Source organism: Tursiops truncatus, chromosome 9, assembly GCF_011762595.2.
Source record: "Tursiops truncatus isolate mTurTru1 chromosome 9, mTurTru1.mat.Y, whole genome shotgun sequence".
NCBI classification, from domain to species: Eukaryota; Metazoa; Chordata; class Mammalia; order Artiodactyla; family Delphinidae; genus Tursiops; species Tursiops truncatus.
The window spans coordinates 12,239,348-13,297,792 of NC_047042.1; the positions used below are offsets into that span (position 1 = coordinate 12,239,348).

Here is a 1,058,445-nt window from a genome sequence, read left to right on the forward strand (position 1 = left end):
ACATACAAACTATTTCGCTTGCTTAGGATCAATGAGTATAGATGTCAGAACCATCTTTCAGTTTGAGAGGATCACGTTTCCTAAGAATTTGAAAATGTTGTCCCCTCCTTCATAAGTTAGGTCAGCTGACTTAAGAATTAGCCCTGCCTTGTTCCCCTGTCTTATCCCTACTCAGGGTCCTGGCTGAGTTTCTTGTTAGTTGAGCTGCTCTGGATGGAAGTTGTACTATATTCCCAGCCTCAAAATTGGGAGTCCAGGAGCAGCAGGGCAGAGGATATCAGTAGTAAACAGGAGATTTGTGGAACCTCCATAGAGGGTTGGGGCAGTTCAAAAAAAATGGAGTTCCCTCTCCAGTTTTCAGTTTAGAGGCAGAGGGTTAAAGCCTGGCAGAATAAAAACACCAAATTCCGTAGGAAATACCTGTTTCAGTCCAAGGCACTGTGGCTGGATATGTGGAGTGGAGATGGAAACCTTTTCTCCTTCCTTAAAAAAAATACAATCGAAATATGAGAAAAGACAATACTATGTTAGCGCATTGGAAGAGAGTGGTGGAAGAGAGTCCATGGGAGCCTGGAGACCAGTTGTAATGCCAGAGCTGAGGAAACATGAGCAAAAAGACAAGAAGAGCAGTGATGGGAATAAAAGAAACCCAGGTGGTGGTTACAGAGATGTCTCAGGGTCCCAGCGCTAACCTTAAGTATTGTCCTAAGGCACCAGCAGGCTTCCTAAGGTAGTCCGAGGCAGACGGTGGAGCATTACTCTGCTCCGTAACTCTCCCAACCCCCGGAAGCTCTCTCCTTCCCAAGTATTCCCTGTTCATCACCACTGTGGTCTCTCCTTCCAAGATATCTTTGGCTTCTAAATAAACCCTCTCCTCCCCCCACCTCAACCCTTAACAAACCCTAGACACATGTGCACACACATACATACACACACACATACACACATGAGTCTCCCTTTTTCCTGTCTTGAGCCTGGTCTCACAAGCACCTGCTCCCCGGGTGTCGCTCACCTGGGGGATGCTGAAAAATTGGCTGTCAATGGCAAACACTTGATTGACAGGTGGCCTCAGGATACCTTCACTTGGATAAGCCAGAGAGGCATGGGGGACTTCGAATTAGAACAGGGATCTCTGACTCTGTGTATGTGGCAGCCTGGATGGGAGGGGAGTCCAGGGGAGAATGGATACATGCATATGTTTGGCTGAGGCGCTTTGCTGTGCACCTGAAACTATCACAATACTGTTAATCGGCTATACCCCAATATAAAATAAAAAGTGAAAAAGAAAAGAACAGGGATCTCCCGTAGAGAAAGAGTTGCCAACAAAGAAGTGAGCAAAATGATAGAGGTAAAGTAAAACAATAAAACATATTTAAGAGGACTTAATGATTATGCTTTAAAGAGCAGTTTGTATTTCCCTGCTCTACCTCACACGGGTCCTGTGTCCTAGGTCGTTTAATTCTGATAACTGCACTGCACGATAAATGCTACCATCTTCAGTTTGCTGATGATGAAACTGAAGAGGAGAGAGAGGAGACCCATATGCTCTCTTTTATGGAAACTATGAGGTCGGGTCTGACTGGCAGAGATCTGGCCTCCTTTGATTAACCTGTTCTCCTTCTGTGGATAGACCCAGCTTTGGGGGAGTTCAGTCTGGGTTTATTAAAGCACAGTCACACTGCACAGGTCTGTTGAGAGAGGCGACTCCTCTCCCTCTTCTTTCTGAAACCCTTATTGAGCACAGAAGGGGTGAGTCCACAACTACTGAGTAAAATATGCCTGCTTGGTCTATTCAGAGCAGTGTCATTCGTATCCCACGTATCCCACATAAGCATAGGTGTGAGGGGCGTACCCTGAGGGGTCAGAGACAAGAAGCCTCACCTGGGCTTTTGGCCAAGGTGCTATTTTTGAGGGTTAACTTCTCAGGGCCTCAGTTTACTGTCTGCAGCATGGTGGAGGAGAAGGCATCGGGGGAAGTCTCCAGGAGTCCCTCAACACCCCCAAACAGCCCTGCAGCAACCCTTTGCTCTCACCCAGGAACCACAGAAGGGGACGAAGGGAGGGAAGAGGGACTCCTGGGGACTTCCCCCCGATGCCGTCTGCGTGTTGCTTGTCCCTTATTCTTCCCTCACCTCCACCTCCCTTTCCTCCTGTCCTAGCAACGGGCTGGCATCCTGGTGACCTGGGCTGTATAATTCTCAAGGTCTTCTCCCAACCCTTCCCTCTCTCCCCCCAGTTCAGGATTTCTTGGGAAGAGAAATACAAGGATAAGAAGAACCGTTCGCCCCCCTTGCAGGGTGTGTATGGATTATAAGATAATTCTTTTCCTTTCCTGTGTTCTGAGTGACCCGACAACATTCCTTCATAGCAACTGCACTTTTATATGGATTAAGAACCAAATGTTGAAAACACAACAGAAAAAGGAATCTTATTGCAGTTTCCAATATCTGACCTGCCAAGAACCAGGAGCTTCAGGGAAGCTAAATCAATTACTTAAGAAGTTTCCATCTTTTCAGCTTTTCTCAAGAAAAGTTGGAGGGAGCCTCCAACCTATCTTTCCAAAAAAAAAAAAAAAGTGCACACACGGCAGTGAACGGATAACAAAGGCATTTCCACCAATTCCGCATTGGATGGGAGGGCCTGCCTAGAGATTTGCCAAGAACACCGAAGCCAACTCCAGAAAGCTTCCTGGGATTGCAGTTGAAATAGCCCTCTTGATTAGTGAACTTTCCCAGGTTGATTAAGAAATTTGTACTGTTCCCCTGTCAGCAAACTCAATTTTTTGGAATTCAGCACTTTGAAGCAAAAAAAAAAAAAAAAAAAAAATCTAAGAACATGGACTGTATTGTCTTCTTTCTAGAATCTTATTGAAAATGTGTATTTTGTCATTTTTTAATTTTTATTGGAGTCTAGTTGCTTTATAATGTTGTGTTAGTTTCTACTGTGCTGCAAAGGGAATCTGCTATATGTATACATATATCCCCTCACCTTTGGATTTCCTTCCCATTTAGGTCAGCACCGAGGATTACGTAGAGTCCCCTGTGCTATACAGTCTGTTCTCATTACTTATCTATTTTATACATAGTATCAATAGTGTATATATGTCAATCCCAATCTCTCAATTCATCTCACCACCTCCCTTTCCCCTATTTTGTCATTTTTAAAAAGCTGCATTCTACCCAATGCAATTCACCTAACGTTTGTCGAATGCCTAAGTGTGTCCGGTTTGTTGAACGCCTGATGTGAAAATTCAGAGATTCAGTGTGAATTCAGGAGCTCACGATGTAGAGGGGAAGGCAGCCTGCAAAGGGAGATCTGTGGAGGTACGGAATCCATGCTTCAAGGAAGGGGGTGTCTCTGTGGGGAAAAATGAGTGCTTCAGGGAGTCAGGACAGACTGGAGAAAAAGGATAAAGATGAATGCCCTTGGCTGGCAAGGGGAAGAAGTCATTCCCAAGTGAAGGGGCTTCCTTTGTGCCTCCAATTTTACATACTTTACCTCTGTTCATTCACACACAACAGGTGGGTTTCAGGTCTTACAGAATTAGTCTTTCCACGTTATGAGTGAGGAAACCGAGGCAACGAGAGACAGTTACGTGTCCAGGGTTACAAAACCGTAAAGCACGGTTTGCACAGGCATCTAAGTCACAGTCTGGGAGTTAGATCTAGATGGAGGCCAACAGGCTTTGGTCAGAGGTGAAAGGAATGAATTCTGCTCTGAACATGTCAAGCTCGAGGTACACGTGGGAGTACATTAGCTAGAAATAAGGACCTGGGATTGGAAGAGAGCTGGGGGCGAGATTTGGGAGCATGGGCAGGTTGGTGACAGCCGGGGTATGTGTGAGAGTGAGTGAGATTGTCCTGGGCAGGCATGTGGCGAGAAAAGCAGCTGTAGATAGAACCCCGGGGCCACAGGAAGGGCCCGAAGACGGACAGAGAAAACGGGGGAGTGGCTGAAGCAGTAAAAAGAGGCAAAGCCATGGAAACCAAGACAGAGGAGAGTCTTCAGGAATGAACAGCGCCAGCCAGTGCCATAAATGCTGCCAAGAGCTTACACGGGATGACAGCAGCCTTTCCGTGGATGCAGGCAGGAATGTGCATGCTAAGAAAAACGATTTAAGTGGATAATTTTTTCAAACACATTCTGTGTGCCCAGTACTGTGTTAATAGTTTTATATATATGGGCTATTTAAATTTTCCCAGTATGAATTGTTGTGGATGTTACCTCCAGTTTACAAATGAGGAAACTGAGGGTTTGTTAAGAAACTTGCCTCATATCAGCAAACTGGTTTGTCAGAACCAGATTTAGAACCCAGGTCTGTCTGTCTCATAACAGCACGCTCTTAAATATTACTTTTTTCCTGATGTAGAGAGATCGCTAACATAAATTGTCACAAAAGGTTTGATATTTACAAAAACTTTCCAGAAAGGGGCTTTCATGTGATTACCCTCCTGATGAGGTGGACATGAGCTGTTCATCACTTGTTCACCCACGCACTCATTCATTCATTCGTTCATTCATTCCACAGACATGTATTTCTTCGAGCCTCTATAATGAGCCTGACATCAGGCAAGTCAGCAAAGATCCCCATGTGAAGGAGACCTGATTCCTCCCTGGAGGAGCTTTCAGCCTCAGAGCAAACATGTACCACAAAGATGTCCACTTCTCTGTGGTAGGCGGCGTGCGGGAAGACGGCGTTTGCACCCAGGGGCACCGAGAGCAAAAGGTTGCCCTTCCTGAAGGTCAGAAACGATTCAGAGAGGAAGTGGCCGGATCTGAGTGTCAGTGGTGAGTCGGTGTTGTGTGGACCCCTTGGGGCTGGGACCGCAGGCAGGGGCAGTCCTGTGCGGGGAGGCTTAGGGCCAGGAACAGGGTAGCATGTGGAGCCACAGAAAGCCCAAGTGGGCTAGAGTGAGTTCTCAGGCATCAAGAAGCTGCCCTCTTCCTGATTTTTTGATATACCAGCAGGCACCTGCATAATTATCTGAGGGCTATATTTATTTATGCCAACTCTGTAAAAATAATCTAGCTTCAAATTTAAAAAATCCACAGAATTGCTGTTTTGATCAGTGGTTATCTATTCTTTTGTAAGATGTTAAAGTAAAAAAATATCCATTGGTATTTTACAAATCATCTTACAAATCACCTGTCATGTGCAATAATAAAGTATGAACCCCCTTTGAGAGCACAGAGATGAGAGTCCAGATTGGGGGGGGGGTCTTAAACTTTCGGGTCGCATACAGCACTTGGAGAGTATAATGAAAACGATGGAGCCTCTCTATGTCACCCTGTGGGTACTAGCACACACCCTCACGTGTGGTATTTTGCATGTTATTTAAGAAACTAGCGGAGGACTTCCCTGGAGGTCCAGTGGTTAAGACTTTGCCTTCCAATCAATGCAGGGGGTGCGAGTTCGATACCTGGTCAGGGAGCTAAGATCCCACATGACTTGCGGTCAAAAGACCAAAACATAAAACAAGCAATATTGCAAGAAATTCAATAAAGACTTTAAAAATGGTCCACACACACACACACAAAAATCTTAAAAAAAAAAAAGAAAAAGGGAGGGGGGCAGTGGTTCCTGGATGAGAGGTCGGGGTACCCTGCTGTAGGAGTAGGCGGGATGCAATATGAATGGTCGTGTTAAAGCCTGAAAGAGCAAAGCTGAATCCACCTGCTCTTCCTCTTATTTGGATCCCAGGAGGCCACCTGGTTGCACTCAATAGCCAGAGGTATCATTTCAGAAACTTTGTCATCTCAGCAACAGGAAAACGGCAGCCTTAAGAGGTCCAGGCAAAACTGCTGTATCGTGCAGGGTTCCCAGCTCGGTGCTCTGTGGATGGGATGGGGGAGGAGGGAGGTGCAAGAGGGAGGGGAGATATGTATACGTGTAGCTGATTCACTTCGTTGTACAGCAGAAACTAACACAACATTGTAAAGCAACTATACCCCAATTAAAAAAAAAAAATGCAAAATCAGCCTCGGCCTGTGTAGGTGGGGACTTCAGCCCTCTGCTGGCTGAAGGGAAAGACTGAGTTAGCCCAGCAGGCAGCTCGTGGCAAAAAAAAAAAAAGCAAGCCACGGAGGTGCAGAAGCAGGGCCACTGCCCCCAGGCACGAGCAGGGAGGTAGGCGCTTGGCAAGCCGAGCTGAGAGCGGGGGAGAGGGAGACTGCAGCCACCAACCAGGGGCAGAGCCGCGCTATTCAGTCTCTTAGCTCCATTGCTGTGGCCGGGGCCCCATTAAGGGATGCCCCCCCAGCACCCACAGAGAGGGCCAGACAACAAGTAACGCTTGTCTTCCGCTGGCAGAACAAGTCCACTGACCGGCCACCCTGCCTCCCCCAAAAAGGCCAGAAGAAGGGCAGACGGAAGGAAGAGGGAAGAAAAGCAGGGAAGAAGGATCGAGGGACACGCAGAAGAATGTGTCTGCTGCTCCAAATGTGGCACCGTTTAAGCTCCCGTTAAATGGTGAGTCAACAAAGAGGTCAGCTCGTCCAGGGACCCAATTACCCTCCGCTTGGTGCCCAGGAAGGCCCAATTAATCCTCATTAGCTCGGCTTTGGTGGGGCTCTGAGCTCTCTGGCCCCTCCAGCTCCAGCCCGGGTTGTGGTCCTGGGTCCAAGCACCCCGCTGTGAACCTTGTTTTCTCAAAGCTCACACTTGGCTTAAAACTCTTGCTGGTTTGACCCAAGAAAAAAGAGCCTGTGGCCCAGAGGTAATGAACTGTTCTAAGTCTGTCTCATCTTTCTCTAAAATAAGAATTCTGTCGACTGCACAAATATGACACGAATCAAGACACGCCACACCCCCTCTCCCTCACATACACTTAACACTCAGTCTCCTGAATGCACATGATTTGATTCTGAGTGAGAAGCTGGACCCTGTCAATATAGCCTAATGTAAATGCTTTAAGCAAAATGAATAGTATCATTAAATTGCTTCTGTCTCTTGTGTTCTATTGGTTTAACACCTATGATGATAAGTCTGCAGCCCTTAAGCTAAGCAGACAATTTGGTACTAACATCCTGCCCCTGGAAGGTACAAGGACAGGAATGACAGGTCCAAACCTCTGCAGGGATGGACACTTGGTCTTCTGACAGTTTCATCCTTTCATTTTAGTATTCTCATTCCCCCTCCCTCCTGCCCATTTTTTTTTTCCCACATTCCTTATTCGCAACCCCCAGCCGTGCCCCCACCCTGGCTTGATTTCAGTTCCCTGTTCCTCAAACCTTGTTCTCAGGCGAGGACCAGCTTATTCACACAGAGCCATCACAGGCCCACCGTGGGTCAGAGTTCCCTAAAGTCTGATCCAGGGGCCGCCTGCAGCTGAAACACGTGGTGCGTGTCAACAGTTTAAATCCTGGGCTCCACTCACTGAATCACAATTTCCAGGAGTGGGAAATCGAAATAAGCATTTTAATTGTTTCCCAGGTTATTCCTCTGCGTACACACACACACACACACACACACACACACACACACACACACACGAAAAAACCGCTAAGATACAGCATTTGGCCTCCCAGGGCTGTACGAGAAGTGTGTAAATCATACAGACTTGGCAATTCCAGGACAAGGAATGCTCTACGAGTTGGTCTCAACTGGGAGATGTACGCACATGTGTGGATGATAGAGTTCCTGCTGTGTATGTGAGCTTCTCACATCCAGTTCTCCACAAAAGGCCAACTGGAGAAGTTCAAGTGGCCATACCTCATGGCCCAAAGGCCAAAAGAGGGAGCTAGTCTGGTAAGAGTGAACGGGGGAAGGAATGCTGGCAAAGGGAGATGCGACAGGAAGGGTGAGGGGGGAAGGGTCTGTACTTGTTGGTCTGATTTCCTGCAACTTCCGAACATGTATTAGTAGGATGTCCCCACCGTGGTGGGATTAAGTGGCCCTGGAGTATTGAATGACTAGACGCTCCCCGATTCAAACGCACTCACTTCAGGAACCTGGAGATGAAGCCCTGGGTCATTTAGAAATTGAGCTCCTCATGGAACACAAATCAGTCTGCTGTGGCTTAACCAGTTTCTCTTCCTCATCCGATGATACAGCTGCAGGTAGGGGCTGCCACCTTTTTAAAATCCAAGGCTCCTTCTGTCTTTCTGACCTGCCCTCCTTAGAATGCAGCCTCGTCCTTACGGGGGTTGTATCCTCACCTTCCCTCTGTATTCCAGGCCAAAAGAGGAAAAGGGAAAGCACAGGGAGGAAAGGTGCCACTTCTGTCAGGAAAACGCAGCTTCCCCTGAATCCCCAGAAATCTTCTGCTTCTCACTGGTGAGAACTGCCTGTAATAGCCGCCTCGGTTGCAAGGGAATGTGATAAAGGTAGCTCTTATTTTAAAAATCTGGAACATTGTCTCCTTGAATAACATTGGGAAGCTTTAGTAAGGAAGAAAAGACACCTGGATACTGAGGAGGTAGGCAGCTTCAGATGCTCGTGGTGGACCTGGCAGAGGCAGGGGCTTCACAAGCTAAGGGACAGTTTCATGGACGTCCATTCACTCAGTCGCAGCCTAACACTGCTTACTCGATAAGGGTCGAGTAAGGGTCGATAAGTCCCCTGCAGAATCTGGAGGCAAGCTCTCCCCTCTGACTTGGGGGTGTTCTAACATGTGACTAGGAATTTTCAAGGAGACATGACCCCATTGTCTGTGCTAACAAATAGCACTGTCCTCATAAGTGTAACATTTTGAGAGAGGTGACTCATGCTCACGTCAGAGTCTTCAGATGACTGGGTTTTCAGGTCATCACACGGCATGGAGGCTGGCTGGCTGGCTGAGGAGTCTTCATGGGGGCTCCCACGTCTCTGGGGACCCCAGGGGAGGAGGGCAAGAGGAAAGGCTGACAGAAACGGGCTGCGAGCAATCAGAAAAGCTAACCCTTTGATCCATCGTCTGAGAGACGCGCCGAAAGTGTGACTGTGGTGCTGCTGTGTCCTCTGAGCATAGAGCTTCTCTGGGGACAAGCTAAGGAGAATACAGGCTACCACTACTGAGGACTGAACATTCAACACTTCAATAAGCCCACAAGTGACGCACGAGTGATAACACGATGTTATACGTGAGGAGACCTGGGCTTACAGGAGGTGAAGGGACAGGCCTGAGGCGCCCAGCCAGAGCACACTGTGGGTGCCTGTCTCCAGAGCTGGAGAGCTGCGTGGATTAGACATATTGATTTCCACATTAGTAACCCGGGATGGCCCGTGATGAGTTTAGTCCTCTCGGGGATTATTTAGTGTTCAACAGAAACGAAATCCTAATGCTTTTCTTTTCTTGAGGCCTTTCTTAGACCTCTCCTGCTTCCTTTGTTCCATGCTAGTTTTCCCTACATATCTAGGCTCTCAGCCTCAGAGGAACTAAAGCTTACCTCCTTTCTCTTGGCTTCTAGGTCTACTGCTGTAACATAGGTACCCTCCACACTGAATTTAGGGGCAGGAGAAAGGGTCCAGACCTGCGAGGCCCCTGCCTGACAGCCTGTGCCCTAATCATCCCCCAAAGGCTTCCCGAGTGCCAGATTCAGAGCTAAGCGTTTTCATGCAGGTTCTCATCTCATCCCCGATACCTTATGATGAAGATCCCAATGTCACCCCCGTTTCCACAGATGTGGAAAGTGAGACTTGGAGAGGTGAAGTGCCTTGCAAAGGGGCAGAAGGCGTGGCAGCACTGTGATGACAACTGTGCTGTTCCAGACTCTTTTTTTTTTCAATCTGCCTTTTTTTAAACTTTTTATTTTCTGTTGGAGTACAGTTGATTCACAATGTCATGTTAGTTTCAGGTGTACAGCAACGTGATTCAGTGATACGTATACATGTTCCAGATGCTTGCGTTCCACATGTGATCACGTGTATCTACGCAGCATAAGCAGACCAAGGAGGAATGTCAGTCTTTCATATCGCAGACTCTCTGTGGTCTTTAGATGACATGAAAAAAATCAAATATGTCCCTGTTATGTCTATTTTCTTCTAATGTTTTCCCAGTGGGAGTTCGAGACGTCTCCACGGGAGACAACCACGTTATCTTCCCCAGGAGCCCTGCAGCATGTCAAGAGTGACGTTGCCATTGCCCTGAATGCCCCCGATTCCCTCATAACCACAGAGCACAGTGTGTGCAAAACGCACGGACAAACTTCCTGTATATTTGTCCCCTCCATTCCAGGCATGCTTCTTATACCACAGAATGTTATGTGTACCCAGGAATTAATGAGTCTGCAAAGGGGAACTCCCCCTCCCCCCAATATAATGCAAGCTTCAAACCTAGGTAGCCACAAGGCAGGATAAGCATTTTTCTGCTCACGAGCACGACAGAGCCACCAAGACCGGGAGCACCAAAGCCCCGGGCCCATCCTCAGCCCGGCCCCAGGAGAGGTCTTCCTTCTAGAACTGGTTCCTCCATTCATGGCACCCAGAGCCATCCTTTCCTCTTTTCCCTGGGATTCTTGCCTTAAAATTCCCCGAGAAGTCTACGCAAGGCAGTGGCAAAGGATGAAGCCTGGAGATTTTTAGAGGACCGGCCCTTCAAGGCCCTAGGTGGAAGGCCTGAACTTCTTTTTCCAGAATTGCTTCAGCTTCCAAAAGTGAACCTCTGCTGGGTTCTGGAAATAATATTGATCTTTTAAAAAAAAACACTTTTCAAGTATAAAACCTAAGAATCAGATACTCAGTATCTATGAAAGCCAGCATTAGGAAGGTGCCTTTGATGTGGATACGGACTGTACAAGACTTTCCGCCTAGGTGTGTATGTTAATGCCGTGTAAATACAATCAGATCGTGTTTACCTAAATACACCCCAAATAATCACTTCTGAAATACCATAACTGTATCTCTTCTTCGACTTTTACTTTAAGTTCTTGTCGTGAGTGTCACTGAAGATAGACAGAATTAGCATGTCAGAATCAAACTGAATGCGGTCTTCTGCCCCAGACACCAAAGTTTCCCAGAGCTCCGTGGCTGAAGGGCAGCTTTTCTCCAAACCCTCTTTAGTGCTACAGAGATGGATCTGAAAGATCAAAGCTGTAACATAGAGGCAGCCAGTGCAGAGACCCGCAGAGACCTGGCAAGTAATGTAAACGGGAGATGCCATGTGAGTGTCAGTAGCCGTGGTGACCAGGAGAGGAACGAAGGCCTTTAGACACAGGCCGTCACCACTCTGTTGGTGCCACGAGCAGCCTCGGCTACGTGATACGAAGGGCTCAGTGCAGAATGAAAATGCAGGGGCCTTTGTTAAGACGGCAACGGCAGAGCATGAAACCAAGCACGGGGCCCTTCTCAGTGTGGAACAGCGTGTGACCATGCAGGTCAGGGGGCCCAGGAAGCCAGCCCTGGCCACACGGGTATGTCAGGCCAAGTTGACAAAAGCAGCGCACAGAGACTAGAGCTTGCTCGCTTCTTGAGACCTTTAAACCCAGATGAAGGCCCAGCCTGGATGTGGTAGGAGGTGGCCTGGCCTGCTGAGGGGTCAGCACTAAAGGGCCCCATCCTCTGCTGCCTTTCTTGGGGTCCACCCCTCCACCGCTACCACCTGCTTGCAGACTTACAAATGCAAACCTGTTCAGAGAGCCTGAGCTCAGCTGCACCTGAGTCTTTGATAACCTGGCAAGGAACTTTTCCAGAAGTTGCGGGCACATAGGTAGACTCAGGGTAGAGACCTAATACATCTTCCTTTCTCGTCCTTCCATTCTAAAACAGAATGCATGTCTTTCTTACAACCATAGTATTAAATGTTTTCACCTTTTTTTATACCTCATTGTATATTTAACTTTTTGTTTATTTTATAATTTGTTATTAATGTTTCATTTTAAAATTTTTATGCATTGATTCTCTTAAACATACAAAAGAATTACATTTCAAATAGAATATACAGACCTCCAAGTATATTTAACCTTAGATTGAATAAATGATGGCATCTGACCTATTTCTTTCAGATCCATATCTTTGTTTTAAGAAGGAAATCTTGCAGATATATTTGAAATGTTCCATATACTCCTTTCTCTTTTACCCAGAATTAACCACAGTCTTGAAGTTTTTATAACTTTCCCATCAAAAGTTTTATGTTTTGGGCTTCCCTGGTGGCGCAGTTGTTGAGAGTCCGCCTGCCAATGCAGGGGACATGGGTTCGTGCCCCGGTCCGGGAAGATCCCACATGCCGCAGAGCGGCTGGGCCCATGAGCCATGGCCGCTGAGCCTGCGCGTCCGGAGCCTGTGCTCCTCAACGGGAGAGGCCACAACAGTGAGAGTCCCGCGTACCGCAAAAAAAAAAAAAAAAAGTTTTATGTTTGGACACTTAAGTAGATGTATAGTATTGTTTTCTTTTTCTGTTTATCAAAATCATATATTTGCAAGTTGTTTCGTTATTCCCTCAACGTAGAATAGATCTATGTTGATACACTAGATCAAGGAGTATTCATTCTAACTGCTGTTTAGTAAGCCCCTATACGTATGAAGGATAATTTATTGATGCCTCATGTATGAGTCTGTCTGTTTCCTTCTGATTTTTTGTTGTTGTGAACAATGTGCAGTGAGGGTCCTGCTCTTTGGGTCTTCGCGTGAGCAGGTACATTTCTCAAGGATCTGTATCTAGTGGTAGAGTCTGAACATCGCCAAGTTGGGAGCAGCTTGGTGATATCCATCAGAGGCTGTTCCCATTTACTCCCCACATCAGATCTGAGAGTTCCCAAGCCTCACATCCTCGCCCACACTTGTTATGATGAGACATTATTCTTTGGTCTGGCCAGTGGGTGTGAAGAGACACTTCATTGCTGACTGAGTCTCCATTTCCCTGCCACTGATGGGATTGCTATGTATTTCCATATATTTATTGGTCACTAGGGTTTTCTCTTCTGCTAAACACTTATTTATATCCTTTGTCACTTTTTTAAGAAGTGGATTGTTTTCTCTCTTTTACTACTGTGAGGGAGTTCTTCATATTCTGAATATGGATTCTTTGTTGGTTGTAAGTGTAGCAAATATCTTTTCATGGTCTGTGGTTTGCTTTTTCACTTTGGATTGCCTTGTGTTATACAGAGGATTTTAATTTGAATGTCACTAAATGGATCATTCTTTGTTTTTACCATTTGTGGTTTATGTGTCTTGTTTTGGGAATTCTTCTCTAATTCATGTGTATAAAGATACTCTCCAATGTGTTCTTTTGTTTAAACTTAACTTCATAATTTTATATGGATTATTAAGTATTTGTCCATAAGCATGTATTTTTTTAAAAATTGTGGTAAAGTACACATAGAAAATTTAGCATCTCTCCAATATAGTCTTTGAAATATTTCAAAATTTACTCTCCATATTTATGTCTTTAATCCTCCTGGAGTGTAATTTTCTGTATTACAGAAATAGGTAATATTTCTATTAGGTAGGATGTAATATTCCTGAGTTAGTATTTCTAACTTTTTTTTTTCCAAATGGAGTTTTCTCAGGATTATCTATTTAATCGCGCATTCTGTCTCCACTTACTTGTAATGCCGTTTCTGTCATATATCAATTTCGCATATGTGTATGTTGTCTTTCATTGGTCAACTCGTGTGTTTCTTCACTAGTACGTTGCTGTTTTAATTGTCATAACTTGATCATGGTTACTGATACCAAATAAGGCAAGTTCATCTTTGTATTGTTAGGATGTTTTGGGCTGCACTAATACTGACATAAGAAATGGGGTTTTATAAAATGCCATATAATAATAAGTCTGAAGGGAAATGTCTAGTTCTACTTCCAACCATCACTTTCTCATGAAGTCCCATTCAAAGACAAAACGAGTCCCATTCAAAGACAAAACGACTTAAAAGGCATCCCTTGATTTTTATTAGGAAAAAAACTATCCTTTCCCAGAAGCCCTGGTAGGGATTGCTCTTTACATGCCATTGCTCAGTTGCAGGTGAAATAGACAGCCATCCACCTGTGCCTGGCAAAGAGAAATAAGATTGCAATAACCGACATATTATTGTGGCTTTGTCCATCTCTCCTTGTAATTCTGTTGTCCATTTTGACTTCATATGTTTTGGGGCTGTGCTGTTAGAACTTTAAAGATTCAGGATGATTATCTTCCCGGCAGATTGTTCCTTTTATTCTGATATAAGAATTTATTTTCTATTTTTCTTCTTTCCCCTTAATAATTGTTTGTTGTCTTAAAGACTATTTTACCTAACATTAATATTAATATGCTGGTTTTCTTTTGATTAGTGCTTTCCTCTATCTCTTGTCTCATCTCTTTCCTTTCAAATTATATTTCTTTACATTTTACATCTTTCTCTCACATGTATCAGTGAGGATGGGTTATGTTATGCCGTGGTAATAAACAGTTCTAACATTTCAACAGCTTAAAACAACAAAGATGTATCTCTCTCTTTCAAGCTGCAAGTCTCACAAGGCACCATGGGCAGCTCTGTTCCATTTCATCCTTCCCCTGGGGTTCAGAGCAGTCACTCTCCTAATCAATGCTCATGGTTGTAGCAGAACGGGGGAAAGTGATAACATCACACACTGGATGTGAAGGTTTCCACCCCAGTGTGGCACACATCCCTCCAGCGTATGCTTTACAGGTCGTAACCAGCACCTTCCCCTCATTCCTAGGGAGCAGGCAAATGAAATCCAAACCATGAGTTCAGAAGGAGAGTAAGAAATATTTAGTGAACAGCATTAATAACTATCATAAGTTGTATTTGAATTAAAATTCAGTTTGAGAGTCTGTATCAATTGGTAAGTTTATTTTATATTTACTATGAATGCTGATATATGGGATGATTTGTGTTTTCTATTTATTTCCCTTACCGTTACTTTTTTTTTTTTTTTTTTTTTTGCGGTACGTGGGCCTGTCACTGCCGCGGCCCCTCCCGTTGCGGAGCACGGGCTCCGGACGCGCAGGCTTAGCGACCATGGCTCACGGGCCCAGCCGCTCCGCGGCATGTGGGATCTTCCCGGACCGGGGCATGAACCCGCGTCCCCTGCATCGGCAGGCGGACTCTCAACAACTGCGCCACAAGGGAAGCCCTCTTTTTTACTTTCTAGCTATTCTTCAGACCTTCTCCTTCTCTTTGCTGTTCCATAGCTCCACTACAATGTGTCTAAGGGAGGATTTTCTTTTAATCTATCCTGCTTAGGATTCACTGGGATTCCTACATCTGAGAATTGATGTGTTTCACAAATTCTGGGAAATCCTCCGCCATCCTTTTGAATGTTGCCTCTCTTCACTCTATTTTTTCTTTCTGAAATTTTATTTTTATTTTTAAAAACTTTTCCACATTCTAGTATTTTATTTTTATTTTTAATTTTTTGACCATGTCGCACGGCATATGGGATCTTAGTTCCCCAACCGTGGGATCAGACCCACAACCCCTGAATTAGAAGCACAGAGTCTTAACCACTGGACTGCCAGGGAAGTCCCCCATTCTGAAATTTTAATTTGACATATTTTAGACTGCCTACATCTATCCTGCTTATTGCTTAACTTCTCTTTTACCTTTCAGGTATTTCCAGATGCTGCATTACAAGTAATTTCCCAGATTTTATATTTTTGTTTGTTGATTCTCTTTTCTACTATATTTAATGTGGTCTTTAGTCTATCCTTTGAATTTTTTATTGTATTTTTTTCTCTTTGTAGAAAGAAGCTCAGTTAGTTCTTTTGTTTAATTAGATTGTTCTTTTACACAGCGTCATGTCTTTCATCATGTTTTCTATTTCTTTTAAATAAAATATCTAATAATTTTAGGTAATCTTGTTTTCTGGTTTCTTTTCAGATTGTTCTGTTTCTTCTGGTTCTTGGAGGGACGGGAGACATTCATCCTCTTTTGACTGTCCCTGTTGACTTTCCTGTGGTGAGTAATTATTTGTATTATGTGCAGTGTTTTTCTTGCAAGTGCATCTTGACATTTTTCAGATTGGCATGTTTTCTCCTGAATGGTGATTTCTTACATAGAAAGTAACTCATTGTCTGATTCTAGCAACATGTAGACCTAAACTATTGCAGACTCACCTTCAACTACAAACATACAAAAATTTTGGATAAACTATAACAACAGCACAGTTTTAAAAACCTATCTGAGGGGGAAGAATAGAGGGCATCTCTTTTTTTTCTCTGTAAGTCCCTTTAACCCTGAGTCCTTAATGGTTTTGTGTTTTTAAGATACCCAAGCACTTCACCTGGGTGAGAGAAGCTTTCACGTTAATTTCTGAGTTGAGATTCTGCACTAGCTACAAGTGTTCATTTGATTGTCACTGTGCATGTGGCAGGCTGGACACTTCTTTCTTTCTTTTTCTGTTCTTCCCTGAGCCCTGGGCAGAGCAAGCTAGGTGCAGCATGCCAGGTTGGTCCTGGTGGTTTTTCTGTGAAGGTCTTTCACAGAGTCAGTAACCTTCTAGGGTTCAATGCCAGTCTCAATTCAAGCACCATGCCTCATGGGGCCAAAGTCCACGTTTCCTGTCAAGGTGTGAGCACCAGTATTTCTGCCCATGAATGGTAGGACACCTTTCTAAATCTTATTACCTCACTACCACATCAGGCTGCCTCTACGTTAGGTCTGTGCTGGCTGGGAGTTCTCTTTTCATTTCTGGCAACTAGAGATTCATTTTAATATTTATTTGCTCCCCTTGATATGTTTTAGAAACTACTGTGTTGTTATAACTTATCCAGAACTCTTATGTTGTGGCGAAAGGTGCAATAGTTCAGTGCCCCACGTTGCTAGAACCACTCGGTGCTCTATTTTCTGTGTGAGAAATCACTGCTCAGGGAAAAAAATCGCCAACCTATAATTACTTTTATAGGAGCTTATTAAAACATTGAATTTTCATAATGACAAAAACCTGGAAATACATATGTGAGTGTGTCAGAATGGCATCTACACCTCCAGGTAAGAAAAGTGTTCTCCATTGCATCAGTCACTTTTACCTTTTGTGTGTTAGTCCAAGGCCACGTTGTTTTAAACCTGTGTTTCGATAACGAAACTTTTCAAAATTAACATATGGAACCACGCTTTTGCTAAACTATTTACTTCTCATTTCTTGTTTCCAGGTTTAGTTTAATATTATCCTTCACTTCAGCTACCATACTTTGTAGAAAATGCGTTCTCTTGCAGAGCCAAAGAAATGTAAAACAAAAATGACACACACACATGTCCCAAAAGTGTCCATCTGTTCATTCACCCTTCTGGAATTTAGGGATTTTTTCATGTACTAGTATGGAGACTTTTCCCCTTTAAGACTCATGTATTTGATATTCTGTGGGACCTGGTAAATCCATAACATAACCTGAGATAAGTTCCAGGGAGTAAGATAACATTTGTTATTTACAAGCCATTCAATCCCCTTGACAATTGAGTGTTATTTTCTCTCTAAGAGAAATGGTAACACGAATGAGAATGAAAATTAAGTGCTGGGAGTTGGCAAAATAGGGCTCTCATGTTGGTGAATATTGCACACGGGGAGAATGACAAGTGACAGCCAGCTCGGAATTACATTTCATGGGAAGGTACTGCATAGCCAAATATAGACAGAGGAGATTACTGCTCATTGAAAGCCTGTTTTGAAATATTCCTTAAGATTGTTAAGAGATGTGTTTGTTTTCCTATAGCCAAAGCCCCCAGAAAACCCATAGCAGTTCTATTCCTTGCACCGTTCAAGACGAGAACCGTTACCAATAACACCCCCTCAGCCAGAAGCTACGTTTACCGAATCAGCCCTAATTACAGCTTTAGCTGAGGTTGTGAGGTCAAGAGAAGCAGTCACATCTTTCTCAGAAGGAAAACATGAGGTTGGAAAATTTGATCTGCAGAATTTGTTTTCCCACCCCAAGTATAAGGGATCTATCCAAGATATACAAATGATGGTGCGTTTTCAGTTCTCTCTTGTAATCCTGAAAACTACAAAAACAGCGTTTAGGCAGCTGCTAATACATGAACAGGTTGGATCTCTGAAATGCATTCATAAGTATAGGAACAAGAATGAAGGGAAGACCAGCTCAAAAGCTGGGTGACAGTTTAGTCCTTTGAGAGTCACATTGTAAATCAACCCACAAGGGATCAGGGTCAGGAGAGCAAGGTCACTTTAAGACGGCAGAACTTGAAGGTTCCAATGTATCTATGACAGGTGCATGCATGGATGACACGTAAATTGTTGTGATTCAGCAATTTATTGCTAAAGTTTTCATCGTGAATCTTAACCTCGATCCAGTAACCTGGCAAGTTGTGCTAAAGAGATCCTTAAAGATATACAAAGTAATCACATCAGTGTTGTTTATAGAGAAAAATAAAAAAATAACCAAAGGTCAATGATGTTGGTTAAAGAATTGTTAATACTTGTTCACAATTATTTGTAATTGTTAGTAATTTCAAAATCATGTTACAATATAGTGCACGAAACCCAGGGAAATTCTTCAGTTAGCATCTTTATTTTTGTCTTCCACAGCTTCTTCCGACTTTATTAGGTAGGGGGAATTCTCCAGATGGAAACTTAGGGAGCCCCATGTTTTTTTGTTTGTGTTTGTTTTGCGGTATGTGGGCCTCTCACTGTTGTGGCCTCTCCCGTTGCGGAGCACAGGCTCCGGACGCGCAGGCTCAGCGGCCATGGCTCACGGGCCCAGCCGCTCCACGGCATGTGGGATCTTCCCGGACCAGGGCACGAACCCATGTCCCCTGCATCGGCAGGCGGACTCTCAACCACTGCGCCACCAGAGAAGCCCGGAAGCCCCCATGTTTTGTTTTAACCATTCTTAGCACGTAATTCTCAAATCTTAACACCTGGTTTTTGTTTTTTTTTTTAGCACCTGGTTTTAATATAAAACTTCTCTATCTAACTCGGACCCTCTGCAGGCAAAAAGTCTGGAAGGGCTGGTGGTTCTTACTCATTCTCCACTCTGTCTCCTCACTTTCCCCCCATTTTCCTGAACTGTTCAGGGTTTTGGTCAGGGAGGGCAGGAGGAGGGAACAAGAAAGCTTTTGACTGGTTCTGTAATGAGAGGAGCCCTTCTCCTGGAGCCTGTTTGGAGGTCGAAGCTCTCTTTCTCTGGTTGGCCCTTTGCTGGCCTTTCCTGAGACCCACCACTGGACTTGCTTAATTGCATTTCTCTTGATTCTGTCATGTGTTCCTACCACTTGGCCACTCTCTTCACAGCAGCCCACTAGACAGAGACTTTATCAAGTCCCAAGGCCCCCAGGAAATCCTCTTGGGCTGCATTAAAGATGGTCTGACCAGCTTTCCCTGACTATGAGGCCGCATCTGGTCCATAAGAAACATGCACCTTCCTTTCCTCTGAGGGCGGGTAGGCTCAGCCAAGTGCCCAGCTCCGCTGTTCAGTTTTCCAAGCAAAAGCCAGACATCAGCCTAGTGTATCTCCCCCACAGAGGAGAACACATACCAGATCAATTCTGAGTGGTCCTTGAAGATTTTCTCTTTTTTTTAAATTTTTTTTCGGTACGCGGGCCTCTCACTGTTGTGGCCTCTCCCGTTGCGGAGCACAGCCTCCGGTCGCACAGGCTCAGCGGCCACGGCTCACGGGCCCAGCCGCTCCGCGGCATGTGGGATCTTCCCGGACCGGGGCACGAACCCGTGTCCCCTGCATCGGCAGGCGGACTCCCAACCACTGTGCCACCAGGGAAGCCCCAGAAGCTTTTCTCTTTTAATCAAGAACTTGACGCGGAATGCAAAGCATCCCAGGCCCCATATTGGGATGCAGATTCTTATAGCTCCCTAACTGCTCTATTCATTGAAGTCTTTCTAAAACCTTTGTCGATCTCCATGCTTGTCTCTTTATATACTTGATGTGAGGAAGGGGCCTAAGAACTATGAAACTCATTTTTTAACATCCCCTTTGAAATCCCCACCATGTGGAATGTCTTATTTTCACTCTCTTGTCTTTGCCATGCGTTGCATATCTGTATTTTCAGTGGAAACTTCATGCCACATCTGGGGATGTGAACGGCCCTTATCCAATAACTCCAGCCCCTTTGATAATGCCAGTGTTGAAGTTTTGGGGGAGACGTTGTGTATAGAAAGGGAATTCCTGAAGTTAAGTTTGTGGGAAAGGTCTTTAGTCAACTGAACTGTTTTGTTAGAGGGAAAAAAAAAAAGTGAAGAATATGATTTCTGTTTGTGAGAGGGAAAAAGCAAAAAGAGATTGGGAAGAGGGGAGAAAGTGCACGGCTGAGTAACATGGCTTAAAGACCGATGGTCCCTAAGGAAAAGGATGTCTGATATTCAAGTGTAATGGCCTTCACATCCTGAACTTGAAGTCAGCTACGCATCAAACAAATCCTTGTTGGGATAATTTGTTGTTACTCACCAGTCAAGGAAAGAGCCTTATTTCCACATTTGGGTCTATGGCCAAAGCAAAATAAAGGAAGAGCTGTAAGCTAAAGAGTGGAGAATGGAATTGAGAAGAAGCAGGAAGTTAGAGTCACAGGTGATCATTAGAATGTGAGACCCCGGGAAGTTGCCAAAATCCCGAGGAAAGCAATGAAATGAAGGACCAAGGCCTCTTATCTAGATCACAAGGAGCAGAGAGACCCTGCTGACACCTGGCTTACGCATACAAGTGTACATATTAAAATGTCTGGAAGATGTTAACTGCGGTTATTGCAGAATGGTGGGATTATAAAAGATCACTATTTTCTTCTTCATTTTTTCCCACTAATATATGTTTCTTAGATTCTTCTACCATATTTTTGTAATTAGAAAAAAAGCAAAGTTGGGTTTAAAGGAAAAATAAGAGAAAAAATATGAATCAGAACCAGGTGAGTCAGGGAGACAGGAATCCATGGGCTCTACCTTGGCAAGTCCATTCTAGATGTAATGACCTGTTGGCCATGACACATTTAAATGTAAAATGGTATATTTCTGTTTTGTTTTATATATGCATCAGTCTCTGAGATTAGGTAACATGCATCCATCCTGAAGGTACCTACCAAACAATAAAAATAAAGACAAATAATAATTTTCAAAAATGTATTTCCCTGAAGAGCCAAGAAAGCTAAGGAACAAACATCAAACTGTAGTGACTTCAATAAGGAAAATGTTCTCTTACAGGGCCTTTGGATAGCCAACCGCAAGCTTTGCCAAGATACATCTTGGTGGGTGTTGGGAAGGTGGGGACATTTTGTCCCCTAAGAAGAAAGCCAGGCATAGTGGTGGGGCTGGTCCTCGGGTTCCAGCCTGGCAATGGCTCTCTGATTTTCACAGAACCTCCCTCCACGTGTCTGCTGTTTCCTAAGGGGTATAGAGGGGGAGGGTGGCTGCTTAGGGGGCAGGTCTTCCAATGGTCATGGCAGCTGGTAGCCGAGGCTGTAGGTGCCAATGGGCAGAATTGTTTGCAAAGCTAGTGCTACTTGCAAACGAGAGTGGTCCCCAGGTAACCACACTTGGAGAGATGAGGTACATCTTGCCTTGTGTATGGAAAGGTCTTACTCTCCACCTCGATCAGAAATATAGGCTTAGCAGGGGACATGCCAGTGTCCTGGCTCCTCCTGGAAAAGGGCCTTGGGTTAGGTGAGTAGACTTTCCTTTACTAGGGCATCCTAACAGATGGAGAGAAAAGGAGGAGGGCGGGAGGAGAGCAGTAGAGAGCTGTCACTGGTTCAGTCTAATAAAAAAAAGTAGGTTGACAGAAGTGACACCCAGATAATACAGTGGTACAAGGTTGGGCTCCAGAGTTTGACTGCTTGAATCTGAATCGTGGCCTTGCCACTTAATGATCAAGAACACATTTCTTTCTTTTTTTTTTTTCTTTTTTAAATTTTTATTAGAGTTAACTTACAATGTTGTGTTACTTTCTGCTGTACAGCAAAGTGAATCAGTTATACATATACATATATCCACTCTTTTTAGATTCTTTTCCCATACAAGTCATTACAGAGTATTGAGTAGAGTTCCCTGTGCTATATAGTAGGCCCTTGTTAGTTATCTATTTTATATATAGTAGTGTGTATATGTCAATCCCAATCTCCCAATTTATCCCTCCCCCCTTCCCCCCTGGATAACCATAGATTGTTTTCTATATCCGTGACTCTATTTCTGTTTTGTAAATAAGTTTATTTGAACCATTTTTTTAGATTCCACATATAAGCAATATCATATATTTGTCCTTCTCTGCCCGACTGACTTCACTCAGTATGAGAATCTCCAGGTCCATCCATGTTGCTGCAAATGGCACTAAATTGTTGCCCTTTATGGCTGAGTAATATTCCACCACACATATGTACCACATCCTCTCGGTCCATTCCTCTGTCGAGGGACCCCTAAGTTGCCCATGACCTGGCCATTGTGAATAGTGCTGCAATGAACATTGGGGTGCATGCATCCCTTCGATTTATGGTTTTCTCTGGCTATGTGCCCAGGAGTGGGATTGCTGGATCGTATGGGAGCTCTATTTTCAGTTTTCTAAGGAACCTCCACACTGTTCTGCCCAGTGGCTGCACCAGTTCACATTAAAGAACACATTTCTTAACCACTCTCATTTGTGAAATGGGGATCATCAGGGGGCCAGTCTAACAGGTTACTATGAACATTAGATACGCTATTGCAGGAAAGCACTTACCAGGGTGCTCAGCACAGAGTCCATGATCAATGAATGTCAGCTCTGAGGACAGGTGTAAAGGCCTGTGGGTGGGTGGTCATAAATCTCTCTCTGCACCCACCCCTCTACCCCACTTCCTAACTTGCTTTCCCTCCTGGGTCCTCCCTTGTTGACCACCAGGCACCAGTCTTCTTGCTTCTTATCTGAGATTGGCGTTCTCGATTTAATGAAAATCATCAGGGTTAGCCTGTTCAGTCAGTACTAAGCTGCCAAGTCACCCAGATGTTTTGCACTGGTCTCCACCAGCCAGGAAGAGGGATAATTATACAGGCTGTTTTTAATTGAATCCACTCAACAAGCTCCTCAAATAAGTATTATTATTAGTCTATTTTTATAAAATGTGTAAACCAAGGCTCAGATAGGATAATTTACCCAAACACACATAGGAAAAATAACCCAAACTAGTTTTTTCTAATTTCAAGATGAGTGTCTAATTTTTGAAAATAAGACTGGAAAAAAGATAGGTTCTTTCTTCTTTTCTCTTCTCTATGAATATGTGAAAAAAAACACCAATATTATTTAACTTACCACTTTTTGAGTGTAACATTATCTAAATGCCGTTGAAGAATCTCTAGTTCCACAAGAAGTTAATGCATAATAGACAAGAAAGGGGAAAAGAAAAGTGAAAACAAAACAGATTTCCAGATCAAAGCAGTTTGGGTGATGTTGGATTAAACCAAATGAGAAAAATTAACTTACTGTGGGAGTTCTCAGACTCTTCCACATGTAGATCTCCAGAACTGTGGTATGAAATACTATATTACCCAAACTATTCTGGGGAGTTTTACATAGGAAATCCTTCTTGTTAATGGGAAATCTTTCTGGATTAATATTCCTTTGAAGTTCTAATCTATTACCATTTGGAGAAATTTTCAAATATATTTGACAGGTTCTGTACAGAACATTTTGAGATGACATGGAAAAGGGGCAAAATATGATGAAAATAAGTTTCTGTGTAAGTTACTGTTGTTAATAATAGAGTTTGTGATATGAAAATCTAAAAGTAGTGACCCCAGTGAAAACCAGGTGAGAGGTTTCCTGAATCCTGTGCGTGTGTATGCGTATGCATGTGTGTCTAAGGATATGTTTGTGTGTTTTAGCACAGAGGTATAAGAGCTTTTAATTTTTGCATTATTTATTGTTTTGGTCCATGTTCTTAGAGGAGCATAAAGCATGGTATTAAAAAGGTAATACAAGAATTGTTCTTGAGACATGATCACTCTGAGATGAGGAAAGGTAGAGGGGACAGGTGTAAGTAAAATAAATGAGTGTAAGGGGAAGACCAGAGTAATAATTTCTCAGTAGACAAAGTGGTTTTTCATGGCTATGGCAGGAAAACAGCTGTAGTAGGGTTTCCTGGCACTTTTTAAAAATTTTAAACAAACTTAAAATTTTTTTTTAAAGTTTTAGATTTATAGAAAAGTTATGAAGGTGGTACAGAGAGTCCCCACGTGTCCCAGACCCAGATTCCACTATTACTGGCATCTTACACTCATATGATACACTTGTCACAATTAGTGAACAAATACTGATACCTTGTTATTAACTAGAGCCCACACTGTATTCAAATTCCCTTAGTTTCTATTTAAAGTCCTTTTCCAGGGTCCCACCCAGGACACCACGTTACATTTACCTGTCATATCTCTTTGGGCTCTTCTTGGCTGTGACAGGTCCTCAGACTTGCCTTGTTTTCGATGACTTTGGCAGCTTTGAGGAGTCCTAGTCAGGCATTCTGTAGACTATCCCTCAGTTGGGATTTGTGTGATGTTTTTCTCATGATTAGTCGGGGGTTATGGGTTTGGGGGAGGAAAACCTCACAGATAAATTCATTCTCATCACATCATATTTTTAAAGAGATGGTGGCAAAGACTATGTGTTCACCAAAACCTGTTTCTATTTTTACCTAAGCACATAGCTAGCCTATATTTCTTAGCCTCCTTTGCTAAGCGAGGTCATGAACCTGGGCTCTAGCTAACAGAATCCCCAAGCTTTAACCACAAAAAGCGTCCCATGGATTTTCCATATTATTCCCTCATTCCTCACCTGCTGGTCTAATGCAAGGACTTCAGTGGAGGACCCTGAGACCCTGGGAAATGGCAGAACAGTGAGAATGAAGGATCCTGGGTCCCTGAATGACCCCGTGGAGCACAGCCCCAAGTGGCTTGCAGTACACTGGGATGGGAATAAGAAGTTAACCTTGGTTAAGCCACTGAGGTTTGGCGACTAAGAAACAGAAGTTAACCCTCCCTGAATCATATAGAGTTGATCAGGGTGAAGCTCTATGCTGGTCACAAGGTTGAGAAGAATCCATTTTTGAGTAAAACCCCTTCCCCTTTGTCAATCTGGCCGGTCAGGGTGTTTTCATAAAGAACCAGTCTTATGAGTACCCATTCCCTTTAACAACAAGTCCTTCCAGTCTGGAGGACTCCCTGAAACACAAGATCTTGGAAACCGTTCTAACTGAATGCAGACACCGGGCTGAGAAGGGGTCTGCCCTGAGGGCCTGCCTCCTGGCAGACACACTCCTACTGCCACACACAGCCTGGGGACTTTTTGTGTGGTGAACTGTTGGCATTCAAGGGAGGAAGCAGGAAAGAGATTTGGGGGGATATGTGTAAATGGATTCCTGGGTTAAAATAGACAAATCTAGAAATAAAGTCACTCTGAATGTGTTTCCCACACAGCGGAGAGTTCACACTGGGTCTGCCATTGTCTCTGGGAGTTCATTGTCTGAAAGGCTCCACCAGGAATGGCCCATGGACAGTCTTGTTACCTCAGCGCAGTTGAATAGAAATGGCCTAATGCCAGTGTCACTTGAAGGATGGGAAACTGAAACATCCATTCATTCCTACCTAGTTCTCCAAACCTGAGTGATACTAAGAATCATCTGGGGAGCACTTAAAAATCTAGAATTTAGGGCTCTACTTTCAAAGATTCTGACTCACAAGGTCTGGAGTAGGGCCTGGGAATCTACGCTTTAAAAACACTACAGGAGGTAAGGATCAGCCAAGTTTGAAAATCTCTGATCACAACCGTTTGCAGTAATCATCTACACTAATTTATTTTGCTGCATCAGTCGCTTAAAATCAGCATGTGTACACACACACACACACACACAAGCATGCACACGCCATCAAACCATGCAAAGCAAAAAGCCTCCATTCACGCCACTATCAATTAATCAGTTTTCTTTCTGAGACAAGAGGCTCTTATTTGAGTTCCAGCTCTAATTCATTGTCCGTCTTTTCACTCCTGACTCCTTCAATGACCACCAGACTGCTGGGGAGAAAAAGTCTTGTCAGTGTTAGGGATCCACATCAATATCTCCTGCCTGTAACTGTATCTCTCCTTTAATTAAAAAGTTCTGCTTGCAGTAATACTTGTCCTTTTGTTTAAAAAAAAATTCACAATTCTGGGAATTCCCTGGCAGTCCAGTTGTTAGGACTCCGCACTTCCACTGCTGGGGGCCCGGGTTCGATCCCTGGTTGGGGAACTAAGATCCTGCAAGCTGTGCGGCACGGCCAAAAATTAAAAAAAAATTTTTTTTTAATTAAAAAAACCCCACAATTCTCAGGTATGTTATTGGGAAATGAATAGATTTCCAGTATATGCCATACGTGGGCTAACCTATGCTCTCCATTTCCATTTGGTCATTCCCAGTTTCTCCAACCTGCTTCTCTGGGTGCTGTGAGTGCTGTGTCAGATCCCTCAGGTATTATGTCTGCCATCTTCCTTCATCTACCAGTAAAAGAAATCTAATGATAAAAACAGAAAGGGAATTCAGAAAGCTGAGTAAAAGTTTTCTTAGGGATCCTGTGTGGCCGTGCAACTCTCCCTAGTTTCATTTTCCGTTGTTTAAAAAAACATCTCTTTAGTCATCAGTTCAAACTGATTCCTGGGATTAACGTCAAGTTTGGTAGCTTTTCCCTTCAGGGATTATCACCTCCAGCCTGGCAGTCACACCCCCAAGCCCTCTCAGTAGCCTGGAAGAAACTGGAACCCACCAGGAGAGGCTGGGATTCTTTTACCGTTTTCAGATCCCTTTTATCGATACTGATCATGGTTTTCCAGTATGAAAATGCTACACATTGAGGTGCAAGTAAAATGCCCCTTCTCACTTCTTAAATCTGATGTGAGACTGATGGGGCGGCCGTGAATTAATTAATAAAAATATCTAAATTTGATGTTTCTTTTTTAAACAGTAGCTAATATATGTAATGATCAAACTTTCATTAAAGAGTCACCGGACGTCCCACCAGAATGTTGGCCATTGCAACTCAATCCATTCACCACATCATCCACCCCAACACACACACACACACACACAGACACACGTTCTCATATACAGCCACTTATAATTTTTTTGGAAACAATTAGATTCACGTGCAGTTGCAAAACTTCACAGAGAGATCCCGTGTACCCTTCATCCAGTTTGCCCCAATGTTTTCGTTTTATGTAACCACAGTTCAGTAAAACCAGGAAACTGGCATGGGTACAATGTTGTCACACTTTAAAATATATATATTATTATCTGCTTCTCCAGGCAAAGGCTCCTTCTCAGAAGCCGCTGACTTTCGCCAAATCAGCATCAAATCACAACTGCCCTCCCGTGTGAACCCAGGTTGGTGGATTCAGTCACATGTTTTGGTTTGTCTTGGAATTAGATTACGGTTCCCCCAATTTAAAAAAATTCCCCAAAGGGAAAAAAAAATCATCAAGCTAATTTCACATGGTGTGTACTCCAGTTATCCGTTGTTGTGTAAGAAACCACCCCCAAATGGAGTCACTTAACCACATTTATTTTGCTCATAAATCTGCGATTGGGACAGGATTTGGTGGGGACAGTTGATCTCCGCCCATCTGGATGAGTCTGTCTCGACTGGAAGGCTGGCTGCACCTGACATGGGCGAGGGCAGCGTGAGGGTAGGGCGCGGGGTCGTCTGAAAGCTCCCTCAGCCCCGTGCAAGTTTACTGCCTCAGCTGAGAAAAGTCAGAGAGCTGGGAGCTGGACCCCTGCGCTTCTCGGGCACGGCTCCCTCTGCAGTGTGGTCTCTCCTCAGGTTGCCTCCAGCACGGCAGCTTCAGGGAGAGTGTACTTTTTTTTTTTTTAATTTTTATTGGAGTACAGTTGTTTTACAATGTTGTGTTAGTTTCTGCTGTACAGCAAAGTGAATCAGCTATGCATATACATATATCCCCTCTTTTTTAGATCTACTTCTCATTTAGGTCACCACAGAGCACTGAGTAGAGTTCCTGTGCCATAGAGTAGGGTCTCATTAGTTATCTCTTTTATACATAGTAGTGTGTATAATATAGGTCAATCCCCATCTCCCAGTCCATCCCACCCCGCCATTGTCGCTTGGTATCCATAAGTTTGTTCTCTACATCTGTGTCTCTACCTCTGCTTTGCAAATAAGTTCATCTGTACCACTTTTCTAGATTCCACATATAAGTGATATTATGCGATATTTGTTTTTCTCTGACTTACTTCACTCTGTATGACAGTCTGTAGGGCTGTCCACGTCTCTGCAAATGGCACTATTTCATTCCTTCCTATGGCTGAGTAATAGTCCATTGTATGTATGTACCACATCTTCTTTACCCATTCCTCTGTCGATGGGCATTTAGGTTGCTTCCATGACCTGACTATTGTAAATAGTGCTGCAGTGAACATTGGGGTGCATGTCTCTTTTTGAATTATGGTTTTCTCTGGGTATATGCCCAGAAGTGGCATTTCTGAGTCATCTGGCAACTCTATTTTTAGTTTTTTGAGGAACCTCCATACTGTTCTCCATATCGGCTGTACCAATTTACATTCCCACTCACAGTGTAGGAGGGTTCCCTTTTTCAGGGAGGGTGTACTCCTTACATATCAGCTCAGGGTTCCCAAGACATGTGGGAGAGAGGCTGAAAGAGAGAGAGAGAGACAGAGCGAGCAGCTGTAAGCTCTTAATGGTGCAGCCTCAGAAGTCATGTAGCCTCACATCCATGATATTTTATTCATTGGGGTAGTCACAAAAAGGCACACTTTCAAAGACAGGGGATTTAGGCCTCACCTTTTGTTGAAGCGTTGCAAAGTTTTGGAAGAGCGTGTGAGACCAGAAATGTTGTTGTGAGAGATCAGGAGGATAAACAAACCAGTGGAAAAAAAATCTAAAGAGATGTTTCTCTTTTTTTTCAAAGCAAATAACCTATGTCGTGATCAAAATTTTATTAGGTAGCCCCTTGAAATTCTTTCAGAATTTTTGCCTTCCTCCATTAGCTCATAACTACAGCCACAAACACGCACACGCACACACACGTGTACACACATGTACAGACAGAGCTTGATGATTTCAGAGCAGACAGAGACCAAGAAACCATGGCATTGAGTGTGCTGAGTCCAGACAAATGATATTTACACACACATCCAAATTGGAAGAGAAAGTGTATTTCTTTAGGTTTCAGACACTGTAATAGATATAAAGCAAAAATGAAAACCCGTTGCAAAGTTCTAAAAAACAAAAATACATGCATATGTATACCTATGCACACATGCACACACAGACATCACTTTTTTTCTATTACTGTACTTTTAGCTCTGTCCTCAGCCAAAGCTTCCTTCTCAGAAGTCAGAACTGACTCACTGGCTGTCCATGAATCCAACATCAAGACACTACTGTCGGGACTTCCCTGGTGGTCCAGTGGTTAAGAATCCACCTTCCAATGCAGGGAACGCAGGTTGGATCCCTGGTCAGAGAGCTAAGATCCTACATGCCATGGGGCAACTAAGCCCATGCACTCTAAGGCCGGCGCGCCACAACTGGAGAGCCTGTGCTCTGCGACAGTGACCTGACGCAGCCAAACAAGTGAATAAATATTTTTTAATGTACACTTAAAAAATAAAAAGACACTCTTGTCCCCTGATGTGGGCTCAGGCTGGTGGGTTCAGCCAGATTGTTTTTGGTTTGTCTGTGAACTGGGCTGTGGCTCCCAGGAGAAGGAACTAAAATCATCCAACTAATTTCACGTGATGTACTAAGAACGCAGCACTACATGAAGGAGGTGAGTGATTAGTTTACCAAGCCATCCAGCCCTATGTAAATGACCTGTGATAAATGACTGGTCAGCCGAAAGAGCAGAAATCATGTCGTATTTCCAAGTTTGTAGTGAAGTGCCATGTGTGTTTATCATTGTTATGAAACAGCACAGTCGACTGCATGGGACAAAACTTTCTGCAATCACAGAAGTGACTTTTTAGTTAAAAAAACAAAATCACAGTGTAAGATTTTATCAGACATTCTTTACTTGGATTATCAATGGTGGCTTGCAGACGGCCTTAGTGTGCTGACAGCCGTGTAATCCGCTTATACAGATATTGACAAGAGTTCTGAATGTGGAAATACTTAAACAAGGTCGAGCTCTTTTGCCTTTTATTTAGGATTTTCATCGTAGATCCTGAGAGTCAGAAAGTACACCCACAGCTTCATCATGGTACACTTCCTGACTCTGCATTCTTTTACTGGATTTTTCTTTCAGTTTCTCTGCATATAAGAGTAGTGTAGTTGAATAGACAATCTTCTCACCTAAAACCTACATGAATCTTAGGGTAGCCCTGTCCAGAGAGAAGTGAAGTAATCACAGTATAAATGAGGCATTTGGATAGACTAATGCTTCTTGTAAGTCAAGATTATCTAATTTACCATCAAAGGCCCCAGCTAGCTGTCACTTATCATTTTTTGAGCACTTGCCATGGGCAGGTGCCGTGCTGACAGCTTTAGGTAACATTGCCTCTTTGATAATGACGAATTTCTGTGCAGCTGGTATTATTATTACCATTCTACAGGTAAAGAATCTGCAGCTCCTAAAGACTGAGGAACTTGACCAGGGCCACAGACACCTGGAGCCAGGAGGAACTCAGATTCGTCAGACGTGAACTGCTGCCCTAAGTCAGGTTAGTGCCCTGCCCTTGACAGAGACTTAAAAACTACACAGAAAGGCAATAAGGAGCTTTTGAGATGATGGGAAGAGGCACAGTGGAGTGTGAGCTAATCGAGTGTGGACCCTCCTGAGGAGTATAAGAAAATACTTACGAGTGATGGAAAGCTCACTGGAACTAATGTGGGAGGGTCCCTAGGCCCTGGAAAGAGGTTGGTTCTGAGAGATTTCCACACTTGAGAAGCTGGGGAATCATTATTTTTCCAGCTGAACGGCAAATAACTGTGGTTCTAACTGTCTTGATTTGGCTTTGCCAGTTATTGGTTGACCTGGGGCTGCACTCAAGAAAGATTCAAGAGTGGAGTAAGAAGTAAAACAGGGAAAGAACATAAAACATAATTGATGAAAGGAACTGGGTGTAATTCAGAGAAAAGACAGTAGCTCTGAAGTCATACTGTAAAGAAAACAAGCTGATCTGAGGTTGGACACAGCAGAAATCCTCCCACCGATGCATTCCCAGGGACTTCTATCTGTGTGCACAAGTGTACATCTGTGAGTCTTGAGTCTCCATGGTTGGATAGAAGTGGGTGGGTCTGCAGTAATTCTTGTAAACTGTCCAAGTTCCATTGGCAGGGGGGTGGGACTACTTATGCTGCTTCCTGTCCCAGGGGATTACAGTCATTCTCTCACCTCTAATTTTCTCACCTCTAATTTTATCTTATCTACTTTGCTCCAAATCTTCTGACACAGCGCTTCTCAAACTTTAACATGCTTATGAATCATTTGGGAAAGATTGTGAAAGTGCAGCGTGTTCCTTATAAGTCTAGGGTGAGGTCAGAGTCGCTGTATTTCTCAGAAGCCCCTGGGGGTTATGGATGCCCCTGTTGGGGAACCACACTTTGAGTCATGGGGTTCTAAACAGTGAAATCGTCCTAGCACAGGAGGATGAGGACGGTGACTGTCTCAAGAAAACAGCATTTTTCTCTGTCTTCCCACTCTTGTTGGGCCACTACACACCATTTTATAGGTTCTAATTTGTGGCGAGGGCTGAGGAAAGGATGGGCAGTAGGTGCCACAGTCCTAGGCTTGCTCTCTTGCTTTCTCTCCCATCCTCTCTTTGTCTGATCCCATCTGGATGGCTGGCCTTCCTTCCCCTCCAGAGGGAATTCCACTCAAACAGCTGCTTCCTCCTGTGTCTCAAGCAGTGTTCTTACAGAAGAGTTAGACTCTAGAGCTTGGACTCGAGCATGCAAAATCAACTGGCCTAGCCTTCCACCCTCATTAGCGGGATGTCTAAACCATTCAAAGGGAGAGAGATGCCTATTTTCCTCACCCAAACCACCATCTTTTTTTTTTTTTTTTTCTTCTTAGCTGTTCATATTTTCAAACATTGGCGTGGGCCTTTGTTCAGCTGGAGACTCGGTCATCAAGACCACATTTGGATTAATTTGGTTCCAGGTCAAACAGTCCAACTTCACACATTTATCCCATGATTTCCTAATGCTATTGAATGACACATCATTTTATTTTTCCCTTTGTTTTTCTCTTTCAACTAATTTATTTAATGGGTCCAAAATGGGGGACTGGACCATAAAAACATGTGGTATTCTAATTGGATTTTGAAAATGTGTAAACATGGCCCTTCAGTGGCTTCGTGTTACCATCTGGACCAAATAGAAACTTCTGACCCTTGATTCCAACTTGCCTCCACTTGCTCCACCTCGGTGTCCCATCTCATGTGTTCCTTCTCTCCAGGGTCTCTCTGCTCCAGCAAAGCTGGGCTTCTGATTTTTCAAAACCCATTTCTCAATTTCTGCCTCAAGGCCTCTGCCTGAATTAGTCTACAGAGGAGCAGCAAGTTTCTACTTTCCATTCTCTACACCTTTCAGAAAGGTTTTCAGATTTCAGCTCAAGATTGATGCCTCTAGGAATATTTCCAAAATCCACCCCAACCACTCTTCAACCTTCTGTGATCCCTAGTCCATTTCAGTGCCTTCTGATTATTTTGGCAAAATTTGTGTTCTACTCATATATATTTATGTGTGGGCTTCCCTGGTGGCGCAGTGGTTGGGAGTCCGCCTGCCGATGCAGGGGACACGGGTTCGTGCCCCGGTCTGGGAAGATCCCACATGCCGCGGAGCGGCTGGGCCCGTGAGCCATGGCCGCTGAGCCTGCGCGTGCAGAGCCTGTGCTCTGCGACGGGAGAGGCCACAACAGTGAGAGGCCCGCGTACCGAAAAACAAACAAACAAAAACAAAAACATATATTTATGTGGCTCACTGAGTTCTTTTTTTTTTTTTTTGCGGTAACAAAAAATTGTGTTATAACAATTTACTTGATAGCAATCAGGACACGGAGATGGATGAATGGATGGTGTAGGGACGGAAGGAAAGATAGATGCGTGGGTGACCCAAAGATCTTTAAGCTGGAAGCTGGAAGCTGAATTCAGGGGGCATGTGATACAACATACGCTCATGACTCTACCTTTATCCGTCCTGTGGCTCTATGCCTGCGATTTGGGAAGGTGAGCTCAATTCAGCCTCTTTTCTCTAATTATTTTCGTGAAGAAAAAGCTTATTCTTTGAGCCCCAAATATAAAAAAAAAAAAAACTGGTTTAAACAGGGTATGTGAAATGTAATCTTTCATTCAATTGCCCATCACTTACCATAGAACTTGCATTTTTTGGAACCACATTTCCCCCCCCAAACAAGTCACTTTTAAGTCATGTCCAATTTTGTTAGTATAACAAGATATTTAATACCATTGGAATCAGAGGTACCTTCATATTCTAACAAGACCCGTAAAGAAACCATCGTGCATTAGGACCGGAAACTACACTTTAGGGTGTCTGAGAGGCAGTAGGATGGTCCCACTGCCACCAAGCACCATCCTACCAGGCCCTCCCCAGTCTAGAGAAGATGGCTTAGTAAGGGCGATGTGGGAATTACAGCGCACTGGTACCAGTCTGTTCTCACCTAAGCCAGGGGCTGGGAAGAGTATGTTTCCACTTCTGAAACAAAGTGAGGAGGGGCTCCAGAAGAGTCATTTATAACGACTGGGGTACTTGCAATAAAGGGGAATTGACATTTCATTCTTTAATTGGAGGCCTTCCGAACCTCCAAAGGCGTCAGACCTTCCCTTAGGATGTTTCCATTGAAGGGTGGCCACTAGAGCTCTTGGGGGAGCTTGGTGTGCAGCCCTGAGGGGCGGCAAAGCATGTAGGAATATGCAATCTGTGACCCTCTTCTTAAAATAGTTTTAAAGATTTTTTTGATGTGGACCATTTTTTTTTAAGTGTTTATTGAATTTGTTACAATATTGTTTCTGCTTTATGTTCTGGCTTCTTGGCTGCCAGTCATGTGGGATCCCAGTTCCCTGACCAGGGGTTCAACCAGCAACGCCCCACAACATTGGAAGGTGAAGTCCTAACCACTGGACCGCCAGGCAAGTCCCTGACCTTCTTTCAGCCTAGAAATTTCTGAAGGCATGAGTATCAGAGCTTGGAGGAACTGTGGTGGAAATGCCTAGGAAGGGCAGGATGGTCCCCAGCCCACCTAGTTTCCTTCCATTCTTGGATGATGTGAAAGAGGCCCCCTGCCTTTCACTGGCTCCACCTGAGGGAGCCCAGATATTAGTGGAGGTGCTGGGTGCAGGAGCCATGGGATTCCTTCAATAGTCACCAAGTCAAGACCTGGGATGGAGAGCTAATGGCAGACGTGGCTGAATTGGGGAGGGTGGGGGGAAGCTTAAAAACCCACATACTCCACCTGTGGTGAAACCACTAGTAGTAGATGGAACCAGGAAGAATCAGAACAATGTCCAGAGGTACCTCTCTCCCAAGAGTGAGTGGACATTTAAGGAAGGATTCTTGAGTCCCCTAGCCCTGCTTCAGGCTCCCAAGTATCTAGGTCTAGAGGAAGAAGAGGACAGCATTGATCCAGAGCCAGATCTTGCCCCCATCCTCTTTCTAAACAGTCAGAGTCGCAGCTCTAGCTGTAAATTGGATATGCAATTAAGGGTTTAAATTAAGCCACACTAAGTTTTAATTACCAAATGTGACCAGGAAGTTATGGAATACACCCAAGATTTTGTTAAGGGAGGAGAAAATAGTGGCTTCTACATAGCACAATTGAACACAGAGATTTAAAAAAAAAATACATACGGCTATCTCATTTCTTCTTTGGATCTCAGTTGCAATTCCTTCAAGACCCCATTGTCATAGAAGGCTTTACTGAAAGCAATTTTCATGCTCTCATGGTCAAATAATCCAAGAATGTTTATTTCCCTTTTCTTTTCCTGACTTTTTGCACACTTCTGGGATTGCATAATGCACTTTCACTCATCGATCACCCCATATTAAATCTTTCCTTAAAAGTTCAAAGTCAAGGGCTTCCCTGGTGGCGCAGTGGTTGAGAGTCCGCCTGCCGATGCAGGGGATGCGGGTTCGTGCCCCGGTCCGGGAAGATCCCACATGCCGCGGAGCGGCTGGGCCCGTGAGCCATGGCCACTGAGCCTGCGCGTCCGGAGCCTGTGCTGCGCAACGGGAGAGGCCACAGCAGCGAGAGGCCCGCGTACCGCAAAAAAAAAAAAAAAAAGTTCAAAGTCAAGTATTTGGTCATTTGCAAGAGAACCTATCTGGCATTGAAGGCTAGGGCTCCAGAGTGATGGGATTAGAAGACAAGCCACAGCACTGTATCCTAAGGCAGGCACACAGCAGAAATGATGCTCCGGCCAGACTCGGAGAGAAGCGTGTGAGCCCCCATTCTGAGCTCATGCTTGAGTTGACCTTTTGTTTACATTTAGTCACTCTTGTATATACTTAGCTTTATTCTGGATTAAGGAGGCCTTGACTTGATGTAAAATGCTTTTAGAAAAGTCTTTTCAATGAGGGCAATCTCCACTGATCAAACCAGACTGTGCAGACTGATCGGTAGGTTAACAGTAAGTCGGGTTAGTGGACAACTTGAGGCACGAGACCCACCCTTTATTTTTATCTGATGACTCTGCGAAAATCTTTGTTTTATTGTTACCAAGGTTAAAAACAAATACGTTTGAAAATGAAATCGTATTTGTGTTTCTATTCTTTAATTTAAAAAATAAATTGTGAATCTCTAATGCTAATATTTTTCCAGATCAATAAAATAATATTTTTTTTCCCAGGAGCCTCCCCGAGGCCCCTCTTCTTTGAATTTATGTCATCTAACAAACTAATGAAGATGCATGTTATAATGGATCCCTTCACTTCAGGGGGTGATTATGTAACTTTCAGAAATCATTCCACAATCTTAGAACAGTCATTCTTCAATCAGCCAAGATATTCAGTCAATAAATGCCATTCCATGTGATCATTACTATGGCTGCCAAACTGTGCAATCTTAAAATGTAGTGGGGGGGAAGAAAAAAAGCAAGAAGGGTGAATATCTAGGATAAGACCAGGTATTTTGGGGCAGGAGGCTTTTCAGGTAGACTGGTCAGGGTCTACCTAAGTCCATTCCTACCTGGAAGTCTTCATCGTTGTCTTAAGCCTGCAGTCAACGACCATCATCCCCCTGAGAGTCTGAAACCTGAAACAAGCATATTTCTTTAAGCACCTTTGCAAAACTGCTTAATTTTCCATGAGAGCTCATTGCCTTGACCTGGCTCCTGGAATTCAAGAAAAGGGTGGAAAGTCGAGTCCAATAAATGACTAACTTTCAGGAACTTCAAACTTCATTATTTCTGATGGCAACCCAACGCGTTTTCCATTGTAAAAAAGGGGGGGGGGGGGAAAGGCCAGGTATTTTGTGCTCAAGTAGCTCTTTCTGAGCGAATGAACGCACGCAGTCCTCTTTACCCTGGTTGAGAGCCTCACATTCTATATCTTGTTGGCTCAGACCGTCTTTGTTTCAAGTCCAGCCCCTGGTTGAGGGTCAGCTAACAAAAGACAGAATGAGGTTCAAATTCTTTAATTAGTTTTGTCAGTGATTCTCTGTGGTTGGCAAATAAAAGAAATACTTTCTGGGAGATCAGGTTCTCACACTGGAACTTTGGACAGGATAAAGCACTTGAAAGGCCAAGATCATTTTCAGCCCATTGTCCTAGCCTGTCTCTGAACTGGGCTTTTGCTAAAGAGCTCTGGAGCCAAAATTTTTATGTCATCCCCAAAATCATGGCCCACAGGTACCAATAAGAATCTCTCTTTCAGATATTAAAGCACAGAGACCTGCCGTCTTAGAAGGGCTTCACGAAACAGTGAACTCCGTGAGCCAATTGGGAGAAAAACAGTTTTTCTTGGTGAAGGTTTGTGAATGAGCACCGTCTGGGATACAGATTTCCTGAAATGCTCAGAGGTTGAGTCCTCCAAAGTGAGAGTACTTACAGCAGGATGAGGGCAGCTCACCAAGGATGCTGAAACTCGCTTAGAGGTCAATGTTGAAGGTGGAGGGGAAAAAAAAAAAAGGAAAGAAAAACTTTCAAAGAAGCATCTTTGGCATGACCATGCCCTTTCATACCAGAAAGTTCTATTCTTTAAACTCGATGTAGGTCCTTCTACGACTGACCACATACCCTGATACAAAGGCAATAACTAACCTTAAAACTATGCAACTTCGTTGATATGGCCATGTCCCGAGACAGAAATTCTTCGTATAGCACAGGATAAAAACAGGATTCCAGTTTTATCTCAAAAATGGGACACTGCAAATTCAGGCAAAAGCCACAAAGGAGAAGTGACCATGTCTTTCCGGCTTATGCAGCAGCTGGAGCATGTCTGGAAGGAACCACACCCGCTGCCTCTTCTCTGACTCACCCCCTCCTCCCTCCTTAGGGAATACCCGCCTCACTTCCTGAGCAGGAATAGGTTTCATAGGGAGGCACCTATTCTCTGCCCTCTGCGTCGTCGGGGCACGGGGCAGGGAGAAGGTGTCCAATCTTACCCTTTCACAAATGTCTCTCTTGGGCAGTCTGACTTTCCTCTAAAGGCCTCTAACAAACCCAGATCATACATTCAGTTGAGGGGGAAGTACTTGATTTCAGTTGAGGGGGAAGCATTTGATTTTCCTTTGAACTTGACTGTCTAGGAAAAAAAAAAGTAATTCCTTGGCTAAAATAAGGGTACAAATGAACTTATCTACAATACAGAAATAGAGTCACAGATGTAGAAAACAAACATGGTTAGCAGGGGTAAGGAGGGGAGGGATAAATTGGGAGACTGGGATTGACATAAACACACTACTATATATAAAATAGATAACTAATAAGGACCTGCTGTATACACAGGGAACTCTACTCAATACTCTTTACCAATATGGGGGAAGAACCTAAAAAAAAGAGTGGATATTGTAAGGCCAACTGGCCCAAGGCAGGGGAACACAATCAGATTCACAGGTTGCATCAGACCGAAATTCTCCAGACCACCCAGTTCCAGAAACTGCCCTGGAGACATTCCGGACCACCCAGTTCCAGGAACTGATCTGGGGACTTTGAACCCAGCCCAGCCTTCCCGCCTTTCGAGGGGCGGGACTAATGGTCCCCCAGGATACCCGAAAAGACCACCAAATAAGGAATACCCTGCGCCCTCCCAGATTCACCACACCCCTTGCCCTTCTTCCCCTATAAACTCTTGCCCAACCCTCGCCCGGGTGCCACTTCTCTGGCCCCTTTCTCTCGGACCAGTGAAGCTCGCCCGGGAGCGCTCCCTAATAAAGCTCACTTGAAGCTTTCCTCTGTTTCACGGTGCCGTTTGTTAAGATCCGACCTTACAGATATATGTATAACTGATTCACTTTGCTGTACACCTGAAACTAATACAACATTATAAATGAACTACACTCCAATAAATTTAAAAAAAAAAGTAATTCCTTGGGAGTATCACTTCAGACTTGAGGCACCAGATGACTCTCAAAACCATCTTGGGACCACATCGTGTTCACTGAATGAGAAATTCAAACATCAAGACAGAAAACAAGAGCAAAGAGAGAATAGAGAAAGTAGGCATTTGTTTACCACTTTTGGAGCAAAGGCTCATCAATACCTGTTTCTCCCACTGGAGATACGTATTTGACGTGACCATCAAGGGCTGCATCCACCGAGGTCACCCACATCATGTCATCCGTAAGTTCCATTCCCAGCCTGCCGTATCTTGGGAGTTTTCTTCCCAGTGGAAGGGATCAGGCACTTGTTTTATATTCAGAGGAACACTGAGATACAGGCGATTTCTTTTCACAAGGGCAAAGCACTACACACGTAACTTGTAGAATATTCAACTGCATGGTGACTTTTCTGTGTTATTATCTGCCTCTTAATCCAACACACTGGACAAATGTTCCCAGAGGGCAGAGAAGACAGAACTTGTAGCTCACTGATGGGCCCTGACAGCTCTCCTCTTTCGTGCCCTGACAGCTCTCCTCTTTCGTACCCTGCCCGCTGGGCCTCTGGTTATATCCGCAACGGTTACTTTCTGAACCCAGTGGTATTTGTGACTCTGCCCACGATGTCACCCGTTACTGATGTCTGCACATCAGGCTGGCCTCTTGGCTGCAACAATTACCTCCCCGTGCCCCAGTTCTGCAGCAGGGTTGGAAGTTTTCGTGCTGGGTCTTTTAAATTATTTCTTCTGCCTCCCCTGCTTTGGATTGCTCGAAAAAATAGCAACTAACAACAGTAAGGCTGTCTTAAATTTGCCCAAAAGAAATTGCCTGGGACTTTTCAGAAGCCACATTCAATTTATGAATAAATGAAATGGATCTTCTCGACCAGCCATGACAATAGGCACTGGCCTACATATTCAGGGCCTGAAAGAAGTTGAGGCAATGGGCCTAATGAGAAGCAGTCAGCGAATCTAATGAGAATCAGACAGAAGGCCTAATGAGACATTTAACATGCTCCCCCTCTCCCTCCTCTTCTGTTCGGTTTTCATGGGAATCTGTGTTTGGGGAGCTCAGTTGCACTGGCTACAACAGATACATATGGCCCTAGTGGGGTGATCCAGGAAACAGTAGAAAGGCATGGAGATGGCCAGGGATGGGGGGAGGGTGAACTTGGAAAATATACCCCCAGGCCATGATAATGTGGCAGGGCGGGGTGGGGGTGGTTAGCTGTTTCTTTTACTTATATTTTAATTGTATCTATGCCTTTTCCAGAATACCATAGAGTCATTGAGCTATTGGTGATGATACAGTAAACAGGCAGAGATTTCAATCTCATTACATCACTGCTTAGAGAGAAATCAAGAGGAAAAGTATGCAGGGCTGTTTCTGCGGCTGACGGTGGCCATTCAGAGAACAACGACTGGAATGTAGGTGCTGCACAAAGGGGGATGCCCGGAATAGAGTCCTGATGAGGCAGCGTTCCTTGGAACACTAGGTATTTTCATTTGTTGACCTTGGATGGAGGTGGCAGCTAGAGAAATAGCAGGAGCACAGACTTTCCTGAGTTACAGCTCTGCGTGTCAGTTACCTGCGGTGGCGGTATGCAAAGGAAATACGTATGTGTCCGAGCCACCGTTTGAAATGTTGTCTGACCCATGGATCTATCAGTTTTGTAGTATAGCTTGGCTTTGACAGAGTAGGCAAGATTTCTGTCTCATTATTTAGCTTGCAAGCCCAAGAAATTTGCACTGGTCCTTGTTGCCTGCCTATCCCATAACAGTCTCTGTGGATACACATACTCTTTGTTTGATTTGCTTGCCCCAGTACATGATTGAAATGCAACTCTATCCCTCTCTCTAGCCACCTATTTATTTATTTATGACAACTCTTCTTTTGGTTGTCAAGGTCTGACTTCCACTGGCCCACCTATATCTTGAGTTAAGGATCTGAAAGTAAATGAAACAGTCTTGTTCTTTAGTGGCGCCACCTAGTGGCCTCACATGGCAACACAGTCTCAACAGTTAAATGACTAAGGATTTAGAGATCAGATTATCACCTGGGTTAGTGGGGCGTGGACAGAGCAGATGTGCACCAGCATTAATGTGTTCCAGGTACCAGGCTCAGAATTCACATATTTCAGCTTTTTAAAACTTTACAAAAATTCTATAGAGTAGATGATATTATTCTTGAAATGCGGCTGTTCATATTACCTAAAATTTCCTATGGGCAGAGGACTGTGCCAGATGCTTTACATAACATTGCCTTGTTTTTCCTAATAATGATATTATGAGGTGTGAATTATGTGGTCTTTTGAGTCTAATTGCTTGGATCTGTAATGGGCTCCAGCCCCTACTTGCTGTGTGACCTTGAACAGATTACTTAACTTCTCTGTACCTATAGTAACAGCGATATAGTAATAGTACATATCTCATAAAGTAAGCACTTGTAAAGTGTTTTAAAAAGTGTCTGACACATAGTAAGCATTCAATATATACCAGCTAGTACTATTATTAATAATAGCAGCCACAGCTAGTGCCTCAGTGCAACTAAACATTGCTGGACAAAAACCCCACTATAATGACTGGTCTCATACATTTCATGTCCATAAATCTCAAATGGACACTCAACAGTGCTAGACCATCCTACATGTATTTCCTTTCCATGTTCACTTTTAAATTACCCCAAACAACTATTTCCCACTCCTCTATCCTCATATCATTTACATCATGACCACTTCCACACTCAGCTGATGAACTTGCCTCATTATTGAGAAAACGATTAGCTAGGAGCTTTTTCATTTCTCCCCAGCCATATCTGCTGACCTACCTGTTCTCCGCCCTCTGTCTTTCATAAGGGATGAAGTTCCCATTCCCATCAAATGGTAACGGCTCCAGTCACACACACACCTGGATCTCATGTCCTCTAGTCTTTTCAAAGACTTGGCTCCTGTATTTGCTAAATCATCACAATTTCCCTTTCTCCTGGATCACTGCCATCAGCATACAAACATGCATCCTTAAAATAATCCTGCCTCGAGGTTATAACCCCTCCAGTTAACTCCCATTTTCTGCTCCCCGTTGTTCTAGATACAATGAAGATAAAAAACAATTCATTCTAATAAGACCTCTATTTCCACCAAACCCATTAGTCTGCCTTGGTCAAGGTCAGCCATGACCTCTATGCCACCAAATCCATTGGCGGCCTCTCTCTCCTGGCTTTACCTCTCAGCAGAATTTAATGCATCTTCCCTGAGTTGCTGGGACACCAAGCTCGCTCTCCTGCTTTCACTCCCCACTCACCCGCCTTCTCAGAGGAACCTTCATGTGTGGATGGGCTCACCTGAGAGCTCCATCCTAGCCCTCTTCTACTCTCTATCTGTATCTTTAACTTAGGAAATTCACCCAGATCCATCACCTTAAATATCACTTTCATAAAAGTTGAAACAAGATCTCCCTAGTCCTGCCTTTCCTTGAAACTCCAGATGCAGATACCTCCTCCTGACTTGTCATTTCCATTGGAAACATACTGGTACCTCAAACTGCCACAACAATAATTTTGATACCATCTTCAAACATGGTCCTTGTCCAGTTGTTTTTTTTTAATCGTTTGATTTTTGGTCTTTTTTGTCGGTAAGCAGCATGACTGTTGACCAGTTCGTCATGTCAAAAGCCTGGGAACGTCTAGGAGGAGACTTCGATGCCGCTTTTCCTTTCTCGGCCTTAAAAACATGCTCTGCTTCTGTCCATGGCTCCCTACGTGGACATTTCCCACTAGCAAAACCCAATCATTCCTTACATGGCGGCCAAAGTGTGTCTCCTAACTTACCCTGATCTCATCCCACACATTTACAATCTACTAGCCATGCAGCAGTTACAGACGTTATCTGAAAATATAAATCAGATCACTTCCATCACTTCTCCTTTAAATCTATCCGATGGCTTCCTGTCACATTGTAACTTAGCCCAAATTTCTCACTCTGGCTTTCAAAACACAATAGAGCAGAGTATCTTTAAGAAAAATGACATGAGGCTTTTTCTTAATTCTGAGAGTTCTCCAGTAACTTTCCAACAAATTCCTTTCTTAACCTAAGTTAGCCAGAGTCTTAGTTGCTTACAGTTGAAGAACTATAATTATATAGCCTGGGACTAGAATTCCATTGAATGTCTGGCTCTTCACAGGAAAACGTTTGGGATGTGGGTAAATTATGGACCTATCAAGCAGATTGTGTACGTGTGTGTGTGAATGTGATGAGAAGGTATACAGGCACTCACACACATAGTGATACTTAATAAGAACTTGTTGAATTGCTTTGAATTTGACTTATAATTTCTCTATGAAATCTGCCTTCTCCCAAACCTCAAAAACAAAACAAAACAAAACCCTCCCATCTTGTCCTGGAGAGGAAAGGAACTGGCAAATAAAGGCCTTTAGTATGAGACTAGGGGACAAGAGGCACATTGCCGAGGGCCCATGATACTTTTAGGAGCCCTCAAAAATGTTTTACGTTCTTTTTAATCAGAAGAAAAACATAATATAATAATAATGAATATATAATACTGAATACAACTTGTATTATGTTCATCTTTATACTAAAGCAGTCATAAAATGTAATTTTTAATATTTTTTGTGGAGGAAGGGGTCACTGAAGGCAAATATGCTGGAAAGGCCCCCATGAAGGTCGTACTATTGTCCTGTTCCTGGAAGCCTTGCTCTCTGCAGAAAAGACTGGGGAAGGGGCTTCGGGCTTTCTGGTCCCACTTGAATTTCAGTGATTGGGGAAGGCCAAATGAAACCCAAATGGACACAGAGAAGCAAAAATAAGAGGCTTTCGGCTACATTTATTTTTTTGTTTGTTTAACAGACACTTATCTAAAGCTCACTGGATGCAAGACACTATTCTAATTGCTTTGCAATCACTAAGTCACGTAATCTACTGTCTCCTGGGTGAATATGAAGTGAGTGTCAAACACCTTCGCTTAAGCTCTGCTAGGCTACTTCCTTCTTAAGGTGGATGTTCTTCCAGGACCAAAAGGAATGTAAACACAGAATTTCTGAACTTGTAACTGCAATGTAGCAGGCATGAAATAGCTGAAAAACAACCACCAAAAAACTGTTTTTAAGCTTAAGCTATAGTGTCCAGTGTTGACATACTTATAATGTCCTTAGTGATATCCATCTTGTTTCAGGAAAACAGAAAGAAAAGAAAGAAAGAAAGAGAGAAAGGAGAAAGGAAGAAAGAAGGGAAGGAAGGAAGGAAGGAAGGGTGAGCTGTGAGCAATCTGCGAGTGTCTTGTGTCTTTCAAGGAGCTACCTCACCCTAGAAGATGTCCTCCAACCTACCTTAATGAAGACCAGTCTCCAAGTTTTCCCCAAATATGAGATCAAGTTAAACATGTGTCACTTCAGCAGGTCACAGCACAGCAACGCCTGTCACCCCGCATTCTCTGGAGGTACGCACGTAACGTGTCGTACTCACATTGGGTTTATATTTACGTGTGCCAGTGCCCATCAGTGATTAAATTAACTGTTAGAAAAATGTAAATGTGATCCTTCTGTAGTCTTTTTCTTTTCTTTTCAATGAATTCCTCTCAGTGAAATTTCAGGCTGAAGCATCATTTGAAGCTGAGCTTTTGTGAAGCCCACAGTGAACCAGACTTGCTCTGGCTGGAGAATCAGATGGGAAGCAGCTCTGCAGACCATCCCATCTCAATCGTGGATGCTCAACAAACCAGGGGGCTTTCTAGAAGATCCCAACACTCAGGCTCTACCCAGACTGATGAAATCAGAGTCTTCGGGATTGTACCTGGGCATCAGCTTCTCTAAAACCTCCCTAGACTATGCTGGTATGCAGCCAGAATTCAGAAAAAACACTGATTTCTGTTTTGTAAATAAGTTCATTTGTACCATTTGTTTAGATTCCACACATAGGCGATATCACGATACTTGTGTTTCTCCATCTGACTTATTTCACTCAGTATGACAATCTCTAGGTCTGTCTGTGTTGCTGCAAATGGCACTATTTTTCTCTTTTTTATGGCTGAGTAATATTCCATGGTATATATACACCACATCTTCTTTATTCATTCGTCTGTCAATGGATGTTTAGGTTGCTTCCATATTCTCTTTGCAGCATGTAAATAGTGCTGCAAAGAACATTTTTTAAATTATGGTTTTCTCCAGATAGATGCCCCCAAAGAGAAATAGAGTCACAGATGTAGAAAACAAACTTGTGGTTACCAAGAGGGAAAGGGGGGGGGTCGGCAAATTGGGAGATTGGGATTGACACGTATACACTACTGTATGTAAAATAGATAACTAATAAGGACCTACTGTATGGCACAGGGGGAGAAAAAAAAACAAACAAAAAACACTGATTTCATACCAACTGAGTACTAGGACTACTAACGTCCCAGCTCTTTGTATCAACGGGGTGCTCTACAGCTGTGGCCTCTTCCATGTAACCCTACGTTTCTCTGTCTTTATTCTGGGAGGACTTTTTAATTTAAAGTGATTATCTACTCAACTCACTAGTCCTAGTTTCAAAGTCATTTGGGAATTAGATCCTCATTGAAAAAGTGTCTTAGAACCACAGAAAGGCTACTGAGAGCTCAGGGCTGGATCCCAGGACAACTGAGAGGTCCCCTAGGAGTCAGGATTGAAGTGCTCATTCACCAAGACACCAAGAGCAGCATCACCAAAGGGCAGTCTGCACCACTGTCAAGGCAGGGAATAAAGCAAGTCAAGGGATCAATGCAAAGAATACTGGTTTAGGGGGAAAGTGAAGATAATCATTTCTGTCCAACAAAGATTTCTTGAGGACCTACTGTGTTCCAGATATTGCACCAGGCACTGTAGGTACAATCCTACTGTCTAGGAGCTGAGAGTTTAAGGAGGAGATATCATCAAATAATTTCAAAATTACATGGGAAGCTATGAGCAGAGTGAGAAAGGATATTTGGTCCCAAGTGATGCATGTGAGTAGAACTTCTAGAACATACACCCTTACACAATCCTTGAGAAGTGAATGTCAGTGAAGCAAGTTACGGATGCCCAGGAAGTGGACAAAGCAAGGGCCAGGTGAGAGGTGGTGGGACCAGGACAGGACCAGTGCCACTGTGGTAAAGGTTGGTGTGAATGAGCAGTCAAATCATCAGAACTTCAGGACTGATGGGATGTGTGGCTTGAGTGGGAGAGAGTAGACTCTAAACTAAAAAAGTCAGGCGCCGGGAGAATGCTGCTCTCGGGACATGGATTCTGAAATGGGTGGAGACGGGCAGTCTAAGAACCACATGAGGGTCAGGGGTGCCAGCTTTTCATGGGGTGCCAGCTGTGTGGCTCAGGTGGTGCAGCCTTGAGTGGTCAAGCTGGATGCGGCGTCTGCAGAGAGTGAGGTGGAAAGCTAGGTGCCTGCGTCCTTCCCTTTGATTCTGTACTTTACTCATCGCATTGACAGTTGGGATTAGTATTTTCCTAATTCAGTTGTTTTTGTAAGTCCCCCTTGGTCTGATGATTGATTACAGGTGGCTATAACCTAAGAAATGGTGGAGCGTGGCTTAGCCTCCCCTTTCTCCTTCCCTCAGCAAACCAGAGGCCTGGAAAATCTTGGGGTTGCCTTGGGAAACGAAATGCACTCTAAGCGAGGAGCTCAAGGAAGGTGGAACCTTTAAATTAACCTCCAGTGGAAACCCCAGCCTACTTGTTATGGTCATTCTTGGCACCAAAGGCCTCCCATATTGGCTCAAATCCAGTAACACAAAAATGGTAAAGTTGCAGGACAGAAAGTTGGCATGGACCCTGTGGTGATTTCCCTGTCCCACTGACTCCCCTGCCTTGGAATTCTGTCTAGACTTGGCTTCAAGGCACATTCCTTCAGCGTTCAGTAGGCAGGGGTGTCCGGCTCTTGCAATGTGTACATGATTTTAAAAGAACTAAGAACAGGCTCTCAACCACTGCTTTCTTTTTTTTTTTTTTTTTTCCAACCACTGCTTTCTAAAGGTCAAATCTCACTGCTCCAAGTGTGAGCGGGAAACACAAATATATTCCAGATCACACAGCCCACAGGTGCAGAAGGGGAGTTCTGCAAATTTCATGTGCAGACTGGCGGGGTCCTTTCTTTGAGTCTCCAGATGCACAGGGAATGTTTTATGTACAGGAAGACAGGCTACACAGGGACAGCTGGGCTTTGGAGAAAAAAAGTATGGACATGTAGTTAACTCTACCACAACTCCCCATATTCAAGCCACCAAGATAGGAGGGAGAAAGGAAGCACGCAGGGGGGTTTCATCCACACGTTCATTCCAAAAATGTGGAGTGTTTACTATATGTCAGACGTTTTCCAAAGATATTTTCCTGCCTGTGACAAAGTTGCTCACACTAGAGAAATGTGTTTCTTGCCACTTAGAAATCACTATGCAATTCAGGGAGTTAGAAGATCGGCATACCGTTTGCCTTTGATTAATGACATCACCAGGAAAGTGATTTTACGACTTTCCTTTTATCTAACTAAGCTAGTCACTTTTCATAAATGCCCTGGAGAGAAACATACCCTGAGAAGTGGGTTTCACGAAGGAAGCAACCTGCCTGAAGGAGGTTGGGAAATGTCTAATTGAAGGGCAATTATGGGTCTCTCTTGTTCTCGATGAACAATTGCCAGGAGGCTCTTGCCATGGACAGCCATGGTCTTCAAATTCTCCACAAACAGAAATGCAAACCATTTTATGTGATGGTTATAGTAATGATGATGATAATGATGATGATGATATGATGATGATGGTAGAATAGGCTAAGGAAAATATTGAAGGAGGTAAGAAGGGTGAGAAAAAAGCACAATAATCTAAAACAATAAGGTGAGGGCAATGTTCATGGACATTGATACCAGGGTATCATTCATTCAGAGATATTTATTGGGCACCTGTTATTTTCAGGTCATGCTAGGTGGTGGGGATATAATAATAAACAAAGAAATCACGGAACTTGCATTATAGTGATGGAAGAGAGAAAACAGAAACAAAACAAAACATAGGATGCCAATTGCTGAGATAGAGGAAGAGGTACGGGGGAGGCCATGTGTGTACATGTCTAGGGGTGGGTGTTAATTTGTTTAATGGTGTTGGAGAAAGAGACTCCTAGAAGATAACATTTCAGCTGATTCCAGTGGCTAAAGGGAAGAGTCATTCTTTGGGCAAACAGAGCTGATTCTTTGACTTCCTCAGCATTTCTTTTCCTAGACTTGGAGCTGAGCTGGTGTACCCTTCATGTTCAGTATCATCAGTTTCATAGGGAACACCTTTTGATTGTGGGACCGGGTGGACTGAGACACAGGGAGAATTTACAACCAGTGCCTACCTTCTGTGCTCTCCTCCGGCCACGTCCCAGATCTCCTGCTCTGTATGCTACATAGCTTCTGAGCTATTCCCTGCTTCTTCCCAAAATGTCAAGAAACCTATCCAGAGCTTGTGCACCAATCTCTTCAAAATAAGGCCATGGGGTTTGTTAATTCAGGTCAAGGAGCTGGAAAAGAATAATGGTAGGAAGCTGGCAGGCTTCCAGAGTGGGTGTAACTCCTTGGGAGAAGTGGGCCATGAATACTTTCTTTGTTCTTTTCCCTCCTTACATTGGATTGGGTGTGTGTGGGGGGGTATTTTCATTTTTAGTATCAATGATACGGAAGAAACTGGACTCCATCCTCTTACTTGGATGTGCCTTGTTAAAGTGGGTAGATGTCTTTACCTTTAAGCTGAGTGCACCCTGCACACAATTTACAGTCTGGCCTTGGCTGTCGCTGTCCTGATTAGCGTCCCAACCTTGGGGGCAGGAGTGACCACACCATGTGAAAAAGGAGGGTACATGACAGATTTCCTGAGCAGCTTACGCATCTTAAATGTGCGGAACCCTGGGATTGGATCTCGGCCACAGGTGAAAATTCTTGCCAGTGGGAAACAAGTCACCTTCTTTCCTACCTTCTACCCGGGGAGTGATTTGATCTCCCTGTACTCATGAAGGAAACTGCAGATGAAGCTGTTTCCTGTGCAGTGAGATGGGAACATCCAACAATGGTGAGAACTGGTGACACCGAGAGCCTCTCGTTTCCCACCTCTCCTCCCCAGAAACCCTCCACCCAGGGCTTGGCCACGATTCCACCAATGCTTTCTGACTCAGGAGCTCAGCTCCAGCCGAAGGAGTTTCCAGTTAAGCTACACAGGATAAGCAGAGGCGATGGGGCATCCCCTTCACCTGCCATGACTAAGCGTTGTCCTCTATGCAGTGAGCAAACATAGCACACAGAATACTGAACACATCCAGGAGTGCCATGTCATGGGTGGCAGGGAGGGCTTCTAGGGAGCGAAAATAAGGGTGATGAGGTCCAGCTTCATTCGTGACCTAGAACCTGACTACCCAAGTGCTCCACAAACCGGCAGGTCAGCATCACCAGGAGGTGGGGACTACAGATGCAGAAACTCAGGCTTCCTCTGCAGCCTCTGGAATTGGAACCTGCATTTTAACAAGATCCCCCAGCCCTGACTCCTCTGTTATCTTGGTGTCTGTCCGTCTAACTCACAACACTTTTGCTCTGGAATATACTTCTGGAATTCCTGCAACTTGCAGATGTGTTCTTTCCCCTCTTTATAGACAGAGAGCACTTCACTAGGGTTAAACTGCCAGTAAGCGTGACTGTGCCTTTGTCTGGTTCACTGCAGAGCCAAACCTCTCCCCTCAATGACCAGAACTCTTCCACACAAGGCCTCTCTGGCCCACTCTTTCCAGGGAAGCCTTTTCAGAACAAGGGAAAAGCAGTTTCTTCACCTGTAAATACCTACTTCACAGGGTTGTGGTAATGGCTAGAGATTCTACACATGGAGCATCTAGCCCAGTGCCTGAAAAAACCAGATGTCCTCAATAACTGACGGATTATTGCGGTGGGGATACGGGAATGTGTATCATACCTGGGGTGGACTTTTGCCACAAAGCTACGCAACATGCATATCTTCTTAGTATTTTGGAGGAACCATGGGGGACAAGAGGAAGGCTCACCTTCCACTGTGAGGGTTCTAAGGGAGGGTCCCTGTATGTGTGTGTGGGGAGGAGAGGGGGTAGGGGACACGTGGCAGAACTCAACCAATCAGAACCTCTGCCTGGGGCTCTGAATCTGGAAGTGACTGGCTGTAGGGGCACTGCCCAGCACCCATCCCATCGGCCCACAGGAAGAAGCCTTCCTCCATCAGGTCAGGGCTCCCCCTCCGTGATCAAAACATGGCTGAGGGGGGCTTCCCTGGTGGCGCAGTGGTTGAGAATCTGCCTGCTAATGCAGGGAACAGGGGTTCGAGCCCTGGTCTGGGAAGATCCCACATGCCGCGGAGCAACTAAGCCCGTGAGCCATAGCTACTGAGCCTGCGCGTCTGGAGCCTGTGCTCTGCAACGGGAGAGGCCGCGACAGTGAGAGGCCCACATATCGCGATGAAGAGTGGCCCCCACTCACCGCAACTAGAGAAAGCCCTCGCACAGAAACGAAGACCCAACACAGCCATAAATAAATTAATTAATTCAAAAACAAAAACAAAAACATGGCTGAGGGAACTTCACAAACTTCACCACTTCAGACACCATCCAAAGAAAGAAAGGCACTTCTGATATCCCCTTGTCCTGGGATCCGTTATCACTCATTGGCCCAGATTGTTTCATTCCCATTATTATACTGATCACAGGGCTGAAGGTGGAAGCACTGACAGATATAAACCACTTAGGGCACACTCCTAGGACTGCAAGTGGCATCTTTCCACCCAATGTCATGGCTCAACAAGAGGAAATAAGTCCCCCCTCACCCTCACCCCTGACCCCAAATCAATAAGGATACAAAAGGTGAAATGACGATATATGCTGAGGAGGAAACCAAAAAACCTCTACAAAAATTAAAACTGTGCTAAAAATATTTTTATGGACAAGGTCGTATATTAACTGGAAAAAAAAATCAAGTCGTAAAAACAGGATTTTCAGCATTCTTCTGTTTCTTTAATTATCTATCTATAAAACAGGATATATAAAAGAATGCTAAGAATAATAGGCTTATGGGCGATTTTTATTTTATTCTTGATGCTTATCTCAATCTTTTACTTTTTTCTCTATAACAAACATATTTTTAAACACGTACTTTATTTCTTTAGCATCATTATTATCCTCAACACCAGTATCCACATTTTAGGACCCATCCAGTTCTACAGTATTGTATAAAATTAGTTTGGGGGTTTTTTTGGTATCATTTTACTTTTTTTTTTTTGCCTTTTTAAAAAACATTTATTGGAGTGTAATTGATTTACAGTGCTGTGCTAGTTTCTGCTGTACAGCAAAGTGAACCAGTTATACATATACCTGTACATATTTCCACTCTTTTAAAGATTTTTTTCCCAGGTAGGCCATTACAGAGCACTGAGTAGAGTTCCCTGTGCTATACACTAGGTTCTTATTAGTTATCCATTTTATGTATAGTAGTGTGTATATGTCAATCCCAATCTCCCAATTTATCCCTTTCCTGCTCTTACTCCCGGTAACCATAGTTTGTTTTCTATATCTGTAACTCTATTTCTGTTTTGGGGCATATACTGGGAGAAAACCATAATTCAAAAAGATACATGCACCCCAATATTCATTGAAGCATTATTTACAATAGCCAGGACATGGAAGCAACCTAAATGTCCATCGACAGATGAATGGATAAAGAAGATGTGGTATATATATGTACAATGGAATACTACTCAGCCATAAAAAAGAATGGAATAATGCCATTTGCAGCAACTTGGATGGACCTAGAGATTATCATACTGACGGAAGTAAGTCAGACAGAGAAAGACAAATAGCATATGATATCGCTTCTACATGGAATCTATAAAAAGGGTACAAATAAAATCAGTTTTGTTGAAACATCTCTTTGTGATGGTATTTTCTCAGTAGCTTAGTCCCTTCTACAAAAGATGCCTTCAAGGAAAGCACATCTTCTTTTAGAAAAACGAAGCCCAGAACCTGTTAGCCCTAGAAGGAGACTTTTCTACATGGCGGAGGGGTGATGAGGCAATTAAGTCTGCCTTCCTTTCCCTGGGATCTGCCCTTCCGTAAGCCCTCAGCCCCACCTACCACATCCACGGCGCTCTTAGACTTTAACACTTGTGCTCACGTTCAAACCAAACAACTTCTCATAGTTGCCTCTTTGCATAGCTGAAAACATGCTGGAAATTTTACAAAGAAAATAAAAGAATTTACCAATGAATGACAAAAAAATGAATAAACCCAAAACACCATGATTCTATTACACATACCCAGCTCTTTAGGGAGCAGAGACGGAGCTCACACAAGTTAAACCATCTAGAACAAGAGGGTGGCATCCTACTCCTTGGATCCACCCCAGCTTTCTCCAAGCTTCCTTTTCTGTTCTTGAGAGAGAGAGAGAGAGAGAGAGAGGTTTCAAAGTGTTTCAATTAACCTCTCAGTTATAAGAATGGCTTCCACATAGGCCTCAGAACATCAACAAAAGTACTTATTTTATTTCTATTGGCTCCTCTGAGGGGATAATATATAAAACGTAGAATTATGGTTCCTGCTCTAAGAAGCTTACCATTTCCAGTGGGACTATCCAGCAAATGCCTGTAATTCTCGTTGGAGCCCCAAGAAGGAAGTATGGAAATGTTCCCCATTTATCACTGGGCTCATGGTTGGACGGTCTGTCTCCTGATCACTGCTTCCTGGACTCATACCTGACCCTTACAAACCAGGTGTAGTGGCATCTCTTCCACGAAGCCTTCTCTGATCCCCTGCTCCAAAATCATAGGATTCCTTTTCTTCTGAACTCCCCACATATACTGTGTTTTCTTGGGAGACATTTCACAGTTTAATGAAACGATTCCTCACTGGGGGAAAGAATGGGGGGGGGACACACTCTCTGAGAAGCATAAAATCATAGTGACAAGAACAATAAATGCCCTGTATTGAGAACTTATAACCTGGAATAATATAAGTCTTTTCACAGTATCTCACTTAGTGATAACATCATATAGGCTTCAAAATGATTATGTAACTCATCAAAATCACAGAGAGAGAAGGTCCCATGCTTTAACTCCTGTCTGCTTTATTTATTCCAAAGGCCCTGCTTTGAATCACCAATTCCTCCTGAGAGTTTTCAAACACCTCCCCAGACCTCCTCTCCTTCCACCCCTCCAGCCTAGGCTGTGGCCAGCACGTCAGGTCCGTACACACTTTGTCAACCAGTGGGTCCCCGGGCTTGGTGGCAGGGGGCTGCCTTCTGCTCAGATGCTGAGCTGAAACAAGACTGAAGACCACGTTTAGATCCTACTCATCTGCCTTGTCCCCCCTGCTGGGTTTGTACCCCTGCAGGGAAGTACCTTTTTTCATCTATCCGCCACCTTCCACATACACCAGCCCTGTGAAGTCTAGAACAATGTCTCACTCCTATTATTTCTGTATGAGTTTTTTAACTAACATATTTGAGTATGGGAAAGAACACAGAATAAACAGATTATGGAAGTGAAAATAATGTCAAGTGCATGTGATAATGTTTACCAGGGAAAGAGAGGCTTCCTGGAGGAGGTGATATTTTTCATTTCTTTTGGCTGGGAGGATCCTGACTTAGGAGAGATGAAGATGAATGGCAGCCCAGTTGGGGAGGATTGCATAATGGTCTGATGTAAAACATTTCTCGATGTTGATGAGAAATGATGATGCTGATAGAATTCCTATGACCATAGAACAGATGAGCAAAAACATTTAATTCTGGGAATTTCTGTTTTCCATCCCAGGGATTATTCCTTGGGCCATTATCGCTTCAGTGGACGAAGGTACTGGTTAAAAATAGGCTACTAATGTTTTCCTTAGAATTACAGCACACGTCAGAAGAGACTAATGACCCAACGCTGCACTGTTTTCTTTTCATTTCAGTTGGCCTCAAACAAATAAACCCGATAAATATTATCAGAGTCACATATGCTCATTAAGGGTTATAGTCAGTGGCTGTGTTTGTTTTACTGTGTAATAGATGATGAAACCATGGTGATGAGTGGAGTAAGCTGGGATGGTTTTCATATTTTCCCATCTTAACACTGGAGACTGGCTCATTGTTTTTTTCGCTGGCTTGTATTAGAAATAGAACAGCTTACTAAAACACTTACTCATTTTGACATGTCTTAATGCAGTCCACACTCACATCTTCCAATCTACTTCAATGATACATGATAGATGTTTGAAAGTGGTCCTTAAATATAGCGTTGAATGGGAAATAAGTACTTCCAGGGCGTGGACAACCAGTGTGAAAGCTTTCTGTTAGGAATTAGTATTCTTTAATAACTTATTAATTATCCATAACCAAGGATTTTGTTGTTCATCATTTTATGGGTTAGAGAACAAAATCTGGCTCATGCTATATAAAATTTATGTTCTAAAAAGTCAAGATACACTGGACTGGCTTACTGTCCTTTTTCTTTTTTTTTAAGATTTCAGGCCAGTAAAAGAAAATAAGCACTGTAATTATTTCCTAATGAAAATACTACACATTTTCCTATCAGATCCTTACGGGCTTCATATTTTTAAGGAGACTGTGAAAAACGATGTCTTCTCATTCCTCCATAAATTCTTTCCAAAGTGGTAAAATTGTACCTGTAATCTGGCTGTCTGTAAAGTCTCCTGTCCCCTTCTCGCTCTAAGTCATTATTCTGTCAACAGAGTGGTCTTTCTAAAATACAATCTGATCACGTCCCTCTCCAGGTGAAAACCTTCAGTGGTTCACTATTAACGTAATCCAAGCCCCTTGCAGGACATATATGACTATTCATATCATTGCCTCTTTTAGCTCCTTTTCAAATTCTCCTTTCACTCTGTTATTACTCCCTTCCTATGTAATTCACAGTCATCCTGAACTCTGTATGTCTTAAAAGTTGCAAACTTTTGCCCTTCAGCCTACAAATAAACTCCCACTTAATGTTCCAGTTAAATTGTTTCATTACAACTCCACTCAAACGCAACTTCTATGATTTTTTTTTTCACCTTTACCCCCAAACATCTAGTCATTCCCTTCTCTGTGCTCCTCTAATACATTCTTCAGGCGTTCATAACATATTGCCATCACCCTGCATTTTCATTACGTTTTAATGTCTACTTTCCCCCAGCCACACCCCTACACCCCCTGCTGAGGATTTTGTCTTTTTTGTAAGTAAAAGCTCAACACTGATATACTTGCTGGCCCCAAGCAGGTCCTCCATAAATGTCCACTTACAGCACAATTAAATGAATGAATTACAAACCACCCCTCGTGAGGAAGAAACACACCCAGAGCATATGCGTTTTAATGCCCTGATGCTAGCTGCTGTTCCAGACAGGAGTTCCAGACCAAAGCCAGAGACATGGTTCTGAAAAGTGTCCAGGGAGCTTTAGTTTCTAGTTAAAACCACATGTGCCCGAGACCGCATCAGGGGTGATCACTTGAATGACGCCCACCTCCCAACTTTGTCCACATTAAAGTGGCGTGAACACGTACACTGTCTTCTTTGAAAAAGTTCCTTTGAGTCTCCGCTGAGAAGTATTCATTTAGAAAAAGAAAGGGTGATTATTAGCATGTCACCAACCAGACAGCAGGGACTGTAGGTTCAGCAGCCACTTCCACGGGGATTCAGGCCTGTGGTTAATTTCCAAACAGACTTCAGGGACCTGATTTGGGAGGTGAGGTACGATCTTCTGGGGAAGGCTGCATAGGCCAGAGAAAATGGTGTCACACTTGACACTGATAAGGGTTCCACCAGCATCATCCAAACCTTCTCTGCAGTTATGCACTCAATGCCACTTTAAAACGGTAACCAACAGAATATAGTTCTAGAAACAGAATGACACAGATGAAAACCTTAGAGAGAAATCTGTCAATACCCTCTATTATTCAGATGCGGACATAATAGTTTAGAAACAAGTTCTATCTGTATAAACTACTTGGGATATGGAGAAAAGAATTTAGGTGAAAACAATACATAGAGGCGGCAATTTGATGGAGTGGACAGGCCACAAATTCTGGGGTCAGATCATCCTGGGTTCATCTCTTACCACCCGTCTGGCCACAGGCAAGTTACTTAACCTCTTCAAGCCTCAGTGTCTTCAACTGTAAAAAGTACTTCCTGCTATTTACTTCACAGGGTTGTGGTAACGACTAGAGATTCTACACATGGAGCATCTAGCCCAGTGCCTGAAAAAACCAGATGTCCTCAATAACTGACGGATTATTGCGGTGGGGATACGGGAATGTGTATCATACCTGGGGTGGACTTTTGCCACAAAGCTACGCAACATCCATATCTTCTTAGTATTTTGGAGGAACCATGAGGGAGAAGAGGAAGGCTCACCTTCCACTGTGAGGGTTCTAAGGGAGGGTCCCTGTATGTGTGTGTGGGGAGGAGAGGGGGTAGGGGACACGTGGTAGAACTCAACTGATCAGAACCTCTGCCTGGGGCTCTGAATCTGGAAGGGACCGGCCACAGGGGCACCGCCCAGCACCCTCACCAGTCTCCTGCCCTGACCGCATCCTGTATGAGGACCAGCTATCCGGACCCCTTTGGTTCCTACCTATGCTCTGAGTCTGAAAACCCGGGAGCTCTCTGATGTCCTCCAGCAAATTCCTCATTTGTTTAGGTTAAATCAACTTGATTTCTATTTCTGACTAGTAAGACTCTCACTATCGATACAATTCCGATAGGGGCAGACCGATTCTTACCAGTCTATTTACCGCCTGCTGTTAACACACTTTGCACTATATCATTTCCTCAGTTATAACCACGGCTTAATTTTCTGTGTTCATGGAGGAAGAGTAGTCTACAAAACTGAGAAATTGGGAGATTAGGATTGACATATACACTCTACTATATAAAAAATAGATAACTAATAAGGACCTACTGTATAGCACAGGGAACTCTGCTCAATATTCTGTAATGACCTATATGGGAAAATAATCTAAAAAAGAGTGGATATATGTACAGGTATATGTATAATTGGTTCACTTTGGTGTACAGCAGAAACTAACACAACATTGTAAATCACCTACACTCCAACAAAAATTAATTTAAAAAATGAGAAACTGTGAATGAACCACAAAGTTTACCTTGAGTCACAAAATGAAGTCATTATATATACAAACCTAGGCTGAGAGCATCTCTGTATACTCTGAGTTCAAGGGTCTGATTGAAATGGCAGTGGGAGTGGGAAAGGAGAAGCCCAAGATATCCAGTCTCACTGAGTGAGAGCCAGTTACAAAAGAAATGGTCATCTAGGGCAGACATCACTTTGCGCTAAGTAACCGGTGATTCTCCAATGGTTTTAAGTTGGAGGGAAATATATGACAGATGTGTTGGCGCTAGAAACAATAAAAACATCTCCTTAAATCGCCAAGAAGTGGGGGGGGGGGGGGTTGAGAAGGTAACACAATACAGGATAAATCAGGAGGGAGCGGGCAGGGCTGTCTGTTATGGTTGAGGGTAGCAAGGGGATGATGTGGTCGGTAGCAGTAACCAAAGCAGAAAACTGCCCTGAACCCCACCCTGAAGGAAAAAGATATACAACTAGAGGAACACAAGAGGGATAAAACGCTAACAGAAACTCACATGGGGCAATAACATTAAAGCACATACAAATAAATTTAATAAAACATAGGGAGGGAAATAATGACTCAGTATCCTGTGCTGAGTTCCCTGGTGGCGGTGGTTCTCAGCATCTAGGGTACATCAGAATGAGCTGAGTTAAAAATGCAGATTCCCGGGTCTCTTGCCCAATAGGGGCCGCTATAGTGCTTTTTGTGGGGGGCCTCGGATGTGTATTTTTAACTGGTTCAGAAGTGCTTCTAGTGCAGGTAGCATTACTTGCTCCAATCACAGATAAGCCCAGAAAGTTTTCTTGGTTTCCATAGGTACAATGTCAGGTTCATATTGTCCTGGGGTCGGGGGGCAAGGCTGCCTTTACGTCAGTTTCAAAGATCAGGATTGCCACCCAGCTGCACCCTCGCAGACTGCCACGTGTGTGGGCTTACTCCACTGCTCCCTGGAGGCGACGCTGCCTCTCCGCCTCTCCCGTGGGCTGGAGTGAAGGATCAAACCAAAGAGGATTATGCTCGAGCTTTAAGAGCTAATGAATTTGCCTTGTTAGGTTTTGAACCTGTTTGGGACCTGCCAGCCACTTCTTCCTTCTAGTTTCTCCCTTTTGAAACGGGAATGTCTATCTTCTTCCTGTCCCACCAATGTATTGTGGATGCATGTAACTTGTCTGGTTTCTCAGGTTCACAATGGAAAATAATTTTTTCTTTTCTTTTTTTTTTTTTTTGGCCTCACCGCACGGCATGTGGGATCTCAGTTCGCTCCCTGACCAGGGATGGAACCTGCACCCCCTGCATTGGAAGTGCAGGGTCTTAACCACTGGACCGCCAGGGAAGTCCCTGGAGAAGAATTTCACCTCAAGATGAATTATGCCTGGGGTCTCACCCTTATCTGGTTTAGGTGACATTTAGGTGAGACTTTGGGCATCAGACTTTAGAGTGGATGCTGGAAGGAGGTAAGACTTTGGGGGCTACTGGGGTGGAAGGAACGTATTTTGCATGTGAAAAGGTTGTGATTTTGAGGAGCTGGGGCAGAATATTACAGACAGAATGTTTATGTCCCCCTGAAATTCATGTGTTAAAGCCCTAACACCCAACGTGATGGTATGTGGTGATGGGGCCTTTGGGAGGTAGTTAGGGTTACGTGAGATCATGAGGATGAGGCCCTTATGGTGGGATTAGTGCCGTTGTAAGAAGAGACACCAGAGCACTAGTTCTCTCCCTCTCTCCCTCTCTCTCTCTGTCTCTCTCTCTCTCTTCCATGTGAGGACACAATGAGAAAACAGCCATCTACAAGCCAGGAAGAAGAACTTCACCAGAACCTGTCCATCTTGATCTCAGAACTGTGAGAAATAAATCTGTTGTTTACCATAAGTTGCCATCCAGTCTATGGTGTCTTCGTACGGCAGCTCAAGCAGACGACGACACATACCTAGGAAATGGCTGCGTTGGGATTTGCACCCAGAAGTCTGATTTGAGGACTTTTCCCTCGACCAACGACACTAGACTTTCAATAACCCTTTTTGCCAAACGATATCTAGGAAGCAAGCCTTATCTTTTCTTAGAGTATGTTTCAGTCTACAACATTTCCTTTATACCAAGGGACAGAGAAAAGTGTGACTTGATTGAAGGTTCCAGGTGCTAGGATTTCGTCTTCCTTCTGTAGCTAAGTGGTGGGACAGAAACTCCCCCACCTTTCCCCTCATGAAGCTGTGTAGACAGGCCACCAAGGCAAGGAGCAACTGAATCTCTCACTACAGGACTCGACCATGTCACCAACACCTGTGCCGAAATGAAGTTTCACCAGAGGTAGCCTGGCCCCCAAGGGGACCGCATAGCTGCCGTGAATCCAGGAGGGCCCACGGATGACGCATACTCCAAGCAATGCATCAGACCACTGTGCACTGACCTTCTGTGGTCTGCTAAGTAGGGAGCACTTGGAGAAAACACAAATATACATTTAGGTATAAAGGTAAAGCATTTTGCAACAGCATTCCTGGTCTTTAGATTAACAAGTACAATATATCAGGTTCACAGGTATTTGGGGGCCAGATGTGCATCTTGGTAAAGAGTTGGTGCATGGTTATAGGGTGGTGTGATGAACATCTTGGAAGATGTTCACTGAGTATTTACTGAGTGAATGAATGAGATGAAAGCCTCTGTGACAAGAGCTGAGCTATCCCTGTGCGTGCCAGGATGTGGCAGTCCCCTGACAGGAGTCAAAGGAGCCTGGAGAGTAAGCACTGCCTGACTTGCCCCCTGGCCGACCTCTCGGTGACACTTGGGCTGGAGGGCAAAGAGAAAGGTGTTGCCGCCAATCAGGGCCACGGCGTGCATCCACGTGCAGTGCAGGGGTGCACCTGGGGGCTAAGGACCAGCCTGCGTGCCACGTGCTGGCCGTGTGCCCTGGCTCAGCTGCCTCAGTCCGAAGAGGGATGCTTTCTAGTCGGTCTGCCAAGAGCTGGGAGCCTTCGGTAATTCACACAGAGACACAGTAGGGCCATCCAGGACCCTGTCAATAACCCAGGGGAGTGCAGACCAGCAAGCCAGGTGGGAGCAGAAAGAACTTGAGTCTCAGGATGGCTGAGGTTTAAGCGTCAAGTGGCCGGCCCATCAGGCTCCAGAGTTAGCCTTTAGAGCACAGAAGGCCAGCAGCCGGATCCAACATGAAAACTTCCCACAGAGGCAAGAGCTGGTGGCACTGAGTAGGAGTTCACTGGTCACGTTAATGCACTCTGGCCCTACCTAATTTGGAGAGAAAAGCAAACACCAAGGGAACCAGAGAAACAAGACAAAGGAGAGTAACCTTGTCTTATTTCTTTATCAAAAACAACATGCTGATTGGAAGGGGTGGTTTCCATTTCTGGTCAGAGTAGCAGCTTCATAAGTTTGGGTCCTCCTCCCCCCTCCCCCATCAACCCTAAGCATCTTGTCACCAAAGCATCCCTCCTTCCTTTATATTCCTTTTCCCATGGGCACAGATGGACCCAGGGAAAATGAGCACATGCAAGTTATGAATTTGCAAAGACTCATGACAGACTTTAAATAATCTACCCCAAGGGAAAACTAAGGGGCTGGAAACATTTGCAAGGACGTTGCCATTCTTTCTAGTGGTGGTGCTGGGTCCGGCCCCTTCAACCCCAGAGCTTCGTTCTCTGGGACACAGATCAGCGGCTCCCTTCTGCAGACGGTCTATGGCGTTTGCTGTTATCAGCGACATTGCAACCTGTTCCCTTTCCCCTCCCTCCCAGCAGCAGCCGGAGTATCGACCAGTCAGCCCTTGAGAGAGGAAAGCTGTCCCAGGCATGAGTCTGCGGCGGGTTGTCTGTGCGTCCAGACCTCCGCCTCGTACTCACTCCATCCTGATGGGGGCAGGAGGTGGAAATATTGCTAGACAGTCTGTTTCTGAAAAGGATCAACCTGCTGCTGAAAGATTTATCGTCGGGGAACTGTGAGGCAGGAGAAGGCCTTTCCTTGAGCCAAAATTGGTCATTCAGAGTTCATTCTGTAACCTGATCATTTATTTATATTTTATGCACCTTCTCCCAAGGAGAAGAGGATGCATGTGGGACCATGACCTCATTGAATGTAGCGTGGTCAAGTGACTATCTCACCGGACAGCCTGTGAGATACTTTTGTGTGCAGCTCCTTGGAACGTTGCTTTAACCCTTTGGGTTCTGTGTGAGCTCCAATGAGCAGGGGAAGATCAGGTTTTGCCTCCTCTACTCACATACACTACAAATGATGACACACAGCTCTTGGTTCCAGCAGACGCACGCTCTAGACACAAATGTATCTCTCCCCATCCACTCCTGAAAGAGGACATGGCTGGTGAGAAGTGACAGAAGGCCTGGAAAAACTGAAGACGGGTTGTGGGAAGGAAGGTTCCTTTTGTAAATATTAATGGCCTGTGTTCTCGTGAGATCACATTCAGTGACATGAAACATATCAATGGCTGGCAAAGGCAGTCACAACTTGGCACTGTTCTGGAAATCATAACAACACCTTCCCTGTCCACAAAGCTTTCGGCCTGTCAGAGGGTGCTTATTCCATTTCTATCCATGGGTATTTCTAGTCTTACTTCATGCAGGAGATAACGGAGGTCTAAGGAATGAGCTGCCCAAAGTCACTGGCCAGAGCTGGGATGTGAGCTTGTTTTTGGATGCTAAGACCAGAGCTCTGTTCTTCAAGATCCCTAAAACCACCTCAGGAGGATACTAGGGGCCATCGGTATCCTCAGGAAGCAATCTTGGAAGAAGCTGCTTGCCATTCCCATTCACCCCCTCAAGGTTAGGTGGGCCCCCTGGCTGGCTCCCTGACTCAAAATGAGCCTCCTTCTCTGAGAATAGCCATCAATTCATCGGGTGACCCCGTGATCCCACGAATGAACCGTCCAACTCTGACCCTCAGCTAGCAGGCCCCCTAATCATGATTAGTTCACGTCGGGACAGACACCTCATCCTGGGTTGGCTGTTTAGGTTGGAACAAGGTGACACAGACTTGGGCTTCCGTGGAACTTATTTAAAATGGCTGAGAAGGGAATGCCCATAATCTCTTGTTGCTGCATCTCAGAAGCCACTCTTATCTCCCTGTCTCCAAGTCTCGTTTGGGATTCTCCAAAAGCTTCCTCTTCTTCCTGGAGATTGTGTGGAAGACAGTGGAGGTTGGTTCAGTTAACACACATTCTCAACCAAGCCCTTCCTTGCATTCTTCTTGTTCTTGCATCTAAGGGGAGCTACACTGTGGAGTTCTTCTTGTTCTTGCATCTGAGGGGAGCTACACTGTGGAGTTCTTCTTGTTCTTGCATCTAAGGGGAGCTACACTGTGGAGTTCTGGCCAAGGAGGTATAGGCCAAAGATGTGCCCTTCCCATTTCTGGCTGACTGGGAAGCAGATGTTATGCCTAGAGGGGCAGAAACCATCTGGAAAACAGCTTTTTAAAAAAGCTGCACAGCTGAAAGATTATTGAATCAGGATATCAGCCCTGGAAAGCCTACCGTAGACTTATAACATATACAGAAAGGAAAATACAACTATCAGTTTACTACCTTGTGAGTTGGGTATCCTGATATCTGCAAAAAGAAGAAGTAGCTTCTTGAGCTTAGAACAGAGCCTTGCAATCCCTTTTAAACATAGCAAGCTGACTTAAATGATCTGAATATCTCAACTGTGACATGGGGACCAAGGAAGCCATCCATATGTAGAGAGCCAGTGGAACCCACTGTGTATTTAAGAAGGATAGCCCCTGAGATGCCTGCTTCTACATTTTCATTCCTTTACAGATTGGAACTCGACGAAGGTATCCTGGTCAGGCATCTTTAGGCTATTTGAAAAGAAATGTATAAAAACCTTGGGTAAAAAAGGTTATTGCGAATATAGAAGAAATGTGGAATGATCTGGAAAACTGACCAGACACTATAGTCAGTTTACATTCCATTTACTGCCCATTCATTCATTCATGGATTTATTCATCTTGCAACTAATGTTTATCAACCACAAATAGTAATGCCAGGTTCAGGGCTTCAAGGTAAATATGATTTATCCCCTTTCCGAAAACTTTAACGTCTAGATCTGAAGGCAGATGACCCAGCAGTTACTTCCTAAAGAGTCTGATGAGCATCTGGGTAGCTGGAGTCTGCATATGTTTCATAGAAAGATGGAAAAATAGCTCAGCACGGCTAAGAACAAAAACTTCGAGCCCGCATCATCACCTTTTTTTGTTGTTTTTTTTGGCTCACCTAGCATTTGTGCTTTCCCAAGAAAAGATTCGAGAGGACTGGTTTGAGACCAGTCAGGGTGAAATGCCAGTCTTGGAAAGTGACTGGATTCCCTCCTGCCCAGTCATGGTGGCTGTTTCTGGAGTGTTTACATGACTTTGCCAGGGCTGCTCCGGCTGCCATGACAAAATACCACAACCTGTGTGGCTTCAACAACAGAAACGTCTTTTCTCACAGTTCTGAACATTAGAAGCCCCAGATCAAGATCCGGCAGGTTAAAGTTCTGGCGAGAACTCTCTTTCTGATTTGCAGACAGATGCCTTTTTGCTGTGGTCTTACATGGTGGAGAGAGAAAGCACTGCTATCTCTCCTTCTTATAAAGGCACCAACCTTGTCAGATTAGGGCCCTACCCCGTGACCTCATTTAACCTTTTTCACTTCCTCTCAGGCTCTATCTCCTAATACAGTCACATGGGGAGTTAGGGCTCTAATGTATGAGTATTAGGGGCGGGGCGGGGGGGGGTGGACAGAAACATTCAGTCCATAACAATGACTCTTCCTGCCTGGAGAACATTCTTTATGGACATTACCGCAAGATCAGGAAGGAAGTTAGGGCCAATTTTCTTCAAACGTGGCTCTTTAGGTACTATGGACTTTTCCTTCAAACATTTCAATAGGAAAGGATGTGCTTCCCTGGTGGGCGGACACAAATAAACCACCTGGAGGGCACAGTCCTCAGGGTCTCTTCCCTGCAGAGCATCCAGCTTATCCACATTAAGGAGACACCACATATGGCCAACAGGTATTGCAAATGATGTGTCCTCATGTGCCAGGACGCGCATGGCAAACCATGAAGAGTCACTGCTGGCCGGGGGCCTGGGGGTAGGGGGTGGATTAAGGAGGGGGCACCCCGTGGAATACAAAATGTGCCTGACGATCTACACTTGAGTCTCACACACATAAATAAAAGCCAGGGCTTCTGAGGTGGTTCTCTAATGGAGGTCAGGGTCAGAGATTCGCATGCTCATTTGACAGAAGAGGAAACCAGAAAGAAGTGAATATACCAAAGTCATGGGAAGAGTCTGTGATAACAACAGAATTTCCCATATGGCCCAGACCACTGCAGCCACTACCAGGACGCATGTACCAGAGTCCTCGCCCAGGGGAGGCTTTGATCCAAGGACAAACCTTCCGTCCTGATGTAACTCTCTGATGGTTCAGTCTTGATTTTAGCAGCGTTAGCTACTGCTCCAGGGTCCTCGCCCGAAGTTTTCCTATATATTAAAGACAACACACCCGGAAAAGAGCGAGCACTTTCAGCAATAAAATTCAGATTGGCATAGACCAAGAGCCCCCAGGGAAGGATAGTAAAAAAGTAAGAATTGCGTATTTCCACATCTGTTCCCAATGAGATTTATGTCAAATATTTTTATTATTTGACAAAAGCAATCCAAAGAATTATTTTGTTTTTCAGGATGCCTTGAAATGTCATTAAAATTCACCTACAAGCGCACAGATACAACATACCACCTGTCTGCACTGTTAGATCAAATGAGAAAACAAAGCCCTGGGTCTCCTGAATAGGAAGAGACTTGACCTGCTACAGGCAGGGTAGGCTGTGGGGAGGAGACGCTGTTGCTTATCTTAGCATTTCTGTTCCCACCAACCTGGGGCAAGCAGTCTATTTTCAGCTTGACACCAATCAGGAAATGGCTCTGCTAAAATATCCCCCCTGTTAATACAACGAGACACATCCCTGGAAAAGCGGAGAACACCGACATGGGCCTGAGCGCTCAGCTGAGAGGAAGTCATTCCTGGGCCAACATGGGAAACGCAACAGTCATTTTACAGAACACAACTGAGAAAGCAAACCTGCAAGAGGAAGTTTCTAGAAGGTCATCTGGTAACAAGTACAGAATGTCTACAGCAGTGCAAACTCTTTGGTTGAGTGATTTCATTCCTCTGTATTTACCCTAAAGATATTTTTCCATCCTTTTTTTTTTGGGGGGGGGGGGGGTCGTGCTGAGCAGCTTGCGGGATTTTAATTCCCTGACCAGGAATTGAACCCGGGCCCTCGGCAGTGAAAATGCCAAGTCCTAACCACTGGACGACCAGGGAATTCCCTCCTACAGATATTTTTAAATGTATAGGAAAGGATGCTTATTGTTCAGAGACAGTCCTTCACCGTTCTCTCGTGCTCCTGCACACCTTGCTGGGTATGACAAGAATGCAAAATCCTTACCACTCTTTACCCAGGCCATTTCTCAGACCTGCGCTTAAAACAAGTGACCTTGAAGGATGAGGTAATGTCTCCTCCCGGCGCAAAGAGCGGACTTGCTTACTGCTTACCCAGCAGAAGTAGATTCCCTAAGCTCGATATTCCTCAGCTGTAATGCCAACCCACTACAAGCACAGCATCCATCTGGGTCCATGAAATCCCTGCTGTGGGGTTTGGGGGCCAATGGAACCAACGCCACGCTGATACTCTTGCTGTATGTTGTGCTGTAGGTAATAAAGTCCCTTGTCTCTGATCCAGGAGTCTTGTGTCATCTGCCAGCATCCACAAGACAGCAACAACTTACTTCTGAGCTGGTAAGTAGGGTAAAATCGAATTCCAAACTTGACACTTAAGACAGTGTTGTTTAGTAAAGAACAATGAAACTAAATGGCCCCAAGGAAAAACTGATGAGGTTAATTATGGTACATATGTACCCAAAGTAGGATGCAGGCATTTAAAGTGACTTCAAGTTGCATATTGATTGACATGGAAATAATATAACTATTTTTGAGTGAAAAAAAACACTCGAGGCATCATGCTAAGTGAAATAATCCAGACAGAGAAAATCAAATTCTGCATTGTATCACCTATATGTGGATTCTAAAAAAAAAACAAAGCTCACAGAAACAGAGAGTAGAAAAGTAGTTGCAGGAGCTGGGAGTTGGCAGGAAATAGGGAGAGGTTGGTACGAGTGCCCAAACTTTCGGCTACAAGATGAATAAGGTCTGAGGATCTAACATAAAACATGGTGACTATGGTTGACAGCACTGTATCATGTTCTCACACGCAAAAAAAGATAAATATGTGAGGTGATGGGTGTGTTCATTACCTAGATGGGGGGAGCGCTTGCCCAATGTATATGTGTAGCAAATCTCCACAACGTACACTTTAAATATCTTATAATGTTATACGTCAATTATCCCTCAGTAAAGCTGAAATTAAAAAAGACGAGATCTGCCACCACTATGAATTATACCATAATTCATCCACAAAGTCTGAGAGTCGGCCCTCAGTCTTGCTGACTCATGGCTACGTGGATCCTTTTAAAATCTCTTAGGTGCCTCCCCTCCAGCTCTGGCCCGATCTAGGTCCTCCCCAGCATCTTCCTGGAGATTACAATCACCTTCGAACTGGTCTCTGTCTCCATTCCACATCTCCCTAGCCCATCTATAACTCTGCTGCCATATTAATTTTTCTTAAAAAAAAAAAAAAAGCCCAGAAATCAGAGCATGTCACTTAAAAAAATTTTTTTTATTGTGGTAAAAGTCACATAATATAAAACATACTATTTTAACCATACATAACTGTACAGTTCAGTGCATGTCCCTCTTTTGCTTCAAATACTTCAGGGCCTCCCAACTACTGACAAAAAGTCCCCCATCATCTGCTCCTGCTGGCCTCACCGAGTTTCTTTGATGTTGTCCCCCTCGCTCGGCCCCACAGATTCATTCCTTTTTAATTCCTTGCTCCTTCTTTATGGAACGTCCCACCCCGACCCTGTTGGGCAAATGCTTATTTCAAGATTCAGCTCCCCTGGGGAAGTGTGTCAGAACTGCCTCCCCAAGTTGAAATCCCTCCTCCTTGGAGTCCCAACGAGATCATAGGCAAATTCATCAAAACACTTACCAGGGGTTTCCCTGGTGGCGCAGTGGTTAAGAATCCACCTGCCAATGCAGGGGACATGGGTTCGAGCCCTGGTCCGGGGAAGATCCCACGTGCCGCGGAGCAATGAAGCGCGTGCGCCACAACTACTGAGCCCGCGCTCCACAACAAGAGAAACCACCGCAATGAGAAGCCCGCACACCGCAATGAAGAGTAGCCCCTGCTCGCCGCAACTAGAGAAAGCCCGCGCGCAGCAACGAAGACCCAACACAGTCAAAAAAACAAAACAAAACAAAACAAAAGTTACCATCCTGTGTCCTATCTTTCTCTCCTATTGGCTTGTGAGCTCTCTGAGGGCAGAGACCACATCTTATTTATATCATCCACATCTAGTCTACTCTGGGAACAAAAAGACTATACATAAATGAAAAAAATACAGTGAAAACTTCAGAGCCCGAGTTCACTCATACTATCAAATCTTAACTCTGAAAAGTTCTAAGTTGAGGACCCCACCTGATGGACTCACTGTGCTGCCGTCAATATTTTGCTGCCCGGAAAGGAATAAAGCAGGTGATTCCTACCTGCAAAGAATGTTGCTCTGGAAGTATTTGTTTCTGTCTGACACAGGGTGGCCCCCTCTGCTGCCATTAGAGGGAGAACAAACACCTTGGCAAAGTCCACAACCCTGGGACAAAAGCCATGGGGAAAAACTGACCCTGGAATGGCGTACTATGCGTCATGAGATTATCTTAGGAACTGAGCATACTAAGATGCTTTAAGCCTTTTCAATAATTTATCATTAATGAAAACATTCAAAGACAGAAACAAATGGCAACCCGGGCAGATCAAAGCAGGTGTGGGAAATAAAACAAGCAAAAGCCTTCAGACAGAATGAGTGATCCAATAGGACGTGAGCCTGAAACTGGACAGCAGGTTTCTAGATTCCATTGAAAACGTATCATTTGGGACTGGACCCTAAAACACGGACCAAATGTAAGTTTGAACTATATTTCTTCAGGATGACCCCTTTATCTGAAGCAGAGCATCACGTACGTAACAGTGCTTCCCAAAAGGTTTTAAAACATCAAGACGGATCCTGTGATAGGCCTTGACAAGCCATTCCTAGCACGAGGATTTCTGCCAAGAAAGGCTCTCCAACAGCCAGTGGCGTTTACAGAGAGCTCTCTCTTAAGTTAGGAGCAGGACAAGCCATCCGGACACCCATGTTGACCTGAGCTGGCCTCTCAGCTGGTTAGAGCAGGAGCTGGAAGGAAGGCATAACAGAGGGGCTGCTGGAAGGGACTGAGTCTCTGGGGGTGGCCCAGGACCCACAGGGCTACAAGCAGGCCACCAGAGAAGCTCACGAGGCGAGCTTTAAACTCCCTTAGGCCTCCATATTGGCAGCGCTTAAAGTAGGAGTCTTCCGACAACCTGCGGTGGGTCTGTGGCAGCCAGCCCTTGAAGATGGGGCAGCAGCAGCCTTCTTGCTACTTGAGGTTTTGCTTCTGAAAACGCTTTTGCTCACCCCGCTTTGGATGCCTCCATCCTGGTTTACCAAACATTGAGTCCTGAATCCTCACTCTACCTTTAGCAAGCACAGCCTTTTGTCTTAGGATCAGCAGGACTTCTTTTCCCACAAGCCCTGGAGGACTTCGGTTATCTGAAGTCTCTTTTGGCCTCAGGAGCTGCCCCTCACCTTTGAGGTGGTCTCATCAAGGTTGGAAACTAGTAAGTCTGGACTCCACACTGCATCAGTTCCTCAGCCACCCAGAGCTAGAAACCCTCCGAACCACATATACAGAAGTAGCATATTTCACTGATGGTGACTAACGATGCTACCGCGGTCTGAGCTCAGCCATGACAACAGGGGGAGACCGACCTTGAAGCACTTGTCACAGCTGACAACGGCAAGCTCAGTGCCATTCTTTGATCCAGAGTTATGGGCACATGAAGAGGACGGTTCAGTTTGTGACCTAGTCTGTGAGTGTTGTAAATGATTTGTTGTACACGGGTTTATCTCATAAACATGTCAGAGATAGTTAGATTATCTTACCCTATGTCGTTCATTCTAGTTTCACAAAAGTAGGTAAATAAGACTCAGAGATAGGGACAGAAAGAGGAATTTGTTCCAACCCTTATCAGGTCCATTGTTCATAGAATAGCGTGTGTTTCACTTGGAAATTTCCTTAGTTTAAGGAAAGAGGAAAAAAATGGGTGGGTTATAGAGAAATCTATTGAAATTATTAAAATCACGCTCCACAGATTAGAAATAAACATCATATCCATTTTTTCTTCATTTGATTTCAGTCGTAGGCTCTATACTAGGGAAGAAAATGTGGGGGAGTGTCTTTTTATGGTTATTTCATGTATTTCTAGATGAGAAATCACTGTATTTTATTTCCAGAAATTCCCATGATTTGGGAAAGGTTATTCAAAGCTGCATAGCCAGAATTTATACAAGTATATCGTCGACTTCATTTTGATTGAGGGTGGGGATGTATGAGATCGGGAAATGGGGAGGAGGCTATTTTATTTTAATTGCTTGGGTGGGAGCGGATCTGGTTATCAGTTTCCTATGAGACGCGCTCCGTGCTGAGGGGTTCTTGCTTGTCGCGGTCATTCAATGGAGATTCTGCGCTTCTCTCATGACTTACACATGAACTTGGTGACTTACAATAACACTTTGTGATCCAATCTCAACTTGCTCTTTTCCATCTGTGACAAGGATAACATCCCCGGCTCTGGGGGGGCCTGGCAGCACCTTTTCCCTGCCAGTGAGACTGAGCTCTGACCCGTGCAGAAGCAGCAGCTACAGGAGGGAGAGCACAGGACTCGACAGTAACAGGAGAGATGGCCCAGGGCATGTCCATTCTCACCCCATTTGGGCAACATGTAGCTTGTCTGAGTAACTCCTAAGTTGTGCTCCACGGACACTGAGCTTGGAGAAGGATATGCTCGGTCACGTCCAGGGTCATGGGATGGTAAGCACCAAACTTTCCAAAAGATGGCAGAAGGGAAGTACTACCAGATAGGATGGATCCACAAGTTCATTTTTCTAGATAACAGATAAGGAGCTAAGTTAAACACCTCTGGTCTGGTTGAAACAGCTTCTAGAACAGTTTCATATGTTTTCTCTCCATTTGTTCCTTCAGAAACTTTTTCAGCCAAACCACGAATCTCTTTCCAACACAGAGCAGTCCTATTGCTCTATGGTTAAGTTAAACTTCTGATCACTCCTTAATAAAGTCCTTAACTTCTGAAGGGGTGAAAGAGGACAATCCATTACCAGTAAGAAAATATTCCTACCACAGGATCACTAACGGATGCCCAGAGGATGATGCGAAACAGTGTCGCTTGTTTATTAGTTTGTTTTCCATTTTTCCATTAATGCAGAATCCTCCTTGTGAGTCCTTTCTCTCCTGTTCTCTCTTCGGAGCCTTTGTGCTCTGCTTCCTTCTTCCCAGAACCCTGCCTCCCAAGTAGTTGTCCAATTTACTTTTCCACCTGTAAGTCTCCATCAAAAATTCAGGGTCCTATTCGTCTTTTAGGTTCTTCAAAATTAAAACGCATACGATAAACCTTTGTCTTGTTAATGCTACCCACTTCTTATTGCAGGACCCTGATGTTCTCTGCATCTCTATTCTCTGACTAAAAAGAAAGAAAAGTTTCTGAGTAAGAAAGTGGTGGAAAAGGAAAGGAAAAGCAAAAGGGAAAGGAAAGAAAAAGAAAGGAAAGGAAAGGAAAGGAAAGAAGGAGCGAAGAGAAAAAAGGAAAGAAAAGAAAAAGGGGAGTGACAATAGGGGGAAAACTCTGTTCTGTGACATTTGAAACTAGGCCATTACCGTGACTAAATTCTTACAATTGTTTTGATTTTCAGCCACTGTTTTTTTTCAGTCATAGTATCTGCAAATTAGTGACGTTGAGCTAATATAAATAACTTTTCTTTTTCATTTTTTATTCTTTGTTTTAAAATGAAGGATTCAATCTCTGATAGTAGCTGCATAGATTATCTGATTCTATATCAGTTCTTTCAAAAGGGTGTAATATGTCTTTCAGAAGTAGAATTGACAAATTCCTGAAACTTAAATCTACCAAAACACAAAAGTGTTTTTTTATTTTATCTACTATGTTTTAATGTAAATATATAATACTTTATAAGAAACACCATATGCAGCTCAACTAATATGATTCATAGTGTTGTCATTAGAAATTGGCCAATAATCATGTTGAGGTGAAACAATCTTTACTTTGAAAATTACCAAACATTGTTCTACTTTTTAACAATAGTAATGTATAGGGCTTCCCTGGTGGCACAGTGTTTGAGAGTCCGCCTGCCAATGCAGGGGACGCGGGTTCGTGCCCCGGTCCGGGAAGATCCCACATGCCGTGGAGCGGCTGGGCCCGTGAGCCATGGCCGCTGGGCCTGCGCGTCCGGAGCCTGTGCTCCGCAACGGGAGAGGCCACAACAGTGGGAGGCCCGCGTACCGCAAAAAAAAAAAAAAAAAAAAGTAATGTATCTCTGCCTCTTTTCTCACAGTAATTGATGAGGGTAAGACTAAAATAAATTCACGAAGAAAGGAAAAAGAGAAAGAAAAGAAGGAACAATGATAAAAGAATGAAAATACAATGGCCACATGGGCTCATATAGCCACACACACAAAAATTTGGCTTGAAGTCCCCGGGCAGCCAAAGCAAAGAAAGGGAGATACAGTCTTATTATTAGATAAGAAGAAATGTACTAGTTCCTCAGGGAAGCAAATGTATTTTCCTCAAAGGTGAGGGGCAGCTCCTGAGGCCAAAATGTATTAATTTCACAAGGAACTCATGCTGGTGGGGTCTCATCTGGGGAACACTGAGAGATGAGTTCTACAGGCGAGGATGCCACACAGAGTCCCCCCTTAAAAATTGAAAGTCCAGCATTAAAACACAACCTAATTTAGGCAGTTTTTAAACCCAAGTGTGAAGTTTTCTGTCCGCCAGCTTGAGTGAAGGCACTAACGGAGTGCTTAACCTTTAGACACTCTTGTTGAGACTAGATCACAGGCGGTTTACTATTGCCTTTTCAGTGCGGGCGTGGAAGGCCAGCAATGTGATGAGATAGTTGAAAGCAGATCCGTGGTCTAGACCAGAGAAACTCAACCAACCACATTCGGGGCTCTTACCACCAACCACATCCGGATCTCCGGCAGCTGTTCCACTCATCCGTGGCTGCCCCACTCCCCCCGGAGTTAGGCCCTAGGGGTAAATACGGACACAACTTCTCACAGGGAGTTATTTCCAGCATATAAAGGATTGAGTATGCGCCTTCTGCAAACAAGGAAGAACATATTCTTGGGGCCTATGCAGTTGGGATCATCCCTGTGGAGTTGCAGAGACTGAGACTGGAACAGCTCTAGGGGACGAAGCATCCTCACCCACGCTGCACACCACTGATGACGCTTTACAAAGGGAGCTTTGTCATGCAGGGTGACTGGGTCCCAACCAGAGGGGGCCCAGTGCCTACGGCATTTGAGGCACTTTTCCCTCCCCAGAATCTGGGTCTCAGAGCCTACCCTCTCACTGGTCAGCACAGCACTGGTCCCCACAAAGATCTGATTTACTTCTGATTTTAGGAATACAGTGTTTAAAATCAAGTTTAAATTTTAGTAAGTTCCTATCTGTTTCCCTTCATATACTGTCCTTTTGACCTAAATGGGGATTTTTGCACCCCAAAAGACCTTCCCAACCAAGAACTAGATAAGCAAAATCCACGTTTATTCAAACATAGTGAGACAAATCTTTTTCAATCTATGGATGGTTCACTGATAGGAAATGAATAATGAATAGGGAAGTTAGTAAGACATTTCAATATCTTCACGACGACAAGAAATACTACATAGAATATGAAAACCTTTCTGAGAATTCCTAAAACCACTTGTTTGATTTGTCATTTAGTGGGCTGAGAGACATTGCTTCAAGGTGAAGGAAAAATAGTTGCTCTGGACAAGTCCAGGAAATCTCTCCTGCTCCTAAGGTCCTAATCAGGATGGATCAGCTTCACGTAAATGTGATCTAAACCTGCATTTGACATCTCTTCAAAGGATCAAAATACTGAACAGCATAAAACGTTGCTGAGTTTGTCCTCACTCATTTTTAACTTCTATCCTGATGCTTTGGAATGGCTTCTAGATCATCTAGATGCACATGCCCTGCCAGAAAGAATGAAGAGAACGGACACACGCTAAGGATCGCATATAACCAGAATGAGCTGTACTAGACTATTGATATATGCAAGTAATATTTCCCCATATTTATCCCATAGAGTGCCATTTAACATTATTAAATTTTGTACGCAAATGCATTTGGAAAGGAGTGTTCCGTTTAATTTAACACAGCTCTCCTTAAGGAGAACAACACAACACACAAACATTTTCCCCTACAAATTGGCTCCAGGTAAGGCATGAAAGCGTATCCTACTGTTCAGGCTTCCAGAGACAATTCCAGAGACACATTCTTAAAAGTGGAGGAAAAAAACTGATGTCAAAAAGCTATCTAATTGGAGCCTAATACTGAAGTCAACCATGCATTAGTTGCATTGGAAAAAGTAAAAATCAATGAAGAACATCTCCGTCTCATTAGGAAGCTGACTTGGGAGGCGACACGGTCTTGCTCAGTGGGCAGAGGACCTTGGTGACAGCCTGCACTTGGCCAGCCAACACTATATTTATATCTGTTAAAAACATCTCTCACTTCTGGGTACACAAACCGAAATACTTGAAAATGAAACAAGTGTAATACGTACGTGCGGGAATAATTCAAATAATTAAGAACTGGGTACAATTTGAAATCGTATAACTTAGAATAAAGAACTTGTGGAAATTTCCAGCAAAGGTGCCACAGATGCTTAAAGTACAATCCCTTTGGTTTGGTCAGTTTCTTCTTGGCCATTATTAGAAGGGGAGGAAGCTGGAAGTACACTCATCTCCAGATGATCCTCCTGGAAACCTGCCTAAAAGGGCAACATGTAGATTTGAAAATAAACAGGCTGAGGCCGATTAGGGTAGAAAAGTTTCCAGGAGCTGATCTGTGACATTTCTATCTAACAAGAACATTGAACTCTGCCATGTTCCTTATCGAAAGTCAACCTGGAGCTATTGTGTGATCTGCCCAGGAAGGGCCAAGTCACCCACCTATTTCCCATCGAAAAGCATGCTATTTTCATTACATTGATGGTGGACTTTTCAACTTAGAACTCCTCAAGCAGTCATGCAAGTGTGCTACCACCCAAGCAAAACTCACTATTTTCTTGCATGCTGCTGTTATTGTTGTTGTAGTTGTGTGTCTTTGTGTATCTTTATGTGTGCGTATGTGTGTGTGTGTGTGTGTGTCTTTGAAGGAATCCACATGGTAGGGGCTGGGAATTCTTGGGGAGGAGCCTATTGAACTGGGTGTCACTCAACTCGAAAGATCTGGAGACACCAACTGGCCACTTGAGGAAAGAGGACGGCAAGCACCCAGCTCGGTTCTATCTTAGGTTTGATTGTATTTGAAGCAAGTATAGAAGAGCTGGAGTCTTCTGGGTCTTCCCCTGACTCTTCATCAATGAAAGGTGGGAGAAGAAGGCCATCCTAGCAGAAGCCAAGGCCAGGGAGTGGAATGACTGATAACAAAGGAGAAAAGCAAGAGACAGACGACAGGGTCCTGGAGGCACCATGGAGTCCTCAGTGAGGGACCTCTTGGTCACACTTCTTCATCTTCTTTGCAGGGCAGGGAGGGGTGTTGTGTATGAACCCAGCTGCCTTCAGAGCCTTCACTGAGAGAGCACCAGTATGTAGACAAGAAGTTTAGCCTTTGAAAAAGAGTTAACTTGGACTTGGTAAACTATTTCAGTTTGAAGCCATTCAAGATTTTTTTTTTTTGGCCTCGCTTTGTGGCTTGCGGGATCTCAGTTCACCCCAGGGATTGAACACAGGTCACGGCAGTGAAAGCCTGGAATCCTAACCACTAGGCAACCAGGGAACTTCCGCCATTCAAGGTTTTTCAAGTATTTCTAAATACTTTTTCACTATGTAATTGAAAGTGACCTGATACGGGGGACGTGGGGAGAACTCACATCCATTTACAGTAAACCCGGATAGCGGTATTTCCTAATATCATCTGTGTGTACACAGTATTTTTCCCTTCTAAGAGAGCATCCAAATCTTGCAAGAATAAACATTCACCTTCAAAAATCCTTAGGGTAAGTTAATACTTTTCAGATGTGCCAGCTCAGATGTCATATCACCATTGATGTGTGTACGACGGCTGCGGAACACTCACTGAAACACATATATATGTGTGCGAACTGATGCGTTAAAGTTAGTACATACATGATGAAATATAATACTGGAAATTTCATTTAAAAAAAGAGAAAGGAATTCCCTCGTGGTCCACTGGTTAGGACTCTGTGCTTCCACTGCAGGGGGCACGGGTTCCACCCGTGGTTGGGGAACTAAGATAGATCCTATATGCCACATGGCATGGCCAAAAAAAATTAAAATAAAATACAAAAAGAGAAAATATGTAGAGGCATTGGAAAGACTGAAAGAAGCACAAATGGAAAGAGACACTTCAAACTTCTCCAAGTTGATGTACCATACATTTGTAATGTTTCTCTTTAAAATAAGTATTTTTAGTGCCACTAAAGATCAGTCCTCTGAATTTCCAACATCTTTTAGACTCATGGGGCATTTGAAAGTATTTACAGTATCTGGAAAGCTTGTGTATTGTGCAACACTTTCTCTGGTTTCAAACAGCATTGTCTGGGCCTGGAAGCAAAATAGAGTATCCTTCTGATGGCACTAATGGGACCCTCCTTGCAAATACTGATGTCATTATGTACAATGGCTGCAAGAATTAATTTATATGGGAACAAAAGACTGACATGAACACAAATCTATATATCTCAAGTCTCAGCTCCCAAAGAAATAGCCAAGACCACTATGACAAACAGCCTTTGAAGTGGGGAGTGCAGATGAGGTGCTACGCCCTTTTGTGGGTAGTTGTTTTTCCCCACCACACGAAGGGCTCATAATCTAATGGTTATCACTGGCCGTTGAGCAATGGAACATCAAAGGTTTCTGGGGGAGTAGAGTTACTGCCAGATTTGACACTAAGTCTGTTTGTGGATCATATTCCAGTGTGAGTGACATGAATAACAGAATGATGGAGAAAGTTATCCATTAAATGTTGCGTTAGTGATCTATCTTGCAACTACCTTGGAACACAATCACGGGTGGCAATTCTTTCAAAAATTATAGCCGTGTTGGTAATTTCATGTGTAGAAGGAATGGCATGACTATAACAAATAGATAAACTATAAAAACTATTTTCTGTTTCACATTCAGACTTGTGCAATGTCACAGTACATGAGGACCTCCAAGATATCCATGGGGTTGCTTTGTAGAAGCACTAGCCTAAGGGTATGTCTGTACTTTGCCAAACACAGAATGAGAAAGGATTAGCCATTTTTTTGCGGTCTTCAAAATGGCAATGGAGGCTTCACTGGCTAAAGGAGAAGAAGCTGTCTTGCTGCATACTGGATACGATAAAACTCAGACATTCCTGCTGTTATTCTTTATTCTACCAAGAAACTGCGAATGAACTTGATGCTCTACAGAAGCAAGAAGAGATATAACAATTATAAACACATGCACATACAATCAGAGCCCTAGAATACATAAAACAAAAACTGACATAGCTAAAGGGAAGAACATACAATTCATCAATAATGGTTGGAGACTTTGATACAACACTTTCAATAATGGTTACAGCAACCAAAAAGAAGAATAACGAGAATATAGAAGATTTCAATAACACTGTAAACTGACTAGATCTAACAGACAACTATAGACGTCACCCAGCAACAGCAGAACACACATTATACTCAATAGCCATGCTTATCAAGAAAAAAAGACAGAAGACTCAAATCAATAGAATTAGAAATGAAAAAGGAGAAGTAACAACTGACACTGCAGAAATACAAAGGATCATGAGAGATTACTACAAGCTACTCTATGCCAATAAAATGGACAACCTGGAAGAAATGGACAAATTCTTAGAAACGCACAAAATTCCGAGACTGAACCAGGAAGAAATAGAAAACATGAACAGACCAATCACAAGCACTGAAATTGAAACTGTGATTAAAAATCTACCAACAAACAAAAGCCCAGGACCAGATGGCTTCACAGGTGAGTTCTATCAAACATTTACAGAAGAGCTAACACCTATTCTCAAACTCTTCCAAAATATAGCAGAGGGAGGAACACTCCCAAACTCATTCTACGAGGCCACCATCACTCTGATACCAAAACCAGACAAAGATGTCACAAAGAAAGAAAACTACAGGCCAATATCACGGATGAACATAGATGCAAAAATCCTCAACAAAATACTAGCAAACAGAATCCAACAACACATTAAAAGGATCATACACTATGATCAAGTGGGGTTTATCCCAGGAACGCAAGGATTCTTCAATATACACAAATCAATCAATGTGATACACCATATTAAGAAACTGAAGGAGAAAAACCACATGATCATCTCAATAGATGCAGAGAAAGCTTTCGACAAAATTCAACACCCATTTATGAAAAAAACCCTCCAGAAAGTAGGCATAGAGGGAACTTTCCTCAAAATAATAAAGGCCATATATGACAAACTTAGAGCCAACATCGTCCTCAATGGTGAAAAACTGAAACCATTTCCACTAAGATCAGGAACAAGACAAGGCTGCCCACTCTCACCACTATTATTCAACATAGTTTTGGAAGTTTTAGCCACAGCAATCAGAGAAGAAAAAGAAAAAAAAGGAATGCAAATTGGAAAAGAAGAAGTAAAGCTGTCACTGTTTGCAGATGACATGATACTATACATAGAGAATCCTAAAGATGCTACCAGAAAACTACTAGAGCTAATCAATGGATTTGGTAAAGTAGCAGGATACAAAATTAATGCACAGAAATCTCTTGCACTCCTATACACTAATGATGAAAAATCTGAAAGTGAAATTAAGAAAACAGTCACATTTAGCACTGCAACAAAAAGAATAAAATACCTAGGAATAATCCTACCTAAGGAGATAAAAGACCTGTATGCAGAAAATTATATGACACTGATGAAAGAAATTAAAGATGATACAAATAGATGGAAGAGATATACCACATTCTTAGATTGGAAGAATCAACATTATGAAAATGACTCTACTACCCAAAGCAATCTACAGATTCAATGCAATCCCTATCAAACTTCCACTGGCATTTTTCACAGAACTAGAACAAAAAATTTCACAATTTGTATGGAAACACAAAAGACCCCTAATAGCCAAAGCAATCTTGAGAAAGAAAAATGGAGCTGGGGGAATCAGGCTCCCTAACTTCAGACTATACTACAAAAGTACAGTAATCAAGACAGCATGGTACTGGCACAAAAACAGAAATAAAGATCAATGGAACAGGATAGAAAGCCCAGAGATAAACCCACGCACATATGGTCACCTTATCTTGACAAAGGAGGCAGGAATGTACAGTGGAGAAAGGACAGCCTCTTCAATAAGTGGTGCTGGGAAAACTGGACAGGTACATGTAAAAGAATGAAATTAGAACACTCCCTAACACCACAGACAAAAATAAACTCGAAATGGATTTAAGACCTAAAGGTAAGGCTAGACACCATCAAACTCTTAGAGGAAAACATAGGCAGAACACTCTATGACATAAAACACAGCAAGATCCTTTTTGACCCACCTCCTAGAGAAATGGAAATAAAAACAGAAATAAACAAATGGGACCTAATGAAACTTAAAACCTTTTGCACAGCAAAGGAAACCATAAACAAGTCGAAAAGACAACCCTCAGAATGGGAGAAAATATTTGCAAATGAAGCAACTGACAAAGGATTAATCTCCAAAATTTACAAGCAGCTCATGCAGCTCAATATAAAAAAAACAAACAACCCAATCCAAAAATGGGCAGAAGACCTAAACAGACATTTCTCCAAAGAAGATATACAGATTGCCAACAAACACATGAAAGAATGCTCAACATCATTAATCGTTAGAGAAATGCACATCAAAACTACAATGAGATATCATCTCACACCAGTCAGAATGGCCATCATCAAAAAATCTAGAAACAGTAAATGCTGGAGAGGGTGTGGAGAAAAGGGAACCCTCTTGCACTCTTGTGGGAATGTAAATTGGTACAGCCACTATGGAGAACAGTATGGAGGTTCCTTAAAAAACTAAAAATAGAACTACCATACGACCCAGCAATCCCACTACAGGGCATATACCCTGAGAAAACCATAATTCAAAAAGAGTCACGTACCACAATGTTCATTGCAGCTCTATTTACAATAGCCAGGACATGGAAGCAACCTAAGTGTCCATCAACAGATGAATGGATAAAGAAGATGTGGCACATATATACACTGGAATATTACTCAGCCATAAAAAGGAACGAAACTGAGTTATTTGTACTGAGGTGGATTGACCTAGAGACTGTCATACAGAGTGAAATAAGTCAGAAAGAGAAAAACAAATACTGTATGCAGACACATATATATGGAATCTAAAAAAAAAAAAAAAAGAAAATGGTCAGAAGAACCTAGGGGCAAGATGGGAATAAAGATGCAGACCTACTAGAGAATGGACTTGAGGATGTGGAGATGGGGATGGGTAAGCTGGGAGAAAGTGAGAGAGTGGCATGGACATATATACACTACCAAACATAAAATAGGTAGCTAGTGGGAAGCAGCCGCATAGAACAGAGAGATCAGCTTGGTGCTTTGTGACCACCTAGAGGGGTGCAATAGGGAGGGTGGGAGGGAGGGAGATGCAAGAGGGAAGAGATATGGGGACACATGTATATGTATAACTGATTCACTCTGTTATAAAGCAGAAACTGACATACCATTATAAAGCAATTACACTCTAATAAAGATGTTTAAAAAGAAAAAGAGAATGCAAAAAAAAAAAGAGTGCATAGAAAATTCTACAGGATACATCATGTTAGGCTATAAAAGGAGTCACAAAAAATTTAAAAGGATTGAAATCATATAAAATATAACATTCCATACAATGAAACAAAGTAGAAATCAATAACAAAGAAATTTGAAAAATTAAAAAATATGTGAAAATAAAACAACACGCTCTTAAACAATCAATGGGGCAAAGAAGAAATCACAGGGGAAATTAGAAAATATTTTGAGATGAATGAAAACAAAAATACAACATTTCAAAATATATGAGATGCAGCTAAAACAGTACGTAGAAGAAAATGTATAGTTCTAAATACATATATTTAAAAAGGAAAAAATCTCAAATCAATAACCTAACTTTCCATCTTAAGAAAGTATCAATGAGACTTCCCTGGCGGTCCAGTGGTTAAGACTCTGCGCTGCCACTGCAGGGGGCACGGGGGTTTGATTGCTGGTTGAGGAACTAAGATCCTGCATGCCACAGGGCGCGGCCAAAAAAAAAGGATTGAAAGGAGCAAACTAAATCAAAGCAAGAAGGAGGAGGAAAGTATTAAATAAGAGAACCTAAATAAATGAAATGGAAAACAGAAGAATAATAGAAAAACCAACAAAGCTAAAAGTTGGTTTTTTGAAAAGATCAACAAATATGATAAACTTTTAGCTAGACAGGCCAATAATAAAACAGAAAACTCCAATTACTAAAATCAGGAGTGAGAGAGGGGGCGTTACTACTGATCTTAGAGAAAGAAAAAAGGATTTTAAGGGAGCACTATAAACGACTGTATGACAACATTTTATATAACTTAGATGAAATAAGCAAATTCCTAGAAAGATACAAACTGTCAAAACTGAATCAAGAAGAAATAGCCTAACAGTTCTAGAGGCTGGGAAGTGTAAGAGCAAGGTGCCAGTCAATTCAGCTCCTGGTGAGAGCTCTCTTCTTGACTTGTAAATGGGTGCCTTCTCACTGGGTCCTCACAGGGCAGAGAGGAAACCAGCAAGATCTCTCACGTCTCTTCTTATAAGGACATCAGTTTCAACGTGAGGATCTCATCCTCATGAGATCTTATCACTTATCACCTCATCTAACTCTTATCACTTCTCAAAGGTCCCATCTCTAAATGTTATCACATTGGGGGCTAAGCCTACAACACATGAATTTTGCATGGATACAAACATTTAGTCCGTAATGCAAAACAAACTACTTGAACCTAGAAAATTTCTGATTGCCTTTATCCCCGCTTTTCATTGCTGCTCTTTCACATTCTTCTGGTTTCTATCAGCAATTTCAGGAAATCACCTGATCCACTATCTATAAAGAGCCCATAAAGAGGAATTCTGTGGATGTTTGGCAAACACCAAGCAAAGAGTCTAAGAAAAAGACAATGTTACTCAATTCTCAAGAGCTCTTTTCTGTTTTCCATTATAAGCTAAGAAGTATAAGCCTCAAGATTCCCATTATTATTATTGAAATATTGAGTAACAGCATGGCCCTGTTTAGAAAGAGTCAAACTGTACTAGATAGTATTTACTCAGCGTTAACTAGCTACTGTTAGTTCTTAATTAGAAAAAGGAGCAATGGAGTGGAAATTTTTAAAGGATAATTCATCCAATGTTCATTTTGTTAGGCTTGAGTATTACGCTCCCTGAATTCTGTGCTTCAAGGAGAACACCAAAGTTGCACTGTGAAGAGGCCACTTTGGAGGCAATAAGAAGCCATCCAGTTTCATTACCTTGGTCTCTGGTGCAGCTACTCTGTCCTCTCCACTCTGAACTGGAGGTCTGCCAGTCTCACGCAAAGCACAAACCCCAAAGAGCTATTTTTGCTCATGAGTGCGTGTGTTGAGCTCTATCTGAAGGGCTTTGCAGAACAGAGAATGGTAACACTTGGAATAAATGGTGCTAATATCACAGGAAAGTTGAAAGCATGCCGTGGTTTGTCACAATGGTTGTCTCTGGGAAGATAATATAGATGCGGATAACTGAGGGAGATGAATGCACTGTGATTGCATCTATTAAGTGTATTAAAGGGTAAGTCAAACAAGGCTTATTCCTTTCCCTGAAGCAATTCAAATTGCAGGAGTCATGCAGAAACCAGGCTTTACATGGGGGAATACCAGGTGGGCTCATCCCATAAGATGAAAAACCATTCTCAGTGTGAAAGTTAAAAAAAAAAAAAGGAAGAAAAAAAGCTTTAATAAAAGAGTCAGGATGCACTTAAGAAAAAAATAAAATGATTCCAAGGGAAAGTCTTGGAATCATAAGCTCACTCATAACCCAGAGACATCACCAATTAAGCTTGGCAAGCTGTGGTCTGCTACAGTTCTCTTCTTCCTTGAAACAGAGACCACAAAGAGCTCTGGGCATAAACACTAAACTCAGAGAAACTTACATGCGGCCCACAAGGACTATTCATAGCAGCATACTGTCCATGTGACTGGAGAATGGATAAATAAATTATGATGTTACGATAGAATATTATATAGCAGTAAAAATAAGTGCGCATGTAACACCATGATAGCGTCTTAGAAACTGTGAGTGCAGAAGGTTCACCTTGACTTCACCAAAGTATTGATGGCACAGAATTAATAAGCAACAGGCACTCTCCATGTTTCCTTCCTCTGTTCACATCACCTAGAGAGACTATGCATTTCTTGGGCACGTAGACTGAGTTTTACGCAAGGCTGTGTATTCGAGCCCCAGAGGTGGTCTTCCCTGCTAAATGTGCCCTGTAATGGGCACCGAGGTGAAACAGAGAGCTGAGGTCCTTGGACCTAGGCTGATGGCTGATGGGCTAATCCTCCCATCCAGTCCAGGGGGATTTTCCTGCAGGGTTTAAACTTGGCTGAAGGCCAAGTGAGGAAGTTTATCACCAACAGGGAAAAGCCTCCATTCACAGTTCAGGGAGATCAGGGTCCTCGGCCTCAAGAGTGACTTGACTGAGTGAAGATTAGAAGAGAGACCGGGATTCACTTAAGCAGAGAACGTAACTCAAAATGGGATATGCAATACCAAATGCCAGATTTTTGTTAAGGATGCAAGCGACAGTGCTGGACTGGAGAAAACTGCAGATTTACGGAAGAGATTTATGGTCCCAAAGAAGAACCTTGACCAGTCAATGCTCGTGTCTAGGAAAAGGGCAGATTGAAGAGCCTTTGGGTTCCTTCTGAAGCTAGAAATTATAACACGTATTTTCTTCCTCTTTGGATTAAAGTAAAAGCACATGCTTCTTTTCCATCATTTATTGATGGTAAGTCTCTGGCTAAGTTCTTTATATGTGTATGTGCTGTGGATGAATGAATGAGGCAAAAATGTGGTTCATTATCACCAATGAGCAAACTAAAGTCACTTTGACCTAGAATTTGAGTCAAAACTGCTTAATGACCTTGATTTTCTGATTCTTCAAGGGCATTTTCCAGACCAAATATCTCTTGCATGGAATATCTTCAACATACAAAGCATGCGATTCTCTGATGGCTTCTGGCAGTCACTTTTTGCTAAGCAACTCTCATGTTTTTAATAGATACATGTATAACTGAGTCCATTTGCCATACACCTGAAACTAATACAACATTGTTAACCAACTATATATTCCAATATAAAATAAAAAGTTAAAAAGAAAAAAATCCAGGCATGGGACCAGGGGTTCTGAGTTCCCAGATGGAGACCCCACAGGGTACACATCCTGAAGGAAACATTACTTATCTCTTTCTTTTCCTTCTACACACCCTAAGGCTAAGGAGTTTTCTTAAACTCCTTATATAGAGGCTCCAACTGAATCTCTAGTGTACCTGCCATGCCGTCCACCTCCCACCCTGGCTCACTTTCTGACCTTTCCGAGAGCACGTATGAAATGACCTTGTACCAGAGTGCCTGCTCCGGGTCTATCAGTAGAGCCAAGGGCTGGGGCTTCCATGACAGCTCAGGAAGCAGATCTCCCACTGGTAATTACTTCATGTTGCCCATGCCTGTGTAGAGCAGGCAAAAAGCAGTAAATAGCAATGGGACACACAGGGGACGTAGAGGCCGATAAGGGCAGCTACATGTTCATTTTCCTGCAAGGTAAATGCTACTCGCTGTTATCAGCAAGTTGCTAACTTGAATCCCGCTCATTTGGGGATGAGATGATACATACCGGCGGGCTCTTTCCAGGGAAGAGACAGTCATGGGGGACTTGGAGACAGTGAGGAAAGCCAGAGTGCTTTGCTTCTTTACAAGCAGGCGTGTGATTTCAGTTTTGCCTGAGGCTCTTGCCTCCGACTCCTGAGTGAAAACCGAGAGCTCTGCCCCAGGAGTCAGCACCCGACCACCAAGGTGTGAACTCGAAGGCAGGCTCCAAAAGCCACCTGACAGAGAAGGAGGGCGTTTCCTTCTGAAGCACCAGGTCTGCAAAAAGGGCTGAAGGGCTTCCTGATATCTGGGCTGGGGTGCTGGTACTTCCTCCACCAGGGGTGCAGCTGGATGACATCTCTACCGCTGGTCAATTCTACGGAGACGCTGGGGTATGTGGCAATCATTTCACTAAGCCCCAAAGGGATCCCTGGGAGACATATAGTCCAATTCAGAGAAAAGTTAACCTTATTCATCAAAGAGCCCTACACTCCTCTAAACCCTGGCATAAAAATCAAGTGTCTCCCCTCACAGGTGTGGATAACCAAGAGGAAACAATTCAGGTGACAGCAAGATTTTTTTTCTTTTTATCATATCTGAGCTAATACTGGAACACCTCGAGTCTCCTTTGAATTTGCAAATTAACTGGCTCTAGTGGGGTTTATATTAATATTGTGGAAATAGATCACTTCTCCAGGTTGGAGTGGAAAAGACGGTAATATCAGATTTTAATAAATGTCTGGGGCCTATTGTGAAGTTGCTCTTTTCTCCAGTCTAAAATCTTCCTTCGATAATCATACACACACACACACACACACACACACACACACACACACACACACACACACACACACACACACACACACACACACACACACACACACACATCTCCCTTTCCAGCTGGGGCCCCTGCGAGTCAGGAGGGTACAACCACCACTACTCCTGGAAGCTTCTGGAAACAAAGGCCTCTGCAGCAGATGCTGGCTGGGGAAAGCGGAGGCATTTACTCCTGCTCTTGGGCCCTGACTGGGTCCTTCTTTGCCCCTGGAGAAAGTCTAGTCTCCTCACCTGGCTACAGTGGCAGTTCTTCAAGGTGAAAGCATTCCTGCCCACACTAAACCGGCCTCCAGATGCTGCCTCCTCTCCCCTAGGCCTGGAACCTTCCTTCCCCTAGGGGCTGGTCAGAGCCCCGTGACACCTCAGAACCACTGTTCATGCAGACGTCGGCTCAGGAGAAGGGGCACCGAGCCCAGCCTCTCTCTAGCGCCGTGGAGATTCCATTCCAGAGGCCTTGTAATTCCTCTTCCCCAGGACCTTTTTAACTCAGACAGATGCCAACAACTTTGAACTTTAAAAACACAGGGTTCAGGGCTTCCCTGGTGGCGCAGTGGTTGAGAATCTGTCTGCCAACGCAGGGGATACGGGTTCGAGCCCTAGTCTGGGAAGATCCCATATGCCGTGGAGCAACTGGGCCCGTGAGCCACAACTACTGAGCCTGCACATCTGGAGCCTGTGCTCCACAAGAAGAGAGGCCGAGATAGTGAGAGGCCCGCGCACTGCGATGAAGAGTGGTCCCCGCTCGCCGCAACTAGAGAAAGCCCTCGCACAGAAACGGAGACCCAACACAGCCAAAAATAAATAAATAAATAAATAAATAAATAAACAAACAAAAAAAACACAGGGTTCAAGGACCCGTGCCTCCTGGCTCTTAGGAGGGATCTGCTTTCCATGTGCAAATTTACCCACCATTCTTTGTAACAACAACTCCTCTTGGGAGAAAATAAACAAAAATAACAATTCCACCTTGCTAGCACCTACTAAAGCGAGTCTTGCAGGCATTCATGTTTTCGGTTTATGTTGGTGCATTTCCATCCATATCTCTAGAGCGCTGGCATTGGAAGCGCCAATATTGCCAGACCTATGGTGGGAGATGCATGCACAGAGGCTGCCCGAGGTCCCCAACCAGGAACAGTGACCCTGAGGTCCACACCAAGCTGTCCACTTCCGGCCTGGTTCCTTCTTCAGAGCGGCTCAGAGCGGGAGTGCTCATCAGAGAAACACGACTGCAATTCAATTACCATCCGAATGAACGTGTTTGACTTTTCTGTTCTAAATTTCTCTCCAAGACTTTCAGAAAACAAAGCTATTAAGTATTTCAATCTTAAAGCTGCTGATTTTTCATTTACCTCTTGGCCACATCTTCTCACACTCTTTCTCTTTCTCTCTCTAATAACATCTGAAAAGCTGCCATCCTTTCTCTTCCATCTGAGGATTCTGGGACACCCCTGAGATGAAACAGAAGATCTGCCAGTTCTGGGCCTGATGATTTTCTTGCAGAGACAGGGCAAGAATAGCAGAAGAGGGAGAAGAAACAAGAGTGACCAAGACATGGTTCCTTCCCCTGAAAAAAAAAATAACCATCTAGCAGGTGAGCTGGACCCATACATCATTTCAATGCCAGGTCATAAGTGGCTGAATTCTAGAACGCCTAGGACACTGTGAGGTCCCATGGAAGGACCTTTAACCCAGAAGAGGAGGTGGGGGAAGGTAGTCGAGGACAAAAGTCAAGCACCAGAGAAGGTGCCCCTAGGCTGAGTTGCACAGGACAAGTAGGGGACATTGTAAGAAAAACCATGGCGGAAGAGAGGAGGAAGACCTGCAGAAGATGAATTCAGAGAATCAGGGGAGGCCAGACTGTGGAGAGCTGAATGCACTCTGGGGCGGGCAGGGCTTTGTGGGTGAGGTAACAGGGAGTCACTGAGAGGTTTTGCATGAGGAAGTGAGATGGTCAGATGGATCCTTCTGGCAGGAATCTGGAAAATGAATCTGGAGGAACGGCCGGTGGTTGAGAACGCTGGGACGAGACCTGTCAATCAGTTATTACAATATTTGTGGCTAAGAGGTAATAAAGAGTGACTTAAGAACCCCTAGGGGTGGGGTTATTTATGAGGCAAAATTAATAGGACTTTTTGAGTGATTACATGGAAAATGGGGGTGATGGAGGATGCAAAAGCAACTCCCGGGTGAGTGACTGGATGGACGATGGCCCCCAGCAATAGCATAGAGAAGGGAGACGGAAGCTGATTGTGAAGGAAATAAGGACATCAGGCAGCTTGTGTTGGAAGTTCCCGGGGACTTCCTGGCGGATGGCTGGTAGGCACGGGGCATAGGAGTGTGGGGCTTGAAGAGAGGTCATAGTGACAGAAATAGATGTGTGAGTCATCTGCACCTAAGAGGGGGATGAGGGCATGCGATTCAATGACTCACTCAGGAATGAGGAGAGGGGAAAGCAAAAACTCTGGAAAACCTCAACAGTGAAGCCCAACGCTTTCCATTCCTCTGAATTACATCAGAGTGTTTAGGGTCACTTTTGTCCCATCGCCAATTTGGGGGGGACTTTTTCATCTATTCAGAACCCCGCCCCCAGGCACCTGATCTTTCTGACAATGCAAAGAAAAAAAAAGATTTGCACCAAACAATAGTATAAGAGATTAAAAGCATAACCCCTCCTTGTGAAATTTAGACTCTAAGGGACTATGGCTGGTTGAGTATTTTAATGCCAAGGAATGAATCACTAAGAATGAAATTTCAGGGGCAAACAGTTTTGAAGGCAAGGTGGGCAGCAAGGAGTACATTCCCTCTCCTCTCCATTCTTGCCCCATCCTTTTATTCCAACCTTCTCCTTCCAGGATTCTGGTCTCATTCAGGGGATGCTGTGCATTTCACCCTGGAGAACAGCTACAAGGTCTGTCAGAGTGAAGTGTCTCTAATACAAGTACATCATCCTCGTGCTAATTTGGGTCTCTTCTGCTAGGCATAGCCTTGATGCTAAAATAAACTAACAGAGTTTCTATATCATTCCCCTTCTTACTAAAGATTTCAGGAGGGTGGGGTTATGTGGTGGAGACTATTATTTTCCATCCAATTTCATTCTCTTCTCTCTAGGCTCATGGCTGGGCAACACTTCGCACTTCCCCTGGCAATGGCCAACTGACTAGGTTCTCTCCCATGCAAAGAGCCTGACACTCCTGCACATAGCCCTTCCAGGATGTGGACAGGCTTCTCCTGTCCCCACTGCAGGTAGAGCCTGGGCACGGCTGCGCCTCAGACTCTACCATGCAGACGATGACAAGACCCTAAGGAACAGTGTGGTCACAAGATGAAAGGAATCTGGGTGCCTGCTTGGATCCCACCAACCTTGAACTCTCACCTTGAGCTTTAGAGAAAAACAAACTTTCTGTTCTTTGAGTCTCTAAATTTGGAATATCTTTGCCAAAGCAGCCTACCTCCCCTAACTAATGGAAGATAGAAGTAGTGGGTACGATGGGTAATAAAACCAAGATCTCCTCCTTCCTCTCAGGGGAGACTGACCATTAAAAGAAATTATAGAGAACACTGGAAGCCCGTTTAATAATGATTAGATGTCAAAGATATAAAGAAAATTTACCAGATATTTGATAGCCATGCATTTTTGTCTGAAGTTGTCCCTATGTGGGGCTAATGCTTCTCAACTCAGAGGAAGAGAAACGGAAATTGTATGATGGAGAAGCTCTTGATGTTCCTAAATGAAGCCTTTGAATAACTGTTTGAGTAACTGCTTTGCTTATTGTTGTGTCGGGTATTTCCAGGCTATTCTCAGTACTTGACAAATTCAGTCTCTGAATTTCTCCTGTCTTTTCTGACTCCTTTTGTACTTGAACCGATAGCTTCTGCCTTTTTCATTCTTAGTGATGGTCTATCAAATATGTGTCTTACATCCTACAACTATTCCAGACTCCTTACGGTTTTGTCAATAGCTTCATATATGGATATTTAAAAAGTATATTATCTGTGTATACAACGAAACAAATGAATAATAAATGTTAAAAACCTATACTGTATCACACTCAAAAAGTACCAGTAGCATGTCTCATCTTTGCTGACATATATACAGACACTGAGTGGTGGCATGTAATAAAAATGACAGTCCACTGGTTCAGTAACAGAACCATTCCAGGGTGGACATAGCTTTGGTTTTGAGAGCATGCCATGACTCACATGATGTTAGTAAGATTCAGTTTATTTCTCTTTATCTGCTTGGCTCTATTCTCAAAAGGACTCTTCTCTCATTGTCACAAGATGTCAGAAGCTCATGGGGCTGCATAATCTTAGGTTCGAATCCAGTGTGGTAACGCACAAGGGTCTTCCCTAGCCTTCTCAGAGTCCTGGGATTTACTTTAATTGGACTTGTTCTGCTCATATCCATCCCTCAATCAACCACTGTGAGCAGAATGCAACACAGTGATTGGATCAGGCCTCCATTCCTAGGCATGTAAATGGATCCATGCCCAGACTGTGTGGACTGAGAGAGAGGAAGGAGTGGGCCCCAAACAAAATATTAGGTCTGTTCCTGAAAAAAGCCGAAACAGGTAATAGACAAACAACAACCCTCTACTATGATACACTTCTTAGCTGTCCAACATTCATATACAATCTTAGTACTGCTATTTGTGTATATATATATTTTTTTCCTTCTTTAATGTCTACATTAACATACTCAGTCCCCAGAAAAAGAAATTAAAGTCTCATTTGAAGGCCTGAACCCCACTTCAGGTTTGGGATTACTGGGTGATGTGCAGTCCTCACAGCCAGGCACCCAACACACGCAATACAATACTGGAGAAAGAACAGAAAACCAGAGTGGGTGGGAAACGTGAGTAGTCGCTGCTTCATTGCACATATAAACTTCTGTTTTATTTACTCATGTAATTCTATAACATTGGGACCTAGTAGGTAACTAGTGTTTGTTGAATGAATGAATGAATGAATACTCAGCTGGACAGGAAGAGAAAGGACTTCCTGTCCCAGCAGTGGGAATGAGTACTTGCTCAGCTGGTCTAGCCATCCCTGTTCTCCTCTCTGAGGGTGACTCCAGTCCTCTGCCTTAGTGGCCAACCTCTCTGCCCTTTGATAGAACCTTCCTGATCTACTGTCCTCTGGGGCCATATCTTGGAATGGCATTGATGAAAATGCCCCCATATAAGCCCACTTTTTTGTTGCCATTTCTCAGATCTGAGGGCTTTCTTAGAAACTAAACATTCATAAACAATGGCTCTGGTTCCTCCTTTAGAAATGTTTCAGGTTTTACCCAGTTCCAAATAGAACTGCCTAGGCTAGTATCCAAAGTCAGAGATCTGGTTGGGTCATGGTCCTTTAAATTGGAATCCCACCGGAGAATTTCTGTTTCTCAGGAATAGGATAGGTGCTCTTTCCACCCCTGAAGTCCTTCCTTTAGTAACCTTCATCTTTGTGCTGCCCCAGAACAATCTGAAACAATTGTTGAGGTAAGAAGACTCCTCTGGCACTCAGGCAGCAACCACACATGCCTTATCAGTGGGGATCATCCTCCTCTTTGTCATGTAGGAAACATACGACAGGAAGAGCTTGGCAGTGATATGAAAATAGGTTTGCCTCATATTCTAATAATAACTTCTGATATGGTTCCTACCTTTCTGACTTGCTTTGCACTAACTTTTCGATCAGGGTAGAGAGTAAACTTTACTAACCCCCCCAAAGATCCAGGGTATCCAATTCTCAACTTTCTTTTTTTGTTTATTTTATATTGGAGTATAGTTGATTAGTAATGTTGTTAGTTTCAGGTGTACGGCAAAGTGATTCAGTTATACATATACGTGTATCTATTCTTTTTTTAAATTATTATTATTTATTTATTTTTGGCTTTGTTGGGTCTTCGTTGCTGTGTGTGGGCTTCTCATTGCGGTGGCTTCTCTTGTTGCAGAGCACAGGCTCTAGGTGCACGGGCTTCAGTAGTTGTGGCACATGGGCTCAGTAGTTGTGGCTCACGGGCTCTAGAGCACAGGTTCAGTAGTTGCGGCGCACGGTCTTAGTTGCTCTGTGGCATGTCGGATCTTCCCGGACCAGGGCTCGAACCCGTTTCCCCTGCATTGGTAAGGGGATTCCCAACCACTGCGCCACCAGGAAGTCCCTCTATTTTTTTTAAAGTTCTTTTCCCATTTAGGTTACTACAGAATATTGAGCAGAGTTCCCTGTGCTATACAGTCGTTCCTTGTTGGTTATCTACTTTAAATACAGCAGTGTGTACATGTCAATCCCAACGTTCTTATTCTACAGCTTTCATGCAGAAGCTCATCTTTCAGCAAAATTGCACTTTCCTTCATTTTTGATTTCAGATGCGCCAGCTTCAACATATTTTTTTAAAAATTCTGGTGGGACCTTTATTTGTATTTTTTAAAAGGCCGCTAAAAGTGGTTCTCATATTCTAACATCCTGAATTTCTCCTACCAACTCCCCAGTGAAGCATCTGTAGGCATCTGGTCTAAGGTCCAAGATGCAGCAGTTTAAGAGACGGCTCCCCTACTGAATAACTTGGTTCGCCAGTTCCCTGCCGTGAATAAGTTCTCAGTGCTTTACACCGTTGACTCAGCTCAGCATTTTCATACTTTAGGTCTGTTACTTACTATGCCTCACTCCTGGTTTCTGTGTCAGTCAAGATAGTATCTGTGCTTAAGTTCCTAAATATAAAGTATAACAAGTAAACACGTTAATCGACTCACAAAACTTGGGAGTCCAGAAGAAGGTATGGCTTTGCATATGACTTAAAAAAAAGTGAGTCCTTGTCCCAGCTTTAGCAACCTGTCCTAAGGCACACCAGTCACTGCGACAAAGGGAAAGCAATGTACTCTCTGGGTCACGTGCTGGACTCCCACTCTTGGGATGAGGGTGGAACCCTCCCCAGACACTCAGGACTGAAAGGGCGGGAGGGGAGAATCCCTGGATGAAAACTGGATATGTGGAAATAGCAGTGTTGCCTGGGTTAACTCAAGAATGAGCTAAAAAATAATAACCAAAAAAACCCCACAAAACTCTAACAGGTCTTTCAGTCTCTTTTTCAAACGACTTTCTGTGATAGTTTGAATTATTATTATTATTTAATTATTTTGTTCAGCAAGTATTTCTTTCTTTCCCTTTCCTGTGTGGGTGAAGTTTATTTTCCTGCCCCACTGGTGCTTAGCTTGGCCCTATGTTTTTCTGTAGCTAATGGAACGTCGGTGGACAGGTCTTCAATGAGTTTGTGCATTTTGGTTTGGCTCTTCTGCTTTGGGAATCTTCCATGAAAAGAGCCTGCTGCAGATAGAGAGGCCCTTGCAGCCTGGATTCCAGAATAAACACAGGTACAGAGGACCTGAAGCCAACTCACAGTGCCTAGAGGAGCCCGTTTTAGATCAGCAGCCGTCAGCCTGCAGAACTGTGAGCAAAGAGGGCAAAGCCTGGTGTTATCAGCCGCAGAGCCTTGAGAGAATCACGCAGTATTATTTTGGCAACAGCTCATTCAGACATTCTCGCAGTAGATGGACCTGAATTTCTTTCTAAAAGCAGAAATCTGTTAGGAATATGGGACAAAGGAACTTATCTTGAAGTTGCCTTTACAGAGCAAGGACACTGTTCTTATTTAGATTGTATATTTACTTGGGGCAAGCTAGTTGAGATTCGGGGATGGTGTGATGGTCTTAGTTCTAAAGTGTACATTCTTTTCCACTCTAACATTGCTGGACCAGGATGTGTTATAAAATCAACGTGCATGTGGCCTTGTGGTCGATGAGAGAGTTTCTTCATTTCCTCAGCCCCACCCTCGGTGTTGCGTCCTTGAACGGTAGTATCTTGCAGCCCAGCAACTCAGAAGAACAGTAGGGCTGGCAGGGCTGGAGCAGATCAGGGGTGTGCTTCCAGACCAGGGCATCAAGAGTTGAAAAAGCATCATTAAATATTGACAGAGTACAAGTTAACTGAAAGCAATGGAGCATTCTGTTGTGAAAACGAAAGTCCGCATTGGAATATGGTGAAGCCACCTTTTTTGGAGAATACGCTTAATGGCCTGAATGTAGTTTTTCAGAATCCAGGTTACTGTATCATGTAGTAACAGAGCAATTATTTTCAATTTGGAAATGTTTCAGAACAATTCTTACCAATAGGCCATCTTGAGCATAAAAGCAAGCGTGGCCCCACCCAGCATGGGGAATTGCACCGCATCAGTTCATGATAGATGGGGTCACTTAGTTCTTGCCTCATGAAAGTTGGAGACTGTCAACTGAAAATTTTCATTTTAGTTTATCTGATATTAAGCTGCTCTTTTTGATTCTAGCTAGTCAACAGTTTCAGCTGCTGAAGTTTTCCCACGGAACAATGTTATAATTAGTTGGATAATTGGAAGTTGTGTTCCTGACCAAGGACTCAGAAGCAAATAAATCACAGATATAACCAACAATATGTCATACGAGCAAGATACAGTTACCAGAAACCTCCAAAATCATTTGAATTAGTAAAATTATGATCCCAGGCCCATAAAATGGGCAGGAATTTACAAATAACATAAAATACAGGCCTAAAGTATCATAAATTTGGCCAATCTGAAACTAACAGAAAGAGAGCTATTGTAAACTTTGAATTAAGACTTTCGTAGGATAATGTGTATGGCCTGGGTCTTCAAGGAAAGAAAAGCAATTTCTCACAGTAAGTTTAACCGATGCATTCTTTATTCCTCAGTAAATTCTGCTGCTGTAAATATGTCAAATAAAAGCCAATACTGTTTCTTGAAATGCAAGACCTTGGGGAAGACTGCTTAGGACAAAACACCAACAGATCTTAAATTTTAATTATTGATACGCCCATCTATCTCCGTATATAATTAGCTGGCTCGTGGGACATGTGTGAGCACGCGTGCGTACACACACACACACACACCCTCCCTCCTCCATAATTCCTTTAGGGTCCATCTCTAAACACTGGAATGTGAGAAACACCACCAAGAAAACTCCTTTTCATGGTTCCTTTACACCAGCGGTTCTTAATTAACATGAATTTTCTTGATATTGAGTATGTCTGGAGACATTTTTGGTTGTCAAAACTGGTTGGTTCTACTGGCATCTAGTTGGTAGAGGCCAGGGATGCTGACAGATAACCGACCACGCACAGGGCAGTCCCCTATAACAAGGACTTGTCTGGCTCTAAATGTCAGTGTTGCCAAAGTTGAAAGACCCTGCTTTACACAAAGGTTCGTATTGTAGAAGAAAGGCGGATTCAGCCAGTCAGCTTCCTTGGATAATTCTTGACCATCTATCTTACTGTTCAGCAGGAAGTGCCGCTCATCAGTAGCCCTACGACAGTTAACGTGCAAAGAGAGCAGGAAACTGGATTATTTTGTTCATGCCCAGTGTCTGGCCTGTTAAGGTGGTTTAATGATTATTTGTTAAGTAAAGGAAGAAAGAGGAAGAAAGAAAGGAAGAAGGGGGAAAAAAGGAAGTGGATGGTGTTAGGACCAAAGTTTGCTCGATTTTGGTGAACTTGCTTCCCTTTCCTTTACCGTCTTCCAGAAAATCAGTAGGCACAGGTTCAGCTCACAATTATTGTTTACTAATTACTGCCATTAACGGCATATCGTATTTAACTTATTGTGTTAGTAGTAATTAAAGGACTGTTACTGACGATCACTATACAAGGGTTCTTGTAGCAGCTCACAAATCGAAGATTTTTAAATAATGTCACTGACTTTCAATGGTACTCAAAATTTAGAAGATTATTTTCAAAAGAGCAATCACAGCATCTAAAGAACCTAGGACTTCAAGTTTTTGGCGGGTCGTTTGTTTGTTTGGCATTGTTTTGCTTTGTTGTTTATCCTCTTTGGTCTTCTGGGTTTTCCCCAGCCATAAGCAATATCCTGGCAAAAGAGTCACCCTGGCTACTTTGAGGGAAGTGTACGGGAAAAACTGGAAAGTTATGCCTGCTAGTCATCTCACAGGGAAGCGGCTGGAAAGGGGAGGGGGACACGATGATATATATTAATAAAGTCCAGCCTTATTTTTAACACCTATTATCAGAATGCCTTCCTTCTTTCCCTAAATCACAATCCAGTGTCAGCATGGTCTCTGTCACAAGAAAACAACCAAAAACTAATAAACAAAACCCCACAGGTTTCTCTGTAAAGGCATTTTGACTTTGTTCAGGGCCTACCATAGTTTCTATGTGTAAAAGTCAATCATTAAATAAATGCCAAAATACTGAATGTATTTGGGATCTACCATGTGCTATCGGCTATATTGGGTACTGGACACAGAGAGATAAAGAATGCTTCTTGAGAAGGGAAACGTGGATTACCATAAATAATGAAGCGCTGATCCATAGCTGGAAGAGCAGAGGAGCAAAATTGGAAGGCAATACAGCAAAGGCTGATTAGAACCGTCAATTTCACCAAAAGAACTGCATCCGTCAGCGCACTAAAATTCTTGGTCAACATTAGGCGCACAGATAGTTATTCTTACTTCCTATCCCTTCTAAATGCCCTTATGTCGCCTCTCAGTTTGCATTCCAACCACACTTTTAAAACATGAATCAACTGTCAAGTTTATATCTCATTATAAAAATGGTCCATATTTTTATAGGCATCTATAGGCAGGCATCTCAATGTCTCTTAAACCCAACACGTGATAAATTAACTCTTTTCTGCAGATAGCAAATAGCAACCTAAGTTTATAATTCTTGCTACCCTCCATTAAAAGTTCATCTTCTCAGACTGGGCATTCTGCCATTCTTCTCATATTTTGACCTAACATCCATCATCCTTGGTCTTAATCTTCCGTCTACAGTTTAAGATATATTTCTGGTTAAGCCTATGATTGCTTCCTGTCTCAGAGGCTTCATCTATTCAATGGGCCCTTTATAGGCCGTGCAAGAGCTCTTTCCATGTTGAACACACACACAAAACCTCGACAACAACAACCAACAAAACCCAAAACACCGGGCATCCAGGTTAATACAAGAGCAGCTGGATTAGATCGGAATTTTCCAACTCTGGTTGCTTCTCTTCTTGTCACGAGCTTCCAACAAGGAAATTGAAAAGTAAGTTAGGCCGTTGAACCCCAAATTAAGGAGGCAGCTGGCAATGTGAGCGCGTCCCTGGAGGGCGCCCTGGAGTGGACTCCTGTCTAACCAGGCTGCTGTTTTTAGACTCAGACACATTGGCTCTAAAAGCCACCACTCTGCAGGAATTTCGCACCGATGAACTGCCTCTTCTGGAAACGTCCCTGACAAAGGCACTAGATGAGTCCAAACTACCTCATAACCTTGGAAGGTGCCAGAATAACCAGGCAAGTGGCCTCGTCAAAACCTCTCATGAAATATCTGGAAGCAGGTAACAAGGAGAAAACAGAATTCCAGGTGAAGTTATACAGAAAGAAAAGCCAAGCAAAGGCAACCACGAGTGCAGGAGACCGAGGATGCTTCAGCATAAATTTCCCTCCCTCCCTCTCCTTCCTGGGATGTTGCGGTGAGATCAGCAGTTCACACCTCTGCCGTCTTCATGTTTCATTGCATCTAGTGACCGGCTCTGACTGTCATAAAATAAAACAACACTCAGCAAGTGCGCACTGGCCCACGGCCCGAGACCAGGAGCTGAGTGAACCCAGGGTGACACGCAGCTGCCCCGTGGGGTAGTAAGTCAGAAGCAGGTGGAGGGACATCCCGTTTGTCCAAGTCACACTCGGAAAGCAAACCCAGTGTCCAGCAGCCTTGCTCCCAAGTGATCTATGGCTTTCCAGACCTCAGCCTGCCCTGGGCAGAGCCCTGGCCCAGGTGACCCGAGGAGGAACTGTTGATTTTGGAAAAGGCTGGGGCCGTATTTCTGCCACAACAAATGATCGGGTCTCCACTCTCTTTGACTTAATAAAAATGTTATTACTATGCTTGCAGTATATGTTCATTTTAGAAAAAACACATGAGAATAAAGAAAAAAGAATAAGTGACCATCCAGACATAGTTTTGTGGGATTTTAGGGTATTCCGTTCCAAAGATTTTTTTCTGCATAAGACAGACTGGTGTATATTCTTCAGAATTGGAACCCTACTATCCAGAGTACTGTTTTTAAATGTAAATAAAACATGTATACAGAAAAGTGCACAGAAACGTGAACAACTCAATACAATCCCTATTATGTTGTAAATCCTTCCTTCTTTAATAATTCATTGTGGTTTCTACAGCTACAAACAGTCCGCTGGGTTTTAACAGCCACTTGGTATTTAATTAGAGGGATCTTCCAACATTTGCTTAACCAATTTTTTGGTCCATATTTTTAAAGTGACTTTCCTGATGATGCCTTTCCCATTTTTCTCTTAGACTGAGGTTAAGTGTGAGTCTTTTTCTTACTGATTTACATACGTATCTTACAAAAAAATAGTTACTTCTGAACATTTTGAAAATATAATGAAACTAGACTTCTATTTATTAAAGTTAAGAATTAAAAGTAAGAATTGACTCTCCCTCATAAGATAAATTAATTAACAGAGTGTTCTTGCTTTACTCTTTCAGTTGTGGTGAGGATGCCAGACTTATCTCAGGTTATAGCTGTAAAATGCAGTGTGTTTCAAGCATCATCCACATACCTTCTCGTCTTTACACAATTCCGAGTCAAAGATCCCATCCAGAAATAACATCGTGGTTAACTGAATGGGCTGTGATGTTAAACAACTCTGGATTCGAGCTCTTTCTGTGACCTACTAGCCGTGTGACATGGGCAATATAATGTACTTAATCTCAGTTTCAGTTTTTTCAGCTGTGAAATGGGAAGAGTAATAACGCCGATTTCATAGGGTTTTTGTGAGCATTAGATGAGGCAACTTGCATAAAAATAATAAAAATAATAATAATAAACTACATTTAGGCACAGCTTTACAGTCATAACGCCTGGCACGGAATGATAACTTAATACGCAGTGGCTGTATTACACTCGTATTATTACACCTGTTCTTCACGGGCTCTAATGATTAGAATGAGAAATTCCAAGCCCAGGGAGGTAAAAGCTAGATTAAGCACCACCTGCTATAGAACTTTGTCTCAGTGACACTGATTTCTGTCTGGGAGTGCGACACAGAACATGCTAGTAGGTAGGCTAGGTCAGGGTGCAGAGATTGCATTTCTGAGCTGAGAAAGCATCTAATCTTCAGTGTGCTCAGGACGGAGTGCAGAAGCCAGCAAAGCTCATGATCAACACACCAGAAAGCCAAGTCCCCACTCTCACAAGTCTCTCTCTCTCTCCCTCTCTCTCTCTCACACACACGCACACACTCATACTTAGGACAAATGTTTCTCCTGATGAATAGATCCTTACTTCCAACAAAGAAAATATTTAACAATTGTATTCCCATTAAAGTTTCTTTACAACTGAACTTCTAACTCCACAAATTTACCATTTTACAGAGATTGAAGTTGAAAGTGATGACATTATTTATCCACAAAAAAATACTGTCATCTAGGACTTGGAGGGCATTACCCTCAGTGAAATAAGTCAGACAGAGAAAAACAAATACTGAACGGTCTCACTTCTATGTGGAATCTTTAAAAAACAAAAAAAAACTCATAGAAAATGAGTAGAATGGTGATTGCCAGGGGCTGGGGCATGGGGGAGAGGGGGAGAGGTTGATCAAAGGATAAAAAGTTCTAGTTATATGATGAGTAGATTCTGGGGATCTAATATTCAGCATGGTGACTAGAGTGAATAATATTGTATTATATACTTGGAAGTTGCTGAAAGAGTAGATCTTACATGTTCTCACCACACACAAAAAAGTGTAACTACATGGGCTTATGGATGTGTTAACTAAACTTAATGTGGTAACCATTTCATAATTTATATGTGCAGCAAATCAGCATGTTGTACACCTTAAACTTACAGAATGTTCTATGTCCATTATATTTTTTTAAATTGGAGTATAATTCCATTATATCTTAATAAAGCTGGAAAACACCAAAAAATAAATAAATAAAGCTAACTCACACAGATCTCAAACTTCTCTCTACGCTTTTTATTCCTTTCTGTTATTCTGAGCTTTATTTTCAGCACATGGTAGGAATTTTTATTATTTATTTTATTTTGAAATTTTATAGCTGTTCATCGATAGCAATTCATGGGCAGAAAGGACCCCTTTAAAAAATGTAAAGTCTCATTTTTGCTTTTAGGTGAGCAAACTTAGACTGAAACTTACTAAATATCTGGCCCAACTTCCAAGATGAAATACCTGAGCATTTATCTGATTCTGGAATACAGCATAGAAAATTGTTTATGTGCATAGTTAAAATGTTTAGTACTTCTAAATATGTATAATTTTGTTTTTGCCTTTGCTTTTTGGAATAGGCCCACTGAAAAAGATATATCTGTTACATAAAATCATAAATGTTTAAACTCAATAATTCTACTTTTGTTCCATTTTATATTAAACAATTATCCCTATCTACAGATCATTTAACATTGCTTCATTCTACTTTAATTACATTTGTTTAATTATAAATTTTAAAACGAAGTTTAAGTTTAGTTACAGTTATTATTATTTATGTTTAATAATAAGCATTATTGAGGATTGAAAAATAAAATAAAAATAAATAAAAATGCCATCTTCCACTGTTACTCAGGCAAACCTGGCTGAAATGATAAACCTAAAATGTTTTAATTGTCTTATACTAACCCTGGATATCAGTGTTATCAAAGACTAGAACAGGAAGCTAAATATGTGTTTTAAGAAAGGGGTTACTATATATATTGTTTTTTCTCCAATCCAAAATCTCTATCCTGTACCTGAAGACAGTAGTATATGTCTTCATCTTCCAAATAAAAAAAATGTGTTGTGGTAATATACATTAACATGAAATTGCTCATTTTTAAGTTCAGTGGCATTCACACTGTCGGGCAGCCATCACCACCGTCCATCTCCAGAATTTATTTTATCTTTCCAGACTGAAACGCTATACCCCTTAAACAATACCTCCCCATTCCTCCCTCCCCCGCAGCCCCTGGCAACCACCATCCTACTTTCTGTCTCCATGAATTTGACTATTCTATATACTCTATAGAAGTGGAATCGTACAATAGCAAAGAACTTTTTTAACTGCAGTGTAATTATCTTAATTTTAGTACAGTTAATCAAGCAAATTATGTCCTTTAAACTATAGGATCAACCCATCCTTGGTACATATACGAAGACCTCATGGTTTGGCAATGGAATCTAAGCCTCGGCCCGATGGGGACCTGCTTCCATCAGGCAAACACAAAGCCCCTTTCTTTACCCTATTTAGTTGAACCCTAAACAGTCTGACCGGCGTTCTGGGTTCTGCCTATATGCTTTGTGTTTCTGATGGTGCAAACTCGGTCATAAAAAAACATCTACAGTACTCGCTTTAAAAGTACTTGCTGCCACTTAACTGTAAACAGCCTTGTAATTTGGCTGTAAAAATTCACGACTTGCTGAAAGGAGCTGTAATAAAGTCATAATGATTGCTGGTGTGAGCACCGTGGGAGAGGCCGGGAATGGTTGGCTGGCCACGAAGCATGGTATGTCCGCTGGAAGCTGGGCGAAGAGTGGGTGACAGCCACACGGGACTGCCCTTAGAGAGGTTCACCTTTCCCGTGATCTCCAACGCCCAACTATATCAAGTGCTAATGAGTTCACGGTCGTTGGCCAAATGGGTCGACATGATCAGCCTTACTGGGGGGACAGAGGCTCCCTTCGAGACCCTCGAGTCCTTTGAACGCTGATCTTTCTTTTTGACAAAAGGATGTGGAGCAAAATTTGGAAATGAAGGCTAGAGACGGAGGCCATTTCATGCTAAACACTGTTCTGATCGGGAGTCTAGATGCCGTCCTTCACCTTTTGTGTGACAAAAGAAAGCTTCTCCTTTCTCCAGGGATGGCCAGAGGAAGGTTTAGCCAAGAAAGAAGGTTATTTCTATTTTTTCTGAGGTGGGGGGGATATAACCAAAATGCGAATTGTGTCAGAAGTGACTTCAGGACCGGAAGTGACCTGGTACCAGTGGGCCTGTGTCTGCTGTGCAGGCTTGGTGTCCAAGGAAGTTCTCAGAGTGAACCTCAGTCTCAACAGACCAGAGTCTGAACAGAGCTACAATCTTACCAAGACCACCCCTCTCTTCCTTCCCCGGAGCTCTTTTCTCCCCTTCTTAACTCTCTCTCTCTCACTTTCTGTGAGTCTCTACCCAGGGGACAGTGTGGATGTGGGGTCCCCTGCACTGGGAGCTGTCCCTCAGGTGACACTCGTTCTGGCTGAGGCCCATATAGATTTACTTCTCTCCCCAGAAACAGCTGCACAGCCCTTCAGAGGAGGAGAGTTTGACTAAAGAAAACAGCTGCCTTGGGACTTCCCTGGTGGCGCAGTGGTTAAGAATCCGCCTGCCAATGCAGGGGACACGGGTTCGAGCCCTGGTCCGGGAAGATCCCACATGCCATGGAGCAACTAAGCCCGTGAGCCACAGCTACTATCCATTTCTCACTAGTGACCTCCCCAGCCATTGGTCACTGAAGTCTCTGGGTGACTATCCCAATTCTTTGTAACCAAGCTCTGCTTACAATTCATGTCAAAGCTGGAAGTCATTTGGAATATCTACTCTGTAATGGACTTCAAGCTTCCCAAAGCCAAACGGAGTACGAATCACAAGATGAAACACCTGAAACAGCAAGGTCAGAGTCGGGACACCCTCCCCCATCCCACCCCTGCAAAACACACACACACACACACAATCCTTCCAAATGTATTTATTTCTTTATGCCCAATGGACCGAATATAATCTCCGGACTTATTATTATATGTATATTTGCCCTCGTTTATCATGTTGAATTGCATGTGCTTTTGAAAACCACCTAAAATCCTTTGAGGAAAAATAATGTACAGACCGATCACCTCCTAAATGAAAAATCGACAAGGTACCATTTTTCTGGCGAAGGCCCCCTCGCCCCTGCCCTGCGGTTCTCACTCCGTCCTGAGTTCCTTCAGCTCTCTTGGAAGCAAGCTTCTCTGCTCCCCATGGTTTCACGCACACAGGTAGTTTCCTGAGAGGACCCCATGCTCTCCGTGGACGAGGCCCCTCGTATTTCTTCTGCATTTTTCTCAGGGTCCCTTGGCACCGACCCAGCCCAGGCCTGGGCCAGGAATATTCCTTTGATAACCAAACAAGCTCTATTGTTTTAGCCAGCCAGATCTGTAGAATGACCTCTGGAGATCAACAGCATCAAAAACTAGTTTTCTTTCACATCTACTAGGCCCACGGTCATGGTTTAAGTAATAGTTGTTGAGAACCAAGTGAGCATCTTTGAAGAAGGTGGTAGTGAGTGAGACAGCACGAGTCTGGGCAGCCTGCTTCACAAAGGCCACTTCCCCCCGGAGAGAGCACTGTTCTTTCCAGTGTCCTGGGCCACCAGGGGACTAGTTAAGTATGGGAATTCCCAGCTCCCCTCAGGGCCTGATGCAGAAGGTCCATGCTGGGTTCAGGAGTCTGCAGTGTTAAGAAGACACCCATCTGATTCTAAGCCGGGTTTTCCCAGCAAAACGGGTTAAGGGTAAAGAGTAGCTTGGAAGGAAAGTCCTGTCCTCCTGGGAAGATGACACCTCCACCCCCAAGCCTGATGCCCTCAGAACTGGGCAGGAGGTGGGTGCTCTAACCAACTCCACTGCCATTGCCCGGTATGAGCTTGGACCCATCACTTCCGCTTCACGGTTGTAAGATGAACAAAAACAACTGTCCACATTAACCTCCAGCAGGGCACACATAAGGCTGGACGTGGAGAAAAACTTAACAGTTTCTTCAGGAAAACCAAAATCTCTCCTTTACCGTGAAAACACACTACTGAAACGCAGGAAAGATGAAAACTCAAATGAGCATTATTCACTCTCATTTCAAGTAGGATGCTAACCAAGCGCACACTCAATAGCCCTGCAATACCTGATGTCTGCAGGATCCAAACTTCTCTATCTGCAAATCGCTGAGAGGCGAGAGTGGGCAGTAGAGGCTGAGGCTTTGGAGACGGATGGACGTGGGGTGACCCCAGCCACAGCTTCTCCTCACTGCAGGACCTTGACAAGCTACTTAACCTCTCAGGGGCCTTGGTTTTCTCACCTGCAAAACGGGAGCGATAAAGCCAACCCTCTTGGGAGGAGAGAGGAGATACGATCCCAGCATAAGAAACAGAGGTGACCAATGCCGAGAAAGAAGTGCAAATAAGCGATGAGCTTCCGCAAGAGGCTGTGAGCTCGTGAAGTCCAGGGCCCCGACAACTGTGTGCATTTTGGTCCTCCCAGTGGCTGACAGGACGCCGGAGATGAGGAAGCAACTCAGGCAGATTGCACTGGCTACAATCATAGGCAATGAGGATTGAAACTCAGCAGGGGCCATGCCCCAGGCTAAGTGTTTCATGGGCACCATCTCACTTAATCCACCCAACTAGTTCACCTTACAGGCAAGGTTCAGTAATCTGTCCAACATGGTGGAACATGGCCGTGAACTCCGAATTCAAAATCTGAACTACAGGTTTGCACGGGGGCAGAGAGGGGCCGGAGGAAGAAAAGGCTGGGGGCTTGAAGACGGCTTCACGGACACCATGGTGCTTGCCCTGGACCTTGCAGGACAGCAAGATTTGAGACGAGCAGAGATGGGGAGAGGATTTAAGGAGAAGCACAAGCCAACTTGGCAGAGCTAGAAAGCACAGCCTGTCCCGTGAGGGCTCTCTCCTCCTGGTGCACGCGGGGCAGCAGCTCCACAGTGACAGAGGCTGTGGTCCCTGTGCTACTGTGATCCCCAGCCCTGGTGCGCAGCTGATGTGGAAGCTCCTCCTTGACTAGGCTGCCCTTTGTCTTCTGAATCAAGCTTAGTCTCTGCTTTGGAGCACAGCGATATGTAACAGTGCGCACAGCCGGGCTCGGGGAGGGAGGTACCAGGTTAAAGACTCAATTTCCTGGCCTTGCCACTCTGCGTCACCCTTTTTAATGACATTTCAACAGGGAGAGGGCTTCTGGTTTGTTTTTTTCCCTCTTTAAATTAAACATACAGTAGGTGTTTTGTGTTTAATTTCCTTAAGAAAAATGTGTATTGTGGGGGTGAAACGTTAAAAAAAAAATGTAGCAGGGAGTCTTGGAAGTTTATAAAAACTGTATTGTGTGCTCGAAGGACTGGGGTTACCTTTTGGGAGCCTTTTCATTCTCTCGGGAACGCCCATAATGTAGTCTTATGAGTTTTGTTTGTGGTTGTATTTTTGCCTTCATTCTTTCTCTCCTTTTCGGCCAGTGCGTTTAGTCACGCCCTGAGTCGCTGGTCTTTTTATGTATTTCTCCGAGAGGTGTGCTGCTGACACAATAGCCCGGAGCCAGCAGGCTTTGAGCCACTTCTGTTCCATCACGTCATTACCTTCACACGGTGTATTTATAGCAGCCGGGGTGCCAAGGGGGGCTTGGAGGTGGATGGAGGGCCAGGACGGGTAGGGAGGGCCTCACAGAGCACTTCTGTCCTGCCCATCAGGCTGGGAGGGGGCCGGGGTGCCAGTCTGTCTGCAGAGAGAAGGGCGGAGCTACACACTGTCAAGCTCTCCTGCCCTGCCCCTCAGAGCCCGGGGTGCTGTCAGAGTGGCTGGGAGGCCACAGCTGGGGAGGAGAAGTACTGGGGGGGACCTAGTGGAGGGGGCAGGCCTGGCTCTGGACCCCTTCCCCGGCCCCCAGTGAGAGCCACTCCACTTTGATCTGACCCGTCATGGAAGTTCTAATTTTGTTTGCAGAAAGTCTTCTTCAATTACCTAAAAGGTTTGTCCCTTATCTATGGGAACTCTCCTCTCCTAAGAAATGAACCATCTCAGGGCCCCTTGAGGCATCACCAAGTTTGCTCTCTGGCCCCCCTACTCCATCCCCTTCTCTGCTTCCCGCCCTTGAAATCCTCCAGGCCTTGTCCCTCACTGAAGGCTCTTGGCGACCTGCTCCAACGGTCCCCCATGGGCTCGCTGCTTCCAGGAGATACAACCCACTCTCCCCAGCCACTGGAGTGATCATTCTACAACACAACTTAGATCCTGTCCCCAAACCGGGTGAAGCTCCTCTGTGGCTCAGCCACCTCCTAGAAGGTCAAGACCAACCATTTCACACAGAACCAAGGGCCTGCACACTCTGAGCCTTACTCGCCTCTCCAGCTGCTCCCCTGCTTCCCCTTCATCCCCCAGTATAGCAACCTCACGGACCCTTTATTGACCCAGTGACTGATTCGTATTTCTTGAGCAACTATTATGTGCCTGGCATGCTGTCCATGCTGAATGAGAAATGGAAAGATGCCTGCCCACATGGAGCTTGCCTTCCACAGGAGAAAAGGGACAGAAACACGACCACACAAATCATATGGCCGGCAGGTGTTTCACAGAAAGCAAGGTAGGGGAGAAGAGAGGGGCCATTTAGTATAGAGTGTGAGACTAGGACTCTTTGGGCAGGTAACCTGTGAGCAGAGACCTGACAGGTGAGCAGCTAGGACAGGATCTGAGGAGGCAGCATTCTGGGGGCCCAGAAACAGGAGAGGAAGCCAGGGAGGTGGGTGGGGTCAGAGCCAGGGCAGACGGTTAAGACTGGTCTGATTGTGAAAGGAAACCATGGGAGCATTGGAAGCAATTTCCATTTTTTAAAGATGGTCCCCCTCCAAGTTGCTGTGTGGACTAAAGTGATAGAGGGGGATGGGGAAGGGGTGGCCTATTCAGGACCTCAGGCCTGTGCACCAAGGGGAGGGAAGCATGGGGAAGATGCTTCACAGCCCCCCTTCCTTCCCACCCCTGCCCACTGGCAATTTCAGAAGAGAGGAGCTTGGGCCTAGGAACGAATGGGAAGTAAGAACGAGGGGACAGATCTTTCCTGAAGTTTTGCTGGGAAAAGGCCTCGTGAAATAGGACTGTATCCAGCAGGCAATAACAGAGTCAAAGGAGGTCCGTTCACTTATTTTTTGGTTGGAGGAGATGTTGGTGATGGTGGGCTGTACTATGTGTACACGCGGGATTCCACAGCAAGGGATCTGAGTCTGTGAGGGCAAGAGCCCCCTCCCAGGCCCCCAGGAAGTGTGAGGAGTGGGGTGTGAGGCCTGGCCATCGCTCTGTTTCAGCTTCTAAAGACAGCGAGGGCTCGTGTTCAGACAGCGCAAGGGTCCCCAGGAGCCCTCGTGTCAGGACTGCGGCGCTCAGAGACGAGGTATGAGCATCCCAGGGCCCTGTTTCCCAGCCCGCTCCTCTCGGGAAGGCCGGCCCCGCAGAGCACACAGCCCTCAAGTCTGAAACTAGCTGTGCTCCCAGGGAGCCCTGCAGGCCGTGTGCTTCCAGACCACCTGGCCCAGCCAGAAGCCACAGATCGATGGCCCCTGCTTTCCAGATGTCCCCCTGGGGCCACGGTGGCCGGTCAACCCACCTATAGGTCAGGCAGGGCCCGCATCCCTGCCCACTGGGCTCCGCGCTGCCAGCGCGGCCTGCGGACCTGCCTCAGGTCGCAGCTTAACGCCGGGATCTCCCAGCTCCCTCTGTCACAGTGTCACAGTCAAGCTCTAGTGCGACTGCATTTCCTTCCCTGCATTATCTTTGTGCCACAATAAAATCAGTCAAATGAAACAATCATGGGGCATCAGGCTACAGGCTGTTTGTCTCAGCCTAACTCACTCTGACAGCTTGGGGAGGAGGGCAGCAGCCAGGGCTCAGGGTCCGGGAGCAGAATGGCCGCCGCCCTGCCCCAGCTGGATGCGTTCAGTACATGCAGGCTGGGTCACAGGGCTCTGCTCAGGCTTCTGCCGGGCACCTGGCCCCTCCTGGGCCTCCCCAACTCCAGCAGAGGCAGTGAGCAGGCCGATCTGGGCTGTACCTTCTTCCCTCTGAGGTCCGGGAACGCACAGGTCACCCCATCCATCCATCCTTCCATCCATCCATCCATCCATCGGGTCCCCGCTGAGATATTCCCAGCTGCCATCCCCAAAGGGCATCTGGCCCTCAATATTCTGTGACAGGGTTTTCAAGAAACCTATGTCCCTGCTTTAAAGCATAAGGCTGAGAATGTCATTCATCGTTGCATCCTACGCAAATCAAGCTTATCTGGATGGCCCAAAAACACTGCTGCCACCCTCACGTTGGGTGTCTCTCTACTCTGTGGTTCAAACTTCATGGAGAGCCATTTCTATATCTTCCCAGAGCCTCTCAATCCACACTGTGGGCAGAGGGGGAGAGAAGGGCTGCTGTGGGCCAAGAGACATGGATTTAAGAGCAAGGAAGCCCCCATTTCAACCCCAGCTCTGCCACTTCAGGGATCAAATAGGATGCTTAGTGCCAAACGCTTAGAGCCATGCCTTCCCAGTGAGCACTTAGGGCACCTGGTCCTCTGAGAGGCCGGCCACGTGGGAAGGCACTGACCCCTCCCACTTCCAGATGCCACACCCCCTTGCTTTTCATCCAAACTCTCTGAACGCTTCTTTTCCGTGTCCTTTGCCTCCCCCTCCCAAACATGAAATTTCGGAGGTACTGGGAGTTAGTCCCAGAGCTCTGTCCCTTTCCTCTCCCCTGGGAAGCTCGGCCCTCCCACTTTTGTGTCTCCAGCCCACACCGCTCCTGAGACACCAGAAGGTCCTAGATAAACAAATGCCTCCTTGAGACACTATTGAAATGTCTCAAAAACAGAACTCTTTATTCTCCTGCCAAAGCAGATCCTCAAGCCATATATTCCATTTCAGTCAATAATACCACTCACGGCCTGATGGCTGCATCTAGAAACTTAACAGATTGTGTCGATTCCACCCTCTCTGTCTTCACTACTCTTCTAGTCCATTATTGAACTCTGTGGTTCTATACCTAAAATAAATCTGAATCTAGACTTGTCCACATGACCCCCGCCGCGACCCTCTCAGCAGTCTAGATGATCATCACCTCTTATTCCGACCACCGCAGTAGCTTCCCAGCTCATTTCCAGCTTCCGGTCCTGCTACCACTCAGCCCATCTTCCAAACAAGTGTGGTCTTTCTTTCTCAAAAGTCAGATCATGTCACTCAGCCACTTCAGTCCCCCCGATGACTTCCTCATTATACGCAGAATTCAGTTCACATTACTCTCCAGGACTTGGGATGCTCTATAGCATCCAGCCTTTGCTTTGCTCTTCAACTTCACCCCAAGCCACTCTCCCCACCACTAGCTATGCCCAGTCTCCCCTGGTCCTCTTTCCCACCTCGAGGTGACAATCCGAGCCCACCTCTGCATGACTCTATCATGCACTGTCTTAGCTGTTGCATTATTTTGCCTCATTTACAAGCATGGCTTTCTCTCCCACATCCCTTGAGACTCATCTTCACATATCCTAGGCCTCCACGCCATATGATACACTGACACTTTCTGGACAGTGCACTGTTAATAGGCTGGTTTCTTATTGTGCTTCTGTAAAGTGTTTTAAAAGGGAAAAAAAAAAAAAAGGTGAGGGTCCTTCCACAACAGCATTCACATTTTGTTGTAATGAGAAAAAGTCGGGAAATTGATATCTAAATGTTCCCAACGCCGACATTAGTTTAAATTCTCATCCACACCCTGGCTGAGGCAGGCCACACCAAGTCAAGTCATCCTGCCCTTTGCAGCCCATTCATTAGAGAAGGGAAGTGTTTACATGGCCTCGGAATGATATAATGATTGCCTTCCCTCCCAGCAGGTCTCACCTTGTCTCAGGAAGACATCAGGGGTCAGCATCAGGCCGGGCTCCAGGCTGATGAGTCACACTGGGAGAAGGCCAATCATCACAGGAGGAAGGTTAGCTCCAGAGGACTGAAGAAAGGAAATGGTACCTTTCCCTTGGAGGACTGAGGTGGAGTCTGACCTCAGTCTGATGCCCTGGAAAACCACCTGGTCTGTCTGGCTGGGGATCCAGGAAGGGGAACGGGGGTCCCCAGAGAGGAAGACTCAAAGGCCAGGCTCTAGCCAGGGCTCTTAGGAAATCTTCACTGCCAGGTCTCTGAGGAGCTCAGGTGAGGCAGGTGTTGGGAATATTGACCCGTCTTACTTTTTTCCATTTGTAGGTCTGGTTGCATGAAAAGCAGGCAGAAGTGGCGGACAAGTGTACTTTGGAGAAGGCAGTAGAGGGGTGAAGCCAACAAGCTCTGGTTCTTCTCCAAGCCAGTACCTCTGCTACGGCACCCTTGAAGGACCATTGAATCAGGTGGTGAAAAATCTAGAGCTTACTTACATTATTGCCTCTTCTTCCTCTGATGCTATGACCATCACCACCACCTGAACACCGTCATCACTGCTCCACACCCCCTCCACTACCATCACTGCCACTGGCTACCCTTTAGTGCCACTGAATTATTTGGCAGGTACCATTCAAGGTGCTTCATGTTTACTTTTCATTTAATGTATCTTTAATAATGAGGAAACCAAGGTCTAGAGAATTCAGGCAACCTGACCACAGTCTATATCATGCAAGTGCAGAGCTGGAATTCTCACCCAGGTGTGTCTAACACCAGGGCTGTGCTCTCAACAACTGTACCAGATGGAAGATTCCCTTCAGGGCAGAAAAGAAAGGTTCAGATGAACAAGCAAACAACCACAAAGCAAAGGCCAGTCCTACTGCATGCCTCTCCTTCTACTCACTCATATGTTCGGTGACTCCACCGCACTCTTTAGAATGACCAGTTGTCTTCCTGTCCCTTGGAGCCGTCTCTCCCTTGCCCACTTCTACCAAGCAAAAGGTGCTCACCACGTTCCTACTAGTCTAAATTGCCACGGCCATTCTTGCATCCTCAGCAGGTCACTGTGACCTCTGTTTGAAAATTTCAGGAAAGAATAGTTCCTTTCACAAAAGCTCCCCACCATCTAGCATAGCAGGAAACACGAGCTGAACCTTAAAAGTTGAGGAGTGAACCAAGCTGAAGGGCATCCGCCAGCCTCAGCTGTCCACTGAGCTGGGACTGCACAGTCCGAGGGAAGGCCCATCTCTCCAGGAATCCCAAAGCATTGGTTCCCTCACTGGAAGGTTACAGGCGAGGGAAAAACAGACAAGTCAGGAAGCCTAGAGTTTTATTTTCAATCATGAACTGCAAAGAGTTAATGTTGACACAGACCCTTCCAGGGAGATAAACAGTCTGTGGAAGGTTCCTGAGTGTTTTCTCTGCCTATGCCGGCAATTAAAGAGAGGATCGGCCAGGTAGCAGCTCCTGCTGCTGCCTTGGAAAATTTTCCAGTGGGCTTATCAGGCATAAACATCTTGCAGTGAGTCTGATCCCAGTTAAAGAACCAAATGTCAGGAAAGACAAACATAAAACTTGCCTCGGGTAGGGATTCCTTGACAGTCAGATTTTTTTTTTTTCACCAGGTTTACAAGAGAGAGGATGTGAAAGGAAAGCCCAGTCTGATCTTATGAGCCATAATCATAGTATTCCTCTCTCTGGAACACAGAACTTTTCTGTTATTGAAGCTCCTGGAAACTGAACGAACTGGAGACCATGTCTGTGGTTGTGTGTCTTGCTTCCCCAGTCGGGTGCCAGGTCAGTGGGACCCTCCCTGGGGTAAGCAGACAAGGTTTTTCTGTCCCTTCAGGGCTGAGGAAGAACTACATCAACTGCCTTAGTTATAGGTAAAACTGACACAGAGAGGTTCAGAAACGTTTCTAAGGTCACACAGAATATATGTCAGAACAAAGGTGTGATCTTAAGGCAGTTGGATTCCAGGGTCTACGCGATTAACTTCCATGTAATGTTGCCTCTGGATCAAAGCAACTGACTCTCAGTGGAACTGCTGATCCCACATCCTTAAGGTCCTCAAGTCACACATGGAGTTGAGGATTAATAGCAGCTGAGTGACTAGAGCCAAGGTCCCAAACCACCAGAGGCATGCTGCTTGGATTCCAAATACACATGGGAAAGGTCTTCTTCACCTCTTGCATCTCATGAGCTGGATGGACACCTAATTAACCAGCCTGTGTTGTTAACGAGCAAGCATGGCGAGGCCTAGTGAACTGACCACACAAACTCAAGTCGGGGACGTCAAGTTCTGATCGCCATGGTGTAAGCTCTTGCTTTCAGTGAGGCAAGACAGCTGAGCCACGAGGAGGAGACTCAGAGAGCCAGTTGTGAAGATAATTCTCACTGGGCACTCTGTTGTCTGAGCTAAGGACTAGGTAGTGAAAAAGCTCTGCTGAGAAGGAGCAAACCAAACGACCTACATAATCCAGGAGGGTGGAAAAGAGCCAGGGAGATACGGGTCCAATTTTTTGAGGCCCCAAACCATAGGGAATCTTTCTAAGAAATAGCCAAGGACAAATGAGTGGTTCTAGAATAAATGAAATAAGATGAAACTGGTTTTACCTGCTAAAACACCAATTCTGATCACTCCTTTTTCTCCCCTTTAAAATTAGACCAAGAAATCGGCGACTTTATTGTTCCGTTTATGCAACAAAATGGATACAACTTCAAAAAGGCCAATGTTGCCCTGTAGCACCTTTATTATTTTTAAGTCAACTTTAACCCGAATTCAATGGGAAGCAGATTTTACATGCCCTTGGTGTGACTGACCCTCTAAGAGCCTTATTGTTTGTTCTAATAGTGAGCACGTCTATGTTCGTCTTCTGTTTATGACACTGGGGATCTTGAGAGCTCACTCAGACACACACACACACGCACACACACACCCTTGACGTGTGCTACAAATAATATAAATTCTACAGTGATCATTGGGTATTGCCTTCCATAGGAGGAAAGAGGATCTGTTTTCACTGGAGGAAATGGCTAAGGCAGCTAAGATGGTCCATTTATAACCCGACCATAAAGAAATCCCATCAGTTGATTATGCCCCGCAGAACAACTGGGTCATTTTGACTGCTTTGGACTAGGAGTAAATAGAACTTTATGTAAAATTGTTTCTACTGGCCAGACTTCAAGAACTTAAAGTTTAGTGTTTGATATTTCATAATCTTCATAAATTAATGAATCCCCCCCCCCCAGTTTCAGCCTGATGGATCATCCCCTGATGCCTGGAGGGTAACAGGAGAACTTCCTGTTGGTGGCAGGTCTAGCCAGTTGCTTTCGTCTCTACAACGACATTTCATAGCTTCCAAGACTTTGTCTAAAAGGAAACTTGGAAGCAAGCAAAGGTGTGAGAAAAGGAACCTTTCTCAGGGATTGAGACAATAATTAGAACCAGTGTTGGTTTACTTAGCAAACCAAGTGACTCTCTTTCTCTGCTGGCTTTTGCATCTACCTTTTTACTACATTAGCCCTTAATGTTGCCTTAGATTATGCCACTTCCCAAGGCTTCCCAATTCAGTTTTTCCTGCTGCTCTTTCTGCAGTCGGCTTTCCCTAAAGTGGGAGCGAGGACCTCAGAATAAACACAATCCTTTTAACAACAAGGTTCCATCTTGACTCTCTCCAGGACCACCCTATTTGGGAGAAGCCAGTGTCAACTTCCACATGGAAAAGGATGTCTGGAAAAGACATCCGAGGTTATCTCCCAGCCCGCTGCTTTACTTGGCATGACTAGAGTCATGGCAACTCTCATGTTAAGAAAGGGCGTGACAATATCCTCTTTCATATCGGGACACGGGGCCACCAGCATGTCCAAGCTAAAGCAAGAGAAGGAGCATTTGATAGGCAATAAAGTCGACTGTCATTCAGATGATCCAGTCTCCTAAACCCCATAAACAGGTGCCTGAGTCACAAGAGAGGAAGCAGTGGGTGCAACTGGAGACGGCTGTTTCACTCAAGTCCCTGTACATCATTGAGTGCCCAACAGAATAGCTTTTCTATTTGTGTAATAAAATGGAACGTAAGTATGGAGGAAAGGAATTCTTCCTACTTAGAAGGAGATCAGAGCAGCACACCAGGGAGTTCAGAGAATACAGCAGAGCTGTGTTCTTCAGGAGTGGCAGGTGATGGTTTCAAAGCAGCCAAGGCTTTGGGTGATGGGTCATGAGTGAATGACGGACACCTCCATGTTTCTGAGAACATGGGAGAGCACGTTATCCCATAAAACATGGGAATAGTTTCAGGGTACTTTAGAGGAAACTAAAGGTCCCATAGTAGACGATGGGAGGAAAAAAAAGGGTAGAGGGTATGTTTGCTACGCTTTTTAATCCCAGTGTTATATCTTACATACTTGTACAACTTGGCATAAAAATCATTCTACATGGCTTCTAAGAACTGAAGACTTGAACGTCATTCTCCCTTAGGTCAACAAGAGGCTGATGGCCAGGGGGACCGTCCATGGCTTCATCATAATCCAGTCTCCTCCAGAACAGAGGGAGAATCTAACTGGCCACCTTTGTGCCATCATAACAGAACCTCTATCAGCTGGACTTCTTTGTCCTGTCATGAAACACTGGTTCAGCACAGGTCACTGAATCATAAACCATTAGTGCTGGAAGGTACCCAAGAGATCCTCTGGCTCAATGATTTCTAAACTGATTTTGGTAAAATTTTTTCAAATGAAATTTTTCTTACACCTAAAAATATAAAATAAATACAGTAGCTATAATTCAATATGGTAGTTTGACCATAACTTTTTATTATTCTTATCTAATAAAGATAGATTTAATTAGGGAAAAAATCATCATTTTACAGTCACCAATGAAACAATGGATCTAGGCAATAATCATAAATAGATGCTGAAAACGTAAGATGGGAGGTTGATGGGGAACTTTTCAATGGAAGGATTAATTCAACTGAGCCCATGAGTCAAATTTAGCCTTAGTAAAAGTGGGTTAATCAACTATATTGTGACTTCAGAAGGTGGTGTGACAGGAAGTACGTATGAAAAGTATCTATGAAGTACTCTTGCCTAATATTGAACCCTAATCTAATTAATCCTAAATATCAGTTTCCAGGACATAAAAAATATATCAAGCAATACCATGAGGAAGCAATCAGCTAACTTCAGACTGTAGGACAGTCTGGCTTAGTCTCTCTGCTTGATCAAAGGCATGTGCAGTGGACTTTATTATTTCCCAAATATTCATTCCCCCTTCCTGTAAGAGGAAGGATTATACATTTGCAAGAGGATCATACATTCATGCCTACTGCCTTTTGGCTGGCCACTCTCCTGGTGGAACTGTATACCTTCCTGCCCCATCAATCTTGACGGGGCCTCATGACTTGCCTTGGCCAATGGCAAATTAGGAAAAGAGACTATGTCATGTCTAATCAAAGCTTTGCCCGTCACTGCATGATCAGCTATGTTGCCCTTTCACTTCTGCCACAAGAACATCCTTACACAAACAGCCTGGGTCCCAGAATAAGAAGACCCATGGAGAGAGGCTGAGTCACTGCCGACCTCTGAAGACAATGTACAGTGTGAGCCAGAAAGAAAAACCTGTCATCTTTTTTTGTTATAGACATTGAGGTTTGGGGGTCATTTGTAACCATGTGAAGCTGATAAATTTAATACCACACACACACACATACATACACACACACACTCACACACACACACACACAAAGAAGAACTGTTACAGAATAAAAGAAACTTAATAAATGCAGTCATTGAAGACATGTTGTGGACCATGATTGGACCTCAATTAAAACAACTCAATCTATAAAATTATTTGGGGATAACTGAAGCAATTTGGATAATGTTTGTGTACTATGTAGTGTTAAAGAGTTATTGTTAATTTTGTTAGGTGTGAGAATGCTCATATATGCATGTATTTCTCAGGTAGAGATGTATACTGGGGTATTTATGGATCAAATGGTATGGTGTCTGGGTTTTCTTTTGAATATTCCAAGAAACAATAGTAAGGGAAGAGATAAAATGTTCACAAAATACTGATAATTGTTGAAGCTGGGTAATGAGCACATAGAGGTTAATTATACCATTATCTCTAATTTTATGTATATTTTAAAATATTCCTTACAAATAAGTTTTAGATCATATCAAATAATTAAAAGGCATTAACAAACAATGTCAGACAAGACATGATGGGAGTCCCCTGTAGACAAAAAATTCCAAAATTTCTGGACAATGTAGTGTTTGGAAGAGTGGTTATTTAGAAAGTAAAGTTGAGAAAGTGTCATTCATGTGTGTGTGTGTGTGTGTGTGTGTGTGTGTGTGTGTGTGTGTGTGTTGGGGTTTGACAGGGAAGAGTATCCCTAAAATGAGTGTGACTTTAAAAAAGTGTGACAACAATGGGTGTGAGAGTCTACAAAAGCAACAGTTTATAGTATCCACCCATCCACACACCTACAAACAGAATGAATAATGCCCAATAAAGTGTTTGTCTTCCAGGTGAAAAACAGGCTTCCAAACCAAAACAAAACCTGCTAATGTAGGCACTGATGCCCAAGAGCAAAGCACTCCAAAATCTGGCATTTTCAGGTCATGGTCAGCTTGCCACATATTCACCCTAAAGTAGAGCCTAACAGTTAGACAGTCATCCCTGCCCAGAGGAGGACCAACCAGGTCACCATTGCTTCATTCATAAATGTGAGCAGACTACTAAGGATCTCACTGTCCAACTAGAGAAAACGTGCAGCGTGACAGAGATAAACACGGAGGAAAAATGACGCAAGAGAAAACAGAAATAATTAGGAAACAGAGGACAATTTGTTTCTAAAAAAGGAAAAACTTTTGGTGAACAGTCTTCAGAGATTTGAAACAAGATGGCATCCAGAAAACAAGAATAGGTTTCGATGAAAAAGGAAAAGTCAGAGACAAAGAAAGTACTGTTAGAAATTAAAGTGCAACTTTAACCCTCACTCTGTCCCATCCAAACAAAGAAGAAAAGATAAAAGAACATAATGTAGGCCTTACCAGAAAAGAAAGAGAAATAGGATACTCTCCATCACTGGGAAGGTGAAGGAAGTATTGGGACACACAGAAGAGGGATAAAACTAAGTGAATAAGAGGAGGGTGGAATAGCCATTTATCTGTGAGAACAATGAACACCAGAGCTTTGTTTAGATATTTGGTGTTTTCACCATGTCTGGTTTGTCACCATGCATTCTCTGAATATATGGCACACACATGTGCAGAAACAATTTAATGTGATGAGCATATTGCAGAAACGTTAAGCCAAACAAGAGTCAGTGTCATAAGAAGTAAATCCTCGAGTATCTAATAACTCAGCCAGGCTTTTATTTCTAGATCCGAAAATCTCAAAGTCTAGCCTCTATATTAATTGTGAGCACTTGGTATAGAAAGGTTAAGGTTCCAAAACAAATCTAAAATTCTCTCACATTGAAGTCAACTCCCTAGAGAAATTTCTGTGATCTTAGTTTTGAAAGTTGGCCGTTTTCGGAGGAGAGTTATGTTTGAAATTTTTGTAAAACGAAAAAAGTTACATATTGAGAAAAACTCTACTCACACCCTCCGCCACCACCCCCCCGACTCACGGAGTACACATTCATGCCTGCCGTACATTACTGAAAATCCACAAAACATGTCAAAATTACTTTCACACAGGCTTTGTCTAAAAATGCTTATCAAAGTGTTAGAACCCACTTGGTAATGTCTGGGGAGAAAACATCCAGTGATGAACCTTGAAATCGCATGTGATTTCCAGTCAACGCACACAGACCCAGACACACATGTGGATATGACACGGAAGATATTTTCTGGAAGCTCTCGCTAAATTGTTTATTACATTTTATCTGAAGATCATTTCAAGTTTTGATGACAAGCCGTAACTCAAGAGAAACTCTGTTCAACTGAGACCATCCTTTGGCCAAAGGAGGCTTCAAGCTGGTTAAAATGATCAATACACAAAAGGAAGTTATCCCTTAAAAAAGAAATCACAAGTAGCCCTCAACTTTAAACGTTTTTGAACTTCATCCAGGCTCTAATTTAAAAAGGGGGTGGGAATCCCTGTATATATTGAAGAAGAGAATGTTTTTTATGAATTCTGGGGGAGGGTACTGTCAAAAAAGGAATGGCTGACCCAGGGGAAGTTAGAAGGCTGACAACGTGGAATCCTGGAACGGCTCCCCCGCAATGGCTCCAGGAAACACAGGCCCCTCCAGAAGCAGCACAGACAGTGTCTGTTCACAGTGGGGACCCTGGTGCTGAGCAGCATTTGTCAAGCGTGGCAGCCCTGGGAGGGACGCACGCTCACAAATTCATTCCGCGCAATGATTCACTCACCCAACCCAAAGGGCTTTACTATCCCAGCAAACCAAGTCCACCTTCCACGGGCCTGAGACAACCTATATGGAGTTTGCAGAGGAACGTCTGATTTACGGTGGTGAAGCTTTCTTTCCTTCTCAAATAGAACTCCAGCCTGCTGGGAGGAAAGAAGCCAAATAAAACCCTTTCTGTATGTAGACTTCTAAGTCACAGGTGGCATCGGACGCTTAGTTATGTCTTCAGCTTGGTACAGACACATAATCCCCTTCCCTTTAATGTGTTAAAAAAGACTTCCTAGAAATTCAAACATGCCCAGCCTGTACATTTTTCTTGTTTTTTTCCTGTGGAATAAATTGACAGACAGCTTGACTCTAGCATACTGTTTAAGAGAGTGGGGTTCCTGAGTACAAATGACAGCTCCAATGCATAAGTGCTCCATGACTTTTGGAAATTTGCTTCAGCAATCTAATTCTCAGTTTCCTCCCCTGAGAAATGTGGATGAAGGTCGTATCAACGTTGAACAGTTACTATGAGGATTAATTGAGATAATCTTCATAAAGTTAAAATATTCCCCTGCCCAGAGGTATTGTGGCTGCAAACAACGGAAATAGTAACTCAAACTGGCTAAAACAATAACTAAATGTGTGTTTCATACAGGCTGGAATCCAGAAGAGCAGGCTTCCAGCACAAAATGATTGACAACTTGATGGACTGTCAAAAACCTAGGTTCTTTCCCTCTGCCGTATGCTATTCTTGGCATGGGTTCATCCCAAAGCTGCTTCCTCTCCTGGTCACATTTTGGCTTCCTATGGCAACTAGGACTACATTATTTCTGATTCATATTCAATAAAAAAGGGCAAGGTAAACCTTGCAGAAGCTTCCAGTAGGATTCTCTCATCCCATTGGCTAGAATTGGATCACAAGCCCATCCTAAAATACTCAGTGCAAGTAGAACAGGATCACCATAACCAGAATAAAGTCATCTTTGGAGAAGAAAAGGATGTAGGGAAAGATCATTTAAATACCTGTAAAGGTTGCCTCTTATTAGCATTATTGTCCATGTTATGTTGCCCCTACAGTTTTACAGACAGTTTTTCCAAAGATGCAACTGGCTATCGCTTCAAAGGTCTTGAAATAGAAAATGGATTTGTGTGTGTGTGTGTGTCACTTCAGGTTTATTTCTAGTAGTGGTCTAAAGTGATGCTTAAGAAAGATTCTGAGATGCCACCTATGCCAGGGAGGGGAAGGTAAAACAATCAGTTATAGGAATTGGCCAAGGGTGCAAGATATGGCTTCATCAATGCCAAGGGTAGAACTGAACAGCTGGGCATGCCCACTTGCATTCTTTCTCTGCCACTTTTTAACCTTTAGAACACACAGGACTACCTCTTCAAGACTTTCAGACTAAAACCAGGAGTGCATCTTCACCGCTGAAGAATGAGTTCGGCAGAATAGCTGGTCGCCCACATTTCTGAGAGTGTGAGCTTTCTCAGCAGACCAATTCAACAATATTCACTGAGCACGAACTCAGCTTCCTATTTTGTGCCAGGTGCTTAGCAGAACCCAAAAGAAGTGCAAGACACAAACTCTGTCCTTAAGAAATGTCCAATCTATCTCGGAAAAGAAAGCATATGGACAGTCAAGTGTTAAATAGTAGAACAAGGCAACCTAGAATTCAGGGTCCAAGGAAATTGCTAGAGCCATTTTAACTGGCCATGACTAAACTAACCAGGGAGAATCCCATAATTAACTGCAGCGCTGTTGTGCAGATTGGCATATGGGCTCGGCCTCAATCTGTACGAGGGACTGGTACTTTCCACGGAGCAGGCAGACAGATGGCCTCAGAGTTTTTCAGACTTTGCGTCAATGTCTCCCATGCGCTAACTGTAATCACAACCTTGACTTTATATAAATACATTTTCTTCCAGAGAAGGATGAATCCTGAAGCCTGATGAGGTGGTAAGTTTCTAGAGCTCTGAAAGTGTGGCAGTGGTTTCTCAAGGCTCTATCTTCCAACAAACCCTCCGGATTCACAGCTTGAATATGATTGATCTGATCTAAATGGCTCTGTACCCTTGGCCCTAGAGAATATATTACATAGAGAATATATTGGAAATCACAAACACTTACGTGATTGCCCATCCCGATGCTGTGTGTTTACAACCTACGCGGAGCAGCTAAGTCTGATAAAAATGTATCGAGTAATAATAACATTTACTCACCAACAGACAACTAATTCTGAGCACTGGATAGACAAGAAGGGACATGCTATAAAACTAGGGAAATGTATTTCTGGTTTACAAGGAATTCATAATCTGATTAAGCTGATATGACATAGATGTATGGAACACTATGTATAAAGCAACATATAAGATTGCCACCTCTGGTCCAGGCCCTTACTGACTCACAGTCAGATCATGGCAGTCAGTCCCTTTGAACCAGTCCTTTTATAATCCGTGTGCTCTATCACATCCACAGGGCCATCTTCCCAAAGTACAGCGGTGGGCAAGTCACTTCCTTGTTGGAACAACTACGTGGCATCCCAGGGCCCACCAAAAAATTACCCTCCTGGCTCTCCAGTCCTCCAGCTACCCTCTAATAGCTGCTCCTCTCCGGTCTTCCAGTCTATTGCCAATCGAGCAGCCCTCTTTCACTAAATTCATTTACTCAAGGTCTCTATTTCCAAATATGTCATGGCTGCCCTGCCTCCAAAGCTTGCTCACCTGTGCATGTAATACTGTTCCTGCCTTTACTTATTTAAGTCTCACTCTTCTTTGAAGAGGAAAATCTGTTTCCTACCTCATGACTTTCCTAAACACACTGGATTACAGAGACCATTCCCTCCGCTGAAGTCCAAGAGAACTGGCATTTCTTAGGTAGCACTGTGAGTCATTCTGCATCAATCTTATTTAAGGGTCCTGCCTTCCCATCTAGGTTTCCAGTTCCTGGATGTTTAGGACCTTGTCCCAAACCTATTTGCCCAAAGCTTAACAAACACAAGATCTTCAACAATGCTGTTGACGGCGACATAGTCAGGCACTGACTATGGAGCAGAGTAATCAGTTACAATCAGAATAGACTAGAATGAATTTTAAAAAGCCTTACTAGGCAGGTGACTTTGCAAACTGCGTTTGGAAGAAAGGACAGGAATGGCAGAAGGGCAAGCAAGAAGAGTGTGGGTTAAAATGGAGATGGTGGACATGGGAAGGAATGGGTGGATCTGAGAGCCTGACCATGTTCTGATAATTGAGTAAAATCAACAGATCGGTACGGAAGTCTGGTGGCCATATGCCCTTCCCTTTGCATATCTTCTAGGTGTAACTTGCTTAGGGCCATAGAGTTGGCAATTAGGGCCAAGGAAAAGTCATCATCTAGGCTTAAATTCTATCTTATGACCTTTAAATGTGCTGCTTCTATTTAATTCTTTGAAATATTATTTCCTTGGGTGAGGTAACTTTTTCCAGTGGGAAACTGGTTCGCGAGTTGTTTGCTCCTCATTTTAACCTTGTCAGAACAACTGGGCAGAACCGCAAATGCTGATTACTCTTTTGCACACATACTTATTCTGCCTTTCATGTCCTTGGGTCCCCCTCGAAAACTCCACGTTGTAGCAAAGACCCCGTGACATTCATATCTAGGTTTTCAGGGGTGTCAGGGGATATCACGGGGCATGTGCTGCTCAAGGGGTCAGCTGGGTTCCACTGAGGCTGAAACTGAGATCCAGTCCACTAGGTCTGACCTGAGATCCTTCCCATGCAGAACACTTCAACCTCAATCTCATCTCAACTCTTCCTCGAGTAGCCATCTACCGGGTCCATACAGCAAAGAGAGGAAGATGTGCTGAGGAATGTGTGGATCATATCCTACTTATTTGTTAACTTTGCAAACTTTCTACTTCTCTACAGTTCTGGATCACCAGATACCCAAAAGGGGTCCTCTTAATTCCTCATTTAAAGTGTCTTTCTTCTTTAAACAGTATTATTCAAACCTGTCCATCAGTTTTGTCTATATGTATGGCATTCTCCGTGCATCCACAGTATGACCCTAAATGAAAGAACCATGGAATGCAAGAACTTGAAATCTCAGAAGGATCTCAGAAATCATCTCATCAAAGCCCCTTCCTCTGTAGAGTCACCTACGGCGCCGGAGGGAAACACGGCCTGGCCACTCTCACCTGAGCATGTTACAGTTCTCCGATTCTATTAAGGACTAGTACTTTTTTCCTACAATTTGACCTGTGTCCTTAATGCAACTGTCCTTGTGAAGAACAACTGAGTTCCCTCCGTTAACGAGAATGTCTTGCTCCCTCCACTATAGAAGCACACTTACTGCAAGAAGTCAAAACAAGGATTTCACATTTCCATCAAAAAAAAAAAAAAAAAAAAGAAAACACATGTAGGCTTTATCTGGAGATCGTATTATAGCTCAGTGAGCCCAATTCCCTCCTCTCTTAAACTTACATAATGTAAAAGAAAAAAAAGGACATAGAGGTGATGAGTCAGACACCTGCTCTTCTCTCAAGTATCAGCTTCCTTCAGAACACTGTTTCGCAACAGCATTCCTATTAGTATTTCAGGTGAACAATTCTGTTGGGGGCTGTGCATTGCTTGTGTTTATCACCATCCCTAGCCTCTACTCACTCCCTCACCAGAAGCACACTATCCTTGTGCTGCCCCTGTTATGAGAACCAAAAATGTCTCCAGACATTACCAAATGTCCCATGGCGGAAAAGCTGATCCCATCCTTCTTGAGAACCAGTGGGTCTAGAACACACCATGAATGCGGAGGTGACTCTGAGGGGTCCTTTCAGAAGTTTCTTGTCAGTATTTGTGTTCCACAGGCTCCCACCTGCCAACTCTGACATCACCGCTATCATTTCCACCCTGGACTCCCACAAAGAGGCCAACACACAGCAGGCAACTCAGTCCCTTTTTCTCCATAATGCCTCCTCACAGGGCTGTACAGGTGTATCACACTTAACAGTGGAGATAACTGATGAAAATCATCACTTCAAAAGGTCAAAATTGAACGTCACATATTAAAAAATGACTTTTTGCCATAATCTAATGGGGAACTGTATTTGTGATCTATCGCTGTGTCACAAGTTGCCCCAAACGAAAGCTAACCTAATCTATTAAAAATAAAGCTGAAACAACAAATATGTATTATTTCACACAGTTTCTGAGGGTTGGGAATCTGGGTTAGCTGCACGGTTCTGAGATGTCGGTACGCTGTTGGCTAGGGCTGCAGTCATTGTCAGGCTGTACTGAGGCTGGAGGATCTGCTTCCAAACTCACTCGTGTGGTTCTTGGATTCACTTCCTCATTGGTTGTTGGACAGAAGCTTTAGTTCTTTGTCATGTGGGACTCTACATAGGGATGCCTCACTCCATGGCAACTGGCTTTCCCCCAAAGTGAACGACAGAGAGAGACAGGGACAGAGAGAGGCAGACCGAGAGAGACAGAAACAGAGAGAGGCAGAATAGATGCTTCAGTTTTTTATACCCTAATCTGGGAAGTGACGCACCATCCCCTCTGCTCTATGCTGTTGTGTCCACAGACCACCTTTGGTACAACACGGGAAAGCACAGCGCACGAGTGTGAAGCAGGGGTGAGGCTCACTGGGCTGCCAGCTTAGGGGCTGCCTACTGTGGAAACCCCTCAGTAACTTAAATCTTTCTGGAGTTTAAGCTCTTCCCAGATTGAGAACACGACAATTTCTGATCATAAGTGTCCTCAGTTTCACCTGAAGGCGGGAAGGAATTTGCATCTGGTCAGAACGATGACCTGGGGCACAACATCATCCAAAGAAACACATTCCGTTCCTTCCAGGACAATTAGTGGGTCAATTCATTTTAGAAGAATTTTCAACCAAAGCCAGGTTTTTGGTTGCCCTCTTTCAATAGGAAAAAATAATTAAAAAACCATAGCACATATTATTCGCTCTTTCAATCAGTCACGGTGCTGTAAGAACATCAAGGTATAAGTAGCAAGGCCTTTCCAGATCCATGGTAAAATAAAGGGCATCAAGCTTAGCCTCCTAGAAGAGATGGTCTCTGATCTGTCTCCTGGCCAAACACAGACTTGTGAGAAGGACTCTGAAAGCACTCAAGTAACAATAGAGGATCCAATGGGCTCTGGTCCCTCATGCCCTCCCTATGTGCTGCTCTGTGGATGGTAACTTGACAGTAAGCTGAGGGGAACATCCCCTAGCCCCGTCTCCCCATCACTATTGCTGCATGCCCCTCCCCATGGCTCAGCCTCCACTCCAGAAGGAGCTGATGTTCCCAGAGGCTGGGCACAGTGGAAATCATAATAAAAAGATTGTGATGCTAAAAAAAAAAAAAAAAAAAAATCTCTTCATCAAGCAACATTTAATATTGAGATCCTTCTCTGAGTTAGAACTTTGCTTATAACAAACCACATCACAACAGTGGAATAAAACCACCTTAGTTTATGTGGGTCAGAAATGTGGGTAAGGCTCAGCCGGGCCACTCTTCTGCTCCACGGGGTAGTGGCTGCTTTCGATTACTCAGTTGTATTCATGTGATTGCAGAGGAGGGCTGGAAGTCTGGGAGAGATTCACTCACATATTGGGTGTCTTTGGGCTCCTCGAAGTGGCTCCTCTCTGAAGAGAGTGGCATGGGTATCACGGGATTCCTCAAAGGACAGTGGTCAGAGGCTTTTCATGGTGGTCGATTTCCAAGAGCAAAAGAGGATGACGCTAAGCCTCTTCAAGGCTCAGCCTAGAACTGGCACTGTATCACGTCTACCCCATTCTGTGGGTCAAAATGAGTCACTTCTGAAAAGGTCTCTCATGTCAACCCCCCTTTGTGCTTAAAAATCCCTGGCCTGATGTCTCTGACTTCTAGACTCAGACTTAAAGGACTCATGTGATTAGGTCAGACCACCCCCAGACAATCTACCTATCTTATGGTCAACTGATTTTGGACCTTAATTATAGCTGCAAAATCCTTCCACAGCAGTACTTAGATTAGTGTTTGACTGAATAACTAGGAGAAAGTATGTGTACATCAGGGGCTGGGAATCTTGGGGACTATAGAATTCTGTCTACCAAAGTGAGACAACTGGTAAAATCTGAATAATGTTTGGACATTAATTAAGAGTATTGTATCAACAGCAATTTGCTGGCTTAGCTAATTTTGTACCTTGGTTACATCAAATGTTAATATTAGTGGAAACTAGGTGAGCAGTATATGGGAATTCTAAGTATTAATAGTTTTTGTAAATATAAAATTATTTAAAATAAACAGTTCAAAAAAAAAAAAAAAAGCAAGTCACCAGCCCAGCCCAGGTTCCAGGGGAAGGAAAATAAGGTGCATCCTTTGATGGGAAGAGAGGCATGTGCCTACTGGGAGGGAGGAGCTGATGGTGGCCATCTTTGAAAAGTGTTTATTACAGGCACTGTGAGTTAAAAAAAGAATGAACATAACCAGTTCTTATCTCATAGAACATGTAATCTGGTGAGTGAGAGCATGTCTAGTGGGCAGATATTTACTGTGTGTCTCCTACAGAGTAAGCATCATGGTAATCACTGGAGATGCAGTGGTGACTAAGATACCCACAATATTACAGTTAATAGGAAAGAGCAATTGGTGACTAGGAATTATAACTCAGTGTGTGATAACTGTTATGGTCAGATAAACACAGAGGCCTGAGATAGCAAACAAGATGCAGAAATCACTTCCAATTGTGGAGATCAGAAAACGCTTTGTTCGTGGGTGAGGACAAACACCAAGAGGTACTCCCCTCTCCCCTCTACTCCAACCCTTTGAAATTGCTCCAAACGAATCGAGAGGAGTTATCTGTATGGTTCACTGCTGTATCTTTTATTTGGGGGGAATTACATTTTTCACTGAATTTGCTTATAGAGTAGATTTTTACACAAATGAGTATTTTCCTACTAATAAAAACTGTAATTCAAGCTGGAGTCATAATATATCATCCTAGATATCTGTCGTACTTCTTTCATCTGTCCAAGGAGAATCTGAAATTTCATTGGAAATGGGTGTCACTCATTTCCTGACGTTCAGTACCTCTAATAAGTTATCCTTTGTTTACACTGATGTCTCTCTCTCTCTCCAGGTCTAGATTTCAGCAGTGTGCTGGTTGTTCTCTAGGGCACTAAATGGTGCCCCCTACGTGGTTAAGTCCAAGTGTTCTAGGCTCTATCATTTTTCCCAGCAACGGCCTTTGGGAGAGCTGCTTTTGATCCTACTGCATCAGCAACCTTATGGCTCCACTGAACCTTTAAAAAGCTTCACAAATGGCAGGCTATCTCTGTAAATTCATACACAGAAAAATCTTCTGGAGTGGGGGGAACATTTTCAGGTCCTCTTTGGTAGACGTATATGTTCTTAGGATGTTTGACAGTTGAAAAACTGTGATATCTCCCTGAGACGGCAGCCTGAGGAGACTTTCCTGAGGGTTTTGCTGACAGTGTTTCAGTTAAGCTGATCCTTTTGGAAACCCTGTTATTTCTAGAGCATTTGCAAAGGTTGAAATGAATGGATTAGGGTCTTTCTGCTCCTGATATGTCTTGCCCTTTACCCCTTTGAAGATCCCCAAGTCCTGGGGTGCAAGAGGTTTAGGGACACAATCTGAGGGTAGTGTCCGTGGTAATGACGGCAGGGTATCACTTAGTCACACTGAAGGTGATGGAGCAGAGGACCTGTGAGTGTGTCCACTTTAACATGATGACCTCCATCTTTTTCTTTTTTTTCATGGCTATGCCATGCAGTATGTGGGATCCTAGTTCCCCGACCAGGGATCGAACCCGTGCCCCCTGCACTGGAAGCATGGAGTCTTAACTGGACCACCAGGGAAGCCCCGACCTCCATCTCCAGGCAGTAGCCTTCAGGGCTTCCCAGGCACGTTGAATAAGTGCATTAGTACATATAAATCTATTAGGACAGTGCTTTACATATAAGACCTTAACAGATATTGTTGTTGGTGTCATTATTATTATTATTAAGCATCAAATTTAACCCCAGTCACAGAACTCATAAGAAGATCTTCCAGTATTGCTGAACTATATCTATCATGTATCCTAAGAGAGAGAGAGAGAGGAAAAAAAAGAATATAATAAGAGCTCTTATTTCACGCGGATGCAGAGTAAGTCTACTTCAACTTTGCACAGGAAATGAAAGGTAATAACTCTACCAGCAGAATCCTCTTCCTCCCCCAGCTGGGCCTATTCTAGCTCTGACTGTTCATTCTCCCAAGTTAAAAAACCTTCCCCCAGAAATGTACCCACACAGAGGCCCACCAAGCTACTCATTTCACCACATGTCACCTGGGTCGTATGAGTGTAGCTGCACAAACTGATGAGTTTTGATCACTGTCATCTCTGCAGGGTTTTGTCGGTGACTTCAGCTAACTGAGTCACTTAGCGAGGCCTGAACACCACCTCTGCTCGCGTGCTGGGCCCGCAACCTTTCACTTAGGTTTTCCCAGAAAGTAAATTTGGAGAACCAGACAAATGTTTGGGATGCAGAAGATGGGAAACGGGCCCAGAGACGGAAACCCTAGTGACTGGATAGTTCCAACTCTGTCATATTTTTTAAGAATGGAACACTCTCCCATTTGCACAGTTCAGCAAATCAAGCTGAGAAGATTCAGGGTCCTGGGTCACTGGGCACTGTTTCCAGAGGTGACCTGTGGGTCACTGCCTTTCTGTTCTGCCCCCTCATCTGTGTCAATGCCATTGCAAGCATTTGGCTATCTATAATGACAATCCTGGAAATATAGTTCATTTTCTACCCCCCCCTAAAGAGTGAATCTTTAGCAGTCCCCCCAAAATAGACGCTACAATTTTCTTGACCCTCTGAGAAGAAAGAACACAATAATGTCCATTAGTAGTATATTTCAAAGCTTTGATCAAGAACAGCCAGGAAGTCCTTTGTAAAACCTACAAACATAAATCCAAGTCTACTGGGGTGAATGTGTGTTACACATGTTGCCATGTCCCATACCAAGAGATGCTACGGCAATCTGAATTCTTCTCTAGGGTTCAGAAGGAGGTAAAGGGGAGGACAGAAAGATATTTTCCCGTGGCCGTTTTCCATTAATTTCTCTCCTCTCAGTTGTGTGTTCTGAAGCTATGTCTTGCTTCATGGGCAGCATTTGTGCACAAGTTCTGGGTGACAGCAAGTTGTGCTCATTCTGCAGATGAGCAGCAAGAAAGCTTTGCTCCTCCAATCTCTGTGGTCAGGAGCCAAAGAAACCAATATGAGTTGAACAGACTGTCATGTGGTTCATTTGCAAAGAAAAAGAAAGGGGTGGGGGGAGACAGGAGGGGTGCGTCTGAGTGTTTTTCATCCTGTTGAAAGAAGAAAGCAAAGGGAACTGTGAGGACCCAGGCTGCCTGTTTCACAGATGGCAAAACCAAGGTACCGCCTTTCTGGAGGCCGTTTGACAGCAGTGATTAGGGGCAAACTACTAATCCCCCTTGAAGGCGGAGTAGCTGCCTTCTCCAAGAAAAAGCAAGAAACAAAGGGACTTCCCTGGTGGTCCAGTGCTTAAGACTCCACGCATTTCCACTGCAGGGGGCACAGGTTCAATCCCTGGTCGGGGAACATAGATCCCACGTGTGGCAAGGCCAAAAAAACAAAAGAAAAGAAAAAGCAAGAAACAAAGGCCAAGGCTGAGTGCTGGAGCAGAAACATCAAGCTTCATGCCCTCCTTCCCCCTTCTCTGATGAGAACTCAGTCACAACAGCAAGACGCCAGCTGTCACAGAGTCTAGTCTCTGCTCTGTATTACATTTTATTTATTTATGTTTTTCTTAGCACTGGGGGCATGTGACAGGTAGCAAGCCCGAGGGCTCTGCCCCAGACTGGGGTGACATCTGGAACACTCCTTCACTTCGTTCCCTGAGTTTTGAGGGAGAAGGAGAGGGAGCCAGTTATTCAGGGCTCACCCCGCCCATGGATTAAGCCAAAATCGCTTGTGGAGCTGAAGTCATGGCCAGAATTACCACTAGTTATCCTCCAGATCACTGAGCAAGTCCTATTTTTCTCGAGGTCAGTGGTGGCTTTTGGTGTCCATGCTTATGTAACATGGACAAAAAGAGAGAAAGAGAGAAAGAAGCAGAGGAGGAGGGAGAGGAAGATAAAGGAGAGGGAGAAAGAAAACATTATTGTAGAGAAAGGATGGGGAAAAAGTGAAAAGTCAAAAAGGAAGTGGAAATAAAAAAAGAGAAAGTAGAAAAAAATGGACTTACAGGGAGGTGTCAATTAGTCACTTTGCATGGCAACGATTCTCCTGTCACTTTAGACTTTCAAACCAAGGAAGAGCAGCCTCCATATTAGTTTCCTATTGGTGCTGTGACAAAATATCACAAACGCCGTGGCTTAAAACAGCACAAATTTATTAGCTTACAGTTCTGGAGATCAGAAGTCCCAAATGAGTCCAAACTAGGTCTCACTGGGCTAAAATCAAGCAGGACTGCTTTCCTTCTAGAGGCTCTAAGGGAGAGTCCTTTTTTTTTTTTTTGCATTTTTCATCTCCTAGAAGATGCCTATGTTCCTTCATTCGTTTCCATTTTCAAATCCCATAGCAATCGGAAAAGTCCTTCTCCCGTCATGTCACTCTGACACTGACTCTTCCACACTTAAAGGCCCCTGGGATTGTATCAGGCCCACCACAGGGCCCACAGGCCCCTGTGATTGTATCAGGCCCTCTTGCCATGGAAGGTGGCACTATCCACAGGTTCTGGGAATTAGGATGTGGGCCTCTTTGGTGCATCTATCACAGCCTCTTATTAAAAAAAAAAAAAGGATACAAATGACCTTATTTACAAAACAGAAACAGACTCACAGACTTAAAGAATGAACTTATGGTTACCAGGAGGCCAGGAGGGAAAGGTAGGCGGGGAGGGATAGATTGGGACTGACATGTACACACTGGTCTATATAAAACAGATAACCAACAAGGACCTACTGGACAGCACAGGGAGCTATACTCAACATTCTGTGATAACCTATATGAGAAAAGAACCTGAAAAAGAATGGATACATGTGTAACTGAATCACTTGGCTGTACACCTGAAACTGACACGGTTAATCAGCTATGCTCCAATATAAAATAAAAATTAAAAAAAAAAAGTTGCAAAGGGTCAAGAGGCTGGGTAGTCCCTTTAATGTTAAGATCTTAAAGAATGGGAAGAAAGAACTATTTCTCCAGAAAAAAAATTTGAGGTGGGTGAGTTCCGTCTCCTGGGTAGCATTTGAGCTCCCCCCAGTGCCTGTCCTCCCTCCCGGCATTCACACGTCAGGTCAGGCTAGGCTCACCCTGCGATGGGCTCGCCAGGGTCCCCAGGGCCAACACACCCTTGGGTCACCCTGACCTGGGCGTGCTCTCTCTTCCCTTCCACCACATCAAATTCACTTATTCCAACTCTCCTCCCTTCAAAACTCACATTCCCTCCCCCAGTGTGTAGAATAAATATACGGTTTCAAAGTATTTGCATTCATTTGTCAATAATACGTTAACTTCCTGGAGTGATACTAAAAGACACGGTTTTGAATCAGCTTTGGGGGAAATGTGTCTGTTGGAGGTGCTTATACTCCACGAATCCCACCACATAAACCTGTCCTGCATAGAGCCAGCTCAGGTCCATTTGTGCCCAGAAGATAGCCTGGTATGTCTACACAGAGAAACCATTTAAGCATCATATGAGAGTAGGAATTTATAAAACACTGAACCCTGGTATTTCTCTACTAAGACTGTAAGAAGTAACACAATTTTATCCTGATGTCTGAGAAAAGTTCTACATTTCCCCTGTGATGTGTTTTTTATTTTCCCAGCAGCTGTTTGAAATGGAATTATGTACCTTTTTTTCCAGAACCTTTTCATCCTCCTTATCAAATAATGATTGTACCACAAAATAGAGAGGGAAAAGAAGTGAGCTTGACATTCTGGCCTCCTAAGTGTCATTGATACTACAATCAAGGTGAACCACCATTTTCTGCTGGCATCCCGTGTCTGAAGAATCTCATGAATTTAAGGACTCACTATAGCGGATATTCTCCCATGAACAGAAGCAAATGCAAGAAAAATCTATTAATCTTTGGGGATGAGTTTGAAAATGAATAGCCCAGGGCCAGGGAATGGAGGGTGAGGACTGTGCCTTTCTTTCCCTCTCGTCTCCTTTGCCACATGAGCTGTCAGAGCAGAGGCAGACGATCTGGACCTAACGTTCTTTCTCAGCACCTGCTGGCCCAGGATCTGGAGAACGGGTCCTGTGGATAAAGGCAGCATTGAGCCACATGGGACAGTGACAAGCAAGACTCACATCCGTAAAAGCAGACCACATGCCGACGTCATGGGACCGAAGGGTCAGTGGTGAGCTACCAAATTCAGGTGAGATACAAGCGGGTGTGAATTTCCGTGCAAAAGGCTGAAAGCAGGGGTCTTGAAGTCTTATGCAAAAGCCCCCCACTGTGGGGTTATCTAAGAGGTTAACCCCACATAGTCTAATAGTCTAATGAGCTAGTATGAAATAACCTATGTGAGACCTCCCTTGTTTTTCTGTTTTTTTAAATCATGACTGGGCTTCTAACTCCTAGTAGATGGACTGAACACGAAAGAACACCAAGTAACCCGGGGGAGTCACACAAAACTGGTCAATGTTCATTTCTCTTCTTCTGGGGAAACATTCAGCATATCAGAATGCATGACGGAAAATATGCTTGATTAACCAGAAAATCATGGCAGCAGAAAGTTTAAGAAAAAAATCAAGGGAAGGAAACCAGTTGCTCGTGGACACACATAATGATTAACCCGCGAAGTTTCAAAGAACTTTCTAGGCCAACCTCAGACACAAATCTGCCAGAAGGTAGGCCTTGACACAAAGTGAACTGGAGCATATGGTATCTTAATAGTATGTTTGGCTTTGGAAATGCATAAGATAATAGGTCCTGATCATTAAAACAGCACATTGTTTATAGGTATAACTTGATCTGGGACAGGTTGCTAGAAATTGTAGCAAGCACAGTGTTTCTTGCAGGACTAATTATCTATCTGAACTTGAAACATATTCTAAATTACTTCTCTCACCTAATCAGTTGGGTAAGTGCTATCTGTTGGGTAATGAACAGGTTCAAAGTTCTCCTGGATCGTTTTGAGGTGTGTAGGTGGAAATCTGGACAGCTACATACACGATTACACTGGAGACGGTCTCCAATGGCAACTCTGCTAGGGACCAAGACTGCGCAATCAACCAACCGTAATTGATTTCAAGGTTTTAGAGGCATTTTGTGACCCTGTCTAAATGATCAACATCCTGCTACATATGGAGACCCAGATATTTAAGGGTTATTGCTCAGTAACCAAGTAATTTGCATTTCAAGACATCTACTTGGCTCACTAGGAGAAATGGTGGAGAAACGTCTTTCAAGGTATGTGTTTTGCCAATTCTCTGTCATCCAGTCTTTTACCATTTTCATTACTAATTGTATATACATGGAAGAATTTCATTTAGATGTCTGGCCTGAAGTGAATGTCTCCAAATATATATCTACGAATTAGCCACTGGGGGAAAAGTACTGAAGAAGGTATCAAATTACCCTTGCATGATGAAATTCTAACTAGTGGGATAACAGCAGGAGTTCTTCAGAATAAGTTGTCCACAAAGAGGAAAGCAGAGAGGACAATAAGTGTTTCAAGAATTAGTAGGCATTCTTCTAGAAAGTCCCAGGAGGCCTCATGAGAAGACAAACTTCCTTTGGAGTCCTTGATTCTACAAACACATTGGGGCTTACAGCATGCATAAATGGCTTGAATCTTCCCAATAAAAAAGAACACCATAAGAAAACTAGCTCTAGGGGCTTCCCTGGTGGAGCAATGGTTGAGAGTCTGCCTGCCGATGCAGGGGACACGGGTTCGTGCCCCGGTCTGGGAAGATCCCACATGCTGCAGAGTAGCTGGGCCTGTGAGCCACGGCCGCTGAGCCTGTGCTCCGCAACAGGAGAGGCCACAACAGTGAGAGGCCCGCATACCGCAAAAAAAAAAAAAAGAAAACTAGCTCTAAATCACAGTTTGAAAAATGAACATCTGTAATTTAACTTTCAATGACCACTTGGCATGTAATGACATGGCTTTAAGATATATGTGCCTAACAGCGTGAATTGTTTTCATATGAGGATACTCATCATGGGGTCATCTGATTCCTTGGTCTGTACCTGGGCTTGGGTGATTGGCAGTCTGAGTGACAATTCATCCTGGAACATACAGGCAAATCAGCTACCACCTTCTGGACAGGAAGATGTTTCTGTATTTCGAATTCACTGACAAATACTTAAATGCAAATACTTAATATTAAGGCATGATATATTCTTCTACAGTGGATACTCAGATCACAAAGAAATATTTTCCTTTCATTCTCCAATTTATCATTATTTAGACGTTATTTAATACCGAGATAGTCATCTGACATTCATTTAAAAACCTGTTGCATTTGTACTTGGCTCAAAATAAGGTACCAATTAAAGAACCACTCTTCACCCCCTACATCCCAAAATTCATTGGTGGAGACTGATTTTCTGCCGTGTCTCATGAAATAATCAAAGAAATACAACATAAAGCCATTATTTACCCCCATGGGGGAGAACGGAGCTCAGTTTTATAATGGACATTAACAAATTCCATGGTTTAAATTACAGATTAACAAAGGGTTCATGAGCTCAAAATTAAGTTATTCTGTTTAAAATCAATCACCGAGACTGTCATTCTGCTTATTGCTTTGACTTCCTAACAAAGGTTTAAATGAGGACTTTATGTGCAAGTAAAGAACGTCAAGAGATCTGCTCTTTTTCAGACCTGCGTGGGCTGGAGGGGCAAACGTTTAGGCTATTAACGTAATTAGAATGAGGAATGTATTTTTCCAGAAAAAAAAAACTTCACCCAAAAAAAAAAAAATCCCACAAATCCACAATTAATCTATTATCTGGGGTAAATGGTAAGGAATCAAAGGTGGGGTGCGTTTAGAAAGCACTCGATTCACTGATACCAGCGCCATTCTGGAGAGGCCAGGCAGGAACTCTGGAATTCCTCTAACTCTTCCGTGGCAGGCACCAGAACTGGGGAGCAGGGTCCGGAAAGGCTACTTTACCTTTGCTAGCAAAACGCATTCCAACTGTGGTTTTGCAAAAAAGCGTATTTCCTTTGTCACTCAACCTCATGTTGGGTCACCACTCCAGCGCTGAGCAGCTCTGTGATGGCCCTGTCATCGTATCTGAGGACCTCCTTCAGGACGTGCGTCGTGTGCTGCCCAAGCAGGGGGGGCGGGCTGGCCTCTGACATCTTTAACTCACTGTATCTCACAGCTGGGCCTGTCAAAGGGGGAGGAAGGCAGGAAACCTGTTAATGACTAACCCTCAGAAATTCATTACCCAAAAAAAAAACAAATTCATTACCCAAGCAGCCTGGGGTGTTTGCGATGAATGCCAGGAACATCACTGCCGGTTACACCCTTGCAGACGGACCATCATTTTGGAAAGAACTGCATTTGCACACATGGCTTTTCTTGACTTAGCTTTATCCAACTGTGCAGTGGTCATCTGACCTGCCCACCACCATGCAGGGGGCCACATGAATATGCCTGGCCTGTCACAAAGACCCACAGGGGTAGGTCACTCAACTGAGTTGACTTTCTGGGTCTCAGAGAACAGTGGCCATGGGTACATAATGTCTCTCTGAAGCTGGAACTCTGACCCCAGGTGAAGGTAACACAAAGGTTTACTACTCAGCATCTACTGTAGGGTTCCAAGATTCAGTTCAACAGACCACAGATCAACTACACCTCAGCCAGACCCGGGGTGAAGCCTTTAGGTGGTAGAAGAGGTTATGGGTGCAACCTTCATTGTCAGAGAGACTTCTGTTTGGATATCAGCTCTTCTACTTTCGAGCAGCGCCATCTCGGACTAATTACTTAACGTCTCTGAGCCTCGTGTTCTGCGACTAAACTGGGTATGATAAAGTTTACCACATAGACTTGATGTAAGGATTTAAATGAGATAATGGACAGAAAGCACGAAGTAAGCATCCCCTAACCCACAACAATGCACAAAACCTGCCGGCCACTATGATGACAAAAGCTGCCCCATCACCTCCCTTGATGCTTTGCAGTGCAAGGGGAAAAGGATGTTTATTGTCAGCTCTTTGCTGAGCACTGAGCCACTGCAAACAGGGTAACTCAAGAAATGCTTTCAACACCTGTTGGGAATGGATTTTATCCTCCCCAATCTTCACATAATGACACTAAAGTCCCCAAAGCTAATAAGGTTTTGCTCAAGGTCACATGGCTAATAATTAATAGCACCAGGAAGCAAATCCATGTCCACCTGAGCTGTCTCACATTGAAGACCATGTACTTTCCATAACCTTAGCAGCCTCGTCTTGCTTCTCACTCTTCCATGGACAAGCTGGGGAACATGCTGTTTCAACAGATTTTACTTTTGTTGCCTCATTCAATAAATGGTATTTATGTTGGCTGTCCTTTACGTCTCACTTGATTAGGCTTCGGGAAAACAAATTAGGGAGTCACAAGGAGACTACAAAACAGTACATTTCTATCTCATAAAAATTCTTCCAGCCTCCTCTCGATTTGGGGAGCTCATAGGAAGAACAAATAAAACCAAAGCACATGTGGGTAACAGAATGTCAGTCAGTAAAGCAGCAAATGTGCTCCCGGCTCTTCGGAGAATTCCATTCAGAAAAGGTCATGTTGAGGAAGCCATTGTTGATGGAGAGAGAGGACACAGACCTCCTAAAACCATCAAGCCGCCCCTGTCTGTCACCCATACCATGCACTCCAGATAAACGGCAACTTCCAACTGACTGCACAGTTTTCCTTCTCTGAAGCTCAGGGAAATTCCTTTTTCTTCCCCTTCTCACACTTCCCTTTAAATGCTCCAGTGTATGACTGTTTTTTCACGGGTTGGTCCCTTTTCAGGAAAGGAGCACACATTGGGAAGCAGTGCCCCCTACGCTCCCGGGAAAGCTGATAATTTGGTATTTTAGGGATGTGTTCCATTTTGACATTAACCATGGTTTTCATCTAAAACTTGTCTTTCAAAAGAAGGACTCTGCTGAGCGAATACAAGGCTGAAGTCGAAGTCAGGTATGTGTTCTTTTCCTACTGGAGGACCTGAAGCAAGACGATCAACTGGAAAACAGTCACTTGACTATTCAGGAATCTGGGTTGAAACACAGCTACCATTTACTGCTATTGCTGCTGCTGCCAGGAGTATTAGCAGTGGTAGCTACCGTTTCCTAAGAATCTAGGATGTGCCAGCCACTGTGCCAAAGGTTTTACATACATGATCTCCTATAATCCTCACGGCAATCCTGTATGGATGTTGCCGGAGGTTTAAGGTAAAACGGTTACAGTTAGGATCCAGGTTAGAAAATGAGAATAACTTGCCCAACATCATACAGCTAGGAAGTTGTCAGTTTCCAAGTCCAGGTCTGTTGGGTTTAGGAACTTGGAGTTTTGTTAAAAAAAGAATGGGTTGAGGTGAAATTCACACAACATAAAATTCACCATTTTCAAGTGAACTATTCAGTGGCATTTAATACATTTGCAATGCTGTGTGACTACCACCTCTATCTAGTTCCAAAATATTTCCATCGCTCCTGAAACGGAGCAGGACCCCACCTGTGGTCCTTGGCCCCCATGTCCTCCGCCTGCCTTTTGTCTGTGGAAAAACTTTAACCAAAGAATAAGTTTAATCAGAAAAATGAGAAAATGCAGAAACAAAGGAAAACCGTACAACAAGACTAAATAATAATAGTTTAGTCATTAAGCGCAGTTAAGGACCTTTAGTTCCTTCTCAAGGGCTATAGATAATATTCTGAGCCCTATCCTGTGAGCTGTCTTATAGACGCTGAAACCCCATCAGGTGGAAGAAGTTAACTACGTGATGGCCAGACTGTAGCCGTGACATTAGCTGCCACAATTCCAAGAATTGGCCTCAAGGAAATGGGAACAAACCGACCCTGGAACTGAAGATTAACCGTACTTAAAACAATCAGGATGACGCTGGTCAGACCAGCGATGACCGATTTCAGGATGACTGTCAGAGCTGACTGTGCTGTTTCTGCATGTAGCCCCTTCCTTCAACCTATAAAAGCTCTTGCCCTCTGATTGTGAGGGGTGGAGTCGGCCTTTGGACAGGCATCCGCCCTCCCTCGCATGGCCCCCCCCCTTCGCCGGCATGCAAAATCAGGCAGACTTTCCTTTCTGCCAACCTTGCCTCTTTACTGGCGAGCAGCCAGACCCCACCTTCAGTTACACTCTCAGCAAAACCCTCATCCCTTAAGCAGTTTCTCTCAATTCTCCCCTCCCCTCACACCCCTGGCAACCACTAACCTTCCTTCTGTCTCTAGGGATTTCTCTATTCTGGATATTCCATATCAATGAGATCATACAGTATGTGACCTTTAAGTGTCTGGTGTCCTCCACTTAGCATAATGTTTTTGAGATTCATCCACATTGGAGTACTGTGGTATTGGTACTTAGAACTTGGACGTTTAACCTCCCTGCAGGGATGATGCATAAGGGAATTCTTCAGGTCCAGCCATAGGAAAGGGCAGTTCAACTTGTGTCACCCTCACTATGCACCATCCTTTCCTGGGAGCTTCCAGATCCACACCGAACACTATGCTACCAAGTCTGGGATGAAGGGCATTTAACACTTTGCACAAAAAAATCTTAGAGAATTTAGGTTGGTGGAATGGTATTACTTGGTAATTTTTAGACTTGCTAGGATAAAGACACCTGGAAGATACTATACATTTGGAAAGCTTAGGCTTCTTTAAATAAATATAAGTTACTAAGTAAGCCATATTGCAGTTTATGAAATTGTATATACTTTTTCATATGCCCCTTCAGAAACCAGGTATTTTGCATATGATTGATTTTAGAAAGATTCTGAAGCTGGGGTTTATCCATGTAATTTAATATCAGAGTATGGTATAGGTATCTGTACTGTACTGGCCGTTTTCACATTGTAATTTTCTATACGTTTCTTAAATACAGCAGTGCTCCCTTATCTGTAGGGGATAGTTTCCAAGACCCCAGGTGGATGCCTAAAACCACAGATAATGTCAAACCCTATGTATACTCTTTTTTCTTATCCACACATACTTATGATAAAGTTTAATTTATAAATGAGGCACAGTAAGTGATGAACAACTATAACTACTGATAACATAGAACAATGATAACAATATACTATAATAATAAGTTATGTATAAGTGGTCTCTCAAAATATCTTACTGTACATATTTAATGCTTTTTCCATCTTAACTAAGCACCTATGACACACTGTGGCCTTAACTTTTGCAGTTTGAGGCGTGACAGCACAACTAGCACCAACTTCTTTTTCCTTCTTCACCATTTCACGGATAGAAGATGCGCTCTTACTGTAGATCTCGGCGACCTCCGCTTACAGTTTATTCTTCTTTCCTTATTAAGTTGAGAACTTTCACCTTTTCACTTAAAAGCAGCTCTTTACAGCTTCTCTTTGGCATATCCGAATTGCCAGCATCACTACTCTTGTGCTTTGGGAACATTATTCAGTAAAATAAGGGTCACTTGAACACACGTGCTGCCACCGACGGACAGTCAATCTGATAACCTAGAGGGCTACTAAGTGACTAACGGGTGGATACGCTGGACAAACGGATGATTCAAGGGACAGAGGGGGATGGCAGGAGAGTTCATCACTCTCCTCAGAATGGCACACAATTTAAAATTTATGAATTATTTTTTTCTAGAATTTTCTGTTTAATATTTTTAGACCACGGTTGACAACAGGTAACTGAATCTTTGGAAAGTGAACCTGGGGATGGGGCAGAGTGAGGAGCTACTGTGGAGGATCATTTTGCCACATGGTTCATAAAACCCAGAAATTTACAGTCCCTTAAAAATATAGACACGCACAGTGAGACAAGGAAGGCAATATCTAGATCCCAGAGAAAGCTAAGTTCTCATGGGTCCATTGAATCCTGTCCTTGTAACCCTGTGCAATAATCCTATGTACCTGGGACGTCCCTCCCAGTCTAGGCTTTGCATGGAGGGTTCTTCAACTATTTGTTTCAAGAAGTAGAACATGTTTGACATAATTATTTACATCTAAGGTCCAGAAAGAATGATCTGATTTTCTGTTTAAAAAAAACGATGAGCAGATAAGTCACATGTTCTTAAATTACTTTTTGGCAAAGCAATATCTACACCCGCATATGCTTTCAAACACTTGAAAGCTGTGTGATCTTGAGAATTCTTAAAAGTCCCTGAGGGCTTCCCTGGTGGTGCAGTGGTTGGGAGTCCGCCTGCCGATGCAGGGGACACGGGTTCGTGCCCCGGTCCGGGAAGATCCCACATGCCGCGGAGCGGCTGGGCCCGTGAGCCATGGCCGCTGAGCCTGTGCGTCCGGAGCCTGTGCTCCGCAACGGGAGAGGCCACAACAGTGAGAGGCCCGCGTACCGCAAAAAAAAAAAAAAAAAAAGTCTCTGAGTCTCAGTCTATAGATTTCTAAAGTGAGGCTGGCAATACCTACGGAGGATTGGTTTGAGCAGTTGGGTAATACAATATGGGTAATAACATCAGTAATAATCAAATAAATGTGTATGAAGATAATGAGCCCCAATTTTGTTTATAAAACTAGCAAATCATCTTGTGGATGTCATCTTAGCGTGTGTTTAAGACGTCCGTGATTGGGACTTCCCTGGTGGTGCAGTAGTTGGGAGTCTGCCTGCCAATGCAGGGGACCTGGGTTCGAGCCCTGCTCTGGGAACGTCCCACATGCTGTGGACCAGCTAAGGCTGTGCGCCACAACTACTGAAGCCTGTGTGCCTAGAGCCCACGCTCTGCAACGAGAAGCCACCGCAGTGAGAAGCCCGCGCACCGCAACGAAGAGTAGCCCCCACTCGCCGCAACTAGAGAAAGCCCGCGAGCAGCAACGAAGACCCAACGCAGCCAAAAACAATAAATAAAAAAAAAAAGAGGTCTGTGATTGGTAGGAATGCAAATTGGTGCAATCCTTCTGGAGGGAAATTTGTCAACTCAACATTAAGAGTTTTAAAAGTGTTCACACACTTAGATGGAGAAATCCTGCTGAAAAAAATTTTTTTTTCTATGGATGTAATCAGGAATATTGACAAATTTTATTGGCAAGGATCTAAATAAACAACTTTCTAAATCTCCTTAATACTCTTAATACCTCTCTCCTTCCCACAAGGCTTTCTAACACACAGCCTGTGAGGGTTCTTTGTGGGGCATTCTGAACTTAAAAAAAAAAGAAAGAAAGAAAACTTTTCCATCTTTTCGTAGCTTCCAAAGGTTACCTTGTTAAGAGTAGGTGTTTAGCAATCATTCCCTCATGTACTGTCCTCAAAGGCCTATCTCTAACCGCTTCCTTCTAGATAAAGAGGTCAAATAGTTGTAATACTGAAAAAAAATTAGGAAAATATGTCCAAAACTTTGGCACTGGTTCAATAAATTACAGTAACTCTAAATGATGGCAAACTGTACTATAATTTCAAGTTGTGTATTTTGGGGCTTTGAACAGCTATAACTGCCTTCACTCTCTCCTGATAAGCCACTGAAATAAAAGTACATGAGTTAAACAAACAAACATAAAACTTCATATGAGGAAAAAGGATGGGAGAGAGCATTACTAGTGAATGGGATATTCCAACAAATTTAAGAATGACATGGATGGGATCATGTTGATGGGGAAAAGAGGCAGAGAAAGCTGAAGCACAGAATATTCTACAAGGACACTGAGAGGAAGTCGATGCCAATTGGTCTATTTCACCTCCCCAAAAGCCTCTTTTTTAAAAATTTAATATAATTAATTTTTTTTATATTTTTGGCCACTCTGTGCATGGCTTGCGGAATCCTAGTTCCCCGACCAGGGATCGCACCCGCACCCTTGGCAGTGAAATCGCCGAGTCCTAACCACTGGACCGCCAGGGAATTCCTGAGCCTCTTTTCTTAAAATCAATGGTTAAGAGAGAGACAGATCTTAGACTAGAAGTAGGGCTGAAAGCAGAAGGATTAAACACCTCAATATAGACTAGTCTCACTGGTTTCTACTAGAAACTAGAAGAAAGTGAAGCTTGCTTTCAAATTTCTAAACGGAAATGACGTTAAACCTAGAATTGTATATCCAGTCAAATGGTTAATCAAATATGAACGTATTTTCGAACTTTCAAAGATTAAACTTACTAAGTATGTTTCTTGAAGTTGACTCCAGTAAAACACTGGAGTAAATGAAATAAGAGGAAAATGTTGGTACGCACAGAGGACCAGCCAGGAAGTGTAGGGAAGGAAGGTCCCAGAACGACAGCTTGGACAAGGCAGAGATGGAGAAGGACAGAGATCTGCAAAAGGGGGAGTCTAAGGAGGCAGAAGAGCCTTAACTGTATAATCAGTATGACTGAGAGGTTGGAAAAAGTAAAATAACCAGATAAGGCTACATACGCAAGAGAAAAAGTAAGAACTAGGAACTCTGGAAAAACACAAAATTTGCCTAAGAAAATCAAGATTCAAATATGAAGCAAATTACAATGTGGCAAGATTTTAAGTAACTGATGGAATATAAGTAAAGAAAATCCATTTGACTTTGATGCCAAGAACATTCAAGAAGCGCTTATTATCTCTGTATCCTCTATAATGGCACAAAGCATAGTGCATTAGATTGTCTATTAGTTGCTGTTTGCCCTATGCCGGCAGGAAAATGCCAACTGTATTTGCTAATTGGCCCTCAATGCCTTTTGTGGTCCTTCTAATGAAGATAACAGCAAGCATCTTCTCTTGAACACTTGTGATGACTGTGGACTCTGCTTTTTATTTGCATTATCTCACTGGACTTTTCAACTTATAAAACAGAGAGCATTATAACTCGCATTTTACAGATCAAGAAATCGAGACCCTTTAAAGGGTTAGTTTGTCTAAGGTTACCCAGTTAAGTAAGAGAGAGAACCAGGACAAAATGTCCTATACGTCAGACTCCGCGGTCCATGCACTGTCATTCAATACAAATGTGGTGAACTAATTATTGCTAACAATTAAAGATATTTGAATAAATACTATTTATATTATTTTATTAATTCATTTATCCACTAATTTATTCTACATATAATTTGTGAGTATCCCTGTGTCAAGATCTGAGCTATATAATCTAGATATATGTTAGCAAACAAAATGTATCTAGACACTCCTTTCATGGAATTTACATTCTGATTCGGAAGACAGACAAATAGGCAAACAAATAAATAGTTTTAATTTGATAGAAATTATTAAATGAGTAGAAACCTAGCTGAAAAGAGGAGAATATTGCAGGCACGGTGGAGAGGGGTCATGGGGTAGTAAAGTCAGTCCCCTACATCCGAACCTTCAATTTGTGAACTTTCAAAGATGTGAACGTGCCCCTGGATGCCAGCTGTTGTACTGGACTACTGTACTTTTCAAGGTACTGTACTGTAAGATTAAAAATGTTTATTTTTGTGCTTGTTTTTTATGTGTTATTTGTGTGAAAAGTATTATAAACCTATTACAGTACTACAGAGCTGACTGTGTTAGTTGGGTACCTAGGCTAACTTGTGTGAACAGGCTTGATGTTCAAGGCACTGAAAAAAGTTCCAGGGTGGCTCAAACATCATTTGGTAGTTTCTAGATGAAGTTGGAGGGAGAGGCACAGGGATTTATAGGCTATGGTAGTAAACTTGGATCCTATTCTGAGTTCACTGGGAAGCAGCTGGGGCTTTAAGCAGAGCAGTGACAAGACTTAAATACTCCCATTGCTGGGCAGAGAATGCGATCAAATGAGCTTGGAGGCTGTTCTGGGGAGATCAGAGGAGACGATGGTGGCCTAGACTAGGATGGTGCCTACAGAATTTAAGAAAAGTGGATGTATTTGAGGGCTATTCGGTGATAGAATGAGAGGGCTTGCTGATGAAGTACAAGGCCCACCCAAGGTAGTTGAGGAGGGAGGGAGAAGGATCAAAGGAGAACTCCCCTTTCTGAGTTGAGTAACTGGTGAGGCCATTTACCAGATGCAGAAGGCTGAATGGATTCACAGACAAGCCTGGGTGGAAGCAGAAGTCAAATTCTTTTTTGAAGATGCTGTTTGACTTGCCAATGAGATATCTGAGGAGAGAAGCCTTTAGCTATGCAAGTCTGGAATTCAGGGAAGAGTTTGGGCCAGGATATGTAAATGTAGAGGTCATTTACCATCTAAATGTCTTCATTCCAAAGCAGTATATTTCCAAGGCAATTGTATTTATTCCAACATCTCTGATGCTGAGGTTTTAAATTCGTTATTCAGGCAGCCTTTCCTCTATTATCTAAGTTCTATATCAAAATCTATTGCATCAAAATGGTTTGTGTCCCCAGGAAGCAAATTAAATGAATGAAAAATTAATTTGTATAGCTCATAAATTCGGAGATAAATGCATTTCTTGCAAAGAGGAATTCTTGGCCTTGAACAGACACATCTCCACTGACTCAAGGGGTAGAAATCAGGGCAGTTTTACTTGTGAAAGAACTGTGGACGCTGTGCTCACAGAAAGAGGCAGAGAAAGAAACGCAGAGTTCTCTGAGGCTGAGTCATAGACACTCAGGGATTCCCAAAGGTGTGGATGTTTTTGATCTGCATTAATAAAGGCAATCAAACCAAAAAATGCTGAAAGAAATGTACACCACAGCAAGCTCCAGCACTTCAGCTGGTACCAAACCTGGAACCGCAAGTGCTGTCCTTGTGAGGAGTCTACCTAGTCTAAGGATTGGTGGGCAAAGCCCTCACCAGGAAGGGGGTTGAGTGGCACAGCTTGTGGGTTAGACCCATTTCTCCATGAGGACTGTGTGTGAACTGCCCTTGGTCCCTCAGGAACAGTGTGTCAGAGTCTAGGAAAGTGACAATGCCTTTGACCTCAACTTCTGCGGATGCCCGTTCTTGGGAGGCGGAACTAAAAAACCTCCAGGAACCCATAGGTCAAGAGCTGGAGGATGACGAAATGCAAAGGTAGATGAGGAGGAACCTGCCCCAGTCTCTAGTCATACACGATGACATTGGCAACTACTACTTAGTGAGCCCTTACTGTATACCAGGCCTGGGGCGAAGAGCTTTGTATTTGTTAATCTAATTTGATCCTCACAATAACCTTAGAGAGTTTTTGCATTTATCAGTGCCTTTTATTCCTATATCACAGAAGAGGAACATGCAGCTCAGAGAGGTTATGAAACGTGTACAAGGGCACACAGCACACAGCAGACGCACATACAGATCTGCTGACTTCATAGCCATTGTTTTCGAGAAGTGACATGGCAAGGGGGTTAAGAGCATGGGTTTGGGGAGCCAGAGGGTCTGGATTCACATCCTGGCTCTGCCACGTACTGAGTGTATCTCCTTGGGTAATTTACTTAAGCACCTGTGCCTCAGCATCTTTCTCTGTACAATGGGGATGAAAATGGTCCCTTCCATATAAAGTTGTGAGGATTTTTAGAACTTCTTAGAACAGAACCGAGCACACAACAAGCACTCAATACATGCTAGCTGCTGTTGTTACCTTTCCTTCTTTGCTGCAGTGCTGACCTTAGCAACCTAGATTCCTTAAGTAGAGCCTTGGTCACCTGTTAATTTCAGACTTCTACTTCCCAGAACATGGACAAGTGAGCTGCATTTCAGATTCATGACAGCAAGTTGGGGATAAAAGCCTTAACTTTTAAAAATCTTTAACAGTCAAGGATAAGATTATTTAAAGGAAAAGGAAAAGGGAGGAAGGAACACTTTTTAAAAAAAAAAAAAATCAATTCTATTCATTCATTTTAGTTAAGGGCAGCTTTTTTTGTCTTCAGATACTAATTTTTAAAAAAGTTTTATTTTATATTGGAGTATAGTTGATTAACAATGTCATGTCAGTTTCAGGTATACAGCAAAGTGATTCAGTTATACATATACATGTATCTATTCTTTTTCAAATTCTTTTCCCATTTAGGTTATTACAGAGTATTGAGCAGAGTGCCCTGTGCTATAAGGAAGGAACCTTTTCTTAAGCAGCACTTTTCAAATGTTTATTTCATGTATTCCTCACTACAACCCCTTGAGATAGGTATGTTTTCCTCTTCCTACAGGTAACAAAAGGGAGGCTAAGGGAGGTTGAATGATTACCTGATCATCTGATAAGTACATACTTACTATCTCCAATGGCATCAGAACATACACCAGAAATTAATTTTATACTCTCTCGAATTTTAACTAGTTATGTTAAAAGGAACTTTGGAAACATGGGACTTACTTAACGAACGCTTACTCTGTGCCAAACACTATTATATGTGCTTTGCACATTTGATTCATTCAGCCCAGAAGGTACTACTATGATCCCCATTTGTAAAATCGGGAAAACTGAGCAACACAGCAGGGAAGTCACAGAGCTAAAAGGGTCGCAGAGCTAAAAGGAGCTGAGCCAGGATTCCAAGCCAGAGAGTCTTGCTCCAAATCCCGAATCTTTGCCAATGGGCCACGCTGCTTCCCAGTAAAGAGGAGAAAGCAAAAGAAGAGAGAATTATCTAAGCTGGAAAATAAACTCGGGGTCTTGGAGTAGAACATGCCAGCTTCAGATTCTGTCTTCTGACAGTCGATTCCCTCTGTGTTTCTAGATCACAGTTCTACCAGATTTCTTATGCAATAGGTACTCATTACTACTTCATCTTTTCACATTAATTTGTCATACTCCGCCTATTTCGTTGTAGGAGGTCCTGGAAACACAGCAGCATCGATACGTTCTGATTTCTCATGTTTCTGAGTCAGGCAATGCTCTCCAAAGCTTTCCTCTCTACCCACCCCAAAAGGAATGAAGCCTTCACTGTGTTCTCTGTGGAAAGTTATCTGGTTCAAGACACAGGGAGGGCCCAGTTCCTGGTGTGCCAGAAAATTCCTCAGACTAGCCCTGTGTCGTGTTTTCCATCTGTGGTTTGAGGCCCTTTGGTAACAAGACCCTGACTATTCCGTCTCATCTCCTCTTAGAAACCTTCCACGATTCTCTTAGGCTGAAAAGGGAATCTACCCCATAGATGCAAACATCCCAAGCTACTCTAACTATACACAGAGTTTGAGCTACGTTTCTATAATCCAGACCAACTTAATAATGTAAACAGTTTCAGGAAACAGAGGTAGCCAAAAACATGTGGGAAACCATAATGAATATTCAAGTAATGGGAACATAATATCACATCATCACGAGGGAAGGGACCTCAACGGTCCTTTTTTCCAGAACTCCATGCACCTTCCGTCTTCATGATGCATTTCTAAAGCAATGAAACAACTTATTGCTCAACCTCACAGCAAACTGGCAAAGGATCAGTACTAAGGGTTAAATTAATTAACATAGCTGGCCGTCCAATCATAATGGAAGAGAGAATGAATACAATCAAGTGTGTGGGTCTCTTCATTTGTTGTTTTTTTTTTATGTCTGATATGGGTGTCAACTTTTTTTAAAAAATTAAGAATACTTAAAAGCAAACATCTGTTTCATAATATATGAAATGCTGTATCGAAAGTTTTTATTTTGACTTCTCTGGACTATTGCTAAGATACGTACTATAGATACCATTTAATCTTCAAGGCTTACTAGTGTAATAAGAAGCCAAACTTCATTTCACTGAAAATAATGATAGCTCCAGTACCAAGTTATTTCACAATTTCCCCTCCACTGCTTGAACTCATCATCATAACAATAACCATGTTTTTTATATGGTGCCTCTCAGCCATGGCGTCCAGGGCGCCAAAGGGAGCCACACAGTTAGAACACATTAAGCCCATTAGATGTGAGATAAAAACAGATAAAGCCATTTCAACTAGCATGGAAGAGTGAGAAAAGGCCATAGAGAATAAAAATGGCTTTGGACACCTTGAACAGAAGGACTCAACTGATGGCACTGCTCATATGGTCCGGCATCCCAGCAACTCGAGGCAACATGTGGTGTGTACCACCAACTTGGATGAGTCACCCACTCTTGCCCAGGGTTCAGAAGCACCATATATCACTACTGCTGTGGCAGACGTTAATTCATTATTCTGGAGCTCAATAAAGATGCCTCAAGCCCCACTACCTACGAGGTAAGAGTATATTTTCAACTATGTCTATGGTCCTGTGGTAGGCATCAGTGTTCATCAGATGTCCAGTTTCCACCTTCCAGGGCCACGATAGTGTGACATGTCCTGACCCCTTTGTGTGAGGCCATGGGATTGGTCAACAAATTGTGAATGGGAGGGAAGTGTATGCCCCACCTCCAGGCCAGAACACTCAATGCCGAGGTAAGCCCCTCCAGGTCTCTCTGCTATAACAACTCCACCTTGCAAGCCATATGAACATGGGATGTGAGCAAGGAATCTACTTGTGTTGTTTTAAGCCAATGTTATTTGGGAACTGTTACTACAGCATGATCTAGCTTATGGAGACTGATTCTATGCCTCAATTTTAAAACAGAGACCTATTTGCCAGAACCAGAGGAGGGACTCATTCATCTAGTCTCTCAGCACTCCTTTCAAAAGCATTCAGTTCAGATGTTCCAAATACTGTGAAACTCTCATTGTGTGTGGAGTCAAATTTGACCAGTGGAATGATGAGAACAGCTATTATTTATTGAGTACTTACATGTGTTAGGCGTTTGGTGGAATGCTTTTCACATATTATCTTGTTTGATAGACTAAATGACTTTTAAAAGTAGGACGATTATTATACCGTTTTATCAACAAAGGAAAGTGGGGTTAAGTAACGTTATCAAAACAACACAGTCAGTCAACTAAAGAATTTTGTTAGAATCGAGGCTGGCTAAATACAAAGTGCATGCTCGTTAACACTAGGATATATTTCCTCTCTGCATAATGTGGAAGAAAATCTGTTCGCATATCAGTGGCTGAATAAATACCATTCTTTGGCAGATGGTGTTATAAAGCAGTACTGTATTATAAATACTTATATATTTCATGATTGCTAATCCATTAAGGCATTTATCTTTCATTTGATAAAGAAACAGGGTAACTTGCATTTGATTTATCTATCTTGTTCCAACCCACTGAAATGTCATAGTAGATTATCCACTTCCTGCTGGAAAAAATATACGGCCCATAAGGAAATGCTATCTATATTCATTAGCGAACACGCCATCTCCCCTCAAAGGGTGCTCCCCCAACTTTCAGCTGAGGTCTTTGAAAAACGTCGGGCTGGAAGAAACTACCCCCGGAGTGCTTCTTTCCAACATTTGTGTTTGCTTCTAATTATTTTCAAATTATTTTCAACATTTCTGAAAACGCTACGAAGGGTGAAGAAACACCTTGCTGACAATGTGCTCTTTGCCAAAATAATCAATCCTCCAGCTTCTTTTGCTTTCTAAAATTCTAATATTCAATACAAGCTCTTTGGGCACATTCCCAAGATTTTGTTTGGTTCGACTTCACCATGGAAAACAAAATTGGTTCAGCTGAAGTCTGTAGCCAGAACGTTTTAAGCTTCATAGACCTTCAAAGTAGTGACCTTCTCCTCACCCCCTCTGCCTCTGTGCTCCATTAAGGAAAATACCGGAAGAAGTTTCCAGGCAGAGAAGCCAGACTGCATTTCGGTTCAATTTTGAGAGGAGGAACTGAACAGAGCTGGAGCAGGTAGTTATTTGTGGCTCTTACCTCAAATGAGCTTTGAAAAGTTCTTCTGTAAACCTTGGAAGGTCTTTTTAAATTTAATAAAAATTGCCTGTGCTTCTTAGCCTTTTATCTTAAAGGAATAAGTCTTATATCTACCATATTCTTTCCTTTTCCAGGACTTTCTTAGATCACACAAATCACAGTCACAGCCCAGGCAAATAGAGGATCAAGCAAATTAGGTCCTCAAACCTGCTGCTGGGAAAATGGGGGTGCTCATTATTTGTCACAAGAATTGATCTTAGTTTTTCTCTTTCACTTTGTCTCTGCAGTCCAGATGGAAAGACTATAGGAGAAGGTCCTTTCCCTCTATGCCCATGTTTCCGTTTTGGCATCACCAGCCTCTCAGTAACAGCACCCTAACCCTCAGCCTTCCCTTTGAGACCTTGTTACGCCAGTGGTCCTGTCTCTGAAACGTCTCTCACACCTCCCCACACTTCTGATCTTTTCTCCCACCTCCTTGGCCCAAAGCACTCTGAAATAGGAGGACCACTTGTCTAATCTTTTTGCCCAGCTGTTCCCTCCAGGCAACCTGTCCTCATTCCGCCTTGGACTGGATGCTGTGCAGGTCCCTGTGCCCACCTAGAAGGCGTCTCAGGTTGGCGATCCTCAAACCCAATTATTCTGAAAGTTCTGTTCAGGCTAACTTGATGCTGAGCCTTTCCTTTTCTTCACAGTGCAAAGGGACAGCTCTTTTCTCTGACTCCCTATAAATCTGATATGCTTCTCCTTTACGGTGTATCTCCACGTCTAACAGTATTGCCTCTTGTGATCTTTTTTGAGACCATAATCAATGTTTTGCTCATCTTCCATACCCCACTGCACCTACTACACGGTGAGTGTTCAGTAAATAATTAGTGGAAGTATTAGACCAAAAAATCCTAACATTATTTCTAGATTAGGAAATGAGACTACTAGAAATATGTGAAATACAGAAGGAAAGAGACATGAAGACTTGCAAATTAATATATTTTGCCCTAGGCGTCTAAATGGAGTCACCTTGACTCTTCTCTTCCTCTCACATCCCATTACCAACCCATCGGCAAATCCTTCTGGTTCCACCTTCAAAATATATACAGAATCCAACCACTTTTTACAACCAGCCTATTCCTTGCCACCAACACATCTTGCCTGGATTTCTGTGAGAGCCTCCTACCAGGTCTCCCTGCCTGCATGCTTCCCTGCAGTGTATTCTCAACAGGGCAGCTGCAGTCACCCTTTAAAAACATAATTCAGATCAAGCCACTCCTCTGCTCAAAATTCTGCAAAGTTATACCTTTGTAATTTTTGATGGCTCAGAATTTTGTTGAAGGATAGCCATCTCTCCTCCATAACTGTAAAAAACATTTTCATATTTGGTTTATAAACCCCAAACAGAATGATGGATCCAATTAACTTTTTTCATTTCTGTATCATCTGTTTCCTTGTAAGCACTTTTATATACACACCAGACTTCAGGATTTGTCCACTTATGTACCATATCAAGTGAATTTTGGTGCACAAACATCAAAAAAAAAAAAAATCTGCAAAGCTTTCCCTGTTTGACTCTTGACAATGGGCTCTGAGATTCCAAATAACCTTCTAACCTTCCCACTAAGCAGGTACCCCTGTGACCTCCCCTCCTGCATTCCTGCCCTTACTTACTCTGCTCCACTGTGCTGGTTTTCTTAACCAGGCATACTCATCCTTAAGGGACTTTGCTCCAGCTTTTCTTTCTGCTTGGAACATTCTTCTTTCTGATATCTACATAGATTGTTTCCTCAAATCCACCAAGCCTTCACTCAGTGAGGTCTACCCTAACTAACTACCACCTTTAACATTTCTACTTGCCATTCTGACCCTGTCACTTCCAATCATCCTCACTCTGCTCTACTCCCTCTTTCTTCCATAGTACTTTTCAAATATGTCTGCCATTCTTTGTCTCCCTCTGCTAGAATGTAAGCTTTACAATGTCAGGGAGCTACGACTGTTTTCCTCAACAATATATTTGCTGAATACAAATGTATGAATGAATAAGTGAGTGCTTTAGTCCTAAATTCAGCTCTCCGGTTTCTTAAACAATGAGGTCATACCCTCAGACCTCAAGATTCTAGAAAACGAAATCTTATCAAATAGACCCAAAAATAAGGTGAAGCAGTGTTACTATGAACCAAAATAGTCACATGTAAGCAGAAAAGTGTTCAATGCAATGTGTCTGTTCTCACTGAATCTGGTCTATGCAATTGTGCAACTTGCATGTATGTTACCCATGAGGACAGACACCTGTGACATTCTAAAGATGGAACATTCCAGCAGCTGTGCGGCATTTTTGAGTACAGAGATTCATACCACAGATTGGATGAAAACAGGTGTTCAGGAGAATTATCAAGCTCCGTGAGGGCAGGAATCATATCTGTTCTGTTTGCACTGTCTAGAAGCCAGTAAATTGGGATGCTCAATACATATTCGTTATGTGAGTGTAGGAATAAAGAGAAAGGATCCCTATTATTTTCAGAAATAAACAAGGCAGTAAAAAGTAATTTTGTAGTCACACAAAGGAAGTATTCACACAAAGGAAGGTTTTACTACCTGGACGCTGGTACAATGATACCAAATTTTACCTCAATTTAATTTGTTTAGAAGTTAATTTTTTATTATGACAGTAATATGGGGGACTCTATGAACAATGTAAAATAGCTCAGAAAACACTGACAGACTTAAAAAATTGTTTATTATTCCTTCTTGGAAAGACAGAAGTTCTTTTGGATTTTTAATGACTGCTTTTCTGTTTCAAAAACGTAAGTCTTGCTTTTATTTATATGAGACTATAATTTTTACAATTGCACGTTAATTTAATTTTGATTCCCATGTTCCTCTTTGTTAGTGGGTGTTGTGAATTTCACATAATAATAATAATACATGTCTGTTGTGGTGTACAAACACTTTCCTATTTATTGTTTCTTTCCTTTCCCACATGCTCCTCATTAGCTACTTAGAGTCTTACTTACAAAATGCCCTGCTGACTCTCTTGCACATGAATTCCGTGGCTATTCTTGCCTGGTATCTTTCGAATTACTTAAAAGCATTTAACAACAGTAAAAAGGGCTAATAACTACTGAATATCTGAAATGTTGTTTTCGTTTTTTACAGTTTCACTGTAAATTTGAAGATAGTCATTGACTTTTTATATATTAATTAAATGCACGAGTAATATTCTTTCCCCTCATGGAGCTCTTTGCACAGTTTCCAAGAACACAAACTTGGTTCTCTTCTTCCGCTAAGGGTAGGGCTGGCTATTGTCTATGAAATATGTTAGGATATCTTCAGTACATGCTGAGTGAGAAGACATTCTTACCACATTGGAACTTCATTAATTTTGCCTGAGTAACAATCCAGCTTAAGTAAATGAAAAATATGAAAACTATCATTTCTTACAAATAAATGAAACTAGGCCAGAGATGTCTTGTAAATCCATAGTAAAACTTCCTTAATAATATACACAAGTGGATTGTAATTAATAAATCAATTCTTTGTCCACAAAAGGTACTTCTTTGTTTCAGCATGCTTATTTTTAGGAGCAGTTGAAACATTTCCTCTGTAATCATAATTAAGCCAATAATTCGTTCAGGAACTTTTTTTAAAAACAAGATAGCACAAAGATAAACCTCAAAATTATCATCTAAATATCTAAATGGTCATATATTCCAAATTAATGAGAACCAAATTTAAAATGTTACTCTTCTTAGGTCTCTAAGTTCACAAGGTCCATAAAACCAGACCTGGTCCCAGATAATAATTTGTAGATTATCATGAATAAGACGGTCCTTGATGAGCAGTGATATAGGAATAATTTATCATCTGTATCCTTAAAAAAATAAATAAGAAATACTCCAGTGAAAAGGTTTCTACGTGACATTCTGAATCCCGGAGAAAAAGTCTAAACAATAATAAGTTTAAGAGTCCTCCCTGGATTAAACTTTCTCTGAAAGTTTTTGTACCTTAAAATTACATGAAGGGGGGTTTCCTGGTGGCACAGTGGTTGAGAGTCCGCCTGCCGATGCAGGGGACACGGGTTCGTGCCCCGGTCTGGGAAGATCCCACATGCCGCAGAGCGGCTGGGCCCGTGAGCCATGGCCGCTGACCCTGCGCGTCCAGAGCCTGTGCTCCGCAACGGGAGAGGCCACGACAGTAAGAGGCCCGCGTACGGCAAAAAAAAAAAAAAAAAAAATTACATGAAGAGGTATAAAACAGTTTATGTGAGGAAAGAGACTATTTTTGTTCACTAGGAAAGGATTTGGAGGTGAAACTCTACATAAAGAATATTATGGACTTGAAAACATCCAAATACATGATATATATGTTAAGGAGAACCACAATTTTGTTTCCTATGAAACAGAACATTCAAAAAACCTTTAAGTGGCCACTCTAAAGTGAGTCCCATTGCCCAGCCCAGTGGTATGATGGCGAATGTGTAGTAAACTGCACAAAGCATGTCTGAGAACGCTCTGAGCATCTCCTTGGGCAAAATCCAGAAAAGGGGAGCATCTCCAAATTCCTGTTTTCTTTAGAAAGAAGAGGTGTGCTTGTTTACTCCACCCTTTGTTGGTCAAAGCCATCCTACCAGAGACAAGACAGATGCCTCAGTGCCTTGGGGTTTGTCAAAGTGTGAGAAAAGGGCTTCCTCCCTCAATTTTCCAGCTTGACAAGTCAAAAATGCATATTGATGGGCCTGGCCTTATACCTAGTACATCAGAATCTTTGGGAGGAAGGCTTGTTATCTGAAATGGAATGAACATTGAACTTGAATCACTAAACTGGAAAAGCCTTGCTACTTCCTAGCTTTGTGGATTTGGGCAAATTACTCAACCTCTTTCAGCAACAGTGTCCTCATCTATAACATGAGGGTGATAACCGTATCTAGTTCATAGGCTAGTTTGGAGAATTAAATGAGAAAATGCCTGCCAAGCACTTAACCCAAGCACCTATTAAGCCCTTGCAAACTGTTAATTCTTCCAATTCGTCCTGTTGTAATTAACATCACAGGGTCTGAGGGGCAGGGGCAATGAGAATTGAGTTTCTGCTTCATGATGGCTACTAGCAGTGATTCAAACTCATGCTTAGGATCTAGTCTGAATTTTAGTACAAAGAGACTCTTTCTAAAGGGAGGCTGTTGATTTCACCATTAGGAAATGGACAGTGAAATCTTAAAAATGTATTACATAAAAGAAATACCTTAGATTTTCATTTCTGCCCTCTTTCCTCCCAAGTCCTTCCTCTTGCAACTAAAAAACTCTGGACATAAGGCAACAAAAAGTATAGGAAACAAGAATATGACTGCCAAGAGATCTTGAGACTTGAGGAACAACACTGAGGAGATTTTTCTGGGTTTCTTTGTGGCCTCCCATACATCCTGGACGGGACACTACAAAATCCACCAGCCCCAAACCACCAACAGACATAGACTAAATAAACGCCAACAAAAGCCTATTCCTCCTAGCCAGGAGACTAGGAAAAGGGTGGCCTAATGAACCCTAAACATTTTTTGTCAATGTCTGCTGTACTCTGGCCAAACACCAATGAGGGAGACCCCTCTATCACCACTGCTTCATGGTTCCAGTGGAGCCAGGCTGAGAGCTGATCTTCTATCCTACCAGCCTCACCCTAATCCCACAGAAGCAGGCAGTGGCTCTCTGATTTCCCAGCTCTGTAATGTCACCAAGACCAAGGGTGAGCAAATCTCTTATCTCCCATCCAATAGGGCAGATGGTAATCTACTTACTCTGCCAGGATAATGTCATGGAAATCGGGAAGTGAGCTGAGTGGGGTTGAGAAACCCAGTGGGAAATTAACCATACACACCAACTTGGCCTTCACGCTATACCTCAACAGGGGGATAGCCTGCTTAAAAAAGGGAAGGTTGAATAGGATACAAAATCTCAGAATACAATGTCCAAAATGCCCCAGATACAACTGAAAGTAACTCATTATAACCACAACCAGCAAAATCATAACTTGAATGAGAGAAGGCAATCACCAGGTGCCAATGCCAAGATAAACCAGATGTTGGAATTATCTGACAAGGATCATAAAGCAGACATCATAAAAATGCTTCATAAATTATCATGGGTTCTCTTGAAACAAATGAAAAAATATAAAACTCAGCAAAAATAGAAATCATGGAAAAGAACCAAAAGGAAATTGTAGAACTAAAAGACACAATAATCAAAATAAAAAAACTTACTGATGGGCTCAAGAACAGAGCGGAGATGACAGAGGACAGAGTCAGTGAACTTTAAACTAAATCAATAGAATTTATCAATCTAACAACAGGGAGAAAATGTATTTGAAAAAAATGAAGAAAGAATCAGGACAATAACAAAAGAGTTAACATTTCTATCATTGGAGTCTCAGAAGAAGAGAGGGAAAGAGTGGGATGCTTTGAAAAAGTATTCAAACAAATAATGGACAAAACTTTCCAAGTTTGGTGAAAAACACAAGTTTATAGCTGTAAGAATTTGAACAAACTTCCAATAGAACAAACCCATAGAAACTCATGCCAAGACACATCATAATTAAACTTCTGAAAACAAAAGACAAAAAAAAAAATAAATCTTGAAAGCAATCAGAAAAAAAAAAAGCACATAACCTATAAGGAAAAAACAATTCAAATGATGGGATTTATCATCAGAAACCACAGAGGACAGGAGAAAGTGGCACTTTTAAAAATTACTGAAAGAAAAGAACTGTCTACTGTAAATTCTATATCTGGCAAAAAAATATCCTTAAGAAATGAAGAGGAAATCAAGCCATTCTCAGATGAAGGAAAACTAAAAGAGTTTGTTAGTAACAAACCTACCCTTAAAAAATAGCTAAAGGAAATTCTTTTAACAGAAAGGAAATAATAACAAAAGGAGGCTCTGAGCTTCAGAAAGGAAAGAAGAATATCCGAATGGGTAAAAATAGGGGTAAATATACAGATAGTCCCCAATTTATTGTGGTTTGACTTACTTATAATTTTTCAACTTTACAATGGTGTGAAACTGATACGTATTCAGTACAAACCACACTTTGAGTTTTGAATTTTGATCTTTTTCCTGGCTAGCAATACATGACACAATAGTCCTTTGTGATGCCGGGCAGTGGCAGCGAGTCACAGCCCCCAGTCAGCCACACAATCATGAGGGTGAACAATCAAGACATTAACAACCATTCTGTACCCATACAAAATTAAAGGACTTAAATGGAGTGAAGGTCTCTATACCTCACTTGAACTAGTAAAATGTCAACACCAGTAGACTGTGATAAGTTATGTATGTATTACATAACACCTAAAGCAACCAGTTTAAAAATTCTATACAAAGATATACTCTAAGTAAATGAAAGCAGAATTCTGAAGATGCTCAAATAACTCACAGAAAGGCAAGAGAAGAGAAACAGCAAAAACAAACAGAGAAAAAAATTCTTAAGCTGTAACATATCCCTAATTACTTAAATGTAAATGGTCTCAACTCACCAATTAAAAGACAGAGATTGGAAGAAAGGATAAAAAAAATACTATTAGAAACTCATTTCAAATTTAATAACAGAGGTAAGTTGAAAGTAAAAGGTCAGATATATATCATGAAAATACTCCTTTAAACAAAAGCAGTTCACTATAGTAATATCAGACAAGGTAGACTTTAGAGCAGAGAAAATTACTAGATACAAAAAGGGAAATTACAGTAAAGATGAAAGAATCAATTCAACAGAAATACATAAGAATCCTAAACGTGTATACACCAAACAACAGAGCAGCAATTACACAAAGCAAAAACTGATGCTACTAAAAAGAGAAATGAACAAATACACAATTAGAGTTGAAGACTTCAACATCCCACTCTCATAAATTGATAGAACTAGACAGAAGATCAGCAAGGATACAGAACTGAACAACTCAATCAACCAATGTACCTATATTAACATATATAGAACATGCCACCCAATAGGAGCAGAATATACATTTGAAAATTAGTAGGTTCAGTCCACCATACCAACGGGTTAAAGAAGAAAAATGTTACAATAACATCAATTCACATAGAAAAAAGCATTAGACAAAATCCAACACCTATTTGTGAAAAAAATTCCTAGCAAAATAGGAATACAGTATACATCCTCAATCTGATAAACAGCATTTGCAAAACCCAACAGCTAACATCATATTTATGGTAAAAGACTGAATACTCTCTTCTAAGATTAGGGACAAGGAAAGATGTCTCATCTTACCACTCTTATTTGACAAAGTACTCTAAGTTCTAACCGTCATAATAAGGCAAGGAAAGGAAGTAAAAAGCATGTGAGTTAGAAAGAAGGAAATAAAATTCTCCCTCTTTGCAGATGACATGGTTGCCTATGTAAAAAATCCCAAGTAATCTACAAACAAACCAAACAAAAACCTCTCAGAACTAATAAGTGAGTTCAGCAATGTTGCAGGATACAACATAAATACACAAAAAGTCATCACATTTCTATGTATTAACAAGGAAAATGTGGAAACTAAAACACAATAATGTTTCCAATCACTCCAAAGAAAATAAACAAGTAAACTCAACTTGTACAGAAGAAGTATGCTGAAAATTACAAAATGCTGATGAAGAAATCATAGAAGAACTAAGTAAAAGGAGAGATATACTGTGTTCGTGAATTGGAAGACTCAATACGGTAAAGATGTCAATTCTCCTTAAATTGACATATGTGTTCCATGCAATTCCTATCAAAATCCAAGAAAGTTTGTTTTTTTTGTTTTGTTTTGTAAACACAGGCAAGCATACTCTAAATTTTATGTGGAAAAGTAAAATATCTAGAATAGCTAAAACAATTTTGAAACAGTGAAGTGAAAGGAATCACTGTACCCACTCTTAAGTATTATATACAGCTATAATAAAGACAGTGTGGTATCAGTGGAGAGATAGAAACATAAGTCAATGGAAATAGAGAATCCAGAAATAGACCCATACAAACATGACCAACTGATGTTTGAAAAAGCTGAAAAATGAATTAAATAGGAGAAAGATGGCCTTTTCAACAAATGGTGCTGGAGCAACTGGCTATTATAGGCAGCCTAACCTCAACCTCAACCTAACCTCAACACTCTATAAAAATTAACTTAATGTAAAAAAAAATAAATAAAAAAGTTAACTTAAGTCACAGAAATAAATGTAAAATGTGAAACTATAAAACTCAGAATAAACACTTTAAAAAAGTCTTTGGGACCTAGAACTGGGTGAATAGGTCTTGACACCAAAAGTAAAATTCACAAAAGGAGAAACTGATAAATTGGACCTCATCAAAATTAATTTTTTTTTCCATGAAAGACCATGTTAAGAGGATGAAAAGACAAACTACAGACTTGGAAAAAATAGTTGCAAACCAAATACTGACAAACTGAAAAACAGGAAATATCAAACAATTCAATTAGAAAATGAGCAAAAGACATTTCACGGAAGAAAATATATAGGTGGCTAATAAGCACATGCAAAGACGTTCAATATAATCAGTTATCATGGAGATGTAAATTAAAACTGCATCAGAATGACCAAAATAAAGAATAGTGATAGCATCAAATCCTGGTGATGATGCAGAAAACTTGAATCGCTCATACACTGCTGGCCGAAATGTGAACTGTTAACACTCACTCTGGAAAAAAGTATGACAGGTTTCTTTCAAAAGTATACGTACATTTACCATATGATCCAGCTACTGTACTATTGTACTCCTGGACATTTATCCCAGAAAAATTACAATTGGTGTTCATCCAGAAATCTGTTTGCAAATGTTCAAAACAGCTTTATTTGTAATAGCAAAAGCTGAAAATAACCCAAATGTCCTTCAACGGGTGAAGAGTTAAACACTGTTACCATAAAATGAATGAAGTCCTGATACAAGCAACAGCTTGGATGGATCTCAAGGAATTTATGCTGAGTAAAAAAAGCCAAAATCAAAAAGTTACATACTGTATGCCTCCATTTATAGAACATTCTTGAAATGACAAAACTATATAGATGGATGGAGCGGGACAAAATTCTTGAAATGACAGAATTATATAGAAGCGGGAAGGGTGGGAAATGGCAGTACCTATAAAGAGTAGCATGAGGGATCCTTGTGATAGAGCTGTTCTGTTTTGGCCACTGTGGTGGTCACATGAATCTACATGTGTGATAAAACTGCACAGAATTAAACACACACACATACTAACAAGTCATGTAAACTGGTGAAATCTGAATATGATCAGTGAATTGTATTAGTGTTAGTTTCCTGTCTATAATTTTGCCTTATAGTTATGTTAGGTGTTATCATTGGGGGAAACTGGATGAAGGAATTATTTCTTACAATTTCATATAAATCTATAATTATCTTAAAAACATTTTTAAAAGCCGTAAAAAGACAATGAAAACAAACAAAAGCAATAACTTACATTTGATTAGTGATTTTCATTTTTTTTTTTACTACAAATTATTTCCTATATAACTCCACATCTCAAGAAAATGGAAGATACTAATGATTTCTTCCCAATAGAAGATACTGGATATTTCTCTAACCTAACTGGATGGATCCTGAAATTGGGGCATGGAGAAGTAATTTTTCTGGACCAGAGGGCTTAATAATAGGTCAATGAAGATGTACATCAAACCAAGAATAAACTTTGCTTTGAATCCAAAAAGATGTTTTATCTTTTTTAAAAATTTGAAGCCAAATGAGAATATACAATACAACCATCAAATATGTTCTCCTGCTGAATTGTTGGGAAGCCTTGGGGGATGCCTACCATGTCATACAAATCTGTTCATACTGGGTTGGGGGCAGTTAACGCAGGTCCTTTCTTGGAAACACTCTTTCTGAAGATCTGGCAGCAAAATGCGGGTGCAGTCAGAAGGGAGGTACTAACAGAACTTAACATTAAGTTAACTTAATATGGATTGCAGAACTTCTGCAATCAATATTTCAACATGCAAGAAACGAGGGAAGGTGTTTCGAAGCAGATAAAAAAATTTGAAGAACTTAGGAAATATTCAGAAGCAATATAAAAAATAATAGTCCACATTTAGTAATCTGAAAATTAGACATTAATTCTGTTACACATTTGCTTTTAAATTTTTCAGTGAATCTGGATGAGACAAAGGACCAAATTCCAAAGCTGTTAGCAAGGATACCACCAAAATAACAAAAACAACAACAACAAAAATTAAATGCATGTTTCAGGTGGTCAGAATATGAAAGATTTGCCTTTTCCCTTATTCTAGATATTATACCTCTATTTTTACAGACTAAAATCATATGGTATCTTTTAGTAACCCCACCAATCAGTTTATTTGCACTGAGTTTTCAGTCAAATAAAACCCTGCAATAGGGTTAATGTGGACATTGCTCTAGCTAATTGAAATTTTTTTGTATCCTAATTCTAATAATGTCTCCATGAAGTGGACCACTTGCATACTTGTGAATACTTCAGGCGCCAAATTCAATTAATGTCATTGGTTTTGTAACAGATGCAAATTTATGGCCTCCTACATCTTTCCTGATGTAACTGATAAAAATGTTGACAACAGGAACGAGGATATATCCTTGGAAAACTCTCACCATCACCCACCCCTAGCCCCCAAATCATCACAGTTTGGATCCAACCATCCTCAACTCAGTTGGACTCTAATGGTATCCAATCCATTCTACTCTGTTTTATCCACAAAGACTTTCCTGGTAATCGAGATTTTTTAATTGAATTTCCTACAACGTATGTTACCTTTTCCAGAAATCTAAAAACAGATGATGAATTTTTTTTTTTTTTTTTTTTAGGTTAAGAAAAGTAAGAGGCTTTTACAGCCCAAAAGACAACTCATCAACCCTGGAGAACAGAGGATGCACTTAAGAGTCTTGGCACCCCAGAGCGGGCAACTGTCACATTTTATGTTAAAACAATTCTGAGAACAATGTCTAACGATCCTACTGATTTTCAAACATTAATAAAGGTGAGGTCCTGCTAACCCTCTTGTACAAAACTATCTGAACTGGCAGTAGGAGACTACGCACTGCCTTCACCACTGTCCAGCTGGGATGTTTTAGAACCAAATCCCTTATTGACACATTCAATCTAGAGACAAATAGAGCAGCCGATCTCAAAGCAGGCAGCTATATGGTAATGACGTAGCATGTGCCGCCATCCTGAAAGGCATGCTTGTAGAGAAACATTGCAGGACACCATTATTTTTAACATTTCTCCAGCTTGAAAATGGTTTGTGTCCATGACTTCAGTTTTCAAAAGACACAATGCAGTCTGAGACTTTAAGAGAATGTGGCTAATTAACCAATAAGTTTATGAACACATGTTGAAGTGGCCAAGCACTAACTAGGTTGCATTCTCCTACAGAAAACAGTCATTTAAAAGGAGTCAATCAAGTCGATGTTTACTTTCCACATAGAATTTTGCGTCACAAACTGGAGAGAAATAATTCTGCAGGTAGGAAAAAAAATGCTTTCCAAATAGGAAAGCTTCTTGAGTTCTTAATGTTTCTTGCTCTGTCCAGGGTCTTGGAATACAAACTATCTCAATTCAACATTCCTACATTTGGCATTTGGATAAAGATTTGTTTTTCCTCCAAGAATCTGCAACTAAAATGTGATCTGTTTGATTATTGTTTGGAGGATTAAAAACATAAAGGACTATGTATTAGATTCTCCTCTAGCAGGACAACAAAGAAAAAACAGGCTGTTGGAAAGGGAGATTCTGCTAAAGGAAGAACATGCAGCCAACAGAGCACAACGTTGTGTGTTCTGAGGCAACCTCGGCAAGTAGACGTGGAGGACCAGAGGTAGAGTGGCCGGAAATGGAGATGGTCTGGAACAAATGCGGTGTCTAGGCCGAAATCTTCCTCTTCAGATAATTCTCTGTTGCTAGGCGTGCTTGAAAAAAACCACCGTAGATGGATGGAAGTTTGTGCATGTCCCTCCCTTCTTTGTTTTGTGTCAGGACAAAGAATACTGGAGTTTTGGAGACCATGTATTCTACTGTGTAATACTAGATATAATACTAATATAGCATTGAACGGGATAGGAAGTGTTTTCACACGCATATCACAACAGATGCTCACAATGACCCTGTGGAGTTAAGGGTGATTATTCTTCCCACTTAACGTTAAAGGAAAATAAGGCTCTGAGAGTTTATGTGTTGCCTAGAGTCCCCAGTTAAGGAAGCAGAGCCAGGACTAGGGCCTTAGGAGGGATACCTGTTCTGGGTACTTTTCGTGACTCTGCACTGCCACCCACATCATCAGAACTTTCCAGAGATGTCAGGACATACACATCGGCCATGCTCCCTACTTACTGTTCACGTTCCGTCATGACTCAGCCTGCTCAGGTCACTGTACCACATTACAGAAGACCCTCCAACACACTCTGGGCCCTGAAACTGGAGCCACTACTACACATGGGTTCTAAGCACAGCCTACTGCCCTGCCAGAGGACCCTACTTTGGGAGTCCTCTTTTGCTCCTGGAGCCCTTTACTCCCCCCTCCTTCAAATGCCCAGTATCCTCTACCACCCGAGGCTGACGGACAAGCAGCCCTGTTGAATCCAGCTGGGCTGGGGGCAGTGGCAAGGAGCATCTTACCCAGAGACAGGAGCACGAGCTGAACCATGTGAAGAGAAGTGGCCCTGGTGTCCCCATTTGGAACTCAAAAGCCTATTTTCCTGCAGAATCGATGTGACGGATGCTGACTGGCTAGTGAACTTCAATAATTTTGGAGGATCTAGTGGTATCTTGGTTGGACATTACACAGGGTTTCATGGATGACCCCAAGACCCCATCCATCATTGATAATATTGTTTCTAAGGGGAAATGTGTTTCGAGTTTCACATGACAACCCCTCCAAAGAAGTTCTAGCAAACAAACCCATTTGCAAGTCGGGCACCGTCTGTCTTCCAGTACTAGCTGTTCTCCCACTTGTTCCCCTTGACATAACCTGTGTTCTCACGTCCAACTTCTGGGTGGCCCACGAAAACTATTGCTCCTCTGAGACTACAGCAGGTGTAAGCAATGAGTAGAAGGTGAAAGTTCTGGGGAAAGGTCTCCGCAGTAGAGGGAGGGAGTGAGGAGAGGGGAGAAGGCAGAGTTGGACTCATTCACGGGACAGCAACGATGGATCAGTAAGCCTGTGATGTTGACAAGCTACAGGGACGGCCTTTTACGGGAATTAAAATGGAACTTTCAGGCAAGCAGGATGCATGTCATTAAGAAAGCACAGGCTGTGGATGAGGCAGGCCCAGGGTACATCCTGTCACTGAGGAGAATGGTCATTTTAAGCTAAATATTTAACCTCTCAGAAGATTCAATTTTCTCATCTCTAAAATGGAGATAATGTTTGCTTCTCAGAGTGTTCGTGAAGATCATAATAATTTTGTAAACGTGACCAGCACAAGCCCTGGCAGCAGATAGCAGGGATGTTACTTTTTCTAGCTTTCCTTGAGAGATGCAGTGTGATGCAGGGGACGATTAGAGTAAAAAGGAGTGGGTTCGAATTCCACTCTGGAATGGGCACCAGTGAGAGCCTGTGGACATCCTCTGAGTGTCAGTCATCTGTGCTGCTCCAACAGGACTTCCTCAGAGGGCTTTGGTGGCTAGTAAATGAATTAATGTGTGTGTGAATGCCTGCCACCAGCTGGTGCTTGGGAAGGATTATGAGTTCAACATCTCAAGAACTGTGTGTTGACTGCCCAACCATGATCTAGAAAAATGATTCTGGAGTGTGGGAAAGAAAGCCACAGCCTGTTATGTTAGATGGGTGGCAGGAAAGTTTCTCTGAATAGATGAGATTTGAGCAGACACCCAAATGGATAGAAGGAGAAAGAGAGAGAGAGACAGAGGTAAAGAGAAAGAGAGCCGTAAAAATATCTAGGTAAAAGGATTTCCCCGGCCGTCCGGTAGTTCAGACTTCGTGCTTCCAATGCAGGGAGCACAGGTTTGATCCCACAGTGCAGCATGGCCAAGAAAGAAAAAACTAAATTAAAAATAAATAAAATTAAAAAAAATATCTAGGTAAAGAGGCGTTCAGGCAGAAGGAAGACCAAGGCTACAGGCCAGGCCCCTGGGGCTTGTGTGGGCCTGATTGAGAATCAGCGAGAAAGTCTCAGAAGGTCATGGTGATGGGGAGCAGGGAGCAGGGAAATGATGGGCGTTGGAGGCCCCGGTGGCCCAGAGACTGTGCACTCTGCAGACACAGAAAGGACTCTCTACTCAGTTCTGAGCATAGGGAGGCCCTGGGAAGGTTTCGAAGAAGCCATCTAGAAAGGAGACGGAGTGGCCCAAGCACTGGGAGGTGACGGCCGTCAGTGGTGAAGGTCAGAGGTAGCGGTGCTGGACCAGGGGGGCAGCGGCAGGAGGCCAAGATGTGTTCTGGTCGAGTGTGGATTTTGAAATAGAGCCAGTAAGATTTGCCAGTGGGTTGGTTTGGAGAGGGACAGAAAGAAGGGTGCTAAAGACAGAATTGAACTGTTTTCACTCTAAAGGTGATGCTATTTACTGTGATGGGGAATAGCTTGCGGGGGATCAGTGTTCTATTTTGGGCAGGTTGCATTTGATGTACCCTTTGGCAGTCTGTGTAGAGAAGTAAGGCAGACCCTGGAGCGTGGGGAAGGGTGCAGGTCTGGAACAGACACTGTGGAAGCCTCAGCAGGGTAATGGTCTGAAAGGCAGGGACCAGACCCGGTTGTCTGAGGAGTGGAAATAGAGAAACAGGAAGAGGACTGAGCCACCCCGGGGCAGCATTAAAGGTCTGCAGTTGGAGGGGACACACTCCATCAGTGGAAATTAGCAGAAGGGACCCTTTCTAACTAAAGGTCTGCATGTTTCTTTTGGTTATTGCTTTTGTTTTCTTTTAACTAAAAAACAAAAAAAAAATGAAGCATTTCAAACATACTGAATACCAAAAATAAAATGACTGACACTCCACCCCAATTTGTGAACACTCTGCTATGTTCATTTCAAATACAGCAGAAGTCACGCCCTTCCAGCCCCACCCCCGACCTTTCCTTTCCGGAGGCTTCAGTGAGCCGATGAGCCTGGCATGTGGAAAGTGATCAGTAAAGGTCAGGCACGGTGATACTGGTGAGGAGTGACGTGGTTGTTACCGTTATGATGACACTGATGTGGATCCTCCTCATGCAATTTCTAGCTTTTATTACATAAATATATCTTCATGACAATGTAGAGTACAGTTCGGTGTGGGTTTTGAAATTAACATAAATGGTTGATTTTTGGACTATATTGTTTTGTAACTGGCTTTTTTAAACTCAATACTGTGTTCTTAAGATGTCATTTTTTTTTTGGGGGGGGCCGTGCTGCATAGCATGTAGGATCTTAGTTTCCCAACCAGGGATCGAACCCGTGTCCCCTGCAGTGGAAATGTGGAGTTTTAACCACTGGACCGCCAGGGAAGTCCCGAGATGTCATTTCTTAATCTATTAAGTCAGACACAGTTTAGGAAATAAGAGGAAGAGGAGGAAACAAACTCTGCAAAGAGAGTAACGTGAGGGAGCTTTGGAAATCCCAACAGACACACCAGCTCCCCAGCACCTTTGTCCACCCCTTCATTCTTTTCCTCCCTCCTTAATTGTGTAGCTATTTCAGGGGAAGGGGGTCTCACTCAATGTTGAAGCCATATTAAATGCTAGCTTCACAAGCACTCAAGCCAGGAAGGAACCCTAAAGACCACGCGGTCCCATAGCCCCCAACTCGCTCCACTGCCCAAGCCCCAACTGTTACCAACTAGAGTTCTTGGCCTTCCCCAATCAACAGAAATTGACTAGAGGCCAGACAAGAAATTCAGGCAAGGCTTTACTGGGGTCCCTGCTGCAGCAGGGGGGAGCGAGAACAAACCACAGGTTCCCCTGCTTGCTCGCTCCCTGAAGTGGGGGCAAGCTTGTTTCTTATATGGGGTGAGGGTAGGGGTGTGTCCAGGGGTCTGGCCAGAGGGGTGGCTTGGGTGTTCTGCCCACCCCTTAGGTGGTGTTGCGTGCGGGGGGCATGCGCAGTACCCTGCTTTTGCTCCTGACACCATTTTTTGCTCCATGTTCTTCAAAAGTGGCAGTTGGGTTTTTTGGTGTCTTTGTATCTTTCGGGTCCAGAATTTGCCCCAGCTGGGCATGCACACAGTTATTTTTAGTCCCATACAGTTTCTTTGTATTTTGTTCTCCAGGAGAGGTGTGTCCAGGTGCAAGTATTTGCAGCAAAGGGTCCCAGATCCCAGCCTGTCTCATGACAAAGAGCCATACAGCGGGTGACAGAGTCCTCACCCCAAGGAGTTTCTCGCGCTAGAGCAGCTTCATTTTACCCATGAATTGACGAGCACACTCACTTCTGCCAGCGAAGTAAAACTGAACATAGAAGCGATACTTGCTGGTTACTGTTATTCTTCTGCTCTCCCATATTCCAATTATGTTTTATTTTTATTTCAGAGTCTTCATGGAACAGGCAATGTTTGGATTTCAGCTCCAAAGAGACATGGGGAGACAGAGGGCACATTCCACATAAGGATCCAGGCATGAACTTCCAAGTGGCAGTTTGACCCTCGTCGTCGTGGAGCTGAAGCTGGAGGACAGGACTAGTTTTCAAGCCCCTGCTGCCAACGTGCATTGGAACGGCAACCTCTACGCTGGGGGTATCAAAGCAGCGCGAAGAGACAGGCGAGCCCCTCTGTGGCTGGAGGGTCTCCATGGTGTGGTGGAGTTTTGTTGCTGTTGCTCTTGTGAAGTTCAAGTTCTTGTGGCTTTTTCCCTTTTGCCAGCCTTGCTTGGGCCCCAAGGAGAGTTGGATGGTAAAGACTCCCTTGAGGACAGGCTGGGCATGAGAGCTTTTAACATGTTAACTGATTAGAGAAAAGCCCGGGCGCCCCAAATCAGAATCAGCTTGCGGCTGGTGAGCAGAGAATCAGCACTTTGGCCCCTAAATGGGAGCAGCTCCGTGGGCCCCTAGCCTGTGCCAGCCTGGACTGTACCTGCCTCTTTGCTCCCTCCCTCCTGCCAAGCCACTTAAGGCTTCTCTCCCTTTTCCTGAGGCTCCAATCTTAAAGCAGCAGGTGCCTGATTCCAGTGGGATCTTCCCACCATGGAATGTCTCAGAGCCAAGCGGCACCTGCCTCCCATCCACCCTATCACCTCTGGTCCTTTGCCACACGCACTTGTGGGTTTCATCTGACCTTGCACCCTGACTTTGCTCCAGAATCTGTGTCTTTGTGTTTTTCTTTCCTATGCTTTTCTTTCTCTCCTGTTTACTGTGGCCCAAGCTCTGGAGCTTCTTTCTTTGTTTGTATGAAGGGGGAGTTCCTTTAAGTCCCCTGTTTTGTTTTTTAATTATGTATGACACAAAGATGCGTCCAAAAGGAAAATAAGACAGGAGAATCTAGTAGATTTGGCGGGGGGGAGGTGAAGAAAAGCAAACTTGCATCCCATTTTCCCAAACCTCGACCATATTTCTTTTCTTGGCCACATTCTCAGTTACTCACCAAAGTCCACTTATTTTGTGCCTTAAGGGATAGGCAAAGATGCCTTCCTGCTCAGCACGCACTTAATACTTAAAAGAAATGCCCTTTCTTTGTCTGGTGAGGTACTTGTTGCCAGCAGTGGAAAGTCAGGGCACCCAAGAGGCAAACTCTCTGGAAACCCGGGGCCAATTCCTCTGAAGATGGACGCCTCATGGGTGATTCAAAAACAACCCGAGTCCGAATGAACTGCATTCCCCACATACTGTTCAAAGAATAATTCTTTCTCTTGAGCTGTGTACTTTCTGAAAACCATTTCTCTGGCCCGCAGCAGGCCCGGGCTTTGGTTGTGAGGCCCAGAGGTCTAGCTTCTTCACCCAACGCTTGCAAAATATTTATAGCAAATTCAAATACCTTCCATAGATTACTCTGATTCTCCGACTGATTCCTCCGCCAGCTGTTCTCTGCCTGATTCATTGTGCAGATTTCTTCCTAGTGCAGTGGATATTCCCTAGTCACCCCCCATAATACTAGGTCTTACAGGTGTAGAGCATGTTTGTAATGCTTGTTCATACACTCTCAGGGAAAAAAAACCATAAAATACAATCTTATGTGTAATTTTCCTGAATACTAAGTGCTTTGCCCTAAACTTTAAGATAGTGTATCAGTTGAAGGATGCCAGGAATGACTTCACCTCGTGTACATGTACCTGTTATAAATTATATTCATTTTGAAATTAATTTCAAAGCCAGCTGTTATTGTTGCTAAAAGTAATCTCTGATGGTGTGCTTTAGCAACTACCATTTAAAACTTAGAGACAACTAGCTGAGCAATCTGAGGATTTAAAAATACACAGCCTCTGCATTGCTTATTACGGTTTTACATTTTGAGTGTAAGTTTCCTTCTTAATTATGTTGTCTGCAGCACTTAATAAAATGAACTTTTATGGAAAAGAAGAAAATACATATACATAATGTTGGAACTTTTGAGTGATTTATTTTTCCTTATTTTTTCTACCACACTCATTTAATTATCTCTACAGCAATGCTAAAATCGAAAGGCTGGTTCCTATTCCACGGGAGTTTGTTGGAAGTTCTAACTGGCAATGCAAGTACCTATGCAATCTTAATCCAAGGAGACAGCTCCTCTAACTGGAAGGTTGTCTGTTTTGACCATCAGAAAGCTGGGCAGGATGGGGTACCTTCCCTAACTTACTTAATGAGCCGAGTCAACTCTGACAGTCAGAGCTGGGAGGAAGTATCTCCTTCAAAGTGAACACACGTTGAATTCCACCCACCATTTTCCCTTATTCATGGGGAGTGGTAGTACTTTTGAAAAGTCAGGTTTTTCTTTTTTCCTTTTTGAATGTAATTGACACAATGAATATATGTAATATGAAAGATAAGAAAGAAAGGAAGGAAGAAAGGAAGGAAAGAAGGAAAGGAAGGAAGGAAGGAAGGAAGGAAGGAAGGAAGGAAGGAAGGAAGGAAAGGAAGGAAGGAAGGAAGGAAGGAAGGAAGGAAGGAAGGAAGAGAAAGGTGCTTCCCTGGTGGTGCAGTGGTTAAGAATCTGCCTGCCAATGCAGGGGACACGGGTTCTATCCCTGGTCCAGGAGGATCCCACATGCCACGGAGCAACTGGGCCCATGCGCCACAACTACTGAGCCTGTGCTCTAGAGCCTGCGAGCCACAACTACTGAGCCCGTGTGCCACAACTATTGAAGCCTGCATGCCTAGAGCCCTGCTCCGCAACAAGAGAAGCCACCGCAGTGAGAAGTTCATGAACTACAACGAAGAGTAGCCCCCTCTCACCGCAACTAGAGGAAGCCTGCGTGCAGCAACGAAGACCCAATGCAGCCAAAAATAGAATAAAGTAAATAAATTTTAAAAAAAAGAAAGAAAGGGAAAGAGGGAGGGAGGGAAGAAAGAGGGAAAGAAGAAGGAATCTTCACCTTATGTTATTCATTTCAAATTAGGTTTCCTCAGAAAATCTGAGGAAACTTTAAAAATGTTCTTCACTCAAGTCATAGAGAGATACAAATAATAAGTATATAGATTCAAACTCTTTTAAGTAATGCTAAAAACAAGGCAGCCGATGCTCCAACAAGGGCAAGACCTCACCCGGCTCTTATCACTGTCCATTTCAGCTTGACAAAAGCATGACCACATGTCAAAGACAATGCCATATGTTCACCAAAAACAATTTCGTTTCCTCCTGGGCATACAGAAAGCTACATTTCCCAGTTTCTTTAGCATTTAGCTTTGGGCCATGAGTCTGAATTCTATCCAATGGAACACAAGTGAGGGTTTTGTATGCCACTTCCAGAGCTGGCCACCAGCCTCTCTCCCCTCTGCCCCTTTAATAGTAACCAGGGGACCACATATTGAAGGTGGATAAGAAGAGCCTAGATTCCTGAAAGACTGCATGAGATGATGTCATTTTCCCCATCACCACATTGGACTATAACAGGGGCAAACAAGAAATAATTATTTGAGATCAGGGTTTGTTTATTATAGCAGCTAGCATTATTGCCCAAATAATGCACACCATATTCTACCACACATGTTCTCTGTGTTGTTTATTTCCTGCCTCGCCCACAGTCATCATTTTATGATAAAAAATATAGGAAAACTACTTCATCCACACAAGTGCTTCTCCCTACCTGATGTTTTTCCTCTTTTTCTTTCCTTCGTCCTTGGCTCCCCAACACACACACACACACACACACACACACACACACACACACATCTCTTTACCTTTACACACCCCTTTTCAGTTTTGAATTGGTATGCAGGCTTGTCAGCACAGATTTCTTGGGCTTTCAGAACATCAATCAGCTTCATAGCTATAGGCAAAGTTCTTTCCTTAGGGAACACTTTTTATAAAGCAAGGGATATATTTTGCTTTCTCCAGTCAGAGTAAAGTTAAGGATGTAGCTAGCTCCTTGTCATAAGCCTGAATAAGAGGGAGAAATTTTCTGCTCACCGCTCACTGTCATTTTCTCTTTCTGACTTCTACTTCCCCTGAATTATTGATTCATCTAGCAATTACCCAGTGACCACTTTAACGTGAGTTCTTTGAGGAAAAGGACCAATGCTTACTGCCCGTTTATCCTCAGTATTTGGCACCTACTAGGTGCTCAATAAATGTTGGCTATTCTTTAATGATAACATTATAAATCAGGAAACAGATCAGCTTCAACTCTATCAAGAGGAATTAAGACAATTTCATGGGACTAGGACAGCTGTCTGGCCCTTCTCATGGTTATTTGAATCCCAGATCTGAAACTGAAAGGAAATGAAATTTTAAATATAAATACCACTTTTTAATTCATCTTCAAATAACTTCTCTTTCTTTTTCTCTCCTCTCAGAAGAAAAAGAAGGAAGAGGAAAAGAAAGAAAAGGAAAGGAAACTTCTAAGAGGCTCATTTTCTTCTCCAAGCAGAAAATGGAGGTCTCAAATGCTTACAAAATCTGCCGCTTCCATCTCACATTTACAGTCAGCAGTGAAGTAGAGATAGGTGGAGGAAATGAAAAACTACAGGAGTAGAAATTGCATTTGCCGAGTACAAATGTAAAACTCCAGTTTCCACCCTTCATTCTCTGGTGTTAGTTTTTGAAATCCCCATAGTAGGAAATCCACTTGAAATACGTTTGCCTTTGGATCTATTTTTAAATGAAAAAATCTTAGTGCTTCTGGTATATGTATGTACTAGAGACAGTCTTAACCTAAGACATTAAGAGAGAAGCCTGGGGGCAATTTATCAATGACAGAGCCCAACACCAGAAGAGAAATTCTAATGGCTTTTTAACAAAGGTTCTATTTTTAAGACCTAATTGGCTTATCCACAGGGATTATTTCTGGTATTAAAGTTTTCAAAAAGAGATTGTTCCAAGAAATTCAGACAGGATGTATGGTAAAAATCATCACTAAGGTGATACAACAGCAGTAAATATTTATTGATGCAGAATAAGAAGCTCTGGAATATCTGGGGACTTGCCTGCTATTGTTGTGAGTTATGAGAGACATCACAACCAAGGCCTGCTTTTGTTTTTCTTCTTGCAGCCAGAGAAATAAACGCAACCCTGAGAGTCATCAGAACATCCAAGGGGACTCATGACCTGTCCCTTGGGAATATTTGGTCAAACTCCTGCCTACAGATTCTTCAGCTTCCCAGTCTTCCTCTTTTCCTATTCCCTTTACTCCTCCTAGCTGTCCACTGGCATGGTATTTCTCCATTTCTTTAACACACTCACTTTTACATTTTAGTCCTTCTTCATACTGCTCTCAGAATTTCTCCACACCCAGTAATATCTGGCTGCCTCAGATAGGTGAGTCCACTGGGGAGTGTAAATACGGATCAGGTGAACAATGGTGCTCTGCCAGGTTCCCTTCCAGCTCTTTAGGGACCCTGGACTATTAATCACCTTCTCCCCTGTATATGCACCCTTTGTTTCTCTCTACTCATTTCTTCCTATTACAAGTATCTTCTATTTTAAAAGACAATCTTGTCTTGGAAGCATATATTCTATTAGCTCTGGTACTGTACCTTCCTACCTTCTTTCCCACAAAGACTGGTCTATATTCCCTGTCCCTACTAGCTCACTTCCCATTAACTCCTCAACCTACTAAAATCCAAAACCCGGCTTCTGTCTCCACCATTCCACTGAAGCTAGTCCCCTTGGTAGACCAATACTTCCACGTTACCCATGTCCACGGTACTAAAGAAGAGGCTTTAAAACAGGTAGCATCTTCTGGATCCACTGACTCTTGCTGAAGAAAGCAGTTCTTGGTGGTTCCTTATGAAGAGGTAGTTCATATTGTGGGTACCACATTACCTTGCCTCCTGGCTACAGCTGACCCCAGGGGGTGGGTGTATACCAGTGACCCAAAGACTACCAATCTATAGACTAAGAGGTCCCTGTCTAATTAGAAACATAGGGATGAATTAGCCCAACTGGAATCTGTCCTTGAAAGACTGGTCTAGAGATGGAATATGGCAGTGCAGCCAAAGCACGCAGACCTCCACAGACAGCCAGAGCTAGGCTGATGGTAGGCAGCCTAAAGAGAGATCACGAAGCATCTCCTACACAAAGGGATTGTGGAACCTCCTCTATGTTCCCATAGTTTTTTTCAGGAGGCAACAAGATATCCTGAGTGCAAGAGTTTATTTGTATCTTGAATGGACTTCTAGTTTCTGGACTGTCTTCCATACTCTACAAGGCCTGACTTTTCTGGAGTTCCTATTCTCCCTAAACCTGGTTGCATAACTAGGGCTCCTGTCTACTTCATTTTCCTGAGTGTGTACTTACAATAAAGCCACTATTGCTTCATAAAACTTGAAGGAACATAGTCTTTGGTAGCAAAAAGCCCACATAAGTAATAGAGACACCCAGCAGACATTATCTTATGTCTGTGATATTTGACTCTGCTGATCACTACCTCCTTCTATAAGTTCTTTTTCCCTTGGCTTATGTACAATTCTTCTTGGTATTCGAATTCTATGGCTCTGTCTTTTCTTTCTTCACTATCTCTATTTCCTCATTTCAACCCTTAAAACTGGTTATTCCTCAGGCATACCATGATCCACTTTTCTTCAATCTATCAATATATACTATCTCTCTTAATAAGTACATACATTATTCAGTCATAAAAAAAAGAATGAAATAATGTCATTTTTAGCAACATGGATGGACCTAGAGATTATCATACTAAGTGAAGTAAGTCACACAGAGAAAGACACATACCATATGATACCACTTATATGTGGAATCTAAAATATGACACAGGGACTTCCCTGGTGGGGCAGTGGTTGGGAGGCACGGGTTTGAGCCCTGGTCCAGGAGGATCACACATGCCACAAAGTTAAAAAAAAAGAGTACATACATACATAGTCATGGCTCCAACCTCCATTTAAATCCTAATGACAGCTGCTTGCCGGACAACTTATCTTCATGGCATGTCACACAAGATCCTCCAGTTCCACATGGTGAGAACCAAAGTCACCACGATTTTGCACAAAATACCTCTTTGTCTTGAATTCCTTCCATTAACAGATGATACCCTTGTTATCCTAAGAGCCCCAGCCAGTAACACAATTCTAAATACAACACGGGCTCTTTATTTATTTATTTACTGGTTGGCCATGCCACGTGGCATGCGGGATCTTAGTTCCCCAACCAGGGATGGAACCCATGCCCCCTGCAGTAGAAGCGTGGAGTTTTAACCACTGGACCGCCAGGAAGTCCACTCCATGCTTTAATTACTTCCCAATAGATCTTTACCCCGGCCCTCCTCCACTGCTGCCTTGTTCTGGTTCTTCTCCCCTGAGCCCCCCTTGATCATTGCTCCTACTGGGTACTCCCACTGTGCCTTCTGTATACCTTCCACAGCATCAACCTGCTGTACTGACAGCTGCTGGCTTCCCCATCTGCCTCTGTTAAGACTGCAAGCTCCTCGTGGGTAAAGATTCAGGTTTAGTCTCATTTGTACTTCTACCACTAAGCACAATGCTGGCATACTACAGGTACACATTAATGTTGAGTAGCTAATAAATAAATGACTAAACAAATAAAAAGTCAGACTTGCCTGCACTGTTTCAGCCTCCTAGCTGCATCAAAACCCATTCAACTAAAACTGGGAAATGTAATAGTGAACAACAGAGGGGTTAGTTCTGTCGACTGAAAAAAAATGCATAACCTAAAAGTTGAGAATTAGGTTTTATTTGGTGGTCTTTCTGAGGACTTCAAGCCCGGGAAGCAGCCTCTCAGATAGCTCTGAGGGATTGCTCCAAAGGGGTAACGGAGGAGCCAGGATATACACGGGGTTCTGCAACAAAGACCAGGCAGTGGGAACATCAAAAGATTACTGTTAATTAAAGAAAATCAGACATCTCAAGTTAAGGAATTTAGCGCTTTTCTATGTATGGAAAGATGCAAGAGTCTGGGTTCATTGAAGTCATTCCTTCGGTGTACAGCTTAGGTATCTAGGGCTGGTATCATGTTCCTTCCCATCCTGAGTCCCCTCAGGGCCACTGCTGCAGGTGGCTGCAGTGGCTGAGGGCTTGTGCAGCAGACATATTTCCTCTGTAGTTCATAATCTCCAAACCTCTCCCCTCAAAAGGGCCTCTCTTCTCAAAAGACACTAGAAGACAAACACGTCCTCTTGACTCCCATCCCATCCCCTTCTCAGAGTCTCTCCTTACAAGACCTTCACGCAGCTCTTATTTGACTTATTTGGGGACTCCTACCAAACAGGGCGTGGCTCTGAAGTTAATGGCCATAGCTAGTACTGTAGAGCTGTGATGACCTCACTCGTCAAGGCTCTGTTCATTCCATATGTAGGGAGGACCTTTACTTTTGCACACAATGGGGTTGCTGAAGAATGGCCTTAACAACCTCCTTAGTCTGAAAACTTGAACTGTTGTCTTCATGGGCCATTGGTTCAAAAGGAAGGATTTGTGAAAGAGCTCGAGGAACGAAATACTAGTATGATGCCTCTTTACCTAAGTTAATCCTAGACTCTGTTGATGGTAGGAAATCCAGTTACCTTTTGCTGTGTGTGTGTGTGTTTGTGTGTGTTTGTGTGTGTTTGTGTGTGTGTGTGTGAGAGAGAGAGAGAGAGAGAGAGAGAGAGAGAGAGAAGGAAAGAGAGAAAGGAAGAAAGGAAGGAAGGAGGAAGGAAGGAAGGAAGGGGGAGGGAGAGAGAATACATGTACGAACACAAATGTACTTGCATGCGTAGAATAAAATATAGAGTCACCATTGCCCATTTTGATTTGCCCCCACTAACGGAAAAAGGTATTAGCATATATGGTGGAGAAAAATAGATTTATATAAAATTTTACATGAAAAACTATAGATGGGAAAAATAATATGAGCTAAAATTTATTTAACACTTATAATATTCAGATACTATTAAGAACTTTACAAGCATTATCTTTTAAAAATTCTTATAACAACCTTGTTTATAGATAAGAAAACCGAGCCTCTGATGTAGCTGAGTCACTTGGCAAAGTAACAGAACCAGGATTTAAAATTAGGTGGATTCATCTTCAAATCATGTTTCAACAGCTATAACACGCTGCTGATCAAATTTACCTTATCAAGTCCAACTTGCTAAGTTTCCAGATAACAAAACTGAGGCCCAAAGGTGTGAAGCAGCTTGTCCAAGGTCACACAGTTGGTTAGGGACAGAGTCAGGACCAGCCATGAACTACCTACGGGTAGCTTGCCTAGCCATGGAAACACGTGATTCCTGAAGACCGATAACAATGAATAAGAAAGAAAAGTCTGGAAAGTGAGCAAAATAAAGTCAGATGCTTTCCGCTTCTGCCTGACTTTGGGATGGCCTGCTTTCTGTTTCCTATAAAATTGCCAAGAGACAACAAATACACTCGTGGGAAGGAAAAACAGTCTGTTTGAATGACACATACAAGAGATATTTTTGCATAAAAGCAGGGAATTGGGCCACTTACAGCCTCTTAAAGATCAAAAGGCCCTTGGAAGAATGTTCTTCCTCACCACCAGCTCCTTACCCCAACCCACAGCTGACTGACTTCCTTATTAGGCTTGGACAATGGAAGGGCAAAAAATTTAAACCAACTAGGCCTTGTGAAGCTCAGAAGAGTAAGGCTTGGGGAATGGAGGCAATGTCCCCTGGGAGCATGGCTGGAAGTAGACCGTTTGGGCCATGAGGGTGGAGACAGTGCCCAAGCACATGGAGGCCTCTGTATTCAGACCTGGCTGAACACAGCCCTCTCAACTCTAAGGCTTCCTAGTTTTCTAGATAGCTCTTCCCACTTGTCCGAGACCCCAGGCTTCTGCTGCAGGCTATCTGATATCCTCCACTTACAGGTGAGGCTGGGGGCCGGTCTTCAAGAAAGGAGTCCTTCCAATGCTCCCAGCAGCTCTCTGGGACTTGGAATCCACTGCTAAGCCTACTCCAGTGCTTTCCCTTGCTGGCACACAGGGTAAGGACAGGGTGGCCTAGGGACATGTCCAGTATAGCTATATGGCCCTTCCACCCTTTCATCAAAACTCAAACTGCCCCCAAGTTAGCCTTTTCATGGTACGGAGCTTCTGTCTGGCTGTCCAGCTCCCTCCCATAGACCCTTCCTCAAGGGCTATTATCCTTTCCTAAATCTCAGCTCATTGACTAAGTTTTAGTTATATGACCTGGTCCTTGGGCAGTCTGCTTACTTCTGCTGAGAAACTGAGTAATTTCCTCCAGACTCTACCTGCCTTGGCACTGAGCTCTCCATGGATTCCTCCTCCTCAGTGGCCCTGGTTTACTGGAAATCTATCAGGTGAGGCCTCAAATGCTAATAGAACTGGCCTGTGGGTTGCCAATGATTCTCTCCAATTTGTGAGATTATAAAGAAACAGTTACTGCAACCGCTGCTAAGCTCCCATGACTTCTACTACTACCATTACTAATTACCATCCTTTGGGTGATGGGCATTGTGCTAAGTGCTTTGCATGCATGAACTCATTTAATCTTTACAACTTTAAGAGGGAGGTAGCGGATATCCATCTTATTTCCATTTGGTAGATCAGGAAACTGATATGTAAATGGTGAAGTGGTTCTACATGGAGAATAGCTTAGGAGTCTTCTGAGATATTCATCATCTCATCCCTTAAGGCAGCTGGGCCAGACTCTCTGGCCTCTGCCTCAAGCAGCCCCAATTGTTTACTCCAGGGTTCTCACCCCAGCATCTGTACAAATATTATCATTTTTAAACGTATTCCATGACATTAAAAATGTTGCGAAGCCCTAGCTTAAGCAACTTGGTTAAGTGGTAGAGCCGCTCTGAATTCGAATCTGTGGAAATCAGAACCTGAGCTCAAGACAAACATTCATAATGATTTTTTTCCTAGTGAGACAAATAAAAGGGGAGGGAGTAACAAAACCAAGATACAATTCTCCAAGGATGAGTATAAGAGAGCAAGATTAATCAGAATCACCATAGTTTCAGTAATTTTATAAAATTGAGAGAAAAGAGTGACAAAGTCCAGAAAAGAGAGGAAAATCAGGTTGAAGAGGGAGGTTACAATGATGATGGTTGAGAGGAGAAGGCTAAACCTGTCTTGAATAGAATCTCAGGACTCAAAGAGTTCCTCAGGAATAAGTTACACTCAACGTTCATAGAAGCATGGACAGGATAAAATAGATTTAAAACAGGGTGGACTTTGGGGTGAACATCTGTTAAGTCTTGACCACGAGTCTCATGAAACCCTGAAATTGACTCTTCAGGACCACCTGGAATCCTTTGAGAACAAAACCCTGTCAATACTGCAGGGTTTAGACATCCTCCTTCTTAAAAGCTGGAATTTAGTCCAAAATCTCTAGCCCTAGGTACTTATAAACTTGAAATTTCTTTAAGCTTCTAGTTTTATTCTATAGACAAAAGATCTCATTAAACTTAGTGGTTTTCACCTGGATGTTTGATATTTTTGAGGGTTTGGAAGTATATCTACTCATTGCTTCTCAGGAGGTTCCCCAAATGCTTTCCACGATGCATGCGCTGTCTCAAGGAGCCTTTTCTTCTCACTGCTCTACACTTCTGGTGTTTGTCTCTGAGGCTCCTTAGATAACATTACACACACACACACACACACTGATTTTAGACCAAGTCAGAGCAACACCCTCATTTTATGTTACTACAATAGCTTGATAATACACATGGAACCATTTACTATGTTCAAAAGCAAAGCACTAGCATTTTTATATTACAAGCAACCCCAAAGGAATATGTGCTCTTTTCACAAGGACGTGAAACAAATGACAGCTGCCATTAAGTCAACTGCACAGAAGAACTATTGATTCCTGACAGTGGAGGCATTAACAGTTTCCTAGGCTGGATTCACGTTTGGATGATACCAAAGTGATTGCGCCCCAAATGGTTTCCACGAACTTGAACTTTGTAAGAAAAGCTTCGAGAAGGTTCAAACCAGTCTCAGTGTCTTTGTCATACCCTCATGGCCACAAGAGCTTGCATATACCCCTCTCTGCATAAAAGCAAGTCTCATTGCTTTTAAGGTGTGGTCAGGTTGGGGGTCAGCTTGAGGTGAAGTGGAGAACCCCAAACATATTTTGGCTTCCAGACAGGAAACCAGCAAATGGTTTTCTTTCTAACTAAACCCAAGTAAGAAAAATGTTCACGTCTGTTTTGATGAATGAGTTATTCAGAAGCAGTGAGTTCATCTGTTTTGGCGTCCAGAAATTGGTGAAGGCCTACAAAAATAGTAAACAATGCCTTTCTAGATGTGTGCCTCAACCCAAACAGTATGTTACATGCAGCCAGCCAGAGTCTACCCGTGGACATACCAGGATGAGTCCCACTGTAGCCAATGAAAATTATGTGAGAATTTCTGGGGGGCAGAGTTCAGCTAGGGAGCTATGCACGAGGATCCAAGGACAGGGTTTGAGCCCAGAACTTAGCTCAATGGGTTGGATGCATGGGACTTTCAAGACAATGCCTTTTTTCTTTGCAGTCTATTAACTAGCATGCTTCATGCAGGCATGGGAAAACTGATCCAGGAGCCAGTGAACCCTAAAACTGTCCAACTGTCTGAAGTCATACTATAACAAGACAGAGTCATTTTACTTCTGATGTGTGCTTTCGTGTAGACATATCTAAGCTGACCACAAATAAAAGTGAAAACAGATCCAGGGTAAGTACAGCAAACAATGGAAAACAAATGGATTCTGGAGTTCAGATGACAAGACTGGTTTCGTATGCCCCCATATTTTGCTTTTTTTCCCCTAAAACTGTTTTCTTAGCATTTCTAGCATTATTAATGGAATTAAATTATTCCACATGGGTGCAGAATCAGTCCCACGCTGCCAACATTTGTTCTCTGCACTCCAGCTGGGAGAAACACGGCACTTCCACGACAGCGGCCCTGATCTTTTATTACGGCAATTTAGGACTCGGTGTTTACCCATGGGAAGGTGGGCATCATTCGGAACATATAAATGACAAGGACTTTGTTTGTGAATACCTTATCATGTTTTCTAACAGATGCTTTCACTTAAGATATTCAGTCCTTGAATCCCCACAATGTTGATTACACTGAAAGAATGTGTTTGTTTGTCTGAGAAGGGCAACTGCCTGGACAGTCATGTTCTTAAGAAGAAGAAGGAGGGCAATCCCACTCTTGCCCCCCCCAAATATAGAAACAGATGCAGGGCGAGGTGCAGTATCCACTAGATTCCTTCTCTTAAAGTTCACATTATCTAAGAAATACTTATGAAGCATCTTTTACGTGCCAGCTACTTTTCTAGATGCTAGAGAGATAGCAATTAATTAAAAAATTACCAAGGGACCTCTCTCACGGAGCCTACATTCTATTTGGTGTGGAGAAAATAAACAAATCTATCAATACTTCATTGCTCAATTCAGCATATGCTTACATTTTTGCTCAGCATCTCTTCTCCAGCTTTAAGTCCAATGCTAGATTTCTGCACTAGGTGTATAATGCTGCCAAAATGTGTAAGCTTTTGGAAGGCAGGATGAGAGGTCTAGGTGCCTTTCTTTTCCAGGCAATCATCAATTCCTAAACGATTATGATCAGCGTCTTTGAAACAATGAACAAACTACTATTGTCTCAAAATCTCGTGTTCCATTTAGTCACTCTACTATATGGATTAAATTCTGTGCAGTGAAGTGGATCTTTTTAAATGACTAGATGGAAAAAGTCATAGAAATCACTCTTTTCTTCCTCTTCCAAAAGCAAATGTAATCAATGCACCACTCTGCCCACTATGGATTGTCATAATATGCTGTATACTCTCAAATAAAACGAGCATTTGAAAAATACCAAATGCGATAGCATGAATGTGCCAAAAATGGTTTTCAATTTACTATACGATTTTCTTTAGAGCTACTGCTCGATTTCTTTCGGTTCACCTAAAACAAACCTCTCCCTAGGTGCGTGACTATATTGTGTATGTGACTATTTATATAGCTGGCAAAAAAATTAATGATAATAGTGTCTACTGTTTTTAATAGTTCAAAAATCTTATTTTGGAAGATACTCTTGTTTCCTTCTTGAGGATGGAATAAGAAGACACGACGTGAGGGAAGGAAGGACCACAGGAAATGTGATTTCATTAAGATTTAAATGAAAATGTGTCTTTCTGAGGCATATGGCAGGTAGTTAACGACACAGGCTTTGGAGTCAGAAAAAATTGGCTTGACTCCTGCTACACCAGTTGTATAATTTTAGGCATAGATGAACCTCTCTAAGATCAATCTTCCCATCAGTAAAATGAGAACGTTTTTCTTATAGAGATAGCAGTTGTGAGGGTAAAATGGAACAACATCAAATGGAGGACTTGGAGCAAGGTCTGGCATGTCTGTAAGTACTCTATACATGGTAGCTGCTTGTTATTATTACTATCATCAGAAATATTGTTATTTTATTTTACTATTACATGATAGAGAATCTTGCTTGATCTTGACCACGTGCAGCAAGGAGAAGAAAAAGTATAATAGAAAAGTTTTGTCTTCCAAAACAAAATTACAATTGAAAATAAAAATTGATATTTTTATTATATCTCGCTATGATCAACAACCTGGACTAAATATCTTTTTAAGAGAAACATGAACCAATTTCTAACTTCCCATAATCAGGGAGTGAAAGTTAACATGTTTAAATGGAAAACCATAAGTAGTCTTTTAATTTCATTCGAATTTCTTATTGTAGCGAACACGAAATAGAACAAAAAAATAAATGAAATCCAGTCATTTATAGATCTTCTGGTGCAAAGTGGGCTGAACTCTGAATAGGAAGTAGGGCAAATGGTTACACTGAATGTCCCCACTTTGAGCTTCAACTTCACAAGAAGTTGGCTCTTCAATATTGTGCTTTCTACCAGCTAGCCGTGAAAGTATGTGCTGCCCAAGGGACGCAAAGGATGCCCAGTGGTTTTATGGTGGGTATTTTTAATAAGCCTGATGACATGTACAGCTTCTGTATATCCCCACTTGATGGGAGTTGGGTTATCCTCTTGGTTCCCCAGTGGGTCTCAGAGAGGAAGCTCTTCTGCTTACTACTTGGAATCACTAGGACACATTGGGGGAAGGTGTATACACGGCTTTAAAAATGACAAAGGGGAAGTCGGAAGGATTTTATAGCCTGAACAGAAAACCTAATCCATAATGAAGGAAAAGGGGGATCAGAATAGACAGTAAATGTAGACCCATCAGTAGAAAGAGGCTTTTGAAGTTTTAAAATGCTATTTTGGTGATGATCAAATTGAGAAGGCAGAAAGGAGACAATCTGAAAGTGCGTGACTGTGTGTGTGTGTGTGTGTGTGTGTGTGTGTGAGTGCTGACACCACTGAGGAAATTTCCATAGGGGATAGAGAAAAAATTCATTCACCCATTCTCTACAACCCTGCCTCTCACAGCGTATCTTCAAGTCATTTGTCTGGTCTAGTTTGAAATGACTAAGTGATGGGGTTTCCAAAATGTTCCCAGAGAGACTATTCTACAGTCTACAAAATTTCACTGTTTCCTCTTATTTAGCTTAATTTTACTCCACTTCAATTCACTGTTTCTATTCAAGGGGGAAAAAAAGGAAGCCTGTTCTTTAAATTCATGTCATAGGAAACAGTTTCTGTTTTCTTTTCATTTTAATGATTGGGTTTCTCTGAGGCTATGCCTAACGTTTGCTAGAAGGGATACAAGACTATAAGCCAGTTCTTTTCTGGTTCAAAAGAGCTGTACTGGCTCACGTGTGAGGTCAAATCCTCATCGAGCTCAACTGTGAGGGCATTTTTAGTTGCATCTACCCTGGCTCATAGGGGCCTGAAGAACATCTGATAAACCATACATTACATAACATCTTTAGGGTTGCTTTTTTCCCCATTCCTATGCCCAAGATACATAAAGAAGAGTTTAAAGTTCAGTCCAATTTGAAATGTCCACAAGCTTTCATTTCTAAACTTACTTCCTCAGAGGAGCACACTGACATCTGCTGTGTCTCCCAGAAGAAGGGGCATCCTCTCTTGAAAAAAATCAAGTCTTCATTTTCCTGGTTAAGATCTTAGACTATTGCCAACTTCTTCAAACGCCTTCCCTCACTGCCCAAGTGAAACCTGCCCAGGAAGATGAACTTGAATTCTACAAAGTTTCTTATCTAGGACACCTCCAGAAGACAGGGGAGAGGTTTAGGATAAAATTTTAGTTTCTTTCCATCCTCTCTGAAATAAACCAAGCCTGTGAGTACAAGGCACAGGTCTCTAATGAAATATATCTCAGGCGCCCTCAAGATGCTCTGAATTGATGGGAGTGATTACATTAATGCAGACCCCAGGCTCCAAGACATGCTGGATCAGAAACTCCTGCAAATGGGGGCAAAGCTAGTAAATGCCCTGGGGGATGTGTATGCACACTCAAGCACGAGGACCTTGATGGAATCAATCTTTTTGACTCCACCCAGGAGAGTGTTTAGAAACTTTTGATATTTATGCACTTCCTTACATGTGTTGTCTTTCCCTTTTCCCCTATGTATACTCACAATGGAACCATCCTCCATGCGGACAGCTGATCTGGTTCACATGAAATGCAGACAACCAGAACCGTGGGACTGCTCTAGGTCAGCATAGCAAGGGAGTTGGGAACATGAAGCCAGCTGCCACTTACCGGCTGTGTAACCTCAGCCATGCCGTCTAACTGCCCGTGTCTCGGTTTCCTCATCTCTCGAATAGTAGTAATGATAGCACCTACCTCATGGGCTAGTGTAAGGACTATATGATTCACTTAATTAGTATTTGTAAAGGGCTTAAAATAAAGCCTGAGATACAGTAAACCACTCTCTATAATTGCAGACACGGTAAATTTAGGACTCTGTGGTTTCAACGTCTGTACACAGTATAGCACCGTCTGTAAACCCTGTATACCTTCTTGGGTAGAAAATAAAGAAATAGAGAAACTTGAATCTATGGTGAGCAGTGGCAGAAAAAAAAAAAAAGCAAGCTTGGTCTCTGTGGAATCTAGAAGGAACAGCAAAGACCTTACAAGAACATGAGTGCAACGCCCCAGACCATAGACACCCTCAGACAAGGCCACCCCTACCGTTCAGGGCAGAGAACATTAGCAAGAGGCTGCCAGACAGCTCAGACCCCACCATCACGTAAAGGAGAGGAGTACGTCCTGCTTTTTGGCTGGGTAGGCAAGAATGAATCTTCGGACACTCAGGACAAAGACTCTTGAATGTCAGAAATGAAAACCAATGTCTGCCTGGAGCACAGTGTCATTTTCGAGGCCCACGGTGACTAAAGCCACCCTCGCACTTGTGCTAACAAAGAATGCCCCTTTAGACAAAAAGATTCTGAAGGAAATCTTGCTGATTTTCCGGAAGAGAGTCCTTCCTAAATTTGTTACCTGGCTTTGTCTGTGACAGGTTCGCGATGGTAATGACTTTTTCGCGGCAGGTATTCAGTATTCTGCTTGTTTCACAAACTTCCATCACTGTGTTTCGCAAGCTACTGCCAAGGGTAAGGCTTCTCCATGCCAGGTTTTCTGAAAAATTAATAAATCTACTGCCATAATCCTTACTGCCTCAACTGACAAATGTAATAAACGACAGGATACAAAACCCAGGTTTCCTAATGGGATTGCTTCCCCCCCCCCTTTTTTTTTTTCTGTCTTTGACAAGTTTTACAGAGTAGCACTTCTGAGACGTGGTCAAGTGCTATAAACCTAATCCTTAGCAATTTCCTCCTTAGCTCAAATAATCTAAATATTTTATTAATGGTAAAGGGTTTCACATGTCAACTCTCAACCAACCCACCCTGGTCTATCCCTTGCCTCTGTCTCTTCTTCTGGTTGTTTGGATAATTTTCTTTAAAAAAACATACTTCTGTCAATATTTCAAACAAAACACACAGGGTATTTTTTCATACCCTTTCTTTAGAAGTTTTCAAAAGTAGCACGCTATTCCTAAGCACATCTATCAAAATGTTGCAATAACCTTGATGTCGGTTAAAATGAAAACGTGTTGGTTTAAGTGTGTGGATGTGTCAGAGGGCCAATTCCAGGAGATCCAAAGGGCTTTATGGTGCACAAAGGGAAGGGGGCGGGTGGCTCCAGACTCCCTGCGTGGGAGAAGCAGTTCTGGCAATCTTTCGGGACTCTGGAGATGTGACTGGAGATGGGTTTGGGCCCAGGATCTACTCTGCCTTGTAGGAGTCGCTTTGTCCAAGATGGCTGTGGGCACCCTCTAGTACAGCAAAGCTATTCATCCACGTAGGCAACAGCCATCTTCCTATAGCAAAGATCTGCAGAGATTTACAATGGTGCCAGGGTAGTTTGTAATAAGGAATGACAAGTTATTACCTATTTGTGAACCTAACGTTTTGGGGGTAGAGTCCATTTAACAAAAAGATTTTTTTAAACAAAAGAGAAAGCAACATTTATTACTAAGTGCTATGTCAGCCCTGTCTGAGGAACTTAGATATTTTAGCTCCTTGGATCCAATGATAATTATGATAATTCTGTGAGATAAGTTTCATTTCCCTCACTTTAAGGTAAGGATTATGATGCTCGGAGAGATTAAGTAGCGTTCACAAGGCATGTACGATAAAGAGAAAATAAATGGTGGTATTTGAACCCTACAGCATTAGAGAAAACAATGTATGTTCATTTAAAATCCAAGACACCAAAACACTTTGAAATGCTACCCACTAGCACTAGGAGGTATTGTTTCCTAAAACGGATTAAAATTCACTTATTTTGATTAACGCTATGTTAGCAAGTGATGAATGCTGACTTTACCTTTTACTACAGTTAACTTTAAACTATTTTTCCTATATCTTCTCACTATATTAATGTTCTGCCTCAGCAATCCTAAACACATAGTTTTTTTATTTATGTTTAGTCATTTGTACAGATCTCAAAGTAACTCACAAAAAGGAGTGCACCACATAAAACAACAGAATTTGTATCAAAGGTGCCAGTCATTCGTCATAATTAATTAATCTTAGCACACTCGTTCATTCGACATATGCATTAATTGATCCAAGCTTTATGCAAGGAGCTCAGGATAAAAGATAAATAGAATACGGGTTTACACTCAAGAAGTCACTGGGTAGAGAGGAAGACATAATAGCAAGTTATTATTATAACACAGTTTGACAACTGCTAAGAAGTGTAAGGAGTGTAAGGCAGCCTGGCGAATCTGTGTGTGGCTGGGGATTCCGTCAAAGTTGCTGATGCTTGAATTTTGAAGGAGGGATTACAGCTTTCCTGATGTGCACTCCAAGCAGAGGAAATAACATGAAGCCATGCATCTGCACAAGGCTGCAAATATGTCTGAGTGGCTAATGCATGCAGCAAGAGTTTGGGAGTGGGGCAAGACAGGCAAGGAAGGTGGACAGGGTCCTGCTTATGAAGTCTTTGTACTCTAGGCCATGGCATTTGAATTCTGACCTGTAGGTCAAGGGTATACAGGGGGGCAATCTAATATTGAGAGGTCCAGAATCTTACAAGTACCTACCACTTATTTGCATCACTTCTAAGCAAAGCAACCACTGGTCATTCCTTCCGGGATCCATGCTTTTTATCGTGTGATCCTGGGAGCTTGAAAACAATAAACTGGGTTGGGAATCAGTGCCTGACTCAAACCAGTGGACATGAGAAAGTCCATTCGCCTACCAGGTAGATAGGATGGGAAATTTAGGGATGGAGAGGAAGGGATCGATTTGAGAGGTGTATAGGACTTGGAACTGAGGATTCTGTTGACCGGATGGATGTGGGGATTGAGGGGAAAGAAGCAGCTTAGGGTGGCTGCAAAGTTTCTAGTGACAGTGACTGATAGGACCCATAATTCAGAGACTACGCACAGGAAGAGGAAGGGATTTCAGAGGATAGATGACCCGTGTAATCTGAGAAATCTTGAGTTAGAAAACCGAAATAACTGAGTTGTATATTATGAAGAGAGTGGTTATACTTTCCAAATAAAAAACTGGTTTATAAGGACCTGCCTAGGATGCAGGGGATTTTGTGAGAAAACAGGGGGGTACATATTCCAACTTGGGCTATTACGAGAGCCCACTGCTGTGTACTTTAAATTAAATACTGAAATCAAAGGTTAGTTTTATAGTTTAAAACATCAGTTCATGTTGTGCTATTTCATAAACACTAGCCTAAAATGCATAGAATTAAGCTGTGCATCACCTACTCTGCTCTCTATCCTATCAGACATAGGAAAAGTTATCACAGGACTTAAATGAGACCCCTCAGTTTGCCCTGTTGGCTACAGATTGAGGAAACTTAGTCATGACCAGCAGAAAATGCTTTTGCAGAAATGTCCTGATCTGCTTACGACTTTGCTCACACCCCAGTCAGCCCTGGCTCTACCGTGCCTTTTGCTCTTCAGATGTTCAGCGTCCAGGCTGCCCCTGGCTCATCCGCAGGGACCAGCCAGGGGCACAACCATTGCTGCTCTCCACTCACCACCATCCTCTCTTTTCAGCACCTGCCTCACGCCCAAACCGCTGGGGTTACCAGTTGGCGCCAGGCTTTCACTGGTTCACTGGTTTCGAGTCACTGAATAAAGTCAAACTCTTTCTCCAAAATGGCAAAGACATAAAAAAAGATATGAACTGTAGCCACACCTGCTGTAGAAGGCAATACAGCTTTGTGATGAAGACCGGGGCTGTGGTGTCAGAAAAAAAAGTTGGGTTCAAATCCCTGATCTGCCATTTATGGTGTAAGATTCTGAACATGTTACTTTAGCTTGGTAGTTCTCTAAGCCTCGTTTATAAAATAGGGATAATGATGATAGAAGCAGCCTCCTAGCTTTTGATGTACAAATACAATAATACGATGATATATGACCACTGCCTAACCTGGTACCTAACAGAGAGTAAAAGTTCAATATCTCTTCTTCTCTTCCTCTTCTGTTTTCTCATTATTATGAATTCTCCAGAATATGCTTCCTGTTAATGCAAAAATCTACCAAGTTGCCATCTTACAAAACACCTTCTCAGAAATGCTGAGGTCACTCCCTACCTTTCAGTTAGAAGTTCTCTCCTTAAAACATCTGTAATGTTTTCATCCCCCTGGAATCTCTTTGTGTATATCCACTTGTTTACATGGGTTTATGGCTAAATGGGACACCAACCAATTGGATTCCAAACCCAATACTCACCCTCACCCTCATTGTCCTATTTCAATGCTATTAGACATCGTTTACTATTTAGGGGACTCAAGGCACCATCTTGTTTTTTTTCCCTGAAAAGTATTTTTGGTACACAGACAAACAGAGAAAGGGAAATTCTGAAAGGAAAGAATTCTGAGGTCTAGGATCCAAAGGGGTTATTATAAACAACTAAGAGTGTTTAAAAAAAAAAAAAAAAAGAAACATTTAAAAGAAGTCGAAAAATTACCTCGACAGGACCCTTTTCATTTATACTGCTTCAAGGAAAAGATCACATATTCAAAATGTTCCTATTAATTTTCATACGCTGCACTCACTCAGAATGCTTGACTATTTCGCTTCATAATGTTTTGGCACAAAAATGTAAATAACATTGCACTTCACCTTCCCAAGTTCCCAGAGTCTATTTTCTGGGTAATAGAGGGAAGAATACACTAAGAGTCAGAAACTGTGCACATTCTGCTGGTTGGAATCCAAAAGTAGTTTTTAAAAAAGTTTTCTGTCACAACTTGTTCTTGGGAGTTTGCTCCCTGCCAACTAAAAACTATGATTTTCAGGAGAGCACAAACCCTCTTAAAAATCAGACAAGATGACAATATCTCTGCATTGATTTGAATGGGAACCCTATTAAAATATCAATTTTCTACTTCAGGTTTTATTTTCCTTAAGAACTTCTGGAGCATTCCTAGTTAGCTGTTTTCGGGAATGGTGCCAACGTTCCTGTCACTTAGCGAAGGACAGGCTCTAAAAGCATCTCAGTTTGAGGATGGGGTACTACTGGAAACAGTAGCTACTTACAGAATGTTCCATTGTCATAATAAAGAGGAAGGGAAAGTTAGAAGAACTGGGTTCTAGTCTTGATTCTGCCATCAACTACTTCTTTGGTCTTAGGGAGGTCATTTTTACTTCGTGCCAGCTTTCCTCAAGTGGCTCCGGAAGCACACCCATCCTATGAGTTACCCTACTCTCAAAGATGCACACGCGTATGACACACAATTTCTTCACTAAGGAAATCTGTAACTTTGTTTAACTCAGTGTTTCCCAAGCTTATTTGACCATGTAATTACAGATTAGTGTTCCATAGAACTCACTTTGGAAAGTAGTATTTTAGGTATATATTTACTCGATAGAAAAAAAAATAAGGGTATTAGAAAAGATGTACAGGCATACCTTGTTTTATTGCTCTCTGCCTTAGTGCACTTTGAAGATAATGTGTTTTTTACAAATTGAAGTCTGTGGCATCCCTGCATTGTCAGATGATGGTTAGCAATTTTTAGTAATAACGTATGCTTTAATTAAGGTATTTTATTGTTTTTTTAGACATAATGCTATCGCATATTTAATAGACTACTGTATAGTGTAACCATAATTTTGACATGCACTGGGAAACCAAAAAAACCCCGTGTGCTTCACTTTATTGCGATATTTGCTTTACTGCAGTGGTCTGGAATTGAACCTCCAATGTATGTCCATATGTTAAGATTTCTATAAACTTTTGCATTGCCTGATTTCTCAAAATGTCTGTGGCATGAAATGAGAATTGGAGAATGAAAAAAATCTTTTAATTAAATTTTAAAAAGGACATGGAACTTCTGGTTATGGAAATAAGGTGGATTAACTATCATGAAAAAACCTCTTGATAAAAGATATTTTTAAATGTTAGGATATATTTTTAAAATAGTTTACACGTATGGCTGAGTTAACAAGAAAGGACAAGAAATCCTTTGGTGGGGGGTAGGGAGGGCTTGGGGGAGGTAGGGAGGACCCAATAAACAGAGAACATCATAAAAAGTTAGTTCAGTGAATTCTGAAGCCAGCAGCTGCCCCAAGAACATTTACCATTGCTTACTGTCCTACAGTTGTGGTATAAATGACCACTAAATAATAGAAAACATAGCCTAAGGGTTGTACAAGGTGAGAGGTCATATTTGGGCCCCATATTCCATAAAGCTGAGATCCACCCAAACTGTTATAAGCTCAATAAAATGGTAAATTAGCAATAAAATTCCACTTCACATGGCACAATGGCAAGCAAGATTCTAGGTCTCATTCTGATGAAGATTAATAAAATAATTTCCTTGAGAATGTACAACCACAAGTCAGTCCTCATACAGGTTTGAAGCTTGAATTCATACCATTTTGACAGTCACAAAAACTATAAGGTGAAATGTAGCTTAAAGAGTCATTAGGTTTGAAGTGCCGTACGTCTACCAGAATCCAATACAAAGGAAAGTGCTCTCAATCTAGGCCTCGGAGAATTCTGACAAAGTCCCAATGAACACAACACACACAACATACCTGAAGATAAGAGAGCAAAACAAGCAAACAAAGAGACATTCAGTTATTTCAGATATTAGATTATCAGGTGCAGTATATAAATACGTTTAAAGGAATAAAAGGAAGAATCAAAGTTATAAGAAATAAGCAGATGTCTATAAGAATGATCAGAAGTATTTGAAAACATACCTCCTAAAAGTGAAAAATAAAATCATTAAATTAAAAACTCAGTGGAAAAATTAAACATCATTAGACACAGCTGAAGAGGCATTTAGTCAATTGCAAAACAGAACTAAAGATACTACTCAGCATACAATGGAAGGAACAAAGAATTTAAAAATATGAAAGAGAAGTTAAAAGACATGAAAGATAAAGTGTTAAGGGTTAACACACATCTAATTGGAGCTCCAGAAGGAGAGAATATAGAGTCAACACTGGAAGAATTTTCCAGAATTGGTGAAAGACATGACTTCTCAGATTCAGGAAGCCTAACCAATTCCAAGACAATAATGAAAAAAAATCAATAAATCCATATTTAGACACAGCTCAGTAAAACTGAAAGAAAGAAAAAGGCCAAGAAAAAAGTTTAAATTGAGCAATAGAGAGAGAAAGAGAAAAAAATTCCTGCAAAGGAACACCGATAGCCGACTTTTCAAGAGCAAAAAATGAAGCCAATCTTTTCCCATGTAGGCCATTACAGAGTATTGAGCAGAGTTCCCTGTGCTATACAGTAGGTCCTTATTAGTTATCTATTTTATACATAGTAGTGTGTATATGTCAATCCCAATCTCCCAATTTATCGCTCCCCACCACTTACTCCCAGTAACCATAAGTTTTCTACATCTATGACTCTACTTCTGTTTTGTAAATAAGTTCATTTATACCCTTTTTTAATATACTTATGTGTATAGCTGATTCACTTTGCTGTACACCTGAAACTAACACAACACTGTAAATCAACTCTACTCCAATAAAATTTTTTTTTAAAAGTGAAGCCAAGGTATGCTACTAGTCGGTGCAAATGACCACATAAAATATTCTGCAATCATGAAAACAAAGTAAAGCAAATGAGAAGCTGATCAGTTAAGTGACTAACTACAGATAGGATATCATTAATGTTGCAACCATGGTCACACGGACCAGATAGCTACCTTAAGTCCAGTATATTCCATCAGCATATTTTCTTTTGGGGAATTGATAGGTTGCTCGTGAATGCAGAATCTGGACAAGGCGAGTTAGGTCAATTGAAGAACCCTTGAAATATTTCTCTCACCAAAGGGATGGTTTTCAATACAAGCTCAGAATATTCAAGTCTGTTGACAATGACCAGTGTTGTGGACAAGGTCAATGGCTTCAGGAGCCTCCTGACAATTGGGCTGACGGTACTTGGACGGGATTGTGATGGGCACAGGTGACACTGCCTCTGTAAAACTCCCTAGCTCTCCACCCTAGCCCTGTTTCAGATGAAAACGTTTTTAATATACATTGCTCTTTTCTATTCTAAGACAGGAGCACATGTTCATATTTCTAAAGTCATGATGTGTCTTAAGATAGATGTATAGATTTAATGTGACTTTAAAAAAATCACATCAATGCAGCTCTGGCCACCAGACAAGAACTCTCTCTTCCATTGTAATTGCAAAATTTCATGTAATGCCTTCTATTTACCCGTCTCAGGTCAACCCTTAACCAGTCAAGTGTGGCCAGAGGGGCAGGATCAAACTCGTTGTTCACAATCTCCATGTGTGGGGGAGGAATTTCCCCAGAAAAATGAAAGACTAGACCAACAAGACAGAGAAGTAAGATAGAAGTGTGTAAGACCAAACAGGTGCTGTGCTCATAGTATTCTTAATTCCAAAGGGAGCATCTGTCAGAAACAAACCAATTCATTAAAGTAACATGTTTATAAGAACAGGGTGGCAGCCCAGGTGTGATCTTAAATATATTTTTAGATTGTTTTAACAGTAAGAATTTGAACTGAGGTAAGACAAAATGTAAATCCAGGAATAATATTTCCATTTTTTATTCCTTCCTGCCTTTATTAAACATTGGCCTTGGGGCTTCCCTGGTGGCGCAGTGGTTGAGAGTCCGCCTGCCGATGCAGGGGACACGGGTTCGTGCCCCGGTCCGGGAGGATCCCACATATCGTGGAGCGGCTGGGCCTGTGAGCCATGGCCGCTGAGCCTGCGCGTCCAGAGTCTGTGCTCCACAACGGGAGAGGCCACAACAGTGAGAGGCCCACGTACCACAAAAAAACCAAAACAAAACATTGGCCTTGACTGCAAAAACTTGCCAACATTCTACTGTTTGTTTACATGGGACCTATGGAAACAGTATTAAGAAATTTATTCCTTCAAACTACCATCTTGCTCTCAAACAATTCTAATGTGCAACATTATGGTTACTCTTTCAAGCATACCAACTTGACCTAGTTAGCAAGCCTTACAGACCTCTGATCACTAAAGTAAATCCACAGTCCCTGCATTTATGGAATAAAATATCCAGCATGAAATAGTAGTTCCTGGAAACAGATCAGTTAGAACAATGGTTAAGCAAACTAGCCAGTAAAAACATTCTTTAATTTTTAATAATTTTGTTTCCATCTTTAAGCAAAATTACTCCTCTATGTTGTATAGACAGTAAAGAGTTACACAAATAGTTTACAGTAACGGTTATTTGATGAAGACAAATTTATGTTACACTAATTTTAATCCAGTGGTCTTACCTTTATCATAACAACTTTTATTTTCTTAATTGAAAAGATACATTTTATGTAAACAGCAAATGCATTTTCTGTCAAATATAATTAATGTCTTATAAATAAAGTTTATGAATTTTGTAAGAGAAAAGATTTTTGTTTGGCTTTTGAACGATCTTTGCAAAATAGCTTTCTCTGCTCTTTTGACATCTGTTAGCATCTCCATATCCTGGAAGCATTAAGTGTATTATGCTTTCAGCTGGAAACAAATAAGAACAAATCTCAGCCACCTCATTTTATAAATCTTTTCGATCATTCGTAATATTCTTTGACTAGCATATAAAAGGACGGCATCAAAAAAGCAATTTAATTCATTGCTTATAGGTGGAAGTAATGACCATCAGTCATTGTCTGAGGACAGAATACAATGCTCTATTTAAAACAGATCACACTCATACAGTTTTTCATCACCCTATAAGTTGGAGTGCTCCTGAAAAAATCACCGATGATATCTCAAATTTATATTTTTCCAAGGTAAAGTGATCAGAGTTGTGCACATAAGTAAAGATGTAGTGACATAATATTCTTGAATTATTTCACTATTTCAGTGAAATTAATTTTATTTGTCTGAAAATAATTTCTACTGCCCATCCTGTTATTCTATTATCCATTGGAATTGTTCTTTAAATCTGAATTAGAATTTCAGAGCAAAGATATTTTAATAAAATCCTTCTCTTTATATGTTGGCTTTTTACTAAGTATTTGGTTTTTCATATTAGTATATATCTAAAAGTTGTGCAACAAGCAGTGCAAATTCAATGATGGAGAACTTACTTGCAGTACATTTTATCTTCCTCATATATATATATATATATATATATATATATATACAGATAAATCTTCCTTTGAAGGCAGTCTTTGGGATCAGCCATTCTGACCTTGAATTTTACCTCCGGCATTTACTAATCAAGGGAACTTGAACACTTTCCTAACCTTTCTGAGCATTGTTCTTTACTCATTTGTTCAGTGTGGAAATCACACTCACCACACATTGAGTTTTATGGGGATTAGGTAAGTTGATCAGTATAATACCTAGTGCAGTGCTTTGAAACAAAGGGTACAGGATAAAAATCAGTTTCTTTCTGGGACTTCCCTGGAGGTCCAGTAGTTAAGACTTCACCTTCCAATGCAGGGGGTGCAGGTTCAATCCCTGGTTGGGGAGCTAAGATCCCACATCCCTCACGGCCAGAAAACCAAAACATAAAACAGAAGCAATACTGTAACACATTCAATAAAGACTTTAAAAAATGGTCCACATCAAAAAAAAAAAATCTTAAAAAAATCCATTTCTTTCTATATTTTAATCAATAGAATTATAATATAAAATAGATATTTTCTCTTTAGAATTCTCTATTTTGGGGGGGGGGGCTTTTTAAGAAGCAAGTGACAACTCTAAACGTAACTCAAGCCCCTCTCCTCTGGCAACCACCAGTTTGTTCTCTGTTTCTATGAGTCTGTTTCTGTTTTGTTTTGGGAGACAGCAAAATAGGTGAAGAAGATTAGGAGGTACAAACTTCCAGATAGTTCCAGCAAGAATTCCAGAATTTTCTCTGATTATCTTATCTGGTTATGTGTCTAACCCTGAACTAAATTCTTTGATCAGGAGGCTTCAATAGACTCATGATTTCTCATTGACCAACGGAGAAGGTAGCAGCCCTACCTGAACCACGATGAGAAGGAAGAAACATGAGAGGGACAACTGGGAAGTAAAAGCTGACACAAATGTGAGAAATGTCTGAATTTGAATATATACCCCATCCCACACAGAGATTCATCTGAAGAGAATGGAAACTTTATAGGCTCAATACGTTTTATCATTTCCCTTTGGTCCTTCCTTATATGTTCTGTTTCTTTGCATAGATGTCTATCTCATTGCTAAGATTTTCTACTTTTTCCTTGCTTTCAAGTGTGTTTGCAATTGCTTGTTGAAGCATTTTTACGATGGCTGCTTTAAAACCTATGTTAGACAATTCCAACATCTGTCCCTCTTCAGTGCTGGCGTCTGTTGATTGTCTTATTCAAGTTGAGATTTTCTTCATTCTTGGGATGCAGAGTAATTTTTTATTGTATCCTAGACCATCATGGGTATTACAAGACTCTAGATGTTATTTAAATCTGTTATGGCAGGGGAAAGGAGGTACTGCCTCATTACTTCAAGGTGGTGGTGGAAGCCCATATTCCCCTCTTGGTCTTCATTGACACCTTGTGGTGATGGCGGCAAAAGAGATGGGAGAAATCTCCTCAATACTGCTAAGCAGGGGTGGAAGTTCAAGTTCCCACTAGGCCTCTGCAGATACCACTCTGGCCTATAGAAAAAAGAGTGCCTGGTTACTCCTATCCATGTAGCTTCCAGTGACATGGCAGGTGGAACGGGTGGCTTACCATTACTGGAAGATAATTAAAGTTCAGGCTTTCTACCTGGCCTCCTCTGACACCACTCCAGCATGGATGGGGAAGAATGTCTTGTGACCACTGGGTGGGAATGGAGGTCCATGTTCCTCATGGGTCTCCACTTTCACCATGGGGGCTGTCTTCATTACAGCCAGGCAGGAATGAAGGTCCAGGCACCCTTCCTGGCCTTCTCTGACACCAACCTATTATGGGTGTGTGTTGTGGAAAGGCTCTCATTTCAGCTGGGTAAGGGCAGAACTCTAGGCCTCCTACTTTGTCTTTCCTGACAGAGGCGGGAGTGGGATTGTGTGTGTGTGTGTGTGTATGTGTATATGTGTGTGTATTTGAGTGAAGTAGGGAGGTTACTGTCGAAAAGCCCGAAAAGCCTTCTGTCGTTCTGGTCTGCACCTTTTCTAGTCCTTTGGCAAGAGAGAACAGGCATTTCTTGGGGCTTGTTTTTTTCGTTTTTTTGTGGGATTTTTTTGTCTTAGAATTATTTGGTTGCCAGCTTCTTCAACACCCCACTGGGGATACATGAGGCAAAAAGAAATCCCAGGGAACTCACTGCCATGTCGATCCCTGGGTCCCTAGATCCCTAGCTGGTTTGCCTTCTTTTGGCCACCTTTTAGTCTTCTTATGTTTATCTCTAATATTCACTTTTCTCTGAGATTTTGGCCCCTTAATGCAGACTGCCTTAAGAATCCCTAAACTCAAACCCAGTAAAACTGGTGAAAGCTCTAAGTAACCACTTTCTGGTGGGCTTCTATGCTGTGCATCAAAAATGGTACTTTCTTAGGTGGGCAAAATGATCCAGTGTATAGGTGTCACTTTAGTACATTTCCCTTCCCTTTGAGATGTTGACCCTTGAAGTCCTAGCCTTCTTGGTAGTTCCTCAGTGCTTTTCAAACAGATGTTTTAAATTTACCAAACTTTTTTATTATTTTTATTATTCAACTGAGGGTTGGTAAACTACAAGCTAATCTTCCCATTACCAGAAATGGAACTCTCAGATATGTCCAAAGGGTGTTTATATAGCATTGTACCTGGTATTTTCTTTCTTTGTACCTGCCCTGGGCTAATAAATTAATACTGATGGCGAAGGCCACAGTTAGACAGATTCCATTTGTAAAGTTCACTGGGAAATGAATAAGACGTTTACTAATGGGTCAGTAGGTATTTCCTTATGGCTGATATTCAGCTCGTGTGCACTGGTACATCCATACTGGTTACTAAAATATCAATATATTCATTACTCAATAATTGCTGCCCTCTATACCTCCTTGGGATCCCACGGAACTTTCTAATGATCCAAAATATAAAGGTCTAACAGCTGATCCGGGTGTACCTTCAACAGTACTGCTCTGATGTCAAGGCTAGCATCCTACCATTTTTGATGAGGGTCCAGGCTTAGCTGTGGTTAAGTATTTTGAATACCACTCCTGCGTACACAAGAGCCATGTTTGTTTTTTCTTTTGTTGTAGGGATTAATTCTATTTTCCTCTTGGTTATTTCCATAGAGAATTGTTTGGCATGGCTTTTTCATTTATTTGAATGATATGCAACAATATAATTAGCAAAAATATTCAGAATTGTTTCTGCTAATGAACTCTGTTTTAATTTCTAGTCTATGAATATCTTTACCTTTCAGTAACATAATTAAAATCAAACCTAATTGCCAGGTTAAGGCAAATAATTCCCGATAAGGCCAGCCTCAGAGCTGAGATAGTTTTTTCTTGTTAATCAAAAATGCTATGCTGAACACATGAAAATAAGAACACTCTGTAACACGTCTTACAGAAAATAATCGTTGCAAATTCATTAATAGTGGCCATCTTTATTTTTCTATTATTCACAGTAATTACTTCTCAAACTGTGGTCTCAGTGTATTAGTGCCATTATGCTTCTGTGATAACATGCTCAAGTTTCACAAGAACATATGAGAATTTTGTGTTGTGTTTCCTACCAGCCTTAATCAATATTTCACTTATTAACTTTCTATAGGGAGATTCAAGGCATTCATTAAGCTAAATTATTTTGCTTTGAACTAAAATACAAGCAGAAGCCTAAGTAATGATTTTGCTAAATTGTAATGCAGTGGCAAAATCTCTGCTCCCTCATATTTTTTCACGCTGAAACTGACCCATTTAGAGGATATTGCATGCAATATTTTAATGCCTTAACTTTTAAAACTTTTTTCTTCATATGCAACTTTGGAAATGGTGCCGTGCACTGCAAGTGAAAGGGCAAAGTGCTTATATATGTATTACTAGTGCCCACTTTTTTTCACTATTGTGAAAAAAAAAGCCTTGGAGGCTTTTCTTGGATCTACCTCAAGTTCCTGGTTACTAATTGGGTGCAAAGGAATCTCAATATCAAATTTATCCTGTCTAACTAGGACTAAACTTCTTTGTGACTGACGTATCTGAAACTACTGTAATGATTGGGTTACTAGATACAGGAAGACTGCCAGCTGGTCGGAGTTCATTTCATTGAGCTAATTTAGTCATGCTTCCTACCCCTAAAGAATTAGTGAAAAACAGGTAGTCAGACCAAGTGAACCTGAGAACAGCCCTCTTGTCCGTGGACAGTAAAGCAGTTTATGCTTCCTTACAGACGAAACATTCATATCAATTTTGTACACATTCTGGTTCACTTTGAGAGGCAGTTTTCAGCTGATAAAATGTACACAGAAAATGCAAAATTTATCAGTATCAGGGGGGCCTGGGAAGAATGGTAAGGCAGGAATTGACAGACTAAAACCACCTAGCTGATGGCCATGATTAGAAATGTGAATGTTCCCTTCTAATTGGTCTCTACAAAAATATTTTGCCATCAAGATGTAATATGCACTATTACCTTGTCTTTATGGGATCCTATAGATAGATGTATGTTAATATTATTGGTTTCTTACAGTAAGTAAAGCTTTATTTATTTCAGAGCGAGGAAATGGAAGCTCAGCCTAATTGGTGACTTGTTCAAGGTAACAAAACACGTAAGTAGAAAAGCCAGATTCTAACTCTTACTTCAATGTCCTTTCCATTTGACCACAGTCTGAGTAATAACTGCATATACTCTAATCACGTCTAATAATGCCGTTCCAACAATTAACAAGGCATTTCTAAGTCATTTCAGTATTACATTCATAATTGTTTTAAACTTATTTTTTTCCCTCAGTCCTTTTTACAGAAAAGATGAACTAGACAGAGGTCAAAGAAGGGGCACCCTCTGGTCAAAGAGATCAGGAATTCCCAGGGTATTAATAAGGGATTAGTCTATGAGAATTCCTCCCCAAAGCAAGTGAATCTAGTCCTCCGAATTTAATCTTTAGTAATGTAGGATTTTAATGATATAAAAGTGTTAGAAACAGCTGTGAGAAGAGAATGACCTAAGCAGTGCTGAATGGTCCACTTGAAACACTGAAAATGAGAATGACAAGAATGCTGTTAGCCCTGTCCAAGGGAGACATCATCAGAGGAGCTTAAGTCTCAGATAACTATAAAGACACACCGATGAGTGGAGCAGAAATAATCTTTCACAAGGTTCTGAGATCACTCTCGCCCAACAACTGCTCTAAACTATCTGCTTCTATTTGCTCTGAAACCAGGCTAATACCAACTTGCTAATACCAACTTGCCATACTAGGTTTTTAGACTAAGAAGAAGGTGCTAAAGGCATGGATAGAAATATCCAAGCATTGTAAAAGGCTTTTCCTGCTCAACAATTTAATACATATTCATTCAACAAACACTGATTGAATCACACACCCATGCTCAACACTGAGGCATCAAAATAAAATAAAATAAAATAAAGATACCATTGCCCTTTACAAGCTTAGAATCTAACTGGCTTTTTGGTGCAAATTACTTTTATGTGATTTTAAAAGGCATGAATCAATTTTCTCAGGCCCTAAAACCTCCTGTGTGAGTAAATCATAGAGATCCAGGTCGAATAACTGAGGAAAACTCTGAGAAGCTCAGAGGCGAGAGCAAATCTAGCATCCCACCCTAAATATACTGACATTCAGTCATATCCACATCAACACTGGTATGTTTTCTCAATAATTCACCAAGGGCCATTTCCTTTAGTAGGACATAGTCAGGGGCCTTCAGAAGTTAGCACCGAACAGAGAGTACCACAAGGAAGGGGCATCTTACTACCCCTCCTGGGCACCGCTTACTGCCTCTCTCTTTAGTGCCCTAAAATAGACATGAACCAATTAGTTTTGTTCATTAGTTTCAGCTAACACTGGCTGAAAATGTCTGAAGTTTCCTTCTCAATATTAACGAAGAACAAAGGAGAAATAAGAATATTAAACATTCAAAGTTTTTTATTCTTACCATTTTCCTTGGAGAATATTTTATTTTTCATTTTTGTTGTCATTTTGTTATTTTCAGCTTTTTTTCTGTTTTTTTTTTTTTTTTATTTAATTATAGTTGATACACACAGACAAGCTGATTAGGAAAAGCTTTCTGTGTCAGAGTCAGTTGGCCTGTGGGGTTTGAAAGTCCTATCCCCTTCTATACGGGATTCCCTGAAAAGGGGGTGACTACTTAGACCCCAAGAACTAAAGCAACTCCACCAACAAGGAAGCCCAACGTCCCCTTCCTAACACCAGCTGGCCTCCACACGTAAGCTTCAGAATGTTGTCCCCATCCAGAGTTTTTAACAAAAGACACAATTTCCATTCCAGTTTCTGGCTGGAGGTCTGACTAATCATTGATACCAGGAAGAAACCCCTGATCAAGATGAACTTTCCTCAGGGCAGAAGCAACCAAAACCCGTATCTGACAACAGCATTGTAACCACACAGCCCTGGTGTGGGAAGAGCTACACATGGGAACTTATCCCTTCACTCATTCCTCTTGACTGTTGCCCTTTTCCACAAAGGCATGGTAGGGAAGGAAAAGGCAACTGGTTGTTAGAAAGACTAAATGAAGGAGGAGAATGAAAGTGCTTGAGTTTGCTGGACATCCCAAGCTACTGGGGTAAAAAGAACCTTCATCGTGAAATAACTGTGTTCTTCCAGTCTCCTGTTGCTCTTGCTAAACAAGAATGTGGCAATGTCAGGAGATGGATTTAGTCTGGAAAGGGGCAAAGAATGAGGCCCATGGCACTACTTTTAACCTTGACAACAATGAATTTTTTTCTGGATTCTCCTTATTATTTTCAGACCCAATGAACCTGTGTGCCAATCCAAATACATGCAGCCCTGAAATTTTTTTTTCTAGGCTTTTTCTAGTGCTTTAGTGTGAAATTAAAAGCAATGATCGAAGTTTGGTGGCTGCAGGAGCACTTCTGCTAAAGATTTTATTTGAATCCTTTGGTTAGGAAAGGAAGGAAACTTACAAATCTCATGTATTTACTGTTTAGCTTCTTTATGTCATACACCACAGACAATAACCAAAATAAACTGGTGATGATACCTGAAAGTTTTTGCATAGGTTTATCTTACTAGACTGTCTGAAAGTGAAAAGAAAGGAAACAAAGCAAAAATATTTATACTGGCAATAAAAGTATGAGAAAACTTAAGAATTAGAAGTTATTAATGAATTGGTAAAGCACACTTAAAAAGTATGGATATAAAAAAATAAATATAAGGATATAAAGGATACAGTAGCACTATGTAAAACCCTGATAAATGTGTATTGAGAAAAAATAATACTTTAAACTTTCTAGGAAAAACAATGTTCTATTTATTTATACTGTACTTCTAAAAAAGGTATATACCTTTTTCTCTTGTTTTTCTGGAAATATTTTTTTTCTAAATGTGAAGGTAATATTGTAAATATTTAGAAAAAAATACTGAGTAAACTAAAAAAGTTAAAAATTACCCATAATCTTGCCACCCAGAAAGAGTTGTTACCCTTAACATCATAACACTATTATTCATATTTTGATGTATTTCCTTCTTCTAGACGATTTTTTGGGGAAGGCATAAACATTATATCAATTATACAAAAGCTTGAATATTACATAACAATCTAAAAATTGAGTTTTAGACAAATAACAAGCTCTAACACCTTGATACGAAAGAAGATTAAAATAAAAGAGAGATAACTACCATTTGATGTTAAAAAGTCAGCTAAGGAAGCTAAGGAAGTAGTCTTGCCTGCGAAGCTGGTAGACTTGCTAATTCAGTGGTAGGGAAACAATTGCTAACTCATTACTGTACGTTCCTCATTACTGTACATTCCACTTGGGCCACATTAGCCCTGAAATTTTAAAGAATTCCATTCATTCTCAGAAAACATTTATTCTTTCTGTTTTGGTCTGAACTCATACAACTACTGGTATGCCAAAGCCTCAACCCATGCTGTACCTCAACACTCCATTACAATACATATATGTGTATATATATACACACAAATATATGTGTGTACCGATGTGTGTATAAGTATATATGCTATGTGTACATATATATGTGTACATATACATATATATATATGTATATATATACACACCCTGTACCAGAAACCAGAACATTTTATTAGAATTTGTTTCTTAGTCCTGGCTCATCCCTAGTGCTGGTGGACAACTGAAGCATTTTTCCTGAGCCTGAAGATTCGATTGTTATGTAAGTTTTATTATGATAACATGGCTATCATTGTATTAAAGGAGGAAAGGTTATCAATTCTGATGATGTCCTTTTAATTCCAAGGGAGTGTAAGATGGAAATGTATTGTCAGAAGCCCAAGGCTAAAAATATGCAGTCAGAAAGCCTTGAGAATAACTATCTTGGGTATATATAAACAACACTGCTACATTATGTGCATAACTAAAGAGAAACAGCTAGCTGATACCACTTCAAGGAGAAGGAGACTATAACTGTACATGGAGAAGAAAAACTGAGATGAGCTCTCTTCAAAAGCCCATGTGACACCAAAACTAAGTAACAAAGTCTTTAACATGAGGAACCCAATGCCCAAAGAATGCAGAAAGATAAAATCAGTGATGTTGTACTTTCTTTTTTCTTTTGGTGAACTTCATCCTTGGAAATATTTCCCTTCTTCCATTTCGAAGATTTATAATGTAATCCTTTATGCTTTAATGAACTTCAAACTGTTTCCCCAAAATGTTTAAAACTTTTTGACGTTGTTGTTTTTAAATTTTTTAAAGACAAGAAAATTTAAAAAAATAGAAAAGAAAAGAAAAAACCCACACTAGGAACTCCAAGTCCTGCCAATTTTTCCTTCCTGCCAAGTCCTATTAGTATAAATGAAGGGTTTATTTTAAGAAATGCCTGATAAATTACTCTACACAATCAGTAATGAGGGTACTGTCAGTAAAGGAGAATCATTTCCAAAATTTTCCTTGGCATTAAGGAGCTAGAGCCTTCTAAGCTCAAACTGGGTTATGTGGCCCCAGCCCCTGTGGACTCTATAAATCTCTCCCTTCTCCTCAGAGGACAGAGGAGTGGGCTGATATGTGTAACTACCGAGGTTTCTCTGTGTCAGCTTACGGTTTCTGAAAACTGCAACGAAACACGGTCATTTTCAAACTTTCCCCGTCAACAGTTTCTACCACTCTTCAGCGTTCCTTTTCTTCTTGGGCTTTGCCCCAGAGGAAAATATTAAAGACCTTAGGTTTTTATAGTAAAATGAAAAATACAGGCCAGGATGAAACAGAAAACCAGCATGATGTAAAAAGGAAAGGGGCAACGAGCTTCATATTTCTTTTAGGCCATAAACATTCACTCGGTGCACCCGACGTGACTTCGGAGAGATACAAAGGGTAGTGATGTAGAGACCACAAGTCACTACTCAAACGTAAGAGCAAAGGAGGGCAACAAAGGACCACTTCTTTTGGAAAAAGGAAGAAAGAAACATGCATCAGTTAAAGAATCTGTGGATAACGAAAACCACGATGGTTATCATTCAACAATGGGAGTCGAGAATCATCTTCATGGCTTCTCCGCAGCTCCCCCCATGGCTCTCTGTTCCTCTTTACTCAGCCAGTGTGTGAAACCCATTGCATTTTTATTAATGAAAACCCTGAACCGAGAGCTCAGAAATAAGAGACATGCAGTGGTATCCTCTATCCCTAAACACTAATGGAAAATTCCCTTGTCTTAAAGTTTTATTTTTCTAAAGGGAGAAATAGGTGGATGTTCTTTTTGATTAATTACGGCAGCAAACCCCTACAAAGCTGTTGGGGGATGAAGAGTTTAAAGTTTAGAGTCTGTTATCTGTAAAGCTTTTTTGTGCTCTTTAGAGGAATAGCATTATAAAAGTTAATGTGCAAATAAAATAAACAAATACCTCCAGGCCTTGCCCACCCATGAGCAGTGCAGACTGGTCCCCCTCAGTTTTGCTTGGCCCACTTATAAATCCCCCAGTGATGGGCTTCCAGTACTTCTGCTGTAAGACTATCTTCCAGCCACCGACTAAAAGACTTCCACTTACTCTTAGCAGCATCTGTATAATGTTTGTGGTGACCCTGCATCAAAATCTTGTTAGGCCTCCAAGTAGGAGACCAAAGTGTTTCACACAATTTATACTACTCATATTTTGTATTTAATACGTTTAAACACTAGGATCGGAGTTCAGCGTTTAATGCAGTGCAGTCTGTACACAAGCTGACTAAATTACAGATGAACAGAGGAGATGCTGCATACTTCCTCCAATCTTCTAGCAAGAGCAAAGATACCAGCTCTTCTTAGGAAATATTTATAAGTTCCAAGCATTCTTAGCATCATTAATAGCAAACCTCACAATGGTCCTTAGAGGTCATCGAGAGGAACTGATTCCCATTTTGCAGATGAGGAAACTGAGACCTGGAAAGAGGTTGGGTGACTTTTTCAAAGGTAAGGTCAGAAACAGAGACAGAACAAGCAGGACCCCGCAGGATCTCAGACCCCTGAGCCATCCTGCCTGATCTGTTTCTTCAAGGATGCTCCTCACAGGCTCACTGTGCTACTTACGCCCTCTTCTCAAGGTAGGGGGTGAGAGTATTGGTCAATGTCCATGTTAACATTTCTTAGGAGGCTGGAAGGAGGCCAGAGGGGCTGGATAAATGGCCTGTAATCATGGCTTGACTTGTACTTGGTAAAAGCCATCCAGAACATAACAGTGGAGTGGAAAATCTCCGCCGTAACCAAGACTCTCAGCCTCATCTTACCTACCACAGAAACATGTTCCTACAAAAAAAGAAAACTGACTTCTCAGGTCTGATCCCTAGTTGCTACTAACATCATGTATCATGAATTAGAAAGGTCAGGGTAAGAAAAGCATAAGCTTTTTACCAAGCAGGTCCACAATATTAATTAATACTCCTCAGCCTCCAAGCCTATGATCCACTGATTATTTTCTGATCTTTGACAGAGTGTACAGCAGAATGCAGAGTCCTTTCTTTGTAGTCTCCCCTTACCTTTGGGTGACAGAGAGCATTCCTAGATCATTAAATTATGAGATAAGCCAATGGCAATACTTACAGGAAAAATGAGTGCTTCTGAAAGGATTCTATCTCAGCCAGAGGAAAAACATAGTGAAGATGGATGTAAATTTCACATGGTCTAAATTTCTAAACATAACTTTAAACCTACTGTCAACCCTCTGGAGCCAGCTTTGGAAGCGGCTGGCTCCTGTACTGTTACACTCTTCCCCAGGCAAATCCAATTTGTTCTTACGATTCTAATTCTGGCCTTGGTCATTCTATCCTCATACCTGTAAGGGTGCTGGGAGCACTGGTATCCTGAAGAGGCTGCAGAGGCAGCTATGATGTGTATGGTCTGATTCTGCAACCTCTGGCCATAGCTGATTAAACCAATAGAGCCCTGACTCAAGGGGAGCTAAGGGGTCTCCGTCTGTGTGACATTATGATCAGTGGGTCGGCTTGGAAAAGATAAGTGGTCTAAGTCCTCTCTGTGGAATCAGAGGTGGGAAGCTAAGCCTTGCAACTAACAGGTAGCGGTAGGCGGAGCTGGGGTGGCCATAGGGGTCAAGCATCTGCTGGATTTATGAGTGGAGAGTGATTACGGATGCACAGAGGAAGCCAGGTGGGAAAGGGAGAGGAGAGTAAGGGCATGATGATTCAGAGAGACAGAGATGCCAGGTTGGTGCAGCTCAGCTTCTGCCCTTGCTGAAGCTGGTCATTCAGCTTCTCCCACGCACAAACTTTCAATAAATCCTGCTTCCCATGAGGCAACTTAAGTGCATGTCTGTTTCTTGTAACCAAAAGAGCCTTGAGAAGAACAAAGGCCCCCAAGGAAATGATTAAAGACCTTCTGGGATAGTCAAACCTTTGCATCCACCAACAGGCACACACAGCTCTCCCCAGGCCCAGGGCAACGTCAGGACTCCTGGAAGAGGGCGCCCCCTAGTGCAGCTCCTGGTTGCTTAGACTACTTCAAGCCATTTGGTCATTCTTCCTCTCAAGTTAACAAGAAGTGTCACTGAAATGTAATACTACTCATACTTAGATTAAAAGATGACAAAAACAAAGCCAATGGATACGAAAAGAAATCCCACCAAGGAGACACAGATAGGGATATAGCTATTCGTTTTGGATCTGATGTCTTTTTACTCTAAGACTTAACAAGAATGTTAAGTGGTTCATTTTACCACTTCCTAAGGAGTACTCCTGATGCTCACGGAAAAGGTAACAGCGCCCCATCTGATGCATCCCTCCATATGTGCCTTTGTGTTCAAGCTCAGGAGAAAAAAAAAAAATAAGTAGGAACAATCCCTAGAGACTAATATCTGGGTCCAGGCACAAGGATATGAGATCTGTGAGTGTTTGGTGAGTGTGAATCCAAGCAACCTGTCCCGATGAAGTGTAACGAAAAGCCATCTACAGTGGAAAAGCAAATACCTCCTCATCCTTGCCTCTGCTAGCGAGATTTTTAACTCAAAACTTCATTTCTTCACAAGGTATTTTTCATAGATGAGCTCCCCATGACACCCTTCTAGAACTTTTAAGAACTTCAGGGCCTTCTCAGTGGAGTTCTACTCTACTACAAAGTATCTTTTCAGTAAGGTTTCAGCGTGCTCCCTGAGGAGAAAAATCTGTTTGTCTTGGTGTTTATTACACAGAGCATGGTTCCACGAATGGCAAATTGATTTTATCCTGCATGCCAACTCCAAATGATTGTTTGAGCCCTGTGCAAAGAAGGGTTCTTTAAAGCCAAATGGTCTCTATGCTTGGTAAGAAAGAACCCAGGATCGATTAGCAATGTCCGGCACAGGCAGGGTATGGAAAAGAGCCAGCATGCTAGAAACTGATCACCTTCAGTTTACACCTTAAATGTATCGGCAAGTGTTTGATTTAGCACACTGCATTTTTAAGCTAAGCCCAAAACTTTTCTGCTTCAACTTTCCCTTCCAGATAGGGGTGCTGACATTCAAAACTAAAATAATATACAGAAAATAACATTGATACAAAATGTTGCCTCTAAGTTCTGAAAAAGTAACAGTAACTAATTAATAACTGAAACTTCCAGAAGAATATGAAAACTCAAATCCAAGAAGGTTTTTCTCATGATTTGAAAGAATCATATGCCAGTTAAAGAGAAATAACCATAAAAATGAGAAAAATAAAAAGTAATGATATAATAAACTTGGGCTTAAGTCCTAAAACAACTCAAAAATTCTCTCACTCCAAGGCTAAGTTCTCCCTTCAGAACATATGTGTTTTTTTTTTCTTTTTTCCTTATTTTGATAATTGAGAAACTGAGGCATAGTGAAAAGGAAAAACTGATTCAACGGTCCCGATGTGAATCAGTAGCAGATTCTGGGCATAGAATATAAGACTTGATTTGGAGCTGACTTGTTTTAGCTCTCAGACACCTGGATTCCACAGCTGACTTTGACAGAACAGGATCAAGGCAACCGCTGGGCACCTCCTTGAAAACTGCAATATGGCCCGGCAGGAGACTGGCAAAGGCTCATGGTGGGCGGGGCTCAGGTGAGTGGTCAGGAAATTACTGGTCTGAAGGACAGTGTATCTCAACTGAATAGAGCAGAAACTTTAGAAACAGGAAGAGAAGTGCAGTAACAATTCCAGAAGCTGAACCATTTCTGAAAGCCTCATCTGTGTTCAAAATATGTATCGAGCCCCTCCCTCTGACATTATATGATGACTTGATTCTATGTTGCTGCTTCTTCAAAGGAACTGGGAAGACTGCACCTATACTGGCTTATTTATACTTTCATGAGAGGGGATAAAGTACAGAAATAATCCACTTACTTTACACTTAAGCCGGAGACAGTTTAATATCTTCGGCTTGCCCTCTGAAAGGATAAAGTGCATCTGTCTAAAATCAGACCAGATTCTCCCCACTGGAAAAGGAAAGCAGAAGGTTGGTACAGTGCAGTGATTACAGAATCAGACTCACTTCAGCTGGAATACTGGTCCTGTAGCTCACCAGCTGTGTGACCTTAAACATATCCTTAATCTGAACCCTGGTTTCCGAATCCCTAAAGCAAAGAAAATAGTATCTACCTTGCAAGATGAAAGAATATTTTTTTAAATAGTGTATGTTAAGCATCTGATCCAATGTCTGACAGAGTACTCAATGCATAGTAACTATTAGCATATAGATACAACTCTTAGTATTGTCAACTGAGAATGCTTGTGGATGTTCGCTTTCCAGGAAGAAAAACTGGGACTCCATGTCCTGCCAAAGCCTTCAGGTATAAGTCAGTGGTTACACCTACTTGTAAGTCAGGTATGTAACTGGACCAAGGACACCCCACTCATTATGAGCACAGCTCATTAGAATGTGCTGGCCCTTAAGACCACCTCCTTTTAGTACAAGTTACATTAATGGTTATTAATGGTAAAGTAGGTTATTTTCAAAACCTTCAGAGGTATTCGGGCAACTCTTATGGCTCTCAAATAAATATTTTTGTTTTTTGATCTGTTTGTTTTTGCTATCTCTTCCTTGCAGAAACAAACCCCAGTAATACCACAGTTGAAATTGCATGGTATGGGACTTCCCTGGTGGCTCGGTGGTTAAGAATCCACACGCCAATGCAGGAGACATGGGTTCGAGCCCTGGTCCAGAAAGATCCCACATGCTGCAGAGCAACTAAGCCTGTGCGCCACAACTACAGAGCCTGCGCTCTAGAGCCCGCGAGCCACAACTACTGAGCCCAAGCGCCACAACTACTAAAGCCTGTGCGCCTAGAGCCCATGCTCCGCAACGAGAGAAGCCACCACAATGAGAAGGCCACGCACCGCAACGAAGAGTAGCCCCTGTTCACCACAACTAGAGAAAGCCCGCGCGCAGCAGTGAAGACCCAACACAGCCAAAAATAAAATTAATTAATTAAAAAAAAAAGAAATCGCATGGTATGGCAAGCTGTTACCAAAAATAAGTATCAAATTGTGAAATATGTGAAATTTTCCCAAAACAAGCATTTGGTCCATTTGAAGCACCAAACTGTCTTGCAATTTAAAAGATGTGAACCATTTTATTTAACTTTTCCTCCCTTCTTTCCTGAATGCTACTAACAGGAGAACACTAATGACCATGAAAATTCAAGATACTTAACAGCTTGAGGATCAGGACAAATCTGTGTTTTTTGCCAAAATGCCTTAGTTGTTATATTTCACAATTGCAGTATTTGGGGTAATTGAACATATGAAATTTGTAGCAAAAAACAACATAAAATCAAAACCCACAAGTCTTTTCAAGGTTTTATAATCTGTATTCAAATACCATCAACACCAGAAATAACTGTTAGGAAATTTAATTGCATTTGGGCAAGACACAGTGTCTTTGACCTACAGGTTCTATGTGAGCATCTTCTAAAAACCAAACTGTAGCAAAAATCCACATGATCAGCTGTCTCCTCATCTCTATAATGAGATGAGAAAATGCCAAATTAATTTCCTGGAACAACTGACATCTGGGAAACTTTTAGGGTTAATGTTTAACATCTATTTCTAAAAGGCAACATATATATATATATATATATATATATATATATATATAGCTAGATAGATAGATATAGATATAGATATATAGATATAGATATATACACAGATATATATTAAATAATCTATATAGTATTTGTGAATCATCTTAACTTCATATAATACTTATATATAAATATGATATTTATAATATGTAATATATTGTACTTACTGAGTTCTCTTTTATATAAATTAGAGCCAATCTTTCAGTTTTTGTTTTGCCTGCTACTTTTGAAGGCATTCTTTTGGCAGCAATAATGTTTGGGCACTCACTAGATAATTTAAATCTACTTTATAGAACTCCTTATGTCCCCTGTGACTTGTAGAAGGATTGTTTTGTGACCTTTGATAAAAGGGAAGCAAGACTGATTTCCAAAACTCTGAAATAATCACAAACTTTACACAATTTTGGTGAGTCTTAAATTAGGGGAAGAAAAAAAAACCCAAGTGTAACAAAAGAAAGATTTTGTTTCCCAGATGGATTAGGCAGTATTGTGGAATCCTAAACTCTAATGTAGTACATTTGCCCTCACTAAAAGTTGTTCAACACATTTCTGTATGAAACAGATTTATAGCATCCATTTTCACTCTGATTTCCTGTTTCTCTGTCCATCCACCAAGCAAGTATTTGGAAGACTACAATGGCTATGTCGAGTGCTTTAAGAGTTGACCTAGGAAGTGAGCACCCCTCTGGGAGCGATTTGATTGGTTAATAGTAGTTCTGAGCCCCATATGTGAATCTTTATGACCGCACAGCTTCAGGAATGAATTACTTGACCTCAACTTTCTCCATAGGGGTGCACACCTTAATTTTCCACACTAATTTTCAAATGGAATTACAAAAACACTTTACTTATCTAGAGGTCAACTATTCTACAAACTTAACTACCTGGAACACAGACAAAAAGCAAGCAAAAATGTCTCCGTGCAGCCAAAAGTGATGTCATAAAAACCCACAGATTTTCCCCATCATAGTTTCATTTACCTGGATTTTATTTACAGTTCCGATCACTATACTGAAGTTGTTTTTGAACCTGCAGCAGATAGCAAGAAACAACTCATAAGGGCAAAAGAGGGACTGTTTGAAGCATTTAAGTAAGAACAATATGCTAATTTTAAAAAGCACTAATTTAAGATTATAGCAAAAGGACAAACAACCGCATATGCCTCCTAAGTCTATGAAGACATCACTTATATAAAACATAATAATTAGCATTCTTAATGATTATAAAAACAGAAAACTTTTCATTTTATTCAAACCACATTAATTAAGAAAGCCAACCAAGCATTTAAGTCATTTTATAAAATTTCATCGAATAAGAAAAACACTTCAAAAGGATTATCAAAAAGGATAAGCTCTGGCGATTTATCTATCGTCCATCGATTGATAAATCAATACAGGATATTCACCTCTGTACAATAACTCATTCCCTCAGGGGGAAAAATAAAGATTTTTAAAGGCCAAAAGCTAAATTAATTACAGTAGATCGAATTACTGAATTTGGAAAAAGCGTATCTATCCAGTGCTGGATGATCTAATAGTAATTTAAAGAAATGTTTTTTTGTGAACTCAAACATGGAAATCTTTTTTTTAAACCAGAAGCACGTTTTCCTCCAAAGAATAAAGGCTTTTATCTACAAACCACAGGAACTTGAAACAATCTGCAAGGCTTGAGTATGGGCTAATACTCAGCAGGTGGTAACAGGAAAATCCGAACCACAGCCAGAAACTGAGCTTTCAGGAAGAGTAAGTTGCCCTCTTTCCTAGTCTTACATGCTTTTGGTGTGGAAAGGGAGGAAGAAGGGAGAAGTGAGGGACGTACATCCTGCTGAGGATGCAGAAGCAGGATATGTACGGCCGACTCCAGGGAGTGAAAGGGGCACTACTAATGATCATGCTGAGACAACAGGCGTACATTGAGACAGTCCCAGGCAAACTAGAACATATGGTCACCCTAATTTTAAGGAGCAAGTTGAAAAATACTCTGCTAATTAACTGTACTCTAACAATTCTTGAGGTAGAGGATCGTGGGAACATATGAACAGGTAATTCACAAAAGAATTCCATAGAATACCCTAAAATATGGTCTCCCAGATTCTTATGGTCATTCAGTCATTCCCTCAGTTAACCTCAGTTGATAGCTACTGTAACACATTACCATTTTAAATAAAATCTCTCTTCCCTACTAGATTACAATTTTTTTTTTTTTAAGATGTTGGGGGTAGGAGTTTATTTATTTATTTTTGCTGTGTTGGGTCTTCATTTCTGTGCAAGGGCTTTCTCTAGTTGTGGCAAGTGGGGGCCACTCTTCATCGCGGTGCGCGGGCCTCTCACTATTACGGCCTCTTTTGTTGCAGAGCACAGGCTCCAGACCCGCAGGCTCAGTAGTTGTGGCTCATGGGCCCAGTTGCTCCGCGGCATGTGGGATCCTCCCAGACCAGGGCTCGAACCCGTGTCCCCTGCATTGGCAGGCAGATTCTCAACCACTGCGCCACCAGGGAAGCCCAAGATTACAAGTTTTTAAGAGCAAGTATCATGTCTTTTTTTTTTTTTTATTACATTGACTTTCAAGTCTGGTGTATTTTATTTCTTCAGTAGATGATAAATATCTGTTAATGATCAAAAGAGTATCCTTAAGAAAAATGAAGACCTGTATACTGAGAACAATAATGACACTTCTACTGTCCCATCTAATCTTAATCTTACTAGGGTCAAACTAGTTGTTTGAACTGAAAGAGTGCTATAGGATTCTAGATTTCTCCAGACCATAGTACCTTTCTAGTATTTATGATCTCATGACACTGTTAAAGCACATTTCAGGAAAGAGGGATATCAGAAGAAAGATCGCTAGAAACAAAATTATGCATTTTTATCACTCAACAGATTTTTACTCAATAAATTTATTAGTCTACCTCTTAACTGGATAGTGTTACAGTTACCTACATAATTTGGTTACATTAATACAGATTAGGGTCCACATGCAATCTGCTGCATTTTAATGGATTAAACTGACATAAACTTCCCTTGATCACATTTTTTTCTAAACTATCTTTACAGGGAAAAGTGAGGTGGGAATGTAAAGGAAATCTAAGTACAGTATCACCATCCCCTTCTCCATGGGGGATAAGTTCCAAGACCCCCAATGGATGCCTCAAACCTCAGACAGTACCAAACCCTATGTATACTGTTTTTTCCCTATACATACATACCTATGATAAAGTTTAATTTATAAATTGGGCACAATAAGAGATTAACAATAATAACAGGGCTTCCCTGGTGGCACAGTGGTTGAGAATCCGCCTGCCAAGGCGGAGGACATGGGTTGGAGCCCTGGTCCGGGAGGATCCCACATGCCGCAGAGGAACTGAGCTTGTGCGCTGCAACTGCTGAGCCTGTGCTCTGGAGCCCGTGAGCCACAACTGCTGAACCTGAGTGCCACGGCTGCCGAGGCTCGCATGTCTGGAGCCCGTGCTCCACAGCAGGAGAGGCCGCCGCGGTGAAAGATCCCCAGTTGCCGCAACTAGAGAAAGGCCCACGCGTGGCAATGAAGACCCAACGCAGCCAAAAATAAAATAGATAATAAATAAATTTTTAAAAAATTCACACTTAAAAAAACCCAATAATGATAAAATAGAACGATTATAACAACATACTCTAATAAAAGTTATGCAAAAGTAGTCTCTCTCAAAATATCTTATTGTACAAATTTAATCCCTTTTCTACCTTAATTGTGGCCATAACTTTTGCAGTTTGAGGTGTGACAGAAAAACTAGCAGGAATTTTTTTCCTGCACAATTTCATGAATAAAAGATTCGTTCTTACTGTAGATCTTAGCAACCTCAAAGAACCTTTTTTTTTCTTATTAATTCGAGAACTTTGAACTTTTCACTTAAAGGAAGCACTTTAGGCTTTCTCTTCGGCATATCCGAATTGTCAGCATCACACGCTTGTGCTTTGGGGCCGTTATTAAGTAAACTAAGGGTCACTTGAACAAAAGCACTGCAATACGAGGACAGTGGATCTGATAACCAAGACGCTACCAAGTATGGAGCAGGATACGCTGGCCAAAGGGGTGAGTCATGTCCCGGGCAGGATGAAGCAGGATGGCACGAGATTTCATCACTCTACTCATAGACTAGCACTCCGTTTAAAACGTATCAATTGTGCAGGGAACTCCCTGGCAGTTCAGTGGTTAAGACTTCATGCTTCCACTGCAGGGGGCACGGGTTCGACCCCAGGTCAGGGAACTAAGATCCCACATGCTGCACGGTGCAGCCAAAAAACAACCAAAAAAAGTATGAATTATTTATTTCTAGAATTTTTCATTTAATATTTATTGACTTCGGTTGACTGCGGGTAACTGAAACTGTGGAAAGTGAAACAGATAAGGGGTACTACTGTATGTCTTGTCATATGCAGAATTCTAATTTTTAGAACCATAAAATACACACATACACACACACGGCTGCATTGGCTACATGTTTGGATGTACACTCTTAAATAATTTCCTAGGAATTGTTGCAAAACTATTTTAAGAGCATAAATTACAGTACAGCTTAAATTAAAGTATCTCCTCAAATCTCAAAATTTCTGGATGCTGCCATCTGAAAACTCTGGGGTTAATCTATTCATTCACTCAATATAAATAAATTTTTATAGCTACTTTGCTAGGTAATACAGTGACAAAAACCGAGTTCCTGCCTCAAATTGTTCACATTCCCATGTAACAGACAGCCAAGGTAATAAAGGCATTTGACACAGGTAAAGTATTCACAGGATGTATGGGAGCACAGAGCAGGGACAACTAACACAGTCGGGGTAAGGAACATCTTCTCAGAGCAGGAACCACATAATCTGAGTTTTAAGTGATAGTGTGACAGATAATGATTCGTTGTCAATTAATATCCCTTTCTTTCCTCCACAAAAATAGAGCATCTGGTTTTTAGTATGGTCGATGCCATCCCTCACCCCAAGATAAAAACTACATTACCCAGCCTCTTTCCAAGTGACTAAGTACTTGTTAATGTATGTGAGTAGAGGTATAATTTGATAGCTTTCAGGAACCTTCCCCCAGAAGACAGCTGGAATGTGCTCCTTTTCCTCTTTGTGCTTTCCTCCATCTTTCTGACTGGAATATAGATGTGATGGCTGGAGCTCTAAACACTATCTTGTACTATGAAGACTAAGACATACTCTAGGGGAGGCAGAGCAATGAGCTGGAAGAAGCCTGATTTCTTGTGGACATCCCAGAGCTGAGATGCCACACCAGTGCCAAACTGTCGTCTTCCGAATTGTCACAGGAGAGAATTAAATTTCTATTTAATAACGTTGTTATCTGGGGTCTCTGATATAGCTAAACATAATCCTGATGGAGACGAGTAGAAGTTATCTAGACGAAACAGAATATAAAAGCCATTCACTACAGAGGAAACAACACATGCAAAATAACAGAGGCAAAGTAGCATGGTGCTTTAAGGAAACTTGTGAAGTTCAGCATGACAGGGGTTCAGGAAGGAAATAGATGGGCAAGTAGCAGGCTTGATCGTCATGCTAAGACGTTTGGATTTAATTACACATGCATAGAAGTCATTCCAACACATATGTAAATTAAAAAGGAAAAAAATCCATCATAAAGGAGCAACTTTACATAAGGCTCAATCTAAGAACCTGTAACTGGTATTGGGGGAGGAGAGTGAGACGGCTATATTTCTTTCACTGACGTATGTATTTTGGCCTTGGCTAGCTTGCTTAGGGCTCAAATAAAATTCCAAACACAGTCTAGAGAAAGGTAGGTATATTAGTTTCCTGTTGTCACTGTAACAAACGATCTCAAAATTAGTGGCTTAAAACAACCCAAATTTATTTTCGTACATTTCTGGAGGTCAGAAGTCTGAAATGAGCCTCACCAGGGTAAAGTCAAGGTGTGGGCAGAGCTACATTCTTTCTGGAGGCTCTAGCAGAGCCTTTTTCAGCTTCTAGTGGCTGCCTACATTCCTTGGCTTGTGGCCCATTCCTTCATCTTCAAAGCACATCACTCCCACCTCTGCTTCCACCATCACATCTTCTCCTCTGCCTCCAATCCCTCCTGACTCCCTCTTATAAAATTATCCTGAGGATATTCCAGGATAATCTCCCTAACTCAAGATCCTTAACTGAATCACATCTGCAAAGTCCTTTTTGCCATATAAAGTAACATTCACACGTTCCAGGAATTAGGACATGGGCATGTTTGGGGACAACTGTTCAGCCTACTACACAGCAGGGAATCAGGCAAAAAATTCAGATTACAAAATGGAAAATTCACTCACTTTAAAAGCCATTTAGGTCAATTCTCTACTCTATACTTAAATATAACATTCCCGCTAAGTCCCCACCCACTGTCTACTTTGAACTCTACACTTACTGCCATGTTCACTATCTTTCCAGGAAATCTACACTCCCCTCTCCCCTTTTTCTTTACTGCTCCACAGGTAAAAAGTTTGTCCTTATTTTGAGCCCAATTCCCTACCCTATAACATCTCACAGTCTCAGCTCTGTCCTCCGAAGGCATATGCCTTGCTAAGTTAAACACTGTATCCGAGATGTCTAGTAAACTTGCCCAGGGCAGGACCTGAGTTCCAGGTCCTCACTCTGCTGCCTGCTCTCTCCTTACAGAACAATTTGTCACACATGCCTCCCCCATCCAGGTACACTGTGCGGGAGTCCGACAGTGCAGGGTGCTGATGCTTGTTTGCATGCATGATCAGGCGTTTACATACAAAAGGAATGTCATAAACAGATCAGGGGTATTATGAATGTGTCACCAGCAGCATAAACCATACTGAACGTGAAGGTGTTTGGATTGTAATATGGCAAACGCAACGTTATTTGAAAGTAAATAAACTGTAGGGCCCCATTGTTAAGCATCCAGCATGGTCTTCACAGCAAATATTCTTTTAAAGAGCACCATTCGGTCTTGTTGAACACTTCCTAGAAATGAGGACAGAAAGATAGGGTGGTGTATGGGTTCTTTAAGACATATTCGTTGTTGGCATCTAGCTATCCAAACAAACTGAACAGATTTCTGGGTGGCTTTGCCCTCTGGTCAAAAGGTGACTCCCATAGAGTGGCCTAGGAAAGCTAAAATTTCACCTTGATATCCTGCAGAGAGATCAAGAGTCCAGGTAGCTATTAAGGACCCCGGGAAACTCCTGGGGACTGGTTCAGGGTGCAGGAAACAGCCTTGAACTCCTGCACACTGACTGCCAGGATCCCTCCAGGAGCAGTTACTGCTTCCACTGAAGCTGAGAAAGTTCTGAGAAATAGCTTGTTAAGCAGCTAGAGGCCAGCGCCTCTGAACTCTACTGAACAGAGAGGAAAACGCTCAAGATGAGCTGGAAGCAGGTTCTGGGTGATGCTCTGCTTGGCTTTCTGTCCCTTGATCCTCTTCCCCCACCTCTGCAAACTCTGGGGACTGTGCTCAGAAGATGCGGAGCTGGTCCAGTCCTCACTGCGTGCTGCACCCATCACTTGCTCGACTTTGCCCTGAAGCCAAGTCTTGCCTTTTTTTTTTTTTTTTTTGCGGTACGCAGGCCTCTCACTGTTGTGGCCTCTCCCGTTGCGGAGCACAGGCTCCGGACGTGCAGGCTCAGCGGCCATGGCTCACGGGCCCAGCTGCTCCACGGCATGTGGGATCTTCCCAGACTGGAACACAAACCCGTGTCCCCTGCATTGGCAGGTGGACTCCCAACCACTGCGCCACCAGGGAAGCCCAAGTCTTGCCTTTTGCTCAAGTTTTGAAGAGTAGCTTCTGCCTTCTCCCCGGGAGCTTCGTTCTGTCCTTAAAACCATTCTAGCCACCTTGTCCTTCCAGAATCTGGGAAAATCGATGATTCCATCTTGCTCTTGCCTTCTTCCTTCTTATGCCAGGATTTGACTTCTGCTCCTGAGCTCCAGCCCTGTGGCTGAGGCCTTGCCAAGCAGAAGGATCTACCTGAGGTCCACTGCATACTGTTTGCTTGGATTCTGTGATGTTCCTTGAACCTACAATCTCTGTTTGTGTGTTTTTGTCAGGGCCCCTTGCCATCTCTTGGTAAATCGACACCGTATTTACCAGTTATCATGCCCCTCCTGATGGGCTGGCATTCTCTGCATTGCCCATGGACGGGCTGTCCCCTGCCATTCTGTTGGCCCACCCCACTGAACGTGTCCAGGTCCAAGTTCTTACATCACTGGGCTGCTCCATCCTGCTAGGGTGACCAACCCTGCCACTCCGCTCTGTGGTTTGATATAAGACCCAGGGATCAATGAACGATCCTTCAGATTAATGGCATTTTTCAAAATGCACCATTAAGATAGTTTTTGGAGTGCTAAGGCTTCGGAATACCATACAATTTTCTTTTATAACACATGATTATATAATTTTCTTTTATAACACATGTGGTGTGATGAACTGGGAGATTGGGATTGACATGTATACACTGATGTGTATAAAATGGATGACTAATAAGACAAAATAAATAAACATAGACAGGTTATTTGTGAGTTAAAAAAACAAAACACATGATTTACATTCTAGATGCACATCTTATGTGTATGGAAGTATATAAGGAGGGTTTTTTTTTTTTCCAAGTAGAGGAATCAATATTATACTTTTTATTAGAAAATTCTATGAAGAGACCATCTATGTTATTAAAAAGAAAAAAGATAGGTTAATTTCTACTAATCTACTTGTTTTTAGCCTACTAATCTACTTGTTTTTAGCCTACTTGTTTTTAGTTCTACTTGTTATTAAAAAGAAAAAAGATAGGTTAATTTCTACTAATCTACTTGTTTTTAGCCTTATTAGTAGCCTTCTACTAATCTACTTGTTTTTAGCCTTATGGTTTAGGTGAACTTTTCTCTTCGCAAAATACAGACTTAAAGGTCTTAACTCACTGAAACATTTTCAAAAGCACCTAATAAGTAAATAAGGCAGACAGTACATATTCAAACATTTCTTACTTTAGTGGTAGAGATGTTGTATTATACAATGATCATTATTAAAATAAGGTCTCCCTTAAGTACAGACTCCAGTTTTCATGCCTACATTACTATGCCCAGTCCGTTGTCTCCAGCTAACATCACTAAATTTTCCCCAGCACAAAGTAGACCTCGCATATATAACAACAACAATAACTGACATTTGTATAATACTTAAAATATTTAACACAACACTTTCAAATACATCACATAAATACATATACACTTCAAATTGGGTATATTAGCCAGAAGTATAGGATTGGATTACTTCTATTAAAAATATGTATATGTATATCCGATAAAAATATGTATATCCACTAAAGTCTAAAACTGACAGATTTTCCAGACAAAGACAAATATCATAGGGTATCACTTATATGTGAAATCTAAGAAAATGATACAAATGAACTTATTTACAAAACAGAAACAGACTCACAGACATAGAAAACAAACTTATGGTTACCAAAGGGTTGGGGGGAGGGATAAATTAGGAAGTTGGGATTGACATACACACACTACTATATATAAAACAGATAATCAACAAGGAGGTACTGTATAGCACAGGAAACTCTACTTAATACTCTCTAATGACCTATATGGGAAAAGAATCTGAAAAAGAATAGATATATGTATATGTATGACTAAATCACTTTGCTGTACACCTGAAACTAACATAACATTGTAAATCAAACACACTCCAACATAAAATTTTAAAAAATTTTAAAAAGATATTTAAAAAACTGACAGATTTTCAAATAATCCAGTAGTCCTAATAGAGTGTTATAGGGGGAAAAATATGTTTCAAAGGCTTAATTCTCACTAACATATTGAGATATACATTTTTATTAGAAAAACAAAAGTAAATTGACCTTAGGATTCGCAGGAATGTAGATTTAGGGGGAGACAAAAACCCAACAGGCATTAATACCTATAATATAAAAATATAAAACTGAATTTTGTTGTTAACACCAGGATCGGCACCAGAATTTGTCTGTGGATGGTATAGATTGCTTTTTCTACAGTTTTTGGGGTGTCATGGTTTCAACCGCCTTTTAGATTTCAACCATATATTACACTGCAAAGATACGAAGCTATAACAGAGTTCCATGTGTTTAAGTAGAAGAGTACTGAAATAAACTTCTCCCTTTTTCCCACCTCACACGAAAGTTTAAATGTTGACCTTCCCATTCATATATGTGAAGTATTTAATAAGGGTAAAGAAGAGCGGTCCAAAGAAAATACATGGCTGAAAACTTAGAGGGTGATGCTTGACATTCGGGAAAAGCACTGGAAGAGGCTGGGTTGTCAGAGCATTTCCCTGCATATAAGAGAAGGTGCACTGCTTGACAGAAGTGAAAGATTTAGACCATTTCAGAAACTGTTCAAATATGTGTATCCACTCTATTTTTTCCCTCATGAATTCCAGTTTTTTTTTTCCCCTTTATTTGCCTTTCTTTAGTCTTCTTTGTTATTACCGCCTATGCTCCTTTAAATAAAGACAATGGAAACCAATGGTAAACAGGAGTCAAATGTGCTTTTTACATTGGTTTGGAAATCTCTGATTCTAAAGTTAATTTTTCTTTTGGCTCAAATACTCAAATAGATGATATGAAGGCCTAACAGTAAGTTATTTTCTATTTCAGGGGAGACAAACAGTTTTTGTTTTCTTTTTTAAAACATCCTGCCCCTGAAAGCATCTGTATCCAACTCTGGATCCCAGGCAGAGGGTTTGAGGGATGACTGAATGCAAAGAGCCCAAGAATCATCTTCAAGCAAAGTTTGGTTCGGTTTTGTTTGTTTTTTTTTAATGAAAAGAATCCAGTGTCATAGAAAGTATCTTGGTATTTCAACTGGAATGGCTACCTTTGGTTTGGAGTTCCTATAGCTTTGGTTTAAGACCAATGTGTTTAAATGACACGTCTTTTGTTTTTTTGGACTTACTGGAAAATTTCACAACTCAAGATGTAGGAAAATAGAACAGAAAGAAAACTGTCCGTAATTCACTGCAAATGAAGGGACATTAACTAATTAAAACTCATGGATCTCAAATGTCAAATATGGAGTAAGCTGTCACTTACACTTTCTGAGGACTCAGGGACCCTACTGCTATACACAGGCAAAAGATACTGAGGAAAACCTTGGTGCCATTCGGAGTATAACTTGAGCTACCATAAGCACAAAGAATAATATATCTACAAAACAGAAATAGAGCCATACATGTAGAAAACAAACTTACGGTTACCAGGGAGGAAAGGGGGGAGGGATAAATTGGGAGATTGGGACCGACATCTACACACTACTATATGTAAAATAGATAACCAACAAGGACCTACTGTGTAGCACAGGGAACTCTACTTAATACTCTGTAATGACCTATATGGGAAAAGAATCTAAAAAAGAGTGGATATATGTATATGTATAACTGATTCGCTTTGCTGTACAGCAGAAACTAACACAACATTGTAAATCAACTACACTCCAATAAAAGTTTTTAAAAATAAATAAAACTGGAATAATAAGTTCTCTCCTCCGAAAGAGCACGCTGCCACAACCCGTGGTCTGCTTTAAAGAGCTGGGTGAGAGTCCCAGCTGTAATCTTGCTCATGTCCAAGAAACTGACAGCTCACCTTAAACTCCAGGCCACAGAGGGAGGAAATCGGACTGGGGTTACTTCCACGGGAAGCGTTGACAGAGTAAAGGCCTTACCGGTTCAATTCAGTGAAACGGCTCCAATTAAATTTCATTTTAAAATATAATCTTCAGGATTATATTGTCTTGTTTTTAAAGTCTACTCCACCCTACTCTCTTGAATGATTCCAGAAGAATTGTTTAAGTAACTTATTTTTTTTAACCTTCCTGTCAGATCTGGTTTTTCCATCAGTCTTAATATACCGTTTATATTTTTTTTTTTAAGAAAAGAAGAAAGCATTATAAAGATAGCCAAACAAGATGATATATATCATCTCTGCTAAGGTCCTGCTATGGAACTGAATTCCTTAAGTTTGAAATGCGTTCCATGAATGTAAAAGACATAAGCAGTCAGTCCTGATGGCTAAAAAAGGCGAATGAGGTAACAGCAACACGGATGGCTGTTTGTCTCAAATGTCCTATAAATAGGAATGTGAAATTAATTTTTTTTCAATCTACATTCTCTCTATTGAAGGAAAATGCTCTTCAGTGGTAAGCTGAGGTTAGGTGTTTAAATTAAAATTTGAGTTGTCATTTCCATGCTTGTCATTTGGGAACTTCTTACTGAAGTAAAAACGATACCAAGGTGCACGTTTCCTAAATTTCCTGTAAAACTCTTGAATGCAGGATGCCACTTTGCATCTTCTAATCGGGTCTACTGGATTTATCTCCCCCTGCTGTATGTGCGCTGCAGGACAGTTGGAAAGAGGGCTTACCCGAGGCCTGCTATTGTGACAGCTGGTGGCTTTGGCATTTTCGTATAAACATGCAAGCCGAAGAGAAATTTCTCCTTTATAATTGGCCCCATTTCCCCCTTCCTGGGACATTCCACAATGCCACCAACAATGAAGTGCTCAGAAAGGAGGAATTGTTTCTGTTTATGTGAAAATCGATCTGAACTCCGCGAGGCAAGGGAAGGAATAACAAAAAGCTTCAAAGACCACAAAGAGAAGTTATAATCAAATCTGGATGCTGTTTCTGAGATCTGACAGAGCTGCTCCATACGCCCGCTCTGAATGCGCAGGGAGCTAGGACCAACTGCCTTTTCGTCTAGCCCTGCCTGCTTCGTTCCCTGCATCGCCCTGGCCAAGCTGCTTGGGGAAGCCGAGCCATGGCCCTGCCTGGGTTAAGCGCGGGTAATGCTCTTAGCGACCACCCAACTCTCAATCGCAAGCGAAGCGCCTCACACGCTAAGCCACTGGTCGCCAACTTATAAAAGCGATGACCAAAGAAGCCTCCAGAAGGCAGCAAGAGGACATGGATGTCTGAGTCACTCGGAATTGAATGCAAACTCACCGCCACTTACTGGTCGTGTGACCTCGGTCAGGTTAGGTGATTTCTCCGAGGCTCAGTTTGCTCATCTGTAAAATGGGGATGCTAGCGTCTCTCTCAGAGTGTCCATAGGAAGATCAGCATCTATACAGGTAAAGCACCTAATGCAGAGTCACAAAGAGTTCGCTAGTTTCATCAAGCGCTCTTGATGGTAACTATCCTTACTACGTTTCCCATCATAAGCTATATCTCCACACACAGTGTAACAGAATGCACAGATTTTCTATGATTCTTACCAGCCAGGATATTACTATAATTCAGCTTAAGGGAAAACACATGTAGCGGCTTGAAGCAATCCTAAGTGTTGTTACCATCTCACAACATCCTGGAGCAAATTAAATATTGTGCTCTATTCTTCAATGTCTGCCCCTAAGAAACATGAAATGTATGCATCCTTTTTAAAGGAAAAGAAAAAGGTTGACACCAGGATATAAGAAAGAAAAGTTTCATCTGAATCTTTATCCAAATAACTCCACTGACTTCCGCTGTGATGGCAGTCGAATCACCCTTACGGGTAAATACTGTTTCCCTGATAGGCTTCAATTCAAGCTTCCCTTTTGGTGCTTAAAGCCCATTTCTTCTCATCTGCCACATTAGGCAATTAATTGGGTCTTTATAGGCAGCTATCATACACCCCACTGTCATCGCTACTCAGTCATACATCTTAAATTCTCCACATCTTGCTACTTAAACCCTACCCCTTAATCACCTCATCATCTTTGTCACATTTAAAAAATTTCCTTCCACTTAATCAACTCCATTTTCTAAGCTAGAGTACGAACAATTGTGCAGGATTCTACTAAAGCAGCTTTCCTGAGGCTCAATGAAGAGGAAGCATTTTCTTCTTAAGTGATTTCTTTAGATCCCAGGATAGTTTTTGCTTCTAGTGCAAGAGCATCACCATGTGAGCTGTTCCTGATCTGCACTTCGGTGTTGCCCTCAATCCATTTCCATTTTTAATGCCTTTGAACAAGGCTCTCACGGGTGGAGGCTGCACCAGCTTGAAGTAAAGGTGCCCCACTCCCACTCCAGCCACTCAGCCACCCAGACAACCCCGTGGCCGTGCTCCTGGCTGACCCTCTCCTGCCCGGTGTTCGTGGGTGTTCAGCCCTCACAGGAGAAAGAAACCTCTCCTGACATTCTTCAGGACCCTTGGTCCCTCGAGCTAAGAAACAAGAAAAACTTCTGATCCTCAGAAGATGGGCAGCTTTCTATTTTGACTTCCCTCCCCTTTTGTTAGTGTCAACTAGCCAATTTCTCCAGTGAATGACCATTACAACCTGTTCCATGTGGCTCCAAGGGACACACGTGCTCAGTGGAGTGACCCACAAAATGCTTTTCCATGGGATCTGAGGAAGAGCTCTGGAAAGAAAAGGGCACCACTGTCAAATAACTTCAGGAAACATGACATCTCCCTCTTGGAGACTCAAAGCTGTCTTAGAACGTTCATGGATCTGAGAAATGCCAAGGTAGAGAAAATCCATGGACCTTTGTTTAAGGCAGTTTCCCAAAGGTGTTGGACAAGAGAGTCATTTCTTGGTGAGACAGCTATGAGGACGTCAAGAAGCTGTAGGGTGTGCAGAGTGTATTTTGGAAATGCTGCACCGTTCTGCGGTCTTGCTCTCATTCCCCCTAAACAAGCTGTTACATTCTCATCTGCAGTCTCTGAATCATTTTCACCTGCACGATCTGTCTAGCACCGTGCTGTTTCTGGAGGATGCTCTCACACTGCTGTGGTCTCCACTGACGCTGTGTACAACACATTTATCCAAGAGTTTCAAAGCTGGTTTGGCCCTACACACATATCTGGCAGCGACGGTCCAGGGTTCCCCGGTCCCCACTGCATTTCGTTTGATTGGTCACTGTCAAACGCCCCATTAGACGAGCTCCTTGTCAGTCAGCACTTGGCACAGAGTAGATAAATGTTCAATGAAAGAATGATTTGTTTTACTGTATTTCTTAGAGAAATATGCATGATTATTTCAATGTCCCATGTTTGAAAAATAACTAATAATGTGGCTAGTTTTATTTTCCCCCAAGAGTTGTGGCTACCGTAGACACTGCTGAGAGTTTATTAATTATCTACAACATGCTTCCACTTACTCCTACGTGCTGGGTCCTTGGCATGAATTGTTATTTAATTATCGTAATTATCTTAAGTGTCTGATCTTTATATTGCAGAGAAGACAGATGTCACTGAGACAGGTCAGGAAGGCTGATCAGGAAGGCCTAGTATCGCCAACCATTTCTGGCAGAGCTGAGTTTGTACTCAGGTCTCCCTGACGGAGCCTAAAGGCACTCCTCTCTACACCACACATATACGCCCCGTGCACATGGGAAAACAGCATAGAAGTTAGCTGATTTTTTCTAGTAATCATATATTTTATTGCGGTAATATATATAACACAAAATTTATCATTTCAACCTTTTTTCATGTGTGCAATTCAGTGGTATTAAGCACATTCACACTGCTGTGCGACCATCACCACCATCCATCTCCAGAACTTTTCCATCTTCCCCAACTGAGACTTCTCATCCATTAAACCCTAACTCTCCATTCATCCCCCACCCAGACCTGCGGAACCACCCTTCTACTTTCTGTCTCTATGAATTTAACTACTCTAGGTCCCTCATATAAGTGGAATCATACAGAATTTGTCACTAATATATATATATCTTTTGGCAGCACCATGTGGCATGCAGGATCTTAGTTTCCCAGCCAGGGATCAAACCCGTGCCCACTGCAGTGGAAGCACTGAGTCTTATCTACTGGACCGCCAGGGAAGTCCCTAACTTTTAAATTCCTGCTCTGAGGGGTGGGATAGGGAGGGTGGGAGGGAGGGAGACGCAAGAGGGAAGACATATGGGAACATATGTTTATGTATGACTGATTCACTTTGTTATAAAGCAGAAACTAACACACCATTGTAAAGCAATTATACCCCAATAACGATGTTAAAAAAAATAAAAAAATAAAAAAATAAATTCCTGCTCTGACCATAGTATCAACCACTCACTTGGAAAAAATATCACTGTAACGTTCTTGTACCAGCACAACACTGTTTGCAGGTTAATTAAAGTTGCTTGAAGGGAACTGGCTTTAACTTGAAAATAAAACCAGCCCCCAGTGAGCAGGAAGAAATTTGCCCACATAGTACCAGTGCCACAGAAAGGTCACTGCAAAGATGAGAAATCTGGGTAAGTCAGCGTGGCAGCTTAACATCACGGGTCTTTTGATGATTGAAACCTGCATATATGTCCCAAATATTTCCACCCCCCCCCCCTTCAAACTGCTTTTCTGTTAATGTGTGAAAACAGCACAACTTGAGGGAAATGTAATCCACATGTTTTGGTGCATTTACACTTATATGCTCTTGAGAATATCGAAATGGCCTAACAATATATTTTCTGATGGCTTTTTTTTCATAAAAACACAATAATAGACTAAAAACCAAACTTAATCCCCAAAGGACGGAGGCTCAAAGTTTAAATTCTTGAATTTTAACATTCTTAAATAAATTTCCAAGCTCTTCAATGAAACATTTAAAATATGTTAATCCGCCTTTAGACTAGAGACTAAAGTTGTAAGATAAAAAACTCAATAACTGGCTCAACCTTCCTTTTGGGCTCAACTTTAGGAGACGGTAGGAAATAGGAAAAAGAGGACACATTTCAGAGATACTCAGATCTGGGTTCCCATTGGTGCTGCAACACTTAGCAAGTCTCAATTTTCTCAACTGTAAAATGGACGTAATAATGTATGGCTTACTGAATTTTCCTAGAGGTTAAACAAATCATATGCATAAAGGGCTCAGAGAGAGCGAGAGCGAGAGCGAGAGCGAGAGAGTGAGAGAGCGAGAGAGCGAGCGAGAGAGAGAGAGAGAGAAAGAGAGAGAGAGAGAGAGAAAACTACTCAACAGATGTTCACTTACATTCCCTTGTTTCAAATTTGAATGTTCCAAGGCAATGAAGCTATTAAAATCTATTCACAAAATACCTTATATGCAGTACTGTAAATTACATTTTTCCTTTAAACTGAAAGAATGCAAAAATCAATGTCATCAAAGCAAGACAAGGCACTAAAAGGTGAAATCAGTTACTTAAGTTCACGTATCAACTTGAAGGCCCAGCAACCAAGAGAATGCAGTTTATGAAGAGTTTATGGGAGGTAAACTGTTGAGGATATTCTGTAAGTCTATGTGGGGTAGTAGTTCTCTAGCTTTTTGTGGCTGCAGCATCTTGTTGATGCTTTTATCTCACTATACTCTCTTCTGAAATCCCCCAAATGTCTTGTACTACCTTATTTTTCATTTTTAATCTAATTAAAATCAGGTTTTCTCTTAATTGCTTGAAAAGCATATGGCTTCTTGCAATAAGCTGGAGTATAGGGTTCATTGGGACACTTTCAACAGACACAGGGTTCTGAGTAGTTTTGACTAATGGGTCACCCACCCTGAGAGTCACATGGCCACCATGACTTACATGATGCTCTGATGAAGGACAAGTTGGGAAGCATTTCAAGGCCCCTCATCCCTCCCCCTCTAGGCAGTGTCCTAATCTTACGCAAAGGATGAGCCCAGGGACACGGTGACTGCTAATGCCATACCAGATAAAGATATGACTACAGGGGGATACGGTCCCAAAAAAGTCGGTACACAGCGAACACAGAGAAGACAGCATTCACTCCTGCTGAAAAGGAGATAAGCAATGAATTTCAAGACCCAGCTCAATGCCAAATAAATCCTTAAGGTTTGGAGGTGATGGCATAAGTGGGATATTGCACATGACCACTTGGTTAGGTTAAAATATCTGAAGGTTCTTATTTAACCCTTTTACTACCATTTCTTCACCTCCACCAACACTTATTAATATTTACAGTACAGTGTGTGCCTCGTCAAAATTAAACTATAATCCTTTGATATAAGAAGATAGCTAACTCTACTGATATTTTCTCTGGCTAAGTCTTCTTAACAGGAGTAAATCTTGACATCTTACGGAACCATGCTTAAAGAAAACAATTTTCCCCTGGGATGCAGCCCACTTGTCATCTCTTCATGGACCACAGAGTCCCTACCTGGCAATGCTGGAGGACAGCAAAGCCATTCCTCTCTCAGAGAGGACTAAAATGACCCCTTCTCCAACCCTAAATAAACCCAGCAATGAGGTCAAGCAACTCCTCCCGGCTGAAGCCCACTTGGAGGCAAAGTTAATGTCACTTCCTAATTATCCAAGTTAATTCCACAACACGGAAGTCCAAACTGGAAGATAATTTCAAGCCTTTTGTATTTAGCTATTACATAGTATCCAATTCTACTTCTCCAGCCAGTTCACGTGCCTAATTACATTTAATTAATTTATTCTTTAAAGATCTAGCATAAAGTCAGTATTTAAATTAGATCCAGAAAAAGACTTCTCTGGGTACCCAATGAAAGCTGGCAGCAGCGAATACAGCAAGGACTCAAGAATTGATCTCAGAAAATGTCTGATCCACCTTTTAAGACAAAAATGACAAGAAATGCTTTACCATCGTTGAGACTTCCACTCTTCCGGTGCTTCCTGTGGCTTTTTATTTTTGTTTTTATTTTGCTTTGATTTCTATGCTTGGGGTGACATTCAGTGGTCTACTCAGATGATGTCAAATACACCTCTAACCTCAGGGGTCATTCTGCATAGTGATATTTGAGAAAACACCCCAAACAATGTAGAAGTCCAATTAAGTATGCACCCCGGAAAATTCTTTAGCCATATTTAGAAATATGAATTTCTAATAGTGAAAACAACTCTGCACCCCAGAACTTCACTGATAACTCAGGACTGATTTGGAACATGAGTTTCTGGCCTTTTGGACAGATGCACTTATCTTAGCGCCTCGGTTGATGAAGATGGTTGAAGAGGAACAACTGAGATCTTGGCCACCTTCCCAGTCCCAAGTAACAGGAACGTGAATTCCCTGAGCGTGAAAGCCCAGCTCTCACTGAATATTTCTTCCTCATGGCACAGATAAGCATCGTTGATGGAGATCCCTAAGTCATATCAGCGATGGTAACTTGCCTCTTAGGGCTTCTCCAGTTCCTGATGGAAAGACATTCCTGGGGATGCTATTCCCTCCTCCTGTTTCCTCCCTGCTCTCCTAGGAAGGAAAGTCACTCTGGCTATTCATTTCTCACTGAACGGTAACAATGTCTACGACCCCGCCTCATGGGAACGGGATTTCCAAGGAAGGCTGCAGGCACTCTGTCAAATCACCTGAGAATATGCTGATTTATTTAACTCTCAGGGCATTGCCGTGGGTTAAGGGTTTAATCAAGTTAAAAATAATTGAGGACTTTGGGAAGTACCATGGCTAGTCTATTTGAAAATCCACTTCCCTGCCAGCTCTCTCTCATTCTGTTGACAGACTACAGACCCTTCTTTTCATCTCTTTCCTCTTTCTTACCGCTTAGCCTGGTCCCTGAAGGAGTATGCTCTTTCTAGAACATAGATTATGCACTATACACAATGTGAAAACTTTGCACACTCTTCCTGTTGTCATCTGAAAGATTTTTCTACCTGGAAGGAATAACTTATCTCACCTTTCACTCTCAGATTGGTTTCACTTAGAATTCCTTATGAGAACCAACATATTTAAACTTTACAGAGGAAGACAAGCTGAAACTTTTGTGCCTCTTTAATTTGCCTTTTTCCCTAGTAAGATTTGTGACAGCTTTCCCCATTGCTGTTATCCATTATTGAAGTTTAACTAAACTTTGAGGATCTGTGATTTCAGAAGCATCATCTAATTTTCTATGTAAAGGGGAAAAAAAGCTAAAAGTAACAGGGAAAGCTGAAGGCATGTATAGCACAGAGAGGAAGATCTGCAACCATGCCAGAGACTAGGTGGTGACTCCGTCTAGTATATGTACTTCAAACTGGAAACAAACTAAGAAGTAAAACAGATCTCTTTCAGATAGCTTCCACAGGTAGTCAATCTGTTCATAAAAAAATGCATACTGCTTTAAATTGTCACAAATCATCTTTTCAGTTATTTTTCATCTAGTAGCTTTTTTATCCTAATCACCATCCAGAAAACGTCTGTTAGGTACTTCCTTGGTACAGAGGGTGCTGGTTAGAGTTTAAATGACAGCATCTTTGCCCTGCAGGAGCTTTACAAAAGAAAGGTGTCTTAGATCATCACTTATAAAAAGTCTTGCAAAACATCTGGAAATACAGTATGTTAGATAATCAAATAAAGAAGTACATTCAGCTTCTTAGAAAGTCACTATAAAAATCCAAATGTCAATATTCGAATACTTTGGTTTGAGCTACATTAATTCATAGTGGTGACTGTTCTTCCTGTATCCAACGCTCACTAGCTAAAATTTGTTGCAGGTTCCAAATATTAAAATACTGTGGGGGAAAACTTAAGAAAAGTTTTATTTAAAAGAACTTAGAGCTGCTTTCTGAAAACACAGATCAAGGGACCAGCAGGCAAGGGTAATTCAATTTAAAATCATTTTGCACGATAGAAGACGGCTTCCCTCTCACAGCCCTGACACACTCACCACTCAAATACTTCCCAGAAGTGCTGCTGGAATCAAATGACCACCGTGCACATTTACGGGGAGGTATTGGTAAAAGGTTATGGTGAGAAACTAGAGGTATGCATCAAACTCTATTTCGGTGACATCCTTTGAAGTTTGGAACTCAGCACCAAGGCTGTTCTGGCATCTACACAGTACCCGGAAGGACAACGTGTTCCTTTCTGGCTAAAAGGCCAACAGCCAGCGGTATTATAAGAAGATGCAACTAGTGAATGGCTCAGTGGAAAGTGGCAGTCTTTGGAATGTGATAACTAGTGTAAGATCTTCCCACTAAAATCACAAATAACGTGATGTTTATATGATGGCCCATCTCTTATTGAGGAAATGTGGTATGACCTGTAATGACCTTCTTCACCTCCGTAATTAACAAATGAGAATTTTATCAATTTCACAGTTTAAAATTCAGGACATTAGAAGTTTTATAAAAATTTTCAATGGAGTTAGAAGCATTTTAGAAATTACACCTAAAAGCAGTCAGTGAGAACACCTGCCAAACCACGTTTGAGATTCCTCCCAATTTCCTCCTCTGGGTCCCACTTCACCCCCAGAGAGTAGAGACCTGAGACCTCAGCATAGATCTCCTTTACATTTTGATCTGTTTGTAATGTGACCATTAGCTCTATCTGAGGTCTTATTCTCCTGGCCTCTGGCTACCTCTCCAGGGTCATCTCCATTCCTGCCCTTTCTCAGCTCCTCCAGCACCACGCTCAGCACCTCCCCGTCCCTCCCTCAGCCCACAGCAGTTTGGCCCAGATGACAACTGGTCGTAGGTCACGTGTCTGCTTACATTTCATTCTCAGGGACACCTTTGCTGATCCCACGCTCTAGGTGAGGCCTCCCTCATCTGCGCTTTCAGGCCATCCTGCTGTTGCCTCTGGTTCTCCACGGAAACGCCCATCTCACTTTTCTGAATTTATTATTCAGAATAACAAAAAAATTTCCTGGCAAACTGTAAGCTCCATGAGTGACTGGGCCCGGCCTGGGTACAGCCCTAACACCAGAGCTTCATATAACGTATGGGACACGGTAGGTTTAGTGAGTTAAGTTGTGTGTGTGAGTGTGGGTGTGTTTAAGGTTTTAGCACTCAACCAGGTTACCCTAGTTAATTATGAGCAAATTAGTAGACTGTGCCCACTGTGCTGACACTTCTGTCACTAAACGAATGGTGAGCTGAAACTACTGACTGACTACTCCACTCACCAGGGACTCACAGAACACCAGATTACTTAAGCTGGGCAAAGAGATATGATGCATCTTCTCATTTATACTCCAATTAATAACTAGTTTTCTTTGTATCTTTCTACCTTTAACTGTAAAATAGGATTTAAAGGTCGAATGAGAGAGTAGTTTAATAAACAAGAATGAAAGAATGATAGTATTAGCAGAACTACATTTCATATTTAGAGATAATTCATGACTATTAACTAGTTTGCATGTTTTAACTATGACACGTATATACACAAATGAAATTTCTGTCTTAACTGTTTACTAGAGATTGGAGGTGGTGGGAAACGATATGAAAAGGGAGCATGTTACAATAGATATAAATTAATAAAGGAGATCGTCTGGACTATGCTACTTCATTTATTATTTCAATATTGGTAATGGTTACAAATATTGGAACAACGTATTAAGTGCTGACAATAATTATTTAAGTAGCAGAAAGAAATTCTGAAGAGGTAAATAATTTCCCGTTCCTGTTCAAAGTGTCTTCAACCTTGGTGGACGAGCACCTTTAAGGTTTTAATCAATGAGCACTCGCCTATACAGGAATTCTAATGTGAGAATCTGAGGGGCTGCTGTGGATCTACACATCTCTAAAAAAGGTGCCATAAACTCTGTTCTCCAGGAGACGAATTTCTCATAATGACTAAGATGGAAAATCCTTCAGGCAAATTAGTGCGACATGTAGAAAATTCAGTCCTGTTCACAAGAGATTCATTAATAACAAAGGTAATATAAATAAGTAGTTTTAATTATGATTTTCACTGTAAATGTAAAGATGCAGACATACATGTAAATCAGCAGAACTATATTTAATGAATCCCAAAATCTGTGTCCACTGGCTAACTAGGAAACAGTGCAGCATAAACACCACTTTTAACTACACCCACCTGTCCTGTTTTGGCAGATTCGCCTCACTGAGGCATTGTGGGAGAATCTGAGTTGTTTCTACAGCATTCATGAGGTTCCCAATGAGGACATTCCTTACAAAAAAAGGCGGAACTATCATCCGTAAATAATATCAATGAAGAGGACAAAGCACGGGAAAATTTTAAATTATTTACTGATAAATTCTCTTTGCATTTAATATCTCATCCTGTCTGAGTGGTCTCTTACTGGGATACACTGAATTAGGAGATACAATAGCAACTTCTTATCTTATGTCTATGAGCAGAATTGTCTCTCCCCTTCATGGGGAGTCCGGATGTGCTGCCCTCTACAGACACCCAGATACTAATTCCAAAAATAATCTAAACACATCCATTTCATCTCAAATCTGAGACTTCCTTTGTTGGTAATTCTATAGAGAGAATATAAGGTCAGTCAATAAGATAGATATACCAACAAGATGCCTAAGCCCTATAAAAATTAAAGAAACAAAAATAAAAATTTGCAAAAGGAGATTAAAAAGAGATTGCTGTAGACCTGAGGATTATATTGTAGTAAATTGTATTTTGGGCCCTAGTTATTTACCCCTCCCTCTGCCCATGCCTCCACCATGTAACTTTACAGTTTCTCTTAAAAAGAGAGATATATTTTCCCCAACCCCATATAGCCTAACACTTGCTTTGGCCAATGAGTTGTGGGCAGAAGGGTCTGTTAGTTCTGCAAAAGCTCTTAAGTGGGGTTTCTGTTTGCCTTCTTGCTCTTCTGGCATTGCCATGAGAAGAAATGAGAGGCACATGGAGCAGAACTGGGCCTAACTCACACCGGAGCCAAGTCCAGCCAGACCTGCATCTAGAAGCAAAGCCACCCAGGCAAGTCCAGCCTAGATCAGTCATCTACCATCCAATCCACATGCACGGAATAAATAAATGCTTATGCTTGAATGTTACTGAGATTTTTGTGGTTATTTGTTACACAGCATTATTGTGAGAATAGCTAACTGATACACATACGTTAAAGTGAGCAAAAGAGGTATGCATTCTCCTTTAGGAGTCTGAAAAAATATTTCCTTCTTGATTGATTGTTTATTTATTTACCAAGGAAAGTCAGTAAATGCACATCTGACTGATAGAGAGTTACATCCAATGAGTTCATTCTAGGTTGGCCTCTGACTTACTTTTTTCCTTACTATCATGCTAATAACTTATTAACTTTCAAATGTTTATCTTATTCTCTCATGTGTTGGGGATATCAATGTGGTATGACCTCATCTGTAAACTTGTGGAATTAAATTAGATCGGTGTTTCTTGAATTATTCTTTAGGGACCCATGGTTCCAAAGAGGTGTTTGGAGGAGTATAGCATGATGAAAGCAGGGGAAAAAAGGTAAAGAGTTGGAGTGCTAACTTATCAATTGCAAATTCGACTTTGATCTGTTTTAGATAGATAGACTTCATTTGAGAAATCAGTTCCACTGTTTAAAAATTAAAGTCAAAAACTACTAGACAAAATGCTTTTTAAAGTCTTCTCATACTGAAAGCACTATGATCACATTTTTTTTGCTTTGACTACCCCCTTCTCTTTCTCGCTATTACCACGTCCTTAATTTCATATGCCGACTGTAACCTGAAGTCTTGTAATAACTTCCTAACTTGACTCCCTGCTTTAAGTTACAAGTTGTGTCATTTCACTCCTCTGCTTAAAACTAGAGTAAAACTAAACCTAGTGGGGCCTTGAGGCTCTGCTTCTCTCTTCAGTCTCCATTCCTGGCCCTCTTTCTTCACTATTTATTTATTATTTAATTTTTAATTTTTTAATTTTTTTATCTTTATTGGAGTATAATTGCTTTATAATGTTGTGTTAGTTTCTGCTGTACAACAAACAAAGTGCATCAGCTATATGTATACATATATTCCCTCCCTCCTGAGCCTCCCTCCCACCCTCCTTATCCCACCCCTCTAAGGTGGTCACAAAGCATCAAGCTGATCTCCCTGTGCTATGCAACTGCTTCCCACTGTTGCATTTTACATTTTACATTTGGTAGTGTATATATGTCAATGCTACTCTCTCACTTTGTCCCAGCTTCCCCTTCCCCTCCGTGTCCTCAAGCCCGTTCTCTACATCTGCATCTTTATTCCTGCCCTGCCACTAGGTTCATCAGTACCGTTTTTTTAGATTCCATATGTGTGAGTTAGCATACGGTATTTGTTTTTCTCTTTCTGACGTACTTCACTCTGTATGACAGACTCTAGGCCCATCCACCTCATTACAAATAACTCAATTTCGTTCATTTTTTTATGGCTGAGTAATACTCCATTGTATATATGTGCCACATCTTCTTTATCCATTCATCTGTCTATGGACACTTAGGTTGCTTCCATGTCCTGGCTCTTGTACATAGAGCAGCAATGAACATTGGGGTACATGACTCTTTTTGAATTTTGAGAAAATTTGAATTTTCTCAGGGTATATGCCCAGTAGTGGGATTGCTGGGTCATATGGTAGTTCTATTTTTATGTTTTTAAGGAACCTCCAAACTGTTCTCCACAGTGGCTGCACTAATTTACATTCCCACCAACAGTGTAGGAGGGTTCCCTTTTCTCCACACCCTCTCCAGCATTTATTGTTTGTAGATATTTTGATGATGGCCATTGTGACCAGTGAGAGATGATACCTCATTGTGGTTTTGCATGTCTCTGAGTGATGTTGCACATCTTTTCATGTGTTTGTTGGCCATCTGTATGTCTTCTTTGGAGAAATCTTTCCTCACTTTCCGTTCTCGTTTAAAGCATACCCAGCTCTTTCCCACCTCAGAGCCTTCTCATAAGCTGGTCCCTCTGCTCGAATGCTCTTCCCCTATTCTTCAATGTCAACTTCTAACTCTCCTTCAATTCTCAGTGTCCAAGTCATCCTCTCAGAGAGGCTTTTTCTGATCAACCTAAACTATCACAGGTTCCTCTGTCCCCGTTACTCTCTACGAAGCACACTGTTCATACCCCTTCTTTGCACGTATCATGACTTACAGTTACAGAAGCATTTGTTGGTTGCTTTTACTATATGACTTTCCATTGAGTATGAGCTTCATGTGGCCAAGGGCCAAGTTGCCTGGTTTATTTTTGCATTCCCAGGACCCAGAGCCTGGCACATAGTACATACTCAATAATATAAATGAATAAATGACTTTCTTAGCTTTTATCAACATGCTTTTTTCCCACTACTTTTCTATGCCATATAGCATTTCCCTGTAAACATGTGATCCCAGTTTCTGATATGCTTATACCTGCTCTCTCTCTTAGTTACCTCCCTTAATTCATGTATAACGTTCCTTATACTCCTGAATATCAGAACTTTCTCCTTCAATTTGCCTTATTCATCATACTTCCTTCCTCTCATTCTTTTTGTTGGCCAGTGGCCATGATCTGATCTGTTCTAGGACATTATTATCCAGCTGATCCCAAATCTTACAATTAGGTTATACCCACAACCAACTTAACAATAGCAGTTATTCAAGAAATGAGATCTGATACCTACAGAAGTAAATACTTATGTCGTTTGACAGATGTGACTGAGGGATTTGGGAAATACCCAAATTTCAAGCAAGGCGACCAGGATATAGTTTCAGGAAAACAATGACCAAAGTTATATTCTAACTAATTTCCTTATTCTCTGTCAAAAGCAGAGGAAAAAAAATGTGTATGATTTGTGTATAGCCTAGAAAATAGGGATGCGATGGACAAGAATGTGGAGTGTCTTTCTAGCAATGCCCAGAGTAGAGACAGCAGATCTGAGGAACGGTAATGTCACGATCACTAGAGAAGCGCAGTCTGTTGGGGCCAATAGGTCGATCATAAGCTCTCGCTACAGTTTGGATGCTCTGAGAGTCAGGCCTGAGGTTTCTCCCTAGAAGTGAAAAACCTGGCACTTTGGCTTAAGGCCAAAATGTCTTCAGTGAGTTTGTTTGGTATGAGTCAAGTTACAAAAATTCAATATATTCTGAGTTTACTGAAAACATTCAGTTTCTTGATCGACAAAGCTAAGATCCATACCTTAAACCACAGTTTAGGAAAAAAAAAAAAAAAGAAAAAAAAAAAATGCCCTGGCCTGAGCAGTCAGTAGCCTTGCTTGGACATCACCTCTATGGTGCCTGCCTTTCTTTCTCATTCTCATACAAACCAAGCGTAACTTCAGAACATTTTCCATATCTATCGCCATCTATCTGTTGGCCATAAAGCACTTGTGTGAGTACGTGATTCCACAGAATGGAGTTAGGAGTACAAGCATTTTTTTGTCACCCAGACAGAGTGAAGACACAAGTCCACAGCCTCAGCAAACACGCTTGTGGGTGTGATTCTAGGGTTCCCCTTTTACCCAAAATGAAAAGTTTAGATAATGTCTTGACAAGTTGTTTGGAGGGTCATCAACTACTTGCAGTGATCAGCACAAGGGACAAGTTCATGAAGGAAGGAGTTAAGAAAAATAAAAATTTTCAAACCTGGGACTGATATCTTCCCCACAGTCGGATGTTTCATCTCCATAACGAGGCCATTGTGCAACACCTTAAAATGTAAAAACAGAGAGAAAAATAACTTACAAAGTAAAATTATCTTCAATCTCAAGGAATATGCAAAGCCACCTGTTCAATCCATTGAAGAAAGATATTGCAAAACAGATTTGTTTTAACATCTTTATTGGAGTATAATTGCTTTACAATGTTGTGTTAGTTGCTGCTGTATAACAAAGTGAATCAGCTATATGTATACATATATCCCCATAACCCCTCCCTCTTGCGTCTCCCTCCCACCCTCCCTATCCCACCCCTCTAGGTGCTCACAAAGCACCGAGCTGATCTCCCCGTGCAATACAGCTGCTTCCCACTAGCTACCTATTTTTCATTTGGTAGATGTATGTCCATGCTACTCTCTCACTTGAAATGTTACTTTGAAAGTAAATATTTGAGGTTAAAATGTTTCCATCTTATATTAAACCCAGTGAAGCCAAAAAGAATTAGAAGACTCAAGGGCTAGCAAACTTGACTTTTATAAAGTCTTCCCACCCTTAAAAATGTTATTTGCTCCTAAATATAGGGTATGATTTTCCCCCTTTCATCTATGCTTGATCCTCTGAATATTAAAGGTCAGCCTTTGCCTGCATGACCTCATAGCAGGATTGGGCCAAGGTCAACTGCAGAAGGACAGGATGGGAGGAACCAGGAACTGGAGCCCTGGAAGTTTATTCAGCGGAAGGGGTGGGGAGTCAGTCCAGTTTGAAAGGTGAATCAGAGTATCCAGAAGGCCCAGTGACTGTGGGAAGTAGACAGATCAGAGCTGCTGTGACAAGCAATGAGCAGAGACAGCTGACAGGGAATACAGCGTAGGACCAGGTCAGAGGCCTGAGCAGAAGACTGAAACCAGAGATGTTCTCAGTGGTAACAAGGTCTTACTCATAAGACTAGGTTTCATAACTAGGACTCCACTACCCTGGAGTCAGGGGGATGGAGACAACTGAGAGAACAAAAAGCCAGGAACCCCATCCTAGAGGGCTGATTCGATCTCATACATTGGACCAAGATAGGTATTTGGTGTCCCATCAAGAACACAAGGTAGACTTGACCTCGGGGTTAAGACTCAAGGCAGTTACTAGGACAGGGACATTCTAGCAGAGCCCAACCAAGAGAAATGTGACTTGATGCTGAATTGCTCGGCTACGGAAACAGAGCTACTTAAATCCTTGGCACCGTAGTTTAAATCCTTTAAACTACATAAGTCCTTGGCTGTAGTTTTTCCCAGGGGGTGGGCAGGAAAAGAAAATCTGCCAGAGATCAAGTGCCCTCCAGCTGTAGGTAAAGGATGAGATGAGGGTATGGAACTAGATTCTAGAACATAAAACATGAATTACTGGAGGCAAAGTGTTCTGTCATACGCAAAGGAAAATGCTACAAAGTTGTCTTCTTTTGTTAGTTTAGTTTTTAGCAACTGGAGGCTACCTGAGTATACTGTTTCAAAGAACCCCCCAATTCAGTTTTTTATTACTATTACTGGATCTTCGGTGAGACACATATGGGTGACTTACATATGAATAGTGCTTCACCTGCACTATCTACCAAATGCAGAGCTTCTCTCTTCCTGTTCCATACAAAGAAGTATTTCAGTGGCCCTGTGAACCTGTGGACCACAATTTCATGCTAATATCCCAAAGAGTAGCAGTAGTAATGGTTCTCTAGCATTCTGAGCCTCAGGTAAAAGCAAGATCTGCACATGCTTATCCTTATCATAATCTTTCCACAGAGCAAAAGAGCATGAAATAAATAAACCAATAAAAATGTTTTCTCACTTGGAATACTCAGGGAGAGAGGACACATTTCTTGGCTTTCATCTATTTCCGGTGAGCTTATTGGTCACGTTACGGAATAAGCCATCCATACGACAACCTCCTGGATGACTTTTTAAGGTTAGAACTATAACTCTGCTATGGCTAAACATCCTGGCTTCCACTGTTTTCTTTGGGAATGGTCGCCACTTTGGGGGTGATGCTCTTGACACGACCATGTCAAACCTCCCCATTAAGGGTGATGCCACACCATAAGGAGATCTTTCCGGGGACGCCTTGCCTTTCTCTTGGAATTGCCAGTTTTGCACCCAAGAGCTGGCCAGAGAAGATTCTTGCCGGTGTTCGAGCTGTGCTATGATTTAATTCTGGTGTGCCTCATTCTCAGCACCCGCCCAGCACAGCCTCCTCCTTCGTGGGGGTGAGGGCTAAAAGCCAACGCGAGGTGCTAAATCTCAGTTCTACTGAGGACAGGAACAAAAATACCACGCTAAATTTCACTCGAAACAATTATCTGCACACTGAATCATTCTTCTCTTCTCGTATCTCTGTTGCCCTCCTGACTACCTCTTTGTAATAACGCTGCAGTGCTACTCACAAAAGACAAAAGTGAGTGTTCTCAGCTAAATATAACTTAACTGATAGTGTTAAAATTAATTAACGCTGAATTTTAATCATGTAGCAAACGTTAAGTGTCAAACGTGAAGGGGTAGTTGTTAAAGGTCAAGGGACACACGTCAAAGTTTGTAAAGCAAAAGCTAGCAGTTGATTGAAGTTTTTCATGGAAGCAGCTTAAGGAGTGTAGTTCCTTCAGCTCTAACCCTCACTGCTGTCTATAGGTGACAATCCCAATATGAAACTTTCTTATCTAACTGGATCAATTCCTTTGCATTGACAATTGTTCAGTTTTAAGCAGAAATGCAAATTCTTCTTACGCTTGAAAGGAAGGTAACTGCAGCCTCTCATTTGCTGTAGTATTTTATACAATTACGAGGCAAATGGGCTAGTCTGAGCTCCCTTCTTCAGAAAGAATTGACTTATCTCCCTGCTTGGTTGCCACCCACCTTTATATGTGAAGTCTGAGGTCCAACAAATTCCATTGGCTTTCTTCATGCATCAGGTCAGATTATCTCAGAACAACTGAGGCTGTGGCACTGCTGTCCCTGGAAACCCTGCCTGATGACTCGGAACCTTGGAAAACTCTCCAGCCTTGTTTGTGGGGCAAGTCCTGCTCTGCTTCATAACATATTCAAGAATCTCAGAACCCAGGCAGTCTGTCTGAATTTTCACATAACTCTCTCCCGCTGCACTTCAGGCCTGTGTCGCATCCTAACTTCACCGGAAATGCAGGAACTGCCACTTGTCACCGTTTGTACGACATTTCTTTGGGAATAGTTACTAAATGTTTCCCTTTCCTTTCCTCATCCAGGTGCAACGCCCCATTCTCTACTACCTTAACCAAGAAATTCAAATGCAAAGTGCTTCTTTTTCTGACCACTAACAACGGAATGGGGACCCTCAGCCTTAGGGACCTCAAACTGCCATTTTCCTTGAAGGGAATTTCATGCCTGGATCCGCAGTCTGGCCATTCAGGATATTCTTTGTTTCATAATTAGTTATTTTAAAATAAGGCAAGGGGCCTTCCCAAGAACTCTGATGTGGATTTTGTCCTTCTCTAACTTATTTTATCCTCCTTCGATCTTTCATGGATTGGTAGCTCTTCTAAATTTCATTTCTTCTTGAAATTTCAAAAGCCTATTCTTGACAAGAATAGAATTGTAGACACTGCACCCATCTCTCCAGCACAGTATCAGGCCTATTTAAAATAAGGTCTCTCTTCTTCAAGAGTTTAACAGATTGACAGCCTAATGACAGAGTCAAATGGTAATGTATTAATGATGGGGGGGAAGAGAAAAATGTATACCTTAAAGCAATGTGGGAAGTAAAATTTGAAGTGGAAGTGAGAAAGTCTTTTTATAAAGTCCTGTGGCAGGAATGGCAGCAAAAAGTCTGTAATACAGCAGTAGCAAGAAGAAAAACGTTGAAAAAAACAAAAATCAATACTCACTATATAAGCAGTGAAAATCTCTACGGAAAGCAAGAGATCTGAGTCCAGAGTAGAATTAGCAAGCCATATTCAAATAAAAAGAGTGCCAGCATTAAAAGATGGACACAAATGATATGGGTGAAGACCTCATCAAAAATCAATGGGGACTTCCCTGGTGGCGCAATGGTTAGGAATCCGCCTGCCAGTGCAGGGGACACAGGTTCCACCCCTGGTCCGGGGAGATCCCACATGCCGCGGAGTAACTAAGCCCATGCGCCACAACTACTGAGCCTGCGCTCTAGAGCCCGCGCACCACAACTACTGAGCCCGTGCACCACAACAACCGAAGCCCGCGTGCTCTAGGGCCCGTGCTCTGCAACAAGAGAAGCCACCACAAGTGAGAAGCCCACGCACCACAATGAAGAGTAACAACTAGAGAAAGCCCACGCGCAGCAACAAAGACCCAACATGCCAAAAAAAAAATCAATGTAATACCCTCAATGACATTAACAATGATACACAAAAGATAATCGATCTATCCATTCACTATGAATAGAGACATGACCTATCCATTCAATTTGACAAACATCATAGAGCACCTACATACTAGACGATATGGAAGGGCTGAGACTAAAAAAGATGAATGAACTGGCATTCAAAGTGCCTATAATTGGAAGGTAGGCAATGAGACTTGAGCCAATTTTTATAACAGTGTACGTTCCATAATGAAGGAGTAATATCCAATGAGCAAAAAGTAACTAACTCTGTCTACCTTGGAAGGAAGCTGAGGTTGTAGGTCAAGGAGGTCAGTAAAAGTCACAGAACAAAGAAGATACTGAAATAAAACATTAGGTTGACAATTACAATGATAAATATAATAATGGCGGCTATCGCTCAACAAAACTCCTTAAGGGTCAGGCACTGTGTTAGGAGCTAAAGAGTTACCTCTTAGTGAGACGATTACCTAGACTAGGTAGAATTACTATCACCTGCACTTCCACTGATAAAGTGACGGAAGCCTAAAGAGGTTAAATACTTGCCCAAGGTTTCATAATTAATAAGTGGCTGACCTTGGATTATAATTTAGGCGTATCTGATCCTAAACTCTTAGCCAGCTGGACACTTAGTAAAAGAAAAAAGTAGATGAGCGTAATTTGATTTACCATTAAAATAACTAGCTGATGTGGTCAATTCTGTAAAACAAATCAGTCAGTTCATTGTGGGGAGGGGACAGGTAATCCGCCAAATGGCTGGCTTTGCACCATGCAGCCCAATTAATTAATGAACTGAAGTGTTCCCTTCTAGGTAGCCAAGGATAGTCCGGCTCCCACAGAAATAAAGGCTGTGGAAAGAGGAAGGATTTTGGTCCCAGCCTAGCGCAGATGTTGAAGGGGACAGACCTAGAGGGTGACCTTGGGCAAGACACAAGTTCTCTGAGGCTCAGAACCCTCCTCAGTCAAAAGGGGGCAATGATACCTGTATCTCAGGCATTTGTAAGGATTAAGAGAGATGAGGACTGTAGAGCGGTGAGCACGGTGCCTTGGACAGAGTAAGCTCAAAATAAATGGCAACTGTTTATCATTATTGAAAGACCAGGTTAAACTCTGGCTCCACCAAGGATGAGCTGTGTGGCTCTGGGACACATTCACTCATGCAACAAACAAACGTTAAATGTATTAACGGTCATAATTAATAGTAAGTATTAAATGCATATGAATGTGCTGGACATTGTTAAGTGCTGAGGAAAAGAAAAACTGGGTCACAGAACAAGCAAGGTCCTTGCCCTCAAAAAGCTTACAGGCCTGTAAGGGAGACTTCTGAATTAAATGATACACACTGGTCTATTATTATTACATAATATCTGTTTAGTTCTCTGTTATATTTCCAGTGCCTTGAACATTATCTGGCACTATCTGGTAGATGCTCAATAGTATTTCGTAGGATCTATCGAATTAAATTTATTTATTTGTTTGTTTGTTTAATTAAGTAGCAAGTAGCTCCTCCTGGTTTCTTCATTATATGGGTGGGCGCGTTGTAGGGAGTTCTCTGTTTTAAGCTTTTAATAAATACCTAAAGTTCTCAAGACACAGAACTATTTTACTGGGCTTCCAAAATATATTCACTTTTAAGCACTTAGTTTTTAAGTCCCATTGTTGCCCTGCGATTCCCTCAGTTTCCTAAAGCTTTCCAGGTGATGCTGAATCTGTCCTAGATACTGCGCATTCCAGAGGCCATGCTGAAGAAGCTCTGCAAGGATCATGGCCATTAACCATGAAGAAAACCCAAAAAGGGTGACCTGTGAATTCAGCAGAAACAACGGGCACGCACATTACACATGTACAGTCCATCTGCCACACTTGAAGACAGTAATCATAGCATTCTTATTCGTTGGGAAAACTCAGAAAACCATTTTCAAAATATGCAATAGCACCTTAGGAAGCAAAAGAAGCACTGGAGTAATCTCATTTATTGTATAGTATATTTCATCAATGTAGTCATTCCTTTAGCTCAATAGAAAATAACCTTGGAATAATACTTGGAAAGTTACATAATCAAAGGCATAACTTACAATTAACAAATTCAAAGTTAATTCAACTGTTACTGAAAACTATGACTACAAAAAATGCAAAAATAACATATAAATTCATTAAAGAACTGACATGTAATCGCCTAACTTTACTTACATAATGGAAATCAGATTTAAATGCTGACATTTTCGGTTTTCTTATTTCTTTTGAAACAACTACTGTAACCTTTTTTCTGGTGCTAATAATGCACACGACTCAGACTTTTCCTTCTTTTCTCTAATTAAAACTATGAATACTAATCATCCAAAGAGGTATTATAATATATATTATTGTTTGAGTGCTAACAAAATGAACACCCATGCACCCAACACCCAGCTTAAGACACAGAACATCACCAAAATGTTTAAAGCCCCAAGTTTGTCCCAGTCCCTCCCTCCTCTATCACCAAATAATCACTCTCCTAAATTTTTTATCATTTCCTTACTTTTAAAATATTTGCACTCCATATTCATTTTCTCTAACAATTTAGTGCTTGTTTCCACCTATTTATAAATGGATATCAGTGAAATCATGAGTATGTATTCTTCTCTGATTTGCTTTTTCTAACATTGTTAGTGAGATTCATCTATTTTGAAGCTTGTGGCCACGGGCCAATTATGGCCATTAATAGTATACTATTATGGCCATTAATAGTATACTATTATACAAATGTATCGTAATGTATTAACTCATTCTGCTCTTACGCTGTTTCCAGTTATTTCACCATGACAAGCAATGCTGCTATTAACCCATCTCTTCATGCAACATACACCTAGAGCTAGAATGGCTAAGACTTAGAGCACATGCATCTCAACTTGTTAGGTAATTTCAACTTATTTTTCTAATTGGTTTACCAACCATTCCCACCAGCAATGAATATTATTTTCAGTTGCTTTACATCCTTAGCAAAACTTGATATCATCAGAGTTTTTAGATTTTGCCAGTCTAATCACTGTGAAATATTATCTTATTGAGGCTTTAGATTTTATTTTCTTGATTACCAATAAGGTTGATATATTTTCCCTGCTTAATAGCTATTTATATTTCTTCAGTGAAACGCTTGTTCAAGTCATTTGCATGTTCTTCTATTGGCTTAATTATTTTTTTCTCATTGATTCATAGAGTTCTTTTCCAGTTATATTATATATAATATAGAGTTATAGAGTTATATAGAGTTCATATTCCAGTTATGAATCCCTCATTGGAACATAAATTGAAAATATTACGGCTTTATTTCTCACTCACTTGCTGATGACAGAAATCAAAGGGGACTTAAATAAATGGAGAAGCATACCATGTTCTTGGACTGGAAGACTCAAGGCAGTAAAGATGTCAGTTCTCCTCAGATTTATCTATAGGTTTATGCAATTCTTACCAAAATCCCAGCAAAGTTTTCTGTGTATATAAAGAAGCTTATTCTAAAATTTATTTGGAAAGACACAGAACCCAGAATAGCTTAAATAAGAATAAAGTGAAAGGGAATCAGTCTACCTGATATTAAGGTATACTATATAGTTGCTATATACTTCAAGAGAGTATGGTATTGGCACAGGGATAAACACATAAATCGATGGAACAGAATAGATGTCAGACATATAACCACACAAATATGCCCAAATAATACCTGACAAAGGTGTAAAGGAAGAAGGATAGACTCCTCAACAAGTGGTATTGGAACAATTAGGAAGAAAAAAAACAAAAACACACCCCAACCTAAATCTCATCTCATTAACTCATACAAAAGTTAACTCAAAGTGGATCATGGACTTCATTGAATAATTTAAAACTATAAAATTTAGAAAAGACTCTTTGGTATTGCTCTACAAAAGATCATGTTAAGGGGATGAAAAAGCTAAGACCAGGAGAAATATTTGCAAGCAATATATCTGATAAAGGACTAATATCTGGTATATATATAAAGAATTCTTACAACCTAAGAGTAAAAAGCAATCTAATTAGAAAACAGGCAAAAGACATAAACAGACATTTCACTAAAGAGGCTATACTGATGGTAAATAAGCACATGAAGAGATGTTCAATCTCATTAACCATTAGAGAGTTGCAAATTAAAAGCACAAGGAGATATTACTATACATCTATCAGAATGGCCACGATTTTCTAAAGTGACAGCAAATATTGGCAAAGAGAAACTGGATCACTCATACATTTCTGGTGAGAATGTAAAATGGGATAGCCATTGTGGAAAACAGCTTGGCAGTGTTTTAAAAAGTAAACGTGCAGCTGCATACGACCCAGCAGTTGCATTCCTGAGCATTTCTCCTTGATAAAGTCAAAGTTATGTTCATACAAAAAACTGCACTTCAATGTTCATAGAGCTTTATTTGTAATAGCCAAAAATTGGAAACAACACAGATGTCCTTCAACCAGTGAATCATTAAGCCAACTGCAGTACATCCATAGTATGAAATACTCGCAGACGATGAAAAGGAACAGACTATTGACTCATACAGCAACCTGTATGAATCTTGAGGGAATTAGGCTGAGTGAAAATGGCCAGCCCCCAAGGGTTACATAGTATATAATTCCATTTACATAGCATTCTTGAAATCATAAAATTCTAGAAATAGAGAATAGATTAGTGGTCAAGGTTAGAGAAGAGATGGGAGTGGAGGAGAGGAAGGTGGGTGTGGCTTTAAAAAGGCAACAAGAGGGATTCTTGTGATGGAACTGTTCTGTATCTTGACTGTATCAATGTCAATATCCTGGTTGGGATGTTGTAAGATAGTTTTGCAAGATGTTACCCTTCCCGGAACCAGGGTAAAAGGTGCATGAGATCTCTCCGTATTATTTCTTACAACTGTGTGAGAATCTACAATTTTCTCAAAATAAAAAGTTTTATTTTCAGATGTTTTAAATTTGGATTTCCATAGTTTGTTTTTTGAAAAACTGAACTGAATTTTGTGTATAACGTGAAAAGGAATTTGATTTCGTTTTTTCCCTTAGAACAATTTTGAGCAGTCCTTCTTTTCCTTCTGAATCTGCAATACTAGCTCTGCTGCAGATCATTTCTACACATGTTGGGCTCTTTGTCCTGTCCTAAGGGTCTGTTTGTCTGCCGCACTGCCGACACCACACTGACTAAATCACTGTAGATTTATCGTAAGTACCAGTGTTTCATTTGTCAAGGTCCTCACCCAACCCCTGCCTTATCCTTTGTCTTCAGGGGTTCCTGGCCCTTTACTCTTCTCTATAAATTTTAACGTCAACCTGTCAAATTCCAGGAAAACCCCATTGGGCAGAAATAATAACCTTACAATTTTAATGTTACTGTACTCCCCATTAAACATTTACTTTAATAATTTCCATTTATTTAAGTCGTTTTTAATATTTGTATAAAGTATAAGCATTTTTCCATAAAGGATTTACACATTTTTCGTTAGCTTTATCCCTAACAAAAACAATCTATTTTATCTGATACAGTAAAATGAATCATTTTTTAATAGAAAACTTTGTTTATTGCTAGCATATAGAAATGAAATTAACTTTAAAATTTTTATTTTTTATCTGGCAAACACTCTTTTTTCTTTTTTTTTTGCCTGCTTTGGGTCTTCATTGCTACGTGAAGGCTTTCTCTAGTTGCTGAAAGCCGGGGCTACTCTTCGTTGCAGTGTGCAGGCTTCTCATTGCGGTGGCTTCTCTTGTTGCGGAGCACAGGCTCTAGGCACGTGGGCTTCAGTAGCTGCAGCACACGGGCTCAGTAGTTGCGGCACGTGGGCCCTAGAGTGCACGGGCTTCAGTAGTTGTGGCTCACGAGCTCTAGAGCACAGGCTCAGTAGTTGTGGCTCACGAGCTCTAGAGCACAGGCTCAGTAGTTGTGGCACACAGGCTTAGTTGCTCTGTGGCACGTGGGATCTTCCCAGACCAGGGATGGAACCCATGTCCCCTGCATTGGCGGGTGGATTCTTAACCACTGCGCCACCAGGGAAGTCCTAAACACTCTTATTAATTTGTAGATTCTGTTAGGTTTTCTATAAAATTAATTATATTATCTCTGAATAATTATAGTTTTGGTTTTCCGTTCTAATTCTTATACCTTTTATTTGATTTTTTTATATTGCTAGCTAGGATTTCCAGTAAATTGGTGGAGTCTTAGTAGAAAGCATTTTTATCTTTTTCCCAGTTTTAAAGGAAATACACTTAATGTTTCATCATTATGTTTGCACCAAGGTATTGTAGGCACACTTTGTTAGGTTAAGAAATCTATTCCTAGTTTGTTGAAAACTTGTATCATAGACGTTGACTTTTATAAAATTATCTTAATCCATTTATTAAGAGGATCATATAATTTTTCTCCATTAATCTGTTAACATGAGGAATTAACTAATTTTCTAATATTGAACCAAACTTACATTTCAAGAACAAACTAATTTTTGAGTTCTGTTTGCTAAGGTTTTGTTTAAAATTTTCTTGTATCTATTGCCATGAGATTGGCCTGCAATTTTCCTTCCTTGTATTGACCTTGTTTAATTTTAGTATCAAGAGTAACTTTAATTCATAAAGGGAGCTACAGTAATCCTCCTTTTCCTATTTTCTGAAAGTGTTTATGTAAGATTGGAATTAACTGATCCTTCCTTCAATACCTGGTGGAAACTTACCTACAAACCACCTGCAACTGGTGTTTTATTAGTGAGAGTGTTTTTAATTATCAATGTCTTCTTTTAATCATACAGGGCAATTCAAATGTTCTATTTTTTCTCGAATAAGTTTCAATAATACATATTTTGCAAGCATTTTACCACTCCACTAACTTGTCAAATTTACTGTCTTAAAATTGTTTATTACTTGTCATATAATTTTAGAATTCTTATATCTTCCTGGTGAATTGAAATTTGTATTATTATGCAGTAACTTGTTGCAGAATAATGCATTTTTAATACATCTTTATTGGAGTATAACTGCTTCACAATGCTGTTAGTTTCTGTTGTACAAGGTTAATCAGCCATATGCATACATATATCCCCATATCCCCTCCCTCTTGAGCCTCACTGCCACCCTCCCTATCCTACCCCTCTAGGTCATCGCAGAGCACTGAGCTGATCTTCCTGTGCTATATGCTGCTTCCCACTAGCTATCTACTTTACATTGGGTAGTGTATATATGGCAATGCTACTCTCACTTTCCCCAGCTTCCCCCCTCACCCCCGCCACGTCCTCAAGTCCATTCTCTACATCTGCATCTTTATTCCTGCCCTGCCACTAGGTTCATCAGTACCGTTTTTTTTTTAGATTCCATATAAGTAGTGTTTTTAAGTTATACTAGCTTAAATTTGGTTTCTATTTTCTTCATATATCATTTTATGCCTATACAGTCAACCTTTCTAAGTTCTAAGTTTTAGGTGTGTCTCTTGAAAATAGAAAAATCATAGTCTTTATCTTATTTTTTCTTTGTCTTTTAACTGGAGGATTTCACACATTTACATGAATTGAGATTACTAAAATGTTTGAATTCATTTCTAGCATCTTAGTGCCTCCATCTGTCCCACTGTTAAAAGTAAAGTCCCATTTTGCCTTGTTTGAGATTGATTGAGATTTCCCACATTTCCTAGTTTGAAGATATATATCTATACTTTCACTATTCTTTTCCTCTAGAAATTTTAACATGCATATTTAACTGAACAAAACAGAAATCTGACCAACACCAATCCAGTTATCCTCATGCCAAATTACATGCCAGTTGTTCTCAGATTTTCGCAGTTCCTGGTATGTCTCAGTAATTTTTTCACAATGCTCCTAGGCAAAAAAGAAGAACCTTTTGTTTTGTTTATTAAGTGATTATGTCAAAACAACTTAACACATATTTGTGTCCTAATAACGTAGCAGCCATTTGAAAAAAGGAACAGACATAAATTGAAAGGAAAGGCATGGCACAACTTCTCAGATCTTGGAATAAAACTGAATACTTTCACTCTCATTTCTTGATTCATATTGATTTTATCTTGGTACTTTTTTTTCACAGAAACATCCATCCAAAAACCCAGTTTCAAAAAGAAATAATGTAATCAAAAGGAACGTAGTACAATTCAACACTGAAACCATAAACTGCCTTGAGCTAGCATTCCATGCTGTACAATAGATATTGCTGTGTCCCTTAGAAAATGTTAACATCTTCTGGTACCCCTGTGCATTTATGGGGATGCCACAGGTGCCTCAGCATATAGATTGGGAACAACAATTATATGCTATTGTTCAAATTTTTGGTTCTATCTTTTTAATTCAAAAATTAGACAGTATTAATATTGTTTTCAATGTTTTTAACTAACATCATGTCTACCAGATTTTTTGCTCATTTTTTTTTTAAATCATAGGACTTCCTTCCATGGTTGCGTTCCCTCTTCCTGTAGGATAGTCATCTGTTTAGAGTAAATTCCCTTGGTTTTATCTTCTTAGAAGTTACATTATTTTGCTCTCATTCTGAAAGACAGCTCTACTGGTTACACATTTCTAAGCTGACAGTTTTTTTCTTTTGGCACCTTGATGATATTATTCCACAGTCATGTGGCTTTCATCATTGTTTCAAGAAGTCGGCTGTTGGTCTAATTGCCACTCCTTTGTACGTACAGATCTACCTCGACTTAACGAGGCAGTTATGTCCTGATAAAGTCACAGTAAGTCACAAATGCATTTAATACACCTAACCTGCCAAGCATCACAGCTGAGCCTCGCCTACCTTAAACATGCTCAGAACGCTTATGTTAGCCTACGGTTGGGCAAAAGCTTCTAACATATTGCCAATTTTATAATATAGGGTTGAATGTTTCACGTAACTTATTGAATACTGAAAGTGAAATACAGAATGGTTGCCTGGGTACAGAATGGTTTTAAGCCTCTTGGTTGTTCACCCTCGAGATCTAGTGGCTGACTGGGAGCTGTTTGCTGCCGTGGCCCTGAATCACAAGAGAGTATCTACTGCACATCACTGGCCCAAGAAAAGTTCAAAAATGCAAAATTCAAAGTACATTTTCTATTGAATGCCTATCACTTTCATACCATCATAAACTGAAAAATCTTAAGTCTAACCCTAGTAAGTTGAAGACAAGTCTGTAATCTGGTTCCCCAGCCCCCGCTCCCCTCCCCCCATGGCTCTGGGTAATTGAAAAATCTTCTCTATGTTTTTGGTTTTCTACCATCTTTCTAGGCCTCAATTGCTTTTTCATTTAATCTAATTTTTATGGAATCAATTGTGCCTTCAATACTTCATGAATCTGAGGAATTAGGTCTTCAAAAGTTCTGGAACACACACATATGGTCACCTTATCTTTGATAAAGGAGGCAGGAATGTACAGTGGAGAAAGGACAGCCTCTTCAATAAGTGGTGCTGGGAAAACTGGACAGGTACATGTAAAAGTATGAGATTAGATCACTCCCTAACACCATACACAAAAATAAGCTCAAAATGGATTAAAGACCTAAATGTAAGGCCAGAGACTATCAAACTCTTAGAGGAAAACATAGGCAGAACACTCTATGACATAAATCACAGCAAGATCCTTTTTGACCCACCTCCTAGAGAAATGGAAACAAAAACAAAAATAAACAAATGGGACCTAATGAAACTTCAAAGCTTTTGCACAGCAAAGGAAACCATAAACAAGACAAAAAGACAACCCTCAGAATGGGAGAAAATATTTGCAAATGAAGCAACTGACAAAGGATTAATTTCCAAAATTTACAAGCAGCTCATGCAGCTCAATAACAAAAAAACAAACAACCCAATCCAAAACTGGGCAGAAGACCTAAATAGACACTTCTCCAAAGAAGATATACAGATTGCCAACAAACACATGAAAGAATGCTCAACGTCATTAATCATTAGGGAAATGCAAATCAAAACTACAATGAGATATCATCTCACACCAGTCAGAATGGCCATCATCAAAAAATCTAGAAACAATAAATGCTGGAGAGGGTGTGGAGAAAAGGGAACACTCTTGCACTGCTGGTGGGAATGTGAGTTGGTTCAGCCACTACGGAGAACAGTATGGAGGTTCCTTAAAAAACTACAATAGAACTACCATATGACCCAGCAATCCCACTACTGGGCATATACCCTGAGAAAACCAAAATTCAAAAAGAGTCATGTACCAAAATGTTCATTGTAGCTCTATTTACAATAGCCCAGAGATGGAAAGAACCTAAGTGCCCATCTTCGGATGAATGGATAAAGAAGATGTGGCACATATATACAATGGAATATTACTCAGCCATAAAAAGAAACGAAATTGAGCTATTGTAATGAGGTGGATAGACCTAGAGTCTGTCATACAGAGTGAAGTAAGTCAGAAAAAGAAAGACAAATACTAACACATATATATATGGAATTTAAGAAAAAAAAATGTCATGAAGAACCTAGGGGTAAGACAGGAATAAAGACACAGACCTACTGGAGAATGGACTTGAGGATATGGGGAGGGGGAAGGGTGAGCTGTGGCAAAGCGAGAGAGAGGCACGGACATATATACACTAACAAACGTAAGGTAGAAGCTAGTGGGAAGCAGCGCATAGCACAGGGGTATCGGCTCGGTGCTTTGTGACCGCCTGGAGGGGTGGGATAGGGAGGGTGGGAGGGAGGGAGACGCAAGAGGGAAGAGATATGGGAACATATGTATATGTATAACTGATTCACTTTGTTATAAAGCAGAAACTAACACACCATTGTAAAGCAATTATACCCCAATAAAGATGTTTAAAAAAAAAACCTTTATCTTCAATAAATGATTAACTTCCCCCCCCCCAAAAAAAAAGTTCTGGAAAAATCTCAACTATGATCAAATACTGCCTCTACCTATATACTCTCTATCTTCTCCTGGAACTCCAATCAGATATATATTAGCTAGATATCAGACTTGATCACTCTTATACTTGCTCTCTCTTCTTTGTCTCTCTGGGCTGAGTTCTAATTAACCTATTCATATCTATGTACCAGATCACAAATTCTCTCTTATGCTGTGTCTAATCTACCATTTAATGTGTCTGCTGTTCAGCTATGCTTTATCCAGAGATGATTTGCATTTGTTTCATCCAAGTGAAGCACCAGCAAAATGGGACCACATTAAATTAAACTTCATGCTTAGAGATTTAGAGGTCCTGAATGGAATTAATTCCTGCCTTATATGCAGGATGCTACTAGGTATGTGGCTAAGACATCTCATGAGAGATTTTTTTCTCTCCATCTCTCCTGCAGAAGCCAAAGTCAAACAGGCCAGAATCCCTACTGTTTCCCTCTTCAGTCTTCCACACAGGTTTTAAATTTATTTTGTTGTTGTTGTTTTTTTCACCTAGTTCATCCACTGAGAATGCTGACTTTTGCATGTCCAAGTTTTATTCCGAAGTCCAACTCCCCACCTAGTGTGTGATTCAGGATTTCTGTCCTAGCCTCATTTCTTATGACCCAGGAATTTCAAGTTCTAAGCCCACAGGTGTCAGTCAGTGTACACTTCCATGCAGGTGTGTCTTCTAATGACTTCTGTACCAGCAGGTTTTCTCTGCTCACATACTCCTCCACTCTGACAGAAACAGAGTTTCTTATGATGTCATCATGTCTTCTCTAAGCTATACTTTTCAGGCTTAATTTGCTACTCCAAACTTTCCCAATATTAATTAGCCTGGGGAATAAGAAAAATAACTATTAAATGAAAGAGAATATAATAGAATCTAGTGAAATATAAAGGTGATTTATGAACTTTAAAGTCAGGATATTAGAAGTCCAGACTTACGTCATGTATTTTTTATTTTTTGGCTGCACCTCGAGGCATGCAGGGATCTTAGTTCCCCGACCAGGGATCGAACTCGTGCCCCCTGCAATGGAAGCACGGAGTCTTAACCACTGGATCGCCAGGGAAGTCCCCAGACTTACATCCTCCTTGGTACTGGGACGTTTAATGAAATTATCCCAGAACCAGTTGCTATAAACTTTGGTGAAAGCTGAGAAAGTATTCTTTTCCCTCCAGCACAGGGGCCTGCAAAGCCCTATAAAAGGAACCATTCCAAGAGGTGATCAGCAGGGTGATTGTGTGTGCTGTCTTCACTTAGCATGAACCAAATAATTCCTTCTTTTTTAGGAATTATTCAACTGCCCCCTGGGAAAAGTGAGTTTTGATTAGTTCTAAGAACATGTCAGGAGGCTGTGAATGTATCATCTTTCTTGCTGGATGTAGCCCTCTGCTCCCAGGACACTCTAAAGATGCTAGGCAAAGTTCAGGTGTCCAGCCTAGGATACATACATAACCTGATCTACTTTATTTAGTGAAATAGTTCTTGATCTTATTCAATATCGTGCAAGTAAACGTTTTTCTTCTTAATATCCATTAGTTGATCAAGAAATCATCCCTTAAATGTGAATCACTGCCAACCACTCTCCTCTTTCAGAGAACAAAGTAACAAAAGAGTGTGAGAAGGGAAAAAGCCAGTTGGATGAAAATATAGCATGACCATAAAAAATTATGTGGACCCTCTGAGTGGGCAGAGTTTTCTAAGTGACATGTCAAGGTTAGACAGTGTAAGCAGCATGAATGTAAAGAAAGGACAGGGGTGAGTGTGAGGAAATAGCCCTGCCTACCTCATACAGGGCAATGTGCATGCCCTGTCTCATTTTATCCATACAGAAGCCGAGTGACATGGGTGTTATTATCTCCATTTCTTAGATGAAGAGACAGACTTGGGAAGGTAAAATGACTTGATTAAGATCATAAATAAAGCGAAAGAGTGGCACACCCATGTCTCTCTGACGGCAGAGCCTACACTCTTTCTATCACATTATGCTGTCTCTTAAGTGTTCAACACCACTTCCCACTACAGTAAGATTCTAGTGTTCCTGATCTGGGTGCCACACAGATATAAGGGGAAGGAATCATTGGGGACACCAAATATTCCAGATGATTAAGCAATTTGTCATTTCTTCTGTTGGCTTGAGGGCCACCTAGAAGCTTGGATATAGTAAGATGCAAGTAATATTTTATTGGGGGGCTTCCTTTCTGCCTCCCTGATGGTAGTGTGTTGTAAACTCTACTTGGGATCTAGTGACAATAAGACATCTCCTTATTTGGAGTTGTAAAGTGTTCCCTTAGTAAGTCCCCAGGAATAGGAAGGACAGCAGGGTGTAACAAAGCATCGGCATCTGCTTCCTTAACGATCTCTTCTTTAATAAAGTCATGCGTGCCAAATGTGTTTAAGACTCGTTATCACTCTTTACACAGTATGATATAAGTTTAACCAGGAAAGGTTTTCAGCATCAGGAAACCACAGAGGAAATGATGTGGCACACACGATATCTAAACAGCCACAGAGCAGAACACCAGTTGATAAATGTGATTATCCAGTCCTCTACCATGAGGAAGCAATATCATGTGTTTACTTTATGTCAGACGTTCCAGAGAACCACAGCCACCCAAGAGGCAATCAAGGGACAGTCCTATGGCTCCAGAAAGATCATGGGTGCTGCACACCACATCCTCCTTGTACCTGATCCATCAATCACGGAATCAGCTCAGGTTCAGAAAACAACAGAACTGTTACGATAATTAGCATGTCTCTAAGCACAGACCACTGAGGTGGTGGTTCTAAAATTCACTGAATTCTGTGCTTTCATTTTATATTTTGGTTTGGTTTTCGCAGGAACTTGTGTTGGTGGGGAAATATCTTGCTTGCTGCAGGCGGATGCGCGTTTGCTGTAGGGCAAGAGATGAGGAGAACTATTTCAGGAAGGAGCCTGGATGGCTATGGGTGGGGGAGCTGATATTGATCCCTGGAGAAGGGTCACTGATAACTTTGTGGGCAATTGACCCTTGGAATACACCAAGAGATTTTTATCATCCAGAAAGGGCTGAGTCACTCACACACACACACACACACACACACACACACACACACACACACACACACACACACACACACACACACACACACACACACACACACACACACACACACACACGTATATATATACAATTTTGGCTTGAATTAGCTGGAGCGTAGGATGGAGGGGTAGGGATGGTCATACACAGAAACTAAAACAGAAGAGACATGAACCCATTTGAGAGTTAGGCCTGAGCCCCTTTCAGACACATTTGTTTTCCCAGCTGACTTTTTGCATCCAGTGGCTCCTAATTTCAATCACACATTATCAACCTGCCTCACAGGCACATTTTCCAGCCTGGATAGTCACAGCACTGTCACATCTCAATGGAGCAGCCAGAAAAGTGGTTCTTGCCTCTGCTTTGCTTAACTTGAGTATCATGGGAAACACTGTCTAATAATTCTAGCTGTGTGATCCATCTTCCTATTTATAACCTGGCTTTATCTTTTGGAATTGACACTTGACACTACTATCCCGATTTGGTCATTTTGCTTCTGCTCACAACGAAGACTTTCCTTCAAGCTGAGCCCTGTGGTCAAATACACATCTTGTTTTTAGCCCAGTCCTTGAAACAAACCTTACATTGTATGTAGTAGCCACTCAAAGATATCGAGTCCTAATGCCTGGAACTTGTAAATGTTACCTTATTTGGAAAAAAAGAGTCTTTGCAGATGTGATTAAATGAAGGATTTTAAAATGGCAAGATTACCCTGGATTATCCAGGAGGGCCCCAAATGCTATCACAAGTGTCCTTGTAAGAGAGAGGCAAGAGGAGACAACACCAACACACCTACGAGGAGGTGGCAATGGGACCAGAGAGGCTGAAAATGCAGTGAAGTGGCCGCAAGCCAAAGAACACCTGGAGCCGCCAGAAGCTGGGAGAGGCAGGGGAAGATTCTCCCCTACAGCTGTCAGAGGGCCTGGCGTTTGTGCCAAACACCTTGGACCTAGAACTGTGAAAGAATAAATATCTTGCTTTAAGCCCCCCAGTTTGTGGTAATCTGATACAACAGCCCTAAAATACACAGTACCTATCTCTTGAGTTAATCCAGATACACCGTCAGGAGCTAGAATTCTCAGTTTAGTTCATGCACCCCAATCTAAACATCAAAATTCTGCCTGATCTTTATAAATCTCATTTATAAAGCCAAATGGGACTCAGAGTTTCTACATAAAGGAGACAGGAATATTGTGAGCAGCATGCAGCCATGCTTCGATCAACTAGATGGTATTTGGCTGAAATTATTTTCATGAAGGAGTATTTTTTAATCCTGTTTTTGCACACTTTTGGTGCTAGCTTTGCCACTTTCAATAACCTGGGAGAAACTTAAACCTACGCACTAGTTCCACATAAAGTATTTCTTTCTTCCACTTCAGTGATTTGTTTATGCAAATTACCTGACCTCAGGTACAGGCTGGTGCTTCGTGGGGGAATGTGCACCGTATAAACGAAGATACTTACTATCCTCACTATTTTGGTTCATTTGTAGGACGCAGTTATTTTCCGATGACTCGCAAATATTGACTTCAAGTTTTTCCTCAGTGTGTCAAGGCATGATTTGAGATGACTGTATAAGATATTCATAAAGTCTTAGACAGCTTCTGGCACACCGTAAGCATTAAATACACTTAGCTGTAATTATTATTATTGTTGCTAGTATTTTGTTATATAAAGCCTTCTTAATGAAGCCGTCTCCCTTGGGTAACAAACCCACGAACTGGACGTACAGAACTGCACTCTAGTGAAACAGCTATATTCTGAGGGGTCCTATTTTACTTACATAAGGTAAAAAAATATATATATTCAAAGAAGTTGTAAAGCCCCCTTTTTTCCCATAGGTGAGGCCTTCAGGAAACTCCTCTTTTAAGTTCCATTTAATCCTCAACAAATATACTTAATAGGAGAAAAGCCATGCTAGTTAAACATAAGCAATAAGATACTATATGCCTAAAGCAACAATGAAATACCATATTTTATTGGCAACCTTTGTAAATATGTATATTCTTAAACAAGGAGGTACCTTTCAAGGGTGAAAGGAGACACATAATTTTTACCTTGAAGGTAAAGATCTAAATGTATGTATCTTTTTGAGAAGGTTTTAGTATATATATGAAGAACTTTAAAAAATATACCATTTGACCAAGTAATCCTAAATTCTGTGCCTCTGTTCTAAAGAAACAGTTTTTTAAAAGGAAAAAAACCTTACACGTAAAAATGTTCACCTCAGCACATTGTAGCATTATCAAATTGGTAATAACCTAAATCTTCAAATACAGAATAATAAATAACAATACAAATATATAGGCAGCTATTAAAATTATGTTCACAAAATTGTTTAACGACACAGGAAAGTTAAAAATTCAGGATACAAATTTGTATGAAGAGAGTCCCAAATATTAAGGGAAAACAAAGAATGAAAGGAAATATACCTTACTTATTTTGTACGCAAGTGTCTAGAACCTCAGCATTCCTAGGGTATGCAAAATTCTCTCTCTGCCTATTGTAATGAAATATTTCATCTTTATGACTCATGCAGAACTAGATAAAAAGGTTATATTAAATTTATAGTGACATTGTCAAGAATCAGAGTTTGAAAACCTCAGTTCTCACCTGAACAGACTAATTTGGAAGAAACCACACCTATGTGGAAGAATATGGTATTTCTTGCTGAGCCCCAGCACAGCTATCAGATATGAAAGGCATAACTGAATGTTTTCAATGGAATGGTCTACATTTGTCAAAGTACGAGTGTAGGATGAAAAAGAACTCTAAAGGCCCTTGGGACTCACCTAAATGAAAAGTGCTTACGAAAGAGGAGAGCAGTCCAGTGGGCCAGATTCTATTGCTGAAGATGAAGAAGGTTGCCTGGAAAATAGTTTCCAGAATGTTGCAGCTTTATATCCACTGAGACTTTGCATTCTGGGAACTAGATTTTGCATTCAAAAATGAATTCATATCTCTTGGATAAGCCAAAGAATAACTTCCAGGGGACAGCAATAATAAATTTCCTACTAAAGAAATCATGGCATGGAAAAGTATACTTGCGAAAGGCAAAAAGAATCTCAAAGGTCATGAAATCCTCGTATGGAAAGTTACTGCCTTAGCTAACAGTGAGCAAAGGAGTCACTAACAATAACATGATACCATCCTACTAATCTATTATTCAGTATTTGACAGCCCACGGGGGCCTCACCTGTTTCTCCAAACACAATATACACAGTCAGTGCAGCCCTTCAATCACACATACTGCTCTGTCTCAAGAGCTTTGCTTAAGCACCTCATCCATCTTTCACCTGCCATGCAAGTGTTGTGCCTTGTTTATATATCATTCTTTGTTTTCTTAGTGCACAGGCTTTTGGCTGTAAGCATTAAACCCTCCCCTGATGATCAAACTTGTTCCTCGCATGGAAATGCCTATTCCAAGCAGCACCTGTGGAGTCCATTATAGTGTGTACCACCATGGTGGTGGCGAGCCAACCCAACACCAAGGTCCTCCAGAAAAAGACCCTGGCAACTCAGCTGGTAGATTACTGCATGGTTGTGGAGCCTCAGCTTCTCTTTTACCCCGCTCTAAAGGTAATCTCACTCCATGAACTATTATGCTGGAATATAAGATGTTGACCTTTATAGACATCTAAAAAAGAGTTTAGTACCTGGGGCATGCAGATTAGTCTGTATTAGGTAACAATCGCCAGTATTTAATAAGTGCTTACTGTGTGCCATGCATTTTGCATGGATTATTTCCTTTCACTGTCTGTTAGCCCCATTTTACAGTCCAAGGAACTGAGGTACAGAGTCTATGTAATTTGTGAATGTCACCCAGCCAGTTTAAATGGCAGAGCTGGGATATGAATTGAGCGCGCCTGGTGCCAGAGCCAAAGCTGCCAACCCCTGTTCTATACTGTCTTCCACTTACTGCCTTCCTGACTATAAAGTTAGCTATTATTTTTCACCAGGAGTTGCTTGCTGCCCCTCTCTGTAAAGTTCTATACTCTCCTTGCTCCCTCTGGTGGGTTCCTTGCCTAAAACATTTATTGTCACAAATCAACACTGTCAAAGGGTTTGAGGTAGTAGAAAATGGAGGAAAATCCAATTTCTCCATGGAAAGAGTCTGGGACTTCCATCAAGAGCACAGCAATTCTGGGAACTAGAGACCTGGATTAAGTCTGCGGAGAAATGGGATTGTAACGTAGGTATGAACGATTAATTATAGGATTCAAGCGGTTATCTCTAGGAGAGAGCATATCAGCCAAGCACTAGGACAGAAAGTTTTGGTAAATTCTAATAGTTAAAAGAGAGAGAAGAAACAAATGGAAAGGCTTGGAAAGGCTGTGGGAAAGGACACGTCTCTACCCCATCGTCTTCCATGACTCTTAGTGTGTCATACTGGTCACCTACTTAATAGGTAGGATTTTAATCTAGAAGAAAATACTTTTACAAAGAAAAGTCTAAAGAGGCTAGATCTTAATTATTCTCACCACACACACAAAAAGAAATGATAATTATGTGACGTGTTAGAGGTGTTAGCTAACACTACAATGGCAATCATAGTGTCATATATAAATGCACCAAATCAACATGTAGTGCATCTTAAATAAATGTTATATGTCAAATATATTTCAATTAAAAATGAAAATAAATAAAACAAGATCAGATTTTTTTAAAAAAGAAAAGAAAAAAGTGAGCAAGCAGGAACTCAAAAGATTAAAAGATTAAAAATGGGTAAGACTTCTAAGCTGGTCCCGCTCTACCAGGACAGAAAATGAATTGTATCATTTAGATATCAGCATTCTAAGAAGAAAGTTTCAGATAATACATAGCTGTAACAGAATACTCTAAAGAAAGGTCTCCCATTTTTCGATCATCCATTCATTCATTTACTCATTCACTCCTTCATCTACTTAGGCTGAAGTGTGCTCTCGATCAGTGCTTCAAACCCTAGCATGCATAAGATCCCCTGGAGAGCTGGTTTAGAAGATTTACATTTCTGAGACTACCTTCCTAACACGCTCCCAGGTGATGCTGTTGTTGCCAGAACACACCTTGAGTAGCAAAACTCTATATAACTGCATGAGAAGACCACTGGATGTGCACATCCTGGGGGGTGGGAAACAAGGCCAGGCTGCAGTGATTGGGGGAAACCGGAGCTGGAAGGAGTCCACAACAGCTCCCATCCGAGAAGGCACTGCTCTAGTCAAGCACTTCTCTCAACCACTCTAAGTCCTTTTAGAGTTTTAACAGGGCTGTAAAAATGGGCTACTGGCAAATGCAGCCAAAGGGGTTTTTTTTTTTTTTGTGGTAAGCGGGCCTCTCACTGTTGTGGCCTCTCCCATTGTGGAGCACAGGCTCCGGACGCGCAGGCCCAGCGGCCATGGCTCACGGGCCCAGCCGCTCCGCGGCATGTGGGATCCTCCCGGACCGGGGCACGAACCCGTGTCCCCTGCATCGGCAGGCGGACTCTCAACCACTGCGCCACCAGGGAAGCCCCAAAGGCGTTTTTATCATGGCAGAATAGATGTTTAAAAGGATTTTCCTTTTGTTTTCTCAAACCTTAAATAAAATGAGTTTGTTAATGTTTTATCTGTTTCCAATTTGTGTTTTTTATAAATAAAGGATATCGAGTTGATTCCAATAGAAGTCTGGCCTTCATGCATATAAGAGAAACATACATATGTTTTGTATGTATAAATTTATATATATATACATATACTCTGTATAACATGTCACATGCATAATAAACATATATATTACACATCCAATACATATTCAAACTGCATTGTACTAACTTCAGAGGAGAGATTAGTAAACTACTTGCGTACTTGGATCTCAGATTCCAAGCCATTGCATTCAGCCAGCCCCAGATCTTCTTAATAGGAGAGAGGAAGGACCAAGTATGCCACATACACACAAATAGGCTCAGATGTGGCAAAAGCCATCTGTGTCATGTCCTCCCACTTGCTAGCGCTCCCATGTGAACAAATCCTCCTTGTATGTTTTGGTTTCTCAGGTTAAGAGAACAACATAGTCAATCATGTGCTCATTTTTTTGCCTCAGTTGAGAGTTAAGTCTAGTGCTCAAGTGATCTCATCCCAGGCCCTGGCCCTTGGAATAAATATCTTTTCATTTTCTTTGCATGGTGTCTGGTCTTTTTCTTATTTTAATTTTGTTTTGTTGCCCATGTGTTTTGTTACCAACTGCCTTGAATCCTTTAAGGAAATAGAAAGGAAATACATAAATATTGATGCATTTATTCATTCACCAACAACTGCCAAGTGTCTATTAAGCGATAGGTACTGGGAATGAAGAGGGGGAAGATCTCCTATCATGAAAATGCAAAGAGAAAACAGATGATTGCAATGTGTAGTGGTTAAGGGATCAATATCCTCAATGTATGTCTCAAGTAATGGGATATAGTGTGTTATTCAATAAAAGGAAAATCAGTTATTACATTATTTGCCTGAAGGAACACGGTCAAATAAATGTAGACTTCCACATGTGAGATTTTTAGAACTAGAAGCCAAGCATCTTTTAGGAACACCTAGTTTTCTCTGTCTTCATTGGCATGATAGATCATTGAGCACCATTTTTATAAAGTGCACAAAACTATTAAAATGAATATGCGTATGATCTTTGTAGTTCCCTCTCTGAGCCAAGAAACTTCAAAATGTTGACCTTCTAGGAAAGAGGATTAAATTATCCGTTTGGTCTGTTTGGACCAGTTTCCCAAGTGATAGATGTAAAGTAGTACCTTTCAGCGATTCGCGGTTTGTTTTAGGTCAGCTTGAGGAGGCTTTAAAAATGCTAAGAGGATTTTTGATTGTTTTGTTTTGCTTTTTGTGTCGAGGGCCAACCTAATCACAGCTGGTTTAAGCATGGCCAACTTAATCATTGCTGGTTTAAGTAAGGCTAACTTAATCACCACTGGTTTAAGTAAGGCTAACACCAAAGCCCCTCAGGAACAGACACACTAGCTGTCTCTGTCTGCACTCATCCGCCAGGAATCTTACACGTTTGATTCACACTTGTACTCTGCTGCATTGTTCTCATGCCCAAGCCTGTGCATTCTAGTATGCTGAAAACCGCATGAAGACTCGGATTCACTTTTTCCTTAACTTTCATTTGTCTCATTCATCAGGTGAAGGAATCAATAAATAAATCACTGAGTCTTGCCCATCATTCATTGGCTGTCAATCCAGGAAGAAGCAACTCTATGTGGTTGGTCACTAAGAGTGACATTGTGAGCCCAGGTGTCTCTCCTCTAACGCTACTGGCTGAAATGAAGCCATCGTCAAGGTTTATATACAAAATAAAGGGTGAGCCCTCCCCAAATCTGACTTACTTTCCTCATGAAGTTAATTCCTTGTAAGGAGAAACTCTTGCCTTGGCAGGACAGTTGCACATAGCCTGCGTTCCAGACTCACCAGCTGTACAAGGGGTGAAACTTCTGTGCCCAGGGTTGTGGGGAACAGAACACTCTCTGGCCCTTTGCCACACCCTGGCCCAGGACCTTCACAGCACCCATACTACAACTCATCAGATGCAAGAGAGACCTGCTCTGATCCTGCCTCCAGAAGGGGACTGTGAGCATCTTAAGAAAATGCAGATTCATCAGAGCTCTTTCAGGGCCACTACATCTGGAGTGGAGAAACACGTGGTGTTAGAATGGTCCTTCCATCTTCTGTCTCTGTGGATGCGACTCCAAAACAACCAGTGGAAAAGTGAAAATTTCATTTTCATGCAATTGGTTTGACTGCTTGGTTGGAATTGACTATATTTGGTCTAAAACTGACTGTTTTCTCATTGAATGAGCCAACATTCCCAAGGAGCATTTAAATGAGCTCTGTCGTCACAGCATGGGAATGGCTGAGCCCTGCACCAAGGTCTATTTTCACTTGATTATATGTGTACTTATTATACAAAAATAGAGCAAAACTATGATTCTGCCAAGAGACTCTCCTACATTATAGTATAAGAGTGAGCTACGATTTCTTTAAATTGAAGAGCTGCATGCTTGTTTTCACAGCTGTCAGCCTTCTTTCTGTTTAATTTTTTTCCCAATTGGTGTTATTCATTGTGGTTAATATTTAGGAGAATTTACTGGTAGCAAAATGTGCTTGTTGGCAACCCAAAAAGAGGAAGTCCTCTACTCTGTCAATTTGTGGTGGATGGAACTGTTCATATAAAATAAAAATTGACTGGGAAAATGACCCTGAACACAGGCCAGCTTTCTTTGTATTTAAGTGGATAGGTTTTCTTGCTCATAGGCTTCTACAAGGCCTTGCTTTCATCCTGGAACAGAATTATACATGCAGTTCTAAAATCTCTCATGAAAGGGCAGTCTTGAAATGCTTCCAACTCTAGAAGTCTCATTGGGAATCGTATTTTCTACTTCAAGCTACGCAAAACAAAATTTCAAAAGCTTCCACCCCTTCACAGATTGTACACATATGCCTAAACAGTGATAAGAAACTTGATCCCCACTGTAGCAACTGCAAACCAGAGGACACTCCTCTGAGGCAAAGAATGTCCAGGTTATAGGAACGGAATGAAGCCGTTGAAGAAAATGGTCAGTTATGGAATGTTCTGTGCATAAGTATGTCCATTAACTAAGAAATGAACTGAAATTACTAATGGATTTCATAATGGCCACCAAGCAGCTGCCAGTTGGCTGTAGCTTGGTGACAGATGGTAGTGACTGATCTGGACTAGATTTGACCTAGAGATAGTCCATCATTTATTAAATTGTAGTCCCAAATACATTCCCTGCATTGCAGCATTTCACCATTATGTCTCACAGTGAGATGCACTGATAGCACTCCTTATCTGCCACCGCTGTTGCAGACAGCAAACTATTCAAATGACTTCCATGTAACACTCAGTAAAGCAAGTCCATAATGCCTCTCAAGAGATGGAGAGAAAAATGCAGCTTGAATGAGTGCCACTTGAGCGAGGTACAGGATAAAATGAAAGCACCGTTTTGTGCTAATCTGGTTTGTTACCTCCCAGCACCAAGATTTACCCCTCAGCTTTTTTTTTCTTAATCAAAGCGTTCTCATTTACGGAGCAACTGACAGGTAGTGACTGTTTAGGTTCTGCTTTCACCCATCAACACATCCTCAGAGTGAAGAGAGCTGCTGCAGACCGGCTCCAGGACCTGCCTATTTAGGGCTCTTGCATAAACAGTCACTCAAGTGGGCACATCAAAAGCCCCAATTACTGTCACCAGACTCATTGTTGGAGTATTTGGGAAAATGAACCTTAGCTGTGCTTTTGGAAGCTCAAGTTCATAAAGACCAGGAGGGAAAAAATTTCTATTGCTATAAATCCAGGTAGAACCTAGAAAGACACAGAGAAAATACAGGTCTGTTTTAAAATCTTTTATGTAACATGTGATAGACCTTCCTTTGTGTTGTCAAAACACCATGTAGCTCCTTGTTCTATTTCAAAGATGACAGGTAAAAGAAGAGCTTTAATATAAGATAGATGCATTCAAGAAGCAAAATGTAAAATAGATAAGTGGTATTTGGTCACAGTAAGGTTACGTTTTACTTGTTTCAAAGAAAGAGAATACTACTATTAACAAAGCTTATACTTAACATATTACCCTAATCCTTTTATTAAAAAAAAAAACAACAACAAAAACCCTTCTTGTTTAGCTGGAAGAAGGCTGAGTAATAAATGCTATAGTCTCTGTTCTCACATGTGTCCACTGAAAGGCCCCAAACGGTAGAGAGGAATAAACAGGGATCCCTCAAAGATTTGGGGGAAAATCCTACGGCGGCTGACCATGGATAAAATTTCTTTGTAATCTCACACCTTACCCTACAACTGTATTCAAATTTTGCATTTGACTCTACTGCATATCCATTTTTCTATGGATTAAAAAAATACTATTTAACATTGCCTCACTACATAAAATTAATGCTCCAAGCAGCTGTGACATCTTTATCCTATAGCCTTGTGAACCCCTGCCACGTCCTCTTGCACCTCTGGATATTTCTGTGCCAAACTTTGACAGAGATCTAACCCAAGTTGCTCAGTTGATAGATAATAGTTGAGCCCCAAGAGTTTGTGACTTAACCAAGTCACATGACTCGAAAATCACATGAGATTAAGTGACTTGCCCAAGGTCACACATAGCAGTAGAGAGACTGGAATCTAGATTTACGACTGTCACACCAGCATTGCATGTGCCTTGTGTGGTAACCAAAGGCTGCCTCGGACATTTCAACTGAGCTTGCGTGTCCTTGCACTAGAACTCCATGCCTTCCTATTTCAGGAGCTTGATTGCCTCTTGCCTCAACTTGCCCATCAGGTTTTCTTATTTATCCCAATTCTCCCTCTGTATTCACCCAATTCTCAATCTCATTCTGCTTTCAGGTTTTCTGTTGTGGTCTTTGGTAACTCTTTGCCTGACCCAGTTTTCAGCTTTGCTGTTCTTGAATCGGTGGCTTGTAGAGGTCCCATACATCTCGAGGCCCCCTGACACATGGCTCTTCAGGGCTAGCTCCAGCTAGGTATGTTAACAAAGGGACCAAAGCAAGAAGAACAAGAGGAACCAAAAGCTCCCAAGGGAGATCAGAAATGGAGAAATCGCCTGGATGCAAACACCAGACAGCGAGAGCAGCAGAAGAGTTCATGATGATGATGATGATGATGATGATGATGATGATGATGATGATGACGGTGACAGATGAAGCGAAGAGCCTGGAACAGACTGGGAAATAGACTGGGATACAGAGGACTGGAGAAGAGGGAAGGGAAAGAATAGCCAGACAGTCTCAGAAAGAATAGCATGAGCAAAGGCCCACATGCCAGAGAGCAGGGTACAGCCAATGCCCTAATGGAAGCCCTGCCTGGTAGAAGGCAGAACGGGATGGAGTCAGTGGGGGAAGACGAGCTTAGGAGGCTGACAAGTGCCAGATCATGTATGGCTTTGTAGGCTGTGTTAGGGAGCTTGGACATTATCCTAAGGACGATGAAGGGATATTAAAAAGTTTAAACATGCAGTAACTCAGTAAAATTTGCATTTTAGGAATGCTGCCTAGGAATTCTCAAGATCAACCTTAATTGCTGAAGGAACCATATTCAATCACCTTTCCAAAGTGGTCTCCTTTCATATCAATGGGTTGTTTTTTTCTTTAAAATTTTATATTATATAGTCTTTGAGAAGGAAGGAATATTTTTGTAGTCTCTAATATTATAAGAATTTGTTCCCAGAGTTTGTGGCAATAGTGTGCACAGTGGCTCAAACACAAGTATGTGGAATCCATTTCAGTAAGTATTACTTAAAATACTCAAAGTTCTTTCACCGAAAAAAAATGTCACTGCAGAATCACTTAAAAGTGTTTACGTAGGGCTTCCCTGGTGGCGCAGTGGTTGAGAGTCCGTCTGCCGATGCAGGGGACACGGGTTCGTGCCCGGGTCTGGGAGGATCCCACATGCCACGGAGCGGCTGGGCCTGTAAGCCATGGCCGCTGAGCCTGCGCGTCCGGAGCCTGTGCTCCGCAACGGGGGAGGCCACAGCAGTAAGAGGCCCGCGTACCGCAAAAAAAAAAAAAAAAAGAAAAAAAAAAGTTTACGTATATACCTAAATCTCCAAACTGCAGATAGCAATTTTAAATAGAAGACCAAAAGCTGTACTATTATTAACGAGCCAGGAAACCTAGCAGTTCATTTATCAGAGAAAAGAAGTGTATAATGCTTGACAGATGAAGGCAATAGCCATAATGTTATGACTTTATTTGAATTACATTATATAGACAAAGCATGCTGACCCATCGGCCTCAAGTTACTACCCGGTTACCTATGGTACCAGATATTTTCCTCATTACTTAATAATACCAAATCTCAAATAAGTATCACAACATGAAAAACAGATGTTAAAATGTGACACTCAAAGTCAGGTTACATCAAATACTTGTTAATTTTTAAGTGCCTGGTTACTTCCCAAGAATTGTTTCTGAAAATTTTCACAAGAGTTTGTTGGATTTGGTTGCAGGGGTTAGAGTCTTAATAGGTACAAAAGACACAAATACGAACTTGACTTGTTATTAATCAAAGTAGCAATAAAACAGGGAGAAACTAGTTTTTATCCCAGAAGGCTCACTACTTTGCATGCAATATGATTTTAAACAAATGACTGAAATCAAGGGCACAGTTTATATTTTAGGTTCTATAACTTTCATTTGTATTCTCCCCTTAATATTTCAAATAATTTTAAATTATTAAAGGCATGACTCTCATTTTAAACAGAAAATAACTTTTCATTATTATATAGTTATAGATGAGTTTTCAAAATATATAAATAAAAAGAGGATATAAATAAAATCAAAATATATAAAAAAGAGGAAAATAGAATTCTCCTTATGGCTCCACCCTCAGTAACCACCTCAAATACAAAGTTAGTTTCAGAGTTTTTTTCTCTGTATTCACATATATATACTTTTTTCTTGGAGAAATGGAATCAAACCAGCAAAGATCTTTCTATGCCAATTAATCTTCATCAACAGCATCATTTTTAATGACTGAAACAGTGCCCTGATGTAGATATGCTATAGTTTGTTTAACTAATCACTGATTCCTGAACACAAATCATTCCAGTGTTTTGGTTTTATAAACATTATGGCAATGAACAAATATGTAGCTTAATCTTTCTACACATTCTTGATTATTTCCTCAGCGTAAATTCCAAGAAGTAAAATCTGTGGGTCAAAAGGATGCATGTTTTAAAAACTTTGGTACATAACCGCTAAATTGCAGCCAGAAAGATTGTACTGTTACTTTCCCACTGGAGGTGAGTAAATGACATTTTTCTGTCATTTTTCTGTCATGTTGTTTTTTTTCTAGTTTGCTACCATACTTTCTTGATCCCAAGAGGCACATTTTCTCATCCTTAAAAACAAGTCACATTTTACAATTGATGGCATATCATATTTGTTAATTCTGTTTTTTATTTTTTCCCTTTCTGGTGATACTTATAGTGTTGTATCATATTATCAATGTCTTAAGTGTCACAAAATTTAGTATTTGCCTTCATATGTGTGGCTAGGTTTAACAGATACACAGAAGATTTTAGTTTTTGTATAGTCCAATAGTGTCTTCATTAGCTGTCACGCTCATGATTTCTCTGATTTTGTGTAACAGTCACCTGTGTTTCCTCCTGTTATTATATTTTGCATTTAAATCTTTAATAAACTTGAAAATTACTTTTTCACAAATGAATTAGCCAATTACCCCAATGTTTACTGAATAAATCATTTTTGCTCATATATCACCAACCTTTTTCTATTTGAATATTAATAATTCCTATTATTTCACTGTCTCAAACACAACCATTTAATAGATTTTCATTGGTTAGTTAATTAAATTTGTAGAAGCAATTTGTAGAGGTTGCTCTAGGTTCAGGTTTTGAGCTCACATTTTAGCGCTTCTGAAGGGACTCTGGTTTTAGGAGTCAAAAGCCAATCGGGGGCTGCCCTGGTGGTGCAGTGGTTGAGAGTCCGCCTGCCGATGCAGGGGACTCGAGTTCGTGCCACGGTCCGGGAAGATCCCACATGGCGCAGAGTGGCTGGGCACGTAAGCCATGGCCACTGAACCTGCGCGTCCAGAGCCTGTGCTCCACAGCGGTGAGAGGCCCGCGTACAGCAAAAAAAAAAAAAAAAAAAAAAAAAAAAAAAGGCCAATCGGCCATTTTGACTCCCTGACCTATCACTGCTTCACTCACATAATATATAATAGGATCCAGCAAACTGAAAACTAGTGTTCCTCCTTGTTGGCATCCATTCTTCTGGCCAACCGGAGTCAGTCAGGAGGGCTTACTGTGCAGTGCTGGAAAGTCTCTGCTTTCAGTACTCAACAAAACTCCACAGGAATGGATCGAGAGCCCACCAGGGCAACACGCTAAAGTCAGAACACACCCCTCACCCTGATCAGCAGCTGCATTCACTAGTTCATCTTTTACAATGCCTGCATCCAGGCAGTGCACTCAACTAACCTTTGATGAGCAGCTATTCTGTGCCTCGAATTAATGACAGGCAGATAGGTCTGAAAATGTTTCTCAGAGACCAGCCAGTAAAGTGCTATAAAATCCAGTCCTTAGTTTACTAATGTACAGCAGAACAAAGGAGTAAACAATGGTCCAAGAGGAAGGGAGGAGAACAGAAAAACCACATGGAAGAGGAATCTGAAGAATCAGAGAAATCTGAAGATGTAGAGTGGGGATATGAGAGCTTGGAACACCTTAACATGTAGATATGGGGTCTGTATCAGCAGGCTGTTTGGTTGAGGAAACTGCAAGCAGACCTGTGGGCTTGGGCATTGAAATGACAGTGAGGGTTAGGGTTAAGTTGGGAGAAACTGAAAAAGAATCAGACAGAAGATACTGTGAAGAGGTGAAATTAGGACTTGACAACTGATTGAATATGGAAAGGAAGGGACAGAGAGAAGTTTGGGCAGATTATCCATTTAGTAGCTTGTATGCTTGAGAACATGCTTGTACCCATCCACTGAGACAGAAAACACAGGAGGAGGGGCAAAGGTACACTCAGTTTTAGACGTGTTGAGTTTGAGCCGCTGAGGCAGATATATTGTAGTAGCTACGCTCAGCTCACAGTTGGGTTATCTGGAGCTCAGGAGAGAGTCAATCACATCCAACTGTAAATTACTTTAGCTCATTTGCTTTCCTAGTGGGAGCACCCTTGAGAAATGAGAGTTGAGCTTTTTTGCTTGTTTGTTTGTTTTGTGGGAAGCAGAATCCATGGATGGAGTAGACATTGGGTTCCCAAAAGGCAGGAGAGGGGAGGTCAGAAAACAGGAGAAGGGGCTTTAGGAAGGCAACAAAACCAAGCCAACTGTTCTTTGCAATTGTGCAAATTAGGCCACAGATGCGAAATTTCCCCATCTCATCCCCCCCAACCATTAACACCTCTGTTGTGTTTGCTGTGCTGTCCATAAACTACTCATTCTTCGCTGTACAAATGAAATAAGTGCTCAAGAATGACCTGTTTGTACTAGGTTAGTCTGTTTTAAGAACAAGAGAGAGATTTTTTAAAAGATACTGTTTCAATAGTATTAAAAGTGTGATTTTCATAATCCAAGTCACACCCCTGTAATTCTTCTTTTTCAAGACAATCTTAGCTCCTGGCAGGTGGAAGGAGGAGGCATCTTCACAACTCAGTAGGTGTACAGACCTGTGATTTGCAACCCGATTTCTGGAATATGATATAACTCCTCTGTGAATTCGATTTTTCTCCCGTTAAAGTAAAGAGTCAGAAGTAACACTATCCAGGGTGGGAGTTTCAATTGATAAGTTGCCTTCAGGAAAGGAGGAAAGGATGGATGGGAGCTGTGCAAGTATTAAGTATTTCACATACATATTAGTTTTATACATTATCCTGTGCAGTTTGACTTGTAAAAATTCAAAGATTTTCTCGCTTCCTCCAGGGTGTTACAATCGGCTTTAAACAGGTCCAGAGTTAAATTTGCTTCTGAGAACAAGTGTTAATGTCACTTAATTGATAACAGCCAATGTGAACCTTATTATTTAAGACCTATGCATTACTAAATGGTTTCATTAAATAATGGAGAAGAACTTTAAAAAGAAAAACAAAGAAAACCCACACAAGCACATGGTTTTCATTTGGGGAGTTAGGGCTGGAGAAAGGCTCAGCTCTGAGGCTGACTTCATGGCTTCGGGCAAAACTGGGAGATTAAACAGAAACTACAGCAGAGCCACAGCTCTCGGTTTTCAGAGACACTGAACACAGTATATGACAAATCTCAGGAAATCTTTTGTCTTTTTGGAGTGGGGGGAGAGTGAGTAGCTGTATTTCTTTTTTGTTTTGTTTTGTTTTCAATAATTAATGTTAGCTAAATAGTTTCACCACGGGAAGTGAAATAAAGTTTAAAATATTTCTTAGTTTAATAACTTTGGAGAGTTTTCTACTGGCAAAAGGGAGGTGGATGCCATATTACATCCCCTTATGTGGTCAAAATGCCCCCCTTCCGAAAGAGGAAAGAGAATATGAAGAAACACATAAAGCTTGAGGGTCGGGGGAGAGGTAGGGGTTTGAGAAGGTGTGGAGCTGGAGTTTCAAGGAATAAGTGTTTGAAAGAATGATTCAAACATTTCTATACACAACTGATACTTCCCAGAAAAATACTCAGACTGACCACTGCTAGATCCCTAAGTCCAGAGCAGGACCACATGTGCTACAGGATATTAAAGACCAAACAAAGGTGAACACAAAATAAGAGGTTGCTGTGGTTCTAGACCACCTCTGTAGGACCTGCAAGGAGGTAGCAAAAATTAGCTTTGTAACTCTTAACAGCCAGCAATGAAATGCTGGCAAATGATGGCCTTTATTGTAACAATACCCTCTGGCCAGGTAAAAGTCCTCTTTCCCTCAAGCTTAATAAGAGAAGTTTAAATAAGACAACTAAGAAAAGAGGAAAGGTTTATTATACCTGCTGGGTTCAGAGGCTGGGGCTGAGGAAGCGCTAACCGATCAGGTGCAGGGAAGGCACTGTCTGAGCTAAGGGACCCGTGGTCAGATTTTCTGGGTGGGAGACTCTGAGAGTAATTCATGACAGCACATCATGAGAGGGTCAGCTGTGAGCTGTCTCCAGGCCCAGAGGGTCTACACCAGATCATCCAACACCAGTCAAGTGAGGCCTTTTCTGCCCTACTCTCTCCTTGGGTCCCTCTCCTGGCAAGAATGAGGGTCAGGGGATAAATGACCGGTGTGGAAAGGCAACCAAAGCCAGCCGTGCGTCCCTCTTCTGTCCCCCACCCCAGCGGACTTCTGAATCAAAGTGGGCCAGGGCTAGGGGGGATATAAGAGTTATCGTTTTAAAATAAGTTCAGAGATATTATTATTCCACTGTCATTGACACAGGAATTACATTTTAGATGAATCTTGTGATTGCAAGCAATGTGGGAGACTTCTTACTAGCAGATCACTGAAAAAGTGATGGGATCTTCCCAAGATGCAATGGCAGGAAAACCCAAGGGTTTAAAAAGCACAGAGGTGTGACACCTGCTCCTAAGTTTAACTCTAGGGAGATGTGAGGCCTGCAAACGCCAAGGGCTCCACTGGGTCAGAGCCTCCATCCTGTGAATGAGGCACATTCGGAGGCTCAGTGTTGAAACTGCGATTCAACATACTTTTTTGCAAGGATACCATATAACTAGAAGTTATAATAAATAGAAGAAAAACAAACATACTTACATTTTAGTATATGGCCAGAATTTCTCTACAAGTAAGAGTTGCATACTCAAACCAAGTTTTATATGATCCTAAATTCTCTATTTTTCTCTACATAGGCAATTGGTAGTTTTCCTTCCACACTGCTTTATGCTATGGGGGCTTTTACATAACATCCTACCACAAATTAGGAGGAGAAATCAACTGACTTAGGCTACATAATGTCAGATACACACTGCTTTCCAGTTCTGGCTGAGGAAAAGCAATATGCTGTATTTGACTAGAAAATATAGCTGATCTGTTCTTATAAAATTACTTGTGGCTAAAAGGAAGTAGGTTATATTTTTCACCAGACCTCACTAACCTCCTTCTCTCTTAGTATCCCCCCTTTATCAAAGAGCATATCCTAAAAGTTACAAGATGACTGTCTAGCAATCAGTATAAAATAATTTGAATACTCCATCATTGATTCATCATGTCAAATCCCTATTTACCAGGCAAAGTAGCTATAGTCTATAAAATTGGCATGGACTTGAATGTTTGTCCCCCCCACCCCACCCCCAAGATTCCCATGTTGAAATCCTAACCTCCGATGTGGTGGTATTAGGAGGTGGGGCCTTTGGGAGATGACTGTGTCATGAGAGTGGAGCCCGCGCGAGGGAGATTAGTGCCCTTATAAGAAGAGATACGGGAGAGCGGCTTCCTTACTCTGCTCTCTCTGCCATGTGAGGATACAAAGAGATGACCCTCTGCAAACTAGGCAGTGAGTCCGACCAGACACAGGATCTGCCAGTACCCTGACCCTGATCTTGGACTTCCAGCCTCCAGAACTGTGAGAAATAAATGCCCGTTGTTTAAGCCACCTAGTCTGTGGCGTTTTCGTTACAGAAGCCTGAGCTAAGACGTTCACATAAGAGGGCAACAAAGTCTAAGTCAATTTCAAGTGCCAGCTCCTCCCCTTGAGACTGGGCCACCTTGGAGGTCAGGCAGGCTTGCTGAGGCTGTGTCCTCCCTTCCATGTGGGCCTCTCTTACTGTAGGGCCATGGTAAGGACCCCTGCCATATGGTGAGGACTACCTATATGTAAACCAGGAACCTCCCCTGCACACATCAAGGTCTGAGTCCCTTCAGGGTAAGTGAGAAAGACAAGATTGGATATTGTGCCCAAAGGGTTCACAAGCTTCCCATCTCGTTGGGGATACAAAGAGACATTTAAACAACATCCAGATAAAAACTGAATTCACAAAACAGTGTCAATTCCAATGAGTGGCTCAAAGAGTTAGTGCCAGGATTCCACAGGAGGAAGTGAAGGATGTGAGCAGAAGTGTTCGGGTTTCAAACGACGCGGGTGCAGAGCTTGGGGAGGGGGTTGACCTGGCAAAGAGGAACAGGCATGGGAAGGTTTAATATGGACGTTGCAAACTGGTGGCTCAGCTGTAAGATTTCACAACAAAATCTGATTTCGAGCTTCTCTTCTAAACACAGAGACTGAGTCTGAGTTGCCCCCAGGAGAGGAGGTGTGCCACCCTCTAGCTCCCCACAGCAGTCTCCGGCTGAGCTTCTCCCAACCTTCGGCCTTCCCTGACCAGTGGTCCCTGACTGGCCCTTGTAGGTACCTGGGATTGCTATTCTCTGAGTTAGCAATGTCACTGACCTTGTTAAACAGTGATCCTAACCTGACTGAACATCAACCTACCCAGGCAACCACCAGCTACTTCCTCTTCCTTTCTGGACCCCATTCCACTGGCAGGAACTCATATTCTAACACCTCAAGGGGTGCGATCCGCACTCTGAACATAGAGAAACTATAGGCAAAGCTTGAATTTATTTTAGATAGCATCTTTGCAAACAAAAATTCTTAAAGGAAATTTTCTTAAATTAAGATCCCACCGAAAAAGAGAACCAAATGATAATAAAACCTCTGAGGAGGAGTAGGGCTGAATTTTCAATAAATTGATGATTGTTAGCTAGGCTTCTCCACTCCAATAAAAGTATCTAGTTTCAGAATCTTTTTTTTTTCCCCTGGACTATAAAGTTTTTCTTATCCTTTTTTCTTCAAGCATGATTTTAGAAATCTCTCTTAATCTATCTCTCTCTCTCTCACACACACACACACACACACACACACACACACACACAAATCCCTAAAATCATTCCTTTTATCAAGATCTAGAGGAATGTAGCATAAAACATTAAGCCTCACCCCCTTCGGTGCCCCTTACTCATCAGCTACAAAATAGAGGCTGGCACTGTATCTTATTCTTCCCATAAACTGTGAGATGGATCACAAGTAATTTGTTCCTAAGGCCTGTAGAATAAAAATGTACTAATAACTTGTTTCTATAGAAATAAACAAAAGCAAATTTAAGATTATGTGTGTAGTAATGTGTTTCTGTCTTGCATTCGACAACACTTTCTGGAATGGGAAAGAGGTGTCCCTCCTTACAGCTAACACTCAGAGAGTGTTTTATAACTCACGGAGAGATGGCAGTTAACAGTGAGAAGTAAAACTTTGAAGAGAGGAACAATACCTACAAATTATTTCGTAGGAAGTTTGCTGAATGTGATGTAGTGGACATACATCCTTACCCCTTCTTCAAGAAAATTTCAGTAAAGATTTATATGACTTCCAATGCCTTTTGGAGTTAAGATTTGGGTTTCTTTGTCTCAGGATGACTTCAAGGAAATCTTCAATGTGATACATTCTCAAAGTTGTTCTCCCATCCCTGACTAGCATCAGCAAAACCTGGGAACTTGGCCCCACCCCAGATATGTATCAGAAATTCTTGGATGGGGCCCAGCAATATGTATGTTAAGTAGCCCTCCAAACGATTTAGATGCATGCTGAAGTCTGAGAACTACTGCTACAACCTAGGGCGAGTAGCCATTATGGAGGATCCGTGTGTAGTGGAGACGTTGGTGTCCACCCATACAGACCCCCTTGACCAGCCAGTGCACCCATCCTCTGGCTGCTTTGAGGAGTAAAGCTGAGCACTTACTCCTGTGACTTTTTCCAGGGATTTACCCGTGGCTGACAGAATGAGGAGAGATGGCTGGGAAGCCACCTACCCACCACCCTCACCCCTGGGGCAGCCAGTGACCAACTGACATAAGAAACTGAAGCTGGACCCTTTGAAGGGCAGGACAGCTCATGCCTGTGAGTCCTGTGCTTCAGGCCAAAGCTAGACTTTACCTAAGACCACATCCTTCTCCTCCCCTATCTTGACCTCTTCACTCTCTCACAGGCTTTTCCTAAAGACTACTCCCTCATTAAATCAGTGCACCCAAATCCCTTTCTCACATTCCGCTTCTAGGGAACCAGACTAAGACATTATTAATAGTGTTAATGATTAGAAGTGATTGCAAAGCTTTTCTTAGGGCCATGACAGGTGGGAGTAGTTACCGTTTGGTGAGGAGAGGAATGCCTAAATAGGAGATACCCATAGGAGTCTAAGTATAGTGTTGACTAGACAAGACTGAGATGAAGACTTAACATCTTCCAGGCAAGTTTACTTACCTAATTAATCATTTACTTACTTTTTTAAAAGATTTATTTATTATTTATTTGTTTATTTATTTTTGGCTGCATCGGGTCTTAGTTGCGGCACACGACTTTGTTGTAGCGCACAGGCTTCTCTCTAGTTGTAGCGCACAAGCTTAGTAGTTGTGGCTCGCGGGCTCTAGAGCGCAGGCTCAGTAGTTGTGGCACATGGGCTTAGTTGCCCCGCGGCATGTGGGATCTTAGTTCCCTGACCAGGGATCGAACCCGTGTCCCCTGCACTGGAAGGCGGATTCTTTACCACTGCACCACTGGATCACTAGAGAAGACCCTAATCATTTACCTCTTTAATTCAGTGAGAGCTCTGAATGGCCCTCCAACATGTGCACACTCTAGGCAAATCTCCTTCCTTCTTTACCACAAGCTGGAATGGAAAGGAAGGACTTACGAAGGCATTGAGTCTCAGCCATCCAGACTGAGTTAGGAACAGGACATCATTAAAGTACTTTCTGTGCTTTAATGACCCAGGAAGGGTTTCAGTCCTGGTCCCCCATGATGACATTAGCTTGCTTATATTTCATAAAACAGCTCCCTGGTTCCTATCGTTGTGTGGATACTGTGAAGTTCTGGAAAGTTTCACTGAGTCCAAGTCCTATTCTCTGAAGCCACAATGTAAGGAACAATTTATTTCCATCTCATTTTATTCAAAGTACATAAATATTATTAAACAATACCATGAAAGAAGACATTTGATATCATCTATGCTAAAAGCTAAAAATTTCTACTTCATTTTTTGCTTCCAATAACACCTATTCTTTGCTAAAATTTTACTGTCAGTTTTTAAATGCACGGAAAAAAGATTTCATTTACAATTTATAATCCAGAGAGTTTTAACAGAGGAAGTCAACTCTTCAGAAAGGAACAAAACCCCACCAGAGCTTACTTAGAAACAATATTTAAGGCTTACATCCATGGAGATTTCTAATACTTCTCTTCTAAGTGGAATTCAATTTTCCCATTTGTAAGCATCCTGGTGTTGGTGGTTGTGGAGTATGTGCCTGTGCTCAGGTGGTTTAGGGAAAATGAGAAGAATGAAGGTGCTGGTTTTAAAATTAAACCTGAATCTTTCACATGCCTTGAGGATCGTGTCCAAAAAGAAATTGCTTTCCTTGAGACCAAAGGTACTATCTCACCATTCAAATGCAAAGCACCAGAGGTTTATTTATACCTTCTCCATGATTTGTTTCCCAGATTTAGCTTTCTACAAGCACTTCCTTCAGGAAAACACACACTTTTCCTTTCTTGCAGCCCAATTTCCTGGAGGAGCGCCTCTTTAGGAAATGATAATCACAGCATCATTCCTGTGTTTTATAGGGGCAACTTAGAAGCAAAACACTCATATATGCATATACAAAACACCTCCCAAAACAAAATGAGGATGAAGCAGGAAAAAAGAGAAGATATTTTCTTCTTTTCCCAAACTGCCTCTCTTTTTTTTTTTTTTGTTTTTAAGAGGAGTTATTGCAGTATTTTCATAGCTTACACTGGGATTTCAAATCTATACCCTTCATTTAAAGACAGATTCTTCCTATAGTGTGAGACAGATTCATGTAATCTGAGTCACTATTAGAGTTTGGTTCAAAGAAGCTCTACCTAAGGCAATTACAGAATACCCAGGGCTGCTCTTGGTGCTGGTGTGTTCCAAGGTGAAGATGAACAATGAGGGTGAGTAGTTTTCTAGGTGTCAGAGCTGTGTCATGACCACAATCTTTGTAACAACTCTCTTAAGGAATAGGACTGCTCATCTGACCTAAGTGAGAGTCTCTGGGGCTGTATCCACAAAAGGAAAAAGAGCGGGCAGCAGGGTTACATAGCCTAGCTTTCTGAACACAAAGCTACCATACAAAGCTATCTTGTAAACCCCTGACAGTGCTGTGGTTTCCTCTAGATTAAGCCTTAGCAAGGTCCCGAGAGACAGCTGCCCACTGGGGGTGGTCTCGGGAACAAGGCAAGCTGTCCTGCTGTTGAATGGATATTACTACCAATAGAAGAAGCTACTGCCATGAAAACACCACCCAGGGAGGAAAGAGGAAGTTTCCGATTATTGATTGCTATAGACTGAATGCATGTGTCCCCCCCAAATTCATTTCAAAACCTAATCCTCAGTGTGATGGTATATAGAGGTAGGGCCTTTGGGAGGTGATTAAGTCATGAGGGTGGAGCCCTCAGGAATGGGATTAGTGCCCTTATAAAAGAGGGCCTAAAGAGCTTCTTCTCCCCTTCTGCCCTGTAAGGACAGTGAAACCATGGCAGTCTATGAACCAAGAAGTGGGCCCTCACCAGACACTGAATCTGCTGGTGCCTTGATCTTGGACTTCTTAGCTTCTAGAACTGTGAGAAATAATTTCTGTTATTTATAAGATACCCAGTTTATATTATTTTTGTTACAGCAGTCTAAATGGATTAAGACATTGATCATCAACTTCAACCTCACTCTTATAACAACCATATTTTCCCTCAATTCTAAGACTCTATCATTCTGACCTTTCAAGAGGGAATAGGAAATACCATCAAGATTGAAGGCACTTACCAATATAAATAAATAAAGACATATTTGCCATAAATAAAGAAAATATTATATTGTTGGAAATCATAATGATCATAAAAATATCAGACTACATTGAGCCCTTCCTAGGCTATATATCCAAAGGCAACAAAAGGAAAAATAAACAAGGGGGGCTACATCAAACTAAGAAGGTTTAGCAAAGGAAACTATCAACAAAACGAAAAGGCAACCTATGGAATGGGAGAAAATATTTGCAAGTCACATATCTGATAAGGAGTTAATATCCAAAATATATAAAGAACCCATACAACTCAACAGCAAAACAAACAAAGAAAACAACAATTTGATTCAAAAATGAGCAAAAGATCTGAACAGATATTTTGCCAAAGAAGACATACAGATGGCCAACAGGTACGTGAAAAGATGCTCAACATCACTAATCACCAGGGAAATGCAAATCAAAACCACAATGAGATATCATTTCACATCTGTTAGAATGGCTATTATCAGAAAGATAAGAAATAACAAGTGTTGGCAAGGATGTGAAGAAAAGGGAACCCTTGTGCACTGTTGGGGGGAATGTAAATTGGTGCAGCCACTATGGAAAACATTATGAAAGTTCCTTAAAAAATTAAAAATAGAATGACCATATGATCCAGCAATTTCACTTCTGGGCATTTATCCAGAGAAAATGAAAACACTAAACTGAAAAGATATATGCACCTCCACGTTCATTGCAGCATTATTTACAATAGTCAAAATATGGAAACAAGTTAAGTGTTGATGGATAAATGGCTAAAGAAGTTGTGGTATATCTCTTGCACTGCTGGTGGGAATGTAAATTGATACAGCTACTATGGAGAACAGTATGAGGTTCCTTAAAAAACTAAAACTAGAACTACCATGTGACCTAGCAATCCCACTACTGGGCATATACCCTGAGAAAACCATAATTCAAAAAGAGTCATGTACCACAACGTTCACTGAAGCACTATTTACAACAGCCAGGACATGGAAGCAACCTAAGTGTCCATCGACAGATGAATGGATAAAGAAGATGTGGCACATATATACAATGGAATATTACTCAGCCATAAAAAGGAACAAAATTGAGTTATTTGTAGCGAGGTGGATGGACCTAGAGTCTGTCATACAGAGTGAAGTCAGTCAGAAAGAGAACAAAAAATACCATATGCTAACACATATATACGGAATCTAAAAAAAAAAAAAAAAGGTTCTGAAGAACATAGGGGCAGGACAGGAATAAAGATGCAGATGCAGACAATGGACTTGAGGACATGGGGAGGGGGAAGGGTAAGCTGGGACGAAGTGAGAGAGTGGCATGGACATATATACACTACCAAATGTAAAATAGATAGCTAGTGGGAAGCAGCCACATAGCACAGGGAGATCAGCTCGGTGCTTTGTGACCGCCTGGAGGGGTGGGATAGGGAGGGTGGGAGGGAGACGCAAGAGGGAGGGGATATGGGGATGTATGTGTATGTACAGCCGATTCACTTTGTTATAAAGCAGAAACTAACACAACAATGTAAAGCAATTATACTCCAATAAAGATGTTAAAAAAAAAAGAAGTTGTGGTATATATACAATGGAATATTATTCAGCCATAAGAAAGAAGGAAATCCTGCCATTTGCGACAACATAGATGGCCTTTGAGGGCATATGCTAAGTGAAATAAGTCAAACAGAGAAAGACAAATACCATATGATCTCACATGTGGAATCTTAGAAAACAAATGAACAAACAAAAAACAAGCTCATAGATACAGAGAACAGATTGGTGGTTGCCAGAGGTGGGGTGGGCAAAAATGGGTAAAGGGATTCAAAAGGACCAACTTCCGGTTATAAAACAAATGTCATGGGGCTGTAATGTGCAGCATGGTGACTGTAGTTAACAATACTGTGTTGCATATTTGACAGTTGCTATGAGAATAGATCTTAACAGTTCTCATCACAAGAAAAACAATCTGCAGCTATGTACGGTGACAGATGTTACCTGGACGTATTGTGGTGACCCTCTCACAATATGTACAGATATTGAATCATTATGGGGTACATCTGAAACTAATACAATGTTGTATGTCATTTATACTTCAATAAAAAGAGAGAATAAAAAGAATTACATGTAAATAAATAAATAAATGAAATACATTGCCTCCTTAAACCTTCATAAAAATTAATAGCCCTGAGGCAGATACAAGTTTTCTCATTTTACAGATGGGGAAGCTGAGGCTGAAGAAAAATGAAGCAAATTAGGAAAAGTGATGGAACCTTGAGTTTTGTGACTCTGAACTCATGCCCAGTCCCTTCTGAGTTTCTGAGATGTGCTACCCTAAAACGAAGACACCAGTAGGTGCAGCAGGTGGTCCAGCCCTCCCCGCTGTACCAATGAGACTCATGGATAAATTCAAAGAAATAAAGGCAATCATTTCACAACAATAGCACAGTTAAGTAGCCCAAGACCCTGATGTGAGCTCTGTTGTTTCTCATGGCATAAAAATCAAATCCCACTTCTGCCATGACCCAAATTTTAGGAGGTAATGTAGTAAATTGGAAGAACAATTGCCCTGAGCTCTGAAAGATCTGGGGTTTATAATCATTCAGTGCTGGAATATAAGGGTGAAATTTCTAATTAGTGTCAAATGATCATCTACAAAATAAATGGTTCTGAGAAAATTTGAAATTAGAAGATAGATTCCCTACCTCTCAATAACACCAAAATAAATTCCAGATGAATCAAAACATTTTGAATAAAAATGAAAGCATAAAAAGCTTTGTGATGATGGAATAATTTTGCATCTTGATTGGAGTGATCATTACATGAATCTGCACATGTGATAAAGTGGCACAGAATTATGCACACACATTGTACCAATTCCTGATGTTAATAGTGTGCTATAATTATGTAAAATGTAACCTTTGGGGGAAATTGGGTGAAGGGTACACAGGACACCTCTGTACTATTTTTAAAACTTCTGGTGAAGCTCTATCTCAAAAAAGAAAACAAAAATAAAAATAAAAATTGAACATAATCATAAAAGAAATAGAATAAGGTAAAACTGAGTGGCTGAACTTGATGTGGGCAAGGAAGAATTCATTTTTTTAATTGATAAATTTAACCATATAAAAATTGGAAATTTCTGAATGTCCAAAAATACGAACTGGAAAGGCAAATATTAAGATGTTTTCCCCATAGCTGACAAATGAGAGTTTAGAAGTATTAATATGATTTGTATAGTGGTTAAAAGTGTGGACTCTGGAGCCAGACCGCTAGGGTTAAAATTATGACTCTTATCACTTGATAGCTGTGTGACTTTAAGAAAGTTACCCTCACTGCCCTTCAACTTTACCATCTGTGAAATACTATCTGGAACACAGTATCTGAATAGTATCTGGAACATAGTAACACATGCAGTATTAGCTGAGTTAGTTGTTGTTGTTATAATAGATACAATAGATACAAAAAAATGTTATAATAGATACAATTCAGTACCAAAAAAAAGATAAATCCTTCTGTGATGCCAGGCTCTCTGTTATTCAGGATCCGGCTGGCTAAACTCATTCTGCATAAGACTGGACAGACTGTCCTGATAGAACGAAATCCTCAGGCTGAGTCAGGCCTGGACATTGATCCCAATAGCTGATGATCTGTATTAAGTGACCTCTCCCCTGTGGTCACCTGTGAGCTGGATCTCTTCTCTCTTCGATGTGTCCACCTCTGTGGTTATGCGCCCACTTCTCTTCTCGTGCTGTGCCTCTAGTCCACTGTAATTTCGTAACAGGATAATTGGAAGAGGCCCCTGGTGTCAATAACCAGTGTCGTAACCCGCACACTCCCATACATTAGCTCTGTTAACCCTCACAGTGTCCTTAGGTAGATATTACTACTATCTCCATTTAGAGAAAAGATGGTAACTCACAGAAGTCACTGACTTGACCAAGATCACACAGCCAGCACGTAGTAGCACCTAAGCTCAAAACCACTTTTTTCTTGCATGGGCTTTTGGACAACCTTCTTGACTCCTGACTTTTTTCTTGCTGTTTCTTGTCAGTGTTCCAAAAAGTAGTACACACCATACAAGTCTCATCTGGACAAGTCAGCTGCTCCTATAGTTGGGTCACACTCTATACAGGAATACACATTGCTTTCCATGCTCTTACGATGTTTTAGAGCTCTGTCTCCCCAGATAGATTGGAGGCTCATAGAATACAGGGACCACGTGTTGACATTATCTGGTACCCACTCAAAACAATTAGTGCCGTGGCCTGTAACTTCAGATCGTCGGCCCCCAAATCTGGAACAGTGTTTTAAAAAGATGATCCATGTTTCTGTTTGAGAAACTCTTGTGTGTATGAATGACCACCTGGGATTATGAGTATGGAAGCCTGAGTGTCAGGTAGCCTGATACCAAGAAAGAGGAAGAGGATTTGCTTTATTGCCAGCTCTTGGGACCAAGAACAAACTTTTGTAAAATCACTATTTAGTGTGACCTTGGGCAAGTGGATAAACTTTACTGGATCTCTCTTTGCGCAATGTAAAAGGAATCTATCACTCTGCAGGAAATCTACTCTATAAGATGGTACCTCCAATCCCTCCAATTGCCAAATAAATTTGAGTATCTATAGAGAGAAAGGGGAACGTGGGAGGAGAAGAGGGCTCAAAAAACACATTCTGAGGGAATGCTATGGACCAATGTAGAGCTTCACCTGTGCTGAGCTCTCCAGGGCAAAATTCTTTGAAAGAACCACGTCAGTTGGACCCAGGCAATAACCACCACGCATAGAGGAGACAGGCCGACACAGGTATACGTACACATATTCCCCCCCCCCACACACACACATACAGAATGTATTCTTCTCCTGTTACAATACTCGATGTGGATATCATTTAGATGCTTTTCCTTGGGATAACAAAAGCGGGTACAGGAATGTTAGAATGGCTGTTATGCGCACAGAACAGAACCAACCTCTAGTCAAAATCTTCTTGCACAGCATGTGGGATGATTTAAGAGTAGCATGGTTTTTGACTGTAAAAGAATTCCATGTTTAGCTCTGGTTTATAAGTGAGGGCCCTGCAGGATAAGAAAGCAGCCCGGAAAAACGCATTTCAGTGGTCTTTTATTGAGCTGGAAATCCCACACTGGAGCTAGCAGTGTATTAATAAGAACGAACACCTCACCCCACAGTTCTCTCAACCCCGAAAGCGGGAAACAAGACTAAATTTGATAAATTACTATGAAACTGAAAGCAGCTTTACAGTAGGCCGACCCTTAAAATAGGAGGTTAAAGTGAGGTGGGCTCAGTGCCTTTAAAATACGCATAAATCTACCGTACCAACACCACACGCTCGACACTGCTGATCGCACAGGAGGAAAATGAGGATGGACGCCCGTCAACCAGGAAGCTGAGAAGGTAATCTGAAGCTCTTAGAGGTGATGAATAATGAGTTAACTTGGCTGTCTTGACTTTGATGTTTTTACGGAAAAAGTCACATGAAAATGGGTTTCTACTCCATTATTTCCCTCCTCGGAAACCGTGCCAAGTTTCTTTCACATTAGAAAAAAATACCTCAACAGAATGAAAGGTTAGAAACTTGATTTTAAATTTCTGCTTACTTGTTCTAACAGCCTGCCTGCCCATCCAGCCCAAGTAGTAAGATGCAAAAGAGACCGATCTGGTCATTGATAATTATCTCTTTGTCGCCACCTAGGCAATCAGAGGCAAGCCAGCTGCCTTCTAGCTGCCCTGCGTCCTGCAGAACCCTCAGGCTTTTGGTGGCGGTGAGGGTTATTTGGGGAAGCTAGTCCTTGGCTGGATTTAAAGAAAGGCTAATGACAAAGAGAGAGTCGCATCCTGTGATGATGTAACCCAGGTGGATCTCACACTAATCTCTGAGTTTCTTTTGCATTTTGACTGCTTCACCTTGGCAAGCCTGTGTCAGCTAAGGGTTATAACTGTGCCCAGAGGTACAGCAGGGGCTCTGAACCCGAGGCTGAGTTTCTAGAACATCTCCCACTAACTCACTGTTTGGCTCCAGGCCACACATAAATTCTTCTACAGGTCACTTTCCTCTGCTGCAAGGTAGAGGGAAGCTCCCACTTACCTACTTCACAGAGCTTCTCAGGGGAGATATAACGAATCGAAGTGGCAGACCACGCTACATTTTTAGAATTGCTCTAAAGATTCTCAAGAGTCGAAAACACACAGCTACTAAACGCAGCTCACGAGATGAAATATGGTAGAATGCAGATCTGGAAATTCACCTTCTACCGATGCTGAAATGGCTCGAGGGCTTTGAACAGCTCCTTCGATCTCTATGTATCTATTTCCCTAAATAAATTGTGGCATTTTTCAGATGCTCATCTGGAAAATGCTCTGCATACATCAGGCGTATAATCAGTGTTTTCCAGGATACCTGTCTTTCTGAAAGCAGGTAGCAGCTACCTCTCTGAAAAGTGCAGTTCCTCTCTCCGGAGCAGCCAGTCTGCCCCGCAGTGCTCTTCACAGCTGCCCACACCTCTGAACACTGGAGTGAGCGGGGGGTGAGCTCAGCTTTCACAAGTGGCTGAGATACCAGTACCCTGCCACACTCACGTCCCAGGACAAGTTCAGCCAAAGCCGCATTGAAAGGTGGTTGCTTAATGTCGGCAGAACTTTTCAGGAGGCACCAAATGAGGGTGCGTGGGTAGGGGAGTGGGCAACTGTGTCATAAATTGAAAAATCCGAACACATGTTTCCTGTCCTCATATGTAAAATCTCTGAGGGAAGAGGGAGCTGGCCTCAGGGGCCTGGGGCTTTCCTGAAGCAACTATCCAAGGAAAGAATGATAAAAAAGAACCACAGTTTTAGCAGGACCACTACCAACCAAACCAAAGAGGGGCAAGAGAAGGCTCCCCCTCAACCCCAACCTTTGCTTATAATTTTCTGACAGGGTCTGCTCTAGGAAGCTCCTCAGAAGAGACATGAGGTTCGGTGTAGTTTCTGGGATACTTCTTTTCCTCAATAACTGATTACAGTGGTACCTGGTCTTCTCATGCTCCCACGATAGATCCATTTAAGAAGCTCAGTAAGAATCAATGGGGGCTTCCCTGGCAGTCCAGCAGGTAAGGTTTTGCCTTCCAATGCAGGGGATGCGGGTTTGATCCCTGGTCGGGGAGCTAAGATCCCACATGCCTCGCGGCCAAAAAACCCCCAAAATACAGAAGCAGTATTGTAACAAATTCAATAAAGACTTTAAAACCGGTCCACATTAAAAAAAAAAATCTTAAAAAAAAAAAGAATCAATGACTTCATTTTGCCTCACACACCTCCTAGTGATTCTAACAAAATGTCCTGCCTGCTCAGCAAGTATCCCTTGCTATCTCAAATCGGGAAAGAAACTGATTCAAACGGAGGCTATAACTTAGACATAAAACCATCAATATAGTCAATGAACACATTTCTTTCACTTGATTTCCAGGACCAGGGAAAGTCATGAAGCATTGCCTCTGAGATCTGTCAGTTCTCAGTCACAACAAAAATACGAATAATTGATTTGAAGCAGAACAACTGGAAAATTGTCCAAAATCCTCAGACAGCATGACTGGCCTATTTCCTTCAGCATTCCAACTTACTCAAGCACTAGTCTGTTGGGAAGGTTTCCCACAATGAATACCCTGCATAGATTCAATGCTTCATTTCTCATTTCAAGATCACTTAAGTCCTGCAATATAAGATTCTACTCAAGTAAGGCCTGAAAAACCCATCAGTTAAGAAAAAGCTAAGTTCTCCTTAATGCTTTAAGAGTCTCCAGTCCTAAGATGGGACCGGAGACGTGAGTGCAGGCCCACTTAGCTAAAGCACGCACGCGGCATAATTTAAAACGCAGCGTGTCAGGAGGCCCTTCAGGAGGCTCCAAGCATCTTCAGAGTCCCAGGAACTGTATTGGACTCACAAAATTTAGAATCGTCCACCCACACCATCTTCTTCTCGTCCTTGTTCCACCCTCCTCTGTGAATCGAGAGACACGTGCAGCTGCCGACAGCAATCACAAAGATTTCTCCAGTGAAGCAAATCCCAGCAAAAAACGAAAAAAAAAAAAATTCCAGGAACACTCCCAGAATTTAGTGGTTCAGGGGTTAAATCAAATAGCCTGGGTTCCAATCCTGATTCTGCTGACAATTAAACAACAAAGAGCATGTAACCACCCTTTTATATATTTCCAGTTCAATAACAGGAAGCAACATATGTGACCTTCACAACAAACCTCTGAGCGAGAAGGGGAGTCTCTGGCATCCCGAGCTGACAGATGAGCAAGGTCTGCATGACTTGCCGAAGGTCCTATTTCTATCTCGGAAGAGCTGTTGTCACACACAGCCTTCTTGCTGGGTGTCCGTCCCGTGTGGCCTGAGCTCTCTGTCTCCCCAGGTCACTACTGCTCTCACCTGCACACACATACCTACTCACTCTCCACCCTCCGCACCCCTAGAAGCTGGTCTCACCACACCAAGCGCTGTCACTCAGTCATTTGTGTACTTATCTTGTGTTCCTAAAGGTTGGAAACTTCCTTGAGGACAAGGAAACTGTGAGGCCCATCTCTGATGGTCAGAGGAGGTGGTATCACATCTTATATGCAGCACGTGCCCCATAAATATTTGGCAGATTGAGCCAAATGTAACCAATCTGATAAAATTGCAAAACAGGTCAATTTTGTGCTTCCCATATCCTGTAACCTCTCGTTCTCAACCTCAACTCCTATCTATCAAAACCTACTCAGAGATCTTTCAAACACATTAAAAATACTGTGTGACTGAGAAGAACTTAAAATGTTGTACACCACTGCAGATAATGAACTTGAATATAAATGGATGTGGCTCTACTAATTCCAGGCGTAGCCTGAAAGTCAGGGACGACTTGGAAGTGTTAGGGCTTTCCCAGCAGGCCAGAAATCACACTGAGAGCACAGCGGCACTTCATTCAGCCTGTGCCAAAATCACAGGCATCTACAGTCACCCACCTTGGTTTTCTTCATCTATGAGTTGAAAAGTATGAGTCACAAACTGTTGGAAGTATTTTTAACTCACCAATTATTTGGATAGTAAAATGTAGTGCTTCAACCCTCACTGAATGCTAGAGCCAATCTCAGCAACCAATTAGACAGAGTTGACTTTGAAATCAAAGTAAAAGTCCAAGCAACAAAGAGTAAACTATTTAAAAATATGATGTTGATATCCTGAAATGTGTAACTCAAAGCATCTGTGAACGCTCCACACAAATCATGGGGTGTAACTGCTTCTCTTTTTTTTTTTTAACATCTTTATTGGAATATAATTGCTTTACAATGGTGTGTTAGTTTCAGCTGTATAACAAAGTGAATCAGCTATACGTATAGATATATCCCCATATCTCCTCCCTCTTGCGTCTAGTCTCCCTCCCACCCTCCCTATTCCACCCCTCTAGTTGGACACAAAGCACTGAGCTGATCTCCCTGTGCTATGCAGCTGCTTCCCACTAGCTATCTATTTGACATTTGGTAGTGTATATATGTCCATGCCACTCTCTCACTTTGTCCCAGCTTACCCTTCCCCCTCCCCATGTCCGTGTTAGCATACGGTATTGGTTTTTCTCTTTCTGACTGACTTCACTCTGTATGACAGACTCTAGGTCCATCCATGTTTTTATGTCTGAGTAATATTCCATTGTATACATGTGCCACATCTTCTTTATCCATTCATCTGTCGATGGACACTCAGGTTGCTTCCATGTCCTGGCTATTGTAAATAGAGCTGCAGTGAACACTGTGGTACATGACTCTTTTTGAATTATGGTTTTCTTAGGGTATATGTCCAGTAGTGGGATTGCTGGGTCGTATGGTAGTTCTGTTTTTAGTTTTTTAAGGAATCTCCATACAACATCAACAAAACAAACAACCCAATCCAAAACTGGGCAGAAGACCTAAATAGACATTTCTCCAAAGAAGACATACAGATTGCCAACAAACACATGAAAGGATGCTCAACATCACTAATCATAAGAGAAATGCAAGTCAAAACTACAGTGAGGTATCACCTCACACCAGTCACAATGGCCATCATAAAATGTCTACAAACAATAAATGCTGGAGAGGGTGTGGAGAAGAGGGAACCTTCTTGCACTGTTGCTGGGAATATAAATTGACGCAGCCCCTATGCTTCTTCCTCTTTGATGTGGACCATGTGAACAGGCCCAGTCCTGAAGGAGGCAACACCCTGAGCTCCTTCTCAGCCCTGAGCTTGTGTTCCAGTTACAAATGGACTCGCTAAGGTGTCTGCATACCATCCTGAAGATTCCCAAGACTCAGATCAAGGCAAGTCCACCCTCTAGCCTCAGCCTTTCTGCTTACACTGAGCCATCCATCCTGCCCCTGCCACCTCCTCCCTGGCACCTCCAGCAGCCTCGGTTCAGGCCGCCAGAACCTGCGACTCTCATCGCAGCGGCCTCTGAGCCACCAGCACCCGTGCCCCAGCCGTGCCGCACTGGCTGACGTCTCCTCACAGCTCTGTCTCCACCTCCGGGACTCACTCATGCTGCACCTCCCCTGGTACCCCCACCCCAGTAATTCCCACTCCTCCTTCAAGGCTCAGCTCACACAACCTGCAAGTCTCTACTGACGCCACAAGGCTGAGTTGGAATCCCTTCCTCTCTGTTTTCTGAAAATCCTGGACATACACCAAGCACAGCATTTATGACGCTGACTAGTACTTCCTCTTAAGTTCTCTACCTTGTGTCCTCGGAGATCCTGCAAGGGTCCGGCACATTGTGAGCACCAAGGAAAGAACTCGTTGGCTGACTGATTAATCGAATGAATTGACAGCAATAAGGTGCAGTCTGAGCCATCACCTCGGGCCACCAGGAAGAAACGGCCGAAAGTTGTTTGAGATGTTCCTCTTCCTCAGTGCCTAACACAGAGGAAGTGCACGTTATCCGTTAGTTAAATGAAACTGAACCACATAATTCTTGCCTTGCCTTCTTTATTCATTCGACCATCATTACTGATCATCTACTAAATACATGTATTTCACTAGGCAGTGTGGAAGCAACAGCCAGGTCAGCCAAGGGTCTAGAGGTGTGATGGATTCATAGACAGAGAAGTCACAGAGGTCGAAGTGAAATGCCAAGTATTCTCTGCAGGGGAAATACGGATGATTTAGCTACAGAGATGAGTTTTGAGGCAGATCTTAGATGATGAGTACAGGAATATACACTTTTTCTGAGCCTTTTAGCTGTGTGTGTGTGTGTGTGTGTGTGTGTGTGTGTGTGTGTGTCAGTGTGTGCGCGCACACGCGTGTATTTTGGATATCTGCTACTACCATCTGCAAAGTACCCTGGTATGAATATTTATGCAAATGTTAATTACACGCTATAACCTAAAACTCCCCTTGTTTATCTTCTGCCAACACAATGTCCTTTTGCATGTCTAACATTTTAGCTGTTCTTCGGATGACAGTTGTTTTACATTCCACAGACCCTGGTTCACCATCCCTGAACTGCTTCCTCTCCAGAGCCCTGTTAATCTCTCATGTTTATTATCATTTTTTCAGCTGCAGTCATTGTGGACAGTAGTGTTTTCCCCACAGTAATAAATATTCATGTATTTATGAAGTAATGAAGAGTTGATGTCAAGTCAGCAGCGAATGAAACACAACATTAGATCGATTAGCATTCTCACACCTTCCTAGAGACTCAATTGCTTCAGACAAGAGGCCGAAAGTTTGGAGGCTTTGATAATGACTACAGGATGGGAAGAAAAATAAAAGTTACAGTTGGCTAGTTAATGCTCTGGGTGTCATTTCTATTTCACAATAGGAAATGGGTAGGAAGTCTTTTCATCTTATTTAATTTATCCTTTGGAGACTGAGATGGTCTACTTACCCCAAACACAAGATATAGTCTGGGCTGTGAGAACTAGAGTCCTCCTAGGAAATGAGGAGTTGCCTGCAATGCGGACTCCTAGTTTGAACTCAGACCCATACCTCTGACCTCAGACCTCCACTCAAAGGCACCTACTGGCTCAGAGACAGCTATTGTAGGGACACAAGTGTACGTTTCTGTTTCTACGATTCCTGTCTGATGGTGTGTGAAGATTAATGCCGAGTTCGTTTAAGAGAGCTTTGAAATATTAACAGATATTTGCTGGACACGGGTGCATCCAGGTGTGCACACACAGTGTACTAAGCAGATGTTCATTAGACGTATGATATTAGACAGAAAAAAGAAAGGAAGAATGAGGATGGTTTGATGGAGTAGTGGTGGTATAGGGTGGTAGATAAATACTCTGTACTTGGAAAAGATTTGTAGTCCTAGCTCTGCCACTTACTAGCTGGCTGACCTTTGGAAATCTACTCAACCTCTCCAGGCCTTAGTTTCATCGTGTCCTTAATGCAATGCTTCTTACCTGGGGGCAGTTTTGCGGGGGCCATTTGAGTGCAGATGGCAATTTCAACCCCCTTCAGTAATACCTCATAAGTACTCATCTTATGGCCAATGTTGACCTTAATCTCTCCTGAAACCAAGACTTAGATCATAAGACAAAGGGGTGATCAGCACAAATGTGTGCTGATTTTCAAGCCAAAGCCACTAGAACTGACCACGTGACTCATCAGCGTTGGACCATCCGACCGCACAAAATATTCCTAGGCATATGGTCCAGATTCTTCCTGCTACTGCTTGAGGCCAGGTGCTAATTTTATCTTAGAAAGTGCAGCACCATTTCCTAGGCAGTGATATCTTCTGAAAGGAGAGATCTGGCCCCTGAACAATTCTGGTCAAGAATTGCTTTATGTCTTCTTTGGTTTGTTTGTTTACCAAGACCAAAAGAGGACAAATTCTCATCTTTCTCACTGACTTAACCAAGGGCAAGGCTCTAGATAGAGACCAGCAAGAACAATGTGGAAATTGTTCACTCACACTGTGAATCATTTTCAGACAATTCCCAGAAAATCTGGGATAAGTTAGGTGTAAGAGAGATAGATGACAGTATGTGGAAAACTTTATTTATGAATGTTAATAAAATTTCTCTTGCAAAGGAAATACTAGAGACAAAACTGAAAAGCCCTACATTGAGAAGTGAAGCTTATTCCAGCCTGACTCTGAGACGCAAGCAAGCCAAAGACCGATTCATTAAGTGCCAAGTTCAAGAGAGGGATGGCAGGCTACAGCCACAGCTGGAGAAGTTCTCCTCCGCAGGGTTTTGCCAAGAGCCTGATCACATGCTTTGCAAACCACGATAGATATGTAGGGCAGCCCTGACACCCTCGCTGAACTTCCCCCACGTCAGATTTTTGCAGCATGGAAACAAGTTGGTAGGTTTTGGATGAAAGGCAATCTTCCTCATTCACACTTGGGGCCTCTGACAGAAACTTTCAAAAATGCAAAACAACAGTGGCAGCTTGTCAAATTCAAGATTTTAATTCTTACAACATCTGGAGATCCCTTTGGAGGACAATGGCTGATACAACCAGAATGGACTTGAACTTATATAAATATGCGCCCCAAGAAATATCCAGATCCGTGTTGGTTATACGATGGATACTGACACCTCTGATTTGTTTGAGGTGTGGGAACGTTTTCCAAAAGTATGATGAGAACACAGCAGGATGATGTTTTTGTGATGGTTTGATATACTGACTTCTATTTTCCACAGGTTGGGATAAAATCATTTTAAAACAGTTAACTGAAAGAAGTACCACTCCTTAGAACTTTCCAGGTGATGGAAAGAGTAACTTTTAACTACGTACATGTATCTGGGATTTGTGAAGAAGTGACTATCAGTTAAAGGGGCATCAAGGTTAAGATGAGGGTTTCAAAATTCTAATACTGAGGAATATGCTGAACATGAAAAAGGTTTTCTTTAGCTGGCTAATCTTTATTCCATGATTATACCTTCCAGCAAATGTGCCCAATGCTCTACACTCCTTGGTAATCAAAGAGTATGACTACTGAAGTCCAAAGGTCTGTGTTCAAATCCCAGCTCTGATACTTGTGTGACTTTGGGAAACTTATTTAACCTCTCTGGCCCTCAGCTTCCTCGTTGGCTAAATGGGGACGATAATGGTATCTGCCTTATGTGGTCATTGTTTTAAAAATTAAATGAGTGAATTCATGTAAAGCATTTTGAAAGAGCAGGACCTGATATGTTTTAAGAGTTCTATCAAATCTAGCCCTCGTTATCTAATGTCATCTTCACACAGATTTCATGAGGTAAGTACTATCCACCACTCTCATCTCACAGATGATGAAAGTGAGGATTTGATGGGTAAATAGAGTTGCCCAAGGTCAGACAGCTCAGAAGGGGTAGAGCCAGTTCTTGAAATCTCTCTCTCACAGCTCAAGCTTGCAAGCACTCACTCTATAATATATTTGGGAAAATAACTGTAAAGAGCAAGGGTTGGTCTTTCCTTCTAAAGGAAATAATAGCTGCTAAGGCAGAGATTAGGAACGTTCTTAGTTCAGAAAGTAGCTCTCCATAACCCTCCGGGGGCATCTACGATGCCTTTCTCTCCCCAAAGCACTTATAATAGGATTGAAAAGGTTTGATTATAAAGACAAACCCTATCAAAACTCTTCTTCCTTCAATTTAACCAGGTCATTCCTTAACACTTAGCAAAAGCATGAATATCTGAACACCATTCTCCTCTCCTTCCCCAACAAACTTCTCGTCACAATTAAGTCTGTTGTCGGTAGAATTTTGCTGACTGAGTCAACTTCAGCTGACTTCTAGGTGAAGGCAAAGAGGCCTAGCAGGCTCTTGCAGAATTTTTAAATGAAGGTTAGTGTTGGTGCCTGAGCCCTATTTGTACCTGCCCTTCTTCTGGAACCCTCTCTCCTCTATCACTCTCCCTTCCACGCCTCCTCCCTCCCCAATACACAACACCCATCCCCAATACACAACACTCATCCCCAATACACAACACCCATCCCCAATACACAACACCCATTCCCAATACACAACACCTATCCCCAATACACAACACCCATCCCCAACACACAACACCCATCCCCAATACAAGCTCTATGAATTGTTCTTGGGTTAACGAAAGTGTCCATTGTGGTAGCATAATCACAACATCGACAAATTTTTCAGCTCTATTTTTCTCATCCAGTTTCCCCTCAGTGAAGGCTCCCATTCTTAGTACACGTTAAAAGAGACCTTCGGCATTTTCCGTGACTGTGCCGTGGAAGTCCATAAATCAGGACCTTCAAGCTTTCAAATTTTTGCTTTTGCTGTTCTTATTTCCTAGACCTGAAATATCTTTTTTTCCCTACCCTATCCTCCAGCTCTTTGCCTTCTTAACCTGGCAAACTCCTACCCCTACTGTAAGGGGAAGACAAACGCCATGCTGTCAGCGCAGTTTTCCTAGACCACGTGAACATCTGTGTCCCCTGCAAGGCAAAACTGTGACCTTCTCTGCATTCTTCAATTACTCACAATCCTATAGCATTAACACACTTTTCATAACCTTTCTCTGTTTAGCACCTAGTATAGTCTTGAGATATAATAAACACTCCGTAGGGTTTATTGAAAAAGACCCTTAAAGTGTGACTAAGATAGATGAGGCAGAGAATGGTATAGCGAGAAAGAGTATAATTTTTTATATCAGAGAGATATAGGTTTAAATTCTGGTTCTACCACCCCCTAGCTATGTGATGGCAAGACCTACCTCTATGAACCTCTGTTTCTTCATCTATGAAACAGACAGTAGAATTAAATAAGAAAGGGATATAAACATTTTTGCTGCATGGTGCCCCCTTAAATTTTTGTGTCTCTCTTGGCTTTTGCGCACATTATCTTCTCTTTGTAATCCTCCTCCCATCCCCGCCCCCACCCCATTTCTTCTTCTTAGAACAGAGGAATGCCACTGTTAAAAGTTTGGATAAAGGGGAATTATAATGACATGTTATAGGAGAGTCCCTCCAAACAGAGTCCAGAAGGGAGAGATCCATCTGACTTGACTACCACAAACCTGATATCAGGGATGGTCCTAGTATGAAGATGAATGTAGTATTCTTCAGCCAGTGGACTTTAATGATTTCTGGCCCCACTGACAAAATCAAAATCATCACCATCATGGAGCAGACATAGCAGGATATCTTGGTTGGGCTCCATGAAATGTAATGCATCTAACATGGTTATTCTGACTCCACACTCACCAGAAATCTGGACCTGCCTTCTGGGGAGAATTATGGATCATAATGACTTTGCCTCTTTCCACACTCCTATGGCTGTGATAGTTCACAATCAGAAAGCAGCATGGCTTCTGATTATGATCTGGCTGTGAGGAGAAAATCTCTGGTCCTATTTCAATCCTAGAGACAAGAAAAAAAGTCTTTCACATAAATTAATCAGTTTTCTGGAGTCTACCACAGAAGCATATACAGTGCCTCTCAGCATGAGACAATACTGATTGACCTTAAACACAAAAATGACTTCTTGCATCTTCAAGGAGAGTCTAGATCACTCTAGGACTTCATTAAACTTTGTTTTATTTCTCCTGTTCCTATGGACTCCATGTGTATTCTTTGAGATCCTTAGCACTCCAACAGAAGAGAGCCCCAAACTCTGTTTTTCCTAGGTCCTCATCTTCTGCCCCCAAGAGGAAAAGTCGGAGAGCCAAATGCAAAAGACCCAAGTATATTTGGTCTTTATGGACTCTTGCCTTTGCCACTGGAGGAGAAACAGACCTTGTCAGTGACTTATGGTCAAAATGTTTAGGTCCTCCTAAAGACTCCAGCTTAAACGTTTATATGAATGAATCTCTCTTACTCGTCCATCAATGTGACTTACAGCAAGACCTATGAAAATGTAGCTTTTCAACAATTAATGTATAACTTAATCAGTCATTAGAAGTCAGCACTTAAGAAAGAGAATATTTGATTTATAGAGCGCATATAAAGGTGACTAGGAAGAAAGTCTAAAGTCTAAAACATTTTCTTGTTCTAAACTTTTTTGAACAGAAGTCAACTCATGTCACAAAAATGTTCATGTTCATATATATGATGAAACTGTAAATACAAGTTTTAAAAAGAGCTGTAAGGCAATAGTTGCAGACAACCAAATTGTAACCATTATGTTTACCATGTTGGCCTAAGTCCCAACCTCTACATGTTTCCGGCATCGTTTTTTTGACTCAACAATAAGAGCACAAACGTGAATATTTTGTTGCTATTCCAAATGCATAAGAGAACAAACCCATTTATCTAAATATGAATTTGAAACTCTTTGGAGTGTGGTGGCCATATGCACCAATCCTTAGAAAGTAAAAGCAAAATATTAATTTCCCTTTCTGTTGGAACACTTGAGGTTTCTGACATGAGGAACTGATCCTATTAAGTGGTAATTTACAGTGGCTACTTATTGCTTAAATGTGGAAAATCCACAGGGGTAAATCATGGGAATTAAGGAAGAGAGCACCGTGAGTAAAATAATATGCACAGCTAATCCTCATCATTCATTCTGTACCATTCTCCTCCATCCAATTCCCCATCCACTTCTTCACCTTCCACTCCATCCATCTGATTCCCTGACTACTCAATTAAATGAGAAATGCCTGGTGAAGTTTGCTACAAGAATTTGAGTTGCACCAACAGACTTGGTCTATTTATAAGAAATGAGCCTTCTGCCATGGTCTCCGAGAAAGAGCCCTGCCTTTGCTATATGAGGCCCTTCACAGAGTGAGAAGGAAAGAGCTATGGATCAAGGGAAAATTTTGTCTTTATGAAAGCCAGCAGGCCAGTAGCAGAAAGGCTCCACCTGAAATCTAAGACAGGTACTCCATTAAGTTTGTTAAATTATCTCATTAGGAAATCACTCATAATAATCTTCCTTGTCCTTCGAGAGTGACATTCTGAACAAACTATGCTGCTCTCTCTTTGCTTGGAAATGTATGATTTTTTTAAAAAAAATTCAGATGTCAAAGATAAAATACTGCCTCCCCATTATCTTCATTTTCCCCAGAACTCGAAGGTTCATCACTTGCCATTAATTGGACAGTTAAATCTTCTCTAGAACAATGAGATGTCTGCTCTAGCAAAGCCTTCTTTTTCAATTACTTGATAGGCCTAAAATGAGTAAACAGAGAGAAAAATGCAGGGCAGTGGAAACTGGAATACATATTGATTGATTTGTGGCTTTCTGAGCAAGTCTTAGTTATGTTTTCAAAGAAACACCAAGTTGAGTCTTTGCTTCATGGAATTACGTAAGTTTCTTCCTTTCCTTCATTCACTGACAAATTATATACTCAGGCCCCACAGTCCTGTAAGTTAGCCTTTAAATAAATCTATTTAATTTCAAAATTCCATAGTGGGACTTCAGAATGTTTATGCCCCCCAAAGTTTCTTTAAAATATGAGTAGAGAATTTAAATAATCTCATCCACAAATATATCATTTTAATTTATTTATATCACATAAATTATTATATGATAATATAATGTATATTATATACTATGTGTTACACATAAATTATTTTTTAACTAAAAAAGAATAAAATTTCATTATAGGAGATTTGGAAAATGCATAAAATTTTTTTAAAAAAGGGAACAGCTACTCATAATCTCTTTCCCAAACACAAAGAGTGTTAATATTTGAGTATATTTCCTTCCAAACTTTTTTATTTTGCATATTAACTTTACTATAATTGTGGTCAAAGTGTGCTAGAAATTTTGTATCTTACTATCTCCTCTTAAATATTATATACTTTAATGCTTTGATGATAATCTATTATTTAATACAACTATTTTGGGGCTTTGGGAGTTATTTTAAATTTTTTATTATTAATGGTATCTTGGAGACAAACATAATTTCAAGATAAACAGAAGTTCCATAGCAACTATTCCAGTGATTGGGATAGTTGTTGCTGTTTTTTTATTTATTGGGGCAAATCAGAACTCAGAAGCAAAATGGCTAGTAGGCCTTAAATCATCTCACTTTAGATGTCTGGCCACAGTGACCCTTTCTGGACCCTGCAGATTCAGCTGAAATTTTGGTAAAAGAGGGAGATTGGGTCTCTAATGCCATCTATTGCAATACAGATATAAGTAAGAAGCCTCAGTCTATGGGACCAAGATTCATTGTACCATGGAACTCCAAAGGTCTTTACTTACATAGCAGTAATATATACCCACCATAGCCTTAAGGATTCTTCTAAGATTTTTGCATTTCTATGACACCTTCTGGGTTAAGTCTTAACATCTCAAATGTTTAATAAACTTTATTGAGGGACAAATAGCTCCATATTACCAAATCAGTTCCTCAGTAAATAAGCTGATGGACAAAAACGAAACAAAACAAAACAAAACAAACAAACAAAAACACTTCTGGGCCTGTAACTCCAAATATACACAAAAGAAATGGATAATTTATCTTCTCCACTTCCAAGTACAGCCACCTCCCCTCTGCTTGAGACTTGTTGACTTGTAGAATCTGGAAGATCCTCTGTGAAGGCCCTCAGAGGATCCTCGTGGGAGAGTGCCAAAGAGCTTGACAAAAGTCTTGTGAAGTATGTGTGGGTAAAAATAACTGAAAGTAGAGGCTGATGCTTGAATCTCATCTAGTGATTACTGAAGGAGGGAGGTCTGTTGCAGTGGCCCATATCAACAGAACATGAAGCTATTGCAGTGTAGTATGGTGTTGGCTGGAAGAAAAAAGTGTAGGCACCCCCATTCCAGTTCCCCATGGGACTCTGAAGCTGTGGAAGAGGAACTCAGTTGTTGCTGAGCTGCTCAAGAAGGAACACAGAGGTTAGAGGAGCTGTGAGAGCTCTGGGGCTCCCAAGAGGACACCAAAAGAGAAACTAGGAGGCAATGCAGGTAGAAAAAGGATTGGGGTGACATCAACTACTGGTACAGCTGGAGGGAAATGAATTTGCCACTGTGAGGGGGAGCTGGAGTAAAGCTGAAAGTCACCACAAGATATCACAACCACTACATGAGCAGAGTCCATCGGTCAGTGAAAGTAAGACAGAGCCAGATATAAGAATACCTGCTCACAACCAACAAGTGTCCACTGATGTCATATCTCTGCTTTCCCATCTCTCCTCCTTCACCAATGGAGCCAGGCCTTGCCTGGAAAGGGACAATTAGACATGGTAGGTGGAACACACACATGTTTACTATTACTCCCTTCTGATTCTCCACAAAAATGATCGTAAAGGAATTTTTTAAAGGATAGACTTAGAAGGACAAAGAGAAAAGGAGAAAAGGGACATAAAGTAAGAGATGGTAGCAACACTGAGTAAGCTGAAAATGCAGTGGATGAGTGGTCATTAACTGAGAGATGGGAAAAAGCTAAAACTGTGGATTAGAGGGTGGGGTACAGTGAGAAACAAGCCAGGTTAAGCTGAAAACACCCAAATCCTGGAATTCAAGGCACCAGCAACCTCCAAAGAGTGGGGCTGTGGGGTAAAGCTGAAGGCAAGAGCATTTGTAGATGGTTGACTCTTGGCTGCCCCTCCTCGTGCTTTCTGAAAAGGCTGAGCACCATCCACAGCTGAGGACAACAGAGATAATCCATGCAGCAAACTAGGCAATTCAGTAAAAGGTCTGCACGGCCATCATGAGACTCCCTAGCCTCCTTCCCCCGCTCTGCCCATAGAACACGGACACCCAGGCTTAAACCCCATAGGCAGAGATTTGTAAGATTTCTCTCTAGAGAACTGAACAGACCAAGGATCTAGATCTGTAGATGTTGATATGTGGAGCCCCTCAATGAAAAAGCCTTCTTATCAGCCTATGCGTCAACAAGGCTTCCTCAGCTTTTTACTGTCACATTCTTCAAACTTATGGTTACTATGGGATAAGGGGGAGAAGTGATAAACTGGGAGACTGGGATTGACATATACATACTACTTTATATAAAATAGATAACTAATAAGAACCTGCGGTATAGCACAGGGAACTCTGCTCAGTACTCTGTAATGGCCCATATAGGAAAAGAATCTTAAAAAAAAAAAAAAAAAGAGGGAATATATGTATATGTATAACTGATTCACTTTGCTGTATACCTGAAACTAACACAATATTGTAAATCAACTGTACTCCAATAAAAATTTTTTAAAAAACAGATAGCCAATGCTGTCTTTCTATGCACCAAGCATCATTCCAAGCACATTTTAATTTTTTACGCAAATTACTTCATTTAATGCTGTATGCATTTAATGTTTTGCACATATATAGATAAATTTATTTAATCATCATAAAAACTATAAGGTAAGTACCGTTATCACCCTCATTTTTTCAAGTAGGAAACTAAGATATATAAAGACTAAAGTAACTTGCTCAAGGTTACAAGCTACAAGGTAGTATGGCCAGTTTCACAAACTTTCAATATGGACCCAGGGCCCATGCTTCCAATCTCTACAACATACTGCCCCCAAATGAAAGTAGAGACAAAGTCAAGGAAAAAGGAAAAAAGGGAAACAATGCAAACAGGCAACCAGGGACCAGAAGAAAAGGGTAAATCAGTTATAACACACTTACTCAATTTACTCATTGCATACATCAAAAAACAAAAGAAAACAAAACAAAAACCAGAAAACCAAGATGTTCTCTCATTCAATGAGCAAGAGAATATGGGAGCAGAAGATTCAATACATGTAAAAGAATTGTAGCATTAAAAGACAAAAATAGAAAACAGGAGAGAAACCGAAGACAATCTATCTAGAAAAGAACTGTGGTGATATAGTTATCAAAGAAATATATAAGAAAACTTCCTGATTGAATGAGTTCATGAATATCCAACTAGCTTAACCAATGATAAAGGATTCACATTAAGAAATATCACTAACGAGACAACCTACTGAATGGGAGAAAATATTTGCAAATGACATGGGTGATAACAGGTTAATACCCAAAATATATAAACGGCTCATACAACTCATTATCAAAAAAACAAAGAACCTGATTTAAAAATGAGCAGAAGAAATGAACAGACATTTTTCCAAAGAAGATATACAGATGGCCAACAGGCACATGGAAAGATACTCAACATCACTAATCAACAGAGAAAGGCAAATCAAAACCACAATGAGATATACCTCATACCTGTCAGAATGGCTATTATCAAAATGTCTACAAATAACAAATGTTGGAGAGCATGCGGAGAAGAGAGGACCCTCCTACACTGTAGCTGGGAATGTAACTTGGTGCAGCCACTATGGAGAACAGTATGGAGGTTCCTCAAAAAACTAACAATAGAACTACCAGATGATCTAGCAATTCCACTTCTGAGTATATATATGAAGAAAATAAAAACACTAACTCAAAAAGATATATTCATCCTTTATATTCATTATGCTAGTTGTATATCCATGAACTCATTCAATCTGGAATGCATATATCACTGCAGCACTACTTATAATAGCCAAGATATGGAAGCAAGCTAAGTGTCCATCAATAGATAAATGGATGAAGAAAATGTGGTGTGTGTGTGTATATATATATATATATATATATATATATACACAGTGGAATATTACTCAGCCATAAAAAATATGAAATTCTGCCATTCACAACAACATGGATGGACCTAGAGAGTATTAAGTTAGTGAAATAAGTCAGAGAAAGAAAAATACTCTGTATTATCACTTTTTGTGGAATCTAAAAAATGAAACGAATATATATAATGAAACAGACTTACAGATAGAGAGAACAAACCAGTGAAAGAGGGAAGTGCAGAGGGGCAAATAGGGCTGTGGGATGAAGAGATACAAACTGCTATGTATAAAATAGATAAGGAACAAGGCTATATTGTATAGCACAGGGAAACATGGCCATTGTTTTGTAATAAGGTTAGATGGAGTATAAACTATAAACATACTGAATCACAGAGCTATACACCTGAAACTAATACAGTATTGTAAATCAACTATACTTCAACTAAAATAAATAAATAAATGAAGCATTAAAAAAGAGCAACATGGGAATGCATATATCTTTCCAATATCTTCTTTCATTTCCTTTAGATATATACCCAGAAGTAAAATTGCTAGATTATATGGTAGTTCTACTTTTAATTTTTTGAGGACCCTCCATACTGCTTTTCATAGTGGCTGCACCGCACCAATTTACATTCCCGCTAACCATGCACAAGGGCTCCCTTTTCACCACATCCTCACCAACACTTGTTCTCTCTCATATTCTTGATGATAGCCATCCTAAAAGGTGTGAGGTGATATTTCATCATGGTTTTGATTTACATTTCCCTGAGGATGAGTAATATTGAGCATCTTTTCATGACCTCTTTCTTAACTAAAACATCAAAACCATTTGGAATTTACACGGAGTAACTGGGAAATTGCTTTTGTTAAAATTTCCAATCACTGAAAAAGTCCAGGATTTTTTCTCAAGCAGAAAAATCATCTACAGTAAATTCTGAAAGAATAAATCATTGATATAAACTACTGACAAACTACAGAATAAAAAAGAATCCTATTTCCACCCCTGACATGTTACAAGGTCTAAACTCTGCTGAAATAATAACGGTAACAGAAATGGAATTGATTCTTTCAATTTTCACACTATATATTGACTCTTCATTTTCAGATCTTCTCCTTTTGGAGACATCAAAAAATCAGAATGAAATAATATGAGGTCTACATTCACAAAATGAACAAAGAATAAAAACTATTTCAAGCTAGATTAAAAAACATACAAACAAAAAAACAAAACAAAACAAAAGTTCTCTTCCTCCTCCCAGGGAGAGTAAAGGGATTTTTTTTTTCTCTTTTGCCTCAGTTTTCTTTTTTTTTTTAAGAGAATTTATTTTTTATTTTATTTATTTATTTATCTTTTGGTCACTCCATATGGCATGTGGGATCTTAGTTCCCTGACGAGGGATCTAACCCGTGCCCCCTGCAGTGGAAGCGTGGAGTCTTAACCACTGGACCACCAGGGAAGTCCCTGCCTCAGTTTCCTATGTAACTCCCTCAAGGTCCCCAGTACGTGGGGTGTACTTATAGAGAGGGATCAGATGTCTTGAGGTTAAAGTCTCAGAGGAAGTCTTCAGTTGTCCTTTGCTAGTGGAAAGGTGCACACACTTAAAGTTTTGCTTAAGTTTAAAGAAAATGCAAGGACTTTTCTCATGTAAGTGTGAATGTTACCTCATGTTGAATGGGTCACGGTAATAAACTGGACATGGTTCTTCATCTCATTAGTCATTACTGTCTCTAGAGCCTCACTTACTGTACTACTACTTTAGTACCAGACTGTCACCCCCAGAAAGAATGACCTTGACTACACTGCCACGCATCCCAGATTTGGATCTGGGCACCACGGCCTCGATAACCAAAGAGAGCACACAAAATGCAGAATGGGAGATATGTGATTCCCGATCATAAATGTCAAAATGCCTTCCAGATCAGTTTACCAATGTGAAATATGGAATTTTTTCCCTATAAAACCTCACGAAACAAGGAGTGGTTATATCCTTTGTTGGAGGTGGGGAATATAATTACCTTTGACAATAGGATGTATCCTGGGGCTTTCAAAGCAGAACTATTATGCCTTTTGTTTTTCTTTTACGTTTTGTGTGTGTGTGTGTGTGTGTGTGTGTGTGTGTGTGTGTGTGTGCAATCCTCTCTTAAACATTTGGTCTACAGATGGATAGACCTGTGATTTTAAATGGCCTAATGAGCCTCAGACAGACTTCTAAGTAACACTCATGAATAAGCCAAAGAGAGAGTCTCAGATGCTAACATTTACCGTACTAAGAACTTCTTTTCTGTTTGCAGATCTTTCTCCCTTTTAAAAAGTTAACACTTACTGAACATAATACATCCTGAATCTTTGGCAGGTGTTAAGCAGCTGACTTTAATTTTTTAAAGAACCAAATCCATCTATTACCAAACCAAAAAAAATTAGCTCTATTTATTTAGGTTATTTTGACAGTAAATCCTTCCTAGGAAAACGATTGCATTTCTCTGTAAAAATAAACTTTCCGTGAAGATTAAGACATGAGCTCATGTGGACTTAACTCCTTAAAACACTGAAGGGTCCAAAATGTGACATTACATTTTCTTTTCTCTAACCCTTTAATTCAGGATGGAGGGACACAAATCAGCAATACTGGCTTAAAAATGAAATAGTATATCTTTCTATAATGGCACGAAATGCTACGGCACGGCAAGTGGCTTTAAGTTAAGGCATTGTCTAGACTGGATGTGAAATCCCCAACATGGGAGAACACTGCAGTAAGAAGGGATCAATCCCAGGAGAGCAAATGAGATTTGGAAAAAGGAGGGGAAAATTAACAAAGACAAACTAAGTTTTAATTCGTGAAAGGTTTGACCTTGGACTCAGGACTCTACCCTAACATCTGGGCTTTTTTTTTTATCATAAATTTGTCAATGTTTTTGCTATTTTACCAACTGGCTGTCTTCCGCTGTCTACGCCAAAGTGTTCTCTGCCTTCAGTCACCAAAATAGGGACTAAGACAACAAAATAGGAACAGGTGCCTGGAGTACTACTCATTGTTAAAAAGGACCTTGGCTTCATTGAAGGGACTGGCATGATAAAGGCTGGTTGGTGAAGTGGGATGCAGACTTGTCCAGTTTTCCAATGAGTTGCTGCTCTGATATTATAACTTTCTTTTAAAGTATTCCAGCATGGACAGGTGATGTATCCATGTGGGTTCATTTTCATCTATACCCTTGGGCTGGTCATCTGTGCTAATCAGGAGTACACACTCCAGGCTGGTTAGCTAGCATGGGAAAACATCTTAATCAAAAGACAACTCCAGATACAATTATCACAAGAGAGTCCTCAGCTATCTCCAGATCTGATAAATACCAGGGGCTTTGTTCATTAGCATGACGGATATTTTTTTAAAAAATAGAAATATTCTTTAATCAATGAAATTAGAGGCAAGATATGTGATAGAAATACTGTAATGGCATTTCTACCTTCCCATAAATGAGGTTTAGGAATCTGGTAAAAGCTCAACTGTCTAAACTCTTTAGAATGGTGGCCTTGGCTCTCTGAAGAAGTCTTGTGTCCAGCCTCTGATTTGAAAAAGCATTGGTCACCATCTTCTGGAACTACAGGCAGCTACCAGGTCAACCAGAAATCACCTATGATTTATGAATAGCCAAATTGGCTAAGGTCCTTTAACAACAGTGGTCAAGAGACCTTCCTAAAAACCTGGGGCAAGGAAACCAAACTGGCTAGTGTAGGATTAATTGGATCAAAATACCTATATTTTCTTCATGTCAGAAAAAACATTTGTCTGCCCCTGTGTCTCATATAGATATACCATATGAGCAGATCACCCCTGGAAAAAATAAAAATAATTCACACCACTCACTCTGTGCTATTGCAGTGGAAACTTTTCTTATTATTTTGTTAAAAATCACCCAGTGATGTCTGGCTTTTTTCAGTGAATTTACTCAGGAAGGGAAAGAAGGATTTCCCATCGATACCCTGTTTGTAGATTGTTTTCTTTCATTTGGTGACTGGTAGTTCAGAAGGATTTTCCTGGTGAAGTAAGGAGGTATGGAAATGTTTTCTTGACAGCTAAATGTAACTCTAGATCAAGCCTTTTGTTTACTTCATCACACATTCATTCATCCCTGCTCATGGATAGGGAGCAAAGAAAGTGGTAAAAAAAAAAAAAAAAAAAACAAGGTCTCCATGGTTGCCAATAAAACAGTGTGAAGCGGGAGATGAAATAGGAGCAGTACCTTATATTTTTGCTGCTGTGGCAGCCTGTCTCCAAGATGGCAACCAATGATCCTTGCCTTCTGGTATTCATGCACTTGTGTGGTCTCCTCCCATATTTTGAGGGCTGACCTGCATCATCAATAGAACATTATAGAAATAATGGTGTGTGAACTGAGAGCAGATCATAAAAGATACTGCAGCTTCCGCTTTGACCTCTTGAAGCTTTTTCTCTGGGAAGCCAGTTGCCATGCCCTGGGGAGAGGCCTACTGGAGAGGAACAGAAAGCTACCACGAATAGCCTGCACCAGTTTGCTGGCCGTGTTTCTGGATCATCTTGAAAGCAGACCATGCAACCCCAGTCAAACTTTCAGATGACTAGAGCCCAGGCCAACAAGTAACCACAAACTCATGAGAGACTCCAAGGCAAAATCGCCCATCTAAGCTGCTCCTGAATTCCTGACCTACAGAAACCATTTATTTTGTTTAAAGTCACTATATTTTGGAGTAATTTGTTACGTAGCAACAGATAACTAATACAGCTGCTAACCCAACAGCATTTTTAACTCTATTTTCTTTTGACTGCCATATACTGTAGAGATTTTAAAAAGCAAGATGCTAATTTTCTTATTAGCCTCCCTTGTAGCTACAAGCAGCCCAGGAACCAATTTTGACCAATGAGACATCAGGAGACGTCTACTAAGGTAGTTTTCTTATAAAAGGAACTGTTACAAAGGGAGAGTCACTTACACAGCTTCCGTCCCCACGCTTCTGCTTTGAAAATAACGTCTTGAAGCTGAGGCAGCTTTCTTATAGCTGGGCTGCAGTAGGCATAGGAATGAAAAACTAATAGCAAAGGCCTGTGGGGCAAACGGGAGAGAGCTGAGGTTCCCGATAACACTGCTGTCCAGGTGAACTAGTGCTGGCTACATCCTATCACCTTGGTAGGTGATTAAAAGAAACCCTATTCTTATAGCACTACTAGCTGGGGTTTCCATTAGTTGCAGCTGACAGCATTCCTAATTGATGCAGACTCTGAATCGAAGAGGGAGGGCTTTAAAGAACAGACCCTAAAATGCTGAATTGGCTGATGAGAAGGGAGAGGACAACAGGCTATGAGATTCCAAGTATTCCTGTTTGGAAAGAGGATTACCTTGGTTATACAGTGATGAAGCATTTGTTTTAACTGTTGCCTGTTGGGATGCATACTGAAGAAAAGAGGTAGTATTAGGGGAAAATGTAGAAAAGCTGGTTGTAATAGCTTATTTTTCCAAGCACCCTATTTCTTCATATTTCAGAATGTTTAGAAAACTCACATGGGGAGGTGAGTAACTTTTCCGGGCACTTTACGGCATTTCAAATAGTAAGAACTTTTACACACATACACATACACACACACTGAGTGGTCAGGTCCTTCTGATGGCTTTGGGTTTGTATGCCTGGTTTACATACAATCTTTGTATGAAACTAAATAGGCAACTTTAAAACATGAGGTATTTTTTTTCCTTTTGGCTTTCCTCTGTTTTGATAAATACCAGTCAAGTAAACTTTTTGTAAATTCTGATTTATACTTTTCCCATTTAGCCCATGAATGGGAAATAAAAATTGGCAGGCATAAGAGCTCATAAGACTTATTTCACTTTTTGATCTACAATAAAATAACAATCATTAGAAGAGTAATAGTGGGCTTCCCTGGTGGCACAGTGGTTAAGAATCCTCCTGCCGATGCAGGGGACGTGGGTTCGAGCCCTGGTCCGGGAAGATCCCACATGCCGCGGAGCAACTAAGCCCGTGAGCCACAACTACTGAGCCTGTGCTCTAGAGCCTGCAAGCCACAACTACAGAAGCCCGCGTGCCTGGAGTCCGTGCTCTGCAACGAGAGAAGCCACTGCAATGAGAAGCCCGTGCACTGCAACGAAGAGTAGCCCCCATTCGCCACAACTAGAGAAAGCCCACGCACAGCAACGAAGAAAAGAAAAGTAATAGTAACCATATATCAATCCTGTACTGTTTTAAAGCACATTATATGCATTATTTTATCCAATCTTCACAACAACTCTGTAAGTTTTAACAGTCCTTTTTGCCAAATGAGAAAACTGAGGATGCTTACAAAGCAAGCCCAGCCATCGTGTGGCTCCAGACTTCTGCTCTTAACATTATGCTCTAATTCCTCCTAATGTTTCTGTTACTGTTAATTCTACTGCTTGAATATTTCTCAAGGTTGTCTCCTTCCCTGATGGCCTCCACCTCCTCACTGGTCTCCCTGGCTCGCCTCCAATCTGACTGCAGCCACAGATGTCTTTCTCGAGTCTATACTTGCTCATGTTTACACACTGTCGTTTAAAGAATTAAGTCAAAGCTCCCTGACAGGGCACTTCTGAGTTCTGTGTCACTCACCCTTTACTTGCCCCCCAGCCTCTACTCTGCATTCCTCCCTGTTTTGACACCTCTTTATACCTCCTCTTAATACTCATTTGATGTCCTATCCATGCTGGGTTTCTCCCACTTACCTAAGCTTTTTCTGTCCCAGACTTTTGCAGTCAATGCCGCCTCTGCCTGGAGCACTTCCTCTGACTCTTTTGGTCTGAACTCTCACAGGCTTTTCCTCTTAGACATCACTTCTGAAGCACCGTGTGCTTCTATAAATTTCAGTCCTCACTGGCTTGTCTCTCTCTTAGCTTGAATGTATAAATAATTTTCACCACTGTGCTCCCGGTGTTCAATATAGGTTCAAGTCATTCATTCTTTAAAAAAAAAAAAAAATGCTTGTACCCTCATTTAAATAAAAATTGACCAAGACACAGCCCATTCTAAAGAGTGAACAATTGCTAAGGAACAAAAGTGAAGCTGTACTCCATCCATTAATTTATATTACAACTAGCACCATCTTATCAAAGTAAAGCTTTGTTGGCACACTGCGTGCTACCCACACATATAGACAACATTCTGCTAGTTTCACAGATACAGCAAAGATCCCAGGCACCTGGCCTAACTAAACTTGCACATTTAACTAGTCATTCTCCTTGTAAAATATGCCAAATTTTCTACACAGGAGAATGTATGTGTATATAGCCAATGTACATTTTATACATGTATTATGGAACATATGGAATTACACATTAGAATATTCTATATATATAATTATATAGTCTCTCTATATAATTAATTATAATTATCTAACAGAACAGATTCCCTTTCAATGTTAGAGTTATGTCAGCCTAATTCATGTCCTCTATCACCTTCCTAAACTCTCTTGAGTAGACCAGATTCAATCAAAACTTGCTTTCCCAATATTTAGCATCCCACTGCCACCTTCTACTCCATGGGTGAGAGAACACCTCCTCTTTGTCTAATAAATCACCAATTTAATTTTCTATACTTCTTACTATCACCAATACAGATTCTAATACTGCTATGTACTTAAATATTTCTTGAAAACTATCCCTGTATCAACACCCCCCAAAAAAATTAACCTGGATCTCCCCTTATCTATTTTTTTTAATGATAGTCATTTTTTAAAATTTCCCTGTTTAAGATTTATTTTAATTTTTTATTTCCCATTGGATGAAGCTATTCTTTCTCAGAAATTCAAGTCTGTCCACAGAGGCCAGAATTTTGGGTCTCCATCCAACTTCCTTCCTTCTGTGCTTGATGGACATCCTCTGTGGCTATCAAATGGTTCACTATTATCTTCGGTTTTCGTAAGTGTTTGTCTTTTCTTACATCTTCATGAGTATTTGAGTTAGGAAAGGGCATATCACGAAATGTAAATATGATGCCATTTTGAAATGAAAGGCCCTGCCTGTCCTTCAAGGATCTCTCCTTCTGCCGTAGGTGGCACTAACCAGCTGTATTTCTTGGAAGAGAAGTGACAAATTAGGCAACAGGGCACTTGGCACGGCAAGGTAAACAAAGCTTCCACAGACTAACTCCTGTGGTCAAAGTCTCCATTTTACGCAGTCACTCTGTATAGAACATTCACTCCTCCTAGGAAGAAACAGCATTCAGTACTTTAGTAACAAACTTGTTCTTTCAGAAAAAGAAAGAACAGCCTCACATTTTAAGCCTTTTACATTTCTTCCCTTGATAATACAGTTTAATTTTTAACTACTCTTACTCTCCAAACTAATTTCAGTAGAACTTTTGAAGTTTAAAATCTGTGACTGGTTTTCATTGTCGTTACTATTGTGGTTGTTTTGTTATTGTTGGGTTATTTTTTTGAATTTTATTTTATTTATTCTTTTGTACGGAAGCAGGTCCTTATTAGTGATCAATTTTATACACATCAGTGTATACATGTCAATCCCAATCTCCCAGTTCATCCCACCACCACCCCTCCCCTGCCACTTTCCCCCCTTGGTGTCTATTTCTGCCCTGCAAACTGGTTCATCTGTTGTTCTTTTAAGTGACTTTGGCAGGAAATCAGTTTGGGGAGTAGAAAGATATCTGTAATATCTTCTAAGGTAGCAAAAACTTGTGCAAAATTGGGGGAGGAATTATCTCCAACAGGATTAATAAAATCACAATGCATACAATTTTTGGCACTGAAACATAAAATTGGCTCCAAAGCACAGGTAATTTTGTTTCAAAGACCAGCTACTGTTAATAATATTGCAAGGAATCTGCGTTTGCAAATATTTCATTGAGATAACTGTTTTCAATTATTTTGAATATATGCCCAGAAGTGGGATTGCTGGATCATATCCTATTTTTAATATTTTGAGGAACTGCCATATTATTTTCCAAAACAGCTGCACCATTTTACATTCCCAGCAGCAGTGCATGAAGGTTATAATTTCTCCACATCCTTACCAAAACTGGTTATTTTCTGGTGTTTTGATAGTAGCCATCCTCCTGGGTGTGAGGTGGTACCAGCTGTGGGTTTGATTTGCACTTCCCTGATGTTCAGCATCTTTCATGTGTGTTGACATCTGTATATCTTCTTGGGGAAAGGTCTATTCAAGTCCATTGCCCATTATTTGGTTATCGGGTTACTCGGGTTTTTGCTGTTGAGTTGTAGGAGCTAAAAATGAACGTTTTTCCATGTCATTTGTATATCATCTTAGCTGAAGTATCTGTTCATGTCTTTTGCCCATTTTCTAATCAGATTTTTTTACTGTGGTATTGAGAATTTTTGTGTGTTTGCTTGTTACTAGAGTATTAGTCCTTTGTCAGTTATGTGGATTGCAAATGTTTTCTCCCATTCTGTAGCTTGTCTTTCATCCTCTCAACAGGGTACTTCAGAGAGTACAGTTCCTAATTTTGATGAAATTCATCTTACCATTTTCTCCCTTTATGGATTGTGCTTTTATGTCAAGTCTAAGAACTCTGTGCTGAGTCCTAGATCCCAAAGATTGTCTCCTGTTTTCCTAAAAGTCTTATAGTTTAATGTCTTACATTTAAATCCTGATACATTTCGAGTTAAATTGTTGTTTATTCTGTTTGTTTATTTGCCTATGGATGTCCAATTTATCCAGAACCATTTGTTGAAAAGGTCATCTTTCTTCTATGAATTGATTTTGCATCTTTGTCAAAAATTAGTTCGGCATATTTATGGGGGTCTATTTCTGGGTTCTTTCTTCTGTTCTATTGATGTATGTTGTCCCTCTTCCAATTCCACACAGTGTTTATTACTGTAGCTATATACGTCTTGAAATTGAGTAGATTAACTTCCCCCACTGTATTATTCTTTTTCAAAACTGTTTTAGCTAATCTATATCCTGTGCCTTTAAACTTAAAATTTAAAAGAAGTTTGTCTGTATCTTGCTGGGATTTTGATAGGAATTGCATTTAACCTATACAGTCGTCCCTCGGTATCTGCATGGGATTGGTTTTAGGACCCCTCGCAGATACCAAAATCCAAGGATGCTCGAATCCCTTCTATAAAAGGGCATAGTACAATTGGCCCTCCATATCCATGGATGGAACACACAGATACAAAGCGTCGACTATATATCAGTATTGAGACAAGTGACATCTTTTCTATGTTCAGTCTTCTAATCCATGGACATGGCATGTCTCTCCATTTAGTTAAATCTTCTTTGATTTCCTTCAGCAATTTGTAGTTTCAGCATACAAGTCCTATACGCGCGTTGTTAGATTCACACTTAAGTATTTTATTTTTATTTATTTATTTATTTTGCGGTACGCGGCCCTCTCACTGCCGTGGCCTCTCCCGTTGCGGAGCACAGTCTCCGGACGCGCAGGCTCAGCGGCCACGGCTCATGGGCCTAGCCGCTCCGCGGCATGTGGGATCTTCCCGGACCGAGGCACGAACCCGTGTGCCCTGCATCGGCAGGCGGACTCTCAACCACTGCGCCACCAGGGAAGCCCTATTGTTATTTTTGAGAGATTGTAAATGGTACTATATTTTAAATTTTACTGTCCAAAGGTTCATTGTCAGTATATAGAAATACAATTGATTTTAGTATGGTTAACATGCATCCTGTGATCTTACTGAGCTCACTTATTAGTTCTAGTTTTCTGTAGATTTCTGATGATTTTCTATGTAGTCAATTATGTCACCTGCGAACAAAGACCATTTTATTTTCTTCTTTCCAACACTTACGCTTTCTATTTCGTTTTGTTGCCTTATTTCAGTGGCTTGTACGTGCAGAGCTTTGCAGACACTCTTCATTAAGTTGGTAAATTTCTCCTCTATTCCTATATTTCTGAGAGTTTAATTATGAATGTGTTTTAAATTTTTGCCAAGTGTTCTTTCTTCGTTGACTGATATGATCACATGACTGTTCTTCTTTAGCCAGTTAATATGGTGGATCCATGGTAATCCATAGATTGGAGGACTCAACATAGGAAACATGTCAGCTCTCCCCAAATTGATGTATAGGTTTGATCCAATTCCTTTCAAAACTTCAGCAAGACACATATAAGCTTGTATTTTCAAATACTGTACCTTGCATCTCTGGAATAAACCCCACTTTGTCACAGTGTATAACTCTTTCTACATATTGCTGAATTCTATTTACGAATTTTTTTAAAGATATATTTACTTCTATATTCATGAGCAATATTGATCTGTAGTTTTCTGTACTGTCTTGTCTGGTTTTGGTATCTGAGTAAAACTAGCATCATAAAATGAACTGCAGTGTACACTATCTTCTTTTAATTTCTGAGAGAGATTGTGTAAAATTAGGGTTCTTTTTTAAACACTTCCTTGGGGGAGTTTTAAAATTATGACTTCAGTTTCATTAATAGTTATAGGGCTATTCAAATTATCTATTTGATTATTTAATTATTTTATATTGGGTGAGTTGTGACAGTTTGTGTTTATTGAAGAAGTGGTCCATTCCATCTAACTGTCAAGTTTATATTCATACAGTTGTTCATAGTATTCCTTTATTATCCTTTTGGTGATGTCTGCAGGGTCTGCAGTAATATCCATTCTTGATATTACTCGTTTCTGCCTTCTTTCTTTTTATCTTTGTCTGTTTTGTTGAGGTTTATCAATTTTATTAGTCTTTTAAAGAACCAGCTCTTTGTTTCAATGATTTTCTCTATTGCCTTTTCTATTTTTAATTTCATTGATTTCTGCTCTTACCTTTATTAATTCCTTCTTTCTGCATCTGTTTTATTTTGCTTTTTTCCTAGGTTCTTGAGGTGGGAGTTTACCTTATTGATGTGAGACTTTTTTTTTCTGATGTTTGCATTTAGTGCTAAAAATTTCCCTCTCAGTGCTGCTTTAGGAGCATCCTGCAAATTTTGATACACTGTATTTTCATTTTCATTGTGTTCAGTTTTTTGTTTGTTCTTTACTTCTCTTGAGATTTCCTCTTTTATCCATGGATGATTTACTTATTTACAAGAGTGTTGCTTAGTCTTCCAGCGTTTGGAGAGTTTTCTATTATCTTCCTGCTATTGATTTCTAGTTTAATTTCAACGTGGTCAGAAAGTACACTCTACGATTTCAATTCTTTTAAATTTGTTGAGGTTTTTCTTGTGCTCCAGGGAATAGTCTATATTGGTATACATTCTGGGGACACTTGGAAAAAATATGTATTCTGCTACTGTTGGATGTCAGTTACATACTATTGGTTGACGGTGTTGTTGAATTCTTCTATTTACTTGCTGGTTTTCTGTCCAGTTGTTCTACAGGTTACTGAGAAAGGAGTGTTGAAATCTCCTACTATAATTATAAATTTGAGTATTTCTCTTTTCAGTTCTATCAGTTTTAACTCACGTATTTTGCACTCTGTTGCCTGCTACTTACCCATTTAAATTTGCTATCTCTTCTTGATGTATATACCCTTTTATCATTATATAATACCCCACTGTGCCCTGATAATTTGTTTCGCTCTTAAGTTGACTTTATTTGCATATTAATATAGTCACTCTTGCTTTCTTTCGATTAATGTTTTCAAAATACCTTTTCCCATCCTTTTACTTTCAACTTACAAATTTTATTATATTTGAAGTGAGTTTCTTGTAGTCATGTTTTATAATCTGCTCTGCCAATCTTTATTTTTTAATTGGTATATTTCAAGCATTTATTTACAATGTAGTTTTTTTATATTTTAGGACTTGAGTCTACCCTTTTGTTTTGTGTTCTGTTTTTCTCTATTTCTTTTTCCTGCCTTCCTGTGTATTACTTGTATATTTTTTAAAATTCTATTTTGGTTTAGACATGGTGTTTTTATTTTATCTCTTTATATAGCTTAGGTATAGTGTTTTTGAACTGTATCTCTTTATATAGATATTTAAGTGGTTGCTCTAGGTATTATATATGCCTATTTTTAACTGTCCACAGGTATTGTCATTTTGCCAGTTTAAATGTAGAAACTTACTACCCTTTACATCTCTTTACCCTCTTTTGTTTATAATGGTCTTACTTAGTTCCTCTACATATCGATACATTTAGAACCAGCTCAGTGTCTGAATTTTTGCTTTAACACTCAACCATAATTCAGAAAATTCCAGAGAAATCTCATGTATTTACCCATAGTTTTACTTACCATGTTCTTTCTTCCTTACTTATGTTCCAAGATTTCTCCTCCTCCCTCCTCCAACTTTCATTTTTATTTAGAGAGTTGCCTTTAGTTATTATTTTAGGGTAGGTCTGTTAGTGACAAATTTCTCTTAGGTTTTTTCAGCTGAAAAATGTCTCTATTTTCCCTTCATTCCTGAAGGATTTATAGGAGGTTCTGCATTGACAATTCTTTTCTTTTAGCACTTGAAAATTATTGTGCCAATTCTTTCTTGGCGTCTATGACTTCTGATGAGAAATATTCTGACATTTGAATTGTTTTTTCTCTATAGGTGAGGTGTCATTATTTTATGGTTGCTTTAAAGATTTTTTTCTATGTCTTTAGTTTTCGGAATTATGATGTGTTTGGCATGGATTTCTTTGGTTTTTTTCCTTCAAGATTTGCTTAACTTCTTAAATCTCTACATTTATGTCTCTCACCAAATTTGGGAAGTTTTTAGTTATTATTTCTTCCAGTACTTTTTCAGCCTCACCCTTTTTATTCTGTCCTTCCAGGATGCCAATAACAAGAGTGTTAAATCCCACAGGTCCCTGAGGCTCTGTTCACTTTTTTTTTTCCAGTCTATTTTCTCTCTGTTCTTCATATGAGGTGATTTCTAACATTCCATCTTAAAGTTTATTGATTTTTTTCTCTGGCCCCTCCACTCTGCTGTTGACTCCATCCGCTGAGGGTTGCTTTAAAAAAATATTTTATTATTTTTAGTTCCAAAATGTCCACTGGGTTTTTTTTTTATATCTTCTATATCTTTGCTGAGACTTTCCATTTCTTTGCTTAGACTTTCTGTTTTTTTCTTTTGTTTCAAGCATTTCATAATAGCTAGTTCAAGCATATTAATTATGGCTGCTTTAAAATATTTGTCAGGTAATTCCAGCATCCCTGTCATCTCAGTTTTGGCATCTACTGATTGTCTTTTTTCATTAACCTTGAGATATCCCTAGTTCTTGGTATGATGAGAGTGATTAAAACCTGTGCAATTTGAGTATTATGTTATGAAATTCTGGATCTTATTTAACCCTTCTGTGTTAGCTGGCTTTATTTACTCTCTTTCAGCAAAACCCTTTCCTCTCCTCCCTCCCTTCCTTCTTTCCTTTTTACTGTATTTATTGGCACATGGAACATTAAAATGGATTGAATTATTAAGTCCAAGACATTTCATATAACCCTCTCCTACTCTGCAAAATCCCAGCAGTTTGGAGGGGAATAATCCCACCTTTGGCTTCAGCGGTTAGCCTCCTTTAGCCTAAGCCATTTTCAGGTGCCCCTCTGCCCTCATCAGCATTAAAGATTTGGGGACAGGCACATAAGCCAGGCTTCAACCTTTCAGCACCTAGTGACTCTCAGGCCTTAGCTATAGTTTATTAGAAATGTCCTAATTGGCCCAGTCAAACTAAAGCAAAGCACCCTCCTTCTCCTCTGAAGGTGACTTAGGAAACATGCAGCCATAACTGCTGCCGGCAGCAGCTCTGTGACCTTGTAGAAAGTCTTCTGAGGACAAAACAAACATATGGAGAACAGACTCAAAGTCCGAGCCCTGATTCACCACACCCAGGGCCCACACTATGCAGGATTTTCAGTTACTTAAGTCAATAAATCAGTAGTTCTCATCCCTGGCTGTCCATTAGATTCCTCTGGGAAGCTTATGGATACCTGAGACCCATCCTGTTTAAGTGTTCTGAGCTAAGTCCCTGGCATTTATATTTTTTAAAAGCTCCCCAGATGATTCTAACACTCCTCCAAGGCTGAGAAGCACTACAATCAATCCTCTTTATTGTTGACGACTACTGAGTTAGGTTTTCCCTTACTTGCTCTTGAAAGCATTCTAACTCCATATTTCCAAAATTTAACATGCATACAAAAATCACTTGATGATTTTCTTAAAATGCAGATTCTTATTCATGGCTCTACAGTTAGTATTAGTTTGCCAGGGCTACTATAACAAAGTACTACAGCTGAGTGGCTTTAAAAAAGAAATGTATTCAAATTCTGGTATCTAGAAGTCAAAAATCAAGGTATTGGTAGGGTTGGTTCCTTCCAAGGCTTCTGAGGAGAGGATCTGTTCCAGGCCTCTCTGCCTGGCTTGCAGACAGCATCTTTCCTCTATGCATGTCTCTCTGTGTCCAAATCTCCCCTATTGTTAGGATACCAGTCATATTAGATTAGGACCTACCTTAATTACCTCATTTGGACTTGATTACCTCTGTAAAGACTCTATTCCAAATAAGGTCACAGTCTGATGTTCTGGGGGTTAGGATTTCATATAAGAATTTTGGTGAGACACAGTTTTCATCCAAAATGGGTGGGGATTGATTATTTGTATTTCTAATGAACCTCCAACTGATGGCCATACTGCTGGCCCATGGATCACACTTTGAATAGCAAGGTCCTACCTGATATGTTTCTTATGCTTAAGACTGAGAGGAATTGAAGCCCTGCTATATTCCAAGATGAATGGCCTTGCATCTACCTGAGGCATAACCAGCTAGTGGGCAGAATGCTAGAAGTGGACTACTGGTCATGGATGTGGTATGGATTAATTTAAGAACACATGTACAAGAGACCACCTCACTCACAGAGGGTCTCCTCTAAGAGAGCTAGTTGGGAGAAGGACCTTTAAGTAACCAAACACATACAAATTCACTGTACCAAAAGGTCAGAAATAATTTTCTCTTGATGCCTTTAAAAATAATACTTTTACATAACTTTCTTTTTTCACAATTTTTTCAATATTTTTGAAATATGTATGTATTATATTAATAAGTGGAAAGAAATGTTATTTTTAAAAGAATTATCCTTAATTAAAAAGTAAACAAACGGAAGCAATAACATCGACCGGGTCTGTATCTTTATGAAACAGGGCAGTGATTCTTTGCTGCAGTATTTGAGAGACCCTGGTATGCTAATGTTTTGCCATTGTTTGGACACGATGCTGAAGTTTTATTAATGTCACTTAAAGTACTAAAGTCTTCCTGTTTTCTATGTATGGAAAGAAACCAAGACTACTGCTCATGTGAGATTTTGGGGCATAAATTTGAAGTGAGTCTGGTCAGTGAAGTTGCATGTTTTTTCACTAGCCATGTTCAGCTTCACAGATACAGGTGTGACATAAGTAGACAGTTGGATTTAACCAGACTTGGGGTTTTGCCAGTCAAATACAAAGAAAGGAGAGAGAAGTAAGGAACATGAGATTGCAAGAAATGTCATACTGCTGGGCAATGGAATCCCGCCAGTAGGCGGAGAAGTGAAGGCACAAGGAGCATAAGGAACAGCTGAAAAGAGACACAGCAGAGATTTTAGTGGGAGAGTCCTCAGGTAGAGCTGAGGGAGTGAGAGCTAGAAACACAGGAGGTGATGGCCATTCTGGGCTGTTTTTATGAAATCAAGTTTTCTGAAGTGGTACAACCTCTAGGATATCACTGCCTGAGTGAGCTGCCAACAGGTGGTGGTAGAGATCATGGAAGCCAAGGAGATCAAGAACAGAGAACCCTGCATGTTGTTCGAATTATCTGCTTGGATGTGGAAACTGCTAAAAATAAAAGGAAAAGTGGTCACGAGTGAGATAATGACCCAAATGCTGACATCTTCAATAGGTAAGAGGGGCCAGGAGGCCAACAGATGACAACAGAAAGGGCTAAGAGTAATAAAGTCTGATGACATGCATGTCAAAGACAGAAGAGGGAAAGACAATTTAGAAGCAGAAGACAGAGAAAGGTGATACCTACCTGGACTTCTAGCCCGGATATATGTGGAGTAGGCAGAAATCAGAGCTATCATTGGACAGGTCTTGGAAGAGAGGCAGTGTGCTCAGGAGACAGCCAGGTTGGGTTATAGTCAGAGCACTTTCCAAGCAAAGGCTGAGACTGTGGGGAAGTTGATGATGAGAGATCACGATGGGGAAGTCAGGAGAGTGAGGGAGCAGAGTGTGGCAAGTGGGACGAGACTGAGACGTCACAGAGCAGTGGCAGAGGTGGAAGGTGGGGAGTTCTGAAGGAGACTGAGGATGTGAGGGCTGATGGGACCGATCTTGGGTGTGTGCACTCAGTGACAGGCAAGCCCGGGAGGCCTTGTGGCTGCTAGATACTACAGCCCAGGGAATGTGGTCCAATACCTACAGGGAGGGGCTCTTTCCCAGAACATCTGGCTGTGCTCTCCTCATGGGTATCCCGCTTCACATGGGTGCCATGTTAGATTTGTGAATGCCGTCCTATGACAGCAATGACTAGCTGTCTACCAAAGGTTCGTACTCTCCTTTCTTACTGTAGGATGAGAAGCAGCTTCCTAACCTGAGACTACATGTCCCAGATACCTCCCCTCACCAACCCTGTGAAATTAGATGGAGGCATGAAATAGGTGCAGCTAAGTTCTGGACAATATGAACAGGAGTGATGCATGTCACTGCAGGCCTGACCCACAAATACTTCTTTCCCATGCTTTCAGTCTTATCCCATTCACTGGCTGAATGTAAAGGTCATGGTGACACTGCAGGCCTCCTATTAAATACGGCAGAGCCTTTCTCAGCCTGAAGGACTATACACAGCAAGTCTTCTGATCAGGAGACTTTATGTGAGAACAATCTAAACTTATGTTGAATAAGCCCCTAAAATTTCAGGGTTTATTTACTACAGCAGCTATTGTTACTTTGACCCATATGTATCTATCATGTGTCTCATAATTGGACCCAGAGACCTCTTCAAAAATTTACTAAGATGCAGTGTCCCTACCATGCACCAACCATGACCCCATACCCCCTCCCTAGCTCATGTAAGGAGAGGACTAAGAAAAGGCGGGAGGTGAATGCTGGTTTATGAGGAGTACAGCATATGTAGGGAGAAGGAGAGACAGGTATGCCGCACACCCAAAGCCACGCGAGAAAAAAGTAAATATGTGAGGTGATGGATGTGTGAATTAATTCAACGGTGGGAATCCTTCACAATGTGTGTGTGTATATATATCTAATTGTCATGTTGTACACTTTAAATATATTACAAAGTTATTTGTTTATTTATTTGTCAATTATACCCCAATAAAGCTTAAAAAATATAAGATATCTGCCTCTGCTATTCCTCCTGCCTGACCCCAACAGATAAGGATCGAAGTCTAGAAGAGGGTGGGAAGAAGGTAAATCACACCCTTCCACTCTAAAGAAGTCTAGCCTGTGACAGGAGAAAGACAAGGCTTTAAATTGAGTATGGCGTTAGACTAATATTTAAAAAACTGGAAATATTTGGAGTCATTCCAATATGATGTTAAGAGATGGGAAAGTAGGAGAGGGGTCCAACATAACAGCTGGTAAAAATCAAGACCATTTTCTGTTTCCATCTCAATGAGTTGAGATTCCTCAATATAGGGGTGATACATCATATAGTCACTCTGACTTGTAACTATTCAGAGGTTAATGGAGAAATACCATATAGAAGAAATATGTAGAAGTCAATAGATAGAAATGTATGGGTTAACTGAAGACCTGATACATACTAATAGAGGGACAATGTGGTTGACTGCTTGGGGCTTTAGAGTTTTGAATAGTGGTGCTGCTGTGCAGTAAGTCACTGGGTTTGTTGTTAATAGACCGAGGATCGCATCCCAGCTCTATCACTTAAGAGCTACAAGAGCTTTACAAGTCACCTATCCTCTTTGACCTTAGTTCCTTCCTCTGGAAAATGGGGATTATGAAAATCTACTTCATGAGATTACTAATTAAAATGCACTAGGGCCTAACTGAACACTTGATATAGAATATGCAGTCCTGAGAGACACTTAAATCAGAATTTGATAACTGGACATTTATATAAATGGTAGGATAGTTTTTATTCTGACCTTGTTGTCAATGTCAAATACAGCACAGATACAGTACTGACAGAGTACTACCATGACCAAATTATTCCTGGGCTGACAACAACAAAAGAAATGGTCCCTTCCTGACTCATCAAAGGGGAGAAAAAGCATGATACACACACACACACACACACACACAAACACAAAAGTCTATAACAGTTATACGTATACATATAACTATTTTCATGGAAAATTGATTTATAGCTTTAAAGAAAAAAACAGCCTTAAAACCATGTAACCCCTAATGCATCCTTTCCCTAAAGCCATAAACACACCTCTGGTTATCCCGTCCAACAAAAATATACCACAGCAGGTGGAGTCACAAAGAAGTAAATGGTTTCAATCTTTTCATTCATTTTAGTCTATTCCCTCAACAAAAACTTCAACCTGCAGGTGCATGCAGCATACTTCTGCAATGACAAGAGCAGTGTATCTTTGTAACCGGGGCTTTGCCTAATGATGTGTGAACTAAATGTTAACTGCAGCAAAATGACTCCAAGCCAAGAAAGCCCCTGTCGAGGGTCTCGCCTGGAAGAGGGGCTAAGCCACAGGAACACACCAGAGTAGGGTTGGATCTTTGGTCCCAGGGAGATCATCATTACTTTCCTTACCTTCATGTTCTAATGTTTTGAGGGCAGTGTGTGAATTAAATTGGAATTTTCAGTTTGCAGACATTCCTCACTTGAGGGTCCAAATTTGATTTCAGGCTGGAAACGAGCATCTAAATGAGTTTGAGAGAGGAGCAGGTTTTAAGAAAAGTCAAACCAGTCAAAGTAAAACACTAACCAATTATCGTAGGGAAGCAGTTTCACATCTGGAACTGGTTATACGTGGAACAGAAGGAAGAGTTTTCTCAGGACAGTTGGTTTGATTATATTTTTAAAACAAAAGAGAGTAACCTAGGAATGCCAGCTCATCTCAAATGCAAACAGGTCTCCTCGAGCTAGTGAATATATTTGTTTATCATTTCAACGAGAATCATTAGTACTCTATCCATAAGAGGTTTCTATCAGTTGTTGATCAACAAAGACAAATTTTCAAATGGCCCTTTGAGGTGCACAATTTGTCTGGGAGTTTTTGTGTATTAGGGTCAAATCTAGGTGTTCAGACATCTTGTCTCTTTGAAAAATGAAAAGATGCTGTGAGCAGAAGCATGGTTTTGGCATCAGACTGACCTAGATTTTAATTTTATTAGCTGTGTGACTTTGGGAATGTTACTTAATCTATCTTTATCTTTTCCTTATCTGGGAAATGGGAATAATTCCTATCTTGAATAGATCTCTGTTCCGGTTATTACATTAAATCATATAGCATATGTAAAATACCTAATGATTATGGGACTATGTGGCTATAAAAAGTATTCCACAAAAGTTAACTCTCTTGACTCTCCCTTTCTCTCTTTCCTCTATCCTTTATTAACTTATTTTTCTAAAAGCAATACATTTTTGGCAAATACAGTGAGACAGGAGGTTACATGTTCCCTATGACTTAAAATTTCAGTAGCATAGCACAAAAGAATAAGAAATGAAACACACACATAGATTTCAAAGTGTTTGCCTTTGGATATCTCAGAAAAGTTTATCACTGTAGTGAAAGGCATTTCATGGAATGTATCTCCTGACATGTATTTTTATGACTGTAGCAAACTGTACCTTTATGCTTTCTCCGCTGTCTACCCCCAACCCACCAAAAATTGTCCACAGTGGCATATTACAATTTTTGATTCATCAAAATCAAGGCAATCACAGGGCCCTGGGGTTACAATACATCTTGGAACTGCCTTTGTAATCCATCTCTTTCGAACATTCGGGGTTACCAGTGGACAAGTTGGCAAACGAATACTTTGCCCAGCGTGGAGGACAAAATTCTGCTTTGCAATGAAGAAGTTTAGTGTAGCTAAGAAAGATGCTGAAAAGCAACGTTTTACTCCCGAGGAGCAGGTTATGACCTTTCAAATGAAACTCAGCCAGAACATTTATATCACATTAACACCAGTGAATGGAAAAGAGAGAAAGGTCAAGGATATAAACATATTTGTGAAGGCCTCGTGACATGGGTCGTTTTTATTGCCTTTCCCTTACGTTTTTCTGAGGTTGATAATACATTTCATGAAATTAATAGTAATCTTGAATCCTTTCTATTTTCCCCACTTGAGTCCAGGTACAGGAGCAACGAGGATGAGTTCGGGGACTGAGAGTGGCCCGGTGCTGCTGCTGGGACCAAGGAGATCAGGGTGACAAGTAAAGATGATATCAAAAACACCAGATGCTACCGACCCAAAGCGGTGGAACAATGCATCCATGCATCCGAATTATCAAAAGAAAAGAGAGATGTTTGTCCACATTTTTAAACCCCTAAGGACAGTTCTCAGGCACTTAGACTCGGTCTTTGTGTGTATGATGCACAGAGTGCGGGGAGGAGATAGAGTCGATACTTAAATGACATGCGAGAGAAGGGAGCCGCTTGATGTGGTTGAGCATTTGCTCTCCTTACACTCTGTTCTGTTTATAAACATTCCAGCTATGTGAATAATAAAGAGCCAAGCCCAGGCCTTTGTCATCCCTCCATGATCTTTCTGGTACCGAAGGGGCTCCGGAGGAGGTGTTGAGTTTTTGTGTGCTAAAGCTTGTCAAGGGCACATCAAAATGTAATAACGAAATCAACTACCAGACAGATTGGATGGCAGATTTTGGCAGCTAACAGGGAGCTTTCTCGTTATAGGACGTGCAAGCTTGTGGGTTGCACTGCAATTAGAAATGAATTTTTTTCTTCTTTGCCTGAGCTCTTCTTATACTTTTCATTCTCATAAGTGACAACAGCAAAAGACTACTTCTCACTCCCTAATGTACTCTATCCATCTCCGTGTTGCTGAAGTGACTGGTATCTTAGCATCAAATTTTAAAACATCAAATCAGTGTTCTTCAGTGTTTAAGAGACTGTGATACTTCAAGGAAAAGTCAGGGATATACTGCTTAAACTAATTCTCTTGAATTTTTTCTGTGGGTGCAAAATATCCTTTTGGTACTTTTTGTAATTGTGGTGGTGGTGGTTTTAACCATATGTCTCCAGTAGGAAAGCAAGATCTTTGTTTCTTAACAGCTGATGTGTACTTGCTACTGTGTCACACCGGAGTCCATAATACTGTTAGTGACAACTAAATCATTTCCACAGAAGCTAATTATAGCATTCGGGAAGGGAGAAGCAACACTAATTTTCTGCCACTTAATAGTCAGATTTCATGTGAAACAACCGAGTAAACCAGGTCAACCTGTTTTTCAGAGGTTAAAAGTGGGACACCCAAAGTGGTAAAGTGTTTCCCCCCAAGATTTACAGCCTAGCTGGGCCAACATTAGGAATACATGCAACTGATCAGGCGACTCCCAGATTATCCTGGTTGTTGAAACCATAAACAATCCTGGAAAGGAGTGGAATAGGAGCTGAAGGTGAGGGGAAAGGGGAGAAGTGATTGAATTTAGCCTTTTAAATAGACTCAAGGACTGTCCATTCATGAGTCAGCTACCATCTTAAGCCACTGAGCCCAACAGGAAGGTTGATGTATCCAACTGTTACAAAGAGGAGATGTAGAGAACAAATGTACGGACACCAAGTGGGGGGAAGGGGGGGTAGGATGAATTGGGAGATTGGGATGGACATGTATACACTACTGATACTATGTATAAAATAGATAAACTAATGAGAACCTACTATATAGCACAGGGAACTCTACTCAGTGCTCTGTGGTGACCTAAATGGGAAGGAAGTCCAAAAAGGAGGGGATATATGTATACGTATAGCTGATTCACTTTCCTGTACAGTAGAAACTGACACAACATTGTTAAGCAACTATACTCCAATAAAAATTTAAAAAAAAAAAAAAAAACACGAAAGAGGAGGTAATGGACAATAAAGTCACAATGCAGTTTATGGGTTTTTTTTTAAACAGGATCAGAGGTTTCCATTTTAGTCAACAACAACAATAAAACCTCAAGAACTGGATAGTAAATCCTTAAGAGATAAGAAGAACTAAAGAGAGGAACTAGCCCGCATATTTATCACTCTTTTTATTTTACTGGGAGCGAGAGGAAATTTATTTACACATTCAAGATTTCTTTGAATCAGCAACAATTTTTTAATGCATTTAATATGTACCGGGTGCTATACTAGTTTCTGGGATTACAGAGGTAAACTAGAAACCTCCTCTGCCCAGCCATGATCAAGTAAAAGTAATGAGGAGATAGAGGTGCCGAAACCAACTCATGCACAAAGATGGAATTATCATGTCTCCTCTTCACGGAAACGAATCTGGAGCTGAGTCTTGAACAAGCATTTTTAAGACAAACTTGAATGAAAGGACATAATAAGCAGAGGGAAAAACACCAGTCAAAGCAAAGAGGGTTGGAGTACAGCGTGAGGAATGAGGCTGGAGACTCAGGCAGATGTGAGATTTTGAAGAAGATCAAATATTCCATGACAAGGAGTTTGGACAGAAAGAACATTCAGGGGCTTTAAGAAGGGGATGACATGATCTATGCCTTTTATTAAGAGCTTTGGGCAGCACTGTAGCAAACGCATTGAAGAGGCTAGTATTATTATATCAATACAGATTTTTCTTTCAAAACGATGTTTGGTAGCAGCCACTAGTGCAATTCCCCTAACTTATTTCCATGAAAACACAGCAAAAGTAAAAATACACCTAAAACCAGTATCAAGAGACAATGTCCAAATCTAAGAAAACAGGCAATAATTAGAAGATAGTCGAGCTAGAGTGAGATATGCCTATCTCCCTAACATCTCCCCAATATTCTACTGCAGCCAGAGACTGAAAACCAGAAAGCCATGGTAGTAAACATAGGGGGAGAAGGTCTAGAGGTAGAATAGTAAATTCTGGAACACAACTCTGGGATCACAAATGTTATAGTGTTTCATGTATTTAATCAATTCATAAAACCAGAAAAAGAAGGCAGGGAGGAAGCCAGTTGTTCCTTCAATGGGACAGAGGTTCATTATAATTTAAGCCTGTTATGAAATGGGAGACAAATACATAAACCTGCCTTCCATGTGCAGAACTAAGAAATCAACTTGGTCTCAGGGTATATAAAGGAAATTCTAGTTGTCTTGTTCACTGAAAAATACTGAGTCATGACCCTTGTTTGAAAATAAGTGAGAGGAAAACCAATATCGAGAAAATAATTTTCAGAAAAAGGGAAGAAAACAACAGTACCCATGAGATAAGAAAGAAAAAAAACACTTCATAACACTGATTTCTAGGCTGAGAAGAAATTTCAAGAAAATGTTTGATTTCCTCAATGAAAGACAAGAAGACAACTATGAATAGGAACAAATCATCTTAAGGAAACAACAGGCTAAAATAAAAAGATAAAAGGACAAAATTAAAAGGGTAATAACAAAATGAAAAAATATTGCAAGGACACTAAAATCACGTACTAAAATTAAAATAATATTTAAATTTGCACTGAGGGTAGGGCAGAAGCAATGACACAAAAAACTCAAATAAATTATGTGGTTGTGGGCATTGAAGTTTTCTTAGTACAAAGGAAAAAACCAAGCAGAAAGAAGGAAATGAGAGCTACAGATGATCAAAATTATAAAGCCAAGTTGAGGCTGAAAGGTGTTTCTGAAAAAAAGGATGAAATGAAAGAAAAGCAGCAATAATCAAAGATATAAGAAGATTCGGTTTCCTTGAGATGAAGAAAGACCTGTGTAACCAGACTGCAATGGGTGACAGTTTATAGTTCACAGGAAAACAGATGAAAAATTACATGTCTAGGCACATCCTGATAACATTTTTAAAGTAAAAATTAGGTGACAAAAACTCCAAGTTCAGGAATACAAAGCAACAAATTTTGATCACTCTTAGCAATATCCTTTGCGATGTTAAATACCAAATGACACTGGAGGAACATCTAATTTATTGCTAATATTTGGTTAAAACATGTCCATGTAATCCCTGCTAACCATTTCTGCCAGAAACAGGTTATAAGAGGAAGCAGAACATTTCCCCCAGAAGCATATGCCCAACAGCAGTCTAAACCTTCAGCTTCCTGTAAAAGATCTCAGGTGATTCAGACTTCCTCAGAAGTATAATTTTAAAACATTATCTATGAGCAGAGAGCTAAAACCAAGATGTGGTAGGAAACCTCTAAGATGGCCTCTGATGATCCCCATCTCCTGATCCCCATCTCCTGGTTTATGTGCTTTTGTGGAATCGCCTCTCCTTGAACATAGATTGAATTTAGTTATGCCTTTCCAAAGCATTAAATGTGACAGAGGTAGCAGAATGATACCTCCAAGATTAAGTTACAAAAGACTTGGCTTCTGTCTTGGGATCTCTCATTTTCTCCCTCCCTGAGGATTCCTGCTGCGACGTTGTAACCTGCGCAGTTGAGAGGACCACTGGCAAGGAACTGAGACAGGCCACCATCCAAGAGCCTGTGAGAAATTCAGACCCTCAATCCAACAATTTATGAGGAAATCAACCCTGACAACAAAACTCAGCTCCCCAGTAGCCTTCAGATGAGAATGCAACCCTGACTAGCATATCAACTGCAGTCTTGTGAAAGTCCTTCAGCTAGAGGCACCAATTAAACCATGCCCAGATTCCTGACACAAGAACTGAAATAAGAAATGATTGTTGTTTTAACACATTTTTCACCACAGATGTATTATGGCCACAGACGTTAGTTTCTGCAAAAGTCCCCTGGTCAATAACGCGTTAAACCACAAAGTATTGGGTAATTTGTTGTGCAGCAGTAGATAACCAATATATAACAAGTTGATACTGAGTAAAGAATAAGGAGATAGAAAGTAAATCTTTGACTGGTCTCTGGGTCACTTCATGTTCTGAAATTTCTACCATATGGCCTGGTTTTAAGTAACAGAAAATGAGTCTTGCTCTTGAGACAGGAGTCACCTCTGATCTCAGCAAGCACTTAATACAAGCCCATCAAGTCTCTGACCATGGGCTACACAGACTAATCCATCAATTAATACATCAATCAACCTATCTTTGATACTAAAATAAAATGTACAATAACATCTTAAAATAGAAGATATAATTAATGTCGAACATCATAATCTAGATCTAATCTAGGTCTAAATCTAATTAGGTCTAAAACCTCAGAATTTATTTGGAAGGCCTGATAGTACAGTGGTAGAGAACATAGCTCCAGGAGTAGAAGACACTTGTTTGAGTGATGGCTCCAGGAAGGATACCTAATTAACCTTGGGAAAATTCCATAATCTCTCAATGCTTCAGTCTCCTCACCTGTAAAGCAGAGATATGCTATTACATGTATAGCACTAGAGCATGTTACTTACTCAGTAAATGTGAGGTATTATCACTATATGTTAAGGGCTAACAATGGAAAAGGGAAAAAGTAAATTTGCTCAACTCCTAATCTCAAGTATAGGCAACTCAAATACTGTTGTTTCAATCTGAATTCTGACAATTTGAAAAATGTAGGTCAAGAATGGTTTGGAAAAATGTAAAGGTAACAGAATATAGATATTTCAAAACACTGGAGAAGATATAAGCAAATAAAAAGACCCCCCCCCAAAAAATGTAGGACAGGAAGCATATAAAAACATTAAATAAATCAAAGACATGAGACTAAATACATTAATGATAGTAACAAATGAAAATTAGATTAAACTCTCCAACTTTTTTAAGGAAAATGTTTTTCAAATTCAGTCAAAAAACAAAATATTACTACTGTATTCATTTCCTAGGGCTGCTGAAGTAAATTCCCACAAACTGGGTGCCTTACAACAACAGAAGTGCATTCCATCACAGTTCTGGAGGCCAGCACAGGGTGAGCACTGTCTAGAAAGAGTCCACCCTTGCGTCTCTCTAGCTTCTGGTGGTTGCCTGCACTCCTCGGCCTCCCCGTCTTGTAGTTGCAGCTCCCTGATCCCTGCTCCCATCTCCAGGTGGGCATCTTTCCTCTGTGCATGTGACTCTGTTCCTAAATCTCTCTCTCCTTATAAGGACACTAATCATTAGATTTAGGGCCAACCCTAATCTAGTATGACTTCATCTTAACTCTAGTATGTCTGAAGATCTTATTTCCAAAGGAGGTCACATTCACAGGTACCAAGTGTCAGGAATTCAACATATCTTTTAGGGGACAGTTCAACCCAGAGCAGCTATGTGCTATTTACAAAAGCACACCAAAAAGTAATCAGAAACAATTAGAATATGTGACAATAAGGAGATAGTCAAATTAGCATATATTCATATAATAAAATATTTAAAACCTAGTAAATATGCAAATATTTTCTCCCATTCTGGGGGTTGTCTTAGTTACAAAACATAAACAGACTCTCAGACTTAGAGAAGGAATTTATGGTTACCAGGGGGTAAGGGTGGGAGAGGAGGGATAGTTAGGGAGTCTGGGATTGACAGGTACACACGGCCATATTTAAAATGGATAACCGACAAGGACCTACTATACAGCACAGGGAACTCTGCTCAATATTATGTAACAACCTAAATGGGAAAAGAATTTGAAAAAGAATAGATACATGTATATGTATAACCGAATCACTTTGCTCTATGTACATCTGAAACTAACACAACATTGTTAATCAACTATACTCCAATATAAAATTAAAAGTTAAAAGAAAACCTACTAAAAATCAGATTATGGAAGAATAATTAATATGTGAGAAAATGTTAGTGATATGATATAAAGTATATTAAAATATAAATAGATAGTTAAGTAGGTAAAGAGATATAATAACTTCAAATCATCTATGTACACACACACACACACACACACACACACATATATATATATATATATATATATATATATACACACACAGAAAAATACCTTAGAGGAAATGCACTAAAATATTAATAGTGGTCAACATAGGCTGGTAGGATGAGAGGTAATTTTTTATCATCTTCATAATTTGCTATACTTTCAATATTTTCTTACAGTTAGAATATTTTTTTTAGACTTTCATAATCTGTTTTTCTTTTTAACAGGAAAAGTAAAGTATATTTCTCATAACCATCTTCAGATGGTTGTGGATATGCCTGCGTGTTTTTTGAAGGAATTTAATGAACCTCCAGGACTGGATGGGATGTGGAGTGGTTGTAAATCTACAAGCAATGTTAAGATCACACAGCAAATAACCTGGGTTTACAGTCAGAATATGGTACTTCCTGACAGTATGAACTTGGGCAAATAACCTAACCTCTCTGCGTCTCAGAGTCCTGACCTCTAAGCTGGAAATATAATAGGACGTTATTTAGGACATCAGAACATTATTTTAGCAAAGTTTTTCCTAATACATTCAACAAAAATGACAGGTCAGTGGCTTTCTATCTACAATCTGGCCAGCAGTTTCATAAGGTATATCTGATAGTGTTAGTAGGAATAGAAGTGGTGGTAGTAATACTGAATCTTCTAAATAGTCCACGTGTATAACCTAATTGAGTGTATTTCCCTAAAATGCAGTATGATGACTTTAATGACACACAAGACATAGAGGTCCTAAAGTGATTGTACAGTTCCCCCTGCCCCTCCCCTAGCAAACACACAGGTTAAGTCGGATACACTTCCCAGTATTATTTGATGTCCTTCAAGTGCCTTGATCTTATAATGATTTAATGTTACAGACTTTCAGTTACTTGTCCAGCCCCCAGCGAAACAGGCCACAGAAGGTGCTTGAAGGCCCTGATATTACCAGTTCCTATCTGTTCCTGCCTTGCCCTGTCAAACTGCAGGTGCTGAAGGCCTGGGACCTCGGCCCCGCCCGGCCTGCTGAGCCGTGTGTTCACAGCACTCTCCGCAAGAGCAGGGCAGTCTGGCATTTGCCCACTGCACTAGCAGCCATGGAGATGCTCAGTTTCTGAGTCAGCACCACCACCTTCCTCACCCTGACCCACACCGGGTTAAATAAGTCAATCATGTAACAAACATTCACGGAATACAAGGACCTGTACTAGATACTGAACAAAATAGCACCTGCCCTCCCGGAGCTGAGTGAAGTAAAGCGCTAAACGAATACAGAATTATGCATGGTGATTAGCAGCACGAAGGAAATAACAGGGTGCAAAGAAAGGGAAAAAAGGACAGAAAGAGGTGACCCAGTTAGACTGGGGAAGAGGGAAGGCCTCTTGAAGGAGGTGACAATGAAATAAAGACCTCAATGATGAGAGGAACAAGCTAGGCAAAGTGTTGGGGTCGGGAGACGTTAGGGAATGTTGGATCAGGGTCCTGAATGGGAAAGCAACAGACGAGTTCAAATAATAGAAATGAAATCAGCGTAGCGGTGCAGGGGAAGGAGGAAAGATATGGGTATGGGTTAGATAAACAGAGGCCAGATCTAGCAGAGTTTGGTCTCGTGGGGCACAGTAAGAAATACATGTTGATTCTGTTTTGACAGTAAGAAGAAGGCACTGATAGGTTTTAAGCAAAGGAACAACAGTTAAACGGTTATTCAAATTATATTTTTATAGGATTGACTGTTTTCCGGAATATAGAGAGAAAATAGAAAGGAGTGGAAATGAGGGGACCAATAAGGAGACTAAGTTCCGTATGAAGTGTAATTAAGCCTTCAACTAGTGTGGTGGCAAAGAAATGGATGCATTTGAGCTTTAGGCTGGGCAAAAAATGACAGAGCTTGCTACTCCTTTGTATATTGGGAAAAGGAAGGAACCAACGGTCACTGCTGGATTCTTGCTTGAGCAAAGTGGCTGGATGGTAGGGCCACTGACTGAGGGGAGGACAGACTTGGAGAAAATCTTCTTGAGGGGCTGGTGGTGATGGAGTTGAAAACAGGAATGACAGCTGAGTTTTCCAAATGTGATATTTGAAATACCTGGAAACCTAGTATCCACAGGGAAATGAAGGAGGCAGTTAGACATACACATCTAGAACTGAGATGTGGGGTCTGAGCTCAAGATGAAAACGTGAAAGCTGGTCCATGTCAGAACTGCCCAGACCTTGTGCGACAGTTCCCACCTCGACCAGAGCCTTGGCCTGAATGCCAGCTTGGTGGCCTGGGGGACTGACCTCCCACCCACCACTCACCGAGGTGGCGGCCTTGCAGCCAACTGAGGTCTACCCTTGGATCCCGCTGGGTTTCCCCTCATGCAGACTGAACTGACCTAGAGACGCCCTGCCAGGATTCCAGACCCCAGATCTGCCTCCTCTGATGTGGATCCGGCCTGGACCGGACCACATGCCTGCACTTTACCAGGGGCTTGCATTTCAAATGAGATGGTGGAAAGGCAGTGCCTCTCGGCAGGAGATAAATCACAGCGTCTGAGGGACGTGAGGGTGGGAAAAATCTTGGGACGGATGGTATCCTTTGTGTTCCACTGAACAGATGTACGCTCATGCAGTGTGAATGGAGGGGTATACGAGAAACGTAGTCCTGAGAGTATTTCTTTCTTGCCCACATAGTCCCTGGCCCTTTGTGCACAGCTGGCCCTGCCACACCACACAGCAACCAGGAGAGAGAAGAGAGCCACGGTCAACAGCACCAGGCTCTGGAGTTCCTTTAGGACCATCCTCTCCCCTGCCCTCTAGATCAATGACTCCCTGTCTTGCTGACCAGATCCCTGAGGGCGGGAAGGGCATTTGGGGCAGAGCCCCTAGGAGGGAAGGCACAGAGTTCAGACACAGCCTGTGTGGGAGCCTCACACTAAAGTATGTGCTGACTTGGTGACTGAGACGGAAAGGAGCAGGACGTAGCTTGTGGCAGCAACTGCGGCCAGAACAAGGTTGACTCACATCGGTTCCAATGCATTAAAAAGCCCAGTGTCATTCTGACTGGTGTGAGGTGATACCTCATTGTAGTTTTGATTTGCATTTCTCTAATGATTAGTGATGTTGAGCATTCTTTCATGTGTTTGTTGGCAATCTGTATATCTTCTTTAGAGAAATGTCTGTTTAGGTCTTCTGCCCATTTTTGGATTGGGTTGTTTGTTTTTTTGATATTGAGCTGCATGAGCTGCTTGTAAATTTTGGAGATTAATCCTTTGTCAGTTGCTTCATTTGCAAATATTTTCTCCCATTCTGACGGTTGTCTTTTTGTCTTGTTTATGGTTTCCTTTGCTGTGCAAAAGCTTTGAAGTTTCATTAGGTCCCATTTGTTTATTTTTGTTTTTATTTCCCTTTCTCTAGGAGGTGGGTCAGAAAGGATCTTGCTGTGATTTATGTCATAGAGTGTTCTGCCTATGTTTTCCTCTAAGAGTTTTATAGTGTCTGGCCTTACATTTAGGTCTTTAATCCATTTTGAGCTTATTTTTGTATATGGTGTTAGGCAGTGTTCTAATTTCATTCTTTTACATGTAGCTGTCCAGATTTCCCAGCACCACTTATTGAAGAGGCTGTCTTTTCTCCACTGTATATTCTTGCCTCCTTTATCAAAGATAAGGTGACCATATGTGCGTGGGTTTATCTCTGGGCTTTCTATTCTGTTCCATTGATCTATATTTCTGTTTTTGTGCCAGTACCATACTGTCTGGATTACTGTAACTACCAACAATAAATGCTGGAGAGGGTGTGGAGAAAAGGGAATCCTCTTGCGCTGTTGGTGGGAATATAAATGGACACAGCCACTATGGAGAACAGTATGGAGGTTCCTTAAAAAACTAACAATAGAACTACCATACGACCCAGCAATCCCACTACTGGGCATATACCCTGAGAAAACCATAATTCAAAAAGCGTCATGTACCACAATGTCCACTGCAGCTCTGTTCACAATAGCCAGGACATGGAAGCAACCTAAGTGTCCATCAACCGATGAATGGATAAAGAAGATGTGGCACATATATATGATGGAATATTACTCAGCCACAAAATGAAATGAAATTGAGTTATTTGTAGTGAGGTGGATGGACCTAGAGACTGTCATACACAGTAAAGTCAGAAAGAGAAAAACAAATACCGTACGCTAACACATACATATGGAATCTAAAAAAAAAAAAAGGTTCTGAAGAACCCAGGAGCAGGTCAGGAATAGAGATGCAGATGTAGAGAATGGACTTGAGAACACGGGGAGGGGGAAGGGTAAGCTGGGATGAAGTGAGAGAGTGGCATGGACATATATACACTACCAAGTGTAAAATAGATAGCTAGTGCGAAGCAGCCACATAGCACAGGGAGATCAGCTTGGTGCTCTGTGACCACCTAGAGGGGTGGGATAGGGAGGGTGGGAGGGAGACGCAAGAGGGAGGAGATATAGGGATATATGAATATGTATAGCTGATTCACTTTGTTATACAGCAGAAACTAACACACCATTGTGAAGCAATTATACTCCAGTAAAGATGTTAAAAAAAAAAAAAAAGCCCTGCGTCCACTGGCTCTCTCAGCTGGAGTAAGTTTCACACGCCAGCAGGAATGGGACACTGGAAGGAGGCGGGAAGAGGAGATGGGCAGGGAAGCATTCTGAAATGTATCATGCCACAAGCAGGGGAGACAAGTTAAGACAGCAGCGCAGCAGTGCAGCTGAGGAAAGGCGTAGGATCTGCCTTCCCCCTGGACCCAGGTGCAGAGATGAAGATGGACCCACAAAGGGACCCTGGTGGACACCACGAACCAGTCTGAGAAGGGCACATCGCGGTGAGGGCAAGTGCCGCACGGAGTCTGCCCCAGAGGGAAGTAAAGAGACAAAGGAACGAAGGCAGGGGCTTCCTCCTGGAGCTGCAAACTTCATGCCAGGAGGCACAGTTCCCTGACAGCTTGCAACTGGCAGGCACATCTGCTCGTGACGGAACGGAGAGAGGGATCCTGAGATGAAAGGGTTCCGCATGTCTGAGCACAGAACACTGTGCTTGAGCCAGTTGCTCTTGTCAACCAAGACTGAACTCCCTGCTTTCTGGTAAAGACCAGATCCACCTATGACAGTTCACCAGGCTGTGAATTAAACTGAACTGCAGGCAATGTGAAGAAAAGCAAGGCACCAGGACAGAAGAGTGCAATCAGTAATGAGATTTGCTTATTAATCCAATGTGCAATTATTGTGCACCAGGTGTAGGCACAGCCCAGAACAAAAGAGGCAGTAAGTAGGGAGGGAAGAGGCACACAGCAGGACAGATTCTTAATCTAGACACGGAAGCCACTGCTCTACAGGTCAAGAGATTGGTGGGGCAGTGGGGAGATGGGCTCTCTACCGGGGAAATCTAGAATTAATGGCCAAGGAATAGGACTTTGTTTGTTGGAGTTTCTCCAAGGAAATTTCCTCCATCTCCCGTCACTCCTACAGTTTCAGAGAAATGGATACAAGGAGTCACACCAGGATCGGTCTGTCAGCTTTATTACCAGTAAAGCTGCGTCAGAAACCGTGGCTAGTACCTGAGGTCACATCAGGCACCCATCCCAAACTGCAGGTTTTCCCCACACCCATCCCAAACTGCAGGTTTTCCCCAATGCAGGGTCACAGCCTACCCCAACCGGTTGCCACAAGGGGCAAAGAACAAGCCCCGCCTGTAAGCAGACTGGGCTGACGTAAGAAAACCCAGGGGGGCTGAGCCACACGAAGTCAGTGACTCTCCCCCAATCAGGCAATGAAATAAGTCCCCCTCTCCTTTGGGAAGGGTCTGGAAGGAAGGCTGAAAGTTTCCTCCCTTCCCAGTATTTCCAGAAGGACAGATGTTTCTATTTTATGGGCCTCAGTAGGGATGCCTGGAAAAGGAAGAAAATTACTCTCCCTGCAATGTACTGGCATATACTGTCAGATTGTACATTTTGATATTTAGGGGAAAAATTCTAATTCCTCAGTGAGCTAGAAGAGGGCCTAAAGATCATTTGGTCCAGTGGTCTTCAAATTTTTTTTTTTTCTTTTAGTTGCTGAACTCTTTCTTTGAATATAAAACACAAAAGACAGAGCTACTCTGGCTGAGAGGTAAGAGGTGTGGAAAACCCAGGCTGGACCAATGAGGATGGCTCACCCTCCCCAGCAGCCATCCAGAGGTAACTCAAGAGGATCCCTAGGACTTCCCGCTATAGTTTCTAAACCTCTGAAATGGTTTACTACGCTAGGAAAATGCTAACCAGAGAAGTTACATGACTGCCCGAACTGTGCAGCTGAGTCAATGGTGGAGGTGGAGCTACTAGAATCCATCATGGTACCCTGCACCTCGACAAGGGCTTGAAAATAACACAGAGAGTTTCGACTCATGTGGAAGCGATCCTTATTAGTACTGGTCTCATTTCTTTTTCTACTACCATACATCTCGTCTACGAATGTCCACTGGTCTTAGCAGAGGCTATACTCAGCAGAGTTCACACTGAACACCGCCATTGCTGCTGACAGAGATCTTTGCCAAAGGGTAAATAATCATCATCAGGATGATTCAACTGAAGGAAAAAAGGATAAAAGGAGCTTCTGGGGTGACCTCCAGCACTATAGCTTGAATGTGTCTTTCTGTCTCTCCTTCCCAGAAGGGACCAGTCAACAAAGATAACAGATGTCTGTCACAATAGACAGCTGCTGGTTAGAACTGACTGTCCCCACTGTAACCCTGGCCCTCCATGAGAAAGGGGTGGTGAAGGGGGTATTTCCAAACCAGAAGGATAAAACCTATTTGGCTAGTGAAGACAGAATTAGGTTGAATCATGAAATCAAGTGAAATGAAAACATTGAATCATATACACTTTTATAAATTATAAATGGCTAAATATTGGCTCTTTTATGTGTTTCAACCTGTATTTCACTGGCCGGATCCCCAACCCACGTGGACCTCCTCCCAGTATTCCAGGCAATAGGCTCTGGTCCATGTTCATCCCTGATTCTACTTCTTAACTTAGGACCAGGACCAGAAACAATGGCGTGGCCTTTGATGTCAGGTTACATGTGTTCTACCAAGGACAACTGTGCATGTCAGAGGCATTCTCTCATGCCCTTCCTCTCCCTAACACTGGCTCCTGTCCATCCCCCTCTTTCCCCTGACCCTCAGTTCATGCCCACACACCTGCATCAGAGACTGCACAGAGACTGCACTGAGACCACCAACTGGTTTCATACTGATTACTGAATGCTTACAATGCAACTTTCACTACTGTTAGAGGTCACAGAAGAGCCAGGAACCAGGGTTAGAATCTCTGCATTTGATCACTTACCCTTCCCAAGAACATTCTCAAAAGTATGTAAGAACATACTTATTTCTATTATCCCTCTCTTAATTATATCCAGGGCATAATCCCTGCAAGGCACATGCACGGTTTAACAAGCCACTCTGTGAGCGTCAGGGGAAATCACATCATCACATGTTAGCAAGCCAGAATATCACTATTACTAAACTTACTTTACAAAACAAAGTGGGGGTAAAAACCAGGGGAAGGGAACTTCGAACATCAAACAGGATTGATGGGCTTATCATCATTGCGCTACATTACAGGGTGACCTCGGCAGACTGGAAATTGGGTTACATCAACAAACCTTTCACTTTAAAGTGTGAGATGAAAGAGTGCCTCCCCTCACATTTGCAGTATTACTGGCTCAGGTTTAAAGAAAGTATGCAGCCAGGTACGCGTGTCACATTTCAATCTGTGATATTGACATGGATGTGAAAACCCAAGCCTTTGAAACTGAGCCTTTCATATGTCGAACAAAAACCTGAAACGCACTCTGCTGCAAAGACCTGAAGGAGAGAGAAGGTAAGATGATAAAGGGGAAACCTTTACACATGAAACATTTCTGAATTCTCCTGCCATGGGCCGTAACTCAAGTCTGCTAATGTAGAGCTTAGTTCAGATAATTGACGTTGGTTTGTTTGGTTTTCCTCAATATCAAGGCTTACCTGCCTTGAAAAGATTCCAAAAAGTCAGCGATGTGTGGCCAAAGTAAGGAAAATTATTTAACAGAACCAGCCTTCCTTAAGATCAATTCAATTATAGCCCCTGAGTGCCACCCACCCAATAGTACCACCTTCTCGTTTATTTGTTTAGTTAAACTGGTTTCTACAGTATTGCCTCAGCAAACCCCAAAGCAAGCAGTGAAGAGCTCATATACTGTATGCAAGCTTCACTAACGCTCTGCCAATGATCTCTGTATTTTTTCTACAGTATTCCAAGAGGAAAACATCTCTGCCTTGTACTTTAAGTGTTTTACTAGTATTGTATTTTTGACCTAGAGGTTAACAGATATCAAGCCATATAGCACATCCTCTGGCTTAATCAATAGGTACATATATAGGAAACAGAGGAAATACAGACAGGGGATGTCTTAACTTCCCATAAATCATTTTAAGCAAGGTCCTAAATTCTGCCCAGTCATGACCTTCAGGTTAAGGTAAAGGAAGGGTTAACAGATATATCACAAAGAGCATTTGAACTCCTTGTAAACAGGAATGAAAGGCGATCTGCTAGTAGGTGATGATGCAAAACAACAGTAAAACACAAAGATGCCCTAATATTTTTAAAACCTTGAAAACATCTCCAGCCCCAGGTCTTTCCTTGGCTTCCGGCCAAGGAAACAGAACCCCAGGATGCATTACCCTTCCTAATTCTTCATAGTCTGCTTCACTTGGCAAAGGGCCTAAACCTAACCACAACAGTTAAAAAGAAAGGCTTACATTCTACTATAAAATATACAAATCATGAAATGTATACAACTAACAAAAACAGTCTCAGCACTACTTGATGAGAGGAATTTCGCGTGGGTTTTTTTTTTTTTTTTAATTCGGCATTCCAGTAATGTGAAACCACTGTTTAAGGTAGAAAATCATTTTTCAATCTCAGGAAACATCGTTACTAACTGCCAAAAGTCAATCCACATAATAAGAACTATTTGCTAATGCTGAACACCTGCATTTTTATAGATAGCCTCTCAGGACAGCTGTAGCCAAGTCTTCAAGTCTACTGATACAGCAGCTGAGCAAAAACACAAAATTTGTAGATAAGAATGCTTGCTGAATTAGCCATGCATGCATCTCTACTAAGTCTGGTGTATTTACTGGTGGACTCTGATAGTCATTAGATACAATAAAGAACATACAAAATATGTCCAGGATAAGGATCCCAGCTGCTAAAAGCTTACATCTTGAGGTGGTAGGATACACAAATCAAAACATACTAAAGGTATAAACATATATCATGCTTATGGAAGCCATATGTAAATATTTATGTCACTTCCCATGGTTAGTTTTAGCTTTTTTGGTTTCACTGTTTGATTTTCTGACTTACTAGGTATAATGGAAAAAGACAGCCACCAGAAGTTGGAAGGAAGGGTTCATTAAGAAGGTGCAGGGCTTCCCTGGTGGCACAGTGGTTCAGAATCCGCCTGCCAATGCAGGGGACACAGGTTCGAGCCCTGATCCGGGAAGATCCCACATGCTGTGGAGCAACTAAGCCCGTGCGCCACAACTACTGAGCCTGTGCTCTAGAGCCTACAAGTCACAACTACTGAGCCCGTGCGCCACAACTACTGAAGCCCGCGTGCCTAGAGCCCGTGCTCTGCAACAAGAGAAAGCCACCGTGATGAGAAGCCTGCGCACCACAACGAAGAGTATCCCCCGCTCGCCACAACTAGAGAAAGCCGGCGCACAGCAATGAAGACCCAATGCAGCCAAAAATAAATAAATAAAATAAATACATTTATAAAAAAAAAGAAGGTGCACACGTTGCTTTATATTCTTCTGAAATGAGGACTTTCTAGCAAGCATCTTAAGGAGAGTTTACACATTCTCACATACTTGTTCAAACATAGTGATGTTGAATCATCATAGCTTTTTCACTGCAGTGGTCTCTTCTAACCAATAAAACAAGAACCAGAGAAAGAAGATTTTCATGTTATTATTACAAATAATAAAAGCATTTATTCAGCACCTACTAAGAACCAGAAACGGAATGAAGTCCTTTATAAACACTGTCTTTAATTCTTACAGAATCTGTATCATGCTGCTTCTTCTGCCAACATTTAGTTAGCACTGACTTTTTGCCAGGCATTGTACTGGAAATGGAGTAGTTAGTAGAGTAGATGTGGTCCTGCCCTCACAGTTTACAATCTTGCCAGGAAGACATACATACAAGGAGTACTAACAAGGGAAATGGGTTATTAAGGAGGAGTAGAGCATGCCAGGGAACGCAAGCTAAACCTGGCCAAATGGTACCAATTCTGTAAACTGCACCAGAACATTCAGAAAAAAACTTGCTGAGTAATCACATTCATCCCCAGAACTTTAAGTCAGCCCACTGTTCACTCAATTCAATCTCTATATCTTGACATTTCTATTTAAATAGGATACCATGCAATCAGTTTTCTCTGGTTGACTGTGATTTCAGCATGTTAATAAGGTGAGAGGTACTGCAAGAGCTCTTAAATGCAAAGAAAAGAATAACTGACTTTTCTTTCCTTGGATTTCAAGTTTTTCTAATGCCCTCCTCTCTAGCACACGTCCTACCTCTATCGCCAAAGCAATCTGTTACTCCCTCTCCCTTCACCCAGCCATGACACTTTTATCTCCATCACCCTTCTCCAAGGTTCTCTTACACCCCAGGAACTGCATCCCTACTCCATCCTCTTCCTAATACACACCCCATTTCCCCTCCTCCCTTACTGAGCTCTAGAGCACCTCTGCACACTAGGATTGCACAACTCCCAAAGGCAGAAAGGACAAACTCATATAATTCTCTGGTATTCAGTCCTTGCCTCACTTGAAGCAGAAAAGAACTTTTCTGGAAGGACTCTAATGCAGCTTTCACCACTTTGGGACATGTGCTCAGTCATTTTGGTCTTAAGAGTCTTCAAAAGCAGGCGCCAGTAAAGCGCCAAACTAACCAGAGTTCTTCGACGTACACGTGATGGATGATCAATCACATGGGAGTGATCCAGTCACAGCTTCTCCTACTGTCTTCTGTCGAGAAAGCACTGCAGAATACATGTGAGGAATGTTATTAAAGGGAAAACCTTGAATCTGCTTTTTTACATAAACCACTCTAAAATTTCACTTAACTAGTAGTAACAATTATCTAGGCTTACAACACACCTTACAACTAAGGCGTCGTGGTTACAAACCTGCCACCAAAAATAATTGCAAGAGGTTTGAAGACAAGGACTAGTTACCTTGCCTTCTAAAGGCAACTGACTTACTTTTAAGGAAATTTACTATATGATAGAGGTAAACTTCCAAAATAAACAAAATAAAGACACACATCAGCTTTTTTTATGGCACATGATCTGAAGGCACGAGTAGGTCTGATAAAATATAACACATGTGTGCAAGTATTTACCCCGTAGCATTTTCTGAGAAATTCAAGCAGTATCACCACAAATAACAATAATGCTATCAAATACTTCCGAAAACTCCAAAACAGTCAGAAGGAGGAATACTATGAAACAGCCCAAAGTTCTCCTTTCCACATTGGCTGACTGTGTTCAATTGTACATCTACTAAACCTTTCCTTTTAAAGAATCTTCCGACCACTATACTGCATTCTCAAAGGAGTACATTTCATGCTGTTAGCATAATAATCAATTAGTTAGCAGGAGGATGTTATCACCGTTGTAAAACTAAGAAACCACAGAGGTAACATATTAGAACAGTTGTTGAGGTCCTCAATTAGTGGCAAAACAGGAAGAAACCAAGCTCTGGCATTCCTAATAAAGAACCATCCCACTGAAATGGGGACAGCCACTTTTCTAAGGGTAGTGAGCCATGTGCTGCGGTAGCTTACTAACTAAGGTCTGACATTAAGGAATTAACCACAAATATACCAGAAAGTCATTTCTGTTTCTGGGAATGGCCTAGGGTCTAGAGCCATACAAAAGATCCCAGGGCTGACTGCCCACCTCCATTCACTATTAAATACTTTCTTCTATTACTTTTCAGAGATGCTGGTTCCTATATCTCAGCCACGCTTCTCCTTGATACCAGACACTGAACTGAAATGCCTCAGTGGAGGTGCCAGGTGCCACAAGCCAGAAAGGTTCTGGGCCTGCTGCTCACTGCGTGGTCAGTCTTAACACAGTGTTCACGGAGTCCCAGTGCAACTTTGTGAGTCATTGAGTCTATTTGGCTTTTCCTGCCCTTGATGAATAGAAAGAGGAAGCTGGGTTTAAAATGTTGAAAATCTCGGGCTTCCCTGGTGGCGCGGTGGTTGAGAGTCCGCCTGCCGATGCAGGGGACACGGGTTCGTGCCCCGGTCTGGGAAGATCCCACATGCCGCGGAGCGGCTGGGCCCATGAGCCATGGCCGCTGAGCCTGTGCGTCCGGAGCCTGTGCTCCGCAACGGGAGAGGCCACAACAGTGAGAGGCCCGCGTACCGAAAAAAAAAAAAAAAAAAAAAAGTTGAAAATCTCCACTATAACTTCCCTGTTAGTGAGTTCTCCCTGGAGTGAAACAAAATTTCACTCATCAAACATAAATGGAAAAACGTGTGCTTCATCAGGCATCCTTACCTATTATAAGTAGCTCCCCTGTTGGGTTGCTCACCAAATAAAATTGGAAATAGCTTATTCCAAACTTTTCTAGATCTTACAGCCCAGTGCTAGCAAAAGTCAGCACTCCTTTCATTAGTAGTATTTGCCTTTGTGAAGTCCCTGCCAGGAAAAGGAGGGGTTAGGAGTTCGTACCTTTCATGAATACTTTGGGGACATACATGCATTCAGAAGGAATATTTAAAATACATTAAGACCAAAAGTCAGGCACTGATTCATTAGAATGGGTGCAGACTATGTTATCGTGGTGGTAAAATATACATAACGTAATAGTTACCCCTTTAGCCATTTTAAGTGTACAATTCAGTGGCATTAAGTACATTCACAATGTTGTGCAACTATCACTACTATTACTTCCAGAACTTTTTTAGCATCCCCAAAAGAAACTCTATAGCTCTTATACAAAAACTCCCCATTCTCCCCTCACTCCCAGCCCCTGGTAATCTCTACTTTATTTTGTATCTCTATCAATTTGCCTACTCTATGTACCTCCTATAAGGACGATAGGGGTTTTAATGTCTATCATTCTTTGATACTGCTGCTCATCAAAAGGTGAGTCTAACTTGAATATGGATCTGCCTTAGTGACTCACTTCTAATTAACAGAATGAGTTAAAAGTGGCCTTGAGGAAACCATAATTCGAAACGATACGTGCATCCCAATGTTCACTGCAGCATTATTCACAATAGCCAGGACATGGACGCACCCTAAGTGTCCATCAACAGATGAATGGCTAAAGAAGATGTGGCACATATATACAATGGAATACTACTCAGCCATAAAAATAGAAAAAAATAATGCCATTTGCAGCAACATGGATGGACCTAGAGATCGTCATACTGAGGGAAGTAGGTGAGACACAGAAAGACAAATATCATATGATATCACTTATATGTGGAATCTAAAAAAAAGGGTGCAAATGAACTTATTTACAAAACATAAGTAGAGTCACAGATGTAGCAAACAAACTTATGGTTAACAGGGGATAAAGGGGTGGAGGGATAATTTGGGAGATCGTGATTGACATATACACAGTACTATATATAAAATAGATAACTAATAAGAACCTACTGTATAGCACAGGGAACTCTACTGAATACTCTGTAATGGCCTATATGGGAAAATAATCTAAAAAAAGAGTGGATATATGTATATGTATAACTGATTAACTTTGCTGTACACCTGAAACTAACACAGCATTGTACATCAACCATACTCCAATAAAAATTTAAATAAATAAATAAAAGTGGCCTTGGGTGACTTCAAGGCTAAGTCACAAAGACCATGCAGTTTCCACCTGGCTTCCTCTCTGTCTCTTACCCTTGGAATCCAGCTGCCATCCTCCAAAGAAGCCAAGCAGCCACATGGAAACATCAAGTATAGGTATTCTGGCCATGGCCCCAGCTGAAGTCCCAGACAATAGCCATCATCAACCACCAGACATGTGAGCGAGTCTTTAGATAATTCCAGCCGCCAGCTTTGGAGCCACCCCAGCTGACACCAAGTGAAACAGAGATAAGCTGGCCCCATCAAACCCTCCCCAAACTTCAGATTCATGAGAAAGATAAATGTTTTAATCATTCTATGTCACTAAATTTTGAGGTAGTTTGTCATGCAGCAATAGATAATTGAAACACCAACCAATCAGGGTCAGTGCTGGCCAGTAACATCACATAGGTGTGTATCAGCTGAATATCAGTCCTCTAAGTCTCCCATAAAATATATCAAGCAAAAAAATCAGAAACTCACTCCAGGAACTCTTGGAGACAAGATGGCTTCGGAATGTTCAATTACATGAGTTCATAGTAACTTAGACCAAAGTTAAGGAAGGAAGGAATCAACAGTCTTGAATGAACTGGCGATACCTGAGTATCTGCACAATAGCTAGTAATATTCAAACCTTGGGAGAAAATTAGAAAATACTTAACTGAGCATTAGATATATTCATATTATTGATGAATACATATAATTATGAGAGAAAACATCAACGATGAGAGAAAACAGTGGATAGAAAACTAATCCACTGGCAAAATCAAAGTATATTTCTCCTTGATAAGAAAACAAAATTCAGATTTTGGCTATTTTAATCACATGCCCCTTAACTTAATAAATACTGTTTACAAAAACAGGTTAATAGATGATCATGGTGGCAGAAAGATAATACAAACTCTGTCCTGCCTGGCAACAACATGGCTAAAAAAAAAAAAATAATGTTTCAAAATATTACTTCAACTTAAAGGTTCCATAAAATGTGTTTACAAGTAGACTTTTGTTGTTTTGTGTTAATTTAACCTGATTGGCACTCTGTGCTTTTTCTAGCTATGAACTCATGGCTTTCTTCAGTTCTAGAAAATTCTTAGCTGTTATCATCTGTTGTATATTGTCTTTTCTTCATCCTATCCTTCTGGAACTCCTATTAAAAATATATTTCAATGTCTCAATTCATCCCGACTCTTCTCTTTCATATTTTTCATTTATTCCTTCTTTCTTTTCTTTTCTATCTTCCCTTCTTTCCTTCCTCAATATTCTATGTAACCTACTCAGTTCTATTTCCCATTTCATTAACCATTGCTTCTACTGTGTCCAATCTATTTATTCTCTTCATTGGAGTCTTTTTTTTTTCAGTTTTTAATCTATACAAAAAATTCATTTTCAAGATTTCTAATGGGTTCTTAGATGCATCTGTCTACACTAGTTTCAAATTTTTTGATTTTTTTAATTCACAATTTCGAATTACTGTTTAATTTGGATACTAGTCCTTTTTTATTCTTTCAAAGATATATAAAATAATTTTATTGAAATCATTTGACAAATGCTTTATTATTTCTTATTCCTCAAGTGTAATTTCTCCCACTCGTTGGGTACACTTGCTATCTTTCATAATCTTGAATTTCCACATAGTCTTAAATTTGGGCTTTGTGAGTTCTCCTTGCCAGGGAAATTTTATTTGTTTTGTTTCTTTGCTTTTATCCTTTCCTAAACTCACATTCGTATAGTGGGCAGTTTCACCACTGCCTCAGCCTGACCCGAGAGTCCACAGCTCAGAACTAGGTCTTATTCTAGAAGCTTGGGACATTGCCCAATGGGGAGCTGACAGTCCCAGTCTGCGTAGTAGCAAATGAAGTCATTATTGGAAAATCCACTGGAATGAGCAACTAGCTCTGCTTCCTCTCCTTGCATGTCATTTCTAATTCAGCCCCTGACATCATGGAGGGCATGGGCCCCTGTGACTCACCATGGTGGGTACATTTTTTAGTACCTCATGGGGCTTGGACTACTGGGCCTGCTCCCACTTTCCAGTTTCAGTGTCCTGGGTACTTCAGCTCCTGCTTACCATGTGGATTTTCTTTCTATTTTTGTTCATCACAGATTTTTATTTTAAATTCTGCTTTTAGTGAAACTCTGCTTTAAAAAAAAAAGTTGTTTTTTTTGATTTTCTGTGTTCCAAATGAATGGGGAAGTATACCCATTCTGTCATCTTGACCACAGAAGAAACAAATTAGGATAAAAGGAATTCTGTTCTTTTCCTCAATTTTGAATGAAAATCCCTATAATTTTCATAGTTAAAAATTTCATCTTTATCATGAAGAGAAGGTAAAGTGAGCCTACCACTGCATAAAATAATATATTTGCTCTGAAAATACTACTATTAAGCAAGTGTTCTAGGTAACACAGGGATCTGACGAATATTTGATTCAGTACTAGTACTACCGAAAGAATACAACTTTTAAATACACGTGCATATTTGTGCAAAAGCAGAGGACATGTAACACACGTTACACCCTCACATGGGAAATAAACCTTTTGCAGATCTCCACAGCTCTGTTTAGGAGCCTTTAAATCTTTTGAATTACTGAGTTTTGGTTTTTTTTTCAATTTAATTTTATTTTTTATTGATTGATTATTTATTTATTTATTTATTTTGGCCGCACTATGAGGCTTGTGAGACCTTAGTTCCCCAGCCAGGGATTGAACCAGGGCCCTCAGCAGTGAAAGCACGGAGTCCTAACCACAGGACCACCAGGGAATTCCCTATTTTTTTAATATAAATTTTAAAGGTTACTTTCCATTTAAAGTTATTACCAAATATTGGCTATATTCCCCGTGTTGCACAATACATCCTTGAGCTTATCTTACACACAAGTTTGTACCTCTCACTCCCCCACTTGTTTATTGGGCCCTCCCATACTGGTAACCACTAGTTTGTTCTCTATATGTGTGAGTCTGCTTCTCTTTTTGTCATATTCACTAGTTTGTTGTATTTTTGAGTGAATTTTGCTTTAGATTCATAGCATAAACAAGCTCATAGGCAAGTGACAACTGGCCCTTCAGCTCTTCTAGTTTTCAAAGACAAGTTCTGATTATCTGATTTTGCACCAAGTATCATTTTCCTGGCTGGAGGTGCAGATGATTCAACACATACACTGACAACAGACTTCATATAAACACTTGTCTACATGTCAGTTCAATGGGAGCAAACTTTAATACATTCAAAAACTCTGAGCTGAGTCAGTCCATTTCGGTGTAGGCTTGTCTTTCTACAAAAAGGTCAGATTCTGCATATGGGACACTGCATTTATAGAAAGTTTGTTTTCTTTAAAAAGGAGAGATTCTCTTTTAATCCTTACTATTAAGTATTAAATAGATTTGAAAGGAAAAAACAGATACTTTTGATTTCAATTTTATTAAAATATGTCTTTATAGGAACTCAGAGGTAAAGTTACTGAGTACCTTCACCGGGTGATACAAAGAATGTGTAAGACACAATTCTTCCTCTAGCTGATTTTATAATATTTACACTATAGTTGTTTTATAATATGTGAAGAAACCCTTATAAATCTGTCTCTCTCTGATTCTCCCCCCTCTCTCCCTCCTCCCCTCCCCTTCATGGTTTTTGAAGATATTCTCCTAGAGATACACTTAAAAAAAGTTCCCTTAGCTGAAGAAAACGCTCTTTACAATGCAGTCTGTATCCAGTTTTATGAAATGTGCAGGTTATTAACAGTAATTTTAGTGGAATTTATAAATACGATTGTCCTTCAATTTCAAGAGAACTCATAAACTAGTCATTGTTGTTTAATATTTATAAATGAGAGATTCTAAATCTCTTTTATGAGGCAGAAAAAAAATCATACTTTCAAAAATTTGTGTGACACAGTTAACACTCATTAAACGTTTTTTGAATAAATTAACATGATTTTACACAACCTGTGTGGAAACAGCTACATAACTTAATATTTTTCTTCTTGCTCAAGCATAGAAGGGCAAGAAAGAAGAAAAGAATTGGTGGGGGTGGCTCTACACTGTTTTTAAATTTTTATTGGAGTGTAGTTGCTTTACAATGTTGTGTTAGTTTCTGCTGTACAGCAAAGTGAATCAGCTATACATATACATATATCCTCTCACTTTTGGACTTCCTTCCCATTTAGGGCACCACAGAGCATTGAGTAGAGTTCCCTGTGCTATACAGTAGGTTCTCCTTAGTTTTCTATTTTATACACAGTATCAATAGTGTATATATGACAATCCCAATCTCCCAGTTCATCCCACCTCCCCCTTTCCCCCCTTGGTATCCATACGTTTGTTCTCTACATCTGTGTCTCTATTTCTGCTTTGTAAATAAGATCGAATATGCCAATTTTTTCAGATTCCACATATATGTGTTAATATATGATATTTGTTTTTCTCTGACTTACTTCACACTATTTACAGTAGCCAGGACATGGAAACAACCTAAATGTCCATCAACAGAGGAATGGATAAAGAAGATGTGGTACATACATACAACGGAATATTACTCAGCCATAAAAAGGAACGAAATTGGGTCATTTGTAGAGATACGGATGGACCTAGAGAGTGTCACACAGAGTGGAGTAAGCTCCACATTTCTTTTTCATGTTTGCCTAGTTTCTCTTCATGCTGAGTGAGGATGACTAGGAAGTGAAAAGTGAATTGCAGAAGGACAAATGCTTGAACAATAACACCCATGGCCATCTCAGAGCACCTAAGAGGGGACACAGAGGTAGAAGATTCAGCTGAGACAGTTTGGCATTTACTAGCCATAAGCTTTATGCCAGGTCCAAGATAAAAGGGCATTAATTCTCATCTTTCAGCAAAAGGCAAGCAAAAGAGTATATCAGAGCTTCACTAATAGACGTTTTTCTAAAGAAGATAGTCAAATGGCCAAGAAGTACATGAAAAGGTACTTGACATCACTAATTATTAGGGAAATGCAAATCAACCGCAATGAGATATCACCTCACACCTGTTAGAATGGCCATCATCAAAGAAACAAACAAGAACAAAACAAGAGAATAACAAATGCTGGCGAGAATGTGGAGAAAAGGGAACCCTTGCGCACTGGTGCTGGGAATGCAAATTGGTGCAGCCACTATAGAAAACAGTATGGAGTTTCCTCAAAAAATTAAAACTAGAACTACCAGATTATCTGGCAATTCCACTTTGGAGATATATCCAAAGGTAACAAAATCACTATCCCAAGGATATCTGCACCTGCACATTCAATGCAGTATTATTTACAATAGCCAAGACATGGAAAGAACCTGAGAGTCCATCAGTGAATAAATGGATAAAGAAAATGTGAATCCAGCCATAAAAAGCAGGAAGAAGTTCTGCCATCTGCGACAACATGTACTGACCTTGAGAACATTATGCTAAGTGAAATAAGTCAGACAGAGAAAGGCAAAAACTGTGTGATCTCACTTATATGTGGAATCTAAAAAACCAAGCTCGTAGAAAAAGAGATGTTTTGGTTGCCGGAAGTGGGAGGTGCTGGATGGGGGAATTGGGTGAAGGTAGCAAAAGTTACAAGCTTCCAGCTATAAGGTTGTATATTTGAAAGCTGCTAAGAGACTAGATCTTAAAAGTTCTCATCACAAAGAAAAAATATTTGTAATTATGTGAGGTGATGGACGTTAACTAAACTTGTGGTAATCATTTCACAATATATATGTGTATCAAAATCATCATGTTGTACACCTTAAACCAATATAATGTTATATATCAAATGTATCTCAGTAAAACTGGGAAAAAAATTCAAGAAAAGGAAAAAAAAAAAGGCTTTGCTGTGATGCTGACATATGGCCAAGAATGGAGGGGGACTTCTATCCCAAGAGGAAATCAGTCTCAGGCTCAGATGGATCGTCCTGAGTATCTAGTGGTACCAACTTTATTACACACATACTTATGAAAAGCACCATTCCAGGGATACTGTGATGAATGAGGTCCTCCTTCCTTGGAGCTAGCATTCCAGTAAAACAGAAAGGGCTCTGGGCTGTGGGCATCTGCAGGGGGTAAGGTCAGAGTCTAAAGAAAGAAGCCAGTAACTTCAACAACCATGCTGGGTTAAAAGTCAAAGGTGGGTGCAAATGGGGGATAACTCCAAGTTCTCAAAGGAAAAAGTTCAAATCCCTGTAGAAATAAAGCAGACTTCTATTTTCCTAGAGAAAAGAGAAAGGCCTGTCCACGAGCAAGGGAATCTCAACTCAGTGGTCTTCTCGCTATGTCTGTCATACTCTACCTGGAATTTTGAGAGAGAACTGGTCTTTGGTCTCAGAAGTGGTGGACATCTACAAGAAGAATCTCATCCAAGAACTCCATGGTATTACCTTCCTGATTACAAAAAGAAAAAGTCTAAAATCGAATCACTTTATCCCTCCCACAGTTACCCAGATGCAAATTCAGGCACAGTGTTTCCGATCGTGAAACAGCTCTTTTGCCAACATGTAGGCCAACTACTGATTTGGTTCTTTGATGAGTAAAAACAACCTCTTGAAGGTTCAATCTGTAAAACTAAATCTAAACAGCTGGTGACAGGACAACAAATGTCCCAGGGTAATCTCATCCAGGATGCACACTACATTGAAAGACCCATTAACATGCATATACGGCCAAAGTTAGGAAGAAAAGGTGTTATTAAACATAAATCAGGAGTGCCTGTTTAAGGCTAAATGGTTTCTTGTTACATAGAAACAGTGCTGAGAGAAACCCGGAGTCATGCAGAGTAAGGCTGCACAAGACATCTATGTTACAATAGAGTGCTCATGATAACAAATACTGTTTCCTAGCTCCACTCCCTTGTTCTTTTCTACCATCCTAGATCATGGGGCTATGAAGACAGGAGACAGTAAAGTGAAATAAAACAACTCTGGACTTTGGACAGAGTTGGGTGTGAATGTCAAGGTAACCACTTGCTAGATAACCTGGGTCAAATTACACAACCACGCTGAGCCTCAATTTTCTAATCTGTAAAAGAGAGATATTAATGACTATCTCAGAGGAGTTTCATGGGAAACAAATGAGATCCCCTCTCTCCCTCTCTCTCAGACACACACATTCACATATCCACACATGCACACCCCAAACAATTAATTCCCATTCTGTTAGCTCTGAATCTTGTGTGTACGCTATTACACAACTTTCAACATATTTGTTATAAATTGGCCTTCTCTACTAAACCAAGAGCTCTTTGGGGACAGAACATATATCTCATGATCTTTCTGTCATGAGGATTCAGAAAGGTCTTAGCATAGAGCAGGTACTCAAAAAAAAGTTCCTTTTTGGCTCTGTTTTTCTAACATTCACTGTGTTCATGTCACAAGAGCCCTCTCCTCCATTTAAGATAGGAAATGAGAACAAGAGAAAGACAGCACCTGAGTTCCAATATCACAATTGTGCACATGCAAGATCCTTTTACCACAAATGATGTTACAGTGAGAGATCTGCTATTTCTACTTTCTGCTTATCCTTGTTTTGTGGTTACTCCTTTCTAAGAAACAGTATCTTGGTTCTCAGATACTGGGTTGAGCAACTGTGGATGGAGAGCAGGTATTTTATCATGCAAACAGAAGCAGGAGATAATGAAGAAGCAGATCTCCTCCCCCACTTCCTGAGTGGAGCAGGATAAGGGGTTTCCTTCTTCAGTGTGACCTGACAGGTTGCTGGCATCAGAGGACTCTAGGTTTGGTCTGAGAAACAGCTACTGGAGGAGCAAAAGGGAAGAGCAAGTGAAGTCGGGGAGTTGCTGGCAGAGCAGGGGCTTCCTGAAAGCACAAAGAAGGGGGCAGAGGAAATTTTGGGAAGCACAAAGTGTAGGACTGAGCTGACCAACTGCGGGGGAGGTAAGGGCCGTTCTGTGCCTAAGTGTAGGTTTAAACGGAGAAGCAGGAAGCTGGAAGTCAGGGGGAATAGAGGCAGGCTGCCCCTGAAATCTTCCTCCCCTGAAGTGCTGGGGTTTTATTTCCCCCATTGAAATTGGCCTCAAAAATTTAGAGATGGTTTTCCTCAAACTCTGTAGCTTCCCATTCTAACTCTGCAGTTCACAAAATGGAGCTCTGCTTGTGGACTGACAGATCTTTTGAAGGGTCATTATGTATTTTACATGTAATATCAATTTTATATTTGGATAAAATATATAATCAGATTTCAAGATTGATAACTCTTGATACATACATAATCTGACAGATGAGGCAGTCGAACTCTGGTCACTACTTCTGAGCAATAACTTTCCTGGCTCATTCTCAAATAAAATAACTTGATTCTCCACTCAGTTACTACAGACTATGTGACTGTGGACAACACAGTCAAGGTCAAGGTCAAGGACAACCTTCTCAAGGTCCTTCAGAATTAACCCTCTCCTCCTTCCACACTCCCATCCCCTTTTCTAGCCACATAGAATTCCTGGAGGTTCCCCAAATCATGTTCATAGCTGGAGTTTTGAAGTCCCTCTACCTCTTGACAAATCAAGTCTACCTTCAAGGCCATCCTCAACGGTCTTCATCTGAGCACTCTGAGGGCCCTCGGGAAGAGAGGAACAGAGAATCTTCTCTCTGCCCTTAGTTTATGACTTACTCTCTATATGAGGGACACTCTGATTTCAAATGATTGGCTGAATTATTTAGATCTCACATGTCCTGAGGGTGGCACACAAGGTTCTTTCTTTCTGGACAAATATATAGTTCACTGATTTAAACCACATAAATTATGCTCAGTAAACATCAGGCTGTGTGTTGGGCTGGGCTTCTGTTCCTGATCTTATGGAGACCACCGTTTAGCAGAAAATGATTAAACAGGTGGGGAAATGGAAAATCATACTGTGATGAGGCGAGTACTACGATAGAGAAAAGCAAAGGGTGCTGAGAGATGATGTGGAAGGAACAAGTCCCAGACAGAGGGGTCAGGAAGGGAGGAGGGAGTGGCTCTGGAGCAGCATCTTCAGGGTGAGGACACCTGGGGCAGCAGGAGCAGGGGGGTGGCAGTCCCTGGGCCACGGATGGAGAGCGTACACTCTGGGACCGGACGTCGATCCATGGGAGCACAGCATGGGCAGTGAGAGGACAAGAGGAGCGAGACGAGGGTTTTCGGTTTTGTTCTGGAATACTGAACTCCATTCCATGTATAGCTGGAAGCTGTTGGGGGATGGCTGTAATTGGAGAGACCTCTTAGGATGCTATTGTTATAAAATGTGAGAAACGATGAAGGCCTAAATGAAGCAGTGACAGTGAGGGTAAAGAAGGGAGGGTGGATTCAAGGAAGCTATTTTAAAAGTTCTCTCTGGGGAATTCCCTGGCATTCCAGTGAGTAGGACTCAGGGCTTTCACTGCCACAGCCCCGGGTTCAATCCCTGGTCGGGAAGCTAAGATCCCACAAGCCGTGTAGCCGTCAAGGTTCTCTCCGTGTAACTTAATGACAGGTTGAATGCGGGGGCTAAGAGAGAGCCAGGTCAAGGGTGACCTCTTTGTTTCTGACCTGAATGTCTGTTATTGGTGAGCTACAGAAAGAAAGGCAGATTCAGGAGGTGAGAGACGGAAAGATTACGAGTTTAGTTTGGCACGTGTTTGAGGTCTTGTGGAACAAGGCAGAGTTTCCAGATGACACGGGACTACATGTGTCTGGCCTATAGTAGAGAGACAACTGGACTGAAAACAAGAATATTGGAAATGCTGGCATATATGTGGTTGCTGAGTTCTGTTTAGAAGCAAAAGAAGAATATATAGAATAAGAAGTAGGTCGTGTGTGTTATGACTATGATGGAAATCTATTAAGAGATATTCAGAAGCCAGAATCCTAAACTTTGTCTTGCCACCGAATTCCCAAGCTCTACCCTTTACCCTCAAACTCCCATCACAAGTTCCTCAAGGAAATACAAGCTTAGAGGTCAAGAACTAAGATGAGGCCAAAGTGTATGCTTTCCCACTGTAACACTCCACCACTATACCTTCACCAGTGTAGAAAGTCTCTGGGTGAGCGAGACTGGACCATCCATGCTCTAAAATCAGAGGCAGATGCAAAGGATCTACAACACATGCAAGAAGCTGAGAGGCAGCTTAGCCCATTTGCCCTACACTGAAACACAAGTCTCAGTCCTCTGTAACTGACCACTCTGGTGTCAAGGAAAACTGTGTCAAAGGAAAGGCAAACTGAGGTAAACAAGAGGACAAAGCAAGGGGTTTTGCCATGGTCTAGAATAGAGACTGTTTAATCCAGACACCAAGGTATTCTCCGGATAAGGTATTTCCCTAGCAGTAATGGCTCCAAACCTATATTGCTCCCAGTATCATGGGAGGAAGAGAGGGACTATCTAAGGGTAATAATCAAGAGATAGAGAGTGAGAGACTCCCCTGCACGTGGTTCTAATAAATGTCATTGCCCTTGATCCCACTTAATCATCCCTCTTCCTTGGGGATGAAGTTAGGATTCAGAAGTTACTAAGACTTGCCAAGAGCTCCCATTGAACCCAAAAGACCAAACAAAGGACCCTGATAAATATCTAAATTTTAGGAACTGACAAAACAAAGAGGAACTTTTAAGGAGGTGCCTGAGAAGGAAGACTAAAAGGGCAGAAGGAAAAGTACAAGAGAGTGTACATTTCTAGAAATCATGAGAGGATAGAATTTAGAAAGGACAAGTAGTCAAGAGTATAAAATGCTATTGGATATGACAACTACAAGGGTCATAAGTGGCCTCAGTATAAATGGTTTTCAGTGGAGTAGTATAGGACCAGAACCTCTAACAGTGGCAAACAGGAAGGCACACAATTCTTATATATGCTAAGATCTGCATGGGTTAGAGCATGGATTGAGAATTCCACTTTTACATGACAGCTAGCCAGCAGTCCTCAGAACTGGCTAATGGCCAAGATATAACAGAATTCTCAGCTAAGTTAGAAGGTACCTCAATAACATGGTCTTTGCTTAGTTAGTGCCCAGATGGCTCATTTGAGTTTCTGACCACCAGATGGTGAAGTATCACAAGAGTGTTCTAGTTTTTGATGAGCTGTGAACCTATACATTCTCCTTTCCTGCTTACCATTTGGACAAATGTGGGTTAGTATTTCTTTTGGAGCTGTAGATGAATAAACTTTTTTATCTTAAATTTCATGCTAAACAAAGATGAGAAGATAAAAGAAGGCCCCATAGGACATCAAACTCAACATGTCCAAAACACACACACACACACACACACCAGCAAAGAGGCAGAAAGAAACAGAGAAAACAAATTTCACAGTCTGGTATTAGATTAAAATAAAATACCTACACTAAAGTTACACTAATATTAATTTTGTTAGATGATTTGAGTCCTAGATTCAAGTCCTGGCTGTGCCACTTACCAGCGATGGATCTTGGGCAAGTTACTTATTCTCTCTTAGTTTCAGTTTCCTTTTTGGTGAAATGGGCTGATAATAATAATAATATCAAACTCATAGAATTGTAAGAATTCAGATTAAGAACACATACATATAGCATGACTCCTGGTGCAAAGTAAGGGCTCAATAAATGTTATCTACTCTAATTGTTATGGCACTCAGAATCTGGCTGGGCCTCCAGTGGATCCTTATGGACCTCAATACTAATTATAGCATATGTACTATTCGAGATAATTTGCACTCATAGAATACACATAGCATAAACACCTATACATATGCATATACATGTGTGTAACAAGATAGTTTCTCCAAAAAGGCAGTCTCCACATTATAAAGAGCTTCAATCTAAAAATATATTGATACGAATGTTCTTTGATTCTAGAAATGTTTTTCCCCTCACAGAAACACTGACTATAATAAAATAATCACAGAATTCTAGGACCCAAATTAACTTTATAAACAATGATACTAAGGAAAACGTAATAAAGTGAAGTGAAAATATTCAAGCTTCAAGGGAATTACTGGATGCTGAGAATATATTGGTCCAAGATCTATTCTAACTCTCTTCTAGTTATCAAGAGACTGAAGAGTTAAAACGTGGGGGTAAAAATCCAAGACACTCCTGTAACTAGGGGTCCAGGCAAGACTTAGTTCTTAGTTTTCACCAGTCAGATGAACTTACATGAAATTTTTTAGAGTCTTTATTGAATTTGTTACAATATTGCTTCTGTTTTATGTTTTGTTTTTTCGGCCGCGAGGCATGTGGGATCTTAGCTCCCTGACCACGGATCGAATGCGCACCCCCTGCATTGGAAGGTGAAGTCTTAACCACTGGATCTCCAGGGAAGTCCCTTACATGAAATTTTGATTTTGAATAGTGAGTCATGTGGAGAGAGAAGCAGAGTGTGAAGCATTCCACTTTCTATGTGGTTCCTGAATTGAGTTTTTCCTGGATTAGTGGTCACTGTTGCTTTCCTAAGGGCAGCAGAAGAAGCAGACCTCTGGGAGCAATGGCTTCCTTATCATCAGCTTCCTACAGAGGTGGTGGTGGCCTCCTTGATTGCGCACAGTAGAAGGGTTCTGGGAGCTTGTCTCTAGGACGTCAGCCTTCTAGTCCAGCTCTTCCAACAGTTTTGAAGCACCTAATCCCCTGAATCAAACCTTCATCTACTTAAACTAGCTACAATCGATCCTGCTGTCTGCAGTGGAACTGTCCCTAAACAAGAGAGATGAGCAGAGTAAATACGGCTCTGGATCAGGGACCAGGCACTGCTCATGCAAATCAGACTTTCTGAGATCCCTGCATTAGCGGGATCTAATTACCTAATCAGCATTACCTGTGCTGATTCCCACTGCTGAATTCCCTCCACTTCAGAGCCCACAGAAACTAAGGATATTTGCAAAACAACTTTCTATCAAAAAACCACATGGGATTTCGTTGGAGGAACTGAGGAGAAGGTGGAAGAACAGAGAACAGAGACACTTCAGAGGTAGAGAAGGAGGTATCTGTATGTATTGGTTGTCTGCAATGTAGCTATGTGAAAGATAGGCACTACCTGTAGTGGAAATACTCAAGCAGCAGCTTTGGAAAAGCCAAGCTTCTTGGATTCCACCCCAAGTTAACTCAATCAGAACCGATGAGGGGTGGCACCTAGGAATCTGACAACTGTGCTGGGGAGTGAGGTTTGAGAACCAATACCGTATAGCAAGCATGCTTAAACAGAGAGTAAATGTCAACATTTTTACAACTATTCACTTTCAGAACTAATTTAGAACCTGAAAAGAGAAAGATCACTTTATGTAGGACACACGTTCCCTTCTGGCTTGCAGTTATTGATGCTAAAAGGAGCAGGATTTGCTGTCAGGTGAGATCTCTCATTCACGGTGACACGGTGCCCTTGTGCAAGCCAGAGAGCCTGCGGGCTGTGGATGTCTCACCTGACGGGAACCACCGACTTAAGGAGAAATTAAACGGCATCCTCTGATGATTCAATCCTATCTGCCTGATCAGTGCTTCTAGAGAAGCACAGTGGGGATGTTTTGCGCTTCTGGTGGAGAAAAAACACGTGCACCCCAATGTTCATTGAAGCATAATTTACAATAGCCAGGTCATGGAAGCAACCTAAATGCCCATCGACAGACAAATGGATAAAGAAGATGTGGCACATATATACAAAGGAATATTACTCAGCCATAGAAAGTAATTAAATTGGGTCATTTGTAGAGATGTTGATGGACCTAGAGATTGTCATACAGAGTGAAGGAAGTCAGAAAGAGTATATTAACTCATATATTATATTATACTCTCATATATTAACGCATATATGTGGAATCTAGAAAAATGGTACGGATGAACTGGTTTGCAAGGCAGAAACAGAGACACAGATGTAGAAAACAAACATATGGACACCAAGGGGGGGAAAGGCGGGGGGGGGGATGAATTGGGAGATTGGGATTGACATATATATCACTAATATGTATAAAATAGATAACTAATGAGAACCTGCTGTATAGCACAGGGAACTCCACTTCGCTGTTCAGTAGAAACTAACACAATACTGTAAAACAACTATACCCCAATTAAAAATAAATAAATACATAAATGAAAAGAAGATATCTGCCAAATTATTGGATCGGTACTAACCACCCAGCCTCACTGTGGTGAGCACCTTGCCTTTGAACGAGCCCATTTAAGCAACAAAGCACAGTACATTTGGATATAAAATCATTCAATATAGTCAATGCTGATAACATAAAAATCCAAAATCTAAAAGTCAGTAAACTGCTATATCCCAATGAACACAGGCACATGATTTCCCTTTGAGGATGTGAGAACCGTGCTCACTCCTTCATACATTTAGAGAGACGATGTACCACCAACCCTCCTCTCATGGGCTTGAAGCCACCTCCATCTCTTGTCTACATGCTTTTCAATCTTCACCAAAAGTAGGAGCTGGAGAACAGGCCTCTTCCTCTTGGCATTTAGAAAGAGCTCTATTTTCATTTCTTTTTTTAATATGTAAATAAATGTTTATTTCATTAAAGTACCCCCAAATTTTTTTCCAGCTCAAAATGGGCCTTCCTAAGTGTGTGGGTTTTAAAAAAATTTTTATTGGAGTATAGTTGATTCACAATGTTGTGTTACTTTCTGCTGTATGGCAAATTGAATCAGCTATGCGTATACACATATCCACTCTTTTTTAGATTCTTTTCCCGTATAGATCATTACAGAGTATTGAGTTGAGTTCCCTGCCCTATACAGTAGGTCCAAGCAATTATATGCAAATAAAATGGACAACTTAGAAGACAAGGACAAAACTTAGAAAGGTACAACCTTCCAAGACTGAACCAGGAAGAAAGAGAAAATATGAACAGATCAATCACAAGTACTGAAATTGAAACTATGATTTAAAAACTTCCTACAAACAAAAAGCCCAGGACCAGATGGCTTCACAGGCGACTCCTATCAAACATTTAGAGAAGAGTTAATCCTTCTCAAACTATTCCAAAAAACTGCAGAGGAAGGAACACTCCCAAGCTCATTTTATGAGGCCATTACCACCCTGATACCTAAATCAGACACAGATATCACAAAAAAAGGAAATCACAGGCCAATATCACTGACGAACATAGATACAAAAATCCTCAACAAAACACTAGCAAGCTGAATCCAACAACACATTAAAAGGATCATATACCATGAACAAGTAGGATTTATCCCCGGGATGCAAGGATTCTTCAGTATACGTAAATCAATCAGCGAGATACACCATATTAACAAACTGAAGAATGAAAACCATATGATCATTTCATTTCTTATGATAAGAAAAATGTACATAAGAAGCTAAGGAGAACTGGAAAAGTAGAATATATGCATCACGTCACCTTCCCTCCACTTCTAATGTTGAAACCATCTGATATTTTGAACAAATACTAAGAAAATCGGCTGATGGGAGAATTTCAACTAGTAATATAAAGGGAAAGAAACTGATATTTATTGAGCATTTTCTGAACACCAAGCACTATGGTAGGGAAGTAGGTATTAAGGGAAGATCAGCAAATGGCCACGGGACACACAAGAAGATGTCGAACCAGGATTAGGCCCATGACTGTCTGGGCCCTTTCCCTATAAGCTCACTCATTATTGTTAAAAAGGGGAAAAAAAGAATGTTTACTTAAGCACATTTCATTTAGAAATACAGATATCCAAACATACACTTAACATGACTTGCAGATTAAGCTCCGTTCTTTGCTGGATACTGGAAAAAACACATATTCCCAGAAGGGAGCTGAAAATAGTTGCATCCCTCAAATTCTATGAAGAGTCTCTCAGGAGGCAGAAATATGACACGGAGCCTGAGGAACTGCCCCAGGGGAGCAAGGATGCCAGAAGGTGGACTAGAACATTTAGGAAGAGAAGTGTTCTTCTGACCACTAGGTGGTTGAGTAGCGCAGTACTGTAGAGAAGAGCTTGGAAGTGCCAGTGCCTGGCCCAAGCAGGACCCACTGCTTTCTAACTCTGTGCCCTTTGGGCAAGTTGCTTAAGCTGTTTTATTACTTAAAAGAAAATACAAATATGTACTTCACAGAATGTGAACATTTTTTTCTTTTTTAATTTTTATTGGGGTATAGTTTCAGGTGTACAGCAAAGTGAATCAGCTTATACATATACATATATCCACTCTTTTTTAGATGCTTTCCCTATATAGGTTATTACAGAATATTGAGTAGAGTTCCCTGTGCTATACAGTAGGTTCTTATTAGTTTTCTACACAGGCCCCTGATTCTTCTCCAACAATGGTGATAGCTAGCCTCTGGTTTGGGTCTGCTGTTCCGCCTGGGTCTATCCCTCCAATAGAGCTATACTGTGTTCATGTAGCTGGGGGGAACCTCAACTCAATAGTGTGCACCAGGGTTCCTCCTGGAGAGAAAACTGTCTTTGTTTAGAAGAATACCCTAATAAGTTGTTTGGGGTAGAAAAGGTGAGGTTCTGGGAGACATGGTTAAGAAAGAGGCAGCAAACAAAGCCTAGCTGAAGAATGGCCAGGGATTCTGAATTGAGGGATGAGAAGAAGAAAGGGAGGGGGTTGAATGAGTAGGAGTGGGGGAGGGAGTGGGAGGAGGTAGAGGAGCTGAGAGGGTCTGGACTTGGAGTGGCAAAGGAATGCAGCCAATAGGAACTTTCTGGTGGCAAAGTGGCTTAAGAATGTTTACGAACAAGGATGCCTCATACTCTGCTGAAAGGTTTTGCTGGGATATAAACCCTCTCCTGTTGCCTGCAGGTCTGCGTTATGGAAGCGTGCCATGTGGGCGTGAGCTGGGGATGAAGCGGGGATGCTGGTTCAGGGAAGAGGATGCAGTTCCCCTTGGGGTCAGCCTGGAGCACCGGGAGGGAGCAAGGTGGCTGGGGGAGATAAGATACGGGAGGTCAAGAGTTCACAAGGAATTGGGAGAACTGGGTCGAGAATGTGCAGAAGTCTAGAGGATGGCACTGGAACCTTCCAGGAGATTGAGACAATTTTATTTAAATCTCAAAGGACAGGGCGAACTCAGAGTCAAGGACGACCTCCGCTAACATCTGAGTCATATTAGCAATTCCAGATCAGGGGGCGGGCGGGGTGGGAGATAAAACACTATGATAAGTGGGATTGTAGAAAGCAGTAATTTTCAAGCCTTGTTTGTATTTTACAGAGAAAGTTTTTTCTTCATATGAAACATTACTTGGAAGTCCAGTGTGAAAACAAATAAAAGATCATCTGTTCAGCCTGGTGTGTGTGTGCAGATGCATGCGTGCGTGCCTGTGTGTGTGTGTGTGTTTGTGTGTGTAAGAGAGAGAGAAGAAAGAGGGGAGAGGCAGAGCCATATCTACTTGCTTCCTCCACTTTTCATTTTCCTCACACATATCGCAGTTCTTCCCATGACTGGGGAACATCATGGTTTTAAAACCATATATAAAGGTGCACCTGGCTATTTTTCAAAGAAGGAGTGCATGAGGTAAGCAAGCAGGTCTCAAATCAGACAGCCTTTACTCCCTGTGTGAGTCTAGACAAATTACCTTGACACTTTTTTGTTCTTCATCCACAGAGTGGGTATTTAAAAGACCTCACAGGATGAGTGTGATGATTAAATGCAAAATTATGCATAAAGTATACTAAAAAGTGCTTAACCATTACTGTTACTGTAATACACTTTCTTTGCACAGGAATAATAAGCAGATGTTTTATCAAACAATTTCCAGGTTGGCAATTACCCAAAAGAGATCTCAGTAGAGAGATGGTCCACAGTGAAAGGAAGCTACCTGGGAGACACACCAGGGGTGGGGGGCTCTGGGGCAGCCTCAAACCAAGGGGAGAGTGAGGGAATCTCCAAGGGGAAGGAAAGTCCTCCGCCCCATAAGAGTAACCACCAGACACCACGCCAAGTCAGAGGGCGTCTGACTTATAGCACACAACCTAAGTTACTCCATTAATTGTTCAACTCAAGTCCACTGGATTGACTTACTAAGAACCCCATGCTGACTCTTCCTAGTATTTTAAAGGACGCTTAATTATCGTTAGCAGAAATAAACTGACTAAAATATCAAAACCCAATGTCCAGTGAGACATGATGTCTTGAGACAGAAGGCAGAACAAAATATCAGTGAGAAAAAAATATTCACGACTCTACTGCTCCAGCCTTATTCTAAAATGCGGAAAGAGCAATCATCAGGAATCTAAAAGTTCCTTACAAAACATAATTTTCTCTCATGCCACCCCACCAAATTCTTGATCACACACTGGGATGTATGTGTGTGTGTTCCCAAAACTTAAAAGACACATACTATCTGAGCAAATAATCTTCTAACAAAGTCCAACAGCTGAAATAGTGCATGTTTCCTACCAAAAAAAAAAAAAAATTCTCGGAATTGTATTGCTTTTAAAAAAATTTATTAATCATTTTCTATAAAAGAAGATGTTAAAAAGTAGATGGAGTATAAAAATGATTTGTGTAGGCTCATAAAACAATAAACTGTACTTTGTAGAATGCAGAAAAATGAGAGAGAAATTTAGCTTTCTTCTACTTACAGTAGCCATGTGAAATCCAGGGCAGAGTCCAGTTCTGCACAGTTCACACTGCCCAGGCAATTTAGTTCTGTGGGGTATGTATTTCGGGACAAAGTTTGGAATCCTGGGGAGGGCTGAAATAGAATAGCACTGCTGATGTGTTTTTGGAAAGAAAAGTAAGACAGTAGTACCACGACTTGGGAAAACAGCCCATAGTAAGACTCTGGAGTCCCTGGTACAGGGAGGTGGGCAAATGGAGAAAGAGAGTTAAAAGCCTGAAGGATAATGAAGTGTAGCCTTCCCTTGTGGAACCAAGGAGTGGTTCCATATGTCTTTATTGGCAGGGAGATTTCTAGAAAATCCTGTTATCAAGCATCAGAGAGTTTGGACAGAGATCAAATGAATTGCCCAAGGTCACACGCTGTGTCAGGGCAGACCCAGAGTTAGAACTCTTAGCCCTGAAGTTTCCAATCTATTGCTTGGCTCCCTAAACCACAAATGCTTGTCAAGGAAAAAGTCTCCCTAGAGCCGAGGCAACACAGCTGGAGAATATTAACCCATAAGTTTAAAACAGACAGGATTTCACTGCATCACAGATCCATAACCTCTTTTGGTGGATACACGGGGAAAGCTGGAGGGCAAGGGGCTGGGGGCACAGGAATGGCTGAGCAAACAGAGAAGCTATATGAGGTGATCAGATAGTCCTATATCAAACCATCACCCTTCAAACACACACACACACACACACACACACACACACACACACACACACACACACACACACACACGCGCGCGCCACATTCTATTAAACGTTCCCAGTTGAAAAAATTGAAAATACTTGTCTGAGAGAAGAATCATTGCTTTAGAATAAGTCATTGGTGTGTGTGTATGTGTGTGTGTTTTCCTTAAACCCAGAAAAAAGACTCCTATTAGGTCAATAATTAGTTCTGATCGATTAGAAGATGAAAACAAACAAAACGAACGAAACGTGAAGGCAGTGAAGTCTAAGACCACTGAAAAAAGTACCTTTCACCTTCGTAATGATCTCCTTGTATTTTCTGGCCTATAAGCCTTGGGTTTGCATCCTTTCTTGGCCATTAACTCCACTGAGAACTTGATTAAAGCTATGGTCCTCTCCCAGGGAATAGTTTATGGACTCATACTCAGAAGTTTAATATTAAAATTTTAGAAGTTCAAAGATTCCTTAAGTCAAAGAACCCCCTTATGAGAAGTCCTGTTGTAAGAGGCTTTGCAATGCTCAGAGGAAGATGTGAATAGCATTGACTGGTCCACTGGTTTCCAAAAACTTGTCCATGAGCCAGCTGCCTTGTGTCACATACGTCACTTGTTAAAAATACAGATATCTGAATATCTTCCAGATCCTAATGGATCTGAATGGGGGGGGGCTACAGGGGTGGAGCAGGTGCCATAGGAACCAGTGTTTTAACAAACGTTCCAGATGATTCTGATACACAGTCAGACTTGAGAACCACTGCTTTGGACAGTTGTTTAGTGATGCTATTAACTATTTGGAAACTGAATGTGATAAAGGTGACAGAAGTTGGAAGAGAGGTGTGTAAGAACAGTGATCATATTTTCCATTCCTAATTTGGGACTAATGGCCTAACAATGGCAAAAATATTTGAAATCTGGCCCATCCTAGGAAATCTGGGACATATGGTCATCATGATATAAGATGAAAAATGTCTGAGAAATCACTGCTTTAAAGATAAGATGACCAGATGGTCTACATTAAGACGGAAAGTTCCATCATTTGATTTCACATCCTGCATCTCTGATTTTCCCTTGCCTGTTACCTTCTCCTCAAGCTATCGAGGCACCTTCTTCCTTTCATCACCAGATTTCTCTAACTGCTCCATATGTCAGGAAACCGCACTCTAGCCCCTTCTGATCAGCCTCAGGGCTGATGTGCAGGTCAAGACCAGCCTCCCCTGTTCTCCTTTGCTTTATAAGCAAAAGCCCCAGAGATTTAACCTAGTTCCTTCTCCTTAGGTAGCTACTTCCACCCACTCTACCCTTGAGATTCTGTCCTCTCAAGAAACGAGCAAAAGAGCAAAATGCAGCTCAGCATCTCCAGCTGACTCTCTGAGAGTATTCACACCAGCCCAGTTTTATCACTGATCATCACAAGGAGAAGTCAGGAAAAATGAAAATAACAAACACGGAAAAGCTCTCTCATTCACAGTGATCTTCCTGTTGTACTCACTGGGCTATAATTGCTGATTTCTTTATGTATCTTAAATTTCTTGCTTCCCATTTATTTCTCAACCTGTTACGATAATAAATATTATAATCATAATTATATAGAAAATATATATTATATAAATAAATATAATAAAATTGTCTTAGAAAATAGAATGAATAAAAACACAAAATAAATCGTTGGTGCCTACTTACAGAACTGTTTACTGGGACTTCCCTGGAGGTCCAGTGGTTAAGAGTCCACACTCCCAATGCAGGGGGCCTGGGTTTGATCCCTAGTCAGGGGACTAGATCCTGCATGCATGCTGCAACTAAGAGCCCGCATGCCGTAGCCAAGATCTTACACGCGGCAATGAAGATTCCACGTGCCACAGCTAAGACCAGGCGCAGCCAAATAAATAAATAAATATTAAAAAAAAGAAAAAGAACTGTTTGACTCACTGTTTCAGAAGCAGCAAAAGGAAATGGGCTGCAAAACACAAAACATACTCCTCACTGGACTTACCATGGTGGTTTGCCGTATGATACATACTGAAATTAGATGCTGAATTAAACCAAAAAAGTCAAAGGCTAACACAAGAAAGAGCTTACCAAGAATGTGTCCACCTAAAAATAGACATTTCTCCCAGCATTTTGCCACCTTGTTCCTCGTGCTACTTACTTAGCTAACAGTGACTAAAGCAGTCCTGTAAATTAATGTAAACAATCTATTTGAGTTTGAAATGATTATTTTTATCATTATCATTATTACAGCCATTCATTAGTGCTATGTTAAAAGCTGTAATTATGTTATCTCACGTAATTTTTCCCAAAAAGTTTGTGAGGTAGGTACTAGCTTCCCACATTTTAGAGAAGTGGTAAATGAGGCCCAGAGAGATTAAATATGTGAGCAAAGTCACACAAATTAAGTATGCCTGAACCAGTGTTGTGTTTACCAACCAGCTCTTTGGGGTCAGGGGAGAGTTCTGGTTTGTAATATTTGCTGCTTCCCATGGTGTAAATACTCCCAGCAAGGGATTTCAAACTGCCAAGGTGATGTTACTGAACATGGAGTTGGAAAAAGATGCGCATGGTCCCATCTTGTCAGCTGTGACATCGGCCCCAGCACACCATGGCTTGAATCCAGGACAGCCTTATCCCAAAAGTGCTAATTCATTCGTTGCAGCATTCCTGTGATCATACATGAGTTTGGAAATTGGACACTGGCCATGTCTCTATCCTGGCAGTACCAAACAATCTGTAGAAGATGGCATATTTTTTAATTCACTGAAAAGGTAAAATATAGAAGAAAGCCACCAAATTACCCTGTTGTTACCGTATAAAGACAGAATCAAATGTGAAAACTCTGTGGACAACTTTGAAAACTGAATTGGAAGTAATATAGCCAAGAAGCATCATATAAAGTATGATGAGTCTACTAATGGAAAATATCAGCATTCTTTGCATTTCCTTCCAAAACCAAACGTTATAATCCAATAAAGAGAAGTCATACTACCCAGTGCTCAGCTGCAACACCCAGGGATTTTTTCCTTTGTTTCTTTCATCTGTATACCACATTGTGCTAAGACCATTCAAATGTCTTTTACTGGTTACTTTCCAAAATACCCTAATATTCATCTTCTAGGGCAAAAGTTATAAATCAAGTCAATGTCTACAATTCCAGTCTAACTCACAACTACTAATGAAAGAGAAAGGAGAAAAGCATATCAACCTTTTGAAAGATGAGCCTAAGTCATCCATAAGTGACTTTTCCCCAATAAAAAGACAGAGGAGTAGAGGAAAAGGCAAGTCTCCAACATCAACTTTAAAACCAATCATTACCCTGGTGAATTCACAAATTCATCACAAATGAATCTGAGGGAAAGGAATTTTTAAAAGGCTTTGCTTGGCTGAAAAAATCTATGAGATAAAAGGTAAGAATTACTTTATGTATGATTATAAAACTAAAATAAATCTTCCTTCTAGAACAGATTCCATAAACCATATCATGAAAATATGTTCTCTTATATGTTAAAAATTTCAAAAAAAATCATAAACCTGATGGGAAGACCACTTATATCAATGTATAAAGATTGGCAAACACAAAAACAAATCATAAAATTGTCAGAAGTGATTTGCTTTGAGATTTTAATATAAAATGTTGAAGTACTCTAAATGAAGAAAAAACAAGAAAAATTAATAGACGAATATCATTTGGCCATGTGAAATACAGAATTTATTTTCTCAGCCGTTTGTCAGGAAAGTTCTTCCATTTTAAATATACTGGGTGAAATATATAGGATGGAAAAAATAATACAAATATTAAAGAATTAACAGACAAGACAGAAGGAGTTATGACTAATAATTTAGCAGTTTCAATAATTTAACAAAAATTTAGTAGTTTCAGTAATTTAATAAAAAGTAGCTCTATTAAAATGAGAATGCAAGAAGAAGGCCCAGCAGTATCTTTGACATATGGGTTCTTACAGAAGCAAACATGCCCACAGGCCTTTATAAATGACAGAATTTCCTCTCTGAAAGGATATTTGGAAGGCATTCCAAAGACTTACCTAATCAATGTGGAATCTCCACAGGATCCCTGGCCAGGGTGGGCAAGTTGGTGGAGGAGCAGGGGGCTTGGGGGAAGTGGGAAGAGACCCGTGTCTACCCCAACACTGGCCCGGACAGAAAATCTGCCATCTCTGGGACACATTGTGACGTTAAACACTAATTACAAGATGTGTATACGTTCAGACTACTGGTCCTAATTACGCCTCCTAGAAGACAGAAGACAAGCAATGCAAAGAGTATAAGATTTAGAAACAGAACAATCAGACTCAAATTCTGATGTCATCACCATTAACAAGGATAGGCCGAATCATTTAGATGCTGAGCCTCGGTTTCTTCATCGGCAAAGCAGTGACATAAACAGCCACCTAGAAAGATTATGAAGATCAAATGAGATAGCTATGAAAAGTGCTTTATAAACTGGAAGTTGCCGTATAAATGACAGATAATGTGAACTCCAACAATTACTTCTTACTATTTCCATCTATTTGACAGTCCCTAAATTATTTGAAAATAGCTACCAAATGCTGCCAAGGGTATCTGATGGGAGATAATTTCATGTTCGAATCAGAATGTATCAAAACATGCTACCAGCCTAGCTGTCACCTCTTAAGTGTTTCTGTTTGTTAACGATAACAGAGTCATTTGGTCATGTACAATTCTGAGACAGTAGTATGCCTACCACTTCAGTGGTAGCACATGGTTACAGTAAACGTCTGGTTAGATTCTGATATCTTCTGGCAATAAAGCATTTCCTGTTGGATTAGATGTACCGTGTGAGAGAGTCAAGTGTGGTTCTAAGAATTCTGGCCTGAGCAACTGGAAAGATGAAGTTGTCATTTAACAGAGGAAGTGAGGAAGGAAGCCTGTGCACACAGCAGGTCTAGTGAGAAGATCAGTTAAATTTGAGATGTTAATTAAACAACTACAAAGAGATGTCAAGTAGTATTCCTACAAAATAGGGATGAAAAGACCTATTAGAAAGACATTAGTGGTATATAATGTCGAAGCCAGCTCAAGAGTTCTTTGAAAATAATTCTTGAGATGTTAGCTTTGCAACAGGCCTTAGAAAACAACTGGTCAAAATTAAAACAGGAAATCAGTGGCAATCTCCAAGAACAATGCCTTCTAGAAAAAGAATGTAAAGGATTACAAGAAATACACGGTGCAATCAAGGAGCAGCGTTACAAAAAGTAGAAATAGGGGCTTCCCTGGTGGCGCAGTGGTTGAGCGTCTGCCTGCAGATGCTAGGGACACGGGTTCGTGCCCCGGTCCGGGAAGATCCCACATGCCGCAGAGTGGCTGGGCCCATGAGCCATGGCCGCTGAGCCTACGCGTCCGGAGCCTGTGCTCTGCAACGGGAGAGGCCGCAACGGTGAAAGGCCCGCGTACCGCAAAAAAAAAAAAAAAAAAAAAAAAAGTAGAAATATATTTTTTTTCTCTCAAGTATGTAAAAGAAAGGCAACTAAAAACCGGAAGAAAAATATGATCTGAGACAATCTAATGTAGTAAATACGAAAAACCTGAAGTAAGACATGATTTTGAGCAATTGGTACAATGTAAGAAATAATAATTTATTTGGCATTTTTTGAATAGCACAGAGGGGATGTCAGTGAAACCATCAAGAAGAAAATACAGTCATAGTTCTCCACTAAAAAATATATATGTAGTTATTGATTTTCAATATTTACAATCAATTTATAGGCAGAGACCTAAAGGTTATGAAACTTCTGAGATATTTTGACTGAAGTCTTCCAAGATTTTAAAACTTAACTCTTTAATACCACTAACAGTTATTTTGATATATGGTATCCTTAGAGAGGATCTACAGTTAATTTTTTAAGTAGCCAAGTTTCTTTTTTTCCTTGAAGAGCTGGTCAGTGAATAATAATTTTTTTTTAAAGAACTCTAACCAGTTGAATTTATATCTGAATTTTACTGGACATCTGAGCTCTTTTACCATGAGAATCAAAACTTCTTCTTTAAAAAAATATGTCAAAAGCATACATTTCATGGGCAAACTTCAGATAGCACAAAAGTATAAAGCTTCAAGCTTGAGAGAATCCTTGGAAGAGATCTTATTCAAAGCCCAGGACTAGATGACCTTTCAATGCTTTCATCTAACCTTGATCATCTAAGGGTTTTCATTACGACCCATATGACAAAGGTGTTCTAGACATTAAAATGGTGTTCATCCATCTTTTAAAGACAGAATTCCAGGCTTTAGGAATGACTTCTTCAAAATAGTAAGAAGTGCGTAGACGCAAATGCCTTTGGAATTTTTTTTTTCAAATATTAAGCAAGAAGTTAAAAAGAAGTTGAAAAATAAAGTCTGAGTTAAAAAAAAAAAGACATAATATTCATTTGCCTTGTAGCATGATATAAAAAAAGTCATAAATATTCCTGACCTTCAATCCGCTACAGATAGGCTTTTCATATTTGAAGTGGAAGTATTTGCTATCTGGGTTCATTTATATGCAAATGGAAAATCTAGATTTTTGCCATGACAACCAACATTAATCAAATAAAAATGTGTTGCTCCCACGCCCACAACATTCAAAATGGAATGTCACCTGAAGCTTTCAACTCCCCTCAAGGTGAAAGTTGGAAGGGGGGCCACACCCACTTCTACTGAAGACTTTTGCTCAAGGACCATAAGAGCCCTTAGTCCACTGCTACCTTCAGGGTCTTTCCTCTTCCTATTAATTGCACAGTGACATAGTCCACAACATGTTTGAAATGGACTATTTATTCCTGAAATAATTTTCTTCTTCTCTGAGGGTGCCTAGGTTCGTATTCCTATTCCATCATTGACTAGCTCTTGGATCTTGCGCAAATCACTTGAACTTCAGCCTTGATTTTCTCAAAACTAATTTATCATACCTAATTCTTAGGTTTCTTTAAAGAATAAAGAAGATAGCATATGTAAATATATAAACGTATTGTACAGTATCTGGTACATAATAGGTATTTAATAAATATTAACTGCATTCTGCAGTCATATATTTATATTTTTGACATTTTAGATAGTGATCCTGAAATCAAAAGTATACAGAGACGTTTGCAGGAAAAGAAACTGCTCCCGTTTCTAAGAGTTAATTAAGGGCATTAATTAAGCCCTAATGATATTAAGCATTTTAAATGGTATGGGTAACTTTCAAGAAAGCAAATTCTTCTATATCTCCAGCAATAATGATTTGCTTTACTTTCTGTGCAGAGAAGAGCCTCACTCTTTAAATGTGAAAGCATGTCATGTACAATCAAAAGAACAAAGCTGAAGTGGGGAGGAAGACTCAATTTTTAAAATAAAGTTTATATTTGTAATGAGGTGGATAGACCTAGAGTACGTCATACGGAGTGATGTAAGTCAGAAAGAGAAAAACAAATACTGGATGCTAACGCACATATATGGAATCTAAAAAAACCCGGTACTGATGAACCTAGTGGCAGGGCAGGAATAAAGACACAGATGTAGAGAATGGACTTGAGGACACGGCCGGGAAGGGGAAGGATGAAGTGAGAGAGTAGCACTGACATATATACCCTACCAAACGTAAAATAGGTAGCTAGTGGGAAGCAGCTGCATAGCACAGGGAGATCAGCTTGGTGCTTTGTGACCACCTAGAGGGGTGGGATAGGGAGGGTCAAGAGGGAGGGGAAATGGGGATATATGTATTCGTATAGCTGATCCACTTTGCTGTACAGCAGAAACTAACACAACATTGTAAAGCAATTATACTCCAATAAAGATATAAAAAATAAAGTTTATACTAGGTCTTATTATTATACATAGCAATCTAAAAATTGTATTTGCCCCCAAATGACCTTTACATGTTCCCTAAACAATCAAGAATTACAGAATACCACAGAACCCACATTTCCATGCTCTAAGGAACCTAAGAGGTCATGTATTCTGCCCAACCTCTTTGAACAGATGAGAAGTCAAAGCATAGGCAGATGAAGTTCACTCCACAAACAGGTGTTGGGTACCTGCTCTGTTTCAGTCAGGGAGCCCATCTAGGTCTGAACTTAACAAGGTCACCAAGACCTTCTGATTTCCCGTCCCCTATTCTTCTAGAATACCCATATCCTGAGAGCAAAAATTAAATTTATTCTCACCTAAGAATTAAAGGGTGCAAATTCAAACACCACCATAATAAGTCATCCTGTTTACTACAGTACTAGGATTAAGAGGTTCTGGAAAAATGGTTTTCTGGGTACCTAAGGATGTCCAGAAATAGTTTTGTTTTCATCCCTATTATAAAAAATTATCAGTAATTTACTAATCGATATTGTACTGCCTTGTATTTGTAAAAAGAAAGAGGAGGAGGAAGACTAAGAGGAGGGGGCACAGGTCGGGGAGGGGGAAGAAGAACAGCTTTGAGGATTGAGGAGCTATAGCACCCTTGACAACCTGACTGTAAATAGGGTATGTAAACTATTAGATTAGATTTCTGATGGATGCAGGATTCAGTATAGAATTAGAGAGTGTTTTTAAGCTTATTCTGTTTTTCTTTTTTCTCATTTACCTTTTTCTGCCATCTCCTCAAGTTTGATACAAAGGAAAAACACTCTAGTAAATTCTGAATTTAGGATTTTCTTGTTGTTGATAAGCTGTGGTACGATATTTATTTAATCTTTTAAAAATAACAGCACAATTACCATTAAGCTGTGGCCACCTTTCCTTATTTTTGTCTACGAAAATGACTGCTGTATAAACTAGCGTTTCCCAAAGCATGGCCCTCAAACATTAACTGTAAGACGTTGCAGGAAATAAAGATGCCAGTCACATAAACAGAGTTTATGATCATCTCTTGGAGACTGACGTGTTCATTGGGTTAGTAAAGGCTCTACGAAGTCCCGCAGAGGAGAAACCTGGTTATGTTGCATACGCCAGTGCTTCCCAAACTAATGTAAAACATTACACGTTTTCAGCGGAGTATCTATTAACATCCTCTTAAGTGCCATTGTACAAAACAGACCGAGGAAGAAGGCTGTAGCCACGTGGAAACCTGTTGTATTCTTGAATGTAGAATTCAACAAAAGGAAGAGAAAGCAAGAAAAATGAAGCAACATCCCTTAAAGTCAACTGGATAATGGAATGGGTTTTGAAACAAACACTGCCTTGGGTTTGTGTATGGTTTTTGGTTTATCTTTTTCCTTGCTTCCCAGGGATATCCCCTGAAGGAAACTGTAGGCTTTCAGACAGCAGAGACTGTAAAAATCCTAGGCATATGAATTAGCATAGATAAGGTATTCAAAATCCAATGGAAATAACTTAAAAATTAATTAAATCAGAACTATAACCTATAGCATTCACTACTGTACTATTTAGAAATACTGGGTGCATGATAGGACTGGGAGGGAACAGCAAACATGCATGTCAGCTGTTGCAAGAAGCCTACACCACTTGGCTTATCTTCCAAGAACAAAGGAATCAAAGACGACAAAGGCATAGTGTCAAGAAGTCATCGCGTGTGCTTTTTTTAAAAAAATTAATATTTGTTCAGTATAGTTGATTTACAATGTTGTGTTAGTTTCTGCTGTACAGCAAAGTGAATCAGTTATACATATACATATATCCACTGTTTTCTAGATTATTTTCCCATATTACAGAGTATTGAGTAGTGTTCCCTGTGCTATTCAGTAGGTTCTTATTAGTTATCTATTTTATATACAGTCGTGTGTATATGTCAACCCCAATCTCCCAATTTAGTTTGGTAACTTGGTAACTATAGGTTTGATATTTTCTACATCATCTCTGACTCCTTTTCTGTTTCATAGATAAGTTCATTTGTGTCATATTTTAGTTTCCACGTATAAGCTATATCACATGTATTTGTCTTTGTCTGACCTACTTCACTCACTATGACACTCTCTAGGTGTGCTCTTTGTCACTGTGTGTGTTCTTTGTCATTCTCTCTCTTCTCAGTCTACCCCAGGTCTGGAAAATAGTCATGATGGGGCTAAGTGAACTCTGATGGAAATAAACTGCCTAAACACAATACTAAGGGCCCAAAATAAATGTAGCAATCATTCTGGCATTTTCATCCGGTGCTCCCACTATCAACTCCAGCTGTGTAAGCAGCTTCATCGAGTCCTTCCTAAAGCCCTGTGATAATAGCCCACGCTCTGACTTTCAGTGTAAGACAGTCACACACACAGACTTTCAGTGGGAGTCTGGTATAGCTTATAGAAGTATTCATTGAATTTGGCTCCCAGGATTTAATCTGTGACTCTAAAATTCAAAGTATAATTGTGAATTACAAACGTAATTTTATTTCTAATAGCCATAATAATGTTAGCTAATCTTATTTGAGTGCTACCATATGCCAGGCACTATACAAAGAGCTTTAGATAGGTTTTTCTCCTTCAATCGTCACGGCAACCCTGTAGACATAATCATCCCCATTGTACAGATGAGAAACCCAAAGCACAGAGAGTCCAGGTAGATATCCCAAGATTGCACAGCTATCAATAACTGTTTACAGATTCACGGAGATGATACTCCAATCTAGGCAGACTAACTCCAGATGGTTTCCTCTAAACCCTGATAACATGCTGCTTCCCATAAGTAAAGCAAAAGCTTCAGTTCTGATTGGCAAATGGAGCAAGTAAAAACAAAAGAATAATTCATAAAGGTCCTGATTTTTCTTGGTTGTGTGGTGGTTGAGTGTGTGCTCTGGAGCATGCCTGCCTCGGTTCAAAGCCCTGCTCTGCCTCTAAACAGCTATATGCCTGTGAGCGAGAAGTTAACCTTACTAAAGTCTCAGTCTCCTCATCTGTAACATAAGGATAATAATAACTAGCATTTATAGAGCACTTACTATATGCCATGCATTTCATATACTTTGCATATACTAATATATTTAATTCTATGAAGTAGGAACTGTTATTATCCTTAATGATACTTAGGTAATGGCAGAATTAAATGTTTTAACACATGTAAAGAACTTTGAATGATGCCTGACATACCATAATCGATAAATGTTAGCCATCAAACATATCACCACATACACTGAAACTTCACAACACATTATTACAATCATAATCATCATCATAACAGCATCAAAGGGATGCTGCACAAAACCAGTGGTATATTATTTTTTAAAAGGAGGGGGTAATCTAGGTCTCCAGCAATGCTTTACAATATAAATTCATAAAATAATAACAATAAAAAATGAGAACTGATTATAAGAAGGCGGCTCTATGATAGTGGTTAAAGCAGCAGCTCTGCATACCGGCTGCCCAGATCGGAAGATCACCTTTGCTACTTAACAGCTGTGAAGATCACCTTTGCTACTTAACAGCTGTGTGACTTTGGGCAAGTGGCTTACCCTGTCTGTGCCTCAGTTTATTCACCTGTAAAATGAAGATAATAAAAATACCTGCCCTTAGAGGGTTGCAAAATGAAGATAATAATAATATTTGCTTTCTAAGATTATGAGGTTTAAATGAGATAATATATGTTGCATATTTATAAAAAAGCTTGGCAGACACTCAAAAAACAGCTAGTAGTAGTAGTAGTAGTAGTAGTAGTACTATCACTACTATCATTACAACTACTGCTGTGCAGTTCTACTACATAACTCAGTATATCTTGTGACTGTTTTCCTCATAGGATTATTGCCCCAAGAGAAACAATGGGGCACATATGACATAGGGATAGCATCTGATTTAAAATAAATCCAACACTCTGCATGAAGATCCAATATCTCCATTTCCTGAACTTTGCAAAATGACATCCAGTATGTTTTGGTTCTCTTTCAATCACATCTCAAAATCAGTGATCTAAAATGGAAAACTTCCTAGGGTATTGTTCTTAATAAGTCATTACCAACCACCATGATATAGCACAGGGATATAAATGACACTTTAAAGAAAACTGAATTTACTGATAAATTATGGTAATTGTTTTACTTGAACAAGGGAATAACTGTTCACAGATTCACAGTCTCATAGCCTTTTCATTTTCAATGTTGGAAAAGGAATTATACCTCAAAGCATATGGTCATTCTGGAGTTTAATTACTAAATCTGATGTACCTTGATTATATAAAAGTATGAGAAAACAAGAATGTACAGCAAGTATACATAAAGGTGTCCACGTGTACTGTTAACAACGGGACATCAAGGCCTCGTGGGGAACCAAGCATGCTTAGGGGAAATGTCTAAAAGGCACGGCCTTGCCTAAAGTCTACTTCCTTCCCCAGCCTTCCCAGTTTTGGATCAGGGGAGGAGTGTTGATCCAGACGGTAACTCTGACCTGTACTCAGTTGCTTTGAGAATTACCATAATTAATCTTAAACTGACATGGGGCAACACTGAGGCTGACAATGGAATTTGAAGCCAGGAGCACGAATCAATCCCCTTGGCCCAAAGTGGAGGCACACACACTACGCTGTTAAGTCAGGATTATTCTTCAAACCAGCACTCTGATCCCAAGGGGAGCCCAGAAACCATGGGGATTTGCTGGTCTCTTCTAACAATACCCCATTTCCAAACACTCCGTTTGGGATGTGCCAAAACAAATGCATTTTCCAGGAGAGAGCAGATGAGGTAGGTGTAAACTGACCCAGGTTTTTCTTACCCATTACAAGTCAAATGTCTGGCTCATTTAGGAACTAGATCTCTTCTAACAAAAGAGTTAACTAGATTTTTTTCTTATTTATTTATTTGTTTGTTTGTTTGTTTGTTTATTATATGAATACTCCTCCCTACTCAAAAAACTTTATGAGATCACTAATAAAAACCACATTTTAAAAATCAGGGCCAAAACAACTAAGACCCCAGCTAAAATATCACAAGGTGAACATAATTTGGGCGACAGATTCAGTTTTAAGCTTCCTGATGTTCAATGCAAGAAGGACAAAAGGTCTCCAAGAATTAAGTTAAAGGCGCTGAAGATAAACAGCCAGATTTAAATGATTATTCCAAAATTACAGGTCAGACTATTCCAGCGAATGTGTGTCTACTGAAGACTCACAGACCTATGCTACATTAATTGTTTCAGAGCAACATCCGGTTGCCCTTTCCCCCAGAAAAACCTCTAGGTTCTATAGAAGGATGGTCTCCACAGACAATATTTCAGTTCTTAAGATAGGTCAATGTTTTGATTTTAAACCAAAGACATGGATTATTACCAAGTAATGGCCACTATATTGCCAATAATGCACTCTTACTTTGCTAAAAACGAAACAAAAACAGAACAAATGAAACAAAAAACTCCCTGTTTTGTACTGTGGACTTATCAAGATTTCAGAAAGAGATCAGTTCTCATTAGTTAGTCCAATGTATTTGCGTGGCAAAAGCTCAGTAAATGTGCTGAGTCAAATTAGGCCCAATTCTTCAGGTATCAGACATATTATTATAAGCCACAGCTGTCCTTTTCATGTTATTTATTAAGGGTTTTAAGTGCAATTTTAGAAGTGTCCATATTTATGTAAAATAAAGTGTATGAAAGAATAAAATCATTGTAATATATAGTTTATAAGGAAGAAGGAAAAGAATTTAACATGTAGTGAAAAACTACTCTGTATCTCATTCTAGTCTCTAATACTTACATACATTATCTAATTTACTCCCCACAATACAGGCATAATTTGGAGATATTATGGGTTCAATTCCAGACCAGTACAATAAACTGAATATTGCAATAAAGCGAGTTTCAACTTTTTCGGTTTCTCAATGCACAAAAAATTATGTTTACACTATACTGTAGTCTATTCAGTGTGCAACAGCATTAGTACTTTTAAAATGTACATCCCTTGAGCCCTTGTGGCTGATGAGAGAGTCAGGAAGATGCTCATGGGCATGGACCTGCAGCGGGTCTTTAAAGGACTGGTAAGAAGGGTGATGGCCTGGCAGAAGACCGTTGTCCCCACAATCATATCTTGTGGCTTATATTAGGCACTTGGTTCCTTCATTGCCAGACACCCTGGGACTTCAGGGAGGCGAGTGGTCCCCTCCTGGAGGGCCACCTCAGCCGTGTGGATGCCGACAGCTCAGGACAGCCAGATAAGGCATATTTTCTTAGGTCACATACTAAAACATAAGCTATGTGGCTGACAGGGTCCTGGTGCTCCAGCTGGATATCAGGCCCGAGCCTCTGAGGTAAGAGAGCCGAGTTCAGGACACTGGTTCACCAGAGACGTCCTGGCCCCCTGTAATATCAATCAGCGAGAGCTCTCCCGGAGAGCTCCATCTCAACGCTAAGACCCAGCTCCACCCAACGGCCAGCAAGCTCCAGTGCTGGACGCCCCATGCCAAACAATTAGCAAGGCAGGAACACAACCACACCCATTAGCAGAGAGGCTGCCTAACATCATAATAAGTTCACAGACACCCCCAAACGCACCACTGGATGCAGCCCTGCCCACCAGAAAGACAAGATCCAGCCACACCCACCAGAACATAGGCACCAGTCCCCTCCACCAGGAAGCTTACACAACCCACTGAACCAACTTCACCCACTGGGGGCAGACATCGAAAACAATGGGAACTACGAACCTGCAGCCTGTGAAAAGGAGACCCCAAACACATAAGTTAAGAAAAATGAGAAGACAGAGAGACACACAGCAGATGAAGGAGCAAGGTAAAAAATCCACCAGACCAAACAAGCGAAGAGGAAATAGGCAGTCTACCTGAAAAAGAATTCAGAGTAATGATAGTAAAGATGATTCAAAATCTTGGAAGTAGTATGGAGAAAATACAAGAAACGTTTAACAAGTACCTAGAAGAACTAAAGAGCGAACAAACAATGATGAACAACACAATAAATGAAATTAAAAATTCTCTAGAAGGAATCAATAGCAGAATAACCGAGGCAAAAGAACGGATAAGTGACCAGGAAGATAAAATAGTGGCAATAACTACTGAAGAGCAGAATGAAGAAAAAAGAATGAAAAGAACTGAGGACAGTCTCAGAGACCTCTGGCACAATGTTAAACGCACCAACATTCGAATTATAGGGGTCCCAGAAGAAGAAGAGAAAAAGAAAGGGTCTGAGAAAATATCTGAAGAAATTAAAGTTGAAAACTTCCATAGTATGGGTAAGGAAATAGTCAATCAAGTCCTGGAAGCACAGGGAGTCCCATACAGGATAAATCCAAGGAGAAAAACGCCAAGACACATATTAATCAAACTATCAGGACAGGAATAAAGACACAGATGTAGAGAATGGAGTTGAGGACACGAGGAGGGGGAAGGATGAGCTGGGATGAAGTGAGAGAGTAACATTGACATATATACACTACCAAATGTAAAATAGATAGCTAGTGGGAAGCAGCTGCATAGCACAGGGAGATCAACTCTGTACTTTGTGACTACCTACAGGGGTGGGATAAGGAGGGTGGGAGGGAGACGAAATAGGGAGGATATAGGTATGCATATAGCTGATTCACTTTGTTATACAGCAGAAACTAACACAACTCTGTAAAGCAATTATACTCCAATAAAGATGTTTTTAAAAATTAAATACAAAGAAAAAATATTAAAAGCAGCAAGGGAGAAGCAACAAACAACATACAGGGAATCCCCATAAGGTTAACAGCTGATCTTTCAGCAGAAACTCTGCAAGCCACAAGGGAGTGGCAGTACATATTTAAAGTGATGAAAGGGAAAAATCTACAACCAAGATTACTCTACCCAGCAAGGATCTCATTCAGATTCGATGGAGAAATTAAAATCTTTACAGAGAAGCAAAAGCTAAGAGAATTCAGCACCACCAAACCAGCTTTACAACAAGTGCTAAAGGAACTTCTCTAGGCAGGAAACACAAGAGAAGATAAAGACCTACAATAACAAACCCCCAAAAATTTAAAAAATGGTAATAGGAACATACATATTGTTAATTACCTTAAATGTAATGGATTAAATGCTCCCACCAAAAGGCTGGCTAAATGGATACAAAAACAAGACCAATATATATGCTGTCTACAAGAGACCCACTTCAGACCTAGGGACACATACAGACTGAAAGTGAGGGGATACGATATTCCATGCAAATGGAAATCAAAAGAAAGCTGGAGTAGCAATTATCGTATCAGACAAAATTGACTTCAAAAGAAAGACTATTACAAAAGACAAAGAAGGACACTACATAATGATCAAGGGATCAATCCAAGAAGAAGATATAACAATGGTAAATATTTATGCACCCAACACAGGAGCACATCAATACATAAGGCAAATGCTAACAGCCATAAAAGGGGAAATCAACAGTAACACAATCATAGTAGGGGCCTTTAACACCCCAATTTCACCAATGGACAGATCATCCAAAATGAAAATAAATAAGGAATCACAAGCTTTAAATGACACATTACAGAAGATGGACTTAACTGATATTTACAGGACATTCTATCCACAAACAACAGAATACACTTTCTTCTTAAGTGCTCATGGAACATTCTCCAGGATAGATCATATCTTGGGTCACAAATCAAGCACTGGTAAATTTAAGAAAATGGAAATCGCACCAAGTATCTTTTCTGACCACAACGCTATGAAACTAGATATCAATTTCAGGAAAAAAAAATGTGAAAAACAGAAACACATGGAGGCTAAACGATATGCCCATTTATGATAAAAACTCTCCAGAAAGTAGGCATAGAGAGAACTTACCTCAACATAATAAAGGCCATATATGACAAACCCACAGTCAACATCGTTCTCAATGGTGAAAAACTGAAACCATTTCCTCTGAAATCAAGAACAACACAAGGATGCCCACTCTCACCACTATTATTCAACATAGTTTTGGAAGTTTTAGCCACAGCAATCAGAAAAGAAAACAAATAAAAGGAATACAAATTGGAAAAGAAGAAGTTGTCACTGTTTGCAGATGACATGGTGCTATACATAGAGGATCCTAAAGACGCTACCAGAAAACTACTAGAGCTAATCAATGAATTTGGTAAAGTAGCAGGATCCAAAATTAATGCACAGAAATCTCTTGCATTCCTATACACTAATGATGAAAAATCTGAAAGAGAAATTAAGGAAACACTCCCATTTACCATTACAACAAAAAGAATAAAATACCTAGGAATAAAGCTACCTAAGGAGACAAAAGACCTGTATGCAGAAAACTATAAGAAACGGGTGAAAGAAATTAAAGATGATACAAACAGATGGAGAGATACACCATGTTCTTGGATTGGAAGAATCAACATTGTGAAAATGACTATACTACCCAAAGCAATCTACAGATTCAACACAATCCCTATCAAACTACCAGTGGCATTTTTCACAGAACTAGAACAAAACATTTCACAATTTGTATGGAAACACAAAAGACCTGAAAAGCCAAAGCAATCTTTGGCTGAGAAAGAAAAATGGAGCTGGAGGAATCAGGCTCCCTAACTTCAGACTATACTACAAAGCTACAGTAATCAATACAGTATGGTACTGGCACAAAAACAGAAATATAGATCAATGGAACAGGATAGAAAGCCCAGAGATAAACCCATGCACATATGGTCATCTTATTTTTGATAAAGGAGGCAAGAATATTAAATGGAGAGAAGACAGCCTCTTCAGTAAGTGATGCAGGGAAAACTAGAAAGCTACATGTAAAAGAATGAAATTAGAATAGTTCCTAACATCATACACAAAAATAATCTCAAAATGGATTAAAGACCTAAATGTAAGGCCAGACGCTATAAAACTCTTAGAGGAAAACATAGGAAGAAGATTCTTTGACATAAATCACAGCAAGATCCTTTTTGACCCACCTCCTAGAGAAATGGAAAATAAACAAATGGGACCTAATAAAACTTAAAAGTTTTTGCAAAGCAAAGGAAACCATAAACAAGATGAAAAGACAACCCTCAGATTGGGAGAACATATTTGCAAACGAAGGACAAAGGATTAATCTCCAAACTATACAAGCAGTTCATGCAGCTCAATATCAAAAAAACGAACAACCCAATCCAAAAATGGGCAGAAGATCTAAATAGACATTTCTCCAAAAGAAGATATACAGACTACCAACAAACACATGAAAGGATGCTCAGCATCACTGATCATTAGAGAAACGCAAATCAAAACTACAATGAGGTATCACCTCACACTAGTCAGAATGGCCATCATCAGAAAATCTACAAACAACAAATGCTCGAGAGGGTGTGGAGAAAAGGGAACCCTCTTGCACCGTTGGTGGGAATGTAAATTGATGCAGCCACTATGGAGAACAGTATGGAGGTTCCTTAAAAAACTAAAAATAGGGCTTCCCCGGTGGCGCAGTGGTTGGGAGTCCGCCTGCCGACGCAGGGGACACGGGTTCGTGCCCCGGTCCAGGAGGGTCCCACATGCCGCGGAGCAGCTGGGCCCGTGAGCCATGGCCGCTGAGCCTGCGCGTCCAGAGCGTGTGCTCCGCAACGGGAGAGGCCACGGCAGTGAGAAGCCCGCGTACTGCAAAAAAAAAAAAAAAAACTAAAACTAGAACTACCATACGACCCAGTAATCCTACTACTGGGCATATACCCATAATTCAAAAAGAGTCATGTACCACAATGTTCATTGCAGCATTATTTACAATAGCCAGCACATGGAAGCAACTTAAGTGTCGTTCAATAGATAAATGGATAAAGGAGATGTGGCACATATATACAACGGAATATTACTCAGCCATAAAAAGAAATGAAATTGAGTTATTTGTAGTGAGGCGGATGGACCTAGAGTCTGTCATACAGAGCGAAGTCAGTCAGAAAGAGAAAAACAAATACCATATGCTAACACACATACATGGTATCTAAAAAAAAAAAAAAAGTTCTGAAGAACCTGGGGCAGGACAGGAAGAGAGACACAGACATAGAGAATGGACTTGAGGACACAGGGAGTTGGAAGGGTAAGCTGGGATGAAGTGAGAGAGTGGCATGGACATATATACACTACCAAATGTAAAACAGATAGCTAGTGGGAAGCAGCTGCATCGCATGGGGAGATCAGGTCGGTGCTTTGTCACCACCTAGAGGGGTGTGAGGGAGACACAAGAGGGAGGGGATATGGGGATATAGGTACACATAGCTGATTCACTTTGTTATACAGCAGAAACTAACACAACATTGTAAAACAATTATACTCCAATAAAGATGTGTAAAAAAAATAAAATAAAACATATATACCTTAATTTTAAAATACTTTACTGCTAAAAAACGCTATCCATCATCTGAGCCTTCAGCAAGTCGTTATCTTTTTGCTGGTGGAGGGAGGGTCTTGCTTTGATGCTGATGACTGATCAAATGGTGGTTGCTGAAGGTTGGTGTGGCTGTGGTCACTTTGGTTTTTTTAATTAATTTTTTTATTTTATTTATTTTTGGCTGTGTTGAGTCTTCGTTGCTGAGTGCGGGTTTTCTCTAGTCGCGGCGAGCGGGGGCTACTCTCTGTTGTGCTGCACGGGCTTTTCCTTGCGTTGGCTTGTATTGTTATGGAGCACGGGCTCTAGGCACATGGGCTTCAGCAGTTGTGGCACATGGGCTCAGAAGTTGTGGTACACAGTCTCAGTAGTTCTGGCTCGCGGGCTCTAGAGTGCAGGCTCAGTAGCTGTGGTGCATGGGCTTAGTTGCTCTGCGACATGTGGGATCTTCTCGGACCAGGGCTCGGACCCATGTCTCCTGCATTAGCAGGAGGATTCTTAACCACTGCACCACCAGGGAAGCCCCTGCAACTTCTTAAAATAAGACAGCAGTGAAGTCTGCTGCATTAGTGACTCCTCCTTTCACGAATGATTTCTCTGGAGCAGGCAACACTGTTTGACAGCATTTTACTCACAGTAGTACTGCTTTCAAAATTAGAGTCAATCCTCTCAAACCCTGGCTCTGCTTTACAACTAAGTTTATATAATATTCTAAATCTTTCATTGTCATTTCAACCACCTTCACAGCATCTGCATCAGGAATAGATTCCATCTCAAGAAACTGCTTTCTTTGCTCATCCATAAGAAGCAACTCCCCGTCCGTTGAAGTTTTATCCTGAGATTGCAGCAATTCATTCACATCTTCAGGCTCCACTTCTAGTTCTAGTTCTCTTGCTATTTCCACCACATCTACAGTTAAGTCTTGAATCCCTCAAAGTCATCCATGAGGGTTGGAAGCAACTTCTTCCAAATTCCTGTTAATGTTGATATTTTGACCTCTTCCCATGAATCACAAATGCTCTTAACAGCATCTAGAATGGTGAATCCTTCCCAGCAGGTTTTCAATTGACTTTGCCTGGATCCATCAGAGGAATCATTATCTATGGCAGCTATAGCCTTACGAAATGTACTTCTTAAATAATAAGACTTGAAAGTTGAAATTCCTCCTTGGTCCATGGGCTGCAGAATGGTTACTGTGTGCTAAGGCAGGCATGAAAACAACATTAATCTCATTGTTCATCTCCATCCGAGCTCTTGGGTGACCAGATGCACTGTCAACGAGCAGTAATATTTTGAAAGGAATCTTTTTTTTCCAAGCAATAGGTCTCAACAGTGGGCTTAAAATATTCAGCAAAGCATGTCATAAGCAGATGAGCTGTCATCCATGCTTTGCTGCTCCGTTTATAGATCAAGGAGTAGATTTAGCATAATTCTTAAGGACCTTAGAATTTTTGGAATGGTAAATGAGCACTGGCTTCAACTTAAAGTTGCATTAGCCCCAACAGAAGAGTCAGCCTGTCCTTTGAAGCTCTGAAGCCAGGCACAGACTCTTCCTCTCTAGCCATGAAAGTCCTAGATGGCATCTTCTTCCAATAATAAGGCTGTTTTGTCTACACTGAAAATCTGTTGTTTCGTGTGGCCACCTTCATTGATTATCTTAGCAAGTTCTTCTGGATAACTTGCTGTAGCTTCTATATCAGGACTTGCTGCTTCACCTTGTACTTTATGTTACAGAGACAGCTTCTCTCCTTAAGCCTCATGAACCAGCCTCTGCTGCTTTTCTCCTGTAGCTTTCTCACCTCTTCCAGCCTTCACAGAGTTGAAGAGAGTTACGGCCTTGCCTTGGATTAAGCTTTGGCTCAAGGGAATGTTGTGGCTGGTTTGATCTGCTACCTAAACCACTAAAATTTCTCCACATCAGCAATAATGCTGTTTTACTTTCTAATCATTTGTATGTTCCCTGGAGCAGACATTTTAAATTTCCTTCAAGAACTTTTCCTTTGAGTTCACAACTTGGCTCACTGTATGGGGCAAGAAGCCTAGCTTTCAGTCTATCTCAGCTTTCCATGTACCTTACTCACTAAGCTTTATCATTTCTAGCTGTTGATTTTAAGTGAGGGACGTGAGACTCTTCCTTTCACTTGAAGACTTAGAGGTCACTGTAGGGTCATTAATTGGCCCAATTTCAACATTGTTGTGTCCTGGGGAATAGGGAGGCCAGAGAAGAGGGAGAGAGACGGGGGCTTGGCCAACTGGGGGAGCAGTCAGAACACACACAACATTTATCAATTAAGTTCACTGTCAGATACGGGCACTGTTCCTGGCACCCAGAAACAGTTACTACAGTAACATCAAAGATTACTGATCAAGGACCACCACAACAAATATAATAATAATGAAAAGGTTTGAAATATTGTGAGAATTACTGAAATGTGACACAGAGACACTAAGTGAACGTATGCTGTTGGAAAAATGGTGCCAGTAGACTTGTTCGATGTAGGGTTGCTGCAAACCTTCAATCTGTGAAAAACACAATACCTGGAAGCACAACAGAGCGTAGTGCAATGAAAGGAGTTATGCCTATGAGTCTACTGTGTAGACACTATCATTATCACTGTTTAACAAATGAGGAACCAATGCTCAGAGATTCGATAGTTTAATCAAGATCACAGAGCCAGCAAGAGAAACTGACTCCATATATATGTCACTGTGAAGCTCATGTTATTCCCAGCATTCTCAAAAGAACCCTCACATAGCAGGGCACAGGACCGTAGGCCCATTTTCTAAGTGAGGAAACCAAAACTCAGAAAGTCAAACTGCCTTTCTAGTGTACGCTGGAGCCGAAACTAGAAGTTACAGTTTTTCTACCACATCACACTTGGCATGATCTAAAGAGAATAATTTGTAATAGTGGTTTCACTGATAGAAAGTCTGCAACATTCTGAAGACAGAGCTTAAGTTAATAAATAAAAATAATGTGTTTTCTTTCTTTCCTTTCTTTTTTTTTCCCTACCCTTTTTGGCTCATTGGTAAATAGACTTTGTAAATTTATTTTATTAGTGAATTCAGCTATTGTACTAAAAGTACAAAGGAATATAATTGAGATAAACTAAAAACATAATAAATGAACTAAAAATATACCATTTTCACAAGGGAAACCACAATTTTCTAGGCTACATTCCCTAGAGCTAGAGAATATACTTTTAATGAGCTTTGAGTAATCACATAAATTGAAAACCTAACCTTGTAATGCCTGATAGTGATCTAAACTACTTAGCTGTGTTTTGTATTATACCACAAAACATTGGTTTGTTCACGAAATGTAACAAAATATCATGTGTTATTCATACTTTGGCCTTAGGCTTACATGTGTTGAAACCATAATCCCTGACGTATTTCAGAGTATGTTTGGACAACCAAAGTTACTCTATGAAAATGACCCAAAAGGAAAACCCTATTCCATTAAAAACACAAATTGCTAAGACTTAAATGTTTAAGTATTGCCTAGAGTGTATAAAGAAGATTTAAAATATAGTGCTCATTTTTCCCACTTAAAAAAAACAAAAAAGGAACATTCAGGAACCGTACAGGAAAGTTGTAAATTAGCTATATCCTGATCTACTTCATATATGTTGCATTATGTAACGTGGAAGAAACGAGATACTACATCCCAACAAAGAACTGCTTGATAGCAAGAGCTTCAGATTCAGAGAGAAAGGGGTTACCCTGGCTGCTAATCTGGGAGACTTGTCAGGGTAATGTCAAGGGTTAACATTAAACATCACAGTTTGGAGGTTCTCAAGTCAAGATACCTGAAGCCCATCTTGGGGATGTTTGTGGACATTTTTAGGCTGTAAATTCTCCAGGCGCAGTGTTGTCATAGTTAAGAATGTGAACAATGTGATCAGAAACTACATTTGAATCCCAGTTCTGTAATTCACGAGGTCCATGACCTTTGGAAAATCACTTCACCTCTCTGAGCCTTAACTTCCTCATTTCTTATATACTCAATACTCAAATACTACTCACTTCCCTCACTGGGTTGGGAGGATTAAAAGAGATGGCATATGTAAAATACCAAATTTCCTAGCAGCTAGTAAGTACTCAAGTTTTAGCTACTATTATTATTATTATTGATATTTTATGAATAATCATTGTGTTCTTAGTACCTAACACAATGCCCACAAAATATTAAGGAATAAATAATGTCTGCAAACTGAACTGAGCTTTGTGGCCAAGAGTACTCCACTTAATTACAAAGGAAACCTTTAAAGCACCGTTATTCAAAGTCTGGGAAATATTGGGTTGGTCATCAAATAAGACTGGGAAATCTAAGTTAAACAAAATCAGTATTTTCTTTCCCGCAGAACTTCTCAGAGCCTTTAATGTGACGATGTGAGTTATGAATCCTCTAAAGAGGTATAAGATACAGCCTTCAGTGCTTCTTAAATTTACTGTACAGTTTTCTCATCTATAAAACTTAAGATTTTACAATATGATTTCTAAATTTCTCCCTCCTTGTTGAGAGGTTAGAATTATAGGCATTTTTCAGAACTAGTTATGCGTATGAATATGCATAAAAAATGAATGTTGAGTCCTCCTTGAGATCAGAACAAATTGGATCTTTTTCCATTTTCCCATTCCAAAGCCAACCCCAAATGAACACGATCTTTGACACTTTATCACATATATAACTTAATACTGGCTTTAACCTGAATAGATCAAGTTCATGGAGAGTTTAAGTCGTTCTGATTTAATATGATTTTTTGAAAAATACCTTGACATTAAATCCAAGATGTTAAAGCTAACAAACTCCACAATGAAGACTCAATCATGTAGGAGGACATTAAAAAACAAACAAGCTTTACTTCTGAATAGATTTCTCATTAAGATCAACTGTTACCCAAATCCACATCCTTGACAACATTTGACATTTAAGAACCAGGTAATGAAATTGTCACTTTACTGAGTAAAAGAGAAGCATGAGATGCTCCAATTTTGCCTCTCCCCCCTCTCCACACGGAGACTCTTCTTGGCATTCTCACCGATTCCTCGGGCTCCACGTGGTGAGTCCCAAATCTCCCCCATTAGCCATGTTCTCTCTTTAAGCTCAAGACCCATACCCATATTTAGTGCGTATCCTTACATGCAGTCACCTCAAATTCAAAGTGAAACACCTTATTGCTACGAATCATTTTCTGCTCACCCTGGAATCACTGCCGGATCCACTACTCAAGTTTTCCTCCTTCTTCCAGCTTCCTCATCCTCCATATCTAATCAGTTTCCACCTCCATTTTCCAGTTAATCCTTCTCCCTGGATCCCCACTCTCATTCTTTTTTCTTTTCTACTCCAATAGTTTGTTAAATAGCCTCCTATTTGTTGGTATTTGGACATTCCCTCACCCACTATCCCTCTTCTACCTTCCCGAGATATTTCTAAAATGAAGAGCAGTCATTATACTCTCCTGGTTACAATGCTTCCATGACTTCCCATCTCCAGCTGTACAAAATCCAGTCTGCTTAGCATGCTAGATAAGGCCCTTCACAAGCCGGCTCTAAACAACCACTCTAGCCTCGCTCCACTCTCCTCTCCACTTCTTGGGCTCCAGACTCTCAAGAGACTCTGCCTTTCTCCTTTTGTTTTTTTCTTTCCTTTTTTGCAATTGTAATCGCTGAATAAATGTAAATTTATTTTATGATTTAATGTAGCATTTCAAAACAGTTCCCATTATCTTTAGTCGTCATTATAATTATATATTTTCCCCTAGAACTATTTATTTATTTTTTGAATGAATTCAATTTCTTTTCCTTTTTCTAACTTTCGATTTTATATTGAAGTCTACTTGATTAACAATGTTGTGATAGTTTCAGGTGTACAGCAAAGTGATTCAATTATACATATATGTGTATCTATTCTTTTTCAAATTCTTTTCCCATTTAGGTTGTTACATCATACTGAGCAGTTTCCTGTGCTATACAGTAGGTCCTTGTTGGTTATCTAATTTAAATATAGTAGTGTGTATACATGTCAATCCCATGCCTTTCCTGAGTCACACACAGTACCATTCTTTCTCTACCACCTACTATCTGCTATGTCCCACTTTGTCCAATAGGCAAACACACAAACATCTCTCAGTATTCACCTCTCCCATCCTATGAAGTATATCTTAACTTCTGCCCCTTCGAGGTGCTGTGATCCCGACCTTGTTGTTTCCCCAACAACATGCACCTTTTTTTTTTTTCCCCCCCCGGTACGCAGGTCTCTCACTGTTGTGGCCTTTCCCGCTGCGGAGCACAGGCTCCGGACGCGCAGGCTCAGCGGCCATGGCTCACTGGCCCAGCCGCTCCACGGCATGTGGGATCTTCCCGGACCGGGGCACGAACCCGTGTCCCCTGCATCGGCAGGCGGACTCCAACCACAGCGCCACCAGGGAAGCCCCCGCGCCTTTTCTTATTAATGTCTTTTTATGTTGAGAGTCTCAAAGTCCCGCTCTAGACTGAGCTTCTCAAGATTCTAGGCATCTCTTTCATCCCCCATCTCCTAATGTCCTACACAACCCTGCACGGTGCCTGGTATAGATAATGTTTGCTGAATGACAAAAATAAATAAACACATGAAATTCAAATACAATTTTAAGCCCTGAAATTGGAATATTAAGGTTAAAAAGAACTATGTTAAACGTAAGGAAAAGTGTTCAAATATGTCAAAAATCTTGTACTCCCCCCACAACGTGACATTTGTTAAATAGAAGGTGTGAGTTAATAGGTGATTCTCCTTGTGATTCCAATCACTCTGAACACAAAGACATACACTTTGGTGTAACAGCGCCGTTGAACTGAATGCCATTAGAACAAGATTAAAGCCACATCGGGCACAGAAAGGAAACGGGTGCGTATGGAGTCGACCGGCGTAGAACATAAAATGAGTTTGTGTCTGTTTACTTGCTCAGATTAGACTTGAAATTACACTAAACAACCCAAGTCTCTGTTTTCATGACCATCATCCTGCACCAGCAGAGCATCACCCCTGAGAAGAAAATCTGCCCCTGCGCTGGCAAAAGCTTGAACTCCACTAGGCCAGGTGCTGCGCGGCGGCCGCAGGTGTTGCTCTGCCCAGCAGAGGGCGCGCAGCCCCCAACACGGAGCAAGGCGGGTCAAGGAAGCCGGCGAAGCCGGGGTGAAGTTCAAGAAACCAAAGCCTCGGAATCCGGGTCAGCGCGCTGACCTCCTGTCCTCGCCTGCTCCCTGGCACTCTGTTCCGTTCTTCCCACTCACAGTGAGGTGTTAGTGAACTTCCAGATCTCAGGCACACCAGTTTTGGAGCAAATGGGGAGAGGGCAAAGGGGAGGCTGTTCACGTAGGGACGTGATGATTTCTTGGAAAAGGAAACTTTAACTCACTTCTACTGAGCATCACAGCTACAGAAAGCATCCCAAACTGGTTCTATCATACATTCGGGTTCCTCCCTCCTAAGAGTGAATAGGGGAGCACAGAAGTGGAGGCTTTCAAAATGCCCCTCCCCCCAACTCGAAGGAAAATGATTTTCTGCCCTTAATGATTTAGTTCGACATTTTAGGCATCAGAAGGATAACATTAAGGTCGTCAGGCTATTAAAAGGCTGAATGGGGGTAAACTCCTTCCCCTAAACATATATTTACATTTTATGAGGTATCCCTAGTATAAGAGGAGAAAAAAATACTACATCCTCTCACATTCTAAAGACAGATGCTTCTGGTGTCCAACTTAAGAGTAAGGGCCACTGATCTCGAAAGGCAAACTAAAAAATACAAAAAAATAAAACAGATTCATGTGGCTCTCAAGGAACCCACAAGTGTCCTTTCTGTGCTTTATTTGAGGAGAACAAAGGAACATCACAGCCCTTATGGGGAGCTTGTTTGTCTGCTCTGTTAACCCCAAAACGTGTTGAGAGGAAGCAGAGAGCAAGGGCTACTTGTTAACACTCAGAAAGGGCACACGGATTCACTTTGTTATACAGCAGAAACTAACACACCATTGTAAAGCAATTATACTCCAATAAAGACGTTAAAAATAATAAAATAAAATAAAAAGAAAGGGCACACGGAGTATTGTCTTATCCCTTCAAAATACACCTCAGGCAGAGAGAAGTCTTCGTAGAATCTTACCCCTGCATTGAGGAGCCTCCGTCCCCTCCTGGGCAAGGGTCTAGGAGCAGAATGGGAAGTGACTGTTGAAAGGCTGTGGGTGCTTCTGGCTGCCTGGAGGACAGAGTAGGGAGCTGGGGAGCGGTGAAGGTGAAGCCTGGCATAACTCACTGTAAATCACGCTAAGGGGTGTGATTATATCTTGATGCCGTAAGAAGCCATTGAAGAATTTTAAACAGGGAGTGATGTGATTAGATTTGCATGGTGGGAAGATCACTCTAGAAATAGCAGATAGTGGGGCAAGCTTATACAGATCAAATATGAAATGCTCAATCCGATGTCATGCTTATTAATTAGGATAAGGCATAGCAAGATCATGGATTGGTTTTTGAAGAACAAAACATACCAAATAAGAGTGGGGACTTCCCTCCATTTCTAGTCCACTTGCCTTACCCTAGACTCAAGTCCCCATGCTTTGCACAAGCTTAAGGGCCACCATTTATACAGACCACAAGGCCTAGAACCACTTAAACTCAGAATAAAATCACAAGCGAACCGACTTGCAATCCTACTTTCCAATTATAAAAGTATCATTTGTTATACAGGAATTTAATTTAATCTCACAAATATTTTTGGAGCAGCTACTGTGTTGAAACCATCGTACAAGACTCTGCTGGGAACTCTGAGGTTAATAAAATGCAATCTCTTTCTTCTAGAAACTCATAGACTACCTCAAATCAAGTAAAAAGGAAAACACTTTTTTTAAATGTGTTATCTTGGGCAAATAAAAATACTAATGAAAGTACTTTTTGTTATTATGCATTTGTAAAATATATTCATATGTATCTAAGCTTTTTTAGTCTCTAACACCCAATTCTCCAAGCATAAACATACAGTTTGCATTTAGGAAAATCAAATTTAAATCAATATTTTTTCTATATTCTTAGGTTGTATTTCTCCTAAAAATAGAGGCTGGATATTCTAAAAGCACATCACACCAAGTTTGAGAATAACAAAATGAAAAATGTATCTAATTTCTCCTAGAATTTAAATTTCTCCTAGAATTTAAGAAACTCAGACTATAGTTCTTTTCTTTCGGACCCACTTATGCTTAAAATGATGTCAGCCCACTTGCTCTGAAATCCCATCACTACTGCTGGTCTGAAAAGCAGCCACCTGGAGCATTAGGGAGACTCCTGTCATTTCCACCAAGCAACTGGGCAAATCCTAAAGCCACTGTTCTGTTGTGAAGGATGCTGGGACTACTACAAATAATGTCTAGAATGGGATTGCTAATACTATAAGGGAGTGAGAGTATACCTAGAAATAATTGAAGTGCATGACAAAAAGAATGAAATGTCTCAGAAGGGAAGGAAATAGTTCTAAGTAGGTTCTCATGAGGCCACTCTGAGTTCCTACTGCTTCAATGACTCAGGCTTTGGGTGTGTTTGTTTGTTTGTTCATTATTCCCCATGCCTGGAGTAAGTCTATACCCATAGCTTGAGGGTAGACCTACAATTTAATCCTGTATTATAGCAGACAACACTGAGGGAGAGAGGAAATCTACTTCACTCAACGAAGTTGAGCTGAGACTATTTAAGGTGAAACCATGCTTAAAATCCTAAGTATTGTTATACGAAGAGGACTTCAAAATAATGACATAAATTAACGTTTTTAGCTCCAGTACAAAATTCAAATAGTTTGTTTATAAAAGGCCAAAGGAACTATTTCTAATTAGATACGCTAGATGCTTTAAAATGAAAACTTTCAGGCAAAGGGCAATTCTGGATTTTTAAATACACTTTGAATTTGGCCATTTGAATGTTTGATCTTATTTTGTGTGATATTTTATAGGCCAGGGCTTTCTTCAGCAGGGCTGCTGTCATTCAATACTGGAAGGGAAAAGGGTGAGGTTACTGTGATATCATGGAATTTCGTAATAATGAACCACAATGTGAAGCCAGGGTTTTGTGTGGTTAACATCGTTATTTCCGCAACGGACTCAAAACCTTCAGAAAAATGCTTCTAAGTAGTAGTGTTGTGTCACTCAGAAATCCACTGCACTAATAGCACACAGATTCGTGGCAGAGACATATGCGCTTGGCGCTTACACTCCACAAGGGAGCCTGGTGTCTGCAGGTCCATGACTTCTCCTGTGGTTCCTGAGCAGATGAGCTAGGAGCTTCAGTCAGCACAACAAGACAGAAGATAAACTTGAGCGACAAGGAATTTTTAACGTGTACCTCCAGATGTCGAACACTACATATTCCTGATTCGCGTAATTATTACCCTGGAAGCTACGTTCTTCCTTTCGTATCATCTGAGTGCAGGACCTTACACATGGCTTGAATGTGCTCGTTTCCCTACTACCATGAGCTGTTTTGAATTTCATGTAAATATGTGACCTAAAAAAAATAGCCCCTTTCTCCTCTTCCTTTCTAGAACTGACATCAGATTCATAGAGTTCCATTTATGTCGCTATATTAGAATGACAGTGGTACATGTCATGTTTCAACCAAAAAATACTGGAACAAAGTATTGAACATAGGTACTGAAAAATGCACTTAAATATCACCTATATCAAAGTAAAAATGGATTTCTTTGAACTGTCTTTGATTAGAGGACTTTGAGCACCATCCTCACCCCGTGGACATACCTTCTGAATGCTACTCAATGGAACCTAATCCACAAGACTTATGAGGAAAAAAACATCTCTAATCTTGATTCTTTAGAAATTCTGAACGTGTACGTCCCCTTGACCAAGAAAAGAAAAGTGGTTTACTCACTTTAATGAATTCTATTTTTTCCCAAAATGTTTGAGGCTTGATTTTTCCAATCACATAGGAAGTCAAGTATTAAGTGTCCTGTGTCTCCGGCCAGAGAAAAAGGAACAAGGATTGTTACAACTTTATCTCCTGAACTGATGGGAAAGCCCTGGAGATTCAGCTGATGCACAGAGGTTCTCTTGTAAAACTTCTGACATTTACAAAATTAATACCTTGGATGACATTCTGCAAATACGTGGTAACATCAGCCTTGATAACCCATTCATCTAGCGACAAGGATGCACTGGATTCTGAGGGAGGGATTTTCAGCATGTGCACTTCAGCTTGGTTAAAAAAAGACTTGCAATGAAGTAACTTTTTTTATATGTGCAGGGATCCAGCTTGAGTCTAAATTGGGGTTTACACACAACTGATGAATGGATGGATAAGAACTCTGGCATTTATACTTTTGTTGGAATTTTTTTGCTTTTATTTGTTTGTTTGGGGGGCAGGTTCCTGAAAATGAATAATAAAATGATTTTGTGTACATGTCCAGCAAGGGACTGTAACAGGCAGAACAGTCTCTAGTCTCTTGCAAGTACAGCTCCCAATACCAGTCCTGCAGAAAGAAGGACTGCAGGTAAAGTTGATAGGGTGCTTTCCTTGATGGGCACAAGGAATTTGCTCCAGGGCCCAACAGACAAAGTATAACTGCAGAGAGGAAGAGAGACATTCTCCTCACTGTGTGCAGCCCAGTATAGCTTCCCCCACAAGGGGACATGCAGGGACCCCAACACCACAGTCACCTTGAAGAAAGAGTTTGAAGAGTGCGCGGTGCCAGCTCTTGTGATACAGACACCAGTATTCCTACAGCAGCCCTGGCACTGCCTCTAACTGACTTCCTAGGGTTTGGACCCCAACAAGGGGGCCTGGGCTAGAGTGGGAAAAATAAGAAAGGACTGTTTAAGCACTATTTACAACAGCCAAGACATGGAAGCAATTTAAATGTCCATCGAGAGATGAATGGATAGATGATGTGGTGTATACACACACACACACACACACACACACACACACACACACACACACACACACACAGTGGAATATTACTCAGCTATAAAAAAGAATGACATAATGCCATCTGCAGCAACATGAATGGACCTAGAGATTATCAAGGTAAGTGAAGTAAGCCAGACAAAGATATGATACCACTTATATGTCGAATCAAAAATATGATACAAATGAACTTATTTACAAAACAGAAACAGACTCACTGACATAGAAAACAAACTTATGCTTAACCAAAAGGGAAGGTGTGGGGAGGGATAAATTAGGAGTCTGGGATTAGCAGATACAAACTACTATATATAAAATAAATAAACAACAAGGTCCTACTGTATAGCACAGGGAACTAGATTCAATATCCTGTAATAAACCATAATGGAAAAGAATATGAAAAAGCACATATACCTATATCTGTATTTATATATAATTGAATTACTTTGCTGTACACCAGAAACTAACACAACATTGTAAATCAACTATACTTCAATTTAAAAAAAAAAGGAAAAAAAAAAGAGAAAGGACTTTTTCTTAAAGTCCTTAAGGGTGGCCCTCTTAAGAAACCTGGAGTTATACCAGTGAGCAGCGACGATACTACATTTCATTAGTTTCATCCACAAGCTGGTAAGCCTAGGGAAACGGTTCAGAAATCAAAAACAATTGGACTTTAAGTTTGTTTCTAGAAGGAACAAGAGAGTCTTGAAGAAGAAAATCAGATGGGCACTTTGGAGGAAGAGAAAGACTTGCAATCAATAAGATTACTTGTATTACTCAGAATCACGCTCATACAGGAAATCTTGTAAAACAAACCCTTCCGGCGGAGACTTAGCCGCCTTCTGAGGGACCGGCTTTGGTGCTGAAGTTAATATGACCCCCAAAGCAAAAGCAAGTAAACCGCTGCAATTTGGTGTAAACAGCATAGCTATCAACTAACCTCCCACGCTTCATTTCCTCAACATTAAATAAAGACACTCCTACCTCTCCAATTTATAGTCAACAATCTAATTTCCTAATTAATGAGAAGGCACAAGCTACCCACAAACTCCTCAGAACATTTCCCCAACCCCGTGGTATCCGGTGGTGAGGAGAACAACTGGTGGCAAGCCAATCTCAAGCACCAGCCTCTGAGGCTTCCCTTAAAGTGCTGGTTTCAACCTCCCTTTCTTGCGTCTGACTGCAAAGCAGGGCTGCTTCCTGTGGCAACTGAAGTGGGCAGCAGGAACCCGAGATGGCATTTTGTTCAGAAGGGAGTGAGGAGGAAGGTGAGCCACTTGGGCTTCTCTTACGATCCCATCTCGACAGCCACCACCATCTTTAGAATTGTGGGTGGAAAAGGATACAGTCCTGGAGATGGAGATGATTCTCTTTAGAAACCACTATTCCTTTATGAGTATTTGCTAAGTCCAACATGCTTCCTCCCTCCAACTCAGTTTAAAGAGAATACTCTCAGTTCTAGAAGTCATGTATCACATGTGAGAGGTTTGAAAATTGGTACCCTATACACAGCAATGCTGGGTTTGGGATGATGGCTGTCATTCACTGGTCGAAGTTACCATCTTACATCACCTTCTTTACCATCTTGTTTTCCAAATAATATCCTACAGTTATTTCTTACTCCCTGCGTATCCCAATAAGCTCCTTCCCAAATGGATGTCTCATCAGAGCCCCACCTGCCACTCTGGGTTCACTACTTCCCTAACACTTTCATGTCTACAAGAACAGTCCCAAAACGCCGATCAGAGAATTCTTAGTGAGATTTATCATTCTTCCTGTACATGACAATTCTATTGAGCATTTTGTTTCTAACTTTTCAAAGTTTCTGAATAGCTTTATACTAATATAGCCATAATTATGATATAATTTCATGAATGTAAGTAAAACTTTCCTTTAGTTAATTCGCCATTTTATTTGTTTGGTGATATTAAATAATAATTTATTTTGGTTTTGCACATTTATGAGATGAGGAAGAACTTTGCATATCACCACTGGTGAGTTTTAACCAGAATTAGAATTTTTAAAACTGAGTGCTAAAATACCCTTTACAAATCATATCATTCAGTAAGTAAAGAACCAAAAGGCTAAAGCTGCACTGTGCAATATGATATTACCAGCTGCAGAGCACCTGAAATACAGCTAGTCCAAACTGAGATGTGTCTTAAGTTTAAAATACACACTGAGTTTTGAAAACTTAGTACGAACAAAAGAATATAAAACATCTCATTAATAAATTTTATACTGATTACATGTTGAAGTGATAATATTTTGCTCATATTAAATAAAATATATTATCAATATTAAAAAAAAAAAGTCCCTCTTCCTGTAATGCCTTTCTCCAGTTTTCTACTAGAAAAAAAAAATCACATACTTTGAGGCTCAAATCAATGATCACTTCTATGAAGTGGAAAAATAAGAAAAGTATTTCCTGTATCAGTCAGGATAGGTTAGATTATGCTACAGTAACAACAACCCCAAATCTCAGTAGCTTAAAACAACAAAGATTCCTTTCTTTTCCAGGCTAAATGACAACTTTGGGTCAGGAGTGGACTCTGCTCCATTTAATCACTCAGGGATCCAGGTTGACGGAGGAGCAGCATCTCCAGCATTTAACAGTCCACTGTGCCAAAGAGAATGAGAACTCTGTAGGGTCTCAGACCAGATATTAAATGCTTTGGCCCAAAAATGACAGCCTCTGTTCACACTTTGGTCAGATCTAGTCACACAGTCCCATCCCACTATAAAAAAGCCAGGAAGTACAATTCCACCAATGTCACCAGGAGGCAGAAAGCTTGGAATATTTGGTAAACAGCACAGATGACTACCACATGACCTTATTTGCACCCCAAGCTTGTAAAGTAGTTAATATTTGTTACAATAAATTGAATTATATTTTACTGAAACAGGTTTTCCTATTGATTTAGTTTGAATTAATAAAATGCACATTGTTTATCAATGTTTTAGGAGTCTCTGTATCCAGTCTGAAAGATTCTAGAAAAACCTATTTGAACCTGAAGGGACACAATGCACAATTACATCTCTAAGAGCTTCTGCTAGGACAGACCAGTTCTTTGTTTGATAAATATATTGGGAAAAATTAATTCAACTCTTAACAATCATATATTCATAAGTTAATAATTTTTTTCAAAGGAAGCAGAGTCTGATGAAAAATAAAGGTTGATTAGAATAACAAAAAGATATAACATCTAATGCCTCACCTTCTACCTACCTGCTGTTTAACTTAAAAGAGTCTCATAAGCTCACATGCTTCAGTTTTTCTATCCAGAAATGGATAGCATTAATTCATCCAAGTAACAAATATTCATGTAACATCCCCTGGATACAGGCCCTTGGCTGCACTGTTAATACAGCGATTAAGAGGCAAAACTGCATGTTCCTTGACCTCATGAATTTTATAATCTGTTTACCACTAGTGGTCAAACTTGGTTCTAAATAATGGAATGTGGTAATACAGGTGTGGATAAACATAACAGGAAAATTACTAAGACTTTCACTAATCTGTTCAATGCACTGGTATATGAGCCCCCATGAGGAGGTAATGGGAAACGTAAAAGATAGGTAGATGAACACTTTAATAGCTAAATAGAATAGCTGAGAGAAGATCTCAACCATCCCTGACTACTGGACCTCAAGCAGGCAATGAAACATATGTCCAAGTATTAAAAAACAGGCAAAGTTGAAGCTGTCAGTGGGGGGCCCCTTCATGGAGGTGAAGCCTTATGTTTCCTTGTCTAGCCCATAGGGCCTTAAAGAGTTCTCCTTTGACCCCCTAGGTATTTGACTTAGAATAATTTGTGCATATTTAAAGAATTCAATTTCCTAAACAACCTAGGAAAACTTAACACTGGCAGCCACAACATGCGACATTACCAAAATGCTCTTGATACGCTCACAAAAGCCGTTGGAGAATTGTGTCCGTGCCTCTGTGGTCCTTTTACTCTCGGCAGTATACCAACGTGGCTTCCAAGGACGTGGTGTACTCACAATGCCTACTGTAGTTTTATTTTTTAGCTATTTTTATTGGAAAGAGTAAACTATTAAAATACAAAGGATCCTTTTAAAGCCACAAAGGAAATGTGCAAAAAGCCATGAAAAGGATAAGAGATGATTTTTCTAAATTGAACAGTTGGTTTTATTAACAATAACAAGAAAGTAAGTCACACAGTTCATAAGTCCTCCCAGATGAGACATGTGTGGGATTCTCTGGTCTGAAAAAGAAGCTTAGCTTATAAACATGTCAGCCATGTTCTGAATAAAATGAAGATTTCACACTATGTGGGAATGTGACCATTTGCCCTTAAATGTGTCCAGGATTTAGTGTTATTTTAAGCTGCTTTTCCTTCCAATTATTTGTCCTATTTAGGACATTTTCCCATCAACTTTAGGCAGGGGAAAGGTACCAGTAACTGCTTTTGATGAATATAAATTGTTTAAGCTACTAAGCTTAAGATCATAGGTTATCAACCATTGGTACAAATTCTAAATCCTACCCAGCTCACAAGTATAAATAGTCACAGGTATAAATCGGTATAAATATAAAAATGTTTTAACATTTGTTGGCAAAGACCATCTCTATATTCTGGTTTCCATATTTCACGTTTAATGAGTTGTGGTAGCTAAGTGATTTGGAAGAAGAGAGTGGTGGGTGATATAGCTGTAGCTAGTTCCTAACATTATGTTGAAAATTTACTGTAGTCTTCTTTTTAGGGCAAAAAAAAAAAGAAAAAAGAAAAGAAAAAGTAGAGGGGGTATCTAGTAGCCCATTGAGATACAGAGCATGAAGGGAGTTGCTAAAAGTTCCCAAAGTTTCTCTTTTTCCAGGCCCCTGTCCAAGAAGTACTGTGAGGACTTGTCCTCTCTTTTTTTTTAATTAATTTTTATTGGAGTATAGTTGATTTATGATGTTGTGTTAGTTTCTGCTGTACAGCAAAGTGAATCAGTTATGCATATACATATATCCACTCTTTTTTAGATTTTTTCCCATATAGGCCATTACAGAGTATTGAGTAGAGTTCCCTGTATTAGTTATCTATTTTATATGTAGTAGTGTGTATATGTCCTCTGCTTCTTAAATGTTGTCACTCTTATCAATCTCAACTTGCCAATTAACTAACTACTCCCCACTTTCTACAAAGTGCTTTTTTCCATAGGCTCTACTCCACTCACTTCTCTGCTCAAGGCATTAATGGATCATAATAATATATTATAGCAGAAATTAAAGAAGCACAATACATTTCCTGAAGCCTCCATAGATGGAAAGGCGGAATGGAAAGAATGCAGCCTATAGCGTCATCCAGATCCATCACTTCATAGCATTATGACGTAGGCCAAATAACTTCACCTTTTTAGGCACTCATTTTCATCAACTATAATATGCAGGATAACAGGTTCATCAGAGAATTGAGGCAGATAATATATATTTAAAAGCACCTGTCTAGCTCACTGTAAGCTTTAAAATTTTTGGTCTCTTCCTTAGAATATTAAATACATGGAGAATAGGGTTTTTTTCCTAATATCTGACAAAAATTCCTTCTTTATTTCATTATCAATGCCAATGGCTGCTCTAAAGCAAAAATGATTCAATGATGAGACAGAAAAAGGAGACTGGCGATAAATTACTCCTAGGGGAAAAGATGCTTTAAACATGTAATCTTCTTTCTAAACCTAGCAGAGTGGCCTGAGGAGTTGCTGAGGTGGACTTGGGGAAGCCCAAGCCAACGAGACTTTGGGTTGCTGACCTGACTTAAACCAACACAGCTGTACTTTGTTCTATTTTATATTGACCACGTATAAACACTGGATTTAAGAAATGCACCAGGTAATTCCCTGGTGGCACAGTGGTTAAGAATCTGCCTTCCAATGCAGGGGACACAGGTTTGATCCCTGGACCGGGAAGATGCCACGGAGCAACTAAGCCCGTGCGCCACAACTACTGAGCCTGTGCTCTAGAGCCCGCGCATCACAACTACTGAAGCCTGCGTACTCTATGGCCTGCATGCTGCAACTACTGAGCCTGCATGCTGCAACTACTGAAGCCCGTGTGCCTAGAGCCCATGCTATGCAACAAGAGAAGCCACCGCAATGAGAAGCCCGCACACCGCAACGAAGAGTAGTCCCCGCTCGCCACAACTAGAGAAAGCCTGCACGCAGCAATGAAGACCCAATGTGGCCAAAAAATAAATAAACTTTAAAAAAAAAAAAAAAAAAAAGAAAGAAATGCACCAGTGATGGCCTACTTATGATTTTCTCGTTGGTGCCACACAGGTCCTGATTGTAATCCTGTGAACAGAGAAGGGGTTTCCCAGAAGGGGACAGCTGTTCTCACTACGAATAACCCTGGGAAAGTTTCATAGTAGGGCAGGTAAATCTGGGGTCAGTGTTTGACCCAGATTCCCAGCCTGGAGGCCTGAGTGGTTTTGGCGGTGGAGGATTAGCTACCCCTGCCTTGTCGGGGAGGCTGAGAGAGGTCAGCAGCTGGCCTGGAAAGAGTCTGGGCTGGATCTGGATTTGTGCTGCTATCGAGAGTTATTTTCCTGTGTTGTATTCTCCCTCTGTTATCCCCAAATCTTTTACATGTCTCATACAAAGTGATAGGGTAGGCTCTGATGGACTGGGGTGATTTAGCTAAGGACCTGTGTCCACATGTGAGAAAAGGAATACAATGTCTTTCTTTGGAAACTAAAGTGTGGAGTGGTAGTCACTGTCACTGGGAAAAGACACCTAGCCTTGCACACTCTCCCAAGGCAACCATTTGGTGACTTGAAGAGCCTGAACTAGATAAACAGAAAACTAAAGGGGGTGAATAAAAAATGTTGCCTAGAATCACAGTCTTGAGGATACACACACACACACACACACACACATATTTAAATAATTCTATGAGATTACTGAACAGAGTGACAAGTCACAATGATACCGATTACTGGTTTTGTATCAGTTCAAAAGCAATTTTATTTATATTATTTTAATTAGATCACTATGAAACTTTGTTATATGTAGATGTAGAAATTTAACTATATATTTCTTTGTAGTGCAACAGAATTGTTTCCTAGCTAGCAAAAACATCAGACTTCAGTTTTCTCTGCAAATGTATGCATTGTACTACTCAGGATTCTAGGAAAAAATGGCAGACAAATGACTGAAAGATAAAATCAAGGTAAAAAATAATAACATTCATTCAGTGCTTTAAGGCCAGCAAAGCATCTTCATATTCATTATTTCAGATTTCACATTAGTCAATGCAGTCTATTCTTAGAAAACAAACTTATGATTACCAAAGGGGAAAGATGGGAGGGGGGATAAATTGGGAGTTTGGGATTAACATATACACACTACTATATGTAAAGTAGATAACCAGCAAGGACCTATTGTATAGCACAGGGAACTCCGCTTAATATTCTGAGATAATCTAAATGGGAAAAGAATTTGAAAAAGAATAGATACATATATATGTATAACTGAATCACTTTGCTGTACACCTGAAACTAATGCAACATTGTTAATCAACTATACTCCAATATAAAATAATTTTTTTAATTATCTATCATATGTTAATAAAATAAAATAATGTGTTCACCAAAAAAAGTAAACGCAGTCTATTCAAAGAATAATACATCCTGTAATTTACACTTTCCCTAATAAGAATATTTTAAGATTAATCAGGATTATTTAACTATTATTATATATGATGCTAATAAAGCTTGAACCTGGAGAAAACCTAACGGCAGAAAACCAAGAAAAATGCTTAAATCGTAATCATTAATTAATCTTGTTTATAGTTCTTTATTAAGATTAATCACTCTTTGAGCATGAAACCCCAAGCATTAGATATGTGACTATGGGAAAGTTACTTAACTACTATGTATATCACCTCTTCAGTTATAAAACAGAGATAACCCCTAATCTGCTCATAGACAACGGAGTGGGCTGTAAAATATTTTGACATCCCCTCTGCCTGAAAATTACACATATCTATGGTTTTATGAACACACAACAAAATGAGTGAAGACAGAGTCACGTAAGCCTTTCAGATGATTAATTCTGCATGACAGTTTTCTTGGAAATATTACAGGAGGAAATAAGTATATGCAAAAAGATATCCATTGTACTATTGTCTCATACAGTGGTTTTACTGTAAAAACAAGAATTACATTATGCATTGGGAAATTTTAAAGTAAGCTTTCAAAAGGGCTGATGACTTCATATGGTAGTTATTTTTCACTTAAATAAAAGGAAAATGGGATAAAGCATATAACATCCTACCATTCAGGTCTAATTAAAATATCTCTTCCTCTTTCACCTCCACCCTCTTTCCCATGCTGATGGCAAATAAACACCAAGGTGAATACACACTTACTGTGTCAACTCACGTTAAATACAAATTTAACTGCTTTAGACAAACACACACACACACACGTTTCTTTTGAGTCTTCAATTCCTACATCGTTTTTCTGTTATATGTGTGTATATACATATCATAAATATGAAGATATGTTTAGACACAAAAAAATTTAGAATTATTTATTTTTCAAAATAGCCTAAGTCAGAATAACCAACCATATTCCCACCTGCCTTTGTGAAAATAAACTTGGACCTACTTGTAAGCCTTTCTTTCCTTTTCAGTCAAGTTTATTGAAGTGCAATTTACATATAGTAAAATTCACCCTTTATAGGTCACAGTTCTATGAGTTTTGACAAATCCATAATCATGTAAGCACCACTACAATCAAAATATAGAATGTTTTCATCACCCCCACCCAAATTCTCTTGTTTCACTGTAGTTAATCCCCCCTTTACCACCAGCCCATGGCAGCCACTGATCTGTCTTCTGTCCCTATAATTTTACCATTTCTGGAACATCATATAAATGGAATCCTACAGTATGTAGCCTTTTACATCTGGCTTCTTTCACTTAGCATTATGCATTAAAGATTCATCCATGCTGTTACATTTATTTCTAGTTCTATTACTTTTTATATTGCTTAGCAGTATTCCATTGATTGGATGTATTCTGTTGTTTACCCATTTACCAGACGAAGGACATTTGGGCTATTTTCCACTTTTAAGTCTTTCTTAACATGTCAGAGCATGAGACAATACAGTATGTCGGTATAAGAGCTTAGGTTTTTAAGCTAGACACACTTTAGCTCAAATCCCAGGTCAGCCATATGTTAAATTGCACCCTTGGGCAAATTACTTATATTTTCTGAGTCATAATATTGTGAAGATTAAATTAGCATGTGACCTGTAGTATCAATAAGTAGCTGCTATTATTATTACTATGATCTCTAGTTCTCAAACTCTGCTTTACTTCAAGTCTTCAAACTGATCCTAAACATAACATCTTTAATTACCTCAGAGCTTCTGCTGTACCCTTTCACTTAAAATATATCCCCCCTTCTTTCTGCGTCCCATCTTAAAGACCCAAGTGCATCTGCCTCCACGAGAACTTTTCCAACTCATAGTCCACACCTACCTTTCCATTCTCCACATTCCTGTAGCAGGCATTATTCCATCTGGTAGCCACTACCCATACATGGCTTCTTAAATTTTAATTAATTACAGTTAAATAATTTTTTTTTTTTTTTTTTTTTTTTTGCGTTAAGAGGGCCTCTCACTGCTGTGGCCTCTCCCGTTGCAGAGCACAGGTTCCGGATGCGCAGGCTCAGCGGCCATGGCTCACGGGCCCAGCTGCTCTGCGGCATGTGGGATCTTCCCAGACCGGGGCATGAACCCGTGTCCCCTGCATCAGCAGGCAGACTCTCAACCACTGCGCCACCAGGGAAGCCCCAGTTAAATAAATTTAATCCAACTCCTCAGTCACGGTAGCCACATTTCAAGTGCTCAGAAGGAAAATGTGGCTAATGGCTACCATACTGCGCAATGAAGATAAAGAGTATTTCAATCCTCACAGAAAGTTCTATTGGACAGCACTACTCAACATTCAAAACTGTATAGTTCCATTTAGAACTAGGCTATAGGAAATGGAAGATGGTGGAGGAGTAAGACGTGGAGATTGCCTTCCTTCCCACAAATACATCAGAAATACATCTACATGTGGAACAACTCCTACAGAACACCTACTGAACCCTGGCAGAAGACCAAAGATCTCCAAAAAGGCAAGAAACTCCCCATGTTCCTGGGTAAGGCAAAAGGAAAAAGATAAAACAGAGACAAAAGAATAGGGACGGGACCTGCACCAGTGGGAGGGAGCTGTGAAGGAGAAAAGGTTTCCACACACTAGGAAGCCCCTTCGCGGGCGGAGACTGTGGGTGGTGGAGGGGGAAGCTTCGGAGCCACGGAGGAGAGCACAGCCACAGGGGTGCGGGGGGCAACGCGGAGACATTCCCGCACAGAGGATCGGTGCCGACCAGCACTCACCAGCCAAGAGGCTTGTCTGCTCACCTGCCGGGGTGCGGGGGTGGGGGGCTGGGAGCTGAGGCTCGGGCTTCAGAGGTCAGATCCCAGGGAGAGGACTGGGGTTGGCAGCATGAACACAGCCTGAAGGGGGCTAGTGTGCCACGGCTAGCCGGGAGGGAGTCCTGGAAAAAGTCTGGAGCAGCTGAAGAGGCAACAGACCATTGTTTCGGGGTGCGTGAGGAGAGGGTATTCAGAGCGCTGCTAAACGAGCTCCAGAGACGGGCGCGAGCCGCGGCTATCAGCGCGGACCCCGGAGACGGGCATGAGATGCTAAGGCTGCTGCTGCCGCCACCAAGAAGCCTGTGTGCGAGCACAGGTCACTCTCCACACCTCCCTTCCGGGGAGCCTGTGCAGCCCGCCACTACCAGAGTCCCATGATCCAGGGACAACTTCCCTGGGAGAACGCACGGCACGCCTCAGGCTGTTGCAACATCACGCCGGCCTCTGCCGCCGCAGGAGTGCCCCACATCCATACCTCTCCTTCCCCCTCGGCCTGAGTGAGCCAGAGCCCCCGAATCTGCTGCTCCTTTAACCCCATCCTGTCCAAGCAGGGAACAGACGTCCTCAGGCGACCTACATGCAGAGGCGGGTCCAAATACAAAGCTGAACCCCAGGAGCTGTGCAAACAAAAAAGAGAAAGGGAAATCTCTCCCAGCAGCCTCAGGAGCAGCAGATTATATCTCCACAATCAACTTGATGTACCCTGCCTCTGTGGAATACCTGAATAGACAACGAATCATCCCAAAATTGAGGCGGTAGACTTTGGGAGCAATGATATATATATTTTTTTCCTTTTTCTCTTTTTGTGAGTATGCACGTGTATACTTCTTTGTGTGATTTTCTCTGTATAGCTTTGCTTTTACCATTTGTCCTAGGGTTCTGTCTGTCCGATTTTTGTTTGTTTGTTTGTTTTTTTAAGTATAGTCTTTAGCACTAGTTACCATTGGTGGATTTGTTTTTTGGTATGGTTGCTATCTTCTTTTTTTCTTTCTTTTTTCTAATAACTTTTTAATTTTTTTAATTTTAAATAATTATTTTTTATTTTAATAACTTATTTTTTTTCTTTCTTTCTTTCTTTTTTTCTCTTTTCTTCCGAGCCGTGTGACTGACACGGTTTTGATGCTCTGGCCGGGTATCAGGCCTGTGCCCCTGAGGTGGGGGTGATGAGTTCAGGACACTAGTCCACCTGAGACCTCCCAGCTCCACATAATATCAAACAGCAAAAGCTCTCCCAGAGATCTCCATCTCGATGCTAAGACCCGGCTCCACTCAACAGCCAGAAAGCTCCAGTGCTGGACGCCCCATGCCAAACAACTAGCAACACAGGAACACAACCCCACCCATTAGAAGAGAGGCTGCCTAAAATCATAATAAGGTCACAGACACCCCAAAACACACCACCAGACGTGGTCCTGCCCACCAGAAAGACAAGATCTGGCTTCATCCACCAGAACACAAGCACTAGTCCCCTCCAGCAGGAAGCCTACAAAACCCACCGAACCGACCTTAGCCACTGGTGGCAGACACCAAAAACAATGGGAACTACGAACACGCGGCCTGCAGAAAGGAGACCCCAAACACAGTGAGTTAAGCAATATGAGAGAGAAAAATATGCAGCAGATGAAGGAGCAAGGTAAAAACCCACCAGACCAAACAAATAAAGAGGAAATAGGCAGCCTACCTGAGAAAGAATTCAGAGTAATGATAGTAAAGATGATCCAAAATCTTGGAAATAGAATGGAGAAAATACAAGAAGTGTTTAACAAGGACCTAGAAGACCTAAACAGCAAACAATGATGAACACCACAATAAATGAAATTAAAAATTCTCTAGAAGGAATCAATAGCAGAATAACTGAAGCAGAAAAACGGATAAGTGACCTGGAAGATAAAATAGTGGAAATAACTACTGCAGAGCAGAATAAAGAAAAAAGAATGCAAAGAATTGAGGACAGCCTCAGTGACCTCTGGGAAATCATGAAATGCACCAACATTCAAATTACTGGGGTCCCAGAACAAGAAGAGAAAAGAAAGGGACTGAGAAAATATTTGAAGAGATTATAGTTAAAAACTTCCCTAATATGGGAAAGGAAATACTGAATCAAGGCCAGGAATCACAGAGAGTCCCATATAAGATAAATCGAAGGAGAAACACGCCAAGACACATATTAATCAAACTATCAAAAATTGAATACAAAGAAAAAATATTAAAAGCAGCATGGGAAAAACAACAAATAACATACAAGGGAATCCCCATAAGGTTAACAGTTGATCTTTCAGCAGAAATTCTGCAAGCCAGAAGGGATTGGAAGGACATATTTACAGTGATGAAAGGGAAAAACCTACAACCAAGATTACTCTACCCAGCAAGGATCTCATTCAGATTCAATGGAGAAATTAAAACCTTTGCAGACAAGCAAAAGTTAAGAGACTATAGCACCACCAAAGGAGCTTTAAAACAAATGCTAAAGGAACTTCTCTAGGCAGGAAACACAAGAGAAAGAAAAGACCTACAATAACAAACCCAAAACAATTAAGAAAATGGTAATAGGAACATACATGTTGATAATCAGTTTAAATGTAAATGGATTAAATGCTCCAACTAAAAGACACAGACTGGCTGAATGGATACAAAAACAAGACCCTATATATGCTGTCTACGAGAGACCCACTTCAGACCTAGAGACACACACACACTCAAAGTAAAGGGGGGCTTCCCTGGTGGCGCAGTGGTTGAGAGTCCACCTGCCGATGCAGGGGACACGGGTTCGTGCCCTAGTCTGGGAAGATCCCATATGCCGCGGAGTGGCTGGGCCCGTGAGCCATGGCCGCTGAGCCTGCGCGTCCAGAGCCTGTGCTCTGCAACGGGAGAGGCCACAACAGTGAGAGGCCCGCATACCGCAAAAAAAGTAAAGGGAAGGAAAAAGATATCCCATGCAAATGGCAATCAAAAGAAAGCTGGAGTAGCAATCCTCATATCAGACAAAATTGACTTTAAAAGAAAGACTATTACAAGAGGCAAAGAAGGACACTACATAATGCTCAAGGGATCAATCCAGAAGAAGATATAACAATTGTAAATATTGATGCACCCAACATAGGAGCACCTCAATACATAAGGCAAATGCTAACAGCCATAAAAGGGGAAATCGACAGTAACACAATCATAGTAGGGAACTTTTAACACTCCACTTTCACCAATGGACAGATCATCCAAAATGAAAATAAATAAGGAAACACAAACTTTATGTGATACATTAAACAAGATGGACTTAATTGACATTTATAGGACATTCCATCCAAAAACAACAGAATACACTTTCTTCTCAAGTGCTCATGAACATTCTCCGGGACGGATCAGATCTTAGGTCACAAATCAAGCCTTGGTAAACTTTAAAAAATTGATATCATACCAAGTATCTTTTCCGACCACAATGCTATGAGACTAGATATCAATTACAGGAAAAAAATCTGTAAAAGATACAAATACATGGAGGCTAAACAATACACTACTAAAGAACCAAGAGATCACTGAAGAAATCAAAGAGGAAATCAAAAAATGCCTAGAAACAAATGACAATGAAAACATGACGACCCAAAACCAATGGGATGCAGAAAAAGCAGTTCTAAGAGTGAAGTTTATAGCAATACAATCCTACATCAAGAAACAAGAAAAACCTCAAATAAACAACCTAACCTTACACCTAAAGCAATTAGAGAAGGAAGAACAAAAAAACCCCGAAGTTAGCAGGAAGAAAGAAATCATAAAGATCAGGTCAGAAATAAATGAAACAGAAATGGAGGAAACAAAAGCAAAGATCAATAACACCAAAAGCTGGTTATTTGAGAAGATAATAAAAATTAATAAACCATTAGCAAGACTCATCAAGAAAAAAAGGGAGAAGACTCAAATCAATAGAATTAGAAATGAAAAAGGAGAAGTAACAACTGACACTGCAGAAACACAAAGGATCATGAGAGATTACTACAAGCAACTCTATGCCAATAAAATGGACAACCTGGAAGAAACGGACAAATTCTTAGAAAAGCACAACCTTCCGAGACTGAACCAGGAAGAAATAGAAAATATGAACAGACCAATCACAAGCACTGAAATTGAAACTGTGATTTAAAATCTTCCAACAAACAAAAGCCCAGGACCTGACGGCTTCACAGGCAAATTCTATCAAACATTTAGAGAAGAGCTAACACCTATCCTTCTAAAACTCTTCCAAAATGTAGCAGAGGGAAGAACACTCACAAACTCATTCTACGAGGCCACCATCACTCTGATACCAAAACCAGACAAAGATGTCCCAAAGAAAGAAAGCTACAGGCCAATATCACTGATGAACATCAATGTAAAAATCCTCAACAAAACACCAGCAAACAGAATCCAACAGCACATTAAAAGGATCAAGTGTGGTTTATCCCAGGAATGGAAGGATTCCTCAACATATGCAAATCAATCAAGGTGATACACATTAACAAACTGAACGATAAAAACCATATGATCATCTCAACAGATGCAGAGAAAGCTTTTGACAAATTCAACACCCATTAATGATAAAAACCCTCCAGAAAGTAGCCACAGAGAGAACTTACCTCAACATAATAAAGGCCAAATATGACAAACTCACAGCCAAGATCGTTCTCAATGGTGAAAAACTGAAACCATTTCCACTAAGATCAGGACCAAGACAAGGCTCCCCAATCTCACCACTATTATTCAACATAGTTTTGGAAGTTTTAGCCACAGCAATCAGAGAAGAAAAAGAAATAAAAGGAATCCAGATCAGAAAAGAAGAAGTAAAGCTGTCACTGTTTGCAGATGACATGATACTATATATAGACAATCCTAAAGACGCTACCAGAAAACTGCTAGAGCTAATCAATGAATTTGGTAAAGTAGCAGGATACAAAATTAATGCACAGAAATCTCTTGCATTCCTATACACTAATGATGAAAAACCTGAAAGAGAAATTAAGGAAACACTCCCATTTACCATTACAACAAAAAGAATAAAGTATCTAGGAATAAACCTATCTAAGGAGACAAAAGACGTGTATGCAAAAAACTATAAGGTACTGATGAAAGAAATTAAAGATGATACAAATAGATGGAGAGAGATACAATGTTCTTGGATTGGGGGAATCAACATTGTGAAAATGACTATACTGCCCAAAGCAATCTACAGATTCAATGCAATCCTTATCAAACTACCAATGGCATTTTTCACAGAACTAAAAGAAAAAATTTCACAATTTGTATGGAAACACAAAAGACCCAGAAAACCCAAAGCAATTCTGAGAAAGAAAAATGGAGCTGGAGGAATCAGGCTGACTTCAGACAATACTACAAAGCTACAGTAATCAAGACAGTATGGTACTGGCACAAAAACAGAAATATAGATCAATGGAACAGGATAGAAAGCCCAGAGATAAACCCACGCACATATGGTCACCTTATCTTTGATAAAGGAGGCAGGAATGTACAGTGGAGAAAGGACAGCCTCTTCAATAAGTGGTGCTGGGAAAACTGGACAGGTACGTGTAAAAGAATGAAATTAGAACACTCCGTAACACCATACACAAAAATAAACTCAAATGGAATAAAGAGCTAAATGTAAGACCAGACACTATAAAACTCTTAGAGGAAAATATAGGTAGAACACTCTATGACATAAATCATAGCAAGATCCTTTTTGACCGACCTCCTATAGAAATGAAAATACAAACAAAAATAAACAAATGGGACCTAATGAAACTTAAAAGCTTTTGCACAGCAAAGGAAACTATAAACAAGATGAAAACACAACCCTCAGAATGGGAGAAAATATTTGCAAACGGAGCAACCGACAAAGGATTAATCTCCAAAATACACAAGCAGCTCATGCAGCTCAATATCAAAAAAACAAACAACCCGCTCAAAAAAATGGGCAGAATATCTAAATAGACATTTCTCCAAAGAAGACATACAGATTGCCAACAAACACATGAAAGGATGCTCAACATCACTAGTCATTAGAGAAATACAAATCAAAACTACAATGAGTGGCTTCTCTGGTGGCGCAGTGGTTGAGAGTCCGCCTGCCAATGTAGGGGACACGGGTTCGTGCCCTGGTCCGGGAAGATCCCACATGCTGCGGAGCAGCTGGGCCCGTGAGCCATGACTGCTGAGCCTGTGCGTCCGGAGCCTGTGCTCCACAATGGGAGGGGCCACAACAGTGAGAGGACCGCATATTGCAGAAAAAAAAAAAAAAAAACTACAATGAGGTATCACCTCACACCAGTCAGAATGGCCATCATCAAAATGTCTACAAACAATAAATGCTGGAGAGGGTGTGGAGAAAAGGGAACCCTCTTGCACTGTTGGTTGGAATGTAAATTGACACAGCCACTATGGAGAACAGTACGGAGGTTCCTTAAAAAACTAACATTAGAACTACCATATGACTCAGCAATCCCACTACTGGGCATATACCCTGAGAAAACCAAAATTCAAAAAGAGTCATGTACCACAATGTTCATTGGAGCTCTATTTACAATAGCCAGGACATGGAAGCAACTTAAATGTCCATCGACAGATGAATGGATAAAGAAGATGTGGCACATACATACAATGGAATATTAGTCAACCATAAAAAGAAATGAAATTGAGTTATTTGTAGTGAGGTGGATGGACCTAGAGTCTGTCATACAGAGTGAAGTAAGTCAGGAAGAGAAAAACGAATACCGTATGCTAATACACATATATGGAATCTAAAAAAAAAAAAAAAAAAATGGTTCTGAAGAACCTAGGGGCAGGACAGGAATAAAGACGCAGATGTAGAGAATGGACTTGAGGACATGGGGAGGGGGAAGGGTAAGCTGGGATGAAGTGAGAGAGTGGCATGGACTAATATATACTACCAAAATGTAAAATAGATAGCTAGTGGGAAGCAGCCGCATGGCAGAGGGAGATTAGCTTGATGCTTCGTGACCACCTACAGGGGTGGGACAGGGAGGGTGGGAGGGAGACACAAGAGGGAGGAGATATGGGGATATATGTATATGTATAGTGATTCACTTTTTTATAAAGCAGAAACTAACACACCATTGTAAAGCAATTATACTCCAATAAAGATGTAAAAAAACAAAACAGGTTATATAATATAGTCATAGTCTCAGTTTTCCTGTGCACACAGTCTTATATTCCATCCAAAGCTAATTAGGAGCAGCTCTTCTGTGCCAGGCACTCTGCCAAGAACTGAGCATCTTTAGACCTGCCTTCTAAGAGCTTATCATCATATGAACATTAAGCGATGAGGCATCATCTTTCAGGTGATCTTTAGCCACCTGGACAACAAATGCTGAAGGAATTTAAAAGAAGAAATGATTACCAAGGTCTGGCTGGTAGAGAAGTGGATCATTGAACGTTTAGGACATATATGAGAAGGAATATTCCACGTAGGTGGAAGAGTGGGCAGCACCCTGATACTTTTAGTATGCTGCTTTAGATGCTTTCCAGAGCATCAAGTTCAGTGCTAGACACAGAGGGGCATAACTAACACACTGAAAGTGGAGGAACCAAATGACAAGGAACAGGAATAAATGCAGGTATTCAAGCTGCAGAGGGGGACACATGACAGTCATGTGACGAGGATCCAAACAACAGACACTCAAAGCAGATCCAACTAAGGGCAGATTGGCAAAGGTAGGTACAGAGCAAATCCAGAGGCAGGGGCTAAGAAGCAAAGTCAAGTCGAGTTGAAAGAAATGAAATAGATGAATAGAGAATAGGCAATCAAAGTGATCCTGCGATAAACACAGGCTCAAGAAGGACGGCAGTGTCCAAAGGTTAGCACAATGCAGCCAGAAATAACTCATCACCAGAGAGACTGAAGGATGAGAGAGCGAGTGCCCATACAGGAGGCCAGACTGGGGAATGCAGCCAGTTTGGAAACACTGTTCCAGCTATCTTTTATTCCTGATGGCTCCACGTGGGATGGTTTATCTTCCTGTCTCAAATGCTCAACTGACATATGGAAGTCATATAAATCTTTTGGATAGGCTGTGTTTATCGGCTAAAGGCAAGATAGCTGAACTCTTCATATGAATAATTTTAAATTAAGCACAAAGGTAAAAATCTGCAAAAAGTATACTGAAATGTGAGGTAAAAAGTAACATGCTTAGGTTTACTGGCTTTCTGCAAGGCCCTAACTGCCCTAATGGTGTCCGTCCATTTTTCCATTGCCTTAGTTGGGCTTATATTTGGCTTGAGTGATCTGCTCAAGAAGCTGCTTACAGAGACATGGTTTCAATTGCTCGTTGTTGGATTCCACCACATATGTTTTGCCAAAAGATTGAAAGAGTCACAGAACAGTGTTCTTCCTGGCTTTGTCTAAAGTTAAAGGAATATCAAAGAAAGTATGAACTTTTTAAAGACTAAACCTTTGATGAGAAATCAAATGTGTTTTTAGAGGAAGAGGCAATAAAACAACAACAACAAAACTCAGCAGCTGTAGCACAGTCAATTCTGAATGATCTGAACACTGTATGTTTCAAGAATCAATCCACATACTATATCACTTACCCCTCAGGCACAAGGCCATGACTCACTGTCTGAAACCACAATGCTCATAGAATCTTCAGAGCTTCTAGAATAACCACACTTGGTCCAAGTCAGCAAAGGACAGGAAGCCCATTAAGAATTCCCCATTTTCCCCACTACAGTCTACAACCAGGAGAAGCTACCTACGCCACTGGCAACTGGTGCCTGGATCATTCCAATCACATCTACTCAGGGAGGATTCTGGGAACTGCTGGAGGGTGACTTGAAAGACAAACCATCAAAGTCAGTTTAAATATCATGAAAGGATTAAGCCGTGATATCATCTGCAATGTACTTGCATTAGAAGACGCTGGTTTTCGAATTTCGCAGTTAGACAAGGACGTCAGCAGTCCCTCCCGAGAGGGAGCAGAATGCCATGTTATCCTGGGAAGCCAGAGTCACTGCTGTTACATCAGAGACAGATCTATAATGGTAGGAGAAAAGCAACCAGCATAAAGATTCTGCCACAGACGCATGGTACTGTAAATAGGACACCAGATTTATATCAAGATCCATATCGAATCCTAGCTTAGAATAATCCCTTAATTTCTCCTGTCATCAGCTTATTCATCTGTAAAATGGGATAACACATCCCTTAATGACTTTGGTGGGGTTTTGCTACAATCAAATGAGGTAATGGCTGGGAAAACGCTTTGTAATCTGCAGATCACTACAGGCACACGGGAGCCATTATGTGGTCTTTTTCCCTAAAATGCTGTTCCTTGGAACTCACTTAGCCTGGGGTTTTCCAACTGCACTTCTAAAAGAGCATTTTTGGAGCTACTCAAATGAAGACTTACACAAAATATGAGTATCTGTTTTCTGCTTCTTTTTCTCTGATCCAAGGAACTTGCTTCCTTTCACAGATTTAGCTCTTTATGTCATTAACTAAATTTAAATCATGCCTAAAGACTTACTTGTTTGGCATCACAGTTTCATATCCTGTTTGGTTTAATTTTTTAAATTCTTTTGTAAAGCACTCCAAGATGTTTGCATGAAGATCATTCAACAAACGGAAGCCTCTCTTGAATACACACACAAGGACACACCCACATCGAGGGGAAGAAACATAATACAGATTTTTGTTAACACGGTAAAACAAGTCTACAGAAAACAGTTCCTAAAATTACATTTGCTGCAACACTGTATGGCCATTTCTTGGCTGAGAGATCCTTAACTCACTCAAAACCAACTGGGAAGGATAATGTGATCTTCTAGAACCCAAGTCCACCAAGGCATACAGACAGAAGATATCAGGGTACAGTTCAACATAGACACAGTATTTTCCATGAAGCAGGCATCCTGGCAAGAGAATATTCCCTAGTGTTTCACCATTTATCAAGAGACTAGCCATCAGGTCCTGAACTGTGTTACATAAGCACAATACCCTTATTGTTAGCAGCTGTTCATTGGTCAGCATTACACAACTGACCAGGTGCATGGCAGGATGGAGTTTTGTCTTTATCCAAAGATTCAGGGTAGCTGGGCTCAGGACTTGTTCAATGATGGTGAAACATTGGTTCCAAGCCATCAGGATTATTATAGCCTTTAAGGTACTTTGCCAATGTACACATATGGGGTAGAAATTAAAGCATGCTGCAGATACAAAAAGAGCCATTGGTTTAATTTGGAAACATTCTTTTTGATTTTGTATGTTTAAGACTTGATTTTAAGCTTAATTGTCTGGATGTTTAGGAAAAATCATTGACTCAGTGTCACTAAAGGTCATCAGACAATTCTAGGGAAGGTATATTTTGAATTATCAATGGCAAGGATGTTTGATTTTTAAATGATCACTTTAAGATAAATATATAATGCTAAAATGTGTTTATGAGAAGAATCAAGGAAAGATCTATCCATGTAGAACTGTTTTAGAGCACAAGAAAAATCCACCTCCTTCTATAGTCAAGAAAAAAAATTATTTCACTTTAAATTAACCATGAAAGTTCAGGTTTTTATATTAAGACAGGAATTTCCAGGCTATTTTTTTCACCTTTTCTCTTTACTTCGTTTTGAGTTTTTCAAAATATATCTTCCTTTACTGGTATACCTCTTTATTTAATGAACCTGTTTTCGAAAGTTTCAGATAACCAGTTAACTGTTATTTAAGAGTAATATGTTGTAAAGTAAGTTATAGAGCTGCCAATTTTTGTGTTCAATAAATTGTATTTTCCTAGTAAGTTTTTTGTTTTTGTGTTGGTTTAGTTTTCTAGTAAGTTATACCTATCTATAAAATAGAGCTGTAAGTTGATGCAGGCTGTATGGAAAACAGTATGGGGGTTCCTCAGAAAACTAAAAATAGAATTACCATATGATCCCGCAATCCTGCTCCTGGGCATATATCCGGACAAAACCATAATTCAAAAAGATACATGCACCCCTATGTTCATAGTGGCACTATTCACAATAGACAAGTCTTGGAAACAACCTAAATGTCCACCGACAGATGAATGGATAAAGAAGATGTGGTATGTATATATACATACACATACACACACACACACACACACACACACACACACACACACACACACAATGCAATACTACTCAGCCATAAAAGAATGACATTAATGCCATTTGCAGCAACATGGATGCAACTAGAGATTATCATACTAAGTGAAATAACTCAGAAAGAGAAAGTTGAATATCATGATATCACTTATATGTGGAATCTAAAATATGGCACAAATGAACCTATCTACGTAACAGAAACAGACTCACAGACATAGAGAACAGACTTGTGGTTGCCGAGAGGGAGAGGGGGTGGGGTAGGGATGAACTGGGAGTTTGGGGCTAGTAGCTGCAGACTATCACATATAGAATGGATAAACAACAAGGTCGTCCTACTGTATAGCACAGGGAACTAGATTCAGTATCCTGGGATAAACCATAATGGAAAAGAATATAAAAAAGAATGTATCTATGTGTATAACTGAGTCAAATCTGCTGTACAGCAGAAATTAACAGAACATTATAAATCAACTGTACGTCAATAAAAAAATAAATTAAGTTAAATAGAGCTAACCTAAGGCTCTTTGAGGGAAAAAAATGACAGTATCTAGGAAAGATTAATAATATCAGATTTATTATAGAAAATGCCATATACTGACATCATTAAATCACTGTTCTCCTAACCTTTTTGGATAGAGAGCTAATACATACTAAGCATGTGCTCTGTGACAGGCATGAAACTGAGACATGTGCCCAATGCAAGAGCTGCCGTCAGTCTCCCCAACGTAGAGATGAAGGAACTGAGGCAAAGGGTTTAGAGAAAGCTGGAGACACCTGACTGCAGAGACTTGCTCTTACCCAGCAACGTAATTTTGTCTTGGCAGCAATAACTGGCGGGAGAGGAACAGGCCTTCAATAAAAGTCCTTTGCTGTAGCAGTATAAACAGATCCTATCTCAACATCTGGGCCACAGTGGATCTTCAGGACAGATGAAAAACTAGTATCCACAAGAAGAGGACTACCAAATATTCAAATTATGAATTATGTGTGTAGCACTTTTATTAATGAGAAACACTCTTAAGACCCTGTGGCTTGATTATCCTGTTTAGTGGCAAATAGTGACTAAATTTTGGTTCTGGTTGTGAACTATAATAATGGCATTCAAATACATCATTGTTGAGAGACACTAAAACAATTACACAATTTGTTAATATGCCCTCAATTAGGAAGTGACATTTAGATTCTATCAGTGAAGCGTACACTTCACAATCCTGCCAGTGCTGCCATCTTGAAGGGGATGGCTCCATTTTCAGACCAGGCTGTAGGTGTAGCTTTATAGCCTGTGATGATCTATTTTCCATGTAAGGAAAATAAGCATGTTTCTATGTTTGCTTGTTTCCTGAAGGAATCTCTTCTAGTGACTTTTCCCTCTTTATGCTTATAAAGAATGGTGTATGTTTGTTCAGGACTGGAATTTACAGTAGGTTCTGTGCGAGGTTGCGTGTGCATCCCTGTTCAGTACTTTCAGTACCAAAGTGTAAAGAAGAAAGATTATGCTTCCTGAAGTTTTGTTACCCTAAATTAGACATGCAGGAGGAGGAACATTCACTTCTGTGCCCGATGGTTTCTTGTCTTTAGTTTCATGGACTAGTCTTTACAAACATGGAGGTGATTTGGGAAGCTTCAAGATTCTCTCGGCTTACTTTCCAGGTGGACTTCTCCTTCCCCTACTGTAAATGGCAGGCTGAGCAGAACCTCCCTAAATTAGGTCCTATTTGTACTACATCTTGCAGAAATTATTCAAATATTCTAGCCTGTTGGGTTTTCCTATTTCTTATTTCCTGTGCACATACAGTATTTTACTCGATATGCATCAGGAAAAAGATTATACACACACATCATTTGGGAGGCAGGGTATTAAATGTGTGGGATAAAATCACAATTTTGAAACAAAAATAAAGTAGCCCCCTTTTAGGCTTCCTCCACAATTATCATATTTTAGGAGAAAAATTAATTTCTATATCTTTCTCCAAGAATACAATAAAACTAAAACAAGTTACTGTCCATCTTCTTCCTTTAGTTTTGAGAGTAAAACATAAAGTATGAGAGGTTTACAGACTTTCTGGAAACTCTGAAATGTAAAGTACTCTTTGGCTGGCTAACTCCCTCTAGGCTTAAATGTCGTTTAGCTGCCCTGCCCCATCCCCCATTTAAATTATATCCCCACATCAGTCTCTCCTTGCACCCTTTTCAATCAAGTAAGAGCATTCCTGTAATTATAAAGTGTAAAATGCCCGCCTCCTCTACTTAATTGTAAACTTAAAAAAAAACTGTAACCATTATATACCCAGTGCCCATCACAGTACCTGGCACATAATAAATATGGATTAAATTAATGATTAAATAAACAGGAAAATAAACAACAGGTTTTTTTTAACAAGGCTGTTTAAAGAAATAGTCTTAATTGCATTATCCTTTGCTAGTGCAAGTACGATTTCATACAAATCCACAATTACAAATTCATCAAGAAATACCATGTGCCTCCCTCCTGACCCATCACATTTGAATGCCTCTGCTTTGTGGAGTCACAGTGGGCTGAGTTCTTACTTCAGCTCTAAACAAAGCACAGGGCAGGACTAGATACACCTCCTAGGATGTTTTGGGATTCTGGTTGGGCCTTTAGCAGAGTGGCTTGGGTATCTGGCCTACACAGCAATTTAAAAGACAATGTAATGAGGTAGATGTTATACCTGGACAAACTACAAGTCGTCTAGCATTTTCACTGAACTTTTTTCACTAAAACATAAATATTTTAAATGCTTATAGGGCATCTTTTCAAGTAGAATAGTCACTACCTTTTGACAAACCAAGAGTCTGTCATCTCATTTAGACAGAAAACCAACAGACAGATATACGATATACACCATACATGGAAAACTATGTCTTGTTCGCACTCAGGTTTCAATTAACTAATGGATTTCTCTTTATAAGTTTGTATTACAGAAACAAAGCTCTCGACTAAGCTTTTCTAATGGCTTAATAATTAAAGATGTAATAAATCTAGATAAGCTAGTCAAAGCTGAGGTTTGTTCCTTTATGGTGTCGACCATGACTGTAAGTTTGCTTCAAATGGCTGAATAAGTTACCACATATAAGTTATGTATAAAAGTATCCCTTTTGTCTTAACTCAGAGAGGTGAATTCTCTCAGAAGGAAAGATAGCATGAAGAAATGCTAACTCCACCTAATCCCTAAGCCACTCTGCTCCAGTCGGGCAGAACTAAGATCAGCAAAAAGCACCTACGTGCTCTGGCCTTGTGTTAGCTAAAGTCCATTAGACTTTGCACACAGATCATCATCTGGCCTGCAACGCTCTAGTTCTGATCTCCAAACTGAGTTCCCCCTTCACTGCAGTTTCTGCTGTTGAGATTTAGTCACTGTCTTCTGACTAAACCCTCTAGAATCCAGACACTCCATGTGCTAAGGCATCCCCACACCATTTATGTCTGTTTCCATAAAAATGGATGAGTGTACACTTGTTTATGTGTTTTCTCTGTGTGTGTTCTTGGGCCCTTTCATGTGTCTGTCTGGCTGAACTGAGGGACTGCAGAGTACTTCCTGCGGCCCAACCACAGCAGGAAGGCTCGGCTCTGTTCTCGGACCTCCAGGAGGATGCCACCGAGGACCTGCTGCGCGGGGGAGGAAGCTGCACAGTCTCACGGCTCCCCGGTAGCACTCTGCAGCGAGGGGAGGCTAAAGGAATTGCACAGCCCTGAAACCACAGCTCAGGTTGTTATGAGGCAGGGTTCAAATGTCATTTCAGTTTCTACAAATCACTGAGTCTCTGAAACCATGTAAATGTGTTGCTGATACTACAATGAAAAGAAGAGATGCTAGTGGCAGTCATTATATGGTGAAATGTTTCCCCTTTATTTGTTTAACCATTTACCTCTCTGAGGTTCTAACAGAATAATACAAAATGTTAAAAAAAAAATGTAGTCCACTAGGTTGTGAGCTCTATGAAGGCAGAGAGCACTACATTCTGGGGGCAGGGGTCGTTGTTGTTACTGTATTTGTTGTTCATTACTGTACTATCCCTGGGCCCTCACACAGTGCTTGGTACATTGCAGGCCTAAATTGATATTTATCAAGTGCTTACATGTTCTAGGATCCATTCTGAGATCTGAGGATATAGTGAAAAACAAGACAGAGCTCTTGCTTTCATGAAGCTTATATTCTATTTGGGGGTAGGAAATAGAAAATAAACAAATAGAGAATTCAATAAAGAAGAAAATATCAAAAAGTAGTATGTGCTATTAGAAGTTGTTAGAGAGAGGGGCTGAGGAGTGAATTTAGATGGAGTGGGTAGGATGGGTCCTTTTCCCTGAATGACAGCCAGGAGAAGACCACAGTACTTCTCAATCTGTCTGCCCATGAGAATGACTTGGAGAGTTAAGGAATCAGAGACTCTGATTCCACTGGGCTTAGGTGGTGGGCCTGGGCATCGGTATTGTTTAAATGTCCCCAAGCCAACTCCAAATGGTCAGTCAGGAATGAGAGCCACTGAAGAGGAAGCACCTTCCAGGCAAAGAAAGAGCTAATACAAAAGCCTTCCCATGGGACTCAGCAATGACTAATAAACCTCTGATGAGAATCACCTAGGGAACTTTTAAACATCCAGATGCTGTTACCACACCCTAAACCCATTAAATAAAGACTCTAGGGCAGGGAGGGCCAAGCATCAGTGTCTTGGAAAATGTCTCAGGAGATTCCAATGTACAACTAAGTGTGTCTGACTTAGGGTGACCAGTCATGCTGGTTTGCCCAGGACTGAGGGATCTCCAGGGATGTGAGACTTTTAGCGCTTAAAATGGAGCTGTCCCTGGTAAACCAGAATGGTTGATCACTCTAGTTAGACAAGTGGTTCTCAAAGGATGGTCCTAGTGAGTCAGAAACGCTGGGGGTGAGGATGTGCAGGCAACAATCTGTGTTTTAAGAGACCTTCCACATCATGGAGGCTAAAGTTTAAGAACCATTACATTAGGGCAAAAGAAAACTCTGTGTCTACAATACAGATACAGTTAAAGAAGCAGACAATGGTAAGAAGAGTGAATGAAGGAAGGGAGAGATGAATGAATGAATGAACTCACCAGGATATCTTCTAATAATGCCCCTACTATGGGACGAATATTAAAGTCTCTTTGGATTTTATGAACACGTAAGCCAGCTGAAAGGCATACTGTGCTCAAGCAATAAAACAAATGTTCATAGGCTCAAACTGCTGTGAAACGCCTAAGAATACAGTACCTTGTTAATAGAATGCCGAAAGAAAACTACTCACAGTCCGAAAATGCGTACTCGTTACGATCTCCTGAAAGAAATCAGAAATGAGAAGCGCTCTGTCTTGCCATCAAGGCTGCCTTAGTACTAGAAATGCAGTGGCTTAATCCATCGCTCTCCACTCCCAACTCAAGCGTTTGACTTCTGCCAAGCAGGTGGTGAGGCCAGCAGGGGGTGTCACACTATAGATATGTAAAAGGGATTGCTCCTCTTTGGACCCTCTTGCTTCCCTGGAGATCAAACAAGGAGAGTCTCTGGACTTGATTCTGAAAAGCTGGCCCTACTGGGATCCTTGGAGCCCAAGATACTGAGGAGTACTGAACAGGTAGGTCGAAGTGGTCTCCCACTGAGGCTGACAGACAGTGTGGAAACCAGGGAACAGAGAGGCTTTCTGGTGTCTGGACATGAAACTCACCATCTGCTTGTTGCTGCACTGAGATCAGAGGCAACCTGCCCTCTACCGTTCCCACGCCCACAACTACCTGTGTTACCCTAACCAGAGGATTTAAAAAACAAAACCAAAAAGCACCATAATCTCTAAATTTAAAAATTTGTTATGTAAATTGAAGGAGAGGTTGGTCTCTGTTGAGAGTCAAATTAGTAGCCTAGAAAATCAAAGAGAAAACACATGAAGAGATAGAAATTATGAGAGAAGGATAAGTCAACTAAAGATAAATCCAGGGACGCTTAGCATCTGAATAATGGGACTGGGGGTCAGGGGAGGGACAGTAGGAGCAGGAACTAATAGAGGAAAAATAGTTACTAAACAACAACAAAAAAATCCTCCAAGAGGAAGAAAGCCTTGAAAGAGTCCACTGAGTTTTAAATAAAATTGATGATAAAATACATTTAGACATATATTATTAAAAATTCTTTAAATCCAAGACTTAAAAACAAAATTTTATATTCTTCCAGATTGAAACAACAGTTTCTTTAAAAAAAAAAACAATCAGCCATGTATCAGACTTCTTAAAGTTGGAACTTGGAAGACAATAAAATAATATCTATAGATTATCTAAAGTAATGAATTGCAAGCCAAAGAACCTCCACTTATTATTAGGCTGGAAATAAATTCATATCTTTAGATATGCAAATATTCAGGTAACAAATGACCTATACATCCAACTAAGGAAAATACTCAAAACAACAAATCCACTGAAACAATAAATATGAACAGAAGCCTCAAGAGAAGATTAAGAAAGGAGGAAACATTAATGAGAAATAAATACACACACACAAATATATATATTTATGCACATATGTTATACACATATAATTAAATCTGTGGATAATGATACATTGACAGACTGTCTAAAAATGTATAAAACACATGCTAAATAAGGACTACTGACTAGGAATGTAATGTACAGTATGATAAACATAATGAGCACTGCTGTATGTCATACATGAAAGCTGTTAAAAGAGTAAATCCTAAGAATTCTCATCACTAGGGGGAAAAATGCTCTTTTTCTTTTATTTTGTATTTATTTGAGATGATATGTGTTCACTAAACTAACTGTGATGATCATTTCATGGTGTACATAAGTTAAATCATTATGCTGTACACCTTAAACTTAGTGCTGTATGTCAATTATGTCTTAATAAAACCGGAAGGGAAAAAGTAATAAACAAACAAAAAATAAGTAAATAAATAAATACTCCTGAGATAAGAGATCTACCATGAGAGAAATTTTAATAAATTCCAGAACTTAAAATATTACATTAGCTCAGTACAACCTAGAGTTCAGGATAAGGATATATGGAAAAGAGGAATAGATAGTAAAGGTTTTCTATAGGCTTTATTCATCTACCTGGAAGAATAGAGTATATTGGTAAAAGAAACTTTGGTATCTTGATTTCATGTGGTAATCAAGGAATACATATAAGATTATGAGTACTGGAAAGTGAAGACAACCATTAGTGGAATAGGAAACTAAGAAAGGAGAATAAAGTAAATAAATTATGACAGAAAATTAGCATAAATTTTTCAAAATGGGGAAAGGAAATAAATATTAAATGTAAAGTAAAATAGGGGGAAAAACTACTAAATATATCAGTGGTAAAATAAATATGAATGGCCATGATTCTCCCAGTTAAAAAGAGACTGACAGATGCGATTATTTTCAAAAAAAATTTTTTTTAACATCTTTATTGGAGTATGATTGCTTTACAATGGTGTGTCAGTTTCTGCTTTATAACAAAGTGAATCAGCTATACATATACATATATCCCCATATCTCTTCCCTCTTGCATCTCTCTCCCTCCCACCCTCGCTATTCCACCCCACTAGGTGGTCACAAAGCACCGAGCTGATCTCCTTGTGCTATGCGGCTGCTTCCCACTAGCTATCGATTTTACATTTGGTAGTGTATATATGTCCATGCCACTCTCTCACTTTGTCCCAGCTTACCCTTCCCCCTCCCCGTGTCCTCAAGTCCATTCTCTAGTAGGTCTGTGACTTTATTCCCATCCTGCCCCTAGGTTCTTCATAACCATTTTTTTTCTTTAGATTCCATATATATGTGTTAGCATACGGTATTTGTTTTTCTCTTTCTGACTTACTTCACTCTGTATAACAGACTCTAGGTCCATCCACCTCACTACAAATAACTCAATTTTGTTTCTGTTTATGGCTGAGTTCGATTTTTTAAAATTAAAACAAAGTAATAAAGATTTAATATAAATAAATGAACAAAAAGATAGGCAAATGCAAATAAAAAGAAGGAAAAAGTACCAATATTAATACAAAAATATGGTGAACATAATGACAGGAAAATTTAATTTTAAAAAATATATGAATACCAGTCATGAATCTGGATATATGAAACCACAACATAACTAAATATTTAAAGCAAAAGAACAGAAACAAATAAAAAATGGTCAGATCCATGAGAGGAGGATAAAACTCTCATAGAAAACTTACAGTCTCAGTCTTACTGGCCTGAAGAGCCAGAGGACAGAACACAGGGAAACTACAGCTACTGGAAAGTGAAGGGAGATCCGAGAAAGGAGAGTGCCAGAAAGCGGGAGCCCATAAACCTGATCTCATGGGTGATGACCCTGAGCTATGCATATCACACTGACAGCTGAGGCTAAGAAGAACTGAACCAAGATTTGAGATGCAAGGGAGACAGGGTTTGCAGTTTGAATCCAGCAAAATTCAGCACCTGTTTTTAAAAATCAGCACTCTTAAAAAAAAAAAAAAATCAGCACTCTTCAGGGAAGTATACCAAAATAGAGTCTCTACTACAGATCATTCACAATGACCAGAAAACAATCCAAATTTACTCAATATACACCTTCTCCCACCCCAAAAAAAATTTTTTTAAGGAAATACAACATTTTTAAGAGAAAGAAACAAACAATGGAAATGACTCAGATATTAGAACTAACATTCTGAGAGGTTCCCGCTCGATCTTCCTTCCTCTCTCCTTTGCTCAGGGTAGACATGCACGAGTCTGAACAGCTCTCCCAGCCTTGCCCGGCTCCTGCTCCATTCTCTCTCACAGGTGCTTTGTCTGCTAGAAGCCTTGTAAATTCAATCTCACCTTGGTGTCTGCTTCTCTGAGGACCCAGTTACACAACTGATCTGAGAAATGTAAACCTCTGAACCGATGCCCTGGTGACGATTCTCAGACTTTGGTGCTCTTGACACTTGCAGGTCTTATGAGAACACAGATTGCTAGGCCCTACCTGAGACATTTTGACACTGAATTTGCATGTCTAATAACTTTCCAGGTGATCCTGATGTCACTGGGGCCACACTTTGAGAACCACTAGACTACATTTCACTCCCCTTCGCCCCAGGGCAACAGGATGACCAGGGAGCTCACCGATGATATTTCCAAATGTGATTGTATGGTTTCCAAACCATGTCCTGAAGAAATCTGATGCTTGGGGATCTGCTATAGGAGGAAAGGTGACGCTTAGAAGGCCGGTGTCCACCCCTCTCCCCTACCTCAACCAAAACAACTCTTAAAACCTGTTTTATATACTGATCCTTCATTTGATAAAAGAGTTCAAATGATGAGAAATATATTTGAAAACAATGGCTCTAACAAAAAAAACTCAGCCAAGCCTTTGCCTTTAAAATGAGGACACCACTGACAACTCCTTCCTTCTGGTCTGCCTGGCTACCTGTACTACACTGCCCAGCAGCTATTCTGAACAGCCTTCCCTATGACCTCATTCTAACTTTCACATTCTAGGCCCGCAATAACACTCAGGTCTCCAAGAGCCTTCTGGTTTCCCTGATTCACATGTTCTCTGCTCCCAATGGACTGGAAGTAGCTTTCTTAGAAGCTTTTAAATCCTATCTGAGAAGCATTTTCCTCTGGTGAGGACAGACCTCTTTATCTTCTTTCTCCCTTGCCTTTTCAAAACCTGCCACTCTCATTTGACAGCTGCAAGGCAGAAGACAAAATAAAGTTAATAACCGAAAGCTGCAAAGCTGCTAACATTCAACCTTCAAGCTGCTGCTCTACCAAAGATCAACACTTTTCATTAGTTTTAATCTTTTTAAACACATTCCTGCTCTGCCACTAGAGCCGAGTTGCTCAAAAAGCTAAATGAAATTTATGATCCTTATTTTTTATCTTTATGTAAATAAAAGGGCCCATCTTTTACCGTTAGTACTAATTGACAAACGCTCAACACGTGCAAACAATGAATTATAAAAGGCTGATTGTTCAGCAATATGGTCTAGTTTCCACAACCCAGGACAAGCATTACACATGACATAACTATTTGGGTACAGGTGATTCAACTTGAGGAAACCTAAGAGATTTTTAAGTTCTCTTCCTCTTTACTATTCTATATATGGCCACTTAAAGAACCGACAGGACTTCTGAGATAAAAAGAAGGAAAGAAAACGAGTTGACGTTTATGTTTGATACTGATTAGAAGTTCTGGCAAAGAATTTAGTGGGAAGAAGCGACAGGACAACTTCTATGTTTTGGACCAACTATCAACTCAAATGTCATCTCCTCTTCTCTGTGATCCTTAGATAATTAAGAGCTATCTTCCAGGGGTTAGAATACTGAACTCATTCCTATTAAAAAAAAATACCGATGGTAAGAAGTTAACTCAGACAAGTTGTACATGGAAATAAAGGCAGCAATAACAAAGAAGACTGAGGGAGACTTAGTCCCCTTCTTTCAAAAGTACAATAGTTCAGACATTTTTCATATGGATGGCAGTGACTTTTGAACAAATGTATGTGAGGCAGACAATCCAACGAATTACCTGCAAACTTCCAAAATTTCTCCCAACGCCCCCTCAACTACCGACCATTCTTCTACCTTGTTGAAGTATCAGACATACTGAGAAAAAGTGCTTAATGAGATAAGGATGGATGTAATGAGGGGAGAAAAAAATCTTGAACATTAATTCCAACGACTGGGTTTGAATTTCAGATTCAACCACTCAGTAAACTCCAGATGTGCACTCATTGCGTTTCAGTTTCTATATCTATACATAGAGTAGGACAACTTAACTTCCCAGGACTGCTGTGAGGATTTAATGGGATGATATCTATAGGAGTAACTCCTACGGTTATTTGTAATACTAGGTGCTCAATCAGTGTCTGTTAATTGAAAGTAAAAACCGATTCACCCATAATCTGTGGGGAGAGTGAATAGGACCTCCTTCAAGATGACATACATGTTCAGAAACGTAATTAGGAATAAAAGTTAAAGGGGTTTAAAGTTATTTAGAAGTTTGTCCTATAAAGAATTCCATTTTTCTATATTATGGAAATGGGGATAAAGAGATATAAATGAATGAATGAATAAATAAATATAACACAATGTAAAGAGTGCTCATAGCCACACACACACGAACAGTTGCTAGGGTACACAGAAAGAACAAGCTGCCGGGGGTGAGGGGAGGTGACTGTCCGGGGAAGGCTTTACTCGGCACACAGACGTGCAGAGGACTTGAGCCTTGGTTATAAGTGTGAGTTCATCAGACAGATGTGGTGAGAGGAGGCGGCTGGGGGGAGAGCAGTGAGCATACCACACAGAAATCGTGTGTTCATATAACATATGATTTCAGAATTATATAATTTCATAAATTCACCATGAAAAACAAGAAGAAGGAAACATCATAGGTGGATAAGACAAGCCCATTTATTACGTATAATTTTAAGCGGAAGAAAACAGGTGAAGTAAGACATCGGAATAAAGCTCTCAGATCACATGGTCCAGGGGAAAGAGCACCAGGAGTTCAATGGTCTGGTTCAAGTCGAGCCCTACCAGCGATCACCTGTGTGATGTGATCTGGGGTAAATCGCTTCAAACGCTGAGCCTCAGTGTTCTCATCTCTGAAAACTGAGAGTTGGCTTATCAGGTCATTAAAGTATCTGTCATCTCTATAAACCCTAGGACACAATGAAAATTGAAGCCCCATTTTTACATACCTATTAATAAAAAAAGATCAGTAAAGCATTTAGCTCTTATTTTAAAAAAAACTGCTGTTTGAAAACTCCACAGTACAAAAAAAATTCATACACATAAAGTTTATGTGTGTATGTGTGTGTCACGGCTTACTACTTAAGGGAAAAATAGACTGGATTAAGTCACACCTGGTTAAGGTGAAAGGGGTGGGAGAGAAGGGAAGGAAAAGGAATTTGAAATGTCTGCAGACCTCATTAGTGCCCTGATACCAAATGATTCAAGGACATCTTTGGCTTTGATTCAAACAGTTATTCTGTTCCAAGTAACATGACGACAATCTAAAGATCCACAGCTGGACTCTGGAAAATCTTGTCTGATTTTTTCTGTAATAAAAGTAACAAATTTGCTGTATAGGTTGTAGGACACAAGACCATTTCAGAAAGAATCCTGTCAAAGCCCAGGGCTCAGAGGACCTGCTTTACGCAATTTTGGTAAAAGATGTGATTGTTTTTAAGTTGCTCTGGTATTAAGAAAGGCTGAGCAAGCAGTTTGGAGAGGTCACAGCTCAAGTTAAAACAAAAAGTGAACATTTGTGCTCACATATTGTGATGGGACGCATTTTTGTTACTCTAACCTTCCTCAGTCCCGGGGTTTCTCAGACCACTCTCCAAACAACACCGAGGACAGATCTCTTCATCAAGATGAATCACTTATCCACATGGCTTATATCCCGTCTCCTCTTGTTTCACAGAGGTTTGATGCCACAACGGATGCTACCAATGACACCACTTGATTTCGAAATAAGGGGACATGCCAGATCTTTCTCAGATACAGCCTTTACTCTTCATTAATCATAGCATCACTGAAATCTAAAGCCAGCGGGGACCTCACACATCATCAATTTAGCCACTTATTCTTAAGGAAGAGTTAATAATTTAGACACCACAGTAATATGATGAGGTTAAAATCATACATTTCTTCCAGAAGTGTTAAGCGTTTTTCCCACATGCCTTTTTCCCCCACTGCTCTTTAAACTAAAGATAATCCCCATTAAGTTTGGGCACAGATTAATTCAGTAAATAATGCCACTACCTCCTCATGATCTGCAAGGATTGTTGTAACACAAATGTACCTGCAATCCAAACAAGGCCTTCTACTCCAGCTCCCCAACTTTCCTTCTTTGATCCCCACGAAGCTCTCCAGAATCGTCTGACCACTGATGAATGAACCCCAAGCCATTTGAGAACCAGTGATCCCCCAATATTTCTAGGAATAAATTTACTTTTCAAGGCTTCCGGGAAGATGGCGGAAGAGTAAGACGCGGAGATCACCTTCCTCCCCACAGATACACCAGAAATAAATCTACACATGGAACAACTCCTACAGAACACCTACTGAACCCTGGCAGAAGACCTCAGACCTCCGAAAAGGCAAGAAACCCCCCACGTACCTGGGTAGAGCAAAAGAAAAAAGAAAAAACAGAGACAAAAGAACAGGGACGGGACCTGCACCAGTGGGAGGGAGCCATGAAGGAGGTACGGTTTCCACACACTAGGAAGCCCCTTCGCGGGCGGAGACTGCGGGTGGCAGAGGGGGAAAGCTTCGGAGCCGCGGGGGAGAGCACAGCAACAGGGGTGCGGAGGACAAAGGGGAGAGACGCCCGCACAGAGGATCGGGCCGACCGGCACTCACCAGCCCGAGAGGCTTGTCTGCTCACCCGCCGGGGCGGGCGGGGCTGGGAGCTGAGGCTCGGGTTTCGGTCGGAGCGCAGGGAGAGGGCTGGGGTTGGCGGCGTGAGCACAGCCTGCAGGGGTTAGTGTGCCACGGTTAGCCGGGAGGGAGTCCGGGGAAAAGTCTGAAGCTGCCGAAGAAGCAAGAGACTTTTTCTTACCTCTTTGTTTCCTGGTGCGCGAGGAGAGCGGATTAAGAGCGCTGCTTAAAGGAGCTCCAGAGACGGGCGCGAGCCGCGGCTATCAGCGCGGACCCCGGAGACGGGCATGAGACGCTAAGGCTGCTGCTGCCGCCACCAAGAAGCCTGTGTGCGAGCACAGGTCACTCTCCACACCTCCCTTCCGGGGAGCCTGTGTAGCCCGCCACTGCCAGGGTCCCGGGATCCAGGGTCAACTCCTCCGGGAAAACGCACGGCGCGCCTCAGGCTCGTGCAACGTCACGTAGGCCTCTGCCGCCGCAGGCCCGCCCCGCACGCCGTGCCCCTCCCTCCCCACGGCCTGAGTGAGCCAGAGCCCCGAATCAGCGGCTCCTTTAACCCCGTCCTGTTAAAGGAGAACAGACGCCCTCCGGCGACCTACACGCAGAGGCGGGGCCAAATCCAAAGCTGAGCCCCGGCAGCTGTGAGAACAAAGCGAAAGGGAAATCTCTCCCAGCTGCCTCAGACGCGGCGGATTAAAGCTCCACAATCAACTTGATGTACCTGCATCTGTGTAATACATGAAGAGACAACCAATCATCCCAAATTAAGGAGGTGGACTTTGAGAGCAAGATTTATTATTTTTTCCCCTTTTCCTCTTTTTGTGAGTGTGTATGTGTATGCTTCTGTGTGAGATTTTGTTTGTATAGCTTTGCTTCCACCATTTGTCCTAGGGTTCTATCCGTCCGTTTTATTTTTGTTTTTTTAATTTTTTTCTCTTAATATTTTTTATTTTAATAACTTTATTATATTTTATCTTACTTTATTTTATTTTACTTTATCTCCTTTCTTTTTTTCCTTCTTTCCTTCCTTCCTCCCTCCCTCCTTTCTTTCTTTCTTTCTTTCTTTCTTCCTTCCTTCCCTCCTTTCTTCCTTCCTTCCTTTCTTTCTCTCTTTCTACTTCTACTAATTCTTTCTTTCTACTTTTTCTCCCTTTTATTCTGAGCCGTGTGGATGAAAGGCTCTTGGTGCTGCAGCCAGGAGTCAGTGCTGTGTCTGAGGTGGGAGAGCCAACTTCAGAACACTGGTCCCCAAGAGACCTCCCAGCTCCACATAATATCAAACGGTGAAAATCTCCCAGAGATCTCCATCTCAACAGCAGCACCCAGCTTCACTCAACGACCAGCAAGCTCCAGTGCTGGACACCCTATGCCAAACAACTAGCAAGACAGGAACACAACCCCACCCATTAGCAGAGAGGCTGCCTAAAATCATAGTAAGTCCACAGACACCCCAAAACACACCACCAGAGGTGGACCTGCCCACCAGAAAGACAAGATCCAGCCTCATCCACCAGAACACGGGCACTAGTCCCCTCCACCAGGAAGCCTACACAACCCACTGAACCAACCTTAGCCAATGGGGACAGACACCAAAAACAACGGGAACTACGAACCTGCAGCCTGCAAAAAGGAGACCCCAAACACAGTAAGATAAGCAAAATGAGAAGACAGAAAAACACACAGCAGATGAAGGAGCAAGATAAAAACCCACCAGAACTAACAAATGAAGAGGAAAGTCTACCTGAAAAAGAATTCAGAATTATGATAGTAAAGATGATCCAGAATCTTGGAAATAGAATAGAAGAAATGCAAGAAACATTTAACAAGGACCTAGAAGAACGAAAGATGAAACAAACAACGATGAACAACCAATAAATGAAATTAAAAATACTCTAGATGGGATCAATAGCAGAATAACTGAGGCAGAAGAACAGATAAGTGACCTGTAACATAAAATAGTGGAAATAACTACTGCAGAGCAGAATAAAGAAAAAAGAATGAAAAGAACTGAGGACAGTCTCAGAGACCTCTGGGGCAACATCAAACGCACCAACATTCGAATTATAGGGGTTCCAGAAGAAGAAAAAAAGAAAGGGACTGAGAAAATATTTGAAGAGATTATAGTTGAAAACTTCCCTAATATGGGAAAGGAAATAGTTAATCAAGTCCAGGAAGCACAGAGAGTCCCATACAGGATAAATCCAAGGAGAAATATGCCAAGACACATATTAAACAAACTGTCAAAAATTAAATACAAAGAAAACATATTAAAAGCAGCAAGGGAAAAACAACAAATAACACACAAGGGAATCCCCATAAGGTTAACAGCTGATCTTTCAGCAAAGCAATCTAGAGAACAAAAAATGGAGCTGGAGGAATAAGGCCCCCAGACCTCAGACTATACTACAAAGCTACAGTAATCAAGACGGTATGGTACTGGCAAAAAAAAAGATCAATGGAACAGGATAGAAAGCTCAGAGATAAACCCACGCACATATGGTCACCTTATCTTTGATAAAGGAGGCAGGAATGTACAATGGAGAAAGGACAGCCTCTTCAATAAGTGGTGCTGGGAAAACTGGACAGCTACATGTAAAAGTATGAGATTAGATCCCTCCCTAATATCATACACAAAAATAAGCTCAAAATGGATTAAAGACCTAAATGTAAGGCCAGAAACTATCATCTCTTAGAGGAAAACATAGGTAGAACACTCTATGACATAAATCACAGCAAGATCCTTTTTGACTCACCTCCTAGAGAAATGCAAATAAAAACAAAAATAAACAAATGGGACCTAATGAAACTTCAAAGCTTTTGCACAGCAAAGGAAACCATAAGCAAGACAAAAAGACAACCCTCAGAATGGGAGAAAATATTTGCAAATGAAGCAACTGACAAAGGATTAATCTCCAAAATTTACAAGCAGCTCATGCAGCTCAATAACAAAAAACCAAACAACGCAATCCAAAAATGGGCAGAAGATCTAAATAGACATTTCTCCAAAGAAGATATACAGACTGCCAATAAACACATGAAAGAATGCTCAACATCATTAATCATTAGAGAAATGCAAATCAAAACTGCAATGAGATATCTCACACCAGTCAGAATGGCCATCATCAAAAAATCTAGAAACAATAAATTCTGGAGAGGGTGTGGAGAAAAGGGAACCCTCTTGCACTGCTGGTGGGAATGTAAATTGATACAACCACTGTGGAGAACAGTATGGAGGTTCCTTAAAAAACTACAAATAGAACTACCATATGACCCAGCAATCCCACTACTGGGCATATACCCTGAGAAAACCATAATTCAAAAAGAGTCATGTACCCAAATGTTCATTGCAGCTCTATTTACAATAGCCCAGAGATGGAAACAACCTACGTGTCCATCATCAGATGAATGGATAAAGAAGATGTGGCACATATATACAATGGAATATTACTCAGCCATAAAAAGAAACGAAATTGAGCTATTTGTAATGAGGTGGATAGACCTAGAGTCTGTCATACAGAGTGAAGTAAGTCCGAAAGAGAAGGACAAATACCGTATGCTAACACATATATATGGAATTTAAGAAAAAAAAAATGTCATGAAGAACCTAGGAGTAAGACAGGAATAAAGACACAGACCTACTAGAGAATGGACTTGAGGATATGGGGAGGGGGAAGTGTAAGCTGTGACAAAGCGAGAGAGAGGAATGGACATATATACACTACCAAACGTAAGGTAGATAGCTAGTGGGAAGCAGCCACATAGCACAGGGAGATCAGCTTGGTGCTTTGTGACCGCCTGGAGGGGTGGGATAGGGAGGGTGGGAGGGAGGGAGACGCAAGAGGGAAGAGATATGGGAACATATATATATATGTATAACTGATTCACTTTGTTATAAAGCAGAAACTAACACACCATTGTAAAGCAATTATACTCCAATAAAAATGTAAAAATATATATATATTAAAAAAAGAAAAAGAAAACAGAAATTAAACTCTCTGTTTGCAAATGAAAAATAATAAATAAAATAAATTAATATCATTAATAAAGAAAAAAAATACTTTTCAAATATAGACTATAAACCTTATGGATTTTTTGTTGGGGAGACAAAAGAAATATTTTCGCTGCTGCCCAACCAATAAATGTTCTATAGCCCCCCACACACACACCCTGAATTTTTAGAGGCAATTTTCTACATGAAAATTTGCATGCACAGTGCAAACTTTCGGGCTTTCCTCCTGGAAAGCCGATTTCTCATACACCTTCCAACAAACACTGACCACATCCCGACCAAAGCTTAAGTACTGTGTAATGCTAAGCAGACCTGGGCCTGCAGGAAATAAGATGCCACATTCAGGACAGCTGTCAGCACTTGTGCTGCACCCAGCCTTCCACACATTCCTCCCCTGCAATTAGCCAGAAGTGAGGTTTGGAGGTAAGCAGACAGCTTCTGATCCCCAAAACAAGGGAGAAAGTCACTGGATTGCTGTTTTGCAAATACTTTGCTGAGGTTGACCACTGGCTGAAACTATTTCATTTCTATGTAAGTGTTGCTTACTAACCCATTTCTCCTGAGACATCTGAAGATCATCTTACACATTCCTACATAATCCCAGAGAATTCTAGAATACCACAAATTCACGCCTTATTTTTAAGAAACTGGTGCCTGACAAAAGCTTTTCTGAAGACCAAAAAGCATCTAGATGATGAATCCTGATGCGTTTAGCAAAGGCTCAAGTCCAGATTCAAGCCAATGGATTTTATTCATTTATGCATTCACTCAATGAGCATCTTCTTGATCATCTAATTTGCTCAAAATACTGTGGCAAATGCTGAAGTTGATATGAAAATAGAAGAAACAGCTTCTCCCCTCAAAGAGTTAATAGTTGTGTGTCCATGTACAACTGTGCACTCCTGTGTGCAGGAAGTTTAGTCTAGAATTTTGGGATAGGAAAATAATTACATGCATTTCCAAACTTCAGAAATTATTAGACATGGAGCGCAAAACTCCAGTTTTCACTTGAGCTCCCATTTTCTCACAATGCATTTTGTAGTCAGATGAAGAAAAATGTAATAGAATAGATGATTTATAGTTAAATATTGATCCTCATTTAGACAGTGATCCCCAACACTTTAACTGTTTAGTTTCTCTTAGTCAATATTAATGCATTGGGGGGGCTATTATTTGAAGAAGTAGTTAACACTTCCAGATAATTAAAATGTGGTAAGCTTAACTATGGGAAACACAACAAATGCAATTAATTTTTAAAGATCTTTTATAAAACTATTATAGACTGAATTACCAACTGAAAGGGCATGGACGTGGTGTTCTGGTCATTAACCAGCTTTTATACAGGAGGACACTGAGGTCTAGAAGGAAAGCGGTCCATTTATAAAAGCAGATAGATTTGGCCCAGAGGAGACTGTTTATGCTCCAAATTCATGGCTCTTTTACTCTCACTTTTAGACACAATTCTAATTAGTCTGGTTATGTGATTCTTCAACCCAACAGAAGGCAAATTAGAAAGGAAAGAAGATCAAGTCACCAGAATCAGATGCAATAGTTGCTGCAAAGTCAAAGAATGAACAGCAGTGAAGGAAGAAGTAAGAGGAAATGACGTCAGAACACCACAAAATAAAGACATCACACACATCACAAAATGTACAGCAACCTGGTGACATTAAATTAAGGACAATAGCCCTATGCACATTAAGAACCCCTCAAGTTTAACTGCATTTCAGTCTATCACTTTCGCTCTCTCGTTCCATTCTCCTCCTCCCTCACCAAGGTCTAACCACCCTCTTCTTCAGTTCTGCAAACTTGCCAAGGTCTTTCCCACCTGAGGGCTTTGCTCACGCTGTTCTCTCTGCTTGGAACTCTTTTCTTCCCATCATTCACATCCTCTTTCTTGAAGACTCAGTTTATACAATAACTGTCACTGGATGGGCACTTAGCAAATATGTGTTGAATAAATTAATGAAAGAATAAATATCAATTATGTTAACCCTGTGTCTTTCAGAAAAAGCTATCTTTAGTATATTCTAGCTAAAAAGCAAAGAGTGAAATATATACAGTATGTCCACCAAAAATGTTTACAATGAATCAGTCTCAAGAATAAAAGCAGTAGCAACTCCAGGTAACTAGAAAAGTTCTATTTTCTGAAACGTAATATAATCGCCACTGAGCCACTATTCCAATGCAGTCATTTCTCTTGAAACCTACACTTTCCTTACTATGCAAGCAAGGTTTGATGACAATGTAGTGATGCAGCCTTCATTTTTATGGAAGCAAGCTACACATCATTAACTCTGGATACCATACTTCATATATTGGGGGGAGAATAACTGCATAAGTTTCTGCCTATTAATTTTTCCAAATAATTAAATGAAAAACAATATTAACTTTATGATTTAGGGATTAAAGATTTAATAAGATTAAAAGCTTTCTGATGCCATTTTCTGTTCCGAATAGACCACAAGTCAAAGGGATCAGATGGTTTGATTGTTTTTTATAACGTAACTCTCAACTATCAGTGAATTAATCCAAAGTTCATTTTTTTAATGATCTTTCCACATTCAGATAATTGAGATCTTACAGAAGAAATTCAAACCCACATTTGTATCCTCTCAATGATCTGTCAGTCCCAGTTGCTCAGTTCACAAGTCTAAGGAAGATTCCTCTCTGCCCTAGCTGTGCCAATTCAACCCAGAATGGGAAACATTGAGTTCTGACACCCTTAAGAGCTACCAAGATTTTGTGATGGAAGTGAAGCTGACAGTTCTGTCAGGGATGTGAGAATCAGAATCAGATCCAGCTCATTCCTGCAGAGATGTGCTGGCTCTAAGGACCTGAAGATAATAAAAGCAAGTTTGGTGGGTAAAGTGAGCAGATACAAGTCAAAGACACACGGGAAGAGATATTGAACAAAAGGGTGAGTTTTCACACCTTACTAATTGGGTGAACGGTGACTTTGCCAAAGGTTCTGCAGCCACTGGAAGAAAAGGAAGGGGTGGGCGTCTGCTTAGGGTTCTGCTGCTCCTTTCAAGCTAAACTTCCTGCCCCCTAAATCTCATCTCCCTTATTTGGTATGTCAGGTAATGGAGTTACATGTCCCTGGTGGTATAAATGTCCTACAATGAGGCTTTTCATGATCCAAAGTCCCATTACTCTCATAAATTAAATATATGATTTTTTAAAAGTCATCTTGGGCCAATACATATATTCCCTGCAATCTCTTAAACAACCTTCAAGGTAGATGCTATTATTTATGTTTTGCAGATGAGAAAAACTGAGAATCAAAGAGAAAAGTTAACTTACCCAAGATCACACAGCTAGTAAGTAGGAGAGTCAGAATATAAACCCACATTCTTCAGAACTACACTACTCTCTTGCTTTCTACTGTTGCTGATAGAATTCCCTCACTGAGAAATTTAAGTGTTTTCTGCTAAAGGAAGACATATTCCTTTTATAAAATGTCAATTAAAGAAAATCTCCACATATGTATGTAAACACTTCTGTAAGCTTGAAATACATAAATAATAACTTTACTTGAGATAATGTCCTGGGTTTCCCAAGAGCCTTATCATGTCTACAATGCCATTGCCCAGCCCATGTCTGAACATGCCATGTCTCATGCTGATGCCCTGCAAAGGCAACATTGCTGGCCTGCAAAGGTGACATTGCTGGCAATGGCGGCATTGAAGCAGCCAACCTCTGGGAGCTGAGAAGCAAATTCTCTTTAAAAGGGTTTTTGAGGCAACTGCTAGAACAGATTTTTATTTTCTTTAAGTTTTGTTCAAGAAAGACCTTTAAGATAAGGAGAGACTCCTTTACAAAAAAAAGTTACAGATTTCTAGTTTTGGGTTTTGCATTTGCTTTTGTCCCTGGCTTGGAGGTGTGTGTGTGTGTGTGTATGTGTGTGTAAGACTGATAAGATAAATAAATATATTTACTGATAGATAAATAGTCTTACACATATACTTATTGTGTACCCAGTTGATTAATTTAAAATGAAGAAATGTGGTCCAACATCACAAAACAGCCATTTGACTAACTTTCCACTGAGTTAAAAATGCTAGTTTGTCCATTATACCCAGAGAGACGTGATCTTTCTTCCTGGCGAAATAAAAGAAATACAGATTTTAGGTTCTTGCCTCACCACGTAGCCTCTCTCAGAGGCTGTGTCATCATTTGCAATGCAGAAATCTCTAAAACCCCAACTTCAGAAAGTTACATCGAGGCTCAAATGAAATCATTTGTGTGAAGACCTTTTGTAAATGACAAAGTCCAATAAGCCCTCATATTAGCCAGTGTCTTATCTAACTCAAAACCTACCTTTTTATACTATCATAAGGGAGTCCTCTCAGCAAAAGTCTCTGTACCTTCAAAAGGTTGTTGTGTTGCTGAATTTGACATTTCTTTTGATATTTTACATTTGGGAATATCTTTTTTTCCCCAGGAGTTACCATGATTCTGACCTGAAGACACAAATAATTTGGAGAAGCCTACTTGCAGGTGTGGTGGCTTCTATGCTCCTGCACAAGGGTGAGAAGCTACCTTACAGTGTATTAGAATGTTGGCCAAAGGAAGAAGAGAGAATGAGAATGACTTTGAAAGCAAGACAGACTTAAACTGGATTGATGTTCCCTGAATCACTTCCTTCAAGGCTCTCACGTTAAGATCAGTTGGACAAAAGGCCTAATGACCAGGAGGAGGAAGTATGATGTCCATATTTAAATGCCCAGAGTGCTGGAGGAAAACCCTATTCATGTTGCATTAATATTTTCAGTAACTTTTCAGATAATATCTAGGCCTATAATGATTACAGTGTGGTTAGGAAATGAACAGTAATGAACAGTGTTGAATCATTTCATCTTCTAAGAAAAACATCAAGAACAAAGTCTAATGATTATCCCTAGCAAGTAAAATATTGCAGACCACAAAATAGTTTGCCATTCTAATCCATTTCAGGCATAAACAAACACATACTTGCATGTACACACACATACCCCTACACGGAAACCATCGTCAAAAGCTGAAAGAGTTAATTTAGGCCTTGGAGACAACCGGCTTTAAGTACTGGTTCAAAAGCTCTTAAATAGCAGAAAAATCAATACACTTTTATCAGACTTCAGTGTTTATAGAAGCAATACAAAACAGGATTTTGTTAAATGTATATATTACGCCAGATCAAACTGTAAGTTAAAACATCTGTGTCCAAGTTAATCTCAGATACAGCATGGAGATTATTTGAATTGTGTGTTTCCTTTTGTGACCTTTTTAGATGTGGCTTTTGGGGGGTACAGATGGGGAATAATTTTCTTAAGCTTTTAGTTGCCTGCAACAGTGCCAACAGTTGAACATAACAGTAATACTTTTTTAAGTTACCCAGATGAATAACAAAAAAAGAAAGAAAACCCCTTTAGTAATTTCAAAATAGTGTTGTATGGGAAATCTTAAAAAATAAATTATAGACACATAAATATAGGTATGTGCATCTAAGATTGCTATAGGCTATCCATGACATAAAATTTTCAATTAAAACCACTTTTATGAGCAATAATCACATTCTGAAAATGTGATTATACACAACTTGCTAGTGGATTATACTACTTCCCCGATGAAACAAACCTTGAAACATAGGCAAATAGAATGTACTTAGTTTAACATGCACCAATGTTTTTAACACAATAAAGTCTATGGAAAATGTCTTATACTAAAGTCCTTAGTTCTTGTTTAGAGGAGACAAGGAAACAAGAACTGAAGTTGATGGAAGCTTTCTTTTCTTAGATCTGTTTTTAAGGGATGAGACATCTGTAAATCAAATCCATTTTGACTGAAACAATAAATTTGATTCAATTCTGAAATTTCATTTCAAAAGTGTAAGAGAGATATGCATGGGACCCCTCAAGGTTAATGACAAGCCTGGTCTCTGAAATATGTCAGGAACACATTAGCACCATGTAAAAATAACAGCAGAGCCAAACCAAAGTCACAATGGCCAAATATCCCGAAAACGGGGCTCTAGGACAGGAACTTGCAGATCTAATATTAGTTGTATCTTCGGTAAGTAACTAAGACTTCTTACGATTAAATTCCCTTAATGAGTATTTTTGGTATAGTAATGCTATTCCGTCTTTGTTTAGTTGGATAAAAGACATGAACCCAAGATTAAGAAGCAGAGTCATTCGACAATCTACAGATATTGATTAAATATATATTATGCCCAGGCTCTGTTTTAGGTGCTAATAATATAATGAACAAAATAAAATACCTGACTTTATGGAGTTTATACTTATATTCTAGCAGAGAGAAAGGCCACACTCAGTATTTATATAATAGCAGGTGATGATGAGTGCTATGAAAAAAAGATGAAGAAAAGGGAACAGGGAATAAAGAAGTACTAGTACCATGTCAGGTAAAGCCTTTCTGTTGAGGTGACGTTTGAGCAGAGCCCCGAATAAAATGAGGGAATAAGCCCCACGGATGTCTACAGAAACAAGTATTCCATACAGGCAGAACAGCAAATACAGGATTCCTAAACATGCGCTTGCTTAGTTTGCTTGAGGAACATCAAGCAGGTCAGTGGGGCTGGAGCAGAGTGACAAAGCTGGACAGAGGGAGGAAATAAGGTGAGAGAAGTAACCTGGGTGAGATGCTGTTCAACCCCGGAAACCCCGCTGATTGTGATGGAAAGCCACCGGAGGATCTGAGCAGAGAAGGGGTGTGAGGATCATGGTACGCAAAGACTAGCACAGGCCACATCAGCTTCTACCTAAAGCAGAACTATGAAATCCTCAGCACAATGCCTAGCATATAACAGATGATCAATCAACATTTGTTGAATGAAAGAAAAAAATGAACCAATATAAGATATGGTGGTGACAGCCTATGCCCCAATAAAAACTTATTCACCATTTGACCTTTATTCCTTTAATCAAAACCACGTTCCCAAGCCTGCACTCCAGAGCCCACGAGCCACAACTACTGAGTCCGCGCGCCTAGAGCCCGGGCTCCACAACAAGAGAAGCCACTGCAGTGAGAAGCCCACGCACCGCAACGAAGAGTAGCCCCCGCTCACCGCAACTAGAGAAAGCCCGCACGCAGCAACGAAGACCCAACGCAGCCAAAAAAATAAAATAAAATAAAAACTTTAAAAAATGTGGTAACCCTATTATCTGTATCAATTCTCTAACTCAGGGCTAGCAAACTGCAGTCCTGACATCAAATCCAGCTGCTGCCTGTTTTTGTAAATAAAGTTTTATTGGAACCCAGCCACACCCATTTGTTTTGTATTGTCTATAGATGCTTTTGTTCTACTACAACAGAGTTAAGTTGCAACAGAATAACTGAAACAGAGACTATACGGCCTGCAAAGCCTAAAATATTTACAATCTGGCTGAGCCTTTACAGAAGAAGTTTTGCTGACCACTCCCTCCCTCCAATCTAATTTGCAGAAGAAAAGTACTATGTATGTGTCCAACTATCTCTTCTTCCACCTTTATCTTGGCTTGGTTAGGTTTTTAATTGTCATGGTATGAGTTTCCAAACCAATGAGTCCATATTAAATTATTAAAGGTTTAGGAATACACCACAGTTTTGTTTTGTTTTGCATTTTGCTTTATTTAGCCTCAGTTGCAAGGTGGTATCTTCAAGGTGCTGACAGACACGAGAGACAGTAGGTAACTGCAGCCTAGTGGAAATAGTTCTGATTTGGGGAATAATCTAGAAAAGTCTATCCAGTGTACCCAGATTCCTACTATGAATTTCTGAGGATGGATACCACCAAGCTTATCTCTTCAGCATCCTGGAGAGAGCACTTTCTAATTTGCTCTAAATACCTGCCAGCAGCTGTCCACAACCCTGCTTCTCGGATCATGTTCTAAAGTAACTGTCAGCTCTTTAATTATCGAAATTGATTCCATGCTTCCACTTGGAATGTAGAAAGCCACAAGAGGTCCTTACCCTCATAATGAGAAAACCCAAAAAACTTACAATGATTTTTCTTGAGCACATCTTAGAGCTGAACTAGCAAGGGAACCAGATGAACCAATTTCCAAAGAATTGACAAGCCCTTCCAAGGAGAAGTGGGTCATAGAAACTATTTCTCCTTTGGCAGAGCATAGGATGAAGGGGTGACGGCCATAAAAGCAGCTAGGAAGAAAACAGCTAAAATTTTAACAAATCCTTCAAGTCCAAGGACAGGACGGAAGCCACAGATAAGGACCAGAGGCTGGAGAGAGCCCTTCCAGTGGCACGTGCATGCAATTGGCATCAGCTGCCAGTAGCGGGCAAGCATTAAACCCCGCTCACTTCCCTGGACCCTTCTCTCATGAGAGGTAAAAGCCTTAAGCTCCCAAGAGAAGGGCAGGAAATGCTTGGGCTACCAGAGCAAAGGCCAAGATGCATACTTCCAATATATTCCACGCTAACCTCAAATTCAACATGTCCAAGCCAGAACTCATTTTCTTTCTCTCAAACCTCTACTATATTCCCTAACAACAAACAGTGCTGCCACCCACCCAGTTAGCACACCACAAACCGTGGAATTCATCAGGACTCCTCTGTGGCCTTCATTCCTTACAGTGAAATTGGTTCTTCTTCCTAAATATCTCTCAGACCTAAAAAGGACAGCCTTTTAATTCCCACTGTTAGGACTTAGTTCCAACTCTCACAATCCTCTCCAAGCCTGTTAAAATAGCTTCTTATCCAATATTGGTATCTTCAGTTTCCTCAGCTTCTGCTCATACAACATTGATCAATTTCTGCCCCTTCTTGAAATTTTTTAGTTTCTCCATATCCTACAAGATGAAGTCCAAACTCCTCAGCATGGCAGAAAACACAGGGCCCATCCTGAATGCCCTGTCCAGCCACACTGAATGAATTACCATCACACCAACATCCTGCACCCTTTACACCGCAGTGCTTTATATGGGTCACTTGCTCATCCTAGAATGTTCTTTCCTGCCTTTCCTACCTGGTAACCTTGCATTCACCTTTTAAGTTGAAGCGTCTACTCCTCTGTGCAATCTTCCCTGTGCTTCCTTGTGGCTGAGCACACCTTCCTCAGCTCTGGTGTGCTACCTGTTACCTCCTCGGCTAAGTTATGATGCTCTCAGAGCAGAACAGTTGATGCCACTGTGTCTCATTCCTGTCAGTAACTTCAGCTCCTTGCACAATTCCTGGCACACAGTAGATGTTCAGTATGTGGGCTGACTAAATTTTAAGCCAAAAGTGAAGACAGAGACAGGACAACTCTTTCCACGTCTCACTTTCTTGCTTTTTTCTTTCTTTTTTTTTTTAAAGGATTAGATTGATTGACTGGTTTTTGGCTTCGTTGGGTCTTTGTTGCTGCACACAGGCTTTCTCTAGTTGTGGCGAGCGGGGCTACTCTTCATTGCGGTGTGCGGGCTTCTCATTGCGGTGGCTTCTCTTGTTGTGGAGCACGGGCTCTAGGCCCGCGGGCTTCAGTAGTTGTGGCACATGGGCTCAGCAGTTGTGGCTTACAGGCTCTAGAGTGCAGGCTCAGTAGTTGTGGCACATGGGCTTAGGTTGCTCCGCGGCATGCGGGATCTTCCCGGACCAGGGCTCGAACCCGTGTCCTCTGCATTGGCAGGTGGATTCTTAACCACTGTGCCACCAGGGAAGTCCCTCACTTTCAATAAATGATTAACTGTTAATGATTAGTACTACTAATGAGAGGTAACTCAGTTCTCCATATCAAATGAAATATATTCTTCTGTTTCTACTTAGACCTTCTGAAGGAGATTTAAGGAAAAGGGAGCTAAACTTTCTCATTCCATTTAGAGAAGAGAAAACCCCAATAAAGGCTTTTATCGATGGTTTTTGCACTCCAGCCTTTGGTAAAATAGATGTGCTTCCTCAAGGTGGCATGGCATTGCTAGAGTTCTGTAGCAAGCTGCTTTTTACCTACTTGGGCAAAAAGGCTTGTATCTAGGTCTTACCCATTTGTGAGTAATTTCTGCAGGATACGTGTTCAGTGACAGCATTCCTGAGTCCGAATACCGGCAATGCTTTAAGGAAAGGACAATGTGGTGATAATCACCATTTAATTTCAAGGGTTGCATATTTGTTTCAACAAATTTCAAAACATTTCCCAAGGGATTTTAAAGAAAGTCACCAAGTATGTTTAACAAACAACATATGGAATGCTAATTTTGTTGTGATGCTATACTCTAATACAGTAAGAAACAGATTTTTCATAAAATCAGCAGATTTGCAAACACTAATTAAGAAACATTGAAAACTATCAAGGTCAATTTAAAAATCCATTTGAAAACAAATATTACTTGTCTTGTTAGTTCTAGTAATTTCTCACTAGGGATTCACTGCACATCAACAAACTTCCACGGTGCAAGTTTTTCAATGAAGGTAAATAAATAAAGGTTTACTTTCAACTGTCAATACAAAGCCAGCCAGTGAGGTTTGGAGGGTTGGGTGGAAATAACCAATTTGCCTCTATCAGTATAATCTCTAATCAGGAATCTAAGATTCTTGGGGTATAGGATTTCCACTTAACTTAAGATACATCACTCCTAAGAGACATTCCACGAGTTCTGTGCCTGCCATAGGGAAGTATGCTCTGATACTGTTAACTCTGTGTGTGAGAATGATTCTCTGCCTTGTGTGAAAAGAGCAAGGAAAAGAGCTAAGAAACCACTTTTACAAGTTACACTTCAATGCTGCCTTTTGCCCTATGGCCATTCCTTTTTCTGTCTCTCTGTCCATTGACCATGTCGTTGTTTGTAAGGTTCTCCACCCAAAAAGTGGGAGGAATATATATATAAGTATACACATATGTATGCATGCATGTATCATGTGTGTGTGTGTGTGTGTGTGTGTGTGTGTGTGTGTGTGTGTCACTTTCCAAATGCTCAGATTTTAACCAGTGAGTATTGACTGAGCATTCACATGGTCAACCTAGGTATATGTACCACTCATCTCTTGTCAGACTTAACTCCACACACAAGGGACGGACAGATGTATTATATTTACACTCTTCAAGAACAGATCCACCAGTAACATCAACCTGTTTTAAACAGTATAATTTATAACACACCACTCTTTCACCTAAGAACCCTAGACCAACAACAGAAGAAAAGCTGATGTGAATCCAAGTAGCAAATATAATACGACATATCCAAAGGCCAAAACTTTTTGTATTACTTTGACATACTATTGTTCCGTCTCTTTTATACTTGTCTTGTTTCAGAGAAGATTTAAAGTAGTTTTGTGTGAAATAAATGTGAGACTGGCTGAAGTTTGGAAAGTTGTTAAATGGACTTTGGCCTTTTGTTCCCATTATATTCCTTTTGATGAAATTTGACGTAAAATAACGTATATTTGAATGAGTCAGTCCTCTGTCCCACAGACTCCCAACACTGCCTAAATGAAGATCAAAATGTCTTAAGATAAAGATGTAAAAGTATGAGAGGCAAAGGCAAAAATATGTCAGAGTAAATGTTATGGAGGTTTGTCAGATGTCATCTGGTTTCCTTGAGGTACAGCACCTCACAAACAAATGCACCTTCTCTTTTTCTTCCTTCTTTCATTTCACTTCACTATTTATGATAAAATGAGGAGAATCTGAGGCTATGGGCTGGGAAGGACCATCTTAACCAATGAGTGATTGAATTTATTCTTGTGTGATTTAATTTATTCTTACATCTAGGGCTTTTGCCTATAGATACAGAGTACAGCAACTAAGACACAGACACTGGAAGTTTTAAAACACTATTTATTGCTAAGTCTAAAACACTCAAATACCATAGTACAGTGATTGCCAAATCTGAATTAGAGTTTGTGGGGTTTTTAAAAGTTACTCTTCAGGGGAACATTCCAGCTCTATGGAGAGGTGTGATACATAAGAAGATGGAGTATCTGGCTGGAGACCAATTTGCCTATGAGCCCAAACCAAGTGGACTCATATGGATAGCTTTTATAAAATCATAAACGGTAAAGCTGAAGAAAACTCTAGGCTCGGACTGCTTTATGGCATCAGTAATTAAACCGGACTCACTGCACTCATGGGGTTACTGCAAATTCTGACTAAACCTAAAGAATTTTCAAATAATCTAACTATTCCTTTATTTATTCATGTTTATCCACAGTGTTCTTTTGTTTCTCTGCTTTTAATTGGATGTTTAAAATTTTACAGCTCTTCAGAAACTTTGTTTAAATTCTCACAGACAACTTACATGTACTTCTTTTGTGCGAGAGAAAAGAAATGTTAGTGAGACAGATATTAAAGTCCCAGAGGCAGAACAGCAATAACAAAACGAAAGACTAGAATTAATGCATTCTTTTTTACTCTGGTATAATATATATAACATAAAATTTACCATTTTAACCATTTTTAAGTATACAACTGCATTAAGTGCATTCGTCATGTTGTACAAACATCACCACTATTTATTTCCAAAACTTTTTTAATCATTCTAAATAGAAACTCTGTACCCATTAAACAATAACTCTTTGACCATGAAATAAGAACTCCCCACTCCTTCCCCTCCTAACCTCTACTCTACTTTCTGTCTCTATGAATTTGCCTATTCTAGGTACCTCATAAATGGAATCATACAATATTTATACTTTGGTGTCTGACATTTCACCTGGCATAATGTTTTCAAAGTTCATTCACATTGTAGCATGTTTCAGAGTCTCATTCCTTTTTATGGCTGAATAATATTCTATCATATACAACATTTTGTTCATACATTCATCTGTTGATGGACATGGGTTGTTTCCACCGTTTGGCTATCGTGAATAATGCTGCTATGCTCATTGGTGTGCAAATATCTGAGTGTTTGCTTTCAAGCCTTTGGGATATATAACTAGGAGTGGAATTACTGGATCATATGGTAATTCTATGTTTGGTTTTTTGAAAAAACTGCTATACTGTTTCCATAGCAGCTGTACCATTTTACATTCCCACTTAGCATGAGGGTCCCAATTTCTCCACATGTTCACCAACATTTGTTACTTTCTATTTTGTTTGTTTACAATAGTCATCCTAATGGGTGTGAAGTGGTATCTCATTGTGGTTCTGATTTACATTTCTCTAATGACTAATAATGTTGAGCATGTTTTCATCTGTTTATAGACAATTTGTATATCTTCTTCAGAGAAATGTCTATTCAAGTCCTTTTTTGAATTGGGTTGTTTCTTTGTTGTTGAGTTGTAGGTGTTCTTTATATACTCTGGATGTTAATCCTTGTCCAATATATGATTTTCAAATCAGCATTTACTCTGTGCCAGGGAACATTTTAAGTGCTTTACAAATATTGATATATTGAATCCTCATAACAACCCAGTGAAGTACCATTTTAACTCCATTTTACGGGTAAAGAAACTGAAGCACAACAAGGTTAAAGCCCAAGGTCTCACAGCCAGTAACTGGTAGAACTGGGACTTACACTCAGACAGTCTGGCTCCAGGGTCCATGCTCCTAACTATGACGCTGTACATCTTTTCAAGCACTCATTCATTCAACAAGCACTTACACAACACCTTCCAAGTGATTTATTAAGGAAGTGCTCCCAGGAGAAACCCTTTAAGGGAATAAGAAAAGCAGGATACAGAAGGGGAAGAAGCCAAACAAGGGTTTGATTTCAGGTGAGGCCCCTGCCTCAGCCTGATCCTGTGAGCGCTGTGGAGCTTCCAAGGCAAGGGAGCTGAGCTTTCATACTGCTGCATCAGTCACTTAGCTACAGGTCACTGTGCTAGGGATGTAAACTCCCAGACAATTCCAGCTCTCCACATGTCTAAGTGAAGCGGCTCTAGTAGTTCAAGTTTAGTCCTCTGAAGAAAGTTACAAGTACAAGTTGGTAGGGACAAAGTGTGCAGAAGCTGGAGGATGGATACACAGAAGTGGTCAAGTGGATCCAAAGGAATCTGGGTAGAGAACCAACAGAACCTTCTGTTTATAAGGCACTGTACTGTACTGAGCATGTGAAGAAGCAAGATAAATGAGACTAATATGTTTGCCTTCAAAGAGTTTATATGTTGGTAGCAAAGCCAAGACATGCACCCTTTATACAGAATTGATGGCAGTAAATACTATAAGAGGGCAAACAAATTGCTAAGAAACTGGAGAGAAGAGACCATACAACAACTGTTTTATGCCCTGGCTGAGGGAATCATAAAAGATCACTGAAGAGGTAGCATTTGACCTGTGTGTTACAAATAGCAAGATCTGGGGAAAGCCTTCAAGATTAATCACACTACATGTGCAGCCACACAGAGGTATGAAGGGACACACAGTGCTCAGCAACACTGTACTTCCAAACATAATGCACTCCCAAAACAGTGTTAGAAATGCAAAACCTCAGGCCCCACCCCAGACCTACTTCATCAGACATTCAGGGATGGGGTCCAGCAGTCTGTTTTTTTTTTTTTTTTTTTTTTTTTTGCGGTACACGGGCCTCTCACTGTTGTGGCCTCTCCCGTTGCGGAGCACAGGCTCCAGACGCGCAGTCTCAGCGGCCATGGCTCACGGGCCCAGCCGCTCCGTGGCATGTGGGATCTTTCCGGACCGGGGCACGAACCCGTGTCCCCTGCATCGGCAGGTGGACTCTCAACCACTGCGCCACCAGGGAAGCCCCAGCAGTCTGTTTTAATAAGACCAGCAGGCGACTCTGATGCACGCTCCCACTGGAGAGACACTGTTGTCCCACCCCCTGGACTATAGCCTGGGGAAAGCGCAACTGAGCTGCATGTGCACTAGGCCACCTGTGACCCTGCTGCCTGCCCAAACCATACCCTCTCACTCCCTCTCTGGAGTGAGTAACAGCAAGGCATGAAAGTGGACTCGATGAAGGGACAGCCATGCTGAAGAGCAGCCTTTTGTGATCAACAGGCTTAAGGCCCAGATGATTCAGAGTTCCATGAGGCCCATTCAGTGAGAAAAAACATTACAGAGAGGAGCAATTTCACTGATCAGAGGGCAGAGTGTGGACCACCATGAGAGCCATCTTCCCCATCCATCTCCTGGAAGTTCTAGAAGTTCTTGCTCTTCCTCCTTCCTTGAGGACTGGGCCAGCTCCAGGGGCTCACAAATACCCACCTTACTCCAGAAGATGATAGGCTAACGGTTTATGCCAACGGAGGATGAGGCCAGGCAGCACAACCAAAGTTTGAAATCACATATCAAACAGCATTTAGGAGACCAGGTCATTCCTACAGACATGAGGAAGTGATTCATTCGAAGAGACCGTGAATATGTAATATGTAAAAGTATACTTTATGAAAGAATAGCATTGTTTAGTGGGACAGGACATACAGAAAGGAGTCATGGAAATATGATTTGGGAGGACAGGCATCCTAGGTCAAGGTGAGGAACCATTGGTCCTGGGAGTGAAACGAACAGAGACTGAGCTTTAGGTAAGTTTCCTGGAAGAAGAGAAATCTCTTAGGAGGCTCAGAAGCAGAACTATGGAAAGGTAGAAAAATTTACGAGAAATTGTCAAATATTTGGCTAAAGAAAGATAGGGGACAGTTTTCTGCAGACTGCAGTTATCAATAAATATGATAAACCTCTTCTACTGAAATCTGAATTTTTTTTTTTTTTTGGCTGAAACAGAAAATTTATCCTTACCCTCAAAACAATGGTCATGAAAATCATCCACCCACCAAAACACAGTACAGAGAAGCTGTAGCCATACATATGCTGATTAACTCTCATATTTATCATAGAAGAGTTCTAAAACATGGACAAGCTAAATGATTCCAGGTGTCTTTAAGACAAATACATGCAATCACACTTTTAGCTTAAACCTACAAATACACTCATTCCCTCACAAAGTTGGCAGGTTATAAGTCAACAAAATGCTACTTGACATGCCACTAAACTCTCCAGATCTGTTGTTAGGATAGGTTTAGAGAAACCATTCCCCCTCGGAGTTAGACATGGTCTTATTGTTGGCTCATCATAAAAAAGTTAACAACTGCATAGTGTTTATAATTTAACAATAATAGCGAATATTTATTGAGTGCTTACTATGTGCCAGGCCCTATGCTCTTTACATGCTTTACATCATTTATTGCTGAGGCACAGAGAATTAATTGAAATGCCCAAGGTTACACAGCTTTTACACAGGAGAGTCAGAATTCAAATCCACATCTGCTGACTCCAGAGCCAGAGTTCAAAGTACTAAGCAATGTCTCTTTACACGTGATCTCTTTTCATTTAATCTTCCTAAAAATGCTTTACGGTAGTCATTATCACCATTCTACAGGTGAGGAAGATGAGACCCAAAGTAGTTAAGTGTCAAGTTCAACAAGAGTCCACCAGGAAGATCTAACCAGAGTTAGCTATTCCCAGGGCATTCTGCTCTACTACCTGTGAAGGAGTTACTCTGATTGGGGGCGTCCTCAGTATTCCTAAAACATACCAATATTTTCTGAGAAAGAAGTAGAACATTTGAAATACAGCGTAGCTGAGAGCACTGAAGATGGACGTTGCAGACACATACACACACACACACACACACACACACACACACACACACACACATAATGTGGCAGCTTAGTAAAGGTAATAGTGGTGTGGGAAGAGTCTACACTTAGCTCTCCACCATCATTAATGTAAATATATATTTGTATAAATATATACAGCTATATATGTATATAGATATAGGTAAATATATGTTTTCAGAAAGAACTGAGTAATCACATGGACTAGCTGTGATTTCTAAAAATCCACGGAGGAATTATTATCTGTTATTATAAAACATAATCATCTTGATAAAGGAAACATTAAGCATTTACAATGGCTTTAAACAAGCGCTGCATCGTTCAGCCTCAGCTTTCCTGGTCTTATTCTATATGATGCAACATCTCAGAGACAACATCAATCTAGAGAACAACCATATAAATTTTGCTAACTAAATAAAGGCCTTTTGTGTTATCTGAATGTAGTTTTTCTAAAAGAATCATTCCTCATAGTTAATTCCGAGTTATTCCCTAACTTGAGGCCATTCCCCCAATCCGTATCTCCCTTTCTTTAAGGCACCAATATTCATTTTGAAGAGAAGTATAACATGCCAATAAACACTGCAAGGTATTCTTTAAAATCTGGAACACAAGCCCAAAGGTATTACCCATCCAATTACTTCCATAAACTATTGTTGCCATTATGAACACTGTTTGTCAATATTGTTTTAAACAAAATGCATTCCGAAAGTAAATTATCTCTGCTTCCCACACAAACAGAGATACTTCATCCCCACTCTTCAGGAGAAAATCCAGAGCCATCTCAAACCCTGAATACAGAATGACAGATGTGAGCGCAGGCAGGTACAAAGTCTGCAATCACATCCATAGCTTCGTATAAACAGAAATCAGTATTTCCCAAGTCCTGTGATTAGGTCAGGAAATCTCAAATCCCTGAACCAATTGATTAATACGACTATGATGGGTTCAGGAAACAAAGCAAGGGGGCTGGTTGGATGAGGCTGTGCAACAGAGGTCGTACTTAAACATAATTTGCCCTTTTCCTTCCGTGCCTTCGGGGAAAGTGTAATGGAAGACGTTACCCAGATAGCAGCCTCTGTGTCCGGGCAAAGTTCTAGGTTATCATTTATGTATCCTTCTTGGACTTTGATCTGACAAAGAAAATGAGTGGAGCAAGCCGGGCAAACCCCCAATGCCTGGTAATCGTGACGGATGAACACAGGGTTGAACAGTTCCATCTGGCCTGGCAGGCCAGCACCAGGCCCCGCGTGATCTATTCGCAGCGTGAGCCCAGGTGTAGGGACCAGGCTCCAGGCTCGCCGCGTGCAAGCCTGGCCGTTAACCGATGTGAGCATTGGGGAACTTATGAGAAAGCATGCAACATGAACGTCAGTCAGGAAATGGTTACAAATTAGAAAAAGAAAGAGGAATCCTGGGCAAAGGGGCCTCTTATGCCACAGTAATAAAAATAACTTCCTCTTTTCCCTAGTTTCAGAACCACAGAGTAGAATTCTCTCCATATGAAATTCCTTACAAGTCACATGCTGCACTAAACCACTGCCTGTCCCCTTCAATGTACTCACAGGATAGTCACATAGAAACAGATGTTCTGGCTTTGCTATCATGCTGTGAAGGGAAACTGTCCCTGTGACATGGGAAACGGTGACCTATGTCCTCTCCAGAACAATTCTCAAGCACCTCAAAGATGCTTTTGGCCTCTAGACAATCTGCATCCTGAATGTTTGATAAAGCTCTCCGAGATCCTGTAGCTCAAGTTTAATGACTCTGATAAAGTGTGTACGTGAGCTGAAAGTGGCCCCTCACAGCTGGCAAACCAGGGGTGACGCTGACCTGTGAAATAACAGTCTTTCTGTCATTCTCAGGCTGGCTAACTGAGCACCACTGCAGTGCATTAGCTTCCTGGGCTGGGTCATAAGTATTCACTCTCTTATCTGTGTTCTCAAGATTATTTGCATGTGCCTATATTATGGCACTCATCCTGTCCCACTGTAATCACCCATATTTATGTTCGTGTCTCCAACTAGACTGTTACTTATTGTGGACAGAACGTATGTCTTCTACTGCCTCGAATCCACAGAACCTAGCACATACAGTATCCCATTCATGTATGTTCAGTGAATGAATGAATATACTTCAGTCTGAATTGTCAATATTTATTATAACCTAGCAAAATATACATTTATTTCTCTTTCTATCTATTTTAGATTGTATACTTCCTTGTGATTTAACGAAACCATTTTTCTGTTTACAAACCTTGTGAGAGAAAACTTAAATATGTTTGAACGTTATATGTGAGTACAGGTTGAATATGTTTATACAGGTGATAGTATTCCTGGTAGCATTCAGCCCAGAAGTCAATTCTTTCCCTCCAAAGAGAGGGAATATTTGGAGGGAAAATAAGAAGGACTTCAAATTCAGCAGAAGCTGTGGGGAACAGGAGAGCAAGAAAGTTGTAATCCATAAAAACAAAAGTGGCCCAAGCGAACAATCAGGAGGGGGTCCTAGGAGTGCCTATTAGCCAAAGAGCATGCCCGCTTGAATGTAGAGGGCCTGAGGCAGCGGAGCAAGGGCCTCCAGGCAGCAAGCCACTGCAGAGACACAGGACACTGCAGCCCGATGAAATGGAGCAGGCTGCCACGGGAGGAAAAAAGCGCGGGGGAGGAAGAAAAGGAAACAGGCCAAATGAGTAAAAGAGAAAGCAAGAGGAAGGGAAATGCCCCAGTGAGACTTTCAAGCCAGATCAGGAGAGCTCTAGTAACACAGTAAATAGGTCCTGAGGAAAAACAGGTGAAATGTATGGCAACCTTGCAAAACATCTAGAGCACCTTGAAGGACAGCAAGAGAGCGCATGAGGGTAACAGGGAACGGGAAAGGAACAACGACTCTTCTGGCTACAGTTGGGTGCCAAAGAGAAGTTATGTTAGTATATGTGTATTCGTCTGTAAGGCTCAAATAATCACTTAGTAAATTTAATGTTTTCTCCATAGCGTAAGATTACATGGTTCTCAACTGAATCTTTATTGGTTACAAGTCTCAGGGTAAGACCGCTGTTAGGATATTGTTATTATAACAAATGCCTCAGTGTGAGGGCCACAATAACCATCCTCTCTCCAAGCAGGAATAAACAGTTCTTGCCTGGATCTGCCTCTGCTCCTGCCTTCCTGTCCAAGAGTAGAAGAGGTGGAATGGAGCAGAATTTGTCCCCCAAAGCAAACGCAACCTCATAAAAGATAGGTATTAAGAGAAGATGAAATCCAGACTGTTAGATATCAGGAATACGTAGTACCACTAGCCACACCTACCATATAAATACTCCCTTCTTATAAAAAGAGATGCAACCAATAGCAGAAGAGAAGATGTAAGACACTGATATCCCATAAAACTACTGGAAGACCCAAAGTCACAGATGAAATCCAGGACAATGTAAACTCAATTAAAGTGTCCCTTCATCAGGCAATAGAGCCACTATTATAGATAACCATTTTTTCCAGTTTTATTGAGAAATAATTGACATACATCACTGTATAGTTTAAAGTGTACGGCACGAAGGTTTGACTTACATATATTGTGAAATGATTACCACAATAGGTTTGGTAAACATCCATCATCTCATACAGATACAATAAAAAGAAAATTTTTTCCTTGTGATGAGAACTCTTAGGATCGACTCTCTTGGCAACTTGCTTATATATCATTAAGCAATGTTAAACTACAGTTATCAAACTGTACATTACATCCTTAGTACTTATGTATCTATAAATAGAAGTTTGTACGTTTAACTACCTTCCTTCAATGCGCCCCCCTCCATGCCCTGCCTCTGGTAAACGCAAATCTGATCTCTTTTCTATGAGTTTGGTGGCATTGTTTTTGTTTCCTAGGTTCCACATATAAGTGAGATCATATAGTACTTGTCTATCTCTGTCTGACATTTCACTTAGCATAATGTCTTCAAGGTCCATCCATGTTGTCACAAATGGTAGGAGTTCCTTATTTTTTATGACTGAATAATATTCAATCGTATATATATTATATATACATCTCAGAACTTTTTTTTTTTTTTTTTTTTTTTTGCAGTACGCGGGCCTCGCACTGTTGTGGCCTCTCCCGTTGCGGAGCACAGGCTCAGCAGCCGTGGCTCACAGGCCCAGCCACTCCGCGGCATGTGGGATTTTCCCGGACCGGGGCATGAACCCGTGTCCCCTGCATCGGCAGGCAGACTCTCAACCACTGCGCCACCAGGGAAGCCCTCAGAACTTCTTTATCCATTTATCCATTAATGGACACTTAGGTTGCTTCCATGTCTTAGCTATTGTAAATAACGCTGCTATGAACATGGGGGTGCATACATCTTTTCAAGTTAGTATTTTCATTTCCTTTGGATATATTCCCATAAGTGGAACCGCTGGATCGTACGGTAGTTCTATTTTTAATTTTCTGAGGATCCTCCATACTGTTTTTCACAGTGGCTGCACCAATTTACGGCCTCACCAGCAGTGCACAAGGGTTCCCTTTTATCCATATTCATACGATCATTTGTTATCTCTTGTCTTTTTGGTGATGGCCATTCTAACAGGTGTGAAGGGATATCTCATTGTGGTTTTCAGCTGCGTTTCCCTCATGAGTAGTGATGTTGAGCATCTTTTCATGTACCTGTTGGCCATTTGTATATATTCTTTGGAAAAATGTCTATTCAGGTCCTGTGAGCATTTTTAATTGGATTATCTGGGGGGTTTTACTATCGAGTTGTATGAGCTCTTTATTTATTTTGGAAGTTAACCCCTTATCAAATATATGGTTTGGAATTTTTTTTCCCATTCTGTAGGTTGCTTTTTCAATTTATGACTACGGGTAGTCATCCTAAACTATTGTTTATAAAGACTCTCAACCGTTCTCTCACCTCAACTGTCTAGTCCTTGCAGTCTATCTTCTGTGACAAACTCAGAGTACATATCCCAGGAGAAACCCAATTATGCCATCCCCTGCTTAAAATCCTCTCCTTATTGCCTGCAATACCTATAGAATGAATTCTGAGCTACTTAGGGTGGCATTGAACATTCCTCAGAATCAGACTGCAATCTACTTTTCCAGTTTTATCTTCTACCACTTTCCTCCTCCGTCATCCTCTTTTTTTTTTTTTTTTAATACTAAACTAGACTCTTCAACATTGCAGGATCAAATATGTATTTTCAGATGTTCATACTGCCCCTTCATCCCATCTCCACACTTATAATTCACTTCCTACAACTCACACACCAAAATCCTACCTTTCAAGGTCCTGCTTAAATGTCTTTTCCTCAATGAATCTTTCCTCAGTCTTTTTAGTCACAATAATTGTTCTTGCCTATATCTTTGAATAACATTACATTAATGGCTAATTACATCCTCACAGGAAATTGACATACTAGAGAGTGGTGTGTGTCCAAACTTCCAGCTGGATGATAAACTCCTTAGGCAGAAGTACACTAATGATGATCTTTACATTTTTCTCCTAAACAAAATTTCAGCCAGTTGCTTGCAGTTCTTTAATGCTTGCTGTACTTTCATACTCAATTTAAATTTAGAGATCATTCCAAGGCTTATTAGGGTATATTTAGTTAATACAAAAAAGTGCCCTATTTTTATTATTTTTATTTATTTATTATTATTATTATTTTTTGCGGTACGCAGGCCTCTCTGTCGTGGCCTCTCCTGTTGCGGAGCACAGGCTCTGGACACGCAGGCTCAGTGGCCATGGCTCACGGGCGCAGCCGCTCCACGGCATGTGGGATCTTCCCGGACGGGGGCACGAACCTGTGTCCCCTGAATCGGCAGGCGGACTCTCAACCACTGCGCCACCAGGGAAGCCCTAGTGCTCTATTTTTAGAACTCAATATTTTCTATCCATAATTCATTAATCAAGTCTATAGAAAGTCTAGATCAGACCAAATATCGAGTAAAAGCCCAAACAATAAAATGACAGTGAATGTCTTATTTACAAAGGGCCACATCCATGTCATTAATTAAATGGAACAATTTTCTCACAGAACATCATACCAGGGCAAGCACAAGAGTTTCCCAAATAATTTTGTATCTATTGTATATGACCTGGATTGTTAGCTATATGTTTACATGTGAAAATAGTGTCTCCTGGGTTTCATTGCACTTTCAAACATAACGATTGCAATAATCTACACAACTGCTCAATAACATGCGTCAGTTGACAGAAAGATTGAGAACTTTACTATTTACATTTAAATTGTCTTGTGAGCTATCAAATTTTTAAAGCTGATAAAACCTATACAAGATAATTTCTTTAGGTTTTAGACCATGGAACTGAAAATAGTCTAACAATCCACAATAAATTTACTAACAACTCAAATCAATTACTATATATTTGCTTATACATACAAAAAAATATAAAATATGGTTCTTCCCTTTAAGAAGCTGAGAGCTAATTTGAGGACTAAAATTCACACATGAAAAAAGAAAAGAATACAAGGCAATATAAAACTGAGGTCCCTGAAATAGATTTGTTTTAGAAACATGTAGAAATCATAGTTCGGATTAGAAGGTGAAAATGAGGCAAAAGAGTTCAGAGTTAGTAGGATAAAGAAAATTAAAATTCACCAGTAAGGATACAAAATCAATGCACAGAAATCTCTTGCATCCCTATATACTAATGATGAAAAATCTGAAAGTGAAATTAAAAAAACACTCCCATTTACCATTGCAACAAAAAGAATAAAATATCTAGCAATAAACCTACCTAAGGAGACAAAAGAACTCTAGGCAGAAAATTTTAAGACACTGATGAAAGAAATTAAAGATGATACAAATAGATGGAGAGATATACAGTGTTCTTGGATTGGAAGAATGAACATTGTGAAAATGACTATACTACCCAAAGCAATCTACAGATTCAATGCAATCCCTATCAAACTACCACTGGCATTTTTCACAGAACTAGAACAAAACATTTCACAATTTGTATGGAAACACAAAAGACCCCGAATAGCCAGAGCAATGTTGAGAAAGAAAAACGGAGCTGGAGGAATCAGGCTCCCTGACTTCAGACTATACTACAAAGCTACAGTAATCAAGACAGTATGGTACTGGCACAAAAACAGAAATATAGATCAACAGAACAGGATAGAAAGCCCAGAGATAAACCCATGCACATATGGTCACCTTATCTTTGATAAAGGAGGCAAAAATACACAGTGGAGAAAAGACAGCCTCTTCAATAAGTGGTGCTCGGAACACTGGACAGCTACATGTAAAAGAATGAAATTAGAACACTCCCTAACACCATACACAAAAATAAACTCTAAATGGATTAAAGACCTAAATGTAAGGCCAGACACTATCAAACTCTTAGAGGAAAACATAGGTAGAACACTCTATGACATAAATCACAGCAAGATCTCTCCTAGAGAAATGGAAATAAAAATAAACAAATGGGACCTAATGAAACTTCAAAGCTTTTGCACAGCAAAGGAAACCATAAACAAGACCAACAGACAACCTTCAGAATGGGAGAAAATATTTGCAAATGAAGCAACTGACAAAGGATTAATCTCCAAAATTTACAAGCAGCTCATGCAGCTCAATATCAAAGAAACAAACAACCCAATCCAAAAATGGGCAGAAGACCTAAATAGACATTTCTCCAAAGAAGATATACAGATTGCCAACAAACACATGAAACAATGCTCAACATCATTAATCATTAGAGAAATGCAAATCAAAACTACAATGAGATATCATCTCACAGCAGTCAGAATGGCCATTATCAAAAAATCTAGAAACAATAAATTCTGGAGAGGGTGTGGAGAAAAGGGAACCCTCTTGCACTCTTGGTGGGAATGTAAATTAATACAGCCACTATGGAGAACAGTATGGAGGTTCCTTAAAAAACTAAAAATAGAACTATATGACCCAGCAATCCCACTACTGGGCATATACCCTGAGAAAACCGTAATTCAAAAAGAGTCATGTACCACAACGTTCATTGTAGCTCTAATTACAATAGCCAGGACACGGAAGCAACCTAAGTGTATATCAACAGATGAGTGGATAAAGAAGATGTGGCACATATATACAATGGAACATTACTCAGCCATAAAAAGAAACGAAATTGAGTTATTTGTAGTGAGGTGGATGGACCTAGAGTCTGTCAAACAGAGTGAAGTCAGTCAAAAAGAGAAAAACAAACACCATATGGTAACAAATATATATGGAATCTTAAAAAAAAAAAAAAAAAAAGGTCACCAAGAACCTAGGGGTAAGATGGGAATAAAGACGCAGACCTACTAGAGAATGGACTTGAGGATATGGGGAGGGGGAAGGGTAAGCTTGGACAAAGTGAGAGTGGCATGGACATATATACACTACCAAATGTAAAATCGATAGCTAGTGGGAAGCAGCCACATAGCACAGGGAGATCAGCTCAGTGCTTTGTGACCACCTAGAGGGGTTGGATAGGGAGTGTGGGAGACACAAGAGGGAAGAGATATGGGGATATATGTATATGTATAACTGATTCACTATGTTATAAAGCAGAAACTAACACACCATTGTAAAGCAATTATACTCCAATAAAGATGTTTTAAAAAAATTCACCTGTAAGAGTTTTTCCTAAAGAATAATTACCCATCTGCACAAAGCTGCATGTGCAAAGTTGTATCTCAGCATAAAATGGAAATAATCTTCGTATCCAGGGGCTGAATTACTTCACAAATTATCGGACATCCATAAAACAAATAGAGTTGACACTTCAACAACTCGAGGGTTAGGGGCACCAGCCCACCCGCAATGTAAAATCCACATATAACATTACAGTTTGCCCTCCATGCCTGAGGTTCCACATCCACGGATTCAACTAACCACGGATTGTTTAGTACTGTAGTACATATTTATTGAAAAAAACTTACATGTAAGTGGACTCGTGCAGTTCAAACTGGTGTTTCTCAATGGTCAACTGCACTATGAAATAATCTAAAATAACCCTTTCACAGGCATATGTGTATGTGAATGGAAAATGATAATATATCAGAATAAGCATTATATATAACATTTTATAAAGCTAATGACACACATGAAAGCCTAAAAAGCTATAAAAGAGGTTACCTCTGATCCTTGAATTAAGGAAAATATTTATTTCCTTCTTTTGTTGATCTCTATTATCTGCATTTTTATGGTAAACATGTATTTCTTTTATAATAAGAAAAATAAACACCAAAACGGTTTCTTAGTACCTCAGAGCAATCTGGCACTCAAAGTCAGCATTCCCTCCTCTTTCTGTGTCCAAGAGAAGATCTAAAAAGGTTAAAGTCCATGAGAAAGTTTTGAAATGAATTAAAATCCTCTACTAAAAAGAAAAAAGAAGACAGCCATTTTAACTTCTTAAGGAAGGTACAATAGTTAACTTTATGTGTCAACTTGACTGGACCACGAGGTGCCCAAATATTTGTTCAAACATTAATCTGAGCATGTCTGTGAGGAAGTTTTTGGATGATGTTAACCTTTGGATCCATAGACTGAATAAAGCAGATTGCTCTCCTTAATGTGGGTGGCCCTCATCCAATCGAGACCTGAATTAAACAAAAAGGCTCAGCAGGTGGGAACTTCGCCTGCCTGACAGTCTGAGCTGAGACCTTGGACTTCTCTTGCCCTCAGACTAGAACTTACACTATTTTCTCTCCTGATTCTCAGGCCTTCAGACTCAGGCTGGAACTACACGACTGGACTTCTTGGGTCTCCAGCTTGCCAATTGCAGCCCCTGGGACTTCTCAGCCTCCATAATTATGTGAGTCAATTCCTTATTTATATGTTTATTTATTTATTTATATCCATCTGTCTATCTCCTACTGGTTCTGTTTCTCTGGAGAACCCTGAATAATGAAGATAAGGGATATTTAATTTTTAAATATGCTTAAAGAAGGTTAATCTTACAGTTGTGTGCAGGATGGACTAGAGTTGGGGAAGGCCAGAGGCAAGAATCCAGCTGGAAAGATGACTGCAGAAAGTGGGTAAAAACGATGAGAGGTTGGAAGACGGCCAGGGATGAAGCCAGTGAGAAAGGGAAGCTTTTGGCGCTCAGAGAATCAATAGGACTGAGTTCTAATTCTAGCTGGGCTATTATGCCCTGGAGTAAGTAAGTCACTTCCCCTCTCTAAGACTCTGATTCTCGCCATCTATAAAAGTGATTTGTTTACACCAGAAATCCTCCAGGGTCCTTTTCTGTTCTATAAATCTAAGATTCTACTATGATAGGAAACAATATTTAGATGCTTTTATTCAAACCGTGAATACACTGGCTTAACTTTGTTCTTATACTATACTGAATATTCCATCAGTGCTCAATAAATAATACATTAAGCAAGCTCTTTTGGACATCACGGTTTAATTGTAAGGCCTGGAAATGCCCTGCCTTTTGGCAAAGTCTTTGCAATATCAATTACTTTATTAACTTTGCAAACATATAATGGAAAAATGGGCACATTACTTTGAAACAGGCCTGTTTTAATCCAATCCTCTTTCTTAATCATGGAAAAAGCCAATTTAGAGGAATAACACATTTCATATCAGATAATTTATTTATAATGAAACATTAAGTCACTTTAGGACTTGAGGCAATTTGAAGTTATTGCACAAGCATTAGGTGAGGTTCCAGTAGACCAGACAGTCATGCCAGTTTGATATGTGTGCATTCCCTTCCCATAGGTCTGCTCTGCTTAATGGCCTCCTATATCTGAGTCTAAGCTAGCCTAGGAGGAAAAAGCCTTAACTTTATTCCAAATAGAAATCTCATGTCAAAGTTGAGAAGCACCTGAGTACTGTATCTGAAGATTAACTTCCTCGGATGTTGAAATTCATGTGATCCACATTACATATGAATCTTACATATAAAATAAGATTATATAAAATTCGTATATATAAAATTCTATCTATGAATTTTATAGATACTCATGGTTAAGCCCATCTGATCAAATTAGGACAATCTTACAAACAAATCACTAGGCCACAGAAGAAGTAAGAAACCCACAGAGAGTGTACTGCCTCACCCACATTCACCAACACCACCTTCATCCAAATCATACAGTTTTCTGGGTATTTCCTGAGTCAGAAGTTTGAAAGAACACACCCATGATTCTTCTGTGGCTAGCATACTACTTAGTTATTCTCCGTATGCCTGGAAAAATCAATAGAAAAAAGAAAGATGGAAAAAGGGACAGCACACTAAATCTCTTTTCAGCCTGTTGCCTGATCTCTTAGAACGTGGACAAATGGACCAGTCCTTCCTTTCATAAAGTCCTTTTCCTTCCTTTGTCTTGGGTGCTTTTTTTTTTTTTTTTACAACTAAACCTGGATCTAACAGCATTTAATGTCCTGAAGCTTTCAGGTAAGGCCATATTTTACATCATATTTTATTTCTGGTCTTGGCAGAAAACTTGGAATTAAGCTATTAAGTCCGGATTTCTCATCTAGTCAACTCCAGGAAAAAGTACAATAGAGAAAGGAAGAAAGAGCCAGAGACCCTGACCAACAGGAACTATACTAAACCAGAAGAAAAGTATTCTACTTGTGATCCAATAGAAAAGAAAAAAGAGAGCCTCAACATTTCCATCAAATGAGGACTCCTTCCAGGGGAGGGGCTCCGTGGTGAACCTTTCCCTGACTTTTATCCAGTAATACTGAATATGTCATGACTCCTTTCAACTCTATCTCCTCATTCCATGCTATTAATTGAGGTTTATGTGCTCTAACCTATTATTTCTAAAGAGGGAGAAAAAGGAGAATTTCTTCCCAAAATCTCTGGTTCTCCATCCCCACCTGCCTTCATTTATAAAACAAGCCATCTAAATCTCTCAGGCTATTTTTCCACCAGCTTGTTTATAATGTGGTAATGATTATGCTAATACCAGCTGGGAATACATCTATGTGGACCTGCTGTGTGAGTGTGTGGAGTGGGGCAGGGCTCTATAAGCGCCTGAGGAGAACAATTCAATAAAATTATAGTACATGTGTAGCCCTTTTCCCATATTTACTAGTTTGTTGTAAGCTCCTTCTCAAATGGGAAATAGACCATGTTTCCTTTGCAGAGGGATAGTTATTGAATAACTAAGACCATGTGTTCTGCTACATCTTATTCGTCTGAGCACTCTGTAGCTATTTTCTAAACCAAATTAATAACAGTATACTAAAGTTATTTCCCCAGTGAAAACTTCTGGCTACCAACGGTGTCCGTATATGCACCTCACCGTCCCCAGGAGCACAGGTAATCACAATGCGACCAAGTCCATGGTGCACCCAAGCAAGGAGAATGCAGCTTTCATGGTATGCGAGGGAAAACGACACCCTCTAATTAAATAATATCGTTTATACAAGCCATAGAGTATTACATCACTTTCGCTACAAAGAGAAGAGAATGTGAAATTTCAGAAAAGACAGATAGTTATTTAATGTGTAACTTGTCACCACGGTCAGCTTCAGCATAATAAAATGCACATGGAAAAATCGCTTGCAGCAAGCCCCTTGCATAGCAGATTCTTGCTTCGTCTGTGTTCGAGGGTGAGTGTGTGTCTCTGAAGGAAATGATACCTCTCCTTTGCTCACACACACACACTTGCTGCACAGTGAGCTTCAAATAGCATTTCAGAGATGTGTCTGCTGGATGCTGGGGGCACAGAGGCAAGAGGCTGGCAGTGCGCCTCCTGTGTGGCAGGAGAAGCAGCAAATACCTCCTTCCTGCAGATCAAGGAAATGCACATCCACATGACAGTTAAACACTGGAGAAGCCAGTATGCGTACAAACTGCTCTTTTTTATTTTTACCCCCAAGAGCCAAGTAAATTGTAAGCAAAGACAATACAATTCTGGTAGCGAACTGATCACAAAAGGGATTTCCAATTTTTCTACTACTTTATTCCAAATGACAGTACCTCCTTACCCGGGATGATTTTTGCCACATCAATGCATTTTTCGGCACCCAAGCTTGGAAGAAAACAGAATCCTGTTCTTTCAACAAAACTTTCAATGAATGTTGCCACGGATGGAGGTTTTGTAACATGTTCCTATTTCAAATAGGGTGCTTTTGTTCCCAATCCAATATATAAGCATATATGCTTATTATTCCAATGCACTCTATAAAATCCCAATTGGGGGGATTTTAGTTCCATTTGGACATCACAACTCAAACATTCAATTCATTCCACAGCACGTTCTCTCTCTCCAACTAAAAAATCTTTCTGTTGTTTTGGATGTAAACTTAAAATGTTAATTATAATTCACACATGAGAAATCTTTGTAACAGTTGGAATCAGAAATAGTAAGGGTTAATGGTTTAGTCCAGCAGATAAACTTTTGCAGGTTTCCATCTGAAAGTCATAACATAACCTTTTATTCTGTGTGTCATTGGTACAGAAGGTTTTTCAAGGCAGAGTTCTTCAAACTGCAAGATGTTAAACAGATGTACTGTAGAGTCTTCCAGGTCTAAACTATGAAGAGTCTGTTTTCAGTCTGTGTGTGGAGTCCTCCATTTGTTTTATTCTTTTATAAAGATCTTCAGGTTTGGGTATCTCTTCTGTTATAATGATTTTGTTGTTATTGTTTCTTAAGCTGCATGTTTGTTTAGAACCAGATTTTAAAACATACTCTTTTTGAACTAAATAAGAAATATTAATTTAAATTCTGCCATTTAAGAGCATGTTTTAGCAGGAAAATTCTGCTTCCTATAGCAGGTGCTGGAAGCCCAATCCCAGATGTTGTGATGTGTAAATAGCAAAGGAAGAATTTGAGAAATGGGTAGAGATGCAAGAAAGAGGAAGGCATAAATGAAAAACAGACCTTTTGAAACTTCAGGTCTCATAGGCTATCACTAAAAGCCCCTTCTAAACATTTTGGCTTTTGTTTTCCATGGGTGGACTTCTATACATAACAGTTTCTCATGCTGCAAATGTCACTTTCCAAAATGTGGGAACAGTCACAGCCACTGGCCTGGCTATTCATTTCCAACAAACCAAATATATCCTTATATCGACCAGAATGAGATGTCCTATATTCCAGTTCAATAAGCTAAGGCAAGGAACCCTGTCTTATAGATGTGGCCATTTCTCCCATCTTTAACTGCATTGAAGTCTGAAGTTTAACAGTATCAAGGCAGCATGATAAATAGGGTTCTCTGTAGCCTAACCCTCTGTCTTTGTAGTTGAAAGGCCGTTTTGCCCCTTCTGTTCTTACCCATTTGTTACTTGGAGGGATTTCAGAAGGCATAGCTCTAACAGGGTTAGCAGGGCGCTTCTAAATGTTCTCTCCTGACGTAGCTTGATGTTGGCACTGGCCCCGCCATCGTTTCAATGAGAGACACATGAGCAGAAAGGCCTTTTTAAAAATACGGGCAGCTTCCTTCTCGAACATCCTTTTGCTATCAAATTAATCAGCAGTAAGGGATAATTAAAGCCATACATAGCATAGAGCTGAGTTTGGACTACTTTAACCACTTCACTACCCAGGCCCCTCTGCATCTACCCTGACGGAGGAATAGAGAGCATGGCCGTGAAAGGAAGTCCAGCATATGGGTTAAGAGCACAGGCTCTGGGGTCAAATATAACTGGCTTTTCGTCATGACCAGCACTTATAGGATGTGTGGCTGGAAGGTTACTTACCTCTTTAAGACATGGTTTCCCCATCTGTAAAGATGGTGATGATGGTGGTGATGATGATGGTGGTGGTGGTGGTGGTGGTGGTGGTGGTGGTGGTGATGAGTAGATTACAGATGTGATATGGCCATTGTGAGGATTAATTAGGAAAGATGCGTAAAGGACTCAGCAAACAGCCTCACACTTAGTCCTACACGTTAGCTATTATTGCATTGCCGCACCTGTACCCTATGTTCCAACCAAAGTGAACCCCTCTCTCCTCACTGAACCCTTGGCCCCCGCGACTGTATTGCCAAGCATTTGCTGGTCCTGATGCTATTCCCTGGAAGGCTCTCATCATACGTCCCAATATGTACTACCTGTAGCAGCATCCCATCTTTTCCAATCTCTGTCCAAATTTACCCATCCTTCAAGACACAGATCAAATGCCACTTCCTCATGAAATATTTCCTGAACTCTTCAAGTTCTGACCTTTTACTGCCTTGAATCCCCATGATTTTTGTTATTTCTGCTGTAGAGGGTTGAATTGAACATAATACTCATTTACTATCACAAATTATAATCATTGCTTCATGAATAGTCCCTGAATTATATTTATTTTCCCTTTTATTCCCAATCCCCATTCCTAGTCTCCTCTTCCCATAGGAAAACATTCTAATATACTAAGTTTGTATCTTTTTATTAATAATTATTCTTGGAAAATATGTATTGTTTTTATGCACACACAAACTTATTTAAATGAATACTGTGATCGATTTCATTCTGGTTCTTCTACTTCTCCGTGCTCTTTTGTGATCCTTCTGTGTTGCTATGGGTATTTCTAACTGCTGCATAATACTCTATGATGTGCATTGCCTACATTTTACCCACACTCTTGACAATGAACTCCTGGCCACCATAAAAGAATATCTTCATACATGACCCCTCATGGACTTGTTTGGGAATTGTTATTGGGATATAACCAAACAGTAGATCATACATGACCCCGCATGGACTTGTTTGGGAATTGTTATTGGGATATAACCAAACAGTAGAATTGCAGGGTCACAGTAGTAAGTCCTCTACATACGAACGAGTTCTGTTCTGAGACCACGTTCATAAGTCCAATTTGTTCGTAAGTCCAGTTAAGTTAGCCTAGGTACCCAACTAACACAATCGGCTATATAGTACTGTACTGTAATAGGTTTATAATACTTTTCACACAAATAATATGTAAAAAAACAAACACAAAAAATAAAACATTTTTAATCTTACAGTACAGTACGTTGAAAAGTACAGCAGTGCAGTACAAAGCTGGCTACAGGGGCTGGCACCAAGTGAACAGGAAAGAAGCGTTACTGACTGGAGTGGGGAGAGGAGGTGGGAGATGGCAGAGCTGAAGGATCCTCAGCAATAGGAGACGGAGGGCAAGCTGCAATGTCACTCACGCCTGATGTTGATGGAACGCATGTTCGCATCTTTGAAAGTTTGCAACTTGAAGGTTCATATGTAGGGGACTTACGTAATAGGTAAGTCTTATCGACCAAGTACCGTCAAACCATTCTCCAGAATGTCTGCACTAATACGCACTCTCAACAGAGGTGCACATTGGCCCCTACATACCCACATCTCTGCCAACATGTGGCTCTATCCAGCCTTCTAAGTCTTGCTACGTTATTCAGTGTAAAATGACATCTTATCATTGTTTTCCCTTGCATCTCTCTGCTTACTAATGCATTTACTCTTCATGGTTCTATTTTTCTTGGGCATTTGGCTTACATAGCCTGAAGATTTTTCATCTGAAACTCTTGTCTTTCCTCCTTGCAGGATCATAAATTCCTTTAGGAGGAGCATAATTTATGATCTCGCAGGATCATAAATTCCTTTAGGAGGAGCATAAGGTAGGAGCATAATTATTGTTCTAATTTTTGCACACAATAGAGAGGCTACCATAGCACCTGAAGAAAGACATAAAACATGTACACAACAATAAACTGAAAGCATGGGAGTATGTGTGGATAGGAACAGTTACAGAGAAAAATGAGTGCTTTGAAATCTAAAATAAGAGGGATATGGGTCATCCTCTTCTTGCTAAAACCGTGATTTCCCTTGGTCAGCTGAACTGAAAATGACAGCACCCATTTACTACCTCAAACACCATAGTGAAGGGTGGGAAGAAGCTGCTAATATGCTGATTCTCAAGTGGAGATTCTACTGTGACATCTACAATCAGTCCCCCATGATCAGATGTGCAAGTGCATTCCCTTCATTACTCACTTTAAGGACCTAATGGAAATTACACTGGCAGCTTCATCTTAGGAACCCCCAAAGCCCTGCTCTTAAATACAAGATACAAAATCTGGTTAAGAAGATTCTCCTGTTTGCCAACATTAATTTGCCCTAGAGAGTACGTAGGTATTTACCTAGTAGCCCATGCAGATAGCTATGCTTTCTATAACTTTCCTGATAAGGGTAGAGCAACAGTGGTCTCACACTTAATTAACTCTACCGTCAAGCACACTGGCTTGATTAATATCATGAAAGCTGACAAGCCACACAGCATGATGATCAAGAACAAGGTCTTTGGAGTCGGCCTGACCTGGTTAGAATTCTGACTCTGTCACATGCCAGCTCTGTTACTTTTTTATTTCTTCTGCCATCAGTTCCTTCATTTGCAAAATGTGAACAATGAGACTGGCTTCATAGGTCTATTGTAATAACCAAATGAAATGGTACAGTACTTGATAAATGGAAGTGATTTTATTATGCTTATCATTCCCCCAACCTATTCTACACTATCAAGATGAAAGCAATCGATGAAAATATGCTACTAACATATGAAATAAGTCTTGGAAAGAAAGGTCTATGCGTGTGATAAATGATTAAGTGAGAGGTTTTCCTTGCAAAATTGAATTGTATTTGCTGCAGTGGGGAAAATACACTATCCTAAGAAAGATTTGGTTCTAGTTTGAGTCCCAACTATACCACTTCCATGCTGTGTGAGATTAAGCAAGTAAGTCCCTTGACCTCAAACCAGTATGCAGACTGCTCTCAGTAGGGAAAATACTATCTACGCTGCAGACACACTGTAAAAATCTGATGTGATAATAAATGGGAAAGTACTTTGCAAACTGCAAAACAGCATCCATAAAACATGTTCAGTATCATTGGTTTCCAAAGTCTGACAGAACCTTGGTTATTATTGGCAGTTAGTTGGTGCTCAAAACAATAATCTATTCCATGATTCAAAATGTCAGAAGCATTTTTCTAGGGATTAAATAATGTCGGTAAAATTTTTTATCTTTCACCTTATTGTTGAGAACTTTCATTTAGTACTTTGGAAATCAGAAGATTCTACATAACATTTGAGACAAAAGGAACGAAACCACCATTTCCCTAACTCTATAAGGACCAACAAGAGAAATGTGTCTCTTTAGTGCCAGTGAAGAATTTTGCTTCTCTAGAACAATTGTTTACTTTGGTCTTATGAAAATCCTGATGCTTGTAAGTGATCTGGTTTCCTTCTTTCTGCTGGCTGCTAGAAATCTCAGAATGAAATTTGAGATCACTTCTGAATGTGTCAGGCTACATAGCATTTTACATTTTGTGTTCTCACCTCTTTGCAGACATATTTTAGTATGCCTACACATACTCTTCTTTGCCCAGATTTTCCTACTTGCTCTTTCATCTTCTTGAGCAAGGAAATTAAAAATAAATAAACAGAATAATCTCAGTGACTAGGGAGAAGTGAGTTTCGGGCTTCACTTTAGAGCTTTTTAAAGGAGAGCCATCTTTTATCTGTGTGTCTTGCTCCTACCCCTGGGCAGAACCAAAGCATCTCACTCAATCTTTCTTCATTTGCACACCCACTTTACAGAGACAGGGGTCTTATATATTCAGTCTTTGCTCAAGAAAATGTCCCTGGTGAAATTTTAATGCTTACTGCTCACCGTTCCTTTGTGTCTTCAGCACCTAGTCTTAATCTTTGCTTTGGTTTTTGTGGAGAAGCGTTTCTTGAAAACATTACCCAGACTATTAGCTTTCATATTCTAATCTTTAATATTCTGAACTACCTTTAAAACTAAACCTACCTTGCCTACATGCAGTGTTTATATAACAGTGGTTCTTACTTTGTTTTACAGAGCTTCAACCTCTAACTAGGAACCTAGAGGGAAAAATGCCCTGCTCTAATTAAAAAAACAAAAACAAAAACAACTTTGGTGACCGGAACTGTAACCTTATCTAGTTAAGTGTATTTTAGGAAGGAGGGGAGAGAATATTTTGACTGTGAAGATCAGGTCATAAGCCTGCATTTTCTACTGTAGGCTGTACACAAATGCTAAACTTTTTATATTGTTTTATATCTTCCATACCAGGACATTTATTTGGTAATCAGTAATAATCCTAATGGTTTCATCCTTCAAACTGTTCTCAAACATAGTCTCAAAATCCAAGCATTAAAAATTAATACTAAATGGATAAATATGTTCATTACCTTGATTGTGGTGACGGTTTCTTATGTCAAAATGTCAATGCTAAATGATGCAAAAATAATAATAGTTATCATTGTCATTAATCATAGTGATAAATTTGAACTACCAAAACACAGCATGGTGTGCTTTGCCATGGATGTATTTTCTTACTTGACTTATTATAAGAGCAACATCAATAATACAATTAAATTGATCACCTACAGATGAATGCCGTTGAGGCTGTAAAGGGATTAAAGTAAATCAGGTAAAGGAAACGATATATTTTGTAGGTATCCTTGGTCATTAGTCTAACAACAGGAGGAAAAGACATTCAAATATATGCAATAGGGCACATTAAATGACTCATGATGATTAATCATATAGGACATATATATTATTTTCCAAACTTCCCCAAATAGAAATTCCCTTGTTCATAACATAGTCTGAAGTTAGGCTTATGCTACTGTGTTTTGACTTTTTAAAAATCTCTTTAAGAATATTAAATTTTTACTATCTGGTAGTTTCCCATTTATATTAAACATTATTAGAAAAAGTGTTTAATAGTCATTTGGATTATACTAAATTCAAAATCTTCAAGATCTCTGTTAAGAGGCCAGTACATTTGAATGTTAAAGGTACCCCACAATGAAGAACTTATAATGCTTTATCTATTCAGAGCTGTATAACCACAAAAATTATTTCTCAAACAAGCACATATGATTTAGTCTCCATCCACATCTAACATTCTAATGCATATTTGTTTTCTACTGTTTATAAATTACTCACTCTAAACACCAGAGTTGCACATGGTGTGTACTTAGAATTATATTGAAGTAGTTAGTGACTACTTGGTTAATCATAGTGAAGCTTTCAGAACTAATGAAAAAAGCCTTAAAAGTACTCAACTAATTCACAAGAAAAACTCCTGATAAGTTTTAATTGTAGATTTTATAGTTTTATTCCAAATTTTAACAAAAATATGAAGAATACCAGTTTTTGGTTTTGTTTTGTAATGGTAAGGCAAGTATTTCCCATCAGATTCAGTGGCCAGATTCGATAGGAAATGTAGCTTTCCTGCACCTGGGGCTCAATAGTCTGCCACACTGCTTTGGCAAAAGAAAAGTACTATTCCCAAAGGGACACAGGCTTATAGGTAGGATGGTATGCAACTGCAGGAGAAAGAGGCTCCTTTCTCAAAAATGTAGAAAGACAAGGACCCTGGTGGCATTACTTGAACCCCTAAATGCAACCATTCCTGAAACCAGAGTGACTCCCAGACATTAGCAATGGTGTGAATCTATAGCTTGATTCTTTCTTGTCTTTAATCTATTTTCAATTGGATTTTGGTCACTAACAACTGAAAGAGTCTAAGATGTCAGTGGGGTTTTTTAGGGGTTTCTTTTTTTGGTTTTTTTTTTAGCTTTTGTGGTTTATGTCCTATTGTTCTGTCAGATGTCATCTAGTGCATAACTTAGACCTTTAGAATCTTCTGATGTTAATTTGCTTGAAAACTAGATCATCGTGTCTCAAATGCATAAAGTAAAGCTAAAAAGTAAAGTAAAGGTCTAGGAAAGTCTCCTTTAAGAGAAATTTATCAGCTTCTCTCTTCTCCCCAGGCTGAGAAAGACGTCCCTCCTCTCATCTCCCACAGCAGCACCACATGGAAACTAGTGACTTTCATATCTGTAAATTCCTTGGGGACCAGGACCAGGTCTTTCACCTCTGTAACCCCAGAGCCCAACCAGATACTTAACAGGTAGCATGCCTTCAGGAAATGCTAGTTAAATTAACGCGTCTCAGCATCACCCAGCTAACTACCTCCCTGGCCCTAGTTGGCTAGCTCACCTCCAATTCTGAGAACAGCCATCCCAAAACTTCCCATTCTCACATCCCTCACCATTGCCTTGCTTCTCCTCTGACCATTCACAAATAATTTTTCCTCCTACTTAATTGAGAAAATGAACAAAGCAGGAATTCCCTCTGCTTCCTGTCCCTTCACCTTTAATCCACCCCTCTCTCTCCCTTCTTCCTGGCAGTCTCAGAGCATAAGGTACCTTTTCTCCTAGGTTCAGAATATAGCTCTTCCTATTTCCTTCATGTTCAAGATCTTACTCAATTTGTTATACTCTTTCTTTCTCTAGAATATGCAACCTCTTCCTCCTCATTGTTAATGCCTTCTCTGAAATGTGCAAGTCTCCCTATCTTTGGTCCAACATCCTCCTTTAATTATCCCTATGACCTTCCATTTACAGCCAAGCTTCTGGAAAGATCAATGCAACTGGTTTCCTCACTCCTATGTACACTTAGACCCATTCCACTAGGGCTCTGCCTCTCCCATTCCATGGACACCCACACAAACAACATTTGTTGGCACTTGTACAATTTTGCAAACTTATCTCCTCCAAGAATTCGATCTTTAGTCAATGATGTGGGGTTCTTATTAACTTTAGTTACTTGGCAATAATGTTAAAATAAAAGTCTGAGTTATAATATTTCACAGAAATGGGAAAGTCAAGCCATAGTGCTAATGGCAATTGGGTGAAACAACTGCGTGTCTTCTTCATAGAGATGTGGCGTCAAGGTATTCATAGAGAACACTGTTGTTTTAAGCCTGGATTCTGCATACAGCATGAAATTCAAAAAATTAAGTGATACTATATGTAAGAATTTAGCTCAAATAATTAAAATTTAAAGACAAATATATTTTAAAGCATTTTACTATTTAAATAGATAAATGATAATTGGGATACTACACTTTAAATCAATACAAATGTGTCCTGTCATCAAAAATTTAATCTAGAGGAACATCACTCACAAATCATTGAAAATATTCATTAAGTACACAAAAAAGTATATTTAAAATAACTGCAGTTTTGGAGTGAATTTCTTTGTGATCAACTGTCACCAATAAATTATAAAAATATGTTAAGAAAAACAGAGAGTAGGTGAAACTCATGGTTTGCAAACATCTTATTTCTTGAAAACATGTTTACCATTAACATGGCATAAATAATTTTTCAACTCTGACTAAAAGCTTTCAGAAATTATTGGAAAGAAAGATAAAGAAAATCATTTTAACTTAAGACTTTGTGATTGGATTCTTACAAATATGTCCAAATTCAATATGAAATCATTGGTATAATAAATTCTTATTGAATACTGTTAATGAGATTAATGTCCTTCAGTTTATTCAATATCAGATATGACAAGAGGTAGTCCACCACAAAAACAGAATCTAGTTGTAAGATACATTCATTCAGCATCAGCAGCCATCTTAAACAGAAATTGTGGAGAACAGTGAAATTGTCTTACATAGTTTTTTTTTTAATTGCACCAATTCAAAATTACTTTTCTAAAAATTTAAATCAGGCTAACATCATGCCATTAACACATGTAGACATTTTGCTGCAAATTTAAGTGTATGTATTCTGTCATACATATCTTTTGGATTTAAAAGTGATAACGTTTTCAGAGGAAATGGTAATTAAAGAACTACAAACTGTCCCCAATATGATCAATTCTTTGTATGCATCTGCAAAATGATTAGCCATTATCAAAATATCGAAAAATAGAGATTAATAATATGCAAGAAACACAGATGCAAAATTCCTCAACAAAATACTAGCAAGCAGAATCCAACAGCACATTAAAAGGATCATACACCATGATCAAGTGGGGTTTATCCCAGGAATGCAAGGATTCTTCAATATACGCAAATCAATCAACGTGATACACCATACTAACAAACTGAAGGAGAAAACCCGTAAGATCACCTCAATAGATGCAGAAAACGCTTTTGACAAAATTCAACACCCATTTATGGTAAAAACCCTCCAGAAGGCAGACATAGACGGAACTTTCCTCAACATAATAAAGGCCACATACGACAAACCCACAGCCAACATTGTTCTCAATGGTGAAAAACTGAAACCATTTCCACTAAGATCAGGAACAAGACAAGGCTGCCCACTCTCACCACTATTATTCAACATAGTTTTGGAAGTCTTAGCCACAGCAATCAGAGAAGAAAAAGAAACAAAAGGAATCCAAATCAGAAAAGAAGAAGTAAAACTGTCACTGTTTGATACTATACATAGAGAATCCTAAAGATGCTACCAGAAAACTACTAGAGCTAATCAATGAATTTGGTAAAGTAGCAGGATCCAAAATTAATGCACAGAAATCTCTGACATTCCTATACACTGATGATGAAAAACCTGAAAGAGAAATTAAGAAAACAGTCACATTTAGCACTGCAACAAAAAGAATAAAATACCTAGGAATAAACCTACCTAAGGAGACACAAGATGTGTATGCAGAAAACTATAAGACATGGATGAAAGAAATTAAAGATGATACCAACAGATGGAGAGATATACCATGTTCTTGGATTGGAACAATCAACATTGTGAAAATGACTCTACTACCCAAAGCAATCTACAGATTCAATGCAATCCCTATCAAACTACCACTGGCATTTTTCACAGAAGTAAACAAAAATTTCACCATTTGTATGGAAACACAAAAGACCCCGAGTAGCCAAAGCAATCCCGAGAAAGAAAAACGGAGCTGGAGGAATCAGGCTCTCTGACTTCAGACTATACTACAAAGCTACAGTAATCAAGACAGTATAGAACTGGCACAAAAACAGAAATATAGATCAATGGAACAGGATAGAAAGCCCAGAGATAAACCCACGCACATATGGTCACCTTATCTTTGATAAAGGAGGCAAAAATACACAATGGAGAAAAGCCAGCCTCTTCAATAAGTGGTGCTGGGAAATCTGGACAGCTACATGTAAAAGAATGAAATTAGAACACTCCCTAACACCATACACAAAAATAAACTCTAAATGGATTAAAGACCTAAATGTAAGGCCAGACACTATCAAACTCTTAGAGGAAAACATAGGCAGAACACTTTATGACATAAATCACAGCAAGATCCTTTTTGACTCACCTCCTAGAGAAATGGAAATAAAAACAAAAATAAACAAATGGGACCTAATGAAACTTCAAAGCTTTTGCACAGCAAAGGAAACCATAAACAAGACAAAAAGACAACCCTCAGAATGGGAGAAAATATTTGCAAATGAAGCAACTGACAAAGGATTAATCTCCAAAATTTACAAGCAGCTCATGCAGCTCAATATCAAAAGAACAAACAACCCAATCCAAAAATGGGCAGAAGACCTAAATAGACATTTCTCCAAAGAAGATATACAGATTGCCAACAAACACATGAAAGAATGCTCAACATCATTAATCATTAGAGAAATGCAAATCAAAACTACAATGAGGTATCACCTCACACCGGTCAGAATGGCCATCATCAAAATGTCTACAAACAATAAATGCTGGAGTGGGTGTGGAGAAAAGGGAACCCTTTTGCACTCTTGGTGGGATTGTAAATTGATACAGCCACTATGGAGAACAGTATGGAGGTTCCTTCAAAAACTAAAAATAGAACTGCCATACGACCCAGCAATCCCACTACTGGGCATATACCCTGAGAAAACCATAATTCAAAAAGAGTCATGTACCACAATGTTCATTGCAGCTCTATTTACAATAGCCAGGACATGGAAGCAACCTAAGTGTCCATCAACTGATGAATGGATAAAAAAGATGGATATATACAATGGAATATTGCTCAGCCATAAAAAGAAACGAAACTGAGTTATTTGTAGTGAGGTGGATGGACCTAGAGTCTGTCATACAGACTGAAGTAAGTCAGAACAAGAAAAACAAACACCATATACTAACATATATATGGAATCTAAAAAAAAAAAGAAACAAAATGGTTCTGAAGAACCTAGGTGCAGGACGGGAATAAAGACGCAGATGTAGAAAACGAACTTGAGGACACGAGGAGGGGGAAGGGTAAGCTGGGACGAAGTGAGAGAGTGGCATGGACTAATACATAATACCAAATGTAAAACAGATAGCTAGTAGGAAGCAGCGACATAGCACAGGGAGATCAGCTTGGTGCTTTATGACCACCTAGAGGGGTGGGATAGGGAGGGTGGGAGGGAGATGAAAGAGGGAGGAGATATGGTGATATATGTATACGTATAGCTGATTCACTCTGTTATTAAGCAGAAACTAACATACCATTGTAAAGCAATTATACTCCAATAAAGATGATTTAAAAATAATAAATAAATAAATAATGTGCAAGAAGCTACATAATTTTTAAAAACATGTTAGACTTGCACTATGGTGCATTACTGGGTGTGACTGAAATGTTTCCAAAGGTTATCGAAACAATGGATGTTGCAGAAAATGACTTTTCAATCAAATAAATAGGTGGCTGGTAAATCACAGGATTTGATGATACTACTTTGTAAATCTGAATTTACATTTGGTTTAAAAATTTTTTATCATATGCTAAGTTATAAGAATTCTTTCTAAAGAGATTAAACATAGGATTTTAGAATTTTCTTTACTCTTAAAAGTAGAAGTGGTTTCAAAATAGATTTGCCAAAGGGTGGAAAATATATCAAAAAATATTCTCCAAATGCATAAAAATCAATAAAACCTTCAGCTCAGAGAAGTTAAGATTATAAATTTTTTATTTATACCTTTCTCCATATCTTTCATAGAAAGATAAATACTGATATTTAATTACTATTCGAAAACTGTATTGCTTAGATTAGATTCAATATTATTAAATTGAAATTTACATTTTGAGGTCAATAATTTGAGCAAAATAAAAGGAACTTCAGAGCTACTTTTTTGTTTGTTTTGTTTGTTATTTTTTTTGCCACGACACGTGGCTTGCGGGGATATTTGTTTCCCCACCAGGGGTCAAACCCGGCCCCGGCCGTGGAAGTGCGGCGTCCTAACCACTGGACCACAAGGGAATTCCCCAGAGCTACTCTTTAAAAGAAATAAACACTTAAACAATTGAGGATGTGCAAAAATTTTATGGATCATGCAAACATGATTCCCAGATTTTAATTTTATTGTTCAACATAAAATTAATTAATTTTTTTATGGTTGAATCATCTTTCTATACTCTGACTCTTTATTTAATACAAACTTTATAACAATGCTCCTTGCATTTCATGGCTATTACGTGGTATATTACTTTAGCTTCTAGGGTTATTTAGTAACTCATGTTCTATTCTCAATTACCCAAAAACATTTTTGGAGTGGAAGGAAGGGTTTATCAAGAGATTTAGTAACCCTCACAAATTTTAAAAAGCAGGAACTGCTAACCTTAACCAACTAAACTGAACTAAAATACCACAGTTCTATTCATCTGCACAAGCAGAGAGACTAATGATGTGGTACTGATTTAATTTCATCATAATTAAAATATTGTGTTTAAAATTCACATGTTAAACATTATAGGTCTGAAAGCTTTATTGTTCTGGAACAAAATGCTGATACTACCATTTGGATGACATGATGGAATCAGTATGTTACTTTATGAAAATCCTTCCTTAATATTAAAAATAAAAGTTGTCAAATGTTAACATGAAATGTCTTCTAAAACCTCTTGCATGCTTACTTAGGATCAACTTTGGAGAATTCAACACTACAGATTAAAACTAATCTGAGGCCACCCACAAACACGCATAAATACACACACACATATACACACACACACACACACACTCAGTTTGTGGTGCCACACTGGAAATGTCTGTTAATTTTTCATGCTTTATTGGGTCCCTCTAAATAATCTTGTTACATATTAAAAAAAAAAGAATATAAGGAATCCTATAGGTTCCCTCCCTCCATTTCAGATAAATTACATACACACATACACCTGGCTAAAGCCTAACATGGACCTCTCCTAGGGAGAATGGGCCCTAGGTTAATCAATTTGCCCTTAAAAAAGATTATTCCATATGTGTGGTCCCCAAAGGAGCATAAGACATGGGTGAATTTTGTCTTGTCTTGTTTTGTCTTGAGTTCTAAAATAAATTCTTTTAATGTTTCGCTGTTGTAAAGGCACTGTAAGACATTAAACCATTCAGTAGTATTGGATCCTTATTCCTGAAGAAATTAAGCAGTGATTTTGACCAACCTCATATAATAAAAATCCACATGAGGCCACCCTTCCAGTCTGCCCTATCCTTTAGGCCTGTTCCCTCCGCTATCTGATCTCACCTTCCAGGCTTCTGGACAAGTGGGCATTCAGAAAGACTAAACTAAGTACTGTTCCATACATGTGGTAGAAACAGTTTTAAAATATCTCATGCTCAATACAAACTATAAGCATATGGCTATGGAGGTAGATAGGAACTTCTTACCTGTTACAATAAGAGCAAGAACTATTACTACTATTAATACATTTTTTATACATCTTTATTGGAGTATAATTGCTTCACAATGCTGTGTTAGTTTCTGTTTTATAACCAGGTGAATCACTATACGTATACATATATCCCCATATCTCCTCCCTCTTGTGTCTCCCTCCCACCCACCTATCCCACCCCTCTAGGGCTTCGCAAAGCACCGAGCTGATCTCCCCATGCTATGTTGCTGCTTCCCACTAGCTATCTACTTTACATTTGGTAGTGTTTATAGGTCGATGCTACTCTCACTTCACCCCAGCTTTTGAGTAGTTTATCTAAATAGCATTGTTCATAACCACAATGCAATTCTAATTCAATACTCGCTCACATTTTATGACTGATCATATTTTATGACGGATCATACTGTTAAAAACAAAAGTGGCCATTGAGAAGTCCAATAACTCCTTTGCTGTGGTAGTGAGAAAAGCACTGGCTCTGTGGTCAGAAGATCCAACTCTGCTGCTTACTGTGTGGCCATAGGCAAGATGCTTAAGCTCCCCAAGTCTGTTTCCTCATCTATAAAACAGGAATGACACCACCTACCTGACAGAGTTCTTGTGAGGTTAATCTTGAGATAGTTTATGATCTGGCTTCCACCCTACTTTTCAACTCTCATATCTAGCCACTTCCTCAACATGCGTCTTATGTTCTGATCACTTCAAAGTCTTTGAGATTCTCTAAAGGTGTCACCTTCATTCTTCCCCTTTGTTTTGAATGCCTTCTTCCTCTGTTTACTTAGATAATATGGATTAATTCATTAACACTCAAGAAACCCTTCCCTGACCACCTCCAAGTTGAATCAGCTCATCCTCTAGGCCCCAAGATCAACCTGTATAAATCTTTAACCTAATATTTACCTGTTTATTGGTCCAACTCCCTGACTACTCTTTACACTGCTTGAATTCCTAAATTACGCCTTCCATCTCAACATGTGTACCTAGCACATGTAACCCATAGTGGGAAAGAAAACTGAATGATGATTAAATGAATGCATAACATAACACAGCAGAATTGAGCTTAGTTATTTGTGATAGAGTAGGAATCCAGTTTAGGTTAGCTGAGTCTGAAATGTAAGCCCTCAGAGATGATGGGTCCTATGGTTCACCACGATGTAACTTCATTTTCGTGACTTAAACTTCTGAAAAATAACCACCCGTGGTCCTGAGATAGGTTTTATAAAGAAAATGAAAAGCATCATCAAATGAATCCCACATATGGTCAGCACACTCTGTGAAGAATATTTTTTCTTGTTTGTATTAAGTTAGCATCAAGAACTTTCAGCTTACAAATCCCATGAAACAGGCAAACTGACACACAAGACTTCAATATACCACAAAGCTAAATTGTAAGCATGCTTTTCTCAAGTTTCAGTGTGGTCATTGAATTCGACTGCTTAGCAGTAGTAGTTGAAGGGTTATATACACTTCCTGCTTCGGTCAGCTTGATTCTTTATTAAAACAATTATATCTTCATGTCAAAAAATACATATTATGTTTCAAATAACAGTAAAGGCATAGGAAGAAAACTGATTCCAAATAGTCATCTTCTGTGGCTAAAAATTACAGAACAAACTACTCCCAACTTGCTATGTTATAATTAGAACTGTTCAAAAGGAACAAAAATTAGCAAGAAAGCAAGAAACAAATAAACCTTAAGAGTGAATCACAGTCCTTCTAGGTATAAACAAATGCATCTTTGAGCTTCTTGAATTAGGGAACTAGTTGACAAAAGAGGCAGACTGCAGGCAGATGATTATGTGGGCAGAAATATGCAGGATAGGATTTAAAGGAGAGAAATTGGAGTCAGGTGAACAATTAGGTTAAAAATCTCCAGACACTAGGGTTCTGGGGGCATGTGGTCCACACTGGGCTGAATGAACTGTGTTTATAAACTGCCCCATTTCCAGACCTTGGAAAACGCAACCTTTTATGTACTTTTGAACACAGAATGATTATATTAACTAATACTTTCTGTAGTGGGGCTGAAATTTATATTCTACAATCACTTTACTTTCTATCCCTGATTATATTTTCTTTATAAGCCTCATTCTTACTGATAGCAAAACAAAAATTTTTTAACTTGACAATTAAAAGGAAATCATTCTTTTTCCTCTTCCTTCTTCCCCAGACGGTATTGTCTGTGTGAGGAGGAGCAACTGGTTCCTTTATCCTCTGGGTTCTCTCTGGCTTCTGCTGAGATGTCCTGTAATTTGCCCAGTCTACTGGGAATCCTCTGCTAGTGACACTGATTTCCCTGGCTTGGATTTTTATGGTGTCAGGTTGGCACCCACTGTTGTTGACCATGGAACTTGCCACTGTGCCTTGGTGGTGAGGTCTCCACGTTCTGCATCCTCCCTTTGGTCCACTGGTCCTCCCAGGATAGGGATAGTGGAGAGGGAATGGGGAAGAAGAAGCCTTCAGCTGATCTCTCTGCTGCACTGTGCAGGATGCAGGACTCCACCCACGAACCCTCAGCCTCTCCCATCAGTCATTGGTCCTCTACCATTCCAGCGTCATGTTGGACATTTTGCCACGACAAACATTCTGCAACCTCCCAGGCTTTTCCCAAGTAAATGGGAGTACCGACTTTCAATGTTCTTGAACTCAGACACATCTATAAATATTTTACTTCTCCCCTCCCAGTTTCAAGATGCCACCTTAAGGTGGTAGGATACAGAGCTGAAGGTATTCTGTCAGCTTTCTTGAACTTCTTCTCTTGCAATGATTCTCTCCAGTACTGGGAGGTTTTGTCCTTCCCATGTTATGGGAACTTCCCATATGTTCTGACCTGTTCTCTGCTCTGCTCTGTTCTACTCCATGATCCCCACTCCAAATTCTGATTTATAAGAAAATCATAACACACATCCGTTTTTTTTTTCTTTCTCAAAAAAGAATGGCTTTTGCAAGCAAACGGTGCTTACTTCAAGACTATCATCTTGCTATGGATGTGACCAATTCTATTTGAAAGTTCAAAGCCGAATGATGACTGTATTGCTCTCAGCTGGGTCATTCCTTCCCCAAAAGTAATGGATATTATTGATTTAATGAGTTGGAAGACCCAAGGAACAAGTAGAAACTTGGGTTTATAAGTAATCTAGACCCACTATTTTAGTCTTTCCAAAATATCTTCCATGTGCAACTCAAGTCCAAATATACAGTTCAGAAAAATTCCTTTATGTGAAGCTATATTTAACTTGAGCCATTCTTAACAGTTTCAATATAATTTAAAAATTATCCTTTTTCATACAAACTTTTCATTCATCAGAGAAAAGAGAACAAAAATAAAAATCACAGATCCTTTCTCATTAAGCAAAAGAATCTAAAATCTACTGGCCTGAAAGAATTTTCTGTTGTTAATGTATGAGGAAATTACTGTGATGGAACGTGGTTTCTAATATGTAGAAATATAACCCATGACCAAAATATCACATACTCAGTTTTCATAAACATGGGTCTGATTTTATAATATTTAAGCCATTTTAGGTCTGAACCGTTCCCAAATGATATTCTAAATAGCAATTTACACTGAAGTTATCATAATCTTCTCTCTTTTGGGGAAATAGTCAATCAAGGAAGTCCACTCAAGGTAAATAGTAAAGGCTAACACTGATTATGCCTATTATGTGCCAGGAACTGTTCTAAGGGCATTAATGTACTATTTCTTCCCTTTCAAGAGAAGTATACTCATTATCTTGATTTTCCAAACTAGGAAATGAAGGCACAGAAAGGCTTAGTAGGTTTCTCAACATCACTCAATGAATAAGCACTAGAGTCAGAATTTGAAGCCAGGCAAACTCACCCCTAGTCTTTACATCCAACCACTATTCTGTGCTGCCTCATAGGTAAAGGACATGTGGGGGGCATTGAGTTTAAACTGCAAAAAGGAAAGAACTAGGCACAAAAGACTCTGCTGTCTTTAAAAGGACAAAAGAAGGGACTAAGATTCCATATTTAGAGCTGGCATGCAAAATAACTCCCAGAACCATATGTTTCATATGACCCAATCATTGGGTCTTTCATTTCTGATCATTTGACATTTTTAAGCATGAATCATCTAATGAAAAAATTACAGGGCTTTCTTTTGAACACACTGTTTATTTGTCACCAAGAGATCTCAGATATACTTTAAACAAATTCCTGCTATAAAGGAAAGACTACATACCCTCATGAATGGCACAATCCAAAAAAAGAAATTATTTAAAACAGCTCTAACACCTTTTCTAAATTTCCTACATTGTGAAATGACAGCAGTGTCTCCCTTTCAACACTGCCTTCTAGTCAACGTAAAAAGAAATAAACCATCCCCACATGCTCATATTTGGTGTTTACTTTTCCGTCAGTCATCTAAAATGGGACGCGGGAAAAGGGATGTGTCTGCCTCCGTTAGAAAGAGAAGAAAAGTGAAGGAAAGAAAATCTAACGCAACAAGAGAGTTGCCAGATTTGAAACTGATTGAAAGAGTTTTGTGTCACCAAACATTTTTCAAAGACCTATCAATCTGCAACTCTTTTTATAAACCAACCTGTAATGACTGGTGTTTCCACACATTTTCTTCACACAGTTGCTTCTGCGTTTGGCAGTGCCTTTGATTTGAAAAGAATTTCAAACTTTAGATGATCATACAGAACCTTTTTGGCATCATGGAAAAGAATATTTAGATCATAATGACTTAAAGGAATGTAAGCTAGAGTTCCAAGTAGTTTAAACTTTCATTACAGAGATGCCGAAAGCCACATTGCTGTGCTTACAAGTATAAGTGATGCCACTTGTAACTCTGACTAATTAAATGAGAATTAAAAAGGGTGAGAAAAAAAGCACAGATTAAAATTACTATTAAATGACAAATATACATTCTACAGTATATCAAATACCAAGATAGACCCAAACACCATCATCATGTTCCTATTCACATCTTCTGGCATCAAGGGAAGTCCACCTTGGAAAAACCAACAAATCCTTAAAATAACAGAAAAGTGCCAGCACTAACAGTGGTACACTTAGTAATCCCCGGGAAAATTCAAAGAAAGTGGAGTAATGAAATTTGTCACCTGCTGACTGCTTTCTGCTGCTTCAGAAAACAAAGTGTACAGCAGACTGGGGTTCAGGATGTACAGCCAGAAGAGAATGGAATTCCTAACTGCAAAGTAACTGAATCCATTATGAATACAAATCTCATTCCCCTCTTCCCACCCCCAAAACCACTGGTTCTCAAAAATTCAGCCCGCAACCAGAAGCACCAACATCATCTGAGAACTTGTCAGAGTTCTCAGACCCCAACTAAGATCAACTGAATAAAAAATGCTGGGGATGAGGCCCAGTAACCTGTGTTTTCATAAACCTAAAGATTATTTTAATGCACACTAAAGTTTGAGATCCACTGCCTTAAACATCACAACCTGATCAGTAAAAAAGTAGAGATGCCCTTCTTCAGTCTGAATCCTAATAGTAATAAAAATTACAATTATTGAGAGCTTACTATGAGCAAAGTACGCTTCATGACCCATTACTTGTATCTGCTCATTTAATCCTTATGCAACCCTATTAACTACTATGCCCATGCAACTCATTAGCTAGACAGGACACAGTGAAACTAAGTTACTGAGAAAAGACAGTGCTATTATAAGAAGAATGAGTTTCTTGAATGTACATTTATCAATAGCAAAGGAAGCATAAACACTAGGAAGCCTGAAAAGAAAATTCTTATGTAGCTTTAAAGCAACTCACTGGTAAAAAATCTTCATAAAAATTTGAAATTTCTCTTGATAGACGAACAGGTTGAGGTCTAGTTTTTTTCATGAATTAACTTCTTGAAACGGTTCCAGTCGGATATCCTTCATTACGGTCCAGAATGGGAACTGGACTGAGTCCAGCTAGCCAGCTGCACTGAATACTTTGGTCACAAGTAAGATGGAAGATATTTCAACCAGATTGTTCTCAGGTCTGACCAGCACAAAGTTCAAACACCATCTTTTATGACCCTGCTCTCATCCTCTCAGCCTTGTATAATCAATGGATATTCTTAGCATCAGCGGACAGGAAATATAAAGGAACTCAAGATATAAAACATGACTGTGTCTAAGTGTTTAAATGACAGCTAAAATCAGGAAATAAACAGCTGCCTCTTTTTTATTTCCTTATTTAGTTCTATTACCTCTTCCAGTAACCCAGGCTTGAATCTTTGTGTGTCTACTTGAGCACTCCTCTTTCTTCACTCTCTCATCCAAATCACTAAAGCCGAAAATTATTTGTTCAGACTCTTCTATATGTCACTTTCCTTCCATTCCAACTTCCCCTACTTTATCTCAGGCTCTTATCACCCTATGCTAGATTACCAAAATGTTCTCTTAATCTCTTTGTCCCTTATATTTATTATGGAGACCACTGTCAAATAAAGGCGCTTTGAACATCATGCTTCCTTCCTCAAAACCCATCAGAAATACTCCATTACTGACAGGGTAAAGTCTAAACTCCTTAAACAGAAATATAAACATCTTCACAGCCTGTCTCCAGCTTTATCTCCAACTGTTTCCTTACGTGAATCCTAAACACGAATCACAGTTCTATGGTCACTGTCTCTAAAACATGTCATGAATGTTCCAGCAACTCTTCTCCAGCCCCGGCCACAGCTTCAGACAAAAGATAATAGATGTAAAATGCCAAAGGGAGAACAGGCATTAAAGCAGAGAATAAAGTCTGTTTACTAGCCAGGATTTAATTATAGATCAGAGCTTCCAATTTGATTATTCTGCTCTATGGAATTTACAACTGTTAGGAAAAAATAATAAGTGTCTAAAAGTCTAACAGAGGTCTTCGGTTAACCTACATAATAGCATTTGGATTAAATATTAAGCAAGTGCTATTCCAGATGCCAAGGATAAACACATTTATAAGGGAAGAGGCTCCAGAGGCTCACTGAAGCACTCTCCTTTCTCTCTCCATAAAACTGCTGTTGGAACCACAGTTCCTGGGATTTGACCAAATTCACTGCTGACGGAATAGGAATTCCTATTTGCCCTTAGGAAATAACCCTCCAACTATCAAAACCATTCAACTGAGTCCTTCAAATATAACTATTAAAAAACTAGGAAGAGAGGATCTTCAAGATGGTGGAGGAGTAAGACGTGGAGATCACCTTCCTCCCCACAAATACACCAGAAATACATCTACACGTGGAACAACTCCTACAGAACACCTACTGAACGTTGGCAGGAGACCTCAGACCTCCCAAAAGGCAAGAAAGTCCCCACGCACCTGGGTAAGGCAAAAGAAAAAAGGAAAAACAGAGACAAAAGAATAGGGACGGGACCTACACCAATGGGAGGGAGCCGTGAAGGAGGAAAGGTTTCCACACACTAGGAAACCCCTTCGCGGGCGGAGACTGCGGGTGGTGGGGGGGTAAGGTTCGTAGCTGCAGAGAAGAGCGCAGCCACAGGGGTGCGGAGGGCAAAGTGGAGAGATTCCCGCACAGAGGATCGGTGCCGACCGGCACTCACCAGCCCGAGAGGCTTGTCTGCTCACCCGCCGGGGCGGGCGGGGCTGGGAGCTGAGGCACGGGCTTCGGTCGGAGCACAGGGAGAGGACTGGGGTTGGCGGCTTGAACACAGCCTAAAGGGGCTAGTGCGCCACGGCTAGCCGGGAGGGAATCCAGGAAAAGGTCTGGACCTGCCTAAGAGGCAAGAGACCATTGTTTCGGAGAGCATGAGGAGAGGGGATGCAGAGCACCGCCTAAACAAGCTCCAGAGACGGGCGTGAGCCGTGGCTATCAGCACGGACCCCAGAGACGGGTATGAAACACTAAGGTTGCTGCTGCCACCACCAATAAGCCTCTATGCAAGCACAGGTCACTCTGCACACCTCCCCTCCCGGGAGCCTGTGCAGCCTGCCACTGCCAGGGCCCTGTGATCCAGGGACAACTTCCCCAGGAGAACACACAGCGCACCTCAGGCTGGTGCAACGTCATGCTGGCCTCTACTGCCGCAGGCTCGCCCCACCTCCATACCCCTCCCTGTCTCGGGCCTGAGTGAGCCAGAGCCCCCGGATCAGCTTCTCCTTTAACGCCCTCCTGTCTGGGTGAAAAACAGATGCCAGAGGGCAACCTACATGCAGAGGCAGGGCCAAATCAAAAGCTGAACCCCAGGAGAGTTGTGGGAACAAAGAAGAGAAAGGGAAATTTATCCGTGCAGCCTCAGGAACAGCAGATTAAAACTCTACAATCAACTCCATGTACCCTGTGCATCTGTGGAATACCTGAATAAACAACAAATCATCCCAAAATTGAGGCAATGGACTTTGGGAGCAACTGTAGACTTGGAGTTTGCTGTATGAGACTGACCAGTTTCTGATTTTTATGTTTATCTTAGTTTAGTTTTTAGCGCTTGTTATCATTAGTGGACTTGATTATTGCTTTGGTTGCTTTCTTCCTTTTCTTTTAAATTACTTTTTTTATTTTAGTATTTTCTTAATATTTATTTTAATAAATTTATTTTATTATTTTCTTACTTGTTTTCTTTTTTTATCCTCTCTTTTCTTCTGAGCCATGTGGCTGACAGGGTCTTGGTGCTCCAGCTGGCTGTCAGGCCTGAGCCTCTGAGGTGGGAGAGCTGAGTTCAGGACATTGGTCCACCAGAGACCTCCAGCTCCACGTAATATCAAATGGCAAAAGCTCTCCCAGAGATCTCCATCTCAACGCTAAGACCCAGCTCCACTCAACGACCAGCAAGTTACAGTGATGGACACCTTGTGCCAAACAACTAGCAAGACAGGAACACAACCACACCCATTAGCAGAGAGGCTGCCTAAAATCATAATAAGTTCACAGACACCCAAAAACACACCACCAGATGTGGTCCTGCCCACCAGAAAGACAAGATCCAGCCTCACCTACCAGAACACAGGCACCAGTCCCCTCCACCAGGAAGCTTACACAACCCACTGAATCAACTTTACCCACTGGGGGCAGACACCATAAACAACAGGAACTACGAACCTTCAGCCTGCTAAAAGGAGAACCCAAACACAGTAAGTTAAGCAAAATGAGAAGACAGAGAAATATGCAGGAGATGAAGAAGCAACATAAAAGCCCACCAGACCAAACAAATGAAGAGGAAATAGGCAGAATCCCTGAAAAAGAATTCAGAGTAATGATAGTAAAGATGATCCAAAATCTTGGAAATAGAATGGAGAAAATAGAAGAAACGTTTAAGAAGGACCTAGAAGAACTAAAGAGCAAACAAACAATGATGAACAACACAATAAATGAAATTAAAAATTCTCTAGAAGGAATCAATAGCAGAATAACTGATGCAGAAGAACAGACAAGTGATCTGGAAGATAAAATAATGGCAATAACCACCGCAAAGCAGAATAAAGAAAAAGAATTAACAGAATTGAGGAGAGTCTCAGAGACCTCTGGGACAACATAAAACGTACCAACATTCAAAATATGGGGGTCCCAGAAGAAAAAGAGAAAAAGGAAGGAACTGAGAAAATATTTGAAGAGACTATACTTGAAAACTTCCCTAATATAGGAAAGGAAATAGTCTATCAATCCAGGAAGCACAGAGAGTCCCATACAGGATAAATCCAAGGAGAAACAAGCCAAGACACATCTTAATCAAACTATCAAAAATTAAATACAAAGAAAAAATATTGAAAGCAGCAAGGGAAAAGCAACAAATAACATACAAGGGAATCCCCATAAGGTTAACAGCTGATCTTTCAGCAGAAAATCTACAAGCCTGAAGCAAGTGGCAAGAAATATATAAAGTGATGAAAGGGAAAAACCTACAACCAAGAATACTCTACCCAGCAAGGATCTCATTCAGATTCGATGGAGAAATTAAAAACTTTACAGACAAGCAAAAGTTAAGAGAATTCAGCACCACCAAACCAGCTTTACAACAAATTCTAAAGGAACTTCTCTAAGCAGGAAACACAAGAGAAGGAAAGACCTACAATGACAAACCCAATACAATTAAGAAAATGGTAATAGGAACATACATATCGATAATTACCTTAAATGTAGATGGATTAAATGCTCCAACGAAAAGAATAGACTGGCTGAATGGATACAAAAACTAGACTCGTATATATGCTGTCTACAAGAGACCCACTTCAGACCTAGGGACAAATACAGACTGAAAGTGAGGGGATGGAAAAAGATATTCCATGCAAATGGAAATCAAAAGAAAGCTGGAGTAGCAATTCTCATATCAAATAAAATAGATTCTAAAATAAAGACTATTACAAGAGACAAAGAAGGATACTACATAATGATCAAGGGATCAATCCAAGAAAAAGATAAAAAATTTGTAAATATTTATGCACCCAACATAGGAGCACCTCAATACATAAGGCAAATGCTAACAGCCATAAAAGGGGAAATCGACAGTAACACCATAACAGTAGGGGACTTCAATACCCCACTTTCACCAGAAGACAGATCACCCAAAATGAAAATAAATAAGGAAATACAAGCTTTAAATGACACATTAAACAAGATGGATTTAATTGATATTTATGGGACATTCCACCGCAAAATAGCAGAATACACTTTCTTCTAAAGTGCTCATGGAACATTCTCCAGGATAGATCATATCTTGGATCACAAATCAAGCCTTGGTAAATTTAAGAAAATTGAAATCATATCAAGTATCTTTTCCCACCACGACGCTATGAGACTAGCTATGAATTTCAGGATAAAAACTGTAAAAAATACAAACACATGGAGGCTAAATAATATGCTACTAAATAACCAAGAGATCACTGAAGCAATCAAAGAGGAAATCGAAAAAATCTAGAAACAAATGATAAAGAAAACACAACGACCCAAAACCTATGGGATGCAGCAAAAGTAGTTCTAAGAGGAAAGTTTATAGCAATACAATCCTACCTAAAGAAACAAGAAAAATCTCAAATAAACAACTAACATTACACCTAAAGCAATTAGAGAAAGAAGAACAAAATACCACAAGATTAACAGATGGAAATAAATCATAAAGAACAGATCAAAAATAAATCAAAAAGAAATGAAGGAAACAATAGCAAAGATCAATAAAACTAAAGCTGGTTCTTTGAGTAGATAAACAAAATTGATAAACCATTAGCCAGACTCATCAAGAAAAAAAGGGAGAAGACAGATCAACAGAATTAGAAATGAAAAAGAAGCAACTGACACTGCAGAAATACAAAGGATCTTGAGAGATTACTACAAGCAAATATATGCCAATAAAATGGACAACCTGAAAGAAATGGACAAATTCTTAGAAAAGCACAACCTTCTGAGACTGAATGAGGAAGAAATAGATAATATAAACAGACCATTCACAAGCACTGAAATTGAAACTGTGATTAAAAATCTTCCAGCAAACAAAAACACAGGACCAGATGGCTTCACAGGCGAATTCTATCAAACATTTAAAAAAGAGCTAACACCTATCCTTTTCAAACTCTTCCAAAATATCGCAGAGGGAGGAATACTCGCAAACTCATTCTGTGTGAACACCACCACCCTGATACCCAAACCAGACTAGATGTCACAAAAAAAGAAAACTACAGGCCATTATCACTAATGAACATAGATGCAAAAATCCTCAACAAAATACTAGCAGACAGAATCCAACAGCACATTAAAAGGATCATATAACATGATCAAGTGGGGTTTATCCCAGGAATGCAAGGATTCTTCAATATATGCAAATCAATCAATGTGACACACCATATTAACAAATTGAAGGAGAAAAACCATATGATCATCTCAATAGATGCAGAAAAAGCTTTTGACAAAATTCAACACCCATTTATGATAAAAACCCTCCAGAAAGTAGGCATAGAAGGAACTTACCTCAACATAATAAGGCCATATATGACAAACACACGGCCAACATCGTTCTCAATGGTGAAAAACTGAAACCATTTCCACTAAGATCAGGACCAAGACAAGGTTGCCCACACTCACCACTATTATTCAACTTAGTTTTGGAAGTGTTAGCCACAGCAATCAGAGAAGAAAAAGAAATAAAAGGAATCCAAATAGAAAAAGAAGAAGTAAAACTGTCACTGTTTGCAGATGACATGGTGCTATACATAGAGAATCCTAAAGATGCTACCAGAAAACTACTAGAGCTAATCAATGAATTTGGTAAAGTAGCAGGATACAAAATTAATGCATGGAAATCTCTTGCATTCCTATACACTAATGATGAAAAATCTGAAAGAGAAATTAAGGAAACAGTCAAGAAAAAGAATAAACCTACCTAAGGAGACAAGACAGCTGTATGCAGAAAACTATAAGACATAGATGAAAGAAATTACGGATGATGCAGACAGATGGAGAGATATACCATGTTCTTGGATTGGAACAATCAACATTGTGAAAATGATTATACTACCCAAAGCAATCTACAGATTCAATACAATCCCTATCAAACTACCAAAGGCATTTTTCACAGAACTAGAACAAAAAATTTCACAATTTATATGGAAACACAAAAGACCCCAAATAGCCAAAGCAATCCTGAGAAAGAAAAATGGAGTTGGAGGAATCAGGCTCCCTGACTTCAGACTGTACTACAGAGCTACAGTAATCAAGACAGTATGGTACTGGCACAAAAACAGAAATATGGATTAATGGAACAGGATAGAATGCCCAGAGATAAACCCATGCACATATGGTCACCTTATCTTTGATAAAAGAGGTAAGAGTGTACAATGGAGAAAAGACAGCCTCTTCAATAAGTGGTGCTGGGAAAACTGGACAGCTACATGTAAAAGAATGAATTTAGAATACTCCCTAACACCATACACAAAAATACACTCAAAATGGATTAAAGACCTTACATAGGCCAGACACTATCAAACTCTTAGAGGAAAACATAGGCAGAACACTTTATGACATAAATCACAGCAAGATCCTTTTTGACCCACCTCCTAGAGAAATGGAAATAAAAACAAAAATAAACAAATGGGACCTAATGAAACTTCAAAGCTTTTGCACAGCAAAGGAAACCATAAACAAGACAAAAAGACAACCCTCAGAATGGGAGAAAATATTTGCAAATGAAACAAGTGACAAAGGATTAATCTCCAAAATTTACAAGCAGCTCATGCAGTTCAATATGATAAAGCAAACAACCCAATCCTAAAATGGGCAGAAGACCTAAATAGACATTTCTCCAAAGAAGATATACAGATTGCCAACAAACACATGAAAGGATGCTCAACATCACTAATCATTAGAGAAATGCAAATCAAAACTACAATGAGGTACCACCTCACACCAGTCAGAATGGCCATCATCAAAAAACTACAAACAATAAAATGCTGGTGAGGGTGTGGAGCAAAGGGAACCCTCTTACAATGCTGGTAGGAATGTAATCTGATACAGCCACTATGGATAACAGTATGGAGGTCCCTTAAAAAACTAAAAATAGAACTATCTAATGACCCAGCAATTCCACTACTGGGCATATACCCTGAGAAAACCATAATTCAAAAAGAGTCATGTACCACAATATTTATTGCAGCACTATTTGCAATAGCCAGGACATGGAAGCAACCTAAGTGTCCATCAACAGATGAATGGATAAAGAAAATGTGGCACATATATACAATGGAATATTACTCAGCCATGAAAAAGAAACGAAATTGAGTTATTTGTAGTGAGGTTGGTGGACCTGGAGTCTGTCATACAGAGTGAATGAAGTCAGAAAGCAAAAAACAAATAACTTATTTTAACACATATATATGGAATCAAAAAAAATGGTTCTGAAGAACGTACGGGTAGGACATGAATAAAGATGCAGACGTAAAGAATGGACTTAAGGACATAGGAAGAGGGAAGGGTTAGCTGGGACGAAGTGAGAGAGTGGCATTGACATATATACACTGCTAAATGTAAAATAGATAGCTAGTGGGAAGCAGGTACATAGCACAGAGAGATCAGCTCGGTGCTTTGTGACCACCTAGAGCGGTGGGATAGGGAGGTTGGGAGGCAGATGCAAGAGGGAGGGGATATGGGGATATATGTATATGTATAGCTGATTCACTTTGTTATACAGCAGCAACTAACACAACAATGTAAACAATTATACTCCAATAAAAATGCTAGAAAGAAAACAAAACTAACAAGAATCACCAATATTTTAGGGAAACCAACAGAGTGATAAAAATGTTCCAAACAGAAGTAATCCCTCAGAAATAAGAATTTCTGAAACAGAAAGAACTTTTAAAAGGATTATAATTATTACAATCAGTCAACAAGACTAAAGAAAATATTTGCATGTTTCAAAAAAAACACTGTTAAAAGAAAGAAGCATAGAAAGAAAAGAGGAAGAGAAGGAAGACTAGGAAGAGAAGAAAGGAAAGAAATAATGAGTATTTCTGAAAATTAAAACGACTGTGACTGAAATGAAACAAATCAACAGATGAGTAAACATTAATATAGATATGGATATGGATAAATATTCCATTAGTGATTTGGAAGATCGTTAAGAACCCTCCCAGAGTGTAGTAAAAAGGACAAAAAGTAGGCATTAGCAAATACACTAAAGATAAGAAAAAGACATAAGGAATCAGCATTTGGCATAGAAAACAAAATGAGCATTCTTTACCAACAATTTGATGTCCAGAGAAACACATAGAAAATTATTAAAATAAATGAGTTTAATCATCCATACAGAAACAATATCAACCTATAAAATCACTAGCCATCTTTCATGTCAGCAATCACAAATTAGAAGATGAAACCCTTAAAAATTTCATTCAGAATTCAAATAATACTCCCATGATAACTAAAAGTAATGATAAAGTACATGTACAAAACGTATTTTTAGAAAAACTGTCAGTCTTAAATCCTTGAGAAACACCATACTCCTGCATGGGAAGATTCAATATTGTGAAAGTGTAAATTTGCCCCCAAATTAATCTATAAATTAAAGAAAGTCACTAATGTCATTCTAAAATCTATGTAAAATAGATTCATGAGATGGGCAAGAACATTTTTTAAAAAGAAAAGTTGGTCTAAATACCATGCAAATATAGTAATTAAAAACCAGCAACAAACTAATCCAGGGATTAGTTTATCTTGGCACAAGTAAGCCAAGATAAATATGAAGATGTTCAACTTCTCACTATGTGTACTGTCAAATGTTTCAAGTCACACATGTACCATCTAAAGGAATTTCTCATTTCCATATACCAATGCACATTCTTTGAAAATGATTATTTAAATAATTAGTAAAAATATAATTATAACATATAAATAATAATTTATGATTTTACAACAATTAAACGTAATTCTTTATAAAATGAGAATTGCCTACCATAGCATTGTTTACCACTGCACTATACCCTTAACCATTGCATAATAAATATTTACATGGAAATTTTTTGTCCCTACTTTTAGGTACAAAGTGCAACTTTATTGTGTCCATTGAGTCAACAGAGGAATGAATAAAGAAGATATATACAATGGACTGTTACTCAGCCATAAAAAGGAATGAAATTGGGTCATTTGTAGAGACGTGGATGGACCTAGAGGCTGTCATACAGAGTGAAGTAAGTCAGAAAGAGAAAAACTAATATATATTAACGCATATATATGGAATCTAAAAAAATGGTATAGATGATCTTATTTGCCAAGCAGAAATAGAGACACAGACGTAGTGAACAAACATACGGATACCAAGGGGGCGGTGGGAGGAATTGGGAGATTGGGGTTGACATACATATACTATTGATACTATATATAAAACAGATAACTGATGAGAACCTACTGTATAGCACAGGGAACTCTACTCAAGGCTCTGCGGTGACCTAAATGGGAAGGAAATCCAAAAAAGAGGGGATATATGTATATGTATAGCTGATTCACTTTGTTGTACAGTAGAAACTAACACAACACTGTAAAGCCACTATACTCCAATTAAAAATTAAAAAAATAATAATAATAATATTGGTTCTCTGTTTTAGACTAGTACAGCAGGCAGAATAATAACCCCTCAAAGATGTCCACATCCTAATCCCCAGAACCTATGAATGTGTTATTTTACACAGCAAAAGGAGTTTCCATGTGTGATGGGGTCAAGGAGATTAACCTGGATAATCCTGGTGTGATCACAAGGGTCCTTACAAGAGAAAAAGGGAGGCAGCAGAACCAAAGTGATGTAGTATGAGAAAGACCCAACTGGCCATTCCTGGCTTTAAAGATGGAAGGAGGTCGTGAGCCAAGGAATGTGGGCACTTTACAGAAACTGGATAAGGCAAGGAAATGGATTCTCCTTTAGAGCCTCCAACTGATCGGGACCTATTTCAGACTTCAGACCTCCAGGATTATAAGATAATATATTTGTATTGTTTTAAGCCATTATGTGAAAATTTGTTTTAGCAATAATAGAAAACTAATACAATCAGATACTGTATTAGGTTATAAAAATACTAAGATAGCTTTTCGCCTTTGAGATCACAGTTCTTTCAGTGGAGGAAATAGACAGAAATTATAATTCTTATGATAGATGTTAAATGTCAAGGTATAAGACTTTCTGATTCTTTTAAATTATGCATAATTTCATTATATCTGCTGATAGTCTCACGTTAGAAATCTGTAGATGTTCTAGATGTCTGCGTGTTAAATAAAATTGACTTGGGGGGTTTGATGTTATGGATTGAAGGAAATAAAACTTACAACTTTGTTCTAAATATCTCAGTCATTCTATTAGAACATTCTTCATGTCCTTCTGAATTCTACTGATAATGTTATAAATTATTTATTATTGAAATAGGGATAAAAAGGGACATATTTTCTATATTTCATTGTCAGCTTCACTTAACAGTTTGGCAGGCATTAATTATGACACATCACTGAGCATTTATGCATAAAATAGTTTATGTAATAGATTTTGAATCCTGAAATTTTTAGAAGGTAAGCAAAATGTTTGTGTCAGTTGGAATTTCTTAAATGGGATTTAATCAATAAACAACATGGGAATTTACTACTGAGGAAGAGAATTGCTGGCATTGCCCACAGGTGTTTAGAGCCTCACAACAGTAGTGTGAACCAGTAGGCAGTAGAGACAGAAAATTACTTGTAAATATGCAAATAGGAAGAACTGTTTTAGCTTGTAATTTGGGGGTTATTCCTACAGCACCAGCAAGTAGGTCTACTCATCAACCAAAACTAAGAGGGAATAGGGCAGCTCAGTCTAGACACTCCCTTGATGGAAAATTTCAAATATTTATGAGATGTTTTCCTTCGTGGTACATTTAAAATTTCCTACACCAAGTTTTCTCCAAATTAAATTGTTTCCATAAGACTTTCAATATCAGTTAGGGTCAAGTCAGAAGACAGAAATCATACTGTTTCTCTTTTCAGAGAGAATCTAGAAGAATTCTCCACCGAAGTTGTTAGCTAGGTAACTGAACAGATATAAGGGAACTCTAAGGCATTCTAAAGGTAGCAACTACAGGAAGCAGTTACCCACTCCTAGGACTAGAGGAAACAATAGTTATAAATTGTTAGGGATTGACATATATACACAATTGATACTATGTATAAAACAGATAATTAATGAGACCCTACTCTATAGCACAGGGAACTCTACTCAGTGCTCTGTGGTGACCTAAATGGGAAGGCAATCCAAAAAAGAGGGGATGTATGTACATGTACAGCTGATTCACTTTGCTGTACAGCAGAAACTAACATAACATTGTAAAGCAACTATGCTCCAATAAAATTTCTTTTAAAAAATTAGAAAAAAGAAAAGAAATTGTTAGAATTATCAAACTTAGAACCTGAGAGGATGGGGCCATGGAGCTAAAACTCAGATCTCTGAGCAGTGCTGGCGAATTACAGCTGGTTTCTCTGAGACAGGACATTTTGAAGTTAATTCTGCAAGTGTTGGGAAAACCTCAAGCTTAATTCAGCTGCTGCCACCTGGAAGAACTGCTGCTGCCAGGGTGAAGAAGTGCTGTTGGGGTGATCATGGGGAACCACAAACGAACCGGAGTCCCCGGAAAGAAAGCAGAAAAAAAATAGGAAAGAGAAGGTCTTTCCTTCCTCTCTCTACCTTGCTGACTCCCTCTAGTGTCTCCTCTAAGAGTCCAACAGGGAGTCAGGTTGCAAAGTAGAAATGTGGTTTAGAATCCCAACTCCAGCCTCACCAAGCAGTATAGAAGGGTGGATATGCAGCTGAGAAACGACTTAGTAACTGGTCCACTGCTTTTGACAACTCCTATCCGTGAATACCTTTTCAAAAACAACAACAACTCTACTCAATGTTTCCAGTTAAAAATCTGGATGCAAATGAAGACATGCTTTCTCCAAACTCAGTGGAGACAAAAATCTCAAAAATCATGATATCCATCCCTGTGCAACGTTTATTCCCCAAAATGAGTCAATCCCCTTTGAATTTTCTCTTACCTAGCATTAAATGGAAAATAATCTCTGAAAATCTATAAATTAAGAAAAAGAAAGAGACAGAAGAAACTTAATATATACAAATACATATATGTATATTCATACAAACATGAAAAATAAGCAAAGAGGAAAATACACATAGCTGCTACAGTCACATTTATGTAACTGGTCAGGAGCCTGTCACTGATGTTTATAACTTCCTTTTTTCACTATCTATTGAACATGGAAGTACTAAGAGGCTCCTAAGAGAATGCCCTGGGTTTCAGACATAGTTTTCCCTGCCCCCATTCTGTGGTACCCACTCTATTTTCCCTTGGTATTCAGGATCAATTACCCCTGCCAGCACTAACCACATTGGTTCAGTGAAGCCTGTTGCTTCAGTGGGATTCAGAGAATCCCCAAATAGTCAGGTGGAAGTCTCATCTTCCATTCAATGAATTATTACTGCATCACCTGGTAGAGGCATTCTTTCCTTAGGAAACAAGATCATCAAAACAGCAGAGCTTAAAGTGGTGGAGAGAGCAGCAAAAATTCTGAGAATGTATATTATTAGATATTATAGTAATTTATAATGGTATCTACTTACAGAACTCCATGGATTATTCAAAGATATGTGAACTCACCCAGCGACAGTGAGTGGTATATAAGAGACACTAAACAAATAGTAATTAGTAGTAGTGACAAGAGTAGTAAGTATAATAATAGCTTACATTTATTAGGCCTTATTGTGTACCAGATACTGGACTAAGAAATATTTATGTTATCTCATTTAATCATCCCAACAACCCTACGATTGCCAAGATTATAGTCACCATTTTACAAATGAGGAAACCAAGGCTTAGAGAAGAGTGACTTGTTAAAGATTACACAACTAGTGACAGAGACAGCTACTGATTCCAAAAGCCATGTGCTTGATTAGTAAGGAAAGAGACAGGAGAAAGGGAGGGAGGGAAGGAGGGTGAAAACAAGAGACAGAAGTCCTTGAAATTAAATTGTTCAATTAGTAATGGCAACACTTTTGATCTTAAAGACTGTGCGACAATAAATGCACACGTACCCCCCACTTAAATGCAGAACAAGTGAAACAAGAGAATTGCTTCTATCCTGACCACTCCCAGTTTTACTTTTATCATAATTTTCCCTAATCTAGGTTTTTCACCTGTATTCCTCAGAGCATGAGAATTCCAGGTATTTTAAATCCTTTATCCACTCTTGCAACAAAATTATTTACTACTTCTGGGTTGAAATCTTGTTTTAGAACCAAAATATTAGCAATTATAACTGAAGTTATCCAATCTGAAGGATAACTATAAGAGAATGTGTTGCCTTTATACTTTTCCATCCTTTCTCCTGCAATGTAAATTGTGGTAATAAACACCTCCTTCAGCGACTCTGCCGCGGCACAGGATTGAGGTGTCAACTTCTGAAGGCAAAATGATACCCTTGATTCAAGTTATTTTACCTGGGATACTTTGGTCCACAAACCGGAAGTACTACAGAAGTGAGAGCACAGACGTGGTGGCGAGTTCCTCATCTCAAATTTGGTTTGTCTAGGCCAGGAATTTGTTCTGTTCTCCTTCCTACTGAGCAAATGACTTGAAAGAGTCCTAGTTGTTTAAATTTTGTAACATTTTCTTAAAAATATAATGATATCTTCCAGACTGATACTTTCATATCCATTATTTCACTTGAGCTCATGATAACCTTGGGAGATCAATATTATCACCATTTCACAAATCACAAAGCTGAGGTTTACAGGGGTAAACTTACTCAAGATTGTAGGACTGAAACTCAGATTTTCTCACCCACATTTCTTCCAAACCATGAAAGCCCCTGGAAAGTTTAACTTTAATTGGCACCAGAATTTCTTCAACCTGTCTCATCTCTAGCCTTTCTAATTATATCAACACTATATGCTGACAGTTACACGCATTTTAGTGTTGTAAGAATATTATATCTCTTTTTAGTATTTTGTTTTTATTCCACATGTCTAGGAAACTTGCTATTGCTATCCCTCCCTAAATACAAATTGGCTGACAATACTAATTTGGACTTTTCTTTTTCTTCTAGCTCAAGAAAAAAATTCCTTTTGATTATTCTTTCTGTCTATATTAAGTAAGCCGATTTCCCACTTTTTAGTCCCAAACTTTAAAATTAGAAGCTATTCAGCTTCCTTTTCAAAAAATTAGTCTAAATTCTAAAGCATCATATAGTATAACAGAGTCACATGCTATTGGTAACTGTCATTTTCTCAGTACCTGGAATGAATTAACAGTTGAATGAGTTTTTCAACAAAGTTGAAGTTTGTTGGACACCTTTACAAATCATCCTAATTCTGCACTAGAGTTTCATCAAATTCACACTGCCTCTGTCTTGGCAATGTAAACCTCCCCTACTGGAAGGAAAATCCATTTGTATTATTAAGCAAAATAATTTGTTATTATAAGGGAATAAAATTTATCAATAGCCTGTCATCATTTATGGATTGACCCCATTATAACACTTTTTATTATAAATTCTACTCTTCTAACAATTTATTTAAGAGATTTAACTCAGACATATGCTGTCAGGATTTTCTCAACCTTTTCCTATCCTCAGCTCAAAGAATTTTTTGTATCTACTCTCCATATAGCATCTTATGACACGTCTTACACAGTGTCAATTACTATTACTGTTATTATTACTACTGGTGATGCTACTGGGACTACAGAGTTAACGTGTGTCTTCCAGTTCTTTCTGCTGTGAAGTTATTACTCTTCATATTGTAATTAATGAATATTTGGAGGGGAGAATGGTGATGTATTGCAAATATCATGTTTCTCATTAAACACTTACCCACTAACTTAAGCACTCACTGGTGTATTTTGCCTACAGTAATCATTACTGTGATGTTCTAATGGTGATTTTCTATTTCCTTCATTCCTTCTACACTTATTAACTGGACTACTTTTGTAAAGAAGACTTGTCCCTTATCACCCATTTATTTATTTATTTACTCATTTATTATGCCAATATAAAAAAATGGATATTTATTTTATTATTTGAGTTGTAATTCAAATAGTTTTTTGCTGTTGTTTGAATCATTTCTTGTTCAATTTGTTCTAACTTTGGCTGCTGGGAGTTCTTTCAGGTTAGCTCCTATATCCTTTCGATGTCCCCATACTTTTTTTTTTTTTTTTTTAGCATTTCCTTATTTTCTGGCATCACCAGACGTCCAAATTTATCTTAGATTTTTTCCTGTGCAAGCCCTGGAATCAACGACTACTCCAAGAAGCTCTGATACTTTTTAATAGGAGAATGATATTTAGAAAGCAAGACCTGGAAGTTAAGTATGTTCATGACTACTGGGGAATCACTGCTTCTAGGACATCATGTGTATGCATATTAACCAATGCATGCACACATATCTATAATTACTTCTGTATCTATGTATCTGTGTATATTAAGAACACATGGATTGATACTGATATCTCTGATTTCAATCCAGCACCACATGTCATTCTATTATTCCTACCATGGTTAGTGACAACCTCTTTTACAACATAAAAAATTTGGCTTTCATTATCTACAATATATTTACTTATTTGTTCAACCCTAATATACATGTAAAGGAGTTTGAGAATCGCTAACCCATGCTCATTTGAAAAACAAATTTACCAACTACATAGAGTACATTGTTTGTATGTGATAATTTTTGTCTTTACCCTTACAGTATCCAGTCAAAACACCGTTTCCCAAAGTTTTAGGTCAGCTCCTTTCCTCCCTACTCCTTTCAGTGTAGTTATGTCATTCACTTGTCACAGTCTAGATTGCATCTTGGGTTTTTTTGACATCCTGGTTGATTTTTTATTAACGCACATACTCTTTACAGTGTAGAGTTGAATGGATTTTGACAAATGCATAAAGTCCTGTATTGACCATCGTAGTACCATACAAAACAGTTCAATAACCTCCAAAATTCCCTTGTGCTGCCCCTTTGTAATCAATCTCTACCCCCACTCTTAACCATTAATCTGTTTCCCAAATCTATACTTTTGTTTTTCCTGGGATGCTATATAAGTAGAATTATATAATATGCAGCCTTTTGTGCCTGGCTTCCTTCACATAGCAACACGCACTTAAACTTTGGCAGGTATGTTGGGGAGGGTGGAGGGTGGTATTTGGTGACTTCCAGAATGATGACATGAGGAGCTCCACAGATCCACTCCTCAGTGAAACAACCACAGCTGGTGAAAATCATTACCAAAAACAAGCACTGAAAGTTTCTATAAATTATACTAAAAACATAGAGCAAAGGAAGAAATATTTATTCAATTAAATCTACTAAATCTCAGTAAGAACAGAAAAATTCTGTGGCACTTGAACCACAACTTCACCAACTCCCCTCTCTTAGTGGCTCCTGAAATCAGCAAGATAGAAGCTCTACTCCGAGTGGGTGCATTCAACAATATGGGGTTCCTGATCCACCCACCCAGCTCCCAGTGAAGGGCTAAGGTGTCTCTTCAGAAAAATGCATGCCAACAGCACTTCTCACCTCCTACTCTATCCCCCAGCTCAGTATTGCAGAGTCTCTGCTTCAGGCAAGAACTTTAGAGGTCCAGGGCTGGCTTCTTCCACCCAGCAAAGACCCATAGACCAGAGGCTCTACCTCAAGTATGACAGGCCAAGGATATTGAGATCCCAGTTACTCTTTTCATAGCTTGATCATAGAATAGAGGTTCCACACTGGGAAAGGCAAACAAAGAAGACCAGAAGCTACCACTCCCACCCAGTGCCCCGCTCACAAAGCAGGGGTGTCACTCCGAGAGAAGTGACCACTGTCCCTGTCTCCAACTCCAGAGCAGTGCCTCAGAGACTTTACCTGACGAGAGAAGAAGGCAATAAGAACAGAAAGCTCAAGAGTTCTCCAAAGGAACTGACTATATTTGGCAAGAGAACGGGGAAGTTCATGAGTAAGGATGCTCTCCAAAACAATAGAGATGTGCTGGTAGGCAATTAATAGGAGGCTAGTAGCTACATGAAAGAAAAAAAAAAAAAAAAGTAAACTGAAAGCCAGATTATTTACCAGCAAGTACCAGGGAAAAAGAAAGCTAAGTAGATCCCTCCTGTGATCAGGACAAACCGCAAAGACTGGCCTCAAAAACCATCCCTGCAAAGGGGGACCAATTTAATTGGATCATACTGTGGAGTTATTTATGCTCAAGGGCATTGCTAAAAACAATACAGAAACAACCTGGAAATTAATGGAGCCTAACAGCAGGCTGGGAATGTGATAGCAACAGAGGCTTTTGAAGAGATTAAGGAGAGGCAAAGAGAGCTCTGCTAAAACCACTGTAATCCCAGGGTGACTCTACACATGTCTGAGGCTATACCTTCTGAATGGAAACATTAGAGGCCAACTCTGTGTGTTGGGGGGGCGGGCAGGGCAGGGGGAAGACCTCAATGAAATCAGTCCAGGAAAGTCATTAAACAACTAAACAAGAAGCATTGCAGAGGGCTGGTGGGGGACTCCATATCCAAAGTTGCTACAATACATTATCTAAAATGTCTAGTTTTCAACAAAAATAATGAGACATGCAAAGAAACATGAAAATATGACTCATACACAAGAAAAAGGGCAGGTAACAGAAACTGCTTGTGAGAGTATTCAATTGTAAAAACTTAATGGATAAAGACTTCAAAATAGCCTTATAAATATATTCAGATGGATAAAGACTTCAAAATAGCCTTATAAGTGTATTCAGAAAACTAAAGGAAACCATGCTTAACCAATTATAGGAAAGAATGATGAAAACATCTTGCCAAATAGAGAATATCAATAAAGAAAAAGAAATTATTTTAAAAGGGCCAAATAAAAATTGTGGAGTTGAAAAGTAAAATAACTAAAATAAAATATTCACTAGAGGGGCTAAAAAGTAAATTTGAACTGGGAGAAGAAAGAATCAGCAAACTTGAAGATAGGTTGATAGAGATTATGCAATCTGAGAAACAGTGAAAAAATAATGGGAAAAAAAAGACAGTAAGAAGTACAATACTATTAAGTTCACTAATTTAAAAAAAAAATTATACCTATACATATATGAGGCCAACTCATTATATAAGTTTTCAACTCATTATATGAGTATTACCCTGAAACCAACACCAGACAAGACATAACAGGAAAACTACAGACTCTTATGAATATATAAACTACATCTCTTATGAATATAGACAAAACAAATTCTCAACAAAATACTAGCAAACCAAACACAGCAACACATAAAAAGGATTATATACTATGACTAAGTTCAATTTATCCCAGGAATGCACGTTTGGTTTGACAGCTGAAAAATCAATTAATGTGATACCACATGTCAATTAAAAAAAAAAAGATCATTTCGACAGATACAGAAAACCAACACATCTTTATGATAAAAGCATTCAATAACAAATTCAAAGTAACTGCCTCATCCTAATAATAGGCATCTATGAAAAGACCACAGCAAATGTTATACCTAATGGTGAAAGACTGAATGCTTTGCCCCTTAGATCAGGAACAGACAAGGATGCCTGCTCTTGCTACTTCTATTCAACATTGTACCAGAGGTTCCATCCAGGGAATTCTAGCAAAAATTGAGAAGGAAACCATCCAGATTGGACTGGAAGATGACATGATCTCATATATAGAAAAATCCCAAAGAATCCCCATCCTTCCAAAAAGAAATGTTATTAAAACTGATAAATGCATTCAGCAAGATTGGAGGATACAGATCAATATACAAAAGTCTTTTTTATCTCCATGTGATAGTAATTAAAAATACGAAAGTAAAATTAAGAAACCAATTACATTTACAATATCATCAAAAAGAATAGGATACTCAGGTAAAATTTAACAAAGAAATACAAGTCTCATACAACAAAAACTACAAAATATTTTTGAAACAAAGAAGACTAAATAAATGGAAAGACATCCATCTTCATGAATCAGAAGATTTAATATTACTAAAATGGCAATACTACCAAATTGATCTGCAGATTTAACACAATTCCTTTCAAAATCCCAACAGACTAGGAGAAATTGGCAAGATACTCCTAAAATTCATATGAAAGTGCAAAGGGCCTGGAAAAACAAAACAACCTTCTAAAAGAAAACCATAGTTGGAGTACTCACACTTCTTCTTTTCAAAACTATGACAAAACTACAGTTCAAGACAGCGTGGTAACAGCAAAAGGATAGATATACAGACCAATGGAACATAGATAAAACCTCACATTTACTGTGAAATAATTCTCAACAAGGGTGCCAGAAAATCCAATGAGACAAAGAACAGTCTTTCAACAATTGGTTTTGTACCATTGGTTATCCATATGCAAACGAAAAGAGTTAGACTCCTACCTCACCCCATATGCAAAAATCAACTCAAAATAGATCAGAGAATTAAATATAAAAGGTGAAACTATAAAATTTTTAGAAGAAAATATAATCATAAATCTTTATGTACTTGGATTAGGCAATGTTTCTTTGATATGACACCCAAAATAAAAACAAAAGAAAAAACAGATAAATGACACTTCACCAGAATTAAAAGCATTTGTGCTTTAAAGAACACCATCAAGAAAATAAAAAGACAACTCACAGAATGAAAGAAAATATTTGCAAGTCATATATTTGATTAAGAACTTGTACCCAGAAGATGTAAAGAACTCTTTGAACTCAATAATAATAGACAAATAACCCAATTTTTAAACAGGCAAAATATGTGAATGGACATTTATCCAAAGTAGACATACAAATGGCCAATAATCACTTTAGAATATTTTTAACATCGTTTTCCTTAGTGAGATGCAAATCAAAACTACAATGAGATACCACTTCATACCCAGTAATGTGGCTGTAAAAAGAAGGAAGGAAGGAACAAAAGAATGAAGGAAGGAAGGGGGGGGGGGAGGGAGGAAAAGAAGGAAGGAAATAAATAAGGAAAGATAGATAATAAGTGTTGGCAAGAATGTGGAGAAATTGGAACCTTCACACATTGCTTGTGGGATTGTAAAAGAGGGCAGCCACTTTGGAAAAAAGTTTAGCAGTTCCTCAAAAAGCTAAACATAGAGTTACCATATGATCCAGCAATTCCACTACTTGGTATATACCCAATGATATAAAGCCTTATGTCTTCCCAAAGCTTATATATGAATTTACAATAAAAGCAATATTCAAATATGGATATAACCCAAATGCCCATCAACTGATGAATGGATAAGTAAAATGTGGTATACCTATACAATGGAATACTATTCAGCCATATAAAGCAATGAAGTACTGACACATACTACAACATGGAAGAACCTTGAAAACATTATGCTAAGTAAAATAAACCACTCAAATAAGGACACATGTCGAATGATTCCATTTATATGAAATGTACAGAAAGGCAAATCCATAGACACAGAAAGTATATTAGTGGTTACCAGGGGCTGGGGGAAGGAAAAATGGGGAGTGAATGCTAATGTGGTTTCTACTAGGGGTTACGAAAATGTCCTGAAATTAGACCCTGGTGATGGTTGCACAATTCTGTGAATGGGCTAAAAAACATGGATTTATACTTTAAAAGGGTAATTTTACAGTATGTGAACAATATTTCAATAAAACTGTCATTTTTTTAAAGTCACATACTGTATGATTCCATTTATATAACATTCTTGAAAGGACAAAATTATAGTGATGGAAGACAAATTAGGAATGAGGCAGTTGTGGTAGCATAACGGAGATCTTTATGGTTATGGAACAGTTCGGTGTCTTGACTGTGTTCATGGTTACATAAATCTACGTACTTGTGTATTAAAATGGCATAGAACTGTATACATACACTGTACTAAAGTCAGACTCCTGGTTTTGTTATTATACTATAATTATGTAATATGCAATCATTGGGAGAAACTAAGTGAGGAGTCCACAGGACCTCTCTGTACCATCTTTGCAACTCCCTGTGAATCTAACTACTTCAAAATAAAAAGTGGAAAAAAATTCTGAACTCCAGCGATCTTCAAATCTCATCTTTATCAACAATAGCCTAATTATTAACTTAGCTCCCCATGAGTTCCTTAATACCCAAAAATTATACCCTAGGAAGTAGATATAACATATTAAAGGCTTTGAAGCAAATACATTTCTCATAGCAAAGAAATAACTTGGTCTTCCTGTTTATTAATTAGTCTTATATTTGCTTAGAGTCAACCAAGTATTGCTATTCTTTCTCTCCATTGTTTAGCACACTAATTTGCACACAGTTGGCACTCATGAAATATTTGATCATGAATGAATTCTGAATCTTCAGGTCTCAGACAACAAACTGAGCTCCATTTCAATACTATAAAGCCTAGTTTAAAGGTAACATCAACATTGTTTAGGGAATCTTCTTTTTTCCATATTTAAAGGCTTCATTATTTAGAGTAGTTTTAGGTTTACAGTAAAATTGAGAGGAAAACAGAGTTCCCAGGTACCCCAACTCCCACACACGCATAGTCTCCCCCATTATCAACATCTGCCACCAGAGTCCCACTGCTGCAACTGAAGAACTGACAATGACACCTCATCATCATAACCATCTAAGGCATCCTCTTTTCCAAGTCCAAGTTTCTCAGACTCTGAAAAAATATAGTCCTTATTTAATTGTACTTCTAATATAGTTTGTATATACTTCTCTGAGCCTCTATACCTTGCAGCCACCACTATCTGTGTGAGAATTTTCTAATTTAAATAAACCCTAGATGCAGTCATAAACTTTTACGGGATAAAAGTTAACTTTTTCAATGACATGATGGCACTGTGTGCCTTGGGTCAGAGGATCCCAGAGTACAGAATGGCATCACGCTTAGCCTGTGTCTGCCCCTGCATACGGGTGTCCCCACGCAGTCAGGTCCTGGCTTCCCCCTGCTTTAGTGACAATCTGAGGATAAGTAAAATGGAGCTCCATGGGACTAGGAACTGAATCTTATCCTGGGGAAAGCTCTTTAAAACAGATTTCACAATCCAAGATGGTTAGGAGTAGAGCTTAGAATGGGATATGTCAGTCCAGTTGCGGTTCAATAAATACCATTCCCCAACATGCCCGCACACATCTATATATTAACGTAGCTGACTTCCTGTAACCTGGGGCGTACTTCTTCCCAGTGCTCGTTCACTGGTCATATATAGTTTGATTAATACCCAAATTAGAGTTGATGAGAGGTTCAGTCCCAGATTTATGGCTGACAAGGTATAAAACAAAGAATGAATAGCTATGATGATTAAGTTCCCATTAACCTGAAAATGTATTTTTTCTGGTAGGCTGTGTCAAATATGGCTTGGACCTTAGAACTTCTACTTTCTATACTGAAACTCTACTCTGGGACTAATAGACACGACATATGTCGTATATAGGTGTACACAGGCATACCTACATCCTACATTCTCCTGGGCTTCATAGCTACCCAGGATCACCAGAATACACTGCTGCTGGTATGAGTACATCTGCTGCACTTCCAGGAGCTGGCATCATACTACATGTTCTGACAGACAGTTTGGATACAGATCAAACTCTTCAGCATGGCATAAAGTATTCCATAAAACGACTCTTGGGTTCTCCATTTTTACCTCCTACCATATCTCATCCACACTCTATGCTCCAACCATAACACACCACCTGCCCTTCTCACATTTCCCCAGGCATTTTTCACATATCCCATTCCCTTGCTTGGTTGCTGCTTCTGCCTGAAATACCTTCCCTTCCACTATGGCATTTTCCAGAAAACATCTAATCATCTTAAAAAACTAATCAATAAACATTGCCTTCATTTTAAACACTTTATATGCACTATCTTCTCTCATTGAAATATTAAAAAAAAGATGAGGTCAAAATCATTAAAACATCTATTTTATAGAGGAGTAAACTGAGGCATATGAGGGTTGAGTAATGCCCAAAGTCATCCAGTGAGTAAGTGGCAGAGCCCAAATAAAAGTCAGGTCTGCTTATCTAACAATGTAAACTGCATACACCTTTTTTTCAGTTTGGTAGGAGTTTTCTATCTTATCCTTTGCCCATTTTTGTCATGTTTCTAAATTAAATTCATAATTTATTTGTGGGAAAAAAAAAGTCAGGTCTGTCGCAACTAGAAAGACCATGTTCATAACCATGACAGTCTCCCCTCTCCAAAGCATTCTACATTTCTACAGTACAAGCCTTGGGGAATCTTCTAAAAATCCAGATATCCTTAACTCCATACTGACTTGTGTTATCAGAATCCCTGATGCTAGAGCTCCAGGAACTAGATTTTGGAAAAGTCCCCCAGGTGACTCTAATGCACATCCTGTTTGAGAATCACTGCCTGATGATATAAAAGGGCTTACAACAACTATTGACACTTCGTGTACCACTAAGAAACTGGATAGCTTCTGAAGCCAATTGTGAAAATTTAACCATTTTTCATAAAAGTTAAAAGAGACATATCTATTTTGCAAAAATGAGAATCTGTAGAGAAGTATTTCCAAGAGTAACTGCATTCTGGTAACATTTTAATTACATTTTATAAATTAGCAAAAATCTGTTTTCTAAAGAAAAATGAATTTAAATTATCTTTCATTTAAATTCTTGACAGGGGATCAACTACAGTTGTGTGAAAAAGATCTGAACATTTGATTGCGTGTGTTGCTGTCTTAGTGGTCCTCAGGCATCAGAAATAAAATCTCAACTATGATGCAGAAATATCAATAATAGTTCAGGCTTCATACTACTCAGAGTCTCACGTCCCTGTACAGCAAAGAGAGAATTATTATAATCAGTCAATTTGAAATGTGAGAAAAACAAATGCAATGGCATATAAGAGCCCTCTGATATTTTGTAAGCATTGTTTTTAAATGATGGACACCTGAGAAGCAATAAAACTTGAAATTTTATTTTGCATGTTCTATAGAGGACTCCCCTTTGACACTTCACACTTTCATTTTTTTAATGCAAGGCTCTTTACCTCTGTATTTATACAATGTGAGGTGTTTGAAATAAAATTTCTGTGTTCTTTTTTTTTACTTTTTATTTTGAAATAATTTTAGGTGGACAGAAAAGTTGCAAAGCACGGTTCTCAAATATTCATCACCCATCTTCTGCTATTAACATATAAGCTGTTAATAGCAGATTATCAAAAGCAAAAAATTAAAATCGAAACAATATCACTAACTAATCTCGAGACTTGGAATTTTGACAAGTGTCACACTAATGCCCTTTTCTCTGGACCAGGACACAATCTAGTATCCCACATTGCAAATAACTGTCATATTTTTTTAGCATTCTCCAATCTAGGACAGTTCCTCAGTCTTTGTCTTGCATAACCTTGACACTTTTGAAGAGCACTGGTCAGGCATTTTATAGAATTTCTCAATTTGAGTTGGTCAGATATTTTCCCACAATTAAATTTGGGGCAAGAAAGCGATGCTATGCATCATAACGAAAGATTCATGATGTTGTCAGATCTTATTACTGGTGCTACTAACTTGAATCACTTGGTTAAGCTGATGTCAGTAAGAGTTCCCCATGGTGAAGTTCCTAGTTTTTCTTTATAACTGAGAAGATAAAGAGATACATTGAGATTATACAAAGATCCTCTTGTCCACCATAGTTTTAGCACCCTTCAACAGTTCTTTGTTGCAATAATTATTACTGTGATGTTTACCTAAAGATAATTTCCTATTTCCCTCATGCTTTTATGTTTATTAGTTGAAATTCTACAATCTAAAGAGTTCTTTGCATTCTTCCACATTTACTGACTGATTCAATTATTTATTTATATCAGTATGGAGTCATGGATATTTATTTTATTCTGTGGATTATAGTCCATTACTATAATTATCTTATATTTGTTTTGTTATTCAAATTGTCCTGCGTTGGCTACTGGGGCCTCTCTGAACTTGACTCGTTTGTATTAACGCCTTTGCCACACGTTCCCATCATTTTGTGGGCACTTCCTTACTTCCTAGCACCACAGGAGGTCCCAGCTTTGTATTATATTTGCCGTGAAAATTGGTGAATGATTTAGTACTGCTCAGAAACAAGAAAACAGACTCTTTCTTAAAAAAGCTTTTGCCCCGTCTCCCTGACCATTGCAGGCTCTGATACCTTACTCCTCTTTCTGAGAATTCTGTTTTCCTTCAGACTCCAAAACATTGCATTTGCCAGAGAATGCTGAATAAGTGCTAGGTAACTGTCAGATGACCAACATAGAAAATTGACATTTAAGGAAAATAGTTTAAGGACAACCTAACCACTCATTCCCATAGGTCAGAAGACGTTCTTTCTTTCCTGTAGCAGGAAACACTTTACTTTAACAAAAAACTAAACAAAATCCCAATATATGAAGAATTCAAAAGCAATAATGTATTAATCTAAATATATTCATATAAATGTTCAAAACTATAACATCTGCTTACCCGACAATCAGTATAAAAGTTGGAGTCCACGTAGTTCCAGTTATTTATTAACCTCATCATTCAATTTATTTCTATATTTTGTTTTGATTAGACATTTCCTAAAAATTCTAATTTGCATGAAAAAGTAGTTGCAAAGTACATGAACTTTCTGAGTTACTTTAACTTAACAACTGTGTTAGGATTCTCTTCAAGAAAAATGATCTAGAAACTTTTTTTTAAATATTAAGAAATGTTTGCTTTAAAGTTGAAATGTTCAGGTTCCAGGTACTATGAAACAATAAGTATACTCTACATTGTCTCCCACTGAATGCAGCTATAAAACCTGGACAGAATAAATGAAGCAGCTTTTTAAGGACTCAAAAGTCAACAGCAGCAGACAGAGAGGGGAAGAACAGAATTCAAACACTACCATATAAGTGGAAAGTTTACCAGTTTTTTTTTTACTGTTGTATCCCCAGGTCTGAACCCATCACATAGGAAACAAACTGAGCACTGGGACGCTGCTATAGATAAATGTTTGTGCACCCCTGGCCAAATTCATACATTGAAACCTAGTCCTCCAGTGGGATAGTATTTGGAGATGTAGCCCTGGGGAGGTGAGTAGTTCAAGAGAATGGAGCCCTAAAGAATGGGATTAACATCCTTATAAAAGAGACCTCAGAGAGCTCCCTCACCCCTTCCACCATGAGAGGATCAAGTGAAAAAAATGGCCGCCTATGAACCAAGAAGTGGGTTCAGATAGTGAATATGCCAGTGCCTTGATCTTGGGTTTCCCAGCTTCCAGAAACATGACAAATAAATTTCTGTTGTTTATTAGTAACCTTGTCAATGGTATTTTTGTTATAGCAGCAAGAATGAAAATAGGTGCAGACGAAGAAAGCTCCAGGAGAAGCCTCCTAGTTCTGGCTCAAGGAATAGGAAAGGGAATGCATAACACTCAAAGAGAGCGTGGAAATCTCCTGGTTTTTGCTTTCTTTTATCCATTTCCCTACCCCAGCTCTCAGGCAGTACTGAGGTGACAGTGGTAGCAGCAGCTTTGACTAGAGGAGGCAATGGGAACCAGCAAAAGCCAAAGTCCAAAGAGAGGGGAACGTCCCTTTAAGTTTGATGGAACAGCAGTTTCAAAAAAGTGGAGTTAAATCCATTGTTCTTTTCCTATCTCTGTCCGGCTGCCACCTGGTCCCAAAGACAGGAGCAGTTATGGAAGTGCACAGGAGAACAGGATAACTAAAGCCATAGCATTCTGGCCAGAAGACCAAAAAGAGGCACCCCAGGAAACTGGAAATTACCAAGGAGGTCATGAGAAAGGAGCTTGGGAATATAACTGCATAAGGCTGTTTATGAATTTCTGGGCATACGCACATACTTAATTCAACAAACCACACTTTGAGAACTGAACTAACAGATACAACACCACCCAGATCTCAGGCTGGCTATTAGGTGGTGAATACACATCACAGATTTGGATAGCTCTACAGAAGTTTGGAAAACTGAAGTGACATTAGAACCATGGCCCACAGAAAGCTAATCAGAACATGCAGCCTGAGCCCAATCACCTTGAAACCGCCAAGTGTGATATTCCGACTCAATGGCTTATGCCTGCCCAGGAGTGATCACTAGGTAAAAGATAAAAACAAGTGGAACCAATCTGAGCTGGGACATCAGAAGCTGTGAACTGCAGATAAAAAAGACTTCACAGAATTAGCACAGCCAAATCACTGTTGTTTGACCTAGTAAGCAACAAACAAAACAACCTCTGGGGTAGGGGGATCTAAAACGTCCAGATATCAACCAAAAATTATGACACATGCAAAGAAACAGTAAACTGTGTCCAATACACAGAAAGAAAGAGCTGGCAATAGAAACTGCCTTTGAAGAGGCCCAGATGGTGGACGTAGCAGAAAAAAACTTCAAAGCAGCTATTATATACATGATTGAAGAACAAAAGGAAACCATGCTTAAAGAATTAAAGGAAGATATGAAGACAATGTCTCATCAAAGAGATAATATCAATAAATAGATAGAAATATTCAAATTATTAAAAGGAATCAAATCCATATCAAATGGATTCTGTACAATAACTGAAATGAAAAATTCACTTGAGGGGCTCAATCATATATTTGAATTATCAGAAGAAAGAATCAGCAAACTCAAACTCAGAGGCAGACTAATAGAAATTATTCAATCTGAATTTCAGAAAGAAAAAATAATTAAGAAAACTAAACAAAGTTTCAGAGAAATGTGAGACACCATTAAGTGCACCAACATACACATAATTGGGGTACCAGAAGAAGAAACAGATGAATCAAAGAAATAAAACTTTACAAATTTTATGAAAAACATTAATTTACCATCCAAGAAGCTCAATGAACTCTAAGTAGGATAAATGTAAAGAGATCAACACACACCCAGACACATCATACTCAAAATGCTCAAAGACAAAGAGAAAATCCTGAAAAGAGCAAAAGAAAAATTACATCACATAAAGGGAACCCAATAAGATTAACATATAACATCTCATTAGACACCATGGGAATTAGAAGGCAGTGAAGCAACATACTCAAAATGCTGAAAGTAAAAACTATCAAACAAGAATATTGTATCCAGCAAAACTATCTTTCACAAATGAAGGGAAACTAAAGATAATCCCAGATAAACAAAAGCTGAGAGAATTTGTTGGTAGCAGACTTACATTACACTGAACACCAAAGAAAATTCTTTAGGATGAAAGTAAATGACCCATACAGCACTACAAATCCACACACTGACACACCTAAAGCATACCAGTTAGATAATCATGTAGGCATTTACAAACAACAGTGCAATTGCATATTTCTTCTCCTTTCTTCTCTTGACTTATTCAAAATGCTACTGCAATAAACAACATGTATAAAAGTGTACTGTTGAATGCATAACATACAGAAATGTAATCTATTTGACAATAAAGAGCACAAGGGAGGTGAATAAGAGCAAAACACATGTGTTGGAGTAAGGAAAGGACATCAAATCCAACTTAAATCTAGAACTCAGGTCAATGAGAAGAAATTAAGAGGGCAAAATAGCATACATAAAATTAATATTAAAAATTATATAAATATAAATTAGCTCTCATTTCTTTCATCAGCTTCCTTGAAAGACTTAATATTACATAACATTTATAGAGTAACAATTATAACTGTATTGCTGAGTTTATAATATACATACATATCTATAGGAGTTATATAGGAGTAAAGTTTCCATATTTCACTGTAACTAAGCTGGTATAAAACTGAAGTCAAACCTGATAAGTTAAGATATACATTATAGGCCTAGAGAAACTAATAAGAAAAATTTCAGAAATATCACCAAAAATCACTAAAAGAATTTAAATGTTACATTAGAAAATACCCACTTAATGCAAATGAAAGCAATGAAAAGGAAATAGAAAAATAAACACATGAAACAGAGAGCAAATGTTGGCTGGAAATCCTATCAATAATAAAAGTGAGTGTGAACGGCGTAAACAATTCAATCAGGTTCTTTGAGAAGATAAACAAAACTGATAAACCATTAGCCAGACTCATTAAGAAAAAAAGGGAAAAGACTCAAATCAATAGAATTAGAAGTGCAAAAGGAGAAGTAACAACTAACACTACAGAAATACAAAGGATCATGAGAGATTACTACAAGCAACTCTATGCCAATAAAATGGACAACCTGGAAGAAATGGAAAAATTCTTAGAAAAGCACAACCTTCTGAGACTGAACCAGGAAGAAATAGAAAATATAAACAGACCAATCATAAGCACTGAAATTGAAACTGTGATTAAAAATCTTCCAACAAACAAAAACCCAGGACCAGATGGCTTCACAGGTGAATTCTATCAAACATTTAGAGAAGAGCTAACATCTATCCTTCTCAAACTCTTCCAAAATATAGCAGAGGGAGGAACACTCCCAAACTCATTCTACGAGTCCACCATCACCCTGATACCAAAACCAGACAAAGATGTCACCAAAAAAGAAACCAACAGGCCAATATCACTGATGAAAATAGATGCAAAAATACTCAACAAAACACTAGCAAACAGAATCCAACAGCACATAATGGATCATACACCATCATCAAGTGGGGTTTATCCCAGGAATGCAAGCGGATTCTTCAATATATGCAAATCAATCAATGTGATACACCATATTAACAAACTGAGGGAGAAAAACCATATGAGTATCTCAATAGATGCAGAAAAAGCTTTTGACAAAATTCACACCCATTTATGATAAAAAACCTCCAGAAAGAAGGCATAGAGGGAACTTACCTCAACATAATAAAGGCCGTATATGACAAACACACAGCCAACATCATTCTCAATGGTGAAAAACTGAAATCATTTCGACTAAGATCATGAACAAGACAAGGTTGCCCACTCTCACCACTATTATTCAACATAGTTTTGGAAGTTTCAGCCACAGCAATCAGAGAAGAAAAAGAAATAAAAGGAATCTAAATCAGAAAAGAAGAAGTAAAACTGTCACTGTTTGCAGAAGACATGACATTACACATAGAGAATCCTAAAGATGCTACCAGAAAACTACTAGAGCTAATCAATGAATTTGGTAAAGTAGCAGGATACAAAATTAATGCACAGAAATCTCTGGCATTCCTATACACTAGTGATGAAAAATCTGAAAGAGAAATTAAGGAAACACTTCCATTTACCACTGCAACAAAAAGAATAAAATACCTAGGAATAAACCTACGTAAGGAGACGAAGACCTGTATGCAGAAAACTATAAGACATGGATGAAAGAAATTAAAGATGATACAAACAGATGGAGAGATATACCATGTTCTTGGATTGGGGGAATCAACATTGTGAAAATGACTATACTGCCCAAAGCAATCTACAGATTCAATGCAATCCCTATCAAACTACCACTGGCATTTTTCACAGAACTAGAACAAAAAATTTCACACTGTGTGTGAAAACACAAAAGACCCCGAATAGCCAAAGCAATCTTGAGAAAGAAAAACAGAGCTGGAGAATCAGGCTCCCTGACTTCAGACTATACTACAAAGCTACCATAATCAAGACAGTATGGTACTGGCACAAAAACAGAAATATAGATGAATGGAACAGGATAGAAAGCCCAGAGATAAACCCATGCATATATGGTCACCTTATCTTTGATAAAGGAGGCAAGAATACACAATGGAGAAAAGACAGCCTCTTCAATAAGTGGTGCTGGGAAATCTGGACAGCTATATGTAAAAGAATGAAATTAGAACTCTCCCTAACACCATACACAAAAATACACTCAAAATGGATTAAAGACCTAAATGTAAGGCCAGACACTATCAAACTCTTAGAGGAAAACATAGGCAGAACACTCTATGACATAAATCACAGCAAGATCCTTTTTGACCCACCTCCTAGAGAAATGGAAATTAAAACAAAAATAAACAAATGGGACCTAATGAAACTTCAAAGCTTTTGCACAGCAAAGGAAACCATAAACAAGACCAATGGGAGAAAATATTTGCAAACGGAGCAACTGACAAAGGATTAATCTCCAAAATATTCAAGCAGCTCAAGATCAAAACAGCAAACAACCCAATTCAAAAATGGGCAGAATACCTAAATAGACATTTCTCCAAAGAAGATACACAGCTTGCCAAGAAACACATGAAAGAATCGTCAATGTCACTAATTATTAGAGAAATGCAAATCAAAACTACAATGAGGTATCACCTCACACCAGTCAGAATGGCCATTATCAAAATGTCTACAAACAGTAAGTGCTGGAGAGGGTGTGGAAAAAAGGGAACCCTCTTGCACTCTTGGTGGGAATGTGAATTGATACAGCCACTATGGAGAGCAGCATAGTGGTTCCTTAAAAAACTAAAAACAGAGCTACCATATGACTTAGCAATTCCACTACTGGGCATATACCCTGAGAAAACCATAATTCAAGAAGAGTCACGTACCACAATGTTCACTGCAGCTCTACTTACAATAGCCAAGACATGGAAGCAACCTAAGTGTCCATCGGCAGATGAATGGATAAAGAAGATGTGGCGCATATATACAATTGAATATTACTCAGCCATAAACAGAAATGAAATTGAGTTATTTGTAGTGAGGTGGATGGACCTAGAGTCTGTCATACAGAGTGAAGTAAGTCAGAAAGAGAAAAACAAATACTGTATGCTGACACATACACAGGTAATCTAAAAAAAAAAAAAGTGGTTCTGAAAAACCTAGGGGTATGACAGGAATAAATACATAGACGTACAGAATGGACTTGAGGACATGGGGAGGGGGAAGGGTAAGCTGGGACGAAGTGAGAGAGTGGCATGGACATATATACACTACCAAATGTAAAACAGGTAGCTAGTGGGAAGCAGCCGCATAGCACAGGGAGATCAGCTCGGTGCTTTGCGTCCACCTAGAGGGAGGGGATATCGAGATATACGTATACGTATAGTTGATTCACTCTTTTTTTTTTTTTTTTTTTTGCGGTACACGGGCCTCTCACTGTTGTGGCCTCTTTCGTTGCGGAGCACAGGCTCCGGACGCGCAGGCTCAGCGGCCGTGGCTCATGGGACTAGCCGCTCCACGGCATGTGGGATCTTCCCAGACCGGGGTACGAACACATGTCCCCTGCATCAGCAGGCGGACTCTCAACCACTGTAAAACCAGGGAAGCCCTGATTCACTCTTTTATACTAACACACCATTGGAAAGCAATTATACTCCAATAAAGATGTTAATAAAAATAAAATTCAATCAAAAAGCAGATATTTGCAAATTGGATTTTAAAGAAACAGGACCCAACTATATACTATCTATGTGAGAGATACTTTAGATTCAAATATGCAAACAGGCTGAAAATAAAAGGATGGAAAAAGATGTACAATGCAAACCACAACCATAAAGAGAATGGGTGGTTATATTAATATATATATATATAAATATCAGAAATATCAGAAAATAGATATTAAAAGAAAACATGTTATAGAAGTAAAGAGAGAGACATGATGATAAAAGGGACAATCCATCAGGAAGATATAACCATGATAAGCATATATGCACATAACAACAGAGCCCAAAAATACATGAAGTAAAAACTGACTGAAAGGTTACACAGACAATGCAAGAGTATGAGGTGGAGAAGTCAACACCCAACTTTCCATAATGGATATAATGACTAGGCAGAAGATCAGCAAGAAAATACAAGAGTTAAACAATGGTATAAACAAGACCTAACAGACATCTACAGAATACTTCAACAAAATATACATTCTTCTTAAGAACACATGGAACATTCTGCAGATCGATTCTATGCTAGGGCATAACATAAGCCTCCATAAATTTGAAGAAGTTGAAATCACACAAAGTATGTTTTTCAAACACAGTGAATACAATTAGAAATCAAACTTAGAAAGTTTGAGAAATTCACACAAATATGAAAATTAATCAAGACACTCTTAAATAATCAAACTTCTGAAATTAACCTTTCTTTAATAGCCAATGGATTTTGAACAAGAGTGTCAAGAAAATTCAATGGGAAAAGAATAATCTTTTCAACAAACGATGCTGGAACAATGAGATAAATTCATACACACACACTCAAAATGGATCATAGACCTGAATGTAAGACTTAAATATTATAAAACTCTTATAAGAAAATATAGATGTAAATATTCATGTCCTTAGGTTAGTCAGTGGTTTCTTAGTACAACACCTAAAGCACACTGACAAAAATAAAAGAGATAAATTGCAAATTCAGGGTGCATTTTTAACTGCTGAGTTCTCAAAGAACGTAGAACTCCATTCCAAGCTCCCTTTAGGTGACAAATACACCATTTTGTATCTATTCCTCCTTCATTATTAATCATTTTAGAAAAGTTCTTAAAATATCAATAGTGCTCAGTCCTTGTCAATCATCGTTCATGTTCAGTACTACCAATAGTACAACTAGAATGTTTCTAATGTATGTAAATAACTATAACAAATGATACTTAAAAGCATCTTTATGGGCAAAGGGAGTCAAAAAGTACAAACTTCCAGCTATAAAATAAATAAGTCATGGAGATGTAATGTACAGCATGGGGACTATAGTTAATAAGCTATATATTTGAAAGTTGCTGAGAAAGTAGATCTTAAAAGCTCTCATCATAAGAAAAAAAATTTTTAACTATGGATGGTGATGGATTTTAAATTGATTTATTGTGGTGATCATTTCACGCTATATACAAATATCTAGTCATTACGTTGTACACTTGAAACTAATATAATGTTATATGCCAGTTACACCTCAATAAAAAAGTATTTTCATTTGAATACATATGTGAAATCATAGCATTCTGTATTGGCATCTGTTTTAACTATTTAAAAATAACAAAAATTCATTTTAAATTTCCACTTAAGAAACTATTTAAGCTATAGGAATATTTAAACCCTTTATTTTCCTGATTACAAAGTAACATATGATTGTTTTTAAGAGAATAGTTTTACAAAATTGAGGTCATACAATATACACAATTTTGTATGCTGCATTTTTATTTTTATAAATGAACACTTTCCATGTCATTCCTCAAAACCATGAGATAAAGGCAATATATTGTTCTACTGTATTGATAAACTTCAAATTATTTAATGTATACTTCTATTAAAAATGGGCAAAGGACTTGAATAGACATTTTTCCAAAGTAGACACACAAATGGCCAACAGGTACATGAAAAAGTACACATCACTAATCATCAGACAAATGCAAATCAAAACCACAGTGAGATATCACTTCACACCTGTTAGGATGTCTATCATGAAAAAGACAAGAGAGAACAAATGCTGACAAGGATGTGGAGAAAAGGGAACCCTGTGCTCTGTTGATGGGAAGGTACATTTGTACAGCCACTATGGAAAACAGTATGGAAGCTCCTCACTGTGATTTTTATTGGCACTTTCCTGAGATTACGCTTTCTTGATTCCTATTTTTTACTCATCAGAATAATAAATTATGTATTTGGCTTGAAAGTTCAAGGCTCAGTAAAAGTCAATGCTTATACTATGAATCTCTACTCTGAAATAGGAGATAAGTGGAGCCTGATGAATAAACTGTGAGAAGGAGGAGAGACAGACAGAGAAAATAACTTTTGCCAAAAATAAAAAAGTCTTCAGACCTTCTCAGATCACAAATATCTTCAAAATTACTGAATAGAGTTGAAACCCTCCATTAAATTCCACTTAATCATTGAGAAGGAATTTAGTAGTAATATGATAAGCTAATTACAAGAGTATTTAAAAGGATAAAGAGTTCTTTGGTAAATTTCATGATTAAGACATTTTGCAAGTCTTTGTCAGATTTTAAGCTTTTGTTAATTAATTAAATAGGAGAATCTCATGATGCTTTATACCTATCATTTCTTGCTACTAAAAATACCCAGAGCATTTTTGTGTAACTGTTTTGTGACACTGGACACTTTCTACCTTAAACTGGACTGTACAACCTTCCTGAATGCTTAATAGTTTCATCTTTGTCCTAGTGCTTCACTGTTTTCCTTCATCCCTCCCCTGGCCAAATACCTAACACAAGACCATACAGGACTTCCCTGGTGGCACAGTAGTTAAGAATCCACCTACCAATGCAGGGGACAGGGTTCGATCCCTGGTCCGGGAAGATCCCACATGCCGTGGAGCAACTAAGCCCGTGCACCACAACTACTGAGCCTGCGCTCTAGAGCTCACGTGCCACAACTACTGAGCCCACATGCTGCAACTACTGAAGCCCGCGGGCCTAGAGCCCGTGCTCCGCAACAAGAGAAGCCACCGCAGTGAGAAGCCCGCGCACTGCAAAGAAGAGTAGCCCCCACTCGCCGCAACTAGAGAAAGCCCGTGTGCAGCCACAAGACCCATCGCAGCCAAAAATAAAAAAAATTAAAAGACCATACATATATAGCAGGCCAGAAATTACTACTTGCTGAACAAATAACTGAGTGACTGACAGAATGAAAAAGTGACTAGTCTCCTCTGCCCTGAACCATGCCTTTCATGAAAATAACAAAAAGAGAGACTTTTTTCTTTAACATAAATTCTATTACCTTTTCTCCATCAATGTCAATCAGGTAATGTCCAAGGCATTCCAGTTAGATAGCTAAATATGTAAGTGTGATAGCTTAAAAAAACCCGATGCATCCAAATTTCCTAGGTATACATAAAGAATGAACATAAAATGCCAGTAATGTAATACTGAGACCTTAACTTTTATTTGACATTTCAATAGGTTTCCTCTTACATGATAACGCATGAGGTTTTTCTGTATTACGATTCTTTTCAACACAACAAAATAAAATTGGATATCATTGTCTTATATTTTAATATAAAATTGAATCCTTAAACTTTCAATTTTTATTTCATTTGATCACTTACGTATGAAACAGATTATTTTTTCCAAAACTGAAAATATTATACCCAGGTATCACAGAACAAAATGTCTGAATTTGTTCACTATCTGAAATGTGTCATATATACTCAGAGATATACATAAATTTTATTTTTGTATCTCTTTTGTCTACTAGGAATTATTTTCAGACATACTGTTTTACCTCAGATCTTCATCAACTGTTTTCCAGTTACAGGGAGCACTGTATGTATGTATTTCCCAGCAGTATTAGAAACAAGGATATAATTTTGCTTGATTTGTATGACCCTCCCAGGGCTATGCAACTGCATTTCAATAAATATTAACTAATGTCATTCAAAAGGCAATCTTTAAAATGCATCAGTAGTGCATGTGTGTATGTATGTGTGTGCATGTGTGCACATGTGTGTCTGCATGTATAGGTAGAAAGGACTTGAAAAATAGCTCTGTATTTTGGGGAGCTTCTGACACTTACTATATGAATCCTGAAGGCTTTTTTCCCCCAGATGCTCAGATATTTTGCCAAAATGTGCTAAAACAAAGTCACTTGGAGAATATGAGCTAGCCTAGAGATTAATAAAGCCTCCAACTTCACAGGCTTCCACAAATAATGATATGAAAACAACAGATAATTTTAAGCTATCAAATATTTCAAGACTTCACTCTGTTTCTATGACATATTTATCCCATACGAAAGATTGGCTACAGGAGTTATAATGGCCTTCTGGGACAGGAAGAATAAGGTTTCTGTAGAAAATGTTAAATTAATCTTGATGGTGATGCAAAGTTAAGGAAGGGTTGTTAAGGGCTGGCTTGCTGCCACAGGGTGGGGTTTTATTTTGGTATCCTTTTAGAGTCTGCAGGTGTTTGGCACCAGTTAAAATCAGGGCCAGCTGTGATATTTCAGTTCTGATATTTCCCTCCCAATAGTTCTCAGAAGTGATGCTTCAGGGTGATGTCTTACACCTGATGGATTCAACTTGTGTGGTATAAATGTGAAGACTCTGTTAAATAACACCAGTTTTGCGACATCCTTTGCCCTCTCTTCCCCACCCACAGGTCATGGCATCAAGGAGAAAGAAAAACATTAATCAGAGGTTCAGTCATTCACATACACATATATTTTTTAACTGAGCATTTCATTCAAAAATGGTGATACACTAGAACCGCCAAATTTACGGTCTTGAGCAAAATAGAAAAAGCAGGATAACACATTCTCTTTTGATTCTCATGGTAGATAATGATGCTTTTAAACCCTCTCAGTGGTGAGATCCATACCTATTTTTGCAGGAATTTGAATAGTTTCTATTAAAAGCTGCATTTTCTTTTAAGTCTGTTTGGGTTGGAAAACCTCAAACCACAATGTATTTCATGCACATGTTCCCAAGGGTATGTTAAATAGGACCATACTGAGGTCATCTAGTAAGTTTTTTAAACTTTTTAAGAATTCCTTTAATGTACTACACAATCTTGGCCTGATTAAAAGAAGATATTTTAAGAAAGCACTTGGAAACATGACTATTAAAATCTATATGCAGATAATCTATATTATACTTCTACAATGCACAGAGTTTTCCACAGATAATTTATCATTGAGGGAGAAAAAACAATAAAACTACCACTAAAAGGGTTTTGGATCAAAATTTCTCAGAGATAGCAGTAAATACAGACCAAAATCTCCTGTAGTATTGCTGATGGACTTAACAGTGGATGCCTGCAGGATCATTTTAACTGTGCAAAGGTCTGTAGCATATAATCAGAGGATAAAAGGTAGACACCCTTGCATCTATCCCAGAAAAAAAAGAATCATTTGTTGTTTCGGTTGAGTCAAAAAGGCAAGTTTTCTCAGAACATGAGACTATGAGGAAATTATTTTGGTTAGGAACAGTTTCGACCATCAAGCCAATTTTTGTTGCCTACCACGTTCAAACCACAGATGAAACATAAATGGTCCACTTGATAAGTAGGCCCACAGAAAATTATCTCCTGCTCTTTGATGCTTCTAATCTTTTTTCTTCTTTCTTTTTTTGGTTAGACATACCCCTTTCCACTTCATCAAAGTCTCACTTCCTGCGCCATGTTCCAGGCCTTGTACTTCACCCAAATCAATTTTCAGTTGAACTAGCAGCTGTGCTGGCACGGCGCACATGGAGAGCTGGGCCACGAGCGCCAGCGGTGCAGTCCCACATCTGAACAGAAGTGGCCGGTTCCATGTACCCAGGGCCAAGAAACTCCACAGCTCGTCAGGGGAAAAACAAGGGAGGACACCTTGAATGGAAATCAGACTTTTACGGAAAACAAAAAGATTTTCAGTAATCAGAAAAATTACTGAAGGGCTGAGAACTTCTTGGCACAAAGTCTGCAGACAGATTTTCTTAAAAGGATATTAGTTAGACCTTGATTTTAAGCTAATGATCCCCATCCCTGCAGCTACACTGGATTTGCCTCTATCCACTAAATAATAAGTAAAAGAAAGTGTTTTTTAATAAAAATATAACCATAAAGGGCACCATAACCAGAGCTATTACCATTTACTAAACTTTTACCATCTAGCAATCCCTACTATGTGCCTTTGATAAACATTGTCACATTTAACACTTAAAATATAGAGAAAAGATTCTATTTCATCACTTTACCATTGAGGAAACCAAAGCCTAGAAAACATAAAACTGCCCAACACTTCTGACTCCATGGTCTTACTACTGTATTTATTTTATACAAATTTTTTTTAACTCCCTGATTTTTTCAGCTTCTACATTCCTTTCAAAATACATAATGACAGGGAATTCCTTCTAAAAGAGCCAAACACTTCCAGGCATAGGGGAAAGATGGTGCCCTTACGTCTTGTGCCAAACAGTCCTACGAACAACTGCCATAGTCATCTTTGCTTACTTTTACTTTTTTCAACTTTTTATTTTATATTGGAGTACAGCTGATTAACAATGTTGTGTTACTTTCAGGTGTACAACAAAGTGATTCAGTTATACATACACATGTATCTATTCCTTTTCAAATTCTTTTCCTGATTAGGTTGTTACAGAATATTGAGCAGAGTTCCCTGTGCCATACAGTAGGTCCTTGTACTAATATTACACTGCTCTCTAGTCTTTCTAAAAATTCAGATAATTTTATACACACATTTTGGTGTTTAAATTCCAAAGAAGAATGAAATGGTATATAAGAGACCAACTCTACGCTATTGTCAATAACTATCACTGTATGATTAAGAATTTTTGATATTAGAATTGTAACAATTAGAATCTACTTTTTGGTGGATAAGAAGGCAGTTTTCAAAGACTTTTGGGGTAGTAGGAAAAGTTGGTATCCTGACTTAGAATATCACTATTCTCCATTTGAAAAATTGGTTAAGAACTAAAATAAGCCATAGACCAATGATAGAAACTTCCTGCAGGTCCAAAAGAGTTGAGATACAAAAATTAAAGTGAGCTACAAGGGAAAATTGGGAATGAAAATCCTAATTACCCAATATTCAATCCGAACCAGCCCATAAAGTGAACAATTTTAAGGATGGGACCTTGGATCCTTGTTTATCAAAGCCTAAAAAATAAGTAACACTTGAATATATCTAATAATTTTTAAAATAACATTTTTTTGCTTTGGTGCCTTTATTCCTGATGAAACACAGATGGAGCCAACAGAAGTGCTGATGGAAAAACCCTCAGGAATTCTCTCTAGAGAAATGTGCCCTCAAACTGAGTTAAATAGGAAGTCCTACACATCTTGGTTCTACTTTTAAGCAGGAAAATAATGGTGAAACCCACCCATTCCCCTACAACAGCTTAAAGCCAAAGCTTGAAGTGAGAAAACTGGCCCTCTGGTCTACATTCAGGGTGCACAAACTGCTACCTCATCACAAGCAATCACCAGCATTAATCACTGATGTAGTGGGGACCCTTTCACAAAGACTCAGCCCATATCAAGTGGGCACCCTTTTCTCCAATTCTTATTGACCATTCTTTCATTAGGAACAAAGTGTTGCCATACTCACAATCTTGGCAGAAAAAAATAGCACAGAGCAGAATTTCTGCATTCATTCACCTTTTTTTCTCCAGTAAACATTATAATCATTGAATTGAACACAGTTCAATTATCCTTTAAACAGATATTCATGTAACATGAAGGTACCAAAGTTAGAATTAAGTCAGTTTGCTCCCTTAAAAAAGTATATTCCATTTTCAACAAATCATTTCAAAGAAAAATCTACCGCTATAAAAAATGAAAAGAATGAAGAGAAAAACTATAATTTTGAAATGACGGAAGCTGACAGATACATGAATAATCACGGCGAAAGTTTCATAGAAAAAAGCAGTTCCTCTACATTGTGGGATTAATATGTGAATCTGAGAAATGGTAAATTGCTTGCAGTGATACTGATTAAAGTAATAAAATCAAAACTTATTATTTTGACATTATCTAAAAAAAATCATTGGAACAATGTTATAGAAGAAATATTTTTTCAGAGGATCCTTATTTCTGTACCCCAAGAAGGAGTCTGTAAGCAATGTACAGCACGAATCTCTATTCAAGTACATTTATTCTCCACGAGTAATGCACATTAATCAAAGCATACAGAAAGCCCCTCATCAGCAGAACTAATGATGACTTGCTTTGTACATTTTAAGACAGCCATACGATGAGAGGGGGACTACAGCTGTGAAGGTCCTCCCATTTCTTTCTGCAGAGAATGATCTCTGCGTGCCTGACTCCAACCTTTCCATTGTCTATATTTCTATTTTTCGGGGAAAACACATGCCCTGACCTTGGATACTTTATGGCTGCTGAAGAAATATGTTCGATCAGATACATATAAAAGTATGATTGTAGGCTGCCAGTGCTAAATTCTGATAATTTTTATTTCAGACCCACACTTTAACGTAAGAGTAAAAAATCACGTGATGTGACTTAAGCTCAAGATCAATGGCTAATGTACACTTACATGGATCAGTCTGGATAGAAAAGAGAGGCAAATTCTTGTGGTTTTAACCGAAACATACTAAAAATTTCAAAAAACAAACCTGGGGTTCTGCAAACACATTCTTCATGTTGTTAATTGGGCCATACGGGACTCCACTGCCTTCGAAGAGGTGTAACCACTTGCTGGTCATTTCTTCTTCAAACCTAGGAAGAGACCAAAAAAGGATGCACTTTTATACTCTAAAGAATGTACACAACCTGTTTTCTCCTGTGGCCCTCTTTGAAAGCAACTGATAATGACAAAAACATGTTTCTTTAACTTTCCTTGTGCCTAGTTTTGAGAGAATGTTGCCAATATGAAACAACTTGAGTTGCCCTGTAAGTTATAAGAATAGCCACTCCCATCCCCTTGTTTGCAAATCCACCATTAGAGTTGAAATTCCTCCTATTTCTGACCCTATGAACTTTTTGACAGAGAGACCCTTGAAGAAGAGAGATTATGTAGAAAATGGTATTAACTGAGCTTCAAATGTGGTATTGAGCCCTTGATGAATTTAATGATGATAATATAATGTTACTGAAGTTTTGAGTATAACGTCATTGTGCAGTGTTTTTTAGGTCTCAGGCAATAGTACATGAGGTTAAGATAGACACAGATATGCTAAATTATTCCTCAAAACAAAAAATAAACTAATGAATTGGTTTTAAAAGAAAGCTGTATGTTTTACCTCCATTACTCTTAAAGCACACCAGAATTAACAGCCACAACCACTGGCCTAAAAAAAAAACTTAATTACTTATTTACTTGCACTGTGGTTTACCAATTAGAACAAATGGAGACATGTAAAGACTAATACCTCAATTTAGCCAACAACCCTCAAATTCATCCAAGTCCTTTACCTCTGTTTTATTTTTACTATAATTTAAAATTGGACTTCACAGACACAAAAGCTTATTTGATTTCCTTTCTTTTCTCTATTAGGTCTTAAGGAAAGGAGACCTAATTCATTAATGAGATTTACTGTTTTTTAGTTCTCTGTTAAGACAGTGAGCCCAGAAACAAAATCTTGGATCCTCAAAGACAAATAAACACTCATAGCTTGTAATATATGAAGAATTTGACAACTGTTAATTGTTAAAATAGCAAACTATTTTTAGTTAAGTAATAATCTAGGTTAAAAGAAATTTTTAAAAAGCGTTAGCTATAGTAAATTATTGGCAGCAAGTAAAATGCTTCACGAATATGGGAGGGCTAGTGGAAGTGTAGTAGAAATAGTTAATATTCATGGGCTTCTATTCAGCTCTCTCAGACATAGCTAAAATTAATTTCAGATCAGCAGATTCTATGGGAATTATGTCAGAGGAATGCACTTTTTCCACTATTTAAAAAAAAGATTAGAAAGTGTCAATACTTTGAGAACACTTCTCTAATTGCCGTCTAATAGATAAAAAGAAAAGAGAAGTTTGAATTAACATACTCTAAAAGACAGACTACTATATGAACAACTATGTTCAATCATATAAATTTTTTACATAAGAATCTGATAAAAATTTTTAATGAAGGTAGTATACATTTCACTAGGAGTATAATTAATCCTATTCACACATCCACTTATTCTACAACCACCTGAGGAGCGTCTACTCTACACCAGGCATTGATTTTTGTCTTTAAAAATAATGCCTTCCCCCTTTTCTTTCCATTATGATAAAGATTTTTCATTATACACATTAATTATGGCCCAGTAATGTTAACTATCCCTATTTAGTACACAATAAAAGACTTCACTTCTAAATATTGAAGAATATTCTTTCATGGGAACGCCACAATGCAAGATTATATGTTTTGAATTAGTCAATTCTTCGCATCCACATTTTCTTTTCAATGACTATTAAAGTCGTCTCCTGGCGGAGACTTGCTAAGATATATATAGATATATATCACCAGAATGATATATGTTGAAAGAATAAAAGAGGTGCTTTGAACCTGGAGCCTTTTAAATCAGGGTGTTAATTATTTAAGTTTTCATAAACAGAGTGTTATAATGGTTACTCTGATGAATTTTCAAGACATAAATTTATCACCACTGGACTCACCCAAGCGGCCTGAAAGATCCGCACAGAAAATGTATGTCAATATCTCAACAAACCCAGAGCTGCAGGCTTGCCAACAGGAAACTCAGGGGAATAGTTGAAGTTTTAGTATTTATATAAGCTTTTCACCACTGGGCAAAAGGGAGGGATTTATTTCATGTTATGGAAAACAACGGATGCACTTTGGATATGAGACTGGGGAGAGAGGCAGCGTCTGGAGCTGCAGTTGTGACCACTGTTTGTGTATTTGAGTGGGTGTGGGCGTGGAAGTGTTCACAAATGCCTTAAACTCAATCAGTCAGAGACGAACATCACTGCATTCCATTACTCCCAGAGGACACATCCATCATTTTCTTCTGAAAATCTATCTCTTGATCTAAATCTGATGTAGAATCCTTTCCTTTATCTACGCAAGAAAATCTGTAAGTGCTTGTTTTTATGAACCACAAAAATTCTGCTAAAAAAAAAATGGAAAGAGCTGATTTAACTCACTCAGGGCAACACAATCCTGAAGATAAGACAAGAAGGGTGTCCCTGGATCTACTGTAGTAGGCCTCAAAGCTAGGGCCTCCTCTGGGAAGTTCCTTGGAGACTCATAAAACAATTCAGACTTAATTGTAAACTTACTAAATCAACCCATATATTTAATTCTAGATTTTTGTTGAATTCACTTGATGCTGAATGGTTATTATTAATCAGATTACATCATTTAGGCAGATGAAACACTGCTGCTTAAAGACAGACTTGAGTTTCAATTTCTTAACATGAAAATTTAACTTAGAAAACGAACCAAAGATTCTTCTCTTTTGAGAATGGATTAAAGTTGCAGCCAAATCCAAGGCCAGAGAGCAACTAATAAGAGATCCATGCCATGAAGGTGGGAGTTGAAAATAATTATAACATTAATGATTAATAAATGCTGGTCATTAATTGTTTGATCTATATTTTGTAGATTTTATCCTCATAAGCACATTATAAAGTAAGTATTATCCTCCTTTGACCAATAGGAAACTCAGGTTCGGAGAAATTAACTTGCTCAAATTCATATAGCTTCGCCCACCCCAACTTTTTTGAGGTACGATTGACAAATAAAAGTCATATGTATTTAATTTGTACAACATGATTTTTTAAGGTGAGCAATGTGACGATTTAACATACATATACATTGTGAAATGATTACCACTATCACAGTTACCATCTGTGTGTGTGTGGTGAGAACACTTAGCAACTCCTCTCAGCAAACTTTAAGTATTTGATACAGTATTATTACCTATAATCACAATAGTGTACATTCGATCCTCAGAACTTTTCATCTGACAGCTGAAAGTTTGTACCCTTTGACCAACATCTCCCAATCTCCCGCACACCCTAGCCCCTGGCAACCGCCGTTCTACACTCTCGTTCTATGAGTTTGACTTTTTTTAGATTCCACACGTAAGTGAGATCATGCAGTATCTGTATTCCTGTGTCTGGCTTATTTTGCTTAGCACTAAGATGCTTCTTCACTTTCATCCTATATACCTCATGATATATCTCTTTACATTAATACTCACTCATTCATTCCTGATGCTTTTAGCAAGAGTTTTTTTTTTTTGTGCCAGTCATGGGGATTACAATGATAAAAAAGAGACAGTCATCGTATCCAGAGATCATATAGTCTAATGGAGAACAGAGCTATCGAAATTTATGAATTACAGTGCAGGATGCTGAGACAAAAATATGAATGAACAACTTGCAGTCGAAGCACCAAAGAGGGAGACCTGCACTGGGCCTGGGGAGTCAGGAAAACATTCAAAAATGAGGTGACATTTGAGCCAGGTGTTGAAGGATGAGTTAGAATTTTCCACGTGAAGGGTGGGAAGAAGGATCTTCCAGGCAGAAAAAGCAATGTGTACAAAGACTCAATCTGGAAAGAATGTGAAATCTCCTGTGCCTTGAGCGGCAAAAGAGGAAATGGAAAAGGGAGGTTAGAACCAAGAGCGTGAGGCATCTGGTGAGCTATGCTAAGGATATTGGATTTCCACTGGCAATGAGGAACCCAGAGAGGTCTTTCAGTAGGGGACTGACATAATCAGCATTGATACAGAGAAGGGAAGGATATCGATGAGACTAGAGAAAAAGAAACTTGACAGGAGGCACCATGCTGTCTCCCTCTGATGCTTCTTAAACCTGCCTCTCCATCAATATCTTCCATATTACTGTCAACCAGAAATAATAAGTTTTTGTTTGAAAAAATAAGTTTTCCAGGCATTCTTACCCTTTTTTGTTACTATCCTATTTATGTTTCCAGTCTATCATTACTGCTTGAGCCTCTGATATATGACTTGGCCACCAACACCTTTTCTTACCCAGTCTCCAAGGGTCTCCAGTGACCACTTGGGTCTGCCAATATTCTGTTCACAGTCCGAATCCCACCTGCTTTCTGTGCAGTATTTGACACTGTTGACTATCTTATCTTTAGGTCCTATGATACCTTCTTGGATTTTTAATACCTCTTTGGCCATTTCTGGGTTTTTTTTAATTAATTCTTTTACCTTTTCCTTCCAGTCCCAATATTCTTCATTTTCTTTTAAGCACTTAAGTAATCCTGTCATCTCTATGCAGATGATACCCAAATCTATTATTTCTAGCCCTGACCTTTCCTCAGTTCCCCTTTTCTAGTTACCATAGAATATTTCCACTCAGATGTAGTATCATCCTCATAAACACGACTTGCCCATGGATGATTAAAATTTCCATTTGCCCCATAAACCTAATATTCTCCCTTGCCTGAACTCAAACCCTTGGCTAAATCTGGAACTCCTTCTTCTCATCATTTATCATTTATACATAATTGCCCTGTAGAATCAACTTTTCAAAAGTTAAGTTTTATTCCTCTATTCCCACTATTACTACCACAGTTCAAGCCCTTGATTCATCACACATGGACTATGGCAATAGTTGATTAAAAACTTACTGCCTCCAATTTTCCCCCTTTCCATAAATCACTCATTTTAGATATGTCTCAAATCTGTCCAACTATTTCCTTCCCCAAGATCATTACCTTCTCTCACACTAGAGAAACAGACGATTTCTTGACTGTTATAGCCCCATAACTTAAAATACAGTTGGCACTCAATATTTGCTAAATGAATGAATATATGACTATTTGGGAAGAATAAGAGAGTCTTGTTTGTTTGCCTGGTGCATCGCAAGCCAAACGCTGAGACGATGAAGTTTGCAGCACAGAAAGGGTTTATTCCTGAGGCATCCAAGTCAGGAGACGGGAAAAGTCTCAAATCTGTCTCCCTGAAGGTGAGGGGCTGGGGATATTTATGGTATAAAAACTGAGGCAGGGGGAGCATGGAGAAAGGTAATTTGAGATAAGAAAAGGGAGAGGCAATCGTTGCTCTGTGCAGATGCAACCAAGCCACAGGTTTCTGCATGGGAGACATGCTCAGAAAACGGCAGCATTAGCATGCTGTGAGGGTGGAGATTCTGGCCCTCAGACATCAAAAGGTCACCGAATGGACATTTGCACGTGCCCAGATGCAGGGTGGGAGGTCTTAACCAGTCTTAATCATCTCAAGCTCAAACTGGACACAGCTGACTCCAAGTTCCTAAAAAACAACTTGGGCAAACATCCTATTGCCCAGGCTATGTGACCCTTGGAGGACACACAAGCTTTTATAGAAACAATCAAAGTAAGCCTAACCAGTGAAGGCAGGTTACAATTCACCAGTTATCAATGGCTAACTGATAACTACCCTCGGTTTCATCTCAGTCACATTAGCTTGAATTAGTGGGGTGGAGTATCTTCTCCTGAAACCTTGCTGAGACTAGTTTTATTCAGATACTGAGGTTGGGAGAAGGAAGACAATTTGAGGCCCTTAGCTTTTTTTTTTTTTTTTTTTTTGCGGTATGCGGGCCTCTCACTGTTGTGACCTCTCCCGTTGCGGAGCACAGGCTCCGACGCGCAGGCTCAGCGGCCATGGCTCACGGGCCCAGCCGCTTCACGGCATGTGGGATCTTCCCGGACTGGGGCACGAACCCATGTCCCCTGCATCGGCAGGCGGACTCTCAACCACTGCGCCATCAGGGAAGCCCAAGCCCCTTAGCTTTAAATGTAATATCACAGCACCTCCTTTTCCTTCTTTTTCTACACTGGTCTCTAAATTCTGTATAGAAGTATGTCTTATGGAAAATAGATCGCTAGTTCCCAAAGACCAATTTACAAGTAAATGCTTCAGACATACTGTTTCAATTTAGGGACTTCCTATGATCCAGAGAATCATAAGATCCCAGGAATTCAAAAGATCTTAAAAATCATCTATTGTTTTCTATGATCCTACAAAGTCATCATATTATGTATACTGAAAATATTTCTAGTAATAGGGACCATACTGGCAGTTGTTACTGGAAGTATTCAAACACAAGAAGTGTGCTACAATAGAACAGACATGAGATGTAGATAGATTTGGGATTGAGTCACAGCCCCAGCACCTCCTATCTATATGACCTTAATAAAAACATCAATTAAAAACGTTCACAATTTTTTCAAATCAAAGCAAACATTTATTAAACATTTACCAATTGCAAGGCTCTGTGCTAAGCAGATTACACACATTATTTCATTTAATTCTCATAACAATCCTGTTAGGTAGGCACCATTATCTTGCTCATTTTAAAGATGGAGCAAACCGAGATTTAGAGAGTTTAAGTAGCCTTTTCAACTCGTATCAACATGAAGTAGTCAAGCTAGAAGACTATCCTGAGTCCAAAGCTCATGTGTTAACCACCACTTTCTACTGCCTGACCCTGGGCAGCAGAGTACAGGAGAGTAGATCAGACAAAGTTTTGTGAGTGATGTGCTGCTGAAGACCTGTCCGACAAAGGGCTTGAAAAGGCAGTACAGCATCTTAGTGCTACTGTTAACTGAGAGCCTTTTATAATATGATAATATGTACTGGACACCACAAGAAATACTTGGCATATATTATTTCTTGTCCTCATAATCCCATGAGGTGAGGTTTATGATCCTCATGGTTGAGGAAACTAGGGCACAGAGAAGTTGAGCAGAAGTGTATGGATCAGAAGGCTCGAAGCTATAAGCTGGTGAGGTCTTGAACTGGTCTTTGTCAATGCTCCTTCAGTAGGGTAGACCCAATAGATGTCAGTGTCAATCCAGTCAAATCTAGCACACAGTGCCACCCTTAGGCCATTGGCAATTCAGCTACTGTTTGCCCCAGAGCTGGGGGAGGAAGGGAGGTTAACTCTATACTGGGTAAGTTGTCTGGGTTCCAACTATTCGTGACTTCCTTCCCACCAACAACTGATCAACCCTGTGGTCTGATAAGGTCTCGTAATATTGGCCACCATTTTTTAATCTCAGCCTTTCAAGAACTCTATGAGAAAGGACTCATTACTCTTATTTTGAAGATGAAAAAATTGAGACTCACACTCAAGTCCACATTTCAGGCTCAGAGCTCATCTCACTATAATACACTGTTGCCATTTATAAACGATAATCAATAAATAAAATTTATTGAAAAGACAAGCCTGATTTTTAATCCTAAGCTCACCTAACTTTGTGACCATGAGTAAAGTTGTTTAACTTCTCTGAGCTCCAATTTTCTCTTCTGTTCTAAGGAAATTATAATCAGTTGTAAATTGCTTAGCACATCACCTAGCATGTAGTAAGTACTCAAAGTGGTATTTACTTAGTTGTAAGGTCACATAACAAAAATGAATACAATAATAAAATATGTCTATAACTTCAAATCCAAGGAAGGAATTTTAACAATTTATATAGCAACTCCTACATTTTGCTGATCATAGCTCAAATATTTTCTGATTATAAAGGTCTAAGCATACTAATATCAAATCATTCCTATGTTGTACACCTAAAACTAATAATATATAATATATATCAATAATCTCTCAATTCTAAAAATTTAAGTCTAAGCTTTTGGGAGTTCTAAAATATATTAACATGTTACTTTGTTGTTGTTTATTCATTTCTTATTCTAGAAAATATCAGTGTTTGCACTGAAGCCTCTGGGGAATTGGTGATGATACCAGTGTCAGGAATCCCCATCAGTCTTCATTACACTTAGAGATCCCATAGGAGGGAGTGACAATACAGAGATTTCAAACTAGGCAGGGAGTAATAAAATAAACACATTTTACCAGGCTAACAATCAGCATGGTTGAAACAATTTAAAGAGGTACCAACATCAATATAGCTTGTGGAAAAGCCACAGAAGTTAAAGATCTTGTATTTTTGCCTCATTCTAATGGTTAAGACAAAGTCCAAGGCTTCGATTCCTATCAGTGATAAAAGAAAATGCCTGCTATGGCTCATGCTGTGTCCTTACCTGGACAAGGCCTCATTTCCCTAAAAGGCCCAGGGTGCTCCCTGGACAAAATCTGGTGCCTTCTTAGAGGGATGGAATGGGGAGGGTGGGAGGGAGACGCAAGAGGGAGGGGATATGGGGATATAGGTACACATATAGCTGATTCACTTTGTTATAGAGCAGCAACTAACACAACATTGTAAAGCAATTATACTCAATAAAGATGTTAAAAAAAAAAACAGTCAATGACAGCAACTTGGAGCAAATGAAAGGTTTTCTTTACCCTTATCTCTTGCTAGACTTTATGAGATGCTCAATGACACTTTCCTCCATGACTTTTCAAGTTTCCGGAGCAGAAAATAGGGTAAGTGTGGGGCAAAAATGAAATCATATCCCTCTTGGTTTCATGAACTCTTCTCCACTTTTGGGTCAGAACAGAAAAGGATTTCAAGGAGATTCTTTGGTAATATTCTAAATCTTTGAATCCTGGCATTTTCCCACATAAAATTTCAGGGCTCCAATTTGGAGTCTAGTTAGTTGTCTTTTCATAGAGGTTTTATAGGAAAATTCAAATGTAACATACTAACATATTAGAATATGACTTTATGTTACAAAAGTATTCTTTAATTCACACAATGATTTCTTCATATAATTGGAAATATGAATCAACTTTCAAAAAAGTTTTGTATATTTATGCATAAGTAGAAAGGTATACTTGTCTTGTTGCTATACTATCTCTACGGTAGAGTTGTGGACTTGCCAACTACAGAGTTCTGAAAATAAGTTTGGATGTTTATACACCCGAAACCCAAAACCCATCAATCTTTTTAAATTTGCACATATTAGTTCCATCCCCTTAAACAAATAAAATACAACTACAATGGTGGACTCCCCTATTAGACCATGAGGGTGGCTCTCCAGGATAGTGGAGACAAAGCTCTCCTAACACACCACCTTCTTGATATACAGAAAACTAGACCCAGAAAGGTGTGTCTTTAAATTCAAAATAATTTTGTGAAAAACCCAGAAAGCTAAATAAATATCTTGCAGAGACTGAACAAAAGCATTGGAGAATTACAAAATCCATTACTCTGTAAGCCAGTGAGAAGTGAATACAAAACTGTGGAAAGACATACTGTCCACATAACATAAAAGTTTTGGGATGAGTTTATGTCAATATCATAGCAATGCTTCCCAAAGACTTTTTTTTAAAATTATGGTTGTTTCTGAAGTATTCTTCTTCTCCAAGTACTGTCTATTTTACTCAATGTCTCTTTTTTCTTTTTTGGCCACCCCATGTGGCATGCAGGATCTTAGTTCCCAACCCCAGGGATCAAATCTGGGCACCCTGCAGTGGAAGTGCAGAGTCCTAACCAGGGAATTCTCCCCAAAGGTTTTTAAAAGGAAATTTAGGAGTATTAGCCACTAGAGTTAGTTTATAGCACAGGGAGATCAGCTCGGTGCTTTGTGACCACCTAGAGGGGTAGGATAGGGAGAGTGGGAGGAAGACGCAAGAGGGAGGAGATATGGGGCTATATGTATATATATATATAGCTGATTCGCTTTGTTATACAGCAGAAACTAACACACCATTGTAAAGCAATTATACTCCAATAAAGATGTTAAAAAGAAAAGAAGAAGGAAGATAGTAAGCAAAAATATAGGTAAATACAAAAAAAAATTATTAAACTTATTTATTTTACTGTTGTGAAATATTTCAAATATGCCAAAAAGTATAGGAATAAAAAGTATAGAGAAGGAAATAACATAAATACTTATGTGCCCTCACCCACTCACATTGTTAATGAGTCTTAGCATATTTGCTTCATATCTTTAAGAAACAAAATGTTACAGATACAGGCAAAGCCCCTTTGGTGCCTCTCCTTGACCTTTTTTCCCGTTTTTCTTCATGTCAGAAGTAACCACCATCCTAGAGATCTTGTGCATCTCTCTGTTCATGCTACTGCACTTATATTACATATCTGTGTATCTGTTTAGATGAATCCATAGGCATTATAAAGTATCATGTTGTGTGTTTTTAACCTTTACCCTGCAACTTGCTATTCTTATTGAACATTTTAATTTCAAGATCTATACATCTGCATGCATATAGATTTGACTCATTTATTTTACCCACTGGGCACATCCCTGTGTGAATATTCCACAATTTATCTTTCCTCCTATTACTGATCAATTGTTTTCAATTTCTTACTATTGCATACAATGCTTCAGTGGAACCTTATACATTTCTCTGTTTGGTCATATGGGATTGATTCCCCAAGGTATATATACAGAGGTAGAACTGCTGAGTCATAAAGCAGGCACATTGTCAGCTGTCTTCGATTTTGCCAAACTGCTCTGCGATGTGGTTGATGTCAATATCTGCTTCTACCATGCTCCATATTCTCACCAACTTTTACGGTCAGAAGAAAGTTTTGCCAATCAGATAGAGGTGGAATGGTATCTCACGGTTACTTTAAGTTGTATTTCTCCCAACTGGAGAAATTAACCATTTTTTCATAAGCTTAAAGGCTATTAGACTTTTGTTTTTCTTTTGTTTCTTTCCTCTTCATATCCTTTGCCCCTTTTTCAGATGAAGTGCTTTTCTTTCCTTATTGACTTATAAGAACATTTGCATAATCTAGATACAAATCCTTTATTAGTTACATGCATTGCAAATTTCTTCTCCTAGACTATAGCTTGTCTTTTGGCTTATCAGTATTTATTTTTTCATGTAGAAAAAATTAACTTTAATGTAGACAAATTATGATTCTTGTCCTTTAAGGTTTTTGGTTTTTGTGTTGGTTTAAGAAACAGTATCTAGCTCTTAACTTTGTCATGAGGAATTAGATGAATTAATACTTTGAAGGTATTTAGAACAGTGTAATTGTACAATTAAGTGGTACATAAGTGTTAAATAAATAATACTACACTAACATTTCTGGGGAGGCAAACTTGGCAGGAAGAGGAAGAAACCAGAATAGAAGTTATAGAAACAAAAATTTGGTACAGGGCTACATTCCATAAATATATTGCCTATAGGAAATGTGTCTTTGGACAAATCTGAGTAAACCCAAACCAAACCAATGGGATTCCATAACAACCAGGCTGGAGTCTACAATGCAGCAACTATAAATAGGCCTGTGACACTTCTATAACCCACAGAGAAACAGCTGGAATTTGTTGGTCGGCGTTTCTACCGTAAACAGAATCACAGATTTAATATTTCCTGTAATTTCCTTAGACCTTATTTCCTCTTAGGAATTTATCTCTACATATTACTAATAAATTATGGTTAAAGTTATCTTTTTTTTTCCCCGCTAGTATTCACTAGCTCTCTCCTTTGTCTGCATGTCGATTCACAGGCCACACAAAAGATGGTAAAAGAGTCCATCCAGGGACTCCAACCACTGCTTTCTAGTGCAGGGTCATTACGGACTTTTCATACAACTTGCTCTTAAATACAACAGGACACTTACTAAGCTGATGAGCCACTATGTCTTACGAGTCAGACTAATTATTATCACCACATTAATAATTCAGGTCCATACTAATGATCACTCACAGTTCCAAAACATGTTCTGCTTTGCACAGATTTTAAATGAAGAGTGGATCATGTATGATAATGGTTTGGACTGACCAGCATTGCTGTGACTGTCCCTACAGCCTCAGTAGGGGCTCAGCACCACTGCAAATATGATGCGGGAAAGTTGCCCACACTGCCAAGGTCCAGCAATACCTCACACCAGGGCTCCTTATATCAAAAAATAAGCCTCTTGAATCAAGATCTCTTTGTAAAAGACTACTAATAGGGACTTCCCTGGTGGCACAGTGGTTGGGACTCTGCCTGCCAATTCAGGGGACACAGGTTCAAACCCTGGTCCAGGAAGATCCCACATGCCACGAGGCAGCTAAGCCCATGCGCCACAACTACTGAGCCTGCGCTCTAGAGCCCGCGAGCCACAACGACTGAGCCCACATGCCACAACTACTGAAGCCCGCGCGCTCTAGGGCCTGTGCTTCACAACAAGAGAAGCAACCGCAATGAGAAGCCTGCGCACCACAACGAAGAGTAGCCCCCTCTCGCTGCAGCTAGAGAAAGCCCGTGTGCAGCAACGAAGACCCAACACAGCCAAAAAAAAATAAGTAAAAGTAAATAAATTTATTTTAAAAAAAGACTACTAATAAAGCAATACATAATTATTGTAGAAAAATATTTAAATGTCAACAGGCACAAAAGAAGAAACAAAATCAACTATAACCTTACCACACAGAAATAATTTTGATTTATGCATATCGTTTAGCATGTTGTATGAATTTATATTTCTTAAAAATTTAAGAGATCACAATGGTTTTTTCCCCTTTTGACTGTGTTAAAATACGCATAACATAAAATTTACCATCTTAACCGTTTCAAGTGTACAGTTCAGTGGTATACATTCACATTGTTGTGCAGCCATCACCACCCTCTGTCCCCAAAACTCTTTTCATCTTGTAAAACTGAAATTCTATACCTATTAAACAATAAATCCCCATTCTTCCCTTCCCCCGATCCCTGGCAACCACCATTATACTTTCTGTCTCTATGATTTTGACCACTCTAAGTACCTCTTATAAGTGGAATCATATAATATGTGTCTTAACATAATGTCTTCAAGGTTCATTCACATTGTAGCATATTTTCTTCCTTTTTTTTTTTTCTTTTTGCAGTACACAGGCCTCTCACTGTTGTGGCCTCTCCTGTTGCGGAGCACAGGCTCTGGACGCACAGGCTCAGTGGCCATTGCTCACGGGCCCAGCCGCTCCGCGGCATGAGGGATCCTCCCGGACCAGGGTACGAACCCGTGTCCCCTGCATTGGCAGGAGGACTCTCAACCACTGCGCCACCAGGGAAGCCCTATTTTCTTCCTTTTTAAGGCTGAATAAAAATTACAAAACATTGCTGAAAGAAATTAGACCTAAGTAAGTGGAAACATGCCATGTTCATGAATTGGAAGACTTAATATTGTTAAGATATCAATTTACGCAAAGCAACCTATAGATTCAATGGAATCCCTAAAACCCCAATGACGATTTTTTGCAGAAATAGAAAAACCAATCCTAAAATTCAATACACAACCTCAAGAGACCCCAAATAGCAAAAACAATCCTGAAAAAAAAGAACAAAACAAAAAATCACACTTTGTGATTTCAAAACTTACCACAAAGCTACAGTAATCAAAAGGGTATGGTATTGGCATAAAGACAGACATATAGACTAATGGAATAGAAGAGGGAGTCCAGAAATGAACCCACACATTTATGGTCAAGTGATTTCTGACAAGAGTGCCAAAGCCATTCAATGGGGAAAAGGACAGTTTTGTCAACAAATGATGCTGGGAAAACTGATATGGTATATCTACATGCAAAAGAATGAAGAAGTTGGACCCTTACCTAACACCATATACAAAAATTAAGGCAAAATGCTAAAACTAATGCTTTTGACTATCTGTTTATCTTGCTTTATAAAATGCCTGATTACATTCTTCCAACAATTATATATTGAGTTTTCCTTTTCCTTATTAATGTGTAAAAGGCCTTTTATATTAAGAATGTTACACCAGTTTTGTATTGATATTTACCTTAAACTTTTATTTATAGTCTACAGAATTCTTAGAATAATTCTGGTTCTCAAGGACATAGGTGATAATAGAATTAGAATATCCCATGATTACTCATTTGCTTTATTCTACAGCACATAAACAATAATCTCGAATAACTATCTTAATCCTACCAAAACCAGTTATGATTCTGTAAAAAATTTTGATTATGCTACCCCACTTCCACCCTCATGCTTAACATACCATATTTATGTTTCTACATGGTCAGAATATATAGCCACTGCATATTATCCTCTTTCCCTATGATTCTCATTTAGTTTTATATATATCTCACCACCAGTCATTAGGTCATTATCTCTCAGTCATTTTCCTTATCTGAAGCTTATCCTTTAGCAGATTAGTCAATGCTTGCATATTAACAACAATTTGTATCCTTTATACTTGAAGGTCAGATTTGGTGGTTATAAAAATCCTTGGTTTTCTTTCTTTGAGTGTCTTAAAAATATTACTCCCTTTTTTTCTGGCATAAAGTGTTGCTCCTGAAAAAAAACCTCATAATTTAATGTTCTTTCCCTTGTAAGTTATGTGTTCTTTTTGCCTAAATGCCTGAAGGATTTTTTTTTCTTTGAAGTCCAATAATTTTACTCTGTCTTACTATGTTTTAGCATTGATTTGGGGGGAGTCAGTTTTCTCAGATACATGGTGGACTATTTCATTTTTATTTTCAGTAGCTTCAAATCCTTTACGTTTTTGTTGTTGTTGTTTTTGCGGTACATGGGCCTCTCACTGTTGTGGCCTCTCCCGTTGCCGAGCACAGGCTCCGGATGCACAGGCTCAGCGGCCATGGTTCACGGGCCTAGCCGCTCCGCGGCATGTGGGATCTTACTGGACCGGGGCACAAACCCCTGTCCCCTGCATCGGCAGGCGGACTCTCAACCACTGTGCCACCAGGGAAGCCCAATCCTTTACTTTTTTTTTTTTTTTTTTTGCGGTACGCAGGCCTCTCACTGTTGTGGCCTCTCCCGTTGCGGAGCACAGGCTCCGGACGCACAGGCTCAGCGGCCATGGCTCACGGGCCCAGCCACTCCACAGCATGTGGGATCTTCCCGGACTGGGGCACGAACCCATGTCCCCTGCATCGGCAGGCGGACTCTCAAACACTGCGCCACCAGGGAAGCCCAATCCTTTACTTTTTTAATTCCATGAAGTTTCCTCAAATTTTAGTGACTATCTTAAAAGTGTGGAAACATAGATAATATTATTATGGTTTTATATACTGAAAATGTCTCTTATAACATTATATATATTAGCTGATGCTTCCAGTAATTATAGACATCCTAGTGTTTCTAGCATTTGTTCTGTTCCCTGCTTTGGTTTTGTTCCTCTGAAACTCCTATTATTCATGTGGTAGATTTTTGTCACTCTCTTCAACATTTGACACTTTTCCTCCAATTCTTGTTTGAAATATATTTTTCCACTACCTTTTAATTTTTTAAATTGTCTTTATTTTCACTCTCTGTTTTCCTGAAGAATTATCTCTTGTTGATTCACTCTTGCGTGCCTTCTAATTTAATCTTGATTTTTTTATCCTTTTGTGTCTTAATATTTTCCTGAGTTCTTTTGCTTAATTTCTGTGTTTTTCTAATTCTGAGTCGTTCGTTTTTTTAATGTCCTATATCATTTTTAATTTTTTTGTTCATTTTTATCTATTGTATAGGCATGTCTTTATGGCATGTTTTCATTACCTATAGAAATATTATTCTGTTTATTCCCTTTTTAAATTCTTATAATAACTTTGTGTACGATTTGATCTCAGCACTTTTCTCTTGCTTCTTCTTCTTTATGTAAAATTAGTTTTCCTGAACTTTTAGAAGAAGGCTTGGCTCAAATAGCCTTGCTAACTTCATAGAAATCTTTCTTAGTTGTGTGTGTGTGTGTGTGTGTGTGTGTGTGTGTGTGTGTGTGTGTGTGGTGTGTGGTGTGTGTGTGTGTAGTGTTAAAGAAATATGTGGTAGGCTTACTTTTACAAATTTCCTGGCTCTATTCGCCTCTGTCACTTTTACCTGTATCTTCTCTGGCCTTATCTCTCTTATCCATACCCTGCTGCAATTTTTACTTCACTCCCTGAAGCTTCTCAATGTGAAGCCCTCTCCTGGAGGGTGGTTTTCAAGAATTCATAGAGGCTATACTGTCCCAGTCTCTTCAGATGTTCCCAGAGACCCCCTGCACTCACCGCCTAGTTTTAGTTGCTATTCTCAGAATTGCCCTGTGCTTTCCAAAGAATATCTGTAGATGATTTTGACACCTCTATTTTTCCTCTTACAAATGCTGATATTGTTCAGATCGCATGGCTTTTGATGGTTTGTTCCCACTCACTTCTACTTTGGAATTCAAGAGGATTCCTTGTCATTTTTTTGTTTTCCATGTTTTTCTCATTTTGTTCACTAAAATGTAGCTCTATTTTTAAGGAGAGATTTGGGAAGATCCAAAAACTATCTACCACAGCCACCACCATCTTCCCAGAAGTTCAAGGCTATTATTTTAAGAAAATTGGACAGGCTTCCTTACAGACACTAATAAGGTGCCATTTTTAGCTCAAAAAACAATCATTTATAATTCAATTTGTATTCCTTTTCCTGGGCCAAGTTTAACCTCTTATCTCCTGACCAACACACACCTTTTCATTACTTCCTTGCAGTCTTGCACTGGATTAAAACGTATCACCCGAGTGATTTATGAGGTCCACCTCTCTAGTTCCCAAAAGCCACTTAAAATGCACCTTTAGACCATCAGCATCATATCATACATAATCTAACTCCAAGTATATGGTAATAGAAAGCAACACACCATTAAATGCAAGCCTGCAACTTCTCCTTCATTTTCCTGTTTTTAATATGTCTCCACTGAATGTAATTTAAATATATTAAACAAAGGAAATTTTCAAATGAAGTATGAAAATCTACTGCTTCACAAATCTACCCATTTTCTCATCTGGTGTCTTCATGAATAGCCTTACAAAAAAGAACATTATTTTGTTACTGTACATAATACACTAACATGAAAATGGCATAAAGAAAAAGTTATAGGCTATACAATGCTATTTCTGATTTCAAAGGATCCCAGAGGCGGAATGAATTTTTCTGGCAATTGCCTCCAATCTTTGAAACCCAGAAGAGTGGTCATCCAACCTGCTTTGGCAGGCATACAGTAGAGGAGGTTCTCAGCCAGGGAAGACAGCACTTTCAGAAGCAACTCACCTCATATTTGGGAATCTCTTAATAAGAATTCCAGCTTCCCAATCTTTCTGCGCTTTCTCATTTTCCCTAATTCCACTCACACTAGTCTCCTTGCCCTGTCAGAGATTCTAAGATCCCTTCCAGGTAAGAACCAGTGCTGTAAATGTTAGAGCAAATGTTCACATTCATCCTAGAATCTGCCCCTGGAAACTTCCTACTATTGATCCTTGCTGAGTCCTGAGGAGCCTCATGTTCTTCCCCATAACAGTGCTTCAGTATTTTAAAACAACAGCCATGCCCTTCTAAAAAGTCCTCTCTTATATAATTTAACCAACCCATAGCTCACACATCAACAGAAGAAATATTTCATTCCAAGGGAAAAGATGAAAATAAGTCAAAACAAGAAAACAAGCTCAATCTCACTTATAATTTAAGAAATACAAGCTAAAATATTTGAGGTGTCATTAGATACTGTAAGAAATGGCAAAAATTAATGGTTACATATTACTGAGGTGTTACAAATTAACTCAAATTTTCTTGAAAACAATTGGTTAAGAAGTAATAAGAACTATAAATCTGTTCATTCAGTTTGAATGACTCCATTTGCACATTAATAACCAAATCAAAGACTTCAATAGCAGCAAAAACATTTTATAAACCCTAAATGCCTAGAAAATAGCAAAATACCTTCGTATGCTGCAGAATATTTATACAACAGATTAGTATACAAGCAACTTAAAGTAAATATATAGCCAATATACACTAAACGCTTTATATAATATACACAAAAATACTTTAGCAAATGCAAAAACAGAACTCACAATTATATGTGCATATAATTATATCTAATTGTGTATATACATTAACAAAACTCCAGAAACAATTTGGCAAGATATAAATAGAACTAAATGTTCATCACATTCTCTTTCTTTTCAAGATTTTTCAAACCCTTAACAACAACAACAAAAAAGCAAGCAGATTTGATTAAAGCAGTCTCATGGCTTCATAGAGCATATGGGGATTTCTGTAAGTACTACAGGACAGGAAATGAGTCTGGCTTGTTCCCTGTTGTAGCCTTTTACCAGGACAGAGCCTGACATTTGACAGTTGACATTTATATGGCATATACTATGTGCCAGACACTATTTTAAGCACTTAACATAGATTACACATTTAATACAACAACCCTATATCCATAAATACTATCGTTGTTCCCATCTGCTAGATGAGGAGCCTAAAGCACAGACAGGTTTAAGTGACTTGCCAAGATCACACCTTTAGTAAGAGTTAGAGCCAGGATTAGAACGTAAATAGTATGAGCTCCAAAACCCAAGCTCTTCCCATCCTCCTCCCATGCTACACCACCTCAATAAATGAGGTGAGTAATAAAAGGTGGCTTGAATATATGCATATCTGGATGAATGGATGGATGGCTTGATCGAGCAATGGATAAATGAGTTATCTGGGTTTAGTCTCTTGGAACCTGGGAAAGGACACGGATATATTGAGCACCTTCTCCACTCTGGCACGTGCTAGGTGCTTTCATAAATTACCTCGCTAAATCACAGTAATAACTTTGCAAGGATGCATGATTATTGCCTGTTTTTGAATACGAGGAAACTGGGTTTTGCTCAGTAGATGTTGAATATTGGAAAAGTAAAACCCTGGGACTCAAAATGATGCTTGACAGAGTGGGAGTTCAATATACATTTGTTGAATGAAGGACTTTAAAGTACCTTTTTTAATACTGAGAAAGGGAAGTAGTATTAGTTAGCCAATATGGTTTTCTTAGAGGAAAATCACACCAAGCCAATCTCCTTTTCTTTTTTGATTAGGTTCTACACAGGCATGTGAGAGAAATACAACGGGCAAAGTGTTCCTTGATTTCAACAAGGCTACTAACAAGGTCATTCAAAATATCTTCATGGATAAGATGGAGAAAATGTAGTTTGTATAATGATGTAATTGTGTGAATTGGAAACCAGTAAAGATATACCCAGAAAGTTCAGCTTCAATCGTGGGGAGTAAGGGTGCTTCCTGTTCTTGAAGCTAAATGAGGGTTCGGATGATGTCACGTTGGTCAGATTTGTGAATAACAAGAAGCTGGTTAAGACAGCTATCAAGTTGGTTTCAACGGAGCCAATTTTGTTTTAAACAAAATTAATTAAAAATATACGTAAGTCCAAAAATAATAAATGCACAAAGAGAAACAAGGCTTAGGAGCCGCCAAGATTTTTTTTTAAAGGACGTTTTTGTGGTTACTTAATACAAGTCAACATGCCACATGGCGGCCAAATAAGAGTGAACACAAACTTCAACAGAACTCTGTTACTCAAATTAACTGCCACCCCACTATACTGGCCCCCAGCGAAATCCCTACACTAAGTAATACTTATCAAGTGTTTGCCATTTGCCAGGTGCTCTGCTGAGGGCTTTACCTATATTTACTCATTTAATTCTCTCAGTAATTCTAGAGGTAAGGATTATTATTACCCCCAATTTACAGATAAAAAAGATATGAAACACAAAAGTCATACAACTTGCCTAATATCTCATAACTAATAAGCCAGGGCAAGTATTGAAAGATGAACAGTCTAATTGGAGCTTCAACTTATCTTAACCACGATTCTATTCAGTCTTTCGGGCCCTCTGACACCAATAGTTGTAGAGGCTGTAGACGGCACACTCCATGTGCCCTTAACCAACATGAATGAGCTCTACAGCAGCTATAGACAGTTTCAGCCTGCTGACAGCTTCCCATATCAAATGCTTGCACCTCTTCTTCATCTGTGAGCTTCTCACTGCCTCACTTTCCTCCTTGCTGATTGTATTTCTTGAGATCATTTCCCTAATAAATTACTTGTACCCAAGTCCCTGGATCAGGGTCTGCTTTTGGGAAAACCCAACCTAAGATACCACTTAGGTTGAACAAGTGGTTAGTGAACCTACTAACTTAAGTAAGTATTTACTTAATTTAATTACTTTAAGAATTTAAATAATTTATAAAGTATACCATAGACAGCTCTGGCATTGAATATACATTATTTGATTGTTCTATGTTCTGACCTACACTAGAGCATGACTTGGAGGAAAATAAAAGGTGCTAACATGATTTTCCTGTAAGCCACCAACCAAACCCAAAGGCAGCTGAGAAAGAAAGAAAAGGGAAAATGGCAAAATAATGGGAGAGGAATATGAGACAGGAACTTTGAATTTAACCATTATAACTCAAGTAAAATTTAGGTCTTTGCCCACCCATGGACTCCCAGTGCCAAATTATAAAACTGGCTCATTCTCAAGAATATTTCTGAGAGGGGAAGTCCTTAATTCCTTAATTCATTTTCTTTTTGGATATGCTCAAAGGAAGTTACTGGTACTTAGAAATGTAAATCAAACTGGGCTGGTAATACTGGAAAACCATTTCTTGGTCCTTGGTTAAATTATGCTACCATTTGTTACTACATTTGTAGATCACAGTCCTAGTCTTCTAATTCCAGGAGTACTTTCAGGAGGTGGTAAAAACTGCCATTGATAAGCCAGTAATGCTAGGGTGCTGCTATCTTACAGAATGAACAATTCAGACTTAGAAACACTTTGGAAATGGGAAAAACAAAGGCTACTTAAGGAGGTATCCTAAATGCGATCTTACTTTTTAGCTATTTCATTATATTGGAAAATAGTATTTTAATAATTGAATGTCACATTCAACTGCTATTGTTGCCTGAGAAAATTAAGGTAACCAATTATCATAAAATTATTGACACTTCTCAAATATACAGCTTTTGCATGTACATGTTGCTTTAAGATGCTTCATATGGTTACAGTTAAAATAAGTATGTAAGTTTTATTGAACAATACAGTAAACAACCACAAAAGGCATGCGTAAATTGTTAGTAGATTCCGCTACGTATGGCAGAATTCATTGGTGGACTGTGTTTCATCAAAACATTCTCTTTCCCACTGAAAAATGAAAAGTTTTGTAGCACGCAAACAAAAGACGTGGGCCTTTTTCTTCTTACCAAGTTTACACTTTCCCTCACCATAAGTCAAAGCAAGAAAATATACAACTTTCTCAATGAATTTACAAAGGAGAAAACTACAACTGAAAACAAGTGAAAAGTATAGGACATTATAATAAAAGTTTAGGTATTTATCCACAATAACATAAAAGTTAGAAAAATATCAGAAATACCTTTGATTTTGATATTCATGCTAAAAGAAATTAAGAATATAAATTAATTGACAAGAAATATTTCCCTAAATAGCATAAACTTCTTACATTTATTTTGACCTCTGTGGTCTGTGTTCTTCTTGGCCCTTAATGACCTAAAGTTTATAATAAAATCTCTTGTATGTCTACCAACTAGGTCAGACCGCAGATTTTTTTTTTATTTTGTGGCTATTTTTGGTATCATGTTGTTTGCGCTCTTAAAAATGGGTGTGTACTGCAAAGTTATTTGTTAGTTTTATCCATTTATTGATCATTAGTATGTTCATATTAGAAAATTTGAAAAACAGAGAGAAATGTAAGGATGTGAAAACAAATCTTACTTATAATTCTACCCAGAGACAACCACAGTTAATATTTAGCTATGCAGCTGATCTTCAAACAATGCAGAGGTTAGGGGCACTGACCTTGTGCGCAGTCAAAAATCCAAGTATAACCTAGAGTGGGCCCTCCCTATAAGCAGTTCCTTCATGTCCTCAGTTCTGCATCTGTGGACTCGACCAACCGTGGATCATGTAGAACTACAGTATTTACTATTGAAAAAATCCACATACAAGTGGACGTGCACAGTTCAAATCTGTGTTGTTCAACAGTGCTTTCTCTTTTGCTGTTATTCCTTCTAGTTGTCATTGTTAATATAGTTTATCACTTTGCCTTTTCAAATTAATATTATATAATAAACATTTTCCTTCCTATGAAAAATTATCAGTAAATTTAATTTTTGGTGAACGTACAATATTCCAAAGTATTTGTTTCCCTAATGCTAGATGTTTATGTGCTTTGCAGTATTTCATTATTGTGTACAACTCTGCAAGTGTATTTATCTTGATTCCTCTAAAGTGTTTTACTAGGACATCATAGATGAATATTTTGAAATAGAATTACTGAGTCAGTAAGAATGAACACTTTAAAGCTCTATATGCCTATTGTCCAATTGCTTTCTCCCCACCAGAGTATGAACCTATATATCTTACCACACATTAGGCAACATTGTTTATATTTACTAAATATTTGAATGATTAAAAAGAGGAAAAACCTATTTGTGCCATTTTTATTTGCATATATTTAATTACTAGTAACACCAAATACTTTTTCATATTTGACACCAGGATTTCAGCTTTTACGAATTATTTCTTCAAGTTAATCTACTGTAGGTTTTTTTCTGATTTATTATTTTTTGTAAAATAGCTACCATTACCTTTAGTTATTGTTGGAAATATTTTCCCTACTTTGTTGGTTTTTTTTTTCAATTTATTTATGGTGTTTTAACACTAGAGTTGTTCTAATATATAGTGGGGATTGTCCTCTCCAGTAGTTTTTAATAATTTATTTAGTCAATTTATTCTCAAGATAAACTTTAGAATTTATTAAGTTGCAAAAATAACCCTGTTAAAATGGTGTTTGGAATTTTGGTAAACTATCAATAATAAGAAAAATTGACATCTTAACAATATTTAGTCTTCCTAGTCAAGAAATTTTTACAGTTTTTTTTCAGGTAAATCCCATACATATCTTGTTACTATTTTCTCTAGTTTCATATTTGATGTTGCTACTTTTAACCATGTATGGAATCTCTCCTTCATTAAATTTTTGGATTAAATAGGAAAGTACTATTTTCTATACACTGACTTTGTATTTGGTCACAAGCTTAATTCTCTTAGTTGTAAATTTTTCTTAAAAATATCACTCTTTTAATTTTATATGCAGTATTATTTTTTAATACTTTCTTTTTTTAGTGAATCATTTTCATAAACAAGCTATACTTGGTAGTACACATTCAGAGACCAACTTTATTCTCTCTCCCAATTTCCAACCCACTCTCTGGATTTAGTATTTCCCAAACCCTGGATAAAATTTGGGAAAGATCCCACAGTCTTTCCAATCTGTCTTAGGTAATGAATGCATAGTCCTTTTGCTCTGGTATTAAAATAATGTAGTCCAGTCCAAGAACTACATAATTCTACTCTAGTGTAATAAAACAGTAAAAGTCAGAACTCCTATGCAAGTTCAAGTCCTAAGTTTTCTATAACTTTAATACCCAAGATAAGCTCTACTTAAATGCAGTGATTTATTCTTTCAATATAATATTATATCCTACCTGATACCACTTTAGTACATATTTCTCTAAATCAGATTAGATTAGATACTCTGACTTCCCAAACTGTGTTCCAAGGCACACTAGGATTCCTTGACATGTTAACAGGAGTTAGGATTCGTGGAGTAGGGAGGAGCAAGAAACTTCCTCTGGCCACATATGCTTGGAAATCACTGCTTGCTACATTTCTCCAAAGAGATTCATAATACACATTAGCAAATTAGTTGTCTTCAGTGTGAATCTGCGCTGGGCTCATGACTCATTTTGAGTAACGAAATGTGATGGAAGAGACATTGTGCAAGTTCTAGAGCCAACACCTCAAGAGGCCCTGTCGCTTCTGCCTTTGCCTTTTGAACCAGTGTCCAAAGATCACCGTGTAGGAAAGCCTCTCTAGCCTGACAGGTGAAAAAGTTGAGGAAGGCATCCAAGTCACTCCTTGTGGCCAGGAGCCAACCCCAACCCGTCAAATGAGAGAGGCCATCCTGGGCTTTCCAGCCCGGCTGACCATCTAACTGAAAACAATCACATAAATGGGTTCCTCCAAATCCAGCAGAACCACCCAGTCAACCCTCAGAATCATAAAAAAATAATAAATCACTGTTGTTTCAAAACAGGGGTTGGAAAACTGTGACCCTTGGGCCACATTTTAGTCCACCTCCTTCTGTGAAACCCTTGAGCCAAAAATGAACTTTAGAAGTGATGTCATTAAGAGGGTGATATAGATTGTTCCGGACTTCACTCCCCCTCACTGGAAGAACTAACAACTATTCAAGAACAAGCCACCAATGAGAGAATTCTAGAGTCTGAAGCACTCACCAGTACCACAGAAACCAAGACAGACTGCATGAGAAGAATAAGAGAAGCAGCTGTACACTGACCACACTGCCCCTCTCCCAGGCCAGTGCAGCACCACACAGAGAGGTCTCTCCTGAGCCTCTGGTTCCTTCAGTGGGAAAGAGAGCTGGGGAGACAACCAACCCCGACCCCAGCATTGCTGGTTGCTTTGAAGGAGTCCCTACTTCGATCTCACACCACGGGGATTGCAGGGGAATCTTCAGGGCTCAGCCACTGGGAATCTGACTGTGATGAAGAAGGGGGAGGGTCCTGCAACAACCAGTGCACTGATCTGGGCAGACTGAGCTCATACCTGTGGTGCCCACATAGTACTCCCAACCAGCTGCCTTGCTCATCTGCAGAACCAAGTCAGGGGTGTGCTCTGACCAGGAAATTCAGAGGGGTGCAGATCTGTCTGATTCATATCCTCAAATGAGGAGTTTGGATAGCCCCAGAGCAGTTTGCCCATGCCCAGGCAAGGATCTGAAACACAACCCCATGCACTGTGGAGAGTGTCTTTGGCCCCATCTGACCAGAAGGGCTGGCAACAACTCCTGGAAGCTGTGCAGCAGGCAGAGCTGATCACCCCCAGAGCAAAACCGGTGTGGAGCATCCCCATGTTATGCACAGGCAGGGACATTCATTCATAACTAAAGCTGAGAGTAGCTCCTCCCAGAGGGAGGAGAGCCTGTTTAGGAAATTGAGGGTATCCCAGAGCTATTCCTCCCCTTCCTGCCCAGGCAAGGGAGCTGAGATATAGCCCCACTTGCTGTGGAGTGTCCTCTGTCCCCATCTGACCAGAAGGGATGGCGACAACTCCTGGAAGCTTTGTGGCCCAGCAGCACTCAAGCCAAGAGTGAGGAGATAGAGCTGACAGTTTATAGAAAAAGCCAGTGATCCTGTTCTGTCAAGGAACTTGGGATGTGGGTAGGTTTGAGTTAGATAGCAAAAAGCTTTACCAGCTTAGAGCTTCCCTGGTGGTGCAGTGGTTAAGAATCCACCTGCCAATGCAGGGGACGTAGGTTCGAGCCCTGGGCCAGGAAGATCCCACATGCCGTGGAGCAACTAAGCCCGTGGGCCACAACTACTGAGCCTGCTCTCTAGAGCCCACAAGCCACAACTACTGAAACCTGCGTGCCACAACTACTGAAGCCCATGCACCTAGAGCCTGTGCTCCGCAACAGGAGAAGCCACCACGGGCTTCCCTGGTGGAGCAGTGTTGAGAATCTGCCTGCTAATGCAGGGGACACGGGTTCGAGCACTGGTCTGGGAGGATCCTACAGGCCGCGGAGCAACTAGGCCCATGAGCCACAACTACTGAGCCTGCGCGTCTGGAGCCTGTGCTCCACAAAAAAGAGAGGCCGCAGTAGTGAGAGGCCTGCACACTGTGATGAAGAGTGGCCCCTGCTTGCCACAACTAGAGAAAGCCCTTGCACAGAAACGAAGACCCAACACAGGAAAAATAAATAAAATAAATTAAACTCCTACCCCCAACATCTTCTTTAAAAAAAAAAAAAAAAAGGAGAAGCCACCGCAATGAGAAGCCTGCGCACTGAAACAAAGAGCAGCCCCCGCTCACCACAACTAGAGAGAGACCGCACGTAGCAACAAAGACCCAACACGGCCAAAATAAATTAAATAAATAAATTTATTAAAAAAAAAAAAAACTTTACCAGCTTCAGAGTTGCCTGTCTCACTGCACCCGGGAAGGGAATCTAATTCATAGACCTGCTCATTACTGACTACAGCCTTCAGCCTGTCCAACCAGGGAACCTAACCAGAACACGAGAAGCTGCACAGCCTATTCAACAGCCCTATGTACATTAGTTCTTGAACAGAAAGCACAGTCCGTGGCTTCCCCCATGTGCAGAGCAAAACTGGTGGTCTCACCTGACCAGGGAATTCAGTGCACACTCTGGCCTGATTTGAGTCCTCAAACAACAAGCTTCACAGTCCCTGGGTCCTGTCCTGCTGCCCTGCCAGGGCACAGAAGCTAATTTATACCCCCATTTACTACTGAGTATTGTACCCATTCCCAACCAACTAGTAAGCTTTACCAGAGAATCCAGACAACTGCAGAGTCCATCCTACGGCCTCATTTGGGTAGGAAACCAAGCCAGTAGTCCTATCGAACTCTTATGAGCCAGTGGAACACACCACCATCCCCATCCTCAGAACTGGAACAGATGCCTTGCCCCAAAACAGACCATCATATCAGGTCCCACCTGCCCAAGAACATTACCAGCAACACACCCAGAAAACCAAATTGAGCTAACTGGTGAAGAACTGTCTCTGCCAAAGCAGAACTTTGAAGTCTGGAAGAGAACCCTGATTACTCAAATGCACAGATACCAGCATAAGAAATCAGAGGTCATGAAAAATCAGGTAAACATGACACCACCAAAGGAAATTTAAAAAGCTCTAATAACTGACCCTTAAAAATTGGAGAAATATGAACTGTCAAATAATTCAGAACAGTCCTCTTAAGGAAGTTTAGTAATCTACAAGAAAATACAGACAGACAACTAACCAAAATTAAGAAAACAATGCAGGAACAAAAGACGAAGTTCGACAAGGAAACAGCAAGCATCAAACAACAAAACAAAACACGGAAATACTAGAGTTGCAAAATATAATAACTAAACTGAAGAATTCAACAGAGTTTCAAAAATAGACTTGACCATGCAGAAGAAATAATCAACAACCTGGAGGAAAAGACATTGGAAATTACCCAGTCAAAAAAGCAAAAAGAAAACAAAAATGAAAAAGAGTGACAGGGCAGAGGAGCTTCAAGATGGCGGAAGAGTAAGACGTGGAGATCACCTTCCTCCCCACAAATACATCAAAAATACATCTACATATGGAACAACTCGTACAGAACACCTACTGAACGCTGGCAGAAGACCTCAGACCTCCCAAAAGGCAAGAAACTCCCCCACGTACCTGGGTAGGGCAAAAGAAAAAAGAAAAAACAGAGACAAAAGAATAGGGATGGGACCTGCACCAGTGGGAGGGAGCTGTGAAGGAGGAAAAGTTTCCACACACTAAGAAGCCCCTTCGCAGGCGCAGATGGGTGGTGGGCAGGGTTCGGGGGAAGCTTCGGAGCCACAGAGGAGGGTGCAGCAACAGGAGTGCAGAGGGCAAAGCGGAGAGACTCCCGCACACAGGATCGGCGCCGACCTTCACTCACCAGTGCGAGAGGCTCGTCTGATCACCCACCAGGGCGGGCAGGGGCTGGGAGCTGAGGCTCAGGCTTCAGAGGTCAGGTCCCGGGGAGAGGACTGGGGTTGGCGGTGTGAACACAGCCTGAAGGGGGTTAGTGCACCACGGCTAGCCAGGAGGGAGTCCGGGAAAAAGTCTGGAGCTGCCGAAGAGGCAAGAGACCATTGTTTCGGGGCCCGCGAGGAGAGGGGATTCAGAGCGCCACCTAAACGAGCTCCAGAGATGGGCACGAGCCGCAGGTAACAACGTGGACCCCAGAGATGGGCATGTGATGCTCAGGCTGCTGCTGCTGCCACCAAGAAGCCTGTGTGCGAGCACAGGTCACTATCCACACCTCCCTTCCGGGGAGCCTGTGCAGCCCGCCACTGCCAGGGTCCTGGGATCCAGGGACAGCTTCCCCGGGAGAACACACGGCACCTCAGGCTGGTGCAACGTAACACCGGCCTCTGACGCCTCAGGCTCGCCCTGCAACCGTACTCCTCCCTCTCCCCGAATCAGCTGCTCCTTTAACTCCATCTTGTCTGAACCAAGAACAGACGCCCTCAGGCAACCAACATGCAGAGGCGGGTCCAAATACAAAGCTGAACCCCAGGAGCTGTGCCAACAAAGAAGAGAAAGGGAAATCTCTCCCAGCAGCCTCAGGAGCAGCAAATTAAATCTCCACAATCAACTTGATGTACCCTGCATCTGTGCAACACCTAAATAAACAACAAATCATCCGAAATTGAGGAGGTGGATTTTGGGAGCAACAATATATATATTTTTCACTTTTTCTCTTTTGGTGAGTGTGAATGTGTATGCTTCTGTGTGTGATTCTGTCTGTATAGCTTTGCTTTTACCATTTGTCCTAGGGCTCTGTCTGTCCGTTTTTTTTAATTTTTGTTTTTTATTACTTAAAAAAGTTCTTTTAATAATTATTTTTAAAATTTTTTATTTTAATAACTTTATTTTATTTTATCTTCTTCTTTCTTTCCTTTTTTTTTTCTCCCTTTTATTCTAAGTCGTGGGGATGACAGGCTCTTGGTGCTCCAGCCAGGCGTCAGGGCTGTGCCTGTGAGGTGGGAGAGCCAAGTTCAGGACACTGGTCCACAAGAGACCTACCAGCTCCAAGTAATATCAAATGGCGAAAATCTCCCAGAGATCTCCATCTCAACACCAGCACCCAGCTTCACTCAACGACCAGCAAGCTACAGTGCTGGACATCCTATGCCAAACAACTAGCAAGACAGGAACACAACCCCACCCATTAGCAGAGAGGCTGCCTAAAATCATAATAAGGCCACAGACACCCCAAAACACACCATCAGATGTGGACCTGCCCACCAGAAAGACAAGATCCAGCCTCATCCACCAGAACACAAACACCAGTCCCCTCCACAAGGAATCATACACAACCCACTGAACCAACCTTAGCCACAGGGGACAGACAGAAAAAACAATGGAAACTACGAACCTGCAGCCTGCAAAAAGGAGACCCCAAACACAGTAATTAAGTAAAATGAGAAGACACAGAAACACACAGCAGATGAAGGAGTAAGGCAAAAACCCACGAGACCTAACAAATGAAGAGGAAATAGGCAGTCTACCTGACAAATTTCAGAATAATGAAATTTCCAAAATCTTGGAAATAGAATGGAGAAAATACAAGAAACATTTAAGAAGGACCTAGAAGAACTAAACAGCAAACAAACAGAGATGAACAACACAATGAATGAAATTAAAAATTCTCTACAAGGGATCAATAGCAGAATAACTGAGGCAGAAGAACAGATAAGTGACCTGGAAGATAAAATAGTGGAAATAACTACTGCAGAGCAGAATAAAGAAAAAAGAATGAAAAGAATTGAGGACAGTCTCAGAGACCTCTGGGACGATATTAAATGTACCAACATTTGAATTATAGGGATCCCAGAAGAAGAAGAGAAAAAGAAAGGGACTGAGAAAATATTTGAAGAGATTATAGTTGAAAACTTCCCTAATATGGGAAAGGAAATAGTTAATCAAGTCTAGGAGCACAGAGAGTCCCATACAGGATAAACCCAAGAAGAAACATGCCAAGATACATATTAATCAAATTGTCAAAAATTAAATACAAAGAAAAAATACTGAAAGCAGCAAAGGAAAAACAGCAAATAACTCACAAGTGAATCCCCATAAGGTTAACAGCTGATCTTTCAGCAGAAACCTTGCAAGCTAGAAAGGAGTGGCAGGACATATGTAAAGTGATGAAGGACAAAAACCTACAACCAAGATTACTCTACCCAGCAAGGGTCTCATTCAGATTTGATGGAGAAATTAAAACCTTTACACAGAAGCAAAAGCTAAGAGAATTCAGCACCACCAAACCAGCTTTACAACAAATGCTAAAGGAATTTCTCTAGGCAGGAAACACAAGAGAAGGAAAAAACCTACAATAACAAACCTAAAACAATGAAGAAAATGGTAATAGGAACATACATATTGATAATTACCTTAAATGTAAATGGTTAAATGCTCCAACCAAAAGACACAGACTGGGGCTTCCCTGGTGGCGCAGTGGTTGAGAGTCCACCTGCCGAATCGGGGGACACAGGTTCGTGCCCCGGTCTGGGAAGATCCCACATGCCGCAGAGCGGCTGGGCCCGTGAGCCATGGCCACTGAGCCTGCGCGTCCGGAGCCTGTGCTCCGCAACGGGAGAGGCTACAACAGTGAGAGGCCCACGTACCACAAAAAAAAAAAAAAAAAAAAAAAAAGACACAGACTGGGTGAATGGATACAAAAACAAGACCCATATATATGCTGTCTACAAGAGACCCACTTCAGACCTAGAGACACATACAGACTGAAAGTGAGGGGATGGAAAAAGATATTGCATGCAAATAGAAATCAAAAGAAAGCTGGAGTAGCAATTCTCATCTCAGACAAAATAGACTTTAAAAACAAAGACTATTACAAGAGACAAAGAAGGACACTACATAATGATCAAGGGATCAATCCAAGAAGAAGATATAACAATTGTAAATATTTATGCACCCAACACAGGAGGACCTCAATACATAAGGCAAATACTAACAGCCATAACAGGGGAAATCAACAGTAACACAATCATGGTAGGGCACGTTAACACCCCACTTTCATCAATGAACATATCATTCAAAATTAAAATAATTAAGGAAACACAAGCTTTAAATGATACATTAAACAAGATGGATTTAATTGATATCTATAGGACATTCCATCCAAAAACAACACAATACACATTTTTCTCAAGTGCTCATGGAACATTCTCCAGGATAGATCATATCTTGGGTCACAGATCAAGCCTTGGTAAATTTAAGAAAATTGAAATCTTAGCAAGTATCTTTTCCGACCATAATGCTATCAGACTAGGTATCAATTACAGGAAAAAATCTATAAAAAATACAAGCACATGGAGGATAAACAATACACTACTTAATAACCAAGAGATCACTGAAGAAATCAAAGAGGAAATCAAAAAGTACCTAGAAACAAATAACAATGAAAACACTACGACCCAAAACCTATGGGATACAGCAAAAGCAGTTCTAAGAGGGAAGTTTATAGCAATACAATCCTATCTTAAGAAACAAGAAACATCTCAAATAAACAACCTAACCTTACAACTAAAGCAATTAGAGAAAGAAGAACAAAAAAACCCCTGAAGTTAGCAGAAGGAAAGAAATCATAAAGATCAGATCAGAAATAAATGAAAAAGAAATGAAGGAAATGAGAGTAAAGATCAATAAAACTAAAAGCTGGTTCTTTGAGGAGTAAACAAAATTGATAAACCATTAGCCAGACTCATCAGAAAAAAACGGAGAAGACTCAGATCAACAGAATTAGAAATGAAAAAGGAGAAGTAACAACTGACACTGCAGAAATACAAAGGATCATGAGAGATTACTACGAGCAACTATATGCCAATAAAATGGACAACCTGGTAGAAATGGATAAATTCTTAGAAAAGCACAACCTTTCGAGAATGAACCAGTAAGAAATAGAAAATAAGAAGAGACCAATCACAAGCAATGAAACTGAAACTGTGATTAAAAATCTTCCAACAGGGGCTTCCCTGGTGGCGCAGTGGTTGAGAGTCCACCTGCCGACGCAGGGGACATGGGTTCGTGCCCCAGACCAGGAAGATCCCACATGCCACGGAGTGGCTAGACCCATGAGCCATGCCACTGAGCCTGTGTGTCTGGAACCGGTGCTCTGCAACGGGAGACGCCAGAAGAGTGAGAGGCCCGCGTACTGGAAAAAAAAATAAATCTTCCAACAAACAAAAGCCCAAGACTAGATGGCTTCACAGGTGAATTCTAACAAACCTTTGAGAAGAGCTAACACCTGTCCTTCTCCAACTCTTCCAAAATATAGCAGAGGGAAGAACACTCCCAAACTCATTCTACAAGGCCATCATCACCCTGATACCAAAACCAGACAAAGATGTCCCAAAGAAAGAAAACTACAGGCCAATATCACTGATGAACATAGATGCAAAAATCCTCAACAAAATACTAGCAAACAGAATCCAACAGCACGTTAAAATGATCATGTACTATGATCAAGTGGGGCTTATCCCAGGAATCCAAGGATTCTTCAATATATGCAAATCAATCAATGTGATACACCATATTAACAAATTGAAGGAGAAAAACCATATGATCATCTCAATAGATGCAGAGAAAGCTTTCGACAAACTTCAACACCCATTTATGATAAAAACCCTCCAGAAAGTAGGCATACAGGAAACTTACCTCAACATAGGAAAGGCCATAAATGACAAAACCACAGCCAACATCGTCCTCAATGGTGACAAACTGAAATCATTTCCACTAAGATCAGGACCAAGACAAGGCTGCCCACTCTCACCACTATTATTCAACATAGTTTTGGAAGTTTTAGCCACAGCAATCAGAGAAGAAAAAGAAATAAAAGGAATCCAAATCGGAAAAGAAGAAGTAAAACTGTCACTGTTTGCAGATGACATGATACTATACATAGAGAATCCTAAAGCTGCTACCCGAAAAGTACTAGAGCTAATCAATGAACTTGGTGAAGTAGCAGGATACAAAATTAATGCACAGAAATCTCTTGCATTCCTATACACTAATGATGAAAAAGCTGAAAGAAAAATTAAGAAAACACTTCCATTTACCATTGCAATAAAAGGAATAAAATATCTAGGAATAAACCTACCTAAGGAGACAAAAGACCTGTATGCAGAAAATTATAAGACACTGATGAAAGAAATTAAAGATGATACAAACAGATGGAGAGATATACCATGTTCTTGGATTGGAAGAATCAACATTGTGAAAATGACTCTACTACCTAAAGCAATCTACAGATTCAATGTAATCCCTATCTAACTACCACTGGCATTTTTCACAGAACTAGAACAAAAAATTTCACAATTTGTATGGAAACACAAAAGACCCCAAATAGCCAAAGCAATCTTGAGAATGAAAAATGGAGCTGGAGGAATCAGGCTCCCTGAGTTCAGACTATACTACAAAGCTACAGTAATCAAGACAATATGGTACTGGCACAAAAACAGAAATATATATCAATGGAACAGGATAGAAAGCCCAGAGATAAAACTACGCACATATGGTCACATTATCTTTAATAAAGGAGACAAGAATATACAATGGAGAAAAACAGCCTCTTCGATAAGTGGTGCTGGGAAAACTGGACAGCTACATGTAAAAGAGTGAAATTAGAACACTCCCTAACACCATACACAAAAATAAACTCTAAATGGATTAAGGACCTACATGTAGGCCGGACACTATCAAACTCTTAGAGGAAAACATAGGCAGAACACTCTATGACATAAATCACAGCAAGATCCTTTTTGACCCACCTCCTAGAGAAAGGGGAAAAAAAACAAATGGGACCTAATGAAACTTAATAGCTTTTGCACAGCAAAGGAAACCATAAACAAGACCAAAAGACAACCCTCAGAATGGGAGAAAATATTTGTAAATGAAGTAACTGACAAAGGATCAACCTCAAAAATTTACAAGCAGCTTATGCAGCTCAATAGGAAAAGAACAAACAACCCAATCCAAAATGGGCAGAATACCTAAATAGACATTTCTCCAAAGAAGATATACAGATTGCCAACAAACACATGAAAGAATGCTCAACATCATTAATCATTAGAGAAATGCAAATCAAAACTATAGTGAGATATCATCTCACACCAGTCAGATTCGCCATCATTAAAAAATCTACAAACAATAAATGCTGGAGTGGGTGTGGAGAAAAGGGAACCCTCTTGCACTGTTGATGGGAATGTAAATTGATACAGCCACTATGGAGAACAGTATGGAGGTTCCTTAAAAAACTACAAAGAGAAATACCATACGACCCAGCAATCCCACTACTGGGCATATACCCTGAGAAAACCATAATTCAAAAAGAGTCATGTACCACAATGTTCATTGCAGCTCTATTTACAATAGCCAGGACATGGAAGCAACCTAAGTGTCCATCAACAGATTAATGGATAAAGAAGATATGGCACATAAATACAATGGAATATTACTCAGCCATAAAAAGAAACAAAATTGAGTTATTTGTAGTGAGGTGGATGGACCTAGAGTCTGTCATACAGAGTGAAGTAAGTCAGAAAGAGAAAAACAAATACCGTATGCTAATGCATATATATGGAATCTAACAAAAAGGTCATGAAGAACCTAGGGGCAAGACTGGAATAAAGACACAGAACTACTAGAGAATAGAGTTGAGGATATGGGGAGGGGGAAGGGTAAGCTGGGATAAAGTGAGAGAGTGGCATGGACATATATACAGTACCAAACGTAAAACAGATAGCTAGTAGAAATCAGCCGCATAGCACAGGGAGATCAGCTCGGTGCTTTGTGTCCACCTAGAGGAGTGGCATAGGGAGGGTGGGAGGGAGAGAGATGCAAGAGGGAAGAGATATAGGAACATATGTATATGTATAACTGATTCACTTTGTTATAAAGCAGAAACTGACACACCATTGTAAAGCAATTATACTCCAATAAAGATGTTAAAAAAAAAAGAGTGACAAAGTCCTGTGGGAATTATGGGACACAATGAAAAGAAACAATATTTGTGTTATGAGAATTCCAGAAGGAGGAAAGAGAGAGAAAGAAACAAAGTATATTTAATGCAAAAGGGTTGAAAACTTCCTGAATCTGGGGAGAGAAATGGACATCCAGATCCACGAGACCCAAAGGACCCCAAATAGGGGTATAGTGAGACGCATTATAATTACATTGTCAAAAGTCAAAGACAAAGACTTTAAAGAGTAGCAAGTGTAAAGAGTGAAGCTACATAAAAGGGAACCCCCATAAGAATATAGGTGGATTGCTCAACTTTCCAGACCAGGAGCGAACGGGATGACATATTCAAAATATTGAAGGAAAAATAACTGCCAACCAAGAATTCTATACCCAGCAAAGCTGTCCTTCTGAAATGAAAGAGGGTAAGGTCTAACCCAAACAAAAGCTGAAGAAGTCCATTATCACCAGACCTTCCTTACAAGAAATACTAATGGGAATTCTTTGGGTGGAAGTAAAAGAACACTAACATCATAAAAGCATAAAAAGGTAGTGTAAATCTCACTGGTAACGGTAAATATATAGTCACAGTTAGAGTCTGCAATATGGTAATAGTGGTGCATAATTCATATATGACTCTAGTTTGAAAAATTTTTTAAAAGAACATAGTAAAGATAACCAAGGCTACAATAATCTGTTATTAGCTACACAATATAAAAGCATGTAAATCATAATAACAATAACCTAAAATGGGAGGAGAAGGAGACGTAAAGTGTAAGGTTTATGAATTCTACTGAAGTTAAGCTGTTATCAGTTTTAAATAAGTTTAAGATATTTTACATAAGCCTCATTGTAACCACAAGAGAAAATTCAGTAGTAGTTGCACAAAATAACACAATGAAGAAGTCAAATAATACTGATATTAAAAGACATCAAAACACAAAGAAAAAGACAGCAGGATAATAAACAAGGAACAACAGATCTACAAACCAACCAGAAAAAAAGAAAATGGCAATAGTAAGTCCTTACATATCAATAATTACTTAAAACATAAAGGGATTACTTTGTCCAATTAAAAGACATAGAATGGTTGAATGGAATTTAAAAAACCATATCCAACAATATGCTGCTTACAGAAAACTCATTTTAGCCTTAAAGGCACACATAGACTTGGGAGTGAAGGGATGGAAAACCCTCATTTTAAGCAAATGTAACCAAAAAAAGCAGAGGTAGCTATACTTATATCAGAAAAAATAGACTTTAAACTAAAAATGATAAAAAGAGACAAAGAAGGTCATTATATAATAATGATAATATATCAAGAAGCTATAACAATTGAAAATATTTATGTGGCTAAGACTGGAGCACCTAAATATATAAAGCACAAACTAACAGAGCTAAAAAGAGAAATAAAGAGTAATACAACAATCTCTGGGGACTTTAATATCCCATTCTCAACAATGGATAGATCACCCAGGGAATTAATAAGAAAACAGCAGATTTAAACAGCACTATAGACCAATGGAACTTAGCAGACATATACAGAACATATCCAACAACAGCAGAATACACATTCTTCTCAAGCACATGTGGAACATTTTCTAGGATAGACCATAGGTTAGGCACAAAACAAGTCTTAGCGAATCTAAGAAAACTGAAATCATACCAAATATCTTCTCTGACCATAATGGCATGAAACAAGAAATCAATAACAAGGGGAAAACTGCAAAATTTACCAAGTCATGGAAATTAAATATTAGTCTCCTGAACAACCAATGAATCAAAGAAGTTGTTAAAGGGGAAATAAAAAAGTTTCTTGTAACAAATGAAAATGGGAATACAACAAACCAGAACTTATGGATGCGTCAAATGCGGTTATAAGAGGGAAATTCATAGTAATAGACGTCTACATTAAGCAGCAAGAAAGATCCCAAATAAACAATCTAACTCTATGCCTTTAGAACTAGAAAAAGAAGGACAAACTGAGGCCAAAATTAGCAGAAGAAAGAAAATACTAAAGATTAGAGCAGAAGTAAATGAAAGACAACAAAAAAAAAATAGAAAAAGATGAACCAAAGCACAAGTTGGTTCTTTGAAAAGATAAACAAAATTGAAAAACCCTTAGCTAGACTAACCAAGGCAAAAAGAGAAAGGACCCAAATCAACAAAATTATCAATGAAAAACTGAGACATTACAACTGATGTCACAGAAATTCGAAGGATCATAAGAGACTACTATAGTCAAATATACGCCAACAAACTGGACAACCTGGAAGAAATGGAAAAACATTTCTGAGAAACATATAACTTACCAAGACTAAATCAAGAATAAATAGAAAGTCTGAATAAACCAATTACTACTATGGAGATTGAATTAGTAATAAAAAATCTCTCAACAAACAAAAGCTCAGGACCAGGTGGTTTCACTGGTAAATTTTACCAAACTACAAAGAAGAATTAACACCAATCTTTCCCAAACTCTTCCAAAAAATAAAAGGGGAGGGAACACTCTCAAACTCATTTTATGAGGCCAGCATTACCTTGGTACTAGAACCAGAAACTGATACCACTAGGAAAGAAAACTACAGGGCAATATCCCTCATGAAAACAAATGAAAAACGTCTCAAAAAATACTAGCGAACTGAATTCAGCAGCACATTAAAAGGACCATACACCATGATCAAGTGGGACTTATCCATGGCATGTAAAGATGGTTCAATATATGTAGATCAATCAATGTGATAGAAAAAGAATCATATGATCATCTCAAGAGACGCAGAAAAGCATTTGACAAAATTTACATCCATTTGTGATAAAAACTCCTAACAAATTAGACATAGAAGGAACATATTTCAACATAATAAAGGCCATAAATGACAGGCCCACAGTTAACATCATCTCTTATGGTGAAAAGCTGAACACTTTTCTTCTAAGATCAGGAACAAGACAAGGGCACCCACTCTCACCACTCTTATTCAACAAAGTACTTGAAGTCTTAACTAAAGCAATCAGGCAAGAGAAAGAAATAAAAGGTATTGGAATTGGAAAGAATGTAGTAAAAGTGTCTACCTTTGTAGGTAACATAATTTTACATATAGAAAATCCTAAAGACTCAACCAAAAAACTGTTGTTAGATCTAATCAACCAATTCAGTAATGTTAAAGGATACAAAATTTACAGTCAAAAATCAGTAGTGTTCTCTACACTAACAATGAATTTTTCAAAAAAGAAATAAAGAAATTAATCCCATTTACAACAGGATCAAAAACAATAAAATACTTAGGAATAAATTTAACTGAAGAGGAGAAAGATCTCTACTCTGAAAACTACAAGGCAGTGATGAAAACAATGAAGACACAAATAAATGGAAAGGTATTCCATGTTCGTGAATTGAAAGAATTAATATTGTTAATATTAATTAACGTTAATATTAATTAATATTAATGTCAATACTATCAAAAGCCATCTATAGATTCAATTCAATTCCTATTGATGTTTCAGTTGCATTTTTTACAGAAGTAGAAAAACACTTCTAAAATTTACATGGAGCCATAAAAAATGCTGAGTAGCCAAAGAAATCCTGAGAAAGAAGATCAAAGCAGGAGGCATCATACTTCCTGATTTCAGACAATGCTATAAAGCTATAGTTATCAAAGCAATATGGTACTGGCATAAAAACAGAGAAATAGACCAATGGAACAGAATGCAGAGCCCAGAAATAAATCCAAGCACAAACAGTTGACTAATATTTCACAAGAGAGCCAAGAATACTCAGTGAAGAAGAGACAGGTTCTTAAATAAATGAAACTGGGATAACTGGATATTCACATGTAAAAGAATGAACCTGGATCTGTATCTTACACCCACTCACAAAAATTAGCTCAATATGGATTAAAGACTTAAATGTAAGACCTGAAACCATGAAACTTCTAGATAAAAACAGAAATAAAGCTCCTTGACATGAGTCTTGGTAATGATTTTTTTGGATATGACACCTAAAGTACAAGCAACAATATCAAAAATAATAGAAAAAGGTACAGGTGAACCTATTTGCAGGGCAGATACAGAGATGTAGAGAACAAGCATGTGGACACAGGGGGGAAGGGGATGGTCAGACAAATTGGGAGATTAGGACTGACATATATACACTACCATGTGTAAAACAGACAACTACTGGGAACTTGCTGTATAGCACAGGGAGCTCAGCTCGCTCCTCTGTGATGACCCAGATGGGTGGGATTGGGGGAGGGGGGGTAGGAGGGAGGTCCAAGAAGGAGAGGATATATGTGTACATATATCTGATTCACTTTGTTGTACAGCAGAAACGAACACAACATTGTAAAGCAATTATACTCCAATAAAATAAAATAAACAAGTGGGACTACATCAAATTAAAATGCTTCTGCACTGTAAAAGAAACGATCAACAAAGTGAAAAGACAACCTATGGAATGGGAAAAAACATTTGTATACCATATACATGAAAATGGGTCAATACCTAAACTATATAAATAATTAATTAAATTCAACAGCAAAAAACCCCAAATAACCTAATTTATAAACAGGCAAATAGACATTTCTCCAAAGAAGACTCATAGATGGCCTGCAGACACATGAAAGGATACTCAGCATCACTAACCATCAGGGAAATGCAAATCAAAACCACAATGAGATATCACCTCATGCTTGATAGAATGGCCATCATCAAAAAGAAAGAGATAACAAATGCTGGCACAGATGTGGAGAAAAGGGAACTCTTGTGGACTGTTGGTGGGAATGTAAATTGGTACAGCACTATGGAAAACAGTATGGAGGATCCTCAAAAAATTAAAAATAGAACTATCACATTCCAGATCTGGGATTATATCCAAAGGAAATGAAAACATTAACTTGAAAAGATATCTACATCCCCATGTTCATAGCAGCATCACTTGCTATAGCCAAGGCTTGGAAAACATGTGTCCATCAATGGATAAATGGATAAATAAATTGTGGTATACATAGAAAATGGAATATTATTCAGCCATAAAAAGTGAGAAAGTCTTACCATTTGTGCAAACATGGGTGGACTCTGAAGGCATTATGCTAAGTGAAATAAGTCAGACAGAGAAAGACAAATACCATATGATCTCACGTATATGCAGTACTAAAAAAAAAAAAAAAACCTCATAGAAGAAGAGATCAGACTTGTGGTTACCAGAAGCAAAGAGGAAGAGGAAGGGAGATTGGAAGAAGGTGGTCAAAAGGTACAAACTTCCAGTTATAAAATAAACAAACACTAGGGATGTACTATACAAGGCAACATGGTGACTATAGCTAACACTGCTATATGATATGTAGGAAAATTGTTAAGAGAGTGAATTCTGTGAGTTTTCAAGAAAAAAAATGCATTTTACATTTTTAAATGGTTGAAAGAAATCAAAAGAATAATATCTCGTAATGCATCAAAAATGTATGAAATTCAGCTTTCAATGTCCATAGATAGAGTCCTTTTGGAATACAGTCACACTCACTCATTTAAGTATTGTCTATGGTTGCCATCTCGCTGCAACAGTAGAGTTAAGTAGCTATGATGAAGACCACAAGGTCCGCAAAGCCTAAAGTATTTACTATCTAACTCTTCATAGAAAAAGTTTTCAGACACATTTTAAAACAGTCAGTTTTAGGATGATTTGCTACACCACAACTGTTAACTATGATTTTAAATTTTTCATCCCATATTAAATTTTTTGGCTTACATGCTGTGCTTTATAGTTATATCTATGCTTGTATATTTAAATTTGTTATTAATTTTTAGAATATTTCATTGTGGTTAGTTTTTCTTTCTTGAAGCTTACTAATATTTTCTCTGTAACCTAGTCTGTAATCAGTGTTTTTAAATGTTCCATAGACACTAAAAACGAATATGTGCTCTCTGTTAGCAGGGTATGCAGTGTGACATATGTCTACTACCTCCACCTCATTAAATATGCTAAATAAATCCTCTTTTTATTTACCTATATTAGAAAATAGTTAAATTATTACAAAATGATTATGTCTCTCACCGTTTCTGTTTCTAATAGTTCTAAATTTCTATATTTTAGAATTTATTTCTATATTCTAATGTGTTTAAAAATAGCTTGGAACCACCAATTACTCTTATTTTCCAAATATAGTATATATCAATGGCCACCAAAAAGGGCCAATCCCAGAGCCACAAAGATCCAGGCCAGCATTCTGATTTTCCTTTTTTGTTTCCCTTCATTAAATTGAACAGAGTGCTGAGACTTAAATAAACTCAGACATTCCAATGTCTGGATTTTTCTTTTTCCAAAGTTAGCAAATGAGAAAAGAAAAACAATTCACAATAGAGGGAAGAAAAATCATTAAGAAAGAAAAAATGCAAATTTAAAAATTGAAAGATTAAAAGTTGTGTGTGTGTGTGTTCGGGTTGGGGGGCGTGCAGAATGTTCACTTAACTTCTTTTCCTACCTAGGATTATTCGAAATACAAAATTTCTAGTTAGAGAAAAGGAAAATAAGTGATTGGCCCAGGAGTGCGGTGGAAAAAGGAATCAGGAGATTCCAATTTGAGCCTCACACACCAGTGAGCTGTGTGATACTGGGGAAAACATATTAAACCAGAACTAAGGTAGGTCCAGTCTGCCTTTGGAAGCAGTGAGCAGCTTGCCAAAACTACTGTGGATTGTCCAGGTGAAGACGGCCAGGAGCAGCTGGTCGCTAGGGAATGTTCCAGGATGCTGGACAGCTGGTGGAAATCAAGGCTCAGCAGGGATGTCAGCTGTCAGCACTGGGAGAGAGGTGGAGTCAGCTCTCACTAGAAACATCAGTTGATGTCAGATCAAAGGCCCAAGGAAGGCCTACGCTGGAAAGCTGAAGCTAAGAAGAGATAAGAATAGAACCCAAGTGGGGGCAAAGTAGTTGCAGAACAGAACTCAGTCTGAGCCAAAGGCAGGCAGGAAATTGGGCAGGGCAGGAATGAGTCTGGGAGTCTACGGAGCAAACCGAGTGTCAGGAGACCGAGTCGAACTCCAGCTTCTCTATCCAATTCAAAAGTCAAGGGCAAAAGAAGGTCAGCCAGCAAAGTCTGGAGAGCTGTGCCTACACCCTCCCAAAAGGAAGGCCTTTCGAGTTGGCTTTGTGGAATCTCCCATCAGATTTCAAGGGGTCTCTAGACATGATGCTGTTAAATTCTAAGTTCTTACACATAGGAAGGGGTTAAGTTCAATGATATCCCAGATTCTATCCAGCTCCCCAAGTGTTTAGGGCTCTATCATTCTATAAATCTAAAAATATACATTAAGTTCCAAAGGAGATATGAGGGTATTAAATGTTTTATCCAGGGAAATAGAGTTTACTGGACTCCCTCCCGCCACCATCCTCACCCCCCCTGCACATACATATAAATATCCCACCACTACCACCTAATTCTTTCTACTAAAAGGCAGTGTGGAATGTTTTATAGCCCTTCTGGAAAAAAGGAGGGGGAGAGAAGGAGTGGGATGACATTCCATTCCATCCTGACTCACTTAAAGATATCATTTGATTCTCAGTCACAAAGAATTCTCTTAACAGGGTAGAAAGAGCCCTGGTCACGAGGAGCTTGTTTGGAGTTGCAGTGGTTCCCTTTGCATTCTGTAAGCCAAAAGGGATGCATTCCAGGGCTGTGTTTCTTTCATTCTTTTTCCCTCCAGGCTGATTTTATAGTAACAACAAATAGCCACGTAAATCTATCTCCAAATGACCAACATTCAGAAAATGTACCACATAAAATATAGACATTTTACAAGGGACCATCTATTAGCTGATAATGGCAGAGCTGCCATGGAATGCATAAGAAAACAAATGTGACCCTCACCAAACGTCAGATCCATTTATACAAATCAGCCCTCTGCAGTGGATCCCAGATAAACCTACAATGATATGATTCAAAGCATTATGAAAGGTTGGGGGGAAGGTTACAATAAACTAAATATGTAGGTTGAGGATATATAAAAATCACGTGAAATGCAGCCTCGTTAGATACGAGCAGTAGGCAGGAAAAAAAAAAAAAAGGCTGGCAGAAGAGATTTTAAAATGTGATCATATGGGAAAGAGAATATTAGACCAACAAAAAAGTTTCCGTGGGAGAAAACAATAAGTTTCTCTATGTATATTAAAAACATGTAGACATGGGAGAGTCGATGGTTGCCAGGTTTAGAGGGGAGGAATTAATCCGGGTTAAAAGAGACTCCCATAGCCTCCCAGCCCTGGCAAAAGTGTCAGTGAGGGGAACTTAATCTCTGGGGCTCCTGACTGCTCTCAGCCTCCATTCTGCTTTTCACTCACCTTAGGCAGGGCTTTGATGATTTCTCCACTTTCCCCGTATTAAAATCTAGTCTGAGGAAAGGGCCTGGGGAATTTTATTTACTCTAAGGAATATGACTACATGCTTTAACACCCCCCAGCCCTGTGCTGTTTGAAGCTTAAGAGCGGACAAACTTTTAAGCCCCTAAAATCTATAATTGCAGAATTTCTGAAATCAGCAAACTATGTGTAAGGAAGGGTTATATTCCATGGAATAGAGGTTCCGCCCAGTCCTTCTAAATTATATCATATTCGTGGCCACTGATAAAACTCTCCCTCTTCTCTAAGCAAGCCACTTTTTCAATGAAGCCTTCCTGCAAGTAGCTGAAACCCACCTAGGAAAGTGGTAAGTGATATCCATGTATCATTTAATTGTAAAAGAGTTCAAATTGTGAATGACAGGATAAGGACAGGAAGATGGGGGGCGTGGAAGGCAGGCAGGAGGGAGGATTGAAATGGGGATTTAAGATGGGGGGTAGGGGAAGGGGCAAGAGATAGAGGGCTGTCTGAGGTGAAATATGTGGTAGTTTTACTTTCTACTAAAAATGAAAATTAAGGATATTATAGATATTATTTAAGAGAAAAGTAAAGTCAACAGTTTTTAGGAAGGCCAAAGATACCCATTAAAACTTTCAAAAACTTAACCATAAAAATGACAGAGGAGAACTCATGGATGTATTTTATTTCAGAGTTCAAAGACCCTGACTGAAGCTTTTCATAGAGTCTATTAACACAGCATAGCAACTCAGGAACACACGAAAGTGCTTCATTCTTTATGAGGGTACAACCACAAATGCATGGAATAATTTAAGTGGAATGTTCACAAGTTCCAAATTCATTGCCCACACTGAGAAACAGTGTTTCTTGAAAGGGAATAGTATATGAACTATTAAGGTCCACTTTGGGTTTGAAAGAAAAGAAAAAACAAGCACTATTAATAGCCTTTATTAGGAGCACTGTACAAAGTTAAATGTATTCCTGAGTCTTGTAAGCTATTTTTAATTTTTTTAAGAAGCTGAACAGAAATCATTTGTTTAGCTGCAAAAAGGTCATACAGGCCAACTAGAATGTCATGCTTTACGTCTGCTAGAATTAAATCAAATCACTACAATAACACTAGTTATATCGTCCTAATCAGGATCTGATTGGCAGTTAAATGAAACTTTATTAAATAAAAATTGTGGAAGGTAATTCATATAATAATTACAGTTTGGGAGAGGAAAATCTCTCAAAACTTGGCATCCATGAATAAAAAAATGCCATAGGAGAACTCTGATGGCAAAAAACGTGGGAACTATAATTTCTGATTCTTGAGGATTGAGGTTCTCCTCAAATATACTGAGCACTGTTGTTTGCTGAGGGCTATGCTGGCTGCTTTCATGCCTCTTCTGTTTTTTAATTCTCACAGTGATGCAGGTATTCTTACACGTACCGTATATATGAGAACCGGAGGCTCAGAGAAATCAGAGGATCTGCTCAAGACCACAGAGTTAGTGGAAGGCTCTGGTTTCAAATTCAGGCCTTCTGACATTCTGTGATCATAATACAGGCCTCCTAGGTTAGTTTAGAAAAAGTTCTCATTTCTAGCTACCACTGCTCTCCTCTTTTTATTCTGACCTGACATTGGGTCTCTTCCCTTTGGCCAGTTTCCCAAATTGGGATAGCTTTGCCCCTCACTGGTTCATACATTCACTAACTGAAAGAACATCTAGCACCAGGGAACCAAAGAGGCATCAGAAATAAAAATCAAAAAAGACAGTCTCTTACGATGTGCATAGTCTCTTACGATGTGTCAACGTAGGCTCATCAGTTATAATCAGTGTACCACTCTGGTGAGGGATGTTGCTGGTGGGGAGGCTGGGGGAGAGGGCAGGGGTTGGGGGGTAGCAGAGGGTACGTGGGAACTCTCTGTACCTTCCTCTCAGTTTTGCTATGAGCGTAAAACTGCTCTAAAAGAAACTGTCTCTAAAAACAAAAAGATAGTCTCTGCCTTAAGAAGTTTACTGCTGCGTCAAGGTGGAGGATTAATGACAGCTGAACGCAATAGATACTTTGATTCAGCAACATAGGAGGGGCCGCTTTAAACAGACAAACGAGACGGGAAGAGCTCCCAAAACTTGTGCTCATTTTAAAAGACTAGTAGCAGCCAGTGAGATGAAGAAGCTTCATCATTTTAGTGAAAAGCAATGAGCCTGTGGGAAGACACAGCAGATTAAAAGACGAGGCCAAATTATAAGATGGTTCTAAGGTAAAAGTGGGATGCAATTACATGTGTTAAGATAAATAGTTTAAACTTTATCTTCAAAGCTGTGGAGACTCCCTGAAAGACCTAGGCAGGGAAGTGGAATGACCAAATTTGTCTGATGGAACCAAGATGTCTGTTTTTAAAACTTAACATTATATTTAGGCATCTTTGAAGTTACAAGCCCTCCATGAACAGCCCAAAAATGCTCCAGGTCCAGCTCTCCAATATTCTGAACAAGTATATTAAAAATAACTTGACACCAAATTTAAAAAGGTGAAGCTCTTTAATAAGTTCTGGATTCAATTCAACAAATGTCTGTTTAGCACCTCTGTTTAGAAGGCCGTGAACTACAGCATTTAATTTCACAGTATTTTAATACAGTAAACTGTGAAAATAAGTAGATATTCAACTGCATACCAGAAACTTGACTTCAGAAAAACCAGATCATTCAAAACCAAAAATAATTATTTATTTTACTAAAGGTATTGCCACAGTACTTTAATTTTTTTTAAACAGTCCATATGTGGGTTTTTTTCCCACATCTTTATTGGAGTATAAATGCTTTACAATGTTGTGTTAGTTTCTGCTGTACAACAAACTGAATCAGCCATATGTACACATATATCCCCATATCCCCTCCCTCTTGAGCCTCCCTCCCACCCTCCCTATCTCATCCCTCTAGGTCATCACAAAGCACCAAGTTGATCTCCCTGTGCTATGCAGCAGCTTCCCACTAGCCATCCATTTTACATTTGGTAGTGTATATATGTCGATGCTACTCTCTCACTTCATCCCAGCTTCGCCTCACCACCCACCCCCGTGCCCTCAAGTCTGTTCTCAACGTCTGCATCCTTATTCCTGCCCTACCACTAGGATCATCAGTACCGCTTTTTAAAATTCCATATATATGCGTTAGCATACGGTATTTGTCTTTCTCTTTCTGACTTACTTCACTCTGTATGACAGACTCTAGGTCCATCCACCTCACTACAAATAACTCAATTTCATTTCTTTTTATGGTTGACTAATATTCCATTGTATGTATGTGCCACATCTTCTTTATCCATTCATCTGTCGATGGACATTTAAGTTGCTTCCATGTCCTGGCTATTGTAAATAGAGCTGCAATGAACATTGTGGTACATGACTCTTTTTGAATTTTGGTTTTCTCAGGGTATATGCCCAGTAGTGGGATTGCTGGGTCATATGGTAGTTCTATTTTTACTTTTTTAAGGCACCTCCATACTGCTCTCCATAGGGGTTGCATCAATTTACATTCCCACCAACAGTGCAGGAGGGTTCCCTTTTCTCCACACCCTCTCCAGCATTTATTGTTTGTAGATTTTTTGATGATGGCCATTCTGACTAGAGTGAGATGATACCTCATTGTGGTTTTGATTTGCATTTCTCTAATGATTAGTGATGCTGCACATCTTTTCATGTATTTGTTGGCCATCTGCATGTCTTCTTTGGAGAAATGTCTATTTAGGTCTTCTAACCATTTGGTGTTGAATTTTGTCAAAAGCTTTTTCTGCATCTATTGAGATGATCATATGGTTTTTATTCTTTAATTTGTTAATATGGTGTATCACATTGATTGATTTGCATATATTGAAGAATCCTTGCATCCCTGGGATAAATCCCACTTGATCATGGTGTATGATCCTTTTAATGTAATGTTGGATTCTGTTTGCTAGTATTTTGTTGAGGATCTTTGCGACTATATTCATCAGTGATACTGGTCTATGGAGGCTAAACAGTGCACTGCTAAATAACCAAGAGATCACTGAATAAATCAAAGAGGAAATCAAAAAATACCTAGAGACAAATGACAATGAAAACACGATGATCCAAAACCTATGGGATGTAGCAAAAGCAGTTATAAGAGGGAAGTTCATAGCAATTCAAGCTCACCTCAAGAAACATGAAAAATCTCAAACAATCTAACCTTACACCTAAAGCAAGAAGAACAGAGAAAATCCAAAGTTAGTAGAAGGAAAGAAATCATAAAGATCAGAGCAGAAATAAATGAAATAAAAACAAAGAAAACAACAGCAAAGATCCATAAAACTAAAAGCTGGTTCTTTGAGAAGAAAAACAAAATTGATAAACCTTTAGCCAGACTCATAAAGAAAAAAAGGGAGAGGACTCAAATCAATAAAATTAGAAATGAAAAAGGAGAGGTTACAACTGACACCGCAGAAATACAAAAGATCATTAGAGAATACTACAAGCAACTATATGCCAATAAAATGGACAACCTGGATGAAATGGACTAATTCTTGGAAAAGTACAACCTTCCAAGATTGACGCAGGAAGAATTAGAAAATATAAACAGACCAATCAAAAGTAATGAAATTGAAACTGTAATTAAAATCTTCCAACAAATAGAAGTCCGGGACCAGATGGCTTCACAGGTGAATTCTATCACACGTTTAGAGAAGAGTTAACACCTATCCTTCTCAAACTCCTCCAAAAAATTGCGGAGGGAGGAACACCCCCAAACTCATTCTACGAGGCCACCATCACCCTGATACCAAAACCAGACAAAGATATCACAAGAAAATTATAGACCAATATCCTGATGAACATAGATGCCACAGTACTTTAAAAGGTAAATTTGTCTCACACTGTTAGTTTTATTTATGACAACTTAGGGTAACCAACATTTTAGGAATGCCTTCACTAGGACTATACTGATATATGCTTCCCTAACATGTGTAGCATTTTTCAAAAAGCAATTTAAAAGTTGTCATCAGTTTCTCTCCAAGCTACTTTTTTTTCTTCTATGATTTATTTTTTCCTCCGTATAAAATTACACTCAGTTTGATATTTCCTCCTTTGATGTGAACTATCTTTTTTCCTCACCTGCCTAATTTTATTTGTCCTTTAAGACGCATCTCAACTGAAAAAAAAAAAAAAAAAGACTCACCTCAGCTGGCACTGTCTGCAGGAAAGTCTTCCCTGACTTGCCCAGATTGAGGTAGTCGCCCCTTCTCTGGGCTCCCACCACCCTGTGTGTATGTGTATAGTGGCACTTCACACACACTACTTAATTCATTGCTTTACTTGTTTGTTGTCCTACTTAGACCAAGAGCCACCTCATCTTTCATCTCTGTATCTGCAGGACAAGGGCACACAGTCAGTGGCCATTAACGCTGATGAAGAGAGGAAGCAGGAGGAATAAAATGAATTGTATTTCTATTTTCCCTATTATTTCTCTTTTCCTTCATCCTCATTTCATGCCTTCCTATTATTTCTCCCCAACTACTAAGACATCATCATAATCCTTCTATTCTCAATATCAATACACATCATGATTTTTAGTCTCTCCCGCGAGGTCTGAACTATTGCAAAAATGCTGGTCCCGTGTGTGGGTAGCACAGGTTGAGGAGTTTGTTGCTCCTTAGCTTTGCAAAGGAGGGGTTTGTTGTAACAGACCCTGCATTAGTCTCGATTTTATCTTTTCTTCTGTGTTTTAGCTGGGGTCTTTGAACATGCTTTAGTTTTGCCTCGCTTTTGGTCTTAGCAGCTGGGTAAACAGACTTTCTGAAACACCCTGGATAAAATGGCAAGTTCAAGGGGAAAGTCTTCCACCTTTAAATTAAAAAAAAAAAAAAATTTGCTCACGGCCACAGTTGGGGAATAGTAACACCTGAGAGCACCTGAGAGGGATTGTGTTTGTGCTGGCTATGGAAAACTCCGCTGATGACAAAAACATGCAGCTGCCTTTCCAAGTGAGGCCGACAACTCTCAGGGAGCAGCATCAAACTGCATTTAGCAAGAGTGACAGAAGAGCGAGGTAAATGACTGACATTTCTGGTAGGCACTTTCTAAAGAGTCTATGAATTGCAGAGGAGAATGCAAAGAGAATCACCTGATTCTAAAACACTTAAATGAACGCTTGCCATGGGCAGGAAAGTTACTTTGGGAAATTACTCAGGAAATTAATCAAAACTTAGGAAAAAGACTTTGGAAGGAAGATTTTGAAACACAAGAGGGAACCTTTATGTGTATTTAGGAGAGCAAACTTTGTAAAAATCCATAAATGCTTCTGTTTTCACTTTTGGATATCGAATTGGATGAAAGGGGTGCGACGTTTTGTTTTGTTTTGTTTTTAAGGAACACCATGAGTCCATCATCACTAGAGATTTTTCAAAAGTTGTCTGAAGTGCAAATTCTCTCTCACAAACCCCTCTACATTTTTATGTATTTTAAAGATTTTCCAAAATAGAAATATAGGCTGAGGAAAGTGTCTATGAGCATTAAAGGGAAGTTTTATGATGTAATGTTTAATAGCAGACAACAGGGAAAAACATGGTGTATTCACATGGTAATGTAGCTACTGTTACCAAAAATATGCTTTTCTATAGAAATGACAGGAAAACCACACACACACAAAACTGTAGCACGTGCACTGTAATATGCTCACGAAAAGACAAAAAGACAATAAGTTATTAACAGGCACAGACTGTAGCTGCAATACTTTTGTAAAGCAAAATTTACAAAAAGTTTATATGAAAAATACGGACAGCTAACTTCTTAGGCATATCAAAACACATGTTTTTATGGAAGAGGTCTTAAAGAAAAGTCTTCTAGAACGTCTACAAGGTTTACTCTAATGAAAGTCCAGGCAGGCAGGGAGTTTAGCTTTGTTTTGTGTTTGAAGCCATCTTCCTTGTGCCCAAAACAGTCACTGGCACATAGTAGGCAGTCAATAAATACGTGTTAAATAGATGAGTAAGAGAAGGAACAAATGAGAAGCATGTTCCATTGAAACTCTTGAGTCCCTAGGTCTCTTCAGGTGTGGAAGGAAGTTTTTGCTGGTTCTAAGTTGCTGGAAAACTTCGAACTCTACCAGGTAGAGTATTCCCTTCAAGATGTCTCTTCAGGGTCGGGGGGAATGGGTGAAGGTGCTCAAAAGGCACAAACTTGCAGTTATACGATAAATAGGTCCTGAGGATGTTATGTGCAGCATGGTGACTATAGTTAATACTACTGTATTGTATATTTGACAGTTGCTAAGAGAGTAGATCTGAAAAGTTCTCATCACAAGGGAAGAAAAAGATTTGTAACTGTGAGGTGACAGATGTTAACTTACTAGGGTAATCATTTCAGAATATATACATATATCAAATCATTATTTGTGTGCCTTAAACTAATGCAACATTATATGTCAATTATATCTCAATAAAACTGGAAGGAAAAAAAAAAGACCTATCATCAGGTTACACAGAAAACAGAAGTTGCTGACAAGCTAACTCATTTTATGGCCAAAAACTTTCCTTTGTTTCACAAGTTTCAGAAACTCCTTTATCATAAACTCTATTATAACTTTTACAGCATGATTTTCCTGCCAACTCCCCCTACTCTCTCCCTCTGGACCCACCTCCCTATATTATTCCTTTATATTGAGAAAAGGTGGAAAGGAAAGGTCATGTCAGATTGTGGAGGGCCATGATGTCAGAATAAAATGACCAGATCTAATCATGTCATTAATATAGAGCCATTAATATTTTGAATATTGGAAAAACATAAAATCATATCATGAAAGTGAGACATTTTACAACATTCACAGAGACTTCTGAAAGCCCAACACGTAACAGTACTAATGAATCCAGGGATATTTATTCAGAAAAACAAATGATAAGGTTATCGATGGGACTGAATCAATATCCTAATCTTCCCTGGTCATCATTGTTTGATCCACCACGGAGGAGAAGAGACCTGAGCTGGAAGAGACTGTAGAACTGCATCCCACAAGACACCACCAAAACACGTCCACACACCAGCCCAAGAGAGCAGGGACCCTGGCCTCTGGGCACCCAAGGGCCTCTCTGTGGTCTGTGTTTTAACAGCAGGATGATGATGAAGGCAACTCCCTTATCAAGTTTCCTCTCTTAAGACTACCCTCTAGTCTCTTCTTTACAAGTTTGATTCCTTAAGTCTGAATAAAGACATAAGAACCTATGGGTTCCAAAATGCTGAAACTCCCACTTCTGGGTATATATAAGAGGAGAAAGAAGAAGGTGTTAGGTTATTTAATTCACCCCAAAAAGAGAAATTTGAAATTAAACTGTTACAGATGCTGCTAGAAGTCTGTCCACAATAGAATTCTATAACAGAATTTAGCAAGGAATACAGGTTTTAGGACACAGGAAACCAATAATTTAACTCTGTGGTTCTTAAAGTTAGAAGAGTGCTGGCAACTCAATAACAAGATGACACGTATCTGCCTAGGTTTTGTATTTTCCTTCGGTCCACGCTTCTCACAGCATGGATGTGATTTATTTAGACTCTCCAAGAGCTTTTGATAAGGTTCTCACAAGTGCCTGTTATTGAAACTTGGTAACCGTGGTGTGAAAGGAAAAAGTCATATCAATGAATTAAATGAATCAAAAACTGCTTGAGAGGCAAAGAGGCAAAAAGCAGAGATAAAGGGCCAATTCTCATGGGGTGAAATGTTAATGACTGAGGGCTCTCCGGCTTTGCAGTAGAATCTGAGTTTTATTTAACTAATGACCAAGAAAGGGGAGCCCAATTCTCATTCCCCTCTTCTCTGTATATCAGTCCCACACACAGAGGCCCCATTGGTTGAAGGAGGAGATACAGGCAGCATAGAGAAGAAGTGCTTAAAATCCAGGAAAAAGCAAATAGGTAATGAATGCAGACTCATGTAGAGGTCCCCAAAGGAGAAGGGAGGAGGAATAAACATAACATTAGCAGAAGTTTTTTTCTAAGAACTTTCGCTTGTTTGTTAGTTTTTTAATACAATTTTCAAAGGTTACACTCCATTTCGTTATTACAAAATATTGGCCATATTCCCCGTGTTGTACACTACATCCTTGTAGCCTATCTTACACCCTATAGTTTGTACCTCCCACTCTCCTACCCCTGTATTGTCCCTCCCCCACCTCCCCACTGGTACTCAGTTTGTTCTCAATATCTATGAGTCTAAGAACTTTGATATATCTATGCTACATGGAAACACAAGGGCATTTTCAAAAGACAAGATATTGTATTTGAACAAAAGTTCTTAATTTATTGGTTTGATGACAGCAAATGTTCCATACTGAAGAATGGTTCACATGGGCATTGAGATCCACAAAAACCACAATCTATTCCTATAGATAGAGAACTTAGATGTAAACAAAAGTGAAACTGATAGGAAAGAGTAAGAATTATTAACTTTTTCTGAGGCAAACTTGAAAAATTGATACAGGTTTTAACAAAAGTATAACCTGACATGAATGGAATAATTTGAAAATCAAATACTCTAATTGGTCAGCATTAATCCTTTATGACTCAATCTGCCATTTTCAAAACATCAACATGACAAACTACACAGAGAGGCTCAGAAAAGCCAACAAGCTCTTGACTGAACCTCCCTTATCTCAGTTTCCTTATCTGTAAAATGGAAATAATAGAACTTCCCTCACGGGATGATTATAAGGGTTAAATGAGATCATGTATGTAGAGCGATTCATACAGTAAATGTAAAAAATGATGTTGAATTATTACTGTTAGTATTTATGATAGACTAAACCCAAACACTTACATGCCACAGAGAAGCAACTAATGCAAGCTATTGTGATGTTCTTATTTGTATCATTGTTATGATGCAATACTTAGAAAGACATGTGAAATACTTTCAAACGCTTTCAAACAAAGAAAAACATAGCTTTAAAATATATTTCCACTAACGAATTTTGTAAAATGAAAGATAATTATAAGTTAATCTAAATAAGCCAAAAAGAGCACCACAAAATGCCAGATAAATGCTAATAACATATTAATTCTTAAAGGTACAAACAGTAGAGCCAAGCTTACCGTGTCGATAGTATTTTAATAAGCTCTTTTCTATTCTGTACCCGAAGGTGGTTAGTTCTATACTTGGAATCATCAATCAGTTCAGGCAAATTCAAGATCTAAAAGGGAAAAAGAATTTTAAAGTGTAATTCACAAAATTTTTGTGTACCTGCCTGTGGGTACTAGTGTTCAGGACCTACCACTCCATCCTCAAGACCATTCCTTGCTGGTCTTTATACTTCTTAACACAAGGATATATGGAGGGAAGGATCATGCAGTTAGGATGGGTCATGCTGGTGACTGGTTTTCTCATTTATAAGAAGGTTTTACTACATTTAAGCATGAGCCTACATACAGGAAAACCGAAAAGCAGTTATCAGACCCCCCGTAATATCTTGTACCCATTTATGAGAATATAGGAGAAGAGTTATCAGATTCCCACAGTAAGTCTTATCTAGAGGAAACAGAGATAGAGGTACAAATTGGGTAAAACTGACCTAATTCTAAGAACCAATAACATAAGTGCAAGTCTGCACTTACATCAAGCTCATAATCAACATATATCTTGTAGGTACATTCACTTATTTGTTCCACATGTAAATAAAATAGTATTATCTGTCCCAGTAGTCCTATCCAGGATGTTGTACAAGGTGCTAAAATAAAGGGGAAGCATACACACTTGCCCCAAATGCTTACCGTTAAAACAATGTCAAACTAAAAGATACTCCTCCTATAGAAGTGTCCCTATTTTTCTTTACTATGACTCCCTGAAGGAATAACAAATAGAAGTGCTTTTATATACTTCCTCTTTCGCTCCTCCTCAGTAAAGAGAAAATCTATCCTGGAAGTCCCAGTGGACATCTTGCAATTTTAACAAGACCATAATGAAAGTACCAAGTGGATTTGGAATGGAAAAGAAGTTTTAAAAAGAATGTGTGGAGGCAGTGTTTGGCACTTGTGTTGGAAAGTCAGAAGGAGCATTTATGGGCTAGGGGCAGGCCATGTGGCCTACAGAAAGCTTCACTACCTCTATTAATGTATTTGCCTTAAATATAAACACGTAGTGGTTTCATTTGTTTCCCACAGTTTAAATAAAGTCAATCCATTAATCATCTTACAAAGGAGAGAGAAGTGAAGAAGATTCCCTGAAGTAAAGAGAGCATCTCAATGGTGTAATTTCTCTTTCACATGTTTCACTCATTCATTTCCTTTAGGAATAATAAAGACAGCATTACTCTCTCAGATTTTAAAAAGTGACACCACATACAGTGCCCTTTCTAGAAACCTCCCTGTCACCACACCTGATCCAAGAATTGGCCTCAAGGCTTATCCAGGAATCAAAACACACCCTCCCCCACCAAGAGTGAACAAGTCATTTCAAGAAAAAGCAAGTGCCTTCACTAGATCACATGTTAAATTTATAAATGTGGCCTCACCCAGAATACAGTGTAAGCTACACAAAAAACTACTCAGTGTTTGCGCTCAATGGTAACTGGGGTGCACTCATGTCTCCTTCTCTGAATATGACTTATTGGACCTCTTTTCTCTTTGAAAGTTGGTGTTAAATAGTGGGTAAAGTAATTATCCTTCTGTCTTCAACTATGCCAGCATTCAAAATGTTTCTAGAGAGACTGCTTCAAGAGCTGTGGTCATAACCATGCTTTAGGTGCTTGAAAGAGAATGCTGCCTGGGACAAAATGAAACAATGTAAGTGAAAGTGCTTGACATATTAAGCATTAAATAAATGTGAAATATTCCAAGTAGGTACTGTTTCTCCCCAAAGAGATAAGAAAGCATGTGTTTGTTCAAAAAAGAAGAATGGGAAAGAAGGGAGAATGTAGGGGAGGTTATCTACTTAACTTTCATTTCTTAAGGATATTCCTATTGGATATAGAATTCTGCAGTTACGGTTCTTTCCTTTCGGCCCTTTAAACATGTTGTGCCACTTCCCTCTGGGTTCTGCCGTTTCTGACAGGAAAGCTGCAGTCAACTGAGTCAGTGTTCCCCCAAATGTATCAACAATACGTCATTCTCTCTGGGTGCTTTCAAATGCTGTTTCTTGGTCTTTAGTTTTCAGCAGTAATATTTTGATGTACTTGGGCATGGATTTATTTGGATTTATCTTATTTGGGGTTTGCTGAAATTATTAAATCTGTATGTTTTTAATCTTTCACCAAATTTGGGAAGTTTTCAGCCATCGTTTCTTCAATGGCTTCAATTTTTTTCAGTCTGTTCTCTTCTCTCCTTCTGGGACTACAGTGACATAAATATTAGATTTTTTTGTTATTGTCCCACAGGTCCCTGAGTATCTGTTCTTTCTTTCATTTTGGGGAGGGGACTATCTTTTTTTCCTTTCTGATGTTCAGACTGAATAATTTGTATTTATCCATCTTCAAGTTCCTTGACTGTTTCCTTTGTCACCTCCATTGTGCTACTGAGCTCATTCAGTGAGGTGTTTGTTCCTGTATTTGGTGGTTGTATTTTTCAGTTCTAAAATGTTCATTTGGTTCTTCTTCAAATCTTCTATTTCTTTTCTGGACATTTCTACTTTTCTATTTATTTTAAGTGTCTGCGATGCTTGTTGGAGTATCTTTATAATGGCTGTTTTAAAGTTTTCATGAGTTAATTCCCACATCTGTATCATCTTGGCATTGGCATTTATTGATTGTCTTTTCTCATGCAGGTTCTGGTTCTTCATACGCTGAGTAATTTGGGATTGTATCCTGGACATTTTGAATATTATGTTATGAGCCTCTGAGTCTTGTTCAAATGCTACAGAAAATTTCTGTTGTTATTGTTTTTAGCAAGCAGTTCACCTGGTTAAGTTCAGTCTGCAAGTCCCAACTCACCTTCTATGTGCTTTGCTTCTACAGTCGGTTCAGTTTCCAAAGCCTTTGCAATTGCTTTTTGAACCTGTGCCCTACTTAATGGTCATGCTGCAACCTGGGAAGCTGTCTATTTGTTAATAGTTCTCAACATCGTCGGTGTCCTGATTAGGACCAGATCAATGCATGTGCAGCCCAGGGGTGAGCGCAGGGGTTCACAAACAACTTCAGGGATCCCTTTCTGAAGCTTTTCCCTCTCTGCAACCTCTTTCCGGTTCCCTAGAGCTCCCTCTAGTTACCCTACTCCCCAGCATACTTCCAGGGCAGAGGCCAGTCAGTGGAAGGGCAGAGGAAAAAGCATCAAGGACTCAGCCCTGTCTTTTGGGATCACAGCTCAGATACAAGAAAGGGCCCCTTCCTCGGAGTCTGGCTGCTGCTCACCCACCGCTGCCGCTACAGGACTGCTTGGAGGCTGGGGGGTGAGAAAACGAGAGGACAAAAAGGGAGGATGTCCACACTCTCTCTGACATTAGACTCCACTTTTATGCTCCCCGCACCAGGAATGAAGGGCATCTCCTGGAACTCAGCTCTGTTCCCTGGGGCCCACTCCCAGGTTTCAGGCTGTGTTCATGTAAAGGAATAATCAGAGGGAAAAACCGGCAAACATACTGCCAGTTTAGAGGTATTTCAAATTCTGGTATTCCTTCCCAATTTTCCTGCTATTACTTACTTTTCACAGTCCTCATACAGATGTTCCGTGCATTCTGTACAGGTTTTATCACTGTGTTCCGTGGGTGGGACAGGGAGAAATGTGCTTACTCCATTTTACCCAGAAACAGAATCTCCACACCTAATTGCTAGAAAGGCCATTTATTAAGTTCATGCTGTGAGCCAGGGACTGAACTAAGTGTTTTACTTATCTAATCTAACTTTTAAAAAACCCCAAAAGTTATATATTAGTATAGTTATGTATTATAACCTTCCTTTCATCATGAGGGCACTGATGCTTAGCAAAGACTAAGTGCCTTTTGCCAGAGATCACCTGACTGGTTCCAAGATTCACAGAATGCCCTAGAATTCAAATGTCCTCAGACCACCTGCTCTAAAATCAACTATAGGGCCTGTTAAAATTGAAGTTTCCCGTGCCCCACCTCACATACTAAGTCAAAATCTTTGGGACAGGGGCTCAAGGAGGTTTCCTATGCATGCTAAAGTTGAGAACCAATGTATATTGCCTCCAATAAAAGAAACTTTCAGTCTATATGACTTTTAAAAGGATGTCAGTGTATTTCAAATAGGAATGCCCATTAGTGTTGGCATCAATCAGCTTAGAATAGCTTACATGTGCTCATGTTCCCTACCCTTCCATATCATGTTAAGGGACATAAAATAGGGTTTGTTATAAGCCAAGGTTCACTTTATGTGCAAGAAGATTTTCTGAAGCCCAAGCCTTGAACCCAAAGCTCTTACTACCACTCTGATCCCTGACAGTAAGAGTATTCTAATAGGGCCCCTCCCAACGAAGGTATTAGTCAACCAGTATATCAAACTCTCTTTTGGAAACAGATTGGGCGTAAGTAAATTCTACTCATTCGTCACAAACAATACTGCCACATTTCTCCCCAGGAGGTAGAGCAGCCCTGTCTTTCATGATGGACTTTACGTGGCAAAAGAATAATTTTGATACGCTCATTGTCTAACTTGGGGTCCTCCACTTCTACAAGGCCAGCCTGAACTATAATACCCTCCGTAATAGATAGAGCTGAATAAAAAGTACCTAGAAAAAGCTCGCTTGCTATATATGGGAAGGGGGAGAACCTTGCATCAAATAAGGAAACAGATGATTTTTTTTCCTTAGAAAAGGTTTTTAGGACAAGTTTACATGTAAGGGTATAATTATGAAGGTGAAAAACTCAAATCAGATTGCAACGTTTGCTGAAGATGCCTAGTAAATGATGTAGATAACAGTAAAATCCTATACACATAAAACTTTTCTTCTGAGGATCTCAAAGGGTTTTATAGACATTGCCTTAATGGCTCATAACAGGGATTATCATTCCTAACTCACATATGGGAAAAACAAGGTCAAGTATGCCATTCTCCAAGGCCCTCTGCTAGTCTCCTTTTTAAAAAATGTGTCATAACACACCATAACAATAAGTCATATTTTAGTACTAAAACTGATGGCAAATATTCTGCTTTGATATAAAAATCTTTTTCAAAAAAAGTTCTTATGGATATTTATGAGGAAGTTCAAAAGTTTTAAATTGATCAGCAGTAATGAATCAAAAATAAAAAGAATTCAGTGCAGCTATTTTCAACAGTGAAGAATATATCAACCAGTAATTTCTACCCCCTCCCCACCCTGATTCTGGAGAGAGAAAACTCCAAAACATATGGCCCAGGAAGAAAATCTGTCCTTGTTTATAGCAATGAACTGGCTTTTACATCTCTGCAGCTAGAGTACGCAAATGACTTCACAGGCAACAGCTTCCGTATGTTTTATATTTTTAACATTGACCGTTCATAATAAAGGTTCTTTGATCCCAGATCAAATGTTTGAATCAATTTTCTCTACACTTACTCAGAGTCACCATTATAAAAGCTCCCCTCTTTCCCACCTCAGATGTTCCAGCCTTTCCTGCAACTGGAACTATCTCCATTTGTCACCTTCTCTGAGGTACTTCCCACCCCTTTGCTGTGGTTTTTAGCTGTGCTCGTTAACCTCTCATATGAAAGAGGCACAGCAATAAATAATTTTTGTACATAATAAGTTAACTGCAGTAAATAAGGTTCCTCTAAGGAATTCACAGGCATCTTTATTAAAACTGAAAGCTCATGGTACAAGGAAAAAGAAACCTTTCCCAACCAGTAAAAAATCCTCAACAGGTAAGGCCTTTCTCTACATGTAAGAAAAATAAACTTTTATATATATATATATATATATACACACACACACATTTAAACTAGATTATTTGCCTGGGATTAGAACTCTAAAAAGTGAACTGAAAACTAAAGCCTTAAATAAAAACAAAAGACCAGAGTCTGGATAAATGATAAAAACATCAAATTGAAAAAAAATGTCCAAGCAAGGCTAAAAATTGAGAATATCTTCAACATAAAATTACTTTAAATAATTCCAAGGCCTTTATTTAAGGCCTTGTTTAGGAACAACATTTTTGTTTTCTTGTTTTTTTAGTTTTTGACTGTGTTGGGTCTTCATTGTTGCATGTGGGCTTTCCCTAGTTGCAGCGAGCGGGGCTACTCTTTGTTGTGGTGCCCGGGCTTCTCATTGTGGTGGCTTCTCTTGTTGCAGAGCACGGGCTCTAGGCCCACGGGCTTCAGTAGTTGTGGCACGTGGGCTCAGTAGTTGTGGCTCGCGGGCTCTAGAGTGCAGGCTCAGTAGTTGTGGCACATGGGCTTAGTTGCTCCCCGGCATGTGGGATCTTCCCGGACCAGGGATCCAACCTGTGTCTCCTGCACTGGCAGGTGGATTCTTAACCACTGCATCAGGGAAGTCCCCAGGAACAATATTTTTAACATGACAATTGCTAAAAACTTAAAACATGAATTTTGCAGAAAGGTACTCATTAAACAGACTAATTTGAAGAAAAAAATTAATTTTCTAGTGGTAAGAAAATAAATTTGGTAGTAGAATAACTATATTTGGGCCTAATTATATCTTGTGGGGTTTGAAAAAGGAGAAGAAAAAGAAAGAAGAGAAAAAAATCTTTTTCCTTCCATATCTTGGCTATTATACGTAATGCTGCAGTGAGCATAGGAGTGCATATATCTTTTCAAGTTAAGTGTTTTCATTTTCTTCAGATATATACCTTTAAGTGGAATTGCTGAATTGTATGGTAGTTCTATTTTTAACATTTGAGAAATCTCTATATTGTTTTCCACAGGGGCTACACCAATTTACAATCCCACCCACAGTGCAGAAGTGTTCCCTTTTCTCCACATCCTCACCAACATTTGTTGTTTCTTGTCTTTTTCATAATAGCCATTCTGGACAGGTGTGAGGTGAGATCTCACTGTGGTTTTTATTTGCATTTCCCTGATGATTTGAGATGTTGAGCACCTTTTTTTTTTAACTTACTACTATTGGTTTATTATAAAGGATACAACTCAGGATTAGCCAAATGGAAGAGATGCACAGGGCAAGGTATGAGGTGGGAGGGTGCAGAGCTTCCATGCTCCACTACCCTCCCATCACCTTGCTGTCTTCACCAGAAGCTCTCTGAATCTTATAGTTCAAAGGTTTTCATAGAGCTCAATCTCCAGTCCCCTTTCCCCTTACTGGAGGTTGGTAGGTGGGGCTAAAATTTCTAACCCTCTAATCACTTGGTCTTCCTGGTGACCAACCCATCCTGGGGCTACCTAGAGACCCCACCCTAAGTCACCTCAGTAGCATAAACACAGGTGTGATTGAAAGGAGCTTGTTGTGAATAACAAAAAACACTTCCATCATTCAGGACATTTCGAGGGTTTTAGGAACTCTGTGTAAGAAATCGGGGACAAAGCCTAAGTATATTTTTGTATTTTACCACTTCATAGAAGGAGAAAGAAAAACCCACTTCTATCCTACCACCCAAATATGGTCTGTATTAGCATTATGGAATACTTCCAGGCTTTTTTGTGAATTTTGAGTACTATATTTATATTAGCATGGCAAACATTTTATGCTAATATTTATATTGAAAAAACGTATTGCTATTGCTTTATGAATGTCACTCAGATCTCATCTTAATGTTATTTCTTCAGAGAGACTTTCCCCTGACAACCCAGCCACTATTTTAACACAGTAGCCTATTTTAATTCTTGGCATGGCACTTACCATGGATCATTTTGGAGTTTTGTTTATTTATTTATTATCACTCTCCCACTGAGCATCTTTCATGTACCTGTTAGCCATCTATACGTCTTCTTTGGAAAACTGTCTATTCAGAACTTCTGCCCATTTTTTAATTGGATTGTGTGGGTTTTTGCTATTGAGTTATATGAATTCTTTACCTATTTTGGGTATTAACCTATAATCAGATATATGATTTACAAATATTTTCTGCCATTCAGTAGGTTGCCTTTTCATTTTGTCAATGATTTCCCTTGCTGTGCAGAATCTTTTTACATTGATGTTGTCCCACTTGTTTATTTTTGCTTCTGTTGCCTTTGCTTTTGCCAATAAATCTTCACCAAGACTGATGTCAAGAAGCTTACCACCTATGTTTTCGTCTAAGGGTTTTATGGTTTCAAGTCTTATATTGAAGCCTTTATTCTATTTTGAGTTAATTTTTGTATATGATGTAAGATAGTGGTCCAGTTTAATTCATTTGCGTATGACTGTCCATTTCCCACCACTATTTATGGAAGAGATTGTCCTTTCCCCATTGTATATTCTTGGCTCCTTTGTCATAAATTAACTGACCACATATGAGTGAATTTAGTTTTGGCTCTCTATTCTGTCCCATTGATCTGTGTGTCTGTTTTTATGCTAATGCCATACTGTTTTGATTACTATAGCTTTGTAATATAGTTTGAAATCCAGGAGCATGATGCCTTCTCCCTATTTTTCCTTGTTCTTCTTTCTCAAGATTACTTTGGCTATTTAGGGTCTTTTGTGGTTCCATATAAATTTTATAATTGTTCTATTTCTGTAAAAAGTGCCACTGGAATTTTGATAGGGATTGCACAGAATCTATAGATGGCTTTTGATAGTACTGACATTTTAACAGTATTAATTCTTCCAATCCATGAGGACAGAATATCTTTTCATAATATCTTTTCATTTATTTGTGTCTTCTTTAATTTCTTTCATCAATGTCTTACAATTTTCAGTGTATGGGTCTCTCACTTCCATGGCTAAATTTACCCCTAGGTATTTTATTCTTTTTGGTGCAATTGTGAGGTTGTTTTCTTAATTTCCATTTTTTATAGTTTGTTATTAGTGTACAGAAACACAATAGATTTTTGTATATTGACTTTTATATCATGCAACTTTGCTGAATTCATTTACTGTTCCAATAGATTTTTGGTGGAATCTTTAGGATTTTCTAACTATAAAGTCATGTAATCTGCAAGTAGAAGTAATTTTACTTTTTCCTTTCCAATTCTGATAACTTTTCTTTCTTTTCCTTGCCTGATTGCTCTAGCTAGGACTTCCAATTCTATGTTGAATAACTCTGGTGAGAGTGGGTATCCTTGTCTTGTTCCTGATCTTAGAGGAAAAGCTTTCAACCTTTCACCACGGAACATGATGTTAGCTGTAGGCCTGTTATATATGGCCTTTATTATGTTGAAATATGTTCCTTCTATACTTAATCTAAGAGTTTTTTATTATGAATGTTGAATTTTGTCAAATACTTTTTCTATGCCTATTGAGATGATCATGATTCCTTTCTTTCATTCTAATAGTATGATATATCACATTGATTGATTTGTGTGTGTTGAAACATCCTTGCCTCCCAGAAATAAATCCCACTTGATGATGGTGTAAGATCCTTTTAATGTATTGTTGAATTAAGTTTGCTAATATTTTGTTGAGAATTTTTACCTCTGTACTCATTAGGGACATTGGCCTGTAGTTTTCTTTTCTTGTGGTGTCCTTGCTGGGTTTGGTATCACAGTAATGCTGACCTTGTAATATAAATCTGGAAGTGTTCCCTCCTCTTCTTTTTTGGAAGAGTTTGAGAACAACTGGCACTAATTCTTCTTTGAATGTTTGGCAGAATTTACCAATCTGGTCCTATGCTTTTGTTTGTTAGGAGGTTTCTGATTACTAATTCAATCTCCTTACTAGTAATCAGTCTCTTCAGATTTTCTATTTCTTCATAATTCAGTCTTGGAAGGTTGTACATTTCTAGGAATTTATTCATTTCTTCTAGGTTGTCCAATTTGTTGGCATATAATTGTCCATAACAGTCCCTTGCAATCCTTTGTATTTCTGTGGTATCAATTATGACACCTCCTCTTTCATTTCTGATTTTTTTTTTGAACCTAGCTAAAGGCTTGTCAATTTTGTTTACCTTTCAAAGAACCAGCTCTCAGTTTCACTGATCTTTTCTATTGTCTTCTTAGTCTCTATTTCATTTATTTCCGCTCTGATCTTCGTTATTTCCTTCCTTCTACTAACTTTGTTTGTTCTTCTTTCTCTAGTTCCTTGAGGTGTAAATATAGGTTGTTTATTTGAGATTTTTCTTGTTTCTTGAGGTAGCCATCTATCGCTATGAACTTCCCTCTTACAACTGCTTTTACTGCAATCCATAAGGTTTGGTATGTTGTATTTCCATTTTCAGTTGTCTCAAAGTATTTTTTAAATTTCTTTTAATTTCTGCATTGAGCCAGTCATTTTTATAGTTGTATGTTGTTTAATCTCACACATTTGTGATTTTCCAGTTTTTTTCTTGTAATTCGTTTCTAGTTTCATACCATTGTGGTCAGAAAGGATGCTTGGTATGACTTCAATATTCTTAAATTTATTAAGACTTGTTTTGTGGCCTGACACATGATTTATCCTGGAGTATGCTCCATGGGTACTTGAGAAAGAATGTGTATTCTGTTACTTTTGGATGGACTGTTTTTATATATCTGTTTAGTCCATCTGGTCTAACTTAAGACCAATGTTTCCTTATTAATTACCTGTCTGGATGATCTATCCATTCATGTAAGTGGGGTAGTAAAGTCCCATACTATTATTGTATTGATGTTTAGTTCTTCCTTTAGCTCTGTTAATATTTGCTTTCTATATTTATGTGTTCCTATGCTGAGTGCGTAAATATTTACAAATGTTATATACTCTTGTTGGACTGACCCCTTTATCAGTATGCAATGCCCTTCTTTGTCTCTTATCACAGAAGTCTATTTTGTTGGATATAAGTATTGCTACCAGAGCTTTGTTTTGGTTTCCATTTGTATGAAATACTTTTTACATACATCCACTTTCAGTCTGTGTATGTCCTTACATCTGAAGTGAGTCTCCTGTAGGCAGCATACATATGGGTCTTGGGTTTTTATCTATTCATCTACTCCATGTCTTTTGAATGGTGAATTTAGTCCATTTACATTGATAGTAATTATTGATAGATATGTACTTATTGCCATTTTGTTAATTGTATTCTGATTGTTTTCTAGTTCCTCTGTTCCTTTCTTTTTCTCAGAAAAACAATCCTGGTATTAAAAATCCCTTTAAAATGACTTTTCCCTTTTTGTTTGGACTAGTAGACAGGTCAATTTTTAGCATAATTTAAGCTACTATGATTCTTCATTTAAAAATACAGCCAGAGGGCTTCCCTGGTGGCGCAGTGGTTGAGAGTCTGCCTGCCGACGCAGGGGACACGGGTTCGTGTCCCGGTCTGGGAAGGTCCCACATGCCGCGAAGCGGCTGGGCCCGTGAGCCATGGCCGCTGAGCCTGCGCGTCTGGAGCCTGTGCTCCGCAACAGGAGAGGCCAAAACAGTGGGAAGCCTGCGTACGCAAAAAAAAAAAAAAAAAAAAAAATACAGCCAGATACATCAATTTTACAAAACCAGAGTGCTAATTTAGACCCTATCCTTAGGATTTGTAAGCATAGAAAAAGCATACTTTTAGGTGCTAACACAGGGAGCCTTGAGTATAGACTTAGCAACATTGCTCTAAGCAAAACTGAATTTTCCTGGCTTTGTGCAAAATAAGTTGTTGCATATATTATCCACCCATCCCAAATATTATAGATTACCTTGCACACAGTAGCAAACTGTTGGTTATTTCCTGCTCCAACTACGAGATATCCATCCTTGGTTTTAAAAGCCTAAAATAAATACATACATACATAATTATATAATTTTACATATTGAGAATACCACAAAAATTGTCTTTAATTTTTCAAACTTTTATATAGAATCCTTGTTCTAAAGTAATGTTATTAGTTAAATCAATATCAACTAATTAGTATATTTTTCTCTTATATTTGCATAGTTGTCATTTGAGGTTTTCAAAGCACTTCCCATCTCTTCCACTAACTGTTATATCATTGGAAGCAGGGGGGAAAATGTGTGACTTAGAAAAATAAAGAAAATATTGGATTTTCATAACATCAAATTCTATATTCATTATAGTATGGATTAATGTTGGATTTTCCCCAAACTTTGTGTTTTGTTTGTTTCCAGTTTTTCTCATCGGGCAAAAAGAATGACGGTACATTGTTTTCTACAAAGCATACGAAGAATACATGGAAAAAAGGAAGGAAATAAGGGAGGGAGGAGAGAAGGAGGAAAGAAAGGAAAGTGGGGTGGAAGGAAGATGAGTAATGGAGCTATATTTTTCTCTTTGAAAATCTTAGATATAAATTTTTGGGTAATTTTCACTTTCTAGTAAGTGAAAAATGACACACCTGGACCTCGTGTGGCCTTATGTATCTGAGAATGCCTGTTCCTTTTAGGAGACATGGTCATTTGGTAAAAGCCAGAGACATATTAGTGACTGATACCCCCACCTCCCATAGCCTTAGCCCCATGGAGTACTTTGCAGCCTCCCTGATCCACATTTGATCACAGTGATGGTCGGAGGAAACAAATTTTACCCTCAGAAGGCCTCATTCCTGCTTTCTTTAAGTAAATGAGTTGCTTTAGTTTCCTCTCTATGTAAAACTTGCTCTGTATCTTCAACTACTTTTTCTTCACTTACTCCTGCCTCTGAGAAAGATAACTCCTATCTTCCTTGGCACATCTTACTCCTAGGCTAATGACCTTAGTTTTACCTTCACTCACATCCTTCAGAACCCTGCTCAATTAACTTTTATGTCTTCATTTCCACTGGATCCTTTTCTTCTGTTTACATGTAAGCTCGTGCTTACACTAAAAATATTAGAAATAAAATAAAATTTGGGGCTTCCCTGGTGGTGCGATGGTTAAGAATCCACCTGCCAATGCAGGGGACACGTGTTCGAGCCCTGGTCCAGGAAGATCCCACATGCCGCGGAGCAACCAAGCCCGTGCGCCACAACAACTGAGCCTGTGCTCTAGAGCCTGCATGCCAAAACTACTGAGCCCGCAAGCCTGGAGCCCATGCTATGCAACAAGAGAAGCCACTGCAATAAGAAGCCCATGCACCGCAATGAAGAGTAGCCCCCACTCACCGCAACTAGAGAAAGCCCGTGCATAGCAACAAAGACCCAATGCAGCCAAAAATAAATAAATAAAATAAATAAATTTTTTAAATAAATAAATAAAATAAAATAAAATTTGCATCAATCCCGACACCCCTCTCAAGCTATCTTGAAATTTTCTCCCTTCCCTCTATCTCTAAATAATATTAAAGTGCCAGTTCTTCACCAACCACCACATTCCAATGCCCTTTGTCATCAGGATTCTTATCCTAACACTACACTGAAATAATTCTTTCTTGACCCCTCTGTATTATTTGGTACTGTTAACCATACCCTCCTTCAGGAAAGTGTCTTGTCTCTAGGCTTTGTCTGGGTTCATCTCCAATCTCTCTGACATGTTTTCCACATGCCCCTTTTACAGGATTATCTTCTCCTAACCTTCAGCATTACTTAAGCATCTGTATTTGGTCTTTTACTTCACTGGCTTCTTATGGTAGCCACTAGCCACATGTGAGTATTAAATTTAAATAAACTAAAATTAAATCAGCCAGTCACAAAAGACTACAAATTGTGATTCCATTTATACGAAATGTCCCAAATGGGCAAATCAATGGAGACAGAAAGATTAGTGCCTGCCTAGGGCTGAGGAAGTTGGGGAAACTTGGAAAGTGACTGCACTAGTACCGGCTTTCTTACTGAGGCAATGAAAATGTTCTAAAATTCACTGTGGTAATGGCTGCACAACTCTGTGAATGCACTAAAAACCACTGAATTGTACAGCTTCAATGGATGAATTGTATGGTATGTGAATTATATCTCAATAAAGCTGTTATTAAGAAAAATTAAGTTAACAGTTCAGTTACACTGACATACTAGCTACATGCCAACCATTCAATAGCTATATGTGGCTAGTGGCTGCCATGTGAGACAGTCCAGATAGAAAACATCACAGAAAGTTCTGTAGTACAGTGCAGGTAGACTCAGTTGGTTGACTGTATTTTTTTTCTTTTATTCTTCCTATACACTATGTGGTATCTGAAGAATTGGAGGCAATTAATAAATGGTTATAAAATGTTAACAAATCACTCAAATGGTTGCTTCCGTATAATAGAGTTGTGGCTAAAATGGATCTCAAGCAAAACACTATAATCGGGTTTTATTCTATTTACATTTTTGCTTGATTTGGAAATTAATGCTACTGAGATATTACATGAACCATTTTAAATGTTTGTATTCCCTTATCCACCAGGCAAGGGAATATAAAAGCAAAATTAGTGTTATACCTAATGCATTAGTGTTTCTTAAACTGCAGAAAGGAGGTCTACAACAGAGTTATGGCGGAGGACAAGGATTTTGAGCAGAGATGTCTCAACAAACCACTGATAATTACGAAGTTACACGGGTTGTTTGTTGGCTTTCTTTTTTATGGGGAAAGGTGAGTTGGGGAGTGGATAAGTAATGTGAAGTAACAACGTGTGTTGCCAAGTATAACATGAAGAAAGGTTTTCAAAATTTTGGATCAGTGACATGTTCAATGAGTTTACATTTTGGGGGGTGTTCATTTCCTTTTAATTAATAAAGAAGTGCCTGTTTCTTCCTTAAGCCTGAACCATAACATGAAACATATTTTTACCAATATAATTTTTTTTTTAATTTTAAGCAGAGGTAATTAGTTAATGACCATTGGAAAGTAAATACTGAATAGCAGCTCAGCCACCAGGATATAATTAGACTAAGGCTCACCAAGTAGATTTATTAGGATGGAGGTAAGATTATGAGTTCTTTACATGATTATTTGTTCCCTGTTATTATTGCTACAGTGTTTATTTAATAACTATATTTTAAATAAGAATTTTAAAGTACTATATTTTGCTATATACTGAATGTTTATATCCTCCGCAAATTCATATGTTGAAATCCTAACCCCCAGTGAGATGGTATTAGGAGCAAGAACACAGCCATCTCCAAACCAGGGAGTAGAGGCCTCACAAGACATCATATCTGCCAGCACCTTGATCTTGGACTTCCTAGCCTTGAGAACTGTCAAGAAATAATGAAATAAGAAATAAATGTCTGCTGTTTTAGCCACCCAGTCTATGGCATTCTGTTATAGCATCCCAAATGGACTAAGAAATTGGTACTGAGAAATGGAGTGCTGTAGCAAATACCTAAAAATGGGGGAGCAGCTTTAAAACTGGGTAATGGGTAGAAGCTGGAAGAGTTTTGAGGTGCATGCTAGAAAAAGGTCTGCATTGCCGTGACTGGACTCTTAGGGGCAATTCTGTTGAAAGCTCAGAAATAAAAGAGAGTTAGTTGTAGAGAAAGCCTCAATCTTCTCAGAGAATACCTAGGTAATCCTGAACAGCATGCTGGGCGTAAAATTCATATTGATGAAGTCACAGAAATGAAGAACATGATACTGGAAACCGGAAGAAAGGTGATCTTTGTTATGAAGTGGCAAAGAACTTAGCTGAATTGTGTTCATGTTCTAGCGTTTTGTAGAAGGTAGAACTTGCAAGTGACGAAACTGGATATTTAACTTAAGCTATTTCTAAGCAAAATATTGAAGGTGCGACTTGGCTCCTCCTGACTGTACAATATAAATAAATATAAATATAGTGCAAGTTAAAGACAAGCAAAGAGGAAGCAGAAATGAAAGATTTGGAAAATTCTCAGCCCATCAATACTGTAAAAAATGAGAAAGTATGGTCAGAAGGAAACACTAAGGGGATGGCCAAGTGACCGTTTAAGGAGATGTCCTTCAGTAGGTGAATGGGTAACGCACTGTTATACGTCCAGAAAATGGAATATTTTTCAGCACTAAAAAGAAGTGAGCTATCAAGCCATGAGAAGACACGGAGGAACCTTAAATGCATATTACTAGGAAGCTAATCTGAAAAGGCTACATACTGTATGATTCTCAACTATATGAAAATCTGGAGAAGGCAAAACTATGGACAGAGTAAAAAGATATCAGTAGTTGTCAGAGACCGTGGGGAGGGAAAGATGAATATGCAGAGTATAGAAAATTTACAGGGCAGTGAAAATACTCTGTATGATACTATAATGGTGGTAAGTGTCATTTGTCTAAATCCATAGAATGGACAACACCAAGTGTGAGCCCTAATGTAAACTATGAATTTTGGATGATTATAGTATGTCAATGCAGTTATACCAATTTTACATGTGGAGGCTGTGCATGTGTAGGGGGAGGAGATATATGGGAAATTTTCTATACTTTCTGTTCAATCTGGAACCTAAAACTGCTCTAAAAAATTAATTTAAAAAAAAAGAAAAGCAAGAAGCATCCTCGTGGTGATGATAACGTTCTGTATCTCAATGTCAATATCCTGGTTGTGATATTGCACTAGAGTTTTGCAAGATGTTACCAATGGGATAAACTGAGTAAAGGGTACACAGGCTCTATCTCTACTATTTCTTAAAATACATGTGAATCTACGATTATTTCAAAGTTTTTCTTAATTAATTTTTTTTAAAAGATGATGGCATATTAGATTAGGGCCCCGACAACAGAGGAGGAAGAAAATGGGTTCAAGAAATATTTAGGTGGTAAAATGTACGCATTTGGTAATGACTTGACTATGATGGTTAAGAGTTGAAGGCTGAGGAAGAAGAAGGTGTCATGGGTAACATTTAGGATTCTGAGGAACTTTTGAGATACTCCAGTGGAAATTTCAAGTGAGCAGGACTTGGGGACCAGATGAAAGGCTGAACTGTAGATAAAACTTGGGAGTCACTGGCTTATAATCTATAAGTGAAGCTATCACGTAGATGAAGTCATTTAGGAAGAGAGTTCAGACTGTAGAGCAGGAAATAAAGGGAGCCAAGGGATAATCTGAAGGTCACCCCCATTTGAAGCCCAGGCAGAAGAGGAGTTAGCCAGGGAATAAGATGAGGACTGAAGAATGCCCACAAGGTGGGCAACTCAGCAAGTGCTGTGCTGGTGTCACAAAGTGGACAGAATGCAGTTTGAAACGGATCAAGGATTAAGGAACAGTTATGGAGATGGAGAGAGAACATGTGAACATCTGTTTGAGAAGTCTGGCTGTGAAGGGGAAGAATAAGCAAAAGACTGAGAACACAGGATGGGCATGGGTGCAGATACAGGTCCCCGTGATGGTCTGGTGATGGGAGGTTGAGGAAGTTCCCAGTGCTTCTATTTGCTTGTGAACTAAGGGGTGAAGTCATCAGCTGAGAGCAGCGTTGGGATAAATGAGACTGGAAGACCAAAAAGAGTGGAGACGTTCTGATGTATCATTGAAGAGAAAGGGACAGAAAACTGGCAAGATAAGCATAACTGGAATGCTGAAGTGCTGAGAGCCCAAATGAGTGATTTTCTCCATCATCTCTGTTTCAGACATAGAATAAATGGATATTTGCATTCTCTAGCGTTTTGTCAGATGGATATGACAAAAGATACAGGTGTAGGAAAAGTAGAAAACTAGCCAGAAGGTTATTGAACCATGAGCTACGGACTATCTAGATACGGAAGAAGGTGGTAGAGATAGGAGGAGGTTATGGATAGGGCAAAGGGAGAGGTGTCAGTGGATAAGAAATCCTGATGAAGTCAAAGACCAACCATAGTGGGAGTAGTTGAACATGCACAGTGGAAGACAGGAGACTATATGGATGGTCAAAATGTAAACCGCCTCATTTAGTGTTTACTGAAGCGAAGCAGTTTCAATGTGAAGTGAGAGCTACAGTGTGAGGCGACTAGAATAGTTGCTGATAAAAGGTTAAGGACTCAATAAATATCATTATTATTAAATAGTTACTAATATGCTGGTTCCTACATAAAAGGAACTCCCTAGTGCATTCTAACCCTTTGGATCTTGATTCCTGGGCCCTTATCCACTCTGCAAACTCTCTTACCTCATTGCCTTGGTCACCTCACTCCCCATACCAGGCAAGATTAGTGACCACATGCTATGCACACACACACCTCTAGCAGGTTTTCCATCACAGGGAGAACTCAAATCAAAAGCATCAGACTGGCCCACAAACACTCAGGGCTGGGATGTTTCTCTTGTAAAGAATTTAAGCCTCTGGGGCTTCCCTGGTGGCGCAGTGGTTGAGAGTCTGCCTGCCGATGCAGGAGACACGGGTTCATGCCCCGGTGGGGGAGGATCCCACATGCTGCAGAGCGGCTGGGCCCGTGAGCCATGGCCACTGAGCCTGTGCTCCGCAACGGGAGAGGCCACGGCGGTGAGAGGCCCGTGTACCGCAAAAAAAAAAAAAAAAAAAAAAATTTAAGCCTCAAGAGGAAAGAAACAATTGCTTCTGCATGAAATGATGAGAGAAAGGGCAGCAAGTGTCTGTAGTTTTGAAAGGACAGGCCAACACCAAGCCTTTCCTCAGAGGAGACCAGATTTCATTATTCCTGAGAAAATAAACACCTCTCATTGTGAGCTGTGCTTATTCAAGAGTGACAAGTTGCACTGGTAGGGAGACCACACAAATTGCATGGTTCTCTTCACATTCTAGTCATAATCAACCCGGACTTCTAGAAGTTCTGCATCAACTCAATATATAATCAGACGATCAAATGGGAAAAGGAAAACAGGAACTTCCTCCGTCACCCTCTCAAACTACTGTATCGGTGCATCAGTATTCTCTCTGATCTAAAAAAGGTACATACAGTTGGTAGTGTGTCTACTTCAAAAACAAGAGCACCAACTTCAAACCCTCCTGGAGCTACTTAATTTTTAACAAGATTTTCTTCCACAAAAGGTAACCATTGCTAAACGACTTCATCACCCACTGGAAAGAGACATTCCATGAAGTTTAACTCATGGCCATGAGAATGTTTTCTGGAATGTCAAGAAGTTATGACTTTGGGTCTGTGCTAGTACATCGTGACAAATTTAGAGCACTATTTCCTACCACTAACAGTTCAGTTCACCTTATGGCTGAGCCAGATGGCAATGAGACACAAACTGCTTACAGCTCAAGAACAGTGTCATCTATGGGACGGAACTGTGCAAAGGGGTAAAGGAGCCCGGGAGGCCCTAATTTCACCTACTACCTACTTCTCTACACATTTTTTCACGGGGAATAAGCAGTTTTGAACACCCATTTCTGAATACTAAATACAAGCCCTTGTCCTGAATTCTAGAATAGCTTTGAAAGCAATATTATGTACTGATTTCCTGCCACCCCAGATCCAGGTCAGGATTTTCCAATACCATAGGAAGTTTGAATGTTCCTTGAGCTCCTTCAAATCAATTAAATCCCATTTCAAATAAAAAATATTTAGAATTTTCAATCACTCATTATTTGATACTAGGTGTGCAGGCAAGGGCAAGAAAGGAAATGGAAATTGTCCTATTTTGCATCTTCTTCACAAATTATCAGTGGATATTATTTTTCTTAAAAAAGAAGTCCTTTGTGAGGAAAGCCGGCTGTTATTCAAGAAGGCAGCCATCGTGTATCTTGGACACAATGTACAATGGCACACGGGGTTGCTTTTCCTGGAAAGTATGGGTTAGAAACCAGTTTTGATGATTCTGAGTCGACTGTTTTATAAATTGATTGTTTTAAGCCAGATTGTTTGGAAGAGCCTGCCAAAAGCACCTACTATTTAACGGAAAGTAACAAAAATTTCTGGACAAGAGTCCACACTGATTTTTCAGGAGCACTTCAAGGTAAAAATTCCTTGACTGTGTTAAGCATTTTCTAAGTGCTCTTTGTTTTATCTCCAACATGTTACAACAGTCATAGTTCCGTACTAGTTATGTACCATACATGAGAATATCATTTCTGACAATGAGCCTACATTTATCTAAGACTAGTTAAAAGCATTCATAGGCTAGAACTTTATTCATGCTGTCACCATAACAGTTCACCTTCAAGCAAAAAATATAGCTAGAACAGAATATTAACCACAGTTACAATAACAATATTATTGTAAAGTGGATTATAGAGTGGATTGCCAATAAGATTTTTGAAACATATTTTAACTCCATCATGTCTCAAGATTTATCAATGACAAAATGTAAGGCACACACGGTGCGACTGGGATTAGGGGAGAGGCCTGACATTAGACCTCCCCACTAGACCTGAAGAGGCACTGGGGTACCGGTCCAGTTGAAAGTGGAATTTCAGCCCAGAGTATAGAAAGTGTGAATAAGCATGGCTTAGGAAGGCATTCAGCCAGATAAAGTATGGGGGTATAGGAAGGGAATGGAGTAAGAAATTTTGACAGACTAATTCTTGAAAGTCTGACAGTAGGCAGTCGGCTCCTGAGATTTATAGGCAGAGGCTGCAGGATCCCAGTTATGGGAATGAGGTTCAGAGACTTGCCTCCAAATTCCCACATGAAGAATTGTGAAAGAAAGCCAAAGGGTGGAGGGATAGTAACCAGGTAGTTAACTAGATGAGAACCTCAGAGAATATAAGCAAAAGCAGAAGCCCAAGCCTTTGAACAAAGACATATGAAGCAATGGCAGTGACATCAGGTGAGCATGGGAGCCTGGCTGGCAGATAAGAACTTAGAGCCTGCTGCAGCTACACCAAGCATCTAGGACAATATCTGGCATAACAGAAGCTTAATACATTTTATTAAATCAAAGCCGATGTATTAATGCTCGATCACAGCAAACCAAGCAATTCAAGAAATACTAGACAGTATACAAAAGGCTTGCTGGCAAAACTAGGAAACGTGAAGTAGGAAAGAGGAGGAAGTGTCAGGGACCCAAAGGTGAGGACTCACTGAGAATGACAAACATGCTCAGAATTGATTCCCACAACAAACTTCCTTATTCACAGGTTATTGCCTAAGTTTAAGGGTGAAGATAAGTTTAAAGGGAGATGGAGACTATAATTCCATTAGGAGTTCCGGATGTATCCTGTAGTTGGAACAATGCAAGACTCAGTCCCCCTAATTAAGCACTTATTCATTCTACCATGGTCAAAATTTTGCCCATTCACAAGACAGCCCTCCCATTTTCAGAAGCCATTTAGTTGGCCTGAAAGATCTCTTCCTTTACCTCCCTAACACTCAAAGCCAAGGGTTTGTTAACCCATTGCGGTGTTTGGAGGCAAGGAAGTTGTTATCCTATAGGATGGTGAGGAGAAATCTCCTAGCATCTCACCACAGGGCAGGACCATCAAAGATGCATTCATACCGCCACCAGCTCCAACCATCAATTCCATCATCATCTCCCCAAACCGGTACCCATAGCAGATGTTGCTGTGTAACTCTGGCACTCTGTCTTGAAGCATATAGGATCAGCCTTAGTATTCTTTCCAACAAATAACCCAGATAGCTACTACCAAATAATTGAACATTAACTGGAAGTAAAATTTCTTTTGCATCCAAATATAAAATGGGTTCCTGTACAGAGGCTTGGAATCTAAAGTATACAGGTTCGCAATACATCTTTGGGCTTGGCCCAAAATGGGAAGAACTAATGGCTACTCAACTTATGCAGTGAAGAATAAGTGCTTATGGTAAGGCCCGGCTGACTCACAGGAACAAGTGAAATGTAGTCCTCATGGGATAACCAAGTATCTTAAACAAGTCAACTCCAGGGTCCGAAGAAGCTTAGAGGAAGGCTCCATTTTAAATATTTATAGACATCTCTAACTAAGGAAAGTGATGGAAAAGGTGGTAGGCTGCAAGCAGCTGGCAGGACCTTGATGAGATGGCCACATTCCAGGATCTGAACCAGTTCTTTAAAGGACTCATTCCTTCTTCTGTGTGATCAGGACCTGGGAGCCTAACCCAGGCCATCTGTCATGCATGTGAGATTAAGGAAGAGACCAGAATGATGAATTGCTACTGTAGTGAGAAATAACTATATTAGAGGCCAGAATCTTTGAAGACTAAATGATCAATGAATTCTCTCCCTGGGAAGCTAAAAATCAAAAGGCAAAATTAACAGAATTGAGCATGGATTAATTGTTTCTTGTCTCAAGTCCTTATGAATCTGGAAACAGTGAAGCCTGAATCTGTCGATGGAAAGGTCAGTAGACCCTTCTGTGTGTGCCTCTAAGAAGAAGGGAAAAACGAGCCCAGGCTTTTCAGCAGAGGGAGTCATGCTGAATTGCTAGAGGACTGAAGTCTCAAAATGTACCTCAACTATTTCCATTTCATGACATACAAGAAAAAACAATATGTACTCTGAATATTATTCTGTACATTCCTGTTTCAATCACTGGTGACCCAAAAGCGCTGGACTCACTCACATGGGCACATACACCACAAGTGAGGTCATGGGAGTGTTATGCAAGGTTCTTTTGCATCAAAATTTAGACCAACTAGGAAGTTGTCCCTTCCAAAGTAATTTAACATCAGAGCCATTAGAAGCATTCTTCCAAAACAACCTGAAAAAAATTTTTCAGTAAGTCCTTCCAGTGGGTCAAAAGGTGAAGAAAGCAATAATTCTTTTCTCATCTCCATAACCACTTAAGAAAAGGTATTTGGTATTTCTATGACCCCTGCCAACATTAACAGGTCATATTAGCTAAAAGGTCAGGGGTTACAGGAGATTGTTTTATTTCAGAGTTTATTCTCTGTTTGAATAATTGTTTCATTTCAGTTCCTCTGGGATTCATGCTCTGTAAATAAAGATGGGAGCTAGTTAAGCACTTTTATGCATAATAGAATGTGCTGGAAATAATTTACCATTGCTTGTCTTCTCAAACACTAAAATTCTTCATCCCAATTACGGTAAATGTTTAATTTGCACTCCTCCCTCAACACCCCCGAAGCAGCAGCTCTGTACATGGCGTGACCGACCACTCCTCATCCCTGGTTGACGAGACTCACGTGGGTATTACTCCCAAGCCAGCCAATCGATTCACCGATCAGGAATCAATTATATCAGCTTGACAATTCAAAAGGCCACTTGGGGGTGGGGCTGGAATGACCATATAAGGCTTAAGTAATTAAGTAAGAAAGCCTCAGAAAGACTAAAACTGAGACAAAAGACGAGACTACACCAAAGAAACAGACAAGGACTAAGCAACTGCCGCACGCCCGATGGCATCCTGATTCTCATGAAATGGAACTGTACTTTCCTTTCTGCAAAATCTCTGTAGCTTTACAATAGCCTCCCCTTATCCACCCCCCCATCCCTGTTTATGAGTTAGTTTGACTGCATTTCTGCTTGTTAGAACCAAAAAAGATTTCATCCTAGATTTCCTAAACTGTGCTATAGGATGCAAATTCAGGGTCGGTATCTGACTGAAGTTCTCCTGCACACTGGAGTTTGGGGGAGTAGTGAACAAGAAGGCTGGGTCTATATCTTATGGACTTATGATCTGTTTGCTCCACACAGGGCCTGACATATAGCAGGATCTCATATTTATTTGAAAATGGATTTTTACAGAAGATTTTAAGCCAGCATTTCCCAAATTAGTTTCACAAAACACTGTTCCGTAGGGTGTTAATAACAATGTTCCCTCTGTTTTTCTCTCTCAGCACCACACACACAAAACTTTTCTTCACTTGAATAAGTTTGAGAAATGCAAGCTCAACAGCTTTTTTACTCTACTTTTCAAAACCCTTAATGTGCTAGCAAATTTATGAATCTCCAAAAGGGGCCTAGAATTTTAAAAAAGGAGTTTGCCAAATTAGTTTGATCATGAAACTCTTTTGGTAAGAATGCCAATTAATTTTTCCCAGAAGAGTGTTCCACAGAAAAGTTTAAAAAGGGCCAGGCAAACTGTCAGGCCTATACAGGAGCAAGGACCCTGCTGACATCCAGAAGAATCTATAGAGTGTGACCTTTCATTTTCTTCAGTGTTGTTTCACAAATTAACTGATATATTTAAAGTGTGATTTAATATTATCCCCTAAAGAATAAACTATGTTTGCAATTTTATATAAGTCCCTAAATGAAGGCTTTGGCTAAACGCCAAGAGAATACTGATTTATTTTGCCTTAATCCATATTTTCCATCCAATAAAGTTCCGTTTTTTAAATATGATAGCTAATTATTTAGACAGGGTGTCTTTTAAAAAATGATCATGAAATCTCATTCATCAGGTGTTCTGAGAAGAAAATGACATTTGCGAAGACCAAATAGTTTAAGTTCTTCAGGAACCTCCCTCCACATGTTGTTCAATTAATACTCAGTTTTTAATTACGTAACTATATATAATAAATTATTCTGCTCTCAGATAGTAGTCCGTCTCTGCTTCCATTCCCTACCATTCATTCATTCCTCCCTTCCTTGCCTGGGATGGCTCCTATTCAGCACTTCACCAAATCTACTCTCAACTGACATCTTAATCACAACATTTTTTTCTCAAAGTCCTCACTTTTTTTGATCTCCTTGCCCTTCCTAACCACCTTCTCCTGTTTTACCCTGGAGAGAAACTATGCAATCTTACTTCCTTCCAATCCAATTCCTCCTACTCTGTGGGATTTCTGTGCTTTTCTCCTCAGTCTCTTTCTTCTCCTTCAGCTCTGTGATTGAACCATGACTTCTACAGGAATTCTCTTTGTAACACTGACCCACTTCCAAATTCTTGTCCTAAATTTTTCAAAGTTGGTAATCAAAACTGAACCACTTAACTACCATCTAAACCAGGACTGTGACAGGTCAGAAAAGCCCCTTGGGAAACCATCATAAAGCTGGAACACATAAAGGGTAAAAGTGTAATGAGAAAGACCCATTCATGAGAAAAGGTGGGAGGAAAAAAGACTTCCCTGAATAATCCGAATCATGGCTTTTCCTTAAAGAGGTTCAAATCTATCACTAGGGTCTGAATAGCGAAAGCCAAAAAAATGGTCCCTGCTTTCCATTAGGTCCCTTAGGGTGTCATGCAAGAAGTAAATACAAACTCTATTCAGAAGAACACCCTCAACCTAAATTGAAAAGGATTTACACTGAGATAGCCCAATTATCTTTGAGCCCACAATCCAACATTACCCAATATACAAGGAAATAAGCTACTATGAGCAGGAGTTGGCAGAAACAATAAAGAGCAGAATCAGAATCACAAGATCTTCAACTAATGGTGTTTCCAGATAGAAAACATAAAATAACCATGGCTAAAATGTTTTTTAAAATGAGGGGTAGATTCAAACATATGAGAAAAGTATAAGTTACTCTCAAAAAAGGTACATTTTTTAAAGAACAAGAAAGAATTTTTAAAAATAAAAATATAATTGATATTTAAAACTCATTGGACAGGTTACAGAGCATATCAGAAAGCTGAAAGGAGAACTGCTGCCTGGAATAGAGGTTTTTAAAAATTAGCTAGAATTCATAAAAAAGAAGAGATCAAAAACATAAAAGTGATATTAAGAGACAAGGAGGTTAAAATTAAAGCATCCAAATGGAGTTATAAATGGAGAGAACAGAGAAAATGAGGGAAATGCTATATATGAAAAGATAATGCCTGAGAATTAATTCTGTAAACTCAATGGATCCCAAGTGGAACAAAGAAGAAGAAACGTACATCTAGATAAACCATAATAAAACTGAAGAATATCAAAGACAAAATAAGAATGTTAAAATCATCCAAATAAAAAGATAATCTGTCCTTTTTAAGAATGTCATTTAGATCGGTAGCAGAAACCTCTATAGCAATAATAGAAGTCAGGTGATAATTCTGAGATATAATAACAGGCAATATAGGATTTCTTTTCCACATAAAAGTTTATACCTAGCTAAAATATTCTTAAAGAATAATCTTGAAATAAAGTCATTTTCAGACTAATAATGTCCGAGAGAGTTTATCACCACCAGATCCTCACCAAAGCAATTTCTAAAAAAATATGCTTTAGAAAGAAGGAAATTAAACCTAGAAAGAATGAGATACAAAAGGGAATGGTGAGAAAATAAAGTAAAATATAGTATTTGAGTGAATCTAAAACACTAATATTAAAATAATAATAATAATTAGTAAGGCAGTAATGGGGATGAACCACTAAGATCTCCCTTCAAGAGAGAACCTGATGTGGGGTGACATCAGCAAGATGGCAGAATAGGAAGCCCCAGATCCTCTTTCCCTCAACAACAGTACATAGACCAATTCCCTTTATGAGAAATCCAGAAAATGGTTAAGAGGCTTCTGCATGTCAGGTCCCCAGGCAAGTGTGAAACCAGTCACATCAAAGCCAGTAGGAAAATTTGTGGCACTCATCTGCCATACCCCCCCCAACCCCTACTCAGTGCATCATTATTGGGAGAAAACTCCCAGTTGCTGGCTTCTTCCTGGGGAGGGAAAGAGAAGACTGAGACGTACAGCCACTGTGCAGACTTTTTGAGACGCTGCCTGAGGGACAAGGTTTCTGTCTCACTTGTCTCAGAGAACCTACAGGACACAGTATACCCTAGATGCCTGGGGGCTGCTGAGGAAAAAAAAGAGAGAGAGAACTGGGTGGCATCTACTATTCCAGAGGATCCACAGTATGACAGACAGAGGTGTACAACGAAGTGGCCTCTCACTCAAACAGGGAAAGAGACGAGTAAAGTATGCATGCACTATTCCAGCTCTTCAGGGGGCTGCTTAAGCAACTGGTTTCTGCCTCTCCAGTCTCAGAGCACTTATGTGACACAACATACACTAGATACCTGGGGGATGCTGAGAATAAAAGAGAGCTGGGAGTTTGCTGCACATCTAGAGAACCTGCAGTACTGCAAACAGACACCAGAGGGAGGAAGAGATTATGAGATCCTGAAAAGAGAAAGTGCAGTCCAGGGAAGATGCGTCCACCAAAAAAGGTTTAACAGGCCTCCAGAATCTCTAGCTAGGCTGATTGGTAAAGGTCTTTCCCTTTACAGAGCCAGCACATAAAGACTGGAAAGGTGGCTGTGGTTTTCCAAATGCATGGATCCCAGCACAAAGTTGTAAGGCACATGAAGAAACAGAAGCATGGCCCAATCAAAGGAACAAAATTATTCTACAGAAAGCGACCCTAAAAAGACAGGTTGCTATGAATTACTTGACAAAGAATTCTAAATAGCCATCATAAAGATGTTTGATGAGCTCAGGGAAACTATGCATGAATAAAATGAGACTATCATTAAAGAGACAGAAAATACAAAGAACTAAAATGAAATTTTGGAGCTGAAGAATACAGTAGCTGATTGAAAAAATTCACTAGAGTTTGTTGTTCACTAAGTTAACCAACAGCAGACTTAACCAGACAGAAGAAAGAATCAGTGAACTCAAAGATGAGCCATTTTAAATTATCCAGTCACAGGAGCAAAAAGAATAAAGAATGAAGAAAGCATAAGGGACTTACGAGGCATAATAAAGCAGACCAATATACACATGTGGGAGTCCCAGAAAGAAAACAGAGAAAGGTGCAGAAGGACTATTGGGAGAAATAATGGTTAAAAACTTCCCAAATCCAGGGCTTCCCTGGTGGCGCAGTCGTTAAGAATCCGCCTACCAATGCAGGGGACACAGGTTCGAGCCCTGGTCCAGGAAGATCCCACATGCCACAGAGCAACTAAGCCCATGCATCACAACTACTGAGCCTGCACTCTAGAGCCCACGACTCACAACTACTGAAGCCCGTGCACCTAGAGCTCATGCTCCACAACAGTAGAAGCCACCGCAATGAGAAGCCCATGCACCGCAACGAAGAGTAGCCCCTGCTCACTGCAACTAGAGAAATCCTGTGTGCAGCAACAAAGACCCAATGCAGCCAAAACTAAATTAATTTAAGAAAAAAAAACTTCCCAAATCTGGGGGGAGAAATGGATATCTAGATTCAAGAAGCCAAAAAAACCTCAACTAGAATGAACCTAAAGAAGCAAGTCCTTCCCTATCAGTAATTACTCAAAATATAAATGGATTAATCCCTCCCATCAAAGGCATAGAGTGGCTGAATGAATAAATTCCAAACTGAAGTTCAAGATAGAAAAAAAGAATATTATTTATTGACTTCTCTATGAATTCACTAATTCTCTCTTGCTGTGTACCAACTGTGGTTAAATTTATCTAGTGGGTTTGAATGTCAGATATATTTTGGTACTCTTTAATGCCTATTAATTCATTTCATATTTCTGTTGAAATATCCTATCTTTTTATCATCATTTTGTCCATCTTTTCCTCTGTTTTTTTAACATATTAATCACGATTAATTTTGAAGTCCTTGTCTATTAATTCCAGTATCTGGACCATCTCTGTGTCTGCTTCAATTGATTATTTTATACCTTCCTTACCAGTCACTTTTTCCAGCTTTTTCACATGTCTACAAATGTGTCTGTTAAAAATTATAAAGGATATATTGCAAAGGTTCTGGATTATGTTAACTTCCTATAATATTCTGGGATGTTTCTGTTAAGTTTTGTTCTGATGGGCAGGTTGAATTACTTAAAAGATCACCTTGATCTCATCAAGAATTGGCTTTAGCCTTTGTTAAGGTTGGTCTATTTCAGTATTGTCCTTACTCCTAGACTTTGGTCCTTACTCAGAGGGTGTAGTCTTTCCAGGTTCCCAAGATAATAGTACAAAGGTATTGACAAAGCCTACTTTTAGCAGAGCACATCACAATTTATAAAGAATTTTCATAGATGTTATTTTATTTGATCAGACAGGTTCTCTTACTAAGAGAACTAAAAGAAAGGATTCAGCACATACCACAAAACATCCAAAAGTTCTCCAGACATAATAAACTATTCCTTGTCCCAGAATACTTATTCAAGTCACCAGTATTCATTCATTCAATACATATCTATTGTTGACCTACTATATCTTCTTCTGGGTAATATATTAGGCACAGGGGGAGACAAATATGAATAATATACTCTCAAAAAGTCCAATATAAAAGCTTATGATCTTGTGGATAAAGGAAGAAATGAGAGGGCTGACAGAACCGAAATGTCTTCTGTCTCATTTGGTTTCAACATTTTCTTTTCATGGTTGTATTTTGGCTTACAAAGAGCATACAAATAACTGTTTCTTATTATTGGTGAATTTATTTGTGTTTTCTCTATTAATCTTTAATGCACAGGCTTGGCATATATCATGCCCATGTGATCTACCCCCTCCAGCTGCTTCAGGTTGCACAGATTTCCCACAAAACTCCATGATCAAAAGACAGAAATTAAGATGTATAAAGAGCTTAGAAAAAAACAAGTATTTCCAAGTCTATTGGAAGACATCAGAAATTTATGGTGGGGACAAATTTCTTGCTCAGGTTTCTGGAATTCAAATGGATTTTCAAATGGCCTTATCGAAACCTGGAGCCACATTTTAGAACTAAACTGTAAATACAGCTGTAGCCAGTCATCGCATCAGTTAAAAACTCATTCTGAAGCAGCAGAAAAAAAAAAATCTTTAGAAAATGTCATATCTAGGGGCTTCCGTGGTGGCGCAGTGGTTAAGAATCCACCTGCCAATGCAGGGGACATGGGTTCGAGCCCTGGTCCGGGAAGATCCCACATGCTGTGGAGCAACTAAGCCCATGTGCCACAACTACTGAGCCTGCGCACTAGAGCCTGCAAGCCACAACTACTGAGCCCACGTGCCACAACTACTGAAGCTCGTCTGCCTAGAGCCCATGCTCCACAACAAGAGAAGCCACCGCAATGAGAAGCCCGTGCACTACAACGAAGTGTAGCCACCCACTCACTGCAACTAGAGAAAGCCCGCATGCAGCAACAAAGACCCAACAGCCAAAAATAAATAAATAAATAAATTTATTTTTTAAAAAAGGAAAGAAATGTCATATCTAAAAGAAGATGTCTACTGGCCATCAATGATAAGTTTTAAAGTAGCTAATAACAATAGATATTAACTTGGTGTTATTTAACAGTTATCTTTGTATGAGTCCAGGAGGGAAGGCCACCAGTGATCTTTGAATCTAGTCAGGATAAGCTCATTGAAATTTGTCTTACACTCTGAATCTCTTTTGAGTCTGGGATGTACCCAGCTCACTTGTATACACTGGAAAGCGTAATATTCCCTGTGTTGCACTCCTTGAAAATACTAAATACCCACCTTGTTGCCCTGCTCAGCAAACAGGTTTCTGTCTCAATTTCTCTATTACGTACCTCTTTTCTCTGTTCAGACTAGAATGTTATCCTAAATTGTGAGTGACTTTTCCAGGACTCTGAGAACCTAATAAGTTCTCTAAGTACTTCTGTCTCAAGGGATAGAATTTTCTCCCTGTAACAGATCTCCCACCACGAAGAGCCTGATCACTTGGGATTATAGCGATAGCTATTCTTTACTAAGTGGTTATATTCGTGCCGGACTCTATGCTAAATTCATTTCATGAATTACCTTGCTTATCAGCACATCCGTAAGATGTAGATAGTATTATTATAAAGTTACTGTAGAGGAAACTGAAGCCCTGAAAGATAAGCAACTTCCTCAAGCTATTAGTTAGCACAGCCTCCCTGGAGCTAAGGTGCTACTGCTTTTCTGACTTTGAATATACCACCCCACTACTTTGATATCTACCTGATGCTTGCCTTTCTGGTTCAACCTGACATCCTTAGATAATTATTACCTGATCATAACCAAGATCATAATATCCTTTATAAACGGTGTATGGGTCCATTCAGGAAATTTCACGAGGGCCAGCCTCTGCCACCCAGGTAAAGGTCCCTTACTTTAAGCCTTACCCAATCTTTTCTTTCAGCTATATGCTGAATGTCACACAGATGTATGCTGAGGGTCACTTTGTAGAGCCCCAGTGCCACCTCTCCTAAGTAATAAAAGCCTCAATTTTGTCCGGATCCAGTTGTCATTTCTCACCCCTGAATGTTCGGTCTTGGAGACAAAAGACGTAGATTCTGCTACTAACTTACTATACAGCCTTAGGCAATCACTTAAACTTGTCAGGTCACAGCTCCCTCACTTATAAATTTAGGGTGTTGGACTGGTCCCTTCCAGCTATTAAATTCTGTGATTTTAAGATCAAACATGAAATCCTGATAGGAGGACTATAATAAAACAATGAAGAAGAAAGAAAATGGTCTGGTCTAGAAGATCTTGCTTATTTTATTATGAGTGTTTGGGGCTATTTTATACATGTTTACATGCACTTAGAGACATTTAAAATGAGGACATTTTATAAGGTAAGAAACAAGAAAGCCCTCACACACATGAGATTTAAAATGTAGCTTCAGAGTTCACAACACCCTCATCATGTATAAATAGAACATAGAATTTACAACCACTTGCTCTGCAATATATTTCTTTTGGCTGAGAGGTAATGTCAACTACGTGAGCTTCTGAGAACACTAACCTTCATTCTTTATGTTGCTGAGTAAAGTAATACTACTTTGTAAAGACACAGTGTCCTTAGGCACTCAATCTAATTATTACTGTGGGTTGGTTTTTGTTGGTGGTGGTTTGTTTTTGTAAATAATTATAATTGTCCCATTCATCAAGCACCCACTATTGGGTCTGACTCTATGCTTGGTAATTTACAGGCATAATCTCATTCTTCCAACAAGCCTGCAAAACATGTATGACTATCCCACTTTACTCATAAGAAAATCAGGTCTCAGAGAGTACAACAGCTTGGCTAAACACTGTTAAATAAGAAACCAAGACAAGAACCCAAGTGTGTTGGGCTCCGCTCTGCCATTCTTCTCAAAGTAACTTAAATCTGCTTGCTATTTAAATAATAATAGTAGTAAAGTTTATTGAATCCTTATTGTGGAATAATGCTTGTAAGGGTCCCAGCAATCTTCTCAGTTAGACACTATTATCATCTCCATTTTACAGGTATGGAAACTGAAGCATAGAGAAGTTAAGTAATTCGTCCAGAGTTACACAGTTTTAAAAGATCAATGCTTTCAAACCCCTTCCTGCAAACCACTTACAATGTGGCAGAGGCTCTAGGTCTAGAGGGAAAGTACTCATTTCTTCTCAAGTTTCACAAATTGATATGTACGATGATTAGACTGATAAGGCAATTATTATAGAGTCTCAAATCACGGAATTCTTCCACATCTACTATTTTTCCACACATCTACACATATATCAAGTATGTATAAAAAGAAATTACCTTCCAGCCTTGCACATGTTCGCACATTCCTGTCACCATCTCAACTGATTCCGTTCCCTACACCTTGCTTCCCTTCTTTATGAAAAGTGCAAAGGCAAGTTTCTCTGCCCATACCAGTAAGGCCAATGATGATGATGATGATGTTATCTTTTTTTTCATTTGCATTTGATTTTTATTGAAACATAGCTGACTTATAATGTTTCAAGTGTCAGCAAAGTGATTCAGTTTTATATATATATACACACACATATACACACACACATATATGTTCTTTTTCAGATTCTTTTCTATTATAGGTTATTACAAGATATTGAATGTAGTTCCCTGTGCTATACAGTAGAACCTTGTTGCTTATCTATTTTATATAAAGTAGTGTGTATCTGTTAATCCCAAATGCAAATTTATCCCTCCCCACCTTTCCCCTTTGGTAACCATAAGTTTGTTTTCTATGCCTGTGAGTCTATTTCTGTTTTGTAAATAAGTTCGTTTGTATCTTTTTTAAAGATTCCACATATAAGTGATATCATATGATAATTGTCTTTCTCTGTCTGACTTACTTCACTTAGTATAATAATCTCTAGGTCCATCCATGTTGCTGCAAATGGCACTATTTCATTCTTTTTTATAGCTGAATAATATTCTATTGTGTATATATACCTCATCTTTGTCCATTCATCTGTTGATGGACACTTATGTTGCTTCCATGTCTTGGCTATTGTGAATAGTGCTGCCATGAACACTGGGGTGCGTGTATTTTTTCAAATTAGAGTTTTCTCCAGCTATATGCCCAGGAGTGGGATTGCTGGATCATGTGGTAGCTCTATTTTTAGTTTTTTAAGGAGTCTCCATACTGTTCTTCAAAGTGGCTGCACCAATTTACATTCCCACCAACAGTGCAGGAGGGTTCCCTTTCGATGATGATATCTTTTAAATTCTTTCATTATCAGCTATTTCTAACATTTGACACACTACCCCACCATGGCAGAGTATACTTTAAAATTTAAATGTCAAAAAAATAATTTATGAGGGATAGTGTAGGTTGGTCACCTAAGACTTGTTTTTACTTACTGAAAATTGAGTGTAAGTAGTCTGGTACCAGCCCAAAGAGAGACACATAACAAATATGTTGTCCAAGAAATGAGAAAAACTTCAAAATAGGGAGCATAAATAATATATGGCCAGTTGTAAAATATGTTTTAAATATCATTAATTCCAAATAAAATCCTTGATGTTGTAAACATACACTGTGCTAGAGTGTTTAAATATATATACACAGAATCAAATTCTCCACTGCAACATTAATTTTCCATTACCTTTTCAATAGTATCCTATGAAAACATACACATATTCAAGACGGATACTTTATAATAGTAACACATTGGAGCCAGTGTAATGAGGTTTATGTCAGTATTTCCATTTAAGCTACTTTTTTCAGTAGGCTAATGACTGGACCATAAAAATGCAGTTAAATGAAATCTGGCCTGTGTGTTCTTAGTAAGTAACATTTTTAAAAGTGAAAAGAAAAAAAAAGCAACCGTTGACCATTTAGAAGATTTTTTTTTCAATTATTTTGAGGAGCAGGTACTATAAAAGAAAGTTAAACCAAAGCTTTTAGCAATTAGATTTATAAATATATTTTGAAAGTCTGTTGCTAAATATAGTCTTATCTTTTTTTACAAAATAATCTGTGATTTCAAGTACTTTGATATACATGTTCTTACCAGATACGACATGCCTCAGCAGCAACATTTATATTTTTCTACTGTCTCTAGTCACAGTATTTGGGAGTCTAGGTATTCCTAGAAGGGTAGTATGCCAAAGAGTAATAATGGAATTAAATGTGAAATGATACTCCACTTAAATGTTTACCTGGCTATCTGTTGACAGAGTTGCAAATATGGGCCAGGCATCAAAGACATATAGGTTAAGGTGTCAGCTCTGTTGTTTGCTACTTTGTGCGACCCAGGCAAGGTATCTAACCTCTCTGTGCCTCAGGCATCCCATTTTTAATCTGATAATAATAGTACCTATCTCATAGGATTCATTCATTCACAAAATTGAGCACCTACTGGGGCAAATATCTATAAACTAGATTTCTTGGAACTTGCTTTATTCAAACAGAGTTTATGGCCTTCTTAAATCATGGAAAGTTCTCAAAATAAGGACTAGTACTAAGAATTAGTGATTACATGTTCTAGAGAGGCTGTTTGTTTTCACTCTGGTTAGTTCTTTAAGACGGCAGGAATGAAGTGCAATGAACAGTCTTCAATCTCATTGATTATTTGGCTACTGCAGAACATCTGCTTAGTGTAAATGAGATAAGGTAGCAAATCTACCCAAAGCACCTGATGCTTAATATAACTAATATTCACTGAGCATCTACTTTATTTAAGGACAGTGCCAAAGATCATATTCAGTATAAATTGACGGGAGTGTCTTGAAGAGATACAACTCCAAGTGTAGGACTCTTTTTTTTTTTTTTTTTGGAGTGTAATCGCTTTACAATGTTGTGTTAGTTTCTGCCACACAGTGAAGTGAATCAGCCATACGCATACACACATCCCCTCCCTCTTGGGCCTCCCTCCCCCTCCAGCCCACGCAACTAGGCCATCACAGAGCACCGAGCTAAGCTCCCTGTGCTATACAGCAGGTTCCCACTAGCTATCTATTTTACACGTGGTAGTGTATTTATGTCAAACCTAATCTCCCACTTCATCCTACCCTCCCCTTCCCCTGCTGTGTCCACAGATCCATTCTCTCAAGTGTAGGATTTTGATGTGAAGAGAAAAGAATGAATTCTAAGGACTTCCCTTGTGGTCCAGTGGTTAAGAATCCGCCTTCCAACGCAGGGGACACGGGTTTGATCCCTGGTCGGGGAACTAAGATCCCATATGCCGCGGGGCAACTAAGCCTGTGCGCCTCAGCTACTGAGCCCGCCTGCTCTGGAGCCTGCGCACCACAACTAGAGAAGCCTGCATGCCACAACGAAGATCCCACATGCTGTAACTAAGACCTGATGCAGCCAAATAAATATTAAAAAAAAAAAAAAGAAAACAAACAGAATGAATTCTACATAAAGGAAAAAAAGACATATGCTAATACAGCACGGAAAACAGCCAGGAACTAACTGTCACAAAGGGTTCAAAGATAGTGGAAAATGAGTCTGAACAAGAAAGTATAGGCCAAATTGTGAAAATCCCAAGAAAGTGCTTATACATGATTCAATGAAAGATGTTGACAGTTTTTCCAAAGGTTTAAATGATTAAATGAGATAATACATATGATAACTTTTAGCACAGTGCCTGCCACGTACTAACCACTAAAAAAAATACTGGCAAATAAATAATTTATTAAAAATTTAATTACACCCCATTCTTAACACTAACAAAATACTACCAACATAAACATGGAATCATGCAACATATTTCTAACCCCTCCCCACCTGCTCCCACCATCTTGTATGTATATTATAAATTTAAGACTAATTTAGAAGCATTAAAATCCATTTTAATTATATTCCACCAACTTCCAGGAATCAAAAGAAAAGATACAAAGAGTTCTTCAGGTCACCTAGACCTGGTCTTGATAAAGGAACAAATAACACAAGTGGTAGATATTAGAATTCAACTGTTAGGCACCAGATCACCAAAACATGGTCAATATTTTAATATCTAAGGGAGAGAGCTGGGGCAAGATTAAGGGCTCAAGGCTAGAAGAACAGAGCCCTTCTCTGATAACTGCTCAGAAGGACCTGCCACTTTCTGTGAATGAGTCACAACTCAGTGCAAATGCACAGTCTTAGGGATGGTGACAAGTATCAGCTTTGGAGAATTCTCAAGGAAGCACTTCCTGACCTCCTTAGAAAGCAGGATCATACTTAACTGTTTGGCTCAACACTAGGTCTCCAGTGCCTGGCACACAGTAGGTAATCAGTAAATATTTGTTGGAGGGACAGATGATAAAACAAATCAACAGGCACATGGAATTAGGGCCAATCATCCTTCCAGACTGGAGGGCAGGAGGAATGGTGAGCCTGGATTCTGGTAAAGTACCCTGGAGCCTGGTCTGGTCAGGACAAGAGGTAAATTGTCACTTGCCCTTGGGCACTCAATGAGAATGCTGATGATGCTAGAGGTGAGGTATTGGGGAGAAGACAAAGGAAAAGGCAGGCAACAGATCTCCAGGAACTTGACAATAAGATGGAGACTCAGATAATTAGGTGAAGATGGAAAGTAGAAGGTTAAGGCTAGAAAAAAATCCCCAGACCTGCAAAGGATAGCTCCTAAAGATCTTTGAAGGGTCCAGGGGTCTCAGTGGGTTGATATGCATCTACTATTACAGCTCTCTAGCTGGCTGGATAAGATAGACTTTGCAGATGCAAAGATGGGGGAAGATAGAGAAGGGGACTCCATGAGAGAGCATAGGGGGGAAACTGAACTGATCAGATAAGAACAATGGATTGATAAGAACATAGGTTAAATAAAGGAAATACCGAAAATACGGTCAGAAAAAAGTCTTGGATTCTTTAACAGCTTCCGGGTTATGGAAGCTGGATTTTAATCAATAAACCTTACAGAGCCTCTGTAAATTCGTGAGCAGGAGAGAGACCTGATCAAAGCTCTGCTTCCAGGTTCAAGAAAGTATATATTAGAAAAAAAGAGGAAAGGGTGTGGCTTGTATAATGGTTCCAGGCAAATGAAAATTAGATAATAAGGTAGGGTTGTGTCCATGGAAATGGTGATGCAAATCACAGCAGCACAAAGAGCCAGTAGAAGAATCTCCCCCATAGTACACTTAGAGACTCAAACGAAATGTGCAGACATCACCTTTGTAAAAAGCAGTTGACATCATTTGATCTGACTCCTGCCCACCTCTCTACCTCCGTTTCCCATCATCGCTCTCGAGAAGCTTTTACCACAGAAAGGAGCAGCAATACACCCCATCTAGTTACCTACCCACTTAACTTCACAGAATGCTATTACTTGTCATCAGAATGTCCTATCCCTACCCTCTTCATTTATCCACTCTTTCTCATGTTTCAGAGTTCACCTCAGCATCTGATTTCCCTAAAGTTCTCTCATCTCCCTGCAGTCCATATACTCCCATAGCAGCCCTCCATATCTCTATCGTGGTGCCTACCGAGTGCTAAGTGTTGTTCTCCCTGGTTAGAAGCACAGGCTCCTGTTTCTGCAATATATCAGCTACATAGCATCCTTGGGCCTACTCTCTTGACTGTGAAATGCAGAGAATATCTATTGTACCTCACAGGAATACTGCAAGAAGTATATGGAACAATAAATGGGAACTGATTAATACAGTGACTGGCATGGCAGAAGTATTGAATAATACAGCTCTTTCATTAACTCTTCTTGTGCACTGCAGATTAAACAATGAAGCAGACCAGGCTATTTGCCTGAGGTGACCCCCCAAATCAATGACCAGACAGACTTTCTACCAAGACCTCAGTCTCTCCACCCCCTTGCTTCCAGATATGCCTCTTGGCACTGGACCTCCTCAACAGTGGATCCAGACTGTAAATTCACAAGGAGACATGCAAGTTCTTGAATCAATTCATCCTTTCCTCCCACAGATATCACACAAGAAAAAAATGCAATGAGAGAGCTACCTAAAGAACAAACTGAACTTAGCATATCTTTGTGGCCAGAAAAAAAATCAGGGGAAAGTAGCTTTTTACAGACTAATAATTATAACTCTCCTCCCTTCCCTTCTAATTCAAGCCAAAATTACATATTTTCTTTCTGTAATAAAACAGGTGATTCATGAGTATATTGGGGGTTCTGTTGAGGCTTAGAGTTGCCTAAGCAATATACAAAAGTGGACGTGGTTAATTAAGTAAAGGAAAAAAAAATTAAATTCCTGCTATCAGATCTCTCTTTACATTAGTTTTTAGTACCTTTGTCATCAGCCAAAGAAATTCAATCAGCAAAACCCATGAAGAACTATCCATTTACAATATCCATTTGTAATATGTAAACATGAACCTTGCCTTTTGTTCCATGCAATAGGAACTCACTGCTCCGTGAATGACCACATTCCGTTATGATTCTGCTGCATCTCATTACACCAAAAAACTTAGTGAACATACTTTACACTGATGTTCTTCTTTAAAATTATATCTCTTGCCATAATAACTTCCAAATATATTTACAGGACTCTACTGTAGGCAGAGAGTAAGGCAAAGAATTAAGCATCATTTCAGGACCCTGGAGAATGTTAAAAATTCTGGTTAGAAAAGTATTACAGTTTATGGGTTCCAACACTTAATAAGGCATTGTAATTTCTTTTCACTATTTCAGAATTAAGTTGTCCAACACTCAGAGAGCAAATGGAAAAATGTCACTTCCTCTGCTTTACAAATGAGAAAACTAATAAAAAAAGACAATGCTTTTCATTTAAAGAAGCTCTTGGTAACTGACAGATTATACAAGTAATGCTGTCACTACCTATCCAGATCACACCTCACTTACTATAATCTGCCTGCCTATAACACCTGCCCCCAAAGTGGCTTAGTCCTCTACCACGGGATCCCAACCTTACCATAGTTGGTGGGAGTTAGACAATGGCACTCATCCAGAGTCTAGCCAGTGGCCTATGCCTGACCAAAACTTTGAGCTGGTCCAACCTCATTAGTCTCCCAAACACCCGATACTAGGAAAAGAAGAGAGTGAGCCATTTAAGAAGCTGGTAGTAAAAATATGCTATGAAAGTGAGTCAGGGACATGTCAAGGCAACAATACATGCACCCCAAAATAAGAAAGGGGCAAAAACAATACTGAGTAGTTGGTAAGGAAGCCAATCAGTGGAGATCACGATACCATCCAAAGAGAAGCAGAGAGGCAGAGGGACCAGTTCCCAGAGAAGACCACTCTCCTGAGACTTCCAATCTGTGAATCCTTACAATAAACTTCCTTTTACAGAGTAGCTCTCTGCTTGCAATCAGAAACATAGTGACTTCTGACATAGTGTCTACTGGATAATTAGTACAGCTCTTCCAGAATTAAAAAAAAGAAAAGAAAAGAAAAGAAAAAAGACTGTTTCACAGGAATGTAAAATTCAAAACCATAACCAAAGGGAAGAATTTGTTCTGTTTAAACATCAAGAATATATACAAATTTAGGGTTAGATTGACAAAAATATATATATATATTTGTCTTAAACCAGTTGATATCACATGAAGCTTGAGGCTCATATGAAATACACAATGCTTATGAGATATATTAATTTTCTCCGCTGCATAATAAATTACTATTAACTTAGTGGCTTAAAACAACACTCACTTATTATTTGACAGTTTCTGTATGGCAAAGGTCTGGGCACGGCTTAGCTGGGTTCTTTGTTCAGGGTCTCAAAAGCTAAAATCAAGAGGTTAGCCAGGCTGTGTTCTCATCTGGAAGCTTGACTAGAGAAAAATCCCCTTCCAAGCTCCCTTAGCTTATTGATTCATTTTCTTGTGGTGGTAGGACTGAGGCCCCCAGCTAGCACTCTCTTCTTTTTAAAATGCATTCTCCACTAAAGTATTTTATAATTCAATAGCTCAACTTGTTAATAAAATTTACTTCTGATTTCGACTAATGCATCAAACCTCCAAAGATATTTTAAAACTTAAATTTTGTGCCAAATAAGACATTTATTTGCTTCTTTATATCTGAAATTACTCATACTAGTACAGCTCTATTATAGCAGTTATCACACTTCATTTTAACTATTGTTCTACTTCTCTTTCTTATCTCCTATAGTGTTAATTCTTTCCAGGCCTTATCTGTCATGCATAGCCCTTAGCAAAGCTTTTGGCCCATAATATTCTCTCAGTAAATGTTTATTGAATTGATTTAAACAATACAGAGACCTTGAATTTAAGGGATTTGAAACCATATTCTAAAACTTTTTACCAGGAAGTCATGGCCTAAACAAATATTACTGATGCCGCTTTCCCCCCAACACCTATTCCATGACTTCTCCAGGGCAAAGAGACAGCCAGAATGGTCGAGCCTGTCAGCTCAGGGCAGTAATTCAAATGCAAGACTACAATGAAATCTCTAAGGGAGAAATTAGGCCTAGGACTTTATTCTACTCTGGGACAGGGGCCAGCAGAAAAGATGCCTGTGGCATCATTGAGGATTCCACAGCTCAAAGGCCGGCCCAGGAGACTTGGGTACCTCATGGAACAGAGATCATCCCTTAAGTATGCTGTCCCAGGAGGACCCACCCAATCTCCTTGATCCCAGAGAAACTGTAGGAAAGTCATGATGAGAGGTTAACGTAGCCCCAACCCACTGTATGTAAGAAAGGTGAAACATATGCAACCAGGGAGACCTGGGAGCAAAGAAACGTGTCATCACAGAGCTTCATCAGAGGACCAGCAGCTGACTAGTACAAGGCTGGTCTCCTCCCTACAACCACATTCAGGTCCACTGTGATCTAAACACTTGACCTGCCCATTGAAAGTGAACAGAGTCATGAGCAGACAAAGAAAAACAATAAAGTTTCCAAGAAGGTATAAGGAACTAGGATTAACACCAAGAACACTAGAACAGACAACTCCTGGAGAAACAAAACGGCTAGAAGAGGCAGATGACAAGTTTTGAAAGAAATAAATATAATAAGAAGACTGAAAGAGATTCAATTATAAGGATTTTCTACACATAAAAAACATAATGGTTGAATCACAAAAGTAAGTAGATGCAGAGTGGTATTGGCAGAGGTATTGATACATAAATCGATGGAACAGAATGGAGAATCCAGAAACAGACCCCCACAAACATATTCAACTGACTTTTGAAAAAAGTACAAAAGCAGTTCAGTGGAGGAATGACAGCTCTTTCAACAAAAGGTCTGGTGCAATTAGACATCCCTAGGTCAAAAAAAGAAAGAAAAAGAATCTCAGACTGTATAAAAATTAACTCAAAATGGATCATGGACTTAAATGCAAAACATAAAATGTAGAAAATAGCATATAATAAAACTTTCAGGATCTAGGGCTTGGCAAAAAGTTCTTAGGCTTGACACCAAAATCACAATCTATAAAAGGAAATATTGACAAATTGGACCTCAAAATTAAAAGTTTTTGCTCCAAGAAAGACCCTGTTAAGAGAATAAAAAGGCAAACTGCAAAGTGTGTGAAAACATTTGCAAACTACATATCTGGGAGCTCTTCAAAATTCAACAGTAAAAATAAATAAGTAAATCACACAATCAAAAGAGAAAATGGGCAAAAGACAAGAGACATTAAAGAAGATCTACATATGCAAATAAGCATATGAAAAGATATTCAACATCATTAGTGACTACAGAAATGCAGATTGAAACCACAATGAGATATCTCTACTTATCTATCAGAATGGCTAAAATTGAAAAATGGTGCTCACAGCAAATGCTGGTAAGGAGGCAGGGATTCTAGACCACTCATGCATTGTTTGTGGGAATGTAAAATGATACAGTCTCTCTGGAAAATAGTTCAGCCACTTTTTAAAAAACTAGGCATGCCACTACCATACATCCTAAAACTGCACTCCTGGACATTTATCCCTGAGGAATGGACACTTAGGTTCACAAAGAAATCTGAATGAATGTTCTCTTAGCAGCTTTATTCATAATACCCAAAAACCAGAAACAACCCAGATGACCTTCCAAGGGTGAATGGTTAAAAAAATTGTAGTATACTCACACCATGGACTACTACTCAGAAATAAAAAGGAGTAAAGTATAGACAGATGTAATAACTTGAATGAATCACCAAGGAATTATTCATAATGAAAAAAGCCAATTCTGAAAGTCACATACCATATGATTCTATTTATATAATATTCTTGAAATGACAAAATGAAGATTAAAAAAGTAAATGTCAGAAATAATAGATGATACAAAATTATATTTTGGGACTTTCGTGGTGCTCCAGCAGTTAAGACTCCACGCTCCCAATGCAGGGGGACCGGGTTCGATCCCTGGTCAGGGAAATAGATCCTGCATGCTGCAACTAAAAGATCTGGCGTGCCGCAACTAAAAGATATGGCATGCCGCAACTAAAAGATCCCACATGCCGCAACTAAGACTGGTGCAGTCAAATAAATAAATAAATTTTTTAAATTATATTTTTAGATAAATATTTTATACCCAGAAAACTCAAAAGACCCTAAAATTAAAGCTACTATAATTCATAAGTTAATTTGATAAGGTGACTAGATATGTTATACACAGAACCAACATTTTATACCTAACAAACACCACTCAGATATTAAAATAGAAAAAAATTGCTATTCACAGAAGGAAAAAAATACTATGTAGTTATAAAATTTTATTCTTAAATACAAAATCAGATTTGAACAAGTAGATAGGCAAACTATGTCCTTGGAAAGGAAGATTTTATGTCAAAATACTATAAATGTATATCCTTCAAAAAGCATATACTTTGAAAACAATCCATTTGAATTACAATCATTTTGAATTATGTTAAAATGATTTTAATATTCAAATGGAAGAATAAATGTCTAAGAAGAGAAAAAATGTGAAAACAATTTTAAGTTGAGGACTTCCCTAACCATCTACTAAAACTTACTAAAATATCATCTTAAACAAGAAATACACAAATAATTTAGTGGCATGGAAGAGAATCAGTAGTACTTCCCAATATATACAAGAAGTTAATATGACAGAGAATTTTAATTTAGTAAGAAAAATCTATTTATTCATAATGCTGTCAAAACGATCCATTTGTAAGTAAATTAAGTTGGACTTTAGTTCCCATCATAGAAAGAAACGTATTTCAAATGGGGTAAAGATACAATTGTAAAACATAAAACAAAAATAGAGTAAAATTTAGGGAAATAAATGTTGCGTAGAACTTTTAATCAAGGCCTTTTTAATCAAAGGTAGAAAACCCAGAAGTTCTAGGAGAAAAACCAAACACATTTGACTATATAAAAAATAAACACAATCAAAGATGAAAAATGGATTGGAAAAATATTAAATAAAATATTATTAATATAAGAAGATTTCTATATATTGGTAAAGAAAATATGAAAGATGGATTGGAAAATACTACATATTAAAAATTTAATAAAATATTAGTAGTAGTAGTATAAGATTTCTACATACTGACAAAGAAAATATAAAAGCAAACAAAAAGATATATGAGTAGGAAAAGCAAATATCCACTAAACATATAAAAAGAGAGTCAAACTCAATAAGGGTCAGAGGACTAACAATTAAAACAGCAGCGCTCTTCAATTTCTTACCCATTCAGGTGGCAAAAAATTTTAAGGGTGGTAACATCCAGTATTAGAGAAAATTAAAAGTAGGATAAGAGCACTTTCATATACTGTTGGCAAAAATGTGAATTGTGGGACTTCCCTGGTGGTCCAGCGGTTAAGACTCTGTGCTCCCAGTGCAGGGGGCCCAGGTTCTACCCCTGGTCAGGGAGCTAGATCCTGCATGCTGCAACTAAGACCCAATGTAGCCAAATAAATAAATAAATTTTTTTTAATGTGAATTTATTCTTCATTCCCTTAGTTATGACAATACCACTCCTGACAATCTCTCCTGTAGATATAATAGCCATAGTTTATTCATATATAAAAGAATGTTTATTGCAGCATTTATTATAGTAGGGAAAAATGGAAACAATATACTGTCCATCAATAGAGGAATAAATCATGTTACATCCAAGCCATGAATTATTAGGCAACTATTAAAAAGAATGTCATGGAAAGAGAAACTTTCATGATGTACCAAATAAGTATTAATACCCTTTCTTTCCATTTATCCATAAAATAAAGAAAATTGTAATTCATTGCTGTGATTTATATTTATTTGATTACTAATGCTACTAAATGGCTTTTTCATGTTCTTATTAGCCATCTGTATTTTCTTTTTTATGAATCACCTCTTAATGTTGTTCATTTTTCTGTTTGAACTTTCATACTTTCCTTATTGGTTTACAAAAATTCTTTATACATAAGGACTCACTCTTTGACCATCAAATCATGTTATAAACATTTTTATTTGCCATATAATGGTATATGGAGTGAGCTTCCTCGCATACAGATGTTATACACATTTTTAAATAGTTAAATCTATCAGTAATTTAATTTGCCCTCACATTGGACTTAAAATGTACATTGCCACCCAAAGTGTACAGAGATATTTTACCATATATTTTTCAAGTAATCATAAAGTTTTATATTTTTTTACATGTAAATCTTTAATCCATCTGGAGTTTATTTTGGTGGATGAAGTGAGTTAGGAATCTGACTCTCCCATTGAAGTAGGGCTTTTGCCTGAAACAGCAGGCAGGAGCTCCAGGAAGGAGGTCAGACATAGCCAAACAGTACTTTTGAGGGGAAGCCAGGAGGTAAAGAACTAGCTATGGAAAGCTGACCCACAGCACAGCAATTTCCCCATGTACAGAGAATAAACCACGCAGAGGAAATTTCCCTGCTTGGATGTCCCTTGCCTCCAACTTCTTCCAGATTGCTAGGCCACTAATATAAATTTACCCTACCCACCATTCAACTGTAGCTTTTAGGAAAGGATCCTAACATCTTACAAGAAAATACTAACAAAACCCAAAAAGAATCCACCCATGCTATTTATTGGCAAAAACAAGATCAGAATAAATCTTTTTCATTTAAGAATGTATAAATAGGACTTCCCTGGTGGCGCAGTGGTTGAGAGTCCGCCTGCCGATGCAGGGGACACGGGTTCGTGTCCCGGCCCGGGAAGATCCCACATGCCGCGGAGCGGCTGGGCCCGTGAGCCATGGCAGCTGAGCCTGCGCGTCCAGAGCCTGTGCTCCGCAACGGGAGAGGCCACAGCAGAGAGAGGCCCGCGTACCGCAAAAAAAAAAAAAAAAAGAATGTATAAAGATGAAATGATACCCATAAAGATATTATATCCTACCAAGGGAAATAAATACAGCATGTAAGAGGTAAAGAGAATATTTTAACGTAATTATGACAGGAAACATAAGTAAATTTTAGAAACCATTTATCTATGCTCTCAAGGAAATCAAAGAAAACTGTGCACTCTCTGAACAAAAGGAGTAAAGATGAACTAAGAAAAACACTTATACAAAAAAAGGAAATTGATAGATTCACTAAAAGAATGTAGGGAGGAAATAAAGAATGCCTTTAATAGAATTTAAAATTACACTAAAATTTGTAAAGCTCAGACTCTAAACTGCAGAAAATCTAATAAGTCATGCAGAAGACAAACTTATAAATCTAGCTAACACTGTTCAAAGAAAGGGACAAAAAGAGTAAAATGGTCAAAAATGATAAAAAAAATATGGAAGATATAAAATGGAGATTCAATATATAAATAATGTATTTGATTAAAGAAGAAATCTAAACAAATGATACAAAAGTATATAATATTGCATGAAAAGGGGCTTTCCTTAAAAGAATAGTTGTTACTGTTTTTATTTTTTATTCTTATCTTGGAAGGATGAAGAGAGGAGAATAAGCATCAGCTAGTTTTACAAACTACAATTTCTCTGGTCAATAACAAGAATTTTGTCTTGGTCAGCACATTCAGCCACTAAAAGATTTTAGTTCCTGCTTAAACTTTGTCTTCCTAACAAGATAAAGTAGATGCACCAGCAAGAATTAAGCACTCTATTTTGAGTCAAACTTAGGAGAAAAAAAAGCCAATGAGGGCTTCCCTGGTGGCGCAGTGGTTGAGAGTCCGCCTGCCGATGCAGGGGACACGGGTTCGTGCCCCGGTCCGGGAGGATCCCACATGCCGCGGAGCGGCTGCGCCCGTGAGCCATGGCCGCTGAACCTGCGCGTCCGGAGCCTGTTGCTCCGCAACCTGTTGCTCCTTAACGGGAGCGCCCACAGCAGTGAGAGGCCCGCGTACCGCAAAAAAAAAAAACAAACAATGCGAGGACAGTGGTTTCTGATGTGATAGTCATGAGGACTTTGGATAACCATCAGAGTCTCTGGTCTAATAGACAAGATTTTGTGGGTTGAGAACACTATAAAAGGAATAATCAGACATGAAACCCTACCGGTGCCCTCTGACTTCCACTTTAGAACAAGAAATCATTTACATCGTATTTGCCATCAACAATGCCCAACCAGAGGAACGGCATTTGAGCACTTGAACAGGGTTAGGAAAAGTGCATGAGGTTGGGGGAAAGGGGGTGGGAAGAATACCTTGCCATATTTTTGTCCATGATACCCAGTAAATTTCCTTCTATAAATGTCTGATTCATTGGCTTATGTCAGTGGGTTAGGGAAGAGTGAGAAGAGCCATTTTGCCCAGTCTACATTTTTGTAGCTTAATCAGCGTTTTTCTGTAACAAAATTACTGAGCTGAATAAAAATCTGTATCTGCTAACCAAAAAACTTCACCCTATATAGGACACAGCTAAATAAACCTAGATGAAACCTGATAAATATTTTTAATAGTCTTAAAAAGAGTATTTTTTAAAACAGAAGATTGGCCTAGATCACGTCTTCACAATACTACATATGGAGTAAAATATATAGCCTTTTAATGGGGAAAGGCTGCTTCTCAAGAATTCTATATCCAGACAAACTTTCACTCACTTATAAAGACAACAGAAATATATTATCAGATATGTAAGGGTTTATAAAATATACCACCCATGTATGCCTGAGGAGAAATAAAATGCTTGGAGGCATATTTCAGTCATGGACAGGTTAAGTAAGACAAAATAACTCATGATATGCAAACAGTGCTATAAAAGAAATGGGAATGAGTATTGCCACCACTTAATCTCAGAATTACATCCAAATAGCTGCTAAAATATAAACAGAAAAATAGAATAATTATTATTGAAATAAAAGATACATGAGTTAAAAATAGCAATTTAAGTAGTAACTGAGATCAAATAAGATATGCAAACAAAAATCTGCAAGTTGTGGGGTAATGAAAGTAAAAGAGGGCAAATTCTTTCAATTCACATCAAGGGAGACAATATGGTGTTTCGTAATGTGGGTAATTAGAAAAGTATATTTTCAAGTAAGGTTTTTTAAAACAGAAAAACAGTCTTTAGAGCAAATACAGACCCACTAAATTACTAGAAAGAACAAAAAGGCAAAACAGCAATGTTTCAAAAGACACCAAAGAAAGGAAACAGCAGAAAAGATTTTCATAAATTCAAATCACATATGTGAGTAGAATGAAATGTATCAGTAATATACAAATAAGTATTCAAAGAAAAAAACGACATCTCTTTGCCTGTATGCAGCTTCAAGTTGATAAAGAAAAATGGTTGTATCGAACTCCTCTACAGATGTGAAGGAATGGAGTACTAGAGTCAAGCAAATTTTCTGCAGATTATCACAAATCCATGAGCTGTGTAACTGCAGCTTGCCAAATCATTCTGTTTCTGGGTCTGATGTAGTTCCTTTCCTGCCTAATTTCGAACTAGTGAAGAGAAATAATAAGTCATCAAATTACGAGTTACTATGTAAAAGAAAAAGGGGGTTTCTGGATGCTGAGGTGATTCAGTTCCTTCTTACAGAAGTATTAATTCACCGCTACACTAGAAACACAGCATCTTAGTGGGTAGGTCTTTTTCTTAAGCCTCCATGGCTCCTTAGATTAGGTTGTTATTAGAAGTACATTAAAACACTGTAGTTTTAAAAATGAAAATAGTTCTATAATCAAGGTGTGTTGATGTATTCTAAAGCTAGTAAACTTACCTAACCTTTTGATTGCCCTTCTTTGGATCCTTCCCTTGTAGTGGGTTTTCTTCCATTAATGGTGAATTTTTCTGTTTAATTAAGATACAATATATTTCACACAAATAACTAACCTTGCCAATACAGTGTTTTTTTCATACCAAAACACGTATTAACAATCTTGGCAATTTGGGGCATTAACTACAAAACATTTTAGCTTACATGCCAGATTTGACATTATTTTTCTTCCTTTGAAAGAAACTCAGCTATTTCAAGTTTTATCTTTATTTCCTTCTCTAAATGTTATTATTAAAGTATCTAGACAGCTCTTTCAGAAGGGCTCCATATTGTTGGAAGACTATATTCAGGGTAGTCCTAGCCTCTTTCAAAATATTCTGAATAACTACGGGCAGAAGAGCCCCAGTGCCAACTAATCAAAAAGCAAAAGGCAAGGCATGTTGGAAATGTAGTACTTGAACTATTCACTATCCTAAGTGTTATCGGTGTATCCTATGTAAATGGAAGCTGAACTTGAAACCTGGTGCTTTTAACTAGGCACAAATTAAATGTCCTCTCACTGCAAGCACAGCATACCTATACCTCTAAAAGTATAATGCAGTGAATAGGCCGTTTTGAACACTTGTTCCTTGGGGTGTTTATTGAAGCTTTATGGAAACTATTGATGTTTCCTTAGTATCCTTAAAGTTATGTCCAGGCTTTAAAAAGTTTCTCTGTAGGAGAGAAATGGTATTTATACCATGTTTTTAAATTCTCTAAGATGAGACATCTTAGCTGCTTTCCAGGCTTTTAAACTATTAAGGCACTCAACTTGCCTACATGTTACTGGCAATACTTTTAAAGCTTGTGATGTGGTCATCTAGAAAGGCCTTTTGGGGAAACTTCACAGTCCCAGTGTCAGTGCCATACAGCTTCATTAGAATTCCTGAACCACAGCTGAAATGAGGCTATTATTTTTTAGTTCCCCCAGATACCACTTAGAACTTTAAAACTAAAGGTGGTAGGTAAAAACTTAAGGAGTCTTAAAAAAAAAAAAAAAAAAAAACTTAAGGAGTCTTTCCATTATCTGAGGTTGCAGGAAACTTTGTAGTTTTTGAGGTTTAACACATTGTATCTCCCTAAATTAACATTAATCACTATGCTAATGAGTATGTAAAACATTCATTTGCATTGATGCATTTTGTACCTCCCTCCATTAAAAGTATAACAGCCAAAAAAATAAATTAAATAAAAAGCATATCTAAATCAAAATTATTCGCAAAAATTTAAAATAAATATAAGAATAATAACAATAATAGCAAATACTTATATAGTGCTTAGTATGCTCTAGGCACTATCACAGGCATTTTATATTTAGTTACTCATTTAAATCCTCAAAACATCCCCATTTTATAGATTACAAAACTGAGGCATAAACTGGTTAATCAACTTGCCTATGGTTATATAGGAATTAAGTGCCACAGCCATGATATACATTGATAACCAGGAGCATCTGTCACTTGAAAGAAAGGAGTATTAACAAGTATTTAAAAGTAACTGTATTTAAAAGAAAGCATTTAAAAGAAACTGTAATGGGAAACTTACTTTCAAGTCAAAGGACTCCTCTAGAAACATTGTCCTATAAAAAAGAAAGACATCACCTTCAATTTACCTCCTAATTTTTTTTTACATAATGACTACCAAAAGATTACAGGAAAGTACATTTGATTTGAATGACTTAGAAAAGTTTCCTAGCATCAAAATCAACAAATCGTTAGTATCCTTCCAAGGAAAATAAGTAAAACAGGACTAAAGAAAACATCTGAACTCAGGGGTAGGTTAGTGAGTTACGGTAATAGAAAACTATTCCGGCCTCACTAGGGAACGAATCGGATGGCTCTTATTTCAGAGAATGCTTCCTGTTTTAAGCTAATATAGTCTAGTTTAGAAGAAATACAAATGGAAATGCTCTTCTGGTCTATGTTGCCAATTCTTCTGTGTGCATTGAGAAATAAACTGGGGGGTAGGGGGTGGAGCAAAAAAAGAGCACTCCTATTACCCATATTCCTGTAAAAGCCTTCTAAAAGCTCAGACCTGCCAAATTCTTTTGCTGAAGATTGCCAAACTTGAACGAGGAAAGGTCAAAATCAAAGTATTGTCAATGTTTTCCATTCTTCAGTCCTTATAGACTGAGATCAATGTAACTTTTTAATTCTTTTCTTGGCATGGTCTTCTTAAGTTCTGAAGCTATTTCTATCCTTTTATGACTTAAACTGAACCACTTTTAAAATATATATCAGATAATAAATAATGACATTCATTTTGTTTTTTAATTTTTGCCACGTTTTAGTACACACAAAATTTTATGTCTTCATCAACTTAAAAGTTATATGATTAAATGAATGTTCACCTTTATTTCAGATAATATACTGACAAATGCTTTCTGACTTTTATTGTTTTAATAAAACAAAATAACTGGAATAGTTTTTAAACTTTAAAAGCCATTTCATCCAGCCCTTGAAATTATCACATAGCTACATTTATTATATTTTTATTCAGAGCCAAGTAACTCAGGAAAAATGTGGCTTGAATCAACAAAGAGATGTTGACAGCAAAATTTTATCTTATGACATTAAGGTAAATTGTAAGTATTTTTCTATACACTTTTGAATTTGAATTCTCATTTTCATTCATATTTCCTGTTTTCTTTGTTGTCTTTCAAAAGAAGGTCTTAAAGCTCCTTTTGTTCTTTTCTTTCTTCAAAAAAATGTATTTAAGGGCTTCCCTGGTGGCGCAGTGGTTGAGAGTCCGCCTGCCAATGCAGGGGACATGGGTTCATGCCCCGGTCCGGGAAGATCCCACATGCCGCGGAGCGGCTGCTCCCGTGAGCCATGGCCGCTTAGCCTGCGCGTCCGGAGCCTGTGCTCCGCAGCAGGAGAGGCCACAACAGTGAGAGGCCCGCACACAGCAAAAAAAAAAAAAAAAAAAAAATGTATTTAAGGTTTTATTTTTGTGAGGTAGACTTTTTCAACATGTTTTAAACTAAGAACCTAGACTATCATTATATTTCCCAGTTTTCTGTCCATATGTATAATTTAAAGCTCAGTAAAAATAGCAAACGAAAAAGAGAGGGATCCTTTGTTTCTATTCCCAAGCCAAATGATCATTGTAAAAATTCAGAATTCTCTAAGCTGTCATTGAATATGAATGAGCACCTAAAAAATCAGTACATTTTGCTATATTATTTACTCTTTAAAAAACTTCTCAAAAGACTAGGACAGATTTTTGGCATATTTATCCCTGAGCTATATTTTTATGACCAAGTTACAATATTCTGAATAAAAGAGATTTGTATAAATTAACTCAGAATTGAACAAATCCTAAACAGATTAGCTCTCTAGTGAACCTAAATAAACCACTTTATTTTCCTAATGGCATCACAGTTACAATATGCTGTGAGAGCATTACAGGATTTCATAAATTGTAAAGGATATTCCCTGATTGTTAAAAATGCTAATTTTATAAAATATTTTCTATAATAAGACACATCGATATTATAAGAAGCAAAGTAAATGTGCTCTGTAATACTTAAAACATTACATATTCAAATGCTAATTTTAAAGCAGGAAACATATTATCTTAATGGTAATGAAAAAGGAAAAGACATTATCCTCATTATGAAAATGGAGAAATTGAGGTTCATAGTCATATAACACATCTCCTATCACCCTTATATCACCTATCACTTTAAAACCAGCATAAAACACTGAATGCATTGTGTTCACCTGGGGATAAGGTCACTGCATCCTCACAATTGGGACTCTCTTACTCCCTACAGCCCTGTGACTAGGTATCAACAGACTGATGCCACAGCCTTGTCTGAACAGTCCAGGAGGAGGCCCTTCTATTAAACTCTTCTGCTGCTCTTGGGGAAGTGCTGGGGGCACTGAGGGGGGAAGCAGCTCTCTCATATCTTTGATCTCCTACGTGGCTTGCAGAAAGGGGATGAGGTTTAGTGTTGGGTTTTAGGTGATGAAGAGGCCTAGAAATTAAACTACATACCCCAGCTCAGCATACCAGAGACCTTTGCTATGGTGTTTTAGACTAAAGCCCAGCTAATTCTATAAAGATACCAGAATTGCGAACAGGTACCACTTAGTCCCAGCACTGCTAAGGCACATTCATCTGTCAGCAGTACAGACCTGGCAGAGCATGGGATGATCCTAAAGAGTCTCTGTTGGCCTGGAAAGTATTTTTCTCTATGAGAAGCTATGTTATCAAGACACCAGGACATCAGAATCCCCTTTATGTGCAAAGATAGACCAACAAATGCAACTAGAGACCTCTCCCAAAGGAATGTCTTCCTCAGACCAAGGAGGACAAAGAAGAACAACAAAGATCACTGCTGAGGTACCCAAGAGCCTTGCCTGGCTTCCTAATGGGAAAGACCAAGGTCACTTTCCCTCTTTTACATGATTTTTATCATGTCACTTCCCCTCTTTTATCATGGAACAGTAGCTCTGTAAGGAACCTCAATGGCTCTAATTCTTCATCTCTCTGATGAGAAAACTTAGCCCTAGCGAAATTCAGCAACTTGAACAAGGTCACCCAGTCAGAGGTAGAGCTTCCTGAGACACAGGCAGGGGCTCTCCCAACTGCACAGAGCAGTGCTCCTGTGTCTGCCTCAGCTCCTAAGTGACCTGTACCCATGCACTTTGCATTGGGACCCTGAATGAAGCCAGCGCAGTTCCTCACCTGATCCCTGCCTTATCTCCTTTTCCTGTGTTGCTAAAACCTGAAAAAGACAGCTCACAAAAGAAAAGAAATAAGTAGCCAAGACCAGAATGCATGATTCCATCTAGATTGATTACCTTTCATCAGCCAGCAAGCTAGTCAAAAAGAATCTCCAGGAGCAGATGCTGCTTCGAAAATTAATCTTCAAAGAGATTAAAAGGGCACGTTCACACTGTAAACTCAACCTGCTTGCCACATAGATAGAGAAAACAGGAAAACATGCTTCCCATCAAACTGTGTCAAGTGAGTTCCATTCCCCTATGAAGAAACTGAGTACAAATAACGTATGAATCATCTAAGCACATCAAAACCAGAGGCAAGGGCACACTCAGATAGAGATTAAAAGTTTTAGCTACTCTGACCTGTGTTCAGGTCACAGTGACCTGTTTGGATTCCTCCTGAATCTTAGAATGGCTCCTGCATTTTTATGACTGTGTAAGTTTTCCCTTTTTTGCTCAACATACTCACAGTTTAAAATACAGTTAATGTTCCTTCTTTGCAAACACTATTCCTCTGTCCCTTTAGGCTTGCAAAAGGGACAAAAGTCAATGTTCCTGAAAGTGTTATCACTGTTTTTAATACAATGAGATAAATAAGTTGTACCACATCCAAATATGTGATGGATAAAACACTAACCAGCTTCACTCAGCATGACAAGTCTTGTCTTACTTATTAGCGAAAAAGACTTGCATGGGACTCTTTACTTACTGACAGAAGGATTTTTATATTAGTTGGCTTATCTATTTCCTTGTTTTTTATGCCAGGTCGGCAGCAAAAGCACTTGCATTTTTGTACAAAACCTAATAAAATTACAGAAAATGACAGCAAAAAGAAAATTATTATGCTTAACATATAGTTTATAGTCCTCTACTTCCCAAAGGGAAAAATAGAAGGAAGGTGGAAAAATACATGTAAGAATGAACATAGGATGTGAGGAATATGGTTACAGTTTAAAATGTAACACAGATATAGAGACCAGATAATGCCTCTATGCATACAACCATGCCTCTAGCCCTTTGGAAATTGCAAAGTACAATGTGAACTTTCCGGTAAACTCTCTGGTGTTCCCACCTAAATCCATGGAAGACAGTAGTCCTCATCACTAAAACCACACATAAATCAGCAAGTTGGCAGTACTTGTTCTGGAGAGTACAAGGCTTATTAGGCTGTTTGGAGACTGAACTTCCTCTCACCCTAAGGAGGGTGGATCCTACCTGATCACGATGAAGCAATGAGACAGAACTTTTTAAAAGCTTAGAAGACAGAGACAGACAGACAGATATTTTACTTCCAGAACCATTTAAAGTATTGTAGCTCTTCATAAAATGCATATATGGATTCCCATCCCAACACAATTAGGCTAGATACATTCTCAAAAGTGGATTTTTAGGAAAGAACAGAAAGAAAGTAGGTGATAAACAATATCTGCAAAACAAAGAAAAATTTCACTGTCTTTGTATGAGTACATTGTTATTGGGCTTTATTTTTCTACCTTATCATCAGTTTTATTTCAGGGAAGTTTATAAAAAGAAAAAAGAAAATATGTTCTTCTCACAACAGAAGTTGCCTGTCTTAATTGAAGCAGGTGATTTCCAGGCCACAGGGTGTCAGAAAGCACAGTAAGAGCTGGCTGCTTTGTCTTCTATGTCAGCCATGAACTGAGCTCCATAACCTTCTCTATTTACTCATCTAAAAAATGAAAACAGATTATACTAAATCATGTCTAATGTCTCAACCAGCTCAACAGAAAGACTGAGGCAGAATCACAGAATGCTTCATAGCACAGGCTCTAGACCCACCCTTCCTAATCATGTGACCTTGGGTAAGATACTTAACTTCCACATGCTTCAGTTTCTTTATTTGAAAAAGGGGGGGCGGGGGGACACGGATAATAATATTTCATAGAGTGGGTGTAGGGTAAAGAAGATAATCCATATAAAACATTTAAAATAGTACCTGGCACACAGTAAATGCTCAATTAATATTAGCTATGTTTATAATGAGTGCTTACTAAAAGTGGTTTTATGAAGCAATTTGGAATGCTCATTTAAAAAAAGAGCTGTTGCAACCAAAAATATTAAAGGGAGCAACCTAGAGCATTTGTGAAAGAGCAGCAGGAAGAAACAGGATCGTGGTTAAGAAGAGAGGAGTCCTCACTAAACTAGAGTACCCTTAGCAGATGAGATGGGCTTGTCCTTAGGGATACTACTTTATTCAAATACTACATACTCACCAAGTTGCTTTCTGCTCTTGATTTATAGCTCTTTTTATTTCTAGTCTTATGTAAACTTCCCTTCTAAGAAGAAGGATTTGCTATTTTAGGTTATTAAACTAGTTTCTAGCTAAAATCAGAATTGAGTCACTATGAGTCCATTTTCCCTAAGACTTAATCACTCCTTAGATTAACTGAATGGCCAATTCCCAGACTGCAAAATTGGAAGAACAAACCCCAAAGAATAAAGAATCCTCAACCTACCTTTCCAGAACTCTTCACAAGTTTAATTGACCATTCTTTGCTTCGGCCCTAACAGTGTCCTGCTTAAGTTAATAAATTAGCAGCCTCTCACATTCCATTACACTTCCATGTTTCCTTGTCCGGTCCTCATTGCCCACCACTTCCACTTTACAGGGTTGTAGAACACCCAGAAGGCAGAGCCCTTGTCTAGATAATCTCAAGGTCTAGCCCTCTTGCTACCTTGTGCATAAAAGACCCTTTAAAAAATTGAAGTGTGGGGCTTCCCTGGTGGCGCAGTGGTTGAGAGTCCGCCTGCCGATGCAGGGGCCGCGAGTTCGTGCCCCGGTCCGGGAAGATCCCACATGCCGCAGAGCGGCTGGGCCCATGAGCCATGGCCGCTGAGCCTGCGCATCCAGAGCCTGTGCTCCGCAACGGGAGAGGCCACAAAAGTGAGAGGCCCGCGTACCGCAAAAAAAAAAAAAAAAATTGAAGTGAACTGAGCAAGGCACTACTGTATCCTATGTTGTCACACAATGATTCTTAGAGTAAGTGTAATAAAAGCCCAAGTAGGTTTTTTGACCAGCTGGTAATGAGGAAAAATTCCCCTTTTTATGACCAGACATTCTAATTTTTAAAAAACATATCTGAGGCTTGTGAGATATGCGCTAGGCCAAAAGGAAAAAAAAAAAAAAAAAAACAGCCAGTTATCTTTTCTTAATCTCAGAATTTAAGAAAAATAATTCAGGATTGACAAGAAGGAGTAAATCATGGTTAAAGATTAACATTAAAATGAAAGAAGGGTGTAAAACAAAAGTACTTTAGCAACTTCAAAGGGATGAATTAGGCTGCCTTTTTATTTTCATTTTATTTTATTTTTTTGGCCACTCCGTGAGGCTTGGGGGATCTCAGTTCCTCGATCAGGGATTAAACCCGGGTCCTGGCAATGACAGCGCCAGGTCCTAACCACTGGACTGCCAGAGAATTCCCTAGGCTGCTTTTTTGATGAATACCTATATTGGAGAGTTTCATCTGGCTCTGTTCAAACCCATCCAAGTACCTCTCCACCCCCACCACTGCCCTGAAGTACAGCTTCATACCCTTCATCTCTGGGGATTGGGTTGATGTGATGTGTGGTATGTGTAGCAAAGGACACTGAGAAGTGGGTTGCCCACCTAGGTAAGTAGAGCAGGAAGTAAGCAAAATATGGAGGCACAGAAATGCATCACATGACACCAGCTGAAAGTCAAAGGAAGACATGCTGGCAGGAGGTGAGGTTCTCACTAAATGCCAATTAGAAGAGCAATTCATGCAAAGTCCTTGCCACTTCCAACACGTTAATAAATTCTGCTCCGATGGAGACTATAGTTGGCTCCCAAGAGAATCCCATGAGAATGGGTGCTGGGCAACCTCTAGATATAAACTCTGCTCCTGTTCTTGAGCCCTGTCTAAGAGCCCTATCTCCTCATTCTACCCTTTTCCATTTCTCCCACCAACTCAGGGAATCTTATCTAGTTTTGGTGATGAGAAGTCTTGTTCCAGGTTCCATTCTTCTTTCTTGTGGCAAAGGTACCTCAGTTTTTCCTGGGAAACCATCCTTCTCCCACTGTCAATTCAAGCACTTGGGTAAAACTGACTTTACTCCTTGAGAATCAAAGCAAGATCATGAATTACAATAAGTTAATCTTCCTACACAAACTCTTTTCAGAACATAGAGGCAGAGGGAACACTTCCCAACTAATTTTATGAGGCCAGCTTTACCCTGATACCAAAACCAGATACAGATATTACAAAAAATATATAACAAACGAATATCACTCAAGAACATAGACATAAAAATTAAACATACACACACTAAATTCAGCAACTTATAAAACAAATCCAAAACATCATGACCTTTTAGGGTTTATGCCAAGAATCAAGGTGAAATTCACTAACATAATTCACCATGCTAACAGAATAAAGAAGAAAGTTCACATAATATCTTAATTGATGCAGTAAGGAAATTCAGCACCAATTCATGATTTTTTAAAAACTTCTCAGCAAACTAGGAATAGAAGGGGACTTCCTGGATCTGATAGATGAAATCAATGAGAAACCTATAACTAACACCATGCTTTATGGTGAAACACTAAACCATTGTTCTCAGTCATCAGGAAAAGGCCAGGATGCCTGCTCTTACTCTTTCTATTCAGCATTATACTGCTGCGGACCTAGCCACTGCCGTAAATCAAGAAAAAGAAACCAGTGACATACAGATTGGAAAGAAGAAAGTAAAATAAGTTAATGTGCTCACTTATGTTTGGAAATGGACATATGACCCAAATCTGACTAATGAGGTTCAACTCCTGATTTTGAGTATAACTCTCTTTCTGCTGTGCTGTCTTTTATTGTGGTGAAGAGACCCTCAAGCTTCTGGAGCCCATAATACAGTCTGAAAATAGAACCACTCCATTAGGTACAGGGCCTAAGAAGGATCCTAGTGACATCAAGCCATGAATCAAGCTGGTTTGAGAGTACTTCTATCACTGGGTGATTCAGTTATATGAAATAATAAATTCTCTTTTTGACATAAGACAATGTGAGTTATCACCTAAGAGTCATAATTTTTCTCATATCTTCTTTCATACCTTAAATCCCCTCAGGGGTTAGACTTTTGAATTCTTTTGCTGCTATATTTTTCTTGCCTGAAGGTTGACTATAAATCTAACTTGAATAGGTAAAATAACAACACAAAAATCAGTATATATAAATATTACCTGCCACATGTATGATAAATAAATGTAATTGATGAAAACAAATTTTTAAATCAAAGTCAGTCCTCTGTAAACCTCTTCACCAATGTAAAAGAGTGACAATGTAGATTCATCTGTTATACTCCTTCTACGTTCACTTTCCATACTACAATAGCAGTGGAGTGGCAATCAGACATGGCAAATCTGTGCAATGTAGACATATAAGACATTTATTTTATTTTTACTGATTATGACCAAATTCATCAGGAAATATGAGAAGTATGCAGTATAGTACACATTACATTTCAAGCATGAAGGCTCAATGTAATTCTTTTATCTACAACCCAAGATTATCTCTTTATAAGTCCATTCCTCATTCACTGCACAAATTCTTCCCAGACCCCTCCAAAAATCCTTCTCCAAAATCATGCTAACTAAACTACATTTTTCCCACTCTGATTACACTATGCTTGTTTTATCTGTGGCTACTGTCACTATAAAATTATTAATATGAAGATTGAACCTCATAATGGAAGTAATTTATTCTTTGCTAAGACCTTAGCTCTACTTGATCAGACTGTCTTAGGATGGGCTAACCCAGAGAAAGACCCTATTTGTTACATGATCCCAGAAAACACAAATTAGGGAGAAATAAAAGTGAGATCGGGATGGGAGAAAAGCAAATAAAGAACATGTTAATGATCAGGTTACTGCTGTGGCCAACTGAGACTCAATCCCACCGGGACTTACTGACAAATCACATGCAATATACCTCAGAGTTACCTTACTGAGGAACCGAGAAGGTGGAATATTTGGAACTGAGAAGGTGGAATATTCACCCACTGACTGTCATCCTTCACTGGTTGAGGGTTACCCACGGGCGCCTTAACTCCATGGCATTTCTGAGCTGCCTTGTGTAAGTTAAGCAAGCATGTATGACATGGAAGTAGGGGCCTGAGGCAAAAAATCAGAGACACACAGATGCTTGGGCTGGGAAGCTGTCAGTGACTATAGGAACTATCTACCACACACACAACTCAAAAGTAGATGGAAGGGGCTTCCCTGGTGGTGCAGTGGTTGAGAGTCCGCCTGCCGATGCGGGGGACACGGGTTCGTGCCCCGGTCTGAGAAGATCCCACATGCCGCGGAGCGGCTGAGCCCGTGAGCCATGGCCGCTGAGCCTGCGCGTCCGGAGCCTGTGCTCCGCAGCGGGAGAGGCCACAACAGTGAGAGGCCCGCGTACCGAAAAAAAAAAAAAGTAGATGGAAGAATGGAATGTCAACAGCATCGGTTACACAGTCCAACTGAGCTTGCAAGTTACCTCATCCTGTGATCACAGAAAGACCAACATTCTTCTGTCTCCTCCTCCTTAGTATCTCATGGATTTCTCTACAGTCTCCACATGCCTCTTCATTCACCTTCTTCACATATTATATTTCAACTTCTAACATAGATACAACTCCCACATTAAATATAACATATTCCCCTTTGATCAATATTCTTCAAAAGATAAAAGAAACTTTACTTGATATAAACTGTCCCTTTTTTAACCAGTCTACTTTTAGTTTTCTCAAGAATGATCTTCTTGAGGAAACGGGAGCATTAACTTCCAAGAGTTTCAAGAATAAAGAAGACATGGTTCCAGCTCTCCAGCTGCCTAGCAAAGGAAAGATGTCAAGGTCACAAATAACTAAAACATAAGGCAGAATGAGCTAAGTGCCATAAGAGAGGTACATACAAAGTGCTTTGGGGGCTCAATGGAGATAAATATCGCGTGTAGTTGGCAGAATCAGGAAGGATACGTGAATAAGGGGCCTGTGAGCTGAGCTCTGAAGGACGGATGGGATTTTGTCAGTAAAAGGTGGCTACAGGGCTTTCTAAATATAGAGAATATTATAAGCAAAGCTCCAACCACAGAAAAATGCATGCTCCTTTGAGAAACAGTCCGGTTTGGCTGAAGCATAATGTATACATCACAGAGGTGTACTGGGAGAGATGGCTAGAAAAGTCTACTCTGCATGTATTTTTAACCCTTTCAGTAATCTATCATAAGAGCTTTCAACGCTTAAAAGTGGAATGATGTTAGTATCTCTTGTGGTAAGGTCTACCAGCTGCGTATTATTTTTTAATACCAGGTTACTGTTCATATTTTAAAATTTCTACAAGGTCAAACTTGTTGAAAGCAAATGTAGGAAGTCAGAGGGGGATCATTCCCTTAAGGTCATTTAAGGATAGCATTAAATTTTAAAAGCCTACGATCTTTTTTGTCTTTGTTTGTCCAAATACTGCTCAAAGGACAAAGTGATAGCTTGTATTTTACAAAAGAGGTGGAATGAGGTAATAAAAAAAGATGAATGAATAAAATAAGACAATATTTAATGCTCTCCTCAACAGGTGCCTGAATCTACACATATATGTGAGTTTAAAAGGAAATTAGCCAAAGTAAATAACGAGGGAAATCAATATGAAACACATTTGTATGCATGTGGTTTTTCTCCCACATCCTGCGGGAATTAACATTTTAGACTTGCTACAGTTCCATTATTAATCTTATTCTTACCAGAGTCAAATGGTAAGTAAACCTGCTGAAGTGTAATAACTGAAGCTAAAAGGAAATTCTTTCTTTCTTACAGATAATATTTTAGTTCAGCTTGAGGACTGTTGTAAACAGTCCTAACAGTTGTTTTGTCAACCCACAAATACACAGTCTTAGCCTAGCTCTTATGAACACACAATAGCATGAGTTCATCTACATCAGAATATCAATTAGTACTTTTCAGAGCACACTCCCATATATTTAATCTTTAGAATAATTCTGGAAAGAAAATTGGTCTAAAAAACATTATCCTCATTTTGATTAAAAAAGCAAGGTTCAAAAAAAGTTAATAGGCTTCCTCACGTCCAAGTTGTAACGTAGTGTGTTGAGTCCCACTTGAACTTTCTTTCCAACTTAACCTGAGTCTGAGAAGCAAGGCTTTGCTAAATAATTCACTTTTTTAATCTGTGCAATGCAAGAAAAGGTGGGGGTTGCTTCGTTTAGGAACGGGCTCACTAGGAGGGTATGAGCTAGTCTGTAGACATGTAATATTCTTCCACAATTTCCATGACTGTTCTCCCGCAAAGCTAGGCTAAGATGAGCTCTTACACGTTCTTGGTTGTAGTTCTCTCGAGTCTCAAAAAAGTCCTCATTAGAGGCTATTGATTAAATTCAAGGTGTTTCTTAAGAAAAGTTTGGCCCTGCCGCCAAGAACCACAGTTTGCCTGGTCTGTATGAAGACAGATCTCTGCATATGTGCTGGAATATAAATTAAACCTTCCTTTTAATAACAGAATGTCAACGTTCCACTTGTGTCTCTAAGCCCTAAAACCAGTCTATCTGAATTGTTAAGCGATTCAGAACACCTGGACGACAGCTTCTTACCACAGACTTCTCCTTAAATGCTCTCTAACTTTCATTAAAAGGTGACCAAGACAACAGGGAGGGATGAAGAGGATTCCCTATTTTCTGAGCTGAGTGGGAATGAGATAGTATGGTCTACAGCAGATTAATGATTCTAAAAATTGCATACAATTTACTTCAGAATCTTATTAAAATGCAGATTCTGATTCAGCAGAACTCACTCAAGGCTCAAAATTCTGCATGTCTAACTCCCTTTGAGGTGATACCAACGCTGTTGGTTCAGGACCACACTCTGAGCAGCAAAGGTGCTCAGAGGGATCTGAGAACTGCAGGCTATACCTGTATGACCCACGAGCTAATGGAAATCAAAAGAAAAAGAATATTTCATGACATGTGAAAATTATACAGAATTCACATTTCAGTGTCCATAAATAAAGTTTTATTGAAACATACCCACACTCTAATTATGTATTATCTATGGCTCCTTTTTTTGAGCTATGACAGAGTTGAGTAGTTGTAATAGAGACTGTGTAGCCCAAAAAGGCTAAAATATTTCCTATGTGGCCCTTTACAGAAAACATTTCTGACCAATGGTCTAGATCAGTGGTTCTTAACACTGGCTGCATAGTCAAATCACCTGGGAGCTTTAAAAGATATTTATGACCTTCTACCACACAAAATCAGTCAATCCAGAAGCTCATGGGGTGACCCTGGCATCATTTTTTTAAAACTCTCCAAATGATTCCTATGAGCAGTCATATTCAAAAACCATGGATCTAAAGGAAATATCCCCTTCCTACCCCTGTCTCAGCATCTATAAACAAAGTCACCAAAGTCAAAGCTTAAGGTCCAAGTCCTCAACTACTCACAGCTTGTTCCTGCAAAACCACTACGAACTAAGATACAGTCCCTAGCACAAGTCTTTGGGGATTTTTTATTGCTCTTCTTAACTCCAGCACTTCAAAACTAGTAAGAACCTTCACTACTCTCTTCATCTCTCACCACATTTATTTTCAAGAATTGTCATTGCTTCCTTCTTCCTCCGGATGACTGAAACCAGCAGGTGTGTTGTCATTGGACTGTCTAATGCATGTGACCTATAAGTGATCTACAAGTGTATCCATCATGATTCCTTTCTTTCTGTAAAGGAATGGCCCTATAAACCCATGCAGGTCCATGTCTCTTTACTCCGGCCCTAGGGCCTCATCTGGGACCTGCACATTGGTCATACCTTCCTCTGTATCTTCAATCTCTCCCTTTCCGTGGCCTCCTTTCCCGCATCCTAGAAACCTGCTAAATTCTACTCACTCCCCTCCACAAAAAAATAAATAAATATTCACCTTTAGCTACTACTCAATCTTTTCCATTTATCAACCAGAATACTTGAAACAGAATTCCTTACTTGCCATCTCAATTCCCAGCCTAACATTTACTTTTAAACCCAATGTGTCATAGTTTCCCTCAACACTATTCTATTAGATCTCTTCTTGCAAAAATCAAGTTATCCATGTTGCCTAATTTAGTGGACATTTTTCAACCTTTATCTCATAACACTGCTCTACAGCACTGCCACCCATTTATCATTTTCCTGAAATTCTGTGTCTCTGATACCACACACTGTTTGTTCACCATCTCTCTGATTACTCTTGTTCTGTCTCCTTGGTAGGCTCCCCTTTCTTCACCCAGGTAACCCAGTGGTCCACCTGCAGCCCACTATTCTCACTTGTACCATGACCTCAGTCACTCTAAAAGTTGCAGCTACCATAAAGGTTTATGATTCCTAAGCCTGACTCCACCTCAAGTCCCTGCCCAGAATGTCAGATTCATATAGTCAACTTCTACTGACTGTCACCACTTGGCTGTACCAAACCCAATATGCCCCAAACAAAACTCATTTTATCCTCTGCCTGCCCCTCTTCCTGTATTTCTCTGTCTTAATTGGTAACTCTACAATCCACCCAGGTATATAGGCTGGAAATCTGGTACTTATTGTTTACTCCTTCAACTCCTCATCACCCAGAGCTAATAAGCACCATCAGATTCTGCAAATTTATCTCTTAATTACAACTCAGATGGGTCCCCTACTACGATGAACCTAATCTAAGTCTTCAGCATCTTTCACATGGAAGACTGAAACTAGCCCCCCTACCACCAGTTTTGTCTCCTAAAAGCATCTCCTTACCCATTCGAGAGGGATTTATCTGCAACACAAATAAACTATGTCAGTTAAATGCCTGAGACCTGTCAGTGTCTCTCTATCTTATAATATCATGCTTAAGCTCCTCAACATAGATTCCCCCAAATTTGGACCTTACCTCTCTGGCATCATCCCCTGTCTCACTTAATACTCTTCGTACACTGCAGGTAACAGCAATAGGATCCCCTATTTGCAGAACCCTCTACCTGAAATTCCTTTCTTCTCCCCCGCTACTCCCCCTACCCCTTCACAAACACCTTTTGCTGATTCATATACTTTAAGACTCAAGTCTCCCAGGTTTGGTTGTGTCCACCTCCGTATGTCCACAATAGCCTGTGTATTTCTATATTACTCATATCATAATGCAGTAGCTAAGAGAACCTGCTAATGATAGAGATCTGGATTCAAACCAATGCTCCAACATTTGTCAACATTCTTACCTAAAAAAATCATATAATGTCTTTAACACCTCATTTCCTTCATGTGTAAAATATTCACTTTACTGCTTTGTCAGTGAATTAGTGAGGTACAATGCTTAAGATATAAACTGGCACAAAGTAAGAACCCAATAAATTAGAATTTTAGTTGTTATTATCAATGTTTTTTGTTGATTTTAAAATCAGAACACCAAACTATGATGTGTGTTCAGTAATTCTTCAAAAGTCTTTCTTTTGCAAAGGAATCTTTATCAACTTAAGTTAGTCTTTTTAGTGTTCACAAATATCTCTCCCTTATAAAAAGAAATCATCTGGATAATTTAATAAAACAATAAAAAGAAAAAAAGTCTGACAATGACTTGCCAATGAAAAGATAGGGGAGCAGTAGTATTTCTCACAATAAATGAATATCTCAAACATATTTTTAAAGTTCTTACTTGGTGAAAACACATACTAAGAACTATAGATGACTTTCTGGGGAAGAAATTATCCCTTTTATTAAATTATTATGAATTATCCACACATGAACTAGGAGATCCTGCTTTTAGTCTACTTCAGAGCATGATAATGTGAAAAAATAAAATGTGATGTTCTAAAAGGACATCTGTTAATTTTTAAAATGTTAAAACATTCTGAATTTTGTTTTTCCAGTGATTTGTATTAAAATGGATTTCAATTCCAAAACCCAAATTTTCTCATTATATCTTAAGCCTGTCCATTACCCTAAGGAACATAAAATGCAATCTATTACTATAGTGCCCACCTGCCTGCTTCATTAAGTAATGCCTGTAATTACAGTATATTTTTCAGGAGTGTGTCAAGGAGGACCCAACAAATATATTCCAGGTGTGGACTCTACTCAGCAAACAACCAGATTCATTTTTATTTCGGTCTTAATATTGTGGTAATTTTTATTAGATTTCTACTTCGTTTTTCTACTTTCAGTTGAAAGCAGTGTGCAGGCATGTAGGGGACGAAACTCGGCACAATACCAACGGAGGCTTTTACAATTAGATGCGCCCAAACCCCTTTCTCCACCACATCTAGGAAGAGGGTACTTCTTTCTGTACCTGCCGCCAATTTCAATTCACCCACTGACAGGCTGTTTCCTTAGGCAATGAAAAAAACTCCTTAAGTCTCCTATTTCTCCTCTGTGAAATGGGGATAATAATATCCACCACAGAACGGTAACTCGCATAGTGCCTGGACACATTAATTTTTTTTTTTTTTTTTAGAACATAGATTTATTTATTTTTTTATTTATTTTTGCTGTGTTGGGTCTTCGTTTCTGTGCGAGGGCTTTCTCTAGTTGTGGCAAGCGGGGGCCACTCTTCATTGCGGTGCGCGGGCCTCTCACTATCGCGGCCCCTCTCCTTGCAGATCAGAGGCTCCAAACGCGCAGGCTCAGTAGTTGTGGCTCACGGGCCTAGCCGCTCCACGGCACGTGGGATCCTCCCAGAGCAGGGCCCGAACCCGTGTCCCCTGCATTAGCAGGCAGACTCCCAACCACTGCGCCACCAGGGAAGCCCTGGACACATTAATATTATCCCCTTCCACAACACTTACTGAGTGCAAGCAGGGTTCTAGGCACTTTATGTATATTAATTCCTCTAATCCTTTAACAGCCCCATGTGATAGGCACTATTATCATCCTCCTGTAGCAGATGAGAAGCCATCTGTCAATCACAGTTCTGATTATTTCACAAGACAACAGGACCAGATAAACAGGGATTAGCACTAACCACTCCAGGGGGTTCAGTAAGGGAAATAAAACCTAATGCCCTAGGAGAGCCACTGCATGGAATTAATTAACTTCCCTTCTATCAAACTGGAAAGTACTATCCACAGGAGAATTGACAAAAAATAGTAGCTCAAATAGTTTTTTGGGTTCCATTGCTTAGTAGAGGAGCCCCAATAGAGAAAAGGCAGTACAACCCTCAACCCTGTCAAACTGTTCTCTGCCTTCGCCTCTATGTTACCAACAGCCATATGTCCTATTTGCCCAAATTACAGAGCTCCGATTTCCTGTGGTAAAGAAATCAAACCTTAGAAGTCAGACAGGAACATTTGTTTTTGAAGGAAATGTGATACAAAATCTATGCTTAGGGACACAGTGCGATAATTTGTTGAGATATTAGTTAGCTTTTTGATTTTACTGCTACTGAATAACCCAAGAGAGAAGCAACATTGAGTAGTTCTTATTTTCTATTTCTCCTTCTACTCCACCCCTACCTTCTGAGAAGATGGCCAGACTTTCCGCACTCCCTTGCCACAGGTAGGCTGCAAGCCTCAAGCAGAAGTGGCCTGAAGAGAACCTCCCTTCCTTGCTAGAATTTTCCAAAAGGCTTGTGCTATGGAGACAAAAAGAAGCCACTGCATTTGGGGTGAGACTGGAGGATAAAGGTGGGGACAGGTGTGGCACAGCAGCAAGAGGAAGAAAAAGATTGCCCCCAGCTTAAGGGAGAGCTGGAGGTCTGTGGGACCTCCAGAGAAGGGACCCACAGCTTCCCCCTTGCAGACTTCCAGGAAGGAAGTTCGGTCTCCATAGGAAACAACAGCAAAGTGGCCCTACAAGCATGGCTCCATTCAGAGCACCTGAGTCCACCTGGGTCCCCACATACTAGGTCACACAATAATCCCAATACCATCAGATTCCAAGGGACTGGCTGGGGAGATAAAAGTATGTCCATTACGGGCTCAACCAAGGGGCTTTGGAAAGGGCGGGAAGGCTTTATTCACTCCGTGTGACTCTCACTGTCACAGTGAGTGAGAGCCGTGGATGCTAAAAACACTCTGCAGTGTACAGCACCACAAAAGCTGTTCCACCAGATGCTAGTACACTCTGTCGAGAGAAACTGGTAAACAACGGGCATCAAGGGGGAAACGGATTTGGACTAAAAGGCCAAGGACTGCCCTCGAGCACTGTTCTGTGCAACCCCCCGTGATCTCATCCACACAACTTTGGAAGAGAGGGGGTCCCCGCATGCCTGAGAATGAAATCCCTTCAAGCTGGTGGGATCGGAGCTCAGAGTTGGAATTAGGTTGACTGAAAAGAAATAAGTAATATGGCATTTCTTATACACTGGAGCTTAATGAGAAGACAAATATGACCCACAGATATTTCATTTTTAAGAATACAGTGTCAGGGACTTTCTGAAAGCATGATAAGCTCTCGCTCATCCTGTCTCCTGCACACTCCTGAAGATGCACTGCATTTTGCACTGTAATGGTTCTGAAGGTGACTTTCCAGACTGCATCTGTGTCCTAGTTCAATGAAGAAAAATCCAAGCCATCCTTCTCGTCCCTAAGAGAACATCCATATTTCTTTGTGCTGACTTTTTTATGAAAATGGAAGCAGTGATTATATTTTTAAGGTTTTATTTTTAAGCTATTTTATTTATAATCAATAAAATATGGTTAAGCATCTGTATATGCATCCATCCCACCTAACAATTGTTACATGTCAGGAGAAGATCGGCAAGAAAGGACTTTGGCAACACTATATAAAGTGACAAAAATTATTACTTCATGAGAAATGTCCACACATCACATTAAAAGTGAAGTAAACAGCCACATGCATTTTTTAAAAAATAGAATTAGAAAGAGATGTGAAGCATTTTCAACTTTTGTAGAAAAATTAGTTGGAAGAAAGGAATAAAACATCATTTATGTAGCACCTTCTCTGAAAGTGAAGAAAACCATTACAGGATATAATTAATCTTGAGACCTCTTTGCTAAAAAGAAAGAAGGGGCAACATGATCCCTTTTGGGAGAAGCAGCACAAATTCAGATTACTTGCCTAAGGCAGTGATTGGGGGAGATGGGGTCAAAATCCTACATGAAGATTAAGACGCTTGTGAAATCCCAGTCTCTTACAAGCACTACACCTTTTTAAAAGATAACACGCATTGAACACTATGTACAAGTCACGATGCTTTATTCTTTTTTATTTTTATTTTTATTGGAGTATGGTTGCTTTACAATGTGTTAGCCTCCACTGCACAACAAAATGAATCAGCCATACACATACAGATATCCCCTCCCTTTTGGACTTCCCTCCCATTTAGGTTACCACAGTGCATTAGGCAGAGTTCCCTGTGCTATACAGTATGTTTCCATCAGTTGTCTATTTTATACATAGCATCGATAATGTATATGTGTCAATCTGTCTCCCAATTCCTCCCTCCCCACCCCTTTCCCCCTTGGTATCCATACATTTGTTCTCTACATCTAGGTCTCTATTTCTGCTTTGCCAATAAGATCATCTATACCATTTTTCTAGATTCCACATATATGCATTAGCATACAGTATTTGCTTTTCTCTTTCTGACTTACTTCACTCTGTATGACAGTCTCTAGGTCCATCCATGTCTCTACAAATGACCCAATTTCGTTCCTTTTTATGGCTGAGTAATATTCCATTGTATATATGTGCCACATCTTCTTTATCCATTCATCTGTCGATGGACATTTAGGTTGGTTCCATGTCCTGGCTGTTGTAAATAGTGCTGCTATGAACATTGGGGTACATGTGCTTTCTTGAATCATGGTTTTCTCTGGATATGTGCCCAGTAGTGGGATTGCTGGGTCATATGGTAGTTCTATTTGTAGTTTTTTAAGGAACCTCCATACTGTTCTCCATAGTGGCTGTATCAATTTACATTCCCACCAACACTGTATGAGGATTCCCTTTTCTCCACACCCTCTCCAGCATTTATTGTTTGTAGATTTTTTGATGACAGCCATTTTGACCAGTGTGAGGTGATAACTCATTGTAGTTTTGATTTGCAGCATTTCTCCAATAATTAGTGATGTTGAGCATCTTTTCATACAAATCACTATGCTTTAAATACTCTTCTCACTTAAATCTTGCTGGAATCCAAAGAGACAGAGGTAATTTTCCTCATTTCACAATTGAAGAAACTGAGGGCAGTGACACTAAGTAGTTTACATGGGATCACCCAGCAAACAAGTACTGAGAGAATTCCAACCAGAGCTGCTGGACTCAAAGCCTATGCTCCCAGGCATGAGTCCTCCTTCTCTCTTTACCCCCACACAGTGAAGAGACTGTATGCATTTCAGAATTAATACTGATTATTCCTAGTAGCCATCAAGGACTCCGGCAGTGACCAAGCATGAACTGATAGGACATATTTTCAACTTCCTTGAAATGCTATGATCATGAAAAGAATCCTGGCTTTATCTTCCATGCTACTCAATACCCTTCCCCTATCATTAATACTAATCATGCCTTATTTTAAGGTATTACTTTTTTAACATGTCTTCCCTGTCAGACTATAAGACTCTTGAGGACAGAAAAAGTGTTCATCATCATTTACCGCTAGTCTCAACACCTAAGCACAGTGCCTGGCACAGAGTAGGCTCTCAATAAACTTGGTTGAATGAATGAATGAAGGTGCCAGGGCAGCCTTGTGAACTAAGGGAAGCACGGCACAGTGGTGGCACCTGGCTCAGTAAGACTTCATTGTCAACTGCTGGATCATGATTGACTTGTAGAGAATCTATGGTCAAAGGAGACAAAGCAAGAGCAGAGGTCAACAGTAACTAAAGCCCCACCTACCTACAAAGCCTTTGAAAACTCTTTACTAATGGCTACCCCTCCAACCTAGGCATGAAACTCTCACACTTGATTTCTCCATGTTTTGAACATCACACTTCCGTCTTTAAGTTGCATATATCCATCTTTGTATCACCAGCACACCATACAGCACCTACATACTCAACTTTTCTCTATCTTCTACCCAATGTACTTAGCATTGACCGACAGCTACTAATAGTTTATGCCCCTTTTTATAATGGCTCTCTTGTATCCATAGTTTTTATCCACAATCAAGCTGTAACTCATATCCCAAATTTATTTCCCACTATCCCTCCCTTCACCCATTTTAGTGTCATCTGAAGAGCACTATACCTGCTGATGCCCTGACAACTTTCTTGCCTTTGCTCATGCAGTATATTTTGCACCAAATGCCCTTCATTTTCACACCTGAGCCCAGTTCAACTATCATTTCCTCCAGGAAGGCTTCACAAACTCATTCCAAATGGACATAACCCTTTCCTCATCTCAATTCCCACATTTTATCTGTATTTTTTTGTTGACAGACATAACTTTACTCTGTAAATTCAGATACTGCTTTATATTCTCAACTAGATGGTAAGCTCCCTAAAGGCAAAGGCCAAACATCATTCACTTCTTTATCTTCCACATCAAGTGGAACAGGGCCTTCTACATAGTGGCTACTTTGTAACTATAAGTTGAGTGAATAAAGGAATGAATAAAAGGTTAAGTGCATTTTTTGTTCAGTTATTCTTAAGCCTTGAATCTGGCTTAACGAAAATAGCATTACTCATCCATACATCATAAATCCTAATTCAGTTTTTCTCATAAGCTAGCTACGAAATTCAGGCTGGTTACTCCACGGGTTCGAGTTTCCTCATCTGAAGAAAAGATGAACTACAGCTGATCTCTCAGGCCATTACCAATATGTAAAAATATGACAGTGGATAATTCCAAGCAGAGGAAACACAATTCCCCTTACCTTTGTCTAGTAAATTTCAGTCTTTCTTCAGAGTTCAACTCATCATCACTTCTACAGAGAAGTTTCCCTGATGACCAGGACTACATCAAATCCCGCCACGTAACGCTCATACAGCACCATAAACCTCCACTTTGCAGGATTTACCATACTTATCATTTTTGTTTCTATGATTATTTAATTAAAGTCTATACCTACTCATCCCCTGTATGTTCAATAAGATGAATGAATGAGTGTAATCTGTTTTAGATTATAAGGTTTTACAAAGTAAAAACATTTTTATCAGTAGTTCTCTTTGTAGTTATATAATCACATATGTTTCAGCACTTAAATATTTTCCAAAGATGATGGACAAAGCTAGGTGGTCACAACTTCAAAGAGTTAACATAGTTTTCAAAGAACCTAGCTTGTCATTTCATCAAAGTTTGTATGTTCAAAGAATATGGTCTCTGATAGACTTTTTTTTGGCCATGCTGAGTGGCATGTGGGAACTTACTTCCCCAACCAGGGATTGAGCCCGTGTCCCCTGCACTGGAAGCGTGGGGTCTTAACCACTGAACCACCAGGGAAGTCCCTCTGATAGGCTTATTTCTAAGTGGGAAATCTCTTTTGTTTTATTTCAGCTTTTTCTTATTTTTATCTGTACTTTTTTCTCTATTCAAAAGAAATTTATCTATAAAACAACTCATCCCATGTGTTTTCTTGGATCATTAGTTAGGTAAAAATACCAATTTAGAGATTCTTTTTATGATGTAGAAAGCAAGCCCCCTAATATGAGCAGGAAAAACAAGAATGTTTCTTTGTAAACAGCTACAATTTAATATTTGATTTTTTTAACCACAAACAGAAATTTAAAAGATTTAAGAATTAATAAAATATCAATGACATCATCTTTTTTTAACATCTTTATTGGAGTGTAATTGCTTTACAATGGTGTGTTAGTTTCTGCTTTAAAAACAAAGTGAATCAGCTATACATATACATATGTCCCCACATCTCTTCCCTCTTGCGTCTCCCTCCCTCCCACCCCCTATTCCACCCGTCTAGGTGGAATGACAACATCTTTTAACACTGCAAATCTTCAGTGTGAATAAGGAAAGTCTAAAACTTATCTTAATGATAAAACTAATCCAAGCAGTAGGAAATAAAATCTGAAATGCTTTCCTTGATATAAACATTTGAAACTTACTGGTTTATTTTTCTTTATCCCATGAATACTTTTGAATTAACACAAATACACTTGATTTAACAAGCTGTAACATTTTATACCTCTCTAACTCCACACAAACCATTATAGTTAGTACGATAATTATGAGTTAAAGGTATGACCTTAGACACAAAGCCAAAGCTTTCTATCTTCTTTCATGTGCTCCTTTCTGTACACTTGGGGGGTATTCCTTTCCATAAAAAGGAGAAATTGACTGACACATGACCTCTTCCTATCCAATAAAGTGGAGTGCCAATCCCTGAGAGTGATGTTCCCTGAAGGGATGACACAGTATGAGCCAAGCTCACTTCCACCTTAAAATAGATTTTCACTTTTTTAATCACATGTATAAACATGTGAAGGATAAACGTACAAGCAATAAAATTCTATTCCTGACAACATAATTCTGAAAGTCACTAGATCATGCAAGATTCTGAAAAACATATTCATTCTATCAGAAAAGCCACATGCTCTTAAAACAGGTTATATAGAGACATAGGAAAATAAATATACTAAAGAGCAGTGCTTATTTTTTCAAATAATTTAGGTGTTTTTTGAAAAATAAAAACAACACTATTAAATAAAAATTATCACTGTATGTCTTAATTATCACACTCAAGAAATTTTTAGAGTTATACAGACACCCACCCTTCCCCGATGGTAGGAACTACAATTACACCGGTTCTGCAGTCAGCAGCACTTGGCATGATGGGTTGGATGAGTAAGTTCATTGACTCCTTCTAAAATAACTGGCCAGGGCTTCCCTGGTGGCGCAGTGATTAAGAATCCACCTGCCAATGCAGGGGACACGGGTTCGAGCCCTGGTCCGGGAAGACCCCACATTCCGTGGAGCAACTAAGCCCGTGCACCACAACTACTGAGCCTGCGCTCTAGAGCCCACTAGCCACAACTACTGAGCCTGTGCTCTAGAGTCCACGAGCCACAACTACTGAGCACACGGGCCACAACTACTGAAGCCCACATACCTGAAGCCCATGCTCCACAGCAGGAGAGGCCACTGCAATGAGAGGCCCACGCACCACAACTAAGAGTAGCCCCCGCTCGCCACAACTAGAGAGAGCCTGCGTGCAGCAACGAAGACCCAACACACAGCCAAAAATTTTTAAAAATAAAATGAAATACTATAACTTTCCAATGAAAAAAATATAAAATACATATAAGCACAAATGACTGACATGAAAAAAGACCACTCATTGTTTGGTTACTTAAACAAAACTGACATTTTTCCAGATGTTATGAAGGTATATGGTTTGATGGGGTTTTTGTGTGTCCATTTGTTTGTGATTTTTAATGATTAGGATTTTTAGTACAGTGGGAGAGATGGGGGGATGATATGATATGGACTTGCCAATATATTCCGTATTAAAGTTTGTTTTGTTTTTTTTGGCTGCATCGGGTCTTAGTTGCAGCACGCGGGATCTTCGTTGAGGTGTGTGGGATCTTTCGTTGTGGCATGCAGCTTGCCTCTAGTTGTGGCATGTGGGTCTTCTCTCTCTAGCTGTGGCGCGCGGGCTCCAGGGTGCATGAGAATGTATTAAGTTTTATTATATCCATACTAGCTAGGATGGATCTAGGGTGTCTCCTAAGACATAGAAACAATCTCATCACACTGATTTGGAAATTACTGAATTCTGTATTTTTTTCTGAACAACCAGTCAACAAATATAGGGTTTTTTTTTTTTTTACAAAAGCAAAAATGGCAATGCTTTATAGCCGGTTTTCAAAAGAACTGTACTTTTAAAAAACAAAATTGTAAAGGTTTCATAATCACATTTTAATATTTTACCCGTGTGAACAAAAGATCAAAGTATTATAAGACTTGGGCAAAAAAGCCTAAGTAATACAACTCTCTTACAATATCCCTGCAAGAGTGAGCTAAAAATACAATTTACATATTACCAAAAGTTTCTTATTAATATTATTATTACTACTACTATTACTACTATTACTACCACAACTACTACTACTACTATTACAGCCCACCACATTCAGGAGTACACAGACCTGCAGCACAATACTATCATAAAAATCAAATTGACTCTTGGAGAAGCGAAGGATTCAATGAACCTAAAGAGGTAGAAGAAAATGGATTCTATTTCTCACTCTTCTCAACGCATTCTACTGTACTCCACCTACTGAGAATAGATATTAATACATCTTTCATGCAGATAGCACTGTTTCAGTAGCACAAACGAGGTGTGATCACAGTAAGTAACGGGGCTTACTAACTAATTATAAGCCAGAAAAGAAACGCTACACACTCATTTTTCTAAAACCAACATTTTCATTTAATAGACATTTACTAAAGTAAATTATTCTATATCATTTCAGGGGAAGACAGTAAAAAGAAAGAAGCGAGTCATGAAACCTCTACCCCAAAAACCTAATAAAATAAATACAAAAAAGGAAAAGAATCAAAAAAGGGGGAGAGAATGGAGTTGTAGAAACAAAGTTTTTGTATAATACTGAAACTAAGTTACTATTAACATGAACTAGATTTTTATAAGCTAAAATATTCATTGTAGCAGGATAACCACTAAGAAAATAACTCGAAAGAATATAACTTTTTAAGGAAGGAATTTAAATGGTACACTAGAAAGTATCTATTTAACAAAAGCCATATGTTTAGAAAACGCTTGTTCAACTAAGTCATTCAAATTCAGACTTTTTAAAAAAACACTGGACTTGTCACACCAGACTCATCTGCAGGCTGAATTCAGTCCATGAACCACTCTTTCAGTTTGTGACATCCCTGGTTCTGCGGAACTAGATTTTGCCCTTCCTTTAAGGCTTTCAAGTACTACTTCTCCCATTAAAATTGTGATGATCTCCTCAATCTGTATTAATACTTTGCCTCTGTCTCCACTTGATGGAAAGAAAAAGTAAAGAATATGGAGCCAGAAGATTTGGGATAAATCTATCTGCTCATCTATGATTTAAGGTAATTAATATCTCTGAACCTCAATGTTCTCATCTGTAAAATGAAGATAATAACACCTACCTCACAAGGTCATTTTGAAGGTTGGATCAGAAAATACATGTAAAAAGCACCATACAAATATTAATTCAGACTATAATTGCTGATTTTCCTCATCTTCATCCCAGAAAGTGGCTTTCACTCATGGGCGAGATTAATATTCCTCTTTTCTCAGTCCTATATGAGCACTTGCTCAATAAAGTGCCTGACGCACTATTAGTATTTTGCCTTATGGGTTTATATGCATCTCTAAGTATGGTGCCATGTAACTCTGTTGCTTCACTAAGAATTTCAAGTCTAACTTCACAGCAAAAAAAATAAGAAATGAAAAAATATTAACCAGAACATCTTTGTATTTGACCAGATAACAGATGGGGTCCTAGTTATATATGCCAATAACAGCAGACATAAAAAGAAAAAATTAATATAGCTATTCTGTACCTACCTTTATGAACTCTTTATGATAATTCAACTTGCAAATACTTTTTATCTATGGAGTATGTGAAACACCCTCACAGATTTCTATTATTCCTGTCATTGACTCATTTCTATTAAAACTGAGTTATCTTGTCAAAACTCCTGGAAATACTTTCCAAAATTAATTTGCCACAAACAGAATGAGTCAATCAGAGATAAATCACCTGTTTATCTCCGCTGTTACTTACAAAAATAAACTTGCACTCAACTTCCAATATCAAGGACAATCAGAAATACACATATATAGACAGAATAAAGCCCTCAGTATCTTCCTAATTTGAATTGAAGGACTTCCCTGTATTATATTCCTTCTTTAGGAGTACATACTCTCCCACTGAAAATTCTCACATGTCAAAATGAGTGTCCTAGGGCTTCCCTGGTGGTGCAGTGGTTGAGAGTCCACCTGTCGATGCAGGGGACGCGGGTTTGTGCCCCGGCCCACGAAGATCCCACACGCCGCGGAGCGGCTGGGCCCGTGAGCCATGGCTGCTGAGCCTGCACATCCGGAGCCTGTGCTCCGCAACAGGAGAGGCCACGACAGTGAGAGGCCCGCGTACTGCCAAAAAAAAAAAAAAAAAAAAAAAAGAGTGTCCTCAAATTATGAGGGTATTATTAACTTAAAAGTAATTTTTAAATATCATAATGCTCTTCAGGGATAAAAAAAATCTATAAAGCTTTAGGGCTACTTTTCACTGCTCTAAAATTGATATAAATCATTCTATTACAGCAAAGTGGAAAACCTATATTTCTAGAATCTTCAACTTCTCCATACAAAGTATAAGAAGGAAAAAAAAATGTAGCTTCCTAATTTAACTTTAAATCCCATCATCTAGGAATTTATACTATCATAGTTTTACTCCTTTGGACTTCACTGGTAGTAATTTTCACCTATGAATTCTCTGAAACTGTTTTGTAATAATTATTGCTATGACATACAATTAAACCACATGATATGTTTTTTATACACAGTATAATTTTTTTTTTTTTTTTTTTTTTTTTTTGCGGTACACGGGCCTCTTACTGTTGTGGCCTCTCCCGTTGCGGAGCACAAGCTCCGGACGCGCAGGTTCAGCGGCCATGGCTCACGGGCCCAGCCGCTCCGTGGGATGTGGGATCTTCCCGGACCGGGGCACGAACCCGTGTCCCCTGCATCAGCAGGCGGACTCTCAACCACTGCGCCACCAGGGAAGCCCCCTCCATATTCTTTATTGGGATCTCTTCTCACTCTAGGCCAGTGCTTAATATTCCTCTTTTCTCAGTCCTATATGAGCACTTGCTCAAACACTGCCCCAGGTCATCCTAGAGCAATTCAGTCAGAATTTCTGGGGACAGTTCTTAGGCATCAGGATTTTTTTTTTTTAAAGTTCTCCAAGTGATTCCAATGTGCAGTCAGGAAAGAAAACCCCTGCTGTTCATCCGCCCCCCCAATAATCTCATCCACTCAGTCATTTTAATTGTCATGTTTATTCCAATAACTTACAAATCTGTATCTCTAGTTCCCACCACCTTGGTCATTCAAAATAAAACCACCACTAAACCACAAAATAAAATTTCATTTTTTTAATCGACACAAAATTTTAAGATATGTTGAAGTTTAAATTATTTCTTTCTAGATTTTTCTGATTTTCTCTCTCTTTTTTGAGGGGTGAAGAACCTGTACTTTGTTCGTATCCCAAAAAACTGATTAGACTCCCTCCTGGGAAATTGGAACACGTGCTAGCACGCCTTTCCAAAACTGCAGACATCTGGCGGCAGGGGGTGGGGGGGGTCTCAATTCAGAGGTCCCGTAAGCACTAAAAAAATCAATATGCCTGCAAAAGAATTCATCATTTTCCCATGCCCCCAGACAAAACCTGCTCTTCCTCTCACCGAATGACTGGCAGCTAAAGTAAAAAACTTGGGAATCAAAATTTAATCCTCCATCTTTCACATCCTCACCCTCAGTTATTGGCCAAGTAATATAATTCTAACCCTTTAATAGATAATGAATCTGTTTGCTTTCTCTCCATCCCCACGGCCACTGTGTTCTGTTGCCTGGGGTACCGCAACACCCTCTGAACTGGTCTCCTTGCCCACAGTCTTTACTTGTTCCGCACTACTACCAAAATCATATTTCTAAACACAAATGTTTTTTGTGTACTTAAAACCTTTCAGAGGCTCCTTCCCACCCTTAGGATAGTGTCTGCATTTCACGACATGGTTTCCAAAGCCCTTAGAAACCTCTCCAGATGCTTTCACTGCTCCTGCTGCTGCTAGAACCATCCCCTCATCACTCATTCACCTCGCTTCAGCAGAGATTTCTTTCTTCGGGGAAATCTTCTCTCGTCTCCCAAAGCCAGGTTAGGTGCCCCTTCCACTCATGGTCATGTCACCACGCAATTACTCTGTTACCGCATCAGGCGCTAACTTGATTGTCTCCCCCGCTACAAGTGAGCGCCTCAGAAGCAGAGGCAATGTCTTATTCTTCATGATTGTCCATGCTTGGCACCTTGTAAGTGCTCAGTATTTGTTGAAATAAACAATGAATGAATAATAGCCCTTGTAGTCCTCGCAAATCTTATTATTGAAATCTGCATTTACCCTCTCCAAGCAACGTTAGGATTCAAGAAAAATAGTTGTTAAAAAGAAGTCTTGCTCACACATGCACAGCAGACCCACGCGCTATCCTGTGGATATTAAAAGGCTGGAGTTCTGCCCCTAGGTGCAGCAGAGACTAATGCAACACTGTAAAGCAATTATACTCCAATAAAGATGTAAAAAAAAAGGCTGGAGTTCATTCATCCAACATTTGTAAGTAGTTACTTTCACTCTGTCCATAATAAGCTTGTATTATGCAGTGTCAACAGTCACCTAGTCATCTTAAATTAAGAAATATTACAGTATGAAATCTGTCATTTAATATAAATAACAGCTACCATTACCATTCTGTAAGCACTGTGCTCAGCAGCTGACACATACTGTCTCATTTAATCTCCACAATCAAGCTCTGAAGCAGATCATTTTACAACTTCTCAGAGGAAGAAACCAAGGCTTGCGAAGGGTAAGCACCTAGACTACAACAATACGGTTAGGATGTGTTAGCCAGTATCCCACCCTTATAGCAGAAAAATAAACCGAACATGAAACTTGTACTTAATATTGCCATTTCATGTCCAATCTTGCTCTAGTAAGTGACAGAACACAAAGTTAAGGCTGCTGGGGTGAGAAACGCCTCCGAGTTGATAAATCAGTGTGTATCCATGGAACATAGCCCCATGCCAAAGAGGATGCTGAAAAGCTTACTGAGGATCCTGTGCCCAGCAAAATGGAGTTTGAGGCCCTGAGCAGGTACACCAGCCCAGTGAACCCGGCTGTCTTCCCCCATCTGACCGTGGTTGTTGGCCACTGGCATGTTCTTCACTGCCTGGTTCTTAGTTTATGAGGTCACCTCCACCAAATACACTTGCGATATCTACAGAGAGCTCCTCATAATCTTTGGTGGCCTCACTCTTCATGGGCTTTGGAGTCCTCTTCCCGCTGCTCTGGGTCGGCATCTATGTATGAGCTCCCAAGGGTCCCAACCAGGCGGCTTCACTGAATCCCTGCTTTTGCAAATTATTTATTTTACTATGCTGGAAGTGTCCCACCTGCTGCTCACAATAAAGGCAGATTTGTGACAAAAAAAAAAAAAAAAAGCTTACTGAGTTCTTTGAGTGCCATGTAAATGAGTTTGAAAATGTAGTATAAAATGTACCTCTGGGGCTTCCCTGGTGGCGCAGTGGTTGAGAGTCCGCCTGCCGATGCAGGAGACACGGGTTCGTGCCCCGGTCCGGGAAGATCCCACATGCCGCGGAGCGGCTGGGCCCGTGAGCCATGACCGCTGAGCCTGCGCGTCCGGGACTCTGTGCTCCGCAACGGGAGAGGCCACAACAGTGAGAGGCCCGCGTACCACAAAAAAAAAAAAAAAAAAAGTACCTCTGGTTAACAATCATATGTCCTACATTTACCATATCTTAGAGGCAAACCAGATTCCTGAAAGTCCAAATTAATTGGGGAGGGGGGTCTCTGGTTAAATAGTCTAGCATATTAAAATAGCTAAAATACACTGAGTTCACCCTCCTGAAAAATGCAATTAGCTACTAGCTTCTTTGGCTTGAAAACCTTGTCTTGTTGAAAATTCTTTCATTTTCTCCACATAACCTTTTAAAGGAATTTAATTATGAAATCCAACTGTAAAGAAACTTATTGAAATAGCCTGCAGATTGTTTTATTTGCTACACCTCCCTCACACCTTAATTAACCAAAATAATATTAGCTCTCCAGTTATTATTACATAAATTAGTAACCTGGCCAAAATGATTCCCAGCTACTAAACAGTTCATGCTCCTCGAGGCTAGCCTCTCTCTATTTTAATGGCTCTAAGATTAAACAATTCATTTTCATCTCACTGTCTTTAGGATCCCATATATTGTGTAAGATATACAGTAAATCTTTCATTCATCCAATAGACCTTTATAGGCTTATTATATGCCAGAAATTGTCTTCTACTTACTCAAAAAATACTTATTGAGCATCTATGTGCTGAGGATTTAATGGTAAACAAGATAGCCAGGGTTTCCTAACTTTGTATGCCAAGTCCTAAGGCAGGACCTAGACATCTGTATTTTTTGGTGTCTCTGAGATTTTACTAATTATCATAGATCAGCGATTGTCAGTAGCAAGGGTCAGCAAACAATGGCCTGAAGGCCAAATACAGCCTGCTGCCCATTTTCATAGGACCACAGAGAAGAATTATCTTTACATATTTACATGGTTTTTAAAAATCAAAAGAAAAATATTTCATAATAGATGAAAATTATACGAAACTCAAATTTCAGTGTACATAAGTTTTATTAGAACATGATCATCTGATTACATCTATGTCTGCTTTTGCACTACAAAAGTTTAGTTGTTGTCTAAATGTCCATTGGCAGATGAATGGATAGAGAAGATGTGGTATATCTATAATGGAATACTGCTCAGCCATGAAAAAGAATGAAATAATGCCATTTGCAGCAACATGGATGGACCTAGACATTGTCATACTAAGTGAAGTCAGTCAGACAGAGAAAGACAAATATCATATGATATCACTTATATGTGAAATCTAAAATATGATACAAATGAACTTATTTACAAAACAGAAACAGACTCACAGACATACAAAACAAATTTATGGTTACCAACGGCGAAAGGGGGTGGGAGAAGGATAAATTAGGAGTTTGGGATTAACAGCTACAAACTACTATATACAAACTACTATACATAAACAACAAGGTCCTACTGTATAGAAGAGGGAACTATATTCAATAACTTGTAATAAGCCATAATGAAAAAGAATATATACATATACATATATATATATATATATCTGAATCACTTTGTTGTACACCAGAAATTCACACAACATTGTAAATCAACTATACTTCAATAAAAAAATAAAATTAAAAAATTTATTGGTTGTGATAGAGGCCACATGTGGCTCTTTCACTCTCACTGCTTTGCACACCTGCTTGTTGTACTATGAATCACAGTGATGCAGTTATAACTTAACAGCATTTCAAATGTCATATGTATTACCTTACCATAATTTTTTTTATTACTAGTGCATACCCATCATACCAAAACAAGAGAAGTGTGCCATACTTTCAGCACATGCTGGAAGATGGACCATGCTGTTACTGAATTAGATGACAAAGCACTTTATTATTCAATGACACTCTATCTATACTAAAAGAATACAATATATGCCAGATTCATCACAGTATTCCCAACTCACAGAAAATCCAGTGGGCAGAAAATATTACAAAGTCAAAACAGGCTATCTCATCACAGCAGAATTTCTTCATCGAAGTAAAAAATAAATAAATAAATAACAATGAGACTGCAACCAAAGTGAGTTTGTAAGTGGTTCACTTGTTAGCCAAGCAAGGAAGGACATTTACCAATGGTAACTTAAGTCATGTTTGATTGCAGCAGCTGAAGCAAGGGGTCCAGAGAAAATAAACTTGTTTAGTCTTGGTAAGAACAGTTGTTCAAAGAGTTGAAGACACTGGGAGCAATATCAATATAGTCAATTTAAAATTGAGACAAATTATTTTGAGAGGTTTCCCTTGGCTTTGGTGAGATGACAGATGTCATGGGTACTGCTCAGTTGTTCTTTATACCAGGAGTCAATGCCAATTTTGAAGTGACTGAAAAATTAGCCTATATGAAAGGCTGCACAAAACAACTACAAACAAGAATATTCACACGAATTAAAAAAAAATAATTCAATACAACTTAAGTGGAATCTGCTAAGATGTGTTACAACTTAGGGTGGTAAAAATTATGTGTGGAGCAAAAAAAGACTTGGCTGGACAAAGTTACAGAGCTTGTAAAAATGTATGGTTAAAGCCTATGGTTATTCACTGTATTATTCATCAGGAATTCACTGAGGTTATTCACTGAGGAAAATATTTGAATCTCTCATGTGACATTAAACCAATAGTGTTAATAGTAATCTTCATCTGCTCTGTGAGCTTAACCATTGTTAGCCCTATGAAGTTTTCTCAGAAATAGAAGCTGAATAGCCTGACTCATTCTACCACACAGCAATTCTATGGCTTAACAGTATAAAGTTCTACTGTGACTTTTTTAAGCTCAGGGTCAGGAATGAGTCTTTTCTGAATTAAAAAAAACAAAAAAACAAAAACCCAACCCCCAACCACTACCATTGACCACTGAATAGCTTTGGAAATTAGCTTTTCCTGTGGACTTGATAATCTTTTTCAATGAATCTACCTAAAATTACAAGGCAAAATAGCACATACATGCCAAATTTTTATAACAGTAAAGTCATTTCAATGACAATTAATGTTAAGTCATTTCAATGAAAACTAATGTTGTTTGAATCAAAAGTAAGGTTGGGCTACTTTACATATTTCCCATGATGGCAAAGGTTAAAACAAATAGTGAGATTTCATCCCCACACAAATTTACAGCAGATATATTTTGTGAGCTCAAACTACAGCAATGTTTTTCAGACTTCGATGCAAGTGCAAAGGAAATTTCCATATTTCAAAATCCTTTTAACTGTGCAATTAAGGAGCTTCCACCTAACTTTCCATTCTACGTGATTAATCTGCAATATAATGACATGTAAAAGGAAAACATCAGGAGAAAAAAATCTAATAAATTCTATAAATGCCTTCCAGGCAATGAATATGCTCAATTAAAATCAGAAGCTTGCGGATTGATAGCACTATTCGGCAACACCTTACTGTGTGAAAAGACATTTTCAAAGATGAAATATGTAAATTCTTATCACAGGTCAGCATTAAGCGATAAACATTTACAATCAATTCTGATGACAGGGAACAATAACTTTGCACCCCAATTAAGTGAAATGTTATCCCCCCAAAATAATTATACTTTTCTCATTCGCAAATCTGTATTACCAAAAATACTGTTCTCAATTAGTATTATTTTAATCAAAATCTTGCGGAAATTTGTTTTTTCCCGTATCGTATAAGTACTTACATAGCATCTTCAACTTCACCTCTTGACCTCCAAAGTCTAAATTTGCTTTTTACCAAAAAAGTTGGCCAACCCTTGCTCAAGAGAGTTAGTGGTAAAGCACCCCACAATCTCCAAGGAGCAGTAACTATTTATATTTTCCAAAAGTAGAATAGGTTACAAAAGTATAAAAATAAAAAATGGTCACAGATTATAACTGCTATAAATTCAAAACTCTAAGTATAACCTTGACTAAAAGAGGAACAAGAGACAATATACCTCCTAAGACTCTTACGAAAAGATTCTGACACAGATTGTGACTTTAGGAATGATGAAGAAAGAACCTACTGAGGTTCAATGGGGCTCACAGCCTCCACAAAGACTCCAGGGTCCCACTCATGGTTGAAAATCCAGGGATTCCAAGTAACAAAGAGAAGTTAAGCAGAATCTAGTGGCCTGGAAATTAGGGTCCTCCCCATTTATGTGGGCACCATGCTCATCTCCTGGATTTATATGGAACTCAAAGGAGAAGGCAGGCACCAAAATAATGACTGAAATACAATTTACCAAGATGGGGTAAAGGTTCAGAGCCAAATCTGAGTTAATGTAAAAAAAAATTACATTTGTGGACAAGAGTCATAACTGCTATGTGGCATGGCCAACTTCCTAACCACGTGAGGATTGAATGGAATAAATTATGTATTTAACAAAGTGCCTGTCCCCAAAAGTCTTAGCTATTTATTAATATTCATCCAGCCTGCTTCTGGATAAATCTCCTGCTTCTACTCTCCTTTCTCATTTCTGCCTCCTGTGCTCCTTGTCATTCCGCAGAGTTGCCAATCATCTTTTACATTTCTGTGCGTCAGTACATAATGTTCCTTCTCCCTGAAATTAACATTTCTCCCTTATCTCCTAGTTATTTTACTTTACCCTTCAACCTCCATCCTTTCTCAGCCTGCTCTGCCCTGCTTGGTGCTCTGGACACTGAGCCAACGGGCTGCAGTCCCAGTTCCCTTGCCAGCTGACTTTTCATTAGGTTTAGCCAATGGGAGGCACCAATGGGAAGAGAAAGAGTTCACAGAATTTCTTCGCAGCTCCCTCATAGCTTAGGCACTGTACCTCTGGAAGTAGCCAGGTGTCTCCACGACTACAGCGTCAACCAGGCAGTGCCTCTTCTGCAGTTTCAGCTCTCACTGGGCTCCAAGAACTCTACTTCCTTCTTGTCCCTTTGGCCCTATGGAGAGATAATGGTCTCCCACTTTTCCTACCGCTTTATCTGTTCTTTGCCCTCTGCCTCACTGTTGTATGTAGTATCTCCATTTGAAGTATCACGGCTGAATTTGTCTTTTGCTGACCCTCTGATTGATAAATCTGCCTAGAGCATTCTTATTCAGCCTTCTGCATTCAGTTTGAATAGATGCACCTCTATGAAACCCTATTTGACAACATTTTCCCCAGGATGAGCTGGGTATTCCCTTGTTGGTTTTCTTCTCACACTTCCTTCATCACATTGTGATTGATTTTACATATCCCCAATAGACAGTCAGCTCCTTAAGAAACAGAATCATATCTTGTTTACTGATAAATCTCTGGCACCTTACATGTAGTATGGAGAAAGGATGAGAGGAAAAAACTGTAAATATCCTTATTTATCCTTTGACAGGGATCAAGGCAGAAGAGAGCTGGAAAATGTCCTAAAATAAGAAATATATCTATCAATAGAGCTACCCAGCCTGGTCTTATTTATTTTCCTCAATGTAGCTCTTTTTCTTTTTTTTCTTTTTTCTTTTTTAAAGATCTAATCGGCTCTATTAGGCAATTCATGAACTGGGCAGCATCTTATTTAGTAACTAGAAGGGTGTTCCCAGTGGTTGTACAAAGTGGAAGGTTTTTTTTAAAATTGAGGTATAGCTGATTTACAATAAGTTTCACGTGTACAACAGAGTGATTCACAATTTTTAAACATTATACTCCATTTATAGTTATTATAAAACATTGGCTATATTCCCTGTGCTGTACAATATATCCTTGTAACTTATTCATTTTATACATAGTACTTTGTACCTTAATTTCCTACCCCTATCCTCCCCTTCCCCCTTTCCTCTCCCCACTGGTAACCACTACTTTGTTTTATATATCTTTGAGTCGGTTTATGTTATGTTATATTCACTAGTTTATTTCATTTCTTAGATTCCACATATAAGTGATAACATATGGTATTTTTCTTTCTCTGCCTGACTTATTTCACCAAGCATAATGCCCTCCAAGTCCATCCATGTTATTGCAAATGGTAAAATTTCACAGAGTTGTGTATATACACATCTTATAACAGAGTAGTATTATATAACAGAGTATTCCATTGTGTATATACACATCTTATAACAGAGTAGTATTCCATTGTGTATATACACATCTTCTTTATCCATTCATCTACTGATGGATACTTAGGTTGCTTCCATATCTTAGCAATTGTAAATACCGCTGTTCTGAACACTGGGATGTTCATATTAGTGCTTTTGTTTTCTTCATATATATACCCAGGAGTGGAATTGCTGGATCATACAGTCTATTTTTATTTTTTTGAGGACCCTCCATACTGTTTTCCACAGTGGCTGCACCAATTTACCTTCCTACCAACAGTGTACAAGGGTTCCTTTTCCTCCACATTCTTGCCAACATTTGCAATTTGTGGTCTTTTTGGTGCCTGCCATTCTGACATGTGTGAGGTGATATCTCCTGGTAGTTTTGATTTGTATTTCTCTGATTATTAGTGATGTTGAGCATCTTTTCATGTGCCTGTTGGCCATCTGTATGTTTTCTTTGAGAAAATGTCTATTCAGGTCTTCTGTCCATTTTTTAATTGGGCTGTTCATTTTTTGGATATTGAGTTGTATAAGCTGTTTATATATTTTGGAGATTGATCCCTTGTCGGTTGCATCATTTGCAAATCTTTTTCCCATTCAGCAGGCCGTCTTTTTGTTTTGTCAAAGGTTTCCTTTGCTGTGCAAAAACTTTTAAGTTTAATTAGGTCCTATTTGCTTATTTTTGCTTTTCTTTCCTTTGCCTTAGGAAACAGATCCAAAAAAATATTGCTACGATTTACCTCAGAGTATTCTGCCTACGTTTTCTTCTAGAAGTTTTATGGTTTCCAGTCTTACATTTAGGTCTTTAATCTATTTTGAGTTTATTTTTGTATATGATGTGAGAAAAGGTCCTAATTTCATTCCTCCATGTGTAGCTTCCAGTTTTTCCAGCATGACTTATTGAAGAGACTGTCTTTTCTCCATTGTATACTCTGGCTTCCTTTGTTTGATTAATTGACCATAACTGTATGGGTTTATTTCTGGGCTCTCTATTCTGTTCCATTGATATATGTGTTTGGTTTTGTGCCAGTATCATACTGTTTTGGTTACTGTAGCTTTGTAATATAATCTGAAGTCAGGAAGAATGATATCTCCAGCTCTGTTTTCTTTCTCAAGATTATTTTGGCTATTTGGGGTCTTTTTTGTTTCCATACAAATCTTTAAATTATTTGTTCTAGTTCTTTGAAAAATGCTATTGATATTTTGATAGGGATTTCACTGAATCTGTAGACTGCCTTGGGTAGTATTGTTATTTTCACAATAATAATTCTTCTGATCCATGAATATGGTATATCTTTCCATCTGTGTGGCACTTTTTTCTAAAAATTCTTTCTCAGGATCTCAAAACAAATATAAAAATGAAAGCAGAAAATAGTGATAGACACCAAAAGAGCTTCAACAGGAGCCTGAGACAAACCTAGTATCTCCAATTTTGTCAGAAGTTAGTGACTGAAGTGGAAAAAAAGAGATGGGGAAAAAAGGATTCAGATGCATTCATGTTTGATATTGATGAAGCTGACGATAGTTATATTTCTTGTACTTAAGATGTTGTAATATTAAGACGAATTGATAGAAAATATCAAATTTTATATCATATGTGGCAAAAACAAAAAATCCAAGTCTATCAAAAAAAAAAAACCCTAACAAAATATATCTTGAAATGACTAAGATATAAAAGCAGAAAAACTGATACCAGTTTTGCTTAAAAACTGAGTTTATCTTTACTACAAGAGAAATTATCTTTACTATAAGAGTTATTTACTACAAGAATAAATATCTGAACCCAATTTCAGAAAACTGATATGGGTTTTTTGTTGTTGTTGTTTGAGTTTGTGTTTGTGTTTGTTTTGTTTTGTTTTTACCCATTCATTAGGTAGCCTTCAAGCTCAGTGTGTACACAAATTACCTAGGGATCTTATTACAATGAAGACTGATTCACTAAGTGTGAGATGGGATCTGAGACCCTGCACGTCCATCAAGCTCCCAGGTGAGACCTATGTTGCTGGTCTGTTAGCACACTTAGACTACTCAGACGAATCCTTATGAAAAAATGATCTGTTCCTGTTCTTATGGTTTCATTTTAAAAATGTTTCCCAAGGCTTGGCTGCATCAGAATCACCTGGCAGCTTGGGAAACCATAGATTCTTGTATCTTGACTGTGGTGGTAGTACATATGTGGTAACATTGCGCAGAACTAAAGACATACACATAAGTGCATGTAAAAATAGTAAAATTGGATCTCTGCGTTATTTCTTCCAAGTGCATGTGAATCTACAATTATCTCATAACAACAACAACAAAAAAAACAGTAAATCCCCCATAAAACACAGATTGCTAGGCTCTATCCCCAGAGTTTCTGATTCAATAGATCTGGGATGGTGCCTGATAATTCACATTTCTAACAAGTTGCCAGGTGATGCAGCAAGTCTAGAGACTACACTTTGAAAACCACTGATGACAAATAATGGTTTTCTTCTCTGGCTGCACATTACGATCACCTGGGGAACTTTTTAAAAACTCTCAACACCCCGTCCCATCATAGAACAATGAAATAATAATTTCTGGGCATGAAACTTGAGTATTAATATTTTAAAAAGGCTTCTTGGATGATTTCAATGTGAAGCTAAGACTGAGAACCACTAATATAAAAATTTAAATCTCCATTTCCTCAATCATAATCCCTGTCATTTCTGAAAGAGGTACAAGTGTAGCAAATTTTTCATAGGTTTAAAAAATAAAGACAGAGGGCTTCCCTGGTGGCGTAGTGGTTGAGAGTCCGCCTGCCGATGCAGGGGACACGGGTTCGTGCCCCGGTCCGGGAAGATCCCACATGCTGCGGAGCGGTTGGGCCTGTGAGCCATGGCCGCTGAGCCTGCGCATCCGGAGCCTGTGCTCCGCAACGGGAGAGGCCACAACAGTGAGAAGCCCACGTACCGCAAAAAAATAAATAAATAAAGACAGAAAATAAAAGATGAGTTGACAAAGCTGCCATTAAATAGAACGACGTTTTCATCCCAAACTCTAAATGTGATGTCAGCTAGTCATTAAAAACTGCTTACAAATGTTTTGTTAACAAAATTAAGAGGTTTTCTAAAAACAGCATGTGGAACTCTGATCACAGTTATTACCTAACTCAAAAGGGTGTTATGTGAATTAACAAGATAATGCTTATAAAGGCTTGGAGAATCTCAGAAGGATAGTGAAGAAAATACAATCACACTATTATTAGTACATTATGCTGAATTCCAAAATAAAGCTAATAATCCATTCAAGGAAACAGTAACACAATTTGTTTACTTTTTAAAAGGGGGTAAATAAACATATATATTTTCATGTGGAATCATAAAAATTTGACCAAAAGAGATAAATTATTGTCATATTTCAGGATGGAAAATACTTTTTAAGCATAAAAATAAAAAAGGTCAAAAAAGAAAAATTATCAAATTTAATATCTATACATAACATTTTGTACATTACAAACCTAAATAGAATTTTAAAACAGACTGGGAAAGAGTAGTTACAACAACTGTAAGATGGACATGATATTGTCAACCTGCAAAAAGCTCATAAGAAGACTCACACCACAACAAAGAACACAGGTAATTCATTACTTATTTAATAAATGAGAAAAACATTCATAATCACTAATAAGGTGACAAATGAAAATAAAACAATAATGAGTATGATTCACCTACCAGATAGGCAAAGATTTTTTTAAACGATGTATAACTTATAAGAAAGAAGTTGACATGAAAAGTATTAGCTGTTACTCTTCCTAGATCCCCATTTAAATGGATTTATTTATTTATTTAGTCATTAATTTTTATATATTAGAAATCATTTTAAAAAGAAGAATAAGGACAGTACTGGAATAAAGGACACTGGAAGAGAAATGTTAAGGATTTTCTGCCAAGTATATTCTAAATGAACCAAAATAAATGAAATCACTGGAGATCCACTGAAAACTCACAACTTGAAAACAACATTGATAAAAATATAAGAAGATCTTGTTAAGGAATGAGATGATGATACAACAGGTGGGGAGCAAGGGGCACAGCTTTCATTTGCAACTAAGAATAAGCAATATTTGAAAGCAGGGCTTGGGGAGGAAGCCCCAGAATTTGTGCACTGACACCATCAAACAAAAAGAAGAAAAGGAACAAGAATGAAATTGAAGAGACATAATAAATAAGGAAGACAGACAGAGACCCAAAATAAAGATAATTTGGTATTTCTAAAAATAGATAAAAAGATAATGGAAGTTCACCTTCCTAATTTTAAAAAATTGTAAATTTAAAAGACTCAAACACTGATAAATGAAGACCATCCTAAAAATATTCTGCTACAAATTTTAAGAAAAAGAAATCACCATTTTGATAAAGATGAGATTCTTAAAAAAAAGAACCTGAGTTAAATTGAAGTAAGAAAAAGAGGATCAATCATCAAACACACAAAATTAGAGAGACCTGGTGACAGAGGTGATTCATAAAACAAGAGAAAACATATTTAGAGCAATGATCATTAATTAAGCCAAATACCTGAATAGACAAATAACTATTAGAAACTAAAACTTACCCCCAAGAAAAGGCACTGCAACCAGATAGTTTTTTGAAAAGATTTCTTTTATCAACATTCAAAGAAAATATACTTCTTCTGTTACATAAAGAAGTACAACTTCAACACTGCTAAGAGACTAGCTCTTAATGTACTCACTACAAAAAAGAATGATAATTATGTGACATCATAGAGGTGTTAGCTAACACTAACTATGGTGGTGATCTCATTGCAATACATAAATTCATCAAATCAACACATCATACCCCTTATATGTAAATTATATCTAAATATATAAATAATTTAAAAAGAAGATAAAAAAGAAATTCAAAACAATAAAAATGGAAGAGTGCCTAATTTGATCCCAAAATCTAGCACTGCCCTCATACTACAACCTACTACAACCTAAAACACAATAAAGAAAACTAATGACTCTTAGAAAAACATGTAAAAAATTTAAGCACAATGCTACCAAATTAGATAAGCAGCTTTTAAAAAGAAAAATAAACTGTGATTGAAGACACCTGGTCCCAGAAATATTTGAATAACTCAATATTAAGAAATCTATTATACTAATACATTAATCACTAAGTGAGAGAGAAAATTCTTGCAAAACAATGTATATGTTTAATGCAATTCCTAATTAAACATTAAAGGGATTTTTTCACTCGAAAAAAATAATTTTACCTATTTTGAAAGAAGTCACCAACAAAAATATCAAAGTAAAAGATAAAAAGGAAAAACAAGGGGTAGATGTTCGCCATAGAATGTTAGAGCACATTATGAGTCACAGAGTAACACAGATTTGAGAGGAGATAAGAGTACAGAGAATAGAGAGGTCAGAAAAAAGTCCAACATATGTAAATTTAATATATGATAAAATTAACACTTTGAGCAGTGGACAAAGAATAAACTGTTTAATTAAATATTCTGAAATAATTAATATATTATTAAGAGAGAAAAAATTGTTAAAATTTACTTCATATTACATACCAAAATAAATTATAGATGAATTTTAAACTCAAAAAATGGGAAAACAAAAGTATATCTGTAATGGGAAAAAATTAATTACTCTAAAAATATAAATTTTAAAGAAAAGTGATAGATTTGATTACATTTTAAAAAATCAAAATATTCTACATAAATTAAACCACCACAAACAAAATTCACATGCAAATAACATCAGAAAAATATTACAACTGTATATCAAAAGATTAATACCCTCAACGTATGAAAAGTTTTACAAATCAATAAGAAATTAACTCCACAAATGGTTAACTGAACAAAAAATGCAAATGAATTCACTAGTCAATCACCAACAGAAAAATCACAGCATAGAGAAAGCAGAGCAGGTAAACCTCTAGGGTTGGGCTAGAGTATGGCACAGTCACAAACAGCAAGTGCTGACAACAGCTAGAAACAGTGTGACAGGACACTAAGAACTGAAACAGGAAAGATAAGCAGAGGACAAATCCCTTCTATGACATTTTAAGGAGTTTACATTTAAACTCAAGTGATAAAGATGTGCCATTGATGCTTTTCAATGAGATCAGGGACAATAATCAAATACAAAAATCAAATCCATACAAACTTTTAGAAAAACCCATTGGGTAATTTCCATCTTTTATTTTCTAAAAAATCTTTGACAGAGTTATACACATGCCTATTCAACACAGCCTCATTTTTAACACATGGGACATTAAAAATCATGTTTTTGAAGGATCCTTAATATGACAGATGTACCAGATAAAGAAAAACTGAAGATATATTTACATTTATATGCATATACATATATATACATATACACATCTCTACAAATCTAGGAATACAAATAAACACACAGATAGATATACACATTATACAGAAACAGATGCACACATACATAAAAAAGAGAAAGACCTGACTGGAAAAAAATGCACACAAATTTTAGTAGTAGTTATATTATCTCTTGAATGGCGGATTTCAACTAATTTTTCTTCTTTAATTTTATTATCTATAAAAAATTAACGTTATCAAAAGGGTCTACAACATATAATCAAATATTTATAAAAGTCTAAGTACAGCCTATGAGGTAGATGCTATTTTACATCACTCTTACAGCTGAGAAGCTGAGGCACAGAGAAGTTACATAACTTTCTCACTGTCATACAACCAGAAAATTGTGGAACCTAAATTCAAACCTAGACAATCTGGCTACATAGTCTGCCTTTAACCACTACCCTATCATTCTTTTCTCTATGTTAGGAATGAAAACAAAAAACAAAACAATGAGTACAACAAAGTTGTTCTTTTTTAATTATGAGACAATATGCTTAACTTTATGACAATAAATTAGAGTACTTAGAATACAAGGGCAAAGTTCTAGGAAAAATATAACTCAATAAAATTGACTTAAAAAGAAATAGAAAGTTTGTATAGATCTTTAACCAAAAAATAAGTCTGTAACTTAAAATCCATCCATCCAAAAACCATTAAGCCCATATGGTCTAACAGATTGTTTCCACCAAACTTTTAATACTCAGATAATTCTAACCTTCTAGAGAAAAGAAAAGTAATGGATAGTCCCTATCTCATTTTATGAGACTTACATAATAACATAAAAACCAAAACCAGACAAGAACAATATGAGAGAAGAAAATTCTGAGCCAGCTTACTTATGAAAATTGATGTAAAAATCCTATATGAAACTCTAGAAAAATAAATTGATAAGTGTGGAAAAACAATACATTATTACCAATGGGTTCTCCTGGGAATGCAAAGATGATGTGATATTAGAAAATCTATTTATATAATTCAGTTTCTAGCAATATCAGGCAAAGTTGAAGATACACACACCTATGACCCAGAAATTCTACTCTCAGTTATAGATTTCAGAGAATTTCAGACATATGAACAACAAAAATAATATATAGGAATGCTCATAGCAATGTTAAAAGTAAAAAAATGGGAAACAATACATGCATCTTTCAACAGGTGAATGGTTAACAAATCATGTCATACTGAAGGAATGGAATAATGCAAGGCATGAAAAATGCATGTATTATAACTACATGTATTAATACAGATAAAACTCATAAAAATTAGGTTGAAAGAAAAGAAGGCAATTTTCAGAATGCTGTATCAGTACATTATTTATGTAAGTTTTAAAAATATGTGAAACAGTACTAGATAGTCTATAAAGATGTATACCTATGTAATACAAGGATAAAAGTATTCATGATATTGATAACACCAGACTTAGGATGGTGTTCATCCCTCTATGGCAGAGGAAAGGGAATGAGAGGTCACCTGGATGCATTCTTCCATCCATGCTTTGTACACACCCAGTCGTGGAATGCTCAAGCCCTCTCCTCCCCATTCTCCCTTCTTCACCTAGCAAACTCTACTCAGTCTTCAAGGTTAAGATCAAATTTTATTTCCTATTGGAAGCCTTTTCTGACTCCCTGAGTTACTTGCTCTTCTGGGCTCCCACAGTTCTCTGTACAAATCACAATTAAAGCAGTAATCACATAAATTATTTGTATATCAAAATTCTGTCTTCCCTGCTATGGCTCCTTAAATGAATTCTGGAGGATACCACTAAAAGAAATTCAATTAAATTCAGCAAATACCTCGTTAGAGCCAAGTACTATGAGCCTAATCCTTGGCTGGTGCTATGTTGCTAAACACATTATATGGTTCCTGCCTTCAAAAAGGTTACATTTACAAAAGAGGGGGGGAAAAAGGACAAAACAATATATATAAAACTTTTAGAGAACTATGCAATCAATCAAACACTACTGTGTATTATGTAAAGAGGAAAGAGAAATTTTGGGGGGTCATGAAGGAAGTGGAATTCAAGCCGGAACTCCGAGAAAGGAAAAGGCCAATTGAGAAATATAGAGTGATGGTGACTGGGTCTTTGGAGACACCTTACAACCAGGGTCAGCTAATTTTTCGGTAAAGGGCTCATTGTAAATATTTTCAGCTTTGCAGGGCATACAGTCTCTGCCAAGACTCTTCTGTTATAGGACAATAGTAGACGTAGATAATACATAATCAAAGGAGTGTGACTACGATTTCATAAAACTTTATTTATTAACACTAAAATTTAAGCTTCACATAATTTTCATGAATTACAAAATTTTTTTCTTCATTTGATTTTTCTTAACTATTTCAAAATGTAAAAACTATTCTTGGGTTTCCCTGTGGCCCAGTGGTTAAGAATCTGCCTGCCAATGCAGGGGACATGGGTTACAGCCCTGGTCCGGGAAGATCCCACATGCCGCGGAGCAACTAAACCCATGTGCCACAACTACTTAGCCTGTGCTCTAGAGCCCGCAAGTCACAACTGCTGAAGCCCATGCGCCTAGAGCCCGTGCTCCGCAACAAGAGAAGCAACCGCAGTGAGAAGCCCGTGCACCGCATGGAAGAGTAGCCCCCGCTCGCCACAACTAGAGAAAGCCCGCGTGCAGCAATGAAGACCCAATGCAGCCAAAAATAAATAAATAAAATCAATAAATTTATTTTTTTTAAAAAAACTATGCTTAGCTCACATGCCACATAAAATCAGGCACAGGATGGATTTGGCCCATGGGCCATGGTTTGCCAACCCCTGCTCTAAAGGACTAGCAGCTGCAATACAGAAAATAAAATAAATCAGCCTGAGGGTGGGATCAGTATTAAAAACTGGTAATGGATGCTAAACTAGGGAAGGTGAAGATAGGCCTGCATAGTAAGGGCCTTACAAATATCAAGGTAAAATAAACATACTAATAAATAATGCAAACAGAAATATCAATGAGGCTAAGTTCTATGAAGTCATGTGGGTAGAAATACATCCCACCTTATATTCCTCATCTTCATCCATAAAATAAGAGGTTCTGAATGAGTGATCTCTCAAGTCCCCTTTCTTCTCTGTTACTCTGTTGCCTACAAATCACAAGAAAGGTAGCTTTCAACTAAGTATAACGTCCTTAGTGACAATTAGAGCTGTTCAGAAATTAAATTGTCTCCCCTGTAAGAAGCTAGTTCCTTGTAGCTGAGTTGGAGAGAAGACAGATCAACATCTTCCTATACCAAGTTAGAGCCTGAATGATTTGGTCCAACCAGGAGACTCTACTTCCATCATGTCCCCCCTGATACTACCTTCAGGGCTTGCCACGGACCACCGTACTAGGCAATTTCACATATATTCAATTTGGTCCTCATAAAAATCCTTTAAAGATTGAGTCAGGATTTGAAACTAGGTCTTTCTCATACAATCAAAACCAAAAGAATGCAGAGGCACAATGGTTTTGCTTCAAGTGCACCTTTGGTTTCACAACCTTCCAACATTCGCTGGCCTATTCAGAAGGATGCAACTATTGATACAAGGACTCCAAATTCCTTTCCTGGTCCCTAAAGGAAAGCAGGTTTCTAAATACTTCAGAGCCCACAGTTTTACAAGTTTAGTTTGGTTTCTTTTTGCCTAAATTGGTAGCACTGCTTACATTACTGAGCCTCCCTGCCACTTTCTTGTCCACTTACATGATCTTTCAAAAGCTTATTCCTGTTGAGCTATCATTTCACTAGCCAAAGGAGCTTAGTCCTGCACCCTCGGGTATTTCATTGTGTACATACTCTTCTAGATGATCTATAAATATGTATAATAACGAAGTCCAGCCGAAATCCCTGGAGGCACCCCACTGTTTACATGTCTCCATCAACAGCAGGCTCATACACCCTACGTTTTGTTCCCTCTGTTGATACCTATGTGTGACAAAATCTTCCTCCTAATACCATGGTAACACAATTTGGAATAGCTTTGTTGTGAAACTTTGTAACGGACTCCTTGAAAGTCTAAACAAATTACATTTGTTGTTTTTTCCCTGGTGCTTATTCCTCTTCAAACAATCCAGCATGTCATGGAAAACAGACTACTTTCCTCCATTCATTACACCAAGTAGTCAATGATCCTACCACTTTTGAAGTCCATCAGTATGAATGAGATTCACCGATAGATTGCAGGGTGTCCTCATTAGAAAGGAAGCAAGAGTGGAATTCACTCATACTGAAGAGTGAGTACAAGACTTATTTTACATTTTGGTCAATTTATTCCCTTGAGTTTCCTTAGCCCTTTACAATGGATGCCATAAAGTTTCAGCAATTTACTTATTTCCAGAATGTCGATCAGGTAGAACATCCTGTTCCCTGACCACTATTTGATCTAATACTATATCTCTCACCTCTTTGCTTCAAAAGACATGATGACAGAGGAAATTTTTATGTTTCAACAAAGACCAAAGCAAAGAGTTCATTGAGCCCCTAGATCTCCTTTCTTCCCCATGAGCACGTCTTTTGCACCCTGATCATCAAGCAGTCCCATGGAGTTTCCAAGTGACCTTCTGCCTTTCATGTATAAAAAAGCTTTTATTTCTGGATTGCAGTCTTTTCTGTGCTGTTTCTTGAATTCCTTTACAGTCTGACTGGCTTCTTATTTACACCTGACCTGTCACACTTTGAGGCATTCCCTGTTCTCACTTGAATAATCTTTTGCCTACTTTTTCCCCTTATATTTGCTTCTTTTACTTTATGAGATGGATGCAAAAGTTTTTATAGGAGCTCCTAATCTTTGGTATGTGACATATTTTCCTGCCCTACCACTAATGTGTTTAAAGCATTTCCAGGTTTCCTATAAGTTACAGACTTCTTAAAATATTACTTTCAATTTTAACTTAAAGCACACATTGATTTGATCATAGTTCCATTTTCTAAAACGGAGTAATAATGTAACGGAATTTTTTTTTCTTTCACTCCCCTTCAGAAGGTTGAATGTAATTGAGTTGTGAGCATTATTACAATAGTCACAGATAATTTCTTACACCAATCCCTGTCTAATCTTAGGCCCAAGGCCAGTATAATTCCTTTCCCTCCTTAATTCTAAAACTTCTTCCCCTATGAAGCAGACATTTGTGTGAGATCTTTCAGTCTCAGGGTACGATTTCCTTCGTAATTACTATTTGGTCTAAATTTCTGGTGTTATCAATAGAATTTTGATATCCTGACCCTAATTCAGTTGGTCTTTGGCAGGAATCCGGGGATGGGTCCCAAGAGGTCTGAGAAGCTCCTGAAATCATGTGCAAAATCATGCATGTATAAGGGTATGTGTACTTTTCTGAGCAAGGATTCCATAGTGCCCATCAGCTTCTCAAAGTAACTCTGAGCAAAAAGAAAGAAAGAAAAAAATGTTTAAAAGCCACTGGTCCTTAATATCTCTAAATATATTCTTATTACTGAGCATGAATTTCTCATCCTCAGTGAATTTCTTTGTCCAGCATTATTTTGTACATTTCCTGTTTTTATTATACTTATTCTGTTTTCATCATTTCTATATATAAAATGTCATAATCCCATCAGCTCATCCATCCCTAAGAGTCCTACAGATTTCCTAACTCTGCAGTACCAGTTTTCACTAGTTTCTAAATTTTCTCCTTCTACCAAGCCTGTGAAAACCAAATGGAATTGTGATCCTTACCTGCCACCAATCATTCTATCCACTCTGTTTTATACTGGAGTTTACATGCATTTAAACACTTGGGGCTTCGCTTTTCTACAAAACTGTCAATTTCCTGTTTACATGGATGGAGAGTTTCACCATCCCAACCTTCCCCCAGTACACCACAGAACCCCCTTCTCCTCTCCCTCCTCCTTCCAGCCACCACCACCACCCTAGCGAGTCTCTGTCAGATTGGGTCTCATGCTTCCTCTGCACTTATCAACTTTCTCCCAATTTTTAGGTTAAACTGTAAACTGCCACTTAACAGATTCACTATACACAGAGCTCATTTTCTGGCCCCCCATATTAACACAACACCTCAATGCACCATTATATTTGCTGAACAAACCTCAGATTCTTTTGCAATCTACACAGTAACACCATTATAAGTTTTGTTCCCTATCCCCCAGCTTCTTCGAACTGGGACTGACCTTACTGATTTGACTCCTTGAAATGGAAACAAGAATGATATGGTAGGAAGAAAATAATAATCCATACCCCTCTTAAGGTTTTTTTTGAGAAAGTATTTTAAACAATTATCAAAAATATATATTAAAGTTAACTTTGTTAAAACAAACAAAAAAAACCTAACGCAGACTCCAAAGGTCTAGCAAGAAAAATAAGAGTATATTTTTAAGATACAGAGTGCTTCTAATTCTTTAGTATTTTATATCCTCTTCTGTTTGAGGCAGCACACTAATACTACTGCGGTTACATTGAAATCTCCACTGTTCTTCATCAACAGGATATTATCAAATCAAACCATAGGGCAGGTTATGTTGGAACTGCCAAAACTCCTACAAGGGTGTTTTCAGGATGAAAGATCTCTTCAGACTGCCTCACAGTAGCTTTCTGACACTGTTGCTAAACCAGGTAATGTTCCAGTGACCCCCCCAAGATATGAGTTACAGCTATTCGAAGTCTAGAGGTCCTCTCTGAACCAGAAAGGTCATTCCAAAACAGTAAAGGTAATAAAGGGCTGGCAATCCGGAATTTGCATTGCAAAAATCCAATTGAGATCTCACAGTTTGCGTCTTCGAGTTTGTTTCTCTTGAGAAATAATGGTTAAATTGGTGAACAGGACCATGGTTCAGCCTGTGATATGGCTGTACTGACCATACTCACAGTGCTAACTGTGCTCAGTTCTGATGAACTTGACCACCATTTTATGACAGAGGGGAATTTTCACTGAGGATTCCAGTGTGGGTTGTAAGAACTTCTCTCCTTGTTGCAGTGCTGGGATCAACGTCCTCCCTACCACTCTGCATGGTACTGATCTGCTCCCCATCCACTCATCTCACACACACACACACACACACACACACACACACACAAGTATTTGCCAGGCAGAGGGAAAGGACAGCTCCTTGACTTGGATCTGTCCTCTGGTGGAGAAAAAGTGTAGGAACAAGGGCTCCTGCCACAGGAGAAGGACTGTGTTTTAACAACCGAGAGATGGGGACAAAAACTATAGGATGGGGTCTGTGGGATGGGTACAATATGGGGATAAAAAAAAAAATGGGGATAACAGCTACCATCTGCTGAATATACACCATGTGCCTGACTCTAGGCCACGTACTTTATATGCACTGTCTCACTAAATCATCACCACTGCCCATGAGGCAGGTAGGATTGTCCCTATTTTACAAATGAAGACACTGAGGCTTGGTGAAATGAAGCAATTTGCCCAAGGTCTGTCTGACTCCAAAGCCCATGCTTTTAAACAATACATCTAAAGTACGCTGCTAGATCTGGTAGCATCTGCAGTCTTAGCAGCAACAGTTAAAAAGGAAATCCAACAGTGATGGGGATGGTGGTGTAAAATCCTATCAACTTGCAGAAGTAGAAATTTAGACCGTGGCTAGGAATGGGAAATGAGCATTTCAAGCTTGTTTTCCATAATTTAGATACTACTTTAAAAAAATGAAATTGATTCTCCATAAAATGCTTGAAAATTAATTCTGCTCCTGGTCATTAGAAATCACCTCATAATAAATGATCTTGCAAAAAGGACTCTAAACAGTCAAAGTAAATACTATGGCCACCTTAATTATTTGGAACAAAGGAAAGTTATATTTAAGCTAAAACCGTGTTGTTTTCACATCAATAAGAATATTTACTAGACTGAAATCAAATTAAACATTTTTTACTCATTCAGTGATATTATAAATTATAAATGCCCCTGCCACACACCAAGAAGAGGAAATACACACAAAAAACAGTCACAAAACACACCCAAGTGCACACACACACACACACACACACACACACCTGCTACTTTACTACTTGTTTGCTACCCTTGTTAACTGAAACAGATGAAAAACCACATCAGACTCAGAGGGAGGAGAATTTTGCAAGAGATTGATTTATTTCAAGAACTAACTTTTCTCAAGCTGGGCATCTGGCAAAAAATTGGATAGTCTAAAACATAGTCCTTAACCTTTTCACCTCTCATTCCTAATATTCAGACCTAACCAGTGGTTAACAGGACTTGTCATAGGGGCCTCATGTATCTCTGAAAGTCCATCATCTCCCTCTGGACCTTACTTTATCTGTAAATGTCCCTTATATCCATCTTCATGGCTGAAACCAACGCCCTTCAAGGTTACACTTGGGACATTTCTTTCTAAGCAGAAGTGGCCTTTTTTGTAAAACCGCCCCTGAGACACCCCAAGAATTCAAAAAGGGCTGCCCTTCCTCCAACAATCACACAGAGGTTGATGCTAATTTCAGGATACAGCCTTGCTTCCTTTCTGCTCTCAGTCATTTCTACAGAGATCAAACCTGTACGTTTATTCTGCGCCACTGTGCTGAGCAGGCCAGGATGCTGTTCTCTTTGAGTCAGTCAGTCAGAGCGACTGCAGCATAGTCTGTGCTAAGGTTATATAATGACAGAACTAACCCAAGCAACAGGAGGCTTGAAGGACGGAAAAATGGAAGGTACAAGCGCTAATTCCACAAAATGAAAATCATTCCCAGGCATCTCTCTCCAGGACTGTGAACCAGAAACGGTAGTTTCACCTTAAATAATCAACGTGTATATCAGTAGCTCTAAGGATGGGGAGGAAATCACCTAATAACGTGTTCATATTCACGGATTCTTTCAAGTCCTCACTAAAAAAAAAAAAAAAAGCCTTTCCATTACCAGGTTACAAGAGTGACATCTAGTGGACCCATAATGCAATGACCAAAGGGATTTCACACGCATACTTGAGAGCAGGGCTTCTCAAAATCTAATGTGAAAACACATCACTTGGGGATCTTGTTAAAATGCAGATTCTGGTTCAGTAGAATAAACAAGACTCTCATTTCCAGCAAGCTTCCAGGTAATGCCGATGCCACTGCTCCATGGCGCGGCAAAGACCTAGAGCATTTCACACCAGCTTTTACCCTCAGGAAAGAAGAGAGGAAAGGGACACTTGAGAATCATTTCCAGGTTAAAATTAGGTCAAATGAATTATTAACATGATTTTTCAAAGAAACAAAAAACACGTTCCTATTTCACTAGCCCCACTCAGTATACACACTTAGCATCTCCTGTCTAAGCAGAGTCCTTGCACCAGTACCCCTTTCCCTAAATGCCAGAAACAAAACTAGGATGGAAAAGAGCATACTTCACAGCCATATTTATACATGTGGACATGATGTGCTCAAGTCTCCAACATAGGTTCACTTCAGAACTTAACATCGTATAGTTTTTCTTCCACTGTATGATTTTATTTGCCCAATATTGAATTATATTATAACAGTAATTTGTACCATATCAGAACTCAGTTCTTTTTCCCCCAGGTAGCCTGCACCTGAACAGGGAGCCATCAGGGTATTGTATCAGCGCTAAGCACTCCTCCTCAGAATTTCAACAACACTTGCCCTGGACACCCCTAAGAACGGAACAGGATGTGTGACTACATCCAAGTCCAACTGTTTCCAGAATCCAGTCCCACGTGATTTACCTGAGCCAAAGAGCCTTGAGCTCCAGGCAGAGTCACCAGGCCAGACTCTCAGCTGGGAGGTAATGTGTGTGCTCCCCCACAGAGGAGCTCTGCCAGGCATCACACCAACTCCTGCCAAGGCCTCCAGCTCAGCTGGATTAGACCCTTTAATAAAGGTTCTAGGTCACAGTTCTAGGAACCACCAACATCAAGGAAAACGAGTCTCTCTTTTCCCAAACACACCACAAACATGTACAAAACCTACTGGCTAGTCCTGTAGAATCCTTCAGTACAAGTTGGTTGACCTAGGACAAATAATCATTTTTAACCAGTGGACCCTGTATTTCAAACAAACAAACAAAAAGTGGAGCTGTTCTGGTTGAAATGGGGTTGGAACACTTGGAGATCTGCCTTTTTGGCCTCTCCCCCCACCCCATACCCCTGAATGTCCACTTCTTCCCACCTCGACCTCCAAACTCAGAGATACCATTTGAAAACCAGAAACTAGGAGTCTCACAATAGCTAAGACCATCCCGAGCTCCTAGACTGCTCAAAGACAGTATTGTTCTCATTCATTACATAGATGGAGCTAGAGATAGCTGTTTCACTATGACTTGACTTAATTATGATTCTAATACAATTTTAGCATAGGCAATCAAAGGATTTCTTCAGAAGATGTACAACCTGATTTCCTGAATGAAATTAAGTTATAATTAAGGATCTCAGTAATGAGTAAACAACAGAATTGTTTATACCTCTTCAATTGCTCTTGGCAGTCCTAAAGGGGAAATTATGTAGAGGAAAATGTCACATAATTCTTCCTCAAAAGTGGGATGAAGATAGAAAACGAAACTAAACATATCAGTTTAAGTAAGTAGCATCACATCATCTGCCTATATAGTATAGTTCCCCTGCCTGGGTTAGAATCCCAGCTACACACTTATATGTGACCTTGGGCAAGTTATTTAACCTCTCTGTGCCTCATCTGAAAGTGAGGATAATAGCTTTGCCTATTTCACAGGGTTGCTGTGAGGATGGAATTAATATATATAAAGTACTTAATAACTGACACATAGCAATCATTCAATAAATGTTATCGCTGTGATTATAATGGTTATTATTAATACAATGTTATTAAGTCAATAATATTAATATTCTTACCTAGCTGATTATTCAAAATGGCATTTTATTCTTTGGGGTAATTTTAGCCAAATTTGATAGGCATAAACAACATACAATCCTATCAATTATCCATATATAACGAGAAGAATATTGAGAATCCCAGAGAAACTGATAAGATCCTAAAGGAGTTTCAGATTTATTCCTTGAGATACATTGTCTTTCCTTGTGCCTCTTTCTATTTTACCTCTTAGTGAAATGCATTAAAAAGACCATATTTGTCAACTGAAGGCAATACTGATTTAAAAATCACAATGGTTTTTGCAGTCATACATGTTTATTCTTTGTGCAATATGCTCTCCTTAAACATCATGTTGCCTAATTTATTTTAAATTTAGGGATTTTATTTGAAATCAAAGAAAGCTGAAGCTTTTCTAGGGAGAAGCAGAGAGGGTGGCAGCTATCATGCCAGTAGCTAGCATGTCTCCTCTAATTTTATGTGCCTGTTGGACTGCCCCATTACCTATATTCTTAGGACTGAGACAAAATCCTAGCCAATTGGTTTCAAAGTAACCAGGATCTTCAAGTAAATGATTTTGTTTTGTTTTAACAAGAATTCCAAATTCATAAGGATTAAGACAAATATAAGCTCTAAAGCAAATAATCAAAAGCTACCTGGACAAAACCTTTAGAACAAAAGGGGCGGGGGAAATTCAGACAATTCATGCCTTAAATTTAAAAACAAAACAAATTAAAAAAAAACCTTTGAATATTCTAGCTTGTCAGTGCTAAGTAATCCAAAAGTTTGCAGAAACCTCTGAGACAGAATCTAATGTATTTGCTGTCACCTGCACTTTTGTTCCCAATAAAAAATCTTCAGGTATTTTTTTTACTGGTTAGAGATTATCAAAGTTCATTGCAATCTTAAGGTTATAAGAACAGATGTTCAGAATATTCTGTAGTTCTCTCACTTTTAAAAACTGAAAGAGAAATCTCCACAATTTTTGGCTCTCAAAAGGGTAGGTATGTATCTTTAATAGAAATAGGTTCCCATCTTGTGGACTCCTCAGAGAATACTTCTGAAAATCATTTTTGCCATGTTTCATTTAGTTAAGTATGAATTTATGCTAAATCTCAATTTACTAATAAACACATCAGTAAACTAGAAGCCTTATTCCCTTTGACAATTGAGTGGTGGTGCTATATATGATTCTCCTCAAACTGTATTTCTTTCAATAATGCTACATTTGAGCAATGGCTCAATACTACAATTTCTAAAAAATATCTGAGAACAGTTGGTTTTTTTTTTTAAATAGAAAAGTAGCACAGTACATTGCCTTTCGTTTTTTGTTTTTTTTTTTTAAAGAAAGAAATTAAAGTGGAAATTCCATTAAGAAAGAAAATCAGCTATGTATCTTTATTTATTCTGCCCCTAAGCTACCATGGATAGTTTTCATAGGGACTATTTCATAGTTTCCTAGAAACTGTTTCACAAAGTTATAATTATTACTTCAACTACAGAAATAATAACAGGAGCCACCTTCCACCACGTGCTTACTAGAGTCAGGTACTACACAAAACACTTAGCACGCACTATCTCATTTAACTCCATCAATGAATGTGGAAACAACTATCATCATCACCTTTTTGCATAGGAAGCAGCTAACACTAGGGATATTAAAAGACTTGTCCAAGATTTCGCAGCCATGAAGTGGCAAAGCCAAGTTATGAGCCCAGGCCTGTCTGACGCCAAAGCTCAAACCCTCTCAGCTGTGCTTGCTATATGGGCTCTGAGTTCAGTGAAATCAAGGGCCTAGTTTTTCCTCATTTGGAAGCCTTCCGGAACTAAAACAGTGCCTACTCCATAGGGGGCTCAAGAACTGTTGCTTATTTATCAGGAGTCATTTGAAAGCATGAATGAAAACATGGTAGAGGGAAACCTACAGTTGCCGCATAGCTCAGAATTCAAATATAGTTCCACAGCCAGGTCACTTATTAGGTTTGGGACCCTCTAAAATCGTAATAAATAGGTCGTTTGTCAAAGAGATGATGGAAACAGATCAGAAGAATTCTATCTGCCAAAGAAACTAAAAGACAGGTAGCTACAATGTGTCAAGCACCAAAAGAACCACTAGTTCGGATATAGTGAGAAAGGAAACAAATTTTGAAAACTTAAAATCATGGTTACAATCCAGGCCCTTTGGCTTTCTAGCTATAGCCATAGGAGAGTTGGTTCACCTCTCTAGACGTCCCTTTCATCCATATAAAATGAGAAGGAAAAATATACATATATGTAGATATATATCCCAGTTACATGATATGTGTTCAATGGAAGCCAGCATGTTTATCATTACTCTTATTATCAATGCATCAATTAAATATATGCAATGTAATCATATGCTTGTTTAAACTGTACTTGCAAACTTCAGCAAATGAATGCTTTACTGCTACTATGGTACAAAGAAAAAGTCACACAAGAAACAGATGTATATCATTCACATTTTGGCTTTTTAAAACATCCTTAACATGGGTTAAAAGAAAAAGATTCCCAAGGTTACCTAATCTGCTATGATTTAACAGCATTTTGATGTTTTTCTAAGGAATGATAGCAAAGTGCTGTATCTCTTCAAACTTGGAATTTACTGCCTGTCTCAGTCTCTGCTTATGCCAAATTAAATACACAGTATAAGGTCCCTACCAGAAATAACATAGCACAGTTTCCTGCTCTATTCCTTGGTTGAATGAGCCCAAACTGAAGAAAGGGAGACATGGTTTTATTCAATCATCTGAATAATTGTTTTCTTCACTCTCTTGAATTGGAAGCTCTTGGTGGGGGAGGGGAAAGTTTGAAAGAAATCACCATGTGAATTATCAGGCCATTTAAAGGAACAATTCTCTTTGAAGGCCCTACATTTGAAAGGCTCAAGAAAAAGCTTAAGAAGAGTATTCCTATTAGTGAACTGACCAGAAAGTCAGCATCCCCTGATAGTCCCCGGCACTCAAACTCCTGAGGCTTCAGAGTGCTGTAAAGTCTCTTTACCTGTGAGGTACAAATGGCACTGCAGAATAGAGGTTGCAGTGTTTCCTTCCAGCAGACACCACCCAAAACTTTCAAGAGTTTTGTCCTATAAAGAAATGGGATGGTAAATGGAATAAGACATGCCCCAGAGTTGGGGGGTTAGGGTATGGGGGGGGCGATGTCCAAGGCTGGGTTTTTTTAAAGTGAAGGACGTGATCATATATTTAACCGATGACAGATAATACAGGTGATGGAAGAGATCGAGTGCAGGAGCAATGCCTTTAAATCGGCAAACTGTGGAAAGGGACAGTTCATTCACTGTGATAGGAGGAAATGAAGTTTGAAAGTTATGGTAGAAAAAAAAATGCAGCAGTTCTCTTCTGGTTGCATCAATTTTTAGTGTCATATGAGACAAAGTCTTTGCCTAAGGATGAGGAGAGAGGAGGAAGACTTGAAGAGACAGAAGATGTGAAATAATCTTATGAGAGAGAGAGGATAAATATGTAGATAAATGTGGCAAGATTGCTGAGTAAGGCTGGGGAGAGACAGCCATGAACATAACATGGTGGTTATGTTTTTCCCCAGCCATATTCACTGCTTCAGTCAGGCACGGAATAGATGGACTATTAAATCCAATCAGCACTGGGATTTGCCAGTGGAATATAAACGACATGGTGCAGTCATCAATAATAAGAAAGTGTAGGTCTACAGTCTTATCATTGTGATGGGCAGCATCAACATCACCTGGAATCAGAATCGGCATCTTAACGGGGTTTCCAAATGATTCATGTGCATGTTTAAGAGAAATAAGTGTGGGGAAGCCAACTGAAATAGGAAAAGATTAACAGCGATAGGAGGCTATGAGCAGCCAGGCTGTTGCTTTTTTCCTCGATGTGTATCATGTTAGTCATATATCTAAAGAGGGGTGGCCACACTGATAACTGCACATATACATAATAAACAAAATATATTCTTTTTGAAGACAAGCTGCTTTCTCTGCACTCTCCTCTCCTGTCCCTAAAACACTCCTGTCTTTACAAATATAATTGTTTGAAGGGTTGAGAAACATTGAACTAATACCAATGCATGAAAAATATTAACATGAGCATTATGTAATGATCAATCCCTTGGGCTAGGTACTTCTCAGGGGCAAAACCCACTGATAATGGGAACAAAAGGAGCAATGAAGTCAAAAATTCCTTTTAAAAATCTGAATTCTCAGAAAAGCCTCCACTAAGATGTTCAAGCAGCAAAATGCTTATCTCAATTCTGTATACTTTGTTTAATTTACTCATTTTCAGAAAGGTGGCAGCCAAAGAGCAGGGAGGAAAGGGCGCAAGTGGATAATCAACCCGAGAAGTTAAGAACTGCATGTATACAGGGACTTCCCTGGCAGTCCAGTGGTTAAGACTCCGTGCTTCCACTGCAGGGGGCACAGGTTCGATCCCGGTTGGGGAACTAAGATCCCACATGCTGCACAGAGCGGCCAAAAAAAAAAAAAATTGCATGTATACAAAATAACACACAAATCAAGGAGCACTACTTTTCAAAAATTTTCATTTCATGCATTTGAGGTCCTTGATCCCCAGAATCCTTCAGAGTTCAATAAAATTGAGAAGGGAGAGGGATGGACTGGGAATTTGCGGTTCGTAGATGCAAACTATTACATTTAGAATGGATAAACAAGGTCCTACTGTATAGCACGGGGAACTATATCCAACCTCCTGGGATAAACCATAATGGAAAAGAATATGAAAAAGAATGTCTATATGTGTAAAACTGAGTCACTTTGCTGTACGGCAGAGACTGGCACAACACTGTAAATCAACTCTACTTCAATTAAAATATAAAAATAAAAGGAAATTTTAAAAAATTGAAGAGAGTGAGGTGGCCACCGTAACTAATTCCTGAGACCATCAGAGTCTTCCATCATAGGCTTTCAGCCCAAAACTCAGACAACTCAAATGAGATGCAACGCTTTAATTATTGTAGAAAACTGAATTATAACTGCCCTGTAATTCACCCATAAAAATATTTCCCAAATCTATTTTAAAAAATTGAAAACAGACCAGGGTCTACAAACATATCTAGGCTCCATCTTGGTATACTAGCTTCATTCAAGCTAAATTTGCATTTGTTCCTTAATCACAGTGCTGAACCCGTTCTCCATCAAGAGGAAACAAATTAATTCTGGGCTTTTGAGGAAAGTCCCTAGTAGATCTTCTTTTATTTCTTACAGATTATAAAGCTGCAATCAACTAGATCAAATAAGCACAGTGTCCATTTTACGTAACTGGGGCAATTCAAGAAGGAAAAGTACATTTCTGTCTTTAATGAAAAGAAACACACACACATACACACACACACACACACACACACAGAAGTCTCCCATATCTTCTACCTATAATAAAAATAGCCGATGATTCTAAATTTCCTTTCACCTCACAGTGAAATAATTGAGAGCACACCCAAGATGCCAGAGCTCTCGGTGTAAACACCCAGGAGGGATACTGAGGTCTACACAAAACATTTTTAAAGACATTCTGTTTTTTAAAATAAGCAAAAAATAGACTATAAACGTTATACTTGAACATAGCGAATACCTCCCTATGTGACATGATTTGGAACTTTACTGTAAAGCCTTCCGACTCACAGATACTTTCTCCATACACATCAAAAACTGAAGCCTGAACTTTCAACATTTGAGATGGACTCCCATGGTTTCCAACATTGTCCTCTGTTGAAAAGGTTGAAGAGGAGTTTTTGTTTTTATTTTTGAAAAGTCATAGTTTCTTCACATATTCATTCACACTAGCCAAAGTCAAGAATTTCTGAGGACAAGTTTAGACACTTAATAAAGAACAGCAGTTCCTGAACCATCTGCTTTGCTCAAGAACTGAAGATCTGTCACACGCAAATTTTCATTTTTCTCCAACCCTGTGAGAATATTATTGTCAGCTGGGGTAGGTAACATTTGGTTTTTAATTGACATGGCGAACAAACCAGGCTTTATAAAATGGGTACAATCAGTGTGTCTTTTGGGTGAAAAAAATAAAAGCAAACCATTATCTGAGTCTAAAAGTCACTCACTTTCAGCAAGTTCTTTTGATCCATTCAAGTGTCCTGTTACTAATCTTCTGATGAAGAAATGTGCAAAACACAGAATTTGAAGTGAATAACAGAACCTTGTTATAGTCAAACAAAGATATATGACAGAAAACCCTGAAAGTCTTTTTTTAAAAAGGAATCATCTCTCAAACTCATATCGTACAGAACTGCAGATTCTAATAGACTGATCCTATATTGCTGTATTCTTACCTGGTAAGGAACAATACTTCCGTGAGCTGTGCCCCAGCGCCGCGCTTCCTCTTGGCCAATAAGATAATTCACAGCGACGTGAGTCAAACATGCCACCTACCAGAAGAAGAAAAAAAAAAGCTACTTTATCTATACTCATAAACAGAAGGTTATAATAGGAATATTCTCGTTTGATTTCACTTCATGTCATTGTAGAAGAAAAAAGGAGAGAGAAAAAATTGTCTTGCTTGGTTGGAAAATATGCAGGCAACCACACTTTCATCATACAAAGAAGAGAAGAGCAGTATTACATTATTGAGCGAGACTAAGTACTGAGTAACATTCAATTGAGAAATAAAAACACGGAAACACTCAGCTCCTGAAAAGATCACCTGAAGGCAGAGGTTAACCCAAGGGATGGAACCCTGGTCCAGCCTTTAGCATCGAAGCCATGGCAGAGTACATCAGCAACTAGTACTTTCCCTTCCCCTTTTACTTTCCATCAAGACGACACAAAAAGAGACTGCATCATCACTGAGCAGGTGAACTAGTCAGGAGCCACATTCCTCTAAACTTCTCATAACACGAAAAAATAGTAATAATAAACCTCTATTTTGTTTAAGTCAGTTTAATCAAGTTTTCTGTTCCTTGTTGCCCAAAGCATTCTTACTGGCACAGAGGATCGAGATTACTTAACTTTTTTTAATTCATTAGTGAATCATTCTCATTTAAACAAAAATGACTGTACTTCTTTCAACTTGGTCCTAGGATCATATCCTCATTATTATACTTGTCTCAGCTTTCAAGAACTACAAATCTATTAAAGGGGTCATCTAAAACTGTAGGGTCAACCTCTGACTCTTGGAGTATTTCATATATAGATCTTAAAAACCTATAATAATTCAATTCCATACAAGGATAATGACTTGATTCCTGGTCATCTGCCCCAAAGGGCTTCTGTTCCAATGACTATCCATGCCTCCAAGGGCCCAGAACTATGGAAAGGAGGTGACCAAATAACAACTTTCCATAGTTTCCAGATAAAAGCTTCGGGCCTCACAGCATCATCATGATCTAACAGGAGCTGGCTTTTCTCATTCTATTAACATCAGATGCGATTAGGAATCTACCAAGCCAGCAAGTCAAACATCCCAAATGGAGACTGGCTCCTGGAGCAACTCAAGGGGTGACTCTTCAGGGCTTGGTGCTGCAACCTGTCCTTGCCTTCTACCTGGCATGGCAGATGTGCCTCCTACAAGGGCCGTCAATGGGGCTCAGCCTGGATGAATCTCCTTGCAGCAGCAGTCATTCTCCTTTACTTTTTTCTTGGGATTTACACTCACTTTTATGTTCATTTACTGCTTTGTTGAAATTGGAACTGCCTTATGGCAGCTGGTTTGGCTATACTGCCCAGGTGGCAAAACTAATAAACTTTGAGTCATCCACTTCTGGACCTCCATCTGGTCTTGGGCATTTGAACCATGGAGCATTCCAGGGCTGCCTGGGGCTGCCTGGGGCTAATCATCGTTTCACAGATCACTTCTGTGTCTTTCAAAATGGAAAATCAAATCAACATTTTGTAGTAAAAATGTACTGGATGGAAGTCCAGATTCATGGTTCCTAATTTCTGTCAACCTCTAGTTGTACAACTGTAGGTATTTAATTTAACCACATTGACCTTCAGACACTTTCTCTATAAAATCTTGGGCATTTGACCTAAACCAATTGTTTTCAGACTTTTTTTAAAAAAAAGCATAACTCCTGCATCAAACCAAATAATGCACGAACAATACATAAGAAGATAATACCCCACATGGTCTGGCTGAAGTAGAGGCAAGCCTACAATGCCACCCTAGGAAATGTGAACACAGAACACAATTTGCAGATTAGTAAATGGTCTTAAATTTGCTTCCAAGGTCTATACTTCTGACTCTGTTCTTCTTCTTAACAATATAACAGATAAAAAGCTACCAGGGATGCAATAGTAGTTGTTTTCCCATGAAGGCTCTTCCTGAAACTGAGGAAATTTTCTCAAGTCTGAGGTTTTACTCCAAGAAAGGTGTTTCTTTGATCTAGCCATGTTGGCGAGGGGGGAATTGTCCCTTTCAAAAAGCCTAGTGAAAGTCACTCTAAGGAGCTCTGGTGCTACTGGAGGCCAATAATTCACATTAATAAAGGTAATTCTTTGCAAGCAAAAAGTCACAAGGGGCTTGGTATTTCCACTTTTCTAATTTCAAAGTCAAGTGATAGTCAATAGGCCAACAACAGCAAGGGCTGCAGGAAGTAGTGGGCTGACTGGATGGTTACAGGTTAATGTGTAGCTCCTAGATTGACCTGAAATGGTTTCCAGGGGTGGGCATGGGCTGGATGCTAGGCTAAAAGTCAGCCTAGCTGCCTCATTTCTTGCCCATTACCTCAATCTTTCTTCTCAATGTTGACTTTGGTGTTTCTGACCCTGCCTTGAAAAGCTGTCTTTGACAACCGTTGAATAAAAACAGCCCCATTTAGAGTGAGTCTGAATGAAGGGTCAGAATTCATCTCACAGACTGTTTTCCAAATGGAAGATCATACCCATTTTCTCCACACAACGGTAGCTCATGAAAACAAAAAGCATTTCAGAACTAGCAGGCTCCCACTGGGCAGGAAGGTTAAATAAGATTTTACGCCAGTTGCCATCCATGAAAAAACAAAGTGTGATTTGTCAGTGATGACTCAGAGGCAAAGTTGGGGGGGAATTCTATTTTAAAAAAGAGAGCAACAGGGCTAAACTTAGCAACCCAATGTTTAAAAGGAGCATTACAGATCTGAAAGTAATCTATTTACAAAGACGTACTTTTAAGGCAGGAGAAGGGGAAGAAAGTCAACAGCTATGACATGATTATGTATTAAAAATCAGAGGCTTCCTGGCAATTAATGACAAATCTTCCACAAATCAAAAGAATGCAGGATGTGACTTTTAGGTTAATAACTACATACTGTATACCTATTCTAAATATTGCATTAGATCCTTACTTTCATCCCCTAAACTTAAGCTCATTATTTCATCACGTGGATGCCATATAATTTACTCAGAATGTTGCCTTTATACGGTTTCATCTAAATAAAAAAGCCAACTTTGGTTTAATAGTAATCATTCTGACAGCAAAATTATTATTTTAGATAGCACAGTGGGTCCTGATATTCTTTGTGTCTAACCAGGAAACCAATGGGGCTGTCAAAGTGGATCTCAAAGGGCACAGCCCTAAAAGGCTTGAGAAAGAATATGCCCAATTATTTCCCAAAGCGTCCTCATGGTGTCCATCACCTCGTTTTACCTCTACCTAATGAAGATCAAGCTACAATAATATAATCTTTCATCTCCAAAAGGACAACCAAGTATCACAGTTAAAATGGGGGAAACAAGATCAGAAGTATGGTCCGTTGCATCAAAATGGGTAATTTTTTCCCTCCTGCTTCTTTGCATATATTCTGGCCTCCAACTAAGCTAGACAAAACACCAATCGTGATCGCTTCTGCACCTGCCCAAATCCGCATCCTCTCTTCAAAGTCCATTTCCACATTGCTGTCTCATTAAGTCCCCACATCACCCAAGCAAAAAAATATTTTCCCTGCCTCTGAACAAATACAACACCTTAATTTGCCTGACTCCTGACTTTTGCACTTTCACAGTCGGCTACATACTACAATAGAATTATAAGATTATTTCCCTTCCCCTGCCCCCGCCTTTCCCCTAAACTAGAAAGACCTAAATCAGTAGTTCCTAAACCTAGTGGTACATCACAATCATCTGGGGAATTCCTGGACCCCACCCAGACCTACTGACTCAGACTGGAGCCTGGGAAGAAATAAATGAACCAATGTACCATTAATTGTACACAGATTTGAGAACCAAAGCCATAGGAAACTCCAGTCAAACTCCTTAATGTTACAGATAGATAAATAAAGGAACAGAGAAGGTAAATAATTTATCTGATGTCACGTTGTTGGCTAGTGGCAGAACTTCACTCCAACTATAGCGCCTTCCTCCATGCTACAACATTATTCAATCACTCCTTTTAAATTGGGAACTATTTCAGGGTAAGAATTATGTATTATAAACCCTTTGTATGTACTCATAGCAGCTAAAATAGAACTTCACACTAATATTGTTTAAAGCGTGAGTGAAAACAGTAATTACTATTTATTTATTCAACAAATACTGAACGTTGCTTTGAGTGAGGCATTATGCTAGGTACTGGCTATACGTAAGTAAATGAAAAAGAGGTAGTCCTGCCCACTCTGGACTTAAGAATAGTGGAGAAGACAACTAAACAAACAGTCATAGGAACTGCCATGGGGAGAGGAGATGGAGGAGAACTTTGAAAACAAAGAGAATAACATGTGTGAAAGCCCTAAGGCAGGAAAGAGACTGGCATACAGGAAGAAAAAAAAAAAAAACTGAAAGTAGACCAGCGTAACTGAAGCATGGCAAGAAAGAGACAGGAAATGAAATTGGAGAGGTTTACAGAGGCCAGACCATGCCAGTCCTTGCAGATCACGGTAAGGAATTGTACTTGCACATCTTTCAGATGATCATTTTAAAATCACAAATCATATCATGTCATCCTTCTACTTAAAAATCATCGGGCTTCCCACTTAAAATGATGCAACAGGAGAATACAGTGGGAAAATGTTCACAAATTTTTTAAAAACTTTTTTAGAACAGTTTTAGATTTATAGACAAAATACCAAGATACTACAGAGAGTTTCCATATACAACACACCCAGTTTCCCTATCATTAACATCTTACATCAATGTCATACATATTTTACAATTAAAAAACTAATATTGATGAATTATTATTAAAGTGCCTATGTTCAGATGTCTTTCATTTTAACTTAATGTCCTTTTTCTGTTCCAAGATCCTCATCCACATGATGTTTATGCCTCCTTAGGCTCCTCTTGGCAGTAACAATTTATCATACATTCCTTGTTTTTGATGATCTTGACAGTTTTGAAGACTACTAGACTACTGATCAGGTATTTTGTAGAATATTCCTCACTGGGATTTTTTTTTAATGTTTTTCAAATAATGAGACTGGGGTTATGGGTTTCGAGAAGGAGGACGATAAAAGTAAAGTGCCATTTTCCACACAGCATACAAAGGTACATACTATCAACATGATTTATCACTGTTGGTATTGACCTTGATCACCTGGCGAGGTAATGTTAATAAGATTTCTCCACTGTCAAATCACTCTTTTTTCCTCCCCCTGTCCACGCTGTACTCTTTGGAAGGAAGTCACCACGCACAGTCCACACTTAAGGCGTGGGGAGTTGTGCTACTCCTTCCTGAGGGCAGTGTCTACATAAACCATCTGGAATTCTTCCGCACAGGAGATTAGTCCCTTCTTTCCTATTTATTTATTCATTCAATCATTTATTTATATCAGCACAGACTCATGGATATTAATTTTATACTCTGGCTTATAATACAATACTACTGTATTTTATTGTTCAAATCATTGCAGTTTTGGCCATTGGGAGCTCTTCAGTTGGCTCCTGTGCCCCTCTGACATACTCCCCATCATTATGTGTTTTTTTGTTTTCAGCACTTCCTTCCTTTGTGGCACTACAAGATGCTCCAGGCTCATCTTTATATTTTCTGTTGCAGTCTTACAGGAAAGCATAAAGAGAAGAGGAGTCATGCAGTTAAAAAAAGGAACTAATATTTATTTCATTGTAGACAAGAATCACATTCATTCACTCAATTATTCAAAAATCTTCATATTGCACCTCCTACATGCCAGGAACTCTTCTAAGGCACAGGGATACGGCAGTGAACAGGACAGATATTGTCACACTTGCATGAAGCTCATATTCTAGTGTAAGATACATTCAGACATAAACAAGAAAATATCAGGAAATGATAATTAATGTGAAGAAAATGAAATGATCACAGAGAGGGCTCTTCTCGACTAGCAGGTTAGTAAAGGCCTCTTCGACAATATTACATCTTATCTGAGACCTGGAGAAGGCATGTGAAAATCTAGGGAAAACCTTTCTAGGCAACAAGATCAACCAATTAAAAGACTGCATTGCGGTAAAAAGCTTACCATATTTAGAAACAGAAGCTCACTGTAGCTGGAACATAGTAAGTAAAAGAGGCAGTAGTATAAAGTGAGGTCAGGGAGGTATGCAAGGGCCAGATCATATGGGTCCTTACAGGCCTGGTAAGGACCTGGGATATTATTCTAAGTGTCATGGGAAGCCATTGATTTATATAATTAGATAAACTGGTCCTTATATGGAGTATAAAGAGGCAATGAATGAAACCAAATTATCTCACATGACATAGGTATTATTTGTAATCTATAAAATTATTCCATTTTACAGACGGGAAAACTAAGCCTAGGGAGATTAAGTATCTTGCCTAGATCTCACAGTTGGTGAAGAGCAAAACTATGACTCACACTCAGATACTCTACCCTCTAAGCCATCCTTACACCACTGCCTCCTGTCTATTTAACCTCTCTGCTCCCAGCCCCTCTCACCCTAGGAGTGCTCAGCTTTACGTCTGTGTCCTATATATATTCTTGACTTCACATTTTATATTCCCTGCAGGGCCCCCCAGATCACTGGAGTAGTCTAGAAGCCCTCCACAATCCCTCAGCTGTCCTCTGCATTTGCTTAGAAAGCATGTCATTAACTGAATCGATTAATTCTCCTCACATTCTTCTGCTCAGCCTCACTCATTTACTAACTGTAAAACATTTTCTGGGAGAAATATGTTAAAAGAGAAATTAAGAGGCTAGCATTCATGGAGAATACACCTTTCAAGATGGAAAATTCTTCAAAAAGAGCCTTCATCAGAGTGTTTAAGATCCTGACATCTCTCTTTTTCATCTTGATTCCATTACTCTGTAGGTCAAACTTCCTATGCAATTTAATCTGCTTTGCTTTGTCCCTCACACCTTAAGGTAGACTAATTTCTTCAGAACCACTAAGGACCAATGAGGAAAAACATTCAGGAGTAGAGAAGGTATTTTGGCTATCTCATGTTGAAAGAAGAATAAGAATTCTAACTATTTATACTACATCTATCATTTTACTTACTAATGATCAAAACTAATACTTACTAAGCACTTATTGTACACTGTTCTAAGCATTTTATGTGAAATATCTCATTTAATCCTCATAGCAACTATATGAGAGACATGTTCTGATGAACCCATTTTACAAATGAGAAAACTGAGGCATGGAGCAGGTTAGTAATCTGCCCAAGGTTATGTACCTAGTAAATGGACAAGCCAGGACCTGAACTCAGCTACTCTGGATTCTGTCATTCTATACTAAATTACGTACAGAATCAGACTCCTTAGGATTTCTGAGTGGCCCTGATCCTGGAAAAGTTTTATAGGACCGGTTTTACTTGGTTTTACAAAAAAAGTGATTACGCATCCTTTTCAATTAAGTAAACATCTACAGATAAGTTTGATCTTAATTATTACACAATACTTAAAGTAGTACTCATTCAAAGTTTTCTGCTTTGCTACAACTATGCCTTGGCTTCTATTCCAATGTAATTAGAAATAAACTTCAACCTACAAACATTTTACCTGTAAACACCAATAAGCCAGTAGAGCTGTTATGTAAATTTTAAATCTCTACTTTTATTTACTTAGCAAAAAAACCATATTACCATATCCTTCTCTTCACGGCAATTTTTTAACTTAATGGAAGAAACACACACATTTCACATTCCTCTGAATTATCACTAACGATAGTCAAAGCATATTGATGTTTACTTTATATACTGAACTCAAAAGAAAAACATATTTGCATTACACTCAGAATAATTTTGCCAATCCATCTGAATGAAAATCAGACATATGAGGAAACTGGATATCAAATGCCAGAAGGTAAGACCAGACAGCAAAGAGAGACAGAATTTCAAAAGCATGTTTAGGATAATACATCAAACATATTTTTTACCATGAACCACTGACCCAGTCAATCATTTGACTGAAAAAGTGTGATGAGTAAGTGAAAATGTAGAAAAGTAACATTTAGTGACATGATTTACTTATTTATCCCTATGATGGCATGTCTTCAGTTTCAAACATCTTCTTCAAATATGATTCCACATTTTAAATAACTTAGTTCTTTAAATATCTTTTTAGAATAAAATAATACACTGTTCTGCAACACTAGTTTTTAAAAGAAGTTCAAAGAATGAAGTTACTTTTGTTTACTGCTTCCTTCAGGCATTTAACAGATATTTAATAAGTACTTATCACACGCAAAGCACCCTGTCAGGTACAGTGGGAGATCCCCAAATCAATAAAACAGAGTTCCATCTCTCAGTAAGGTTAAAATCTATCATTCAAAATAGAAACATTTAGTTCCACAAGAGACTTTTCTTTAAAAAATCAAGTAGAGATTTAAAAAAGTGACATTTGAACAGTCCCTTCAATAAAGGGAATTTAGCCTTACAAACACAAGGAAAAGGACCTTCCATGTGAAAGAAATACTGTGTCCAATGTCACAGCAGAGAGGACAAGTACTGGGTTTTTTTTTCAGTGAATACATGAATGAATCAACGAATGGAAATAAAAACTGAAAAAAGGCATTAGATTTGATGACCAGGAAATCATAAATGCTCATTAAGATGCAATATCAATAAAGCAGTGGAAACAAAAGCCAGATTCAAGGGGGCTAAGAAAATGAAAAGAATGTGAGAGGCGAAAGAATATTTTAGAGGCTTGTGTAAAGGTCTGGGAAGGAGAGAGACTAGACAGTAGCTCAAACAGGTGTGCAGGAAGACAGAGGTTTTATTTTTGAAGATGGGGGGGAAAAATCCTGAAATTCATTTAATTATGCAAGAAAAAAGAATAACTGAAAGTGTGGAGCCTTAAGCAAGGTGTAAGAGGACAAGAAAGAAAATACATGTGAATGGGTTATGGTTTAAAATACCATCTCCCAGTGAGGTCTTCCCTAGCTCACTCAGATGGGGTCATTTCCTCTTCTCTCTGTCCATTAGTATTAATAGAATGGAAGCTTCTGGAGGGAAAGAACTTGTCCGATGTGTTTGATGCTCTCTTCCCCGCAGCAGAAACATAATCTGAGACACACTATAGGCATGCAGTCATTATTAGTTAAACTGGTAAATAAAGGAAGGAATGATACAGTTTTCCTCTAATTTTGGAGTAGAATCTTCATGAAGAAGGAGAAACCTTTCAAGTGAAAAGGAGGAAAGTTGGATGCAATCCCCACAGAAAAGCAGAACAGTAGGAGGCATCTTCGTAGAATGAGAAGGACACGCTGATATTTGCCTCTTCCTCTAAATCCTACCTCTGCGCACTGGAGTCACACAGAGCAAGTCCATTCATCCTTTTACCATACACCAAATGGATAAACACAGAGGCTGAGTTGCCTGAGGCCTCACATTCAGAGTGAGGAAAGCAACAAAGATGGCTTACTAACAACAACAGAATCCTCAGGGGTTAAGACCTCATTGAGCTAAAAGTGAGTATATAATTATGCAAAAGATTCATGGATGGGTAGAGAAACAAAATAACTCTTCCCTTAAATCACAATTGGCCTAGGAATGGGGGTGGGGTGAGTCTTTAACAGGGGGACCAATAGGTTCTTCGAGGAAGCACTAGGCAATTCAGTTCAGAGGTCAAAACGTTGAATAAAGGTTGACTCCCAAATTTCACAATTTGTATGGAAGCACAAAAGACCCCGGCCACCCAAAGCAATCTTGAGAAAGAAAAACGGAGTTGGAGGAATCAGGCTCCCTGACTTCAGACTATACTACAAAGCTACAGTAATCAAGACAGTATGGTACTGGCACAAAAACAGAAAGATAGATCAATAGAACAGGATAGAAAGCCCAGAGATAAACCCACGCACATATGGTCACCTTATCTTTGATAAAGGAGGCAAGGATATACAATGGAGAAAAGACAGCCTCTTCAATAAGTGGTGCTGGGAAAACTGGACAGCTACATGTAAAAGAATGAAATTAGAACACTCCCTAACACCATAAACAAAGATAAACCTGAAATGGATTAGAGACCTAAATGTAAGGCCAGACACTATAAAACTCTTAGAGGAAAACACAGGCAGAACACTCTTTGACATAAATCACAGCAAGATCCTTTTTGACCCACCTCCTAGAGAAAGGGAAATAAAAACAAAAACAAACAAATGGGACCTAATGAAATTTAAAAGCTTTTGCACAGCAAAGGAGACCATAAACAAGATGAAAGGACAACTCTCAGAATGGGAGAAAATATTTGCAAACGAAGCAACTGACAAAGGATTAAACTCCAAAATAGACAGGCAGCTCATGCAGCTCAATATCAAAAAAACAAACAACCCAATCCAAAAAAGGGCAGAAGACCTAAATAGACATTTCTCCAAGGAAGATATACAGATTGCCAACAAACACATGAAAGGATACTCAACATCACTAATCATTAGAGAAATGCAAATCAAAACTACAGTGAGGTATCACCTCACACCAGTCAGAATGGCCATCATCAAAAATTCTACAAACAATAAATGCTGGAGAGGGTATGGAGAAAACGGAACCCTCTTGCACTGTTGGTGGGAATGTAAATTGGTACAGCCACTACGGAGAACAGTATGGAGGTTCCTTAAAAAACTAAAAATAGAACTACCATACAACCCAGCATTTCCACTACTGGGCATATACCCTGAGAAAACCATAATTCAAAAAGAGTCATGTACCACAATGTTCACTGCAGCTCTATTTACAACAGCCAGGACGTGGAAGCAACCTAAGTGTCCATCGACAGAGGAATGGATAAAGAAGACGTGGCACATATCTACAATGGAATATTACTGAGCCATAAAAAGAAAGGAAATTGAGTTATTTGTAGTGAGGTGGATGGTCCTAGAGTCTGTCATACAGAGTGAAGTAAGTCAGAAAGAGAAAAACAAATACCATATGCTAACACATATATATGGAATCTAAAAAAAATGGTTCTGAAGAACCTAGGGGCAGGACAGGAATAAAGACACAGATGTAGAGAATGGACCCAAGGACATGGGGAGGGGGTAGGGTAAGCTGGGAGAAAGTGAGAGAGTGTCATGGACATATATACACTACCAAATGTAAAATAGATAGCTAGTGGGAAACAGCCACATAGCACAGAGAGATCAGCCCAGTGCCTTGTGACCACCTAGAGGGGTGGGATAGGGAGGCTGGGAGGGAGATGCAAGAGGGAGGGGATATGGGGATATATGTATATGTATAGCTGATTCACTTTGTTATACAGCAGCAACTAACACAACATTGCAAAGCAATTATACTCCAATGAAGATGTTAAAAAAAAAAAAAGGTTGACTCCCGTGACCCTGTAGATTTCCTTCACTGTTCCCTGGAGCCCAGGATGCTTCCTCTACAGAAAGTTGTGCTCATTTTGGGAAGAGCTCCCTACATTTTGTGTAGTTATGTTAGTTCAGGTTACCTTCTCCAATTCTCTATTTTGTCACATTTTTCCTCTAGTTCTGATAACCTCTGCCTTTATGTCCTGGTGACCTTCTGTCACTGGAACCTGGAGGGTATTATGCTCAGTGAAATAAGTCAGACAAAGAAAGACAAATACTGTATGGTATTACCTATATGTGCAATCTAAGAAATAAAACAAACTAGTGAAGATAACGAAAAAGAAACATACTCACAGATTATAATAGAGAACAAACTAGTGGTTAACAGTGGGGAAAGAGAAAGGGGGAGGGACAAGATAAGAGTAAGGGATTAAGAGGTACAAACTTCTATGCATAAAATAAATAAGCTACAGGATATATTGTACAGCACAGGGAATACAGCCAATATTTTATGATAACTATAAATGGAGTATAATCTATAAAAATTTTGAATCACTGTGCTATACACCTGAAACTAATATAACATTGTAAATAAACTATACCTCAATTAAAAAAAAAGCCTTCCCCATCTCAATATTAATAGAAAAACCTTTTGCATTTTCTTCTAAATATAGATTTTCTCATATCCAGGAGATGGAAAGGACTACATACCCTTGGGATTATACTTACTTTTATATCCTGATTTTTACATTTAATGAGAATTTCCTCATATTTGTATATATTCCTTAGAGCTTAATTTTAAATGCCAAAAGAAAAAAACAGAAATTAGCCATTAAAGGCAATATCAGCAGAGGAACTGGAGTGGACATCGTAATGCAAAGGGTTAGGAGAAGCAGGAAGCAGAAACCTCAAATACAAATAATATGTTAAGTTTGGCAGTGAAAGGGGGAAAGAGATAGAACAATAGCTGGAATGCACAGCCAAATCACCAAAAAGGGTGTAAATGAAGATCGTTCATGATGTTACCTTTTCCAGGGTATACAGACTTTAATAGAAAATTGATGAAGGCCCAAAAGCCTTGGAGCTAAAGGAATGAACCTCTCTTAGGGGAATTTCAAGCATCTTCCCAAGTTCATGGGAGAAAGATTTTATAATCAAGGGAGGCATTTTCCTAGAAACTTTAAGTCATAGAACTATATAAAACAACCCTGAATATAACAGCAGTTTATAAACCAAGCCTCGGCATAAGAACAAAATTAACTAACTTACACACTCTGCCTACATCTGATCATTCCGAGTGACTGAAATCTAAGAATGTCAAAGTGAACCTGATGATGATTTTTGTCTGGCCATGTCACACTGCACTGCTCTCCTGAGCTTCTGTGGAATGGTTCCCAGAATAACAGGGAAGACTCACTAGAATGCAATACATAATTAAGTTCTTTACTGGTGACTCTTCTTAAAGTGACCTCATGGGAGTTCTGGGGAAAGGTGCAAAGCCAGGTGTGGATTAGGACAAGAAATCATGTCGGTTATCAAATGATTCAGCAGGTAAAATATGTATTATGTCACTGCACTTCAAGCAAAAATTCATGCAATGAATACAGATACACAGTGCCAAGGACTGCCCTGTTAATTTACAGAAACCAACTCAGTGATGAAAAACAACAACTCTAAGAACAGCAAAAGAAAGAAAACACATTCTATACTTTATATACTATTTCTGTTTTATTTGGAAGTTTAAAAAATCTTGTATTTACATTCCATTTTCTCATCCAGGAAATATTTATTGTGTGATTACTTTGTTCAGTCAGTGTGTGAGGTGCTGGGTATACGGTGGTGAAAAGGGATGGATTCTCTGCCCTCATGGAACAGAGTCTAGTGAGAAGACACACAGCAAACACACTAAAGCCCAGCGACATGAGGAGTTTAGGGGCAGAAATGTGATTGGAACCAGGCCTAGGGGACTTAGCTCAAAGTGGAGTTTGCAGGACAAGCACATTCTTTTCACACTTTCTCGCCCCTTCCTCCTACCAACACACACAAAATGGTTTGGCAAATATAACAGTCATCTTTACTAATTTGGGAGTCACTTCACAGGAACAGAAACAATGAGAATATTTCACTATATTTACACAAACACTTGGCCAATCTCTCCTCTGTTCTAATACATCTCAGCAAAGATGAAAATCAACTCAACTGATTTCAGAACCTCACTAATTTATATCACAGTCAGAACTCATCAACAACAGCCCACATGGCACAGGCTGGATGGCTTTTAAGATCTAAGCTGCAAACTGTAGATGAGTTTGGGCTTTTCAACATCACCTCTAAGAGACCTCAAAGGTACACCGACATAATCAGCCTTTGATGACACACTGTATCATATATCCGTAGTCTCACATGTCTCTAATTCAGCACATTTGCATATGATCTGCATTCTAACATATCCACAAATATGTTTTTATATGCTAGAAGACTGTAATATGATAGAGCCCTTTAGGAGTCATTCTGCTTTGTTGTGTCAATTCTCATGTCCATCAGACAATGATCATTCTCCCAGCCACATCCTCCACCTACGCCTTAACCACAACTGGAGGGCTAGACACTTCTGAAGAGGGCATAGTCTCTGAGTCTTTTTGACATCCTCGGCAGTCTGGTGGAAAGAAATTTGGATCCTGAGTCAACAGGCCTGAGTCTCAGTCTCAGCTTATTAGCCCCTTACTGCAAAGTCCTGAGTCAAGTTTGCAAAACATCACTAACCTCCTCATAGCTGTTTGTGACTTCAGAACAATATTGTAAAAGTGCTTTGAAAACACTCAAAAGTGTGAATAATGAAAAATTATCATTTAAAAAACATATTATCCAAGCAAATACAAGCCAAACAGCAAACACAGGGTTTTATGACACAACAATTTAGTAATTTCAATTAACTAGATTGGTGTTTTCCATCTTTCACTGATACAAATAATCCATCTAGGAAAAACAACTCCCACAGACTGCAAACCAGGTTAGTCAGCTTTAGAAATTCCAAGTATATTTATTGTTTTTATTAATCAAAGAAGAATTTCTGAACTGCAAATTTTTTACCTTTTACAAATATTAAACACACATTAAAACACAATTGGTGGGCTTCCCTGGTGGCACAGTGGTTGAGAGTCCGCCTGCCAATGCAGGGGACACAGGTTCGTGCCCCAGTCAGGGAAGATCCCACATGCTGCGGAGCGACTGGGCCCGTGGGCCACGGCCGCTGAGCCTACACGTCCAGAGCCTGTGCTCCGCAACGGGAGAGGCCACAACAGTGAGAGGCCCACATACCGTAAAAAAAAAAAAAAAAAATTGGTTTAGAAAAATACCAGTGGAACCATTGATTAAACATCTGCAGTTTGACTATAAAGTAGCAAAATTTGATTTCTTTTTTTTTAATTAATTTGTTTGTTTTTATTTTTGGCTGTGTTGGGGCTCTCATTGCTGCGCGTGGGCTTTCTCTAGTTGCGCGCGGGCTTTCTCCAGTTGCGGTGAGCGAGGGCTACTCTTCATTGTGGTGCGCAGACTTCTCCTTGTTGTGGCTTCTCTTGTTGCGGAACACGGGCTCTAGGCACGCGGGCTCAGTAGTTGTGGCTTGTGGGCTCAGTAGTTGTGACTTGCGGGCTCTTGAGCACAGGCTCAGTAGTTGTGGCGCACGGGCTTAGTTGCTCCGCAGCATGTGGGATCTTCCCAGACCAGGGCTCGAACCCGCGTCCCCTGCATTGGCAGGTGGATCCTCAACCACTGCGCCACCAGGGAAGCCCCAAAATTTGATTTCTAATAAGATTTCTAAGACAAGTGCTATCAGTTTACCTCCAAAGGTTGTAGATTGGCAGCTCAATGAGCATGATTCAGTTCATTAATGTGTTTTGTTTGGCCTACACAGTATTTCAAAAATTGAAAGTTTTTATACAAAAATTCAGATTTCTTACATCAAAAAATGCAAATCTGGCTACTCTAGTGGTGGAGAAGGCTTATACTGGCCCATAAGAGCAACTGTTAATATCTCTTCCAAGCATGTTCAGTAACAATCACATTAGAGGCTTGAAATGAGCAATGTAGGAATATTTACACCACGTGAATTGGCAAATGCTATGGATTGCAGCTTTTTTTTTCTTTAAGAAAGCTAGTTAAACACTTACAAGCACACCCTACACTTGGGACCATAATCTCACAGGGCAACAACTGGCTGGACTGAGTAGCAATAACTATGCCCTCAGATAGGATGTGGACTTTTTAGTCCATATCCACCACTATTCCCTATTGTTTTTTGTCTGGCTTAGTTCACTCATTTTAATTACCTGCCCCACATATTTAAGCATTTGATTTTGCAACTCCTGGTTTACAGTCACACTCTTTTCAATAAAACTCTTAGATGATAATAAAGAAAAAAAGCCAAGTCACTGTGCTTGCTTGATAATTAAAAAAAAAGAGCAGGCTTAAATTCAACACTGTTGAACAAACTGAAATACCATCTTTAGATTCCTTTTTCTCCCTTTTCTAACCATTGTGTTATTTAAGTAAAAAAGAACATTGTAACAGATTTCAAGTCATAAATTGAGCAGTTAGCAAAATGAATATTTTTAAAAGATAAAAATATTATTTAATTGTACATTCTTAAACAAAATATGAAAAACTGAGAATTTTTATTTCTAGAGGTAAAATCATCTTTGCTTCTCAAAACTATGAAGTCTTTTTTGGTTTGTCTGAAGACCGTGTATGGATATTTGATGGAAATCTTGAAAACCCGGCCAGAAAAATTCCTACACAAGGCAAACCTTTGATTAAATGACTCTATCAATAAGAATGTCTGAATATGAAACCAGATATGATAGCAGGCAGGAAAATTCCCTTTCATGTCACATTACATGGATTCATACACAGAGGACTGCTGCTTAGCCTGCCCTAATACTAGGTCTGTGCTTCCAAAGACAATAACATTTTCATTTATCACTCCCTTCCCTTGGGGCATGAGTATCATAGTCCTACCCACTACAAGAAAAGCATTTTCCCAAAACCACTTCCAAGGTCCCAGGAACAAAAATAAAGACAAAAAATTAAGGAAAGAACACAGACCAATGGAAGGTCCTGAAACAGTTCCAATCAACGGGTGTTATATTTCTGGACACTGTCTTAGCAGTAATCACTACCACCAAAAGGAAGGGGCCATGTGAGCATTTGTCAGGAGTCTCTGTCTCAGCACACCACTTTTAAAATTCTATCTTTCCTCCTGGACCTCCCGCTAAATTTGTTTTCAGTCTCAGACCTACCTTAGCTTGGTTACTGGTCTTTTCTTTTTTTCAAGATGCTCAAAAATAACAAATATTTGGACTTCTAGGCTAGCCCCCAAATTATAATAAGGCCATTTTTACAGTGGAGAGAAAACAAGATTAAAGAAATAGAAAGAATGGAAAGAAGGAAGGGAGGGAGGGAGAAAGGGAAGGAAAGAAAAAAAAGGACATAAAGCATGTTTTGAGCTAACATGAGAGAAAGGGACAAAGTTTTAAAAAGAGGAAGAGGAAAGCAACTGTCCTGTGTCCTTTTAGATTGCTCTTAATGTAAATTTTGGGGGTAGAATCCAAATACTGGTATTACTGATCCTCTTGAAAAAATGTTGCCTCGAATCTTTTGCACACTCCTATGTACATTAGACAGTCTCAAGTGAACACTGGAAAGCTCAAGAAACGATCCAGATACAGTCAAGGGGAGTTTGTGATAGTACCAAAAACAAAACAAAGGAAAACGATAGCAGAAAGAAAGAGTTTTACCTGTATTCAGTAAAGTACCAGCTACACTGATTTATGTTGAGCCTTTCTTCAGCGTATTGATTTTTACCGATTTAAAGCTAAAGGCCTAGACCTCAGTTACCTCAAGAATAACAGTTCTTTTAGAAGAACTTGAGGTGAACCAGAGTACTTTTACTCAAAATTCTCAGGTTCGTACTGCAGCTGACTAGCAAAGAAGTATTTCCTGGACGTATAACGAATTATCTCAGTTCTCCGCCTAGTCTAAAGCACCAGCCAGCATCCACGGGCCTCACATGCATATTTACAATAAGCAATATGTCATCGGTGTTTTTAACTTAATTTTGGTTGAGGCATTTTAACGTATACATTCCCTCAACTTAAAAAAAAAACAAAACCCAGTAGCAAGTAAGACTTTTATTTTTTAATGTTTACATTCTAAATAATTGCAATAGGTCATCAAAAGTAAAGGCTTTGGGGTAAAAAAAATCAGTCTCTGCTGCAACCAACATGCTTGTCTGTCAGTGTATGAAGGGTTAAGGAATGTAGTAATAAGGTGAGCGTGTGCTGAAAGGGGGCTGAAGGAAAAGGAACAAAAAAGGTGGAGACAATGGTAATAATAATATAACAATAACAGCTAACACTTAGTTAGTGCTCACTATGTAGTGGGCACTGCTGTAAGCACTTTACATATATAAACCCATTCTAATCTTCATAGCAATCCAGGAGGCAAACACTGCCATCATCCCCATTTAATGAATGAGGAAACTGAGGCACAGAGCCCATTTCAAGATTTGCCCAAGGGCCTCAACTACTTAGTAACATATTGAGGATTTAAACTAGTCTGAGAGTCCATGTTCCTAACCACTATCCCAGAGGCCTGAAGAGGAAGGTTACCAATGGAAAGAAGTTAATTCAACAATCAGGTTAAAATTAAGTTTAAAAAAAACAACAACTGAGGTTTTACCTTATAGAGAAAAATATATATGTTGCATGCAGATTAAAATGTTCTACCTAATAAACACAATATAAATTTAACAGGTACTTGGCAACAGATAACAAGTGCAATGACAAACATTAGAATGAATATAAGAAGCCTTCTCCAGAAAGATGTGAGCACAGTATTTTAACCACCCAAGAGGTCCTACTTTAGTGCATCTCGTGTGCCCGCAGTGCCACCCAGTGATAGTCGAGGTGAACCACGTGTATATCCTCTTCTGCAAGTTTCCATAATCTTTTCTATAACTAATACAGAACTTTCACATAAAAAAGGAAACTTGGATTAGTAATAACCTATCTTTTATTTTACTATAACTTTTTCCAAATTGCCCTTACATTTAAATTTCCTCTCCATTATTTCTTAACATATGACTGTGACAAGACCAACCAAAACTATTAACTTGAGGGCTGAGAGAGCTTGCTTGCTGAAAATTTAGAAGAGTATTTCATTTTCCCCAAGAAATCATTCAAAATATTTGTTTACAGCATTTCATTCACCCAGTGAGTACATAATGCTGTCACCACATAGGGTATTTCAGTGTTTCCTAAAATAACCTTTCAGTTACTGGAGTATGGAGTTCATTGCAGCCAGTGAGGAGGGCTGAAAACATCTGCTCCAAACAGCAAAGCAAAATGTGAGCAGGTCCCCCATCAGCAAGCAGTACCTGCACTATGGAACCTCCAAAAAGAAACAGATGCAGCAATTAGGCACGTGGTGGAGGAGGGAAGGGGGTGGGGGTCAGGAGGGAAGCTAGGCAAGCATCGAACAAGACAAAATGTATCTATAGACCTAAATAGACAGGTGATCACTTTAAAAAAATTCTCCTACAGGGAATGGTTACATTATGAAAACTGAATTCTAAAGTTTAGTTTTCATCCAAAACCATAACATTACAACTGATTATACCACTAAGACAAAATAAGACAGGGCTATATACCCCTGGAAGGAATTCAAGAAAGATTCATCAGTGAGTTCTTCTATTGAGATTTTTTTCTGAAATATTCACCAAATATTTAATAGTAGTTATTGCTAAGGAGCAGAATGACAAAAAAACTTTGAGTTACAAAGTTACACATTTGTTTATTTTTGGCATTGTTTTCCAGACATGTATTTCTTTTGTTAAAAGTGTGGAAAAGTCCTGTGCTCCACTGTATTATAATCATTAGGAAGAAACCCTGAACAGTAAGACATTTGTTTCTACTTTCTATATATCCCTTATACATTTCAATCATTGTGCAACCGATATTTTTACATACACTAATAAAACACAGCTTTTGCTTAAATTAAAATAATACCCTTCACCACAGAACTACTTACAAATCTAATTATTTTATAAAGTATATTTGTCAATTAGCAGCTAAGCCAGCTTTTAAATTCTTTCATTTTTAAAATGCCACGATTGATAACATGTCTATGGGAGTAAACATGATTAAAAAGACAAATATGTGAACTTTGATCACCAGTATATGAGAAGTGGAGTCTTGAGGTTCATTTCTGTAGCCCCTGAAATGTCTCTCTGCAACTGTTTCCCTTCAAGTCAAGGGTTGAGGATGACGAGTTCACACACTCCTAGAGACTGCAAGTCCCATTGACAAATCAGCTGCTGACTTGCAGTTAGTCCATATCATCATTGCTAAAGTTGTGTTCAATGTACCATACAGTCATAAAGCTGTAAGGTTCTTTCTAAGCCATTCTTCGTTCTTTTAGTTCCCTGACAAGCTAAAGGTCCCATGGGACCCTGTAGAGCAAAACCTCAAATACAGTGATGCCCATAACTAATCCACAGGAACCAGCCAAGAAAGTTGTTACAAATATGATTTGAGTCTTGAGTAAAAATTATTTGGGGAACTTAAATGCTATTTAATTTTAAGAGTTATCGGGATGACATATGATAGGTATACACCTTACAAGTTTACTCTAAGACACACCTCTTTTCAAATTGCGACCCACAGGTCTACTGCATCAAAGTCACCTGGGATGCTGCTTCCAAGTGGCAGACTCCTGAGTCCTGCCCCAGACCCACTGGATCTGAATGCTTGAGTGTGAGGCCCAGGAATCTGGTTTTTTCCAAAGCTCCCTGGACTCTTACTCACCTATTAGAATGGCCAAAATCCAGAACACTGACAATACCAAATGCTGGCGACCATGTGGAGCTACAGGAACTCTCACTCATTGCTGGCTGGAATGCAAGATGGCGCAGCCACTTGGGAAGACAGTTCAGTGGTTTCTTACAAAACTAAACATAATCTCACCATATCATCTGGCAATCACACTATTGATATTTACCCAAAAGGAGTTGAAAACTATGCCACTCAAAAACCTACGCATGGATGTTTATAGCAGTTTTTTTCATAGTTGCCAAAACTTTGGTACATACAGACAATGGAATATTATACAGCACTGAAAACCAATAAGCTATCAAGCCATGAAAAGACATGGAGGGAACTTAAATGCATATTACTAAGGGAAAGAAGCCAGTCTGAAAAGACTACATACTGTATGATTCCAACTATACGACTTCCTGGAAAAGACAAAATTTTGGAGACAGTAGAAAGATTTGTGGTTGCCTGGGTGTTGCGTGAAGGGGAAAGCAGAAAGGAATAGATAAGAACAGAGAATTTTTAGGGCAATGAAAATATTCTGTATGATTCTATAATGATAGATATATGTCGTTACACTTTTAAGCAAACCCATAGAATGCACAACACCAAGAGTGAACCCTAAGGGAAACTATAGGCTTTGGGTGATTATGATGTGTCAATGTAGGTTCATCCTTGGTAAAAAATGTACCATTCTGGTGAATGATGCCGATACACTCTGGTGAGTGTAGACTATTCATGTGTGGTGCAGCAGATATATGAGAAATCTCTGTATGTTCCTCTCCATGTTGTTGTAAAGCTAAAACTGCTCTAAAACATTAAGTTTTAAAAAAAAAGCTCACTGGTGACAGTCATACAACATAAGTTTGGGAATCATATTATCGAACAGCAATTCTTAAACATTGCTGAACATTAGAATCATCTGGAGAGCTTTTAAAAATCCCGGTGCGCAGGCCATGCCCCGTACTAATTAAACCAGAATCGCTTGGGGTGGGACAAGAGCAGCAGTTTTTGAAACTTCCCAGATGATTCCAACGCAAAGCCAAGTTTAATCATCAGTGCTATAAGGCCTCAAAGTGCAATTCAGAGAACAAATTCAGACTTCCTGGGTGTCAAGCAACACTCAACTTGAGATTTTAACAATAACAACAACAACAAAAATGTTTACTACCCAGGTCGTCATGGTGGCAACAAAAAAGACCTAATTAAGATGGCATAAAAAAATAACATTAAGTAAGAATTAAACATGGAAAAATCCTCATTACCAATATGACAACAGACAAAAAACAGGGGGGTGGGCTTCTCTGATGGCGCAGTGGTTAAGAATCTGCCTGCCAATGCAGGGGACACGGGTTCGAGCCCTGGTCTGGGAAGATCCCACATACCACGGAGCAACTGAGCCTGTGCACCACAGCTACTGAGCCTGCGCTCTAGAGCCCGTGAGCCACAACTACCGAAGCCTGCGTGCCTAGAGCCTATGCTCCGCAACAAGAGAAGCCACCACAGTAAGAAGCCCGCTCACCGCAACGAAGAGTGGCCCCCGCTCACCGCAATTCAATTAGAGAAAGCCTGCGTGCAGCAATGAAGACCCAATGCAGCCAAAAATAAATAAAATAAATAATTTTTTTTTAACAAAAAGAAAGAAAAAAGAGGGGGGAGGTTTTCAACAGTTAATTTGAGTCAAAGAAGGACACTTATTAAGTCCAGGCTTCACTGACCAACAACTTATGCTTGAAATATTGCGAATCAGCTTTATTATATAACATGACGGAAGAAATGAACAATACTATGTGATTTTTTTCATGCTATTACAAATCAATGTGCAACAGTTTGGGGATATTTAGAAGATGCTGAAGGAGAAAGTGTATCCAAACAAACTAAATTTTCAATAAGGTACCAATGTCAGAGAAATAAAATGATTCAGCAAGCTGCTTTCTCAAGTCAAAGCCTTTTGTAGTTCAGACTGAAAGATGCATTTTGCTTTCCCTCAGTGGCTTACAAGATAGTACATTATTAAACTTGAGACAACATATCCGAATACAGTGGACTTGAAACTAGAGTCACAGAATTTTAAAAGCATGTCTTTACTGAAAGAAGTACAAATTTCAGACTTAAACTGCACCTAAAAATTGAACAGAAAGCCAAAGGAGAATGTACTCATTTTACTATTGCGGCCTGACTTGAGTTCAATAGAATCAAAAATATAAAAGAATTACAGAGCTGTTTAGTGGAAGGAAAGTCATCATTTCAGAAAAGATTCAATGGTTTGCATGATTTCAAACCAAGTTTTAAGTTTCTGCAGCTTCCTTTAGAAAAAATCTCAGAATGTATATGTATTGTCATCTACCTTATAAGAGTGGTTCAGGGCTTCCCTGGTGGTGCAGTGGTTAAGAATCCACCTGCCAATGCAGGGGACAGGGGTTTGAACCCTGGTGCGGGAATATCCTGCATGCCACAGAGCAACTAAGCCCGTGGGCCACAACTACTAAGCCTGCGCTCTAGAGTCCACGAGCCACAACTACTGAAGCCCGCGTGCCTAGAGCTCATGCTCCACAACAAGAGAAGCCACTGCAATGAGAAACCCACGCACCGCAACGAAGAGTAGGCCCCGCTCACTGCAGCTAGAGAAAGCCCACACCCAGCAACAAAGACCCAACACAGCCAAAAATAAATAAATAAATTTATAAAGAAAAAAAGAAAAGTGTGGTTCAGTTTTAGGAAGAATTGACTGAACTGAAAACAAACTATCCCACCAAGAAGACACAGTGTTCTTGGAAATTTAGAGATAACTATATGGATTCTAGAGCTGCCCCGAAATTTCTGGCAATTGCCTCTCAACAATGTTTTAATCCTCTGCCCCTATGAAAATCCACCTAAAATGTAAAATTGCTGAAAAATCATTGACGTAAAGCTTGAATCAGAAGTGATATGGACCTTCACTTGTACAGAACATGAATTTTTTTTAATATTAATGAAAATTTATATATAAAACCCAAATTATCGAGATAGCTTCAGCCACCAGAGGGCAGACAGCAGAAGCAAGAACAACTACAGTCCTGCAGTCTGTGCAATGAAAAGCACATTCACAGAAAGATAGACAAGATGAAAAGGCAGAGGACTATGTACCAGATGAAGGAACAAGGTAAAACCCCAGAAAACAACTAAATGAAGTAGAGATAGGCAACCTTCCAGAAAAATAATTCAGAGTAATGATAGTGAAGATGATCCAGGACCTCGGAAAAAGAATGGAGGCAGAGATTGAGAAGATGCAAGAAATGTTTAACAAAGACGTAGAAGAATTAAAGAACAAACACCTAGAAGAATTAAAGAACAAACACCTAGAAGAATTAAAGAACAAACAAACAGAGATGAGCAATACAATAACTGAAATGAAAAATACACTAGAAAGAATCAATAGCAGAATAACTGACACAGAAGAACGCATAAGTGACCTGGAAGACAGAACAGTGGAATTCACTGCCGCAGAACAGAATAAAGAAAAAAGAATGAAAAGAAATGAAGACAGCCTAAGAGACATCTGGGACAACATTAAACACACCAATATTCGCATTATAGAACTCCCAGCAGGAGGAGAGAGAGAAAGGACCCGAGAAAATATTTACAGAGATTATAATACTCAAAAACTTCCCTCACATGGTAAAGGAAATAGCCACTTCCAATTCTAGGAAGCGCAGAGAGTCCCAGGCAGGATAAACCCAAGGAGAAACACGTCCAGACACATAGTAATCAAATTGACAAAAATTAAAGACAAAGAAAAATTATTAAAAGCAGCAAGGAAAAAATGACAAACAACATATGAGAGAACTCCCATAAGGTTAACAGCTGATTTCTCAGCAGAAACTCTACAAGCCAGAAGGGAGTGGCACAATATATTTAAAGTGATGAAAAGGAAGAACCTACACCAAGATTACTCTACCCAGCAAGGATCTTATTCAATTCAACAGAGAAATCAAAAGCTTTACAGACAAGCAAAAGCTAAGAGAATTCAGCACCAACAAACCATCTCTACAACAAATGCTAAAGGAACTTCTCTAAGTGGGAAACACAAGAGAAAAAAAAGACGTACAAAAACAAACCCAAAACAAGAAAATAGAAATAGGAACATACATATCAATAATTACCTTAAATGTGAATGGATTAAATGCTCCAACCAAAAGACACAGGCTTGCTGAATGGATACAAAAACAAGACCCATATATATGTTGTCTACAAGAGACCCACTTCAGACCTAGGGACACATACAGACTGAAAGTAAAGGGAAGGAAAAAGATATTCCATGCAAATGGAAATGGAAATCAAAAGAAAGCTGGAGTAGCAATACTCACATCAGATAAAATAGACTTTAAAATCAAGAATGTTACAAGTGAAAAGGAAGGACACTAAATAATGATGAAGGGATCAATGCAAGAAGAAGATATAACAATTATAAATATATATGCACCCAAGATAGGAGCACCTCAATACATAAGACAACTGCTAACAGCTATAAAAGAGGAAATCGACAGTAACACAATAATAGGGGGGACTTTAACACCTCACTTACACCAACGGACAAAACATACAAACAGAAAATTAATAAGGAAACACAGCTTTAAATGACATAATAGGCCAGATAGATTTAATTGATATTTATAGGACATTCCATCCAAAAACAGCAGATTACACTTTCTTCTCAAGTGCACACGGAACATTCTCCAAGACAGATCACATCTTGGGTTACAAATCAAGCCTCAGTAAATTTAAAAAAATTGAAATCATATCAAGCATCTTTTCTAACCACAATGCTATAAGATTAGAAATCAATTACAGGGAAAAAAACACAAACACATGGAGGCTAAACAATACGTTACTAAATAACCAAGAGATCACTGCAGAACTCAAAGAGGAAATCAAAAAATATGTAGAGGGCTTCCCTGGTGGCGCAGTGGTTGAGAGTCCACCTGCCGATGCAGGGGACACGGGTTCATGCCCCAGTCCAGGAGGATCCCACATGCCGCGGAGTGGCTAAGCCCGTGAGCCATGGCCACTGGGCCTGCGCGTCCGGAGCCTGTGCTCCGCAATGGGAGAGGCCACAGCAGTGAGAGGCCCGTGTACCGCAAAAAAAACCCAACAAAATACGTACAGACAAATGACAATGAAAACATGACGATGCAAAACCTATGGGATGCAGCAAAAGCGGTTCTAAGGGGGAAGTTTATAGCTATACAAGCCTACCTCAAGAAACAAGAAAAACCTCAAATAAACAATCTAACCTTACACCTAAAGGAACTAGAGAAAGACGAACAAACAAAAGCCAAAGCTAGCAGAAGGAAAGAAATCATCAAGATCAGAGCAGAAATAAATGAAATAGAAACAAAGAAAACAATAGCAAAAATCAATAAAACTAAAAGCTGGTTCCTTAAGAAGATAAACAAAATTGATAAACCTTTACCCAGACTCATCAAGAAAAAGACGGAGAGGACTCCAATCAGTAAAATTAGAAATGAAAAAGGAGAAGTTACAACGGACACCATGGAACTACAAAGCATCATAATAGACTACTTCAAGCAACTCTATGCCAATAAAATGGACAACCCAGAAGAAATGGACAAATTCTTAGAAAGGTATAACTTTCCAGGACTGAACCAGGAAGAAATAGAAAATATGAACAGGCCAATCACAAGTAATGAAATTGACACTGTGGTTAAAAATCTTCCAACAAACAGAAGTCCAGGACGAGCTGGCTTCAAGGGTGAATTCTATCAAACATTTAGGGAAGAGCTAACACCCATCCTTCCCAAACTCTTCCACAAAAAATGCAGAGGAAGGAATACTCCCAAACTCACGAGGTCACCATCACCCTGATACCAAAACCAGACAAAGATACTACAAAAAAAGAATATTACAGACCAGTATCGCTGATGAATACAGATGTTAAAATCCTCAACAAAATACTAGCAAACAGGGCTTCCCTGGTGGTGCAGTGGCTGAGAGTCCGCCTGCCAATGCAGGGGACACAGGTTCGTGCCCCGGTCCAGGAAGATGCCACATGCCATGGAGCGGCTGGGCCTGTGAGCCATGGCCACTGAGCCCGCGCATCCGGAGCCTGTGCTCCGCAACGGAAGAGGCCGCAACAGTGAGAGGCCCACGTACTGCAAAAAAAAATAATAATAAAGTACTAGCAAACAGAATCCAACAACACATTAAAAGAATCATACACCATGATCAAGTGGGATTTATCCCAGAGATATAAGGATCCTTCAATATATGCAAATCAATCAATGTGATACACCATATTAACAAACTGAAGGAGAAAAACCATATGATCATCTCAGTAGATGCAGAAAAAGCTTTTGACAAAATTCAACACCCATTTATGATAAAAAACTCTCCAGAAAGCCAGCATAGAGAGAACCTACCTCAACAAAATAAAGGCCATATATGACAAACCCACAGCAAACATCATTGTGAATGGTGAAAAACTGAAAGCATTTCCTCTAAGATCAGGAACAAGACAAGGATGTCCACTCTCGCCACTATTATTCAACAAAGGTTTGGAAATCCTGGCCATGGCAATCAGAAAAGAAAAGGAAATAAAAGGAATACAAATTGGAAAAGAAGTAAAACTGTCACTGTTTGCAGATGACATGATACTATACATAGATAATCCTACAGAGGCCACCAGAAAACTACTAGAGCTAATCAATGAATGTGAAAGTTGCAGGATACAAAATTAGTGCACAGAAATCTCTTGCATTCCTATACACTAACAACGAAAGATCAGAAAGAGAAATTAAGGAAAGAACCCCATTCACCATTGCAACAGAAAGAATGAAATACCTAGGAATAAACCTACCTAAGGAAGTAAAAGACCTGTACTCAGAAAACTATGAGACACTGATGAAAGAAATCAAAAATGACACAAACAGATGGAGCAATATACCATGTTCTTGGATTGGAAAAGTCAATATTGTGAAAATGACTATACTACCCAAAGCAATCTACAGATTCAATACAATCCCTATCAAATTACCAATGGCATTTTTTACAGAACTGGAACAAAAATTCTTAAAATTTGTATGGAGACACAAAAGACCCCGTATAGCCAAAGTAATCTTGAGGGAAAAAAGCAAGAGCTGGAGGAATCAGACTCCTTGACTTCAGACTATACTACAAAACTACAGTAATCAAGACAATACTGGCACAAAAACAGAAATATAGATCAATGGAACAGGAGAGAAAGCCCAGAGATAAACCCATGCACATATGGTCACCTTATTTTTGATAAAGGAGGCAAGAATATACAATGGAGAAAAGACAGCCTCTTCAATAAGTGGTGCTGGGAAAACTGGACAGCTACATGTAATAGAATGAAATCAGAACACTCACTAACACCCTATACAAAAATAAACTCAAAATGGATTAAAGACCTAAATGTAAGGCTGGACACGATAAAATTCTTAGAGGAAAACATAGGCAGAACACTCTTTGGCATAAATCACAGCAAGATATTTTTTGATCCACCTCCTAGAGTAATGGAAATAAAAACAAAAATAAACAAATGGGACTTAATGAAACTTAAAAGCTTTTGCACAGCAAAGGAAACCATAAACAAGACGAAAAGACAACTCTCAGAATGGGAGAAAATATTTGCAAACAAAGCAACTGACAAAGGATTAATCTCCAAAATATATAAATAGCTCATACAGCACAATATTAAAAAAAATAACCCAATCAAAAAATGGGCAGAAGACCTAAATAGACATTTCTCCAAAGAAGACATACAGATGGCCAAAAGGCACATGACAAGCTGCTCAATATCACTAATTCTCCAAGAAATGCAAATCAAAACCACAACGAGGTATCACCTCACACTGGTCAGAATGGCCATCATCAAACACTCTACAAACAATAAATGCTGGAGAGGGTGTGGAGAAAAGGGAACCCTCTTGCACTGTTGGTGGGAATGTAAATTGATACAGCCACTACGGAGAACAGTATGGAGGTTCCTTAAAAAACTAAAAATAGAACTACCATATGACCCAGCAATCCCACTACTGGGTGTATACCCTGAGAAAACCATAATTCAAAAAGACACATGCACCCCAATGTTCATTGCAGCACTATTTACAATAGCCAGGTCATGGAAGCAACCTAAATGCGCATCAACAGATGAATGGATAAAGAAGATGTGGCACATATATACAATGGAATATCACTCAGCCATCAAAAGGAACAAAATTGGGTCATGTATAGAGATGTGGATGGACCTGGAGACTGTCATACAGAGTGAAATAAGTCAGAAAGAGAATATCAAATATCATATATTAATGCATATATGTGCAATCTAGAAAAATGGTACAGATGAACTGGTTTGCAAGGCAGAAATAGACACACAGATGTAGAGAACAAATGTATGGACACCAAGGGGGAAGGGGGGGATGGTGGGATGAATTGGGGGATTGGGATTGACATATATACACTAATATATATAAAATAGATAACTAATAAGAACTTGCTGTATAAAAAATAAAATAAAATTCAAAATAAATAAATAAAACCCAAACTTTCTATAGCCACTTCCACCTGCTAAGGTGGTGAATTAGCTGGCTGAGGTAGAAATACCAACTGGAGCAAACAAGAGGCTAGCCAAAAACTGAAGAGGAAACACTGGGTAAAGAGATGTCCACAGGGAATATTGGAAAGCTCCAACATATTCCTGGGAATCTAGAAGGGCACATGCATGTGCAGAGCTGTGTGCATGCACAAGAACGACCCAAGAAGGCCTAATATTTTACTTATAGCTGACCTTGAGGTTCTGCACAAGCACGAGTGAAAGAAGAGTTGTAAACTCTGTCCCAACACACAGAGTGTCTCAGCAAAGGCGAAGAGATACATTGGTTCAAGGCAGTTAAGAAATTCTATGCCTAATCATCAGCTGACCACTAAGCTAACTGAACACAGTGGCTTCAAAAGACAAAGAATAAAGACTTTATAAAATTCATTCAGAAAAGTCACTAAACAAAAAAACAACAACAATGAATAGCAACAACAACGAACCCTTGAGCACAGGAGAAATCTGAACTCCAAAGTTTCAACACTCTATTATTTAAAATATCCAGTTTTCAACCACAACAAAAAAATTATGAAACATGCAAAGAAACAGGAAAGTATGACCATTCATAGGGGGAAAAAAGGCAGGCAATAGAAACTGTCTGTGAGAAAGCCCGGTGTTGTACCTAATAAAGACTTTATTTTTTTTAATATTTATTTATTTATTTGGCTGCGCTGGGTCTTAGTTGCAGCACGAGAGTTCTTTGTTGCCATGTGCAGGATTTTCGTTGCGGCACACAGGATCTTTAGTTGCAGCATGTGGGATCTAGTTCCCTGACCAGGGATCAAACCCAGGCCCCCTGCATTGGGAGCACGGAGTATTTTTTTTTTAATATATAATTGTCAGTTAACTTTTTTTTTTAACATCTTTATTGGAGTAGAATTGCTTTACAATGGTGTGTTAGTTTCTGCTTTATAACAAAGTGAATCAGCTATACATATACATATATCCCCATGTCTCCTCCCTCTTGCCTCTCCCTCCTACCCTCCCTAACCCACCCCTCTAGGTGGTCACAAAGCACCGAGCTGATCTCCCTGTGCGATGCAGCTGCTTCCCACTAGCTATCTGTTTTACATTTGGTAGTGTATATATGTCCATGCCACTCTCTCACTTCGTCCCAGCTTACCATTTCCCCTCCCCATGACAGAGACAATCTTGAAAGTAGCAAAATAAATGCAACTCATCACACGCAACAGATCCTCAATAGATTAGCACCTTAATTCTCACAAAAAAATCATAGATGTCAGTCAGCAGTGGAATAACATATACAAAATGCTAGGGGATGGGTGGAAGAACGTCAACCAAGAATTCTATACCTGGCAAAACTATTCTTCAAAAATAAAGATGAAATTAAGACATTCCTAGGTAAACAAAAAAGGAAGGATTTGTTGCAAGCAAACCTGCCCAATAAGAAATACCAAAGGGCTGAAATGAAAAACAAAAAACACCAGACGGTAACACAAATCCACACAAAGAAATAAAGAGCAGCAGTAAAACTAACTAAAATAAGTAAGTATAAAAGACAGTATAAATGTACTGTGTTTATAAATATTTTCTTCTCCTACCTGATTTTTAAAAGAACTGAATAGAGCTATAGTGGTCAACCTGTGTTGATGGGCATACAGTGTATAAAGATGTAATTTGTATGACAATAATAGCACAAAGAGGAAGGGAGGGAACAAAGCTATACTATAACAAAGCAAGTTTTTACATGCTGTTCAAATGATGTCGGTATTAATCTAAACTAGACTGCTTTAGATTAAAATGTTAATTGTAACTCCCAGGGCAACACTAAGAAAATATGGAAAATACGTGTGGGCGCACATGCACATGTGCACACATAAACACGCAATGGGAATTAAAATAGTACACTAGAACATAACTGTTTAACAATAAAAAGGCATTAATGGAGGGACAGAGAAATACAAAAGACACAGAATTTAGAAAACAATAGCAAAATGGCAAAGAAAAAAAGCAGAGATTGGCAGAATATGTTACAAAAATTGATCCAACTATATTCTGTCTATAAAAGACATATTTTAGATTCAAAGACACAAAGAGATTTAAAGTAAAAATATGAAAAAAATATACCATGTATAATGGGCTGAATTGCGTCTCTCCCAAAATCCGTATGTTGAAGTCCTAACCCCAGCATCTCAGAATGTGCCAAAATTTGGATAGGGTCTTTCAAGATGTAATTAAGTTAAAAATGACATCACTAGGATGTGCCCTAATCCAGTATGACTGATGTCTTTACAAGAAGAGAAAATCTGTATTCAGATATATACAGAAGGAAGATGATGTGAAAACACAGGGAATGATAGCCATTGACAAGCCAAGGAGAGAGGCCTGGAACAGTTCCTTCCCTCATGGGCCTCAGAAGAAGTTAACCCTGACAGCACCTTGATCTTAAAGTTCTTAGAGTTCAACCCTCCAAAACTGTGAGAAAATAAATCCCTGTTGCTTAAGACACCCAGTCTATGGAACTTTGTTATGGCAGCCCTAGCAAATAATATATCATAAAAATAGTAACCAAAAACAGATTGAGAATATCAGAAAAAAGAGACTTTGAGGCAAAAACTGTTACTAGAAGCAAATTACATTTTATACATTTATAATACATTTATATAATTATAATAATAGTTATAATAATAATTATACAATAATATATAATAATTATAATAATAGTACATTTTATAATAATAAAGTGGTCCATTTATCAATAAGACATAACAATTATAAACATATATGTACCTAACAGCAGAGCACCCAAAACATAAAGCAAAACTGACAGAACTGAAGGAAGCAAAAAACAATCCAACAATAAGAGATGGAAACTTAAATATACCATTTTCAATAATAGATATAGCAACTAGGCAGAAAATCAACCAAGAAATAGAAGACTTGAAATGCAAAAATGCAAATCAAAACCACTTCAGACCCCCTATAATAGCTAAAGTAAAAATTATGGGGAATAGCAAGTGTTGACAGGAATGTGAAAAAACTGTAAACCTAATGAATTGCTGGTGGGATTGTAAAATAGTGAAGCTGTTTTAGAAAAAAATTGACAGCTCCTCAAAATTGACAGCTCCACAAAACTTTACCATATATACCAACTAGACCAAAGAAACATCTATATAACACTCCACAACATCAGCAGAATACACATTCTTCTCTAGCACACCTGGACCATCCTCCAAGATATACCAAAAACAAGGCTCAGTAAATGTAAAAGGACTGAAACTACATAGTGAATGTTCTCCAACTACAATGGAATGAAGTAAGAAATTAAAAATACAAGGGTATTTGGGAAATTCACAAACAGGTGGAAATTAAACAACACATTCCTAACAACCAGTGGATCAAAGAAGAAATCTCAAAGGAAATCAGAAAGTGATTTAAGATGACTGAAACAAAACACAACATACCATAACTTATGAGATGAAGCTAAAACAGTTCTTAAAGGGAAATTTATAACTGAAAACAACTATATTAAAAAAGAAAAAGACCTCAAATCAATAACCTAACACTCCTCCTTAAGATACTACAAAAAGAAAAACAAACTAATCCTGAAACTAGCAAAAGGAATGAACTATTAAAGATAAAAGTGGAATAAATGAAATATAGAGTACAGGAAACCAATAGAGAAAAATCAATAAAATCCAAAGTTGGTTTGTTGGAAAGATCAACAAAATTAACAAACCTTAAGCTAGACTCACCAAGAAAAAAATAAAGAAGACTCATTTACTAAAATCATGAATAAAAGAGGGAATATTTGTACTGACCTTACAGAAACAGAAAGGATTCCATGAGAATACTATGAACAATCATATGCCAATAAATTAAATAACCTAAATGAAATGGATAAATTCCTACAAAGACACAAATTACTGAAACTGACTAAATAATAAATAGAAAAACTGAATAGACATATAACAAGTAGAAAGATTGAATTAATAATCATAAAACTTAACAAAAAAGCAGCAGCCCAGACTTTTTTAGCTTCACTGGTGAATTCTACCAAATAATTAAAGAATTTGTACCAATTCTTCACCAATTCTTCCAAAAACTAGAAAAGGAGAAAACAACTCGTTCTATGAGGTATCTTTCTGATACCAAAAACCAAGAAAACCATCACAAAAAAAGAAAATTATGGAGCAATTCTCCTTTTTGAATACAGACCTCAAAATTCTTAGCAACATACAAGCAAACTAAATATAGCAACTTTACCAAGAATTATAAAACATAACCAAGTGAGATTTTTCCAAGGATTACAAAATTGGTTCAATATACAAAAATCAATATCAATTGTTAATCAATGTTAATCAATAATCAAATAACATATTAATAGGATAAGTGACACAAACCAATTAATGATCTCAATAGTTACAGAAATAGCATTTGCCAAAATCCAACACCCTTTCATCATACTAGTGGTGAAAAACTGAATTTTTTGCCCTGAAATCAGGAAAAAGAAAAGGATGTCTGTTCTTGACACTTCTATTCAACATTGTACTTGGGTTCTTTCTATCCAGGGCAATGAGGCAAGAAAAAGAAATGAAAGGTGTTCATGCCGGAAAGAAAGAAGAAAAACTATCTCTATTCACAGATGACATGACCTTGTATATAGAAAATCCTATAGTATCCACTAAAATATTCTTAGAACTAAAAACACAAGCCCAGCGAGGTTGCAAGATACAGAGCAATATACAGTCATTATGTTAAGCTCCATTGCTCAGTGCTGACCACATTACTTATCAAAATCATCCTCCCAAAAGACAAGTCAAGATTTGTTATATTTGTACACTCTTCTTAAAAGCTAAAACATATTCCCCAGTCATCCTTATTCACCATAACATTGCCAAGAATAACAGCGTGCTTGGCATTGGGCGCTCAATAAACATTTAAGTGAATAAATAAATGAATGAATGAATACTGGGAGCACCTTATATGCCCTTAAGGATAAGTATAATACAGTTTCTGGATCCAGACTGAGTTCAGGTCCCAACTCTGCTATTTACTGGCTGTGTGACATAGGGCAAGTTACAGTGTTATTCTACGCCTCTGCTTCTTCCTCAGTAAAATGGGAATAATAAAACTGTTGGGGAAATAAATCAGTTAATATATGCAATGTGCTTAGAACTGTGTTTAGTATAAAGTAAATGTTACCTAAGTTTTATGATGTTTTTAAAGTCACTCTCAATGATTCAACTTTGGAGAATATAAACAGCCTATACAATACAGCATCTACTCCAAGGTCAGCAAGTTCATAGCACTCTCTCAATGTTGCACCTTTATATTATTATTGTTAATAATCACAGCACTCCTTTTCCAGAAACTGTCTCAACCTTCTCAATACCAGTCTCCAGTCAGCCCAAGAGGCAGAAAAGACTAACACTGTTTGCCGTTCTGTGTTGCTTCTACTATCATTCTACAAAAACAGCACCAGAACTCAACTTTTGCTCTACAAGCTTGATCTAGTACCCTGACAATAAATTCACTCCCCACAAAAAAGAACAGTCCTCTAACTGACTTCTAACTTCTAACAGGCCTACTAGTCATAGAATATTGGATTATTATTTAAATTAAATGTCACATCTCATGTTTGTTCTCCAGATAAGTATTAATAAATGGCCAGATTTACTGCTAATGCCAACTTCTAAAGAATGTCTTTCACTGGGCTTTTTGTCAGTGCCTAGAACATGCCAAGTTTTGTCCTGCTTCAGGCTTTTGCATTAACTGTTCTCTCCATCTGGAACATCTTGCCCTGGCTAACAGAAGTATCCCTGCTATCTTTATGAAACTGTTGCATATCCTTATGCAAATTTATCACTATTACTTGTTTATTGTCTGTATATACAACTACAATGTAAATTCCATGGGGCAGGAAACTTGCTGGCTTGTTTATCATTTATTGTATAATCTGGCATAAGAAACAAGTGTGGATGGATGGAAAGATGGATAATGGATGGATGGATGGATTCCGTGAGTGCAGATTCAACTTAATTTCTTAGTCCCTAGAGTGAGTATCAATGGGTTTAAAAAATAGAGACCAACATCATAACTTTAAAGTGAAAATATATTTAGTATATGGCATTTACCATAATGGAAAAGTAAACTAAGCATATAAAAATGGCTGAAACCAAAGCAGTTTCCTTTTAGCCCTCAATTAACTAGAAAATGAAATCAACCAGAATATCAAAATTTCTAAGCACTTCAGCTAATCAAGATCTTATTTTACACTGGTGGTATATAATGACTCTAGGCTACGAAAAAATTAAAAATTATTCGGCATTATTCCTCATACACATTCTGTGAAGAACCAAAGTGATTTCCCTGGAAATTAAATCTCAGTCACCATGCTTGCTGCCAATGGTTTACTTATCCTTTAGCTGCAATGATGACATAATAGTTGGGGCCAAATAGATTCCACTGGGAATCGGTTGGTCCATAACTTAGGACAGGTAAAGAGTCACCATTAATTAGCAAATATAGAAGGATGTAATTACTACATTTTATTCTACATAAAATTTTCCGACCCTAGAAAGTACCAAGATGGAGGTGGAAGTGATTAACTTAGCAACAAAAATAAATTGTTCTACTCTAGTAATAGAGAACAGAGGTGATTCTAAGACTGTTAAACCCACCTTTAGGAACAGTCAATTAAGTTCACTATTCTACAAGATCCTTCAATGAGAAAATCTAAATTCGGGGAATATCCATCAACACCAATGGCTCTTTCTCCTCCTATTTCTTTTATATCTTTATCTTAATTATGTTTCTATTTTTCAGAACATTTTGAAAGCACCAAATTGTTTTAAAGTATCTAATGAGAATTAAATTAGATCACAATGAAATTTGTCTTCTGGTTTTATTCTATTCTCCTTTGAGATATTCTCCCACTAGTAATTATCAATTATTACAAGTTAAAACCCCTGGTTTCCCTCATTATGGCTCATGTCATATAAAAATATGACATGTCCACGAATATAACTAAAGATTTCAGTTATATAAAACCAGAGCATCCTCTCAATACTTATATTTTGCTGAATCTTCTTTAAAAAAAAAAAATAGTGAACCGTGTTTTGTAATGCAGTCAACTTGTATTCAATCCAACCAATAGTATAAAATAATAACAGAAAATAATAGATTTTCTAAAATCTTTGCAGTTTTCTTTGGAAGTCATCTGATTTTTCATTTTTTGTGTGTGTCTTTATCTACCTACTTACTCATCTTAATATTATTTAAATTTTAATATTCATATATCCCCTGAAATTAAATTGATAGAGCAGTGGGAAGCCTTAGAGAATTAAAGAACTGAAGTTAGACGAGGATTAAAAATTGGCCACAAGTAACTAAAGACTGTCAGGCTGGCATGAACCTTCAAGACAGGAATGCATTAGGAAATTCAAATGCAAATTTGTAGTTCCCAGATTTCTTCAACTTTCTGATATTATCCTTTTTTTTTCCTCTCCCTACTCCAGTCTCTCAACTTCTTTGGTCACAGACTGCTGCTTCTCCATCTTTCCACCCTCTATTTACCCTTCAGGATAATCTTAACTTTCAGCCGCCACTTCCTTCCTGTATACAGGATTGTCTTTCCTCACAGATTGGGACATTTGAGACTGTTCTCAAGGTAATTCTTCCGGAGCTGACTTATTAATTAGGTAGAGTGCCTAAGGCCCACAATACTTTAGGAGTACACAGTAATGTTTTAATTTTAATTTATTTTAAAATCTGAAGAAAAAAATGAATATGTAATACCAGTAAACACACAATAATTAGTTATATTCATCTTTATATGAATGCAGTTATAAATATAATTCTTAACATTTTTATGGAGGAAAGGACCCATAAAGGCAAAATTTTCTAGGGCTCACAGAAATCTTAATAGTCCTTGAATTCTTCTGAGTCAGCCCAGCCTTACATCCCTCCCCAGTCAAAACTGGTGCATTCTAGCCTCATGGGTAAGACCCAGACCAGAGGTGACTATAAAGTATTTCAAAATCTGATTTATGGTGATGTTTGCAAAATTCACTAAATTCACTAAAAACTGCTAAACGATCACCCCTGAAATAGGATGAATTTTATGATATGTAAAATATAACTCAATAAATTTTTAAAGGTATAGATTAAATAGGAAAAGCAAAAACACAGGTGTATCTAAAAAACACAAAAGTATCAGATTATTATACTTGTTTGAATTCAAAAGTTTATCCATAAAAATGTGCTATAATAATGAGTTAAAATCTCATCTACCCTAAATATGAACAATCTACAAACAAGGAAAAAAAGGTGAAATAAAAAATTCCAAAACATTCTATATGTGAAAATAATTATAGAAGTTTGGTGCTAAAAAAAACCTAACTCATTGTAGTAGTAATTAGGGGAGCCTGGTTGCAATTAAGTACAGGAAGGATATTAAAACTTTCAAAAGATATTTCTGTAAGCCACAACAGAAGAATAAGAGCAACAGAATAATTGGAACCACATCCAAACCCACTTCCTTGTTATTTACCAATATCATGTAAAGAATACTGTTTAGATGCTGACATTAGACAATCTTCAGTTGACAACTTTAAATCATATTAAGACTAAGAAAAAAAAAATCAAAGAATTTTATGACAAGGGTTAAAAGTTTATAGCCTTGAAACTACAAAAAATTTGGTGCCCACTACAAACCACATCCCGACAATTGTCATGTCTCTATGATGAAATGGTTTTGTTGTGGTTGAGGCAATCATTTCTGAGTTAATTATTAGCTACTATTCAAATCAAGTGCAATTTGTCTATTGTACATTAGATCACTTCTAAGAGACGGGGTACAAAATTTCATTTTTAGCAACTGATACTGAATGTTATAATCATTCATTTGTCATCCTATGCAATGCAATCAAAATGAGTAGAAAACTATGTTTTTTACCACTGCATGAAATGGCAGTCATTTTCCAGGCAGCTGAAATTAAGTTCAAATGTTATCTGCTTAATGCAAGTGAACATTTATATAAAAAAAAGAAAATGAATACATTTTTTAAAAGGTGAAGTTTCCTATTACGTTACTTTGAAAAGTATCTAGAAATAGCACTTCCTATTTACATAAAGCAGATTTTAATCATTTTGTGGTTTGGTTTTTAGATCTAAAATCTACAAATGTTATCTTAAATTGACAAACTAAGTGAAGTTAGTCAAGATTTCTCTAATATGAAAAGATATAATAATTATGATAAAATCATGTCAATAACCATTTTTTAATCTCAGCATATTTCTAACATTGTGAAATATTTTTTCAATAACCTAATAAAATTAATGCTACTCATCAGTAGTATACTTTCTAGTAGACAAAGAATTTGCCATATCCTTTGTTGCACTAGAACTTCAAAACAACCCAGTATGTTAGTATAGTGAACATCTGTTGATTGGCTCCCTATCATCCTTTTCCCCTTCCTCTGGCCAAAAAATAACTCCACCATTCTTCAAGGAAATCATCTCTCCCCAGTCAAAGCCATGTGGTTTGGGTGGAGTTAACCCTGTCCCTTGTATCGGGAATGGCTTAAGCCAATCAATATAGTTTATCTTTCAGGACTCATTAATTGGTTCAGGAATATTTCACTTAACCCAGTCATTTAACAGTCACAGTCTTGTGTTCTGGGACTTCTAGGAAAGGGCACTTCCTTTCTCTTCCATGGGAACTACTGAAAAATTCAGAAACTTTCCTGGGTGGTACAGTGGAAGGATGTAAGATCTGGAACAAGAATTGCTAAAACTTTAGCTCTTCACAATGAAGAATGGAGAAAAGGGGAGAGACAAGGAGAAAGCACAGAATAGGAATGAAAACAGGAAAGGAAAGAAAGACAAGCAAAAAAAAAAAAAAAAAAAGACAGAGAAAAGAGATGCCCAAGGCTAGAGAAGCACACATGAGAAGAAAAGAGAGTCCAGAGCCAAAGAATAGGGCAGAGGCAAAGAATCAACGAAAAACGGAGCTTAGGCTGCAGTGGGTTCAGAGAACGAAAAGGCTTTTATCACCCATTGTGTTGCACTTCAGGAAGGCTTCAGCATAAATTATTACCTGTACCACTGCCCTTTGAAACTCTGTAACACTGTTCACAGCTCAGAGGTTATTTTGAATGTGGCAACGGTAGCAGTATCCAAGGAGACATAGTCTTTGGTTGAAAGACCATCACCTAACAGAATTTATAAACAGAAGCCTTGAAAAGTTAAAATCCAGATTCCTAAGCATGATATATGAGGCCCAACCACATTCTGCAACCCCGTAGGGAACCACAGGGAACTATATATCACCTCCAACTCTCCCATACAACTTGGCTGCCTCTACTAGTAAACTTTGAACAGCTATGTCACCTCCCACTCCAAGCTACCTAGCACAGAGCCTGGGATACAGTTACTGCTCAGTGGACTAGAGCTGAAACAAAAAATCCAGTCATCCCATGACTCCAAATGCTATTTTTTCTCAAAATTCTCATATTTCAACAAAAACGCTTGTCCATCAGGTTAAAGTCCATGATGGCTTTCACTCAGTGGATCTAAACATGATTAGATAATGACCCAGAAGAGCCCACTTTGTTGCACTATCTTACTGTAGCTCTCGGCATGCTTTGGGGAGGTGGGGGCAGTCTTACTATGTGTTTCCTTATTACTGAGTGCTCTTTTGCTTCCCCTGCCTCTTACTCAATTTGCCTTCTCCCCTTTAGCTTCACCACAGGAAAGCTGGAGCTTGCCTGTCCCTCAATGTCAAAGCTTTTCCTTCATTAAGCAGGGGAAAGAGAATGATTCAGGACGTCAGAAACCAGAGGTCTTGCTGTGACTCTGCTGCTCAAGTAGGTCAACCTCTCCTAGCCTCAGTTTTCTTATAAGTAAAATGAGAATAGAAATACCTGATCTACCTACGTACCTCCAATGATAATTATGAGAGCAAAATAAAATAGTAGATGTGTAAGTGCAAAGCTCTAAAATAAGGCATAACAAATTTTTATTGTTAAAAGGTAGTTAATGACAATGGCCAAGATATAGAAACAATGAAATTGTCCATCAATGGGTGGAGAGATAAAGAAAATGTGGTATGTACATACACTGGAATATTATTCATTCATAAAAAAGAAGGAAATCTCGTCATCTGCAACAACATAGATGGACCTTGAGGGCATTATGCTAAGTGAAATAAGTCAGACAGAGAAAGACAAGTACCATGTGATCTCACTTATATATAAAATCTAAAATTTTTTGAAATTTTTATTTAAAAAATATACCAAATTCATAGCTACAGAGAACAGATTGGTGGTTGCCAGAGGTGAGGGATAGGACATGGGCAAAATGGGTGAAGGGCGTCAAAAGGTATAAACTTGCAATAATACAATAAATGCCATGGCGATGTAATGTACAGCATGGTGACTACAGTTAATAACACTATATTGCATATTTGATAGCTGCTAAAAGAGTAGATCTTAAAAGTTATCACAAGAAAAAAAATTTTTGTAACTATATATGGTGATGGATGCTAACTAGACTCATTGAGGTGACCACTTCACAATACATACAAATACCGGATCATTATGTTTACACCTGAAACTAATATAATGTTATATGTCAATTATAAAAAGGTAGCTAATGAGCCTTAAATACACTAATAATTTTAGCTACCTTTGACTGGGTTAGCTACAGCACAATAGGCTAAATCACTGCTACCATGTTTGCCAAAAGCAAATCATTTCATCATTTGTTGTTTATCAAGGACTTATCCTAAGTCAATGATTTTCTACTTTTTTCTAATTTTCCCTAAGCAAGTTTAAGGGTTATGAGGCATACCCATTGGTAACAGTGGTTCTCTGATTGATCTCCAAAGATTGTTAGACCTGCTATTTGACAAATACTGGGCTGGGCTTTGAGGATACCGCTATAAGCAAGAACAAACATTATTCCTGCACACATGGAACTTAACAGCCTCAAGGAGCAACATGAACAACAAATATAGACACACACCCAAAGTGTGCATGAGTTTGCATTTACTGTACCCTCACTTTGAAACAGCCCTACCAGTGATTCCACCCACCTCCATGCCCACCCCCATGGAACCACACACCTCCAGACTGTGAATCACTGGGTTAGGTGCTAGAGGAGAATTCAACTCTATAATACTCTACAAGAGAATTTTTTCCAAAACTAATTAATTCATCATTGACATATTATAAGAAAAGTAGTCTGGGTAGAGATCTGAAGACCTAAGCAGAGCCCCAAATACAGGACCAGCTACATAATTTGTGAGTACTGGTGCAAAATGAAAAATGCAGGGCCTCTCATTCAAAAAATATTAAGAATTTCAAGGCAGTGACAGCAGAGCATTTAAATTAAGCCTAGTGCCTTCTGTGACTGCATAGGTCACACACCTATGAAATCTTCACGGCTCCCATATTTACTGGATGTGCAATTTTACCCAATCACTTAACCTACCTCGAGTTCCTTACAGCTATAAAATTAGGGGAGGAAGGAAAAAACTCAGCTTCTTCCCAGACCTGACATCTGCTTCTCTGTTAAGAAGAGAGATCATTCATTTGGAGAGAGTTCTTTTACCCTTTTATTATAACCATTAAAACCCCGACTGTGACTCAAAGCTAGTGTTGAAAACTCATAAAAAGTATTTCACTTTCAATCGTATTAATGTTTTTTTACGTCTATGCACTACCTTAATTTTGTCTAAAAGAAAAAAATCTCCAAAGCAGAGTTCCAAGATTTCTATTTTCCCATGTATGCCATTTAAATCTGAAATTCCCAACTGAGGTCTTTGTCTATGAAGTAATTTTTCCCACAGTAAAATGTCTCCTTGTACAAGTTAGATGTTTTCTTTTTTTCCCCTCCTTGAAAAATTACCTATTCAAAATCAACTTCCACATATGGTACAGCATCTAGGTTTGATCCAGTGAAAAGGAGGCAAACATAACTGACAGCTATCTAAACCAAGGGTTCTTAATCTGGAGCTTATGGTAAGAATTTGGAGAAGTAATTAACTTGAATGAAAAAAAAATTATATCTTTATTTTCATCAACCTCTAGCTAAAATTTAGCATTTTTTTCAATTATGAAGGTAGACAACAAACCACAGTAGTATTAGCAGTACCTAAGTATGACCTGATCACCAGTAAATATTCTACATATTTTCTTATAGTTGCAGATATCTCAAAATATCATTCATGCTCAACACTACCTCAAAATTGCAACAGTTACTGAATCCACTAACAGATATCCTGTTTTAATGTATTAATAAAACATCATATGTACTATTATAACACAAAATTGGTTTTTACATTGAAATAACTACATCTCAATATAGTTACCTCCCTCTGTAATCCTAAGTATCTTATTCTATGCATTTAAAAACATAATTCTGAGGAAAGGTTCACAGACTTCACCAGATTACCCAAAGGGTCCATAGCACAAAAAAGATGAATAAACTCTGGTAAAAAGAAATTACAGAGCTCGCATGACATGAAATAGAAACAACTGTACTCCTGTGTCAAAAACAGTAATAGACCTATTCTAATAAAAACAGTCTTTAGGGCTTCCCTGGTGGCGCAGTGGTTGGGAGTCCGCCTGCCAATGCAGGGGACACAGGTTCGTGCCCCGGTCTGGGAAGATCCCACATGCCGCGGAGCGGCTGGGCCCATGAGCCATGGCCGCTGAGCCCGCGCGTCCGGAGACTGTGCTCCACAACGGGAGAGGCCACAGCAGTGAGAGGCCCGCATATCACCAAAAAAAAAAAAAAAAAAAAACAGTCTTTAAAATTCTGGTTCAACAGCAATGTCTACATTATAACAAAATCTTCGTGGTCCATTTATTTTAATAAGACAATATCAAGGACACCAAAACAGAACAGCTTTTGCTGTTGTTTTGGTTTTTTTGGGGGGTGGGGGAAATTCTGTTGTTTTTTTTGTTTTTGCACATGTGACCACAGGATTTGATATGAAAAAGTGTAACACAGATACATGTTTTTATGCCACTATCTAAAATGCTATTTGGATTGGTACCTGGGATGACAGTAGGTTACAATCAATGAACAGTCCTTTTCCGGTTTTATATCTTTGTATCAATCCAGCCATAATGGCTCCATAAGCGTAAAGGCCAGTGGCAAGATCAGTCATGGCCACTCCTGGACGAACTGGATCTCCATCCTGATTTGAGGGTTAGGTTGAGAAAAACAGAGAAACTGAAAATTAAAAACATCATATGAGTTCACAAATATCCTAAGGTCAAATAAAAGAAAGAATTGTATATCATGTGCACACATACATACACACACAAGAAGTACAACAAATTGCTCTTGGTGGTAAGGATATATTTACATCTGCTGTATATTTATTATTCTTCTGAATCCACCCCCTACCAACAAAACTAAACCAAACCAAATGAAATAAAAGACTTTTAAAAACATGTCTAAAGTTCCTTCTTAATATATTTTACATTATTTATACCAAAAAAAGTGAATAAGTGAATTTGAATTTAAATGAGTTAATCTGTTGGAGAGGAAAGAGTTAAAGTATTTTTTTTTCTTGTTGGGTTAGGAGGTTTTCCCAGGAAAGAAGAGGGCAGAAGACCTGGTCTAATCTCCTTATAAGCATGCTAATAACTGGCAAATACACTAATGGTATTTGCTTTAAAAAAAAAAAAAGAATTTATATATAAAAGGCTTTTAGCAGGATACTCCTGCTTTAGAATTACTACGGTAAAGAAACCTAGCATCTATAGATTTATGGGGCATAAGGCATGAGTTATGCAACTATCTGGATATAAAATGGAAATGTTCCAATAGCCCATCAGTTTCGTGTAATATGAGGTGAACCATGTACTCCATTTGAGATCTTATCTACTGCTCTGGGGTTGAGAATTTTGTTATTGTGAGAAAAAAGGCACTGGGGGCCTATCTCAATGTCCAGGAGCTCCTTCTGCTTCTCCTGTGCCTTTTTATTGCTTGAATCCTTAAAATTACAAGTAAAGCTTGATACCGATTCATGTCGGTCTTATTCACAATCCAATTCTTGACCCATATGTAAAGATATTATAACAGTACCAGGCAAACAGTAAGTGCCCTATAAAAATTAGCTATCAAATTATTTGTCAACATTATTATTAATCATTGTTGTATCAGATAGTTCCTATTTTTCACTACCTTGAATTCTGCCAAGTCTTTCATTGCACATAATGCCTAAAAAAACCTATATTTCACCTAGTTGATTTATTCATTCATTCACTTCCTTATTCATTAATTCCAGCTGTTGTTCAGTCATTTTCAGAAGCTAATTTTGCCTTTTCTGAAGCCCATACATAAACTATGTTAATCATCTTACAAGACAGCTAAATTTGTTTAAAGCAAGTGAGACTGTATAGCGACTGAACTATTTTTCCCTGCTTTTCAACACAATTTCAAGGAAGATATTGCCATAAAAATTGGAAGCTTCTGGGGGCCTTCTAACTATTATTATTGGAAAAACTTGTAGTGGCGTGAATCCATAAATTTAAAATTAATACCATCATTTGGATTTAAGATTATTTAATGTATTAAAAGTGAGAGGTAAGTTCAAATTTAAGTTTATAGACATCACCTGCTTTCTTACTATAATATTAATATAATCACATTTCTTTAAAAGTTTTCTATACTTCTCAGAGCAGTAGGAACAAATCATATAATAAATTCTTTATATTACATTTTAAGTCTCCTGAAAAATGGAGACTATACCCAATATTCTAAAAATATCAATACATTATCCAGAATAATAGCATGATATGTATGAACATTAATTAAATATTGTCATCCATACATTAGAGACAACATTGTCACTGTTAAAAATGACCATTTGTGCCAAATAAGTTTAGTGAAATACTAATTTAAAGAGGCTTGCTAACACACTTTAGATTCAAAGATATAAATAGGCTGAAAATAAAAGCATGAGAAAGGATATACCATGCAAACAGCAGCCATAAGAATGCTGGAGTGGCTATACTAATAGCAGACAAATAAACTTAAAACAAAAAAAGCTCTAGAGAAAAAGAGAGATTTTATAATGGAAAAGGGTCAATGCATCAGGAAGATATAACAATTAAAATCATACATGCACCCAAAAATTGAACCACCAAAATACAAAAAGCAAAAGTGACAGATTTGAAGGGAGAAATAAACCCTTCATGAATAACAGTAGGGATGTCAATACTGAAACATGAATAGTGAGCAGCACAACTAGATAGAGGATCAAAAAAGAAATAAAAAATTTAAACAACACCATAAACCAAGTATACCTAATAGATATAAAATGCACATTCTCAAGTGCACATGGAACATTCTCTAGGACAGACCATATCCTAGGCCAGAAAACAAGCTAAAATAAATTTTAAATGAGTGAGTTCATACAAAATATATTCTCAGATCACAATGAAATGAAATTAGAATCAATAACGGGCATATCTGAGAAACTCAAAAATATGTGGACAGTAAACAACGTTACTCCCAAAACACCAATGAGTAACAGAGGAAATTATATAAGAAATTAGAAAATACTTCAAGATGAATGAAAATAAGGGCACAACATACCAATATTTATGGATGCAGCTAAAGCAGTATTTGAGAGAAATTTACAACTGTAAATACCTATATTAAAAAAGAACAAAGATCTCAAATCAATTACCTAGGCTTCCACCTTAAGACATTGAAAACAAGAAGAGTAAACTAAACCCAAAGCAAGCAAAAGGAAGGAAATACATATTGGAGCAAAAAATAATGAAATACAGAATAGAATTCCAATAGAGAAAATCAACAAAACAAAAAGTTGGCTCTTTGAAAAGATCAGTAAAACTGACCAACTTTTAACTGAACTGTCCAGGAAAATGAAAAGAGAAGCATTCAAATTACTAACATCAGGAGTGAAAGAAGGAACATCACTAACAACCTTGCAGAAATAAAAAGTATTACATGGGAATACAATGAAAAATTGTATACCAACAACTTTGATAATCTAGATGAAATGGACAAATTCCTAAAAAGACATAAACTACTGAAACTGACTAAAGAATAAATAGAAAAACTGAACAGACATATAACAACGAGAGAAATTGAATTAGTAATTGAACTTCCAACAACAACAACAAAAAGTTTTTTTTAGCTTTGCTAGTGAATTCCACCTCTTTACAAATACTTCTGAAACCTGGAAGAGAGGAAACACTTCTCTACTCATTCTATAAGAAAAGTAAAAACTGAGGTCAAGCCACACAGAAACATCAAAGGAAAATAAAGCTATAGACCAACATCTCTGATGAATGTGAACACACACCAAAAAATCCCAACAAAATGCTAACAAACTGAATCCAGCAACATATAAAAATGATTATACACCATGACAAATCAGGATTTTTCTCAGGAATGGAAGGTTGGTTTAACACTTGAATATCAATCAACATAAGCATATGATAAAACTCAACACCCTTCATGATAAAATACTCAACACCAACACACTAGGAATAGAAGTGAAATTCTTCAATCTCATAAAAGACAAATGTGGGGGAAAAAAAAAAAACAACAGCTAACCTCATAGTTAAAGGTGAAAAACTGAATGCTTGGCCCCATTAGAAACAAGACAAGGATGTCTGCTCTCATCACTCCAATTAAACATTATACTGGAGGTTTTAACCAGTATAATTAGGAAAGAAAAAGAAATAAAAGGCTGGAAAGAAAGAAATAAAACTACCTTTATTTGCAGGTGACATAATTTTGTATACAGGAAATCCACCAAAAAATCTGTTAGAACTAATAAATGAGTTCAGCAAGTTTGCAAGATACAAGGCATTATACAAAAATCAATCTTATTTCTACACAATAACAATAAATAAACCAAAAATGAAATTAAGAAGCAATTTCGTTTACAACAGCATCAAGAAGAATAAAGTACTTAGGAATAAATTTAACAAAAGAAGTATAAACTTAAACTCTGAAAACTACAAAATATTGTTGAAAGAAATTACAGAAGATCTAAATAAATGGAAAGACATCCCATTGTCATGACTTAAAATTGTTAATACTGCAATACTCCCAAACTGATCTACAGATTCAGTACAGTTTCACTTACTGAAATCCTAGGTGCCTTTTTTGCAGAAATAAAATCTGATCCTAAAATTCATATGGAAACTCCAGGGACAAAGAATAGCCAAAACAGTCTAGAAAAAGAACAAAGGTGGACACATACTGCCCAATTTTAAAACTTACTACAAAGCTACTGCAAACAAGGCAGCATGGATGGCACAAGGCAGATATACAGACCACAGAAATTCTCACCTTCAATTCATTTTTGACAAGCATACCAAGATAATTCAATGGGGAAGGAATAGTTCTCAAAAATTGGTGAAAAGAATGAAGCTGGACTCCCTCCTCACACTATATACAAAATTAACTCTAAATGGACCATAGACCTAAACATAAGAGCTAAAACTATAAAACAAAAGAAAATATAGGAGTAAATCCTCATGATCTTCAATTTGGCATTGATTTCTTAGATATGACACCTAATAGCAGCAAAAGAAAAAAGATAAATGGTACATCATGAAAATAAAAATCACATGTGTTTCAAAGTAAATGATCAAGGAAATGAATAGATAAAAAGTGGGAGAAAGTTTTTGCAAATCACATATCTGATAAGGAACTTATAAACAGAATTTATAAAGAACACTTATAACTCAATAAGAAGACAAATAACCATTTTTTAAATGGGCAAAGAATTGAATAGACATTTCTCCAAAGAAGATCTACAAATGGTCATTAAGCATATGAAAAGATGTTCAGCATCATTAGCCATCAGGGAAATGCAAATGAAAACCACAATGTGCTTATAACTCAAAACAATAAAGACAACCCAATTAAAAAATAAGCAGAGGGTTTAAATACACATTTCTCCAAAGAAGAAATACCAATGGCTAATAAGTACATTGAAAGATGCTCAACATCATTAGTCACCGGGGAAATGCAAATCAAAACCACAACGATACCACATCACACCCACTAGAATGGCTATCATGAAAAAGAGAAATAATAACAAGTGTTAGCAGGGATGTGAAAAAAATCGAAACTCATATGCCACTAGTAGGATTGTAAAATGGTGTAGTCACTGTGGAAAAAGACTGGCAGTTCCTGAAAAACTTAGATATAGAGTTACCATATGACCCAGCAACTTCACTTCTAGGTATATACCCAAGAGTATGAAAACATATGTTCTCCCAAGAAACATATGCACAAATTTCCATAGCAGCATTATTCACAATATCCTAAGAGTGGAAGAAACCCAAATGTCCATCAACTGGTAAATGGATAAATAAAGTGTGGTACAGCCAGATGACGGGATATTTCAGGCAATAAAAACGAAGTACTAATACATACTACAACATGGAAGAATTCTGAAAACAGTATGCTAAGAGAAGGAAACCAGTCACAAAATGCCACATATTATGTGATATCATTTTTATGAAACATCCATAACAGGCAAAACCACAGAGAGAAAAAGTAGAACTGTGGGCTGGGGGCAAGTAGGAATAGGGAGTACTGTTAATGGGCCTGGGGTTTCTTCTGGGGATGATGAAAAAGTTCTGAAGTTGACTGCACACCTCTGTGAATATACGAAAAAACACTGAATTGTACACTTTAAATGGGTGAATTATACGGTATATGAATTATATCTCCATAAAGCTGTTTTATTTTTTAAATACCATTATAATGCTGGTAATTAAAGCAGAAAAATAGAAATAAATAAATTTTAAAAATCTTTTTAAAGGCCTGCTAAAGAACATGTATTTAGTGGGAACTCTAGAAGTTACATTTCATTCAAGGCTGCTTGGTAGCAATAATTAAAGAAGATGTACCATTTGTATTCTAATTCAGAGATGACTATGCTCATACTTTGGAAATCCCTCATAATCATATTCCTGTCATCTAAGAATTGTCAGCATGCCAGAGGAATAAGAAAGTGAAAATAAATTACCATTTAGTAAGCAGAAAATCCCACAGAGAACCACATTGTGGCTGTGAAGTGACTAGGTATTCCCAGGTGCAATCAGGCAGAATCAGAGAAGGGGCTGCGTGTCCTCATGGAATCAAACTCCCCTTCCACATCTGGAGCTCCACAGGAGCCCTAATGCTGTGACAGTACTAACCAATGTGCCTCTTCTCCTCAAATCTGGGATAAATGGGGTGGTACTTTTTATGTCAATGGGTATAGGAATTCATCACTCACAATCTTTAGTAAAAATATATTTCAGGAAAAATGGGTAACTAACTGACCTTGTTAAGCAATATGCCCTAGAATCTCATCATAATTTGGATTTAAACTTATAAGTAGACTTTTGGAAATGAAGTAAAATTTTTATTTTATTAAATTTTAATTCTAGAAATCAATAGTAGAATTTTTTTTTCATGGTCACTTAGAAACTGCTTTAAGTGTATTCGGTTCTTTTGATAAGTTAATGTAACCTTTTTGTAAGAGCAATTTATGATGATTTTCCTATAAAACTAAAATGAGTGGGCCTCTCATCAACAAAACTACAAGAAAAAGAAGATTCTACTTAAGAGTTAAGACATAGAGTTATAGTTAGAGGACAAACTATAATATAAAAATATTAAGAGTCTTCCCGATCATTCACTTTACATATTCATTTGTGTATCTCTCCATTCTCACTGTTTCAATGTTATTTTCATATATTTTCTCATCCCCCATTCATTCATGTATTCAAAAACTCATTACAGGTAAAACCTGAACATTAGTGGAAAAACCAGGGAAGTCTGAAAAAAATGTGGAGTTTAGTTAATAGTATCATACCCGTGTTAATTTCTTAGTTTTGACCATTGTACTATGATTTTGTAAAGTGTTAACATTAGGATGAAGGGTATAGGAACTTTCTGTACTATGTCTACAACTTTTCTGTAAGTACAAAATTGTTTTAAAATTTTAAAGTTGATAAGTAGAACCTGAATTAGTTCTTTAAAAAATAAAGTTTGACAATTTGAAAGTGGTTTTTATTTTTAGAAAATTATGCAATCTAGAGAAGAAGGGGAAAAAAATAGGCAACCACCTATAGAGGTGTTCATTTGTTTCCTTTACATCACAATCTCCTAAATTATAAAATTAAAAATTTAAAAAGATTATTTCCCAAACACAATTTAAGACTGTTTTAACATTTCATTCATTTCTCCATATCTATTCTCACTACTTTCAGAGTTTGCCAAATGAAAAAGAAAAATGATGTGTTTTTCTAAGTTATTCATTAAAACCTTGTCTGGTTAAAAAGTACATAAGAAACTTTAAATCAGTTCTGGCACACGTTCAATAAAGAGGCATGAATTCTCCCACCAAGAATTTTTCTCCTTAGTCATATTACTCAACCTAATTACTTCATAAAACAACAAAAAATGTTAAAACTTTTTTAAAGTAGTTGGCTTCATTTTCAAAATAAGTTATTGTTAAATATGTCCATGTCTCTATGCCATATTTTTATTTCAAAATGAGGCATTCATTATATAAATGTAATCTAGAGAAAATTTTGTTTTTACTCTAGGGCACATGAATTTTATAATGATCTATTTCCCGAAATATGAATTCTTCTACTATTTACTAACTGCATAACCTTTGGCAAGTTCTTAGCCTTTGCTAGTTTTTTGGTCAATTGTAAAATCTTGCTAATAACAAAATCTACCTCATCAGTTGGTATGAAGATTAAATAAGAAAAGGTGTATGAAAAAACTTTTTATGAATGTAAAAGGCTGCACAAATGTGACTTTTTTAAGATACTTGGCGTAGTTCTCTAGAAGACCCATCAGAAAGATTTGACAGGGGCTCAGGGGAAAAGGCCAAGATGCGAACCTCAATCAAGGACAGAGGAAAGAGGGAACAGATGTATTCATGAGATACTTAGAAATTTGAATTCATAGACTTGGATTATTGATTGGGTGAGAGAGGGGTTAAATTAAATGAATTGTGGGGAAATCAATAGGAAATTAAGCTTCTTAATATGATGGTAATATTTTGATTATGAAAGCCACCATAAGTATGACTTGCAGCCCTAGTTAGGAAAAGTATCTTTAGTAGAAATAGAAAGAGCAGCACAGAGAACAAAAAGTGGTATATTCAGATCAAACGAGGGTTTTAGCGACTAGGAAGAACACAGTCACCACAGTCACTGCCTTCACACTTTATGAGCACAGACTCTGGAACTACACAGTATCTGAACCTTCTGTTCCAAGCACAAAATCTACTCGAGCCATTCACTGATGCTAAAGAATATGCCCTTAGCACAGTCACATACCAATTTTCACAGAGTAACATTTCCCCTACATGAAGGAAGTTCTGTTGAATGGCTGAAACACGGAACTCAAAGCTGTAAATTCTACTAGTAGGTGCCTTCACTTTTTCACCTATAAATAGGCATAACAAAATCTATCACCTATGTGCCTCAGTGACACTATGGAGTCCTCCAACCTAAATCACATATTTTTAGAACTTGAAAGGATCCTACAGTTAAGTCCCCGTATCAATGGAGGCAGAGAAGCAGGAAAGTATACAGTTGTTAAGAGATCAGTCTCTGCTGCTTACCGGCAAACAGATCCCTGGTAAGACAGAGAAAAGAGAGCATTGTAATGCACTTCATTTAGGCTAACAGTGTTGCACAATACCAACAAGAGAAAGTCTTTAGAATGTTCACCTAGAGCCTGGAAGAGGAAGATCATTTTTCTTAATCATATCCTGAAAGGCTCAAAGTTCCACCCCATCTCCCACCCACACACCTCCTTCTCAGCCTCGACAGAGCACAAGTCAGAAGCCACAAACACAAGAAATTGGGATGCCAGAAGGACGGAAGTAAAGAAAGATTTAAGAAGATGAGGGAGAGAAGAGTCCATCCTCCTGATGCACCTGCCACACCAGATAGGCGATTCAAGAGAAAACGTAACAAACTGACTTGTGCCATTCTCTGGATCCCACGTGGATGCTTGCTGACCTAATGCTAAGAATTTCTTTCTAATAATAAATTAAAACTTTCTACCCTTCCAAACATTAAAGGTACAACTTAGAGGAATCGGACTTATAGAAGGCAAAATTCTATACTGCACTTTAAAATCAGTACCTAACTTTTTGCACAACCCTTAGGAGCAAAGCAATCCTTGTTATAGATGAGGAACAGCAAGGTTACCTAAATACCATAAGATGTTACAAGCGTTTAGCAGCTAAGTCGGAAGGAGACTCCAAGTGAACCTGAGTCCACTGCCTCTACCACATTACTGGATTCAATTACCTTCCTTAAGGTTTCATGACCAGGTCTGGATACTTAACTATTTTGTATTTAGTAAACCAGTAAGAAGCTAGCTTCAGGTCTCCTGCATGTTCATAACGTCATGTACAACTTCATGCTCTTCAAAGTGCTTTAACATATGCTGTTACATTTAACTCTCAATAAGAATTCTGTAAGTACCAATAGTATCTCCATCTTACAGATTATGAAAGAAACATTTAGATGATAAATTAACTTGTCAAAGTCACAGAGAGCAAATGGTACAACTAGAACTGGAACTCAGAAATTCTGACCCCAAAGCTTCTGATCTTTTCACTACCACCTTGCCTCCATGTATTATTCTAATTCCAATATTCATCATCTCTCCTTTACAGACCATCACTAGAAAGCAAAAATTTTAAATGAGTGAGTTGATTTGTCATTTCTACAACTACAATTAAGAAATAATCAGTTCTGATGTGGGCTGGTTTGTTCTACAAAATTTAAGTGAATGGCAAGCAACTGAATGCATCTACAGAAAAACATGCTTTTACCACTCTGAAAAATGTAAACCAAAACCTTTTTCAGAAAATAACTGGAAGAATCCATTCACTGGGAGCCTGCTAAATTAAAAAGATAGACAAAACTGGGAATTCCCTGGCGGTCCAGTGGTTAAGACTTCCAATGCATGGAACACAGGTTCGATCCCTGATCAGGGAAATAAGATCGTTCATGCTGCACAGCACAGCCAAAAACAACAACAGCAACAGCAACATCATAAATAAATAAATAAATATAAAACTTTATTTAAAAATTTAAAAAATTTTTAAAGTAGACAAAACTACAAATTTTCAAAGATCCCTTAACACGCCAAACATACTATTTTCTTGTCCAGAGATTAAATACCATCGAAATTATTCTGAGTTAGCTCCCACAGTGAGATGCCCAAAATATCATCTAGCCTGGCTGTCCTCTTGAGTTTAAATAGGGTTAGACTGAGAGAAAATGGAATGGATGGTTGGGGAATTGTGATATTTTAAGGGATGGCCTAAGAAACTATTTGAAAAGTTATTTTGCTTCTTTCCATGTTGTTCTTCAAGAAAAAGTTTCCTAGTTATACTTTCTGTGCCACAGCTTTCAGTGCTAATGGATCAGAGAAAAGCAAAAACAAATCTAAACATCAATGTCTCTAATTTCTGAGACAAAACAACTTTCACACCCACTGAGATCGGCATATAGTCAATCCTATATTTAACAGGCCTCCTCTGAACTCAGTCTTACATATTCCAGAAGTAGCTCCAGACCTTTATAAGAGTTGTCTATTTCTGGTATGATTTAGGTAAGCCATACCTAGAAGCAACAAAACAGATGAACTCTTGAGGATGTTCCCTGTCCTATAATTTTACCTATTTCATTTAATTTTCATTTCTCACCAATAAATGATGTCTCAAAGAGCTACACTATGGATTTTGAATGCAATTACTTTTGAATGAAAAATCTTTCTACACCAGTGTTAAAAGTTATCCAATACAGTGCTTCCTGAACCCTCCAAGATAAACTGGATAGAATCACTCTGTGTAGTTGTGGTGGCCACATGCATGGAGTTGCCAGAATAAGCCACATAAATGCAGCAGATGATCTGGTTTTAAAAATTATTTTAGTCTTATTTAGTTATGACAAAAATTAGATGGAACCAGTGACCTATTAAGGCCAGTCTTGGAACACAATAATAAACCATCAGCACATAGGAGAACATTTAACCTTCTGCTGTCTATGGCAGTACATTTGTTTCATCCAAATGGATTATCAAGTCATTAAGATACAAGTTTTAAAAGGTGGAAAACATCCTTTTTTACTCGCTCAGAATTGCTATCTAATGTATCAAGAGATAGCTTCTCTGTTCCTTTCATTCTGGTTGTCTCTTTGATAATTAGGTTCAGACACTAAGAGTAGAAAATGTTTATATTGAGATCATAAGGCTTAGTCCATAACCAATTTTTGCCACAGGCAAAGCCAAGAAAAGATCATTTAAAGCTACAAAAAGTCTATTGTTACTAGCAGATTTCTCCACCAAGTGGAAAGACTGTGCCTAAATCCCACCTGCTCTTTACGTAGCATTGCAGCATGTTGAGAGACTGTGACAGATTGTATTTTCCAAAGATGGTTGCAATATCCCCTTCCACATGCCCTTTTAGTACCTTAACATTCCCTGCCCCATCAACAGGTGGAGTCTAATTCCTTTCTCCTTCATTCTGGGTGGGTTTGTGACATGCTTGTAACCAATAAAATTTTGCAGAAGGATTACAGCATGACCTCCACAACCATGTCATAGAACATATGTATTGGTGACTTTGCCTTGTTTACTGGAACACTTGTGTTAGTGGAGCCCTGAGCCCCCATACAGACAGTCTGACTGCTCTAAGGCCACATACTGTAAGGAAGCTCAAACTAGCCCATGCAGAGAGATGATGTGAAAAAGTCTTGAGATTAGATGGGGAGATGCCTGGCAGCCCCAAGCTGCTCCAGTCCCCACTGTTCCTGCTTTGACTGCAATTGCTTGAGAAACCCCAAGCCAAAACCACCCAACTGAGCCCTTCCCAAACTCCTGACCCATGGAAACTATGAGAGTTCATAAAATGATTGCTCTTGTTTTACGTCACTAAGTTTCAAGGTGATTTTTTACACAATAATTATTAGCAGAAGAGATCAAGGCTTACAAATGACCAAGAAGAAAACTAGCCTACAATGCAGAAGGAATACCTGGGAAACAAAAGAATATAAACTACAGTTCTTGTCCCAGTTTTCGGTGTTCCAAGATCCCTCTGAAACTACATGCAAAAATTCTGTATGTTAATTTCCTAGAAGACATTTGATAGCTTTCATCAAATTCTCAAAGAAGTCTATGACTCTTTTAAGATATATTAAAAATTGATTCATAATTTTGGAGAAGACTGCAACTAGTTTGGATGACTGAAGCAAACAATGAATGTGAAGGTATGATAAGAAATGAGGCTGATAAGACAGTCTCGTCAATAAGTGGTGCTGGGAAAACTGAACAGCTACATGTAAAAGAATGAAATTAGAACACTCCCTAACACCATACACAAAAATAAACTGAAAATGGATTAGAGACCTAAATGTAAGGCTGGACACTATAAAACTCTTAGAGAAAAACACAGAAGAACACTCTTTGATATAAATCACAGCAAGATCTTTTTTGATCCACCTCCTAGAGTAATGGAAATAAAAACAAAAATAAACAAATGGGCCCTAATGAAACTTAAAAGCTTTTGCAAAGCAAAGGAAACTACAAACAAGACGAAAAGACAACCCTCAGAATGGGAGAAAATATTTGCAAACAAATCAACGGACAAAGGATTAATCTCCAAGATATATAAACAGCTCATGCAGCGCAATATTAAAAAAACAAACAACCCAATCCAAAAATGGGCAGAAGACCTAAACAGACATTTCTCCAAAGAAGACATACAGATAGCCAAGAAGCACATGAAAAGCTGCTCAACATCACTAATTATTAGAGAAATGCAAATCAAAACTACAATGAGGTATATCACCTCACACCAGTTAGAATGGGCATCATCAGAAAATCTACAAACAACAAATACTGGAGAGGGTGTGGAGAAAAGGGAACCCTCTTGCACTGTTGGTGGGAATGTAAATTGAGACAGCCACTATGGAGAACAGTATGGAGGTTCCTTAAAAAACTAAAAATAGAATTACCATACAACCCAGCAATCCCACTACTGGGCATATACCCTGAGTAAACCATAATTCAAAAAGACACATGTACCCCAATGTTCATTGCAGCACTATTTACAATAGCCAGGTCATGGAGGCAACCTAAATGCCCATCGACAGACAAATGGATAAAGAAGATGTGGTACATATATAGAATGGAATATTACTCAGCCATAAAAAGGAATGAAATGGGGTTATTTGTAGAGACATGGATGGATCTAGAAACTGTAATACAGAGTGAAGTAAAGTCAGAAGGAGAAAAACAAATATCATATATTAACGCATATATGTGGAACCTAGAAAAATGGTACAGATGAACTGGTTTGCAGGGCAGAAATAGAGACACAGATGTAGAGAACAAATGTATGGACACTAAGGGGGGAAAGTAGCAGGCAGGGATGGTGGTGGTGTGATGAATTGGGAGATTGGGATTGACATGTATACACTAATATGTAGAAAATGGATAACTAATAAGAACCTCATGTATAAAAAAATAAATAAAATAAAATTTAAAAATTAAAAAAAAAAGAAAGAAATGAGGCTGGATAGAAACCAAAGACAAATCATGAAGGCCTGATATTATATATCTAATGAGGTTAGGTTTATTTGTTTATTTGCTTCTCTAACTATGATAGGAAATAACTGAAAGGTTTCCAGAAAAATAAAGTTCCAAGGTCAGTTTTATTGAATACAAATTAAATATCACTGGCATCACTTTGTAGATTAGAGAGGAGTCATAAGAATCATAAGGTTTGAGAGTTGAGGCAGGGAACCAAGTAGAAAATTACTGCAATTATTCATGAAAAAGATCAGAGGCCAAACTAAGTCAACAGCAGTAGGAATGAGAAGACGGAACAAATGGTCACAAGAGTTAGAACACAGAACCCAGACTTAGTGAATGTTTGGACAGAAGTTTAAGTTTCTGGGTTTGGGTTAATAGTTCAATTGAGATAGGACAAAGGAAAAGAAAAATAAGTCTGCTGAACTGGTTTTTTGTTTGTTCAGTTTAAGGAGTATATCCAATCAAGAGTTGAATATACCAACCTAAAACCCAAGGGAAAAAGAACTGGGTGAAAGATATAAATTTGAGAGCCAAAACCTTATGTATGGTAGTTAGAACCACGCTAGGTTTGAGATATTATCTAGGAAGAACATATTGAACAGTGCTACCCAACAGAAATATAAGGTGAGCGAAATAAAAACTACATATGTAATTTTAAAAATTTTACTAGCCATGCTAAAAAAAAAGTAAAAGGAAACCAGTGTAATTTTAGTAATATATTTCATTTAATACAATGTATCTAAAATATTATCATTTCAAAATGTAATCAATTTTTAAAATTATTAATGAGAAATTTTACATGTTCTTTTTCATATGTCTTTGAAATCCATTGTACTTTTTACACTTACAGCACATCTCAATTCAAACTTGACGCATTTCAAATGCTTAACAGTCCCATGTGGCTAATGGCTGCCTTATTAGAGAGTATAAAAGAGTAAAAACAATAGATGAGGTCAAAGCACAGAATTCTGGGCACAATCATTACTTTAAAAGCAGGCTGAGGAAAAGGAGGCCATGAAGAAGACTGAGAAGGAGAGAACAGCTATGTGGGAGGAAAACCAGGAAAGACATATTACGGGAGACAAGGAGGAAAAGAGCATCGAGGAGGGGTAGGTGGCCAACACTGTCTACTGTCACAAAGTGAGATAAGAAAGGAAAAGTGAAGTAAGTCAGACAGAGGAAGACAAATACATGATATCGCTTATATGTGTAATCTAAAAGAAAAATGATACAAATGACCTTATTTACAGAACAGACTCACAGACTTCGAGAATGAACTTATGGTTAGTGGCGGGGGAGACGTGGTGGGAGGAATAGATTGGGAGTTTGAGATTGACATGTACACACTGCTATATTTAAAATAGATAACCAATAAGGACCTACTGTAAAAAATAAATAAATAAACAGAAAGGAAAAGTATCCGCTGTAGTTTCCAATTAAGAGGTCACTGGTAACCCTCCCAAGAGCAATTTCATTGGTGAGGGGGCTATGGAAGCCAGAATGCAATGGATGGAGGATAGAAACAGAAACCACATGCCCTTTTTTCACCAAGTATTAACAGTACCTCTTATTACTTAAACCAGTGATTCCAAAACCAGGTGGATTATCAGAATCTCTCAGAAAGCTTTTCAAGAATACAGATATACAAGTAACACCATCCCAGGTTTGTTTCATTAGGTCTAAGACATGGGAATTTATGTATCATTTAGAGTTGTCTAAGCAATTCTAAAGACTTCTGGTATATAGTAAAATCGGAATCAGTGCGCCTAAACCTGAAAATCCTTAATTCAATCAGGCTCTGAGAGTTTTGTAGGAGCACATCCCATAGCTCTGTAGTGAAAAGTTTCTCAACATTTCTTACCCCTCAGGACAGGGATTATGATTTACTAGCACAAACGTAAGCTTTATTAAAAGTTCAAAGTTCTTTTCCAGTGACTATGACTTCAGGCCAAGTATTTATTATTTCTGCACTTGCTTATCCTCAATCTATAAAAAGAATGACTTAGAGATGACTAAAAGTACGTCTGACTCTACTTAAAGGCATCGTTTTTACACAGATTTAAATATTAATCCTCCTAATATTTTAGAACTTTTCCGGCCAGAAGTGCAGAAGTCTCCTCCTCCTTGAACATGCAATGAAAGACAGAAATTAAACTATTTTCTCAAAAGTTAACGTGGAAGCTATTCCTCAGTTACAACTAAACAGGGTTATGGTTCTCGACAGCCAGTCCAGGGGGCAACATGGGTGAGAAGAACATGGTTCAGAACTAAGACTAACTGAGCTAAACCTTATTTCCCTTTATTTCTTCAAAGCTGCACGCTGCCCTTTCAGGGACCCCTTTAATCTCCTCCTTTACAGTCCCTTTACCCTGATTTTACTTAGATAAAAATGCTTGAGTGTAGAATACACATTGTGATTTGCCATGCAGTCCAATCTCCTAGAGAAGTTACTAACTCAGAATTTAAGCTCTCATTAACTTTCCATCAAAAGTCTCTGCGGTTCAAACAGCCACTCAAGACACTCTGCATTTTCCTTTTTACTGTGTAAAATGACAGTATGAATTAAACACTACATCCTTGACTAGCCAATCTTTCCTACAAAAGAGCTTTTAAAAAAGAGAAAGAAATTCTATTGTGTTAATTTCCAAAATAAAACAGTACATAAAGACTCCTAAAGCTGAAAAACTCTCTAAGGATCATTTGGTCCAACTTCCTGCCTTTAGGCAGGTAAATTTCTAAATCATCCAGGAAGATGCTTATCCCTCTCTCCTTAAAGATCTCCAGAGGAAACAGAGCAGTTATTGAGTATCTAATACATGCCAGGCATGCACCAGAAAGGGAAAAGAACTAGCACTATTTCCCAGGTGTTTGCCTACACATTATCTCATTTAATCTGAGTACATTTTCCAAGACGTGTGTTAGTACTCTCATTTTTACAAATGAGAAAAACAAGGTTCAGAGATGTCATGTGGGACTGGGATTTCAAGCCAGGACAGGATCTTTCTCTCCGCCATGCTAACAGAAACCGCATGACCTGTTTCTTCATGCATGGCAAGGTTCAATATCCTGATGGTCAAAAAGCTCTTCATTTAGCTAACTAAAATATCTTCTCTGATATGGGCTCATTTTCTCTTATTCATTGTTCTATGAACAATAAAAACAACTTTCCACATCCTCCCCAAAACAGATGAAAATGGCACTCAAATCATTTCTTTGCCTTATCTATGGCAAACAGATCCAGTCCCTATAGACTTTCTCATTGAAGAAACTATTTATATCCCTGGGATAATTTTGGCCATTCTTTTTAGGATTTTCTCTGATTATAACACTTTTTCAAAGCATGATGACTCAAAACGAACACAATGCTCTCAAAAGTAACCACTTACTGAGATAGAAAAAAAAAAAAAAGAGGGGGAGGTATTTTCTTTCATAAGATTCAGAAAGCGAAAACATTAGGAAAAAACTTGTTTAAATGACTTTTAATCGTTACCTCAAGCTGAATGTTTTTTCCAAATGTTTTACCATATTTTTCCAGTCATAACCCAAAAATTCCCTATTCACATTTTCTGAGTATGAGGCTTATATGAAATGTTCCACCCAATAGAAGACTCTCCTTTTATTTTTAAGTATGTCCGTTAAAGAACTCCAAAAGGAATCTCAAATGCTATAGCTATTGCTACATGTATCAACCTGTTATTATCAAACTGAAGTTGAATCCTTAAAGATTCCAAATTCATATATAACAAATAATCAATGAGCACCAACTCTGTAGTGGATCTGTGTTATACTCTAGGGATATACAAAAATATCCCAAAGACACTCCCTGAATTCAGGCACTTACATTCCAAAGTCAGAGACAGATCAACATACAATAAGCAACATAATGAAAATTACATTGGCGCATAGAGAAAGAAGTGGCAAATTTTCCCTAAGGAAGCTAAGAAAAAAACCAAGTCATAAGAGATGACCAAAAGTCCTGTGTATCTAGTTAAGGCTTTCAATAGGGGCACTACTGGCATTTTGGAGGTGACATTCTAGATTCATGAGCTGTCCCATACCTTAAGGATGTTTACTCATCCCTACCCCAAGCACTAAATACCAGTACAACACAACCATCCCACACATCATTTTAAAACTCCCCTGGAGTGGAGTGAAGATTACTATCCACAGATGAAAACCATTGCTAGAGCACAGGATACCTCAAGCTCAGAAATGACATAAGAAATAAGTAGGTTAGGGACTTCCCTGGTGGTCCAGTGGTTGAGAACCCGCCTTCCAATGCAGGGGACGCAGGTTCGATCCCTGGTCGGGGAACTAAGATCTCACATGCCGCAGAGCAACTAAGCCTGTGCGCCTCAACTACTGAGCAAGTGAGCCACAACTAGAGAGCCTACGTGCCACAGCTACAGAGCCCATGTGCTCTGGATCCCGCACACCACAACTAGACAGCCCGCACGCCACAACTAGAGAGGAGCCCACACACCACAACGAAAGATCCCGCATGCCTCAATAAAGATCCCACGTCCTGCAACTGAGACCCCATGCAGCCAAAAATAAAATAAATAAATATTTTTTTAAAAAGAACCACTTATTAAAAAAAAAAAGATGGGGGAAGACTATTGTGCTTGTTTTTCAGTAGAACATCTCTGAAAGGATGCAAAAGAAAAGTGATACCACTGACTGTCTCTGAGAAGCAGGTGAATTGAGGACAGAGGGAAGGAGATTTACATTGTAAACTCAGATACAGAGTGACAAAGACAAACCTGGTTATTATATAGAGAGCTCTCTTTCACTCTTAAAAGAGTCCTGATTTGTATGATAAATTATATAGTCAACATACTTGTTTCTTGTAGATTTAGCATTATGTGAATGTATTACCTCTTCAAAAATACAAACTAAATACAATACAGTGCCTTTGGATAGCAATGTAGGACTATTTTCCTTTTGTGTAATTGTTTGTGTGTCCTTAGTTTTTAAAGGGGGAGATAAATATCTAAGAAGCATCGCTTGTAAACTTGATGTAATCCATCCTGCACATATGGACCAAACTAATCTTAGGAAGCACAGCTTTCATCATGTCACTCCCCTTCTGAAAAACCTCCCTAACTTCACTGTGAGCAAATAACATTTCAATTTCTTTGCTTGACCTTGAAGACTTTCCAAAGCATGGCCTTAATCAAGTTTCCCCCAGTACTCTGAAACTTTAACTCTCAGCTCTTCCATGGCTGGCCTATTGCTCTTCTCTAGGTATGCCTGATTCCTTTCTACTTCCCTATCTGTGTTCACTCTGCGATCTCTACTAGGAATGCCTCAATCCATCTGAATCCTATTCACCTTTCCAGGTACCATTCAACTCAAATCCCACCACTTTTCTGAAATCCCACTCTGAGCCACATTTATATTTTACTTGTAGTAAGTTATAGTAATTTCTCTCCAACAGATTCCATGTAGGCCATAAATTAGATTTTGAAGATTTTATTAATTAAATTTTAAAAAAATTTGAAGAGTATCTGTTATACGGGGCACAAGGACATAAAGTTGAATAAGAGGCTTTCCCTACCGTGGAAGTTCTCACAGAAATAGCTGACAACTGGCACCATACCCCCTTGCCCTCACACATCTACCCCTCTTGGCTGCTTGCAAAAAACTTACCTCATTGTCAGCATCACATATGCAGACACACACACACCCAAACACTCACCCACACACATACACACACATTCCCCAGCCCCAGGCCTCTAGGATCATGAAACTCAAGGGCTTTCAAAGGCTGTTTATTCCCAAGAAAGGATTAGAAACTCTTACAGTTCTCTATATTGCCTGCTACATAATGTTCCACTTAATTTTATGCAGTTTTCTATCATTTTCTAACTTTCCATGAGTATGTATCTAATCTAGTCAATCAAATTATTACTTATAGAGTAACTTATTAAATTCTTTATGGTATGTAAAACAATACTATTCACATATGGTCAATACATCTTTTTCATTGATTGATATAATTCTTGATGTTTAAATGTAAGGTGAATTATTACTTAGAACATGTATTACATATGTCTGAGTCATTTACTTTCCAGAATCTCTCATGCTCATTGGTTTCATTCTCAATACCCTCTCCATATTCCCTATGCATTAAAAAAATTAGATAGATGATAGACAGATAGATAGATAGATGATATCCCTTTTGAGTAATAACTGGTTAGCATAGAGCCATGAACATAAAAAATAATGGAACATAATTTTATTTGGAGCACAAGATTCTAATTTAAACATAATATATAGACCTTAACAAGTCATTTACTTCTGTCAGAGTCTATGCAAAGGGATTTTTAACAATAACACCTCTCATAATGTTTCCAAGTGCGATCCGCAACCATCTCCATCAGAAGCGCTTGGGGCCATCATTAAATATGCATATTTGTGGGCTCTACCCACAAATCAGTATCTCTGAGGGTGGAGCTGAGGAATCTACAGATATACCAAGAAACTGCTGACTCTTATGGGTAATACATTACATTATACATGTTTATACTTTTACATTCTATAAAAGACATTTATTTTCTCTTTACAATATCTGGAAGAGGAGCTGTGTGAACATCACTTCCAGATGCACTTCATCGAAAGAGAGAAGCTATACGATATGTTCCAGATCACATAGCACAGTGCCAAGTATTCATTTATTCATTCATTCAGCATTTATTTATTGAGTGCTTAGAAAGTGCCAGGCTCTGTTCTAGGCAATGAGATACCGCAGTGAGCAAGCAAAGACCATGGTCTTATGAGGCTTATGCCCTCCTGGTGCCCCTTTTAGGCAGCCAGGTAAACATTACACAGGAGTGAATGAGATACAGCCAGGCCTCCAGACTCTTAGTTGACTGCTTTCTCACTCCACCAAATGGTCTATTCACTACAGTGCAACATATCGTATCAATAGCAAGCATAAGCAAGATGCAAATACAATAAAAATCAGGCTTCATTCTTCAGGCAGCATGGAGAGTGGCTATAGTACAGAAGGTACTATATATAGCTAGAAGATGTAAAGCAGACTGGGTTCAAAGTATGGCTTTAGCATTTTACATACCTGGGCACCCTGTACAAGTTACCTAAGCCCTTAAGCTTCAGTTACAGAATTTATCAATACCTACACCTGGAAGGATCAATGTAAGAATGAAAACATAAAAGCAGACGGAAAACATCAAGCATGGGTCTAGCACAGTGTAGGTACTCAACGTCAGTTCTCTTTTCTCCGTTATCAAATCTGAATTTTATCCAACAATACCACAGCATTACCTAAAAGGCTAGATTTTAGATTTAGTTGGAGGTAACTGTAACTAGTTTGCTTAAATCTCATCATAAAGACTACTTTCATAGATTTTATCCTATATTACACATTTAGCTGATGCCCCTTTGGGATAAAAATAATATTATGAGTCCACTATAGAAAAACCATGCATTTTGAGTTTTCTCATCATAATAATAGTCTATACTTTGGGAACATCACTCATTTTCCAGGCAGAAATATATTAGATCATCACTAAAAAATATGTATATATGATAATGTATCTTTCCGTCTCTTCAAACTCTTAACTAATATAGTAGGTCCATAAACAATAAGTTCCCTGCATCTCCAACCTCACTCTTCCCCTTCTTTGCTAGCTCACAATAATCCAATGAGACTAGCTCCTCAAACCCACCAGACTCTCCAGCATTTAGATGTCATGCATGGTGTTGCCCTAGAGTCACCAGGTTAGTGCTTAACTGCATCCCACCTTAAATATCTGGCCCCCAGAGAAGCCTTTCCTGACCAACCATCCTGACAACATTAGGCTGCACTGAATAGGGTGAGGAAGCCTGGGTTCCAATCAGTCATCTGACAACATGGAGTTATGCTACAGCACAAATACACAGCTGGGCAGGTAGATAAAACTTCATACGCAACATGATATAACTCGCAACAGTGCATCTGCATTAGCTGGTTAAAAATATCAGCCAGGGCTCTCAGAAGTGATCCCTCCTGTGGAACTTCTGCTGAGAGGCTTGGTGAACTGTCATATACTGCTGGTATCAGGGGGAAACAACTCCTTAAAGGGGGATTCCCAGCATGGGCTGATTCTCTTCAGGCTGCTTTTATCCTTTGCTGTCAAACCACATTTTGCAGAATCTCTGGAAGTATTAAAATGGCCTGAGGCACACTGTTATATACGTCAGTAGCATCCTGTACTCTTCTTTAGAGCTCTTTTTACTTGTTTAATATTTCTTTTCTGTTAATGTTTGTCTTCTCCATTTAAGGACTGTGCCTACCTGTTGCCTGTTTAATTCCCAGTAACTGCCATAGTAGCCAGCATACAGAGGATTCCCTCTGTATATGTACAATAACCATTCATTGGGTGGATGAATTGAGAAGTGAGAGATGTGTCCGTGTGAAAGAAGCCGAGTTTATTTAATGTAATACACGTGAAGTACCTAAAATAATGCTTGGCACATAGTAAGCATGCAATTAGTGTTGTTGTTATTTGTTAACCAGAACAAAAATCTCCTGAGGATAATACAAGAGGCGAGTTACTGACTGATAAATAATATGGTTGAGCACACGCTGTGTATGTACTAAAGGAGTAAGCTTTGACCTCATCTACCTCAGGTGTTTTTGAGTTAATTCATTTTAATATTTGAATATACAAATTTATATATCTTATCTTATGAGAAAAGATATCTCATATCTTTTCACATACTCACAATTGAGTACAATGCTATTAAATAAAACCACCCACTCACAAAAATAATGTCTTGACCATATAAGTATCTCTATGGGAAAGAGCAAAGAGATATATCCATGCTTCATTCTCTCAATGGACAGAAAGAAAATTGGTGCCCTTGAATATTGTAAGGAAAAGCCACACACATTCTTTCTAAGACTTGTGAAAATGAAACAAAGAAAGTACAAAAGACCATATATTTTAAGTCACTGAAATCCCAACACCTACTCTAAAATAATAAAAAGAAGTAAAATCTGTAAAAAAAAAAAAAAAAAAAAAGACTTGAGGTCATTCTGCCTCATTTTATCCCAACACTGCAGCAATATTTCCTGAAGAATTAACTGAAGAAAGTGGTTGAGGGAAGGAATACCTACTGGAAAAAGTGTTTTAAGGCTATCAATCTAATTTGTTTTGGAAGTGGATTTTTTTAGTATTTTTATTTACTAAGCTTTCACACTTTTTTTTTACTTTATTAAACGGCATGCTTAGTTTTCCCCAAGAGTCCATTTTCTAAGAGTCTTTGATCTAACCATCCACATTTTGGTCCTCTATATACTTTTGGGGAACTTCCTATCACCAATGGAGAAGGAATGTGGTTATAAAATCAAATAATTCTTTCACTGTCAGAATCTAATGCATTAACAATCAGACACAACTATGTCCGAGCATTAAGTAACAAATTTTAAAATAAACAACCACTTATAATACTCCAGAGGGAAAAAGAAACCCTCCACTATGTATATACATCAAATGAAAGTACTCTGGTAGAAATGGACATCCGCGGACTAGTCTAGTCAGCCATTCTACTTCACACGAGGAATATTCCTAAGTCACACAAAGGTGCCTTTACTAAGCTTGAATGATATAATACATATGGAAAATGTGTTCTCCACTTGATCTATTGCTTCTTGCTAAAAAGGTTGTTCTTTTCCATGGGGCCATAATGACATTAAGCCTCAAGTACATTCATAATAAACATTTCCATTTTTAACATCATTCACTTTCCATGGTTTTTTCCTAAAATTAACTCATGTTTAAGCCTATGGGGTTAGTAAAGATGAAAATCTCTTTGGAATAAATAGGGGGAAAAATATGAATATTCTAAAGAAGGATACCTACCTCAGGCCCTGTGATGTGCATCAGACCAGAAATAGCAGAGGCAACAGCATCGTACCCAGCTCGCTGAGACAGTGGACCTGTCTGACCATACCCTAAGACAACAAGAATAGACATATTCAGCACCACCCAGGGAGAGCAACAGTACAATAGTGTGTTAAAACCATCTGTATCCAGAAATCCTACAGCATTTTGTTACTATTAGGTCTACACTATCCCTTGAAGGAGGCTGTAAAATTTAATTATGGTGTTATACCCCAGAAGGTTGCAAACTGGTGACTCGTGGGCCAGATCCCCATTGTACAAATGTTTTGTCTGGCCTGAAGAGTGTTTTGAAATGTATTTACTTAGTTTCCAACATTTAAAGATCAGGAGATAGCACATAATATACAAATTTCTGGCTTTTCTTGAAAAACCAGAAAATACATTCAAAACTCGGCTCACATCCTCACATGGCAATAATCAATTAGAGTTGAGTAATAGTTCTTCCCTTTACACACGGCATAAATTCTCCAATTTGCCGCACTCTACACCCCTCCTTAATCCTTTATGCTTCAGTCTGATTCAATCATTAACTGACCTTCCAGACTCCAATAGGTACTTGCTACTCCTGCTGTATACAAAACAATATACAAAGTAAAACAAAACAATGTCTCCCTAGGTTCTATTTACATATTTTTTCAAGTATGCAAAGAAAATATAAATGATAACTTAAAATTTGAACATAAATAGAATTAATACATCTCCTGCCAGTGCTTTTTAGGATTACAAAGAGAAGGTGAAGGTGTCACTTTTTGTTGCCATCAGCAAAAATTAAAAGAACACAAAGGGACTTCCCTGGTGGTCCAGTGGTTAAGACTCCATATTCCCAATGTAGGGGGCCCAGGTTCAATCCCTGGTCAGGGAACTAGATCCCGCATGCCGCAACAAAGACCCAGCGCAGCCAAATAAATAAATAAATATTTTTAAAAGAAAAGAAAAGAAAAGAACATAAAAATATTTTATCCTGCTCTCCTCAGTCCTGGTGCTTACTGTTGGATAATAAAGGTTATATGAGGAGCTACATAACTCTGTCTCCAAATCCCATATATTTTGCTTGCTTCTCCAGCAACCTGGAACACTCTATTTCACTCCATATATGTACATACCTCACTCCCTCACATCCTCCAACTCTGCACTGAAATGTCTCCTTATTAGAGAGGTCTTCCCTGAAGAACTTTTATGAAAGATCACTCTCACTTTTCACTCTTAAGCCCCCTTACCTCATTATATTTGACTTCACACCTCTTATCACCAGAAGATATATAATATAGTTTATTTATTTTCTGTATCCTCCCTACTCAAAGGTATGCTCTAGAGAGTTTTTTCTATTGAATTTACTGCTGTACTGCCAGCATCCAGAATAGAATTCAGTAACGGTTACCAAATGAATCAATGAATGAATACTGGTTATATAAAAACAATTACCTTTAAAAAACAAATTAATTAATAAAGAAACTAAAGAGGCTTTTATTCTGTTTTGTTTTCTTTTTGAACAAAATGATGATATAGGAGGCCAATTTCCTCCTCCCATGGACACAGTGCTTGTACAGCTACACACAAAGCACCTCTCTCTGAGAGAAATCTGGGAACTGAGCAACTAGAGAAATCCAGATGAATGACTCCTATACATTGGGCAACAGAGACAATACCCATATTGAAACTGGTAGGAAAGGCTGAGACACTCTCATCATAAACCTCACTCCAGGCACAAAACCATACAATTAGGAGGAAAACCCAAACTCCCAGCTTCTCCCTGAGGAACAGGCAGTACAGACATCTAGTGTCCCAACCTTTAAGTCTCCCACCTGAGAAACAGTCCCCTAAAACTCCTATCTCTTATAGCCAGCATTCATGAGTCCTACAGGACTACAGCAAACAAAGAAGTTACTGATAGCATCATAAGCACTGAACACAACTATCCCCCCAGGTCTCAGGACTGAAGGAGCAGTGAAAACATCCATCTCCCAGTCTTTCCCTGGAAAGGGTTTGACTTCATACTTTACAAGCTGTTGCCTAAGGGTCTAGACACTAATTGACAACATCTAACTGATCCTACCTGGAACCTGAAAGAATCAGTGGGTGCTTACCCCACCTTCTCCATCCAGCTCACTCCAACAATAAAACCAGGTCACCATCATCTCTCCAGAAGGACCTTCTACACATGTCTTGTGCCCCACCTTTTGCAGCTACCGCCTGGGAGATGGGTCCCCAGATCACCTGGCTCTGACTGTCAACAGTGCTTGCAGTTAACAAGTCCCACTGGACTATAGCAAACAAATAAGCAGTTTGTAATGGGCTCAGGGCTCAGTGCAAGGGAGAATACAAAAAGCCTACCTTCCAGTTTCTCCCCAGAAAGTGCCTGATGGCATACTTTCCCAGCTGTTGCCTGAGGGTCTGGCTTCTAATCAGCCTGTATCTAAGTGCTGGCTACAATCATCCCCTTTGGAACTTAGATGCGTCTTCTCATACCCTCAACTACTAAAAGGCATGAAGAAGGACAGTGGCTTGGACAGTCACAAAGGTGTGAGAGGCATCCAGGAGTTCAGGCTGTGCTGATTAACAGGATTCATCTCCTACACAAGAACATTCTCTCAAGACTGAAAGAGGTGCTGTTTAGCTAATGCACAAAAACCGACACAAGCATTCAAGGAAAATGAAGAAACAAGGGAATATGTTCCAAACAAGAGAACAATATAAATCTCCAGAAACCAACCTTAATGAAACAGAGAAAAGTGATTTACCTGACAGAGTTCAAAATAATGCTCAGAAAGATGCTCACAGAGGTCAGGAAAGCAATGCATGAACAAAGTGAGAATTTCAACAGAGACTGACGGTATTACAAAGTACCAAACAGAAAGTACAGAGATAAAGAATAAAATAACTGAACTGAAAAATTCAATAGAAAGGTTCAACAGCAGACTAGATCAAGTGGAAGAAAGAGTCAGTGAATTAGAAGACAGAGCAGTGGAATACATCCACTCAGTGAAGAAAAAAGAAAAAAGACTAAAAAAGGAGTGAAGATAGCTTAAGAGACTTATAGCGCACTAAAAAATGGGCCAATATACACATTATAAGGATCCTAGAAGACAGGGGGGACCTTATTCAAAGAAATAATGGCTGAAAACTTCCCTAACCTGGGGGAAAAAAACAGACATCCAAATCTAGGCAGCCCAAGAAGTACCAAATATGATAAATCTAAAGAAATTCACACCCAGACATTATAATTAAATTGTCAAAGACAAAAACCTTAAAAGCAGCAACAGAAAAGCAACTTGTTACATACAAGGGAACCCTCATAAGACTATCAGTGGATTCTACAATAACCTTGCAGGTCAGAAGGCAGCGGGATGAGACATTCAAAGTGCTGAAAGGAAATAAAAAAGACTGCCAAACAAGAATACTCTACCCAACAAAACAGTCATTCAGAATTGAAAGAGAAATAAAGAGTTTCCAGACAAACAAAAGCTGAAGGAATTTATCACCACTAGTCTTACAAGACATGTTAAAGGGATTTCTTCAAGCTGAAACAAAAGGATGCTAATTAGTAACATTAAAACATATGAAAGTATAAAACTCACTGGTACAGATAAATATGTGGTTAAATTCAGAATACTCGAATATTGTAATGGTGGTGGGTAAATCGCTTATAACTCTGGTATAAAGATTAAAATTAAAAATATTAACACCACCTATAACTACAATAATTTGTTAATGAATACACAATATTAAAAAGATTTAAATTGTGACATCAAAAACATCAAATGTTGGAGAACAGTGTAAAAATGTAGAATCTTCTTATACATTTGAAGTTAGGTTGTTAGGTCAGCTTAAAACAGACTATTTTAGCTATAAGATATTTTATGTAAGCCTCATGGTAACACAGTGCAAAACCTATAGTAGATACACAAAAGAGAAAGAGAAAGAAATCTCAGCATACCACTACAGAAAATCATCAAATCACAAAGGAAGAAGAACACAGGGAAAGAAAGGAACAAAGAAATGACAAAACAACCAGAAAACAATTAACAAAACGGCAACAGTAAATCCATAGCTATCAATAATTACTTTAAATGTACATGGACTAAATTTTCCAATCAGAAGACACAAAGTGGCTAAATGGATAAAATGAACAAGACCCAACTATATGCTGCCTACAAGAGATTCACTTCAGCTTTAAGGACACAGACTGAAAGTGAAGGCATGGAAAAAGATACTCCATGCAAATGGAAACCAAAAGAAAGCAGAGGTATCTATACTTATATCAGATAAGGTAGACTTTAGGACAGAGACTAAAATAACAGACAAAGGTCTTTATATTGATATAATGATAAAAGGGTCAGTCTAACAAGAGGATATAATATTTGTAAATATTTATGCACCCAACAGAGAAGCACCTAGATATATAAAGCAAATATTAACAGACCTGAAGGGAGAAACAGACAGCAATACAATAATAGTAGGGTACTTCAATAACCCACTTTCAACAATGGCTAGATCATCTAAACAGAAAATAATAAGGAAATATTGGACTTAAACTACATGTTAAACCAGATGGATTTAACAAACATTTACAGAACATTCATCCATCAGCAGCAAAATACACATTTCTTCTTAAGCACACATGGAACTTCCTCAGAATAAATCATGTGCCACAAAACAAGTCTTAATAAACTTAATAACACCAAAGTCATGTCAAGCATATTTTCTGACCACAATGGTATGAAACTAGAAATCAATTACAAGGAGAAAAGTAGAAAATTCACAAATATATAGAGATTAAACAACATGTTACTGAACAACCAATGTGTCAAAGAAGGAATCAAAACATAAATCAAAAAATTCTTTCAGTCAAATGAAAATGGAAATACAACATACCTAAATTATGGGATGCAGCAAAAGCAGTTCTAAGGGCAAAGTTCATACGATGAACTCCTACATCAAGAAACAAGTAAGATCTCCAATAAACAACCTAACTTTGTACCTAAAGTAACCAGAAAAACAAGAACAAATGAAGCCCAAAGTTAGTAGAAGGAAGAAAATATCAAAGAACAGAAAAGAAATAAATAAAAGAGAGACTAAAAATACAATAGAAAAGATCAATGAAACTAAGAGCTAGTTCTTTGAAAAGGTAAACAAAATTGGCAAACCTTTAGTTAGACTCACCAAAAAATGAGAGCAAGAACTCAAGTAAATAAAATCAGAAATGAAAGAGATGTTACAACTGACACCATAGAAATACAAAGAATCAAAACAGACTACTATGAACAATTATACACCAACAAATTGGACAACCTAGGAGAAATGGATAGATTTCTAGAAACTCCAAGACTGAATCATGAAGAAACAGAAAATCTGAACAGACCAATTACTGGTAAGGAGATTAAGTCAGTAATCCAAAACCACCCAACAAACAAATGTCTAAGACCAGAGGCTTCACTAGTGAATTCTACGAAATATTTAAAGAATTTCTATTTCAGAGCAGCTAGTTTATAGCTGTAAAGGGCATCCTAGACCACACTTCCAGTCTTGAACACAATGGCTTTTAAACCACCAGTATCCCCAGCATAAAACAGGCCTCCAGGAGCAGAGAGAAGCTCCACTGTAAGGCAGGAACACTAAGTGCTAGTGAACCACCTGCTATCTCAACAGGAAGTCAAGAGAATGAATTAGCTTCAGTCCACTCTAGGTAGAGAATATCAGGAGCTCAGGCTTCTGGCCAGGAGCCCAAATGCCTCAAATGAGACAAAGAGAGGCCCCTCACCCATCAGCAGAACTCTAAATGAAGTCTTCTAAACAAAGGCCTGCAGGAAAACATGCTCAAAAAAACGAACAGTTTGCTAAATAAAAAGGCACCATAATAATTGCCTTGTGATACAAATTCTCTTGTTCAGCTTACAACAAGGGGGAGGCACAAATATCCTAATTACTTTAAATTACAGCTTCCAAGTATTTCTATTAAAGAGAAATATAAATAGTTACCCTCACGGAGGCAGTATGGCATAGTGAATAAGAGGATGAGTTTTAGGATTGAAAAAAATCTGAATTGAAATTATAGCTCTGCTAACTACTAAATCTTCAACAATTCATTTAATCTCCCTGAGCCTCAATGTGCAGAGTATTCACATTTATCTCATAGATATATTATGAGGATTCAATTTGATAACACAGCATAAGCAAAGTACATTACATTGAGAGCTAAATATACTTAGTTAATAAATATGCACTGATTAATATACTAGTAACATAGTAGCTTGCCCTTTCCACAAAATATTGAGAATAACAAAAATTGCCTTGACGTATGTTTAAATGATGAGGAGAATAAATATTCTAAGCATTGCATTTATGTTGTTTAACAACCCATTAAAATTGAAAGTTTTTGTACTTGGAAACTAGCACATGTTCATTTTAGAAAAGAAACTTGACAATAATAACATATTTTTGGTAATATGAGTCAAAAATTATTCCACCTTTCACCTTACACTTGAGTTAACTACTTAAATACTGACAACCAATACCATAATCAACAAATATTTATAACAATAAATTTAAAACAGGAAACTGACATTACCAAAATGGTATTTTGCAAAGATTACTCTGGTGGCAATGTGAAGACTGAATCATTTATTAATAATTTAACAAAGAGCTGAAAAAATGGTAAGCATGGGATCCAGATAGTTCTTTTTCATTTTATTTTTAGTTATACAATTCCAAAAAAGACCACGATCAAAATCCAAATTACAGAGGAAAAATTTAAGCATGTTAGTTCTATTTTATATTCAAGTAAGGGAGGTAAGGAAAACCAAGGAGGTTATGGAAAATCAGAGAGGAACATCTTTCTCTCTCTCTCCTCTCTCCTCTATCTCTCTCCACTACCCCACCCCCTTACTCACCCACATTCATTTTAAGGAGCAATCTCGCCATCTTGTGGTTCTTACGAACACTGACTATAAAGCAAAACGAACTTCCAGACATAAGTAAAAAATGCAAGGGAAGGGAAACTAAATGGAAAAGATTTCTTGTCTTTTAATATTTGCCCTGAATACCAGATGCTCTGGCCTGCCCACTCCTGGTTTCACTCATTTTTCTTCTTAATCATGTCTAACTTTTTGTTTCCCTTTTCTCCTTAACCAAAACAGGAGTATGTTTAAAGTTAGTATCATTCCAGCAGCTATAGAAACTCCAAAAATAGATTGTTTATCTGAAAGGAGAACAGAAGCAATAAAATATTTTACAGTAAATAATGTAATCCTTCAAAATGTATACAAATATCTGGACTTCTTTCCCTGATCATTTTCTAGTGTATAGATTGTTTCTGAATTAAAAGATTATGAACTCAATGCATTTTGTTTTTAAAAAATATTTATTTTCTTATCTGTCCACTTAAAAGGCCTAGAAGCAAAGACTAACCCAGCAGCAATGAGCGTCACCAGTATCCAGATGGTGGTCTCTAAATGCCATTTTCCACTAAAAGAAATTAAGATTCCTTGGGGAAATGGTTGATTACAGGATAGGGCAGGAAATGTACAAAATGCACCTGGAATATATTGTTATACCAGAAACCAAAGAAGCTATCAGACTATTAGTCATGTCAAGAGTATGCAGAAGCCAACTTAAAAAGGCCTCCACTGGCCAAAGATGGGACCATTTTGAGTATCAGTGAGGATAACAGCTGCAGTGGATTGAAACACAACAAATATGTTAAATTCTGTGAGTTCCTAATGATATTTTTTTAATCATTAGGAAGATACTAGGGAATAAATTCATTATTATGACAATTGGTAAACAGAAAGAATTTGTATCTATCCTGCCTTTCCTTAATGATCTATACTCAGGGTAATCAGACAGTTGATGAAGGGAACATTATGTTTCTGGAAGTGTTCCAATCAATATATGAAGAAGGAACGGCAGAATCAGGGTGTCATCATTTTGTAACTCCTAATGGATTAACAGATCTAGGCAATCACCATCAATGGCTGCTAACATCACAAACAAGAGCAATAGCCAGCCCATGTGCTCCAGGGCAACTACACACCACCTTCTATGACATATTCTTGACCAAAAAAAAAAAAAAACCTCAAACCAAAACCTGAGCAAACCTATAGATATGTCAATTTGTAAATAATAACGACAAAAATTAAACAACATGGGAATGTAATCAGCAAAATTCAACCTACCCAACAAGACAAAGTGGGTTTTTTTAAACAAATAAATTTTAAGAAAAAAGAGATTGAGAAGCAACTATAAATTAAAGGAGATTTAAGAGACATATCAATCAACTGCAATAATTAGACTTCATTTGGATCCCAATTTAAATTAACAAACTATAAAACGAAAGAGAGAGAATTGGGAAAATCTGAACATCAACTGCATATCTGATATTAAGGAATTACAGGGTTTTTTTAATTTACATGTGATGACACTGGGTGTTTATGCTTTAAAAAGAGTCCTTTTCTTTTAAACATATTCTGAAATATTTAGAAATGAAATGATATTAAGTCTGAGATTTGCTTTTACGTAATCAGGGGAGGGAGAATAGGTGGGGTTGTAGGCAAAATAAGATTGGCCATGAGTTGATAATTATTAAGCTGGATAATGTGCACCTCAAGAGCCATTATACTATTCATTCTACTTTTATGTAACCTTAAAATTTTCCACCATAAAATGCCAAAAAATAAATAAATTTAAGAATGGCATGCAAATTTCATTTTGTATGTCTAAAAGTACCCCAAGGAATATTAGAGTTGAACGGACCGGGGGCAAAAATTCTTGCTTTACAGATGAGAAAACTGAGGCCCACAGAGGTTAAGTGACTTGTCTAAAGTCATAAAGCCAGTCAATAGCAAAACTAGAACTAACACTGAAGTTTTCAGTTTCCCAACCTGGTTCTCCTTCATCTGAACAGGATGTCTGAAGATTTCAATTGGCATTGTGAAAAACCTTCCTGTTGATCTGAAAGATTTCCCACAATCACACCTTGCGTTTAATAGGGTTTGTCCTTCTGTCACATGCATAATGATTTAGATTCTCACAGTCACACCCTGTTTTGGTGGATTATTTTTTCTTTTTCCCTCAGGTCACAGATACAGCATTTTTAACTGTAAGATACGTACATTTCTACATGCAAGATTACAAAACTAACCTCAGCAGGATTCATTGAGATTCCTGTAAACCTCAATAGGGCAAGAGACCTCACTGCAAACATGCTAACCAATCAAAACTAACACTTAACCAAGGACTCCATAAAGCAAGAGTGGTATTTAGGGTGATGGCGGTAATAATAATGATAATAGTTAACATGTACAGAGCACTTGCTATGTTCCAGGAACTGTGCTGGTGCTTTGTATGTGTTATCTGATTTAAGTCTCACAAGAATTACATGAGGTAAATTTTATTATCCTATTTGAATTACTATTGAGAAAAATGAGGTCCTGAGAGATTAAGTGCCTTACCCAAGGTCACAAAGCTACTTGCTGTGATTCTGTAACTAATTATTGACGTTTTGACACTCATTACAATGTAACCATTTTTGGAAAATATTTCCATGAGTATTAATAGTTCATACATTGTTCAAAGACCAAAAATGTGACTAATATGGTTTGCTACCTCAATAACCTATGAAATTAGATCCCCCAATCTCTATCACAGAGAGGCAGCAAAATTGGCTGATTAATCGTACAGCACCTAAAACATCTGAAATACTAATAAGTATATGTTCCTAGTCAGAAAAGGCAAATAAATCTGTAAATTAAGCAGTATGAGTACAATGCAGCAAAAAGTAGCATACTAAGAAAAAATGCTTATACTGATGATAGCTGGTAATACAGAATTACCACTTTTTTATGATATCCAATTTGATGATACTAATATTTAAAAATATATTTTGTTTGACAATTGCTTCTTATGCATACGTTTCATTTCCCCCAACTAGTTAGTATAACACTAAGCAGGCAGTGGAAACTTAATAAATACTCATCAACTGACTGGTGCATATTTTTGTATTTTGTACTGTTTCACGCATGCCTATGATATTCTTCACATAAACTATCAAAATAAATGTTTTTTTACAGGGCAGACAAGAGTAAGGGGTAACTGGGTGTCAAGATACTATCTTGCTTATAATATACAGTGTGTTTTTTATGGAAAAGAAATAAAAAGTCTTCAAAACTCTCATCATCCAAACAGTCTACAACTGCAAAAGCTTTGGTGATCATGCCAAAGCATCCCACTAAAAGTGACTTTAACTACATGCCCAATCATGTAAGTACACACACACACACACACACACACACACACACACACACACACACACAGATTATCCTAAATCTCAGAAGACTTATTCAAATAGGAAGGGAAAAAACTATTATAAATCACAATGATATAATGAATATAAATTGCAGAATATGCCCTTAAATTAAGAATTCAAATATATTTTCATGGAATCTATTCGAAAGAAACTACTAGGAGTTATATCTACATTCCAAGAGTCAATATTTTGTACAAGATGAATGCAGCTCACATTCCGACAGATGCCCCATAAAATTATTAAAGAATAAAGAGAATTACCATTTTATATATTTTTCATTTTCAGGAGAAAAATCAAATTTTAAATTACATAAATATAAAACATGAGTAGATAAAATATGAGCAGAAAAGAAAATAAAAACCCAGCCAGACTCTCACATAAAACCAATTCCCTATAGCTGATTCCCACACTCCAAATAGCAGCACTACGTCAGCCTATGAAGGGACATTTTAGGCAAAGAACACAGAAATGTTCAGTACTGACCTCTTTACAGAGACTAAACATCATCTCAAATCAAATCCAGATAAATGGATAACTCAACTGAGTAACAAATTAACAAGAATCACCTTTAGCCTTGTTCCACTGCCAAGAGAAAAGTACTCAATTAAGCACAGTCTACATCTTTATTTAATAGAGATCAATGAAAAAAAAGAATAAAAGTGACCCAAGTAAGAATGATATCAAACAAAATCCAGTAATCTTTGAACTGCCCAAAGTTGGGAACAAAGTCTTTCCAAAAATGCAGACTTCTGAGTAAGCAGTGCTTCCTGAGTAAGCAAATACACATAGTTACACCAAAGCCAAAAACAGAGAAATAAATAACATGAAGCCAGGAAAAACAGTATAACATGTAATGGTGCTGGGTAAAATAATCACTTGCAGAATAAACTAATGGGTTTTAAAAGTTTGCAGTTATGAGCAGATCTAGTGCTCAGATCTTGGTTCTTAAATACGATTCGCCCCCAACGGAACCAGGGCTCCTTGGAGAAATGGTTAATTCCAGGCTTGGGGGAAGGGGTGTGGGGGAGGACCTAAATAAATGTGGAGTATCTTGTGCCAAAAATTAAGAAAGTGCTCAAAGGATGATGAGGACATATCAAAAATATACAGGGGATAGTTTGAAGGTGTTCCCACTGGCCAAATCTGGACAATTTGAGCATCAAAAATAAATCATGATAGTAAAGGATTGTAACTGATTGAATAACATATGAATAAAAGAGCCCAAACTGACATAAATAAATAAAGGAAAGAGAGAGCTCTCCCTTGTAGTAAAAAAGTCAGTTCATAAATGTAAAAGAAATGGTGGAATTAGAAAATCACTATTTAACATCATCATAATAATAGTAAACTCAGGCAAGAATCATCAATGTATGATAAAAACAGTGGAGATAGTTTGAGCAAGTAAGAGAATATTTACATAGTCTTAAAGTATGACCCCCTTGCCAACACTATATTCTTTTAACTATAACAGGTAAAACAATAACTTTACAGTGGAGAAACCTAGCAGATACCATCTTTAACCCAATCATCAAAGTTACATTGCTAGCAATAGACAGCTTGCATTACCCGATACAATGCACTGAGAAGAACTCAGCATTACTTCTCTGGCATGACTATCAAAAGTACTTAACCTGAATCTACTCATAACGAAACATCAGAAAAATCCAAATTGAGGAGCATTCTACTAAAATAATTGACCTGCACACTTCAAAAAATGTCAAACCGGGCTTCTCTGGTGGCGCAGTGGTTGAGGGTCCGCCTGCAGATGCAGGGGACGCGGGTTCGTGCCCCGGTCTGGGAGGATCCCCCATGCTGCGGAGCGGCTGGTCCCGTGAGCCATGGCCGCTGAGCCTGCGCGTCACGAGCCTGTGCTCCGCAGCGGGAGAGGCCGCAGCGGTGAGAGGCCAGCGTACCGCAAAACAAAAACAAAAACAAAAACAAAAAATGTCAAACCATGAACTACACAGAAAGACCCAAGAACCACAAAGAAAAACCCAGATTAAAGGAGGCTAACGTGACATGACAATCGAATACAATGCAGAGTTTGGGTTTTCCTTTGCTATAAAGGACTTAACTGAAACAACTGACAAATTATCAATAAGGTCTGTAAATTATATACTAATATTGTTTCAGTATTCATTTACTGATTTTGGTAATTGTACTCTGGCTACATAATAGAATTCCATTTTTTTATAAAATACAAACTGAAAAATGAAGGGGTAAAGAGGCATCACATGTCTGTGTCTTATACAGTACATAAAAAATGTAAGTAGATTAGATAGATGATACAGATGATAGGTAGGTAGGTAGATAGATACATGGCTAGATACACAGATACAAGCAGAAATGATAAAGCAAAACTATTTGTATATCTACATCCATGGAATAACAGACTATACAAGTAATTAGTTAGAACAGGAACCTGAAAACCATTCAACTTGCCCCCATGTTTGAGGAAGAAGAGAAAGAGGATGAGGGGGAGGCAGCAGCAGCAAAGGCAGAATAGCTAACATTTCTTGAATAGTTCCTAAATGCCAATCATGTCACATACATTATCTCATTTAATCCTTACAATAAACCCTAGAATTTGCAGATGAGACCATTGTACTTGGGAAGGTTAAATAACTTATCCAAAGTCACCTAAGTTATAAGTGATAGAGCCAATATTTCAACCAATCTACAGGGGACAATGCCCCCACCTCTCTTTGCCCTGTCTGAATCTGAACAGTTCCACCTTTATCTGTGTTGGGTCTCTATGTAAGATATTTGAAGAAAAAGTGGGATAACCTCAGAACACTAGATTACACTATTCTCCCTCACGCTGTTCCTGGCTGCAGTTAGAAAATCACTTAAGAAGACACAAGACTAAGGTTATAAAGAGATCAGGGCAAGCTAATTAAAGCTGCTCACCAACTCTAGTGCCTTAAAGCAAAACGTGAGGAAGGAAAAGCGCACTTACCACAGTGCTCAAATCCCAAATAGGAACCTGGAGAGTCATTTCATTTTTAATAAATTAGTTACAACATTATGTTCCACTAACATTGATTTGATAAATATCTACTGAATATCAACTATGTGGAAATAGCATTTTCAAGAAAATCAGTAGCACTTGGGAAAAAACATTAGTGCCCAATAGTGACAGAATACAGCTCTCTGTAGCTCCCCATTTGCTCAGTTTCTAATGCCTGCATGGTTGGCCAGAACTGGAGGGATGTGAGGAAAAGAAGAGGCACGGTCAGCAAGAAAGGTCTTACTTAATTGGTACTATCATGGTGAGTTAGTTTGGTTGCTCTCTGGGCTTGACAGGAGTTTAAAGCCTACTTGTCACATGGGGCACTTTACTGGGTTCTTCAAAGACTTCCCCCACCCCATCAGTGGGCATCTCTTACCTCCAGGGTGAATCTATCTTTTTTCCAGCTGATCACTTTTGAGTCCTTCCTCACTCCCAGTTGTCATCAGCACCACCAGCTTCCTCCTGCCCTCTTAGACAGGGTCTTAACCACACAATGTTTTTCTCTTTCTCACCCTGATCCGCAGAACAGCAGTGGCTTCCCAAACCACAGCCCTCCAGACATCCTCTGGCTCTCTAAATATCTCAGGCATGAATCATATATCAATCTACTATCTACCAAGCTCTGGGGAACAAAAACCAAATCCTCCCAGAGGTTCCACTGAAGGCTCCTTCTCTTGGCTTGAGGTTATACATTTTATACAACTATTTCTTTTGAAAATATAAATGTTTAATAAACAATTTTCATTTAAAAATGACTATGGAGAACCAAGATGGCAGAGTAGAAGGACGTGCTCTCACTCCCTCTCGTGAGAACACCAAAATCACAACTAGCTGCTGGACTATCATCGACAGGAAGACACTGGAACTCACCAAAAAAGATACCCCACATCCAAAGACAAAGGAGAAGCCACAAGGAGATGGTAGGAGGGGCGCAATCACAGTAAAATCAAATCCCATGACTGCTGAGTGGGTGACTCACAGACTGGAGAACACTTATACCACAGAAGTCCACCTACTGGAGTGAAGGTTCTGAGACCCACGTCAGGCTTCCCAACCTGGGGGTCTGGCAACGGAAGGAGGAATTCCTAGAGAATCAGACTTTCAAGCTGGTGGGATTTGACTGCAGGACTTCGCCAGGACTGGGGGAAACAAAGACTCCACTCTTGGAGGGCATACACAAAGTAGTGTGCACATCAGGACCCAGGGGAAGGAGCAGTGATGCCAGGGGAGACTGAACCAGACCTACCTGCTAGTGTTGGAGGGTCTCCTGCAGAGGTAGGGGGTGGCTGTGGCTCACTGTGGGGACAAGGACACTGGCAGCAGAAGTTCTGGGAAGTACTCCTTGGCGTGAGCCCTCCCAGAGTCTGCCATTAGCCCCACCAAAGAGCCCAGGTACGCTCCAGTGTTGGGTTGCCTCAGGTCAAACAGCAACAGGGAGGGAACCCAGCCGCACCCATCAGCAGGCAAGCAGATTAAAGTTTTACTGAGCTCTGCCCACCAGAGCAACAGGCAGCTCTACCCACCACCACTCCCTCCCATCAGGAAACTTACACAAGCCTCTTAGCTTCATCCACCAGAGGGCAGACAGCAGAAGAAAGAAGAACTACAATCCTGTAGCCTGTGGAACAAAAACTACATTCACAGGAAGACAGACAAAATGAAAGGGCAGAGAACTATGTACCAGGTGAAGAAACAAGATAAGACCCCAGAAAAACAACTAAATGAAGTGGAGATAGGCAAACCTTCCAGAAGAAGAATTCAGAATAATGATAGTGAAGATGATCCAGGACCTCGGAAAAAGAATGGAGGCAAAGATTGAGAAGATGCAAGAAATGTTTAACAAAGACCTAGAAGAACTAAAGAACAAATAAACAGAGATGAACAATAAAATAACTGAAATGAAAACTACACTAGAAGGAATCAATAGCAGAATAACTGACGCAGAAGAACGGATAAGTGACCTGAAAGACAGAATGGAGGAATTCACTGCTGCAGACAGAATAAATAAAAAAGAATGAAAAGAAATGCAGACAGCCTAAGAGACCTTTGGGACAACATTAAATGCAACAACATTTGCATTATACAGGTCCCAGAAGGAGAAGAGAGAGAGAAAGGACCAGAGAAAATATCTAGAGAGATTATCGAAAACTTCCCTAACATGGGAAAGGAAATAGCCACCTAAGTCCAGGAAGCACAGAGAGTCCCATACAGGATGAACCCTAGGAGAAACACACCGAGACACATAGTAATCAAATTGGCAAAAATTAAAGACAAAGTAAACTTATGGAAAGCAGCAAGGGAAAAATGACAAATAACATACAAGGGAACTCCCATAAGGTTAACAGCTGATTTCTCAGCAGAAACTCTACAAGCCAGAAGACAGTGGCATGATATACTTAAAGTGATGAAAGGGAAGAACCTACAACCAAGATTATTCTATCCAGCAAGAATCTCATTCAGATTCGATGGAGAAATCAAAAGCTTTACAGACAAGCAAAAGCTAAGAGAATTCAGCACCAGCAAACCAGCTCTACAACAAATGCTAAAGGAACTTCTCTAAGTGGAAAACACAAGAGAAGAAAAGGATCTACCAAAACAAACCCAGAACAATTAAGAAAATGGTCATAGGAACATACATATCGATAATTACCTTAAACGTGAATTAAACGCTCCAACCAAAAGACACAGGCTTACTGAATGGATACAAAAACAAGACCCATATATATGCGGTCTACAAGAGACCCACTTCAGACTTAGGGACATATACAGACTGAAAGCGAGGGGATGGAAAAAGATATTCCACGCAAACGGAAATCAAAAGAAAGCTGGAGTAGCAATCCTCACATCAGATAAAATAGACTTTAAAATCAAGAATGTTACAAGTGACAAGCAAGGACACTACATAATGATGAAGGGATCAATCCAAGAAGATATAACAATTATAAATATATATGCACCCAAGATAGGAGCACCTCAATACATAAGACAACTGCTAACAGCTATAAAAGAGGAAATTGACAGTAACACAACAGTAGTGGGGGACTTTAACATCTCACTAACACCAATGGACAGATCATCCAAAATGAAAATAAATAAGGAAACAGAAGCTTTAAATGACACAATAGGCCAGAGAGACTTAATTGATATTTATAGGACATTCCATCCAAAAACAGCAGATTACATTTTCTTCTCAAGTACGCACAGAACATCCCCAGGATAGATCACATCTTGGGTCACAAATCAAGCCTCAGTAAATTTAACAAAATTGAAATCATATCAAGCATCTTTTCTGACCACAACGCTATGAGATTAGTAATGCATTACAGGGAAAAAAAACGTAAAAAACACAAACACATGGAGGCTAAACAAGACGTTACTAAATAACCAAGAGATCACTGAAGAAATCAAGGAGGAAATCAAAAAATACCTAGAGACAAATAACAATGAAAACACGACAATTCAAAACCTATGGGATGCAGCAAAAGCAGTTCTAAGAAGGAAGTTTATAGCAATACAACCCTACCTCAAGAAGCAAGAAAAATCTCAAGTAAACAATCTAACGTTACACCTAAAGGAACTAGAGAAAGAAAAAGCAAACAAATCCCGAAGTTAGCAGAAGGAAAGAAATCATAAAGATCAGAGCAGAAATAAATGAAATAGAAACAAAGGAAACAATAGCAAAGATCAACAAAACTAAAAGCTGGTTCTTTGAGAAGATAAACAAAATTGATTAGCCAGACTCATCAAAAAAAGAGGGAGAGGAATCAAATCAATGAAATTAGAAATGAAAAAGGAGAAGTTACAACAGACACTGCAGAAACACAGAGCATCTTAAGAGACTACTACAAGCAACTCTATGCCAATAAAATGGACAACCTGGAAAAAACAGACAAATTCTTAGAAAGGTATAACCTTCCAAGACTGAACCAGGAAGAAATAGAAAATATGAACAGGCCAATCACAAGTAATGAAATTGAAACTGTGATTAAAAATCTTCCAACAAACAAAAGTCCAGGATCAGATGGCTTCACAGGTGAATTCTATCAAACATTTAGTGAAGAGCTAACACCCATCCTTCTCAAACTCTTCCAAAAAATTGCAGAGGAAGGAACACTCCCAAACTCATTCTATGAGGTCAACACCACCCTGATACCAAAACCAGACAAAGATACTACGAAAAAAGAAAATTACAGACCAATATCACTGATGAATATAGATGCAAAAATCCTCAACAAAATACTAGCAAACAGAATCCAACAACACATTAAAAGGATCATACACTATGATCAAGTGGGATTTATCCCAGGGATGCAAGGATTCTTCAATATATGCAAATCAATCAATGTGATACATCATATTAACAAATTGAAGAATAAAAACTATACGATCATCTCAATAAATACAGAAAAACCTTTGACAAAATTCAACACCCATTTATGATAAAACCTCTCCAGAAAGTGGGCATAGAGGGAACCTACCTCAACATAATAAAGGCCATATACGACAAACCCACAGCAAACATCATTCTCAATGGTGAAAAACTGAAAGCATTTCCTCTAAGTTCAGGAACAAGACAAGGTTGCCCACTCTCACCACTGTTATTCAACATAGTTTTGAAGTCCTAGCCACGGCAATCAGAGAATAAAAAGAAATAAAAGGAATACAAATTGGAAAAGAAGAAGTAAAACTGTCCCTGTTTGCAGATTACATGATACTATACATAGAGAATCCTAAAGATGCCACCAGAAAACTACTAGACCTAATCAATGAATTTGGTAAAGTTGCAGGAAACAAAATTAATGCACAGAAATCTCTTGTATTCCTATACACTAATGATGAAAAATCTTAAAGAGAAATTAAGGAAACACTCCCATTTACCACTGCAACAAAAAGAATAAAATACCTAGGAATAAACCTACTTAGGGACACAAAAGACCTGTATGCAAAAAACTACAAGACACTGTTGAAAGAAATTAAAGATGATACAAACAGATGGAAAGATATACCATATTCTTGGATTGGAAGAATCAATATTGTGAAAATGACTATACTACCCAAAACAATCTACAGATTCAATGTAATTCATATCAAATTACTGATGGCATTTTTTACAGAACTAGAACAAAAAATTTTTAAATTTGTATGGAGACACAAAAGACCCCAAATAGCCAAAGCAGTCTTGAGGGAAAAAAACGGAGCTGGAGTAATCAGCCTCCCTTACTTCAGACTATACTACAAAGCTACAGTAATCAAGACAATATGGTACTGGCACAAAATCAGAAATATAGATCAATGGAACAAGATAGAAAGCCCAGAGATAAACCCACACACCTATGGTCAACTGATTTATGACAAAGGAGGCAAGGATATACAATGGAGAAAAGACAGTCTCTTCAATAAGTAGTGCTGGGAAAACGGGACAGCTACATGTAAAAAAGTGAAATTAGAACACTCCCTAACATCATACACAAAAATAAACTCAAAATGGATTAGAAACCAAAATGTAAGACCGGACACTATAAAACTCTTAGAGGAAAACATAGGAAGAACACTCTTTGACATAAATCACAGCAAGATCTTTTTTGATCCACCTCCTAGAGTAATGGAAATAAAAACAAAAATAAACAAATGGGACCTAATGAAACTTAGAAGCTTTTTCAAAGCAAAGTAAACTACAAACAAGACAAAAAGACAACCCTCAGAATGGGAGAAAATATTTGCAAACAAATCAACGGACAAAGGATTAATCTCCAAAGTATATAAACAGCTCATGCAGCTCAATATTAAAAAAACAAACAACCCAATCCAAAAATGGGCAGAAGACCTAAACAGACATTTCTCCAAAGAAGACATACAGATGGCCAAGAAGCACATGAAAAGCTGCTCAACACCACTAATTATTAGAGAAACGCAAATCAAAACTACAATGAGGTATCACCTCACACCAGTTAGAATGGGCATCATCAGAAAATCTACAAACAACAAATGCTGGAGAGGGTGTGGAGAAATGAGAACCCTCTTGCACTGTTGGTGGGAATGTAAATTGATACAGCCACTATGGAGAACAGTATGGAGGTTCCTTAAAAAATTAAAAATAGAATTACAATATGATCCAGCAATCCCACTACTGGGCATATACCCAGAGAAAACCAGAATTCAAAAAGACACATGCACCTCAATGTTCACTGCAGCACTATTTACAATAGCCAGGTCATGGAAGCAACCTAAATGCCCATGGACAGACGAATGGATAAAGAAGTTGTGGTACATATATACTATGGAATATTACTCAGCCATAAAAAGGAACGAAATTGGGTCATTTGTTGATACATGGATGGATCTAGAGACTGTAATACAGAGTGAAGTAAGTCAGAAAGAGAAAAACAAATATCGTATATTAACGCATATATGTGGAACCTGGAAAAATGGTACAGATGAACCGGTTTGCAGGGCAGAAATTGAGACACAGATGTAGAGAACAAACGTATGTACACAAAGGGGGGAAAGCCGCAGCGGGGTGGGGTGGTGGTGTGATGAATTGGGTGACTGGGATTGACATGTTTACACTGATGTGTATAAAATTGATGACTAATAAGAACCTGCTGTATAAAAAAAAGAAAAAATTTTTCCAATATATTTATGAATAATTATGAAATTATTCCAATTTATTTCCAATATATTTATTAAATATATTCCATTTATGAATGGAAAAATTTGTTTTTTCAATCCCTATTGTAGTATATGGTAAAGCATTAATTTTGTTTTAGTTTGTTTTAGTTGGGCTCTGTCTTCAAGGTCCCTTGTAAAATATTTTCTGTTAATTTCTTTACTTGAGTCCTTATGCCTCAGTTTTTGTTGAATAATAAATTATGTCATTGTAAAAAAAAAAAAAAATGACTATGGAAGAATGCACCAAATCTTATGTAGTTATCTCAGGGTGGTGCCACTGTATCTCATAATTATTTTTTTTATAGTCCTCTATTTTCAAGGACTTTTCCAAAATGAATGTTTATCACTCTTATAATTAACAAAGGAGCAATTTATGTTTTTAATTTTAAAATATATATATAATGTAAATATCTGGTTTATTCTATAATTAAAACTCCAATAAACGATAATTACAAATATATTTCCCAATATTAAATGAAGACTGCGTTTTTTGTTTACTAAGTGCATTGGAAATGTCAAGAGGAGATCTAACCATACTCATCTTTGGTATCTCCACTGATGGTGAAGACACTGACTCCAAAAAATCAAAACAAAAATTGTCCAGTTAGTGTATCTTCAATACGAAAATGTGGTTTTATTTCAATAAACTTATCTTCCTCGTCGTCTGAGCTAAGCTAACATTAAGATGACTTTACATTTTCTTTCAACAATCCAAACAATAGCAAAGGAAGATAATTCAAAACATTTTGTGTCAGGGAGAGTCAGCCCAGGTTCGAAACTTTTCTATGGTTAATCCAAAAATAAGTAATTTAGAACCTACCACGTTGGAATAAGAAACTAAGGTGAGGATAGCATTATTCCATAGGAAATGGATAGTTCTACTTATTTGTGGAATTGTGCCAGAATAGCAAACTTCCCACATTATATGAGAAGCTATTGTATAAATAGTACTGTTGCGGCCCTAAATGAAATGGGCTTGATGAAGTGATTAAAGACTCAGATTTTGTCATCTCCACACGCAACTTAGATTAAGCAGTATGTTCCCCCATTATCACTCAGGGACTAGCAATTGGCCTGATGGTCTGATAGCCTGAAAGTACTTGGTTCACAACTTATCACAAAGACTTTGTGATAAGTCGTGAACCAATACTAAGTTTCCTCCTGATACAGTCAAGTTCCAAAGCCAGCTTTACACTTTTAGTTAATACTAACTTTGCACCAGATGTAAATAAATATCTGGAACACTCTGGAAATATCATTAGAGCCAGATGAAATATCAGGCAATATATCAAAAGTGGTTCTTCTAACTTCTGGGTTAACACGGCAGCAGACAGCCATGCCAGTATGCTTTCTCTCAACGTCCCATCAAAATACCTATGGAAAATACCTATGGAGAGATACAATAAAGATCCAAACTGGGGAAAAAAATAGGGGAAAAAAACCTTTAAAGGGAAGATAACATCACATACCATGTTTAGTGGAGAATTTCCACTAAAAGCATCCTTGGTGCAAAGGATTTAGGAGCACATTCCTGAATGATAAATCATATGTGTCCTATTCTAAACCAGAATCATACAGGCCACCTTCAAATGAGTAGAAAAAGATTTTTTTTTTCATATGCTCCTATTCAAAGAAAAACCTGCCAGAGATTTAGGGTAGACTTCCTTATCTTTATGAGGTCCTAATTAACTGATACTTTTTATAAAACACTGAACAAAAGATTTAGAATTTTAAGGGAAAAAACAGGGTCAAAGCGATTTTTTTTAACCAGTCCCTTTTAATTTCTACATTAAGATATTACTTTGCACTGGCTTTTTCAGCCCTTTGCTGATAAGAAGTTTTAAATTTTTTTATTTTTGTTTTATTGTGTCTGTTTGAACTTTGTTCTAGATATCGAAACATCAGAGTCACCCCCTACCATCAGCATACCTGGTGGAGAGAAGTTCATCCATGGAAAATCTCCACAGATACAGCCTGTTCACTACCTCTCAAAGAGACAAGGTGACCTGACTTTCATAATTGAGATGACTTATTATGGTAATATCCAACTACAACCTTTTTTTTCTCATTTGGAGCACTGGGAACCAGGCTACCTCTACTCTTTAACAGAAACATTACTACTACAAAGTAGTATACACACACAGTTCCCCAAAGAGTGAAATAAATAATTTTGCTGAGCATCTCTTGTTTTCATCCCCTTTTTCTTTTGAAGTTTGAAACGTTGTTATTTATATGTCTTTTCTCCCCCACCCTGCCGCATTCATCTACACTCTACTGGATCTTTTTTTTAACTGAAGTATAGTTGACTTAATATTATATTAGTTACAGGTGTACAACATAGTGATTCAATATTTTAACAGATTAACACCATACAAAGTTATTATATTATATTCTATATTATAGATATACATTATTGTTATATTTTATAATCTATATTCCCTGTGCTGTATATAATATCCCTGTGACTTCTTTATTTTATAACTGGTAGTTTATAGCTCTTGATCTTTCTTTTTTTCATTTTTTTTTTGGGCTGCATCAGGTCTTAGTTGCGGCACGCAGGATCTTTCGTTGCGGCATACAGGCTCTTCATTGCAGCACTAAACTCTTTGACTGGTCACTGTGGGCTGGTATCCTAAAAGTTCTGCATTATTGTGATTAAAAATATCAAATTATAACATGGCCCTGAAAAAGGAGACTTCATTAATTTTAATAGATCCTAAAATATCTGCTCGTGCTAGAAACTTTGGGGATCTTTCTCAGTCCTTTACCTCATTCCCCACCTCATCAAGACCGATCAATTTTACCTCTGGATTATTAGATATAAATATTCCCTCCTCCCTATACAGTCTTTCTACTTTAACTAAGTCTCAGTTTAGACCCACAATGAAATGAAAAATCTTACCATAACCCTAACTCCCTGTTCCTGGTACTTACTTCTGAAACACAAAGAGGTACAGATCATAACCCTATTCAAAATTTCCCAATGAGTTTCCAGAGATAGTGAGCTCAGGCATTGCAATTCTCTCTCCCAATTCTGACAGAAATAACCAAATTAAAAAATGGGGAAAACCTGCATCTGTGCCCTCCAAATGCCTAAAGTTTAGGAATTTCTACTAAATACCAATTCAAATAGAATTTGAGTTTGGACAAAGGTCTGGAAGTGTAGATGAGTAACTCACCTCGTTAAGCTTCACTTCCTCCCAGGAAAACAAACAATAGAGAGCATACAGTGGTAAAGGCAGGGCTGGGCGAGACTGCCAGGTTCAAAGTCAACTGCCTACTAGCAGAGCAATCCCGCACGAGCGACAAATTCTTTGTGCCTCAGCTCTCTCACTCAAAAATTATGAATGGTAACAGAAGTTACGTCATGTAGTTATTGAAAAGATTATATCAATTAACACGTGTAAAGTGATGAACAGTGCCTAACATTTAACGTGTTCAATAAACGCTATTATTATCCCACTACGACGTAGACTGTGATTCCAGTAACAAGCGCTTGAGAGAGCCACACTTAATGTAGGCATCAATAATGCCACATTGCTAACCTAGTGTTTGCTCTAATATAATTTTTATTTCATACAATATATTAACTTGGTTTATTAAGTTAATGGTACTATAAGATTTATAACAGGAAAACCCACAGTCACACTTCCCTACGTTCATCAAATCCTATCACCCAAATGACAACCACTTCCAACACTTTCAGCTATTTCTTCTAGTATATTTACCTTAATACTTTTAAATATTACTATTTCTTGAATGTCAACTTCAGGCATTAGATATTAGCTTTCTATCATGGAAGATATGGATTTTGCTATCTTACCTCATTTCCCAGATATAAGTATTTATATTATTATGACTATGAAAATATTGTCCACTTCCAAGCCACATTATCTTTCTTTTCCTCACCATTTGGTGTGCTTAGTTTTCTACGTGCCTATCCCTAAACCCTCCCCCTACCTTTCCAATAGAATTGAATTTCCGATATGATGGCCAAACAGATCAGGTAATTTACTAGTTCCATTTTTTTTAATTGGAGACAACTTCCTGCAGTCCTGTGTCCTCTTGTCCAACCTGGATCAGCTGCTCTCTAGGCCTGCTGCACAACTGGTCAACCAGGGCTCTCCTTCCCCTCTCTCCTCTGTTGAATTCTTTGTTTCCTAGATCCCACGTCATCGTTAATATTATTATTATTATTATTCCTCTATTTAGGTGGAAAACATCCTTCAGTAGCTTCCTGAGAAAGTATGCAAAAGAAGTAAAATTTCTGAATAAAACTTACATGGCTGAATTCTGGCTCAGATTACAAAGCAAAAATAACAGCACTTTAATACAACATACAATGAAGTAAGCAGAGAAAGCAGCATTGAGCCAGAGAATGTGAGAAACATCATCAGAACATGAGGAATTAACATATTTTGTTCACAGTCTCTGCCCTGAGAAATGGTTGCTTGAGAGCAGTTTCCTCTCAGTTTAGAGTATCACGGTACACATGCTGGAGCTGAGGGTACGTGGAAGGTAAGTGTCTGGAGCATTATGGAGGGAGGAGACTAGAAGACTCAAGGTATGAGAATAATACTCCATGTTAAGGTTGCATCACTTCTGTAGATTCCATTTGCGCTCTTATTTAATCCTTACAATAACATTTTAGGGGGAGGCACCAGCATCACTGTCCCCATTTTACAGCCAGCTAACACAGGTTAAAAGAGATTAAATTACTTGACCAAAGCTACATAACCAACAATGACAGGACTGGGACTTCAACCCAGGTCCTCTGACCACCAAGCCTTTGCTTTCCATTATGTAATCTCATGAAAAATAGTTTATGACTAGGATATACCCAATATAAAACTTACATAACACAATCTGAAATATATTTAGTGACTTCATGTCCTTAATATCTATAGAATAACTTGCAGTTCTGAAAGAATTTTTATGAACTACATCTCAGACTCACTAGCAGCCTATGAAGTAAGCAGGACAAATTTATTCGCATTTTAGAGATAAGGACATTTAGGCTCAGATCAGTGTCATGATGCCTCCAAGGTCACGTGGCACTATAATACAAGTCTCATAAAACCTTGTTGAAAGCTTTCAATTATGCTGCATGATATTTTTTATAATTGATAAGCAATTAATATTGATACCATGATTACAAGATTTGCCTATATATAAATTACGCCAATTGTGTATTATTTTATATGAGATAATATATAATAAGTGCTTAGCACCATGTCTCATACATAGTAAACACTCAATAAATATTAGATATTATTTTATATAGCCAGGCCAAATGTAAAGTTTTTCATGATTCCATTTCTGCCTACTTCTGTAAGCCTTTTCATTGTAGAGAATTATTTTCATTCTTGGGAATGTGGGCACAGGACTCAGATTCCTGGCTTTTACATCATAATGTATTTTCTAACCTAAGTATCATACCTCAGGGCCTACACTCAAAAGGGAACAAATAAAGTACTTTTTTTTCTGTCCATTCTGTTGTGTCATCCTGCCTTCCAGCCATGAATACCAAATGCCCTAAATCTGGGACCTGCAACTTTCTTCCATTAAGGGCCAGATAGAAAATATTTTTTAGACTTTTCAGGGTTTGGGGGTCTCTGTTGGCAACTATTGATCTCTGCTATTGCAATGCAAAAGCAACCATATACAATATGTAAACAAATGGACGTGGCTGTGTTCCAATAAAACTTTATTTTTTTAAAAGAGACAGCTGGTCATATTTGGCCCACAGGCACTTCCAGCCCCCTGCTCTAGATAAGCGAGTCTGAGAACTGCAAGGAATCCAATGAAATGTTGGGAGTGCAGAGGTGGAAGAGGTAGGGCCATGAGAGGGAAATGTATTTTAACATACTGCCTCTTCACACCTTGTCTCACAATCTGAGATTCCTCCTGTGCCTTGTCCCACTTTTGCCCCACTACCTATACCTGAGGAGTGTCTAGGCCACATTGTCCTTTGTTCAATGCTTTCCTAATTCGAATTTTATTGTTTTAGATAACTTTGTGACTCAAGATAGTCAAAATAATGGACCAAATAGCTTATGTCCAGTAATCCCCATGACTTTCAGGAGTAATAAGTAGTTCAAGTCCAAATGACAGATCAGATATGTAATGGTGGAGGGATTAGAGGGCATGTATCCCACTCAAAGAAGTAAAAGACCCACAGAAACACTGAAGACAACAACTGAGGACTTTGTTGTTCACAATTGATACTGTGTACCTTCAACTAGACACTGATAGGTAAAAGCTCTAAATGAGGGTATTTTTGTGGACATGTACATATTAGTGTAGTCACTGCCTCCATATACTGAGTTAGAAACAGAACTGAAGGTATGTGGAAGGCAAGGGCCCAAGTTACTGTGGGAGAAATAGAATAAAGATTCAAAATACAAAGATGGTAACTGAACAAATAAGATTCTGGGTGTATCTAACTGAGGTGAGGGCATGTCCCACACTACCATCGTGGCTTTCCTCAGAGCTGCAAGAAACATGACTGAAGTTTCTGACTGGAGTAGGAGAAATGTGCCCTCCTAGAAATATCTGGGACTGTAAAATTTCATTTCTCAGATTGAAAGTTTTAAAATAACTATAATATTTTTATTTTGAAGTAAAATCAGCAATTCTCATAGAACTCTCATTATTATAACTATTCATCCTAATAGGCAATTCTTCTCTTCAGAAAGAATTCATTTAAATTCCCTTTCCTCAGTCCTTTGAGTATTTCCTAGACAATGTTAGGAATGCGAAATTATTTACAACAGAATGATAAATATAGGGTGAATAGCAATAAGAATCTAAAGATGTAAAATTAGCATATGGAGTAAGATTTTCACCAAAACAACAACAAAAAACCCTGGTATTTTCGTCAATATTTAGTATTAAGCAAATGACAACTATAAGCTAATCCCATCAGATTGAAAAGAAATAAAAGACAAAAAGAGCTTTTAATTTATACATACATGAATCAATTGATTATTAAACAAAGGAGTGTTTTATATATTCAATACCTAGTCATCAAATATTTGTATTTGTAGACCACTATTTAAAACATAGTACAAACAACATTTTCTTGTGGTTGTGACATAGTAATTAGAATTTCACAGTACACTTTGTAGGTTAGACTAGTCTTCTTTTCTTACTTTTTAAATTTTTTATTTTTTAACTTTAATTTTTTTAATCATGATAAAGTATACATAACACAAAATTTACCATTTTAACCATTTTTAAGTGTACAGTCCAGTGGTACTCACACTGTCACTACTATTCATCTCTAAAACTTTTCATCTTCCCAACTGACACTCTGCATCCGTTAAACAGTAACGCCCCATTTTTCTTTCCCCCAAGCCTCTAACAATCATCATTCTATCTTCTATCTCTACGAATCTGACTACTCTAGGTACCTCATAGAAGTGGAGTAATACAGTATTGGTCCTCTTGTGACTGGCTTATTTCACTTGGCATAACGTCTTCAAGGTTCATCCATGTTGCAGCCTGTGTCAGAATTCCCTTCCTTTTCAAGGCTAAATAATATCCCATTGTATGTATACCACATTTTATTTATCCATTTATCCACTGATGGACACTTGGGTTGCTTCCAACTTTTGACTATTTTTGAATAATGCTATTAGGAACATAATGCAAACATCTGTTCAAGTACTTTCTTTCAATTCTTTTGGATATATAATCAAAAGTGGAATTGCTGAATTATATGGTAATTCTATGTTTAATTTTTTGAAGAACCCCCTATGTGGCTCACCATTTCCCATTCCTACCAACAGTGCACAAGGGCTCCAATTTTTCCACATCCTCACCAACACTGTTAACTTTTGTTTTTTTGATAGTAGCTATCCCAGTGGATATGAAGTGGTATGTTACTGTGGTTTTGATTTGCATTTCCCTAATAATTAGTAATGTTGAGTATCTTTTCATGTGCTCATTGGCAATGTGTATATTCTCTCTGGAGAAATGTGTTCACATCCTTGACCCATTTTTTAATCAGACTGTTTGTTAGAGTGTCTTTCTTTTAACCAAATGTTTATCAAATTTTTTAAACTTTGGTATTTTTCACTTGATAACTTTTTGTGAATTTTATGTTCTTTACAAAACGGATTCACTTATTCCACAGTCTGATATTCTATCAACATCCCTTATCTTTCAGGGTGTACAACTGTTACTTACTCAACATACTTTGACCTTTGTGAAGCTACTATGGTTCAAATAAGGGCTGAAAGTTGTAGTACTACACTAATGCTGGCTTGGAAGGCCATCCAAAGAATGAAAAAATTCATTAGCATTCATGAAATAAATGCTATCTAAATTTTATCTAACATTCTTTTTTTTATCCTTTTAAGCATAACATTTCTTCCTATCTAGCATTGCTTCTTTAATTTGTGGATTTATATCCCAGACCTATTACCATAAGGGGAAACAATTTAGTTCTGATGACAGGATTTTTGGACTGTGGCTAAGTCTTGGCATGTTTATCTGGCATGATCTATGAAACATTTGATTTGTGAAGGTTTTGAAATAACTACTGCTTTGACATTAACTAACATTGTCATCTTTTTCCCTTTTGTTGGCCCCAAGTGGTTCTTTGAACTGGGAACCAATATATCCATATATTAGAAATCAGAGACCAAAGGTGAAACCAACAGATTCTAGATTTACACCATATTTCTAGGCTCAGGTTATCTCTTTGATTTTAGAATTTTAAAGCATTGAGAAAACAACTCAAGTTCATTTTCAAGTCATGGGTTTCTCTTTTATCGATCAATAGTACGAGAGAAATGAAAGTGTCTGAGAACTGAAGAAGCTCAAACACATATTTATGTATAAAATTGTGTCATGAGATGGTGCTCACTGCATATCCCTAATTATACCCAGCAGAGTTCTTTTAAGAGCAGCAATGTTGTCTCTTTCAGCATAATGGGGAATCATTTTGTCCATGTTCCAGTCCAGTAAATTTTCTTAATCCCACAGTTTCATAAAAACTTCCCAAGGAAAATTAACTTAATGTTCCTTATACCCAGTAACAATTCAGTATCAGCTTTAAAGTGGGATTTGCTATTGGGAAAAAATATTTATTTAGAAATTATGTATATGGAAATGACTGACCCTTTCATTTGTGTCTAAATAATTTAAAATGTATACAAAACTAATCAAAACACTTTTAGTTTACTAAATATTATCTTTTCGTACTTAAAAATTTCGAACACAGATATCTCAGGTTTACTCTACTTAATGTTATTCTTTACTACCTGAAAAACGTATTTCTTCAACAAACTTTGAGTTAAAGAATGTTCAAACAGGACTCTCTTGCCTCAGTTTCAGCTAAGGCTTCAAACCCAAAAAGAATGCTATAAGTGCCAGAACACCAATGCAGGTCATGCTAACAGACTATGAAACCAGTTTTACTGCTCTTAGCTTACCATCCATTTCAGGGTATGTGAGAAAAGGTGGAAAGATAAATGAGACCTTTAGCATGAATTTCCTTACAAAGAGTTGTTAGCCTTACAGATGGCTAGCAGGCACATGAAAAGATGCTCAACATCACTAATTATTAGAGAAATGAAAATAAAAACTACAATGAGGTACCACGTCACACCAGTCAGAATGTCCATTATTAAAAGTCTACAAGTAACAAATTCTGGAGAGGGTGTGAAAAAAAGGGAACCCTCCTACACTGTTGGTGGGAATGTAAATTGGTGCAGCCACTATGGAAAACAGTATAGAGGTTCCTCAAAAAACTAACAATAGAGATGCCATATGATCCAGCAATCCCACTCCTGGGCATATATGTGGACAAAACTATAATTCAAAAAGTTACATACACCCCTATGTTCACAGCAGCACTATTCACAATGGCCAAGACATGGAAACAAGCTTTATCCAGATGAATGGATAAAGAAGATGTGGTACATATATACACTAGAATACTACTCGGCCATAAAAAAAGAATAAAATAATGCCACTGGGAGGTACATGGATGGACCTAAAGATTATCATACTAAATGAAGTAAATCAGAAAGGTACATATATACACTAGAATACTACTCGGCCATAAAAAAAGAATAAAATAATGCCACTGGGAGGTACATGGATGGACCTAAAGATTATCATACTAAATGAAGTAAATCAGAAAGAGAAAGACAAATACTGTATGATATCACTTGCATGCGGAATCTAAAATATGACACAAAAAGGATCATGCTGTGACTTATGTCAAAGAGTGTTCTGCCTATGTTTTCCTCTAAGAGTTTGATAGTTTCTGGCTTTACATTTAGGTCTTTAATCCATTTTGAGTTTATTTTTCTGTACGGTGTTAGGGAGTGTTCTAATTTCATTCTTTTACATGTGGCTGTCCAGTTTTCCCAGCACCACTTATTGAAGAGACTGTCTTTTCTCCACTGTATATTCTTGCCTCCTTTATCAAAGTTAAGGTGATCATATGTGCATGGGTTTATGCCAACAAACACATGAAAGAATGCTCAACATCATTAATCATTAGAGAAATGCAAATCAAAACTACAGTGAGATATCATCTCACACTGGTCAGAATGGCCATCATCAAAATATCTACAAACAATAAATGCTGGAGAGGGTGGGGAGAAAAGGAAACCCTCTTGCACTGTTGGTGGGAACGTAAATTGATAAAGCCACTATGGAGAACAGTATGGAGGTTCCTTAAAAAACTAAAAATAGAACTACCATACGACCCAGAAATCCCACTACTGGGCATATACCCGGAGAAAACCATAATTCAAAAAGAGTCATGTACCAAAATGTTCATTGCAGCTCTATTTACAATAGCCAGGACATGGAAGCAACCTAAGTGTCCATCAACAGATGAATGGATAAAGAAGATGTGGCACATATATACAATGGAATATTACTCAGCCATAAAAAGAAACGAAATTGAGTTATTTGTAGTGAGGTGGATGGTCCTAGAGTCTGTCATACAGAGTGAAGTCAGTCAGAAAGAGAAAAACAAATACCATGTGCTAACACATATATATGGAATCTAAAAAAAAAAAAAAAAAAAAAATGGTCATGAATAACCTAGGGGTAAGACAGGAATAAAGACACAGACCTACTAGAGAACGGACTTGAGGATATGGGGAGGGGAAGGGTAAGCTGGGACAAAGTGAGGGAGTGGCATGGACATATATACACTACCAAATGTAAAATAGATAGCTAGTGGGAAGCAGCCGCATAGCACAGGGAGATCAGCTCTGTGCTTCGTGAGGACCTAGAGGGATGGGATAGGGAGGGTGGGAGGGAGGGAGACGCAAGAGGGAAGAGATATGGGACATATGTATAGGTATAACTGATACACTTTGTTATAAAGCAGAAACTAACACACCATTGTAAAGCAATTGTACTCCAATAAATATGTTAAAAAAGAAGAGTTATACAGCAGAAACTAACACAATATTGTAAAGCAATTATACTCCAATAAGAATATTAAAAAAGAAAAAATAAAATAAATAAATAAATAAAAAATATGACACAAATGAACTTTCCTACGAAACAGAAACAGACTCACAGACATAGAGAACAGACTTGTGGTTGTCAAGAGGGAGGGGGTGGGGGAGGAAAGGATTGCGAGTTTGGGGTTAGCAGATGTAAAATATTATATAGAGAATGGATAAACAACAAGGTCCTACTGTAATAGCACAGGGAACTATATTCAATATCTTGTGATAAACCGTAACGAAAAAGAATATGAAAAAGAATGTATATATATGTATAACTGAATCACTTTGCTGCTCAGCAGAAATTAACCCAACATTGTAAAACAACTATGCTTCAATAAAATAAATTTTAAAAAATAAAAGAAAGAGTTGTCAGCATGCTGTGCATTTCACCCTGCCATAGGGTAGAGGCAGGCTGCTTCCTCTTTACTTCAAGCCACATGAGGGACACTTCAAAAAAAGCATCTGAGGTCTGGGCCTATAGTTTAGGAATATGAAAGTACATAATGACTGGACACGTGCCTAAAAAAGTACCAAAAGCAAGAGACTATGGTTACATCAGTGAAAGGCAGCAGAACTAAAAGATTTGGGAGTAAACTTCACTCCCAATGCTGAGGAAGAGCAAGGACGAGTTTTCCCCATGGGCTAAGTGGGCCAACAGGAGAGCAGAACTAGTTCATCACAAAAGGAATTCTATTAACATACACACACTACTGTATATAAAATAGATCATCAGCAAGGACCTACTGTAGAGCACAGGGAACTCTACTCAATATCTTGTACTAATAATGGAATGTTCCTATAACAGAAAAGACTGTGAAAAAGAATACATATATATATATATATACACACACACACACACACACACACACACACACAACTGAATCACTTTGCTGTACACCTTACACTAACACAACATGGTAAATCAACTATACTGCAATTAAAAAATTACAAAAATTAAAAAAGGAATTCTATCCATGAGGGCTGCCTATAGGACAAAGTGACCTTGACCTGAACAGGTGGCCTCTGTATACATAAGACTGCACAAAGCCAAGGATTAAAGAGGGAGAACTACAGTCTGAAGTCTCTGAAGAGCCTACAAAGCTCCCCATAGGACAATTTGCCACCAACTGAGCTTCAGCCACACAGTAGGCTGCAATGCAGTGCCCAACTACCCCCATCAAGCAGAAGCTCTTTTATACCCATTAACTCACTCTCTTCCCTATGAGGGCCTGACTCTGAAAGAATCACAAAGAGAAGCTAGCAACAGGGAAGAGATGGATCATGGAGGAATGAAGAAACTGACTATCCTCTTCCAACACACAAACACACACACACACACACACGCACACACACACACTCTTCAAGTTTCCAGGAAATCAGGACAAGTTGGAGAAAGGGAAAAGTCATAAATTGTACAAGAGTCTGAAGTTTTCTTTTTAGATTGGACTGGAATTTGTAATACTTGAAATAAAATAATCGGAAAAGAAGTCTGTAGGACTTTCCTGGGATTTCACCAATGAGCAAGGAAAATGAGTCAGGAGTGCAGGTTTGCAGAGGTAGGGTGGGAAAGAGTAAAGTTTCTGCTTACACTCCACTGAGTCCAACTTGTATAACACATCTGTTATATGTGTAAGGGTAAAAAGAAGTGTTTAAAGATAAAAAGATTATGCCCTTGGGGGATAAAATGAAGGCATAAAGTCACTTTCTGGAGTCCATCCATGTCTACAGACAAAATACAATCTCAGTCCTTAGTTTTATGGGCTGTGCTTTGAAATCTTGTATTTATGTGCTAAGTTTCTCTTCTCCTGCAGAGACGGTGTCATTGATTAAACTATGAGTTTGGTACAAAATGGTAAATATGTTAAACCACACTTTTGCTAGGGATCACGGACTATAAAGTTGGACAGATGACCACAACACTCTAAAATTCTGGGCAAAAAAATGTTCTGTTAGAAGGGGAGACAACAGAGACATCTATAATTTAGACCAGTAGTTTCCAGTTATTTTGACTGTGAGGATCTCTTTTAATGTCGTGTCTGTAACTGATTGTTTATTCAATCTAGAAATGATGCTTAATGAACTAAACTGGACTATTATTTTTAGAGGTTAAAAAAACTTGCACATCGTTATTCCATTTGACTTAGTTCTGATTCTTTTCTCTTTCTTCCTTCATCCCTCCCTTCCTTCCTTCCTCACTCCCTCTCTCCCTCCCTTCTTTCCTTCCTTCCTTCTTTCCTTCTTCCCTCCTTCCCTCCCTTTCTTTCTTGTTTTTCTCCCCTTCAAAATTTTTATGGGTTTAGAGTGCAGGCAGACTTCTAATTATTCTTTTTTAAAAGACATGGTTATGTGGTGAATATGTATAAAATGATGAAAATATACATATACACAGACTAACTCACTCCATAAGAATCCAAGTGCAGCAGTGTTTTGTTTTGTATTATCGTTGCCATGATATAGTGTTGGATGCAGTTGCTAGATGATCTGCCATATCCATCTGGGCTCATCACTCTCTGTTATTGACTCTGAAACACCATGGGAGCCTTTAGTAATCTAAAGAAATTTTATCTTAATAGCTACTCTCTCAAACATGAACCTTATGTCAAGACCAATGTTTATAATGAAATTCTTCAATGAGACAATCAGTATTCGACTCCCACCTCTTTCAAAGATCATTTTTGATATAATTTGAATCATATCCCTCTACTGCTCAAACCCCTTTCAGCACACCATGGCACTCGCACACCTCTATGCAGTGTCTTCTCAAGCATGCTGTTCCCAGTTATTGGTATCCTAGGCACACTGGCTTTCTCTTAGGCCTTTAAAGATAGCTAGATCTTTCCTACCTCTGCACGTGGTGTTCTCTCTGCCTGAATCGCTCCTCCCCTTGCTCTTTGCATGGCTGGCTCCTTCTCATACTTTAAGTCTATGAAATGTTACCTCCCCAGAAAGGACTTCCTTGACCATCCCATTTACTTATGCATCCCCTGCTCTACTAATCTCTACCGCAGTACCCTGTTTGATTCTTTCATGACAGCACAATTTGTTAGTACATGCCATACTCTCTTCTTAACCTGTTTATGAAGTCTCTCACACTAGGCTGTAAGCTCCTTAAAGGCAGGAATCATGTCTGCATTGTTCACTCTGTACACTCCACAAAGCCAGGAATCTACAGAAGCTCAAGAAACATGTACTGGAGTGGTGGGGGTGAGGGGCAGACAAAGGAAAGGAATGAGAAAGGAAGGGATAATTTGGGCATTTCTGAATCATTTGCTGCTGTTATTTCAAGCATAAAAGGGTATTCAGAATGGGGCTTCCCTGGTGGACGCAGGGGACACGGGTTTGAGCTCTGGTCCAGGAAGATCCCACATGCCGCGGAGCAACTAAGCCCGTGCGCCACAACTACTGAGCCTGCACTCTAGAGCCTGCGAGCCACAACTACTGAGCCCACGAGCCACAACTACTGAAGCCTGCGCGCTAGAGCCTGCGAGCCACAACTACTGAGCCCGTGTGCCACAACTACTGAGCCCACACTCCGCAACGAGAAGCCACTGCAGTGAGAAGCCCACGCACCACAACAAAGAGTAGACCCCTCTCGCCGCAACTAGAGAAAGCCCATGTGCAGCAACAAAGACCCAACACAGCCAAAAATAAATAAATAAATAAGGGTATACAGAATAACATAACAAATACTCATGCATCTGCCAGTTGGCTATTTGGCAAATATAGCTGAAGTCCTGTGTGTATCCCTGTCCCCCTTCCCTCCCTCCCCATGCTCCAGGGGTAATCATTCTCTTGAGTTTAGTATTTTTCATTACTACGAATATTTTTATATTTTAATCACATATGAGTAAACTACCAAAAAATATATATTTTATACAATTTTAATTCTGTATGAATAATATCATTCTGTATATCATCTTTTGTAACTTGTTCTCAAAAATTAAAAAACTGCTTTGCAAACTACTTTCCTTAAAAAAAAGACGAGAAAGTTTATTTAAAGGGTAAACACAATGTTCCTACCACAAAATTAGTTTAGTCAATAACATAATGTAATGTTTATCCTTTTAGAAAGAAAGAGTAATGAAGTTAACATGAAGAAAAAAAGTAACTTCTTTAAAATGTGGTAGCATTCTTATTGCTAAGTGTATATAATTAGTAACATGCACAGAAGACATGAAGGAAAGAAGATAAAAGTTTAAATTAAATTGCTAAGGAAAATATCATTGTACTTCTAAAAGTAGAGAAAGGTAGAGAATGGTCACCTTGAAAAAAATATACTTTGAAAAAATATAGATATGTCCCTTCAGAGATTCTCTCCACCCAGTGGTACACAGGAAACACTACAGTTTTCTCAAAAAGGAATTTGTAGTGAATTCTATTGATAGCTTTTTAAACACTGCCCCCTAACGTTCACACTCAGCTTCTTCTGAAATGACAAGAGGACCGTGCTAATAAAAATAATCAGGTCCTTCCTCCCTTTGTGATCAGTGTAGCAGTTTTGTCCTGTAGACCAGATTTCACAGACTGAGGCAGTCTCAGCCACACAATGGTCAGAATGCATTAAACTCCCAACCACTCCAAGGTTACTCTCATCAGCAGTAAGGGCAACATGTGAGTGAGAACAGACTATTTGGGCTTGGAAAGCACTGACAAGACATCAATACCACTGGGAAACATCAGGAAAGTCTAGGACCCCAATAATAACATGTGCAACTTTAGACCGATCTAATCAGTCTTATTAAAAAAAAACAAACATTGATTACCAAGAATATCAAACTTCTAAAAAAGGAGAGATGGCCCTGCTTTAGATACACACAAACTCATGACTCACAAATGACGGCTGCTTCCAAAAGAATCTGTTGAAATTTAGACTCCCTGATGAGCAACTCTGTTCATGACTCCCACCGCTGCCAATATGATCCACAACAAATGAAAGAGAATAACAAAAATATATATTCTCAAGGAGACCTGTTCAGTGTCTTGTAATCACAAAGTCCATGTCATCACTTAACAATGATACATGTCTAAACAGAGAAAGTGTAGAAGCACTTAATACCAAGTCAAGAAGCCTGAGTTTTAAACCCATTTGCCGTTAAATAGCTGTGTGACCTTAGGTCCCTCAGCTGTTCTGGGTCTGTCTCCTTATCAGTCATAAAGAAGAGAGAGCTGTGTGAACGTTTTTCTAACGATTGTCAGGAGGTGGAGATACACAGGATTACAGAATAAAGAGGGCTGCTTTTTCAGACTACATACGCCTCTCCCCATCACCCCTTCATGCCCCATCGCTATTACCAAAAAGCATATGATACTCCCATTTTCCCCTTAGCTGAGAACTACTGAGAACTATAATCTATCTCTAAGGGCCTTTGCCACACTAAAATGTTAATACAGGATCTGAGAACTGGAAGAAAACTTAAAAGAGATTCTCCAGTCACAAGACAAGGCCCAGAAGAACTTTTAATTCTAACTGTAGTTAGATACAGATGTGAAACTTTGAGGAAGTGTGAGCCTTCCCAAGTGGATTAGCATTTCATTTAGCTGGGTGATGTGATGAAATACATTATTATTCCCAATCTTCACCCTTCCCGGATCCCATGCCCTTTTCAATGAGACTTTGTAGTTCCTGCCACTAGAGTATTATATTTAATCACCTCTTGGTATTAGGCTTGGCCATATGACTTGCCTTGACCAAATGAATACTAGCAGATATGATGTGAGCAGAGAGAGGCTTTAAACGTGCTTGTGAGATTAAGTTTGTTCTCTTGTGCTCTTGCCTTTCACTATGAGGAGAACACGTACTTGGTAGCCACTGGTCCAAGGAGTGTAAGACACGTGCAGAACAGACCTGCAACTTGGAGCCAAACCTAACGAGTCTAGATCAGCTGCATCCCAGCCAATCCACATTTATGACAATGAGAAATAAATACTTACTGTCATGTAAGATTTTGCATTTGTTAGTTATGCAGAATTCTTATGGTTATAGGGTAATTCAGAAGATAATAGTTCACCTATTTTAATATTTTAAACCTCAGCATTTCCATTAGATTGTGAGATTCTAAGGAAAAATCTCTCCCTCTCTCACACACATATAAGTATTTGATACACAGACACAAAAACAAAAGTGTGATTACAGATCTATATAATAGTACATCTGAAAAAGAGTCAGATCTAGTGGCAAAGATCTACTATGTCCAGAACCTATCTCTTGTGCTGTTCAGTAGAGAAGTTAATGATCACTGGGCTCTTTGATCTAAATCTAAAATAATAACAATTGTCCAAATATTGCAATTATAGCTTATTTTATATGAAAATACCACCACAAAGACAATTACACCACGAAAAGCACTACTTATACTAAAGAAATGTGTCACAGTCAAAGTATTATAATATCTCAATTAACCTGAATGCAAAGAAATAGGAGTATTTTGGTTCTTATAATTTTACAAATAACAAAGATTTTTAAGATAACATTTTTGTGGCTTTTATAGTAAAACAAGATTTTCAGATACCTATTTTAAGATAAATTTACTGAAATATAAGGAGTAAAGTTTTTGTTTGGTTCCCTTTTAAAATATTTTTTAAATGTACTAGTTCCCTTACTGCCTTAGGAAAAAACCTAATGCATAGGGACCTAGTAACAATAAGTGAATATTTACTTCATGGTACGGACTCCTTTGGTACCTTAAAGCAATGATCATTACATTAGTGCTATGGACGAACTACATAAGAAATAACAGATTAGGCCAACTATGCCCTAACCCCAGGCTATCCTCTGAAAGTTTCTTTGGAAAATGTAAACATAACGTTTACCACTTACACTTATCTCTGAAAAGTAGAATGCAAAAAAAAAAAAAAAAAAAAAAAGCACCAAATAAAAATTCTTTAGCCAAGTTCTGATTATTCATTCATTGAGGTAAGAAACTCCCTACCATGTGTTCTATACTGTGTGCTGAACAAGAGCCTGAAAGATAGTGAGGGAGACAGACAAGTAAAGAGTAAAATATGGTAGACAACAGCCAACCCAGTCTTCAGGGATGGAGAGAAAAAGTCTGCGCAGAAGCAATGACATCCAAGGCGAGATCTAAAGGACAAAGACAGAGTTACCGGGTATGGCAGGGGATTAGTGTTCCAAGCAATGGGAACATCGTGTGTAAAGGCTCTGCCGTGAGAGCGAGTGTGGTGCATTTAGGAGATGCGAGTAATTCAGGTCCATACGTGCTTTATGCTTTATGCTTTTCTGCTTCAACTGTCTATGAAAATAAACCCTTTCCTCACTTCGCCTCCGGGTTCTCCTCCCACCTCACTGACGATTCCTTCACGACTTCCTTCACTGTGTCATCATTGTCTCCTAAACATCTACTCATGGGAGTGCATCAGGCTCAGCCACTCAGACTCTCCTTTTTCTATCTAAACTCACTCTGTAAAAGATCAAATACCTTCAAATACCATGTATTTGCTCATAACTATAAAATTTTACATCTCCTGACTCTTAGATCCAAGCCCTTACTCTACATTTCAAGCTAGACTTGGACTTGACATTCCAAGTCCAAACGTGATGTTCTCCCTCCCAAAGCTTCTTTCCACAGTGCTACTCGACTCTGTAAACAACAATTCTTCTAATCGCTCAGGCCAAAACCCTAGAGTCATCCTTAACTCTAGTCTTTCTCTGATACCCACATCTCATCCATCTGCAAACCTTACCCCCTTTTCTCGAAAACATTCAGAATTCTATCACTCTTTAACGACCTCGACCACTGCTACTCTAATTCAAGCCCCCATCATCTGTAGCCTGGACTATGTCAATAGCTTCGTAATTGTTCTCCCACTACCCTTGTCCTCGACAGTCTATTCTTAACACAGTAGCTAGAGTGATCCTTTTAAAAATGTCAGGTCGCATCATTCCTCTGCTTAAAACTCTCCATTAGCTTATAACCTTACTCGAAGTAAAAGCCTAATTCCTTAAGAGCAGCCCACAAGCCTTTACTAACCATCATCTTACTAACCATTATCTCCCTGATTTTCTTCCTACTACATTCCCCCTAACTCACTCTGTTTCAGTCATCCTTGCTGGTCCTCAAACAGGCCCAACACAGTCTTGCCCTAGGTCCTTTGCACTTGCTGTTCCCCTTGCCCGAAACCCTCATTGCCAATAATGATACGATTCACTCCTTTACTTCATTCAGGTCTCGGCTTAAATGTCCCCTTTATCAATGAAGACTTGTCTCACCTCCCAGTATAAAATGGACCCTCCTAACCTCATCCCCCTTGCCCTGTTTAGTTTTTCTCTTTTGACCTTATCACTACTGCACTCAAATACAAAACACAAAAGAATGTGTTTACTTATTTACTATCTATCTCCCTAACCTAGAATGTAAATCTGCTGAAGAGCATATATATGTGTTATTCATTGCTGTATCTCAGAAGCTTAGAATACTGCCTGGCAGATCACAGGTCTGCAGTAAATATTTGGTGGATGAATTAATAAAATCTGAAAATCTTATAAATTATTCTGACAAAAGCTATTAATGTAACTTTCTATTTTAAGAATAACTTTTTAATACTGTATTCCTAATTAATAGCTAAGTGCTTATAAACTATGTAAAGATAACTAATACAATCACTTTTTTCCCTTTAGCCTAAAGACATACTTATACACACACAAACACACACACAGAGTTCACCATCAAGGGCTGAACAATCTAAAAGACTTCATAGCACTCTTTTCCTTCAGTTGGCTTTAGCACTTTTGAATATATTGAAGCAGTATGTTGAGATCCTATGTTATCTTAAAGCCAATTAATATCTCACCTGTAATTCTACATATAAGTTAATAATAGTACCTTGTCAGTATTTGAGAAATATCAGTAGAAAAACTGGCAAAACTACAGGCAGACAATTCACAGAAGAAATATGAAAAATGTTCATTTAGGTTAATGTTCTTTAGTGATTAATTTTCAACAACCTAAAATGGCTCGGCAGGGAGGGAGAGCAGAAGCACCTCAAGCGCGAGGTTTCTTATATACAGAAAGAGACACAGAAACTGGAAAACCTCGCCACTGACGAGGGTGTGGTGCTGAGATACCTGTGATGGAACAGTAGACCATGTGAGGCGCTACCACGTCTATATCTTCATAGCCCAGCCCCATTGCAGACAATTTGCCAGGGACATAGTTTTCCACAAATACATCACAAACAGCTGCAAGCTGAAAGAAGAGGTGAAGATGAGTCAGACTTCTTAAGGGACTTCCCAGCTTTCAACAAATCCCCACATGATAGAATTCTAATTTCAGTAAACACAATTGATCCTCGCTTTGTAAAAGCCCAGAAAAATCACAGGAAAAGTAGAATTACAAAGTATTCTTAGATAAACACGAAGGCTCTGGTCAACTACCTGAGGTATTACTGCCAGTAAAACAATGGGTATTAAAATTTTCAGTTATTACCATGGTATTAAGTGGATTCTGCTTACATTAAATGTAAGAAATTATCTAGGCTATATGGTCTATCTAAATATATTCTCAGAAGTTTAGGTAAAAAAATTAGAATATAAGAACATAAAATATACAAAAAATATCTTTTAACCCCTTTAAAATAAAACTAAATACAATGTCTTTACTACTCCATCCTTATTATGTAATATTCCTCATTACAACATGTACATATAGGCACTTAATACATGTAAACATGATTCTGAATTGCTTTCACACTTTCCAGATGCTTTCTTTCCAAAGAGTTTTAAATGTATTTAATGAACCATTTAAAAAAAAAAAAACTGCTAAACTATAACCCAGTAAATCAGTAACTGTCAGAAACAAAACCCCAACTCTGATTCCCAGATCACTGCAACAAGCCATCGTAAACCTTAATCTTAAAATTCTTTTCAAAATTTCAATTGTGACTACATATCTTTTTTTTTTTTTTTTTTTTTGCGGTACGTGGGCCTCTCACTGTTGTGGACTCTCCCGTTGTGGAGCACAGGCTCCAGACGCACAGGCTCAGCAGCCATGGCTCACGGGCCTAGCGGCTCCGCGGCATGTGGAGTCTTCCGGGACCGGGGCACAAACCCGTGTCCCCTGCATCAGCAGGCGGACTCTCAACCACTTGCGCCACCAGGGAAGCCCAATTCAATAATTTTTTAATTGCCATGTTGACATAGATATACTCTCACACATCAAACTAATGTAATAGAATAAGACTCTGGACCAGGGGTGGGCAAACTTTTTTCATAAAATATCAAAAAGTAAATATTTTAGCCTTTTTAGGCCACATATATTCCCTGTCACATGTTCTTTATTTTTCTTTAACAATCTTTAAAACTGTAAAATTTACCATGGGCTATGCAAAAACAAACTTGATTTGGCCCACACAGTCTGCCAACCTCTGCTCTAGATGGAAAATAACTGAATTTACATAAACTTTAGAAGGAAACGTCAATAAATTGAATGCCTGTTTGTTATTGTGTCACCAAATTTGGAGTGTGTTTGACTTAACAAAATTGAGGGGGAGGAGATCTTAGGAGGCATCTCAGGGGAATAAGCTGTTATCCTCCAGAGCTCCTGAAACAGGTAACAGGGGCCCAGGTGACCACCTGTCAGAAGAGGAATGATACATACATTAAGATACAGGACAGAGAGAGAGAAAGGTTTTCAAGTATGCACCCCAAATCTTAAGCCATACAGGCATCCTTTCCAAATTTCAGGTGCCAATTAACATTCGAGCTGCTTCTCACATGGGCAACTCTATGCAGTATGCCCCAGGGACAGCCCAAGTAGAGATGTGTTTATTTTTTGTTAATGGTTCTACCAAGCCTTGCTTGGAAAATGTGGAGGGAGAATGTGTGTTAGTATAAATAAAACACAAAGCTACAGTTACATTGTCATTTATTCCACATATTTTTCTGAGCTTCTGTCTGCTACTTACACAGCGCTCCTGCAGGCACTAAAGAAAACAAGCTGCATTAAACACACCTAGATTCTTACAGCAGTCATCTCTCTGATGCGTATTCTGCATGGTGCACAGTATAGTACCTTATGCAAATGACATTTGATAAATTATTTTTAATGTTAAAACTCTGTGTGGGTTCCTCAAAAAGTTAAACACAGTTAAGATATGACTCAGAGATGCCAATCCTAGGTATATACCCAAAATAATTGAAAGCAGGGACTTGAACAGGTACTTGTATCCAAATGTTCATAGCAGCATTATTCACAACAGCCAAAAGATGGAAACAACCCAAGTATCCATCAACAGACAAATAAATCCATCCAGTAAAGTAGAATATGATTCAGCCATAAAAAGGAGCAAAGTTCTGATACATGCTACAACATGGATGAACCTTGAAAACATTATGCTAAGTAAACTTAACCAGGCACAAAAGTACAAATATTATATGATTTCACTTATATGAAATATCTAGAATAGGCAAATTCATAAAGACAGAAAGTAAATTAGAGGTTATCAGAGGCTGAGGGGAGAAGGAAGTGGAGAATTATTGGTTAATGGATACAGTTTGTTTGGAATGATTAAACATAAAGGAAATACACAGCAGTGATGGTTGCACACAATTATGAATGTCATTAATGCTACTGAACTGTACAGTAAAAATGGTTAAAATGACATTTTATGTTATATATATTATACCACAATTTTAAAACTTTTAACTATATAGGGTATTTGTATTTTTAGATTTCTATACCATCATAAATCACATTTCAATTCACATAAAGTATTCAGCTGGATCACAAACAAATTCACTGTTTCAATAAGACAAGAAAATAAATATAATGAATAAGTTATATTAATAGAAAAGTATTCAGAATGTATAAACAGAAAACATTAAAAAACAATATACATGGTGTTATCTCATGTTTATTGGAAAAAATGAGTATACAAGGACATAAAGAGATTTGATATGATACACTAAAATATTAATCTTTTTGTCCATGAGCAGATACTACTTGTATAACAACAGAAAAAAAATTTAAGCTAAAAACAGGTGTGCTCAGAGTACCATGTAGTATAACTCTCCGAAGTTATAAGAAAAATATGGAAAAGTTAAATTTAGAAGCTAAAGGCTTCCACTGATAAAGATGCCCAGTAGCTTTTTATTATTACCCAAGAACTCAATATGTATGCATTATGATACTTATTGATAAAATATCCCTAGAAAAGTGTATAGCACAGAAGTTATTCTTTGCTCCATTTTATAAATATTTATTTTAAATAAACACATACTATCTATTTACTAGATACTGATTCTTAGTGAGTCTGCCATCCAACATATTCTCCCTCCCTCTCTCTTTAGGGATATTTACCCATTTCAAGATCACGTATGTTCCCTAAAGCGTTAACTAATGCATTCGTTAAAATTCTAAGCAGTGCAGTGCTGAAATCAGAGACATCACAAACCTCCCTGAGTTACATGGATCTCCACACTATCTATAACTAATATACAAGTCAACTGCTTCAGTGGAGACCAAACATTTATCGCATTTCCCTGATACAAGGATCTACTAGGAAATAAAGTGAGGGGGGAAGAAAGACTTGTTCCCAGTTTTGCTGGTGATCACCTCTTCCTCATCTTGGCGCTCACAGATCACCTAATAATCTATTCTAGAATCTTACCCACAATAAGAAACAAGCACAATTTTGCATGTTAGAGAACTCATCATCTTTTTCTTTTCTTCTGGGAAAAAAAATTTAGGAACAGACTGGATGAGCAAGATCAGAAATAGAGGGGAAGTGACAATAAGAATTTAACTACATTTATCAGTAAAAAAAAAAATCATAAAATAATTTTTAAATGTATGTCAAAGAATGTCCTTACTCTTAGATGTATTCTGCAAATGCTCCTCCCCCTGAGCTATACCCCCCAGGAGATATCTCCTGAAGGATTTAAGGACAAAGTTTCATATCTTTCACTTACTTTCAAATAGTTCAAAATCAGACACACACATACCACATATATTCATATGTAAATAAACAAATATAGCAAAATCTTAAAACTGTTGCATCTAGGCATAGGGTAAATAAGAGTTCATTATACTACTCTTTCCATTTTTCTGTATGTTTGAATTTTTCATAATAAGATGTTGGAGGAAAATAAAACCCATGACACTGCTCTATTGGCCATGATTCACACCCACAATACGGATACTGTCACTGTCAACTAATTAACATAGAGAATTATTTGAAATATAGATGATGTGTTAGGAAGTTATCAAATCATATTGCCATGAAAATACATAGACTTTTCTAAGCAGAGCTTTCTTTTCTACACAACCTATTTTTGGTTAGCCTGGTTGACAAAGGAGTCATACTTTTTGGAGCTCTCATGTACCCAGCTGACTGCTTTGTATAATACTCTGGAACTGTATCTATAAACTAGATTCATTATATTAGCAATCATACCCACCAAGGTCTGAATACAAAGGTTGTTTTGCTACTTTTAAGACCAAAAGAGAAATCCATGCCAGAAAGAATAAAAAGACTAGGCAAAAAATAACTTTTCCTCTAGGCAGTAAGATATATAACTTATGAACTGTATAACTAGCTGAAAGCAAAAGATATGCAAAATGACTGAAGACAATCTATTAAAGTTTAATATGAGTTGAAATGTACTTTATCATTATCAGACATGAAGAGAAACCATGCCCATAATGAAACAATTTAAAATTGTTACAATCTGGTGGAGGACACAGGCAGGATCCAAAGAGAGTGAGAAAGATGTCCCAGCAAATTCATTTCTTTTGGTTAGAATTATACATGTAGGCCTAAAATACTCCAATGTACACTGATGTCGTAGGAGCAAGAGTTATGAATTCCACCTAACACTGCCCCATTGAAAAACCCTAATGAACTTGTAAAGTATTTGTTAAATCAAATCTACAACCTTCACTATTCAGGATAAAATATCAAAATGTTCTGAAATGGAAGCAAATAAGCAGGAACTGTGAACATTGAAGGTGGAACTGAGAAACATAAACCAGAAAGAGAAGAATTAAGCACAATCTCCTAGATGATTCATCATCATCACCATCAGCAGCAGCAGCAGCATAACAACCACTGAAAAGATAAAAAGAAGGGCCTGACACTACTGGGCATACACCCTGAGAAAACCATAATTCAGACAGAGTCATGTACCAAAATGTTCACTGCAGCTCTATTTACAATAGCCAGGACATGGAAGCAACCTAACTGTCCATCAACAGATGAATGGATAAAGAAGATGTGGCACATATATACAATGGAATATTACTCAGCCATAAAAAGAAATGAAATTGAGCTATTTGTAATGAGGTGGATGGACCTAGAGTCTGTCATACAGAGTGAAGTAAGTCAGAAAGAGAAAGACAAATACCGTATACTAACATACATATATGGAATTTAAGAAAAAAAAATGTCATGAACCTAGGGGTAAGACAGGAATAAAGACACAGACCTACTAGAGAATGGACTTGAGGATATGGGGAGGGGGAAGGGTAAGCTGTGACAGTGAGAGAGTGGCATGGACATATATACACTACCAAATGTAAAATAGATAGCTAGTGGGAAGCAGCCGCGTAGCACAGGGAGATCAGCTCGGTGCTTTGTGACCACCTAGAGGGGTGGGATAGGGAGGGTGGGAGGGAGGGAGACGCAAGAGGGAAGAGATATGGGAACATATGTATATGTATAACTGATTCACTTTGTTATAAAGCAGAAACTAACACACCATTGTAAAACAATTATACTCCGATAAAGATGTAAAAAAAAAAAAAAAAAGGGCCTGAGAATGAAGACAATGGGAGTTGAGTCCAAGATGAGGGTCGCTGCCATAGACAAACAAGGCAGGGTGGGCTTCCTTGGTGGCACAGTGGTTGAGAATCTGCCTGCCAATGCAGGGGACACGTGTTCGAGCCTTGGTCTGGGAAGATCCCACATGCCGCGGAACAGCTAAGCCCGTGCGCCACAACTACTGAGCCTGCGCTCTAGAGCCTGCAAGCCATAACTGAGCCCACATGCCACAACTACTGAAGCCTGCGTGCCTAGAGCTGGTGCTCCGCAACAAGAAAAGCCACTGCAATGAGAAGTCCATACCGCAACGAAGAGTAGCCCCCGCCTGCCGCAACTAGAGAAAGCCCGGACGCAGAAATGAAGACCCAATGCAGCCAAAAATGAAAAAATAAAATAAATAAATTTATTTAAAAAAAAACAAGGCAAGGCAATAATAACAAAGAACAATTTAGAAAAATCATATTAAGTTGCAACTGAAAAATAAAATAAAAACAAGCAAACAAACCTAAGTTATGCTATAGAAAAGATGTAGGAAAACAGGACAGTGAGATCAGGACAATTATCAAGCTTTGGGTTTAACATATATCTAGTAAAATTCTAAGTTTGTTGGATTGATCCAACAGAACCAGAGCGGATGATCACTGATTCTGATCTTAATAATTAGAAGACGTTATTTTTCAATCAGCCAGATGATAAGGAAAGAAGCATCAGAGCAATGAAGCTAAAATTGATACTTTGATATAAAACAAATTTGGGGATTTGGTTCTCTAATCAAGGAGATTTACATCCATTACATTTGACTTCAAACTTTTTTTTTTAATTTAATGAATTAATTTATTTATGGCTGTGTTGGGTCTTCGCCGCTGCGCACGGGCTCTTTCCAGTTGCGGTGAGCAGGGGCACGGGCCTCTCATGGCAGTGGCCTCCGCTGCTGCGGAGCGCAGGCTCTAAGCACAGGCTCAGTAGTTGTGGCGCACGGGCCCAGCAGCTCCGCGGCATGTGGGATCCTCCTGGGCCAGGGCTCGAACCTGTGTCCCCTGCCCTGGCAGGTGGATTCTTAACCACAGCGCCACCAGGGAAGCCCTAGACTTCAAACTTTAACAAGAATGGCAAACAGGTTTTATCTCACGTGATGAATCCACCTTCATGTGCACCGGGAACAATAGTAATAGTTAATGCTGAATGAGTGCTGACTATGACTATGGCAGGCACCCTTCTTCACATTTTACACAATATTAACTCAATTCTAACATCCCTAAGAAGTAGGTATTATTACTGTCCCCATTTTGCTAATAAGGGAACTGAGGCATAAAGAAGTTAAGTAACCTGCCTGAAGTCACATGGCTAGTAAGTAAAGAAGGCAGAATTTGAATCCCAGCAGAACACTGGGGTATTCCCCTAACCATTGTGCTGGCCCCTCAAGGAAAGATGCCAAGATCAGGTCTGCACACATCAGCCATCTGAATAAGTGTTAGAAAAACCTTGGGCTCTACAGTGATGTAGACCTAGGGTTCAAACTTCAGCTCCTCCCTTTACTAGCTATGTGATCTTTAGACAATCACTCAAGACCCTTGAGACTCATTTCACCTCTTGTGAAAATGAGGATATAATACTTCATTTACAAGGAAAATTCTGAAGATTTGAGAAGGTAATACGAATAAAGTACCCAGGCCTAAGATCTGATGCAGGGCAGGCACTCGGTCAATGGACAGTAGTGCCATAACTGAACACTCTGACACGATGGAGAAATGTTAAACACAATATACCAGAAATTATAAAGCAAATTATACTTAGTATAAAAACGAAGTTAAACTCAAATGGCACTTACAGCAAAATTTCAGATTGCCAATGAAATAATGTTTTAAAATATTTTTACTCATATTCAAATCCCTAATTACAACCCAGGTGACAAGATGCCTTCTATAGAGCATACTGTACCTCTTTGATGATTTTCACCCCTTTTGGATCCTTGATATTAACAGCTATACTCTAAAAATTAAAAATATATATATTAAAATAGTATCTTAAAAATTTTTCTTATTGCTCACAGTTCAATAAGAGAGCCATTCATATTACAGATTTCTCCTCTTAAAGTAAATGCATTTTCCTCACGAAGAAACATTTAAATAATTTTTACTGATTTTATTTTCAATTCGGATATGTTAGGATGATAGTAAGGATTATAGTAAAAATTCTTCAAATAATAATACCAAATGTAGGCAATTAGCAATCTCCAAAAGAATAACAAATGTAACAAATCAAGTGATTCCTCACTTTAATAAAATTAGTTCCATTAAAAACCATTATAGGGCTTCCCTGGTGGCGCAGTGCTTGGGAGTCTGCCTGCCGATGCAGGGGACACGGGCTCGTGCCCCGGTCCGGGAAGATCCCACATGCTGCGGAGCGGCTGGGCCCGTGAGCCATGGCCGCTGAGCCTGCGCGTCCAGAGCCTGTGCTCCGCAACGGGAGAGGCCACAGCAGTGAGAGGGCCGCGTACCGGAAAAAAAAAAACAAAAAAAAAAACATTATAAATTCTCAAAAAATGTTTTAAGTTAGTAGAGAAGGAAAATTAATAAAAAGCTCTACTGTTTCTACTTGGTAACTGGTGAATGAATAAAATAAAATAAAATTTCACCTTATTGGGAATATTACAAAATATCTACCAAAAGGGGCAGAAATAAACAAGCCACAATGATATCAAAAGTTTTGTTATTACAAGAGAATTACACAGGGCTTCCCTGGTGGTGCAGTGGTTAACAATCTGCCTGCCAATGCAGGGGACATGGGTTCAAGCCCTGGTCCGGGAAGATCCCACATGCTGTGGAGCAACTAAGCCCCTGAGTCACAACTACTGAGCCCGTGCGCCTAGAGCCCATGCTCCACAACAAGAGAAGCCGCCGCAATGAGAAGCCCGCGCACTGCAACGAAGAGTAGCCCCCGCTCACCGCAACTAGAGAAAGCCCGCGTGCAGCAACGAAGACCCAAGGCAGCCAAAAATAAATTAATTAATTATTTTTTTTAAAAAAAAGAGAGAATTACACAAAGAAAGCAAAAAGGGGATAATATTCTTACTTTTTTATTTCGGTTAACACTGAGAAAATAAGTACTTTCTGTCCCCACAAAAGGTGGACCCCAAGTTCGTGTATCATCACCAGCTCCTGAAAATAATAGTATGAACTATTTAACCTTGAAACATCATGAGACATTTCAAATCAACAGGCTTACTCATATGTAAGTTCACAGATGCCTAAACAAGATCAGCGGAATTAGCAACCTAAAGTGGTCTTGGGACCTTGTTAGAACTGCCCAAACTCTTTACCTGTTCATGTAAATCACTAAATCCTCCCATAGCTTCTTTCACTAAAATCCATCCCTGAAAATCAGAATCCAGAAGGGAATATCCTACTGGCAGTCTTTAGATTTAATAAATGGCAAGTCTGAGGGGGAAAAAAATTACTCTCCTACTTCAACAAACAAGTCAGCTCTTTCAGTGTTTTTAGCATTAAATGTGCAAACAAAATGTGGGGTCTACACAATATTTTTGTTAAATATAATTTAAATCAGGATAATGATAAGTAAGTCTTTATGATAAAGTGGTATCTGAGGCTAGGTATAAAACAATGATAAATAAATCTATTTTTTAAATTCTGTAGCAATAAATCAGAAAAAGCAAAATAAGCTACTGAATAGCAAATGTCAGTAATTTAAGATGCTATTTAGAATAAAATTTTAGTAGTCTAGGTCTTGCTTCAAAGTAAAAGTTCAAAAACATCAAAAATAGGGTATTTTATTCTAAACATCTACTTCAAATGATTCTGAAAAGTACTTGTGTTTGATTCAAAGATAACACTATCGAGTTACAGAAAAAGAGTTTTCTTTGCACAAAAAGCAAACAATGTAGATGGAGCTCAGAAAGTGAATCAACAATTAATAGGCACAAATTAGTATCACTTAAATTAAGATTTTTATAAGTTCTGATTAAATATTGATATTAGAAACTAATCACTACCTAAGTATTACTAGCCCTCAATAAGAGAGAATTTGTGAATATGGGTTAAAGTTTAAATTCTAATCTCATTTAAATGATATAATTAATTTATTAGCCCATTAGACTTTACCCACTGAAACTGATAAAAAAAAAACAGTCACAGCCTTTTAGAAAACAAAACAGAAGCTAAAGAATAGACTCCTTTACTAAAAACAAAAAACTAAAAACCTCACAAGAGAAAGCGAGAACACAGGACAGAGGAGAAAAGAAGCATTAGTTCTAACTGGGGATGAACTGATAAACAACACAAAGCAATAAATAGTAAGTATCAAACTGAACAGCATGCTCAAAACGTCAGGGGAAAAAATAAACTACAAGAGTCCACAAAGACAATCTCCTAGTAATAAACCGGTTATAGGCTTCACGGAAAAATGTATGTGTGAATCTGGATCTTCAAGATCAGATAGGACCTCCCAGAGGCTGGAGAGAGTCCAGCCACTTCCATTTTTTTGAAGGTCTCAATACATTAAATTAAAAAAAAAAAAATTTGTTTTTAAGAGAGCAATGTCAAGATAAGGCTAAAAGTAGAGAGCTTATTTTAAATGTTTACATTCATCTCTTGGGTGGAAATAATGTCAGAAATCTAAACTGGAGGCCTACATGGCTTTCCTGCCCCACCTGGTCCTGGTGCATAACCTGGGTTTAAGAGACGCAGAAGGATAGGATATGTGCTGACGGCCCATGAAATGAAATAAGGGTTAAAGGTCACAAACTGGTAAAACTGGCAATTTGAGAGGCATGTTTTATTTGACCCACACACAACTTAAAGTTTTTAAATATCTGCCATGATTTCAAAATCTAGAGACAGTACATAAAAATTCAGACTGCCTTTCTTATATGATATTTCAACACATTCATCCATTCAGCAAATAGTTATTGGGTGCCTACTATGTCACAAACACTGCTCTCTGCAGAGCAGACACAGCAGTGAACAAAGATCAACATCTCTGCCCAGGTATGCCTGCCTCTTGGTGACAACCCTGGAATAACAGCAGCATCATTGGCTGCCCAGCCCACTTCATTCATTTAGGTTACCTGCCTGGCCCTGCAGGCATAGCGTTTACACCCACCGAAAGACTCTAAAATGAGAAGAAAAAAATATACTTAAGCTTGATACGCTCTTTGATTACTCAAATAAGAATAATCTAAGTCCCAAGTCAGAAAACTACAACGAAATTTAATTTAAGAACTGAGGAAGTGGACAGTAAAAGAGACTGAAATGTGAAAATACTGCCAAGGGACTTTTCTTCATATCTGTTGAATAACTATCTCGAAAAAACAAAATATATAATATGAACATTAAAACGTACTGAGCAAAAGGGTTAAAGGAGAGAGACCAATTAGTAAGAAAAAGAGCAATGAACATCTGCTAGGAACAAAGCTTGATGCCTAGTGTATGGCTATGGGACATAATAAAGGCCTAGACTAAGGAAAGGGTCCCCCAGTGTGGAAATGAAAAAGTACAAAGGAAAAACAGGACTAAGCAAACAGGGATTAGTGTTTTCTAAAATTAATAAAAATAAAGTCATTCCCTCAGTATTCATGAGGGACTGCTTCCAGCACCCGCTGAGGACACCAAAATTGGCAGATGTTCAAGTCCCATAATTGGCCCTCCATATCCACCAGTACAGCATCCGCAGATTCAACCAATCGCAGATCATAAAAGTACCCAATCTGTGGCTGGCTAAATCCATAAATGCAGAACCCGTGGATACGAAGGGCAAACTGTACAAATATTTAACCTAGTGATCAAATGAAGTAGCAACAGAAATCATATTGGCTATTCTATCTAGAAATGGAAGACCCAATGCTTGAAATTAGAAAGTATGTGGTATTAAAACTGGATAGCAATGTGAAAATTAGAAGTTTTGTGGTACCTGTAACAGAAAAAAAAAAGATGTTCAGCTAGAAAGTAAACATTATTCAGCATGTATCCAGCAATGACCAAAAGTGATAAATATCACTGACTGGATAAATGAAGCATTATCTCTGGAAAGCAGGATTCACCAGGCTCTTCTATCACCTGGAGCCTGACAAGCACAGGGCCAGATAAATATAAAATATATAACATTCCCCATGCTGATCAGAGAATCTTCTGCTAACTGCTTTGGCCTCTTAAGAAGATCTATGTAGCAGAAAGTTGAATCTTCTAGATCATGCGTTCTACTTTATAGCGTTTAATCACTTATGGTAAATTAATATGTTGATGTAATTATAAACTAGTTTCTTATGGGTCTTATAGATACATGCACACTATTCAAGGCTAGACCATTTTCACTAATTTGGGAATTCTGTTCCAGATCCATAAGCAACAGATCTTGAAGAATAAATAATAATGCTAATTTCTTGCCTTCCCTTTGTCCCCCAGTGAGGGAAGGTGGCCAGGCCCACTCTAACCTCGGTCTCAGCAGCAAGGCTTGTGTGGGGCTCAGAAGGGCCAGGATCAGAGCTGAGTGTCTGGATATTCCTTACTAGCTGTGTGACCGTGGACAAATCCCTTGACCTCTCTGTGTCTCTGTCTTCTTATTTATAATCTAGGAATAATATCAGCTCACAGGCTGTTGTAAAGACTGAATAAATTAATACAGGCAAAGTGCTTAGAATTGTGCCTGGCACTAACCGTTGTTAGCATCATCATTATTTACGTGTTGCACGTCAGTTTCTACCAGAGGCTTCCAGGTGCATGTGAAGGACCTGGCTTAGGCCTTAGCCCTTGGCACGTATAAAGAGTAGAAAGAGATCTAATATTACTATAGGTTCAGAGGAAAATAAAGGAGAAGGGAAAATAATCGCTTCATTTCAATTCTCTCCTCATCCCACATACAGGTACATGGACATTTAAAGAACTATTAAAAATATTTATTAGCTTGTTTCTATGTTTTAAAGAGAGAAGTAGTTTTACCTGGTCTTTCCACTTTTATAACTTCTGCTCCAAGATCTCCTAAATTCATAGTAGCAAAAGGTCCCGCCAGTACTCTACAATGTTAACAATGATAGATAAATTCATTACCATCTTTAAGATTTTTATATTAATTCTTTTCTTAATACTCCATCAACACAGACAAGCTCATATAATGTGAGTAAGAATTAAAATTGTTAAAACTGTTCAAAAAATTGATTTGGCCATATGTATCAAGAGCTTTAAAAAGTATATTCCCTTTGATGCAGTAATTCTACTTTCAGAATTCTATCCTAAGGAAGAAACTGAAAGATTTCCTGAGGCAAAGATTTATGTACAAGGAAGTCTCATTTATAATATAAAAACACTGGAGGATGACTAGGTAATTATGTGACAACTATATACTATAATAAAATATCTTATATTTTTTGTTGAATTTCGAATGACATGAGAAAATACTCAAAATATAACATTATGTTTAAAATGTGGATAAACCTGTAATTTCAATATGGTTCCAATTTTTATTTTCAAAAGTTATATATAAATATGCAGATTGGAAATAAATGTATAAGTATTATACTAATTGTCTCATAGAATGATGAAATTACAGGAAATTTTCTTGGTTTTTCTTTCCAAAATTTCAATGATAAGCTTACAAACACCTTCTTATAATCCAAGAAATAAATGCCTTTTTAAAGAAGGGAGAAAACTCAATCACCAAAACACAGATAAACCAATGCAAACCTTGTTAGATCCAGAATTCTTACACCCTCCAATGGCTTCATATTGTCAGTATCTGGCAAAGACAGAAAATACTTAAGTTGATTACTAATTGTCGGAAGGAATAATGCAGAATTCTTCATATTCTTAGTAATATCTATTACTACCAAATAAATAAATAAATTTTCCTTCACATTTCTGCTTTATATATAACACAGAAACCTTGACCCAGTCCAACTAAATCAATCTGTAAAAATTAAAGCCTCTAATACCAGATTATTCCCGATTTAATAAAGTCCAAAGCTACACTTAAGATAGTTTGTCTAATGAAAAATTTAAAAGTGGGACAAACTAATGAAAAATTTAAAAATGGGGGGAGGGGGTACATAGGCTGAGCACAGAGGGTTTTTAGGACACTGAAAATACTCTGTATGATACTGTAATGATGGATACATGTCATTACACATTTGTCCAAACCCAGAATTGAGAAACAGAACTTTCCATTACCTGAAAGTTTTCTCCTGCCCTTTGCAAACTACCTCTCCCTCCATCCCCAACCTCAGGCAACCATTGATCTGCTTTCTGTCATTTTAGTTTGCATTTCCTAGAATTTTATACAAATGAAATCATACACTATGTACCCTGTCTGGCTTCTTTCATTCAGCATTATGATACTGAGACTCATCCATGTTGTTGCATTTCTATGAGTAGTATCCTACTCTATGGATATACCACATTTGTTTATCCATTCAGCTGCTGATGGACACTGGGTTGGTTCCAGTTTTAGGTTACAGTGGATCAAGCTACTATGAACATTTGTGTACAAGTCCGTGTGTGGACACGTTTTCATTTTTCTTGAGTAAATACCTAGTGGAATGGCTGGGTAATATGGTAAGTTTATGCTTAACTTTCTAAGAAACTGCCAAACAGACTTCCAAAGTGTTTGTACAACAGCGCGCGTTCTAGAAACTCCACATCCTCACAACACTAGGTATTGTTCATCTTTTAAAGGTTAGCCATTCTAATGGGTATATGATGTTTCTCTGTGGTTTTAACTGGCATTTCCCTGTTGACTAATGCTGTTGAAAATCTTTTCATGTAATAATAGGCCATTCATACATCTTCTATTGTGAATTGCCTCACTGCTTTTATTTTTTTTAACTTTTAATCTTATATTGGAGTATAGCTGATTAACAATGTTGTGATAGTTTCAGGTGTACAGCAAAGTGACTGAGTTACACATATACATGTATCTATTCTTTTTCATATTCTTTTCCCATTTAGGTTGTTACATAATATTGAGCAGAGTTCCCTGTGCTATACAGTAGGTCCTTGTTGGTTACCCATTTTGAATATTACAGTGTGTACATGTCAATCCCAAACTCCCTAACTACCCCTTCCCCTGCCTCATTGTTTTTAATACTGAAGCAAAATATTCGAAACAGTGCAAAAATCCACCAACAGGTGAAATGTTAAATAAGCACCTGCACATCCATATAAAAAAATACCGTACCAATGTTAAGAAAAATGAGACATTTACATACGCTGACATGTAAAGTTCACCAAGATATATTCCTAAGTTAAAAAATAAATCAAGTTGTAGAATAGAATGTATAATATGATCCTATATTTGTAAAGATACATAATAACATTAATAATACATGTTGGTATTTCTAGGAGCATTCATAAAATTCTACTGGTGGTTAAATCCTGGGGTAAGAATTTATGGAGAACTTTCACGAGCTAAGTTATTTATTTCTGTAATTTTGCTTAATTGTGATTAAGTGTATAATCAGCAAAAAAAAAAAAGAAAAATGAAAAAGTGAAAACATAAAGAACAAAATGAGAGAGAAAACAAGATATTTTAGAGAAAATAAAACATAGAAAAAGACCTCAAATGTGAGAAGATATTTTGACAACATTAGGAATGAATGGACAAGTAATTCTTTATGTTACATAAGACTCCAAAACTACTGGTCTTATGTACTCATCTCTTTTGGGGCCCTTGTTTTATTTCAAATGATGCAGGAAATATATTTAGAGGTCTCTTCAACCCATAAATCTCACTTCATTATAAATCTATAAAGAGAAGTCTATATTTCTCTACCAATATCAACTCACAACCATAATAAATTTTGTTTAATGACACAAAACTTTTCAAATGAATTAATTTAACATCAGGCAATAGAATTTTACTTTTATTTTCTGAGAAGATAACCAGAAAGGACTTCTAGAGCACATTTAAGTCAAAATCAATTAATGAGTTTTAAACAGTTAAGAGCATAAACCCTGGAGACTGACTGAATTTAATTCTCTGCTTCACTACTTACTACCCTAGTGACCTTGACCAAGGTAACTTCACTTCTCTGAGCTTCAGTTTCCTCATTTGAAACACCTATATCATAGAGTTTGCAAGGATTAAATGAAATGTTATATGTAAAGTGCATAGTACACTTCCTGGAACATGGTAAATGCTCACTAAAAATCAACAGTTGTTGTTATCATCATCCTCATCATTGTATTATACAGTCACAATACCTATTAAAGTAGATAATCCAGATCTGAAAACAAGAGAAAAACACATGACTCATGATTATTTCAAAGAACAGAAAATAACATATATGATTCTCAATACTCTATACTTTAAAAAGATATCTATAGCCATATTTTGCCTGTTTGTGAAAGACCAGAATAGGCTGATTACGGGGGGAAAAAAACAGTTGAAAAGAGCATCTATTATAACGTAATTTGTTAAGATATATTGAGCAGCTTGTATATTGCTCTAACTTATTTGGCCTCTAGGATGGAAAGCTATTATGATGATCACAGCTGAGTAACCATGCAAAGCAGTATAACTATAATGAAGTTGCCATCAAATCTATGCTTGCCAGAGCTGCTTCTAGGAACTCCCCTGGTATTTGGCCCTAAGGTTTCCATGACACAAAGAAACTTCAGCAGCACCAGAGTAGATATAATTGACAGATGCCCACACAAGTGGCTCATCTGTATGACAGTAATCATGGCATCCCTCCCCCACTGTACTAGTCAACTACTGAGACATTAAAAAAAAAAAAAGTCATCATAAAACAAACTGATCGAATACCACTATGAAATACAACATGTGATATACACCGAAATGATTTCTTAATTTGATATTTTACAGAGAACTTAACTACCAGAACTTAGGAGTGAGACAGTAGATGGATATCTCTTCAAAGCTTTATTTAGAATAGTTAGCAGGATATTTTCTTTCTAGCACAGGTTAAAAGTCTTGAAAGAAGCTCTGTTCCTAATAGTATAATTTGGCAGGTAATTTTAGGAGTTTAGAGTACTTGGAAAATTAGAATCCACTGGAACACATTCCAGGGAACCTAAAAATTTTGAGTTGTTAAAAGGTACTGTGGAAGTGATGCCAAAGTTACGAGGCAATTACACCATTTAGAGACAACCAGAGAACAAGAGCTAGATGGATAGTAACTTATAATAATTTATAATTCACCTTCCATTGACACTCAGTTTCTTGAGAATTGCCCTTCTCTTGCAAGGACTTGGCTACTACTATGGGATTTGCAATCAAACAGGTTTTTAAACTGTTGGATGCTACTATTTTAATGAAAACTTGAGAAATCTTCAGGAAGAACAGTGGAAAAAGACCAGATAAAGGGTTTTTCAATGATAGGTAAAGCATGCTACAACCAAAGTACAAATCAGTGCTAATCCCAAATCCCTCTGCTCTTCTACATTTCCCAGCTTCTCTTGCAATTAGGTTGGGCCCAAATGCCGGGGGCCTGGCCAATGAAACATAAGCTAATTCCAGCCCTGATCCTTAAAAACATCCCACAAAATCCTCCAGGCTTCTATACTCCTGCCACAGTGACCTTGGAAGCTACAATTTTCAAATAGTGTAGCTATATGTGCAAGAAAGATGTTTTATTGTATTAAGCCACTGAGATTGTAGGCTAATTTGTACCACCACCCCATCTAGCCTATCCTGACCAATGAAGAAACCAAGCATTGGAGGAGGAAAAATGGTAGCCTCTAAGCGATCGTAGAGCATCAAAGCCAACAACTGGAAAGTCCATTTCAGGGGTAGGTTGTTTCACTGTTAGCAGCAGTCTTCAAACTGAGAATATGTGAAGACTTTTGTAAGAAATGAATCATTTTAAAGAAATCAGTTTCCAGGTCTTCAACTTTCATATACATTTTTTCCTAAAAATAAGCCTTCTTTCATGATAAGCCTTCTCCCACTGGGCAGAAGGAAAACATATTCCTTACACATTACAGCTTTTACCCTCATCTTAGTTCTTGTAAAATCTACTTGTGATAAAAACTTTTAAATATGAACTTAATATATGCAATGAATTGCCTTTCAAAAGTCATTTAGGAGAAAAACCACTGCTATAGACTGGCACGTGGAAAGGTAGAAAACAGCACCAACTTATAGACTTTATAAATCAATTTATAGTTATAGGATTCACAACCAAAAGTCAGGAAGCCGGAGAAAAAAACTTCAGTGTTCAGGCCTCCTTAAAGGGCCAGCCTGAAGTGAACTACTCAGAGGATAAGAAGTGGCTGAAGCAGGTACTCACGGAGCAAATGATAGCAATGAATTACCAAATATGAATGCCCACAAACCCAAGAGGCCCCTGGAACTTCTCCGTGTTGGCGTGGTGGCTCTCCTCCCGGAGAAGACTGAGCAAAGGCAAGACCTTTGTGCCAACTAGGGAAAGGCATCCCTTCCAGGGGACAACCAGCAAAACGCCATCACAGGTACTTGAGGGAAATGATAATTATCACGGCAAAGAAGAAAATGTGTGCACGCGACGCGTGGGAGGGTGGAGGTGGGGCACAGCGTGACTGTGAATGTGATGAGCCTCTTTTGACACAAAAAAGGTAGAGAACCCGATTTTACAGACCCACCGCAGATAAACGGAGGAGGAACAGAAGGGAAAGGAAGGGACAGCCTGGAAGAAGTGTGTGGACGGATACATATGTGAGAAAAAATGTCTTATGATTTGATTTGTTTTCGGGACTTCCCTGATGGTCCAGTGATTTAAGAGTCCGCGCTTCCACCGCATGGGTCACAGGTTCAATCCCCAGTGGGGGAACTAAGATCCCGCATGCCGCATGGCAGGGCCAAAACCAATAAAGAAACAAGCCCATGTTTGTTTTCAACAGCTTCCAATGGGTAATTCTGACGAGCAGGAGATGTCTAGAGGGAATTTAGGATGCTTTCTGTGAAGGGCTACAGAACCCTCCCAGGAACTTCTCTTTAAGGAGTAAAGATAAAAATTATTCTCTAAGGCTTTTAGAGTTTTGGGGGATGGAGAAAGGAGAATGAAAAGCATGCTTCCAAGGACAGAGGAAGGTCTTAAGGTGACCTAGCCATGTTCATGTTATAAATTCTTTCAAACTTTTCACACATTTCATCAAACTGTCCACCAGAAAGGCAGTATTAACATATACTGGCACCAGCAGCATATGAAAACAGTGTTCTCCACCATCTTCCGTAACCCCGCATATGATCACTTGGTTTGGGGAGCATATTGTTTACTTGTTTGTTGTAAATTTAACAGTTAAAAATTTGCATGCTACCACCATTTTAATTTGCATTTGTTTAATGACCTCTAAATTACATTGTTTTTAACACTTGCTCTTTTTCTTCTCAAACATAATCTATTCTTCTCGTTGGCCCGTATTTCTACAGGCGTGTTTATCTTTTTTCTTATTGATTTGTATGGATTCTTCGTGTAGTAAGAATATTAACCTTTTATGAGTCATAATTAGTAAAAGTAATTTTTCTTTATCTGCTGTTTGGTTTTTTGGATGGTTTTGGAATTTCACTTTCAAAAAATCATTTCTTTCACTTTCTGCCTTTGCTATTGTTTCAGAGTTCCTTCAGACTACCCACACCTTCAGTGAGTTGCTAAAAGGACTCAGCACATAGCTGTATTCACGGCTAAAGGTTTATTACAGCAAAATGATACATGACCCAATCAGTCAGTGAAAAAGATGGGCAGAGTCTGGAAAAATCCATGCACAGGCTTCTTATGTTCTCTCCCTCCCATGAGGGGCCACGCCAAGCTTCTTTTGTTGCTTCTTTCTCCAGCAACAAAAAAATTCAGTAACACGTGCAATGTTTCTGCTCAGGGAAGTCTATTACGGACCCAGAATCCAAAGGCTTTATTGAGGGCTTTTCACATAGGCACTCTCTGCTCAGCATGCACCAAAATTCTGGACTCCCAGAAGAACAGCAGGTGCTCACCATAAATCCATAAATCACACTGATTGTACAAATCATCTAGGCACCCTTATTAACTAGGAAGCAGTTCGAGTACCAAGTTCCCAGATGCCAAACAAGGGCCACACTTGTAAGAAGGTCTTTCTAAAGATAGCAGCCTGAGGCCTGCTATGTCAACTCTTTTCTGTATAGGTATCATGTTTTTCCAACCCCACATTATATACTCATGTATAGTTGGTTTTCCCTTTTAAAAAGCTTTTATTTTCCAATTTAAAGTATGTGAGGTTTATTTTTTTCTATTTATATATTAAGTATTTGCTTCTTAGATAAGAGACTAATATTTTTTCTTGCCTTCTATTTTCCTAAACATTTCAGGTTTTCTACAAAAGGTACGCATTGTTTTTACAATTGGAAAAATACAAAATACCAGTTCTGGCGACATTAAAATTTTACTTACTCCTTTTAAAACAAACATTTGTGTCTGGAAAAGAATAATCATACTCTTACATTTTTCTTCATGTCAAAGTATTCTGTCAATAATTTTATTATTTTCAATGAAAACTTTTATAAGTGTGAGTTAATGCATTAACACTTGCATTACACACAGGTGAAGAATATTAGTCTAAAAGAAATAAACATGTATAATACGTTTCACCTGTGCTTGACTACTGTGGATGGTGGATACATGCTTAGAATTGAAAAGAAGATCATTAACAGTAGTTTGGCTCTCAGAGGCAAAAACAAGTTACTTCTAATACCTGCTTTATCAATGAGAACATTACATAAGTGATAGTTAAGTGGTCTACTGCATTCAAGGCAGGTCTCACCTTATCAGTAATTGAGCTAATCAATCCCAGAGATGCCTTTACTTTTCTACGACTGACAGTCTTCAACATGGAACAGCTGACAACAGAACCTATATAAGGAAAACTGAGGTAACCTGAAAGGCTTCAGGAAATATTAAGATAAAGCTTATGCTCTAAGTATACATACAGTAGGCCCTCTGTATCTGTGGGTTCCCCAACTGCAGACTCAACCAGCAGTGTACCGAAAATATTTGGGAGAAAAAAATGCCAAGAAATTCCAAGAAGCACGATTTGAATATGCTGCACCTCCCACAACTATTTACATAGCAGTTGCACCATATTGTCAACTATTTACATATCATTTATATTGTATCAGATATTGTAAGTAATATGGATTTGATTTTAGGTATACACAGGTTGTGTAGTTATATGCAAATACTAAACCATTTTATATAGTAAGGGACTTGAGCACCCTCAGTTTTTGGTATCCAAAGGGGGTTCCTGGAACCAATCCCCTGCAGATACCGAGGGATGACTGTACAAACATTTCTAGGGCTCCCTTCAGCAGCACATATACTAAAATCAGAACAAAAATTTCTATACATAGAAACTATTAAATACATTCTTCTGTCCTAAGAAGTGCTTTCATCATCAAAAATATATTTTTGGGGGGACTTCCCTGGTGGTTCAGGGTTAAGACTCTGTGTTTCCAACGCAGGGGGGCGCAGGTTCAATCCCTGGTCAGAGAACTAAGATTCTATAGGCCGTGCGGCATGGAAAAAAAAAAAAATATATATATATATATAAACTTTTTAATATCTATATGTATTCAAAAACATGAGGTTTTTGAAGTAGAGATCAGAGTTATTATTACTTACATCAAGAAATGCACCATTTTTCCCACACCTAATATGCCACAGGCGTCATAATGAGAGCTGGTGGACTAGGCGTGCACATACAAGGATTGAACCACAGGATAGGTCCCCAAAATTATAAATCTATTAGTTTGTATGGGATAGCTGCCCAGCAGCTACCTTCTCCCAAGAAAAGCAGAGAAAGCTTATCTCCCTAATGTAAGCAAATTCTCCTTCGGAAGAAAAGGGGATGATCCCTGGGTTCTAACCCTTTGGAATATAAATAAATGTCTCCAGGGGGAAAGATAAACTTCCCTGGGTTTACAATCTCAATCTTGGGAATGTCTCCAAGGCTCTGAGTTTTATACCCCTTTGAAATATAAACATAAACTTCCTGAGAGTTCTCTAACAATCATTTCAGTCATCCTTTAACTTCCAAGGCTTGCCCTTTAACCCAGGCTCTAGTTTCCTTGGCTTAGAAAGCCCTGACCATGCAGAAACATGAAAATATTTACTCCTTGGTAATAAGCAGTAAAACTAACCAAAGTATTTACTTTTGCAGCACTCATTAATACCTGACAGCTACCTAAAATATTGGCTTTCAAACCCTTTCTGGAGAGCCCTAGGAATTCCTTAGCAGTGCCCCAGAAGTGTCTTTTCAGGGAGGTAAAGTAGGGGACAGAGGGAGCAGCTACAAGACCCCAATTCCTGCTTCAAACACAAAGCCATCTGCTCTCATAAAGGCTCTACAAAAAAAAAAAAAAAATTTGTTTAATCTACTGAAAAAAGACACACCAAAAAATCTTAGGTAACCCGAATAAAGATCCTCAGTCTTATAGAAATAGACAAGGCCCCATTTTCACTTACACTTAAATTTCCTTAGTGGTACTCTTATACAAGTAAAACTTATAAAACATGCACCACCACAAAGTTAACCAATTAATCTGGGGGCTCCCCATATAACTCATGGGTCCTGAGAAAGTTCCTTGACGTTTTGCCTGTTGATGTCCTCTGTGTACAATGCCACTTGAAGACAGCATCTAGCCACTAACAGTGTCTTCAGTAAAAGCACTATCCTACTGAGGATCCTGTTTTCTAATGCTGGTCCTCCCTAAAGAGTGCTGCAATTCTCTTTTTGTGGGAACAATACCTGTGTTACTCACAAAAGTGCTCTTATCTCTCCACAGGACTCAGACTTAGTTCATGGGGCAGCCACCAAACTCTCATATACATCATCCCAATTCACTTTTCTATTTCCAGGTAATGCAACATAAAACTTCCTTCATCTCTCTTCCCCTGAACTCACCACCATATAAATAACGAACACAAGTATGTATCTGGGAACCTCAGACCCACCAGTTCAGGCAGCCAGACTGCAATTCCCAGGTTAATACTCCGGAAGATTCTAGCTACATTCACAAAAGTTCAATACTAAGGTTGTATCTACTAATCTCTAAATATCTAAAATAATACGCTACGCAGTACCACTATCAGAATTTTACATGCTTATTTATCTATTGCATTTTTCAAAGGACGGACTGAGTGTCAATTCATATTTCTTTACCTAGGAAAAAAGACAACTGCCTGGGATTCAAGAAGCCTGAGTTCTGGTCCCACATCCATTTGCTATGTGAATTCAAGCAAGTCACTTCACTTTCCTTGGACAATTTCTCATCTGTGAAAAGGCAAGTTGCCTATTCTCAGAAGTGATCCAAGTGGAATCTGGAGTTTTCATATAATTAAGAATGTACTCTCCCTCAATCCTCATATATACCTGAAAACATGATGACAGGCACACTGTCATGTGCAATCTACCTGTCAAAATCTACCTCCCCCGTTTCTAATGCAAGTTCATATGTGTAGAAGATAGCAGTGTATCACTATAGGAAAGAGCATTCCAGGAGTGTAAGGCAAGTAAAATGACAACTTACAGTACTTCACTCAATTCTGCAAAACATTTGCCAGTCATTTAAAAATTAACAAAGGTAATTTTGATCCCTGCCACCCTCATTTTTCTGCTCCCTCCCCCCAAAATGTAGATTAGTTGATGATATTAAAGGGGGTATTATAGGTGAGAATCACTGACCAATATGATGTGACCCACTCATTCATTCAATAAATACCTGACAGCTCAATTACCAGGCATTAAGCTAAGCACCAAAGACAATGTCCAGAAAGGTGCTTAGCTTTGGCCAGGACAAAAGTATATAATAAAGTGAATAATCTGGGATCCCCGGGCCTTAACTGCATCATAAAGCCTTGATGGCATTATTCTGCCTTGATTGATTCTACAACTTGTGTCTAAAGGAAAAGCTTGATGAACTGAATTCCCTCAGAACAAACCACCACAGGGAAGTGTGTGTGGGTCTCCATTCATCAAGGACAGAAGCTGAGAAAACATCCCATTCTTCGGCTTTGCCATGTCACAGAACGTGTCAAATGGACAGTGAGGAGTGGCACCTGCAAGAAGGTTCACAGGCTGAAAAGCACAGGTCCAGGCTACCCATTAGGCTATGATTAAATGAGTCCGAAAATTCTTTAAGATTCTGTTTCCTACAAGATGATTTCAAGACTCACAGTGGACTATCATTCCCATATTCGGAGGGTGTAAAGAAAGTTCTAGAAAACTGCAGTAAATCTAAATTTCATCTTCCAAATAAAATTCTGAGACAGGTATTCGGTACAAAGATGGGTTTATACATTAGGGGTCATTCTTGAATGACCACACTTTTCTTTTTAACCAAAAGTCTGTGAAACGATCATTATTTTAACAGCTTTAGCCAAATGTTGCTAATTTTGAAAATCAGGCTCTCTGCTTCCTAACCAATTCGCTTACCCGCTTGCATTTAACAAGAACAAGGAAGGGAGTAAAGTCCAGCCTCTGCGAGCACAGCCTCGCCCCCGAGTTATTTAAAGTGCAGCCGCATAGCACAGGGAGATCAGCTCGGTGCTTTGTGACCGCCTGGAGGGGTGGGATAGGGAGGGGGGAGGGGAGGAGACGCAAGAGGGAAGATATATGGGAACATATGTATATGTATAGCTGATTCACTTTGTTATAAAGCAGAGACTAACACACCATTGTAAAGCAATTATACTCCAATAAAGATGTAAAACATAATAATGATAATAAATAAAGTGCAGTCTGAAACCCTTCCTGAAATGTGGCTGGGGGTGCATTTTTCAAGGTATTTAAACTTGGGGGACGAGGGGGGAGGAGTAAGGGAGAGAGGCGAGTCCGCCCAGTAGGACCACGCAGGGGCCGGACCCAGGCCTGGACGCCGGGCAGGGTGACCACGGGGCGACCGCGGAGCCAGGGCAAGGGGAGACGCGAAAGGCCAAAGGGCGGGCGCCGGGGGCAGCGGATACTTCTGGAAAGCGCGGCGCTCTCCTCAGGATGCCTCTGGAGTGGGGAGGCTGGGGCTGGGGTCCCTTTCGCCGCCCGGACCGAGTCTCGGAGGATACCTGACTGCGGGCGGCCGGTCCACAGCCCCCTCCCGCCGCCCCGGCGGGAGAGAAGGCCGGTTCTCCGCAGAGCCGCGACCCTCGCCAGCGTCGCCAGCGTCGCCAGCATCGCGAACCCCTCTGAAATCCTCCTTCCCTGCGTGAGTGGAGAACGAAGTGCGCGCGCGACCCGCAGCCACTGGGGGCGCCCGCGGACACCTCGGTCCCCGCCCCCCACCAGGTGGGAGGGGCCGGGCCCTGCCGAGCTCTCCGGGCCCCCCTCCATCCGTTCTGCAGGCGTCTAGTACGTCAGTCAGTGGCAACCAAAGCCCGCCAGACTGCAAAGGCCATTGCTGGGGCCCGGGATTAGCCCTTTCCTTTATCCTTTTTCTTCCTCTTTCCTTCACTTAAATCAGCTGAATCTGTACCCATTCGATAACCTACTTATCCCGCCGCCCCAGAGGAACCTTTGTGAGGCCGGAACCAATGTGGTCTATGGTGCTGGCGGGCGGAGGACTGTTTTGGTGAAGGACCACGAAGTGTCTGTGAACGGTTGGTCTCGACAGTTCCGGCGGGAGAACGCGCCATTGAAGTCCTCGTTTTCGTCTTCTGAGATGCACCGACAGAATTTCCGACCCCCGACTCCTCCTTGCCCCAGCCCGGGTGTAGGAGGTTGGGGAAGCGGGAGCAGCTTCCGGGGTACCCCGGGCGGAGGCGGAGCGCGGCCGCCATCCCCGCGGGACGGGTACGGGAGTCCACACCACACGCCGCCGTACGGGCCCAGGTCTAGGCCCTACGGGAGCAGCCACTCTCCGCGACACGGCGGCAGCTTCCCTGGGGGCCGGTTCGGGTCTCCGTCCCCTGGCGGCTACCCTGGCAACTACTCCAAGTCCCCCGCGGGGTCCCAGCAGCAATTCGGCTACTCCCCAGGGCAGCAGCAGACCCACCCCCAGGTAATAATAGCCAGCGTTTGCCGAGCTCTTACTGTATGGCAGGCATGGTACTGATAATCCCTTTGCGTGGATTATTTTGAATCCTCTATGAAGTGAGATACTATCGTTAGCCCCATGTCGCAGATGAATAAACTGAGGCTCAGAGAAGTTAAGTATAACTTTCTTTAGAATGCTGTAAAAAGTTGCAGAGCTGTACTTTGTTTCTATAGTCCTCCTACTTTCAGCCAGTACACTGCCGCTCAAACACAGATATCCCTAATTCCCTCTCCTTCGTCAGGGGCCTAGCCAGTTCGTTGCAGTAAATTATTCTGAGTCCCCGGTCTTCAAGGAGGAAAAAAAGCGAATGAATCCCCAGTATAGGGCTCAGCTCTAGGGTTACAGGCTAGTGCCATCTTCCTACTGATGGCACCTTTTCCCTTTTTTTCTCTTCTTCTTTTTTTTTTTTTTTTTCTCCTTTTGGCCTTCGTTTTTCAACTACATTGGCTTCTGCTCTAAGGCTTCTTTCTGGTATATCTAGGATTCTGTGGTTTACATCTTAAATATGCTTGGTAGTTTTCCAACTTATGCTAAACCAAACCCATCCCTTTGAGTGTGGAGCTAATGAGATGGGAGGGTTCTAGAAATTTTGAAGCTGTAGGGTTAAAAAAAAAAAAAAAAGTTTAATTTGCTTCCAGAAGCAATAAGGAAATACTGAGGGAAGACTACAGTACAAGTAATTTCTTACTTCATCACCAGTTTATAGTTTGGGAAAGTTATTACATTAGAAACCCAAAAGGATTTGAAGTGACAGTGGGCATAAAACTATCAATAAATTAGTATATCAAATAGGTTTAAATACTTTTTTAAAACACTAGATTAAAGGAAGCATGGACTTTGCAAGTGAACATATTTGGGTTCAAGACACAACTTTTAACTAGCAGTGTGATCCCCTCTAGCCTCTAAAGAAAAAGTACCAGTTACCTCTACTAAATGTCTTTTTAACTGATGATTTTTTTTCTAAAGGGTTCTCCAAGGACATCTACACCATTTGGATCAGGGCGTGGTAGAGAAAAGAGAATGTCTAATGAGTTGGAAAGTTATTTCAAGCCTTCAATGCTTGAAGACCCTTGGGCTGGCCTAGAACCAGTATCTGTAGTGGATATAAGCCAACAATACAGCAATACTCAAACATTCACAGGCAAAAAAGGAAGATACTTTTGTTAACATTTCTGAAATTCAACTGGAAGCTTCATTTGTCAGGAACATCTTGGACAAAACTTTTGCTTGTAATTAAGTTGAACCCTAACGTGGTGACTTTGAATAATTAGTTGTGTCTTCCTTCATCATATCAAGTATTTTTGGTGTTAGAGAAGACATATGGTAGGATAATTTGCAATATTTAGCTCTCTGGAAGTGCCTACCAATTTTAGAAGATTGACAGTTTCCAAATACTTAACATTCTTGGTTATATAATGGACATTTGTCTTTTAATGTTTTTCCAATGTTTCAAAATAAAACGTTTTGTCTTTCTAGCTATATTGTGCTTTGTCATATGCCAAAGAATTATTAAAATAATGCTTTGTAATCACATAGTTAGAATTCGTAAGTATATATTTTGCATACTACTTTTGAAAATGAAATAGACTGTCCTTTGTCCTGTAGACAGTTCTTTATTTGTTCGTAGGGAAAGGGGGTAAAGGAAAAGAATAAAGGAGATTTCTATTCATATTATAACCATTGTTCTGCATGCATATTTTATGTAATGCTTTTGTAAAAATGCATTGAAACTTGATTGAAAGTTACAGAAACCCGCTTAAGCTTAAATTAAAAAAAATATTCATACCCTTTATACTTATTTAACTGCAGAGGACAAGGATAGACCTACTTCTTTCATAGCTATATTAAAGAATTCTGCATCTGAATTTCTCTACTCCACATCTCTCAGTATTGTGGAGTCATTTTCTCTTGAGGCCCAGGAAGATGGCTACCAGCAGTCTTAAGTCACTTCCATTGTGAAGAGAACATTTCCCAGCTCTTGTCAATCTCAGTGAAGACAGATTGGCCATGCTTAGGTCAAATTTTAGAGTCTTAATCCAATAACTATGATCAAGGCAGTATGGCATGATTAGCTTGGACATGGATTCACCCCTACAATGAGGCAGGTTCCCATGGTCTTCAGCCCCACCAGGCCTCCCTGGACTAAAGAAAGGCTTTCCAAAGGAAGGAATACTACGTACCTATACCTACAGTAATGGGGAGAAAAATGAAAATGTTGGGGATTTTCATTTTCCCCAACTATTTAAACAAAATCAAGTCTTATAACATTCAGGCTTTTTATATATTTTAGGGTCACAATATATGATGAAAGTATAGCTAAAATTTTATTTAAACATTCCCAGAAAGAAAGCTTTAAAAGTGAAAAGGTTACACCACCTATTTGAGCCATAACCACTTCTATTTGTATGTTAGGTCTTTTCACAGAGGCAAAACAAAATGAGAAGGGAAGGATTTTAGATTAATAAAAGCTCCATGACACCCAGGACTACTACTACCAGTTACTAGCTTGGTGAATTATTTAACTTCTCTGTGCCTCAATTTTCTTATATGTAAAATGAAAAACTTAACAGTAGCCATGTCATAGAGGTGTTGTGTTTGAGGATTAAATGGGTTTACATGTGTGAAAACTCTTAGGCCAGAGCCTGGCACATAGTAAGCCCTCTAAATGGTAGCTGTTACTTTCTCACTTACCCCTATATCCTCAGCTCTTAGAATGATGCCTGGAAAATAGTAGGTGCTTAATAAATATTTGGTGAGTGGATGCAGACATTCTGATTATAACTACTATATTGCTCTGCTTTTATCTCCTATATATAAAGAGAATAGTAATTTTTCCCCCAGTGTTCTAAAGGGAATGTCCTTATTTTCTAACGTCTTTCTAGATGATTTGAGGTCATGATGTATGATGAAAATTAGAGCAATACTTTTGCATACCTTTTATTGAACTTAATAGGTAAGAAATATTATCTCTAGGAAGTGACATTTAGAAATAATCATTAAGCCATTGCTTGGAGATCACTGGATTATTGGCAAAAATAAAGGAAGTCAAGAAAGGTTTTATGCTAATGTATTCGTATCATATTTGGAAAACATTCAAATTATAATTGTTCTAATGGCTTATGTGCATTTTATTTTACTACTTTATAAGTGTAATGTTAACTAAATGTAAAATTTCTCTTCTGCCAAGTTACCAACATCTTCCAGAGGTCTGACCTTTCTGATTTTAAGAGAAACATTTTTGTCCTCAGGAAAGATACATTGCTTTACTGCTCTGGTTGGTAGTGTATATAGTTATCAAAGGTCTTTCGACATTGATATTGGTTTGTTTATATTACTAGCCTATTTTTGTTTAGCTGAGTGAAAGGAATTGATCATTCTTTTAAATGAAAAATGATTTTTTAAATTGTTCCAGAATACACGTTTTTACCTCCGCAGAGATGCTAAATAACTGTGTTAGGGAAATTTATAGTTAAGTATGCATCTTAAATATTCATATAATTAAAGAATGGAAGTATAATCTATAGCTGGGTTTTCAAACACGGGTGTTTGTACTTCTGGGAGTATTTAACTGTAAAGGCAAAGATAGCTTTAAGGGGATTTTGATCCAGATCCTCAAATCCCAGATGCGCTCTTTAGTTAAAATGATGTGCTTAAAGAACATTTCCATGATCAGTGGATTATGCCAGTTCTCTTTTTTTCCCTTCTGCCTTTTCATAATTACCCTTCTCCCCCTTGACAGAAGAAACCTATGGCAGGTTGTGTTTTTCAAAAATGATGCCAACAATATTTCAGGTCCCTCAGACTCTTCCAGAACCTTGCCTCTACCTCATCAAGATAGAGTTATGTCCCTGCCCTTTGAACTCAAGCAGACCTTTCTGACTGCCCAAGGAAGTACGGTGGAAGTTAATATGTTTTCATCACAGGTGAAGTGTGGTCTTAGAAATGAGTTATGTTGGCCCATGTGGAGATACTCAGAACTCACATGTGTTGTCAATTAGGGAGATAGAGTGATGACAGTTTTTGTTTATAGGCCTTGCCTTTTTTGTCTCCTGACTATTCAAAAAATCATTTTTCCTGTGGGTGAATCATGTGAAAGCAAAGAGAGCATGAACATAATGTGAAGGGAAAGTCACTTTATTTTTAGGAAACAATGAAAAAGTTGCTTGCCTCATTTATCTTAGAATATTTAAGATTGGTATACAGGCATGATGGGTTTTGGTGAATCTGCTGTCAAGCCAACTGTCTTTTCCCCATTTTCAATAATGATAAAGAACCTGATGAATATGTTTCAAACCTGTCTTAATAGCATAATTTGCATGATTTCAAGGAGGAGGAAGTTAAAATTTCCATGTTTCTTTCTGACATATTAACTTTACATCTTAAAAGATCATATTTCAGAGGTAAGTTCATGATTTTTATATTTTCTAGAGCATTTTTCAGACTCTTAGGAGAAACATTTTTATTATCCTTTGCCAGTTCATTATTAGATTCTATAAATCCATATTAATTTTTTACCTGGCCCAAGTTTCCTGCTTATTGTCTCTGAGCCATTTCTCTGTTTTATTTTTCATTCCTACTATGTGTTTAGTTTAAATTAACAGAAATATTGTGGATTTTACTGTAAATAAAACACATGATAGTCGTAAGTATACATTGTATAAACCCAGAACTTAGTAATGACCCAACATCTTTTCTTTTTTGCTCTTAATTTCCACAGTCTAATTTTTCATCTAACCTAAGAAACTATTATTTATAATTATATATAATCCATTATATACCACTTAGTAAAAACACTGCCAACTAAACTATAATATGCTGTCAATTATAAGATGCATCCCAATTTCAGAGATGTTAAAATGTACATCTTAGTTTGATAAAATACTATAAACAATACTTTTAAAAGCAGAACATGTATTTACGTATAGGTTTGGGTGTAAATGTCCACAAAACATAGTCGAGGACAGTGCATTTAACTTTGGAAAACCAGCTTTACTTAGGATTAATTCTTCCTTCTCAGGTATTTATATTCTGTAACTTTCCAAGGATATAAGAAAGAAAATGGCCTGAACAACAAGGTCTTCAGTGAGGGTGATTTTTCAATTCTTTGTTTTCAACAAAATTGAAGAAAACTTAATCAGATTGTTAATTAAAGATCATTAAAAATAATTTGATGATCAGTTTATTATTTTTGGCATATAACTTAAAAGGTGTACAAGAATTAAGTGACATCACTATAACAAAAGTCTATCCCTTTTTATTTGTATGCGTAAATGAGTTTTTTCAGCATTTATATCTATAGTTTAAAAATAGTAATAAAATTAATGTCTCATTCTAGCAATTAGCAGTTTTATGGTGTTTTTATTGTTTGAATAGTAATGATAATCCAGATAATAGATAACTTGAACACTTTGAAGTTTATAGCCATTGGAAATGTTTTTTTATTTCCAAAAATATTTTTTAATTTCAATAAATATATTTTTCATACATTTTTGAGAAACAGATGTATGACAAGCTATCAGTAAAGGACTTTCAAGCATTGCACTATTATCATGAGATAAAAATTACGTGGGAAAGTAAAATGGAAATATGAGTTGGGAATAAAATAGTGTACAATTTCCTACTGTGTTAAGGAGTGTTTTTAGATAGCAAATTACTGTGATAATTAGATTCAGTTGGATACTTTAATAATGTAATGGATTTAGCTTAAAACATCAATGTTACCGAAATGACTTCCTTAGCAATTTTTGAAACTTACGATAAAAGTGTATTTATGTTGACTTGAAAAGTATAAAAGGGTACATCACTTTTCAAAATTACTTTAGGGAATATATGACTAAAATTTTTAAAGCTCTCAAATCGTCAGAGGAGGGAGAAAGAGGAATATAGTAAACCATAAATCCAAGAGAAGTCAGGAAAAGAAATAAATGACAGCAGTAAGTCCAAATATTCCAGTAATAACAATGAATCTTAAAAAAGTAAAATCTTTTAAAAGGCAGATTTTCAGATTGGATTAGATAGATGGAATCAATCTATTTGTTGGTTTAGAAAAGATAACATCTAAAATAAAAAGCTATAAAAAGATTGAAATTCATAATCACAGTGGGGATTTTAGCACATCTCTACTAGACATGGATATAACAAGCAGATGTAGAATTTGTAGGGATATAAAGAACTGGCATATAAAATAGAAATTATATATTTATATACAATATGTACACATTTTTTCAAGTACACAAGTATATAATATTTTTTTTTTTTTGCGGTATGTGGGCCTCTCACTGTTGTGGCCTCTTACGTTGCGGGGCACAAGCTCCGGATGCGCAGGCTCAGCGGCCATGGCTCATGGGCCTAGCCACTCCGTGGCATGTGGGATCTTCCCGGACTGGGGCACAAACCTGTGTCCCCTGCATCGGCAGGCAGACTCTCAACCACTGCGCCACCAGGGAAGCCCATATAATAAATTTTTTATAAGTTTTCTAAATCACAAAGACTCTGCAGATTTCAAAGATTTGATTGATAGGCAGATCATGTTTTCTGACCAAAATGTTCAATAAATTTAAAAACAAAAAGTACCCTCAAAAAAAATCAATGAAACAAGGCAAAGCTATAGAGATTGTCAACAAAAAAGCCTATTCTATGGATTAACTAAAGTCGATAAAGATTGATGAAAAGGGAGTTCCCTGGTGGCCTAGTGGTTAGGATTCCAGGCTTTCCCTGCTGTGGCCCGGGCTCAATCCCTGTCAGGGAACTGAGATCCCTCAAGTCGCACTGTGGAGCCAAAAAAAAGAAAGAAAAAAAAACAGATTGATGAAAAAAAGCACAAAAGGAAAAATATAAACAATGTTAACCTTTGGTGTAACATCAGGAACTATGCTTAGAAAAAGAACTACAGTAAGAAAACAAAGTGATGGAATCACCTAGAAGGATAATGCAAGGATAATCATCACTTGCATCATCCTTCTGTTTTCTTTGCATTGCCCTAAATCCTGCTTCATCTTTAAAGAAGGGATAAAAGAAGTCTAGAGACACAATCTCTGTAAATGTTTTTTTCAGCTTTTATTTGAGCACAATTAAGAATTTGGCATTTTTCATTTTTAACCCATAATGGCAAAGAAAAGAAAATTATTAGGTAATTCATGATTATTAAACTAATCAGCACTCTGGTCTCTTATAAGCAAACTCTCAGAGTATAAATTTTCAGATGACAATATCCTAGAAAGATTTTTCTCAAATTCAAGAATCAATGAGTGAACAATATATTTCTAAGGACGAAAGAATTATGATATTCTTATTTACTCAGTTATCCAAAAGGAAAGACTTCATCACAGAACTTTGTGACAAGAACATCTTTTATGTTTGTTAATCAGAATTGTAAGTAGACAAATACTAAAGGCAGGTGTGTATTCAGAATTGATTAAAAGGAAATAGATGATGTAAAAGTGAAAAATCAGTTGGATTTACCGTTCTGATTGGTGTTTATAAATCTGAAAGTGAAAGTGTTTTGCAATTATGAAGCAGAAAGAAATGACCATCCTTTCCTCAACAAAAATATGACATCAAAGTTCTTAAATGTATTGCATTTTGAAGATGCAAGTGTAAAAAGAACAAGAAGTAATAATAAACTAAAGCCCATTAGAGATACATTTAAACTCTGGAGTCAAGGTTCATAAGATGAATATATTCTAAGTTTGTGACAGTAGATGAATACCTATTTATGTTCGAGATGCTACCCATCTTATGTATTAAATACTTTCAAAACCACGAAAATACTGAATAAAAATTTGGGTTTCCTATGTTTACATTCTTATTAAGATGTCTAACAAACTTCTTTCTATCTCTTTATTCTCTACATTTTGCTAAATAACTTTAAATGTTTTTAAAAATTAAAAGGGCCCATTGGACCCAGATGACAAATGATGACTAATTTTTTCTGGTATACTGATGATTAAATGAAGAAGTCATATTAGTACCAATAAAGGCTTTGAAAGTCACGCAAACACAGGATGACCAACTTTACACCATAGTATTTGAAAGCATAGATGAAATGTGTTATATTTTAGAAAAATATTGATACATTATCAGTATTGACTCAAAAAGGAATAGAAAGTCAGAATAAACCAATAACCATGAGAGAGACTGAGTTGATAATCATGAGTTCTCCCCACAGATGATCCAGACTTACTAAGCCTTCATGGAATACTTAATTCCTGTATTATAAAAACTTTTAGTTAAAAAGTATCCAAGACATCTTACACCTGTGGTATTAACTGATCTCAAACCAGGCCAAGTACAGTATAAATGGAAATTATAGATCATTTCACTTATGTACATAGTTGCTGAAAATCCTAAACAAGATATGACAATTCAGCAGTTGCTCACAAACCAAGAAAGAACTGATAGGGTTTATCTCAGGATTGCAGTGATGGCTCAGCATCTAGAAATTTATTTCTGTAATACATCTTATTGGTTAAAGGAAAAGATCTATACTAATAACTCGGTAGATGAAGAAAAAGCATTGCTTAAAATTAAATACACAGAAGTCTTCTAGAAGTGGGAAAGGAAGATATCTGAAGTGGGAAAGTTACAAAGGAAGAGATGAAACTGATCTTATGTACAGATAATATTACTGTCTGTACAACTCCAAGGGAGGCAAAATTTTTTGAAAATTCTGGATCCAAGAAAAATATACAATTACAGCATTCCTACACATCAGTCAAAAAAATGCAATAAAATGCCTCAGCCTCCAAATAGCAATCTGCAATAAATCTTGGTGGGAAGGGGGTTGGGGGAGACAACAGAGAAAATTACAAAGCATTTTTGAAGAACTTCTTAAAAAGCACAACTAAATAGGGAGATATTATTCATGGATGGAAAGATACAATATTGTACATATGTCCATTCTCCCTAAATTAATCTATAAATTCAGTCGAATCTCAAAATAAGTTTTGTGGACCTTGCAAAATGATTCCAATATTTATATGGAAAAGTGTCAAGATTAGTCATAAAAATGTTGAAGAAAAATGTAAGCAGGCTTGCTCTACCAGATAAAGAAACTTGTAAATCTAATGACTGATTGGTGTAAGAGTATACAGACTAAAGAAACAAAAATAGAGAACTCAGAAACAAATTCACATATATATAAAAACTTGATATTTGGTTAATATAGCACTACAAATGAGTGAGGAAAGGACAGATAATAAGTGGTAATAGGTCAGTTTTTTGTGATTATGAAAAAACTTATAAACCCCAATTAATGCAGTGAGACTTGTCTAAAATTGTACAGAATAGGATGTAATGAGAAAGCTTTCTAAGACTGTCAGAAGTACTTTGGGGAATGCAAATATGTTTAGAGGTTTTTTTTAAAGGTCAGAGAATATTTACATAGCAGTTACCATAAAATCTAGGTTAAATGTACTTAAGTGTGTGTTTACTCAGCAGGACAAAGACTATTCCTATAAGTATTGTAACCTGTCAACATGAGATTATAGAAAAGGAAACTAAAAAATATTTGTGCATAAAACTTATGTTTACTTAGAGTTGTTATAGTAGGTTGAATTTGTTCATGAACTTTGTATAATAACCTGCTGACCATGACCTCGTTTTTATACTTAACTGTATTAAAAGAATTATACACCATACACAAGTGGGATTTCAGGTGTGCAAGGCTGGGTCAACATTCAAAATTCAACTGCTGTAATCCATCACATCAACAGACTAAAGAAGAAAAATCATATGATCTTATCAATACATGCAGAAAAAGCACTTGACCAAATCCAGCACCCATTCATGATTAAAACTCTCAGCAAACTTGGAATAGAAGGGACCTTTCTTAACTTGATAAAAAACATCTACAAAAAACCTACAGCTAATATCATACTAAATAGTGAGAAACTAAATGCTTTTCCACCAATATCAGGAACAGGGCATGGATGTCCCCTCTTACCACTGCTTTTCAACATAATACTGCAATATGATGCAATATCATGCTAATGCAATAAGACCAAAAAAAGGAAGTAAAAGATACAGAATGAGAAGGAAGAAATAAAACATTATTTACAGATGACGTGATTGTCTGTGTAGAAAATCACAAAAAAAGAAAGAAAAAAAGAAAAAAAAAACCCTGGAAGCAGGATTAAGCAGTTATAGTTACAGCACGGTTTCAGTATACAAAGTTAATATACAAAAGGCAATCATTTTCTTATGTACTAGCAATGAACAATTTGAATTTGAAACTTAAAACCCAGTACCACTTACATTAGCAAAAGAAAAACAAACCAACCTTAGGTATAAATCTTAACAAAATATGTGTAAGATCTATATAAGGACAACTACAAAACTGGTGAAAGAAATGGTTTTTTAAGAAAATGGAGATATCCCATGTACATGGATAGGAAGACTCAATACTGTCAAGATATTCTTCCCTACTTGCTTTATAGATTCAACACAATTTCAATCAAAACTGCAGGAAGTTATTTTATGGATATTGACAAATTTATTCTAAAGTTTAATTGTAAAGGCAGAAGACCCAAAATAGGCAACACAACATTGAGAAGAACATAGTTGCATGACTGACACTACCAGATGTCAACTTACTATAAAGCTACAGTAACCAGGACCACGTGGTATTAGTGAAAGAACAGACAACTAGGTCAATGGAACAGAATACAGAGACCATAAATAGACCCACAAAAATGTAGTCAACTGATCTTTGACAAAGGATCAAGGCAATTCAATGAAGAAAGGATAGTCTTTTCAACAAATGGTGCTGGAACAACTGGAAATCCACATGCAAAAAATGTGAATCTGGACATAGACCTTACACCTTTCACAAAATAAACTTGAATCAGAGACCTAAATGTAAAACACAAACCTATAAAGAAGATACATAGAAAATTTAGGTAACCTTCAGTTTAGTGATGACTTTTTTAGATACATCACTAAAAGCATGATCCATAAAAGAGAAAATAAGTTGGACTTCATTAAAACTGAAAATTTCTGTTATGCAAAAGATGCTGTTAGGAAAATGAAAAGATAAGCCACAGGTGGCGAGAAAATATTTGCAAAACAATGAGATACCATTGTTACAATAGTTAAGTCCAAAGGCAAAAATCCAAAACACGGACAACACCAAATGATGGCAGGATATGGAGCAACATGAACTTTCATTGCTGGTGGGAATGCAAGATGGTGTAGCCAATTTGGAAGACAGTTTGGCAGTTTCTTAGAAAACTAAACATACTCTTTCTTACCAAACAACCTAGCAATCTCATTCCTTGTTATTTACCCAGATGAGTCGAAAATGTTTGTCCACACAAAAACCAGCGCACAAATGTTGATAACAGCTTTATTCATAATTGCAAAACTTGGAAGCAGCCAACAAGTCAAGTCCTTCAGTAGGTAAATGGATAAACAAACTGGTAGATCCATACAATGGAATGTTATTCAGCAATAAAAAAAAAGCTATCAAGTCACAAAAAGTCACACGGAAGGCCCTTAAAAGCTTAACACTAAGTGCAAGAAGCCAAACTGAAAAGGCTACATACTATATAATTCCAACATTTGACAGTCGGAAAACACAAAACTACGAAGACAGTAAAAAGATCAGATTGCCAGGAGTTGCGAGGGGTAGAGAAGTGGAGGGAGGGATGAACAGGTAGAACACAGGATTTTTAGGGCAGTGAAACTATTCTCTGATGGTACTGTAATGGTGGATACATGTCATTATACATTTGCCCAAACCCATAGAATGTACAACACACACAGAGTCTACTCTGTGATTTTAGTTAATCATGTGTCAATAATGGTTCATCAATTGTACCAAATGTACAACTAATGCAAGGTGTCTATAACAGAGGAAACTGGAAGTGGGAGGAGAATGAGAGGGTATGGGGGAGCTCTCTGTATTTCCTGCTCATTTTTCTGTAAACACGAACTGCTCAGAAAAATAAAGTCTACTGATTTTTAAAAATTTGTTTTGCTCCAGCTTCTCTGTGGAAAACAGAATAGAAGATTGACAGAGTAGATTCCCAAAGACCATTCAGTAAACTACTGAAATAGTCAGGGTCAGAGATGGTTGTGCATTACATTAACGTAATGACAGTAGAGCTGGAAATGGACGGTTCCAGGCATAAGAAGGTTGAAGGTATTAATCCTGTCGTTTGTCTCTGTGTGAGAGGAAGTATAATTCCTTCTTTGTTTTTCTCTCAGTCCTTATGTATCATCTGTGTTAAATATTTGTATATGCCAATGCCACAGATTGAACTGTCACTATAATAGAAAAAAAAATTGTTTTTTGAATGCCCTGACTCCCTTGCACTCACAGAGTTCTGAATATAAATTCAGGCTTTCCAATTAGAGGCACTTGCTTAAGATTTGGAGAACAAAAGTGAGTCGGAGGCTGTCTTCACTTGGCTTCTGGCTGTTACCAGTGGTTAGGAAGGTTGCAGTTTTCCTGAGATTCCAGAGATTCCAGTGTTCGTTTGCCAGCTTCCTAGGTGTCTCCAGCTTCTTGATCTAATTCTCTAGTTCCTCCGATGCAGCTTCATTTGTCTTCCTGTTGTCTGGATCCTGTTGCTGGTGGTGGGGTCTTCCAGTTTCAGCCCGGCCTTAGATGCAGTAGCCTCTCTAGTGGACTACTTTCTGTATTTTCAGAGAGCATTCCTCTCTCTATATATGAATACCCAAATCTTGATGGGTCACTAACTTTCTGATAGTTAAGAAATAAAAATAAAGAATAATTAAATAAATAATAAAGTAATGAAAGAAATGACATCAAACCCAATGCTTATGAGGCTAGATGATAATAGGAGTTCAAAGGAGACTGCCAGAGTTTTTTCTTTAGGTGAGCACATTATCTGGGATAAATGTATTTGGTTGGGTTTTATGACTCTAGCACTCAAATTTCATTTCCTTTTTTTTTTTTACTTTATAATTAGGGTAAGCTTTCATCATAAGAAAATATCAGCATGCCTTTCTTTGGTTTTGTTTTGATTTTATCAAATGACTCTTAAACATATCTGTAATTTGATGATGCAAAAGCAACATTGGAATAAATACTGCATATTACCTTTCCCTTTGGTCTTTAAAATTGTTATTAATCCTTTGAAAGTCAGAATCCCTAATGTTATTGAAGCATCTTCAACATTCAGCTACCAGAGAGGACTGAAGGGGCAAGAGGAAACACTTGTCTTGCCATCTTTTTCCTAGCTCTCATTACATGTGAAAGAAGCTGAGAAATTAGTCACTTTTTACATTTGTACTAACTTAATGCCCAATACAGAAGTGCAGTGTTGCCAGATTTTCCCATTTTTTAAACAACTGGCAGAAATCTGGACTTTTTTACACAGAGGTAAAGTTAGTAGTCCCCTCTGAACCACAAAGACTGAAAGTAGAAGGACGCATAGTTTCCTAATAGAAAGCAGAATATTATTGACAAAGGGGGAATGAATGCTAAGTAAGAAAAGACATTCCACCTCCCAGCAGCCCAAGTTCCATATATAGGCTTCCTTCTATACACATTTTTTTGTATTTTTTTGGTTTTGTTTTGTTTTTACTTTATATTTTGAATGTTAGATTTACAGATAAGTTTTGAAGATAGTACAGAGAGTTCCCATATAGCCTTCACACAACTTTGCCTGGTATTAACATCTTGGATAACCATAGTACATTTGTTAAAACTGAGAATACTAAACTAAAACTAAAATGCAGACTTTATTTAGATTTCATCAGTCTTTCCAACAGTGATCTCTTTTCTGTTCCAGAATCCAACCCAGGATTCCACATTGCATTTAGCATAGATACACTTCTTAAAAATAGTCACACCTCATAAAATGTAACTATCTAATGTATATGTATAACAAAACATCTCCTTATAAAGAAAACTCAGTCTCATTATTCATTCATATTGGAGTTCAGAACTCTGGATGATTTGTATTTCTCTTTTCCATTCTAGATATAGCACAACTCATGGCAAACTATGGCTAAATTATACACTCAATCAGTTCCACCATATTAATATGCAGTGGTAGAAAGAAAACAGGGTAATTGCAGTTGAAAGGAGGAGGAGAAGGACGGGAGGGGGACGGAGGGAAGAGAGAAAAATGAAGGAAGGAAGAGAAGAAAAAAGGAAGGAGGGAAGGAAGAGAGAAAAGAAAGAAGGCAAAGAAAAGAAAAAAGAAACTACCATTAGTATGGGAGACAAGTGAAAACATACAGTGGTCACCATATACATGTAACATATCCTAATTGAGAAGAATAGCAAAGGCTCCCTGTCTTGGCAGTGGAGTGAGGTTTTTGATCAGCTGTGGTTCTCCTCTCTGAATCCCCTCTGTCCTTGTTATATGCCCATATCTTAGATGCTCACTGAGGAGTCTTTTTCCTTCAAGTGACTGCCTCTCTTTAGCAGCCTACTTCTTGTTCTTATGAAGTGTTCTGCCTTTCTAGAACTGATTGACTTAACTTTGTTCCATTTTATTCTCTTACTTGATATACTCTTACAATTCTGCTTCCAGTGAAGGGTTTCCCTTCTAAGTGCATTCCTTTATCTTGCATATAAAGGGATATATTTATTACATATCTGTACTTGTTCATTAAATATTGAGCTTTTTCTAGGTGCTAGGAGTAGAGAAGAACAGAACAACAAAACTCTGGCCCCCTTAGAACTTATATGGAAGAAAATTGTTAATGCCATAGAGAAAGTTGAGCTGGAAGGAACTTCTTTGTTTGGCAAGAAGAGATTTTTCTAGGAATATGGATAGTTTGTCCATAGTGACAGGAAAGAAGTTAATGATATGAAGACAGTTAGTGAAAGGTGGGGGTGATACAGTAGGGACTTTGGCATTTCTCTCATTTATTTCTATATCTGTGAAAATAGGGAACAAAGTCACCAACTGAACGTGAGAATGGGGGAGTATTATGGGCTGAATTGTGTCCCCTCAAAATTTACATATTTAAATCCTAACCCTCGGTACCTCAGAATGTAACTATATTTGGAGATAAGGTCGTTTAAAAGGTTATTAAGTTAAAATGAGGCCCTTGATGTGGGCCCTAATCCAATGACTGATTTCCTTATAAGAAGAGGAAATTTGGATACACAGACATGAGACATGCACTCACACGGAGGAAAGACTATGTGAGGACACAGCAAGAATGCTGCCTTGGCAGCTCTAGCAAACTAATACAGGAAGGAAATACTGGAGATTTGAGTAGAGAAGAAAAAAGTATTAAATGATCATGTGGGAAAACGAGAGAATGAAAAGTATGAGGTAATTATGCTTTATCAAAGATGCCATTGATTGTAAGACACACTATTTTTTAGGTAACACTAAAAAGGGGAAAACTCTACCAATTAAAGTATGACATACCATAGTGGCATATATAAGACACATCCTCATTTCAGAGATATTAAGTGTGAACATCTATGCTTTAGAACTGATGAACCATGGTAGTATAACTGTTGGGTAGCCTTAAGGGCCCACGTGAGATTAGTGATCATGAAGTAAAGTGAAACTAGTGGGCATGGTTGAGTGTTTTTCCAGCAATGTTCAGCTGCACGGATGCAGACAGAGTGGATTTAAACATTGGGGATGTTGGGTCTGAACAGTTTTGGAATTTTCACACGAATACAGGAAAGCAAGAGCGTGACAAGGCAGTTGCAGATGTGTATAAGGGAGTGAGAAAGGTGGTTGGAGTCCGAGTATTAGAGTGGGCTGCAAACTTGGGTGGGGGGAGGGCATTCCAGCGTAGGGTAAGTAGTGTGCTTGAATTGAGATTTGCAGGGGTCATGGAACTTGTGGCCATAAAGTCGAGGGTATGACAGGGACATGAGTAGCTGAGATGAGGTGCAGGATAAGACCATTGGAGGAGCAGCAGAGAAACAGAGAAGCCAAGATTTTAAGGATCATCCACACAGATGCTGAAATCAAGATAGAAACAGGACACAGTGATAGTGACCCAGGAATTAAAATCTTCAAAGAATGGCGGGGAGGGTGAAAGGGGAAGGACAAGTCAGAGGTCAGTAAATAACTGCAGCAGGGAGGCATGAGTGAAGCAGTCTGATGACACAAGGGGCAAATCTCTATAGTTTTAAGGCATCAACAAGAAGAGTCTGAAAGTGAAAATGAGCATCAAAAAGGACACTTAACTAGATTCCAGGCCCAGTGGTCCAAGGAAGAAAAACAGCCATCACTTGAGAAGGCCGCAGGGCAGTCAGTCCCCTCAGGGAAGAGCTAGATTTCAGTCAAAGCAAGAAGGCCGAGGGAACACCACTATTCCCTAACACACTGAGGATGGAATTCTAAGGTCAAAGTTGTTTCCCTTAGACTTTGCAGAAACTTATAGCATCCAGTGTTAATGGTGAGGGGGTGTGGTGCCAGTATGGTTCTCTGTCTTTTGCAGACAATCTGTTTTTATTTTCTCAGTATACAATAAATAAATGTAAAGTTCCAATAAAATTTTAAATTCTGAGATATTATTTTGACGTATATCAAGTGTGACTCTCATCATATACCTTGCTTTGCATTCCATGGACCTCTTCAATACAAGATTCATGTCTTTTTCAACTCTGGAAAGTTTTCTTCTAGTATTTCTTTGTTTATCTCCATTCTACCTGTTCTCTCTTTTTGCAACTCCTATCAGATGAATATTGGGATATCTAGATCTAGCCTCCATTTCTCAATTTTCCCTTTAAACTTTTAATTTTTTAGTAGTGAATTTTAGGGGGGATCATTCCCAGAATCACTCAGCTTGATATTCAGGCTCACTAATTTGATCTTCAGCTGTGGATATTCTATTTTACAGCCCATCCACTTTTTTGTTTGTTTACAATCATGTTTTTAACATCCAAGAACACTGATCCTTACTTTGTCAGCCTTTTTTTTTAGATGAATGCCTAATAATAATTACAAGTGACTCTCCAACATTCCTTCGACCCTGGTCTAAGTCAGTCATGGTAATCCCATTCCTCTTTTTGGTGACTGATTTGGCAACCTTTTTAGAGGAGACAGTCTATAGCAACTCTTATATAACTTCTGAAGTTATTCATTCAAGAAATAGGTGTATGTCTTTGAAATATTTAAAGCTGAGTAGAAAAGTCTGTATACACATTACAAATCAACAGAAAGCCTCAAAATACAAATTTCTAAAAAAGAGAAAAAGAAAACCAGTTTTAGCAAAAGATTAAAAACAAAGCCAGCAAGGTAGCATTAAAAAAAAAGGGGGGGTGAGGTGGGCAAGCAGACAGAGTGTGAAATAAACTCACAGAAAGACCAATTGTAGTAATATTAAAACTGGACCTAGTAGAATTTAAAGTTTGAAAAGCTTGAATAAATGGAACAGAGATTAAGTAGTTATGAACCTGTATGTGGTGAATATAGCACTGAATATATAAAGCAAAAAGAATTAGACATATAAGGAAAAATACATAATAGCAGTATAAGAGTTTATTTTACATTTCTCCTTGAGAAATAAGTAAAGATATAGAGAATCTTACCAGTGTTTAATAATATTGATTTAATGCTTATGTGACAAATTGTATCAAATGACATACTTATCCTAAAGAAATATTTACAAATTTTATTTGCTTGGCAGGCTAAAAAGAAATCCTTAATAAATTCCCCAAAGCAGACTACATACACTGACTATATGTAATAGAAAATCTGTTATTAACAAAAAAATAAAAAATAAAATATATCCAACGACCTGGAAATTGAAACACACTATTCTAAATAATCCTTGGATCAAACAAGCAATCAAATTTGCAGCCACTAAATATTCTGAAAACACAACATTCTTAACCTACTGGATGGAAGCAAAGAAATAATCAGAGAATTCATAGCATTAAAATAGTTTCTTTTAGAATTGGAAGGAAGAAAAACAAATGGACCAATTATTCAACTCAAGAGGTAGGGATAAATAAGGGAAGTAGAAGAAAAGAATCAAAATCCAATTCTTAAAATAAATGAGAAGTAAATGATAGATTTTTATTCCCTGGTGGTGAGAGGACAGAGGTAGAATGGGGCAAATCCTAACTAGTCTAATCAGGGAAAAGAGAAAAAACACACAAAGGATATGTAACAATAGATGAAAATGTTTTTAAAACACTGAGATTATTAAGTACAACTGTATGCTAAAAACATTTTAAATATAAGATGGACTATATGATGAATTTCAGAAAAAATAAAATTACCAACATTTACTCAAGAAAGAGAACCCTGAAAAGATCAAGGACACATGAGGAAATGGAGAAACAGTGAAAGAATCACCTTCAAGAAAAAAGTCAGGTGTATTTGGATATAAATAAAACAGCATCAACTTCAAAAAAAAAATCATTCTCAGGACACACAAGCCATTCTAAATCAAATAAAACGCAAGTTTTCCAGTTTCTTCTGTAACACTATCAAAACCTGTTAATTAAAACCAGACTTACCTCTCATAAATAAACATAACTACAAAATACTAAATACAGGGTTAGTCAATAGAATACAGCAGTATTTCTAATGAATGGCTCAGTATTAGATTCTACTAATATAACTGGTGCCTATCATCAATAGATCAAAGGAGAAAATGCTTTACAATGAAAAAGCATTTAAAAAAATTTAACATCTAATCCTGATAAATAGGCTTCATGAATATTCTTAACATAATAAACTATTCTATTTCTAATCTATAGCTTAAATTATACATGAGTGAAATACTAAAAAATTAAGACGTTCGTAAAATCAGAAACAAGAATGCCCATTATCATATTCAATCAACTGAAAACTATTAGAAATAATAGAAGTAATGTGGCCAGTTTTTTAAAAATGACAGCTTTCCTATATAAGCAGACTAGTTTAAAATATTATATTATTTATAACAATATGAAGAGCCCATTTCTAGAAGCAACAACAACAAATTTTTGGAAACTCTTAAAAAAACCAACATACCAGAACTACAGTAAGGAAACTTTCAGAACTTTTAATGAGGAACATGCAAAAAACCACCAACCCAAACAAAAACAACAAAAAAACCCCACACTAATTTAAACAATATGTTTCTAGTTAAAATCCTAAAAGGATACTTGGTGAAAGTGATCAAAGTGATTCAGGAAGTCCCAAGGAAAAACAGGCAGAAATAGACAAGCTTTGAAACAATGGACAATTAAATTACGTGCCATCTTAAAACAAATACTGCAGCCTGATATGTGCTACACGTAGTTTATGAAAATATAATACAAATGTACTTCTAACCAGAAGAGAAAGATCAGGGTGGAACATAACTGAAAAGCCCAGAAACAGACCCAAATAAGACAGATGACATTTTAAAACTATGGATAGGATGAACTATTTAACAAATACTGTTGGCATAGTTAGTATAGCCATTCAGAAAAAGTATAAAGTTGGATCCTTACCTCACAACATTTAGCAAAATAAATTCTAGAACAGTTTAGAATTAAGTGTAAAAGCAGAAAGCCAGAGAAGTAAAACAAAATTGTGTAAAAAGTAAAATAACCTTGGGCTACGGAAAACTTTTCTAAGGAGAAACCAGAAGGAAAAGATGAATAGATTCGACTACATGTAACTATTAAATTTTCCTTTATCAAAACACACCACACAGTATTTTTAAGATTATAGTTCACAAAGGGCTACCTACCTTCTATAAAAAGCTCTTCAAAGCAACAGAGAGGAAATACCTAATAACTAAACATATGAATAGTTAATACACAAAAGACACCCAGCTAGCATGTATATAAATTTCACTAGTAATCAGAGAAATATAAAACAAGATGACTTCTCACCTGTCAAAATGGCAAAGATTTAAAATGCTTAAATACCCAGCATAACTAAATGAAAAGGGAAAGTAATAGGAATGTAAAACTTGCAAACCTTTCCTGAGGGCAATATGGATATAGCAAAAGTTTAGATGGGCATTCTTTAGGTCAGCAACTCCAAGGAAATTATGTACATTTGTGTGTTTGTACTTACGCAGATTTTCCTCACATTATAACAGAAAAGTTAGAAATATTTTGTGTCCAGCAACGAGGAATTGTTAAGTTTTGGTTCTTCTATAAAGGAGTAATTTACAATCACTAAAAGAGGATGGAATTTAATTACTGACATAGAAGGATGTTCACAAAATATTATTAAATGAAAAACTCTAATTACAAAGCTATGGGCAGTATAATCCCACTGTTGTAAGAAAAGACATCCAACACATGCAAAATATTAATGGTGGTTATCTCTGGATGTGTTCCTACATTTTTGAATATGTACAAAAAGTAAAAAAGAAGGGTTCCAGGTTTAAAGCATTGTCTATAAAGCATGACACAGCGGTTGTAACAAGTTGCTCATCCTCATCAGATAAGATTATTTCTAAGAGTCTGTTCTGTATATGAGCAAGAAGAAAACAAGGATAAAAATAGCCTGGATTTTTAGGGCAGTTTATTTACAGACTATCAAATACAGTCTTTTTTCTTTTGTTAAACAAATGGCTTATATTAAACACATTAGATTTAGGAGTTATGAGACTTTACTAAAAATTCTTGCAAAAAAGCACACCTTTACAACAAATTAACTTAATTGTGAAAAAAATTAAAGTGTGATTCACTACAGAGCCTCATTTTCAATGTGGCATTTTCAGTAAGAAAATTTTTTTTAATGGGACATTTGATATGGTGAAAGGAATAAGACCCACAAAGTGTTAGTCTACACAATTCAAAGAGCAAGTTCTTTTCCCATATGATCAAAATTTTGTTTTCCCCACCTTCAACTGGATCCCTTGATAGCTTTTATCTTAATAGCTTTTATTTTTAATTAAACTAGAAACAGTTTAAGAAATTATCTGGAGAGGCCTTTGGTAAATGACAAACCATTGCTCCCCTTATAAAACCGCTTAAAACTATAAGAACTTGAAAGAATTTAAAAGCAGTGTTTGTTTGCAGGCCTGCTGATACGGACCTTCCTCCTACAGACAGAAAAAATGTTTAAGTGAAAGATTCAGTCTTATTATCTAATTGTTAGATATTTAGGTAACCATTGTTTTAAAAAAGAAAATGAGTCACCTCCTTTTTAAAGACTATCCATATATGAAACAAACAGCCTCTACAGGCTCCTAATTAAGTTTTCTAAAATTTTATTTCCCTGTTTTTTTCTGAAGCCTTTTTTTTTTTTTTTTTGCGGTACGCGGGCCTCTCACTGTTGTGGCCTTTCCCGTTGCGGAGCACAGGCTCTGGACGCGCAGGCTCAGCGGCCATGGCTCACGGGCCCAGCCGCTCCGCGGCATGTGGGATCTTCCCAGACCGGGGCACGAACCCTTGTCCCCTGCATCAGCAGGCGGACTCTCAACCACTGCGCCACCAGGGAAGCCCTAAAGCACTATCTTAACTCACATTCCACAAACTATTTTAATCAATAAACCCTTAAAATGAGTCTTAAAATTTCATGGGTGACAGCAACTCTCCAACAAATAATGGATTGAAGACTTGGGAAACATGAGTTGCATGCAGAAAAAGCTGCTGTATCAAGAAATACATAAGGGAATTTCACATGGGAGATAATAAATATATTCTTCTTTTGGTAGGTCCAATCTTTTTCTATTTTCATCTTCTCATTTGCAACCTGACTTACCTGTTTCTTTCAAAAAAAACTTAAGTAACATTTTATGTTCCTTAAATTTCACCCAAGAATACTCAGTGATTACTGCAGTTATTATAACATACAGAATTAGTGATTTCCCAACCCTGTTCTTTTCATTAATCCAAATTTACTTAAGTATTAAATGATATGAAAGGATGCATTAAGAGTTTTACTACCATATTTCATCAATTTTAAGAAACATTCTTTCATATAATAACATCTCTGAACTTGGGAAGTATATTACAATTGATGTATCTTAGCCTTGAGTTGTGGTTTAACTGGCAACACTTTTCCTAACTAGTGCATAAAATACTGTTGTCTCACAATCAGTGCTGTCTTAGGGTAATATTAGGAGCTATAGTTCAAATCTTCAATTTCAAGCAACAATTTCCTTGTCCTCCCAGCCACTCTCCCAACATAAATACATAACTTAAATGTTAGGAAAAACTATCCAAACACAGTTCAATTTTATATAAAATATTTAATTTTTAAAACACAGGCTATTCATGTCACATAAATATCTTCAATTTTAGGTTAGCTGCTACGGTCAGCAGAATTATCAAGTGTGACTATTAAGAATAACTTAGATACTGTCACTTATAGGAAAGTCTAAAGCTCTAAGACTCACCATATTAAAATTCCAGATACTTGAATACTGTAGCTATTTTGCTAAATTTCAAAATATTTCTTCACTTCCTGCAATGTAGTTTTATTATAAGTTGTTAGTATTCAATATTCAAATAAAAGAAAAATAATTTTTCTTCCATTCATTTCTTTCTCCCCAACAACAAAAAAAATTCCATCAAAAGACATCAACTCATTTTATAGCAGTAAAATGGTGAATTATTAACTTGAAACTATTCTGTTACCAAACTATAATGCTTCCCATGTACTGTTTTGAAATGAAGGTTCACAAGTCAGATAGTGGGCACAGGATTAAAAGACTGACCTTAGAACTGGAGCCATTTCCATTTGATAACAGTTGTTCCAATTTAAGATTCCAATCAAAAAATAAGTTACCGGGAGAACAGTTAAAACAAACGGTGAGTTGGCACAGCTCTCCTTTCCAGAGTCTGTTTTGCCATTTCATGCTAATGGCAACACTGGTTATTTACCTTTGGTTCCTTTCTAGGATTATTATAATGGTATGTGTGTTTGAGTGCACACACCAAGTTAGTTAAACTTGACACCATTACAGTTGAAATAAGGGTTATCCATCACTCTAAAATGAACTAAAATAAAGTTACTCTAGGTGTGGCAGAAGAAGTTGTAGTAAACCTCGTAGGAAGTGAGAGGAGAGAGAATAAGAGGGTTTTTTTGCACTACTTTTTCTTTTTACTTCAGTAAATTCAACCTAAGCAATGTTTCTAGTTAACGAGTAAAATGAAGAGTTAACTTTGTCTTAAAATGGCAACTGTATAACTTAAAATAAGGTGTTCGCCATCCCTCCCCCCATGAACTTTAACAGAATTATGCCAATTCTGTTATTAAGCCTTGTTTCTATGCTACTGCCCTCCAATTATGCATGGCAAAAGGAAACAGGGACAATGTGGCAGCCTGAAAGAAAGTGGTACTCTGAAATTCTCATTTAGCTATTATTTTCAACCATTTAAATGACACAACTTTTCAGAACTTGTTCTCAGAAGTAACAAAAGGTGCTGTTGGGAGTTGGACTCCCTTTCTTTGCTCTCACTCCCCTATCAAGAGAAGGTGGTAGTGGAAGGTAACACAACCCAAAGAAAAGGAGAAAGTGTGATAGGCAGAGGGAATGAACCTAAGAGGAGCCCAGCAGGCAGCCCCTAGACACTTGAGAGCTCCCTGCCTCTTCAATACAATGCATTGATTCCCTTTAGAAGACAAATGGGTGTAAAGGTTAACTACTTTCTCAGACCTTAGGCTTACCTGTTAAGGCACTTACTTACCCTCCCCACCCCACCCATATTTTTCATATAAAACCCGCTATTTCATTTGAATGCATTTTGCTAGGCTATGATAATCTGCAAAATAAAACAAAAATAACGTTGACCATTTTTTTTTATAAAACTGTTGCATCAAGAGAAAGGTTGTGTTTTATTTTCTGAAATGAGCACAAATTACACCTTTCACAATAACACTGAAAGCAGGTGCAAAGACTGACAGTGACCTTTGACTAAAGGTAGCTTTGTAAAAAGAAAAATACCAAATAAATCAGTGCCCTTTCTGATTGTTGTAAAACTGGAGGCGGGGAGGGGTTGGTTGTTTGTTACATAAAAGTTGGTCCAAACTTACAAAAAAGCACAAATGTGCATAGTTCAGAAGATCTGCAAGAGGGCCATAAAAGACTTTTATGTCCCTAAGATTAGCATCCACTTAAAACTGCAAGAATACAAAATAAAATTGTTAACTAGAATTTGTGAAGATGTACAATCAACAGATCTAGTTTTTTAGAACAGCATGAATTTAAGCAAAGGTTTTTTTTGTCTTTTTTTTTTAAACTATTGTATGCAAGACCCTTTTCCACATAAAAATAAAGCTGTTGTTGAATTAATATTATTCAAGTCTCTTGGATCGCTGCCTTAAACTGCAGCTAGAAAAGTCTTTCCAGATAAAAATGATGTGCCTGAGGAAAAACAGATACTCAGTATGGTAACCCTCTGCCTCGACCTCTGCCAGCTGATGTGCTAATGTGTCCCCTGTATCCTTGTGAATACCCAGGTCCTTGGGCAGGAGAAGTCCAGGTCTGTCCATGCATGAGGCCAGGGCCACCTGGGTTTTCCTGTAAGTTACCACCATAGTTATAGTTGTGCATCTTTGCTGGCAAAGGATGAGTACTCTCTGGCCCTGTGGAAGGGTCACTGCTGTTTGCCAGGACTGCAATGGGGCCATGGCTATATTCAAATCTATGGTCCTTGTCTCCACTAAACAACATGGGACCTGTATTGAGGTAAATGTCTCCATATCCAGCTACTGAACTGGGAAATGACTCGGAAAAGGCAGAAGGCTGAGGTGGACCACCAGAATGAGATGAAGTAGTACTGTAGTTATCCAAGGACTGAATATCTGAGTTTCCAATGAAGCTACGTCGTTCCAATGGTGGAGCAGAGGCGCCTCCTAGACCATCACTGCTCACATAAGGAGCAGAAGAGAAAGAAGAGGATCCAAAATTGTCCTTGTAGTCTGAAGGGGGCATATAAGTGTCTCCTGCTTGGTAGTCAATACCACTTTCTCTTTTGGGATCATCCTGGGGCTGATGCTGAGCAAGCAGCTGTAACAGGGCTGCTTTCACTCCAGCATGAGGGTCAGTTAACGAAGAACTAGTGGTGGGTACATGCTGGTTTTCTGTCCGATAATCTAGATCTTCTTCAGTGACTGGCGGTGGTTCAGGTGGCTCAGGAGGTCGCTGATCAGGAGGCAGAATACGAGGCCGATCTGGTTCTGGCGTGAGCTCCAATATCCTCATGTCTTGGTGCTGGATGAGGTCATCTTGCCCTAAGTGAAACAAGGCAAAAAAAGAGAGTCGAAAGTTACCATAGAAAACAAAAATTTCAAAATAGTTAATGTTTTCTAAAGAGCATTAGAAGTTATATCTCTGGCAAAACACACACACACACACACACACACAAAACAAACAAACAAACAAACGCAACCAACCAAACAAAAACAACCCAAAAGTCAAATGAAAAAGAAAAAGGTATATGTAACTATTAAAATATCGCCTGCTACCATTTGAGTCTATGGTGACAGAAAAATTTTGTTGTATTTGGCATCTCACATGTACCTATTTACTGCCTGAAGAACAAAAGCTACTGTATACATAAAGTTTCTGCCTTGATCAATCATCCTGCTGCAACTGGAGTGAAAGATTATTTCTTAACCATAGGTTCACATGAGAAACGTTGACAGCATTCATGAGTTCTATCACCCACAGATAATTCGTTAAAGAATCAACTCCTAGGAGTACACGGACTAAGAAACCAACCTATAACCAGTGACCTGAGAATTTTCAGGACCTCTCCTAGCAAAGCTACTAAACACTACGCGTTATAGCTAATCATCAACAGCAAGAAAACAGTGTGAATGCAGCCGTTTAGTGGTCTGCTACTGTACACTCACCCGACACCGGAGTGCTAGGTTCTGGAGGTGGCCTGAGTTGTAATGACGCTTCATGTCCCGATCCATTTTCCCTCTCTTCCAGTAGCACATCTTTCTGCTTTGACTGCTGAGCCTTTATTAACTGAGTCAACAGAACTGCAAATGCGCTCTGCACAGCCGCCTGGGCAGCATCAGTCTCCACTTTAGGCTGGACGTTCTGAGAAGAAGGCTGAATTCCTCCCAGCGGTTTCGAAGACTCCTGTTGTGGTGTTGATGGATCTGTCTGTTTTTCACCTGTTGCCAAAATTCCAGCAGGAAGGTTTATTTTATTTAGCTGCTGCTGAGTCTCAGAGTTTACCTTAATGTTCAACACTTGGACAAAATCAGTCACACTAACACTTGTTTTAGTTTGTAGTAGGTTTAGTAGGATTGCCAATTCACTGTGGTTTAACTGCTGTCCAGGGCCTGTTTTTACTAAAGACAAAACGTGTATTAATTAGAATTGCCATGATTCACAGCTCTCCCCACCCCACAGAATGGCTCTGTATTACCCTATTAAAATGTACATTCGTGGGACAGTGTTTGAGAAATACTGTGAAAAGGGAATCTCTTTCTAGTTCAATTTCATGTACATTTAAGATGTAACGGCACATAAAACAAAAAAGAAAAAGAACTGCAGTCCCTTTTGAATAAATTATCTTTAAGGGTAAATACTTCGAAAGGAAAACCAAGACCACCATTAGAATCCCATACTATAGACATGACCAGGAAATAGCACCTGAGAATGGGCACTGGATGATGATCATGATGATGATGACGACGATGACGACTATAATTTTAGGTTCCTTTCTGAGCATTTTATATCCTTTATTCCTCACAACAACCTTATACGGCATGCTTTATTATTGGCCCCATTTTTTTTTTCACTGAAGAAGAAACTGACATCGAGAGTGACTAAATAACTTGCTCAAGTCACAAACTCTGTAAGTGGCAGAGGTGAGATTTGAACCCAGGTATTCTGATTCCAGAGTCTGAACTCTTTTTTTTTTTTTAAATAAATTTATTTATTTTATTTATTTATTTTTGGTTGTTTGGGGTCTTCACTGCTGCGTGTGGGCTTTCTCTAGTTGCGGTGCGCGGGCTTCTCATTGAGGTGGCTTCTCCTGTTGTGGAGCACGGGCTCTAGGTGTGCAGACTACAGTAGCTGTGGCTCGCGGGCTCTAGAGCGCAGGCTCAGTAGTTGTGGCACACGGGCTTAGTTGCTCTGTGGCACGTGGGATCTTCCCGGACCAGGGCTCGAACCCGTGTCCCCTGCATTGGCAGGCGGATTCTTAACCAATGCGCCACCAGGGAAGTCCCCAGAGTCTGAACTCTTAACCACTCCCTGTACTGCTTATATAAAATAACACGTATTTTCTAAAAACCTAACCTTATCTTCCCAGTAAATTCAAACTGGGATTTTGTAGACTGTCTGATATAATGTCTTTTATTCAAACTTCTTTTTTTTAAAGTTAAGCACTCTTGGTAAATTAGGAACTCCTACAGAAGCATGCTTATCATGTACATATAAGGTGGCATTAATTCATGACCACGAAAACAGTTGTTTTTCTTTTTCTAATTTTCAGTTTAGACTTGTGATGGTTTACGTAGGTTCTCGTGCAAGTTTATCTGAGTCATACGTAACAACAAGGCTCAAATGTACATAGTACTATATATGCTAAGTGATAATACAGATACTGATAAGCAATTTCCATAACCACAGATGACAGACTAATAGTACTCCAAGATGAAAAAGTGATGATTAATGCTTTTTTAAATATATTCTCTCTTTATATATTTTGATATACTTTTTATTACTTCTTAGTATTTTTAGAATAATTCAAAACAAACTCTTGCAAGTTCTCCTTGTGATCCGCAGGTATTAATAAGGAACCATGCTTGTTTGCTACACCCCAAGTGCCAGTTTTCCTCATTTTCCCTTTCATGTCTCTATTAACAGAGGTAGTCTCCATGTGAGCTCAGAGAAGTACACTTTAACTTTGGTGTCTCATCTACACAGAAGGGGCATTTTTATTTCATGGCACTTATTGATGTAGAAAATGGAGCAAAGAGGATTCATTCCTATTTCAAAAAACTAGAAGCCTCACTTCTTAATATTGACAGTTTGAAAAGAGAAGGGAAGGAGGGAGGGAGGGATAAAATGAAATTCTAAAATTAACAGAGTTGTAAATATGCAAAGCTAAGAAACAATAACAAAATGAGCCCAGAATTTTTTTATCAGCTAAAATAGAGTGAAATAACTACCCTCTATTCCACTAGGCTTCCTAGTGGAATAAGGACATCAGTTCCGTGAAGAGAAGCAGAAATAAACACCTGGTAGTCTTATTAAGGAATATGACAACTGTTGCCTGGGACAAGTGACCACCATCCAAATTTCCTGTTACAACCATCTCAAATCCTTTTTCAGTAGTGGATGGTATATAAAACAGGTGATATAAACACAAACCAAGAAAACTTCTTGTTGCTTCTGTCTTTCTCCAAATTTTACATAGTTTTACCATGAAGAGAAATAATACTGAACTTGATATAGATAGCCCTCACTTTGTACAACAAATAAACATTTTTTTCTCCTAAGCTACATATACATAAAATATTTTCATGTACAAAGGGAATTCACTATTTCAAGAAACTCTGAAGAATACTTCTGAACAACAAATAACAATTAATTTTGGTTTTTAAAGTAACATGTATTAGCATTTTAATGTAGTCTGACCAAGGTCAACTCTAAGCTTGTAGACTACATGGGAAAGCATTAAGGTAATCTTTCTCAAGCTTTCTCAGCTAATCTACTCTATATTTATATTTAACCACCAAAAGTTCAATCTGATCCACAGATCTGTTTTAACCAACTAACTGAGCAGTCAATACTTACTCATCTCTTAGTAAGTGCTGGGCTATTTTTCATGTTTAATAAAACACCACCTCCACACATACATGTATTTCTTTCTTATCATCTCTGTCTTCATAAAAATATTAAAGCTGAATGCTTTCTGGATTCATGAGGCAAAATGAAGGAGTGGATTCCATTTTTTTTAAAGTCGTTAACTAAATGAGAGAATGAATTTAACTGTACTTCTGACAACATTGAAGAGGTTGGTTCCTCGTGAAGAAGCTTACTCTTACAACAGATTGAGTCAGACGAAGAAATTTAACTTTCCCCAAAATACCCTTCTTTATCATACTTCAAGTCACTTCTGGCACAATTTCAGATTCCAGTCTGAGATTCTATAATATATTGGGAAATACATTAAAAGTAACCTGAGAACATTACAAACAGTATGAAAGAGCTTCTACTCTGATTCCGGGCTGTTTTCCTTTATCTTTCTTCTTACTCCTGAAAAGCATCCACAGACATTGAATGCTGTGCCTCACAGAATAGTGTCAGTAAAAGACCTACTGACTCTTGCACTAGGGGAAAAAAGAAGGCAGAGAAAGCTGACCCACCACTAATCATATGTAATTTGATGCCTTCTTTATAAATTAATCTCACCTTGAGATTGCTTAATATTGTGGTGCCGGTAGCAGTGAAACATCTGTACTGGCACAATCGAATAACAAGGAAATGTTGAATTCAGTGTTCAACTTTTAGCCACAAGTGCTTTAACACTACAGCAATATAATTAACGCCAGCCACAAAACAATGTGAAGAAGATCAACCCATGGAAGCATTACTGACCAGGTGCTACATTCGAGTTGCCCTGAGATTTCAGTTGTGAAGACGGCAGCACACCCTGAGGCGTGTTAGTTCTGCTGTCATCCATGCCCAGAGACAAGTCTTTTCTGGGGGCTTTAATTGTGGAAACGTCATCAGTCATGCCCATCTGCTTCTGTCTTCTTCGCTTTTTACTCCATAACTCATGACAATCTTGCCATAAAGGAAGGCTGGAAAAAAAAGTATTAAACTGTTTATCCATGGCATTTCTTAACAACAACAACAACAAAATGATAATATATTTACTACATAGCCCCAAAGCTGCCACCCCCGCTCCCCCACAAGTTAATCTTGAAGATTTCACACAAAGGCTTTGTAAACTCCTCCAACACAAATCACCCTTAATGCCCCCCTCCTTCAGGGCTTCACCTATACAGACAAACTATTTTTCTGTGGCTTCTGGATAATCAATGAATAATAACTTATTAAAACTATGAATGAAGAATATACGTTCACAAAAATAGGTTACTATTAGCCTTGGTGCAATCTTTTAAAGCCAATTTTTATCATAGTACAACATACATTGAATAGGACATGGGAAAAAAAAGTGAAAATATGCCACTTGCAGAAACTAGACACGGAATTAAAAAGTAGCAAAGGCTAGGACATAAATTTGCGAAAAACCTTCTAGTACAAGCTTTTTACTTTTTGAGACCCTCTTATTTGCTTCTATAGTCAAATGCTCTAAAATTAAACTGATTGCTACAGAGGAGTTTCAAAAATAGATTGTAATCCAGGTTCATCAATCATCATTGAGAGTTCTGAATAACTAGCAACTATCAAAGTTATCCATAATTCTGAAACAATTCTACCTCGTATAATTTCACAAAATTGAAACACTGCAGAATAACTTTTGTTTAAAGAAAGACAAATATTTGATTTATAAATATTTTCTTCTTACCCTAATAAAAAAAATCCAGTGGGAAGTTACTATGATATCTATTTTAAAGATAAGAAAATTGAGGCTTGGAAAGGTTAATAAACTTGCCCAGAATATCTATAAATTCCCTTAAGCAGCCCCAACCTGGTCTTCAACCTGGATATGTTTACCTCTAGGGATACATGAAAACTTTCTGAGGGAGTATACCTGGAATTATTCTAAAAGAAATTCCATATCCATATGTCCTCTTTCCTAAAATTGGTATTTGAGAAGGGCCTGCATGTTCAGAAAGTTCTTTCACACGTCTTCTTTCACAATTAGTTTTACCTCATGTTATAAAATAAAGGCATATGCAACAATATGGTCAAATCTTAGCAATATAATATAATATTAAGTGAAAAAAAAGTCATTCCCAACAGATTACAAACAGCATGACACTCTTTCATAAAATTAAAAGCAACTAAAATTGTAAGATATAACTTTTTATGAGTACATATAGATGGCAACAAAAAGTATATACAAAAGAAAACAGGGATGATGGTTACCTCAGGTGGAGGAAGGCAAAGGGACAGGTTGTGGGCGGAGAGGGTATGATATGAGTAAAGTAGGTTATTGTCAAGATTCTAGCTTTTATTTGGTAAGGTCATGGCTGCTTATTAACATCATTTAAAATAACTAATTAAATTAAGTAACTAAAAGAAAAAAAGGGAGCCATGCATGGACTAATGATGAGTGACACAAGGATTATGATTAAACCAAGTCTATGCACCTGAGGTCCAAAAACAAAACAAAGGCATACCTCTCAGCCATCTTACTATGGTGCATTGCCTCAGCGTGTAAAAACCTCCTGGAGTAACAAACAAAGGGACAATTTGAAATATTGATACTGGGAAGCTTTAAGCCATCAAAAACCTTTCTCGTGTGTGTGTGTGTGTGTGTGTGTGTGTGTGTGTGTGTGTGTGTGTGTGTGTGTGTGTGTGTGTGTGTGTGTGTGTTACAAGATGTGTAACCTTAGCTTCTGTTGGGGTTATTCTGAATTCAGACATACTGCAGTACTGCAGAGTGGGGGGACTGAAGTGATTTCATTTTTTTCCCATCTTGATGTTCAAGGAATGCATTGCTCTTGTTGGAGAGTCCCATGAGAATAAAGCAAAGAAATCCACTAAAAAGGGCTTCTGTTCCCTCCCACAATTAAAACGTTAAGAGATTCTTTATGGATGATCTCAACAGTAGGAAAGATAAACATTACCCAACAAATAGCTAAACAAGATAGAGAGGTTAGTGATGCTGACTATTAGACGTACCAGGAATGTTTCCAGGACAACCAAATTTTTAATGTGTGCTTTTCTAAAGGTTCAAATACCGGCTCAGCCACTTACTTATTGTGTCTCATAGGCAAGTAACTTGACCTCGGTGCCTCAGTTTGCTTATCTTTAAAAATGGGGTTAACAAGACAATCTACCTTGTGGAGTTCAGGTAATATATGTTAACATATGTAAGCGCTTGGACAGTGCCTCTCACATAGTAAGAATTATATTCATGTTTCGTCATTCAGCAAGGTAGTTTAAAAGTATTTTTTTATCATATCATATCATGAAATATTTATTCCAATTATAGTTGATCGTATTTATCTTATGAATTGTTTAATGCTTTTAAGAAAAAATAAAATTATAGACAAGCTGCTGGCCTAATTCACTTCTTAGCAATACATACTCTTTTCATTAAGTACATTAAAAAAGTGTGACAGGACATCTAATAAAATTAATGGAGTTTTTTTTTTATTACCCCACTCATTTGCTTATTCCTAAAAAAACTGATAAATTTAATACACATGGCTATTTCCCAAAGGAATTCCAATGCCTTTCTTCAGAGTCCTTAGTTAAATTTTATAATTTTAACTACCCATTACATATGACAAAGTAACTAGATGTTATATTGTTTATATAATTTTTTATTTAAATATCACATCAATATCACTATAATTTCAACCTGATTGCTTTAGTGATGTACTTAACAAAGATGTACCATAATTTATTGCTGGTTTACAGAATGTTTACCAAAATGTGTACTAACATATTTATTTTTAATGCAAAAGTGCAGTCGGGTGTGTTCTCATAAAAGTTAAGTGAATTTAGGTGATGTGCTTGACAATATGAACAGAATTTCCTATTATGTGGCAAACATTTTCCACAAATTGAATGGGATACATCTACAGTTCCAAGATTTCGACAAAAGCATATATTTTAAAAATGTAATAAGAAACACAATTTAGCAAATGGATTGGTTAAGTAGTACTGAAATTACATGTTGACTTCCTAACCTTTTCTAAGTATACTGGATTAAGAAAGTGCGAATACAAGGAAAAGCAACAAGTATAAGAAGAAGTCATGTAATAAATATTGGTAAAGCTTCTTTCGTTTATTTTCTTAAAATTTGAAAAAAAAATGATTAATGACTGGATAAGAAATCTTTGGCAAGTCATGTGGTTTCCAATTCTTTACTGTCATGAAAATTAGAGAAAGAATCTTAAGTTGACATCTGAAAGGTCATTAAAATAATTTTTGATGACAGAGCACTGTGATTTTGGGGACATAATGTGGAAGAAGTTCAAAGAACTCAGTGATTTAACTATGACAAAACTCCATCCAGTCTCAAATGCTTATTTAAAAGAGTACTTACAGAAAGTTTTAAATCACAATTAATGTGGAACTATATCCTCACTCTAGAATAAGTAATATTAATTAATGGATACGCAAATTGCTTGGGGAAAAAAATCTCAGCACTATTTCATTAAGGTTGCATCTCCAACAAAATTTACTAATTTTTTTCTTTTTTTTAAACTGAAATATGTACTACTAATACATGCAATAATTTAATCAAGAAAAAAAGAGCTTCGTAGTCAGAGGAAATTTTTAAATTAAATTTCCATTTTTATACATATATTTGTTTTAAAGAAGTACTATAGGGTAATCAATAAAATACTTTCAAGCATAAATATATGCTACATTAAAAGCATGCAGAAGCAATGTAAGTTCACACACACACACACACACACACACACACCCAACAGTGTCCAATTGATGAAGAGTTTGTTCATACATTTTCTGAGTGAATGTTGATGAATATCAAATGCTAAGGTATTTTGATTCCACTAAATACATTTACAAGATGATTTAACTGCTCTATTTTAAAGTGTCTACACTTAGACACTGAAAATTATACCTTTTGCAACTATTTGAACCCTTGATTTTAAAAATTTAGATGTCTATTTAAAATGTGTTCAATACAGTTTTACCAGAATTCTTTCATGTGGACCACTTAAACCAAGATATCAATTTAGTACTACCAATAATGGGAGAAAAATGACATTATATTCCTCTTGATGTGATACAGCAGGAAGCACCTATCACTACCCTAGGTAGCATTCTTGCCAAAAAAAAAAAGAAACACTAATTACTAATCATGAGGTAGTAGTTAAAGTCAGACTGTAGAATGCTTTACAAAACAGCTAGCTCTTCAAAAATGTCAATGTTGTAAGAAGTCTTCCTCAGAGACTGAAGAGACATAACAACTAAATGAAATGTGTGAGCTTGGAATCAATTGTTTATCCAAAAAAACCAAAACCAAAACAAACAGAAAAACAGACTACAAAGGAAACTATTGTGCCAACTAGAGAAATCTGAATATAAACTATTAGCTAATACAATGTTAAATTTCTTATGCTTTATAATGATATTGTAGTTATACAGAATAAAGTCCCAGTTCTTATAGAGAACATGGTGAATTATTTATAAGTGAAATGTCATTCCCACAATATAATATGCAAATAGTTCAGGAAAAAAAGATATGGAGTGATAAATCAAATGTGTCCAAATTTTAGTTAAGTGTTTGAACCTAGATGAAGAGCATATGACTGTTCATTGTAATATTCTTCCTATTTTTCTGTATAGAGTTGAAATTTTTCCAAACCGAAAGTTTAAAAAAATTCTTTAAAGAGGTACTAAAGCCAAAGTTTCAAGACTGCTGATATATACTGATAAGCAAAAAAATCCATGAAACAATTCAACAGTGAATGATTCAGGTCCCTCAACGTGTCAGATGATAGATCCTTTTTGCCTTCCAAATCATCCCACAAAGGCTATTCACATACAATTCAGTAAAAACTAAAGCCAAATATGATGGTCTCACAGAACTATAATAAGACCAATCTAATTAATTAAGTGGAAGAGCCAGGATTTGAACTCCAAATCCCATGTCTGTTCCTTCACAATATGCTAATTGTTATTACATGGACACATTTTATTGTTATAGGGACAGGTTTGTTTTTGTGACACACTCATCATCATTTTTAAAATTACTAAGTAAATCTCTACAAACTTTCTAGATCCTATCAAGGAGAACCAAATGCACTGCTCTGTCCCCTTCCCGAAATCAATCCTAGAGAAATTACAGGAGCCACAGGGAGTGAAGGTTCAAGAACCCAGCCATTCTGACGCCCAGACTCTGTGCATTCCCTGCCTCCCGACACCCACCTCCCACCATCAGACAGTAGACGCATTCCATACAGGCTTTTGACACTAATATTTTTATTCAATGATAAGAATTTTCTACTGTAGAGTCTGCTGAGGAATATTTCAGAACCTCTTTTTGTTATAGAACTAACTTGAATTTCAGAGCTGGCTTCACCCTTTACTAGATTTGTATTCTTGGGCAAGTTTCTTAACCTCTCTGAGCCTGCTTCCTTCTCTGTAAAATGGTGATAATAATACTCACCTGTTAAGATTATAAAGATTAATGTAATACATGAGAAATGCTTAGCATAGCACTCAAAATTTTAGCTAAGCAACTAGTGCTGGCAGAAACAGTACTACAATAGCAGCAGCAATAAACATTTTTTTTTAGGATAGAAATATATTAATAAAATTAACTAGAGGAAGGCTGCTTCTGCTAGTCCTATGGTTAGCTGACCATAAAGCAAGGCTCTGCATTCTAGATGTGCAAATTATGTACACTATTGCTATTCTATTCCTTTTGATTTATTCTTTCTTTTAACTTAACTAATCATGGAATAGCTTTTGATAGCTACATAATGATGTTATTAATATTGTCCAGATTCTGCATATAGTAAAAAGTCACTTACTCTGGAGGAGGCATTTTTGAGGGTTCCACATCCCGTAGGAACTCACACTGAAGAGCCTGCTCTGCAGTGCAGCGCTTACTAGGATCCAAGGCGAGCATGTAATCAAATAAGTCTAGTGCAGCTGCAGGAATACTGGCATGAGAGGATTATAAAAGTCATGCATGTTCTTAGACTCAAGCTTAATGTTGCTTTAGGAGCTTATTTTAAATATTAGCATTTTATAACATGTTTGTGATACTTTATTCCAGTAAGTTCCAAATATTCCTTAAAAGAAATATTTATTTTTACATAATTTTATAATTATTATTCTAAATAATTTGAAATTTGGCAAACAATAGTATATTTTACTGCTCTATGGGCAATTTGCTGTTTTAACATAAATTAAAAACTTAACAGAATAGTTTCCTACAACAAAGTAAAAAACTCAGTTCAAGTATCTTGTAAGCGGTTTCTTTAAAATTTTAAATGGTATTATTAAACTTCTTTCAGGTAAAGACTAAATCAAACACATAACTCCAAAGCACTGACTTCATAATGATGGTAAAATGGTAATTTGCATGTAGCAAAGGGAACTCAAAATTAAATGACATAGAAGAATTGTGATAGGTCGACCTTAGGTCAACAGAGGCTACAGTGACATTTAGAATTCTCAAGAAATAACTTAAAAAAAAAATCAACGCAATATGGATGTTTAAGCATCCCCTTCTTACAAAACAAATTCTTCTCTTAACTTTCGACGATATTGCTTCTTTGGTTTCATGGTGTTGAAATATGGTAGTTTGATTACATCAGGCCACACTGCAGGACATGGACTTCCACATATACGGCTGAACAACACACAAAAAGAAGTACATCAATATAAACTACACAGAAAAAAATCATACATACAACTGCTATACAAAACATCAACTCATTTTTAAATATACAAATGTTGAAGTCCTGACACAATGTATACTAGTTTCATTAAATATTTTAGTCATCCCAAATCAATTACTTGTTTTAAGAATTCAATTTATTTTCAGTGAATGCTTCTAACACTCCAAACAGTCCAATTCCTAGAAAGAAAACCTTCATATCTGCAAAATCAAATCTTAAAAACACAGGCAACATTCAAAATATGTTGAGCATATTTTGAACCAAAATTTAAAATTTTTATGCTAATAAACTGAGGAACTAGAGTTTAGTATATGTCTTTCTCTGGTTTTATAGGTACCTAATCATCACCTCTTATGAATATAATGAAGTTTGCAATGATAGCAGAAAAGATTTCCTACACTGAAGAAGCTAACTGAACTGTAGACTGCTGCTGAATTCGATCAACAGGAGGACCCTAAAAGTCACATTCCTGAAACATAGAAGTTCTTCGATTTCAGTAGTGCCTCTGATTTCAAGGTATTTAGAAATTTTAACTGCTTTACTCTCTATCTATATCTTGAAATCCCTCATTATTTTTATATTAATTAGTAAGTCTTTGTTATGGTAAACTGAAGAAATGCTATAACAAATAGCTCTAGCTGGTAAACATTTAAAACTAATGTTTTGATAATATGTAGATGAAAAATTGTTTAAATATGCTTGAGTATACTGAATCTCAAGAATAAATGTACATTTTTTTTAAGAAGATGTTGGGGGTAGGAGTTTATTAATTAATTAATTTATTTTTGCTGTGTTGGGTTTTCGTTTCTGTGCGAGGGCTTTCTCTAGTTGTGGCAAGCGGGAGCCACTCTTCATTGCGGTGTGCGGGCCTCTCACTATCGCGGCCTCTCTTGTTGCAGAGCACAGGCTCCAGACGCGCAGGCTCAGTAGTTGTGGCTCACGGGCCTAGTTGCTCCTTGGCATGTGGGATCCTCCCAGACTGGGGCTCGAACCCGTGTCCCCTGCATTAGCAGGCAGATTCTCAACCACTGCGCCACCAGGGAAGCCCCATTTTATATAAAATTATCAGCTAGTCTTCATATAGGAAAAGAAAATGTCCATGCATCACTGACTAAAAGTAAAAATATTCCATATATACATAAATATAAATACATGCACCAATGTACATAAGCAACTGACAACTAAAGTTGCCAGACATCCTTTAGCGGAGCTTAAGAAAACTATGTCAAAACCACTCTCTCATTTTTGTATACTACATAATATACCCAAGTAACTAGATGAATATAATCAATCCCTGGCAGATTTATGTGCACCATGACAGAAGTATAAAATATAATGGAATAAAGAAAATGAAAGATACTTTCAACTACAGAAATACAAGAAAACGTACTCAAGTTAGAGAAGAGGTGCAGAATTTTGCCTACAACTCAAAGGATAAGTAAACAATAGACAGGTGGAAAAGGGAATAAGAGAACTATGTTACTGGCAAAGATTAGTGCATAGGCAAAGTCACGGAAGTAGCAAAGTCTAAACATTTGTGGGAGGAAGACTAAGGAAATCAGTATAGGTGGAATTTAGGGCTAAGGGAGGTTTAGTTGGAAGCATTAGACAGGGGCCATACAATACAGTTTCAAGAGGCAGTCTGCCTAACTATAATGAAGACAGAGTTTGAAAACGAACTTTAGAACTGAATTCTGTCTGTGATATTGGTAAAATTGCATTGCTTAGAATCTGTTGCTCTTTTGTAAAATGGGGATTAATTTTACTTTGGACCTGTGAAATTAAATGAGCTAGCATCTGGCTCATTAATAGCCTTATAATAAAAATCAGTTTCATTACCTCTTAGCTAAACAGTTTTAATTATTTTATGTGTTCTGGGAAGATAGTTGAGTGGGAAAGTTATCTAACTGGTAGCAGCATACAGGACGAAATAGACATTCTAAGACAGGGAAAAGTTTTAGAGATTAGGGAAGCAGACATGACAGCAGTTGATAACTGCATATTGGCAAAATCAGTGCCTGATGGTCGATTAGCTATCCCCAAATCATTTACTGAAGACATTTTGAAATGCATCATATGCTAAATCCCTAAATATCTGAGGTCTGTTTTGAGAATCTATTTTGACTTACTGATTTATCTACTCTGGTGTCAATATCATATGATACCTTTACATTTTTCATAAGACTTACAGGACAAACCCCTCTATCTACTCATTCCTCTAATTATTCTTTTCAGTATTTCCTTACAGATGAATTGTAGAATCAATACTGTCACACTCCAAAAGTAAGAGAATCCTGTTGGGATTCCACTGCTGCTCTGAATTTATCAATTTAGAACGGATTGCTGTCTTTACAAAGCTTAATATTTCTATTTTTATACTTCCTTTGGTTTTATACAGGCATACCTCATTTTATTGTGCTTTGTAGATTTTTTTTTTTTCAAACTTCAGGTTTGTGGTAACCGTGTGTCAGAAAGTCTATTGGCGCCATTCTGCCAACAGCATTTACTCACTTTGTGTCTCTGTGTCACTTTCTGGTAATTCTCACAGTATTTCAAACCCTCCATCAGTCAAAAGACTACAACTTGCCAAAGACTCAAATGATGGTTAGTATTTTTAGCAATACAGTATTTTAAAATTAGGGTATACACACATAATGCTACTGCACACCTAATAGGCTACAGTATAGTGTAAACATAACTTTATATGCACTGGGAAACCAAAAAATGTGTGTCACTCACTTTATTTTGATATTTGCTTTATTGTGGTAGTCTACAACGAAACCTGCAATATTTCCAAGGTATACTTATAAATTTCTTCAATTAGATCTTGTATATTTCCTTTTATGGGTTTTAGTTTTTGCTTTTTGAATGTGTTCCTATCCCTATTATATTTCCTAAGCAATAACTAGAAGAGTTTTGTTATAGGAAATGGTTGAAATTTGACATAAAAAATTTAGATCGCCATCTGAGAGCCTATGGTTCCTAACATAGTTTTCTTTTAACAGTTGTTTCTTTGAGGCTTTCCAGGTTTATTATCATCACCTATAATCACAATTCATCTATATTTTTTCAAACATGTATTCCTTTTTATCATCATGGTATGCTACATTATGTGGCAATTTCCAAACAATGTTAAAATGCTAATCATGCCACACAATATTAGGTAATTTTGTTTGGTTTCTGATTTTAATGGGAGTACTTTCACTGTTTACCACTGGGAAAGATGATAACTTTTAGCTTGAGAAACACAACACATAGTAAAGATATTCACAGACACATACAAATTCACATATACCTCCTGCTTAGAAAGCATTGATTTATTCCTTTTGACTATGGGTTTTATTTTTGTGGCTTTTAAATTTTAAAAGGATACTTCTTTAGTTCTATCAGTTTGATTTTTAGAAACTCTATTACAATCATCACCTGCATTTTCTTCCCTGAGTTACTAATGTCATGAATTATATTTCTGACGTTAGTAAGAGATTTTCGAATTAAGAGATTTTAGAATATTTAGTCATCCATACGTTCAAAAGAGGAATACCACTTGAGCCTAATCAAAGTACTGTTATTTTAGTGTAATGCTGTATTCTACTTTTTAGTTGGTATACATCAGCAGTTTGCAAAAATGGGGTCCAAAGACCACTCGGTGTCCCCTAGACCCTTCAGGGGTCTGGAAGGTCAAAGGTATTATTAAGACATTATTTATACTTTTCAATGTGTTGACTTTGCACTGATGGTATTAAGCCAGTAGTGGGTAAAACTACTGGCACCTTAGCATGACTTGAGGCAGTGGCACCAGACTATTAGCAGTAGATACTCTTCACTACCACATAACCTCGGTGGGGAGAGAGGGGGAGAGTTTCACTTAAGAAGGCACTTGTTGAAGCAGTAAAAATTATTATTATTTAACCCTTATACTTGAGTACATATCTTTTCAATATTCTTAGTAATGAAATAGAAAATACTCATAAAGCACTTCAGTTGCACAACAAAGTGATAGTTATCTTGAGAAGCACTTGTGCAATTATTTGAGTTGCAAGCTGAAGTAGGTGCTTTTTTCATGAACCACCATTTTTACCTGCAAAAACAACTAAAAAACTATGGTCATTCATACTTGGGTATTTGCCAGGCATTTTCTTAACCAGGAACAAAGTCAGCTTATTACTTCAAGGAAGACAACTGCAGCATTTACTGTCAATTATAAAATTCAAGCTTTCAGGAGAAAATCAGAATACTAGAAGACTTATATCTACACCATGAACTTGACAGCTTCAAAATAAATACCTAAAGGCTTTTCTGATGAGATTAGTGGTCATAACAAATACTATATAATGAAATGCTACACTTTAGAAGATTTGCTCAATTCAGTGATCCAATATTATCAAATGACCAATACATAATGTTATAAAATCATCACAGGTAAAAGATCTATTCAGAATGTAAGATAAACCAATGGATTTCAATATATTAGAGTACAAAATCTGTGGTTACAGACTGCACATTACAACTAACCTGTAAAAAGAACTGCCACTTACTGAAGTTTCAAGGAAGAATATGCACAATTATCTGAAAAGACTATTGAAAACAGCATATCACAGATGTTTATCCAGATGTTTAAGCCAGACATTAAATGATTTATAAAAATGTAAAACAATGCTATTCATTTCACCAACACTTATTTTAGTTTGGGAAATATAAACTTTTTACAATTAAAATGTTATGTTAATATATTGTTTTAAAATGAATTAATAAATATTTTTACTTCTCAGTTTTAAATTTCAATACATACAATCAACATAAACAAGCTCCTGGGATCTTTCACAATGTTTAAGAGTATAAAGAAGAGACTGAAAAGATTAAGAAGTACAAGTCTAAAGAAATTTTTATGCTAATGATTTATGAAGGTATACATGCTTCACTTTTGAAAATATGGGAACTGGGCTTCCCTGGTGGTGCAGTGGTTGAGAGTCCGTCTGCCGATGCAGAGGACACAGGTTTGTGCCCCAGTCCGGGAAGATCCCACATGCCGCGGGGCGGCTGGGCCCGTGAGCCATGGCCGCTGAGCCTGCGCGTTCAGAGCCTGTGCTCCGCAACGGGAGAGCCCACAACAGTGAGAGGCCCATGTATTGCAAAACAAAATAAATAAATTTTAAAAAATTAAAAATAAATAAATAAAATAAAATATGGGAACTTTCCTTCTTTTCCTATATTCTGGAACAACCAAAGCCTATGCCTTTAAAGTTGTAAAAATTTTACCTGTGTAACCTGAGGCTTTGTGTATGTGTGCAGGGAATTCTTCTCATTCCAAATCTACTTTTAATTTCTTCCATGATTGTTTTTTATTCCATAAGCAATACACATTGTGTGATATAAAGGTTCTTTCACTGGCTGCCAGAACACTTAAGAGTTAAAAGTGTTACTCTCATATAAAAACATTTTTGCTCCCATTCATCCCTTTTTTTGTCCCCACCTATGTTTTTCTCTCTCTTTGCCATTACTTTTAATTCATGCTACTTCTTATCACAAAATTTTTGTAATCTGCCTAACATATTTTCTGGAACCAGGTAAAGTACAAATAACTTGACCACTGTAGTGTAAAGCTCTTTAAGACAGATTCTCATTAGGATTACCATCCTTGATCCATTTATATGTACTTGTACAATGTAGACCCTAGAACTCATCATTCCTGAGGCTTTAGACTGGGGAAACATTCCAGCATTACCGCAAATAAGATGAGGGGAAGAAGTAAATATGTACTAGGAAACACATTAATTTTTACAATCCTAAGCACATTATTTGTCCTGTTTTACTTGTGAAGAAAGAAACTTATAGTATTATGGAACTTACCCTAAGTCACAAGAGCAGGAGGTAGCTGAGCTGGCATTAGAACCCAGGCCTGTAAGATCCCAAAGCCTGCCCCTTTCAATATACTCTGCCACCTCCTTCAAACCAAGGAGACGTGTCTCTTTTACCAGAAATGTCCTTTTTTTCTTCATGTTTTAAAAATAATTAATGCTATAAAATCAAAATTGAAGCATCTTTTTTGTATTATTATAAATATTTGATATCTTACCAAAACCCAAAGACGTTTTGAAACATATAAAGCAGAAAGTAAAACAGTCCCTTCCCTAACCCTCTCACAAGTCCATGTTCAGATTAACAATTCCAGACTCTTTTGATGTGTTTAATTTGTCTCACCCATGTGGGATCAAACCAAACACAGCCTTCTGTAAAACTGCTCTTTTCACGTGACAGTGTTGCTTTTGCATATCAACATGTCCAGATCTACCATTTCCTTTTTAGTAACTGTACAGAATGCCACTAACTGGATGGCTTGAGCTTTCTTTTTGTTTCCCATACGGTTCCCTAACTGACTTAACATGTCCATAAAATAATCCAAACACACTCATGCCTCAGGATCATGACTCTGCTGTTCACTCAGCTCTCTGCTCAGATGGTACTTATGGGAGAGACTTTCCCTGGCTCCATACACAGCGCTTCCTGCTATCATCTTCTATCCCCTGTGCTCATCACCACCTGATGTATTTTATTAATTTGTTTTCTCTGTCTTCCCCAACAAGAAAGCATAAAAAGTTGTGTGCCAGTTACTAGGCACTGGGGATACAATTCCCAACCTCCACTGTATCCTCAGGACTGGTAACAGGTACACAACCAGCAATCAATAAATACTATTCAATTAACTCCCTAATTTGAAATGTCTACTGTATTATATTCTAAGGTCCATACGAACTTTCTTTACTTCTGAATTTCCCATATAATTGCGCTAATTCATCTGTGTATCTTGTGCCAGTACAAATTGGTTTTAGTTACTAAAATTTTGATTTAACATATGATATGCCAAATTGTCCTTCTTTTTAAAGAATTTTCCTAGCTATTTTCAGGTTCAGGCCTCCAGATAAACATTAAAATCAACTGTTGTTTTAAAAAAGTCTTTTGAAATTCTCAATAGGACTATAATGACTAACATACGATGAACTACAATCTTAAAAAAAAAGGGGGCGCAGGCAGAACCCAGGGCACGCAGATCCAATAGTGTCTGGTTCAGGTTCTTCTCCCTAAGAATGGCGGCTTCCACAGCGTCCTGGGTTTTACCCCACTCATCTTGAGAAGGCTTCCGCGCATCCTGGAGGAGGGCATGGCCACAGCACTGGTTTTGCATTTTCAAGAGACACTGGACGCCATCACACTTCTCCTTGGCCAACTGGCGAAAAAAGTGGCTCACACAGTCCAGAGTCACATTGCTGCTGCCGAAATAGAAGCCCAGAGAGAGCCGTGTGGCTGATAGGGTCTTGGTGCTCCAGCTGGGTGTCAGGCCTGTGCCTCTGAGGTGGGAGAGCCGAGTTCAGGACACTGGTCCACCAGAGACCTCCTGGCTCCACGTAATATCAAATGACAAAAGCTCTCCCAGAGATCTCCATCTCAACGTTAAGACCCAGCTCCACTCAACAACCAGCAAGCTACAGGTGCTGGACACCCTATGCCAAACAACTAGCAGGATAGGAACACATCCCCACCCATTAGCAGAGAGGCTGCCTAAAATCATAATAAGGTCACAGACACCCCAAAACACACCACCGGATGTGGTCCTGCCCATCAGAAAGACAAGATCCAGCTTCATCCACCAGAACACAGATACTAGTCCCCTCCACCAGGAAGACTACACAACCCACTGAACCAACCTTAACCACTGGGGACAGACACCAGAAACAACAGGAACTGCGAACGTGCAGCCGGCGAAAAGGAGACTCCAAACACAGTAAGATAAGCAAAATGAGAGGACAGAGAAACACACAGCAGATGAAGGAGCAAGGTAAAAATCCACCAGACCTAACAAATGAAGAGGACATAGGCAGTCTACCTGAAAAAGAATTCAGAATAATGATAGTAAAGATGATCCAAAATCTTGGAAGTAGAATGGAGAAAATACAAGAAACGTTTAACAAGGACCTAGAAGAACTAAAGAGCAAACAAACAATGATGAACAACAAATAAATGAAATTAAAAATTCTCTAGAAGGCATCAGTAGCAGAATAACTGAGGAAGAAGAACGGATAAGTGACCTGGAAGATAGAATAGTGGCAATAACCACCGCAAAGCAGAATAAAGAAAAAAGAATGATAAGAATTGAAGACAGTCTCAGAGACCTCTGAGACATTAAACACACCAACATTCAAATTAGAGGGGTCCCAGAAGAAGAAGAGAAAAAGGGACTGAGAAAATATTTAAAGAGATTATAGTTGAAAACTTCCCTAATATGGGAAAGGAAATAGTTAATCAAGTCTAGGAAGCACAGAGAGTCCCATACAGGATAAATCTAAGGAGAAACACACCAAGACACATATTAATCAAACTGTCAATAATTAAATACAAAGAAAGGATATTAAAAGCAGCATGGGAAAAACAACAAATAACATACAAGGGAATCCCCAGAAGGTTAACAGCTGATCTTTCAGCAGAAACTGCAAGCCACAAGGGAGTGGCAGGACATATTTAAAGTAATGGAAGGGAAAAACCTACAACCAAGATTATTCTACCCAGCAAGGATCTCATTCAGATTCGACAGAGAAATTAATACCTTTACAGACAAGCAAAAGCTAAGAGAATTCAGCACCACCAAACCAGCTGTACAACAAATGCTAAAGGAACTTCTCTAGGGAGGAAACACAAGAGAAGGAAAAGACCTACAATAAAAAACCCAAAACAATTAAAAAAATGGTAACAGGATGATACATATCGATAATTACCTTAAATGTAAATGGATTAAATGCTCCCACCAAAAGACACAGACTGGCTGAATGGATGCAAAAACAAGACCCATATATATATACTATCTACAAGAGACCCACTTCAGACCTAGGGACACAAAGAGACTGAAAGTGAGGGGATGGAAAAAGATATTGCATGCAAATGGAAATCAAAAGAAAGCTGGAGTAGCAATTCTCATATCAGACAAAACAGACTTTAAAATAAAGACTATTACAAGAGACAAAAAAGAACACTACATAATGATCAAGGGATCAATCCAAGAAGAAGATATAACAATTGTAAATATTTATGCACCCAACATAGGAGCACCTCAATACATAAGGCAAATGCTAACAGCCATAAAAGGGGAAATTGACAGTAACGCAATCACAGTAGGGGAGCGTAACACCCCACTTTCACCAATGGACAGATCATCCGAAATGAAAATAAATAAGGAAACACAAGCTTTAAATGATACATTAAACAAGATGGACTTAATGGATATTTATAGGACATTCCATCCAAAAACAACAGAATACACTTTCTTCTCAAGTGCTCATGGAACATTCTCCAGGATAGATCATATCTTGGGTCACAAATCAAGCCTTGGTAAATTTAAGAAAACTGAAATCGTATCAAGTATCTTTCCCAACCACAATGCTATGAGACTAGATATCAATTACAGGAAAAAAAATCTGTAAAAAATACAAACACATGGAGGCTAAACAATATACTACTTAATAACCAAGAGGTCACTGAAGGAATCAAAGAGGAAATCAAAAAATACCTAGAAACAAATGACAATGAAAACATGATGACCCAAAACCTATGGGATTCAGCAAAAGCAGTTCTAAGAGGGAAATTTATAGCAATACAATCCTACCTCAAGAAACAAGAAACATCTCAAAAAAACAACCTAACCTTACACCTAAAGCAATTAGAGAAAGAAGAACAAAAAACCCCAAAGTTAGCAAAAGGAAAGAAATCATAAAGATCAGATCAGAAATAAATGAAAAAGAAATGAAGGAAACAATAGCAAAGTCAATAAAATTAAAAGCTGGTTCTTTGAGAACATAAACAAAATTGATAAACCATTAGCCAGACTCATCAAGAAAAAAAGGGAGAAGACTCAAATCAATAGAATTAGAAATGAAAAAGGAGAAGTAACAACTGACACTGCAGAAATAAAAAGGATCATGAGAGATTACTAAGAGCAACTATATGCCAATAAAATGGACAACCTGGTAGGAATGGATACATTTTTAGAAAAGCACAACCTTTTGAAATGAACCAGGAGAAATAGAAAATAAGAACAGATCAATCACAAGCACTGAAATTGAAACTGTGATTTCAAACCTTCCAACAAACAAAAGCCCAGGACCAGATGGCTTCACAGGTGAATTCTATCAAACATTTAAAGAAGAGCTAACACCTATCCTTCTCAAACGCTTCCAAAATACAGCAGAGGGAGGAACACTCCCCAGCTCATTCTACGAGGCCACCATCACCCTGATACCACAACCAGACAAAGATGTCACAAAGAAAGAAAACTATAGGTCAATATCACTGATGAACATAGATGCAAGAATCCTCAACAAAATACTAGCAAGCAGAATCCAACAGCATATTAAAAGGATCATACACCATGATCAAGTGGGGTTTATCCCAGGAATGCAAGGATTCTTCAATATACGCAAATCAATCAGTGTAATACACCGCATTAACAAACTGAAGGATTAAAAACCATATGATCATCTCAGTAGATGGAGTAAAAGCTTTCGATAAAATTCAACACCCATTTATGATAAAAACCCTCCAGAAAGTAGGCATAGAGGGAACTTTCCTCAACATAATAAAGGCCATATACGACAAACCCACAGCCAACATCGTTCTCAATGGTGAAAAACTGAAACCATTTCCACTAAGATCAGGAATAAGACAAGGTTGCCCACTCTCACCACTATTATTCAACATAGTTTTGGAAGTTTTAGCCACAGCAATCAGAGAAGAAAAAGAAATAAAAGGTATCCATATCAGAAAAGAAGTAAAACTGTCACTGTTTGCAGATGACATGATACTATACATAGAGAATCCTAAAGATGCTACCAGAAAACTACTAGAGCCAATCAATGAAGTTGGTAAAGTTGCAGGATACAAAACTAATGCACAGAAATCTCTTGCATTCCTATACACTGATGATGAAAAACCTGAAAGAGAAATTAAGGAAACACTCTCATTTACCACTGCAACAAAAAGAATAAAATACCTAGGAATAAACCGACCTAAGGAGACAAAAGACCTGTATGCAGAAAACTATAAGACACTGATGAAATAAATTAAAGATGACATAAACAGATGGAGAGATATACCGTGTTCTTGGATTGGAAGAATCAACATTGTGAAAATGACTATACTACCCAAAGCAATCTACAGATTCAATGCAATCCCTATCAAACTACCAACGGCATTTTTCACAGAACTAGAACAAAAAATTTCACAATTTGTATGGAAACACAAAAGACCCCGACTACCCAAAGCAATCTTGAGAAAGAAAAACGGAGCTGGAGGAATCAGGCTCCCTGACTTCAGACTACACCACAAAGCTACAGTAATCAAGACAGTATGGTACTGGCACAAAAACAGAAATATAGATCAACGGAACAGGATAGAAAGCCCAGAGATAAACCCACACACATAAGGTCACCTTATTTTTGACAAAGGAGGCAAGAATATACAATGGAGAAAAGAGAGTCTCTTCAATAAGTGGTGCTGGGAACACTGGACAGCTACATGTAAAAGAATGAAATTAGAACATTCCCTAACACCATACACAAAAATAAACTCTAAATGGATTAAAGACCTAAAATGTAAGGCCAGACACTATCAAACTCTTAGAGGAAAACATAGGCAGAACACTCTATGACATACATCACAGCAAGATCCTTTTTGACCCACCTCCTAGAGAAAGGGAAATAAAAACAAAAATAAACAAACGGGACCTAATGAAACTTAAAAAGCTTTTGCACAGCAAAGGAAACCGTAAACAAGACGAAAAGACAACCCTCAGAATGGGAGAAAATATTTGCAAATGAAGCATCTGACGAAGAACTAATCTCCAAAATTTACAAGCAGCTCATGCAGCTCAATATAAAAAAAACAAACAACCCAATCCAAAAATGGGCAGAAGACCTAAACAGACATTTCTCCAAGGAAGATATACAGATTGCCAACAAACACATGAAAGCATGCTCAACATCACTAATCATTAGAGAAATGCAAATCAAAACTACAATGAGGTATCACCTCACACAGTCAGAATGGCCATCATCAAAAAATCTACAAACAATGAATGCTGGAGGGGGTGTAGAGAAAAAGGAACCCTCTTGCACTGTTGGTGGGAATGTAAATTGATACAGCCACTATGGAGAACAGTATGGAGGTTCCTTAAAAAACTACAAAGAGAAATACCATATGACCCAGCAATCCCACTACTGGGCATATACCCTGAGAAAACCATAATTCAAAAAGAGTCATGTACCAAAATGTTCATTGCAGCTCTATTTACAATAGCCAGGACATGGAAGCAACCTAAGTGTCCATCGACAGATGAATGGATAAAGAAGATGTGGCACATATATACAATGGAATATTACTCAGCCATAAAAAGAAACGAAATGGAGCTATTTGTAATGAGGTGGATGGACCTAGAGTCTGTCATACAGAGTGAAATAAGTCAGAAAGAGAAAAACAAATACCATATGGTAACACATATATATGGAATCTACAGGAAAAAAACAGTTATGAAGAACGAAGGGTCAGGACAGGAACAAAGACGCAGATGTAGAGAATGGACTTGAGGGCACAGGGAGGGGAAAGGTATGCTGGGACGAAGTGAGAGAGTGGCATGGACTTATATATACTACCAAAATAGATAGCTAGTGGGAAGCAGCCACATAGCACAGGGAGATCAGCTCGGTGCTTTGTGACCACCTAGAGGGGTACGATAGGGAGGGTGGGAGTGAGACGCAAGAGGGAGGAGATATGGGGATATATGTATATGCACAGCTGATTCACTTTGTTATAAAGCAGAAACTAACACACAATTGTAAAGCAATTATACTCCAATAAAGATGTTTAAAAAAAAGGCTTCCTAGCCAAAAACAAGATATGCCTCTCCAACACTTATTCAAATCTTCTTTACAATTTTAGGTGAAACATTATAGTTTTCAGTATTCCTAGAGTATATATGGTGGTGGTTTTGTTAAACATGCTCTCCATTCCCTATGTTTCTAACTGGTTATTACTGGTACATAGTCTTTAAAAGCTCTTGCTTTAGAATATATGTATTAGTATATAATATATATTAGTATGCTGTGTGTATATACATACATACTCTCTCTCTCTCTCTCTCTCTCTCACACACACACACACACACACACACACACACACACACACACGCGTGTGTATATACACACAGATTCTTAACACTTGCCATTTTACCAAATTTTTTATTCAAGGAATTTCAGGTCATTTCCTTGCACGCTGCATGTATGCAATGCTATCAGATACAAATTATGATAGTATACCTCTTATTGGGTTCACTTTTCTAACACTACTAGTTAACTAGTTAGTGCTTCTAAAACACTTTTAAAATAATGATACTGCTAGTCAATTTTTTCTCATTCTTGCCTTTACTTCCAGTATTTCACCACTAAATATTATCTAGTCCGTTTGTGATACATATTTTATTGTGTTAAAGAAATATGCCTCTACACTTAATTAGCAGTTTATAATTTCAGCAAATGCCTATTTAACACTATCAAGATAGACATATTATTTTACATCTATTAAAATGATGAATTATAATAATGGAATTCCTAAAACTAAAACATTCTTGTATTCTTAGGATGACCCTACTTGACTCTGCAAGTTAATTTTTAATAAAACATTACATACTACTGGCTAATCACTCCTTTTAGAAATTTTGTATTAATATTCTGCCGAAATTTTTCATGCTGTCTTTGTTAATTCTTGGTGTTTGTGTCATACCAACTAAAAGTTCCAGGAAGTTTTGTTTACTACATAGTATAGAGAATTGGTTATAAGTTTAGATAGTAAGGTAAAACTATCTAGATTCAAATCTCAATTGTGCCACTTGCTAGTTGTATGACTCTGAACAAATTCTTCACCTCTGTAAGGTTCAGTTTTCTTAACTATAAAAACAACACACAACTTAACTGAAGTAATTCAGGTGAAATTCCTAGAACAATGCTTGTATCATGTATAAACTAAATAAATACTAACATCATTAATAGAAACCCTAGTATTAAATACAATTAGGAACAATAGTTGGCTAACTGAAAAAATGGGTTAGAGAAAATCATTACCAAAAAAAAAAAAAAAGAAAAAGAAAGATACACAGATACATGATTTAAACATTTTATTTTAACTAAAAATGTATAAATGTGCATTTATTTCCCAACTTTCTGACATAGGGCCATGGCCTTCTCTTTCATCAGAGGACTCACTGAATGGAATTCTACATTAGCCAACTCTGTTAAGTCTTTGCAAAGCACTGCATCTGTCTATAGTTAATTAAACAACATATGTACAATAATAAAATGTTTGTATACAAAATGGGAAACAACTACCTCTTGGTCGTCATACTCTTCAACTGGTGGAATAAATACGTAGTCTTACTATAGAGTGGTAATCTACTAGCTGCAAATATTCAGCTTGCTATGTTATCAAGCTAGTATTATTTACAGATGGAATGTAGAGCAACAATTAGTCCAATAAGTCTGCTGAAGGGAAGGTTCACAGTACATGGGTATGTATGTGCCTTATACCAATATCTTCCCTAAAAATTCTCATCCATATTTTGAAACACTCATGCAAATCTTACAAGTTGCAATTTAATATTATTATATATGAAAACCAAAGCTCTTTTATAAAAAAGAAACTTATTTAAAATATTAGATAAAGAGAAAGATGATTAACACGTAAGTCCTATGACCTAGGCCCTATAATAGGCTCCAAATAATGAAGACCTATGCTAGTGAGTACATGGATGTATTTTGGTGTGTCTGCATACACATATACATATAAACACATGTGCATATACATATGTAAAAGAGTATTTCTTTAAAATATCCCCAAACATTAATTCTTCCATACTGCCACACTCCGGAAAAAACAGAATCTACCATTCATCCTCTCCCCCCTCATATTTACTCCTCCTTCCCAGTCTTATCTTTAGGAACTCAAACACATTAATCTAATCACAAAATATCTAGGGACTTTAAGATCCTTAGTTTTACTAGAACAATTATCAAAGTGCCTGCATTCTAGTTTCTCCTCCATTCAGCAATCATCAGCCTTCAACAGAAACATGATGTTCTCCTAGAAACACAAGCGTGAAAAAATTTTAATTTCCTACAGATATTACAAATATTAAAATCACAAGCTTACCTTATTAATTCTAGTTGTGCAAGCTCCTGATTTGCTTGAAATATAGGTTTTTTAGTGAAGAGTTCACCAAGGATACATCTAATGGGAAAAATATCCACCATTACCAAATGGTATGATTTTACTTCACTACCAAGTTTCAAGTAAATTAACCAGTCAATAAGCCTATCTTACCCACAGCTCCATACATCAATAGCTGGTGTGTATCTTTCTTCTCCCAACAGCAGTTCAGGTGGACGGTACCATAAAGTGATGACCTTGTTAGTATATGGACGACTAAAAAACACAGAAAGCACTCTTTAGAGTTAGCATGTGTTAGAATAAGAGAAATTCTTTTAAGAAATATTATTTTGGCTAATCAAAGCAATCCTACAATCCTAACTAAAACTACTTTCATCTGCCTGCAGACATGCTATGACATCTAATACATGATCATAAAATACATCTGAAAGCAATGTGATTACCTGAAAAATTCCCTTAATATATAAAAATTAAAAGTTGTTGGCTTGTTTTAACTGTAATACGGTCAAAGAAAGATCTTTATATCAACTGTTGGCATTGATGATTTTGACCAAATCTGGCAAATCACTAATGTATGGCAAGATACAGTTCAAACTGTAACCACCACCTAACAAAAGTTTTCAACTGGGCATATCTTTCCTTGGCAATATTTCATTGATTTTAACCCACTTTGGTATGTGAATAGAAAGTATAGAAATGTAGACTGTAGTAGTTTGGGTCTACTCTGCCAGGAACCACTAGTGATAGGTAAGATACTTTATCAGATGATTCCTTTGTCACCTTCTAACAATGAGGACATATATATACATATACTGCTACCACTTTGTCATAGAAGATATTATCTAGTAAGCTGTATAAGTGTTCTTATACCCACACACTAAGCCCAGAACAATGTTGGGCATAGGGCAGACCTTTTACTGTATATGGCCCTGCAACTTTAGGTGACATACATGAATTAGCTGGGTGGGGGAACAAAGTCGGAGAAAATTATGATAAGTAGTTTTCTAAAACATTTCAAAGGTCTATGAGCATGTGAAACGTATGGTCTTGCTACTAAGGTACAACTAGGTATCTACAGTCTCAAGAAAAATGTTTAAATTAATGTAAATCTGTCAGTAAATAGTTAATTTTTTTATCTTTTTATGTTTAGAAATTTTTTAAATATATTTTTAAAAAATAAAAGTCTGCTGTATTATGTGGAGAAATTACACAAATTAAGGTTAGTAAATTTTATATTTAAATAAAAGATTATTTTATATGTGTGTTGAAAAGAAACAACAGATCCAAAATGGAGTTACTTGTGTTAACTCCCACACCAGCAAACCAAGACTTACTACCTAACCTAACTGCAGATTCAGCCCCTCCCAGGAAAGGCATCTTAACCAATTGGTCTGGAATTTCCTGGTCAGCACTAGCGAGGTCACCTGCCACACAGACCCCTCCCATCCCTTAAAGGAAAGTGACCTTGCCAATCTGCTTTCTGCTAGTATAACTTTCTTGTCCCTGCCCCCTTCTGCCTTTAAAAACCTTCCATTTTGTATAGCTCCTCAGAGATCCCTTCTACTTACTAGATGGGATGTGGCCTGATTCAGGAAGTGTTTAATAAAACCAATTAGATCTTCGAATTTACTCAGTTGAATTTTGGTTTTTAACCGTATTATATATCAATTTCTAGGCAACATTTAGAACACAGTCATCTTTAGCAGTTAAAATTAGACTAGTTCACGTTTTCATTAACTCTCATCAAATTCAGAAGTGAAAATATTTAGTACATTTTCAAAAATGATTAAACACAGAACTAGATGAACTATACTTCTAGGTGTACAGCAAAAGTACTTAATGTATACCAATTAATAGCTTTTCCAAATATATCCAAATGCTCAGTTTCTGTCAGAAGAAAAGTAAGAACTACGTAAAGACTTGAAACATTCAACAGTAAAATTTGACATAGCTCAATTTTAAAACACTAACATAATCTCTAAATTGTGGAAACTCTTTCATTTATGAAGTAAATAAATATTCAAACTGATATATATTTTTTGTAAAACAAAGTACCATCCCAACATTTCTCTTTACAATCAATGAAATATCAACAGAATAAAGATCAAAGATTATCTGCTCAGTAATAGATTCCAACACTTTGCCCTTCAGGGGAGGTGTGACATGGTTACGGTCTTCCCTACCCTGCACACCACAAGCAGTGCTGTATTCCTAACAAAGCGAGCACTGCCTTAAGGGTATATCCCTAGGCTGGCAGGCAGCTCAGCCTCCTGTCTGGTCTGAATAGGTAAAAGGCAAACAGATGATCGGAGCAAGATTTTAGGTCCTTGAAGTATTTGGAGATTCTGGATAAATCCAAATTAAAATTCACAAACCATAGTTGATAACTCTGTTAAAGACCATTCTAAGAAATGAAAAAAAAAAATCATATAATAGGAAGTACCTAAATTAGCTTTAAAATGCTTCACTTTTCCAACAATACATAAAGTCTACACTTACTTCTTTTAGAGCATAACATATTCTTGAGAAAAACATGGAAAGAGTTCAGCTAGCTAAATTCATCGTATGCCCAAATGCCATGTCTCCTTCAGAATCCACTAGGTAAACACCTACCAAAACTACAAAAGAAATTTGGGACCTATTTTTAACACCAACCCAACTTCTAAGGTCAAAAACCCAGGAGTCATCCTTGTTTCCTTTTTCCTTCAAATCTCACATCTAATCTATCAACAACTTCTGTCAACTCTACATCCAAATAGGTCCTAAATGCAACCATTTCCCACGATTTCAAGGAAATCTGAGCCATTACCAACTTTTAGTCGGAGCCACTATTATCTTTTTTTCTGGTACTACTGCAACAGTCTCTTAACTAGTTTCCTGGCCTTGATCTCTAGATTTCCTCCCCCACTTTTAAGTTTTTTAAGCATAAAACCAAGTCATATCAGTTAGTTGCTTAAACTGTCCAGTGATCTCCCACTGCAACTAAATAAAATTTATACTTTACCTCAGGTGATAAGACTATACACTGGAGTATCTCACTTCCTATTTTTACACTGGGCAACATCTTGGCCCCCTTAAACTTTCCAAGTCTGTTTCCAGGGCTTGCAGTTGCTGAGTTCCTTCTACTTGGAATGTTATCTGCCTAGGTCTTCATTAAGTTATCCTCTTCTCATCACTCAGGTCTTAGCTCAATTTTACTTCTCAAAGAATTCTATCCTGGGCTTCCCTGGTGGCGCAGTGGTTGAGAGTCCGCCTGCCGATGCAGGGGACGTGGGTTCGTGCCCCGGTCTGGGAAGATCCCACATGCCGCAGAGCGGCTGGGCCCGTGAGCCATGGCCGCTGAGCCTGCGCGTCCGGAGCCTGTGCTCCGCAACGGGAGAGACCAACAACAGTGAGAGGCCCGCGTACTGCAAAAAAAAAAAAAAGAGTTCTATCCTAACTGCCTTAGCCAAAATTAGCCAAGCAGCCACCCCCAAGCTCATAGTGTCCCTACAGACACTATTTTATTTGCTTTGTAGCACTTGGTACTTTAAATTCTTTCCTCTATCCAACAGGTTCTCGTTGTCTACCTTCTTTCATGACTATGTAATGAGACCAGGGATTGATCTGTCTTTCTTATCTCTACTACGCAGCCAACAGGTATTATACCTAGGTCAGTGTCTGGCATACAGTAAGTACTTGGCAATATTTTTAATCAACTGATTTATGCCATAACTACATAACAATAAACACAGTCTTTTTCCTCATGCCCTTTCCCCATTCCCTTCTAATTTTACCCTACTTTCCTCCTTTTGATTTTTTTTCAGAAAAATAACTTAAATTTCTGTACTATAACATTGCTACAGAAAAACATAAGTAATTTTTCTCCAATTGACGTTACCTTAGGATCACTTGCACATTCTTATTACACATGCAAATTTAGAAGTCTTAGAAGTACCTGTATTTTAACATATCCAAAAGGAAATTTATTATCTTCTGCCGTAAACCTGCTTCCCGTTTCCTGTCTCAGCAAACGGCATCACAGTTTATGGCAGAGACTGCTAAGCTGTCTTCTAAAATCTGTTCTTCCTTTCTTCAATGGGAGCTGCCCACCTACACTACATTTCCCACCCTCACTGCAGTTAGGTGTGGCCACATGACCAAGTTCTCGCCAATGGAACGTGAACACAGATGCCATTTCTTGGCCTGGCTCATAACACCCCTCCCTCCTCTTTTCTAGCTTCTAGCTGACAGACATGGTGATAGACTTGGAAAGCATGTGAAGAAAGGCAGCAAATCTTCCAATCTGGATCCTTAAATGACTGTATGAAGCAGAGTCACCATTTGATCAAACAATATGGTGAAATATTCTCATTTGTGCAGCAAGGTAAAGTAACAACTGCTCCAGATTACTGAGTGAGAAATATAAACTTCTTATTCTTTAAGCCACTGAATTTTGAGGTTCTCTTTGTTGTAAGTTTAGCTTCTCCTAATTAATAAACCATTTATGCAATTCCTTAAGCAGCAATCTTACTGTAGGGGTAAAGGCAGGATGTGTCTACCAACACAATAGTCAACCATCAAGTTCTAACTATTCTATATCTTATGATATAATTCATCTCCAACTTTCCAACACCTATGCCCATTGCCTAGTTAAAGCCATAATTATCCTACCTAGGTTTTGTTTTGTTTTTTTTAATAATCACTACTTTTTTTTTGATGTGGACCATTTTTAAAGTCTTTATTGAATTTGCTTCTCTTTTATGTTTTGGTTTTTTGGCCACAAGGCATGTGGGATCTTAGCTCCCCGACCAAGGATCAAACCCGCACCCCCTGCAATAGAAGGCGAAGTCTTAACCGCTAGACTGCCAGGGAAGTAAGTCCCCCATATCCTACCTAGGTTTATTGCAACCCCTGTCTAATTGACTGCCCTTGCTTGCAGACTTACAAGGTCAATCTACTTTCCAAAGTGCAGTCAAAGTGATAGTATAAAATAAAATGCCAATGTTTACACCTTCAGTACACACTGCTGCCTCTGGGAGAATATCCACACAAGACTTACAAACTTATTACTTGGTTCTTGCTCTGCCTACACTGAACTATCAGTTCCCTGAGAAGGCTTAGCAAATGCTCATTTTCCAGAGCTAGGACATAGAGCCAGGGAGAGAACAGAGCTGGCAAAAAAACTTTCAAGAAGATAGTTGTGCTGTAATTATGTTTTAAATGTTTTAAATGAACATTTTAAATAAGCTTTTTTTTTTTTTTTTGCGGTACGCGGGCCTCTCACTGTTGCGGCCTCTCCTGTTGCGGAGCACAGGCTCCGGACGCGCAGGCTCAGCGGCCATGGCTCACGGGCCCAGCCGCTGTGCGGCACGTGGGATCCTCCCGGATCGGGGCACGAACCCATGTCCCCCGCATCGGCAGGTGGACTCTCAACCAGTGCGCCACCAGGGAAGCCCTAAATAAGCTTTTTAATGTACTTTTCAAAGTTAACACTGACAAAAGACAATGAAAATGATTGTTTTATTAAAGTCAAGGAAAAGCTCATGATAATTTACTCAAAAATTTTACAAAATAGGTGCCATACCTCACTTTTTACCTTAGTGCTTAATGAGGAGAAAGCCAACACTGAGAAAGTATGCAGACAGAAGGACTTTAATCATAAAAGAAAATTCCAAGGTGGGTGGAGTTAGCAGAGAATAAAGCCAATCTCAAACCACCCAATTCAATATTCATTTATAGTATTATGAAGAAAATATTCCATGGTATGATTCGGTTGTTGTGTTTACCAATGTAAAGACAGAAGTGTAAGACACTGAAACTGTTTTTTTTTTTTTTAGAAGATGTTGGGGGTAGGAGTTTATTAATTTATTTATTTATTTTTGCTGTGTTGGGTCTTCGGTTCTGTGCAAGGGCTTCCTCTAGTTGTGGCAAGTGGGGGCCACTCTTCATCACGGTGCGTGGGCCTCTCACTATCGCGGCCTCTCTTGTTGCGGAGCACAGGCTCCAGACACGCAGGCTCAGTAGTTGTGGCTCACGGGCCTAGTTGCTCCGTAGCATGTGGGATCCTCCCAGACCAGGGCTCAAACCCATGTCCCCTGCATTAGCAGGCAGATTCTCAACCGCTGCGCCACCAGAGAAGCTCTGAAACTGTTTTGAAACTAGGACATTTAAATCCCAAGAAAACTAAAGTACTGATGTAATAATGAAAATCGATCATCCAAAGTTACACAAATAAATAAAATCCAGAATCCTCAAAATTGAACATTTAGGACTTGGGCTACTAGGTTTGGCTACCCACTGTCAACATGCTAAAGACGGTCTTGTTTACATCACAAAGAGAAAACACAAACTGATGTGATATCACACATGCGAAGTTTTTTTTTCTTTCACGGACTAAAAAAAAAACTACATTATTGAGATATCTACCCAGTCTTTTCACAAAAAAACATTCATCCCTACTAAAAAAGAAACAGGATGGAAAAACATATAGTGAGGTTCTTAGGTGTTACAGAATAAATTAATACTTTAAAAAGAAAACCCTAAAAATAGAAAAAGAACCACTCCAATTTATTCCCACAATTAAAATTAAATCCCAAGCAATAATTCCATAACCTAGCAAAACACACACACATAAAATCCCTCTGACATTAAATTAGAAAAAGAAAACAGTAACTCCAACAAGCTGTTCCTCTTGGACGGCTAGAAACTACCTTTGTAAAAATCCAGAAATAATAGTCTCGACATTAAATATTCTGAATTTCAACTTCTACTGAATATCTTCATCTGTAAATAAGTCTCATTAACAATTTTTGAAAATAAAGCAGACACTATTTCTTTGTCTACTAGGGAAGTGGCACCACCACCAGCAATACTTCTTTTATTTTTCAAACCTCCTACTTTAATGTGGTTAACAAGATATTAAAGTGTAAAGTCATCATAAAACTTTAATGAAATCTCAGGTAATTTTAAATATTTGATGCTATCAAAATATTTCGCATTTATAGACTTTATTAGATACATAAGGAGCTTTAAGGGAGATTGAGAAATGGAAATATCACACAACTTGCTGGAAGACTAAATGAGCATACTTCATTTGGAAAAAATAAAATATAATATTTGAAGGGCCAACAATTAATATTAATATAATTAATATAACATTTGAAGGATCAGAATTAATCAAGCGGTCACTATGAATGTGTTTTATGCTTTAAGGCATATAAAACACAAAAGTTCAAGATAATGATCCCTGTCTTTAAAATAACTACAATTCTAGCTGTAGTGAAAAGACAAGAACAAAAGTAAAAAAACCAGCACCAAGGAGGCAATTTTAATTCTGAATATAATTTCATCTACTCCCTGGACAAGCAGCAAGAGGTAATTCTTCCATTCACACCCTACATAGGTTTGGGAAAATTTAGTTTTGGTTTTAATGGCAATTTTATGAAAAGGCACTAGATGGCGATATTGCCTTCAAAAATGTTTAAAAAGCTATTTTGTTCACTAACTTTCAGAACCACAAAAGAAATGTTTTCCAATACACTATAAATATCTTAGAGATTTGAAATCCTTCATCTTAAAGTTGAGAATAATGACATACAGAGATATTAATTGACTTGTCCAATATTTCACAACTGGTAAAATGGAAATGCCAAGACTAGAGCCAAAGTTTCCTGATTTAGGCCTTAGGATTTTGAGTTCCTTCCATTAAAAAAGTAAACGTGTTAAGTTATAGTTTCTTCTGTAGAAAGTGAAATTAATTTCAACTTACATGTAAAGTGCATATTTTTTCATATGAGATGGTCACATAAAGTGAAAAAGATACTCCATTACTTGGAAAAGCATTGTAGCTAAGACTTGGTAAAATAAAAACTCAGAAGAGGATTTATCATTGTGGCTAAAAGTCTTGGGGAAAGGTGGACTTAAAACAGCTACTAAAAAACTGAACAGATATGAAGAAATGAGGCAAATACCTCTGTTCTCAAGTTCTATATTTTCCAAGGCCAAATAGAGCAAAGCATGAATACTGATGTTCAAAACAAGAAGATGATTCTTCAAGTTTAAAGGAATCATTTTCCCCCCTGATTTTAGCCCAGTGTTTCTGTCCTCTACTGTAGCACACATGACAGAGGAGATCCATACTGGTCACCCACAACCCCATACTCAATTCCTACATACTAGCTGTAGTTCCATCAAGTTTTCCTCATATTCAAAAAAGATATACCGGGACTTCCCTGGTGGTGCAGTGGTGAAGAATCCACCTGCCAATGCGGGGGACACGGGTTCGATCCCTGGCCTGGGAAGATCCCACATGCCGTGGAGCAACTAAGCCTGTGCGCCACAGCTACTGAGCCTGCGTTCTAGAGCCCGCGCTTCAGAACTACTGAGCCCACGTGCCACAACTACTGAAGCTCGTGCACCTAGAGCCCGTGCTCCGCAACGAGAGAAGCCACCACAATGAGAAGCCCACGCACCGCAGTCAAGAGCAGCCCCTGCTCACCACAACTAGAGAAAGCCCGGGCGCAGCAACAAAGACCCAACGTAGCCAAAAATAAAAATTAATTGATTAAAAAAAAAAGATATACCAAATCAAATAAGTGAGAGAGATGTAATTGATGCTACTACAGTGATAAGCTGAAATCTGCTCTATTTTGAAAAAAACAAGAAACCCTACAACAATTTCTTGAACACTTCATTCTACCTGTAATAGCTAATTACTTAGAAAATACTTCAAAAAATATTTGGATGGGGGTATTACGATTTCTTTCTGCTTATGATAACAAAGAAATATGGATGGAAATCTTTTGCTGTATGTTTATTTCAAGAAATATCTAGAAAACTTGGGATAATACAGTGAATATGCTAAAGGCAGTGAATTTCAGTATGTTATTAAAATTTACTAGAATAGTATGTGTATTTTAAAGTCATTCCATTAAATTAAGCCTACTTCTCTAACTGATTTTAAAGAAACTGGAATTATTTGAATCTGAAAAAGAGTAGTTTTAAAGACGTACATAACCCTGAAGGAAAGGATATTTGCTTATAAAACAAAATGATATACCAAGTTTTTAACTTACAAATTTGATTAAGCAGAAAATTTCAGTATACATTACCTGAAGATGCAAAGTTATGGGATTTTAAATTTCCTACTTCCTTAAGTTCAAAATTCTTATATCAATTCAGCAAGGCAATGGGGACCAAGGTTCAGTGAACACGCCACACCCCTGACACTTCATTGAAACCCAACATTCCATTTTAAAAGAGAAAAAAAAAAATCAATGGGAAAATTACGTATAAAATTTGGCTCTATAGTCAGTTCTTCTGGAACATATCTATTCCAATGTGAACAAATATCTGCATAAAAAGAATCTATGAGATGGAAAATGGTAATTTAGCTGTTCTCCATCTCCACTGAAACCTAACACGAAAACAAGAAGAAAGGGATTTATAGTCAAAGTATGACAGACATATACTTCTATTAAGAAAGGATAACCAAACTACAGTGAAATCTCAGTTAAACAGCTAAGCAGGTAGAATCCTTAATTAAGAAGAATTTCCCCCTAAAGAATAGTCATTGAAATTTAGTCATTCAAGAAGTATACTTAAGGACCAATTTATTTTTTTCCTTCAAATTCTATCGAAAGGCACTATTATACACAATGGAAAGAATAAATAATTGGGAGTTGGAAAATTTGAGCTATACACTCTTGACGATACTAACAAATATTTTTGGATCTTTCAAGTCACTCAACCCTTTCTAGGTCTCCGTTTTCTCAAACGCAAAATGAGGGTTAGAGCTGTTAAGCTCTAGAACAACTTCAAACAAACAAACAAGCAAAAACATACCTTTTCTTAAAATAAAATATTAATTAAAAGTGTAGTAAGTTAAATAAAGGCCGAAAAGCTCTGGCTAAAGTAGGTATAGGGGACTGGAGCCCTGTCCATAACAAGCTGTCCATACCACAGTCTGAGTTTAACAGAACTCTAATGTATCCAAAACATACCATTTAAAAACCTGTAAACACTAAAAATAATTTTCAGAATTATGTCACAGGCGCTGCAAGATTAAAAAACAAATTTTTCACTCTTAAAAAAAATTCAAAACGGGGATTTTTTTTTCAACTAACCAGAAACTGGCAAAGATTCAGTGAACATAAATAACTATTGCTAAGAATTCCAATTAACTGATATTTTATTATATCCAATTATGATTACACTAAATAAATTATAGAACTGTCATAAGGAATTTATACATATATGTATATATATTAAAGAAATAATGCTGTCTGACAAGAAAGGAATGGGCTAATAAACTGGAGATATTAAACCCAGTTAATTTCATGGTTTATATAAAATTCCCTACTTCACAAAAATATTTTGAAATCCCATATTATTCTTCTAAGAATAATCCTAATAAGACAAATCAATTTCACTACCATCAGGCACAAAATGAGCCAAGTGGGATACTTGGAATCCCTAACTTTAGCCACAGAAGCTCCACACAAAGAAGTTATACACTGAACTTCCTCACAATAGTTTGTTTAAATAAAAGGTTCTAGGGAGTTTAAAACAAACACACATCTATATATAGATATAACTATAGTTAAAAAAAAAGTTTTAAGTAAGTCCAAAATAATAATTAAAACAAAATATACAAGTTTAAACATGTAACATAAAAAGCATTTACTAAGGTTTTTCATTATACCCCAAAATTACAAACATCTTAACGTCTGGACATGCATTAGAAATTTAAGCATGAATTTTATTTAAAAATTCCTAAGTTCATTTAAGAAACACTTAAAATGGCACATTTGAAAAGAAATTATATTAACCTCTAAGTATGAAAAAATCTATTATTTTTACATTGATTTAATGTATAAAATTTTGTAATTCAAATAGTCAACCCAACATGGTCATGGTATAAAACTTCATTATTTCATGTATTTAAGCATGAAAAGAAAATTTCCTTTTTGTTAAAAAATAAACTATCAATATGGTATTCTTAATATAACTTCTAAAACTGGTCACTAATGTCTATAATATTCAATTGAAAATATTCTTACCTTTCTTCTGAGCTATACAACCGAGCAAGCCCAAAATCTGCAAGTTTTATCTGCCCTCTGGTGGAAGTAAGATAAAATGAAAAAATATTAGTCTACTCTGAATTGATCTTACACATTCATGTTCTATTCCTAGAACTAAGCAAAAATTCACTGATATAACTGAAACTTCGATTATACTGCAGTACCCAAGGTTCTACAGGAAAAGGCAAATAGATAAACTCACAACAATATAAGGCAAAAATCAGTACTTTTCTTCGGATAATTTCAGCTACTATTACACTAGTACTGTTGTTATATTATTATGATATATATATAGTATATTATTATATATAGTAATAATAGTACTAATAGTTTCTCGGTACTATTCAGTTCCTATTTAGAAAAGTACACTTCAATGAAAATAAAACAAAATGAGGTAATTCATACTACCTTAGTAATAAGACAAATTATTTGTTCAATTCCAGCCAATAATGCGCAAGAAATGAATCACATCATTTTAAATTTATGTTTAATTTTCCACTTCTTAGAGTGACATGGTGCTCTATAGAACACTTGCTACTAACTAAAATCAGGACCAGGCATGCCTCACTTAAACCAACAAATAGTACCAATTACAAGAGAATTATCAGAGTTCAGGTTATGCTGTCAGTGAACTATTTAACATAAGCTTTGAATATGTATGTATGTATGTACGTGCATATACACGTCAAAAAATGTTCACTTTACAACTGTGATGACTGACTGTTTTTTTAAAAAATTCCAAATTAAAAAAGATGCTAAAACCTATTCTTAACCTAAAACTGAAATCACATAATTAATTATTAGAAGAACCATTCACATTATTTGGAAGAATATCAAATGAGAGGGTCAACTAAGTATTTTGGTTGGGGGGAGTGCCTATAATCTTTATTACTTCCCTCCCCCCCACCCCCCCATGGAGGTATGACAGCTGTTATTGACCAACAACAACAAAAGAAAAGGAGTGGTTAAGTAGTCTGCCCAAGGTCACATAAACTACTATATGGTTTATGTATACTAGTATATTGATTCAAACTATTACGTGGATTCAAACTCAGGTCTTTATGACTCGAAAACCCCTATTTATATAAGGTCAAAGGGACTGTAAAGTTCTTTAGAGGTTTGATCCAATTAATCCTATTAAATTCCTTGGATTGAGGGGATGGATGAAACTTCAACAAGTCAACCAAGTATTATTTTACATACATTACAAACTATTATTGGAAGTTAATTAACTAAAGTATATTTAACACAACTTCAGACGTAGCCCAAGCTGTAATATTGATTTTGTTAAAGTAGTCTGAGCAATAAAAACCTAAATTTTAAATCTTTTTAACAGAATCAAGGTACACATTATATAAGACTCATTTTAAACATATATATCAAACTCATATCATACCTATTATTTAGAAGAATATTTGAACACTTAATATCTCGATGCAAAAAGTTCTTCTTATGACAATAATCCAGACCTTCCATAAGCTGTCTCATGAATGACTTTATGTGATTTTCATTAAAATGAACCAAGCCTGATTCCAGTAGTCCCATCAGATCATGGTCCATATATTCAAACACCAGATAAAATGCACCTAAGAACAACAATTAACACATTAAAGATTTTGTTCTTACAACTTTTCTATAGGCTCAGAATTTTTAAAAAATAAAATGCTGGGGAGAAAATTAATCCTTGAAAAGAACTGCTACTTCTGTCATTTAATAATGTTCATGTCCTTCTCTCTGAATTTAATATCAATACCATCCCAAGGAACTATCTAGCCAGTCTTCTTCTCCCAAAGAAAACTGCTATGATATAAAATCAACACTGCTAATTTCCACACTGCATAGTTTCTGGGTATGATTGATGTAAAATAAATTCTTAGCTGTTTTACATATTGAACAAATTGTCTCTCAGCAGAAGCTGAATAAAATCAGTATAGTTCATCAAAGAAAATTTAAAGATGTTGTAAGAATTACTTTTGATAAAAAAAAAAGAGTCTGGGCCCAGTCGGGCTTTAGATGACTTCTATTAAGTTTTCAATAAACATATAATTTAATTCTTTTATACAGCTCCAGAGCATTTGAAAGCATACAAATTACAACTTTATTTTATAATACCAGCTTATTAATCCTGCTACTAAATCCTAAAACAGCACATAGCACATACACAACATACATATGATAGATTCAAAATTCCTAAATGAAACTTGCACAAATTGAATCTAAAGCTGTATCTACAAATATCTCAATCAGGCAGTTTAATTTATCAATTCGAGAATGGAAAAGCTAATAAAATTCAATACATCTATCTTTCAAAGTAAAAAAGTTATCAATATGCCAAAAAAAAGGCATCTGAAGAAAGTTCATGATCAGTTCGTGATTAAAAACAGAGCAAAGGGAATTCCCGGACGGTCCAGTGGTTAGGACATGGTGCTTTCACGGCAGGGCCCAGGTTTGATCCCTGGTCCAGGGATCCTGCAAGCTGTGGGCACGGCCAAAAAAAAAAAAAGAACAGAGCAAAGATTTCACAGTAAACTTGCAATAGAAAGGTTCTTTCTTAAAAGTTTATAATGGTACCTCTCTGAAACCAACAACTATTGTCATATTTAATAGTAAAATGTCAGATGCTGTACACAAGACAAGAATGTTCATTATTACTAACTATTCTAGAAGTTAGTAAGTAAAATTAAAAACAAAGTATAAAAACTTAAAGTGACAAAAACATGATTATTGGTAGATGAGATGACGATTCTAAAAGATCCAAAAGAATAAAAAAGTAGCTGTGTTAGAAAAAAATCATACACAAAAAATAAGACTTTATATATGCCAGCAACAATTAGAAATTAAAATTAGAAACAATTAGAAAGTAAAATTTAAATGACTTTGCAATAGAAAAAAAATACTACAAACAACTAGGAATAAACTTTAACAATTATACAAATTTATTAAGGATTCACCAAATTGTAAAATTCTGTATTTTAATGCAATTTCAGTAAAAGGACCAATGATTTGTTGTTTCTTTTGCTGAAAGAACACTTGAGAAACTAACTCTAAAGTTCACCTTGAAGAAAACAAAACCAGAGTATCAACCAAAACGTTTCTTAAAATAAACATTTGCCCTACCAGAAATTAATATGACCTACTGTACTACTGGGACACATAGAAAAATGCATATAATATATACCAGAAAAAAAAATCCCAAATACGTATCTACTAACTATGAAAACAGCCATTTTAAATCAGTGAAGGAAAAAGAGAGGCAGAATAGTACTGGGACAAAGGCAGTAACCCCAAAGGCAGATTGGGAATTATACCAAAAATAAACCTATTAAAAAACTGACAAATTTCACTAAATAAAAATTTAGAAACACATATGGTAAGAAATAAATATGAAATAGAGGTAAAAGGCAAATAAACGACAAGCTGAAGAACCTATTTGCAACATAACAGATTAATTTTCTTAATATAAAACAAAGTCTTGGGGCTTCCCTGGTGGCGCAGTGGTTGAAAGTCCACCTGCCGATGCAGGGGACACAGGCTCGTGCCCCGGTCGGGAAGATCCCACTTGCCGCGAAGCGGCTGGGCCCGTGAGCCATGGCCACTGAGCCTGCGCGTCCGGAGCCTGTGCTCCGCAACGGTAGAGGCCACAACAGTGAGAGGCCTGCGTATCGCAAAAAAACAAAACAAACAAACAAAAAAACTTACTACAACAACTAAAAAAAATAAAATATCTTGATAATTTGTTATATTGATTACATACTGGAATAATCTATTGATATACTGGGTTAAATAAAAATATTATTAAAATGAACAGAGCTTTCAAAAATGAGACTAACCGATTATTTTAAATTAAAATATAATGTCTTGCATTCTGTTTCTATTAGACAGTACTGAATTAGAGTAAGAATTGAAACAGAAGAGCTAAAACTATCTCTGCATGCAGATGACCTGAATGTTTGTTCTCTGAAAGGACATATACATTCAATTTAAAAAACTGTTAAAAACAGTGACACAATTTAGAAAAACAGCAGAAATAAAACATACAGTAGTCACTGGGCTTCCCTGGTGGCGCAGTGGTTAAGAAACTGCCTGCCAATGCAAGGGACATGGGTTCGAGCCCTGGTCCGGGAAGATGCCACATGCCATGGAGCAACTAAGTCCGTGAGCCACAACTACTGAGCCTGCGCTCTAGAGCCCGCGAGCCACAACTACTGAAACCCCCATGCCTAGAGCCTGTGCTCCGCAACAAGAGAAGCTGCCGCAATGAGAATCCTGTGCACCTCAACGAAGAGTAGCACCTGCTCTCCACAACTAGAGAAGAGCCCGCGCACAGCAATGAAGACCCAACGCAGCCAAAAATAAAATAAATTTTTAAAAAAAGATCTAAAAAATAAAATAATAAAACATACAGTAGTCATTAACATAGCTACCAGTTAAAAGAAAAACATGGAGGTCCCATTTATAATAAATAATTTTTTTTTAATTTAAGAAATGTGCAAAATACATCAGAGATAAATTACAGAACACTTTTAAAAGGCAAAAAACTATAATTAAAAAAATGGATACATTCTTAGGAAGGCTCAACATGATAAAGATTTTCCCTAAGTAATTTATAAATTAAACAAAGCTCTATTTTTAAAAATACCTTGTTTTCTTCCTACAATTAGATAAGCTGACGTTATATCCACACAGGAAAATAACTAAGTAAGAATAGCAATGAAAATATCTGAAAGAGAAAGGCGGGGTGGGCACTAGGCTCTACCAGCCCAGACAGTTTAAGACAGAACAGTGAATTCCTATAATTAAAAAGCGTGATACTGCGAAAGGAACATGAAATAAAACAAATCCAGAATTATACCCAGGTATATATGGAACTTTAGTAAATGATAAAGATGGCATCATATCAATTCAGTGGGAGAAAAGATCAACTTATTATAAATCAGCAATATTGGGACAACGTGAATAGCCAGATAGAAATAGTTAAAACTGGTCTGTTCCTCACAACATATATACCAGCATAAAAAGCAAATGAACCAGTATTAAAGATAAAAAATAAAACCATGAAAGTATTTTTTTTAAACATGAATTCCTTAATAACCTCAGAGTGGGGAAAACTTTCCTAACTAGGAATCAAACCAAGATGCAACAGGGGAAAAGGGGGAAAAGACTGATAATGTGACTATGTAAAAACAAAAATCTACTGAGCAGCTGAAAACACTGTAAGCAAATTTTGAAAAATATAGCAAACTGGCAAAAAACCATTAGCAACTTATTCCAGATAAATTACTTATACCCACTAAAAAAGCCTCTCTAAATTGAAAAGAAAAAGATTAATAACCGCACAGAAAAGTGGGCAAAAGACAGATAACCCAGACCACACACACGAGCAGTAGCCAACTGCCCTTAAACCAATGGAAAGTCGCTTAGCCTTGCTCATAATAAAAATGTATTTCTCAAGCTAAAACTTCACCACAATAACAAATTAACAACAGCTCAAATGTATGACACCAGATTCTAATGGCAAAGCTGTAAGGAACACTCTCATACACTGCTAGGAATTTGGCAATATCTAGCTAGCTTAATCATATTTAGCATTTCCATTTCTGTTTGACCTAACCAGCCCAATTCTACGGGCCTGTCCAACAATTCACTGACAAAAATACAAGATGGTGTAGGCAGACAGCTATTCAAAGCAGCATTATTTCTAATAGCAAAAGACTGGAAACAATGCAAGCATCTATCAGTGGGAGACTAACGGAATAAACTGATACATCCACACAGCAGAGTACTGTGTAGCCATATCTATCTACTGATATGGAGTAATTTTCAGTATATATAATTAAATGAAAAGAACCAGGAACAGTAGAGCAGTTATTAATATGACATCTTTTATATAAAAGGGGGAGGGTGAATATGTAGCAAAGAAAAACTGTAAGGATGAACTAAACACTTAAAAAAAAAGGTCGTCCCTGGGTAAGGGAGAGAACTGGAAAAAGGAATGAAAATGAGACTACTCTGAATGTGCCCTGCTTTACAGCTTTGAGTTTGGAACCATGTAAATGTTTCACATGATTAACTATACATCATCACACTGAAAAGGTTAGAAAAACAGTACCTGAAAAATTAGAAACAGATGAACCTACACGTGTATCAAACCGTCTATACTAACATTAACTGATTATGGATTCTGACTATATTATCCCTAGTGGGGCATATGCTAAGGACAAAAAGAACCAATAAGAAATCTTAAACTGCATTCAGTAGTCTTCTTAGTAATTAACATTGTTATCTTGAAATTATTATATGTATATTGTAGGACAATGCTAATTTCTTAGGAACCAAGGTTTTTAGTATTAAAAAAAAGACAAGTATAGGATCAAAAATTTATAAATCCCGCACTTTTAATTTTAAATTAAAATCATTTACAGTAGCCAGCCTCTAAGGTGACCCCAGTAATTTTCATCTGCTGGTATCCATGCCGTCCATTCAAGGATGGCCTGTGTGACCAACAGAATATTGAAGACGTGGTAATGTCACTGACCACCAAGGCTAGGTCATAAAGATATTGCAGCTTCCATCTTATTTTCCTGGATCATTTGCCCCGAGAGAAGCCAGCCACCAAGCTGTCAGAATAGTCAAGCAACACTTTTGAAAGGCCCGTGCTAAGAAGAACTGAGACCTCCCCTCAACAGTGGAACGACAGTTTGCTAGCGATGTGAGGGAGCCACCCTGGAGTAGATTGTCCCAACCCTAGTTACACCTTCTAGTGACTACAGCTCCAGTCAACATCTCACTGCAATCTCATGAGAGAATCCAAGCCAAAACCGCCCAGCCAAGATGCTCCCAAATTCCTGCCCAGAGAAACTGTAAGAGATAATAGCTTCCAGCATCACCTCTGAAGTACAATTGTCAAAGAAGTGAACTTATATCTAAATAATCATCTAGATCTAACTTCCATTTATAGGAAATATCAGGGTTAGAAGAACAAGCTACCCGCCACCAAAAGGACGGATACTGTAGATGACAACAGACTTAAGATAATAATTAACCACATACAATGTGCAGATTTCTTGTTTGCATCCTGATTCAAAGAAAGCCAACTATTAAAAATATTTTTGAGACAACTACATGAATATGGACAGTTAGATAATAATATAAAATTGCCAATTTTGTTAGGTAGGCCTCCTTCTTGTCTTTTTTAACATAATAGCAACTTCATTATAGATTACAGGCAGATAATCAAGAATTTATGTTTACAATATAATGCATGGGATTCACTCAAAAATAACCCAGCAAAATAAAAACAAGTCGAGGGAGAGAAATAAACAAGATTAGCAAAATGTGATAACTGCTAAATGTGAGGGATGGGGACAATGGGATTCATCATACCATCTTCTCTACTTTTAAGTATGTTTGAACATTTCAGTAATACTGAATTTTTTAAGTGTCTGAAACAAAACTAAATAAATGAAAATTTTAGAAGGCATTCAAATTATGCTGAATTAAGGGATATATTTATTATTCCCATATTTTTAATTTGTTTTTATTTCTATCGAGGTTGTATATTTACGTAGTTTTAAGCAATGTTTTCAAACTGTGGGTCATGAAATCAGTTTAGTAGGTCACGACCTGCATTTCAAAAAGTTTTTTCTATTGCTTGATATTTTTTCCTATATTGTATTTAAACATTAATAAAATCATATGTAATAATATTTTTTATATAGCATGCCAAATAAAATTTCACTTTGGTAGGAATTTATATGCATACATATGCTTAGAAAAATGTCCAATATCAAAATTCTAAGAGCAGTTTATCTCTGTGTGAGCAGATGGGTGATTTTTACTTTCTTCTTATGCTGCCATCTTCTGACTTTTCTACAAGGAGCACAAATAATAATTTTTAAATATATTAACAACTGTGCCTAATATACAAATTTATAAGGAAAAAACAAATAACCCAAATGAAAGAAATGGCAATATCACAAATAAATATGCACATAGGAAATCAAAACTGTAAACATATGTAAGATGCTTCAGACCTCACTAGTAATCAGGAAAGTACTAATCAAAGAAACAATGAGAAACCATTTTCACCTGTCAGATTGGCAATATCCAGTGATGTCCAAATGAAAGGAAACTCATACACTGCTACAATTTTTTGGCAAAGTATGCTGACAAAAGAAAATATCCCTTGACTTGAATATCCCACTTTTGGAAGTAACCTAAGGAAATATCAGCACCAGTATGCAAGTATACATGTATAAGCACATTTCTAGCAGTATTGTTTGTAATGGAAAAAAGATGGGGAAAACTGAGTGCCCATCAAGGGAGAATGGCTGAATAAGCCCAGTATATCCATACCACGGCATATTATGCAGCTAGATAAAAGAAAGTTTTATCACCTAGAGATGTGTTGTATTCCTTAATAAGAAAAGTAAAATACAGAATTAAAAAAAAACCCCACAATTAGCACAGAGGACTTATGGTTTCTCGTCCAACAGTAAGGAGTCTGGAAGTCGCCACACCCATCCTCACAATGAGAAAACAGCAAAACAAACTAAAAATCAACAGTTCTTCTTAGATCCATCAGAGACTGAGGTCACAGAGCAAAGCACTGCCCCCAAAATTGGTGAGAGAGACAGGCAGATACAGAGAATCACCAGTTCACCAGAGGAGAGGCCCAGAAGCAGAAGCCTCCACAAGAACCATTACCTTGGTAGGAAAGCCTAAACTATAATTGAAAAATTGCTAGAGGCTCAGTGTGAACAAGTTTAAGAGTTAAAAACTCCAGGGGTTCCAGTCTTAGGGAAGCCCCCACCACCACCTTCTGTGAGTTTTATCACCAGGAACCCTACCAGCTTATCACACTGAAGATCAGAGATAAATCAAGTTGTTCTTCCAGCAAGGGGACAGGAAAAACAGTCATGATGAAATACACCCTAATCATTCTGTTCTTTACCAAGGTTTGCCCTCAAGAGAAACTATTTTACCAGAGCGTAACCAACTGGGGTTCAATAAGAGCCTTATCAGCCGGGCAAAGAGGAAATATCCAACTCCAGAACACTCTAGCCTTTGACTTAGGGGAAAGAAACACTGACCTCCAGCACCTTTTAGCATTCCTGTCTCACTTCAGAGGGAAAAGAAACAAGAAAACTGATAAACATGTCTGAAGGATATAGGCTCACTAAAAAACTGAGACCAAATCACAGGACTACAGAACACTTCCCCTCCCCCCATAACTTACCATCATATATAATAACAGGGTACAACATCTGAAAGAACTGCATATCTCAGACCTTATTTAAGAAGTCTCCACAGAAACCAAAAGACAACAGGGGAGGAAATCTTAGCCTCTGACACAGCTTCCGCAAACAATAAACACAACCTAACTGCTAGCCAGATAAACATAAAACCTTACACTAAAGGCCGATTTATCTGTTTATTTTATCCAATACCTCTTTATAGTCTGAAGAGAAAAAGCAAGCATCAGGGAGATTCAGATATAGAAGAGAAATTGGAATTATCAAACCAGGAATTTTTAAGTAACTATGATTAATGTTCTAAGGGTTCTAACGGAAAAATTAGACAATATGCAAGAACAGATGGGTATTGTAAGCACAAAAATGGAAATTCTAAGAAACAACCAAAAGAAAATGACAGAAATCAAAAACACTGTAACAGAAATAAAGAATGCCTTTGATGGGCTCATCAATACACCAGACATACAAGAGCAAAGAATCAGTGAGCTTGAAGATATGTCAAAAGGAACTTCGAAAAGCTGAAATGCAAAGGAAAATAAAGAGAAAAAAAGAATATCCAAAATGTGGGACAATTACAATATACATGTAAATGGGAATACTAGAATCAAAGGGGGAAGGGAGGAAGGAAGGAAGGGAAGGAGGAAGGGAGGGAGGGAGAACGGAAAAAATACTAAAAGTAATAATGATTGAAATTTCCCCAAATGATAAATATCAAACCACAGATCCAGGAAATTTAAAGAATATAAAGGAGGATAAATATTAAAACATCTACACCTAAGTATATCACATTCAAACTACTGAGAATCAAAGACAAAAAGAAAATCTTGATAGAAGCCAGAAGGAAAAAAAACAGCTTACCTTTACAATAGCAAAGATAAAATGTATACTGGATTTCTCCTCGGAAACCATACAAGCCAGAAGAGAGTGAAATGAAATATTTAAAGTGTTGAAAGAAAAAACCTAACAACTTAAATGAAGGTAAAATTAAAATCTTTATTTTTCTTATTGATTGACCAAACAGTTAACAGTCTGTTCAAAATAATAATAGCAAAAATGCATTCACTGAGTATAGCTTGTGGATAAGTAAAATGAAAACCAATGTTATAAGGGATGGGATGGAGGAAATGGGAATAGTCTGTTATGAGGTACCTATACAACCTAAAGTAGTATAATGTTATTTTATTTTATTATTTTATTTTTTATTTTTTTGTGGTACGCGGGCCTCTCACTGTTGTGGCCTCTCCCGTTGCGGAGCACAGGCTCTAGATGCTCAGGCTCAGCGGCCATGGCTCACGGGCCCAACCACTCCATGGCATGTGGGATCTTCCCGGACTGGGGCACAAACCCATGTCCCCTGCATCGGCAGGCAGACTCTCAACCACTGTGCCACCAGGGAAGCCCTATTTATTTATTTTAAATTTATTTTATTTATTTTATTTCTGGCCGCGCTGGGTCTTCACTGTTGTGCGTGGGCTTTCTCTAGTTGTGGCGAGCGGGGGTTACTCTTCATTGCGATGCGCAGGCTTCTCATTGCCGTGGCTTCTCTTGTTGCGGAGCAGGGGCTCTAGGCGCACAGGCTTCACTAGTTGTGGCGCACGGGCTCAGTAGTTGTGGCTTGTGGGCTCTAGAGAGCAGGCTCAGTAGTTGTGGCGCATGGGCTTAGTTGCTCTGTGACATGTGGGATCTTCCCAGACCAGGGCTCGAACCCACATCCCCTATACTGGCAGGTGGATTCTTAACCACTGTGCCACCAGGGAAGCCCAAAAGTAGTAAAATGTTATTTTAAAGAGGACTTGGACAAATTGTAAATGTACATTGCAAACACAAGGGCAACAACTAAATAAAAATTTTAAAAGAAGAATAGTTGATATGCTCAGAAAAGAGAAGAAATAGAGTCATATAAAAAGACTAAGACAAAAGAAGGCAGAAAAAGAGTAGAAGAAAAACAAGCAAGGGCAACTAATAGAAAATATAACAAATACAGTAGATAATAATCCAACTATATCGACAAGTACTTTAAATGCCAACAGTCTAAAATACACCAATTAAAACACACAGAATGTTAGAGTGAATTAAAAAGGAAAAGAAAAAAAGACCCAATTGTACGATGCCTACAAGAAATCCACTTTAAATATAAAGACAGAGTAATACTAAGCAAAAGAAAGCAGGAGTAACTATATTAAATTTCAGACAGAGCAGACTTAAGAGCAAAAGAAGTTATCAGGAATAAAGAGGAGCATTACATAATGATAAAGGAGTCGATTTTCCAAGAAGACATAACAAGCTTTAATGTGTATACTCCTCAAAACGAAGTCTCCACTATTACACTTGGAGACTTCAAGACCCCTCTGACATTAATTGACACATGCAATGAGACGAAATCAGTGAGAACATACAGCACCATCAATCAACTGGATCTAACATATCTATATTAATATTTCAACAACAGCAGAATACATCTTCTCAACTTCCCATGAAACATTCACCAAGACAGACCACAGTCACATGCATAAAACACACCTAACAAATTTAAAAGAACAGAAATCATACAAAGTATGCTAATGGAATTAAACTAGAAATCAGTAACAGAAAGATAGCTGGAAAACTGCAAAATACTTTTTAAATTTTTTTCTAAATAACACATGGGTTACATAAGAAGTCTAAAATACATTTTTAAATATTTTGAAGTACATAAAAATAAAAACGCAATTTACCAAAGTACGTGGGATACAGCAAAACTATTGCTTAGGGGAAAATTACAGCACTGAATACACGTATTAGAAAAGAAGACCTAAAATCAATAACCTATGCGTCCACTTTAGGAAACCATAAAAACAGCAAAGTAAGCAGAAGAGAATAATAAAAATTGTAACAGAAATCAGAGATATTGAAAATGGGAAATGAAGAGAAAAAAAAAAAAGTCAGTGAAACCGAAAACTGATTCTCTGAGAAGAATAATATAATTGGTAAGCCTCTAGCCAGGTTAACTAAGGAAAAAATTACTAATATCAGAAATGAAAGATGGGACATCACTATTGCTCCCCAAAGCATTAAAAGCATAGTAAAGGAATATATGAACAGCTCTATGCCGACAAATTTTATATTCTAGATGAAATGAACCAATAATTTGAAAGACACAATCTACCAAAACTCACACAATGAGAAACAGATAATCTGAATAGGCCCAAATCTATTAAAGAAAAGGATCAATAATAGCCTTCCAAAACAGAAAGCACCAGGCCCAGATGGCTTTACTGGTGAATTCCACCAGACATTTAAGGAAGAAATTGTACCAGTTCTCTACAATCTCTTCCAGAAAATACAAAGAGACAAGACTACTTCCTAACTCATTCTATAAGGCCAGCATTACTCTTAATACCAAAACCAGACAACTGAACTTCAACAACAGAGCAAAGGCACTTTTGTACGAAAGGGAAAGTCTTCAACAAATGCTGCTTAACAAGCGGACACAGACATGCCGGGCAAAAAAAAATTCAAATCTAGATACAGACCTTACACACGTCACAAAAATTAACTCAAAATGGATCATAGACCTAAGGGCAAAATGCAAAACTAAAAAACTCCTGGAAGATAACAAGGAAGAAAACCCAGGTGATCTTGGGCTTGACAATGACACCAAAATCACAATCTGGAAAAAAGAAATGGTGTGCTTATGAAAGAAGCTGGAGTTGATTAAAATTAAAAACTTCAGCTCTGCAAAAGACACCATTAAGAGAACGAAAAGACAAGCCAGACTGGAGAAAATCTTATAAAACACATCTGATAAAGGACTGGTATACAACATATACAAAGAAACCCTAAAACTCAACAATAAGAAAACAAAAAGCCCAATTAAAAAAATGAGCAAAAGATCTGAACAGATACATCACCAAAGAGAAGACACAGATGGCAAATAAGTATATGAAAAGATTATCAACATCATATTTCAATAGAGAATGGCAAATTAAAACAACCACGGGATACCATACATACTTATCAGAATGAAAAAATCCATAACAATGACAATGCCAAATGCTGGTGAGGATATGGAACAACAAACTCTCATTCATTGCTTGTGGGAATGCAAGATCATACAGCCACTTTTCAAGACACTTTGGAAGTTTCTTACAAAAGCAAACATACTCTTACCATACAATCCAGCAATCACACTCCTTGACATCTACCCAAAGAGGCTGAAAACTTATATTTACACTGAAACTTGCACATGAATGTTTATAGCTGCTTTATTCATAATTGTCAAAACTTGGAAGCAACCAAGATATCCCTCAGCAGGTGAATGGATAAATACACTGTGGTACATCCAGACAATGGAGTATTGATCAGCACTAAAAAGAAATTAGGTATGAAGCCATGAAAATCCATAGAGCAAACTTAAATGCATATTACTAAGTGAAAGAAGCAAATATGAAAAGCCTACATACTGTATGTTTCCAACTTTGATGATATTCTGGAAAAGGTAAAACTATGGAGACAGTTAAAAAATCAAGTGTTTGCTGTGGTTGGGGGTGGGAGTGGGCAATGAATAGGCAGAACACAGGATTTTTAAGACAGTGAAAGTATTGTGTGTGTGTGTGTGTGTGTGTGTGTTCCTGTCAGATTCTCTGTGGGGCTTTATATGCCTCTCGTCTTTATCCCTCTTTCTCTGTGTCCCCGTCTGTGGGTCTATCAAACTGTGGGGGTTTTTTTTCTTTTTTTTTTTTGCCGTACGCGGGCCTCTCAATGTTGTGGCCTCTCCCTGTTGTGGCCTCTCCTGTTGTGGAGCACAGGCCCCGGACGCGCAGGCTCAGCAGCCATGGCTCATGGGCCCAGCCGCTCCGCGGCATGTGGGATCTTCCCGGACCGGGGCACGAACCCGTGTCCCCTGCATCGGCAGGCGGACTCTCAACCACTGCGCCACCAGGGACGCCCCAAACTGTGTTTTTGTTGGACTCTGTATCTCTGCTTGACTGACTGCCTGACTGACTCTCTCTCTCTCTCTCAGTTTATATACTTAAATATATATTTTTATTATTTCTATTTCCATTTTTGTGCATAGACAACGGTCTTGAAGGATATATAACAGGCTGTTAACCCTGGCTGGGTTGGGCAAAGTAGCAAGAGAAATGGGAAATTAATTGGTTTTCTTTTTGGCTGTGTTGGGTCTTCGTTTGGGCTTTCTCTAGTTGCAGGGAGCGGGGACTACTCTTTGTTGCGGTGCTCAAGGTGGTTGCTGCAGCAATAGCCCCTTCTTGCTCTCAGGCTCACACCTCACAAGTAAGAGGACCCCACTCAATACATGAGATCTCAGGAAAAGTCTCAGCCTTGCGACAGAAAGACTGTAAGGCTCTAACTGGCCAGACCTGAACGACATGCATCTCGGGAGCTAGAAGTGAAGTCAGTTCCACAGTTACATGGACTAAAAAGAGAAAAAAGCTGGAACCTCAAAAACAAAAACAAAAAGCTCAAGGCTATTATATGAAGTAAATAGGAAGTAGGGTAAATTGGTGGTAGCAGACACCAAAACATGTCCAATACAATACCTACCCCAAAGTATGGCCAATATCAAGCTATATTCATGAAGCTGAGTTTTTCAACTTATATTAAATCTAGAACATAATGTAAAATTCCAATTCCTTTTTAGAAAACTCATGTAAAGCCAGAGACAAATAACAAAAAAGCTTTCTGAAGTACAAAAATCATTCAATTCCTGTTACTACCCCAAGTACCTGTAAAAATGGACAAATCTTATGAGTGTATAACAGTTGTTATTAGAAAATCCCTTTATACACTAAAATGACCCCAAATCCCCAAATCGGAAGTCCGGTACCTGAAAACCTAGAAGTGAAATGAACTTAAATCCTATTAACAAGTCCAATAATGGAAGACAAGTCAGTAAATAACTATTATGTTCACTAAAATAAAACACTGAAGTCAGAACATTAAAAAAAAGAGTATATCAATGCAACTTTCCACATCCTAAATTAAAAATGGTCAATAATTCCATTACCTTTATGACTCAGCATGGTTGGCTGCCAATTCCCACCTGTCCTACAGATACAGACTAACTTAAATGAAAAAAAAAAAATGTGTGTAACCTTTACTTTGCTCAGCAGAGCAGGTATTTCTCAATCTTCTTACATAACACTCTAGTGTCTTCAGATTTCACGTAAAGCCAATGAATCGACCTCTGTATAACTCAGCTATCTCTTTCTTGCCAAATAAGCTCCTGAGTTCTGAAAGTGGTACTTTTCTTAGTTTCTTTCCTTTTTATGATATTCTAATTTGGGTACATTTTATGTTAAGTAAGTTCTTGGCAACCCTCCTGCTGGTGACTGGTTTACAGATATGCAGGCATAAGTACATCTTCAAAGAGCCATGGGAAGCCAGGATGTCTCTCACCAGATACGAACAACTGCCTCTCCAAGCCATACTACGGTGAGAATGAAACAGACAGTATGGATAGCATAACTTGGGTCTTTGGTGACATCCTTAAGCCATTGAACCAACTTACCCTAAAGCCTGCCCAATCTCTGGACCTCTTCCTATGAAAGCTAAGAGACTTCCACACAGTTTAAACCATTCCAATTGGATTTTCTGTTACTCTGCTGAAATCACTCTAATACAAGTGAGATGGCTAATTTTATGTGTCAATTCAGCTGCACTATAGTACCCAGATGATTGGTCAAAACCAGTCTAGATGTTGTGTAAAGGTATTTTTAGATTTAATTAACATTTAAATCAGTAGACTTTGAGGAGAGCTCAAATGTGGGTGGGCTTCATCCAATCATTTGGAGTCTTAACAGAAAGGACTGAGGTCACTTACAGAAGAAGGAATTCTGCTCCAGACTGTCTTTGAACTCAAGACTACAACATCAACTCCTGCCACAATTTCCAGCTTGCCAGTAGGCCTTACAAATGACAGACTTGCCTGCCTCTACAATCATGTGACCCAATTCCTTAAAATCAATCTCTCTGTATATATGTATATACCCTAATGGTTTTACGTCTTGAAGCAATAAGCTCAACAGTTTTCCTTAAGTTTATTACATTTTAAAGAACAAAACTTTTTTTACAGATTTGATATATTAGTTGACAATAATAAATTGCACATATTCAGAAGGTATACTTTAAATAGTTTTCACACAGGTATACACTTGTGAGACTGTGGCTACAATTAAGATACTGAACACATCTATCACCCCAACAGGTTTCCTAGTACTCCCAGAATATATCTATCTGTAAAACAAAAATTGGAATAAACTTTATATATTCCTTTCTAAACTTTTTTCAGTTCATAATATAGAGGGTAAACAATTTTCCTTATTATCATTTAACTTTTACATAATTTTAATAGCTATATGGTATTCCACAGTAATAACATGCCATAATTCTGTTTAATAATCCTTTATTGTTAGATGGTTAAGTTGTTTCTAACATTTTGCAATAAGCAATAAGCAATGCTATGAAGAAGTCTCATAGCTACATCAATGTAAAGTCATGATTACTTCCTTATATGCTTCTAAAAATAGAATTGCTAATTTACAAGACATTACCTTCTAAGAAATAATAATTATAATATCAACGTCAAATATGTACAGAGCATTTAGTATGTGCCACATACCCTACCATGCCCTTAAACACTCTCTGAAAGTTATACCAATTTTCACTCTCAAGCATTACATAAATATACCCATCTATGGTCTATACACTGACCAAGTTTTTTAAAAAATCCTTGCCCTTCTCCAACTAAACCTCAATGTAATTCCAGTCAAATCTCCACTGATAAGTTTTCACAGCTCATATCCATCTAAATGCATGAAAATATGCAAGATCTTCTCTTAAGGGGGGAGAGGAGAGGAGACCCTTACCTACAGAAATTAAAAGGTAATATAAGGTTGCAATAATTGAAACAAAGTGATATGGCAGCATGACATGCAAAAGGGTCAGTAAAACAGGAGACCCCAGAACGTATGGGAACTTGATTAAAGACAGCATAAGAGAATAAAATAAAAACAATTTAAATATCTAAAATTTCTGAACTAGAAGAGAAGTTGAAAAAAACACAGAAAAACATTCTTGTAATTTTCCAAACCACTTTCCCTCAAAAAGCCCCAAAACTGACAGAATGACCATATACAAGATTTAAATTAACAAAGAACATAGAAAAAGGGCAAGCAACAGAAAGGAGAAAAATTATCTATGATATGTGAAACACATGAAGCATTAATATCCATATTTTAATAAATCTCTCCAGTTGGTAAGAAAATGCCAAAGGAAGAGGCACTTCACAGAAGAAATGGAAAAAACATGAAAAAAAAATTTAACCTCACAAGTAATAATAAAAAAAAGTATTAATTTCTCTTATGAGCTGGACAAAAACTGTAAAATCAATAATGTACTTTGATTCAGTAAACTAGCCATTCACACAAAATTGTAATAGTATGTAAACTGGTATAAGCTTTCTTATAAGTTAATTGGGCTATAATTAGTAACATAAAAAAGAATTGTATCATTTAACCTAACAACTCCACTTTTAAGAATGTTATCTACAGGGCTTTCCTGGTGGCCCAGTGGTTAAGAATCTGCCTGCCAATGCAGGGGACACAGGTTTAATCCCTGGCCTGGGAAGATCCCACATACCGTGGAGCAACTAAGACCATGCGCCACAACTACTGAGCCTGCACTCTAGACCCCACGAGCCACAACTACTGAAACCCATGTGCCTAGAGCCCGTGCTCCACAATGAGAAGTTATCACAATGAGAAGCCCGCACACCGCAATGAAGAGTAGCCCCCGCTCACCACAACTAGAGAAAGCCTGTGTGCAGCAACGAAGACCCAACAAAGCCAAAAATAAAAACAAATAAATTAATTTTTTAAAAAAAGAATGTATCTACAGAAAGACTCAAAGAAATACACACAGATTTACATTTAATGATGTTTGATAAAGCACTGTTAATAAAAGCTAAAAACCAATAACCTAAAGACCCATTTATGGGGAAAGTCTAGTAAAATAAAATATATCCAAATTACAAAACTACAGGGACTTCCTTGATGGTCCAGTGATTAAGAATCCGCCTTCCAATGCAGGGGACACGGGTTCGATCCCTGGTCAGGGAACTAAGACCCCACATGCCACTGGGCAACTAAGCCCACGCGCTCTAGAGCCCACGCACCACAACTAGAGAGAAGGCCCACAAGGCGCAACGGAGAGCCCACACGCCACAATGAAAGATCCCGCATGCCACAACTAAGACCTGATGCAGCCACATAAATAAATAAATATTTAAAATAAGTAAATAAATTCACATTAGAATTTTGAAAAAACAAACTGAAAAACACTATCTTGCTTTTTTTAAATGGTTGCATGATACACAAAATGTCTGTTTTACAGAACATTGCATATTATGTCCTCAACTCTGTAAAAATTAATGATTAAACAAGGTGTATACTTGTTTTTCACAAAAAAATGTCTGAAAAGAAACTAAAGAAGAGGGAGCCACTGGTGTCTCTTCATTGTTGGCCAAATGTCAGAGCATCTATGCATATGTCTCTCATCTACTCATTTATGTTTTTTATTTCTACATGTCCAGGGCTTTATCTCAACCAGATACGTTATTTTTATAATTCTAAAAAGTATCAGGTAAGAGAAGTTCTTTTAAAAACACTCCCAGTTTTTGACAGGTAAAAAAATATGTTGTACTTAAATTATGTTTCCTTTAACTACAGTGAGGCTGAATATTTTTGCTAATATTTACTGGAAATTATCAGTTTTTTGTTCCTTGTTCATGTCCTTTTCTGAGCTATAAAGGAGGACTGTGCCTATGTATTAAAAGGGACATTTGTGCCACAGATATTTCTTTTTAACATGAGATATACCTCTAAAGGAATGACACATGGCATAATACCCTCCAAATTCTAACATCTGATTTTTAACAAAATTCTACACACAAACTAAAAGAAATAAGAAATCTGAAAGTCTTACGTAGTAACTGCATGATAGATCAACTATTATATTAAGTCTCTTCTATAACATATCATATTAAGAGTGCTAGTACATAGCACTCTAGAGTACTCTAGTACTCTAGTGCTAGGCTGACTTTATGGTAAGCATAAAGAATGGTAAACTACTACAGAGGTGAAAATACTTCACATATTATCTCATTTAAGCTTCACAATTACTCGGAAAGTATTATTATCTCCTTGTAACACACAAGGCATAGAGACGCTAAATAATTTGCCCATTATCACACACCTACGAAATGGCAAAAGTGAAACAATCCCCCAGGCTGAGTGTCCCATCCTCTTTATGCCATGAAGAAAAAGGTGTTATTCGCTTCCTCAGAGAGGGCTCAAAAACCATAGGGCGATATAACAGCTGTCTTTTATTTCAGTGCCCGAAATGGTAATGATGCCCTAAGTGGTGCTCTGCCACTTCCACCCCTCACCACCTGCCTTTCCCCACCACAGAATTTAGCAGAATTCTTTCTCCTTATTGATGGTCATAGCACTCTATGGCTTCTGCAACTGGCATCTGTCCTACTGTCTGATATTGAGTTTCACTCTTCTGACTTCCTTTTCACTGCCTGGGTTTGATCAACCAATGAACTCACTTTTTAACTTCTGGTGGGTTAACCAATCAATCACAGCTAGTCAGACGTGACAAGTTTTTCACCCTTCTTGACAACTTTTAGAAACAGAGACTACTTCTAGGCTTTCAGGAAAATGTTTCTTTATTTTTAACTTCTGGGTCAGCACCATTCCTGATATATGATATCCACAAAATAAAATTTCACTAAAGAACTAAAACTGAAATATTCATTTCTCCCAAACATCCACCCTTTCTGCTTAATTATAAAAAATTATTATATAATTGATCTATTTCTGCCCTCACAATCAATCAACCACCAAGCTATAATAACAGTAAACTTTACTGTGTGCTTACTATGTGCAATATTCTAACCTAAGTGCTTCACACAGTTTATCTCATTTGATACAACAAACCTATGAGTTAGGTACTGTTATTCCATTTTCCAGATGAGGAAAACAGAGAGTACGTAACAGTGGAAGAAGCAAGAATTCCAACTATACTCTTAACCATTATACATAGTTCCCATTACTATTACCTTATAACATCTGCCCAAAAATAACATATTTCTTGTTCAGCTATTCAGGAAATATTGGCAGGGAAAAGGAACCCCCCTCCCCCTTCCATCTCCACTTACCCCTTACCTACTTCCCTACAGATTCCTTTTAAACTCCTGACAATCCTTTCACCATAGATCATATCTTCCGACAGGCACCTACACATTCTGACCTATGTTCTTTACCTCTAAATTTCAACACATGATGCTAACTCTGTATTTCCTTGTAACCCAAAGGAGGAAGTCATTACTAGTTAAGATTTTAATTTTTTTCCTTTAAAAGCATTATTTGCTATATTTTATTGATGTAACTAAAGCACCTTCCTATAACTTTTACTGATCATGCAAAATTCACAATCATGAAAGGTTCATTTAGTTATTCTGGAACACACTACAATCTGTTTCATAAATATTTTTCTCCTCAATTCAACTCAACAAACACTTTTTGATCAGTAACCTAAGAAACACATGGAGAGCAAGAAAACCAGATGGCAGGATAGTTTTTATGTAAATCACTCAAAAGATGAACATTTGTACTAAGTAAAAAAAAAAACATTTAAAATCAATTAAGAAAAACACTGATACTCTAATTTAAAAATGGGCAGAGGACACAAAAAGGTAATATATGGATAAAGAAATATAAATGGCACAGAAAACAGTTTTCTACACAGAAAACTGTTCAGTCAACCTGCATAGTAATAAAAATAATTACTAAAAAGACTGAATACTATTTTTACTTATCAGATTGCCAAAGATCAAATAAAATCACTATAAACATTGGTCAAAACACAATATTTTTTTTTTTGGAAAAAAGTGGAAGTTAATATTTTGGTTCCTCTGCATAGTATTTAAAGTCAAACATCATTTTTGGTCCTAACCTACCTTTCCAGCCTCATCTTCTATAAAAGACCCTGTCCCTCCCCACAATACTTATCCCTCTCAATTTATATAGCATTTTTATCAAAATTCTTGGGAGCTAGTTGGGGTTTTCTTGTCCTAAGTAACATCTTTAATGTATTCATAGTCATCCAACCATCACCACAATGAATTTTGAAAATTTTCATCACCTCATAACAACTTCATACCCAATTAGCAGTCACTCTCCATTTCCAAGCTCCTCCCCAAGTCTCCTACAACCACCAATCTACTTTCTATCTCTCTCGCTTTGCCAATTCTGGACATCTTATATAAACAGAATCATACATCATCTTTTGTAACTGGCTTCTTTCACTTGGCATAGTATTTTTAAGGTTCATCCATGTTGCAGCATATATCAATCAGTATTTCATTTTTAAAAATCGTGGTAAAATAAAAATAAAATCTACCATCTTAACTATGTTTAAATGTACAGTTTAGTGGCATTAAGCTTATTTACACTGTTGTGCAACCATCACCACCATCTATTTCCAGAATTCTTTTCATCTTGAAAAAATGAAATTCTGCAACCATTAAACAATAAATACCTCCCCATTCTCACCTCCCTCCCTGGTAACCACCATTCAACTTTCTGTCTCCATGAATCTGACTACCTCAGGTACCTCACAGAAGTGAAATCACACAATACTGGTCCTTTTGTGACTGGCTTATTTCACTTAGCATAATGTCCTCAAGCTTCATCCGTGTTGTAGCATATGTCAGAATCCTCTCCCTAAGACTGAATAATACTTTATTACATATAAATATTTTGCTTATCAATACATGAATCCAAGGACACTTGGGTTGCTTTCCCCTTTTCGGGTACTGTGAATAATGCTGCTATAAACATGGGGTACAAAATCTCTTGAAGATGCTGCTTTCAATTCTTTTGAGTATAAACCCAAAGGTGGAAATGCTGGACCATATGGTATTGTAATTCTATTTTTTGAGGAATCACCGTTATCATTTTCCATAGCAGCTTTACTGTTGCAGATTCCCACTGGCAAAGAACAAGGGTTCCAACTTCTCCACATCTTGTCACTTGTTATTTTCTGTTTTTATTTTCTGTTGTTTTTATTTTTACTTTTGTGATAATAGCCTAAATTTTTTTTTTGCGTGGGGCTGCACTGGGTCTTTGTTGTTGCACATGGGTTTTGTCTAGTTGCAGCGAGCAGGGGCTACTCTTCGTTGCAGTGCGCAGGCTTCTCACTGTGGTGGCTTCTCTTGTTGTGGAGCATGGGCTCCAGGCACGCGGGTTTCAGTACTTGTGGCATGCGGGCTTCAGTAGTTGTGGCTCACGGGCTCTAGAGCGCAGGCTCAGTAGTTGTGGCACACGGGCTTAGTTGCTCTGCAGCATGTGGGATCTTCCCGGACCAGGTCTCGAACCCGTGTCTGCTGCATTGGCAGGCGGATTCTTAACCACTGCACCACCAGGGAAGCCCAAGATTGTAGTTTAGATCACTGTGATATGGGATTATATATAAACAAGATTGGCCATGAGTTGATAATTGTTAAAGGTGGGCAGTGGGTACATGGAATGTTATTTCATTATACCATTTTTAAATTTATGTATATGTTTGATATTTTACATACTTTTAAAATTACATAAAGCAAATAAACCTTTTTCTGCAAAAACCAACGTTGGAATTTTCATAAGAGTTGCACTGAATCTGTAGATCACTTTGAGTAGTAGTGATATCTTAACACTATTAAGTCTTCTAATCCATAAACACAAATATCTGTAATTTATTGGTGTCATCCTTAACTTCTTATTTTGTAATTTTCAGTGTACAATACTTTCATTTCCTTGATTAACTTATTCCAAAGTATTTTATTATTTTTGATGCTATTGTAAATGGAAGTTTTCTTCATTTCTTATTCAGATTTTTCACTGTTAAGAGTATAGAAACGCAACTGATTTTTGCATGTTAATTTTGTTTCCTGCTACTTTGCTGAATTCATTTATTAATTCTAACTTTGTGTGTGTGTATGTGAAATCTTTAGGGTTTTTTACGCATAAGACCATTCTGTCTATGAACAGACGTAATTTTATTTCTTCCTTTCTAATCTGGGCATCTATTCTTTGTCTTGCTTATTTGCTCTGAGTAGGACTTCCAGCACTATTGTGAACAGAAGCAACAAAAGCAGGTACAGGTATCCCCTATTTCTGGAAAGTCTGCTTTATGCCACTTTGCTTTTATGACAGACCTACATCAGTATCTGTTTTCGCTAATCAAAAGAAATCAGAGGAATTTTGCTTTTACAAAAGAAAGGTAAAAAGCAAAAATAGCATTCAGTGTTGATTTTGCAGTGAGCTGTTACAGAGGCAGCATGTACCCTAAGCAGTGAGAGTGGCACTACCAAGCCCCCTCCCTGGCAACTACACTCAGCATCAAGCCATCATAACTTTGAACTGTGTCTGTGAGCACCTGTGCTTTATTTCAATTTATTTTGTGATTCCATTAGCAAGATATGTCCTAAGGTAATTGCTTCTTCCCTTTATGCCATTTGAGCTTACAAAGGGTTTCACAAGAACACTCTACTTTCGGATAGCTTGGGAAAACTATATCCTTGTCTTCTACCTGACTTTAGAAAAGTTTTTAGTCTTTCACCACTGAGTATGATGTTATTAGCTGTGGACTTTTCATATATGGCCTTTAATATGTTGATGCAGTTTCCTTCTATTCCCAGTTTGTTGAGTGTTTTTATCATGAAAGTGTGTTAAACTTTGTCAAATGCTCTACTGAGATCATCATGTAGATTTTCCCCCTTCACTGTAATAAAGTAGTGTATTACACTGATTGATTTTCATATATTGAATCATCTTTGCATTCCAGGAATAAATCTCACTTGGTCATAATGTATAATCCTTTTAATACACTGCTGAATTTAGTCTGCTGAATAGTCATCAGAAAAATTATTGGTCTATAGATTTCTTGTCTTGTAGTCTTTGCCTAGGTTTGGTACCAGAGTAATGCTGGCCTTACAGAATGAGTTTGAAGTGTTTTGGAATAGTCTGGAGAGGACTGGTGTTAATTCTTCATTAAAAGTTTGGTAGAATTCACCAGTAAGACCATCTGGTACTGGGCTTTTTTTTGTTGGAGATTTTTTATTACAGAGTCATCCCTTTACTGGTCTGTTCAGATTTTCTATTTCTACATGATTCTTGGTAGGTTGTGTGTCTTTACAAATGTGTCCAGTTCATCTAAGTTATCCAATTTGTTGGTGTAAGTACTTCAATCCTTTTAGTGGCAGAATAATATTCAACTGTATAAATATACCAGATTTTGTTTATCTATTCATCAACTGATTGACATTTGGGTTGTTTACACTTTGGGACTACTGTGAATTATCCTGCTATGAACATTGGTATCAAGTTTTTGTGTGGACATGTTTCTATTTCTCTTGGATATATCCTTAAGAGTAGAAGTTTTAGGTCGCATGGTATCTACACATAACATTTTGAGGAAATGTCAGGCTGCTTTCCAAAGTAGCTGTACCATTTTTTACAATCTCACCAGTAATGTATGAGTCTTCCAATCTCTCCACATCTTCCCCAACACTTGTTAATACTTCTCCTTTTTATTATGGCCATCTGACAGTGTGTATAAGATGGTATCTCATTGCGGTTTTGATCTGCATTTCCCTAATGACTATGATACTGAACATCTTTTCATATGCTTATTGGCCATTTGTATATCTTCTTTGGAAAAATGTCTTTTGAGATCCTTTGCTTACTTCTTAAACAGGCTATCTTTTTTATTATATAGTTGTAAGAGTTCTTCATATATTATAGAGACAAGCCCCTTAGATACATGATTTATAAATATTTTCTCCCATTCTGAGTTGTCTTTTCACTTTCCCAACGGTGTCCACCAAAACACAAAAGTTTTAAATTTTGATGAAGTCCAATGTATCTATTTTTTTCCTATAGTTTCTGCTTTTTTTGTCATAACTAAGAAGGCTTTGGAGGGACTTCCCTGGTGGTCCTGTGGTTAAGACACCACACTTCCAATATAGGGGGCCTGAGTTCAATCCTTGGTCAGGGAACTAGATCCCGCATGCCACAACTAAGAGCCCACATGTCGCAACTAGAAGATCCCACATGCCACAACTAAGACCCGGCGCAGCCAAATAAATAATAAAATTAATAAATAAATATTTTCAAAAAGAAGAAAAAAAAGAAGGCTTTGGCTAATCCAACATCATGAAAATTTACTCCTACATTTTCTTCTAAGAGTTTTGTGATTTTAGCTCTTATATTTAGATCGTTGATCCATTTTAGTTAATTACTGTGTATGTGAGAAAGGGATCCAATTTCATTCTTTTGCATGTGTATATCCACTTGACCCAGCATTGACTGTTGAAAAGCCTGTTCTTTTCCACTGACTTGTGCTGGTATCTTCATCAAAAATAAACTGACCATAAATATGAGGGTTGGTTTCTAAGCCCTCAATTCTATTCCACTGATCTAAATGTTTTCCTAAAGCCAGTACCACACAGTCTTGATCATTCTAGTTTTGTAGTAAGATTTGAGATCACTATGTGTGAGTCCTCCAATTTTGTTTTTCTAAATTTTTTTGACAATTTTACCTCTTGAATTTTCATATGAATCTTAAGATCAGCTTGTCAGTTTCTGAAAAGAAGCTAGCTGGGATTCTGTGAGAGACTGCATTGAATATGTAGATCAATTTGGGGAATAGTATGCATCTGATCCATGAACCTGTAATGTCTTTCCATTTATTGAGGTTTTCTTTAATTTTTTTTCAATGATATTTTGTAGCTTTCAAGGTACAAAGCCTTACACTTCTTTTGTCAATTTACTCCTAGATATTTTATTCTTTTTAATGCTATTATAAATTAAAGTCTTCTTAATTTCACTTTAGATTGTTCACTGCTAGTGTACAGAACTACAACAGATTTATGTATATTGATTTTGTATCCTGCCACCTTGCTGAACTCATTTATTAGTTCTAAGAGTTTTTTAGTGGATTACATAGAATTTTCTATATTGTGTGTATGTGCACACACACACAGACACACACACAAACTGATTAGAGATAGTTTTACTTCTTCCTTTCCAATTGGTTACCTTTTATTTCATTTTCTTACCTTATTTCCCTGGCAATGTTGAACAGAAGTGGCAAAAGCAGACATCCTTATTTTTCATAGTGGCCCTTTAACAAGTTGAGGCAGTTCCCTTCTATTCCTAGACTGTTCTATTCCTGCTCTACATTTGAGAGTGTAAACCGGCGCATCCCTTCTAGAAAACAACTTGGTAATATGTGTTAAGAAATTGCAAAGTTCAAATCCTTTGACCTAATAATCCCATTTCTATAATCAATTTAAGAGAATAATCAGATGTGAATAAAAGTTTTATGCAGAAGGACATATTCTAGGAAGGAAATCTGGTTCCAATGTCTATGGACTCACTGACTGCTAGGATTATATATGCTCATTATACAGGACCTTTATCGCTCACTACTTCACTCACTACTTCATTTCTCACCAAACCTATAATTCAGAATTGGTTAGGACTTTTTCTAGCAGATAAAGTCCCTTGTCTGGTTAAAGGTATACGAATAGCTACAAATCACTGCTAGAATTTCCCAGTATAACACTTCAATATAGAAAACAGTAGTTGAAATGCCTGAAAGAACCTAAATATGCAACAATGGAGGAATGAAATATGGTCCATCCAAGTGACATATTATTCCAATAAAAAAGCATGTTATTAATGAAAGAAGCAGAACCTCAGCTTGGGAATAAATAATCATAAATATGAGAGAAGACACATTAGGAAAAATATAGAAAATTTTAATAGTGATAATATCTGGGTCATTTTATTTTCCAAATTTATAACAATAAACATCACTTTTATAATCAAGAAAAGAAAGTCTAACATTTTTCTTTCTCCTTCCCTGCCCCACTCAAAAAAAGTTACTAATTCTAAATAATAGTACTACTGCACAAAAAGAGGGTATAGGATCTTAAAACTACGCATCCCTGGCCTAGAGCCTTAACTGGAAACTTCACATAAAATATCAGATACAAATAAATTGTACAACTGAGACTAAGTTTTATCTTTTACATGACAAAATGAATAACATAATATAGGCAGCCCCCAGTATACAAGAAATTTAAACTTACAAGTGACTTTCCATCCTGCCTCAACATGCTGCTGGAGGCCCCACCATCACAGGAAAATTTTATCTTTAATAAAATAACCTGCAAGTTCATTTCTTTTTTAAGGTAGGAAAAAAAAAAAAGAAGACACAGTACACAGTTGGTAGGTACAGACTCCTTAACAAAGTTCTCTTGCTTATTTGGTAGATCCCACAGCCTGCATTAAATTTTTTCTCTTTTTTTTGAAACTCAACACCTACAACTGAAATCCTGGCAATTACAGATTAACAGAGTTAACAATAAGGGAAAACTTCTGGGCAGAAAAAAGCCTGTCATTCATATATTAGTCTGGTTTAGTTCTAGCAAGTACTGATCCACCTGGTTCCCAGAAACTCGGTTGAGTCGGGGACCAGATTTTTTTTTTTACCTTGTGTATCTCAAGCACTATTTATTAGAACTTGCTGATTTGATGAAAACGTTCCAGCTGCACTATCCAAAATGCAGTCAGTAGTAATGTATAACTACAGAGCTCCTGAAATGTGGCTAATGCAACTAAGGAACTGAACTTTTAATTTTATTTAATTTTAATTAATTTAAATTTAAATAAACATATTGCCTAGTGGCTACTGTATTGGCCAGCCCAAGTCTAGAACTGGCACAATAAACATGTACGGAAAGAATGAACAAATCGATCAACAATGCTCTCATCACAAAACCCACAAAATATTAGCAGTTCTATATTATGGGAATGAATTCAGATTTTTAAGAAAATGAGGCAGGGAAGATAATTTTGAAGCAAGACTTTTTTTTTTAGGGGATATGCCAATTTTTCATTGCCTCATAAAACACGTTATGACAATTATGAATTAGAATGGCCTCCTCCCTACTTATCCAAATCGCACCCGTCTTTAACTTTCTATCTACTCCACAGAACATTCTCAGCTTTGTATTTCATTCATTCATTTATTCAAAATTTAATGATAACCTACTGTGTGCTGCACACTATGAACACAAAGTAGAATAAAACTCAGTCTCTGTCCTCAGGCAGGCACTTCAATAGGAATAAGAGATGAAAACATAATGACTAAGTTGAAATAGAAAATATCGTTATAGAACTGTGTATAACATGGAATGCAAGCATAGGGGAGCACCATGTGAGAATCAAGAGACTACAGAGAAAGTGACATTTAAGACTGCTTCCCTCAACCATATAATGACACTCTACCATAAGCATTACTATAGAAAACTGTTTTATTGATATTTAGAAAAATTCCAAATTAAAAGATTACTCAAATTCCCTCATTAAACAAACACTAGTATTGAGAGCATTACAGCGAACTTAATTTGTACAAAGTAATTTTAATACTGGTTTTCGTTACCCAGGATATTATGTTAATTTTAAGTACCAAAATACTATTTTGTTGTAGTGATACCATTATTTCAGTGTTTGTTTTTCATCTGAGTACTAAATATTTACATTTTGATATGGAGATCAATGACTAACATTTTACTTTATACTGCATATAACTGCCAAACAAAAAGTGTCCTCTACCCAGAGAATTATAAACTGCATTAAAATTTTTCATTGAATATTATTACATTCATTCAGAAATCATTTTTCTGTAAATTCATAATCCTCAGTGGAAAGAAGAAAATAACAAAGCAAAGCTTCTGTTGCAAAATAATTAACAGTCTAGTTCAAAGACCTTATGAACAGGGAAGTATGAACACAAGACTACTGAAATTAATACAAGTAACTGCATCCCACGCAGAAACTAAAGACCTAGAGGTATAGGAAATGTTTTCTTATACCTCACACTAACAGTAAAAAGACTGAGAAACAGACAAAATAGTTCAAAGATTCCCTCAAAGAGAGTAAAAAGAAATGCAACTGCTTGAAGATGAAAACATTAGGAAAAAAATTTAGAATTAGTTTGTCTGTCTCGCCTGCATTCCCTCGATTATTTCAGAGGAAGCTCCTTCAGCATCTATAGGTTTCTGCACAAAAATATACCCATGGTGAAACCACTTAACCATGTTTTCTTAAGGCCACTGTGGTGGAAAGTGGGAAGATTGGTCAGGTAAGACCTCACTAATGAATAAAGCAACATTCAGGCAGAGAGCTAGAGAACGAGAAATTTGCCTTTTAAATCGTGCGCACGCGTGCGTGCGTGCGTGCGTGCGTGTGTGTTTGTGTGTGTGTTGGGGCTGGAGAGGTGTATGCCCAGTGTAAAGAAAGGCTTCAGGGCAGAGAAGTGCACTGGCATATCTGATGACTCAAACGAGCGATATGAATGGAGTTTGGTGAGCAATGAGAAAAACTGGATTGGGGTTGAGGTTGGAGAAATAAACAGGGATATGATCACACAGATCACGAAAACAGAGGTCCAGGGTATGTGGAGGAAAAGCAACTATATTAATTTGGCTATAGAACAAGATTAATGAAAAACAGTATTTGCACACCACCCTCATGCATAAAATCTTAATTTAATTCTCACTATACAGTAAGAGAAATAATGTTTCCCTTTAATGGGTAAAGAAATAACAGGCTCAGAAGGGCTAAAGGCCTTGCTGAAAAGCTAAGTCTCTAACCCCAGACATTCTAACCCAAGTCAAACAGGTAACCTTTCTACTACACAATAAGAAGTAGTGAAAAATAACATGAAAAAGACAAACCCAGTTCAAAGTCAGACTAAGAAATATGGGCTTTATTGTGGGAAAAAAACTAATGGAAGGTATATCAATTAAAAAGATGATTCTGATGATCTCCATAGGGCATACAGAATACTTTCAAACAGAGGTTCCTTCATAAAAAATGGTTACCATACATAACAACAATCATTTTTCTACTGTGTTCCCCAGAAGAATAAGATTGTGGATGCGTATAGCTGGGGATGGGAGGAGGCTAAGTACCATGTTCAATCAGAACATACCTACTTTTTAATCTGTTTTATGTTAGATTTAGTTTCAAAAAGAATTCTGCTCTTTGAAAACCACTGACTATAAGGGAGTCAACCTTAGTTCCAAAATCTTACTCTAAAGATCTAAAACCTGCTGGAGGTAGAGCATTTCTTTCACCCATCAAATACCCTATGTTAGCTACTTTAAAAAGCACACTAATTTCTTTTCAGCTTTTTTTTGCTAAAAGCCAACAATATACCACTATAGATTATCAAAAGCAATTTCAGGTTAACATTTTTGCCGCCATACTTTTAGAAATAATACATATGCCTACCACAAAGTTTCCTGGTATGTTGAGACATTATAACATTAAAAATGTAAGGTAAATATATTCTAATACTACTATAAACTGCTTCTCAATCACTAAAAAATAAAGACTAAAAATTATATATTGAGGCCCCCCCAAAAAAATATTGCTAGTGAATATTTCATCTGTAATACCAATAAGTATGATGTTACCTAGGAGGATGGAAGGCGGAGCGAGGGATGGATTCAGAATTTGGGATTAGCAGATGCAAACTATTACAAATATAATGGATAAACAACAAGGTCCTACTTTATAGCACAGGGAACTATATTCAATATCCTGTGATAAACCATAATGGAAAAGAATATGAAAAAGAATATATATACGTAAAACTGAATCACTTCGCTGTACAGCAGAAATTAATACAATATTGTAAATCAACTATAGTTTAATAAAATAAATTAAAAAAAATTTTAATAGAGTTTGATATTAAGGCAATATTTTTAATGTACCTAATAAATCCTCAAATGGTCAATATCAAAATCTATAAGTTAGCAAAATCATGAATACACAGAATTGGTTATGTAAATATGCACACATACCTTTATCCTTCTTAAAATCCAAAGCATCTTCTTTATCGGTCACTATTTCCTTCATATTGATAATACTCTGGTGGGTAAGCTGCCGGAGAATTTTAATTTCTCGAATTGCTGTAATGGGAAAGCCTTCCTTTTCATTATCCAGGCGTACTTTTTTTAAGGCTACCATTTCTCCTATTAGAAAAGTAAATAAAATCAGGTTACCAGCTGACAAAACTAAGTAACATTTAAAATTTTTATTTTATTTTTTAATATTATTTTTATTTTTTCTTTTCAGCTGCACCAGGTAGTTTGTGGGAATCTTAGTTCCCTGACCACGGATCAAATCCATGCCCCCTGCAGTACAAGCGTGGAGTACTAACCACTGGACCAGCAGGGAATTCCCTAAATTTTTATTTTAATTCATAATTTCAGTTCCTACCTCTTGAAATTACAAACCACAAAATATATTTTAGTTTCCAATATACCAAATGATAATATTTATGGTTCAAAAAGTCTCTGGTTAAATAAATTAAGGGATATTTATCAAACTATGGAATATTATACAACTGTTAAAAAGGATAAAGTAGGTCTATATGCACTGTTATTTTACACTAAGATATATTAAATGAAAAAAGCTAGATAACAAAGAGTAGATATATTACACTGCCATTTTTTAAAAAGTGAAGAGGGGAGGCTAAATATACCTAATATGCTTATACATGCATAAAATCTCTCTGAACAGATGAGAAAACTCTGGACATTGTGCAGATAAGAAAATATGCTCAGATCTATTCCTGTCCAAAGATGCCCAGTTACCCAGTAGTAAAACTGGGATTCAAAATCTGGTTTAGCTCTCTCAAAACTATGTGCTCTTCCCACAACACTAAATGGCCTCATAATTTACATATGAGTGAGTTTTGTATCAGATAATCTAAATATTGAAACACACACAAATCCTATTATAAGAAAAAATTCACTGTAACAGAAGTTTGTTCATTCCACTTCTTTGTAGGGGAAAAAGAAGGAATTCTGTACTTACAAATTTTCCAAAGGAAGGACGTTTTTCCTTTTAATCATTAAAAATTACTTGATTTTTTAATAGAAATCTAAAATGTATGATTCCTTGTTTTATAATTTAATCTCTTTTGATAATGCAGAATCATCATGATAAATATTACTTTACTGCTGCATGCTATAACTGCCTTCAGAGTTTCTATGCATAAGGTAGCCTCGCTTATACTAAGTGCCCTCAAACACCTATGCTATTTTATCTATTGGTTTACTTCAACAAGAAATTATAAATAAAGATTAAACACTGACTCTAAGCACCATTTATTAGTAAAATACATGGTGTCTAACACAGTTACTTTTTCCTCTGCCCCAAGGCCTTTTAAAACTTTCTCTCAGGGGACTTCCCTGGTGGCCCAGTGGTTAAGAATCAGCCTTCCGGGGCTTCCCTGGTGGCACAGTGGTTAAGAATCCCCCTGCCAATGCAGGGGACATGGGTTCGAGCCCTGCTCTGGGAAGATGCCACATGCCACGGAGCAACTAAGTCCATGCACCACAACTACTGAGCCTGCGCTCTAGGACCCGCGAGCCACGACTCCTGAAGCCCGCGCGCCTACAGCCCATGCTCCGCAACAAGAGAAGGCACCGCAATAAGAAGCCCGCGCACCACAACGAAGAGTAGCCCCTCTCGTTGCAACTAGAGAAAGCCCGCGCACAGCAACCAAGACCCAATGCAGCCAAAAATAAATAAATAAAATAAATAAATTTATTAAATACAAAAAAAAAAGGAGGAGAATCGGTCTTCCAATTGGGGAACTAAGATCCCACATGCCATGGGGCAACTGAGCCGGCATGCCCCAACTACTGAGCCTGTGTGCTCTGGAGCCCGCACACCACAACTAGAGAGCCCGTGTGCCGCAACTACTGAGCTCACACGCTCTGGAGCCTGCGCGCCACAACCAGAGACAAGCCTGCATGCCGCAACAAAGAGCCCACGCGCCACAATGAAAGATCCCATATGCCGCAACGAAGATCCCAATGCAGCCAAAAAAAAAACAAAACAAAAAACCATGTATGTATATACACCCCATTACATGTACTCATATCTTACATAAGTGCATACATAAAATGAAACAAAAAACAAGATGAAACAATACCATGATAAATTCAAATTTAACTTTTTTTTTCTGAAAATTCCTCAAGTTATACATTAGAAGAGAAACATGAATTAAGCACATTCCATAGGCCCAAAGATCCAAAGCATTTGGCATTCTTACCAGTGTCTTTATCCCTGGCCTTGTAAACTTGTCCATAGGTACCTTCTCCAATAATTCCGATGATATCAAATTTATCCACGCAGCGTTTTCCCCAGTCAATGTCTTTTTCTTTGATTTCACCATAGCGAGGCCCACATATTCTATCAAATATAGTTCTGAAGTTTTTATATACAATCAAGCAAAGTGAATAAACTGTTTAATACTCAATATCCACCCTCCATACCCAATCTTAAACCATTTATTTCCCCTCACCCTTGCATACTTGTGATCATCTAAGACAGGCAACACCGTGAGGTGGTATTATAAATTATCTTGAAAGTCAAGGTATTTCTCCATACTGACTCTCCTTCTGTAGACTAACACTTAAAGTGGGAAAGAGAAGTAATGAAGTTTGTATGAAGGACTTTCAGAAATACAATATAATTTTTCAGTGAGGGGACAAAACCAACACCGGTTCGAAGATTCAAAGTTCTCTAAACAACCTCCAGAGTATTTTTTCATTCATTGACAATGTGTATATATTTATCTGCTTTCAAAAACCAGAAGTTTAATAATGAACATTACCAAAAATCTAACCATAAAGCGTATTGACAAATTTAGACTTATGGCTAGATAAAATTATCTTAAAAATGGAAGCACCAGAAAGATTTTCAGTCTAAGAGAGTATAAAAATATTAATATTATCAACTCTTAGGAATTTACACTTTAAGTATGTATTATATATAACAAATATTTGATATTCTTCAAAAAGAATGTAATTTTTAGTATCTTAATATTCGGGCAGGTAAGAGAATTTAAGTAAAGGAATAAAGCTACAATACTCAAGGAGAGACTCTTTTTAAAGTTTTCTAGCTTTCTACTCCACACTAGAAAATCACCTCATATTCTTATACTAGACACTACCTGAAACAGCAATTCTAAAATCAGATCTAACTCAAAGTCTTACTTACACTTTCCCTTGGTTAAGCAGAAATAAAAAAAGGAATCATCATTCTCCCTCTGCCCTTAACTGATGAACAGGTTTCAAGGGAAAGAGTTATCTCTAGGCACTTACTTGAAGTTAATTTAGGATACAGATTTCAAACCTTCTTCCACTCCACCTCTTGCAAAATCAAGAATGCATTTAGTTATGGGAGCAAATAAAAGCAAAGGAAAACATAGCAGCTTGCCCATTACTAATTTTGTCTGGGCTCACTGAATGCTGATTTCCACCTTGCCCAATTTCAATATTTGTTTTTTAAATATCTTAATTATAGAAATTTTCTTCAACATATATAATATCCCAAGAAATTAATACATTACAAACTGAGAGGGAAAATTTAGTTTGGTATTATGAGTCATTTTGAATAAGTACTCAGGCAATTAGGAAAAAAAACTTTTTTCAAAGCTCCAATAAAAGTTATTCATATACTTAAGTTGAAAGAATACACTTTTTATTATTTTAAATCTTAATTTTGGACTTTATAATTTTATGATGATCCAGAATCATCTCTGGCCAATTTAAGAGCAGGTAGAAAGCAAGCACATACTTAGGCCTCCTTTTACTATGTAACTGTGTTGCTGTTTTCTTTTCCTCTGGACTCTTTGAGAGATCATCTCCTCCTGGTAGCTCAGGGGGCAGTGGTAAATCAGCAAGTAAACATCGTAGTTTCTTTTCTACTTCTTTTTTAACTGCTTTTACTGAAATATTTCCTCGTAAGCTAAAAAGAAAGGAGTCAGACAAATAAAACACAAAAATTTATTTCATTGAGAAATAAAAATGCATTTATATAGCACACAATGGCAAAGGCTAAACCGAGTTTCTTTACTTTCCAGCTAAAATAATATACTATATTCAACTGCAAAAATATAAAATTTGGGGGCAAAAATGATACAGAATTAGATAAAAACTAAGGAAATCTGAACAAAGTATGGACTTTAGTTACTAATAATGTATCAATATTGGTTCATTAATTGTAACAAATGTACCATACTAATAATGCTAGATGTTAATAATGAAGAAACTGAGTGGAGGGTATATGGGAACCCTCTGTAATATCATTATAACTTTTTTGTAAATCTAAAACTGTTCTAAAAAATAGGCTATTTTTTAAAAAGATATAGAATTACTATAAAACTGTAAATTAAAACTGAAAGTCAACTAGTCATGCTTTATGGGAAAATTCATTAGTTTTATAATAGCATTTGGTTTGATTCTGGTAGACAGACAAAAAGCTATTTTGTTTTAAGAAATAAATAAACCACATGCTATTATTTATCTGGCCCATTTAAATAACTACAAAGAACAAATTTAGCTTCATCCCTTTTCAGAATTAATTTTTCCTGAATTGGACAATGATTCTTTAAAAAATTTTTTAAGGCTCTAGCTTATCAGAATTACAGGTGAAAATTAAGCTCAGTTAGTTTTATACTTTTTTGAATGTATTAAGACCTCTGATTTTTTTAACTGTATCTTAACCTGGTAATTGATTATTTTAAACCTCTCAGACACTACAAAATCTGTTTAACAATATAACATGTTGAAAGAGAATATTACAATGATAATAAAATTTGGACTTCACATACTTTCATAGCAGTTATGAGTCCCAGAATTAAAAACTTTAGTGAAACTACACTACTGTGGTCAGAAACTACTAATGATGTTAACAATATAAATCATTTCATTTTAATTATAACTTCTGCTACTCATGTTGGACTTTAATATTATTGTACAATATACGGTCTTTTAATACCATCTGATAAAAACTATTTATCAATAAAATTGTGACTTTCCTTCACAACCCCATGTTACTAGAAAGTAATCTTTAATAGGGAAAACAAGCTCAAAAGGAAATTGGATTGCAGTTGTATTTTTATAGTAATGGTGTCATATAGCCCACTTTTCAATTTTCATGTCCCTCCATTCAACAAATATTCATTATACACGTCTATGTGCTAGGTATTACATAGGCACTATAGTTTAACAACAAAACAATTCACAAATACATTAAGATACATACAGTTCCTCTCAGAAAGGAGGTTACAGTCTTTTGGAGGCATCAGAAAGCAGCAGGATAAAGTACTGTACAGACTAATTTCCAGAGTAATATGGTACTAAAGGGTAGCTAACTCAGGACTGAAAGACAGTAAAAGCTTCTTTCTAGAAAAGGTACCACTTGAACTCTGTCTGAAAATAATTCTATTTAAAATAATTTATTTAGAGAACTGTAGTCTCTAACTTGTAATTAGACCTCAGTCCAAAATTTGCATTTGTCCAAAAATTCAAATCAATGGGGGGGAGGGGAGACTAGAAGTCTTAATTTTACTTATAATTTAACATTTAAAAGACTGCCTATATTCAAATATATCATTATATGAACTACCAAATTCAGCAAGGCTCCCAGACTTAAGAGAAATGAGATATTAGTTTCAAAAAATAACACTATATAATTAAACACATTATATTTTCACTGAATACCTGCAATAACCAAATAGGGTATGTGATGAGTTTTTAAAAGTCTCCATATACTACAGAAACAAAAAACAACAAAATGCCTTAACCAGAAATGTATAAGACCAAGAGAAGAAAATTAAAACATATGGCTGATGAACATAAAACTAGACCAGAATGAATGAAAAGAAATGATGTTTTCATATGGGAAACTGTAATCCTGTAAATCTGTCAGTCTCCAAATTAATCATTGCATTTAACCAAGCCCCAAACAAAAATCAAGCAAGACAAGCCAAATGATCATAAAATCTGTCTAAGAATAAGGGCAAAAAATGCCAACACTGGGCCCAAGTTCATTTATAACAGTGTTGAAGTTGAGGCTGAATGGCCGGGTTATTCACTAACCAGTAATTTACTCCATCCTTTTACTTTTACATTACCTACCTACTCCTATAATAGAAATCTGACTTTGAGGGCCAACATACTATGCACCTAAGAAGTTAAAACAAAAAAGTATTGGCAAAGAAATAATACAATATGTTAATAGAAAATAGAGTCCAGAAACACACAGATATCTATAAGAATTTTTATATATGGCACCACAAATCAGTGAGATAGATTATTCAGTAAATGCCATTAGCAACAACTGATCTATTAGTCCAGGGGTGATGCGAGAGAGCACATAATCAGACCATGTCTTTCTTCTACATATAATAACCAAAAACAAATTTCTGTGAGATGTGAGTTAACCTTTAAAAATGTTTTAAACCTGTAAGTTTTAAAGGAAAAATTATAGCTCCAACTACATTCAAAATGGAAAACACCCATGTAGCCAAAACCAAAAATAAGTCTCAAAGACAAGCAACAGACTGTGAGAGGCACAGGTCAAGATCCCTAACATAAGCAGTACCTATAAATCAATTAGAAAAAAGATAATAATCTTAAGGAAAAGTCAGTATAAAACATGAACAAGCAATTCACTGAAAAATAAAGCCAACAAGTGTTTAGAAAGATGCTATAGCTCAATAACCAGAAAAATGCAAAATTAATCACATATTTTAAAGATTTTCAACATTTCAAAATTGGCAATATTTAGTGTTAGTTGAAGCAATTTCATAAACTTGGGTGCATAAATTGGTACACAATCTTACTAAGATTCAATTTGGCAGTTTCCATCAAATTTTTAAATGTGGATACTTTGACCTCACAACTATCCTATAAAAATTGCTCACATGTACATAAAATATTAATGTATAAGGAGAACTTAATAGCAAACAATTATAAATCTAAGTATCCATTAATCAACAGAATAGTTAATAAGAGAGTGATGCATCCACTTCCATGTATAGGAATATTGAACCTATCTCTACCAACCTGGAAAGATCTCCAACACATTAAAATAAAAAAAAAAAAAGAAGTGAAGGAATATTGTGCATGGTATGATCCTAATTTTTAAAAAAATGATTTATTACATGTAAACATATAGTTAACAGTCTATCTTATGATTTTCGGAGAGTAATGGATTCCAGGGCTGGGAGAGAAGCAAAGTTCAAAGCGAGCCTAAAAGATATTGTTTGGCTAGGAAGCAAGGAAGCACTCAAAAATAAAATGAGTCATATCAAAAGGACAAAGGAGTTAGCATAAAGGAGTTCCCACTGGCCAAATTTCAGACCATCAAATTTGGAGCATCAAAAAGAAGAGTGGCTCAATGTTCATTGCAGCTGTATTTATAAGACAGGACATGGAAGCAACCTAAGTGTTGACAGAGGAATGGATAAAGAAGATGTGGCACATATATACAATGGAATATTACTCAGCCATAGAAAGAAACGAAATTGAGTTATTTGTAGTGAGGTGGATGGACCGAGAGTCTGTCATACAGAGTGAAGTAAGTCAGAAAGAGAAAAATTATCGTATGCCAACACATATATATGGAATCTAAAAAAGAAAAAAAAATGGTTCTGATGAACCTAGGGGCAGGACAGGAATAGAGATGCAGACGTAGAGAGTGGACTTGAGGACACGGGGAGGGGGAAGGGTAAGCTGGGACAAAGTGAGAGAGTGGCATGGACATATATACACTACTAAATGTAAAACAGATGGCTAGTGGGAAGCAGCCACATAGCACAGGGAGATCAGCTCGGTGGTTTGTGACCACCTAGAGGGGTGGGACAGGGAGGGAGGGAGGAAGACGCAAGAGGGAGGAGATATGGGGATATATGTATATGTATAGCTGATTCACTTTGTTATAAAGCAGAAACTGACACACCATTGTAAAGCAATTATACTCCAATAAAGATGTTAAAAATATATACACATAATAAAATTAAAAAAAAAAAGAAGAGTGGCTATAAGTGATGTTGAATCAATCTTTGGCCGCACATGTCAGTAGTAGTACTCAGGAGTCTTAAAAAACTTCAATATGCTTGAAACATACAAACACTTTCAAAGCAAAAAGAGCAAAGACACAATAAAAGAGAAAAGACAGAAAAGAAGGTGGGTCAAAAAAATTTTGTTAATGGCCAAGTATGAAATGTGCCACCATCTTGTTAAAAACAGAGGCACAAAGAATATCCTCCTTAATAAGCAGTCACCTGGGCACATCCTGAATTCTTAAAAACATCACCACTAAAAATTTACCCCTGTAGCACATATGAAAAATAAAGTAGAGAACAACCAGTCTCACTGGTCCAGAATCACTAGATTCTCAGCAACTGGCTTATTCTCACTAATGAAGTGACTCAATTCTGCATTCATGCCTCTCTGTCCTGGACAGCCCATTCCAGGAGTCATCAAAATTACAAATCACTACTCTTATGACCCTTTGGTGTTCCTAGAGAACAGTCAAACCTGCAAATACCACAATTAGTATAGTATAACTGGATAACACCTGATCATATTGGATGGGGTCCCTCAGCAACATTTTTGATTGTAGAAAAAAGATGCCTCAGAGGGCATGAAACACAGAAATTATATTCAATACTTTATTTTCTGTTTGTTTGAAATTATAAAATTGTCATAATGCTGGCCAAAGTGAGCACTTGCAAGACCTGCCCACATGGAATTTCTATCCACTTGTTTTCAAATTCTCAGATGTCAGCTAGGAAAACTGACCATATAGTTGCTTTTTAACAAAAAGGGGAAGGGGAGGGGAACAGCTATAATTTCTTCATAAAAATAAGAATGAAAAAGGTTAATTTAAGTCAATTGGCAAATATCACACAACAGCATAAAGCTTCTATCCTACCATACATTTGAGAAACATTCTTAGAACTGCATTTACATTTACTCTTACCTTCATCCTCTTAAAAATGTTTCAAAATAAAGTACAAGCCACACCCCCAACATTCACAGCAGAAATGTGTAAACAATTTAAAGGAAAGCATAAACACATTTCCGTAATATGTAATTAATCTCTAATTGCAAAAAATTAAGTCAATAAAACACTAAAAAGTGATGTATTCGTAAAGCCACCTAAAGTAATAAATTTATAAGGCCAATGAAAACACTTAGAATAACCAAGACACACGCTATTATCAACCAGGACAGACTCTCTCATAAAATGTCCTATCTCCGGTAGGATCACCAAGGAATACTCAGCCAAAGAAAATACCAACATTTCTAATTCTCAAGCTCAAGCTGAAACATACATTGTATCCCAGGACAATGGCAATTTTTACCTGGAATTCTTAGCATAAGCTATAATTTTGTCATCCTACAAGCCATGTGCTTCATTTTAAGTTGTACACAATAAAGAAAATTAATTCACTTACTAACAGTCATTATAAAATTTTTTTGGTGGGGTCAAATAATTTCAAACTTAGATTTTTCTTTAAACAGTCACTGACAAAATTTTTTGCACTTACCTATCAGCATCTTTATCTTCAGGCAGCATGGGAGGCAAAGGTAAGGGTGGTAAGGTAGAGGTCACTAAAGCCACATGTTGCTCCTTCTCCTTGGCTCCTATGCTTGGTGTAAGTGGTTTGGTTTTCTCTTTAAGAGATACTGGTTCCTCCTTTGTAACAGCAGATTTACCCTCCTTTCCAACTACAACTGCTTTCTTGGTGGCTTTATCTACAATCAAATTATTATCCACCTTTGCTACCTGAAGAGGTGGCTTTGTTTTTGCCTTGTCATTTTTTAAAGTTCCACTGCTTGAGGGAGAAGGTGCATGCTCAATTTTAAGTTTCTTCACATCCTTCACGTGGTTGGTTTGTGATGCACTGGCACCAGTTTCTGTGTTCCCCTTGGTAGGTGTAGAAGTGTTTGAAGCTTTGGCAGCTTTGGCAGCGGCCTCAGCAGCCTTAGCTGCTTCTGCAGCTTTCGCTGCCTCTGCAGCTCGTGCTGCCTCTGCAGCTCGTGCTTTTTTATTCTTGTTCAATTCAGCTGCCAGGCTACTCTTCAGAGTTAGTGTGCTAGGAGAAATGCTAGAATGACGACTTCTGGATCTAGACAATCTGTGCCTGCTACGAGATCTTGAATGCCTAGATGAGTATGGGCTTCTGCTTCGGGATTTGGCAGACCGTCTGGTGGAAAACAATTAAGATTTAGTCAGTAACTCAGAAAAGTTCAGTTTGAAGTGTACAAAAACTCCTAACTTGAGGCTGTGAAATGAAATAGAAATTACTTAATTTCCAAATCATAATATAGTTTTTGTGAGAGAATTTTTTAAAAGCAGAAAGTGCTTTTAAGTAGAATATTATCTGCTGGTTATACTTTTCCTGAAAATAGACTCTTGATCTCAGTCTGGCCTACAAATGCTCAAAGGTGGGGCTGGATGAAAGCAGATCTCTATGAAAAGAAATACTGTAAGAATTAGGAGGAAAAACTATGACAAGGCATTACTGCTGTCTCAAGAAAATAGAAGCAGTCAACAAGGACAACACCAATGGTAGAAGTAGCAGGGTGAAGTCTGACCAAACTTTTACCAGGGAGACAATTTCTACAACTCAAAAGCCCCCCATGCATAAGTTCAGGAGTAAGTAGTGCTCTGTCTACATCAAGAGTGAAAAAAATGAAACCTGTCATTAGGCAGTAAGAAAAAGTCTAAATCTTGGGAACTATCTAACAATGACTGTTCATTTCACTTCTCAAAAATCACTGGAAAACACAAAAATTAACGTATATTCAAAAGTATGGTGGCAACCAAAGTTTCTATGAAACAAATGCAGCACAGCACCAACAGAAATGAAGCTGAGCTTTTCAAATCCACACCTTATCAAAACTTTAAAAAAATATAAGACCAAGGCACAATTAGAGTACTTTGACATATTTGATATGGCTCACTTAATGCTCACATCAACCCCAGTAAAGTATCTGCAGTTTGTAGATAAAACTCGAATCTAAAATATTACCTGAAGTCAAATCCCAATCTCATTAGTAGTTGTACTGGTTATTATCTTACTGCCACTACCCCATCCCTCCAATACTCTTCTGCCCTACCCTGGGCCCAAAGGAGGCTGACCTCAACAGATGCATCTTCTGGGTTCCAGTGTTATCCATCACTGGCAGATCAGAAGGCAGCGAAAAGCTCGATTCTTTCTTTCCAGCTCCCTCCTTCCTATTGGTCACATTTTGTGGCAGAAGATCTGTCCCTCTACCACCATGGCTCCTGTCAAACACTGCCTTCTCCACAGCTCTCACCAGGCTCTAATAACACTATATTTTCCTTGCCCCTTCGAGCTTCCCTCTGTAACTAACGAAAACATCCCTTGTCAGTTTTCTCAATCCACCCCTATCTCTGTAGTCCTCCATTAAAGTTTCTTAAACCATCTGAGTTGGATTCTGTTACCTTCTAGAACCTAACTGTATGCCAGGTCTTAAACCCAGATCTTTTGATTCTAAAGTACGCAGAGTCACATTCAACACATTAACACACTACCATGGAGATAGTTCTTATTGAAATTTTGTAGGGGATTTGGTAAATGAAGCAAAGAAATTCCTAAGAACCCATAATTAAAGTGGGAAGAGAAAAGGAAGAACTAGAAATTTTTGTTTATATTTGGCATTAATATATTATGTAATATATTACATATATATTATCCAATACATTTTACAATTCTAGTATGAAGACAAATGATGGTTAGATTTAGGATAAACTCAAATACAAATTCAACTTCTCCCTTATTCTTTCAGAAACATTTCAAAATGTACGTAGGGCCAATTAGTGTTCAGTACTGAGCTAGTGTTTCCAACCCCATACTTTACATAAAGTATTTATGTAACATTATTTTAGGTTAACAGGAACACTGGTTTAGTAAACATTTTAATCTAACACTTGCTTAACAAATATTCATATACATCAATCATAAAAATCATCAATGAGCTTACAGCTATTCATGGAAATGAGAGGAAATGTTTAGCTAAATATAAAGTAATAAGTTGGTTATAAAATATCTTGGATAACTTTAATATAGGAACAAAAAGTGTCATAATATGAAACACTTGGCCACACTTTTAATTTCCTTTGCCTTCAGAATCCTGGACCTCAAAATAAGACTGCTATGTCAAGTTACTATCACCTGATCACAGCAGGCGAAAGCAAAGAGACTGCCGTCTCATCAGAGGTAACAGCACAGAACTTTTCCTAAATTAACCTTCCCACACTAGCAAGATTCTGGTCATCAGCTTCATACAGACACAGAAATAATATTTAACTAAGAAATTTATAATCAGTAAACTTTACTTAAGAAAACAGATACAAAGATAAAATCCCAACACAAGTAACTCCTCTGGCCTATTAAATTCTTATTCTCTTCTGCACAGAATCTAGATAAGAAAGTTATCAGTAAAGACAAAAATTTTTGACCTATAAAATATATTTCAGAAATGACATTTTTATGGTATTTGATCCCTAAACCAACTGAAATTCTTCTAGACACACACTCCATTCTTCTCCAATTTTTCTATTTCTCTTAAAAAGTTCCTTAACTTTTCAAATTTCCTGCCCTAGTAAACTTGTATTCTCTCAGGTATTGCATATTTGCTAATCAATTTCAATTACATATTTACTATTTATAACAAACATATTTTGGGAATCTAAAATTAAATAAAAACACAAAACTCAAGTTTAGGTTATTCTTACTAATGATCTAACACTTCAGCCATACAAAGTTATGAGAGTAAGAGAGAAGTGGATCTCTAAGACTACATAATGAATTATGTCATGTCTTATAAAAAGAACTTAAATGGATGGTAGATAGCACAACCTTGTTTTATAGGTAAGATTTTTCTTCTTTTTAAAAATGTTTTTTCTAATATTTCTGTGCTGTAAAATTTACAGTGACCATATATTAGCTGTTTCTTGTTTGTTTTGAATGTTTTTAAGATGTTACATAATCACGGGGCTTCCCTGGTGGCGCAGTGGTTAAGAATCTGCCTGCCAATGCAGGGGACACAGGTTCAAGCCCTGGCCTGGGAAGATCCCACATGCTGCAGAGCAACTAAGCCCATGCGCCACAACTACTGAGCCTGCACTCTAGAGCCCGCGAGCCACAACTACTGCAGCCGCATGCCACAACTACTGAAGCCCGCACGCCCAGAGCCCGTGTTCCACAACAAAAGAAGCCACCACAATGAGAAGCCCACACACCGCAATGAAGAGTAGCTCCCACTCGCCACAACTAGAGAAAGCCCGTGCACAGCAACAAAGACCCAACATGGTCATAAATAAATAAATAAAATTTTTAATTAAAAAAAAAAAGAAATTACAGAATCTTTTTAGAAGCTTTCGCAAATTCATACAACTCAAAGCAGAACCAGGGGGCTTCCCTGGTGGCACAGTGGTTAAGAATCCACCTGCCAATGCAGGGGACACGGGTTTGAGCCCTGGTCCAGGAAGATCCCACATGCCACAGAGCAACTAAGCCCGTGTGCCAAAACTACCGAGTCTGCGTGCCACAACTACCAAGCCCACGTGCCACAACTACCGAAGCCGGCACACCTAGAGCCCATGCTCCACAACAAGAGAAGCCACCACAATGAGAAGCCTGTGCAGTGCAACGAAGAGTAGCCCCCGCTCACCGCAACTAGAGAAAGCCTGCGGGCAGCAATGAAAACCCAATGCAGCCAAATATAAATAATAAAATAAAATAGATAAATTAAAAAAAAAAAAAAAAGCAGAACCAGGATAAAAAATCCAGTATCTAAAACCCAACTGGTTAGTGCTCACTGTTAATTCGGTTAGTGTTCCTTAGAGAGAGAGCATGGTGTACTGTTCACTCGACTATATCACACAATCTCTCCAAGAGTCCAGGTCTTCTGCAATTGTGCCTAATTAGCAAACACTGATTCTTAAAATTTTTACTATAATAATATTCAATCCCTCATTATATAAAATAATATGTAAGAGCAGTATCCAATAGAAATTTCTGGGATGGTGGAAACGTTCAATGCATGTGATGTCTCCTATGGTAGTCACTATGCACAATATTTTTTAGCCTGGTTTTTCTACCCTGCTTATTTCACATGCTAATAGTAGCTATGTCCATTCAAATCTTGTTGCTAAGCCCCCATAAAGGTATGAAAGTGATTCCCATGCAAGGATGGTTCAACATACGCAAATCAATAAATGTGATATACCACATTAATAAAATGAAGGATAAAAATCATATGAGTAGCTCAACAAATGCAGAAAAAGCATTTGATAAAATTCAACATCCTTTCACTATAAAAACAAAACATATGGTTACTAGAGGGGAAAGGGGGGGAGGGATAAATTGGGAGATTGGGACTGACATATACACACTAATATATATAAAACAGGTAACTAATAAGGACCTACTGTATAGCACAGGGAACTCTATTCAATACTCTGTAATGACCTATATGGGAAAAGAATCTAAAAAACAGTAGATATATGTGTATGTATAACTGATTCATTTTGCTGTACAGTAGAAACTAACACAACATTGTAAATCAACTATACTCCAATAAAAAAAAATTTAATTAAATAAAAATAAAAACTAAACAGATTGGGCACAGAAGGAACACATCTCAACACAATAAATGCTAGATATGACAAGCCCACAGCTAATATTATACTCAACAGTGAAAAACTGAAAACTTTTCTCTAAGATCAGGAATAAGATAATGATGCCCACCCTTATCACTTTTATCCAACACAGTATTGGAAGTCCTAGACATAGCAATTAGGCAAGAAAAAGAAATAAAAGGCATCAAAATCAAAAAGTGAAAAGGAAAATGTTCTTTGTTTGCAGATGACATGAACTTACAGACAGAAAACCCTTTAAAGACTCCATCAAACACCTGTTAGAATAAACAATTTCAGTAAAGTTACAGGATACAAAATCAGTAGTGTTTCTATACATTAATGACAAACTGTTGGAAAGACAAAATAAGAAAACAATCCCATTTATAAAAGTATCAAAAAGAATAAAGTACTTCGGAATAAATTTAACCAAGGAGATGAAAGAAATTGAAAAAGAAATATACGGAAAGATATTCCATGCTCATGAATTGGAAGAATTATTAAAATGTCCATACTACCCAAAGTAATCTACAAATTCAATGGAATCTCTATCAAAATTCCAATGGCATTTTTCACAAAAATAGGAAAAAAACCCTAAAAATCATATGGAACCACAAAAGACCCTGAACAGCAAGAGCAATCTTGAAAAAGAAGAACAGAGTTAGAAGCATCAACTTTCTGATTTCAAAGTATATTACAAAGTTACAGTAATCAAAACAGTATGAGACATGGACCAATGGAACAAACTGGAGTCCAGAAATAAACCCATGCACATATGGCCAATTAATTTTCTACAAAGGAGTCAAGAATATACAACGAGAAAAGGATGATCTCTTCAATAAATGGCATCGGAAAAGCTGGATAGCCATACGCAAAAGAATAAGACTGGGCCCCTATTTTAAACCACATACAAAAATCAACTCAAAATGGATTAAAGACTTGAACATAAGATTTGAAATCATAAAACTCCTAGAAGAAAAAGAAGGGGGTAAACTCTTTGATACTGATCTTGGCAAAGGTTTATCAAAAGCAAAAATAAACAAGTGGGACTACATCAAACTAAAAAACTTATGCACAGCAAAGGAAACCACCAACAAAACAAAAAATCAACCTATAGAATGGGAGAAAATATTTTTGATAAGGAGTTTATATCCAAAATATACAAAGGGGATTTCCCTGGTGGTCCAGTGGTAAAGAATCCGCCTTACAATGCAGGGGACATGGGTTCGATCCCTGGCCAGGAAGCTGGGATCCCACATGAAGCGGGGCAACTAAGCTCGCGCACCTCAACTAGACAGCCTGTGTGTCGCAAACTACAGAGCCCATGCGCTCTGGAACCCGCGTGCCACAACTACAGAGCCCACGCGCCCTGTAGCCTGTGTGCCACAACTAGAGAAGAGAAAACCCACACGCCACAACTAGTGAGAAGCCCACACGATGCAACAAAGATCCCGCATGCTGCAACTAAGACCGGACGTAGCCAAAAATAAATAAATAAATAAATCTCAAAATATACAAGGAACTCATACAACTCAGAGAGCAAAAAAGGCAAATGAACCAATTAAAAAGTGGGCAAAGGGGACTTCCCTGGTGGTCCAGTGGTTGAGACTCTGTACTTCCAATGCAGGGGGTGTGGGTTCAATTCCTGATCAGGGAACTAAGATCCCACATGCCATGCGGCACAGCCAAAAATTAATTAATTAGTTAATTTTAAAAAACATTTGTTTAAAATTAAAAGTGGGCAAAGGACCTGAAGAGACTTTGCAACACATCCAAATGGCTAACAGGTACCTGAAAAGGTGCTCAATATCACTAATCATCAGGGAAATGCAATTCCACAATGAGATACCTCCACATACCTGCTTGAATGTTTATTATCAAAAGGCAAGAGATAACAAATGCTGGTGAGAATGCAGAGAAAAGGGAACCCTGGTACACTGTTGTTAGGAATGTAAATTGACACAGCCACCATAGAAAACCATGTGGAAGCGAATCTAGAAGTCAAAAAATAGAACTATTGGCAATCCACTTCTGGGTATACATCCGGAGGATATGAAATCGCTACCTCAAAGAAATATCTGTACAGGCATACCACCGCAATAAAGCAAATTTGCAATAAAGCAAGTCACACAAAGTTTTTGGTTTCCCAGCACATAAAAAGCTATGTTTACACTATACTATAGTCTATTAAGTGTGCAATAGCATTATGCCTAAAAAAACAGTGTACATACCTTAATTTTAGAAATTAATGCTGTTGGGAAAATGGCACCAACAGACTTGTTCAATGCAGGGTTGCCACAAACCTTCAGTTTGTAAAAAACACAGTGTCTGAGAAGCACAATAAAACGAGATATGCCTGTACCCCCATGTTCACTGCAGTACTATTCATAAGAGCCAAGATATGGAAACAATCTTAAGTGTTTATGAACAGATGAATGGATAAAGAAAATGTGGGCATGTGTTTAATATTATGCAGCCTTAAAAAAAGAAGGAAATCCTGCCATTTGTGACAACACAGATGAACCTGGAGAGTGTTATGCTACGTGAAATAAGCCAGGAAAGACAAATACTGCATGGTATCACTTATATGTAGAATCTTAAAAAAAAAAAAAGTCAAACTCAAAGAAAGATAGAAGAGAAGGGTGATGGCCAGGGGCTAGAGGGTGGGGGAAATGGGGACAGGTTGGTAAAAAGGTACAAATTTCAGTTTTAAGATGAATAAGGTCAGGACTTCCTGGTGGTACAGTGGGTAAGACTCCATGCTCCCAATGCAGGGGGCCTGGCTTCAAGCCCAGGGCAGCGAACTAGATCCCCACATGCATGCTGCAACTAAGAGTTTGAATGCCACAACTAAGTAGCCCACGTGCCGCAACTAAGGAGCTGGCAAGCTGCAACTAAGGAGTCCTGGAGCTGCAACTGAGGAGCCCACCTACCACAACTTAGACCCAGTGCAACCAAATAAATAAATATTAAAAAAAAAAGATGAATAAGGTCTAAGAACCTAATGTATATAACATGGTGACTATAGCTGATAACACAGTGTTGTATAATTAGAAGTAATTTGCTAAGAGAGTTGAACTTAAGTATTCTTACCCCCCCCCAAAAACAGAGGTAAATATGTGAGGTGATGAATGTGTTAACTTGATTGTGAGACGCCTCTCACAATGTATACATATATATCAAGTCATCACTGTTGACACCTGAAATATATTACAATTTTATTTGTCAATTATATCTCAACAAACTGGGGGGTGGGGGGGAATGATTCCCAAAGTGAAAACAAGCACTATATAAATATAACGTGGTATTATTTTTCAAAAACCGGTCTCTCTCAATCATCCCTTTAGTCACTGTCTCAGTCAAAACTCTAAATATTCCTGTAAAATTTGCCATGCATTAGTATTATAACAGCTCTATTAAGTTTAACAGTACTATGGCAGCCTCTTAAATTTACCCCTTGTTTCAAAACTAATCTGTATCTAATCCAGACTTACATGCAAAGTGAACACTTTCCTCTAAAATCTGCTCCCTGCCATTCTGTATTTTTAATTTCACCACTCTCCTCTACCCATTTACCCAGCTTAGAAATCTTCCCAGTTTTCTGCTGCCCATACCACATGCCATCAACTGTCTCATTTTATTGATTCTAACTCTACATTCCCTTACATCCATAATTCCTTGTATGTTTCCTATTCCTGCTGTAAAAAATCATCCACAGATTTAGTGGCTTAAACAACACAAATGTATTATCTTACAGTTCTGGAAGTCAAAAGTCCAAAATCAGTCTCACTGGGCTAAGATCAACATGTCACCAGGGCTTTGTTCCTTCTACAGTCTTGGGAAAATCTGTTTCCTTACCCTTTCCAGCTTCTAAAGACTGTTCGTTCCTTGGTTCATGGTCCCACATCATCTGACTTTGGTTCATGGTCCTTCCATCATCACATTTCCTCTCTCCCTCTGCTTCTATCATCACATGGCATTTTCTGACCCTGACTTTCCTGCTTCCTTTTACAAAGACCCTTGTGTTTACATAGGACCTACAATCCAGGATAACCTCTCCATCTCCAGGATCCCTATTTTAATCTACAAAGGTCCCTTTTGCCAAGTAAAGTAACATATCACAGGTTCACATGGACATCTTTGAGGGGGCCATTATTCACATCTTCCTCTTCTATTCTCAAGGCCACTGTTCTATTTCAGACCTCATTACCTCTCCTCTAGGTTACCTTATCATCTTAAAAATAACTGATCTCTTTAAATCAAATCTCTCCTTGCCCCAATTATTTCTACAGACACCATAACCACACTAATCCTCACTTTTCAGTGATTATTACATGTCTCAAATTCACTCACTTTCCTTCTCTTTTTAGTAACTATTCTAAACCTTCACACCTTCTTCAAGCTCACAATATTCCCAAAGTCTTTCTTAAAATCACTTTACTTCTTTTTCACAGAAAAAAACAAAGGTTATCGGGTATGTTTCCTGCCTGCAAACTTTTTTTTTTTAATTTTTTTTATTTTGGCTGCATTGAGTCTTCGTTGCTGCACGTGCGAGGGCTTTCTCTAGCTGCGGCGAGCGGGGGCTACTCTTTGTTGCGGTGCGCAGGCCTCTCACTGCAGTAGCTTGTCTTGTTGCGGAGCACGGGCTCTAGGCACACGGGCTTCAATAGTTGTGGCACGTGGGCTCAGTAGTTGTGGCTGGCGGGCTCTAGAGCGCAGGCTCAGTAGCTGTGGCACATGGGCTTAGTTGCTCCGCCCTGCCTGCAAACTTAATCTGTATCTCCATCCACTTTATATTCCACCTGATCTCAGAGCAGAGGTGTTCCTCTTTCTATCTAAGGCTAACTCCTGTAATAATACTTTCAATCCCATATTCTCTAGATCCTTACTTCAGAGTTTGGCCCACAAACCAAAGCAGCATCAGCTTCATCTGGGAGTTTATGAGAAATGCTGTATCTCAGGCCCCAACCCAGACCTTCTGATTCAGAATCTGCATTTCAACAAAATCCCCATTATAGTTTGAGATGCTCTATGCTAGGCTCCTCTAGGGAGGAGGAGATGAGATGCTCTATGCTAGGCTCCTCTAGGGCTACTCCATTACTTGTGACTTCAACCTTTTGCTGTCTATTCACTATTTCCCCTCAGGAAATAAATAACTCAAGACTCTAAGATCTTTAAAAACAGACAAGAAAAAACAAGCAATAAATGGCACCTTGATATTGTATCTTTATGTCTCCTTCCAATTACAGCCAAATTCTCATCCACCCCACATACTCCTCAAACCACTCTAATCTGGCTTATATGTCCTCACTGTAATTATTGAGGTGATCAATGACCTACCTCTGGAGGAAAAATAAAGGGAAAAGGAAAGAAAAATATCAATATCTATGATGACAATGTTGACTATACCCTTAAAAAACACTTTCTAACCACTTCCACTACCGTTTTTTTCCTGATTGTTTTTTTACTTCTATGGCCATTTCTCAGTGCTCCTTAAGGTTCCTCTTCTTCATTATATCCATTCTCCCACGTCCCCATGATAACTTAATTCATACATATGTATGGCTTAAATTATCACCTAAACATTGATTACCCCCTGAAGTCATCCTCCACCCCTCCCAAATATCCTAAATGCACCTTCAACACAATACAGCTGAAGCTATTAGGCTTCCTCTCCAAATCCACCCGCTTTCTCCTTAAATATACCCTATCCTCAGGCAATGGTATCTACTGAAGTAGCAGAAATCCAGAAGTCATTCTATATTCCACCTGATCCCTTTCCTCCCTTCTCCCATATCCAACTGATCTCCAAGTCCTGTCAATTCTGCATCTCAAGCATGTCTCCAATTTTCGAGGCTCTTTATCCCCTTAGCTACTATTTCACATGAGGTCCTACCTCATCTTTTACTTTGCCCAGTGTAACAGTCTCCTTACCAGTTTCCCCACCTCGAGTCTCTACCTTTTCCAATTTACTGCCACCTGAATCTTTCAGTTACCCTCTATCAAAATTCTTCATAGCCTTGCACTGCACACAAAACCTTGTCCAGCCATCCCAAAGCACATAAAGTGTCAGGTCTAGAATGTTTCTCTCATGTTTCTCTCTTTCCCTATTTTATCTGCTAAGCAAAGGGATACTTCATAGCAAAGCACAAATGTCTACCACACCTCTATAAAGCCTCCCCTTATTATGCCAGGCAGCTGCAGATGTTCCTTGAACTATGATCCTACAACACTTCATTCACATTTCATTAAAATAGTAATCTGTCTTCCCCAACTAAACTGAGATCACTGAATTCTCATAGCCCTGACTAGCACAGACCTGGCACTGGCAGATGCTCAATAAATATTTGCTGGTAGTATTCCTACTGAATAGAATTCACCTTCCTTAGTCTAGTATTAACGTGCTGCATAATCTGTCTGGTCCTAACCTACCTTTCCTTATCAAGTTCTGAATTTGCCTAATGCTCCACACCGTTACTCCCACAGACTGACCCACTGACATTATCCTCTTCTCCATCTTCTATTGAAGTCCTATCCACCTTTCAAGGCCTAGTTCAAGAGTCCTTCCTTCTTCATAAAGCCGTACCACCAACTCCAAGAAAAAAGCAAGCTCTCCTTTCTTTGAATCCCTATAGCACCTTATCTACATCCTTCTTAAGATCTTTATCATTTGTAACACTGCACTTTAGACGTTACCACATTATCTACTAGACTATATCCTCTTTAAGGTGCAAACACCAGATCTAATTCATTTTTGTATCACTCCACAACCCTTAACGTAAGAACACACAGATGGTAGTCTTTTATTAAATAAACAAGCATACCACACTGACACCCACAGTTTACAAAATACTTTTATAGGCATTTTTCATTTGACTTGCTCTTTGTATCAACCAAGGCATAGAGAAAGAAGATGGAAGAACTAAGATAAAGAGGGTCAAGAAATTTACTTAGAGGCCAGGAGCTATGAAAAGGTAGAGTCAATACTCAAGAGCAAGTCTTCCAGTTTAAAGCCAGGCATTATTTATTGTTACCACACCATACTACACCCTTCCCCTCCATTTATTTAAATCTTATCTGTCTTTATGGGTCAAGGTAAAGTCCCATCTCCTCTGTAACCTTCTCATTTGCTGAAATCATATAACACTTGTTACATACCGCCTTGTATTTTTATGTCTATGTTTTTTAAAAACATAAATTGGATTATACCACACCTTCGCCTAACACTCTCCAATGGCTTCTCAATGCATTTAGAATAAAATAAAAATCTTTTTGTGATCCACAAAACCCAAATTGCCTCTCATCTTTATTATACCCTCCTTCACTCACTAGGTTCCAGCCACACAAGCCTCTTTTCTGTGTCTTCAAAGGGTCATGCTTTGCAACCTAAATGTCCGTCAACAGATGAACTGATAAAGAAGATGAGGTATATACAACAGAATATTACTCAGCCATAAAAAAGAATGAAATAAGGCCATTTGCAGCAGCATGGATGGACCTAGAGCTGATCATACTAAGTGAGGTTAAGTCAGAAAAAGGACAAACATATGATATCACTTATATGCGATCTAAAAAAAAATGATACAAATGAACTTATTTACAGAACAGAAACAGACTCATAGACATTGAAAACAAACTACCAAAGGGGAAAGGGAGGGGAGGGATAAATTGGGAGCTTGGGATTAACAGATACACGCTACTGTATATAAAATAGATAAACAATAAGGACCTACTGTATAGCACAGGGAACTATATTCAATATCTTATAATAAGCTATAATGGAAAAGAAGCTGAATGAGAACAGATATATAGAGATAGAGACAGAGACAGAGATGTATAACAGAATCACTTTGCTGTACACCTGAAACTAACACAGCACTGTAAATAAATTATATTTCAATTTTTTAAAAAATGAGAAAAAAGAAAATGAAAGTCACACTTCTTCTTGATTTGATACCTTAAAACGTTGTTTTTTATCTTCCTGGGATGCTTAGATCATCACATAGCTGACGCTTGTCATTTAGGTCTCCATTTAATTATCAACTTCATAGTGAGGTTGATAAATTAGAAAGACAAATTAGCACATACACACCTCTCTTCTCCACCAATGTCTTATTTACCACTATAACCCCAGTGCCTAAAACTATGTCTGGCATATAATAAGAGGTTAAAAGATATTTACTGAAGTGATTAATAAAAGTAAAGAACAAGTTATCTACTTCTCTGAATGTCTACAAATACTAGCAGAATGCTTTGGGTAACTGATACCCAGCTAGTTAACTAATAGGCATAGGTCCACTGATAAAATTCTACTTAAACTAAGAAGATTTAGGAGACAGAATTACATTTAGTTAACTAGTTTCTTCATATAAACATTGAGATAAATTTATTACTTTTATTAACAACCAAACATTTTACATCCATTATCCCACAGGGACTTAATAAGCAAAACTAATTTTTCTAATGTAAAACTATATTTATTCCTTCTTTTTAATAACTAGAGGGTCTTCTTGATTAAAAAAATAATTCAGTCACAGAAGAAATACAAATGGCCATTTAAGACATTTAAATGTTGTCTCCTCTCTGGTAACCAGAAAAGGCAAAATAAAATGTTGGTAATAAATTTACAACCATCACAATGGCAAAAAGAAAAATTCTGAAAATATCAAGTATTCACCAGAATTTAGAGAAACGGTCACTCATATAAATTATCAGAGGGAATATAAAATTGCTAACTAAGCCTTTTAAAAAAAGGCAATTCGGTAGTACCTATCAAATGCTTTTGATCTGCAATTTCACTTATAAGAACATATCCTACAAAAACATTTCCAAATGTGTCAAAAGTTATCACTCAGATATCCTTTAAAGGACTGTTTGTAATATTAAAAAAAAAACGAAAAAACAGCTTAGTGCCCAACAGTTGATGGTTAAATAAAGCTTGATAGATTTCACTGTGGAATTCTATGTAGCCATTTGGAAAGATCTTCAAATCATACTGTTAAAAAAAAAAAAGTAAAAAACAACACTTATGGCACAATAACATTCTTAATGTTTATGTGTATATATGTTTGTATGTAAGTATATATGCAGAAAAAGGATGTACACCAATCTATTTACACGGTTATGTATTTGGAAGGAAATGGGAATGAAAAGGGCATAAAGGGTAGCTTTCACATCTTGCTACATCTCTGTACAGTTTTCAAGCATTTCATATGTTTTAAATATAAAAAGAGTATAGGTTAAAAAAAGTCACAAAATTTCGTTGTATAAAACTGAAAAATGCAGAAAAATTTAAGGATAAACACCAACAGAAAACTTTAAAGAGGAACACTACCAGAAATTACTACAAACCAGAATGTATAGTATTTTACAATGTTTTTTACACTGTCACTTTCTTTAATAAAAATGAAAAAAGTTGTATCAATTTATTTACTCCAGTACACCAACTGCTTAACTTCAAAGAATTAAATTTAGAAAATCATGCATGCTTAAGTAACACTAACTAAAGGAAACTATCAATCTTAATGCATATATTTTCCATAATGAAACATTTTTCATACATTTCTTCCAGCAGAGTCTATGAGGAAACTGATGTGGTCAATCACTACGCACATACTACAAAACAGGAGACTTCCTCTTTTCCTAGCCCATAGGACAATAGTGGATAATTACACAGGCTTGTGTGTAAAGGACACCATAGGACAATAGTGGATAATTACACAGGCTTGTGTATAAAGGACAACCAAAGCATCTGGAATTTTTCTGACACCAAAAATTAGACTCTGAGGGAAACAACTTTAATCAAACAATAAAACAAATGCATTTATGAAAATTTCACAGCTAAAATCATTTTGTGGAGAAAGACTAAATGTTTTCCATACCTAATGAGGAACAAGGCAAGGTAGTCCAATTTCACCTCTTCTAATCAACACTGAACTTGAAATTCTAGCTGCTATAATTAGGCAAGAAAAAGAACTAGACCAGGGGAAAATAAAGAAATAAAACATTCTCTATTTGCAGATAACATATCTTGTATATAGAATATCCTAAGGAATCCGCTAAAAAACTATTAGAATTAATAAGTCGGCAAGATGGCAGGATACATGATCAATATAGAAAAATCTTCTGTAGGGAATTCCCTAGCAGTCCAGTGGTTAGGACTCAGCACTTTCACTGCCAGGGCACGAGGTTCAATCCCTGGTCGGGGAACTAAGATCCTGAAAGACGCGCGGAGCAGCCAAAAAAACAAAAAAACAAAACACTACTGTAGTTCTACACAGTAGCAATGGACAATCAAAATTTACTTACAAAACAAGGTCCTACTGTACAGCACAGGGAACTACTAATTCAATATCCTATGATAAACCATAATGGGAAAGAATATGAAAAAGAATATATATAACTAAGTACTCTGCTGTACAGCAGAAATTAACACATTGTAAATCAACTATACTTCAATACAATTTTTTAAATTTACCCCCCAAAATTTAACTTACAATAATAATTCCCATTGCAATAGCCTTAAATACAACACCTAAGAATAAATTTAACAAAAGAAGGGCAAGGATTGTACCTACAACAAAAAACACCATTGAAAATACTAAGGAAAATCTAAATAAACGGAAAGACATTCCATGTTCAGGTATTAGATGACTTAACATTATTAAGATGGTAATACTCCCAAACTGATCTCCAGATTCAATGCAATCCCTATGAAAATCCTTAACTGCCTTTTTTGCACAAATTGGCAAGCTGAACCTAAAATTTGTAGGGAAATGCAAAGGATATCCCCACCACCCTCCCCTGCTCCCACAAAAAAAAGACAATAAACACAAAGTCAAAGCGATCTAAAAGAGAAAATTTGAAAGTTCATACTTCCTGATTTCAAAAATTACTGCGAAGTTAGAATAATCAAGACTGTGTCGTACTGGCATAAGGATGGACATGTAAATCAATGGAATAGAACTGAGAGTCCACAAAATTAACTGAAAATAGACAGAAGATCAAGATGTAAGAACTAAAACTATAAAACTCTTAGGAGAAAATATAGGAACAAATCTTTGTGACTTTTAATTAGGTAAAGCCTTCTTAGGTAGGATACCAAAGCACAAACAACAAAAAGAAAAATTAACTAGACTTCATCAAAATTTAAAACTTTTGTGCTTAATAGATATCAACAAAGTGATACAACAGGAGAAAATATTTGCAAATCAACTATCTGTACCATAATTTATTTATCTGCCCCCCATTCAGAGTACTTAGGTTGTTTCCAGTTTTCGTTATTAGGTAGGAATTATTCATTCCATTTTACAAGTAGAAAGACTAGGGCTCAAAAAGGATAAGTAAATAAATTGCTTGATATTGCTCTGCTACAAAAGCACCAGAGTTACCACCTAAATTCACATCTGTATTATTTCTAAGTCTTTGCTTTTCCTTTATACTGTATCTCTACCCAGCCAACCCAAGGCACAAGATCTGCCAACCACATAGTAGTCTTTTGGTTGTTCTGTTGACCGCTGCCCTAGGCAAATTCTTTTTTCTTCTTCTTCTTTTGGGTCCATAACCAATGTCTCAAAAGCTAAGTGACTTGTCCAAAGTTACACTGCTACAATAGCCCAAGTGGTTGCCAACAAGTTACTTGTGGAAGACTCCATTTCTTTGTACTAAATTAAAGTTGACTCTCCCAAACACAAGAGTTTGTCTCTCTAGGAGAAGGAGAAATGTTGAAAGTCATATTAAGGGACTTGAATCCAGAATATATAAAGAACTCTTAAGATTCAACAATAAGAAGGCAACCAGCTTTTAAAATGGGTAAAGGATTTGAATAAACATTTCCCCCCAAAAGATATACAAATGGCCAATAAACACATGAAAAAATGCTCAACATTATTAGTCATTAGGGAAATGAAATCAAAAGCACAATAAGATAGCACTTTAAACATAAGGATGTCTATGATTTAAAAAAACAACTATTGTCAAGGATGTGGAAAAACTGGAACCCTAACATACTGCTGGTTGGAATATAAAAACTGATGCTGCCACTCTGAAAAATAGTTTGGCAGTTTCTTAAAATGTTAAACATAAGCTTACCATATGACTCAGAAATTCCACTCTTAGGTATATACTCAAGAGAAATAAAAACATATCTCCATGCAAAAACTGTACACAAGTGTTCAAAGGAGCATTATTCATAACAGACCAAAGTGTAAACAACCCAAGTATCCATCAACTGATGGCAAAATATGGTATATCCATATAATGGAACACTACTTTGCTAAAAATGGAATGAAGTACTGATACATGCTACAACATATATGAGCCTTAGAAACATTAAGTTTAATGAAAAAAGCCAGTCACTGAAGACCATAAACTGTATGATTCCATTTATATGGAATGTCCAGAAAAGGCAAGACCATAGAAACAAGAAAGTAGATTGGCGGTTGTCAGAGACTTGGGGAGGTGGGAATGCAGAGTGACTACCACCGAGTTTCTTTCAGGTTTGATTAAAATGTTCTAAAATGAGTGGCAATGGTTGCACAACTCTGTGAATACACTAAAGACCACTGATTGTACTATTTAAAATAAAAGTAAATTGTATAGTTATTTTAAAAACTAGAAAAAGTAAATAACATAACACTGAAATGTTTCGTGTTTATTCTAAAAATGTATTTCCTTTCCTTTATGTTCCTAATGGAACACTGAAAGTTAAAAAAAAAAAAAGACAGATGGCTGACTTTCTGCAGATTTGCTCAGGCAAACAAGTTCTAATCCACTGAGCATAACCCTGTCTTCATGTTTCACTGAATCATGTCTTGAGACGTGTTTTTGAAGAGAGAAAAAGGAAAGATGGTGAGAATAGCACAGGAAGGGCTTAATACTTGATTTGCATGAAGGCACATATTTTTGATTAGTCTAACTCTAGTCATTATGAATTTATTCATAGGCCAATATTAGACTCTGCTAATAGCAAAATTAATTGTAGTTCTAGACACTAGCAATGGACAATCAAAATTAAATTACAAAAACAATACCCATTATAATAGCCTTAAAAAAAATACCTACGAATTTAACAAAGTAGTTCAAGGACTGTACCCTGAAACATTTTTCAAAAATTTAAAAGATTAAGGAAAATCTAAATAAATGGAAAGACATTGCATTTTCACGTATTAGATGACAACATTATTAAGATAGGAATACTCTCAAGTTAATCTCCACATTCAATGCAATCCCTGTGAAATTGTTTATAAATTCTGAGGTGCTGGATATTTTATTATCCAAATCAATTTAATATTATTTGTCAGGTATCTATCACCTATAGATACAACAGGTGGCAGGTGCTTAAGAGACACTAAGATTAAAAAAGAAACTCATGGAACTTAAAAATCCAGTGGCTGGGGCTTCCCCGGTGGCGCAGTGGTTAAGAATCTGCCTGCCAATTCAGGGCACACGGGTTCGAGCCCTGGTCCGGGAAGATCCCACATGCCGCGGAGCAACGAAGCCCGTGCACCACATCTACTGAAGCCCGCGTGCGCTAGAGCCTGCGCACCACAACGAAGAGTAGCCCCCGCTCGCCACAACTAGAGAAAGCCCACGCACAACGACGAAGACCCAAAACAGCCAAAAACAATAAATAAAAACAAATAAATTTTTTAAAAAATCCAGTAGCTGATGCAGAAACAAATTATTATGGAAACTCTCGTCAAACTACACAAGCCAGGAGTGAAATAAGTCAAAGTATCCTGGAGGAAAAATACATATATACAGAATTCCATACCTAGCAAAAATATCTTTCACAATGGAGACTTTTTCCGACAGACAAAACAGCAGACCTGCATTAAAAGAAGTGTTCAAAGCCATCCCTCTGGCCAGAGAAAAATATTACATTAAAACTTGGATCTACACAAAGGAAAGAGAAATGTTTGAAAAGTAGGTAAATGACTTTTCTCATTTTAAATTTCATGTCTACACATAACATACATAAGTTATACATATATAGAAATAAAACATATGACAAGAACAGTACAAAAGACAAGAAGAAGAAAATGGAGGCATGCTCTTGTAATGTTATATTATACATGAAGGTAGACTATGATAAATTAAAGATGTATATTACAAAACCAAGGATGTATAAGCACAGGGAACTACCTTCAATATCTCATAATAACCTATAATGAAAAAGTATATATAAATTACTGAATCACTTCAATGTACACCAGAAACACAACACTGTAAATCAACTACACTTCAATTAAAAAAAAAAAAAGTTAAAAAGAAACCCAAGGAGAAAAAAACCTGTGAACATGAGTTAGGCAAAGTTTGAGGACACAGGCGATGACAAAGAACACAAATCATAAAAGAAAAAATTGCCAAATGAGATTTCATGAAAATTTAAAACTTCTGCTTTTGAAATTACTGTTAAGGAAAGGTGAGCCAGGAAAGGTGAGCCAGTGGCTCACCTTTGCAAAACATGTATCTGATAAAGAGTTTGTATCCAGAATATGTACAGAACTCAATGAGACAAACAACCCAATTCATAAAGAATATGGAGAAAACATTTTAAGACACTTCTCAAAAGACATGAAGAGCAAATAAGCATACAGAAAGATGCTCAACATTATTAGTCATTAGGGAATTGCAAATAAAACCACAATGATATACCACTCTACCTCTACTAGAACAGCTAAAATCAAAGACTGACAAAAACTGAAGTCTCAGTGAGAATGTGAAGCAACTGGAATGCTCATACACAGCTGACTAGAACGCAAAATGGTACAGCCATTTTGGAAAACAGGCTGGCATTTTCTTATGAAGTCAAACATTCACTTAACCATACAACACAGTAGTCCCACCCCTAATTTGCTCACAAATAATAAAAGCAAAAGATCTATATTCAAATGTTCACAGCAGCTTTGTTCATAACAGCTCAAAACTGGAAACAACTCAATTGTTTATCAACTGGGTAATGGGATAATCAAATTGCAGTATATTCATAAATGGAATATGACTCAGCAATAAAAAGGAACAAACCACTGGAACATGCAACAACATCAGTGAATCTCAAAAGCTGGCTAAGTGAAAGGCAGACAACAAAGATTATATACCATATAATTCCATTTATATGACATCAAGAAAGGTAAAACTAATGTGACAGAAAGTAAATTAGTGGTTGCCAAGGACCACAGGTAAGAGTAGGGGACGGACTGCAGAGAGGCACAGGGAACTTTTGGGGGCAATAGGAATGTTCCAGTTATCATGATTGTGGTGATTCATCAAACCCATTTAATTGCACACTTAAAACTGGTGAACTGTACTATATGTAAAGTTATACCTCAATAAAACTAGTTTTTAAAATGAATGAATGAAACATGTCCAATATACGGGGGTGGGGGTGGAGAACTCTAATTAATCCAAGCCTGGATATAATAAGTATTCATAAAAGTGATCTCGGGGCAATAAGCATTAAGAGAAATCACTTTGGGATGAGATTAATGAAGGCTTCATAGATAAGATGACACATGAACTACGGTTGAAAAAATGGACAAGTAGGATTGGCCAATTGAGGGTAGGGCATAAACTAACGTACAGGGGGCTTATAACTCCATGTTTTTAAAATGGTAAGGAGTCCAGTTTGTATTGTCATCAACACATACAGTGAGAAATAAGGTTATTTTGGGTCAGTCTATGGTGGAGAATCTTAAATGCTCAGTTCAAGAATTTGACTCTGTAAAAATGTTTTACAAAAAAATGACAGAATCAAAGTGGCATTTTGAGACTAATTTGAATGCAGAAAACAGGAAGGGCTCAAAGAGAAAAAGCCGAAATGCAATCAGAATCAACAATAAGGATGTAAGTTACAGAGTTTCGAACTAAATAAGAGTAGACCAGGGCTTCCCTGATGGCACAGCAGTTAAGAATCCACCTGTCAATGTAGGGGACACAGGTTCGAGCCCTGGTCCAGGTAGATTCACATGCCATGGAGCAACTAAGCCTGTGCGCCACAACTACTGAACCTGCGCTCTAGAGCCTGTGGGCCACAACTACTGAGCCCACATGCCACAACTACTGAAGCCCACGTGCCTAGAGCCCGTGCTCTGCAATAAGAGATGCCACCGCAACGAGAAGCCCACGCACCACAACGAAGAGTAGCCCCTGCTCGCCGCAACTAGAGAAAGCCTGAGCACAGCAATGAAGACCCAACACACAGCAATGAAGACCCAATGCAGCCAAAAATAATTAATTAATTAATTTTAAAAAAACAGAGTAGACCAAAGACCATTACAGAAGGACAAATTAGAACAAGCAATTCAGTAGAACTCAGGAGGGAGAGGAGGTAAGTATTACTAAGGTTTTGGCACTGGATGCTTGGGAGAAACTACTGCCACTTAAAACACGTGCACAAGCACACACAAATCAAAAAGTTCTTAAAACTAGACGTTACATAAACAAGGTTAAAAGACTCACAAAAATACTAATACCACAAAAAACACTTAATATCTCTACTACAAAGAGCTCTTATAAATTAGAAAAACATCAAATAATGAATCAAGAAATCAGAACATCCAACATACAGATGAAAAGAAAGGCAGCCTTATTAGATATTAAAGAAACACAGATGAAAAAAAATAACGGGACATCTGACAACTCCAAGCAATGGTGGGACTGAAGAAAGAGGTATTCTCACACTGTTGGGAAATATAAATTGGTAAAAGCCTTCTGAAAGGGCAATATGACAGTGTATCAGAACTATAAACCTGTAAACCATTTTTGACCCCAGCAATTTTATCCCTAGGAAATCCAATCTAGAGGAGATAATGGGCAAATGCACACAAAAATTCTGCGACAGATGCATAAACATAGAAAAAAACAAAAAATAAAAAAAATAAGAATCTAGCAAAATGGACTTGGCCAAAGAAGTTATGGTATATCCATACAACAGAATACTAGGAGCCAATATAAAGAATATACTATGGAGTACAGGGTACAAAATAGCATTGTAGTATGTTATGTAAAATCTTATGTCCTTATGCATATACGCATAGAAGTCTAGAAGAATGTTCATCAAAATGTCATGGGGATGATCATCTCAGTTAGCTGGATTCAAAGGGACTTTTAATCTCATACTTTTCTATACTAACAAAATTTCTACCATGAGCCTCTATTATTCTTTGTAGATATGTGAAAAATAATGAAGAGCAATATCAGAAAAAGAAATGACTCCAAGTGAAGTGAAATAATTTAATGGTGGATAAATTAAGTTTGAAGTGTCAATAAAATACTTCAGTGAAAGTATCCCTATACAACTGAAAATGCAAAAAACGGAAAAGAAACAGAAAATGGGCATGCAGCCCATGAACTACTTTCGTTTTCAGTTCCTCTCACCACCTTTTTCATTTCCATTTTATGCAAATTCCAATTTTTAACCTAGACTTTAATCCTCTAACCTACATTTATTTTCCAAATATATTAAGAACACTAGATTCTACCATAATTTGCACGTGCAGAAATTCAAGGAACAAAATCACTGCAAATAAGTAATACTTTTCATAATACTTTTGCTTCCAACACCCACTTTAAAGTTTACAGATATCTACATATGAAACAAAGCCAACCAAAAACAAAAATAACAACAAAAACTTAAATGATATTCATAGAAAGCATACAGAATAAGAGAAAAGATTTAAATGACCATAAATATGAATATTAAGCAACATTAATTTTCAGCTGGTTTCTCAAAAACAGCTATTAATTTTTCAGTCAGGAAATAAAAGCTTGACATACAGTCTACTCAGAAAATTTTCACCAAGAAAAACAGATCATTTATCTTGATCATACAACAGAGTACAAATATAAATACTAAGTATGAATTTATTCTTTTTTTTTTTTTTTTGGCAGCGCTGGGCAGGCAGCATGTGGGATCTTACTTCCCGGACCAGGGATGGAACCCATGCCCCCTGCATTGGAAATGCAGAGTCTTAACCACTGGACTGCCAGGGAAGTCCCTGAATTTATTCTGTTCACACTAAAAGTGACTCCCAGCATCCTTGACTCATTCCAGTAAAGCATGAGCTAGAAGGGGGAGGTTCTTAAATTTTCTCCTTATAAATCAAAACAATTACTCCCCCAATCCTAGAGTATACATAAACCAAAACAGCAAGTAAATTTAGAGATACAACTGGCATTTATGCAAAAGCTGGTTTGCATTAATCTGTGGACAAAAATATTCAAATTAATTCAACCACTAATAAATATACTTTGGAATCTGTCCTCTAGGAGCTTACAATCTAGTAGGAAAAACACAAATTTTTAAAAGCTCTACAGCAAAGATAAAATAAAGTGCCGTAGGAATATAAGGAAAGGAATTAACTTTTTCTGGATGAATGGAGTAAAGGTCTCAACATGGTGGAATTTGAGCTGGGTTTTGAATGCAAAGCTGGAGGCAGAGAAGAGGAAAAAAGGCATTTCAAGCTAAAAGAACAGCAAAAGGAAAAATGTAGAGAAATAAAAGTGCCTCTAAAAATGGAACTCTGATAGAATGGGACCAGATATAAAAGGCATTACCTGACAATGCATTAGAAAATTTGGACTTAATTAATGGAAGTGATACAATCTAACCAAAATTTTCAGCAAACTCTCCTGAATAAAGAATGAATTGGGAAGAAAAGACTAACAGGAAGTCTGATTACAAATGAGGGCCCGAACTAAGGTACTGGAAATGGAATAAATATTAGTGTTAGAACAAAAATGTGAGAGAATGAGTAGATGTAAATGTCAGGCAAGGTTGGGTCAGAGAAGCAGCAAAACACAAGCCCATCTTGGAAATGAAAGGATTACAGTTTGGAGACTTAAGACAGTTCACTTAAATTCCCATTCCTTCTGAGTGTTTCTGCATTTATCCAACTATCCTGTATTTTTAACACTTTTGAAAAGCATTTTAAGAATTCAATTCATCTAAGGATATTCATGACTTATTTCCAGTAAGTACATATCAAATCAGTATTTTATGAGTAATAGCTTTTTTAAAATTCTGGAATGTCTTCATTTCATATATTTTTGCGCACTAGTTTTTAGGACAAAACACTAAATAATCCACAACAAGAAATACTGCATATCATATGCAAATGAATACTAATAAATTCATTTAAATTTCCATCTAGGGTATGCCCATCTTTAGATTCTCAGGGTCTCAATATTATTCCATAACAGTGCTGCTTCTTGGTGGAAGAGAAGTTCCACAGGTTCAGAGAGAGAATCAATTATATATAACAATTTATTGTACTGATTGTAACTGGTCTGACTTGAGTGACTTCAGACCAAGACATCCCATGGCAAAACAACCCTCAATAACTATTATTAGTGTCTTCAAAAAATGTTTTTAGCCTCCTATTCATAAAACCTACAAATTAAAAGACAAAATGAGCTGAAAGAACCTTTAGAAGAATTTGGTTTTTTTAATCTTCAAAATGCTGCAAAGATGGCCAGGAAACAGAAATTAACACATAAATAACCAAACAGGGGGTGAATTTTAGCAAAACAGATCATTAAGTGAGGTGGTCAGCTCCCTTGAACCCCATGTGAGGTTCAATACAGCACAATATCAAGAGCTGGTACTTCAGAATCAGCCCAGGGTTTGAATCCAAGCTGACCTTGGAACAAATCAGTTAACTTTTTAGAGCTTCCGTTTCCCAATCTATCAACAGGAATGTTCCAACCCCAACATGGGTTTTGGAGGTGAATATATGTTAAGTATTTATCAATGCCTGGCGTTCAGTAAAACCTCAATGTCAGTACCACTGCCTCTCATTCTGAACAGCCCCTCTCTTCAGTCCACCTGCACATTTATTATAAGGCCTATCAGCAGAATTATATGACTTCTCACACCCCAACAGTCAAGTAGCAAAGGAAATATGGTAACCCGGTTATACAGAGGAAAAAGGAAAGCTAAGAAGGGACTTGATGAAAAGCATGAGCAGCAGAGGGCTGAAGATTCAGATGGTGGCAAAGAGCAGGTTGTGAAGTAGAAGTCAATAGAATAGAGAGGATTTATTCTAGGAACTAACACAGAGAAAATCTTCATTCCATGGTCTCAATACCATTTTGAATGTGCATGCATTTCCTTAAAAATATCTACAGTGACAATTCATTCATATATAAGCTCCACGTGGGCTGGAAAAAGACCACTCTGCTATTTCCTATAGCAAAACACACAGTCTCTATTAAATCCTTATATATCCAGGCCCACAATATTTCACATGCTCAATAAACGCCATCATTCCTTCCTTTACCTATCCAACAATTATTAAGAGTCTACTTGTGCCAGATACTACACTGAGCACTAGGAATACAACGGTCATCAAGACAGGATAATTGCCTTCATGGAGCTCGCAATCCAAGAGTCTATTCGTTAAACAACGTGGGCCACCTATCACAATGACTTAAACAAAACTTTTTGCATTAAGCTGGACAAGATAGTTCAATTAGTTATTCCAAACCAGTAATAACACATTTGTTATATTTAAAAATCAAGTTCTTCAATCAACTATTTTAACTATAAATTCTGGGCCCCATATTTTAAGCAGGACATTTGACAAACTAGGTATAATATAATGTGAAATCAAAAACTGTATGAAAAATGAGTTTTTTGACCCAGAGAAGAAAAGACAAAACAACTGTCTTGGGCTTCCCTGGTGGCGCAGTGGTTGAGAATCTGCCTGCTAAGGCAGGGGACACGGGTTCGAGCCCTGGTCTGGGAAGATCCCACATGCCGCGGAGCAACTGGGCCCGTGAGCCACAACTACTGAGCCTGCGCGTCTGGAGCCTGTGCTTCACAACAAGAGAGGCTGCGATAGTGAGAGGCCCGCGTGCCGCGATGAAGAGTGGCCCCCGCTTGCCACAACTAGAGAAAGCCCTCGCACAGAAACGAAGACCCAACACGGCCAAAAATAAATTAAAAAAAAAAAAAAAAGCAACTGTCTTTACATTTTGAAGAGGCAGCATACAGGTTTGCTCTGAACTATTCCAAAAAGTTAAACTTGAAGCAATTAGTAGCAGTTACGTGGAGGCAGATTTCTGTTTCAATATGAAGAATTCTAGCATTTCAAGCTATTCAATAAAAATTCCACCACGTTACATTTCTGTAATAGTCTGTAATATTTCTACACTTTGCAAAACACAAATCTTTTTTTCCCTTTAAAAAAAATCAGCTTTATTGAGATGTAATTTAAGTACAGCAAAATTCACCCATTTTAAGTGTACATAAAACACAAATTTTCATTTAATCCTTGGAATAATAAAACAAAACCAAGTATTTCGCTGTTACAGTTTAGGAAACTGAGTCTCCCAGGGTGTTGCTAAGACACTGGGCAAACCAGAAAGTCCCAAATCTAATGGAATAAGCTGTCTCAAAGTAACATCTTCCCACCTCTAGATGTATACAGGCACACAACCAAAAGGCTGGATGTCAGGAATGTTGGCCAAAATATTCTAAAGCTTCTTCCAAACCCAACCACTTAGAAACACTGGTGGTCAACATAGACACCAGGAAAAGATTCAGTAATGAATGGTCCTCTAGAATGCAAGCCTCATGAGGGCAAGGACCTTGTCTCTCTTCATTGCTACATTCCAGTCCTTAAAACAGTACCTGGCATATAATATGTGCTCAATAAATATTTGCTAAATACAAATAATCCCAAATGCACATACCACTGCTCTGAAATAAATATAAAATACACAGCACTGTCAGATAATAAAGGACCTCACTGAAGTATCCAGCAACTAAAAGGCCTGATAAACAAAAAATCCATTCCTAAAATTGCATCATACACTTAAAATTGCTATCTAAAGCACTGAAACTTTGACCTACTCCGTCAAAAACAAATTCATCTGCAAAAAATGCAAGCCTTTTGGCAAACCTATTTTAATTAAAGTAAAATATAAACTCGTACAAGACACAGAAGCTAGATATGGTGAAATGAGTTTTCAATGTTGATAGTCTTTGCTTAAGGCATCAACTAGCATTGAAAGTGTGCTTGAACCCTGTAAGAATGAAGAGATTTATACAGCTGGTTTGGTTTAAAGACAAACGCACACAAATCTCCACTCGCATCACATCTTTACACTTACTAGGCTGACGCTTCAAAGAGATCTAATTTTACTGGTACACATGTTGTATTGAGATTCAACATAACCGTGCTTAGAGGTACTCAGCAGCTGCTTGGCATTACTGAAAAGTAAAACCAATAGGAAAAAACAACGGATGCAAACAATTCGTAATACCCTAAACTATAAGGCCTAGAGTTTCTAGACATCTAAAAGAATTTAAGAACCTGTAATATCCTCAGAAGTTACTTTTAATTCATTTTGCTTAACAAATAAATATATATCAATGCACACACCATTTTTGGAGAACAGCATTATATAACAGGCAAGGTATTAACAGCTATATTAAAGAATTACTCCAATTTAACTAAAATATACCTTTCAAAGATATCTGAACAAAGATCCTGACACTTAAAGGTCTAGTTAACTTTAAAGTAAGTGTAAACAGTAATTTAAAGTGCTAGCAGATAGTGTGATAGTTTAAGAAACGTCCAGTACTAAGCCATTCACTCGGTGGCTACACTGGATTACACCAACTAGCTTATGTTTATATTACATTATTAGCAACTGGGTGTCACCACAAACCAACACAGAAACCACAATCTCATCATTTTTTTCTACTTTTTAAAATCATGCCTTTGGAAGATCAGGTAAAAAAAAAAAAAACTATTCCACACAAGAATACCATAAAATGAGTATCTTCCTTATCTTACGAATTAAGAACCGTAAGCTTTTTCACATATTTAAAGAATGAACTTGACAGAAAGGCTGCTTTTCCCACCGCTGTACTAATCATATGAAACATTTGCAACCCACATCTAACTCTGACATCAGCACCTGGCGCCGATTCTCCTTTACAAATGCTTACTCCCTAAGCTGCAATCCACTCCTAAGTCTCCAGCAACGAAACCTCTTCGGAGGGCTTTCAAAACTGTGACAAATCACCCTCCAGGCTGACCCAAAGCAACTGCGCTGGAAAAGCAAAGAGCAGTTTAGAGAAACCCGTTTAAATGGATTAACGCAACACCTTTAAAACGGTGAACCCTTCCTCAGAACCCTTCCCCGCCAGAGCGAGGAGAAACTCTGCCGGACCTGTTGCTTTGTCCCCTCCGAAGCCCCCACAAGGTGCTTGGGGCGCGCGAAAACGCCCCTCCCCACCGGAAGCCCCGTGCCAGGTGAGGTTTTCTCGCCTCGCCGGCCGACTGGAATGCTGCAGCGCCCCATAGCCTCTTGCCCTGCCTCCGGGGCTCTGGCCGGCCCAGCCCGAGACAGACCCCGGGACGCCGGACTCACCTGATCACAGGGCTGTAGGGGCTCCGGGAGCGGCGCCAGCTGCTGCTGCTGTACGGGCTGGGGGACACGTCGCCGCCCCGCTCGTAGGAGCTGTGGCGGCTGTAGCTGGGGGAGCGGCGGCGGCTGTAGGGGCTCGGGGAGCGGGCCAGACGCCGCGAGTAGGGGCTGCTGCCGCCTCCCGCCGGGCTGGGGGACTTGCGGCTCCGCAGGCTCTGCGAAGCCCTGTGGGACACCGGGCTGTCGTCCCGGCCTCCCAGCGGGCTCAGGGACCGCTGCCGCCTCCTGTAGGCCTTGGGCTCGGTCTTGTCCTCCCGGTAGGCCTTGGGCGGCTCCTTGTAGGCCGACGGCGGCTCCTTGGACGACTTAGTCCGGCTCCGGTGGGCCTTCAGGTCTCGGTCCTTGCGGCTGCTACTGCTGCTGGACGTGGCCGAGGCGCTTTTCCGGCGGCCGCCGCTGCTGCTGCTGCTGCCGCTTTTGGCGGCCTCCACCCGCTCCTCGCCGCCGTGCCCGTGGCGGCTGCGGGACTTGGAGGCCTCGCCGCCGCCGCCGCCGCCGCGCTGCCCGTCCCGCCGCCGGTGCTCGCGGTGGCGGTCCTTGCTGCGGCCGCTGCTGCTGCGGCGGTCCCGGCGGGGCCTGCGCTCCGACCCCTCCCCGCGCCGCTGGGTGCCGGAGGAGGAGGCCGGACTCCCGCCGCTGCCCCCCGTTCCCCCGGCAGCCGTCGCCGCCGTTGCCGCGCTGACCCCCCCCAGCAGCAGCCCCTGCTCGGACTGGGAGCTTACATCCTCGTACTCCACCAGCGGGGTCACACCCCCGCCGCTACTAGCACCGCCACCGCCGTCCTGCTGCGGCTGGGGCAGCGAGAAGACCCGACGCTTCTCCGCCTCCTGCCCGGCGCGGGGCCCGCGGCGCCGCTTCTGCCGCCCTCCTGCGCGCCTCTTGCCTCTCGCCAGCCGCTTGACCTCCAGAGGGGGGCCCGGGCTGAAGCAAGAGGAGGAGGCCGCGGCGGCGGCGGCTGCGGCGGCGGCCGTGCCGGGAGCAGCCAGGAAGAGCAGAGGCGGCGGGGGCGGCGGCGGTTGCAGGAGCTGCGGCTGCAGGAGCGGCAACAGCAGCGGCGGCTGCTGAGGGGACAGGAATCGCCTCCGCTTGCGGCGTTCCTCCAACTTCTTCTCCGCCCAGCTCAAGCCCCCGCCTCCCCCCAGCGCCGTGTCCGAGCTGCTCGGCATCGCCTAGAGCCCGCCGCAGAGCGCGGCGCGGGTGCGGCCTCCTCCCGGGTCAGATCCTGGCCATCTCCCCCGCCGGAAACGGGAACGGCGGCGGCGGTGGCGGAGGGACACCGAGCACCAGGGCCGGCCGGGAGACGCGCCACGATAATCCGGGTCGGGACTCGGGTCCCTGGGTTCCAGATCACAGTGGGGTACGCAGCGGCCTCCGGGCCCGAGGGAAGCAGGGAATCCGGGCGGAGGAGCTCCCGATCGTGCTCGTCTTCCTAGCCTCGGCAGCAAAAACACCAGATGCGCCGGGCGCTGACCTGCGGGGGAGTCCGGAGTCCTCCAAGTGCCCCCGGGGGTGGGGGAGAGCGACCTCGGCCGCGCTCTCGGCTCGGGCAGCGCAACGCGGAAGTACCACCTTCGTCTCCGCTTCACTCCATCGGGCCCTGACGTTGGGTGCGAGTTCAGGGGAGGGGAGTGGGCGAGACAACAACACGCCTCCGCCGCCTCCTTCTCCTCGTCGACGTTGTCCTCCTGTGGTGGCGGCGACACACGGCGGGCGCCTCAGAAGTGGCCTGGGCCTGACAACAACTCCCGGCCTAAGGCCTCGCGCACTCTGCGGCCCGCAGGGACGGGCGGCGGGGCGGGGCGAGGCGGGGGCGACCGGGCTGCGGCTCACGGTTGGGGCAGCGAGTGTGCGGGGCTGGGCGGGGGGCTGTTTCCGGGGAGATGGGGGCGGGGGGGGCGTTTCTGAGTCTGTGGGGGTGGGTATGGGCCCTGACTTTCTTCTTCCTTCGGCGCGGCGAGCAGAGGTGGCGGTGCTGCCCCTTTCCTCCGCTCCCCCCCCCGCCTCCACGAGGAGGCTCCTGGTGTGCGCGGCTGGCCCGGCTCGCTCCTCCCCTTCCCTCTCCGCTCCTCGTCAGGAGGAGGGAGGGAGATGGGACTTGCTGGTTGGGCCCTAACCTCCACAACCCCTCCTTCTAGCCTCCCTCTTTCGGCCTTTCCCCTCTTCGGCCCTGACGCAAGGCCGGGGGCGCGCACGCACGTCGCGCTCCGAGAAAGCCCAAGGTGAGTGGTGTCAGGGGCAAAGGAGGCGGGAACAAAGTTGCCGCGCACGGGCGTGCTCGCTCCCGCCAAGCGACGGGCGTCTGGCCCGGAAGTGAGGGAACGTAGAGACGGCTCCACTTCCGATGGGGGTGGGACTCTGTGAAGAAGAGTTAAAGAAAGGAGAGGGTTCGTGCGCCGCCCACTGCTGTCGCTGGAGAGTCTCGGGGTGATGGAGCGCCGGTCGTGCCTGTTGCTTGCCTCCAGCGCGCAGCACCGGCTCTGGATCTTCGCAGGCGCCGCACGGCGAGAGCAAGAATCTGGAGACTCAGGAATAATGCCATTAATGGCCTTCTGGGCTGGATAATCACCCCGTCGTCTCCTCTCAGCCAAGCCCGGACGGAGGTTGGAACAGCTGCGGAAGAGGGAGAGGGCACCCTGCAAAAGAGGGCGGAGATGGCGTTAGCTTAAACTATCTCTTGTACACCCAAGTTCCAGGCCCCATCTTGACCTAAAAACACAGTTGGAAATCCCAGTCTGGCGCTTGCATTAACACTGAAGTTTAAAAAAAAAAGTTAATACGAGGAATAATGAAACGTCGAAAGGAACTCCGGGAAACCCCAAAATTTTTACCGGCGGCCTTGAAGTCAAAACATCTCGCTCAAATGAGAGCTGCCCTCTTGGCACTTGACCCTCTTTCACCTTAACTATCCAAACCTGTGGGGCTGCAAAGCGTAACCATTCGGTGACCTCACGTCTCATTTCTTGCATTACCAGGTTAGCCTTAACTTAAATGGCTTATTGGTTTGGGTTTGTTTTTTTTTTTAATTTTAATTGTATTATAGTTGACTTACAATGTTGTGTTTCAGGTGTACGCGAAGTGAATCAGTTATACATACGCATATACCCACTCTTTTTTAGATTCCTTTCCCATATAGGCCATTACAGAGTATTGAGTAGAGTTCCCTGTGCTACACAGCAGGTCCTTATTAGTGGCTTGTGGTAGTTTAATATGGTTGCAAAGAGAAGCTGAGCAGTGCATTCAATGGCTACATGTAGTCACCCGTTTTCAAGTTTATTTGTTCAGTGCATCGGTTGGTTCTTAGTTCTTAAACACTTGGTACCCATCCATCATTCATGCCTTAATAATTTTAATACACTAACACTGTATCTCAGGCTGGACTCACCTAAGCAGAAATCAGGCTTCACTGAAAGAGTACAAAGGGTGTTTGCTGAAGAATAAAGGAGGAGGCAAAGGAGTAGGTAATCTTGAAGGCAGTTCATTTCCCAGGAGGATAGGCCCCGGGTGGGCCACACAGTGGGACCTACCACGCAGCCAGAAGGATGTGGTAAATGCACTGGGAAACTGAATAGAAAAGTAAGGGACAAGGTGCCTAAAAACGTTTCTCCTTGGCAGTATTGCTGCCTGAAGTTCCTACAACCTAAACCAGTTAGCGAGAGGCTTTTTCCAAAAAATTACGATCAACCTGCCCCATCATCCTACTTTGAAAAGCCTAGAGTAACAGAACAAGGAGAGCAAAATGGATTTATCTAGCAGTTCGTCACATACGACCAACTCCAGGTAAGAATATCATCTTCTGTCCTATACTTGCAAAGAAAACATGTTCCAAAGTAAATGGGTAGCTTCCAGTCCAGGTTGCAAACAGAAAACATATACTAAAATATTTTTAGTGGGGTTCTGCCACCCCATATGTTTCTGCAAAGAGTCTGGGGGGGGGGGTGAGATGGGGAAAAGGGGCAGAAGCGAAGCATTCTGAACTCCCCAAAGATACCTGCCCCCCATGCATTGAAATACTAATGATTAACAGGGTTCAAACTCCAAAAAATGAGAAAGACCTTTAAATTAGAAGCCATCTGTTTCTATAAGCTTGTCTACTTATCTTCGTGTAAAGAGACTTGAAGTTGCCACTTGGGACTGTGTTTTAGTATTTTACTGTTTGTGTGTTATGACATACTGTCTACTGGTTTAAGAGAGAGAGAAGGAGGTGGTAAGTTTTTTGCTTTCTTTGTTTATGTAATGGGTCATAACATACCTAATCAGCTGTTCTTAAAGTGTGGGCTGAGACTAACGCTTTTTCAATGAATCATGCAATCAAAGCTATTTTCATAGTAAGACATGATTTGTCTTTATCATTCTTATTTTTTCACAAATGCACTATGGAGTTTTCCAGAGGCAACATGACATGTGATGACATCATTGTTCTGATGGCTAATGGAATGTGTGCTTGTGTGTTCATATGTTTTCTAGAATGTTCTAAGGTATTAAGTTTCTGAAATGTGTAAACATTTGGAATATCTGCCTAAGTCAGTGACCCGATACTTTCCAACTGACTAATGGATGATGTTACAAAATCATGAGTAAAAGATTCATTCAAAGTGCAGGACAGACTGATGTGTTTTAATGTAACCATACAAAAAGTTCATAGATCTGTTCTCAGATTCCACTTTATAACTAACCTTTTAAGAAGCTACTGTGGGGACTTTCCTGGTGGTGCAGTGGTTAAGAATCCGCCTGCCAATGCAGGGGACACGGGTTCGAGCCCTGCTCCGGGAAGATCCCGCATGCCGCGGAGCAGCTAAGCCCGTGTGCCACAACTACTGAAGCCCGTGCTCCTTAACGAGAAGCCACCGCAATGAGAAGCTGGCGCATCACAGTGAAGAGGAGCCCCACGCCGCAGCTAGACAAAGCCCGCACGCAGCAACGAAGACCCAATGCAGCCAAAAATAAATAAATAAATAAATTAAGAAACTACTGTGGAGTTTTGGTGTAGTATCAAAGAATAACCACAGTTGTCTGGAAAAGCTATTAAAATACTCCCTCGCTTTTCCAACAACATGTCTTTTTCATACATTTCCACCAAAATAACATATTGCAACAAATTGCATTAAAAGGCTGATACGAGAATCAGTTTCAGTCCTACTAAACCAGTCGAAAGGAGATCTATAGAAAGGTAAAAACATTAATCCTCTAATATTTTTGTTTTGTAAAGATAGTTTCTTGCATTTAAATGTGTTAGTTGTGTTACTATATGATGAAGTTATTGTTATTTTGAATGACTTTTTTTTTCTTTTTGGTGCCATGCTGCACAGCTTGCAGGATCCTAGCTTGCAGACCAGGGATCGAACCCAGGCCCTCAGCAGTGAAACTGCAGAGTCCTAACCACTGGACCGCCAGGGAATTCCCTAAATGAATATTTTTAAATTGTCTCCATTTTTATTTCTAATATCAACAGATATAACTCATATAAACAAAAACTCTTTTATGGTCCTCAGAAATTTTTTTAAGTGTAAAAGGATCTTCAGACCAAAACCTTTGAGAAATGCCATACAAAATCATTAAAATTCCACTGCTTCTGTTCATGCTTCTAGTGGTACAGACAGTTCACAGATAGATCATGCACTACCATTCCAGAATCTTCCTTATAACTAGGAGTTTCTGTAGTGTCTTTCAACATTGCTTCTCCTTTAGAGAAATTGGTTGTTTGAGTTTTTATTAGGTTTTCTCAGTCTCGAAAAAGTTTAAGCTCTCCTTACTTCAGCCCACTATTCTTTATCATAAGGAAGAATATCAAGCATGTTATTGTTAAAAGAGAGAAAAGCAAAGCCAAAACAATGGAACTTTTCAATTTAATTATAAAAACAAGTAGTGGCCAGTATTTATGTGCACTTACTATGTGTCAGGCTCTGTGCTAAGTGCTTTATGTTTATCTTCTCATTTAATCCTCTCAACAGTGCCTAAAAATAGGGTGACCATAGTCCTCAGTTTGCCTGCGGTGGTCCTGGTTTATGCCATTTGTTCAAGTATAATTATTAATAATATCCCCCTGCCAGCACATAAGTTTCCCAGTTTGGACATAAATTATCTGATCACCCTCCCTGTAAAAATTACTATCCACAGTTTACAAATTAGGAAACTGAGGCACAGAGAGATTGAGTGTCTTGCCCAAAGTACACTGCTAGTAAATGTGGGTGTGGGATCCTAACCCAGGTCTGTCTAGCTTTGTAGTTCAGGCTTTTAAAGAATTACAAACTGTTTCACAGTGATATCAATGCTCCTGAGATTTATGTTGACCCCAACTGTAGTAATATATTCCAGAATAAAAGAAAGTAGAACACAGAAATTTAAGGTAAAATTTTAAATTCAGTTTCAGTTGTAAAACACTGATGTGATAGATGTGCTGTTCCGACACTCATCTTTTACACAGTTCAGAGGCGCACACTTGCTATCAACAGTTTGCAGAAAACCAATGCTGCTTCTGTGTTGGGGCTTGCGGGGGAGTGCAGTTCTTGCTGGTTCAGTAAAGCTGAAGGATGCCTATTTATAAAACAGGAAAGGTGGACCAAACTGTTAGAGGCCTTCCTAATAGGGATTCTCCCTGATTATAAGTAACAATGCAAGTTTCATTGGGTGTATAAATGTGCCTAGCTTAAAACTACATCTCCCAGCAGTCTCTGCAGATGAAGGACCTGACCATGCTATGCAGTCCTGGCCAACGAAATGTAAGTAGAAGCTGTTGGATGAGGCTTCTGGGAATGCTTTCTTAAAATGGAAGGCCAATTTAGCTGACCTTGCCTTTTACTTTTCTTTACATCTGGAACTCAAATGCAATACTGGAGTTTGAGCAGCCATCTTGTGACTACAAAGGAACAAGCACATGTTAAGGATGGCTAGGTGAAGGGAAGAGAGAAGGACCTGGCTCTCTGAGGACATTGTGGATCTACCAAATCAACCCTGGACTGAAAAAGACATGAAACTGGTAATATGTTTAAGCCACTGTTTTTTTCCATTTTTATTATAGATAAACTAAATTCCTAACTATTGCAGTGTGACCCCATGCTCCCATCCCACTTCAGTGGTGGATATCATTAATGAGAGCATTCTTTCCTGCTCATCCTAAATATAGCCTCAGAATCTGTCTCAACATAAGTGTCTAAAACCCACACTGCAGCAGATCAGCCACATTGTCCAGCAGCTCAGGCTTGAGAAGGACATGGTTCAGGTATGGTGCTGCAACTGTCACCAGAAGGGCAAACAATCACGCAAGTGAATATTCGCACTGAGATGATTTTGAGGCTATTGGGCAGTCTCCTTTCTCAGGGGAATCAGTACCCTCTTCTCTGGCCCCAGGGCCCTATTTTGTCACCCCAGGCTGTAGTGACGCTTACTTCACTACGCTGTACTCCTCAGTCTCTTTCCATGAGAGTGAAGCCTTTCCCTCTGTGTCTGTCACCACTCTGGGCTTTCCCATGCCTTCAAACCGAGGAATGGGGGCCAAAGGAAAGGGAAGAGCTAGGGGAAAACCTTGGGGTTTCTACCAGGGCTTTGGGGACTAAGTTCTTTATTCACTAAGAAAAGAATTGGCAGCTGAGAAGGTGTGGGGACAGGGAGTTTGGAGGAGGTGGTTGGAGGGAAGGTGAAGTTCAGGGTTGCTCCTGATTATAATCCCCATGTCATTCATCACTTTGTTCTTAAATAAAGAAGCCTGGGACATAGACACACAGAGCAATATATTCCAGAATAAAAGAAAATATGACACAAAATTTGCAATGAAAACTTAAGATCAGTTTCACTAGTAAAACTGAAGCGATGTGTCACTCCCATGCTCATTTTTCACACAGTTTCAGAAGCCTACTACCTCTGAGTCAGAAATGATACCAGTAATGAAATTATTTTTCAGGCTTGTCCTGGAGCAATTTTTGTCATTATTTGGGGAATTGCTTGGTCCAAAAACTCAGGGTTCACACCCTGGCACAAAACTACGTGTCTTAGTTATGTTATATTGTTATGCCTTGTTATAGAGACAAATCAATACATTGAATTATGTCAGGAATTACAGGGTATGTAATTTATTGGAATCAATATTGTGTTAATGTCTAATCTCATAAGAATATTTATGTACTCTTAGGAGATAGTTATTCAGGAATATTTGGAAGTTCGACTGCAGATTACACACCATTGTAAAGCAATTATACTCCAATAAAGGTGTTAAAAACAAACAAAAAAGAAATAGACCTAAAAATGCTGAAATGATAGAATTAGTGCACCAAGACTTTAAAAACAATTATTTAAAAAAGTTTAAGGACTTAAAGGCAAGTGTGAAAATACTTAGGAAAGAAATGGATATAAGATAGAAATAAATAAAAAACTTTTCAAGCTGAAAAAAAAAGAATACTTTAAATTTCTAATTACATCAACTAACAAATTTGATGGAGAAGGGATAAACAAGCAAACAATTCATTTATGTTGTGTTAAAAGTTCTCATTAATAAGGTCATTATAGCCTTAAAATACACTATTGGAGATATAGGTCAAAGGAAATAATTTCTACCAGAACTTTTTAACTGACAATGTGAATCTTATTTTGTGTTCAGAGCATTGCAATAAAATTATTAGAATCAGCATTTAATAATTGATTCACCCTTATATTTATGGTCAGATGATTTTTAACAAGGGTGCCAAGACAATTTGATGGGGAAGAATTGTCTATTCAGCAGATGGTTATGGTGAAGGAGATTGTTGTTGATAGGTGTAAACAACAACTGCTCAGGCCCCTCCTCATTTCCATTTTCCCCATTATCACAATATAAATAATAGCAAAGAAAAAAAAATGGTGCTAGGCCAACTCGACAGCCACATGCAAAAGAGTGAAGTTGGACCCCAACCTCATACAATATACAAAAATTAGCTCAAAATGGATCAGAGGCCTAATATAAGAGCTAAAACTATAAAACTCTGAGAAGTTAAATATAGGAATAAATATTTGCAACCTTGGGTTACACAAAACCTTCTCAGATGAGACACCAAAAGCACAAATGACAAAAGGAAAAATGATAAATTAGACTTATCAAAACTAAAAAGCTTGTGCTGCTTCAAATGACACCATCAAGAAAATGAAAAAGACAGTGCATAAATCTTTACAAATTATGTGGTAAGGGATTTGCACATAGAATATATAAAGAACTCCCACAACTCCACAATGGAAGGATAAATAACCCAATTTTAAAATGGTTAAAAGATCTGAATAGACATTTCTCCAAAGAAGGCATACAAATGGCCAGAAAGGAAAGATGCTCAGTATTATTAGCCATTAGGGAAATTCAGATAAAAACCACAATGAGATACCACTTTACACACCAGGATGGCTATAGTCAATAGACAGGTTTTGTCAGAGATGCAGAGAAAATGGAACCCTCATACCTCGCTGGTGGGAATGTAAACGTGATACAACCACTTTGGAAAACAGTTTGGCGGTTCCTCAAAATGTTAGACGCGGAATTACACTATGACCCAGCAAATTCAATCCTAGCTATGTACCCTCAAGATATGTAACCATATCTCCCATGAAAAAACTTGTACACAAATGTTAACAGCATAATTCATAATAGCCCAAAAGTGGAAACAACCCAAATGTCCATTAGCAGATGAATGGATAAACAAAATGTGACACATCCTTACAATATAGTATTTTTTTTCAGCAATAAAAAGGAATGAATTTCTGATACATGCTATTGCATGGAGGACCTTTGAAAATATTATGCTAAGGGAAATAAGCCTTAGTTTCTGTCTTTTAATCATCCCCTAAGGTACAAAGTATACAGTATTATTCCCATTTAATAGTTGAGGAAAGTAAAGCTCAAGGAGATTGAGTTGTCTACAGCCACATAAACAATAATGTGAAACTTGAATTTTCAACCCCAAAACATACCCTAAACACAAATAAAAACACTTTTTAAAAAGTGTTTCTTGATCTATATCCACACAATCCCTTCCTTTTCCTTTATCATGTCCTTAGTGATCACATAAATGCTATCCATCTTTCCTTTTCCCTTTCTGTATTGGTGCCTGGCCTTCTTCCCAGTGTCCTGGGCATAGCTAAAAATTTCCAATGGAAATCAAGGGGTTTTAGAGCTGGAAAGAATCTTTAAATTTTAAGTTCACCCCCCCAAGTCACTTTATTGATGGAAACTGAGATTTACACAAATCAAATGTCCTGTCTAAGGTCCCAAAGCTATTTTGTAGAAGAAGCCTTGTTTATTTTGTCTCCCATCCAGTACTCTTTACATTTGACTCATGGTTTTCAAACTCGCTGGTGGTACTCAAAGACATTCCAAGGGGTACATAGGCTGGGAAAGTTTTGAGGAAATCCATTTTCGAATGATCAATTTCCATACTTCTAAAATTGATCTGCCTGAGAATGTTCTTGTGGTCAAGGTATCTTGCTGGTTCTCTCTCCCACTTTATAAAACAAAGACGGAACTCTCATTCTCTAATCTTAATGGCACATTGCCCAAAAGTGTAAGAACAAAGACAAACCAAGGCACAACTGAAACACTGTGTCTGGGAAAGACTTGTTTAATCAAGACAACCTGTCTCATTGTAGCAATAAGTAATATTCCTCTCTGAACACATAGAATAGCTTTAATTTTTTTTTTTTTTTTTGCCGGGCACCATGTGGCTGGTGGGATCTCAGTTCCTCCACCAAGTATCGAATCCCAGGCCACAGCAGTGGAACCCCAAAATCCTAACTACTAGGCCACCAGGGAACTCCTTTAACTTTACTAATATTTAAAAATGATTAATCAAAACAAATATATTTGCTGTTTTAATCAATTGTATATTACTGATAATTGAAATTATGACTCAATCTAGAAGAAAAATTTTAACACTCATCAGTTTTCACTTACATACTTTTTTTTCTTATGGCAGGATGTATAATAAGGTGATCAGTAAAAGACTTTAAAGCAAAAAAAGTATGTTAGTATATTACATTAGGATAAAATTATGTGAGAGAAGTGGAATGGAAAAGAGAACAATGTAAAATTCTGGCTGTTGAAGGTTAGGTATGGTTTTTCCAAAAGAATGATAGTCGGTATCAAACAGCCATCGTTTGAGTCTTTTGGATACACACAGGAGTGATATAAGAATCCTAAATGTCAACATAAAAAGGTGCAAAGGTATATATAGGCTTTTCAAATCATTTTAGGAATTATAAGCAAAAAAACCTGAAGGCCACTGTCATAGGTAATCCTTTGTAGAATATTGATAACTCATCATAAGTCCATTGCCATTATAGAAAAAAATTCTCAACAAACCTGTCTGCTAATTTTTAACTCAATATTATCATTTCCACACATAGAGGAAAGCACATTATCATTGTTCTTAAAAAATATATATTTTTAAAGGCATGAAATAGAGATTTTTGTTCCCACTCCTAAACTTTGCAACCTTTTATTTTCTTGCACAATTTCTCCAGGCACCCAGGCACCCAGGCACCAGGCTCATGTATACTGAGGCTTCTGCTTAAAACTCTACAGTTGCTCCCAACTGCTTCTAGGAGAAAGTGCTAACACCAGCAGGGGGCTCACATCACTCTGCATGATCCGAGTCCCACTCATGGCTCCAGACTGCCCTTTCTCTGCTCAAACTCTGCACTTCAGTCATCTGGAACTTCTTTTTAGTTCTTTGAAGGTCCTGTTCGTCTCTCAACGCTGGGCCTTCACACGGGCTGCTCCCTCTGTGTGGAATACTCAACCCACCTCCTACCTCCCAACTAGGTGTAATTTTTACATATTCGAATGTCAGGTTTAGGTACCACTTGAAGCTTTCTCTGACCACCCCCACCACTACCATCACTAAGGTTGGATTAAATGTTCCTCTTTTGTGTTCCTGATGAATAATGTCCTTCCCCATCAAGGATGTACTGCAGTCTTCTCTTTCCTTGTCTGTTTCCTCCAATAGACTGTAGGTTGCAACACGACAGAAACAGTGTCTACTCACCATCATATTAAGCCTCCCCCAATGTACGGTACCTGGTAGTTTCTGAATGACTAATGGGAGAATTAATGAATGGATTGATTTTGCTGATTCATCAATTAAAAGACTTCTGTTGAAAGTAACAGCTACTTTAACAATCTTAAAGGAATTTATTGGAAGGATATAAAGGGCTCATGAATTGACAGGAAGTTGTAATACCAGGCTGGAAAAATAGGTAAAGACCCAGGTAACTCGAGCAGCCAAGAAGCTGGAAAATGTTAGCAGGAATAGCCCAATAGCCTGGGAAGGACACAGTTACCTTTGTTGCAGGGCACTGCTGATGTCTCTTTGGGATTCCACCTCAACTGCCCTTGGAGATAATCTCCCCACCGCTGGGAATTAAATTTCATTGCCCCAAGGAAACCATAAACAAGACAAAAAGACAGCCCTCAGAATGGGAGAAAATATTTGCAAATGAAGCAACTGACAAAGGATTAATCTCCAGAATTTACAAGCAGCTCAGTATCAAAAAAACAACCCAATCCAAAAATGGGCAGAAGACCTAGACATTTCTCCAAAGAAGGTATACAGGTTGCCAACAAACACATGAAAGGATGCTCAACATCACTAATTATTAGAGAAATGCAAATCAAAACTACAATGAGGTATCACCTGACACCAGTCAGAATGGCCATCATCAAAAAATCTACAAACAGTAAATGCTGGAGAGGATGTAGAGAAAAGGAACCCTCTTGCACTGTTGGTGGGAATGTAAATTGATACAGCCACTATGGAGAACAGTATGGAGGTTCCTTAAAAAACTAAAAATAGAACTACCATATGACCCAGCAATCCCACTACTGGGCATATACCCTGAGAAAACCATAATTCAAAAAGAGTCATATACCACAATGTTCATTGCAGCTCTATTTACAATAGCCAAGGTATGGAAGCAACCTCTGTCCATTGACAGATGAATGGATAAAGATGTGGCACATATATACAGTGGAGTATTACTCAGCCATAAAAAGAAACGAAATTGAGTTATTTGTAGTGAGGTAGATGGACCTAAAGTCTGTCATACAGAGTGAAGTAAGTCAGAAGAAAAAAAATACCGTATGCCAACGCATATATATGGAATCTTAAAAAAAAAAAAGGTTCTGAAGAACTTAGGGGCAGGACAGGAATAAAGACAGATGTAGAGAGTGGACTTGAGGACGTGGGGGGAAGGGTAAGCTGGGAAGAAGTGAGAGAGTGGCATGGACATATATACACTACCAAATGTAAAGTAGATAGCTAGTGGGAAGCAGCCGCGTAGCACAGGGAGATCAGCTCGGTGCTTTGTGACCACCTAGAGGGGTGGGATAGGGAGGGTGGGATGGAGACGCAAGAGGGAAGGGGATATGGGGATATATGTATACGTATAGCTGATTCACTTTGTTATAAAGCGGAAACTAACACACCATTGTAAAGCAATTATACTCCAATAAAGATGTTAAAAAAAATTTCATTGCCCCTTTGTGTCTCTTGGTCAAGATTTAAATTTCTGGAAAAGTGATCATTGGCTAAAGATCATGTGCCGTGCCCAGGCTGCTAGAGGTGAGGGACATCAGGATAGGGCCTCTCACGCTTTCAGACTGGGAAGGAGGGTATGCCTTTCACCAAGACTGTGGAGGAATTCCTCGAACAGGAAGAAGGGTTGGATACAGTGCAGCTAAGAAAGTACAGCTGTCTGCTACAGCTGTCTAGAACTAGAGCAAAATATGTGTTCCCACACAGAACAGTTTGTTTTGGTGCCATGTGTGTATTTAGGGCCTCTAGAATGGCTTAAAAAATAATAAAAACACATGAATTGAGTGTGATGTTTTTAGAGAAACATAATCTTCATTCTGTAGTCAAATGGAATATTCAGTAATTCAGATATGGTTATGCTAGAAGTTTTACTTAATGAAGTGCTCAGTTAAGGACAGAAAGAGAAATTACAAAGTAGACATTTAAAACATCAAATGAAAAGAACTTAAAATACTTCTAGTTACATTACACAGAAGTTATGTAGGACTCCAATCTCAATTATAGCACACAATTCTACCTTCCTGTGGAAATAGCCATCAAACTAGAAATCCAAAAGACTGAAAATCACTCAACAAATTTGTAAATGTCTGTATGAGTTTTGAGGAGACCTTGTGGTAATTAATGTTTATTGAAAACCCAATAGGAATTTGGAGTCATATAAACAAGGTGAAGGGTTTTTCTTACTTGTGGAAGAAATGAGCCATCTAAGAAAAAAAGTCCAGTGTAAACTTGAAGAACCAGGGGTGAAAAAGTATGCATCCGCGCAAAACCCTGCACATCAATGTTTATAGCAGCTTTATTCATAATTCTCAAAATTTGGAAGCAACCAAAATAGTCTTCAATAAGTGATTGGATAAACAGACTGGTACATTCAGACAATGGAATATTACTCGGCAATAAAAAGAAGTGAGTTACCAAATCACAGAAAAACATGAGGAAAATTAGGTACATTTTGCGAAGTGAAAGAAGCCAGTTCGAAAAGGCTACATACTTATGATTTCAACTATGTGACATTCTGGAAGAGGCAAAACTAGAAATACTAAAAAGATATGGGTTCAGGGGCAAGGGCGGGATTAATAGATGGAGCAAAAGATACTTTTAAAGAAGTGAAATTTGTTTTGCATGATATTGTAAAGGTGGATACATGTCATTATACATTTGTCAAAATCCATAGGATGTACAACACAAAGAATAAACCCTAATATAAACTTTAGTTGGATTTTAGTTAATAAAAATGTATCAGTATTGGCTCATTAATTGTAACAAATGTCCTGTGCTAATGCAAGATGTTAATAGAAGAAACGGAGTGGGGTGTATACAGGAACTTCCAGCTCAATTTTTAATACAACGGCTTTTTATAAAAAAAGTATATTAATTTTTTTTAAAGAGAGAATCATGTATCAATACAATTGTAATTTTTAAATAGTATATACTTCTTAGTTACCTTTATCGTAGTATCCATCACACTAATAATGACTGGCATTTTCTTCACAAGTAGCAGGTAAAACGCTCGCTGAGGAATAAAATGAAGTAGATGGACATAAATACACAAGTAAGCATTTACTGACTGTGTATTAGTCAGCCTCCAAGATGATCCCCAGTGATCCTCATTTCCTTTTTATTGTTGCTTTAAGCCACTAAATTTTGTGGTATTTGTTATGCAGTAATAGACAACGAATACACTTTCAACTGGGATTAAATCAATGGATGCACATCAAGAAGTAAAAATCTTGAGAACAAATTAACAATTTTGGATTTGCAGAACTTTGGAGCGGTTCTGGACTCGGGTATAGGAAGTATTACAGAAGGAAAGAAAGAGAATTGGGGCAGAATCCGAATGATTTCAAGGTCTATAGGGAGCAAACCAACCCCACCCGTTCCGTGAAACATAGAATTGTTGGCAGTCAGGCGGTTACACCTGGGTGGGCAGTGGTGGAGGTTAGGGAGGGCAGGAGAATTCCTTTGTAAAGAACTGCCTAGAGAGAACTGGGGGTGCTAGGAAGGACTTGGTATAGCGGAGAAGATCTCTCCACTCTGGCATGAGAGAAGCTTCCTGCATAAAGGGCAGCCCTTGACCTATATAGTCTCGATAAAGGCCTATGAATTGCGAATCTCTTCTCTGCACGAATCATCCAGTCAGTCTTGCCATTGCTTCCTTTTTTTAAAAAAATGCAACTTAATTGATGTATAATTCATGTATAATATAGTGAAAAATATATAAGTCATATAAACACCACACAAAGTAAAACAAAAAAGTTTTTCACAAAAACAAAAAGTTTCCTCCTACCTCTTTGAAATCAATCCCTACCACCACTAGTCCCAGGCAACTAACTATAGATTAATTTTCATGTTCTAGAATTTCTGATGAAATGAATCATAGAGTATGTGGTTCTGGTTCTCTTGCTTAGCATAAAGTTTTTGAGATTCATCTAGTTGTAGTCTGTATCAGTAATTCAGTTCATTTTCTTGCTGAGTAGTACTCCATTTTATGGATATACCACATGGTTTATCCATTCACCTCTGGTTGGACATTCAGGTTGTTTCCAGTTCGGGACTATTATGAATAAGACTGCTATGAAGTTCATGTATCCACCACTGGAGTATCATATAAAATAGTTTTGCTGCCCTAAAAATATCCCGTGTGCTTCTCCTACTTAACCATTTCTCACTCCCCTCAGACCTCTGGCAATTGCTGATCTTTTGAACATTGCTACAGTTTTACTTTTCCAGAATGTAATTGTACTTGTACAGTATTTAGTCTTTTCAGACAGGCATCTTTCACTTAACAATGTGTATTTAAGATTCATCCTCGTCTTTTTGTGGTTTGATAGCTCTTTTCTTTTTATCACTGAAAAATATTCCACTGTACAGATATACTACCATTTGGTTATCTGTTCACCTATTGAAGGATGTCTTGGTTGTTCTGAGTTTTGTGTGATTATGAACAAAGCTGACGATATAACCATTTGTATGCAGGTTTCTGGGTAGACATAAAATTTCAGATCAGTTGGGTAAATACTTAGGAGTGCAACTGCTGAATCATATGGTAAGATTATGTTTAGACTATTTTTAACTTTGTAAGAAGCTGCCAAATTGTACCATTTTCCATTCCCATCAGTAGTGAATGAGAGTTCCTGTTCTCTACATCCTCACCAGCAACAGGTGTTGGCAACTTTTTCTGGATTTTCGTAATTCTAATAGGTATGTAGTAGTATCTCGTTGTTTTAATTTGAAGTTCCCTAATGACACATGCTATATATTTTTTAACTTTTTATTTATTTTATTTATTTATTTTTGGCTGTGTTCGGTCTTTGTTGCCGCACGTGGGCTTTCTCTAGTTGTGGCAAGCGGGGGCTACTCTTCATTTTGGTGCACAGGCTTCTCACTGCTCTAGGCACGTGGGCTTCAGTAGTTGCAGCACGTGGGCTCAGTAGTTGTGGCTCACGGGCTCTAGAGCGCAGGCTCAGTAGTTGTGGGGCACGGGCTTAGTTGCTCTGCGGCATGTGGGATCTTCCCAGACCAGGGCTCGAACCTGTGTCCCCCGCACTGGCAGGTGGATTCTTAATCACTCCACCACCAGGGAAGCCCCAAATGCTATATTTTTTAAATATACAGATTATCCAGATAATTAGACTCTTCTCATATATCTTTTGACTACTAGTTTCTAATTTAATTCCATTATGGTCAAAGAACATGCTCGCTATGATTTCTATATGTATAAATTTATCAAAACTTGTTTTATGGTTCAATATATGGCCTATTTTAGTGATTATTTTATAGTCACTTAAAAAATGTGTACTCTTCTGTTGTTGAGGGTAGTGTTCTATAAGGGTCAACAGGATAATTTGGCTTATAGGTGTTCTATATTCTCACAGATTGCTGCTTAATCTGTCATTTACTGAGCTGAGTGAAATCTGCAATTGTGGATTTTTCACTTCTTTAATTCTATCAATTTTTGCTTCATGTATTTTGAAATGCTGTTATTAGGTGCATACACATTGAGAAATTATATCTGCCTGATGAATTTAACCCCCTCCCCTTTTTTTCATACTGAATTTTCCTCCTGGCTAGGGATCATATTTTCACCTTCTTCGCTTGTCTAGCAATTTTTGACTAGAAGTTGAGCATTATGAATGTTATAGTTTTGAAAATTTGAACTTTATTGTCTTATTTAATTAATGTTAATTTGCTTGGCAGAAAATTTAGTCACTTGGGGATCAGCTTGATCACATCAAGGCCTACTTTTCCGCGTTGTTAGAGTAGATCTAAAGTAGCTTTATTCTAATGCTTACTTAGCGTAACTACTAAGACATAACACTTCTGGGTTCTCTGTTGAATGCCCCAGGTTTTTCATATGTTTTCTTCACTCTAGTTAGTAGGAGATCAAATGTCTCTTAGCCCTGTGTGAGCGCTAAGATTCGTTTAGCTCATAGCTCCCAGCTTTCGTTCTTTGCCCAGCCTCATGTAGTTTCATCTTACATAGGTTCAGATTATTATCCCGGCAAATAATCAAGGGACTCCCTATGCATGTCACCCTCCTATTTGGTGTTCTGCCCCACAAACTGCAGCCACCTCAGCCTTCCCCAAGTCCTTATTTCTGGATTTCAACACAGTGATATCTTCCAGGTGATGTCTGGATTTCTCCTCCTGGCCCTATGGTCCAGAAATTGCCCCCAGGGAGAAAGCTGCAACCGTCAAAAGGTGTACCTTATCGGTTTCCTTTCTTCCTTCCTTCCTTTCTTCGGCCGCGCTGCATGGCTTGCAGGATCTTAGTTCACTGACCAGGGATTGAACCCAGGCCCTCAGCAGTGAAAGCACAGAGTCCTAAACACTGGACTGGCAGGGAATTCCCTCCTTTCTTTCCATGGCTAAAAATAAATGGCTTCGAACATTTATTTCATACACTGTGTCCAGTTTTCTAGTTGTTTACAGCAGGTGGCCAGCCCCATACTGGTAACCTCTTCATGAGCAGAAGCAGAAAGTCTATCACCTCATTTTAAATATGAATGGATAAACCAGAATCAGCAGACATTTGAGGGCCATAGAACATAAAGTATACTTAAAATTTTAGAATGTAATATGAGTGCTCTAACATTGAATATGTATGTATAATGAAGTTATATTAATTAATTAGGGCTGCTATAACAAAGTGCCACAGACTGGGGACTGAAAACAATGGAAATTTTATTGTCTCACAGTTCTGGAGGCTAGAAATCCAAGAACTAGGTGCCAGCAGTGTTGGTTCCTTCTAAAGGCTGTGAAGGAGAATCTCTTGCATGCCTCACCCCTAGCTTCTGGAGGTTTGCTGGCAATCTTTGGCATTTCTTGGCTTCTGCTGCATCACCCCAGTCTCTGCCTTTCCCTTGACATGGCATTCTCCCTGTGTGTGTATCTGTCTCCAAATTTCCCCCTCCATTTTTAAGGACATCAGTCATATTGGATTAGGGACCCACCCTACTTCGGTATGACCTCACCTTAACTACTTATATCTGCAGTCACCCTATTTCCAAATAAGGTCACAATCTGAGGTCCTAGGGATTAGAACTTCAACATATGAATTTTGGTGGGGGTGGGGGGGGACACAATTCAACCCATAACAATAATTAAGATGCTACCGACAAAAATCCATGAGGTGGAAAGGAAGCAGAAGAGATAGAGGGAAACGTGGGAGAAAACCCTAATATCCTGGTACCACAAAACAGGAAGGTGGCCATGAGATATTGACAAAAGTTTATAAAACATGAAATAGGAGTTTTGGTATATTATTTAAAAGTTATAAAGATGACCAATAGCATGGTTAGCAAACTGAAATAGTTATAGGAGAAAAGCAAGCAACATAAATGAGAAACAGGGCTCAGGTCTTGGTGCTTGTGTTTACCTGGTAGATGTGCAGAGAACTTTGGCATACGAGTCAGTGCTTGCCCCATCTGGAGAGTACAGCCACTTAATCAGCTTTGGTGAATTCATGGGAAAGGGGCCATATTTGCCTTGTATTCGGTGAGTGTCCCCCCAGCATTCATGTCCACCTGGAACGTCAGAAAGAGATCTTATTTGGAAAAAGTGTCTCTGCAAATGTAATTCGTAAAGGGAAGTTATACTGGATTAGGGTGAGCCCTAAATCCAATGGCTGGTGTCCTTACAAGAAGGGGAGATTTGGACTAAGAGACATGACACACAGAGGGGAAGAAGGCCACATGCAGAGAGAGGAAGAAATTTCAGTGATACAGCTACAAACCAAGGAATGCCAGGAATTGCTGGCAACCACCAGAAGCTCAGAAGAGGCAAGAAAGGATTCTTTCCTAGAGCTTCCAGAGGGAGCATGGTCCTGCTACCAGCCTGATTCCAGACTTCGAGACTCCAGGATAGTGAGAGTTGTTTTAAGTTTTATGCTTCCTGGTTTGTGGTACTTTCTTATGGCAGCCCTAGGAAACTAAAACGTGCAGCATCTGACTTTTTTATTTATTTATTTATTTATTTATTTTTGGCTGCATTGGGTCTTGTTGCTGCACGCAGGCTTTCTCTAGTTGTGGCCAGTGGGGGCCACTCTTCGTTGCGGTGCACGGGCTTCTCATTGCAGTGGCTTCTCGTTGCAGAGCAGGGGCTCTAAGTGCATGGGCTTCAGTAGTTGTGGCTCGCGGGCTCAGTAGTTGTGGCTCACGGGCTTAGTTGCTTCGCGGCATGTGGGATCTTCCCGGACGAGGACTCGAACCCGTGTCCCCTGCCTTGGCAGGCGGATTCTTAACCACTGCACCACCAGGGAAGTCCCCTGCATCTGACTTTTTTGTGGGGCTAAACATTTGGAATTTTTAAATGTTAAATCTTATCATTTTTTCATGTTGGGGTTTTCTGTTTGTTTGTTTTTTGTTTTGTTTTTGAACTCACTGCAATTCAAACAAAACACATCTACAGTCAGATCTGGCCTTCAGGCCATCCATTTGCAACCTCTGCAATAGAGAAACTAAATACAGTGTAGGAAGATGACTAACAGAAATGAGAGGGAAGTAAGTGAACTGAGCTGAGGTATAAGTGTGCTAAATACTCTCCTGTCATAGCAGGAAGTAAAAAGACAATGTCTAAATTAGATTAATAGCAAGAAAATGATTCCAAGTAGTTGCCTCTGGAAAATGGTCCAGGGGTGGGGCAGGTGACTGTTACTTTGAGTTATAAGTTCTTTTATATTCTTTGGTTTTGAAAGGTAGGTAGGTATTACTCTCAGGCTTGCCGGGAAGTTGCTCTCGAAGGTAAGGAACTAAATTTTTCTGCCAGTAATAATAGAAGAGGCCAATGGCTGAGTAAAGTTTTCAGGAGTAGCAGAAGGCACTGCCTGTCTCTGGAGAAAAATAGGTTTTAGTACCTTTCAAAGAACAGACAGAATGTACACGTTTCCACACTTTTATGTTTCCCAGAATTTGTCTTTGTGAAGATCATGATAGTCCTTAATCCTGAGTCTGCATTAAACTATAGAAATGAAGCCATTGAGTTTCATAATGTTATGGTTTATAATGTCAAGGAACTAAAAAATTAAGAATTCATTTTAAAATCACTGGTGAATTCGTTTTTAAATCACATATGAAAAACCCTGAAAGTGCCATCTGTGTTTCATAGAGGTGCCCTTCAGAGAGGGCGTATATACCCTTAATTATACAATTGTTCATAACATCTGACATGACTAATGATTTTAAATGATAAATCAAAGGAATCCAGCCACTGAGCTTGCACAAGGGGAAAATCATCTCTAGAACTACATCCAGCTTGTCTTGAAATTCTTGTTTGTATAAAAATCTACCAACACATTAGCAGTATATATTTACATGAAGGTTGCAAATTGAATTTATATATTTAGGTAGTTACTCAAGATGTCTGGGTTGGGTCTTCCCTGGTGGCGCAGTGGTTAAGAATCTGCCTGCCAATGCAGGGGGCACGGGTTCGAGCCCTGGTCGAGGAAGATCCCACATGCAGTGGAGCAACTAAGCCTGTGCGCCACAACTACTGAGCCTGCACTCTAGAGCCCACAGGCCACAACTACTGAAGCCCGCGTACCACAACTACTGAAGCCTGCATGCCTAGAGTCCGTGCTCTGCGACAAGAGAAGTCACCGCAGTGAGAATCCTGCACACCACAACAAAGAGTAGCCCCTGCTTGCCGCAACTAGGGAAGTCCGCGCGCAGTGAAGAAGACCCAATGCAGCCAAAAATAATTAATTAATTAATTTTTTAAAAAAGATGTCTGGGTTGCTTCTAAGAGCAACACGAGGAAATTAAAATTGGATTAAACTTGAAAAACAGGTTTATTATATGTCACTTTCTTCCCTCTAAGACTTTGATTTTGGCCAATATCTGGACTATCTCCCTCAATCTCTTCTTCACACTAGTCCTGAGGGATCTTACTCAAAGGCAAATCTGCTTAAAGTCTTCGCCTAACCTTAATCCTTTAATGGATCTCTATTGCCTTCATGACAGATTGAACGTTTTTCTTTGTCTAATCTCTGGTCACCTTTCTGGCCTCACCTCTCAGCATCCCAGTCAATCCAAACGTGTTGCTTGCTGGTCTTTGAACCAGAGCTCCTGGGTGTGGTTCCTTCCTTTTTCAATCCTCTTTCCCATGGCTGACTCCTGTGTGTCTCCTATGTACCCACAAAAGTTCAACTTAAGTCTCCCCTCCTCCAAGGAGGGACTTTCTTCATCTCTCCAAAGCTGAGATGTATGCTATCTTGGGTATTTCCACAGCATCCTACTGGATGAATTCATCCTAGCTTGGCATCTTCACTCATTCTCTCCTGGCCCTAATTTCCCTAGCGGACTTGTAATCTTATGACCATAAAGTTGGTCTTAATGAGAAAGTTTCTCCTTTTGTTTCTAAATAATGACTTTAGTTCTCAGCTCATTTATAAACCAGACAAATTCCAAGCCAGATGAATAATCAAGCCCCTGCCTGTTCTGCCTAGCCTCACCCTCAAATCCCTTTACATTCAATCGCCCTGTTTCTACTCCCCACAAGGGGTGTCCCGGGTAAACACCAAATTACACAAAATCAAGTAGAAAAAACATAAACAAAATTTCTACCAAAGAAAGAGGATTGTTTTCTCATAAAATAATGCACTCACAGTCAACTCTTCTAACTGTCCTTTTGAATGACTTGAATGTTAGTTTCCTGAAAATTTGAAGTATATTCCCATTGCTTAGCGTATTGCATAAAATAGTAGGCAATCACTGTTTATTGCTGATGTTTTTTTAAAAACTTGATTTCCATTTACCTCTCTAGTTATTAGCAGTAACTTATTGTATGAGGTTTTTTGCACAAAATTTTAATTGAGAATGACAAGATTCATGCAAGTTAAATAGTTTTCCCATTTTATAAAAAATTATAAAACATTTGATAAAAATCTATAAATTCCAGGGACTTCCCCTGGTGGTTCAGTGGTTAAGAATCCGCCTGCCAATGCAGGAGACACGGGTTCGATCCCTGGTCCAGGAAGATCCCACATGCTGCGGAGCAACTAAGCCCGTGTGCCACAACTACTGAGCCTGCGCTCTAGAGCCTGCAAGCCACAACTACTGAGCCCACATGCCAGAACTACTGAAGCCCATGCACCTAGAGCCTGTGCTCCGCAACGAGAGAAGCCACCGCAGTGAGAAGCCCGTGCACCACAATGAAGAGTAGCCCCCACTCGCTGCAACTAGAGAAAGCTGACACACAGCAACAAAGACCCAACGCAGCCAAAAATAAATAAATAAATTTTTAAAATCTGTCTAAAAATTTTTTTTAAAGAATCTATAAATTCCAATCCAGATGAAACCAGAAATGCTGCAGGATTTTCTTTTCCTAATTCTTTGTATTTTCTCTGAAAAATCTAGATGTTTAGAGGTCTTTGATTTAAAGAAAATTCCTCAAAATCAAAAGAAAATTCAAACTGACCATATTTCAGGAAAGGTAGAATTGGCCTAAATCTGGAAAAAAAAGTTTGGGCCATATGACATTGATTTTCTTCTGAAGTATTTTCTAAAATATTGACTATTTCCTGCTCCTTTCCCTTTTTCTTCTGATATTCATAGCAGACTCAGAAGAGAAATTTGAAATGTCAGCTAAGTAAAACTTCGTTGTCATTTTTGCCTTTTTTTTTTTTTTTTTTAACTTTTGGCCGCACCACGCAGCATGCCAGATCTTAGTTCCCTGACCAGGGATCGAACTCTGCAGTGGAAGTTCGGAGTCCTAACCGCTGGACTGCCAGGGAAGTCCCATTTTTGCATGTTTTTTAATCCAATAATCCTATGCATACCTACAGTCCACTAAACATCCTGCTGAAGACACTCACAGATAATAACTCATTTACTTTTCAGAACACCCCTGTGAGATAGGCATTACTATCATCCCTATTAAGCAAATGTAGAAATGTAACATCAAAGAAATTAGATAATTTTCTCAACATCGTATAACTAGCAGAACCTTGAGTGATATCTGTATACTTAAGGAGAAAGGGGGGGAGTAAAATGAGAACTTCTCTAAAGAAGACATAATAGTATTGAAACATTTTTATGTTCACAGCTGTTCATGAAAGGACAGCTGGTTAATGCCTCACAAGACAATGTGAAGTCAAAACATACGTGTTTTCATCCCCTGACCACTGAAAGTGAAAGGTAAACAAATAATTACTCCAGAAAGCCCAGGAAAAAAAAATTTTTTTTAAATCAAGCCTTGTTACTATCAGCATTGATGACAGAGATTGTCCTATTGTATCCATGGCAGGCACCATTCTGGACACAAGAACACAAACACGTAAAGCAGACATGTATCTTCTCTGACGGCACCATTTCTATCTCTTCTGGTGGAAAGTTTATTTGAAATTCTACCATTCCAGACTATAACATATTTGAGACTCTCTTTCCTTATCATTAAAGATGGCCTTGGATGGACTTCCCTGTGGCACAGTGGTTGGGAATCCGCCTGCCAATGCAGGGGACACAGGAAGATCCCACATGCCGTGGAGCAACGAAACCCATGCACCACAACTACTGAGCCTGCGCCCTAGAGCTTGTGAGCCACAACTACTGAGCCCACGTGCCACAACTATGGAGCCCACGTGCCTAGAGTCCATGCTCTGCAACAAGAGAGGCCACCGCAATGAGAAGCCCACGCACTGCAACAAAGAGTAGCCCCTGCTCACCGCAGCTAGAGAAAGCCAACGTGCAACAATGATGACCCAACGCAGCCAAAAGTAAATAAATAAATTTACTAAAAAAAAAAAAAAGTGGCCTTGGAGATAGTTCATGGAAGTGTTTACATCAGTAGTAGACGACCTCTTAGCTTCCCATGAAAGGAGCCCATGCTGATCCTCACTGTATCTTGGCACTGCCACCGTCACCTTCTGGTTTAGGACTAGGGGAGCAAGTTTGGAGACGCAGAGCCCCTGTTTGCCTCTCTCTCGATGAGGAGGCCCTGGGTCTCCAGGACACCTGACTCAGTCTAACATTTGGATGACCTTCTCATTCCTTCCACCATTTGCTTCTCAGGGTAAGAACATCAGTCAGTAGGTGCCAGTTTCTGTTTCCATAGCCCTGTGGCGTCCGTGTAATTCACAGGAAATGTCTTCAGTTTTGAAACGGCTCATCTGTGCTGTGTGCTCCCGGGAACTGCCAGGCTTCTTTAAGAGCTCTGTGTCCCTTACTGTCACTCCCATATCGTCTTACTCAGAGAGTTTGAAGGCTACAAGGTAATAACCCTATTTTTAAGAGAGTCTTGATTTCACTCTCTATGTACATGAAGTGCAAAATATTAACAGTTCCCACATCTCATTTTCATCATTAAGTTTTTACTCATACTGTCTGGAGGGTCTTTGCTCCATTAATCCCTCCATCTTGCGTTCTTTTCCTCGGAACTCAGATCGGAAAGAGGTTTGCTGTCAGTGAAAGCTGTGTGGCTTGGGCTCTAACAGTCTTTGACAGGCAGCTGCATCCAAGGGATTAGAGATCATGATAGCTGAGCCTGTTCCTTGGCAGGGGGAAACACGAAGGTAGGTCTTGACAAGTCAGAGCATGTGTGGTCTCAATGATAGCAGCTCTCCTGCTGCGCTCGCCTGGCAAATGAGACTGCGTCCTCTGAAAATTGTTCAGAAGAGTGGGTCTTATGTTTTATGCTTCAACAGATCAGTACGATTCAACAGAAATAACTTCGTTCAAAACAAACATTTTTTTGGAGTGCTTCTAAAGCTATGCTTGCGGGAAGGAAATCCAAAAAAGAGGCGATATATGTATACGTATGGCTGATTCACTTTGCTGTACAGCAGAAACTGACCCAGCAGTGTAAAGCAACTCTATTCCAATTTTAAAAAAATTAAAAATAAATAAAACTATGCTTGTAAACTGATTTCAAAGTACATTTTGCTTTATAAAATCAATGTCGTTGGACACACATTTTACCCTTTATAATATCTGCCCCCGTGTATAACTTTTAACTCACTTTCATGTTTGAATCCTCTCTCTTAGGGTTTTGAAATTCAGTCCTCAGATGAAATCTCAAGGGGACATGTGACAGGGTGGAAAGAGTAAGAAGTTGAGTCAGAGGGACTCTGGCTATAGCATTTGTAAGTATTTTCGTCTACTCTCTCTTTGTTTCCACATCTGTGAAATGGCAAGAATGATGGCTGTCTCACCTATTGTTCAAAGCTCTTGTAAATAATACTGGGTAATGTGTATGAATAATATGAACCAGCATACGACGTAGGGCCTGTTACCATTGTACAAAAAAGGGAGCTAAGACTTGAAGTACTTAGCTGACCTGCCCAAGGTCACTCACAATATACAAGACTGAGTTCATACACTACTGCAGACTCATTTGGCTCCCCCTGACCCTACCTCCTGACCTTGGCCTCTTACTCAGTGGAGCTCACCTCATCTCCTAATGCCCCAGGTGACTCAGACTCCCTGGGAGTGAAAGCATGGCATTGGCCTGAGGTCCCTCATGCCCACTCAGGAAGCAGCAGCTTCAGCACCCAGGTCCATAGTGACCTACTGACTGGCTCCTCGCACAGCTTCCAGATTAGATGAAGCACTGCTTTCCCAGCACAACCCAGAAGTGTGGAGTAATTAACACCCTGTGGGGCACCCTTGGAGATGAGAAGCCGCCAGCAAACAAGTGTATCTTCCTTCCTGCCCTTGATGGGCTGTTCCCACAGCACTACCACGTGGCACCTCCAGAGATGTCCTGTGTGACCGGTGTGTTTTCCTGTGAGGCTGTGACCAGCTCTGTAACTCACCACATGTATTTGCTTCTGCTCCCTTTTTTCCATCATTCTTTGCTGCCCTTAGATTGCACCTCCCAATAAAGCAGCTGACGTGATCACACTCTAGACCTGTACTATCCAATTCAGCCCCATTTGGCTATCAAAAATAAAATTAATTAATTACAATGAAATAAAATCTAAAATTCATTTTCTCAGTCACACTAGCCACATTTTTTTTAATGCTTATTTATTTATTTGGCTGTGCCGGGTCTTAGTTGCGGGATCTTCTTTGCCACAGGCAGGATCTTAGTTCCCTGACCAGGGGTTGAAGCTGGGCCCCCTGCATTGGGAGCGTGGAGTCTTAGCCACTGGACCACCAAGGAAGTCCTCACACTAGCCACATTTTAAGTGCTTAATAGCCACATGTGGCGAGTGGCTACAGAACTGGACAGCACAGATATAGATCATGTCCATCATACAGACAGTTGCACTGGACAGGGCTATTCTAAACCTTATCATGACCAGTATTTCACACAAGAGTTTTATTTTAAGCGGTTCCTTTCTCTGACAGACACCTTCTGTCTTCCCAGCTTGCCTTAGTATTCCCACTTAAATACTCTGTAACCCCCATTGGACCTGTAGTTATAAGATCCTGCATCTTTCTCACTGCTGTCCCCCTCGTCCCATGTCCTCATGACTCCCCCTACCCAGCTTAAATGTTATCTTTCACTTCATTTTTTTTTTGACTATTTATTTATTTATTTGGCTGTTGCGGCATACGGGATCTTCTTTGCCGCAGGCAGGATCTAGTTCCCTGACCAGGGATTGAACCTGGGTCCCCTGCATTGGGAGCGCGGAGTCTTAACCACTGGATCACCAGGGAAGTCCCTCACTTCATTCTTAATTCCTTTGTGTCTCCCTTTACTATACTCACCCGATGTGCAGGATATCTTCCGTTTGCCTCTCTAGATCCACCGTCCACCCTGCTTTGTGCCCTGGGAGGGTGACCTATATGGTCTACAATCACCAATGAACCCCCTGTTCTCTGGATTCCATTTAGGTTCAGCCCATGACAAACCAAGGAGCTCAGAGAGAGGAAGAAGAGGGAGGTTAAGATATTTATTCCTCCAGCCCCCTTCTAAGAACTCAGCTGCATCCCTCAATGGAAGGACTCAGCTCCTAAAAGGCCATCAACTATTATGTACTGAAAAACAAAACAAAACTCCTGGATAACTAGGCCCTGACAGACACCTGTGACCCAAACTGCCCATAATAAACTCAGCGGTATGTGTTCTACCAAAACATCAACATTTGGGCGTGCACAGCAGATTTCTTATAAAATAGAAATGATATGCCCGGTCTCATAAGCAGGTCAGGAAGACACAAGGAAACTGCATAAGCAGGTGGCAGGCCTCCCCCCAGCTCCTTCTGCTTTGTCACCTCTTTCTCAATCCACACCAGTGCCTTGCAAGGAGTTCCATACCACCAGTTAACAGAAAAGGGAAAAACATAGGCCAGATTTATTGATGGACCTGCCTGTTGTGCCATTACCCGCCAGAAGTGAGGGCCGCTGCACTAGCAGTCTGCCTCAGGGAACTCTGCTCAATGTATAGATATACTCAGTTGAGTGTGTGTGTATATATATATATATATAGAGAGAGAGAGAGAGAGAGAGGGAGAGTATAGTTCAATATATATAGTGAGAGTATGTGTATATATTCCATTTCAGATTCTTTTCCCTTATAGGTTATTACAAAATACTGAGTATAGTTCCCTGTGCTGTACAGTAGGTTCTTGTTGGACCTACAGTGCGGTACACCTGAAACTAACACGATATTGTAAATCAACTCTACTTCAATAAAGAAAAAAGAAGAGGTAGCCTGAGGTACAAAACTATAGTGACACACGGACAGTGACTCAGTTGGTCAGGAGCTTGGAAAGATAAATCTTGGAAAATCAGTGGCAAGAGCTCAGCGCTTCTGCCAACTCCACTAGCTTTTGTTCTCTCGGAACACCTTATTCACCACCATCGTATCCCACACAGCGTTGCCTGAGACAAGGGGATGCATTTTATGGCAGTGAGTTGAGCACTGCCCTCAGCACCTGTGGACTTCGCTGACCTTACCACGTGCTCCATTACACAGGAGTAGCTTGCTTGACAGAACAGCGGAGTGGCTTGCTGATGGCTCAGTCCAGACACCAGCTGGGAGACACCACCCTGTGAGGTTGGGCTGCCGATTTATAAATCGAGGTATGCTTTTAACTGGTGGTCAGTTTCTGGTGCCTTCTTTTTCCTAGCCAGAATGCATGGGCACCAAGGGTCAAAGGTGAGAGTGCTTCTTCTCTCTATCACACCGTACACTTGAAGAATTTTTGCTTTCCGTCTCTGTGACCTTAGCGTCCCTTAGAGATCCTAGTGCCCAAGGGAGGAATGCAGAGAATGAGGCTACTGTGCTGGCTGGGTCATTGATCCTGATTACCAGGGAGAAATTGGGTTGCTGCTACACAAGAAAGGCAGAGAACTATGTTTGGAGCCCAGAGGATTCACTGGAGGCCTCGTAGTACTCAATTGGCCAACTCTCCCAGTCAATGGGAAACTGTAGCGGTACAATAAAGCAAAACCACTAAGAACTGAAACCCCACGGGAAAGAAGGTTTGAGTCACCCTACTGGGTAAAGGATCCCATCCAGCTGACATGGTATCAGAGGATAAGAAAAACATGAAGCTAATCTGGAAGAATGCAGCTATAATTACCACCTGCTTAGACCTCATGACCAGTCACAGAGGCAGGGATGGTCATAGCTATGTTTTACATATCAATTAATTATTTTTCCACATCCCTTTCCCCCTTGTCCTAGCCACCTGATATGAAATATGCTAGAGTCGGGACTTCCCTGGTGGTCCAGTGGTTAAGACTCCACCTTTCCACGGCCAGGGGCATGGGTTCGACCCCTGGTCTGGGAATTAAGATCTTGCATGTCTCACAGCATGGCCAAAAAATAAAATAAAAAGCTCTAGTATTGGCTAATATTTTAGATTCAGTTGGGACTATGACTGAATAAACATTTCCCTATGGTAATATGGAAGCTGAAGGACTTTGAGTATCTCCCATGATGGGGAGACAAAATTTCACCTGCACAGAGATCAAGAGTTGATGCTGCAGGGCACAGGGGGTGAACCCTACTGAATAGCTTCTGTTCGCCTCTCCAGATCCAGTCTCCATTCTTCTCTCCCCTGATCTGTGCCCTGAGAGGCTGACCTTTATGGATAACATCAACTAATTGCCCTCTGCTTCCAATTAGGTTCAATTTATGGGGAGCACCTACAAGGAGATCAGAGGCAGAGAGAAGAGTGAGGTTGAAATGTTTATCCCCAGGCTCCCTCTCTGGGGGCATTGCTGCCTGGTGGCCATTTTAGTTATGTCACAAACCTTAGTGACTTAGAACAACCACCATTTTATTATTTTCCTTTGTTCTGTGAGTTGACTAAAGCTCAGCTGAATGGCTCTTCTGCTGGTCTTATGAACAGTCTCTCATAAAGCTGCAGTCACCTGCCAGCGGGGGCTGGAATGTCCAAGATGTCCTGACTCTCATGTCTGGCCCCTGGGTGAAGGCAGAGGAAGACTGGGCTCAGCTGAAGTTCTGAGATGAGACTTCTCTCACCCCCCAAGTAGTCCTAGAGCCTCGCCCTCTCCGTGTGGCCCCTCCACAGGGTCTTCCTACGTGGTCCCGCCAGAAGAGTAGCTGGACCTGGTGGCTCGAGGGATCCCCAAATTGCAAAAGCAGAGGCTGCCAGACCTTCTTAAGGTTCAAAGCTTGGAGCTGGCACAGGATCACGTCCATCATCTTTTATATAGTCCCTTTATTAAAGATGGCAAGATGTGTATCCAGTTCTTGCCAAAGAAATGTGAATGTAAGTGATGTGTGTCACTTCTGGATGGAGATGTTTAATAGCTGGTGTGCTGTCTCCCTGTACTATATTCCCTGCCATGGTGACCTTGGGAGCCCCAGATTGAGAAGGCAGGCATTTCTGCAGAGAATAAAGCTGGATTCTTGAGTCGCCAGATGGAGAAGAGCTTTCGTCTAACATATGCCAAGTCACTGAGATTTAGGGTTTGTTACTGCATCATATCCTATCCTATCCTGACCAATACAATTATGTACCCTTTGATTTGTGTTGGAAAGGAGAACTGAACAATAGCTGATTCCTGAAATATCCTTTTCAAGTCACATCACCCACATGTCAGATGCTTAATGAAAAGTTGATTTTCAACCAGCAAACAAAATATACAAAAGTAACTTAGGGCTATGAGGAAAGGAATAAGTGGTTAAGTGCAAGACATCTTCCACATTTTGGAGATGTATCATGTGGATGTTTTAAGAGCAAATGTCAGAAAGTCTAAATCAAATGGGCTTAAAAGTAAGAAAATGCATTATCTTGCACTACGAAAGTTTTCAACTAAGATGAGGAGTGCTTCAGCATTGGTCAATTGAACAGTTCAATGTGCCGTCAAGGACCTGGGTTCTTTTCATCTTTCTCTTCTGAAATCCTTGGAGTTGGCTTTGTTCTCAAGCTCATAATAAGATAGCAGCAGCAATTCCAGTATCGACGTTCCCACAGGGAAATAAGAGGAAAAAGGATGACTTCTCTCTTAGGAATGAGGGAAGTTTTCCCAGAAGCCTCCTAATAGACTTCCCCTCATGTCTCCCTGGCTGGAATTCAGTCATGGGATCACTCATAACTGATCGTTGACAAGGGGTAGTGGAATTATCCATGGAAGAATCAGGCTTACTCTTAGAACTGGGGGTACTGTGACTATAAAGAGGATGGGTATTCTTATAAACAAAATCTGGGTGGAGTTAGGAAGGAAAAACTGTGGCTGAAGCCTGAAGAGAAACTGACAGCGTGGCCCACGGTAGGGAATAATGAAGTGAGGCTCACTCGTGGCCCCCTCTAAGATATGCTTTATTAATAATTAAGAGCCATGTGTAGAACTGATACAAAGAAAACAAATCCTTAAAGAATTCCTTTTCATGTCACTTCCCCCTTTATGGTGCTCAATTGTATTTAATTTATTTTTCACACACACACACATACACACACACACTGTATTTTATTTTTACACGAGCTTAATAAACTGACACCAAGCATTGTAAATGGATGACCACAACAAAAGCAACAATGTTTGCAATTACCAAACACGAAACACACTCACACTATGTCATAATATTGACATTCAGTCCAGTAATCCTCCACTGTAACAGCTCCGTTACTTTGCAGTGAAAATTGATTTGTATGTTTTTTGCCTCTGAGTCCTTGTGGGATTTTTTTTTTATTCAAACAGAAAGTCACAAAAATTATAATCATCCTCATCAGTTCACTCAGTCCCGTGTAATTAATTTTTTTCATCTTGACCTTTTGTTAGCACTTTTATGAATTCATCAGTTTTCCATTAGATTTCTGAAAATGCTTATTTATTCAGTTCAGCAGTACAGTCAGTTACCAGAAACCTGTATTTGTCAGAGTCTTTTCCATGAATTCCTTGAAGATGAAACGCTTTTGTTTTTTTTTTTTGGTTTTTTTTTTTGCAGTACGCGGGCCCCTCCCTGTTGTGGCGTCTCCCGTTGCGGAGCACAGGCTCCGGATGCGCAGGCTCAGCGGCCATGGCTCACGGGCCCAGCCGCTCCGCGGCATGTGGGATCTTCCTGGACCGGGGCACGAACCCGTGTCGCCTGCATGGGCAGGCGGACTCTCAACCACTGCGCCACCAGGGAAGCCCGATGAAACCCTTTTATACGAACATTTTTGAAAAAGCATCAGAATACACCCAGAACTGTCTGTAATGACAAAAGACTTAAAAATGACCATGGTTAAAGATTTGATGAAAGTTCAAAATAATGCAATTGACAAGGAAATTTAGTTATTTCTGAGATAATACATTTTAAAGTAATAACTTGAATTATGACTTATAACATTATACCAGAACATATAAGAGCTTTAGAAATTTCACGTAATGTCTGAAACATTTATATTAACATATTTCCATACAAATAACCCAAAGAAAAATTAGTACTAGATTTTTTTTGTTTGTTTTTTTATACTGCAGGTTCTTATTAGTCATCAATTTTATACACATCAGTGTATACATGTCAATCCCAATTCCCCAATTCGGCACACCACCATCCCCACCCCACCACGGGTTTCCCCCCTTGGTGTCCATACGTTTCTTCTCTACATCTGTGTCTCAACTTGTGCCCTGCAAACCGGTTCATCTGTACCATTTTTCTAGGTTCCACATACATGCGTTAATATATGATATTTGTTTTTCTCTTTCTAACTTACTTCACTCTGTATGACAGTCTTTAGATCCATCCACATCTCAACAAATGACTCAATTTCATTCCTTTTTATGGCTGAGTAATATTCCATTGTATATATGTACCACAAATTCTTTATCCATTCATCTGTCGATGGGCATTTATGTTGCTTCCATGACCTGGCTATTGTAAAAAGTGCTGCAATGAACATTGGGGTGCATGTGTCTTTTTGAATTATGGTCTTCTCTGGGTATATGCCCAGTAGTGGGATTGCTGGATCATATTGTAATTCTATTTTTAGTTTTTTAAGGAACCTCCATACTGTTCTCCATAGTGGCTGTATCAATTTACATTCCCACCAATAGTGCAAAGGGTTCCCTTTTCTTCACACCCTCTCCAGCATTTGTTGTTTGTAGATTTTCTGATGATGCCCATTCTAACTGGTGTGAGGTGATACCTCATTGTAGTTTTGATTTGCATTTCTCTAATAATTAGTAATATTGAGCAGCTTTTCATGTGCTTCTTGGCCATCTGTATGTCTTCTTTGGAGAAATGTCTATTTAGGTCTTCTGCCCATTTTTGGATTGGGTTGTTTGTCTTTTTTAATATTGAGCTGCATGAGCTGTTTATATATTTTGGAGATTAATCCTTTGTCCGTTGAATTGTTTGCAAATATTGTCTCCCATTCTGAGGGTTGTCTTTTCGTTTTGTTTATGGTTTCCTTTGCTGTGCAAAAGCTTTGAAGTTTCATTAGGTCCCATTTGTTTATTTTTGTTTTTATTTCCATTACTCTAGGAGGTGGATCAAAAAAGATCTTGCTGTGATTTATGTCAAAGAGTGTTCTTCCTATGTTTTCCTCTAAGACTTTTATAGTGTCCAATCTTACATTTAGGTCTCGAATCCATTTTGAGTTTATTTTGGTGTGTGGTGTTAGGGAGTGTTCTAATTTCATTCTTTTACATGTGGCTGTCCAGTTTTCCCAGCACCACTTATTGAAGAGACTGTCTTTTCTCCATTGTATATCTTTGCCTCCTTTGTCATGGATTAGTTGACCATAGGTGCGTGGGTTTAGCTCTGGGCTTTCTATCCTGTTCCATTGATCTATATTTCTGATTTTGTGCCAGTACCATATTGTCTTGATTACTGTAGATTTGTAGTGTAGTCTGAAGTCTGGGAGTCTGATTCCTCCAGCTCCGTTTTTTTCCCTCAAGACTGCTTTGGCTATTCGGGGTCTTTTGTGTCTCCATACAAATTTTAAGACTTTTTGTTCTAGTTCTGTAAAAAATGCCATTGGTAATTTGATAGGGATTGCATTGAATCTGTAGATTGCTTTGGGTAGTAGAGTCATTTTAACAATACTGATTCTTACAATCCAAGAACATGGTATATCTCTCCACCTGTTGGTATCATCTTTAATTTCTTTCATCAGTGTCTTATAGTTTTCTGCATACAGGTCTTTTGTCTCCCTAGGTAGGTTTATTCCTAGGTATTTTATTCTTTTTGTTGCAATGGTAAATGGCACTGTTTCCTTAATTTCTCTTTCAGATTTTTCATCATTAGTGTATAGGAATACAAGAGATTTCTGTGCATTAATTTTTGTATCCTGCAACTTTGCCAAATTCATTGATTAGGTCTAGTAGTTTTCTGGTGGCATTTTTAGGATCCTCTATATATAGTATCATGTCATCTGCAAACAGGGACAGTTTTACTTCTTCTTTTCCAATTTGTATTCCTTTTATTTCTTTTTCTTCTCTGATTGCCGTGGCTAGGACTTCCAAAACTATGTTGAATAATAGTGGTGAGAGTGGACATCCTTGTCTCATTCCTGATCTTACAGGAAATGCTTTCAGTTTTTCACCATTGAGAATGATGTTTGCTGTGGGTTTGTCGTATATGGCCTTTATTATGTTGAGGTAGGTTCCCTCTATGCCCACTTCCTGGAGAGTTTCTATCATAAATGGGTGTTGAATTTTGTCAGAAGCTTTTTCTGCATCTATTGAGATGATCATATGGTTTTTCTCCTTCAGTTTGTTAATATAGTGTATCACATTGATTGATCTGCATATATTGAAGAATCCTTGCATCCCTGGGATAAAGCCCACTTGATCGTGGTGTATGACCCTTTTAATGTGCTGTTGGATTCTGTTTGCTAGTATTTTGTTGAGGACTTTTGCATCTATATTCATCAGTGATATTGGTCTGTACTTTTCTTTTTTTGTAGTATCTTTGTCTGGTTTTGGTATCAGGGTGATGGTGGCCTCATAGAATGAGTTTGGGAGTGTTCCTTCCTCTGCAATTTTTTGGAAGAGTTTGAGAAGGGTGGGTGTTAGCTCTTCTCTAAATGTTTGAAAGAATTCACCTGTGAAGCCATCTGGTCCTGGTTTGTTGGAAGATTTTTAATCACAGTTTCAATTTCATTACTTGTGATTGGTCTGTTCATATTTTCTGTTTCTTCCTGGTTCAGTCTTGGAAGGTTATACCTTTCTAAGAATTTGCCCATTTCTTCCAGGTTGTCCTTTTTATTGGCATAGAGCTGCTTGTAGTAGTCTCTTAGGATGCTTTTTATTTCTGCAGTGTCTGTTGTAACTTCTCCTTTTTCATTTCTAATTTTATTGATTTGAGTCCTCTCCCTCTTTCTCTTGATGAGTCTGGCTAATCAATTTTGTTTATCTTCTCAAAGAAACAGCTTTTAGTTTTATTGATCTTTGCTATTGTTTTCTTTGTTTCTATTTCATTTATTTCTGCTCTGATCTTTATGATTTCTTTCCTTCTGCTAACTTTGGGTTTTGTTTGTTTTTCTTTCTCTAGTTCCTTTAGGTGTAAGGTTAGATTGTTTACTTGAGATTTTTCTTGTTTCTTGAGGTAGGCTTGTATAGCTATAAACTTCCCTCTTAGAACTGCTTTTGCTGCATCCCATAGGTTTTGGATCGTTGTGTTTTCATTGTCATTTGTCTCTAGGTATTTTTTGATTTCTTCTTTGATTTCTTCAGTGATCTCTTGGTTATTTAGTCACGTATTGTTTAGCCTTCATGTGTTTGTGTTTTTTACGGTTTTTCCCCTGTAATTCATTTCTAACCTCATAGCGTTGTGGTCAGAAAAGATGCTTGATATGATTTCAATTTTCTTAAGTTTACTGAGGCTTGATTTGTGACCCAAGATTTGGGAGAATGTTCCGGGCACACTTGAGAAGAAAGTTTAATCTGCTGTTTTTGGATGGAATGTCCTATAAATATCAATTAAATCTATCTGGTCTATTGTGTCATTTAAAGTTTCTGTTTCCTTATTTATTTTCATTTTGGATGATCTGTCCATTGGTGAAAGTGAGGTGCTAAAGTCCCCCACTATTATTGTGTTACTGTCCATTTCCTCTTTCATAGCTGTTAGCAGTTGCCTTATGTATTGAGGTGCTCCTATGTTGGGTGCATATTTATAATTCTTATATCTTCTTCTTGGATTGATCCCTTGATCATTTTGTAGTGTCCTTCCTTGTCTCTTGTAACATTCTTTATTTTAAAGTCAATTTTATCTGATACGAGTATAGCTACTCCAGCTTTCTTTTGTTTTCCATTTGCATGGGATATCTTTTTCCATCCCCTCACTTTCAGTCTGTATGTGTTCCTAGGTCTGAAGTGGGTCTCTTGTAGACAGCATATATATGGGTCCTGTTTTTGTATCCATTGAGCAAGCCTGTGTCTTTTGGTTGGAGCATTTAATCCACTCACGTTTAAGGTAATTATTGATATGTATGTTCCTATGACCATTTTCTTAATTGTTTTGGGTTTGTTTTTGTAGGTCCCTTTCTTCTCTTGTATTTCCCACTTAGAGAAGTTCCTTTAGCATTTCTTGTAGAGCTGGTTTGGTGGTGCTGAATTCTCTTAGCTTTTGCTTGTCTGTAAAGCTTTTGATTTCTCCATCGAATCTGAATGAGATGCTTGCTGGATAGAATAATCTTGGTTGTAGGTTCTTCCCTTTCATCACTTTAAGTATATCATGCCACTCCCTTCTGACTTGTAGAGTTTCTGCTGAGAAATCAGCTGTTAACCTTATGGGAGTTCCCTTGTATATTATTTGTCATTTTTCCCTTGCTGCTTTCAATAATTTTTCTTTGTCTTTAATTTTTGCCAATTTGATTACTATGTGTCTCAGCATGTTTCTCCTTGGGTTTATCCTGTATGGGACTCACTGTGCTTCCTGGAGTTGGGTGGCTGTTTCCTTTCCCATGTTAGGGAAGTTTTCAAATATAATCTCTTCAAATATTTTCTCTGGTCCTTTCTCTCTCTCTTCTCCTTCTAGGACCCCTGTAATGCGAATGTTGTTGTGTTTAACGTTGTCCCAGAGGTTTTCTTAGGCTGTCTTCATTTCTTTTCATTCTTTTTTCTTTATTCTGTTCCACGCAGTGAATTCCACCATTCTGTCTTCCAGGTCGCTTATCCATTCTTCTGCCTCAGTTATTCTGCTATTGATTCCTTCTAGTGTAGTTTTCATTTCAGTTATTGTATTGTTCATCTCTGTTTGTTTGTTCTTTAATTCTCCTAGGTCTTTGTTAAACATTTCTTGCATCTTCTTCTTTGCCTGCATTCTTTTTCCGAGGTCCTGGATCATCTTCACTGTGATTAATCTGGATTCTTTTTCTGGAAGGTTGCCTATCTCCACTTCATTTAGTTGTTTTTCTGGGGTTTTATCTTGTTCCTTCTTCTGGTACATAGCCCTCTGCCTTTTCATCTTGTCTATCTTTCTGTGAATGTGGTTTTTGTTCCACAGGCTGCAGGATTGTAGTTCTTCTTGCTTCTGCTGTCTGCCCTCTGGTGGATGAGGCTATCTAAGAGGCTTGATGGGAGGGACTGGTGGTGGGTAGAGCTGGCTGTTGCTCTGGTGGGCAGAGCTCAGTAAAACTTTAATTCACTTGACTTCTGATGGGTGGGGCTGGGTTCCCTCCCTGTTGGTTGTTTGGCCTGAGGCAACCCAACACTGGAGCCTACCTGGGCTCTTTGCTGGGGCTAATGGCAGACTCTTGGAAGGCTCACACCAAGTACTTCCCAGAACTTCTGCTTCCAGTGTCCTTGTCCCCACGGTGAGCCACAGCCACCCCCCACCTCTGCTGGAGACCCTCCAACACTAGCAGGTAGGCCTGGTTCAGTCTCCCCTGGGGTCACTGCTCTTTCCTCTGGGTCCCGATGCACACACTACTTTGTGTGTGCCCTCCAAGAGTAGAGTCTCTGTTTCTCACAGTCCTGTCAAAGTCCTGCAATCAGTTCCCACTAGGCTTCAAAGTCTGATTCTCTAGGAATTCCTCCTCCCATTGCCGTACCCCCAGGTTGGGAAGCCTGACGTGGGGCTCAGAACCTTCACTCCAGTAGATGGACTTCTGTGGTATAAGTGTTCTCCAGTCTGTGAGTCACCCACCCAGCAGTTATGAGATTTGATTTTACTGTGATTGCGCCCCTCCTACCATCTCCTTGTGGCTTCTCCTTTGTCTTTGGATGTGGGATATCTTTTCTGGTGAGTTCCAGTGTCTTTCGGTCGATGATTATCCAGCAGCTGGTTGTGATTCTGGTGTTCTTGCAAGTGGGAGTGGGAGCACGTCCTTCTACTCCGCCATCTTGGTTCCTCCTTGGTGCTCAATTTTAGATCACCCAAAGCTTATATAATACGCTATTCACAGACTAAAAAAGGGATTAGAAAGTTGAGGATTATATGTAGTTATTTTAGGAATGATAGTGGGAATTGAAGAACTACATCAGGTAACATGTTTTGGTTCCAAATTATAGAAACAAGACTTAAACTGGCTTAACAGGAAGGAAGTTTATTATCTAACATAGCAATTAACAGTATACCCTCAGGGACTTCCCTTGTGGCACAGTGGTTAAGAATCCACCTGCCAATGCAGGGAACACTGGTTTGAGCCCTGGCCCGGGAAGATCCCACGTGCCATGGAGTAACTAAGCCCGTGAGCCACAACTACTGAGCCCGCGTGCCACAACTACTGAAGCCCGCGCACCTAGAGCCCGTGCTCCGCAAGAAGAGAAGCCACTGCAATGAGAAGCCCGCGCACCACGATGAAGAGTAGCCCCCACTCGCCGCAGCTAGAGAAAGCCTGCGCATAGCAACGAAGACTCAATGCAGCCAAAAATAAATAAATAAATAAATAAATAAAAATTTAAAAAACCAATATACCCTCATTTGGTAATAAGAATCAGGGTTGGTTAATTCATTTGTTCAGTGATACCTTCATTCCAGGTTTTTCCCATCTTTCTGTCATCCTTGATATTGGCTTCGTTTTCAGGCTTGTGGCAAGATATTTTTAGCACTTGTATACATCAAATTCTGAAATTACAATGTCCAGATGATAAAGGGAGGAGACATCTGTTCTCATGGCTTTTCTTTAGGATGGTGGACAATGTCTCAGAGCTATCTTCCATCCAGCAGGATTCTCCTCACATCTCACTGGCCAGGTTTTGGCCGCAAACCATTTATGAACCCACTGGCATGGAGTATATAGAATGTCCATGATTGGCTTGTGTTAATTATCCGGAGTCAAATGGATGTTTGGGAGTCATTTTTTTTTTTTTTTTTTTTTTTTTTTTGTGGTACGTGGGCCTCTCACTGTTGTGGCCTCTCCCATTGCGGAGCACAGGCCCCGGACGCGCAGGCTCAGCGGCCATGGCTCACGGGCCCAGCCGCTCCGCGGCATGTGGGATCTTCCCGGACCGGGGCACGAACCCGCGTCCCCTGCATGGGCAGGCAGACTCTCAACCACTGCGCCACCAGGGAAGCCCTGGGAGTCAATTTTTTAAGTGAGAAGCTGAAGCCAAGATGAGGTATACAATATGTATAGAAGAAAGAGGAGGAATAAAATCAACAAACACTGAAGACTAAGGGTCCTGAGACAGTCTGGTAATATGGGAAGAGTGAAGCTTGTCCCTACACTCTCTTCTGTTTGCAAAGGACTCCTGGTCGTAACGCTACAGGAGGAAATCAGGGGAAGACCATAGTGTCTCACAGCTATGTCACTAACAAAGTCACCTGGAGCAAGGCTGTCATTCATTCATTCAACATTGAGCACTGGGATAAATAATTAAGATAAAAATGAATGATCTGTGGTTCCTTTCCTCAAGGAGCACACAGTCTAATGGGGAAGTCATAGTAAACTGTTCCAGGAGCTATAAAGAGGACTGTGAACTGTGTCCCATGGTAGAGACGATGAAGTGAGGGTGGAAGGATTCACCGGGGAGAATCACAGGTGCCTGTGCTAAGTACTGAATATGAATAAATTGTCAGACACATAAACAGATAGGGAGAAGCCTTCTAGGAAAAGGGAACAGCGGATATGGAGACGCTGAGGCACAAGAGGACATGGCAGAGTAGAGGAACGTGAAGATACCTGGTGTGGCTGGTGAGTCAGAGTTGTCCGAGTTAAAGTTGGCAAAGCAGGCTTTCCACTTAAAGGTCTCATAATCCATGATAAGAAGATTGGGATCTTTAGATCTAGTAGAGCCACCAAAGGATTTTAAGCAGTGGTGTGACCTAGTCAATTTTGTGTTTTCCGGAGCTTACTCTGGAAGTAGATGGAAGATAGTGCAGGGATGAGGCTAAAATCAAGCAAACTGTTTAGGGAGGTAAATTCAGTGGGCTTCAGTTTCCTTATCTACATTGGCATTGGACTAGGTTAGGCATCACAAGTGCAACCTCTCCCAGGGCCGGACAAGTCCTGTGTGTGTGTCAGGTGCACTGTGTGCAGCTGGGGGCTCCATCGATGAATAGAACGCATCCCATCTAAAATAGGGCAGCAACGGCTCAGCCCAGGGTGTTGTGTGTAGCTACGGACCTAGCAGTGCCAGACATTCCAGTTTAAAACACTTTTTATGAAGTCTTCCAGTATTTATATGTTGGTAACTAATTCCAAGGGGAAAACCAACATCAGCAGCAAGACTACAAGCTAAGTAAATACACCTGCCAGCTAGATTCTGATGGTATTCATCAGTTGGGAACCTTGGGACATGCAAAGCTCAAGGGCCCCTTCCAGCTCTAACAATATGTGATTTTATGATATCCCAATGGTGTTTGTGCTACCCTATCACTGGTCATTCATGGTAAGTCATTCACACAGATGAAAATCTTCGGTGTTGCTTTAACAAGCCTAACCAGATATTTCCAGGGTTAGCATTCACCCATTGATATTTACATTTATTCATTCATTCATTCAACAAGTATTTATATAGTGCCAGTTATATGTAAAGCATTGTTAAACTGAGACAAAGAGATAAAAGAAAGGAATGAACCTGGGGGGTTGAGGAGGAGAGGCTGGGACTTCTCACAAGAAGAATTCAGTCATTTCTTACCTGTTGCCTCCATCAGCAGGTCTTAGTGGAGAGATTCTGCAGCCTGGCCCAGGGCCTTCATGCCCACCGTTTCCAGCTCACAAGATGCAGGGGTGAGCAAACTTGTCCACTGGGGGTTCCGGGACACTCAGGATCTGACTGCTTACTCTTCCATCTGAAGAAAAGACAAGCAGAAATAAAGGAAAGAAGGGTGAAATGAAAAAAAAAAAAAAAAAGGAAACTGAATTGCTCCTTAAAGTGGATTCCTGTGTTTATTACAAGGCTAAGGTAATCAGTGACATTTGTGAAAGAGGACTTTTTACAAAGTCAGCCTAGGGACTTCCCTGGCGGTCCAGTGGTTAAGACTCTACAGTCCCAACGCAGGGGCCCCGGGTTTGATCCCTGGTCGGGGAACTGGATCCCCAGGCCCTTGAAGATCTTGCACATGGCAACGAAGATCCCTCACGCACAACTAAGACCCGGTGCAGCCAACTAAATATTTTTAAAAAGCCAGCCTAGGATTTTCTTTTTTAAAAACAGAATAAATATGAAAATGAAAGGCATAGAAAAACGTGTATTATATGGTACATTTGTGTAGAAAATGCATAGATCACCTCTAGAAGAAAACATGCACATAGGAACTAGCATTTGAATTCTGTTTAATTTCTACCATCAACAGAAAGGGAGCTTGAGATGAAATTAAATTCTAAATAAACAAAGAAAGTTAAAATATACTAACACTAAAGCAAAAGAAAACAATAAATTACCATTTTAAACTTATTTTAAACCATTTTAATGTAAAATTTTTAACAAAATTACCATTTTATAAGAATTACAAAGATCTTAAAAATTATAATACCCAATGTTGTTCATGTAATACAGAACAGTGTCAAAAGCTTAAAAGATTGTCTTAGTAAGAATTTATCCAAATTATTTAATATGTGTATAAAAATTTAAACATAAGGATGATTATCATAATACACATTTTAGAAACCTGAAAACAAACTAAATAGGGACTCGACTAAATAAATGGCATAAATGTGTTGCTATCAGGTTATTAACCATGGCTCATTTATTCTCATAGAAAGCTGTCTCAGGGAAGCCTGTTTTGGTTGATGTATAAGAAAGAATCTTCTAACAGCTAGAGTCATGTAGCAATGGAGTGGGCAACTTGGGGCACTCCAGCAGGACTTTTTAGCAAGAGCTGGCATGTGTCACACAGCTCCGTGGGCAATAGAATAGGGCTGTCCAGGAGGGAAAGAACTAGGAGAAACCCGAAAGGTCATGTTAGGGAAGTGGTTAAGTTCCAAAGGATTAGAAACAGTGGAAATCGTCAGATAAATACCATGAGCCCAGACCAGTAGCGTCCAAGCCACGTTATATAATTTTAAATTGCCTTGTAGCCAAATTTGAAAACGACAAATAAGTAAAATTAATTTTAATAATACATTTTATTTAACCCAATATATCCAGAATATTATCATTTCCGCATGCCATCTATCTATCCATGTGTCTATCTATCTATCTATAACTGTCAAGGAGATATTTTATATTCTTACTGTGTGTCCAGAGTCTGGTGTATGTTTTCACACTTGCAGCACATTCTGCATGAGCCGCATTTCAAGTGCTCAATGACCACATGTGGCTTGTGCTACCACGTTGGACAGCACTGCTCAGCGTCTGAGATGAGTGTCCGCACTCATAGCACTAGTGACCAGTGTTAGTGACCTCCTAGGCTATTTTGTTCACCACCTCTTTTCTGAGCCTTGCTGGGTGAGGAAGGACTTGGGTACTCGGGTGAAAAGTATACCTGAAAATAGATCCAAGGGCAGGCAGCTGCAGAAGTTGGCATCTAAGACAATGTCCCTTCAGTGAGCGTGAGGGGATGGGATTCCTGCCCTGGCCAACAAATTGGACTTCACTGTCCTTCCCACCACTGAGTCCCTGAACCCTAGGATGGGTTTCAGGCCCCGGACCTCATAGCTTCTGTCTAACAGAAAGAGCAGGTGCTCAATTTCATGTTATTCCTGTTAATGTCAAGTGCACAATGGCATGCCATGCCCTCCATAGACAGAAAGACAGACAGACACAGATAGACAAAAGGTGCCTCAGCAAAGCTACCAAAATACCACACATTTATTTTATTTATTTTAAACTTTATTTTCTTGAAGTATAGTTGATTTACAATGTTGTGTTAATTTCTGCTGTACAGCAAAGTGATTCAGTTATATATATATATATATATATATAAAACAATATATATGTATTTTTTTCATATTCTTTTCCATTATGGTTCATTACAGGATACTGAATAGAGTTCCCTGTGCTATACAGTAGGACCTTGTTGTTTATCCATTCTAAATGTAATAGTTTGCACCTACTAACCCCAAATTCCCAGTCCATCCTGCTCCCTCTCCCCCTCCCCCTCGGCAACCACAAGTCTGTTCTCTATGTCTGAGAGTCTGTTTTTGTTTCATAGATAGGTTCATTTGTGCCATATTTTAGATTACACATATAAGTGACATCATATGGTATTTGCCTTTCTCTTTCTGACTTACTTCACTTAGTATGATACTCTCTAGTTGCAACCATGTTGCTGCAAATGGCATTATTTTGTTCTTTTTTATGGCTGAGTAGTATTCCATTGTATATATGTACCACATAGAGGATCAACTTCTTAATCCTTGACATTTTAATGTTAGGGGTATAATTTAAGTTTGCTCAACAAAGAGTCTTGGTCAGAAACACTAACCTGATTGATGATAAAAGGGGTTCAGGAAAGAGGTAGAAAACTTACTCTATGATGTGCTTCCTGGGACAGAAGCCAGGAGGTTCATGCTTGTGCACCCTGGCTGATGCTCAGATCTAAGAAGGTGCACAGTCATATTGGCGGTGGGGTGGGGAAGTGGTAGCAGAAATGCAGACACTTGTTATGTGGACAGAGGGTATCGTGATCATCATCATGTCTGTGAAGTCACATGTCTATGAATCAATTTCTAAATCCTGGCTTCCCTAACAATCACCCAGGGATCTTGTTTAAAATGCATAATTCTCATCTCTACTTTCAGAGATTCTAATGCAGCAAGTCTGGGGCTGGACCCAAGGAGTCTGGATGTAAGCAGCATCCCAGGAGATCCTGATGCAGTTGGTCCCTGGAGAAATACGGTATTTCTAGCAACATTTCCAGGCACAAGGATCAGGATCTGGCCCCTCACTAGCCAGGAGCACTAGGATAGAGTCAGAGTCCCAAGAGGGGCCAGCCTGCGAGGAACTGGGTGGCCACCAAGTCATACCACATGAGCCAAGGAGATGGGAGGTAGAGGAAAGGGCAGGGGGATTCCAGAGAGCCAGCTACCTGGACCGTAAGCACAGAAAATATGAGGCTCATCACAGACACTCCCTCTCCCCGCTGGGATTGACAACCATCTCTCCTAAGGCATGTTCTTTTCCTATGAAATGAGCCAACGTCAAAGGCTTGGCACTCCTGCCATGTTAGTTTATTCATGCTTCCACTCTAAGCTCGCCTGGAGTCTATATTTCTAGCGCGGAATCTCATAACCATACTTGGCGGGGGTGTGGTTCATAGAGTTAGCAGTAAAAGTAATAATCCAGAAGCAGGCTAACATAGGACTCAGAAGGCAAAAACTGGATTATTTGGTGTAAGAAGTTGAAAGCAAGGCGTTTTAAGGCGAGTGACGCATTACTTGGGATAAGTCACCAGAGGGCGCCAGAGCATCCTTCTCCAAAAGAAGTTTCAGTTCAACAAAACCCTTTAGGCGTCAATTAAACAAAAACACTTGCTCAAAGCGACAGGCTCCACCGAGGTAACCCTAAAGGCAGAAGAGAGTGGACAGGTGGTCCCTGAAAAAGTCTTCTGAGGCATGTAATCTCATTGAAGTAATCCGTTTTACGTTAAAAATTGACACGACTTTCCACGGAATCTCCTGATAATAGCACACAACGTTTTACATTTCTTAGGCCCTAAACAGGATGCTCCAGAGGGTGTCGTGCTGGTCTCTGGCACACAGTGGCGGGTCCTGGATTCCTGCAGCCTGAAATCACCGGCGACTGTGAACCCACTTGCCTGCTGTGGACACCTCCTACAAACCTGATTCGGAACTTGGAACCCTGGGCTGATGACCGCGGAGGGCCCCTATTCCACTGTCTTAGTTTACACCGGGGGAACTGAGGCTCAGAGTCGCACACGGAGCTGTTCCGAATTACAAATTAGGTTAGTCTTGCAGTGAAACCCTGTTTTTCTAATCCGTGAATTGACCCTCGAGTCCGCAACAGGAATGGGGCTCGGTCCACGGATGGTCTAAAGCCTAAACAAGGATAAGAAAGGGACCGAGATCCAGGAAGTGGATTTCAGAGTCCAAGAGGGCAGCCTCGTGCAGGGGGTATGCGGGAGGCGACTTTGAGCAATACTACTCTTCTGCAAAATCCCGTGTGGTGCTGCCACCTTGTGGTCAACTAGGAAATTGAACTCAAACTTTGCCATAATGCTACCTTTTCACTTAAATGATAATGTTTTGTAAAAGAACCGGCATTTGCTATATTTCTCTTTTTTCCTAATGCATTTGCTGGGTATTTCCAAGCTCCGTGATCATTAGAGAAATACTAAGGGACAAGTAGGAAGAGACATAACAATTTCACAACTGATTACTTTTTCTTTTTTTTTAAATCTTTTGGCCCGGTGGCACGTGGGATCTTAGTTCCCCTGACCAGGGATCGAGCCCGAGCCCCCTGCATTGGCAGCACGGAGGCTTAACCACTGGACCGCCAGGGAACTCCACAACCGATTACTTAAAAATTAAATTTAAAACCTCCCATTTTTTCTAGACTCAGCCTTTGTGAGTGTAAAAGATCTGTGGATCTGGAATATTTTATAATATGCATTTGCTATGTAATCACTGACTCACAAAACATTCTGAATTAAAATAATGGCAAATATTTGATATTTACCGTGTGCTGTATCCATATTTTATGTGGATAAAAGTATTTTATAGACGCATAAAGTATCCATACGGACTTCCCTGGTGGCACAGTGGTTAAGAATCCGCCTGCCAATGCAGGGGACACGGGTTCGAGCCCTGGTCCGGGAAGATCCCACATGCCGTGGAGCAACTAAGCCTGCATGCTGCAACTACTGAGCCTGCGCTCTAGAGCCAGCGAGCCACAACTACTGAGCCCACGTGTCACAACTGCTGAAGCCCACTTGCCTAGAGCCCATGCTCCGCAACAAGAGAAGCCACTGCAATAAGTCCACGCACTGCAACAAAGAGTGGCCCCCACTCGCCGCAACTAGAGAAAGCCCGCACACAGCAATGAAGACCCAACACACCCCAAAATAAATAAATTACAAAATAAAAAAATAAAGTATCCATACGTTATGTGGATTAATTTATTTAAACCTCGCAATAACCGCCAAAGGTAAGTGTCATTATTATCCTCATTTCACATATAAAGAAACTGAGGCATGGAGATATTGAGTAATTTGCTCAAGGTCACACAGCAAACAGATGGTGAATTGGGAGTCCAACCCATGATGTCTGGCCTAGAAGCCTGTGATCTTAACCACAAGACCAGTGGTTCTCAAAGTGTGGCCCCTAGACCAGCAGCACCATCATTACCTGGAAACTCAATAGAACTGCAAGTTCCTGCACCCTACCCCAGACCTTTTTTTTTTTTTTTTTGGCTGCGTTGAGTCTTTGTTGCTGCGCGTGGGCTTTCTCTAGCTGCAGTGAGCGGGGGCTACTCTTTGTTGCGGTGCGAGGGCTTCTCATTGCAGTGGCTTCTCTTGTTGCAGAGCACAGGCTCTAGGCGCGTGGGCTTCAGTAGTTGTGGCATACAGGGTCAGTAGTTGTGGCTCGTGGGCTCTAGAGCGCAGGCCCAGTAGTTGTGGCCCACGGGCTTAGTTGCTCCGCGGCATGTGGGATCTTCCCGGACCAGGGCTCGAACCCGTGTCCCCTGCATTGGTAGATGGATTCTTAACCACTGGGCCAGCAGGGAAGCCAACCCCAGACCTTTAGAACCAGAAATTCTGGCGATGGGAACCAGCAGACTTTTAACCAGCCCTCCAGAGGATTCTGCCCCAGGCCAAAGTGTGACAACCACTCACCTAGGCTATGCTACCTCTAATTGTTAGTATATTTAAATAAAAGCAACTCTGTGCCTACACCTACCCTGGAGATCAGTATGGTAGATCATATTACACTGTCGTTTATGTTACTTCATATAATTATGGCATATTCAAAAGACACTTTCTGAGACTTAAATATATATATATTTTTTTCTTTTTTGGAACATAGCAATTATATAATTAAGACCCTAAAAAAATTAGCTTCATTTCCCAAACTCATCAAACCACTGGTGACTCTTTTGATTAGGATAACAACCTACTTTTGGAGAGAAGAGGCCCAAGGGCAGAGGGTGTCGGTGGTTCTGAAGAGAAGCAGATGACACACCCAGGGGTTCAGAGCAGAGGCTGGCAGCAGGGAATAACTCCTCTTTTGCTCTAAAACAAAACATAAAGTAAATGTTAGAAAGAGGAAATTGCCTGGGCAGGAGGTATTTTTATTCCCCTCAGCTTGACAGCCAGAGAAAGAATGATGGAGCTTCCCCGGCAAAAGTAGGGTGACCCTCATTGTAGCAATTTAGTTAAACTGGAGCTACGCTTCCCCAAATTCCCTTCCCTGCACAGTTTCAGGTTGGCATGGGCCGCAAGAGACATTCTGGGGTGGAATTTGGAGGGCAGGAGTGAAACAGTAGCCATATTCCTTCTCCGGAGACTGGTTTGGGGTGTGAGGCACCGTCGCAGCCCAAGCTCCTGTCTCAACTCGTTGGTGTGGGCAGCCACTGAGCTCACTGCCCCTCCAATCCCCTCCCCTGTGGGAGCCTCCTTCAGCTTCTGACTCACGAGCCAGGTGTGTGGTTAATTCCACAGTGGAGGGCTCTGGCTTTTCCTATAGGACACCCACTCCCTTGAACTTGGAGGCTTTTTGAAAGACATATGTGAGTTCCAGTCTGTCCTTTGGTCCCAGCTTCATGCTTGTGCGTTCCAGTTTGTCCTTGATCTCTCCCACTTCATATCCATCTTCATCTTCCCTTCTAGAATGCCTGCCCTGGAGACTTCAGACCCCAGTACATAGGCTGTTCAGCTCACAAAATTATTTAGTGCTTATAATGTTATATATCACTCCTAGTGGTGGTGTTTTTTCCTCTAATTGAACCCTGACTGCTCTACGGGAACGGCGAGGACATCCCATCTGAGCACAGACATCCCATCTGAGAACAGACAATGGACAAGCCAAGAGGAAAAAAAAGAAAAAAGATGCTGGATACTGAAAGTGCCCTGGTTGAGTAAACCAGGGACTGTTAGGGTGACCCAATTTTCAGGGGAAGAAAGATCAACCAAGACGTGACAACCCTGACTTTTGTGCGCCCCTAACACAGGGGTGCACGATCACAATCAGTTTCATGGTTTGGTGGAAGGACATTAAAATAAGCCTACCTGGTGTGACCCAACCCCGCCACTTACCAGCTGGGGGACCTTAAGCAAGTTACTTAACTGCTCTTTGTCTCAGTTCACGCACATGTAAAATGGAGATGATAATAGTACATACCTCAAAGGTTGCTGAGAGGTTTGCGTGAATTAACATACCTAAAGCACCTTGAATAATCATCGGCATATAATAAGCACTATCTAACTTTCTTCTCTGTTTATAGGAGATGTTCATATTCACAGGTAATGCCAGTCCTCCGTGTGTTCCTTGGAGCATACCCTCCTTTCCCTCACTATTTGCTCCAGGAACTCCCCTTGCCTCTCTTGCAAGCATTCTCCTTCTCATCTCCCTCACCTAAAACCCCACCATCAGCCCTTATGGAGGGTGTCTTTTGAGCAGCCTACCAACCCTTCCCTGGGTCTTCTCTGCCCTGACCTCACCTTACAGAAACCAGTTATCAGCATCTAAAATCCAAGGTGCAAAGAATCCTGTGAGGTCTGAATGGCCATGGTGGGAGAGCAGCTATGAGAGGCTCTTCCTGCCTATATCACTAACTTAAGGAGCATCTGCTGTATACCATGCAGACCACCAGACCCATTCCCTACAATGCTTCAGTCTTCCCAACAGCACGTTGGGTAATACCATCTCTGTTTCACGGGAGAAGCAGTTGATGTTAAGAGAGGTTAAGTCATTGCCCTAAATCACACAGCTTAAGGGTCATGGGGTCAGGATAGGAAAGCAGGTCCTTGTGGGCTGTGTCCAGAGGCGTGTGCCCACAACCATTGCTTCCAATGCTTCCTCTTCCCTCATCCCCTGTTTTGGCCTTGGGCAGAAGCCACCATGTTCAGACAGTGCACAATGAATTGACCAGGACAACAAGAAGGGCAGGCAGTTCATCTCAACCACTTATAAGGTGGGTATTATTATCCCCATTTCACATGTGCATGAGCTGAGGCAAAGAAAGATTAGGTAAGCCCTGACTGTGCCTTCCTGTTTCCTAACGGGGCACTCCCTCTGGATTACGGGTTTTACTTCTCTCTAAAATGTTCTCAGTCGTTGAGGAGGAACCACAGGGACCACGCAGAAATGCTTTGATCTGGTTACGTAGGAGCAAAGTTAATTCATTACATACGCATGCCTTAGCACAAGAAGACCGGTTTCTCTCAGGAAAGAGGCTGTTTACCTTTTGTTACATACAGGGACATAGAAAGACTAGCACAATGTGTGCTGTAACAAACCCCTGAATACAAACCACTCATCTTTAGCAATTAGCAACGATTTGTGAATTTTGTTTCATCTATTGCTTGAGACATCCTGAAATTTCACTCATAAATTCTTCAGTATACATCTCTCACTGGAAAGGACCTTTTACATCGCTAATAAATCACTGTGCCATGATTGCACCTAGCGAAAGTCATAGTAAATTAGTAGCATCTAAAAAAAAAACTAATATTAATAAGATTTTCAATAAATTAATAACATGCAATACTCAAACCCTATTCAAATGTCCTTGATTATCTCAAAAATGACTTTTTGTAGGTTTTTTTTATATGGCTTGCTAAGCCACAAATACAGGCAAATGATCTGGTTATGACAAACATAATCTCCCTCCCTCCCTCCCTCCCTCCCTCCCTTCCTTCCTTTCTTCCTTCCTTCCTAAGTATCTGTTGACTGCCTATTATGCCAGACCCTGCTCCAGGCCCTGGTGAAAGGGCTTTTTTTTTTTTTTTTTTTTTTGCGGTACGCGGGCCTCTCACTGTTGTGGCCTCTTCCGTTGCGGAGCACAAGCTTCGGACGCGCAGGCTCAGCGGCCATGGCTCACGGGCGCAGCCGCTCCGCGGCATGTGGGATCTTCCCGGACCGGGGCACGAACCTGTGTCCCCTGCATCGGCAGGTGGACTCTCAACCACTGCGCCACCAGGGAAGCCCCTGAAAGGGCTTTTAAAGGCCACAGATTCTGTCCTCAAGGACTAATATGCTACCTGCTCCCTTCCCTGCCCCCCACCTGTACTCCCACGCACAGTCCTCATTTTTTTTTTTTCCCCTAAGAACTTTCTTTAGGAATTAATTGAGCCCAAATCAGAAACTCCAGTTACCGCATTGTTAAATCTCAGGGTCTTTAGAAAATTTCTAATACAATGTTTCTCAAACTGGTTTCTCCAACTATGAGCTTGGGTTACAAATATTGTGAATATGTTCACTATTAAGAATACAGCTGTGTTGGGACTTCCCTGGCAGTCCAGTGGTTAAGGCTCTATGCTTCCACTGCAGGGGGCACAGGTTCAATATCTGGTCGCAGACCTGAGATCCCACATGCCACACAGCTTGGCCAGCTATATATACAGCTGTACAGAATAAAGCTAAGAGTGTTAGGCTGGAAAACATACAGGTTTAGCTCTATAACTGAATAAAATAATTCTGCCAAAATAACATCACAAATGCAGGGTGATTAGGTGCAATATTTCTTAAAATGAGGTGTGTGGATCCCAGGATGAGGGATGCAATCTATGGACATACTTGGGGTAGATCATGGTTTCTCCAGTTTGAGAAACCAACATAGGGTAGTGGATCCAGAGTCTTCTGAGGATTTCTGTAAAAATATATGTGCCAGGGCTCCATCTCAAACCTGCCAAATTAGAATTTCTATGAGTGAGGCCAAGGAATCTGAACTATAACATGCTCTTCAAGTGTTTCTGATGACTGACTAGTTTGAGAAACCATTGATCAAGGAGTTCCTTTACTTTTCTCCACTAATGCATGTTTAAGTCGGTCCTACAATTTCCTAACAAATACTCAACCCCCACCCCCACCCCCCCAGCTTACTTTCCTCTGATTCTGCCCATTCTGTTGTAGACACTATTGTTGTTGTTTGGGGTTTTGGGGTTCTTTTTTGGTATTTTATTTTATTTTTTGGCCACACCACGCGGCTTGCAGGATCTCAGTTCCCTGACCAGGGATTGAACCTGGATCACGGCAGTGAAAGCCCAGAATCCTAACCGCTAGGCCACCAGGGGACTCCTGACACTCTTGTTGTTGATGTCTTTCTTATACTGAGCTGAGACTCCCTTTCCCTCAAGTTTGACCTAAGGATCCAGTGATCCAGAGAGCACATTTAAATCAGAACCTGTAAAATTATTATTAAACAATAATCTTTGTATTATAACCTCTTAAGACACCCTGGCCTCTAAAAGCCTGGTAATTCTTGGAGAACATTTTTTGATAAAAAATATCTCAGGTTCAGTACATTATGTTACTACATTCAGATTGATTCTTACAGGCTTTCTTTAATTACAGTGATTCATAGACTAGCGTCTGACTAGACTACTAGGAAGTATCCATGACTATCTTTTGAAAATTTGGGGGAAAAGTGTGAAATATATGTGTATAAGGATTGTGTTTGAGGAATGGAATTTGTTAAGCAAGGTAGATTTTATATTTTTCCATGATGCATCCTTTGATTTTATTTTCAAGTTACTGAAAATTTTCCAATATTGTTTTCCTCCCTCTCTTCCTTTCTTCCTTCTGTCCTGCTTTCCTGCTGCTGTAGGCTGTGTTTAGTCTTCCTACTATGGGACAGGCAGAGGCTGAGTGCATTTGGATTCTGTTACAGCAATCTAGGAATGATGAGACAAAGGAGAGTGACCATGGGGATGAGCAGAAGAGATGGAAATGGCAGGGAAGGGACATGCCAGCACCAGACTGCCAAGTGCCTGTTAGGGCAAGGGAGGTGGAGGAGGGAAAATTACTGTGGGATTTGGAGGGAATAGGGGAGCGACCGGCAGAACTGGTAAGGTCTGAAGGAGTGAATTCTGAGGAGAATAAGGTAATACTTTTGAATATGTTGGTTTGAAGAACTGGTGGAAAATGTTGATTAGGCTTTTGTACTGTAGTTCTGAACTTAGGATCATGCTTAGGCCAGAGGGAAAGGCTTTAAGCCAAAGTTATAAACCTCCAAGACTGAAATTTAAGGCATCAGTGAGAAGGTTGCAAGAGTATGTCAGGGGAAGGTAATCTTTCTCCGAATTTCTAGAATAGCAGAGAGGGCCCATGTCTAGTGATGCATATTTAGTAATACTTTTTTTTGTTTTGTTTTGTTTTTGTTTTTATTGAAGTATAGTTGATTTACAGTGCTGTGTTAGTTTCAGGTGTACAGCTGATTCAGATATATATATATATTCCGTTTCAGATTCTTTTCCCTTACAGGTTATTACAAAATACTGAGTATAGTTCCCTGTGCTGTACAGTAGGTCCTTGTTGTTTATTTTATAAATAGTAGTGTGTATATGTTAATCACAAACTCCTAATTTATGCTTTCCCTCCGCTCCCCACCACAATATTTTGTTTTCCTGATTTTCTGCTACATTTTCTGTTTTTGTTTGTTTGTTTGTTTGTTGTTTTTGTGTGGGCATCTCACCGTCGTGGGCTCTCCCGCTGCGGAGCACAGGCTCCGGATGCGCAGGCCCAGCGGCCATGGCTCACGGGCCCAGCCGCTCCGCGGCATGTGGGATCTTCCCGGACCGGGGCACGAACCCACATCCCCTGCATCAGCAGGCGGACTCTCAACCACTGCGCCACCAGGGAAGCCCTCTGCTACATTTTCTACATAAATTTACCTCAGAGTTTTACAATAAATTTTATTTTTCCTCAGGATTTATAAATATTTACTTCCTTTGGGTGATCTATTTTTTTACTCGAGCTGTTCTCTGGCTAAACTATGTAAGTTGTTCAGTCTGTCTGGCAGCAAGTTCTTTGTCCTTGTAAGTATTTTTTTTTAATGGTAAAATACACATGATATGACGTTTACCACCTTAACCATTTTTAGATATACAGTTCAGTGTCATTAAGTTTACTGACTTTGGGACTTCCCTGGTGGCGCAGTGGTTAAGAATCCGCCTGCCAATGCAGGGGAGATGGGTTCAATCCCTGGTCTGGGAAGGTCCCACCTGCCGTGGAGCAACTAAGCCCGTGCACCACAACTACTGAGCCTGTGCTCTGGAGCCTGCGAGCCACAACTACTGAGCCCGTGTGCCACAACTACTGAAGCCTGCGTGCCTAGAGCCCATGCTCTGCAACAAGAGAAGCCTACTACAATGAGAAGCCCACGCACCACAACAAAGAGTAGCCCCCACTTGCCGCAACTAGAGAAAGCCCACACACAGCAAGGAAGACCCAACTCCGCCAAAAATAGGTAAATAAATTTATTTTAAAAAAAGTTTACTGACTTTGTTGTGCTACCATTACTACCATCCATCCTTAGAACACTTTTCATCATGCAAAACTGAAACCTGTACCTATTAAACACTAACTCCCCATTCTCCCCTCCCCTCCAGGTCCTGGCACCCACCATTTAACTTTCTGTATTTCACTTTCTGTGAATTAGACCCCTCTAGGAACCTCATGTAAGTGGAATCACACAGTGTTTGTCCTTTTGTGATGGGTTTATTTCACTCAGCATAATGTCCTCAAGGTTCATCCATGTTGTAGCAGGTGTCAGAATTTCCTCTATTTTTTTTCTTAATTTTTATGTATTTAGTTACTTATTTTGGGCTGTGTTGGGTCTTCGTTGCTGTGCGCGGGCTTCCTCTAGTTGCAGTGAGCGGGGGCTGCTCTTCATTGCGGTGTGAGGGCTTCTCATTGCGGTGACTTCTCTTGTTGCGGAGCACGGGCTCTAGGCTTCAGCAGTTGTAGTACACGGGCTCTAGAGTGCAGGCTCAGTACTTGTGGCGAACGGGCTTAGTTGCTCTGCGGCATGTGGCATCTTCCTGGACCAGGGCTCGAACCCGTGTCCCCTGCATTGGCAGGCGGATTCTTAACCGCCACCAGGGAAGCCCCAGAATTTCCTTCCTTTTTAAGGCTGAATAATATTTCATTGTATGTATATACCACATTTTCTTTTTCCATTCATCCATCGATGGACACTTGGATTACTTTCATCTTTTGGCTATTGCAAATACTACTTCTGTGACCATGAATGTATAAATATCTCTTTGAGATGCTGGTTCATTTATTTTGGGTATATACTGGATCATACGGTAATTCTATGTTTAATTTTTTGAGGAACTGCCATACTATTTTCCACAGTGGCTGCACCATTTTACATTCTCACCACCAGTGCACAAGAATTCCAATTTCTCCACATGCTCACCAGCACTTGTTATTTTCTGTTGTTGTTGTCGTTTTAATAGTAGCCATCCTAATAGGTGTGAGGTGATACCTCATTGTGGTTTTGTGTGCATTTCACTAATCATTAGTGATGTTGAGCATCTTTTCATATACCTGTTGGCCACTTGTATGTCTTTTTTGGATAAATACCTATTCAAGTCCTTTCTTCATTTTTAAATCAGGTTGTTTTTTGTTGTTGAGTTGTCCATATAATTCTTTTCTTTTTTTTCAGCTGCACTGCATGGCATGTGGAACTTCCCCAACCAGGGCCACCAGGGATTGAACCTGTGCCCCCTGCAGTGGAAGCGCAGAGTTTTAACCACTGGACAACCAGGGAAGTCCTGTCCATGTAATTCTTGATGGTTGTGTTTCAGTAAGTAATTTTTGTCCTTGTCCTCCTTTTCTTCTTACTTTTTTCAGCAAAGTGTGTAGCTTCTTAGAACTCTGGTGTGTAGTTTCAGTGTTCATATAGGAATGAAAACAAACAACTGAAAAAAAAAGAATTAAAGAAAGAAAAAGAAATGTAGTAACTTCTGGAATCTGGTGAATTATATATTTCACAAGCAAGTCTTGTGAAAAGGAATCATTTGACTCATGCAAGCTGAAAAGGACAGAGGTAGAGCAGATTCACTCATTTAAATCTTAACACAGGGTTCCCATAAAGTCACCCCGATCCACTTCTTGCTCTGCTTCTTCTGGGTCTGTTCCATTCTGAGACCGCCTTTCCCAGTGTGCTTTTAAATGGATGCCAACAGCCACCTTCTTCTTTTTCCTCCTCCCTCTCCCGCTCTTCCTCAAGTAAACTTTATTTTGACATAATTACAGATTTATAGAAGCGTTACGAGAATAGCATAAAGGATTTCTGTGTGCCCGTCTGTAAAGGAAAACTCACTTGCTTTGTGTGTCCTTCACTCTTCCACTCACACACTCCACCTCTGACACCAAGTGTGTGGTAGTTTTTTCCACACGTTAAGCAATTCTGCAACACCAGCTGGGTGTCCTATAATTTAACTCAGTTCTGACACTGCCTGGAGATACCGCCGGATCCCACAGGTTAAGGGCTCGGTCCTATAAGACTGCGCCCCCTTCCTCCCCACCCTCGCCTTTTCAGATGCCAGTAGAAACTCCAGGTTGTCACCTGTGCTCCTGACCAACTGGCTATAAATTGGAGGTTCTCACAACCCCTTCCTCAAGTTCAATTACCTTGCTAGAGTGACTCACAGAGCTCAGAGAAATATTTATTTCCATTGACCAGTTTATTATAAAGGATACAAATTTACAGCCAGATGAAGAGGTATATAGGGCAAGGTCTGGAAGGGTCCTGAGGAGAGGAGTTTCTGTCCCTGTGGAACTGGGGTGCACCACCTCCCAGTGTGTGGAAGCTTTCACCAACTAGGAAGCTGATCAAATCTTGTTCAGGAGTTTTTATAGAGCTTAATCTCCATCCCCCGCCATGTTCCCAGAGGTTGGTGAGTATGGCTGAAATTTCCAGCCTTCTAATCACTTTGCCTTTCTGGCGACCAGCTCCATCCAGAGGTTATCTTGGGGCCCACCCTAAGTCACCTCATTAGCATAAACTCGGGTGTACATGAGAGGGGCTCCTTATGAATGATCAGACCCTCCTATCACTCAGGGAATGGCAAGGGTTTTAGGAGCTCAGAGCCAGGAACTATGACAAAGACCAAATGTATTTCTCATTATACCACACCCCTTAACCAGGTTCCCTAGTTAACTTTTTACCCCATTCGTTTTATCATTCTTTTTCTTGTCTCTTACTTTATACATATACTATCTGCGTGTGTACGTGTATAATGTAATTTTTTGGAACCATGGGCAATGAGTTGCAGATGTGATGACTATCTCTCAATACGTCAGTGTGTAGTATCTAAAAACAAAACTATCAACCACAGTATAGTTACGAAAACACAGTGATAAAAAACAAGATATTAAACTTGATATAATAACTCAGATTTCACTAATTGTTCCAATAACACCTTTTATAGGGGGAAAAATATCGCAGGTTTTGAGTTGCCTTCTATTGTCAGTCTCTTTAGATATTGCTGAATTCTCCTCCGTAAGGTTGTAACATTTTGCATTCCACCCCGGAATGCAAGGAGTTGCATTCCCCCCCGGAATGCAAGGAGTAGCTCTATTCTCCCCCGGAGCTATAGGAGTAGCTCTTTTCTTATTCACATCCAATGAGAAAAAATAGGTCCAGGTCACCCACCAATAAACTCAATTTCTTGGAACTGAATCTTTTATGCCCTGATTGGTCTGATTTGATTCACGTGTTCTTCTCTGAACCAATTACTGTTGTCAGGAGACATAGGCTTGCTGATCAGCTTACCCTGGGTCACATACTTCTTTCCAGGAGCCAGAGTGGATTCAGGTTCACCTGAAGCATGTGGGCTCAGAGTGTGGAGTAAGGGGTGGTTCCCCAAAGCAAAATCAGGGAACAATTACTACAGAGTAGAGCTGGGTAAAAACGACAGCAACAACAACTATCCAATACACTCTCCCCTTAACAGATATCCAACCTACACATACGCACCGAAACAACAAATGTCTCCTGAGCCTGGCAAAAGAAAAACAGATATATCAAAACTAGAGCACAGGTAGACTCCAACCTCATTTTTCATTTTCATGCAGTCAATATTTTAATGTCTCTTTTGTTCATAGCACAGAGATATTTTGATCTAGGTACTGCCTCTGTTTAATTTTATTTTGTTTTTCAATTTAATTAATCACAACACCTCTAGGTAGCAGCAGGAAACGGCATATCGTGTGGTCAGGCCACTCAAGAGGGCTGTCCTCTTGCTCTCTGTACACGCCCCGCCTGACCAGGGCCTGCTTCACCTACACCTACTCACATAACTGACCTTCCTCCTTGCCCCGGCTCCAGCTGGTGATTGTTCTTATCGAAGGGGCCGTGAGGGGCGTGCCTCTCTGCTGGTTTCCCTGGTAACCAGTGAGCCCGTCTGATGTCAATTCCCCTATAACTGGGAATCTCCCCTTCCCCAGGGAGTAAAGCCTGCCGCTGAGTCCTGCCCACTGGGTACACAGAGGGGTGTCACTCCAGGACCGTGCTTCAGACGTGTAAGCTCCCCATCCATTAAACCATTGGCGTCTCTGTTGCTGACTTGGGACTCTTTCTTTGGTCTTTTTTTTTTGGACACTATGGCGTGGCTTGCTGGATCTTAGTTCCCCGACCAGGGATTAAACCCGGGCCCCCAGCAGTGGAAGTGTGGGGTTCTAACCACTGAACTACCAGGGAAGTCCCTCTTCCTTCAGTCTTAACGCTGGGCAAGTGCAGGCCTTGCAGGCATGCGGGGTGCAGCCCAATACATATTCATCCTACTTTTGAAAAGTATGTCTTAAAAAAATAAAAGTATGTACTTGAAACCATTTTACAAAGTGTTAACTCAAGCAAAAACTTAAACCCAGGGTTTTTTTGTTCCAAGCCACAGGACTTCTGAAATCGTGATCTTTTTAAAATAACTTAGGTGCTACTTTCCTCTCAGTTTCTCACAAAAAGAAAATCTTAAGAAGTTTCATTGTTAGAATGTTTATTTTTTTGGTTTTTTTTCTTCTTTTTTTTTCTAGAATGTTTATTTTTTCCTGCCTTTTCAAATGACAGAATTTTCATCTTTCATAGAAATCGGAGGGCTCACCGTGTAGGGTGATAGGTTGCTATCCCATGTTTCTTCTCAAGCTCATTTTTCTTCGGATTATAAAGCTTCTGAATGGTCAGTTGCTGTCACAACAGATCTTCAGTCTTGTTTCCGTGCTCTCAGTCCTGTCTCTGGGCAGTTTCTTTTTTTAAATTGATTTATCCATTTAGTTATATTTTTTTGGCTGCATTGGGTCTTTGTTGCTGCATGCAGGCTTTCTCTAGTTGTGGCCAGCCGGGGCTACTCTTTGTTGTGGTGTGTGGGCTTCTCTCATTGCGGTGGCTTCTCTTGTTGTGGAGCACGGGCTGTAGGCGCACAGGCTTCAGTAGTTGTGGCTCATGGGCTCTAGACCTCAGGCTCAGTAGTTGTGGCGCACGGGCTTAGTTGCTCTGTGGCATGTGGGATCTTCCTGAACCAGGGCTCGAACCTGTGTCCCCTGCATTAGCAGGTGGATTCTTAACCACTGCGCCACCAGGGAAGTCCTCGTGGGCAGTTTCTTGAAGCCCAGTAACGTTAGCTCTGTCACATGTGTCTGTACCAGGACAACCTGATTTCTTGTTTTAGATGCAAAGAGTATTTGGAAAAGTATTTTCTGAACCTAATTGTTTAGTGTACTTTCAAGCACACACATTTTATTCCCCTAGTCACTGAACCTCAAAAAGTCCTACTATTCCTTGATATAGGAATGTACTCCTTTTTATTTTCTGTAGTAAACTTTTCACATTCCACTAAGCAGAGACCAGAAATGCCTTTAAAAAAAAAAGAATTGCATTGAAATGTCTCTCTCCATTTTTAATCAACAACTAGACTAATAATAAACAAAGGAAACCCTGCCTGCATCGTCATGTAGGTTTAAAGGAGGAAAATGCAGGAAAGTGTTTTTGGAAAGCATTGAAGGATGCAGGGAAGAGGAAAGAGCCCTCAGAGATGGAGGCAGGACATCCGGGTCCTAATCTAGCTGTGTGACCACAGCCAAGTTGCTTATACTTTCTGGGAGTTAGACTATGATATCCAAGAAAAAACTTTCAGAATTTAATACAAAAGTCATAATTCTCCCCAAAGTGACAGTGACAGTCTTCGTGAGAGAACCACCCTAAGTTTGTAATCTCACAATTCAGATTTTCCAGACAGAAGTCATTTGTATAAATTTCCCTAATGTAATGATAAAACCTGTCCTTTCATGTGGATACTTCTATCTATTTATTTGTTTTTTGTTTGTTTTCCTATACTTCTATTTATTTGAGTGGGGAAGGGAAGAGGGCATATTCCTAGTGAACATGCTGTCTTCATCCAGCACAAGGTAAACATGAGGCAATCTGTTTAAAAGACAAACTACAGGGGCTTCCCTGGTGGCACCGTGGTTAACAATCCGCCTGCCAATGCAGGGGACACGGGTTCGAGCCCTGGTCCGGGAAGATCCCGCATGCCGCGGAGCAACTGAGCCCGTGCGCCACAACTACTGAGCCTGCGCTCTAGAGCCCACGAGCCACAACTACTGAGCCCGTGTGCCTAGAGCCTGTGCTCTGCAACAAGAGAAACCACTACACTGAGAAGCCTGCGCACCACAACAAAGAGTAGCCCCCGCTCGCGGCAACTAGAGAAAAGCCCGCGCAGCAGTGAAAACCCAATGCAGCCAAAAATAAAAACAAAACAAAACAAAACAACCCCAGAAAACGACAGAAGACACCACGCCTTTACAAAAGGAGGAAAAGGCAGATGAGTTATTCCTTTACAAACACTGTTCTGACTTCTAATTGGGAGGGCATGGGAAGATCACTTGAGGCTCTTGAGTGATGCTGGCTACTTCTCCAGAAAATTCCTTACCCTAAAGCAAACAGCAATTATGTCTTGAAACCCATTTTTTTTGCCAACATTCTACATCTGTAAAATTGGATTAAAATGTGGAAGAATTTTGAAATAGAAACAGAATGGGACAAAGTAGTCTCTAAAACCTCTTTAAAAAAACAAGTGGTCAAAATTAATTTCTAGAATTCCAGTCAGCAACTCTGGACGTTCTTATTACAAACTAGAGGAGTTGTTTTGATAAATGGCCTCCATGTCTGAAAGCTTTGCCTCCAGTTCTTCTAATTAAAAAAAAATTCTAAAGTGTATGTTCATTATTTTTAAGGCAAACAGTATCTCCAGTTTCCTCTGTTCCTATCACTTAGTCTAGAGACTACACTTAGTTACACATGACCCCATGTCCCTCCAAATATAAAAGTAAAATAATTTAGCTACCAGGAAATGTCTTAGGAGGAATTCTTATTAGAGAATATTTATTCATTCATTTAAATGTTAATTAAGAGCATTCTGGGCATGTAGTAATGAACCAAAATAAAGACTCTGATCTCATGAAGCTGGATTCTGATGAGGAGAGACCCATAATTTAAAAATACCTAACATCTACAAAAGATAAGGGCTACAAAGAAAAACAAAGCATCTTAAGGATGCAGAACAGGTCGGGAGGCATCTGTTTCATTTAGGTAGGGTGGTCCAGGAAGACCTCTCTGATAAGGTGAGATCTGAGCAGAGACTTAAATAAAGTGAAAGCATGAAACATGAGGTTACCTAGAGCAGGAGTTGGCAAACTTTTTCTGTAAGGGGCCAGACATGGTTTTTGGCTTTGCAGGCCATACAGTTTCTGTTGCAACTATTTCAACTTTGCCCTTGGGGCAAGAAAGCAGCCATAGACCATATAAATGAACGGGTGAGGCTGTTGTCCCACCAATCCCTTATCTATGGGCAGTGAAATTTGCATTTCCTGTACTTTTCATGCGTCACAAAACATTATTTTTCTTTTGATTTTTTCTAACCCTTTTAAAATGTAAAAAACATTCTTAGCTCAGAGGCTGTACAAATATAGAATGTGGGCTATGTTTGTTGACCTCTGATCTCTGATTCTTGAGCTCAAGTACACACATTCCAGGAGAGGGAACAGTTAGACCCTGAGGTGGGAGCAGCAGTATGACTTGCTGATAGAAAGCAAAGGAAATGTGTCAGCTTCTAACTTTTCTTCCTGACCACAACTTGTTCTATTTTGAACTCCCCATAGAAGACAGACACCACATTTCAGAGGAGTGAATGAATCTGGAAAATTTTCTTAGAGGAAGTAGCTTTTGAACTGGTTTGGCTTTGAAAAACAAACAAGGTTCCAACAGATGGGCCTGGACATGGAGAGAGAAAGTGTTCTAGTTAGAGGAGTAACCTAAATAAAGGCCTGAAAGTGTAACGGGGAAGAACCTTTGTATTCTATTACAAGTTAATCACCAAAGGGATGTTGCCTATAAGCTTAAATTACACATAATGACCCATCTCTGGAACCCCTGCCTCCCAGGTAATGAGCATTAAGCTGAAATACCTTTGTTTAGCTACAGGAAACATCCTGACCATGCAAACCTATGAATGATTGCAGGAAGGAAGAAATTAACATATCCCTTCTGGAGGCTGTCTGGGAAGCAGGAAATGTTTGACTTTATTCCCTCCCCTCTGAGTATAAAAGAAGCCTGAATTCTAACTTGGACAAGATGGTTCTTTGGGACACAAGTCCACCATCTTCTCTGTCCGCTGGCTTTCCTAATAAAGTTGCTATTCCTGCCCCAACACCTCGTCTCTCAATTTATTGGCCTATTGTGCCGAGAGAAGTGTGAGCTTGGACTCAGTGAGGAAAGTAGCAAAGTAACCTGTGAGTTATAGGCCCTTGTGATCCTACTCCAAGTACTGTTTGTTTGTGTTGCATATCCTTATATCTTGACATGGAAACCTGTAAGTCAGGGGTCCCCAACCCCCGGGGCCGTGGACTGGTACTGGTCCACAGTAGTACTTCCATGTTAGGAGCCGGGCCGCACAGCAGGAGGTGAGTGGTGAACGAGTAAGTGAAGCTTCATCTGCCTCTGCCCATCACTCCCCATCGCTCGCATTACCTCCTGAACCAGCTGTCGGTGGAAAAATTGTCTTCCAAGAAACCAGTGCCAGAACTGTTGGGGGCCGCTGCTGTAAATGGCGGTTCTCAGATTCCAGCCTGCATCAGAAACCTGGGGGAGCTCGTTAAAACCAAGTGTCAGATCCCACCCCCAGGGGTTCTGATTACGTAGGTCTAGGGCTGAGCCTGAAGATGTGCTTTCCTGGTAAGTTCCCAGGTGGTGCTGACGCTGCTGGTCCTAGGACCCCACTTGGAAAACCACAGCCCTACAGGGGTGTCTGCTACAGAGGAAGGATGGGGTCTAGCAGTCTTCTACTGAGCTGACCTTCAGAAAGGGTAGTACCTGAGAATAGTGCCAAGCCCATGGTAGGTTTTCTTGTGCATGAACTCTCTTCCTCTCCTGCCTTCTTTCCTGCAACTATCCAGAAGGGCTTAAAATTTGTAAACATGCTTCATGTGGTACTTCTGCTTCCAGATTTTAAAAAAAAGTCACAGACACGTTTTGCCATCAGCAACAAACAAAGCAATAACATGGAATGGCACGCAGCCCACAACACACTCAGGGAATCCTAGGGTGTCACTGAAGAGAGACAAAGGAAATTGGAGACCTTTTGGAGCTGACTCTCACAGTGAGTTTGTGTGTCTTTCTCACAAATTAAATTCTCCAGCAGCTAAGAATAGAGTAATGAAACTCCTATTTACACATACTATTGATTCTTTTGTCTTAACCACCTTTTTAGAGTGACATCTAGGTGAAACTGAGTAGCACATACTTCTTTGAAATAATTCACCTGCATCAACTTTCCAATGATTAGCAAAAAATCCGGGAGGAATACAATTGGAACATCAGTATGCTCTGAAAGAAACATGTTTTTAAAAATAGAAAATACTAAAAATAAAAATTCTCCTTTGTACTCCAAAATTAAACAGTGAAAAGTGAGGTAAACACAAACACACACATACACATACATTTGGAAGCAACACTGCAAAAACATTCAAGTTAAAGTTGAACTAAAATCTAATTAAGAATATAGAGCAAAAACTCAAAGCTTGAATGATCAGAATAACTTCTGTCTGCTGACCAGCCCTTCTAAGGGATAAGGCCCTGTCTACAGATTCTGTGGCCTAACTGGCTAAGGCTTGTATCACCTGGCCCTGTGCCCACACCCCCCGCTGTGGTTTACTGGGCACTTGGTCCAAGGATGGCCTATCTCAGGCTCCCCAGCAGCCTATGGCATGGCCAGACTTGGACCCCTGAGCTGAGCCAATCAGATTGCTCGTCCAGGGGTTGGTAATTTGTAAATCAAGGGAGTAAACCGAGGCAGGCTGGGTCAATGGAGGATGAGAACTAAGTAAGGGCTCACTGTGGACCGTGGAGTTGAGGGTCTGAAGGAGCCCGGTTGTAAAGAGAGGAGGACAGATTCACAAGAAAGAAGCAGAGAGTCCATGGGGCTGCTAAGGGAAAAAGGGACAGACTTGTTCTGGACGGTTCTCAAGTCCCAGTGCACATGTATCCTTAGAATCAACCCCCTTTTCCTTGAAATAAGTAACTCATGTGGGTTTCTCTAAAGGGACCTGATGCAAACAGCAACTGTGTTTCTAATTGCTACCATTGTTTTTAGTTAGGAAAGCAAAGTATTTATTTTAAAACAATCCAGCTTATATACTGGGGGAAAAATGGTTTAGAAGCAGGCATGGATCTAGGTTTGGTGAGGCCTGAAGCTTATACAGATTGGGTGGCCAGCTTTAAAAAAAATAGGAATGCCAAATTACCCATAAAAAATAGGTACAGGACCCTAGAAGGGGCCTGTGCGCATGAGGAGACGTAAAGCCAAGCTTCATTAACTTCACGGTCTATTCAACTCTGTTTAGAAGTGAGAACCTGATCCTCAGGGGCAATGTGACTTTAGATACTTCCTTCTCCAGCAATAACCAAGTTTAATTTAAGTAAAAAGTGCCCCACAAAGACATTATACTATCCTCATGCCTTACTTGTGTGTTTTCAAGCTGTAGCTAGTGAACCACTTGTGGGCATGAACAGCATTTGTTATAGGATGAAATAGAAAAGAATAGAGAAGAAAACCGGGTGTATCACATGATAGATGAGTAACTGCCGTCTTGTGAGACTTTTGCTTCAGTTTTACAAATAGATATGCCAATGGGTCTCACACTGTTTGGTCTCAGGGTCTCTTCACACCCTTAAAATATAGAGAGGGGGTCAAAAAGTTGTTTATGTGGGATATTTCTACTGACATTTAATGTATTAGAAATTAAAACTGAGAATTCAAAATTTTATTTTAAAATTAATGATTGATTTGTTTATTTATTTATTTCTGTGTAAATAAATGTTGTGATCACCCCAAGGAGGCAGAGTGAACCCAACCGTTGAGTATCTAGGTGGTGACCACTACCAAGGGTCTTTCTTCTCCTGCTTTGATTCGCTAACTGGTTCTGTTGCCTGCTGGCAGGCATGCATTCTGAGCTGCTGCCTGCTGGCTGGTCAGTGTGCTCTTTGAGCTGTGTTGCTGCCTGCTAGGGAGCTTACACCCTGAGTTGGCTGCTTTATGCTGCATCTGCTGAGTCCGCCCAAGCCTCTGTTACACATGTCATCAACCTCAGTTGAAAGTTTTGATAATTGATGTTTAAGGCCTGGAGAATGTCATTGAGGCCCTCTTTCAAGTAGCCCTGGGTCATTTGTCTCACAACCTTTGCCAGATGCTACCATGCTGGAAGAGGTCACCCCTCTCCAGACCTCATGGCTACTTGGGGAGGCTTGGGGTCGATACAGTGAATAGCAATGGGAGTTTGAATGGTTTACAGACATCATTGCCATCACTATACATGATGGAGCTCTCTGGAGAGCTGCTGCTTTTTATCCCTTTATGGGGTCATCCCTAACTGAGGACAGGACACAGTGTCAGCACAATTAGCTGGACTTCAGGCAGTCATCTTAGCCCTGATCCCTAGCCAACAATCTGCTTCAGCTGCGCATGTTTACAGATGCGTGGGTTGTTCATTGCCAATCGTCATCCATCTGGTCCAGCCAAGTGGCAGCAACAATTCCTTATCCAAGGTTGCATCCTTACGGTTCAAAAACTCTAGGAATCTCTTGCTTCACAGATACCCAAAATATAAACCCAAGGTCACACATATCTCTGCACCTACGAAAGCCACAATACGAGGGCTCACCAAGACCCTTCTTATCTCCTCTGCAGTTCTAAATATTATTGATAGCGACCAATGCACACATTTCACTTTGCAAAATACAGAACACTGGGCTCTTAAGGCATTCAACAGAACTTTCACCTCCCTAACCAGCCTACAGGCTTCATAGAACACCATAATGGTTTGTTTCTTACAAGTTCAAATTCATTTGAATGAAACATGGCCACATTTCAGTCATCAGTCCAATATCAAGGGTGAATTTTAATAAGGAGTCTGACCCCGTTGTTGCTATTTGAGTGTTGACACCTTCCAGCCTCTGTGCCTAACCTGGCCCTCTCGCCCCACAGCTGAAGCCAGTTACAAAGCTCAAGGAGCTGCCTGCCTTTGTGCCAAGGAAAAGTTCAGCCCACGCACGATCTGGTCCGCGTGAGGGAGCCCTCACTCCAGCCCCACCCCTAACCACCAGAAGACTCCAGTCGCCTCTCCCTGCTTTCTTCAGCTGTTTTTGGACCTTCTTTGGAGCCTGCCCTGCTCTTCCCAGGAAGCCTGATTATGTGAGTAATAGCATTCTTCATACCCTCTTAGTGTGTGTGGTGTGTCAGTCTCAAAACCGGAGTCAAATTTTGCTTGTGAGATCCATATACTTCCATGGGATGACCAGAGCAATACCAATAATAAACCCATTTCATGTTAGGTAAAACAATAACACTTTAAAACAATAATAGGGCTTCCCTGGTGGCGCAGTGGTTGAGAGTCCGCCTACCGATGCAGGGGACACAGGTTCGTGCCCCGGTTCGAGGGGATCCCGCGTGCCACAGAGCGGCTGGGCCCGCGGGCCACGGCCACTGAGCCTGCGCGTCTGGAGCCTGTGCTCCGCAACGGGAGAGGCCACAGCAGTGAGAGGCCTGCGCACCGCAAAAAAAAAAAATAATAATTTATTTTTGGCTGCATTGGGTCTTCGTTGCTGCACACGGGCTTTCTCTAGTTGTGGCAAGCAGGGCTACTCTTTGTTGCAGTGCACAGGCTTCTCATTGCGGTGACTTCTCTTGTTGTGGAGCACGGGCTCTAGGCACGTGGGCTTCAGTAGTTGTGGCGCACGGGCTTAGTTGCTCCACGGCATGTGGGATCTTTCCGGACCAGGGCTCGAACCTGTGTCCCCTGCATTGGCAGGCGGATTCTTAACCACTGCGCCACCAGAGAAGTCCCAACACATTTTTAAAAATAAAAAATAATGATCTTCTTCAAAATAGGGAAGCATTTAGTGAGAAGAATGTGGTTTTTTTACATTAAAAATGTTTTATTAAGGCCTCGCCTAATAGAAGACAGTTTGATTCTCACCTTCTTTGCAAGGTGTTGTTCTGGTTAAAGTGTTTGAAGAAAATTCATCCTCACCATTATGTAGTTAGCAAGGGGAAGAAAATTTTGTTTTTAGATGATTATTAGATAATTGTGACTATTGCATGATACTACCCCCAATGCTTGACAAGTTATGGTTTCCTAAGTTGCAATGTGTAATCTAAAACCATATCAATGAACTTTTCCTACTCGGCTACATTAAGATCCATCTTTTGCACTTTTTTTTCTTTTTCATCTTGCACTTTGAATAGATATTTTACCCATGCTTGGTTTTTTAACATCATGGATTGATAATTTGGGAAATATTGATTAACTGAGTTATGCAAGTCTTATAAAAGTTAACACACTTCATTATGTAATATAGAAAAAATTACCTTTGGAATATGACTATAGATCTTATTAGAAAAGTCTTACAATGTTGGGAACCTGTCAAGCTCATGGTGGTAGGCACAAGTTTTCCAAAATTTCACTTGTCACTTGAAGGCTCAAATTTTATCATGGGCAACAAACGCTGTCAGTTGTCTCCACTTTATTCAGTTTCGAGGAAATGCCTACCAAATACTCAGATGTGAATAACTCTAGTTTGGGCAGGTGTTCTTTGACGTATAAATGGTATTTCATGAAAAATGCAACTCGTTCAGTTTGCAAGTCAAGGGCTTTTCGTGGACAACTTCAGGATGCAACAAAAGCGCTTTATGCCTGTTTATGTCGTACACAAGATATTAAGATGTGTATGCAAGGATCAAGATTTGATAAAATTAATGACTTCTTACTGCTTGATCAAGAACATTCTTAAATGATACTGGCTTTTTAAAAAAAAGTACATGGAGATAAAGAATGCAGTAGCTGCTGGTGGTTTGGTGCCACTCCCTTGATTGGTATTGAGGCACCAGCAATTTTAAGAGACTAGGAATCTGGAGTCAAGTGTTCTGTTCTGGCTCCTATGCTACCCAGCATAGAAATTTCCATGTAGCAGAGGCTCAGTAAGTATTTTTTAGGTGATTGATGCACTGTGTGACCTTGGGAAATCACTTAGCTTCCCTGGGTTTCAATTGACTATAAACTGAGGTGAACCTGGTGATCCTTAAGACTGAGAAACAGCGATGATTCCTCATTGTTTCGCTTAAAATAAAAATTCGCCTTTTAGGTCTGCCTGTCACTATCTCATTCCTTCGCTAACTTAGAAAGAGAGCTTTCATTCCTTTCTAGATTCAAGTAAACAGTAGGAGTTTTATTTATTTTTTCCCAACCTTCCTAGAAATAGAAATTCCTTTGTAGGTATACCGTCTCCTACATTTGGAAACATACAAGTGGATACAGATGGTGAAACCCTAAAGGCTGCTCCCCTATAAATGTGCATTTCTGTAAGGGAGCAGAGCACATTGATAATCTGATGGGTTAGTTCACCTGTGGAGAATAGTATCTTCTCATCTTTTAAATTGGTGCTAGATGATTGGCAACATCCATTAAAATCCTTATAAAAGACCCCGGCTTATTTGGAGGTAGGTGAAGAGAATGAATCCAAATCAAATGAAAAACCAAGAGGTGAACAATTTTTTTAAAAATTTATTCGGGAGTTCCCTGATGGTCCAGTGGTTAGGGCTTGGCGCTATCACTGTCGTGGTCTAGGTTCAATCCCTGGTCATGGAACTAAGATCCCGCAAGCTGCGTGGTATAGCCCCCTCCAAAATTTTTTTTTTATTGAAGTATAGTTGATTTATAATGTGTTAATTTCTGCTGTACAGCAAAGTGATTCAGTTATTTACATATATACATGTATATATATATTCTTTTTCATATTCTTTTCCATTATGGTTTATCACAGGAGATTGAATATAGTTCCTTGTGCTATACAGTAGGACCTTGTTGTTTATCCATTCCATATATAATAGTTTGCATCTGCTAATTCCAAACTCCCAATCCTTCCCTCCCCTATGCCCCCTCCCCGTTGGCAACCACAAGTCTGTTCTCTATGTCTGTGAGTCTGTTTCTGTTTCGTAGGAAAGTTCATCTGTGTCATATTTTAGATTCCATATATGTGATATATGATATTTGAAAAACATGGAACCCTTCACGAATTTGCATGTCATCCTTGTGCAGGGGCCATGCCAATCTTCTCTGGACCATTCCGATTTTAGTATATGTGCTGCCGAAGCAAGCACAGGACGGGGTTGAAGTGGGTCCCCCTCCTCCCCTCCAATTCATGTCTATCCATGACCTATGAATGTGACCTTGTTTGGAAATAGGATCTTTGCAGATGCAATCAAGTTAAGATGAGGACACGTTGGATTGGGATAGGCCATCTTATAACGAGAGGGAGACAGAGACACAGACACAGAGAGAAGAAGGTCATTGAGACCGTGGGGGCAGAGACTGGAGTAATGGAACTTCAAGCTGAGGAAACCCAAGGATGGCCAGCAACCCCTGGAAGCTAGAAGAAGCAAGGAGAGATTCTCCCCTACAGGTTTCAGAGGGAGCATGGTCCTGCCAACACCTTGATTTCAGACTTCTGGCCTCCAGAACGGGGTGAGAATAGTTACTCTAAGCTACCTCATTTATGGTGCCTTGTTACAGCAACACTAGGAAACTAATACAGCATGTTAAAAATCATCCATTTGAGAAAAGTCAATGTCATTAACTCTAATTAGTTCTTAGACATCTCTAGGTCTGAGATTTAGGTGGAAATATTGCCTTATGCCTGTGACCTTTAAAGATATGAGTTTTTAAAAGATAACAGTGAAAACTCAACGAGTTGCCATGTCAGGAGACCTTATAGGTATAACCTGGGTTTTTCTGACCCTGGTCACTGGTTCCAGCTCCCTGGAAAGACCCATTTTCCTCCACACATTTTTAGAAGGCCCCAGTGCAGGGCCCTGACTGGGTGATGCAAGGGGTGCAGGGCAAGTGCTTCCCTAAATGCTGTGCCCCAGGGTTTGACTTTACTGTACTTATAGCCCCTCCCCAGAGTGCTCACAAGTGTGCATGAACAAAAAGACATTGTCGAAACCATACCGAAGACACCCTGGATGAGACTTCCCCGGTGGGCAGTTAGAATCTGCATTTCATGAAACTTTCCAGGTGACTCTGAGGCTGACCCAGGTTCCCTGGCTCTATTTGTTCCAAGTATTAGGCCTCTTTTTTTTTTTTTTGGCCATGCCAAGGGGTTTGCGGGATCTTAGTTCCCTGACCAGGGATTGAACCCAGGGCCTCAGCAGTGAAAGCACCCAGTCCTAACCATTGGATCTCCAGGGTCACAATGAGGCCCAGAAATATGATTAAAAATATCTTTTTGCCTTATACTTGCCATATTCACATGGGTTTAAAGTGCAAATATTCCAAGGAAAGATAACACATTGTCGTGCAGCAGGGGAGCCTGGGGGACCTAGGGCAAAGGAGAGGTTGGAAATGAAGAACAAATGAAAGAAAGACTGTATAAGCTCAATAACAAAAAAACAAACAACCCAATCCAAAAATGGGCAGAAGACCTAAATAGACATTTCTCCAAAGAAGATATACAGACTGCCAACAAACACATGAAAGAATGCTCAACATCATTAATCATTAGAGAAATGCAAATCAAAACTACAATGAGATATCATCTCACACCAGTCAGAATGGCCATCATCAAAAAATCTAGAAACAATAAATGCTGGAGAGGGTGTGGAGAAAAGAGAACCCTCTTGCACTGTTGGTGGGAATGTAAATTGGTACAGCCACTATGGAGAACAGTATGGAGGTTCCTTAAAAAACTAAAAATAGAACTACCATACGACCCAGCAATCCCACTACTGGGCATATACCCTGAGAAAACCATAATTCAAAAAGAGTCATGTACCAAAATATTCATTGCAGCTCTATTTACAATAACCAGGACATGGAAGCAACCTAAGTGGCCATCAACAGATGAATGGATAAAGAAGATGTGGCACATATATACAATGGAATATTACTCAGCCATAAAAAGAAACGAAATTGAGTTATTTGTAGTGAGGTGGATGGACCTAGAGTCTGTCATACAGAGTGAAGTAAGTCAGAAAGAGAAAAACAAATACCATATGCTAACACACATATATGGAATCTAAGAAAAAAAAAAAGGTCATGAAGAACCTAGGGGTAAGACAGGAATAAAGACACAGACCTACTAGAGAATGGACTTGAGGATATAGGGCAGGGGAAGGGTAAGCTGTGACGAAGTGAGAGAGAGGCATGGACATATATACACCACCAAACGTAAGGTAGATAGCTAGTGGGAAGCAGCCGCATAGCACAGGGAGATCAGCTCAGTGCTTTGTGACCAGCTAGAGGGGTGGGATAGGGAGGGTGGGAGGGAGGGAGATGCAAGAGGGAAGATATATGGGAACATATGTATATGTATAACTGATTCACTTTGTTATAAAGCAGAAACTAACACACCATTGTAAAGCAATTATACTCCAATAAAGATGTGGGAAAAAAAAGACTATAGTAAGGAAGGTACAAAGAATTAATGAGATTTCATTTGCATGAAATATCCAGAATAGGCAAATGCACAGAGACTAAAAGTAGATCAGTAGTTGCCAGGGGTTGGGGAGACCAGGGAATGTGGAGTAAGTGTTTGATGCGTTCAGAGCTTCCTTTTTGGGAGATGAAAAATTCTGGAATCTTCAGTAGATGAGTGGATAGGTACAGTGCAGTACATCAGACAATGGAATGTTATTCAGCACTGAAAGGAAATGAGGTATGAAGCCATGAAAAGAAATGGAGGAAACTTAAGTGCATATGACTAAGTGAAATAAACCAATCTGAGAAGGCTACGTACTATATGATTCCAACTATAAGACATTCTGGAAAAGGCAAAACTGTGGAGACAATAAAAAGATCAATGATTGTTAGTGAGAAGGGAGAGGTTGACTACGTGGGAGCACAGAGGGTTTTTAGGGCAGTGAAAATACTCTGTATGATACTATAATGATGGATGCATGTCATTACACATTTGTCCAAACCCATAGAATGTACAACACCAAGGGTGGACCCTAATGTATATATGGACTAAGGTGACTCAAATGCCTTGGTAGCCTATCTAAGTAAACCAAAACCTAGCCACTCAAATCCCAGAAAATAAAATTTAAGAACAAACGGTCAGGACTTCCCTGGCAATCCAGTGGTTGAGACTCCACGCTTCCAATGCAGGGGGTGTGGGTTTGATCCCTGGTCAGGGAGCTAAGATCCCACGTGCCACGTGCCAAAAAGCAAAAAAACAAAAAAACACAAAAACAAACAGTCAGCTAGTTTTGCCCCCCAAAAGCAACTGCTCAAGCTATAGCCAATCAAATAATTTCTTCGCTTTCTTTCCAAGTCTCCTCCTATAAAAGCCTTTCTACTAGCTCCTGTAGGTGGAGTGCTTCTAACAGCTTTTGGTTCGGTACTGCCCGATTCAAACTGATGTTTGCTCAGATAAACTCTTCAAAGGTGTAATGTGCCTTAGTTTATCAGTTTATCTTTTAACAATCACTATGTGCTGGGTGTGCACACAGTTGGGAAGAACAGCTCTAGGACACCCTCCAGCTCCAGGATGCTGTGGTGAAAGTGACCAGACAGTCAACAGAAGACTCAGAGGAAAAAAAAAAAAAAAGACTCAGAGGAAGTCTCAGGTTGTTAATTAGATTTTCTGAATCCACGAACACTTTCTCTGCCAGCCTACCGAAATGTGGCTTTTTTTTTTTTTTGCACCTTGGTTTTATTCACTCTACAATTTATTTCAGAGGTATTTTCATATCAGCACATTCTTAATGATGCATTACAGTCAGATTTGCTATAAAAGAGCACGAATTTGTGCCAGTACAATTGATACATTAGGGAACTATCTGAGGATAATGGGAATTTTACATTTGCTTATGCATGATTTCTTCTGCAAGAAACGCTAACTGAACACAGAAAACCACACACTGCTGAAATGAAGCCATGGAAGGAAACTGCACACAGGTACACACCTCCAACATCCTCCAGGGACCAAGTTTACTGCTGTGTTATGAGCTACACCCTGGCAGATGTGGTCCTTTTAAAGAAAAAACTCCACCTACGGAAGGTGGAGTCCACCGCACCCGCCCCGATCTGATTTCACTTCTGCAAACTAAATGCCTGAACCTCTTTTTTCTGGACAGCTCATTCCAGAACACTGGAACAGTAAAATCACAAGTAGCTGAGACATTTCAAGAGGCTTTCAAACTTCTTAAATGCAAGAGAATCATATTTTCTTCTGACATTAAAAGGATTCTGAACTCATACGTGGCAGGATCAGATTAGCGCCATCGGAGGAAAAGTGACAAAACTATGTGGCCAGGAGGGGGCGCCTGGCGTGCGTGCAGCTGGGAGCCTGGCAACGGAGAAGCAGCTTTCTGGAAAAGTGAATCCCGTGAGCCATGACTTTCCAGAGAAGGGAGGTTCCTCCAGCATTGCTGGCAGCAAGGAGACTGAGGGAGTGCGGGGTTTGGGGCGGGAGGGAATCTTACTGGCCCAAGAGCAAACCAGAAAAATGAAGAATGACTTTTTTTTTTTCATCTCCCACTCACTCTTCAAATAAGTTGGAGGTTCTTAAACTCCTTGGGGTGTCCAAGAATCACCCAAGATGTTTTGAAATTGTAAATGTAATGATGGACCCCAACCCAAGATTCAGATCTATGAAGTTCACATTAAAAGAAGCATCCCAGGGGATCCTGATGTAGGTGTGGTCCTTAGGTCACAGCCATAATTATTTTAGGAGAAACAAGCACATTTCACAACTTCAGGTTTGTGATACGCATAGAATAGGATAGTTATACAGGTAGTTGTAGAAGTCCCAGTAGGGGCCTATAGTTAGAGAGGGAAACCTAGGAAACTTAGGGAGACCACTGTAAGTTAATGATGGCTCAAGAAAGCTATTGGAACAAAGCAGCCTTGCTTAACTATAAAGCCATAAATAAAAGTACGAGATATGCCCCAGGCCATTAGATGGAAGAAAAATGTCCCCACCCTTCTACTGATTTGAATAAGTGCTATGATAATCCTAGTTTGACTTCATAGGGTCAGACACTCTCCTGCCTGATATGAAGAAGGAACTAGTGATGTAAGCCTCACATCTACTGGAATAAGGCCGTCTTTTCCCCTCCCCCTTTCCTTTGACCATAAAATTGTAGCCCACTTAATCCTCAAGGCAGAGCTCCCTCGCCTGCCGGCTTGCATCTCTTACAAGCATCCTAAGTTAAGAAATCTACTTCTTTCCTATCACTTTGCCTCTCGCTGAATTCCTTCTGCACCGAGACGCAGAACCTGAGCCTCAGTAAGTCCAGACGTCAGGTTAGAGTCCCAAGCAGGGCTTTGGCCCGGTTCAAATCCTGGCCACATAGGTTGAAGTCCCAAGCTGGGTTTTGGCCGGGTTTGAGCCCCGGCTGCGTGGTTTGAGTCCCAATCTGAGTTTTACACGGTTTCAACTTGGGCATGATAATTGACATTGAATTTCACCTCTCAGTTTACAAAGGGCTTTTATATCACAGGTCTTGTTTGGGACTCAAAATGACCCCTTTCTCTTTTTTTCGGTCATGCTGCGCAGCTTGTGGGATTTATTAGTTGCCCAAGCCCTCGGCAGTGAGAGCACGAAGTCCTAACCACTGGACCGCCAGGATATTCCCCAGAATGACCGTTTTATTGAGGTAGAAACTGAGGAGTCTTACAAGCCAGCCCACAAGCCCAGTTCCCGCTTCCGAATCCCATGTCCTCAGCCCCAGGCAGCCTCACTGGGGGCCCCATCAAAAAGAGACCACGACTGGGTTACCTCAGTGCTTCTCAAAACCTGAGAATATAATCAATAAGCTCCAAGGATATACTATACACTGGGAATATAGCCAATATTTTCTAATAACTATAAATGGAATATAACCTTTAAAAATTGTGAATCACTATGTTGTACACCTGAAATTTGTATACTGTTGTATAATTATACCTCAATGAAAAGCAAATAAACCAAAAAACGCCATGAGAACCAGAGCACCTGAGAACTTGTATACAGTACAGTTTTGGGGTCTCTACCCCAGACCTATGGACTCTGGAGCGGGCCCCAGGCATCTGTGTTTTAACAGGCCTCCCCAGGTGATGCTAAAATGTGAGAACCACTGGGTTACCTCAACCAGACCCTAAAACCTAATGGCATCCTCAGTGGCAAAAATTGCAGAGGGTGGAGGGGTGGGAAGGGTGAGCTGGGGCCAGCCTGTTTCTCAACCTTGCCCTCTAGTCAAGGGGAAACCAGTGCCTTGGGGCCTGCCTATTCTTTCTGCTTCTCGGAATGGCCACACGAGATTTCCACCCTTCTTCCCAGGAGGTTTATCTGATAGCGGATCAGCTTTTTCAGAGCCTGCCTGATTCTAGGCCCACTCTCACCTCCCACAGGCCATCTGGATGCTCTGAACTTCAGCCCCAGATCCGGCTTGGGGCCTGGCACAAGCTGCCCCTAAGGGGAAGGTCTGAAAGGAACACCAGCCCCACCCTCCTGGGACTGCGTCATCCATGGCTTCATCTGCCTGCCTGGGTCCTCCTGCTGGCTCACACACACTTGTAATTCTGGTTGTTTGGCGCTTTTTTTTTTTTAATTTTATTTTATGTTTTTTTTTTTTATACAGCAGGTTCTTATTAGTTATCCATTTTATACATATTAGTGTATATATGTCAATCCCCATTTCCCAATTCATCACACTGGTTGTATGGCTCTTGAAAGCTGAGAACTCCCTGCTCCCACAGGGAGATATCTGGTACCTTGTCTTGTCTGCAGAGCCTGGCTCCAAGAGCTCCTTTGTGACAGCTTTCCTGGTAACTGCGCCCCTCCCTGCCCCCCGCTGGCTTTCCAGGAAAAGTGAGCCAGCTCTTCCTCTGGGCTCCCATGACCCCTTGGGCTTACCTCATAGTGTTTACCTCACTGCACTATAAGTCTAGTGACTTGCCTGAAATCCTCTTTGGATTCCCAGTATCTGTGTCTGTTCCTGGACCAAAGTAGCGTGTCAGTAATTGTGTAACAGGGAAGAGCAAAATCTGACTCCATGTTGGATCTGTTGCTTTGACTTTAACCTTTGCTTTTCGTTGCTTTTGTTATTATAATCATCGGTAATGGCCTGCCTCAGGGAACCCTGCCCCTCTGCCTGAATGTTAAACTAAAGTGCCTTTGTTCAGCTCACAGGGAGACAATCTGACCCTGCCCACTGGTGGATGGCTGCAGAAAAGAAGAAACTAACAAATCCCCTCCCTGAGGCTGGCCAAGCCAGGCAAAACTAATGGCCCTTTTTACTTTACTTCCTCACTGCCTCCCCCTCTCTGTTCTATAAAAGAAACTGGCATCCAGACCCTGATAAGATGGTTTTTTGGGGACACTAGTCCACCATCTTCTTGGTCTGCCGTCTTTCTGAATAAAGTCGCTATTCCTTGCCTCAGCACCTCGTTTCCAGATTCATTGGCCTGTTGTGTGGTACACAAAGCGAGCTTGGACTCAGTTTTGTTAGATGGAATGAATGTCTGATTGCCTTTGATCAGTGTACCGTGCTTTATGCATCTAGATTGCTAGTACGCAAGGCAGCAGTGCTGGGGCTCAAACAAATGAGGATGCCTGGGATGGGGAGGTGAACCAGAGCATTATCACTGCCTCCTGGGTCTTTCTTATGTTAGGCTGAACAATTTAGACCCTCCTCTGCTGTCCATTCCTTTTACCTTTTGGGAACAAGTGCAGTATCCCTGGACCCTTGCTCTCCAAACCTAGGCTTCCAAGTCTTGCTGCCTGTTGAGGTAACAGCCTGTAGCTGGGTTCTCAATAAGGAGAACACATAATTTATCACCTATATTGGAGCACTGCGGAGAATGAGAGGGGGAGTATTAGTAATGGCACCAGGACAACAGGCACAAATGGGGAGGGTCACAGGAAAACCAGATGTGTTCACCCCATCTCTGAGCCACATGGGTGCTTGTGAGACAGGAAGGGGGCAGGACACAACCTTTAAAAGAATGACAGCCATTGAGGACACGACATAAATTGGTTAGAACGAACTAGGTCCAAGATGGCTGATGAATTGACTTCCACCAGACCTTGAGCCTCAATATATGCTCATTGTAACACATCAGCATGCTAAATGACACACTCACAGGTGCCATGACAGTTCCAAGGCCGACCATACAAAGTCAAAAAGTGGGCAGTGGTCCAATTCCTGGAAATCCCCACCACTTCCCCCAAATAGCTGGAATATTCCTCCCACTCATTAGCCTATGAAATTACCCACTATAGAAACCCACCCCTATAAAAACTGGCAGCACTATACCTTGGGGCCACTCTCACCTTCTGAGATGGCCCACACTCTGTCTATGGAATATAGATCTCCCTACCTTGGGGCCACTCTCACCTTCCCAGATGGCCCACACTCTGTCTATGGAATATAGATCTCCCTGAATAAACCTTCTTTCACTTTACTGTGGCTTGCTCTTTAATTCTTTCCTGTGTGAAGCTAAGAACCCACACTTGGCGGCCGTCCCAGGGACTCGCCTGAGACGTGGGATGTGACCATCCTCTCTGGCCCCACGCGTTTTCCTGCAACACTTGGGCCCACATGCATTCAGGAGCTGGGTTTGGCTAGGCTGAGCCCAGGTCGAAGCTGGACAGGGTGAGGGTGGAGGGGCAGTGAAAGGTCTCATGGTTGAGGCAACCAGCATTCTTCCGTGGGAACTAGTGCCAAATTTTGAACTGTGGGCAGGCCAGCTTAGAAAAAAAATTAAAGGTCTTATGTGATCTCCAGCTGCCTCAGTTATCTCAGTTTTGGCATTTCCTCTGCTTTCTCAGTGGGTGACCTGTCAGGGCCCCTACCACCCATTTCCCCAGATGCTCAGGGACCCCAGGAAGTCACCCAACCTAATTATAACCCCCAATCTGTCTAGCTCTTCTGTTAAAAAGCCTTTTCACACGCTTTATCTCTTTGGTGCCACACAATGGCTTTCTGGGAGGGGAATGACCGGATGTCTGTCATAGAAACACAGGACACAGCAGAGTGTGAATCAAAGGAATCCTGTGTGTATAAACATACCCTCTCCCTCACTAGGCTGTCTTCTGCATGATCAAACCATTTACTCTCTTACTGCATCCAATTAGAGGGTGATGTTATTCCCATGAGAAAATGCTTGTCCATATTTCAAAAGGGCCCCTTGAAGAAGTAGCTTCTCATGTGTACACTTACAGATGGTTACATGCTTAACAGAGGGAGGAACCCAAAGCTTAACTGTTCCAACTTGCTGCTTATTAAATGTAGTTTAAAAATAAGATAAAGTTAATCTGCAAGGATGATGCTAAAAAATATATTTTTATTTCTTTTTAGGTCACGCCACAGGATGCGGGATCTTAGTTCCCTGACCAAGGATTGAACCCGTGCCACCCGCAGTGGAAGTGTGGAGTCCTAACCACTGGACCGCCAGGGAAGTCCCAAAAGTATTTTTATATGTTGATCTTTAAATGTTAATTTCATTAGTAATCCTTTTTAATTGAAGTATAGTTGATTAACAATGTTGTGTTAATTTCCACTCTACAGCAAAATGACTCGGTTATACATATATGTACATTCTTTTTTATATTCTTTTCCATTATGGCTTATCCTAGGACATTGACTATAATTCCCTGTGCTATACAGTAGGACCTTGTTGTCCATCCATTCTCTATGTAATGTAGCTACAATGCCAGATGTCCAGTTCAGTATGGGGCCCAGGGAGAGTTAGGCCACGGCACTGGCCCTCATTTCCACAGCTAGAAGGAGGCCACCCTGGGGCTGGGACTCAGTCTCCCTGGGCCCACACCACCTTGCAGCCAGGGCCGCCTGACTGCCACCCCCAGCCCATCGCATTTGCTTGGGTCCCCATCAGCCAGAGTGGGAAGAGCATCATCTCAGCAGATAATCCTGCCTGCACTTCCCCAGTCATGACTCATCGCAGGACACACCCCTCACTCAGCACTTCCCAGCCCTGCATTCTTTTCCCTTCTCTGAATGTGCTAAGTCCCTCCCACCTCAGGGCCTTTCCCCATGCGGGTCCCCTGCTGGAAAGTTCTTCAGCCTTACAGGCTGAATCTCTCTCCATAGAGAACTGAAAGCTCTATACATGTTTCTGAGGATCATCTGTCTGTTTTCTCCACATTTAGTAGTAACTGGTACAGAATAAGTACCTAGAAATGGCCCAGGCTTTAGGTGTTCTTTCCCGTCAGCCTGAGTAGAAACTTGTGCAGGGACTCGTGAGCTGGGAAAGCTTCCAACGCTGCCATGCAATTTTGGATTTCTCCAGAAATCCATGTTATCTTTGTACCACCACAGAATGAAAAGCCAAGGGGACACGTTACCAAGCAACTATGAAAGTTCTAAATAGTTGTTTACAAACAAAAGAGACAAGTAGAATTTCTGTAACATACTGAATTTCTGAACAGCACTCATTTATTTCTTTCATACAGTGTCATTGAAAGACCTCCCTGGAAGAAGATCCTATTCACGAAAGCAACCAAAGGTATAAACTACCGAGGAATAAACTTAAAAATAAATGCTTAAAAATGATATGAAGAAAACTGTAAAACTTTGTCAAGAGACATGGGATTTTAATAAACACGGAATGAGAATCAGCAAAATTAAGATATTAAATTAACCTGTGTGTTTTGCACTATCCAAGTCAAAATCCTAACGTTAACTTTTCTAAGATTTTTACCAAATGATACTAAAGTACATCTCTATGAAGAATAATATGCAAAGATAGCCCAAAAATTCTGAAAAAGAAAAATAATGAAAAGGGGGACATGGCCCCCTCCAAACATTAAAGACGTGCACAAGAATGTTCGTAGTAGCATTATTGATGATAGCCAAAAATCATATAAAATCCAAATGCCTATCAACAGTAGAATGGATAAATTACTGCATGTTCGTAAACTGATCTACTATACAATAAAGGACGAACTCCTGCTACACCCAAAAATGTGGGTGAATCCAATAGGTAAAAATATGAGTGAAAAGCCAGCCATCAAAGAGTACTTACTGTATGATCTACTTATATATAAGATTTAAAGGAAGGTAAAACAAATCGAGTGTGATAGAAATCGGAAGAGAGGTCACCTTTCAGGAAAGCAATGACTGGTAGAAGGCACAAGAGATGCTTCTGGTATGATGTTGCCCGTGAGTATTCACTTTCTAAAAATTCAATATTAGAATTAAAAAAAAATACATCAGTGAAAATGAGCTCCCACTATACCCATCAACATAAGTTCACAAAGATAACATTGAGTGAGAGAAATCAGACACAAATGAGTACACACTGGATGATAATGTTTATACGTTAAGAGATAGTCAGAATCAATCTGTGATGTTAAACGTCAGAAGAGTTGTTATGTCTGGAAAGGTGAGAGCAGGAAAGGTTGGGGGGAGGCCTGAGAGGGGGGGGGAGGGGGATCATAGTTTTCTATTTCTCGATCTGGGTGGTATTTACACAGGTGTGCTCCCTTTGTGATACTTGATCAAACTGTCCACTTATAACTTATGCACTTTCTCTATACATGACATACTTGAATCTAAAAGGTTGTTTTTGGAGCTCTTTCCTTTTGCCTCCTTGCATTCGAGAAAGCAGGATGGGTAGCCAGCAGCTCTTCTGGAGCCATTCGAGAAAATTCAGCCAGGGTTCTTGCTCTGGTTCTTGCTCTACCTCTGCTTAAACCAGCACAGTAGGATCCATCAGTACACAAAAGGATATTGGCTTCATTAAACTGGACCAAGTAAACTTCCTTGAATGGGTCATCCAGGACATCCTTACAGCAGAAACAATGCTAGCTGTTTGTACATAAAATTAAAAAAAAAATTTTCAGGGACTTCCCTGGTGGCGCAGTGGTTAAGACTCCACACTCCCAATACAGGGGGCCCAGGTTCAATCCCTGGTCAGGGAACTAGATCCCACATGCATGCTGCAACTAAGAGTTCACATGTCACAACTAAGGAGCCTGTCTGCTGCAACTAAGACCCGGCACAACAAAATAAACAAACAAACAAATAAATAAATATATATTTAAAAACCTTTCAAAAACAAAATAAAATAAAACAAAAGTTTGTTTTTTAAGAAAGTTACGTGCATTCCCTTTGACTTGGCAATTTCACATTTAGGATTTTTTCCCCTAAAGAAACAAAAGCACCCAAAGATGTACAAAGATATGTATTGAACACTGTTTATAATAAATAAAAATTAGAAACAAGTAGATGTCTAATGATAGAGGAACCAGGTGAATAATTTAGGACACGTGTACACTGAGATACTACCCAGCCAACTGTAGATGGTATAGATCTACATTTTTATTTATTTATTACATTTATTTATTTAATTTATTTATTTTTGGCTGCGTTGGGTCTTCATTGCTGAGTGCGGGCTTTTCTCTAGTCGCAGCGAGCAGGGACTACTATTCGTTGAGGTGTGTGGGCTTCTCATTGCAGTGGCTTCTCTTGTTGCGGAGCACGGGCTCTAGGCACGCGGGCTTCAGTAGTTGTGGCTCGCGGACTCTAGAGCGCAGGTTCAGCAGTTGTGGCGCATGGGCTTAGTTGCTCTGCGGCATGTGGGATCTTCCCAGACCAGGGCTCGAACCTGTATCCCTTGCACTGGCAGGCAGATTCTTAACCACTGTGCCACCAGGGAAGCCCCTATATCTACATTTATTGACCTAGAAATAAAACGTCATTCTAAAGGCTCAGATGAAAAAAGCAGGTAAACATATTAATGTTTTCAAATATAACCCCAAAATGTTTTCTGCAGTAACTTGGATGGGAGATGATGAATGATAATTTTTCCATTTGCTTCTGTATATTTTCTGACTTTTCCATAAAACCCGTATCTTTGAAAAGACATTTCGTCGTTTCATTCATATTAAGGCAGCCCAGCTGTCTTAGGTAAACAGGTGAATTTCCTCCCCGAGGAGCCAGAGTCTATGGACAGATCTGGAATGGTGTTCTGGCCCCAACCTCGTATTAGATGTGCTACTTTGGAGGTGTTACCTCAATCTAAGAGCTTCCTTTTCCAGACCAATAAAAATGAAGATAATTATGTTAAGAGGATTTTAAATGATTCAACATATGTAAAGTATTTATCCTTGACTGAGACACAAAAGACACCAGTGAATGTCACTGCCCTGCTTTTGGTAGGTACCAGGAACTGGATTTCAGAATTTGGATTTCAGATACAACAAATCCTTTCAAAAGATGCTTACTCTTCCAGGGGATTAGAAAATAGTCTACAGTCTCTCTTGTTCTGATAAAGTATTTTTTTCCCTTGTGTTGATTGCTTTTGATCAAAATTGTTGACACTTCTTGGGCCTTTTTCCTTCAGCTGGGCAAGAGAAATGGGATTGCCCGGTGAGGACAGAATATTCTAGTTTAATCCTGTCAGCAGGTGGAGTTGCTGTGCCTGTGCTCCATGTTTGATACCTGAATAGTCAACACCTCAAGGGAAATAGGAGGAGCTCTGGTGGTAACACAGACCTGACCAGCATAGGTCAGCATCCCTGGAGAATAGCAGGTGGGTGACTTCATCATTATATCTCTCTACTCAGGATAGATAACCTGGGCTTCCCTGGTGGCACAATAGTTGAGACTCCGCCTGCCGATGCTGGGGACACGGGTTCGTGCCCTGGTCCGGGAAGATCCCACATGCTGCGGAGCGGCTGGGCCCGTGAGCCATGGCCGCTGAGCCTGCGCGTCCGGAGCCTATGCTCCGCAACGGGAGAGGCCACAACAGTGAGAGGCCCGCGTACCGCAAAAAAAAAAAAAAAAAAAAAAGAGGATAGATAACCTAGTGACTTTGCACAGACAGGGCCTGCCACTCCCAACTGTCCTGGCCCCAAAGTTTCAGCCTCTTAAGTATCTTTTCTCCAATAAGCTAAACCAGGAGGTCAGGCCACAGATATAAGCACAGCATTTGGTTGGTAGAGAAACCTGGGGTCCCTTCCAAACCCACTCCACGGCCCCAGCGGGTAAGAGCTGCCTTCGCCAACACAGCAAGTCCTAGTATAAACCCCAGTGTCTTGCTGATGCTCCAAAGGAGGAGACTGCAATGATCACAAGCCTGCCAGAACATGAAGCCTGTTAGTATCAATACATGAAAACTACACGACTTATGAAGCCAAATTTCATTTACACTAAGACAGTATGAACATTACAATTTTTTTCATTATGATAGGAACTAAAAACAATGTAAACTGTGAACACCTTCATATGAGGAGACCATACTGGTTGGGGAGGAGATGTATGTAAAAAAATCTTATTTTATCCACTGAAACACTGCCCAATTTCCTCACCTCTCCAAACCACAACAGCAGCTAAGACTTACATACCACTTAGTAACGCTTCATATATGTTAACTTGTTTATTCCCTATAAGTACTTATGAAGCAGGTAGTATTTTTTTTCTTTTCCATTATGGTTTATTACAGGATATTAAGTATAGTTCCCTGTGCTATACAGCAGGACCTGTTGGGTATCCATTCTATATATAATAGTTTGTATCTGCTAATCCCAAGCTCCCAATCCATCCCTCCCCACAATCCCTGCAACCACAGTCTGTTCTCCGTGTCTGTGAGTCTGCTTCTGTTTTGTAGGTAAGTTCATTTGTGTCATATCTTAGATTCCATTATGGTATTTGTCTTTCTCTTTCTAACTTACTTTGCCTAGTATGATAATCTCTAGGTCCATCCATGTTGCTGCAAATGGCATTATTTCATTCTTTTTTATGGCTGAGTAGTATTCCATTGTATGTATGTACCACGTCTTCTTTATCCATTCATCTGTCAGTGGACATTTCAGTTGCTTCCATGACTGGGCTATTGTAAACAGTGCTGCTATGAACATTGGGGGGCATGTATCTTTTTGAATTATAGTTTTTTTCTGGATATATGCCCAGGAGGGGGATTGCTGGATCATATGGCCCAATTTTTAGTTTTTTGAGGAACCTCCATACTGGAGGTTTTCCATAGTGGCTGCACCAATTTACATTCCACCAACAGTGTAGGAGGGTTCCCTTTTCCCCACACCGTCTCCAGGGTTTATTATTTGTAGACTTTTTTTTTTTTTTTGTGGTTTTTTTTTTTGGGGTATTATTTGTAGACTTTTTAGTGATGGCCATTCTGACCAGTGTGAGGTGGTACCTCATTGTAGTTTTGATTTGCATTTCTCTAATAATTAGCAATGTTGAACATCTTTTCATGTGCCTATTGGCCATCTGTATGTCTTCTTTGGAGAAATGTCTATTTAGATCTTCTGCCCATTTTTGGATTGGGTTGTTTGTTTTTCTGTTATTGAGCTGTGTAAGCTGTTTGCAACCCTTGTTGGTCACATCACTGGCAAATATTTTCTCCCTGTCCGTAGGTTGTCTTTTCATTTTGTTTATGGTTTCCTTTGCTGTGCAAAAGCTTATAAGTTTGATTAGGTCCCATTTGTTTGTTTTTGCTTTTAATTCTATTGCCTTGGGAGACTGACCTAAGTAAACATTGGTACGATTTATGTCAGAGACTGTTTTGCGTATGTTCTCTTCTAGGAGTTTTATGGTGTTATGTCTTACATTTAAGTCTTTAAGTCATTTTGAGTTTATTTTTGTGTATGGTGTGAGGGTATGTTCTAACTTCATTGATTTGCTTGCGGCTGTCCAACTTTCCCAACAACACTTGCTGAAGAGACTGTCTTTTCTCCATTGTATATTCTTGCCTCCTTTGTCAAAGATTAATTGACCATAGGTGTGTGGGTTTACTTCTGGGCTCTCTGTTCTGTTCCATTGATCCATATGTCTATTTTTGTTCCAATACCATGCTGTTTTGATTACTATAGTTTTGTAGTATTGTCTGAAGTCTGAGAGGGTTATGAGGCAGGTAGTATTTTTATCACCATTTTATAGATGAGGAAACTGAGATTGACAACTGCACAGACCTGGGTAGCACAAGCCTGCCTACTCCACTTGGTCCTCATCCAGCTCCTTCAGCTGCTTTTGTTGTCTGGCTTAAGATCAGTCTCCCTGTCTGGGCCTCTTGGTGATGAGATCAGACCTGGCTTCCTGCCACCAGTCGAGATTGGTGATGCTGGGTTATCTGTAGTTGTCTAGAGCTGTCTTCACTGAGATTGCTGGCATCACTGCCAGTCAGATTGCCAGTCCCAGTGATGTGCCATCCAAGTGTGCCATCCATTGTCCCACCAAGGATGCTCCCACCAGTCTGCCAGGAGGGAACACTGATGATGTTCTGCTTCGATCTAACAGTGATTCTCAATTTTGGCTGCACACTGGAATCACTTGAGGAACTTTCAAGAATCTGTTGCCCAGGCCACACACTGGATCAACTGCATCCGAATTTCTGGGGCTGGGGCCCAGGCAACAGTATTTTTTAAGACTCCCAGGTGAGCTAAGATTGAGAACCACTGTTAGCTGTCTGTCACTGGAAAAGGGGAGGCCAGATCTCTATGGAAACAGTCTTCAAACTGAACTGTCAGCAAACCCAACACAAGGCTGTGATCTGGCTGCCCTTCTTTTCAATTTGTTTATTAAAAGTATAAAATTTCTAAATGGCCTGGGTTCCATTTTCTTGTTACAGAGAACAGAAAGATAAGCATTCTGCAATAAACATTTGGTGTGCATTATTCCCTCAAACTAGGAGGGCCAGAATACAATATTACACTGTCCGGTAGATAGTCATTACCAGAAAGAACAGTCACAGATTGACCATTTTTATATTAATGTAATTAATTAATTAATTTTATTTATTTTTGGCCATGCTTCATGGCTTTTGGGATCTTGGTTCCCCAAACCAAGGATCAAATCCGGGCCCACAGCAGTGAAAGTGCTGAGTCCGTCACTGGACATTGAAGGAATTCCCCATTTTTATCATGCTGGATACTGGGGAAGACAGACAAGCAGTTACAGTTCAGCATGACATGTATGATGGAGAAGAATTCTATGGAAACCATAGAAGGGACTCCTGTCAAAGACAGTGTGGACAAATAAGGAGACTGATTTTATTCAGTCCATTTCCTCAGGGAGAGCCCCACAGTTACAAAGATCAGAGTGTCTAGGCAGGGTGGTTTTGATTCAGACTTTTATAGGGAGGAATAGATAGGTTACAGGTGTGAGGAATTTACAGTTGGGATTGTTCTGCATCAGGGGAAGTCTCAGCTTAACAGAAAATGTTTATCTCTGTGTCTAGCTAGTTTCAAGGGGATGAGAGTTCTCATCTTAGTTAATCACTCATGAGACAAAGAACAGGACATTGGCCAGAGACACAAAAGTCGAAGGGTCTGTGTCTGACCTTGTCACTTCTAGCCAAGATTTTGTGTATGTGTATATGTGCTTTTCCTCTTTTTTTTTAAATGTTTTTATTTTATTTTATTTATTTTTATTTTTGGCTGTGCTGCACGGCATGTGAGATCTTAGTTCCCAGACCAGGGATCAAATCCATGCCCCCTGCAGTGGAAGTGTGGAGTCTCAACCACTGGACCACCAAGGAAGTCCCTCCTCTTATTTTTTTTAACTGGTAAAATTTCAAGTATATGCAAAGGTAGAGAGAATAGTATAATGAATCCTCATATAACAGTTCTCCAACTTCAATAAATATAAAAATTTGGCCACCCTTGATAACCAACCTTCCTTCCTTCTCTTTCTTTCTTTCTCTTTCTTTCTTTCATTCACTCTTTCTTTCTCTCTTCCCTCCTTCCTCCCCTCCTTCCTTTCTTCCTTCCTTCCCTTCTTTCTTTCTTCTTTCCTTCCTTCCCTCCTTCCTTCCTTCCTCTCTTTTTTCTCTCTTTCTTTCTTGTATTTTAAACAAATCCTACACATTTTGTCACTGCATTCCTATATCCTTTGATATGCACCTGTGAATAATATTCAACCAATTTTTGAGGTTCAGGAAGCCTTGCTAGAGGATGTGACGTCTAAGCTGAGGTCAGAAAGATGGGTAGCAGCAAATAGCCTGGTGAAAATGCAGGTGGCAGTGCTGGAACAAGGAGCAGGGCAAGTTCGAGGCAGGAGGAAGCTCTCGTGCAAAGACTTCAAGGTACATTTTGAGGAGAAAGGGATCCATGAGAGATGAGTGTGATGACATAAACTGTGGCCCTTTCATGAAAGGTTTTGTGAGCCTTGGGTTCCAGAAGGCCTAAATTAACTAGAGGAGTGAGAAAGGAGAAAACAGCATATGGAAAGATTTCTGTGTTCTACATGGACCCCTCTTGGACCAAGCCTTCACTGCTCTGGGGTCTACTTTCAGTTCTTCCCTGGGGTGGGGAACAGAGTCTAGTGGGTCTCAATTCATCAGAACAAGCAAAATGGGGCTTCACTGGTGGCGCAGTGGTTGAGAATCCGCCTGCCAATGCAGGGGACACGGACGGGTTCGAGCCCTGGTCCGGGAAGATCCCACATGCCACGGAGCAACCACGGAGCGAGCCACTACTACTGAAGCCTGTGCACCTAGAGCCCGTGCTCCGCAACAAGAGAAGCCACTGCAATGAGAAGCCCGTGCACTGCAACGAAGAGTAGCCCCCGCTCACTGCAACTAGAGAAAGCCTGCGTGCAGCAACGAAGACCCAATGCAGCCAAAAATAAATATATTAAAAAAAAGAACAAGCAAAATGTGTATTTCAGGGGACTTGGTTCTCTCACAGGGCATGGCCTCATTCCTGTTGGCAGAGGTAGGCTGGTTCCTGTCTGGTCCATCCCTCTGCAGGCTGTTAGATCAGAAGTGGGGACAGGTCTTTCACTGGCCTATTCCTCTGGAGACCTACCCAGAGAAGTGGAGAGATCCATGTTCTTGAATGAAAGAATGAGGCCGTTATACAATACACAGCTGAGTCCATAGGTCAGGAGAATCTGAGCTGGCAACAGAGATTTGGGGACTATTTGCAGAGATGGCACTTGAGGTGAGAAGTGAGCTTGGGTCAGTACCCAGAGGGATGCTACTATTTAAGTACCTGGCAGAGGAGTCATGTTACATCTTGGTATCATTTCCCTGAGCTTCATAATTGCCCCTGGTTCCTTACTTTTCCTGTCCCCAACTGTGTTCCTATAGTAAAAACTACATAATCCCTAATTATAGCAAAGTTGTGTGGCCTTGCCTTTGGGCATAGTGAGGACAGGAAGAGATAGGGTTTTATTCGACTCTACAGCAGGTTGGAGTACAGATCTCAAGGAGGGGATTGTAAAGTGACCAGGATGAGAGAGAAGCAAGCTGAGTCCCTGGGAATTACAGAAATGGGGGCGGGGGTGGGGGAGGAGAAGAGCGGGAGAAGCCAGACTAGCCAAAGGGGAAAAGAGATTTAACAGAATAAATGTGGGAACGCAACAGTGAATACATATTTAATGAGACTGCATTTTCGTTATTAAAAATTAATTAAATCCATTATAATGAGCTTTTATTAAGTACCTTGTGCTTGGCACTTACTCTACGTATTTTTCACATAATTATAGGGACACCCCAGGGAAGAGGGGTTCACAGTCCTCAGTCTACAAATGAGGAAACTGAGGCTCTGAAAGATCACTCAGTGTCTTGCTGTTTAGAAGAGCTGGAAATGACTCAGTCACTTCATAACTGTGGGACCTGGGCCAGGTGCCTTCATCTTGAACCCCTCCAAGACACCTGGCCATTGAGAGCGATCCCAGGCTTACAGCCACAGTCCTGAAAGGGCTCTAGTACCCCTCCACCCCCTCTCCCATGATCCAAATCGCAACATTCATATTTTACAGATGAGAAAACTGAGGCCAGAGGCAAGGCCGGGTTAGGAATGCAGGCTCCTGGTTAAGAACCTCTCATTTTGACGCGGAGCTGCTCGCGGATCAGGGCGGACAGTGCCTTTTCTCCGATTCTACATAAGAAACACATGCCCAGAGGAGAGACTAATCCAAGGCCATGATGCGAAAAACAAATCTAGAGGCCACCAGACTCTAGTGCTGCTGGAGGCTGGGCGCTCGCCTTACTCGACGCGCCTCCTTTCAGCGCTGTGCTAGGGGTCCCGTCGGGAGGAGGGCGAATCCGGTTTCCGGTTTCCAGGCACAGCGGATGTAGCAGCCTCTGCCCTGGGGGAATCTCGTCCAGTAGAGCGGATTGGGGGAGGCCCACGTGGGCGCTTCCTATGGAGCCAGTTTGCAATCACCACGGAACCCCCCCCCCACTTCCCTGACCCCCAGGGACCATGGCTCGCCCTCCTTCCCACGCACGGGCGGGGAGAGGAAATGTCGACCAATGAGATAGCGGAACCCCATGACGTCAACGGTATCTGGGCAGGAGTGGAGGAGTTGGAGGTGAGCGGACCCGGACGCTGGGGTAGCTAGCCAGGGGTTGAGAAGAACGGTGCCGGGCGAGGAGTAAGATAGCGTCTGAGAGACGCAGCTTGCTCTCCGCCTGGGTGTCCCACAGGCACCTACTCTCGCGTGGTCCCCCAATTCACCTCTTCTTTACCCCCAGATGCTCCGCCTTCTGAATTCAGTTTTCAGTGCCGGCACCGCCGCCTGTTCCAGGAGTCGTGGCCGTGGGTGGGGCAGGATGGAGGAGAAGGCCTCGCTGAGGAATCCATCTCTGACTTGATTCTGCCTGGGAAGGCTGAGGGAGGTTCAGGCAGCGATGGGAGGGCGGAGGCGGGAAATACCACCCTGGGAATCGAATGTCAGCTCCACAAACTGAGGTGTACATGGCGGGGGGTGGGGGTGGGGAGTTGGCTAGAGCCAAGCTGTAGGGGGCCGGGATGCCAGCTGTGTCCCCTTGGTCCTGCTCCACGAGTTCATCAGATAGTGAAAAATGTGGGTCTGTAGCCACGGAGGCCAGGCTGGATATTCCTGGAGTGCAGGCATCTACTCGCTGGTATTTGCATGTGTGGGTGGGGTGAGGGATGGTATCTTTTGGACCCAAAAGGCCAGGAGGCTATTCCTCACATGGCCATAGAACCTGGTTCAGCCCAGCTTGGGGAGTGTCCCTGGAAGGAGGTCAGTCCTCCTCCTTTCCTTTGTTCAGTGTGTATTAAGGGCCATCTTTGAGCCAAGCCCTGTTCCAAGGACTGGGGATACAGTAATGAATAAGACAAGGTTCCAACCCTCCAGGAGTTTGGATTCTCAGATGCGTTAGAACCTCAGTTCTAGACTCTATACCTCAGCCTCTGCTCTGAAGGTGACCATTTGTGCTGAACTCAGTGAATGTCCAGATGTAGCCCTATACCTCAGTTTTATTGAGGTATAATTGACATAAAGTTGTAAGCTTTTTAAAAGTGTACATCATGGTGACTTGCTACATGTGAAATTATATGTTTGCATTGTGAAATGATTCCCCCCATTGGGTTAATTAAAACATCCATCACTTTAAACATTTGTCTTTTTTGGTGAGAACATTTCAGTTCTATTCTCTTAGCAAATTTCAGTTATACAATTGTGTTTTCAACTATAGTAACCAAGTTTTAAGTTAGATCCTCAGACTGTAATAGGGAAGAACCTTTGTATTCTATATATTACAAGTTAATCACTAAAAGGATGTTGCCTATAAGCTTAAAGTATAGGCCCATCTCTGGGACCCCTGCCTCCCAGGTAATGAACATTAAGCCAAAATAGCCTTGATTAGATCGCAGTAAACATCCTGATCAGGCCCACCTGCGAATGGCGGCAGGCAGGAAGAAATTAACACAGCCCCTACTGAGGCTGACGGGAACCCGGAAGTGTTCGACGTTACTCCCTCCCCTTTTAGTATAAGAGAAGCCTGCATTCTGTCTTGGAACGTGAGTTCACCGTCTTCTCAGTCTGCTGGCTTTCCAGGTAAGGTTACTGTTCTTTGTCCCAACAACTTGTCTCTCAATTTATTGGTCTGTTGTGCGGCAAGCAATATGAGCTTGAGGTAGGTAACAAATTTCGGGGATCCAGCCGAGAGCCTCGATGGTCGTGGCTAGCTAGCCCAGTTGGGGAATTTTCGGTTAAGGCCCTAACAGCTGCCGGGACCACTTATCCTGAGGATCTTCCCTTCAAAATTCCCCGAAGTGGCACTTGCTGGCCCAGCGCTTGGCAGTTGGAACAAGAAACATTTGGAAGCTGGTGGGCTCCATGTAGTAGGGTAAGTCACTTTGCTGTGTACAGCCAGGAACTTTATTTCCTCTCTGTTTGGGGCTTTTTCTCTGGAGTAAGCCAATTTGTTTGGGGTACCCTGTTGGAGAAAGGAAATAGTTGTTGGTCTTTTATCCGATTTGGGAACCAGTTAGTTTGTTTCTTTGGATGCTAGCATTTGTGTGGGAAGTTTGTGTTTTGTTTGTCTTGAATTTCTGTCTTTAAAAGTGGGAAATGTTTCAACTATCCCTAAAGAAAGTCCTCTGAGGCTCAATTTGGATATGGGATCTGATTACAGCTATGAACCCATGGGTGAGAGGAAGATGGTGTTTTATTGCAACAATGTGTGGCCACAGTACCTGTTAGGATCTCCACAAGGGCTTTATGCAGGGTTATCTTGGGATCCTGTGCACCATGGACTGCTACCCTTACTGTGTTAATTATGCAATTTATGGTCTCCTGTGTTGTTGGTATATGTAAAACCCCAAGACCAAACTTGAGTGTTTATTTAGGATTTTCTGTTTGTCCTTTGGGTTTTTCATTTCATTTTGTTTGGTACTGTTTGTCCATTTACAGCCAAAAGCAGTTTTGTGATTTTAAAACTTTTACTGATATCAAATGGAGGAAAGGAACAGGAAAACAGACAATACAAAAAAAGTGTCTGTTCTTGTCTAAGAGTGGGACATTCTCAGGAAGAAAAGGTTGCACTTTGTTCCTAAAATCACCAAAAGCTATAAATAGAAGTGTCTTTTCCATAAATGTTAGTAAAAGTGTTTAGTCATCCCGACAGGTGATCTTGATTTGTCCCATCTGCCAGAAACCCAATTTGAATCCAACCTCTTTTGTAACTAATGGGTTTTACCTTGTACCTGATTCATGGCTGAAATTTTGGAATGGGAACTGTGAGGTCCCTGTGTTTGTATTTGTACGTGTGTTATAGATGTGTGGCATTGCCGAAATTAATTTGTAGAAGAGCTCTATTTAACTGGCTTAAAGGAAATTAAGTGCTTATATAAATACTTAAACATAAAAACAACTGGCCAGAATGGATTTCGGGTTCAGGAAATATTCAGTATTGAATTAATATCTGGTATTAAAGTTAGATTAAGCTTGGTGGTTTGATTAATACTTTAAAGTCATCAACATTAAGTATAAAACTTTTATTGTACCAAGGTTTACTAGAAATCAAATAAGACCTTATTATTCCTGTTAACAAAGTTTGTCAGCAAGAAAAATAACAATATGACAAAGCTTTTAATTAAATAAAATAGACAAATGAGGTAAGAGTTTTAGGTGAACTCTATAGGAATAATTATGTTTTGGGAACAACTATCTAAAATAACCTCTAGATTTTCGTAACTTGAAGCTAAGTTATAAAGGAAGAGAATTCATTAACTATCTGGGTCATTTCAAATAGGATAAAATATTAGAATATTAATTGCTGGGCAGGTCTAAGTTTACTTACCTTTGCCTTCTTAGGAGAGGAAGACTAAAACGTACGTTTGTCAATCAAAAAATGCTAGTATGGGGCTTCCCTGGTGGCTCAGTGGTTGAGAGTCCGCCTGCCGATGCACGGGACGCGGGTTCGTGCCCCAATGTGGGAGGATCCCGCGTGCCGCGGAGCGGCTGGGCCCGTGAGCCATGGCCGCTGGGCCTGCGTGTCCGGAGCCTGTGCTCCGCAACGGGAGAGGCCGCAACAGTGAGAGGCCCGCGTACCGCAAAAAAAAAAAAAAAAAATGCTAGTATGCCAGTGAATTACTTGCTTATTGGTTTTCACTAGAGATTAAGGTTTTAAGTTTAAAAATTATAAGTGAAAGATTTCAGTATGCAAAGATGTAAGATGTGTGTTTTCAGCAAAGAAAGTATGAGAAATGAAAATGCATTTTGTTAAAGGGAAAAAGGTGGTTTTGTCCTAGAGCTGATTGTTTCTGAATGGAAAAGATAGTGAGAGACTGATTAATATGGATACAAAAAGTTGTGGAAGGTTTGTGGAGGAGGAACGCTGAAAGAGTTTTGTGCATGGTCAGGATTGGCTAAGATAAGATGGAACTTATTTAAGAAAATGAATGTTAAAGGTAAAAGGGTACAAAACCTGAATTTGATTCTCTAAGAGGGCAAAGTTTTCTTCAAATATTGACCTGAGTTTGGTAATTGTGAGTTTCTTTGTTTAAATGAACTGTATTTGCCATTGAGATCTTTTATTATCACTGATTAAAACTTTTTGGTATGTTTGACAAAATTCCAAAGATCAAATACTAAATGAATTCATTTCACCTCTAGCTAACTTTGAGGTTGTCTAAAGGGTCCCTGGAACACCTCAAATTATTTGTTTTCTCTCCATCTCAGAGGAATATTAAACTAATTAGGTTTATTTGGTATGTTAAATTACATGGGAAACATTGTCAAATAAGTGGCAATAAAACTTCTTAGATTGTATCATATAAGTAAATGTTACTAATATACATGTTCTAGAAATCATATGGAACTCCTAAAATTCTGGTATATTCTGGTAAATGATATCAGTCACAATTTTAATCTTAATTGTATGTCACAGCAGTAACCAATTTCTTTTCAATTGCATTGTAATCCCGATCGGTTGACGCTAAAGCAAAAAGGCAACCTTAACGGTTAGAGATGATCAATTGCTATTTACGGTTTGACAGTGGCTTTTGAATGACTCTGTAGCTATTTTGTGAAGAAGTGGGAAAGACTGATGGAATCCTTTATGTGCAAGCATTTGTGTTATTACATCAGGGAAAATAAAAGGAAGGGAATCAGAATGAGGATATGTTGCTTCAAACCTTAACTCCTCCAGCTGAGCTAGCTGCCCCAGCCACTCTGGCTCTTATGCCAATATATCCACCCCTTCCACCACCTTCCTTTCCTTTCCAACCCCGATTCCTGACACTGGGGCTCAGGACTTCCCCTCCTTCTAGGGATCAATTAGAAAATCCTGTGTTAGTTTCTGGGGCACAGGGACTTGGTCTGGTATCACCATCTAAGGCCCAACAGGGCAGCCATTTTGAGTCAAGAGCCACTCCCAGGGCAGGGCAATTGCCACTGCTGTTATTGTATATAGGGGGCTAAATGCAAATGACCAGCCAGCTGGGTTTCTCAGACTTGTTTAAGTGCAACGATCGATCACAACCCTCCTTTATAGCGAGGATCCTCTACACCTGAAGCCCACTTGGCAGGACCCACAGCTGGACCAAATTGGGACCCCAGAGAGGGAGGAATGCCCTTGTTGGAGCACTACTTATTAGTGCATCTTGGCAGGGCTTTGAAAAGAGGAACCAAAGTAGCAAAAACAAATGAAGACCTCTCTGAATTTTTGGGAAGGATTTATCAGGCCTACAGACATCATCTTTTTTTTTTTTTTTTTTTTTTTTGCGGTACGCGGGCCTCTCACTGTTGTGGCCTCTCCCGTTGCGGAGCACAGGCTCCAGACGCGCAGGCTCAGCGGCCATGGCTCACGGGCCCAGCCGCTCCGCGGCATGCAGGATCCTGCCGGACCGGGGCACAAACCTGTGTCCTCTGCATCGGCAGGTGGACTCTCAACCACTACGCCACCAGGAAAGCCCTAGACATCATCTTAATGCAGATCTTGAGGCCCCTGAAAATATTAGAATGGTAAATTTGACCTTTTTGAGGGGGCAAAGTGCCTCAGATATCAGGAGAAAGTTGCAAAAATTAGATGGTACATTTGGAATAAACCCTTCTTGATTGGTAGATGTTGCTTTTAAAGTGTTCGACAGGGAACAACAACAGAAGAAAGAAGCTGCAAAAATGAAACGAAATGCCACTCGTTGGCAGTGGCATTGGATCCCCAGAAGGTGAACCCAAAGAGAGGTAAGCCACCATTGGGGAAGAACAGTGTGCTTACTGTAATGAGGAAGAATGTTGGAAAACAGGTGGCCGTAGGCGAGAACAGAAGAAAAACAAGATGAGAGCCTCTCCTATGGCAGAAAGAGAGGAACACTCTGATGAATGAGGAGGCCCAGGGGCTCCCTTGGACTTGAGGTGCTTAATTCCCCACAAGAGCCCCAGGTAAAATTGGTAGTGGGGAATGAGCTGATTAACTTGCTGAGAGACCGCACCCTGAAGATTTTCACCAGGACAGCTTGACATCAGAGTCGCTCCAGAACATGCTTTAAGCCAACAGATGGCACCCCAGGGAAGGCCAAAAACACATGGCCAGTACGAATCCCATTAAAAAGGGATGATGGAGGGCTTCCCTGGTGGCGCAGTGGTTGAGAGTCTGCCTACTGATGCAGGGGACACGGGTTCGTGCCCCGGTCCGGGAAGATCCCACATGCTGCGGAGCGGCTGGGCCCGTGAGCCATGGCCGCTGAGCCTGCGCGTCCGGAGCCTGTGCTCCGCAACGGGAGAGGCCACGACAGTGAGAGGCCCGCATACCGCAAAAAAAAAAGTCGTGAAGAACCTAGGGGTGAGACAGGAATAAAGACACAGACCTACTAGAGAATGGACTTGAGGATATGGGGAGGGGGAAGGGGAAGCTGTGACAAAGCGAGAGAGAGGCATGGACATATATACAGTACCAAAGGTAAGGTAGATAGCTAGTGGGAAGCAGCCGCATAGCACAGGGAGATCAGCTCAGTGCTTTGTGACCGCCTGTAGGGTTGGGATAGGGAGGTTGGGAGGGAGGGAGACGTAAGAGGGAAGAGATATGGGAACATATGTATATGTATAACTGATTTACTTTGTTATAAAGCAGAAACTAACAAAAAACAAACAAAAAAAAGGGGATGATGGGACACCTAATCTAAAACAATATTCTCTGAGGCAAGAGCATCACTTCTCCCACAGATTGACCTGTCAGAATACCAGCCAGTGTATTCAGAAAAGGACAGAGTGGGGTTTCACTTGGATCACACCTAACCTGGCTGGAAATGCAGTGCACAGTTGTTTCGATCCCTGAGGTACTCTGGACCCTGTGCTGCAGCACATTCACGATAGTACTCATTACAGGAGATTTGCCACCTTACAAGGGATTCAAAAATATATATGGGGGGCCTAACCTACAAAAAGCCATCCAGCAAGTCACTCAGAATTGCATGATTTGTGCTAAAAGTAACCCAAAAACTGCTGTCAGACCTTCCCAGATGGGGACTCAACACAGGAACCTACCCCATCGAGGACCGGAAAACAGACTTTACTCAAATGCCTTGAGCTGCAAGAAATTTCAGATAACCTGCTAGTGTCTGGACACTTTTTCAGGATCGGTGGAAGCATATCCCACCTGCACAGAAAGTCTCAGAAATGGTTAAAGCCCTCCTTAGGGAAATGATCCCCTGATTTGGATTAAGCCATTGAAACTACATTCCTCCTAGAGACCACAATCAACAGGGTAAACCAAGAAAATGAGTCGTACATTAAAAAGAACGTTGTTTATGTCAAGAGGTTAATTTAACTTGGGATAAGGCCTTGCCAGTTGCCCTGCTACCTATCGGTGGCTCCCAGAAGCAGGCTCAAATTTAGCCCCATTGAGAATATTGTATGGTACGCCATTCCAGGTGTCTGCTCAGGCAGGAGAATCTGTAAATGCTCTAAAAGACCTAGCAGTTGCCAATGATGTTAAAAGTTTGGGCTCTGTACTAACTTCTGTTCATGACTTTGCCTCCAGCAAGTCTGCCTCTGCAACTGAAGGAGATGGGAATTTCGTTGCAGCTGGAGAAGGGTCAGCCAATTTGTTTCCAAGTAAATAGCACAGGAATTGAGTATATGTATTGGGACCTGGAACCAAAACCCCAAGTTCAATTACAAATTGGACCACACAGTGCTAAGGGGTTCCATCAGGTTCAAGTAGTTGCAGATAAAACAGGACTGACTAAAGGTTTTAAGGATACTTGTCTCCAGAAGTAGCCAGAGAGGTCTTCCTCCCTTTTCCCATAAGACTGTGGAATGGACCTTGACAGTGGGGAACTGTAATAGGGAAGAACCTTTGTATTCTATTACAAGTTACTCACTGAAGGGGTGTTGCCTGTAAGCTTAAATTACACATAATGGCCTGTCTCTGGGAACCTTGCCTCCCAGGTAATGAGCATTAAGCTGAAATACCTTCATTTAGCTCACAGGAAAAATCCTAAGCAAGCCCACCTGTGAATGACCTCAGGCAGGAAGCAATGAACGATCCCCTGTGGGGGATGACGGGAACCAGGAAATGTCTGACTTTCCTCCCTCCCATTTTAGTATAAGAGAAGCCTGAGTCCTAACTTGGGACATGAATCCACCACCTTCTCTCTCTGCTGGTTTTCCAAATGAAGTAGCTACTCCTTGCCCCAACACCTCCTCTCTCGATTTATCGGCCTCTCATGCAGCGAGCAGTACAAGCCTGGACTTGGCAACAAGACTTTATTCACCTTACAGCTGGAAGTTTGTTCCCTTTTACCAGCCCCGCCCTCTTTCCCCCACACCCCAGCCCCTAGCAACCACTTTTCTACACTGTTTCTATGAGTTTGACTTTTTAAAAGATTCCACATAAAAGTGATTGATTGATTCCATGTGGTATTAGTCTTTCTCTGTCTGGCTTATTTCACGAAGAAGGTATCCTTTGTTGATGCATCCCGAAAACAGCCCCTCGGGGCTGTGCAGGGGCTGCCTCTCCAGGCCCCTGGGTGGTATCCATCCCATACCCTCTCCTCAGTATGTTCTGTTCCCTCTGGTCTCAGACCAAAGGATTCATCCAGGAAGACTGGGTTCAAGGAGCCGTCCTAAGCCGCAGTCCCTGGAAGCAGTCAGTGGGGCGAGGCCCTGGGACACGATGATGAGATTCAAGGGACTTGGGGGCTGATCAAGGGAAAAAAATAGGACCACGAGGGAAGCAGTTGTGCTGGAACAGGTGTGCACATGTGGAGAAGTTCATTACAATATAGACCATGAGAGGCTTTTGGTGAGTGGGCCACCCTCCAGAAGTGGAAGAGAACAAGGGAAGTCCCAGGGATTTGGGACTGGGAGAGAGGGGTCGTACGTGGCTCAGAGCATGGTGAGGAGTGTCCGGGTCAGAAAACTCCAAAGGTCACTTGGGGGCTTATAACTACCAGGTTCTATCTTATCTACAGCTGGCAGTCGTGAAGGAGCCACGTCTTGCAGGGTATGCAAAGTAGGCAGCCTCTAAATGGCTAGACATCTGCTGGTTTGGGATCTGTTTAAAATAACTGGACTTGTAAAAGTTTGAGTTTCTCCCTGGCAGGCTTTGGGCAGTTCTCAGTCTGCAGTGAAGAAATATACCTCGCGACCCAATACACAGGCTGTCTTTGGCCCATTTATGTAACACATGAACTGAAGGAGGAGAGAAAGGTTTTTCCTGATGGCCTTGCCTTCAGGCACAACCTTGACACAGACTCCTCTCAGACAGTAAATGAGGGCATCTCATTAGGTAATTTCCACCCTCGGAGGACTACTAAGCCTGCCGTTCAAGGTCCTTCATGGTCTGGCCTCTGCTGGCTCTTAAACGGGCTGCTGAGTGTTCAATGGCTCACTGGGTAGACAGTCCCCTTAAAATACAAATTTCCTCCTGCTGTTATCCCACTTGAAAACCTTAATGCCCCCTATTGCCCACTTTGTCCTACAAACTGGGTGGCTTAAAACAACAGAAATGTATCGTCTTACAGTTCTGGAGGCTAGAAGTCCAAAATCAAGGTGTCACAAGACTGCTCCCTGTCTGCGGACTCAGGGAGGAATCCTTCCTTGCCTCTTCTGCCTGCTGATTTTTGCCGACAGTCCTTGGGTTCCTTGGCTTGTGTAGGCATCACTTCAGTCTCTGCCTCTCTCACCACATGGCTGACCTCTCCCTGTGTGTGTCTGGGTCTCTTCCCTTCGTACAGGGCACCAGTCACATCAGATCAGGGTCCACCCTTACTGACTTCGTCTTAACCTGATTACATCCGCAAAGGAAGTCACATTCCCAGGTACGGCGGGGGTTAGGACTTCCACCTATAGTTTTGAGGAGCTCAACTCAACCCATAATACCAAGTGGCTAACTTCTGGTTAAACATATGTGGTAGAAATATACAGGAGCTTCCGTAGACCTTTCTTAGGAAAGAGCAGGTGGGTTCCTTTGCTCTTTCTCTGTCCCCTCCTCCATCCTGCTGCCCAGGACTTGGACTCGGATGTTGAGGCCACACAAGGCGAAGCAACAACACAGAGGGGCTTGGGTTCTTCATGGTGTGGAGCATGTTTCTGGCCCTAGACAGTCAACCCAGACTTTAAAGAGAAATCAGGGATTTCCCTGGCGGTTCAGTGGTTAGGACTCCGAGCTTTCACTGCTGGGGGCCCGGGTTCGGTCCCTGGTTGGGGAACTAAGATCCCATGAGCCATGGGGCATGGCCAAAAAGAAAGAGAAATCAATGCCTCAGTCTATTGAGGGTTTCTATCCCTTGCGGCGAACACAGTTCTGATCAACACACTTGGTGCTGTCCTGGACTTGTGGCTTCTCCGTGAGGTTTGGTTTCCCCTTGGAGTTACCAAGGGGAAGTGAACAGGGGTCCTTCTGCTTTTACATCTTCAAACTAACTTGGGGATTCTATCACATGCTACCTTTCTCAGGGACACTCACCTGCACCTGATCTCTCTCTCTCTCCTTTTTTTTCTCCTTTCCTCAATCAGAGGGTCTTAACCTCTCCTATGTCAGGAAAAAAGTATTCTCTTACATTCATCCAAATCTATGATTTCTGCCAGAAACTGCCTGCACTGAGTCCCCTGGGGCTTTGACTTTTGAGATTCAAAACCATTATTTCATTATGTTGTCTCAAAGATGTAGCTTAAAAGTCAGAAATCTAAAAGACACTTTTGTGTTGCTGTAGCCCTCAGTTTCTGGGGCTGTGAGCCCAGAATGCTGAAGCTGAGGCCCCATTAGGGGAAGGATCACAAGGGACCAGGGATGTCCAGGAATGAAGACACGTTTTCGAATTTATCAGCTATGACCCAGCCATGTGAGCATTTATCTAGATAAGGTGCCAATACTGGAAAAAGTCTTAAAAGAATCTCCCCCCAAAGAAGAGTTCTATGTTCAAAAAGTTTGAGAAATACTCAGAACTTTTTTTTCAATTGAAGTATAGTTAATTTACAATGTTGTGTTAGTTTCAAGTGTACAGCAAAGTGATCGAGCTGTGTGTGTGTATATATATTCTTATATTTTCCATTATAGGTTATTACAAGATATCGAGTATAGTTCCCTGTGCTATACAGTAGGTCCTTGTTGTTTATCTATTTTACATATAGTAGTCTGTATATGTTAATCCCAAACTCCTAATTGTCCCTCCCTCTTTCCCCTTTGGTAACCATAAGTTTGTTATCTATGTCTGTGAATCTGTTTCTGTTTTGTAAATAAGTTCATTTGTATTATTTTTTTAGATTCTACATATAAGTGATGTCATATGGTATTTGCCTTTCTCTGTTTGACTTCACTTAGGATGCTAATCTCTAGGTCCATCCATGTTGCTGCAAATATCATTTTTCATTCTTTTTCATGGCTGAGTAATATGCCACTGTGTATTTATATACCACGTCTTCCATCTGTTGATGGACATTTAGGTTGCTTCCATGTTTTGGCTAATGTAAATAGTGCTGCTATGAACATTAGGGTATATATATCTTTTCAAATTAGGGTTTTCATCTTTTCTGGATATGTGCCTAGGAGTGGGATTGCTGGATCATATGACAACTCTAGCTTTAGTTTTTTAAGGAACCTCCATACTGTTCTCCATAGTGGCTGTACCAATTTACATTCCTGCCAACAGAGTAGGAGGGTTCCTTTTTCTCCACACCCTCTCCAGCATTTATTGTTTGTAGAGTTTTTGATGACGGCCATTCTGACCAGTGTGAGGTGATACCTCATTGTGGTTTTGATTTCCATTTCTCTAATGATTAGTGATGTTGAGCATCTTTTCATGTGCTTTTTGGCCATCTGTATGTCTTCTTTGGAGAAATGTCTATTTAGATCTTCTGCCCATTTTTTTGAGTGGGTTGTTTGGTTTTTTGATATTGAGCTGCATGAGCTGCTTGTATACTTTGGAGATTAATCCCTTGTCGGTTGCTCCATTTGCAAATATTTTCTCCCATCCTGAGGGTTGTCTTTTCATTTTGTGTATGGTTTCCTTTGCTGTGCAAAAGCTTTGAAGTTTCATAAGGTCCCATTTGTTTATTTTTGTTTTTATTTTCATTACTCAAGGAGGTGGGTCAGAAAAGATCTTGCTGCGATTTATGCCAAAGAGTGTTCTGTGTTTTCCTCTAAGAGTTTGATAGTGTCTGGCCCTACATTTAGGTCTTTAATCCATTTTGAGTTTATTTTTGTGTGTGGTGCTTTTACATGTAGCTGTCCAGTTTTCCCAGCACCGCTTATTGATGGCCATTCTGACCAGTGTGAGGTGGTACCTCATTGTAGTTTTGATTTGCGTTTCTGTAATAATTAGTGATATTGAGCCTCTTTTCATGTGCCTATCGGCCATCTGTACATCTTCTTTGGAGAAATGTCTGTTTAGGTCTTCTGCCCATTTTTTGATTGGGTAATTTGGTTTTTTGATGTTGAGCTGCATGAGCTGTTTGTATATTTTGGACATTAATCCCATGTCAGTTGCTTCATTTGCAAATATTTTCTCCCATTCTGAGGGTTGGCTTTTCATTTTGTTTATGGTTTTCTTTTCTGTGCAAAAGCTTTTAAGTTTGATTAAGTCCAGTTTGTTTATTTTTGTTTTTATTTCCATTACTCTAGGAGACAGATGCAAAAAAATACTGCTGTGTACACCCAGAACCTTTAATATGCACTGTGCAGTAGATAGGGTGCAGTATCTGCTAAACGAATCTTGTACCTTTCTCCCCAGAACCCTTTACAAACACATTGAAGCACACGAGGGTCTGTCTTCTAAAACGCATCTCTACATGAGTATATGCGTGTGTGTTGCCGCAGAGTGTTCAGGAGGAAACATCAGCTGATACAAATGGTGGCCTCTGGGGAGCCAGGGTGGGAATTAGACTTTCTTTTCACGGGACAGCTTTTGGTGTTCTAGGCTTATGTTTACTATGTGCATGTGTTAAGATAGATACAATAAATTTGTGGAAGCTTAGATGAGCCCAAAGCTGGATGTGCAGTTGACATCATATTTAACTGAATCTTTCTTAGGAATGACAGCTGCCACCCTCCCCTTGAGAGCCAGAGTAGGAAATAGCCCTCAGAAACTCATCATCCAGCCTGACATAAGAGTAACATTGAGGACGCTATAAAATAGAAAAGCAAAAGCAAAAACGAACACCCAAAACTGATTTAACTGCTCTAGTGTGGAACTGGATCTGCCACATTTTTAAAAGCTCTGATGTGCACCCAGAGTTGAGACCCACGGGGACTGAGTGATATTTTTATTTTTATTTATTTATTTATTTTTTTACGCGGGCCGGTCACTGTTGTGGCCTCTCCCGTTGCGGAGCACAGGCTCCGGACGCGCAGGCTCAGCGGCCATGACTCACGGGCCCAGCCGCTCCTTGGCATGTGGGATCTTCCCGGACCAGGGCACGAACCCGTGTCCCCTGCATCGGCAGGCGGACTCTCAACCACTGCGCCACCAGGGAAGCCCTGAGTGATATTTAAGACGTGCTCCTTTGCGAACCATTCCCCTGCGTTGGGCAAGGCACTTGACACGGGGAATCCAAAAGTGAGTGAGACTCTGTCTCTAACTTCAAGTGGCTCCTGGAGCTGGAAGTTGCTTTTGATCTTAGAGAAGAATTTTCCAGAAACAGCCTCCTCCCAATCCCCTTAGCTTCACTGCTTGTACTGGGGCTGGGTTTGCCCAGAGAGAGCTGAGCTGAGTGTATCAAGTCAGCATCGGAAGATAAAGAGCCTTGGGTCACCTGGAACCCCGAGGGCAGCCGGGCCTGTCCAGGCACTTCTGAGAGCCTCTGCATTCTAGATCCCATTCTCAGGCCTAAGAACTAAAGGGGACGCCCTGGCTTGTATAACAGTCAGATCCAGATTTGGCTGTAGAAAAAAGTCTTTCCAATTGCCACCCCTCTACAGTTTTTAGCATCCCAGATGCAGATTCACCCAGTCCTTTTAAATTTTTAAAATTAATTTAATGTAATTTAATTTTTTTATTGAAGTACAGTTGATTTACAATGTTGTGTTAGTTTCTGATGTACAGCAAATAATCTATGTATTCTTTTTTGTATTCTTTTTCATTATGGTTTATTACAGGGTATTGAATATAGTTCCCTGTGCTATACAGTAGGACCTTGTTTTTATCTATTTTATACGTAGTGGTCTGTATCTGTGAATCCCAAATTCCTAATTTATCCCTCCCCCAGCCCCTTTCCCATTTGGTAACCATAAGTTTCTTTTCTATGTCTATAAGTCTGTTTTTCTTTTGTAAATAACTTCATTTGTATCATATTTTAGATTCTGCATTATAAGTGGTATCACATGGTGTTTATTTTTCTCTAACTGACTTACTTCACTTAGTATGATAATCTCTAGGTCCATCCATATTGCTGCAAATGGCATTATTTCATTCTTTTATTTTACATCTTTATTGGAGTATAATTGCCCCACAATGGTGTGTTAGTTTCCGCTCTACAACAAAGGGAATCAGCCATACACATACACATGTTCCCACATCTCCTCCCTCCCGTGTCTCCCTCCCTATCCCACCCCTCCAGGCGGCCACAAAGCACCAAGCTGACCTCCCTGCGCCACGCGGCCGCCTCCCATCAACTATCCACTTCACTCCTGGTAGTATATATATATGTCCATACCACCCTCCCACCCCGTCACAGCCTACCCCTCCCCCTCCCCACATCCCCAAGTCCATCCTCTAGTAGGTCTGCATCCCTATTCCTGTCTTACCCCTAGGTTCTTCATGACATTTTTTCCCTTAAATTCCATATATATGTGTTAGCATACGGTATTTGTCTTTCTCTTTCTGACTTACTTCACTCTGTGTGACAGACTCTAGGTCCATCCACCTCATTACAAATAGCTCAATTTCATTCTTTTTTATGGCTGAGTAGTATTCCATTGTAGCAATATACCACATCCTCTTTATCCATTCATCTGTCAATGGATAATTTAGGTTGTTTCCGTGTCTTGGCTATTGTTAATAGTGCTTCTGTGAACGTTAAGGTGCATGTATGTTTTTGAATTATGGTTTTGTCCAGATATATGCCCAAGAGTAGGATTGCTAGATCATATGACAACTCTATTTTTTGTTTTTTAGGGAATCTCCATACTGTTCTCCATAATGGTTGTACCAATTCTCATACCCACCAACAGTGTAGGAGGGTTCCCTTTTCTCCATACCCTCTCTAGCATATTTTAATTGTAAATTTTTAAATACTACCCAGTCTTTTTTTAAACTCCGGCAATGGAAAAATCATTTCATGGGTGAGATCATTCCAGCTTTGGACAACTCTAATTCTATCTTAAAATGTTTATCTTGCAATAATTGCAGGCTTGTAGGAAACTGCAAAACTAGTCCAAAGAGCCTCCTGTACCCTTCACCTATCTTCCCCCAGTAGTGACATCTTATATGGGTGTAGTATAGTATCAAAGCCAGGTTACCATTCTGGACTACAGGTCTTATTCAGTTTTTATCACTTAAAACACAAAACCAAACCAAACACTGCATTCATTTTTGTGTGTGTATATTCTATGCAGCTTGATCACCTGTAGAAACTCCCATCACCATCACCACAATTAAGATACAAAACTGTTCCATTGCTGAAAAAAACTCCCTCCTGCTGCCTTTTTGTATTCACGCCCATCCCTCCCCCTCCCCTTCCTGGAAACCACTAATCCATTCTCCATCTCTAGATGGAGAATGTTATATAAATGGAATCATACAGTATGCAATCTTTATTTTAAAGATAATACGTTTATTGACATATAATTCACATACCATGCAACTCATCCATTTACAGTGTTCAGTTCAGTGGTTTTTAATACATTAAAAGAGTTGCACAGCCATCACCACAGGTCAATTTTAGAAACTTTTCATCACACCCAAAAGAAACCTTATACACATTAGCAGTCACTCCCTATTTTTCCCAACCCCCCAGCCCCCCCCCCCCAACCACTAATCTACTTTCTGTCTTTATAGATTTGCTTATTTGGGACATTTCATATAAATGGAATCATATAATGTGTGGTCTTTTGCAACTGACTTCTTAGCATAATAGTTTCAAGGTTCATCCATGTTGTAGCAACTGCAGGACAAGCTTCAACTGGTCTCACTCTGTCAGTAACAAGATACTGAGTTGTCTTTCAGACAACAGAGCAAAACCATAAATCACGCAAAGTATGCACAGAAAAAATTTTGACCTCAACACCTGGAACCAAAGTCCTCCCCCCCATCCCCCAGAACTCAACTGTGGGGACATGATTGGAACTTGAACACTGGAACCCCTTCGGAAATGAAGGGTCCATTGCCCAAGGAGATCCAGTGCCAAAGCCTCCTACCATATCTTCCCATAAATGCCAAGTTCCAAAGCCCTCTAGTCAAAACCTGCCCTGCCAGCGTTTCTGCTTACCAATCCATCCTCCCCTAACTTATAAGAGTTTGACTGAATCCCAGATTGAGGAGATAAATTTGAACCATGGCTCCTGTCTCCTTGCAGGTTGATGTTGCAATAAAGCCTTTTCTTTCCTCAAAAGCCACTGCCACACTATTGGCCTCTATGCACATCCCACAGCAAGCCTTTTGCTCAGTAACATTGTAGCATGTACTTCATTCCTTTTTATTGCTGAATAATATTCCCTGTATGGATATAGCACTTCGTTTATCCATCACTTGATGGACATTGGGTTGTTCCCACTTTCTGGCTGTGATGAATAATGCTGCTGTGAACATTTAGGTACAAGTTTTTGCATGGATATATGTTTCCAGTACTCATGGGTATACACCTAAGAGTGAAATTGTTGGATCATATGATCACTGCATGTTTGACCTTTTCAAGAACTGCCAAACTGTCTTCCAAAGCAGCTATACTATTTTACATTTTCACTAGCAGTGTCTGAAGATTCTAATTTTTCCACATCCTCACCAATACTTATTATCTGTCGTTTGGATTATAGCCATCCTAGTGGGTGTGAAGTAGAATCTCACTGTAGTTTTGATTTGAATTTCCCTAATGACTAAATATATTGAGCATTGTTTCTTGTTTTTTTTGGCTTTTATAAAGTCTTTAATTTTATTTCCATCAGAAGTATATGAGACTTGCAGATTTGATATAACCTTGCCAAGCCTGCATATTATATATGCATATATATGTATATGTATATATATATATTTTAGTATAGTTGATTTACAGTGTTGTTAGTTTCTGGTGTACAGCAAAGTGATCCAGTTATATAATTTTATTCCAGGATATTGAATATATTTCCCTGTGCTATACAATAGGACCCTGTTGTTCATCCATACTATATATATAATAGTTTGCATCTGCTAATCCCAAACTCCCAATCCATCCCTACCCCACCTGACCTCTTGGCAACCACAAGTCCGTTGTCTACGTCTCTGAGTCTGTTTCTGTTTCGTAGATGTTTGTTTATTTATTTATTTTGCTTGCTTGCTTGCTCCTTGCTGCACTGGTGGCTTGTAGGATCTTAGTTCCCTGACCAGGGATCGAACCTCAGCCCATGGCAGTGGAAGCGTGGAGTCTTAACCACTGGACCACCAGGAAGTTTTGTATATTTTATTTTTTAATTTAATTTTATTTTCTAATGATTATTTTCTGATAAGTCATCCATTTTTTTCATCTTTATTGGAGTATAATGGCTTTACAATGGTGTGTTAGTTTCTGCTTTATAACAAAGTGAATCAGTTATACATATACATATGTTCCCATATCTCTTCTCTCTTGCGTCTCCCTCCCACCCTCCCTATCCCACCCCTCCAGGCGGTCACAAAGCACCGAGCTGATCTCCCTGTGCTATGCGGCTGCTTCCCACTAGCTATCTATTTTACATTTGGTAGTGTATATATGTCCATGCCTCTCTCTCGCTTTGTCACAGCTTCCCCTTCCCCCTCCCCATATCCTCAAGTCCGTTCTCTAGTAGGTCTGTGTCTTTATTCCTGTCTTACTCCTAGGTTCTTCATGACATTTATTTTTCTTAAATTCCATATATATGTGTTGGCATAAGGTGTTTGTCTTTCTCTTTCTGACTTCACTCTGTATGACAGACTCTATGTCTATCCACCTCATTACAAATAGCTCCATTTCATTTCTTTTTATGGCTGAGTAATATTCCATTGTATATATGTGCCACATCTTCTTTATCCATTCATCCGATGATGGACACTTAGGTTGTTTCCATCTCTGGGCTATTGTAAATAGAGCTGCAATGAACATTTTGGTACATGACCCTTTTTTTTTTTTTAACATCTTTATTGGAGTATATTTGCTTTACAATATTGTGTTAGTTTCTGCTATATAACAAAGTGAATCAGCTATATGTATACATATATCCCATATCCCCTCCCTCTTGCATCTCCCTCCCACCCTCTTTAGCCCACCCCTCTAGGTGGTCACAAAGCACTGAACTGATCACCTTGTGCTATGCGGCTGCTTCCCACTAGCTAGCTATTTTACATTTGGTAGTGTATATATGTCAATGACACTCTCTCACTTTGTCCCATCTTACCTATCACCCTCCCCATCTCCTCAAGTCCATTCTGTACGTCTACATCTTTATTCCTGTGTTGCCCCTAGGTTCGTCAGAACCTTTTTTTTTAGATTCCGTATATATGTGTTAGCATATGGTATTTGTTTTTCTCCTTCTGACTTACTTCACTCTGAATGACAGACTCTAGGTCCATCCACCTCACTGCAAATAACTCAATTTCATTTCTTTTTATGGCTAATATTCCATGGTATATATGTGCCACATCTTCTCTATCCATTCATCTGTCGATAGACACTTAGGTTGCTTCCATGTCCTGGCTATTGTAAATAGTGCTGCAATGAATATTGTGGTACATGACTCTTTTTGAATTATGGTTTTCTCAGGGTATATGCCCAATAGTGGGATTGCTGGGTCATATGGTAGTTCTATTTTTAGTTTTTAAAGGAACCTCCATACTGTTCTCCATAGTGGCTGTATCAGTTTACATTCCCACCAACAGTGCAACAGGGTTCCCTTTTCGCCACACCCTCTCAAGCATTTGTTTGTAGATTTTTTAATAAGGGCCTTTCTGACTGGTGTGAGGTGATACCTCATTGCAGTTTTGATTTGCATTTCCCTAATGATTTGTGATGCTGAGCATCCTTTCATGTTTGTGGGCAATCTGTATATGTTCTTTGGAGAAATGTCTATTTAGGTCCTCTGCCCGTTTTTGGATTGGGTTTTTTGGTTTTTTGATATTGAGCTGCATGAGCTGCTTGTATATTTTGCAGATTAATCCTTTGTCAGTTGCTTCATTTGCAACTATTTTCTCCCATTCTGAAGGTTGTCTTTTCGTCTTGTTTATGGTTTCCTTTGCTTTGCAAAAGCTTTTAAGTTTCATTAGGTCCCATTTGTTTATTCTTATTTTTATTTCCATTTCTGTAAGAGGTGGGTCAAAAAGGATCTTGCTGTGATTTCTATCATAGAGTGTTCTGCCTATGTTTTCCTTGAAGAGTTTGATAGTGTCTGGCCTTACATTTAGGTCTTTAACCCATTTCAAGCGTATTTTTGTGTTTGGTGTTAGGGAATGATCTAATGTCATACTTTTACATGTACCTGTCCAGTTTTCCCAGCACCACTTATTGAAGAGGCTGTCCTTTCTCCACTGTACGTTCCTGCCAACTTTATCAAAAATAAGGTGGCCATATGGTGCATGGGTTTACTCTGGGCATTCTATCCTGTACCATTGATCTATATTTCTGTTTTTGTGCAAGTACCATACTCTTTTTTTTTTTTTTTTTTGTGGTACGCGGGCCTCTCACTGCTGTGGCCTCTCCTGCTGCGGAGCACAGGCTCCGGACGTGCAGGCTTAGCGGCCATGGCCCACGGGCCCAGCCGCTCCGCGGCATGTGGGATCTTCCCAGACCGGGGCACGAACCCATGTCCCCTGAATCGGCAGGCGGACTCTCAACCACTGCACCACCAGGGAAGCCCCACCATACTCTTTTGATTACTGTAACTGTGTAATATAGTCTGAAGTCAGGGAGCCTGATTCCTTCAGCTCCATTTTACTTTCTCAAGATTGCTTTGGCTATTTGGGGTCCTTTATGTTTCGATACAAATTGTGAAACTTTTTGTTCTAATTCTGTGAAAAAAGCCATTGGTAGTTTGATAGGGATTACATTGAATTTGTAGATTGCTTTGAGTAGTATAGTGATTTTCACAATGTTGATTCTTCCAATCCAAGAACATGGTATATCTCTCCATCTGTTTGTATTGTCTTAATTTCTTTCATCAGTGTCTTATAGTTTTCTGCATACAAGTCTTTTGTCTCCTTAGGTAGGTTTATTCCTAAGTATTTTATTCTTTTTGTTGCAGTGGTATATGGGAGTGTTTCCTTAATTTCTCGTTCAGGTATTTCATCTTTAGTGTATAGGAATGCCAGAGATTTCTGTGCATTAATATTGTATCCTGCTACATTACCAAATTCATTGATTAGCTCTACAAATTTTCTGGCAGCATCTTTAGGACTCTCTATGTATAGTATCAGGTCATCTGCAAACAGTGACTGTTTTACGTCCTCTTTTCCAATTTGGATTCCTTGTTTTTCTTTTTCTTCTCTGATTTCAGTGGCTAAAACTTCCAAAACTATGTTGAATAAGCGTGGTGAGAGTGGGCAACCTAGTCTTGTTCCTGATCTTAGAGAAATTGTTTCAGTTTTTCACCATTGAGAACGATGTTCGCTGTGGGTTTGTCATATATGGCCTTTATTATGTTGAGGTAGGTTCCCTCTATGCCTACTTTCTGGAGGGTTTTTCTCATAAATAGGTGTTGAATTCCGTCAAAAGCTTTTTCTGCATCTATTGAGATTATCATATGGTTTTTATTCTTCAATTTGTTAATATGGTGTATCACATTGATTGATTTGCCTATATTGAAGAATCCTTGCATTCCTGGGATAAACCCCACTTGGTCATGGCGTATGATCCTTTTAATGTGCTGTTGGATTCTGTTTGCTAGTATTTTGTTGAGGATTTTTGCATCTATGTTCATCAGTGATATTGGCCTGTAGTTTTCTTTCTTTGTGACATCCTTGTCTGGTTTTGGTATCAGGGTGATGGTGCCTCGTAGAATGAGTTTGTGAGTGTTCCTCCCTCTGCTATATTTTGGAAGAGTTTGAGAAGGATAGGTGATAGCTCTTCTCTAAATGTTTGATAGAATTCGCCTGTGAAGCCATCTGGTCCTGGGCTTTTGCTTGTTGGAAGATTTTTAATCACAGTTTCAATTTCAGTGCTTGTGATTGGTCTGTTCATATTTTCTATTTCTTCCTGATTCAGTCTTGGCAGGTTGTGCCTTTCTAAGAATTTGTCCATTTCTTCCAGGTTGTCCATTTTATTGGCATAGAGTTGCTTGTAGTAATTTCTCATGATCCTTTTTATTTCTGCAGTGTCAGTTGTTACTTCTCCTTTTTCATTTCTAATTCTATTGATTTGAGTCTTCTCCCCTTTTTTCTTGATGAGTCTGGCTATGGTTTATCAATTTTGTTTATCCTTTCAAAGAACCAGCTTTTAGATTTATTGATGTTTGCTATCGTTTCCTTCATTTCTTTTTCATTTATTTCTGATCTGATTTTTATGATTTCTTTCCTTCTGCTAACTTTGGTTTTTTTTTGTTTTTCTTTCTCTAATTGCTTTAGGTGCAAGGTTAGGTTGTTTATTCGAGATGTTTCCTGTTTCTTAAGGAAGGATTGTATTGCTGTAAACTTCCCTCTTAGAACTGCTTTTGCTGCATCCCATAGATTTTGGGTCGTCATGTCTCCATTGTCATTTGTTTCTAGGTATTTTTTGATTTCCTCTTTGATTTTATCAGTGATCACTTCGTTGTTAAGCAGTGTATTGTTTAGCCTCCATGTGTTTGTATTTTTTACAGATCTTTTCCTGTAATTGATATCTAGTCTCATAGCATTGTGATCGGAAAAGATACTTGATACAATTTCAATTTTCTTAAATTTACCAAGGCTTGATTTGTGACCCAAGATATGATCTATCCTGGAGAATGTTCCATGAGCACTTGAGAAAAATGTGTATTCTGTTGTTTTTGGATGGAATGTCCTATAAATATCAGTTAAGTCCATCCTGTTCAATGTATCATTTAAAGCTTGTGTTTCCTTATTCATTTTCATTTTGGATGATCTGTCCATTGGTGTAAGTGGAGTGTTAAAGTCCCCTACTATGAATGTGTTACTGTCGATTTCCCCTTTTATGGCTGTCAGTATTTGCCTTATGTTTTGAGGTGCTCCTATGTTGGGTGCATAAATATTTACAATTGTTATATCTTCTTCTTGGATTGATCCCTTGATCATTATGTAGTGTCCTTCTTTGTCTCTTCTAATAGTCTTTATTTTAAAGTCTATTTTGTCTGATACGAGAATTGCTACTCCAACTTTCTTTTGGTTTCCATTTGCATGGAATATCTTTTTCCATCCCCTTACTTTCAGTCTGTATGTGTCTCTAGGTCTGAAGTGGGTCTCTTGTAGACAGCAAATACATGCATCTAGTTTTTGTATCCATTCAGCCAATCTGTGTCTTTTGGTGGAAGCATTTAGTCCATTTACATTTAAGGTAATTATTGATATGTGTGTTCCCATTTTCTTAATTGTTTTGGGTTTGTTATTGT

General features: G+C 39.3%; 3 protein-coding genes, 3 long non-coding RNA genes, 1 other non-coding gene and 1 pseudogene across 13 annotated transcripts; 5 read left to right on the plus strand and 3 right to left on the minus strand.

The window, feature by feature from the left end:
- Window positions 1-6,102: 6,102 nt before the first annotated feature.
- Window positions 6,103-44,541, plus strand: LOC117313569 (uncharacterized). 4 transcript variants are annotated; one of them, XR_012333865.1, is made up of 6 exons: window positions 6,103-6,469; window positions 15,736-15,813; window positions 27,103-27,180; window positions 30,385-30,492; window positions 32,819-33,000; window positions 33,833-35,978. It is a non-coding gene; the product is annotated as an uncharacterized lncRNA (long non-coding RNA). The 4 variants fall into 4 exon arrangements; XR_012333863.1 differs by having other exon boundaries at window positions 6,120-6,469; window positions 32,819-35,978; XR_004528075.2 differs by lacking the exons at window positions 32,819-33,000; window positions 33,833-35,978 and adding an exon at window positions 43,511-44,541 and having other exon boundaries at window positions 6,121-6,469.
- A 79,974-nt stretch (window positions 44,542-124,515) lies between these two features.
- On the minus strand, window positions 124,516-813,690 carry SUGCT (succinyl-CoA:glutarate-CoA transferase). 2 transcript variants are annotated; one of them, XM_033862875.2, is made up of 14 exons: window positions 813,414-813,690; window positions 802,075-802,126; window positions 801,334-801,407; window positions 797,456-797,541; window positions 796,322-796,372; window positions 788,691-788,811; window positions 748,093-748,184; window positions 724,641-724,784; window positions 681,802-681,897; window positions 585,218-585,289; window positions 573,702-573,799; window positions 520,687-520,789; window positions 234,489-234,552; window positions 124,516-132,917 (listed from the first exon to the last, which is right to left on the minus strand). In XM_033862875.2, exons 1-14 carry the CDS (start codon window positions 813,676-813,678, stop codon window positions 132,754-132,756), a joined length of 1,482 nt encoding a protein of 493 aa, XP_033718766.2. In that variant the 5' UTR covers window positions 813,679-813,690; the 3' UTR covers window positions 124,516-132,753. The 2 variants fall into 2 exon arrangements, with proteins under 2 accessions (XP_033718766.2, XP_073665637.1); XM_073809536.1 differs by lacking the exon at window positions 724,641-724,784.
- LOC101318663 (dolichyl-diphosphooligosaccharide--protein glycosyltransferase subunit TMEM258 pseudogene) lies at window positions 651,770-652,008 on the plus strand (annotated as a pseudogene).
- Window positions 813,691-813,814: 124 nt separating the features above from the next.
- On the plus strand, window positions 813,815-815,856 carry MPLKIP (M-phase specific PLK1 interacting protein). Its single transcript, XM_004325942.4, has 2 exons — window positions 813,815-814,345; window positions 815,348-815,856. Exons 1-2 carry the CDS (start codon window positions 814,007-814,009, stop codon window positions 815,546-815,548), a joined length of 540 nt encoding a protein of 179 aa, XP_004325990.3. The 5' UTR covers window positions 813,815-814,006; the 3' UTR covers window positions 815,549-815,856.
- Window positions 815,857-838,043: 22,187 nt separating this feature from the next.
- On the minus strand, window positions 838,044-948,132 carry CDK13 (cyclin dependent kinase 13). Of its 2 annotated transcripts, none has more exons than XM_019940661.3 (14): window positions 946,369-948,132; window positions 917,858-918,517; window positions 912,091-912,261; window positions 910,562-910,701; window positions 908,298-908,468; window positions 878,446-878,635; window positions 877,029-877,085; window positions 866,140-866,241; window positions 865,969-866,046; window positions 850,566-850,682; window positions 849,856-849,987; window positions 843,800-844,005; window positions 840,085-840,357; window positions 838,044-839,460 (listed from the first exon to the last, which is right to left on the minus strand). In XM_019940661.3, exons 1-14 carry the CDS (start codon window positions 947,589-947,591, stop codon window positions 838,610-838,612), a joined length of 4,371 nt encoding a protein of 1,456 aa, XP_019796220.1. In that variant the 5' UTR covers window positions 947,592-948,132; the 3' UTR covers window positions 838,044-838,609. The 2 variants fall into 2 exon arrangements, with proteins under 2 accessions (XP_019796220.1, XP_019796219.1); XM_019940660.3 differs by having other exon boundaries at window positions 840,085-840,537.
- On the plus strand, window positions 850,660-871,226 carry LOC141279506 (uncharacterized). Its single transcript, XR_012333868.1, has 3 exons — window positions 850,660-851,247; window positions 869,541-869,638; window positions 870,206-871,226. It is a non-coding gene; the product is annotated as an uncharacterized lncRNA (long non-coding RNA).
- A 23,052-nt stretch (window positions 948,133-971,184) lies between the features above and the next one.
- LOC109550774 (uncharacterized) lies at window positions 971,185-1,026,995 on the plus strand. Of its 2 annotated transcripts, XR_012333866.1 has the most exons (9): window positions 971,185-971,474; window positions 972,446-972,543; window positions 974,243-974,466; window positions 975,227-975,433; window positions 990,886-990,982; window positions 991,796-992,048; window positions 1,001,717-1,001,857; window positions 1,012,587-1,012,793; window positions 1,024,944-1,026,995. It is a non-coding gene; the product is annotated as an uncharacterized lncRNA (long non-coding RNA). The 2 variants fall into 2 exon arrangements; XR_012333867.1 differs by lacking the exons at window positions 974,243-974,466; window positions 975,227-975,433.
- Window positions 1,015,651-1,015,757, minus strand: LOC117313696 (U6 spliceosomal RNA). Its single transcript, XR_004528280.1, has one exon. It is a non-coding gene; the product is annotated as a U6 spliceosomal RNA (small nuclear RNA).
- Window positions 1,026,996-1,058,445: the final 31,450 nt, after the last annotated feature.

What these genes read in the sequence shown, in the direction of transcription:
- SUGCT (XM_033862875.2), bottom strand. Translation starts at nt 813,678, where the DNA reads ATGGAGGGGGGCCCGGAGAGCTCGGCAGGGCCCGGCCCCTCCCACCTG. An exon ending in GGTCTACTGTTCCATCACAG is followed by an intron (nt 748,185 to 788,690) that starts GTATCTCAGCAC and finishes TTGTTGTCTTAG; the next exon opens with GGTATGGTCAGACAGGTCCA. An exon ending in ATGTGTTTGCAGAACCCCAG is followed by an intron (nt 234,553 to 520,686) that starts GTTTGTTTTTTG and finishes TTACATTTTAAG; the next exon opens with GTGTTGCACAATGGCCTCGT.
- MPLKIP (XM_004325942.4), top strand. Translation starts at nt 814,007, where the DNA reads ATGCACCGACAGAATTTCCGACCCCCGACTCCTCCTTGCCCCAGCCCG. An exon ending in AGCAGCAGACCCACCCCCAG is followed by an intron (nt 814,346 to 815,347) that starts GTAATAATAGCC and finishes TTTTTTCTAAAG; the next exon opens with GGTTCTCCAAGGACATCTAC.
- CDK13 (XM_019940660.3), bottom strand. Translation starts at nt 947,591, where the DNA reads ATGCCGAGCAGCTCGGACACGGCGCTGGGGGGAGGCGGGGGCTTGAGC. An exon ending in GCACAACTAGAATTAATAAG is followed by an intron (nt 850,683 to 865,968) that starts GTAAGCTTGTGA and finishes TGTGTTGTTCAG; the next exon opens with CCGTATATGTGGAAGTCCAT. An exon ending in CAACTCGAATGTAGCACCTG is followed by an intron (nt 840,538 to 843,799) that starts GTCAGTAATGCT and finishes TTTTGTCTTTAG; the next exon opens with TAAAAACAGGCCCTGGACAG.